Source organism: Homo sapiens, chromosome 14, assembly GCF_000001405.40.
Source record: "Homo sapiens chromosome 14, GRCh38.p14 Primary Assembly".
Taxonomy (NCBI): domain Eukaryota; kingdom Metazoa; phylum Chordata; class Mammalia; order Primates; family Hominidae; genus Homo; species Homo sapiens.
In genome coordinates, this window is record NC_000014.9 from 92,918,113 (window position 1) to 94,023,799 (window position 1,105,687).

At 45.9% G+C, this 1,105,687-nt stretch overlaps 13 protein-coding genes, 7 long non-coding RNA genes, 1 other non-coding gene and 4 pseudogenes across 108 annotated transcripts, besides 65 other annotated features; 12 read left to right on the top strand and 13 right to left on the bottom strand.

Annotated features, from left to right (window-relative positions):
- Positions 1-4,551: 4,551 nt before the first annotated feature.
- Positions 4,552-17,173, top strand: CHGA (chromogranin A). 3 transcript variants are annotated; one of them, XM_011536370.3, is made up of 9 exons: positions 4,552-4,900; positions 5,060-5,293; positions 6,087-6,133; positions 8,493-8,586; positions 9,438-9,506; positions 11,605-11,703; positions 13,138-13,590; positions 14,258-14,739; positions 16,689-17,173. In XM_011536370.3, the coding sequence occupies exons 2-9, from the start codon at positions 5,248-5,250 to the stop codon at positions 16,770-16,772; spliced, it is 1,374 nt and encodes a 457-aa protein (XP_011534672.1). In that variant the 5' UTR covers positions 4,552-4,900; positions 5,060-5,247; the 3' UTR covers positions 16,773-17,173. The 3 variants fall into 3 exon arrangements, with proteins under 3 accessions (XP_011534672.1, NP_001266.1, NP_001288619.1); NM_001275.4 differs by lacking the exon at positions 4,552-4,900 and having other exon boundaries at positions 5,038-5,293; NM_001301690.2 differs by lacking the exons at positions 4,552-4,900; positions 13,138-13,590 and having other exon boundaries at positions 5,038-5,293.
- Positions 18,802-197,813, bottom strand: ITPK1 (inositol-tetrakisphosphate 1-kinase). 6 transcript variants are annotated; one of them, NM_001142593.3, is made up of 11 exons: positions 197,660-197,813; positions 196,957-197,072; positions 158,483-158,507; positions 98,564-98,689; positions 75,768-75,885; positions 44,639-44,737; positions 44,243-44,283; positions 40,089-40,254; positions 33,834-33,901; positions 28,219-28,381; positions 18,802-23,792 (listed from the first exon to the last, which is right to left on the bottom strand). In NM_001142593.3, the coding sequence occupies exons 2-11, from the start codon at positions 197,049-197,051 to the stop codon at positions 23,449-23,451; spliced, it is 1,245 nt and encodes a 414-aa protein (NP_001136065.1). In that variant the 5' UTR covers positions 197,052-197,072; positions 197,660-197,813; the 3' UTR covers positions 18,802-23,448. The 6 variants fall into 6 exon arrangements, with proteins under 6 accessions (NP_001136065.1, NP_001136066.1, NP_055031.2 ...); NM_001142594.3 differs by having other exon boundaries at positions 18,802-20,414; positions 196,957-197,193; NM_014216.6 differs by having other exon boundaries at positions 196,957-197,193.
- Positions 19,208-19,709: an enhancer, noted in NCBI's record as "H3K4me1 hESC enhancer chr14:93403665-93404166 (GRCh37/hg19 assembly coordinates)". NCBI's record gives its function as "activates a minimal SCP1, AML or CMV promoter by ChIP-STARR-seq in naive H9 embryonic stem cells {active_cell/tissue: H9 hESC(naive)}" and the evidence as "EXISTENCE:reporter gene assay evidence [ECO:0000049][PMID:30033119]".
- Positions 30,228-33,827, bottom strand: LOC124903366 (uncharacterized). The gene is made up of 2 exons (XR_007064312.1): positions 32,233-33,827; positions 30,228-32,024 (listed from the first exon to the last, which is right to left on the bottom strand). It is a non-coding gene; the product is annotated as an uncharacterized LOC124903366 (long non-coding RNA).
- Positions 33,758-34,258: an enhancer, noted in NCBI's record as "H3K4me1 hESC enhancer chr14:93418215-93418715 (GRCh37/hg19 assembly coordinates)". NCBI's record gives its function as "activates a minimal SCP1, AML or CMV promoter by ChIP-STARR-seq in primed H9 embryonic stem cells {active_cell/tissue: H9 hESC(primed)}" and the evidence as "EXISTENCE:reporter gene assay evidence [ECO:0000049][PMID:30033119]".
- Positions 43,592-44,156: an enhancer, noted in NCBI's record as "H3K4me1 hESC enhancer chr14:93428049-93428613 (GRCh37/hg19 assembly coordinates)". NCBI's record gives its function as "activates a minimal SCP1, AML or CMV promoter by ChIP-STARR-seq in primed H9 embryonic stem cells {active_cell/tissue: H9 hESC(primed)}" and the evidence as "EXISTENCE:reporter gene assay evidence [ECO:0000049][PMID:30033119]".
- Positions 55,232-55,821: an enhancer, noted in NCBI's record as "H3K4me1 hESC enhancer chr14:93439689-93440278 (GRCh37/hg19 assembly coordinates)". NCBI's record gives its function as "activates a minimal SCP1, AML or CMV promoter by ChIP-STARR-seq in primed H9 embryonic stem cells {active_cell/tissue: H9 hESC(primed)}" and the evidence as "EXISTENCE:reporter gene assay evidence [ECO:0000049][PMID:30033119]".
- Positions 55,822-56,409: an enhancer, noted in NCBI's record as "H3K27ac-H3K4me1 hESC enhancer chr14:93440279-93440866 (GRCh37/hg19 assembly coordinates)". NCBI's record gives its function as "activates a minimal SCP1, AML or CMV promoter by ChIP-STARR-seq in naive H9 embryonic stem cells {active_cell/tissue: H9 hESC(naive)}" and the evidence as "EXISTENCE:reporter gene assay evidence [ECO:0000049][PMID:30033119]".
- Positions 56,410-56,997: an enhancer, noted in NCBI's record as "H3K27ac-H3K4me1 hESC enhancer chr14:93440867-93441454 (GRCh37/hg19 assembly coordinates)". NCBI's record gives its function as "activates a minimal SCP1, AML or CMV promoter by ChIP-STARR-seq in naive H9 embryonic stem cells {active_cell/tissue: H9 hESC(naive)}" and the evidence as "EXISTENCE:reporter gene assay evidence [ECO:0000049][PMID:30033119]".
- Positions 75,401-76,083: an enhancer, noted in NCBI's record as "H3K27ac-H3K4me1 hESC enhancer chr14:93459858-93460540 (GRCh37/hg19 assembly coordinates)". NCBI's record gives its function as "activates a minimal SCP1, AML or CMV promoter by ChIP-STARR-seq in naive H9 embryonic stem cells {active_cell/tissue: H9 hESC(naive)}" and the evidence as "EXISTENCE:reporter gene assay evidence [ECO:0000049][PMID:30033119]".
- Positions 80,659-81,173: an enhancer, noted in NCBI's record as "H3K27ac-H3K4me1 hESC enhancer chr14:93465116-93465630 (GRCh37/hg19 assembly coordinates)". NCBI's record gives its function as "activates a minimal SCP1, AML or CMV promoter by ChIP-STARR-seq in primed H9 embryonic stem cells {active_cell/tissue: H9 hESC(primed)}" and the evidence as "EXISTENCE:reporter gene assay evidence [ECO:0000049][PMID:30033119]".
- Positions 88,470-89,381: an enhancer, noted in NCBI's record as "H3K4me1 hESC enhancer chr14:93472927-93473838 (GRCh37/hg19 assembly coordinates)". NCBI's record gives its function as "activates a minimal SCP1, AML or CMV promoter by ChIP-STARR-seq in primed H9 embryonic stem cells {active_cell/tissue: H9 hESC(primed)}" and the evidence as "EXISTENCE:reporter gene assay evidence [ECO:0000049][PMID:30033119]".
- Positions 90,332-90,626: a silencer, noted in NCBI's record as "tiled region #15213; HepG2 Repressive non-DNase unmatched - State 23:Low, and K562 Repressive non-DNase unmatched - State 7:EnhWF". NCBI's record gives its function as "represses a minimal TATA promoter and a strong SV40 promoter by Sharpr-MPRA in HepG2 and K562 cells {active_cell/tissue: HepG2 | K562}" and the evidence as "EXISTENCE:reporter gene assay evidence [ECO:0000049][PMID:27701403]".
- Positions 90,980-91,481: an enhancer, noted in NCBI's record as "H3K4me1 hESC enhancer chr14:93475437-93475938 (GRCh37/hg19 assembly coordinates)". NCBI's record gives its function as "activates a minimal SCP1, AML or CMV promoter by ChIP-STARR-seq in primed H9 embryonic stem cells {active_cell/tissue: H9 hESC(primed)}" and the evidence as "EXISTENCE:reporter gene assay evidence [ECO:0000049][PMID:30033119]".
- Positions 92,706-93,207: an enhancer, noted in NCBI's record as "H3K4me1 hESC enhancer chr14:93477163-93477664 (GRCh37/hg19 assembly coordinates)". NCBI's record gives its function as "activates a minimal SCP1, AML or CMV promoter by ChIP-STARR-seq in primed H9 embryonic stem cells {active_cell/tissue: H9 hESC(primed)}" and the evidence as "EXISTENCE:reporter gene assay evidence [ECO:0000049][PMID:30033119]".
- Positions 93,208-93,707: an enhancer, noted in NCBI's record as "H3K4me1 hESC enhancer chr14:93477665-93478164 (GRCh37/hg19 assembly coordinates)". NCBI's record gives its function as "activates a minimal SCP1, AML or CMV promoter by ChIP-STARR-seq in primed H9 embryonic stem cells {active_cell/tissue: H9 hESC(primed)}" and the evidence as "EXISTENCE:reporter gene assay evidence [ECO:0000049][PMID:30033119]".
- Positions 96,468-96,969: an enhancer, noted in NCBI's record as "H3K4me1 hESC enhancer chr14:93480925-93481426 (GRCh37/hg19 assembly coordinates)". NCBI's record gives its function as "activates a minimal SCP1, AML or CMV promoter by ChIP-STARR-seq in naive H9 embryonic stem cells {active_cell/tissue: H9 hESC(naive)}" and the evidence as "EXISTENCE:reporter gene assay evidence [ECO:0000049][PMID:30033119]".
- Positions 96,970-97,469: an enhancer, noted in NCBI's record as "H3K4me1 hESC enhancer chr14:93481427-93481926 (GRCh37/hg19 assembly coordinates)". NCBI's record gives its function as "activates a minimal SCP1, AML or CMV promoter by ChIP-STARR-seq in naive H9 embryonic stem cells {active_cell/tissue: H9 hESC(naive)}" and the evidence as "EXISTENCE:reporter gene assay evidence [ECO:0000049][PMID:30033119]".
- Positions 97,929-98,429: an enhancer, noted in NCBI's record as "H3K4me1 hESC enhancer chr14:93482386-93482886 (GRCh37/hg19 assembly coordinates)". NCBI's record gives its function as "activates a minimal SCP1, AML or CMV promoter by ChIP-STARR-seq in primed H9 embryonic stem cells {active_cell/tissue: H9 hESC(primed)}" and the evidence as "EXISTENCE:reporter gene assay evidence [ECO:0000049][PMID:30033119]".
- Positions 100,362-101,145: an enhancer, noted in NCBI's record as "H3K4me1 hESC enhancer chr14:93484819-93485602 (GRCh37/hg19 assembly coordinates)". NCBI's record gives its function as "activates a minimal SCP1, AML or CMV promoter by ChIP-STARR-seq in naive H9 embryonic stem cells {active_cell/tissue: H9 hESC(naive)}" and the evidence as "EXISTENCE:reporter gene assay evidence [ECO:0000049][PMID:30033119]".
- Positions 101,146-101,929: an enhancer, noted in NCBI's record as "H3K27ac-H3K4me1 hESC enhancer chr14:93485603-93486386 (GRCh37/hg19 assembly coordinates)". NCBI's record gives its function as "activates a minimal SCP1, AML or CMV promoter by ChIP-STARR-seq in naive H9 embryonic stem cells {active_cell/tissue: H9 hESC(naive)}" and the evidence as "EXISTENCE:reporter gene assay evidence [ECO:0000049][PMID:30033119]".
- Positions 116,303-116,998: an enhancer, noted in NCBI's record as "H3K27ac-H3K4me1 hESC enhancer chr14:93500760-93501455 (GRCh37/hg19 assembly coordinates)". NCBI's record gives its function as "activates a minimal SCP1, AML or CMV promoter by ChIP-STARR-seq in naive H9 embryonic stem cells {active_cell/tissue: H9 hESC(naive)}" and the evidence as "EXISTENCE:reporter gene assay evidence [ECO:0000049][PMID:30033119]".
- Positions 122,198-123,127: an enhancer, noted in NCBI's record as "NANOG-H3K27ac-H3K4me1 hESC enhancer chr14:93506655-93507584 (GRCh37/hg19 assembly coordinates)". NCBI's record gives its function as "activates a minimal SCP1, AML or CMV promoter by ChIP-STARR-seq in naive H9 embryonic stem cells {active_cell/tissue: H9 hESC(naive)}" and the evidence as "EXISTENCE:reporter gene assay evidence [ECO:0000049][PMID:30033119]".
- Positions 127,352-127,911: an enhancer, noted in NCBI's record as "NANOG-H3K27ac-H3K4me1 hESC enhancer chr14:93511809-93512368 (GRCh37/hg19 assembly coordinates)". NCBI's record gives its function as "activates a minimal SCP1, AML or CMV promoter by ChIP-STARR-seq in naive H9 embryonic stem cells {active_cell/tissue: H9 hESC(naive)}" and the evidence as "EXISTENCE:reporter gene assay evidence [ECO:0000049][PMID:30033119]".
- Positions 130,833-131,460: an enhancer, noted in NCBI's record as "H3K4me1 hESC enhancer chr14:93515290-93515917 (GRCh37/hg19 assembly coordinates)". NCBI's record gives its function as "activates a minimal SCP1, AML or CMV promoter by ChIP-STARR-seq in naive H9 embryonic stem cells {active_cell/tissue: H9 hESC(naive)}" and the evidence as "EXISTENCE:reporter gene assay evidence [ECO:0000049][PMID:30033119]".
- Positions 132,088-132,715: an enhancer, noted in NCBI's record as "H3K27ac-H3K4me1 hESC enhancer chr14:93516545-93517172 (GRCh37/hg19 assembly coordinates)". NCBI's record gives its function as "activates a minimal SCP1, AML or CMV promoter by ChIP-STARR-seq in naive H9 embryonic stem cells {active_cell/tissue: H9 hESC(naive)}" and the evidence as "EXISTENCE:reporter gene assay evidence [ECO:0000049][PMID:30033119]".
- Positions 138,102-138,789: an enhancer, noted in NCBI's record as "H3K27ac-H3K4me1 hESC enhancer chr14:93522559-93523246 (GRCh37/hg19 assembly coordinates)". NCBI's record gives its function as "activates a minimal SCP1, AML or CMV promoter by ChIP-STARR-seq in primed H9 embryonic stem cells {active_cell/tissue: H9 hESC(primed)}" and the evidence as "EXISTENCE:reporter gene assay evidence [ECO:0000049][PMID:30033119]".
- ITPK1-AS1 (ITPK1 antisense RNA 1) lies at positions 149,340-154,040 on the top strand. The gene has a single exon (NR_002808.2). It is a non-coding gene; the product is annotated as an ITPK1 antisense RNA 1 (long non-coding RNA).
- Positions 158,831-159,344: an enhancer, noted in NCBI's record as "H3K4me1 hESC enhancer chr14:93543288-93543801 (GRCh37/hg19 assembly coordinates)". NCBI's record gives its function as "activates a minimal SCP1, AML or CMV promoter by ChIP-STARR-seq in naive H9 embryonic stem cells {active_cell/tissue: H9 hESC(naive)}" and the evidence as "EXISTENCE:reporter gene assay evidence [ECO:0000049][PMID:30033119]".
- Positions 160,153-160,721: an enhancer, noted in NCBI's record as "H3K27ac-H3K4me1 hESC enhancer chr14:93544610-93545178 (GRCh37/hg19 assembly coordinates)". NCBI's record gives its function as "activates a minimal SCP1, AML or CMV promoter by ChIP-STARR-seq in naive H9 embryonic stem cells {active_cell/tissue: H9 hESC(naive)}" and the evidence as "EXISTENCE:reporter gene assay evidence [ECO:0000049][PMID:30033119]".
- Positions 166,531-167,154: an enhancer, noted in NCBI's record as "H3K27ac-H3K4me1 hESC enhancer chr14:93550988-93551611 (GRCh37/hg19 assembly coordinates)". NCBI's record gives its function as "activates a minimal SCP1, AML or CMV promoter by ChIP-STARR-seq in primed H9 embryonic stem cells {active_cell/tissue: H9 hESC(primed)}" and the evidence as "EXISTENCE:reporter gene assay evidence [ECO:0000049][PMID:30033119]".
- Positions 169,650-170,271: an enhancer, noted in NCBI's record as "H3K27ac-H3K4me1 hESC enhancer chr14:93554107-93554728 (GRCh37/hg19 assembly coordinates)". NCBI's record gives its function as "activates a minimal SCP1, AML or CMV promoter by ChIP-STARR-seq in primed H9 embryonic stem cells {active_cell/tissue: H9 hESC(primed)}" and the evidence as "EXISTENCE:reporter gene assay evidence [ECO:0000049][PMID:30033119]".
- Positions 174,060-174,567: an enhancer, noted in NCBI's record as "H3K27ac-H3K4me1 hESC enhancer chr14:93558517-93559024 (GRCh37/hg19 assembly coordinates)". NCBI's record gives its function as "activates a minimal SCP1, AML or CMV promoter by ChIP-STARR-seq in naive H9 embryonic stem cells {active_cell/tissue: H9 hESC(naive)}" and the evidence as "EXISTENCE:reporter gene assay evidence [ECO:0000049][PMID:30033119]".
- Positions 180,207-181,199: an enhancer, noted in NCBI's record as "H3K4me1 hESC enhancer chr14:93564664-93565656 (GRCh37/hg19 assembly coordinates)". NCBI's record gives its function as "activates a minimal SCP1, AML or CMV promoter by ChIP-STARR-seq in naive H9 embryonic stem cells {active_cell/tissue: H9 hESC(naive)}" and the evidence as "EXISTENCE:reporter gene assay evidence [ECO:0000049][PMID:30033119]".
- On the top strand, positions 219,895-220,865 carry CYB5AP3 (cytochrome b5 type A pseudogene 3; annotated as a pseudogene).
- Positions 219,952-220,451: an enhancer, noted in NCBI's record as "H3K4me1 hESC enhancer chr14:93604409-93604908 (GRCh37/hg19 assembly coordinates)". NCBI's record gives its function as "activates a minimal SCP1, AML or CMV promoter by ChIP-STARR-seq in primed H9 embryonic stem cells {active_cell/tissue: H9 hESC(primed)}" and the evidence as "EXISTENCE:reporter gene assay evidence [ECO:0000049][PMID:30033119]".
- Positions 220,866-264,086: 43,221 nt separating the features above from the next.
- On the bottom strand, positions 264,087-266,785 carry MOAP1 (modulator of apoptosis 1). The gene is made up of 3 exons (NM_022151.5): positions 266,698-266,785; positions 266,447-266,601; positions 264,087-266,250 (listed from the first exon to the last, which is right to left on the bottom strand). The coding sequence occupies exon 3, from the start codon at positions 266,128-266,130 to the stop codon at positions 265,075-265,077; it is 1,056 nt and encodes a 351-aa protein (NP_071434.2). The 5' UTR covers positions 266,131-266,250; positions 266,447-266,601; positions 266,698-266,785; the 3' UTR covers positions 264,087-265,074.
- Positions 266,786-266,861: 76 nt separating this feature from the next.
- Positions 266,862-270,351, top strand: LYSET (lysosomal enzyme trafficking factor). 2 transcript variants are annotated; one of them, NM_015676.3, is made up of 2 exons: positions 266,862-266,920; positions 268,148-270,351. In NM_015676.3, the coding sequence occupies exon 2, from the start codon at positions 268,164-268,166 to the stop codon at positions 268,557-268,559; it is 396 nt and encodes a 131-aa protein (NP_056491.1). In that variant the 5' UTR covers positions 266,862-266,920; positions 268,148-268,163; the 3' UTR covers positions 268,560-270,351. The 2 variants fall into 2 exon arrangements, with proteins under 2 accessions (NP_056491.1, NP_001092091.2); NM_001098621.4 differs by lacking the exon at positions 266,862-266,920 and adding an exon at positions 267,205-267,373.
- On the bottom strand, positions 284,782-288,953 carry GON7 (GON7 subunit of KEOPS complex). The gene is made up of 2 exons (NM_032490.5): positions 288,718-288,953; positions 284,782-285,670 (listed from the first exon to the last, which is right to left on the bottom strand). Exons 1-2 carry the CDS (start codon positions 288,923-288,925, stop codon positions 285,576-285,578), a joined length of 303 nt encoding a protein of 100 aa, NP_115879.2. The 5' UTR covers positions 288,926-288,953; the 3' UTR covers positions 284,782-285,575.
- Positions 288,190-289,049: an enhancer, noted in NCBI's record as "H3K27ac hESC enhancer chr14:93672647-93673506 (GRCh37/hg19 assembly coordinates)". NCBI's record gives its function as "activates a minimal SCP1, AML or CMV promoter by ChIP-STARR-seq in naive H9 embryonic stem cells {active_cell/tissue: H9 hESC(naive)}" and the evidence as "EXISTENCE:reporter gene assay evidence [ECO:0000049][PMID:30033119]".
- UBR7 (ubiquitin protein ligase E3 component n-recognin 7) lies at positions 289,144-311,103 on the top strand. 2 transcript variants are annotated; one of them, NM_175748.4, is made up of 11 exons: positions 289,144-289,329; positions 291,712-291,845; positions 292,536-292,596; positions 293,920-294,015; positions 296,817-296,870; positions 297,064-297,169; positions 300,415-300,623; positions 301,100-301,249; positions 302,137-302,299; positions 304,201-304,262; positions 308,831-311,103. In NM_175748.4, exons 1-11 carry the CDS (start codon positions 289,180-289,182, stop codon positions 308,921-308,923), a joined length of 1,278 nt encoding a protein of 425 aa, NP_786924.2. In that variant the 5' UTR covers positions 289,144-289,179; the 3' UTR covers positions 308,924-311,103. The 2 variants fall into 2 exon arrangements, 1 of the variants encoding a protein (NP_786924.2); NR_038150.2 differs by lacking the exon at positions 291,712-291,845.
- RPL18AP1 (ribosomal protein L18a pseudogene 1) lies at positions 305,437-306,063 on the bottom strand (annotated as a pseudogene).
- On the bottom strand, positions 319,438-414,924 carry BTBD7 (BTB domain containing 7). 8 transcript variants are annotated; one of them, NM_001002860.4, is made up of 11 exons: positions 414,708-414,924; positions 377,858-378,045; positions 375,746-376,825; positions 345,673-345,881; positions 343,490-343,565; positions 339,083-339,243; positions 335,535-335,678; positions 333,351-333,540; positions 330,364-330,542; positions 327,713-328,174; positions 319,438-324,976 (listed from the first exon to the last, which is right to left on the bottom strand). In NM_001002860.4, exons 2-11 carry the CDS (start codon positions 377,937-377,939, stop codon positions 324,161-324,163), a joined length of 3,399 nt encoding a protein of 1,132 aa, NP_001002860.2. In that variant the 5' UTR covers positions 377,940-378,045; positions 414,708-414,924; the 3' UTR covers positions 319,438-324,160. The 8 variants fall into 8 exon arrangements, with proteins under 8 accessions (NP_001002860.2, XP_011535241.1, XP_047287522.1 ...); XM_011536939.3 differs by lacking the exon at positions 414,708-414,924 and adding an exon at positions 414,192-414,472; XM_047431566.1 differs by lacking the exon at positions 414,708-414,924 and adding an exon at positions 397,230-410,498.
- On the top strand, positions 325,848-326,311 carry RPL36AP4 (ribosomal protein L36a pseudogene 4; annotated as a pseudogene).
- Positions 415,070-789,764, top strand: UNC79 (unc-79 subunit of NALCN channel complex). 34 transcript variants are annotated; one of them, XM_011537027.3, is made up of 52 exons: positions 415,070-415,411; positions 549,559-549,679; positions 555,977-556,281; positions 559,446-559,616; positions 569,551-569,643; positions 578,299-578,354; positions 579,045-579,174; positions 605,866-605,930; positions 610,446-610,534; positions 611,174-611,214; positions 614,438-614,466; positions 619,877-620,106; positions 622,548-622,719; positions 624,354-624,584; positions 653,782-653,972; positions 654,581-654,704; positions 656,946-657,086; positions 659,730-659,951; positions 662,037-662,264; positions 664,091-664,232; positions 668,484-668,563; positions 668,648-668,796; positions 675,568-675,725; positions 679,247-679,428; positions 682,457-682,658; positions 685,127-685,306; positions 686,784-686,849; positions 694,685-694,971; positions 699,010-699,192; positions 700,080-700,242; positions 702,780-702,929; positions 703,509-704,729; positions 712,689-712,796; positions 716,409-716,525; positions 719,104-719,187; positions 723,033-723,135; positions 725,445-725,585; positions 728,496-728,534; positions 735,630-735,742; positions 735,828-735,913; positions 737,122-737,295; positions 741,081-741,149; positions 744,492-744,602; positions 755,239-755,343; positions 764,505-764,582; positions 768,460-768,549; positions 770,553-770,728; positions 772,005-772,191; positions 773,637-773,834; positions 776,223-776,300; positions 786,513-786,554; positions 788,592-789,764. In XM_011537027.3, exons 3-52 carry the CDS (start codon positions 556,035-556,037, stop codon positions 788,790-788,792), a joined length of 7,923 nt encoding a protein of 2,640 aa, XP_011535329.1. In that variant the 5' UTR covers positions 415,070-415,411; positions 549,559-549,679; positions 555,977-556,034; the 3' UTR covers positions 788,793-789,764. The 34 variants fall into 34 exon arrangements, 33 of the variants coding, with proteins under 33 accessions (XP_011535329.1, NP_065869.3, XP_011535328.1 ...); XM_011537026.3 differs by lacking the exon at positions 415,070-415,411 and adding an exon at positions 512,616-512,754; NM_001395159.1 differs by lacking the exon at positions 415,070-415,411 and adding an exon at positions 512,827-512,939.
- Positions 425,660-426,161: an enhancer, noted in NCBI's record as "NANOG hESC enhancer chr14:93810118-93810619 (GRCh37/hg19 assembly coordinates)". NCBI's record gives its function as "activates a minimal SCP1, AML or CMV promoter by ChIP-STARR-seq in primed H9 embryonic stem cells {active_cell/tissue: H9 hESC(primed)}" and the evidence as "EXISTENCE:reporter gene assay evidence [ECO:0000049][PMID:30033119]".
- Positions 429,070-430,244, top strand: COX8C (cytochrome c oxidase subunit 8C). The gene is made up of 2 exons (NM_182971.3): positions 429,070-429,282; positions 429,916-430,244. The coding sequence occupies exons 1-2, from the start codon at positions 429,157-429,159 to the stop codon at positions 430,006-430,008; spliced, it is 219 nt and encodes a 72-aa protein (NP_892016.1). The 5' UTR covers positions 429,070-429,156; the 3' UTR covers positions 430,009-430,244.
- RNU6-1258P (RNA, U6 small nuclear 1258, pseudogene) lies at positions 519,288-519,398 on the bottom strand (annotated as a pseudogene).
- Positions 571,713-572,212: an enhancer, noted in NCBI's record as "H3K4me1 hESC enhancer chr14:93956171-93956670 (GRCh37/hg19 assembly coordinates)". NCBI's record gives its function as "activates a minimal SCP1, AML or CMV promoter by ChIP-STARR-seq in naive H9 embryonic stem cells {active_cell/tissue: H9 hESC(naive)}" and the evidence as "EXISTENCE:reporter gene assay evidence [ECO:0000049][PMID:30033119]".
- Positions 641,321-641,823: an enhancer, noted in NCBI's record as "NANOG hESC enhancer chr14:94025779-94026281 (GRCh37/hg19 assembly coordinates)". NCBI's record gives its function as "activates a minimal SCP1, AML or CMV promoter by ChIP-STARR-seq in naive H9 embryonic stem cells {active_cell/tissue: H9 hESC(naive)}" and the evidence as "EXISTENCE:reporter gene assay evidence [ECO:0000049][PMID:30033119]".
- Positions 769,372-770,066: an enhancer, noted in NCBI's record as "NANOG-H3K27ac hESC enhancer chr14:94153830-94154524 (GRCh37/hg19 assembly coordinates)". NCBI's record gives its function as "activates a minimal SCP1, AML or CMV promoter by ChIP-STARR-seq in primed H9 embryonic stem cells {active_cell/tissue: H9 hESC(primed)}" and the evidence as "EXISTENCE:reporter gene assay evidence [ECO:0000049][PMID:30033119]".
- Positions 770,067-770,760: an enhancer, noted in NCBI's record as "OCT4-NANOG-H3K27ac-H3K4me1 hESC enhancer chr14:94154525-94155218 (GRCh37/hg19 assembly coordinates)". NCBI's record gives its function as "activates a minimal SCP1, AML or CMV promoter by ChIP-STARR-seq in naive and primed H9 embryonic stem cells {active_cell/tissue: H9 hESC(naive and primed)}" and the evidence as "EXISTENCE:reporter gene assay evidence [ECO:0000049][PMID:30033119]".
- Positions 770,761-771,454: an enhancer, noted in NCBI's record as "H3K27ac-H3K4me1 hESC enhancer chr14:94155219-94155912 (GRCh37/hg19 assembly coordinates)". NCBI's record gives its function as "activates a minimal SCP1, AML or CMV promoter by ChIP-STARR-seq in primed H9 embryonic stem cells {active_cell/tissue: H9 hESC(primed)}" and the evidence as "EXISTENCE:reporter gene assay evidence [ECO:0000049][PMID:30033119]".
- Positions 771,455-772,148: an enhancer, noted in NCBI's record as "H3K27ac-H3K4me1 hESC enhancer chr14:94155913-94156606 (GRCh37/hg19 assembly coordinates)". NCBI's record gives its function as "activates a minimal SCP1, AML or CMV promoter by ChIP-STARR-seq in primed H9 embryonic stem cells {active_cell/tissue: H9 hESC(primed)}" and the evidence as "EXISTENCE:reporter gene assay evidence [ECO:0000049][PMID:30033119]".
- Positions 788,569-789,069: an enhancer, noted in NCBI's record as "H3K4me1 hESC enhancer chr14:94173027-94173527 (GRCh37/hg19 assembly coordinates)". NCBI's record gives its function as "activates a minimal SCP1, AML or CMV promoter by ChIP-STARR-seq in primed H9 embryonic stem cells {active_cell/tissue: H9 hESC(primed)}" and the evidence as "EXISTENCE:reporter gene assay evidence [ECO:0000049][PMID:30033119]".
- On the top strand, positions 794,559-796,395 carry LOC124903367 (uncharacterized). Its single transcript, XR_007064313.1, has 2 exons — positions 794,559-794,847; positions 795,581-796,395. It is a non-coding gene; the product is annotated as an uncharacterized LOC124903367 (long non-coding RNA).
- PRIMA1 (proline rich membrane anchor 1) lies at positions 800,186-870,882 on the bottom strand. Of its 3 annotated transcripts, none has more exons than XM_011536456.3 (5): positions 870,453-870,882; positions 869,514-869,637; positions 861,064-861,199; positions 819,129-819,258; positions 800,186-803,434 (listed from the first exon to the last, which is right to left on the bottom strand). In XM_011536456.3, the coding sequence occupies exons 2-5, from the start codon at positions 869,604-869,606 to the stop codon at positions 803,332-803,334; spliced, it is 462 nt and encodes a 153-aa protein (XP_011534758.1). In that variant the 5' UTR covers positions 869,607-869,637; positions 870,453-870,882; the 3' UTR covers positions 800,186-803,331. The 3 variants fall into 3 exon arrangements, with proteins under 3 accessions (XP_011534758.1, NP_821092.1, XP_047286922.1); NM_178013.4 differs by lacking the exon at positions 870,453-870,882 and adding an exon at positions 870,298-870,373; XM_047430966.1 differs by lacking the exon at positions 800,186-803,434 and adding an exon at positions 812,329-815,543.
- Positions 830,655-831,528: an enhancer, noted in NCBI's record as "H3K4me1 hESC enhancer chr14:94215113-94215986 (GRCh37/hg19 assembly coordinates)". NCBI's record gives its function as "activates a minimal SCP1, AML or CMV promoter by ChIP-STARR-seq in naive H9 embryonic stem cells {active_cell/tissue: H9 hESC(naive)}" and the evidence as "EXISTENCE:reporter gene assay evidence [ECO:0000049][PMID:30033119]".
- Positions 841,725-842,225: an enhancer, noted in NCBI's record as "H3K4me1 hESC enhancer chr14:94226183-94226683 (GRCh37/hg19 assembly coordinates)". NCBI's record gives its function as "activates a minimal SCP1, AML or CMV promoter by ChIP-STARR-seq in naive H9 embryonic stem cells {active_cell/tissue: H9 hESC(naive)}" and the evidence as "EXISTENCE:reporter gene assay evidence [ECO:0000049][PMID:30033119]".
- Positions 861,335-861,836: an enhancer, noted in NCBI's record as "H3K4me1 hESC enhancer chr14:94245793-94246294 (GRCh37/hg19 assembly coordinates)". NCBI's record gives its function as "activates a minimal SCP1, AML or CMV promoter by ChIP-STARR-seq in naive and primed H9 embryonic stem cells {active_cell/tissue: H9 hESC(naive and primed)}" and the evidence as "EXISTENCE:reporter gene assay evidence [ECO:0000049][PMID:30033119]".
- Positions 869,739-870,450: an enhancer, noted in NCBI's record as "H3K27ac-H3K4me1 hESC enhancer chr14:94254197-94254908 (GRCh37/hg19 assembly coordinates)". NCBI's record gives its function as "activates a minimal SCP1, AML or CMV promoter by ChIP-STARR-seq in naive H9 embryonic stem cells {active_cell/tissue: H9 hESC(naive)}" and the evidence as "EXISTENCE:reporter gene assay evidence [ECO:0000049][PMID:30033119]".
- Positions 870,451-871,164: an enhancer, noted in NCBI's record as "H3K27ac-H3K4me1 hESC enhancer chr14:94254909-94255622 (GRCh37/hg19 assembly coordinates)". NCBI's record gives its function as "activates a minimal SCP1, AML or CMV promoter by ChIP-STARR-seq in naive H9 embryonic stem cells {active_cell/tissue: H9 hESC(naive)}" and the evidence as "EXISTENCE:reporter gene assay evidence [ECO:0000049][PMID:30033119]".
- Positions 871,165-871,876: an enhancer, noted in NCBI's record as "H3K27ac-H3K4me1 hESC enhancer chr14:94255623-94256334 (GRCh37/hg19 assembly coordinates)". NCBI's record gives its function as "activates a minimal SCP1, AML or CMV promoter by ChIP-STARR-seq in naive H9 embryonic stem cells {active_cell/tissue: H9 hESC(naive)}" and the evidence as "EXISTENCE:reporter gene assay evidence [ECO:0000049][PMID:30033119]".
- Positions 906,021-906,722: an enhancer, noted in NCBI's record as "H3K27ac-H3K4me1 hESC enhancer chr14:94290479-94291180 (GRCh37/hg19 assembly coordinates)". NCBI's record gives its function as "activates a minimal SCP1, AML or CMV promoter by ChIP-STARR-seq in primed H9 embryonic stem cells {active_cell/tissue: H9 hESC(primed)}" and the evidence as "EXISTENCE:reporter gene assay evidence [ECO:0000049][PMID:30033119]".
- Positions 906,723-907,423: an enhancer, noted in NCBI's record as "H3K27ac-H3K4me1 hESC enhancer chr14:94291181-94291881 (GRCh37/hg19 assembly coordinates)". NCBI's record gives its function as "activates a minimal SCP1, AML or CMV promoter by ChIP-STARR-seq in primed H9 embryonic stem cells {active_cell/tissue: H9 hESC(primed)}" and the evidence as "EXISTENCE:reporter gene assay evidence [ECO:0000049][PMID:30033119]".
- Positions 921,758-922,296: an enhancer, noted in NCBI's record as "NANOG-H3K4me1 hESC enhancer chr14:94306216-94306754 (GRCh37/hg19 assembly coordinates)". NCBI's record gives its function as "activates a minimal SCP1, AML or CMV promoter by ChIP-STARR-seq in naive H9 embryonic stem cells {active_cell/tissue: H9 hESC(naive)}" and the evidence as "EXISTENCE:reporter gene assay evidence [ECO:0000049][PMID:30033119]".
- Positions 961,577-962,078: an enhancer, noted in NCBI's record as "OCT4-NANOG-H3K4me1 hESC enhancer chr14:94346035-94346536 (GRCh37/hg19 assembly coordinates)". NCBI's record gives its function as "activates a minimal SCP1, AML or CMV promoter by ChIP-STARR-seq in primed H9 embryonic stem cells {active_cell/tissue: H9 hESC(primed)}" and the evidence as "EXISTENCE:reporter gene assay evidence [ECO:0000049][PMID:30033119]".
- Positions 962,079-962,578: an enhancer, noted in NCBI's record as "OCT4-NANOG-H3K4me1 hESC enhancer chr14:94346537-94347036 (GRCh37/hg19 assembly coordinates)". NCBI's record gives its function as "activates a minimal SCP1, AML or CMV promoter by ChIP-STARR-seq in primed H9 embryonic stem cells {active_cell/tissue: H9 hESC(primed)}" and the evidence as "EXISTENCE:reporter gene assay evidence [ECO:0000049][PMID:30033119]".
- LOC105370631 (uncharacterized) lies at positions 962,314-967,292 on the top strand. Its single transcript, XR_944162.3, has 3 exons — positions 962,314-962,470; positions 966,244-966,408; positions 966,683-967,292. It is a non-coding gene; the product is annotated as an uncharacterized LOC105370631 (long non-coding RNA).
- Positions 972,626-973,603: an enhancer, noted in NCBI's record as "H3K4me1 hESC enhancer chr14:94357084-94358061 (GRCh37/hg19 assembly coordinates)". NCBI's record gives its function as "activates a minimal SCP1, AML or CMV promoter by ChIP-STARR-seq in primed H9 embryonic stem cells {active_cell/tissue: H9 hESC(primed)}" and the evidence as "EXISTENCE:reporter gene assay evidence [ECO:0000049][PMID:30033119]".
- Positions 974,639-975,413: an enhancer, noted in NCBI's record as "H3K27ac-H3K4me1 hESC enhancer chr14:94359097-94359871 (GRCh37/hg19 assembly coordinates)". NCBI's record gives its function as "activates a minimal SCP1, AML or CMV promoter by ChIP-STARR-seq in naive and primed H9 embryonic stem cells {active_cell/tissue: H9 hESC(naive and primed)}" and the evidence as "EXISTENCE:reporter gene assay evidence [ECO:0000049][PMID:30033119]".
- Positions 975,414-976,187: an enhancer, noted in NCBI's record as "H3K27ac-H3K4me1 hESC enhancer chr14:94359872-94360645 (GRCh37/hg19 assembly coordinates)". NCBI's record gives its function as "activates a minimal SCP1, AML or CMV promoter by ChIP-STARR-seq in primed H9 embryonic stem cells {active_cell/tissue: H9 hESC(primed)}" and the evidence as "EXISTENCE:reporter gene assay evidence [ECO:0000049][PMID:30033119]".
- Positions 978,097-978,596: an enhancer, noted in NCBI's record as "H3K4me1 hESC enhancer chr14:94362555-94363054 (GRCh37/hg19 assembly coordinates)". NCBI's record gives its function as "activates a minimal SCP1, AML or CMV promoter by ChIP-STARR-seq in naive H9 embryonic stem cells {active_cell/tissue: H9 hESC(naive)}" and the evidence as "EXISTENCE:reporter gene assay evidence [ECO:0000049][PMID:30033119]".
- Positions 986,618-1,008,260, bottom strand: FAM181A-AS1 (FAM181A antisense RNA 1). The gene is made up of 11 exons (NR_027004.2): positions 1,008,164-1,008,260; positions 1,005,289-1,005,888; positions 1,004,164-1,004,269; positions 1,003,949-1,004,053; positions 1,000,073-1,000,208; positions 999,127-999,284; positions 993,402-993,507; positions 992,458-992,497; positions 990,807-991,058; positions 989,858-990,000; positions 986,618-987,276 (listed from the first exon to the last, which is right to left on the bottom strand). It is a non-coding gene; the product is annotated as an FAM181A antisense RNA 1 (long non-coding RNA).
- On the top strand, positions 1,000,782-1,011,496 carry FAM181A (family with sequence similarity 181 member A). Of its 5 annotated transcripts, NM_138344.5 has the most exons (3): positions 1,000,782-1,000,882; positions 1,006,936-1,007,258; positions 1,010,087-1,011,496. In NM_138344.5, exons 2-3 carry the CDS (start codon positions 1,007,160-1,007,162, stop codon positions 1,011,050-1,011,052), a joined length of 1,065 nt encoding a protein of 354 aa, NP_612353.3. In that variant the 5' UTR covers positions 1,000,782-1,000,882; positions 1,006,936-1,007,159; the 3' UTR covers positions 1,011,053-1,011,496. The 5 variants fall into 5 exon arrangements, with proteins under 5 accessions (NP_612353.3, NP_001194000.1, NP_001194001.1 ...); NM_001207071.2 differs by lacking the exon at positions 1,006,936-1,007,258; NM_001207072.2 differs by lacking the exons at positions 1,000,782-1,000,882; positions 1,006,936-1,007,258 and adding an exon at positions 1,009,232-1,009,514.
- Positions 1,011,497-1,016,053: 4,557 nt separating this feature from the next.
- ASB2 (ankyrin repeat and SOCS box containing 2) lies at positions 1,016,054-1,058,458 on the bottom strand. 7 transcript variants are annotated; one of them, XM_005267758.4, is made up of 11 exons: positions 1,058,322-1,058,458; positions 1,051,808-1,051,858; positions 1,046,222-1,046,500; positions 1,038,654-1,038,758; positions 1,036,205-1,036,371; positions 1,035,240-1,035,395; positions 1,032,887-1,033,132; positions 1,029,237-1,029,408; positions 1,020,996-1,021,560; positions 1,019,586-1,019,739; positions 1,016,054-1,016,680 (listed from the first exon to the last, which is right to left on the bottom strand). In XM_005267758.4, the coding sequence occupies exons 3-11, from the start codon at positions 1,046,425-1,046,427 to the stop codon at positions 1,016,544-1,016,546; spliced, it is 1,908 nt and encodes a 635-aa protein (XP_005267815.1). In that variant the 5' UTR covers positions 1,046,428-1,046,500; positions 1,051,808-1,051,858; positions 1,058,322-1,058,458; the 3' UTR covers positions 1,016,054-1,016,543. The 7 variants fall into 7 exon arrangements, with proteins under 7 accessions (XP_005267815.1, NP_001189358.1, XP_016876858.1 ...); NM_001202429.2 differs by lacking the exon at positions 1,051,808-1,051,858; XM_017021369.3 differs by lacking the exons at positions 1,038,654-1,038,758; positions 1,051,808-1,051,858.
- Positions 1,023,074-1,023,574: an enhancer, noted in NCBI's record as "H3K4me1 hESC enhancer chr14:94407532-94408032 (GRCh37/hg19 assembly coordinates)". NCBI's record gives its function as "activates a minimal SCP1, AML or CMV promoter by ChIP-STARR-seq in naive H9 embryonic stem cells {active_cell/tissue: H9 hESC(naive)}" and the evidence as "EXISTENCE:reporter gene assay evidence [ECO:0000049][PMID:30033119]".
- Positions 1,023,575-1,024,075: an enhancer, noted in NCBI's record as "H3K4me1 hESC enhancer chr14:94408033-94408533 (GRCh37/hg19 assembly coordinates)". NCBI's record gives its function as "activates a minimal SCP1, AML or CMV promoter by ChIP-STARR-seq in naive H9 embryonic stem cells {active_cell/tissue: H9 hESC(naive)}" and the evidence as "EXISTENCE:reporter gene assay evidence [ECO:0000049][PMID:30033119]".
- Positions 1,030,114-1,030,190, bottom strand: MIR4506 (microRNA 4506). The gene has a single exon (NR_039728.1). It is a non-coding gene; the product is annotated as a microRNA 4506 (primary transcript).
- Positions 1,035,786-1,036,763: an enhancer, noted in NCBI's record as "H3K4me1 hESC enhancer chr14:94420244-94421221 (GRCh37/hg19 assembly coordinates)". NCBI's record gives its function as "activates a minimal SCP1, AML or CMV promoter by ChIP-STARR-seq in primed H9 embryonic stem cells {active_cell/tissue: H9 hESC(primed)}" and the evidence as "EXISTENCE:reporter gene assay evidence [ECO:0000049][PMID:30033119]".
- Positions 1,036,874-1,037,580: an enhancer, noted in NCBI's record as "H3K4me1 hESC enhancer chr14:94421332-94422038 (GRCh37/hg19 assembly coordinates)". NCBI's record gives its function as "activates a minimal SCP1, AML or CMV promoter by ChIP-STARR-seq in naive and primed H9 embryonic stem cells {active_cell/tissue: H9 hESC(naive and primed)}" and the evidence as "EXISTENCE:reporter gene assay evidence [ECO:0000049][PMID:30033119]".
- Positions 1,037,581-1,038,285: an enhancer, noted in NCBI's record as "H3K4me1 hESC enhancer chr14:94422039-94422743 (GRCh37/hg19 assembly coordinates)". NCBI's record gives its function as "activates a minimal SCP1, AML or CMV promoter by ChIP-STARR-seq in naive H9 embryonic stem cells {active_cell/tissue: H9 hESC(naive)}" and the evidence as "EXISTENCE:reporter gene assay evidence [ECO:0000049][PMID:30033119]".
- Positions 1,040,953-1,042,152: an enhancer, noted in NCBI's record as "P300/CBP strongly-dependent group 1 enhancer chr14:94425411-94426610 (GRCh37/hg19 assembly coordinates)". NCBI's record gives its function as "activates an origin of replication core promoter dependent on BRD2, BRD4, P300/CBP, MED14 and CDK7 cofactors, with strong dependence on P300/CBP, by STARR-seq in HCT116 cells {active_cell/tissue: HCT116}" and the evidence as "EXISTENCE:reporter gene assay evidence [ECO:0000049][PMID:35650434]".
- Positions 1,044,370-1,044,870: an enhancer, noted in NCBI's record as "H3K4me1 hESC enhancer chr14:94428828-94429328 (GRCh37/hg19 assembly coordinates)". NCBI's record gives its function as "activates a minimal SCP1, AML or CMV promoter by ChIP-STARR-seq in primed H9 embryonic stem cells {active_cell/tissue: H9 hESC(primed)}" and the evidence as "EXISTENCE:reporter gene assay evidence [ECO:0000049][PMID:30033119]".
- Positions 1,044,871-1,045,371: an enhancer, noted in NCBI's record as "H3K4me1 hESC enhancer chr14:94429329-94429829 (GRCh37/hg19 assembly coordinates)". NCBI's record gives its function as "activates a minimal SCP1, AML or CMV promoter by ChIP-STARR-seq in primed H9 embryonic stem cells {active_cell/tissue: H9 hESC(primed)}" and the evidence as "EXISTENCE:reporter gene assay evidence [ECO:0000049][PMID:30033119]".
- Positions 1,056,939-1,057,510: an enhancer, noted in NCBI's record as "H3K27ac-H3K4me1 hESC enhancer chr14:94441397-94441968 (GRCh37/hg19 assembly coordinates)". NCBI's record gives its function as "activates a minimal SCP1, AML or CMV promoter by ChIP-STARR-seq in naive H9 embryonic stem cells {active_cell/tissue: H9 hESC(naive)}" and the evidence as "EXISTENCE:reporter gene assay evidence [ECO:0000049][PMID:30033119]".
- Positions 1,058,459-1,059,312: 854 nt separating the features above from the next.
- LOC107984663 (uncharacterized) lies at positions 1,059,313-1,071,954 on the bottom strand. 2 transcript variants are annotated; one of them, XR_001750860.2, is made up of 5 exons: positions 1,071,757-1,071,954; positions 1,071,021-1,071,086; positions 1,069,569-1,069,659; positions 1,068,566-1,068,703; positions 1,064,972-1,065,661 (listed from the first exon to the last, which is right to left on the bottom strand). It is a non-coding gene; the product is annotated as an uncharacterized LOC107984663 (long non-coding RNA). The 2 variants fall into 2 exon arrangements; XR_001750861.2 differs by lacking the exon at positions 1,068,566-1,068,703 and having other exon boundaries at positions 1,059,313-1,065,661.
- Positions 1,069,113-1,093,583, top strand: CCDC197 (coiled-coil domain containing 197). Of its 24 annotated transcripts, NR_024183.2 has the most exons (11): positions 1,079,189-1,079,459; positions 1,079,887-1,080,123; positions 1,081,471-1,081,553; positions 1,083,033-1,083,211; positions 1,083,652-1,083,797; positions 1,085,111-1,085,242; positions 1,086,743-1,086,859; positions 1,090,381-1,090,471; positions 1,092,759-1,092,981; positions 1,093,099-1,093,412; positions 1,093,510-1,093,583. NR_024183.2 is itself a non-coding variant. In XM_047431194.1 (9 exons), exons 3-9 carry the CDS (start codon positions 1,080,020-1,080,022, stop codon positions 1,090,698-1,090,700), a joined length of 915 nt encoding a protein of 304 aa, XP_047287150.1. In that variant the 5' UTR covers positions 1,077,972-1,078,252; positions 1,079,093-1,079,181; positions 1,080,003-1,080,019; the 3' UTR covers positions 1,090,701-1,090,751. The 24 variants fall into 24 exon arrangements, 18 of the variants coding, with proteins under 18 accessions (NP_001397974.1, XP_047287150.1, XP_047287144.1 ...); XM_047431194.1 differs by lacking the exons at positions 1,079,189-1,079,459; positions 1,083,652-1,083,797; positions 1,090,381-1,090,471; ... (1 more) ...; positions 1,093,099-1,093,412; positions 1,093,510-1,093,583 and adding exons at positions 1,077,972-1,078,252; positions 1,079,093-1,079,181; positions 1,082,719-1,082,818; positions 1,090,497-1,090,751 and having other exon boundaries at positions 1,080,003-1,080,123; positions 1,083,033-1,083,207; NR_024182.1 differs by lacking the exons at positions 1,079,189-1,079,459; positions 1,083,652-1,083,797; positions 1,090,381-1,090,471; ... (1 more) ...; positions 1,093,099-1,093,412; positions 1,093,510-1,093,583 and adding exons at positions 1,079,158-1,079,181; positions 1,081,225-1,081,348; positions 1,082,719-1,082,818; positions 1,088,899-1,089,440 and having other exon boundaries at positions 1,083,033-1,083,610.
- On the bottom strand, positions 1,073,463-1,079,078 carry LOC124903368 (uncharacterized). Of its 3 annotated transcripts, none has more exons than XR_007064315.1 (3): positions 1,078,990-1,079,078; positions 1,078,136-1,078,249; positions 1,073,463-1,073,553 (listed from the first exon to the last, which is right to left on the bottom strand). It is a non-coding gene; the product is annotated as an uncharacterized LOC124903368 (long non-coding RNA). The 3 variants fall into 3 exon arrangements; XR_007064314.1 differs by having other exon boundaries at positions 1,078,136-1,078,246; positions 1,078,990-1,079,068; XR_007064316.1 differs by lacking the exon at positions 1,073,463-1,073,553 and adding an exon at positions 1,076,194-1,076,675 and having other exon boundaries at positions 1,078,136-1,078,246; positions 1,078,990-1,079,068.
- Positions 1,098,427-1,098,926: an enhancer, noted in NCBI's record as "H3K4me1 hESC enhancer chr14:94482885-94483384 (GRCh37/hg19 assembly coordinates)". NCBI's record gives its function as "activates a minimal SCP1, AML or CMV promoter by ChIP-STARR-seq in primed H9 embryonic stem cells {active_cell/tissue: H9 hESC(primed)}" and the evidence as "EXISTENCE:reporter gene assay evidence [ECO:0000049][PMID:30033119]".

Below are 1,105,687 nucleotides of genomic sequence, written 5' to 3' on the forward strand. Positions count from 1 at the left end.
CACTCTCTCCCAGCCACCTCGGCCTTTTTGCTCCTTCCCAAGCCTGCCAGGCATGCCCCCGCCCCAGGGCCTTTGCACTGGCTGTTGCCCCCCACCCCAGGGCCTTTGCACTGGCTGTTCACTCTGCCTGGAAATTTCTTCCTCCATACACCTATGTGGTTTGCTCCCTGGACCGCTTCAAGTCCTCACTCAAGTTACTGTCTTAATGAGGCTTACCTTGGCCACTTATTTAGTGAGGCCCACGCCCTCCCACCCTGGTATTTTACAGCCATCACCACCTTCTACGCCACTCTAGACTGCACATATTTATTATGGTTTGCTGTTGATGTCTGTCTCAGCCTAGGACATAGGCTCCAACAAGGCAGGGGCCTTGCCTCTTCTCTTTAGCAGCATATTTCAAGAATCCAGAACAGAGACAGGAACACAGCAGGTGCTCAAGACATGTTAGTTGAATGTCTCCCCTTCCCAGACCCCAAACAGCTTTGGTAGAACTGGTGAAAAAGAGGATGGATCCAGAGAGGCCGGAGTGTGGCAGGGCCTGGACTGCTCATCTCCAAGGCAGCTGAGCAACCCTGGGCAATACCTGGGGGAAGCTCATTCCCCCATAGCACGATCACATGGGACATTCAGGGGAAAGCAACCTTTTCCAGGAAGGAAAACCCAATGCTGGGACCCAGGGGAGCTTAGCTCTCAACCCAGCCCTGCTATTGATTTGGATTTGCTGTGTGACTTGGGACAAGACACTATCTGTCTCTGAAACTCAATTCCCCTTTTGTCAGACAAAATTAGCATCTACCTAAAAGCAATAAACTTCCACATTTATCTAAAACCAATAAACATCCACGTTACTGTGTTGGGGACCCACAGCCTGAGGTTAAATCCTTCCTCTGCTACTTGCTAGCTGTGTGCTATTAGGCAACTTAGGCAACCTCTCTGACCCTCTACCTCCTAATCTACAGGTGAGGATGATGATAGTGACTGCATCACAAGTACGTGAGCCTTTCACCTGCATGGACTGCTTCACTCTTCACACACTTGTGAGCAATTCTATCATCCTCCTCCTCATGGGAAGTCATGGGAAAGTGGCTGGCATGGGCCGCTCAGGGAGTTGATGGAAACCCCAGGGTAGGCTGTGTGTCAGGCTGACCCTAGAGCCCCGGGCTCTGCCCACCCCTTCATTCTGTCACTGCACCTTGGCTCATGGAAGGCCCTGTTCAGTTTCCCAACCAAGTGCATTCTGGCCTCGGCCCACCCTCACCATTTGGACCACAACCTTGGTCGGAGGCATTGCAATGACCTGGAGCTGACAAGACACTTCCTAGGTAGGACAGGTGTTTAAAGAGCCACCCTCCACACTAACACCAACCAAACCCCGGAGCCAGGGACAGAGGAGAAACCTGCCAGGGCCCGAGAAGGGATGAGGCTTGAAGGGCACTGAGTTCCATGTGGCCACAGTACCAAGGACCATTGGAGGAACGGGAAAACAGACCACCCACACCTCAGACACAGAGCCGGTGCTGGTCAGCGTCTTAGCTTGGGTTCCCTGAGACAAGGATTTGAGTGCACGTGGCTGACAAGGAATCCCTGGTAGAAGACCAGGAAGGGAAAACGGGGCGGGAGGGTGAATGGGTCGGGAAGGGAAAGGAAGCCAATGAAGTGTGCGCTATCAATAAAGTGTGCGCTGTCAATAAACTTTGCGCTGTCAATAAAGTGTGCGCTATCAATAAAGTGTGAGCTATCAATAAACTTTGCGCTGTCAATAAAGTGTGAGCTATCAATAAAGTGTGCACTGTCAATAAAGTGTGCGCTATCAATAAATTGTGCGCTGTCAAAGTATGCGCTATTAATAAAGTGTGCGCTGTCAATAAAGTGTGCGCTATCAATAAAGTGTGCGCTGTCAATAAATTGTGCGCTATCCATAAAGTGTGCGCTGTCAATAAAGTGTGCGCTATCAAGTGTGCACTGTCGATAAAGTGCGCACTGTCAATAAAGTGTGTGCTGTCAATAAACTGCGAGCTGTCAATATAGTGCGTGCTGTCAATAAAGTGTACGCTGTCAATAAAGTGCACACTGTCAATAAAGTGCACGCTGTCAATAAAGTGTGCTCTGTCAGTGAAGTGTGCGCTGTCAAAGTGTGTGCTGTCAAAGTGCGCGCTGTCGATAAAGTGTGCACTGTCAATAGTGTGTGCTGTCAATAAAGTGTGTGATGTCAATAGTGTGTGCTGTCATAAAGTGTGCGCTGTCAATAAAGTGTGCACTGTCAATAAAATGTGGGCTGTCTAAATGAAGTGTGCGCTGTCAATAAAGTGTGCACTATCAAGCCAGACATCACTGCTGGGAAATGGTACCAAAAAATCCTCCTTCGAATTATCCCACCCAGGGGTATTTACAAGTAAAAGCCTGATATCACCGGCTGAGGGCTGCTCCTGGGGGTAACTCCCTGAACTTGCAGCTTTCTGCAGGCTTCTGGGTTTCTAGGTTGCAGTGAGCCGAGATCGTGCCACTGGAATCCAGCCTGGATGATAGAGCAAGACTCCGTCTCAAAAAAAAAAAAAAAAAAAAAAAAAAAAAAAGAGCCTGTGGGCACAGAAGGGTAGATCCCAGCGGTGGGAGGTTCGTCAGGGCCCTCAAAGCACCAAGAGACATGGGCAGGGCTCTGACTGCACTGTTGGAGTTAGATTCACGCCTGGCTTTTGGGGAGCAGCAAGAGGTCCTGGCCAGCTCTGAGCCTACATCTCCCCATGGGGGAGAGAGAGGGCTACTTTTGGGGCCTCTCTCGAAATCAGCATTCTGGAGAGGAGAACATCTGTGAGAATCCTCCCTGGATCCCAGTAGACCAAGCCCGGGCAGGGGCTCTGGTGCCCCTCCCCTTCTGTTCACTAGTTCCAGTGCCTGTGGTGCTCCCAGAGATGCTGGCTGGACAGCTTCTGTCCTCCAGGGAGGCCAGGACACCTGCTCTGCCCCCTGCTCTCTATCCTCCAGGCTAGAACCAGCCACCTTCTTGCAGTCAACATCCCCACAAGACACTGAGAGTGATTTTTTTTTATTGTGATAAAATATCCCTAACATAACATTTACCATCTTAACCATTTTTAGGGGCATAATTCAGTGGCATTAAGTCCAATTATGTTGCTGTGCAGCCATCATCACTATCCATTTCCAGAACTTTTTCATCTGCCCAAACTCTGTACCCATGAAACACTAACTGTTTCCTCCTCCCCCTCAGCCCCTGGAAACCAGCATCCTATTTCCCATTTCTGTTGTTGTTGTTGTTGTTTGTTTGTTTGTTTGAGACAGAGTTTCACTCTTGTTGCCCAGGCTGGAGTGCAGTGGCATGATCTTGGCTCACTGCACTCTGCCTCCACCTCTTGGGTTCAAGCGATTCCCCTGCCTCAGCCTTCCAAGTAGCTGGGATTACAGGCATGCGCCACCATGCCCAGCTAATTTTGTATTTTTAGTAGAGATGGGGTTTCACCATGTTGGTCAGGCTGGTCTCGAACTCCTGACCTCAGGTGATCTGCCCGCCTCAGCCTCCCAAACTGCTGGGATTACAGGTGTAAACCACTGCGCCCAGCTGACCCACCCTATTTAAGTATAACCCCACCCTGTCTCAGCACAGCCGTCCCCTTCCGTGCTGACAAACTGTGGGTGTTACTTCTTATTCATTGTCTGTCTTCACCATCTAGAATGTAGGGCTTCTGTCTGTTCTGTTTAATGCTGTACCCTCAACTGTGTACTGTTCTAGGATGTTCTAAGCACATAGTAGGTGCTTAGCAAAGCAAATATGTAAATTCATGAATGTGGCCATTTCAGTCTCCTTTGAGCTCCCACCAGGTTCTCATTTAGGGACAGGCGTGAGCACAGGTGTGGGAAAGGAAGTATTAGTAGAAAACAGCAGCCGCAGATGGAGAGGGGTGGGCAGGAAGGAGGGGCTCTGGACGATGCCAGCCAATGACAAACCGTCACCCAGATCCCAGGTTCCCTGTGACAGTGGGGTCAGGTGGCAAAGAGCTTCCAACACGGCCCCCAGAGCTGGAGCCCAAAGAGCTGGAGCATCAGGGGCCCCAGAAATAAGGGAAGCCAACCAGGAAACTGACCTTTTACACAAAATATCCAGGTTTTGAGAATGCTCAGGAAGAGGTGAGAGCTGTTCTCAAATTCAGATGGGCTGCCAGTGGCAAGAAGGTGATGCTAAGGGGTTGCACTAGGGCTAATGGGTAGGTGTTGCAAGGACTCCTATTTTGGCGGATGTAATAAGAACTGGCCCCCACTCCTCCCTCTACCTAACAAGAGGTGTCCAACAGTGGCTTAAGCTTCCTGGTGAAAGTGAGCCCCTGGTTCCCGTGTGTATGCAGAGCCCAGGATTCACTCACCCATGGCTTGAACCTTTAATGGATACATTCATCAGTTACCTGTCAAGTGCGTTTCCTCTGTGCCAGATTGTGTGGCGCTCAGCACTGTGAAAGTAATGATGACTAAACATTATTCAAATAAATACACATTCAACAACAAAGTGTGAAGGCACAAAACTAGCTTGCCAGAGAGAGAGAAGCCTCACTCAGACAGGGGATCAAAGGCCCCTCTAGAGCCTCCTAGATATTGGAGAGAGCCATGAGTGATGGGCATGCCTCCAGCCTGTGAGACCGGGGGAGCATACCCCAGGCAGAGGGCACTTAGGAAAAATAGCACGGGGTGCTAGCGCTGCCAGGGACCTCAGTACACATGGAAGAAGGCAAGGTCCAGAGATCCGAGTGACTTGCCCAGGGACACAAGGCAAATCGGTGGAATCGTCGAGGGGTGGAGGATCAGCCACAGCCCCCCGCCTCCCACGCCACCTCTTGGAAACCAGATACCCGCCTCGCGGCCAAGACCCACCAGCTCCAAGCGGCGGAGGCCAGAGGTAGCGAGGGGTGAGGTTAGAGGTGGGGGCGAGCGGGGACTGGACACCTGGGGAGTGGGGAAAGGGGAAGGGGGCGGCACCGCTGACGTCATTTCCGGGGTCGGGGTATATAAGCGGGGCGCGAGGGCGCTGCTGCTGCCACCGCTCCTGCCACTGCAGTGCTCGAGCCCCGTGCAGGGGAGCTTGCGGGAGGATCGACCGACAGACGGACGCACGCCGAGGCACTGCGCCCCCAGCCCCGCGCCGGTGCCACCGCAGCCCGACCCCGGCCGCCAGTCCAGCCGCCCCTCGCCCGGTGCCTAGGTGCCCGGCCCCACACCGCCAGCTGCTCGGCGCCCGGGTCCGCCATGCGCTCCGCCGCTGTCCTGGCTCTTCTGCTCTGCGCCGGGCAAGGTGAGCGAGCGCGGGGAGCTCGCGGGAGAGGGTTCCGGGCGCCCCTGCCCACCTTGAGGTCCGGGCACCGCGCGGCGCCCCGCACCCCTCCACACTTCCCTTCGGGCGCGGCGAGTTTTCAGCACCGCGGACAGCGCCTCCGCCTCCCGCCTGACCCTGCAGTGTGGCCTCCGCCTGGGACCCACAAGACACTTGGGCCTGACTCCCAACCCCCCGGGGCAACTCCCCCTTGTGCCCACCCCTTGTCTGGGCTTGGCGCCTCGGTTGCATCAGGGCCAGTGCCGGTTGCGCGGTGGCCGGCCAAGGTCACTGCGGGGAGGTGGGAGCATGGCTGCTCGCAACCCTCCACCCCTCTTCCCCTTTCATCTCACGCTCCCCGCCTTTCTGCCCTTGACTTCTACTTCTCCATATCATCCCTCACAATCCCCTTCCTCCATCTCTTCCCCCGCCCCCCCCACCTCTGGGGTCTCTCTCCCCTTCGTCTGTCTCCCACCCGTCCCACTGTGCAGCTCTTGGCCTTGTTTGATGGCGCTCCCCGCTCCAAAGCACACCCGCTCCAGAGCAAGAGTTTCCAAAGGGGGAGGGGGAGGACCTCTCAGTGCAGCCTCTGGGGACCACCCCACTGTGGGCAGCAACCAGGGAAGGGAAACAAAATCAGCCCTAGCCTCTCTTTTTGGTGGGGGCAGTTTTGAGGGGTGGCATTGGGTGAACGGGCCCCAGTGAGCCCGGTCAGAAAGGACTGGCCTCCACTTGGAGCAGAGGAGTGACCCCAGCACTCTCTTCTTCTTCCCAGTCACTGCGCTCCCTGTGAACAGCCCTATGAATAAAGGGGATACCGAGGTAAGAAGGGGTGCTGGGGATGAGGGGTAGGAGGCTCCAGTGGACACTTCACAGCCAGTTCTTGGGCAGCTGCAGGAGTAAGTTCGGCATAAAGCCAAGAGCCAGCACTGCGGCTGCTGAGCCTGGGGACAGCTTGCAAAAGAAGATATCAAAGATTGCTTGCTTTCCCTGCTGTCCTGCTGTGGGGACTTCCCCAGCTTCCTCTGAGCTGCACATGCAGCGGAAGAGGCCTGCATCTTACCTGCTGGGCCGAGGTGCCTGGCTTCAGGCTGTCTTGAACACTCTGAATCCAGTAGGCTCCCCAGGGGCTGGTGGGGGTGGCTTCTCTGTAGTTGTAGTTGTCCACAGACCTGTAAAAATGGCCTTTGCCTGCCTGGCTCTGGCCTCCCCGCTTTGCTCTTTCTCCCTGAAAGGCTCTGCCAGTAACAACCCACACCCAGCAGGCTCTCCAGCCCTGGCTGTCCCAAAGGAACACAAGCAAAACATCTTGATCATGGCTCCTGCACCCACGGTCCCACCAATAGGGGCTAGTTGTGGAGGTCACCCAGGAAAGGGCCTTAGGAGACACTAGTAGGGGTTTCTCTGGCAGCAAGAGACACACCACGCTGGGTGTGTACTTGGAATTCATTCATGGCTGAGCTGGGGCTGTTTTTTCCAGGCTCTAGTGCTCATCCAAATCTCTGACTTGAGGGTCAGAGAAATTTCTACTCCCCACCTTCCCAGAAACTATTCTCTTCCACTAGACACCACAGTTAAAATCCAAACCATCCAAGAGATTCCAACCTCTGTTTGCTCAATTATATTTCCTATGTTTTAGTTGCAGATAGGACAGAATTTAAACCTCTACCACTCATTCTAGCTGTGTGACCTTGGGAAAATTCCTTAATTTCTCTGAGCTCCGCCTTTTTCTCCTTTTCCTTGAGGGGAGGTGTAAAGAGTAGGAATCATGGATGTGAATTGCCTAGCACATAATAGGTCCTCAGTAAATGGGCACTTTTATTCCTAGAGCTGCCTTCTTGATCTCCCCATCCCTCTCCAGACCCTCTACCCAATTCCTGCCTCCCAGAAAATGCCCTCTCGAACAGGTGGTTATCTGATATTCCCAATGCAAGGTCCGGGGTTGCAGGGAGATACAGGGTACAGGCTGCTGTGCTCTCCTTGCTAGATCCCTTATGGGAGACACCCTGGTCACCATATTATACCCAGCAGCCTGTGGTCAGGGGCACCAGAGCAGCTGGCTAAGACCTGAAGATTCTATACGAGGTTGTTGTGACTACATGCATTATACAGCACTTGCCAGTTTGCCATCTTGGATCCTTGGACCGGTTGCCTTGGCATCCCGTAGACACAGCCTCCCACCCCCTCACTCCCTGCCGGTGTTGCCTGATGCCTGTCTGACACCTCCTGCTCTCTACTCAGCTCTAGGCTGTGGAAGCAGGGCTGGAGTTGTGAACCCCTCCCTGGGCGTGCTGACACTCCATGCTTGAAAGAGTGTTTTTCCATCTGTACCTCATTACCCTGGGAGAGCAGTTGGGAAGGTATTCTCACTCCCGTTTTACAAATGAGGACACTGAGGCTCAGAGAGGTTAAGTCACTTCTCCAAGATCACACAGCTAGGATACCACATTACGGTGGGCACCATCATCAAAGATCACTCATTTATCAGATGCCTAATTATCCACAGCACCTTTGCAGGCACAGGATAAGACTTTCAGAGGCGTGGCTGTGGTTGACCTGGGATATGCTCCCAGGTGTAGTCAATGTGTGCTCACATGCCGCCCAGGGATTCACCCATCCCATGATGAACATGGAGTGAGAATATGAAGCTGTGACTCCTTGCATACGACAACACCATGGGTGTTTGGAGACAGTAACCTACATCCTATTTCCAAACAGGGTAGAGCCAGGGAAGGTCTTTGTCTCCTCTGGGCAGTCCAGAAGGACTTCCTGGAGGACCTGACCTTTGGGCATCTTCACGATCAGAGCACTTTTGTAAGACATCATTTTAGTGCCCTGAGGCAGTTTTCTCATGTTTAGAGAAATAGCACTTGGGGATGAGAAGGTACCAGGTACCATTCCCTACACCCCATTCTCACTATGATCCACCTTGGAGGGGAACCTGCTGGCCATGTGGTTGGAGTGGCTGACACATGGTAAGCACTGTGTTAAGGGTTTTCTATTATCATTGCTATCACTGTCTGGCTAAGAAAGCAGAGCTGTGTCCCTGAGCCAGGGATCATGGACTCCCAAAGACAAAAGCAAATACCCTCTGTCCTCACTAGAAATTCACCCTAGAGCCTCCAGGGACTGAGCCCCATGCTCAAACCAGCCCCAACCTGCCCCTGCACTGTGTTCCCAGGTGATGAAATGCATCGTTGAGGTCATCTCCGACACACTTTCCAAGCCCAGCCCCATGCCTGTCAGCCAGGAATGTTTTGAGACACTCCGAGGAGGTATGAGCTGGAGGCTAGGGGTGAGGGCTGCTGCCTGCTGGGCTGGGAGGCTAGGACATGGGTGTGTGGCTTTTGGTGGAATTAATGATTTAACTCAACAGTCACTGACTGAGTGCCCGTCATGTCCAGGCACTGCACCAGGGTCCAAGGTGTACAGACAGTTGAAGGGGTTGTAGCCCAGGTGCTTACAGACTGGCAGAGGGGATGCATATGAACACAGTTAACTAGAACTCTGGGCAAAATAAAACCAGGGCTGAAACAGCAAGCCCCCAGACTGTGAGCTCCCTATGGACAAAGATTTTGTGTGCTGTATCCCAGTGCCTAGAACAGCCTCTGGCCTCTGCAGACACCCTCTAGATGTGTGATGAATAAAGGAATGTTATGGGTGGACAGGAGAAGGACGAAATCTTTCCAGGCAACCAGTCAAGTTTTTACTAACTGCTGGATAGAGCCAGCAGCATTTCGGTTGGGCTTTAAAAGAAACATTGGAAACCGATGAGTGGAAAAATGAAGACAGGGTTGTCCAGGTGTGGTAGACAGTGTGAACACAGGCATGGAGATGGGAACCTGTTGTATTTAAAGAGACCCCACTCATCCTCAGGGGTTGCCACCCTTTGGCTAAGGTCTGGCTGCTGGGGCAGTGGCTGACTTCTCTGATGTAGTAGGAAACTGACACATACCTTGGAAAGGAGGTAATTTCAAAAGTGTTATCTGAAGACCCAATCTTGCTGCCACCACCCTGGTTTTGAGTTTCCAGAGTAAATTCCTTGTGCTCAGCTGAAAATATTGATGGTAATCTCTTTCTCGGCTGTTCTCTGGAAACCACCCATGATGACTCTTCTTCATTGCAGATGAACGGATCCTTTCCATTCTGAGACATCAGAATTTACTGAAGGAGCTCCAAGACCTCGCTCTCCAAGGTATTTTCCAGCCACTGCACTTGACTCTGGGTAAATTCCAGTAACTGAGAGTCAGAAAATCTGGTGGAAGATTCAGCAAGTTCCTCTCTGGGACTGTCATTTCCTTTTAATTATAAAGCGGAAAAGCAGGATCCGCCGTGCCACCTGGCTCAATCTGTTATTGATATTGTTAAAGAAATCAAGGCCCAGAGAGGTTGAGTGACTTGTCCAAGGTCACACAGTGAATAGAGACATGCCAGGTGCAGCTTCCCTAAAACCCACGGCCTCTGCAGTTCAGTCATTTTAGGAAATACCTTTATGAAGTAGTGAGCCACTCGTCACTGATGATATTCAAGCCAAGCCTGGACAGGATACTGGAGTGGAGGGTTAAGCTGCCATCTTCCCACAGTTAGCCTCTATGCCCAGCCCCCCAGCTCCTTCCAGGCTTGATGCAAAGCACGGCCCTAGCCTTGCAAGTCAGGAAACCTGAGTTTGGCCCTGCACCTGCCCCGGCTGACTTCCTGTGGGAAGCGGCCGTTTCCACCAGGGCAGGACCACTGGTGGTGGTGTGTCTCTCCATGAGAACAGGGCATTACAGCATGAATCCAGCATCTGCTTCCCAACGAAGCGAGAGTGTTTTTCAGGGCTGGGCTTGTGTCTGGGGTGGGGTGGGGGTACGAAGGCTGCTCTGGCTTCAGGATGGGCCCCACTCTGAGGCCTTTGGGACAGACCAGGCCATGTGTGAGAACAGAGAGGGCTTTGGGGAGGAGGCACGTAAACACAGCCACGTCAGTAGGATTCCTGTGGCCCTTTCCAAGCTAACACACTGTTCTTCCTCCCACTCATGAGCCAGCCTGGGCAGCAAGCACCCACCTCCTACTGTTGTTGGAGGGGGCAGGGAGTGCTGGGCACAGCTGGGACTATTATTACCTGGATAGTTATGTCATCATCAGTGACCTTGGACTAGTGTTTTGTTTTGTTTTTAACTAAGCATTAAATATTTTATTACAATTGATAACTTTAAAATTAAATATTGAATGACTAACTGATTACATTTAAATAATTAAATAGACTGTCAACAGAGACTATTATAGGAGAATGTGTCCTGAAACATCTCTATTCACATGCACGTGTGTATCCCGTATAAGCAGTATCCAATATATGTATATATGACTATTTTCCATTAACAGATTCCTGGATGTATTTCTGTCCATCCGTCTATCCGTCCACTCCCTCTTGGGCTCCCATAACATCTTCTGTGTGCCTCTGTCTTAGCATTTACCACACAGCAACCCTATTTTCTAGACAAGCACCCAACTCTTGGAGAGCCCAAGTTGCCCATGGAGCTAGGAAATAGCCAGAAGGGGACTGGAACCCACGTTGCCTGAGACCAGGGCTGGGCATGCTCCCTGGCCCACAGCTGCCCAGGAAAGCCCATTGTTGGGGAAGAAATGAGCTGGGCTAACTGAGGGGCCAACATCAGGAATAAGGCACAGGTGTGGGGACAGTCAGAGGAGGCAGCGGCGGCGGGGGGAGAGGGGTCTCTGGGTCATGGCTGCAGGCGCCAACCCTGGGCTCAGATGTAGGCACAGGGCTTGGCCTTCTCCCCGGGCCTGGACTCAGCGTCCAAGGTTAGCAGAGCTTGCCTGAATCAAGAGCTGTCACCATTACTGCCTGCTGCAGGGTTCCTGGAGCTACCAGCCAGGTCCTGAGGGGTTCCCCACCCCCAACTCCTGCCCAGCCAGGTCCTGAGGGGTTCCCCACCCCCAACTCCTGCCCAGCCAGGTCCTGAGGGGTTCCCCACCCCCAACTCCTGCCCCTGGGATCCTTGCTCCATTTGAGCCTTTCTTGCTGTGTGGCCACAGCACGCTTGCTCTGGCCTCCCAGGGAGAAGCTGAGTCTGGCGAGGCAGGGTGGCTGCCTGAGGGCCCAGCTGAGAGAGGTGAGGGACGCCAACCCTTCACCGCTCCCCAAGCTCACGCCCCATCAGTGTCTCATTGGGCAGGCCCTGAACATGATGTGCCCAGCTTACAGATGGGGAAATGGAGGTCTTCACTCTTATAGACAAATATGCCACAGCTGCACCCAATGGGACTTTTCCCTCCTTTTCTCATACCAGGCGCCAAGGAGAGGGCACATCAGCAGAAGAAACACAGCGGTTTTGAAGATGAACTCTCAGAGGTTCTTGAGAACCAGAGCAGCCAGGCCGAGCTGAAAGGTCTGTCCCAGCCGGTCTGGCCGGAGGTGGGGAAGGGAGGGTGGCAGTGGGAACAGTGGCTATGATGGACCCAGGGTTCCAGTGAGTCGGGAGCCCCACCCATAATCCCTTATTTCCCTCTCTCTACAAATGGGGAAACTGCTGCTCAGAGAGACTAGGTCCCTTGCCCAAGGTGAGTGGCATGACCAGGGGTTTCGATCTGGTCCTGCCTCACACCAAAGCCCTCGCTCGGTCCCGTCTGCCCAGAAGAGGGGCTGGCACTCTAGGGCAGGAGATCTCTGGCATGGCAGGTGGACAGCTTCAACTCTGGGTCTACCCAGTGGCCACTGTAGCAGAGCCCCCACCCCCAGTGCCTGTCCTCCTGGGAAGTGGTGGGGCCTCAGAATAGCCAGGATGCAGGAGGACCACAGACAGAGTAGGTGTGAAACGTGAAATGAACCCAGATCATCTTTCTTGAAACCAAAGAGCTTCTAGGAGTCTAAGAGGTCATGCCTTAGGTCAGTGCGACACTCTGAGCCATCCTCCCTTCCCGGGGAGAGCCACAAACTGGCCCCGTGGCGCTTCTGCTCTCCATGTAGAAGATGGGCCGGTAAGGCCGGTGTCCAGGAGCTGGATCCTGGTGTCTCCCATCTGGGGCTGAAAGGGAAAGCCCGCAAGTGAAGCCCAGGTGCCCCCACTTTGGTTGAAGCTTTAATGAGGCAGGCAGCCATGTGTCAGTGCAAAGAGATCCCGAGCTTGTCATTTGGAGGCTTGGGTTCCAGGCTCAGCTCTGCTGCCCGCAAACTGTGAGATGGACAGGTCATCTTACCTTTCTGCAGATCATTTTGGGTTTCTGTGAAATAGGCATAGGAGCACCTTTCACCAGAGTCCTGGTGAAGCTCAGATGGTGGAATGTACTTGGGAGCACTTTGTTCAGTGGTTATCATTCTAATGACGGGAGGAATTTTCACTTGTTCAAAGGCTGTCTTTAAGGCAGCCACAATAAAATACCTTTTAATGAAACCCTAAAATATTGCAGAATTGAGCCCTTTCACAGGATGCTGAAGACAGAGAAGCCCCACATGGAGGGGAGAATGAAGTTGCAGTCATGGTGCCTCTTACACAGAGAGGTTAAGCAACTTGCCCAAGATCACACAGCTGACATTAATTTTCAGTTCAGGCTTTATCTCCTGGATTAATCTTAAGGTCTGGTTTTTTGTTTTTGTTCTTTGAATAATAACCTGTTTTAAAAGTCAGGATTAAAAAGAAAGAAACAAATCCAGCTGTGCTCAGATCAAGCCTGGACATGGACAGAGGGGTAACCCTAATCGTTGTCCTGGGCTGGGCTCGCTGGAAGCCAAGAAACATAATGAGTAACATCTGAAATTAGCCTGTGGGGAGGCCCCACACGTGGCCCAGTCCTCAGGGCCTGACTTGGCTGTGCTGTGTCTGCAGAGGCGGTGGAAGAGCCATCATCCAAGGATGTTATGGAGAAAAGAGAGGATTCCAAGGAGGCAGAGAAAAGTGGTGAAGCCACAGACGGAGCCAGGCCCCAGGCCCTCCCGGAGCCCATGCAGGAGTCCAAGGCTGAGGGGAACAATCAGGCCCCTGGGGAGGAAGAGGAGGAGGAGGAGGAGGCCACCAACACCCACCCTCCAGCCAGCCTCCCCAGCCAGAAATACCCAGGCCCACAGGCCGAGGGGGACAGTGAGGGCCTCTCTCAGGGTCTGGTGGACAGAGAGAAGGGCCTGAGTGCAGAGCCAGGGTGGCAGGCAAAGAGAGAAGAGGAGGAGGAGGAGGAGGAGGAGGCTGAGGCTGGAGAGGAGGCTGTCCCCGAGGAAGAAGGCCCCACTGTAGTGCTGAACCCCCACCCGAGCCTTGGCTACAAGGAGATCCGGAAAGGCGAGAGTACGTATGATGGCGAAGACCTCAACGAACGTGTCTGGGAGAGGGGGATGGGTGGGAGGAGAGCCTTCTCCATAACCTCATTCCACCTTCATAACAACCCTGAAAGGTAGGTATTAGCTCCATTTCCCAGGTGGACAAATGAGGCTCAGAGAGGTTAAGTAATTTGCCCAAGGTCACACAGCTAATTTGTAGCAAAAGCTGAGGTTCTACCCCAGATTTATCTGACTCCAAAACCATGCATTTCCCACTATTCCACATAGCCTCCCCCCACCAACCCCAGAAGCTAGGGGTGGGTGATGGGTGGGCTGGCTTTGGGAACAGAGACCATGGCAGGAGCGCACAGGCTGATCTGGGAACAGTGTCAGCTTCAACTACGGTTTAGGAGAGGCCCTGGCTCCCGCTGCGGGCCTGTCAGGGTCTTTCCTCACTCTCCAGCTGCCGGGCTTCTGGGGTGAGGATGAGGGGAAGAGGCAGGCTCCAGCTAACCCACCCCTCTGAGCCGAGAGGGTCTTGCAAAGCCTGGCATCAAGAAGGTTTTTCCCGCTAAGCGTCATCACTGTGGAGAGGCTGGGCTGTGGCCGCAGCAGAGGCCCCCAGGGAGTGGCAGAGACTGGGAAAATGGTGGTCCCCCACCCATTCTCCTGCTCTTGCCCACCACCTGCTCCAGGTCGGTCGGAGGCTCTGGCTGTGGATGGAGCTGGGAAGCCTGGGGCTGAGGAGGCTCAGGACCCCGAAGGGAAGGGAGAACAGGAGCACTCCCAGCAGAAAGAGGAGGAGGAGGAGATGGCAGTGGTCCCGCAAGGCCTCTTCCGGGGTGGGAAGAGCGGAGAGCTGGAGCAGGAGGAGGAGCGGCTCTCCAAGGAGTGGGAGGACTCCAAACGCTGGAGCAAGATGGACCAGCTGGCCAAGGAGCTGACGGCTGAGAAGCGGCTGGAGGGGCAGGAGGAGGAGGAGGACAACCGGGACAGTTCCATGAAGCTCTCCTTCCGGGCCCGGGCCTACGGCTTCAGGGGCCCTGGGCCGCAGCTGCGACGAGGCTGGAGGCCATCCTCCCGGGAGGACAGCCTTGAGGCGGGCCTGCCCCTCCAGGTCCGAGGCTACCCCGAGGAGAAGAAAGAGGAGGAGGGCAGCGCAAACCGCAGACCAGAGGTTGGTATGGGGCGGGAGCCAGCTCTGTGCCAGGCCACGGAGCAGCAGGGGGCAGCCGCACCCAGACACACTGCCCCTGCCCCACTGAGGGGACAGGGCCCCCCCGCCGAAGTCTGGGGATGGAGAGATGCTCAGACCGGGGGCTCTCAGGGTGGGAGAACACCCCAGCTCACAGGGGGCACCCAGCAAAGCTGGCTGGGAGATGGGAGGAGCTCAGGTCAGCCTGTGGCAGCGGGGGAGGCGCTGAGTGGGGACGTTGTCCAGAAGGCAGTAGGGTGCCCTGGAAAAACCATGCGGTGGGTCTGACCGTGTCCCCTCCTGGCCCCCAGGCAGCCCAGGCACAGCCTCCTCCCAGGCTCAGGCCCTGCCTCTGGCCCATGAGGGTAACGGGGCAGGGCAGGGGCAGGGCCAAGGGATCTCTTGCCTGTGGGGAGTGGGTGGGAGCCACACCGGATGTGAGCTGGAAGACCTGGGCTCTGCCTCCTCTTGGCTGCGTGGACTTGGGAGGGTCACTCCCCTCCCCGAGCCTCATCAGTTCCATTTATGAAGTAGGGGTAAGGAGTCTCCTCTGCCCACGTCATTACCATGATTGGAACACACAAAGGCTTTGAAAACCAGGGCCCCTGGGGAAGACAAATGGGGCGTGGGGACACAGCCCACAGGAGCAGGGGGGAGTTGGGGTCCCTGGCAGCTAGGCGGCTGGGATACCTGGTTCAAGCCTAGTGTCCAGGTAGGAACCCAGGCTCTGTGGGAAGGCTGACACCTGTCCGCAGCCCTGACCCCAAGGCTCTTCTCTGCCCACCTAGAAGAGGGTGTGGCCCCTTCACTGGGCCCCCGACCCCCTCTCTGGGCCTGGCAGTCTGAGAGGAAGAAGGCTCCATGTTGGCAGCTGTAGCGGGAGAGGGCATCTGCCCACGTGCCTGGGAGCCCAGGGCGAGGGGCTGAGGACAAAGCTGGAGAGAATGGGGGCCCAGAGGTGCCACCAGCTTCCTTTCTCCACAAGCAGAGGGAGCTCTGGACCGCAGGGCAGAGAAACTGGACCCCTGAGGCATATGGAGAGGATGGGGTGGGGGCCTCCTCAACACAGCCCAAGGGTCTTCTTAGAAACCCGAGCCTCGCAGAGCACCTGCCCCAGGGCCTCCTCCAAGACTAAGGGGCTGTAGAGTCTATTTCCACGGCCTGCAATGTCGGGGTCCCTGGGCCAGGATGCCCTCGGCAGCCTCAAATCTGGCAGTGACCCCGGGAAAATGACCCCTCCCAGGTCAAAGGAGGCAGCCTTCCCTGCGCTCCTGCTCTAAGTCTTGAGGTTGTGCTCTTGTGGGTGTCCAAGTTCTGAGGCCTGAAAGCTTCTGCAGACGGGCATAGAACAGGGCTCAGAGGAGGGGTCCCTGCTTCCCTAAACTTGGGTAGCCAGAGTTCGGGATCCTCTCACAATCAGGACCAGGGATCAAAGCCCAGCCCTAGGCAGGCTGATGTGGGGCAGCTCCCCCAGCATGTAGCCCTGTCTCAGGCCCCACATTCCCCTCAGGTGGGAAGGCTGCAGAAGACAGACCCGGAAGTCCCAGGCTGGCCTCACCCTGGGTCCTGGCAACCATGGGCTAGGCCGAGGGAAGGGGGCTCTTCAGGGCACTGTAAGCTTTGTTTTCCATGTGCCCTAAAAGAACAGACTCCCACCTGTGCGGAACCATTTGAGAGGAAGTGGGGCCTGGATAAGAGGCCACCAAGAGCAGTGTGGGGACAGGGCCCCCGGCATCAGCCACCTTCTTGTGCATAATGATCCCGAGAGCAGTACAGTAAGCTCATTATCACTGTCTCCATGATGGATGAGGGTACAGAGAGACAAAGCCACCTGTCCGAGGCCACACAGCTAACCCAGCGCCTTTCTGGCTTACTGTGCCTTCCATGCCACTGGCCAGGCTGGCCCGAGTGAACCCCAATGTCTCTCCTAGGACCAGGAGCTGGAGAGCCTGTCGGCCATTGAAGCAGAGCTGGAGAAAGTGGCCCACCAGCTGCAGGCACTACGGCGGGGCTGAGACACCGGCTGGCAGGGCTGGCCCCAGGGCACCCTGTGGCCCTGGCTCTGCTGTCCCCTTGGCAGGTCCTGGCCAGATGGCCCGGATGCTGCTTCCGGTAGGGAGGCAGCCTCCAGCCTGCCCAAGCCCAGGCCACCCTATCGCCCCCTACGCGCCTTGTCTCCTACTCCTGACTCCTACCTGCCCTGGAACATCCTTTGCAGGGCAGCCCCACAACTTTAAACATTGACGATTCCTTCTCTGAACACAGGCAGCTTTCTAGAAGTTTCCCTTCCTCCATCCTATCCACTGGGCACAACTGCAATAACTTCTGACCTTTTGGTGAAAGCTGAGAACTCCTGACTGTAACATATTCTGTATGAACTTTATCTAAAGAAAAATAAATCTGTTCTGGGCTCTTTCCTCTGAATTTTTTCGCCTCTCAACTTAAGAGTGGAGTGAGATGCACTGGATTTGGGCGAAGGGACAAAGGGAGGTTCAGTCCTCCTGGGGACCTCCTTTCTGGGCCACTTCCTGGCTGTGGGATCTTGAGCAAGTGACTTTGTTAGCTCTGAGCCTCAGTTTCCTCATCTGTAAAACGGGAATGCTGACCTGCCTCAAAGAGTGTGTGCAGGGATTAAAGCACACTTGCTGAGGGCCTCCAGGTTCCTTCCTCTCCCCGTCCCCAGCCACACCTGAGCTGGGCCATGCAGAGGCAGCGCCAGGTGGGGACACGGGCTCTGTTTCCTGAGATCAGGTCGCCCCTCCCTGATGGTCCCCGCCATCCAGTCACCTGTGGTGCCGGGTGGAGGCCCTGACAGCCCCAGTCTAGTGCCTGTCGCAGGACACAGGCATCAGACTTGAGCCTCTGAGCTGCAGGGACCCCTTGGCATAACCACTTATTAGGCCCTGCTATGACTTCTGGCCTAGGAAGAAGGCATAGGAATGTGGGGCGTCTGAAGATCTCGTGTATGTAACGCTTCACTAGAGCACGGGCTGCTCTTAGTCCCAGTTTTGTGAATGAGGAAACTGAGGCAGAGAAGGTGAAATGACTCACCCAAGTCACAGGCGGGGATGATGCTCAGAACACTGAAGCGTGGGGACTGTGAGGATTACACAGTCAGGACCCATGTGTACTGGCTGAATATCAGGGCCCATCATTCAGTCACTCGTCAAACATTTGTGCATGGCTGCTCTGGGCCTGGTAGGCCTGAGCATGGCTGAGACAAGCCCTGGCTTTAAGAAGCTCACTGTCCAGCGGGGACAGCTGCACCCTTCAACAGCCAAAGCAACCCATGGGGACAAAAGTACGCTCAGCAGGAGGAGCACACGCCCACGCTGGAGGGCGCTCCTTGCAGGCCAGGAGGAGGTTGGGTTCGAGCCAGGTTCTGCTGGACTGGCTGGTTAGCCTTGGCCAGTCACTTCACCTGTCCAGGTGGCAGTTCTGGGGCTAACGTCCTTGGCCTTTGCAGCTCAAACACGAGCAAGCCAGGGAGGGTGATGATCCCAGGCAGTGGTGGAGAGGGTGCAGGGAGGGGCCTCGGCCTTCGCAGGCTGCCCACGTGGTGTCTTCCAGGTAGGAATGGGAAAGACATGGGCATTGTGGGTGGGTGAGGCTCAGAGGCATCGCTGCCACCCTCCAGGGTCCCAGGCAGAGCCAAGTCCAGAGGCCAGTTGGGATTTGGGAACCAAGTCCCTGAGGCTCTGCCTGGTGAGTCTGAGCAGGCAAGGTTCCATGGTGGGAACTCAGATTTGGACCTAAGACTGGAGTTGAACTCCCCAGCCCAGCCATTAATGAGCAGGAGTCTTTGGGCAGGCGCTCCTGGCCCTCTCAGTGCCTCAGTTTCCTCATCTATAAAATGGAGACAATACTTACTATCTCCTTACCAGATTATGGTGATGATCAGGAGCCCACACAGAAAACCACTGCAATGGTGTTGAGTCGTTTGAGGGGTCTCGGCAAGTCTGGGTTTCTCTGATGAGGATGGGCTGCTCATGGCGGCTAATGCGCACCCCCTGCCCCCTGCAAAGCACAGAAGGACACCCTCCGAACGGCTGGCGCTATTGTTTATTTCTTCATGTTTCCAAAAGTTAGGTTTATACTCCACCCCTACAGTTACAGAAATAAACACAACATTAACTGTACTCCACTAGACCGTTAGAAATCAAAACAAGACTAGTTAGCAAATACAGAGATCATAGCGACACCTTGTCCCTGAAACCACCCATCCCAAAGCCACCCGCAGTGTCCTAACCTCATGGAGTGAACATGCGACCAGGCGAATGAGCCAATGGACAGAAGCCATGGTGTCTGTATCTCATACATGGTCATGTATATTATGCATATGTATGTACACAAATTAAGTACGAACCAGCTTGGGATTCTGGTGAAGTTGCTTGTGAACAGCTTGAAGCAAACAGCATTTGTCACAAAGCCCAGGTGTCGGCAGGAACAGCAACATCCTGGTGAAATCCCTGTGAGTGGCTTTTCAGAGTGAGCTTCTGAGAGGTGATTCCACACAGCCCTGGAGGAAGGGGGTCGGCCAGGCTGCAGGAGGGGACAGTCCCTCCACACCACCAGGTCACAGATGACTCTTGAAGGGAAAATGTAATCATTTCTGAAAAGGGGGGGTCTGGGTGCTCCTGCGGGTGAGAATCAGAAGAAGACCCCAACCAGCAGGAGGCCATGGAGTCATGCTCACCAGCTCTCCCCTGAGCAGTGCGGGAGGCTCACTCACTCCAAACCACACTGACAATGGCTGTGCAGAGAGAAGGTACACAGCACAGACCCTTTCTCACAAGGGGAGGACCCATGGGAGAAGCCTCGCCTGTATCACCTGAGTCAGGCTTATGCCTGGGCGGGGCAGATGACTGTGGCATCGGGGTGTGGCCAGGCTGGCCTGAGGCAGCAGAGGCTGGGCCTTTGTCAAGGACAGCTGCACTTCTCTGCCTCCCGGTCACCAGGCTGGAGGGGTCGTGCTCCTTTAGGGCAGCCAGCACCCAGCTCAAGGTCTCTGAATCCAATGGCCCATGAGCCACAGCTCGGGAAGGAGAAGGAGCTGCCGGGGATCCCACCGGGTGAATGATCAGAGTTTGTTTGTTTGTTTGTTTGTTTTTTGAGGAGTCTTGCTCTGTTGCCAGGCTGGAGTGCAGTGGTGCGATCTTGGCTCACTGCAACCTACGCCTCCCGAGTTCAAGCAATTCTCCTGCCTCAGCCTCCCAAGTAGCTGGGACTACAGGCGCCCACCACCATGTCCAGCTAATTTTTGTATTTTTAGTAGAGATGGGGTTTCACCATGTTGGCCAGGATGGTGTCGATCTCTTGACCTTGTGATCCACCTGCCTCAGCCTCCCTAAGTGCTGGGATGACAGGCGTGAGCCGCCATGCCCGGCCAGAGTTTCTAGGGAATAGAAGAGAGGGCAGATACAGACCCCAGGGACATTAGTGAAGCCATTCAGCAGTTGTGGCCAGTGGCCAATGTGAGTGCCCAAGAGCCAAGAACTGGTCTTCCAGGCTAGAAGGACAAACGACAGGCTGGCTCCCTTGGTCTTGGGGTGGCTGTCTGGCAGGCAACAGCTGCTTTGCTCAGTTGGCTCAAACATGTGACAGCTTCCTACTTCAGTCGGTCTTCCAGCCTTCTATAAAGCACACTTGGCAGTCCCCTGGGTACAGAGAGGAATGTTTTTCCCAGGTTGCTTTCTCCTTTATTGACAGGCATGAGACACAGGCAGGCCCAGGCACAGGAAGCCCCATGGAACCTGCCAGGTTGCAGCTGGGTCCAATCCCGCCGGCCATGCTGGGTGACTGCAGGCCCAGCCCACCCACCACGTGTGGACCCAGACACCTCCATGACACCAAGGGCAAAGCACCAGTTCCAGGGTGGCCTCCCCTTGGCTCTTGGGGTGGGGACACCCAGCAGCTGGCACTCAGTTGGGGGGTTATGTTTGCAGAATCACATCACCATATAATCAAAGCACTGTCAGGCAGAACTTGACCCACGGCCTCAGCCCCAGGGTGCTCAATGCAGACTGTGCAGGTGACCCTCTGAAACTACCCAAGGACTCAGCCAAAGTGTGGTCTGGCCCCTTGCTCCTGGAGCCCTTCAGCACATCCAGGGACCACCATCAAGACAGGCACTGCAGGGCGCAGAGCCAACGTGCTGACCAACTCAGAAGCAGAAGCTTAGGAACCAGAGCCCCAAGCCACCCCGATGCTGGCGGGGCCAACTCCAGGCGCCGTGCCTGCACAGCACCACACAACAACCTTTGCTAAGTGGGTCCCTTCCTTGGACCCAGACACTCTCAGTGACTCTGCTCAGGAGGCAGCGCCACCATGCTCTGGAGAAGAGGAGGCCGCCAGAGCCCGGGTGGTTTTAGTGGGTCTTTCCCTGAGGCAGAAACTCCAAGGCCAGGGACAATGTGACCGAAGGGGAGACAACTCTATGGACACTGTCCAGGGATCAAAGATGGTCAGCGTGCACCCTTAGGGTACGTTTAGCGAGCTGGGCTCCATCTCTGCCGCTCCCAGGTGCGGGTCCCGCGTCGCTGTCCAGGCCCCTCATTGCTGACACTCCCCTGGCTTCACTGGGCAGAGTCCACCGGCCCCCCAGCCCTGGGTGTGGCTGGCCCCTCCCTACCTCCCATGTAGCTCCCAGGCCTTTACGAAGCAAATCTCCATCCTCCATCTCCACTCTTGGAAAATGCAGCTGCCCTGCACACCCACAGCCCCGCCCCCGCCCCACCACGGAGGCCTATGGACGCCACCACGACACCACATGGCAGTTACTCGGTATCTGGGCCCTGGACGCGCAAGACCCCGGAGGCCACAAACGGTACAGGAACACAGCCAGGAGTCACGCTGCACACCCCCACCCGTACCTGAGGCAGACTGGGATTGAAATTTTATTTTTAAAAGGTAAAGCTGTTTTATTAAACGTCTTTTAAGGACTGGGAGTATGACATAACAAACTTGAGCAACATGTGTAAACACGTGTGAAATGCGGTTTGATTTCAGTAGTTTATTTTGGAGACAAAGCAGTGCAAGAGGCCAGCCACGCTTTCCTGTTCCCCAGGGCTCAGGGTCAGAACTAGGAAAGGTGACGTACAGACATTAATCGGGGTTCAAAACTCAAGTCGTGTAAACGTGGTTAGTTGTTGGGTCCTCAGTTTCCAAAAAAGCCGGGCAGTTCTGATGGCCTCTGCCCCTCGCCCAAGCCCTGTGCCTCCCTCCTCAAAGTGGGCATCCTGCAGCCCAGCTGAGCCAGGCCGAAGGACCTCCATGCACTGGCTCGGGGGCCTCTCTCGGGACACTCAGCACTTTCTCTAGCGTCCTCCATCTCACTGGGCAGAGGACAGCCCGGAAGCCTTTTTCACTTTTTCAAAGTAAACTGCTATCTTAAGACACAAAAACATACTTGTGGGGGCTGATGCCTCTCACCCAGCACCCCACATCTTCCAGGACTGCAGAGGCTTCTCCCCAACCCTTTTCTCTGCAGAGGGGGCTGCCTGGATCAGGGGTCAGACGGCAGAGCCAGTGCTTTGCTGCCAAGGTGATGGGGTGAGTCTGAGGTGTGCAGAAGCGATGGGGGGCGGGTGGCTCCCTGGCACCTGCTGGCTCAGTGCTTGGGGCTTGCAATGAGAGGTGGACCAGGCCTGCTGGGTGAGGAGGGACCCAGCAGGTGTGAAAAGGAGTGAACCCACTGGGAAGAGGGCCCCGATCTCCATGGTGTCATGCCGAGGCTCCCGCGCCTATCCTCACCTAGGTGACTTTATGGAAAGGCAGGCTGCATCCCAGGGGTTAGGGCACAAAGCCAGCCCTGTGGTGCTCTCTGATCTCAAATGTCCACTAGAGACAAGGGGGTGGAGGCCCAAAGACCTGGAATGATTTGCCCAAATCACAGCACAAATCCTCAGCACAGGCGCCATCGGCTCGGGCCTCCAGCCAGGCAGCCTCCTTCCCGGGCTCCAGGGAGCAGCAGTGCTGGCTTAGGGGAAGGAGACCGCTGTGCAGGGCTAAATGGGACGTGTGTTGGGGGGCCCAGAGGACGCCCAGCTTCCTTTCCTTCCCTTTAGTGAGGGAGCACAGCCCAGACCCCAGCGCGGAACTCCCCTGAGGGGTCTGTGGCCTCCTCTGGCTGTGGGGAGGGAGGGGTTAGCTGCACACCAGGCAGGGTGGGGGCTAACAAAGCCTTGGTGGAGACCAGTAGGAGGAAAAACAAGGAAGGGGCAGGTCAGGGAGTGGGGAGTCAGGCAGAAGGGAAGCCACTCTCACATGCACCGATCAGCCTCCCACAGCCCGACATGGGCAGGCTTCCCCCAAGGGTCCCGGTCCACAGTGGCCATGGAGACCAACAGACAGGGATGTGCACAGACACTGGCATGGCAGCCATACGCACACCCCTCACCTCCCATCCAGACCTAGTGTTGCAAACACAAGCGTGTGTAAACTCAGTTAGGAGGTCTGCACAGTAGAGAGCAGGCGGACGGCCCCACTCCCCAACGGTGGACCACCTGGTACTCTCTTCCATCCCCCACTACCCCTCATTTAGATCATGACATCAGAGAATCAGGTTAAAAATTAAAAAACAGAAGAATCAGATCACTGGGGATTCTTAGTAGTAGCATCGCCGTTGGGAGCTGCTGGCCCAGCGGGTGTGCTCTGCGCCCTGCGCTGCCCCTCTGGGTCCCGGCTCCGTGGCTACTGGGAGGAGGCCTTGGTGGCCAGGGAGGCCACACAATGCTGCTGGAAGCTGGGCGACACGCCGGCGTTGCAGCCGAGTCTCTGGTGCGGCAGCTTGGCGGTGCCGCCCGCGTCGGCCTCAGCCTTCCAGGGCGCGTCCTGGCCCATCATGCTGCCGCAGCAGCCGGGGCTGGCGCTGCATGTCCGCTCGCCCACCAGGCCGCCCGCCGGCTCGGCCAGAAGCTTGCTGTGCCTCAGCAGGGCCACGTCCCCTGTGGCTGCCATGGCTGTGCTCTGGCCCTGCAGGACAGTGGCGATGTGGTTCAGGAGGTCTGTGAAGAACTCGCTCACGCCCTCGTAGCCTGGGGGTGGGAGAGAGACAGCACAAGGGGCGTGAGCCAGGGGCACGCATCATGCAGGGAGGAGGAGGAGGAGGCAGAACCGATGGGCTCCTGGGATGAGGCAGGGTGTGCTGTCAGCGTCCCATTTACAGAGAAAACGTGAGGCTCAGCAGATAAGGGGGGCTGAGGGGAGTCAAAAAGCTTGGACGCCCAACCAGGTGCGTGCTCCTCGACCTTCAGCTGTTGCCAGGGTGTGAGAAGCTGAAGAACCTGAGCTGAGGATGAAACTTGCTTGTCCCTGTTCCTCTCAGGCACAGCTCCACTGTCTCACCCACCCATCCACTTGCATGGTAAAAGCCAGTACATGTGCAGGGGATGTTGGCGTGGCTGGAGGTAGCAGCACCAAAGCCAGCTCCACACACTTGGAGTAATAAATACTCCTGAGGCCCAGCTGAGTCTGGCCTCAGGCTGAGTCCCGGAGACCGCTTCCACCCTGAGCCTCAGCTTCCCTGTCTGCAAACTGAGAAGAGAAGGCTGCCGCCCAGGTGGAGGCTGCTGTGGCACTACTGAGAGAGGCTGGGATGTGAGTGGTGTCTGCTTCACAAAGCAGCTGCCGCCCCAACTGAGTCTGCTTCCTTCTCACCACAAAATACCTGCAGGGAGGCCCCCTGTGTCCCATTCTCTGAGGATCACAGCCAAGGAACGGAAATGCTGGGCATCACTAGCAACATCCAGGCCTGAGACAAGCTCCAGGGCGCAGCATCACATGCTCCCCTTAACAGAGGGGAACAGAACAGAAACCATGGTACCTGCCTGGGGCAAGTGCTTCCTAACACAGTTGCGAACATCAGCAGAGCCCTCGGGAGCCACCAAGCAGGTTTCGGATCTCAGGGGAGGATTCTGCTGGCTCCCAGCAAACTGCTCCAAAAGAGACTCACACAGGGCAAGCGCCCTGCCTGCCTGAGCCAACTTGGAGGGGCGGGAGTTTTCAAAAACCCTGGGCTGTCCTCTGGGACAACATTTACAACCATCAGCCCCACCAGGGTGGGAATGAAGGTTCAGACGGGGGCACCCTGTGCCACCTCTTACAGTGCCCAGGGGCCTGGAAGATGAGACTGCTGAATCTGCCCATGCCCTTACTTATTCAGCAAACAACTGCTGTGGTTTGAGGAAGCCCAAGTCTGAGAGGGGATGCAGGTGCCCGCGGTGGAAATAAAGATGGCTATTCTGGCCGGCAAGCGGCGCCTCCCGAGCTGGCACTGTGCGAGCGTCCCGCAACATCCTCTCGCCTAATCTTCATAATGCTGTCCCCAGTTTACAGATGAGGAGGCATGACCGTTAACCACCACGGGGAGGGCAGTGATGACGTCCATGGCGTTCACAGCACTCGGGAAGTAGCAGCCACTGGGCTGTGAGCGCCACGGTCCTCAGCCCACCGCACCCCTGCAGCCCGTTTCACAGGTGAGGACCCTGAGGCTCAAGGTGGCTCCTAAGAGGCAGAGTGGGATCTGAAGGACGCCCTTGGTCTTGTGTGTGTCTTGAATACCACATGGTGCCAGGTCCCCCACCATAGGACCCGGGGTGTCCGTCGGCCCTGGGCTAGGCCTGGAGGGCAGGGTAGGTGTCCCGGGCACGGGCATGGCTGTTGGGTGCCTAGGGAGAAATGCAGTGGAGGAGCTCCACCATCAGGTCAGCGCCAGGGAACAGGGAGCCATTCTCCAGCAACCTCCTCCAGCATCCCCAGACAACGCCCAGTGGCCCAGGGCAGGGAGGCCGCTTTCTGTGGTGGTGCAGAGACGGCTGCCTCCACGGAGGCCTGAGGATAAACAGGAGCTCGGGGAGCGGACTGAGGCATGAACCTGCAGGGCAGGGTGCCAGCTCCATACCAGCACTGTGCAAAAGCCATCTCCTCTGTCTGCAGGGTGGGAAACTGGTTCCCACTGCAGTGAACACTGAGACTTAAACGTTAGGTGGCTTGTGCCATCACAGACTGTAAAGGCAGAGGCAAGATTCGAACCCATGGCTGGAGCTGAGAGGTGGAAAGGCTGGGGCTGACAGTCTGGGCCCCATCCAGCTCCACCACGTGACTTTGGACAAGCCACTCAACCCCCAGCCTCACATTCTTATCAGCAACACAGAGATTCCAGCGGCCCTTTGCACAACGCCTCGTGAGGACGAAGTGAGGCGTCGGGGCAGGCCTGGCTCACGGTGTCATCAGCGCTTGCAGCTGTTGCGGTTATTACTCCAGAGCCAGCCCCTCTCTGGAGGGGCCCTCTCCCAGGCCTCTCCCACCCACGTGCTGCTGGACACCCATGGCCCAAGGTGCCTCCTGTGGGGTGCAGGAGAACAGGCCTGCTGCTCTGCTTGGCCCCAAAAGGGTGCTCTATGGTAAGGCGGACACACTGAGCTATCTCCCGGGGAACCAGCTCTGCCCTGCCAGAGCCCTGGGCCTCTCCTCAGTACCAGGCTCCCTCACCAGTCTCCGCCAGGCTCAGCCATAGTCCCACCCCATCTGGGTGGCCCTTCTCTTGGCTTCTCTGGAAGAACCCTCCCTGTCCACACTGGCTCACAGTGCCCCACACTGACTCACAAGGCCATCCCTTATCTGCACCCATAGATCGCGACCATCTACACATTTTGTGTTGGGAGGCACTGGCCTTGCTCAGGTGCAAAGCTTCCCACCCTCTCCTGTCTCCTCCCTCCTTCCAGAACTTCTCTTCTAACAGGCCTCCCTGTGCCCCCCTGGCCCTCCAGCCACTGACGTTGTCCCCTTTTCATTCTGCCACTCAAAACATGCTCCGTGGTTTAGATCCCACACTTCCTTATCCTGAACGTCCCTTGCATTATCCTGAATGTCCCTTGCGCCCTGGTTCCCTCATACCTGCCAGCAAAACCCCATGAAATCCCAGCTCCAGCTAAACCCATGGTTTCCTCCCCACTGCACCCAGAGGCAATGGAGAAAAACACGATCGTCGCACGGGTCTGCCCTTTCAGTTCACAAGCACAGATCTCACGGTGGCTGCTCCCCGACTCCCAGGGAGAGCTCCAACGTCCTCAGTTCACCACACGCAGCTCCCCTGACTCTGTCCTCCAGCCTTCCTGCCCCGCAGCTGCACCTGCTGTAGCCACAGGGCTCCACGGTGCCTCTCCTGGGACCTGCCCCTGTGCTCCAGTGTCACCACCTCACAGAGGAGCCCGCTGACCGCCCGCTCTGTCCTCCGCCTCCTCCAGACAGGGGTGAGCTCTCCCCAGGCAGGGCATGGCAGTGGAGCTCAAGCTGCATCAGCATCTGGACCAGCTGGGACACACAGCAGCCCTGGGCGACAGCAGCCCTGGGTAAACACCAGCTGAATGACAGGAGCCAGCACACTCCTCTGAGCCTTGGCTTCCTTGCTGTGGCCGGTGCTGCTGACTGCGCCTGCGCATGCTCTCAGACGAGCGGAGGTGACACACACAGAAAGTGCCCAGCCAGTGTGTGGGGCCAAGGTCCTGCCTCACCTCCACGATAAACAACCCCGAGTCCCCACCTGCCAGGCACAGTCTCTGAAGGCAGGAGGCATTTCCTGAACGTTTTTGCACCTCAGCAGCTAGCAAGGCTGGCTTCACCTCCACAGCAGATGCTTTACAAGGGTCAGGATGGAGAAAGGAACGGGGGACCCCCATCTGGGGAATGGCAGGCACCAAGGCATCAAGCGCGGCTCTGTCTCTGAGCTGCTGCGGGAGGTAAACAAGCCACTGAGCCTTGGTGTCCCCAGGGCGAGGCACGCAGCCTGGTGACCGCGAGCTGTGATGTCACACCATCGTTCCTCATGCCCTGTGCTGGGGCTCTGCTCCTGCGGTCCCCATAGGGCCCCTCACTGAGAGCTGAGGGGCACATGGCAGAGCCTGGCTCAATGCCAGTGGGTTCCTAGGGCCCAGCTGGCAGCAGGGAACAGACTCCATAGCCCAGGGCTCCTCCCCAGGCCTCTGCCCGGCGCTGCAGTTCAGGGTGGTGGAGGCAACGTGAGCCTGGGAGTCTCTGGCCTGCCACCAATGTGCTGTGGGGCCTGAACAGCTTCCTCCTCTCTAGGGCCTCAGTTTCCCAACATGTAAACTGCAGGGGGCTGTAATCCCTTCAAGGTCCTTCCTGCTCCTTAAATCGAGGAGGGCCTGGGGGAGGGGCTGATCCACCAATGACGCAGGTGGAGAGAGGAGGTGAGGGACATGCGTGCTGTGGCCACTGTGCCTGGCGCTCCCCAGGTGGACGTGCAGCTCTCCCTCCCTCCTCGCACACCCCGTAAGCCCATCGCGCAGGTGAGGCTGAGGCTTCTCGGGGCTGCACCTCCCCGGACCTCGTGGTGAGGGAGAAAGCTGGCTTTCTGGCCTCAGTCACCCCGCCTCACCTGCCTGGTCACCTGAGGACAGTCTCTGGAGGCCGGTCAGTGGAGGTGGCCTGGCCGCCACTCACCTGGGAAGGCATTGATGTCAATGACGGCGTGCTGCCCTGTCTGGTTGTTGATGATGATGTCGATGCCGAAGAGTGACACGCCCAGTGCCTGCCGCAGGGCCCGGGAGAGCTCCCGGATGACCTCGTCGCTCGGCCGCTCGAACACGCCCTCGATCTTGTCCAGCTGCCAACATACACAAGGAAGTCAGGCCATGGGCCGAGGAGCTGCGAAGCCACACCACACAGACAGACCCCCCACACCAGCTGCCACGAGGCCCTGGCATGCTTCAGGCCAGGAAGCCAGACAGACCTACTGTGGTGAGCACGGGGCGGCCACTGGCCAGGTCCTGCCCTCTGAGGGCCGCCAGGCACGAGGTGTGTGAGGCTCATTACCTCCTGTGGGCTCATCACAGCCTGGAAGGCCAGTGCCAGCACTGCACATTACACACAGGGAAACCGGAGCTCAGAGAGGGTTGGGGCTGGTCTAAAGTCACACAGCTCAAAAGCACAGGGCAGAATTTGGACCCATATTTTTTAGCCTCTAAAACCAAAGCCTTTTAACAGGGAGGAAGGAGATGGAGAGTGTGTCAGGGACCCGGGAAGACATGGTGCAGAGCACCGAAGCCGGAACTTGGAGGCAGGAGGATGTGGGCCCCTGGGAGGGGTGGGAGAAGGAGAGCGGCCCCAGGGAGGACACAGGGGAGGCAAAGGTGCTGAGGCCAGCAGCTGCGGGACATGGCTAGGAGCAGCTGGGGCGCAGAGCCGGGCACAAGTGAGGAGTTCTGATCAGACCCCCACTTGCCTGCCATCACAGAGACCCCCAAGGAGGTGAGGGTGAGGGCCCTGTGGCCCAGCAGGCCAGTCTTCCTTCCCAAAAAATGCTGTTTCCAAATGAACTCACACCCTAAACAATGCGGGCTCCCCAGAGAGGCTGCTCTGCTGCTCCTGCCTGCCTCCTGGGGTCCAAGCTCAGCTTTCCTCAAGGTTTCCATGTGCTGGTCAGGCCACCCTGCTCTGTTCTCCCTCCCAGCCCGGCACTCCCCTCTGCCACTCAAGTCCTGTGCCTGTCGCAGCTGGCCTGGGACAGGCACACACTGTCATGGGCTCAGCCTGCCCCCAGCCAAGGCCTCCAAGGAAGTGGGGCACTGCACTGGGAAGGATTCTGGAGTCAGAGAGACGTGGGTTCCAAACCTGACAGTGAACTCCTAGCTCTGTGGACTTCGGAAACAGTACTTGGCCTCTCTGTCTCAGGTTTGCTCTTCTGTAAAAGGAAGCAACAGGCCTCCATCTCAGACTTATGTTGATAAGGTGTGGACAGCATGTGCCCGGCTGGGAGGAGATTCATCTGAATTCTAGGGCAGGAACTGCATCCCGTCTCCTCTAAATCAGCCAAGGGAGGGCTCACACTAGGTGCTCAATAAATAGTGAAGTTTTGGGGGTTGTGGGCTTAGGGGCCAAAGGGGAAGGGAGTGGCTGATCCATGAAAGACAAAAGTGAAGCTGGGTTCAAAAGCTGGAGATGGAATAACCATCTGACCTGGCAGTTCTGCTCCGGGGTACACACCCCAGAGCTGAGAACGTGTACTCAAACGGATGCTGTCCACCCACGCTCACCGTGGTGTTATTCATACCCCAGCGTGCATCCACAGATGAACAGCTACAAAAACTGGTCTATCCATACGACGGAATATTGTACAGCCATAAAAAGGAATGAACTTCTGACATATGCCACAAAGCGGAGGAACCCTGAATACATCATGCTGAGTGCAGGAACCCAGACACAAAAGCTCATATATTGTGTGATTCCATTTCTACGGAATATCTAGGACAGGTAACGCCACAGAGACAGCAACGAGCTCAGCGGCTGCCAATAACATGAGGTGGGGGAAATGGGGAGTGAGTGCCGGTGGGCCCAGGGTTTTCTTCTCAGTGATGAAAATGTTTTGGAACCAGATAGAGGTGGTGATTGGACAACACTGTGAAGGTACTAATTGCCACTGAATTATTCGCTTTAAAATGGTTAATCTTATGTATGTGAATTTACCTCAATTTTATTTTATTTAGAGACAATGTTTCACTCTGTCACCCAGGCTGGAGTGTAGTGGTGCAATCACGGCTCACTGCAGCCTTGAACTCCTGGGCCTCAGCCTCTGGGGTAGCTGGGACTACAGGCGTGTGCCACCATGCCTGGCTAATTTTATTTGTTTTTTGTAGGGACAGGGTCTCACTATCTTTCCCAGGCTGGTCTCAAACTCCTGGCCTCAAGTAATCCTCCCTCCTTGGCCTCCCAAAATGCTGGGATTACAGGTGTGAGCCGCTGTGCCAGGTGCACCTGAATTAAAAAAAAAAAAGTGAAAGCAGATCGACAGGGCTGGGGACAGAGCCCTGGTCACCAAGAAAAATGGCCCTTACCCAAGCACAGGAGGCTGAAGTAACCACTGGGAACTTCCAGGGAGGGAAGCGCTGAGCAGGGACCCACGCCCGGGCGCCGCCCACGCTCCGAGGGACCCATGCCCGGGCACCACCCACGCTCCAAGTCCGGGCGCCGCCCACGCTCCGAGGGACCCACACCCGGATATCACCCACGCTCTGAGGGACCCACGCCTGGATATCACCCACGCTCTGAGGCCTACACCAGCGCATCTCCCACCCCGGCTTTGCAGGACACACAGGGCCCCCCTGCTCACAGCCTCAAGGCCTTGGTGTCGTATCTGGAAGAAATACTTTCTAGGGGGCAGGAGTGGCCTGGCTGTAAGAGACACTCATCCCTTAGCACTTTTCTTTCTTTTTTTTTTTTTCTTTTGAGACAGGGCCTTGCTCTGTTGCCCAGGCTACAGTGCAATGGCGAGATCACAACTCACCGCAGCCTCGACCTTCCGGGCTCAAATGAACCTACCACCTCAGCCTCCTGAGTAGCCGCAACTACAGGCAAGCAACACTACGCCCTGCTAATTTTTGTATTTTGTTTTGGTAGGGATTAAAGATCTCACTACGTTTCCCAGGCTGGTCTCAAACTCCTGGGCTCAAGCGATCTGCCCGCCTTGGCCTCCCAAAGTGTTGGGATTAAAGGTATGAGCCACCGCGCCCAGCCACTTAGCTTTTCTGAGCCTCCTGGGTCACTCTTGCCAGTGGGGGCCAGAGGCTAAGCCTAGTGGGGCAGCTCAGCCACTCATCCTGCAGCCCAAGGCCCTCACTGAGTCAGAGAGACCCTGGTGGATACCTTGGAGCTGCCCACTCTCCACTGTGTACCCTAAGCCATAACAGAACCCTTCTGGGCCTTGTTTTCTTGCCCCAGTAAATGGGGTAATAAAAACATCTCGCTGTGAGATTGTGGTGCCGACGACGGGAGGAGCTGCTGCCTCAGGCTGACAGCACAGGCCCAGCAGCAAGGGAGCTTGGCTGCTGCACTGCCACACGCCCCATGGCACGCCATTTACAAAAGTGCTCTCGGCCTGGTTGCAGAATCTCAGAAATCCTTCCGAAGTTGTCTGGTTATCCAAAACCAAATAGCCATCCTAGGACAAGATGCCTGGGGCCCTCAAAGCAAGTGATCTGATGACGTTCTGGAAAGCAAGGAGGTGACAGAGGAACTGGGAAGGCGTTCATGGGTCCCCAGTGGGCCTCGGCACCCGGCTGCCGAGACCGTGCCCATACTGCACACCTGGCAACTGCGGTGGGTGCTTCTCACCCAGGAACTCCCTGGACTCCGGAATCCTTCTGGGGCAGGAAGAAGAAACCAAGGCTCAGAGAGGCGACGCGACTCGCCTTAGCTTGGGCCGGACCCCAGGCAGTCCCGTCAGAGTCTGTGCTCTTAACTAATACCCTAGACTGAATTTCGAAAAGCAAAAAATGTATGGGGCCCTCCAAGTTCGGTGGGGCTAGGCCCATCCGCAGGGGCATCCCACTGGGAAGGGAGGGGGTGCTTTAAGGCCAGAGGAGGGCTTCCTGCACCAGACTCCCAGGGAGGCCAAGGCAGGACTGGAGGAGCCCCAGGTGGGCAGGGGCAGGTGGATGAGCAGCAAGCGTGTTTCCGCACCTGGGAACAGAGCTGGCTCTGTCAGGCCAGCCTGCGGGCGTCCAGGAGGGGCTGATGTCCCAGTGGAAAAGGTGGTGCTGACCGCATTTCTCTTTTCTATTTTTGGAAATCGTCAGTCCTGGCAGATTCCTGACTAGCAGCCATGTGCTGAGGGAAGGAGGAGGTGACTGCAGACCTCAGAGGTGAAGGGAAGGGCCCTGCAGTGTCTCTAGGCTGACCCCTTCCCGTTTTACAGATGAGGAGATTAAGGCTGAGGTCAACAAGTGATAATCCAAGACAGTGACTTCTGGATGGGTCCTTCTGCCATCACGGCTGCTGGCCTTGCCCCTGAGAGGACACTCAGTCTGCAAATGCCAAATCCCCTCCATTGCATGGGCTGCCGAGGCCCCCAGAGCAAAGCCATGCACGGAAGAAGCCCCAGGATTCTGAAGCTTAGAAGAAAGCCGTCTCTTGCACAGAACATCTCATAATATTCTCAGCCAGGCACTGAGGCTCTGTTGAAATCTGTTCCCAAAGCCTGATATGTTCCCAGGGGACATGTGTCAACATCCTGAGGGATGGCGATGTTCCCTCCAGGTCCTGCCCACGCCTGTGCTCTGTCTAATCCTCAGCACACTGCTGGCTCCTCAGAGGACCCTGACACAAAAGACAGACAGACAGACAGGCCATCTGGGTTCTGGGGCAGCCCCCCGAGGGACACGAGCACTGCCACTGGAGTGGAGGCTGGTTCGTTGGAGAGGCCAGCCCAGGACAGGGAGGAAGAGACCAGCAAAGCCCCCCAGAAGAGCAGCACACATGCATCCTCAGAACAGCAGGCTCCCTGGCAGAGGGCTCTTGAGTTTAGGGAAGTAGCCGCTGGCTCTCTGGACTTCGGGCAAACAGCAGAGGGTAGCCTTTCCTAAATTCTTTGGGGTCAGGTGCTCAGGAATCACTGGTGAGGTCAGAAGTCCTAAATTCCTGGAAGATCCAACTTTGGAGTCAGACAGATCTGGGGTCAAACCCCAGCCTTGCACCGTGTGAACAGCCTTGTGAACGTGCAAAGATCACTGAGCCTCTCTGATGCCATGAGACCTGATTGCGACCCGCACTGCAGGGCACCTGGGCTGACACTGGCCACAGCAACACTCACTGAACGGCCAGAACGCCCGTTACCCATAGTGCTGGGGGCAGGGTAACACTCCTGCCAGCCTCAGGACCACTGCAGGACAAAGGACTGAGATGGTGCTGCCTCCACAGCCTTTTTGAAAATCAGGAACAAGGCAGATTAGAGAGCAGTTCTTCCAATTCCTCATGCTGGGAGAAGGGTCAGCACACCTTCTGTGTGGGCAGCTTGCAGTGAGTGGTCTGTCCCTGCAAGCCCAGTGTGCCCCTCACCTCTCCCTGTGCTGGGCCGGGCTGCAATGGCTGCTAGCATGAAAACTCGAAGCAAGCAGAGGAACAGGGGGCTCTGGAACCTCCTGGGGCCTGTGGCATGGAGGCAAACGTCCTTCCCACCCTACCCTGCTGGAGAGCTTGGCCAAGGACCCCATGGCCACAGCAGCCCACACCTAGGCCCACGGGAGGGCAGTTTCAGGCCAGGCCATCCCAGCAGAGGGACCCACCTCCGTCAGGACCGATGACGACTCCGGCTTTGACACGTTGTGGCTGTTGAAGAAGATGGACTCACGGTCTGAAAAAGCGACAGGAAGGAGCCGGCGTTAGAACCTCAATGCAGGGACCACACTGCCGCCACCTGACACCAGGGGGCAGCATCACCCCAGGCACACAACACGTGGCCCCCGGCTCTGCAGAGCCCTGGGCTCCAGCAAGCTGGGCACCAGCCCTGGGCACGGATGTGTGCCCCATCAGGGCTCCGGTTCACCTTCTCCTCCCACATAAAAGTAACCGATGTAATGAGCTGACCTCTGCTACCATCTCACAGCATCACATCTGGTTTTCCCTGAGGCCCTGTTCCCAAAGTGTGCTGTCACTATACAGGGAAGTAGGGGAAAAGGGCTCGGTGGGACAGCTAAACACCTGAATATCACGGCCAGAGAGGGCCCACATCAAAGCAGCCTCTTGGTGTTATTTAGGCCAGTGCTCCCAGCCCACGGGACTCTCTTTTGGGGAACATGCTAGAGACATAGGGACAGGCTGGCACCGGCACGTGAGCACTTAAAATACAAAGGGTTCTGGTGGTTCTTAGCGACTTAGGGAAAAAAATAGGAAATCAGAGAATGTAGGCTTCCACAGGATCCGTCCAAGAAAGCACACAGCACAATTTCTCTTTGGCAACGGAAGCTGGCACAGAGAGTCTGAAATACCCTCACCCCACACGTCTGGCTCCCGCCTGCCTCCCACAACACCCGGCCCGTACAGGCCCACTGGGGACCCGCAGAGGCAGACCAGTCCAAAGAATACTGAAAGTGCAAGTAGATCCCACAGGAGAAATGTCTTTGGGGAGTAAGCCAAAGTCACTTGGGGAAAATGTCAGGTCGGTTGGTCAGAAACACGCTTGTAGGCACTGGGAAGCATTGGCACGCAAATGCAAGAATTGCAGAACCATGAGCCTCAGGCCGAGTTCTGGAAAAGGCTGTCTGTCACCATCCCACGACTTCCCCCAAGGCTGGCACGGGACCGTCCTGGGCCGCCAGCCCCAGCAGCCCCTCCTTGAGTCCTTGCAGGGTGAGGCATTGTGGCTCCCACCCCCAGGATGCAATGCACACCCCTGGCACCCAGGCGCCTATGTGCGAGGACAGGAGGGCACTGGCTGAGGGCCGCTGCGTGCTGGGGGCCATGCCAATGGGGCACCTGATCTGGCTGCCAACGACCCATCAGCTCCAGGACTTCACAGCGCCGCAACAATTATGCATGAGGGAGTGATTCGGGCGGAAGCCAAGCAGGCAGGCGCTGAGATGTACCCGGCGTCCCTCCCGCTAGCGGGGCACAGAGGCCCCTGGCTGCCCTGGTGTGCCCGACAGTCCTCCTGCTGCTCTGACCAGAGCCAGTCCAGACGGGGGCCATGAAATATGGTCCTGGGGAGGAGCCTGGGGAAAATAAACACCCCGCAGGACATGTGTCATGTGGCCCCCAGGATCTCTACTCCCAAGGCACCGACAGCCAAGAAGAGGGAGTCTGTGGGGATGGCATAAGCCCTGTGGGCTTGCGGCTGGAACAGCTCGAGCAGCTGGGAGGGGAACGCTGCCCACCTTCTCATCCTGTAGCCCAGCCTGGCTCAGCCCCCTGAGCTCAGGGCACCTTCCCACCTATTTCCCTGTAGATCCTGAATAGCAGTTGCCGAATGGCGGAGAAGGCCCAGGGGGAGGAAGGGCCACCAAGCGCAGGTAGACACAGCAAAGATCAGGGAGGTTGGGAAGTCTGCAGGAGCCGCAAGGAGAACACGTGGGTGCTGAGTGGGTGCCAGGAAGGGCCAGAGCTGGGTACTCAGAGGGGCCGGCCAGTGTCTGCTCACCTGGACAGATCATGCAACACAACAGTTTCTCCTGGCAGGAAGAGCTGGAGTCCAGGACATTTCAAAAGGGGCTCTTTTCTCCTCCTGGCTAATTCTGTTTTTCTTTTTATTTTTTTGAGATGGAGTCTCACTCTGTTGCCCAGGCTGGAGTGCTGTGGCCCGATCTCGGCTCACTGCAACCTCCGCCTCCTATGTTCAAGTGATTCTCCTGCCTCAGCCTCCTGAGTAGGTGGGATTACAGGCACCTGCCACCACGCCTGGCTAATTTTTTGTATTTTCAGTAGAGACGGGGTTTTGCCATGTTGGTCAGGCTGGTCTTGAACTCCTGACCTCAGGTGATCTGCCCGCCTCAGCCTCCCAAAGTGCTGGGGATATAGGCATGAGCCACCGCACCTGGCCCTTCTGGCTAATTCTGACCTGGGAGCTCTGGCCAGAAGACCCTTTTGGCAGGGCAGTGAGAGATGGTCTGGGCTCAGTTCCTCTCTATGTGCGGTCTGAACAGGGGTCGGAGGGAGTAGGAGCAGCCTCCTGTGGCTGCCAGTCACCCAAGAGATGATGGAAAGCTGAGGCAAGTGAGAAGGCATCAGGGAAAGAAACCTGGTGGCCAGCTCCAAGAGAGTCGGTTCCTCTAACACACCAGACCAGGGCGTTGCTCCCAGCATGTATCAGCAAGCCCTCACTCACGACAGCACCCTGGATTTTGGGTGCCCCATGCAGTCTGTTCCTGGACTAGCCCAATAGCACCAGTGGAGAACTACCACCAACGTTCTACAGGGAGGGAGGGCAATGAAAGGAAGAATGTGTGTGTTTTCTTCTCAACTTATGGATTTAAAAAATAGGTTTAAAAGAAGAATAAATGATAAGATTAGCCCCCAAACATCCCAGCAACTCAGCCGTACAGCCACGAGCTGGGCCACACTGCTTTTAGCCTTATTTCCTTCATCTCCTCTCTCTCTCTTGGGAGGCGAAGGGGATGGGGAGAATGTGTCCTAATGCTACAGATGGTGACCCAAGTCATCTTCCAGTTGCCATGAGTATCATCTCTGCAGAGGGAAATCCTGAGCTGCCCTTTCCAAGTGGCTCCCCTCACCCAGTGGTATCCCAGGACATATTCTCTTCCCCTCAGAACCCCTTATCTCAGGCCACAGTTGACCCTTTTCTTATTTCTCTCCTTGTGTGCAGTTTCTCCCACCAGAATACAAGCTCATGAGGGCAGGAAGCTGGGTGCCTGCCTAGTCCCTGACTGGATCCCCAGCAGCTCACGCAGGGCTGGGCACATGGTAGGTTTGATAAATGCTGTATCACTGACTATTAAGAGGCTCTGGAGAGGAGCTCAGCAGACTATAGGCTGTAAGCCCGGCCACCTGCACTTGTAAATAAAGTTTCATTTGAACACAGCCGTGCCACTCATTTACATATCTACAGCTGCTTTTGCACTACAACGGCAGCATTAAATAATTGGGATGGAGCTGGAAATGTTTATAATTTGGCCTTTTGCAAAAAAAAGTTTGCTGCCTCCCGCTCTACATGGTGAGAGGTACCACTCATGCATGCCTAAGAGAAACAAGGCTCAAGCTGGAGAGAATAATGGAGGGAACCTGCATAAAGCTGGGAGCCTGCGCTGCGTCCTCAGGGTAAAGACGAGCAAGAAATAAACCCACTCTATAGAAAGGGAGAGCAAAGGAACCCGCTAATCTCTACCCTGGCACAGGGTGGAGGGAGGGAAACAGTCTCTCTGTGAATGCGAACCACAGGCAGAGAACACAAAATGTTCCTGGTGGATGGCACAAGCCACAACCTGACTTCAGCTCCAGCCAAAGCCTCTGCATGGATGCCACTGGCTATAAGGCACACTTGATTTGAGATGTCAACACGTAAAAAACAAAAGTGCAGCTGACAGGCAAAGGAGACTGGCAGTTGTCGAGTGAAGACTCATGTCCCTGTCTCTATCCCAGGTCCAGAAAAATCCCACTCAAGGAACCCCCATCCCTGCGTGGCCACGGGAAGTTGGGGGACATGTCATTGGGCAAAGGAAATTGGAAAGCTGGGGTGAGGGCCGGAAAGAGGCCAGAGTCCCAAACCCCCTTTCCAACTGGTCCAGCTTAAAAGGCTGCTGTTGCATTACACTTCTTATCCAGAAAGAGAACATACACGTAGAAACCAGAGGACCCACGTTAGCTCCCTGGCACAGTGCCCTAGAGATGGGGACACAGAATCAGCTTTGGGGATGGAGAGACACACTAACAGTTACTTAGTTCACGTGAACAGAATAAACATTTCTCCTTTTTAGCTCTGTGTGTTTCTCTACTATTTGGGCTTAGTCTGCTTTTTTTTTTTTTTTTAAGAGGCAAGGTCTTACTGTCACCCAGGCTGGAATGCAGTGGCATGACCACAGCTCACTGCAACCTTAAACTCCTGGGCCCAAGCGATCCTCCTGCCTCAGCCTCCTTAGTAGCTGGGACTGCAGGTGCACACCACCATGCCCAGGTAATTTTTTAATTTTTTTTTTTTTTTGGTAGGGATGGAGTTTCACTATGTTGCCCAGGCTGGTCTCAAATTCCTGGCCTCAAGCAATCTTCCCACCTTGGTCTCTTCAAAGAACTGGGACTACAGGCATGAGCCACCACGTCTGGTCTCCTGGTATGCATTTTATGGCAAACTGGCAACCTAGAAATAGCCACACAAGAAGACACACAGGCAAGGAGTCCTCGTCCTCACAGATACAGGATAGGAGCCCACACTCTGCTGTTAATGGTTCCCAGCGTCGAGACGGAAACTGGCCCAGCATTTTGCAACCAGAAGGAAAAAGGAGAAAACAGAAAAACCCAACCACAGTGGATAAGAAAGGAGATCTGACAGTAAATTTCTTTTAGAGATGGAGTGACCTGGGTAAAAACAGAAAGGAGTTGATATAAAATATAACTCCTCTTAATTTAATATATTTTCCATAGACTTAAAGCATTATTATTTTCTTAAATCAGGGAATAAACAGCATTTTAAAAAATGTCAGCCTCTTCCAGCCCATAACTTGGAGGAATATCTCTTGGTGGTATATAGCCACATATAAAAATATGCTTCCAGCATTTGGCTCCCACCCAGTGGGCAGGGGCTGGGACCATGATGTCCCAAACCCTGAAAATACAGCCTTGAGTCTGGGAGCCACACGCCCAGCTAGGAAGGCCACCTGCCCTCGGAGGAAAATGAACACCTGCACGTTTCCAAAGTATCCACGCTCTGCATGTGTCCATGGAAAGAGAAGAGGCATCTAGGGGAAGAAGGGCTGAGAGGGCAACCGCAGCACTGCAGCCCCTCCATGCCGGGCGGCACACCAGCCAGGAGATGTGGATGGCCACAGGCAGTCCCCGGAGGAGGGATGCCAAGAGGACACATCTGTTTGCTCAGCTGGAGGTAAAACAGCCGGCGTCTGAACGCTTCTGATGATGTGGGTTCCCCTTGCTGAAAGAAATGTGCAGCTGATTTGAACAAGCCACAGCGGGGCAGTGAGTGTTCTCCAAAGGGTCCTCCTGGAAAGCTACTTATCCCAAGACACTGCCACTGTTCCAAAGGTTTCCAGAACGTGCCTTAGAGATGCCTTCAGAAGCCACTAGAACATCCTTTCGAGCAGCTCCACTGCCAGCAAATCTTTAACTCAGTGTCCGTTTTTAAAATGGCTGAGGCTGGAGAGGGCGGTGAGCAGCTGGCGGAAGGAAGGCCCCTCAGCGCAGTGGGGTCCACAGGCTGCTCCCTGGGAGGCTGCTTCTCAGGCCCAGCGACAACAGCATCATGCAGAGAACGCCCTATGTGACACCCACGGGACTCCTAGACCACCGTCCACTGACTCAAAACACGCTCACTGGCACGGTAGGAGTCCTGCACCTAAGAAGACCTGTAACCCGGCAGCTGCTGCTTCTCACAGTCTGATTTACCCTGGCAGCTATGCAGGTAGCAGCAGGCAACTCTGTCTCAGGCTCCCCAGGGGAAAATGAGACCCAAGGTAAAGATGGCTCAGCGGGAGACAGCAGGCAGCACCTGCCCTGGCTTCCCTGGAAGGCCAATCCACGCCATGCTGGCCACACCTGTCCCAGCGTGTTCCTCCATGAATATCATTATTGTGTGGGTCCCCCAGAAGCATGCTGGGGACAGAACACTTCTGGATGCATCCTGGAGTCTACGGTGGTTCAGGTGGGTGGGGCCCCCTACAATGACCCAGGGAATAGGGACATTTTACTAGTTCCCCAAGACCTCTTTATCCACCGTACACAACTGTTTCCACCTTTAGAGCACCTCTCCATCCCACCAAGAACACAGGGTGGTTGGGGCAGTGCCGAAGGACAGACAGCTGCTGCCACATCCCAGCTGGGCCCCTGAGTCTTGCTCAGCCCAAGATGGTGAGAAGAGCAGTTACCTGATGTGCCTGCGGAGAAGTTCTTGAGTGAGGGCCTCTGGACCACGGTGTAGGACTCGCCAACCACGAACACCTTGTACAGGACGGCGTTGTGGTTGATGAAATTCTGGACCACGCAGGGTGGCTGGATGGCGTTCAGGCCCTCCTGGTTGAACACGATAGCCATCTGGGAAGACAAGGGGTCAAAAGCTCTGTCAGAATCCACCACCTTCTCAGCCTCCAACACACAGGTGTGTCACCTGTCCAGAGCACCTCCACCAAGGCCCATCCCTGGTCCTGTGGCATGAGGACTCCCCTAGAGGAGCCTTGAGCCAGGGTGAGTGGAGTGGGACTTGTGAAGAACACCTGGGGATGCATCCCTTCTGCCACGGGGTTGGAGATCCTCCCTTCACCGGGCCTGCCATGTGAGATCGAGCTGGCTGTGCACTGCACAACTTCTGAGAGCGTGACACCACTTGTCGCACTGTGGTCCAGGGAAGGGGGCCGCTGAGGTTGTGTGCTGCTCAACCCTCTGACATCCTAAAGGATCCTCCACAAAGACCCGGGAGGAGGAAGGAAGCAGATGACTCGGGCGCAGGAGTCAGGAGGCCTTGGGTCAAAGCCTGTCTGATGACAACGGCTGCCTCTTGTCAAGCAGTTGTGACAAGCCGGGCCCTGTTCTGAGCACGTACACCAGTTACCTAGTGTCTCCCTCACAATGCACATCTGAGGTGAGCATACAACCTTTCACAGATGAGGACGATGAGGCGCTGAGAGGTTCAGTGACTGCTGGACAGTGAGTGAGCCCGGGATGGAACTGGGTCTGCACAGCACCCAGCCGCGCCCCTACACACGGAGCCATGTGATACTCCGCAAACAACAGGCCTTTGTGCTCCTGGTCCCCGACTCCTCTGGGGAAAAAGGTCCCTGACAGGAGGATCTGGTAGGGGCTGGGGTAGGGAGTGCAGGGGGGCAGCTGCCAAAACCCTCTCAGCCCCGGCCAGCACGGGCTCTGCACAGGGTCTGCTCTAAGGACAGAGGGGTGGGCCCTAGGCCTAGCCGATCCAGCTGCTGGTGCCAGGGTCATGGCTAATCCCTCAGCCCGCAGGGCCCCAGGAAGGAGCCACCAGACGGCTGGGGCTGCTGAGCAGGGATAATGGGCCCCGGAGAGCTGGCTGCCTCCCCAGCTGCCACCCCTTGTGTCAGCTGTCACGGAGCGCCGGCCCTACGTGCCTGGAGCTCAGCTGGGCAGGACAGACGTGGAAATCCAGGCCACATGGGAAAAACAAAAAGTGTGTGTCTGTGCTGGGGGCGTTGGGGGGCAGTGAACATCTCCTCAGCCTTCTGACAAGAATAAAGGACAGGAAAAACACGAGCAGCTCTGGAGTCAGGCAGGGGCTGGAATGCCTGCTGAGCACTTGCTGTGTGAGCCGAGGCTGGGCCCCCACCCTGCTTAAGCGCCACTGTCTTCCTCTGCAAAATCATGGGTGGCTTCAGGGATGCTTTGAGCTTTTGGCTAAGTTATAGCTTAAAAAAAAAAAAAGATTCCACTGTGGAGCAAATGAGTACCCTCACACTGGCTCAAAAACAAAACAAAAACCCAAATAAAAGAGTTCTGAGAACATAAAATGAAGACAGAGTGGTTTAGCAGAAATGGTCCTGGTTTTGGTTGAGTCTCGGGCTGGGAGATTCAGAGGCCGGGAGTGCGCGGGCTGGGATGCAGACGAGGACTCCCGATCAGAAGCACCTGCTGCCCTATCTAAAGCCAGCCATGCACAGTGCTATTTTCTGCCCCTGCTGTACTTGGCTTCCCCGGGTACCCCTGGAATCTGTGAGAAGCTTGTCCCCCAACCTCTGCCGATCTGGTGGACAGTGTCCACCCCAGAGGGCACGTCCCTGCAATGCTAACATGCCCCGTCTGCACAGAGAGTCCGCTGGGGTCTCTGAGTACATGGGACGTGGTGGCACACCTTGCCGGCAGTGGACCCAGACAGCCGGCTGGGGAGTAGAGGGAGGGGCACCTGTACAAACATCCTGGAGCCAGGCGGCTAGAATGAGGAGTGATTTATAGCTTCCCCTGAGCGTGCTGACCCCATACTTGAGGGCTGAGAGTCCCGAGGCCCATCAGGGGCATCCTGAGAGGGGTGCACCTGGATCCAGAACCCCCATCCCCTTCAGCAAGTACCGGGCAAGTACCAGGGCAGCTGGTTCCGGCAGCTCATCCAACAGTCCACCCAGGCAACCCTGGCAGTGACCCCTCATCCTTCACAGAAGCCGCTAACGTCTCCAGTCACAAATGTGATACTCTGGGTGGCTGGGTAATTTGCCAAAGTCGCACAAATGGCAACACACGGCACCAGAATCAGTCCCAGGTCTCTGGGATTCCACAGCCCCGGCCCTCAGGCCTTGAGTGACTCGCAGAAGTGGCTCCCTCCTCCCGGGCTGCCAGGTTCTGAGTTAGGCGGATCTACTCACGTTAATAACTACGCTCGTGCTTCCATCTGGGAACACCCAAGCAACTCACACACAGAGGAACCACTGGGTGGTTAAAGGGGCTGGTGGAAGGCGGGCAGGCAGATACTGGGGCTGAGGGGGGCCTGGGGACCAACGCTGCTGCTCTCGAGCCTTCCTGCTCCCTCCCTGGCCTGGTACATCCTGGAGGGTGCTGCCAGCACCAGGCACAGAGCCCAGGTAGGCTGCGGCAGGAGGGCCAACACCCACAGGAAGACTACGTGAGGGCTCCTGATTTCAGACAACTGACAACGGGACGGCGGGCTGTCTCCACACTCCTTCCCATCACAGCATGTGCTGCGCTACGCTGACACTGTCTGCTGATACTTCCCCGGAAGTGCAGGCCAGGGATAAAGAGCAGTACATAACCCAGGAAAGGCCCATGCTGCTGCATCTTCCCCTTTTAGTCGTGAGCTCTGGGGAGCATTTCTGTTGGTGGGGCTTTCCAAGGACAAGCCTTCCCCAGAGAGCCCACTCCGGTCAGATGCCTGTTGCCCAGCATACCCCAACATGTGCCCACTGGGGAGACCCCAGGCAGTGCTGTGTCCAGGGCAAAGACAAGGCCCCAGGTGTGGCTCCTGAGGGTGGTACGGGCCCTGGCCCCAGCGAAGCCCCTGCATGACCATCCACTCCTCTAGCCCCTGGAGTCCTCACAGGCTCCTTGGCTCTCTCTAGGGACAGGACTCACATCCTATGCATCTGTCTCCTGGTCTCCATGGTCCTCAAGGTGGCCGGGAACATCATAGAGTGAATAAAAGAATGAATGGGCGGGTGGGTGACTCATGATTCAAAGCATTCCACAGGGTTGATTCTAAGCAGCCCTCTTTTCCTCCCTGGCCCGTCTCAATTCAGCAGCATGGCAGACCCCTGTGGCAGTGACAGAGCCTTGTCAGAGCTAACAGCCCTCATGTGGGCCCAGCCCGGTGCCTGCCACAAAACAGGCCCTCGAAGAGATGACACTGATGGCCCAAAGGATAGCCAGCCCTGCAGGGCGGGCCGGACTGAGGCATGACTCGCACAAGCTCCCCTATGGACTGAACGTGTGCCCCAGAATTCCTACGCTGAAGCCCATGCCCCACTGTGGTGGTATCTGGAGGTGGGGCCTTTGGGAGGTCTTGAGGGCAGGGCCCTCAAGATGGGATTAGTGCCCCTATCAGAAGAAATCAGAGAGCTTGCTCTTGCTTTCTGCCCCTCCCCATTCACACACACAAGAGGCCGTGTGAGGACACAGTGAGAAGGTGGCCATTTGCAAGGTAGGAAGAGAGCCCTCACCAGAAACTGACCCTGCTGGCACCTTGACCTGGGACTTTTAGCCTCCGGGGCTGTGAGAAAATAAATGTGGCGAAGCCACCCAGTGCCTGGGGTTTGTTATGGCTGCCACAGCTACGACAGGCTCCACAGAGGACAGGTGGGTCCCCAGCACATCCTCCTGCCTTAGGGACAGGACAGGCATTGAGGTGAGGTTGCAGACAGTGCATGAAGCCACAGCACTCCCGCTCGATTCCTCTGGAGTCCAGGGAAGGGAAGGAGGCTATCTACCAAGGAGCCAGGACTAACAGCAGGGCAGGAGCAGTGGCAGTGAGGAATCCGGCAGGGTAGCAGTGAGACACGATGAGCTGAAAGGATGGGGGTCAGGGACAACAGTCAGATCTTCTTCCACTCACCTCGTGAGAGTTGGTGCCATGAGCCACTCTGGTTTTGCAAACTATGGGTTGGGGAGAGAAAAGCAGAGAGAAATTAGTGAGGCCGTTCACCCACAAGGCAGGTACTTGGCACGTCTAGAAAGGAACTCTAGCTGAGACACAGACTCTGGACACCTGGTATCTGCACTGAGGGTGACGTGTGGGTAGACACCCCCAGGCCAGGCAGGAGAGCACGTTGACCTGTGTCCCCTACCAGGACCCGTTTCTATGGTGTGGGTGGAGGTGGGACCCAGGGCCATGTGCTCATCCATCCTCGGGTGAGCTTAAATCCAGAGGGCACTATAAACCCAGCCCCTCCCCTATGCTGGCCTGCGGTCTACAGCGCCTGCCCTCAGGTGGAGCTGGGATGGTACGCACTGAATGGGAAAGTCAAGCCGTTCTTCTCCAGCAGCCGCATGGTGTCATCCCCGCACAGGCTCGTGAGCTCCATGAAGGGTGGCGAGCAGATCCTGTCGTCTAGGGCAGAAGGGAGGCCTGGTCAGCACAGCTCCTGGGCAGCCGCCCCAGGTGCACGTCCTGTGACAGCCCGCCCCACCCCAGGGGCCTTCAGTGCCCCCACGCTCCTGGATCTGACCGTCCCCAACCTCTGCAGTCCCATGTGCTCGTGTGTGTGAACAATAACCACAGCCCTGCCGTTACATTGTCTAATAACATTTCTGTAATTACAAAACTCGTGTATGATCACTGTGTAAAATCCGAAGAGTACAGAAAAGTAAAAAATGTACATATTGACAAGACATTACAACTACTACCCCACCACTGTGGACTTTTACCCACGCGTACATTTACACGCAGAGAGCTGTACAAATTTTGTAACCTGAATCCTAACTTCATAAGCCATGACCATTTTTTCTGGTTCAATAAAGACTTTCCCACCATGTGATACACTGGCTTAATAATAATCGCAGTGACAATATAGCTCTTAGCATGCGTCTGGCGCTGTACCGAGGGCTTTGCCGGCATCACCTCCACAGTTTGCAAAATAATCCCATGAGGAGGAAACTGGGGTCAGAGAGATTAAAGAACTAGCTGGTGGTGACACAACTGTTTCCACATGGACACTGCCTGACCCCTCACCTGCAGACTACTTAACATAATTGAGGGCATTGTGTGGAGCTCCAGAGGTGGCCTCCCCACCACGCTCACTGCATCTCTGCTGCATGCTCCAGCCCAGGCCGCGCCTGGTCCCCCTGCCAATTCCTCCTCGCCCTTCACAGCTTGGCATTCCTGGGCCCCTCTCCAGGCCCACCCAGTGGATTCTAAGAGTGAGTCCAACTTCCTAAAACCCTCAAAAGCTGACCTGTTCTGTTCATCCTGACTCGTGCCTGGCACCGAGCAGGGGTAAACTGATTTTTTGTGGGATAACAAAATGTATTTGGAATCTCTCTGCTGATGATGAAATTACTGGTTTGTTATTATTGTTTCTTGTCATTGTCCCCCTTCCCTGATAAGACCACAAAGGTGGGACCACCCTGTACTTCAGGGCACAGGGGCCAGGAAAGGCTGAGTGTGAGCGGGGCGGGGGCGGTCTGCCACCCACAGGCTTGGAAACCAAACCAAAAGTAAACAGAGCAAAGCAGACTGTCTCGAGCTGCTAGCTACTTGGCTGGCTAGGAGGTCAGGACATTAAATCAAGGTAGATCCAGCCTCATTTATGTCATAAAAACAAATGCCAAGAATTACACAGGGCATATAAAATTGCTTTTATCTCCCTCCTCATCCTCATTCCCCCGTTCCCCGACTCCTACCCTCACAGTCTAAACTCCAAACAGAAAGATTTGGGGGGTTGCAGTTTCTCTGGGGCACTGGGAGGGTGGTCTGGAGCCAGTGTTTCCTGAGCCCCTGGCAGACAGTGTTGCAGGCCCTCTGCACAGAGGCCTGTTCAATCCCAAGCGGTCCCTGACAGTGTCCAGAAACAGGCCCCAAGGTCATACAGTGGTCAACGGCAGAGCCAGGACAAGGAGCCAGGCTCACCTGGCAGCACAGGAGAGGGGAAGTCAGGAAAGTCAGGGTGGGGAGGGAGGGGAGCTGGTGCTCAGCTGAAAGCCATTTTCCAAACAAGGCCCCAGGCAGGGCGGGAATGCTGTGAGGGCTGGCAGGCCCTCCATGGCTGTCAAGGGAGGAAGCAGTCTGAGCAAAAGCCTCCTCGCTGCAAACACACCGCCCCTGCAACCCAGTCCCAAAGGATATGGTGCTCAGGCCTGAATTTAAACTGGAGGGTTCTGCCATAGGCAGGCTTCGGACGGGCGCTCACCAGCCTGGGCTCCACCCTTGGCCCCTCCTCCCACAGGAAGATTTGGAGGCTGCTGGGGTCAAACAGGCCACCTCCTGGAAGAGCTTCCAGACTCCCTGTGGCCCCCCGGAGTTTTTAGAGCAGGTGAATCAGCTTGGCTTTCAGATTTCAATGCCCTCCTCAACTGTCCCTCCCCACCCTGGCCCATCCAAGCTTTTACATAATGTCACTAGTGGCCAGTAGCCAATGTCTCAAAACACTGCATGTGTTCCATGCCAGAAACTGTTCAACGTAGTTACACAGTAACTCATTTACCCTCATAAGAACCCCACAAGGAAGCACTCCTGTCCCCTGAGAATTTTACAGATGAGGAAACTAGGGCACAGAGGTGGCATTTCCCTGCATAGAGTTCCATGGTGAGCCAGTGGTACAGCCAGGAGGTCATACCCAGACCATCTGACTCCCAGGCCCCTGCTGTTGACTACAGCCTCCCTCGCAGAAAAAGTGCCCATGGAGCTCCCTGGCTCAGGGGGTTCCTGACAGCATGCTACTCTGCTCTGTGGCAAACCTCATAACAATAGCAGTGTCAACACACAGAATCAACCAAGGCAATACACCATATCAATAGAGGACAAAAACCACATGATCATCTCAATGGATGCAGAAAAAGCATTTGAAAAAATCTAAAACCCTTTCATGGCAAGAACACTCCACAAACTAGGAAAATAAGGGAGCTTCTTCAACCTTCTAGAAAAACCCAGACTCCCCAGTGAAAGACTAGACACTTCCCCTAAGACCAGGAACAAGATAAGGAGGTCTGCTCTTGCCACTTCTATTTAACACTGTACTGGAGGTTCTAGCCACGGCCATTAGGCAAGAAAAATGAAACAGCATACAGAGTGGAAGGGAAGAAGTGAAACCATCTCTACTTGCAGATAATAGGATCTTATACATAGAAAATCCCAAGGAATGCACATATTTAAAAAACCTCCAAAACTATTAGAGCTAATAAATGAGTTTAGCAAGGTTGCAGGATACAAGATCAATATATGATAAGCAACTGTACTTTTTTAATTTTTAAAAATTATATTTATGGGTCTGGCATGGTGGCTCACGCCTGTAATCCCAGCACTTTGGGAGGCCAAAGCAGGCGGATCACCTGAGGTTGGGAGTTCAAGACCAGCCTGATCAACATGGAGAAAACCCGTCTCTACTAAAAATACAAAATTAGCCAGGCGTGGTGGTGCACGCCTGTAATCCCAGCTACTCAGGAGGCCGAGGCAGGAGAATCGCTTGAATGCAGGAGGTGGAGGTTGACGTGAGCCAAGATCGCGCCATTGCATTCCAGCCTGGGCAACAAGAGCGAAACTCCATATCAAAAAAAGAGAAAATTATGTATGTGTATTTTAGACAGGGTCTCACTCAGTTGCCTAAGCTAGAGTGCAGTGGCACGATCACAGCTCACTGTAGCCTCAAACTCCCAGGCTCAAGGGATCTTCCCCGCTCAGCCTTCTGAGTAACTGCACCACCATACCCAACTAATTGGTAGAGATGGGGGTCTCACTATGTTGCCCAGACTTGTCTCAAACTCCTTGGCTCAAGTGATTGTCCCGCCTCAGCCTCCCAAAGTGCTGGGATTACAGGTGTGAGCTACCATGCCTGGCCTCAACTGTATTTCTATACCCCAGCAATGAACAATCCAAACATGAAATTAAGAAAACAATTCCATTTATAAAAGCATCAAAAAGAAATAAATTTAAAAAATAAGTGTAAGACTTAAACACTGAAAACTGCAAAATACCATTGAAAGAAATTAAAGAAGACTTCAATAAATGGAAAGACACACAAGGCTCATTAATAGGAGATTTAATATTGTTAAGTGGGCAATACTCCCAAATTGATCTATAGACTCAATATGATAGCCATCAAAACTACAGCTTTTTCTTTGCAGGAAATGACAAGCTGGTCCTAAAATTCCTATGAAAATGCAAGAGACTCAGGACCACTAAAATATCTGGAAAAAGAAAAACAAAGTTGGAGGACTCACACTTCCTCAATACGAAACTTACTACAAAGCTACAGTAATTGAGGCAATGTGGTACCAGCCTAAGGACAGACATACAGATCAATGGAATAGAACAGAGAATCTGGAAATAAACTTGTGCATCTATGCTCAACTGATTTTCTACAAGGGTGCCAAGACAATTCAAGGGGCGGAAAGAATATTCGTTTCAACAAATGGTGCTTGGACAACTGGATATTCACATGCAAAAGAATGAAGATGGAACCCTACTTCACATCGTATACAAAATTAATTCAAAACTGATCATGATCTCATTATAACAGCTAGAACTACAAAACTTTAAAAGAAAACATAGATGTGAACCTTCATGACCGTGCATTAGGCAATGGCTTCTTAGACAGGACACTAAAAGCAAAAGCAACCCAAGGAAAAATAGAATTGGGCATCATCAAAATTTAAAATGTTTTGCTTCAAAGAGCACTATAAAGAAAACATAAAGACAACCCACAGAATGGGGGAAATATTTGCAAATCATGAGAAGCGTCTAGTATCCGAAATATATAAAACACTATCAACAACTGAACAATTAAAAAGATATCTCTATTTAAAAATGGGCAAAGGATTTGAATAGAAAGTTCTCAAAACAAGACATATAAATGGCCAATAAGCACCTTATTAGCCATCGGGGAAATGCAAATCAAAACCACAATGAGACACCACTTTACACCTACCAGGATGACTATAATAAAAGAGACCAAAAATAACAAGTGTTGCTGAGGGTATGGAAAAAATTCCAACCCTCATACATTGCTGGTGGGAATAGAGAAATGGTACAGAAGCTTGGGAAACAGTCTGGCAGTTTTTCAAACAGTTAAACAGAGTGACCATATGATCCAGCAATTCCACTTCTTATACCCAAGAGAATGGAAACATATGTCCGCATAAAATCCTAAAAATGGTTCACAGCAGCATTACTCATCATAGTCCAAATGGGGCAACAATCCAGAAGTCCATCAACTGCAGAAGGAATAAACAAAATGTGACCTACCCATACAATGGAATATTATTCAGCCATGAAAAGGAACAAAGTATTGAGACATGCTACAACATGGAAGAACCATAAAAACACTGGGCTAAGTGGAAGAAGCCAGACACAGAAGACCACATACTGTAAGATTCCATTTATCTGAAATGTCCAGAACACGCACATCCATGGAGACAAAAAAAGAGATTAATGGTTGACAGGAGCTGGGGAAGGAAGGAACTGGGAGGGACTGCAAATGGGTACATTCCTTTGGGGGTGATGAAAATGTTCTAGAATTAGTAGTGATGACCGCACAATTTTGTGAATATAATCAAAACTACAGAACTAGATGTACACTTAAAAAAGGTAAATTTGGCTGGGCATGGTGGCTCACAACTGTAATCCCAGCACTTTGGGAGGCCGAGGTGGGCCGATCACCTGAAGTCAGGAGTTTGAGACCAGCCTGGCCAACATGGTGAAACCCTGTCTCTACTAAAAATACAAGAATTAGCTGGGTGTGGTGGCACATGTCTGTAATCCCAGCGACTCGGGGAGGCTGAGGAAGGAGAATCCTTTGAACCCGGGAGGCGGAGGTTGCAGTGAGCCAAGATCGCGTCACTGCACTCCAGCCTGGTAACAGAGCGAGACTCTGTCTCAAAAAAAAAATAGAAAGGTAAATGTATGATACATAAATTGTATCAATACATTAAGGGGAAAAAAAACCTAGTAGCAGTAGCTGTCATCCAGAGTGCTTGCCCTCTGCAGGACACTGGGCTAAGTAAATGCTTCACAACCACGGTCTCCTCCAGTCCTCCCTACACACGCATTGAGTCTTGTTCCTCATCCCCACTGGGTCTGAGGTGAAGTCAGAGAAGGAACAAGGGGAGCCCATCTTCCTCCAGAGATGTCTGGAGTCCAGACGAAATGCAAGAACAAGACATTTTCAAAGAATGGGCCACATCCAGCATCAGGCCAGACACCCCCACCCTTCTGAAATCCCAGGCTCTGTTAAGACAGCAGCCTAGGTGGGAGCAGGAATTGGGTGGCCAGGAAAGGTCTGCACGGTCATTCTTGTTCATTCGTCCCAGGCTGGAGCTTGCTGACCACACTCTGAGCGGCAGACACACCGGCTGCCTGGACCACTCCTGCTCTGGCGTGGGGTGGGGACTCAACTGAGACTCGCCCAGCCACACTGCTAGGATGAGCTCGTATTCCAAGCTTGGGCACCAGCCTTTGCTGAAGGCAGTCTTGAGCCCACAGAGCACATGCTGGGAAGGACCCCATCTCTCAGTGGACACAGACTGTTTTGCATCCCGAGCTGCCCCCGCTCGGGTTGCTGGGCATGACAGGCTGCTATGTCTGCACCGCTTGAGTCAGTTTCTGGTAGCCAAAAGCATCCCGACACACCCATGAAGTGAGAGTAAATAAGAAACGTAGAGTACTACTGTTCCAATAACCATTCACCAACAGAAAAACATGTTGAGCCTCTACTAGATGCCAGGAGCTAACAATATAGTAATAAATAAAACAGAGGCATCCCTGTCCTCGAGGAGCTTACATTCTAGTGGAAGGGACCCAGACAATAATCCAGAGAGATAAATGAAATGTATAGCTGGCCGGAGCTGGCAGGGAAACATTAACCACAAAATGGGGGTGCCGGCAGAGGTGGGGTATGCGATTTGAACAACATGGTGAGGGGCACCTTCCAAAGACTGGGGGGGTGGGGAGGCGCCAACGAGGCACAGGGAACAGCCGGTGCAAAGGCCCAACCTGCTGCTCTTAGGATGTATGAACTGGACCCAACCTGAGAACGCTCCAGCTGAGTGGGAGGCTGGGAAGGAACCAGGCCCAGCTGTCTTCACTGGCAGGTGGCGCCCAGGTGCACCCCCACCATCTCAGTACCAGCAGACAAGCCCCTTCTGCCTGCCTGAGGGACAGCGACAGCAGGGGTTCCTCCCTCTCGATCACGAGAAGCTCGCAGTGGTGGCGCCAGCAGCTCTTCTCCCAGAATAGAGACAGAATGAAGACTTGGGAAGTCAGAGCGGGGAGCCCGGGAGGCTATTTCTGGTTCCCTGAAAAAGGCGACTGTTGCTTATTTCTCTGCCATCCTTATTTTTGGATGGGAGGTGGAATGAGGCTTTCTTTGGTTGGATGGTGGGTTGTGTTCTTTTGAGAGCGAATATCAGCCCCTGGGAAACGGAAATGCTCCCGTCTTCCCTCTCTGCCTTTCCAAATCAGACACCATGAAGCGGGAGGGCACGTGGAGATGGGCAAGTCCCAGCCACAGGCTTCCACAAGTCCAGAAAGGGGAAGGAACTAGTTCAAGGCCACACGAGTTACCAGCAGAGCCAGAAAAAGGCTGGCCTCCCGCGTCACACCTCATTACCCATCCACTCCACCAGGTGACCTTTCCCTCATCCGACCGGTAGCAGCTACAGAACTTACAAGAAAACAAAAGTTCAGTGACAAACAGGTGGACCCGAGAGGACAACAGGGGTGGAGGGAGGAGGAAATGAGCACCTGAAGGGGCAGTTTTGAAGCCAGCCAGCCCGACGCTGGACCTGGGGCAAACTTCCACTAGCTGAAACCTTGGGCACACGACTTAACTCTGCTGAGCCTTGCTTTCCTCTCTATAAAATGGGAGTGTTGCTTCCCTAGAGAGCTGCTGGGAGGCCTGGCACACGACAGGCACCCAGCGGGGGATGCCCTCAGGGGAGGAGGCAGGTGTCAAACAGTGGTTACTGGTCCACATCCCAGGGCGCCCCTGCACGTGGGAGACCCCAGCTATGTGTGCCTCCGACACCGGCTCTTAGAGCTGCGCTCAGTCCTGCTTCCTGGGCCACTCCCGGTTCCTAGGGGCCCATATTATATGGCAGGAAACTGGGGCAAGAGGGGCCCCATTGTGTTGCTGATAGAGCAGGGCACTGGGGACAGGATCAGCAGGATCTAAGTTCTCGCAGCATCATTTTTTTTTTTTTTTGAGACGGAGTCTCGCTCTGTCGCCCAGGCTGGAGTGCAGTGGCGCGATCTCTGCTCACTGCAAGCTCTGCCTTCCAGGTTCACAACATTCTGCCTCAGCCTCCCAAGTAGCTGGGACTACAGGTACCCACCACCATGTCTGGCTAATTTTTTCATATTTTTTTAGTAGAGATGGGGTTTCACCGTGTTAGCCAGGATGGTCTCGATCTCCTGACCCCGTGATCCGCCCGCCTCGGCCTCCCAAAGTGCTGGGATTACAGGCATGAGCCACCGGGCCAGCCTTACAGCATCTTTTGAAAGTGGGGGTTGGAGTGAAACCCACCCCCGGACTTCTCAGGCCCCAGGGCAGCTATCTCAGCCCCACACGCCCTTTCTTTCCCCTCCCAGCACCAACCCATGGCCTGGAAGACTCCTGCTTATCCTCCAACATGGGTCAGGCACCCTCTTCCTGCTCACCTGGGAGCAGCCCCCTTGCTGTGCCACCCAAGGGCCCCACGCTGCTCATCTTGGCCAACTAATGAAGCATCCACCTCCCCCACCCGACTGGGCACTCTGCAGGATCCACAGAGGACCTGGGCTGTCTGGGTTTTAATCCTGGCTCCATCTTATATCAGCCGTATGACCCTGGCCAAGAAATTTTGCTTTGTTTTGTCTCAGTTACCTCACTATGCCTCAGTTTCCTTGCTGTAAAATGAGGACTAGAACAGCATCTGGTTCAGAGGGCTACTACCCCTCCCCCACTCATCGTCGTGGTCCCACTGCCCTCACTCAGAGGTGGCCAGCATCCAGCAGATGCTGAGGATGGGCCTCATGTTTAAACCCTGGCACTAGCAGGTGTGCATGAAAAACTCGCCGTACTATTGTCGTCATCACCTGGACCGTCATACGCAAGGTCTGCTGGGGAGGGTCCAAGAAGTAGGTCAAATGTCAGTAACACGCCAAGGAACAGGGGCACCCAGCACTGATGCCACAATGCCCAGGGCCAGGGAAGCCAGGGACACTGCAGGGAGGAAGCTGTCATGGCAGGGAAAGCCCAGGAAGCAAAAGGAGGGCCAGCCCAGTTGCCATGACTGGGACCGCCAATGCTCTGATCTGATATCTGTAAACTAGGCCAGTGATGCCGCCCACCTCCCGGGGTGGTTGCAGGGACGCGGTGAGGCCACGCCCATGAGGGGCATTCGGAATGACTGAGAATCGTATTGTCCAGCCCTGTTTCCATGGATGCCCACCCTCCTCGGGGTGCCTGGTACCCACCAGCACAGCACCCCCAGCCTGCTCTGGCCTGCCCTCCTGGGACACTGATGGAACAAGGGCTGTGGCCCAGCACCGCGACCTCTTCCCAGCTCCTGGAATCGATGTTCCTGAAGTCTGTTAATCCAGGAAGCCCCTTGTTGGTCCCCTCACTCCATAATCATCATCTCCACACACAAGATCCTCTGCCCACAAACCACCGTCCTACAGCTCTCACCTGTACTGAGACAGCTCCCAGCAAGGCGTCCATGCCCCGCGAGTGAAGCCCACAGCCTTTCCAGGCCTCCGCAGCCTGACTCTGTACCTTCCTGTGATGGGCTGAGCGCTGTTTCCAAGTTGATATTGAAGCCCCAATCCCCATGCCTGAGAACGGGACTGCACTGGGAGATAGGGTCTTTAAAGAGGTAAAATGAAGTCAGTAGAGTGGGTCCTAATCCAATAGGACTGGTGTCCTTATAAGGAGATTAGGACGCAGACACACACAGGGGAAGACCATGTGCAGACGTGGGGAGATGAGGGCCATCCGCAGGCCAAGGAGGGAGGCCTCAGAAGAAGCTAACTCTGCCAACACTAAGATCTGAGACTTCTGCCTCCAGAACTGGGAGGCAGTGCATTGCTGTTGTTTAAATGCAGCACTGTCATGCAGCCCACGCAAATGAATATACTTCCCAACTCTTTTGTTTGTTTGTTTATTTGTTTTTCTGAGACAGAGTCTCACTCTGTCACCCAGGTTGGAGTGCAGAGGCATCGTGATCTCAGCTCACTGCAACCTCCCCCTCCCGGTTCAAGCAATTCTCCTGCCTCAGCCTCCCAAGTAGCTGGGATTACAGGAACACGCCACCATGCCTGGCTAATTTTTTTGTCTTTAGTAGAGACGGGGTTTTGCCATGTTGGCCAGGCTGGTCTTGAACTCCGGACCTCAAGTGATCTGCCCGCCTCGGCCTCCAAAAGTGTTGGGATTACAGGCATGAGCCACCGCGCCCAACTCTTCTCTGACCGCACAACCCAAGATCGTTCCCAGCCAAACCCTTGTGCCAGGTGGATATACTGTCCCCACTATATCTCTGGGATGGTCCCCGTTCCATGCCTCACTTGGCAACACCTGCTCTTCCAAGCATCACAGAATCCCAGCTGTTCTGCAGAGCCCCCAAGAACACGCTGTCCCATGCTGCTGCCTCGAGTGGCATTCACCCTGCAACTCCTACCCACAGTCACGTCTTTCTAGTACTTTTTCTGGCACTGCTACCGAGTTTTGTTGTTTACCTCTTGTACGCTATTAAATTTTCATATATGGGTTCTGATTCAGTAACTAGGCAGTATGTTCCTTGGGGACAGGAGAAGGCAGGCCTCAGTAAGAACCATCTCTCTGGCACATGTGCACGTGTGAAGATAAGTTGATGGATGGGATAAGTGAGCCGTAAGCACTGGAAACAAAAGGAGGAGGGAAGCCCAGTGTTGGCACAGCCTGCAAAGGAAGGAGGAGGGGCCTGCAATCTCCCGCCTGGCCACCCTGTGGCGCTGTGGGTCTGGAACAGCCTTGAAGATGGCTGTGGCAGGACTGGAAAGAGCCTGGCCGGCCCATCTGTAAGTTCAAGTGCTCTGGACTCATTCAGGCCCTGGACTCATCCAAAGTCACCTTCCCTCTGTGGTTATGCAGTTAAGGGGCGGGAGTCACATGCTCTTGAATTCTAGACAGGGAAGATGTTCTGTGCATCCGGGTGAACCAAGTTCCAGCCTGACAGCAGCTCTGGAAACAACCCAAATGGCTTTTTGGCCAGCGATGACGATGGCAGCCACCCAGTAACACCCACAGTCAACTCACAGGCACGTGGGTGGGAGGGCCGCACAGGCCTGAGCCAGGAGGGGGATGCCAGGAAGGGCCCGGGTGAGAGGCCCCGGGATGCAAGCGACAGAGAGACAGAGGTGGTCCCAATCTGAAGGGACTTAGAGCCAGAAGAGAGGGGCTGGATGCACCCTCACCACCACAGCACAAGGTCCTGTCCACGTGGCCTGGCTGGAGGGCTCCAGGCATTCCATCCTAGAAAGCCATGTGCCTTGCCCGCAGGCAGGGCCCCTCCATGCCCCTCTGGGGTGCCTGACTGCCTAGGCCCCCACCCTGCCCTCCTGCAGATTGGCAGAGCACCAGATCCCTCTGGCTATGCTGAGGAGCTGCCCTTGCCCTGTGCCTCCAGGGTACATCCCTAACACCTCCGAACTGTCCCTCTCGCTTAGGATGAGTGACTCATCTCTCCCTGAAGTTGGGGGCCCCTGGAGGGTGGGGCCCCTGCAGGGGCTGGCACTGAGCAGGGCTGGATTTGTAGGGGATTTGGGCGCTTCCGAAAGGATGGAAACAATTGGATGGCAGTGACATCATCGTGTGTTAAAGGTCTATGAACAGTCCTGGATGAGATAAAACTGGAATGACATGTTGTGTTTTGTTTGTGAAGACATTAAAAGTTCCAGATCCTGAAGCTGGCATGCCCTGGGGATGCAGGACAAACAGCCTGGCTCCTGGAAGCCACCTGAAAATCTATGACAGCCCTGCCTGGCTCCTAGGAGCAGTGGACCCTCAGCCTCGCAGCCCCTTGTAGCTAATGCAGCAACCTCAAGGGCCTTGGGCAGGCCAGGCATGTGCAGCGATGCATACATGTAGGACACAGAGCTACGAGCCCAGGTTCCAATCCAAGGTGCACAGTCTCAGGAGCTCCCCAGGAGCTAGCATCTCTCATGGGCATCGGGCGTAAGGACACAGTGGCCCTCTCAGGTGCCCTCGTGGGACAAGGGAGGAGAGAAGGCACTTCCCGTGCTGCTTAGGCACTGAGGAACTCAGAGCTGAAGGCACTCAAGGCCAATGGCAAAAGGCCCATGGGGCCTGGGTCACTGAAAGGCAGCCTGGAGTGAGTCTTCCCCAGCAGGACTGGGTGCTGCCCAGCCGTCCGGTTCACTGAGGAAAGGAAGGGTCACATGAGGACTGTGGTCACAGGAGGAGCGGGGGTGTGAGAGAAGGCCAGGCCCTTGCCACATGGACTAAGCAGTGACTTCACAGCTTCAGGGCACAGGGGCTAGGGCAGGACTGTGTCTCCTCCCTTGGACCCACCATGAGGAGAGGGTAGGGAAGTGGCATCTCCTGAGTGTTGGCATGCCTCATGCTGTTGCGAGGGGGCAAGGGAGAACTCGGGAGGTGTGACCTGTAAAGCCCAGCCTAAGGCTGAGCCGCTGCTCCATGCTCCCCAACGGCTCCCATGGCCTTCGGAATCAGGTCCAGACTCCTTGCCAGCCTTGAAGTCCTCCATGGCCAAGGGCCTGCCTATGCCTCCCTCCTCCCAAGCTCTGGGCAAAATGAGCCTTGCTCGGTTTCTCAATCAAGCTCCGCCACAGGGTGCAGGCTCAGTGCCCCAGGCAGTGCCCCTGACCCAGTACCCAGTTCCTCCGACATTAAGGCTTCTTGGGTGCCCCTGCCCCAGTACGCAGTTCCTTCCTCCCTGATGGAGGCAGATGAGGCAGGAGGCTCGGTGGGAGCAGGGACTATGCCTGCCTTGCTCATCTCTGTGTGCCTGGGACCTGCCCTAGAGCCTAGAACACAGCAGGCCTGCCATGGTGGGACGCTTAATTCTTGTCAGCTTGACTGGGCCACAGGGTTCCCACATATTTGGTTAACATTGTTCTCCGTGTACCTGAATGAGATTAGCATTTGAATTGGTAAACTGAGTCAAGCAGACTACTTTCCCCAATGTGGGTGGAGCCTGTCCAATCAGTCAAAGGCCTGAATAGAACAAAAGGAAGGGTAAGAAAGAATTCACTCACTTGGCCTCCCTGTTCAAGCTGGGACATCAGTCTCCTGCAGTAGAACCATAAATTATAGCATCAGCTCTCCTGGTCCTCAGGCCTTTGGACTTGGACTATGATATGGTTTGGCTGTGTCCCCACCCAAATCTCATCATCCCCATGTCATGGGAGGGAGCCGGTGGGAGGTAATTGAATCATGGAGGCGGTTACTTCCATGCTGTCTCATGATAGTCAGTTCCCACAAGATCTGATGGCTTTATAAGGGGCTCCCCCCATGCTCCCCTGCTTCATTCTGCACTTCTCCTTGCTGCTGCCATGTGAAGAAGGGCATGTTTGCTTCCCCTTCCACCATGATTGTAAGTTTCCTAAGGCCTCCCTGGCCCTGCAAACTGTGAGTCAATTAAACCTCTTTCCTTTATAAATGACACAGTCTTGGGTATGTCCTTATAGCAGTGTGAGAATGACCTAATACAGACTATAACTTACACCACCAGCTCTCCTAGGTCTCAAGTCTCCAGTTAGCAGATAGCAGATTGTGGGACTTCTCAGTCTCTATTTCTTACATGCTTCTTTCCATTATGAAGTAGACCCTAAATGCTGTTCCCTTGAATGTGAACTGGCCCTAGAGCCTCACAGATAAATAGAATATGGACTCTGGAAGCAAGGCCAGAGAGGCTGTCTTTCTCGGGACACACCCCTGGGTCCCTGAGCTGCCAAGTCAGTAGTCTGGCTACTCTGTCACCATCATGCTAAACTGCCATGCAAGACTGCATGGGAGAACCACCCAGCTGAGCCCAGCCAAGCTGCAGATTCATGAGCACAAGAAACACCATTATCATTTTGGATTTCCATCTAACAGACAACCAAAATGAAGGCTCATAGAGATGACATGTGTTGGGCACTTAACACAGCATATGCAGGGCTTAATGTCAACAATAACCAGACAAGCAATGCAGTGTGCTCTGCGCCATCAACAAGCACTTGCAGGCATCAACTTGTGTCATCTTTATAGCAATGCCATAGCACGGATCACTATCACCACTCCATTTTGCATGTGAGAAGCAGAGGCCCTGAGTTGGTTGCACGTTCAAGATCAAAGCCAGCATGTGGCGGGAAAGAATACCCTTGACTGCTGGGCAAACCACTGCATAATAGCCTTTGTCACTGGTCTCCAGTCTCATCATTCCCACTTAAGAACACTGAGTCTGGAAAGAGTTAAGGAAGGCTCCTTTCCCACTTCAGGGACCAGGAAACAGAGGCACTGGGCCAGCTGTGCTTCCCAAACACTGTAGCCAGTCCCAGAAGCTGCCTGGCTGAATGCTCCATACTGTGTGAACTTGAGACGGTTACTTCACCTTTTGGTGCCTTCATTTCCTGATCTGTAAAATGGCAATAAGAGCAGTCCTGCTCATAGGATTGCTGTAAGGATCAAACAGGTTAACACACAAAGCACTTAAAACAGAAACCAGCATGCAGAAGACACCAAGTGTCAGATCCCAACATCCTGTCCATCATTATCGTCATCATCATCACTGGTATTACTATTTGAAGGTCTGCCATTTAAAACCATCCAAGATCACCTTACAGAGCCTATCACTGCTCTGCAGTCTGACATGGCCCTGGGGGAGGCAGGGGAGAAAGAAGAGTAGAGAATACTGGAGGAGTGACATGTTTGCTTCCTCCTGCCCAAAGATGGAACTCTTGACCCTTAGGCATTAAGGAAGGTGCAGCCTTCTCGTCCATCTACCTACCATGACAGAACTCGAACTCAGATCAGCAGCAAACTTCTAAGCCAGCCGACGTGGTTTGGCTCTCTGTCTGCACCCAAATCTCATGTTGAATTGTAATTCCCAGCATCGGGGGAGGACCTGGTGAAAGGTGACTAGATCATGGGGGTGGATTTCCCCCTCGCTGTTCTCATGACATGAGTGAGTTCTCTCGAGATCTGGTTGCTTAAAAGGGTGTAGCACTTCATCCTTCTTTCTCTCTGTCTTGTCACCATGTGAAGGTGTGCCTGCTTCCCTTTCACCTTCCACCATCATTGTAAGTTTCCTGAGGCCTCACCAGCCATGCCTTCTGTATAGCCTGTGGAACCGGGAGTCAACTAAAACTCTTTTCTTCATAAATTACCCAGTCACAGGTAGTTCTTTATAGCAATGTTAAGAACAAACTAATACAGAAAAATGGTACCAGAGAAGTGGGGCACTGCTATAAGGATATCTGAAAATGTGGAAGCAACTTTGGAACTAGATAACGGGCAGAGTTTGGAACAGTTTGGAGGGCTCAGAAGAAGATAGGAAGGTGAGGGAAAGTTTGGAACTTCCCAGAGACTTGTGGAATGGTTGTGACCAAAATGCTGATAGTGCTATGAACAGTGAAGTCCAGGCTGAGTAGGTCTCAGATGGAGATGAGGAACTTACTGGAAACTGGAGTAAATGACATTCTTCTTATGCTTTAGCAAAGAGACTGGCATATTGTGTCCCTGCTCTAGAGATCTGTGGAACTTTGAACTTGAGAGAGATGGTTTAGGGTATCTGGTGGAAGAAATTTCTAAGTAACAAAGCATTCAAGACGTGGACTGGCTGCTTCTAAAAGCCTATGCTCATCTGCAAAAACAAAGAAATGACCAGAAACTAGAACTTATATTTAAAAGGGAAGCAGAGCATAAAAGTGAAAAATTTGCAGGCTGACCACGTGGTAGAAAAGAAAAACCCATTTTCTGAGGAGGAACTCAAAGCTGCAGAAATTTGCATAAGAAGCCCTGAAGGCTAATAGCCAAGACAATAGGGGAAAATGCCTCCAGGGCATTTCAGAGACCTTCACAGCAGTCCCTCCCATCACAGGCCAGGAGGTCTAGAAGGGAAAAATTGTTTTGTGGGCTGGGCTCAGGGCCCTGCTGCTCCATGCAGCCTCAGGACATGGCATCCTGCATCCCAGCTGCTCCAGCTCCAGCAGTGGCTAAAAGGGGCCAAGGTACAGCTTCAGAGGGTGCAATCCCCAAGCCTTGGTGGCTTCCACATGGTGTTGGGCCTGCAGGTGTGCTGAAGGCAAGATTTTAGCCTCTGCCTAGATTTCAGAGGATGTATGGAAACACCTGGATGTCCAGACAGAAGTCTGCTGCAAGGGTGGAGCCCTCATGGAAAACCTCTGCTAGGGCAGTGCAGAGAGTAAATGTGATGTTAGAGACCCCACAGGAGCACTGCCTAGGGGAGCTGTGAGAAGAGAGCCACCATCCTCCAGATCCCAGAATGACAGATCCACCGAGAGCTTATACTGTGTCCCTGGAAAAGCTGTAGGTACTCAGTGTCAGCCCACGAAAGCAGCTGTGAGGGCTGTACCCTGCAGAGCCACAGGGGTGGAGCTGCCCAAGTCTTGTGAGCCCATCCTTTGCATCAGTGTGGCCTGGATGTGAGACATGGAGTCAAAGGACATTATTTTGGAGCTTTAAGATTTAATGACTGCCCTGCTGGGTTTTGGACTTGCATGGGGACTGCAGTCCCTGTAGTTCTTGTTTGGGCTAATTTCTCCCTCTTGGAATTGGGTCTGTTTAACCAATGACTGTACCCTCATTGTATCTTGGAAGTAACTAACTTGTTTTTGATTTTACAGGCTTATAGGCAGAAGGGACTTGCCTTGTCTCAGATGAGACTTTGGACTGGGACTTTTGAGTTAATGCTGGAATGAGTTAAGACTTTGGGGGGCTGTTGGGAAGGCATGATTGTGTTTTGAAATGTGAGAAGGACATGAGGTTTGGGAGGGGCCAGGGTGGAATGATATGGTTTGGCTCTGTGTCCCCACCCAAATCTCATGTCAAATTGTAATTCCCAATTTGGGGGAGGGACCTGGTGGGAGGTGATTGGATCATGGAAGCAGATTTCCCTCTAGCTGTTCATGTGATAGTAAGTTCTCATGAAATCTAGCATGTCGCACTTCCCCTTTTGCTCTGTTTCTCTCTCCTGCTGCCACGTAAAGACATGCCTACTTCCCCTTTGCCTTCCGCCATGATTGTAAGTTTCCTGAGGCCTCCCTGGCCATATTTTTTGTACAGCCTGCAAAACCGTGAGTCAATTAAACCTCTTCATAATTTCTTCATAAATTACCCACTCTCAGGTAGGTTTTTTTTAATCCCTTTTTTTTTTTTGGAGACAGAGTCTCACTCTGTCACTCAGGCTGGTATGCAGTGTGTGATCTCAGCTCACTGCAGCCTCAGCCTCCTAAGTAGCTGTGATTACAGGCGCACATCACCACGCCTGGCTAATTTTTGTATTTTTAGTAGAGACGGGGTTTTCCCATGTTGGCCAGGCTGGTCTGGAACTCCTGACGTCAAACGATCCACCCGCCTCAGCCTCTCAAAGTGCTGGGTTTACAGGTGTGAGCCACCATGACAGGCCTCAAGTAGTTATTTATAGCAGTGTGATAACAGACTATACACCAGCCCCAGAGGAGCACTGAGGCCTGGATCATCTTTGGGCAGAACACACAGCTTCGATGCAGGATCCTCGTGTTTAAAATACAAGGCTGGATCTGGGGCTGTCAGTTGCCAGAACAAGTCCAGAGAAAACACAAAGAGAACACCACCCAGCCCTGACAATGTTCTTGGCTGAGCCAGAGCCCCTGAGGCAGCCGAGTGAACTCCATGACAGAAACTTCTCTGAAGGCTTGAGAGGAGGGGAGAAAGGTGGAGGGCTCTGGCCCATGACAAGGCCAACAAGTCCACTCCAAGCCAGGTGGAGGGGGCCTGTACCACCCCATGCCCCAAAACAAGAAAGGCTCTCACCAAGAGGGACCATCTCTATTCCTGGTGATAACTTGGCCTTTCTTACCTGCCTGGCCTTTGTCTGTGCTGTATCTGCCACTGGAATGCCCTCCCTTCTCATCTCTGCCTGTTGAAATGGAATCTTTATCACTGAAGCCCTGGGATTTGGCCCAGGCTGGGGACTTATTACTATTGGGGGCCTACAAAGGGTCCCTCTCTCATAGTTTGTTTGTTTATTTGTTTGTTTTGAGATGGAGTCTCACTCTGTTGCCCAGGCTAGAGTGCAGTGGTGCGATCTTGGTTCACTATAACCTCCGCCTCCCAGGTTCAAGCAATTCTCCTGCTTCAGCCTCCCAAGTTCAAGCAATTCTCCTGCCTCAGCCTCCGAAGTAGCTGGGACTACAGGCACGTGCCACCATGCCCAGCTAATTTTTGTATTTTTAGTAGAAACAAGGTTTCACTATATTGGTCAGGCTGGTCTTGAGCTCTTGACCTCAGGTGATCCACCCACCTTGGCCTCCCAAAATGCTGGGATTACAGGCATGAGCCACCGCACCCGGCCTCTCTTGTAGTTTTTCTTGGCCGCCGTGGAGACACCTGGCCCACCCTTGGAGCCCCCCAGCACTGTCCTGCCCTGTGGAGCTGGCACACAGATTGTGGTTATGGCTTGTCCTGTGTTTCCTTCTCCTTAACTCATCCCAGATAATAATGCCTGCCCTGATGCCTGCCAATGTTCCCCCTCAATTTCTGGCCTCCATCCTATTTCTTCCTGACCAGAGTCACCACCCTCATCACACCCTCAGCATCTTTTCCAGAAGCCACAGCAGCCTCCCAATGGCCTCCCTCTCTCCCCGCATAGGCTAAGCAGAAACTGGCCCTGGAGGCCCTCTGGGCCTCGGCATGGGGCTCTCTCCCGCAGCACCAATAGCCCCCATTTCTCCTGAACATCCTGCTCCCTCTCCCTGGAATGGCTCCCACCTTCCTCTAATTGAGCCCAGTATTTCAGAGCCGCTCCAAATACCACCTCCGCGAGAGCCCCACAGACAACCAGGACCACCCCTTCCTGTGGCCCCGAGCCCATGACCCCACCTGCCCCAGGCCTATCTCCCATGGGAGTGGGATTTCTGCTCAGAGCCTCCCCCAGTGCATCTCCTTCTTATGTATCTGATTCTTGAAAACATTCTTCCCTCCTTTGCATACTTATTGAGCAGGTACTATGTTCCAGGCCCTGACCTGTCATGGTCCCCAAAGACACACTCGCCCCTGTCCTCAAGGCTGTCACGGTCAGGTGGGGAAGACAGCGGCCAGCAGACAATGACGAAACAGTGGAATGAATGTGCGATGAGGGCAGCAAAGGGTCTGTGAGTAGGGAGGAAGGCACTGAGGCCCACGCAGGGAAGGGAGTGTGCAGCACAGAGGGCTTCTGGGAGGAAGTGGCCTGAGCCAAACCCCAAAGTTGGAGTTAGTCCTGGGGACCAAGAGTATTCCAGATAGGCAGAACACCATGGACAAAGGCCAAGGGTCAAGAGGGGTGCCCCTGGGGTTCGGCTTGGCTGCAGTGTGGAGTGCAGGGGCAGTATGACAGGAGACGCCACCCAGGAGAGGGAATGGGCAGGGGCGACATGCCCCAAGACACCCAGCACAGGTGACAGGGCCTGGAGAGATGCAATGATAGCAATTAAATTCCATTGAACTTATAAGTATGCAAGGGAAAACCATTGTATTACTCAGTGTGGCAGGCAGAATCTAAGTCAACCCCAAGATCCCTGTGGCCGGGCAACACCCTGCATGATCGCCAGAACTGCATGCATGATGGATGGGTTCTCCTCTGTGACTCGGTTCTGTTGCATTGCTGCCCTCAAAACAGGGAGATGGTCTGGGTAACTCTTAGGGCATCACACACAGAGCTTCTTCTCTGAAGAGGAAGCTGGAGATTCAAAGCACAAGGAGACTGGCCAGCTGTGGCCGCCTTGCAAGTAGAGGGGCACCGTGAGAAGAAACACAGGACCTGTAGGAGCTGCTGGCCAGCAAGGGTGGGGACCTCAGTCCTACAGCCACCAGGAACTGGATTCTGTCAATGAGAGTTAGCTTGGAGGTGGATGTTTCCTCAGGGCCTCCAGAAGATCACCTGCCCCTGCGGACACCTTGATTTCAGCCCGTGACACCCTGGGCCAAGAGCCCAACCACACCATGCGGGCTTCTGACCCACCCACCCATGAGATAATAAATGGGTACTGTCAGAAGCCACTCAATCTGCTGTCATCTGTCATGCAGCAATAGGAAATTAACACATCCAGCTACTATGAGCTTTCAAGGGGGAAACGCAATTGTGATATTTGGAGTCACTGGGGGAAAGCAGGGGGCATTTCGCCAGTGGCCACAGCCCCCTACCCTGCTCCTTGAAGGCATCTAAGAGACCCTATGGCCTTACCACAGGTGCAACCTCCCTGCTAGCAGCTAGATCCTCACTTAGCTACCTGGTGACAGGCAAGCTGTGGAGAGAAAACACTGGAGGACGAGAAGAGAAGACAACAAATGCCACAGGTGCAAAGTTACAGTCCAATACAGCAAGCCACGGGCAGGGGAAGAGCAGGTTTCCTCCCACCTGACTTAGCTAGTGACTCATTTCATCTTATGTGACCAGAGAGCTGTTTGCAACCACAATGTCCAAAGCCCAGGAGAAGAGGAGCCAGACACTGGCTCAGACAGAGACAGGCATTTCTGCGCCCGATGTCTGAGTCTGGCGGCAGTAGCTGGAAACGTGGGTAGACTCTGTGGCAGCTGCTCCCACTGATTTACAGCCCCTTCTGGACCCAGGCAGACGCTCACTGTCCCTGCTCAGCTCCAGCTCCCGCTCCCAAAACATGGCAGCCTTTTTTACTTTCAAGACATTTTTAAAATGTTTGGAGGGCTCTTTCTGGTAGTACCTATTCTAAAAGCAAAACATCTTAGCTTGGACCCAGAGCAAAGATGACGCTTACATTCATGAACCCGTCCACAATTTTTAACAATGGGACAATTTTCTTCATACAAAAAGGGATCTAATTAATCAACAAGCCCAACAACTCAACTAAAAAATAGGCAAACAACAGGCAAAGATTCATTCATAGAAGACAAGCAAATGGAGCCAGTGAATCCATGATGGGATACTCAATTGTGCCAATAACGACAAACACACATCAATCGAGGTGGGTACGGCTTCCCCAGGCAGACTGGCACCATCAGGAGTGAAATTTGCTCAAACTTTTTGAAGGGCAATCCAGTGAGATCTGCCAAAGTGAGGAATGTTTATAATCTTTGGCTGAGAAATCCCACTTCTAGGGATTAATTATGCAGAAATATGCAGGGAGCTGTTTACTGCAGCCCAGTTTGTTTAAAAAAAAAAAATCCAAACAAGACTGGAATGACCTTATGGGCCCAACATAAATTAGGATTCATTCATTCATGTATGGAAATATTATGCTGCCAGCAAAAGGGGCAGACCTGATCCCCCTCATCTTCATGGGCTAACATGGAAAGAAGCGAAGCAAGACACATGTTCAGTGGGGACAAAGAGCTGTATCAGGACACGTGTAAAATGACCCTGTTTCTAAATGTACACATTGCACTAGAGCCTACTGTAATGAAAAAATAATACTAAAAGTGCACATGTATCTCTACATGTATGAATAGGAAGGGTCTAGAAAGATAAGTTCCAAACTATGAACAGTGGCTGCCTCAGGGAAGTGAGGCTGGAGTTAAACAGATTCGAGAAGCACCAGCAATGAGGGCCCCACACACTAATACAGGGAACTCAAGAACAGACCTGTGCAGGGCCGGAAGTGAGGGCGGCCAGAAGGCACCCAGTCAGGGAATTCCTGAGTGTGTTGAGTGCAACAGTCTCTCAAGAGAAGCCTCAAAGAGAGGAGGGGACTCTATAGTTAACTGGATGGAAAAGGCTAAATTCTGCAGAACTTCACTGATTCTATGGCATGTTTTTCATATTTTCCATCTCTGAAATTGAGATGTGTCTCATAATTGATATTTCACAACTTACTTAGGATTTTTTTCTTTTTTATAGAATATGAAGTATCAGTGCATCTTACAATCGGTAATGAAATTCAACACTGCCCCCAGACTAAAGATTCATATTAACACATTACTAAGGCTCTGAGAAGTCCTGCAGCAAAGAAACATGTAATCCTGATTCTCCAACATATCTGACACTTTTCTCTTTTCCTTATTTTGCCTTTCCCTTTGTTCACACGTGAGATTATGCTGACACTCCACAAGGTGCCACCTGGTGCCCTGTGGATGTCTGCAAAGCTGCAAGGGGATCCTGTCACTTCTAGGGCAACTGGGGTGGTTGGGACACAGTTCTTATAATTCTGTATGATGACTGTTCGGTAAATACCACAGTAACAATGGCAACACCCATCCACGGATGCTACAAGAGAAGGGCAAACATATGAGAGACAGTCTGCAAAGAATCCTCTTAGAAGGTTCTTGCCAACTACAAAGGAAAAAATAGAAATTTAGAGTGGAAAAGCCTGGTGGACTTTAACCAAATAACTGCTGCTGAGCAGACAGAAGACATCGTTGTCCTCATGCACCTCCTGATATGACGCACTAGGGAGGGACTGGCACTGCTGGGTGGTGTTCCTGCTGAAAATGTATGACCTTGACCCAGTCACGAAAACACCAGATAAACCTGAATTGAGAGACACTCCACAAAATAAACAGTCAAGGTTCCAAAGTGTCAAGGTCAAAACCTGAGGCTCCATCCCAGATGGCAGGAGACCACAGAGAGCGACAACCAGATTGGATCCTGGACTAAAAAATGGGTATTAGTGGGACAACTGGGGAAATTCGAATTCATTTAGGTCTTTCAATTATTGAATAGTTATCAATGTGAACTTCCTGGTTTAGATAATTATGGTCAGATAGGATGTTAACACTGGAGGAAGCTGTGCAAAGGGTATATGGGAACTCTGTGTACTATCTTTGCAACTCTGTCAAAATTTCTTAAAAATAAAAATTACACTAAACAAACCTGTGCAATGTGAACTTTATTATAATAAATCTACAATACATCATCTAGTAGCCAATAAAGAGATTTTTAAAAGCCCGCTTGTGTTACATGATTGGTCACCCTGAAGACACTCTTGTTTGGGGAAATAAACCCAGGTACACATTTGCAAACACGGGGCTGGGCGTTTGGGCAGAATGGACAGAGGGGAGCAAATGCCTGGCAGGGTCTGGTCTCATGGGGGTCACTGCAAGCCTACCATCAGGGCGCCAGGGGCTGCTGCCTTTAGCACTAAATGCAAGTTGAGAAACACAGGACTCACAGGGTCACAGCACACAGGGTGTGGTCTGAAACTCACAATGCACTGTCTGCCAGGAGAGCTCCCATCTATTGAGGAATCCTTACAACAACCTATGAGGAAGGTGCCACCAACATTACCTCCCTCCCCATTTTACAGATAGGAAAGCTGGGGCTCAATGCAGTTAAATAACCTGCCTAAATGCACACAGCTGGGTGTTTAGGAGAGGATCTGAACCCAGGCAGTCTGACTTTAGATTCACTATGGCGCTGCTTCTGAAAAGACCCCTGCAGAGATGTGGGTCCCATGGAGACAGCACTGGACTGAGAGTCGGAAAGGTGCTGAGTGGTCCTGGGTCAGCCATGCAACCACTCTGGGCCTCTATTCTCATTGTTGAGGATGTGGAGAAGAGCAGTTTTTGTAGGGCTTCCAGAACTCAAGATCTCTTTCAGCTGGAAAAACACTAAGTGAGCTATAAATTCACACTAAAGTGTAAATGGCTGCTGTTGGATACCTTCTGACCAATCTGACCAACAAGGAGGTTTTGAGTACCCATGTACCCTGCTTATATCCCAGGGGAGCCAGGAGACTCAGTGTGAGTAGGGGGAAGAAAGCCTGGGAGTGGAGTCTGGAGGGAGTTAGTCAACACAGCCAGGGGAAAGGAATTTTGGGTGAGAGCCAGAGTCCCAAAGACAAACAGTCTGTTCACCAACTGGCCTAGGATCAGCAGCAGTGCCCTAGAAAAGTGATCGGAGCCAGCTGATGTCATTGGGAGAGTACCTCCTAGAGGAGGGGTGCCTGTGGGTTGAGAGGGGACAGAGGTTTTCAGAAAGCTCTGCAGGAAGGCCTGGGGCAGGCCCACCTGGACCAAGTGGGGTATCTCGTCCAGAAGCCACTGAGCTGGAGGGCGCTGGAGGGGTTGGTGGGCTGTGGGTGGAGGGGCCTTCTTGTTTTGCTGGGGAGCGGGTCCCTGCCATGGTCTTAAAGGCTCAGCAAGGTTAAGCTCTGAGTGAACAGACAGGAACATTCTTCCCTAGATGAAGGTGCATCTCTCCTGCAGGGTGCCAGCCAGTCGCCATGAGAGCTCAGTCCACTCCTTTGAGTCTCTCCTGGGAGCCTCCAGACCAGTGCCCTGGGCAGGAGGGACAGAGGGCAGCAAATGCCTGGCAGGGTCTGTTCTCATGGGGGTCACTGCAAGCCTACCATCAGGATGCCAGGGGCTGCTGCCCTGTCCACAGTGCCCACAGCTGTGGAAATGAGGAGCTTGGCAGAGAATCCAGCATCTGTTTCATCTCTGCCAGTGCCCTTAGGAGGCCTGGACCTGACAACCTCTCCAGGAAAAGCTGATCCAGGCTCCCGGGCCACTGTCCTCCAGGCACATACCCCAGTCCTGGTGGGACAAAGGGGTGAGGCTGCTGGAGGGAGAGTGGGGAAGCTCTCACTACTCTCCAGGGACCCCTGCTGCAGCTAGGCCAGGGAAGAGGAGATGGCACAGAAAGGGCTGCGAGTAGGCCTGTGGGCCTGATGTGGAGCTGGCTTTGGCTGTGGGGGTGCAGGAAAGGGGACGGGGCAGTGTGAATGTGGGGGCGTGCTCCCTGAGGCCCTGTCCTGCCCTGAACATCCCTGGCCTCTGCTGCCTCAACTGAGAGCCCGGCCAGCAGGACTGATGCTTCCGAGATTCCCAGGTCCTGGGGGCTGACAGGGTCTTGTCTTAGAATGTGAATGTCTGGATGGCTGCACAGGTGGCCCCTGGCTCCAGAGGACAGGAGCAGAACCCACAGAAGGGTCAGCCAAGGGCAGGGAGATGGGAGGGATTCTGAGAATCAGCTGTAAAATAGATGTTTGTTGTAAGGGAACAGGGTGAGCTTTGGCATCAACATGGAGCTCAGCTTGAAGATGCACCAGCTCTGAAACCTCAACTAAGTTACCATAACCTCTCTAAGGTTCCACACCCCCCATCTGTAAAGGGGGAACGCTACAGCTGAGGGAAGGAGCAGCTTCAAGGACAGGAGGAGCCACCCTTGCAGGCCAGACCTGGTTCCACATGCTCTGGGGCACCATTTCTTCCTCACCCCATGACTCCCGGACTGGGGGAGGGCACTGGCTTCCACACGGCAGACGCCAGGACGGCAGCTCACGCAGACTCAGACCAGGGCTAGCCTTGGTCCCAGCTGCCGCCTCATGCCGGCAACGCACCTACCCGGCCTGGTCTGCAGCTGGCGCTTAGCCGCCCCAGGGCAGGGGAGCCACAAGCACAATCCTGCTCTGCGGAGCCTCCCCTGCACTGAAAGGGCGGGTCTCAGCCTGGGTGGCAGACAACAGCCGATGTGAAAACAAAAACAGTGGTGCTCCCACACATCCCTGAAGTCCAAGAAAGGGAACCACAAACCAAGCACCTCCCCTGAGAGACCCTACCTCCCTGGCACCCTGTCCTCCCTCATTCCAGACCCTTCGATGGGGCACGCTGTCCCCTCACCTCAGCCCTGTGGTCTGGGCAGGCTGACACTGGGGGAGGCATGGGCAGGTGCACACCAAGGGGTCGCTCTGCCCGATCTGGGGTGGGGCCACCAGCTGAGACGCCCACTCAGCACGTCCGAGGCACTGGCGACCCACTTCCCAGATGAGTGAACAACTCAGGGGAGAGTGACTGGCCCAGCCCCCCGAGGGGCTAAGATTGGAAGCCTTATCAGCGACAAGGTCCTTCTTTCCTGCCATGATGTGTGGCTGCCCTCAAGTATCATTTCCTGGACCCCAGAGGGCACCCCCAGGGATGATGGCCATGCCACCAGCACCAGGTGAGCCTAGGCAGGACTCACCTGCAGGCGCAGAGCCCCATCCCTACCTATCTTTGCCTCGGTCCCTCTCCATCAGCCACAGGGGAACTGGGGGTGTGGAAGGGGTACACACAGGGGTGAGGGACAGGGCTTGGGAACCACTGGCTAAGAGCAGACCCACACTGTGTGGATTCTGATCCCAAATCTGCCCCACTAGCTCTGTGACCTCAAGTAACTTAAGATCAAAGCCCCTCAGTATCCTCACCTCTAAATCGGAGATGAAATCAGAACCTTCCTCATAGGGTCATTAAGTGGATTAAATTAGGTACTGTCTGTAAAGTATTTAACCCAGTGCCTGGCACACTAAGCACCTGCCTAAGCGCTGACAGACGCACAGCTCAGAGAGGCCACACAATTGGCGGAGGGTTGGAGGGGTGGCGGTGGCAATGGGCAGGGTCTGAGGCCTTGACTCCAAGTCCCCACCCCTCTGCAGCTCCCCGAGGGTTGAGAGCCAGTTCCTGCCTCTGGGAGCAGCTCCCCACCAATCACAAACACCCACCCCCAAGGCAAAAGCTTTTTGGGGAATTATTTCTCCAGGCTCTAAGGAATGTTACTTTCTCTTTGCTTTGTATCCAGACTACTCAATTTCAACCCAGGTTTCAAATGGCCTCTAAGATGAGCCCTAATTAAATTCCCGTAAAACCACAGGCAGAAGCATTCAATCTGCGGTATGCACCCCCCATCCCCAGGGAGGCCTGGGATCCCAAACAGGCCATCTGTCACCCCCAGAGCAGACACATGGGAACTTCTAAGAGAAGAAGAACAGGAGAGCCACCCATCACCCCAAAGCAGTCAGGGCTTTCAAGGATCTCTCCAGCCTGTTGCCCAATGGTCTGAGACCTGCTGTCCCTGAAGACAGGGACACAAACCCACGCCATGCAATTACGGCCCAGGTGCCTTCTCATACATGGTGCCTTCTCAGCCAGTTTGGGAGCCAGCTAGAGCCGTGCCCAGAATCGCTCACCCTAGGGTAGCACAGCCATGCCTTGGCTTTGGGGCTTCCATCTCTGGACCCTGGCCCTGGGTGGCAGAGTGGGCTGCTGATGGGAGAAAGAGCCTGCAAATTCAATGTTTGTTACTGCGGCCTCCTCCCTCCCTCCCCGAGGCCTGCACCAGGGAATGCTTAATTTCTAGGAAGAATTAAGTGCTTGGTTTGAATTGAATCCAGGCTCAACGCTGCCTGTGCCTCTGCCTAGGGGGTGCGGGTGTGGGGAGGGACATGGGTATGGGTATAGGCATGGCTGCCTCCCAGAAGCAGTCATCTATGAGGGAAAGGTAGGGCCCTGGCATGCTGGGGTGGGTCATTCTGCAAGCCTCCAGGATGCTGGTTGCTACAAAGAGGGGACTGCTGCTGAGGTCACAGGCCGAGGCCAAACCCCCAGCCAGAGGAGAAATTCCAAGGTTGTTCTGCCATGGGAAAGTTGGGTCCTCAGGCAGGGACCCATGTCTTGGAAGACTGCTAATGCTCCCCTAAAACTCGTTCTAGCCCTTCTTCCATGGTGATAAAACCCGAATTGTAGCTGGGCATGTGGCTGCTCAGAACAAGGACTCAATTTCCTGACTCCCTTGCAGCTTAGGATGTGACTAATTCTGGCCAAAGTCCCTTCTCCCAGCACAAAAACATGTCACTGGATTGCTTTCAGAACCCCTCCTTAAAAGAGAACTAGGCCTTCTTCTCATTTGCTTCCTTTTTCTTGATCTTCCTCTCCATCCTAATGTCTAGATCTTGGATGTGAGGGCTGGAAATACAGCCATCACCCAGGACCAGATGGGCAGACCACAGAAGAATAAGGAGCTAGAAGGAGCCAGGGTCCCAGCCCCTGTGCCCGTGCTGGATGGCCTTCCTCTGGGCTTTTACATCAGAGAGAAAGGAAGTTCTGTCGCATTTAAGCCACCATGATTTTAGGTCTGCTGTTAAAGCAACTTGAATGCTAATTGATACGAAGTGGGTGGGTTTGAAGCTGCCAGAGCCGAGGCAGAGAAATGACCCTGCTTCCCCTCCAGGCTCTGAATGAGACAAGAATGAGCTCTGGGAATGTGGAACTGAGAAGGCAGTGACCTCACACAGGCTGCCCGGAGACAGCGATGCTGGGAGCTCCCAGCAGCAGGCCTCATCTGTCTCCTGGATGCAGAGCTGGGGTGGGAGAGGCCCTCCACGGCTGATGCTCTGCAGGGAGACAGACGGCCCACCTGAGCACAGACCCTTATCCAAGGGCTCTGCCTGCTATTCCTGGGAGAGCCTCCCCTTGTGCCATGTCCCAACTGCCCACCCCCACCGCAAAGCAGGGGCTCTGGTCGTCTCCCTCCCACTGCTCATCAATGAGGATCCTAGCAGTCCCGAAGCACCCACCCGTCCCCCACCAGCTCTGTTTTCCCTGCAGCTGTCCAGAGTCTCTGAAAACAGAGCAGTCTTACTGCCGGGGCAGGGGGGGTGACAACCGGGGCAGGGGGGGTGACAACCGGAGGAAGTCTCACCAAGCTCCTTCTCCCAGCACAAAAGCGTGTCACTGGATTGCTGTGATTATCTGAGGGAACTTCAAGGGTAATTATGGCCATTTACAGTACGCCTGAAAGGGCTGAGTGCCTCCAGGAACAGCAGGCAGTTGAGGAGGGGGGCCCAGGGTGTGCTTCCCAGGAAGGCTCTCTGCCTCTGCAGCTGGTGGGGGCATGCAGCAGGGACCCACCCAGCGATGCTGGTGAATGGACAGCCACTGGGGGTCAGGAAAGGGCTCCAGGAAGTCCCAGCCTCTGACCGCCCTCCTGGAAGAATACAAGCCCAGGCTCGGCGTGCACGATAAGGAAAACCCAGCGTGCAACATTTATGGCCCACCCACCCTACACTTCCTGCTGATCTAGAACCAAGCATGCGTTAGGGTTTGGTCAACAGCTCTCCCTGGACCTGTTGAGGACGGGGCCCTCTCCTGGAACACCCACAGCTCTCCCCTTATGGGTAGCTCCTAAACTTTCTAATCTCCCAGTGAACTAGGACACACCCTGCTTAAAATTCCTGACCTGATTCCTAACTGCCTCCAGGAGAGGCCCAATTCCAAGCCAGGCGAGCGGGCAACAGAGGTACCTCCTGGGCCTTCCTCTCACCATGTGACTTCCTACGGTCCACCTCATCACCGGGTTCCTGCTCCTTGAACACACCGTGCACACACCCACCCTGAGCCCAGGCTCACCCTTGATCCCCAGCCCTGGGCTTCTACTCCTAAAAATCTAAGATGGATGTGAAGACTCAATTAGGATGCTGGGGTCCTGCCATCGTGGTGGGAACAGCTGGAGCAGCTGCTGTTCCCGGGTGACCCAGTGGGCCGGTCCCATGCTAAGTGCTCTGCAGACATCATCCCAGGTATCCTGACCCCTGACCCCGTGGCTGAACCAGGTATCACCCATATCTTCCAGAACACCAGCAGAACTCAAATGACTGATTTGTCCGAGACCACGTGGCTAACAAGAGCCCAGACAGGAACCCACATGCCAGAGCCTGTGCTTTTGGCTCCAAAAGGCCCTTCAGCGGCACCTCCTCGAATCCCACCCAAACCCATCACTCTTCGAATGGACTTGTCCGGGACATGAGATGTGGCTGCTGGTCTGCCACCTTCTTCTGCTAGCTGGGCCTTCTCATGTTCTAATACAGCCTCCTGCTCTTCACACAGGCAGTGTCCAACAAGCACACCTTCTGGAAAGAGGCTGATTCCCTTTCCCAAATTTTACCAAACCTTCACCCATGGCAGACTGAGATGAAGGTGACCCCAGGAGGGAACATACAGCTCTTTCTTCCCATCTGGGATTCTGGATGGATCCAGGAAGACAGTGCAAAGGGAGATGAAGTGCACAGCAGAGGCCAATCACTCCAGGCCTAGCAAATAAAGGCTGCTGGCATGTGCTAAGAAAGCCTGCCTACATGGGGCACCAGCATGACACCCCCATTCTCTGCACCCAGCGGTGTGTCAGGCATTCAGGGAAAGAGGCCTCGGGAGCCCTTCCAGGACAGCCAAATCCAGCAGCCAGCTCTTCTGCAGGGCACATTCCTCAGAGAGGGAACCGAGGACTCACCTACTCTCCAGGCCAGGGTCCTCAGTGGTACCCATTTCAGGTTCTTCTAGATCCAGGGCCCTCTGGCCATGGACATGAAAGTCAAGCTCAGGAATAGGGGCCGGGGAGCCTGAGTCAGACAGACCTGGCTGGATGCTGGCCCAGCCACCTGAATGCTGCGTGACGTGGCATGTCTGCTAACCTCTCAGAGCCTCTGGGATTCATCTGTAAAATGGGAAGGCTTATCATGCCCACTTCTAAGAGTACCAAAAGGGAGAATACAAGGAGAAGGCCTAACCCAAAGGCAGGAACACAACACATAGCCAATAAATGGTGGTCTCAGACTCCCATGCAGATGGTCTGCCTCTGGAGCTGTGAGCCAAATGGTACCCACTGGTCCCACCGGTCACCATCACAGGAAATTATGCCCAAGGCCAAGTCACCATCCAGGTCAGGGTTCAAGGCAGCCAGGTTAGGCCTCAATCATGGTCTGTAGGGCAGGGAGCAGGGGCTGCCTCCTTGACCCCAGGATAAATCCTCACAAAGCCGGAGGGCCCAGGCCAAGCACTTTTCCTTAAAATTAAACAAGAGCTCTCAGCAGGGCACACTTGGACTAAGCAGTGAACTAGGAGGTTACTGTTAACATGAATCTCTCCACAAAGTCTTTCTCACATAAACACCTTGAGAATGTGGCCTTGAGTTCTCTGGCTCTGCCTGCCCAAGGGGTGGGGAGGCGTCAGGGTGAGCCCTCAGGGACAGGAGCCTGCAGCTGGCAGGGGAGGCGCCGCAGTGAAGAGGGAGGCCCCTGCCCTCCAGAACAGAGTGGACCCATGAGGTCCAGCAGCCACATTACATCTCCACGTGTTTGATTAAAGGCCTTCAGTTTCTGTTTGTGTCCTCCGCGCAGTTACGTAACTCCACTTGCTTGCCTGCCACTGAGCTGTCTACACACACTCCTGCTCTCCAGCCACTGTGTTACCGGGACACTTCAATGTCACCCATGGGTTCAACACAGCAAAACAAAACCCTCAGAGCCCCCTTCCGCAAGAGCACCCTGAGGCTTTTGTTTCCTCACTGCTGGTCACAGGAGAATGAAAGGACCTCCCCAGAATGACTGCACCATGGAATTCAAATGCTTCCTGCCCCAAAGTGCTTAAAAAGACAAGACCCCTCTGTCTCCACACCTCAGGCCGTGGCCACTTTGTGACCACAAAGGTGGCTGCCTGCCACGGATGTGGTGCCACACGTGTCCCTACCTTCCATGTAGGCCTCAATCTTCCGGATGAGCTCATAGGACTTGGAGCGGTCAAGCAGGGTTCTGATGGCAGGGAGCGGGTCCAGGACGATGGTCTCAGGGTGGGCATCGATGTACTCCTGAAAGGGAAGCATGCTGCTCTGGTTAGAGCAGGGGTAGGGCCAGGTAGCAACTCACCCCTCGCGCCCTCTGCACGTCCATCCGTTCCTGTCCTATCCTCCAGCCCTAGCTTTGGTGGAGGGTGGTGCATTCCAGCACTGGGACATTTCGAGCAGTCACCTGGAGATCTGAGAGAGAGGCTTGACTAGGCCAAACTCAGAAATAGAGCACCACACAGAAGACAGAGAGGAAACTGCAACCAGGCTCAGGGCAGGCCGCCTGACTCCAGATAAAACCTCACCCGGAAGCAGATCCACTCCAGGCACTGGCTCCTCTGGGAGTGGCGGCCCCATGCCCCGCACTGATAAGGACTCTGAGGCAGGGGCGGGAGAGTGGGATGAGGCCAGGAGTCATCAGAGGGTCTGCGGGAAGGTGTGGTGGAGAGAAACACGCCACAGGGTGGGCACCAGCCACCCAACACTCCTCAAGTACTCCACTTCTGTACCTACTAGCTTTGGGGTAGGCACGAAGGAAATGCAAGAGAAACCGTGACAAAAACCAGTCTCTAAGGAACTTACTATCTTCTTAGGGGAATAACCCTAACTTACATGGGGGGAAGACACTGCTGTCCAGAACAGAACTCAATAAAATAATGGGCAGAACCCCACGCCACCCAGGTGGGCCAGACCAACCCGAGCTGACATAGCGAAGGAGCCCACCCTTGCTCCCAACCTCCATGATTCTAAGGACAAAACTGGAATGCTGGTGTGATGTGGGGGTCTCAGGGAAAAAGCTGGCCTGAAGAAGGCCTCAACCAGCTGCTGCGGGTTGAATTGTGTCCTCTCAAGTCTTAACCCTTCAGCATTTGTGAACGTGGCCTTATTTATAAGGAAACAGGGTCTTTGTGGATGGAACAGAGTTAGGACTCCATATGGGTGGACCACACCATATGGGTGGGCCTGAATCCCCTGGCTGGATTTCTTAGGAGAGAAATCTGAACACAGACGCAGGGAGGAGGCCGTGTGGAGACAGACAACTGCAGTGACACACCTACAAGCCAAGGAGGGTGGAAGGTGCCCACCACCACCACCACTGGGAGCCGGGAGAGGGGCAGGGAAGCTTCGCCCTCAGGGCCTCCGGAGGGAGCCACTGCTGACGCCCTGACTGGAGCTGTTGGCCCCCTGGGCTGGGAGATTCCTGCAGCGTTAAAAGCCTCCCTGTTTGTGATACTTGGTTGTGAGAGCCGGGGGCAGCAGACATGCCAGCGTGATTCCTCCGCCCAGCCAGCCCCCCTGCCCTCTGCTCACCCACTCCACAGCCCGTCAGTGAGGCCTGCACAGGCTGGGGAAACACACCCCAGTGCTGCCTTCCTAGTGAGCCTTATGGACAGAGAGAAAGAGCCATTTGGAATTATTTTTCTTAAGTGAACTTATTTTGGTCCTAGTGACCACTTGTTAAGCCAAAAGCCACTTTTAACACAAAAACCAGAGACTCATATTCCCACTTCTGCTCTGAAATCAGCCTCTCCTTGGATTTCGCGGCAGAGTATCTGGCCCTGGGCTCCTTTCTGTCTGAATGTTTAAAGACTTCCTCTGGCCTCAGTGGTGGCCGGCGTAACCTAGGGGAGGCCTCGCATTCCAGTCCTCACGCCTGTGACTCTCCTCACCCCTTAGCCATCCTCTCCCTGCACATAAGTGCGAGGACCTAGATGCGGGGCAGAACCCTCCAGCCGTCAGCAAGCCATTTGGCCACCAACCCACTGCCTGTAGACAGTGAACCAGGCACTGATGCGGGAGAGCCCAAGTCTGCCGCCCACATGGAGCCTGGGGACTAACCGAGGAGTCTCCTTAAGGAAGGTTTTATCTAGAGCTGCCCTGGGGCCAAGCAGCCACACCCAGTGCCTCTCTCCTGACAGTCTCAGCCTCACCCAAGCACCTACACCTGATCCCTCGTCTCATTTGGGAGCTCTCCATGGGCAACTACCCCTCTTGGCACCATTCCGTCATCAGAGCTTGTTCTTTTAAATGCAGTCCATGCTTCCAAGAGAGCAGGTCATGCATGAGGCCCTCCCCGCCGAGACTCACACATATGTATGAAATCATATTCACAGCCCAACATTAATAGCTGGGTGCAGTGGCACAAGCCCCTAGTCCCAGCTCCTTGGGAGGCTGAGGTGGGAGGATCACTCAGGCCCAGGAGATTGAGGCTGCAGCAATGCACAATGGTGCCACTGCACTCCAGCCTTGGCAATAGAGTAAGACCCTGTCTCCAAAAAAAATAAAGAAAAATAAATGTCAACATTAAAAGGTCATCCACTCAGCTAGAAACCATCACTCTGAGCAAACTATTGCGAGGACAGAAAACCAAACACTGCATGTTCTCACTCATAGGTGGGAATTGAACAATGAGAACACTTGGACACAGGGTGGGGAATATCACACACCGGGGCCTGTCGCGGGGTGGGGGGAGGGGGAGGGATAGCACTGGGAGATATACCTAATGTAAATGACGAGTTAACGGATGCAGCACACCAACATGGCACATGTATACATAGGTAACAAACCTGCACGTTGTGCACATGTACCCTAGAACTTAAATTTAAAAAAAAAAAAAGGTCATCCACTCAAGAGACTTCACATCACTGACAGTGCTCAGGGCATTATGTGGGGTGCAGCAGATACTCAGATGATCAAAAGCCTTCTCCGCTTCACCCCGCCAGATCTATAGTCCTGGCTAGCAAGTTCATGTCCTCGGTTATGAGCTAAAGGCACTTGGCTGTCCTCACTCCCTTCCCCTAAACACACCAGGAAGCAGCCTGGTGTAGTGGGAAGGCTATGTGACCTAGAGTCAAGAAACCCAGGCGCCCGATGTCGTCACCTCTCAGAGTCACCTTTGGGCAAGTCACTTGGCTTCTCAGAGTCTCAGTCTCCTCATCTGTGACATGAAGAATACTCCAGATGCCCTTAGGGTCTCTGTAAAGATGGCCTCTGGTTCCAAGGGTGTAAACAGACTGAGAAAATGGAGAGTGTATTTGTAAAGGTAAACTTGAAGGCTGCACAGGGGAGCCATTCTAGAACGGGATGGACCACCAGCTAGAGGCATTCCAGGTAACGGGAGGGCCACCCACGCATTCGCTGCCTTCCTTCCAAAAGGGGGCCAACAGCCGAGCACGTGGATGGGATGACCCAATTCTCCCTCAGCAACCGAGGCCACTTAGAACACAGATGTGCTCCTTCCTCCCCTCGAAGTCCCAAGAAAAGTCTCCGCTCAGCTCTGAATAAATGAGGGCGATTCTGATTCCATGTTTATGCGTTAGGACAGTGACCTTTAAAGAGAGAACTCAGATTCATTAAGACATGAAGTTAAGCCAAACTCATGAGGGAAAGCGGCTACATGAAACCAAAGGGGAAAACATCTGACAAGCAGGCGTCAACTAGCTTTTGACTGGGGATGAAAGCATCAGCATTAACAGAAGAATTCTTCCTAAACACGATCTCTTCTGGGATGGGAACAGAGAGGGCAAAGAATTTTTCCAGTCACCTCACTATCCACAAGCGGACTTTGTGCCAAGCTTTCCAGCTTACCTATTATACTGAGGGCCTCGTGTATTTTTCACAAGTCTCTTAGAATTACCAATCTGCTGGGTGGGTGAGCTTCCGTACCATTTTATCACCACTCAGAGGAAGAAGGGCAGCGCCGTCTCCATGGCAAATTGTAAGCACATGTTCCCTCGCAGGGCCTGCCAGCTAAAGGACACCAAGAGTGGGATCCTGGAGCTAACAAGGGCAGCCTGGCTCTAGGCAGAAACATTCAGCCCCTGCCAGGATGAGGGCTGGAACACACCTGGGGCAGAGCGTCACGGTGCCCACCTACAGCGCAAGCTCTCTCAGGGTTTTCAGAGGCCCCAAGCCCATGGAATGATGCCAACAGAGACAACTGGCCCTTTGCTAAGCTGCCACTGAGAATCTGAGCAGAATGAGATGAACGTCAGAGATACTCTTTCCTCCTCGATCCTCACAGGCAGGAAATGAGCAGGGAGTGAGACACAGGGATTTGCTCCTTCTAATGGAAAATGCTGTCAGAGTCCTGAGTCCAGATTCTGCCTCTGACATTGATTCTGTGTCTGGAGTTAACCCTCTGAGACTCATCCTGGGTAAGGTCCATTCTGAATAAAGCCTACCGGAGGCAGCTGCTGTGGGCATCATGGAGATCATGGATGCAAAAGGAGTTTGTAGACACAAAAATGAAAGGATTCTCATTACCCTGCAACACCTGGGCTCCTAGGGCTAAACCTGACGCAAGGTTTCTGGGCTCACCCTGCCTTGCCCTGTGCAGCCGACCCCAGAGGAGCCAGCTGTGCCCATGGAAGGGGGCTGTGGTTCTGGCCCATGCCCACCCTCCTGCTGATGCCTGGGGTGCAACACAACCTCCCAACCCCACCGGCAGCCCAGGCTCCAGGCAGCGACCTTCCAAGGGATTCGTTTTTCAGAGATGCAACTCAAAAAGGACTCACAGATTAAATAGGAATCTGGGATGTGTTTCAAAACAATCCGGGTTGGGGGCAGGGACAGAAGTAGGTGAGGGACGGATGAAATGAGAGTGGCTGCAGCTGCTGACGCATGAGGCTGGGAGGTGGCACCTGGGAGCACGTTGCGGCATTCTCTCTTCTCAAATATTTTTAATTTCCCATAACACAAAGTTTGGGGGGAAATGGGAGGCAGGTAATCAGATCTTCCCCTTCTACCCTGCACCCCTAAGTGTGCCAGAAATGGATTCAAACACCAATACTATCTTTCAAGAAGAAATAAGAGCCAGCTACCCAGATGGGAAAGACAACGAGAGATTAATTATAGTAAGGATAATAATAATAAATAAAAATGATCATCATCAGTAATCATTTAAAAATAAAGGCAGTGGCCACTTACCTGGGACTTGCTATATGCACACTGCTTCTTTCAATATAAAAACGCTATTGGGTAAAAGCCCAAACTATAAAACTTTTAGAAGAAAACACGGTCATAAATCTTCGTGACCTTGGATTAAACAACAGTTTCTTAAATGTGACCCCAAAAGCACAAGACAGAAAAAGAAACAGATAAAGTGGACATCATGGAAACTGGAAACCTCTGTGAGTTCCAGCCCCCATCTGCCCTAGGCCTGTGCTCTGAGGAGAGCCTGTGCGTGACCCGCCTGGCAGAGGCCCAGGGGCCCGGACTGACCCCTAAGCCAGCAGGGACGGCTGCGCACAAGGCAAGTCCTGGCAGGTCTCGCAGCACCTTCCCGTATTTGCGGGTCCCCCACAGCACAGAGAGGGTGGCAGGGTTTCTCCCCATTTTTCTCAGGACCCTGAGACTCTGAGAGGTTTTGGTCAGAGACAAAGTCCCGGGCTCCGGCCCTGCCCGTCCTAACAGCTTGCTCCTTCCTTCACTCAGGACCCAGGGGCTGAAATTCTGCCCACTGGGCTGCATGGCCTGAGCGCCGAGCGGGTACCATGGCAGGGCTGGGAAGGTCCTGCTCCACACGCTGCTTAGGAAATCTCTCCTCCAGTGGGTGGGGAGGCTGGAAGGGAGGAAAAGACCCCACACAGAGCCTGGAAACCCCTCCTCCTTGCTGGGCCTCAGCTCCCTTCTCTGTAGAGTGAGGGCTGATGGCATGAAGGGACTGCATGCCAGGGAGCTGGAGGCCGCCAGGCCCAGTTAACTGGGCCTTCCTCATTGTAAGCCCGGGCCTCACCTGTAAATGGAGATTGTACTTGTTCCTACCTCATAGGATTTTTATTAAAAACAGCCTGATTGAGATATCATTCACATACGATGCAATTTACCCCAAAGCAAGGGCTTTTGGAATATTAACAGGGTTGTGCAACGATCAGCTCAATTTTAGAACGTTTTCATCCCATCCGAAGGAAATCCCATTCCCTTTCACTCTCAGCCCCAAGTCCCAGCCTCTGGCAACCACACATCTACTTTCTGTCTGGGTAGATCTGCCTATTCTGGGCATTTCCTTCAAGCGAAGCCATGTGATGTGTGGTCCTTCATGACAGGCTCCTTTTGCTCACATCGTGTTTTAAAATGCATCCATGTTGCAGCGTGCGGCAGTGCTTTGTTCTTCTTTAAGATGAAATAGTACTTCACGGCATGGTGTAGTGTATTTTGTTTATCCATTCATCATTGGAAGGAATTTGGGTTGTTTCCACTTTTTGGCTGTTAGGAGCAATGCCGCTGTGAACATACGTGTATAAATTTTTGTGTCAACATACGTTTTCACTTCTCTTGGGTGTATAAATTGAAATGAAAATACAAAAGACCCCAGGATTTGGCTCCTCAGGCATGGATGTTTTAAATCATAGTCATAATGATCCACCACAGTATACAAGTGTAGCACTTTTCTGGTTCAACAAGGGCAGTGACACAAAATATTGCATTTGATTCTCAGAGCAGCCCCATGGTTTACAGAGCAAAACGTCTCTGTTTTTATTCCCATTTTATAAATAAAGAAACCAAGTTTCTGAGAGGCAATGTGACTGGCTCAAGGTCAAACACAACCAGCTGGGGGGCTTTGCCAGGATTCAAAATCAGCCATTCCAGTGTCAAACGCCAGGCCACTGCAGTGCACCTGGTCACCTACAGAAACAGGCTCTGTGACTGAACTGTTGTGCATCTCCAGAAAGGCTAGGGAGCACCTGAAAGCTAAACGTTAGTGAACTCGACATATCACTGTGGCTCGCGGTGGCTTGCGCCTGTAATCCCAGCACTTTGGGAGGCTGAGGCAGGTGGATCACCTGAGGTCAGGAGTTTGAAACCAGACTGGCCAACATAGCAAAACCCCCCGCAAAAATACAAAAATTGCCGTGCATGGTGGTGCACACCTGTAATCCCAGCTACTCAGGAGGCTGAGGCAGGAGAATCACTTGAACTTGGGAGGCAGAGGTTGCAATGAGCTGAGATTGCACCACTCCACTTCACTCCAGCCTGAGAGATAAAGTGAGACTCCAACTAAAAAAAAAAAAAAAAAAAAAAAGGCTGGGCACGGTGGCTCACGCCTGTAATCCCACCACTTTGGGAGGCTGACGCGGGAGTATCACAAGGTCAGGAGTTCAAAACCAGCCAGTTAGAGACCAGCCTGGCCAACATGGTGAAACCCCGTCTCTATTAAAAACACAAAAATTAGCCGGGCATGGTGGTGGGCGCCTGTAATCCCAGCTACTCAGGAGGCTGAGGCAGGAGAATCGCTTGTACCTGGGAGGCAGAGGTTGCATGAGCTGAGATTGTGCCACTGCACTCCAGCCTGGGTGACAGAGCAAGAATCTGTCTCAGGAAAAACAAACAAACAAACAAACAAACAAAAAACGGCAAGCACAGGCCTGAAAGTCAGCGTGGGCCTGCCTGGAGTTTGCTTCTCGGGACTCCAGCTTTCCACGTGGAATAGATCAAGCATCAGAGGGGGCACAATTCCGTCACCTCCCCCATGGCCACAGCAGCATCAGCTGGGGATGACAACAGCCTCCTGTACTGAACCCAACAGGATTCTAGAATCCTGATCACCACCTGGCTCCAGAAGGAGATAGGTGTCAGCACCAAGGCGAACCCAGCGTGCCACACCCAGAGGAAACTTCCCAGCCGACTCTAGGATCCACTGCATCAGGGCCTGTGTGTTCAGTTAACACTCAGCTACCCCACTAACACCAGTGATTCTACCCTTGACAGAAGAACTGAAATTACTTCCTTATGGCTGTTAAAAGTACTCACAGGGGCTTTCATGGGAAAGGAAGCGACCCTGGGCTCACTCAGCACAATTTCACTCCCCTGGCTCCTCCTGAGAGCACAGCCAGGCCCAGCTGAGGGCCACAAGGCCTGGCCTTTCCACCAGCTCCTCCGTACCCAGCGCCGGGTGAAACCCTGGAAGTCTCTGGTTCCTGAAGCCTTGGCATCTTGACGGGGGTCCTGCCAAGATTCCAGGGTGAGTTATAAACATGCTCACCACGCACGGGTCACAGACCTATACACCTTGCAGGAATGGACATGTTTCCCCCTCAAAACAACCCTATGTAGATCCCGTTAGCAGCCTCATTTGACAATCAAAGAAACTAGGCCTGGCCAGGTGTGGTGGCTCACGTCTGTAATTCCAGCATTCTGTGAGGCCAAGGCAAGTGGACTGCTTGAGTCTGAGAGTTCAAGACCAGCCTGGGCAACATAGCAAGACCCTGTCTCTACAAAAAATTAAAAATTAGCCAGGCATGGTGGTGCGCACCTACTCAGGAGGCTGAGGTGGGAGAATCACTTGAGCCAGGAAGGTCGGGGCTCCAGTGAGCAGTAATCACGACATTGCACTCAGCCGGGGCATTACAGTGAGACCCTGTCTCAAAATAAAATAAGAAGAAAAAAGAAAACAAAGTAGGGCTCAAAGCACCTAGTAGGTGGCCAGGGCTCTCCCTGCGAGCAGTGGCCAAGATGGAGTCTGAACCCAGGGCCTCTGGCTCCAGAGCCCTCCAGTCAAAGACCCAAGGCATGGAAGGCCTGGCGAAATGAAAAGCATCTCAACTCTAACTAGGGCCAGGGTTGCTCTGGGGCATTTCAGGAAAAAGGGAAGCCTTTCTCATGTTCACTACCCCAAGGCGAGGCCACCAGCCTGACAGTCCAGGGAGGCCGGGTGTGTTCCATTTGGGGTCTGCATGAGGTAGAGCATCCAAGAAAAAAAATAGTAGATCCAGTTTGCGATTTCCTTTCCCAGAGGGAAAGGCAAAGATGGTCAGAACTAGCAAAACCCAGATGGACCCTTCATCCAGCCCCCATCTTTTTGGAAAGGGGAAAGGCAGTGGTAGCGAGGCCAAGGTCGCAAGGGAGAGTGGCAGAGCTGAGACTGCAGCTCCCTTTCCACTGTTCCTCCCAACCCATGGTCCTCACTGGTTGTTTGTTCTCTCAAAGCCACAGCTGGACCAGAGGCTCTGCATCTCTTCCCAGCCCTGGAGCAAGACAGATGAAAGCAAATGAAGACACACACCCCTTAGGACAGTAAATACATGACATAACTGAAGGCCACAGTCCACAGGGCCTCTGTGAGGAGGGTCCGCGTGGCGCAGGGGGAAGAGCGTGTCAGGGCCAGCACTGCACTTATGCACAGGAGGGCTCCCAAGGCAGCTGCTGAATGGAGTGGCCCCTGCAGGGGGAGGACTAACAGACATAACAGTGTCAAGAGCAGTTGTACTTTCGAAGGCAGAAAGTGTGGTTCTGCAGAAAGCAAAGCCTCTCCCTGGGAGGTCAGGTCACATGGGGAGGGGGTGGGGCCAGGCCAAGCAATGCTTTCTGGGAAGGACAAGTAATGAACCCTCTTGGCAGACCACTGCAACCGTGAAACCAACCCCTGTTGATTAACTTGTCATCAACCAAGGCCAGCCGAACATCCCCCAGAAGAAGTCTTCCTGGCACCTCCCAGAACACCTGCCTGTTGATTACAGCTTACAGAAAACCACATGCCACAGATAGTCCTGGGAAATCCACACTAGGCCTAGGTGCAACAGAATGTGCCAGGTGGCCAGGCTGGCATAGGGTTGGAGTTGGAGATGCATGCAGGTAAACCTTGGAGGTGGGCTCTCAAGAGCCAAAAGGAGGTTGCAGCAGCATCCACTGTACGCTGGGACAGGACCACCAAGCCTAGCTACCCAGGGTGCCATTCACAAAGCCTACCACTGGGCTGGGCAGCGTGCAACCTATGTAACAGTCCTGACAGTCAGCCAAGGCTTCTGCCTGCCCATCACTGTCAGATAATCTTTTGCAGCCCAGCTACACCTGGCTAACTTAACCCGAGCGCGTGGGTCCTGGGGCACTGTGCAAGTTGAAACAAATGCAGAGTCAAGAAACTTGGGTTACAAGTCCTAGAACTGCCATTCACTTTATGTGTGTTTCTGAAAGTCACTTAAGTTATCTGTATCTCAGTTTCCCATCTGTAAGATGTGTGGGCTAGAATAATTCATTTATAACATCCTTTCTGCCTCTTAAGTTCTAGATTATTTGATTCTGTGATGTGACGAACAAACCAAAAACAGAGCTGTTAGGCCCCTGAACGGAGCCAGATGCCTCCCAGGCCCAGAGACATTCAAACGCAGGAGCCAGGGCCTGCTGTCCTCAGAGCACACCCACGGCATGGTCACTGCACGCATCCCAGTCGCCTGCAAGCCAGCGAGATCCATGCCCACCACAGGTGAGGGAGGGAGGCCAGCAGGAGGCACACCCTGGTGGGCAGTGGACAGCTGTGCATTGGCGACAGGCACCGACCACCAGCCCAAGCAAAGCTGTCCTCTGAGGCTGCGGTTCCCTGCGGTCTCTGTTTTGCCTGGATTCAGTCCTAGTGTGTTGAGGCCATTTCCTCACTCCTTCTTTCCTAACTTTTCTAAAACGGCTCCTTGGGAGAGTTGAGCTCCCCCATCAGCAGACACTTGGGTCTTAAGCAACCCTCATTTGTATTCCAGAGAAATCTCCCACGTCTGAGCACTCAGCCTGAGGCCTCCCAGACAGTACGAGAGCAGAAAGAGTGACAGCCTCTGAGAAGCACGTGTATGTGGGAGCTTGTGAGTGAGTGCGTGTGTGTGTATGAGTGTGAGAGCATATGTGTGTGTGTGTGAGAATGAGTGTGAGAGCATATGAGTGTGTGTGTGTGCGTGCGTGTGTGGTGATGGATGTCACCTATTCAGCTATAGAGCAGCCACATTCTCCCCACCCTCCCAGAGGCTCCTAAGTGGCGGCCATGTGGCTGAGCAAAGGAGAGGCGTGGGGCTGACCAGCAATAAAGGAGCAGAGGAGTGTGGGTGCGGGGGGCACAGGGTTGGGGGCTGGGGAGGAGCCTGCTGAGGTTGGTGATGTCAACCACAAAGGGCCACAGGCATGGGCCAGGGGAGAAAGGGTACTCCAAGCAGAGGGGACAGCAAAAGCAGAGGTCTGGGGTGAGGGAGTCCAGCACATTCACGGGCCTGCTGGGGGCCTGGCAGGGCTGGGGCGGACGGCAGTCTCAACATGAAAAGTGAGGACAAGGTAGAGAGCAGGAGACGGACCAGCTGAGGAGTTTGGACTTGACCCTAAAGCAACAGGGTCCTGAGCTGGGAAGTGACAAGGACAGCTATGGGTTATGGAGTGACCAGTCCAGCAGCCTGCAAGGCCACAGGATGGAGCTGGGGATGGATGCGGTCTTGGTGGTGTGTCAGATGTGGTGCTGGCCTTAGGGGTATGTGTGCTGGACCTCACTGTTCAGGAAGAACTGATGGGCTGCCTTCATCTTTTATACAGTGATCTCTGTGATTTGGTAGAGCTGGCAAAAAGAAAACTCTGATGCAATCTGCCTCTAGGTCTATCAGCTCCTGTGAGCCAATATTTAAACCCATGAGCTCAGGCTGGGGTGGTCAGACATGGAGTGCGGAAGAGAAAAGTGAAGTTTGAGAACACAGCACCAGACAGGGGCAAGATGGCCCAGATTCAGGGTCCGGGCAAGCCAAGTGAGGCAGCATGACACCACCCTTCCCAGGGCCTGGAGCTCCCAGCAGCAAAACCAACAGGCAAGAGGAGGAGACTGCCAGGATCCTGGCACCCTCCAACACTCTGTGACTCCATGCCAAGGTAAACTGATTAGAGACGCTTCCTAAGGTGGTGGAAAGGGACCAGTCCTTGGTTGGTGGCAGTGTAACTGGTACTGCTTCTGCAGAGAGAAACCGGACAACAGCCAAAATGCAGAATGCGCAAACTCAGCATCCCGATTCCTAGGTGTTTATCCTACAGAATTCCTCACCTGTGCACCCAAAAATACATGTACTAGGCTATTCACTACAGCATGTTTCTAAAACATGATCAGAAATGCCCTAGGTATACACCAGTAGAGAGCTGGCTTGGTAAAAAGGACAGGGAGGCCGTTTAACATGCAGCAGTTAGAATGAGGCTGCCTGCAAAAGACTAAGATGAGATCACTTCCAGGGCATACCGTACAGCCCCATTGTACAGGGGCTGTGCAGCGAGGAAGACTGTCTCTGTTCAGTCCCACAGAACCCCCTGGAAAGGCTCCAGGCCACTGGAACTGATGGCTGCCCCCCAAGATGGGAAGCGGCTGGCTGAGCAGCAGAGGGACTCTGTTCACAAACTTGTTCCAAATGCATGTGCCAGCTCGTTCAGGACTGCTGAGAGCCGAGCAGTGGTGCGCAGGGCAAGCCACACTTAGGATCCATCAGACTCACAGTCCATGTGCAAGCTGGTCAAACTCGGTGTCCCAGGCCCAACAAGGGGTAGGGGAAACGCTGGAGCCCTGGGAAGGGCTGGGGAAGCTTCCCTGGAGCAGACGCCAACAACAACCCATCCCCTCCCTGGTGAACAGAATGAATATAGAATAAGGGATTCAAAGCAACCAGGCTCCAGCCTCCAGGGTGAATGAACTGTACATGATTCTCCATTTCAGATTGGGGGAAGGCATTAAAAGGGGCTGTGTGGGGCGGAGCAGGGCAGGGGCCCGAGCACGCAAATGGGGCACCCTGAATGTGATTCTGCATGCAGACCCCACTGTGTCTCCTGTGGCCTGCAGGTCACAGGCACACCCATCCTGAAGGTGGGTGCTACCCACAATGGTCACTTCGGGTCATCCTCCCATGGGGGCTACTGAGGCATTACAGTGTCATGCTCCTCACTTAGCCGCCTGGCATGTGGTGTGAGCCACGGCTGGGAGAAACCACAGGCTCTCTGGGGGGGAAACTGTTGTTCAAGAGCCAGCAGGAAGACCCATGCAAAACAATGGTGTTCAGGCCAAAAAATAACCCTGACTGCTACAGAGGAGAGGGCTGGAAGGAAAGAGAACACTATTATTTGGAGACAGCAAACTCCCCCTTTTTCCAGGCCTGCCACTGAAAACAATACCTCCCCTCTGTCCCCAGATTTCACACCAAACTTTTATGAGCTTTCTCCACCTTCTGTCAGCGGGAGGCAGGCAAGGTGCCCAGCCAGAGCTATTCCCCTGACAAATGCCACATGCTGTGTCACAGCACCATCACACTAGTCAGGTCCTCTAGGCGACCAGGGAAGGATCCCGCAGGATGAAGGGACAGCTGGGATTTCCACGCAGATGGAGCTGGAAGGGGTCGGTCATCTGGCCCACTGTCACAGCTACCAGCTGAACAACAGGAGGGCAAGAAAGGGGCTGCCTGCCCAAGGTCACACGGAGCTGGGTTCCACCCACCTCAGCAGCAGCCCCACGCCCCCTAAGCACCTGTCTGAACCCCTACATGCATTCCCACGCACCTGCTCAGGTGGGCCTATGCAGCTGCCCCTCCCCTGTATACAATAATACACAGAAGAGCAGCTTCCCTACATCAAGGCCAAAGGTGACATGCCTGCTGGAGCCCCACCCACCCCACCCTGGCCCACAGTCGCCCGGCCGAGTCTGACTTTCAGTTCCCAGAATAAGCCAATGCCTCCTGGCAGCCCATGGGCTCCCCTGCCTTGTCCGTGTGATGCATTGCTGGGTTTGCAAATGTGACTCACAGCCAGCAGGGCTTACAAACTAGTGTCTGCAGGGAGAGAACAGTCATCCAGAATCAGGGCACAGTTTGCGGTGGTGCTGCTGACCTAGGCCAACTGGGTCACTGAGGCCAGAGGACCCCTGGGCTCCTCACCTCTGCATCCAGCCACCCGAGTCTTCTAGTTTCTGGTACAGGCTCTAGGTGCACAATAAGAGAGACAGATCCTGCTGCCAGGGGTGACCTGGCTACGACATCTACCCCGTGGATGACACTGGCCTCTGTTCCACATGTCAGCCATCCTCTTCAGTGGCTGCGGGCATGCTCAGAAGTGGGAGTCGTCCTGCCGCCCCAGGAGCTCCTCCCTGACCTCTGACTGCTGCAATGGGCAGGGCCCCTTCCTCCTCAGAGAGCTTGGGGACTAGAAAATGGCACGTTGTCTGTGGCTCAACTTGGGGCCATCAAAGAGGGGAGCTGGCACGATATTTTGTGTCCTCAAAGAGCTACCCAGCGCTCCCAGGAGGCCACCAGGCCCAGGCTCAGCCTGGCTCCTGCCAGCCCACTGCAGACAGCCCTATCCACCGTGCTCCAGCTGCACCCAGCTACTGCGGGTCCTTATGCCTCCATCCTGTTTCACTGAAGGGCCTGGTCAGGTGCTGCTCCCTTGCCTGCTCCCCTCCTGAGTGTCCTGCCCTTTAGGCCTCAACTCAATGTCAGCTCTTCAGAGGATCAGTAACAAGGACCTCCCTGTTCTCCCAGGCCTCGGTGTGTTTCTTCCTAGTACTCGCCATCACTGGGGCTGTGTTACCTTGTCCTCTATTTACCTATGTTTTGTTCCCATCATCCGATGCACTCACACTCAGATACAGCTCCAGCAGGGCAGGGGCTGCGTCCACCAGGTCTTATTCATTGTTGCATCTGTAATGTCTTTTAGGAGAACTCTGGCAGACAGTAAGTTCTCACTAAGACTTGCTGAATGAACATAATAGTTACTGATGAATGATCTCACAGATCAGTGGAGAGACAAACGGGTAGGGGCCAGGGCCAGATCCAGGGCTGGCTGCCAGGAGGCGTGGGAGGCCTGGGGCAGGGACCTATAGGGAGGGGCTCAGAGGATATCCTCATGCCTCACTCTGTCCATCCCAGAGGGCCGAGGTCAGCAGAGGCCCAGCGCGTGGTTTACCCGGCCGGCTGTGCTCTTGGCTGGTGAGGTGGCAATGGGATTTATTACATGAAGACAAAGGCAGACACAGTGGGCTTTATCACGGGCACACAGCCTGCACAGGCAGCACAGAAACACGTTGGGAAGTCATGCCACTCACACAAACCAGGAGGAAACAGAAAACAGGGTGTCCTTTCTGCCGCAGGTACTAATATTACTGAAGAAAAGAAGTGACAAGATGTTAGTCCTCTTGGTGTGTGATTCCAAACACTAAAACCCAGAAACTGCACCCAGTGGGGCCTCAGTGTCCACACAAAAATCAGAAACAACTTGACTGGCCCACCTGAGCTCTCAGAGCTGCTGGACCCATCTCTTACAAAATGCAGTGACGCTCGACCAGGGGTGGCATGGGCTCCCTCCACCAGGGAACATCTGGAGACATTTTTGGTTGTCATGAGGGGCAGGGTGGGGAGTGCTGTTGGCATCTGGTAATGAGCAGCCGGGAAGGCAACTAAGCACCCTGTATTGCCTGGGATAGCCCCTAGCAGTGCAGAATTATCCAGCCCAAGATGTCAATCATGTTGAGGTTAAGAAACCCAGAAATAATGTGCATAAAAGTTATTTCTAAAACTTTGGGGAAAATGTATTATTGATAAACATTGATATTTCTAAAACTCAACATGCCCCCAGACCTTGAGCTGAAAAACCCTGACCGTCCACACACAAGCAGAGGGGCTGCAGCCCACATGCTGGCTCAGAGCGCAGGCTTTGGGGTGCCCTCTCCTGCCCCTGTCCCAACTGGGCTGCACAAAGTCTAGCTCTGTTCCTGGTTGGTAAGAGGGCCACATGTCTTCCTGGGGACCAGGCTTGCTTTCCACAAGGGGAAGCAACTGCAACGGGCTAACGGCACAGAATGGTCCCACCCTCCCCGAAGCAGAAAGGGCGATTCCTGGCCTGGCATTGGTGCACAATGGACAGATTGTGTGGCTGTCTCCACCACAGGAGGAGTCGCCTATGACCCAGGGCAGCAGTCATCGAGAGGCTGACCTCACAGCAACCCCAGAACAGGACATGATCTGTTTCTCTGGGACCAGGGCTGCCAGATGCGTCCAACTCTGCCTCCCGTAGCATCTGCTGGCCAGCAGTCTCATCGTCACACGGCACCAGCTGTGTCAGAGGCAATCCCAGACGATGACCTCCTGCCAAGGTGGCCCTGAAATCACCAACCCTCACACCACCCACAGTGCCATCAGCTGTCACCAAAGCCCCTCCGAGCTATGATCCTGACCTTGCCACTTTCTACCTGACCCTGGGCAAGTGACTTAACTTCCCCGGGCCGCAGTTGTCTCCTCCTGAAAAATGGGGAAATAATTCCATTATCTCAGGGACTGAGATGGGGACCAAAGACATAAGAGATGAGAACGCCCGTGGCAGAATGGGTCACGTGGTACATTCTTAGAAAATAGGGAGCCCTCCCATGGCTCCCTGGTGACAACACAAACCCCTTCCCGGGGCCCATGGTTCTTACTCTGACCCCACTGGTCAGCAGGCACAAAGGCAAAGCCGACACAAGCCCACTTAGATTCTACGGTGTTATTTATCCTCTGATAGGTTTAGATGTTATCTTCCAAGTCGGACTCGAACACCTAGAACAACAAAAACCTTTGTTTCTTCTACTTCCTCTCCATCCCTGTGCTGGCGACTGCTCAATAAACATCAGGGGCCAACAGGGTTTGATTCAATGCAGCTGTGAAATCACATTTGTGGCAAACGTGAACCGCGGCCTTGGGTAGTCCTTTGGAGGCAGACGCAACAGCTCTGAAGGTGTTCTGTGCCATCCTGCACCTTCCCTATGCGGTAGGCAAGGGGACCGAGGCCCAGGTGGGCCAGCAGGTGAAGGGTGGGGCTAGGAACAGCACTTGAGTCCCTCTGACCCCCACCTGGCCCTGCCTTTTAGGCATTTCCACTGCCCTAGCACAGAATGCATCTCCCGTTTGGGGACACTTTCATAATCACTGCCTCACTGACTCCAATTAGGACTGAGAGCTCTCAAGTCAGCTGGGGCCACAGATAAGGCTGACAGAGTAGTCCTACTGTCACTGTAATAATAATATTGACATAAGCCACGGTGACTGATGGTTCACTAGGCGCCGGGCCTGTACTGAGTGGCTCGTACGCATCATCACACCCCAGGCACTCACAGTAAGCGTGGCTGACTGACCCTTACACACACGTGCACCACTCACACCATGCCAGGCATTCACAGTAAGCGTGGCTGACTGACCCTTACACACACGTGCACCACTCACACCATGCCAGGCATTCACAGTAAGCGTGGCTGACTGACCCTTACACACACGTGCACCATTCACACCATGCCAGGCACTAGGGGAATCGCAAATTTTAATTAGTTTAATGCTAACAATAACCCTACAAGGTATTTTAATTGTTTTTAAGAAGAAAAAGGAACTATGCAGTATTGGGTTCCCTTGCCTGTAGGGAGGTCCAGTGAGATGGATGAGTCCGTGTCACCACAGGGCAGACACTGAGAGCCAGCATAAGCCTCACTGCCTTCTCATCCCTCTGCCATGACGGCTGTCATTTCAGGCTGCAAAGCTGTAGTTAACCCTCCGTGACCACGTGGTGCAAGCCCAGCTAAGCCTGTGCTGGGTGAGGGGAGCTGTCTATCCCTGTGGCGAAGCCTGGCCTCGCTTGGCGGACTAGCAGGGAGGGCCCCAAACATCACCCCCTCCCACCAGCTCCCAGCCCTACTCACTTCCTGTCCCCTCAGGAGGATGGTGGGGTCGGGGAGGCACTACTGAAGGCTACACATGGTTTCCTTCCAGGGACAACATGAGAAGAACCAGTGTGGCCAAGTGTGCATTCTCTTCCGGCATCCTTCGGGGCAGGAGCTTCCTTCCCAGATCCACTTTAGATGATTACACACTGAGAGGAGCCAGGAGGTGAGTGCAACTTTGTCCTGTGTAGGCTGGGCAAGGCTCAAGCTGCTCAGAGGCCAGCCTTCATGGCAGCGGAGGGAGGGGATGCTCAGGACCACATGCAGGGGCACCTGGGGCTGAGGATGGGCACAACACTGAGCCTGGGGCCATGAGCTCCTTCTTCAACTTGGACGCACCTGGGCTCCAAAGAGTAAACAGTGTCCTCAGCTGCTCAGAGTTCATCTTGCACTGGCAATCTCCCCTTCCAAGCAGGGCCTCTCTCTTGCCAATTATATCTGATCATATCACCGCCATCCCCGCCCCACCCTCCCTGCAGGATAGAGTCCAAGCTGCACAGCCTGGCATGAAAAAGCCCTCAAGCTCCGGCCTTGCTGCTCCCTCTCCAACCTCGCTGACACCTGGAGACATCGCCGCACATGCCCATCAGGCAGCGCCATCTGCCTCATTAACGCTCCTGGCCTCCTCCCTCCCCGCTCCAAGCAGCCCAGCAGAGCCACGTCCTCCCTCCGCAAGGCCATCAGGGCACCCCATGAAAGGCCGCCCCAGCGCATGACCAGCACTGGGCATGCGCCGCCACCCAAACACTTAGGCACTGCAGGCGGCAATGGGAACACCAGCTGCTGGGAGCAGACACAATCCCTGCCGCAGTGAAGGGACAGACAATAGCCACTGATAAAGAATTACGAACTTCCGAAGGGCATGAAGGAAAAGTGCAAAGTTGGCAGGGCCTGGGACGAGAGATGTGTCATTAATCAGCTCACGAGGGAGGACATTTCTTGGGAAGGGGCACTGAGCTGACGGAACAGCTTGTGCAAAGGCGCTGAGGTGGACACACATCAGAGCCTGGGCAGCTGCTGAGGGGGCCAGGGAAGGAGCGGGTGGGGCAGATCACCGAGGCCCCATGGGTCAAGCTGGCAATCATGGCCTTCAGTGTCACAGCAATAAGAAAGCATGGGATGTTTTAAGCCAAGCTGTGCTGTGATCAGACCTGTGTTTTTCCTAACTCATCACTTTAGGGGCCGTGAGGTCAGTTCTGGGTCTGCCTGCTGGCCTCTCCTCCTGGCCAGGAGCTCGCGGGCAGGGCACCCAGCAGTGCTGCCGCAGAGGACACTCTCCTAGCAGTCTGTGTGCAGACCGGGAATTCAGGGGACATCTGAGGGACAATTACCGTCCTTCCAGCTGATAAAGACAGGGCAAAGGCAGCAGTTGAGACTGAAACTTCCTTCTTAGTCCTAAGCTTATTCAGGGAGAACCCCAGGAAGGTCCCCCGAGGCAGCCCCACATGGCCCATGGATCACAATCACAGCACCCCTTCAGGGGCAATTCCAGGGCTAGAAGGGGCAGCAGAAGAGGACGGTGGGCCCCTCCCTTCCCACCCTGCACCCACACCTGTCAGGTGGCTCTGGGCGCCACAGCGAGGAGAAGGCTCGTGTTGCCCCCCTGGGAAAGCCACTCACCAGGCCAGGAGGCCCCTAGTGTCCCCGAGCCTGAGGCAGGGACCCTCTCGGCATGCCGGCCCCACTTGCCCACGTGGGCAGGCCCTGGGGGCCCCTGCCTGGTTCTGCACACTGAGAACCAAACCTCAGGCAGAGCCTCAGGGGCAACAGGCTGCTGGCTCCACATGAACCTTGGAGCAGAAAAACAACTGAATCATCCCAATTGAGTCTCCAAGCCAAGCCATTTAGAAGCCAATCAAAAACACACAAAAAACAAACAAACAAAAACAAAAAAAATCCAAAACTCTGGGGCAGTGATGAAGGTTCTGTGACAAGCAGCTTTAATGTTCTGCAGTAAGCCTCTGGCCCACAGCCTCCACCTGCCCACCAGGGCAGCCAGAAGCAGGCACGGCCTCCTGGCTCTGGGAATTTCTTCCCTCCCTGGGGACCGGAACTTTCACAGAGGCAGCCCAGTGCAGTGCTCTGGGGCCCTGAGGAACATCTCAGAAATTCATTTTTCTCCACCCACACAGCCCCAAACCACTTCCTCCTCCCTCCCAGGACCTGAGTATGGACTGTGGAGAAGGCCCTTCAAGCTGAGTCCCTGCTGGGGCAAAGCATCTTGCCTCGGTTTCCCTGCTCACAACAAAATGGGAGGACCCCAGCTCTGGGTGCTGCTTCCCCTGCCTCTGCCTATAGCATCCCTATCCCTCCCAGTCCTCAAACCACACTCATGCCTCCTTGTTAATGTCTAGAGAATAAAATTTAAAACAAAAATCTGAAAACAAAGGGCACGACTGAGGTCAAGTGTCCGCCTCCCTGGGTCTATGTGGTCTGGCTCTGAACTTGCATCTTATGGCAGAGGGAAGGGGACGATCAATGCTGACAGCCCAGTGACCGGTGGTAGAAGGAAGCCTCTTCCCCAGCCCCCATCCCAGTGCCTCTCAGTCATTCTCTGTGCCAACCCTGCCTGCCTCCTCTCTCCTGGGGCCTCTGGAAAGTGCAGCCCCGCACCCTTTTCTCCAAAGGATTGTTCTCCTCACAAAGGAGGAAACTTCCCACCTTATCAGATATCCGGCCTCTTACTGAAGCACAGACGGTGATGAAAATTTATCCCAGAAATATCAGTGCTGGGAGGTTATGGTGAGGTCACGGCAACCATCCCCCAAGACCCAGACAAGACACTGCCTGAGAAATGCACCTGTGGCTGCCTGACAGCCTTAAGCCACAAGGCCCCATGCTGCCCTCCACACACGCTCCCTGTTAATATTGTTTTCTGCCCAGAAAAGGAACACAGCGGGCACTCTCATTCACTGTTTGGACATCACTTGCCTGGGCTGTGGGCTGTGTGTGTGTCTGGGAAGTGGGCAAGAGGGATAAGAGCTTGGGAGCAGATGTTCCAGAACTCCGGGCCCAGGCTAGCTGGGAGATGTGGTCTCTAGGAAGAGCAACCGTGTGGGTGTGATGAAGTGGCACTCAGCTACAATGGGCACTTTACACCCACAGGCATTTACTCCTCCCAGCAACCTGCCCACCCAAGGAGGAAGGAACTGAGGCTGTGGGGAGGCACGCGGTTCCTAAGTTTTGGAACAAGGATCTGCCTTGAAGACAGTTTGACTCCCAAGTCCTCCGCCTCATCCATCTCTGGAGAGGCCACACGACAGGTGAGGAGAGCAAGCTAGCGCAGGCTCAAATCCCACCTGGACCACTTTCTAGTTGTCCTGCAGCTGCTTCTTCCTCCACAGGACGGGAATCATTGAACCTTACAGCTCATGGGAGCAAGTGGGTCAACCGCCATGAAGCGCTTTCGAGCAGGGCTTGGTAAGCGGTAACTGCTCTGCAGTGCTTTCTGAGGTAACGGTAATCAGGCATCTGGAAGGCCATCGTCCCCCAGATGGACTCAGCAAGAGATGCACCATCCCTGCCCCAAAGGTCTGCGTGGCAGCCCAGGCATGGCTGTGCTCCTCCAGAGAATAAGCCCCAAGGGCACCACAGGCACATGAACTGGGCACTCAGGGGCCTTCCGAAGGAGACGGGGGTGAGGCAGGAGCAAATGGCTCAGGGGAGAGGAAAGTCGCTGTATGACTTGGGATCAGCTGGGACCACACCCCAGGACAGTTGTGTAGGTTGGAGGCAGAGAGGAACAGAAGAGCAAGCCCTCAGGATGAGCAGCGGCTCACCTGAGAAAGTCAAGACTGACCCCCGGCTCTGCTGGGTCCCTGTGGACAAGCTGCACATGCTTCCACGCCTCCACTTCCTGCTTATCAACAAGGCTGGTGAGTCTGCACTGAGGGCTGTGGGGATCAAATGTAGCACATGGGTGAGTGCTGATCAGCCCAGCCCTGGCACAGGGCAGGGACTCAGGAAGCAGCACATCACCAGGGCACACATCTCCTCTGTCTTGTTCCCCTCGAACCCCAGCACACTCCTCCCAACATGGTCTGAGCTTTTCTTATTCCTAGCACCCATTTTACAAATAAGGAAACTGAGGCTCCACGAGGTCACAGAGGAGCCCGACCATGTTTTTCCCACAGTCTCCAGTCCGATCAAGGAGACAGTGTTCAGCAAGTGGAATGGACTTGGGGCCACTGGCAGGGCAGACGCCCTGGAGGGCACAACGTGGGACATGCCCTGCCCCCAAGCAGGGGATGCCAGGAGCAGGCTGCCTCTGTGTCCGGGGCCACTTCCTGGTGGGAAGCAGGAATGTGCAGCAGGGAGTTGGCCAAGGAACGGGGTGAGAGCCCCAAGGAAGCAAGGGGGGCCAAGGCGGCTGACCCCGAACACACGGGGAGAGAACAGTGTCGGCAGGACGGCAGCACCGGGTGACTAGGAGGCGGGTAAGATTCCCTTTGTCCTGGTGAAGAAAAGCAGGGCACCAAATCTGCGCCTGTCACACGCTAGAAACCCCATCTCAGGCATCCCCATCCCACTAGGCACACCTGAAAACAGCTACCATCTTGACTGCACTTTCACTGACAATACAACTTTGTTTTTCATGACCTCTGAGCCGCTTTCTAGAGGACAGAATCACGTTCTTGTCCACAACAGAGAGAACACAGGACAAGTCAGTAGCCAGCATGAGAACCCCAGGGCAGTGGGCAGGTCACTGTGCGATCAGGACCTGGGAGGCCGCTGGGGAAGTGGTGTGGGGAGAGGGAAGCAGCCAAGGGACTCAGCAAGATACCTCAGGCCATGCTCAAAGGTGAGTACCCAGGTCAAAGTAATGGGCAGAGGCAGGGTTCTCCACCAAGGCAGGACTCAGTTCAAAGGCCCTCGGGGGTCCCCTTTACCAAGTGCAGCAGAAGGGTTCCATCCCTTGTGCCTACCTGAGCCAGGGGAAAGGGTTGCACATGCCTGTGCTGAGGACGTGGAGGCCACACTGGAACTCAGCGATGCCTCATCAGTAAACCGTGTCTACACAGCCAGGGGGTGGAGACGGCCCAACCATGCCCTGGTTCAGTCCCCACGCTACACCCGAGGACACTGACGCCGCACAGAAGTACCTGCCCACGAGCCCATGTCTTGCCAGTGGCAGAGCCATTTCTCCAGACTATACCTCCAGAGAGCTGCTACCGCCCTAAATACACACACGGCCATTCCAGGGCCTCCCCTCCTCCTCCTGAAAATGCCACAGCCAAGGGCTGCATGGTCCTCACTCACCTGGAACCTGTGCACCAGCTCCAGGGACTGGCTATCATTCTGGTCGGCTTCAAGGATGACGTCAGTCAGCTTGTGGATGATGACGTCCAGGGGGCCCTGCTCCTCGATCGGCCGGCTAAGGTTCAGCTGTGAGGCAGGGAACACAGACAAAAGCAACAACTTCAGCACCTGAGTCCACTGCCCCCATCCTCTTGTCCACCCTGGGGCATATCACCAGAGGACCCTCGAGCCTCCCTGTAGCACTCTGGAGATGGGGCAGGAGGAGGGCTGACATGGAAAATACAGACAGGACAAGCAGGACAAACCCTCCAAGACCCCACAACTCTTCTCTCCTGCTAACTCCTCAAGGGCACACCCCACGTTTGTAACTTCTGTTCCCCAAGCCCCATGCTACCCAGGATGCAGAAGACACATAAGAGGAATCAGGGCAATAGTGTCAACAGGCCAGGCAAGTGATGCTGAGAAATGGCTTTACAGAGAAAGGCTTTTCTCAACACACCCCATCTGCCCTAGGAAAACTAGGGTTCCAAGGGGTTATGTAAATGACTAACATCGCACAGCCAGATCAGAACTTAGATCTAAGTGGATACTGCTTCTGCTAATCTATAAAAAGCCTTAGCAAAGCTGTGGTCCTCAGGAATCTAGAAATTGCCGCTTTGAGCGACCAGCCACTTGCACTTCACACTGAAATCTGGGCTCATCGGGAGAAGCGAAGGCGCGTAGGGCTGCCTGCAATCTGTTCCATACTGCTCTCCTGCTATGCCAGGGAAGGTGTTTATTTTTGCAAGTGCCTGAGGTTGGGAAGATCAGGCCCCAAGAGAGCCAGAGCCTCTGGCCAACAGTCAGCGTCACCTGACCCCAAGACAGGAGCACCTGCCAAAAGCCAGGGCAGCCTGACCCCCGCTTCCTGACCCGCCACATGTCTCCCTCCCGGCACGCGGCCACCACCACCTGCAAGGCCAGTGCCTCGGAGGCAGCGGCGCCAGCCCGGCACCTGGCTGACCCCCAATCTGGCCTTAGCAGAGGCCAGAGAAGGCCACAAGCCCCACCCCTGCTCTCATCCCCACCCCCAAGTGGGTTTCCCTCCAGGATTCAAGGCTGACTGTTTTAAAAATGTTACGAAAGACATCATAATGACAACTACAAATGGTCACTGGCAGTGGGCACCACGCTCAAAGCTTGCGTGCATTTCTTTCATTGTATTTAACAACCACTATGAGAAGTGATTTTACGAATGAGAAAAGTGGAGGACGGAGACTTTTAAAACCTGCCTAGGGTCTCACAGCAGGAAGGCGGTGAAGTGGGGACACAAACTCAGATCTAAGGCTGCGCTTCTCACTCCATTCCCCGCTGCCTGCCCCTGCAACCCCGCTCCCCACGCCTGCTCTGTGCCCTAGGCAGCTGTCCTCTCAGGCCACAATCACCTGGCTGCCTTGTCCTCTGGCCAAGTCGGGCCAACTGGAGGCACAGCAGAAGATGGGCAAGAAGGAGAGAGGGAGGGAATGTATTTGCAGCATCCTCACGCCCCCACCCCCTGCCATATTTCTGGCAGCAGTCACAGCCCCCATGGAGCAGGGCAGCCCCTCTCTCAACACTACCGCCTCCCCTATGGCTCCAGGTACATTTTTGGTCCCCTAGTCCCCTCAGGCCTAGGGGTGGTGACAGCTCTCAGGGCTTGTTAGCACCGGGGAACTTTGTCCTGTGCTGGCTCTCGGGCCTGCCCACACCCTGTGATGGTCCCTTACTAAACTCCTCTCCGTTGCACCCCCGGAACGCAGCAGCTCTTGTCTGCTGGTGTCTTTAACTCCTCTTTCTTACTGTTTGCCAGGAAAGATGTTAAGGGATTTCCCCTATATAGAAAAAAAAAATATCCTTTAGACCTCACAATAAGAAACTACTAAGGAATGCTGTTCCCTCCCCATGGTGACAGGCCTGTGTACAAAACAACATAAAATAAAACCAAAACCAGGCTAGCTGAGAAGCTGCCCATCTCTGGGGCTCTTGGGTGAGGAAGGGGAAGGGAAAGACACTTCCCAATATCTCCTGAGACTTGGCGCCGGCTCATCCTCACGGCAAGCCCAGGGGCCGGGGAAGACGCTCCCTGCTGCAAAGACCAGGACACCAACGGCCCAGGAAGGAAAATGACCAAGCAAGGCCATGCAGGTGAAGCGGCCAGGATGGAGGCTGTGCAGCAATGCCCATGTGTCAGTCTCCATGAGCAGCCCGCTGACCTGGGCTCACCATCCCCTGGGGCCTCAGTTTCCCCTTTGATAGAAACAAGAAACTGCAAGAGCTTTGATGGCTCTCTTCACAGATTCCAAATTACACTCCACCCAATACCTCTTCCCAGAAAAAGCAGACTCTGAAGGAAGGTAGAGAGGCCATGGGCAGAGAACACTGGGCTCTCAGACAGAGCCAAACACCAACCCATTTCCACTACAGCCTGTGGCTTCGGTGGGTCAGGCACCACAAACGAGAGGCCAAGACAGCTACGAGCGCAGGGGGAGCCGGGCCACAGGAGCGACGCATCCGGGCCCACAGAACCCCCATGCCCACCAGCACCCACATCTCCAGACAGCCCTCCAGGTTTCCCTGCCTGGGAGAAACTGTGGGGTTCCCTTGGCGCTGGGGAAGGAGGTGAGCAGAGGGGACGCCCTTGGTGTCCTCCCCTGGCATCAGCCTGAGGCCCGTAGACCTGACAACCGCAGCTGTTTGGAAAATAAGCTCTCCGCATCCCCGGCGCTCCACTGAAGGTAAACAGCTGAGCTCTGGAAACGGGCCACCCTCCTTTGTGTATTTTCCAAGCATTTTCATGCCAGTAAAACCCTTCTGTGAGAACAGCAGCTTGGGACACACATCAGGCCTGGGCTGCTCTCGGGTGCGGCCGCCTCTCGCTGTGGCGTCTGTGCTGGGTACCAGCAGGGCTGCTGGCAGCTCTAGTGGCTCTTCCTCAGGTGCCTGACATGCCACAACTGCCCTGAAGGGGTCTGTCCCCTGAACACACTGCAAACAGGCTGCGGTCTCCCTCCACTAGCTAGAAAAGAGATGGGCCCTTGGGTGCGGCCCCCACAGGAGAAAGGGCCCAGCTCCTGAGACTGGGGAGGCCACGGAGAAAAGGACACTGTGCAGGGGGATGCCCGGGGGGAAGGACACCACAGAGGCAGGTCTCCCAGATGCGATGGGGACAGGAACTCATTTCAAGGTTGTCATTCTGCTTTTCTGACCACACTCTGCCCCCAGAAAAAAGAACATTCCCAGGGACTTCTTGTTCTCCTCAGAGGACGGGGTCTGGTTTGTCCCTCCCAGCAGGAGCAAGGGTGTCTCAATGAAAGGCTGCCCGCCGGGGCCTGAGGTCTGTGGGCACTCCGTTTCCAAGTCATGCCATCTCGCAGGGCCCATGCTGGATCCTGCTCTGTGTGGCGCTTGGAGTTCAGAACTCAGAGAAAACAAGGGGCCACTGTTTCCCTCAGGGACGAAGGCAGAGACTTACTAGAGGTGGGGGCAGGGCTGGGAGACGGCACAAAGGCCTGCAAACCCCAGTGGCCCCAGAGTCCTCTTTGACTTCCAAAATGATTAACCCAATCGTACCCAGCCTGGTAACCAAGCTGAGCTAGGCCCTGACACTATCCCTGTCTCTCCCAGGATCTGGAACTGGGGAGGGGTGGGCCAGGCAGACAGGCCTAGAAACCCATCTCCAATCCACTGCTTCTGAACAAGAGCAGGTCACTGAGCTGTGTGGTACCTCAGTTTCCCCAGTCATAAAATGAGGATGCTACTCACCCTTCCCTGCACCTCACAGGATTGTTATGAGTCCCAGAGCAAAAGTTCAATCCTCTTTCACATTTCTCAACTCACCTCAGCCCAAACAGGAAGAATTAGTGGCTCCCTTGTGTTGCCCACAGCCCCAGAACCCTTTGCACGTCGCTCCAGGATTGCACCGTAACCCCAGTTATGATGCTGATTCTTTAATCCACTGTCTCCTGCTCCTGCGCTGGGGGCTGCTCTTCCCCCACGGTATCATATAATCTTTCTGACCCAATTCCTCAATTTCTCAGTAACTGGTTTCCAATTACTCAGATAATGGGGAGGGCTGTGTGGCCACCGCCCTCTAGGAACCTCAGTTTCCTTGTCTTTAAAGCAAGAAGCCTCGCGATCCCAGCACTAGCACCCAGCTCTTGCACACTTGCTCGGTGCCAGGCTCTACTCTAAGCACTTCACATGCACTGAGTTGCTCAATTCTCACAATAGTCTGAGACGGGGACTCATGAGAGGCACAGGGTGGTTAAATAACATGTCACAGTCTCACAACTTCACACTCACTCTTAGCAGTACCTAGCCAGTGACACTCAATAAATGTCAGCTATTGTATTTCCCTATACTTACTATTCTTATTATTACTGACCAGTGGAAACTTCCGAAAAGTTTTGTCCCAACCAAGCTTGAGACAAAATGGCCCCAATAAAGGGTGAGAGGGCTGAAGTCTGACTTATTCCTCTGCCCTCTCCATGGATCTGAGAATCTGGGACAGAACTGCCATTGCCAAAGTTCAAAGGCCTTGCCAAGCAGAAGCAGGTCTCTCCAGAAGGGAAAGTCAGATCTGGGAACCTCATGGACAGACTTCCAGAAGGATGTTGGGGCCGGACATAGTGGCTTGTGCCTGTAATCCCAGCACTTTGGGAGGCCAGGTGGGCCGATCACTTGAGGTCAGGAGTTTAAGACCAGCCTGGCCAACATGGTGAAACCCTGTCTCTACCAAACAATACAAAAATTAGCCAGGTGTGGTGGTGTGCACCTGTAGTCCCAGCTACTTGGGAGGCTGAGGTGGGAGAATTGCTTGAACCCGGGAGGCGGAGGTTGCAGTGAGCCGAGATGATGCCACTGCACTCCAGCTTGGGCGACAGAATGAGACCCTGTCTCAAAAAAAAAAAGAAAAGAAAAAGAAAAAGAAACGAGCTTGGCCTCAGAGGACTCCATGCCAGTGGTGTGTTTTCAGTGGGTTTGATTCCAAAGGAAGACTGGAGAAGAGGAGATGGAGTCTTTTCCCTGGCAAGAACAACTCTCATTCTCAAAGGTGCTCCAGAGAGGTCAAGAGCTAAAGGTCATTTGGGGCTGCCACCAAGACCAGCAGGCTGGGACAAGGATGGTACTGGTCACCCTAGCAGCCTCTGCCCCAGGCTGGGGAGGGAAGCTGTTGAAAATGCTCTCTGACCCAATTCCCTGATTTCTGAGTAACTGGTTTCCAATTACTCGGATAATGGGAAGAAACGGCAAACTCGTGAAGGCATAAGAGTGGGTAACTTTTCTCCCTAGAAGATAAAGGGTCAAGACAACTAAATGGCCTGAGGATGGTGCTACCTTGCAGAGCCAAAGTTCTGGGAATTTACGAGCTGACATTAGACCCAGAAAAGCTACACCCATTCAGCAAGCACAGCTCCTTAAGAATAGGACTGACCCTGAGTTCTCAGGATGGGCCAGTCCTGTTCTGCGTTCCCAACACTGGGTGCTGGAAGGCCAGGTCCAAGAGCAGGCAAAGGATAAGCACACCCACTCCCAGGATGCTGGCCTAAGGAAATGATCAACAAGTGAAGGCCACTTCTGGCCTAGGGAGAGTCACTGACAACATATTGACAAGAGAAAAGACACAGAGAGCATGTGTGAAAACGGGGTGCTGGCTAATGCTGGGCATGCCACCACAAAGGGCTAGTCAAGAGCCACTGAGATGGTGTGGCTGGGCACAGTGGGGCACACTTGTAATCCCAGCTACTCATGGGGCTGAGGTGGGAGGATCATTTGAGCCCAGGAGTTTGAATCCACCCTGGCCAACATGGCAAGACCACATCTTTTTTTTTTTTTTTTTGAGACAGTCTCGGTCTACCGTCGAGGCTGGAGTACAGTGGCATGATCTCCACTCAGTGCAACCTCTGCCTCCCGGGTCCAAGTGATTCTCCTGCCTAGCTTCCCAAGTAGCTGGGATTACAAGCGTGCACCACCACACCCAGCTAATTTTTGTATTTTTAGTAGAGATGGGTTTCACTACTCATCTCTACCAGATGTTGGGCAGGCTGGTCTTGAACTCCTAAACTCAAGTGATTCACCTGCCTCAGCCTCCCAAAGTGCTGGGATTACAGGCGTGAGCCACTGTGCCTGGCCATATCTCTTAAAAAACAACAAAAACAAAAAAACAAAAACAAAGAAAAAAACAGTAACTGAGATGACAATGAAGAGGTCTTGATAGAGATAAGAGTAGGTGCTTGAATTACAACCACATGAACCAACATTTACTGTGGAAAAGGCTGATAAGAAAACCCAGAATATGAAAATAAAAGGACTGTGGGTATAGCAGCCCCTTTTCTGTTTTTGCTTGTTTGTTTGTTTGTTTTGTAGAGATGTGCTGGGTTTCACCATGTTTGGCCAGGCTGGTCTTGAACTCCTGATCTCATGTGATCTGCCCGCCTTGGCCTCCCAAAATGCTGGGATTACAGGTGTGAGCCACCGCACACGGCCTATCAGCCCCTTTTCTGGACACAAGGCAGGACTGCACTTCCTGATTCCCTGGTAAATGGGTGATCATGTGACTCGTTCTGGCCAATGAGCTGTGAGTGAAAACAGAACATGCCGTTTCCTGGGCAGAGCATGTAACTGCAGGAGTAAGGTCTCCAGAGCCCTCTCTCCCCTCTGGTGCAGGACCAGCAACCTTCCAGATGGGGCTGCTCAGTTTTAGATCTCTGAGTGAATAAGATGGACAGAGCCCCCAGCTGGCCCTGTGGACATGTGGCATGAGTGCGGAATAACCCACGGTTTTCAGCTAAGATTCTGAGGCTGTTGGTTAATACAGCACAACCAAATCTGTCCTCATAAAATAGCTGGTCCCCCTACCCCAAGCTTTTCTTTTTCATTTGTTGAAACAAAGGAAGGATGGAAGGGAAGGGAAAGGGAAGGGGAGAAAAGCAGATTAAGGCAAACAGGCCCCGACAGGTAACTGCAAGGTTGAGAACAGGATTTAGCTATGATTTTTTTCACATTGTAGTTTATTAGTATTTGGATGAGAGAGGAATGGGGATTTATCCTGTAAGGGGAAGATAACTTGTCAGAGCCCTTAGGAGCAAAAGGCAGGAGCCTTGATAGAGCCACATCACGACGTGGCTATTCCCCAGCATCCTAGGAAAGCTCACCCCTAGCAGTCCCCTCAACCTGCCAGATGAGTCCCTCGATCCCGTGCATCTTGGCCAAGGGGCTGCTTCATCTGTGTTATTGTTCACAGTGGCACCTGAGAGGCCAGAGTCAGAGCTGATAGGAGCTAACCCCTCCCCTCTGTTGCCAGGCACCAATCTAGTCCTGTCCTGGGGGGAAAGTACGAATCACAGGCTAGCAGAAAAAGAAAAAAAGGGAGCATAAAAGGGCTGGCAGGTCTGGATCCACAAGGTGGGGAGTCAGAAGCCACGTAACAAAGCCTGACCGCCCTGTGTGTGTTGCGGGGAGAGCGGAGAGGATCCCACACATGAACCTCCTGTTGCCAGGCCTGGAGGAAGGAACTCGCGGAATCCTCTTGCCCACAGCACTCCTCCATGGCTGGCCAGTGCTCTTCTTCCCAAGCCACCTCAAGCACAGAGGTGCTCCCTCCCCAGGCAGAAGGATGCCCAGGGGTTAGAGGGCAGGGGCTGAGCCTCCAGCTGTGCAGCCTGGGGAAGGGCACATCCCTCCCCTCCCCAAGCCTGCTTCCTCGCCTGTGGAGTGAGGGTAAAGAAATATCCTTCCTATAGTCGCGATGAGCACACAGCCAGGGCCAGCCATCGATTACCTCCCTCTGTGACTAGAGCTGACCATGCTGTACAGGTGTCAGCAAATAGGACTTTCTTCCTCACATGAGGCTGGATGTTCTCTGGCCTCAGCGGAGGCCTTTCTGGCCTTCTTTGGCTTTCCACCAGCATGATTCTGATAATCACCTCCACCAGAACTACCGGGACCCTTATATTCCAGGTGCTGCAGTGAGCAAATGACAGACCTAATCTCCTTAGCACATAATCTCCATGTCCTTAGGAGGCAGAGGCCACTGTCACCATTTTACACATGAAGCAAGGAAGTCAAGAGGCAAAACAACCGAACTGAGGCTGTATAACCAGCAAATCTCCCCCAACACCCCCAGGTCCCTGTGGCTCCGGGACACAGGCTCCTGAGCCTTCTGCCTTCATCAGGAAGGGGAGTGGGCCGACAACACAGCTGGCTAGACGTCCTTTCCTGATGTGCAGGGATTGAGGCTGGGGGGAGCTATCATGTGGTCCGAGATACAATCTGAGGGGGCCAGAGGCAGGGAAGCACCCACAAGCACAGCGTCAACAACCCAGACTTGCCCCAGTTCCAGGAGAACAGGACAATTCTGAAATCCTAGCTGGCAGGCCTCAAGTTTTCAACCACAACGCCATCTCCTGAGAGCCACCTGGGTCAGGAAGCGAGAACCTGTCCAGGGCTGGAATCAGGGTCTTTCCATCCTGCCGGCCACCGACACAGCACACCACTGTCAGCTTTGCAGAGTTCTCCAAGATGAAGGGCCTGGCACTGGCACCCCAACCCGGAAATCAAGAGCAGGAATGGAGGCTGTGGGGGCAAGCAGACAGTGGTAAGGCCTGCCTAGCGCCGCCCACGTTGCTGTCTTTCTACTTTAGTTGTGGTGGTTTTGCCAGGCAGAAAATCTTGACTTTTCTGTAATTCAAATGTATAAATATTTTCATCTTTTGATCTTTGCTCCCTAGACTGTTTTTTAAATCAGCCCACGGTTTTCTCAACTATTTTTACATTTTAAGTTTTTATCATTAAATCTTAAATCCACCGGGAGTTGTTTCAGTGAAAGACTGAGGTGTGCATCTGTGTATGTTTTCCTCCGGATGAGCACTCCAGTGTCTCAACAACATTTACTTACCCATCTTTTACCCACTGTTTGCAAATGCCAATATTTTCATAATTCTCACATTTTTTGGACTCTTCATTAACTTGTCTTTCACCAATATCACAATGATTTCGTTTGGTTTTCTTTTTCCCACATTGTTTTAATTACAATTGCTTCATGATAAGCTTAATACCAATAAGATCTAGGTCCTCCCTTTTTCACAATTTTCCTGACCAGTCATGCTCATTTATTTTTCCTACACATCCTTAAGAACAGGACTTGGAGCTGGGTGTGGTGGCTCATGCCTGTAATCCCAGCATGGGATTGTTGGAAGGTTGAGGCAGGTGGATCGCCTGAGTCCAGGAGTTTGAGACCAGGCTGGATGACAGAGTGAGACCCCATCTCTAAAAATATAAAAAATTAGCCGGGCTGGTGGTGCACACCACGCCCACGCCTGTCATCCCAGCTACTCAGGAGGTTGAGGCAGGAGGGTGGCTTAAGCACGGATTGCGCCACTGCACTCCAGCCTGGGTGACAGAGTGAGGCCCTGTCTAAAAAAAAAGAAAAAAAGAATAGGACTTGGATGGAGAATTACTTATATTTATGTATCAATTTAAGGAAAACCCATGGTTTGATCATGAATCCTCTTAGCCAGGAACACCACGTATTATATTTGCAGCTTATATCACAAATGACTAATCTCTCTCAAATATATTAAGATCCTACAAACTGATTTTTTTAAAAAGAAAACCTAACACAACAGAAAACATGAACAAAAGATATGTTTGAATGTTAAGTACAGAAAATTAACTACAAAAGGCTTCCAACATATAAAAATTAGAAAATACTCAACCTCATTCATACAACAAATGCAAATTACAACTACATTATGATAACCATGTTTTATGTACCAGATTGGTGAAAGTCAGAGAGACGGATAACAGACTGTATCGGCCAGGGCTGGGGGGATGCAGATTCAACCGTCTCGACGGCAGCAAGTTGGTAATATCCATCACAATATAAATGCATAACCTTTCTCGTCCAGGAGTCTCACTTCCAGGAGCTGATCTCACAGGGTGAACTCACCCACATATGCACTCACACACATTGCTGCACTGTTTGTAATCGCCAAAAATTAGTAACTAAATAAAAGTCCAACAAGAAGGGACTGAATCACTTATGAAGATCCATATGGTGGAAGACCATGCTGCCACAGAAGAGAACGGGGAGTGCTTTCTGTGGTGACGTGGAAAGATCTCCAAGAAGGGGCCGATCACTGAGTATACCATGCTAGAATATGTATGGGGAGGGGAAAAAAGGGTTACACAAAATCAACATGTGCTTGTACAGTAAGTCTTCACTGAACATTGGGGATAGGTTCTTGGAAAGTGCAGTATCAACTGAATTGTACAGCAGGTCCTTAAATAACATCAATTCCTTCAACGTCACTTTTTTATAACAGTGAGAAAAAAATTGGTTTCATTATATATTTCATTTAAAGGCACAGTCCTCAAGAACCTATCGAAGACGTTAAGTGAGATCTTACTGGATATGCACAGAGTATCTTGGGATGTGCACTAGAAACTGGTCAGAGTGGCAGCCACCACAGGGGAGAGGACCAGGGGGCTTGTGGGATCAGGGTGAAAGGGAGACTGCTCATCATGTGCTCCCAGAAATTTAAAACCAGTGAAATGTCTTATTTACTTACTGAAAGTTTGTAAATTACCAACTGAGCAGTCTCTAGGAAGAGCACACGTTTGGAGTCTGAGAGTCAGACAGGCTTAGATTCAAATCCAGCCAATAACTAACATCCATCGAGCACCTCTGTGCACCCAGCCCAACTCTACGCACTTCACATGAACTATCTCACTTAATCATCTCAATGACCCCATGAGGCAGAGCCAATTATTATTCCCATTGTACAGATGGGGACACCAAGGCAACTCGCCTTCATCCACACAGCTAATGATGAAGGAGCTGGGAGGGGGCCAGGGAGGCAGACTCTGGGCTAGACAACTGGAGAACCACACTCCAGATGTTCCAACACAGGGACACGTCTACAACATGTGCACGCACGTGGACAACTGTGTACACGTGCCTCAGGACTCCTCTGCAGATCTCAGAGCCCGTGCACTAGTCACTGAGTAAGCAAGACAGTCATCAACAGAAAACAGAAATGATTTCTGCTGCTGTCCAACTGGTGCCCCCATTCCCACCAAATGGCACACGTGACAACCTCAGTCTCACCCAGGGCCACCTGACCCAGCTGCTTTGGCTGAGCACAAGGGGCTCACTGAAAACCCTTCCCTGCTCTCAGTGCCCAAGGAATCCTGGCTCTCCTCTCTCCAACCTCTGCCCTGAGGCTTCAGTACTTTCCAAGTCACCCAGAGAGCAGTGGGAAAAAAAGGGGCTGGTCCTTGGCTTTCTGCACTGAGAGGACCTCTGTGGGAAACCGGCACTGTGGGTCCATGCACCTGCTGGCTCCCGCCAGAAACCCGGAGGCTGCTCTCCCACAGCCACACGCCCAACATGCCCTGGTTCCCTTGCACACGCACAGGAGCCACAGGACGCGTCCTGGCCAACAGAATGGGAGCAGACGTAGTGGGTGCTTCCAGGCCAAGCTAGTTCAAGTGTATGATGAACAGCGTGCCTTCCCTAGACCCCATTCATGTGGCTGACGAAAAAGACTTGGATGACAGAATAACCTGATGGAGTGAACACAGATTCTTGAGTCACTGCTTGGAGAGGCCGCTGGTCTCCACTGGACTGTGACATGAGCCGGAAACCAACCCCCAGAGGTACAGGGCAGCCTGTTCTAACACCTTCGCTCAGCCTGTTGACGAGCTCTCCAGCCAGGACAATCTCTCCCCAGGCACTGCTCACTGTGTGCCCACGCCAAGGATGGCTTTGGAACTCAAGTCCCAGATACTGGAAGCAATGGAGGGGTGGAGGCAGCTGTGGGCAGACCTGGGCCTTCAGTCAGTGATCTTCAACCCCCTTGAGACACTGTTTCCTCACTGGTACAATACAGCCGATGACAGCTGCCATCAGCATTCCACGAGACAGTGTTGGTGAAGCCTTAGCACCAAGCCTGGCCCAGAGCAGGCCCCCTGCAGGCACCTCCCCAAGCGGATGTCAGCTCTCAGACCCTCCGGAACCTCAGCAATCACAGTTCCCATTGGATCTCCCACCTCTAACGCCAAACAGTAACCGCCTTCAGGTTCAGCTTCGGCATTTCTAAGCCTCAGCGTCCCAGGCACGATGATGGGGCTGTGGCTCCTCCCTCCCATTGAGAACACTTCACTGCCTCCTCGCAGTGGTGCCTACTCAGGGAGAACAGAGACGCTCAAGCTGACTGAGCTTACGTGGCTGATGAGTTGCAGAGAGTTCTCCTTAGCCTGTGCCCCCTCCCTGAGGACAGGGACTATGTCCTATTCCTCCCCGTGGCCCCTGTGTGGCCTGGCATCATGCCCAGTTGTTCTAGAAACCAGCCAACATGGACTGAATTGATTCCCCAAAGCTGGAGGGATTCATGCCATTCACCTATCCATACAGTATATATTGGGCATTGGGCATTTCCATAACCACCCTCCAAGGACATGTTATCCCTGCTTTGCTCCGAAAAAAGGACATGATGAGATGAGGGAACTCGTGGAAGGTCACTGAGAGTAAGCGGCAGGCCCATGTTTTCTTACCACTCCCTTCCCTAGAGCCAACACCTCACACTGCCCGCCCCTCACCTCCACCTGGGGTCTGGACCCTTGGGGACCCTGAGCTTAGTTGTGTCTGTGTTGGACTCTGGAGGGTATGGTGGGAGAGGTGAGAATCTTCAGGTTAAAGAATTCCACGATGTCCCAAGCAGCCCCAGGAATAAGCCACACATGCCCTGGGCCTAGCAGGGTAAGAAAAATAAAGCCGTCTCTGGGCAACAGAGCAGGCAAGGACACCCGAGCCACCCGAGCTTCAGCCCCAGGGTGCACCTTGCAGAGAGGAGACATGGGCCCCAGGAAGCCCAAAAGGCACAGAGGCTCCAGGCAGCTGTGCTTTTAGCCAAGCCGGCAGGCCACAATCTTTGAGGGCTGAAGATGCCACAGCTCTGACAACAAGCACACAAGGCAGGAGATGAGCCACCACCCTTGGTCACTGGCACGGCTTCCTGGGCATGACTCTTGTCCTCCCAAGCAGGCCATGAGCATCTTGCAGGCCCCTTCCTCTACAGCCAAGCATAGTAAGGATCAAACAGTCACAGACACTGACCCTCCCAGGCCCAAGAGAGTGGACAAGGCAAGGGTAACAAAGGAAGCCACTGACAGTCCCCAGCAGATTGTCTTCGGTGCACCACATCTGACTGTCCCAAAGCTGTGGCGAGGGATGGATTTCTATCTGAGCTCTCAGCCAGATGAATTCAAAGGCTGCTACCCCCTTCCAGAAACCCAGCTACCCTGTCTCTCTGCACTTCCCACAGAGGATTTCAGATCCAGGACTGCACCACCTGGATCCCAACTTCCCTCCCAGATGGCAAGCACGAAGTTAGCGCGCAATGCAGGCTGCACTCCCTTCCAACTGCCAACATGGGAACTGAGGGTGTGAGAGCGGCACCCCGCATTTACACTCAGTAGAGCTGACTGGGGAATGTGCAAAAATAAAATGAGGTGACACGTCCCACTTGACAAATGCTGAAAACATCAAGAATGCAGTCACAGCCACCCTTCTTGCTTCTGCCCTTTATCCAAAATGTAAATAAAAGAGAAACCGTTACTGCTTCATGAATCACACACAAAAGCCTGTTCTTTACTCTCCTCTGGTTTTCTCAAAGCCTCAGTTTGTGTGAGTGATGCATGGGAAAGACAACAGGACTTGTTTTCTTTTCTTTCTTTCATTCATTCATTCATTCATTCATGCACTCATTCATTGAGTAATTAAGTGAACAGAGTAAGTTTGTGCCTAGCATTGCTCAAGCTCTGAAGATGCAACGTGAAGATGACCGCCAGGTCCCTGTCCTCAGTGCTCATACTCACAGCCTAGTGTGGGAGACAGACAACAAACAAGCAAAGGAAGCGACTGGAGGCACCACCGAGGGCTGCAACATCAATGAAGTGCAGAGGGCATGATAGGAAAGGGGGGCACTCGTCAGAGAAGGCCTGGTACAGGCTAAACTGTGTCCCCAAAAAACGGTATGTTGAAGTCCTAACCCCTAGTACCTCAGAACGTGACCTGGTTAGGAAATGGGGTCTTTGCAGATGACCTTTGTTAAGATGAGGTCATTCCAGAGCAGGTAGGTCCCTAGTCCACGATGACTGGTGCTCCTATAAAAAGGGGAAATTTAGACACAGACCCGCACAAAGGAGGAACATCGTGAGGAGATGAAGGCAGAGATGAGGGCGGTACTTCTACATTCCCGGGAACGCCAAAGATGGCTGGCAATCCACCCCCAGCAGGGAGAGATGGCTGGAACAGGCCCCGCTGCCTCGGAAGGAGCCCCACTTGGGATCTCAGACTTCTCACCTCCGGAACTGGGAGGGGTGCATTTCTGCTATTTAAGCTGCCCAGTTTGTGGCCCTTTGTGACAGCAGCACTGGCAAATGAATCCAAGGCCTCTCTAAGGAAGGCCTGGGCAAGAAGAAGGCCCAGGAGAGACCTGGGGAAGAATGTTCTGAACTAAGAAGAAGGCAAGTGCAGGGGTCCCGAGCAGAGGAGGCCAGCGTGGGTGCAGGGGACGGGGGACAAAGAGGTGGGGGCACGATTGGAGTCAGTGTCCTCAGAGTGGGGGAAGCTGGCAAAAGGCCATGAGTGAGGGAGTTAGATGCCTCAGTCCCTTTGGAGAGACCGCTGTGGAAGTTAACACAGGTGAGGTGTCAGCACCTTGCCTGGTACAGGCTGTAAGCGCTTCATACATGGCAGTTGCCATTTTTATGGCCTCATGGAACAAGGGACTTAGGTAAGATTTTCAGAAACCATGATGCTTCGAAGACAGCAGCGGGCCAGGGGTCAGGAGCCTGGCACTGACTTGCTGTGGGACCTCGAGCCATCATTTCCCTTGTCTGGAAGCTGGGGGCCTGGGCTTTAATGAGGGCCATAGACCCCCCTAAGGCCTCCTGGTCTGGCTCCAAGAGGTGGTGGTAAGAGAATAAGTGCCCATCCCCAAGTGGGATTCCGACTTCATGTCCCCAGACTCCTCCCTTCCACACCCTGGCTTCCGGCCTGGGATGTTTATTTTTGCTGACAATAAAAAACATATTTCAATGTTTGCTTTATCTCCATGTTCCCCCTAGAATGGCAACTGGCAGCCCCGGCCACAAGTGGCAAAGAATTCTCCAAGTCAAAAAAATTTTCTATGCATCCTTTTTAACAATAAGGAGGGAAACTCTGACTCAAACTCCTACAAAGCCTGCATAGATTATTATTTAAGCCCTGAAGCTGTACTCTTTCTATATTCATTGCTTTCCAATCCGAAGAGAGCATTCCTTGAGGCAGTTTTCCAAACTGGTATTTGATATAATAGTAACAAAGCAGCCGGGTGCAGTGGCTCACGCCTGTCATCCCAGCACTTTAGGAGGCTGGGGCGGGCGGATCACTTGGGGTCAGGAGTTTGCAACCAGCCTGGGCAACACAGTGAAACCCCATCTCTACTAAAAGTGCAAAAATTAGCTGGGCATGGTGGTGCATGCCTGCAATCCCAGCTACTCGGAAGGCTGAGGCAGGAGAATCACTTGAACCCAGGAGGCGGAGGTTGCAGTGAGCCGAGATTACGCCACTGCACTCCAGGCTGGGCGACAGAGCGAGACTCCATCTCAAATAATAATAATAATAATAATAAAGCATTAACAACCTTTTAAACATCACATGAAAAGGGGAAGTTCAGTACTCAAAATCATTTGCAAAGACTCGGTTGCGTCAAGCTAAGCAGCAGCAGAAGCTTTCCTGCAGGACTTCTCAGATACTTTAATATGTTCACTTGCACAGAGATTTGCAGAGAGGAAGAAGCTGACACTGAAACCCTTGCATACTCACTTGGGAGAATTCCAGAGAATGCTGCCAGGTCACAGAAATTTACTGACCCACATCTGACCTGCCCCACCCTCAATGGGAGGAAGTCCCCCAGGGACCACATACACACCATGCTGGGCGGGGCAGCTTGATGCCCTTGAATATCTTCCGATTAGCCTCATCTAGAAGGCACATGTCCACCCAGCTCTGGCTGTGACCCTGGTGAGTTGCTGGGACTCACGAAGGGGCCATCGCACTCTGCAGACTGCAGCGTACTCCACAGCTCTGAGCAGCTGCTCAGGGAATCGGGTGACAAAGGCCAGCACGGATCGGATCGTGCACCCTGCAAAGCCAGCCCTTTTCTCTAGGGGGTGAGCCCTTTAGCAAAGGAGCTGGTGGGCTTCATCTCCCTGGGCAGCAGTTGTGAGCTGCTGAGAAGGCATGGACACAGAGACACCTAGAGAGACTCAGGGTGAAAGCAGATCTGTGCCAATGCCCTGCCAGGGCTTGGGAAAGGTATAAGCATCGGTTTTCCCAGGGTCTACAAATGAAATCAGCACACTCAAATTTGTTGGGTCCCAGTTTTTGCTCAGAGGCCTGTGATTAAGTGTCATTTGTTATTCCTGCAATCCTACAGGTGAGAGTAGGACCGAAGGTCATCTCAGCCAGGCCTAGGGACAGGGTCAAGGGAGGTTTCCTGGGGTGGGTGATGTTAAGATAAACCAACTGTGCATTGGCACAGCAGTGCCTCAGGGACTCTGAGGCAGCAGCCATGTGACCTGTGAGCCTTGTGAAAAGGAGAATAAGAAAAGCTGGATCTGCTGCAATAACTTCCTAACCAGAGAAGGAAGGAGGCTTCCTCAAAGCCCCACAACAGCCAATGCCCCCCAACATTCCCCACCACCTCCTCTGGGCCAGCCCTGCTGAGCACAGACATCAGAACCAGGGTCTAGAGAGGGACCACTGATGAGTAATCAGTCAACAGTGACCACCCAGGAGTGAGGGCCCCAGGACAGGACTGGTAGAGGAACAGTGGGAGCCTTGGGGCTGGGAGGCTCCTGCTGAGAAAACCAAACAGCACTTCATGGAGGAAGCCAGGCCAGACAGGAGGTAAGAGGTACGTGTCTAAGGAAAGGCAGAGAGGAGAAAGAGGCGCTAGAGAGAGACAGACACACACCCACTGGTCCCCAGGGCCTCAGGAACCAGGGAGGGTTTCTCCTGGAAGAGAACGGAGTGTGTGAATGTGCGTGCCTGTGCATGTGGGTGTGTGGTGGGGCACAGGAGGGCTCTCGGGCAGCACAGGGGTAGCTAGGTGGAGAGGTCTAGAGCTAGGGCAGGAATGATGCAGGGGAGGAGACAGAAAGAGAAGCAGGACTGCACAGCAGCTGTGGGACTGGGGACTGAGGATGGGGCAGGGGGCAAGCACAGGACCTCTTCTGGTGAGGGGCAGGGGTGAGGCACCAGCTGGCAGCCTTTTTCCAAACTCAGGAATGGGGGAGAAAGAGTGGGCTCTGATGCTGGGAGCCCCCAGCTCCCTATCCAAAGTGTAGCCCCAAAAGCCGTCTAATACTTCCCCATGGGTCCCTGGTAAGCCCTGCCCCGACACCTTCCTCCCAGGTGCCCTCCCCCACATCCTGCCCCCAGCACACTGAACTGGGAGGTGGCTTCAGCCACACAGCACCTGCAGCAGCCGGGGGTTCCCATGGCAAACCACCCACCCCCAACACTCCCCCACCCCCTGTCGGAGCAGGAAGATGCTCTGGAAAACCTACCCTGACCAGAGGCAAAGTGACTGGGCTCACAAAATGCAAAAAGGCTCCTGAGTCTCTTGATTCTGACCCAGAAAACTCTTCTGGGGGCCCTACAGGCCTCCTCAGAGGGCGACTCCGGCCCCTCTGCCCAGTCTGTGCCTTCACTCCTGTATTTCTGTGCTTTTCCTCTCCAAGAATAGAATGGGGAGGCGGGCTCCACCACAGCTGGCCCCCACTGGGCTGGGAGATCTGTCTGCTCTGCTCCCCACTAGAGGGCAGGCCAGCCTGAGCTGCCTGGGGGCCCCTGGGACCTCCCACATCCTGCATGAAGGTGGGGACTCAGTGAAAGCCTATGGCTAAGTGGGCACATAATGACCCACCAAGCAAGGGAGAAGCAGACACTGAGATGGAAGCGGCAGCTGTGCCCACTGAGGGAGGGTGAAGAAGCCAGTTTAGCAGCGGAGAAGGCTGGCATGGCCCCAGCACACACGGGCAGTGGGCAGTGGGCAGTGCCAGTGCCCAGGGGCTATGCCCTGTGTGGGCCTGCACCACAGGGCCGAGGATTCAGTGGTTCCCTCCAACCTGAGGTCCTGGCCCTCCCATCACCTATGGGGCCTGGCAGGCCTTCCCTTCTCCAGCCCCACCCCAGGTAGCACTGACGGGCCTGGCCTCTGGGCACCTGCACCTACAAAGCAAGTCCTACAGGGTGAACACACCTCCTTCTTTTGGGTCCTGCCTCTTCTCCGCTAGGTTCTAGGGGCTTCAGGACAACAGCCTGCTGTCCTCTGCCCACCACCCCCTCTGAAACACACAGATGAGCTCACCTGAGCTCTCAGCTCACTAGGATGCTGATCTGTGGGACCTTGGTCACATTACGTTGCAGACATTCATTCAACAAATAGAGACCAGGCACTCGCTGTGGACTTCATGCTGCACCAGGGCAGCAGGGATGGCCTCAAGGGCAGACATGGTTGGCAGTTGGGCCAGTGAGGCAAAATAAAATGGAGGCTCTTCCAGAATGACCCAAAAGAGTGCAGTGAGCACACAAAGGCAGGCACAGGTATTCACGCTGGGCAGTCAAAAGCCGACTCAAAGGAGATGGCAGGTAAGCTGAGCCTTGAAGGACAGTGGAATGCCTCCCTCATCTCCCATGGGTGTGTATATCTGCACATGTACACCAGAGAGCCCCAAATCACCAGTGCAGACTGATGTGCTATGGAAATTCTGCACTGAGAAGCCAAGGGGAATGGGAGGTCAACAAATGGCCAAAGAGGCCATGCTGCCTAGGAAACAGGACGGGAGGGAGGGAGGGAGGGGGCTCAGGCCGCAGAAACCTGTCTGGCTGCTGTGACACTGGTGAGTGGGAGGCAGTGGTCTACCAGGCACTGCATGAGGCCCAGAATGGGAACAACCATGGCTGTCCAGGGCCTGGTGCCCGACAGCACCGTGAACAGCTGCCTCACCCTCCTGGGTACCAGGAGGTGGCAGAGGCAGGTTTCAACCCACCCAGGTCGGTCTGGACCAGAGCCTCCTGCTTCAGTTACTGGGCCTGTCACCTCCCACCAGAAACCAGCTGGGCCCAGGGCCTAGCCAGGAGACCAGAGAGGTCCAAGGCCTGGGCTAAGGGTGGCAGGCCCAGGTGGATGTATGTGGTGCCAAGTGGCTGCCTCTTCCCAGCCTGACTCCGGCACGTGATGACTAATTTGAATTGTTCTAATTCCTGAGGAGCATCCTCAGAGTTTGGAAACAGGTGGGAGGAGCACTCGCCAAGCCCAAGGCCACCCTTTCCAAGAAAGGGCTACGAAAGCAATGGTGGCGTCAGTGAGACCTGCCCCTCCCCAGGAGCCCAAGGTCCCAGGAGCCCAAGGTCGGTAACTTCAAGAGCTGCGGGGAGCAGAGGCCACAACCGGAGGGACACTGTCCCCGTCCTACTGGGAAGGGCCGCTCCTATAGCAACCAGCCCTGCCCCAGGAGGTCCACATGGTGCAGTGGACTGCAATGTCTAAAGGGCATCCGGTTGAGGCCACAAGGTCATGCTCTGTGACAGCGTGAGAAGAACTGCAAACATCTCACTGAGGTTTAAGATAAACCAAAGATGCTGAGAGAACAAATGTGACAGGCTCCTCAGTATTCACGGCTGCTTTCCCGCACGTCAGACACAGCCAACAATGACAAACACGTGACCTCCTCCGAGAGGCTGGTGGGAGCACGTGCCCCATTTGACCCCCACGGCTCTTGCTGTTTGCTGGTGGCAGCCTCTCCACACCCCCTAACCCCCAGCCACTCTCCCCGGCGTTCTGTGGCCCACACCCCTCATGACTCACCAGGCTCAGCACCCCAGGGGCCGGGTGAGGGCTCTCCCCCAGGAACACTGCCCCTATTCTCTGGGCTCTGGGATCGTTACCAACAACCCGCACCGCATTCTCTCCCACTCATCTCAATACCGCAGGGGAGGATGCAGCCCCCAGAACTTGGAAATGCCAAGAAAAATCCCCCCAGAGCAGAGCAGAGAAGGGCTGAGAGATGCTGACAGCTGCCAAAAAGGGACCTACCTGCTGTCAAGGGGTGGAAGCCCCAAACCTCAGTGCTTGTGACTGTCAGAGAGCTGGGAAAGCCACGGAACACACAGAGCCTCCCGGCTCGGCGACAATGCCCTGGCTGTTCCCCCGGCCCCCACCCCCTAACAATGCTCCTTTTTTCTTGGGCACTGACCCTCACTTATCAGGGCTCTGTCCTCAGAAGAGCCTGCAGGCCCAGGCAGCTGGACCAGGGAGGCCCTGGAAGGCTGTTCCCCTGCTCCCTGGGTGGCTCCTGCTCTGAGCCAGGCCAGTCCCAATCCCTGGGGCCTACACAGGAAGCCCCGGAACCACAGCAATTCTCCCTGCCAACCCTCTGACCCCGGGACAATGGCATCTCCATGCCCCTTGCATGGTCAACAGGGCAGTGTTGATAGGAAAAGAGGAGACCAGCATTTCTCAGCCTAGGACGTCAGATCCTGCCTGCATTTCACCATGGGTGTGTGTGGGTGTGTGTCTGCCTTTCTTTCAAACAGATGGTCAAGGTCAAACTCACTGAAAATTCAAAATTTGGTAAGAGTTATTAAAGGTATTTCAAGGAATGTGACGGTTGGGTTTCACTGCTGGAATAAACAGCAGCCACTGGCTGAAGGCGCAGGTAAGCTTCAGGATGTAGCCCCAGGCCCCAGCCACCTAGATGCACCTTACATGCTCACCTGAGCAGCCACCTGCAAGGCTGGCTCCCACTTCACAACGGGAGTCCAAGGCCAGGCCCAGGACTCAAGAACTCCTACTGGCGAGCCCGGGGCTGAGATTCAAACTCAGCTTCCTGACAAGGTGTGGTCCGGATGTTAAAGACAAGGAAGACAGAAGAGTGCCACCTGGGGCTCTAGGAACCCTTAACATGACCCAGCTGCCTCCTGCAGTGGAGATGGTGAGACTCAGGCAGAATAAAGATACCAGCTGTGTCTATAAAGTAATACAGCTTTTCAAAAAAACTGTCTTTTTTCTCTGATCAAATTAATGTCCATTGTAAGAGATGTTTATATCTCCAGTTATTTACTCAGGGATCGAAAAATTTTAACTTAATCTCAGAGATAGCCTGTAACATTTGTATTACATAACGTACTCCTCCAAGTTTTTAATATTTATCTTTGCTAAAACTGAAATTATACTACACAAACATCTGGATCCTACTTTTTAATTAACAAACTATAAGGAATATATTCCTGTGACATGACATATTCTTTTTTTTTTTTTGAGATGGAGCCTTGCTCTGTTGCCCAGGCTAGAGTGCAATGGCACAGTCTCAGCTCACTGCAACCTCTGCCTCCCAGGTTCAGCCTCCCAAGTAGCTGGGACTACAGGTGTGAGCAATCACACCCAGCTAACTTTTGTATTTTTTGTAGAGACGTGGTTTTGCCGTGTCAGCCAGGCTGGTCTCAAACTCCTGACCTCACGTGATCTGCCCACCTCAGCCTCCCAAAGTACTGGGATTATAGGTGTGAGCCACCACGTCCAGCCAACATTGCATATTCTTCTAAAGCATTATCATTAAAAGGTAAATCAAGCATAATTTATTTAATCAATTCCCTACCTTTTAATGTTTGGTTGTTTCTAATTGTACAATTATACATAACACAGGAAAAATGATTAAATTATATCCATATACTCTCTTTTGGAAGGGAAAGAAAAGTGGGATATATGTGGGTTTTTGTTTGTTTGTTTGTTTTTTGAGACAGAGTCTCACTTTGTCGCCCAGGCTGGAGTGCAATGGTGCAATCTCGGCTCACTGCAACCTCCACCTCCTGGGTTCAAGCGATTCTCCTGCCTCAGCCTCCCATGTAGCTGGGATTACAGGCATGTGCCACCACACCCGGCTAATTTTTGTATTTTTAGTAGAGATGGGTTTCACCATGTTGGCCAGGCTGGTCTGGAACTCCTGACCTCAAGTGATCCACCCGTTTCGGCCTCCCAAAGTGCTGGGATTACAGGCGTGAGCCACCGCACCCAGCCAGATATGTGTTTAAAACCGGAAAACCATTCTTCTGAAGACAAAGACATAAGTGCCAAGCAACTATCTAAAAAATGCATCCAGTGGAAAATGGCATTTCCTGGACATGCCAGAAAATAAGATACTCTAATACCGTTCCTAAAACCTGTGACCTATTTCTTGCTCAGTTTTTCTCTGAACTGAGCCCCAAAAGATGTCCCAAGTTGGGAGTTAAGTTCCCTTTGCTACCACCGCCGACCTTGCTGCCATGGCTACAGCGTCCGCCTGCATACGCCCAGCTCTCACGGGGGTGCTGCCAAACTCAAGAGCCCACCACTGACTTCCCCTTTCCTACTAAACGATGCCCAGAGTTCTGGGCACAGGCCTTTTGGGCAGGCTCTGGCCCCAGCATGCTTTGGGCTCCCTCTCCTATTTGCTCCATGCTCACCATACCCAGAAACACCCCCCACCTCCTTGTTCTACAGAGGCTGTTCTCTCTCCTTCTCAGCTACTCAACCTTCTCTCAATCCATGTCAACAAGACGCCTCCTCTTTTTTTGCTAGGCATGGTGACTCACACCTGTAATCTCAGCACTTTGGGAGGCCAAGGCAGGAGAATCACTTGAGCCTAGGAGTTCAAGATCAGCCTGGGCAACACAGCAAGACCCCTTGTCTACAAAAAAAAATTAAAAACAGAAACCTCCTCTTCCACCCTGTGCCTGCTGGAGACTTTGTATCTTTACCAGCCCAAGGTGCTTGGTGTCAGATCCCCAGACTCTGGAATCTTGAATCCGCTGCTCGCAGATCTGACTGGTCACTTAAACCCCACTGTGCTTCTGTGACCACTGAATGGGGGACCAGGACGCACCTACACCTCACAGGGTCGCTGTGATAAGTCGCTGAGGCCGTCTCAGCCCCACACCCTGCAGCAGGCCAGCAAGCTGTCAGGCTGGTATTCAGCCTCAAAAACACTTGAGGAGCTAAACTGGGAGTTCTCCCTGCCAAAGTCTCCCTTGCTGTCAGTTTCAGTACAGGAAGTACAGGGTGGTTGGGAGGGGACAAATGACACCTTTGCTTCTCCAAGGCCACTGAGTGTTCTTACTGGCCCTCTGTCCTCCCCACAGGGCCTCCTCCAGAGGGTGTCCCGCTGTGCAGGGCACCCAGAAACCCTCTGGATGGGGTCAGAGCGCACACGGGTGCTCCTGCCAGCCCCTGCTGGGAGGCACCCCACCTCCAACTCAGGCTGACGGGAAGAACGCCCAGTGCCACTTCTATTAATTCAGCCAATGTTTTGTTCTTTTTGGTTAAACTGCCTTAATCTTTAAAACCGCATATCCACACGTCTGGCAGGCTCTTTATGCTCATGATTTCTCTGGGAGGAGAAGCAAGACAGACTTCATAGCCACTTACAGACCAGAAAACTGAGGACTCAGAGGGTCTGTGTCAGGGTGGACAATGGGGAGCCTGGGCTTCAGCTACATGAAGCAGAGCTTTGCTTCCTCCTATGAAAGCAGGGCCTCGGCCCAATGTCCTTCACTGTGGCCTGGGGTATAAGGACAGAGCAGGGGTAGGGAGGGGAGATAGTGGAGGAGAGGCGGTCTTGGTCCACTTTGCCACTCCCCACCTGCAGAGGCCCTCACCACCAACAGAATGAGGTCAAGGCCCCTGGCCAGAGCACACATGGTCCCCTGCCACACCGCTTGGCCCAACACCCCTGCCCAGGCACCCTGCAGACACTGTATACACCAAATACTTGGAGTTCCCCCAAATGCTAAGCTGGCTCGTGCCTTGAGGCTTCCTGCACGCAGTCCCTCCTCTTCCTCAGGACCTGGTGAGCTCCCAGCCTTCTCTGAAGGGCCCATTCAATGCCCCCCTCTCCCCCCCGCAGGAGGCTGCCCAGCACTCCCTGAGCAGGAAGTAGCTCTGTGCCCCCTCTGGGTCACTGCCATTCTCTTTCTCTGGTGACTGCCTCCCTCTGGGTGGGGCCGTATGCAGCTGTAGGAAACAGCCAAGCTTGGGAGGCAGGAGAACTAGAAGCAAGGTCCTGGCTCCATCACCTGGATGGAAGGCCCTGGGAACTACTTCACCTCACCAAGGCCCCGTCTTCTCCCCTGTAAAAAAGGAAGGATCCTGCCTACATCTCGAGGTGTCGTGCACATTCAACAAGATAGGATGTCTATGCACTGAGCTCAGAGCAGAAGTGTAACTCTACCACTCCCCATCAATACAGAGTGTGGGGGGAGATGGTTGGTCTCGTATATACGACAGCCATGAACCTAATCCCCTGTCAGGAGGGGGCTATTTTGATCAGTGATTAGCCAGGCGCTGTCCTCAACCATTTACTCCTCACAAAGGCCCTATCCCACAGGCACTAGCATCATTTACATTTCAAAGAGGCTATAAGGCAAGGGCCAGGCTTCCACTGCCCGGCCAGGATCTGAACCTCCCTCCAGGCCCTCTGTCCTACAAAGTACCTTTCAAATGCCCCCTCCTCCAAGAAGTCTTCTCTGACTCCTCCCTGCGGCCAGAAGTGGCAACCCTGTCTCTGCACAGTATTGCCTGGGCATCCTTCCCTCCTCTCAGTATGAGTTACTCTGAGGCCCAGAGACCAGCAGGTTCTGGGATGTGAGCACCAGAACCTTCCTGGGGCTGACCTGAGCAGCAAGGGACCTCACTAAAAGGCCACTGTGCAGGTCAGAAAACACAGGAAGCTGGGAGAGCCACGCTCAGAAACCGGGCCTCTGCCAGGGAGGCTGTTCACCCAGAGAAGCACAGTGAAAGTAGGCCCTGTGGCAGGCAGGCAGGCAGGCAAGGCCCCTGCCCAGCCCACACCCGGGCACACAGGGCTCAGCATCCCATCTGGCACCTGCCTCTGCCACTGAGCCACCATGACGAATGCTCCCTGTCCTGCTTCCTGAATCCCAGCACCAGGGGGTGGGTCTGGCTGGCAGGCCCCAGTCCTGTGCTCGCACCCAGCACTACAGGTGACAAGAGTTCCTGGCCTTTCCTGTCTGGCCTCCAAGATACATATGGAAGAGAATCCTCAGATGTAAACTCAGAGGGGGTTCAGATGCTAGGAACTCCCAAAACACAGCAAATCTATCCTGCAGCCCCCTGTTAACCATATGTTCCTGGTAGCAAGGACCCTATCTCACCCAGCCTGTGTCCCCCGCGGTGTCTAATCCTAAGGGCCACCTACTAAATGACAACAGCAGTGACCGCCTACCACACAGCTGCCATGTGCAGGTGTCATGCTGGGTCCTCACAGACTTCCTCTCACCCAGTCCTCACAACACCCACTGCAGGAGGTACAAATCAAGTTATTTTATAAGTTGAGGAAATTAACCTTCTAGAGAACAAATGACTCAAGTGCCCTGAATCTCACAGTAACAAATCCAAGATTCTGACACAGGTACAGCAAACTGGAAACACGTTTTCTCTACTCCGCCACCCTGCTGTTCTAGTAAACGTTCATTCAGTGAATGATAGCCATATGTGAACAGAAAGTGGCTAAGAACAAAAACAGTCCCTCTCTCCCCAGCCAAGCAGCTTCGACCCTAATCCCTGAGTGGGCCTTGATGCTGGGGGTTTTGGAACATGCCTGGCACATGTTTGGGTCACCAAAACCCTCCTAACATGCAGCCATTTGCCAAAAGGATTTGTTTGAGGCTGCGATCTCTCTAGTTTTGAGGGTGCTGATCGGATACCCCTAACAGCGACAGGGCTGGGAACTGGGACAAGGCAGAGCTGGACTTAACACGGCTTTGAAGCAAAGATCCAAAACTCAGGCCAGTGCCCCACCTGCATGTCCTGATGGGCCTGACAGGGCACTGGGGCTTGTGGGGTGGCTGCAGCGCTCAGAGGGAGAAACTGGTGGGCAAAGAAAGGGAGAAGGGCCTCGGACAAGGAGAAGGAAATTAAAGTTTCAATCATGGCTGGCTGCGGTGGCTCACACCTGTAATCCCAGCACTTTGGGAGGCCAAGGTGGGCAGATCACTTGAGGTCAGGAGTTCAAGACCAACCTGAGCAACATGGTGAAACCCCATCTCTACTAAAAACTCAAGAATTACCCAGGCATGGTGGCGTGCACCTGCAATCGCAGCTACTCGGGAGGCTGAGGCAAGAGAATAGCTTGAACCCAGGAGGCGGAGGTTGTAGTGAGCCAAGATCGCACCACTGCACCCCAGCCTGGTGACAGAGCGAGACTGTCTCAAAAAAAAAAGTTTCAATCTTAACTCTACAAATTGACTTGAAGTCCAAACTCTTTCTCATCCAGCTACTGCCAGCTCCCCACCGAGGCCCACACTTTGGGGAAAACCCTTAGAAACTTCTTGTCATTGGTTAAAAAAATATTGACCCAGGATTGGCCACGTGGGCCACAGGTGGTTTCACAGCACACACAGAACCAGAAGCTGGGGCTCAGAGAAGCAAAATAACTTGCCCAAGATCACACAGCTAAGGAGATCGGATTGAAATCCACCCCAGTTTATGTGCACAGACAGAAGGGGAGAAAAGAGATGTGGGGCAGGTGGATTTCTGAGGGCAGGAAATACCAGTGGGAAAGCCGAAGACAGCACAGTAGAGACTGCAAAAGCCCAGTGCTCTGTGGAGTCACTGCAGAAAGCACCGAACACATCCAAGGCTCAACCCATCAGGCACTCTTTCCTTTGGGGCTACTTCCAACAGGAAATTCCAAGTGTCCCTGTCAAGCAGGGGAAATGCCATCCTGGGTCCAAGGCAGCAGGGCAGCCTCCCTGCCCCGCCCAGCCCCACCTACATGAAGAACAAAGTGCACCAGGCAGGAATGTGCACTCAGGCCGTAGCCAGCCTCAGCCTGGCTCATTCTTATCTGTGGCTTGATTAAAACAAGCTTGGATTACACCACAATCTTTAAGCCCCAAGGCTGGGGGTGGTGTCACCAGGAATCTGTTCCAAGCGCACGTCATGCCCAGGCCACCGTTCTCCTTCCCCTCATTGGTGGCAGGCTGGCATCCTGCAGGAGGCCCTTCCCAGACCACAGCCCCACCCTTCCTCTCCTGCCGCCCACCTGAAGGCCCCAATACACATCTTCCTACAGTTCTGGCTTCAACTCTGTTCCTGAGACCTTTACTGCCCCAAGTCCACTACCCTGAGTTCTGGGCAAATGAAAAATCTTTTCCCCTTCACCAGATTTCTCAAATCCAACCATTCTGGAACCCGGCTTGTGGATGGCTAGGCTCTAGCCTCCCTCCTCTTCTGTCCCATCACCCTGGGAAGACAGAGCCAGAGGGTACTGAGGAATTCAGGTGGGAGGGGTTGGGGGGGAGGTGAGGAGGGGGTCCTAGGAGCAAATGGAGGGTCACAAACTGAAGCGCCCATGGGGCAAATGTAAACCATGAGGCTGGTGGTGTGGGACAACAGAGAATGGTGGGGCCTAAGGGGCAACCAGCTTAAACACTGGCAACAAATTCAAAGGAAAGAATGTAAAATTCCTGTGTGGGCCAAACAGATTGCATGCAGGCCCAGGTATATCTGAGTCACCCACGTGTAATCTGGTCCAACCCCCTCCGCAGAGATAGGAAAGCTGAAATCCAGACACAAGGAAGGGACCATGAATAAGTTTGTGCTGGCGATTACTGAGAAAGTCTAGCATAAAAATTAAACCGAAGCCTAGGCCGAACACTGGCATCCCTCTGCTTGGCTGTGAAGCTGGTGAGGATGCTGCACTCGGCCTGGCAGCAGATGGAAACTCTGGAACTCGAGGGCCACGGATGAGCCACAGGGCCCCCCAGGTAAAGGACTGACAGCCAGCCATGCAAGCCCCTGGGACTGACCCAGATGCAGAACTGACCAATGTGGCGACAACCATCACCCAACCCTGTGGGGCTGTAGATCTCAGAGGAGGTGGGACAGTGGCCCAGCGGACAGCAACACGGCAGAGAGGGAAGAAGGGTGTGGCCTCTGTCTATGGCCTGGCCAGAAGGGCCACCGCAAGCACCAAGGCTAGCAAAGGAGGAAGAGGAAGAAGCAAGAAAAACCCGACACCGTGACGGACTAGCGTGGGCCGCAAGTCAGGGTTGTGGTTCTTTAGGATATATCTTAACAGGGTAAGGGCCTTAAATGCCCTTTCCCCACCAACCTGACAGGGTTTAGCACCAGGACTCCTGGCCAGGGCAGGCCCCAGGGCTCTAGGATCTGTCAGATCAGGAAGAAAGGGGCATTTAAGGTCTCCCTCCTGTAAGATCTACCTTAAAGAACCAGATCCCTGACTTTGCAGCCCAGTGCCATGCTGCTTTTGAGCCTGAAATGGAAGTCTGTGCCTTAGTTCCAAGTCACCAGGCACTGGTTCCTTGCCCTTGCAGGCACAGGGCATCAAGATCAAACCAAACCTCCAAGCCTCACCTCTCACAAATAAGCAGAGGCCAGTTACCCCTCTGGGCAAGACCTCAGGCCCCTGTCCCTGCCAGTCAGCAGCTCTGCCTCCCGCAGCGCTTGAGGGCTGGTCCATGCAGCCGGCCAGGAAACCACAGAGGCCAGGTCAGAGTGGCCTTTTAATTCAACTCCCCTGGTGACCCTGAAGAGCACTGCCGCAGACTGAGAGGCTGGAAGTAGGCTATGCTGCCCCTGCCCCATAACAAAGACTCTACAGCAAATCACCAGGATGGGGGAAGATTAGCGCAAAGTGGGTGGAGAGTCTCCCTGAAACGTACTGACAGCACTTAAAAACCAATTAGATGGCACGTGCCTGTAGTCCCAGCTACTCAGGAGGAGGAGGTGAGAGGAGGATCACTGGAGCCCAGGAGTTCAAGGCTGAAGTGCGCTATGATTGCATCTGTGAAATAGCCACTGTACTCCAGCCTGGGCAACACAGCGAAACCCTATCTAAGAAAATCCAATTAGAGACCTTGGCTTACATGCAATCAGAGAACTAATTAACAAGGACCAGTAATTAAAATTAAGCTATACTCTCTAATTCAGACTTTTTTTTTTATTCTTTCAGAACTAATTTCAGGATCCAGTTTCTAGCCTGGACACAACCCAATCCACCCTGGGCCAGAACTGCCAGAATACCTTCCCTGAAACTGTCCTCTGCAACTACCTAAAAACCTTCAATCGCTCCCCAGTGCCCCCAAATGAGGACCCACGTTGCCTCCGACTTCCTTTCCACACTCACAGCTCACTGCCTCCCAAGCGGTCACTGCTCTGGCGGGACGGGTCCACCAGTGGTCTGTGAGCCGGGCCTCAAGCCCTCACCAGGCACACACAGAGTCCTTTTTGACCCCATCCCCACCCCACGCTCTTTTCTTCTGCAAACCTCCCAGTGTGGTCTGGGGCAGTCAAGCCGCACCCCTCCCTCCTGACTCTCAGGGCATCTTGACCTCATCGCCCAGGCTGACCACAAGTTCCAAACAGGACTTTCTTGTGGCCATTGCTCAGGTCCCAGGCATGCACAAACCCACTCACAGACACTTGGCTGAGAGAAATCTCAACCATTAGTGCTACTCCCATTTTCTATTCTGAGGAGGTAGAAACTGAGGCTCAGAGAAACAGCGCTAGCCCGGGGCCCCACGGTGGGGACAGCAGGGTCTGCACAGGGTTGGCCTGGCTCAAGCTTCCTTTCCCACATGGCCCCATGTGCTCCAGATAAAGGCAACTATGAACCATGTTCCTGTCATAAAGGAGATAAGACATACACACAGGATATGGTGATTGGGCAGGACGCAATTTAGTGCTCAGACTTTCCTAAGTGCTCTGGGCTTCAAGACCTTCAGAAAAAGGCTAGGTAAGCAGGGATGGCCCAGCAGCCGGGGGCGGGGGGGGGCGGCGGGGGGAACACAAGCAAACAGAAACATCTCCAAATGAGTGGTCAACTGGAAAGCACAGGGCAGAAACAGGAGACTGGTGTTTTTCCATTTCTTTCGGACTGCACACTCCCACAGCCTTCTCCCACAGCAGATGAAAAACTAGTGAATGAATAAAAGCAGCAAACGATGGTTCATTACCATCAAAGCTCAGTCACTAGCTAGCCCACCCAGGCTGCGAACCCCCATCAGAAGCTCTGCTCGGTGGAACTCCCACAAGGCCGCACATGCAGCCCAGCACCTAGGCTATCTGAGGCCCATGCTCCAGCCCAGAGCAGGCGGCTGGTAGGGAAATCACAAGGGCCTCCCTGCTTTGGGTCTCCCTTCCCTCTCCATTCACCTCCAACTAAACTAAGCGCCCCCTCCTGCAGAGTTAAAGAATGGAAGTCAGGAAAGAGGGGACCGAACTGGGAGAGAAGAATCAGACCAATGGACCACTCCGGACTGGAAAGCTGGGGCCCTCAGGCCAAGCCGGGCTGCTGGTGAACCATTACCACCACTGCCTTTGCCAAGTTTCCATCTGTGGACTGCCCTCAACTTAGTTCCCTTGAAGAACCTTCCTCCCCGACGTTTAAGCCACGTAACTCCAGGGGGTTGACCCACACTCACTTTGGGGTGGGCAAGTGATACAGTCCTGGCCAGCTAGAGTATCATGTCATCCAGCCCAAGGACAGGTGTCATGGGTTGAACTTTGTCCCCCAACAAGATAAGCTGAAGTCCTAACCTCTGGTACCTATGAACATGATCTTACTTGAAAACAGGGTCTTTGCAGATATAATCAAATTAAGATGAGGTCATCAGGGTTGGCCCTGATTCAATATGACTAGTGTCCTTATAGGAAAAGGAGAAAGCCAGGTGAAGACACAGACACCCAGGCAGGACGGCCAAGTGGGGATGGAGGCAGAGACTACAGCGATGCTCCCACAAGCCAAGGCGTGCCTGGGACTATGAGAAGCTGGCAGAGGCAAGGAAGGCTCCTCCCTTCGGGGCTTCAGACGGAGCAGTGCCCTGCTGACATCCTGAGTCCAACTCCTAGCCTCCAGAACTGAGAGTGAATTTCTGTTCTCCTAAGCCACGCAGTTTGCAGTGACCTGTTATGGCATTCCTAGCAGGCAAATATGATATGTATGTGACCCAAGCCAGGCCAACCAGAGCCAGCCAGCACCAGCCAGCCCGACATCTGCTTCCTGCAGGGCTGTTAAGCCAAGGGGATGAAGCTGCAGGCAACCAGTTTCACATGACTTGGCACAAGCCCACCCAAAATGACTTTCACAAGGAGCATGAAAAGTGAAGAAATATTTCTGATGACAATACATGTGAGTTCTTAATGGCCTGAAACCTGCCAGACCTATCTCTGGACCTTCTGAGACATTCAGGCCAATAAATTCTATTTATTGACATTTCCTTAAGATTTTTCTTTCATATTGACAGCTGCTACTTACAACCTGAAGAGGCTTTACATTTTCTCATAACATGGTGAACATGGTATGATTTGTTTTCTGACATAACATGTCCAAATGAACAGGGTGCCCAACGGTCATCCTTTTGGGCACCTACATTTCTGACATCGATGGTAGTAACACTCAAAGCACTGGCATCCTTCTCTTTGGCAAGCGCCTTCGGCCTTCAAAGCTTTGTTTCAATGATGGCCAGTCTTTACGTCAAGGGTGCATTTGGTTTTCGTATAACAAAAAACAATTCCAACAAGCTCAGAATCATGAGTGAAGATGTGTCTGGTTTTAAGTGGTGACTAAAAATGGCTTTAATCATAAGGACGGAACGTTAGGAGGGAGTGGAGTCTCCAGGGTGTTTCAACAGGTTGACATCAGCAAGAACCCATACTCCTTTCAAGTTTCTATTCTGCCATGCTCGCCATGGTAGACCTTTGTCCACGTGCCTGTCGCCTCACGCTCACAAGACAGCTGCCAAAGCTCCTGATACTCCCACAAAATATCTGGAAGCGGGGAAGAAGGGGCCAGGGCGAAATAGCCAACCCTTTGAAAGAGAAGAAACACTCTTTCCCAGCTGGGCGCGGTGGCTCACGCCTGTAATCCCAGCACTTTGGGAGGCCAAGGTGGGTGGATTGCTTAAGCTCAGGAGTTCGAGACCAGCCTGGCCAACACCATGAAACCCCATCTCTACTAAAAATACAAAAGTTACCCAGATATGGTGGCACACACCTGTAATCCCAGCTACTCAGGAGACTGAGGCACAAGAACTGCTTGAACCCAGGAGCCAGAGGTTGCAGTGAGCCGAGGTCACACCACTGCACTCCAGCCTGGACGACAGGGCAAGACTCTGTCTCAAAAAAAAGAAACACTCTCTCCAGTCATGTCTTACTGGTTAGAAGTGCACATAACATGGGCACCCCCACTGCAAGGGAGGCTGGGAATGAAGCATCTCATAACAGGCTCAGGCCAATCATCACTGCCACCCAGAGGAAAAGGGACAGTGTAGACAATGAGAAGTGAAGATCTGCTGAGAAGGAAACTTTGCAGATATTAATGATACTAAAGAATAACAGATTCCATTTGCCCTTTAAAAGCCCTACAAAACCCCTTCTGTGGCTTCTAGGTAGACCTGGGGGGAAAGTCAGCAATACACAAGAATCCTGTGTGGAAGGCCTCCTGCATGCAGGGCTCTGTGCTAAGTACCAAGGTGAGTGCCTGCGAGGAGCCCACAGGTAAACACAGTCGGCTCAGAGGAGGTGAGGGGACAGAGGGGAAGCCAGGAATGCTTCTGCCAGCAAGTGACATCTGGCTGGAGTAGGTCGGACCAGCAAGTGCAGAGGCAGGGAGAGAGTGCGCAGGTGTTGCTGGTGTCTGAGTTGGGAATGGCAGGGGGTGAGGCTGCCTGGCTGGCAGGACCAAACTGGGAAGGGCCTCATAAACCATTCTCCAGGGCTTAGACTTTAACCTAAAGACAATGAAAGGCCAGGAAAGGTTAGATCAGTGGAGTGACTCAGATATTCTCGATGAAAGATCATTCTGCCAGGTGGGGGCTGGACTGAGGGTGGGAGAGCCCAGAGCTGGGGATGCCAGCCAGAGGCTTGGCAATAATGGGTAAGGGGGACTGGGAGACTGACCGGGGTCACAGAACAGAAGGACGGGGGTGGGGGGTGGGTAAGGAAATATCCAGAGGGAAAAATCAACAGAACCTGGAAACAGAAAAGATGTGGATGTGGAGGGACAGAGGCACCGGGCTGGCAGCTGGGGTGGGAGATGGGGGGAGACCTTCATGACCATCTAAGAAAACACAGCACAAGCAGATTTGGAAGGGACAGAGGGAGTCAAGTTACAAACACGGTCCCTCCAGGCAGAGGCACTTGGCAAAGGTTCTAGGCCTGCCATGGGGGTGGGCGCCGACAATCCCTGCTGCTGGGAAGTGCAACTCCTGCTCAGCTTCCCTTTCGAGGAATGGCCTTCCCGGGGCAAAACAAAGGCCAGGGGGCAGCAGGCCGTAGGAAATACTCTCACTGCCTTAAATAGAAGCAAACCATCTGGCCAGTTGGAGAAAGTTTACACAAGGAGGACTGGGTTGCACTCGGTGCATTTTAAAGAAAGCCCGGCGGACACACGGGTTCTCCTGCTGGTGCTGCCAGCCTGGAAAATGACAGCTGAGACTCAAGCAGGCAGGATCGGCTGCCTCATCTCCAATTCCCGTGTGTGGGGTGAGAGGAGGTACTTCCACTCCCCTACCTGGCTGCAAGCCCCCGAATATGTCCTGTCTAGGGAGGCCCTGCTGCCACACAGCAAAAAATAAGTGATTCACTCTTGAGTTCCACGTGCTCCAAATGGTTCTCCAAGAGCCCCCAAGTGTCAACTTCTGTCCTATCCAAGGCAAGAGAGAGGAGCAAGGGCTGATGGCGGGCACCCAGGGATCGCAGGTGGCCGAATACTGCAGCTGGCTTTTGAAGGCATCGATGCACACTTTGAGGGCCTGCCTTGGCTCCTGCACCCCACCTCAGTTCGTGTTTCCTCCCTTTATTCTCTCCACCCAGAAAGGTGACAAATCCAAGCCCTGGATGTGAGGGGGGTCCACAAGAGTAATTCTGGAGAGATGGGGTCAGGTGAGGAATGGTTAGAGACCCAGGGAGCCAAGTCACGGGACCTCAGTGACCCCATGGCTGACCTACCGAGACCTCCAGTCGCCAGCATCGGGTAGGCCCACACGTGTGGGGGAGGAAGTGAGTGTCACTGGCCCATCAGCAAGCAGAGCTGGCAGAGGTACCTGTGCAGGCGAGTCCAATGCCCAGCTCTTTAATAAACACGCCTTGCGGTGCTGGAAGAGACTCAAAGTCCATCCAAGACAGATTCTGTCTTCCCACTAAACTGGAAGCTCCTTAAGGACCGGGATGTGGCAGTTTTGCTCTCAGCTATGTGCCCAGTGCTCAGCACAGGGCCCGGCCTGCCTGGGCACTCAGAAGGACACCTGACGGACAAGGAACCAATCAAACGGTGATGGCCACACTCCACCCCCAGGACCTGACAGCCAACAGTCATCACGCACCTGGCAGGCCCACAGCTCTCTGCACATACACATGCCTCAATTTCCCAGGCATGGGGGAGCTGAATATCCCAGGATTCTGCCCCAGACACCATGGTTTTCAAACTCTCTCTGACCTCAAATGTCTTTCCTGAAATGAAATCTAACATGCAGACCCCAGATCAAACACAGATCAAGAGAGAGTGGCTGGGAAAGGTGGCTCACACCTGTAATCCCTGCACTTTGGAAGGCCAAGGCGGGCGGATCGCTTGAACTCAGGAGTTTGAGACCAGCCTGGGCAACATAGTGAAACCCTGTCTCTCCTAAAAATACAAAAACCAGGCAGGCTTGGTGGCGCATGCCTGTAATCCCAGCTATTCAGGTGGCTGAGGCAGGGGAATCGCTTGAGCCTGGGAGGCGGAGATTGCAGTGAGTCCAGATCATGCCACTGCACTCCAGCCTGGGTGATGGATGAAACTCTGTCTCAAAAGAAAAAAAAAAAAAAGAAAGAGCTGCTCAGGTGAAGGGAGTGGTGAGCAACTCATCCCCCTTGAAAAGCAGGTACCCCTTCAAGGAACCCCTAGGGGTGCCTCATAGCCAAGCGTGAAAGCCAATTCAATGAGACCGGAAACCACCCTGTGCCTCCAAATGTCTCAGCATGGGGAATGGAAGACAGCAGATTGGGCGGAAGCCCTTCCATTGTAACGCTAACTCACTCCCTAATCCCTGCCACTGTTATGGCTATGGGGTACTCACCTCTGCAGTTTTTGGCTAAGAAATGCCAAGAATAAGTACCTATTTCAAGAACAACTCTGTTGTGAGAAATTCCAGCACATTCCACTCTGAGGGCACCACCATCTTCACCCTTTTGTAGCTGGAGCTTGCACCAGGGGAGCGCCTTCATCTCTGCCTGGAGGGGCCACGTGGTGGAAGGGGAATAAGACAGCAGAAAGCACAGAGATTTGGGTGGCAGAGTCCCCAGGCCAAATCCCAGCTCTGCCATTTAAAAGATCTGTGACCATGGGCAAGTTATTTAACCTTTCTCAACTTCAATTTCCATATCCAAAAGGTAGGATAATTAATTGTCCCTGCAGCTTGTAGGACTGTCTTTGGGTTTATATGAGGGATTTTTTTCAAGTGCTTTATAAACCACTCCCAAATGTTAGCTCTATTTACACTGATTTTATTGCTGGGCTCCTAGGAGGCCAAAGGCAACAGACTTAGTTTCCACTAAAGGTCTTTTATTACAACAGACGCCAGGCATCTAGGGCGGCCTGTTGTCTGAAGAACAGCCTGATTCTCCCATAATCCCAAGCTCTCCAAGGTCTAAGTCTCGATACCAGGCCCTGGCTGACTCTCTGACCCAGGGAGGCCTGGTCTGGGTTGTTCTTACCCTGGGGGCCTTATCTGTCCTTCTGTGAGGGCCAAAGGAACCCCCAGTGGGGTAGGGGGACGGGAGATCCTTCAGTGGGGCCAGAGACGGCCTGAGAGTGACTCAGTGGGCTGGAAGTTCGCCCCCAAGCCTCACCGGCCTTCTGGCTCACTCTATATTCAATATAATACCTGCCCGCACCACCACCCTCCCTCCAAACCCAGGTCCCCAAGGGGCTGGTGGTACAGGAAACAGCCCTACATCTCCCATCCCAGGGTTCAGTCCCTCACTCAGAACTGGGAAAGGGGCCGGGCACAATCTCCCAGATGCCCCAAAGACTTGGAAAGCGCTCTGGTGGCTTTCTGAGCAGGCACATCTGGCCCAACCACACCTTTCGTCACCACTGTTTAAAACCAGTGGTTCTCCACATGGACACAGGAAGGGGAACATCACACACCAGGACCTATTGTGGGGTGGGGGGAGGGGGGAAGGGGGAGGGATAGCATTAGGAGATATACCTAATGTTAAATGACGAGTTAATGGGTGCAGCACACCAACATGGCACATGTATACATATGTAACAAACCTGCATGTTGTGCACATGTACCCTAAAACTTAAAGTATAATAAAAAATAAAAATAAAATAAAAAATAATAATAAAAAAAAACCAGTGGTTCTCAGACAGAGGGGCTCACAAGCAGGGTCAACATCACCTGGATACCTGTTACAGATGTGGATTCTCAGCCCCCTCAGACCTACTGGTTCAGAGACCCTGGGAATGGGGCCAGCCACCTGTTTGAAGATGTGCTCCCTGGGGGTTCCAGTGCACACTCCAGTTTGAGAACCATTACTTCAATCCAGTGGTTCCCCACCCGCCCCTCTCCCGGCTGCCTGTTGTCCTGGGGGCCTCATGACAGCCAGTGCTCAAGAGCTGCCCCAGAGATCTGGATATAATTGATGCCACCCCATCAGCACTTCTTTTTAGAAGTGCTTTAAAAAGAACAGGCGGTGCAGAGGACTTTCACGGTAGTGAAGCTGCTCTGTATGGTATGGTAATGGTAGATGCAGGTCACTATGCATGTGTCCAAACCCACAGAATGTGCAACACCAAGAGTGAGCCCTATGCACACTGGGGACTTCAGGTGATCCTGATGCACCCAGGGAGGTTCACTGATTGTAGCAAATGTTCCAGGCTAGCGTGGGATGTTGACAGTAAGGGGGGCTGCATGTGTGTCAGGGTAGGGCAGATACGGGAAGTCTCTGCACCTTCCTCTCAATTTTGCTGTGAACCCAAAACTGCTCTAAAATAGAGTCTATTAAAAATCAATCTCCCAGGTGACTGTGATTCCAGTAGTCTCTGGAGCCTGGGCTGATGTTTGGGAGGTAGACGGGACAGCCAGGCTTCAGAAACAGCAGGTAAAACTACCCAGTTGTGGAGTCATCTGGGAAGATTCTAGATGGAGGGAAGTCAGACTGAAGTAGGGAGAGATGGGGTCGGGGAAGGAAGCGAAGAGCAAAGGCTTAGAAGCACTTCCTGGCAGCCCACCCAGCACTTCATGCATCCAACCCTGACTGAACATCTTCTTTCCCCACATCCCCTCCACCCTGTCAGTGGGTCAAGTGCTAGCCTGGGATTCACCCCACTTAGAGGTAGAGTCCCCACTTCTAGCAAGTGAACCGAGCCAGTCACCCACGTGTAGCTGCTTTGACGTCATCTGTAAACAGGGTACTGTGGGGCTGGACTAAGACACAGCCCAGTGCCTGGCACAGGGCAAACAAGTAATAAACGCAGGTTTTAATAAACTGATTGACAGAAACTGGAGCCCATGTCTGCTGCATGGAAAACAGCATCCAGACAACGGGTGGTCTTATCTCCTGCCAGTACCACCTCTCTGGCTTGGAGGTTAGACTTAAAGCACAGGAGGGAACCCTGTTTCTCCATGCCCAGAAACAGACCCTATATTCCCAAAGACAAGCTAAAACCATTGGGAAAAAAACAAAAAACCATTCAATCTGTAAATGCTCACTGTCTATTCTAACTAGACACTGGGCCAGGGGGTACAGAACATGTACTCCCTTGATTACAGAGAGGCTCCAGTCCAGTGAAGAGCAAGAAAGATGCCGCTGGGGCTACTGGCTTCTCACCAGGTGGTTCATCCTCGGAGCCTGCATCACTCCTGGCAAGGAGAGCTTCAGGAGGGGCGGTGGCCATGTCCTGATATGTACGGTGGCTTGAGAACCAATGTTCTAGAGAATCTAAGGGCATATATTACAGAAAACAGCACTCTCTCTGCCTCTCATGGCTTTTTTCCCCTTCTGTTTCTTTCTTTTATAAGCCTTTCACTGAAGTATAACATAAGAAAGGAAGGACATGCCATAAGTGAACAGCTTGAATATTTCACAAACTGGCACCCAAGAGGAAGACTGAGGAGAGGACAGTTGCAAGACACCAGCAGGCTCCTCACATTCCCACCCGGCACCTTGTCCCCAAAGGTGACCGCCAGCCTGCCTCCTGTCCCCAGAGAGTAGCTTGGCCTGGTCAAGATCTTCATGTAAATGGAATCAGACACTGAATACGCCTCTGCACCTGGCATCTTTGGCCACGTTTCATGCCTATGGGACTCATCCATGGTTCATTCTCACTGCTGTATTCGATACAACTCCATGGCCAGATGATAACACAGGTCATGTACGTACCCATTCTACAGCCAATGGGCATGCGTGCTGTCTCCTCTTTGAGGCCATCAGGAATGCTGCTGCTGGGAACATTCATTCTACACGTGTCTTTTGGTGGACACAGCCCTCCTTTCTCTTGGGTACATGCCATGGAGGATTTGCAGGGCCAAAGGGTCAGCATCTCCTCAGCTTTAACCAAGCCATGTTCCCAAATCCCACACCAGCCCTCAGCCCCTTACTCTCCTTCATTTTTCTCCCAGTCCCCCTCCCCCACCTCACTCGCCACCCACACTTCTTTCTGTTTTCAGTCTCTCAACCTAGACACAAGTGCTCCACGAAGGCAGAGGGATTTGGGGTTTGTTTACTGGGACTCTCCCGAGCCTCGGTGCTGCCTGGCCCAGAACAGATACTCAAGGGACATACAAATGCCACCTGAACTTCTGCACTCACCTGCGCATGAGCTCGGGACTCCTCTCAGCTGTCCCCTCCCATGCCTCCCTCCCACAGCGCCTTTCCAAAGTCCAAGGACCCATCCTTATCCGGTCCTAGCCCCAACTGCCAGTCAGGCCTCAGGTAGAAACTGAAGGTGCCCAGCGGTCCCTACCACTCCCCGGGCAGAGAGTACAGGCTCTTGGAAGAAGTCCAGACTCAAGTCTCAGCCTTGTGAAGCCAGCTGACTGGAGTGGCAATGACTCCACAGACCTTCCTGAGCGCTGGCTGGGGTCTGAGCACCCAGCAGACGGGAGGAGCAGCCGGGGCACCCAGTGAGGTCACGGCTAGGGAGGTGAATCAGGCAGCCTGATGAGGCTGGGGCAGGTGAGGTGTTTAGGCCACAGGAGAGCTCCAGTGAAACTGAACATCACCCGGTCTGGGGAAAGGAGGGAGGGCTTCACAGAGGAGGTGTCTCAAGAGTTGCCTCTTCCAAGATGTCCAGAGTTCCCCAGATAGAGAAGGCTGGGGTGACTGTGTGAGTAGAGACTGGTGTGTGCAAAGCAGGAGAGTGGCCTGGGTGCAGCAGGGTTGAGAGGCAAAGCCCACTCCTGGCCAAGCAGAGGGAACTGTCGGGGAAGGAGTCAGAAAGATCACAGGGAGGACGGTGGCAAACACCAAGAACCGCCAGGCCAAGGCCTCTGGGGTCACCCAAGGGCAGTGTGGCATGTGAGGGCTTCTGCAGCTTACCCATGCTGAGAAGGTGCCTGAAAGCTTGGTGAACTGCAGACTGACTCAGCAGGTCTGGGGGCAAGGGAGTCTGCATTTTTCATGGGCGCCCCATCAGTGCAGCTGCCACTGGTTCCCAGACCACACTGGGAGCAGCAAGGGCTTAGGGAAGCAGAATTAGGAGACCTCAGCAGTGCACCCCCAAGGGAAGAGGGACCAAGAGGGGTGCAGTGATGTTGAAGAGGAACCAGGGTCTTAAGCAGCTCAGTCCACCCACGGCTGGGTCTCAGTGCAGCAGCCACAGCTCTACTTCACACCACCAGCCCATTCCAGAACCTTCTATACCACCTCAGAGCAGTGCCCCTCCTCCAGAGCCTGGTGTTGCCATGGCAACAGTCCACAAACAGGGGGAGCCCAGGCTTCAGTGCCATAAACAACTCTGACAGATTCAACAAATAAAGATGTACTATAGCAATTTGTGGGGAATTTATGAGAAATTAAAAATTCAACTTGGACAATAAACAACCCATTTCAGAATTTGCCCCACTTAAAGTTAAATAAACCCCATGCAAGCATTTTTCAAGCATGATGTTTCAAGGCTAAAAACAGGCCCTGCTGGGAATGCTTCCTGAGCCTCCAAAACTGGGTGCTGCTGGGAGAGCACATCACATAACTGCTCACATCACAGGGCACTTTTACAGCTTAGAAAGCGCCTGGCTCACCCTCTGGGTGCTCCCAAATGCCACCCGGGAGACCATAGGCCGAGGATGAGTAATGCTGTCAGGATTATGAGCCTCACAGGCGACTTGCCCAGAGCACAGTGACTCCCCAGGGTCACAAGGCTGGTCAAGGTCAGAGGCAGCGTGCAAACCCATCACCCAGACTCCAAATCCACCACGCATACACAGGCAGCCATGTGTGCATTTGCTATACACAGAAACACTGCACCCAGGCGAGGTCCAACGTGGAGAGCTAGCTGTGTTCTCTCGAAATCTGTCCTGCTGAAACAGCACCCAAAGAGCCTGCTTCAAGCAGATCGACAAATTCTCCCACATGCACACTCACTCACACATTCACTCACTCACACACACTTGCTCACTCCTACTCACTTGCTGCCCAGGGGGCGAGAGGCCTCAGATCCCTGGATTCTGCAGTATGAACAGGGCAACCTCACCAAGCTGACTTCAAGATGAAAGGCTAAGAAAGGAAACAGACGTGCGAGTACACCTGGGAGATTTTCTAGCCCCGTTTTCTGAAGAATCAGGGATTTACAGAAGGTGAGAGTGAAACGGGACCCATGAGATCCTATCAGCTGTCAGACAGAGAAAGAAGCAGAGCCCGGCCGAGGCCATGCAGGGAGGAGAGGCAGAACCAGCAGGGACCCCAGTCTCCTGCGGCCCCAGCCTGCAGCACAGGCAGCCGTGGCTTCATGCTCTCCCATGGGGGCCACACGACTCAGGGCTCACCCACCAGGCACCCTCCTGGTCATTCTCACCATGCTTGGTGGCGCTAGGCACCTTGATGGAGAGAAAAAGGATCATGACCCACGATTCTGGCATCACCACATGCTGTCTCTCAAGGGGCTACCTACTGACAGGTGGGAGAAACCCATCAGCTCGGCGAGAGCCCTCCCCAGCTCCCTGGCCCGATCTTCCCAGGCGGCCCCATGGTTGTCTGTCTCCCTGAGCTACTGACGCAGAAGAGGTCAAAGACTTGGTCATCTTAGAGTCCCTAGAGGGCAGCAGGGGACCTGCCACTGGGGCCTGGGTGAGCACCCAGCAACAGAAGGAATGAAGGGCTGAGCCCCTGTTAGGGCCCTGGGCCTGCAAGCCCATCAGCTCCCTTAAAGGATCAATCATAAATTGATGACAGAAATGAGCCATGGGGTGATGGCCACAGGGGCATCTGGGAGGGCCAGTCTGGAAGGTCGAAGCCAGAGTGGCCATGCGGGACTCTGGGTAGGGACAGAAGAACTGGGTCCGCTCTCACAGAGGCCACGGGACACATTGCTGCTCTGCCTTGAGGTCCACAGGGTCATAAGGCAGGGGTGGAGGGGGTGTAGGTCGCAACACAGGGGTGGAGGGGGTGCGGGTCACGAGGCAGGGGTTGAGGGGGTGCGGGTCACGAGGCGGGGTGGAGGGGGTGCGGGTCACGAGGCAGGGTGGAGGGGGTGCGGGTCACGAGGCGGGGTGGAGGGGGTGTGAGTCACGAGGCGGGGTGGAAGCGGTGCGGGTTACAAGGCGGGGGTGGGTGCTGGTCACGAGGCAGGGTGGAGGGGGTGCGGGTCACGAGGCAGGGGTGGAGGGGGTGCAGGTCGTGAGGCAGGGGTGGAGGGGGTGCGGGTTATGAGGTGGGGTGGAGGGGGTGCAGGTCACGAGGCAGGGGTGGAGGGGGTGCGGATCATGAGGCAAGGGTGAACGGGGTGCGGGTTACGAGGGAGGGTGGAGGGGGTGCGGGTCTTGAGGCGGGGGCGGGTGCTGGTCACAAGGTGGGGTGGAGGGGGTACGGGTCACAAGGCGGGGTGGAGGGGGTGCAGGTCGTGAGGCAGGGGTGGAGGGGGTGCAGGTCACGAGGCGGGGTGGAGGGGGTGCGGGTCACGAGGCAGGGGTGGAGGGGGTGCGGATCATAAGGCAGGGGTGGAGGGGGTGCGGGTCACGAGGCGGGGTGGAGGGGGTGCGGATCATGAAGCAGGGGTGGAGGGGGTGCGGGTCTCGAGGCAGGGGCGGGTGCTGGTCACGAGGGGGGTGGAGGGGGTGCAGGTCGTGAGGCAGGGGTGGAGGGGGTGCAGGTCACAAGGCAAGGGTGGAGGGGGTGTGGGTCACGAGGCAGGGGTGGAGGGGGTGCAGATCATGAGGCAGGGGTGGAGGGGGGTGTGGGTCTCGAGGCAGGGGTGGAGGGTGTGTGGGTCTCGAGGCGGGGATGGGTGCTGGTCATGAGGCAGGGGTGGAGGGAGTATGGGTGACGAAGCAGGGGTGGAGGGGGTGCGGGTCCTAAGCAGGGGGGAGGGGGTGCGGGTCACAAGGCAGGGGTGGAGGGGGGTGTGGGTCACGAGACAGGGGTGGAGGTGGTATGGGTCTCGAGGCGGGGGCGGGTGCTGATCCCGAGGCAGGGACGGAGGGAGTGCAGGTCACGAGGCAGGGGTGGAGGGGGTGCGGGTCTCAAGGTGGGCGCAGGTGCTGGTCACAAGGCAGGGGTGGGGAGGGTGCTGGTCATGAGGCAGGGGTGGAGGGGGTGCAGGTCACAAGGCAGGGGTGGAGGGGGTGCGGGTCACGAGGCAGGGGTGGAGGGGGTGCGGGTCACGAGGCAGGGGTGGAGAGGGTGTGGGTCACGGTCACGAGGCAGGGGTGGAGGGGGTGCGGGTCACGAGGCAGGGGTGGAGGGGGTGCGGGTCACGAGGCAGGGGTGGAGGGGGTGCGGGTCACGAGGCAGGGGTGGAGGGGGTGCTGGTCACGAGGCAGGGGTGGAGGGGGTGGGGGTCCCGAGGCAGGGGTGGAGGGGGTGAGGGTCCCGAAGCAGGAGTGGAGGGGGTGCAAGTCACGAGGCAGGGGTGGAGGGGGTGCAGGTCATGAGGCAGGGGTGGGGGGTGCTGGTCACTCCCTGCTCACCCCCATCCACACTGCCTGGCTCTGAGCCTGGGAGGCTGACTGCCGTAGAACGCAGCATTCAAGATCCAGGGCTTCCAGTTGCACTTGGCCAAGAGGGGTCACTGGCAGGAGACCAGAGGGCAGGAGGAGGGGGGTGGGGTATTTAGTCCCCTCTCTCTCCCTGCTTCAGTGACATGCCTGGGCAGTGGCTGTGGCTTGCTATGACTACCATCACAGAGCTTCTGCGACACTTTCTTCACCTTACCTGCGGCCCAAGAAGCAGAACAGCTCCTCTCTGCTGCCAGGCTCTAGGTGCCTCACCAGCCCCCGCTGCTCCCTTAACCCTGCCCACAGCTCAACAAACAGCCCCTGCTTTCAAGGCTCTCTTTGAACCACTGAGGGTGAGCTCTGCTTCCTGCAAGCTCCCTGGCTAATATGAAGAGGAACACGTTCTGGGTCACCACACATACAGGGTCAGAAGACAGGGAGCAAATTTGAGCCACAGAGACGAGCACAGAACCACCAGGCTACGTGGGCCAGGCATGCACCCTGACCAGGAGAGAGGCCAGGCTGAGGGTACACAGTCTGGAACAGGCGAGTATCAGCATGGGGACAGTGAAACAAGCTCAGGAATGGAGGGGACCCTGCTCTGCTGCAAAAGGCCCATGCTTGCAAGGTATTAGGGGGCTGATTGTGTGGTAGCCTTGGAAAATTCAGGAAGGCCACGGGAGGTTTTTATGAGGAACCAGAGAGGTCTGGTTAGCACTGGGGAAGGGGCAGGGGATGGAAGAGTCAGAGTAGAAAGAGCCTAGGCCATAGGCAACAGCAGATCTGAGTTCAAAGACCCAGAGTGATTGGTGCTTGGAGCTCTGTGACTAGAAATATCACAGAAGCAGGTGACAGATCTGAGCCTCAGTTTCCTCATCTGCAAAATAGGGAGAATAATAAATAGATCCCATCTCACAGAGCTATTATGAGAACTAGGAAGATAAAAGTAAAAAAGTCCAAGGCAGAGGGGGACACAGGCTCCACAATGACAAGGATTTTGGTTCAAGGTCAGGTAGCTGGGGTTCCCTGGAACAGTGACCCACACCCACAACAAAAGTTCCACTCCAAATCTGGACTGGCTCCATACCACTAGGGAATCACTGGAGGGATCACTCCAAAAGACAACTTAACATGCAAGCTGGTGTTTGATACTCTTCAGAAATTAACTTTCCGGACTGCAATTCCCCAAATGACTCCTAACCCTCCACCACTAGCTGCAGATTCCTCAACACAGATCTGGGGCCAGGCTGTGTGATAAGTACTTTGACACTGTATCTCAATTACCCTTCTTAACCTTAGAGGTTGGTGTTACGACAACCCCTTTTTCCAGGCAAGGAGGCTGAAGCACCCTCGGTGCTGGGAAGAAGCAAGACCAGAGGCCACCCGGGGACCACCCACCTCCTCCAGAGCCCACCACTCCTTCCTCCTCTCCCTGGGGTGAGGAACAATTGCAAGGGGAGAAAAGTCCATGGGCACAGCTGCGGCTAGGCTACAGCCCCCAGCCTCATGGGCAGAGAGAGTGGGTCTGGGGCAGGAGTGAGAAAGGAGGGGAGGGAGGGCACATGAGAGAGAAATGAGTTGCTGTATGCGTGCCTGGTGCACAGGTGATAACACAGCATTCAAATCTAGAAGCACAAACTCCCACAAGACCTTCCCTTTCTGTAATTCCCCAAAATGCAGGGGTTTGTTTATTTCACCAAGAAGTACATATTCCTCCTACAGACTACAAAAACAATATATACAACTTACTTATGTAACCCAAAGAAATAATCATCACAGGCTTGCCCAAACAGTATCAAAAGTGGATGTTTATCACAATACTATTTATAAAGGTGACAGACCAGAACCATGGTCAGCATCAACCAAGGGAATCAAAGAACTTCAGTTACAATCAGATAATATTATGCAGTCATTTAAAAAGCAAGCCTAAGTAGACATTTAACAAAGGGGGAAGCTCTAAGAGAATGCTAAGTGTGTTTGTGGGAACAGATTACAACAGAACCACAACTTTGTTTACAACTATGTCAAGGCTGGTGGCTCGCGCCTGTAATCCCAACACTTTTAGAAGCCGAGGCGGGCAGATCACTTGAGGTCAGGAGTTCAAGACCACCCTGGCCAACACGGTGAAACCCCATCACTACTAAAAATACAAAAATTAGCCAGGCATGGTGGCGCGTGCCTGTAATCTCAGTTACTCTGGGGTCTGAGACAGGAAAATCGCTTGAACCTGGGAGGCGGAGGTTGCAGCGAGCCAAGATCGAGCCATTGCACTCCAGCCTGGGCGACAGAGCGAGATTCCATCTCAAAAAAAAAACTGCATCAAAGATGTTGGTGCACACCATGGTCCCAGCTACTAAGAAGGCTGAGGTGGGAGGATTGCTTGAGCCCAGGAGTTCAAAGCTGCAGCAAGCTATGATCGCACCACTACACTCCAGCCTGAGTGACAGAGCAAAACCCCATCTCTAAAAAAAGTTTAATTAAAAAAAAAAGTTTTTTTAATGCATCAGTGTGTGTGCCATTTTTATGCTCAAAGGACATGAATAAAGTCACACTTTATTCACATTTTAGTGTGCTGGTTATCCTTCGGCTAGGGAGTAACACATTTTGTTCCCACAAGCTACACAGGAGGCTCTCCAGACCTTCCTGAAAGGCACTTTCAAACCTGCTTCTGGAGGGTCAGAACATCATGCAGGACAGAGGTCAGGCACTAGCAGGAGGCCCTGGTCCCACGGCAGGTCTGTGCTATTTGAAGTCGTAAAGCAGGTCAATGGTGGCCCAGTGTGAGGGGCTGCAGGGGCTGCCAGGCTCACAGTCAAGGCCAGGGCCTGGCCTACCATACACCAAGGCGTTTCATCTTCTCCCCAAGAAGATATACTGGGTGGGCAGGGGTCCTTGTCCCTGATGGACAAAGGAAGGCACTGAGGGCTCAGACAGCAAAAATAACCGAGGGTCCTGAGCGATCCGGCGGAATATTTGGTCGACAGGAAAACTCATCAAGTCCTGCCCTCACCAGGCCCCAAAGCCCTGGCTTAAGGGAGGGCCAGGCCTGGCATTTGTCAAGATTTAACAAGTTCAGTAAATGTGCGCCCCCACCCCACCCCCATCTCCCATCTCTCTCCCACGCCAGACCCTTCTCCAAGCCCCACTCCTTGGCCATTAGCTCAGTCCCAAAGGCATCCTTGCCCATCCCGGCTGCCGATGATCCTGTCAAAACACTGTAAATAACTTATTTCTACTTGGCAGGGCCTGCGGCAAAAATACTGCCTGGGCAAGGAAGGGAGTGAGCCAAGGTCTGCCTCCAAGCCAGGACCCACACCCTCCTGCCCAGGGACCCCTGGTCCCCCACCCACCTGAGATGGCAGAGACCCACAGTGGAGGCCAAACTCCTGCCCAGTGAGACAGGGGTGTGAGCTTCACAAGACCCCTCGAGTCATCTCAGGAGCCAGAAAACCAGTGAGCTTCCCACTCCCCACAGCCCCACACAGCACACTAAGCCCTGTCCCTGACCTCAGGCTACCCACGCTTCTCCTACGAGGGCCTGAGTTTTAGAAGGCCTTCTCACTTGCCCTCCCCTCGTCTCAATCATCCATCTCATCACCATCTGGTAGATGGGCCTCAGAGAGGTTGTGCCACTACCCAGGACTGCACAGCCTTGGAGGGATGGAGCTGGAACTAGGGAGGAGTCACTGGACTCTCACCAGGCAGGCAGTCTTCGGAGCAGAAGAGGCACTGGCTATGCCATCACACCTCTAGAATCCAATCCCAGCTCCACAGCTCACATGCTAGGCTGTGACAAGCCCACCTGTGTGAGCCTCAGTCCTCTCACCTGGCAAGTGGGGCACTAACCCTGGCACTCAGTAGACGAGGCACACACAGGAGTTCTCACTGCTGCTGCCTGGGCTGCTCATAGAAGCCCAGCCCAGACGCCAAACGCACTTTGGAATTTTTACATGCGCATTCTAGAACTCTGAAGCAATCCTACTAGGTGCTTACTGCCCAGACAACAGGGCTGGTGACCTTTAAAAAAAAAAAATTGGCCGGGCATGGTGGCTCACACCTGTAATCCCAGCACTTTGGGAGGCCAAGGTGGGTGGATCACGAGGTCAGGAGATTGAGACCATCCTGGCTAACATGGTGAAACCCTGTCTCTACCAAAAATACAAAAAATTAGCCGGGCGTGGTGGCGGGCACCTGTAGTCCCAGCTACTTGGGAGGCTGAGGCAGAAGAATGGCGTGAACGTGGGAGGCAGAGCTTGCAGTGAGCCGAGGTCGCGCCACTGCACTCCAGCCTGGGCGACAGAGCGAGACTCCATCTCAAAAAATAAAAATTAAAATTTTCGTAGAGATGGGGTCTCACTATGTCGCCCAGGCTGGTCTTGAACTCCAGGCTTCAAGCAATTCTCCTGCCTTGGCCTCTCAAAGTGTTGGGATTACAGACACAGGCCATCATGCCTGGCTGCTGGTGGCCTTCCTGCAGAGAATCCAGGAGCTCTAAATGTTCCCCCAGGACACCTGATCAAAGCCCCCTCTCAGGCCTCTGTACCCCATTCCCACCGGAACCCTGGGAGCCACCCCAGGCGGCTTCTGTAGAAGTGCTGAGTGAGCCCCATGCACCACCGCCAAGTTTCTGGGACACAGCTGCAGGGCCGGGCACCAGCAAGCCGGGATCTCCTTATAGGGTATACTCTAAGGCCATTGCATAAAGCTCAAAAAGAGAAAGACTCAGATTGACAGTCGAGCTGGAAAACAGGCCTGTGAAAGGAGAACTAGACACCAGGGCAATCAGGTCCCTGAAAGGGCTGTCTCTGCCTACCATTTGTGCAGAACATCAGAGAACTTGAGGCAAAGACGGGAGCCACTGTGCTTCCCAGGGGAGTTCTTGAGCTGAGGGTGGATCAAGGGGAAGGAGAAAGACAGAGCCAAGTTACAACTCTGGATTTACACAGCTTTTGGAAAAGTCACGATGAGTGTGCGGGGAATCCCTGGGACCTCCCCTGCCCATAATGAACTAGCACGGGAGGGGGTCATGGGGCTAGGGTCAGGGGTCAGCACTCCCTGGGGGTGATGCCTTCACCCCATCATGGCTAGACCTGGGGAGATCCAGAAAGAAGGAAAACATAAATCAGCCCATGCCCCCAAATGCACCCCAGCCAGAGCAAAATCTGCTCTAACCCCAGAGGACAAGCTGGGACCTCACTCACTCACAGCAGGAGACTCATCCCTGGTCAGCCCTGCTTTAGCCAAACCAAACAGACATAACTTATGCTACAGACATTTCTGGCTTTTTTACTCATGAAAATAAATCAAACAGAAGAGATCCTTTCATTTTGGCTCATCTACCCATCGCATCATTTAACTACACAACACACCTCATTCAGACTCACGCTTCCCTGGGCCACTGAGGATGACAATGATGGTGGTGGAGGTGGCACCAGTAAATAATCACAAACAGCTCCTTCTGAGGACAAACTAGGTAAACAGGTTCTGTGCTGTTCCTTATCTGCATGACCTCACTCCTGGAACTCTATGAGACTGGGTCCATTATTATTTCCATTTTACAGAAGAATAAACTGAGGCTTAGAGGGGGCAAGTAACCTGTCCAGTTCTAAGTCCAGGGCCCAAGTGTGCTGGACACAGCTGACTAGCTGCAGCCCAACCTGTCCCCCATTCTCCCCTTCTTCTTTAGCAACAAAATCCTGAAGTCACTTCTAGACCATAACCCAATGAAACAGCCTGAGATGTGACTTAGGTCCCCAAAGATTTAGGTCCAGAGACACCCAGGGCAGGACTGTTAGTAACAGCAAACCAGAAATAACCTAGAACTTGAGACTCTGGAGCAGAGAAATGGTTCTAGATGCTGGGACATAGGGATGGTGGGAAGCTGGTGCAGCCACTCTAACAGCAATTTCCAAGGTGTTTAAATGGCACAGGCAAATGCTCAACTGTTCCCCCAAATGCAAGTGGCAAAACTAGGGACACAGAAAAGCCTAACCTGAATGCACATCATATAGAAAAAGGAGCATATTTTATGTAAAAATTGCTTCAATAATTATCTCTGGGTTTTCATTTGTGAGCCTATCTTGACTTCCCAAGATTTCCACAAGTACATATTACTTAATGAGCAAAAGAATAATCTAGAGTTATTTTTAGCAAGCACAGACCCTCGAGGCCTGGCCACATCCTGTGTAGCACAATACCTCAGTCCTTAATTCACTCACCCAGTAGACACAGCGCACATCAGGGCCAGACCACGTGCTCCTCAGAGACCAGCAAGTCCCAGCCTCAGGAGGACACACCAACAGGCAGCTCAGCTTGGTGTGCGTGCGTGTGTGCGCGTGCATGTGTGTGTGTGTATGTGTGTGTGTGTGTGTGTGTAGGGGGCAGAGGCGTCTGCTGGGAAAGCAGGGTAGGTGTCACTGCCAAGGTGACATTTAGCAATTCTTTTTTTTTTTTTTTTTGAGACGGAGTCTTGCTCTGTCACAGGCTAGAGTTCAGTGGCGCGATCTCGGCTCACTGCAAGCTCCGCCTCCCGCGTTCGCGCCATTCTCCTGCCTCAGCCTCCTGAGTAGCTGGGACTACAGGCACCTGCCACCACGCCCAGCTAATTTTTTGTATTTTTAGTAGAGACAGGGTTTCACCGTGTTAGCCAGGATGGTCTCGATCTCCTGACCTCATGATCCACCCGCCTCGGCCTCCCAAAGTGCTGGGATTACAGGTGTGAGCCACTGCACCCACCTGACATTTAGCAGTTCTAAAAGCATGAATAAAAATATGAGAGCAGGGAAGGGGCTGAAGAGGGAGATGCCAGGTCCTTACTCAACTGAAATACTCAGGGACGCTTCCTGGTCTTTGGAACTGACCTGAGGCAATGCATCTCCATTCCTGGCTTTGACTACGATGGTTCTGCGCCCAGCTGGACAAGGAGCACAGTCCAGGGCCCTCAGGTCAAGATGCCTCCTCCTCAGAGTCTCAGCCCTGCACCAGGCCAAACGGGAACCGACTGCTGAGGAATCCAGTGTTTGCATCCGAGTTTCTCCATCTGCACCCAGATTCCCTAGGATCACACTCTGAGTAGCAATGCTATGGATACCTTCACCCCAGAATGCCAGGACAGTCAGCTACTTTAAGAGCAGAATCTTGCTTCTGGCCCTTTCTAAAACCCCCGTTCCATCCCTTCCTATTTCCCCTGTGTACTTCATTCCATCTCTTTTCTTTGCTTTTACGTAAAATGCTTACCTGGCACGCTCCACTGAGGCCACGGAATTCTTGACATTTGACAGCCAAGCAAGGGTGGCAGGTACCAGGGAGATCCAGTCCCAACCCTGCGTGGTGTGGTGAGGAGGGCCTGGGGTTCTGGAAGCCTGCCTGCAAGAAGGCACCCAGGCACCCTGGAGCACAGGGAGCCCCACCTGCCCTGGCAGAGCTCTGTTGTCTTGACATGGGATGTGGGAACTTTTTTTTTTTTTTAAAGGATTTGCTCAAATTGACTCAGTGCATCAAAGGCTGGAGAAAGAATCACCCTAGAACTGAGTGCCACAGGCTTCGGAAGCTGCACAAGACTGCAACACGGTGACAGCTTCTATTTCTAACAGCAAACCTAAAAAGCTCAGGAACCAAAATAAAACGGATAGAAATGAAACCACTCAGAGTATGACGACAGTACTCAAAGCAACTCACGAGCATTTCCCCACGCTGTCTTCCAAAATGTGAAAAATGTGATTTTTTTTTAATGGCCACATTGGAGAACTGCTATGAGCAGACCTCATTTATATAACCCTTCCCAGCACCTCATGTATCATCATTATTAAAAAACACTATGGGGATCATGCTTTCACATAACTTTGTCTTATTTGTTATCTACATAGCCTAAGCAAATAGTAAATGATGGAGAATGAAAATAATTGTCAATGTTTAGGGGGAAAAAAATACCTGCATTTCAAATTTTTTAAAAAAACCATAAAATCTATCTTTTAAAAAAGGAAGGAGTAAGCTGGAATCCACAATTGTTAGAAACCCAAAAGTGATACAGAGGGGAGGCAAAAAAAAAAAAAAAATACTATATTCTCCACACTGAAACAATGTATCTTTCTCAACAGCCCAGTTTCATCTGTAGCTGTATTTTCCCCACTGAAATGCCACCATTAATCATAACAACAGATGAGTAAAAATCAATTAATATTCCTTCAGCATCTCTTAGGTGTCTTCAATCCTGTGCGCTGTCATCCCTTTAAAGAGGAAGGAAAAGATCCACAGCCAGGAAACAGACTCAGAAACTCAAACCCAGGTCTCTGGACCCCACAGGGAAGTGAGGCACAGCCAAGAGCAATCTGTGTCCATTACTGGCCTCAAATGACCACATGGAAACACTGTGTGCAGAGCCAGCCCCCCAAGCCCGTGGCGGTCCTCCTTGGAGATGATGGGGTCTGGGGAGAGGTCAGAGTCAGGCTCACGTGAACTTCAGAAAGCCACTGCCCAGGATATGGGTGGACCGCAAGTCTACCATGGGCTGTCCCAGCTCCAAAGACGTCAGAACCCCACAGCGATTGTTATTCCCAAAGCCCTTTACGCTTGGCTCCACAGCACACGGCAGAGAAAATCGACAGAAGGAAGGATGTTCACAGGTGTCCACCCCTACCTATGCCCCAGTGACCTGGAAATAAAATCCATCAAGAGCACCGGGGTCAGCCAGCTGGGGTACGCTGGAGAGTATGGGTGGCAGAGGGAACCCCGCTGTGGATTGATCATTTGACACTGTGTTCAGCATACCTTTTAAAAAAATGTTGGTACCATGTAAAAATATAACCTAAATAACAAGTACATTTTTAATGCTGAGATGGAGAATTTAGCACCTATAATCCTTCCAGAGATGCACACCACGCAACCACGTGAGTCCCCTCTGGCTCTGAATTCCGAGAGCAGCTACCAACACAGGCCTCCGCTGCCTGCACTCAGCACACCTATCGGAAAGCGCCAGTGCTGGCATGGGCTTTCCCTCCCTGGCGGCTGCTCCTCCTGCACCCCCATGCCCAGGCACTCCGGCCAGAAACAAGGGAGGAGTCTGGGGACTGATCCTCCCCCTCTCACCTCCCACATCTACCCAGGTACCACACCCTGCCATCTGTCTCCTGCTGCCCTCTGTCACTGCAGGAGCCCCTGGAGAGCACATCACCCCTCACTAGGCTGCAGCCACAGCCCCTCTCAGAAAACCCTGCTGTCTGCTTTCCAGTGCAGCCCTGTCTAATCACCCTCCATGTATCCTCCCCATGGCTCTTCCCCCATAGCCTCAGGTTGGAGCACCCAGCTTTCGCCTGCAGAAGCCCCTCCATGCCCCCGACACAGCACCCCATGAACAACTCACCTGGCACCGCTACTCTCTCCAGCCTGGTCTCTCACTAGCCCCCTCAAGCCTGGGGCTGTAGCCTTTCCAAGCCATTGGCAGCCAAAGGACCCCCTTCCCCAGCTGCTGTGTGTGGCCCTGGCCATGCTCCTTGTCTGTAAGGCCATTCTAACACCTCGCCTCCTGCCAGCCCCTACGCCCAGTTTATTCCATGTCAGGAGGTATGGCCTCCATCCCCTGATGGCCCACTCCTCCTTACATGCCCAGCCTTGCGTCCTCACCACTCCCCCACAGCTCAGACAGGCCTGCCCTGCCCCTGGGCTTGGGCATCCCCACGGTTTCCCTGCCAGTGGGCATCCCCACAGTTCCTTCGCCTCCAGAGGCCCAGCACCCAGTTCTGCCTCGGCCCCAGGCACATGGACCTTCCCTTGGGTCTTAGTGTCTCTTTCTCAGACTTGCCTTTTCTTGGTGGTTTGATGGTCACCCACCCAACCTCCTTCCCTGAAAGTCTGGTGCAGGAAGGGGTAAAAACACATATACAAAGGTCACCAGCAAGCCAGCCAGCACCAGCTCTGGAGAAAACACGGACAGAAAGACGTATGCCCACCATTCACTCATTCGCAAGCCGGGAGAACTTACTTACTTCCTTGCCTGCTTGAGAAACAGCCGCCGCACCAGAGACTGGGTTTCATAGTGTCTGAATTCTCAAGGAATGTGGATGGAGGACAGTGAATCTCTAACTGGCTGCTGCACTTCTCACACTTACAGCTTGCTCATTCGCACTTTAAAGTCAAACCTCGAGTCCCCTCATGCCAGCAGTCACCTTCTCCCCGATCTTTTACAGTAACTGGGGAAAGGCAGCCCAGAGAACAGGCCAGGGCAGAGGTCAGGCTGCAAAACATGCTTCCCTAAGGACGTCCAGGCTGGAGGGGGCCCGGCAGCAGGTGGGTCTTTCTTTCAGGGTCTTCCTCCACCAAATTCAGGACTATTCCAGAAAGAGGCAGTGAGTCCCTGGATGGGGAAACCGCTCCTCCTGAGCCTTCCCCACAGATTGGATCGGAGTGGAAGGTGCCCCCAGGTGACAGCACCTAGCAAGGCTGATGCAGGCCTTCTGCCTGGCCCACAGGAGAGCCCCAGCCCCACTCCCCAGATCACAGACGACCAAGGCTCCTGTGTACGGGGGAAGTAATCATAGTGCCGTGCTTGGCACTTGGTCATTTTAGCAACTAGGTGTTTTAGAAGGAAGCACAAGGACCTAGGAACTGGGTTGAGCTCTGTCAGGCCTTGCCTCTCAGTTAGGATCTGTTGGGTAGATGGGCTCATTGCCACTAACCAGACTCGTCTTCCAGGGAGCCTTCCTGATTTACCAGGCTGCGTGAGGGCCCTCCTCTGTGCCTGTCTGGTGTCCCTGCCTACCTTGGCCACTGTCTGCAGACATCACAGAGAGTTGAAGGGGCCTGGCTTGGGCCTGTGTGAGCCCCCAGCACCTGGGGCCTATCCATAGCAAGTGTCGGGGAAACTGCTGCATGTTACTGCGTCCCATCTGCACGGCCTGGCTATGAGGGGCCCTCAGCTCAGCACTCAGTGAGACCAACTCAACACTGAAATGGTGGAGTCAGGGTGGCCCGTGCGTCCAGCATTCCCATTACCATACTACAGAGCACGGGGCTGAGGAAACAGGCACTTGCCACCATCACCATCATGACAAGTAGCCTCTCAAGACAGGAGGTAGAGAGCATCTGGTCCCACGACCCTTACTACACTCTTCCCTTGTCCTGCAGCCCAACTCCCTGCTCTAAACACAAAGTAGGACATCCTCTTCTTCTGAGCTACCTGGGTCCTGGCTCCCCTGCAACTTCCTTTCCTGCCTGAGCAGCCCTGAGCAGACAGTGCTGTGTCTTTCATGATCATCATCACGTGGCCCAACAGACCAGGTCTGCAGACAAGTCCACTGCCAAGCAAGTCTCGGAGCACAGTTCTGGGCCCCAGAGTCAGCCCAGTCCAGCCCAGCCCCATCAGGGCCTCTGGACAGCCTGAGAGCAAGGCCTCGTGCTGTCCCTCTCCGAGGAAGGATTTGCCTCAGGCCTGGTTCTGAGAAGTAAACAGGGTAATGTTCTGAAGCAGTGGACTTCAAACCAAACCCCCACAAAATAAATGTTTAAAACTACATATCTATTTGCACATTTTTAAGTTGATATGAAAAATTTCTCATCATAAGTCTAAATACTTGTAGAGGATGTAATTTCCAACATACTGTAAATATTAACATTTAAAAATAAAACTGTTAATGTTTCTCTTTTAAATGGATCCAATGGTATCTAAATACCACGGCGATTAGAGATTCGCCATCATCCATTTTTAAATTACATAATCAAGCTCTTCTTTAACCATTGGAAATTTAACAGTGTTCCTTTTTTCCTCCACAAACTCTGATCTCCCTCAGAGATGTTTATACTATCACAGTGTATTTTATGCTTGAAAGCCTTATACTGATTATCCTATTATATACTATAGGGCCAAAAAATACAAAAATCAATGTTTTAATTTTTTTTAATTTCCTGTGATTTCCTGTGATCATAAAGCTCTGTCAGAAGTTTTCTCCTGGACTGAATTATTATAACAATTACTATAAGTATACAATTGATCAATAAGACAGAAATATATTGCAAAATTGTATAAGAAATAACCTTTAAAAATAAACTTAATTAGGCCAGGCGCAGTGGTTCACGCCTGTAATCCCAGCACTTTGGGAGGCCGAGGTGGGCAGATCACCTGAGGTCAGCAGTTCAAGACCAGCCTGGTCAACTGGTGAAACCCCATCTCTACTTAAAAAAAAAAAAAAAAAAAAATTAGCTGGGCATGGTGGCAGGCACCTGTAACCTCAGCTACTTGGGAGGCTGAGGCAGGAAAATCGCTTGAACCTGGGAGGCGGAGGTTGCAGTGGGCCAAGATCATGCCTCTGCACTCCAGCCTGGGCGACAAGAGCGAGACTCCATCTCAAAAAAAAAAAAAATTAAATAAGTAAAATTTAATAAATAAATCTTATTAAAAATACATCTATACAATGAATGGGAATTTTTTGAAAAATTATTTCATGAATTCTCAGATGAATATTGCCTGTTGCTAGAATAAGACAGGGTTTATCAATTTCATCTCCATTTTTTAATTTTTACAGATGTGAGAACAGAAACCACTTATTCAAATTTAAAAAATAGAATGGAAAGAGATTTACCACAGCAAATTCTTTGGATTCCTTTATAATTATTTGCCAAGAATTACAGTAATCTAGTCATCTCTTATCAAATATTATTCTTTTTTTTTTTTTTTTTGAGACAGTGTCTTACTTTGTCACCCAGGCTGAAGTGCAGTGGCACGATCTCAGTTCACTGCAGCCTCGACCTCCTGGGTTCAAGTGATCCTCCCACCTCAGCCCCAAGCGGTCATACACCACCACACCCAACTAATTTTTTGTATTTGTGGTTGGGGGGGAACCCTCAGACGAGGTTTTGCCATGTTGCCCAGGCAGATCTCAAACTCATGAGCTCAAGCAATCCACCCACCTCAGCCACCCAAAACAAAGGTCATTCTTAATGTGCTATCAGCTGACGACACCATCAGGTACTCTTTGAATTTTGCTGCAAGCAGGGAACTGGAAATACCTCCCTGGCCCCAGGATGACAATGACTGGCCACTGTACTTGACCACCAGGAGGGTTTTATGCCCTGAGGTCTCACACTCGGTCAGGTCTGCCTGTGGATAGTGTACAGTTCTCCTGCAGACAGCCAGCTTCCAGTGTGCCAGGCCCAGTGCCAATTACTTCACCCAAAGTAACTCAGTCCTCACAATGGTGCCAGGGGACCAGCACCATGATTATCCCCATTTTACAGATGAGCAGAAAGACACAGCGTCGTTAAGCAACTGGCCCAAGGTCACACAGACAGGAACCTGACCCCAGGCGGCCCTGCGCCTCACAGAGTGCACAATCCTCTGCAGAGGTGGGAGGAGGAACGAGGTGAAGAGGCACAGGGGTGGCAGGGAAGAAGGGCTCCCGAGCTCCTCAGCCTCCAGCACAGGCACCTGAGGACACTGAGATCTGCAAAATCCACTTTCTTAAATATGCTCCCACACCCACCTCGGGAAGGTTACACACAAATGCTTCCTTAAAGTAAACCCATGATGCCTGGTACACTGGAGTCCTCAATAAAAGGACTGTTACTGTTGCCATTAAATAACAGGAAGAGAAACAACTCCCATGACCAACCGACCTCCGGTCACCAGCGTTTTGCAGTCTTGAGTCCTGACCCTTGGCCCCAACATCCTTTTTTTTAGATAGCAGCCAAAGTCCAGGTAATAAGAGGAACAGAAGCATTTAGTAAATGGAGAACCTATGAACATGCAGAGGAGACCGTTCAGCAGAAAACCATGGGCCACAGGCTTTTGAGACAGACAGACCTGCACTCAAATCCCAACTCCACCACGGCCAGCTGAAATCCCCAAGAGAAAGCACAGCATTCTGAGCCTCAGTTTCCCCACCTCAAAAGGGTACTTAACACCACATCATCCCTGGGTGGCTGCACAGAACGGGAGACGCCCCTCAGGGACCAGACACAGGAAACACAGGAAGACGGCTGGCAGCAAGGGGACGTGTGTCCTCTTCAGTCACCAGCACCTGAACCCAGAGGACTGCAAACACCCCCAGCTCCCAGGGCCCAGCAGCCTGGAGATCCTGCGCACAGAAGCCCAGCTGATTTTGAAAAGCCAGCCAAGTGGCTTGGCTTCCTGTTTTTGCAGAGTCTTTCTCAATGTCTTAAAATCTAAAAGTTCTCCAAATGCAGGGATGCCAGGAGGAGGTGAACAGAGAGGTATCGTGGTAGGTTTTATTTTTAGATGCTGAAGTGTAAAGTGTCCAGTTTGGCTTCGTTCTGGTCCCCAGCCACCACTTCCTCCCCCAAGCCACCACCTAAATGAACAGCATACATGTCTAGAAAGATTTCGCAATGCTTCTTCTGCCCCGGACATTCTGACACAATGGCTCCAGTCTCCTGTTCCTCCCACAGACCGAGCGGATTAAAGATTTTAGTCTAAATCTTCCCAGAATGCCACATAAATGAAACCCGCCGACCCCTGTCCATCTCTCATCCTCTCCTCGAGCGGTGGGGGTGACACCCACTGTGTGACAGTTTGAGGTCGCGTATGGACAGGATCAGGCATGGGGGAAGGCTGTCTTGCCCTCTCAGGCAGTGTGTTTGCTGGGGAGCGCCTGAACTCACTTCCTCTGAAAATGGCTCCCACAGCAGTTCCCCCATGGACCCTCCCAAGTGGCTGGGCGGAACCACAGGGCAACCCGGGGCCTTCCTGAGCACAGTGAGCCCCAGCTGTCAGTCTCAGGCTTATTGTGGGTAAAGCAGCATCTGTAAAGGATCCGTGGATTTCCCAGTGAACCATCATAGAGGGCTAAAAGGGAAATAGAAGCCACCGCATCCTAGAGGTGCAATGGTTAGAGACCATCTAACCCCGTGATGAGATGAATAACCACACCTCCTCTTTCCACGCCTGTACCCCTGGCAGGCACTACAGATCAACCCCTGTTCCCACCCACTCACAGATTTAGGATCCTCCAGGCTGCCAAAACCAATCAAACAGAAATGGTCCCTGAACACACACCCCTAAGCCATTCCTGAATTCCAGTATCCCCCACTTGATGATGGAGAAATTAAAGCCCACAGAAAAATTCAATGCAGGTTGGGCGCGGTGGCTCACACCTGTAATCCCAGCACTTTTGGAAGGCCGAGGTGGGTGGATCACCTGAGGTCGGGAGTTCAAGATCAGCCTGAGGAACATGGTGAAACCCCATCTCTACTAAAAACACAAAAACCAGCTGGGTGTGGTGGCACACGCCTCTAATCCCAGCTACTCAGGAGGCTGAGGCACGAGAATCACTTGAACCCAGGAGGCAGAGGTTGCAGTGAGCTGAGATAGCTCCACTGCATTCCAGCCTCCACTCCAGAGCGAGACTCCTTCTCAAAAAAAAAAAAAAAAAAAAAAAAAAAAAAAAAAAGGAAGAGAAAAAAGAAAAATCTAGTGCAGAACATGCAATTCTCCAGAGCCAAGAAGAGCCTGGACAAAAACCTAGAGCTGCTGAGAGGCTTCCAGAAACTACCTCCTTACCCCAAAACAAATCTCAGTCTTCCAGTGACAAGTTCAACCCACAAACTACCAGGAGGGAGGTCAGGAGGATCCTTTACCAGCCCCACCCGTCAACCAGCCCCAGTCTGGTCCCAGGAGCAGGGGAAACCTGGGGCCTGCAATGCTGAACCTGCAGGAATGGGGACGCTGCTCTCCTATGACCGCTGAGGGAAGGCCTGGAGCTGAAGTTAACAGGGGTGGGCTGGAAGAGCTCCCCAGTGGGCTTTTTGAAAGCCCCTTAGATATTCTAGCAGGGGCCAGCACCTCCACTGCCCTGATCTAGTCCCCAGCTTGAGTTCCCCTCTCTGCAGCTACAGGCAGATGAGGCCCGTAAGACAAGGAGATGGGATGCCAGCCCAGCTGCACAGACCACAGTCACCCTCCACGGGGACAGCGTGGGGAACAGAGGACATGGCCAGGCCACCATCAGGTTTACCAAGTACCCATTAGGTGCCAGGTACAGCCTTTAGTGCAAATAACACAGCCTGCCCCTCACATAGAGTCTGAGAGTATTTTGATGTTTCCTTCTTCCCCCTCCATCCATCCTTCCCTCTTCTCTCCATCCATCCTTCTATCCTTCCTCCCCTCCATCCATCCTTCCTTCTCCCTCCATCCTTCCTTCTCCCTCCATCTGTCCACCTTTCCCCTCCCTCCAAGATCCTTCCTTCCCCCTCCATCCATTCTTCCTTCTTCTTCCATCCATCCTTCTTTTTCTAGTTAATGAGCACCTGAACCAAGTCCACCCAGGGTGAGGCTACACAGAGCACAAGACAACTGGACATCTAGCTGGGTGCCTACTGCCCCCTCACCCTTCCCACACCCACCCTAACCTGACCACTGCCATGCACACCCCCCTCAGGACTCCCAAACCAACCCTCTCCCCACTGACAAAGCCACAGCAACCCTCCAAACCCGAGAAGCCCCTGTCGGAGTCTGCCCAGGCCAGGGCAGAAACCACATCAAATCCACAGGGGAGCTAAAAACAAGCTGCACGTGAAGAAGAGAGAAAGCCGTGCCCAATGCTGGAGGAGAGAAGGAGAGACAGAGAGGTGGGCACCAAGGGCCCCACTACCCAAAGAACCACGGGGACGCGGTCTGTACTCACCTGCACAACCTCCATCCCTCGCTTCCTGTGGAGAAAAACAAAGAAAACAAGCGTTACTCCAGCAGGCTGGACACGTCCTTTCCGAAGGTTCCCGACAGCCGGCTGAGGGCAGGACCATGAGAGGGTTTCAGGAGGGAGCCGGCAGCTGCGCCTCTCCTGCTACTGTCCCAGAACAGCCATGCCTTCCACTCCCAGCCACTCCTCAAACCACCTTCCCACTGAGAGGGCTGGCTCTGCAGAGGGACTTGCTGGAGTCCTCTGGAGGCCCCACGCCAGCCACCTCCCTCCACTCCTGGGCCGGGCCTCTGTCAGCCGAGCTCCAGCCTGGGTCGTCCCAAGGCCCCTGCCACCAAGTTCACCACCATCCTCACCACCTGCCGTCCCTGCCGAGCTCAACCCCCATAGGTCCCCATGTCCTCCCCATCAGGTCTCGCCCCAGGACCTGCCACAGCCAGTCATGCCCCAACCCATCCACTGCCACACACGGGAGGCCCACACAGTCCTGCCCGCTGCCTTCCCAATGCTCCACTGATGCCTGCCCTGGCCTCGCCAACAGCCTCCAAGCTGCACTCATGTCCTCTACATCTTCCCCGCTCACATGCAGTCCCACGGCCACCACGTAACCTGACTCTTGCCACCCAATTTTAGGAGCCTCATGGCCTGGGTCGGGGTTTGCCCAGAACACACAAAGGCTTTCTGTTGACTCCTACCCTTCTCTTCCTGACCCATTTCTTTTTTTTTGAGACAGAGTCTCACTCTGTTGCCTAGGCTGGAGTGGAATGTTACGATCTCAGCTCACTACAACCTCCGCCTCCCGGGTTCAAGCGATTCTCCTGCCTCAGCCTCCCAAGTAGCTGGGACTACAGGCACCCACCACCACGCCCGGCTAATTTTTGTATTTTTAGTAGAGATGGGGTTTCACCATGTTGGCCAGGCTGGTCTCAAACTCCTGACCTCAGGTGATCCGCCTGCCTCAGCCTCCCAAAGTGCTGGGATTACAGGCGCGAGCCACCACGTCCAGCCTCCCCCATCCCACATTTCTTACTGTGGGCCCAGGAAGTGCCCACCTGTGCAGCTCTGGCACACAGGGCTTTCTCCTCCCTGGCCCTGGTGCCCACCTCCCACCCCAGCCTTGAGGATTCGGCTCAGCATAGCCTCTCCAGGACGCCTCCTAACCTGGAAGAACTTAAGGCTACCACTGTCTCGGCCCTTTGTTCTGGGGTATTGATTGCTACGAGCCAGGGACAAGCACTGGTGTAGGGCCACCAGGACCTGCAGGGACCGAGGCACCCAAGACAGCATACTGTGCACATTGTGCTGGGAAGAAAGGCCTCCAGCAGATGCTCAAAGATGGCTGCAGCCAGGCAAGGTCAGGAATGTGTGGTTTACTCACCCAAGCTCCTTGGAGCAGGGACTATGCCAAACTTTAAAGCTATGTGTGCCCGTGCCCAATTATGATGCCCACCTGGCACACAGACACTCCTCAACGGCTGCTGGCAGATGAAGGTGTAAATGTGTAACAATTTAGCTCAGCTCCTGGGCCCAGCACTCGGAGGGTACAACAAATGCAACCTCCACAGTCTGGGCCCTTGAGAGGCTCAAGGTCTTAGGGAGGAGATGGGCACAAGCCCCACAGGAACCTTTGGGCACCCTTGCTCCCTTGTTTCATGGCACAGCTGAGGCGCCGCCCACCAATTCCTACATCTGTTTGTCAGCTCATTCAGTGAGGGCTTCCTCAACACCTTCTGATAGCAAGGCACTGAGCGGAACCTCACAAAGGAGCCACTCCATGAGACAGGAAGACAGAGGCCAAGGAGAGCTGACCAGGTCCCACTGTGGGAAGCACCCAGCCCACCTTCCCTCAAACCCCCGACACCTCAACAGAAACCTGGGCCCCGAGGAATCCAGTTTGAGAACCACCCTGGTTGAGGCATTCAGGGACCCTCAGTGTCTCTTAGCTTGTCTGCAGTTCCTGTAGGAATGGTGGCCAATATCCATCTGCTTCCACGGTTTCATGAGGGACAGGGGAGATACACAACAGCATAGCCCTGGGCCACCACAGCCCACAGCACAGTGACAGATAGCATCATGAGGAACCTGTGCTACACCCAACCACCCGCTCACAACCTGCACCGTTTCTGAGCACCTGTGGACACCTCAGCCCCTGCCTCATTCCCAATCATCCTGCCCCTCCCCCCGCAGGGACGAGAAAACTGAAGGAAGCGTCACTGACGGGAACCTGACCCAGGACACACAGCAGAGGACCTTGAGGAGCCAGCCCAAACTCCAGCGGCCCTGCTCCAGGACAGAAAACTCAAGTCCCAAATCACCGAGACTGTGAACCGCACAATGGGAAAGGCCGGTGACAGAGGAGCGCAGACTTCCACTGGGCTCTGGGCCAGGGCCTCGGTTTCCCTCTGAGTCAACCCTGCTGGCATCTGGGTTATCCCAGCGTGTGACTCTCCTCTCTTTACTGAGGTCAATTCCAATCAGTCCACATTTTACATCATCCCAGGCAGCTCTCCCTCCCTTAGTCCTAAAAAAACAGTCTCTCACTGAAAACAGATGGAACACATAAAATAAGAAAGCAACAAAAAAGTAATCTAGAGAAAAGATCGGCTGCAATCTTAAGTGGGGTTGATCTCCCAGGAGCCACAGCAGTTCCTCTGTCGCTCAGAGCTCCAAAAAAAGGATAAGTTGCAACAGTGGCAGAAAAGAGGGGGCCACCCACGTATGCTACACACCCCTTGAAGCTCACCACTCACCAATACCTTCTGCAGCCTCATGAGGGTGGGACAGTGGTTACCCCATTACCTGCAGAGCAGGCCGAGGCCTGGGAGACTCAGGAAGTGCAGGAGCTGGCCCGGAACAGGGCTCTCCCCACACCCACGTGTTCACCACCAGGTGCACCACCGTGGGCAAGGGTGGCACCAAGCTGGAAGGCCTGGTCTCCAGCCTCCAGGGCCTCAGTGCAATGGAAGGACCAGGAGGTGGCAGCGGAAAACTGCATCCCCTCTGGTGGTGGAATCCCACATGCACCACCACAGCCTCTCGGGAAAATAAAACAACCTGTCGGGGCTCATTTTTCACTGGGAAACTCGTGCAGAGCAAAGGCACCAACAACCTCGATTCCCCAAGAAGCAAGTTCCTAAAGTCCTGCCATAACCAGAAAGTTCAGAAATTGAATGATGAAGCCAAAGGGGAAGAGGGAGAAGGAAGGGACATGGGAGACAGGAGGAGGGAACACAAATCAGAGCATTGGTTGTCAAGTGACTGTTCCTCCTGAAAACCCTGGCTCCATGATCCCACCTCATCACCCCACAGACAGGCTCAAGTGTGCAATATGTTTCCGGCTCTGCCCTGTTAATTACCAAACTGTATGTGATAGCAAAACACTAGCAGCAAATTAAACTTCCCCCAAGAGGGGACATTAACAAACCACACACAGTCAAAGGAATAGTATGCAGCAGTAAAAAAGAACACAGAAGGCCTCCATGCACCCACGAGGAATTATCTCCAAGACGTTGCTGTGTGAAACAGGTAAGATGCAAAACCCTGTGTGCTGTAGATAATTATCTGTGTTAAGAACAACATCCAGGACAAGCATGTGTGCTTGTGTACACACAGAGTGAACCTGAGGGCGCTACAGGAAAACAATCATGGCAGGGCCCCTGGTCAAGGGCAAGGGCAGCTGGGGTGGCCGAGGGACTTCCTTTTCACTGTGTCCCCTCATACATTGCTTCAATGTTGTGCCATGTGCCTATAACATGTTATCAAAAACTGGAAAATATATTTTTTAATTGTTTCTTAAATAGATGCTTGATAAAAGCACGAAGCAATCGATCAATGGAGGACACAAGACAGCAGAGCTCAGGATGTATCATGAAAAGCTTCCAAGTGCTGTCCCAAAGAGGAGCTGAAATGATGCCTGCAGTGGGGACCACCAGGCTGCAGCACTCGCTATGGGTTCTAAGCCCGTGGAAACATTCCGATACCTGGAAAACAGACTGAGGTGCGTGTGCTGCAGTGTTAACTGTGGCCACGGGGCTGTGGTTTTTCCTTCATACTTCCCTGTGTTTTCCAGATTTTCTACAATGAACATATACGCTACCCTCAAAACTATAGGGAAAGTAACAATAAAAGTTACATTTTTTTTTTTTGAGACAGAGTCTGGCTCTATCGCCCAGGCTGGAGTACAGTGGCATGATCTCAGCTCACTGCAACCTCCGCCTCCTGGGTTCAAGCAATTCTCCTGCTTCGGCCTCCCGAGTAGCTGGGACTACAGGCATTTGCCATGATGCCAGCCAATTTTTGTATTTTTAGTAGAGACAAGGTTTCACCATGTTGGCCAGGCTGGTCTTGAACTCCTGACCTCAAAAGTGCTGGGATTACAGGCTGAGCCACTGCACCCAGCCTACAATTTAATAATTTTTAAGTTTCATTAAAAACCTGCAGCCGGGCATGGTGGCTCACGCCTGTAATCCCAGCACTTTGGGAGGCCGAGGTGGGCCTCCCAAATCACCTGAGGTCAGGAGTTCGAGACCAGCCTGGCCAACATGGTAAAACCTCGTCTCTATAAGAATATAAAAATTAGCTGGGCATAACAGCAGGTGCCTGTAATCCCAGCTACTTGGGAGGCTGAGGCAGGAGAATTGCTTTAACCCAGGAGGCGGGGGTTGCAGTGAGCCAAGATCGTGCCACTGCACTCCAGCCTGGGCAACAGAGCGAGATGCCGTCTCAAAAAAAACACAAAACCTGCACCTGCGAATAATTTTACAGGCTCTAAACTGTCATTGTATTGATAAATATTACACTAATATATAAATACAATATATTAATATGAATATTAATAAAATAGGAATAGCTAAGTATAAACATGCTTTTCCAAAAGCTGGATTATTAACAAAGGGATGATCCGCTTTGCACAGGGAAGCCTGTCCCCAGAAGTCCAAGGAGCACGAACCCTTCAGGAAGTGAAAATACTCACAAAATGATTCGATCCTTTCAGAGGAGGAGGCTGGCAATAAAGGAAGGCTTCAAAGAGGAGGCAGCATTTGCCATCTGGCAGAGCAACTGAAGGGTAACTACAGACCGGTGCTGAGAAGAGTACTTAGAGAGGAGTAAGGTGAGTCCTGCGCCCTCCCCAAAGGGTGTCTGGGGCTCTGGAAGCTTAAAGCCCTCTCAGGGGGCGGGGGCTGAGACGCAGGACAGAGGATAAAGGTGGGGCACGCCTCAGAGGCCCAGGATGTCACCCTGTGGCCCAGCCTTTACCTATGGGCCAGTGGGTCCCAAATGCCAGGGCAGATAACCTGAGAACCACCACTGGAGCGTGTCAAAAATCCTCATTCGAGGCCCACCCTGAGGCCTCTGATCCAGGAGGCCTAGGGCAGGGCCTGGGAAGGATTCAGGGTTCATCGCACTCCGGGTGTTGCTCAGGAGCAGCTGGGTATGGGGACAGCTGCTTGTCCACAAGAGCGACTCCATGTGCTTCTCTGTGACCAGTGGAAGCAGGATCTGATTTGCTAGGGGAGGACATAGCAGGGGTGGGGTGGGGGGCAGCCCTTGCAGGTCTTGGGAAAAGGGTAAAGGAAACCTAAGAACCAGAAATAGTTGTGACGCTCACAGTCTGGAAGGAGCAGACTGAGGCCCTGCGCCAGGCCCAGGAGACGAGAGAACACTGCAAGAAGGCAGCAGCAGTCCACTTTTCAACCGTGGTGGTGCCAGGAAGTGGTTAGAAGCCCAGGACTGAGCTTCGCAGCATTCAGAGGCTTAGATGAACACAATTCGGGGGCGTAGGCAGGAGCGGAAGAGGTGGGTGAGCCCCTGAGAGCAGAACATGGAACCAGACCCCCCTGTACCTTGTGCCTCTGTTTTCTTATCTGTAAAATGGGAGAATCCTAGAACTCATCCCACACGGGCTTTAAGGGAAACAGAGTCCAGGCCTGGCACAGTACCTGGCTCATGCCAGGGATGGGGGTCTTGTGACCTGCACTCTGCCCTGCCACCCTGCCTTCCTACCCTTCCAGAACTGCCTCCTCCAGTCCACATGACTGGGGGCGGCACGCCCACTCCAGGGGTGGGCACATGACCTGTCACCTCACTTAGCAGCAGCATGGGAGCAGGACCCAAGCCAAGCCGGTCCTGGTCCTTTACCGGACGGGTCCTGGGGGACTGTCTGCAGTACAAATGGCACTGCCTGGAAATGCTGGAGGACACCATTGCTTCTATGTGGCGAGAATCCAGATGAGCCAGAGGCCAACCAGGAGAAAGGGCCAAGAGGGCTCCAGGAGGGCAAATTCCCCGGCCAGACCCGGCCGCAGTGGGGCTCGTCCTCTCTAGACCTTCAGCTGCAGATTTCTGCTCAAGCCAGCTAAAGCTTTCTGTCGCTGGCCGCTGAGCAGCAGGGACCCTGTGAGTGACAGTGGTTACCACTTCTGAAGATGATGAAAATTACTCTGGATGACCCAGCACTGAGGGAGAGGGGATGATAAGGGAAAACAATAAAGATGATCAGGGCAGAAGTAGAAAAGAGTGATGAGGAGCAGAGACACGTCCACGGCATCCACGCCACCACCAAGCCACTGCAGCACAGTACCAGGTGTGGCGTCAGGAGGTTAACACAAGACACTCTGGGATGACAGACCCCATCCAGCAGCAGGCCTGCCACACAGCACAGCAGGGCACAAAAGGCTCAGGGACCATGACCAGCAGCAGGCATGGGATGTGCTGCTGAGCCGCTCGGGGTCTCAGCTTTCATATCCGTTAAAAGGATATGACCTTTCCCACCCAAGAGGCCCTCCCCAGGGCAGGGTGGGGACCTGAGCGCTGCAGCAAGTGAAGTACATGAAATGGTGAAGAAGCAAGGGAGGAAGGTTCTACGGAGAACAACTCGGGGAAGTGGGAAGCCAGGCACATCCTCATCCAAGCAACGTGTGGCACAGTTCAGTAACTACTGATTTCAGGCACCCCAAATAACAAGACCCTTTGGCACCTCCAGGTACCAGGCACTGGGGAAAAAGCCCCAAGTTATGGTCCCCTTTCCCTGCCTGCAGAGGGCAGGGCCCACACCGTACCCCACAGAAGCCCAGGATGTCTCCCCAGGACTTGGGGCTCCTAAACAGATGACTAAGCCCCGTCACCCATGTGTGTTGATGGCCACACTGTTCCCTTCCTCAAATGCCATCCCCACATCACCACCTGACCCCCCAGGTCAGCTCCTCTGGAGAAACCTGCCTTGGCTCCCACCCTCCTCAGGCCCCACTGCCCCAAGCTGCCCACACCCAGCACTGGGCAGAGAGAAAGGCTGCTGGACTCCATTGCACTGACCCCACCAGGCTAATGCTCGGTGGTGAACATCAATGGTGGCCATCAAAGCCGGCAATTTCCCTCCTGGACACTCAGTGCCACTGTGTTGTCCCTGCCCCCAGTCAGGCATGGCCACAGGACTTGCCTTGGGCAATGAGATGTGAACAGAGGTGACCATGTCCCCTCCTGGAAAAAGCATTCCACTGCCAGCACCGAGGCCTCCCTGACCTCAGAAACAAGGAAGCACATGAGGCTGCCACCCACCAGCAGAGCCAGCCAGACCCGCCACCTGGAAACAACGCGGGCTGAGTGGCGACGAAGCCAGGCTGGGAACCAGAAAGAAACAACTGATGAAGAGGACCTCCAGCTAGCGCTGGTTCCCAACTATGGGCAACTGTGTGTCCCCCACAAGGAGATTTAGCAACACCTGAAGAGCTTTTTGATTGTCACACCGAGGAAAGTGCTACTAGAATCCAGTGAGGAAAGGGCCCCTGTAATGCAGAGGACAGCCCCCTAAAACAAAGAATTATCCAGCACAAAAGGTCCACAGTGCTGAACTTAAGAAGTGGGATACACACTGAGCCACTGCAGGGCAGACCACAGCCCCCGAGAGTCTCTGGATCCAGAGTGCATGCTGAATGAGTTGTGAGTAAACCTATTTCCGCCAGCCTTTCGACACTACTTGTCACTGCAGCCTAACCTGGCCTATCCTGACTAACAAGCACTCTTTCAGGGACACAGCTTGTGCCCTGTGTCCACAGCCCCAAATTCTTAGCAAAACACCTGCCACATGGGCATTTGGAGGTGCAGCTCAGAAGACACGAGGGGGAGGCAGCAGCAGCCTCTCAAACCCTCCCAGGAGGGACCCCAATCTCCAAATGCCAAGGCTTGACCTAAGTCTGCCTTTGCACAAACTGATCCCCCTGCCAGGCACCCTTCCTCAGCTGGCAAACTCCTGCCCACCCACCAAGAGCAGCTCAAGTGCCTTCCTCATCAAGAGGCAGGAATAATGGCTTCCACTGAAGCCTGCTCCATGCTCAGCATCAGACCATGAGCCCCTCGAGGCCAAAGATGGCTCTTTATTTCAGCATCCCTGTGCCCCCTGCAGACCCTGGGCCTGGCAGGCTCTCTGCAAACACTCCCCGAGTGCTGCCGGGTTCCTGGGCCAGGCTCCAGCCCCGTGTCACCCCTGCCCGCCTGCCCTGCGGCATCTTGGTTTACTTGCTGATTGTTTGGTAATTTGGATTTTCCTCCTATTAACAGTGCCAGAAACTGAAATGGCCCGATATAAAGACAACATACGAACAGAATTTTAAAGCCAGTACAAACATTTGAATTGTCTGGACAGCTCTAGGGAAGAACCAGATAAACTGGAAGCTGCCATGTGTCTTTTTTATTGAGTGGGGGCATCTTTCCTTTGACTGGGGAGTCACCAACCACCTTACCTGAAGACCCTCCCCCCGACCGGGTGCCCCACCCAGGGGAGGCAGGCCGGCCCCAAAGTCCGGGCGCCCCTCAGTGCAGGCACAGCAGCCTGAGTCAGTACACTCCCTCAGACCCAGAACAGCTTCCAGGGGTGCCTGGAAGCAGCTTTTCCCAGTGAACAGGCACAAGAGAGAGACAGAGTGGGTGACCCACCTTTGGCACCTCCCGGAGAGGTCATCAGAGCTGCAGGGGCTGAAAGCAGCACAGGAACTGAGGTGCCTTTGAGACTCCCCTCCTCAGTTCAATTTTCAGGAAGGAGGAAGTGAGGCGAGGGCAGGAGATCACGCAAGGCAGTGTTCTGCCACATCCAAGGGGCCACCACTTCAGATCAGGAATCATCCTGACTTCTTGCTGATCACAAACGTTAAATCTATTCCCTTAATGGCTCTCGACATCCCCGCTTTTTAGTGTGGAAATTCTCGACTTGAAATTGTTTTTGAGTCTTTTACTATCCCCTTGCAGGTGCGGTAATTTTTCTTTCCCCTAATTAGGGATGGGACCTAAATTGTGGGAAGCAGGGGAGTTGGCTGCTGGGAGAGGGAGGTAGTGGGGGGTGCTGGCAGGCTTGGTTCTAGCACCTCCTCCCCTCCCCGCTACCCCCACTCCCCCTCCTCCGTCAGCCAGCCAGCCTCAGGGCTAATGATTCAGTTGGTTCTCTTCACAGCAGCTTCTTAATCCCAAGAATGCAAAGTCATTTAGTATCAGCCTAATGAGCAAGGTAGGCTACTGCAGGAAGGGAGGCAGAAATTCCCGTGACATTTCCCTCCCTTGGACTCACTGGGGGAGGGAGAAGCCTGCTCAGGAAAGCCTGAATTGTTCTAGCACCTATCCTCAAGGTACCCCACACTCCTAAAATAGCAGCATAAGTGTGTGTGTCCCCAGCCTGTGTCCTGGATGCTGACACTCTTTGAAAGGCTGTGTTCCAGAGGAGACCGAAAGACTTCACCCAAATTCTGCTGCCAACACTCCTTACCTGGCCTGAGGGCTGGGGGCAGCTCCTGGTCCCTGGATCCCAAGCCCTTAAAGTTTAGTTGTCTTTGCCCTGCTGCTGCACCTCCAACCACAGGCAGCGAGAGTTTCCTGGTCTGATTTTGGTCAAACATTTGCTGGGCTTCTCTGTCACGCACTGGGCTGGCCTGGGACCAGAGGGGGACCCCAGACCGCAAACCCTGCCCCGAGATGCTAGCTGCCACAGGGCAGACCAGTGGGCTACATGCCATGCCCTCTGGCGGGTGTGCCACAGGCCCTTAAATAGCACAAACACCTGGGGGACAGCAGGAGGCACAGGGAAGTTTCAGTAGAGCTGCTGTGTGAGCCAGGCCCTGGAGGGGAGGGAGAGGGAGGCTGCCAGGGCACGCTAGAGAAGGCCTGCTAAGCACCAGGAGAAGCAAAGGCAAAGACCAGGTCATGGGCACTGGGGTTTCCTGGGGCCCCCCAGCCACAGGCATGAGTCAGCCCTGACCCCATCTCAGAAAACTTAAACCACAAGGCACCTTACTGGAGTATCTCCCTGGCCCCTCAGATATTTTCGGGATGGCAGGTCAAAGGAAAGTCCCAAGGTGTCGGGTCACATGGGCTCTGGCCTTGACCTTGACCCTGACCCAGTCCCTCCCTTCTCAGTCACAGATTCACCCACAAGCCCTAAGAAGAGCAGGGTAGGAGAAAACTGTATTCACTTCCCATTGCTGCTGTAACAAATCACAACAGTAGTGGCTAAAAACAACACAAATGTATTATTCTCTTAGGGTTCTGAGGTCAGAGGCAGGCTTCCTTTTGGAGGCTCCAGGGAGAAATCGATTCCTCCGCTTTCTCTAGTTCTAAAGGCTGTCCACATTCCTTGGCTTGTGGCCACAACACCCCAACCTCTGCTTCCACTGTCACATCTCCTCTGGCCCTCCTGCCTCCTTGTAATTACACCAGGCCCACCCAGGTAATGCAGGAACATTTTCTATTTCAAGATGCCTCACTCCTTCACATCTGTAAGCCAAGAGCAGTGGCACATGCCTATAATCCCAGCTACTTGGGAGGCTAAGGCGAGAGGATCACTTGAGGCCGTGAGTTTGATGCTGCAGTGCGTTATGATCAGACCTGTGAATAGCCACTGCACTCCAGCCTGGGTGACACAGTGAGACCCCCATCTCTGAAAAATAAAAATTTAAAAATCCCATCTGTAGTCATGTCATACCCTTTTACCATGTAAGGCAGCACACTCACAGGCTCTGAGGATTAGAACCTGCTGTCTTTGGTGGGGAGTGGCAGGGGCCTTACTTTGCCCACCACAACCCCAAGGCTCCCACAGCTCTGCCATCCCAGGATTCTCAGACATCGCCTGGAAGCATTCATGTGTCAGGCAGGAATGAATGAGGACCTGTCAGGAGTTTGTAGGGGCCTTCAACAGTCAATGAGGAGTTGATGGGGAGGAGCACAGCACAGCTTTGCACGGTACCCGCAGATTCCCAAGGGGCACTGGGTACAGCCCAGCATGGCCGCAGGGGTCCCTGATGGGAATGGCGGGAAAGAAGCCCAGGGAAGGGATGTGGGGGAACTGGGTGCTGGAGACCAAAGGCTCCAGGCCTGGAAGCCTTGGCTGCAAACCGGGGAGCTGGGTGATAATTACTGACACTTGGGCTCATCCTGAGGTCCATCAGAGGTGCCCAGGCACCTGACCCTAAAACAGGCAGCGCTTCATCGGCTACCCGAGAGACTCTCCAGTTTCAGAGAGGATTCCAGGGGCCTGAGCACGACCCAAATAAATGAGAGGCTAACACCAGTAATCCCCGAGCTCTCTCGTTCCCCACCCAGGCCTGCTCTCCCTGTCCCAGGCAGAAACAGGGACAGACGAGGCAGTGGCGGGGCAGGATTTGTGAGTGCCAGGCACTTCGTCCCCCTCACACTGGATCTCAGCAACCACTGGGTGGGTACAATGGTTGCATCTTTTCTTTTTTGGTTTTGTTTTGTTTTTTTTTTTTTTTTGAGACAGGGTCTCCCTCTGTCACCCAGGCTAGAGTGCAGTGACACGATTTCGGCTCATTGCAGCCTTGACCTCCTGGGTTCAAGCAATTCTCCCGCGTTCAAGCAGGAGCTACTTGGCCACCCAAGTAGCTGGGACTACAGTCGTGCGCCACCATACTCTGTTAATTTTTGTGTTTTTAGGAGAGACGGGGTTTTGCCATGGTGACCAGGCTGGTCTCGAACTCCCAACATCAAGTGATCTGCCTGCCTTGGCCCCCCAAAGTGCTAGGATTACAGGCATGAGCCTCTGCACCAGGCCTCTTTTTTTATTTTTTGTAGAGACAGGGTCTCACTATGTTGCCCAGTAGGTTGCTGGTCTCAAACTCCCAGGCTCAAGCAATCCTCCCGCCTTGGCCTCCCAGAGTGCTGGGATTACAGATGTGAGCCACCGCGCCTGGCCTGTCACCTCTTTTCAAGTGGGGAAATTCAGAGCAGTTCAGTATCCTGACCAAAGACTCACAGCAGGTAAGAAGCAGAACCACAATCTAAACCCATCCAAATACCAGTAATTCCCAGGCTCCCTTACTCCCCACCCAGGCCCGCTCTCCCCAAATCTGTCAGGAAACCCTCCTCATCCCACAGCACTGTGTGACTTCCTGGGGAGAAAGGGGACCTGTGTGATGGTGGGGGGCCCACCGGGTCTGTTGGGGATGAGGCTCTGGGATTTCTGGAACAGGGTTGTTCTGGACAGAGCTGCCTCTCCACCCAACCACCTGCTGCCCTAATCCTCCCTCAGAACCTTGACCCCAGGAGGCCAAAAGGATGGATGCCATTGCCCCAGGGGCCCCAAGACCTGAGGAGCAGCCCCTGAGCAGGCCTGCAGTGAAGGGCCCGGAAGGCACTTCCTAAGGTCCAGCCTCTGGCATGTCAGGATGCTGTGGGGTAGACACGCCCTGGGTCAATCCAGCCCAGAAGCCGGGGGAGCCAGCACCCTGTTCCTCCCCTCTCCACACGGTTGACAGTCCTGTCCAATATCAAACCTTCCAGGCAGAAGGAACCCTTCCTATGAAGTAGATTTCAGCTCAACCATAGGAAGAGGTTGCTGGCTTCCATAGGAAGGCAGTCAAGAGGTGATGAGCACCCCGTGACAAGAAGGATTCAAGCAGATGCCAGATGCCCACAGGCAGGGAAGAGAGGCCAATCTGTGGGGAAGGCAGTAGGGCTAATGTTTTAGGAGCCCTACCCCACCTCTAAAGGGTTCCACCAATGAGACAGAAATCAGCTGGGTCACAGGACTGCAGCTCATGAGAATGGTATGTCAGCTGGGTCTCTGGAGGAGGTGAGAATGAGCCTGGGGCCTCAGAGGACCCCAGTGCCAAGAGTCAGTCTCAGAGCCAGCTCTCGGCAGGCGGGCACAGCCCCCATCTTCTTCCTGCCGGCCTCCAGGCCTGTCAGGCTCTGCAGCTGGGAGCCATGGCTACAGTCCCCAAACAGCTGGAATAATCCCTCAGAGCCCCATGCAGGGGGTCACAGCTGCCACCAAGCCAAAGCCAAGAGCCAGGACCCTGGGCATTAGAGAGAAATGTCAAAAGAAGGATGCAGAATTCCAGAAGAGCGGAAGAACTGAGGCCAGCACAGGCAGGGCTTCCCACTCCCTGAGACACACAGCTCTGCGGTGCAGGCCACCAGGCGGTCTCCCTGCTGTCCCTGCACACACACTCTGCACCTTCTGCATCTGAAACATGGCTCATCACCCCCCAGCCCCTGCCCAGACTCACCCCCTGGGCTTCCCTCACCCCCACCACTTGGGCCTCTGCAGCAGGTGCACACCTCCTCACCCAGCAAGTCTCGCCCCATCTGTTCCTAGCACACCGGGCTTCCTGCCGTGCCCCACAGGTCGGTTCTTTCACACTTCTGACCACCTGCCCATGCTGTCCGCCCCTGGAACGCCCCCATCCCTGCCTACCATGCACAACACGGAAGCCTCTTCCTCGCACCATCCTCTCAGAGGGCGGTCCAAGAGGAAGGACACAGAGGAACCCAGGGTGTTGGAAAGGGTGGTCAGATCGAGACCTGAAGGGCCAGCACATGGTATATTCTCCTGACCTGAATGCCTCCCGTGTGAAGGACAATCCACAGAGTCCACTTCGTGCCAACCCTAAATGTCCAGCCCGTATCCCTGACTGGTGTGCTAGCCACCATCCTGGAGAAACCCTACTTGTCAGGATCAGAGCTCAAGATAGAGAGGAATGAGCCCCATTTGCAGGGGGTGGGCAACGGGGGCTTTTCTTTTCTTTTTTTGGCCAGCGTTTTCTGGAACTAAATTCCTCCTGATGAGGAATAAAACTCCAGGGACAGGAGGAATGTCTGGGGACCTGAGGGATAAGACTATTCCTGTGCCAGTTTGGTTACCTGGGCCAAGAAATGTATTTTTTTTTTCTTTTTGCTTAAACTCATCTGAATTGGATTTTCTGCCACTTGCATTCACAAGAGCCCTGGCTGCTTCAATGTCCAAATCGAAACGCTACACTCCATCATTTCCATCACCAACCTGCGCCTCCAGTCTTGAAAACGGACTCATCCTGTAGCCAAGCCAGAGGCCCCCATCATCCTCCCCTGCTCTTCCTCCTCATCCCTTCCTCCGCAATCACCATGGAAAGGTTTCCCTGGGGCTTGCAGGCAGCCAAGGGCCAGTGGTCCCTCTCCCAGGGAGATGGCTCACCGTGTGCTGGAAGGAAAGGCAGGAAGAGGAAGGCAGATGGCCTCTCAGCTGAAGAGGGAAAAAGAGAATCCCCAATAACACTAGCTGGCTGATTGCATATAATTATGAAGAGAAAAAGTTCTTTAAAATTAGCTTCCCAAATACAGATATAATTTCAAGTGTCCCTTGTGGTGTGATTACAGCGTCAGCCCAACAAATGTTTTCCCGTCAGTACAGAATACTCAGGCCCCTGCAGGCAAAAAATAATGAAGCCAACAACGGCGCCAGGGCCAGACAGCTCCCACAGAAGCACTTCCAGCTGCCCAGGAAAGCACCAGGCCAGGAAGCCCAGCCCAGAACCAGTCTTGCTCCCCTCCACAGCTGGCCTCGGGCTCTTCCCAAGAAGGCACCAGGCACATCATTCTTCATTCTCTCTTTTTAATCTTCAGGGCCTTTGATATTCAGACTCAAATGCCAAGAGCAACCAGCTCATGTCAACAAGGATGGCTTCACTTGCTGTGTGCCTCCTACGCCGAGTGCTGGGCTCTACACCTCGGTTTTCCGGCCTGGAAAATAGCACGGTGGCTGGGCATGTAACTCAGGACACTGCCAGAGGGTGGAATGAATGAGGCTGGCACATAGTGGCATCCAGTCAGTGTCACCAGCTCCTCCCCGCCTCCCATTTAACCTCAGTCTTCAGGTGTGGCACCTGAAGCTCAGACAGGCTCCAGGAGCCATGCAGCTAGTCATAGAAGAGCAAGGAGGCAAACCTAGCTCTGCCAGGTCCAGACTCCATGCTCTTGTCACACTGGGTCCTTGCTGGGCGTGAGGGATGACGGGAGGCGCCACTCCTGGGCAGCACTGGCAGGCCGGGTGCACTCGGACCTCAGCTGCTGCTCGGCCCTCTTCAGGACCCTGGGTTTGAGCCTTGATTTTAAAGCACCACAGGCTCTGGCACGGTGTCCAACCCCATGACTCCCCTGTCCCCCAGGCTCTCCACCTCATTCCCCACTTTTTACACAGAAGAGAGCCCAAGAACCCTTTTATAAGCAAGGCCCAGAACTGAGAGGGACTTATCTGAGGTCACAGAGAAGTCAAGGGGAGATTAACACACTGTCACCAGGCACCCACGCTAAGCCCAGCATGGGGAGGGTGGGCACACTGGCATTCGCAGCCTCCACCAGCACCCATGGAAAGGCTACCACAGCCCCACGCCAAAGATGCAAAATCGAGGCTCAGGGTCCCCTACAAGGACCAGAGTGCCAGGATTTTCCATCCAGGCCTCCTGACCCCCAGACCTGAGGTCCTTACGGCACCACGGAAGCCTGGAGCAGGAAGCCAGGCGCTCTGACTCCCAGGTCACATCAAGCACATGTCAGCACATGGCTACACGGGCCTTGACATGGGTGAGGGAGGACAGCATGCCAGCCCCCAAAGCAGGCCTGACCCACTGCCTGGAAACAGAGCTCGCCAGGTGGCAGTGCAGCCAGGCTGGGACCAGAAGGGAATGATGAAGAACCCTCAGCCAGCACTGGCCCTCAACGGAGCAATTTTACCCCCCACCCAGAGGACATCTGGAAGTACCTGCAGACATTCTTGGAAGACGAGAGTAGTACTGGCATCCAGTAGGTGGAGGCCAGGGATGCCGTTGGGCACAGCTGTGGGGAACCCAGCCAAAGCTGGGCCTAATGTGGTCCTGGCTGATGTCCACTGGGTCAGCCAAGCTTCCACCCCACGACAGCCAGGGCACCCTCTGCCCAGCCCCACTGCATTCGACTCAGCCTCCAGGCACCAGGAGACTCCAGCACGGCAGGGCCCAGGCCAGGGGGCTGGGCTGAAGAGCGCACTCCCCTGCCTCAGCCGAACCCACCAGCCACAGACTCACCCACCCTCCAGCCACGGCGCGTGCCTCCAGGGTGCCCCAGACCATAATAGTCTTTCCCTAGAGGAACCTCTGTCCCAGATCCGACTGCTGCTTCACTTGGTCTTCACAATGACGCCCCCAGCTCTCCATACACTCATTACCACATGACCCCTCATGACCAGGATGGCTACTCAACAAGCAGGATGCCGTTCTGTGACCAAGTCCAGGCCTGCATGGGCTCAACACCCATCTGCTGACAGCACAACGGCAAATACCCAACCTGTGGGGCAGACACGACCCACACCTACATGGACACGGCAGAAAGGACAAAGGACAGGGTCCACAGGGTTCTAGGGCCTCCAAGGGCAGAGATGGGGTGTGCAGGCTGCCCTGTGGAGCCCAGCTCTCTGCCCTGCCCCAGCGGCCAGGCCGTTTCGGCCCTTTGTGTTATAACTGCACTAGTCCTCAAGCCGCCCCTGGCGTGGGGTGATGTAGCCCTCCTCCCAGTCAGAAGTCTGAGTGCTCCGACATCATCTCCTCTTCCCCCGCTCCCCAACCTCCCCTTCCTCATGAAGTCAGGCCTTGACCTCAGTCCTTTCTTCCCCCCTCAGCCCTGCGCTGAGGTCAACAGGTTCCCTAAACCAGTGTTTGCAAACATGAATGTGCCGTGTGTACTGGCACCTCTTGGGGGTCTTGTTAAAACACAGATTCTGAGTCCGTGGATACAGAGGGCGTGGCGATGCTGAGGAACCAGGAGTGCTGAGGCCACCGGCCCCATACAGACAACATCCTGAGTAGTCGAGGAATAGCCGAGGTTGCTAATGAGTCCTCAGACCTGGATGGACTCTGAAGAGTTGATATCCACCACCACTGCACGATCTAGACCACCACTGCCTGGACAATCGCAGCAGCCTCCCCCTCCAATCCCACAAGCCCCTGGCTTCCACCCAGCAGCCAACCTCACACAACTGCTATGGCTCCCCCAGCCTTCAGGGCAAAGCCCAAGCGTGTACAATGATGGCTTATAGGATCCTGTGCAACCCGGCCTCAAAGGGATCCTCACCCCGATTGCCAAGCTCCAGGTGGACTAAACTTCTCTCAGCTCCTGGGGCGCTCCAGCCAGGCCCCCACCGCCTCGGCTCCACCGCTCCCGGGAGAAGGGAGGGTCTGGGGGCATCCCAGCTCTTACACCTGGGTGGTCTAGCAGAGGTTAGTTAACCTCTGTGAGGAGCCTCAGTTTCCTCCTCCGTTCTACCCGAGGATATGCGGGGCCTCCTCCTCCTCTCTCTTCCCTGCCTAGAGCAGTTCCTTGGAGCAGGGGATTGGAGGACAGACACTGGCAGGTGGCTGCCCTGTGGGTGACTTAAGAATAAGACAGAAGGAAGCAAGAAGCAGAGCTGAATCACCGTCGGTATGGGCTTTTCTGAAAACTCACCTATGCCCATGGCTCAGAGGAGGCTGAGAGGGAACGTCCTCCACAGGCCAGCCTAGGATGTCTCCCCCAGACCAGCAAGCAGTGCCAGCTGCACACCACCCATACAGCTAAGTCACCAAGGAGCTGTCAGCTGGACGTGGCCCCTGGGAGCCGGGTGAAGCCATCATTTTATCAGTGCATGCCCTGTGCTGGGTGCTAGACACAGACTCCTCATCTCCCCTCACACCAGCCCTACGATCATCTCCCTGGCGGAAGCTTAGGGACACTCAATGACCTCCCAGGGCCACCAAGCTTCCCAGTGAGGCAGCCAGGCCCCAAGCCGGTGAGCCCACCGGCTCCACGTTCTTCACCACTTGACGAGCATGTGTCCACACCTGGCAGTCACAGCGTGGGGACGGGACCCACTGCAGGCACAGGGAGAGGCAGGGGTGTTCCTCCCACAGCCAGCCCACTGCTTCCTAGAGGCTCTCAGCCCAGGCTTCCAGGGGCTCCCCACAGCCACCCATCTGCACCGGCCCTACATGCCCAGAGTCCGTGTTGAAGGACTCCTGGCTCCACAGCGTCACGCCTTGGCACAGGCTTGCCCGCTTTCTCCACTACCTTCCATCCATACCTGTCCGTGAGCGAGCTCCCTGCGCCCTCAAACATACCTCTCAAGGGTCACCACCTGTGGAAAGCTTTCTTCCATCTTCCCAGATAGAGAAACTTGCTCTGTTCCTCGAGCAGAGTTCATCTAACACTTCACCTCCTGTCTCTGTCTCCGCACCAACTGGGCTCCCGGGGTGCAGGAGGAACTCGGTGCTCCAGCACCCCGCATGGTGTCTGAAACCCAGACCACAGCACCACCTACATACCACCACCACCACCACAGTAATACCATCTACCGCTGATTGGGGCCTACGATGAGTTATTTGTAGTAATTGTAAATAAATCTAGCAGGCAGTGAACTATGGAACTTTATACCATTAATAATTATTTCAACTGACACACCAACCACAGAAGTTAAGAAGTGCTTTTTTTATCCTACAGACAAAGAAACAGGCTCAGAGAAGCTCGCTAACTTGCTAGACAGGAGCAGAAGCAAGTTTGACCCAGTCCCTCCAATTCCAAAGCCAGCTTCTGGGCCCTGTGGCAGGCAGCTGGAGGGATGGGAAGTAATGAAGCCGCTCCAGGACACAGTCACACTTATCAGCACCACCCAAAGCTTTTAAAAGGGTCACCTAGAGTCACGGACTAGGTTTTTTTTTTTTTTTTTTAATAAATTCAACTTTTATCTTAGATTCAGGGGTACATGTGCAGGTTTGTTACAAGTATAATGTGTGACACTGAGGTTTGGAGTATGAATGATCTCATCACCCAGGTACTGAGCATAGTACCCAATGGGTAGTTTTTCAGCCCTTGCCCCCCTCTCCCATTTCCCCCTCTAGTAGTCCCCAGTGTTGACTCTTCCCATCTTTGTGTCCATATATACCCAAGGTTTAGTTCCCATCTATAAGTAAGAACATGAAACATTTGGTTTTCTGTTCCTGCGTTAATTTGCTTAGGATAATGGCCTCCAGCTGCATCCATGTTGCTGCAAAGGATGGGGTTGTGTTCTTTTTCATGGCTGAGTAGTATTTCACGGACTATGTTGTGGGGTAATTTGATGAGAGCCTTTGCCTTCTACCTCCTGTAAAATAATCTCAAACTGCATGCTGGGGCCTGGAAAGCGCTGAGAAACCTGGCCCTGCCTGCTTCCTCACGGCCCTGTCCTCCCAGGCCTTGCCCCGGCCACGTCCTCCAACCACAGCTCACCAACACACCAAGCTCCGGCTCCCTCCTGTGCCCCTGGGGCCTCTGCACTTGCTAAACCCGCTTCCCCTGCCTGAGATGCCGCAGCCCCAGCTTTCTGCGACTGACTCCTTTCTGACCTGTCAGCAGCAGCCACAGCTCTCTCCTTGGGAAAGGTCTTCTCTGACTATGTGAGGACAGTCCCCAGACCCCTTCATATCACTGTCATCACTTCATTTTCCGATCCCAGATAAAATCATCCCTGTAACTCACTGGTTGACATGTCTGTACCCTCCCTATAGCCCTCACAGACTAAAGCTCCAAATGACAAGACCTTGTCCATCTTGGCCATCACTTGGCCACATGCACCACGAGGCCTGGCACGGAGGGAGGCCAATAGATGCCTGTAAACAGCTCTGCAGAGGATGCAGGAGTTGTTCTAATGAAGAAACACACACGAAGAACAACAACAGGAAATCCTGGGTCTGGATGCAATCTGGAAACAACACAGGCACCCAGCAGCACAAGGAGAAGGAGAGAGCGCAGGAGCTAGTCCTGGCTGCAGATTCACCGCTGGTTTCCCCACTGAAAATCCCAAGGGCTCTCCCAGTTGGAATGTTCAAGAATGTAGGGGCTCGAATGTTCTAGAATGTAGGGGCTCCAATGTTCTAACCTCCTCTTCCAGCTGAGAAAAATGAACTTCATCATGGAGGTGGGGGATTGCCACAAAGATAACACCAGGCCCCAATCCAGGAACAAAACTTCCCACCACCACACAGGACACTGACGTCACCGAGTCCCTTGGTCAGTCACCCACAGAGCCTTCCCTCTGTAAGCAAAAGCCAAGTTCCTGAAGAACCAGGACTGACAATACCTGGGTCGGTAGAGCTGGGCACACAGCGGACACTTCGAAAAGCTTTCTGAATGATGACAGTTGTTCCTTATGAACCCGACTTCTCCGCCCCTCCCCATACCCAGCCCAGCACCAGCTGGGCACCTGCCAGGTACTAATTTGGGAAAGGTCTATGGGCTGCCGGCCAACGCGCAGACCCGGATCACACACTCTGTGTGCAGACATGTTCCCAGGGCTTGACCCTCCCTGTATCCAGGCCCTTTGCAATGACTTTGACACCTCCGCCAAGGGGTAAAGTTTATTTTCTTACCCCTTGAATGTTAGCTGGCCTTGGGTCTTGTTTTGGCCAACAAACTGTAGAGACACAAACGGGCCTCCAGAGGCCTTGGAAACATCCACTGTTAGTGTCAGGAACAAGCCCAGCAGCCTGAGGAAAGCCAAGAAGGAGGCCAGGTCATGCCCAGCGCCTTCGGTTAGCCAAAGGTCAAGCCCCAGGGCAGAGACCCCTTACCAGACTGCAAGCTGACCACACACACGCAAGGGATTCCTAGCAAGACCAGAGCTACGCAGCAAAGCCCACAGAACTGTGGGATGAAAAAATGCTTATTGCTTAAAGCCAGTAGTTTTTAGGATGGGTTGTTATGCATCAATAACTGATAAAAACTTTTACCTACACGTAACGGAATCAGAAAGGGAAGGAAGACATTTATATTCACAAAGATGCCCAATGCAGCTGTACCTACAACAGCAAGAAAATGGGAAAAATCGGCCAGGCACAGTGATTCATGCCTGTAATCCCAGCATTTTGGAAGGCCAAGGTGGGCGGATCACTTTGGGTCAGAGGTTAGAGAACAGCCTGGCCAACATGGTGAAACCCTGTCTCTACTACAAGTACAAAAATTAGCCAGGCATGGTGGCAGGTGCCTGTAATCCCAACTACTCAGGAGGCTGAGGCAGGAGAATCACTTGAACCTGGGAGGCAGAGGTTGCAGTGAGCCAAGATTGCCGCCAATGCACTCCAGCCTGGGCGACAAGAGCAAAACTCCATCTCAAAAAAAAGAAAATTAGCCAAGTGTGGGCTGGGCCAGGTGGCTCATGCATATAATCCCACCACTTTGGGAGGCCAAGGCAGGCAGATCACTTGAGGTCAGGAGTTTGAGACCAGCCTGACCAACATGGTGAAACCCTGTCTCTACTAAAAATGCAAAAATTAATGGCCGGGTGCGGTGGTTCATGCCTGTAATCCCAGCACTTTGGGAGGCCAAGACAGGCAGATCACGAGGTCAGGAGATCGAGACCATCCTGGCTAACACAGTGAAACCCCGTCTCTACTAAAACTACAAAAAAAGTAGCCGGGCATGGTGGCGGGCACCTGTAGTCCCAGCTACTCGGAAGGTTGAGGCAGGAGAATGGCGTGAACCCGGGAGGCGGAGCTTGTAGTGAGCCGAGATCACGCTGCCGCACTCCAACCTGGGCGACAGAGCGAGATTCCGTCTCAAAAAAAAAAAACACACAAAAATTAGCCGGGCGTGGTGGTGGGCGCCTGTAACCCCAGCTACTTGGGAGGCTAAGGCACAAGAATTGCTTGTCCAACCTGACAGGTCCACCAGCCCCACCAGCTAAACCAGAAGCAATGGGTCCCAAACTCATTTCCCAGAGCCTTTGAGCTGAGGGCCCTCAAATAGAGACCATGGTGCAGGGCCGCACAGCTCAGCGGCAAAGCAGGGGTCTGAGCGCTGGTCCCAGCTTCTGCCACCTTGTGCAGCACCGAAAGGCCCATGAAGCTACTTCAGGGCTGTCCACACGGCCGCAACCAAGGCAGGGCAGAACGGCTTCCCTTCCCGAGCTTCCCTCCAGCACTCCCATGCAGCCGCCTCTGAAAATTCTGGAACACCAAGCAGAGGCACCCACAGCAGTTAAGCAGGCCCGGGGCAAGGGGCTCTGAGCAGGCCTTGCCCTCACCTGCCCCACTCGTTTCAGAAAGGAACCATAAGGGACCCATACTCTAACCAGGGCCTGTCACCCTGCACTTCTCCCAACCTCCAGCCCAGCCCCTTTGCCCGGGGCCCTCGGAACTGGGGCCCTGATATATGGAACATCCTGGGTTTGTGGCCACCAGCCACTCACCGTTCATTTCCTCTCCCCTTCCGGGTGGAAATAGTCCAGCATGTCCTCCCCGCAGTTCCACCAGGCCTGCTCAGCTGTGGGGGGCCAGGGTCTGGCTTAGTATATCGGAGCGGAGTGTCCTGGACAGGAGTGGCCCTCCCCAGACCAACACTCCCCTCCAGCTCCGACAACCCCCAGCCACTAGTTCACAGCTGCTCCAGGCTCTCAGAATTCCCAGGATCCAGCAAAAAGACACCTTCTCAACCCTCCCCAAGCAGGACAGGGTCAAACAGCAACAGGCTAATTGTGTTTACATAACACGAGATTGTTTAGCTCCAGAACACATCAGTGTCAAAACACCAAGGTTCTGCACAGCGACAGCGACAGTGGGGCAGGAAAGATGTCATCCTTCTCCAGGAACTCAGGCAGCATTTCCCAAGGCCCGGAAAAACCCCAGCCCACAAATAGGACATCAGCCCTCCAGTATGTCCACCCACCCAGCTGGCTGCTGGGCGCAGCCAGGACTCTCAGAATCTGCCTGTGTCGGGCTGGCCGTGGGAATAAGCCAGATTCAGGTTTAACTGAGGCACAAGGTGGGGTCCAGGAAGCCGCTTCGGGGCTGCCCATGCAGCCACAGCCACAGGGAGGCCCCGAGCAGCCTCCCTTCCGGAGCTTCCCACCAGCACTCCCACCCAGCTGCCTCCGAGAATTCTGGAACCCCAAGCAGAGGTGCCCAGCACAGGGTAGGCCAGCCTGGGGCTCAGACTTGTGGGGGTAGGTACTCTCCACTCCCTTCTTGGGAACAACGTCCTAGCCCTGGACTCTGTGTGCGAACCCTCAGGCCCCCGTCCAAGTCTTTGCAAGCTGGGTCCAGAGCTGGAAGCTGAGGGAGAGCAGCCCCCAGCCTCACTCTGGCCAGCCACTGAAGCCCAGAAACAGGGAGCACGTCCACTCCCACCTCAGCTGCCAAACATCCCTCCCCTGCCTCTGGGAAACAGTGCCCCTGCAGCATCCTTTTGGGGATCCACCCTGCCCACACTCAGGCCATGTAGAAGGGAATGAGGCGCTGCATTCCCCAGCCCCAGAGACTGGTTCAGAGACAGGTATGTGGCCCAGGATGACAAATCAGAGGCCAACAGAAGGAATCCCTGTCCCTGTGGACCTGGAGCATGAGGGATGGGGGACCCTGGAGCCAACCCAACCAGCTCTGAATCCCAGCTCTGCCCCTACCAGCTGTGTGACCCCAGGCAAGTTACTTAGCCCTTCTATGAGAAACAGGAATGCTAAAACCACCACCCTCCCAGGGCTGTTAATGCGGATCAAATGAGATCACACACCTAAGGAACGCCACAGTGCCTGGCTGAGAATAAGGATTGAGGGTGAGGACTCACCTTGCACCACATGGGCCTGAGAATGAAGCCAATGTAAAAGAGACCAGGGAAGCAGGGAGGGGGCCGGGGGGAGAGAGGAGGGAGAGAGAGAGAGAGAGAGACAGAGAGAGAGAGAGACAGACAGACAGACAGACCAGGCCCTATTGGACTGTCGCCTGAGTCTACCTACACCTGAAGCCAGAATGCCCCAAGGATCTGACTCAGGAACCAATACATCCCCTTTATTACCGAACCCGCTCAGCACTGAGGCTCCTGTCAGAACCCATCCACCCCTGTGGCTCTAGGAATCAGCCATACAATCGACTTACTGCTCAGATCATTAGCTGACGAGACCCCAATGACTCATCACATCTGTTGGTTAATTGAGAGTGAGAGGACTGGAGCACACAGCAATGGAAACAGATTTGCAGCCATGTGGCCCACTCCATAGGTCTCACTGTCCAGGGGGTCCCAGCCTGAAGCACATGCAGAAGCACTCACAGAACTGCCCACGTCCCAGATGGCTGCGTCAGGGAAGGGGCACCCACTCACTCCCCCATCCTTCCCAGGAGAGCATCCCAAATCCAAAGAATTGGTTCCTGTCACATTCCCAGCAAGGTTAGGAGAGACCACAGGGCCCATCAACAAAAATAACTCATCCTGGCCGGGATGGGGTCCACCAATCATGGCCCAGAACAGAACACACCCTCGCCTCTTCACACTCCTAGAGGTTCCCTGGAGGCCACAGGTGTACTTCTGGGCTGCGAAGCTGTCAGCCCAAAGCTCTACATGTGTGACCCTGCAAGGCCAGCCACTCTGAGCTGCAAACCCTTACACGCAAAGGCCTCTTCTGGCTCAAAGGTTTTCAAAAGTTACTCCTCTAAGATCGTGAATCTCTGTACCTCTGGACTCTGTGGAGGTTTACTCTGATACCACCTGACACAGGTGAGTAAGGGGCCACTTTCCCCCTTCTTCCTTCCAGAGATGGCCTCTGCCCTGCACAGAAGGGAAGTTTGCATGTGCTGACCCCCTCCTATGCATGAGCACAAGGTCACCTCTTACTGACAAGGAAATTAAGGCCCAGAGAGGAGCTGAAACACACCCACAGTCATCCACCTAGTAAGAAGCCGAGGCCGGGCACGGTGGTTCACGCCTGTAATGCCAGCACTTTGGGAAGCCAAGCCAAGTGGATCATTTGAGGTCAGGAGTTCGAGACCAGCCTGGCCAATGTGGCAAAACCCCATCTCTACTAAAAATACAAAAAATTAGCTGGGCGTGGAGGCGTGCGCTTGTGACTCCAGCTACTCGGAAGGCTGAGGCAGGAGAATCGCTTGAATCCAGGAGGTGGAGGTTGCAGTGACCTGAGATCGCGGCACTGTGCAAACTGATGTTTGAACCCCACCCCCAGGGTGATCGGCTATGAAACCCCGGGAAAGTCACTTACCCTCTCTGAGCCTCAGTCTCCACATACGGACTGACAGCTTCAAAGAGCCACATGTTAGCGCTCAGCACCATGTCAGGCATGAAGCTAGAGCTCCAGAGACAGGAGCCACTGCTGTTTCTGGAGCTAACTGTCCTTATACCACTTAACAATGCAGGGCAGGGTGACTCTGCAAGCTTAAGTGCATTTCTGGAGGGACTCCCCTGCCCCTAACCCTCCACACTACAGGCACCTCGTCAGCTCCCCCAAAAGAACGAGGCACATTCCTCACCAGGAGGGCTCCTCCTGATATGTAGACAAAGGTCAGAAGCTGGGGCCTGGACTGGCCTCTCCACAGCTACAGGCTTCCCCAGAGCAGCGAGAGGATGGGGCACCCAAATCTCCGCAAGCACAGGCCACGGCTTGGCTGCGCCCAGGTCAAGGTGATAAAAAGGGTGCTTGGGAGCTGACTGTGCAGGAAGCAAAACCTTTCTCCAACACGATCCCAATGCCGCGGGACACACCTTCCTGCAGGGAGGCGGCAAAGGCCTCTAGTGGCAAGGCCATAATTCCTTTTCTTTTCAAGGATCCCATGACGAATGTTAGGACTTTAAAATCTTAAAGAAAATAGGCTGGGCTGGGCGTGGTGGCTCACACCTGTAATCCCAACTCTTTGGGAGGCTGAGGTGGAAGGATCACCTGAGGTCCGAGAATCACTTAAACCTGGGAGGTGGAGGTTGCAGTGAGCCAAGATCACACCACTGCACTCCAACCTGGATGACAGAGCAAGACTAACAAAAAAGAAAAAGAAAATAGGCTGGCTAGGCACAGTGGCTCAAGCCTATAATCCCAACACTTCGGGAGGCTGAGACGGGCGATCGATCAAGCTCAGGAGTTACAGCCAAACCTGGCCAACACAGTGAAACCCTGTCTCTACAACAACGGCAAAAAAGACAGAAACAAGTCTGGGAGTGGTGGCTCATGCCTGTCATCCCAGCACTTTGGGAGGCCGAGGTGGGCGGATCACGAGGTCAGGAGATCGAGACCATCCTGGCTAACACGGTGAAACCCTGTCTCTACTAAAAATACAAAAAATTAGCCGGGCATGGTGGCAGGCGCCTGTAGTCCCAGCTACTCGGGAGGCTGAGGCAGAAGAATGGCATGAACCTGGGAGGCGGAGCTTGCAGTGAGCCAAGATCGCGCCACTGCACTCCAGCCTGGGCGACAAAGCAAGACTCCATCTCAAAAAAAAAAAAAAAAAAGAAAGAAAGAAAGAAAAAAAGAAAAATAGGGCCGGGCATGGTGGCTTACGCCTGTAATCCCAGCACTTTGGGAGGCTGAGACGGGCAGATCACGAGTTCAAGACCAGCCTGACCAACACAGTGAAACCCCATCTCTACTAAAAATACAAAAATTAGCCGGGCGTGGTGGCGCGTGCTTGTAATCCCAGCTACTCAGGAGGCTGAGGCAGGAGAATCGCTTGAACCCGGGAGGCAGAGGTTGCAGTGAGATTGCACCACTGCACTCCAGCCTGGGCAATAGAGCAAGACTCCGTCTCCATCTCAAAAAAAAAATAAGAAGAAGAAGAAACTCACGAGCCCAGGACCCTGAGAGGTACGTGACCCAGCACACTGTGGGCAAGAGCTCCCAGTGGTGAGACAACTGCCCTGAAGCTCTCCCTAAGACTGACCCTGGGGCTCCAGGAGACTGTGGTGCTCACTGCTGTATCAATCCCCAGAACCCAGGAGTGCCCAGCATACAGCAGGCACTCAGTAAGTATGTGGCATGTAAGTGCATAAAGGAATGAATGGGGTGTTTTTTAAAAAGAAGATGCCACGGCCCACCCCAGATTCATTCCAGGGGAGGGGGAGGCCTGGGAACCTGCACTAGGACAAGTACCCCAGGGTGGAGACCGGATGTTTCCTCACCTCCGCAGCCCAGCCCTTGACTGTTGGATGGAAACAGGGTGTGAGGCAGAAATGAAAGTGAAACTGCCACAGGAGGGTTCTCTCTGCACCCATCTACCATGCCCCGCCCTGCCCAGGAAGCAGCAAGCTGACCACTGGAGGATCCCCCAGAAAAAGATGGGTGGCAGCTCCCAGCAGAGATGTGTCAGAGGCCCCAGGCCCTGCCTTGGGCGGGTAGGAGGGCAGGTGAGGTGGCCTCTTGGGTGGAGGGGGAATCCTATCATTTGGCCCTAGGGCGGGTGCACTGCACCCACCTTACAGTTGGGAGGGCAGAGGCTCAGGACAAGTCTCATGCTCCAACTTCACTGCCATCTCCACCATGCACTATCCTCCTGGGCCCAACAACTGCACACAAAGGATGCTCAGAAAAGAACCCCTTGAGGCAGGGCGCGGTCGCTCACACTTGTAATCCCAGCATTTTGTGAGGCCAAGTTGAGCAGATCACCTGAGGTCAGGAGTTTGAGACTAGCCTGGCCAACATGGTGAAACCCCATCTTCTCCACTAAAAATACAAAAATTTGCTGGGTGTGATGGCGGGTGCCTGTAATCCCAGCTACTGGGGAGGCTGAGGTGGAGGTTGCAGTGAACAAAGATCACACCTTGCACTCCGGCCTGGGTGACAATAGCGAAACTCCATCTCAAAAAAAAAAAGAACAGAACTCCTTGATTTTCCTGACATCGATCGACGGCAGCTGGATGCTGTGTTGAAGACAAAGGCAACCTGGCGGAGTGGAAACAGCATGGTTTCAGGAGTCACCCATCCCTGAGGGTGAATCCAAGCTGTGCTGCTCACAGCACCTGGCCTCTCCCTGAGTCTCAGGGCCCTCATCTAGCAAATGGAGACCCCTCAGCCATCCTGGAGGGTAGTTATCCCATCTGCAATAGTGCCTGACCCCCATGGTAGGTTCTCAGGATCCTCTGAGATCTGGCATGAGCCATGAATGTACAAGGGGGCAGAGAGGAAGCAACACAGCCCTGCCAAAGCACAGCAGGCCGCCTGAACAAACCCAGAGTCCCAGTTTCTGGCTTGGGCTCCAAGAGCGCCCAGAGTGACCCCAGGCTAATAAGAATGGTTGCTGAGGAGTCCATGGGTTTGCAGCGTAAACTGCTGAGGAAAACGCCACAAGTGTCTATCTGGCCAGATCGGTCCCAGGAATGTCTCTTGTGCAAAACTAGCTCCTTTCTATACACTCCGGGCAAACCAGCAGCCAGAGGCAAGAAATCTGAAAAGGCTTCTTTTGAGAAGGAATTTGGCAAAAGGTAGCAACAGCAGGTAGAACTGGGCTGGGCTGACGACCTGGTGCCCCTGCCATGTCTCCCTCCTGCATGAGGGGGCTCCAGTGAGGCCTCAGGTGAACGGTGCCAGACTGGAGATTCCCACAGTGAGCTCAGGGTACAGAGACCCAGGAGCCAGCCTGGGAACCTCTGGCTCCAGCAAACCTCCTGGAGGGGACCTGCCCCTGAGAAGTCTGAAACACACTGCTTCAGCCTTGGCTAACTCGGTGCTTCCCCACGCCTGACAGTTTTGGGGTAAGGTCTTCTGAGGCACTTCATGAAATGACAGTGAGTAGTTTCCCATAAAAATCATCAGGGTACTTCACAAGGAGCTCCCCAGCCCCCTTCCCAGGAGAATCTTCATCTCACAGGGAAGGGAGACTTCAGGATGTGTACTTCTCCCTTCTCCCCAGTGCCCCTGGAGCTTTTTTTTTTTTTTTTTGGAGACGGAGTCTTGCTCTGTCACCAGGCTGGACTGCAGTGACGCAATCTCGGCTCACCACAACCTCCGCCTCCTGAGTTCAAGCGATTCTCCCACCTCAGCCTGCCGAGTAGTAGCTGGGATTACAGGCACCCACCACCACGCCTGGCTAATTTTTGTGGGGTTTTTTTTTTTTTTTTTTGAGACAGAGTTTCACTCATGTCACCCAGGCTGGAGTACAGTGGCGCGATCTCGGCTCACTGCAACATCCACCTCCCGGGTTCAAGCGTTTCTCCTGCCTCAGCCTCCCGAGCAGCTGGGATTACAGGTGCCAGTCACCACACCCAGCTGATTTTTTGTATTTTTAGTAGAGACTGGGTTTCACCATGTTGGCCAAGCTGGTCTTGAACTCCTGACCTCAGGTGATCCGCCCGCCTCAGCCTCCCAAAGTGCTGGGATTATAGGCGTGAGCCACCACGCCCATCCCCTGGTGTCTCTTTTGTTGGGCAAGTTTGGCAAACAAGTAACTTGGAGGAAGATCGATGACTGCCAAAGAGCACACAGGTCAGGCGCGGCTTCCCTCGGCTCCCTTGGGCACCTGAGACCTAACCTGATTCTTGAGAAAGGTCAGCTGACCCACCCACTACCACCCCATCCACCCCACCACCCCACAGCCCAGAGCGGCTCATTTCCAGAACACAAAGGCTGGACTGAACCAGACCCACGGGGAGCATTTTGTCTTCCTATCCCTGGCCCCGAGGGCATAACTGCAGCCTCCCTCGGATGGGAGGAAGGTCACACTGTCAGGAAACAAGGCTCTAGAAGGACACCCCGACACCTCCTTGAACCACCCTGTCTAAGGTGGAAACCGGCCTCAGTTCTGCCCAGAGCTGCCTGCCCTCCAATCCACATGGAACCCAGGGCTTATGGCAGAGGCTTATAAGGCTTATGGTAGAGGCCAGGGTGTGTGGCCTCTACAAAGTGGACACCGTCCACCCTGTGGGTCCTTTAGCTCCTGGAGAGAGCTCTAGGCCCCTCTTGCTGAATGTCGCCTCCTTAGAGAGGCCTTCTCTGACCACAGAGTGCTAAAGTGGCTGCAGCCACTGCGCCATAGTTCTCTCCTGTTTGCAGGTTTCCTGGCTCTAGTCACACCTTGCAGCATTTCCAGTGCATCTGAGAGCTGGTTTGCCTTCACCTCCTGCAGGTGTACATGCCGGCAAGGACCAGCACCCAGCACAGGCCTGGCCAGGGCAGATGCTCAGGACTTGCCCACAAGCCCCTCCGGAACCTGGGACTTACCACCTAACTCTCTCCCCATCTCCCCCACCCCTGGGGTTTCCTTCCTGGCCCAGAGCATTCCAGAGTCACAAGTGGCTTTGGCTGAGCCATAGGGACATGAAAAAGGCTTCCAAAAACCACCAGGCAGTTATTGATCCACTAACATACTTTTTTTTTTTGAGACAGAGTCCAGCTCTGTCACCCAGGCTGGAGTGCAATGGTGCAATCTTGGCTCACTGCAATCTCCACCTCCCGAGCTCAAGCAATTCTCCTGCCTCAGCGTCCCAAGTAGCTGGGATAACAAGCACCTGCCACCATGCCCTGCTAATTTTTGTATTTTTAGTAGAGATAGGTATTCACCATGTTGCCCAGGCTGGTCTTGAACTCCTGACCTCAAGCAATCTGCCCGCCTCAGCCTCCCAAAGTGCTGGGATTACAGGTGTAAGCCATCACACCCAGCCACTAACAGATTCTTTTTTGAGCTCCTATGTGCACTGGTATAGGCACTGGGGTTTCAGCAGTAAATAAAGCTGCCAAAATCTCTACCTTCATAGAACCAACTACTTAAAAACAAGACAGACTTAAAATAAGCAGGACAATGAGCAAGTCAGAGAGGAAGAACAGGCCCAGTGGTGGGGGCCTAAGTATCAGTGAAGATTCTGACGGCGAGAGAGGTTTGGAACGAAGACATCTCCCTGAAGCTGTCTGGGAGGGCCTTTGGCCTGTGGGTCCCGATTCACCCTCTGGGGCAGCTGAGTCTGCAGGTGGCCTCTGCCACAGGTGTGCCCTGGAACATCATGAGCAATTAACAGGGTGGGGCACCCAGCACTCAAGGGCCTGGAGGGGTGGGGGGATGCGGAGCGGGGTCTGGAGTCTGGAGCTCCCTTGTGAGAGTGATTCTTGACGCTCCACGGCTCCACGGGATCTCTGACACGAATCTCAGATCCACCCCACCGAACCCTAAAAATGGCTGTGGGAGCACTCCCAGGGGCCATCCAGAGGATGGGCCTACAGAAACCAGCCCATGAGGCTCTGCTGGGGAGATGCAGGCCACAAGGGCAGCTGCTTTCTGAGCAGGCTCAGAGCAGCAAGACGAAGCCCCAGAAAGACTCAAAGGGCCCCACAGGTATGGCCTGGCCACTCTAATACACACCGTGGGCCGCAGCCGGGAGGAAAGGCCTGTTCACAAGGAGGCTTTGGCCAGTGGTGAGTGGGGAGCACTCGGCTTGGAGCGAGGCAAGTTCCCCTCCCACATTTCCACTGTGTGACCATGGGCCAGTTCTCGGGAGTCCCACACCCTCTCCAGAGCAAGGCCACACACACCCGGGCCGGCTCCCCAAGGGCCACCAGAGTGGGAGAGGCTGGGCTGGGCCCAATTCATGCAGGATGGGGAAGGTGTTTAAGACAGTGACTTTGCGAGGGAAAGAAGGAGGTGCACAGCTCTTGAATGCTTTGCTTCCTAAAATGAATGCTACTTTTTAAAAGGGAAGTGCCATAGTATTCTCTCAAATGTAGCTTTCCAGCTGAATTCAAAATGAGTGGGAACTGAAACCCTATTTACATCCAGCTGTTCAGGAACTGTGCTCATGGGGCACTTGACTTTAAGTATTTACTGAATGTCCCAAACCTGCTAAACCATGTGGGAGAAATAACCGGTAAAGGCAGGATGGCCCAGTGGTTAGAAACATTGATGCCCATCCTGCCATGCAGGTGCACCCAGCTCTTCCAGGTGCCTGCAGTCAGCCCCCAGCAACCTAAACTCCTCAATCTCACTATCTCACTAGGTGAAATATGAATCCAGAGGACCATCTCACCCACAGATTTGTCCCGGCCCTGAGCGCAGGAGGGTGCGCAGCACAGGCTCTCCCATTCACTGTCATTGGGACTGACATATTGAAATTTCTTTGTGAGCAGTTTCAGAACATGTATGAAAAAGCTGGGCGTAGTGGCTCACACCTGTAATCCCAGCACTTTGGGAGGCCGAGGTGGGCAGATCAATTGAGGCCAGGAGTTCGAAACCAACCTGGCCAAGATGGCGAAACCCAGTCTCTACTAAAAATAGAAAAATTAGCCAGGTGTGGTGGTGCATGACTGTAGTTCCAGCTACTCGGGAGGCTAAGACAGGAGAATCACTTGAACCCAGGAGGCGGAGGTTGCGGTGAGCCAAGATCGTGCCACTGCACTCCAGTCTAGGCGACAGAGGGAGACTCTGTCTCACACATACACACAAAAAGTATGAAAAAGTAAAATGCCTGTGCCCTCTGACCCAGCCCTCCTCATCTAGCAATGTACACCCAGGCAAGGGGACGGGGTATTGTCATGCTGCCCATACCAGCAGAAACCAACACCAGCGGAAGAAACATGTTCCATCCTTTTAAGAACTGGACCACACAGCTGTTTAAAAAAAAAGAGGTAATGATACAAAACTTTCTCCAAATGAAGCAGCGATGTGGAGTTTCTCCAAGACACACAGTCCCATGCAATGTGCAAGAGCACAACAGTAATACATATGGAGAGACCTACACGTGCACGCGCCCCTGAGTGTGCATAAACACCTATAGAGACAGACTGCCCCAGGGAACTGGAACTCAGCAATGAGAAGCGAACAGGGCTGACGTTTCATTGTATACTTTGAGTCCTCTGAATTTTTTTTAATATGTGCATGTCTTAAATATTCAAAAAGATACAGAAAACAATAAATGTTAGCTAGTAATAGTAACAAGATTACCAGTGGAGACTTGGCATTTTCAGGAAATCCAGAACAAACTCTTCTCAATCTCCAAACTTAAAAAAATACAAGTAGCATCTTAACATAAATTTCTCAGCTTCCCCATCCATAAAGTAGGTGGGGACAGCACCTCCACCTCCTGGGGGGCTGTAATATTCAGATGGGCCATGTGCTGAAGGAGAACAGAACCCCGCTGTGATGCTGAAAGGCCACCAGGCAAGCCTGGGCCCCCTCCTTAGCTATGCCCACTGAACAGTTTCAAATCCTCAAACCCACATCCCTGCAAGATGATCAGTTCAGCCATCGTGGCCTTCAGGGTGACTTGCAAACTGCCAAAACCAAGAACACTAAATCTACAAAGGCCAAAGGTCCCTGAATAGAGAGGCATCCATGGGCAGAGACCCACTCACTCACTCCACAGGGACGACGACAGCAGCGGCCGCCGCCACTGACAGAATTCCAGGCACTATCCTGGACCCTTTAGCAAATTCCCTCATTTGATGCTCGCAACCCTAAGCTAAATTATTACCCTCACAGATGAGGAAAGTGAGGCACAGAGGGGTAGGGAATGTGTCGAGGGTCATGGGGCACATAGGCAGTCAGTCGTGGAGTCAGGCCTGAAACTGAGGCAGTCCCTTCAATAGATCCATGTGCACACGGACGCTTCCTCCTATGTGAAGTTCTGTTTGCTCCCCAGGAGGCTGGTAGAAAGTGTTCATTTGCAAGGCTGGGTTATGAATACTCCCTGTGCACTGCTGCAAAGAAAACCTAAGTCAGCACCTCTTCCCACCTCTGCACCCCCGAAATGGTGGCAAATCCAGACATTAAAACAAATAAAAAAATACCCACCCACAGACCAGCATCACTTAATCCTGGAAAAGATCCTCCTTCCTCCCTGCAGAGAATCTCCCGAAAGAATTCCAGACCAGAATGCTAAGCCATCCCTGTAGAAAAGGACCTTGGAGATGGCCCTATTTTAAAGGAACAAATGTAGGGCCCAAGGGGAAGGGACAGGCCCGGTGGCATGCTACACTCTCACTGGCACGCCTCCCAAGCCAGTTTACTGTTGACACCAAACTCCCAGACCCATGAGAGCAGATGCAGGCCTGGGCTACCTACCAAGGGTGGTCATAAACGTGAACATTAATGAACTCCTCAGTCCCTTCTAAGGTATTGGGACAAAAGGGTCCCTGGTGGGATACCAAGGTCTGAGACTGCTCCAGAAACACGTTTCTTGCAAGCCAAGTCAGCCCAGCTGGCCTCCAAGTCTCTGGAGGATGAGAAACTCACAGACATTCTTGTGCTTCTGTAGCCTCCTGGAAGCCCCAGCCTAACCTGGGCAAATAAACAAGGGAAGCCACATTCTCAGCGCAAAGGCCTCAGGAGTGGACTCAAGAAAGCCCTCTAGCTGGCTGTGCAGGTCCTATAGACTCCCGGAGCCTCTGTTTCCTCATCCCTCCATCCCAACGAGGGATGTCCTCATCCCTCATCCCTCATCCCTCCATCCCTCATCCCTCCATCCCTCATCCCTCCATCCCTGGGCTGCTGGAAGGATTAAATGAGATGAGGTCCCTGGAAGCACTTCATTAAAAATCAGCAATTATTACAGTAAAGACAGATAAGGTTCACCCAAATTTTATATGGAAAGCTTCACCAAGTCATGTGCCTCTTCCGCCCCCACCTCCTGCAACGTAGGTTCAGCCACAGAAAGAATGGGACAGAGAGGAGGAGAGGAGGAGGCACAGAAAACATGAGCTGAGGAAACTGGGGCCAGCCAGTATTCCCCAGTGAGGCACTGTACAGAACTACAAAATTTAAAATTAAATTAATATCACCCAGTATTTCCAACTAACAGCTTTAATTTCTTCACTCCCCCTCTGAAGCCCCTTCTGAGCATCTAGAAAAAGCCACAAAGGCCAGGAATGCCTGTAATCCCAGCACTCTGGGAGGGCAAGGCAGGCGGATCACCTGAGGTCAGGAGTTCGAGACCAGCCTGGACAACATGGTAAAACTCCATCTCCACTAAAAATACAAAAATTAGCCAGGCGTGGTGGTGCGCACCTGTAATCCCAGCTACTCAGGAGGCTGAGGCAGGAGAATAGCTTGAACCTGGGAGGCGGAGGTTGCAGTGAGCCGAGATTGCGCCACTGCACTCCAGGCTGGGCGACAAAGCGAGACTCCACCTCAAAAAAAAAAAAAAAAAGCCACAAAGAGGGGGTGGTGTGGGAGACCTACAAGGTTGCTCCCAGGCTAGGGAAGGCAGGTGGGAGGGGTACAAGAGAACACAACCAGAGCCGTGTCCCCAGAGAAAGGGGAAGAAACAGGATGGCAACAGGAACAAACAGTACCACTGACAAACAAGTGGATTCAAAGGCCCATCTGCTGGCTAGCAGAGCCCCATCCTATCAGAGTGCACATCTGAAAAGGCTGGCGCCTGTCCCTACCTACGGCAGGTGGGGCACTTCATGGCCCATGAAGTGGCTCTAACCACCCACTGTTGCCATCAACGTGCACTACCCCCCAAACCCTCCCCCCAAGACAAGGATTACACTTGCAGAGGGGCTCAGCTTTGCAAGGAATGTGTCCTGGGGGCTAAATAGCAGCCACCAGACCCCTGGAAAGATAATGAGGGAGACTGCCTTATTGTCGGAGATGCCCAATCAGAAAGGCAATCTCAAGGTAGCCAGGTTGGACCCATTCTAGAAGTTAAAGGAAAAGACCAAGAGTCCGGAACCTGCCCCCTCTCTTGATGGGTTTCCCCATCTGTAAGACAAAGGGGCTAGATGAGATGATGGCCAACATCTCTTCCTGCTCTGAGATCAGATTTTTACAAGGCCGGACATTCAGCTAAACAACCCACCCCGGGCCGGACCATTCGGGTCATTCTTTGCCCAAACATTAAGAGCAGGGCCATTTTTTTTTTTTTTTTTTTTGAGATGGAGTCTCGCTCTGTCACCCAAGCTAGAGTGCAGTGGCACCATCTCGACTTACTGCAACCTCTGCCTCCCGGGTTCAAGTGATTCTCCTGCCTCAGCCTCCTGAGTAGCTGGGACTACAGGCGCCTGCCATCATGCCCGGCTAATTTTTGTATTTTTAGTAGAGATGGGGTTTCACCATGTTAGCCAGGATGGTCTCGATCTCCTGACCTCGTGACCCACCCACCTTGGACTCCCAAAGTGCTGGGATTACAGACAGAAGACACGGCACCCGGCCCAAAGCAGGGCCATTTTCAAATACCTTTAGACTTTTTCATTAGGGAATTCATAGACAATTCATCACCCGTCGTCAGTACAGAAGCCCTGCGCCCCCAGATTCTGAATGTGGAAAACATGATAATGTCCTTTGCACTGTCTCTCAGCCACTAAAGTCTCATTGGCCCTCACACCAAACAAAACAACCTCACGGGGCTCCCTGGTCACTGGCTCAACAGTTGCAGCATTTTGCAGCCAGTATAGAAATGTGGCCACCAGGGGGCACTGCCCTGAAAGTAATAAATAAGAAACGGAAAAACTCTTTGGTGTTTTCTTTTCCTTCTTAGGCTTAAGTGATAAAATATCTAAAGCTTCCCTAGTGAAAACACAAAGTGGGCTTCCTCGGGTTCTAGAATGGCCCTGATGACTTCTGCCTTCTTTGAAGCCAATATTTTGGCCAAAGGAAGGCAACTAGACTTTGAAGACAACAACTCTTTCAGAGAAAGTAATGCTCTACTCCCCAGAACGTTGATAGCATAGCTTGCTCTGAACCTCCCACCCCTTTAAAGGAAGAATGTCTACAAGGTCAAGCCAATCTGCAGGTCCAGCACGAGGACCTAGTTGTGAGTCTCGGCGAAGAATATTTTGCGAGAGCCTCCTAATTACCAAGCAAAACAAGCCAACCCAATGACAAGCCTCAAGCTTGAGTTGCAGACACAAGATGACATAAATACAGACAGCAGTACAAAGGGTGCGAGGTATTCGCTGGGATTTCCCAAGTCTTACATGACTGCAGGGGGAGCTCCGGTGCCTCACATCAGAACTGGACTTCGAGAACATGCCAAAGCAGCTGCTCCAAATTTCTTTAGTGTCTTAGAATGCCCTTCCCACAAGTGAGTGTATCCGCGGTACAACGTTCAAGTACCCTTTTGTAATGTTCCAAGGGTCCTAAGACTCATTTTCAAAGCTCTGGCTTCGAGCTCCTCCTGATTTCTTCATGAATTGCTGGGGCCACTCTGCATGCCCTATTGATCATGAAGAGCCTGTCTTCTAGGGAAACCGGCCTGGGAGAAGGCAGCCAACCCCATCCCCAGACCAAGGGATAAAGAACCAGGCACTATCCTGTACAAGCTGTGCCCCTCTGGCTGCAGGAAGAGCGCCTGCGGGGCTTGCACGGGGCAAAGGAGCAGCAGGCCCTTGGGAAAGGCATGAGGCACACAGAGGTGCTGCCAGGCTCACCTGCGCATGCCAGCTCAGACCAGCCACGGGCCCCCAGGAGCACCAGGGGTTACGGAAACCCAACTGTTCAATTCTCCAAGATGTGTGGGGCCCCCACAGGGACAAAAATGCAAGTAGAGCCCATTTTCAAAAATCAGTCTAACAAGCTGCATCACAAAAGGTTTCCACCTGGAGTTTGCAAAAGGCTTTCAGAGCTAGATTCTCTTAGGCTTGCATTGAGAAAAGGGCTTAACTGCTTCTCAGAGGCAAAGCTACAGTTGTGGAGCAAGGGAAGGCCTACCTGACCCAAGACTCAGTAGTTCTGTAATTTATTAAGAACGTGATCTGTTAAACACCGGAGACTCCGCCAAGGAGCACCAGCATGGTGGGAGCAGGGGCACACAGCCCAGATGGCAGAAGGCCACTCCACACCACGGGCATTTACCCAGCACTTTCTACGCACCAGCCACTCCCTAGCTGCGGGACCCCAAGCTAGGTACCCCGCTCCTCTGCCGATCGGTCCCCGTTCTCAGACAGGTGGCCCAGAATCACCACCCTGGCCAATTTGCAGGGCTGCTGCGAGGCTCTAATGAGACAGCAAATCACCACATACATGCCAAGAATTGCTACTCGCTTCAACTGGGCTTAACCTCATGATATGCAATGACAGCCTCAAGAGCCGAGCACACGCGGGGCACATAGTAGGTGGTCCACAAACGTGGGTGCCCTTTCTTCATGAAAGGGAAGGGGACGAAGGAAGAAAAACACTCCGGTCCAAAAGTACCCTCAAGCCCTTACCCCACAGCGTGGATGCCCCGATTTCCCAGGTCCCTCCGCAACCCTCAGTAGAACTCCCACCGCGCCCTGGGCTGCTGGGGGCCTCCCCAGCCGGGTCACAGTGCACCTGAACGCCCCGGTCCGTGCCACCTCGCCCGCACCGGCCACCGCTTCCCTGGAACGCGGCCGGCGGCCGCCACCGCCACCTGGCTGCTCGGACTCAGTCTCCCCGCGCGCCGCTTCTTCCCGTTTGGCTCCGATCTCCCAAAACAACTAATGAGGCTGCACCGGGCTCGGGCCGGGGGTCACCGGGCTCGGGCCGGGGGTCCCCGGGCGCCGGCGCCGCGTCCCTCCTTACCTGCACAGCTCGGCGAAGGCCTGGAAATTCAGCTTCTTGATTTTCTTCTCGCTCAGCCAGTAGCCAACTCTCTTCCCTTTCAGAAAGGTCTGCATCTTCCTCCTCGGGCGGGGAGCCTGGGTCCGGAGGAAATCGCCCACAGGCCGAGTCTGGCGGCCGGCGCGCGCCGCGAGCGAGTGGGCACCTCCTCCCGGCGGCGGGGACGCGGAACGGGGATCGGAGCTGGGGCGCGCAGTCCTGCCGCGCGGAGCGGAGCGGGGCGGGGCGCGGCGGGCGGCCGGGAGGAGGGAGCGGCGCTCAGCGCGGAAGGCCACTGGCTGGGCCAAGCTGCCACCGCCCACGCCCCCGCCGCCTGCGGGCTCGCCCGCCCGCCCACCGGCTCGCGAGCGCCGCGCCGCCCGGCCTGCCGGCTGAGGCTGGGGCACGGCTGAGCCTGAGTCTGAGTCGGAGCTGGGGCCAGGGCCCGCAGGAGGGGAAGCCGGGCCTCCGCAGACACCGCCCCCGCCCTGCCCGCCCTCCCGCCGCGCGGGCCCGAGCCACACGCCCTCAGGCGGCGGCAGAAGCGCGGCCTCCGAGCCCTTCCTCCCTCCTCCTCCCGCCCGGGTCCTCGCCCTCTGATGTTCCCAGCCGGGCCGTAACCCCTGGGCGCGCTTGGACCCCGGCGGGGCGCACGCGGCCACTCGGCCCGGCCAGAGATCCTCACCCGCCGCCGCCGCCGCCACTTCCTCCTCGGCCTGGTCCTCGCGCGCTGCCCGCCGAGAAGGGCGGCGGCGAGCGCCCGCGCACTCGCCGCCCCTGCCCGCCGCCGCCCCGCGCTGGCCCGGCCGCCCCGCTTGAGCCCGCGGCGGCGAGGAAGCGGCGGGGCGGCCGCCAGGGGGCAGCGCCGCCCGCCGCCTCTTAAAGGCGCCGCGCCGGCCCTCGCGGCTACCCGGCGCCTGTTTGTGTCCCCGGGTGTGGGGTGCGGGGCGCGGGGCTTCCTGGGGGCGGCCGTGGCCCGGCGGTCTTACTTCGGGAAGGGAGCCGCGGTGTGGGCGTGTGTTCCGCCTGGCCTTTGGGGGCGACCGAGCCGCTGAGTTTCGGAAACGTCTCTGTACCCCCAGCAGGGTTCAGCACCCCCAAGGCAATCCATTGCAACTGCGCCCGGAAGGAGACCTTCCAGGAATTCGCCCCTTCCCTCGAGGAAGCGGACCCTGGCCCAGGATGGGGCCCCCCGGGGGGGTGGGTGAACACCCAGGGGCCCTCCTAGGCGTAGGACGTGACCACCAGTTCTCACTCTAGGTCCCCTTCACTGAGGGGGGAAGGGGCGGGGACTGGAGGCGACAGCGACAACAGCGGCCGTCCCCGGAGACCCCTTCCTCAGGGGTGCGGGTCAGCGTCGGCGCCGGGGAGTCACTAAACCCCGCCTACCCTGCCCTGCCCTATGGGGCAGCCAGGGAGCTTTCCTGCCTCAATGGTCTCTGGGTTTGGGAAGGAGAAATGGACTTCTCTCCCCAGGCCCAGGCAGGAAAAATGGATTCCCGTGGAGGGAAGGCTCAGAAAAGTTTGAGAGGAGACACTGAAGCTGGCCTTGGAAATCAAGGAGATTTTGATGGAGCAGGGAAGGGGGATGAGCTTGAATTGAGGCTGGGAGACAAGAAAAAGCCAAGTTGCCAGCGGGTGACCAAGACTTCCCTTGATCACACTTGAGTCAGGCTCCTCCGAGACCTCTTTCTGACCAGGCCCCGACCTTGGGCTCTGTCCTTGGCCTTCTTAGTCCAGTTTTAGCCAGAATCCTGCTGTCAAGAATATCTCCACGCTTGGTATGTGATCACCCTGGCCGGCCTACATTAAGAAACTCCGTCTCAAAAAAAAAAGAAAGACAAGGATCTCTCTATGCTGCCCAGGCTGGAGTGCAATGGTGCAGTCATAGCTCACTGCAGCCTCGAACACCCCTGCTAAACTGATCCTCCCACCTCAGCCTCCCGAGCAGCTGGGACTACACTGTGTTGCCCAGGCAGGTCTCGAACTCCTGGCCTCAAGCTGTCCTCCCACCTGGGCCTCCCAAAGTGCTGGGATTGTAGACCTGAGCCACCCCGCCTGGCTTCCCTGCCATCTTTAACGAGAATCTGATTAGTTTTTTTCTTTAACAAGGTAGAGAAAACGGATGGATGGAGAGTGGAAAAGACGATGGGTGGGAAACAGGACTCCTCCAGGGGGCCAGCTAGGGACGGGCACTGCATGCCTTAGGCAAGGGTACTGCGAGTTTCATAGGCCATGGGAGCCTAGAAGGTAAGTGGTGACAGGTTCCAGGGTCAGCTCTGTGGCTTAGAATGCCTGGCTCCTGGGGGGGACATGGAAAGCTGGATAAAGGGAAGATCATAGCAAGGACCCCTAGGGCCGAGGCACAAGATGGATAAAAGAAGGCTAAGGGAGGCTGCGCATGGTGGCTCATGCCTGTAATCCCAGCACTTTGGGAGGCCGAGGTGGGCACATCATGAGGTCAGGAGATTGAGATCATCCTGGCTAACACGGTGAAACCCTGTCTCTACTAAAAATACAAAAAATTAGCCGGGCGTGGTGGCGGGCGCCTGTAGTCCCAGCTACTTGGGAGGCTAAGGCAGGAGAATGGCGTGAACCTGGGAGGCAGAGCTGGCAGTGAGCTGAGATCGTGCCACTGCACTCTAGCCTGGGCAACAGAGTGAGACTCCGTCTCAAAAAAAAAAAAAAAAAAAGAAGGCGGCTAAGGGAGTAAAAACGAAGGGGATGGGGGCAGCAACTATAAACTTGATACTTGAAGTCAGCAGTAGGGATTACAGGCATCGACTTTAAATGTCCTGCTGTTCTTAGGAACTGAAAGACCAGTTGAGGCTGGGTGGTTCAGGAGGGTTCCTGGAATTCCCTCACTCCTTTGGCAAACACACGAGAGCCCAGTGTGTGGCAGAGGAAAATGGACACAAGCCATTGATTAGAAACACGGGATGAGGCTGGGCGCTGGGAGGCCGAAGCAGGCGGATCACCTGAGATCAGGAGTTCGAGGCCAGCCTGACCAACATGGAGAAACCCCATCTCTACTAAAAATACAAAATTAGGTGGGCATGGTGGCGCATGCCTGTAATCCCAGCTACTTGGGAGGCTGAGGCAGGAGAATCGCTTGAACCAGAGAGGCGGAGGTTGCGGTCAGCCGAGGTCGCGCCATTGCACTCCAGCCTGGGCGGCAAGGGCAAAACTCCATCTCAAAAACAAAAAAAAGAAAGAAAAAAGGAAACGTGGGGTGAGAGCTGAGAGGGAAATGGGAAGGAAGATGGCAATCTGTCCCATTTTGCTGCATGACTGGGGAGACTGTGGCATAGGATCTTGAAGGATGAGTAGGAAGGAGTTCAGTGGGGGAAGGAGGCAACATTCCAGGCAAAGGCGAAAACAGGTGCGAAGTTTCAGAGGGTGAAAAGGGAAGAACACCGTAAATAAGGGCACGGTAAGATGGAGATGGGCAGGAAGATGAGGCCTGAGAAATGGACCAGGGGAACTTGGGAGGGATGCTGAAGACAGTGTGTGTGTGGTCACTTCTGAACAGGAGCTGGATGAAGTTCTTTTTTTTTCTTAATATTATTTTATTTTATCTTATTTTATTATTTTATTTTATTTTATTTTTTGAAATGGAGTCTTGTTGTGTCATCCAGGCTGGAGTCCAGTGCACCTCCCGGGTTCAAGCGATTCTCCTGCCTTGACCTCCCGGTAGCTGGGACTATTGGCACGTGTCACCACGCCCAGCTAATTTTTGTATTTTTTTTTTTTTTTGAGACGGAGTCTTGCTTTGTTGCCCAGACTGGAGTGCAGTGGCGCAATCTCGGCTCACTGCAAGCTCCACCTCCCGGGTTCATGCCATTCTCCTGCCTCAGCCTCCTGAGTAGCTGGGACTACAGGCGCCCGCCACCACGCCCGGCTAATTTTTTGTATTTTTAGTAGAGATGGGGTTTCACCGTGTTAACCAGGCTGGTCTCAAACTCCTGACCTCAAGTGATCTGCCTGCCTCGACCTCCCAAAGTGCTGGGATTACAGGCATGAGCCACCATGCCTGGCCTGGATGAAGTTCTTTTGGTATCTTCATCTGTAAAGTGGGGATAGATGCCCCACCCAGAGCTGTTGAGAAGATTTAAAGGGCCAGCAGAGAACTTGCCTGGAGGACAAAGTATATACAAGGGCATGGCCATCCTCAGGCTCACAGGAAGCCCCTTATTTAGGGCTCACCCCAGGGCCCTGCATCCTTCCCCTGATTACAGCCTCCCCCAAACCATTCTTCCTTCTGGCCTTCTGAGTTGGAGCTAGGTAAGGCTCGTCCTCACTGGGACTTCCAAGGTGAACACAAATGTCCTCTGTCTCTAGCTCTCAACTCGACCACTCACTTGCTATGTGACCTTGTAGGCCACTTAGCCTATCGAGGCCTCAGATCCTCTATCTTACTTCATAAGGTAAACCTTGCTCCATGACAGGAGTTGAAAATACAGCCAGGTGGGGTGGTGCACACCTGTAGTACCAACTACTTGGGAGGCTGAGATGGGACGATCGCTTGAGCCCAGGAGTTCGAGGCTGTAGTGCACGATTATCATACCTATGAATAGCCTCCACACTCCAGCCTGGGCAACATAGCGAGACCTCATGTCTAATAAATAAAAATTTAAAAGGCTGGGAATGGCGGCACACCTGTAGTCCCAGCTACTCAGGAGGCTGCAGCAGGAGGATTTCTTGAGCCCAGGAGTTTCAGGCCATCCTGGGCAATACTATGAGACCACATCTCAAATAAATAAATAAATAAACCTGCAACCCTCGTTTGCCTTCTTTGGGGTTAAAAAAATACAAAAAAGAGGGGGCTATGAGGTCTAAAATGTGTGGTATTATGGGGGCAGTGGCGGAATGGGGAAAGGGTAAGAGTAGTGATGTCTCCCTTTGGAACAGGGAGAACAGTCTTTAGCTTCACAAAGACCTGGCTTGGGGGTCCTGCTTCAGCTCTTCTCAGCTTGGGCAAGTCACTTAAGTGCTATCTCCGAGCTCCAAGTGGGAAAAGTAATGATTAAAGGACTGTGATGGCCGGGCGCAGTGGCTGACACCTATAATCCCAGCACTTTGGGAGGCCAAGGCAGGCGGATCACCTGAGATCAGGAGTTCGAGACCAGCCTGGCCAACATGGTGAAACCCCGTCTCTACTAAAACTACAAAAATTAGCCGGGCGTGGTGGCAGGCACCTGTACTCCCAGCTACTAGGGAGGCTGAGGCAGGAGACTTGCTTGAACCCAGGAGGCGGAGGTTGCAGTGAGTCGAGGTCATGCCATTACACTCCAGCCTGGCGGACAAGAGTGAGACTTCATCTGAAAAAAAAAAAAAAAAAAAAAAAGTTAAAGGATTGAGATGAGGACTAGAACAGAGTATGAGACTTGGTTCTTAGCAGGCCATCAGAAAAGGTGCCTGTTGATGTCTCATCCAAGGATTTTTCACTTGAGTCCCAGGTAAAGCCTGCTACCCAGCCCCACCCCAGGGCTACAGGAACCCCTGCAACTGCCAGAAATTATGTGTATAATGGTCATAGCTTTCAACAAACTCTCAAAGGGTCTGTGAACCACCCCAAAAGTTGAGTCACTGATTACTTCAACTTCCTCTTTTTCCAATAAAGAGACGGGCCCAGAGAGAGAAGGGGATTTATTCAAAGTCACAGAACAAGTAGGTGAGAAAGTAAGAACCAGGATCCTAGAGCCAAAGGTGTACACACACACACACACACAGAGCTCACCGTTCTTCTGGGGATCAGGAGGAGGAAGGAAGGGGCGGGTTCTAGGACTGGGACCCCTGCCTTGGGTGGAACAGGATCATCCCGCTGCTCAGGTGGAAGCAGGGTCCTCCTCACTCTTCTCTGAAATCCTGGGCCGATCATTCTACATGTTTATCTTTGTTTTAAGGTCTTGGTCATCCCACAGGGAGCTCAAGGACTAGGACCACCGTTCAGAGACATCCTGCCTTGACTAAGGGAGTGGGCCTTTTTGCCTACCCCACCCCTGCCCAATCAAAGAGTGTTTGAATATGGGTTGATTCCAGGAATGGACATGACCTTGAGCCAAGTATTTATCTGATTCACTACTTGTCAGTTTCTTTCATTTCCAGGAAACCCATCAACTCTTCCCCACTTGACTGTTCTGAGCCAGAACTATCTAAATCGGATCTGATCAGGCTATAGTTACCCTCTCCCTCTACGCTCCCAGCTTCAACGGCTTCCCACTGTACTTGGAATAAAGCCAAAACTCCTTGACAAGCACAAGGCCTCCTAGCTTCATCTCCCTCTCTATTCCCATCCCTCTCTGCCTGTCATGCTGGCCTCTTTTAGTCCCTGTGCTCCCTAGGGCCTTTAGACATGCGATTCCTTTTTCTGGAATGTTCTTCCCTCTCTTTGCTTGTTAGCCCATTCACCAGTTCTCAGCTCAGGGGTCCCTTCCCTGCTGTTTCAGCCATCTAGCTCTCTGTAACTCCAGGGGTGGTGATAATTACATTTGGCTTTTCACACTGCTTGAGTGCTTGATTAATATTTGTCCCTACCACTAGACTGTAAGCCCCTTGAGGGCAGGGGCTGGGTTATTTTCTGCTCAGCCCTGTATCCCATAGCATACAAGTAGGCTCACACCTGTAATCCCAGCACTTTGAGAGGCTGAGGTGGGAGGATCACTTGAGCTCAGGAACTCAAGACCAGCACTGGCAATACAGGAAGACCCATTTCTATTAAAATTTATTTATTTATTTATTTAAGATGAAGTCTCATTCTGTCACCCAGGCTGGAGTGCAGTGGTGCAAACTTGGCTCACTGCAACCTCTGCCTCCCGGGTTCAAGCAATTCTCCTGCCTCAGCCTTCCAAGTTTCATGGGACTATAGGTGTGCGCTACCACACCTGGGTAATTTTTGTATTTTTAGTAGAGATGAGTTTTCGCCATGTTGGCTAGGCTGGTCTGGAACTCCTGGCCTCAAGTGATCCACCTACCTCTGCCTCCCAAAGTTCTGGGGGATTACAGGCATGAGCCACTGCACCTGGCCAAAAAAAAAAATTTTTTTTTTTTTTTGAGATGGAGTCTTGGTCTTGTCACCCAGGCTGGAGTGCAATGGCATGATCTCGGCTCACTGCGACCTCCGCCTCTCGGGTTCAAGTGATTCTCCTGCCTCAGCCTCCCAAGTAGCTGGGATTACAGGCACCCGCCACCACACCCGGCTAATTTTTTGTATTTTTAGTAGAGACAGGGTTTCACCGTGTTGGCCAGGCTGGTCTCAAACTCCTGACCTCAGGTGATCTGCCCGCCTTGGCCTCCCAAAGTGCTGGGATTACAGGCATGAGCCACTGCGCCCCGCCAATTTTTTTTTTAATTAGCCAGGTGTGGTAGCACATGCCTGTAGCCCCTGCAACTCAGTAGGCTGAGGTGAGAGGATCACTTGAGCCCAGGAGGTTGAGGCTGCGGTGAGCCGTGATCGCAATACTGCACTCCAAGCCTGGGTTACAGAGCAAGGCCCTGTCTTAAAAAAAAATAAAAATAAAAATAAAAATAAACTAGATGATGCTAAGAATCTGGGTTCTCTCTGGATTCTAAATGAAGTCAAGCTGCCTCTAAGAGCCCTCTGCATGCAAGGGTGCTCAGGAAATATCAACTGAATGCAGGCTAGGTAAGTTCCTCTAGGTGGTCTCAGACCTCTCAGGGGAGAGGGACAATGATTGACACAGAAGTTAAATTTGCTAGTGCAAGACACAGTGGCTGGGTGTGGTGGTTCATACCTGTAATCCCAGCACTTTGGGAGGCCAACGTGGGCAGATCAATTGAGGTCAGGAGTTCGAGACCAGCCGGGCCAACATGGTGAAACCTGTCTCTACTAATAATACAAAAACTTGGCTGGGCACGGTGGCTCACTTGTAATCCCAGAACTTTGGAAGGCAGAGGAGGGCAGATCACCTGAGGTCAGGAGGCCTCGGCCTCCCAAAGTGCTGGGATTATAGGCATGAGCCACTGCAGCTGGCCATGACCGTGTATTATCTGTGATTTATTAACTGTGTGACTGTGGCAAGCTAGTAAATGTGTCCAAACCTTAGTCTTATCATTTATTAAATAGCAGTGATCATCAGACCTAGTTCATAAGACTGTTAAAAAGTTTAAATGAAAAACAAATTTTAATAAAATGTTTAAAAAGAAAAGGCTGGGTGCAGTGGTTCACACCTGTAATCCCAACAATTTGAGAGTCTGAGGCGGAAGGATAGCTTGAGGCCAGGAGTTCAAGACCAGGCTAGGCAACAGAGTGAAGCCCTGTCAAGGACGAAAGAGAGGGAGGGCTACCTCAGCCTCCTGAGTAACTGGAATTACAGGCGTGCGCCACCATGCCCAGCTAATTTTGTGTGTTTAGTAGAGACAGGGTTTCACCATGTGGGCCAGGCTGGTCTTGAACTCCTGACCTCAAGAGATCCACCCACTTCAGCCTCTTAAAGTGCTAGGATTATAGGCGTGAGCCACCATGCCCGGCTAATTTTGTGTGTTTAGTAGAGACAGGGTTTCACCATGTGGGACAGGCTGGTCTTGAACTCCTGACCTCAAGAGATCCACCCACTTCAGCCTCTTAAAGTGCTGGGATTACAGGCGTGAGCCACCATGCCCAGCTGACAAGGCCTTATTTTGTTGCCCAGTTTGGTCTCAAACTTGCGGCTTCAAGTGATCCTCCTGTCTCAGACGCCCAAAGTGCTGGGATTACAGATAAAAGCCACCATGGCTGGCCCTGCGTCTTTTTTAATATACATTTTTATTTTATTTTTATTATTTATTTATTTATTTGTTTATTTATTTTGGAGACGGAGTCTCGCTCTGTCACCCATGCTGGTGTGCTGTGGCACAATCTCAGCTCACTGCAAATTCCACCTCCCAGGCTCAAGCGATTCTCCTGCCTCAGACTCTGGAGTAGCTGAGATTACAGGTGCATGCCACCATGCCCAGCTAATTTTCATATTTTAGTAGAGATGGGGTTGTCCAGGCTGGTCTCGAACTCCTGACCTCAGGTGATCCATCTTCCTCAACCTCCCAAAGTGCTGGGATTACAGGCATGAGCCACCGTGCCCAGACTATTTTATTTTATTTATTTTTTATTTTTTTGAAACTGAGTTGCACTCTGCTGCCCAGGCTGGAGTGCAGTGGCGCGATCTTGGCTCACTGCAACCTCCACCTCCCAGATTCAAGTGATTCGCCTTCCTCAGCTCCCCCAAGTAGCTGGGATTACAGGTGCTCACCACCACGCCTGGCTAATTGTTGTATTTTTAGTAGAGACAGGGTTTCTCAATGTTGATCAGGCTGATCTCGAATCCCTGACCTCAGGTGATCTGCCGCCTCAGCCTCCCAAAGTGCTGAGATTACAGGCGTGAGCCACTGTGCCTGGCCACATTTTAATTTTTTTAAATTAATTTTACTTTAATACAGATAGGTCTCATTATGTTGCCCAGGTTGGTCTTGAACCTCTGGGCTCAAGTGATTCTCCCGCCTCAGCCTCCGAAAGTGCTCGGATTATAGGTATGAACCACCACACCCAGCCTACATTTTTATTTTTATTTATTTAGTATTATTATTATTATTATTATTACAGATGGGGTCTGCTATTTTGCCCAGGCTGGTCTAAAACTCCTGGGCTTAAGCAATTCACCTCAGTGTCCCAAGTAGCTGAGACCACAAGTATACACCATCATGCCTGGCCAGGTGGTGTAATGTGGTGTGTATGGTAACTGGTAACTGTGTAGTATAATGCAGCGTGTATATGTGGTGTGTTTTTAACTTGCTATATTAGTTCATTTTCACACTGCTAATAAAGACATAACCAAAACTGGGAATAAAAAGAGGTTTAATTGGACTTACAGTTCCACATGGCTGGGGAGGCCTCAGAATCATGGCAGGAGGGCAAAGTCACTTCTTACATGGTGGCAGCAAGAGAAAAATGAGGAAGAAGCAAAAGTGGAAACCCCTGATAAACCCATCAAATGTTGTGAGACTTATTCACTATCACGAGAATATCACAGGAAAGAATTTCCCCCATGATTCGATTATCTCCCCCTGGGTCCCTCCCACAACACGTGGGAATTCTGGGAGATACAATTCAAGTTGAGATTGGGGTGGGGACACCACCAAACCATATCACTTGGGTTTTTAACCCAAGTGTAGGGGGCTGGGCTCGGTGGCTCATACCCAGCACTTTGGGAGGCTGAGGCAGGCAGATCATCTGAGGGCGGGAGCTTGAGACCAGCCTGACCAACATGGAGAAACCCCATCTCTACTAAAAATTAGCCAGGCATGGTTGTGCACGTCTGTAATCTCAGTTACTCGGGAGGCGGAGGCAGGAGAATTGCTTGAATCCCCGAGGCGGAGGTTGCGGTGAGCCAAGATCGCACCATTGCATTCCAGCCTGGGCAACAAGAGCAAAACTCCGTCTCAAAAACAAAAAAACAAAACAAAAAAAACCCCAAGTATAATGCAATGTGTATGGTAGGCTGCTGCTAAGTAAAGAAAGTAAGGGACCACGTGCACATAGATGCGTTTGTGTGAATGGAGAACGTCTCAATCTGAAAAGATGCACGAGAAACCATTCATCTTTTAAAAATAACATTTTTTTTTTTGGAGATAGAGTTTTGCTCTTGTTGCCCAGGCTGGAGTGCAATGGTGTGATCTCGACTCACCACAACCTCGGCCTCCTGGATTCAAGTGATTCTCCTGCCTCAGCCTCCCAAGTAGCTGGGACTATAGGAATGTGCCACCACAAGTGGCTAATTTTTGTATTTTTAGTAGAGATGAGGCTTCACCATATCAGCTAGGCTGGTCTCAAACACCTGACCTCAAGTGATCCACCTGCCTCAGCCTCCCAAATTGCTAGGATAACAGGTGTGAGCCACTGCACCTGGCCTAGAAATTAGATCTAAAGTCTTGATTAGAGTCAAGTTAAAAGCTTTGGACTGAAATACATTATAGATGGTGTTATGTATGTCAGAAAATACAGAAGGTCTGGTTGTTCTAAGATTTTTACATATGTCCGCACCCATGGAACCAAAGCCCAAATCAATATAGAGAACATTCCTAGCTCCCCAGCTACCTCTGGTGCCCTCTTCTTGATAATATCAAGGCAATGCAATGCCTATAGTAATGCAAGAATTGCCTAATACAAGAAGTTTCCTCTGAATGTGTCCTTTGATTTGTCAACTCCCTTGCGTGGGGGCACACAAAACAAACTTCTTGTATTAGGCAGTTCTTGCATTGCTATAAAGAAATACCAGAAGACCAGGCGCGGCGGCTCATGCCTGTAATTCCAGCACTTTGGGAGGCTGACGCAGGTGGATCACGAGGTCAGGAGTTCAAGACCAGACTGGCCAACATGGTGAAACCCCCCCCCTCAGCTAAAAATACAAAAATTAGCCAGGTGCGGTGGCGGGTGCCTGTAGTCCCAGCTACTTGGGAGGCTGAGGCAGGAGAATCGTTTGAACCCAGGAGGCGGAGGTTGCGGTAAGCAGAGATTGCGCCACTGAACTCCAACCTGGGCGACAGAACAAGAATATGTCAAAAAAAAAAAAAAAAAAGAAAAGAAAAGAAAGAAAAGAGAAATACCAGGGACTGTTTTTGTTTGTTTGTTTTAGATGGAGTTTTGTTCTTGTTGCCCAGGCTGGAGTGCAGTGGCATGATTTCAGCTCACCGCAACCTCCGCCTCCCAGGTTCAAGCGATTCTCCTGCCTCAGCCTCCTGAGTAGCTGGGATTATAGTCATGTGCCACCACACTTGGCTAATTTTGTATTTTTTAGTAGAGACAGGGTTTCTCCATGTTGATCAGGCTGGTCTCGAACTCCCAATCTCAGATGATCCACCCACCTTGGCCTCCCAAAGTGCTGAGATTACAGGTGTGAGTCACTGCGCCCAGCTGGCCCTGGGTAATTTATAAAGAAAAGAGGGCCAGGCGCAGTGGCTCAGGCTTGTAATCGCAGCACTTTGGGGGGCCAAGGCGGGCAAATCACCTGAGGTCAGGAGTTAGAGACCAGCCTGGCCAACTTGGTGAAACCCCATCTCTACTAAAAATACAAAACTTAGCTGGGCTTGGTGGCAGGAGCCTGTAATCTCAGCTACTCGGGAGGCTGAGGCAGGAGAGTTGCTTGAACCCGGGAGTTGGAGGTTGTGGTGAGCCGAGTTGGCACCACTGCACTCCAGCCTGGGTGACAGAGCTAGACTCTGTCTCAAAAAAAAAAAAAAAGAGGTTTAATTGGCTCAGTGTTCTGCAAGCTCCACAGTAAGCATAGTGCTGGAATCACTGGCCTTCTGGGGAGGCCTCAGAGAGCTCATACTCATGGCAAAAGGCAAAGCAGGAACTTGGGCATCACATGGCAAAAGCAGGAGCAAGAGAGGCAGAGAGTAGAGTGGAGGTGCCATGCACTTCTTCTTTTTTTTTTTTTTTTTTTTGAGACAGAGTCTTACCCTATCACACATACTGGAGTGCAGTGGTGCAATCTCGGCTCACTGCAACCTCCACCTCCCAGGTTCAAGCAATTCTCCTGCCTCAGCCTCCTGAGTAGCTGAGACTACAGGCATGTGCCACCATGCCCAGCTAATTTTTGTATTTTTAGTAAAGACGGGGTTTCACCGTGTTGGCCAGGCTGGTCTCGAACCTCAAGTGATCCGCCTGCCTCGGCCTCCCAGAGTGCTGGGATTACAGGCATGAGCTACCGCACTCTGCCGCCGTGTACTTTTAAAGGACCAGATCTCTCATGAAATCAGTGAGAACTCACTTATCTGGTCCTTTAAAAGTGGATAGCCCCAGCCATTCATGAGGGATCCGTCCCCATGATCCAGACACCTTCCACCGGCCCCCACCTCCAACACTGGGGATTACATTTCAACATGAGATTTGGGCGGAGACAAATATCCAAACTACCTCACTTCTATTCTGACTTTTATCACACAGATGAGTTTTGCCTGTTTCTGTAATTCATACACACAGAATCTTACAATAGGAACTCTTTCAGTCAGCATTATCTATGAGATACATTCACATTGTTGTGTGTATCACATTTGGCCCCCATTATTGACTGATTTCTTTGAATGAATCTGCCACGGTTTTATTGTTCGTTCCCTTGCTGATAGACCTCCTAATGGTTTTAACGCCAACTGATACTCTTAACTAAATCCATGATTTCCAGCCAGGTGCGGTGGCTCACGCCTGTAATCCCAGCACTTTGGGAGGCTGAGGCGGGCGGATCACGAGGTCAAGAGATCGAGGCCAGCCTGGCCAACATGCCGAAACCCCCGTCTCTACTAAAAATACAAAAATTAGCTGGGCGTGGTGGCACACGCCTGTAGTCCAGAGGTTGCAGTGAGCCGAGATCGCGCCACTGCAGTCCAGCCTGGAGACAAAGAGAGACTCCATCTCAAAAAAATAATAAATAAATAAATCAATAAATCCATGATTTCCTTGGAGGTGACAAAACTGATCAGACACTAAAGTCAGCTGTTATTCCTGAAAAAGTGAGATAGGAGAGATTTAAACTGACTTTGCAGGTCTGGTGGGAGGGAAGTGATTCTATTCAAGAGGTGCTCATTTAGTGTATACACAGCTACCCTGAATCTGGTTTCTAAAGAACTCTTAAATACCTGGCTTCATGGCTTTCTATAGCCACCCTGCAGAGAGGGGCATGCTCTCCCCATCTGCTGGAATGAGGGTCCTGACGGGTGAAGTGCCCCCTGGAAGTCACAGAGCAATGGCAGGGTGGGGCTTTCCCCCTCATATTGGGCTTTCCCCACCATCCTTCTTACTGTGAGGTCAAGGACAGGAGTCTTCTCAAGACCTCCAGAGGAAAGAAGGAAGGAAATACTCAGAGAGCAAGGCAGTACCCTGGAGTTTTGAAATCTTGCTGGCCGTAGCAACATGCCCTTTGTACAGACTGATAAATGGAGGCAGACAGAGAAAGCCAGCAGCAGCCAGCCCTGCCTGCTGCCTGGGCAAGGCCAAGCCCCAAGATCACAGCCTCCCTGGGCAATGCTGGCTCTCTGCTCACACCATTGTTTCATGCCCAAAACCAAAGTGGTGAAAAAGCAGTGGCCAGGCTCAAGTGTGGGGTTTGTCTCCATGACACTCCCCTTCTATGACAGCTGTTCTCCTACCAAAGCCTGGGAAATGTTCCTCTCAAAGCCATTAGCTCCTTCTATGCCAAACATTTAGTGACATTCCTTTAGTCCTCTGTGGCACTTAGAAAACATAACTATTGAGTAACTATATTAAGAAATGCCATCTACAGCCCATCCTTGGCCAGCCTCACAAGCCCCAGTGACGTCCACCCTCCAGGGTCATGGGGAAGGAGGCCCCTGGTGGGCCTCTAGGGTCCTAAATTGCTTTTCCTGGCACAGTCCCACCCTCTGGGCTCTGCTAGACAGACTACTGCAACGGCACCTCATTTTACAAGAACCCTAGATTAAAACACACACACACACACACACACACACCCCAAAAGTTCACAGCACACGTGTCTCAGCAGTCAATGCTTCACCAGCCCCCTCCTGGGTCTAAAACAGGATTCCATCTACAGTCCTGTGTCTCAAACACTGCTTTCAAACTCCTGTCAATCGTAGAAAGGGAAGCATCACACCCACCACCAAGAATTGCACTTCTCCAACTTCAGTGAACACGCGAATCACCTGGGAATTTTATTTATTTATTTATTTATTTTTGAGATAGGGTCTTGCTCTGTCACCCAGGCTGGAGTGCAGTGGCATGATCATGGCTCACTGCAGCCCCAACCTCCCGGCTTCAAGTGATCCTCCTGCCTCAGCCTCCCAAGCAGCTGGGACCATACCCAGCTATTATTTTTTTTTATTTTTTTGTACAGACAGGGTCCACTATGTTGCCCAGGCTGGCCTTGAACTTGTGGGCTCAAGCAATCCTCCTGCCTCTGCCTCCCAAAGTGCTGAGATTACAGGTGTGAGCCATGATGCCCGGCCAGGGAAACTTGTTAACATGCATATTCTGATTCAGTGGGTCTGGGGCGGGGCCTGAGACTCTGCATGTCTAGCAGGTGATGCTGATGCCTTGGGTTCACTGGTCACTCTGAGCAGAAGATACTAAAAATGAGAACAAAACACAAGTTCCAGGGTTCCCTGGCTGCATTTTAGAATCACTGAGGAGCTTTAAAAACAGATACCCCTGTCTGGATCCCACCTCAGACCAACTGAATCAAAATTATTGGGGGAGGGCTGGGCACAGGGGCTCACGCCTGTAATCCCAAGACTTTGGGAGGCTGAGGTGCAAATCGCCTGAGGTCAGGAGTTTGAGACCAGCCTGACCAATATGGTGAAACCCTGTCTCTACTAAAAATACAAAAATTAGCCGGGCATGGTAGTGTAGTCCCAGCTACGCAGGAGGCTGAAACAGGAGAACTGCTTGAGCCCTAGGGGCAGAGGTTGCAGTGAGCTGAGATTGCACCACTGCATTCCAGCCTGGGTGACAGAGCGAGACTTGGTCTCAAAAAAAGAAAAAAAAAGGAATTATTAGGGGAGAAGGGGCTTGGAGGGAAAGTTGGACCCCCAAAATAAACAAGAGCTGCACCTCACATGTGCCAGTGATAATGATATGCAGTGAAATGAAGCAAACTCTCTGCATCCAAGATTAGCATCAGGAAATGCAAAAGACAAGTCTGCCCCGAGGCGCTTAGGTGCCCATGGAGATTGAGAACTATTACACTACACCAAAATATGGGAGAAATAAAGCATAAAATTGTCATCATCATTTATAATCAGGTTCTCAATATTCTCTCTCTCTCTCTCTGTGTATATATATATATATGTTTTTTCTTTTTTTTGAGACAGAGTCTTGCCCTGTGGCCTGGATTCAAACAATTCTCCTGCCTCAGCTACCCAAGCAGCTGGGATTACAGGCACCTGCCAACACACCTGACTAATTTTTGTATTTTTAGTAGAGATGGGGTTTCACCATGTTGGTCGGGCTGGTCTCAAACTCCTGACCTCAAGTGATCTGCCTGCCTCAGCCTCCCAAAGTGCTGGGATTACAGGTGTGAGCCTTGGCACCCAGACTTCTATATCTATATCTATATCTATATCTATATCTATATCTATATCTATATCTATATCTATCTATATCTATATCTATATATATATTTTTTTTTTCTGGGAGAGTCTTTTTCTGTTGCCCAGGCTGAAGTGCAGTGGTGCAATCACTGCAGCCTCAACCTCCCAGACTTACATGAGCCTCCCACCTCCCACCTCAGCTTCTGGAGTAGCTGAGACCACAGGTGTGCACCACCATGCCTGCCAATTTTTTTTTTTTTTTTTTGAGATGGAGTCTTGCTCTGTCACCCATGCTGGACAGCAATAACACAATCTCGGCTCACTGCAACCTCCGCCTCCCGGGTTCAAGCAATTCTGCTGCCTCAGCCTCCAGAGTACCTGGGATTACAGGCACTTGCCACCATGCCCAGCTAATTTTTTGTTTGTATTTTTAGTAGAGATGTGGTTTCACCATGCTGATCAGGCTAGTCTTGAACTCCTGACCTCAGGTGACTCACCCACCTCAGGCTCCCAAATTGCTGGGATTACAGGCATGAGCCACCGTGCCCAGCTGTTTTTTTTTATTTTTTGTAGAGATGGGGTCTTACCATGTTGCCCAGGCTGATCTCAAACTCCTGGGCTCAAGCAATCCTTCCATCTCGGCCTTCCACAGCACTGAGATTACAGGTGTGAGCCACCACTCCCAGTCTGCTTTTTGTTTTGTTTTGTTTTGAGACAGTGTCTCTCTATTGTCCAGGCTAGAGTGCAGTGGCACAATCGTAGCTCCCTGCAGCTTTCAACTCCTGGGCTCAAGCCATCCTCCCGACTCAGCCTCCTAAGTAGCTGGGACTACAGGTGTGTACCACCACACGGCTAATTTTTTAATATTTTTGTAGAGACAGGATCTCACTATGTTGCCCAGGTTGGTTAGGGCAACTCCTTGAACTCCTGGCCTCTAGTGATCCTCCTGCCTCAGCTTCCCTAGTAGTTGAGATTACAGGTAGCTATTATTTATTTAGTTATTTATTTTGAGACAGAGTCTCTGCTGCCTAGCCTGGAATGCAGTGGTGTGATCTCGACTCACTACCACCTCTGCCTCCCCGGTTCAAGCAATTCTCCTGCCTCAGCCTCCTGAGTAGCTGGGATTACAGGCATGCACCATCTCGCCAGGCTAATGTTTGTATTTTTGTAGAGGTGGAGTTTCACCATGTTGGCCAGGCTGGTCTTGAACTCCTGACCTCAGGTGCTCCGCCTGCCTCGGCCTCCCAAAGTGCTGAGATTACAGGCGTGAGCCACCGTGCCCGGCCAGGTAGCTATTTTTTTTTTTTTAACTGTAAAGAATATTGAACTTTGGGAGCCTGAGGTAGGAGGATCACTTGAGGCCAAGTTCAAGACCAGTCCGAGCAACATAGCAAGACCTGTCTCAAAATAATAATAATAATAATAGCTACCGTGCATGCATTTATAAGCCTTCGACATTGTGCAGGCAGCATCACATACAGTCCTCATAACAGCCCCATCTGTCGGCCAGTTATTTCCTACCACTTCCCAGCTGAGAAAACTGAAGGGCTGAGAGGGTAAGGCACTCTTCCAAGGTCACAGTCAGTGAATGTTGAGGTCAGAGCTGAAAGCAGGGCCAGCTGAAACCACAGCCCATGGGTTCAACAACCTACAGCCAGACCAAACCCTACTCATCACCCTTTTGTTTTTTTGGTGTGTCTTTGTTTGTTTTTTGATATGGGGGCTTGGGTGGGGAAGAGGAGAGAGAAGCAACCACCCATTTTTATACTGCCCTTGAGCTAAGAATGGTTTTAATATCTTTAAGTAGTTAGGGGAAAAAAAATCAAAAGGGCCTGGCGTGGTGGCTCACACCTATAATCCCAGCACTTCGGGAGTTCGAGGCGGGTGGATCACTTGAGCTCAGGGGCCTGTCCAACATGGCAAAACCTCATCTCTACTGAAAATACAAAAATTAGGCCAGGCGCAGTGGCTCACACCTGTAATCCCAGCACTTCGGGAGGCCGAGGCGTGTAGATCATGAGGTTAGGAGTTCAGGACAAGCCTGGCCAAGATGGTGAAACCCTGTCTCTACTAAAACTACAAAAATTAGCCAGGCGCGATGGCAGGCACCTGTAATCCCAGCTACTCAGGAGGCTGAGGCAGGAGAATCGCTTGAACCCGGGGGATGGAGGTTGCAGCGAGCCGAGATCGCGCCACTGCACTCCAGCCTGGGCCACAGAGTGAGACTCTGTCTCAAAAAAATAAAATAAAATAAAATACAAAAATTAGCTGCGTGTGGTGGCGTGCGCCTGTAATCCCAGCTACTCGGGAAGCTAAGGCAGGAGAATCACTTGAACCTGGGAGGCAGAGGTTGCAGTGAGCCAAGATCGTGCCACTGCATTCCAGCCCAGGCGACAGAGCAAGACAATGTCCCGAAAGAAGATAATAGTTCATGACAAGTGAAAGGAAATTCAGATTTCAACATCCATGAATCAAGTTGTGTTGGAACACAGCCACACCCATTCCTTTAAATCTTGCCCGTGGCTCCTTTCCTGCAGCAAAGGCAGAGCTGAATAGTTGCGACAGAGACCATACGGCCTGTAAAGCCTAAAATACTTACATCTGGCCCTTGCCAGAAAAGGTTTTGCTGAACCCTGCTCGAAATGGTTTCACTGTTTATAAATTCTCCACTTTTCTTTTTTTTACACTCAAATGAGTATTCTTCTTACCCCAACGCTCTGCTAAATTTGAACATGTATGTAGTTGCTTTTATAGGGTCGGTTAACATAAACCAATTGGTTGCTTCGCTAAGACTTTTTTTTTTTTTTTTTTTTTGAGAAGGAGTCTGGCTCTGTCCCCCAGGCTGGAGTGCAGTGGCGCAATCTCAGCTCACTGCAAGCTCCGCCTTCCGGGTTCACGCCATTCTCCTGCCTCAGCCTCCTGAGTAGCTCGGACTACAGGCACCCGCCACCACGTCCGGCTAATTTTTTTGTATTTTTAGTAGAGACGGGGTTTCACCAGGTTGGCCAGGATTGTCTCGAACTCCTGACCTCGTGATCCGCCCACCTCGGCCTCCCAAGGTGCTGGGATTACAGGCTTGAGCCACCGCACCCGGCCGACTTTTTTTTTTTTTTTAACTGTAGTTTTGTTTTGTTTTGTTTGATACAAAGTCTCACTCTGTTGTCCAGGCTGCAGTGCAGTGGCACAATCTCAGCTCACTGCAACCTCCGCCTCCTGGGTTCAAGTGATTCTCCTGCCTCAGTCTCCTGAGTAGCTGGGGTTACAATTACAGGCGTGCACCACCACGCCTGGTTAAGCTTGTCTAAGATTTCTTATACTGGTAGATGGATTCAAATCTATAGATGCAAACCTATGAGCATTCGGGTGTGTGAAGCCATAAAGACATTTACAACAGAAGGAGGTCTTAGAGGCTTAGTTTTCTCACACATGTAGGGACTGCTAGTTTTCCTTCCTGGAGTCCGGGCCAGGCCTGAAAAAGGCAAACTAAGAAAATCAAAATGACAAACTGAAGACAGTGAGGTAGCACCTCCCCGAAGTTATTCCATGTGTTTGTAGCATAGATTAAGCATTTATTTAGCAAACATCTGTTAAGGCCAGTTACACACTCTGCAGAGTCAGAGAGGAAAGAGGCAGCGAGGCATGTGGGTTCACACCTGAAGTCTCAGCTACTTGAGATGGCAGTAATGCCATCATAGCTCACTTCAGCCTCATCTGACTAATTTTGTATTTTTTTAGAGACAGGGTCTTGCTTTGCTGCTCAGACTAGTCTGGAACTCCTGACCTCAAGAGATCCCTCTGCCTCAGTCTCCCAAAGTGCTGGGATTAGAGGTATGATCCACCATGCCCAGCCAACAATGAATAATTTTTATAGTATGTCCCAAATGGGCTGTGGGATATACTTTTTTAAATTATTATTATTATTTTTTTAAGCAATGTCACTCAGGCTGGAGTGCAGTGGTGTGGTCATAACTGCCACCCCAGCCATCCAGGCTCAAGTGATTCTCCCACCTCAGCCTCCTGAGTGGCTGAGACCACAGGCAGGCGCCACCATGCTCGGCTAACTTTTTAAATTTTTTGTAGAGACAAGGTCTCGCCATGTTGCCCAGGTTGGTCTCAAACTCTTGGGCTCAAACGTTCCTCCCACCTCAGCCTCCCAAAGTACTGGGATTACAGGTGTGCACCACCACGCCTAGCCTATTTTTTAAAAATAGTCACTTTTTATGGGGGATTACAGTTTAACTGGGCCTTCTGTATTTTATCTGGCAACACTACCCATGAAGAGCACTGTCCAACTTTGAAGCCACCTCAATGTGAATGTGACTTTTATCTGCACCTGTAGTCTGTTTCTCCTCTTCTCCTGGGAGCGGGACTACTCATGTTGATTGGGTGCCAAGGGTACCAACCCGATGCCATATTAGGAAAGCCGGGCATGACCTCCAGGAGCTGGTTTGTTTGTTTTGTTGGGTAAAGATTTTGCCTGCTTACATTAGTGGGTAAAGGTTTGTTTTCTTTTGAGAGAGCCAGAAATATCCAGGCAGGCCTGGCCCCAGCAGGGTTGGTGGAATAGATCACAGCAGCTTCCTCCATGTCGTGCCTAGGAAAGCCCGCAAAGGATTTTTAAGGTCTAGTGGGAAGAGGAGGGAAAGGCATCTTGGTCTTTTGTGTGTGTGTATGTGGAGGGGGCATAGGTTATATGCAAATAGCATCTTCATGTTGGAAAGCCTGGCTTGAAGCTTCTGGACAACTTTCCTGACATGCCTCTACTCACCCCAGCACTCTCTCCACCATGGCCCCCCATTCTGTATCCATACCCCTGGCTTACAGAAAGTTCTTCCTCCCTTTGTGCCTAGCCTTCGATTCCCTCAGGGTGGCATCAGATCTTTTTATCTTCTAACCTAAGACGGAGGCCGCCCTGAGGAGTGTTAACATTGCCCTCCATCCCTGTCTCTGGCTGTTGTTCAGGAGTGCCGGGTCATGTCAGGACACGTGGAAAACCGGCGAACTTTCCTCCCTTGGAAGGTCCTTCTCACCCACCCACCCGCTGGTCCTCTCTCTTCAGGCCGGAACAGTCCCCTGTCCCTCCAGTGGAAGCCCCTCCCCCATGTGGATGTTGTCCTCAGGGCCTTCTCCAGGACATCCTGGGCATGCCTGGCCCCCTGGCTGGCTCAGAGCAGAGCTGAATTCCCTCCTGAGGAGGTATACAGCAGTCCATGCAGCCTTGGGTCCAGTTTGTCTTTTTGGCTGGTTCTTCCTTTTTTTTTTTTTTTTTTGAGACAGAGTCTTGCTCTGTCACCCAGGCTAGAGTGCAGTGGCACAATCTCAGCTCACTGCAACCTCCACCTCCTGGGTTAAAGAGATCCTCCCACCTCAGCCTCCTGAGAAGTTGGGATTACAGGCATGCACCACCATGCCCCGTTAATTTTTGTATTTTTAGTAGAGATGGGGCTTCACCATGTTGGCCAGGCTGGTCTCAAACTCCTGACCTCAGGTGATCCACCCGCCTTGGCCTCCCAAAGTGCTGGAATTACAGGCGTGAGCCACTGTGCCCAGCCTTGGCCGGTTCTTCCTTATTCACTTGGTCGATGAGGAAGCTAGGAAGCTGAGGTTAAGGGGCCGCCCGAAGTCACACAGCCAGCCAGTGGCCGACTTAATACCTTGAACCCAGGTCTTCTGGCTCCTAGACTAGACTTCTCTCGACTGTAACACACTGATCTGCCTAAAGTGCGTCCAGAGGGGTATATAGCCCGGTGGTTCTGCGCATGGACAGCGAGGGCCTGGTATTCAAAACCCAGGCCTTGCGCTCAGTGGGTGTGACATTGATAAAGTTGCCCAGCCTCTCTATTGAGCCTCAGTTTCCTTATTTGTCAAGTGAGGATAATGACAGTGCCTAACCGAAGGGAGTTCCTGGAGGATCAAATGAGAGGACGCTTATGCAGTACTGGTGCAGTGCCTGGCTGGCAGGAACCATTGTCAGAGTAAAATCGAACCAATGTGAGCCCAGGCACGGTGGCTCACACCTGTACTCTCAGCACTTTGGGAGTCTGAGGCGGGCAGATCACTTGAGGTCAGGAGTTTGAGGCCAACCTCGCCAACATGGTAAACACCCTGTCTCTGCTAAAAATACAAAAATTAGCCAGGCATGGTGGTGCACACCTGTAATCCCAGCTACCTGAGAGGCTGAGGAAGGAGAATTGCTTGAACCTGGGAGGTGGAGGTTGCAGTGAGCCGAGATCATGGTGGGACAACAGAGTGAGACTCCATCTCAAAAAAACAAAATAAAACAAAAACACAATGTGAGCAAAGAAAGAGATTCAAAAATCTCTATGTTGTCCAAAATTGGGAGTTGGATTTAAAAGTGACTGAAGGTAGGTCACTTTGAGTAATCTCAGCTACTCAGGAGGCTGAGGCAGGAGAATCACTTGAACCCAGGAGGCAGAGGTTGCAGTGAGCCGAGATCGCACCATTGCACTCCAGCCTGGGCGACAGAGCAAGACTCCATCTCAAAAAAGAAAAAGAACTGATTCCGAACACTCTTTAACGTAGAGTTCTAAGGATGGAAACTAGGGAGGGCTTGGATACCACTCATTTATCCACTCCCCCTTGGCGAGCCCAGTCATTGCCAGGCACTGTTGTTGGCATTGGGGGTACACCAGCGGAAGAAACAAAACCTTGGCCAGGCACAGTGGCTCACGCCTGTAATCCTGAGACTTTGGGAGGCCGAGGCAGGAGGGTCACTGGGGCCCGGGAGTTCAAGACCAACCTGGGAACATAGTAAGACCCTGTTTCTAAAATATATATATACATATGTGCTTCTACGTCGCCCCGCCCCTGAGCCGGCCGCCCAGCCCCTGGTGTGGTGCCTGGCGAGGGGAATGTCCCAGGTGGAGCTGGCGGAGTCACAAGCTCTACTCCACCCGACGAGGCTGTGTGTGCTGGGCCTGGCTCGCAGCCAACCGAGACGGCCGAGCAGCTGGACGAGGCCGTGAAGTACTACACCCTAGAGGAGATTCAGAAGCACAACGACAGCAAGAGCACCTGACTGATTCTGCACCACAAGTGTACTATTTGACCAAATTTCTGGAAGAGCATTCTGGTGGGGAAGAAGTCTTAAGGGAACAAGCTGGAGGTGACGCTACTGAGAATTTTGAGGATGTCGGGCATCTTTGAGATGCCATGGAATTGTCCAAAACATATATCATTCAGGAGCCCCATCCAGACGACAGACCAAAGTTAAACAAGCTTCGGAAACTCTTATCACTGCTGTTGATTCTAGCTCCAGTTGGTGGACCAACTGAGTGATCCCTGCCATGTCAGCAGTGGCCGTCGCCTATCAAGGCACACATGGCAGAAGGCTGAACCTCCTCAGAAGCCAGTGCAGGAAAATCCTGCTTTAGACACAGGCAAAAAGAAGCCAATGCTAATTACTCCAACTGACAGAAAACTTCTCTTGAAAAAAATAATTTTAACATATCTCTTTTTCTTTCTGCCTACATTAGAAATAAAACAAAAAGAACTGTCTTTTCTGCTCTCGGATTTTTCGAGTGTGCCTTTTATTCATCTACTTTATTTTGATGTTTCTTTACTACGTAATTTACTGATTGTAAGCATGATCTTTTACAAATATATCCGGCTTTTAAAATACAAAAATATAGGCTGGGCGCCGTGGCTCATGCCTATAATCCCAGCACTTTGGGAGGCTGAAGGGGTTGGATCACAAGGTCAGGAGTTCGAAACCAACCTGGCCAATATGGTGAAACCCCGTGTCCACTAAAAACACAAAAAGAAATTAGCCTAGCGTGGTGACACATGCCTGTAATCCCAGCTACTTGGGAGGCTGAGGCAGAAGAATCGCTTGAACCCGGGAGTCAGAGGTTGCAGTGAGCCGAGATGGCACCACTGCACTCCAGCCTGGGTGACAAGCAAGACTCCGTCTCACCAAAAAAAAAAAAAAAAGTATATGTATATATATATATATACACACACACACACACACACACACAAATATATAAACACACATACACACATACACACACACATCATTTTTAAACAGAAAGAAACAAAGCCTTGCCCTCCTGCAGCCCACACTCTAGTCGTGGAAACAAGCCATACACAAACAAAAAATGCAGACTGCAATCTCACGTGGTCAGTGATGGGTGAGGAGAAACAGAATAAAACGAGGGCCTAGATATGGTTCTCGCCCAGGGTGGCAGCGCCGCCTAGTGTACATTTTTTAAATTTCTATAGGTTTTTTTCTAGTTGTCCCATTGACTGGGGGCACAGCAGGCACTCAGCTGGCTGGAGTCAGACAAGCCAGACATGCTGCGATGCACAAGATAGTTGGAGAGGTGAGGAGATGAAAACTGATCTCCTCACGTGACTTTAGAATGTCTCAGCAGACATCCATGCATGTGAAAATTCTGTTTGTAAGTATTTGAGCCTAGAACCTCACTTGGTTTTTGTTTTTTTGGTTTTTTGGTTTTTTTTGAGACAGTCTCGCTGTCTCCCAGACTGGAGTGCAGTGGCGCGATCTCGGCTCACTGCAAGCTCCGCCTCCCTGGTTCACGCCATTCTCCTGCCTCAGCCTCCCGGGTAGCTGGGACTACAGGCGCCCGCCACCACGCCTGGCTACTTTTTTGTATTTTTAGTAGAGACGGGGTTTCACCATGCTAGCCAGGATGGTCTCGATTTCCTGACCTCATGATCCACCCACCCTGGCCTCCCAAAGTGCTGGGATTACAGGCGTGAGCCACCGCGCCCTGCCCCTCACTTGGTTTTATAATCAAGCACGAAGTATTTTGTACACAGATTTATCACTCAGTGAATTTCCAGGAATTCAAGAACTTTGTATATGGAGGGAAGGCTGTACTTCGTTTTGTTTGGGACTCCACCGAGAGTTTTTTATTGTTTTAGGAAATCACGTCTCTGCCGATTTCAAGTCAACATCTCACAATCTCTATCAGTCTACGCATATTTGCAGATAGCCACCAGGGCATTCATTTACTGAAGTTATGTATTCAATTATTAAAAGTTAATTTCCGCCAGGCGCAGTGGCTCATGTCTGTAATCCCAGCACTTCGGGAGGCCAAGGCGGGCAGATTGCCTGAGGTCAGGAGTTTGAGAACAGCCTGGCCAACATGGCGAAACCCTGTCTCTACTAAAAATACAAAACTTAGCCGGGTGTAGTGGCGCATGCCTGTAATTCCAGCTATTCAGGAGGCTGAGGCAGAATTGCTTGAACCTGGGAGGCAGAGGTTGCAGTGAGCTGAAATCATGCCACTGCACTCCAGCCTGGACAACAGAGTGAGATTCCATCTCAAAAAAAAAAAAAAAAAGTTAATTTCCTGACTGGGCTCAGTGGCTCATGCCTGTAATCCCAGCACTTTGGGAGGCCGAGGCAGGTGGATCACCTGAGGTCAGGCGTTGGAGACCAGCCTGACCAATATGGTGAAACCCCATCTCTACTAAAAATACAAAAATTAGCTGGGCGTGGTGGCATGTGTCTGTAGTCCCAGCTATTCGGGAGGCTGAGACAGGAGAATTGCTTGAACCGGGGAGGTGGAAGTTGCAGTGAGCTGAGATCATGCCACTGCACTCCAGCCTGCGCAACAGAGCAAGACTCTGTCTCAAATAAATAAATAAATAAAATTTTAAAACTTAATTTCCTTTTCTTTCTTCCATAAATTACACTACATCCTATTGATTTTTTAAAGTGTATGCTTAGGTAGATTTTATTGCCTGTGAATTTATTTCATGCTTTTAAAGGGGAGGGCACATTACTATGTGTTATAAAAAGGGCGTATTTGATCTCACCGGTGGTGGGCTGAGAACCAGGGGAGTGGAAAGGGGTCGAGCAGGTCAGAGGTCAGGGCAGATGTGCCAATGAGCAGAGGCAAATGGAGGAAGGCATGAGCCATGAGCATGTCTGGGAAAGGCTTCTGGAAAAAGGGAACAGTGAGTGTCAGCTCATCTCCTGCAGGGAAAGAGGGAAGCACCATAAGGCCTTGTCAACTGTGGCCAGACCAGGAACTCTCTTCCCATCTCCTTGGTCAGTGCTGAGGATTCAGTGTTGAACTAGCAGGACAGGTGTGTCCCAGGGTCAGGACCAAGCAGGGAGAAACATCATCTGATTTCCTTTTTTTGAAACAGAGTCTCGCTCTGTCGCCCTGGCTGGAGTGCCGTGGCGCAATCACAGCTCACTGCAGCCTCGATCTCCTGGGTTCAAGCAATTCTCCCACCTCAGCCTCCTGAGTAGCTGGAATCACAGGCAGTTGTCACCATGCCTGGCTAATTTTATTTTTTTGGCAAAGATGAAGTCTCGCTGTGCTGCCCAGGTAGATCTCAAACTCCCGGGCTCAACCGATCCTCCCACCTTGGCCTCCCAAAGTGCTGGAATTACAGGTGTGAGCCACCATACCCGGCCCTTGATTTCCTTTTTTGTTTATTTTTTTATTTTTTGAGACAGAGTTTTGCTCTTGCCCAGGCTGGAGTACAATGGCGCCATCTGGGCTCACCGCAACCTCCACCTCCTGGGTTCATGCAATTCTTCTGCCTCAGCCTCTGGAGGAGCTGGGATGATGCCTGGATACCTTTTTGTATTTTTAGTAGAGACCGGGTTTCACCATGTTGGCCAGGCTGGTCTCAAACTCCTGACCTTGGGTGATCCACCCACCTTGGCCTCCCAAAGTGCTGGGATTACAGGTGTGAGCCACTACACCCGGCCCATTTCTTTTTTTTTTTTTTCTTTTTTGTGACAGAGTCTTGCTGTGTTGCTCAGGCTGGAGTGCAGTGGCACAATCTCAGCTCACCACAACCTCTGCCTCCCGGGTTCAAGCGATTCTCCTGCCTCAGCCTCCTGAGTAGCTGGGACTACAGGTGTGCACCACCATACCCAGCTAATTTTTATATTTTTAGTAGACACGGAGTTTCACTATGTTGGCCAGGCTGGTCTTGAACTCCTGACCTGGTGATCCACCTGCCTCGGCCTCCCAAAGTCCTGGGATTACAGGTGTGAGCCACTGAGCCTGGACCAATTTCCTTTTTTTCTTTTTAAAAAACAAAACAAAACAAAAAAACCTCACCACAGCTGCCTGATGGAGAATGCCTGGGAGATTACTGCAGGAGTCCAGCCATATTGTGACTTAGATCAGGGCAGAAGAGACGGTTGGATTTGTGATATATTTTCAAGGTCAGACCCACAGAATTTGCTGACAGAAGTGTGATTAAAAAAAAAAAATGCATGGTGGCACATACCTATAGTCCCAGCTACTTGAAAGACTGAGGCAGGAGGATGGCCTGAGCCCAGGACCTTGAGACTAGCTTGGACAACACAGTAAGACCCCCATCTCTTTAAAAAATAATTAAATTTAATAAGACTCCATCTCTTTAAAAAATAATTAAATTTAGTAAGACCCCCATCTCTTTAAAAAATAATTAAATTTGGTAAGACCCTCATCTCTTTAAAAAAAAATTAAATTTTAAAGTTAAAAAAAATTTTTAAAAAAATACTGCAGTCAAGCACCTACCCCTCCAGGAAAAGATGGTAGAGGGAGACAGCTGGCTAACCCACAGGGGATATTCAGGTTTCCAGTTAGAAGGTTATATTGAGAAAGGTTTCACATTTTGAAAACACAACAGATCTCTAAAAACACAAAAGATGAAAGGTTTTTTGAAAACTTACTAGTATATTTTTAAGTTGGGAGGTAGGTTTGAGGGGCAGGGGAACTGTTGTTATTGTTATGTTTTTTGAATTACATATATGTGACATATTTTCTCTTGTATGTGTTAAATATTACATAATAATACCTTTTGAAAAAGCTTGGCACTGACATCATTTGTGAACCTGGGGCTTTATTTCCTGGACAAAGCCAGAACTAGCCAGAGCATGGGCAGCCTCAGACAGGCAGCGGGAGGTCAAAGGAGCACCGCAGTGGGGAACAGGGCAGTAGCGCTGGACTTGGAGAATTCCCAAATTAATGTTTGCCCTGTGACCTCGGGCAGGTTCCTCCACTTCTCTAGACTCAGTATCCTCATCTAGAAAACAGGGACAATAATAGTGCCTCCTCCTACTAGTGCTGTGAGGACTCAGAAGAGGTAACAGGCCGGGCACGGTGGCTTACACCTGGAATCCCAGCAATTTGGGAGGCAGAGGCAGGAGGATTGGTTGAGCCCAGGAGTTCGAGACCAGCCTGGACAACATGGCAAAACCCTATCTCTTCTAAAAATATTAAAATTAGCTGGGCATGGTGGTACGTGCCTGTAGTCCCAGCTACTCGGGAGGCTGAGGCGGGAGAATCCCTTGAACGCAGGAGTTCAAGGCTGTGGGATTACACCATTGCACTCCAGCCTGAGCGACATAGTGAGACCTTGTCTCTATGTTAAATAAACAAAATTAGCCAGGCATGGTGGTGCACACCTGTGGTATCAACTACTAGAGGGGCTAAAGGGGGAGGATCACTTGAGCCCAGGGATTCAAGACTAGCCTGAGTAACATGGTGAAACTCCGTCTCCACAAAAAATACAAAAATTAATCAGGTGTGGTGGCACACACCTGTGGTCCCAGCCACTTGGGAGGCTGGGGTGGGGGAATCACTTGAGCCTGAGTGGCTGAGGCTGCAATGAACCATGATCATGCCACTGCACTCCAGCCTGGGTGACAGAGTGAGACCCTGTCTCAAAAAAAAAAAAAAAAGAGAGATCATATACACAAAACCTCTCACACAATGCCTGGCACATCGAGTCATGCTAACACAAGGTGATAGACGTTGCTTTAGTCATTGCAGTGGTACTTGAGGATAGAGTTAAAAGAAGGGGGTTGCCAGGCACGGTGGCTCAAACCTGTAATCCCAACACTTTGGGAGGCTGAGGCGGGTGGATCACCTGAGGTCAGGAGTTCGAGACCTTCCTGGCCAACATGGTGAAACTCCGTCTCTACTAAAAAGACAAAAATTAGCCAGGCATGGTGGGGGTGCCTGTAGTCCCAGCTACTCTGGAGGCTGAGGCAGGAGAATCACTTGAACCCAGGAGGCAGAGGTTGCAGTGAGCTGAGATCATGCCATTGCACTCCAGCCTGGGCGACAAGAGCAAGACTCTGTCTCAAACAAAACAAAACAAAAAGAAGGGGGTTGGTTGGTTGCTCTCGAAGAGCAGCTACCTTAGCATCAGGCACCCTAGAAGCGGTTGGACGCCCACCCTGGGGGTGTTGGAGAAGCTTCAGGTTTCGTACCTTCAGCCTTCTTCAAAGGTGTACGGCAGTTCAGCCCCTTCCATTACCTTCTTTCTACAGGCAGGACACAAATTCAATATTCCATCCTCCCCGAGGCCCCATGTTTTCTCCAGGAGGTCGGTTCATGTTGCACCTATAAGCAGGCTAAATGGGAAGCCATATTGTAAGGAGGAGGCTATTTGATGGGCAAGGGGAGCAGAGGGGTTGAGACTATTTCATTTAAAAATTGTTTGAGACAGCGTCCCGCTCTGTGACCCAGACTGGAGTGCAGTGGCGCGATTATGGCTTATGCACCCTCGACCTCCCAGTCTCAAGTGATCCTCCCACCTCAGCCTCCTGAGTAGCTGGGACCACAGGTACATGCTATCAGGCCCAGCTAATTTTTTTATTTTTTGTAGAGATGGGTCTCACTTTGTTGCCCAGGCTGGTCTCAAATTCCTGGGCTCAAGCGATCCTTCCGCCTAGGCCTTCCACAGTGCTGGGATTATAGGCGTGAACCATGGTGCCCGGCCAGATTGATACTATTTTAACTTGCGACTTTGGTCTCTTTCCCTTTCCCCTGGTCACGTCTGAGGACTCGGCCAGCTTATCTGGGGAGTCAGGCAGGAGGAAGAGACCTGTGTGGGCAGAGGATGGGTTCATACAGGGGACTGAGCAAACATGGTCCTCAAATTCTTCTGCAGCCTCAAACTCCTGGGCTCAAGAGATCCTCCCACCTCAGCCTCCCAAGTAGCTGGTACTACAGGCGTGTGCCACCATGCCTGGCAATAAAGTATGTTTTGACGGGCGAGAAAACTAAATCTCAGAAAGACAAAGTGACTTGCTCACAGTTATAAGCCATAAGGGATGGAGCAAGAATGGGAACCTAGATCTCTGAGACCCCAAAGTACAGGTTCTTCCCCTGGTACCATATTTGAGGTGCTCCTCTTCCTTCGCCCAAGGCACTTCCCCACACCCTGAGCCCCCTCATCCCACGGATGCTGGGAATATACTGGCCATGGTGACTCCTCCTCCCCCACTTCTGCGTGTGCCAGGCCTATCTTTGGTTGGAATCTTCGTCCCTTACCAATGCTAATGCCATCCTCAATGGCACCTTTGTGCTTAGACAGCTGGGCTGTGGCTGTAGCTACACTGTGATCTCTTTTTTTTTTTTTTTTTTTTTTGAGACAGAGTCTCGTTCTATCACCCAGGCTGGAGTCCAGTGGCGTGATCTCGGCTCACCGCAACCTCCACCTCCTGGGTTCAAGCAATTCTCCTGCCTCAGCCTCCTGAGTAGCTGGGATTACAGGCATGCACCACCATGCTCAGCTAATTTTTGTATTTTTAGTAGAGATGATGGGGTTTCACCATGTTGGCCAGGCTGGTCTCGAACTCCTGACCTCAAGTGATCCGCCCACCTCGGCCCCCGAAAGTGCTGGGATTACAGGCGTGAACCACTGCGCCCGGCCACCATGAGCTCATGATTAGAAATTAGATGTTGGTACACACCTCAATCACACCTCAGTCATCCTTGTACTCATAACTAACACAATAATAGGTGCTTCCCCTGAGAAGCTCCAGTGTAGTAAAGGACTTGAAAATCAACATAAATTTGAAAATGCTAAATCCTGAGATAGAAGCATGCTTGGGGTAGAGTGGGACACACAGGATGCAGGAAAGACTTCTGAGTAAAGAAGATATTTGGTCCATGAATATCTTGAAACAACATGCATATGATTTTGTGTCTGTGTGTTTCTTGCGCGAGAAAGTCCATGATCTTTATCAGATTCTGCAAACGATCGACAGCTCATTAAGCAGAGTCTGGGCCAGAGATTGAGAAGGCTAAGGGGCCAGGGCATGGAGATGGGGTAGCATGAAAGAGTCTGGACGTACAAGAAGGACAAGGGCCACCACTCGGAGGAGCACGGACGTCACTCTTAGGGCAATAGACAGTTATTGCCTAGGTGGGTCTCGGTTTTACTCATGGCCTGTGTCATGTAACCCTCAGAGTTCTGGTAAGTCTCATCATATCTAAGGGACACAATGAATAGCCGAGAACAAGCTTCCTACAAACATCAGGGGAGGCCTCTCACAGGCAATCTACTGGGTCTCAAAGCATGAAGAGGAATTTGCCCGGCAAATGTTTTAATCAGAAAGACTCTAAGCTGTAAGTTACAGAAATTCCTCAGAATGGCCTTAAATCCTGTGGCATGCCTGTAAATGTTTAATAACCAGCTCTTAAGGAGGGATACCTGATTGGTAGTAATTACCAATTTCTGTGGTGTAAATACTGCCCCCATGGCCTCTTTCTTTCTTTCTTTCCTTCCTTCCTTCCTTCCTTCCTTCCTTCCTTCCTTCCTTCCTTCCTTCCTTCCTTCCTTCCTTCCTTCCTTCCTTCTTTCTTTCTTTCTTTCTTTCTTTCTTTCTTTCTTTCTTTCTTTCTTTCTTTCTTTCTTTCTTTCTTTCTTTTCTTTTTCTATTGAGACAGAGTCTGGCTCTGTCACCCAGGCTGAAGTGCAGTGGTGCGATCTCGGCTCACTGCAACCTCTGCCTTCTGAGTTCAAGTGTTTCTCCTGCCTCAGCCTCCTGAGTAGCTGGGATTACAGGCACCCACCACCATGCCCAGCTAATTTTTGTATTTTTAGTAGAGACGGGGTTTCGCCATGTTGGCCAGGCTGGTCTCTAACTCCTGACCTCAGGTGATCCACCCACCTCCCGAAGTGCTGGGATTACAGGTGTGAGCCACCGTGCCCAGTCCCCCCCATGGCCAATTTCAAGCTACCAATGTGAGGTCACTGAAGAAGTATGCCCAATTGGCTCACATGGGCATGGTGAGTGGCTCTAGCACACCACCACTTCAATCCCATTGACTGTAAGAATCTTGGTCTCAGCCAGGCATGGTGGCTCACACCTGTAATCCCAAAACTTTGGGAGGTCGAGGCGGAAGGATTGCCTGAGCCCAGGAGTTGGAGACCAGCCTGGGCAACATAGTGAAATCACTGTCTCTACAAAATTTTTTAAAAAATTAGCCAGGTGTGGTGGCACGTGCCTGTAGTCCCAGCTACTCAGGAGGCTGAGGTGGGAGGATCACTTGAGCCTGGGAGGTGGAGATTGCAGTGAGGTATGATCATGCCACTATACTCTAGCCCGGGTGACAGAGTGAGACCCTATCTCGAAAAAAAAAAAAAAAACCAAAAAACAAAAACGAAGAATCTTGGTTTCATAGGGACCAAGACTAGAGATGCTGCTGGGATCTCAGGACTGGACTGGAAGCAGGAACTGGTGTGTTTCAGTAGCCCTAGGCCACCCTTCTCTCTCTCTTTATTCGCATTCCTATGGGGTCATTCTGTCTCCTGTTCTGGCAGATTGACTTTCTCTGCTCCCCAGTCCACAGAACAAAGAATTGCTATTGCTAACACTATCCAGGTTTTCATGTCCCTCCTGAGAAAAAAGAAGCCAGACCAAAGCTTGGCCTCTTTTAGTCCCAACTTCAAACTCCCTAAGAAGGAGCCCATTGGTGCCTCCTGGTAAGTGTCCAACCAGCTGTGACTAGAGGGCTGGATGTTATTCCAATTTGGCGACCAAGACCTTGGGTTCTATAACCATAGGGTGTGGGGGCGGGGAAGTGGGAAGTAGTAATCAGAGAAAAAAGAAGCGAGATCTGAGTAACCAACTCATTAGGGATCTGGCCTGCAGAAAATGGGGGAAATTAATAATATAATATTTCACAGTATCTACTCTAGTCTTTTGAACTATCCATCCAGGTAGTCACTAATTCATTCATTTATATTCATTCAAGAATGCATTCAGCCTTAATTTGACATTTTTTTAAAACTTTTTTTTTTGAGACAGGGTCTCACTTTGTCACTCAGGCTGGAGTGCAGTGGCATGAGCATAGCTCAGAGCAGCCTCAATCTCAACCTCCTGGGCTCAAGCGATCCTCCTGCCTCAGCCTCCTGTGTAGCTGGGACCACAGACACACGCTACTATGCTCCGCTAATTTTTTAATCTTTTGTGGAGATAAGGTCTCACTTTGTTGCCCAGGCTGGTCTCAAACTCCTCAACTCAAGCGATCCTCCCACCTCGGCCTCCCAAAGTGCTGGGATTATAGGTGTGAGCCACTGCACCCAGCCTATTTTGACATTTATTAAATATATATTCTATATTAGAAATTTTGGCCCAGGCGTGGTGGCTTACGCCTGTAATTCCAGCACTTTGGAAGACCGAGGCGGGCGGATCACCTGAGGTCAGGAGTTCGAGACCAGACTGACCAACATGGAGAAATCCTGTCTCTACTAAAAATAAAAAATTAGCCGGGCGTGATGGCACATGCCTGTAATCCCAGCTACTCGGGTGACTGAGGCAGGAGAATCGCTTGAACCTGGGAGGAGGAGGTTGCGGTGAGCCGAGATCACGCCATTGCACTCCAGCCAGAGTGAGACTCTGTCTTAAAAAAAAAAAAAAGAAAAAGAAAGAAATTCTAGGGGCTAAAAACGAAAGGAAAGATGAACAAGATTTAGTCGCTGCCCTCAAAGAGTTTGCAATCTGGAAATAAGGCAAAGCATCAATAATACAACATGGAAAAAGTTTTGCAGGAAGTAGGTAGATAGGGCTGATCCCCAGAGGACTCAACGGGGAGCTGTGGAAGGCAGCCTCCAAGATGGCCCCAGGGATCCTTATCTTCTGTGTTGGTCCTTTCTCCCATACCACACCCTGTTTGCAATTCCTGGGCCTCATCTGCTCCCTATTCCTGGTACCACTGCTCCTGACGCTTGAAAAATGCATACCTGGAGATCAAGGTCGGTGTCCACCCCCCACAGCGATTGGGTCCAAGGAGAACACATGTCCCTCTATGGACCAATCAGAGTCTGCGAGGCAGAGCCCAGGACTTAGGCTGAAACTATGGGAAAGGAACATCATTTGCACTTAGGAAAAAGCCGGAGCTGCTGGTGGCAAACTGCTTCCGTGGAGGGAGAGGCTGCCTAATGTGGAGGAAAGCAAAGCCCAGAGGTGGGCAGAGGGGCCTCCTCACGCATCGCTTCAGCACTGTGCTTCGTACACGGAAGTTTCTACTTAACGCCAGCCAGAGTTGGTAACTTGGCTTGGGTTCCCAGAAACCTTGAGGTAAAGGCCTGTTTGATCCTACTCTATAAGTGAGGGCCATCGCAGAGAGCACCGAGGAGAGACCATGGGAGAGAGGAGAGAAGGAACCATAGTGGCTATGAGGCTCCTCCTCTTGAAAGTCCATTGAGGATGAAAAGGGCCAGAATGTATCCACTTTCCCCATCTCCCATCAGTCAAAGGTTTGCTTCATGGCGCATTAACTCCCCGCCACCCTCACCCCGGCAGGTTGCCGGCTAATTCCTTTGCAGGGACTGCTGGCAGCCCTGGAACTGACAGGCAGGAATTAAACAAGTAACTGCAAGGTGGTGAGGGTTTTGAAGAAATAGCACAGGGTGGCCAGAAGCACTGGCTCATGCCTGTAATCCCAGCACTTTGGGAGGCCAAGGGTGGCAGATCATTTAAGGTCAGAAGTTCGAGACCTGCCCTGGCCAACAAGGTAAAACCCTGTCTCTACTAAAAATACAAAAATTAACCGGGCATGGTGGTGCGCCAACAAGGTGAAACCCCATCTCTACTAAAAAATATAAAAACTTAGCCGGGCGTGGTGGTGCATGCCTGTAGTTCCAGCTACTTGGGAGGCTGAGGCAGGAGAATCGCTTGAACCCGGGAGACGGAGGTTGCAGTGAGCTGAGATGGTGCCACTGCACTCCAGCAAGGCAGATCACAGTAAGCCAAAGTGAGACTGAAAAAAAGAAAAGAAAGAAAGAAGGAGGGAAGGAAGGAGAGAGAGAGAGAAAGAAAGAAAAAGAGAGAAAGAAAGCGAGTACAGGGTATTCTGGGCACAGGTCAGGAAAGGCCTTCTAAAGAGGTGGCAAGTCCAGATGCTAACCCAAAGGAAGAGTAGACATCAGCCAGGCCAAGGGGTGCAGACAGGGAAGAGCCATCGGGAAGTGAAAACCACACATGGGAACCCTTGAGGCCAGAAAGAGCACGTGTGTTTGCGGAACTAAAAGAAGGCGGGCATTGCAGCAGCATTCAGAGCAAGGCAGATCACAGTGAGCATTTATAGAGCACCAAGTATATACACACGGACGTAGCCACTTATTGTTTGAGCTGCCCTGCCCCTTCTCCCTTTTTTTCTGGGAACTGTGCCTTCTTCCTTCCTGCCCGGGCACATGGTTACCATAGGAACAGCCCTCTGGCCGTTGAATGGACTAGAGGTGAACACCTCACTGAGGCGGAACAATCAGAGCCTAGGCCTGAGGAGACTGGGGAGGTCGGGGCCCAGACGGTGATTGAGGCTGTCAATGCAGGGCTGGGCAAGTTGCACGTTAACTCAGGATATGTTGGCAGCCAGGTTTTCAGTGGACCAGGAAGCAATGAAAGACACTTCTGCAGAGGTGTTAATGAGGCAGGCAGGGAGATGAGGAAATGTGAGAGAGCCTGGTACCCAGTCATCCTAGACGTGGCTGCATCCCTGCCCTGGAGCTGCTTGAAACAAAGCTCGCTTGTTGCTTAAACTGCATCCAGTGGGTTTCTGTCAGTTTCCTAACAAAACAAGTCCTAACTCATACCTTACCAAGTGCTAGGGCTTTATAGATGCATAAATACGGCAGGGTCTCTGCCCTGAAGAAGGTTATAAACCAATGGGAAGACAGACATGTACACTAAACATTAACTACAGGGTGATAAGTGCTATAATAAAAGTTTGTCCAAAGTAGGGAGGTTGTGCAGAGATAAGATAACAAATGTAAAAGGATTTCGAAAAGAAAAATGTGTTATGTAAGTCCCCTAGAATTATGCTTATGCAATTCAATTGATTTCTACTTTCAATTTAATCGAGAACACAGCTACTTCACTTTCAGAATTACGCTGTTTTATAAGGTAGTGCTGGCCTGTAATCTGGCAATGGGTAAATTATCCAGGGTCTCATGCTTTTATTTCGTCATTTGTGTTTGGCGAGTGGATAGATAAATAACCTTGCAGTTTCCCAGAGAATCAGGAAACATTTGACAGTTTGCCCTTGCAGCCTGTGTTGCAATTTTCGTTTTTGTTTTTGTTTTTCCCTGAAACAGAGTCTCACGCTGTCGCCCAGGCTGGGGTGCAGTGGCACAATCTTGGCTCACTACAACCTCCGCCTCCTGGGTTCAAGCGATTCTCATGTCTCAGCCTCCCAAATAGCTGGGATTACAAGCATGCACCATCATGCCTGGCTAATTTTTGTATTTTTAGTAGAGATGGGGTTTTGCCATGTTGGCCAGGCTGGTCTCGAACTCCTGTCCTCAAGTGATCTGCCTGCCTCAGCCTTTCGAAGTGGTGGGATTACAGGCGTGAGCCACCGCGCCTGGCCCCTGTGTTGCAATTTCCTGCCCTGCCTGCATCAACCTCTCCTTGACTCCATGAAATGAAACGTCTGCTGACGCACTAAAATAAAATCTTGCAAGTGAATCACTGATTGAGTTTGCTGATTGACATACATACCATTGCCATGTTAACCACATGATGGTAACATTATGTCTGGAGAGAAGGTGTGACCGTTTCCACCTATACAATCTTCAAAATCATCCCATTCAAGGGTGCTTCCTAATGTTCGAATAATTTATGAAAGAATAATGATATCTTATTGAGAAATACCTTCCCTGTACCCTCATCACAGGGAGACACCTGTTTATTCCTGTTGGGTTTTTTTTTTCTTTTTTTTTTTTTTAGATTTAGAGAGGGTCTTGTTCTGTTACACAGGCTGGAGTGTAGTGGTATAATCACAGCTCACTGCAACCTCAACCTCCTGGACCCAAGTGATCCTCCCATCTCAGCCTCCCAAGTAGCTGGGACTACAGGCAGGCACCACCACTTCCAGCTCCTTTTTTCTTGTAGAGATGGGGTCTCGCTATGTTGCCCAGACTGGTCTCCAACTCCTGGCTTGGAGTGATCCTCCCACCCCAGCCTCCCAAAGTGCTGTAATTACAGGCATGAGCCACGGTGCTTGACCCTCCTGCCAAGTTTTTGATGGTGGAAATGACAACACAGGGTGTGCTTTGGTGTCAAGATGACCTAGGTTCAAATCCCAGTTGTACTGATGGCCAGCTGTGTGGTCTTGGGCAACTTAACCTACCAGAGCTTCAGTCTCCTCATCTGTTGAAGAAAAAAAAAAAAACACTTGACAAAGGATGAGTGGTAGGTGGAGAAGATGATGGAATCAGGTAGCGCTCCAAGGGTTAGATGGGAGAAGGTGAGGCTGGGCGTGGTGGCTCATGCCTGCAATCCCAGCACTTTGGGAGGCCGAGGCGGGCGGATCACCTGAGGTCAGGAGTTCGAGACCAGCCTGGCCAACATGGCGAAACCCCACCTCTACTAAAAATACAAAACTTAGGGGGTCATGGTGGCGCACGCTGGTGATCCCAGCTACTCGGGAGGCTGAAGCAGGAGAATCGCTTAAACCCGGGAGGCAAAGGTTGCCGTGAGCCAAGATCTTGCCACGCTACTCTAGCCTGGGCAACAGAGCAAGACTCCGTCTCAAAAAAAAAATTGAGAAGATGAGTAAGCATAAAAAAGTTGTTAGTTTCTTCTCCTGTATCCTGGAGTCCCAGATTATATGGGAAAGGCTGGGAGGGCAGTACTTCCTTTCCAGCCGAGGTCATCTCCTAGGGATCAGAATCTGATCGAGTCAATTACATTTCATGAGAATGGCAGGTTTCTGAAGACTTTATCATTTACAACTCAAAAACTCAGGAATAATTTCTCATAAGAATAACTCTACAGTTGGGGGCATGATCCTTAGAACACAAATTCTACTGCCATTGTAGTATTGTTTTGCTTTCGTTGAGCCTTTGCTCTCTGCATCACTGCTAGTATTTTGCAAAATGCTCACACATAAATTACAACAAGTGCTCTCACAGGGATCGGAGCACTTCCTCGCAGCACTTTGTCTCAGCTAACCATTCTGCAGAAGTGATTACAACACTGATGATGCGCTTGTTAGCTGGAGCATGTCCGGGACCACTCAATGAAGCTCCACATGCCTGAGTCCCAGCACACCTGGACGCTGCTGTTCCCAGTGGCTGACTTGGGATAGGATGTATATTTCTGTTTACCTGCTAGAGTGGTACCACCCCGTGGGACCATCATAAACAGTGTACAATTCAGAGTTCCACCAATTTTGAAATGAAGGGATTCTTTTTTTCTTCTTCTTTTTTTTTTTTTTTTTGAGATGGAGTCTCACTCTTGTCACCCAGGCTGGAGTGCAATGGTGCCATTGTGGCTCACTGCGACCTCTGCTTCGCAGGTTCAAGCGATTCTCCTGCCTCAGCCTCCCAAGTAGCTGAGACTACAGGTGTGCACCACCATGCCTGGCTAATATTTGTATTTTTAGTAGAGACAGGGTTTCACCATTTTGGCCAGGCTGGTCTCGAACTCCTGACCTCAAGTGATCTGCCCACCTAGGCCTCCCAAAGTGCTGGGATTACAGGCATGAGTCACTGTGCCTAGCCAAGGAAAGGAAATTTATACCTCAAAAAAGAAGTGGAGTGCCACTGAGTTATGCTTTCTAGAAAAAAAAAAGTGAAGGCCGGGTGCAGTGGCTCACACCTGTAATCCCAGCACTTTGGGAGACCGAGGCAGGCGGATCACAATGTCGAGACCATCCTGGCCAACATGGTGAAACCCCATCTCTACTAAAAATACAAAAATTAGCTGGGCGTGGTGGTGCTCACCTCTAGTCCCAGCTACTTGGGAGGCTGAGGCAGAAGAATCGCTTGAACCCAGAAGGCGGAGGCAGCAGTGAGTTGAGATTGTGCTACTGCAAAATTTGCTGGGATTACAGTCGTGAGCCACCATGCCCGGCCTCATTTTAGCCTTTTTAAAGAAGTTTGCAGCTCATGCTTCAAGGAGGAGCAGTGGAAAGGCAATCATACAGGCCGGGTGTGGTGGCTCACTCCTGTAATCCCAACACTTTGGGAGGCTGAGGCGGGAGGATCACTTGAGCCCATGAGTTCCAGACCAGCCTGAGCAACATACCAGGACCCAATCTTTACTTTAAAAAAAAAAAAAAAAAAAAAAAAAAAGGAATGCTGGGTGTGGTGGCGCACGCCTGTAGTCCCAGCACTTTGGGAGGCCGGTGCGGGTGGATCACCTGAGGTCGGGAGTTCGAGACCAGCCTGACCAACATGGTGAAACCCCGTCTCTCTTAAATACATAAAATTAGCCAGGTGTGGTGGCACATGCCTGTAATCCCAGCTACTTGGGAGGCTGAGGCAGGAGAATCACTTGAATCCAGGAGGTGGAGGTTGCAGTGAGCTGAGATCGTGCCACTGCACTCTAGCCTGGGCAACAGAGTGAGACTCCATCTCAAAAATAATAATAAAATAAACAAAAAATAAATTTAAAAATGTTTTTAAAAAAGGAGCCAGGTGTGGTGGTGCACACCTGTAGTTCCAGCTACCCAGGACACTAAGATGGGAGGAACACTTGAGCCCAGGAGTTCAAGGCTGCAGTAAGCCAAGATTGTGCCCCTGCACTCCAGCCTAGGCAACAGAGCGAGACTCCATCTCAAAAATAAATAAAAACTTTTTTAAAAAAGAAAGGCAATCGTACATCTTATGGGGTTTGCTTCCAGAAGGAGCCCCACTCTGGCCAGGTTTGCCCCAGGCTTCCTAAAGGAGGCCCACTTCCTCACATATAAATGAGGGGCCTACACTTGTCCTTGGAAACTCACCCCCAATTTCTTTCATCAACTAGGGTCTTCCCAAGCTGCTTCTGCAGCTCAGCAGTGGGTACTTCCAAGGCCCGTGCACATGGCCCCTGAGCAATCTCTCTTTTCATCCTAATTCCCCTCCCCAGGTAACTCAGGGTGGTGCTTTTTCAAGTGGGATCAGCAGCCATATTCCTGGGGATTTATAAGCTGTGCCAGAAGTTTTGAATGTTGTGTTTTCATTTTTGGGTTATCTGGGTTACTACCCCAGAACTCTTGTGCCTTGCACGGTTTTGGGTTTTTTTGTTTGTTTGTTTGTTTGTTTTGAGACCTATTCTTCCTTTGTTGCCCAGGCTGGATTGCAGTGGCATGATCTCGGGTCACTGCCACCTTTGCCTCCTGGATTCAAGCAATCCTTCCGCCTCAGCCTCCTAAGTAGCTGGGATTACAGGCACGCTCCCAGCTAATTTTGGTATTTTTAGTAGAGACGGGGTTTCACCATGTTAGCCAGGCTGATCTCAAACTCCTCACTTCAAGTTCGAGCCTCCCAAAGTGCCTCAGCCTCCCAAAGTGCTGGGATTACAGGCATGAGCCACTGCACCCAGCCTGCAGGATTTTATTTTATTTTATTTTATTTTATTTTATTTTATTTTATTTTATTTTATTTTATCCTTCCCATGAGTGCTCAGGATTTTAAAACCTGCTTTTCCATTTGGGTTAAGATCCTGTTCGCGGCACATGAGTCAGTGTGCAGTATCACTAAAGGCAAACATTTCACCAGAGTTCAAATGCAAAAAAATGGCAAGAGAGTTGTGTGGTCCTGTGAGATGAATTTTGCAACTTCCACCTTCTTCCCATCCAAACTACAATCTGCATTAGCAGTCAGTGTGTTAGTAAATAAACAGTAAAGAAATTTCATTTAATATTTTCTGTATTATATTTTGGGAGTATATGATTAAATTGATTGGCTCATTAAAATAACGGATAGGTGGTTGAAAGAGTTTATTGTTCACATCCAGAAAAAAAATCAATAGTGATTATGTCAGTGACTCAAATAAAGATCCATTATCGAAAAAAAAACAAAAAACTGAGAAAAATCAAGTTGAAAATACATCTTTCTTCCATTAAACCACACATCAGTGATTCGCTTCGATTCCATTTCAGTAAAACATCATCCATCCATCAGGTTGATTTAATGTTGTTAACTTTAGTTCATGAGTTTTTGTTTGTATTTTTAAGTTTATTCTAGTTTAAAAAGCTGAGGCAGAATGGGAGCTTTTTTTTTTTTTTTTTTTTTGAGACAGAGTCTCACTTTGTCGCCCAGGCTGGAGTACAGTGATGTGATCTCAGTTCACTGCAACCTCTGCCTCCCAGGTGCCTCAGCCTTGCGAGTAGCTGGGGCTACATGTGCACACTACCACATCTGGCTAACTTTTTGTATTTTTAGTAGAGATGGTGTTTCACCATGTTGGCCAGGTTGGTCTCGAACTCCTGGGCTCAAGTGATCCACCTACTTCAGACTTCCAAAGTGCTGGCATTACAGGTGTGAGTCATTGCACCTGGCCAGAATATGAACTTTTAAAATATGGAAGTTTAAGTTTTATTTTTCTTCCTTCTCTTCACTGCCTTGGTGTAGGATTCAACCTGATCCGGGAAGGGAATCCCCCACACCCTCGCTGCCTCCCATCCCAATCACACACTGGTGTAAATAGTTCCTTTCCTTTCCAGTAGCATGTGAAGAATTAGTCCCTCCAGCCCTAGGGGAAGGGAAACCAGTTTCCAATGGGCAATGACTTAGCAGTCAGTTTTATTGGGCCATCAGGATCTCCCAGGAAAGAAAGGAGAGTCAGGCCTTTGTGTGAAGCGAGGAAGAGGGGAAGAGGGAGGGACTTTGAGAGGCACTGTTGAGAGCCACATCAGCTTCCAGAGACCCTGGGAGCAGCTCCTGTTGGTCTGCACACAGGATGGAGTCAGGTTTTCACCAGGGACTGCCTAGCTGGGGTAACAGCCAGCCACGCCACAAGACTGTCCTGTCCCATCTGGCTCCAAAGTGTGGACTCTTCTTTGAAATACTCCAGGACCCCTGAGAGCCCCGAGGCTATGTCTGGTTAGCCAGTGGTGGGGACAGGAGGAGGCCCCTTGCACTCCCGCAAGCTGGGATGATATGCTCAATCTGGAGGCCCCCAGTCTGGGACAGTGACTGGGGAGGACCCCGTCAGGAAAACCATGAGTAGTGTGTGATGGAGCAGGGTGTGAGGTGCTAAGGGAATCTGGAGGCCGGGACTGTCTGCTGTTGCTAAGAAAGCGAGGACAGGGGTGTGAGCATCAGGGAGGCTGCCCCTTCTCTATTCCTCCTGCCAGTCTCTTTCTCTAGATGGGCTGACCACGCCAGAAAGCCAGCAGGCCAAGTAGTCTGGAATGCGGTTTTCAGAGTCCCAGCCCCAGAGCAAGTGGACAGGTGAACTTGGGGATGACAGACACTAGGTCAGTGACCACCTGGCTACTCCAATTCTGGCTGATTGAAGCTGAAAAGCAATGTACCAAAGGCTACTGGGCATCTCACAGAACTAGTTTAAGAACCCAGATCAGAGGCTGGGCGCAGTGGCTCACGCCTGTAATCCCAGCACTTTGGGAGGCCGAGGCAGATGGATCACCTGAGGTCAGGAGCTCAAGACCAGCCTGGCCAACATGGTGAAACCACATCTCTACTAAAAATACAAAAATTGCTGGGCGTAGTGGCTCATACTTGCATTCCCAGCACTTTGGGAGACCAAGGTGAGCAGATCACTTAAGGTCAGGAGTTGGAGACCAGCCTGGCCAACATGGTGAAACCCCGTCTCTACCAAAAATATAAAAAATTGACTGGGTGCTGGGCACGGTGTTTCACGCCTGTAATCCCAGCACTTTGGGAGGCCAAGGCAGGCGGATCATTTGAGGTTGGGAGTTCAAGACCAGCCTGACCAACATAGAGAAACCACGTCTCTACTAAAAATACAAAATTAGCTGGGCATGGTGGCCCTTGCCTGTAATCCCAGCCACTTCGGAGGCTGAGGCAGAAGAATCGCTTGAACCCGGGAGGCGGAGGTTGCGGTGAGCCGAGATCAAGCCATTGCACTCCAGCCTGGCCAACAAGAGCAAAACTCCATCTCAAAAAAAAAAAAAAATGACCGGGCATGGTGGCTCACGCCTGTAATCCCAGCACTTTGGGAGGCCAAGGAGGGTGGATCATGAGGTCAGAAGTTCAATACCAGCCTGGCCAAGATGGTGAAACCCTGTCTCTACTAAAAGTACAAAAATTAGCCGGGCATGGTGGCAGTCGCCTGTAATCCCAGCTACTCAGGAGGCTGAGGCAGAAGAATTGCTTGAACCCGGGGGGTAGACGTTGCAGTGAGCCGAGATCGTGCCTCTGCAGTCCAGCCTGGGCAACAGATTGAGACTCTGTCTCGAAAATATATGTGTGTATATACATACACACATATATATGTGTGTATATATATGTGTGTGTATATATACACAGATGTGTATATACACAAATATGTGTGTGTATATATATACACAGATGTGTATATACACAAATGTGTGTGTATATATACACACAGATGTGTATATACACAAATATGTGTGTGTATATATACACACAGATGTGTATATATACACACAGATGTGTATATACACAAATATGTGTGTATATATAATATATATAAATATAAATATAATATATAATATATAAATATATAATATATGTGAATATATATAATATATGTAAATATATATTATATATAAATATATAATATATAATATATACATATTATATAAAAATATATATTATATAAAATATATATTATATATATTATATAAAATATATATTATATAATATAGAAATATATATTATATATAAATATATATAATATAGAAATATATATAGTATATAAAAATATATATAATATATAAATATATAAATATAATATATAATATATAAATATATAATATATAAATGTATAATATATAATATATAAATATATAATATATAAATATATATAATATATAATATATAAACATATAATATATAAATATATATAATATATAAATATATATAATATATAAATATATAATATATAAATATATAATATATAAATATATATAATATATATAATATATAAATATATAATATATATAATATATAATATATAAATATATAATATATATAATTAATATATAAATATATAATATATATAATATATAATATATAAATATATAATATATATTATATATATATAAATAAATAATATATATAATATATATAAATATATAATATATAATATATAAATATATAATATATAAATATATAATATATAAATATATTATATATTTATATAATATATAATATATAAATATATTATATATTTATATAATATATAATATATTTATATATTATATAATATATAATTTATAATATATTTATATATTATATAATATATAATATATAATATATAAATATATAATATATAAAAATATATATTATATATTATATATCATATATTAATATAATATATCATATATTAATATATATTATATATCATATATTATATATAATATATAATATATTCTATATATAATATATATAGAATATATTATATATTATATGTAATTATAAATATATTATCATAAATATATATGATATATAATATATATAATATAATATATAATATAATATATATATATAAATATATTTAGCTGGGTGTGGTGGCAGGTGCCTGTAATCCCAGCTGCTCGGGATGCTGAGGCAGAAGAATTGCTTGAACCCAGGAGGTGGAGTTTGCAGTGAGCTGAGATAATGCCACTGCACTCCAGCCTGGGCAACAGAGCCAGACTCCATCTAAAATAAATAAATAAATAAATAGATAAAATTAAATAAAAAATTAGCCTGGACTGGTGGCACGTGCCTGTAGTCCCAGCTGCTTGGGAGGCTGAGGCAGGAGAATCACTTGAACCTGGGAGGTGGAGGTTGCAGTGAGCCGAGATCACACCACTCCACTCCAGCGTGGCAGCCTGTGAGACAGACAGAACAAGACTAGGTATCAAAAAAAAAAAAAAGAAAGAAAAAGGAAAGAAACCAGATCAGAAATTAGATGGCTGGGCACACTGGCTCTTGCCTGTAATCCCAACACTATGGGAGGCCAAGATGGGAGGATTGCTTGAGGCTAGGAGTTCAAGGCCAGCCTGGGCAACATAACAAGAACCCCCACCCCACCCCCCACCGCCTACCGCCCCAGCACCACCTGTTTCTACAAAAATAAGATAAATTGGGTGGGAACCACAGCCCAGATCCAGACCAGTAAGGACACCACTGCCATCTAGCTGTTGCTGCCATGGTGTGGTGGATTCTATTATTATTTTCCAGAAAGGATTCCTTCTCTCTCCCCATTTTGTGTTTCCCTGTGGGCAGAGTATATTGCCCTGCCCCCACTGACTTTGGGTTGGCTGTGTGACTTGCACATACTGATGGGGGATGGGCAAAGTGACCTTGTACCTGTTCTGAGCAGAGAGCTCGGGAGACATCCTGGGTTCCTGCCCCTGCTCTTGCACTCCTGCCGTCTTGGATGAGAAGGGCATACCCCAGGTAGCTGGCTGCTCCTTCAGCCTGGGGTCTGCAATAAGACACGTGGATCACACCTGAACCCAATCTACAGTCTGGAGCCCTGCCCATCAGATTCCAGCAGAAGCCACCAATCAGCCGACCACCCACAACTGATGCCCAGAACTGTGAGAAACGCATGCTTGTTGTTGGAAGCCCCTGAGATTTGGGGGTGTTTGTTATCACAACAAAAGCTGACAGAAAATACAAAAAATACATGTGACCAGCTTTAAGAATCTCTCCAGGCCAGGTGTGGTGTCTCATGCCTGTAATCCCAGCACTTTAGGAGGCCGAGACGGGTGGATCACTTGAACCCAGGAGTTCAAGACCAGCCTGGCCAACATGGTGAAACCCCATCTCTATAAAAATACCAAAATTAGCCAGGCATGGTGGCACGCACCTGTAATCCCAGCTACTCAGAAGACAGGCAGGAGAATCACTTGAACCCAGATGGAGGTTGTAGGGAGCCGAGATCGCGTCACTGCACTCCAGCCTAGGGGATAGTGCGAGACTGTGTCTCCAAAAATAAAAATAAAAAATAAATACAAAAATTAGCCAGGTGTGGTGGCACACGCCTGTAATCCCAGCTACACGGGAGGCCAAGGCAGGAGAATTGCTTAAACCTGGGAGGTGGAGGTTGCAGTAAGCCGAGATCGCGCCACTGCACTCCAGCATAGGTGACAGAGCAAGACTCCATCTTGAAGAAAAGAAAGAAAAAAGAATCTCTCCTACTCCTGCTGCTTTGCATCCCTGGCTCCAGATGCAAAATCCTATGTGGCTGTACCCCATTGGCCAAGCCCAGGTCATGCATCTGTGCAGCACCTGCCAGGGAGACTGAGAAAGTGTGTATTGGGTGTTTTCATTTTCTGTAGAAGGGGGTGGGCTGCATCCCTCCCTGGCCCAGTGAGACTCATGGGGTGGGTGGACGGTGCTGAATGGTGTCCTCCAGGAATTCATGTCTGCCCAGAACCTCAGAATGTGACCTTATTTGGAAGCAGGGCCTTTGCAGATGTAATTAGTTAAGTTAAAATGAGGTCATACTGAATTAGGGTAGGCCCTAATCCAATAACTGATGTCCTTATAAGAAGAGAAAACAGAGACACAGAGAGATACACAGGGAGAAGGCCACGTGATGACAGAGGCAGAGACTGGAGTGATGTCTCCCAGCCAAGGGATGCCGAGGATTGCTGGCACCCACCAGAAGCGGGGAGAAGCATGGGATAGATCCTTCCTACAGCCTTCAGCGAGTGCATGGCCCTGCTGACACCTGGAGTTGAGACTTTTAGCCTCCAGAACTGTGAGCGAGCTGAATTCTATTGCTTCACGCCACCCAGTTCGGGGCGCTTTGTGACAGCAGCCCTGGGAAATGAATACAGTGGGCAGATCCTCAAGTATAGGAAGGAGGTGACAAGGGAAGTCATCCCTTGACCCCCATAGAAAAAGATATGTTGGCCGGGCACAGTGGCTCACCCCTATAATCCCAACACTTTGGGAGGCCGAAGCGGGCAGATCACGAGGTCAGGAGATTGAGACCATCCTGGCTAATATGGTGAAACCCCATCTTTACTAAAAATACAAAAAATTAGCCAGGTGTGGTGGCAGGTGCCTGTAGTCCCAGCTACTTGGGAGGCAGAGGCAGGAGAATCGCTTGAACCCGGGAGGTGGGGGTTGCAGTGAGCCGAGATTGCACCATTGCACTGCAGCCTGGCGACACAGCAAGACTGTCTCAAAAAAAAAAAAAAAAAGTTACATTTTGTTTTCCTATACATATTTCAGTAATATTCTGAAACAGTAATTCAAGGGAAGGACTCTTGGATGTTTCTTCTTTTAAAGCAGTCTGTTTCTTCCTTTAAAGCAGGTGGTGGCATGCCCCTCTAATCCCAGCACTCTGGGAGGCTGAGGCAGGAGGATCACTTGAGCCCAGGAGTTTAAGGCTGCAGGGAGCGATGATCACACCACTGCACTCTAGCCTGGATGACAGGGAGACCCTGTCTCTAAAAAAATTAAAAATTGGGCCACGTGTGGTGGCTCACGCCTGTAATGCCAGCACTCTGGGAGGCCAAGGTGGGCGGATCATGAGGTCAAGAGATGGAGACCATCCTGGCCAACATGGTGAAACCCCGTCTCTACTAAAACTACAACACAAATTAGCTGGGTGTGGTAGCGCACACCTATAGTCCCAACTACTTGGGAGGCTGAGGCAGGAGCATCACTTGGACCCAGGAGGCAGAGGTTGCAGTGAGCCAAGATCGTGCCACTGCACTCCAACCTGGCGATAGAGCCAGACTCTGTCTCAAATAAATAAATTAATTAATTGGCCGGGCACAGTGGCTTATGCCTGTAATCCCAGCACTTTGGGAGGCTGAGGCAGGCGGATCACTTGAGGTCAGGAGTTCGAGACCAGCCTGGCCAACATGGCAAAACCCTGTCTCTACTCAAAATACAAAAAAAAATTAGCTTGGTGTGGTGGTGCATGCTTGTAGTCCCAGCTACTTGGCAGTCTGAGGCATGAGAATTGCTTGAACCTGGGGCAGAGGTTGCAGTGAGCCAAGATTGCACCACTGCACTCCAGCCTGGGTGACAGAGCAAGACTCCATCTCAATAAAAAATTAAAAAAGTAATAAAAATAAAAATAAAAATTTGATGCTGTCTGTACATGAACTTGAGGAAATGTAGGCACAGCATCCCCTGGGCACGATAGCCTCTGTGGAAGGAATTTGGTATTTGGGGTCTCTGCCTTTTCCTAGATCCCACCTGATCCAAAGGTAATTTTACCTGGATATGGAGTTCAAGACCTTCGGGTGAAAAACAGGTGCCTTCTGAAAAAGTTTGAATTTCAGAGTACAGGGGCTGCTCTGGGGACAGAATGCCTAGGGCTGGAGTTTGACATCCGAGCAAGACCTAAGCTAATTCATTAGCCCCAAGTCACATCACAAGTCTTAATGTAATGAAACAGTGCACTCTATTGGACTATCTCAAAACGATTTTGGAACAATGTGGGAAATAGAAATACAGTAGTCCTGTCTTATCTGCAGTTTCACTTGCTGTGGTTTCAGTTACCTGCGGTCAACTGGGGCCTAAAATATTACACGCAATAAGATATTTTGACAGACAGAGGAGAGAGAGAGACCACATTTACATAACTTTTATTACCGTATATTGTTATAATTGTTCTATTTTATGTTATTGTTGTCAATCTCTTGCTGCTTCTAATTTATAAATTAAACTTTATCATAGTAGCTGGGCCTGGTGGCACATGCCTGTAGTCTTAGCTACTCGGGAAGCTAACATGGGAGGATCATTTGAGCTTAGGAGTTTGAGGCTACAGTAAGCCATGATCATACCACTGTACTCCAGCCTGGGCGACAGAGCATGACCCCATCTCTACAAAAAAAAAAAATTTCTTTTTTTTTTTGAGATGGAGTCTTGCTGTGTCGCCCAGGCTGGAGTGCAGGGGCGCGATCTTGCCTCACTGCAAGCTCCACCTCCCGGGTTCATGCCATTCTCCTGCCTCAGCCTCCCGAGTAGCTGGGACTATAGGCGCCCGCCACCATGCCCAGGTATTTATTTATTTATTTATTTATTTATTTATTTATTTGTATTTTTAGTAGAGATGGGTTTCATCGTGTTAGCCAGGATGGTCTTGATCTCCTGACCTCATGATCCACCCGCCTTGGCCTCCCAAAGTGCTGGGATTACAGGTGTGAGCCACTGCGCCCGGCTACAAAATTTTTTTTAAAAATTAACTGAGTTTAGTGATGCATGCCTATAATCCCAGCAACTGGACCGGATGAGACCGGAGGATTGCTTGAGACCGGGAGTTTGGGGGTTACAGAGAGCTATGATTATACCACTGCACTCCAGCCTGGGCAACAGTGTGAGACCCCATCTCTTAAAAAAAAAAAAAAAAATATGGCCGGGCGCGGTGGCTCACTCCTATAATCCCAGCACTTTGGGAGGCCGAGATGCGTGGATCACAAGGTCAGGAGATCCAGACCATCCTGGCTAACATGGTGAAACCCCGTCTCTACTAAAAATACAAAAAATTAGCCAGGTTTGGTGGCAGGCGCCTGTAGTCCCAGCTACTCAGGAGGCTGAGGCAGGAGAATGGCATGAACATGGGAGGCGGAGCTTGCAGTGAGCCGAGATCTCACCACTGCACTCCAGCCTGGGCGACAGAGTGAGACTCCGTCTCAAAAAAAAAAAAAAAAAAAAAAAAAAAAGCCAGGTGTGATGGTTCACATCTATAATCCCAGCACTTTGGGAAGCCGAGGCAGGAGGATCATTTGAGCCCAAGAGTTCGAGACCAGCCTGGGCAATATAGTGAGACCTCATCTCTTAAAAACAAACAAACAAACAAACAAACAGGCCCGGCGCAGTGGCTCATGCTTGTAATCCTGAGGGAAGAGAGAGACCCTCTCATATTGTTTTATACTCAGTACCTGTTTCAAGAAAAAACAACAAGGAAGTAAAACCAAAGACAGGCAGCCCAGCCGCCAGGCCCAAAACCAGGCCATGGCCTGCCTGGCCTAAACCCAGTAGTTAAAAATCAACTCATAACTTAGAAACCGATGTTATTCATAGATTCCAGACATTGTATAGAAGAACATTGTGAAACTCCCTGCCGTGTTCTGTTTCTCTCTGACCACCGGTGCATGCAGCCCCTGTCACGTACCGCCTGCTTGCTCAAATCAATCACGATCCTTTCATGCGAAATCTTTAGTGTTGTGAGCCCTTAAAAGGGACAGAAATTGTGCACTTGGGGAGCTCGGATTTTAAGGCAGTAGCTTGCCGATACTCCCAGCTGAATAAAGCCCTTCCTTCTACAACTCGGTGTCTGAGAGGTTTTGTCTGCGGCTCGTCCTGCTACAATCCCAGCACTTTGGGAGGCCAAGCCAGGCGGATCAAGAGGTCAGGAGTTCGAGATAGCCTGACCAGCATGGTGAAACACTGTCTCTACTAAAAATACAACAATTAACTGGGCATAGTGTCACGCATCTGTAATCCCACCTACTCGGGAGGTTGAGGCAGGAGAATCACTTGACCCTGGGAGGTGAAGGTTGCAATGAGCCGAGATTGCGTCACTGCACTCTAGCCTGGGCGACAGAGCGAGACTCCGTTTCAAAAACAACAGCAATAACAACAACAAAACATAGATATGTATGTATGTATAGGAAAAGGCATGGCTTATATGGGTTCTATACTAGCCACAGTTTCAGGCATCCGCTGGGGATCTTGGAACGTATCCCCTGTGGATAAAAGGGGAATATCGTATGTTTCTTATGTGTCTTTTTAAAATTGAAATTCAACCAGGCAATGGCATGGAGACAAGGCAAGGGACTGCTTTAATTAAGACACTTGGGAGGCATAGCAACCAAGTATCACGCATGGCTCTTGTTTTGAATCCAGATTCCCATAAATCAACTGTAAGAAGATACTTTTTTACCTTGGTGAGTAGATATTCTTGACGTAATTGGGGAAATTTTAATATGAACTGGATGTTAGATGATACTAAGTCATTACTGGCAATTTTGTCAGGTGTGCTATAGGTATTATAAGAAAAGGTCTATATTTTAAGAAGTACATGCTGAAACATGTAGGGGCAAAATGCCATCGTGTTTGGGATATGCTTTACAAATATTAGGAGCTAGGCATGGTGGTTCACACCTGTAATCCCAGCACTTTGGGAGGCCGAGGCGGGCAGATGCCTGAGGTCAGGAGTTCGAGACCAGCCTGGCCAACGTGGTGAAACCCTGTCTCTACTAAAAATACAAAAAAATTAACCGGGCTTGGTGGTGCGCACCTGTAGTGCCAGCTACTCAAGAGTCTGAGGCAGGAGAATCGGTTGAACCCAGGAGGCGGAGGTTGTAGAAAGCTGAGATTGCACCACTGTACTCCAGCCTGGGCGATAGAGTAAGATTCTGTCTCAAAAATATATAATGGTAGACCCAAATTTTAACCATTGCTTTTGGGTAAGAGGTGTGATTTCTCTTTTGAAATTTTATTTATTTTCATTATTTTTTATAAAGACTGGGTCTCACTATGTTGCCCAGGCTGGTCTCAGACTCTTGGGCACCAAGATTGGGAGATTACTTGAGGAGCTGGAAGACCCTCTCCCTCCCTCCTTCCTTCCTTCTTCCTTCCTTGTGTTTTTTTTTTTTTTTTTTTTTTTTGAGACGGGGTATTGCTTAGTCACCCAGGCACTGGGATGTGGTGGTGTGATCATAGCTCACTGTAGCCTTGAACTCTTGGGCTCAAGTGATCCTCCCACTACAGCCTCCCAAGTAGCTAGAACTACAGGCCTGCGCCACCTCCCCTAATTTTTATTTTTGTATAGATGAGCTCTCCCTGTGTTGGACAGGCTGGTCTCGAACTCCTGGCCTCAAGCAATTCTCATCCTCCACCCTGCCTCGGCCTCCCAAAGGGTTGGGATTATAGGCGTGAACCACCATGCCCGGCCCAAAGACCTTGGCCTCCCACCTTGGCCTCTCAAAGTGCTGGGATTACAGGCATGAGCCACCACACCTGACCAAGAGATGTGATTTCTAGCAGCCTATTTGTCCTTGGTATGAGAATATTTCGAAAACAAGCACATAATATTTTAACAAATGGAAGGATAAAGCTAGTCACAAAAATATTTAAAGCCTGTAGAGAAACATTTGGTTAAACACTGTATATTGAATGCACATGTTATCTCTGTTTCCACCTGAAACTCATCCAAAATGACAGTCAAGGATGAAAACAAATATAAACCTACAAGAACAAGAAGTGGGTGCGTTGACTGCCGAGGAGCGATGTCAATATGTTTTGGAATATGGACAACTGTTTTTTGTTTTTGTTTTTTTTTGATACGGAGTCTCACTGTGTTGCCCAGGCTGGGGTGCAATGGCACAATCTTGGCTCACTGCAACCTCCACCTCCTGGGTTCAAGCAATTCTCCTGCCTCAGCCTCTTGAGTAGCTGGGATTACAGGCACCCACCACCACGCCCAGTTAATTTTCTTTTTTTTTTTTAGATGGAGTTTCACTCTTGTTCTCCAGGCTGGAGTGCAATGGTGCACTCTCAGCTCACTGCAACCTCCACCTCCCCAGTTCAAGCGATTCTCCTGCCTCAGCCTCCTGAGTAGCTGAGATTACAGGCATGCGCCACCACACCTGGGTTATTTCATATTTTTAGTAGAGACACGGTTTCTCCTGTGGGTGAGGCTGGTCTTGAACTCCCGACCTCGGGTGATCCGCCTCCCGAGTCGGATTACAGGTGTAATCCCGAGTGCTGGGATTACAGGTGTGAGCCACCGCGCAAGCTTTTTTTTTTTTCTTTTCAGTATTTTTAGTAGATACAGGGTTTCACCATGTTGGTCAGGCTGGTCTTGAACTCCTGACTTCAAGCAATCCACCCACCTTGGCCTCCCAAAGTGCTGGGATTACAGGCGTGAGCTACCGCACCCAGACTGGACAACTGTTGAAGGAACAGTCCCTGCAGAGGGGGCTACCAAGTGAAAACACATCTCTCCCCTGGAACTTCCACAACACTAGGGCAGCAGGAATGGACACAGGATAGGACACAGCCACACACCATGGTCTGAAAGCAGGAGTAACAACAGGTTGAAGAATGGCCCCCAAAGATAACAGGGCCTAATCTCTGGACACTGTGAACGCTACTGTGATTGGAAAAAGTGTCTTTGGGCCGGGCACGCTGGTTCACACCTATAATCCCAACCCTTTGGGAGGCTGAGGTAGGGTGGAGGATGAGAATTGCTTGAGGCCAGGAGTTCGAGACCAGCCTGTCCAACACAGGGAGAGCTCATCTATACAAAAATAAAAATTAGTCAGGGGAGGTGGTGCAGGCCTGTAGTTCTAGCTACTTGGGAGGCTGTAGTGGGAGGATCACTTGAGCCCAAGAGTTCAAGGCTACAGTGAGCTATGATCACACCACCACATCCCAGTGCCTGGGTGACTAAGCAAGACCCCGTCTCAAAAAAAAAAAAAAAAAAACCACAAGGAAGGAAGAAGGAAGGGAGGAGGAAAGGAGGGAGGGAGAAGGTCTTCCAGCTACTCGCCAGGCTGAGGTGGGAGAATTGCTTGAGCCTGGGAGGTCAAGGCTGCAGTGAGCTATGATTGCATCACTGCACTTCAGCCTGGGAGACAGAGCAAGGCCCTGTCTCAAACAAACAAGTAAATTTTTTAAAAATTTAAAAAGAAAAATTTGGCCGGAAGCGCTAGCTCACGCCTGTAATCCCAGCAATTTGGGAAGCCGAGGCGGGCAAATCACGAGGTCAGGAGATCGAGACCATCTGGGCAACACGGTGAAACCCCGTCTCTACTAAAAATACAAAAAATTAGCCGGGCATGCTGGCAGACGCCTGTAGTACCAGCTACTTTCGAGGTTGAGGAAGGAGAATGGTGTGAACCCAGGAGGTGGAGCTTGCAGTGAGCGGAGCTTGCGCCACTGTACTCCAGCCTGGGCGACAGGGCAACACTCCATCTCAAAAAAAAGAAAAAAGAAAGAAAGAAAGAAAGAAAAAGGTCCCAGAAGAAGGTGTAGGGGTGAAAGAAAAAAAAAAAGCTGAGTGCAATGCCTCATGTTGTGCCTGAAATTGGTGGGTTCTTGGTCTCACTGACTTCAAGAATGAAGCCGCGGACCCTCGCACTGAGTGTTACAGCTCTTAAGGTGGCACGTCGGGAGTTTGTTCCTTCTGATGTTCGAATGTGCTCGGAGTTTCTTCCTTCTGGTGGGTTCGTGGTCTTGCTGGCTTTAGGAGTGAAGCTGCAGACCTTTCGGTGAGTGTGACAGCTCTTAAGGCAGCACGTCTAGAGTTACTCATTCCTCCTGGTGGGCTCGTGGGCTCGCTGGCTTCAGGAGTGAAGCTGCGGACTTTCGCGGTGAGTGTTACAGCTCATAAAAGGAGTGTGGACCCAAAAAGTGGGCAGTGGCAAGATTTATTTCAAAGAACAAAGCTTCCACAGTGGGGAAGGAGACCCGAGCGGATTGCCACTGCTAGCTCCGGCAGCCTGCTTTTATTCTCTTATCTGGCCCCACCCACATCCTGCTGATTGGTAGAGCCGAGTGGCCTGTTTTGACAGGGCGCTGATTGGTGTATTTACAATCCCTGAGCTAGACATAAAGGTTCTCCAAGGCCCCACCAGAGCAGCTAGATACAGAGTGTTGATTCGTGCACTCACAAACCCTGAGCTAGACATAGGGTGCTGATTGGTGTGTTTACAAACCTTGAGTTAGATACAGAGTGCCCATTGGAGTATTTACAATCCCTGAGCTAGGCATAAAGATTCTCCACATCCCCACCAGACTCAGGAGCCCAGCTGGCTTCACCCAGCGGAACTGGCACCAGGGCTGCAGGTGGAGCTGCCTGCCAGTCCCTCGCTGCCGTGCGCTCGCACTCCTCAGCCCTTGGGTGGTCGATGGGACTGGGCGCCGTGGAGCAGGGGGTGGCACTCGTCGGGGAGGCTGGGGCTGCACAGGAGTCCATGGAGGGGGTGGGAGGCTCAGGCATGGCGGGCTGCAGGTCCCGAGCCCTGCCCGGCGGGGAGGCAGCTAATGCCCCGTGAGAAATCGAGCACAGTGCCGGTGGGCTGGCACTGCTGGGGGACCCAGTACACCCTCCGCAGCCGCTGGCCTGGGTGCTAAGTCCCTCATTGCCCAGGGCCTGCCAAGCCCACGCCCACCCGGAACTCCAGCTGGCCCACAAGCACCGCAGGCAGCCCAGGTTCCGGCTCGGGCCTCTCCCTCCACACCTCCCTGCAAGCGGAGGGAGTGGGCTTCGGCCTTGGCCAGCCCAGAAAGGGGCTCCCACAGTGCAGCAGTGGGCTGAAGGGCTCCTCAAGTGCCGCCAAAGTGGGAGTCCAGGCAGAGGAGGCGCCGAGAGCGAGCGAGGGCTGTGAGGACTGCCAGCATGCTGTCACATCTCAATGTCTGTAATCCCAGCACTTTGGGAGGCTGAGACAGGTGGATCACTTGAGGTCAGGAGTTCGAGACCAGCCTGGCCAACTTGGTGAAACCCCATCTTTACTAAAAATACAAAAATTAGCCAGAAGTGGTGGCTCTCGCCTATAATCCCAGCTACTCGGGAGGCTGAGGCAGGAGAATCACTTGAGCCCAGGAGGCGGAGGTTGCAGTGAGCTGAGACTGCACCACTGCATTACAGCCTGGGCAACAGAGTGAGACTCCGTCTCAAAAAAAAAAAAAAAGAAAAGAAAAGAAAGAGAAAGAAAGAAGAGAGAGAAAGAGAGAAAGAAAGAAAGAAAAAGGGTCTTTGCAGATTTTTTTTCCCCATAAGATCAACAAGAATTAATCGCAGATTTTTTTTTTTTTTTGACGGAGTCGCTCTGTTGCCCAGGCTGAAGTGCAGTGGCGTGATCTCGGCTCACTACAAGCTCCGCCTCCCGGGTTCACGCCATTCTCCTGCCTCAGCCTCCCGAGTAGCTGGGACTACAGGCGTCCGCCACCGCACCCGGCTAATTTTTTGTATTTTTAGTAGAGACGGGGTTTCACCTTGTTAGCCAGGATGGTCTCGATCTCCTGACCTCATGATCCACCCGCCTCGGCCTCCCAAAGTGCTGGGATTACAGGCGTGAGCCACCGCGCCCGGCCAATTTTTTGTATTTTCAGTAGAGACGGGGTTTCACCGTGCTAGCCAGGATGGTCTCGATCTGCTAACCTTGTGATCCGCCCATCTCGGCCTCCCAAAATCCTGGGATTACAGGCATGAGCCACCGTACCTGGCCAACCACAGATATTTTTAAGTGAAGGATTTTTTTATTTTTATTTTTTGCTTTGTCACCCAGGCTGAAGTGCAAGTGGCATGATCACAGCTCACTGCAGCCTTGACCTCCCAGACTCAAGCTCACAATTTATCTCTTGTGGTTTCTTTTATTTCATTTATTCAAGAATCTGTAAACATTACACAAATAGGAAGTATTCATTGGAGAAAAGCCAAAACTTCATTTTAAAAAAGGTTAAAATTGCTCATAATTCTGCTACCCACAGATAACTGCTGTTAACATTTTGGCATATGCCTCTCCAAGACTTTTTTTGTTAACAAATAATTTATATGTATTTGCCAATATAAAAATGAGATTGTTCCATAAATACTGTTGTACTCTGCTTTTTTCTTTTTTTCTTTTCTTTTTTTCTTTCTTTCTTTCTTTTTTTTTTTTTTTTTTGAGATGGAGTTTCGCTTTTGTCGCCCAGGCTGGAATGCAATGGCACAACCTCGGCTCACTGCAACCTCTGCCTCCCAGATTCAAGCGATTCTCCTGCCTCAGCCTTGAGCTGGGATTACAGGTGCCTGCCACCACGCCCAGCTAATTTTTGTATTTTTAGTAGAGACGGGTTTCACCGTGTTAGCCAGGCTGGTCTCAAACTCCTGACCTCAGGTGATCCACCCACCTCAGTCTTCCAAAGTGCTGGGATTACAGGTGTGAGACACTGCACCTGGCCTTTTTTCACTACATGGTAGGTTGTGAACCTATTTGTATGCAAAAAAAAAAAAAATCCTTCTATTAGGTTGAAACATGAAATTACCCAAATTCAAATAGTTTTGACCTACGAAAACAGCAACTGCAATACTTACAACTCAATGCAAGTTTTTTGTTTTTTAATATAGATAGGATCTTGCTATATTGACCAGGCTGGAGTGCAGTGCCTTGATCGCAGTAACCTTGACCTCCTAGGCTAAAGTGATCCTTCTGTCTCAGCTTCCCAAATAGCAGGGACCACAGGTGCACACCACCACGCCTGGCTAATTTTTTTTTTCATGGAGACAGGGGTCTCACTATGTTGCCCAGGCTAGTCTCCAACTCTTGGGCTCAAGCAATCCTTCCACTCCAGCTTCCCAAACTGCTGGATTACAGGTATAAGCCACCATGCCCAGCCCTCAGTACAAAATTTGTAATGGCTACTGAGTTTATAGTCCTTTGGACATTGCATAATTTACTTAATCTATCAGTTATGATTGGACATTTATATGGTTTCTGATTTTTTCACAATTATAAAAAATATTGCAATGAAAAACATTTTAGCCCATTCTTTGTAGACATCCTTATTTAGTTTCTTGGGATACATTTCTATAGAATATGTTAGATGAAAGGAATGCACACTTTAATAGCTTTTGTTGCTGGGTGTGGTGGCTCACACTTGTAAGCCTGAGGGAGGCTGAGGCAGGAGGATTGCTTTGAGCCCAGGAGTTCCAGACAAGCCTGGGCAACATGGCAAGACTCCATCGCTATAGAAATAAAAATAAAATAAAATGGCCTAGTGTGATGGCATGCACCTGTAGTCCCAGCTACTCAGGCACCTGAGGTGGGAGGATCGCTTGAGCCTGGGAGGTCAATGTTGCAGTGAGCTGTGATCGTGCCACTGTACACCAGCCTGTGCAAAAGAGTGAGACAAAAGTAAAAAAATAAAAGCTTTTGTTAAATATTTAGGGTACAGTTGCTTAGAAACCAGAAGCTGGTTGGTACAAGGTAAGTCTTCTCCCCACTCCGAAAGAGGTGTGAGAGTGTCAGAGGCCAAGCAGGTTATTGCTTCTTCTTTTTTTTTTTTTTTGAGACAGAGTCCCCTCTCTTACCCAGGCTGGAGTGCAGTGGCGCAATCTTGGCTCACTGCAACCTCTGCCTCCTGGGTTCAAGTGATTCTCCTGCCTCAGCCTCCCAAGTAGCTGGGATTACAGGCATGCGCCACCACCCCTGACTAGTTTTTGTATTTTTAGTAGAGACGGGGTTTCACCATATTGGCCAAGCTGGTCTCGAACTCCTGACCTCAGGTGATCCGCCTGCCTTGGCATCCCAAAGTGCTGGGATTACAGGTGTGAGCCACCGCACCCGGCTTATTGCTTATTCTTAAAGTACACTCAGAAGGGAGGGAAGTGAGATCAGGAGGGAATCGGGGAAGCCGAGAAGCAGCTGGACATTTACAGCTTGGAATAGGGAAGATTTAGGAGACACTTATGCTTGTACGCTAAAAAAGTGAACATATGCTGGCTGTTCACTAGTGAACCTCAAATGGCCTCTAGCACCCTTTAGAATGGACACAGGGCAATTCTGTGCTTACTACTCGGATACATGAAGGAATGGATGGAGGATTTTTTTCTCTTTTAATCTAGTTCTAATAGAGGAATTTTGTCATTTGTAGGTAAAATATAAAGTTAGAAGTAACAAAAATATAGGCTTTTTCTCTGCATAGGTAAAACTAACAGCTGTCAGCAGCAGCCTCTAAGACAGCCGCAGTGATTCCCTCCTCCTGGAATCCACACCCATGTTTCTCTCCTCCCCTTGAGCATGGGCTGGATTACCGACTTGCTTCTAATGAATAGAATATGACACAGCAATGGGATGTCACTTTTGAGATAAGATGGTTAAAAGACGGTGGCTTCCGTGTGGGTGTTCTCTCTCACTCTCTCCTGGATCACTTGTTTCCAGGGGAAATCAGCCCTGTGTCATGAGGCAGCCCCGGTGGACAGGCCCACGTGGGTGAGTGTGAAAGATGATCATGTAAGACACAGCCGCAGCCCCGGCTGGCTGCTCTGCTGCAGTCTCTGAGAGTGAGAACCACCCAGGTAAGCTGCTGCCAGATTCCTGATCCACGGAAACTGTGAGATAACAGCTATTAAACCATTGCTGCTTTCAGACACTAAGTTCCGGGTTAGTTGATGATGCAGCAGTGGTGAACAGAGACAAGAGCTATCTCTGAGTATTCACTGTGCAGTGGCTGACAGCACTTTACAGGTACAGGTTTACTAGGTCCTCACAATGACCCCTGGGAATGAGTTTCATTACTATCCCCATTTTCAGTTGAGGAAACTGAGGCCCCAGGCAGGGTTAATCAACTTGCCCAAGGTCACAGAGTTAGAAAATGGTGAAGCTGGAATATTTTTGTTTTTGGAGACGGAGTCTCGCTCTGTCGCCCCGGCTGGAGTGCAGTGGCATGATCTTGGCTCACTGCAACCTCTGCCTCCCAGGTTCAAGCAGTTCTGCCTCAGCCTCCCGAGTAGCTGGGATTATAGGCATGCGCCACCACACCTGGCTAATGTTTTTGTATTTTTAGTAGAGATAGGGTTTCACCATGTTGACCAGGCTGGTCTCGAACTCCTGACATCAAGTGATCCACCTGCCTCAGCCTCCCAAAGTGCTGGGATTACAGGTGTGAACCACTGTGCCCGGCCTGAAGCTGGAATCTGACCTGGGGCAATCTGGCACCAGAGTCTATGCTCCTATGAAGACAGGTTAAAAAATAGCTGCTCATATTTCACTGGCTAGACCTGAATTATCTGCCCACGCCTATAGCAAGCAGTTTGGCAAAGGATACCAAGTCATTTAAACTTATCAGATTTACCACTCTCTCAGGAGGCTGAGGCAGGAGGATCACTTGAGCCCAGGAGTTCGAGGCTGCAGTGACCTATGATTGCACCACTGCATTCCAGCATGGGCTAGAGAGTGAGACCCAATCTCTAAAATAAACAAACAAAAACAACAACAACAAAAGATTTACCACCCACTCTTTCTATTAGGACTAGAGAGAGGCTGAGCTTCCTCTGATATTAACGGTTCTGTAAAGTGGGTGAACAAATCTTAATTACAAAAGAGGAAAAGGGTTAATAGTTGCTGTGCTGGGTGGTAGCGAACAGTGTTGTCTCTTCTGTAGCATAAGTTACGCTGTATTATTATTATTGTTATTGGAGAGAGACAGAGAAGAGACGTAATGGATTGGGTTTAGGTTACAAGGTTAGAAACAGGTTCACCAATGATTATATTCATTTCCTCATGCCTACTCTCGCTGAGGCGGGTGGATCTCTTGAACTCAAGAGTTTGAGACCAGCCTGGGAAACATGGTGAAACCCTGTCCCTACAAACAATGACAAAAAATTAGCTGGGCATGGTGGTGCATGCCTGTGGTCCCAGCTACTCCGGAGGCTAAGGTGGTGGGAGGATTGTTTGGGCCCGGGAGGTCAAGGCTGCAGTGAAACATGATCGTGGCACTGCACTCCACCCTGGGTGACAGAGTGAGACCCCATATAAAAAAACAAAAAAACAAAAAAAAACAAGAAATATTGATCGGCTGGACATAGTGGTGTGTGTGTGTGGTCCCAGCTACTCAGGAGGCTGAAGTCAGAGGATTCCTTGAACCTAGGAGTTTGAGGTTTCAGTGGGCTGTGTTTGCACCATTGCACTCCAGCTTGGGGAACAGAGTAAAACCATGTCTCAAAAAAGAAAAGAAATATTGATTACCTTCCAAGTGTATTGGGCTTATCTAGGGATATGATACTCCTTGAAGAGGAGTATAGAATCTAGTGGGAGAGTTAAAAGGCACACTCATCAAAAGATATGCTGATAATATTTGGAAACACATATTAAATGACAAATATTAAGAACTTAGTGTCAGTTTATAGCTTACTTATTTATTTATGTTTTTGAGACAGAGTCTCACTCTGTCGCCTAGGCTGGAGTGCAGTAGTGTAATCTCGGTTCCCTGCAACCTCCGCCTCCTGGGTTCAAGTGATTCTCCTGCCTCAGCCTCCTAAGTAGCTGGGATTACAGGCATGCACGACCACGCCCAACTAATTTTTTGTATTTTTGGTAGAGATGGGGTTTCACCATGTTGGCCTGGCTGGTCTCAAACTCATGAGCTCAAGCGATCTGCCCACCTCAGCCTCCTAAAGTGCTGGGATTACAGGCGTGAGCCACTGCACCCGGCCCAGTTTATAGTTTAGAGATACTCAAAAGAATCCTCTGAGTACCAGAGTTTTAGAGCTAAAAGAGAGCACAGATTTTGTAGGTAAATAAACTGAAGTCGAAGAGGAATTAAGCATCTCAGCTCAGGTCACAGAGCAAGACAGAAGCAGCCTCAGATTCAGGTTCCCAGTTGGGCCCCACCACTACTTAGCTTCGTGTCCTGGAGCAAAGCCTCTCACCCTCTCTGAACCTCACATGCCTCATCTGTAGAATTCTACTATTGTAGACTCAACCTCTGACTCCCAAACCACCTTTTAGGGTGGTGACTTACAAGCCTACTTTACAGTGAATTAATGACTAATTATCAGTAAATCAGTGTAATAAATGACACTAATTTATTTAACATACTTACCCAGTTTATATGGTAATATAAGAATAGGCCAGGTGCAGCTGCTCACGCCTGTAATCTCAACACTTTGGGAGGCCAAGGCAAGCAGATCACCTGTTGGAAATTTGAGACCAGCCTGACCAACATGGAGAAACTTCGTCTCTACTAAAAATACAAAATTAGCCAGGTGTGGTGGCGCATGCCTGTTATCCCAGACACTCGGGAGGCTGAGGCAGGAGAATCGCTTGAACCCGGGAGGTGGAGGTTGCAGTGAGCCGAGATCGTGCCATTGCACTCCAGCCTGGGCAATAAGAGCAAGACTCCAGTTCAAAAAAAAAAAAAAAAAAGAAAAAGAAAACTAGGCCTGGTGTGGTGGCTCACGCCTGTAATCCCAGCACTTTGGGAGGCCGAGGCAGGCAGATCACCTGAGATCAGGAGTTCAAGACCAGCCTGGCCAACGTGGTGAAACCCTGTCTCTACAAAAATACAAAAATTAGCCAGGAATGATGGCAGGTGCCTGTAATCCCAGCTATTTGGGAGGCTGAGGGGGAAGAATCGCTTGAACCCAGCAGGCGGAGGTTGCAGTGAGCCAAGATCGCGTCACTGCATTCCAGCCTGGGTGACAGAGTGAGACTCAGGCTCAAAAAAAAAAAAAACAAGACAAAACAAAAAACCAACATCTCTAAAAGCAGAGTGAGGCTGGCTGGCAGCAGCAGAAGGAGAGCATGTGGGAACCCACCATAGCTCCATAGTGCTTTGAACCTCAATTTCTTTCTTTCTTTTTTTTTTTTTTGAGGCAGAGTTTCACTCTTGTTGCCCAGGCTGGAGTGCAGTGGTGCGACCTCAGCTCACCGCAACCTCTGCCTCCCGGGTTCAAGTGATTCTCCTGCCTCAGCCTCCCAAGTAGCTGGTATTACAGGCACACGCCACCACGCCCGGCTAATGTTTGTATTTTTAGTAGAGACAAGGTTTCTCCATGTTGGTCAGGCTGGTCTCGAACTCCCGACCTCAGGTGATCCACCTGCCTCTGCCTCCCAAAGTGCTGGGATTACAGGTGGGAGCCACCACGCCCAGCCTGAACTTCAATTTCATTCTCTTTAAAATAAGTAACTTTCAGAAGTTGATCTGGTTTCCAATGTTGAGAGACGCTCTAGCTGGGAGTGAAGTGGAATCACGAAGAATGTTCTCATTTAAATAGACTGAGATCAATCCATTTGGTGAGGCCAGGCCTCTCTGAACAGTGAATTAGAAGATTCTAGAATGTCATGGACTTAGAGAGAAGTCATTGTCCTAGACTGAGCACTCAAAAATATTTTCCTCCATAAAAGCTTGAGAAATGTTTTAGTTTTCCAGGGTTAGATATGACCCTGTTTACATAAGAATCCCTTTCCCTGCTTTGGCTTGGCTGGGGCCTGCCTTTCGTGGTAACCGCCACCTAGTGGTGTTTCAGTGAATGAAATGACTTGTTTTACTGGTTGGCATCTCAGGTCATTTGTTATTACCATGCATATGGTGTATATATCTTCATAGTTTTTTTTGTTTTGTTTTGTTTTGTTTTGTTTTTGAGACAGGGTCTTGCTCTGTTGCCCAGGCTGGAGTGCAGTGGCGCGATCTCGGCTCACTGCAGCCTCGACTTCCCCAGGCTCAAGAGATCCTCCCACCTCAGCCTCCCAAGTAGCTGGGACCACAGGCATGTGCCATCACGTGTGGTTTTGTAGAGACAGGGTTTCACTATGTTGGTCAGGTCAGTCATAAACTCCTGGGCTCAAACGATCAGCCTTCCCTGGCCTCCCAAAGTGCTGGGATTACAGGCGTGAGCCACCTCACCCAGCCCTTCTTTTTTTATTTTTTACTTTTTGCTGAAACATCTAGGAACCCAAGATATGTGTGTGTTTCAATGGACATTTTTTTATAGTAGTTTTAGGCTTACAGATAAGTTACAAAGAGTGCAGAGAGCTCCTGTATTCTCACCTACTTCCCCTATTGTTAACACTTTACATTTCCATGATACATTTGGCACTTCCAGGAAACTCACATTGGCACATTACTGTGACCTCTAACCTCCTAACTGTACTTGGATCCCACTTTTCCACTCATGCCCTTTATCTGTTCCAAGATCCCTTCCAGGACACATTACATTTAGTTCACCACCTCTCTCCTTAGTCTCTAGTCTGTGATCTGTGATGGTTTCTTTTTTTTTTTTATTTTTTGAGGTGGAGCTCACTCTGTCGCCTAGGCCAGAGTGCGGTAGCACAAGCTCAGCTCACTGCAACCTCTACCTCTTGGGTTCAAGCAATTCTCCTGCCTCGGCCTCCCCAGTAGCTGGGATTACAGGCGCCCGCCACCACGCCCAGCTAATTTTTCTATTTTTAGTAGAGACAGGGTTTCACCATGTTGGCCAGGCTGGTCTCGAACTCCTGACCTCAGGTGATCCGTCTGCCTTGGCCTCCCAAAGTGCTGGGATTACAGGCATGAGCCACCATGCCCAGTTGAAACATGGCTATTTAAGGGGAGCATATTTTATTTTACATGATTCCATAAACATAACTTAAACAAAAATTATGTAATGTTTACCAGATACATGTCAGAACACCTTAAGAACAGCTTTCTGGAATCAGGCTATGAGCCCTTGCCCCTGGCATTGAATCTCTCTGATCCTCAAGCTTCTCATCTGTCAAATGGGGAAATAGTAGGTTTCTGAATAAGGCAGCATAGAATACATTAAGATGGAGAACTCTGGAAACGTCTGAGCCTGCCACTCACTAGCTATGAAACCCTGGGCAAGTTACTTAGCTTCTCAGTCTCATCCGTAAAATGGGGAAAATCAAGGACTGAGCTCGTTGTGGGATCAAACGTGTTCACTGGTGCTCGGTATCTGCTGTTCAACGCCAGCTATCATCACTGACCCTGAATAGACCTCCAGGGCAGGGATTGTAGTCTAAATCTAACGACAATCTTAAGCCCTCAGCTCAGTGCCTCACATATGGAGAGGAGCAACCTGTATTAACACCCAAGGGTGCACACACTAACCATGTCTGCTTCCCACTACTGAGGGGGCAAGTGAGTGGCCCGTGTCACAATGCCTTGTACACTCCAAATGACTACTCAAATATAAACAAGATCAGAATTACACCTTCTAATCTCTTCAGAGTCCATATGTCATCTAATATTTCTCTTTCCATCGTAGAAGAACTTACGGGAACTTAATCATGACATTTAGTCATAACACAAACATTATACTATGCCTTTGAATCTAAAACCAGGGTGTACATCCCAAATTTGGGTACTTTTATGAAAGGCTTTATCCTACCTTTCAGCAATTGTCAACCATGCTTCATTTTTTTTTTTTTTTTTTTTTTAGGTAAAAGATAACCCATGCCACCTGCCCAGGTCTTATAGAGTCTCATATTCTCCACTGCTAAGTGTTTAATTTGCAGTAGGACTCTGATTCAGAATAACGTGCAGCTGACTCTTGAGCAACAGGAGCTTGAACTACACAGGTCCACTTATCCACAGATTTTCTTCCGTCTCTGCCACCACTGAGACAGCAAGACCAACCCTCCCTTTCCCCCTCAGCCTGCTCAATGTGAAGATGACAACCAGGATGAAGGCCTTTATGATGATCCACTTCTTTAATGAATTGTAAATATAGTTTATCTTATGATTTGCTTCCTTTTTTTTGAGACACAGTCTCGCTCTGTTGCCCAGGCTGGAGTGCAGTGGTGCCATCTCAGCTCACTGCAACCTCCGCCTCCCAGGTTCAAGCGTTTCTCCTGCCTCAGCCTCCCAAGTAGCTGGGATTACAGGTGCATGCCACCATACCCAGCTAATTTTTGTATTTTTAGTACAGATGGGGTTTCACCATGTTGGCCAGGTTGGTCTCAAACTGCTGAACTCAAGTGATCCACCCGCCTTGACCTCCCAAAGTGCTGGGATTGCAGGTGTGAACCACTGCATATGGCCATATAATTTTCTTAAGAACATTTTTTCTTTAGCTTACTTTAATATAGTATATAATACAAATAACATACAAAATATGTTAACCAACTTTCTGTTATTGGTAAGGCCTCCTGTCAGTAATAGTAAAGTTTTTGAGGAATCAAAAGTTATGTGCAGATTGTGCAGTGGGCTGGCTCCCCTAAGCCCCAAGTTGTTCAAGGGTCAACTGTACTCCCCTCCAATGCACATAAGATGGACACTTATGAAATGGAGCCAATGCCTGCCCTGCCTCCCTTGTGAGGCTATTCGGTATAGATACCCTGATGATTGTTTCTCTTTCTTGGCAGTAGAAAGAACATGGGCCTTGCAGAAAGACAAGAATTCTGGCCTAATCGCTCACTACACTTACTACAGAGGATAGAATTCTGGCCCAAGGATGTTTCACCTTGACCAAATTTCTTTTTTTTTTTTTTTTTTGAGACGGAGTCTCGCTTTGCCCAGGCTGGAGTGCAGTGGCACTATCTTGGCTCACTGTAACCTCCGCCTCCTGGGTTCAAGTGATTCTTTTGCCTCAGCCTCCTGAGTAGCTGGGACTACAGGCACCCGCCACCACGCCCAGCTAATTTTTTGTGTTTTCAGTAGAGACGGGGTTTCACCGTTAGCCAGGATGGTCTCTATCTCCTGACCTCGTGATCCGCCCGCCTCGGCCTCCCAAAGTGCAGGGATTACAGGCATGAGCCACTGCGCCCAGCCCTTGACCAAATTTCTAACCTTTTGTGCCCATTTCCACAAGTGTGAAACTGAGTTTTCCTATACCGCAGGAATTTTTTAAATTAATTATTATTTTTTTTTAGACAGGGTCTTGCTCTGTCACCCGGTTGGAGTGCAGTGGTATGATCATGGCTTGCTGCAGCCTTGACTTCCTGGCCTCAGGCAGTCCTCCAGCTTCAGCCTCCTGAGTAGCAGGGTCTGCAGGCGCACACCACCATGCCTGGCTAGTTTTTAAAAATGTTTTGTACTTACTATGTTGCCCAGGCTGGTCTCGAACTCCTGGGTTCAAGCGATCTTCCTGCCTCAGCCTCTCAAAGTGCTAAGATTATACTGCTCAACCTTTTTTCAAGAGGATTAAATGGGAAAGTACATGGAGAAACTTTTAGTCCAATCTTCCAAGCAGCAGCATGCAATGTTCATTTCTTTCCTTCTCCTTCCAAATTTGACACACTGATACATCTGCACTACTCGCACTAATTTGTGCACTGTCTTGTTTCATCCCATTGTTTTACTGCTTCGGTAGAAGGTCCCTTCACTTAGAAAACAATTTCCTACCCCTGAGCACCAAGAGGAAAGAGTCCAAGGAACTAAGTCTGTGTAGGTTCAGTGGTTTGCAGATTCATGCTTTGGGAACTCTTTATTCAAATGAAATCTCTCTTGGAACCGTGATATAAACAAAACAGACAAAGTCATTTTATTAGCATTCCTTTATTTTAGAAGTTCACACCTATAATTTTATAACAATCGTGAAAATGTTACTCAGAACTAGATGTTTTGATGACACATAGCAGAAATCTGTGGTTCAAGATGGTCATTGCAAACTTAACCAATCTCAGCATTCTATTCTGCCTTTTGTTTTGATTGCACAGAATCAATATAATTCTGATTCATATGGAAAATAACTTAATATCTTAACCTCCGCTCAGGATCTTCATCATAAATGTAGGTCAGTACATACCTAAAAATTGTCAATGATCCAACATGGTCACATGTGACATGCTACACTTGCACCTAGTACCAAACAAGCTGATACTTCAATGAGATCTGGTTGGCATATACACCCAAGCCTTGTCTGTCCCCTCAGAGCACTGCACACAGATAGTGAAAGAACTTGTGTACAATAAGAAATTCACAGGGATGAGGCTGGGCGCAGTGTCTCACGCCTGTAATCCCAGCACTTTCAGAGGCCGAAGCAGGTGGATCACTTGAGGTCAGGAGTTCGAAACTAGCCTGGCCAACATGGTGAAACCCCGTCTCTACTGATAATGCAAAACTTAGCTGGGCGTGGTGGCACATGCCTGTAGTCCCAGCTACTCGGGCAACTGAGGCAGGAGAATAGCTTAAACCTGGAAGGCGGAGGATGCAGTGAGCCAAGATCACGCCACTGCACTCCAGCCTGGGTGACAGAGCGAGACTCTGTCTCAACAACAACAACAAAGATATTCACAAGGATGAATTTAAATAGGTAAATGGCAGTGTAGAACTACATCCTTCCTAGTCAATTACACCTTTAGGAGACTTTAAATAGGCACAGAAACGACAAAGGGCTTATACTGAGAATTGCACAAAAATGAGTTACTTGGCAGCACAAGGTAGGGATTGTATGTGTCACAAGAGTATATAGACTGTTCTACCTTCATGCTCTACTCATTGCCATATCCCTTCGTGGTTCCCTGAGACTCAGGTGAAATTACCTTCCAATATTGCCTGGAGAAGGGCCTCCTCCTCCTCAGCTGCCTCATAATCCTTTATTAGTACCAATAACTGCAAGAAACCAGGGGCTGGGCCATCCTCTGGCAGATTAAGCTCTCTGCGAATTGTTTTGTGGACTGCCCCAGCAATGACTTGGTCTAGGCGGGCCTGATTCACAGCATCTCTCTCAATTGCTCCTCTCTGTACCAGCTTCTGTAACAAAGGCTCCAGCCTTAGTACATAAGCCGACAACTTTTCCTCATCCTTCTGGTAAGTGGTTAGATATTTGACCTGCAACTCCCTAGGATTATCTGTAACCCCAAATACCTCCTCAAGAGCCTGCAGACATTCATCGACAGTAATTAAAGGATTGTTTATCTTGAGGACACGAATAACATCAAGTGCTGGGCCTCGAAGGCTCTCTAGCAATCGCCTTCTCTTCTCTACATCTGGCACCTGCCACGCCTTTATCATCTGAGTAGTATGAAACATCCAGCGTCCAAATTCTTCTTCTCCTGGTTCTGGAGACTCCCTGCCCGAGAACACTCTCAGCTTTTTATACTTCAAGCATTGCAGGGCAGGCTGAAGAGCCTCTAATGCCTGTGCCAACATAGGGGCCCACATTTCCGGGATCATGCCCTGCTCTGGGTCTAAGGAGCCATTTTCATGTCCAAGAGCTCTGCTCAACTCACCCACTGTCATGCCCTCTCCCGCTAAAAATTCATTTAATCTGCTTAAAAATGTATTATCTGGGTCAGGGGGCTTAAAGATCACTCTCCAGATACCCCCTTTTCCCGGTATCTCCTTAGGGACCAGGGCGTGACTAGTCTCCGCAGTAAGCCCTACTAAGGCTACTTTCCTGTTCTCATCCCTCCTGAACATCCTTCCAAGCAGTCTGTACTCCCCCAAGGGAGCTAAACCAGCCTGCAGAGCCTCCTCGATTTCTGCCACACTGCAGCTCTGGGAGATGCCGGCAATCAATAGCGCTTTCCGAGGGTTCATGTCCATCCCCCTGCACCAGTCTTCTAAAAGCCTCAAAGTCATGGTGCCCGAAATAATAGACTTAAGTTCTAAATATGCCAGACCACAGGCGACCACCGAAATTCAAAGTAATCCTCCGCGGTACCCCAGAGAAATCTTGTCAACGTGCCGAGGTCCAGCAGCCTGCAAGACAGAGCAGACAGGTTAGCTAAAGGTGCCAACGTCCAGGGCAAGCGTGCAGGCCCCAAGCCCCGCGCGCCCTGCCCCCAGCGGCGACGCCAGGGCAGCCGCACTGCGGCGCGCGCCCCTCACCCCTCCCAGCCCTGGTGCCTGGCGGATGTCGGGCCTGCAGGGCCGCGTCGGGCCCGCTTCCACTCACCGTGATCTAGTGCTCGTGCCCGCGTCCGTGCGCCGGCGGCCAAGGTGCCTGGCCGGGCCCCGACGAGGCGCGGGAGGGCAGGCTCCCCTAGGCTCTGACGGACACTCGGGGGCCACAGCGACCGATGCCGGTACTCCAGGTGCCTGTGGTACTGTCTGCAACGAGAAGTGATGGGGCGATGACAGTCGCGAGCGGGCACCAGGGGGCAAGGCTGAGGAGCGCTGAGTCGCCAGACCCAGAGAGCCACCCACCTGGAGGGACGTGCCGCCACCCGCGCCGCCGGAGCTCCGGCTCCAGCCCGGATTCCACCTGTTTTGGTCTCGCTCGGGGAAGCTGCGCGGCGGGCGGGGGCGATCTGACGTCATGAGGGGCGGGCCTCGGGGGCGGGGCGCGCGCGCTTCCGGCCCGAGCCGGAAGCTCCGACTGCGGCGGCATCCGGGACGGCGGGCGGGCTGGCCACCACGGGACAGGAAGGTGAGATCCGGGACCTCAGCTTTGCAAGCAGGCTCCGCCGGCGACCGCTGACGGGCGCTGGGCTCGCGGCGCTGCAAGGCGGCGAGGCCCGGGCCTGGCGCCGCCTGCGCAGCCTTGGTCGCGGCGTGCCGGCGCTGCAGCGCGGCAGGGGGCGGGGCCGGCCGCCCGGAGGCCCAAGTGGCGGGGACGCCTCCCTGCCGGGTCAGGTTCTCAGAGCGGGTCTCCGGCGGCGGCGACGGGGGCCGGGCCGCGCGTGACCCGCCGCAGTCACGCCGTTCTTAATCACTAGTAGCTGGTGCTCCAGGCTGGCGGCGCTCACCTTTCTCCTAGCCGGGTGACCCAGGGGATTTATTTTATGTTGGCTTTCTCTGAAATGCCAAAGCCACCCGATTATTCAGAGCTGAGTGACTCTTTAACGCTTGCCGTGGGAACAGGAAGATTTTCGGGACCATTGTAAGTGCTTAGGAGTTACTGTCTTAACTTGGGGGCTTGACTTGTAGCACCCCGCGTTCACGTCTGAAGCAGTACTGTTATGCCAGAAAGTGTTTCACCTGTCAAAGTGAAATGTGCTGTGAGAAACTAGTTTAATTCCAGTTTCTGGAGGGCGGGTATTATGGACCTGTTTAAGTAGGATGCAGTGATTTATTCTGAGGGATTCCCGTTAAAAAGCAGAACTCAGTATATACTGAAATCAATGGTTTTTTGTTTTTTTGTGTGTGTTGTTTTACTTGATTGTAAGTATTACACAAAACAACCTGTAAGTTTTACATTTCTTAATAGGTGTTTAATTTAATTATTTTAAATCTTAAGTGTGTTAGTGGGATATTTTAGAATTCTTTTTTTTTTTTTTTAATTAGACAGAGTCTCGCTCTGTCGCCCAGGCTGGAGTGCAGTGGCGTGATCTCGGCTCTCTGCAAGCTCTGCCTCCTGGGTTCACGCCATTCTCCTGCCTCAGCCTCCCGAGTAGCTGGGACTACAGGTGCCCGCCACCACGCCCGGCTATTTTTTTTGTATTTTTAGTAGAGACGGGATTTCACCATGTTAGCCAGGATGGTCTCTATCACCTGACCTCGTGATCCACCCGCCTCAGCCTCCCAAAGTGCTGGGATTACAGGCGCGAGCCACCGCGCCCGGCCTAGAATTCTTGGAGATAAAGCAAGTACATTTGGAGTAGTTGCCGTGACAGCATTACTAGACCCTAATTGTATTTTCTTTTTTAATTTGAAGGCACAGAGCATGGAGAATGATGAACTTCCGTCAGCGGATGGGATGGATTGGAGTGGGATTGTATCTGTTAGCCAGTGCAGCAGCATTTTACTATGTTTTTGAAATCAGTGAGACTTACAACAGGCTGGCCTTGGAACACATTCAACAGCACCCTGAGGAGCCCCTTGAAGGAACCACATGGACACACTCCTTGAAAGCTCAATTACTCTCCTTGCCTTTTTGGGTGTGGACAGTTATTTTTCTGGTACCTTACTTACAGATGTTTTTGTTCCTATACTCTTGTACAAGAGCTGATCCCAAAACAGTGGGCTACTGTATCATCCCTATATGCTTGGCAGTTATTTGCAATCGCCACCAGGCATTTGTCAAGGCTTCTAATCAGATCAGCAGACTACAACTGATTGACACGTAAAATCAGTCACCGTTTTTTCCCTACGATTACAAAACTGCCAGTCCTATATGGAGTCTGATCACAAGACTGCAGTTTCTTCACAGATCTCAGGAAGTTGTCGTGGGGCAGAGGCTTTTTAAAAACATGTGATTAGGGAGCTATCTTTATCTGAATAATAACGAATTTTTAGGTAAAACCTGAGATAGAGTACTACAAAATCATGTTGATGACTTCAGATTTTGGAAGTTAAATCATGTCTGTTATTTGCATTCTTTAGAAACTTGACTAAGTACCTGAATTCATATTTCTATTCTACTGTGCAACATAGTGATGATTCAGAAATTTTTCCTTTGGGGAAAAAAATGAATATGAACATTTCCATTGTGTTAAGTGTAAAAAGGTCCAGACATGATCATAAAATTTAAATTTTATACAATTACTTGGCTTGCTTTAAAATTCTTCACACTTAAAACACCGATTCATTCTATTGCAGCTAAGCCAGCTGTCTAGACTTGCTGTCAGCTTATGAGGCATTGCTAAAAAATTATTGAGGAAATGGCTGTCTTGATAAGCAGAATTTGTTCTTCCTCTTGGTAATGGCTAAATTATTATTAATGCTTTTAATGGTTTTATTTTTTATATTTTTCTTTTTTGTGGAGAATGGGGTCTCGCTATGTTGCCCAGGCAGGTCTCGAACTCCTGGGCTCAAGCTTTCCTCCTCTCTCTGGCTCCCTAAGTGCTAGGATTACAGGTGTGAGCTACCATGCCCAGCTATTTTTAATTAAAAAAATTTTTTTTTTCCATGACTTGTGACACAGTCTCAGAAGGCCCTGAGAACGTACGCTCCAATGCTACTGATTTAGAAAACTATCTGGGAAGAAACTAAGTGTTAAATGTTGAAAGGCTAGAAATAACTTACAAATAGAAGATGGAAACAATGTGTTCAATGAAAATCTAGCAGGTTATTTATTATTTATTTAAATTATTATTATTATTTTTGAGACGGAGCCTTGCTTTGTCACCCAGGATGGAGTGCAGTGGTGCAGTCTTGGCTCACTGGAACCTTCGGCTCACTGCAACCTCCACCTCTCGGGTTTAAGCGATTCTCTTGCCTCAGCCTCCTGAGTAGCTGGGATTACAGGTGACCACCACCATGCCTGGCTGATTTTTGTTATTTTAGTAGAGACAGGGTTGCAGCATGTTGGCCAGGCTGGTCTCAAACTCCTCACCTAACTAAGGTAATCCACTTGCGTCAGCCTCCCAAAGGCCTGGGATTACAGGCATGAGCCACCATGCCTAGCTGTATTTATTTATGTTATTTATTTTGAGATGGAGTCTTGCTCTGTAGCCCAGACTGGTGTGCAGAAGTGCGATCTCAGCTCACTGCAACCTCCACCTCCCAGGTTCATGCTATTCTCCTGCCTCAGACTCCCGAGTAGCTGGGATTACAGGCACCCACCACCATGCCTGGCTAATTTTTGTATTTTTAGTAGAGACGGGGTTTCACCATGTTGTCCAGGCTGGTCCCGAACTCCTGACCTCAAGTGATACACCTCAGCCTCCCAAAGTACTAGGATAACAGGCATGAGCCACCATGGCCAGCCTATAGCAGGTAATTTAGTCCAGTCCTTATCAGATGCATGAGACCCCTCTAAAAGATGCTATCAAGTCATAATCTTTCTGATTTTCTTTTCTGGCCCAAGGTCAGGTCATCAGGCAGTAGGTTAATTACATGAAGATGTGTTCCTGTACCTTCTCCTTTGCATTTGTACTACCTCACATCTGGTACTAATACAAATAACTAAAACATGGACACAGTAGCATTTCTTTTCTGCATGAGATCAAGATATATTTTTATACAGTTATGTCATTAATACTGGAAAACATTTTATGCTTTTAATAATCAACACTTTTTGATGCTTATTCTGTTGGGCCCTATTCTAAGAGCTTTATGGAAATTAACTAATGTAATCCTCCCAACAACCCTATAAGATGGGTATTATTATCCAGATTTCACAGATAAGGAAACTGAGGCAGAGAAGTCAAGTAACTTGCCAAAGGTCACAGCGAGTAGCAGAGCCAGGGTTATAACCAGGCATTCTAACGCCATCGTTACTAACCACAGAGGCATAGCGCTTCTCACAAATGACAAATGTTTTAGCACTGGGTACTCTTTGCCCAGTCATGCCAAAGAATGGAAATGGCAATAGTATTGACAAGTTTTTCTCTATTTGTCTACTAGAAATCTGAAAGTTTCCTAGCAACCTCATCTTTCCACTACATCTGACTGAACCCGAAAGGAAGGCTGAGTATTCCATAGCAAGCTGTTACTTAAAAGATAAAGCAGGTACCTTTGTGATGTAAAAGTAGCAGATCAGATCCTTCAGATCAATTAGTCTCATTTATCTCACTGCCTCCAAAGGTCTAGTTACTGAAATGATATATCTTTTGATATAACACGTGGAATCCTCAAAGTAAGCAGCAGTTTGAAATACTTGTTTTTGTGAGGGTCAGATGACCAAATCACTTGCATCTTTTAAGTATTCAGTATGCATGTTACAGACATTGTTTATGAGTGATTTACATTTATTCTTCACAACAGTCCTGGGAGGCAGGTATTATACTGCTACTAGTGTCATTTTACAGAAGAAACCTGAAACACGTAGGAATAACTTGTCCATAGTCACATAGCCAGTATGTGAAAGAGCCGATTTGAACCTAGGATGTTGGCTTCAGATCTCCAGCTTTTTATCATTCTATACTGCTTCTCAAAAAGGAGAGTAATTTGAGGGAAATCATTGAGAGTTGCCAGTTTTATTAGTCTTGAGGCAGTGATTTAAGAAAATTATTTCAGTTTTGTTTTGTTTTATAAATGCTTTATGTAGGCTGGGAGTGGTGGCATCTGTAATCCTAGCACTTTGGGAGGCAGAGATGGGAGGATAGCCTGAGCCCAGGAGTTCATGACCAGCCTGGGCAACATGGCGAGACCCCATTTCTATTAAAAAGGGGTGGCTCATGCTACTCCCAGCACTTTGGGAGTCTGAGGTGGGCAGATCACTTGAAGCCAGGAGTTCAAGACCAGCCTGGCCAACGTGGTGAAACCCTGTCTCTACTAAAAATAGAAAAATTAGCCACGGCTGGTGGTGCATGCCTGTAATCCCAGCTACTCAGGAGGCTGAGGGAGGAGAATCGCTTGAACCCAGGAGGGAGAGTGGCAGTGAGCCAAGATCGCATGGGCCACAAGAGCAAGATTCCATTGCAAAAAAAAAAAAAAAAAAAAAAAAAGGTTATGTAATGCAAGGTTTGTGAGGTTGCCACTGGTATTGCAAAGTTTTCTTAATGAAGTTGATTCATCTCTTTTTATACTTCAAATTCTAGTATTTTGGGATTTGGTAAGCAAATGTTCAGTCCATCTCTATCTTTCAAGATTATATTGCCTTTTGCCTTGATAGAAGAAATAGTAAAATAATTAGAGTAGGATTAATGTAGTAAATTCAGTATTTCCAAATGTAATTACTATATTTCAGATTGCAGGTTTAATCTGCTTTTTGATTAGGAGCTATTTATCCAAGTTGTGGATTATTTCTGGTTTGTGGCTATTTAATAGTTCAAAGCATTTTTTAGGTAAGGTAAAGAGGGAAAAGTGAAATATATTTTTTAATCTGTTAGCTCTTGGATTGAGGAAGAGGTTGAAATTGATGGTTAGGAGACCTGTGTGTGATAGCAGATCATCATTTTTTTTTCTTTTCTTTTTTTTTTTTTTTTTTTTGAGACAGAGTCTCGCTCTGTCGGCTCAGGCTGGAGTGCAATGACGTCTCGGCTCCCTGCAACCTCTGCCTCCTGGGTTCAAGTGATTTTCCTGCCTCAGTCTCCCAAGTAGCTGGGATTACAGGCGCACGCCACCACACCTGGCTAATTTTTGTATTTTTAGTAGAGATGGGGTTTCGCCATGTTGGCCAGGCTGGTCTCAAACTCCTGACCTCAGGTGATCCACCCGCCTTGGCCTCCCAAAGTGCTGGGATTACAGGTGTGAGCCACTGTGCTCAGCCCATTTATTTCATGTTCACATCATAATACAAAAAGCAGTGAGTACAGGATTACTTAGTGAGATGAATGGCAAATAGAGTAAGTGCTTCAGGGATTTTAGGGAGTGGACATTCTAGGATTCATAACTAGGAAACACTCGCTTCCAGAGATGAGAAAAATAGAGCTATATCCTACAATGATTTGATAGGTGATTTTATTTGCAACTATATGTGAAATGAAGTAATCCTGTTGAGACTTTTCACCAAAACATGCCAGATATTTTTTCAAAAGTGCCAGTATAGGGAACAGAAAACTGAATTACAGAATCATGTAATTCATGGAGCTTTAGTCCCCATGTAAATTTTCTGGTTTTAAAGATGCTACCAGTTTTTAAGTTGTCTCGTTTTTTAATATTAAATTGTTCTTAATACCAGTTTTAAAGTAAAAGTTGTGATTCCTTGAAGGTTAGAATTTGGTTCTATTTCAAAATTTGTACAGTTAACAGAAAGCTTTTCTTTGGGGAAGTGCAGTCATCAGATAAAGTGCTTCTATGAGTAACTGTACCCACAAAGCCATGGAACCAGCATATTTGTTCATGGTGAGTAGGATTAGTCTTTTTTTTTTTTTTTAAAGATTATCAGCTGGGCGTGGTGGCTCATGCCTATAATCCCAGCACTTTGGGAGGCCGAGGCAGGCGGATCACTTGAGGTCGGGAGTTCGAGACCAGCCTGATGAACATGGTGAAACCCCATCTCTACTAAAAATACAAAATTAGCCGTGCGTGGTGGTGTATGCCTGTAATCCCAGTTACTCGGGAGGCTGACGCAGGAGAATTGCTTGAACCCGGGAGGTGGAGGTTGCGGTGAGCTGAGATCACGCCATTGCACTTCAGCCTGGGCAACAAGAGCGAAGCTCTGTCTCAAAAAAATAATAAAAATAATAAAAAAAGATTATCTAGTGTTGATTCCCATCTTGATGGATTTAACATTCTCAATCTCCAAAACACTGGCAGAAAAACTTACCACAATACCATGTCTCATCTTTGCAGCAAATATGTGCCATCATTTAATAAATTTTCCAACATAAAAAGAAGTGCCATATAATTTTGGACCATGATTGGGAATCATGATGCATTTGTATTTATGCTTTCCTCTAAGGCAGTGAATAGGTCTTAGACTGTGGCTGTATGTACATTAGAATTACCCAAAGAAAACTTCTTACATTTAAACAATGCCAGGGTCCCTTTCCAACCAGTTACATCTCTGGGATGGACCCCAAGCAATCTTCAAATGATTCTCTCAGGGTTGCAAATCACTGGTCCATGGGTTTTTATGTGCCGTTTACCAAAAACTCAACTGTCATGAGAATTGGGCTTGTCTTTGGAACAGCTTCAACAAATACGTTGCAGTTTAATTCACCCTAGCCATCTTAATTGCAAATCTTTAGAGTTGTCTCTTTTGATTTCGAGTCCTCTCCTCTCTTTTGATTTCGAGTCCTCTCCTCCAGTTTGTCCTGAATATACTTCTATCAGGCTTTTGCCTCCCACTCTACCAAAACTGCTGTCCTGTCAGGAAGTTGCTGGTCACTTACACATAACTAAATCCAATGGTCAAGTCTCAGTCCTCAAATTACTATTACTATTAGTTTTTGACACTCCCTGTCCTTGAGATACTTTCTTCAGTTGTCTTCCTGACCAGCACTGTCCAATAGAACTTTAGCAATGCTGGCGATGTTCTGTATCTTTGCTGTCCAGATCAGTAGCCAACAGCTACCTGAAAGGGGCCCTTGAAATGTGGCTAACATGAGCCTGGCATGGCGGCTCACACTGGCATGGCGGCTCACACCTGTATGCCGACAACTTGGGAAGCTAAGGTGGAAAGATACCCTGAGCCCAGGAGTTCGAAGCTGCGGTGAGCTATGATTGCACCACTGCACCCCAGCCTGGGCAACAGGGTGAGATCCTATTTCTAAAAAAAGAAATGTGGCTAATGTGACTGAGAAACTGAGTTTTAAATTCTAATTAAATAGCATATGTGGCACCATGTATTAGATGGTCCCATTCTAGATATTTAACTGGTTTGCCTTCTTCCTCACCAGCTTTTTTTTTTTTTTCCTTTTTTTTTGAGACAAGCTGTTGCTCTGTTGCTCAGACTGGAGTGCAGTGGTGCGATCTCAGCATACTGCAGCCTCCATCTCCCGGGTTCAAGCGATTCTCCCACCTCAGCCTCCCAAGTAGCTGGGACCACAGGCGCGTGCCACCATGCCCGGCTAATTTTTGTATTTTTAGTAGAGGTGGGGTTTCACTATGTTGGCCAGGCTGGTCTCCATCTCCTCACTTCAAGTGATCTGCCTACCTCGGCCTCCCAAAGTGCTGGGATTACAGGCATGAGCCACCACTCCTGGCCCTCAGCAGCTTCTTAAGTCTTTGCTAGTTCCTTGTTGGAGATCTGCTCAACCTCTAAATGTTGGAGTGCCCCAGTTCTTTTTTCTGTGTGTACTCCTTTGGACATCTCATCCATGACTCATGGCTTTCAATATATGAATTGGCCAGGCGTGATGGCATGAGCCATGCCTGTAATTCCAGCACTTTGGGAGGCCGAGGTAGGCAGATCACTTGAGGCGAGGAGTTGGAGACCAGCCTGGCCAACATAGTGAAACCCCACCTCTACTAAAAATACAAAAATTAGCCGGGCATCGTGGCACGTGTCTGTGATCCCAGCTACTTGGGAGGCAGATGTGGGAGGATCACTTGAGCCTGGGAGGTGGAGGTTGCAGTGAACGGAGATTGCACCACTGCACTCCAGCCTGGGCGACAGAGCAAGAGCTTGTGTCAAAATAAATAAATATACAAATTTATGTCACTACCTTGGATCCCTCTCCTGAGCTCCAGACTTGACTATCCAGTTGCCTACTTGATAGGCCTTGACATGGTGCTTGGTAATATGTCTTACCAGGCACATGAAATTGAACCTATTCAAATCTAAGCTGCCGATCTCTCCACCCATCAAAATCTGTTCCTCGAGTTTCCTACGAGTCTGTTATCATCCATGTGGTCAGGGGGATCCTTTTAAAATGTTACTCCTCTCAAAAATCCTCCCATAGCTTCCCTTCTCAGAATGAAAAGCAAAGTCCTTCACATGGCAAGTCCTAAGTAAATGGCCCTGCCCTGCCCTTGACCTCATTTTCATTTTATTTATTTATTTATTTATTTATTTGAAATGGAGTTTCACTCTTGTTGCCCAGGCTGGAGTGCAGTGGCCAGATCTCAGCTCACTGCAACCTCTGCCTCCTGGGTTCAAGTGATTCTCCAGCCTGAGCCTCCTGAGTAGCTGGGATTACAGACACCCGCCACCATGCCCGGCTAATTTTTGTATGTTTAGTAGAGACGGGGTTTCACCATGTTGGCCAGGCTGGTCTCGAACTCCTGACCTCAAGTAATCCACCCGCCTCAGCCTCCCAAAGTGCTGGGATTACAGGCGTGAGCCACCACACCCAGCCTTGACTTCATTTTCTACTACTCCCTCTGCCCTTGACTCCACTCCAGACACTGGTCTTCCTGCTGATTCTTGAACTCACCAGAATACGCTGCACTCAGTGTGTCTTCTGCCTGGATGCTCCACCCTGGCCTGCTGAAATGTCACCTTAGTAAGGCTGCCTCTGATGACCCCTATTTGAAATTAACCATCCACTTTCCGTTTTTCTCCATAGCACTTAGCACCATGTACTATGTTATATATTTTGTCAGAATCTGAAGTCTATGATAGCAGAAATTTTGTCTCTTTGTGCAGTGCTGCGGGCCCTATGCCTAGAACAGTGCCCAGCACATAGCAGTTGCTCAGTAATATTTTTATTGAATAATTCTTATTGCCACTGAACACTTCTTGCTAGACCACAAAGCAATCTAGTTCACTGTCCAGATAGAATAAAGGTTAAAAGTTAACATCTGGCTGGGTGCAGTGGCTCACACCTGTAATCCCAGAACTTTGGGGGGCCGAGGCAGGCAGATCATCTGAGGTCAGGAGTTTGAGACCAGCTTGGCCAACATGGCCAAACCCCGTCTCTACTAAAAATTTAAAAATTAGCTGGGCATGCTGATGCATGCCTGTAATCTCAGGTACTCAGGAGGCTGAGGCAGGAGAATCACTTGAACCTGGAAGGCGGAGGTTGCAGTGAGCTGAGATCACGTCACTGCACTCCAGCCTGGGTGACAGACCAAGACTCTGTCTCAAAAAAAAAAAAAAAAAAAAAAGTTAACATTTACTGTTAAATGCATAGTACAATCTGTCCCATCTTCTAGTTTAATTGTTGAGCTCTTTCATATTTCAGCATGTAGGGGTATATTATCTTCAAGGCCAAGATTTAAAATGAGTATCTCAACTTACTTATTTATTTTAGATCCAGGGACAGACCAGAAATTTTTTACTGACAGTTCTTGTAATATTGGTTGTCTTGGAATTTTCTTTATTTTTTGTTTTTATTTTTAGAGATAGGGTTTCACCACGTTGCCAGGCTGGTCTCAGAGCCCTGGGTTCAAGCGATCTGCCCACCTTGGCCACTCAAAGTGCTGGGATTACAGATGTGAACCACCATGCCTGGCCAATTTTCTTTACTGATGCAGAGAAAAACACATTCACAAATAAGGTTTAAGTGGTGGTTAGAGTCCCTGAGAAATTCTCAAGCTACAATCATGAAGATAATGGTTTTTTAAACCACCTAACATGCAGCAAGTATCACAGCTCTTTTTTTTTTAAGAGATGGGGTCTTGCTATGTTGCCCAGGCTGGTTTCAAGCTCCTGGGGCTCAAGCAATCCTTCTGCCTCAGCCTCCCAAGGTGCCGGGATTACAGGTGTGAGCCACCATGCCTGGCCAAGTGTCACAACTCTTAGAGCTACAGCACACAATTCCAGTACTCTGGTGTTCAATATCTTGGACTCATAAAGCACTCATTTAAACTACTGTTTCTAGAAGTTACTTCTATCCCCAGTAGAATTTTTTGCATTGGAATAAATCTCTATTTAAAACTGCACCCTATGGCCTGTTACTATCCCAATGTCAGCTGCTACTTTTTAAAAGATTTAAATAGAAGCTTACTGTCTAACTTCAGTTTCCTGGGCCATGTCTTTAAATAGAGCAATTCTGATCTCAAAGGTCACCTGAGAAGTGGAGTACTTATAGCAACATTGTGAAATTCATTTTATACTTTGAAAATAACACACTGGCTATAGGGCCATTGTTTTCAAGGTTAGGCACATCAGTTTCAGAAATACCTCTTCTCTTTTTTTATGGCATCTTATTTCTTAGCCTCCCAAGGTGCTGGGATTACAGGTGTGAGCCACTGTGCCTGGCCAAGGTGGCTCCTTTTTTATGGTATCTTATTTCATATTTAGCCCAGCTCTCCTACTCTCTGGAAGTTGCATTATCATTCTTTTTCTTGTTTTCTTTTTTGAAACAAGGTCTTGCTCTGTTGTCCAGGCTTGTCTAGAACTCCTGGGCTCAAGGGATCCTCCCACCTCCCCCTCCCAAAGTGCTAGGATTACCAGGGAGAGCCACCGTGCTGGGCTTTTCCTCCTCCTTCTGACAAAGTGGTTGGATGGGAAATGTGGATTTTTTTTGCTCTGCTTTTAAAGTCTGAACTGGTTATTTTTTGCCCTGAATTACTAACACGACAGTGTTTTAAACTGTTAATATGGCTGCTCTGTTCTTATTAAATCTAAAGCATAACTTTGTAAAATTAAAAATTGAAAGTTTTGGCTAGGTGAGGTGGCTCACACCTGTAATCCTAGCACTTTGGGAGGCAAAGGCAGGCAGATCATGAGGTCAGGAGATGGAGACCATCCTGGCTAACACGGTGAAACTCCATCTCTACTAAAAATACAAAAAAATTAGCCGGGCGTGGTGGCGGGCGCCTGTAGTCCCAGCTACTCTGGAGGCTGAGGCAGGAGAATGGTGTGAACCCGGGAGGCAGAGCTTGCAGTGAGCTAAGATCCCACCACTGTACTCCAGCCTGGGGGACAGAGCAAGACTCCATATCAAAAAAAAAAGAAAGTTTCAAAATAATGTTCTGTATTCAGGTAGAAAATTACATCCTTTTTTTAAATGGAAAAAGAAAAGGGCATAAAATGAAAAAACTCCCTCACTCCCAACTCCTACTCCCCTCCCTCTTCCCAGAGGTAGTTGTGCTATTCTTTCAGAGATATATGTCTATCTAGCTTATATTCCCCAATAGTAGCATTCTATACAGTTATCTTGCTAGTTTTTATTAAGCATATCTCAGAGATTGATCTTAAACAGCATATAGAGCTTTACCTTAGTGTTTTCCATAGCTGCACAATATTGTTGTACTAAGTTTCCTCTATTTTTATCTAATTATGGTCTTCTGATGAACAGTTAGGTTGTTTCCAGCCTTTTGTTACCAATAATGCTGCAACAAATAGTCTTATAAATAGATCTTTGTGCATGTGTGTTACTCTGTAGGACAAATACCTATAAATGAAATTGCTGAGTCAAAGAGCATGTACATTATATATATATATAATTATTATTATTATTTTTTGAGACACGGTCTCGCTCTGTTGCCAGGCTGAAGTGCAGTGGCTCACTCTTGGCTCACTGCAACCTCCGCCTCCCGGGTTCAAGTGATTCTCCTGCCTCAGCCTCCTGAGTAGCTGGCACTACAGGCACGCCAAAACTTTCAATTTTTAAAGTATTTTTAGTAGAGACGGGGTTCACCATGTTGGTTGGCCAGGATGGTCTCGATCTCTTGACCTTGTGATCCACTCACCTCGGCCTCCCAAAGTGCTGGGATTAGAGGCGTGAGCCACTGCCCCTGGACTAATATTTTAACAGAATTGTCGACTTGACTTTCTAAGAGCTTATAGCAATTTACACTCTCACCATCAATATATTATAGACCTCACATCCTTTCCAGCTCAGTACTGCATCAAAACTGTTGATTTTTCCATCTGAAAAGTAAAAAAATGGTATTGCATTGTGGTTTTAATGTTAACTTATTTGAAGTGCACTTTTTTTTTTCACTGAAAAGCCATGTGTATTTCTTCTGTGATCTTGTGGTTCCTTTCCTCTGCCTATGTTTCCGTTATATTTTCCTGACTAGTATATAAGGGATCTACATAAAAGAATTTGTTCTTAGTCATTTGTGCTAAAAATACTTAATACTTTTCCCTGTTTTTATTTTGACCATATTTACAGAATGTTCAGAAATTTTAGTTATTATGAATCATGTTTACTAATACTTTCCACTATGGTTTCTGGATTTTTACATTGTAGTATTATTAATTTCCCCAAACATGTTTATCTGCACCCATCACCAGTATGGATATAGTTTTGAACTGTGTGGTGCTCAACTACCAATCACAATAGTTCATACAAGGAATTGCTTGTAAAGATTTTGTCATGCCGGGCTCGGTGGCTCACACCTGTAATCCCAGCACTTTGGGAGGCCGAGGCAGGCGGATCACGAGGTCAGGTGATCGAGACCATCCTGGCTAACATGGTGAAACCCTGACTCTACTAAAAATACAAAAAAAAAACAAAATTAGCCAGGCACGGTTGCGGCCGCCTGTAGTCCCAGCTACTCGGGAGGCTGAGGAGGGAGAATGGTGTGAACCAGGAAGGCAGAGCTTGCAGTGGGCCAGATGGCGCCACTGCACTCCAGCCTGGGCGACAGGAGACTCCGTTTCAAAAAAAAAAAAGTTTTGTCGTAACACATAGAGGTTGACGACTGAGTTAAAAAGCTTAGGTTTTCAGGTTGTCTTTTTTTTTTTTTTTTTTTTTGAGACGAAGTCTTGCTCTGTCACCCAGGCTGGAGTGCAGTGGCACAATCTCGGCTCAGTGCATCCCACACCTCCTGGGTTCAAGCAGTTCTACTGCCTGTCTCCCTAGTAGCTGGGATTACAGCTGCACACCACCATGCCTAGCTGATTTTTTGTATTTTTAGTAGAGACAGGGTTTCACCATGTTGGCCAGGTTGGTCTCGAACTCCTGACCTCAGGTGATCTGCCAGTCTTGGCCTCCCAAAGTGCTGCAATTACAGGTGTGGGCCACCACGCTCAGCCACAGGTTGTCTTATGTATGTATCTTATTGCAATATAAGAAATGATAGTCTATACTTACATTGATGGAACAATTTGAGAAACAGTTGCATCTTTAGGTTAAATAGAAACTAGATAAAAGTACTACATAATAAACTGAGGGCCACAGACATCTCCAACTGATTTTCTCATTTGGAAGAAAACATAAACTTTATTTCCTTTAGAAGTACAGGCTTTTTCAATTAAAAAATTCAAAAGTTCTCCTGAAGCAAATGTTTAAACTGAAACCTAAAGGATAAGTAGATAGACAAAGGAGGTCATTTGGCCCAGGATTTGAAAGGCAACTAGTGGCAGAAGCATAAATCCTGAGTCTAAGCTGGGCATGGTGGCTCAGGCCTGTAATTCCAGCTCTTGGGGAGGCTGAGCTGAAGAGGATCACTTGAGGCCAGGAATTAGAAAACAGCCTAGGCAACGTAACTGAGACCTCCCCCGTCTCAAAAAAAAAAAAAAAAATAGCCAAGCGTGATTGCATGCACCTGTAGTCCTGGCTACTCTATAGGCCAAGTGGGAAGACTGCTTGAGCCCTGAAAAATCTTGAGCTATTGAACTCAAGATTGCTTGAGCCCTTACCTTCCAAATGAGTTTGAAGTTGCAGCGAGCTATGTTCATGACACTGCACTCCAGCCTGCATGACAGAGACCATCTCAAAAAAAAAAAAAAATCCTCTGATTCTGAATGCCCATTTCTAAATGGAGAGGCGGGGGAATTGATTTCCTCACATACATTTTTTTTCCTACTTTTCCAAAGTAAGTTTTTCTTCCCAAAAAGGTTTAAATGTCTTAAAATTAATTTTGCACCAACCTAATATTATAGCCAAGCAACCACAACCTATTATAAAAAAGTTCTCGTCCTTGGCCACAGAATTCTATTATTAAAATAAACATTTCTGTGACGCAAAAGGACTTACTTTTAGAAAACACATCTATCTTGCATAAATTCCATATGTTTCACATTTTAAAAGATTTATCTAAGTCTAATGTCAAGCTTATTTTTAGGTAGGATTGTGCGGCTGACTTTCCTGTTCAAAAGTAAAGTTGGAGCTGTTTCAAAGAGTAACTTTATTCTGCTTGCCTGTGGCTGTTTGTACCACAGAAGGCAGATTTGTCAGGTGCGGTGGCTCATGCCTGTAATCCTAGCACTTTGGGAGGCCAAGGCAGGAGGATCGCTTACAGCCAAGAGTTTTAAGACCACCCAGGGCTACAAAGCAAGGCCCCCATCTCTACAAAAAATTAAAAAATTAGCCTGGCAGCTGGGCACGGTGGCTCACACCTGTAATCCAAGCACTTTGGGAGGCCAAAGTGGGTGGATCACCTAAGGTCAGGAGTTCAAGACCAGCCTGGCCAACATGGTGAAACCATGTCTCTACTAAAATACAAAAATTAGCCAGGCGTGGTGGCAGGCACCTGTAATCCCAGCTGCTTGGGAGGCTGAGGCATGAGAATCGCTTGAACCTGGGAGGTGGATGTTACAGTGAGCCAAGACCATGCCATTTCACTCCAGCCCGGGCAAAAAGAGTGAAACTCCATTTCAAAAAAAAAAAAAAAAAAAAATGGCCGGGTGCGGTGTCTGTAATCCCAGCACTTTGGAAGGCCAAGGCGGGTGGATTACCTGAGGTCGGGAGTTTGAGATCAGCCTAATCAACATGGAGAAACCCCATCTCTACTAAAAATACAAAATTAGCCTGGCCTGGTGGCGCATGCCGGTAGTCCCAGTTACTTGTGAGGCTGAGGCAGGAGAATCGCTTGAACCTGGGAGGTGGAAGTTGTAATGAGCCAAGATTGCACCATTGCACTCCAGCCTGGGCAACAAGAGCGAAATTCCGTCTAAAAAAAAAAAAAGAAGAAATAAGATAAAAAATAAATTAGCCTGGCGTGATGGCACACACCTAGTGCTTGGCTGCTTGGGAAGCTGTGGTGCGAGGATCACCTGAGCCCAGGAATTCCAGGCTGCAGTGAGCTGATTGCGCCACTGTACTCCAGCCTGAGTGACAGTGAGACCCAAGAGCAGCAGCAGATTAGGCAACTTGGCAAAGCATTTCTTCTATACTGGTCCATCTTTGTCAAACACATGGCTTACTTATGAAGAAGACAGTATTAGAATTGAAATCAGTATTAAAATTAATTAAAAGACCAATCTTATAAATCAGAACCTAAAAACACTGGGACACAAACACAAATATTATCTTGAAATTTCTTCTTTATAACCACATTTTCCAAAGGAGGAAACATAAAATGTTCAGAGAAAAGGTTCAAATATCAGTTTAACAATGTGCTCTCTTTTCAGTATATACAGGTAAGTTTTTTTCTTTTCTTTTTTGAGATGGAGTTTCGCTCTTGTTGCCCAGTCTGGTGTGCAATGGCACCACTGGCTCACTGCAACTTCTGCCTCCCAGTTTCAAGCTATTCTCCTGCCTCAGCCTCCCAAGTAGCTGGGAATACAGGCATGTGCCACCACACCAGGCAAATTTTGTATTTTTAGTAGAGACTGGGTTGCTCCATGTTGGTTGGGCTGGTCTCGAACCCTCGACCTCAGGTGATCCGCCCACCTCGGCCTCCCAAAGTGCTGGGAATACAGCCATCAGCCACCGTGCCCAACCAGTTTTTTCTTTAATGATTGTATAGAGATAACAGTACTATAATAAATAAGTTAAATGTTAGAAACATCAACATAAACTAAACAAAGATAATTTCTGACCATCCATAACTTTTTCTAGTTGGCACTGTTTTGATTGCCCAAGAGTACTTAGTGGAAGGCTGCTTGCTGTTCCAACTAAAACAATATTTCAAGGATATGAAAAAGTGTGTAAATTGAGTTTCACTTAAATTATTTCACAATAAAAGTGATTCATAAAAGTTGATTAGTCCGGGCATGGTGGTTCACGCCTGTAATCCCAGCACTTTGGGAGGCAGAGGTGGGCAGATCCCTTGAGTCCAGGAGTTCTAGACCAGCCTGGGCAACGTGGTGAAACCATCTCTACAAATACAAAAAAATTAGCCAGGTGTGCTGGTGCATGCCTGTGGTCCCAGCTATTTGAGAGGGTGAGGTGGGAAGATCACCTAAGCCTGGGACTCGGAGGTTGCAGTGACAGTGAGCCGCGATCGTGCCACTGCACTCCAGCCTGGGTGACAGAGTGAAACCCTGTCTAAAAATAAAAATTTAAAAAAGAAAGAAAGAAAAAAAGGCTACGCACGGTGGCTCACGCCTGTAATCCCAGCACTTTGGGAGGCTGAGGCGGGCGGGTCACGAGGTCAGGAGTTCGAGACCAGCCTTACCAACATGGTGAAACCCCATCTCTACTAAAAATATAAAAATTAGTCGGGCGTGGTGGTGTGCACCTACAATCCCAGCTACTCAGGAGGCTGAAGCAGGACAATTGCTTGAACCTGGGAGGTGGAGGTTGCAGTGTGCCCAGATCGCACCATTGCACTCCAGCCTGGGCAACAGAGCAAGACTCCATCTGAAAAAAAAGTTGACCCTGGGAAAAAAAAAAAAATTGACCTGGCGTGGTGGCTCATGCCTGTAATCCCAGCACTTTGGGAAGCCAAGGTGGGTGAATCACCTGAGGTCAGGAGTTCGAGACCAGCCTGACCAACATGGTGAAACCCCATCTCCACTAAAAATACAAAATTAGCTGGGCGTGGTGGCACATGCCTGTAATTTCAGCTACTTGGGAGGCTGAGGCAGAAGAATTGCTTGAATCCGGGAGGGAGAGGTTGCAGTGAGCCAAGATTGTGCCACTGCACTCCGGCCTGGGCAACAAGAGTGAAACTCTGTCTCAAAAAAAAAAAAAAAAAGAAAAAAAAAGTTGATCTTCTCTCACCTTTTATCAGCTTAAAAAAAATCTAAAGGCTATTTATGTAACCCAGTTTGTCAATGGTTAGCTCTGTAATCTGAGGGCAAATACTTATCCTTAGATTTATCTCTGAAATAAATCACATAATTTGTAAAGTGACTTCCAACTCTAAAATTCCATGACTATTTGTATTTTACTAGGTACATGCTACTTGATTTCTTTGCATTGAAGCTATCTAAATCAGGAAGGATGCACAGCAAATAAAAATGCCTTAGTCCCACTGACGAGCAGAAAAGAAACACACACACATACATATTTTAGGAATATATATTTTTAAAAGGATTCAATAATCTTTTTAAAGCAAAATCAAAGTATGGCTACAGGAGGAGAGGAAATATCCAAATTGTAATCAATGCAGATTGTTTACTTAAGGCCTTATATTTGTACCTGTATAAATACCATATCACAGCACAAAAACATACCCCATCTGGCTCTCTTAAGGTACATGATAAATCAGACTAATGCACATTCATCAAAGTGGCATCATCTCAGGATATGTGCATATTTGACGTGGGTATGAATTCAGGGTTTCCTTGGGTCTCTTTCAAGGACTCTCCTTTCTCGTCGGTATTTCTATTTCCTTATTTTCCTTCTGTTTATGAAGAACTGTTATTTTTATATTTAATGCCCAATTTTCACTACTTGTTCATGTCAGTTCTCTGAAATGTTACTGCCTATGAACCGTGACATGTACTCTTTATAACAGAACCAGAAGTTAAAAGATGTAGACATCACACAAATCAATGATTATTTTAAAAATAGAAAACAATGATAAAAATTCAGTTGCCAACTTAGAGGATTTTATACATTATGAAGTGTTCTATTTTCCTTCCAGGGTCTGAAATTTATTTCTCAAGAAAACAGATTTTATTTCTAAGCCTTTACTATCTTTGCTAGAAACAGAAAAACCAGTTTTCTCTTTGACAAAATTGTCCCAGGAGAACAACACAAATGCTTTTTCCAAATTAGAGCATAAGTCTTCCTTAAATGTCCTAGTGTGACAATAAGGATACAACAGCCATCTTTTAAATGTCATGAAGGCTATTGTTAAGACGGTGTTTTTGGCCGTTTTGCAGATGGTCCATCGAAGTTAGTTCTGTTATCAATGTTATTTTCATCTTCTGCATCATCTTCATCATCACCTTTTAAAATAAATATTTGTTGTATGACAATACGTTCTATGGCTGAAAGAAATATATATAGCTAAAGTGGTTGATAATGAGACCATTTCACTTTAGGGATTAATAAAACCTGCACATTTTAGATTAAAATGATTTTGAGAATTTCAGTGTTTAAAATCTTTATTTTCTATCACTTTCCTCTTTGGAAATATTAGTTCATTCACCATAAAATCCACTCTTTTTTTCTTTTTTTTTGAGATAGTCTTGCTCTGTCGCCAGGCTGGAGTGCAGTGGCACGATCTCAGCTTACTGCAACCTCCGCCTCCGGGGTTCAAGCGATTCCTCTGTCTCAGCCTCCCAAGTAGCTGGGATTACAGGCACGCGCTACCACGCCCGGCTAATTTTTTGCATTTTAGTAGAGATGGGGTTTCACCATGTTGGCCAAGATGGTCTTGTTCTCCTGACCTCGTGATCCGCCCGCCTCGGCCTCCCAAAGTGCTGGGATTACAGGTATGAACCATTGTGGCTGGCCAAAATCCACTCTTTTAAAAAGTGTACGGCCTAGTGGTTTTTAGTATATTCACTAGCTTGTGCAACCATCACCTAGAACACTTTCATCACTCCAAAGAGAAATGATATGCCCATTAGCAGTCGCTTTCCATTCCCCTCAGCCTTCGGCAACCACTAATCTACTTTTTTTCCCCCTTATTAGAGATAGGGTCTTGCTATGTTGCCCAGCTAGACTCAAACTCCCAGGTTCAAGTGATCCTCCTGTCTCAGCCTCTAGAGTAGCTGGGACTACAGGTGCCCACCACTGCACCTGGCTCACTAATCTACTCTATCTCTATGGATTTGCCTATTCTGTACATTCATATAAACAAAATCATGCAACATGTACCCTTTTGTGTCTGGCTCTCACTTAGCATAATGTTTTCAAGGTTCATTCATGTTGTAGCACATGTTAATACTTCATTACTTTTTATTGCTAATAATAGTCCATTGTATGGATATACCACATTTTGTTAATGCACTCATCGGTTGATGGATATTTGCATTATTTCTATTTTTTAAAATTATCATTTTTAGAGATGAAGAGATGAGGCCTCACTCTGTCCTCCAGGCTGGAGTGCAGTGGAGCAATCAGCCCACTGCAGCTTCAAACTCTTGGGTTCACATGATCCTCCCACCTCCTAAAGGCGCAACACCAAGCCCAGCCAATTGTTGTTTCCACGTTTTAGCTACTATAAATGCTGCTGTTATCAACATTCATGCGTAAGTTTTTGTGTGAACATACGTTTCCAGTTTTCTTGGGAGGACTACCAGTGGAACTGCTGGGTCATATGGTAACTTCATGTCAACTTTTTGAGGAGCTACCAAACTCTTTTTCCCAGTGGTTACACTGTTTTACATTTCCACCAACAATGTACAAGGTCTCCAATTTCTTCACATTCCAGCCAACACTTGTTATTGTTCTTTTTGATTATAGCCAACATCCATATTATCAAGATGTATTTCCCAAGATGGAAGGAAAGTACAGTTTAAGCTCTTCTTACATAATTGTAAATCCTGACTCTAATATCTAGTTCTTGGGTTTTTCAGCTCAGGACGGTTAAAATGTACCTGCCTGGCCAGGTGTGGTGGCTCACGCCTGTAATCCCAGCACTCTGGGAGGCTGAGGCGGGTGGATCACGAGGTCAGGAGTTCGGGACCAGCCTGGCCAACACAGTGAAACCCTGTCTCTACTAAAAATACAAAATTAGCTGGGAGTGGGGGCGGGTGCCTGTAATCCCAGTTACTCCGGAGGCTGAGACAGGAGAATCGCTTGAACCGGGGAGGGAGAGGTTGCAGTGAGCCAAGGTTGTGCCACTGCACTCAAGCCTGAGTGACAGAGCTAGACTCCATCTCAAAAAAAAAAAAAAGTACCTGCCTATTTCTGCATTCGAGGCAATTTTTTAAAAATAATGCAGTTAAACTTCATGTTTCTACTTTCAAACTGCACCTACAAAACTGGAAAGGCAAGGGAGTCTCTGGGAGTTAATACGTGATAAAATGAAGTCTGTCCCAGTCTTTGGAACCTGTTCCTACTCTGCGATAGATTGTACTCTTCCAAGTATGTCTGTAGTTTCACACCTGATAAAACTCCTTTTTATTCAACACCCAGCTCAAAAGTCTTATCCTTTCTGAAGACTTCCTAGGGTGTCTGGGTTTGCAACAGTTACAGAGGACCACAGAACCACTTTCACTTTTTTTTTCTTTTTTTTTGAGACGGAGTCTCGCTCTGTCGCCCACGATAGAGTGCAGTGGCGCGATCTCGGCTCACTGCACCCTCTGCCTCCAGGGTTCAAGCGATTCTTCTGCCTCAGCCTCCCGAGTAGAGTAGCTGGGACTACAGGAGCATGCCACCACGCCCAGCTAATTTTTGTATTTTTAGTAGAGACAGGGTTTCACCATATTGGCCAGGCTTGTCTCGAACTCCTGACCTCGTGATCTGCCTGCCTCGGTCTCCCAAAGTGCAGGGATTACAGGCGTGAGCCACCAGCCCGGACCACTTCCACTTTTAATAAGAGTGTCTGCCTGTCTAGTCCCCTTGTGTTTCACAAGGGCAGGAACTGAGTCGCATTCACCTCATTCTTCCTCCAGGGCTCAGCTCAGGGTTTGGCACATAATAGTAGGCATTCGACACGTTTTTTTGTGAAATAAACGAAATAGCGATGAGTTGTGGAAACGCTTGAGTAGAAGCAGCCCAAATAAATATAGTGATAAATGCCAACAATTTTTATTTTTTAAATTATTTTAAAAATAATAATAGAAACGGGGTCTCGATATGTTGCCCTGGCTGTTCTGGAACTCCTGACCTCAAGTGATCCTCCTGCCTCGCCCTCCCAAAGTGCTGGGATTACAGGCGTGAGCCCCACTTCGCCTAGCCCGCCAAAAATTTTTAGATGCAATTCTTCTTTCCTCGAGGCTCACTTTGTCCAAGTCTGCCACTCTACACGGGCTCCCCAAGCCAATTTCCCCTGGGCGCCCGCCCCGTCCTCCGGTCACTGCAGCACCGTCTCAGAGCTCACCGTCCAAGTCCTCGTCTGGAGCCGCCGCCACCCGGTGCTGCACTTCCCCCTGTACCAGAGGGTCGAATAATTCCGTTACCATGTCCTTCATCTGGGCCACGCCAGACAACAGGCCCTGGAAAGGGTCGCCGTCACCCGGCGCCTCACAGGACACCCGCAGCTTCTGCGGCTTCCCTTCCTGCCCGACGTACTCTCCCAGCAGCTCCATGGTGACCGCTAAGCTTCCAGAACACGACACCGGGAAGCGCCACCCGGAGGCGGAAATCAGCCCGCGTCCGGCGCAGGCGGGAGAAGGGAGAGGAGTGACATCCGTTTGTCGGAAGTCGCTCCTCCCCCTTCCTTCGCTTTTTTTCCTTGTCATTGGTTCCTGGCACTCGGGCCCCACCTCCTCCGGCTACGCCCCTCACGGCCGCTTTTCCCGCCTCCGCCGGGGCCGAGCCGCTGTTCGGCTGACAGTTGAGGATGGCCGGAGCCGAGGGCGCCGCTGGGCGGCAGTCGGAGCTGGAGCCCGTGGTATCGTTGGTCGACGTCCTTGAGGAGGACGAGGAGCTGGAGAATGAGGCGTGCGCTGTCCTGGGCGGCAGCGACTCCGAGAAGTGCTCCTACTCTCAGGTGGGCGCGCGGCCCGGGCCTCCTCTCCCCCGGCTCCCGCCGAACCTCCCCTTCCCGGCCCGGCTGTCCCTATTCCCGCCTTGCCGCAGTCGTCTCCCCAGTGGTGGTCCGGGGCCGCCGTTAGTCTGCCGCTTCCTCACCCCAAGCTCACCCTTCCCTTTTAACCCCAACCTCCTGGGCCCCCTTCAGCCTGTGTCCAGCAGGGGCCCCCCTCTCCCCTGTCTCCAACTCTGTCCGGCCCGCCAGGAAGGGCCCTGGAGCAGCTGCTCTGTCCGTCCTCTCCAGCCTCTTCTTGGTGCACCACTGCTTTTCACGAAACCACCCCGCGACCTCTCAGATCCAGACATCTTTGTCCCTGATTTTCCCATCCTAAGATTATTTATTTATTTATTTATTAGGGACCGAATGGGAGAGTCAGGTTAAAGAGATTTTCAAATCCATAGGGATTTGCGGTGAGCTCCTTGACAGCTAGTTCCTCTGCAATTTAGTTGGACAAGTGCTAGCTAGTACTTTTTCTTTCTTTCTTTTTTTGGCAAAATGAAGCAAGTACCCATGTCTATCTGCAGTCTGCCCCCCTCCCCTGGAAATAGACCGGAAACAGAACAGCAAGTGGCTCTGGCAAGGGAGGGGAGAGAGGAGAAAAGGATCTGTTTGGCATTTGGAAGACGTTGTGAGTGAGCAAGTGTTTGAGGGGGTGTGATGTGGTGTTTAGTGACTCACCCTACACTTCGAGGTACAAAAATGGAAAAGGATGGGTAGGAAGAAGACTGACAAAGGATGAGAATTGGTAGGAAGAAGGGTTACCTAGGAAGAGGGGTGGATTGGAACACTGGGGAGATGAGGGGAGAGACTTGTATTCATTATGTGGTATGAACTGAGATCATAATACCAGTTCTCGTTGTTGACCAAGGTTAGTTTACACTGCAAAGTGCTAGATTGTTGAATAAACCTGGTATCCAGACATAGCCCCAGGTATTTTAAAACCTTTGGTCACCACTAAAACAATTTTTCCCCTGCTTTACTTAAAAAAAAAAAAAAGAAAAAAGTTATGTCTATATGTAAACTATTTTTGAAGTGTAGTTACCTTTATAAAATGGATTCCTTAATATTTTCTTTGTGGTAAAAAAAAAAATACGGAAATTTGCACAAATCATGTACACAGCTTGAAAGGAAAGTGTGCGTGTTCCCACAACCCAGATCAACAAATAGAACATTAGGAGTGCAAAAGGCTTATTGGAATAGAACTTTAAAAAAAAAAGAAAGAAAAAGAAATAGAACCTTACTGGCATCCCGGAAGCCTCCTTATCTATCTTCCTCCTTCCTAGAGGAAGGTAACTATACCTCTTATACATATTCACTTTTTTTTTCTTTTTGAGATGGAATTTCACTCTTGCCACCCAGGCTGGAGTGCAATGTCATGATCTCTGCTCACTGCAACCTCCACCTCCTGGGTTCAAGTGATTCTCCTGTCTTAGCCTCCCAAGTAGCTGGGATAACAGGCGCCCGCCATCACGTCCAGCTAATTTTTGTATTTTTAGTGGATGGGGTGTTCTAGAGATGAGGTTTTCACCACGTTGACCAGGTTGGTCTTGAACTCCTGACCTCAAGTGATCTGCCCACCTCGGCCTCCCAAAGTGCTGGGATTACAGGCGTGAGCCACCGTGCCCAGCCTACATATTCACTTTTTAACATTTTGTCACATTTGTTTTATCTCCTTTTCTACTTAAAATTTGCTGTTTTAAAATTTTGAACTATTTAAAAATAAGTTGCAGACACGATGACACTATACCTCTAAATACTTCAGCAGGCATCTCCTAAAAATCAAAGGGATTCTTTGCATGTGTTGATTCTTTCTTTGGTAGATTTACAAACATTTTCCAGGATGAAAGTGTGATGTTACTTACATAAACCTGTACATATGCTCCTGTGTTTTCACATATTAAAATGATTAAACAGATCCATTTATTCACAGCTGATTGACAAATTCAGACTTCCTATCACTTTAAGAAAGAAGTGCTGGCTTGTGTCGTGGCTAATGCTTGTAATCCCAGCACTTTGGAAGGCCAAGGCAGAGAATTGCTTGAGCCCAGGAGTTTGAGACCAGCCTGGGCAACATAGCAAGACCTTATCTCTGCAAAAAATAAATAAGGAAGAAAGAAAAAAGTGCTTGCATGAAAAAAAGCACTAGTATAAAAATGAAACTTGCAACGCAACTGTGTTTTGGTTGATGCTCTGTTGTGTAAACTTTTTAGTCTTAATGGTTTTTACAGAAAGATCTTGACCACAGATAATCTGATTTTAATTATTTTTCAGTTCCTAGTGTGGGTATTAGGTAAACCATGCTACTACATTAATTCTCTTTTCCATTTTGGGGGCTTTCAGGGCTCAGTAAAGAGACAAGCACTATATGCCTGTAGTACCTGCACCCCAGAGGGAGAAGAACCAGCAGGAATTTGTTTAGCTTGCAGTTATGAATGTCATGGAAGTCACAAACTATTTGAGCTATACACAAAAAGGTAAACATAGTCAAGAGATTGTTACTAAATGCTTTTGAAGTATAGATTCTTTCCCATCTACACTTTTTCCTAATCTTGTTTTTTCATGCAAAGCAGTTGAACACTAATGAAATTAATTAATTAATTTATTTATTTATTTATTTTGAGACGGAGTCTTGCTCTGTCACCCAGGCTGGAGTGCAGTGGTGTGATCTAGGCTCACTGCAAGCTCCGTCTCCCGGGTTCACGCCATTCTCCTGCCTCAGCCTCCCGAATAGCTGGGATTAAAGGCTCCCACCACCACGCCCAGCTAATTTTTTGTATTTTTAGTAGAGACGGTGTTTCACCGAGTTAGCCAGGATGGTCTCGATCTCCTGACCTCGTGATCCGCCCGCCTCAGCCTCCCAAAGTGCTGGGATTACAGGCGTGAGCCACCTCGCCCAGCACTAATGAAATTTAATGTAATTATTTTATATAATTGGAGAGAGTTGTTTCTAGAGCCTTTAAAAACATAATATGGTACAAACTCAAACCATTTATCTTTCCCTGCCATCATTTTACTTGTGTGTTTGTATGTGATATAAATATTTGCTTTTGTACATATTAATTTCCCGAATTGTGAAGTCTTACTATGTGCTTGAATGCTTGAAGAAATTTTAAATTGGATTTTGTAAAAAGAAAAATAAAATTGTTATTTCCTCCTTTTTTCAGAAATTTTCGTTGTGATTGTGGAAACAGCAAGTTTAAAAATTTGGAATGCAAATTACTTCCTGTAAGTAAGCACTGTAACTATAAATGCATTTAGAGCAGCTGAGGTTAATATTTGCCAGAGTGGGTAAAAAAACAAATACCTGTATTTTCCAAAAAAAGAAGTTCTTATGCTTATTCTTTGCAGATGGCCATTTCATTTTTTACTTTGTTAGAAAAACTATATAAACTGTTGAGAGCCTACAAGATAGATGGTAATTAATATGAAAGGTTTGGGGGAGAGATGTACTTGAAAGTAATTCAGGTTTAATTATATTGGTTGTACTTATTCTCTGAGGCTTTTAAATCAGCGGATATGACTTAAAAACAATAAATAGGGTCAAGAGATCGAGACCATCCTGGCCAACATGGTGAAACCCTGTCTCTACTAAAAATACAAAAATTAGCTGGGCATGGTGGCACCCAGTCATCTACTCGGTCAGCTACTTGGGAGGCTGAGGCAGGAGAATTGCTTGAACCCAGGAGGCGGAGGTTGCAGTGAGCCGAGATTGCGCCACTGCACTCCAGCTGGCAACAGAGCAAGACTCCATCTCAAAACAAACAAACAAAAACAATAAATAGGCCGGGCACGGTGGCTCACACCTGTAATCCTAGCACTTTGGGAGGCCGAGGCAGGTGGATCACTTGAGGTCAGGAGTTCAAAACCAGCTTGGCCATCATGGTGAAACCCCCCCGTACTAAAAATACAAAAAATTATCTGGGCATGGTGGTGCGTGCCTGTAATCCCAGCTACTTGGGAGGCTGAGGCAGGAGAATCGCTTGAACCCAGGAGGCGGAGGTTGCAGTTACCCGAGATTGTGCCACCGCACTCCAGCCTGGGCGACAGAGCGAGACTCCATCTCAAAAAAAAAAGAAAAAGAAAAACCAATAAATAAGGCTGGGCGTGGTGGCTCATACCTGTAATCCCAACACTTTGGGAGGCCTAGGTGGGAGAATGGCTTGAACCCAGACCAGCCTGGGCATCATAGTGAGACCCCATCTCTATCAAAAAGAAAAAAGAAGTACCTTGAAATTCCAGGCCAATATCAGTTCACATAGATTGATAATTAATATTTATGATTAACTTTTATCTCCATTTTATTGAATAGGTGTATTTAATTTCTCCTAATTACCACAAAAAAAAACAAAAAAAAATTATTTTTTCCCTGTGTCCTGAAAAAAGTATCCCTTTAGTGGTAGTGAGTTTTTTTTTTCCTACTTTGAAAATTAAAGATCAGCCTCTTGGGGGAAATAATGTGGAAATGTATTGAATGCATAAATTTTATAATGTGTGAAATTATAGTTAAAATTAGACCATATTATTATTGAAATCAATATTATATTTCAGGACAAAGCAAAGGTAAATTCTGGCAATAAGTACAATGACAACTTTTTTGGATTGTACTGCATTTGCAAGAGACCTTATCCTGATCCTGAAGACGAGGTAAGAGAATTGGAAGTTAAACCTGGGGGTGTGTCCCCTCTAGCCTTGATTCCTCAACTGCTTGTCATATCCGAGCCTCTGGCTCTTCAAGAGGCAGTGTGGGATGGTGAAAGGGCTCTAGATTTATCTTTTCTTATGAATCTGGGTTGGATCTATAATTGGTACACATCTCAACCATTCTTTTCATTTTTACATCATAAGAATGAAATATTGGAGAGGACTTTCCCAAAGCCAGAGCTTCTTCCCTTCCTCTCCTTCCCTGACTGCCTCCCCCAGTCCCCAAACACTTTCTAAGAAATGACCTTCAACTTCTTTTGTCTCTTTACGGAAAAAAATGGGGTATACAAACAGCATCCTCTTAAAAACGTCAATGAGAAGTATATGCAAAATTCAAAACGAGTTCTTCCTCACTTCTGCACCTCTTACCTCCCAGGCATAACCACTGTTAACACTTTTGGTGTGTATATTTTTAGTCCTTTTTCTGTGCACATAGAAGTGTTTGAGTGAATGTGTGTTTCAATGTGTAGTTTCCTTTCTATTAACAGAAGTGAAAATTCTGTACACTCACTTCTGCAGCTGGCTTTTCTCACCAGTATATCATAGACATTCTTTCATGTCAACAAAACACACTTACCCCCTTCTAACTGCTGCAGAGTATCCTATAATTTCATATGCCATAAGTTAGTCAACCTGATTGTTCTTCTACAGCAGAATGGCATTGTGTAATTTTTCAATATTATAAAGAAAGCTAGAGTGAACATCCTCATACAGTAATACAACTGAGTATACTCCAAGTATTTATGTAGAATGGATCGGTATAATTGACGGATCAAAGTGTATTTGTGGCATTTAAAATTGTGATTGGCTGGGCACTGTGGCTTATGCCTGTAGTCCTGGCTACGCGGGAGGCTGAGACACAAGAATCACTTGAACCCATGGGGCAGAGGTTGCAGTAAGCTGGGATTGCGGCACTGCACTCCAGCCTGGGTGACAGAGCGAGACCCTGTCTCAAAAAATAATAATCATAATAAATAATAAAATAAAATTGTGATCATATCTGCCAAAAAAGTTGTACCAGCAACAGTATATGATAGTGTTTTTTCCCCAACACTTTTGTCAACCTTGCATATTACCAGTTCTTGAAAATTTTGCCATTCTGATAAATGAAGAATAGTATCTTTTTTTTCATTTTTTTTTTCAGACGGAGTCTCGCTCTGTCACCCAGGCTGGAATGCAGTGGCGCGATCTCGGCTCACTGCAAGTTCCACCTCCCGGGTTCATGCCATTCTCCTGCCTCAGCCTCCTGAGTAGCTGGGACTACAGGTGCCCGCCACCACGCCCAGCTAATTTTTTGTAATTTTAGTAGAGTCAGGGTTTCACCGTGTTAGCCAGGATGGTCTCAATCTCCTGACCTCATGATCCGCCTGCCTCGGGCTCCCAAAGTGCTGGGATTACAGGCGTGAGCCACCGCGCCCAGCCAAAGAATAGTATCTTAAATTTTTTTTTCTTTCCCTGATGATAAGTGAGGTTATGCATCTTTTCATAAGTTCATTGGACATCCATAATAACCTTCTCTCTGAATTGTCCTTTCATATCCTCAGTCCATGTTTTGATTGGTTTGGGTTTTGTCTGGGTATTTACCGATTTGAAAGAGTACTTTTTGTCTTTAGAGATATTAGTCTTCTGCCTTCTTCCTTGCTTTCTAATTGCGTTGGAACTATAATTATTGAACCAAATTATATAGAGGGACAGATTGAAAGTCTCTTTGAGTTAACAAAAATAAAACCTTAAAACTGGATTTTTTTTTTCTTTTTTTTAAGACGGAGTTTCGCTCTGTCACCCAGGCTGGAGTACAGTAGTGCGATCTCAGCTCACTGCAACCTCTGCCTCCCAGGTCCAAGCGATTCTTCTGCCTCAGCCTCCTGAGTAGCTGGGATTACAGGCACTCGCCACCATGCCCGGCTAATTTGTGTATTTTTAGTAGAGACAGGATTTCAGCATGTTGGCCAGGCTAGTCTTAAACTTCTGACCTCAGGCGATCCACCCACCTTGGCCTTCCAAAGTGCTGGGATTATAGGCGTGAGCCACCACGCCCAGCCAAAACTGGATATTTTAAGGCATGTGGTAAAGTGTTACAGCTCCTCCTGTTCCACAATATGTGCTTTTTTATTCCCTTTAAGAAGCCTACGATAGGAAAAGGACAGAACAACATTGGGATGTTAATTAACAGTTATGAGAGCCTGGGAGTAAAAGAAAATCATCCCCAAAATAGTCTATGTCCTTTGGTATATTATTTTCCTAGGGCCAGCATTTAATTATTTAATTTATTCAAATTAGAGGAGTTATCTATCGAGGTTTTTCATAACATTTACTTTTCAGTGTACTTGGCAGGATGGTTCTTCTGCAGCAGAAAGGCATTGTCTAATTTTTCAATATTATAAAGAAGGCTGGAGTGAACATCCTTATACAGTAATACAACTGAATATTGTATTAAAGGATGGTGTGGTAAAAAGTCCCAGTTGTCACTGTCTGCACTGGTCCATTCACATTACTTGCCTGGGCCTGAGTTTTGTATAAAATGGGAATGCCCTCCTTGTCTACACAGTTTTGTGAGAATCAGATATTAAGTAATGGATGTGAAAGAGCCTTGAGATTGTTTGTAAAGTGCTTATCTCAATGTAAGCCTTTGGAACACCAGTTCATGTAGAACAAATATTTAGTATCTTATTTTACTGTGTGCCAGGTTATTTCCATGTTCCCGAATTCAATGTAATCCTTAACAAACTGCTTTTCTCTGTTAGATTCCAGATGAGATGATCCAGTGCGTAGTCTGTGAAGACTGGTTCCATGGAAGGGTAAGGAAAATGTTCCACCTTTTGAAACCATTGTTGTCACAAAAAGATAAAGGTTATATTTTACATTATAATTAGTCTTCTAAAAATAAATTCTAATGATATGATCAGTGTATTATTACAGTATTTATAAAATAATGGGCATTTTGGACAATTTGGCAATCACAAGAAAATTTTTGGTGTTCTATATTCACAGCATCTTGGTGCCATTCCCCCTGAGAGTGGGGATTTTCAGGAGATGGTATGCCAGGCCTGCATGAAACGTTGTTCTTTTTTGTGGGCTTATGCTGCACAATTGGCAGGTAGGTATCTTTGTGAAGTTGGTGTGCCACAAACTTGTGCTTGTGAAATTTGTATGTTCAATTCAGAATTTTTAGCAACTATTTTTAACTGGGCTCTGTGGTTATAAAATAGTATATGTTCTGGCCAGGCATGGTGGCTCACGCCTGTAATCCCAGCACTTTGGGAGGCCAACAAGACAGATGGATCACCTGAGGTCAGGAGTTCGAGACCAGCCTGGCCAACATGGCGAAACCCCATCTCTACTAAAAATATGAAAATTAGCCTGGCGTCACGGCGCTTGCCTGTAATCCCAGCTACTCCAGAGGCTGAGGCAGGAGAATCACTTGAACCCAGGAGGCAGAGGTTGCAGTGAGCCGAGATCACGTCACTGCAGTCCAGCCTGGGCAATAGAACAAGACTCCATCCTCAAAAAAAAAAAAAAAAAAAAAGAATAGTATGTGTTCTTTCTCCACAAGGTGCATAGATTTGTTGGGATACTACCAAAAACAAATTTATACTTAAATGATATGATGCAGAGTATTGATGAGACCAGAGTTAGAGAATGGAGGAGGCAGTTTTTGAATGGGATTTTGAAAGATAAATAGAACTGAAATAAGTTGTTAATTCTAACACATGGTATCAGTTGGGGAGGAGGTGGTGTCTTAGTCTGTCTGGGGTGCTAAAACAAAATACCTTAGGCTGGGTAATTTATAAACAATAGACAGATATTTCTCACAGTTCTGGAGACTGGGAAGTCCAAAATTCAGGTGCCCGCAGAGTCAGTGTTTGGTTGAGGGCCCATTCCTCATAGACAGATCCTTCTACGTGTCCGTACCTGTTAAAAGGGGCAAACAAGCTCGCTTGGGCCTCTTTTATAAGTCAGAGCCCTCGTGAATGGGATTAGTGCCTTTATAAAAGTGGACTACAGGCACACACTACCATGCCCTGCTAATTTTGTATTTTCTGTAGAGACAGTGTTTCACCATGTTGCCCAGGCTGGTCTTGAACTCCTGAGCTCAAGTGATCCACTCATCTTGGCTTCCCAGACTGCTGGGATTACAGGCATGAGCCACCATGCCCAGTCTATCTGGTGCTTTTATTATACACTAAGAAATTAAATCAAAACAACTAATTAATGAATGGTCCTGAGGCATTAACTATCTTATTGGTAATGCTTTATGTATTTCTTTATTTTTAAGGTGGCAGTTACTCATGGTATCTGCTGCTTAGGCTTCATAATTTCTTGCCTTTCTCATCTTTAGAGACCAGTTCACCATACAAACCATGAGCAGCATAGCCATACCTCTGATCTCATCCTACAGTTTAGATTTGCCTTAGAGTTCTTTTGTTTTTCTGCCTTTTTTTTTTTTTTGAGACAGAGTCTCACTGTGTTATCCAGGCTGGAGTACAGTGGTGCTATCTCGGCTCACCTCAACCTTGCCTCCTGGGTTCAAGCGATTCTTGTGACGCGGCTTCCAGAGTAGCTGGGACTACAGGCACATGCCACCACACCTGGCAAATTTTTGTATTTTTAGTAGAGACAAGGCTTTTACCATGTTGGCCAGGCTGGTCTCAAACTCCTGATGTCAAGTGATCCACCCGCCTCGGTCTCCCAAAGTGCTGGGATTACAGGCATGAGCCACCACGCCCGGCCAGTTTGCCTCAGAGTTCTTAAGTGCTGCTCCCTTTCTGTTCACACCCTTTCCAGTGATCTCTCTCACTGTCCACAGATGCTGAACCTATCTATGTGTAGTTCTCATTCATTGGGTTTTTTTGTTTTTTCAAGACGGAATCTTGCTCTGTTGCCCAGGCTGGAGTGCAGTGGCACAATCTCTGCTCACTGTAACCTATGCCTCCTGGGTTCAGGCAATTCTCCTGCCTCAGCCTCCCAAGTAGCTGGGATTACAGGCATGCACCAGCATGCCTAGCTAATTCTTCTATTTTTAGTAGAGAAGGGGTTTCACCATGTTGGCCAGGCTGGTCTCGAACTCCTGACCTCAGGTGATCCACCCACCTTGGCCTCCCAGAGTGCTGTGATTACAGGTGTGAGCTACCATACCCAGCTTAATTGGGTTTTTTAAATTGATCTCCTGCCTCTCCCTTCATTTCCTCTCCCATCAGCAGATGGCTTCATCTCCTATTACATTGAAATGCTGGCATCCAATGTGAGCTCCCCTATCGTTTCTCTTCTCTGTCTCAGAGTATATCTGCCACTACACCCATCATTTTTTTTATTTCTTCCTCCCATAAAGAAAAGCTGTTTTTAAAAAATTACCCTTCTGTCTGTGTTTACAATTCAATCTCTTCCTCCTGCTTCTTGTATTATTCTGTCTCTAACAAGTACAGTACAATATTTTCTCCTTTATGTGTAAAGTGCTTAAGCAGTGATTGATATTTTCAAATAAACTGTTTAATTATTTGAATTCTTTGGGTTAGGCAGACATAACCTAAAGAAGCGTTGGAATTTTCTTTCTCAGTATTTCGGAGACTACGGTGGACTAATCTCTTTTTCCAGATTCTGAAATATTTTAATATCAGAAAAAGTGATTTTAGGTCAGATGTGGTGGCTCATGCCTGTAATCCCAGCACTTTGGGAGGCCGAGGCAGGTGGATCACCTGAGGTCAGGAGTTCCAGACCAGCCTGACCAACATGGAGAAACCCCATCTCTACTAAAAATAAAAAATAGCCAGGCATGCTGGTGCATGCCTGTAATCCCAGCTACTCAGGGGGCTGAGGCAGGAGAATTGCCTGAACCCAGGAGGTGGGGGTTGCAATGAGCCAAGATCACGCCATTGCACTCCAGCCTGGGCAACAAGAGCGAAACTCTATCTCAAAAAAAAAAAAAAAATAGCAAAAGCTATTGTATGCCTGATGTGGTGGCTCACACCTGTAATCCCAGCACTTTGGGAGGCTGAGGCAGGCAGATCACTTGACATCAGGAGTTCAAGACCAGCCTGGCCAACATGGCGAAACCCCGTCTCTACTAAAAATACAAAAAATTAGCCAGTCATGGTGGCACGCACCTGTAGTCCCAGCTACTCGGGTGGCTGAGGCATGAGAATTGCTTGAACCTGGGAGACAGAGGTTGCAGTGAGTCAAGACCATGCCACTGCACTCCAGTGTGGACGACAGAGTGAGACTCTGTCTGTAAAAAAAAAAAATAATAATAATAGAATAAGTGATTTTATTGTCTGTTGGGATTTTATTGTCCGTTAGGTCAGTGGATATGTGTGTATGTGTTTTTCTTTTTCTTTGAACTCACAGTAACCAAAATATCCACTGAGGATGATGGATTGGTGCGGAACATTGATGGAATAGGTGATCAGGAAGTTATCAAACCTGAAAATGGAGAGCATCAAGATAGTACCCTCAAAGAGGATGTTCCAGAACAGGGAAAGGATGATGTCCGGGAGGTTAAAGTAGAGCAGAACAGTGAACCATGTGCCGGCTCTAGTTCTGAATCTGATCTCCAGGTAATGTGTGAAGTACGAGCCATCAAGAAATAAGACTGGGCCAGGCGCGGTGGCTCATGCCCATAATCCCAGCACTTTGGGAGGCTGAGGTGGCGGATCACCTGAGGTCACGGGTTTGAGACCAGCCTTGGCAACATGGGTAAACCTCATCTCTACTAAAATTACAAAAACTAGCCAGGCATGGTGGCACATGCCTGTAATCCCAGCTACTCAGGAGGCTGAGGCAGGAGAATTGCTTGAACCCAGGAGGCGGAGGTTACAGTGATCCGAGATCATGCCACTGCACTCTAGCCTGGGCAACAGAATGAGATTCCGTCTCAAAAAAAAAAAAGAAAACTGAAGTGGAATTAATTCTGTAAACTTATGGCTTTGGATTTCAATTTTATCCTTTGCCTAAAGAAATCTCTTTACAAAATCTAAACTATGAAAACTATGGTAGTTTAAAAAACATGCTTCAAAACTTAATTTTATTTCAGACAGTGTTTAAGAATGAAAGCCTCAACGCAGAATCAAAATCTGGCTGCAAACTTCAGGAGCTTAAAGCTAAGCAGCTTATAAAGAAAGACACTGCCACCTATTGGCCCCTGAACTGGCGTAGCAAGTTGTGTACCTGCCAAGACTGTATGGTAAAGTATCTGATTGTGCTCAGTGTTAGCATGTTTTGTGTACTGGTGCCCCAAAATAAGAACACCTGGGGAAAACATTCAATTTTTGTACCAGAGGAAGAAAGGAAAATAAAAAGAACACCTGAACAATATATTTATGAAATTAATGTTTAGGAGACCCTCCAAATTTTTACATTAAGCAAATTTATGACATAGTACTTACAGTTGGAATGTTTGTGGAAGAAATGGATAATTATGCAGTATTTTAAATTTACTTATTTTAATTTTAGTTTACTTATCTTTGTTATATCAAAGTTGCTTGGAAACACTGGTTGAAAGTTATAGTAAATTGGCCAGGTGCTTTGGCTCACGCCTGTAATCCCAGCACTCTGGGAGGCCAAGTTAGGTCTCGATCACCTGAGGTCAGGAGTTCGAGACCAGCCTGACCAACATGGTGAAATCCTGTCTGTACTAAAAATACAAAATTAGCTGGGTGTGGTGGCACATGCCTGTAATCCCAGCTCCTTGGGAGGCCAAGGCAGGAGAATCGCTTGAACCCAGAAGGCGGAGGTTGCAATGAGTCGAGATCATGCCATTGCACTCCAGCCTGGGCAACGAGTGAAACTCCATCTCAAAAAAAAAAAAAGTTAACAGTAAATCAATGGTTTTTAAATAAAGATCTCATAGACCATATGACATCTGGGAAATTGGGAGATTTCTGAAAGAAATTTAGGCAAAAAGAATAAATCCTTCTAGCAATTCTGTGTTAAAGACGCTCCAGTTTTTCTAGGTCTTAATATAAAAAAATTACATTTTTAGTGATTCTCAGGAAATTGGCTTTCTGAGAATGATAAACAGTTCTAATGGGGAAACTCCTCTTTCTTTTTTTTTTTTTTTTTTCCCTAAAGAAAATGTATGGAGATCTAGATGTCTTATTCCTGACAGATGAATACGACACAGTTCTGGCTTATGAAAACAAAGGGAAGATTGCCCAGGCCACTGACAGGAGCGATCCCCTAATGGATACCCTTAGCAGCATGAATAGAGTCCAGCAAGTGGAACTCATTTGTGGTAAATACTGTGTGTGTGTGAAAATTCATCATTTCCTTCACTATGTAAAAAAATATAAAGGGGGCAGTAAACACCTATATTTTTAATTTAATACAAAGAATTAAAATTTTGAATTTTAGACCATTGCTTGATTTTCATATTGGTGGGTATTCAGCTGCTTTTACCATTGAATCAGAGTTACATGCTAGAATAATTACATGCTTGAGAAACCACAACATATGCTATTCTGATTAAGGGTAGATGGATGAATGCAAATTTTCCATCCATTGAAACAATTTTTGGACATTATGTGTCATGTTCTTGAGCAAGGCATGTCACCATTTTGACAGTTCTTGAGGTTGCTTCAGTGGTTCACAGGAAACCACTAGAGGAGAAAATACCCCCAAACCCTTGATTGAAGGCTTTTACATCCCCCCACCACCACCCAGCTGCAGCAGGCCAAACTTATTTCAGTGGTTTCTATCCCAGCCATTTCCACTTGGATGCCACCACTTTTATGTGACTTTTATAGCATCAGTCATTTCTGTCTTTTATTATTTATTTATTTATTTTGAGACAGGGTCTTGCTCTGTTGCCCAGGCTGGAGTGCAATGGTGCATTCTCAGCTCACTGCAACCTCTGCTGCCCAGGCTCAAGTGATTCTCCTGCCTCAGTCTCTCAAGTAGCTGTGACCACAGACGCATGCCACTGCGCCCCCCCAATTTTTTTTTTTTTTTTGAGATGGAGTCTCACTCTGTCACCCAGGCTGGAGTGCAGTGGCGCGATCTCGGCTCACTGCAACCTCTGCCTCCCAGGTTCAAGTGATTCTCCTGCCTCAGCCTCCCAAGTAGCTGGGATTACAGGCACCTGCCACCATGCTTGGCTAATTTACTTTGTATTTTTAGTAGAGACAAGGTTTTACCATGTTGGCCAAGCTGGTTTCGAACTTCTGACCTCAGGTGATCTACCTGCCTTGGCCTCCCAAAGTACTGGGATTACAGGCATGAGCCACCATGCCCAGTCCCCACTAATTTTTGTATTTTTAGTAGAGTCAGGGTTTCACCATGTCACCCAGGCTGGTCTCGAACTCCCGAGCTGAGGTGATCCACCTGCCTCAGCCTCCCAAAGTGCTGGGATTACAGGTGCAAGCCACTGCACCTGGCCGTGTCTTTTATTTATAATTATTAATTTCTTTTTGCCTTTATTAGAGTAAAAACTTTTCAAGGATAGAGGATGCACCTAAAAGATACTTGTAGCCCTCAAGGTACCTTGTACATAATATAAACTGTTAAGTGAGTCAGTTTGCTTGGGCTGGGCGCCATGGCTCACGCCTGTAATCCCAGCACTTTGGGAGGCCAAGGCAGGTGGATCACCTGAGGTCAGGAGTTCAAGACCAGCCTGGCTGACGTGGTGAAACCCTGTCTCTACTAAAAATATAAAAAAGTAGCCAGGCATGGTGGCGCGTGCCTGTAGTCCCAGCTACTCGGGAGGCGGAGGTTGCAGTGAGCCGAGATCGTGCCACTGCATTCCAGCCTGGGTGACAGAGTGAGACTCCATCTCAAAAAATAAAATAAATTAAATTAAATTAAATATTCAACAAGTCCAAGGTTATTTCAGCTACCAGAATTCCAGAGAAATAGGAAGCCCTTTTAAAAATTCTTAATCTTTATGGGATTAGGATATCTCTGCTTTTTATGCTTTTTAAAAAATTTTGCTTTTTTTTTTTTTAATGAAAAAGGGTCTCATATCAACATGGTAGACGTACAGATAATTTGGGAACGAGTTTCTATGCAGCTTTCACTTAAGAAAATTTTTATTTAGACTACATTATTAACAGACTCAGGTGTCAATGGCAAAGAATATTTTGTTTTTGAAAGCAAATGGTTTATCTAAACTTAAATACTTTTGTGGTTTTGATTTAGAATACAATGATTTGAAGACTGAACTTAAAGACTATCTCAAGAGATTTGCTGATGAAGGCACGGTATGTTGAGTTAAAGAATTCTAATCATAGCCCTGTAAGTTTTGAATGAAGGGTTTATTTCCTTTGACGATTAAAAATGACTGCGACTGGCGGGGTGCGGTGGCTCACACCTGTAATCCCAGTACTTTGGGAGGCCAATGTGGGTGGATCACAAGGTCAGGAGTTCAAGACCAGCCTAGCCAATATGGTGAAACCCCATCTCTACTAAAAATACGAAAATTAGCCAGGCGTGGTGATGGGCGCCTGTAGTCCCAGCTACTAGGGAGGCTGAGGCAGGAGACTCACTTGAACCCAGGAGGCGGAGGTTGTAGTGAGCCGAGAACACGCCACTGCACCCCAGCCTGGGCGACAGAGCAAGACCCTATTTCAAAAAAAAAAAAATGACTGCGACTTAAGTGGGTACTTGAGAGTTGAATTCAGGGACTGTTTTGAGCAAATTGGCAGGCTAAGGGGAATGAATAAGAGGTAGTGAAACATCAGAGTTACATTGGCAGTCCTTACCAACCCCAGCTAAGCCGGGAAGAATGATGGGAGGGCGCAGTCCCACAGCCTCTGAGAGAGTACTTGTAGCTTAGCAGAAGGTCATTGGAAGGAATCCGCAGTACTGATTCTGCTGGTCCTGACCTTGAAGCATGGATCTTTGGGACGGGGAGGGGAAAATGACTGGACAGGAAAAATTAACACCAGACCCAGTTTCTGGAATTCTAAGTTCCATGGTTTAGAATAGAAACTGGGCATGGTGGCCGGGTGCAGTGGCTCACGCCTTAATCCCAGCACTTTAGGAGGCTGAGGTGGGTGGATCACCTGAGGTCAGGAGTTCAAGACCAGCCTGGCCAACATGGTGAAACCTTGTCTCTACAAAAATACACAAATTAGCTGGGTATGAGGGCGGGTGCCTGTAATCCCAGCTACTCCGAGGCTGAGGCAGGAGAAACGCTTGAACCCCACAGGTGGAGGTTGCAGTGAGCCAAGATTGTGCTATTGCACTCCAGCCTGGGTGACAGAGCAAGACTCCATCTCAAAAAAAAAAAAAAAAAAAAGAACTGGGCATGGCGGCTTGTACCTGTAGTTTCAGCTACTTGGGAGGCTGGCTTGAGCCCTGCTTTCTTAGAAGATGTCATCTCTGTCTACCTACTTTAGGTCATTTTTTCCTTTTTTTTCTTTTTTGGGGTGGGGGGCGTTCCTGAGTTTATTTGGGGCACACCCGGGCGAGGGCCCTGCCCCTAGAAGAACGTGTTGGGCCTCTTGGTGGTGAAGCGTGGCTTGGGCTGACGGGCAGGACCCGGTGGGGCAGCGGGAAACTTGATCTTGGAGTCGTGGAACTGCTTGATGGCCGGCCGGCTGGCGGCACTTGCTGGCTGCGATCTCCTTCACCTTCAGGATCTCGATGGAATGGGCCCAGGTGCGGTGCCAGGCGCCCATAGACCTCTCGGTAGCACTGGGTAACAGCGCCCGCGGTGGTCAGGTCCCGGTATTCCCGGTACATGTTGGGGGCGCCGCTCCGGGAGTCATAGCTCAGCCAGATGCCGAAGTTCTTGACCCGCGGTGGGGACTTCTCAAACACCTGCCCACAGTAGACAATCTCCCCTGAAGACTTCTTCATCTTTTTTAACTGAGATACGAAGTACCAGAAGTCCCGGGACTTGGCGACAACGTGATTAGGCGCAAAGATTCGCATGTGGTAGAGGGGCGGTGTGTGGCATTTGGGGGTGGGCAGGCAGTGACCCACCACCTTGTACTCTCATAGTGTGCCCGAGGCCTTCATGGCGTCCTCTCCGCGCTCGCCACCACCCGCAAAAGGTTAGGTCGTTTTTTTCTTTGTCATAGATGTGGGAAGAACATTTAACTGCCTGAATTTCTGGACAGGGTCACAGTGCTGCCTGCTGCCTTTCTGCAAAATGAATTGTAAAGTTAAAAGAGCCTTCTTCTAAGTGGTTTTCTCAGTTTTTAGAGACTTCTTCACTATCACTGAGAACAATTCCTACTTCCTTACAGTTCTTTTTTTTTTTTTTTTTTTTTTTTGAGATGGAGTCTTGCTCTGTCGCCTAGGTTGGAGGGCAGTGGCGTGATCTCGGCTCACTGCAACCTGTGCCTCCCAGGTTCATGTCATTCTCCTGCCTCAGCCTCCCAAGTAGCTGGACTACAGGCACCCGCCACCACGCCCGGCTAATGTTTTGTATTTTTAGTAGAGACGGGGTTTCACCGTGTTAGCCAGGATGGTCTCGATTTCCTGACCTTGTGATCCGCCCACCTTGGCCTCCCAAAGTGCTGGGATTACAGGCATGAGCCACCTCGCCCGGCCTTCCCTACAGTTCTTAAAACTTAATGTAGTTATTCTTGTTTCTGTTGCAGAGACTATCCTCTGGTTAATACAGACTCAAGCTTCTTTGGTGCTAGAACTAAGAATGTTCATGGGTGTAATGGGGCACTCTGCCTCAGTGTGGTAACCTCTGAACTGTCAATGGACATTTGAGGTGTTTCAAATAGTGTGCAGGCATGCCCTCTTGATGCTGGTGCTGTTGCACCTCCACTCTTTTGTGGTCGGTTTTCTTTATTTTATCACAAACATATACTTAAAATTACATAAAAGAAAAAAGTTAGGCATGTTCTTTTTCATGCACATTGGAGACTTTTACTCAAGGTCTTCACAGGTATCTTCAACATCCGGGTCCTTGTTATCACTAGCGCCACTCTTTAGGAGTCTTTAGGAGAGAATTTTTTATCTGACCAGATAATTTAAAAGGTCAGAAAAATGTGGTATTTTTGTTGTTTGTTCCATGACATTACTAACCAGATCTTCACAGAAAAAGAAACAAAACCTCAGGTTGCCATAAAGCTTATCTGCTTTGGTTGTATTTGTCCATAGGGATAATGTTAATAAGTTCTAGCTGTTCTTAGATGGTGGACTGCCTTTTATTTAATGTTTGTATCTAACAAAACAAAAACAAAAACCAAAAAAAAAACCACTTAGACTGGGTGCAGTGTCTCATGCCTGGAATCCCAGCACTTTGGGAGGCTAAGGTGGGAGGATTGCTTGAGCTCAGGAGTTCAAGACTAGCCTGGGCAAGATGATGAGACCCCGCCTCTACAAAAAAAAAAAAAAAAAAAATTAGGCTGGCATGGTGACGTGTGCCTGTGGTCCCAGCTACTTGGGAGGCTGAGATCGGAGGATCGCTTGAGCCCAGGAATTTGAGGCTCCAATGAGCTATCATCACACCTCTGTACTCCAGCCTGGGTGACAGAGCGAGACCCTGTCTCTAAAAAGCAATAATAATTAATAAACTTAGAAACTACACATTTTCTGAAATAAATTAAAAAACTGATTTGTTATTGAACCCAAGTATTTATTCACTAGCGTTTCTACTCTGCACGTTAGCTGTGACCATTTGAGGATATCCAGAAACCAAAAGCTGCACAGTCTCATTTGTGTGTTGTTAGGTCTCCTCCTACAGTATCCTTGCTAGAGATATTTCCTTTTACTTACGGGCTTTCTGTGGCTAATGTTTGTAATCCAGGGTAGGGACAGATCCTTCATTTTGCAACTTGCAAGTATCCTATTTATTAGCATTTTGTTAAGTGTAAATTCCCGTGCCATTTAGCCAAGTACATTAGAATTTTGAGCTGCAGTCATTTCAGGATGTGTTCAGCCTCTGCATCCTGAATCTGTTAGGGGTTTGGATTCCTCACTGGTTGAGCAGCAGTATTACTGTTGGTGCTTATGAAACTGGTGTATCAGCTACTGGTCTGAGAAAATTATTCCAAGTTAGCATTATTCCAAGTTGCTCTTTTGAGTATGGTAGCCACACTTACTAGGGAATGAGAGGGAAGTTTTCACTTTATACCCCTCTTTCTTACTTTCTCTTTATCTCTTTCCCTTTTTGCTCGAATTCATTCACGTGCTCTATTTTTCTTTCTCTTTCCTTCACTTTCCTTGTCTCACTGTCCTTCTTTCTTAACAATAAGCATGTGTTACCTCAGTAAAAAATAAACATGCTGGGTGTCATGGCTCACACCTGTAATCCCAGCATTCTGGGAGGAAGCGGGAGGATCACTTGAGCTCAGAAGTTTGAGACCAGCATGGATAATATAGTGAGACCTCGTATCTACACAAAATTTAAAAATTAGCCAGGCGTAGGCTGGGCACGGTGGCTCACGCCTGTAATCCCAGCACTTTGGGAGGCCGAGGCAGGCGGATCATGAGGTCAGGAGATCGAGACCATCCTGGCTAACACGGTGAAACCCCGTCTCTACTAAAAATACAAAAAAAAATTAGCCGGGCTTGGTGGCGGGCGCCTGTAGTCCCAGCTACTCGGGAGGCTGAGGCAGGAGAATGGTGTTAACCCGGGAGGCAGAGCTTGCAGTGAGCCGAGATCGTGCCACTGCACTCCAGCCTGGGTGACAGAGCGACACTCCATCTCAAAAAAAAAAAAAAAAAAAAATAGAAAATGGAGATGTTATCATTAACATAATTCTTAACAGTATCATTTGACTTGTTTGTGAATGCTATGACCTCGGATTGCGATTCTGTTACTTAGTTCTCTTTCATAATCTTTGCTTTTCAAAAACAGGTTGTTAAGAGAGAGGACATTCAGCAGTTCTTTGAAGAGTTTCAGTCAAAAAAGAGAAGAAGAGTGGATGGGATGCAGTATTACTGCAGCTAGAGTGGAGTATGAAGCTTTCTCATTCAAGCCAATGAAAATGCGCTTCCCATTCTTGGAATAAAAGAGGTGTGGTTCACATTTGGCCCCCTTTCCGTCCTCCTCTGTTTGGAGAGGCCTCGCGCTCCCTTCATTCTCTTTAGCTGCAGTAGCCACCGTGTGGATGCTGACTTCACAGCCAGCGTCCTCTGTGACTCAGCTGATGCAGCTCATTCCACAGACTTCTCCAGTGTACTCCTACTCCAGTGCACCCAGGGTTATTTGCATAGTTTTTAAGTTTGATTTTGTTTTGAGAAAGCAAATTGGTGTCTTGTTTAATGATCTGTTATTTCACTCCCAGATGTGTGTGTTTTGCCACAGAGCTGTTGCCTTCCAGAACCTCCTCCGCAGGCATCACGGAAGGCTCTCTTCCCGTCACCTAGAACCTCTACAGGTCCCCTCGCCCCTATGATCGTGGTGCCTTGGGTCAAAGCTTCCTCAAGCCTGGTCTGCTCCTTCTTTCACGTCCCTGTTTTCTGAGGTTTGGTCATAGCTTAGAAAGGATCTTGGGGCTTGTTTTCTCTAGGCCCAACCTCCAGAGTAGCCAGGACTGATGGTTTTCTGGTCTGGATGTCTGTCACAGGCGGAGAGATTAACAGATGACAGGGTTGAGGAAGCAAGCCTTTGTTATGAATTTTACTAATACAGTTCAAGTGAAATTTTCGTTCATGATTCTATTGGCACTAGAATTAGAATTTCAGTACTGTAGTGCTCACAGGGCTTCCTGGAGAACATTTGCCCGTATACTAGTCCCTTCTCTGCTGCCTAGAAAACAGACCGGGTCTCACCCCTGTGAAATCTTGGTGGTTTACGAAGTCCTCTGGATTTCTTGATATTATCAGGGATATTCATAAGCATATATCAAAAATGGACCTATTTTGATATTCTGTTATGAAAATGTTATTAGAACCCCAATAAATTATTATTTTTCCCCCTTGAATCTGCTAAAGAAAACAGATCCTGACTTAGCTTACTTGAAATAAGCAGGGCAGGGAGCCCTGTTTTGGAAGAGACAGACTGTGGAAGAGATTACAAACAAGGCCCGAGGCTGCACGAATGATGAGTTTTGTGTATATAATGTTAATGTCCACCGCCACTTCCCTAACGACTATGAGATCTTTTTTTTGAAGATCCTCATGGAAGGTTGTACAGAGCCCCACATTTGAGGGGAAGTCCTTTCAGTTGATATGAGATCTCTTTAACACCCCTCAGTCTATGTAGGAAATGCCTTGTGATACATAGAGAACCCTCAGCTTCTCTCTGCCTCTGGAGGACCAAGGTCTTTCCTGACAGTCGGAGACACACCTTGATGTATGTTAATAAAAGCATTTCAGGCTGTGGGGCCACCATGTATATTAATACTCCTTATGTGTCCAGCATCTGTGTATTCATTCGAGTGCCCAATCCCTGGATGAGATGAACTAGGCCTTATAAAAAGTCAAAGCCTCAAAGAAATGGCACAACCATGTTCTTCGGCACTCAGGCTCCTAATTGCAGATCCTCACGAAGGGTGGTATGTGGAGCTGGAAGGTCTTGTGGCCACAGGACATGCTGGTGAGCCCTGAGCTGGCCTTGTGCAGAGGGCTCCGTTCAAAGGCTCGGGGTGTCTTTGAGGTTGTTTATCAAGCTGGGGAACTCTTCCAAGTCTGACAATGTTTCGAACCCTTTTTGCAAGGTTGCACTATTAGTATACCATCATGTCCGGAAAACTTTTAATCTTCTCAAATATCTGATGTAACTACCAGAAAGTCCCTTACTTCCTATGACCAATCAGGACCAAGTCTTGGAGGTGATGTGTTACATTACGTGCAGCACAATAGTACCGATCAGTTAACTCAGCGCTGAAGGGCTTGTTTTATGAAAGGTACTATTCCTTCTTTCACATTAACTGGAAACCTCTTTTTTTACCTGTTGTTCACAACTAGTTTTCTTATTGACTGTATTGGACTGTCTCTTCTTGTAGAGACTGATTTTGGCCAACATATTAATGCATGTTTTATGCAAAACACAAATATGATATTAGTTGCTTTTAAGGAGTTCTGGCATTGTATGTGCATTTTTGTAGAAATTGTTACTGGACTTATAATTACATACTTAACTCTGATCAGGTTTCTGTAAAATTTAAATAAAACCAATACAAAATAGTTGCTTTTCAGATTGTTTTTAGTATATTTAAGTCTACACAGCCTCCCTCTGCAGGTTTTAAGAAAATGCAGGCAGGGCGCGGTGGCTCACGCCTGTAATCCCAGCACTTTGAGAGGCCGAGGCAGGCAGATCACGAGGTCAGGAGATCGAGACCATCCTGGCTAACATGGTGAAACCCCATCTCTAATAAAAATACAAAGAATTAGCTGGGTGTGGTGGCGGGCGACTGTAGTCCCAGCTACTCGGGAGGCTGAGGCAGGAGAATGGCGTGAACCCGGGAGGCAGAGCTTGCAGTGAGCCGAGATCACGCCACTGCCCTCCAGCCTGGGCGACAGAGCGAGACTGTCTCAAAAAAAAAAAAAAAAGAAAAAATGCATAGAGCCGGGCATGGAGGTTCACGCCTGTAGTCCCAGCTACTTGGGAGGCTGATGCAGGAGGATTGCTTGAGCCCAGGAGTTGGAGGCTATAGAGTGCCGTGGTTGCACCTGTGAATAGCCAGCCACTCACTGCACTCCAGCCTGGGCAACAGAGTGAGACCTCATCCTTCAAAAGAAACGTAATGGTGTATTCTAACAGCTCTTCCTGCCCTGAGGTCCTGCCCTCAAAGCAGAGGGACTGGTTCACGACATTGGGTAGCTCATTATTCTGCTGTTCTGTAAAATGCAGCCTGATCCCAGGTCCCCCGAGCAGAGCTCCTTCATCCCCCCGACTTCACCATACCCCCTGGGGTCTAATAATTGGGGTCTAGATGAACAGCAGAACAAAGCAATGGGCTGGGCTGTGACCAGTCACAGTGTTCAGGTACTGCTGCATGCAGAGGGAGAGAGGGCTGGAGCCCACATCCTGAGGAAAATGTGAGGTCCACCCTACACAGTAGCCATTATTTCTAAGTAAATATAAAAGCAACCCAAAAAGCCAGTATAGTGGCCCATCTTTGGCCTCCCCACAACTCCTGCTACCTTGGATGTGGACTTACGGTCATCACCCATGGTAAGTTCAGAGGCCAGATTGCAGAGGGCAGGGTGTGGGCTGCAAGAAGAGGCCACAGTTGGCACTACTGTGAGGGGACAAGGAGAGGGCGCGGCTGCAGAAGGCCAGTCCAGGGAGTTGCTTGTTGAAGTTCAGAGACACTTGGGCCAACGCACATTCTTAAGGTGGAGCCATTGCTGAGAGTGGACCGCAGGTGATGTTGGAGCTGTTAGAAGATGGGATAGGATGGGACAGAAGGACCACCAGACCTGGTGGTGGGGGATGCGGGTGAGGGTGTTGGAATGAGGCCTCAAAATCGAGGGAGTTCCATAGGCAGCCTCCATTTCCCTGGGAGGTGGGAGGGGAGGAGTGAGCTGGAGCATGGCTCAGGTAAGAGGAGGTGGGGGGAAGGAGTGCGCTGGAGGGCGGCTCAGGTGAGAGGAGGGGGCGGAAAGTGGCCCCGAGGAGAACACGTTAAGGCTGACCCGCAGGACTCAGGCACACCGAGCCACGGGAGGCTGGGGACCACAGGTACCACGGGGGCGTGGCTGTCTTCAGTCTCCCAAAGCTGAAGATGGACACACTGTTTATGGGTTGAGTTGGGCGGGGAGGATGGGTCGCAGCTGGGCATGGTGAGACGGCTGCCACCTATGGAAGCTGGGCCATCCTGGCAGGGGAGCAAGGAGGCCAGAGTTCCAGAGGAGGACCAGGGAGAGGCTCTGGACAGGAGGCGATCCGGCCTGAGAGCGGGCAGTGAGGTTAGCATTTCAAAGATGGAGATATTCTGGGGACAGGGGAGAGCTGTGCCATGGACAGGTAGCTGGAGACGGTCTAGGCAGCTACCAGGATGACACCAGGGATTGGAGGGAGAGGATGTTAGGTTGGAGCCAAAGCCTTCAGGATACGAAAGGAGTGACTGGGGGTGGCAGCTGCAAAGGTGGGAGCGGGACACTGGGCCGTGGGGGCTGGAGAGGTGCTGGGGTGTTAGAGACGTCACCCGCCGCCCTTCCTGACACAGAGTCCGTGGAAAGAGCGAGAAGGAGCCCACGTCCTGGGAGAGGGCTAAGTGGGCGAGGAGGAGCTAGGAGGGCAGCCAGGACAGGAGGCAGGAGGGGAGGGGTAGGAGCACAAGGACGCTGGCACTGGGGGGCAGGGAGGACACCCTGAGCAGGCTGGAGAAACAACCGTGGGTGCGATCAGGGGACTTCTGTAGGAAGAAGGCTGGCGAATGACTCGGGAGAGCGGGATTGGCAGGCACAGGGTCACCTGACTGCAACTCTGCAAAGAGCCCAGTCCCATCAGCCCCGGGAATGGTGGGATGCTGGGGGCACTGAGTTCTCTCGGGATCACTTACAGCTGGACTTCCCAGGGACTCCCCAGGGATTTCAGTGGCTCCGTTGGAACATGGAGAGATGGGAAGAACAATTGCTTTTAGTTCAGTCTCAGAGGGCAGGGAGGCATTTATGGTGCATCTGCTAGAACAGGGGGCCCACGGTACCGTCCATGGCCCGTTAGGATCGGCGCCACACAGCAGTAGGTGCGCGGCGAGAGTTATCGCCTGAGCTCCGCCTCCTGCTAGATCCGCGGCAGAATTAGATTCTCACAGGAGAACTCTATTGAGAACTGCGCATGCGAGGGATCTAGGTTGCGTGCTCCTTATGAGAATCCAATGCTAAAAGTAATGCGCTTGAATCATCCCGAAACCACCCCCCCGACCCCTGTCCGTGGAAAAATTGTCTTTCATGAAACCGGTCCCTGGTGCCAAAAGGGTTGGCAACGGCTGTACCAGAAGATTCCAGAGATGGAGGATATTTGTGGAGCTAGCTAAATGAAGGGTAAGGAATTCCAGGAGAGTACAGGCGTCAACAGGTGCCCACAGGACCCCGCAGCAGCCCTCCAAGGTGGGTATTGAGGAGGAGTTTCTTCACCTGAGCCTGAGGATGAGAACTATTGCACACGGTGACTTGAGGATCGCGAGTCAGACATGGAAATTTCGCGACCAGCGCTCAAGAAGCGCACTCGCATCATCTCCAGCTTAAGGATGAGGAGACTCAGTTAGGCGCTTTGCCCCAGCTTCCACAGCCAGGAAGTGGCAGAGGCAGGCCCAGCCCTGGCCCTGCCCTGGCCCTGCCCTGCAGGCGCCCCGAGGATCCCCCAGTCCGTGCCTTCCTCCCTCCTCCCAGGCAGGCTTTCCTGGCTCCGCCTCCTCACCCTCTCTGAAGACCCCCCGACAGGCCAGCAGCGGGCACAGGAACACTCCCCAAAGCTTGGAGACAAGGCATGACAGCCCAGAATCCAAGGCTCTGCTAGATGAGGCTCAAAGCAGCGGCGAGCTCTCCGAGGGACACAGCTTAGTCCCAGGCCGGGGGAAAGGCACCGGGCTGGCACTGGGAGGAAATGGACGTGGTTGTACGGAACTGGTGAGCTCTGGGTTTCAGAGACAGAATAAAAAAGGGTCCATGGCCAAGAGGCTTGGAGACAGAACAGATGGACCTGTTGGGTGGGCCATGGAGCTAAACTCCAGACTGGGGTGACGCCCGTGAGAAACCCCAAGACCGTGAGTGCCATGTATAAAGCCAGCTGTGGAGCAAGGACAGTTAGCTGACCACAGGGAGCGTGGAAACACATGACTGGCTTCCACACTTTCTGTGAGAGGACAGCCTTGAACACGCAGAGCAAAAGCAGGCGAGCACGGGCGGAAGGAGCCGGGAGGCCCTGAGGACGTGGCCTGGAAACTATTCACAGCACACCGCAGGCAATCTATGCAGGACGACCGACGACCGAGAGAGAGACACGGGCCCCAACGCCAGAAACGACCATATATCTCAATTCATTTGCTTTTGTACTTTTAGGTGGGGGATGGTAGATTCTGGAAACTATGGACTGGTGACCTGACAGGTGTCCCCTAGAGGCTTCTAAAACAAACTAGCAGCTACTGTGGAATGATTTCTGAACCCCAGGAGAGAGGAGCTGAAAATAGGAAGTGAGGAGTCCTTAAGAACAAATGGTGCGACCCAAATGCCCATCAACAGTAGACTGGATAGAGAAAATGTGGCACATGTACACCATGGAATACTATGCAGCCATAAAAAGGATGAGTTCATGTTCGTTGCAGGGACATGGATGAAGCTGGAAACCATCATTCTCAGCAAACTTACACAGGAACAGAAAACCAAACACCGCATGTTCTCACTTATAAGTGGGAGGTGAACAATGAGAACACATGGACACAGGAAGGGGAACATCACACACCGGGGCCTGTCAGAGGGTCGGGGGTTAGGGGAAGGACAGCATTAGGAGAAATACCTAATGTAGGTGACGGGTTGATGGGTGCAGCAAACCACCATGGCACGTGTATACCTATGTAACAAACCTATACGTTCTGCACATGTAACCCAGAACTTAAAGTATAAAAAAAAAAAAAAAGAACAAATGATGCAGAGCCGACTTCCTTCTCCTGTTGATAAGTCAACCAGCTTCCCAGGGGACGAGGGAAGCCTATGTATGTGACAAGGTCTCTCATGACTGGCCCACAAGATGACAGTAATGATGACCCCATCCAGCTTCCAGGGACAGCTCGGTCGGGTCTCCTCACTCCTCAAACGCCTTCAGTTTCCCTCCTCTCCACCACTAAGCTACTCAAAAAGGCTGTCTACACAGATCATCTCCACCTTCTCACCTCCCACTCAGACTCGCATCTGCCCCACCTGGCTTCTCTCTCCAGCTGCCGCCAAACTGCTCTTCCAAACACCTTCACCTTGAGGCTGACCCAACCCGCCTTAGGGGCCTGATCTTCCAAAACCTCGGAACAGCAGCCACAGGGTTAACTTTTGGATAGCAGTGAAATTGAGCCTTAATCTCTTACCTTTAATTAACTTGAAAAAGTAATACCTGCATATCATTTAAACACTCAACCAGAACAAAAAGGATGCCATTAATTGGCAGTTGCATGTATTGTCAATGACCCTCTCCAGAGGGAGTCCTGTGCACATTCTTGCAGATTTTTTTTTTTTTTTTTTTTTTTGAGACTGAGTCTGTCTCTATTACCCAGGCTGGAGTGCAGTGGTGCAATCTTGGCTCGGTGCAATCTCGGCTCACTGCAATCTCTGCCTCCTGGGTTCATGCGATTCTCGTGCCTCAGCCTCCAGAGTAGCTGGGATCACAGGCCCCTGCCACCACACCAGGCTAATTTTTGTATTTTTAGTAGAGATGGGTTTTCACCATGTTGGCCAGGCTGGTCTCGAACTCCTGACCTCAAATGATCCACCTGCCTTGGCCTCCCAAAGTGCAGGGATTACAGGCGTGAGCCACCGCGCCTGGCTGCAGAAATGTTTATGTATGTATTTGCATTCATTCCTTTTTTTTTTTTGTCTTCTCTCCAAGTGGGAGCATATGGATGCATTATTTTGTATACTGCTTCTTTCACTTCATTTATTCTAAAGATCACATTCCCTCTTTTCTCAAGTTGTCCCAGCCTGGTCTTCTGTGCAGCACACTGCTGGTTTTCTTTCTGTCTGCTAGGCTGCCCTTGGCCAGCAACTCCCTCCAGCTGGCTTGGAAAGGTTGGAGTCCCCCAAGTTCATCATCCAGGCCCTCTTTCATCTTCCTTTAAACCTTTCCCCTAATCACACCATCTACTCCTAAGGCTGTAAGTGCCACCCATATATGTGGACAACCCCCACACAGCCTCCAGCTAGAATCCTTTCCTCTGACTCCCAGCTGACACCTAGTTGCCACCTAGTAGTTGGCTGCCTGGCAATCATTCCCGCGTCAACATGACCAACACTAACGCCATCTTCCCCCCAGAGCTGGCTCCCCCTCCTTTCCCACACTGAGCAAGCACCTAGTCACGCAGACACGGCACCGTCAGCAGATTCCGAATCTGTTCTCTTTGTTGGCTGCTTGCAGCTCTCCCCTGGACGGCTACGGCAGCCTCCCGTCTGGACCTCTCAATCTACTCCTGCTTCTTTTCAACCACTTCCCATGCAATAGCCAGAGTGATTTGGAACATGCAAATCTGGTGAACCACCCCAGCCCTAGTAGCTTTTGAGTTGCCATTATAGCCAACTTCAGAAGCCTCACCCTGCCCTAGGAGGGTCCCACACCCCCTCTCACTCCCCTGAGCTCTGTCCAGGCTTGGTCTCTCCATGGAGCCCTCCCTCCCCACTCCTCACCCTGTTGCTCGTCTCTTCCTTCACCTGCACCTTCAAGGTCACTCCCACACAAAGCCTTCCCACCCCTGGGACCAGTTAGACATCGAGCCTTACCTGTGTAGTTCTTCAATGTCTTTTCTTCTTGGAAACTCAAACAGTTTTTGAGTGGGACTGTGACTGTTTTGTTCATGACTCTGCTGTCTCAGCATCTAGCAATGTTCGGAAAAACGGACTGGATGAACAACTGATTGCCATCCTTGAACCTGCTTCCACCTGTTGCACATTAGAGTCCCCCCCACCCCGCCCGGACCACCGGACTTCCTGATGCGCAGAACAACACAACGGCTGAGGACTGGGGTTCTGGAGCCAGGCTACCTGGGTTTGAGCCCAAGTTCTGCCAACTTTCTAGCTGTGTGACCTTGGACAAGGTGCTCAGTATCTCCGGGCTTTTCTCTTTTGTAAAATGGCACAAATAATAGTACTTAATTCACAGAGGATCAAAGGAAGGAGTTCCTAACTCAATGAGGGATTAGAAAAGATTACATTGTTTAGTGTTAGTGCTGCTTCCAGCATTTCTCCTCCTGTTTTCATTCCTGGTCCATTTCAAGCTGGTCTTCCCCTTAGCTGTGATAACTGCCCTGTATTTTTTGTTTGTTTTGAGATGGAGTCTCACTCTGTTGCCAGGCTGGAGTGCAATGGCATGATCTCGGCTCACTGCACCCTCCGCCTCCCAGGTGCAAGCGATTCTCCTGCCTCAGCCTCCCGAGTAGCTGGGACTACAGGCACGCACCACCACGCCCACCTGATTTTTCTATTTTTAGTAGAGATGGGGTTTCACCATGTTGGTCTCAATCTCCTGACCTCATGATCCACCTGCCTCAGCCTCCCAAAGTGCTGGGATTACAGGCTCGAACCACCGCACCTGGCCTTGTTTTGTTTTTAGGACAAAAGTCATTTCCAGCTAGAGGTGAGTTTCTGAGACTGGGGTTCCTGTCTGTTTGGTCTGCTGCTCCATATTCCCAGACTCCGGGAGGAGTGGACTCAAGAAATATTCCCTAATGGATTGAGGAGAGGTAAAGCCTAAAGTGGCTTGGGAAGCTAGCCCGAGTTCATTTTTCCAGGAATAATCCACAAGTACAGAAATGAATGTTGATTTATTCAATTTTCTTGTTTAGATTTAAGAAGCTCACCCACAGAAACCTTAGATTTTATTTTATCTTTATACCCTTCTGTTAAACCTAAGATGGTTACAAACTATAAAGCAATAACTTGTTAGTAAGGCATGAAGAGTGAGATGCTAGGACAGAATTTGGCACTGAAATGATAAAAAACATTTTAAAGAGCTCGCTGGTTGCAGTGGCTCATGCCTATAATCCTAACATTTAGGGAGGCTGAGGTGGGAGCATCACTTGAGCCCAGGAGTTTGAGACCATCCTAGGTAACGTAGTGAGACCCCCTCCTCTGTCTCTACAAAAAATTTTAAAAATGAGCCAGGCATAGTGGTGTAACACTGACTGTAGCCCCAGCTACTCGGGAGGCTGAGGTGGGAGGATCATTTGAGCCTGGAAATTGAGGCTGTAGTGAGCTGTGATCACACCACTGCACTCCAGCCTGGGTGACAGAGCAAGACATTGTCTGAAAAATAAAAAACAAAATAAGAGCTCTTTTGTAGCAATTTTAAAAAATGGAAATTAGAAAACTTTCCATTTTGCGTTTTTTTTTTTTTTTTCCAGAATCCTAGACTCTAGACCATGATCTCATTTCCTTTTGAAATTGAAAATATTACTGAGCCTGGGTGTGAAAGCAAAGGCAAAGCTCAGAATCTAGGCCAGGTCTCTGACCCTCGAAGGGCCCTGAAGAGCAGGACACATCCAGGTGCCTGGTTCACGTGGGTGCCATGCTGAGCTTCCTGCAATCCTGAAGACCCCTGTGAGAGGAACTTTCCGCTCAAATTTGTAAAATAAAATTTCTCAGAAATGTCTCAATGAAATAATAGAAAATAATGAACTTGATGATTCAGAATAAAATGTGTGATTTCCGAGAAAACGATGATGATGATGATGATAAAATGCCTCTGAATGATTGAAATCCTAGAAACAGAGAAAATCAACCTAGAAAACCTCCCAATTCTACCCTCCAGGGGTGCAATGACTTCTATAATTGAAGACTGTATGCTCCACTGCTAAAACAGACTGTATCCAACTCAGCAGATTCTATACAAGCCATTTATTTGAAATGCCAACTATATGTAGGATAAAGTCAGTGTTACATGCTTATCAGTAACAGTAGAAAAATAGAAGCAGTGAAAACCTCTGTACAACTGTAATGGTACTCAAAAGAGAAATGTATCGTTTTACAATGCTTCACACAGACGAATTCAAGTTTGGAGGTACCTAAATAAAAATACTATATATTTCTTTAAAAATCACTATGTACAATTGAAGCGTAAACAAGTTTTACAAAGTACTGGTTATGCAGGTTGTAGAAAACACTTGCATAGGACATGAAATCAGTTTAAGAAAAATTTCTGAGCCTTTAGCATTGAAGGCACTTGACTTTATACCAGTAACAGCACAACCACAAGAAACGCAGTGTTGTAGATGATTTTCCACCTCTCTGAAGTACAGATGTGGTGCATACACAGCAAGGAGAGTTCAGGAACCTTTATCTCTCAGCCACCCCATCGAAGAGCAGGACTTGGTACCGCCTGCCCATGTAACCCAGATACAGTTACATGTAGGTACAGATGATGAAGCTTCCAGAGCTTATCTGATCTCTTAGACAGAACTCACATAAACACACAAATACAAGAGGTTATTTTCAAGACACACACTTGCAAGTAATCTTTCTATAGAAATGGCCACAGCATTATAATATTCAAAATATGGAAGATTGACAGTCTGAGGATTTTCTAGAGGAAAAAAAAATCAAAGGACTTGCCAAAAGGATAACTACATAACAGATATGACAATCTACAGGACAAAAAGACAACATGTCACCAAATATTGTTCATACAACAGCGTTAATGGAAAACAGTAAAACACCTTTTAGCAGTGTGCATGTTAAGTCTTTTAGTAAGATTATCTGTAATGAGGTTTGAAAGTAAATCACTTAGTAGACAAAGTAAACCACCACAGAACCAGGAATAGCACCCATCACTGCTGCTTTGTCACTCCAGAAAGCTGAAAGTCAACCGAACAATGAAAAAAAGTCAAAGAAGCATTTCCCTTTGAATTCAGTCCTAAAAATATGAATGCCTTATAATTAATTTCAAAATAAGTATCTTACAAGTGTTTCATGAAACATTGTTTTCCTAAAAGGCAAATTCAACATTATGAAAATATATATTTTGCCGGGTAGTTACTGAGAAATGTCAATCCTTTCAACTCTAGAGAATGATGCATGGAGGTCGGCTTTGAGCCCCACTGCCGCTGGCGCGTGTTTCCAATTTGCCTTCTGCATCGGCACCTTAATGCAGATGTACAAGGACTAAGCTCATTGCTAGAATGGCAACAACAAACCAAAACAAAAATCCAATGAAGGATGGCAGATGCAATAAAAAGTTTCTGAGGAAGCAAAAACAAGAATTAGTTAAGGCTTCATAAAGAATTCTATAAGAAGATTTAAATGTCAAGAATTCACTGAAAAGCCTCAAAGCCTAACGGGTTATTGCGGTGTCAGGCTAGCTGAGGTCTAGTGACATGTTCCCAGAAATAAAGCTAAAGGGGGCATGTGAGAACGGGCGTGGAAAATTGAAACAATTACGTTTCAAATACTTTTTGCCTTTCATGATGCTGTTTTTTCCTTAGGAGCCACGGGTGACTCTGAACTTCAATTATTCATCAAAATCACAAAACTAAAACAATAACATAAGAAAAAAGACCAACAGCATCTTTAAGAAACTTGAACGTCCTCTCGGCTCTAGCGTGTAAACGGTAGGTCTCTAACCTCAACGCACAGCGGGCACTGGAAGCGGTGATTGTCCAAAGGCCTGATTGTCCACGATCTCAAAAGGAGATCTGGTATTTTTGTGATTTGGTTCTCATTAAATTCCTATACCAAGTAAAATGCCAGTTCCCATGGCCTAAATTTTATTTTATATATATATATGCTTTTTTTTTTTTTCTGAGAGCAACCTTACTCAGACTTCACATTTATCTTAGTACAGCATTAAAAAAGATTTAATAGATGGGTTCAAAAGCCAGAGGCATGTAGCTCTTGAACCTACCCTAGTAACCATACTTCACAAGATACATTAAAAGTCCACTAACACCTAACCTAACGCACACAAAACCCACGCCTGTTTACCTTCTGCAAGTCGCATCGGTCCGCAATCCCACAGATTAAAGCAAGTTTTCCCTTTATACGCAAAGTTTTAGCCAGGTAAGCTATTGTATGATTAAAAGCAAACTTTATAAACTAAATAATCTTAGGAATAGTGGCCACTTACTTTTATATTTCAGGGATATGAGAGAATAGTTCATGAATTTTCAGAAAAATGAATGTGTGGGATCAACAGCTCTGGTCTAACATTTGCGGGGGGGGAAGGGTCAGGGATGAGAGTTTTTCTCCCCATCCAAATTAGGTCTGTTGAGTCTTACTTGCAGTACCGGCGCAGTACATGAACATGTCAACATACATATGTGGCAGAAACACACATCAAGGAACATGACGGCATTCACTTTTGTTTCTGAAGACAGACAGAGACTGGGCTTCAAAAGACACCGTCTTCTATTATGAGTCAAACTTCTTACAAATGAGAACAGAGGCCTATGCTTTTCTCTTTAAAAAAGGAGCCTCGAATGCGATGCACAGCCGACCTGCAGATTAGTGTTAACTCTGGGAGCTCGGGAGCGTGCACCACCACCAGTGTCACCGAGCGCACCCGCACAGCAGCTAACCAGTCAGGCAGCAGAACGAGTGGCGGCAGTTTGCCGGGGCGTGCAGACACACGACATGTTTCCCATCTTGGAGACTATCTACTGTTCGGCTTTTCTAAAATGTCAGATTATTCCTGAGTGTATATCCACAGGGTAAAGGAGGAAAAGACCGTAAGAGAAACTATAGTTTTGGGAGAAATCAGCGTTGTTGACACCCAATAGAAAACCTATTTACTTCAAAGTGCATGTAATTCATTTACCCGGTAGCTCATAAACGCTCCCTAGCCCTGCATAGTTTTCGAGTGAGTGTGAGTGATTCATAGTTTTTTATATATATACATACATAGAAAAGAGGATCCCAAATATCCTGCAGAGGAAGGAATGCTTAGAAAGCCTCTTTTCTTCTAAGTGCTACGGCTGTGTGTTTATGTGTTTGTAAAAATACAAAGTAAATGCTCAAATAATGTTGAAGTGATTTAAAAACTCAAATACTCATATATTTACATTGGAGAGTAAGAAAAAAAACAGTCCTTAGCTCACACATTGCCCTTCCAAGGGAGAGGATCCTGAAAGACCCCATGTGCTCAGTGGTTTAGTAAATGCCAAACCAGCGTCCCAGTGGAGTTCAAGTAGGACATGTAGTGTTTAACTGAAAACAATTTTTTTCCTTTTTTCTGTTGGTGAGAAAGCATTATGCATTACACAACACCAAAATTTAGACATATTTTGAAAATCGTTTAAAAGAAAACGTATCTTTACAAACACCAAATAACATCCATGAGACTGAAGCCCTTTTGTTTTTTTCCCATAGAGAGCAAGACAATTAAAGGCAGCAAGCAGTCAGTTCCGCCATCACAGCTGGAGAGTTGACGCTCAGAACCAGAAATTCTGTCAGTGTGACCTTTAAGTTACTTCTCTATTTCCACTGCCTTTTTTTTTTTTTTTGAGACAGGGTCTCACTGTTGCCCAGGTGGGAGCACAGTGGTGCAATCTTGGCTCACTGCAGTCTCAACCTCCCAGGCTCAAGCGATCCTGCCACCTCAGCCCCCCAAGTAGCTGGGACTACAGGCACGCACCACCACGCCTGGCTAGATTTTTTTTTTTTTGTATTTTTTATAGAAATGGAGTTTCGCCATGTTGCCCAGGCTGGTCTTGAACTCCTGAGCTTCAGTGATCTGCCCGCCTCGGCCTTCCGAAGTGCCGATCACAGGTGTGAGTCACTGCGCCCGGTCTCCACTGCTTTCTAATTCCAAGGGATGCGATCTGTTTAGAGCCTCATCTGGTGACTCTAATCCTTATGACCAGAATGTGCAGGGATTCTGACTGCATCCACACTGTGGAAATGTAACAGCTTTAGCCTGGGCACAGAAGGCTTTTCTCTTTCCTGTTCTTTCCTGAACCAGCAAACTTCAGGACCCTGACTGGACTCCCGCTGGAGGAATGAAGCCCAGCTCCTAGGACTTATTAAAAAAAAAATGACATTAGATTTATGGAGGCTGAGCGGGAAGATCTCTGAACTAAAACAATTACTGAAAAGAGAGGAGCATTCTGATGTGCTGTTCTTTGGAATTTCTATAATTAAAAAATAAACACAGAACTATTTCGTAAGAAAATACATCTTAGTGTGCAATCCAATGCACATGGATTGGTAGATGAAAGGTAAAATGCAAAAAAGTATGAAAATACAGTCCTTTAAATGTGGCAATAAAGTTTAACATACTGATATAAAATCAATACAGAGAAAATAAATGTACAAGTGCAAAAAAATTCCATCATTTGTAAAGAGAAATAAAAAGTGCCAGCCTGCTTGTTCTTAAAAATGCCTCCCGACATAATTGTTCAAAGACAAATTAGACAGATGCAACATTAAAAAAAAAAAACAAAACCTTCTTAGCATGCCATGTCTAATAAACACATATATACACAAAAACTAGAACAAAATCATGTGAAACCGAGTTATCAGCTGGCATTGATGAACTGGTCTGTAAGTTGTTGGGTTACATCATAAAATGGGATGTTTCACATCTCAGGCACAGACGACTTGGAGGTTGCTCTCAGAGGGCAGACTTTTTGTAGAGGAAGTCCGGCTTGCTTGGTGACCTCCTTCCTCTGCTTATTGAATCTTCCCTTTCCAAATCTGTATTTCTCTGAGCTCCATGGCCCAGGGACTCACTGTCTGCCAGTCTTCTACCGGATCTCTCTTCGGGAGCTTCAGAGCTACATGCAGAAAGTGAAGGTCTGTTAGGAGTCAGCCCAAAAGTCAAGTCAGTTTCTACTGCAGTTCGTCCCCTGACATGGGCTGGACCGGTACTAGCATTTTCTGGGGCTGCCAAAGGAAAGTCTGACCGCTGGGGAGGTTGCTCAACGACATCCAGGTGTATCGGCTCATTCTTTTGTCTGTGTAGATGCCCGTCAGGGGAAAGTGGATATTCTCTCCTAGCTTCTTCCTGTTTTTTAGGAGACGTCTGACCAGGTAGGTAGGCTGACTTTAAGCCACTTGGTGATGCCTTATTGTGGCTGTACAGATCGGGACCAAAATATCCACCTTGCGAAGGGGAAGGGGTGCGTCTGCTGAGAGCAGGAGTAGAAGGTCTGCAAGCAGCATTTGAGAAGTCATAGAAATCCGGATATTCCTGTGGATTTTCTCTGGTGTCTGTTTTTTGCTCTAGTGTGTGTTTTTTCCGAGAAGTGTGTGTATGTCTCTGTGGAATACACGACAGATGCTGGGGAGGCCCTGGTCCTGCTTCAGAAACTGACTGGCTTAATTCTGTGTCTACAGCAAGCTCTGGAAGCCTCCTGTCCTTGAGTGACAGTGTGGACACACCCACCGCGATGTCTGGCATCAGATCATTCAGCACAGGTTGTGTTCGCTGCAGACAGAGACAAAAATGGTGGGAGGGTTAAAAAAAGGACCCATCCTCTGTAGAAATGATGTTCACTGATTTTGTTTCCCAATTATAAAATTAACACATTCTGTTTTTGTTTTTTTTTTTGAGACAGAGTCTCGCTCTGTCGCCCGGGCTGGAGTGCAGTGGTGCGATCTCAGCTTACTGTAACCTCTGCCTCCCGGGTTCAAGTGATTCTCCTGCCTCAGCCTCCTGACTAGCTGGGATTACAGGTGCCCGCCACCACGCCCAGCTAATTTTTTGTATTTTTAGTGGAGACGGGGTTTCAATGTGTTAGCCAGGATGGTCTCGATCTCCTGACCTCGTGATCCGCTCACCTCGGCCTCCTAAAGTGCTGGGATTACAGGCGTGAGCCACCGCTCCTGGCTGAATTTGTAAGAATTATAAAAATACAGAAAGCTATAAAGGCAAAAAAATCACTCCAACCTTTTGAACAGAGATACCACTGTTAGCATTTTGAGGTCTTTCTTTTTATGCTTTTCTCCTTTGCATATATACTGATGAAATTTAGTACCTATATAATCTGTCACTAAATCTTTGAGATCACCATTTTAAATTATTATGTGACGTTCTACTGCATCAATGAACCATTACTTAATCATTCTGCTACTATTGGACATCTAGGTTGTTTACCATTTTTCATTATTATAGTCAAGACTGCAATGAACAGACAAATAAATTACCTTTAAAGGGAGTTTTATTTAAAATATAAAGTAGTAGAACTTTTGTAATTGTAGAACTGAGGGCCTGGCCCAACAGAATGGGAATCTGGTTTATCAAACATGACCAACCTTCGCCATTCTGGGGTGGGGGAAGCAGGGAGGGGAGGTAGAGAGGTCTAAGAAGGCGAGAAAGGCTTTCTGTGCTAACAGTGCCCCTGCAAACATGGTGAACCTTCCTAAAACCCATCGGACTTTCTGTCACAGTGTGGCACACACCAATCCCACAAAGTGACACAGTAGAGGAAGGGCAAGGATTCTCTGTATGCCCAGGGAAAGCAGCATGACAGGAAGCAGAGTGACTATGGTGGGCAGACTAGGCTGATTTTCCCGAAAAAGGGTAAAACTACAAAGACTGTGCTGAAGGTTGAGTGCGCTGAGCTCAACTGCAGATCTAAGAGGATGCTGGCTATTAAGAGATGCAAGCATGCTGAACCCAGAGAAGATAAGAAGAGAAAGGGACAATTGATCCAGTTGTAAGCATCATCTTTTGTTTCACGGTAAAGATAATAAAATCTTGAGGTTGGCCGGGCGCAGTGGCCCACGCCTGTAATCCCAGCATTTTGGGAGGCTGAGGCGGGTGGATCATGAGGGTAGGAGTTCGAGGCCAGCCTGACCAACATGGTGAAAACTCATCTCTACTAAAAATACAAAAATTAGCCGGGCGTGGTGGTGCGTGCCTGTAATCCCAGCTACTCAGGAGGCTGAGGCAGGAGGATTGCTTGAACCCGGGAGGCGGAGATTGCAGTGAGCCGAGATTGCACCACTGCACTCCAGCCTGGGCAACAGAGTGAGACTCTGTCTCTAAAATAAATAAAGAAATAAATGAATAAATAAATAAAATCTTGAGGTTATGTTAAAAAGAAAAGTTGAGAAAGGATCATAATTGGACTCAAGCTTCCAATAAGCCATATTTTAATGAAGCTTCCCTGAACTGACAGGTGAATCTTTTCTTCTAACTTGCTACTGATAGCATGTGACTGAGTATGAAGACTTACAAATCTTACAAATCTTTTTTTTTTTTTTTTTTTTTGAGACAGTCTCCCTCTGTCATCCAGGCTGCAGGGCAGTGGTTTGATCACAGCTCACTGCAGCCTCAACAACCTCCCAGGCTCAAGTGATTGTCCCACCTTAGCCCCATGAGTAGCTGGGACTACAGGCACGTGCTACCACACTTAGCTAATTCATTTGTTTATTTGGTAGAGTCAGGGTCTCACTATGTTTCCTAGGCTGGGTCTGAATTTCTGGGCTCAAGTGATCCTCCCACTTCAGCCTCCTAAAGTGTTGGGATTACAGGTGTGAGTCATGGCACCTGGCCAAAAAAAAAAAAAAAACTTTTTAAAGTATATTATACAAAATCTCTAATACAGTGCAAAATCAAGCAAAGAATCCTCTATCAATTTACTACCTACTAGCCCTGGCTACTATGATTCTAAGTGAAGTGGGGGCTCTGCTGATGAGCTTCAGAGGCAGAGGCATGCCTGAGGCCCTGAGGCCTCATTTTCTGCTCATCTTCTGAATGGGGAGTTTTTTCCACATTATTCCTGACGGTATACTGTACTTAGCTATAAGTAGCTCTTGCTTCTTGTCCGATTAAAGCATGTGGTAGAACAGTGGATTTTACAGAATAGTAGAAGTTAGGGACAAATTGTAGACCTGTGCTTGAACAGAACATGAAACTGGTATATTCCTTTATGTTGCTCAGTAACCCCATTCCTTCCTAATCCTGCCAAATGAACATAAAGATAAGAAGATACTCAACTCCTCCATATACACCTCTTGGTCTCTCTCCTCCTGTCTTTTCTCATTCAAGTACACTAGCGTTTTTCCCTCTTTTCCATACCCCTCAAGTCTATGCCTTCCACTTGTCAGCAATACTTCTGGGCACTGCTGAGTCCCAGTGGGGCTCTTGGGGCCAAGAAAATTGCTTCTAATTCTCCATAAACCGAATTTGAAGCAAGTTACTGAAGTGTTGACTTACCACTTGCTTCTCAGATGCTGCTGCTGCTGCTGCTGTTGCTGTTGAGGTGGTGGTGGCGGCAGCAGCAGCCACCGTCTGTCTGCCCAGTCCTGCAGTGCTGGTACAATCAGGCGGTGCAGCTTTCACACTCGGCAAGTAGACTGGGGGAGGGCCAGCTTTAGGAGCTGTTCTGGAGTGGAACAGCGAATGATTACAGGGATAAGAAAATGAACGTGAAGGGTGCTGACTGGGAGGTCTTTGCTTCCAGCCTGCTTTGAGTTGGTTATGGATTGGGGTAGCTGGGGGGTGGTAGGGAGGTGGTGGAGGGGGCAAGGGTGGATGGAAGGCCACAAAAGAGTCCAGATCTGTAAACATGGTTTCTGCAGGAGGTGTACTGTTTACGCGACATCTCCCAGGCTGTCTCATTGTCAAGAGTGGACTTTCATCCCCAAAACGTTCATCAGGAAAGAATTTGTGAGGATTCTAAAAAAGATTAAAAAAAAAAAAAAAGGACATTTATTAGCAGATTTCATAAGTGGAAATTTATAGGCTGAGAGAATTAAGTGAGGTACTTAAGAAAACCACAGTCAGCAAGAATAAAAAGCATAATATATTTTTCTAGGCCAGAAGCCCAAGAAAAAAATCACCTTAGTTATAGTACAAAGGCACAGAGTGCAGCCTAGGACACAGCCATGAAAGAAAGCTGCTTGATCGAATGCTCCTCAAGCAGGTCACTCATCTCAGATTATGTGATAATGCAAAAACTGGTAATAAAACCAAACTCTAATATGTCTTTGCTAAGAGATTAACATTAAATGCCAAAGGGAGAAAGGAATACAACTGAGGATGTTCTAGAAACTTTCTGACAAGACATCTATGCCTGCTCTGTCTGAAATAAAAACTACAAAATACTATTCATTACCCATTATACATGACTAAGTCTGACCAATATTTTGGTAAACATTATAAAAGAATATGTCATGCAATTTAAGGTACCAAATTCAGACACAATTTAGAATGGCAAAGGGAAAAGAAATGAGTAGAAAACCAGACTATATATTTTAAGGAGAAAAACTGTAGCAAAAAATGAAAATCAACAATCTAAAACAAGAACCTAAAAATGTTCAGTAGAAAATTAGGACAGCAGGGGGAAAAAGAAGAAAAAGAACCTAAAAGTGGTTTGCTGACTTGCTGAAGAACCCTATGCCATGTTTATTCATTCATTCATTCATTCTTTTTTTGAGACAGGGTCTCATTCTGTCACCCAGGCTGGAGTGCAGTGGTGCAATCATGGCTCACTGCAGCCCTGACCTTCTGGGCTCAAGTGATCTTCCCACCTAATCCTCCCGAGGAACCGGGACTACTGGCGCATACCACTATGCCTGGGTAATTTATTATATTTTTTGTAGAGATAGGGTTTTGCCATATTGCCCAGGCTAGTCTTAAACTCTTGAGCTCAAGTGATTCACCTGCCTAGGCCTCCCAAAGTGCTGGGATTACAGCCATTGTGTCCAGCCTATTCTTTTTTGTTTGTTTGTTTGTTTGTTTGTTTGTTTGTTTTTGAGACGGAGTCTTGCTCTGTCACCCAGGCTGGAGTGCAGTGGTGCAATCTTGGCTCACAGCAAACTCGGCCTCCCAGGTTCAAGCGATTCTCTTGCCTCAGCCTCCCGAGGCTGGGACTACAGGCCCACGCCACCACACCTGGCTGATGTTTGCATTTTTAGTACAGACAGGGTTTCACCATGTTGGCAAGGCTGGTCTCGAACTCCTGACCTCAAGTGATCCGCCCACCTTGGCATCCCAAAGAGTTGGGATTACAGGCGTGAGCCACTGCGCCCGGCCACATCCTATCCTTTTAAAGGGTACGGATTAAAGGGGTTTGGAGTTTGTAGCAAGAAAATGAATCACCTAACCAGATGAAATTAAATTTTATTTAAGGCTCTGATTTAGTGGCTGTGATCAGACTAGTTTACAAATTCTATCTTAATTGCAAAACCAGTGCTATTGCTTTTGTATCTAATAATTACTAGAAATGAGTTTTTTCTTTTTTCCTGGTAGGTTAAAAAAGAAAGCACTTACTGTTTGATTCTCATGCTTGGGTTTGAACCCTCATGAAAGAAATTTCTTATAAGATGGAAAACAGAAACGAAAGTGGGCATGTGAAAGGTGTGTAAGTGAGGAAGTAGACCAAACCTCAAACCTAGTGACCAAACAAGGAAGAGAGAGCAGTGGAAGTTCAGACTTTTCTACTTCCATGCCATCTCTGGGCATGCACACTGTGGAATTTTTTTAGCAGTCCCCACTTGTATGCTTGCTACATACCAGAAATATAGCTGCTGTACAATAGCACTCTGGATCTTCATAACAATTTATATTACAGGTAAAAGAGCTGTTGATGCCCAGGGTGGTTAAGTAACTCATTCCAAGTTAACCAACTAGTAAGCAGCAGAGCCGGGACTTAAACCCAGTTCTCATCCTAGGCCTCTGCTCAGTCCACTCCATGACGCTGCCTCTCACCAGGAGGGACTTGCAGGTTATCAAAGACACCAAAGGCAGTGAAAAAGCACATACGACGAAAAGGAAATAAGCCAAGGACTCGTCAGGATGCCCACAATACTGCCTGTCTGGTGACTGAGGCTCCCTATTTTAAACAGTTTAATGTCATTTCCTACCTGCAACAGCTCTGCAGCAGCATCTGCAAGACCAAACTCTCTTAGCACTCGAATCTGAATTTCATAGCTGACAGTGGCGCCTTCCCCGCAGTTCAGGGCATAGGCCCTCTGCACCTGCTCCGTGTGCCGCAGTTCCTGCAGTCGTCTGACCATGTCTTTCATAATGAGGAGACGAGGAACTGGAAGGAGAACAACAGTGGGCAAGCAAAATTCCTGAGCTACACAAAAGACGACCCCGTGAGCCCAAGGGAAAAAAGCATGTATTTCATACCAGAATCTTATAAGTTTTTAAGATAGTATCTTAATTTCCTGGGAACACATTCATTTATATATCTCTAATTATTTTTCAAGGTTTTAAAATTTCACTATGCCCAAAAGGCTCTTGATCATACTGAACAGCCCGAGTTGTATTATTTAGTTTACAGTTCAAATACAATTTTACTTGCATGTATTCTTGTCTGAATCTCAGGATATTTCAGAAGTCTTTAAATATATTCATTCTATTATTCAAATAATTTTTTGAGTCCTGACTATGCACCAGGGATTGGACTTGGATATTAGGGTGCACAGAATGAAACACGATTCCTCTTCTCAAAAGTTTCTGGCTTAGTGATATGAACTAAACCAGCAGTAAACAAATACAATATAGGGTCATAAATGTTCCTGGAGAGAAATATGCAAAGGACACTGAGGGACTGGAAGGGGCACCCAGCCAGACTGGGGACAGACAAGAAAGGCTTCAAGGTGTACACAGAGCAGATTCTTGAAGAATGAAAGGAAACCAGATAGGCAAAAAAAAAAAAAAAAAAAAAAAAAGCTGTCTCAGCAGAAGGACTGGGTATGTGTAAAACATGCTGAGACAGCCTGGCAGAAGTGGTTGGCATGGCCAGCAGAACTTAGGGTTCAGAGCTGTAAGCAGGAAGAGTGTGAAGAGAGGAGGCAGAAAGATGGCTACTGGCAGATCATGGATAAAGAATTTAAATTGTACCCTGTGCACAACAGGCAGTCACTTTTGCAGGAGGATGACAGGATCAGAGCTGTGAACAAGTGCATTCTGATGTTAACGTAAAATGGGCAGGCATGCTGTGACTGGTAGGCTAAATCAAGCTTGCTGTCTGCCTTTGTAAATAAAGTTTTATTGGAATGTAACTGTACCCATTCATTTACGTACTGTCTACGGCTGTTGTATGGGAGTTAAGTAGATAGAAGCAACAGAGACTGTATGGCCTACAGAGCCTAAAGTATTTACTATCTGCCCCTTTCTAGAAAAAGTATGCCGGCCGACAAGCTGGTGTAAAAGACAGAATTTTGAGTAAGATGAGAGGCGGGAACACGGGTTAGAAACCTGAAGTAGGGCTGTAGCTGTAGGGCTGGAGAGGGGATGGAGTCTATAAATATTTATGAAAGAAACTGACTAGAGCAGTGATTATTATTTTTTAGGGATAAAAGGAACTGGCATTTACTGAGTGCTTACTTTGTGCCAGGCAAACTCCTGTGCATATTACTCATGGTGCTTCATTAAATCCTCCTAATTCTTGAAAGGAGGTATGAGCCCCAATTCATGGATGAGGAAATTAATGTTCAGGAAAGAAAATATTAATACCATGTCCAAAGTCATACAAAGTAACAGAGCCAAGATATGAGCCCCCTAATCCTCTGCAACAAGCTATCCATCCTTTCATGAATGTGGTGTGCAAGGAAGTGAGAAGAACCCAGGATGATACCAGAACAGGACCATACCTCATTAGCTAAACAATAGAGAGACAAGCCTTATTTTTCTGAGCATACTTATTTGAGAATGTCTAGACCTCTGAGATTGAGTTCTAAGATTAAATTATGCTGATTTTGAACTGCATTAACTCAAGCCTAAAAAGCCAGGCTAATTAGCAAAGCTTCAAAATCTGCATAAATCAGCTAAAGAAATATTTCTTTTCATGCTGTTAACTAATGTATATTTCAAGTAAATATGCAGTGGCCAAATTTGATAAGGTAACAACTGAAGAAAGTCATTAGCTCCAGAATAAAATATATGTATTCAATTAAAAGTTCTGTCACTATGTCTTTTATTCATCTTTAATTACAGTAGACATTTATAAGCAGAAATAAATAGTGCTATTTCTATTGCTATAGTGTGCTGGTTTTTATTTTGAATCTTGCAATGGCAATTAGCAAGAGCTACAAGTTTCTGACCACCAGATCATTGTTGCTTTTTTTAGACTACTTTGGTTAAAGCCAACATTTACTGATGCTCAGACGTTTTTGGACATGACAGTTATATCCTGATCGATAGCCAATTCCCCTAAAGTCGTAAGACATAAACCTGTGCTACAGTAAACTTCACAGAGCAGAGCTTGGGAAATTGGATCTCTAGGAAACCCACAGTGATCACATTTTGGAAGGCCACAGACTCAAAGGTATAATAGACTAGGAAGGCCATAGACTTTAAGGTATGATAGTGCATTTGACCCTCCCAAAGGGTCTTGTAACCTGAGAAATACCCTATAGTGATAAAAAAAAATCTGAATTCCTCTAAACCAGTGGTTCTCAAAATGGGTGACTTTGTCCCACAGGGCACAACTGGCAATGTCTAGAAACATAAAAATGTTTCCAAAAGGTTTTCAGAGAGGTGTGCATGCATGCACATATGTGCTCCTAGCATTTATTGAGTACAGGCCAGGAATGCAGCTGACCACCCTACAAAGCACAGGACAGCTCTCCATTAACAGAATAATCCAGCCCCAAATGTCAGTAAGACCAAGGCTGAGAAACTCAAGGGTAAACTGATAAACTGTATACACTTAGTAATACAAAATAAAATATAAAGCAAAAGTTTTGGCTTAAAAGTGTTTATTCTTTAAGGAGAACAAGGCATAAAAAGTATTGAAATGTGGAGAGAATTAGCATATACAGAGAGGCTCAAACATCAGCAATTTCAAAAAAACAATAAATTATTCATTTAAATATAAACACCCAACATACTGCCTTACCTGGAATTTCGTTGGCTACAACTGAAGGAGGGCTTGACTGGTTGCTGCTGATCTGCTGGTGGCTGATCATGTGACAACACTGTGGCACGGCATTATTGACCATGTAGAGCGTGTCTGGCACATTGGACATTCTAACCATTCGCAAGCGCACAAGATCCGTTTGTTCCACCATCATCTCATCTAGCACTGACTGAAATAATCATTCAGTATTAACAAAACCAGTCAACCTTCCTCTGTTAAATCACATTTGAAGGAAGACTATTACTTTCATCAAATAAAAAGGGAATTAATTTATTTCTATTTTATAAATGTTAACATTAGTGGTGAAAGAAAGTTCCCCTACATCTTTAACTTTTAAAGACTCTTTTAGGAGCATCTTTGAAAAGACACAACCATCTTTTGAAAAGTCTGCTTTTAATTAGAAGTATTTGAAATGTGAAGGAAGGATATAAAATTAATCAGAAATAAATTACACACAATATTATAATAAAACAATGTATACATGTGCTAAATAACAAATCCAACAAAGTGCTCAAAATACAAAATATTGAAGATTGATAATCAGGGCCGGGCGTGGTGACTCATGCCTGTAATCCCAGCACTTTGGGAGGCTGAGGTGGGTAGATCACCTGAGGTCATGAGTTCAAGACCAGTCTGGCCAACAAGGTGAAACCCCATCTCTACTAAACATGCACAAATTAGCCAGATGTGGTGGCGGGTGCCTATCATCCCAGCTACTCAGGAGGCTGAGGCACGAGAACTGCTTGAACTCGGGAGGAGAAGGTTGTAGTAAGCTGAGATCTCACTGCGGCACTCCAGCCTGGATGACAAGAGTGAAACTCCGTCTTAAAAAAAAAAAAAAGATTGATAATCAATTCAAGAGACTTAGAAATAAACCAAATTTTCTTTTTTGAAGAAAAAAGAAAAATGTTGCCTGGGCTGGAGTGCAGTGGTGCCATCATGGCTCATTGCAGTCTTGACCTCCCAGGCTCAAGCAACCCTCCTACTTCAAGCCTCCTGCATAGCTGGGACTACAACAGCACACCACCACGCCTGGCTAGTTTTTTTTTTTTTTAATTTATCTTTATTTTTTGTAGAGACAGGGTCTCACTAGGTTGCCCAGGCTGCTCTTGAACTCCTGGACTCAAGTGATCTTCCTGCTTCAGCCTCCCAAAGTGCTGAGATTACAGGTGTAAGCCACCATGCCTGGTTTAAAAATGAGAAACATTTTGAGGCAACTTGATTGTATACTCATTGAGTATACACACTGTTTTGTCTGTTAAATTTACTTCAGAAAGCTTAATAAGGATTTCCTGCTTTCAAAGACTGTCAGTTCCTCAAAAGGCCAAAGTTTTTTTGTTTTTTGTTTTTTTTTTGAAGACTGGTTCTTACTCTGTCGCCCAGGTTGGAGTGCAGTGGCACAATCACGGCTCACTGTGCAGCCTTTGCCTCCCAGGCTCAGGTGATTCTCCTAAATCAGTCTCCTGAGTAGCAGAAATCAGGGTGCACGCCACCACAACTGGCTAAATTTTTCCTTTTAGTTTTTGGTAGAGTTGGGGTTTTACCATGTTGCCCAGGATGGACCCCGGAAAGTTCTTATGGCTGAACATCTAATAAAAATTAGATGTTTCATTTTCACATTACCGTATTTTCTGGGACAGTTCTTTATGTTACAATATACATAATGCGAACTAGTTACTTAACAGGCCTGAAATTTTTTCTTAGTTTGTGCATTTATTCTAAAACTAAACATAATTCCCAACAGTCAGCTATTGCAGAAATATGTTACAAGAGGTCGTGGCATTCCTTTAATTTAGGAAGGAAGTAAAAAAGTGGGCAATCTTCTTTCAGAACATTTCCCTCATGCTCAAGATCACAAAATAGTGACAACCATTTTCAGTAAGTGGTAACAATTTGCAAGGCAGTTAACAATTTGCAAGGCAACTAAAATGAGAAAAATATAAAATGCATTTTAACATAACCTAAGTTTTAAAAACATGCTTAATTAAAATTAAACGTTTTAGAAAACTATTCTGTTGAGTAGTCAAACTAGAACTTACTTTCATTTTCCCTATTGTTGAAAATATAGGCTATTTCCAAATATTTAAGTAATACTACAGTGAACCACTTTGTGCATATGGTTTGTAATAAAGTAGTCTACTATCTTCAAATGGTTTTCATTACCTTTGCTTCTTCCACATAGGGAGAGAAGAGTCGAGGACGAACATAGATGCCAGCATTTTTTTGCCGTAACCAGGCATTTGACTTCCCACCTTCTGTTGTAGGAAGCATATCTGATGGAGGAGTACTAATCAAGCCTCTTTTCATCTAAAAAAAAATTTTTTTTTTAGATAGAAATCTGTGTAGTACTATAATACTACTAAGATAAATAAAAATATTTATAACTATAAATAAAAATATGCAAACTTTATCATTTAAATAAAAATTTAGAAATGTATATGAAATTTAGAAATACCTCAAATTTTTTTTTTTTTGAGACAGAGTCTCACTGTCGCCCCGGCTGGAGTGCAGTGGCGTGATCTTGGCTCACTGCAACCTCCGTCTCCTGGATTCAAGCGATTCTCCTGCCTCAGCCTCCCGAGTAGCTGGGATTACAGGCACTCACCACCACGCCTGGCTAATTTTTTGTACTTTTAGTAGAGACGGGGTTTCACCATGTTGGTCAGGCTGGTCTGGAACTCCTGACCTCGTGATCTGCCCACCTCGGCCTCCCAAAGTGCTGGGATTACAGGCGTGAGCCACCGTGCCCGGTGAAATACCTCAAATTTTTAATAATATTTAAAAGATTTTCAATAAAAAGATACCATAATTTCCCATTTTTCTCTAAATAGAGGAATATTTTTAAAAACGAGACACATTAATTAAAATGTAGTTAAGTTGGACTAAAGATCAGAACTCTTAATGAAAACCAATTTTTTTTCTTTACTCATCTAGGAACAAATTCAGTCCCCACCCAACTCCTCAAGACAAAACGAGAACATTGACATGGGCCTATATCTACAGTACAAGGATACAGGAAGGCTAGCACAGTGCCTAGCAACACAGGCTCTGGGGCAAGGCAGATGTAGCTCAAACTTCAACTCCTGCATTTAACAGCCATGTGACCATGGACATCTCCTTTACCTGGGCTTCACTTTAAGGGCTCCTGTATGGCTCTGGAGGCAAGGCAGTGCACAGCTAACTGAATGAGGTATCCCTGTTGTTTCCTGACTGATGCCAGGAGAATCTGTATCAAGTATCTTTAGTTCCTAAGGTGGTGTGAGGATTAAATGAGGGCAATGCAGATGAAAGCACCTAGTACAGTGCTTAGCACATACTAAGAGAGCATGAAAGTTAAGAGTCATTGTTAGCAAACCTTTGTTGGGGACTTACGATGTGTTAGGCACGGAGTTAAGAGCAGAGGTATATATTTCCTAACCAAAGTTCTAAAATACTTTTCTAAACTACATACAGGGTTCAATTTGATTTGAGTCCCAGGTTTTAAACAAAACCAAAAGTTGTTTCTCCAATATTACTCTCATTAAATATAATCAACAGCTTCATTAGTTAAAATTACTTTTAACTAGTAAAATACAGCATTATCTAGTATTTAGAAAATAGAGAAAAAAGTCAATACTCATTACAACAGTAATGTTGATATATTTCCTTCCAGTCTTCTCTTTTTCCTTCTCTTCTTTTTTGAGACAGGGTCTCACTCTGTTGCCCAGGCTGGAGGGCAATGGCGAGATCTTGGCTCACTGCAACCTCTGCCTCCTGGGTTCAAGCAATTCTCCCATCTCAGTTTCTCAGGTAGCTGGGACTACAGGTGCATGCCACCATGCCTGGCTAATTTTTGTATTTTTTGGTAGAGACAGTGTTTCACCATGTTGGCCAGGCTGGTCTTGAACTCCTCAACTCAAGTGATCTGCCTGTCTTGGCCTCTGAAAGTGCTGGGATTACAGCGCCTGGCAGAGTCTTTACCAAATGAAGTTTTACATAGTTGAATTTAAGAATACATAAAAATACATACTTTGCATAATCTTTTTTTTTCTTCTTTTTTTTTTGATACAGAGTCTTGCTCTGTCACCAAGGCTGGAGTGCAGTGACACATTCTTGACTTGCCTCTGGGTTCAAGCAATTCTTGTGCCTCAGCCTCTCGAGCAGCTGGGATTAACGGCATGCACCACCATGCCTGGCTAATTTTTGTATTTTTAGTAGAGACAGGGTTTTGCCATGTCGGCCAGGCTGGTCTTGAACTCCTGACCTCAGGTGATCCACCTGCCTTGGCCTCCCAAAGTGCTGGGATTATAGGTGTGAGCCACCACGCCCGGCCACTATACAGTCTTTATAACAACTGTTCAGGGGAGCAAAATATTCTGTTGTGTAGTGGTACTATAACTACTACCTTAACAGGTGAAAAAATGGTAACTGTTTCATTTTGCTTTCTCTGGTGTGTGTGTAATTAGTGAGGGTGAATTTTTTTTTCTAATCAGAATCCACAAATATTTCTTTTTTTAAGTTTTGTTTTTATTTATTTTTATTACTGCTCCTTGTGGAGCAGGGCTACCCCATAGGCAGTATGCCCAGAGTAGCCCATAAATACTTCTTGAAAACAATATTGTTTTCTTCTAGTTCTTCCATGTTTCCATTTAGTATTTAATTCTTCAGTCTAACAAGGATTAATTTTGTGTGCCAGTGAAACGATGGTTTAACTTTCAATAAATTTCTTCTTCTGCTAATCAGTTAATCTAGCACCACATTGACTTGTGATAGTTCGTTTATTATTATGTTTTGTTTTTTTTCCAGAAGACTTTTATAATGTTTTATAATGTTCCTGTGCAGTTAGAAAAAACATATTATGATGTTTATAAGCATTATATTAAGTTTATAAGTCAATGTGTGAAGAACTAATATTTATAATATTTATTTTTCCCATCCATGAATTCAAGCAATTCTATTAATTTTTTTTTTTTTGAGATGGAGTCTCGCTCTGTCACCCAGGCTGGAGTGCAATGGCTCGATCTCGGCTCACTGCAACCTCCACCTCCCCAGTTCAAGCAATTCCCCTGCCTCAGCCTCCCGAGTAGCTGGGATTATAGGCATGCACCACCACGCCTGGCTAATTTTTGTATGTTTAGTAGAGATGGGGTTCTACCATGTTGGCCAGGCTGGTCTCAAACTCCTGACCTCAGGTGATCCACCTGCCTTGGCGTCCCAAAGTGCTGGGATTACAGGAGTGAGCCACCGCGCCCAGCCAATTATATTAATTTTTAAAAAATTCACTGTTTAAAAAATTATGAAAGTAACAAGATGAGCTCTATTAATTTTCAGGTCCATCCATTCTTTTTCTATTCAACCAATCCCTCCACTCCACTACTCTCTGATTCACTGCTGTTCTTGAAGACTCTTCAAAGGTAATTTCTACCTTTCCCTTTTTGAATAAGGGTCTACTTGATCTACACTTAAATGACAGAATTAACTCTGCTAGAAATAATGCTCTTGCATGAGTAAGACCTATTTACCCACTCAACTCTCATTCACTGAACATTTTAACTGTATTATGTGGAAGACACAGGAGATACAACATCGTACACAATAGACATCTGTCTCTGTCCTCACAGAATTACAGCTTCACAATACTCTATTAGTAGCAGAAATTATTTACAATGAATAAAAACATACACCTGGCATTTTTCTTTTCATGAAAGGAATACATGGAGAAAAACACTTACTGCATCACTTAAGACTTCACTGTTTATAGGTAAGATGTGTTCAATTCGCACAAAAGGTAAGAGAGAAGAAAGGATCTCTCTGAGCTCTTCCATGTCCAGGTCCCGTCTTTTTACACCTCTTTTGTTCACACTATGGGCAGTGCCACTCAGTAAGTTTGGCTCTATGAGACAGAAAATGAAAAGTTTCCAACCAAATCCAAATGTTCTGAGACAGGTTTCCTTTGTTCTCTAGTACATACACTAACAGTACCACTCTATAGACTTATGTGCCTCTGCTTTAAAAAGGGTTATAAATCAATTATTTTCTTTCATGTTTGTTTAATAGGGATGTTCTTGGATAAAGAAAAAGCATGGTATCAACAGTACAATAAAATTATTTTATCACTGCTCTGCAATAAAGAATAAAGGATTCCTTTCTATAGACTAACTCAAAAGAGAAAAGATGACAATCTACTAAAATCTAGTTTTATCAAGGGCTTTTTAAAAAGCCTTCTCACTTTTGTGACCAGTGTTTAGTAGTATAAGGTCATTGTAGAGCATATGCCATTTCTGGTCACTGTAAGTTATCAGTATGCTCATTAGCCTACATATGTGTAACAGTAATTTAACAACATGTTAATCACTTGGTGTTTGAAGCAGCAAAGCATAATGTGCTTTATTTGGTTTTAAGATTTTTATGAAAATCTCCCAAATTTCCATAATATGGGAACATTACTGCATAAAAGTAGACCCTTTGATCTTTGACATGTAATATATGTCCATCATCCAAGGCAGAGAATGATTTCTTCATTGGGCATTAGTGAACAACAATCTGAAATACATGTATGCTTATGCTATTGAGGTGGGAAGAAAAATTATGTAATTTGGAAATCTTTAATCATGGCTTTAATCTAGGGGTCTGTAATTTTTTTCTTAAAAAAATTAACACAGAATAAGATCTTATTATTCATGAAATGCTGGATTTTTTTCAAATATTCTACAGGAAAACTGGTATCTTCCTTAAATCGTGTGTGTGTGTGTGTGTGTATGAGAGAGAGAGAGAGAGAATTGATTGTTTTTGAGAAGCTAAGTTTTTTTCTGGATTCATTCAGAATAAAATTGTTAACTGTGTAGAAAAGAGTCATTTTTTTCCCCCTTGCCTAGCTATGATTTAGCTTCATACTTATTTAAGGCATTCTGCTTTTCAAAATATTTTTTTTTCTTAAAGTAGTGACATCCTGTTTTCATATAAAATCTTACATGAAACCCCCAAATATGTGACAGGTAAGTGCAGAATCCTCCTGTATAAAACTGACTGAAACAAAGCTATGGCCTGGTTCACTTAGCTTCCTTCTTATCCTTGCAGAAGAACCTTCCACTAACCCAGTGTGGAAACTACCTTTTATTTATTTTTTTATTATTATTTTTTAAGATGGAGTCTTGCTGTGTTGCCCAGGCTAGAGTGCAGTGGCATGATCTTGGCTCACTGCAACCTCCACCTCCTGGGTTCAAGCGATTCTCCTGCCTCAGCCTCCCAAGTAGCTGGGATTATAGGCACCCGCCACCACACGCAGCTAATTTTTCTATTTTTAGTAGAGATGGGGTTTCACCATGTTGGCCAGGCTGGTCTCAAACTCCTGACCTCAGGTGATCCACTCACCTTGGCCTTCCAAAGTGCTGGGATTACAGGCGTGAGCCACCGTGCCTGGCCTAGCAACTATTTTTCTAAGGAAAATTTTAACCCTTAACAGGCAGATGCCTGTTATCTGCCCCAAATAAATGACATTTCATCATTACCAACTTTACATCACTGAACAAGCTTATGGTCTATAACATTTACACAGAGTTATATACAATCGGTTCTTATTATCTGAAGTAGTTATAAAGTCAACACAAACAATGAATCAGCATATACTGAACTGTTGCTCATAGGGAAAACACAGGGTTAGGTTCCTGTGAACCTCTGGGTACAACATTTTTGTCCAATGATTAAGACAGAACCTTGTTTTATGTGTTTCTGTTTAAAGACACTTTATTTAATATATGTGGCTGATTTATTAACACTAACCTCACAACCAACAGCACTGTAACTCACGCCTGAATGAAGCTTACCTAACTCATGTATTATCTCTGTATGGCACACCACAGCCTTCCTGTTCTCAGGAACACTAGACAGCACTTCAGTACTACACCTGGGGGCCATCTTGAACAGTGAGATCACGAAAACATAAAAATGTAAAAAATGTGGCACTTGGTAAGGAGATCTGAAACAAGAAGGCAGAGTGCCTCTGTCTTGTTAGAACTCAGCTGGGAATGTGCTTGTTGGGAGACCAAGCTTTTTGCTACTCCGTGAATGACCATGAAAGTATCACCAGTATTGATTTTGGGGTTACAAATAAATTTCAGTGACTAGGTAAGTTGACAAATATAAAAGCTACGAATGAGAACTAATTGTATGCTGGCATTTAAAAAACTTTCTAAATCAACTGTAATGGTTTTCATATTTTAAAAAATTCATAACTTGCTGGGCATGGTGGATCATCTGAGGTCAGGAGTTCGAGAACAGCCTGGCTAACATGGCGAAACCCTGTGTCTACTAAAAATACAAAAATTAGCCACGCGTGGTGGCACGTGCCTGTAATCCCAGCTACTCGGGAAGCTGAGGCAGGAGAATAGCTTGAACCCGGGAGGCAGAGGTTGCAGCGAGCTGAGATCGCGCCACTGTACTCCAGCCTGGGAAACACAGCAAGACTCCATCTCAAATAAAAAAATAAATCAAAAACAAAAATCATAACTTTGTTGCTCTCTGAAATAAAATTTTAAAAATAAAAATAAACACATTCAAATCTGAGAATTGCTAAAGGTTTTTGCCAGCCACAGAAAAAAAATTGGAGAAATAAAATAGAAGGACTGCTTTTGTTCCCTAGAGCTTGGATAGTAGCATATTAAAGAAACACTATAAAAAGGCTTAAAGGCAGGTTTAGCACAACATTTTTTATATTTAAAAATGTGACAAAACAACTCTATAAAGGTACTAAAATCCACTGACTTGAACACTTCAAACCGGTGAACTTTAAGATACATAAATTATATCTAAATAAAACTATCGAAAGGTGACAGAAAAAGGAAATTGGTATTTAATTTTTCAATTAAAAATTTTAAATTTAGATTCAGTACATAAAGGAATACAACGATGTTTGAGGGAAGGAGGACAGGTGGGTGGGCTAACCCTACACACAAACAAAAGACTGCTGTAGAATCACAAATTTCCAAAGTTGAAAGCCCAGCCTCCAACATATGATGCTTCCTTCTCTTCTGCAGTGACCCCACTGGGAGGTCATTCAGAAGTATTATTTATTTCTCTTTTACCTTCCACAACATTTTTTTTTTTTTTTTGAGACGAAGTTTTGCTCTTGTTGCCCCAGGCTGGAATGCAATGGCCCCATCTCGGCTCACCACAACCTCTGCCTCCCGGGTTCAAGTGATTCTCCTGCCTCAGCTTCCCAGGTGGCAGGGATTACAGGCACATGCCACCATGCCCAGCTTATTTTTTATTTTTAGTAGAGACAGGGTTTCTCCATGTTGGTCAGGCTGGTCTCGAACTTCCAACCTCAGGTGATCCGCCCGCCTCGGCCTCCCAAAGTGCTGGGATTACAGGCGTGAGCCACTGCACCCAGCCTACTTTCTACAACATTTAAAAATAAACAATGAATGCTTTTTTATTTGTACTCTTTTTTTTTTTGAGTCTTGCTCTTTCACCCATGTGGAGTGCAATAGTGCAATCTCAGCTCACTGCAACCTCTGCCTCCCAGGTTCAAGTGATTCTCATGCCTCAGTCTCCCGAGTAGCTGGGAGTACAGGCGCGTGCCACGACTTCCCACTAATTTTTGTATTTTTAGTAGAGGCGGGATTCTGCCATGTTGGCCAGGCTGGTCTCAAACTCCTGACCTCAGGTCAGCCTGTACTCGTATTTTTAAACTGAGGTTAAAATTCACATAACACAAAATTTATTTAAAACATTTTAAAGCGTACCATTCAGTGGCTCTTACTATACTTGTATTGTTGTGCAACCATCAACACTAATTCCAAATTTTCATCAACATTATGCTTTTGTAATACTTTAGTCATTATATGAAATTATATGAAATTTTTCATTCTAGTACTTCCACGAATCAGTCATGTTTTATTAAGCACCTAAGAACATAATAATAAAAAGTATCCTTTTAAAGCTGCAAAATAAGACTTTCTGATATATTTATTTTAATAAACTATACCCTGTCCACTAAAGGATTTTGCTGGTGGTAAAAACTTCCATTTTCACCAGGCAACAGTGTCAATTTTCAAGACTGATGTGCGGCATGCATTTCTATATAAGAACCACCAAATTTTACACAAGGTAACTAGTGCAAGCTAATTTTCGGAGCTTACCTCTATCTGCTATTCTTTTCATCAACTGATGCTCTCCCCATTTAATCAGATATTTAAGGATATCTTGTTCACTTGCCTATAATAAAAAATGGTTTATATTTATTTTAGTGAAATTAGATAAGTGGTTAATTTCATTAAGGACTTTTCGTAGGTGGGAAATAACAGCATGCAACTTACCATGTTTCACTCTTTCCATTGGCTGTTTGAAGTTTTAGTGTTAAATCTGTGGTCCATCAACAGGAAATATACAAGACTGCATTACATATATTTTATCCAGTAACCTCAATCTTGGCTCCAACTAATTTTTAAATTTCATTTCTATCTTCTTTTTCTGTAATCTGCTCCCTTCCTATTTTATTTTTTCATTTTAATTTTTCCTTTTGAGATGAAGTCGTACTCTATTGCCCAGGCTGGAGTGCAGCAGTGCCATCATGGGTCTCTGCAGCCTCAACCTCCTGGGCTCAAGTGATTCTCCCCGCTTCAGCCTCCTGAGCAGCTGGGACTACAGGTATGTGCTACCACACCCAGCTAATTTTTTTTTTTTTTTTTGAGAGGGAGTCTCGCGCTGTTGCCCAGGCTGGAGTGCAGTGGTGTGATCTTGACTCACTGCAAGCTCCTCCTCCCAGGTTCACGCCATTCTCCTGCCTCAGTCTCCCAAGTAGCTGGGACTACAGGCGCCCGCCACCACGCCTGGCTAATTTTTTTGTATTTTTAGTAGAGACAGGGTTTTACCTTGTTAGTCAGGATGGTCTCGATCTCCTGACCTCGTGATCCGCCTGCCTTGGCCTCCCAAAATGGCTAATTTTTTTTTAAATTTTTTGTACAAATGGGGTCCCACCTGTTGCCAAGGCTGGTCTCGTACTTCCGGGCTCAAGCAACCCACTTCCTATTTTAAATTTATTTTATCTTACTATGTGGTTTCTATATAGCTGCCTTAAATTCTCTTTTGGAAGAAAACAGAGATAAGTAAATGAAAGTGTAAGTATAGGGTATAGGCAGAGTAACTACTCTCTCCTGGAGGGACAGGAAAAACAAGTCAGTCAACTTGTTTTGGCAGAAGAAACTACAATCTCTACAAGGTATTCTACTGGTTAGTGAAGCACAATCTGTGAAATGGCAATGTAGCCCTCATTTCTTTGTATTTTATTTAAAATCTTAGAGCAAATCTAGGCTGCTCTCTGTTTTTTTTTTTTTTAATACTTTCTAAGAAGGAATGCAAAGCTCCTAAAGACAATAATCTAAGAGAACTAACAACTTCTAACACAAACATAAAGCGTCCAGTTTTGATCAGGACAATGAGACAAGGTTAATGAACAAAGATTCTCCATAAATCAAGCCCAAGTATGCCATCTGTACTGCAATCAAAGCAACATACAAAGGAAAAGCACAGATGCTGAGTGTATTATTTAACTCTCCACTGCATTTCTGACTAAAATGGTAGCATTTTATTATTTTTCTAGTACAAATACAAAGAAATAGGAAGTGGTTCAATGGGTTTATGTCTTTAATAGCATTAAAACGGTTGTACAGTTTTTAGCATAAAATTCATATAGCCAATGCACAAAAATTAAGCTTGGATATACTTTGCCTGTAAGTATTTTCTGTAATGTATAAAATCTATTATTAATGTAAATTTCCAAATTAAATTGACATTTAAGTCAAGAACACAAGAATTTGCTAAAAACTACTTCTGGTTAAAAATAAGTAGTTGAAAACATTACCGTACTTTGGAAGAATACATGCACTGAGTTTTGATAAAAATGTGAGCAGATCAGAAATTGAATATTATTTTTACTTTGTGCTGCTGAAGCTACTGTCTTACAATCTAAGTATGTGATGCTCCACCAAAAGTAAGAAACCACTATAGAGAAGCTACATTAATAGAAGTCAAGAAAATCATGTTGGGATGTGCTTCTGACCTTGCCTACTGCCCCAATCTCTTTTTGGTGCATTTGGCTGGGACCTGGGCTTGTTCAATGTTGAGTCATGGTAGCAGTGTACATGAAGAGCCAGTGAGCCAGAAGGCTTTTGTTGTACAACTATGAAGAGGGCAGTCCTGGGTGGTTTGATCACAGCCTGTTTCTCTTCCCCTGCCCTACCCTAGATGGAAGAGTAATAGAGCATAGATGGGTTTCTTGGCGCACATATGAATGACAGAGTTTGAGAGGTGTTTAAATGATTACCTGTAGGTAGTCAGACTGGATAGCAGTAAGCAGATGGTCTTTGCTGAGTTCATAAAAAACATCCGAAGTCATGACCTGGGAAAATTCCTCACAGAGGAAATGTAAAGCTTGTCGGTGCACCCATTTAGAGCCATATGGATGAGAACTCCACTTGAGGATGGCAATTAAGGTATCTAATGAGATGCTCTCAGCAATGATATCCTCACAGCCTAAAAGAGAAGGCAAATACTTCTTGAGATTAATCATAAATATTACTTATTGAACATTAGTGTGCTAGGCACGATATTTAAAAGTCACAATAGCAAAAAAGAACTCAAGGAGATAAATAAAATCTCATGAAAATCACCAAGACTTGGTGGGATGGGTAAACAATAGACTATGGCATCTATAGAAAATCTGCTGCCTTACAGAGATGGATCTACAGAAAAAGGCAGAGAATCCTCCCAAGTTCAAGATAATAAACATCTATGTGCAAACCAATAATGTGAGTAAGTCAGTATAGAGGAAGACATTGGACCAAAAGGGAAAGAAGAGTAGGCAAAAAGGCTGCAGTGGTGGAAACTGGCTAGAGGAAGGAAGTGGATGACACCTGACTGATGAGAGAATGCACACCTCAGAATAAGGTAGGTGGGCTGCCAGCTATGCAGACATCCACTCTTTGTATGAAAACATAGCACCTTGCATTGTTGACAGTTTAATCCTTCAGAAAATAGACAAAATACATCTGAGCTTAATTCTGGCAAACTTGAAAAAGTAAGTGAAGAGGACCAGGATCCTGGAGAAAGCAACTATGGCATTTCAAGAACTCAAGGAAGAAAAGAAAACCTAAGGAGACTCAACTCTCCTCCTTAGGAAAGATCATTTCAAAATATAAAGATAAAATATAAGTAAAAATCTGAGTGACAAAGATTATGGGAGTGAGAATGGCTAAAGTTGAACAGAAATTTTTCATTAAGCTTACTATAAAACAAAAAACAATCCTGATAATGTGAAAACAAACAAACAAACAAACAGGTGTTTAAACACCACCACCAGGCCGGACACAGTGGCTCTTGCTTGTAATCCCAGCACTCTGGGAGTCCAAGGCGGGCAGATCACCTAAGGTCAGGAGTTAAGACCAGTCTGGCCAACATGGTGAAACCCAGTCTCTACTAAAAATACAAAAATTAGCTGGGCGTCCTGTAATCCCAGCTACTCGGGAGGCTAAGGCAGGAGAATCACTTGAACTCGAGAGGCGGAGGTTGCAGTGAGCTGAAATTATGTCTGAAATCGTGTCACTACACTCCAGCCTGGGCGACAAAGCAAGACTCCGTCTCAAATAAAATAAAATAAAATAAACACTACCAAACTATGGCTACACAGAAAGGGCGTAAATAAACTCCAGAGACTTCTAAAGTTCAAAGCTGTTTGTGAAACCATGAAAGGTGTAAAGATAAAGGGAGTGAATCCCACTTTCAAGTGATAGAAGATAATGAGTAGCAATATGGAGTCTACAAAAAGTAAACCCTCATTCCCCTTTCTGATACGCTACCAGATGAGGAGAAATATCATAGAGAACCGTATAACTTCATTTCCACAAAGCATTTAGAAAATATTTCATGATGCTGCTAAACTGTAAGCACCACAAGATAGGGACGGCTATCTTCAATGTATTCCTAGCACCTTCTCGCACATGTGCTAAACCTGTGCTAAGTAAAAATGTGTTGAATGTACAAATGAGATCTTTGCAGATAACATGAAGAGACAGGGGATGGGATGACAGGACAGTGGTTAACAGAACCATTCATAAACAGCACTGATTAACTTGATGCGTGGAGTGGGAAGTTGGTTTTTGCCATGTTTATCAAGAATTTGGGGCCGGGTGCGGCGGCGCACGCCTGTAATCCCAGCACTTTGGGAGGCTGAGGCAGGTGGATCACCTGAGGTCAGGAGTTCGAGACCAGCTTGGCCAACATGGTGAAATCCCATCTCTACTAAAAATACAAAAATCAGCTGGGTGTGGCGGCAAGTGCCTGTAATCCCAGCTACTCAGGAGGCTGAGGCAGGAGAATTGCTTGAACCCGGGAAGTGGAGGCTGCAGTGAGCTGAGATCGCACCACTGCACTCCAGCCTGGGCTACAGAGTGAGACTCTGTCTCGAAACAAACAAACAAACAAACAAAAATCTTGGATAATGATGTGGAAAGTATGTTTCAAAATCTTCAGATGACCCCAAACTTGGAAACACAGTTAACACCACACTGCATAGCAGAATCATAATTGCCTAAAAAGACTGATCAAAATGAAGCTGAAATATAACTAGGAGAATTAGTTCTACATTTAAAGAAATCGACTGCACAGCAGATGATGGTTGGCTTAACTGGAACTATATAAAATATCTGGGTTTTTTTTTTTCACTGAATGAATGCAAAATGTGACATGGCTGTTATAGATCTGAAGCAATCTCAGGCTTTTCAGGTACGAGCATTGAGCCGTAATCAAAGGACTCATGTTGCTGCTTTCTGTGGAGTGCTGTGTCATTCTGGGCCCCGTGGGTCAGTTTAGATTAGCACTGACCAAACTGCAAGAGTCTCAGGAGGGCAAGGGAATAGTAGAGAGTTCGCAACTTATCACAGGAAAAAAGCTCCAAGCAAGAGATGATTTGGGTTATGTAAGAGAAACCTGAGGAGAGACATGAGAGCTGTCTTTAAATGCCTCTTCACGAGGCAGAGGAGAAATAACTGATTTATCCGTTGTTCCTAGGAAACAGACAGATGTTAAAAGTGGGGAGATTTTGGTTCAATGATAAGAAATTTCTAACAATTAGAATTTCCATCCTCTTCTCCCATTAAAAAAAGGATCCTTCTAGAAAGTGTCAGAACAGAGGCTGGCTCGTCACATTAGGGATGGAGTATAAGGAACCCTGACACTGGAAAGGAACTAAGGTCAGAAGACATCCAAGCTGATTTCATCACAAAGACAAAACCGTTTCTATAAGATGGTAACAGAGCAAATAAAAGATGTCTTTATTCCAAGCACTAAAAGAATATCCCTATAAGGAACACAATGAGACCACCACATTTATATCCACATATAGATGACACCCAAAGGCGTGAAGATGTGCTAATGAGAAGTGGGAAATATGGGAAAGTTTTCAACAGTCGTCATTTTATGACGAGCCTTTGAGCCTTGAATACCAAGCTGAGGAGGACAGACCTCATTCAGTAGCCAGTGGAGGACCTCTGTTGGCCTGTTGTTTTAAAGTGGGCATTGGAATAGAATTGAGTGGGATGAGTTAATCTGATAGGAAAGGCAATCTCATAGATGTGTTTGGGAGTGAAGCAGGGGAAATGAGAGAAAAGCTGGTTATTTAAAATGATGTGTCACAATCCTACTAAACCAGGATACTGGCAGAGGTGAAGAAAAAGAATGAAAGATAACATGATCACAAATATTTAAACTGCTGAGGTTTACAAAGCAGCAGGATACAGTAGGAAAAAAAATGGGCTTTAAAATCAGATTGGACTTGAAATCCTAGCGCTGCCACTCAGTAGCAAAATCACTTTAGGCAAATCACTTCACTCTTTAAGAGTCTGAAATGTTCTCATCTGCAAAGCTGAGATTATTTCCTACCTCACAGGGTTGTTATGGGATTTAAATGAGACCATACTCTTGACACTCTACATTTGCTCAAACAGTCTGGAGTACCTAAGCCGAGTACCATGAATATCCAGCTCTTTTCACTGCCTGGTGATGTCACTTGCCCCACGGCCTTCACCTCATTATATCCCTGACTTCCCAGCTGATAGCTCCAAGCCTGAGCTGACTCCCAGTCACACCTGACTTTCACATGGATTTTCCACAGACATCTTAAATGCCAAAGTCAATTCATTTCCTCTGGGAAATCTGGGCCTCTTCAGTCACCAAAGGCAGAGATCTCAGTACTATTATTGGGTTCTTCTCCGGATGCCCATATCCAATCTATCACCAGATGCTGTTCATTCTTCTTTTCAATTCAACCCCTCCACAGAATCTCCATTGAATTTTTACCACCTCCTTTTCAGAACCTGATACTTTTCCCCTGCATTATTGAAATGGCTTTTAAAAAATTCCCACCTCCAGTCTTTCCCTTTCTAATCTGCTCTCTGTACTGTTGCCAGAATGATCTTTTAAAATGTAAATTATATATGGCCTCTTTAACGAATTATTCAATAACTTCATGCTACAAATGATTTCAAGAAAAAGTCCAAGCTACATCTCCCTTGATGATCTGGCACCTGCCTACTCCCCAGCCCATCCCTGCGCAGACTCTACACCCGTCATACTGTGTCCCTTCCAATTCCCCAGAAGTCCACCAATCGCTTGCACCTCCAGGCTTTTGTGTATGTTGTTCCATTTTTCTGAAATGCCCCTAACTCTTTTTCTTAACTCCTCTGCATCTTTAAGTCTCAGCTTAGATGCTGCCTCTTTTAAGAGCCTACTTTGATACTGCTCCTCAAAGCCTTAGGTCAGGTGTTCCTCCTATCTAAAAGTTTCTCTGGTACCCTGTGTTTGTCTGTAACAGCACAAAACTCTCATACTACTATATCTTTCTTATATATATTTGTCTGACTCTTCCACCAGACTAAGTTCCTTTTCGGTAAAAGCCCCATCTTATCTGATTCTATAGTGTCTGGCACCTAGTAGATAATTAACTAAAAGCAAATAATAATAGTAGCTAACATTCTTGAAAACTTATTATGTATATGTATCAGGCTCTGTGTTAACTGCTTACTTTAGAATATTTAATTTTAGCACTTCTTCTCAAAGAAGGGTGTATTATTATTACTATTATTATCATCCCCATTTTATAGATGAGAAAACTAAGACTCAGAAAGATTAAATAAGTTACCCAAGGTTATACATCTAGGAAGAAACAAGTCCTACCTAAACATATCCTTCCTTCCCCTCCCAAAAGTTCCCCTTCCCAGCCTTTTATGCCTCTAACTTAGACCTTTTTTTTTTTTTTTTTTTTTGAGACAGATTTTGCTCAGCCGCCCAGGCTGGAGTGCAGCAGCACGATCTCAGCTCACTACAACCACCACCTCCTGGGTTCAAGGGATTCTCCCGTCTCAGCCTCCTGAGTAGCTGGGATTACAGGCACCCACCATCATGCCCGGCTAATTTTTTATATTTTAGTAGAGACGGGGTTTCACCATGTTGGCCAGGCTGGTCTTGAACTCTTGATCTCAGGTGATCCGCCCGCCTCGGCCACCCAAAGTGCTAGGATTACAGGTGTAAGCCACTGCACCCAGCTCTAACTTAGGACTTTTACTAATCAATGCTCATTAGAACTTATTTAGAACTACTTCTCTCACGAGCAGAAAGCACCTTATAAATACACCAAACATGGTGATATTAACTCAAAAATGTAAAAGGAAGACAGATAAAAAACTGGAATGTTGGTAAAAAGAGATTTATCTTATAATGTCAAAATTAATGTTTTAATCTGATGGTAAAGGATTTCAATTAATGATAATACAACTTTGTCAAGGTTATCAATATTGGAATGAAAATGTAAATATAGCAGCAAGGCAGAAGGGATGCTGGCAGGGAAAGGCCAACAAGTGGGTGCTGAGAGGCTTTACACGGTGCCACATCCTTGGTAATGGACAAGTCCTGTAGGTACGAAACCATCAGCACACTCAAAGATGGTCAGACTCTTGGTGACAAAGTGATCCTAACACAAACCCATGACACATGCGTAGATCAGAATGCTTACTCATGGGCAGTACAGGGAGTCAGTTCTAGTGAGCAGAATGTCATGTGTTCTCTCTCGGCACTTTGCAAACTATCGCGAGTCATGCTACAGTTTTTTCTTTCTTTTTAAATTTCCAACGTGTCCTGGACCAATACTTTAGTAAAATTCAGCAAAAACACCGCTTGAATATTGTGGCAATTGTTTAGTTTCTAAATGCTTGTTGTTAATTTCTGTACCTATCTCACTCACTGCAGACATGCTTTGAATAGTACTGCTCTGTCTAGAGTCCCTTTCCTCTTTAGGGAACTGGGCTTGCCTTCTTCCCTCCTACCACGTGAAAAGTATGCTGTGACTAGCTTATTGGTCCCAGGAGGAGAATGGGCAGCCCTGGGAACACAGCCACCCCTGCTGATCCACAGTGGCAATGAGAGAGGCCCCAGCTGCTGCAAACTGAAGCAGAAATGCCCCACCTAACCCAGAAACTTATTAGAAATAAATGTTCATTGTGTTATACCACTGAGGTTCTCAGATTGTTTCTTACACAGCAACGGTTGACTAATAAACCAGTTAGCTTTTTAGATCAACTCAAAAGCTTTTATTTTTATTTTTTTGAGATGGAGTTTCACTCTTGTTGCCAGACTGGAGTGCAGTGGCGTGATCTCAGCTCACTGCAACCTCAGCTATCCGGGTTCAAGCAATTCTACTGCCTCAGCCTCCTGAGTAGCTGGGATTACAGGCGCCTGCCACAACACCCGGCTAACTTTTCTATTTTTAGTAGAGACGGGATTTTGCCATGTTGGCCAGGCTAGTCTTGAACTCCTGACCTCAGGTGATCCACCCGCCTCAGCCTCCCAAAGTGCTGGGATTACAGGCGTGAGCCACTGCGCCTGGCCAAAAGCTTTTATTAACAGCCAAGCGTGGTGGTGGGCATCTGTAATCCCACACTTTAAGAGGCTGAGGCAGGTAGATTACCCGAGGTCAGGAGTTCGAGACAAGCCTAGCCAACATGGCGAAACCCAGTCTCTACTAAAAATACAAGAATTAGCTGGGTGTGGTGGCATGTGTCTGTAGAGTCCCAGCTACTCAGGAGGCTGAGGCAGGATAATCACTTGAATCCAGGAGGCAGAGGTTGCAGTGAGCCGAGGTTGTGCCACTGTACTCCAGCCTGGGCAACAGAGCGAGACTCTTGTCTCAAAAAAAAAAAAAAAAGCTTTTATTAACAATTTCCTGGTAACAGAAAAATTCCACCTGTAGCCAAGGCATTTAATGGATAAAAGGCACCAATACATTCCGCTCAGGCAGACTTTCAGTGATGCTCTTGGGAGGCTGGCAGGTAGTACAAAGTCAACTTCTTACAATTTCTTTTGCTTGTGTGATAACCACACTTTACAGATCCATCTCCTACTTATTTAATCCTTTCCTCTATTCTCTTTTACTAGGATATTTTCTTTCTAATCTTTAATGTAAGCAAAAATACCTTCCCTCAAAAAATTGAGTCACATAACCAGTAGGAATGAATGACCAAGGCTGAAGGTTTAGACTTAAAGAGCTAACAAATCAATCTGAAATTCAGTAACACAAATGACTGTATTGCTGCATGTTAAATAGGATCACTTTCTGTTTTTATTATCAATTTTTGTTTCTCCTCTTCATGTTTGTCCCTCTGGTAACTAAAAATAGCCTCAACGTTGACAGTTCTCCTGAATACACTGTCAGGATCTTTGTTTCCCCCTTACTTGTTATTCCTACAATGCCACCCTATTTGTTTCACCAATACCAGTGGGAAACTTTTCCGCTGGCTCATGTCCATCAGGAAATATATAAACGACTTCCAGATTCATATTGAGGTCGGGGTGGAAAGAGGAAGGAGGAAACAGGCAAGGGGGAAAGGAAAAAGGAACAGGGAGATTACAGCTTGCCATGCAACATAAAACAAGATCGTAAGTTTAGAGGAGGGCCGGCCTTAGACTTGGCATGGTGATTCTTCAGAGGCACCAGAGTTAGAAATAAGAATTGAAGTACAAACAGGCTCGAGAGAAAAGTTGCTTCAATTCTTTCTTACTAACCAGTACATGACTGATTCAGAATCCTGAGAAAAGAAATTAAGAAATAATGGAAGTGAGTGTGGCAGGAAGTGAAAGACCATAGGTTTTAAATTCAGGCAGCTGCATCACTAATTCTTGACCCTCACTCAGCCTGTACCAGATTAAAACACATCCTGTCCAGGTGTGATGGCTCACACCGGTAATCCCAGCACTTTGGGAGGCCAAGACGGGCGGATCGTTTGGGCTCAGGAGTTTTGAGACCAGCCTGGGCAATATGGTGAAACCTTGTCTCTACAAAAAATACAAAAATTAGGTGGGTATAATGGTGCATGCCTGTAGTCCCAAGCACTCAGGAGGCTGACGTGGGAAGACCGCTTGAACCTGGGAGGTAGAGGTTGCAGTGAGCCAAGAGATGCCATTGTACTCCAGCTTGAATGACAGATGAGACCCTGTCTTAAAAAGACAAAACAAACAAAAACTACATCCTGTGGGCGGGCGCAGTGGCTCATGCCTGTAATCCCAGCACTTTGGGAGGCCGAGGTGGGCGGATCACCAGGTCAGGAGTTTGAGACCAGCCTGACCAACATGGTGAAACCCCATCTGTACTAAAAATCTACTCGGGACCTCAGGAGGTTGAGGCAGGAGAATCGCTTGAACCCGGGAGGTAGAGATTGCAGTGAGCCAAGATTGCACCACTGCACTCCAGCCTGGGCAACAGAACGAGACTGTCTCAAAAACACAAAAACAAACCTACATCCTGTGAGTCTTATTTTCTCATGTCAGCTGAAAGAATCTGAAGTTCTGAGGATTACACTGGAAATTGGGGAGAAATGTGTCTACACAGTACCCTATAAATCTTTAATTTCTACTCTGCCTTTCTGCCCTCCTTTGACCTCAATATCTAACCAATGTGTCCTACAGATTTGTCCTTCAGAACACCCTTCAATTAGCCTCTCTTCCATTCCCACTAGAATACCACCTTAGTTCAAATCCTTAGCATCTCATATACCAATTACTGAAAAGCTTCCTACTGTCTCCCTCCACCCAGGATTCCAATGCATACAGAGCACACTATTGAAAGGTTTAAGTTTTCTAAAACAGCACTACCATCACATCACACCTACAAATCTATTTTTAAAAGGCAACCAGGAATTCCGGATCCAAAGCAAAAACTGAGTGTCAGATATAAGGGCGAGAAGACAAGTCAACCTGCGCCTCAGTGTTCTGCACTGTCGGTCCTTAGATGCTGTGACTCTGAGAGCTGCTTGGATGAATGCTCCTCTCTACTATTTCTCAGGAGGACAATTCTGATGAAGAGCCTAAGCCCAGGTGTCTGCAGTGGTGATCAGCTCAATGACACACTCTTGTACTGCTCCCCCTCACTCCTGCTCATGGGATACTTACTGACTAAATGACCTGCATGTCAGCCTTTGATCTGGGCTGTGCTTTCGGCATGCACTGTGGGGAATGGGAGGAGACACCCAGCAAAGATAACAGAAATGGCCCTAGAAAACAAGGTTCTTGAATGAGATTCTAGATCTACCTTACTCACTGACCAAATGGCAAAAGGTCTCCCCCTCCCATTCCTACTGGTAGGAGACATGGTGATAACCCCTGCACATAGTAGCATGACAACACCAGGAGCAGATTAAAATGAGGTACATGTGGAAGGTAAAGTATCAGATCACCAATCATGGTGGCACTTGAATGGAATGGAAACATTAGTGACTATAAGGCCTAGATACTGGCTGGATTAACAACTTTAGAGGCCATGAACAAACAGAATGACAGGCTCAGGTTAGCCAACCCTTAAATCTAGGCATTCTTCAAAGTCTGAAGACTTCCAGGTCAGTGTCTGAAAAGACCCTATTTCTTGCAGCTGCGGGGCAGATTGCCAAAATTCAGGCTCCAGACTTAATTTAAAAGATATCAGAACTACAAAGGAGATATGAAAGAAAGCCTTGACAGGTGTTCTATGATAAAATCTGGGTCCTGGTAGGAACACTTGGACACAGAAACCTGGAATGGGGATATTTGGTTGGCTTAGCTGAGAATATTAAACCCCAAGATTTACCTGAATTTTTTGGGCTAGGAGAAGCAGCTCCCCCAACTCCTTGCTAGAGAGCAGCAGCCTCCTTCATCTGGAGACCCTGCAGGTGCCTGAAAAGATAATGCTTGTTCTCTTTAAGATCAGTTCCTGCCTTCTCTCACTACCTCCAAACCAATAATGAGGATCATGTTCCCAGCACAGTCTGATTGGGAAAATACAGTCCCTGTTCTGGGAGGAAAGAGTGTAGGCACCTAAAGAATGGTAAGACCTGGCTATATGCACTGGCAGGTCCTGAAGGTACACTCGTACAAGTGGATCCTGTGTTGGATGAGGTGCAAGGTCTGTGGCTATACAACAGCAGTTCATTCAGAACCCAGGGGATTCACTGCAGCATCTTCTGGTGCTTCTTTGCTGAGGGATAACAGAGACCTAGTGATTGTAGCAACTACTAATAAAGAAACTAAGAGCTCAAATACCTCTGGGATGAAGGTCTGGCTCACACCTAGTAGGCTGCCTAGGCCTGCTGAAGTATTGGCAAAGAATGATGAAAATCTAGTTTCAATCTCTTCCATGATTGAGTCTTTTGTAGAGGTGTGGCTGGCCACCATCTTGAAGATTCCGTGATGATGGAGCACACAAACTGATCTGAGTGATGCAAGAAGTAGACTAAATTCAGCAACTCTTGCGCCCACTGCACAACCTCTCTGCCTTTCACCACAGCAGCCCAGTTACAGCACCCTGCCTCAGCAGTACCTTTGTATCTTTTGTTGTCTGCTGTGAAAATTGTGACCCTTGGAGTCAGCACCTCTGGAAATCTGCTAGGCACCTGTCCATATGCAAACCATGAGATGCAAGGGAGTGAACACCCTATTGGAAACACTTTTCCAATGGAGGGATGGAAGGTGGTAGGTAAATGTCCCCTCTTTCTTCCCTCTGGAAGACAATCCTGAAGTACATTCCATGTGGCTCATCAGTGAGTTCCAGTAGGATTATGCCTGATTGACCACAGCAGTGATCAGCTCAGAACACATGCTTGTATTGGCTTGTTCTCATTCCATTTCACTCATCAGTTACCCACTCCTATTCTCTGGTAGAACTTCCCAAAATAAACTTTTTGCTTGCAAGTCCTTATACGAGGCTCTACTTTTTGGAGGGAACCCAGGCTAAGAAAGAGCAGATACAAAAATCTACAGTTTTGACACTGGTCTAAAAGAAGTAATGTTATTTTTAATTGCCACTCTAGATTTTGGTCAAACTAATGGGTCATTCAGCCCTGGATTCCAGGTTACCTTTCTAGACTTTCATTTAAAAAAATTATTGAGCTTTGTGCAGGCTCTGTACTACATGTGAGGGATACAATGATAAATAATACAGCTCTTGATTTCAAGAAGCTAACAATGTTCTAGAAGGGTAGAAAAAGAAGTAGGCAATCTCACCTCTATGTAGTAAGTACTACCAAAGGGGTGTACAAAAGGCTATGGTACACAGTGGGGGGCTACCTAAATTCTCAGGTGGAGTGAGAATGGCAAGGGATAGAACCTACATATAACCCACTACTGTGTGAATACCAGAAAACGGAGATTAGGGTTCATCTTAGGGTCTACTTGTTGCACTACATTTATGGCCACCTTAGTAATATACTTTCTGACAGACTGGACAATCCTAATCACTTCAGTTTGCTCTTTGTATCCCTATTCCTTTTATCTTCTTCAGCTTTCTTTTCTCAGAACACACCTAACTTCACCACTTCTCTGAACAGTGGGAAGAATATATAATTTGTATTTTAGGCAAGGATGCATTATAGTTTGGCAAAAAAATTTTTAAAGTTGTAGTTTTCTGTGTTTTGTTTCTTATACCCTTGTAGCTAATATTTGGAATTTGGTTGTCCCTGTTGGGTAAAGAGGCATAACAGAGTGTAGTCTTAAAGTTGCTTAACAGTGGTCACTTAACAGAAATACCATCTGAGAAAAGCATTGTTAGGCAATTTCATCATTGTGCGAACATCAGAGTGTACGTACACAAACCTAGATGGTTTAAGGCCTATTACACACCTAGGGTACACAGTATATAAGGCCATTTTTTTGCTCATAGGCTATGAATCTGTACAGTGTGTCACTGTATTGAATACTGTAGGCAACTATAATGCAATGGTATCTGTTCACTGAAACACATCTAAACATTATAAAGGTACTGTGAAAGTACGTTATTACATAACCTTATAGGACCACTGTTGTACATGTGGTCTGCTGTTTACTGAATCATCATTATGTGGTACATGACCATTTATCCACATAGAAACGTATCTTTCAAGTCTCTGTCCGTTTTAATAGTCTTGGCCATGCATGGTGGCTCACGCCTGTAGTCCCAGCACTTTGGGAGGCTTAGGTGGGGCAGATCTTTTGAGCCCAGGAGTCCAAGACCAGCTTGGGCAACACAGTGAGACCCTGTCTCTAAAAACAAATTTAAAAATTAGCCAGGCATGGTGGCATATGCCTGTAGTCCCAGCTACTTGGGAGGCTGAGGTGGGAGAATTGATTGAGCTTGGGAGGTCAAGGTTGCAGTGAGCTGTGATCATGCCACTGCAGCACTCCAGCCTGGGCAACAGAGCGAGACCTTGTCTCAAAAAGTCTTACAAGATTTTCCCGCAAGAGCTAAATGCCAGTCAGGCATTACTAATACTATATTTCCAATCTAAGTATCTTTTCATGCTCCCTTACAATACATTTTAGGTTATGTTCTGAGACAATCTCTGGATTATCTATCTGGAAGGGTACACAGGAACCTGTAACACTGGTTGCCTCTGTCAAGGGCAACTGAGTGGCTGGGGAACAAAGTGGAAGGGTGGGGGACTCTTTACAGAATACCATGTTGAATTCTGTTCCGTGTGAATGTATTACCTATTAAAAGTTAAATTAAAAAAAAGTACCACCAGGCTATGGAAGCTGCCAGAAGTTCTTTTCCTTAGTACTCTGTAAAAAATTAATCACTGACTACAAAACCAAGTGAATACTGGAAATGAGAAGGCTATCTACCTGGAGAACATTAATCCCTTCTAATGGGAAAGAGGCAATCACTGAGATTGATGCTGCATGTGTGTGAAAAGGTACACAATGTTTATATTCTTTATTCTTACAGCTTCTGACAAGTTGTGTGAGAGACAAAAGCAAACAAAGCTGGAAAAGCAGCTGAAAACTTCTAGGGAATAACTTTAGTAACTTAGTAGAGGAAGCTAAAGCATACACACAATTCATGAACGATTTCTCTTCAAGCCACGACACACACACACACAGATTAATTTTTTTTTTTTTTTTTTTTTTTTTTTGAGATGGAATCTCACTCTGTCACCCAGCCTGGAGTGCAGTGGCATGATCTCAGCTCACTGCAACCTCTGCCTCCCGGGTTCAAGCAATTCTCTGATCTCAGCTTCCTGAGTAGCTCGGATTACAGGCACGCACCACCACACCCAGAAAATTTTTGTATTTTTAGTAGAGACAGGGTTTCACCATGTTGGCCAGGCTGGTCCTGAAATCCCGACCTCAGGTGATCCGCCCACCTTGGCCTCCCAAAGTGCTGGGATTACAGGTGTGAGCCACTGTGCCCGGCTCAGGTTAATAATTCTTAAGGTACTCAATTGACTAGATTGATATTTCTTTAATGTTTACTTCATAAATTAGTGTTATCTAATACGGCATTTAAAATGTTTACATTTAAGCATGGGGGGTAATGAGAATAGCATAATGAAGGGAAAGCATTCATGGGGATGTCAGTTCTCTGCACAAAGACACCACATATAGCCCTCTACTGTAATGCAGGGGGAGCTAACTCTGGGACCTACAGGATGCCTGAAATCTCTGAAATAGAGCACATTCTTATATGCAGGCATCTTGCTGGAAGAGACAGAAAGGATATACCACTAGAGTGGGACTGACCAGAAACCCAATTCCAATTCTCTTTAGCTGTGTGATGTGTGAAATCTTTGCCTGTTTCCTTATCTGAAAAATGTGGATAATACCGTCTACCCTAGGGGGTTACTTTCAGGATTAAATAATATACATACAGCTCTTAGTCCATTGCTTACCTTATGGTAAATGTTAAATGAATGACAGCTATTTCTATAATCAAAGTTCCCTGATAAGCGTACGCACTGTACTGATGTATTCTACTACCAAAGCAAGCACAGGATTTGCGGGATGTGCAAGGGGGAAGGGAGGGAGCGTAGTCTGAAGAGAGCAGGGCAAGTCAAACACCTATAATGAGAACAGAAACAGTGACAACCCAAATGTATAATTTCCTGTCACAGGTTTATCAAAATGTTAAATAAAAACTATCCTCCTACTCAGCAGGTGAAAAATTCAGCGGTTCACACCTCTTTATCTGAAAACAAAAGCTAGTCATTTACACCTGTATTTTGTTTACTATCCTTAGACCATTACCCCACTAGTGATGAATAGTAAATTATTATAATGGAATTAAGAATATCATTGAAGGGAAAAACCAAAGCTTTTGGGGTACAGCCATGTAATTATGTTTTTCAGCCAGGCGTGGTGGCTCACGCCTCTAATCCCAGCACTTTGGGAAGCCGAGGTGGGTGGATCACTTGAGGTCAGGAGTTCGAGACCAGCCTGGCCAACATGGTGAAATCCCACCTCTATTAAAAACACAAAAAATTAGCCAGGCGTGGTGGCAGACGCCTCTAATTCCAGCTACTTGGGAAGCTGAGGTAGGAGAATCGCTTGAGCCCAGGAGGCGGAGGTTGCAGTGAGCTGAGATTGCACCACTGCACTCCAGTCTGGGCAACAAGGCTGAAACTCCATATATAAAAAAAAAGTTTTTCAGAAAACCTTCTGATATCTTCTGGTTGGTTACATATGATCATGTGCTCCCTTCAAAACAGTGCACCTCACAGATGATTTCTCCTCAGAGATCATATTCCCTCTTCCCCCTACCTGTGGAAGAGTAGCTGTGGAATCACAAGGACCAGGATTCAAATCTTGGCCTTAACACTTTCTAGCTGTAACATGGTAATGCAATGGTATTTGTTCATCTAAACACATCTAAACATTAAAAAAGTAGAGTGGAAGTACGTATTTTATAACCTTATAGGACCACCATTGTACATGTGGTCTGCTGTTGACTGAAACATCATTATGTGGTACATGACTATTTATCCATATAGAAGCCTATCTTTCAAGTTTCTGTCCCTTTTAATAGTCTTGGCCACGCATAGTGGCTCAGGCATGTAATCCCAGCACTTAGGTGAATTTTTGGTACCCCATTTGGCTGTAAATGGAGGAAAAACCTACCACAGAGGACAACGTGAGTAAAGTGCTTGACACAGTGCCTGAAAAAGAACAGGTGCCCCACAAATTCTCCTGAACAAATGAATACACAGAGCATAAAACTTTTAAAAAGAATTAGTAATTTTGATATAAAATTTACAGATTTCATCTACTTACAGCAGAATGTATGTACTTTTAAGACCCTCACTATTTCTAGAACATTTCTTACGGTCTTCACATGCTACATCCAAAGAGAGCTTTTAGAAAATACAAATGTAATCAGGCCACAAGATTTATGATAGTGAGGATAAAGCCAATTGTCTCAGTTTAGTATACTGAATTCTTTATCTTATAGCCGTGTTTGCCTCTGTTGCCTCATTTCTTGCCATACCTCTCTTTGCAACCCCAGCATCTCCAGCCAAAAAGGCCTAGCTGTCATTTATCTCTAGGCCAGTTCCTGCTGCCTGATATGCTCGCTTTTACCTCCAATCTTTGCTTAACTCCTACTCCAGGTCTCATTGTCTGGGAAGTTTCTGATATGTCCTCCTGCCCTCCCCTTCCATATTGGGGTCTGGGGCTTCTCGTCCTCCTAGGTACTCCCCCAGCACCCAGTGTTCTATTAGGGCACTCACACTCTAACTGCCTATTGGTACTTAACACTGGACTATCCTTTTCTTCTTTTTTTCGTTGAGACAGAGTCTCGCTCTGTTGCCCAGGCTGGAGTGCAGTGGCGTGATCCCAGCTCACTGCAACCTCCGACTCCCGGGTTCAAGCGATTCTCCTGCCTCAGCCTCCCGAGCAGCTGGGATTACAGGTGCCCATGACCACGTCCAGCTAATTTTTGTATTTTTAGTAGAGACAAGGTTTCACCATGTTGGCCAGACTGATGGACTATCATTTTCATTACTTTAATCTCAGGTTCTGGCACACAGTAAGAGCTCAATAAGTGTTTGTTAAATGAGTATAGGAATCATGGTGCTAATTCTATACCAAGGGGCTTATTTGAGTTGATAGGCTATATCTTTTTTAGCTCCAATAATGTCCCATTGTTACCTTTATTTGCTTGAAAACTAGGACAGCAGCTGTTCTCTCAGGTTTATAGACCTAATGTGATGATCAGATCTATAATACTGTATCCATCTACTTTTATTTAATCTACTGCCTCTAAAAATTTGACATCAAAATGTAGTTTAGAAGTGGTGTTCACACCACAGAAAACTTTAGCTTCTTACTATTTTACTGTTCATACTTATAAACAAAAAACTATCAATCTAGGGTTTAAGATGAGGCACAAAAATAACAACTAATCATGCAGTTTAGCTTAGAAAAACTTCTGACTGCTCATAATTAGATACAAGCTCAGATGTCAAAAGATTTAGAAAAACAAGGTAATGCCCATGTACTTTCCAGAGAAAATTTACTGAATCGGTTTCAAAATTCAGCACTGTTCTTTAATGTAAACAATGTAAACGTCAATTAGAAAGGAACACTGACAACGAAAACCTAATATAAAAACCAAACAAACCACTTCAGAAAAGGCTATTATGGTTGAAGATGAATATCGCTAGAAACAAAGACATTTAAGTGTGCAAATATATTTTCAGTTTTTTGGCACTACTTTCAGATGTATGTATATTTCACCCTTAAATTTCATGACATGTATAACATTTATCAGAAGTTTTATAAACATAAACATGCCAATACCTAAGTATGAGATACATAAAAATGTTTTAGTGCAAAGAATCGTAACAGAGCTCAAAGTCTTTTAATATATCAAGTAATCCCCTTGTGGAGACATATTTAGTAAGGCCAGCCCATGTTAATTTACAATAGAGACCAAATATATGAAAAAATGGTTGAAGCCAGGCAATTTCTGGACAGTTTATATTCACCGAGTGTTTTAGCAGTCCCATCATATATATACTCTGAACTAAGATTCGGTCCTTTGAAGGTATTATTTATAAAAAGGCACCTTTTTTTTTTTTTTTGAAACAGATCTTACTCTGTCATCCAGGCTGAATCACAACTCACTGTAGCCTTGACCTCGGTGGACTCAAGCAATCCTCCCATCTCAGCCTTCTGAGTGGCTGGGACTATAGGCACCCACCACCACGCCCAGCTAATTTTTGTTTTGTTCTGTTTTTGAGACAGGGTCTTACTCTGTCAGCCAGGCTGGAGTGCAGTGGCACAACCTTGGCTCACTGCAATCTGCGCTTCTTGGGCTCTTGATCCTCCCACTTCAGCCTCCCAAAGAGCTGGGACCACAGGTGTGCACCACTATGCCTGGCTCTTTTTTTTTTTTTTTTGTAGAGATGGAGTTTCACCATGTTATCCATGCTGATCTCAAACTCCTGGACTCAAGCGATCTGCCTGCCTTGGCCTCCCAAAATGCTAGGATTACAGGCATGAGCCGCTGTGCCCTAATTTTTGTATTTTTTTTTGTAGAGGCAGAGTTTCACCGTGTTGCCTAGGCAGGTCTCAAACTCCTGGACTCAAGCCATCCACCCGCCTCAGCCTCCCAAACTGCTGGGATTACAGGCATGAGCCGCCTCACCTAGCCCAAAAGGTACTTTTTGTTGACAGTAGTTATCACAGAGGAGTGAGACTTTATAGTTCTTAAACACTTTTAGTATTATCTGTGTTATCTGACCACCCAACCTATTACTTGTATTTTTAGACAGTAACTTAAAAAACATCAGTTATTCAAAAGTAAACTCTATATATACTGACATAAACATTTTCCCAAGGTTTATTAAGTATGAAAAAAAGTTATATAGTGTGATGTTATTTATAACAGAATAAGATAGCACGTTAAATACACACACAGATATGCACATATAAAGATTTGTAAGGAAAACCATCAAACTGGCCACAGTATATCACTAATAAGGATTTGGGAAAAGCATTGGTAGTAGACAAAAATACACTTTCTGATATGTTTCTGTATCATTTCTTTTCTCCCCCAGCAATGAGCATGAATTGTTTTTGAAATGAATTAATTCAGAGGTAAAGTTTTACCAGAGAGTTATTATAGGAGATGGTTTATTTATGAATATTATCAATCGTATTATCTAAAGTCTGCTGAAGTGCAAAGTATACATGAAGCTTGATCACTGAGTGTAGAGTAGGTGCTCAATACATTCTTGTTTTGAAGTTCATCTTTTGATCTGTTGAAATAGCCTTGGAGAGGTAGCAACTTAGGATTTGTTACCTCATTTCTATTACAGGAAGCATGACAGCAGTTACCACATAGGTTACTATAAAGATTAAGTGAGGTATTCCATAAAAAGATCTTAGTGCAGTGTTTTCACAGTAACAGCTAAGTAATATCATTATCAATCTATCTTAATTCTTGGAATAGTTTCTTTTCCACTTCTACAACTAAAAGTAAACAGAATTCTTACATCTTGTGATAGTCTTCCTCTGGATGTTTTAGGAGATAAGAGCAATGCTTTTTTCTTTTTTTTTTTTTTTGAGACAGTTTCGCTCTGTTGCCCAGGCTGGAGTGCAGTGGTGCGATTTCTCAGCTCACTACAACTTCTGCCTCCTGGGTTCAAGCGATTCTCCTGCCTCAGACTCCTGAGTAGCTGGGATTACAGGCATCCGCCACCACACCTGGCTAATTTTTGTATTTTTAGTAGAGATGGGGTTTCACAATGTTGGGCAGGCTGGTCTTGAACTCCTGACTGCGTGATCTGCCTGCCTTGGCCTCCCAAAGGGTTGGAATTACAGGCACGAGCCACCGCACCCGGCCTATGCTTGGTTTTAAGACAGAAACTTCAACTGTATCTCAACTCTGAGTTTGAAAAGCCAGGATATTTGTACAATGCAGAGGTTCTTCCTTCCTTCTGTCATTTTCCCTCTTTAGTCAGTAATGCCTCCTCCCCAGTCCTATCTTCCTTATACCAAATCACCTGTATCTTAGACTCCATTCATTTTGTATTCCTTGGTGATGGGAGGCATCACACCTGGCCTCAATTGATGTTAATTATTCTATTTTACTTTGAAAGTCATATATAAATGGTGGTATGTGCAAGGTGCAATGAAGAACACATATCTCAGTAATTCAAGACAAATGTGATGTCATAAGTTTACAAAGTCTGCTATTTTGCCTTCTCCCTCCATCTTTCGAATTTTATTATCAGAGAAAAGGTTTTGCTTGCTGAGAAAGCTTCTAACTAAACTTTGTATAATTTTTGCTGTTGCTGTTGTTTGTTTTGAGACATGGTCTGGCTCTGTCGCCCAGGTTGGAGTGCAGTGGCATGATCTCAGCTCACTGAAACCTCTGCCTCCTGGGCTCAAGCTATGCTCCCACCTCAGCCTCCTGAGGAGCTGAGACTACAAGTGTGTGCCACCCACTCGGCTAATTTCTTTCTATTCTTTTTAGAGACGTGGTTTTGCCATGTTGCCAGGCTTGTCTTGAACTTCTGAGCTCAAGCTATCCATCCGCCATGGCCTCCCAAAGTGTTGGGATTACAAGTGTGAGCCACCATCCCCAGCCAAATTCTGCATTATTTTAAATAAAAAGAAATTTAGACATTTAATGGATTCTACTACAAATTAACAGTGCATATTTTAGAGATATCACTTCTTGTTATAGCTACAAACTACCTGATACATATTTACATTTTAAAAGCCATATAACAAGCTATAACATTTATTTATATACAATGTTTTGTTTTGGTTTGGTTTTGAGACAGTCTCTCACTCTATCACCCAGGCTGGAGTGCAGTAGCAGGATCTCAGCTCACTGTAATCTCCGCCTCCCTGGTTCAAGCAATTTTCATGCCTCAGCCACCAGAGTAGCTGGGATTACAGGTGTGCGCCACCATGCCCGGCTGATTTTTGTATTTTTAGTAGAGATGGGGTTTCACTATGTTGGTCAGGCTGGTCTCGAACTCCTGGCCTTAAGTAATCTGCCTGCTTCGGCCTCTGAAAGTGCTGGGATTACAGGCATGAGCCATTGCACCAGGCCAATACAATGTCTTTTAAGTATATAAATAAGGGTGAATAAACATTCCACTTTCAATAGACAAAGAAATACTGGCAACTCCTTAAAATTTTCTTTTCCCTTAATAAATCAAACAGGACAAGTAAGAAATAAAAAGATACTTAACTTAGATTAAGAATTTCCAAGTTACTTTAACATTCTGAGTTATATAATTTACCATAAATTTAATTCTCATTACTATACCTTTTTATTATTAAATTTGAGATATATAATTAGTTCTTTGATCTAAATTATAAATTAGTGCAGAATGAAAGACTGCCTCTGGATTAAACTTTTTTTGGCCTTAAAAGATGAACAGCATTAAACTGGCTTTTGAGAATTTTCTAAATTCAATTGATATTCTATTTTAAATCAATGAACTGACAAGTAAACAGTGAGTTGATGAGACAGGTTTTCTGACATTAAACTGTGAATTAAATGGTAGAGAGTTATACCATTTAGACCCCATGTAAACTTACTTTTATAAATAATACTTCATATTTTGTTCCTATTCTGGGGTTAAGTGCTTTCATTTTGTTTGCAACTCCTTAGGGATAAAATTTATTACAACCTCTACTATCCCACTCCCCACTTTTTTTTTTTTTAAAGAAAAGGTTACTCAGCTTTCAAAGGTATTAAAAATAATTCAAAACATGTAACTGACAGTATACTAAGAATAAAGCAGTGTGCTAGGTTCTCAGGTTATTCAAAGATGACCAAGATTTTGATACACAACTTTGGGAGCATACAATACACTAGGTGACAGAGGAAATGAGACGGGTACCTAGGTAATTTCAAAACAAGTCAGAAGATATAAAACCCTAAGAACAATAAAAAGTGTTTTAGAAATTCTCAGGATGTAGAAAATACTTTTAACTTGGAATGGCTAAGCAAAACAAGGAAAGTAAGCATGTGAGTTCGGTCTTAAAGGTTAGGGTAGAATTTGGACATTTAATGATCAAAGGCAAAATACCCCCCAGACAAATGAAAAGTGAGAGCAGAGGGTCAGAGGTGAAGAGTTTGTAGTCTATGAAAAATGACTTAAGTTTTAAAACAAAAGATGCAATATTATATATATAAACTTTTTATGTTTTATATATAAACATATATATAAATATGAAACTGAGATTAACTCTTATGTTGCATGTTTGAAACCTGCATTTACTACTCTGATCTGTTGATAATGGTCTTTAGCTTGGCCCCATTCTTCTCTAGGAAGTACATTCAAATTTGCTGAAGAGGAGACAATTATAGACAGAAGTAAAATAAACTGTCAACTCAACAGAACTGAGACAGAGGGAAGAGTGTCAATATGTAGACAGTGGAGGTTGGGAAGAGGGTGAAATGGATGAGTGAGTGGGGACAGTAAGTCTTTGCTATTTTGCATTTGTTTCAAGCCACACACTCTTGGAAAGTGACCAAGTTGCTAAGGGAAAAAACGAGGTCATTGCTTTCAGTTGCTTCTGTTAGATTTTTAATTCAATAAAATATAATCACATCCATTACGACTAAAAATATGGGCAAATGCATTACAGAGTCCATTTTGGAACTAAAGTTATAAATAAATTTCATATTGTAAAGATTGAAAAATGCATTTGTGATCAAGATGAAAAAACAAAATCTGCAGTTTGAAGTCTACAGTAAATATGCATGTAGATGTTGGTGCTAATTCTGGGGTATTTTGCTCTGAGGTCAACAGTATTTATGACAAGGATGGTTAAAGTTCATGAGTTAACCTATAGTTCTCCTAAACAATGAACTTTTCCTCAAAAAATTACCAATGAATGGTATACTCTTACTGTTCTCACATTTTCAGAGCTGTTTACCCAGTATATATGCTAAGGTCATTATGAAAAGTCAAAGTGATCAAACATGTGCTCCTTCTTTGGAGACTCTTCCAATCTAGTCATCTCTTTTGGAGTTTTAAATACTAGTCTTTTAAATATAGGTACTGCTACCAATCAGGCTTCTTATGGTGCAATAGCAGAAAACAAGTCTAGTTGGCTTAAAGAGAAAAGGAATTTATCTCAAAGGACACTATTAATCTACAGTGTTGCTGGGAAAAGCTGGAGACCCAGCTCAGTAAACATGGACTAAGGAAGGCTGCAGGATGGGGACTCCACAACATGGAAGCCCAGTGAAGACCCTGAGTTGCCTGGGACCCTGGCCACTAAAGCTCCTACATTCTGTCCCTGGATAGTGAATGTCATCAATGGCACCACTGCCATGGCCTTCTCTCCTTTTCCACTAGATGTTGCTGCCCCACTCTGCTTCCAGAAAAAATTCTCTATAGTCCCTGCTTTTCTGTACCACTAACCCTGACTAGAGAAGGCTGCAGAAGAAAGTATATGACCTTTAAGGCTTTTCTACTGGGAGGTGGGCTCTGCCTCCTATGAAGACATACACAGTAAGGCTGGGAAGAAGGTCCTAATGCTGGGCAGCCAGAAAAGTCAAATGACTAACATAGGAATGCTACCTATTCAGGAAACAATGGCTGAAACAGTACAAAGCCCCTGTTCTCTGGCTAAGTGCTCTGAAGCAAAGTTTGAGTGAGCTACTCAGATCCCTGACCCTACAGCTTTAAACCTCCTAGCTGAGCCCACATTACCCTCAACCCAAGTCGGGGGTAATGATTTGTTGTTCAGCCACAAATCGGGCTCACAGCTGAGGCTCCTACAAGTTGATGTTTCAATCACTATAGTTTTCTGTTTTGTTCCTAAGAGTAGGCCACAGCCTCCCACCCTCATCCCTGGAAATTGGGTCCAGTATTTCTCCCTTCTCCTACCATGCCCAAATTCCTGAGCCTAGAGTCAGAAGAGCTGGTATGAGTTACAGCTTCGTGACTTCCAAACCTGGGAAAAGGCTAGTTAATAATCTCTGAGCCTCACCACATTCATCGGCTGACAGGATGACCAATGGAGATAAGTAACAGCCCTCTGTACATTCAAATTATAAGCATGAGCTCATTAGTTAACAGACTTCAAAGATATGATAAAGTCTCCAGTTCTTTAGGATTGTGGCCTTCTCTTGGTCTCTCTGGTTCTTATGGGCACTGATGTCATATCTTTACATTTAAAAAGTTAATTCTGGGCCAGGCATGGTGGCTCATGCCTGTAATACCAGCACTGAGGCGGGTGGATCACCTGAGGTCAGGAGTTTGAGACCAGCCTGGCCAACAGAGCAGATCCCCGTCTCTACTAAAAACACAAAAAATTAGCCGGGCATGGTGGCAGGCACCTGTAATCCCAGCTACTTGTGAGGCTGAGGCAGGAGAATCGCTTGAACCTGGGAGGCAGAGGTTGCAATGAGCCAAGATTGGGCCATTGCACTCTAGCCTGGGCGACAGAGCGAGACTCTGTCTCAAAAAAAAAAAAAGTTAACCTTGTAATCAAAGTAGTATATGCTCATCATTTAAAAAGTCTGGTAGTAACACAATGCTAACCCTAAACCCCCCCGCCCCCCCACCCCGTCCTACATCCCTTCCACTTTCAGTTCTGCTCCCCAGAGGTAACTACTCTCAATTCTTTAGCTCTTTCTTCTAGTATTTACCTCTCTATATTACTATTTTTATTAAATCAATATTTAGTGTTTATAATTAAATAGTGCTTACTGCTGAGCCATGCTGTGTACTAAAATTATTTATTCTTTCATATGTACTGTTAAATTTATCTTGGAAATATTCATTTCTTCTTTTTCCATTTGCTTCATTTTCTAAGAACTTATTGCTAATTCTTCATAAATGCACCACAAGAGCCATAAAATTGCTTTGTCATTTGCTATTTAATGTTCAAACATTGAAAGTAATTGATTTCTTCCGAGACACCTCTTTCCTTGGAGACTTTCACCCTCCCGGTCTGGGCTAGACTGAATGCCCACAAGACCTACTGTGTGGCTGATGCGTGGGATCTCCCTTTGCTTCCTTCCCGTGTTGGAGCCCATTTTCTAGATCCTTCACTTCTTTGTTCTTGGTTTGCTTCGTCATTTGGTGGAATACATTCCCAGCAGCTGCCTGAGTGGGGAAGCAGGGGAAATATCCCTACACAGGCAGTTTTTCGAGGTATGACTGAAAAATGCCTTTATTTAGCCTTACACTTGATTGACTGTTTGGCTAAATATAGGATTTTGTGTTTAAAATAATTTTCCATCAGCTTTTGGAAGACACTACTTCACTGTATTGTGGTATTCAGTTGTTGCTACTGAAAATCTCAATACCATCTGATTCCTATTTCTTTGCATGGAACCTAATTTTTCTCCTCCCTGCAACATTTTAAAATTGTCTCTTTTTCCCCAGTGTTCTGAAAAAGAAACTTTTTATATAGAAATTCCTTTAGTTTTGGAAATATTTCTTATATTACTCCTTAGATACTGTCTTCTCTTCACTTTTCTCTGGTATATATTTCTAAAGCCACTATTTGTTAGATGTTAGACCCTGGATGAATACTCTAGTTTTATTTGTCTCCACTCATCTCTTTATTATATTATTTACTTTCTAGATTTCCTCAACTGTACCTTTCAATGCTTCCATTATATCTTTCATTTCTGCTATCTTATTTCTAAAAGCTCCTGTTTTTACTTTAATAGCATCCTGCTTATGTCTCACTGATTCCATAAAAAGTTCTTTTATATAAGGATATTTTGATTCTACTGAAGTTTTCTTCTGCTCCCTTCATTGTCTGCTTCCTCCAGGACTTTGTTCTTTTTGCTCTGATCTCTGTCTCAATTTGGAAGCTTTCCTCAAATGTCCAGTTATCCTTGGATGGGTTTTCATATTTAAGATTGAGGCAGTAAGCAGCTGTTTGAAAGCTCTGCTGCACAGGCAGGCCTGATGACTGTAGTCTCCTCTGTAAAACAAATGGAAGGCAAGCTGGCTTTTTCATTTTATAACCCCTGAGTGTAATTTCACTGTGGAAACCCAAAACATCAGTATCTGTAAGTGTATATACTTTTGAGCTGTTCACCATTTCCAGGACTCCAGTTTCTTCTTGTATTTGCCTGGCTGGTATTACAGCAGGGGTTAAGGAAGTAGGTGATTTCACCATAGGGTTTCACATAATTATAGATTTCAACCCTGTGCCACATCCCTACCCTCCTCTGTTGCTATTTCCAGATTTGGAATCTCTCTAATTTCTTTAGAAAATTCAGAAAATTTTAGAAAATCTCAGGTCTCCTGTGTTTTGTTGTGGGGGCAGTAGCAGAGAGGCGAATTGAGGGGGCGGGGACAAGGGCATGTCACCTTGTTGCAAGTGATAGTAATGCAAGAACAGACAAATGGACCACTGGGACAAAATGGAGACTGAGTACTGATGCATGAATACAATCCATGCATACATAGCAGCTTTAAGAGTGGCACAAATCAGGAATAGGGAATTAGTAGGGAATACTTGGCTCACTATATGCAGAAGAACAAAACCACATCCTTTTCTAATACCATACATAAAGATGAATTCCAGGGTTGGGGAAAGGGTCTGATCCCTCAGTATTCAGACTTAAAATCAACTCTGTCTTTTTAGTTCTATGCTATGCATATCCCTTCTTTCCAGAGTACTTAGTTCCACCTGGCCTGAGCCACGCCAGAGCTCTAACAGGTGAACTGCCTCACTTCTCCTCAGTAGCCCCCTTTACAGCATCTAATTACAGGCTGCTCCTCTGTTAAGCCAGTAATCAAGTCTCTATCTGCTTTCCATTTTCCAAAAATTTCAACATCTTCCCCATTGTTGTTTTCTCCTTAGGTATCTTTGTCTCTTTGTCCTTGAGAGCTTATATTTGTTTTATTCCTTCACTATGATAATAGGGCTTTGAAGGAAATAAAATTAAACATATTCATTTTGTTATGTTTAAATGAAAATCAAGTGAAGTTAAATCTGGTCCTAAATGCCAGGCCTGTAAGTTGAGGCCGTTATCTACTTGTGATTGCCTACTGCCTGCTCCTCCCTACTGATATAAAACACATTCTCTGTGTAGGCCAAGAATCTCAACTCTCTGGGCTTTTTTTTTTTTTTTTTTTTTGGAGACAGAGTCTCACTCAGTTGCCCAGGCTTGGAGTGCAGTGCTGTGATCTCGACTTACTGCAACCTCTGCCTCCTAGGTTTAAGCAATTATTGTGCCTCAGCCTCCCTAGTAGCTGGGATTACAGGTATGCACCACCACGCCCAACTAATTTTTGTAGTTAGAGACGGGGGTTTCACCATGTTGGCCAGGCTGGTCTCGAACTCCTGACTTCAGGTGATCCGCCTGCCTTGGCCTCCCAAAGTGCTGGGATTAAAGGTGTTTGAGCCACCGCACCTGGCACCAAGAATCCTTTTACCCACTTGCCAAACCACTCTAGCTGTCTGCCAATACTGCCTTTTAATTTTTTTTTTTTTTTGAGACGCAGTCTCACTCCGTCGCCCAGGTTGGAGTGCAGTGGTGCGATCTCAGCTCACTGCAAGCTTCGCCTCCTGGGTTCACGCCATTCTCCTGCCTCAGCCTCCTGAGCAGCTGGGACTACAGGCACCTGCCACCATGCCCAGCTAATTTATTGTATTTTTAGTAGAGACGGGGTTTCACCCTGTTAGCCAGGATGGTCTCGATCTCCTGACCTCGTGATCTGCCTGCCCCGGCCTCCCAAAGTGCTGGGGTTACAGGCGTGACCCACTGCACTTGGCCTTTTTTTTTTTTTTTTTTTTTTTTAAGACAAAGTCTCACTCTATCACCCGGGCTGGAGTGGAGTGGTGCAATCTTGGCTCACTGCCACCTCCCGCTCCTGGGTTCAAGTAATTCTCATGCCTCAGCCTCCTGGGTAGCTGGGATTACAGGTGTGTGCCACCACACCCAGCTAAATTTTTTTGTATTTTTATTTTTTTGAGATGGAGACTCACTCTGTCGCCCAGGCTGGTGTGCAGTGGTGCGATCTCAGCTCACTGCAACCTCCATCTCCCGGGTTCAAACGATTCTCCTGCCTCAGCCTACCTGGGACTAGAAGCGTGTACCATGATGCCTGGCTAATTTTTGTATTTTTTGGTAGAGATGGGGTTTCACCATGTTGGTCAAGCTGGTCTTAAACTCCTGGCCTCAAGTGATCCATCCACCTCGGCCTCCCAAAGTGCTGGGATTACAAGTGTGGGCCACTGTGCTAGGCCTAGTTTTTTTTTTTTTTTTTTTTTTTTTGGTAGAGACGAGGTCTCACTATATTGCCCAAGCTGATCTTGAACTCCTGGGCTCAAGTGATCCTCCTGCCTCAGCCTCTCAAAGTGCTGGGATTACAGGTGTGAGCCACCACACCTGGCCTAGTAAAATTATTTTTTAAACTTAAAGTTATTTTTAGAAAAAAACTATATGGTAGTGAGAGACATATGTTGTGGTGATTATTATAGTTTAGCAGCTAACATTTACTGAATGTTTACTATGTAACAGGTGCTACTCAGATCATTTAACATATATTATTTCCTTTAATCATCATAGCTTATAGGGTTTACTATCTTTATTTTACAAATGAGAAAAGAGGGGCTTAGGCTATGTGACTTGGTTAAGGTCAAACTAAGACACGGTAGAGAACTGAAACCCAGTCTGTCTGGTTTTAGAACCTGAACTCTTGAGCTTTATGGTATAAAATCCTACCTCAAGCGAGCTAATATTCTTCTTCCTATGGAAATGAGATAAAAATTATGTTAAAGTTATAGTCTTTTATAAACCTTAATATGAATATTTCATGGGTATGGGGGAAAGATATGCCCCACATGGGTTACAAAAAACAAAACAAAAATAACTCAAACTCTATTTTGAGTAACAAAGGGAAAAAGAAGAGCATATATATCCACATTTAAGGGAATATTTGTACACAAGATTTTTTTTTGCTTGTTTTAAGTAACCAGATTAGACAATGCAAAAAGTATTATTTTATATCTTTAAATACACTGAATAAAATACAACTTTTAGCTAAACACTAAAAAAAAAAAAAGAGAAATTAACTCAAGATAAACTCTAGATAAATAATCAAGTATTACCAAAGATCTTAGAGCTGGCTGACAATTTTACTTTGCATCTAAAACTTAAAAAAACCTGCAAGGTGCGGTGGCTCATGCCTGTAATCCCAGCACCTTGGGAGGCCGAGGCAGGTGGATCACCTGAGGTTAGGAGTTTGAGACCAGCCTGGCCAACATGGTAAAACCCTGTCTCTACTAAAAATACAGAAATTAGCTGGGCATGGTGGCAGGAGCCTGTAATCCCAGCTACTCAAGAGGCTGAGGCAGGAGAATCACTTGAATCCAGGAGGCGGAGGTTGCAGTGAGCCGAAATTGCGCCATTGCACTCCAGCCTGGGTGACAAGATCAAGACTCCGTTTTTAAAAACAAACAAAAAAACATATATTAAAGAATGCTTTCTCATACAAAGTCTATATAATTTGGTTTCTTATTAAAAGGCATCAAAAATAAAAATATTTTGAGAAAATATAGTTTTTTTTTTGGTAATGTTGCAAACTTCAAATTTTTCTGTAGAAGCATTTTCTGACAAATTTGGTTTTACAGAAAAAAATAGTAGCTTAAACTGCTACTCTATTTTTGATAACATATTTTTCCTACAGTTTGACATCTAAATAGTCTATTATTGATACAATAATTCTTATTCTAAACTAATAAACTGTTTTAATGACATTTTGGTTGTTGTAATAAAATAAAACATCTATTATAAAAGGATTATGGTAAAGTAAGGTTTTAAAAGATTCTTTATGTAAAAGAAATCTCAACATTTTCCCACTCATGTTTATCAACGCCTTCTTCTGTGTAAGTTCCCATTTTATTACTGAGATTTTTAAAAAATACAGCTGAGTTCTCACTATGCTGCCCAGAGTACAGTGCAGTAGCTATTCACAGGTATGATCACAGCTCACTGCAGCCCTGAACTCCTGACCTCAAGCGGTCTTCCTGCCTCAGCCTCCCAAGTAGATAGAACTACAACCACACACCACTGAGACTGGCTTAATGTTGTTATTTAACTGGGGCTATTTTTCAATTTCTCAAAGCCCTATTGATAGGCTGACTTAACCATATAATACATATTATTTTCAAGTTCAGTACTTAGCTTTCCTTATTTAAATTCATGTCTCTTACCCAAACCATTAATATTTTCTTCTAACTGGCAACTTCTAATGTTCTTTTAGCTAATATGCATTAGCTAAATTTCTCAAGTAGTCTCATGTCACATAGCTTATTTTCTTTTAATATATGGTCACAGAAAGCTAAGAATGCACTCTGTCAAAACAGCAAACTGTCTTTGCTCTCCTACAAAAGGTCTCTTTCCAGCTCTGAAATGTTAAGATTCTAACATTTACCAACAGATGTATACTTCTTTTAATGTAACTTTCATGAATTTGTTTGCCTATAACACAAAAAACGTGCCGTCCTAATTTTAAAAAAATTTTAGTTTAAATTAAATGAAGAAGGCACATGAGTCTAGCGCTAACTGTGTTTTACACGCTGTAGGCTGTGGCTTGATGTACAAGTTGAATCTAAAAATAAGATAAGGAATATTTTAAAATTTAAATCAGAAACCCTGCCCAATTCTGATTCAACTAAATTCGTATCTAAATGTGACTATCTTCATTTTTGTAATGAATTTTTATTCTTATCCAAACATTTAAACATCAACAAGGTACTGAACATAAATATGAGACTCAAAATGTGGGAAACTGGGCTCTTTCAAAGCTTGGGTGGAGAGGGTGTAGGTTGGTAATTATATATTCCCATACCTATCGTCTTACATTAGGGAAGAAAGAACCTCAAGTCTCATTTAATGCTCTGAAGTCATTAGTACTGAATACTTGGTTTTACTAGTAAATAAAGAACCACATTAATACTGACCCTCAATCTGTCTCAGATGTCATAACTGAAGGTTCAAAAAAACTGACCCTGTAACATCCCAAACACTGAAATCATAGAATATACTGGTTGTGTTTTCAATTTGGAAGATCAATACATAATTCTATAAATCAGAATTAAAAACCAGAACTTCATACCTTGTGCAAGCATGTTAAATTCCAAGAACAGTGCTATGTGGTAAAGTTCCATGGCTTCTTCTGCCCTGGTCATGTTTGGCTTCCCTGCGACGAGAGCCTGAACTTCACTGAGACTCCCCACAGAGGGGCTACAGTGCAAAACAGAGAGGTCCACCACGTCGGTATACATACAGTGTAATATCACTGTTGCATATTTTTTTGGTATAATGGACTCATCTAATATAATTCTTGTGGGAGTCCTCAAAGTTCGGTCTGTGATTTCTTCACCAGTTCGTATCCTCCTTTGTAATAAATTTCGAAAAAATGGGGACCGTGCAGAAATAACAGCCTTGTGGGCTTTGAGCTCTTCATCTAAACAGTTCTGATTTCCACCAAAAGCTTCAACCAGTTCAGAGTCTGAAGAAAAACTAAGGACGACATCATAATAACACATGTAATCAAAGAGTCCACGCATATCTACATCAAGGGAATTTGGTGTTCCAAATTCTTCACTAAGCTGAACAAGGATATCGACATTTTGAAACCTTGAGTCCTCCATTCCAAACTCTCCTGTATAAAGGTAGTGTAACAAAGCAGAAAACATGGGCATATCAATACCAGCTGTATTGATGTCCATTATTATCTCTGCCCCATACTCTGGTGAGGAAGAAAGCAGTGTTTTAAAAAATGGACACCTTGCTGCCAAAATGGCACGATGAACAGGAAAACAAGTTTCTTGAAATATTAAGTCTACATCAGTACAATACTTGTACTCATAAAGATCAGCCATATCTTTCTGCAATGTCCGGGCTTCTGGTCTAGCCAAACTGGCTTGTAGAGAAAGCTCCTTTAATGCTGATGTTCCCTCATATTCCTCCACTAATGCATTGACATCTCTAACATCCCACCCAGAGAGGAGTTCTCGCATCTGCTTGGCATGATCGGCAGACCTATTAGATTTCCGACGCTTAATAAACTTCTTTTTGAGGGTGGCAAGACCAGAGGTTCTCTTTTTTTTGTCTTGTGGTTTCTCATGGCCATGGTCAAGGCTATACAACTTTGATTCGCAACCATAGCCTTGCTGAGAATAGGATGAGGTCCCTAAGAAAAAAATTAAACAAATGAAAATTTATTTTTTCTTAACATTCATTTTCAACGTTTAACATTTTTCATGTTGAAAAATTCTGTAAGCAGACATTACCGAACCACTCAAAATTGCATTTGTTTTTTATAAAGGAAGACAAAAAGTTCAATTAACTCATTTTAGTTTTCAATTCAATTTAATTTTTAGAGATGGAGTCTCACTGTGTTGCTCAAGCTGGAGTGCAGTGGGAAGATCATAGCTCACTGCAGCCTCAAACTCCTGGGCTCAAGGGATTCTCCCCAACCTCAGCTTCCCAAGTAGCTGGGAGTATAGGCATGTGCCACCATGCCTGGCTAATTAAAAAAATTTTTTTTTCTTTTTTTGGTAGAGATAGGGTCTCACTAATGTTGCTCAGGCTGGTCTTGAACTCCTGTCCTGGCCTCATGCAATCTTCCTGCCTTGGCCTCCTAAAGTGCTGGGATTACAGGTGTGAGCCATTGTGACTGGCCTACATTTTTTATATTAAATAAGAAATAGGGACAAACAGAGCAAATTAGTCTAAATTTTTTTAGAAAAAGTCTTTCGTTCCCTGGCTATCAAAGGACATTTGTCATAGATCTTAATCATGGGTTTTTAGGAATGAAAAATAGGCAGAGTTGTAAATTAAGAACATTACTTGTATATAATTGTGAAATGTTTCTTTTTCTTCTTAATTACACAAGTCTGCATTTGTATGGGCAAAATAAATGAAATGGGACACAGGAAATATGTACTTCGCTGTTTTAACACCAATGGAGACTGCTAGTTTGCCTAAGGTAATTGGCAATTATGGTTAAAACATAGAAAAGCTCAATTGTGCTACAAGTGGTTTAAGATAAAAACCATACAAACCAGACTTAAGATTTACGTTTGTTGGGGGAAAAAACCTAGATGCTGCAGAATTATTATAATAACTACAGCTCACTTCTTTTGTCATCTACAGAGACTACCGAAAACACAATTCTATTATAGTCACAAAAGAAAATGAAGTTAGAAAAACTGAAAGTTACCTATAAAAGTCTGTTGGGCCTGTGAATTTCCCCCTACCCTCGGGGAACATGAATGAGGATAATTAGATGCATTAGCACCCATTTTCTTCAGTCACTCAGGCATTCCGTCTGCGGGTTCTTCAGAGTATAATCCCAGAGGCCTTTATGAACCTTCAACCCTGGATCCAGCAGCCTCTTTTCATCCATTTCTTGATATGAAATAAAAATAATTTAATTCATTTTTTCAAGTGTATCTCAGATCACAGTTTTTTTTAAAAAGCTACTGAAAACTGCTTTCATTCACAAATAACAACACGCTGTCAAATTCACATGTCAAATTTTCATAAAATGTAAATCTTTAAGCTTGAATTATCTGTGTTAGCTGCAATTTGAGCCATAAAATGTACCAATTATATACTTTCTAAGTCAGTAAAAAGTAACATATCAAACCAATTTAAATATATAGTTACAGGAAGAGTATTTGAAAACACAGGGAAAAGTACTTGGACTGAAAATAAATGTTTTAATTTTTGTTTTAAATCCTTAGAGGCAATCACCATTCATTATTATCTAACATTGTAAGCAATTTACAAACATTTAAGAGGTCAACACTGGTACCGCACATACAAATAACACATAATTGATTAGTTGTTTTTCTGCCTTAAAATAAAGTTGCTAAAAATCAATCTTTAATCTGTATAATTAGGCATTTTACTAAAAGAGGGAGGAGGAAAGGTGGACAATTAAAGCTAAATATATATAAGCTACTTGTTCTATGGTAATTTTGAAAGAAGTTATTATACACATTGCAAGAGACACAAAACAAAAAATTTTATCTATCCACCCCATAAAGCCCTGAAAAAAAATCCTGCTTTCTATTATGTGATATGATGATTTAAATGGACAGGCCAGTAGCAATAAAAGGTAATTCTAACAATTACAGATTAAATTCTGAACATGGAAACTTAACTCTCAGAGCTGCTAGCAAGAGATTTATGCAAAAAAGAAAATCTAAGAGAGAACAAGATTAATGGAAATACTTCTAAATCTTTACACCATCTGGATATATAAAATCTATCTGACTAAATGGGGTAACGAGTTTAAGAAGAGAAAACGCCATTTAAAATCTATTATTGGAATTGTTAAGAAACCAGTAGGCAGTTAACCTAGCCTCACAATGAAGTGTTTTAACAAATATAGTGAAAAACACGTACACAAATTATCACAAAAATCTGCTAGAAACAGAACTGTGTCAAGATGCTTGGAATTTATTTTCATCTCTGTTAGTGACACAGCATAACCTTATGAATTCATGTTTAAAAATATCGTTAACATTTGTGTTTTCCTACAATCTTTTATAGACTATATTTATATGAAAATTAATTATTTATTTAGACGGAGTCTCGCTCTGGCGCCCAGGCTGGAGTGCAGTGGCGCAATCTCGGCTCACTTTAACCTCTGTCTCCCGGGTTCAAACAATTCTCCTGCCTCAGCCTCCTGAGTAGCTGGGACTACAGGTGAGCGCCATCATGCCTGGCTAATATTTGTATTTTTAGTAGAGATGGGGTTTCACCATGTTGGCCAGGCTGGTCTTGAACTCCTGGCCAAGACCAGGAGTCTTGCAAAACAGGAAAACAGGAACTAAAATTACCTCTATTAATTCCACTTCAAACTTAAAAACCAGTTAAGTCTAACAAATCTTACTTTTAAAGCTGAGCTCCACAGAATCTTCAAGATCTTATCAGGCTTTTATAGTGGTTCTTTCAAAGAAAATAAGGGCCTGGAGGCCAAGTTTGTGGCCTCATTTATAGGTCAAATCCTAATCTCACTCAGGGTTTACATTTAAAACAAAAAACAGCACAAACAATCCTTTCTCAAAAGAGTTTAAAATATATAAACAAAAATCCAGAATAAAACTATCATGTAAAATAAAAAGCCTTTACCAAAATGAGGGGGGAAAAAGACTTTTAAGATGAGCTTGGAATCTGAGTGTAAGGGGAGATGGTGAAAATCATGCTGAAGTGTTTCTAAAGGTAAGACGGCATGGTGTCACTCCTATGGCTAGGCCTCTTTGCACTTTCAAGTTCGATTATTATTTCTTTTTTTTGTTTGTTTTGCTTTTTTATTTCTATTGACTGAGTAAATTTAGTAACATAGCAGAGTATGCTTATGGCATGAAACAAAGAAGAATAGAGCCTTGCCTCCGGATGAAGAAAAATCAGAAGCGTCTTCAGAAGCGGACAAGAATTTACTACTCTTACTTTAACACGTACATGCATGCACACACATATGGAATTATTTTCATCTGAGAATCTTGTATGGTTTGTAGAGACTCAAGATGCCACACGTTGAGCATCCCTAATCAGAAAATCCCAAATCTGAAATGCTCCAAAATCCAATACTTTTTGAGTGCTGACAGGATGCCACAAGTGGAAAATTCTGGAGCTGTCTTCTTTGCTTTTTGATGGTTCAATGTACATAAACTTTGTTTCATGCACTATATTAAAAATATTGTATAAAATTACCTTCAGGCTATGTGTATAAAGTGTGTATCAAACATAAATGAATTTTGTGTTTAGACTTGGGTACCCCACCAAGCTATCTCATTATGTAGACACAAATATTACAAAATTGGAAAAAATCCCAAACCTGAAACACTTCTGGTTCCAAGCATTTCAGATAAGGAATACTCAACGTGTATTACAATGGTTTAATACTTAAACCATGTCAAAAATCCCTTTTTTTAAAAAAAAGCTCTGGTAAGGGAAGAACACCAAGAAAAAAGAAAACAAAATTTAAAAAGCTCTATTTTACGATGAGCACAATTAGATATCCTAAAGCAATTATACAAGAGTTATATGACATCAATGGCCCCACTGGAGAAACAAGAACAAGTTGCAAACACTAGGGAAGTCAGAGGCTGAGCTAAGGATGTTTGGCCATTTGCTGCTACAATAAGCAGTAGTAGCTGCTGGGATAGCTGGGGTTTCACCTTAGAGAGGTGGCCAGAAATACAAGTGTCTTTGGGAGTTAGGGAAAATCTCTTCCTGGTAGCTCCTGGTTAATGGGAACTCCCTTCAGGATGAACTGATTTGGGGACATTCATATATCCTACTGGAGCTCTATATACTAAAATAAACACAGACCTTGGAAGGGAAGGGAGGTGGGGGAGGCAGATTTCCTGGATGAGATGTAACCCTTGAGTCTACCCTGTGTTCCCCAGTTCCAGAGCCTGATGGGTAACCCTGACTACAGTTCTAGTACTACAGCAATATTTCTTCTCAAAATCCTCACAATTAACTCAGGGATTAATGTCATTACTTCTCAGGTAACCAAAATCCTATGTCAGATGGTGCTCAGTATTATGTTATTTATTTCTGAATCTAAACCATCACTTGTAGATGTTGGAAATGAGAACTAGTCTCAGTTTAATCTCTCCAGCGATGTGTTCTCTCCAGGCAAGCCTGGTCTCTTTTCTACAGACATCCAATCTTTGTATGATGCAACGGAGAGAGGAGCAAGGAGAGGGGAGAGGAGAGGAGAAGGTCTACAGGACTTGGAGAGGCCCAGAATATGCAAAAGGCTGATGAATCCTTTTTCTAGAATCACCATTCTGGGGGACTCCCTCTTAATAGCATATGATCAATCCCAATCAGATGATGCTGACTGTCTTAAACTAAAATAAGCTCCAGTGATCACGGCAGACCTAACTGTGGGGTGGGGGCGGGGAATCATGTTGAATGCAAGAAAGACTAAACAACCCATGAGACATTTTTTAAAAAAGAGAAGTCAACTTTCTCCTCCCTAACCCACCCCCTTACCCCAGCCCCAAAAAGAAAGCCCTAGGCCAGCATTTTCCAAAGAGCTTTCCCAAAGTTTAGAAAATGTAGGATTAAACAAAGCCAAATAGGTTTCTTTACTTCAGGACATTTGAGCACCTTTAAAGTGCTGAGGTTCATTGTAAAGAGGGAGCATTCAGCATGATCTAAAGAAGCCCTGCTGCCCCCACGGGGCATGAAGGAATGAACTTGCATAACACACTCAGGAAAATGCTGATCTTTGCCATAAAAACACTTTTTATTGCTTCATGCAATAGAAAGAACTGTGGGAGTTAAGGTATCTAGGATTCGGTTATCTCTGTGTCACTAATTTACTATGTATGTAGGACACGTCACATGTAATCTCTATGGGCCTCAGTTCCTGTATCTGTAACATAAGAACGTCGAAACAGAGTTCCAAAAATTTAATGAAGTTGTACGGTTTATTAGTTTAGGAAATATGGATGGGGAAGGAAGTTCTTTCTTTGTTCTTTTTTTTTTTTTTTTTTGAGATGGACTCTCGCTCTGTCGCCCAGCCTGGAGTGCAGTGGCGTGATCTCAGCTCACTGCAATCTCTGCCTCCTGGGTTCAAGTGATTTTCCTGCCCCACCCTCCTGAGTAGCTAGGATTACAGGTGTGTGTCACCATGCCTGGCTAATTTTTGTATTTTTAGTAGGGACAGGGTTTCACTATGTTGGTCAGGCTGGTCTTGAACTCCTGATCTTGTGATTCGCCCACCTCAGCCTCCCAAAGTGCTGGGATTACAGGCATGAGCCACTGGGTGCCCGGCCCTTTTTTTGAGATATGGTCTTTCTATGCTGCCCAGCTAGACGTGCATGGCTCACTGCAACCTCCACCTCCCAGGCTCAACCAATCCTCCTACCCCAGCCTCTTGAGTACCTGGGACTACAGGCGTGTGCCATCATGCCCAGCTAATTTGTGTGTGTGTGTGTGTGTGTGTGTGTGTGTGTGTGTGTGTGTGTGTGTGTGTGTGTGTGTGTGTGTGTATATATATATATATTTTTTTTTTGTAGAGATAGGGTTTTGCCATGTTGCCCAAACTGGTCTCAAACTCCTGAGCTCAAGTGATCTATCTATCTTGGCTTCCCAAAGTGCTGGGATTACAGGTGTGACCACGGTGCCCAGCTGGAAGGTATTTCCATACTAAATGTTAATCTACAGAGGGGAAAAAAAGAGGCACCTGAATTTCGCATTTTAAACATATTTCCCTTTCAGTCTGACTTTAGGAACAGGATAGGAATGTGGGGCAAATGTGAATATAAATAACAATTAACGGCCTGGCTCAGTGGCTCATGCCTATATTACGTCTATAATCCCAGTGCTTTGGGAGACTGAGGCAGGAGGACTGCTTGAGGCCAGGAGTTAGAGACCAACCTGGGCAACATTGTGAGACTCTGTCTTTCCAAATTTTTTTTTTTTTTGAGACAGAATTTCATTCTTGTTGCCCAGACTGGAGTGCAGTAGTGCGATCTCAGCTCACTGCAACCTCCACCTCCTGGGTTCAAGCGATTCTCCTGCCTCAGCCTCCTGAGTAGCTGGGATTACAGGCATGCATCACCATGCCAGGCTAATTTTCTATTTTTAGTAAAGACAGGGTTTCACCACGTTGGTCAGGCTGGTCTTGAACTCCTGACCACAGGTGATCCGTCTGCCTTGGCCTCCCAAATGCTGGGATTACAGGCGTGAGCCACCGTGCCCAGCCAAAAAATATTTTTACATATATATATATATACACACACACATATACATAAAATTAGCCAGGTGTAGTGGTACGTGCCTATGGTCCTAGCTACTTGGGAGGCTGAGGCAGGAAGATTGCTTGTGCCAGGAGTTCGAGGCTGCAGTGAGCTATGATCACACCACTGCCCTCTAGCCTGGGCAAAAGAGTGAGACTTTCTCAAAAACAAAAACAAAAAACCTAAAGAAAAACCATAATGAAAGAGAAATGTAAAACTATACTAATACTTCACTCCTGTCAAATCTAAGGTAACAACATTGTTATAACAGACCATAGGCATTTGGACTCCCCATGTAATGAAAATTAACAAAGGGACAGACAGATTTCCCAGACAAAGCTTTTATTCTGGGGCTTGTCCTACTGTGCTAGAGCGCAAGGGAGACAGACAGCAGAGCCTGGTTCCCTGAAAAGAGCCAGTAAAGATTTATTAGGCAAAGCGCAGGAATTGACATCAGGGATAAGGTATGCAGGCTGGGCTGGGCAAAGCATGTGAGGGGTAGAGTATGCAGGTTAGCAAGGCTGGTTGTGATGGTTATCTTGAGTACGAGTTAACTGGTGGTCTGTCTGGCTGGCAAAAACAAGGCTGGAAATCAGTTGTTCAGCATTCCTTCCAGAGGTGAGACACTCAACAACCTTGGTTCGATTTTGGATCTCCTAAGGCCAGTTTCTGGAGTTCTTTAAGCACAAGGCATGGTTAAACAGTATGAGAGCACAGAAGAATGGCTATTTTCTTTGTATGACTAAAGCCTTGGGATTAGTGGGTATAGTGCCAGTGAGGCAGTGGTGTGGGTTTTGTGATTAGTGGGAATGTACGAAAAAATGCTAGTGGGGGTGAGCTGAAGCCAAGCCCCATTTTAATATGATGTATTATTCAAACCAAGAAGCTTGAGAGTGAAAAGGGGTACATATCAGAGGGGACGACAGAACACGTGTAGCCCAGGTCTGACCAGGCAAAGTGGGATGAATGGTCATATCTCTAGCTAAATCTCACATTTCCAGAGTAGCTTAGAAATAAAACAAAGTTTTAAAAGAAATAAAGGGCCGGGAGCGATGGCTCAAGCCTGTAATCCCAGCACTTTGGGAGGCCGAGGCGGGCGGATCACGAGGTCAGGAGTTCGAGACCAGCCTGACCAACATGGTGAAACCCTGTCTCTACTAAAAATACAAAAATTAGCCCGGCGTGGTGGCATGTGACTGTAGTCCCAGCTACTCAGGAGGCTGAGACAGAAGAATCGCTTGAACCCAGGAGGACGAGATTGCAGTAAGCCGAGATCACATCACTGTACTCCGCCCTGGGTGACAGAGTGAGACTGTCTCAAAAACAAAACAAAAAACCACTTAGCCAGGCAAAGTGGTGTGTGCCTGTAGTCCCAGCTATTCAGGAGGCTGAGGCAAGAGGATCGTTTGAGGCCTAGAGATTGAGGTTGCAGTGAGCTATGAGCATGCCAGTGCACTGCAGCCTGGGTGACAGAGCAAGATCCTATCTCAAAAAAAGAGGTAAGTCTCAAATGCCAAAGGTATTGGGTCTTTGTTCGGAACACAATAGAGGAACTACTGGAACAAAGCACAGAGTAGTAAGAGCAAAGCAGCACCATTATACTTCTGTTACAGAAAGACTACTGGAAGATGCTTGATCTATAAAAAGATCTTGATGCAGAAAGACTTATTAGAGGATTCTTCCAACAGTCCAGGAAAGTAAGTGTTAATAAGGTCCTGGCTTTATTTCTAAAATGGGGGCAATATAATAACACCTACTTTACAAGGTTGTTTTAAGAGTTAAAATAATATGGACTGCTGGTCAGGCATGGTGACACATGCCTGTAATCCTGGCACTTCAGGAGTCTGAGGCAGGCAGCTCGCTTGAGCTCAGGAGTTCGAGACCAGCCTGAACAACATAGCAAGACCCCATCTCAGAAAAAAAAAAGTTAAAAAAAAAAATAAAAAAGATAATATGGACTGCCACTCGGAAAGCAGAAACAGGAGCCTATCAAAAGAGAAATGTCTTTTGAGGGACTTGGGCCTGTGCCAGGTCTGACCTGGACTAGACGAACTACATCTTAAAAGATGTTAAAATATTCTTTAAAAAATTCAGTTTCTAGCCATTTAAAGCAGAGAACCAATTCCTGGAAAGTGGTGCGTTAAGAATGAATGTGGCTGCACTGTGAAGACACAAATGGGCCTCTCCTACTCTGCCACCTTTACCCTCAGAGCTCACACTCCAAATGCTTCATCCTGACCTACAACCTCAGAAGAAGATCCTCTTGAAGCAACAGATGGAAAATGGGAATTAGAGGGCTGAAACGGCCTCCCCACCCCCCACCAGAGGAAGGCCTGACTCTAGGACAATGGGAGTCGCTTATTCCTCTTATCTGGTCTTTGGCAGAGGGCCTGAGCAGTGATGCCTACAGCAGCCAGTGCAGGAGCTGCCTTGGCCTGGACATCCCCAAAAGTTTTGATGTCTTCTAGCAGCTAGAATCCCCCAAAACTGAAGTAGCTCTGGAAGGAGCCTGAAAAGTCTTCCCCAAAAGTCAGGAAAAAGAGCCTATAAGCAGAGGGTGAAAAATTATTATGAGGCCCTGCAAGACAGACTGCAGAACTTGCCCAATCAACTCTCATAAGGTGATGGGGCCTGCCATTTGGAGCCTCTGTGTTTACGATATGGAAAACTAGCACTGAGCCCGGCACACAATATTTTATTGAATAAAGGAAATGATTGTTCTAATCAGGGACAACTGTTTTTATTGTTGGCTTGAGAGTGTACAGAAAGATGGTTCACTCTAGATTTAGAGATGGTGATAAAAATGAGTCTAGATTTGAGTTTATTATTTATTTATTTTTATTTTTGAGACGGAGTCTCGTGCTGTCGCCCAGGCTGGAGTGCAGTGGCGCAATCTTGGCTCACTGCAACCTCTGCCATCCAGGTTCGAGCGATTCTCCTGCCTCAGCCTCCCGAGTAGCTGGGATTACAGGCGTGCATCCCTACACCTGGCTAATTTTTGTATTTTTAGTAGAGATGAGGTTTCACCATGTTGGCCAGGCTGGTCTCAAACTCCTGACCTCAGGTGATCTGCCGGCCTCGTCTTCCCAGAGTGTTGGGATTACAGGCGTGAGCCACCGTGCCCGGCCTAGATTTGAGTTTAAAGAGGACTTGCAGAGAGAAATAGAACTGACATCAGAGAATACATTCAAATCAACTGAATTTAAAGGGAAAAAATGCAATTTCTCCTAAATTCCATTCAAAGCCAAAACATTCAGATTTTCTGACACCAACTTAGCAAATGTTTAAAATACAAGGGTATACTTCTTATTGATAAGTTACCATGGGTTCCACTAGTAGAGCTGGAGAGATAAGCAAACATGCTGGGTGAACCCTAGAGTAAGCCTGAGACTATGGCTGCACAGACAGAAGAGAACACAGAACAAAACAGAAACTCAAAGGTTTCCTCATCCAGGGCAGTCTTCATGAAGACAGTTCAAATTCCAAACTGTTAGATCATTAAAGGAATAGGCATGTGACTAGCCCTATGAATTATTCAAATTCTTATAAATAAGAAGACAATAATGGCTTAGCAGTTGAGGTAATTACATAGTAAAATTCTATTTTTCTTCACATTACGGAGACTGAGTCTAAATAAATATGAGGGTGGGGGACCCATTACTTTAAATTTTCAGTGAAAAAGTTACAAGTCATATATAATGGCTTAATACTGGCTAGTCACTCCATTCTGATGAGCTCCTGCCCATCAGAATATTTGCTATTTAAAGAATCTTTGTTGGCATGTTAAGTGAAAAATGTGTTCCTCCTAAGTTTCTTCTGAAGTCTACACTTAGAGTCTTGTATATAGTGGTCCTTGTAAAAGAAGCACTAGTGGTTGTGATGATGAACAAGTTTTGAGAACGTTTAGCTATAAAAGACCCTCTCTGTAAGAGACATCAACAAGGTCTCTTATGAAAAACAAGAAGTAGAAAACCAGACAAAACTCTCACTCTCACAAGCATTATTAGAGGGCTTTCTTATAACTATGGTAATTTTTCCTTAATCCCATTGCTTGTTCTGTGCTACCCACTTGTAGCAGAAACACTGGGAGAGGATATTACAGTTTAAGTATGTCAGAATGAAATAGATATTCTTGGCCCTGTTAAGGCAATGAAAGTCTGCATCTTAAAACTCTATTTTCCATTTGTTTAGAAGCTTGTCTTAGTCTGTTTTCTGTTGCCGTAACAGAATATCATAGACTGGGTAATATATAAAAAAATCTATTTCTTACAGTTCTGGAGGGTGGGAGGTCCAAGACCACCCCAATATCTGGTGAGGGCCTTCTTGCTGTGCCCTAACATGGCTGAGGGCACCACATAGCAAGAGGGCAAGAACATGCGTGTCAGCTCAGGTCTCTCTTCCTCTTATAAAGCCACCAGCCCCATTATGGTGGCCCCACCCTGATGATTTTATCTAATCCTAATTACTTTCCAAAGGCCCTACGTTCAACTGACATACAGATTTGGGGATTAAGTTCCCAACACATGCAATGTGGGGAACAGCAAATCATAGTAGACATCTATAATAAAAAATTAAGTAATACATATGAGGTCCTTATCATAGAAGACATAGTGAAGAATGCTCACCAAACTGGTAAGGGGAATGGTGGAGAGGAAGAAGGAAACGATGACTGAGGTTTCTACCTTGCATAACTGGGTGGTTACAATGCTGTAAACCAAGAAGCATATAGGAGAAGCAATTTATGGGTCCACTGAGGGTGATAAAGGTAATGGGTTTGAAATCTGGGAAAGACATATTAAAGAGGCCAGGCACGGTGGCTCACGCCTATAATCCCAGCACTTTGGGAGGCTAAGGAGGATTGCTTGAGGCCAGGAGTTCCAGACTAGCCTGGGCAACAAAACAACCTCATCTCTCTTTAAAAAAAAAAAAAAAAAGACGTTATCAAGGAAGAAACAATTCAAACAGAACATAAAGAAGTCTAAAAACAAAAGTTTTCTAATACTATTAATAATATCTAATTTCTAAAGGTAAAATTCCTTGTATTACAATACAGCATTCTCCCAAGATAATTCATTTACTTTTAAATGAGGATATTATTTACAAATATCTTATCAATGTTTCTAAAAAGATAAATGGAGAGTCTTAAGAAGTAATGGTGCTTATTTCTTGAGGCGCAAAGTTATTTCTGGCATAACTTCACATTACTGCACAGCACCCAGCAAAATATGGGTGATCTCTAACCTCTCTTGAGATCTGAGTCTGAGTGTTCTCCTAATAATATATGTATCACTGTCATATATATCAGTAAGATACTTGGTTATTAAAGTATTTTATTATCTAAGATTTTTAGAGATCATTTCTTAAAACTCAGATTCTCTTTATCAGTTGTCTCATTCTGTCTTCCCTGAACAGATGATAAAATATATCCTTTGGGTTCACTGTACATGCCCCTCTGCCAAGAAAATAACATTTCAGAGGAAAAGGTTATGTCTTCTATGTAGTAATCATTATTGGAATGTCATGTCAGCAGTAATATCTTCCTGACATCTCCCACACCACAAATACAGTATTTTCTAGATTAACAGAATATGCAAATAAATTATCCCTAACAATTTTCTATTTTTAGTTTTCCTGTACTTTTCTTTTTTATTTTTAAGAGGCAGAGTCTCACTGTGTTGCTCAGGCTGAAGTGCAGTGGCACAATCATAGCTCACAGTGCCTGGGCTCAAGCAATCCTCCAAGCCTCAGCCTCCCAAGTAGCTAGAGCAGGCGTGTGCCACCATGTCCAGCTAATTAAAAACATTTTTTTTCTGTAGAGACAGGGCCTCACTAATGTTGTCCAGGCTGGTCTTGAACTCCTGGTCTCAAATGATCCTCCTGCCCTGGCCTCCCAAAGTGCTCAGATTACAGGCACGAGCCAGCACACCCAGACGTGACTTTACTTTCTAGAGCTATCTTACAACAATTGATTTCCTCATATAGGTACTAGGTACTGGTCAAGATAGGCTGTCATCTGATCCCTGAGTTGTCTACTTGAAAAGCATTTCTTACTCCTACCTCAGGGCTCTTCCCTTTGCCTGTACCACTCTTCTGAAACATCTTCACATGTTTCATACTCTCATTTTTACTGAAGTCTTTGCTCAAATACTACCTCTTGGAGAAGACTTCCCTAGTTAGCCTATATAAAATAACATTCCACCCCATCATTCACTATCCTCTTTCTTCAGTTTATTTTCTTTACAGTAGTACTTTTCAGCACTTGAATTTCATTTATTCAACACTAAATCCTCACCACATAATACAGTACCTGGCACTTAGGAGGCATTAAGTTGAAAACTGCTGAATGAAATTAGTTTTAAAAAATAAACATTTAGTAAGGAAAGGCTTATCTGTAATCATTCTTCAAGATTTTGAGTCCAAAAACTATTTCTTGGGATCCATATTCCTTCACAGTCTAAGCCTCTTAGAAGAGTGTGATTAAAAAATTGCGGCCGGGCACGGTGGCTCAATCCTGTAATCCCAGCACTTTGGGAGGCCGAGGTGGGCGGATCATGAGGTCAGGAGATCGAGACCATCCTGGCTAACACAGTGAAACCCCGTCTCTACTAAATATATTAGCCGGGTGTGGTGGTGGGCGCCTGCAGTCCCAGCTCCTCGGGAGGCTGAGGCAGGAGAATGGCGTGAGCCTGGGAGGCGGAGCTTGCAGTGAGCTGAGATCGCACCACTGCACTCCAGCCTAGGCGACAGAGCCAGACTCGGTCTCCAAAAAAAAAAAAAAAAAGAAAAGAAAAGAAAATTGGATTAGTACTTGGAGACAAAAGATTTCCCAGCAAAAAGCCTCATGGATCACAGCGTACATATACCCTCAAATACGACTTGTGGAAATGTTTCCATAAGCAATAAAGTAAATAATTTTTAAAAACACACTGCTTCCTCAATAATTAAACATAGAATTATATGATCCAGCAATTCCATTTGTGGATATATACCAAAAAAAGTGAAAACAGGGACTCAAACAGATGTGTACACCCACGTTCATAGCAAAATTATTCACAACAGCCAAAAGGTAGAAGCAACTCAGGTGTCCACAGATAGATGAATGGGAAAACAAAATGTGGTGTATACATAGAGTAGATTATTCAGCCTTAAAAAGGAAGGAAATTCTGACACATGCTGAAACACAGATGAACCCTAAGAACATTATGTTAAGTGAAATAAGCCAGTCACAAAAGGACGAATATGGATTCCACTTATATGAAGTACTTAGAGTAATCAAATTCATAGAGACAGAAAGTAGAATGATGGTTGTCAGGGGCTGGGAAGTTAGTGTTCAGTAAGCACAAAGTTTCAGTTGTGGAAAATGAGAAAGTTCTGGAGATGGTGGTGATGGCTGCACAACAATGTGAATGTACTTAATGTTGCAGAACTATATATACACTTAAAACTGGTTAAAATGGTAAATGTTATGTATTTTTAAGTGACAACTTAAAAAATGGAAAAAACCTCACAAAAAAACATTAAAACAGAAAAGCAATGACATACCTTCCCTCTCCACTCCCTTTTTTAAACATTCCCCCCAACTTCATGTTCCTTTTAATGACTGGAGTGGGAGTATCTTACATCAGAATGGGAATACAGTTTACCAAGGGCTTTTTCATGTGTTAAGTCATTTTATTCTCACAATAACTCTTCCATGTAGACAGCACAGGCATATTCTCTATTCTCCAAATGAGGAAATCAAAGTAGAGACTTTAAAGTGACTTATCCAAAGTCAAATAAAGAGTAAAATGGGCCAGGTGCAGTAGCTCACGCCTGTAATTCCAGCACTTTGGGAGGCCAAGGTGTGTGGCCTAGGCGACAAGGGCAAAACTCCTCTGTCTCCAAGAAAAAAAAAAAAAAAAGAGTAAAATGGCAAAGCCAAGACCAAAGACCAGGCCTTCAATCCCTCATCTAGTGTGTGTCTTATCCCCCCAACCTCCACACCCCTGCTAAACAAGAAAGCGTCTCAAAAGTCTTCAGTGCTATACCAACCTTTCTGAAGGAAGCTGCCACGTCTACCTCATGCTTCTGTGTCCACTGTGCTGCTGTTTCTATTACTCAACCCTTAAGTCTCCAGTTTCTACTTTATCACCCAACTGAGGTAAAGGGACAGATCTTAATCTCTCTAGTGCTGTGTATTGTTGAACAGTAAAATGTTTCTTGATTGTGATTAATACTCCATAAATATCAAATCTCCTAGCATTCAAACACAGAGGACAATTAAATGACTAAGCTTCTCTAATCTCATCCCTTCCTATTACTTGTTTTTCCTTCCTTTGCAGGAGATACTTTTGTAATTTTTGTAATAAAAATGAAAAAATATACAATAAAAAAGTGGAGAAAATAGTTAATGGATCTCTACCCATTGCCAAGTTTCAACCAACATTTACCAATTGGCAGGTGTTTTTTTTTCCCCCTTTAGAAATGGGGTCTTGCTCTGTTGCAGAGGCTGGGGTGCCGTGGCACAAACATAGCTCACTGCAACCTCAAACTCCTGGACTCAAGTGATCCTCCTGCCTCAGCTTCCCAAAGTGCTGCAATTACAGGTTTAAGTATCAACTATATCCCAGTCCACTATCTACCCAATCCCAGTAGAATATTCTCAAGCAAATCTCAGATAGCATATTATTTCAACCTGTAAATATTTCCATATTTACCTCTAAAAGGATGTAAAGCAACTACAGACTATCATATCTAAAATAAACAATAATTCCTTAATATGAAACTCCTGGGCAGTGTTAACATTTCTCAAATTGTTTTTTCTTTGTTTGAATTAGGATCCAAATAAGGTCTACACACTGTGACTGGATGACTATGTCTCTTCAATCTCTGCATATGGGTTCCTCCCCCTTTACAATTTTTTTTTGTTGAAGAAATCAGGTTACCTGGTTGTTTCCTATAGTTTGGATTTTGCCAAATGTATTACCATGATGTAGTTTAATAATGTGCTTCTGACTCTTGTATTTACAGTAAATTGATAGAGACCAGCGTGGGTAACGTGGTGAAACCCCATCTCTACTAAAATAATAAAAATTGGCCGGGTGTGGTGGCACGCACCTGTAGTCCCAGGTACTCGGGGGCTGAGGCACAAGAATTGCTTGAACCTGGGAGGTGGAGGTTGCAGTGAGCTGAGATAGTACCATTGCACTCTAGCCTGGGCAACAGTGACTCTGTTTCCAAAAACAAACAAACAAAAAAACCAAAAAACTTTTTTTTTTTTTTTTTTTTGCCAAGACTGCTTCACAGGTGGCAGGTAGTATGTACTTCCAACAGTTAAGTTCAAAAGTCTATTGAATTCCCTTTTTTTGATATTAACAGTTATCAATGATCACCAACTAAAGCAATCCATTAACGGGGTTGAAAAACGATCACATGATAGTCTATCATTCTTTCTTTATTCACTAGCTGGAAAAATTCTATAAAAAAAACTCATCAACTATTCAGTTGTCCTGATGCAGTCTGTATAGAAAGGACAGAATAAATGAGTAATTTTTTACTTTTATTTACTAATTTTCAAAACAATTAGTAATAGCTTCCTAGCATCCTTAAAGACAATCAGTGAGTTTTAAAAAGTTATGAATTAATAGACTTACATCTATGTGACAGGTTTTAATCCTTTGTAGTTATTCTTATTGAAGTTCAAACTGTCCCATCTTTGGACAGTAGAGCCTTATTCAAATTGGTTCCTGAGACCTTATGACATAATCCTAACCTCTGCCTCCGAGAGCAGAGGTTACCTTACCTTTCTGGTATTACAACTTATTCCAGGCATATCTTGTATTTTTCTTGCCTTTGACTTGGCACTGGTCATTTCCTTAAAGAAGCCCTAATTCCCTTTAGTGGGAAATGGTATTCAGAAACCACAATCTCAGTAATAGGGATGCTTAATGCCTTTTCAGTACAAAGATCTAAGACATTATATACACACATATCTACATAAACATGTACATAGATACATAAATGTACATTATCATTAGTTTATACTGTTGCTTCCAATTCAAATTCAGGTTTATAGGGTTTTTACTCAATCTCATTATCTTATATCATTTCTCCTTTCTCACATATGAAAACCCTCTATTCTCAATGCAGCCTACATAATAGTTTATCACAAAATATTCACACAACCTGAGAATAAAAATATTAACACTATCATCACCAATATGATCCATGAAAATATTTTTAATTTTTTTTTTTTTTTACAATTCTTTTTATCTTTAGGATATACCCAACTTGGAATATTCTACAAATTACTGTATATGTAAGTCACTTGGAATGGTTTACTCTGTGTGATTATATAACCAATGGGAAATCCACTTTATAAGATTTATTTTGATTTTTAGTCATTGCATTTTTAACTTTGTTATATAATTAAACATTTAAGTGAGTATAAAGTTAAAATAAAAAAAAAAGATACATCCAAAGAATACAAATTGCTGTCCCTGTCTACTCTATTCTAGTCCCTGCCTGCCCCATATGTAACTTTACTTATACTTTATACAACATTTTACATTCCCTGTTTTTTTGGCTATTATCCGTTGGTTCCCTACTATGAGCAATGCTGAAATTAAGTTAGTAACTTCCTTCTCCTGTCTCTACCCCAGTATTTTAAGTGATATATTTTTATTTACAGTGAATACCTATAACCAGTGAGCTTATTTTACATTTCATATATTCTCCCCACATTCTTGATAATTAAACTTTACCTATAGAGTGGTTACATACTACACTCTCAGTCTTAGTTCTACCAATAAAATATATATTTAATGCTCATCATCAGCTTAAAGTACCAGTTAAAGAGTGTTAAGAATACAGGTCTACAATTCTTTTTCAAATAGAAATCTTTGGAGCCACATACATTCAAAAATTCACTTTTTTCTTTTGCTTTCAAAGAGAAATAATATGGTTATAGTAAACATACCTGACAGCAATAATTTAAGCATATCCTTAGAATGACTTTGTATGGCAGATGCACCTGAATGTGTGTTCTGAGCTAGGGAATTCAGGAGTGGCCAACCCAGAGATTCCCTCCTTGTCTATAAGGACATCTGAGCCCCCAACCTGTCTCTTGGAACACAAGCCCTACAGGAGACTGAGGCTCCAAGTTTTGGGTAGAATAAAGAGTGCCAGGTGGAGGTTGCTAGGTGGAAGTGCTAAGTGGAAATGCTATATAAACTGCATGCCTATGGCAGGCAGTTGTGGTTCTTCTGCCCAGCCCACTGCCACTGGACTGTATATAAGGCAGTTCTCCCGTCCAGCCCACTGCCACTGTACCCTCTCCTTTGTATGTAAGCCCCCAATAAAACCCCACATCTCTTTTGCCGGCTCTGGGTCTCTTCTTCGGCCTCTTGAACCTAATGCCATGCCCACTGGAGTGACAGAAGTTTGGCATGACATATGGTATACCAAACATTTACTGTATACTATATAACTATCCCCAGGGAGATCTGGCACAGCACCCTAATTTGTTTGTAATAATTTGTTTGTAACATCAAACAAATTAATATTCTGCAGTAAAATATACTATTTAGACTAACCTATGTTAGTTTAGGTTCGGTTTTGCTGGCAGACAAATCTAGGTCATGTCAGTGTTTGCCATCAAATTAAGTCCTCCCATAACCCCTAAAATAGTTTTCAGAACTTTTGGGATTTCAAATTATAAGTAAGAGAATGTGGACCTGTAGTTAAAAATAGTCTTTTCCCTTATCCACCCACCACCAAAAATAGTCAAGTCAGAAAACATTTCTATTCATGTTAAATGAAAATCTTTAAATTGACATTTTCTATAAAATTCCATTGCATTACTGCAAATGAAGATTAGTTAGTTGTTAGGGTTTTGTTAGGAGAATCTTATTAAGCCATGTGGTTTTTTTCTAATATAACCTATTATAATTCATAACAGCTGTCAGTCCCCTGCTGATACTTTTTTCCCCATTAAAAATGCATTTTTAAAAGAATATAAAAGTACATCACATTCCACTAATATATGCAACAATCGAATAATTTTTCAAACTAGAAAATGATGGAAATACAGAGAAATGAGTTGAGTATGGTTCTTAGAATTCTGAGTCTAGTGAAGAGGAAAGTATCTGAATTTTTGACTTATCCTAAAATGAAACTACACACACACACACACACACACACACACACACACACAATCACACATATATACACACACATTTATTTTAATTTGAGAAAGGGTCCTGCTCTGTTGTCTAGGCTAGAGTATAGTAGTTCACTCATAGCTCATTGCAGCCTCCAACTCCTGGGCTCAAGCAATCCTCCTGCCCCAGCCTCCCAAGTAGCTAGGACTATAGGTGTGTGCCAGCGTGCCCAGCTAATGAACAACAAAATTTTTTTTTTTTTTGGTACAGACGGGTCTCACTATGTTGCCCAGGCTGGTCTTGAACTCCTAGCCTCAAGTGACCTTCCTGCCTCAGCTTTGCAAAGCACTGGGATTACAAAGCATGAGCCACCTCACCTGGCTGAAACTATATTCTTAGTGTTCTTGTAGTATTTCTAGTTATGAAATACTTCTTAAATAAAATATCTGCTATAAATGCATAGTAAGCAAGGTCTGAAATCTGTTAACTCTTAGCTGTTTAAATGATTTAAAAAACATAATCTCCAAAGAGTAACAAACCCAGAGTAGTCAGTAGGGAAGTCTTGTAGATTATCATTCTTAAACAGGGTAGGAAAACCCAAACCAGTGAAGAAATCATTAAAAGAGATACTGAATTATTAGAAAAAAATATTAAATGTGGATATGACTATCTTATTTATGAAAACTAAATTTACACTAAATCCTAAAATTAAAAACTATTATGCACTCATATGTATATCAAAATTTAAAATTTGGCCAGGTGACAGTTTTATACAAAACTATTTTCATTTCATAATATAGCAAGGTTGCAAAAATATGGCCACACACAAAATTTTACTTTACCTTAAAAAAATTCCTACATAGAACTGTGTTGTATAGATATGTAATAATTTACTTAACCAAATCCATATTGAGGGTCACATCCAATTTTTCAATATTATAAATAGCACTGCAAGTCTTTTACACATATCTTTGCCCACTCTGCCCAGTCTAAATTATGTCATTAGAATAAATTTCAAGAAGATTCTTGGGTTAAAGGATATACATGTTTCTAATTTGAAGACATATTGTCAGAAGAGTTGCAATTTACACTCCTATCAGCTCTGCATGAGAATGTCCAAAATGCTGGACATTATTCATCTTTGCAATCTGATGGAGGAAAAATTATGCCATTGCTATTTTAATCTCTTAAAAATTAATAAACTGATATTCATTAGTCCCCATGTTGCTTTATATTCTTTGCCCATTTTTCTATTTGGCTGTTCTTTTTACAAATTTGCAACATTTTCTATATTAATGTTAAAATAATAAACGGAAAATATTCATACGGGCCTTTTAAAACTATGATAGCTTTTGTCACAAATGTTTAAATTTTTCATATAGACAACTCTGTCTTTTCCTTTGTAACTTCTGGGTTTCCTCCTTCTTACTGCAAACATTTTTACATCAGAAAACTAATTTATATATAAATATTTAAGCAGTTAGGACAATATTTGAGAAAGTGCTTTCAATTTGTGTTGTAATCTCCAAATTAGAGTATGTGGGTAAATATTCTTCTATTAAGGAGGAAGTTAACATTAAATTAAGAGTTTATAACACAGTTATTATTGTTTCAAGTCATTTGGTATACTAACATTTAACATTTTATTAAGTCCTAAGTATTAAGCTAACTCAATTACCTGCTGTTGCTAGGAAGCGAGATGGATAAATTTTCCAAATAACTGGAGGATGCTTTTGTTAGCCATTGAGGTGTACAATGTTAGGCTTGACTTTTTACTGAATTTCTTGAGAACGTTGTGCTTAACTGACACTATATTACTTGTAGATACATCTGTGCAGCCATCAGTGGTTCTGACATGTAGAACATTTTCATCACCCCCTAAAAGAAGTTCCATTAGCAGTCACTCACCTCAATTCCCCAATCCTAGGCAACTACTAATCTAATTTCTACCTCTATTATTTTGGACATTTTATATAAATGGGATCATATAATAATGTGGGCTTTTGTGACTGGCTTCTTTCACTTTAGCATGATGTTTTCAAGGTCCATCCACATTGTAGCATTTATCAGTACTACTTTATTCCTCTTTATTTGCTGTATAATATTTCATTGTATGGATATACCACATTGTATTTGATTTATTCATTCATCCATCCATCCATTGATGGACATTTGGGTTGTTTCCACTTTTTGGTTATTATGAATAATGCTGTTACAAACATTTGTACAAGTTGTGTAGACATGTACTTCCACTTCTCTTAAGTATATGCCTAGGAGCAAAATGTATCTTTTTTTTTTTTTTTTTGAGATGGAGTTTTGCTCTTGTTGCCCAGGATGGAGTACAATGGTGTGATCTCGGCTCACTGCAACCTCTGCCTCCCGGGTTCAAGCAATTCTCCTGCCTCAGCCTCCCGAGTAGCTGGGATTACAGGCATCTGCCACCATGCCCAGCTAATTTTTTTGTATTTTTAGTAGAGATAGGGTTTCACCATGTTGGCCAGGCTGGTCTCGAACTCATGACTTCAGGTGATCTACCCACCTTGGCCTCCCCAAAGTGCTAGGATTACAGGTGCAAGCCACCATGCCCAGTCTTTTTTTTTTTAATTTTTTTTAAAAAATAGAGACAGTCTCACTCTGTCACTCAGGCTGAAGTGTGGTGGCACAATCATAGCTCACTGTAGCTTCAAACTCCTGGGCTCAAGTGATCCTCCCGAATAACTGGGACTACAGTATGCACCACTGTGCCCAGCTAATTTATTTTTATTTTTTCTGTTGAGGTCTTGGTGTGTTATAAAGGTTGGTCTTGAACTCTTGGCCTCAAGTGATCCTCCCACTTTGGCCTCTCAGAGTTTAAGGATTACAGGTGTGAGCCACCATACTGGGCATAACATGTATTTTTAATTATTGTTCCCTTTTTCCACTCCCCACTATAAGGTAAACTATATAAGGTCAGGGTTTTTCTTTTATTCACTGTTGTATCTCCAGTGCCTAGAACTGTGTCTGGCAAATATAGTAGGTGCTTAACAAATTTTGCTGAATCTATGAATGAAATAGTAAAAACGTTTGCTTGCTCTGACACAGTAATTGAGCAGAGATGGAGGGACAGTTCATATTCAAGATGGTAAAGTGATCATAATATTGCTGTGGCAAACTGAGAAAATGCCCATGTAACATAGACAATTGTAATTTGATCCTTAGTACTAGATTAAATCTGGGCAGAGTAAGCAAAGTGGGTCAGGGAAAAAAAACGTGAGATGAGGCAGGACATGTAGGCAGTCACCAAGTCATGCACATTCCTGTGAAAAGGCTAAGAGTCCTGTAGTTAAGAAATCTGTTTAACTTTGTTTAATTCATCCTTTCCAAACTTAATCACAGAAACCTTCATAAGAAAGAGTGCAGTGGTACGATCTCAGCTCATTGCAACCTTTGCCTCTTGGGTTCAAGCGATTACCCTGCCTCAGCCTCCCGAGCGGCTAAGATTACAGCCATGTGCCACCACACCCAACTAATTTTTTATTTTTAGTAGAGATGGGGCTTCACTATGTTGGCCAGGCTGGTCTCGAACTCCTGACCTTAAGTGATCTGCCTGCCTCAGCCTCCCAAAGTGCTGGGATTATAGGCGTGAGCCACTGCGCCCGGCCGGAATATACTTTCAATCATATCATAGTAGTCAACCTTTGCACTGAGCTAATGTTGATACTTTTTTTTTTTTTTAAGAGAAACAGGGTTTGGTATGTCGCCCAGGCTGGAGTGCAGTGGTTAATCCTAAGTGCAATTATTGTGCACTACAGCACTCAGCCTCCCAAGTAGCTGAGACTACAGAGGCACACACTACCACACCCAGCTAATCTTGATACATTAGGAAAGAAAACAACGGTGGAGAAAAAAAGAACATAACATAAAGTGATAATTGATTTTTTACTTATTTAAATTTTGAATTCAGAAACAGCAAAAGGTACTATGCCAAAAAGACAACATAGCAGGCCTAAGACTGCTATCTTTAGAAAGGCCTGCATGCAAAGATGGCCCTTGGCAGGTCTCTGGGAAATTGGATTTTGGGAGTGTTCCCATAATTCCCTGACTATTTAATAAGGGTGATTTACTATGCCTAAACTGTTTGTGCAAACAATATGGTTTATGCTGAATATCTGCTTTCCTTCTGGGAGCTTGGAATTTGGTACAAGCTAGACAGAGGGTGCCTATGTGATTATACCCCAATAAACACCCTGGGCAGTGAGTCTCTTATAAGCTTCCCTGGAAGACAACATTTCACAAGGATTGTAACAAGTCAATGCATCCTACGCGGCTTCACTGGGATAAGACTCTTGAAGCTTGTGCCTGGTTTCCTCTGGACGTTGCCCCATGGGCATTTTCGCTTTGTATTTTTTTTGCTGTAGTAACTCTTAGCTGAGTCATACTATATGTTGAGTTCTGTGCTTCCTCCTCACCAAACCTGGGGGTGATCTTGCGGATTCAAAATACAGGCACAAAACGGGATATGATAAAATGTCTTTCTCTACTGTCCTCCCAAAATGACATTATATTGTTTTGGGATAAATATTCAGCTGGTAATCAAGAATAAAGCTATTTTTAAAAATCTGCAAGGAAATTACCATAAAGATCAGAATAGCAGTAACCTTTAAAAGGAGGAAGAAAGTGGTTATGATTGGGAAGAGGCATGAGGGGGGCTTTTGGAATACTTACAGTGCTCTATTTCATGGCCAGAGTGATGTCAGCTTTAAAATAATGTTTTTTTAAGTTAGATTTATTTAATGTACTTTGTATGTGTATTACTTCACAATAAAATGTTTTGTTGGAGCTACTACAAATTTGAAAGTTTCAGCTGAACCCTTGAAATTAAATCCATTTCCTAAAGAAAAGGATCTAGAAGAATGAATGAAAAGCTAAGTGTTGAGTCATAGGAAATGCTGATGATTTGGGGGCTGGAAAAGAAAGAGAACTGAGTAAAGGAGAGTATAAAAACACAAATCAGACTGGGTAGTGACCAGGATAGCCTGCATGTAAGAAGTGGCACTTGAATGAGGTTTACATCAAACTGAGAAATCATCCCTTTCCTATATGCTACCAGAAAGTTTGGGATACACTTCAATTTCCATACTCACTCTGTAAGAGCAATGAATTAAAATTTCCATGTCCTCAAACAGACTAAGTTCTTGGAGTACTGGGACTGTGTCTTATTTCAGTAACTATATAGTCCAAAGACCTTAAAGAGTGCCTGGCTCATAACGAACCCTTAATAAATGAGGTGCAAGCTAGATGCGGGGGCTCACGCCTGTAAACCCAGCACTTCAGGAGGCCGAGGTGGGCAGATTGCTTCAGCCCAGGAGTTTGAGATCAGCCTGGGCAACAGGCTGTTACAAAAAAACAGAAAAATTCGCCAAGTGTGATAGTGTGTGCCTGCAGTCTCAGCTACTCCGGAGGCTGAGATGAGGGATCACTTGAGTCCAGGCATTTGAGGTTACAGTGAGCAGTGAGCCATGACTGCACCACTGCACTACAGCCTGGACAACAGAATGAGACACTGTCTCTAACAATAACAACAACCAAAACCAAAAAACAACAGACAAAATCTGCTCTGGTCCTTGCAGGATGTTAAACTATGGAGAAATATAGGCAAGGAGATTTCAATACAGAGACCAGCTTAACAATTAATAGATATCACAACAGCCAAGATGTGGAAACAACCTAAATATCCATTGACAGATGAATGAATAAAGAAAATGTAGTAAATACATAAATGGAATACTATTTGGCCTCAGAGAAGAAGGAAATATGGTGACAACATGGATGAACCTTGAAGACATTATGCTAAGTAAAATAAGCCAGTCACAGAAAGACAAATACTACATAATTCCACTTATATGAGGTCTTTATCTAGGCCTGGTCATTACCCAGAATGATAAGTGAGTATCTAAAATAATCAAATTCATAGAATCGAAGAGTGAAAGGGGAGTTGTCAGGGGCTGGGGGGAAATGCAGACTTATTAATCAACGGGCATACAGTTTCAGTTAAGCAAAATGAGTAAGCTCTAGAGATCTACTGTACAACACTGTACCTATAGTCAACAATAATGTATTGTATACTTAAAAATTTGTTGAAAGGGTAGATCTCATATTGTGTTCTTACCAAAAAAAATAAAAATGAATAGGACAACACATATGAGAGACAACATTAAGCACTAGGAAATGAGGCAAGAAAGGAAGACTTGAGAGTTGAATAACAGAGAACAAGAAAGAAAGGGGCAAAGATGATGCCATTGTCCAACTAGGTAGAACTGATAAAGAAAATAAAAATGGAACGGCCAGAGAGATAGAGGAAAACTAGAAAAATGTGGTCTCAATAGAATTCAAAAGAGGAAACTGAACTGCAAGTGAAAACTTGGAGAGAACAGATGTTTTACAATTCTTTTTTAGAAGTATGGCTGCAAAAAGGTTCAGAGAAATGAGGCAGTAGCAGAGAGGCAGGAAGTCTGAAAAGGTAAGTGTGAGAGGGAGGGGAAGATATTAAAACAAATGAGTAAGTGGACAGAATGATGTAGGAAAGCTGCAATTTTCAACTGGGGTGATTGTTCTCCCCTTCCACCCTCCCTAACCCCCACACTTGACAATGTCTGGAGACATTTCAAATTGCCACAACTGGACAGGGGAAAGGGGAAGGATACTATTTGCCTCTAACAGGTAGAAGCCAAGGATGCTGCTAAACATTTCACAAGGCACAGGACAGTCCTCCACAACAAAGAATTACCTGGCCCCAAATGTCAAGAGTGCCAAGGTTGAGAAGCCCTGTAATAGAGTGTAAGGAATACAGAAAAGAAAGATTAATCAAAGAAGTCAGGCTTTGGCAAGAACATTCAGAGAGGAGGAAGACTTTTTTGGTTCTCTGTCTACTGACCTGATTGAGAATTACAGCAGAATTACAGCTAGAAGTAGCTTTCAGATTTTTCATTTGAAAAGTCTACTGAAGTATAATGACATTCCAACTTCTCCAACAAACACATGAACACAATGTGCATGCCTTACATCATTATCCACCATGTGACTACTGGACACAGATAAACCACTTTTTTTTTTGAGGTAACAGTCAAGGTTTAAAATATGGGATACTTTAAAAAACCTCTACACACAGAGAAATTACACCTCTGTAATTTGTTAAAAGGTTAAACAGTATAAATGATCAGAGTCCATCTACTAGTATAATTTTATTTTATACAATTTCCTACATACCCTTTAGAAACTAATTAAAAATGATCTATATTTTAACAGTTCACAGAGGGATAATATGAGAAAGAGGCCTACAAAGCACTAGTTTTTACAGTTGCAAAGTGATACCGTTACGCAGTATAGGGCAAAAAGGAATTAAGAGAGGTTATAAAAAATGAGCTTGTAACCATGATTAACTTGATCATAAAAATTTCACTTTGTATAATAAGTAGGCATGAAAACATTACTGCATTTACTGACACACTACATGAAAGGTACTGAGAAGAATTTAATCAAAACACTCTCTCCCTCAAATAAGAATTTTCATTCATTTAAATATTTTCTGAGCACCTAGTATGTGCTAAGCACATGGGGATATAACAATGAACAAGACAGGCATAATTTTTCCTCCAAAGGTGCTTCTTTTAAGGGGGGCAGTGGCTCACACCTATAATCCCAGCACTTTCAGAGGCCTAGGCGGGTGGATCGCTTGAGGTCAGGAGTTCAAGACCAGCCTGGCCAACATGGTGAAACCCCGTCTCTACTAAAAATACAAAAATTAGCTGGACGTGGTGGTGCGTGCCTGTAATCCCAGCTGCTCGGGAGGCTGAGGCAGGAGAATCGCTTGAACCCGGGAGGTGGAGGTTGCAGTGAGCTGAGATCGCGCCATGGCACTCCAGCCTGGGCTACAGAGCAAGACTCCGTCACAAACAAACAAGCAAACAATACCCCAAAGGTGCTCATAGTGGGGCAAACTGTTGAACAGGCAATTACAATGTAGGGGAAGCATAAATCAGTGGCGATAAAGACTTCTGGAGCAAAACTGCCCAAGTTTGGATCTGACTCTGCCATTTCTAAACTGTATGATCTTGGGCAATTTTTTTTTTTAATCTTCTTTGTGGCTGATAATACAACTGTTTATCTTAAACGATTCTTGAGAAAGTGACATTTGGGATGATATCCAAGACTGACAATAGAAAGTGTGAGCTTTCCTCTTTTCTTGGTGAAAATAATAGAAGGAGCGAGAAGAATGCCAAAATAATGCTCCAAACAGCAGTGGGAACTAACTATGAGAAGGCCCACGGAGAGAACAAAACTGGATTCCTGAAGGAAATAAAAGTATTTCTATATAGAGTGCAGCAGGCAGTGGCAAGATATGAGCCATAGGATCCAAAAAGGAATTTGGACTTAAAAGAGTTGTTTGTTGTTTTTTAAAAAAATATGCTATTGCTTATTTTTATTTTAGAGACAGGGTCTCATTCTGTCAACCAGGCTTGGAGTGCAGTGGGGTGATCGCTACTCACCATAACCTCAAATTTCTGGGCTCAAGCGATCCTTCCACCTCAGCCTCTCGAATAGCTAAGAACTACAGGTACATACCACCATACCTGGCTAATTTTTAAACTTTTTTTTTTGTAGAGGTGTGATCTCGCTATGTTGCCCAGACTGGTCTTCAATTCCAGGACTCAAGTGATCCTTTTGCCTTGGCCTCCTAAAGTGTTGGGATTATAGGGGTGAGCCACTAAAACCCAGCCTGCTTATTTATTTAAAAACATACACTATATGCTTAAACATATACTATTACTATTGCTTGATTTAAATGATTTTTTTAAATTCAAGAATTAGTAAGCCCACAATAAAGAACACATAAAAAATACAGAAGAGAGATCTTGGCTTAAATAATTAAAAGTTGAAATTCAAAGAGCATTTACTTAATTTTCAAAGTGGATAGAGAAATATAAAATGAGTAATTTTACAGATGTGGAACTAAAGCACAGAAAAGTTAACTGGGCTTTAGTAAAGTAAAAAGCTAACAACCAGACATCAAAACAAGAAGGTTTTTCTTCATAGGCAAATACATCCTTTCAGAATCATCCAATACACAGTATCATATATTTTTAAAGGTATACTCTATTCCTCTTGTCTTCATTTTAAAAATAACTACAAGGCTGGGTGATGTGGCTCATGCCTATAATTCCAGTGCTTTGGGAAGCCAAGATGGGATGAATTGCTTGAGGCCAGGAGTTCAAGACCAGCCTGGGCAACAACACAGCAGGACCCCATCTCTACAAAAAAAAATGTTTACAAATTAGCTGAGCATGATGGCGTGTGCCTGCTGCCCTAGCTACTCAGGTGGCTGAGGCAGGACAATCTCTTGAGCCTATGAGTTTGAGGCTGCGGTGAGCTATGATAGGGCCACTGCACTCCAGCCTGGGCACAGAATGAGTATCCTGTCTCTTAAAAAAAACAAACACTGCAAAGCTGGGTGTGGCAATCTCAATTACTCAGAAGGCTTGAGGATCGCTTGAGCCCAGGAGTTTGGAACCAGCCTGGGGAACATAGCAAGAACGCGAATAGAAAAAAAAAATTTTTTTAACCCTACAAATTACTATGTTAATGTTTAATTTATTTGACCAAAGCCAATAAATGATGAAATATATACAGTTAGTAAATTGTAACTCTTCTTCCCCATCCTTCCTCCCTTATCAGACATTATTGTTGAAGCATGTGACAGAACTATGACTCTGCAATTGAGGCTATGAGACTTCTGTCATAGCTATCACTAACATTCACTACAAACTCATCCAGTCCTGTCACAAAGCTTTCTGCTTACAAGAAAATTCTCATGTCTGGTCTTAAGCAAGCAAAAAATATTTTAGGCAAGTCTGAAGACAAGAATAGGTCTCATGAAGCATATTATAGAATTTTTCTCTAAAGAATAATTCACAATTGAATCCCAGATGAAACAGAGCTAAATGTAATATTGCTCCTTCCGTAAAGGACTACAGCCAGGAGACTGACATAGTTTTTATCTAAATGAAAATGTCTAGGTAATAATGAGGGGCAAGCAAAAAACAATGTCTGATCTCACTGGTTTTTCCATTTTTACTTTAAAGACAACACCACACGTCATGTTTATTTAAAAAATGGCTTACAATTAGCAGAACAGAAACTCTTTAAAAAACTGCTTTCAAAGCACTCTTTCATGTTACTATTTCATCTTAACTCACTTACTGAATACCTATTACTTGTTGTGTGACACTATTAGACACTGTGCGACATCCCGTACACTTTGGTTCAAACCATACAGTCATGTAGAGGAGTCAGGCATACAAGCAATTATAATACAGGGCAATAAAGAATAGAAGTGTAAAGTTCTAAAAGAACATATGACTATTGTGCAAAGTTCCAAAAGAATGTATGACTGTTGGTAAAGGTATCATAACTTGATCTTGAAAAATAAAGAGGACTGTATCAATCAAGAGATTTTGGGCCAGGTGCAGTGGTTCACACCTGTAATCCCAACACTTTGGGAGACTGAGGTGGGAGGATCACTTGAGACCAGGAGTTCAAGACGCCTGGGCAATACAGGGAGACCCTGCCTCTACAAATAATTTTTTTAAAGTAGCCAGGTGTGGTGGCTACTTCTCAGAAGCCTGAAGCAGGAGGACTGCTGAACCCAAGAGGTCAAGGTTGGAGTGAGCTGTGATTGTATCACTGCACTCCAGCCTGGGTGACAGAGCGAGACCCTGTCTCAAAAAAAAAAAAAAGAGATTTTTGATGGCAAATAACTCCAAAGAACTGTCTGAAACATTAAGAAAATTATCTGTCATGAGAAGTCCTGTGGTGGGGATGGCTCCAGGCCCAATAAAATATGTGGTTAAATGATGTTACCAAGGATCCAGATACCCTCTACCTCTCTGATCTGCCATCTTCAGGAAGTGCTTCATCCCTTGTGATCCCAAGACAGCTGTCGGTAGCAATAGGGGCCTTGTGTTCCCTTGTTCACATACAAGAGAGGAAAGAATCTTCTCCCCCAGAAACAGAATGTCTACTTCCCTTCAAATCTGATCGGTACAAATAAGAGTTTACAGGGAAATGCCATGATTTGACTGGTTTGAACTAATGGAACTCTACTACTGGAGGTGGTGACAAATCAGCTTCTCCAAGTCTGCTGCATGCATGAACAAAAGCAGATTTCTGTTAGGAAAGAAGAGAAAAGTAGACATTAGATGGGCAGCTAACAGAATAGGCAAAGAATAAGAACTCCAAACAATGGGATAAACACACACAAGACAGAGGCACAGGGAACAAGAAACAGCATGGCTGGAGTGACAGGAGACCTAAGGTTGAACACATTCTATAAACTCTTGTGAGTCTGGACTTTATCGACAAGGGAAGTTAACAAAGGTATTTTAAGTAGAGAAGCAGCATGCTCCAATTTTTTTTTTTTTTTTTTTTTTTTTGAGACAGAGTCTAGCTCTATCACCCAGGCTGAAGTGCAGTGGCGCAATCTTGGCTCACTGCAACCTCCGCCTCTTGGGGACAAGCGATTCTCCCGCCTCAGCCTCCCAAGTAGCTGGGATTATAGGCACCTGCCACCACACCAGATTTTTGTATCTTTAGTAGAGATGGGGTTTCGCCATGTTGGCCAGACTGGTCTTGAACTCCTGACCTCAGGTGATCTGCCGACCTCAGGTGATCCGCCCACCTCAGCCTCCCAAAGTGCTGGGATTACAGGTGTGAGCCATCGTGTCTGGCCTGTTTTTTAAGAACATAATTGTCATAGTAATATAGAGAATAGCCAGAGATGGAGAGGTACAGTGGGAGAACAAGTTGCAGAGACTTAGCTGGCAGGCTGTTTAATACGTAGTCCAGACTAATAAGGGAGTGGCAATAGAGAGGGGAACAATGGAGTAAAAAAATACATACAAGGTAGAAAAGCTTCAAGATTTCCATACCTATTTTAACAGATGAGAAAATTAATCTTCAGATAGGTTAAGTGACTTGCTTTAAGATCATAAAACTATAAACATCAGTCAGAATCTAAATGGAGGTTTGATTCCCAGTCTGGTGTTCTATCACAACTATATCTAAAAACCCCAACGATGCTCTAAAAGGGAACTATTTTGAATCCTGTAACTTAAAGAATGTTCTGTGTATTGGATTAAAGTGTTTCCTAGCTATTCCAAGTGTCCCCATCTATTTCAATCTTAACATAATGCTCACATGTCACACAATGACATGGATTTAATGTCAATTTATAATACTAAGTATATTATGTTTCTAAAGTTACTATATTATTTGAAATAGTAAGGGTATCTGAAAGATTCAATTTGTGATGTCAAATTTACAAACTGTCCAAAATTTTAAAATTAAAAAAACAAAAACAAAAAACCACCACAGCGTGGTGGTTCTTAACTTTTGAACTTGTTCTGCAAATAAGTGCTGAATGTTCAAATTTCATTATAAATCTGGAATCAGCAGACACTTGAAAAGTTTCGTTGAAATTATGCCTCAGCTGGGCATGGTGGCTCACACCTATAATCCCAGCACTTTGGGAGGCCAAGGTTGGAGGACTGCTGGAGTCTTGGAGTTCGAGACCAGCCTGGGCAGCACAGTGAAACCCCATCTCCAGAAAAAGTACAAAAGTTAGCCAGGCATAGTGGCACATGCCCATAGTCCCAGGTGCTCAGGAGGCTGAGGTGGAAAGACTGCTTGAGCCCAGGTAGTTGAGGTTCTGGTGAGTCGTGATTGCACCACTGCAGCTTAGGCGACAGAGCAAAAAGCCTCCTTCTGAAACTTTGGATTCTGATAACTAACTTCCACTAGCATTCACCCAAAAAGAAAACTGGGCCAGACATGGTAGCTCACGCCTATAATCCCAGCAATTTGGGAGGCTGAGGCGGGTGGGTCACCTTATGTAAGGAGTTTGAGACCAGCCTGGCCAATGGGGCGAAACCCTGTCTCTACTAAAAATACAAAAATCAGCCAGGTGTGGTGGCGCGTACCTACAGTCCCAGCTACTTGGGAGGCTGAGGCAGGAGAGAATCACTTGAACCTGGGAGGCAGCAGTTGCAGTGAGCCAGGATCACGCCATTGCGCTCCAGCCTGGGCGACAGAGCAAAACTCTGTCTAAAAAAAAAAAAAAGTCAAAAGAAAAACTGTTACCTCACTTTAATAATGATACTATACCTGTTTTAGAAAAAGTCACTTGCCTAATTCTTCTAGAGTGGTGAACTTTGATTTTGCTTTATTACCATTGTACCAAGACTGGGTTAACAGGGAAAATGGTTTTAAATAAAGCCTAGGCAACACTGCAAGGCCCTGTCTCTCACAACAAAAATTAGCCAGGCATGGTGGCACGTGCCTGTATTCCCAGCTACTCGGGAGGCTGAGGCAGGAGGCTTGCTGGAGCCCAGGAGGCCAAGGCAGCAGTGAGTCATGACTACACCACTGCGCTCAGCCCGCTGTCAAAGTGAGACTCTGTCTCAAGAAAATTAAAAACTGGTAAAATAAAAATAAACATTATTTCCATTAAAAAATTATATAATAATATGTTTTTTACTTTACTGGGTTAAACCTTACTCTTCTGCTTCTTGATTCAATTAGCAACTTCACTGAATGCCCCTGTGCCAGGCACAGTGCTAGATACTAGAAATACAAATGTGAGCCAGTTGTACTATAGTTATTCAGACATACATCTGCATAATTATTTGAGTAATGTCAGTCTTCCCCACTAAATAACTATAGTATTATTTTTATCAATCAAAACAGGTCTGTAAATGTACAAAGATGATGCCTAAAACATCAACTTCATGATAATATATTATTCTGTCAATGACTCCAGGATTCTCTCACTCACCAGGCTAGAAATTCTTTCTTTTCAGCACCCACAAATGATTTTTCTTAAAATACACCTGTTAAAACACTCAACAAACCAGGAATATAAGGAAACTACCTGAACATAATCAAGGTCTTATATAAAAAACTCATGTTAGTATCATATTCAACAGGGAAAGACTCAAAACGTTTCCTCTAAGATCAGGAACAAGCCAAGGATGCCTGCTTTTACCACCTCTAGTCGACACAGTACCGGAAGTCCTAGCTGAGATTAGGCAAGGAAAAAAATAAAAGGCATCCAAATTCGAAAGCAAGAAGTAAATTAACTGTTTGCAAATGACACGATCCTATATGTAGAAAACTCCACAAAAAAGATTCCACACACAAAAAAACTATTAGAACTAATAAATCAGTAAAGTTGTAGGATACAAAATTAACACACAAAAATGAGTTGCATTCTTAAACATTAACAATGAACAATCCAAAAGAGAAATTAAGACAAGAATCCTATCTACAATCACATCAAAAAGAATAAAATACTTAGGAATAAACTTAGACAAGGAGACAAAAGACTTTTACACTGAAAACTAAAAAACACTGCTGAAATAAAGACACAAATAAATGGAAAGATATTCCATGTTCATGGACTGGAAGACAGTATTTAGATGTCAACATTACCCAAAGCAACCTAGAGATTCAATACAATTCCTAACAAAATACTAATAGCCTATTTTTTGCAGAAATAGAAAAACCCATCCTAAAATTCATATGGCATCTCAAGGAATCCCAAACTACCAAAACAATCTTGAAAAGAACAAAGTGGAGTCTCACACTTCTTGATTTCAAAAGTTACTATAAAACTACAGTAATTAAAATAGAGTGGTATTGGCATAAAAACAAACTTATGGACCAATGGAATAGAATACACAGCCCAGAAATAAACCCTCAAACTTGTGGTCGAATAATTTTCAACAAAGGTGCCAAGACCATTTAATGGGAAATGGACAGTTTTCTCAACAAATGGTAATGCAAAAACCACGTATATGGTAATAGATATCCACACATAAAGACCTAAATTAAGAGCCAGAACTATAAAATTCTTTAAAAAAAAAAAAAAAAAAAAAAAAAGGCTGGGCACAGTGGCTCACACCTGTAATCCCAGTACCTTGGGTTGAGGCGGGAGGACCACTTGAGTCCAAAAGTTCGAGACCAGCCTGGGCAACATAGTGAGACCCCATCTCCTCAGAAAATTTTAAAAACTTAGCCAGGCGTGGATGTACGCACCTGTAGTCCCAGCTGTTCGGGAGGCTGAGATGTGAGGGCTGTTTGAGACCAGAGTTCAAGGCTACTGTGAGCCATAATCACACTAGTGTACTCCAGCCTTGGTGACAGACCCAGAACCTATCTATCTTTAAAAAAGAAAGAAAACATAGGGGAAAAGCTTCCTGACACTGGATTTAATAATGATTTCTTGGCTATGACACCAAAAGCATAAGCAACAAAAGAAAATCTAGGTAAGCTGGATTTCATCAAAATTAAAAACTGTGTGTACATCAAAGGACGCTATCAACAGGGTGAAAAGGCAGCCTACAGAATGGGAGAAAACATTTGCAAATCATGTCTGATAAGGGATTGATATTCAGCATACATAAGTAACTTCCACACTCAACAACAAAAAAAAATCCTAATTAGAAAACAGGGAAATAATGTGAATATTTTTCTAAAAAAATACAAAAGATCAATAAGCACATGAAAAGATGCTTAACATCACCAATCATTTTTAAAAAATGCAAACCAAAAACACAATGAAATATCACTTCATACTCATCAGGATGAATATTAGGAAAAAAAAACCCAAACAGCAAATAACAAGTATTGGTGAAGATGTAGAGAAACTGGAACCCTTGTGCACTGCTGGTGGGGTTGTAAAATTTTCTGGATATAAAATTCATAAAATAAATGAAAGCAGAGACTCAGATATTTTAACATCCATGTTCACAGCAGCTTTATTCACAACAGTCAAAATGTGGATGCAACTTAAGTGCCCATTGAGGGGAACTTAACAAAATATAAAAATAACATACAATGGAATATTATTCAGCCTTAAAAAGAAAGCAAATTGTGACACATGCTACAATATGGATGGACCTTGATGACATTATACTAAGTGAAATAAGCCAGATATAGAAGGACAAATACTGTATAATTTCACTTATACGTGGTACTTACAGTAGTCAAAATAAAAGAGACAGTAGAACTGTGGGTGCCAGGGGCTGGGGGTAAGGGAAAATGGACAGTTTCGGTTTAGAAATATGTAGTCATGAGCCTAAGAAAACTCCAAATGAAAGAATTCTACAGATGGATGGTGGTGATGGCATGGCTACACAACAATGTAAATGTACTTATGCCACAGAACTATACACTTAAAAATGGTTAAGATGGTAAATTGTATGTGGATTTTACCACAATTAAGCCCACAGATATCTGCTATCCAAATCCTTCCTACTGACTTTATCCGGGTCTAAGATCTCCTATTTGGGTTACTACAGCAGCTACTGTCTTCCTTGGTTCATTACATTCTCTCCTCACTCTAACTTAACCTGTAGATCATTAACAGGTTTACCTTCCTGGTTTACCACATTAATCCCTGGCCTCCAAACTTTCAAAGGCTCTCTATACCTTGCACAACAGGATAAAAGTAGAAATCTCCTCAATTCAGCACTCAAACTCTTCTACAGACAAATAGCTTTCCAACTGACTAAAGTTTCCTAACGAAAACATTCTCCTCAGGAAATTCAGTTGTCAGCTCATCCTAGTCTCCTTCTATTTCCCTCCCCCTAAGCTAATCTTCACTTTACACTCTTGCTTTTTCCTCACAAAGTAACTGCTACAATCTCTCGGTAAATCTAAACTTTCATAGGCCAGCTCAAATCCGAAGTTTCCCAAGTTCTTTGGACTCTTGGGGTCTCACTCATCTCTCTCTACCCTGTATACCAACAGCATTCTTTGCATTAGTAGAACTCACTAGATTGTCTTCGAGACTCATGTTGGTACACCTGATCTTTCCAATAAGAACTTGAGGGAAAAGTCTATATGTTAATGGCAAAAACTGCAGTTACTTTTGCACCAACCTAATATTATGTTTCTTTCCTTTCTTCCACATCATTCATCTAATGCAAAACAAAAAGCAGACCTTCAACAGTCACCTATGTAATTTTGGATGTGTGAGCTTCCGTGACTAGAATCTGAAATCAGAATAACTTTGGCATTACTGCACTTCCGAAGGTTTACCTGAGACACACTATAAAAATGCTGTGACTCAAGATGATACCTGGAAACTAGGTAGTGTAACCTAGAAATCAACACAGGTGCTTTAAATCCTAAAATCAGAGTCTGATAGAAAAACCTTGTTTAAATGCTGGTGTTGGGACACAAAACAATACAGTAGTCAGGTTTTGTGGGACAGAATATTGACCTATGAGTTTTACTGAATTCATGCAAGAATGAGCCATGCTAAAACTGGGTGAAAATGTAGTCATGAGCCTAAGAAAACTCCAAACGAAATATCACTCCGTTTTTATTAAGTTCAGGTTAGGAAAAAAAAAAAATCTTCATCAGTTACTTGAAGTAGCTGTCAGAATGAGACAGAGGCTCTCATTTTCGCTTTCAACTTTATTACACCAAAACCCTATGGATAGGGGTAGGTAGTGAATGGTGAAGAATGCAATCAATGAAAAGTAAGCAGCTCAGCAGTGTAGTAACAATGAGCTCTCTAAATGGGGTAATGGGGTGTAGAGGCCTACATCTTAGTTTTGGTCTAATCCATCGCCAGCTGTAGGATCCACAACAAGTCACTCGCCTCTCTGGGTCTGGTTTCCCGGCTCTAAAACAATATTCACACCTTTAGATCTCTAAAAGTTTTTCTGACTCCAAAATTCCATGACAAGTCTAATAACAGTTGCTATTAACAACGTATGATTCTTGCAAAGCAATTTCAAGTCTTTCTTCCACATTTCAGGAAGAAAGCAATTCATTTCAGCAATCTAAAGGAAACAGATGCTATTAGGGACAAAAGATTGTTAGTTGACCAGACCGGGCGCGGTGGCTCACGCCTGCAATCCCAGTAGTTCGGAAGGACGAGGCGGGCGGATCACCAGAGGTCAGGAGCTCGAGACCAGTCTGGCCAACATGGTGAAACCACGTCTCTATTAAAAATACAAAAACTAGCCGGGCGTGGCAGCGGGCGCCTGTAATCCCAGCTACTTGGGAGGCTGAGACAGGAGAATCGCTTGAACCTGAGAGGCGGAGGTTGCAGTGAGTCGAGATCGCACCACTGTTCTCCAGCCTGGGTGACAGAGCGAGACTCCGTCTCCCCCCCCCCAAAAAGGTTGTTAGTTGAAAAAGCTAAGTAATTCTGTAAAAATGTCTACTTTCTCATTACAGTAAGATGTTTTCGCAGAGTTAACAGTGCTCTGGTGTAGATAACCAAGACTGCTTCTGTAAATTAGGCCTACTCCAGAGTACTTATTATCTGTGCTGGTATGTGAAGACGTGCAATTGTAGTTCACAGGAGAAACAACACTCCTCAGAGTTTCTTGAAAAACGGTGAGAAAGTTCTCACCCTCGGGGTAAAGCTAGCAAACACTGTGCAAATAAGGTACTGAAATATGCACACTTTTTGCCATTCAAGTAGTCCAACAAGCACAGCCTCCTCTTCTTTATCAAACACTCGGTATTGTCTCCCTCCCAACCTGTCAAAGCTCAATTCCAGGTTTATCCCGCAATAGTAACTTACCCGGACAATCTAACTTCCCCTGGGAGTAGCAGTCCTCAGGCCTGCTCCCTTCCCAGACCCCGCCGGCCACTCTCACGCCCACCCCTGGCGGTCGCAACCCCGCACCCGGGTAAACACGCGCCCCCGTCTCGGGAGCGGTTTCTCAGCGTCCTGGGAGCGACGGGTCCCGCCCCTCGGCGCCCGGAGCCCAAAGCCGGCCGGGCTGCCGTCGCGACTCCCTCGGGCCGCTCTCCCCGCCCCGAGCGCCACACCTCGCGCCCCTGCCCCAGGGACGGCGGCGCGCTCCAGCCCGCCCCTCGGAGCGCACAGAGACCGGCCAGTCCGGCGCCGCCGCGCCTCAGCCCCAGACGGACGACTGGCCCCTCCCCGCCCGGCGCCCCAGCGCCTCCCGCGGCGGCTTGGCCCCAGCCCCGGCGCCCCCACGCCTAAGAACAGCCCCTTCCTCTCCCGGACGCCCCGCGCCACACCGGACACAGCCTCGGCTCCACAGCCTCAGAGACACCAAGGGACACTCACCCCGGAGGCTCCTCCCGCCGCTGCTGCTGCCGCTGGGACCGCTGCCGTCGCCTCCGCCGCCGCCGCCACCAGCACCGCCGTCCGCACCGGCGCCAGCACCCCCGGCCATCCTCCTCCCACCGCCGCCGCCGCCGCCCTCTCCTCTCCTGTCAGTGGCTCAGGCTCCGGGACTGCTCCAGGTTCCCCTCGCCGCCATTTTGACTCCTAGACGGAGCAGGAGGGGCTCGGTTCGGCGTGGCCCTGGGGCGCCTGCGCGGCGCTGCGGAGCCGGCCGGAGCCCCCGCCCTCCCCTGCCGTCGTCCCGCTCAGGGTCACGTGGCCCGACGTCGCCGCGCGAGTCGGGCCGCGTGGGGGGGCGGTGCGTTCGCTGGATCCATGGGAGCGGAGTGCGCGCGCATTATTTTTGCTCGTCGGCTGGGAGCCGGGCGTCGGGTCGCTGGGAGTTTGCCTCTTGTGGCAGCATCCTGCTTAGTCCAGCGAATTGTGACACATTATTAAATGTATCAGAATATAAGAACTGTGTCACTACTACGTCACCAGATGGCCATTTCCACGAATTCATGTTTCCGTTCGGCGGCCGGCGTCCCTCGGGTGGTCGCATGCAATGAGTGCATCTTTCTCGAGAACAACTCTTCCGCGGAAAGTCATTGCTGACAGTCCTGGCATTCCGGTGGCTGCTTCTTGGCAGTGAGCACTTGTCTATCGTAAGCACTTGTCTGCATGGTACTTTTACAGGCACCACCTTGCTACTTGTGTAGTAGGTTAAAAAATAATCTTTAAGACACTGAAAAGTTTTCCTTAACAAGATACCCCTGTAAACAAAGGACAAAATTGATGAAAACACACAGTCGCCACGTGGGAGAGCCAAGTCGCTCTTCCCTAGATGCCCCTTGTTTGGGGGTTTGCAATAATTTCAGCGATGCAATAACAAAAATACTGTATTTATGGGGCACTGTCGTTTTCCAGAGAGATCCATGGTTTCATTTGAACGCCAAAGCCACCCTTTGTGGTAGTCAGGATAGGTGTTTTTATTGCTGTTTTACAACCAAGGAGACAGGCTCAGAAATACTAACAAGTAGGCAAGCCAAGATCAGAACCCAGGCATTCTGAACCCAGTGAGGAGGCACCGTTACACCTCCTTTTCCTCTGATAGACATTAGCAACTCTGGGAATTTATTTGAAAGTATTGTATTTGCATTTTCAATCTCTACCCATTGTTTAACAAGTTTTGTGTCACACAGTTTTTTGTTGTTGTTGTTCTGAAACCACCTCTAAGCTTCAAAGGATAAGAGCAATTTGGAATTTTGTGATGTGTTTTTAACCATCTCTTGACCCTCCATTATTTTATGCTTTTCATATTCAGTTGGAGACAATATCATTGTTGTTTTCCTCTGGACTTCCTTCAGATTTGTATTTTCCTCACCCTCATTCTTCATCACCTTACTTCCTTGAAAAGGATAGCTCTTTCCAATTTGTATTACTTCATTTTCTTTACCCATCTCACCCTTTTCACCCTCTTACCCAATCCTTGAAGGTTTGGAGATTGTAGCAGAGATTGTAGCAGTCCCTTGCCTGAAATTCCCCTCTAGCTGGTAAGGGTCACTTCAGTTGAACATACAGCCTCAGGGCGATAGACAAGAAATGCATGGAAAAGTGAGAAAATATAAAAGAAATAGGTCCATCTAATTGGAGCCAATGATTACCTCTGAGTGTCCACCTCTTGTTCCACACTTTTATACTTCCCCAAAGGCGTAAGTGAACCTTATCTAAATTCAAGCCATTTACTGTTATTTTCCATCATTTTACCTTTGTCTTAATTTGCTAAATACAGTTAACACTTGAACAACACGGGTTTGAACTGTGCGGATCGATCAATGCAACCTGGTACATGGGATTCTAAACACCGTATTGAGAGGGCCGACTTTTCTTATACTCACATTCCACAGGACGGACAGGCAGACTTGAGTATGCTTGGATTGGGGTATATGTGGTGGGTCCTGGAACCAATCCCACGTATATAGTATATGGGGGATGACTGTATTGCATTAACTGAAAGAGCTATGATTAGCAAACTAAAAAGCGGTGTGTAAACACTGCTTCTTTATAATTTATGGAAATGTTAAATAAGATCAGTCCCCACTGTTTACACTTATTACTAACCTTTATTACTTGACTTTGCTTCTATTTCCTAGCCACAATTTAAAAAACAAAATTAAAATGGTATCAACAACAATAGAATTCTAAGTAATTTCAGGATAACACTTTTTCTAACAGCCTTTGATGTGGAAATCTAAAACTTTTTGAAAAGCCAAGTAAGGTCTGCTGGTTGCACCTTGTCCTTTTGTCTATCTGCACAGCTGGAGACTTCTAGTAGACTGTTTGGATCTAGAAACCATTTGTAAGTGATCCATGATTTTTTTCTACCCTTTAATTCATTCACTGTTTCCTTATTATACCATTTAACTGTACTTTTGAGATCCTGAATTAGCTCAGTTTACACACTCATCAGAATTTAGATGTTTATTTTAGTTCAGTCCGATACACATTTAAAGTATCCAGTACCATGTGCCAAGCACGGTACTACATGCTGGGGGTAAAAAATAAATGGATCTTTGTACTTAAGGAGCTTAGAATCTAAATAAGAAGACAGAGTGAAAAACATTTTTTTAAGGCTAGTGTTAAGATGGTACTAAGTAGTGGTTAACAGCATGCATTCTAGAATCAGATAGATCTGGATGGCCATATGACACAAATAGGTCAACCAGAACCTTTTCTGGAAATTTTTGCCACACTCTCAGAGGAGATGTTTCTTCTTACTCTATTTCTCCGGGATTATGACTCGAAAGGACATGTAAATTGGCTTTGTTTGCCAATGAGGAGAAAGCCATGTGCGGTAGGAAAGGAGGAAGACCATAAACAAAGAAACAAAGTGAGAGAAAGGAAAACCATGACATCATTTGAATACCTGGGCCTACCTGGGCCTGAAACCAACCCATCCCTGGTCTTTTCATTTTTAGAAGCCATTAAGTTGCCCTAACACCTCTTTTTATCTTAAGTTAGTTGGAAATGGGTAAAAACAGTGAACTTCTGTGGCTTTCAACCAAAAGTCCTGAATTTATGTTTTGTTCCTTTCTCCACTCCCTCCATCAGTGAATGGCATCCCATCCACCTGGTCATCTATGTTGAAAATAAGAGTAATCAACATTTCATGGTATATTCCATGGTCTGTCACTCCAGTCTTTTCCTTCCTTTGTACCCCCCTTTTTTACCACACATAACCATCCACTGAAACCCATTCCCACACTCATCTTCCTGGAAATACAGGATGGAAGCTGGGTTTTTGAAATTAAGGAGAAAAGACAAATTTTATCTCCCCCTATTTCTCTGCATGTAACAATCCTGTTTTCATGCATTTTTCTGAATTTCCTGAAGTCTAAAAGGTGAAGAGGATTGAAAACCCCAGAACAGTGATAAGTACCTTGTAGATGCTTAATTAAGAAGTGCTTAATAATTATTCAATTTTCAATTTTTTTTTTTCTTGAGACAGAGTCTTGCTCTGTCACCCAGGCTGGAGTGCAATGACGCAATCTCAGCTCAGTGCAACCTCCGCCTCCTGGGTTCAAGTGATTCTCCTGCCTCAGCCTCCCGAGTAGCTGGGATTACAGGTGCGTGCCACCATGCCTGACTAATTTTTTGTATTTTTAGTAGAGACAGGGTTTCACCATGTTGGCCAGGCTGGTCTCAAACTCCTGACCTCGTGATCCGCCCACCTTGGCCTCCCAAAGTGCTAGGATTACAGGCGTGAGCCACTGCACATGGCCTTAATAATTATTAAATTAACAAATAATACAATTAATAAAGGTTTTAGAAAATAATATTGGAAAATATTCATTGCCTTGGGGAAGAAAAGACAAGCAAGTCACAGAAAACATTAATCATGAAGACAAGATTCATAGATTCAACTGTATTTAAAATATGAACTTAAGTGCATCAAAATGTACTGATATGGTTTGGATGTTTGTCCCCTCCAAATCTCATGTTGAAATGTAATCGCCAGTGTTGGAAGTGGGACCTGGTGGGAGGTGTTTGGATCATGAAGGCAGATCCCTCATGAATGGCTTCACACTATCCCCTTGTGATGGTGGTGGGAGGCAGACAGGTTCCTAGGTGGGAAGGGGTGGGTCCCTGGTGAAACCCCACCTTCAAACCAGAGATGGCCTAAAGCCTGGGGGCCAGGCTGCCAGTTCCCAGTGAAGTCCACGACCTGGAGTGAGAACTTCCTTGATGCCTTTCAGCCAATAAAGTAGTGCTTTTTCCAGGCCCGCCCACAGACCAATTAGCATGCATTTCTTCCTGCCCATGGACCAATCAGCATGCACTTCATTCTGAGCCAATAAAAACCCCCAGACCCAGCCTAACTCACAGACTCATAGAGTCTACGCACTTTGGGTCTTGGCTCCTCTGAGAGCTGTTTGGTTGCCCAAAAAAGCTCTTCTTAAGTTTGTTTCCCCTCCAGTTGTCCATGTAACTTATTCTTCCTTGACATGGGACAAGAACTCGGGAACCTTCGAGTGGCAGGAGTGAAAGGAGCTGTAACACTTTCCTGACTGGCTAGCTGACCTGTGGATGGTGACATACTCCCAGACTGTAGGAGTGAAGAGTGGCGAACCTTCTGGGGCCCAGACCTGGGGATTCCCCAACCCAGAGTTGTAACACTATAGCCCTCCTGCCCTCTGCAGGTGCTGGGCTGCCACCTCACATGATAGGAAGCAGTGGCAGGGCTGGGCCAGCCCAGGAGCTGCAGCCTGGAGTGGGGTGGTGGGATTGAAAGAGCTTTAACACAAATGGGCTGAAACATGCCCCCCTGAAACACACCCCTCTGCTTGCCATGCTGTGGGTGACAAGGAGGAGAGAAGAGCTGCAGCCCTTCTGGGAGCCTAGACCTCAGGGCTCCCCAAACTAGGGCTGTGACATGCTGTAACACTCCCTTTGGGGCTCTGTGGTTCCTGGTGTTTCCAAGCTTTTGGGTGCCACTGTGTTTGCCTTGTCCAGATGCTGGTGCCCACAGTAGAAGCCGCTTGTGGTATGTCTGGTCCAGCTGCAGCCTCACATGGAGCTGGTGTCTATGCCAGTGCCTGGAGCTGCCCACCTCACCCCAGCAGCCAGTGTACCTGGCTGTGTGCAGTGGCCAGATCCCATGCTGGCTCACTCACATACCCCTCACTGCTCTGCGCCTGGCTCGCCCTTGGCAAGCATGGGATCCAGGCTGGTAGCACAAGCCGAGCGCAGCCTGCCAGGCTGAGTGGGCAGAATGAGCCTAGCAGGTGTGAGCAAAACTCAAGCAGAGGTGCTGCCGGCCACAGAGGTTTCCAGCTGGCGAAGCAACACCTGAAGGATCCTGTGACATTTTGGGATGAGTGAGTTCTCTGAATTCACTGGTGATCTGGTTGTTTAAAAGTGTGCACCACCTCCCACCGACCAGTCCATCTCTTGCCATGTGACACTGCTTGCTCTCCCTTTGCCTTCCACCATGATTATAAACTTTCTAAGGTCTCACCAGTAAGGCCTGCAGAACTGTGAGCCAATTAAACCTCTTTTTAAAATAGATTACCCAGACTTAGGTATTTCTAGCAACACAAAAACGGACTAACACATACACAGTGGGGGAAAAAGACAAGCCATACAATGGAAAAAGATATTTGTAATACATAAAACCAAAAAAGAGCTTATATCCAGCATATGTAAAGAATGCTTACAATTTAGTAAGAACAAGACAACCAAACAGGAATGACAAAAGACTTGAACGGCTGAGTGCAGTGGCTTATGGCTGTTATCCCAGCAGGTTGGAAGGCCCAGGTGGGTGGATCTCTTGAGCCCAAGGGTTCAAGACCAGCCTGGGCAACATGGCAAAACTCTGTCTCTATGAAAAAAAGACAAAAATTAGCTGGGTGTGGTGGCATGTGCCTGTAGTCCTAGCTATTCAGGTGGCTGAGGTGGGAGGATCATTTGAGCCTGGGAGGTGGAGGTTGCTGTGAGCTGAGATCACACCACTGCACTCCAGCCTGGGTGACAGAGTAAGACCGTCTCAAAAACAAACAAAAAAAACTTCAGACAAATTAAATTTAATAGAGTTTACTTGGTTAAAATGATTTGTAAATTGGGCAGACCCCTTAACCAGAAGAGGTTCAGAGTGACTCTAGAGCTGCTATGCAGTCTGAGAATATTTATGGATAGGAAAAGGAAAGTGATGTACAGAAAATGGAGGTGAGGTACTAAATAGAGCATCCTTGACATAAGTAATGCCATCTTAGAAAAAGACTCCATCATATATTTTAAAAGGCATCATGCCAACAGGGTACAGATGTTCACACAGAGACAACCCCCAACCAGATTAGAGTGTAACCCTTTACTATCAGCCCTCACCAGATGACTCAAAGACTTTAGCAGGACTTGATCAGCTCTAGATGGCCATTTTTTTCTTTATTTTTCTTTTTTTTTGAGACAGAGTCTCACTGTGTTGCCCAGGCTGGAGTGCAGTGGCGTGATCTCGGCTCACTGCAAGCTCCACCTCCCGGGTTCACGCCATTCTCCTGCCTCAGCCTCCCGAGTAGCTGGGACTACAGGTGCCTGCCACCACGCCCGGCTAATTTTTTGTATTTTTAGTAGAGACGGGATTTCACCATGTTGGCCAGGCTGGTTTCAAACTCCTCACCTCGTGATCGACCCGCCTCATCCTCCCAAAGTGCTGGGATTACAGGCGTGAGCCACTGCGCCCGGCCTAGATGGCCATTTTAACAGATACTGTCTTTCTGTTACTCGTGGTCAGCACCTGGCATTTGCCTCTGAAGGCTCTGCCCAAATCACAGACTTTTCCTTGAAAGATGTTGATGACTGTCTGGATTAGCTCAGGACATTCTGTTTGTCCGTGTTGCTCTCCTTGTACTGGTTTGTTAACCCCTTTTACTATTTTCTTTTCTCCTGATGTTAAATTTTACTTTGATGTGGAAATTTTAATCTATGACATTTACACATTAAATATGCTAGTATGTATGGTTGCAATATTGACTGACTTGTGGATTGGCTTGAGTCTGTGCCCCCATGGCTCTGACTAGAGTGAACGGGAAGTAATAAGGAGAATGGCCTGTTTGGTTACTCTATTAGCTCATGGCTTTCGTGATTGAATAAGCATCAAAAAATGTTTGACCTTGTAGAAAGACACAAAAGTGCATGGACCTGGTTATGTCTGACCTTGTGCTGTTCATGACAGCTATAGAAACACCTGGACTGGTTACAACTTGGCAGTTGCCTTATTTGAATATGGTTTTAAGAGTTGGACACCTATGCTGGGTGCGGTGGCTCATGCCTGTAATCCCAGCACTTTGGTAGGCCAAGGTGGGCGGATCGCGAGGTCAGGAGATCGAGACCATCCTGGCTAACGCGGTGAAATGCCATCTCTACTAAAAATATAAAAAATTAGCCAGGCATGGTGGCGGGTGCCTGTAGTCCCAGCTACTCGGGAGGCTGAGGCAGGAGAATGGCATGAACCCAGGAGGCGGAGCTTGCAGTGAGCAGAGATTGCGCCACTGCACTCTAGCCTGGGCGACAGAGCAAAACGCTGTCTCAAAAAAAAAAAAAAAAAAAAAAAGAAGGCCACCTATGACTGGCCTGGCCAAAACTCTGTGATTAGTACGAAAGTAGTTTACAATCTGTTTATACATCCAGTCAGGTTACAGTTCACTATGTAGGAGAAACTTTTTTTTTTTTTTTTTGAGACAGGGTATCACTCTGTTTCCCAGGCTGGTGTGCAGTGACATGATTATAGCTCACTGCAGTCTTGACCTCCCCAGCCTCAGATGATTCTCCCAACTCAGCCTCCTGAGTAGCTAGGCCTACAGATGTGCACCACCATACCTGGATAATTTTTGTATTTTTTGTAGAGATGGGGTTTTGTCATGTTGCCCAGGCTGGTCTCAATCTCCTGGGCTCAAGCAATCTGCCCATCTCAGCCTCCTAAAGTGCTGTGATTACAGGTGTGAGCCACCATGTCTGGCCTACGAGAAACCTTTAGGCCCAAGTTAAAATACGTAAGGACGCAGCTTCAGGCTACACTTAATCTAATAATGGATACACATACTGTCTGATTTAACCTCCATATCCACATTCTAAGAGAAATATGCTTTATTTTCCTGAGGCTATGTGGTTAGTAAATGATAGTGCTGGAATTTGACCTTTGATCTTTTGGACCCCAACTGCCAATCTTTTCATGTCAGTATAACAGAAATCCATTGAAGAATATCTAGATGTAATTCAGGAGAAGAAGAGGAATGTGAAATTTAAAAATGAAAAGGTGGCCGGGTGCAGTGGTTCACGCCTGCAATCTTAGCACTTTGGGAGGCCGAGGTGGGTGGATTGGGAGTTCCTGAGGTCAGGAGTTCGAGACCAGCCTGACCAACATGGAGAAACCCCGTCTCTACTAAAAATACAAAAATGAGCCAGGCGTGGTGGTACATGGCTGTAATCCCAGCTACTCAGGCGGCTGAGACAGGAGAATCGCTTGAACTTGGGAGGCAGAGGTTGTAGTGAGCTGAGATCGCACCACTGTACTCCAGCCTGGGCAACAACTGTGAAACTCCGTCTCAAAAAGAAAAAAAATGATGAAAAGATGCCAGGTGTGGTGGTTTATGCCTGCAATCCTAGCACTTTCGGAGGCTGAGGCAAGAGGATTGCTTGAGCCCAGAAGTTTGAGACCATCAGCCTAAGCAAAATTGTGAGACTCTGTCTCTACAAAAAAAAAAAAAAAAAAAATTAGCTGGGCATGGTGGTGCATGCCTGTGTTCCCACCTACTTGGGAGGCTGAGGTGGGAGGATTGCTTGGATCCAGGAGTTCAAGGCTGCAGTGAATGTAAACCAAAAATAAAATTCTAAGGCCTCCCCCACCATCTAAATGAACCCCTCCTCTCTGCCAAGGGCATGCCACAGTTAACCCAACAGGGCAGCCATTAAATCTTAAAGCTCCAAAATAATCTCTTTTGACTCCATGTCTCACATCCAAGACATACTGATGCAAGAGGTGGGTTCCCAAGGCCTTGGGCAGCTATTCTTGTGTGGCTCTGCAGGATACAGGCCCCGTGACTGCTTTCACAGGCTGGTGTTGAGTGCCTGTGGCTTTTCCAGGTGCATGGTGCAAGCTGTTGGTGGATCTAACATTCTGAGTTCCGGAGGATGGTGGCTTTCTTCTCACAGCTCCACTAGGCAGTGCTGTAGTAGAGACTCTGTGTGGGGGCTGCAACCCCACATTTCCCCCTCTCCATTGCCATAGTAGAGATTCTCCATGAGGGCTCTGCCCCTGCAGCAAACTTCTGCCTGGACATCCAAGAGTTTTCATACATCCTCTAAAATCTAGGTGGAGACTCCCAAAGCTTAACTCTTGTCTTCTGTGCACCCACAGGACCAATACCACATGGAAGCTTCCAAGGCTTGGAGCTTGTTCCCTCTGAAGCAATGACTCAAGCTCTACCTTGATCCTTTTTAGCCATGGCTGGAGCTGGAGTGGCTGGGACACAGGGCACCATGTCTTGAGGCTGCACAGAGAAACAGGGTCCTGGGCCCACCCCATGAAGCCATTTTTCCTTCCTAGGCCTCTGGGCCTGTGATGGGAGGGGCTGCTGTGAGGATCTCTGAAATACCCTGGAGACATTTTCCTCATTGTCTTGGCCATTGACATTTGGCCTCTCTTTACTTATGCAAATTTTTGTAGTTGGTGGCTTGAATTTCTCCCCACAAAATGGGTTTTTCTTTTCTACCACATGGTCAGGCTGCAAATTTTCCAAACTTTTATGCTCTGCTTCTGTTTTAAGCATAAGTTCCAATTTCAGACCATCCATTCATAAATGCATATGACTGTATGCTTTCAGAAAAAGCTAGGTCACATCTTGAATGCTTTGCTGCTCGGAAATTTCTTCTGCCAGATACCCTAAGTAATCTCTTGCAAGTTCAAAGTTTCACAGATCTCTAGGACAGGGGCAAAATGCTGCCAGTCTCTTTGCTAAGGCATAGCAAGAGTGGCCTTTGTTTTAGTTCTCAATAAGTTCCTCATCTCCATCTGAGACTATCTCAGCCTGGACTTCATTGTCCATATATCATACTATCAGCATGGTATCATATATCATACTATCAGTATTTTGGTCAAAACCATTCCACAGGTCTCTAGGAAGTTCCAAACTTTCCCACATCTTCCTGTCTTCTTCTGAGCCCTCCAAACTGTTCCAACCTCTGCCTATTACCCAGTTCCAAAGTGACTTCCACATTTTTAGTTATCTTTATAGCAGTACCCCACTCCTGTTACCAATTTTCTATATTAGTCTGTTTTTACACTGCTATAAAGAACTACCTGAGACTGGATAGTTTATAAAGAAAAGAGGTTTAATTGATTCATAGTTCTGCATGGCTGGGGAGGCCTCAGCAAACTTACAATCATGGTAGAAGGCAAAGGGGAGCAAGGGGCATGTCTTCTTATATCATCTTCTATTACTGTTGTGCTTGCAATCCAAGTGTGTTACTGATGTTGCCAGTTGCAGAACTTGAATATGTTTCCCACTTTTGCAACTCTTCTGCTTTTGTTGCTTACTTATCTGAGTATCTCGATCATTGAGGTTGTGCAATTGTAAAGACAGATGCAAATACAAAGAGAAACACTTTGTTCCTCAAAGGCCTTTGGTTCTTTTTTTTTCCTCCCCTATTTTTCAGAGACTTTTGTTCTGAAGCCTTTGGTTCTTGAATCAGAATTAAACATGTTTTTCTAGAGAGGAATGAATTTGAGATATTTGGGGCTGAGGTAGTGCAATCTTAATTCATTATATAATTTTCTAGAACTTTAACACCAGTTTATTTAGAGCATGAATATTTATAAAAATCACATTATAAAAGGTAAGTGGGCGAGGGTGTCTTTCTCATTCATTGTGTACATACAGCTCAGAAAACCTGATCTCTAGGTTATAGCTCTAATTAAGTTCTTTTATATAACTGCAGAAGGAAGTTCTTGCATTGTGGGTCACTGAGAATACATCGAATCCCAGCCCACTAAACCCTTTATTGAAAATTGTAGAGGTTTGAGTTAACAGTGCTAGTCTTTTGTGACTTGCAGAAATTAAACTGAGGAATGTTGTTTGTATTGGTAATTTGAGCAGCTAAAAGAGCTGTCTCCTGGGGTGGGGGTGGGTGGCAGGGAGCTTAATTGTGTTGTGGCTGAATTTGGAGTCACCACTGTCGAAAGTGTTTTAAGGCTTTTGTTACAGAGAAAGACCTAAAATGCTTAAATCTCACTTGAATTGCACTCTCTTCTAAACTTCTCAAGATTAGGATTAAACCAGTCAAGCTTGCCTATTATTGGGCTCTTTCTCACTTTACTTCAGAATTTTTGTTGCTTTTTAAAAATTAAAAATGGGGTATTACCCAAAGAAAAAAGTCTTGACTAATATCGTCTTTCTTAAAGCTCTTTTGTTGTTAGCAATAGAAATGCAGCACCACCTAGTTTAAGCCCAAAGCAGGATTTATCATAAAGTATATAAAGAGAGGCCCAGAACTCAAGGAGAGGAAAGTGTCCTAACTTCAGAATAGGGAGAATTCAAACCAGGGCTTTGAACACAGGCAGGATATTCCCTCTGGTTCTTATCTCTGGTTCTTTGAGCAGCTTGGCTACATTATTAACTCACTGTGGAAGGGCTTTCTTGCTAGGCAGGGAAAAAAAAACATGGCTCCCAAGTTACAACATCCATCCCAACCAACAGACTGGGTCCCAGCCCTCTCTTTGGTCCAATATTTGAGTCAAGTAGTGTAACAACTGTGGCCAGGAAACAGAGCAATGTTGCACTAAATCATTTCTTACAGGACTCGTGTAAATCACAGGTGCTCAAATTATTATCTGGGGATATCTAAGGCAAAATTAGAGTTTACCTGATGTGACTGGGCAGGATGAGCCAAGGGAAGACTGAGAACAAGGAGATGAGGTTAGGGAGGTGGCCAGCCATGGTTCATGCAGGTCCTTGATTGGTTAGGGTAAGATTCCAGAGCACAGTTGCCCAGTGGAAATGTAACATGGGCTGGGCATGATGGTTAACTCCTGTAATCCTAACATTTTGGGAGGCCGAGGCAGGTGGATTGCTTGAGGCCAGGAGTTCAAGACCAGCCTGGGCAACATGGTGAAACATGCCCCAGAGTTAGGAGGCGGGGCCTTTGGGAAGTAATTAGATCATACCACAGCCCTCATGAATAGGATTAGTACCCTTATAAAAGAGGCCCTAGAGAGCTACCTTGTTGCTTCCATCATACGAGGACACAACCAGAACAAGGAAGTGGGCCCTCACTGGACATCAAATCTACCAGCACATTGATTTTGAATTTCTAGCATCCAGAACTGTAAGAAATACATTTCCGTCATTTATAAGCCATCCAGTCTGTTGTATTGTAACAGCCTGAACAGACTGAGACAGTAACAGAAAGGAACAAAAGTAACTGACCTGCTTCTTCATATTCATAAGCATGAAATGACAACCAAGGATCATAAGATACTTGAATAAAACTGGCAAGTTCAAAATAAATAAATAGAATGTACGCTAAAGAAACACAGTTCATGGAATAGAGATAACTTTTTAAAAGTTCAGATTAATATTCTGAAAGAAATCTAAAGTGATAATATCTATAAAATACTAACAGGTGACTGTAAAAGCAAAAAATAGTATGTTTTAAAACTATAATTCTAAAATAAAAAATCATGGGCTAGAAGAAAAAGTCAAGGAAATCCTGCAAAATGTAGAACAAGGGACAAAACGTTGATGAGTGAGAAAAAGGTTGAAAGACAGAGGTGACCCGCTAAGAAGGGCCAGTGTCCGTCAATAAGAATTTTAGGTTGAGAACAAAGAAAACAGAGAAGCAAATAAATAGGAATAGTGCTCCTATGGCTAAAGAACCATGACTTCAGATAGAAAGGTCTTACCCACTGCTAATCCATATGAATGGAAAAATACCCATATCTAACAGTATCCTGGAGGAACGTCACAATTCCAAAGACAAAAAGGAATGCCTAAAAGATTCCCAAAAGGAAAAAAGAGGGTACTCAAAGGAATGACAACTATATTGGCATTATATTTATCGGCTCACTAGATGCTGGAAAAGAAAGGAACAATGCCTTTTGAAAATCTCTGAAGGACAATGATTTTGAGCCCAGAGTTCTATAACCATTCAAATTAGCATTTAAATGGAGACCAATATATATATATTTTGATTTCCAAGGACTGAGGAACTTTATCACCTACAAACCCTTCCTGAAAGAACAGCTTAAGGATGTACTACAGCAAAACGAAAAGAAATCTAAGAAAGAGGAAGATACCAGGCTGCAGGAACAGAGGAATCCAGAGAAACCCTAGAGTGTTACTCGTGCAATAGGCCCCCAAAAGAAATAATGTGAAGACACAGGATCATTGTAGTGGATAAAGTTTTATTACAGTACTAAATTTAAAAATCACAGTATATTTACTTTTCCCTCAAGAGGGTCTGGGCACAGTGCCTCATGCCTGTAATCCCAGTACTTTGGGAGGCTGAGACAAGAGGATGGCTTGAGCCCAGGAGTTTGAGATCAGCCTGGGTGACACAGTGAGACCTGTCTCTACAAAAAAATAAGAAAATTAGCCGTAGTGACAGATAATTACATCACTGTTTCTACTGGGTCCAAACACTCTATTTGACCCTGCCATGAATATTTTTTATATCATCAGCCGACTATAGAAACTTGTTCTTGGTTTTCAGTGTTAAGAATTAACCTATAGACATTTTATGGAAGATTTAATTTGCATTAGAAACAGTGTGCTATAAACTCTGCCAATGCCAGGGCATGTTAAGAGGTATATAAAGTATAGGTAGAGAGGAAGACAAAGGAAAGGAGTAGGGGTGCCAAGTCCCTCACCTTACCCTGCAGAAAAGAGATACTTAGTGTGAGGTGGGGTTGGGGCTCAGGGGAGGGTGGCAGGAGAGTTTAGGAGAGGATAGGACACGTGGGTGGAAAGTGAGGTGAATGAGGGCTGGGAGGTTGCAGGGAGCCCTGAGTGGAAAAGGCGGGGCAGAGCAGGGGGTACTGAACTGAAGAGAGTGGAGCAGAGCAGGGGTGTGCTGGGTGGAAGGGGTGGTGCAGAGCAAGTGGTGCTAAGCAGAGGGGGTGGGGCAAAGCACGGACTGCTGAGTGGAAAGGGCAGTACAGAGAAAGGAGTGGTGAGCGGAAGAGGCGGGGCAGAGCAGGAGGTGCTGGGCAGAAGGGGTGGGGTAGGGGGCGAGGGCAGAGCGCCCCCTCGTGGCTGGGGCGCCTGCGCAAACCAGCTGCCTCACGAGCACTGGAGCTTGCGTTACTTGGCCTCACCTCACCTGTGCTGTCCACGCCTGGCTTTGTCTCACCTGACGCGATATGCCTCTCCTGCGTGGGCGCTGTCCTGCCCGCCGCCACTACCGCCGCTTGGCCCTGCTCGGCCTGCAGCCCGCTCCCCGCTTCGCCCACTCGGGGCCCCCGCGCCAGCGGCCCCTGTCTGCCGCGGTGAGTTGAGGCCCAGCCATCATGGTGGGCGGGAAGCGCGTGGCCCTGGCGGGGCGCCCCGACGGGTGGGGAGAAGGGAGGACACGGCGTGCAGGCCTCGCGTGGGAGGCTCTTGTGGCTTGGTCGCCGTTGGGGGAGGTTCCTGTGGCTTGGTCGCCTTTGGGGGAGGTTCCTGGGAGAGGGTCGCGGTGAGGATGCCGTCGTCGGGCACAGGGGCGGAAAGCCCGGGACCCTGAGGAACGCGCGGGGATTGGGCCTCCTTCGTTGTTACCCTTTACCGGCACCTGGCTCGGGGGCGGGGCTGTGGTTTCGCGGAGGAATGATTTACCATCCTCGGACGTCCTCGGCACTGCGAAGATCTAGCGTTTTCGATAAAATGGTGGAAATCCTGGGCCACATCGAAGTTCCAGAGTGCGAAGGTTGGAACCGGAGACCCCTTAGATGAAAAATGAATTAAAAAAAAAAATCAGGTGATCCATGAATCGATTTTCAGCATTTTAGATTTCACTAGGCGCCTGTTTCTAGGACAACGGTCTAGGTGCTCAAAATGTTTTTTTTAAGCACTTTTTGTTAGGCAGCAAGTCACTGGCCTAGGAAGCCATACTCAGCAGCGCGTGTCATCTTCTCTTCCAGGAAATGGCTGTTGGACTTGTGGTGTTTTTTACGACCTTCTTAACACCAGCTGCATATGTGCTAGGCAACCTGAAGCAGTTCAGAAGGAATTAGATGGAAGATGATGTTGAACAGCTGTTAACGTCCAAAAAACTTTCAGAAAAAGCTGTGTTTTTGTTAACGAGCAAAATTGCCTAGTTGAGTTGATGCAACCATTGTGGTATTCACTTTCCTCATGTTTATGATGAATATTTTGCACTTTTTTAGTACTGTGCATTATATAGATGTATAGTCAAAAATGTTCTGCTTAAGTGTTAAATAAAACGGAAACACTTATTCGTGCTTGGTAATATGTGTGCAGATTATTTTCTAAACATCGTGAAAGCTGATGAAAATTTACCGAGAACTGCTGTGAAAGGTCTGACTTAGTGACTCAGGGAGTGACATTGTTACTATATGGGAGTGAATGTATCTAGTGACATCACCCTTAAAAGATTAGATGTGTAGCTGTGAGGTAATATAAGTTTAGCTAAATGGTTTTTATGTTCTATTAGTACTGCCATGCCACACTTCACAATTTGCTGTGAGAAGTACAACCATTTCTTTGCCTCTTTAAATGACTACACGTCAGAATGTGAAGAATGAGTACATCTCCTATTTTAATGATTTTATTATCTTCTCTTAGTCTTCTGTGAGGTTTGAAGAATCATACACATCTTTGAACTGTCTTAGCTGTTGATGATGCTGTTATCATGGGCAACATAGTTCAACTCTGAGTCTTGGTTTCCTTATCTCTGTAATGGGGACTTAAAATTGCTGTCTTGAAGTGATGTTGTGGAAATAAAACATTGAACAAAGAAAGATAAAGTACCTCTCAACATAGTACCTGAAACAATAGTCAATAAATAGAAGTTGGGCAACCCGCTGGGGTCCCCTTCCGCACTGTGGAAGCTTTGTTCTTTCGCTCTTCGCAATAAATCTTGCTGCTGCTCACTATTTGGGTCCGTGCCGCCTTTAAGAGCTGTAACACTCATGGCAAGGTCTGCAGCTTCACTCCTGAAGCCAGCGACACCACGAACCCACCAGAAGGAAGAAACTCCGGACACATTTGAACATCTGAAGGAACAAACTCCGGACACACACCATCTTTAACAACTGTAACACTCACCGTGAAGGTCTGCAGCTTCATTCTTGAAGTCAGCGGGACCAAGAACCCACCAATTCCGGACACAATAAGTGATTAACAGCAGATATACCAATTGTGAGAAACACATATTCACCTGGCCAAACCCTTGGAGACATGAAGAACAGCAGAAGCGAGACTTTTAATGGCAGACTTGCAAGACTGGCCGTCTGGTAGGCAGGCACACCTGGGGCAGTTACAGCAGGTAATTTATCCCCTAGCATGTAATAAGTCCCTCCCCGAGTTCCTCACTAGTCAAGTACTATGGGGTTACAATCTTCCTGGATGTTGCCTAAGTTTCATTATCCCCCTATAAGGTTATACCCCAGTCCCCTTCCCCACTTAAGTTTTGATTTCCCAATAACAAAACTTTCTTCCCTTTTATGGGCTGATCTCTCCTCTACATTCTGTTTGCTTATTGACCTTCTAGGTGCGTGAGCTGTGTGGTTTGTTACATCCACAGGCTGGCTGCACGTACTTAGATTTATCATGCCTTGAAAGTGGACTGTTTAAAGTGTTTTCTCACACCAATTATTTTATATCTACCTTCGCTAAATATTTCAGGTTCAATAAAAACAGCTGAGGCTTCTGAATTATTGGCAAAATGTCCTTGTGGTTAAGGTTCTTACTCAGGTGAACCTGATGTTCACAGGCTTTATAAATGATTAACAGAAATAATTTTAAATGACAACTAGTTTTGTCTAATATCTTCATTTTTCAGAAGTAATCTAGATAAACTGTTAAAAATAAAAAAAATTAAGTGCATAAAAATAGGATAAATGCTTCCAGGTAAACTTTTTATGTAATTTTAAAATCGTAAAATTATTTTGGATGCTTGTTGAATATTTGGGTCATTTCTAACTAAGAAAGGGTTATAATATGGGAAAATGTATTTCTAAAATTGTAGAGTGGTTTCGTCTATAAAATGTTCACATCTGATAGTTCAGGATTTCTTGCTTCCTAGGTTTTCACTAAAATTTAAGGTTACTAAGAATAAGAATTCTAGTTAATATATAATTCTTATATAATTCTAAAAGTTGTGTTCTTGAGAAAAAATAATTTTGTATAATTTAGAAGTTATTCAAAAGTTAAAAAAGGTAAAAAGAAAATAGGAAGTAAAAGAGATGTGAGAAAAGTTATGAATGTGAATATATTTTTGGTAAGTAAGATTGTTTAAAAATAATAATTTTATCTAAAGATCTTGTGTGGTAAATTTTTGTCTTAAAGTAAAATAACTGGTTATTTTTAAAAAGAACTGTAATGTAAGACAAGTAAGAAAGTAAAAAATGTTATAAATGGGCTGTGTAAGTGGTTATAAGGTATAAGAAACAGAATTTATAAAAGGAACGTTGTAAGTAATTAAGTTGGTTATAATTAAAAAGGAAACCATTATAATAGTCTTTCTAAAGGTTAGCCCCTTACATTAAAACAGGGGTTACTTAAGGTATTGCTTTGCTTTTAGGGAAATTACAAGAGGTTTTGATTTTTAATTATATAACCAATTTCTTTTAAAAACTTCTTAGATTCGTATCTCAGAGGTTCAACATTTGTTGTGTCTTGTTGCTTTCAGCTTTTCCTCCCCTTGAGAAGGCTTGAGATGACAACTCTCTTCCTCAGTTTTTTCATCACACCTGAAATTTTTTGCCTCTAGTTCCAGCTGTTGTGGCCTAATACTAAAATGTTTTATCTTCAAAGTCTAAAAAAGCAATGTTTACCTCCAGTATAACTTTATCTGTACTCTTGATTTTTCTTGATAAGTCTAAATTTTTCAATGTAATCAGGAATTTCTCATGCTATTACTAAGAGTCATGTATTCTCCTGCTATACTCATAACCTTGAACAGACTCTGTGTCTGATTAAATTCATGTACTCTTTTCAACAGGTTTGACTTTTGGGTTATCTTTAGATAAAGCCCATTTATGGGCTTCCCATAAAGAGAAGCAATTACACTGCAGGAAGTTTTCTTTGCCTTTTTGGTACTTGGCTTAAAAAAATGAAGATTTTACATTTTATTAATAGCAAAATAATTTCTATATTATATTCGTAGGTTTTTGATTCTTTAGGAAAACTAAAATTTAAAAGGGCTAAGGTATTTATATTCATATAACTTTGTGTATTGCTTTTAAAGTCTTTTAATTATCAATCTTTGGTTAAATGAACACATTTTTTGTTTTGGTGAAATGTTTTGAACCTTTTAACATCTTTAATAAATATTCTTGAAATAAAAAATAAATAAATAGAAGTTATTGTTTGAGGATATACAAGTTTGCTAATATTCATTCATTCAACAAATACTGAATTCCTGTGATGTGCCAGGTGTTATGTGAGGTCAGTATACCCCAAATAGACTCCTTCCTTGTTTAGCTTACAGGTCTTAGAGGGCTAATGTTTTGTTACTTTAGTATTTTTACATTTCTATCTCAAAATTTATATTGATGTATTAGTTGATGTTCTCCGTAGAAACAGAAAAAATAGGATGTGTATATATACACATTTATATATGGAGAGAGAGAGAGATTGGTTTATTTTAAGGAATTGGCTCGTGGTTGTGGAAGCTGGCAGGTCAAAAATCTGCAGGATAGGCTGGCAGGCAGGAAGACATAGGAAGGAGTTGGAGTTCCAGTCTGAGGACAGTCTTCTGTCAGAATTCCCTTTTTGCTAAGGCCAGTCTTTAAAGCCTCCGACTGATTGGATGAGGTCCACCTACACTTTGAAGGACTATCTTCTTTATTCAAGGCCTACCGATTTAAATGTTAATCTCTTACAGTCTTCACAGAAACACCTAAATGGTATTTGACCAGATACCTGGGAACTGTGGCCTAGCCAAGTTGACACAAAATTAACCATCACAATTGGATAAAATTATTTTTCGGAGTGAGAGAGCATGAAAAAGGTTGGTGATACCCTGAAATGTAAAGGTGTGAGCACAGTGGCTAATCAAAATATTAGCAGTTTCTTAAGATCTATCTTCGCTGTTCACTGGTTGCAAACCTGCTCCTAGGCCCTTTACGTGAACTCCCATCGGGACACAGGCTCAATCTTCTGATTTCTTGTATTCAGTGAGACCTTACTTTTGCTGCCAATTTTGAACTTACTTTTTCCTTCTCTAACTTTGGCGGCTTTGTATTTCAGCTTCTGATGCCTACCTTCATGTGCTCCAAATTATGGCAAAAGACAGCTTTACCCTCCTAGCTGGGGAAGAATATTGAACTATAGGAATCTTTTCCATAGAACTTTAGCACTTAGTGTTTTGAACCGTTTGACACTCAAGTTATTGAGTACTCTCATGCAATAATACTGTATGTTGGGAAATGGTACCTTATTTTGATGAATGAACTCTGTTGCCCTGTCTCATTAATTTTACACTCATAAAGGTGTCACATTCAAGGTACAGTTTGTTCTTGTTTGGGGTAGTTTTGTTCTATAAAGGCACTGTGAACACTGAATTAATGAATACTGAACTCCTAGGGGAAATTCAGGGTTAAGTTCCTGTGAGCCTCTGGTCATAACATTTTTGTCAGCCTCTCAGTCTATAACTTATTTTATGTCTGTTTCTTTTTAAAAACACCTTATTTAATATACAGATGCTCTTGGACTTAACAATGGGGTTACCTCCTGATAAACCCATTGTAAATTGAAAGTATTGTAAGTACTGTAAGTTGAAAATGCATTTAATCCACCTAACCTGAATATCATAGCCTACCTTAAACGTGCTCAGAACACTTATAAATCAAGTGCTGTTTTAAATGGAACCTATTTATAGTTTATGCACATATGCACAAACATAGACATACAATATGATACTTTGGTAGGTTCAACAGTTGGGGGAATCACATCTCTAATGTCATATGTGATGTCAGCCTTCAATCAGCTGAGCTTCCTTATTCCACTGTTCCCACCACACCTTGACTTGACATCACTGAGATTTCTACTTCTTTCTTCTCCACAGGACCCTGCTATTTTTCCTTTTACTTATCGAACCTTATCTTTTTGTAGTATGTGGAACTACTTTATTTTTTATTTTTATTTTTTGAGACAGTATCTCACTGTGTCGCCCAGGCTGGAGTGCAGTGGCACAGTCACAGCTCACTGAAGCCTTGAATTCCTGGGCTCAAGTGATTTTCCCACCTTGACTTCCCAAAGCTTTGGATTATAGGCATGAGCCACTGTGCCCAGCATATTCAGCATATTCAAACTCTGTTTGAAATCACCTTTGCCATAGTATCACACACTGTGGTTTGGCTGCATCTTATTTTCCTGCTATGAGTTTGATAGTTCTTTCTTAGTCTTAGCCTCTCTTTTTTTCTGTTGTAAAATTTATTCTTTCTTTGTATTCTCATTCCTTGAGTAACTTCAGTTACCATATACTTGTTTACTCCCATATCAATCACCCTGTCCCATATCGTTCTCCTGAAATCCAGATAATTTTGTGTATTTGCTTAACATTTCCTCTTGAATATTGTGTAGACACTTCAGATTTAAAAATCCAAACCTGAAACCTTTCTCTCCTCAAACTTGCTCTTCTTCCTGTGCATTGAGTGATTCGTTCAATATTTGATCACGTTTGGACACTTACTGTACACCACTGTACACTGTGCTAGGAACTGGATATTTACTGAAGAACCAAAAAGAAAAAGTCAGTGCCCTAACTTGCTCTAGAGGAGGAGATAGACAAACATGTAACCTTAAATACAAAGACAAAGTCAGTGCCCTAACTTGCCCTAGAAGAGGAGATAGACAAACATGTAACCTTAAATACATAATCAAAAATAGGGTATGGAAAATAGCCATGGGACCTAACTTAAACTGGGGGAGGAGGGAGTCACAGAAGTTATGTTTGCTAACATGTTATTTAAGTTGACCTGAACGATAAATAGATGAAGAATGGGGGAAAAAAACTAAAATTTTAGGCAGAAAGAACATCATATATGACACCCTGAGGGGGCCAATATCTTTAACATTTTGTAGAATTGAAGAAAGCTATGTTAACTTTAAGGGTTTTGAGTGAGAAGGAAAGTGATATGAGAAGATGATGATGGGCAGGTGAGAGCCAAATCCTTACAGGCTGTGTTTTATGGACATTTAAAGTTTTATTGTAAGTACAAGTTGAATACCTCTAATTTGAAAATCTGAAATCCAAAATGCTCCAAGATCTGAAACTTAGGAGTGCTGACATGATGCTCAAAGGAAATGCTCATTGGAGCATTTCAGATTTTGGATTTTTAGCTTGGGATGCTCAAGTGGTAAGTATAATGCACATATTTCAATATCCAAGAAAATTCAAAATCTGAAACACTTCTGGTCCCCAGCATTTTTTTCTTTTTTTGAGACAGGGTCTTACTCTGTCACCCAGGCTGGAATGTAGTGGTGCTATCGTGGCTTACTGTACCCTTGACATCCTGGTCTCAAGTGATCCTCCCACCTCAGTCCCTTGAGTAGCTGGGACCACAGGCATGCGCCACCATGCCCAACAAATTAAAAAACTTTTTTTTTGTAGGGACGGGGTCTTGCTATGTTGCCCAGACTGGTCTTGATCTCCTGGGCTCAAGTAATCCTCCTGCCTTGATCTCCCAAAGTGCTGGGATTACAGGCATGAGATACTGCACCCAGCCCTAAGCATTTTGAATAAGAGATATTCAGTCTATACAGGAAAAGGGTTTTGAACAGGAAAGGGTTAGGATCTGGTTTTGGTAAGACAACCCAAGTACTTTATGAAAGTAAATATAATGAGAAGTAGATCATGTTTGGCTTGAATCTCAAAAGTAAGCTAGTATGGTCATTTCAGCCACCAGAGATAGACATGGAAGCCATCTTTGTCTTTAGTGTAGCTCTAATTTTACAGCCTTTTTTTTTTTTTTGACAGAGTTTCGCTCTTATCACCCAGGCTGGGAGTGCAATGACGTCATCTTGACTCACTGCAACCTCCTCCTCCTGGGTTCAAGCAATTCTCCTGCCTCAGCCTCCTGAGTAGCTGGGATTACAGGCGCCTGCCACCATGCCCGGCTAGTTTTTTTTTCCCCCTGAGACAGAGTTTTGCTCTTTCGCCCAGGCTGGAGTGCAGTGGCACGTTCTCAGCTCACTCACTGCAACCTCCGCCTTCTGGTTTCAAGCAGACTCTCCTGCCTCAGCCTCCCAAGTAGCTGGGATTATAGGTGCCTGCCACCATACCCAGCTAATTTTTGAGTTTTTAATAGAGACGGGGTTTCACCATATTGGCCAGGCTGGTCTCGAACACTTGACCTCGTGATCGGCCTGCCTTGGCCTCCCAAACTGCTGGGATTACAGGCGTGAGCCACTGCACCCAGCCAGTTTTTTGTATTTTTAGTAGAGATGAGGTTTCACCATGTTGGCCAGGGTGGTCTCGACCTCCTGACCTCCAGTGATCTGCCCGCCTTGGCCTCCCAAAGTACTGGGATTATAGATGTGAGCCACCGTGCCTAATTTTACAGTCTTAATAATTTTACATTTTTAACTTCTCTTACATTGACCACCTCTTTCCATCCAGGTTCAGCTTCATCTCTTAACAACTCTTAACTGTCTTCCTAACTATGCTCTTGTTATAGTCAACTACTCATATTTTCATGCCCCTATCCTATCAATGCACCAGTTTTTCAGATTGCCTGCAGCCTTTACATAGGTAGCTACTGTCTCTAGAATGCTTTTCTCCTTCTTCTCCAATTTGTACTTTGGCTTGGATAATTTTTACTCCTATTGCTCTCTCAGCTCTCAGATTAAATGTGTCCTTTGGATAACCTGCCCATCTCCTGTGTTCCCATGACATCCGTAGCTTACTCTTATTACAAGTGTAGTCTCTTCAGGAATCTATTACTAGTGTACTTTTTTTTTTTTTTTTTTTGAGGCAGAGTCTTGTTGTGTTGCCCAGGCTGGAGTGCAGTGATGCGATTTAGGCTCACTGCAACCTCCGCCTCCCGGGTTCAAGCAATTCTCCTGCCTTAGCCTCCCAAGTAGCTGGGATTACAGGCACCTGCCACCACGCCTGGCTAATTGTTGTATTTTTAGTAGAGACAGAGTTTCGTTGGCCAGGCTGGTCTCAAACTCCTGACCTCAGGTGATCCACCGGCCTTGGCCTCCCAAAGTGCTGGGATTACAGTACAGGCATGAGCCACTGTTCCCAGCCACTTCTATTTCACTCTTGTAGGCTGCAACCCTTTGAGGTCTTAACCCAAATTGATGTGGGTTCACCCAATCACCTGATTCCTCTCCCAACACAGATCCCTTTGTACTCTGGGCTCCAATCTCTGTTTCCTCACCCACGAGAGACTGTCAAAAGCACTTCTCAGGCACTTCTTCCAGAATTGCCGAATGCAGGGCTCTCTTGATCTCTGTATTTCACCAGTGTCTGGCCTGGTAGGTCTTCAGAGTTTTGCAGTTCTTCAGTACCTTCAAGGAGATGTTTGTGTATTTTGTTCTACTTGTCTAGTAGATGAGCAGAAATAACTGGCTTTACTGACCCATTCTGCCATTACCAGAAGTGCAAATCCACTATATGATCTGATTTTTCAGGTTTTGAAATATTTAAAAAATTTTTTTGCCACATCTGGCCTAGTAATCTGTTTTTAAAGCTATGGTTAAAGCAAATGAATAGCTCTCTTTATATAAGGTGAATGGAGAATTTGAAATAATCTAAACTCAGGTTAAAAATTTTTTCCCTAGCTTTTATTTTAGGTTTGGGGGTACATGTGCAGATTTGTTAATATGGGTAAATTGTATGTCGTGAGGTTTGGGTATACAGATTATTTTGTCACCCAGGTAATAAGCATAGTACTCAACAGGAAGTTTTTCAATTCTCACCCTCCTTCCACCCTTCAAACTGAAGTAGGCCCCAGTGTTTCTTGTTCCTTTGTTTCCATGTGTACCCCATGTTTCACTCCCACTTACAAGAGAGAGCATGTGGTATTTGGTTTTCTGCTTCTGCATTAATTCACTTAGGACGTGTGTTAATTCACATAGGACGATGGCCTCCAGCTCTATCCATGTTAGTGCAAAGGACATGATCTCCTTTGTTTTCATGGCTGCATAGTATTCCATGGTGTTTATATGCCACATTTTCTTTATCCAGTCCACCACTAATGGGCATTGTGATGGTCAATACTGAGTGTCAAGTTTATTGGATTGAAGGATGCAAAGTATTGGTCCTGGGTGTGTCTGTGAGGGTGTTGCCAAAGGAGATTAACATTTCAGTCAGTGGGCTGCGAAAGGCAAACCCACCCTCGATCTGGTTGGGCACCATCTAATCAGCTGCCAGTGTGGCCAGAATATAAAGCAGGCAGAAAAACGTGAAAACACTAGACTGGCTTAGCCTCCCAGCCTAAATCTTTCTCCCATACTGGATGCTCCTGCCCTTAAACATCAGACTCCAAGTTCTTTAGCTTTGGGACTCAGACTGGCTTCCTTGCTTCTTAGCTTGCAGATGGCCTATTGTGGGACCTTGTGATTGTGTGAGTTAATACTACTTAATAAACTCCCATATATATATATATATATATATATATATATATATATATATATATGGATATATGGATGTATATATATATATGGATATATGGATATATATATATGGATATGTGGATATATGGATATATATATATGGATATATGGATATATATATATGGATATATGGATATGTATATATATGGATATATGGATATATATATGGATATATGGATATATATATGGATATATGGAGATATATATCTATATATATCCATATATATAGATATATATGGATATATGGAGATATATATCTATATATATCCATATATATAGATATATATCTCTCTCCTGTTAGATCTGTCCCTCTGGAGAACTCTGGTGAATACAGATTTTGGTACCAGGAGTGGTTCTAGAGGAACAGAATATTAAGGATGGAGTTCTTTCACTGGTTTTAGGGTTTCTGGAGTTGGTTGCTTAATATGATTAGACCCCATAATGGTAAGGATGCTACTTCTAATAGTATGGAGAACACTGATAGTCCTTGGCATGAACTGTTTAGAGAGTTATGCAAAATAAATGCATTTGACACCCCTGAGAGGCAAGGAGTTTAGTGACTCTATACATCATACCTTTGACTATATGTGGAGGACCAAGGAACATAATGAAGTTGGTTGGTTGCTCCTAAGTTCACTGGACAAAGTGATGAAAGAAAATGATGAACTCAGGGATTCTAACTGCCAGCTTCAGAAGCAGATCCTGAGCCTCAAATCTTCTAAGATTGCCCTGAATGAGAGTCTTATCTCCTGTAGAGAAAGAGCTGAAATTGTAGAAAAACAGACACAAGCTCTTATCACGTGCATGGCTGACCTGCAATGAAAGGTGGATGCACAGCCTCACCAGGTGTCTACTGTTAAAGTGAGGTCATTGATTGGAAAAGAATGGGACCCTGCAACTTGGAATGGGGACATGTGGGAGGACCGTGATGAAACTGGAGACACTGAGCTTGTAAACTCTGATGAACTTTTTTTTGCCAGAAGAAACAGCTTCCCCATTCCCAGTAGTGGCAACATCCCCTCCCTGATCCATGCTGCCATCAGCCTTTCCACCTTTGTCTGAGGAGATAAACCTTGTGCTGCTGCCTGAGGCAACAGTGATGGCCTCCCCTGTGTCAGTTGCCAGGCAAGATAATGTTGATTCTCCTTAGGAGCCACCCCCAACACCCTTGTCTACTTCTAGAACTATAACTAGACTAAAGTCCCAGCGGGCCCCTAGAGGTGAGGTTGAGAGTGTTACCCATGAAGAGGTGCACTACACTCAAAAGGAACTACTTGAGTTTTCTAATTTATGTAAGCAGAAATCTGGAGAACAGGCATGGGAATGGATATTAAGGGTGTGGGATAATGGTGGAAGGAACATAGAGTTGGATCAGGCTGAATTTATTGATTTGGGCCAATAAATAGGGTTTCTGCATTTAATGTTGTAGCTTGGGTAGTTAAAAAAGGTTCTAATAGTTTATTTGCTTGGTTAGCTGAAATATGGATTAAAAGATGGCCCACTGCAAGTGAGCTGGAAATGCCTGATCTCCCTTGGTCTGATGTAGAGGAAGGGATCCAAAGGCTTAGGGAGATTGGTATGGTGGAGAGGATTAGTCACTTTAGACCTACTCATCCCAGCTGGGAGGGTCCGGAAGGTATACCCTTGACCAATGCTTTGCAAAACAGATTTATGAGGGCAGCACCTGCATCTTTGAAAAGCCCTGTAATTGCTCTTCTCCGTATGTCAGATCTAACAGTGGGAACTGCAGTCACTCAACTACAGAATTTAAATAAAATGGGGATAATTAGATCCCATGGTGGCAGGGGCCAAGTGGCAGCACTCAACAATCAAAGGCAAGGTCAGCATAGCTACCATAATGGACAGCAGAGGCAAAGCAACAATTAGAATAGTCTGACTCGTGTAGAGCTCTGGCATTGGCTAAGTACATTGTTCCTAGAAGTGAAATTGATAGGAAGCCTACTGCATTCCTACTTAATTTATATAAGCAGAAAACTTCCAGGTCAAATGGACAAAAGGCTAATTTGAATTATAAAAAGAGAGAATCATGTCCCCTCAATTAATTTCCAGACGAGCCACTTTACAGACCCAGAACCCCTTGAATGAAGGGGAGGCCGGGTCTCTTTGAGGAAGGACCCCACTACACTACCAACAATTTCTGCTGTTCATCTTTTTCCCATCCTTCCCCACGGAGACATCCAGCCTTTTACCAGGGTAACTGTGCACTGGGGAAAGGGAAATGATCAGACATTTTGGGGATTACTGGATACCGGATCTGAGCTGATGTTGATTCCAGGGGACTCAAAACATCATTGTGGTCCTCCAGTTAAAGTAGGGACTTATGGAGGTAAGGTAATTAATGGAGTGTTAGCTCAGGTCAAACTTACAGTGGGTCCAGTGGGTCCCTGGTCTCATCCTGTGGTCATTTCCCCAGTGCTAGAATGCATAATTGGCATTAACATACTTAGCAGCTTGCAGAACCCCCACATTGGCTCCCTGACTGGTAGGATGAGGGCTATTATGGTGGTAAGGGCTGAATAGAAACCATTAGAGCTGCCTCTACCTAGGAAAATAGTAAATAAAAAACAATATCGCATCCCTGGAGGGATTGTGGAAATTAGTGCCACCATCAAGGATTTGAAATATACAGAGGTGGTGATTCCCTTCACATCCCCAGTCAACTCATTTGGCCTGTGCAGAAGACAGATGGATCTTGGAGAATGACCGTGGATTATCGTAAGTTTAACCAAGTGGTGACTCCAATGGCAGCTCTGTACCAGATGCGGTTTCATTGCTTGAGCAAATTAACACATTTCCTGGTACCTGGTATGCAGCCATTGACTTGGCAAATGCCTTTTTCTCCATTCCTGTCCATGAGGCCCACCAGAAGCAATTTGCCTTCACTACCTCAGGGGTATATCAACTTTCCAGCTTTGTGTCATAATCTTATTCGGAGAGAACTTGATTTCTTTTTGCTTCTACAAGATATCACACTGGTCCATTACATTGATGACATTCTGCTGATTGGATCCAGTGAGCAAGAAGTAGTAAACACACTGGACTTATTGGTGAGACATTTGTGTTCCAGAGAATAAATTTGACTGAAATTCAGGGAACTTCTACCTCAGTAAAATTTTTAGGGGTCCAGTGGTGTGGGGCCTGTCAAGATATTCCTTGTAAGGTGAAGGGTAAGTTGCTGCATTTGGCCTCTTCTACAACCAAGAAAGAGGCACAGGCTGGGTGCGGCAGCTCATGCCTGTAATCCCAGCACTTTGGGAGGCCAAGGCAGGTGGATCACTTGAGGTCAGGAGTTCAAGACCAGCTTGGTCAACATGGTGAAACCCCGTCTCTACTAAAAATACAAAAATTACCCGGGCATGGTGGTACACGCCTGTAATCCCAGCTACTCAGGAGTCTGAGTTAGGAGAATCACGTGAACCTGAGGTGGAGGTTGCAGTGAGCTGAAATCATGCCACTGCACTCTAGCCTGGGTGACAGAGCAAGACTCTGTCTCAAAAAAAAAAAAAAAAAAAAAAAAAGAAAAGAAAAGAAAAGAAAAGAAGGAGGCACAACGCCTAGCAGGCCTGTTTGGATTTTGTAGGCAACACATTCCTCATTTGGGTGTGTTACTCCGGCCCATTTATTGAGACCCTATCTCTATTAAAAAAAATTAGCTGGGCATGGTGGCCTGTGGTCTTAGTTACCTGGGAGGCTGAGGTGGGAGGATTGCTTGAGCCCAGGACATTAAGGCTGCATTGTTCCATGTTTGAACTACAGCACTACAGCCTGGGCGACACAGTGAGACACTATCTCAAAAAAAAAAAAAAAGAAAGAAATGCTACTGGTTTTTATACCCTAAAACTTTGCTGAAGTTGTTTCTCAAATCTAGGAGCCTTTGGTCAGACTATGAGGTTTTCTAGATATAGGATCATATCTACAAAGAGAGATAGCTTGACTTCCTCTCTTCCTTTTTGGATGCCTTTTATTTCTTTCTCCCACCTGATTGCTCTGGCTAGGACTTCCAGTAATGTGTTGAATAGGAGTGGTGGGAGTGGGCATCCTTGTCTTATTCTGGTTCTCAAGGGGAATGCTTCAAGCTTTTACACATTCAGTGTGATGATGGCTGTAGGTTAGTCATAGTTGGCTGTAATTATTTTGAGGTATGTTCCTTCAATACCTAGTTTGTTGAGGATATTTAACATGAAGGGGTGTTGAATTTTATCAAAAGCCTTTTTTGAGTCTATTGGGATGATCTTGTGGTTTTTTAGTTCTGTTCATGTGATGAAAACATTTATTCACTTGTGTATGTTGAACCAACCTTGCATCTCAGGAATAAAACCTACATAATCACGATGGATTTGCTTTTTGGGTGTGCTGCTAGATTTGGTTTGGTAGTATTTGGTGGAGGATTTTTGAATCTCTGTTCATCAGGCATATCTGCCTGGAATTGTCTTTTTTCATCGTGTCTCACCAGGTTTTGGTATCAGAATGATGCTGGCCTCAGAATGAGTTAGTGAGGGGTGCTTCTTTGTCATTTTTTTTGAAATAGTTTCAGTAGGACTAGTACCAGTTCTTCTTTATATGTCTGGTATAATTCAGCTATGAATCCATCTGGTCCAGGGATTCTTATGGTTGGTAGGTTTTTTATTACTGATTAAGGTTTTTTTTTGAAACAGAGTCTCATTCTGTCACCCAGGCTGGAGTGCAATGGCGCTATCTTGGCTCACTGCAACCTCCACCTCCCGGGTTCCAGCGATTTTCCTGCCTCAGCCTCCCAAGTAGCTAGGATTACAGGTGTGTGCCACCATGCCCGGCTAAATTTTGTATTTTTAGTAGAAATGGGGTTTTACCATGTTGGCCAGGCTAGTCTCCAACTCCTGACTTCAGGTGATCTCCTGCCTCGGCCTCCCAAAGTGCTGGGATTACAGATGTTAGCCACTGTGCCAGACCCTGATTCAGTTTTGAAGCTTGTTTTTGGTTTGTTCAGGGTTCCAATTTATTCCTGGCTCAGTATTGGGAGGTTGTCTGTTTCCAGGAATTTATCAACTTTTTTCTAGGTTTTCTAGTTTGTGTTCACAGAAGTGTTTGTAATAGTTTCTGAGAGATTTTGTTTTTCTTTGAGTTGGTGGTGGTGTCCCTTTTGTTATTTCTGCTTGGGTTTATTTAGGTCTTCTGTTTTTTTCTTTATTTTTCTAGTTAGTGGTCTATCAATCATATTCTTTCAAAGAATAAACTTTTGGTTTTTATGGCTTTTTGTGTCTCAGTTTTGTTCAGCCTAGCTCTAATATGATTATTTTCTTTTACTAGCTTTGGGGTTGGTTTCCTTTTGTTTTTCTAGTTCCTCTAAGTGTGATGTTGGGTTGTTAATATGAGCTCTTTCTAACTTTTTGACGTGGGTATTTAGCACTATAAACTTTCTTCTTAACACTGCTTTAGCTGTGTCCCAAATATTATAGTATGTTGTATCTTTGTTTTCATCAGTTTCAAGGAATTTCTTGATTTCTGCCTTAATTTCATTGTTTACCCAAAAGTCATTCAGGAGGAGATTGTTTAATTTTCGTGTAATTATATGATTTTTGAGAGCTCTTGGTATTGATTTCTATTTTTATTGTGCTGTAGCTTGAGAGCGTAATTGTTAAGATTTTGGTTTTTAAAAAATTTATTGGGAATTGCTTAATCTCTGATTGTGTGGTTGGGTTTAAAGTATGTGCCATGTGCCTCTGGGAAGAATGCATATACTGTTGTTGTTGGGTGGAGTGTTCTGGGGATTTCTGTTAGGTCCGTTTGGTCAAGTGTTGAGTTTAGGTCCCAAACATCTTTGTTAGTTTTCTGCTTTGAAGATTTGTTTAATCCTATCAGTGAAGTATTGAAGTCTCCCACTGTTATTGTGTGGTTATCTAAGAGTCTTTATAGGTCTCTAAGAACTTGTTTTATGAATCTGGGTGCTCCAGTGTTGGGTGAACATATATTTAGGATAGTTAGGTCTTCCTGTTGAATTGAACACTTTATATCACTATGTAATGCCTTTCTTTTTTTTTTGAGATGGAGTCTCACTCTGTTGCCCAGGCTGGAGTGCAGTGGTGCAATCTGGGCTCACTGCAAGCTCTGCCTCCCAGGTTCATGCCATTCTCCTGCCTCAGCCTCCCAAGTAGCTGGGACTACAGGCGCCTGCCACCACACCCAGCTAATTTTTTTTGTATTTTTAGTAGAGACAGGGTTTCACCTTGTTAGCCAGGATGGTCTCGATCTTCTGACCTCGTGATCTACCTGCCTTGGCCTCCCAAAGTGCTGGGATTACAGACATGAGCCACTGCGCCCGGCCTATGTAATGCCTTTCTTTGTCCTTTTTGATCATGTTGGTTTAAAGTCTGTTTTATCTGAAATAAGAGACCCCTGCACACCAAAACCTTTTTAGTTGAAGTATAACACAGGTATACAAGTTCTAAGTGTATGGCTGAATGAATTTCACAAAGTTAGTATACCCATGCAACCAGCTCCCAGAGCAAGAAACAGAACATTACCAAGACCCAAAAAGACCTTCTTGTGCCCTCTTCTATTCATTAGCCCCCTAAAGATAACCCCAATCATGACTTCTAACAGCATAGATTAGTTTTGCCTGTTTGAACTTTAATATAAATATAGTGCTATAGAGTGTACTATTACCTCTGACTTGCTTTGCTCAATGTTATATATGTGAGATTTATCCATATTGTAGTTTAGGTTTTATTTTAATTTATTGTAGGTGGAGAGATTAGATCAAGAAGGTGGCACATATGTTCCACCTCCAAACAAATCTGGAGAAAAACATAGCTCAGTAGTCACAGTAGAAGGGTGTTTTAGATGTGGGAAATTCCAGGCTCAGTTTCAACATATACAAGGAATAGAAAAGGGGCCTGGGATAATCGTCAGTGGGATTGTTAAGGGAACTATACTTAGCTATTTAGCATGTCAAACCCTCTCCCATCTCAGTTTGTGGCACTGGCTTAAAAAAATAACTTTATTGAGATATAATTTACATATCATTCAATTCACTAGCATTGGCTTATTGACTAATGTTGTAAATGTGGATACTGGGGCCTAAAGGTCCTGGGATTTTTTTCCAGGTAGTTGCTACTGCCCTTTAGAAAAAAATGGAAAGCTTTTACAACTATAATAGGTGCCACATGTCCTGCCCCTCCTCCTATATTTACCAGAATCAGGTCACAGTAAAAATAAACAGAAGGACAGAAATTCTCAAGTACAGAAGTGCTCAGGGCTGGGTGCAATGGCTCATGACTATAATCTCAACACTTTGAGAGGCTGAGGAGGGAAGATTGCTTGAGACCAGGAGTTTGAGACCAGCTTGGGCAACATAGGGAGACCCTATCTCTACAAAAAAAAACCTTTTAATTAAAAAAATGTTATCAGGCCAGGCATGGTGACTCACGCCTGTAATCCCAGCACTTTGGGAGGCCGAGGTGGGTGGATCACTTGAAGTGAGGACTGTGAGACCAGCCTGGCCAACATGGTGAAACCCTGTCTATACTAAAAATACAAAAATTAGCGGGTTGTGGTGGCAGGTGCCTATAATCCCAGCTACTTGAAGGCTGAGGCAGGAGAATCACTAGAACCTGGGAGGCGGAGGTTGGCGTGAGCCGAGATTGTGCCACTGCACTCCAGCCTGGGTGACACAGTGATACTCCATCTCAAAAAAAAAAAAAAAAAAAATGTGATCAGACTACCAAATTTCACCAAATACTTGAGGAAAATCAATACCATAAAAAAGAAGTACCAAACTCAAGAAATAGAACTAATACTGAGAACTCAGAGTTAACATGGCAAGCAGAGAACGATTTTTAAAGCAAACATATTCTCATAGATTTGACAATGGAACATCCTTGACTATGAAGCAGAGATCTTGAATATTAAAAATATAATTATTAAGATGAAGAACTCAACATCTGCGCTAAATATCAGAGTGATACAGTCAAAGATCAAATTAGCTGCCAGAGTAAGCTGTGAAAGTCTTTAAGAGCATAGAGAAAAGACGAAGGAATTAGAAACAGTGAGAAAAAAGGGCACATGGAATATAGATTCAGGAATTTAATATCTGTCTAATAGGAATTTCAGATAGAGAAAATGGAAGGGAGGAAATAAAGGAGTCAAATAAAAGTTTCCCAGAGCTGGAAATGATAAAAGGCCTCAGATTGAAACAATCCGTCAACTGGAAGTAGAATAAATTATAAAAAGCCTACACCTAAATACATTCTGGTGAAATTTGAGAAGACAAAGGATAATGAGAAAATTCCAAAAGCTTTCAGACAGAAAAAAAGAGGTTGTCTACAAAGCAGTAATCACATCTTTTATTGTAGCACAATCTTTGCAGGCAATGAAACAACACTTTCAAAGATAGAAAAGAAAATGATTTTTTAACCAATTAGAATACTATACCTACCCAAAGTAACATTTAGGTGGGAGGGCAAACTAAAGATGTGCAAGGCCTTAAGGTTTCCCACGTGAGGTATTTCAGGTGGATTGTGGGTTGTAGAAAATGTTCCTTCCCTTCCTTGTCTGAGCAAAGATTTTTTAAAATTTATGATTTAACTAACTAAGGATATAAATGTTATCACAAATGAGTTGGTTACACAGAGCAGATCCGAAACAGTATCTGTTCAGTGCATCTTTCCATGGCTCTCAGGTTCTTAATGGGATGTATCATTGCTGGAGATGATGTCCAGCCAGAGCAGGGTCCTATGGATGTGGGAAAACTCAAGTCTTGCTAAGCTTTTATTATTTTATATATTTAGGGTTGAGGCGACCATTCAGAAATAACTTAATCCATGTGTTTCCATTAGTGTAAGCAAATACTAAGTTCTCTTGATTCTTTTTTTATTCTTTTTTTTTTTTTTTATTTGAGACAGGGTTTTACTCTGTCACCCAGGCTGGAGTACAGTGGCATGATCTTGGCTGACTGCAACCTCTGCCTCCGGGGTTCGAGCGATTCTTGTGCCTCAGCCTCCTGAGTAGCTGGGATCATAGGCGCGCAACACCACGACCAGCAAATTTGTGTATTTTTATTAGAGATGGGGTTTCACCATGTTGGCCAGGCTGGTCTTGAACTCCTGACCTCAGGTGATCCACCTGCCTCAGCCTCCCAAAGTGCTGGGATTATAGGTGTGAGCCACCGTGCCCAGCCTTTCTTAATTCTTTTTATTTTACCCAATAAATATAAGTGCTAGGACTCTTGATTCTTAACCAAAAGACAGTATTACCAAGGACACATCCTCTGAGTAGAAAAAGCAGTTGATTCCCAGTGTTCCTGAGCCTCTTGTTTCACAGACATCTATTTTTTTCCCACAGCCCTCATCTCCTGCTCTTATCTGGGAGGCTTTCATACTGACTTTGATTTGAAGACATTGTAAATCCAGTTCTCCATTTCTTTCCTATTAAATAGTGATTAGAGGCTTCATTCCTGCAAAACAAATCTATTATCACATAGGAAGCAAAAATAAAAATAATAAAATAGTAAAAAAAGAAATCTAAGGACGAGGAAGAAATGGGTACAGGAAATAGTGGTGAAGAATGCCAGTCAAACAAAATAGTTAAGTCCAAGTAATAGTTGATTCATTAAGTCAAACAATTTAATAATCCAGAACTGAACCCTCAGATGGTAGAACATGTGTCGTGGTAAAAGTGGATGGTAGCCAGCAGGGAAGGCTATAAATACTGATACTGATGGAGATACTTTTGGCCAATGAAATTGTGTTCCTTTATCAATGCTGTGTGAGAAAAGAAAAAAAAGGGTATTCCTTCAAAATTTAAGGTTAACTATAAGAAGCAGGGAAATAGGCTGGATATTTTCCAAACCATTAGAGTAAAAACATGGAAAAGAAAATGAATCCAAAATGAAAAGGCAGAAAAGTTAGAGTAGCAACAATAGGTATGGTAAATTGAAAAAATAGGAAAAATAACATAAGAGGGTAGGAATAAATTTTAAAAGATTAGTAATCACAACAAATGTGTTGACTCCCTGTGTTAGTCCCTTGTCTTGGGAAGCCCATCTATCTTGAGCAGTGTTAAGGGCAGGTAGACCAATCTAGGCAATAGGCTTCCTAATTTACTCTCTTCATCTCTGACTTGAGAAAAAGTGACCATTTGCCTTCCCGTAGTCCATGATTTCTTCTATGGATGGAAATAGTTGGAATAGAGAAGAAGTCAATATGGACACAATAGCTGCATGATTGATTACAATGACCTGATCAGAGTCAATGTGAGAGGAAACAGGAACACAGCATCCCAGTGACACAGGATTGAATTTACACATTTATGTAAAATTCAAAACTCACTCCTTAATCTTTGTTCCTATTTGACCCTTTCTCAGAGTGATTCTGCTATATGACTTATCCTGGGACCTTTAGTTAGGCCTGTTCTTCCAGTTTTGTTCATTTTGCAGTCATTGCATGAATTAGATATTGCCTTCTCATTGTTTTTCATTTTTCTTTGATTATTTTGATTAGTTTCATTTATATCTGGATTCTACTGAAGGATAAGTGTTTCTAAAACACTGAGACTTATTTTACTTGCTATCAAAATTTTAACAAGTTAAATTCACCTATTAGAATGTTCAGATTTTTAAAAATCTAAAGATATGTTTACTAGAGACAACACCCCTCTAAAAAAGTTTAAAATAAAGGGATGGATCTTCTGCAAAAGATGATGGGGAGTGGGGAGAAGGCATTTTTACTCTCTTCTTCTTTGACAATAAAATGACAAAAATGAAAATGTAGAGAAAAAATGCCATTTTCTTTTTTTTTGAGACATAGTCTTGTTCTGTCGTCCAGGCTGGAGTGCAGTAGGATGATCTTGACGCACTGCAACCTGTCTCCTGGGTTCAAGCAAGTCTCATGCCTCAGCCTTCTGAGTAACTGGGATTACAGGTGCATGCCACCACACCCAGCTAAATTTTTGTATTTTTAGTCGAGACAGGGTCTTGCTATGTTGCTCATGCTGGTCTCAAACTCCTGGACTCAAGTGATCCACCCGCCTCAGCCTTCCAAAGTGCGGGGATTACAGGCATGAGCCACTGTGCCTGGCTCAAAAATGCCATTTTCAAAGAATTGGAAAAGCTATTAAGACACAAACTACAAAATAGTATACCTTAGCAAATATTGTAAACAAGTGAACCTGAAACAAAGACTGAAAGCTGACTGTCTCCTTATTCCTTGAGCAGAATCCAGATTTCACCAAAAGTTCTTAAAGGCATTCAATGTTTATTTATGGGTGCTTGGATGAGGTCACTGGAGAAGACAAATGCCCTTTAGAAAACTTCTTTATTGCAGGGGTTTGAGTTTACTTGTCATTTCTATGATATATTCTCCTAGTCAACAACTGCAAGAGGTGAAGTAAGGTGGAGGAAGACGAGGCAATGATTGCTAAATCACAACACAACATACATTAACCCAAAGGGTGTTGTTGTGAGCTTTGGTGCAAAAAACTGGTAGTAGTAAAGGAAATACATTAGGTAGGAATGTGTTCCAGACAATAAACTTGTGTGAAATTCTTCGACTTGATTCCCCTTCTACTTATACTGTTCTTCAACATATTCCTGGCCCAATTCAAAGACTAGACTGTGCCTAAAAACATTTTTACAAATTGTAGTATAGAGACTTCCAGTTTCCAGTTCTGCATGTGAGGAACTTGAAAGCTGCCACTCCATTTTAACAACAAGTAAAAAGCTGAACTGACTGAAAAAATCAATAACTCTTCTTAGATTCATAAGAGAAGTAAGGAAGCAGAGCACACTGCTGCTTCCAGGATTAGAGTGTCATGCTTACCAGAGCAGAAAAGTCATGAACAGACACTGCCGTGGGAACAAGTGCCCAGGTAGGAAAACCTGAACTGTAATTGGCATATTAGTAGAGGCTCAGTGTGAATGAGTCTGAGGGTTAAATATTCCTGGGGACCTAGTCATAGGAACCCCTCCTTCCTTTTGTGAGTTTTACCTCTAGGCAGGTCGGCCTGGTTAGCCACGGTAAGTATCAGAGAAAAATCCCCTTGTGTTTCTGGCAGGCAGAGGGAAAAGGAACCATTTTGAAATATGCCAGATTAATCTGTTCTTAACAAGGCCTGCCTTTAGGGGAACTAGTTAACCACAGCCTGACCTACTGGGGTTTCATTGCTGCCTAATTTAGCTGAGGGACAGGAAGTAACCAGCTCCAGTTAGCTTTAGCCTTCCATGTGGGAGAAGGGAAATAACCCAATTCTAGCCTATGTAGCCATCCTGTCCCACTTAAGAGGGGTGAGAAAAAAATGATAAATACTTGTGGAGTTCGCAGTCCAGAAGCATAGGCTCACTAAAAGACTGAGGCTTAATCACAGGACTATAGAATGCTTCCCTTCCCCTCATACCTAATCACTACATTACTAAAGACCTATTTATGGCAGTTCCTTTTACCTGGCACACGATATCCGGCTATCAAGAAAAACATTACAGGACATTCTAAAAGACATAAAGAACGATTTGAAGAAACAGAGCAAGCATCAGAAGCAGACATGGAAGGGATGTTGCAATGATCAGACCAGGAATTTAAAACGACTATGATTAATTGCAAAGGACTCAAATAGATAAACTAGATTGTGTGCAAGAACAGAGGGACAATGTAAGCAGAGAGGTGGAAACCTTAAGAAAGAGCCAAAAAAAAGTGCTAGGAATCAAAAACACTGTAACAGAAATGAAGAATGCCTTTGATGGGCTTATTTAGTAGACTAGACACAGCTGAAGAAAGATCTCTGCGCTTAAAAATATAGTAATAGAGGCCAAGTGTGCTGGCTCACGCCTGTAATCCCATCACGTTGGGAGGCCAAGGTGGGCAGATCACGAGGTCAGGAGATCGAGACCATCCTGGCTGACACGGTGAAACCCCGTCTCTACTAAAAATACAAAAAATTAGCCAGACGTGGTGGTACATGCCTGTAGTCCTGGCTACTCGGGAGGCTGAGGCAGGAGAATCACTTGAACCCGGGAGGTGGAGGTTGCAGTGAGCTGAGATCTCACCATTGCACTCCGGCCTGGGCTACAGAGCGAGACCCTGTCTCAAAAAGAAAAAGAAAAAGAAAAGATGTATTAATAGAAACCCTAAAACTGAAAAGCAGAAGACAAAGATTGAAAACAACAATGACAACAAAGAATATCCAAGGACTGTGGAACAACTACAGAAATGTAACATACAAGTAATGGGAATACTAGAGGGAGAAGATAGAAAAAAAAATAGAAGAATTATTTGAAAAGATAGTAATTAAGAATTTCCCTAAATTAATGTCAAACACCAAACTCCACATCCAGGAAGCTCAGAGACACAAAGCAAGGTATGCTCCACCTCCTGCCAAAAACCAAAACAAAACAAAACAACAACAACAAAACAGGGGTGGGTGCGGGGTGGCTCACCCCTGTACCCTGTAATCCCAGCACTTTGTGAGTCTGAGGTGGGCAGATCACAAGGTCAGGAGATTGAGACCATCCTGGCTAACACGGTGAAACTCCATCTCTACTAAAAATACCAAAATTAGCTGGCATGGTGGCACGTTCCTGAAGTCCCAGCTACTCGGGAGGCTGAGGCAGGAGAATTGCTTGAACCCAGTAGGTGGAGGTTGCAGTGAGCCAAGATCGCACCATGGCACTCCAGCCTGGGTGGCAGAGCGAGACTCCATCTCAAAAAAACAAAAACAAAACCCAAAAACACACACACAAACAAAACAAAACAAAAAAACGCAGAACACAACACTTAGGCACACTGTTTTCAATGAAAACGCAGAAAAAAATTCCTGAAGGAAACCAGTGGGGAAAAAAACTTCTTACCTGTAGAAGAACAAAGATAAGAATTACAGCCGGGCTAGGTGGCTCACGCCTGTAATCCCAGCACTTTGGGAGGCCGAGGCGGGTGGATCACGAGGTCAGGAGATCGAGACCATCCTGGCTAACATGGTGAAACCCTGTTTCTACTAAAAAATACAAAAAATTAGCCGGGCGTGGTGGCGGGCGCCTGTGGTCCCAGCTACTCGGGAGGCTGAGGCAGGAGAATGGCATGAACCCAGGAGGCAGAGCTTGCAGTAAGCCCAGATGCACAACTGCACTCCAGCCTAGGGGAAAGATCGAGACTCCGTCTCAAAAAAAAAAACCAAAAAAAACAACTGACTTCTCAGAAACCGTGCAAACAAGATGATAGTGGAGTGAAATATTTAAAGTATGGAGAGAAATAAACTCCTATAACCTCGAATCCCATAACCCGCAAAGTTATCTTCAAAGGTTAAGAAGAAATAAAGGCATTGACAAATAAAAATGAGGAAATTCATTGCCAGTAGACCTGCCTTGCAAGAGAAGTTAAAAGAAGTTCTTCAGAGAGAAGGAAAATAATATAGGACAGAAACTTGGATCAACATAAAGAAAAAAGGAACACTAAAGAAGGAATAAGTGAAGATAAAATACTTTAATTTTTCTTCTTAATTGGTCATAAATAATTTGTTCAAAATAATAGCAACAATGTATTCAATTATATATGCTTATGTTCATATGTGTATAAGTATATATACAGTAACAACTCTGTATCTAATGTGATTATATTACATACAGTAACAAACACTAAACCAACTCTATTAATAATAATTTTGAATGTGAATGATTTAATACACCAGTTAAAAGACAGAGATTGTCAGAGTGGACCAGAAGACGTGACCCAACTATATATTGTCTGCAAGATACCTACTTCAGATATAAAGACACGTATAGTTTAAAAGTAAATGGAGAAAGATATATCATGCTAACCTCAACCAAGAGAAAGCAGGAGTAGCTATGTTAATTTCAAACAGAGAAGACTTCAGACCAAGGAATACTACTCAGGAGAAATTTGTGCATTACGTAATGATAAAAGAGTCAGTTCTTGAAATACAATCCTCAATGTGTTTAAGCACCTAACAACAAAGGATCAAAATACATGAGACAAAAACCAGTAGAATTTCAAGGTCAAATGGATGAATCAGTTATTATATTTGGAGACTTCAATACCCTTCTTAAAATGGACAGATCCAGCAGGTAAAAAATCAGTAAGGCCATAGTTGAACTCAACAACACCATCAATCAACTGGATGTAATGGTCATCTATAGACTACCTTATCCAACAACAGCAGAGTACATGTTCTTCTCAAGGTCACAAGGGACATTCACTAAGATATAGCACATTCTGGGCCATAAAACACATGTTAACAAGTTCAAAAGGATAGAAATCATACAATGTTTGCTCTCAGATCACAATGAAACGAAACCAGAATACAATAACAGAAAGATAGTTGGAAAATTTCAAAGTACTTGGAGAGGAAACAACACACTTCTAAATAACACATGAGTCAAAGAGGAAATCTCAAGAGAAATTAAAGTATATTTTGAGCTAATGAAAATGAGAACAACTTATTGAAATTTGTGGGATGCACAAAAGTAGAGCTTACAGGAAATTTTATAGCATTGAGTACATATGTTAGAAGAGAAGACTAATCATCTAAGCTTCCACCTTAGAAAACTAGAAGAGCAAATTAAATCCAAGTAACCTGAAGAAAACAAATAATAATGATTAGAGCAGAAGTCAATGAAATTGAAACAGGAAATTAATAAAGTCAACAAAACCAAAAGCTGGTTCCTAGTAAAGTTTAATACAGTAGATAAACCTCTAGCCAGGCTATCTGAGAAAAAAAAAAGAGAGAGGACACAAATTACTAATATCAGAAGTGAAAAAGGGAACATCACTACAGATCTTATGGACATTAAAAGGATAATAAAGGAATAGTGTGCACAACCTAATTCCTTGGAAGACAGTCTGCCAAAACTCAAACAAAAAGAACTAGATAATCTGAATAGGCTGATATGTATCAAAGAAGTTGAATCAATAAATAATTAACCTGCAAAATAGAAAACACCAAGCCCAGATGTCTTCACAGGTGAATTCTACCAAACATTTTAGGAAGAAATCATACCAATTCTTGACAATGTTTTCCAGAAGATAGAAGAAGGATAAATACTTTCTAACACATTCTGCAAGGCCAGCATTACCTAATAAAGCCAGACAAAAACATTATAAGAAAAGAAAAAAACTACAACCCAGTATCTCTCATCAACATAGATGCAAAAAACTGCAACACGATATTAGTAATTCAAACCCAGTGATGTGTATTTAAAAACATCATACACTATGACTAAGTGGGATTTATCCCAGGTATGCCTTAGTTGCATCCACATGGTGCTAATTCTGCAGGCTTGAAAAAATCAAAAGCGGTGGAGGCTTGGCAACCTCCACCCAGATTTCAAAAGATGTCACTGAAAGCCTGGGGCCCCAAGCATAGACTTGTCACAGGTATGGTGCTACCACAGAGAGCCCCACTAGAGCAATGCTGAGCAGAAATGTGGGTCTGGGGCTGCGGCAGAAAGTTCCCACCAGGGTAATGCCTAAGTGGAACTGTGGAAGCAGGACCGCTTCCAGGACCCTGGAACTATGGAGTCACCGGCAACATGCAACATCCACCTGGGAAAGTTTCAGGCACTGGACTTCAATCCATACAAGCAGCTATGTGGGTTGCACCCAGCAAAGCCATAGGGGTAGAGTTACCTGAGGCATTGGGGGCTCAACCTTGCCCCAGTGTGTTCAGTAGGTAGAACATGGAGTCAAAAGCAATTATTCTTCAGCTTTAAGGTTTAATGTTTACCCTGCTGGGTTTCCGACTTGCTTGGGGCCTGATACTCTTTTCTTTGCCTACTTTTCTCTTTTGGAATGCAAATGTCTGTCTTATTCCTGTACCACCATTGTAGCGTTCTTTCTTTCTTTTTTAAAGTCACTTTTTTTGAGACAGGGCCTCACTTTGTCACTTAGGAAGGCGTACAATGGCATGATCATGGCTCACTGCAGTCTTGACCTCCTGGGCTCAAGCGATCCTCCCACCTCAGCCTCCTGAGTAGCTGGGATTACAGTTGAGTGCCACCACAACTGGCTAATTTTTAAAAAATATTATTTTTTATAGAGACAGGGTCTAACTACGTTATGCAAGCTGGTCTCAAACTCCTGGGTTCAAGTGATCCTTCTGCCTTGGCCTTCCAAAGTGATGGGATTACGGGTGTGAGCCACCATACTCGGCCTCCATTGTATCTTGAAAGTAGAAAAGTTGCTTTAATTTCACATGCTCACAGATGAGACTTTGGACTTTGGAGTTTTGAGTTGGTGTTGGAGTTAAAGCTTTGGGGCTATGGAGAAGGAATGAATGTATTTGTATATGAAAAGGACATGAGTTTTGGGGGGTCAGGGGTGGAATGCTATGACTTAGATATTTTTTCCCTCCAAAACTCATGTTGCAATTTAATTCCCATTGTGGGAATATTGAGAAGTGAGTCCTTTAAGAGATGGTTGAGGCTGGGTGCAGTGGCTGACACTTTGGGATGCTAAGGCAGGAGGATCAGTTGAGTCCAGGAGTTAAATACCAGCCTGGGCAACATTGCAAAACCCTGTCTCTACAAAGAATACAAAAATTAGCGGGTCATGGTGGTGGTGCCTGTAGTCCCAGCTACTCAGGAGGCTGAGGTAGGAGGATCACCTGAGCCCAAGAGGTCAAGGCTGCAGTGAGCTGTGATTGCACTGCTGCACTCCAGCCTGAGTGACAGAGTAAGACCCTGTCTCAAAAACAAATTTAAAAAGGTGATTGAGTCATTGGGCTTCTGCCTTCATGTATGGATTAATCCACCCATGGATTAGTAGATTAATGGGTTAATGGATTAATAGGTGTATTAGTCCATTCTCACATTGCTGTAAAGAAATACCTGAGACTGGGTAATTTATAAAGAAAAGAGGTTTAATTGGCTCACAGTTCTGCAGGCTGTACAGGAAGCAAAGTGGCTTCTGCTTCTGGGGAGGCCTCAGGAAACTTCCAGTCATGGTGGAAGGCAAAGGGGGAGCAAGACATCTCATATGGTGGGAGCAGGAGCAAGAGAGAGTGGGGAGGTGCTGCATACTTCTAAATGACCAGATGTCATGAGAGCTCTATCACGGGAACAGCACCAAGGGGATGGCACTAAACCATTCATGACGGATTACCCCCATGATCCAATCATCTCCCACCAGGCACCACCTTCAACATTGGGGATTACAATTTGACATGAGATTTGGGCGGGAATACAGATCAAACCATATCAATGAGTCATCGGGAGTGGGACTGGTGGCCTTATAAAAAGAGGAAGCGAGACCTGAGCTAGCATGTTAGGCCCTTCACCACGTGATTCCCTGTGCCACCTTGGGACTCTGCAGAAAGTCCCCACCAGCAAGAAGGCTCTCACCAGTTGTGACCTTTTGACCTGGGGCTTCTCAGCCTCCATAACTGTAAGAAATAAATTTCTTTTCTTATAAATTAGCCAGTTTGAGGTATTCTGTTAATAAGCAATAGAAAATGGACTAAGACATGAATTATAACAAGGTGTTTAAGTTTCTAAGTTTTAGGCTAGTTTGTTATGCAACAATAGATAACCAGAGGCACTTAATATGTATTGATAGAAAAGAGTGTTGAGGGAACTAGAGAGATTTTGGGGAAGAACAGAACTATCTTATAGAGATTTAAATTTTTTCAAATGCTGTGTGGTGATATAAAATCTTTCTCTAATCTTTCCTTACAGTCTTCAGGAAAATGAGCATTATTTACTAATGCGTTCCAGGGTAGAATAGAACTGGTGGTCTTCTAAAGAAGAAAAAAAAATCACAGGGGCAAACCGTATATTTATATGTATCTATATCCTATACACATATACACATATAGCTATGTGTGTGTGTATGTGTTATATTGCTAAAACTTTAGACAGTTGGAATTTAAGAGTTTATTTGAGCAAAGAACAGTTCATGAATTGAGCAGCACTTGGAACCAGAAGAGGTTCAGAGAGCTCCAACCAGCAGCATGAGCAGTTAGCTATTATAGAAAGCAGAGAAATCATCTGGTTGGCTCCAGCTAGGTTTTTGCCTTGTTTGGGTATAGTGTGATAAATTCGGTTTTTGTGATTGGCTGAATCTCAGCTATTTGTTACAAAAAATATACTCCTAGGTTGGAATTCAGTTTGTTTGTATACAAAGTTAGGTTGCCTCAGGTCAATCAATGGCTTTTTGCTTAATTTAATTATATATAAAAATATATAAAATATATAAAATATATATTATATGTTATATATATTATAGCTTTCTCTCATGCACTCACCTATGTACATATATGCAAGGATGCAAATGACAAGAGTTCTCCTTTTCCCTTTGAGGGATCAGTGAAGGAGTAGACAGACTTCACTGACTGCATTTAGCTGCACCCGAAGCAGTGCAGTTTGCAAGATTCAAGAAAGAAGTGCAATGAGAATAGTTGTTTCTTTTTTTTTTTTTTTTTTTTGAGATGGAGTCTCGCTCTGTCACCCAGGCTGGAGTGCAGTGGCGCTATCTGCAATCTCCACTTCCCAGGTTCACGCCATTCTCCTGCCTCAGCCTCCCGAGTAGCTGGGACTACAGGCGCCCGCCACCATGCCTGGCTAATTTTTGTTTTTGCATTTTTAGTAGAGATGGGGTTTCACCATGTTAGCCAGGATGGTCTTGATCTCCTAACCTCGTGATCCACCCGCCTCGGCCTCCCAAAGTGCTGGGATTACAGGTGTGAGCCACTGTGCCTGGCCGAGAATAGTTGTTTCTTAAAGAAAACGGTGATGTACTGAGGGTTGAGGGCTTCAAAAGAGCAACCACAAGGGGAAGAGGAAAAGTATAGGAGAGAAGGCAAGAGTTGGAAAATAAAATAGTGATTACCGGGATACAATCTGAAGGCTCAACCAGTGAGGTCTTGCAAATGTTGTGTTATATAAAGGGGAGAATGAACTATAAAGGAGCACAACTCTCAATCTCTCAAACTCTACATTTAGGACACATTTTGAAATCCTATAACGGAACTGCTTATAGCTGTAGTGGAATCCAATGTATATTGGGTGGGATAACAGCCAATGTGGTTTTGGAAAGGGGTAATCTACTCATAATCCTACCACCCATCTTGTCCCAATAAAATATTATTGCACGAAGATGTGTATTGACCATCAGAATGCTCCCACTGCAGTATGAAAGACCACCAGAACAATTCCCCTAATTCTTACCCACTCCCAGCAGAGAATTACATACAGCTTTCATAGCAGGAGGATCCCTGCCGTGTGGTCTGTTTTTACTGGTAGACAACAACGAAATACATTTTAGTGTTTAAACAGTTTAAGAAGTTGGAAAATATTTGAGGTAATAATCAGGTATCCAGACTTAACACTTGTTTTAGAAATCACTAAAAATAAGCCTATTGGTAAATGAGTTAGGGATAGAAAATAAGCCACGGGATTAGGACTGTCAACCAATTTTGATTCTTTGATGACTGTTTACTGTCATGCTTAAGCTCTGGAGATATAAAGGAGTATTTCCCAAATGCTTTTGTCCTCCTTACCACAGCTTCCCTGCAGGGACAAGATAATACTTCTCAGCTTCAGCTCACATGGAAAGGTGGGAACACACTTGCCCAGAGACCTGTATTGACTTCTTGAGGATTGGCATTCTCACTGTATCTTTAGGTGATTATAAGAATTTTCAGTTCAGGAAGACAAAAGTTGTAAATTTTAACCTTTGGGGAACTTCCTACTTGGGATTAGAGACTATAAAGTGAATGATACAGCCTTGTTAGTGGTACACGTTTAGTATCCCTTATCTGAAATGCTTAGGACCAGAAGTGTTTCAGATTTTGTTTTTTTTTCAGATTTTGGAATATCACCATATACATAATGAGATATCTTGGAGATAGGATCTAAGTCTAAACACTAAATTCATTTATGTTTCATATGAACCATATACAGATAGCCTGAAGGTAATTCTATACAATATTTCAAATAATTTTATGCATGAAACAAAATTGTAGCTCTATTTTAATTGCAGCCCATCACATGAGGTCAGGTGTGGAATTTTCCACTTGTGGCATCATGTTGGTACTCAAAAAATTTTAAATTTTGGAGCATGTTGGATTTTGGATTTTCAGATTACAGAAGCTCAACCTGTAGTAGCATATGCTACTTATGAAATCAAAGTGGTTGCCAGAATTATGTCTCTTCTTTCAGTGTGATGTATTTAAGAAAAAGCGAAAACTTAGATACATGGTAGCACTATATAACAAACAATAGAAGATGAGACTCAAAAGGCCAGAATGTGGAGTAGCTGGAAAGGCTACACGAGGTCCTATGGAAGCCAACTTTAGACAGAGCTGGCACTATGAGAAAGTAGCAAAGTCTGGATCAGGAGGAGCAAAAGAGTATAAGAGAGTCAAGTTAACAGCTGAGCAAAAGAGTGGGGATTCATGAATTTCCACTGCTGTGATTGATCTCTGCTTTAAATCTGCAACTACTTCCAGCTCACACCTGTACTTGGGCTTCTGTTTGTGAATATCTATGATATTCCTCTTATTACTCCAGGTATAATCTTTATCAACATCTTTTACTTGAACTACAGAGAATATGTCTTTGTTAGTTTCCCAAAGAGCCAAACAAAAACAGCTAGACTTACAAACTGGTGGAGGTTGAGAGAGAGTTTGCACAGGCTATAGATAACCAAAAAAGTCATCATCTGTAATTAAGCAGGATTTGGTAAATATGAACAGGCTAGTAAACTTTTTTGAGGTTGGCAAATTAGGGAGATTTCTGTAGTTGGCCATAAATATTAAAGGTTTCATGACTTTAAGCCCAAGTATCACCTTACATCCTGCAGACATTTATCATACACCTCGTTTGGTATATTTCAGACTTTAATAAACTGCAAGATTTCTTCACTATGATTTCTACCTACCTTAATATACAATTCATATTTAAAATCACCCATTAAACCAATTGTTGTGGCTGCTTGGGATTCTAATTTGCAGAAGTACATTTTGGAAACCTGAATGCAATAAGAATGATATAATGGACTTTGGGGACTGCAGGGGGAGGGTGGGAGGGGGGTGAGGGATAAAAGACTACACATTGGGTACAGTGTACACTGCTTGGGTGACGGGTGCACCAAAATCTCAGAAATCACTACTAAAGAACTTTTCCATGTAACCAAAACCCATCTGTTCCCCAAAAGCTATTGAAATAAAATAAAAATAATAAAAAAATTTGCAAGATATTAGACTTCCCATTGGATTCAGGGCTTCTCAAATATTGATGTCACTTTGCATTTTAAATTTCATGAGCAAGAGTTTGTACAGACCAGAATTTCAGTCCCAGCTCTGCCACCTCATAGTATTGTGAGTCTGGGAAAATTACTTCACTTCTCTCTTCCTCAATTTAACTTCACAGGGTTGATCTGAGGATTAAAGACACAACATAAGTAAGGAAGCTGGCACGTAGTAGATGCATATGTCAGATTTGCTCTCCTTATTGGTGGGATGGGTAGAGTAGGAGGGGGAGGATGACATTTTTCTATCTCCAGGTTCAGGAAAAATTTGAACCAAGATATAATATTCAATTCCAAAGTCAGAGTAAACATTTTTTCATTATAAAATGACACATTAATATATGTTTGTTGTAAAAAATGAAGATCATATATGTAGTAAAAAGTATGAAGACTGCCTTCCCCCATTTCCCATCCCACTTTCCTCCCCAGATTAAGGGTCATGTCAGAGCCTTTGCTCGGGGAGACTTCTCCACTCCCCTCCCACATCCTACAGGGCTACTGCTTATCTTCAGGTCTCAGTTTAAATGTCATTTGCTTGGAGAAATCCCCTTTGACCACTCTAAGGTGGTCTCCTTGCTTCCTTCTTTTATTTTCTATGAGTACACCCTATGCATATTCTTCACCATATTTATGTGAAATTGAACTTTTGCAGTAAGAGCTTTGTTTGTGTGCATCCCCTGTTAGACTATAAGCTCCATGAAGGCCAGATGTTGGCTGTTTTGTTCATCACTGTACACTAGTACCTGGCGTGGTCTGTGGTATATAGAAGGTACTCAATCAATATTTGTTGGATTGAATGAAAGATGCTTGTTTAATGTTTTACTTTATATTCAGTGTATAGATTTTTCTGGTGACTCTTATACTCATGTTTTTGCCAAAATTGTAATATATAGCCACACTGCAGAGATATTCTGGAGGAATCTGAAAATAGCATACAAATGTATGAAATTAATATAGTTTCTGAGTTTTTGAGAGCCAGGGAGTTTTGCTGATTTGTTAGTATTTGTCAGTCATTTAGTAAGTATTTATTGAGTGCTTTAGATAGTCAGTGATAAACAAAACGGATGTGTCCCATATGGAATTTTATTCTTAGTAGAGGAAATACATTAATTTTGTAAAAACAAATACATGGAATGGAATGTTATGGTTTGATTATGTTGCCTCAGTTTTGGCCCAGACCCCAAGATAAAGGTACTAACTAGTTCCAGTTCTAAAGTGAGATGGAAGATCATGAAGCAGATTTGAAAGGGAAGCTGGTTTTGTAATCTTTAGCTGACGAACTACTTCTAGCCTATAAAAGAAATTAGAGAAGCCCAGAGGTATTGTTAGGAATATCATGGGATTATCTGATGACGGATGTTGGGGTTGTGACTCCCCCCAGAAGGAGTGTGGGTGCTTTTCCCTCATTTAAAGGCTAGTGAGAGGAACTTTAATGGAATCACTCATGGAGCTTCATGTATGTGTCCTAGGGTTTGGGGTTCATGCAGCTGAATCATCCAGAGGATGACAGGCTGTGTCTGGAGCTGCCCTGTCAGGGCTTTTGATGAAGAGTGAGCTGGGTTTGGAAAATAGCAACATTCCCACCAATAGTGCTCAAGAAGCGTGCTACTGGTAGGCCAGATGAGGGCTTCTGGAGCAAGAGGAAGAGACAGATGGGATTGTCTTAAGAGTCTGCCTAAAAACATCATCTAGAGAGTTGAGAATACTTCAGTGGGAAGAAGAGGAGGTATACTCCCAGATTCCTAAGAGTAGAATGCTAGGAGAACATTCCAGAAGAGATATATTTGCATGTGTCACGGGAACTGCTGGTGTATGAACTTCAAAGAAAGACAAAAGTGTCCTCTAGAGGAAGTGTCAGCTTTAAACACTTGCCATGGTCAGAGAGCTTTAGAGGTAGATTTACAAAAGAGTATGAGTCAAATAAGACCTTTCTTTCACCTTGACTCTTATCAGCCTGGCCCTCCCTCAAGCTTTCAGTCTTAGGAAAGCCAAGTGTGAACTAGTAAGGGAGGAGGAATAGACAAGCTAAGCTGGAAACTAAAAAGACCAACCATGCTGCCTTTCTGGAGGAAAGGAGAAACTTTAAATGAAGTTAAGATATTTTAAAAATTCCCTGAACTGGACATATTATTAATTTCCGAATTCAGAATTCAGTGTCTGTATCTGTATCTATTTATCTTCTGGTTCCTAATAATACAAGGTATGTAATAGATGTGCCTCTGATGGGGAGATTTATTACTGGCCAAGTGTAACCCACATATCTCAGGAGGCTGCAAATTGCCTGAGATATTTCCACCCACCCTGTTCCATGCCTTGGTTTTAAAAATGAACTTCAGAGCAGCTTTGAGAAGAAAAGAACACTATTTTCTTATTCTGAATGTGTAAGAGTATGTGGTAGACAAAATCATGCTTGCCTTCCCACTCCCCAAAGATGTCCAGGTCTGAATCTTCAGGACCTGTCAAGATGTCAAGATGTTACCTTACATGGCAGAAAGGACTGTGTATATATTCCAGAGGAAGATTATTATTATATTCCTTCCCTTCCTCAGGAATATATGTATAGTCCCTACAAAATAGGGCTTAATAAATTGCATGCCAATCGTTAATAGTTTGCATACTATTTTTGCATAATTTTTTTATTCATTTACTCAGTATTTAATGAGTACCTTCTTGGTGCCCAGCACCTGAAGATATAAAAATGAGTAAGACAGATGCAGATGCAGATGAAGAAATTGAGGCTCTGAGAGGTTAAATGACTTGCCCAAGGTCCATATTTAGTGAGTGGTAGAGTCGGTTCTGGAATCCATGTGTTCTGATTCCAGATTCCATCCATTTTATCTTCCTCCTCATCAGTTAGTAAGAAGAGTTACCACTGCCGCATCAATATTAAATACTGATTGATCTAATGCATGTACCAAAATACTTTACACTCCATGAGGATACAAAAAGTCTGTCACTAACCTAAAATAAAATAGCAGACTAGACAAGGTAGAATGTCTAATCTCCCAGTTTTATTTTAGAATTTAAGATAGAATATGATAAATATTATAAAAGAATGGGAATAAAATGGCTTATTATCTGAAAGGCTAAAGAAAGAATATTTAGCTGGGATAGAAAATCAAGTAGAACCTCTTCCTTTATGGAGGGTGTGTCATTTGAACTGGTCTTGAAAGACGTCTTAGAGGAATTAACTTTCATATACTGGGACCGTTTTGGGTCTTTCTCATGGTCATATAATTTTGTGAGAGAGATTGTGGGTTCATTCTCAGCTTAGCATTCACCATGGCCTACTTTGCACCTGAAGTGTAGTTTTCATTTTCTTTCTTCAGAAGAAGATGGGGAGAAGTGGGAGCTGGGGTTGTTGAAGAAAATGGTTATGGGTGGGTAGGGAAGACAAGTAGAAAAAATGTTGTCTAATAATCTACAGGCATACCCTGAAGGTATTGTGGGTTCCATTCCAGACCCTTGCAATAAAGCAAATATAGCAATAAAATGAGTCACATACATTTTTTGGCTTTCCAGTACATATGAAAGGTAGGTTTACGCTATGCGATAGTCTGTTAACTGCACAATAGCATTATGTCTAAAAAACAATATGCATATCTTAATTTAAAAATACTTTATTGCTAAATAATATGAATGATCATATGAACCTACAGCAAGGTGTACTCTCTGCTGGTGTTGCCTTGATGTTGATGACTGCTGACTAATCAGGGTGGTGGTTGCAGAAGGCTGGGTTGGCTGTGGCAAGTACTTAAAAAAAACTTAGGCTGGGCACGGTGGCTCACACCTGTGTCCCCACCGAAATCTCATCTAGAATTGTAACACGCACAATTCCCATGTGTCATGGGAGGAACTCAGTGGGAGGTGATTGAATTACGGGGCTGGGTCCTTCCTGTGCTGTTCTCATGATAGTGAATGAGTCTCATGAGATCTGATGGTTTCAAAAAACATGAGTTTCCCTGCACAAACTCTGTCTGCCACCATCCATGTAAGATGTGACTTGCTCCTCCTTGCCTTTTACCTTCTGCCATGATTGTGAGGCCTCCCCAGCCATGTGGAACTGTAAGTCCAATAAACCTCTTTCTTTTGTAAATTGCCCAGTCTTGGGTATGCATTTATCAGCAGCATGAAAATGGACTAATACAATCTCTCATCTGTTGATGGACCCTTAGGTTGCTTCCAAATGGATCTTATGAATAGTGCTGCAATAACATGGGAGTGCAGATATCTCTTAGATTTACTTGTTTCCTTTCTTTTGGGTATATACCTAAGGAGTGGGATTGCTGGATCAAATGGTAGCTCTGTTTTTAGTTTTTTGAGGAACCTCCAAACTGTTCTCCATAGTGGTTGTACTAATTTACATTCCCACCAACAGTGTACAAGGGTTCCCTTTTCTCCACATCCTCTCCAGCATTTGTTATTGTCTAACTTTTGGATAGAAGCCATTTTAACTGGGGTGAGATAATAGCTCATTGTAGTTTTGATTTGCATTTCTCTGATGATCAGTGACGTTGAGCACCTTTTCAATACTCCTGTTTACCATTTGTATGTTTTCTTTGGAGAAATGTCTATTCAGATCTTTTGCCCATTTTAAATTGGATTATTAGATGTTTTTCCTATAGAGTTGTTTGAACTCATTATATATTCTGGCTCTGAATCCCTTGTCAAATGAGTAGTTTGCAAATATTTTCTCCCATTCTGTGGGTTGTCTCTTTGCTTTGTTGATTGTGTCCTTTGCTGTGCAGAAGCTTTTTAACTTGATGTGATCTCATTTGTCCATTTTTGCCTTGGTTGCCTGTGCCTGTGGGACATCACTTAATGTCCTAGAGAGTTTCTCTAATGTTTTCTCTTAGTAGTTTCATAGTTTGAGGTCTTAGATTTAAGTCCTGAGTTTATTTTGATTTGATTTTTGTGTATGGTAAGAAGTAGGAGTCTAGTTTCATTCTCTTGCATGTGGATATCCATTTCTCCAAGCACCATTTATTGAAGAGACTGCCTTTTCCCCAATGTATGTTCTTGGCACCTTTGTCAAAAATGAGTTCATTGTAGATGTATGAATTTATCTCTAGGTTCTCTCTTCTATTCCACTGGTCTACATGTCTCTTTTTATGCCAGTACCATGCCACTTTGGTTACTATAGCTCTGTAGTGTATAAGTCAGGTAATGTGATTCCTTCAGTTTTGTTTTTGCTTAGGATAGCTTTGGCTATTCTTTTATGGTTCCATATAAATTTTAGAATTGTTTTTTCTATTTCTGTGAAGACTATCATTGGTATTTTGATAGGGATTGCATTGAATCTGTAGATTGCATTGGGTAGTACAGACATTTTAACAATATTGATTCTTCCAATCCATAAACATGAAATCTCTTTCTATTTTTTGGTGTCTTCTTTAATTTTGTACATCACTGTTTTATAGTTTTCATTGTAGAGATCTTTCATTTCTTTCAAAAATTAATTCCTATTTTATCTTATTCATAGCTATTGTAAATAGGATTACTTTCTTGATTTCTTTTTCAGATTTTTCACTATTGACATATAAAAATGCTGCTGAGGCCAGGCACAGTGACTCACGCCTGTAATCCCAGCACTTTGGGAGGCCGAGGTGGGCGGATCACTTGAGGCCAGGCATTCGAGACCAGCCTGGCCAACATGGTGAAACCTCATCTCTACTAAAAATACAAAAATTAGCCAGGCGTGTTGGTGCACACCTGTAATCCCAGCTACTTGGTAGGCTGAGGCAGGAGAATTGCTTGAACCCAGGAGGTGGAGGTTGCAGTGAGCAGTGTTTGCACCACTGCACTCCAGCCTGGGTGATGGAGCAAGACTGTCCCCAAAAAAAAAAAAAAAAGATACTATTGATTTTTGTATGTTGATTTTGTATGCTGCAGCTTTACTGAATTTGTTTATCAGTCCTGATAACTTTTTGGTGGAGTCTTTAGGTTTTTCCAAATATAAGATCATATCATCTGCAAACAAGGATGATTTGACCTCTTCCTTTCCAACTTGGATGCCCTTTATTTCTTTCTCTTGTCTGATTGCTCTAACTATAACTTTTAGCACTTTGTTGAATAACAGTGATGACAGTGGGCATCCTTCTTGTTTTCAGATCTTAGGGGAAAGGCTTTCAGTTTTTCCCTATTCAGTGTGATACTAGCTGTGGGTCTATCATATATGGCTTTTATTATATTGAGATATGTTCCTTCTATACCCAGTTTTTTTGGGTTTTTATAACTAAGTGGTGTTGAATTTTATCAAATGTCTTTTAAGCATCAATTGAAATGATCATATTGTTTTTGTCCTTCATTCTGTTCATATGATGTATCATATTGATTGATTTGCATATGCTGAACCATGGTTGCATCCCTGGGTTAAATCCCACTTGGTCATGATGAATGATCTTTTTAATGTGCTGTTGAATTTGGTTTGCTAGCATTTTGTTGAGATTTTTGCATCAATATGTATCAGTGATACTGGCCTATTGTTTTCTATTTTTGATGTGTCTTTGTCTGGTTTTGATGTCAGTGTAATATTGGCCTCATAGAATACATTTGGAAGTAATCTCTCCTCTATTTTTCCACATAGTTTGAGTAGGATTGGTATTAGTTCTTCTTTAAATGTTTGTTAGAATTCAGCAGTGAAGCCTTTGGGTCCTGGCATTTTCTTTGATGGGAGACTATTATGGCTTCATTCTCATAACTTATTATTGGTATGTTCAGGTTTTGAATTTCTTCGTGGTTCAATCTTGATAGGTTGTATGTGTCTGGGAATTTATCCATTTCTTCCAGATTTTCCAATTTAATTCCTTTGGTATTAGTTACAGTGCCTCCTTTTTCATCTCCAATTTTATTTATTTGGGTCTTCTCTCTTTTTTTCTTAGTGTGGCTAAAGGTTTGTCACTCTTGTTTATCTTTTTAAAAAACCAAGTTTTTGTTTCATTGATCTTTTGTATTGTTTCATTCATTTCAATTTCATGTATTTCTGCTTTTTTTTTTTTTTTTTTTTTTTTTTTTTTTTGAGACGGAGTTTTGCTCTTCTTGCCCAGGCTGGAGTGCAATGGCATGATCTTGGTTCACTGCAACCTCCGCCTCTCAGGTACAATCGATTCTCCTGTCTCAGCCTCCCAAGTAGCTCAGATTACAGGCATGTGCCACCATGCCCAGCTAATTTTTTTGTATTTAGTAGAGACGGGGTTTCACCATGTTAGTCAGGCTGGTCGCAAACTCCTGACCTCAGGTGATCCACCCGCCTCGGCCTCCCAAAGTGCTGGGATTTTAGGCGTGTGCCACTGAGCCCAGCCTCTGCTCTGATCTTTATTGTTTCTTTCTTCTATTAATTTTTGGTTTGGTTTGTTGTTGCCTTTCTAGTTCTTTAAGGTGTATCATTAGGTGGTTTTTTTGAATTTTTTTTTCTTTTTCAATGTAAACATGTATAGTTATAAACTTCCTTCTTAGTTCTGCTTTTGCTGTATTTCTTAGGTTTTGGTATGCTATGTTGCCATTAGCATTTGTTTCATCAAATTTCTAAATTTTCTTCTTACTTTCTTCATTGACCCACTGGTCATTCAGTAGCATGTTGCTTAATTTCCATGTGTTTGAACAGTGTCCGAAGTTCCTCTCGTTATTCATTTGTAGTTTTATTTCATTGTGGTCAGAGAAGATGCTTGATATTATTTCAGTTTTTTGAATGTTTTAAGACTTATTTTGTGAACTAACACATGGTCCTTCCTTGAGAATGATCCATATGCTGAAGAAAAGAATGTCTATTCTGCAGTCGTTGCATGAAATGTTCTGTAAATCTCTATTAGCTCCATTTGTTCTATAGTGCAGATTAAGTACAATGTTTCTTTGTTGATTTCGTCTGGAAGATCTGTTCAGTACTTAAAATAGGATATTGAAGTCTCCAGCTATTATTGTATTGGAGTCTAACTCTTTAGCTCTGATATTTACTTTATATATCTGGGTGCCCCATTATTGGGTGCATATGTATTTACAATTGTTATATCCTCTTGCTGAATTGCCCCCTTTCTTATTACGTAGTGACCTTCTTTGTCTCTTCTGATAGTTTTTGTCTTGACATCTATTTTGTTTAAGTATAGCTACCTCGGTCTAGGATTATAGGCATGAGCCATGCACTGCACATGGCCAGCTCATTCTTTTCAAAAGTTAATATTCTTTTTTTTTTTTCGAGTTGGAGTCTTGCCCTGTCACCCAGGCCAGAGTGCAATGGTGCAATCTTGGCTCATTACAGCCTGGAACTCTTGGGCTCAAGCGATCCTTCTGGCTAAGCCTCCCTGGTAGGTGGGACTACAGGCACATACCACCACACCCGACTATAAAAGTTAATATTCTATAGCATGAATATACTACAATATATTCAGTCATTATTTTGATGGACATGCATACCCTTCCTTTCTTCTTTCCTTCCTTCCTCTCTTTCTCCCTTTCTTCCTTCAGACAAAGTTGAAAGAAACAGTGGTATATATATGTTTTTGGCACTGGTGCTTTTATTTGTAAAGAATAAATTTCTCAAAAATGTATTTTTGTATCCAAGATTTCTGCTAAATTGTATATGCACTTTTAATGTTAATAGATATTGCCTGATTAGTTTCCAGAAGAGGTTGCAGCAATTCATATTCCAACCAGTGATGCATGAGGGTGTCCATTACTCTGCATCTTCATCAATAATGAATAGCATTGCTTAACATTTTTTTTGTCAGTTTTATGAGTGAACACTTTCAAATAAAGACCACTTTCCTGGAGGAAGCAGTTTTTTCCTTTCCAGTCTTTTCAGGTCTGGATGGGGGCACTTCTTTTGTAAGATATTGAAGGAATATTAAACTTCTTTCTGAGGAGGAACCTTGATCTTCTTCCTTTTTCCTTTGTAGTGGAACAGTTGGAAGTAATATATATTTACATTTTAGGTTCAGAGAATAATTGATCAATCATTTTGTGTTCCAATGTATCCAGGTTGGCTTCTTCCAGTAAGATTCACCAGCTAATAGTCATGTTGTGTAAGGATTAATGGCTAATCTCTTTAGGAATTGATTGGAATGGACCAGTTTAACTTTTTATCCTTGTATCATGAATTTGGCTTCAGATTCTCAGGAGAGAGGGAGCATCTTCAGAATGTTTTGAGTTATGAGATTATTTCCTGGTCATGGAGGATGGGGACACTGATTAACAGTGACATTTAGACAACATAAAATGGGGGTTAGGATGGCTCCTCAAGGCAATATCAGAGTGCAGTAACCAACAAGGTGGGGAAATGATATTGGGGAGGCCAAAGCAAGTTGCTCAAACCTAAGATGACAGAAATAAAATTAAAAGTAAACTTCTACCTCTGACCATGACAGAGCTACAGGGTTATGGTTTTTCATCTCATGATTAAAAAACTAGAAATCTGGAAAGAAAAAACAATGAAAACCCTGCTTTGAGGCATTGTCCAACAGGCAGTCCCAGACTGTAATCCCTGTGAGAAGGAGAAAAAAACTAGGTGAATCCTACAGTTGTCCAGTTCCATTTTCCTGGAGGCAATTTTCATATAACATTGCAGAGCCTGGTGATTTTGCTGAATTGAGGAGACAGAGGTTGGAGTTCTTGGAGGTGGAAGGTGTTAGAACTTGTGGGGAAGATTATAAAAAATGGGAGGGCCTTACACAGAAGCACCAACCTAATACAAATTCTTCCAGAAAACAAGAAAAGTGGGAGCTTTTTTTTTTTTTTTTAAGATGGAGTCTCACTCTGCCGCCCAAGCTGGAGTGCAATGGCATGATCTTGGCTCACTGCAACCTCCGCCTCCTGGGTTCAAGCAATTTTCCTGCCTCAGCCTCCTGAGTAGCTGGGATTACAGGCACATGCCATCACATCTGGCTAATTTTGTGTATTTTTAGTAGAGATGGGGTTTTGCCATGTTGGCCAGGCTGGTCTTGAATTCCTGACCTCAGGTGATCTGCCCGCCTTGGCCTCCCAAAGTGCTAGGGTTACAGGCGTGAGCCCCCGTGCCCGGTGAGCACTTGTTTCATGAGGCTAGAATTCTCTTGAAACCAAAACTAGCCATAGATGTTATGAGAAAAGGAAACTATAGGTTAATCTCTCTCATGAACAAAGATAAAAAATTCTGAACAAAATACTGGCAAACTTCATCCAGTGACCTATGAGAAGATAATGTGTGAGAATTAAGTTGGATTTATTCCTGAAATGAAATATTTGTTTAACACTGGAAACAATCAATCAATGTAATGTACTACATTAAAAGATTAAAGCAGAAAAAATATCATATGATCATCTCAATAGATGTGGCAAACCATTTGATAAAAGTCAACATATATTCATGATAAAAACATTCAACAAATTAATAATATAAGAGAATATCCTCAACCTGATAAAAGGTTTCTACAGAAAAGCAATAGGAAAATCATTCTTAATTGGTGACATTTTGAAAGCTTTATCTTTGGAATTGGAAAAAGGACAAGGATGCCTACTCTAGTTTTCTTCAATGTTGCACTGGAAGTCCTAGCCAGTGCAAGATGGTAAGAAAAGAAATAAGAGAAATACAAATTGGAAATGAGTAAATAAACTGTCACTATTTGCTGGTAACTTGATTGTGTATATATAGAAAAATTTAAAAGAAGGTATAGATATATTATTAGCATTAATAAATTAGCAAGTTTGTAGGATACAAGGTCACTAAACAAAAAACAGATGTAGTTCTGTATGTCAGCCACATACAGTTGTAAAATGAAATATAAAAAGCAACCATTTACAGTGGCATCAAAAATTTTGAGTATTCTTGGAATAAATCTATGAAAAGATATACTATACTTCTATGGAGAACATTCTTGAAGGAAATTAAAGAAGCCCCAAATAAAGGGAGAAATTAGATTCATAGACTGCAAAACTTAATGTTGTAAAGATATCATTCTTTTCAAATTATCTCCTCAATTTATCTGTAGATTTAAAAAAATCCCAAACAAAATTCCATTTTTTCTGTGTTTCCTGCATTTGTTTAGAGTCTTAAGCTGATTCTAAACTTTATTTGAAAATTAAAAGATCAATAATAGCTAAAACACTTCTGAAGAAAAGCAGCAATATGGCAGGATTCCATATATCAAGACTTTTTCCTAAAGCTGCAGTAATTACAACAGTGGTATCAGCACAAAAATATATAACTGATTGACACAAAAAAATAGAGTCCAGAAAGAGAGCCAAGATATGAACACTTGATTAGACAAAGGTGCCATTGCACAGTAGCAGATTAAGGATAGTCTTTTCAATAAAATGTATGGGACAAGTGGATATACATATGATAAAAAGAAACAAAGAAAGAAAAGGAAAAAAAAAGGAAAAGAAACTTGACTTTTATCTCATATCACAGCCAGACATCAATTCCACGTGGGTTGTAGGCATGAAGGTGCATGGCAAACAGTGAAGCTTTATTAGATAAAATAGAAGCATATTATCCTGACTTTGGGTAGGGAAAGATTTTTTAAAGCAGAAATAAAAGGCACTAACTGTATAGAAAATGGTTGACAAATTTGACAATAAAATTAAGATCTTCTCTTCATCAAAAGACAAACTGAAGGGCGTACAAAGGTAGGCTACAGAATGGTAGAAAGTATTTGTAACATATGTAACTGACAAAAGCCTTGTATCTATAATTTCTTTTTTTGAGACAGAGTCTTGCTGTGTTGCCCAGGCTGGTCTTCAACTTCTGGCCTCAAGTAATCCTCCCACCTGGGCCTCCCAAATTGCTGAGATTACAGGTGTGAGTTACAGTGCCCTGCCAAGGCCTGTATCTAGATGACATGAAGTATTCCTTCATATTAATTAAAAAAAGACGATTTATATAAAATGATCAATGACTTAAGCAGGAACTTCACAAAGAGGATATCCAAATGTGCAATAAATGCATGAGAAATGCTCAACTCAGTAATCAGTGAATTGCAAACTAAAAGAAGCTGCTACACAATTAGCTGAATGGCTTATATTAAAGAGATGGCACTCTCACATATGAGCAAAGATGTAGAACAACTGGTAGAAGGGTAAATTGGCACAACAATTTGGAAAACAGTTTATCATGATACAGTAAAGTTGAAGATGAGGCAGTCCTGTGACCATCAGTTTCATTTCTAAGTATGTACTCGACTGAAATATATCCACATATGCAATGGGAGACATGAATCTTAATGTATATAGTAGCATTACATTTGGTAATTTCAAATTGAACTAACTCAAATGTGTGTCACCAAGAAGTGACAAAGAAGTCTTTGATATTTGTACAAAGGACTACTGTACAGTAATGAAATGTAACAAATGACAGCTTCATATAACAACATGATGAATTTCAGAAACAATGTTGAAGGACAGAAGCAAGACCAAAAGAACATATACCGTGTGCTTTTATTTATTTAATGTTAAAAAATAAGCAAAACTAAAGTGTAGTGTTTAGGGATACATACTTATGGGAAGGGTACAGGTGATTAAAAAAGAAATGAACACTTAAAAATTTATTACACATTAATTATATGTTATATATGGACATGTAGTTTGTATCAAATTACAGATTTCCCCTCATATTTCTCAATATTTATGCAATGACTCTTCAGTCCATTCTTTTTTATGGGGAACTTAGTGACAGGGGTCACATATTCAAACAAGCTAAAGAAGTGTTTTTTTTCTGCCCATAGCCAACAGGAGTTCTCAGATACATTTTCTACTTCATTTTCATCACATATCCCTTCAGTTCCTTAATCGGCATCTTCTCTGACACAGGACTGTTAATTCGGTTTGAAATATTGACTGTGGATGAGTGATTACCCAAATCTCTTGGGATGTCTTGATAACTCTGTGTTTATAACACCTAATATGTTCGTGAAGAAATGAAGGACTGCATTTGGACTGTCATTGGTGATAGGTTACAAAGGATTTGGGCTAAAGTAGACCTCAGGATTGATATATGCCTTGGGGATAGTATGGAACATTAGTAAAATTATAAAAATAATTGTGATAATTCCTTTAAAAATTGTTTGTTTGGGTCACCATTCTGAAGACTGGGAATTCCAAGATTGAGAGCACATCTGGTGAGAGCCTCTTGCTGCATCATAACATGGCAGAGGCATCTTGTGGTGAGAGAGTTGGTATGAGAGAGGGCAAGAGCCAGTGAGACAGAGAGGAAAATGGGGGATGAATAATTTATCCTTTTAGCAGGATCCCAGTTGTGTGATAAACTGACCCACTTACACAATAACAGCAATACTCTATTCTCTAATTGCTGCTCAAAGATCCTGCATGTCAACACTGTTTCATTAGCAGTTAAATTCCAACAAAAGTTTGGAGGGGACATTCAAATCATAGCAGTAGGATTCAGTAAATGGTTCTTGAATTAATCTAAGACTTAGTCATTAAAATAAGGCTCATTTCAGAAGCTGGTCCTTATATTTGATGACATCTATTAATATTTTATTGAGACTAAAGGTTACAGTTCTCCATAATTAATGTAGGAAATAGGATTCCCTTCTTTATGAAATTGAGCCAAATGACATAGGCTTATTTTCAAAATTTTTAGCTGTCAAGAGAAATTTAGAAATAAAGACATTAAAGTATTACATAAGTATTCTTGCCATTTTTCTAGGTGAAATTACACCTCAGAAACACAGTCAAGTGAACAATGAATATGCAAACTTTTCTAGGTAGACTGGATAGAATCTTTTATTTCAGCATTTTCCTTAGAATATTCTTTTTATAGGAACAATAAAATTGAAGCAATTTTTAAAAAGCCATACCATTATTAGAAATTCAAGTATTCTTTTCCTTCTGGCTGTGTGATTGGATATTTCCCACCCCCCTAGAAAGTATTTGCTAACTGGCTTTCTTCAATTCTTGATTTCTTTTAAATCTCAATCCTTGGTTCTCTGCTATTCTGTATGTATGCTATTTTATTTGGGGAGTTACTATTGTCCCCTAACCTCAAATATTACTCTTATGATTATAATTTCCAGGTTCTACCTCCCATTCAAACTCCATTCCAATTTTGTCAGGTTTTTTTTTTTAGGACATCTGTATCTTCCACCAAACATTCAAGCTCAGTGTCTTCTACACAGAATTCCTAGTACCCATGAATAACTACTTTCAAACTCCCAGTTTCTGCCAGTATTCTTGCTATGTTCTGAGGTGGAAATAAAAGCTATTTGTCTGCGACAGCTATTATCCCATTCATCATCAGGTTTCATTTGCCTTATTTAGCTAAGCATTTATGCCCACTGATGTTTCACACACATTGTAATAAAAAATAATGATACTTAACATTATTCAGTTTTTCATATGTGCCAGCATCTAAGAGCTGTACATTCTTAACTGATTTTATCCTTGCATCAACACAGGTTTTTAATTTTTGCTTCATGCAATTGTCTTTTATTTTATTTTATTTTATTTTATTTTATTTTATTTTATTTTATTTTATTTTATTTTATCTTATTTATTTTTTTTGAGACATAGTCCTGCTCTGTCACCCAGGCTAGAGTGCAGTGGTGCGATCTCGGCTCACTGCAACCTCCGCCTCCCAGGTTCAAGCGATTCTCCTGCCTCAGCCTCCTGAGTAGCTGGGATTACAGGCACCCGCCACTGCACCCAGCTAATTTTTGTATTTTTAGTAGAGATGGGATTTCACCATCTTGGCCATGCTGGCCTTGAGCTCCTGACCATGATCCACCCTCCTCAGCCTCCCAAAGTGCTGGGATTACAGGCGTGAGCCACTGCACCCGGCCATTTTATGTTTTTATTATTTTTAGAGATAGGGTCTCATTCTGTCACCCAGGCTGGAGTATAGTGGCATGATCATAGCTCACTGCAGTGTTGAACTCTTGAGCTCAAGCAATCCTTTCACCTCAGTATCCTGAGTAGCTTGGACTGCAGGCATGTGCCACCATGCCTGGCTAATTTTTAATTTTTTTTGTAGAGATAAGGTCTCACTGTTTTGCCTAGGTTGGTCTCCAACTCCTGGCCTCAAGCAACCCTTCTGTCTTGGCCTCCCAAAGCATTGGGCTTACAGACATGAGCCACTTCACCTGGCCTGTCTTTTAAATTATATAGAAAAGAAAGAGTTACAAACAAAAAACACATTTTTATTGTCTTTTATATTTATCTATGTAATTACCTTTTCTGTGCTTTTTATTTCTCCTTGTCGATTTCAGTTACTCTCTAGGGTTCTTTTATTTAATTCTGAAGGACACTCTTTAATATTTATTTTAGTATGGTCACTAGTAAGGAATTCTTTAGGTTTTTGTTTATCTGGAAATGTTTTATATTTGCCTTCATTTTTAAAGATAGTTGTATTAGTTTGTTCTCAGACTGCTATAAAAAACTATTGTAGACTAGGTAATTTATGAAGAAAAGAAGTTTAATTGACTCACAGTTCCATAAGCTGTACAGGAAGCATGGCTGGGAGGCCTCAGGAAACTCACAGTCATGACAAAAGGCAAAAGGGGAACAAGCACATCTTACCATGGTGGAGCAGGAGAGAGAGCAAAGAGGGAAATGTTACATGCCAGATCTAATGAGAACTCACTATCATGAGAAAAGCAAGGGGGAAATCCATCTCCATGATCCCATCACCATCCACCAGGTGATGGGGAGGGCCCCCAACATTAAGGATTGCAGTTCAACATGAGATTTGGGTGGGGACATGGAGCCAAACCATATCAATAGTTTTGCTGGCTATAGAATTTATTAGTGTTTTTTTTGTTTGTTTTTTGTTTTTTTCCTCTTAGTACTTTGAATATGTCATCCCACCATTTCTGGTCTCTACAATTTCTGATGAGAAATCAGCTGTTGATCTTATTGAGTATCATATATACATGGTGGTTTGTTTCTTTTTTTTGGGCTTTCAACCTTTTTTTCTTTGTTTTTTGACAGTTTGAATATCTAGGCATGGATATCTTTGAATTTATTCTACTTGGAGTTTGAGGATGTGAAGATTAATGTTTTGTCTCCATTTGGGGAAATTATTGGCAAATATTTCTTCAGATATTCTTTCTGTACCTTTCTCTTGCTCCTCTCCTTCTAGGACTCTTATTATGCATATGTTTGCATGCTTGATGTCTCATATGTCTGAGGCGCTGTTCATTTTTCTTCATTCTTTCTTTTTTTGTGTTACACAGACTAGACACTCTCAATCGACCTGTTTTCAAGTTCATTCATTTTTTTTTTCTGTCTGCTGAAATCTTCTGTTGAGATTGTCTTGTGGATTTTTCCTTTCAGTTTTTGTTATTTTCAACTCCAGAATTTTTCTCTTTGTTTTTTTTTTTAAAAGTCTATCTCTTTAAAATGTCTATTTCTAGAACCAATAAGTTGATATTTTCTATTTAGTGAGACATGATTCTCATACTTTCCTTTAATCCTTTAGATATGATTTAGTTCTTTGAATATATTTAAAATAGATTATTGAAGTCTTTGTATAGTGAGTCCAGTATCTGGGATTTCTTAGAGTCAGTTTCTGTTGATTGCTTGTTTTCCTTACGTATGGCCCATACTTTCTTATTTTTTTACTGTTCTTATAGTCTTTTTATTGTTCTTGTTGAAAGCTAGACATTTTAAGTAGTATAGTAGTTCTGGAAGTCAGATTTTCTTCCCCCACCTCAGGGTTTCTTGTTGCTACTGTTTGTTTTAGTGTGTTTGTTTAGTGACTCTTCTCAATTATTGCTGTAACATCTATATTCTATGTGGCTATTGAAGTCTCTGCTTGGTTAGCTTAGTGGTCAGCTAATTATTGGATGAAGACTTTCTTGATTGCCTAGAACCAATAAATCTCCCAGTCTTTGCAAAGGGCATGTGTGTGTATGTGTGTGTGTGTGTGTGTGTGTGTGTGTGTTGTGGCATGCTTTCAACTCTCAGCCAAGCAACTGACAGCTCTGTCTTGGCCCTCACTTTCTGCTTATGCAATTCCTCAAGCCAGATGTGAGAGCTTAGGGCCTTCTCAGATTTTCTTATCATGTTGTCAGTCACCACTGAGTATGGGCACAGGCATATATATGTGTGTGGTCATCTAGGTTCCTAGGAATATTTCAAAACATTTCAAAAAGCCTAGGACATCTTGTTTTCTATTGTTTCCCTTTAAGCTTTTTGCTTAGTCCATTGTTTGTCCTGTTTTCCACCTCATCAGGCAGTTATGAATTTATTTGTTTATTTTTTATTTTATTTTTAGAAGCCAGTCAAATTTAGCAGCAGGTGGTTATATACCAACTTTAGTGACACTAATGTTAATAAGTTCTGATAACCCACTACCATCCGACAAGCCAGGTATGAATTTAAACAGTTGACTTATTTGTTTTTGACAAATGCCCTGGGTAAAGCCCTTTTGAATTGTCACTTTGGAAAACTCCCTGTCAGGTAACATTCAGACAACTTATCTGAATTTCTGGAAGTGAGATCTTCCAGGGAACTACCAGACAGATTGAATAATGGCAATTCCTTTAGGAATAGGGCTTTAAAGAAACCCCAACTTGATCCTGTCCTCTCCAGTGGTTTCCAGCTTCTAATTTTCACTGCAAATGCAGTCTGTTAATTTCCAAGGCTGTAGTGTTTCTGGAGAGTGGGGGATGGGGCTAGGGAAAATTAAAATGCTACAACCTGGGCCCTATGGTTCCTGCCTGTAATCCTAGCTACTTGGGAGGCTGAGGCAAGAGGATTGCTTGAACCCAGGAGTTTGAGATGAGCCTGGGCAACATAGTGAGATTCTGTTTCAAAAAGGAAAAACAGATCCTTGATCATAGCTGAGAGTGTCCCCTAATTCCATTCTCATCCTTAGAACAATGGTTGGAGTCATTTTTTTTTTTTTTTGGCCAGGTATGGTGGTGTGCACCTGGAATTCCAGCTACTTGGGAGACTGAAGCAGAAGGATCACTTGAGGCCAGGAGTTTGAGACCAGCCTGGACAACATAGTGAGATTCCTGTCTCAAAATTTTAAAAAACCCACAAAATTTTGTTCTTAACAAGATGCAGCCATTTTTGTTGAGTGAATAAATGATGTCTGAATTGCTGCAAGCCCTTAGTCAATTTCAAGTTCTGACATGTTGATTTTGACAAATTTTGCCAGTTTTCTCTTTCCTTTTATGGAGAATTTCAGAGGTCCCTACTCCACCATTTTCAATGATGTCTTCTCCATAATTATTAAGAGCTTGGTTGTGTAGTAGTACTTCACTAGAAAAAAAGTCTGGCTGTTCTGTTTTACAAGATATAGGTATATTGAAGCATAAGAGTTTATGTGTGTGTGCCACAAGGGTCTTGTGATTTGGTAATACCTACAGGATAGGGATAAGCCAGCCAGGTGGGATGTTGCCCTGGGCACAAGACTGAGTGTGACTAGGAGGATAATAAGCCAAGGAAAGTTGAAGTAAGGCATTCAGGATAGAGAAGAGGCAACATTATAGAGAAGAAACAAGTTTGGAGCTTTGATTATAATATTGTGCTAAATTTGGAAGGGCACAATGTAGGCAGAAACAGAAGACTATATAGAGGAATTGAGAGAGCACAATCACATTAACAGGCCCAGGCAATTGGTTCAGGACAGACTATGAGGAGCACACTGGTCCAGAGAACTCTGTTTATCTGATGTCCATTGCATTTTCCTGGGACAGTGTGGGGCAGGCATTGCAGCTTATCAGAGTTGCTTCAGGCTAGCCATTTGTATTTTGATTGTCAAGGCAAACCCCATGATGAAGGATTAAATAATGCCAAGACAGTTTAGGATTTTCCTGAATGTTGTAATCTACAAACACAGAAGGGTTTTAGAGAAGAAGAAAGTCTGTAACAGCTGCAGTATCCAGGAAGGTCTTTATGTAGGAGGAAAAACTGCTCTTTGAATAATATGTAGGGTTTAGCTAGGCAAGAGGTTAAAGGACTGTGGCATGTACCCACAGACAGGAGGGAAGAAATGAGTATGAAATGGAATGGTGTGTGTTGGGGTAAACATGGTGTATTAGTCCATTCTCATGCTGCTATAAAGATACTACCTGAGACTGTGTAATTTATAAACAAAGGAGGTTTAATTGACTCACAGTTCTGCATGGCTGGGGAGGCCTCAGGAAACTTACAATCACAGCAGAAGGGGAAGCAAACACCTTCTTCACAAGGTGGCAGGAGGGAGTGTGAGCATGTGAAGGAGGAACTGTCAAACACTTATAAAATCATCAGATCTTGTGAGAACTCACTCACTATAATGAGTAAGTACAGCATGAGGAAGACTGCCCCCATGACCCAAACACCTCCCTCCCTCTACATGTGGGGATTACAGGCCCCTCCCTCAACCCGTGGGGATTACAATTTGAGATGAGATTTGGGTGGGGACACAGCCAAACCATATCACATGGGAACTCATTTTGGTCACATCAAATTTCTTGTTGAAATATAATTTGGGAATAAGAAAATTTTTAAATAGGAATTCCGCCGAGCACAATTATGTAAGACTACCAGGGAATCAAAAAGACATAACTGAAATGATTGCTGGGCACTATTGAAGATACACAGCATTAATTAATGGTAGGTCAGTTCTTACAGTCATTCTTTTTTTCCACCCATTTTTCTTCTATTCTTCCCATACTATTTTTGAGGAGAAAAGAGGCTTAATTTTATTAGATCCTTAATATGTGCCAGGCACTGTGCCAAGCACTTTATATGTGGATTTCATTTAATCCTCTCATCTGACCTTTGGAGGTTGCCATCAATAATCCAATTTGATAGATACAGAGATTTGGTATTTTATTAATAGCTGGTCCCTTTCCTTGTCATGGAACCAAAATTCACCACAAGTAGTAGAGGGTTTATTGTGAGGGAAGTTCAGATGTTAGTTGGGGCTCTTCCTTTGCATTGCCAATCTCCTATGTGCAGATTTCCTGCATATATACATGTGTGTGTATAGAAAACAGGATATTCATTAAGCAGCTATCCTTAATGGTTATCTGGGAAAAGCTTAATTACTAGGCCACAGGATTAATGGGACCCATGACCGCCTGAGATAGAACCTGGAACGGAAAGGTCTTTCATAGTCCTGGGAGTTTTAGGGACTTTAGAAGCAGAGTCAATGGATCTGCATGTTATCCATCATTGACCCAACTCAGGTATCCCTATTTGCCATTGATATATCTGTGTTCTCCTCTTCCTATGACCAACTGGCTGATTCTTCTACTTTTTTGTTTATATTTGTGAGAGAGAATGTTTTTGGGAGAAATATTTTATGCTCCTTTAGCGGGGGCTGTTTTGGGATGGTTTACCTGAGAAGAAACTAAGGGAGTATCATGCATGGTATTTGAGAGGTTTAATACTTAGAAAAATTTAACATGTCCCAAGTCAATCAATGGCAGAGTCAAGAAATGAATAACAGTTTATCTCAAAGGTTCTATTCTTTTTACTCTTCTTGTGGGCATGACTTTGTTTTAAGGTTGATGTGGGTTATGTAGTTGACCCCCATCCCCGAAGAGCTGACAGTAGTAGTTAAATATGGTATAAATTAGCAGATAAGTGCCACATGAATGGTTCAGGAAAGCATCCTGGGAGTTCAGATGAAGGGGAAAATTCCTCTGAGTGAATTAATTAGAGAAGAATTCATGGATAAAGTAGTAATTGAGCAGAATAAAGACAGCCTTTTAAGGCAGAAATGTAGGGAAGGGATGACGTGAATAAAGGCTTAATGACGAGGAAGGCACAAGGATAAGTTTGATTACAGCACAGGGCACTGGGGTCTACGGTGCATATCGCTTTAGGGTGCTTACTCTAAATCATGCTGGGAGCAGAATGAAGAAAAGCTGAGAGTGGAGTGAGAGCAGTACCCAGGAAACCATCATGGAAGGGATTTCAATGATTCGGATGTGAGATCAAGAAGAAATGAATTAGTGTTATGGCAAAAAATATGGAAAGAAAGAAATGAATTCAGGGATGATTCTGAAAGAGACAAGACAGGACTTGAAGCCTGATTAGATGATACGGATGAAGCAGATGGGAGAATAAGACAACATTGAGAATTCAAGTCTGGATAACAGTGATAGTGAGAATGATACCTTCATTATGAGAAATAAAATCAGGAAGAGGTGTTGATGGGGATAGGAAAATAGTGCATGGTTTATGTATGCTGAGTTTAAGGTATTAGTGGGGCATCCAGATATAGACATCTATTAAACAGTTAAAAATGTGAGCTTGAATCTTGGCAGAGTGGTTGGGACAAAAATTTTTTTAAAAAGTTGATAATCTTCAACATGTAAATTGTTGTCGAAGCACAGGAGTAGATAAAATTTCCAAAGAGAGACAGATCTTAGAAAAAAGATGAAAATTCCAAGGGCAAAGCTTTGATAAACAACTCACAGTTTTTGAGGGGTAGGATACAAAAGATGAAGAACTAGGCAGATACTACTTGCCCAAGGTGGCAGCATGTACATGTTTTGAGCCTTTAACTCACAGTAATGATAGATAAATCATCACTGAGCTCAAAACAAGGTAAATATCAATTTGTACCAGAAACTGAACAGAAATGCAAATTTATGAGTAGGGTTGATGCCACAAGCCTCTGGACTCCAGGCTGAAAGCAGACAACGCATTTCAGGTTTGAGTAGTGCTCTTTGTAAGACAGGAACTAGAGCCACATTTACTGCTTGAAGTCTCCTGCTAGCCCCAGCCCCACTCCACCTCAAGAAAAGAGTCTGAAGAAAATTGTTGTTGGCTCCTTCTTGGGATACCTACAGCTTAGAACATGCTGTCAGCCTAGAGATTCAGATAGCTATAGGTACAGCCTTGAGACTCAGACTGAATCAAATTGCCCAATGTCTTGTGACTGGATTAGTGATATCTCTATTTGACATCCTTATCTGCTAGTATATAAGGTCTAGTTCTGGACTGGTTGTCCAGAGAGTTAGGTAGAAACAAACAGACAAACCACAAACTGTTAGAAAGGGAAGAGTGAGCATAAGGGAATAGAAGAGAGAGAAAATGAAATAAGAACAAAAGCCTCTCACACAGGACGTATCCAATTCAAGATTCCACAATGTAATGTAATGGTAAGAAATACAGCATAGGCCGGGTATGGTGGCTCATGCCTGTAATCCCAGCACTTTGGGAGGCCAACGTGGGCGGATCACCAGAGGTCAGGAGTTTGAGATCAGCCTAGCCAGCATGGTGAAACCCCATCTCCACTAAAAATACAAAAATTAGCTGGGTGTGGTAGTGGATGCCTGTATCCCAGCTACTTGGGAGGCTGAGGCAGGAGAATTGCTTGAACCCAAGATGCGGAGATTGCACTGAGCTGAGATTGCACCACTGCATTCCAGCCTGAGTGACAGAGTGAGACTCTGTCTCAAAAAAAAAAAAAAAAAAGAAAAGAAAAGAAAAAAAAAACCAGCTTAAAAAAATTATGAGACTGTGAATGCACTGTAAATAAAATTATTTTTATGAAACAAACTGTCAAAAACCCTAAAACTAAAGTATATTTGGTATTGAATGAAGGAATAAAATGCATAAGGAGGAAAAAATTATAAACAAAAAAGCAGATATGAACTGAGAAGAGGTAGATATGAAAAAATATAATTAAATATATGAAAATGAAATATATACACCATTGAAATGAAACATTAATTGGGATACACACGGGATTGGACACAAAGACAATCAGTGAATTGAGAGCTAGTTCTGAGGAATTCACTCAGAATGTGTCATGAGAGGTGAGGAGATAAGAAATATGAACAAGCAAGTAAGAGATATAGATAGAATTAGAGGTTCTGAAATATTAATATCAAATAGAAGTTCCAGAAGAAAAGGGAGGAGACAGTAGAGAAGAAATATGTGAGAGTGTGAACCAAAAGTAGACTCGTATACTTGTGGTTCCCACTGGCAGATATTTCTTCTCTGCTGTCTCTGCTGAGCAATTTACAAAGTTTGTTTTGCCAAGGTTAAGGACATACCCATGACACAGCCTCAAGAGGTCCTGATGACGTGTGTCCAAGGTGGTTGAGGCACAGCTTGGTTTTATATATGTTAGGTAGACATGAGACATCAATTAATATGTGTAAGATGTACATTGGTTCTGTCTAGAAAGTCACGACAACTCAAAATGGCAGGTGGGAGTGGGGCTTCCAGGTCATAAATAGGTAGGAGACAAATGGTTGCATTCTCTTGAGTCTTTGGTCAGCCTTTCACTGAGTAGTCAATTTACATGTGAGAGGGGGGTAGAGGAATAGTCACTTATGCCTTAGTCTGGCTCAGCGAATCTGCATTTTTACATAAACAATAGGACAGAGGAAGCAATCAGATATGCATTTTTCTCGTGTAAGCAGAGGGATGACTTTGAGTTCTGTCCTTTGTCCTGCAGCTGTGAAGATAAGCTATGAATTTACATTGCCAAGGTGAAATTCAGCAGGACTGTTTTAGGGTAAAGATCTTTAGGTCCACAAGGAATTTCTCTGTGGGAAAATTGCGAGGGAAGTAGACAGCTTTTTTATCTTTGCAGCCATCTCATTTAGGAATAAAATGGGAGGCAGGTTTGCCTGATGCAGTTCCCTGCTTAACTTTCCCTTTAGCTTAGTGATTTTGGGGTCCTGAGATTTATTTTCTTTTCACAAGAGATATTGACAGTTTTTCAGCATTACAAAAGCCATGAGTCCTCAGATAGAAAGTGCGTTTCCAACAGCAAACAGCATAAAATAAATCTACATGAGGACACATCATAGTGGATTTGCAGAACACTGATGATCAATACAGTGTTCTAATGCTACAGAGAGGGAAAAAGCGGATTAAAAAAATTTTTTTTTATCAACCACAAGAAGAAGCACCAAAAAATTAGATTATTTTATAAAAAGGCAATTGGAGTGACAGGTAACTTTTCACCAATAAAGGATCCCAGAAAACAATGATATCATCTTGAAAGTGTTGAAGTGAAAAAGACTTTGAGCTAGACTCTTTTTTTTTTTTTTTGAGATGGAGTGAGCTAGACTCTTATATCCACTTAAATATCACCTAACAGTGTGGGCAAAAAACATTTGCAGATACATAAAGAAAGAGTAGGACTGTTTTCTAGCTGTATAACTTTTTGGAAACAAATAATCAAGGATATACTTCAGTAAGAAAGAAAAGTAAACCCAGGAGAAGGGATGGTGTGCAAGAAATAATTGTGAGCACAGAAATTGATAAAATGCATTGGTAAATTTAATTAGCTGTTGACCAAGAGAATGGTGAGTTTTATTTTTAAAGGCAAACTGAAACTCTAAGTAACAGTAACAAAATGGGGAGTCGTATTCAGTTGGGAAGAGGATTGAAATATTGAATGGTTTTAGAATTTGTTAAAAAATTCACAAACATTTCATTTAAAAAATGTGACCCTGGGCAACATAGTGAGACCCTGTTTCTACAAAAATAAAAAAAAAAAAATTAGCCAGGCATGATGGCATGTACCTGTAGTCCCAGCTACTTGGGAGGCTGAGGAAGGAAGATTGCTTGAACCCAGGAGTTCAAGGCCACAGTGAGCTATGATCACACCACTGCATTTCAGGCTGAATGACAGAGTGAGACCTTCTAAAAAAAATATATATATATATATATATAAATATATACATATTATATATTATTGTAATATAATATATATGTAATCAGTAAAACATAGAAACACAATCCATATTTTTCAAATGAGCAGGGGGAAAAGGAGAGATTACAGAAAAATTTATATTAAAAGTAAGATGGGAGAAAAGGAGAAAAAAGGGCAGTAAAAACTATATAAAATAAGATATGAAATATAAGCTTAAGTATATCAGAATAAACATAAAAAGATTCAACTCCTCTCTTAATGAAAGAGAGCAGATTGAGTAAAAAATAAAATTTGGCTATTTGCGTCTTAAAGGAGACAAGCTTAAAACCACATAGGCTAGACAAACATAAAGGGATGGAAAATTATTATATACGAAGCCAACTCTAATGAAAACACTAATTTTAAGAAGCTTATATAGATATGTATTGGAAATTAGAATTTAGGGCAAAATCATTTGAAAGAATAAATGAGGCTGCAATATATTAATTTTAAAAATCCACAAGAAGAGTCGGGAGGGGTGGTTCATGCCTGTAATGCCAACACTTTGGGAGGCCGAGGCGGATGGATCACCTGAGGTCGGTAGTTCGAGACCCGCCTGGCCAACGTGGTGAAACCCCTTCTCTACTAAAAGCACAAAAATTAGCTGCGTGTGGTGGCGGGCACCTGTAATCCCAGCTACTCGGGAGGCTGAGGTAGGAAAATCGCTTGAACCTGGGAGGCGGAGTTTGCAGTGAGCCAAGATCACACCATTGCACTCCAGCCTGGGTGACAAGAGCAAAACTCCATCTCAAAAAAAAAAAAATCCACAAGAAGATGTAACAATTATGTTTACCCTAAATAACATAACCTTTAAATATTATATATGATATTGTGAATGTTATATCAATAACTAAAAACTGACAGAATTACAAGGAGAAATGAATAAAAACCACAAAGTGAGAGAAACTAAGTCAAGCATATAAAAAATTAACAAAATATAAAAAATTTCTATCCAAAGTTAACAAAAGTAACCCTCTTTTCCAACAAACAAAGAATATAAATGCTTCAAGTAATCTGAGAACATTACAAACATTGATCACCTTTCCATGTTATAAAAGAAGTCTCAAAATTCAAAGAACTAATGTTATTAAGGTCATATTTGCTGGCTACAGTTTAGAAATCCACAAGAAAAAGATGGTAAGAAAATTCTGTATGTTTGATTTAAAGAGGAATTCACAATGCCAATTACAAAAATATTCAGAATCAAATGACAATAAATGTAATTTGAAATGCATACAGCTAAGGTGACACTGGAAAGTAAATGCACTTGTTAAGAACATTTAAAAATAGTTAAATGTTTAACTCAAGAAACTAGAAATAGAAGAGCAGGAGAGTAATCTCTCCACTACTTTCCCCAATATCAGAAGATACCAGCGGAGTTTCATCTACTAAGGTGACCAACTATCCTGGTTGGTCCAGGACTTGTGATTCCTGGGACATTGATCTTTAATGCTGAGCTGGGACAGTCCTGGGTAGACAGGATGGCTGATCACCATTCACCTAAACTACCAAGGAATAGTTAATCCCTATTTTATATAAACTGAGATTAGACAAAGAAGGAGATCCATTCAGTTCATTTACAGGCTACTATAGCTTTGATACTATAATTGGATGAGAAAATTGTTAAACAATGTCACTTTCCATCATAGGTGCAAAAATTCTAGAAAAAAAATTAACACAGCAAATTCAGCAGTGTTAAGAAAAAATAGTATATTAGGATCAAGTTTATTTCTGGGATGTGAGGATTCTTTAGAAAATCTATTAATGAGCTGGGCATGGTGGCTCACGCCTGTTATTCCAGCACTTTGGGGGTCTTAGGCAGGAGGATCTCTGGAGTCCAGAGGTTTGAGACCAGCCTAGGCAACATAGTGAGACCCCATATCTTTAAAAAAAAGAAAAAGAAAATTAGTCAGGCATGGTAACATGTGCCTGTAGTCCCAGCTACTTGGGAGGGTGAGGTGCGAGGATCACTTGAGCCCAGAAGCTTGAGGCCACAGTGAACTATAATCATGCCTTGGCACTCCAGCCTGGCCAACAAGGTGAGATCCTGTCTCTAAAAAGAAAACAAGGAAACAAGAAAATCTAATAATATAATACATCTTACTAACAGACAGAAAACCTTATGATCATCCTAAAAGATGATTTATTAAAACTCAGTACAAACTTTTGGGTTCTGCTCTAACACACAAAGAGCTTGGAAGTTATCACTCATCTCATAATAAGGGAGAAACTGAAACTCTGCAACTTTTCTTAGATCTATTAGATAATAGGGATCAGAAGGTGAACTGCATATATTAGTTTCCTAGGCGGCTATAACAAAGTACTATAAACTAGGTGGCTTAAAACAACAAAAATTTATTCTGTTCTAGTTCTGGAGGCTAGAAGTCTAAAGAAAATCAAGGCGTCAGCAGATGGAAGCCCTAGATAGTCTAGGGAGGAATTCTTCATTTTTTCCTTGCTTCTGGTGGCTCCCAGCAATCTTGGTATTCCTTGGTTTGTAGCTGCATCACTCCAATTTTTGCCTTCATCTTTCCATGAACTTATTTCCTGTGTGTGTCTCTGCATCTCCTCTCTTTTTATGGGGTGCCAGTTATTAGATTTAAGGCCCACTCTAACCCAGTATGAGCTCATCTTAACTTGATTACATCTGCAAAGACCTTATCTCCAAATAAGGTCACCTTCTGAGGTTCTTGGTAGACATACATTTTGGGGGGATACTATTCAACTCATTACACCACAACTCCCCAAACTAGAGAGATAGGCAAATACAGAGAATCACAGGTTACAGGGAGCAGAAGCCTCTAAATGCAATACCTGATAGAAACACTTAAACAATAATTGACACATTGCTGGAGGCTGAGTGTGGACTAACTTGAGACATAAAAACTCTTGAGGGCCTAGACTTGTGGGGAGGACACCCACTTTCATAAGTTTTATCTCTAGGAGCCCCACCAGGTTCTCATGATAAAGTGCTGAGAAAAATCTCATGCCTCTGGCAGGGGAGAGGAAAATACATCTGTTCTCTCTAACAAAGGTCTGTCCTTAAAGGAAACTACCAGGCCTTATCTGTGTTAGGAGAAGGGCAATCAGATCATTGGAGTGCACTCTAGTTTTTCCGTCTCACAGAAATGCAGGGGAAAAAAAGGTAAGAAACTATTTGGAAGGTCTCAGTCCAGAAAATTTGGCCCATTAAAAAAACTGGAGATTTAATTATAAGATTATAGAATGCTTCTCCTCCCCAGTACCTTACTACCACATCAACAGGGCTCTAGCATAATAACATAAGATCACAAGGAAGAGAGATGAAAGACGCAGACGATTTAAGAAGGCATTTTTAGGGAAACTCAAATTGAACAAGGGAGACAAAACAAGAGCACTAGAGGAAATTGAAGGCTCTGACACCTACAGTTATAGCCAACATTAAGCACAGACTAACTCTCAGCCAAATAAACACAAAACTGCACAATAAAGGCCTGTATACCTACAGTTACTATTACTCAATGCATTATGTCCGGTCTTCAACAAAAAATTACAAGGCATAATTAATGGCAAGAAAAAACACAGTCTGAAAAGACAAAGCAAGCATCAGTACCAGACTCGAATAGGGTAGAAACTTTGGAATGATGAGACTGGACATTTAAAATAACTATGATTAATATGCTAAGGGCTCTAATAGAGAAAGTGGACAGCAAAGAAGAACACACGAGTAATATAAGTAGAGAGATGGAAGCTCTAAAAGAATCTAAAGGAAATGCTAGAAGTAGAAAACACTAAGAAAGATGAAGAATACCTTTGACTGGCTTATCTCTAAAATTGTACTGATGAAAGAGTGAAGCCTAAAGTAAACTATGGACTTTAGTTAATAATACCATAATAAGAACAGGTGCAGTGGCTCATGCCTGTGATTCCAGTACTTTGGGAGGCCACGGTGGGAAGCTCACCTGAGCACAGGAGTTCAAGACTAACCTAGGCAACATAAAAAGACCCTGTCTCTGCAAAAAATAAAAAACCAGCTGGGCATGGTGGTGCACGCCTGTGGTCCCAGCTATTCAGGAGGCTGAGGCGGGAAGATTGCTTGAGCCCAGAAGGCCAAGGCCACACTGAGCTATGTTTGCACCGCTGCATTCTAGCCTAGGCAACAGAGTGAGATCTTGTCTTAAAAAAAACCCACAAAGTGTAAAAATAAAAATACCATATCAATACTGGTTCATCAATTATAACAAATGTACCACATTAAAGCAAGATGTTAGTAATGGGAAAAACTTGGTGTATGTGATGTGGGAGGGGAAGACAGGGTATATGGGAACTCTGTACTATCTGCCTAATAAAACCTTTATTTTAAAATGCAATAAAACTTTATCACTAAAAACTCTTAGCTAAATATGATAGAAGGAAACTTCCTCAACCACATCTATAAAAATGTCCTACAATAAGCATAACAAATTTAGTGATGAATTTTAAACACTTTGTCAATAAAATTAGGAATAAAGAAAGGATTCACTATACTGCTTTTATTCAGCATTGTTCTGGAGATCTTATCCAATGTAGTAAGATTGAATAATAATTATAATAATTGTAAGTGCAAGTCAAAACTCTCATTATTTGTAGATGCTAAGTTTGTTTATGTAGAACATTTTGGAGAATCTACAAAGTATTAGAACTGATAAGAGAGATTAGCAAGGTTGTTAGATATAAGATCAACCTAAAATCAATATTCTTTCTGTATCTCAATAATAATTAATTTGAAATATAATATGAAATAATATTCCATTCAAAATAGCAATAAAATTATAAGGTACTTATAAATAAATTTGACAAAAGGTGTTCAAGACTCTTATGAAGAAAACTACAGCATATTATTGAAAAGCTAGGTATAGCCAGGTGCAGTGGCTCATACCTATAATTCCAGTGCTTTGGGAAGCCAAGGCAGGAGAATCACTTGAGGCCAGGAATTTGAGACCAGCCTGGACAACATAGTGAGACCTCCGTCTCTACAAAAAATAAAAATAAATTAGCCAGGTCTGATGGCATGCTCCTGTAGTCCCAGTTACTTTTGAGGTAGAAGGATTGCATGAGGCTAGGAGTTTGAGGCTGCACTGAAGTATGATAGCACCACTGCACTACAGCCTGGGTGACAGAGCAAGACCCTGTCTGTAAAATAAATAAATAAATGGAAACATATATAAAAAATAAAATATCTAGATACATGGAAAGAGACATCATTCCTATGAATAAAAACAGTCAAGATATAAATTATCTCAAAATTACTTCATACATTCAATGCAATTCCAGTCAAAATTTCAAAAGGTTTTAAAATATAATTTGATAAATTGATTCTAAAATTTACATGAGTAGAAGGGGTGGAGTAAGATGGCTGAATAGAGGCTTCACCAATCAGTCCCCCAATAAAGACACCAATTTAACAACTATTTGTCCACAAAAAGCACCTGCATAGGAACCAAAAATTAGGTGATCACTCACAATATATGGTTTTAACTTCATATCACTGAAAGGGGCATTGAAGAGGCTAGAAAAGAGTTTTGAATCACTGACACCACCCTTCCTCCCTCACCTAGCAGTGGCTATGTGGCAGGGAGAGAGAATCTGGACACTTGGGAGTGGGTGAGTGCAGCAACTGTGAAACATTACATGAAACTTAGTTCTGCCCTGTCATAGCAAAAAGCAATACCAGGCTGAACTCAGCTGACGTCTGCCCACAGAGGGAGTATTTAAACCAGCCCTAGCCAGAGGGGAATCACCTATCCCAGCGGTCTGAACTTTAGTTCTGGCAAGTCTTGCCACCTAGGGATGGAGTGCTCTGGGACCCTCATTAAACTTGAAAGGCACCTTAGGCTACAAGGAACTCCTGGGTGAGTCCTAGTGCTGAACTGGTATCAGAGCCAGTGGACTTGGGGGACATGCCACTTACTGAGACACCAGCTGGGGCAGCTAGGGGAGTGCTTGTGCCACCCCTCCCACAACCCCAGCCTGCACAGCTCATGGCTTCAAAAGAGGTCCCTTCCTTCCACGTGAGGAGAGAGGAGAGAGAAGAGTAAAGAGGACTTTGTCTTGCATATTGGATACCAGCTCAGCCACAGTAGAATAGGACAATGGTCAAAGTAATGAGGCCCCCTTTCTAGGCTCCTGGATTATATTTCTAGCACACCTTGGGCCAGAAGGGAACCTGCTTCCTTGAAGGGAAAGACCCAGTCCTGGCAGTACCCATTGTCTGCTAACTAAAGAGCCTTTGATCCTTGAATAACCAACAGTGATGCCCAGGAAATACACTGTGGGCCGTAGGTGAAACTGAGATTTTCTGACTTCAGGTGAGACTCAGCACATTCTTAGCTGTGGTGGCTATGGGGAGAGACTCCTTCTGCTTGAGGAAAGTGGAGGAAAAAGAAAAGCAGACTTTGGCTTGCTCCATATGTACCAGCTCAGCCACAGGGGAATAGAGCACCAAGCAGGCTCTTGGGGTCCCCAGTTCAAGGTCTTGACTCCTGGATGGCATTTTTGGGTCTACCCTGAGTCAGAGGGGAGCGCATTGCCCCGAAGGGTGAGTCCCAGGCTAGGCAGCATTCACCACAAGCTGACTAAAGAGCTCTTGGGCCTTAAGGGAGTATTGGTGGTAGCTTCGCAGTACTCCCCATCCTGGCCACAGGATGAGGCCCCTCTGCCTCTAGAAAGGTGAGAGAAGAGTGGAAAGGACTGTGTCTTCTGATTTGAGTGCCATCTTAGCTGCAGTACAATAGAACACCAGCTAGATTTCTAAGGTTTTTGACCGTAGTCTCTGGCTCCTGGATGTCACCTCTGGACCCACCCAGGACCTGGGGGAACTTGCTGCCCTGAAGGGAAGGACAGAAGCCTAGCTGGCTTCCCTGCCTGCTGATTGTAGAGCCCCAGGGCCTTGAGGGAACAAAGGTGATAGCCAGGTAGTGGTTATAGTTAGCCTTGGGTTGAGGCCCAGTGCTGTGCTGACCCAGTGCAGTCCTGGTAGTGGTGACCACAGTGGGGGCTTGTGTCACTCCACCTCCAGCCCCAGGCAGCTGAGAACAGAGAAAGAGAGACTCCATTTTTTTGACAGAGAGTAAGGGAAGAAAACAAGAGTCTCAGCTTTGTGATCCACAGAATTCTTCCAGATCTCTTCCAAGACAATCAAGGTGGTACCTGTATGAGTCTGTGAGAACCACAGCATTACTGGGCCTGGGGTGCCCTTTAATGCAGATACAGCTTAGATCACAACACTCAAGTCCTCTTGAATATCTGGAAAGCCTTCCCAAGAAGGATGGATACAAACAAGACCAGACCAGGAAACTGAGAAATATCTAACTCTTCAATGCCCAGACGCAGACAAACATCTGTAAGTACCAAGACCATCCAGAAAAACATGACCTTATCAAATGAGCTAAATAAGGCACCAGGGACCAGTCCTGGAGAAGCAAAGATATGTTGCCTTTCAGACAGATAATTCAAAATAGCTGTTTTGAGGAAACTCAAAGAAATTGAAGATAACACAGACAAGGAATTCAGAATTTTGTCAGATAAATTTAGCAAAAATATTGAAATAAAAAGAAGCAGAAATTCTGGAGTTGAAAAATGCAATTGACATACTGAAGAATGCATCAGAGTCTTTTAATAGCAGAATTGATCAAGGAGGAGAAAGAATTAGTGGGCTTGAAGGCAGCCTATGTGAAAATACATGGAGGAGATAAAAGAAAAAAATAGAAAACAGTGAAGCATGCCTACAGGATATAGAAAATAGCCTTAAAAGGTCAAATCTAACAGTTATTGGCCTTAAAGAGGAGGTGGAGAAAGAGATAGGGGTAGAAAGTTTATTGAAAGGGATAATAACGAGAACTTCCCAAACTAAGGGAGAGATATCTATATCCAAGTTCAAGAAGGCTATAGAACACCAAGCAGATTTAACCCAAAGAAGACTACCTCAAGGCATTTAATATCAAACTACCAAAGGTCAAGGATAAAGAAAAGATCCTAAAAGCAGCAAGAGAAAATAAAGAAATAACATAAAATGGAGACCTCCAATACTGACTGTTGGGAGTTTGATTATAAAATGCCTTGAGGCAGTCTTCTTTGGGTTAAATCTTCTTGGTGTCTTACAACCTTCTTGTACTTGGATGTTGATATCTTTCTCTATGTTTGCAAAGTTCAATGTTACCTTACAGGCCAGGAGAGAGTGGCATGACATATTTAAAGGGCTGAAGGAAAAATACATATATCCTAGAATAGTATATCCAGTGAAAATATCCTTCAAACATGAAGGAGAAATACCTTCCCAGACAAACAAAAGCTGAGGGATTTCATCAACACCAGACCTGTCCTACAAAAAGTGCTAAAGGGAGTACTTCAATCAGAAAAAAATGGATGTTAATGAGCAAAAAGAAATCGTCTTAAGGTATAAAACTCACTGCTGATAGTTAAGTACACAAAAAAACACAGAGTATTATACCAGTGTAACTGTGGTGTGTAGACAACTCTTATTTTTTTTATTATTATTATACTTTAAGTTTTACGGTACATGTGCACAATGTGCAGGTTAGTTACATATGTATACATGTGCCATGCTGGTGTGCTGCACCCGTTAACTCATCATTTAGCATTAGGTATATCTCCTAAAGCTATCCCTCCCCCCACCCCACAACAGTCCCCAGAGTGTGATGTTCCCCTTCCTGTGTCCATGTGTTCTCATCGTTCAATTCCCACCTATGAGTGAGAATATGCGGTGTTTGGTTTTTTGTCCTTGCGGTTGTTTACTGAGAATGATGATTTCCAATTTCATCCATGTCCCTACAAAGGACATGAACTCATCATGTTTTATGGCTGCATAGTATTCCATGGTGTATATGTGCCACATTTTCTTAATCCAGTCTATCATTGTTGGCCATTTGGGTTGGTTCCAAGTCTTTGCTATTGTGAATAGTGCTGCAATAAACATACGTGTGCATGTGTCTTTATAGCAGCATGATTTATAGTCCTTTGGGTATATACCCAGTAATGGGATGGCTGGGTCAAATGGTATTTCTAGTTCTAGATCCCTGAGGAATCGCCACACTGACTTCCACAATGGTTGAACTAGTTTACAGTCCCACCAACAGTGTAAAAGTGTTCCTATTTCTCCACATCCTCTCCAGCACCTGTTGTTTCCTGACTTTTTAATGATTGCCATTCTAACTGGTGGGAGATGGTATCTCATTGTGGTTTTGATTTGCATTTCTCTGATAGCCAGTGATGGTGAGCATTTTTTCATGTGTTTTTTGGCTGCATAAATGTCTTCTTTTGAGAAGTGTCTGTTCATGTCCTTCACCCACTTTTTGATGGGGTTGTTTGTTTTTTTCTTGTAAATTTGTTTGAATTCATTGTAGATTCTGGATATTAGCCCTTTGTCAGATGAGTAGGTTGTGAAAATTTTCTCCCATTTTGTAGGTTGCCTCTTCACTCTGATGGTAGTTTCTTTTGCTGTGCAGAAGCTCTCTAGTTTAATTAGATCCCATTTGTCAATTTTGGCTTTTGTTGCCATTGCTTTTGGTGTTTTAGACACGAAGTCCTTGCCCATGCCTATGTCCTGAATGGTAATGCCTAGGTTTTCTTCTAGGGTTTTTATGGTTTTAGGTCTAACGTTTAAGTCTTTAATCCATCTTGAATTAATTTTTGTATAAGGTGTAAGGAAGGGATCCAGTTTCAGCTTTCTACACATGGCTAGCCAGTTTTCCCAGTGCCATTATTAAATAGGGAATCCTTTCCCCATTTCTTGTTTTTCTCAGGTTTGTCAAAGATCAGATAGTTGTAGATATGTGGCGTTATTTCTGAGGGCTCTGTTCTGTTCCATTGATCTATATTTCTGTTTTGGTACCAGTACCATACTGTTTTGGTTACTGTAGCCTTGTAGTATAGTTTGAAGTCAGGTAGCATGATGCCTCCAGCTTTGTTCTTTTGGCTTAGGATTGACTTGGCAATGCGGGCTCTTTTTTGGTGCCATATGAACTTTAAAGTGGTTTTTTTCCAATTCTGTGAAGAAAGTCATTGGTAGCTTGATGGGGATGGCATTGAATCTATAAATTACCTTGGGCAGTATGGCCATTTTCACAATATTGATTCTTCCTACTCATGAGCATGGAATGTTCTTCCATTTGTTTGTATCCTCTTTTATTTCATTGAGCAGTGGTTTGTAGTTCTCCTTGAAGAGGTCCTTCACATCCCTTGTAAGTTGGATCCCTAGGTATTTTATTCTCTTTGAAGCAATTGTGAATGGGAGTTCACTCATGATTTGGCTCTCTGTCATTGGTGTATAAGAATGCTTGTGATTTTTGTACATTGATTTTGTATCCTGAGACTTTGCTGAAGTTGCTTATCAGCTTAAGGAGATTTTGGGCTGAGACGTTGGGGTTTTCTAGATACACAGTCATGTCATCTGCAAACAGGGACAATTTGACTTCCTCTTTTCCTAACTGAATACCCTCTATTTCCTTCTCCTGCCTGATTGCCCTGGCCAGAACTTCCAACACTATGTTGAATAGGAGTGGTGAGAAAGGGCATCCCTGTCTTGTGCCAGTTTTCAAAGGGAATGCTTCCAGTTTTTGCCCATTCAGTATGATATTGGCTGTGGGTTTGTCATAGTTAGCTCTTATTATTTTGAGATACGTCCCATCAATACCTAATTTATTGAGTTTTTAGCATGAAGGGTTGTTGAATTTTGTCAAAGGCCTTTTCTTCATCTATTGAGATAATCATGTGGTTTTTGTCTTTGGTTCTGTTTATATGCTGGATTACATGTATTGATTTGTGTATATTGAACCAGCCTTGCATCCCAGGGATGAAGCCCACTTGATCATGGTGGATAAGCTTTTTGATGTGCTGCTGGATTCAGTTTGCCAGTATTTTATTGAGGATTTTTTGCATCAATGTTCATCAAGGATATTGGTCTAAAATTCTCTTTTTTGGTTGTGTCTCTGCCCGGCTTTGGTATCAGGATGATGCTGGCCTCATAAAATGAGTTAGGGAGGATTCCCTCTTTTTCTATTGATTGGAATAGTTTCAGAAGGAATGGTAACAGTTCCTCCTTGTACCTCTGGTAGAATTCGGCTGTGAATCCATCTGGTCCTGGACTCTTTTTGGTTGGTAAGCTATTGATTATTGCCACAATTTCAGAGCCTGTTATTGGTCTATTCAGAGATTCAACTTCTTCCTGGTTTAGTCTTGGGAGGGTGTATGTGTCGAGGAATTTATCCATTTCTTCTAGATTTTCTAGTTTATTTGCATAGAGGTGTTTGTAGTATTCTCTGATGGTAGTTTGTATTTCTGTGGGATCAGTGGTGATATCCCCTTTATCATTTTTTATTGCATCTATTTGATTCTTCTATCTTTTCTTCTTTATTAGTCTTGCTAGCAGTCTATCAATTTTGTTGATCCTTTCAAAAAGCCAGCTCCTGGACTCATTAATTTTTTGGAGGGTTTTTTGTGTCTCTATTTCCTTCAGTTCTGCTCTGATTTTAGTTATTTCTTGCCTTCTGCTAGCTTTTGAATGTGTTTGCTCTTGCTTTTCTAGTTCTTTTAATTGTGATGTTAGGGTGTCAATTTTGGATCTTTCCTGCTTTCTCTTGTGGGCATTTAGTGCTATAAATTTCTCTCTACACACTGCTTTGAATGTGTCCCAGAGATTCTGGTATGTTGTGTCTTTGTTCTCGTTGGTTTCAAAGAACATCTTTATTTCTGCCTTCATTTCGTTATGTACCCAGTAGTCATTCAGGAGCAGGTTGTTCAGTTTCCATGTAGTTGAGCAGTTTTGAGTGAGTTTCTTAATCCTGAGTTCTAGTTTGATTGCACTGTGGTCTGAGAGACAGTTTGTTATAATGTCTGATCTTTTACATTTGCTGAGGAGTGCTTTACTTCCAACTATGTGGTCAATTTTGGAATAGGTGTGGTGTGGTGCTGAAAAAAATGTATATTCTGTTGATTTGGGGTGCAGAGTTCTGTAGATGTCTATTAGGTCTGCTTGGTGCAGAGCTGAGTTCAATTCCTAGGTATCCTTGTTAACTTTCTGTCTCATTGATCTGTCTAATGTTGACAGTGGGGTGTTAAAGTCTCCCATTATTATTGTGTGGGAGTCTAAGTCTCTTTGTAGGTCACTCAGGACTTGCTTTATGAATCTGGGTGCTCCCGTATTGGGTGCATATATATTTAGGATAGTTAGCTCTTCTTGTTGAATTGATCCCTTTACCATTATGTAATGGCCTTCTTTGTCTCTTTTGATCTTTGTTGGTTTAAAGTCTGTTTTATCAGAGACTAGGATTACAACCCCTGCCTTTTTTTGTTTTCCATTGGCTTGGTAGATCTTCCTCCATCCTTTTATTTTGAGCCTATGTGTGTCTCTGCACGTGAGATGGATTTCCTGAATACAGCACACTGATGGGTCTTGACCCTTTATCCAATTTGCTAGTCTGTGTCTTTTAATTGGAGCATTTAGTCCATTTACATTTAAAGTTAATATTGTTATGTGTGAATTTGATCCTGTCATTATGATGTTAGCTGGTTATTTTGCTCGTTAGTTGATCCAGTTTCTTCCTAGCCTCGATGGTCTTTACAATTTGGCATGATTTTGCAGTGGCTGGTACCGGTTGTTCCTTTCCATGTTTAGTGCTTCCTTCAGGAGCTCTTTTAGGGCAGGCCTGGTGGTGACAAAATCTCTCAGCATTTGCTTGTCTGTAAAGTATTTTATTTCTCCTTCACTTATGAAGCTTAGTTTGGCTGGATATGAAATTCTGGGTTGAAAATTCTTTTCTTTAAGAATGTTGAATATTGGCCCCAACTCTCTTCTGGCTTGTAGAGTTTCTGCCGAGAGATCCGCTGTTAGTCTGATGGGCTTCCCTTTGTGGGTAACCCGACCTTTCTCTCTGGCTGCCCTTAACATTTTTTCCTTCATTTCAACTTTGGTAAATCTGACAATTATGTGTCTTGGAGTTGCTCTTCTCGAGGAGTGTCTTTGTGGCGTTCTCTGTATTTCCTGAATCTGAATGTTGGCCTGCCTTGCCAGATTGGGGAAGTTCTCCTGGATAATATCCTGCAGAGTGTTTTCCAACTTGGTTCCATTCTCCCCGTCACTTTCAGGTACACCAATCAGATGTAGATGTGGTCTTTTCACATAGTCCCATATTTCTTGGAGGCTTTGTTCATTTCTTTTTATTCTTTTTTCTCTAAACTTCCCTTCTCGCTTCATTTCATTCATTTCATCTTCCATCACTGATACCCTTTCTTCCAGTTGATTGCATCGACTCCTGAGGCTTCTCCATTCTTCACGTAGTTCTCGAGCCTTGGCTTTCAGCTCCATGAGCTCCTTTAAGCACTTGTCTGTATTGGTTATTCTAGTTATACATTCGTCTAAATTTTTTTCAAAGTTTTCGACTTCTTTGACTTTGGTTTGAATTTCCTCCTGTAGCTTGGAGTAGTTTGATCGTCTGAAGCCTTCTCTCAACTCGTCAAAGTCATTCTCTGTCCAGCTTTGTTCCGTTGCTGGTGAGGAGCTGCGTTCCTTTGGAGGAGGAGAGGTGCTCTGCTTTTTAGAGTTTCCAGTTTTTCTGCTCTGTTTTTTCCCCATCTTTGTGGTTTTATCTACTTTTGGTCTTTGATGATGGTGATGTACAGATGGGTTTTTGGTGTGGATGCCCTTTCTGTTTGTTAGTTTTCCTTCTAACAGACAGGACCCTCAGCTGCAGGTCTGTTGGAGTTTGCTAGAGGTCCACTCCAGACCCTGTTTGCCTGGGTACCAGCAGCGGTGGCTGCAGAACAGCAGATTTTCGTGAACCGTGAATGCTGCTGTCTGATCATTCCTCTGGAAGTTTTGTCTCAGAGGAGTACCCGGCCATGTGAGGTGTCAGTCTGCCCCTACTGGGGGGTGCCTCCCAGTTAGGCTGCTCGGGGGTCAGGAGTCAGGGACCCACTTGAGGAGGCAGTCTGCCCGTTCTCAGATCTCCAGCTGCATGCTGGGAGAACCACTGCTCTCTTCAAAGCTGTCAGACAGGGACATTTAAGTCTGCAGAGGTTACTGCTGTCTTTTTGTTTGTCTGTGCCCTGCCCCCAGAGGTGGAGCCTACAGAGGAAGGCAGGCCTCCTTGAGCTGTGGTGGGCTCCACCCAGTTCGAGCTTCCCGCCTGCTTTGTTTACCTAAGCAAGCCTGGGCAATGGTGGGCGCCCCTCCCCCAGCCTCGCTGCCGCCTTGCAGTTTGATCTCAGACTGCTGTGCTAGCAATCAGTGAGACTCCGTGGGCGTAGGATCCTCCAAGCCAGGTGCGCAATATAATCTCCTGGTGCGCCATTTTTTAAGCCCGTTGGAAAAGCACAGTATTAGGGTGGGAGTGACCCGATTTTCCAGGTGCCATCTGTCACCTCTTTCTTTGACTAGGAAAGGGAACTCCCTGACCCCTTGCGTTTCCCGAGTGAGGCAATGCATCGCCCTGTTTCGGCTCATGCACGGTGCGCTGCACCCACTGTCCTGTGCCCACTGTCTGGCACTCCCTAGTGAGATGAACCCGGTACCTCAGATGGAAATGCAGAAATCACCCGTCTTCTGTGTCACGCTGGGAGCTGTAGACCGGAGCTGTTCCTATTTGGCCATCTTGGCTCCACACCTTTTTTTTTTTTTTTTGAGATGGAGTCTCATTCTGTCACCCAGGCTGGAGTGCAGTGGTGCAATCTTTGCTCTCTGCAACCTCCACTTCCCAGGTTCAAGCAGTTGTTCTGACTCAGCCTCCTGAGTAGCTGGGATTACAGCCACCTGCCACTGCACCTGGCTAATTTTTGTATTTTTAGTAGAGTCGGGGTTTCACCATCTTGGCCAGGCTCATCTTGAACTCCTGACCTCGTGATCCACCTGCCTCAGCCTCCCAAAGTGCTGGGATTACAGGCCAGCACCACTGTACCCAGCCCGTAAACCACTCTTAATTAGAAAGACTAAATGATGAACTCATCCAAGATAATAACTACAACTTTTCAAGAAACAGGCAGTATGATAAGATAGAAACAGCAAAAAGTTAAAAAGCAGGGGGATGAAGTTAAGGTGTAGAGTTTTATTGGTTTTCTTTTTGCTTATTTGTTTACTTACGCACACAGTGTTAAGTTGTTATCAGCTTAAAATAATGGGTTATAAGATAGTATTTGTAGGCCTCATGGTAACCCTTAAATAAAAAACATACAAAGGATACACAAAAAATTAAAAGCAAGAAATTAAATCATGCTATCATGGCCAGGTGTGGTGGCTGACCCCTGTAATACTAGCACTTTAGGAGGCCAAGGTAAGACGATTGCTTGAGGCCAGAAGTTCCAGACCAGCTTGGGCAACATAGTGAGACCCTGTCTTTATAAAAGAATAAAAAATAATTAAAAATAACTAAATAAAATAAAATAACCTAATCACTCTCTATTATTCATCCCTTAAAAACTAAAATAAGTAAATCGTACCACCAGAGAAAATTATCTTCCCTAAAAGGAAGACAGGAATGAAGAAAAGAAGCGAAGACCACAAAACAACCAGAAAGCAAATAACAAAATGGTAGGAGTAAGTCCTTACTTATCAATAATAACATTGAATGTAAATTAACTAGACTTTCCAATCAAAAGACATGGAATGGCTGAACAGATAAAAAAAAAAAAAAGACCCAATGATCTGTTGTCTACAAGAAACACACTTTACCTATAAAGACACACATCGACTGAAAACAAAGGGATAGAAAACAATACTCCATGCCAATGGAAACCAAAAAGAGCAGGAGTGGCTATATTTATATCCAACAAAATAGATTTCAAGACAAAAACTATAAGAGACAAAGAAGGCCAGTATATAATGATAAAGGGGTCAATTCAGCAAGAGGATATAGTAAATATATATGTACTCAATAGGGGAGTACCCAGATATATGAAGAAAATATTATTAGAGCTAAAGAGAGAAATAGAACTCAATGCAATAATAGCTTAAGACTTCAACACCCCACTTTCAGCATTGGACAGATCTTCCAGACAGAAAATTAACAAAGAAACACTGGACTTAATCTGCACTATAGAACAAACAGAACTAGTAGATATTTACAGAACATTTTATGCAACAGCTGCAGAATACACATTCTTTTCCTTGGCACATAGATAATTCTCATGGATAGACCATATATTAGGTCACAAAACAAGTCTTAAAACATCAAAAAAATTAAAATAATATCAAGCACTTTCTCTGAACACAATGGAATAAAACTAGAAATCAATAACAAGAGGAACTTTGGAAACTCTACAAACGTGGAAATTAAGCAATATACTTCTAAATGACCAGTGAGTCAATAAAGATGTTAAGAAGGAAATGGAAAATTTTCTTGAAACAAATGACAATGGCAACACAACATACCAAAACCTATGGGATATAGCAAAAGCAGTATGAAGATGGAAGTTCCCAGCTATAAGTGCCTACATTGTGGAATAAGAAAGCTTCAAATAAACAACCTAATAATACATCATAAAGAACCAGAAAATCAAGATCAAACCAAACCCAAAATTTTTAGAAGAAAGAAATAATAAAGATCAAAGCAAAAATAAATGAATTTAATATGAAGAAAACAACATAAAAATCAATGAAACAAAAATTTGGCTTTTTGAAAAGATAAACAAAATTGATAAATCTATAGCCAGACTAAGAAAAAAAGAGGGAAGACTCAAATAAATAAAATAGGAGATGAAAATGGAGACATTACAACTTATACTGCAGAAATTCAAAGGCTCATTTAGTGGCTACTATGAGGAACTATTAATATATGCCAATAAATTGGAAACACTAGAAGAAATGGATAAATTCCTAGACACATGCAACCTACTAAAATTGAACCATGAATAAATCCAAAACCTGAACAGACCAATAACAAGTAGTGAGATTGAAGCCATAATAAAGTCTCCAGGCAAAGAAAAGCCTGGGACCTGATGGCTTCACTGATGAATTCTGCCAGACATTTAAAGAATAGTACCAGTCCTCTTCAAACATATTGGAAAAGTAGAGGAGGGGATAATATTTCCAAATACATCCTATGAGGCCAATATTACCCTGATACTAAACCAGACAAAGAAACATCAAAAAGAAAAAAAGACACTATAGGCCAATATCACTGATGAATATTGATGCAAAAATCCTCAACAAAATACTAGCAAACCAAATTTAACAACACATCTTAAACAAAGATTATCCTTCATGTAGGAGATAGCTTAAAAAAAAAAAAAGAAAACAAGAACATTTATCATGGCCAAATGTGATTTATCCCAGGGATGCAATGTTAGTTCAACATACACACAAATCAATCATGTGAGACATCATATCAACAGAATGAGGGATAAAAACCATATGATCATTTCAATTCATGCTGAAAAAGCATTTGATAAAATTCAACACCTCTTCATGATAAAAACTCTTATAAAACTGGGTATAGAAGTGTGAACCCAAAAGTATCTGAGACAGGTCTTAATCAATTTAGGAAGTTTATTTTGCCAAGGTTAAGAACACACCCATGACACACCCTCAGGAGGTCCTGATGATATGGGCCCAAGGTAGTTATGGTATGGCCTGCTTTTATACCTTTTAGGGAGACATAATACATCAGTAAACACTTGTAAGATTTACATTGGTTTGGTCTGGAAAGGTGGGATAGCTTGAAGCACAGGCTACCAGGTTGTAGGAAGATTTAAAAATTTTCTGATTGGCAATTGATTGAAAGAGTTGTTATTATCTAAAGACCGGGAATCAATAGAAAGGAATATCTTGTTTACAATGATAAGAGGTTGTGGAGACCAAAGCTTATCATGCAGATGAAGCCTCCAGGTAGCTGGCTTCAGAGATAATAGATTATAAGTGTTTCTTATCAGACTTAAGGTCTGTGTTGATGTGAATGCTGGTTGGCCTTTCCTGAATTCCAAAAGGAAGGAGGGCATAATGAGGCATGTCTGACCCCTCCATTCCCATCACGTTCTGAACCAGTTTTTCAGGTTAACTTTGAAATGCCCTTGGCCAAAAGGAGGGGTTCATTCAGATGGTTGGGGGGGCCTTAGAATTGTATTTTTAGTTTACAGAAGGAACATACCTCGATATAAACAATGTTATATTAAAAACATGAATGGATAAGTAAATTCAGTAAAGTTGCTGGATATAAAATCAACATACAAAAATCAGTAGTGTTTCTATATGCCAACAGCAAACAATCTTAAAAAGAAATCAAGGCCAGGCTTGGTGGCTTATGCCTGTAATCCCAGCACTTTGGGAGGCCGAGACAGGTGGATCATGAGGTCAGGAGACTGAGACCATCCTGGCTAACACGGTGAAACCCTGTCTCTACTAAAAAAAATACAAAAAATTAGCCAGGTGTGATGGTGGGCACCTGTAGTCCCAGCTACTCAGGAGGTTGAGGCAGGAGAATGGCGTGCACCTGGGAGGTGGAGCTTGCAGTGAGTTGAGATCGCACCACTGCACTCCAGCCTGGGGGACAGAGCGAGACTCTGTCTCAAAAAAAAAAAAAAAAAAAAAAAAAAAAAGAAAAGAAGTCAAGAAAGTAATGCCATTTACAATAGTTACAATATAAGATAAAATACCTACAAATTAACTTAACCAAAGAAGTGAAAGATCTCTACACTGAAACTATAAAACATTGATGTAAGAAATTGAAGAAGGAAATATATTCCATGTTCATGTACTGGAAGAATTAATATTGTTAAAATGACCATACCACCTAAAGCAATCTATAGATTCAATTCAAGCCCTATCAAAATACCAATGACATTCTTCACAAAAATAGAAAAAAGCAATTATAAAATTTATGTGGAACCACAAAAGACCCAGAATAACCAAAGCTATCTTAAGCAAAAGGAACAAAACTGGAAAAAATCACATTACCTGACTTCAACTTACACTACAGAGCTATAGTAACCAAAATGGCATGGTACTGGCATAAAAACAGACACATAGACCAATGGAACAGAACAGAGAACCTGGAGATAAATCCATACATCTACAGTGAATTCATTTTTGACAAAACTACCAAGAACATATATTCGGGAAAGAACAGTCTCTTCAATAAATGGTGCTTGGAAAACTGGATGTCCATATGTGAAAGAATGAAACTAGACTCCTATTTCTCACCATATACAAAAATCAAATCAAAATGGATTAAAGACTTAAATTTAAGACTTCCAACAATGAAACTACTAAAAGAAAACTTTGGGGAAAATTTCTAGGACACTTAACTGGCAAAGATTTCCTGAGTAATACTCCACAGGCACAGGCAACTGAAGCAAAAATGGACAAATGGGATCACATCAAGTTAAAAGGCTTCTGCACAGCAAAAGAAACAATCAACATAGTGAAGGGCTAACCCACAGAATGGGAGAAAATATTTCAAACTACCTATTTGACAAGGGATTAATAACGAGAATATATAAGGAGTTCAAACAACTCTGTAGGAAAAAAATCTAATAATCCAATTCAAAAGTGGGCAAAAGATTTAAATAGACATTTCTCAAAAAATGTCATACAAATGGCAAACGGGCATATGAAAAGTTGCTCTACATCATTGATCATTAGATAAATGCAAATCAAAACTACAATGAGATATCATCTCACCCCAGTTAAAATGGCTTTTATTCAAAAGTCAGGCAAAAACAAATGCTGGAGAGGATGTGGAGAAAAGGGAACCCTCATACACTCTTGGTGGAAATGTAAATTAGTATAACCACTATGGAGGACAGTTGGAGGTTCCTCAAAAACCTAAAAATAGAGCTTAAGATCCAGCAATCCTCCTTCTAGGTATATACCCAAAGTAATGGAAAGCATTACATTGAAGAGAGATCTGCACTCTCATGTTTATTGCAGCACTGTTCACAATAGCCAGACTTGAAAGCAACCTAAGTGTCTATAAACAGATAAACATGTAAAGAAAATGTGGTACATATACACAAGAGAGTACTATTCAGCCATAAAAAAGAATGAGATCCTGCCATTTGCAATGACATGGATGGAACTAGAAGTCATTATGCTAAGTGAAATAGCCAGGCACAGAAAGAACAACTTCACATGTTCTCATTTATTTGTGGCACCTAAAAATTAAAACAATTGAACTCATAGAGATAGAGAGTAGAAGGATGGTTAACAGAGTCAGGGAAGAATAGTGGGGGTGGAGGGGCAATGGGGGAGGGTTAATGGGTACAAAAAATAGTTAGAAATAATGAATAAGATCTAGTATTTGCTAGCTCAGTAGAGCGACTGTAGTCAAACATAATTTAATTGCACATTTAAAAATAACAAGGAATATAATTGGATTGCGTATAACACAAAAGAGAAATGCTTGAGGTGATGAATACACCATTTACCCTGATGTGCGTATTACACATTGCATGCCTATATCAAAACATCTCATCCATAAATATATACACTTACTATGTATCTTCAAAAATTAAAAATTGAAACTAAAAAAATTCACATGGCAGGTGTATTAGTCCATTTTCATGCTGCTATAAAGGACTGCCTGAGACTGGGTAATTTATAAAGGAAAGAGGTTTAATTGACTCACAGCTCCACATGGCTGGGGAGGCCTCAGGAAACTTAACAATCATGGTGGAAGGGGAAGCAAACACATCCTTCATCACATGGTGACAGGAAGGAGAAGTGCTGAGCAAAAGGGGGAAAAGCCCCTTATAAAACCATCAGATCTTGTGAGAACTCACTCACTATCACAAGAACAGCAGCATGGGAGTAACCGCCCCCATGACTGAATTACCTCCCACTGGATCCATACCATGACACATGGGGATTTTGGGAATTACAATTCAAGATTAGATTTGGGTGGGGATGCAGTAGGCAAAATGGTCAAATATAGCCAAGATAAATTTGAAGAACAAGCACTGGTGGGAGGACTTGCCTTATAAAGACTTATTATAAAGCTATCATTATTAAAACAGTATGGTTAAACAGGCAAGTACAAACATACCTGTGGTCCAGAATACAAATCTGGCAAATAGCCTCATATATACATAAAAAAGTTGATTTATGATCAAGTTGGCATGGAATTAGAACCTTTTGGGGAAGAGTTTAATAAATGGGTAAGATGCTACTTATTCATAGGGGAAGAAGCAGACCCCACTTCACACATAAACATAAACATAAATTTAAGTTGAAACAAACACTTAAATGTGAAAAGTAAAACTTTAAAACTTTTAGAATGAAATATAAGAATCTGTTTACAACCTTGGGCATAGGAAAGCACAAACTATAGAGAAAAAGATTGGTAGGCTGGTTAAACTTGGCTATGTTTACATTTTAAAACTCTTCAGTAAAAGACTCCATAAACAAAGTGAAAAACAAGCTGTAGACTGGGAGAAAATCTGCATTTTCATCTGGTATCATTTTCCTTCAGCCTGAAGAACTTCCATTACTATTTCCTATAGTGCAAGTCTGCTGGTGGCAAATTCTCTCAGTTCTCTTCCATCTGAAAATATTTTTATTTTATTTTCATTATGAAGGACTTTTTTGTGTGTGCCAAATATGCCACTGCATTAACAGTTTTCTTTTTCTTTTTAGTATGGTAAAGATGTTAGTTTATTATCTTCTGATATCCATTGTTTCTGATTGGAAGTCAGTGTTAATTTGCATTGATGTTCCCTGTATGTAATGTGTGTCATTGTATATCATTCTCTGGTTGGTTCCAAGGTTTTCCCTTGTCTTTGTTTTTCAGCATTTTGAATCTGATGTGCTTAAGGCTTGACTTTCATGGTATTTTTCCTGCTTGGGGGTTTGTACTTCTTTTTATATCTGTAAATTTTTTTTGTCACCAAATTTTGGAAAATTTTCAGCCATTATTTCCTTAAATATTTGTTCTTAAATATTTTAAAATAATATATTAATATATTATTAGTATTTTTATCCTCTTCTTCTGTGAGTATAATTATATGTTATAACTTTTGTTATTGTCTCACAGGCCCCAGGCTATGTTCCTTTTCCTCTAATTATTTTTTTCGATCTGTTTTTCAGATTGGATAATTTACAGTGATTTATCTTTAAGCTTACTTCATATTTCATCTATTTTCTACACCCTGCCATTAATATCATCTAGTGAATTTTTTATTTCACATATTGTACTTTTGAGTTCTAAAATTTCCAATGGTTTTTTAAAAATATAGTCTCAATTTCTCTACTGACATCTTTACAATCATTATAAGCATTTTTTTTTCACTGCACTGAGCAGACTTACATGATTTAAAATCTTTGTTAATGATAACATCTGGATCATCTTGGGTTCATTTTCTATTGTCTTTTTTCTTCACCATTGGTCAAGTGGGTCACATTTCCTTGTTTCTTTGTGTGTCATGTAAATTTGGATTGTATCCTGGACATTGTGATTTTAGTGTTGTGGAGACTCTGTATTCTGTTATTTTCCTCTGAAGAGTGTTGACTTTTTTAGCAGGTAACTAACTTAATGGGATATAAACTATAAACTATCAGTTTATTGAATATCAGTTTAGTTCTTGAATCCCTAGTTGGGTTTTTGTTGTTTGCATGCAGGCTTTCACATGTGTGGTTCAGAGATCAGCTAGATATTTGGGCAGAGGTAAATAGGTGATATCTCCTTTACTGTGGCTCTCTCTTTCTCACAGTTCTCCCTTCACTTTCTAGCAGCTATAATTGCTTTTAACTAGGTATTTTGGCATTTTGGGTCAATCAAGCTGTGAGTATGCTATTGGAGTCTTTAATCACTAATTGTATGGGGTGTTCCTCACACATAGTGTTTAATAAACATAATTAAACCAAAATGGAATGTTGAGCATAAAGTGTTAAGTTTTAAAAAGATATGTATAGTGTGGTATTAATTATAGAAAATTAAAAAACATGTAAAATAATATATGTTGCTTATGGAAATAGACATATATGGTGTGTATGTAATTACCCTATCTAAAATTTTATCTCATTCAAAATTTCAAACCCTTCAATACAAACTTTCTCCTTCCCTTTGTGTAATATTTTTCTTTTTAGTACTTGTCAGCACTGAATATATTATGTTTTACTTACTTATTTTTTGTCTTTCCACTAGAATATTAGTTTTAAGAAGCAGATTTTTTTTTTTGTCTTCTCTGTTTGCTACATTATAACAAGTTCCTAGAGCAGTGTTTGACATACATAGGCACTCAATAAGTAGTTGCTGAACAAATAAATAAATAATATAAAATATAAGGACATAACCACAAATTTAGAATAATTTTTTATGGGGGCTTCTAATGTCTCTAAAATGTTTTTTTCTGAAAAGTAAAACAATGCAACATGACAAAATATTAAGATTTGATGAGACTGGGTAGTGGTAACATTAGTGTTCATGATTTTTAAAATATTTCTATGTTTGAATTACTTCATTAAACAATAGAATGGGCAAAAAGTTTGGAGAAGACTTTGAAGAGCATTATGTTATAGAAGTCAAGGGAAGAGGGAATTTCAAAAAGAAATAGGGAGAAATTTCAAATGCTGGCATTAGTCACCAAGAGATAAAGCAATTATAATTTACTATTAGGAAATTATTAGTGACTATTGAAGTAACCTGTTTCAGCCACAATTTGATAGCAGGTAGGGTAGTGAGGAAATGGAGAAATGGAGGCCACTTATTCAGTAAGATGATAGGCACAGCTTTTTGAGGATGAAAAATTTATGCATGTTTGCAAGCAGGATGGGAAAATCCATTGAAAAGATGAGACTTAAAATGCTGGGAAAAAGAAGATAATTAAAATAGCAAATTCTAGAATAAGTAGAAATGTTTATAATTAGAGGCATAGGTTTGGAAAAAAAGGCATTGCATCTGGCAATGAGAAGAGGCACTACCTCTGCAATAGAAGAAAACTAAGCAGGAAGGATTGAGATAGGTGGAGACAGAAGGAAAGGTGAGGGAGTTCATTGAAGTAGTAAGGCCATATGTCGGAATGGTGAAACTGAGTAATGGATATGGCCCAGGTTAGTGAGTTAATGGGCATGTCAGAAGGCTCAAGCTGTGAGTGCCTAGGTTGATGATTAGAGTCTCAATTATATGGGTGCTATCAGGCTTTGGAGGCTCCGAAGCATCAGAACTAACCTGAATGGATTGGGTGCATTTGAGGAGTTTCAGCAGTAATGCTAATAGCAGCCATCACTCATATGTGTCATTGTTCTAGATTCTCATATATATACTTATTTATTCCTGACAACCTTTAATGTGACTATGATATGACCATTTTTCAGGTAAGGCAGTCGAGGCATGGAGAAGTTAAGTAACTTGCACCAGGTTACACAGATCATGAGAGGCAAAGCTGGAATTCAAACCCAGGCTGTCTAACTCCTCAGTCCATGACTTAACACCATTATACTCTCCCTTAACTCAGTAACGGGAGGGTTAATTGATGACAAATGAAAGATTGTTAAGCAGATAAAGGGATAATAGGTTTCCAACACATACTTTGTCCTTTGTTTCTGTATTATCCAAGACACCTCTTTTTCATGTGTGTTAATTTCCAATTACTGTTTTCTTTATCAAAGCCTCAGGCTTCCAAGAATTTTCTGAATAACCCATTGAGCTTTCTTTTAGTCATACAAAGTGTTTGTCATCTTCTCAGGAATGTTCATTATATTCATATTTTCTTTAGAATGATTCCAATTTCTTTTTACTCAGAACGAACTCTTTGGCATCATGCTTCACATAATCATTTATCTTTTACTAATAAATGGAACTTCTCTTTGGGATGTGGTTTTGGGAATGAACAATGACATGGAATGATAGCTGATTAGCCAGAGCAACCTGCCAATCAGCAGGATGTCAGAGTCCAATCACATATGCAACCCAAAGAGCCAATTCACTAACCCTTTATGAACATTTTTGCAAATACCATGAAACTTGAGTGCTGTGTGTGCATCATTATGGGCAGTTTCCCTGTTATTTGTAGATTTTTTTATTTGCTACTCAGAAGCATCTTTCCTTGATGTTTGTTCATAATATTTTTCTTAATTGTCCAAGATTTCACCTGAATAGTTTGATATATTACACAGAATTTAAAATTCTTTCCCTAAATAGGATCTTTTATTCTCTGAGGTGGAAAACATTGATTTATCAGCATTAAAAGTCATTGTCAACACTTACCGTTTTGTTCCTGTAACTTTTACTAAATTAACCTGCTATGACCATGCCCCTCAGCTTTAACAAATTAAACTATTTGAATGAAGAATGGACATAATGGTTGGGGATTGTGCCGTACTTTTAGTTTACAAGGACTTGCGCATCCATTCGATCTGCCCAGTAACTCTTCAGGTGACAGGGCAAGGTTTTAATGTTCCCATTTTACAGATAAAGAACCGGAGGTGTAGGGAGATTAGAAGATGGTCCTTGAGTGAGTAAGTGGTAAAAGTGGGTCTTGAATCTGGTTCTTCCCGACTCCAAGTGTCTCTCCATTCTGTAGTGGATTCTTTGGATATCTTCCTATTAATATGCACGATGCCCTCGTCTATTGCCTTCCTTTCCCGCTGCCTTCGGTTTTCCAGTCGAGGGGCTTCCTAATGTGTCCCTGTCCAGCTGGGATGGCTGCAAGGGAGCACACCTGGGGTCTTCCTGTCTTCAGTCTTTCATCTTCCTTTTCTGTGGCCCTTCCAGCTTCACCATCCGTGGACATCTCCTCCTTCCTTCAGCCCCAACTTCTAAAGTCTTGTCACAGCCCCCTGGCAGTGGGACCTCCCATCCCCAATCATCAGCAGGAGAGCCCATCGCAGAGGGGAGGCGAGGGCAGGGACCGCAGCGCACAGGGAAGCCATGCTGAGGGTTCCTCCTGCATTTTCTTCCTCGCGGTCCTCAGGAACATCCTCGCGCCCTCCGGCCCCGGCGCTCCAGCCCGCCCCGGATCCGCCTCCCTCTCCTTCCTCCCCGAGGTTGAGACGAAGCGTGGGACGCACCTGGGTCCCTCTCTGGTCACCCTGCTGAGGCTCCGGGGGCTGCTCCGGGAGCAGGATTTACAGGCCCGGAGAACGCCAATGGGAGATCCAAATGGTCGGGGACTCCGGCGCTTTAAGAGGCTTTTCTCTGGGAAACACCCGTCCCCTCCGTGCGCCTTATGAATGGAAATACTCCTCCCCCGGTCGAGCCCATTTTCCCATTTCACCAGGAGCCGCAGCCTGCTCTCTCCTTTCGGTCTCCCCGCCCACATCAACGCGGGCAGCTCCAGGAGGGGACGGACAGGAAGCCTTTGGCCGCCTATTAAATCCCACCCATTTCTCCGGGGGCGATTTCCTAACCTTCCGGGACCGAATTCTGCAATTTGATGTGCGTTTTGTCCGAATGGTAGCGACACGGGCCTAAGGGAGGGGGAAAGCGAGGGGGTGGGGGGTGGGGGGTATGCACTCTTTTCCTCGCAACATCGCTGGCGGAGCGAGGGAGCTCACACGACACAGATTTTGGGGCAAAGCCTTTCCAACTGGACAGCACCATGTCCACCAAAGCGGAGCAGTGTAAGTAGCAGCCGGCCCGGCATTCCGGCCCGGCCTCGGCTGGGAGCTATTGCAGCTGCGGCGTTTGCGGCTGCTGGGAGACCTTGGCATTGTGCTGGTGCGGGGGTGGGGGCTGAGGTTGGGGCGGGTGGGGGGTGGCGGAGAGAGAAGGTGGGGGAGGGTGGACGTTAATGGCAGCGCGGCGCTGTCCCCGGTGCTGAAAAATAATACGGTCTTCCTCGGGCTCCAGCGGGGGTTTCTCAAGACTCAGAGACCCTGCGAAATGAAATTAAAATGGGGTCATTCTCGGGAAAAAGAGGCCTCGTATCTTTCAGATAAACATTTCAGTATCTCTTGTTGGAGTGGGGGAAGGGGGGTAGCGGCAAATCAGGGGCGGGGAACTGTCAGTTGCAACCAAAGCCTGCCTGGCCTTCTGAGCATGCCCAGTTCTTGGTGCTGGAGCCATAGGGGAGTTTGAGTCTGCAGTTTCCACTTCGGGTGGAAGAGGCAAGAAGGGAGAGAAGGGGGAGGGAGCAGGGAGCCAGGCAAGAGGAAAATTAACTCACTAATGCCAACACCAATGTCAAAACCAACCACAACCATGCGGTGCTTACAAGAAAGTGAAAGGAGCTCTGGGAAAATGACCTAATTGATCTAATTATTGTTCCAAAGAGCAGGCTTCCTTTGTAGGGCAGCCCATAGCACCGGAGGATTTTGGTTGTCCCAGTAATGACTGACTGTGTGCGTGGTTGGAAGCAACCTGCTAACTCCTTGTGGATGGAGTAAGTTTCTAATATGGTTCCCATAGTCTGTCTTATTGCAGTGCGCACTAGTAGGCCTTCGGTGTGTGCTTGGTAGGTTGATCAATGTGAAGCCTTTTTCCGAGTACACTTGAGGGCTTGAGGGATTCAGGAGCTTAAACTTCAGATTGTAAATAAAAGACGTTTTTATTAAGCAGTAAGTTTGAATTTTTAACAATATACCAGAACTTATTCACCTAGATTGACTCCTTTCTTCCAAAGCAGTACACGTTATATGGATAATGCTGTCACTACTTAAAAGTCTTTGTAATTCTTCTTTGGAATGGCTACTAAAGCCGGTTTTTGAGACACACAAAACAGTAGTCTCATTATTTGAGGGCAATATCTTATATATGATAAAATGCAGTATGTCATTTATTCACCAGATAAATTAAATAAACTGAAGGCTTATAGAATTCTCAGATTGATGGTTCATTAGAAATTGTGCATGCCCACCTACCACCCAGTGCTTTTACTTCTTTATGTTTTTTTGGAATCCGGAAGATCTGAGTTTCAATCTTAGTTTTGCTACTGTTTGACCTTGGGCAAGATAATTGACCTCTCTGAACTTTATTTCCTCATCTGTAAACCTGGGCTAATCATGCTGATGGGGTTGTTGTGGGGAATGAGAGAATACATATAAAAGGTTTAGTAATGAGCCTAGCACATAGAATGTACTCAATAAATGATGGCTATGATAATGACAAGCATTGCCCACTTTTAAATAGTCCATCTCCTCTAAATAGTTAGGAAGCTCTCTTGTGATTTTTTTTGCATGTTTCTGAAAGTTAAATCTACATTCAAAATTAAGTTTTGCTTTTACAGAGGTTTTTGAAAAAAATTGGGTGCATTCTGTTTTGAGGAATGGTAACATAGTTTGAGTCCATGTAGAACCTCCCACTTGAGAATATCACATCCTGATATTATAATAAAGCCAAGTGGTTTTATTATAGTATGGTTTTTAAAGGAAAAAACACCACCTGTCATTTGATTGTGTAGTTACATATTACGTAAGTAATTTCAGGCTAAAGCCAGTGAGTATTACTGTCCTCTTCCTGTGTTTTCTCTTCCTTGTTACATTTTGAAATGGACTGGATGCTTTGTCTTGTCTCTTTCCTGGGCAATGAATAAAATCTATCTATGGACTTGATTCTGTAGAGCAATTAGTGGACTTAAGTAGCTATTTTAGACGTGTTAGTGAAACAGATTTTTTTCATCTGTAGAGGATGAAAAGGACACCATATCTGGAGCTAGAACATGTGGACTTGAGCTTTGTATGTCCTTCTGATTAATTGTGAGACACGGGGCAATTAACTTAATAGTTTTGTGCCTCAGAGTTTCCATCTTTAAAGTAAGGAATTGTAGTAGGAGCTATCTTTGCTTTAGTCTTAAGGGTTTGGAGGGCAAAGGAGGTAAATGGGAGTAGGCTGTGGAAAGGTTAAGGATGCTATGGATGTTTTTAGATATCTGTATTTAGAATGAAGGTAATTAAGGAATCTCTTTTCTTTTTCTGTTAATATGCACTAACATGAGTGGATTGACATTTTCGTGTATGTTATGTACCTGAAAATAAAGCAAAAACACAATAGGCTGCATAGTTGATGTTCATGAAGGACAAATACTTTTTATAAAAAGAACGCAGATTGGCAGCATTTTATCCTTGGACTTGGTAGAAGTTTAGCTACGTGTAAGGAGCAAGAGAAGGAAAGGTCAGGGAATTTTTTTTTTTCTTCTACTGGGTGTGAAGACTACTGGATAAGGAGAGAATGGGAGAGCTCGTTTCTCCTCTGCATTCAGGATGCACATTACCACTTTCCTAAGGACTGAGGAGGGAGAATTAGGCTTAATATAATGTCAAAATATTATTTCTATTACTCTTCTTCTTGGAGCTTCTTGATGTTGATAAAGGTTTCACTGGTTTGACAAGTAGACATAGTTTTGTTGGACCAGCAAGAGAAAGTACTTGCATTTCAACCCAAACCAGCTTACTCGATTTACCTTTGAAATGTAATGTATCACAGAGATATGAAAAATGATTTCTGTTTTATGTAGTGGCATTTTCTTTTGTGAGATAAGTAATAGTGATGAAGGAGAAGCTAGTGGCCGGGCGCAGTGGCTCACGCCTGTAATCCCAGCACTTTGGGAGGCCGAGGCAGGTGGATCACCTGGGGTCGGGAGTTCGAGACCAGCCTGACCAACATGGAGAAACCCCATCTCTACTAAAAATACAAAATTAGCCTGGCATGGTGGTGCATGTCTGTAATCCCAGCTACTCAGGAGGCTGAGGCAGGAGAATCACCTGAACCTGGGAGGCGGAGATTGCTATGAGTAGAGATTGTGCCATTGCACTCCAGCCTGGGAAACCAGAGCAAAACTCCGTCTCAAAAAGAAAAAAAAAAAGAAAAGAAAAAAAAGAAGCAGCAGCAGCTAGTTTTTGGAGCCTTTAAAAAATATTCAATCTGTTTCCTGTGCTATCTGCAGAGCCTCAAAACAGGAGGTGAAAGCTTCCTAGCACTTTCTCAGGTGATTGCAGAAGAGTTAAATTTTTTTTTTCTCCAAATGCTTCTTTTTCTTACAAAGTTCACTGTAGTGAAAATGTTTGCATAGCTGATATAGAATTTGGAATGATAAAAATGAAATTTATTTGGAATTCTAAAGAGGAGTCCCACTCCCTCCACCCCAAACTTTTTCTGTCTTCTAAGAATCAAAATTGACCAATCGGGATCACCTTGGGTATGCTCTTTCAAAAGAAGCTCTGCTTTTGGTAACAGCAGACATTCAGAGTTGGGGTTCTAGAATCAGACTGCTGCCTGGGTTTGAATCCTGGCTTTGCTCCCTGTAAACTCTGTGACCTTAGATAAGTTAATGTCTCTAAGCCCTGACTACATCCTCTATAAAATGGGGATAGTTATAGTTGTTGTGAAGATTAAATGAGGTGATTCATGAACAGTGCTTAGCAGAGAATCCTGGCACATAATGAGGACTTAATAAATGTTAACAATTATTATCATCATCATCATCATCAAATATAAAACCTTATGCTTGCTGCCAAAATGGAGATAATTGTGAAGTTTGGATCTAGCCTCCCAGTAACCAAAAATATTTTTGATTACATCAAAGATAAACAATTTTAAGAGTGTAGCTGATTAGCACTATGACTTGAAGTTGAACTTGCCCCTCTCCCATGTATATGTAAGGGCCATGCATGGAGAAATCAATAGATAGTTTTCTTTATTTTTTGCACATTATATGGTAATATCACTAAAATAGAAAAGTACTTCTCCTTTCAATAGCACTGCAGTTGTAGTCATTTAGAAATCTTTTCACAAGAATATTGCAAACTTCTTATAGAGGAAACTCTATTACAGTTTTATTCATATTATGCAAAAATTAGAATGTGCCTATTATAACCATTTTTGTGGTTGCAAAAAGAAGAATAGCTTTTAGCTCTCGTCTTACATGACTTCTCTGTATCATTTGACACTAGTTGCTGCATTCCTGATTTAAACTCCTTTTCTTCTTTCTTTTCTGGCTGTTCCCACTCAGATTTTTTCTTAGGGCTGTCTTCTTCCTGCCTTTTGAAAATTAGCTTCGCACAGGAATCTGTCATTAGTCCTCTCTCTCACTCTTTTTTAAAATCCCACAGACTCTTGACCACATTCACTTGCATGGTATCATCTACGAGGATGCCTCCCACATACAATTTTCTAGTCCACAAACGTTTTTGGAAGTACAGTCCTCTATCTCTACCCAAGCATCTTATACATACCACCCAAATTCATTGTCCTTTGTTCCAACCTTGTACTTCTTTTTAGATCAGTCATTTTGGTAAATGACACTTCCTTGCTCATTTATCCAAGTCAAAAAATCAGTCTTCCTAAACTTTTTACTCTCTGCCATAACTATTCAACACATTCCCAAGCCTTGTTGATTCTAGCTCGTCAACAATCTCTGCTTTACCTCTTCAATGCAGTTACAATGAACTATTTTTTCAGTTCCTCCAATGCATCATGTTCTTTTTGCCTGAAATGTTTTCTTCCCCCTCATCGTCTTGGCCTGTCTAATGCCTACTTACTGCTCAATACTTAGCTTTGAAACCTTGCCTGATTGCCACTTTCTCCCTATATGCCCTATTTGTGTGGTCACACTATATTTCAATTAGTTTCTTGTTAGTTGCCTTAATTTACTTTGTGTGTAGATTGTATTATGTTCCTCTCTGTGTCTCCAGTGTGCAATCCCTTGTCCAGTGCATAGTGTTTGCACAAAAATCATTTCTTGAAAAAGTAAAAATGACTGAGGGTGGATGAAATGCCTTTTATAAGGAAGGATTACATAACCAAGTGTTTGGATATCATTAATTTGAAGATTTTACATTTTTGTTAATATGAAGTTCTGCATTCTATGCAATGTGAACATTGCACAAAATGCATGCTTTTCAAATGGATTTACAGGTAAATAAAACTACAGTTGTCAAAAGTACTTAAAATATATTTGCTAAATCAAATGTTACAGTATTTATACAACATGTTACACATTTCTTAAACATTCATTGTGGTTTTGATTCTGTCCGATTAGCTAAATTTTCCTTTTACTATATTCAAAATAATAATTATGATTCTTAAAGTGGTAGGCAGTTTTAGCACACAGCCAACTGTTTTTTTTTTAAGATAAAGTGGCAATATATCTAAAGTCAGGGCCTCTTCAGACCAGTTTTACTTGGATGCTGTTCAAGTTTTATGTATTGATTACTCAACCAATAAATAAGCTTTAAGTTGGGATTCTTGTTTTGCAGTAGTATTATGTTGGAAATTCATATGCATTTGTTTCTTACATTTTGAAAATATATGGATAGCTCTGCATAAATAAACATATATATTGGCTTAGAAATGAAATATTTCCTGTATCAAAAAGTGCATTAAGCAAAAAATATATTCTTATCAATACTCTTGCTTTCTGTAATGTGAAAAGCTCAACAATTTCATTTAGAACTTTTAGCTTCTTTCAGTCCATTTATTCTATTTGTGTCTTGTTTTTCTCTCCTTCTGGACTTTTCAAGACCAATGTTACCAACAGCATACAGCTTATCATGTGAGTCTCATTTGATATTTGATGTGGGATTAAAACTGGAGTGGTGTTCAGCATTTCAGGGTATCTTTCATTTTCATTGGTCTCAGGAACTTGGTCTTCCAATAGAATAAAATTAAAAGGATATGTGTGTGTGTATACATATATATTTATGTATATATACATGCACAAATGCATGTGTATATACATATACATTTATGTATATGTTATTTTATTTTAAGAATAAATCAGCTTGCCTCAGAAGTAGAAATAGATAATAACTCACAAACAGTTTAGCATGTCAGGATTATATGTGCTTGAATCTTAAGCTCTCCAGGAAAGACAGTTTAGATATTTATTGCTTGTGCCTACTAGGTACTAGGCACTTTGGTATATATTGGCTTAATTCATTTTCATAACAGCTTTGAGAGATGTGTTATTATACTTTGGTTTTATTTCTTCAATGTTCCTCAAGTACCTTAATTCCTATTTCTTCTTTTTATTTTTTTATACAGAACTTTTCACAGATTTATGTGTCATCCTTGCGCAAGGGTCATGCGAGTCTTTTGCATATCATTCTAATATTTTCAGTGAGCACTTACCCTCTATCTGTGCAGCTGAAAGTCTTAGGGCTTTGTTTAACGCTGTATTAGTTTTCTAGAGCTGCTGTAATGAATTAGCACAGACTAGGTGGTGTAAAACAACTGAAGATTATTCTCTTACAGTTCTGGAAGCCAGAAGTCTGAAATCAAAGCGTTGGCAGGGCTGTGCTCTCTCTGCAGGCTCTAGGGAAAAATCTCCCTTCCTTGTGTCCTAGCTTCTGGGGGTTTCTGGCAATCTTTGGCATTCCTTGGTTGTAGCAGCATCACGCCAATCTCTGCCTCCATCTTTACACAGCCTGTGTCTCTGTATCCAAACCTCTCTCTCCTTCCTCTTATAAACACACGTCATTTGATTTAGAGCCCACCTTAATCCAGTATGACCTTATCTTAACTTGATTATATCTGCAAAGACCCTATTTCCAAATGAGGTCACATTCACAGTACCAGGATTAAGACTTGAACATATCTTTTGGGGGATACAATTCAAACCACTACAAACCTTATTACATTTTGTCTTATTAATGTTATTTCATTGTTATGTCTGATTCTGTAATCCAACATATTAGCTATTCTTCCATTGGTTTTGTGTCAACTACCAAAACAATATGCATTCCTATATGAAGTATCCAAAATAAAAATGTTGACAAAAAGAAAGAAGCACCAAAGCCCTGTGAGTGTCATGCTATTAAATAACTTTTTTCAAGTTGGCTTTGAGCCTCTAATCAATATATTTTAAATGTGAGTTTCACTAGATACAAATCTATCCTGTCATGGTACCACTCAATCTATATATTTCATCAACTTGTCTATTCACTTATTCAACCAATATTTATTGGGTGTCTACTATGTATCAAGCACTGTGCTAGGCTCTAGAGGAGCTTACAGTTGACTCTCCAAGTGCATCCTACTTTGCTGAGATGTATACACTCTCTACAACTTTTCTTTGATGCCCTGTCTAGATCTCTAAAAAAATAGGAAGTTGAAATGAACTTGGGATGACTTATTCACAGGGAGCCAACAATTGCTCCTGTGGTCATTACTACTCTTTATTTTAACTGGAGGCTAAAATTTTTGTGGGGAATTTTCTAAGAATCTCCACTCTCCCATTCAACATTGTTCTTAAAAAATAATGTTTCAAGCAGGTTTCACTGGCTTTCTTTTACGTTCTTTTTTTTTTTTTCACGTAACCCTCATTGCGTTAGATCTTTTTCATTCTTCCAAAATAATTTTATAAACAAGTTGAATAACTCCAGGAAAAAGCCTCATAGTATTTTTGTGAGTATCATATTACTTTTATAGAATAACTTACTTTAGGAAGAATTGACATCTTTCTGATATTGAATCTTACTCTTTCTAAGAACATGGTATGTCTTTCCATTTGTTCAAGTCTGTGCCTTTCTTGGGGTGCTTTTTTCTCATATAGATTTTGGAATTTCTTATAGAGCTCTTGCTTAGTATTTTCTTTCGTCATTTTTTGCCATCATAATTGAGATGTATCATTTCTTCTATTTTAAAATTTTGAATACATGAAGGCTATTGAGTTTTTGTATGCTGATTTTATAACTTTATTTTACTAAATTATTTTCTTTTTGTAGTCATTTTTCCATCTATTCTTTTGGGTTTTCAAGATATACAATTGTATGCTCTGCAAATAGAAAATAGTTTTGTCCTTTCTTTTCTACTCAATTTTTATGCCTCTAATTGCTTTCTTGTTTTCTGATTGCATTGGTCAGTATCTCCAATACAGTGTGAAATATAGCAGAGAGAGTGGGTGTTCTTGGCTTGTATTTTACTTTAGTAGGAAAATCTCTTGTATTTCTAAGTAAGATATTATTTTGGGCTGAGGTAATATACTAGGCAGTATCTGTCAATTCTTATTTTGTTAAGTTTTTTTTTTAAACCGAAATGGGTGTTGAGTCAAGTTTATTTTCTGCATCTATGGAGACCATATTGCTTCCTCTCTTAACTTTATTAATATGCTTGGTTGAATTTCATCATATTTTAAGAATTTTTGCATTGATATTAATAAGTTAGATTGTTTCATAGGTGTTTTTCTGGGGGGTAGAGTGGGAAGTAATTTTATTCAGGACCTGGGAACAATGTGATACTCACTACATAAAGTGAGCCTGGAAATTTTGCTTCCTTTCTAAACTTTGGAATAATATAATAGCATTGGTGTTATCTGATCTTTAAAAGTTTTTTAGAGTTCCCCTGTAAAACAATCTGGCCTGTGCTTTTTTTGTAGTGGAACTCTTTAACTTCTTTCTCTATTTGTTGTATGACACTTGTTCTATTTAGACTTTCTGTTTCTACTGGGGTCAATTTTGGTAAGTTTTATTTCTCTAAAAAATTATGCATTTCATCTAAGTTTTCAAATTTGTTTGCATAGAATTATGCAAATGACTATCTTAGAAATTTTAAAAATTCCTCTGTTTTGATGTTTATTTTCTGCTTGTCATTTCTAATGCATACAGTTGGCCCTCTGTATCTGGTGGTTTTTGCATCCATGGATTCAACCAACAGTAGATCAAAAATATTTGGGAAAAAAACAATAAAAAATAGTACAATAAAAAAATACAGTGGGGTATGACAACTATTCCTATAGGATGATATTTTATTCGGTATTATAAAACAGAGATGATTTAAAGTATACAGGAGGATGTGCATAGGTTATATGCAAATACTATATAATTTTATAAAAAGGACTTGAACATCCAAGGATTTTGGTACCTGCAGAAGGTTAGGGGTGGGGGTGGGTCCAGGAACCAATCCCTGGTGGATACTGAGGGATGACTGTATTTAATGTTGTGTATTTGTGCTGTCTCTCCTGCCCCCTTTAAAAAATTGGGTTAGTGGTTTGTCTATTTTGTCGATTTCTTTTTCAAGAAACCAGTTATTTTTATTTATTTATTACTTCTAGTTTTTGGCATTTCTAAATTAATTTCAGTTTTTATTATTAATTTCTGATTATTTTTTCCTTGATTTCTTTGTTTTATTTTGTATTCCTCTAGCTTTTTGAGTTGGCTGTTAATTTTTTTTTTTTTTTAAATTTTTATTGAGATAGGCATTTCATGCAATATATTTTTCTTTGACACTTCCTTTAGTTGTAGCCTACAGATTCTGGTAATGTCAGGCTTTATTATAACTATTTTCAAGAAATTCTGCAATTGAATTTTGTATATTTGCCTTTGACCTAAGAGTGGTTTAAAAGTGCATAAATTTCCATGTGGAAGGGCATTTTTGTTTCTCTGTTGTGTTGTTGATTTCTAATTTTATTGCCTTATGGTCTGAGGATACTATTTACATTATTTCTATTCTGTAGCACATTGAGGTTTTTGCTGTGTCATAAGATTTAGTCAGTTTTTGTGAATACCACATATGTACTTAAAAAGAAGTTGTAATCTCTATTATTATTGATACAATAATATGAGTTTGATGTATATCTATAAGATCTACCTTGTAATGTTGTTTAGGTCTTTTATACCTTTTATTAATTTTTAGTCCACTTGATCTTGGATTGTGAGAGGTATGTTAAAGTCTCCTATTATTAGTGTGTTTCTGTCTATTTCTTCTTGCATCTTCTGTAGGTTGCTGCTTAATCGAAGTTATTACTGTGTTACTGGGTGCATAAATACTAATAACTAATATCTTCATTGTGAATTGTAGCCTTAAACATTATAAAGGGCACTTCTTTATCTATTTTAATGCTTTCTGGTCTGAATTCCACCTTGTCAGATATTAAGATTATGACCCCGTTTTCTTTTTATTTGTGTTTGCCTGATATATCTTTTGCCATCCTTTTATTTTTAACTCTTTTGAATCTCTTTGTTTTAGATGTGTCTCTTGTATTCTGCATAGTGTTGGATTTTGCTTTGTTAGCCAATCTGAAAATCCTTTTCTTTTAATAGGTGAGTTAAGCCCTTTTACATCTATTGATATGATTAATATGTTTGGCCTCAGTTCTATCATATTATTTTATTTTTATGTATTTTATATCTAAACTCTTTCATTATGCAGTGGGTTTTATTTGCTCATTTTTTTCTTTTGGTTAACTTTATACTAAGACTTCTACATAATACTGCTAGTCCTCTTGTTTTTGGACTAACTAGTTCCCTACATTGAATAATATTGCAATTAGCTTCTAACCTCTTCTCTCTACCCTCCTTCTAACCCAGTATCTGATATACAATAGTGTCATTTTGTTTACAATTAATACCCATTAGACAATCATATCCATATGCCCTCCATGCCTCCTGATTTTTGATAATTGTATTTTAGCTGCTATATTTTCTTTCTTATAATCATGGTTTAGCTTTGTTTCTCAGATAAATTTATATTTAATACTCATCACTCATTCTTATACTGCTGTCTTTCAGTCTTTTTGGTTGTCTTAATCGCCATTTCTAATAGATCCTTTAGGAAGGGCTTACAGAATCAATTATTGCCTGAGTTTTGGCAAGTTTATAATAGTTTGCAACTTTGTACTTGGAGGTCAGCTTGGGTGGACATAAAATCTTTGACTTATATTTCGCCAACTTGAGTATTTTAAATTTGTCACATCATTTTTTTTGGCATTAAGGATTGGTGAAAAGTCCAGTGACAATCTTGTTTTCTTAGTGGCTTAGTCTTTTTTTTTAATCTCCTTTTAAGTAGCCTTAACTATAATATGATTCATTGTTGGGTCATGCTGAAATGATTGCAGTATGTCCTTTCAATAAGTTCAAGATGTTTTTTTAATTTTAGGAAATACAGTTTCTGGAGATACAGTTTTAATACTTGTTTTGTTCCATTGTTTGGCATTTTCTCTTGAGATCCCTATCGTACACATGTTGGGTGTTTTTTGCTTATCTTCTGTAGGATCATTTTCTACTGTACGTTTTAAAAATCTCTTCCTTTATTTCTTTTAGAGTTTTTTTAGAATTACCCACACAATATACCTTTATTAGTCTACATGTGAACTAGCTTATTCTTGGTGATTCTGCATGTATATAGAACTATGTATTTATTTAGGCCTTATTTTGAAATGTTAAATATAAAGTTGATAACATTCAGTTGAATATTATCTTATTTTGCATAAATTCAACTTATTCATTATAAGTACAAGCATTTGACTACTATCACCATGTCTTCTAATGTAGACACGCCCAAATACATACATATTAAGATACGTCATTTTATCCTCTTTTTGTTTACGTGGAAATAGTGACAAATAATAAAATTCACCAATTTGCAAAGCACAGATTGATGAATTTTGCTAAGAATATACAGTCATGTAACCACTACCACAATAAAGATAAAGACCCATATCCTGGCCGGACATGGTGCCTTATGCCTGTAATCTCAGCACTTTGGGAGGCCAAAGTGGGCGGATCACTTTAGGTCAGGAGTTTGAAACCAGCCTGGCCAACATGGCAAAACCCTATATCTACTAAAAGTACAAAAATTAGCAGGGCATAGTGGTGCATGCCTGTAATCCCAGCACTTTAGGAGGCTGAGGTGGGCATATCACTTTAGGTCAGGAGTCTGAGACCAGCCTGGCCAACATGGCAAAACCCTATCTCTACTAAAAATATAAAAATTAGCCAGGCGTGGTAGTGCATGCCTGTAGTCCCAGCTACTCAGGAGGTTGAGGCAGGAGAATCGCTTGAGCCTAGGAAGCCGAGGTTGCAGGAAGCTGAGATTGCGCCACTGCACTCCAGCCTGGGCAACAGAGAGGGAGTCAGTCTCTAAATAAATAAATAAATAAATAAATAAATAAATACCCTTATCCTTATCTTAGAAAGATTCCTTGTGTCCTTTGCTCTTGATCCCTTCCTTCAACTCCCAGTTCCAGGAAGACATTGCTTTTCTTTTTATTATTAGTGTTGCCTTTTATAGAATTTCATGTAAATGGAATCATTCAGTGCATACTCTTTTCTGTCTGACTTCTTTTTTTTTTTTTTCTCAAGACGGACTCTTGCTCTGTCGCCCAGGCTAGAGTGCAATGGCACAATCTCAGCTCGCTGCAACCTCCGCCTCTTAGGTTCAAGCGATTCTCCTGCCTCAGCCTCCCGAGTAGTTGGGATTACAGGTGCACACCACCATGCCCGGCTAATTTTTTGTATTTTTAGTAGAGACAGGGTTTCACCATGTTGGGCAGGCTGGTCTCGAACTCCTGACCTCGTGATCCACCTGCCTTGGCCTCCCAAAGTGCTGGGATTACAGGCATGAGCCACGGCACCTGGCTTCTGTCTAACTTCTTTTATTTATCATAATGTTTTGGAGAGTCACTCATGTTGTTGGGTTAATTAATATTTTGTTTGTTTTTATTGCTCTATATAGTCCATGGCATGTGTATATTACAATTTGTTTATCCATTCACCAGTTGATAGAAATTTGGGTTGTTTTCAGTTTTGGGCCATTATGAATATTTGCATACCTGGTTTCATGTGGACATATGTTTTTATTTCTCTAGGTTGAATACCTAGGAATGGAATTGCTTGGTAGTATGGTTAATGAATGTTTACCGTTATAAGGTATTTCTATACTATTTTGCAAAGTGGCTGTAAGGTTTTATGTTCCCACCAGCAATGTAGGAGAGAGTTTCAGTTGATCTGCATCTTCATCAACACTTGGTATTCACAGTCTATTTAACTTTAGTCTTTCTAGTTGGTGTGCAGTGGTATCTTGTGGTTTTAATTAGCATTTCTCTGAGGATTAGTGATGTTGAACATCTTTTTATGTGCCAATTGACTATTTGTATATCTTCTTTTGGGAAATTTCTGTTCCAATCTTTGGTCTATTTTTATTGGTTTTTTTGATCTTTTGATTGAGTCTTAAGGGTTCTTTATATATTCTGAATACAAGTTCATTGTTTTGAAACATTTTGCTTCCAATCTGTGGCTTACCTTTGTGTTTTCTTAACAATGACTTTCGAGAAGCAAGACTTTTAAATTATACAGCCCATTTTCAATTTTTTTTCTTTTATCATTTGCACTTTTGGTATCCTGTTTATGGAATCTTTGCCTAAACCAATGTCACAAAGATTTTCTTCAGTATTTTCTTCTAGAAGTTTAATGGTTTTATCTCTAACATTTAGGTTTATAAACATTTTTGAGTTAATTTTATGTATAATGTGAGGTAAAGTTTGAGGTTCATTATTTCCATGTACGATATCCAGTTGTTTCTTATCTCTGTTGGATTATCCTGGTACCTTTGTTGATAGTCAATCACTCATATATATGTGGGTCTATCTCTGGACTCTATTTTGTTTCTTCATCTATTCTTATGTCAATGGCATATGATCTTTAGTACTATCAGTCTTCCAACTTTGTTCTTATTTTTCAAAACTGTTTCAACTATTTAAAGTCCTTTGCTTTCTATGTAAATTTTAAAATCAACTTGTAATTTGCTTCCAAGGAAGCTTATTTGGATTTTGGTCTATAGATCCATTTGGAGAGGATTACTTTCTTAACAATCCTTGGAATGACACATATGTAAACTTATTTATGTCTTGTTTAATTCTCTTTTGCAATATTTGGTAGTTGTCACATCTTTCATTAAATTTATTCCTAAGTATTTTTGTGAGTGGATTTGTTTTTCAAGTTTTATTTCCTAATTATTTGCTGTTAGTATAGATAAATACAATAGCTTTGCTGTGTTGGTCTTATATCCTGTACCCCTACCACACTCATGTATTTGGTGAGTAGTTTAAAAAAAGAAAAAAATATATGTATAATTGAAGGTTTTCAGTATGCACTGTTACGCCATTTGTGAATAAAGATAATTTTACATCTGCCTTTCCAATCTGTATGCCTTTTATTTCTTTTTATTGCCTACTGCACTGGCTAGGACCTTCAGAACAATGCTAAATAAAAGTGATGTGAGTGAGTGTTCTTGCCTTGTTCTTGACCTTAGGTGGAAAGCTTTGAGCCTTTCAGAATGTTAGACCAACCTTGCATTCCTTTATTCCTGAATTAAACCCTATTTGGTCGTAATGTATTCTTCTAAAAATATTGTTGGATTCAGTTTTCTAATGTTTAGTTAGGGAGTTTTGTATCTGTGTTTTCATGAGATATACTGGTCTGTAGTTTTGTTTTCTTGTGATATTTTTGTCTGGTTTTGAAATCAGGATAAAATTGGCTTCATAAAATGAGTTGGGAAGTGTTTCCTTTTCTATAGTTTCTGAAAGGGTTTGTGTAGAATTGATAACGATTCCTTGATTTTTTGATAAATTCACCATTGAAGCCATTAGAGCCTGGAGGTTCTTTTTTTGGGGGAAGGTTTCAAATTTTAAATTCAGTTTCTTCAGTTCATAAAGATTTCACAATTTTTGTTTGCTTTAAATTCTTCTTAAGTCAGTTATGGTTATTTGTGTCTTTTAAGGAATTTGTCCATTTTGTCCATTTGACAAATTTGTCTAGTTGCCATTTACTGGTATAAAGTTATTTGTAATAATCCCTTATAATTCTTTTTATATCTATAGAATTTGTTGCTATGTTCCTCTTTTATTTCTGATATTGGCAATTTATGTCTCTTTTTTTCCTGACCTGTCTGGTTAGAGGTTTATACATTTTACTGATGAACCAACTTTTGGTTTCAATGATTTTCTCTATTGTTTCTCTGTTTCCTATTTTATTGATTTTTGTACATAATTATTTATACCATTTCCTTCCTTTGGTTTGTTTGGGTTTTAATTAGCTCTTCTTTTTTCTAGCTTCTGAAAGTGAAAACTATATTATTAATTTGAAATCTTTCTTCTTTTCTAATACAGGCACTTGAAAGCCGTGCATTGCTTCATAAGTCCTGCTTTAGGCGCATTCCACCAGTTTTGTATTTTCATTATTCAGTTTAAAATATTCTCTAATTTATCTTGCAATTTTTTTCTTTGACCCAAAATTTCTTTAGACATGTGTGTGGTTTTTTTTTTTTTTGGTGGGGGATGGAGTTTTGCTCTGTTGCCCAGGCTGGAGTGCAGTGGCACGATCTTAGCTCACTGCAAACTCCACCTCCCAGGTTTAAGCGATTCTCTTGCCTCAGCCTCCTGAATAGCTGGGATTACAGGCACCCGCCACCATGCTTGGCCAATTTGCATTTTTAGTAGAGAAGGGGATTCATCACGTTGGCCAGTCTGGTCTCAGATTCCTGACCTCAAATGATCCTCCTGCCTTGGTCTCCCAAAGTTCTGGGATTACAGGTGTGAGCCACCGTGCCCAGCCTAGAAGTGTGTTGTTTAATTTCCAAATATTTGGGATTTTCCTGGTTATCTTGTTTTTGATTTCTAACTTAATTCTATTTTTGTTAGAGAATATATTCTGTATGCTTTCAATCTTTTGACATTTATTAAGACTTGTTTTATGGCCTCAAATATAGTCTATACTGGTAAACATTCTATGTGCCAATTGAAAACAAAATGTATTTTTAAATTGTTGGGTAATGTGTTGAAATCTTCTACGCATTTGCGGATTTTTGTCTAATTTTTCTAATAGTTGCTGTTAAAGCATATTGCAGTCTTTAGATTATGGAATTCCTTTTCCCTTTAAATCTGTCATTTTTTGCTTCATGTGTTTGGAAGCTCTGTTACTGGGTTCATATACATTTATGATTGTTATGTTTTCCTGTTGAATACCCCTTTTATTTTTATGAAGTGTCTTTTTTATCCTTGTTAATATATTTTGCTTTGAAATGTATTTTATCTGATATTAATATTGCTACTCCAGACTACCTTCACATGCTGTTTATCTGGCTTATGTTTCCCATTCATTTCCTTTCACCCTTTAAAGTTTTCCTACTGTCTTTTTAAATATTCTTTTTTGCATTTTTAAACTACTGGTTGACTGAGCAATTATTATGTACTTCCTTAATTTTTCACAGTTAATAACGTACTACCTTATTTAAAATATAGAAATCTTGCAACTTTATAGGCCCATATCCCTCTTTATTTTATACTTATTTTATGTAATACATCTACATATGTTATAAACCCCACAAGATAATGCTGTAACTTTAATTTTAAAATTACATGGTTAATAAAGAAATTAACAGAAAAAAGAAAGTATAGTCTTTTGCATTTACCAAGATATTTACCATTTCTGGTGCTCTTTGTTTTTTTTTTCTGAGGACTCAAGTTTCTATCTGAAATTTATTTCTCTTTAGCCTGAAAAACTTTCCTTCGCATATTTTGTAGTGTAGCTCTACTTGTGACCAAATGTTTTAGATTTCTTTTGTCTGAAAAAGTCTTTATTTTGCTTTTATTCTTGAATAATATTTTTGCTGAATACAGGATTTTGCTTCGACAGTTTTTTTTTTCCTTTGAGTACTTTAAAAATGTTATTCCCTCTGGCCTTCTTGGTTTCAGAGGTGAATTCAGCCATTACTTGTCATATATCCATAAAATTATGTAAATTATGGTTTTCTCTTACTGGTTTTAAGATCTGCTCTTTATTTTTGGCTTTCAACAGTCTGAGTGTCACGTGGGCTTCTATTGGCATGGGCCTCTGGGTGTTCATTCTGCTTTGTGTTTGTCATTTCAAGTCTGAAAATTTCTGCCTGTTACCAAATCTGAGGACTCTTTGGCCATTATTTCTCAAATATTTTCTCAGCCCCGTTCTTTTTGTCCTCTCCTTTTGGTATTCCCATCACACATATGTACCTCTTACTGTTTGATACTACCTAACCCACCTCTGAGACTCGGTTCTTTTTTTTTTTTTTTTTAAATCGTTTCTCTCCTCTGTTCTTCATGTTTGATACTTTCTATTGGTCTGTTTTCAAGTTCACTTATTCTTTCCTCTGTCATGACCATTTCTAACGGCTGTAAGTTCATTCAGTTAATTTTTATTTCTGAAATTGTTTTTCAGTTCTAGAATTTCCATCTTGTTCTTCTTGCATGATTTTTTTATTTCTGCTGAGACTTCCCATTTCTCTGATGAGAGTTTCATGCATTGAAAACATATTTTGTTTTACTTAATTGAGGATAGTTTTAGCAATTCATTAAAATCCTTGTCTGTTAGTTCCAGCATCTATTTCCTTTCAGGATCAGAATATACTGACTTTTCTTGTGGGAATGTGTTGTATTTTCTTGGTTCTTCTTATGTTGGGTCATTTTGAGTTGTATCCTGGATATAATGAATGTTAAGTTTTGGAGACTTTGGGGTCTACTATTTCCCACCGATGAGGTGTTGTTTCCTTTGCTTTATGGGTAATTTTCCTGGCTGGGATGGAATTGCAAACTCTGTTCTCATGCAGCAGTTCCTTACTTTGTTCAGATCTTTTGTCTTTAGCTGGGCTGATTTGGGTCTATTTTGCACTTGTGTGGTTCAGGGGTCAGTCAAAGATGTCAGAGTTTGGGGATCCAGAGTTTATGGTTTTTTCCCTTGTGGGATTCCCTCACTTGCTTCAGGAAAGTAGTTTTTGGTTTGTTCGTTTTTAGAATCTGCTCCATCACTTTCAGATCTTATCACTTGAGGAACTCCCTCCTTGCTTTGACTCCTGTTTTCAGACTGGGCCCCACAGTACCTGTTGATGACTTGAGAGTTCTGTTCTGAAGACCCAACTGCCTTCCTTTCGTGTCTTCCTGCATGGATGCTGATGCCACATGGCTGTGTGGCTATAAGCAGTCTGTCCCCATCCTTTCATATTTAGTCCACGGTGATACTTTGTCTCCTAATTTTGTTGTAGATTGTCAGTGGGTCTTTGGTTTTGTTATCCTCATTGATCTGTCTATTTTTAACAGAGGGCCCTGGGTTGACTCAAAAACTATGCTGTTGCCACTGTCCTCTTTCCAGAATCCTCCTCTTTTACCATATTTAAGCTGATTATTTTTGAGTGCTTAAACTCTAGTCTCTGGTTTTTAGATTCGTTTCTTAAATAAATGGCTGCTGCCTTTAGAACCAGGCTTGTGGCTGTTCATCTACTCTCTGTTTCTGGGTCAAAATGAAGTCACAGAAGCTCTTTATTCTTTAATACAGAAATGATTATCAAAAGTCATAAATACAGGGCACAGGTGTGATGGTGCATGCCTTTAATCCCAGCTACTTGGGAAGATGAAGCCAGAGGATCCCTTGAGGCCAGGAGTTTGAGGTTGCAGTGACCAGTGACTGCACCACTGCGCTCCAGCCTGGGCAACAGAGCAAGACCTTGTCTCTAAAAAAAAAAAAAGAAAAAGAAAAAAACCAACTTGTAAATATGGGAGCCTTCTCAACAATGACAATATGCATATTGTGTTTTTCTCATGCGACTGGGTTCATGCTTGCTCTTCAGTTTTTTTGAATTAAATAATTTAGTGTTTGGGTAATAACATCATCAGGGGATGAAACTGAAAAGCAAGGGAATGATAAATGAAAATGTTAGAAAGGGACTTGTATCTAGGGCGAGTGAGGGGGATTAAATCAGCGGTGGGTATAGATAAGATACAGGAAATGTTCTATCTTTTAATCTGGTGGTGGGTAAATGGGTGTACGTTATTATTACTTTTGAAAGTGTGTACATAATTGTACGCCCTCTTTCATATCATGAAGATGTGCGAAACAGTCTCTGGGACACAATCTAAATTCAACTTCCTTGAGAGCTCCTCTTCAGGAGGTCACTGAGCAAAGTCAGAAGTGAGTCCTGGGAAAGAAGGAGTTCATCCCAGTTGAGGCTTTGCAGTGCTGTTGTGTAGGCCGGGGGACCTCTGACCAAAAATGTGGTCAGGGAGTGGGTTACTCTATGTTTTCTGCTTAAGCTCAACATGACCTGCCTCTAGCTCTTAGAAGTAGGTCAAAGCAGAAACTTTCTGTGGGGGTAAAATGAGTGTCCTTAGCTGTTTGAGGCCACTGTGGAGGAGAGTAGGAACTTTATTGGCTCAAGAACAAATATCTGGGCCACACTTGCCAAGGCATTCTGCATTGGGTTAAAAGCATGGTCTGGGGTTCTTGGTGATGGCAACTTTCAGGAATTTGTCTCTGGAACCACATTGCTCTGACCTTGACTGATTGCCCTCTATGCCTGATACACAACTGGGTGTTCTTTCTCCCAGGAGAAAGGATGCATCTATGAATGTCTAAATACGCCTTTATTTTTGATTTGTAGTTTGTCTGAATGTAGAATTCTACTTTGGGAACATTGTTTTTCAGGGTTTTGAAGGCATTGCTTCATCGTTATCTTGTTTCCAGTGTTGCTTTGGAGAATTTCAAAGCCATTTTGATTCTTGATCTTTCCTAAGTACTAAAAAAATTTAAAAATCTCTAGAAGTATGTAGAGTCTTTTCTTTGTCCCTAGTTTCTGACATTTCATAACAAAGTGCATTGCTATGTGTCTATTTTTACTCATTGTGGTGGGCTCTTTTAATCCGCCATTATCTAAAAAGTTCTTAACTGATTTTGTTAATGGTTTTAACTCTTTTGGTTTTGCTATTGCCTTTTTCTGAAACTCCTTATATCCTGATATTGGATATCCTGAATTTGTCATTTCTCTTTTATTTTGTCTTTTGCTGTATTTTGGGGAAATTTTCTCAATTGTATCTTCTAAACCTTCTATTGATTATTCCTGGGATTATGTTTTTTATCTACAAAAACTTTTTTCTTCACTGTATCTTGTTTTTCTAACAGCACAACAGCGTTCATTTATAGGTAGAGTATCTTATCTTTCTGATATTAATAACAGGTTTTTTTTTTTTAAGATAAAGTTTTCCTCTTCCTTACAGACTCTTTCTCTCCAAGTTGATTTTCTCTCCTTCTGGTCTTACAGTTAGAGGCTTTCTTTAGATGGTTGGCCTTCCTTCCCTGTCTACTCATAATTAAGGGCTAGAACTAAGAAGCTGACCTGAGCAGGTTAGAGGGCCATTTACTGGGGGCACCCCTGGTGTCACTGTCTTCAGACCTTTCCTCTTTGACTTAGTCAGATTCACAGAAGGAAGGAGAAAAAAAAAGAGGCTTCTAGTCTCCAGCCTGAAGGGTAAGGGTCTAGCTGCCAGGGGTTGGAGGGCAGGGTTTGGTTCCGCTCTGCATTAGCATTTACACTTCATATAGCCAGCAAATCCCCTTGGTTAGGTAGATTATCCTGGCTTTCCATTCTGTTTGGTCTCTGCCATTCCGGAGACCCTCTGATGTGTCTCTCTTCCGGCAATGAACTTCAGATATTCTGAGTTGAGGAGAGGTGCTCTCTCAGGGCATGTGAAGTGGGGGAGAAAATTTAGGGTTCTAATTGCTCTTAAACAGTTTTCAGCCAATCCCCCACATTTTTTTTAGCACCCTCTTCTGCCCCTTACCTCCTGTTCCAAAGCTATCTGTTGCTGCCGTTTCTGTGCCTTTTGAGAAGCCTGAAATGCACACTAGTTGGTTCTTGGCTTTGGAATCAGTTGGTTCTTAGCACTGCTGCTGGCCTGGGATTTGACTTTCTCTGGTCTGCCAAGTCAACTGCTACTTGTCTATTAGCTTTCAAGCTTCCAAAAATGATCTTGCTTTGTGTTTTCTTGCCTTGTCTCCTTTTCTTCTTGTCTTTGAAAAATCCTTTTACTGTAATTTGGTGACATTTTAGTTGTGTATGTTTTAGATGATTGTCTTCACTTTGCAGTCCTGACCCAGAACCTTTCTCTTACTTTTCCACGCCTAGCATCTTCTCATCCTTCATGTCTTACTTAAATATTATCTCTTCTGAAAAGTCTTCCCGGACTATCCTATGTCAAGAAGGCGTTGCCCAACCTCTTCTTTAGTCTGTATTTGAGTCTCTTGTAATATTTTTATAGACCTTTAAAAAGTATTTACTGTCTTTTCGTTCTTTTTTCACACTTTCTTATATGCTGCATGACATCAGGGACTGTGGCTGTCTTGTGCACTGTTACATCCCCAGCAACTGGCACATAGTTAACTACAATGAACATTTACTGAATGTGTGAAAGAACAGATTACACCTGGACTGCATGATTTTTTTTTTTTTTTTTTTTTTGAGACGGAGTTTTGCTCTTGTCACCCAGGCTGGAGGGCTGGAGTGCAATGGCGCGATCTCGGCTCACAGCAACCTCCGCCTCCCAGGTTCAAGCGATTCTCCTTCCTCAACCTCCAGAGTAACTGGGATTACAGGTGCTCACCACCATGCCCAGCTAATTTTTGTATTTTTAGTAGAGACAGGGTTTCGCCATGTTGGACAGACTGGTCTCGACCCCTGACCTCAGATGACCCACCCGCCTCGGCTTCCCAAAGTGCTGGGATTGCAGGAATGAGCCACTGCACCTGGCCGAATTTTTTAAATTGATAACAATTTTCTCAGTTTTCTCATCTGTAAAAAAATAAGAGCAGGGAAATGCAATAGCACCTACCTCATAGAATTGTTGTGAGGCTTAGAGAGTTGAAAGGATAAAGTGCTTAGAACAGTGCCTGGCACATGGGAAACACTATAACAATGCTATTATAGTTATAGTTTTAAGAGTCTTAAAAGCAGTCTTTAGAGAGTTGTACTTTTATATTTAATTGTTGTTCAATTTTGTTCAAGTTAAAGAAAATTTTGCTGTGTGATGGACTGAATTATTCTTCTGAATTCTGTAGTATGTTCTGAATCAAAGTACATCTGAATTTTGACTCCAGGTTGATCATGAATGGCAACTTGAATTTTAGCACTGTCATGGAAGAGAATTGTGCTTCCACAGGAAAGTGGATCCCAAATAATTCCCAGAGGTTTTCCACATAGCCAGACATTTAAGGACGGTGCTGGCTATGATGCATCTTCTTGTTTAGGCAATTCTGGGCTATCTGTGTCTTCTTATGGAGTAGAATTTATTTTCAGTGCAATCATTTTGTTTTGAAATTGAGCCACATTGATTGGATAGGTGGTTGATAATTCAGATATGTCTTGAGTATTGCACTTAGCTGTAGAAACTTAAAGAATGATTCATAGTTATCAGCCTTCGTATATCCCCGAAATTATTTGATTTTCACCAAATAATTCCTCAGTTCTTCAAAAACCTATGATTTTTTAAGTAGAGAGCTCAGTGAAATTTAGTAATGAGAGATTAAATAATTTTCTAGTTTTCATTTGCTAAATCCATATATCTGAATTTATACTTTCTTGAAAAGATCACTAATGCTCTTGTTTCTCTCCCCCACTTGCAGTTTCAAGTACAATAAGCACAGTATTCAGATATCTTATCTCATTAATTAGAAAGTGCAAGCTCATAAGTCGCTCTTTCAGTGGGATAGGAAGTACTTAAAATTTGGCCTCAGATTCTCTGATTTCAAAATCTTGATCTGAGGAAGCTGCTTAGTAAACTTTGAAAAATAAGTCTTTATAACCTAACCCAGTTGCATCAAAATAGAATAGATTTTCATATTCTGTTTCAAATTGTTACATATCCAACATTCAACTTGAAGAAAATTCACTGCCTGTATTAATTTCTTCATCACATCATGAAATGAATCTGACTTTCAAAGTTTCTAGTACAAGTTCTCTTGACCAATAGTGCAATAGAAACTGGAACAGAAACCTCCTTTTTTGAGGAGGAATAGATTGTTTGAGGGGAATAAATTGTTTTTCCCTTTTCTTTATTGCAAGTGTCCCATCTCTGGGACATGTGAAGCATTTCCATGTTTAGACTTTTTAAATCTTTTTTTTTTTTTTTGAGTCAGGGTCTCGCTGTGTCACCCAAGCTGGAGTGCAATGGTGCCATCATGGCTCACAGCATCAATCTTCTGGGCTCAAACCACCCTCCCACCTCAGTCTCCCAAGTAGCTGGGACTACAGGTATCACCATGACACTTGGTTATTAAAAAAATTTTATTTTGTTGAGATGGGGTCTCACTGTGTTGCCCAGGCTAGTCTTGAACTCCTGAGCTCAAGCAATCCACTTGTCTCAGCCTCCCAAAGTGCTGGGATTACAGGCATGAGCCATCACATCTGGCCTAGACTTTTTTCCATTGACAGGTGTTAGGTCTTACTAATTCATGTATGAAAGCTAACTAGATGATTTTATGTATGTATGTATAGATGTGTGTATGTGTATACATAATTAGTGTGCTAAAATGTGCAGTGGGGGTCACAGCTAGTTCAAGTGTTTCTCTTTATAGTTGACATATCAGAAAATGGCTCTATCATTTACCTCCTATGTGATCTTGGGCAAGTTACTTAACCTCTCTCAGCCTCAGTTTTTTCGTTGGTAATGTGGAAATAATAGCAATACAACTATTATTTTTCTGTTTACCAGCATATAGTAAACATTCAGAATTTAGAATTATTATTGTGATTATTGTGACCTTCTAGAGGTGAGGATTTTGTCTTATTTATGTTGATATATCAAAGTACCTCATTAATCAATATCTGATGAATGAATAAGAACACTGATATCTTTCCTTTCACTTTTGCTGCCTAACTTGTTGCTAATGTCTAAAATTCTCTAGACTGGACATTTTGCTTTTCACATGTTAAATGCTAAGAAATGTAATTGAATAATGTATGTGGAATACTTTGAAAAATGTAAATGGCCATACAAATGTAATGGATGATGATGATGATGATGATGTTGATGATGCTAATGATGATGATAGTGTTGGAGTCACTTGCCAAAGAACAGGAATGTTCTTTGCTGACTTCCCCTGTCTGCTGAAAGTGCCAGGTAAAATTTGCTACCTGGAACCAAAACTGGCTGAAGACTATGTATGTAAGTATGCAAATATTTGGAAGAGCTTAACAATGCCATTTGTGACATTTGACATCCTTTGGACTGTTCAGCCTCTCTACCTGTGTATCCTCTTCCACAACCCTTCATTTATGTCTTTTATGAGGTTTTGCTTTCAGTTAAAGAAGATGACCTTCCTCAAAAGAGAAGATCGTTCTTTGATTAAGGATTTGCAAAGAACTCTGCTTGTCTGCTACAGTTGTCAAACAGTGCATTGTTGCCTTGTTCTCTCCACATCTCCATTTCTGAATATATCTTTTTTATTTGCTGCATTTGTCTTTTATTCTTTACAAGATAAGTCTCTGAATATAGAACTAAATTTTAGTACCACATGCAGCAATAGAGTGTGTGTGTGCGTGCATCTGCATGCGTGCGTGTGTCTGTGTGTGTGTAGGGGGCTATTCTTGATTATATTGATGACACAAGATTACTAGTATGTCTTATATCTTCTTTACTCCACAGGTTACACTATTTTAAGGGACAGAGTTTTGAACTGGGAAAGGAGAAGAAGAGAAACTCACCTGTAATAGCTAATTACAGTAGTAATTTATTATCTACTATGTGCTAGTCATTGTGCTAGGTAGTTTATATATGCAATATTTTAAAGTACTTATAGCAACTCTGTGAGATAGATATGATTACCCCCACTTTATAAATTAGGAAATTGAGACTCAGAGAAGTTCATGACTTTATCCACGTTCTCATAGTAAATAGAAGAGCCAGAATTCAAATAAACCCTGGATTTGGACTCTTGGTGCCTCTGTTTTGTTTTGTTTTTCCCATCAGTACAATGGATTGTGTGTGTGTGTGTGTGTGTGTGTGTGTGTGTATGTGTGTGAAAAGCTCTCATTGTTGAGATGAGGCAAGGAGGAGGGTTCAGGTGACTCTTGTAGGAGCTGCAGAGAATTACAGATGTATGATGAGGTGAATGATGAAATACTTGGAAAAGCTGGAACATGTGGCTAGAAATGGAAACTAAGAAACCCCAGGGCCCATATTCTCAGTGTTTGTGTGGTTTTCCTTAGGAGCCTGTTGAGTGCAGGTGATAGTTGCTAATCTGGGAATGAGGGAAGGGAGCATATGGAATTTGGAAAATACCCCTCAAATCTTGTTTGGCTTCTGATATTAAAGGACTTATTTGTTAATGTTGAGTATGATAATAGTATGTGATTATATTCTTCATGTCTTTATTAGTGAGAAATTATATGAAAATATTGATAAGTAAAATAATGTGATGAATAGGATATGCTTTAAATACTTAAGCAAGAAAAAAAAAGAGAAAGAGTGGAAGGGGACAGATGGTGACTATTGAAGGTAGATCATGAGTGTCTGCCAGTGGGGTAGCTTGGACACCTTCTACCCTCAGGGCCTCTTCTCTGTGGCTCTAATCCAACAGAGGAAGGGAATCTGACTCATTCTGAATAGAATAGGGCCAATGTTAGCTGTGCTAAGCTCTGTATTTTTTCTACTGCCCCTCCTAAGATTATTTTTCCCAAAAGGTCCTTCTTAGGGATGTTCCTCTATGAAGGGTGTTTCACTTTCCTGCACCCAGAGGTACATAGCTCTAATCTCAGTCAAGACTGACTCAGAGAATGAAAAATATTTATATGCCTCTGCTCTGAGTGTTCTCTGAGCTGGTCAGGGTGAAAGTGGGGCACATATCATCCTATAACCATGAGGCCATGCCTGGCTTCTCACACAGTTAGTTCCTTAGAGTGGGGCTGTCTGTTTGGCCTTCTGACTCTGGAATGGGTATTCTTTGATCTCACTCCATCCTTGAAGATATGATCCCATCCTTATTCCATTCTTAAGCTTTCAGCCAGACCAGCTCCATACCCCAAAATGGATGGTGGTGGAATTGGGGGATTCTGGAGGAAAGTGATACAAGTAGTTCTTGTGATACAAATTGTTCTTCCTATGAGTAGTAGGAAGAGGAGGTAGTGGAAACTTTAGTGTTATAGCCAAGATTCAAAACTAGCCCATGAAAGGAAAATAAATTCTAAACTGCTCCATTGTACCAAGAGTCATGTGGCAATTTATTCATTCATTTCTTCATTTCTTCATTCAGTCATTCAACAAACATTTAGGACCAGACACTTATTAAATGCTGGATGTGCTAAAATTAAAGAGACTTTTTCTGATCTGAAGGTTCTAGTAGCCTAGTGGAGGAGACAGCCATTGAGTTAATAATTATAGCATGCATTGATAAATGCCATCCATGATAGAAGGAAGTCCCGTGTGCTATGAAAGTGCCGAGGAGATGCATGTAATGCAGTTTGTGGGAAGGTTAGTTACCTACTGGGGAAATGGGTACAGCTAAGCTTTAAAGAACTCTTAGGAGTTAGCCAGGCAAAGAAGTGTGGATTGCATTCCTGTAGTAGAGAATGTGTCTAGAAACATGGAGGAGTAACAGGATCATGAGTTAGAGTTTTTGCAAGTCAGTATGACTGAAGTGTGGGACACAAGGAAAAGAGGCCGAAGGTGAAACCCAACAGGTGAGCAGGGAACTCTTCATGCTGGGCTCGATATGCTAAGTTAATTGTTTGGATTTCAATCAGCAGAAAATGAGGAAGATTTGAATTTGAGAAACATCACACTGGGTGTCATGTGGAAAAAGGATCGAAAGGGAATCAGTCTGGACATCACAGCAATTAATCTAGGGAAAAGATTACACAAGCTTGAATTAAGGTGATGTCAATGTGGCTGGAGAAGAGGGTAGACCCTGGAGTTGATTTCTAGACAGAACCAATAGGGCCAATAAGTAGATCACTAGTCTACATGAAGGATGTAAAAATAGTGAGTAAAGACAGATATGCAGTGGCAGGTAATTGAGGAGGATGTCTGATTCCTTATTGATCCACCAATCAAGAGAAAAAAATAAAAAGGTTTCAGGCATAATTTTTACTTAAACCATTGTGGTGAATATAACAACGCACATTTGTGAAATATGTCCAAATCCTCTTTATGTATGTCTAACATTTTTTGATGACAGCTTAGAATGAAAAGAAGATGAATACCTTAAAAGGGGGCAATGACAGAAAATCATCTATAAAATCTTAGGCTTTATGTCGTGCAAGAAGAAACCAATAAAAAATTAAGATGGAATTAGGACATATACTATCAAATCGACAATATTAATAACTAGCACTGGCAAAGAATGGGGAAAATGTTACTTTAATTTCTCATTTGGCAAAAACAGAACAGAACAAACAAATAAGAACTCCTGAGGCTTATACATATTAAATGATTTGCTTGAAGTCACACATAGCTGTAGGTGGGAACTCACATTCCCTCCCAGGGATCTCTGCAGGGTGTTGTGATAACACCATGACTCAACATGTTTGGGGTCTAAGTAATTAAAACTAAAGTTGGAGTAGCCAATTTGCAGGAAAAAAATGAGTACTGCAAATGATAATGAAGAACCTATAAAATTTTGGGGGGCTCCATAGGAATGAGAGATGGAAGGAAATAAATCAAGAAAAAGACTACTGCATTATTTGCATGTTATACAAGCAAATTTCATCTTGAAATTACTTATTAGTGTAAATGATATTAGAAATTTAAAGCAGTTATTTAGGGAATATTAATAGGACTAAAGATAATTGACATTTAAACTTTCAATTCATTTCAACCACCGTGCTACTGTTGACCATCTGCTATGTACCTAGCATTGTGATAAGTCCTAAGGGAGTACAAATGTAATATAAGATGGTTTTGTCTCCAAGGATCTTAAAGTGTTGTTAGGGAAACTAGATTTGCACACATGAAACTAATTTAGAACCATCTAGAACAGTTTATAATCAGTGAAATATTTATATAATGAAGTGCAAAAATTTTGGAAGCAGATATAACATGCTCTGGGTAGTCAGAAAAGGGAGCTATTGATAATGTCCAGAGTCAATTAGAAGGCTTCACTCAAGGCTGCAGTGCCGTGGCGTGATCTCAGCTCACTGCAACCTCTGCCTCCTGGGTTCAAGCAATTCTCCTGCCTCAGCCTCCGGAGGAGCTGAGATTACAGGTGGGTGCCACCAAAACTGGCTAATTTTTGTATTTTTAGTAGAGACAGGGTTTCACCATGTTGGCCAGGCTGGTCTCAAACTCCTGACCTTGGCCTCCCAAAGTGCTGGGATTACAGGCATGAGCCACTGCATCCGGCCAATGTAACTCTTAAGATGAGCCTTGAAGGGTGAAAGGGGTCTGATTTTTCAAGAAAGTAAAGGGCAGGACTAGTGAAGTAAATGTTTTGTTTTGTATTTTCTAAGAAATAAATAACTAGTCTAATATTCTAAATAGTCTAATATTTTGTCTGCTTACTGCAGTTTTACTTAGTGAAATATTGGAAACAACCTAAATGCTGAACAATAGAATAGGGGAAGTGTCCATATTTCATGCTAAATCTGTATCACTGAATATTATTAAACCAGTAAAAATAATTAAAGAACAATGTAGTCTGGCAGAAAAGCATGGCTTGCAGCCTGTTAAACTATCAGTTTTATACTTATTAGCTTTGTGCCTTTGGGCAAGTCACTTACTGTTTTTGAACTTTGGTTTATTCAACTTTTTTTTTTTTTTGAGACGGAGTCTCACTCTTTCGCCCAAGCTGGACTGCAGTGGCGCTATCCCGGCTCACTGCAAGCTCCGCCTCTTGGGTTCATGCCATTCTCCTGCCTCAGCCTCCCGAGTAGCTGGGATTACAGGCGCCCACCACCACGCCCGGCTAATTTTTTGTATTTTTAGTAGAGACGGGGTTTCACCGTGTTAGCCAGGATGGTCTCAATCTCCTAACCTTGTGATCCGCCCGCCTTGGCCTCCCAAAGTGCTGGGATTATAGGCATGAGCCACCGCGCCCGGCCCTATATATTTATTTTTAACCCTCACAATAACTTTGCAAGGTGGTCACTACCATTACCATTAAAAGTTGAATAAACCAGGCCGGGCGCGGTGGCTCACGCCTGTAATCCCAGCACTTTGGGAGGCCAAGGCGGGCGGATCACAAGGTTAGGAGATTGAGACCATCCTGGCTAACACGGTGAAACCCCGTCTCGCCACTGTACTCCAGCCTGGGAGACAGACCAAGATTCCGTCTCAAAAAAAAAAAAAAAAAAAAAAAAGGCCGAGTGCAGTGGCTTACGCCTGTAATCCCAGCACTTTGGGAGGCTAAGGCGGGCAGATCATGAGGTCAGGAGTTCGAGGCCAGCCTGACCAACATGGTGAAACCCTGTCTCTACTAAAAATACAAAAAAATTAGTCGGGTGTGGTGGCGTGCACCTGTGATCCCAGCTACTCAGGAGGCTGAGGCAGGAGAATCGCTTGAACCTGGGAGGTGGAGGTTGCAGTGAGCCAAGATCGTGCCACTGCACTTCAGCCTGGGCAACAGAGCAAGACTTCTCAAAAAAAAAAAAAAAAAAAAGTATATAGAGCACCTGGTGCATAGTGGATGCTCAAGAGATGTTATTCACACTTAATGATGTATATACTCTGCTGGTATGTAAACAGTTACTGTCTTTCTGAAGGACGATTTCTTAATTCTTACCGAGAGCTTTAAAAATGAGTGTTTTCTGTATGACTCAGCAATCCCATAACTAAAAATTTATTCTAAGGAAATAATTAAAGATGTGTGCACATCTGGTCACACGTGGCACCTCACTCCTGTAATCCTAGCACTTGGGAGGCCGAGGCAGGAAGATCCCTTCAGCCCAGGTGTTCGAGACCAGCCTGAGCAGTATAGTGAGACTCTGTCTCTACAAAAAATAAAATTAGTAAGAGAAAAGAAAAGAATATTCTTTGCAGCATTGAATAGAATACTGGAAAACACCCCAAAATCTCACAAATAGATTATTGGTAAAGTAAATTACGATTCTCTTACATAAAGGAAATTATAAAACCATTAAAATGATGATATAGAAGTGCATAGAAAGTGAGGAAAACAGATTCTAAAACTATACACAGTTTAATCCTATTCTGGTAAATGTATATTTATGCAGAGAAAATTTTCTAGAAGGATAACATGCCAAAATGTTAACTACAGTTGTTTCTGAGTAGTGGGCCCTTTAGGTGATTTTTATCTTCTTCATGTTGCTTACCTGAATTTTTTCCTTTTATGATAATGAGGATTGCTAATTAAATTTTTCAAAAATAGGGATGGATCTCTGTTAAAAATTTTTAGTGACATAGGAAAATGCTTAAGACTTAAAAAGGAAAGATTTAAAACTTACGTTTTATACAATCCCAATTTTGTTAAGTGTTTTTTAGTCTATGACTGAATTTTGCTTTTATGGCTTTTGCTCTCAAAAAGTAGCAAAGCTCCCAAGAAACGGTGAGGATAGAAGGGGCCGTAAAATATCAAACAGAGATTAAATTTGTGTATGCACAGACCTCTTTTGTTTTTTTTTCTTCATTTTCATCACAGTTTTAACAGTTGGCCTTCTGGGCTATTTTTATAGACAAAGTTGAACTGCTGTAAAAAGCCATTCTTTCCCTTCCTGCCTTGTCTACTTTCATCCTTACTAGGAACTCAGCAAATTCAGTACTTAATAGGCACCGAGGGTATACAATGGTGAACAAAAAGCTCACTGTTCACTTAGAAAAGACAGTCAACGGTCACCTAAATAAATACATCATTACAAATTGTGCTCACTACTCTGGACAAAACTGCAGAGTGTTACACAGAAAGAAATGAAGGTGGAGATCAGGGAATCATTTTGGACAAGGAAGTTTGCAAAGACCTCCATAATGAGGAAGGGACACTTAAAGTCAGTTTTGAAGTATGAGTAGGAGTTAGTCTCACAAAGTGTGGAGGGAAAGCACTCTATGAAGAGGGACAAGGACATAGAAAGGTTTTCAAGCAAAAAAAAAAAAAGAAAGAAAAGAAACACAAAAAAACAAAAACCGGTGTTAAGGAAAAAATGGGCTAGGTGTGGTGGCTCTTGCCTGTAATCCCAGCACTTTGGGAGGCCGAGGCGGTCAGATCACTTGAGGCCAGGAGTTCGAGAACAGCCTGGCCAACATGGTGAAACCCCGGCTCTACTAAAAATACAAAATTAGCCAGATGTGGTGACCGGCACCTGTAATCCCAGCTACTGGCAGGGCTCAGGCAGGAGAATCACGTGAGCCTGGGAGGTGGAGGTTGCAGTGAGCGGAGATCGGGCCACTGCATCCCAGGCTGGGTGACAGAGCAAGACTCTGTCTCAAAAAACAAAACAAAACAAAACACACACACAACAGTGTCTGGCTTTTGTGTCACGACGTTAGGTTGGAAGGTAGGCAGGGACTTTGACCACACTAAGGAGGATTTGGGATTTTGTCCTGAAGACAGTGGGCAGCCCCTGAAGGACTTTGAGCAGTGGTTACTGTTTATGACTGTATGAAGCAGTTTATAATTTAAAAAGATCTGTTTGGCTGCTCTGAGGAGAAGGAGTGGAGAGAGGCAAGAAGAAATCTGAAAAATGAGTTAGGAGGCTGTTAGACTTGATCAGGAAATGCTGCTGCTGAGTAATGACAGTGACGATAAGGAACAGAAGACAGTTGGGAGATGTATTTGATAGGATTTAGTGATAAGACTTAGTGATTAATAGGACTTAGTAATGGATTGGATTAGAGGAGTGAGGTACGGCGGGGAATAGGGTCTGTCAAGGATGAGCTTTAGAATGCTTTGCTTGAGTGACTTGGTGGGTTACACAGATGGTGGAGTAGGTTTCTTTCTTGGGGGAAGGGAGACCTAAGAGTCAATGTCAGACATGTTTTCTTTGAGATATTTATAAGATTCCCAAGTGGAGAAATTGAATCGATGAGGCCTGTTATTCACAACAGCTACCCACCTGGGATGGAGACAGACCTTTCAGAGCAGTTGGCCCCTGGATGCTCCTGACAGTCCTGTGGATGGATGGGATTGCCTATGGGGAGAATATTGAGAGAGAGGAACAGAGTCTAGGACTGAGCCCTGATGAATTCCAACACTTAGATATCAACTAATAGGGGGAAGTGGCAAAGCACTTGAAGAAGGATACGTTCCAGGGGGAGGAAGAGCAGGGGAATGTGGGGTCTGGGACGCCAAGGGGAGAGAGTTTCAAGAAGGAGGGAGGGAGGGATTGACTGTACAGAATGCTCTGAAAAGCCTAGGAAAATGGTGATCGGAAAGTGCCTGATGGATTGGCAATCTGGAGGCTCTAGATGATTGTGGGAAATGGATTCAGTGCAGTGGTGGATGTGGGAGCCAAACTGGAGTGAGTGGAAGGAGGAATAGAAAGTGACAGAGAGAGGAGAATGTGTGCAAGACTCTTCATCATCTTGGCTCTGAAGGCAGAGGACTGTCGCTGGAGGGGAATGGAAAGGCAGGAGAGAGGTTTTTTCTTTCCCTTCGACAAGAGAGATTCTACAGTTTGTTTGAATCCTGGTAGGAATGATTTAGCAAAGGAGGAGAGATTAATTTCATAGGAGACACACTGATGGATGGAGAGCCCCAGTGAATGCTGGGATTGGTGTTTGACAGGACAAGGAAAGGAGCTGCTAGTAGGTTTTTGACATCTACTATTTAATATATGTGGAGTGTATACCAGGCACTGTGCAAAGTATCCACTCGCACCATAATCACAATAGCACAGTAATCACAGTAGCCCTGTGAAGTTGATGTAATTATCCCCATTTTACAGATGAGGAAATTGGGCTTAAGTGGAGATAGATCCAAGGCCTTAAGTCAGAACTGTTTGATTTCAGAGTTCATATTCTTAACTCTTACTAATAAGATTTCCTCGGGGCCGGGCGCTGTGGTTCATGCTTGTAATCCCAGCACTTTGGGAGGCGGAGGCGGGCGGATCACGAGGTCAGGAGATTGAGACCATACTGGCTAACACGGTGAAACCCCATCTCTACTAAAATTACAAAAAATTAGCCGGGCGTGGTGGTGGGCACCTGTAGTCCCAGCTACTTGGGAGGCTGAGGCAGGAGAATGGCGTGAACCCAGGAGGCAGAGCTGGTAGTGAGCCGAGATCGTGCCACTGCACTCCAGCCTGGGTGACAGAGCGAGACTCCATCTAAAACAAAACAAAACAAAACAAAAAAAGATTTCCTCTATGATGGTGTATTAGTTTGCTCCAGCTGCCATAAAAGTACCACAGACTGGGTGGCTAAAACAACAGAAATGTATTTTCTCACAGTTCTGGAGGCTTGAAGTCTGAGATTGAGGTGTTGGCAGGTTTGGTTTCTCCTGAGGCCTCTCTCCTTGACTTGCAGATGGCTGCCTTCTCTCTCTGTCCTCACGTGGCCTTTCCTCTGTGTTCCCACATTTCTGGTATCTCTTATGTGTCCTAATCTCCTCTTAAAAGGACAGCAGTCAGATTGGATTAGGGTCCACCACGGAAACGGCCTCATTTTAACTTAATCACCCTTTTAAAGGCCTTATCTCTGGGTACAGTCACATTTTGAGGTTAAGGTTTCAACATATGAATTCTAAGCGCCACAAAATTCAGTCAATAACAGATGGCTTTTTAAAGTATAAGGAAAGGGGTGGCCCCGGGGGGAGTTTTGAAGATAGTATAACTATAATTGAAGAGTGTAGAAGAAGGAGCTTACTAGAGAAATGTAGCCTTAGGGTCAGTTGAGGTTGAAGATCATTCATTTATATCTATTGGGCCCAATTATTCGAGCCTCCGCAGCAGCAGTCAGGTATATGTGTGGAGTAAAGAGGAGCCCTGCTTTGATGAGGCTGCTGGATGCTCACATGGGCTTATTAACCAGCCAAATGACCACCTCTCGTGCACAAAATTGAACTGTAAATGAGTTTTATTCACATCCTTGGCACAAGTACAAATTACTATTTGTCATGGACCTTTTTGGCTGCTCTCAAGTTGTTGAAAACGTGGATGTTAAATCTATTACTGCTAAGATTTTGTTGCATTCACCAATGCACAAATTGGCTTGAACATTTTTTTCAATCTGTTCTAAAAATGGTCTTTCATGATTACTCACCACTCTCTTCCTCTTTCTCTGTCCCACTTTCTTTCTTCCTTTTTTTTCTCCATCTTCACTTATCAACAATTTATTGAGTACCTACTAGGTGTCTGGCACTAAGGATGAAGAGTCCACAATCTATCGTATGTCTATATGCAGGTATATATGTGTATAGTGTACATATATATGCAGATATGTATACTCTCTATATATCCTAAAGACCTGAGTGATAAGTGCTGTTACTAAAGTATTAATTCATTTGTTAATTTAATCCTATGAATATATTGAGTCCCTACTAAGTGCCAGACAGTGTGTTAGGCTTGGGATAGAGCCATGAGTAAGGTATAGTTTCTGCCCTTAAGAAATTTACAAGCTGGTATAGAAAAACAAGCAGGTAAGTACACAGAGACAATGCAATATGACTTTTGTAACATTACAAGATCTCAAAGAAAAAAGTGACTCTTGTCTCTGCTTTGCTGTGCATATTTGGGTACCTGTGGAAAGGAGCTATTGCTGCATTTTAATGAAAAGAGCTATAAAAAGAACATCCTTTCATTTCATAAACATTTTTGAATGCTTGTAATCATTGTGTAGTGATGGTTTTATAGCTCTTGAATTATGAGCAAGCCATTGAGTTGAGGGATTTGTGAGTTTTTTCCTCATTTGAACTTATTGTCCATACCCTGTACTATTATCAACTCCTTTACTTAGGTGATGGAATGATTAATGGTATTCCTGAAATACTCTACAGAAACTTGCTGAATATTAAAACTTGAGAAAAGTCACAGTAATGCTTCATTACTGTGACAGTGGGTGAGCAGACAGCATGTGCTGGCCTAGCATATATCTCGGATATTTGGAACTTGGAACTATGCATTAATGTGGGGATTTTCTTGTAGTATGGTTTTTGAAATATAATGAATAGCAGATCAAAAACACTGAGAAGGAAATGGACTTTTGTAGATTATGCAATCAAACTGTTTTCAAGTATCACCTATTATCTCAGGAAAAAAAGTTATTTACTACCAAATATTTATGGAGTTAATTGAGATGATGTTTATAAACTTATTGCTTTCTTTGGAGCTGATGTGTTACATAGACTCAAGGTATTATTATCTGCAATCTAGACTTATTTCTTTGGGAAAATGCTAACCATATTATGGAAATAGTTCAGGTAGTGGAAGAGAGAAAAGGCAAATCTGATAAATAGTGTATGTAGGATTTAGAATCAGTGATTAACCTGGTAACTTCTGGAAATTGCTTTGATGTCAAGCAATGGACGTTCACATTCATGTGGATGTCACGTTCACGTGGACATAATTTCAGAGTCATATTCTAGAGTGTGTCATAGTGGAAAGATCACTGGATTGGGATCAGGAAATCTAAGTACTAGTCTGGCTCTGCCATTGACCACCTATGTGCCTCATTTTCCCCATCTTTAAAAGGAAGTGGTTATGGGAAGAGGTCTCTAAGGTCCTTCCAGTTCTGATATTTTGTCGTTCTGTGCTTCTACGTCCCACACTTATCAAAAGGATTTTGAGTTAGAATGCATCCAGGAGCTTATTTCCGTGGGTTATTGGGAACAGCAGGCCTTGCTTCTCCAGGACTTGATATGTCTTCTGTTAACTGCTGACAGTGAGCCATACCACCTAAAAGGCTCCCTTAAAGATTGAAAGGACAAATGGACAGTGTTGAGAACTCTGTGGAAGAGGAGACCAGAGAGACGTTGATCATCATGGCTCCTTGGGATTTGCAAAGAGGAATGACTAGAACGGGGTCCTTCACTACAGCCAGGTCAAAGGTCAGGTCAGGAATGTGGACAATGCTGGTGACTCCAGGTAGGTCTAGGAGGGTAAATAAATCTATTGAGTCCCTCCTGAATCTTGAGAAGATCTGGGCAGCCAAGCTCAGAAAGCTATTAGGAAGTCTCCTAATTTATGAGATTCTTTGGAAGAAAAATGTGACATTTATTTTTTACATTTTTATTAGTGCACAATCATTGTATTCTTACTTAACACTCATCATGTTAATCTACTCTTAACATATTCTCACAGCTAAAGCATTTACTAAACACACTTTCATGATCACATGTTGAGTTAATAATCTGACTTCAATTGATGCCATTGTGCAATGGAACTCCCTATATTTTAGGATTTTTTGAGTGTTGTAGAAAGACTTTTCAGTTTTCTCCTTCAGTTTTAGTTAAGCAACATTAAATGTAATTCCTTGGCAAAGACTTATATCTATTATTATTTTGCTAATAATAAGCCAACTTGGGGGTGATTAGAAAACAATTTGGAGTACTGCTTTTCTTAGTGATAAAAACAAGCAATAGATAATTTGTGAATAGGATATTAAACCAGAAAACTAAGAATAATTTTGTGTGCCGAATACAATTAAAAGAAATTAAAAGTTTTTTTGTAATTGTTTCTATCATGGAATTCTATTAAAAATTTACTTATGTTTCTTAAAATACTGATTAAATTCTTGTTTGTAATCATTTTTAAAAATGACTGTATGCCTAATACATATTACAAGATGATTCTTCTCTTTCTTTTTCTTCTTCCTTTTTTTTTTTTTTTTTTTTTTTTTTTTTTGCTTTTATCTAGTTGCTTCCAAGATCCGGTACTTGCAGGAATATCATAACCGGGTTCTCCACAACATTTATCCTGTACCATCAGGAACAGATATTGCAAACACCTTGAAATACTTTTCTCAGACCTTGTTAAGGTAAGCTTTACAATATCCTCTACTTTGAGAGAATTATTAGGTAGTATTGCTGAATTTATTGGGATCTAAATTTTTATTGAATTGCAAGTTTTAAAGGGCCTATGTTTTCTAGTGCTCTGTCAGAAGAGTCTGTGCTCAAGTTCTCTGGGTGTATGTAGCAAATTGGATCCCAGGCCCAGCTGAAAAAGATTGGTTGCCTGGCTACTGCCTGCTTTCCCGCATTGAACATCTTTTCAGGGCATCTTTAAAATGATACAGTTCTATATTTGGCACTAATATAGAGTGGGATTAAAAGGATAGCCTACAATTGCTTAAAATTAATAATTGGAAACACTTTTGGTCTAAAAGCAATTCAGAATTATGTGGCATTTTAGGTTCATCATTAGCATTTTCTATTTCCCTAAGTGTAATATACAGTGATAATAGTTATTTTTAATCTGGGTAACACTTCACATGTTCAACATGCTTTGCCTTGATAATGAAATTCTATGAAGGACAAGGAAAAAAAATAGGGCTCTTTTTCTTTTGTCTACTTTTACTGTAAGGTAGAGATAGGAGGGCCCTATTTGCTCCACGTATCTTGATTAAGAAAACAGAGCAAAGAAAGCTGAACTGTTCAAGTAAAGGCTCAGTTGTTTTCAGAAATAACATTGAAGAATTCAGAAGAACCTCTCACGTTCCATTAAATTCCAAGATGTGGTTTCTCCATTACCACGGTCTTCTCACTTCAAATCTGATTTTGGCAACACATAAATTGGCTTGGTACTGTTTCTTTTAGCTGTACAGAAGCAAAAATTTTGTAAGACAGATATTAGGAGAACACAAATTTGCAAAGACTAGTGGCACTGGAGTTTCTAGCAGTCGAAAGCTTTGCCACGGGAAAAGCTGAATGCTTTGCGGATGGAAGCTTCATGCGATCAAGTCAGCTACGAATCTTTTGCAGTCCTCCTATCTTTCTGTTCTTATTTTTTGAAATATCTTTCCTTCTTTAGAGTCCTTAGTGATCCTGTTCTATATTGAAGGGCTCCTGCTTATCAGATTCATACATTTCATACTTGCACGGTAAGGTTAGGACCTCTTACAGGATATTTTCCTTCTTCTCAAATTGTAGTGGAATAATTAGCCCAATTTTCATAGTGATCATCAGAAAAATTTATGAATCAAGGCATCCAATTCTGTTCTCTTGAATTCTTCTTTTGTCTTTGAGGTCCAAGTTCTCAATGGAAAACAGTTTCCTTTATGACAAATTCTGAAAGTTCTCAAAGCGAGAGACACTTTTCAGTAGGAAGCATGCTGAATTCCATTTGCCAGGAAACTGTAATATCCTAGTTGGCACCTCAGAGCTTGCTGCTTAGGTCTTAGTGATTGTGCCCAAGAGTTAAGGAATTTAAAATATTGAAAAGTCACGTTTGCAAGACGTAAAGATTCCATTTTCTTGAGCAGTGGACCATTAGAATATGATCATAGGTGGTAGTATTTTAGTGGTAAAACTGGTAGTTTGTTCAAGTGGCTTGTTGGAGAAGATCCTATGCAACTGAGCTGAGTTCATTTTCAAACGGAGGCAACATCAACATGTACTGCTAATGGTAATAGTAACAATTGCAACCATTTTTTTTAAAACTAGAAGTACAGAACTGTTGATATGTACATCTATAACAATCGTATTTGTACTTCTTCATTTTATTTATGCTATTAGAAAGTTCAAGACAGCCAGACATGGTGGCTGGCATCTATAATCCCAGCTGCTTGGGAGGCTGAGGTGGCAGATTAAAGGAAGTGCTTAGCACCAAGATTTGTCATCTTTTCAGAATTTAAGTGAATTTAAGTGGAGATAATGTTAGCAACCAGAAGTCTCAAACTTCAAGTTTGAGACCAGCCACAAGTTTGAGATCAGCCTGGACAACATAGTAAGACCCCATCTCTAAAAAAATTCTTTTAACAATTAGCCAGGTGTGGTGGCATGCACCTTTAGTCCAAGCTCCTCAGAAGCTGAGGGAGGAGGACTGCTTGACCCTAGGAGTTTGAAGCTGCAGTGAGCCTTGATTGCACCACTGTACTCCAGCCTGGGTGACAGAGCGACACCCTATCTCTAAGATAAATAAATAAATAAATTCAAAGACAAATAATATGGTCTAAGCATTTGGTGTCCAAGATTAGTGGCAGTAAGATTTTCTACTACAAACAAGATTTTCTACTGCAAAATTATTATATATTGTTTAATATTATTAAAGCATTTAATATGATCTTTATGTTCAGAAGCACTTCTTGCTTTCAGAACTCAGGTTCTTGGGGGAAAAATAACAAGAAGAAAGAATTAGAGATGAATTCTCACGAAGTAACTATTTGTCTTTCTATGTGGATATTCTCAATGAAGTTAAAATGGTTTTTTTTTGGTTAAAATATGCAACTTGAAATTTCAGCAGCTTCACTTGAGTCAGGGTTGCATTTTTGGAGCAATAGTTCGTGGTATTTGTGCATGCATACAACTCTCATGATTTTAGTAGAGTTTCGTACCTATTTCAAAAGGCAGAAATTAGCTTAGACATTTAACTTCGATTTATTTAATTTGTAGGAGGGGAGAGATTGTATGTTACCATAGTTGACTATAAAATCAGTTGAAGAGTCCACATATGTCCACTTAGCTCATAATTAGACTCAAATTTGTGTTCATGGGCATTCCTTAAACTCTAGTAGTGGAAGGTGAGTCCTACATGTTATTTAGCTTGCTAGCCCTTGTGTCTGGAGCAGTGTTTAACCCAGAGAAGGGGATCAGTAAATGTTTGTTGAATTGAATTGAGTTGACTTTAGTCCAAATTTCATCCAGCGTTGGAATCCTTCTAGTTAATGCTATTTACTTAATCTAGTGGTGACCTGGGGTCTGGTAAAGTTACATCTGAGTGCCGAGTTGTACTCATTTTAATTTAGCAGATACCTAAGTTTGGCAGTGAGCAACACACAACTTCAGAGTTTAGTTCTTTGTTTGCTTTTAGCATTAGAAGTAACTACCAAGACCATCCAGTTTAATCTCCCCTCACTGCTACATGGGAGGGAGTCTGTTCTTTTTATATTGGAAACATCCTGTGGCCATATTTTCAACAGCGAAGGTCTTTAAGAATCTTGCTTTTTACCTGGCAGGACATTTAAAGGATCCTAGTCTTCTTCCTATGTCAAACATTCTTTTGGAATTTCTTCCCCCAGATCTCTCTTCTGGTGCTGTTTAGGCTGCTAGCATGTAAAATCTTTTAACGAAATTACATTTGGGGAAAGCTGCTTGCTGCTATTTAGAAAATGCCTAATATGTTATAAAAATGGATTGTAGATGCAGCATAATAATCTTAATTGAATTGTAATTTCCAGTTGCTTAGGAAGAATATATGTATATATCCTCCATGTTATTGGTTAAGTCATGGAGTAACTTTAGAGCATTGCATAATGAAGTAAATTTTGTTAAGTACATAGATTCAACTCAAATGTCAACATTCCTAATCTTAAAGGAAGTTTGTTTGACATATTAATTTTCTGTGCTATACATACCTCAGGGCAACTTCTCATCTTTCCTCACACCAACAGAGGTCTTCCTCTCTTGATGCTGAAAGTCAATGTTTGATAAAGAGAATCTCAGGAGGAAAAGGGAAAGGTGAAAAGCTGGCTGCAGAGTCAAACTCTTCTGAGCAGGGCATTCTTAATATTCATTTTGGTTGGGTTTACAGAACTGTGGGAAAGAATTTCAGGTGGGGAAAATGGTTTTATCAGCTCCCAAGTTAGGCAGTTTGGTTGGGGAAATACTTTTTTTTTTTTCTGAATAAACTTCACAAAACATCATAAAATCACAATGCATTGTACATTTATTCATGAGCCCTTCTTAAGTTTTTCCACAAATGAAAACATTTCCTTACATTGAGACATGAATGGTAATTTAAAACTGGTTTCATGGATGACTCATTTTCAGCCATTTTTTTTCTCAACCTCACCGAATTCTCAAATCTAAAGGCAGTGAGAGAGAAGTTTTACTGTTTTCATGCTGACATTCTTCCCTCCCTGCATGTATGAAGCTGTTGTTGCTATCGTTTGGGAACCCCACATATACAGGAAGGGAAAAATATCAAAGTAGAGTCTCCAAAGTATTTGTTAACTGACATCATACTTTGGAAAAATACTAAGGTATATTTGAAAAAATAATGTGTTTATTTCCCCCACCAAGAAGTTTGATCAGAGCATTGCACTTAATTTAAAGCATAGCATTAATTTATGGTATTCAGCTATTTTTATTTTCTAAGGCAAAATGTTGTTCTCCTTATACCACTTCTATAAGATTCACATTTTGTAATTTTGAAAAGATGCCAATAGTAGGTTAATTTAGGGCCGAAGTTTGGGAAATAATATCTCTGACTTATAGCCATTGTGATTCTAGAGGAATTTTCAGTGGGATTAGAATCCTACAGGATTAAAACAGATTTTTGGTGACTGGGTTTATCAAGAATATAACATTAATAAAGGTGGTATTCTTAGGAATAATTGAGTCATGTGAGAAAAGTATAAAGTCTGATGAAAAATCTGATGGCATTTATAATAGATACAGTCAGGTGGTAACTGGAATATTGATATTATCCCATTGTAAAGTATAAGCTTACAAAGTCAAATACATCACACACAAAAAGGTAAATTAAATCCCTTTAAATTACAAAAAAAAATCTTAAGTTATTTATTGATAAGAAGTATTACATAAGTATTCTGAAATTATTTTTATTATTATCAATTGTTTTCCCCTGGACATTGGGTAACAGAAGACAAAGGAAATCGAGGTAAATTAGGCACATGGAAAATACAAAGCATGTAGTCATTTTTCTTACATTGTAACATATTTTGCACTAAGAGCAAATAATAAAAATAAATGCAAACTTGATAGAGCAAGCATGCTTGACACTAACCAATTCTTGACATCACTGTAAAATTGTAAATGTAATATCATTAACTAAGAACTTAGTAATGTTTGATGCACATAGAGCAACTGTAAAACAAGGTTATTTTTATGTAATGAACCATTTATAAACTGTTATCTACTTGGACTAACATAAGTGTACTATATAAAAGCACTTTGCAAGTGCGCAGATATTATCATTCTAATGTATAGCTATTGTCTTTAATGCTAAATAGTATAACCTAATTTTACAAAACCTAAACATTTTGCTAAGCAGTAACTTCTTCTATTTTTAAATTAACAACTTTTCTGCTTTATCACTTTTACCAAAAAGGTTTTTATTTTAAAATTAAGGCTAAAAGAAAACCAATTTATTTTTAGAATTTATTTTTATTCCCATTAATTTTTTTTAACTTTCTAAATTATCTTTCCTTTAGTCTTTAGTGAGTTTTGTTGAATAATAACGTAAGTAGCAGCAGTAATATATGAAATCTTACTGTATGATGTGCAGCTATATGACAGATACTGCTTGCTTAGTCGTTAGGATTTTGAAGGTAACTATTTAATAAACCACTGTTTGTATTCATAAAATAAAATGTTTCCTCCCCAACATGCAAAATTTAAAAAACACACATAAATAACCATTATCATTAGTTCACAAACATATGCTATGGACCATCAACTATATATTATTTTATAGCTTTTCCAATGTAGTTTAGCTAACATTTTAGAAATATGTATTATTTCTAAATTCATATGCCTGTTTAAACTTCATTATCTCAAATGATACTGACAGAATGTCATGAAACAGTATCATAATATACATATAGACATTATTTTGATGCAATAAACATGTGATTTTTAAGACTTTCTTAATAAACACACATGTTTATTCTTTGCTGAAACATGTTTCTGCAAGTGCCATACCTATATTTTGCAAGTTCCTATTTACCTGATGAAGACAGTCTTGCTGAAAATGTCTTTTCCTTTGAAAGCTCCTTGTAATTAGGAATAAGAGCCCTTACTCATTAGACAAAGCCGTTGTTTTTTTCTCCCAGGAAACCTCTCCTTCACCAAATTGCTAAACTGTAAAACATGGGTTTGGCACTGAAACATGCATTTTTATATTTTTGCTCCTTACTAACCAGATAACACATGAGATGCAATGAGACTTCCACAAAGTAAACCTTGTATTATTGGTACCTCTGAGCACGAAGCTATGTGACCAGTACTAGACTGGTAGACCCTGCTGGCGTGGCAATTGCATCTTATGTGGAATGTATCTGGTGTTTTATTATTTGTTTTAGAGTGTCATTTCAATGTAATGTGCTGTTCTTTGTGTCTTTGTTGTCTCTTTTTTTTCTTTGTCCCCCCAACAGCATTTTGTCCCGCACAGGGAAGAAGGAAAACCAAGATGCCTCCAATTTGACAGTGCCCATGACCATGTGTCTTTTTCCTGTGCCATTCCCACTCACCCCATCTCTAAGACCGCAGGTCAGTTCCATCAACCCTACTGTTACTCGCTCCCTCCTTTACAGCGTCCTGCGAGATGCTCCCTCAGAACGCGGCCCGCAAAGTCGTGATGCTCAGTTGTCAGACTACCCTTCTTTGGACTACCAAGGCCTCTACGTGACTTTGGTGACCCTCCTGGATCTAGTTCCTTTACTACAGCACGGCCAACACGGTGAGCACTTAGCTGAAACCTTTGGAAATGTACGTGGATGCTTATGAATGTATATGATGCTGAGCAAGGGGCTTGGAGATGGTCACTGTTGTAATCAATCACCTGAAAGGGCTTTGTGTGGCTAGAAGCACTACACTGAAACTTCATTATGGTGCTTCCCATACTATTATTTTACACTGTTTTATTGCCAGAGGGATGTTATCCAAGTGGAGTATTGGGGGAGAATGGGGCTGGAGAAAGGAGGAAGATGTATAACAAGAAATTTTCTCTTCTTTCCTGATCAGTTATCATGAGGACTCTTGTTGAAATTATGAGTGGGGAGATAAGATTTTAAAACTGTCACCCAGAAAATTAAGAAGTAGAGCATGAAGAGCAGGCTATAATCCACTGACTGATTCGGTAATTTTTGAGGGAGCAAATTCTCTAGGACCCATTTTTTCCTGTCTCTTTAATAAAGTCAGGAGGTTAGATGAGAAGTAATCTCTAACAACTCTTCCAAATGTAAACAACAATCAATAGTTATTACAAAATGTTGTATCAAAATGTAGATATAGTATATAGTGGCGCTGTATGCTGTATTCAGCATATGGTATTAGTGGTGCTATGTGCTATTTGCAGTATGTATACAATATATGATATTAGTGGTGCTTAGAATAGAAGTCTAAGAGCCTGCTTCTTTTCTTAACTCTTCCCCCTTTCTACTCTGTGTCCTTAGCCAGTTTCATTATCTTGGTTGCTTACCAAATTCTCCTAACCTGTAAAAATGGGAGAATCAAATGAAAAACAATGCAATAAGAAAAGGGATTTCTGCAGGTAATGCACTTTAAAACATTAGTTATTTTAACTTCAAAACTCTGATAATTTGGTCCCTGAAAGTATGATAACCAAAGTTTCACTGTACAGAAAAATTTGAATTTTGGAAAATAAGTGGGTAGTGGGGGTTATTTTGTCTTTTAGTTATGGCTAACTCCCCTAAGAGAATTCTTGATGGTTTATTTAGTACAACGTGTTCATAATATTAAAAGTTTAAAAATCTACGGAGATAAAAATGATGAAATAATGACTATTGGATTTGTTTTTTCTTACATTTACAATTCTGTGTTATGGTGAATGTAAAAGGTATAGAAATTCGTAAAGTTGCTTTTTGTATAATTCTGTAGCCGTCTTAAATCTAGCCACTTCTGCTGTGATCCTCTGCCAGCTCTGAACTTAAATGAGAGGATTCTTAACATAAGACTGCCAGAGCTTACTATGCTGATGAGCTTGTCAGTGCGTCTCCTTCGTGACTACTAGTCCTGAACTCACCTGGGACTTGCCTGGTCCTGGGTTGGTCCACTGTGTTAGGGGAGCTGCCCGTTATCTTCAAAGCCCCTTGATTAAGATAAAGACATTAAATTTGGTAAATTGCAATCTGTGTAATTGCAATTAATGTGTAAATTGTGACGATTTCAGGGGAGATGATTTGTATTTTTGCTCTTGTACCTGCGGCTGTTTTGTGACTTTGTGACATTGTTATTTAGCTATCGTGTTCTTGTTCTGCATGATAGAGCTTAGAAGGTAGGAAAAAACTCAGTAGATCAATCTAATGAATGGTTCAGAGAAACAATACGGCATTGTTTCTTGAAGCATGGTCTGAAAAACATCGGAATCACTGAGGGAGTTTGTAACATGGAATTCTGGTCCCACCCGGGGACTAGTTACTAAGAATCACTGAGAGGTGGGGCCTGAGGATCTGAATTTTTAGCAAGATCCTTGTGGACGCTTCTTTTGCATAGACTTTGAGAGCCGCTGCACTAAGACCGGAGGCTGTGTCTTGCTGCTGGGTCTGGGTGGAGCACAGGAAGAGCACTAGGCAACGGTTTTGTCGCAGTTCAACTGCTAACTCTCAGGTGATCCTGAACAATCACCTCTCTCCGGACCTCAGTTTCCTTATATGAAAAATACTCCAGTTGGGCTCCTTTCAGTGCTAATGTTCTGTAATTAGGCTAAAAGGCTCAGCAAAAGGAGCTGAGGTGTCTTGTATGCACAGCTTCGGTTAATTCTTAGTAAAACACCTGTGGATTTTCCATTTCATTCATTTGAGCTCAAGGTTGACTGACTCTGGCCCTCTAGTGTGCACTGTGGCCACATCCTTTCTGTTGTTAGCTGATGTGCCTGTTAAGATGGCATATTAATTCTAACGACAATCAGAAATAACATTAGGAATCCAAAGAAGGTTCATCTGCTGCAAAACAAAGAAGAGTCTAGTACTTTTCTGTTATAATGAATACAAAAGTGATCCAAGTCTTCATCATCAAACCTTGGCTGATGGCCTATATTTTGGGAAGTCCAGGAATATACAAATGTACATTTAGTGTAATGGGATTTGGCCTACATGCATTCTAAAGCTAAATAGTTATGGTTTTGTTGCATCTCCTTTATTTTTATTCTTGTGCAGGTAATAATAATAGTAACTGTTAATATTAGTAATAACAGCTAATATTTGTGGAGCACACAGTATGTGCTATGCTAAGGACTTTACATTTATCTCATTAAAACCTCCTAACAATCCTTCTAATGAAGTGAGGTAGGTATTGTTATGATCCCTGTTTAAAGATGTTGTTAGAAAGATTATTATTAGGTAGCACTTCCTCCCATGATCATTGATGACTCAATGCACATGGTCATGTAGCACCAGCTTACGGCTTCCCTTGTTTGGTGCTTGCTGAAATTGCTGCTCGGCTGAAGGTTGCAAATTACCTCATTGCCCGACACTCCAGATGGTTTGATTGATGGAGCAGAAATAGCCCGGTTTTATTTCTGATACTGCCCTTGACTTTTCTAAAACTTCCATTGGGCAAATCATCTAACTTCTTGTGCCTCAGTTATCTTGTGTAGAATGTAGTAATACAAATACCAAGTATTATTGAAGATTGAGAAAGTGTGGAGGAAAAATGCATGTAATGGATATTTATATTTCTTAACATATTCATTCATCAGTCATTTATTGACCAATTACTGTATAAATAGTACCCTATCAAACATTATGTTTCATAACACTTAATAGAGATGGAGCACTAGTTGCTTATAACTTAAACCAGTTCATTAAAGCTTAAAATGTAAAGTTAGCCTATTTTGTTAATTGCAAAATATTCAGTGACTGATTACTCAATTTTGTTTTGTAGATCTTGGACAGTCGATATTTTATACAACTACATGTTTGCTACCTTTTCTCAATGATGATATTCTGAGTACTTTGCCCTACACGATGATATCAACGTTGGCTACCTTTCCTCCATTTCTGCACAAGGATATCATTGAATATCTTAGCACATCTTTTCTACCAATGGCTATATGTAAGTCCAATCTTACCTAATACTAGATTATTTTTATGTATGATATGAATGGAAATTGCTTTTGCTGTTATAGGCTCTAGTTTTTCGAGATTATAATGGAATCACTTGATATATACAGGAGCTATGATTTCAATTCAGTCACTTTAGCATGGATATTATGGCGAAAGTCAAAGAAATGAAAGGCGTTAGGGCTTAAAATTGTTTTATTCAGACTGTTTGATCTTATAGAATAGAAAAAAAGAACATATCAAGGCAGTCTAGATTTCCTATGTATAAGTTACAGTATCTTTTACCACTTTAGAAAAAAGATGGGGAAAGTATTGTCTCAGATGCAGAAATTCCTATCTTTTGGCTTTGAAGGCAGTAGGATCTAATAGAAAGAGCATTAGATAGTCAGGATGTGTAAATTCTGGTCCCAGCTCTGCCTCTAATCTGGGCAGCTCACATAGTTGAAACATCATCTACAGAGTGACGAATCCATCAGCTTTCCCTTATAGAGGTATCGTGATGATAAAGTGACTCGAAATTTATGAAAGCACTGAAAAAAGCTAAAGCTTCCAAGTCATGTGCAATGTATGATTATAAACATAAAACTGATTTGAATCCTGTTTCATTTCTGTAGACTTAATCTTACAGGCTTTCCAGACATGCGCACAAAGAGAAAAAAATATTGCATTGTGGTTTTTATGATCAAAATCATTTTCAAGTATTTTTTAAAGAAATGGATTATGGATTAATCTATGTTTCAGTGGGAAATCCGAAAAGATTGTGGATTTAGGAGTCAAACGTTGGGATCCAAATCACAGCTCTTCCACCTACTAGCTATATGACTTTAGGCAAATTACCCAACTTTCTGTTTCTTTCTTATAAAATAATAATAATAATAATAGCTGCCTCATGAAGTTGTGGGATAATTAAGATGGTTAACTTGGAACATTGGTAAAATGCTAGCACAATGCCTGGTATGCAATAAGTGTCAGCTTGCTTCTCGCCTTCTCTCAACTATTGTTTTAGAAAAATACTTTCGTTGGTTACATTCAACTCCTAGTGATCATTATTCACATTTTAATTTTATGTACTTACGATCTTATTAAAGTTGTTGCTCTGTAATAACAATTGGTAACCATATATATCTTTTGAGCTACATTTGCTTATTTTTACAATCAAGTTTAATGTTAGCTATGGAATTGTACTTTTCATGTCTTTCAGCAAAGAGTTTGACTTCTCCCTAAATTATATAGCAATTCAAAAAAATTAGCAGACTGATCATACCATTCAAGTAATACAATATTTGATCATTTTCTTCTTTTGTTCTTACTGACAAGTACTCATTTCTTGATATCGTTTTAGAATTGCATAGTCATATCTTTAAAATAAGTGATGTTAACTGTTAAACTTAGGCATAAGAATTTTTGGTTTTTTGAAGCATAACAGATGAGGCTGTTTCCTTCCTTCCTTCCTTCCTTCCTTCCTTCCTTCCTTCCTTCCTTCCTTCCTTCCTTTCCTTCCTTCCTCCTTCCCTCCCTTTCTCCCTCCCTCCATTCTTCCCTTCCTCCCTTCGTCCCTTCTTTCTTTCTTTAGTTTTTTGAGATGAAGTAACACTCTGTCACCCAGGCAGAAGTGCAGTGGTGCAGTTTTGGCTCACTATAACCTCTGCCTCCTGAGTTCAAGTGATTCTCCTGCCTCAGCCTCCCAAATAGCTGGGACTACAGGCACCAGCCACCACGCCCAGCTAATTTTTGTATTTTTAGTAGAGATGGGGTTTTGCCATGTTGGCCAGGCTGGTCTCAAACTCCTGACCTCAGGTGATCCACCCGCCTCAGCCTCCCAAAGTGCTGGGATTACAGGCGTGAGCCACTGCACCTGGCTTCCTCCTTCCCTTCCTCCCTTCCTCTCTCTCTCTCTCTCTTTTCTTTTCTTTTTTGATATAGGGTCTTATTCTGTTGCCTGGGCTGGAGTGCAGTGGCACAGTCATAGCTCACTGCAGCCTCAAACTCCTCGGCTTAAGCGATCCTTTTGCCTTAGGCTCCCAAGTAGGGTGTGAAGGCCTCTACCACCATGCCCAGCTAATTAAAAAAATTTTTTTGTAGAGATGGGGTCTCACTATGTTTCCCAGGCTGATCTGGAATTCCCAGCCTCAAGTGATCCTCTTGCCTCAGGCTCCAAAGTGCTGGGAGGCGATGGTGGGATTAATGAGGAGGCTGTAGCTTTCTAACAATTAATCTAATTCACTAAATCCCTCCTTCTTAGGAATAAGTTAATAATTATGGGAGAGGTGTTGAAAATATCAGGCCTCTGAAGTTACATTTAAGATTGATCAAGTATTGTGATAGCTGACAATTTGTTTCTTTACACTTAATTATTAATTTCTACTTAATTAGAAACACAGATCCCAAAACATGCCATGTAGTCACGTTAGAATTCTTACTTACATAAATGTACAAACCTTGGCAACTGAGGAGAATAAAACAGTAAGTTGAGTTTACAAAATTTGTGTATATTTTAATGTTTATTAGAGGAGTAACTTGGCATTTATTTGAAGGTATGAACAAGTCACTTCATGTTCCCAAGGTCCCATTTTTTTTAACTATAAAGAAGGGGTTTGAAAAAAATGTTCAGTCTCGCAGATTACTTCTGGCGTACTAATTCTAGTTTAAGTAACATCAATATTATTTTATGTAAGAGGCACGTATTGTCCTCTAACCTAGTTGTTGGTCTACTTCATGTGTTTATTTTGTTGCTCTGGTTTTAGTCTTTTGGCTTTGACTTTCCTTTCTCATAATCATTCCTGTGGTTCAATAATAGCCAATATTTGTCATCTTTAAGTCTTTGAAAATAAATTGTAATACCAACCTTTACAGCCAAATTCGATTACACCATTCAGGTGTTTCCTTTGTACTTGTTATTTCATGAGTATACAAAGACATAGATCCAAAACCAGAAGGATATAGTTTCAGATTAATCATGTTAAAATGGACTGATGTGAGAATGTGTGTCCGTGTGTCGTATTCATGTTTTTTCTATTTTTTTGGTAGTTGTTTTGGTGTCTAGAAATTGTGACCAAAACAAGACAAGAACGCATAACTTCTTGCAGAATATTTTTATTTCAGGACTGAGATGTTAGGATGAAGGATATTGTATGTCCTGAGTACTTGATAAAGTCTTTAAGACAAAAAGGCTTTTTGGTGTGGTGTTCCTAATGTCAGATGGAAAACATGAACTGCTTTTCAGGTATAAAATGATTCTATCCTTAAGGACCTAGAAGATAAAGTTCTGATCTTTGAAGTGGACCTAATGAGGTATTGCAGCTCTTCAGAGTAAGAGGCCAGCATGTATATCAGAGATTTCCTCCTTACCATCCTTGTCAATAAACCAAGTGCTGGACTTTTATTTTAGAATGAGTCCTTTTAAGGTTCTGCAGAGCAAACTTCAACTTACTTATTGTGAAATTTTCCTTTGACATAGCTTTTCTTTTTAACTCCTTCCATAAATAAAATATATTTCTCTTTATTCCAAATGTGCTCAATATGCTTTGTTTATAAAAAATATATTAAAGGAGTTACTAAGAATTGAGAAAGTCATTTGCATGTCACCATGGAAACCTCTCTTTTTCCAATAAAGGATCTGTGATTTGTGGACTGAATTGAAATATGGAGATTTGGGAGATGATGGCTTTGGCAGAGAAGAGAAAGAGCTGATTCCAAGTGAACATTGACTGATGCAGGCTATGTTATTGTAAAGATGATAATAAAGCTGAACAATTATATCAGCTTAAGATATAATTGTTTAAGATTATTCTAACGTATCCTAGTATCCCAGACTATGCGGTCTCATCTAGTTCCCTTTCCACCTTAAATTTTCTCAAAAAGTCACTTACCTTCAGGAAAAATAAAGGTTCATTTAAATCTTAAGGGCATTATCTTAAAGGCAATTGCGTGACTTACCATTTTTTGTTCTATTCCTACTACTACAGAGGGTGCATGTTATGTTTCTATAACCTTCCAAAGACTAATAACACATAGAAAAAACAGTAAAAATGCAAAATATTAATGATATTTAAATAATCTTTAATATATGCAGTCTGTTTTATTAGCTACTGGTTGTTTTTCTAAGATAGGTTTCCCTATATACTTTGAGAGTTTTATTGCCGAGTCATGGGAAATGTTTTGAAATAGAAATCCAGAAGAGCTGAGTTATAATCCTTCAACTATTGGCAAATCTCCTAACCTCATGGAACTTTGGTTTCCTTAGCTGTAAAATGGTGATTAAGGATAACTTCCTGTGTCTACATCCCATGTTTGTTGTGAAGACCATGGAATAATGTATGAGAATAGCCTTAAAATATCATGTGATATTATGCACGTGTATATCAGGCCAAATGCATAGTCAAATCACAGACCTGTTAAATCCCATTGCAACTCATTCCAATACTTAGTTGAAATTCACACACTGTCCTGAAATTTCATCATCTTAAATATTGCTTGAGGTAAGAGGCCATCTGCTGGGGCTTGGCAACTTTTTCTTCTAGAGTTTGTTGTATAATAAAAATAATGATTGTAGCAGTTTTTGGATTCACAGAATCTGACAGACCACTTCCACAGTGTTAATGGGCATTCTGTCCATGACTTTTCATTAATCTATAATTCTGCAAATATTTTAATGCTGTGTAGGCTTCCAGGTCACGTTGTCTTGGTCTTCCCTTTATGTTTAACTGATAATGCCCTTCTGAAGGGATGGACATCTTATGCTTAAACCCTATCTCATGGAACACAATTACCTCTGCTCACACAAGTAGGAGGCCCGCGTAGAGGTGAGACCGCTTTTTAATCCAGGCAGTGCAGTCTGGCAGAATACAGGAAATGGTTCTGTCACATTGAAAAACTTACACCATAATGTGTTTCTTCCTGCCAGGTGTCTCCTTTACCTTCACCCTTTAGACAAGTATAAAGCCACTGGAATTCATTTCAGTATATCCCCATTCAGGCCACTTCTTACCACCAGCTTTCATTGGGGCCAGTCCAGTAGCTTCCGAACTGGTCTCCCTGCTTCCCTTTTTAGCCCTCCTACCTTCTGCTCTCCATCAAAAAGCCAGAGCTATCCTCCAAACATGTAAATCAGATCATGCCACTTCCTTCAGCAAAACCGTCTAGCTTCCCGTTACTCTTACAAATCAAATTCAGTGCCCTTCCTTAGCTCACAGGCCCTCTATGACCTGACCCTTGACTACCTTCCTGTTTCAATTACTACATCTCCTTGTCTTCACTCTGCTCCAGGAGCCTTGGCCTTTCTGCAGTTTCACAAAGGCACCACACTTTTGCTTTTGCTCCATGCTTTATTCTCTGTCTTCAAAGTCCTTCTCCCAAATGGTCTCATGATTATTTGCTTCCTTACATTCTTTAGGTTCAAGCTCAAGTACATCTTTCAAGATGCCCTTCCTTACCCTCTGGCTAAAACAGGACCTTCCATCGCTTTCTCTTTATTCCCTTGCACTGCTTCCATTTTGCCACAAGTACCTGTTTGCCCTTTCTTGTAGAATAGCGCTGTCTACAGAACTTCCTGTAATGATGGAATGTTCCATAAAAACATTAAAAATTTTGTGCTGTCCAGTAGAGTAGCCACTAGCCCCATGTGGCTACTAAGCTCTTAAAATGTGTTCAGTGAGACTGAGGAATGGAATTTTTAATATTATTTAATTTTAATTAAATTTAAATAGCCACGTGTGACTAGTGGTCACCATATCAGGTAACACAGCTCTAGCATCTAGGATCCATAAGGACAAAGACCTGTCTGTCTTTTTTTTTTTTTTAATTATACTTTAAGTTCTAGGGTACATATGCACAATATGCAGGTTTGTTACATATGTATACATGTGCCATGTTGGTGTGCTGCCATGTTGGAGTCCCATTAACTCATCATTTACATTAGGTATATCACCTAATGCTATCCCTCCCCCCTCCCCCAACCCCACGACACATGAGAGGCCCCTGTGTGTGATGTTCCGCATCCTGGGTCCAGGTGTTCTCAGTGTTCAATTCCCACCTATGAGTGAGAACATGCGGTGTTTGGTTTTCTGTCCTTGCGATAGTTTGCTCAGAATGATGGTTTCCAGCTTCATCTATGTCCCTACAAAGGGCATGAACTCATCCTTTTTTATGGCTGCATAGTATTCCATGGTGTATATGTGCCACATTTTGTTAATCCAGTCTATCATTGATGGACATTTGGGTTGGTTCCAAGTCTTTGCTATTGTGAATAGTGCCACAACAAACATACCTGTGCATGTGTCTTTATAGCAGCATGATTTATAATCCTTTGGGTATATACCCAGTAATGGGATCAGGGATTTCTAGTTCTAGATCCTTGAGGAACCACCACACTGTCTTCCACAATGGTTGAACTAGTTTACAGTCCCACCAACAGTGTAAAAGTGTTCCTATTTCTCCACATCCTCTCCAGCACCTGTTGTTTCCTGACTTTTTAATGATGACTTGTCTGTTTTTAGCACTGTATCCCCAGGACCTAGAACAATGTTTAGTATACAGGAAGTACTGACCAAAAAAGTTGTTGAATTTAATAAGTGACTAGAGCATTAGCTATGAAATCAAGTGACTTGGCCTGCAGTCCCAATGATTAGGTTGGTGCTGTCATGCAAATAACTTGATGATCTCTCTTTCATAAAATGGCTTTTCCTATATAACTCCTCTTTTGGATGATAGTCATATAAGAGCTGTACATAATAATATATTCAGAACTACAAAATGCAGGAACATATTAAGGCATTGTTACTATTTCTGGAGGGAGGAGATCATGGTAATGATTGTTCTGGTGATGCTGGGAGGATAGGGAATAGGACTGAGAACTTTTAATTGTATTTCCTGAGCACAATATTAAATGCAAAATTTTCTTATTTTGATTAATTATCTTCTCCCTTCTATTGTTTATAGTCTTGGCTTTTTACACCCTCATGGGGACAAGCTGCACATCTGTTTACATCATGCCTTTTTAACAAGATTCAATAAATGATGTGTGCCTGTGCATGTTTATTAAATTAGAATTGCAATGATTTTATTCAGTCTGTTAGAAGGCTAGGAAATTGTAAGGCACCGTCTGTTTATGTAAGTATTGCAGCCAGTTTTCTAGGGCTTGAGCCAGGGGAATGCTTTTGGCCTCCTGGCTGGTCATTCTTGAGGGAGAGTATGGATTTGTTGGAATAGGAGGGACATCCAGAGGTGGCTGAGCCATTTGGGCCATTCTGCAAATAGGCTTCGCCTAAATCATCTGAGACATGTGGGCATCTTTCCTACTTTTAAAGGCCTCCATTTACAGTGACTCTCAGCCTTCCTTAATAGCAGTTTTCATTGTTGAGAAATACATATTATTAAATGCATATTATTAAAAAGTTTGAGATGAATTTAAACAAAGGTGAAACACTTGTCCCAAAACAAGAATATATATATGTATATATATGTGTATATATATGTGTATATATATATATGTATATATATACGTGTGTGTGTGTGTGTGTGCGTGTGTGTATTTCTTGAATACATCTGAGACAAGAATTTCTCTTTTCTTTTTTTTAACAAAGGGCACAGGGTGTGCAATTATTCTTCCTGCACCTGGACACCTTACTGGGCATTTTCTTTCTTATTTCTCGTCCCTCTAATAGTACTTCTCAAAGAGTGGTCCAAAGCCAGCTTGCATCAGAATCACCTGATGTGCTTATTAATTAAACAGGTACTTTCCTGGAAACATGTAGTTTCCAAGCTGACTCTCCAGAAGCATCTTCTTTGGCCCCAAAGAAGCTGAATTTGAACAAGCTGCTTGGCTACAGTTTGAGAGCAGCCAGCGTGCACTTTGTTCCTTAGCATTTGGCTGAAAGTTCTTCTTTCTTGATTAATCACATTTGATTAATCAACTTGACATCTAAGAGCAGTGAATTGTTCTCCAATCTTTGTCTAATTATTAATACTTATTTATTAATAAGTTGTGGAGCCAAACTAGTTTATCTCCCTGAGTATCACCGGCGTAGGCAGCTGGGTTAGCAGCTGCCTAGCTGCAAGTGATTAATAAAAGCCAACTTAAGTAAATGGAACTTAGTGATAGATATGTTTTGTTTGTTTATTTCTGTAAAATTGTTTTAAAGGCCACTGTCTACTTTGGTGCCCAAATTCCTTTATGTAAAAAGAAAAGAATTGTGTTAATTTTTTTTATCTCCTCTGATTTATTGTATGACAAATTTTTATTAGTGTTTTGATGATTCTATTATACATGTGTTCTATTAGAAGTTATCTATCCTTTTTGGATGTAGGTGAGATATAATCCACACCTATTGTACTTTAATATAAAATAAAATAAAGCAGATTTTGAGGTTATTTGCTTTTTGTTGTTGCCTGTGGCAGTGGTCTTCTCTATTATGTTTAGAAATCTAAGGGTTGACTTTTTGAGGGTTTTATGCTGTCTGCACCATTCTGTTCATGCTTGACACTCTGCCACACAAGCCCAAGTGTAAGGCGAGGTTTCTTCTACTTCTGCAATTTTCCCTGAGAAAAAGAGGAATTTATTTTATATTTGAGTCCTAATAAAGTTTCTCCTGTGGTGGGTCCTCTCTCAATTACTGTGTTTGAAATAAGAAAGTCCTCTTGGGGCCAGGCACAGTGGCTCACGCTTGTAATCCCAGCACTCTGGGAGGCCGAAGTGGGTGGATCACGAGGTCAGGAGTTCAAGACTAGCCTGGCCAAGATGGTGAAACCCATCTCTTCTAAAAATACAAAAATTAGCCGGGTGTGGGGGCAGGCGCCTGTAATCCCAGCTACTCGGGAGGCCGAGGCAGGAGAATCGCTTGAACCCAGGGGTTGGAGGTTGCAGTGAGCTGAGATTGTGCCACTGCACTCCAGCCTGGGCAACAAGAGTGAGACTCTGTCTAAGGAAAAAAAAAAAAAAAAAAAAAGAAAGAAAGTCCTCTTGGGAGACCATGTATTTCCCCAAATGACTTCCATCAGTGCTACTTTTGAATACTTAAAGGGGTGACTGGATACACTCTCTTAAACATGAGAAACAAAGAAATTTAATATGGTATTTGATGTCATCTTAAACAAGCCACTTAAAGATGTCTTAAAAGCAGTTTGTGAGTGGAGACCATGATTATACAGCGGTAAGATGGATTTTAAAGAAGCCAATTTGCTTTGTGATTTTATGCTTGTTGGTGTAGGATAAAATGCCCAGCAACTGTGTTATTCACAGATTCACAAATTGCTTTATTTCAAACAACTCAGATGAATATGAAGATGGTAAGCTCTGGAAAACTAAAAAAATGGTTCTCATGGTAATGAAGACATTGATGATGAAGTTACACGTGAAGGTTTGAATAAAACTGTTTAATGATATGTGAAAATTGAAAATCTTTAAATTAATATATCATTATTTTTTATAATATGTGATTTAGAATTTGTATTGTAACTAAATTAATGTTATACATTATAATTAAACTATTATTTCATCTGCATCTCTAAAAATTAATACATTCAATTTGAGTTTAAAAACCTTTCCTTTTTATTTTCTCATTGGGATACCCTTCAATATGTCTTTATCTTTGGGCACACAGAGGATTCTGTTTTTTCTTTCTTTTCCATCTAAATACAAACATCATGGGGGTAGAGATCCCATCTAAGTACAACTCAGATAAAGCCATTACATCACTTTCTGACACTGTTCTGTCTCCTTATAGATTCTCACTCAATTTTCCTATGGAGATGACAACTGTAGCATTTGTATGCCAGGACACATTTTGTGGTTTCATTTGTGCAAAACTTCCATTAGCTTTATTGGAGCTATTTTTTTTTTTAAAGTTCCTTCTTATCTCTCATGCTCTGTGCAAAGTAACAGGTATATGTAGAGATTAAATTGTGTCTAATCAAAGAACTTTTGGTTGCAGTGGGCTCCTCAAGGAGAGAAGGTGTACCTGCCCATGTTAACCTCTCTGCATCATCCATGCTAATGATTGCAATGCAGTACACATCCAATCCAGGTAAGTGGAAATTGGAATGGTTTGACTAATTCTAGTACCAATAATTAAACAAGACATCAAACAAGCAGGCTAGATGTTCTCATGTGAGAACGTCATCATCATAGAGATGTGTAGAAAACAGACTTTTGAGTTGGAATCAATTTATCTTGCCTATTGCTATTAGCAGTGATCCTGCAGGCTAGTGATATTTTTAGAATATTTGAGGACACAATTTTAGACATTGACTGGAAATGGATTGAATATAAGTATACAGAAATAGTAAAATTAGAAACATAAAAATCACCTGCAATTCTAAGAACAAAAGATAACCACTGTTAATATTTTGGTAAATTGGCTACCCCAATACACCCAAGTATCCTTAAACATAAACCTTTCACTATATTTCTGATTATTTCCTTAGAATAAACCAACAAAAGAGGGATTAATGAGTTAAAGGACTTGAGAAATTTTCAATATTTCCAATAGTATGTGAAAGTACTTGTCTCATTGTGATTTGTCATTATTATTATAAAATTTGTGTAGAGTTAGACAGATGAATATTAATATCTCTTTGTTTAGATTTGTAGTTCTTCCATTACTAGTGATGTTGGACAGATTTTCACATTTACTCTGTTTGATTTCCATTTGTCAGTATAATTGCAGATAACTTTGGAAAACTGACCAAAACATGTGCTAACATGTAAACTCATTTTTATTTTCATTTAGTGTTTATTTGGAAAGTAAACAAATCCAGTGACACTGTGGTTTTTTTTTGCTATCTACTTAATTACTTAATAAATAGTAATTGAACTTCTGACTCAGAATGAGGAAAAATTTTTTATTTCAAAATCTGAATGCTTCTTAGTTTGGAGTGTCATCTTCTGTCTTAGTCCGTTGGGTTGTAACAGAAATATAAACGGAGTGGCTGATAAGCAGTAAACATTTATTTTTCTCATTTCTGGAGGCTGGGAAGTCCATGATCAAGGTGCCAGCAGAGTTGATGTCTGGTGAGGGCCTGCTTTCTAGTTCATGGATGGCCATCTTGGTGTTGTGTCCTTAAATGGTGGGAAGGAAAGGGAATTCTCAGGGTCCTCCTTTATAAAGGCAGTAATCTCATACATAAGGGCTCTGCCCTAATGACCTAATTACTTCCTAAAGGCCCCAACTCTGAATACCATCACTTTGAGGGTTAGGGTTTAACATACTAATTTAAAAATTTTTTTAAGATACAGAGTCTTACTCTGTCACTCAGGCTAAAGTGCAGTGGTGCAATTATGGCTCACTGCAGCCTTGACCTACCTGGCTCAAGCGATTCTCCTTCCTCAGCCTCTTGAGTAGCTGGGACTACAGGCATGTGTTACCACATCTGGCTAATTTTTAAATTTTTTTAGAGACAGTCTCATTATGTTTCCCAGACTGGCCTCAAACTCCAGACCTCAGTGATCCTCCTGCCTTGGACTCCCAAAGTACTGGGATTACATGCATAAGCCACCATGTCTGGCAACATACAAATTTTGAGAGGACACAAGCATTTAGTCTATAGTATTCCACCCTATTTTCTGAAATTCATGTTATTCTCATATGCAAAACATTCATTCCATCCCAATAGCCCCAAAAATCGTAACTCATTTCAGCATGAACTCAAAAGTCCAAAGTCTCATGTGAATACCATCTAAATCAGATATGGGTGAGGCAATTTCCTCTCCAGCTGTGAGCCTATGAAATCAAACAAGTTATATGCCTCCAATATACAATGGTTGGACAGGCATAGCATAGACATTCCCATCCAAAAGGGAGAAATGGGAAAGAAAAAAGGTGTAACAGGTTCCAAGTAAGTCTAAAACCCAACTACATTATACCTTAAGGTTTGAAAATTACCTTTTTTGACTTGATGCTCCACCTTCCAGGCCCACTGGGGTGGAGGTCCCACCTTCCAAACCCATTGGGGTAAGAGTTCTGTCTTTTGGACCCACTGAGGTGGTGGCCCTGCATAGCAGCTTTGCCATGTAGGGGTTGGGCCCCCAAGACCCTGCCCCTGTGGCTTTGCGTGGCTCTATCTCCATGGCTTGCTGGGCATTGCCCTGGTGGGGGCTCTCTACAGTGATCCTGGCCCCCACAGTGGTTCCCTTCCTGGGCCCCACTCTGCAGGCTGGGGTCCGGTGCCCATGACTCTCTCAGGGTGGAGTTCCAGCTCTCCTGGGCATCCTTTGAAATCTAGGTGGAGGTGAATACACCCCCATGCCTTTGCTGGGTACAGTGCATGCTGCTCTGCCCAAAGGGCAGCTGAACAATGAGGCACTGGGGTATAGGACTGAATTTTACAATGTAAGAAGGTGCCTTGTGAGGGGGTGGCATGCCCTGAAGTCTCAAAAGTGCTGGTGGCCTCTCCTCTGAAACCATTTCTCCCCCAGGGTCCTTGCACTCTGGGTCTGTGATGGGAGGGGCAGTGCAGAGGATTTCCGAAGTGCCTCTGGGGTCATTCTTCCATTGTTTTGGACAATACCTCCTGGCTTCTGTTGAGATGGCTGACTAATCTTATTAAATGGTCACTTGGCTACACTCTCCCCATTCTCTTCCTAACAGGCTTCTTCATCCTGTCAATACAGATAGGCTGAGGGTTTTCCAAATCTTTAAGTCTTCTTCCTCCTTGATTAACAATTCTGTCTTTGGATCATTCTCTCTCCCCACATTTTATTACAGTATAAGCAGTCAGAAGAAATCCAGCTGGGCCTCTCTTTCAACACTTTGCTAAGAAATTTTCTTAGCCAAGTATCCAATTTTATCACTCACAAGTTCTACCATCCACAAAACACTAGGACATGAACACAATTCAGCCAAGTTCTTTGTCACTTTATAGCAAGGATGGCCTTTCCTCCACTTTCCAGGAATGTGTTCCTCATTTCTGTCTGAGATCGCATCAGAATTGCTTTTGCTGTCCGTATTTATACTAACATTCTCTTCAGGATCATTTAGGTATTCTCAAAGAAGATTGAAGCTTTTTCTACTGCTTTCCTCTTCTCTTTTTCAGCACTTGCCAGAATTGCTTTTAAAGGTCTATTCATGGCAATATAGGCTTTTTTCTAGCCTGCAGATCAAAACTCTTCCAGCCCCTACCTGTTACCCAGTTCCAAAGCCACTTCCACATTTTTAGCTGTTTGTTACAGCATCACCCCACTTCTCAGTACCAATTTTCTGTTTTAGTCCATTTGGGTTGCTATAACAAAAATTCTATAAACTGGATGACTTATAAGCAATGCACATTTGTTTCTTATAGTTCCAGGGGCTGGGAAGTCCAAAATCAAGGTGCTGGTAGATTGGATGATCTGTGAGAACTCATTTCCTGGTTCATGAATGGCTGTCGTTCTGCTGTGTCCTCAAGTGACAAAAGGGCAAGGGATTTCTCTGGGGCCTCTTTTATAAGGGCACTAATCACCTCCTAAAGGCTCCACATCCTAATACCATCACATTAGGGGGTTTGGATTTAACAGAAGAATTTTGAGGTGACACAAACATTCAGTCTGTAGCATTCTTTAAGTATGAAATCTCTTATGATTATTATATAGATATAATTAAAATATATATATGGGGAAATTATATCTTATATATCTGTCTGGCTTAAAATAATCAAAATACTATATTTATTATATATTATGTCCTTAATAAAACCATTTATTTGGAATCTAGTTAATTAGAGTCTCATCATGCCAGTCTGGTCCAAATTTCTAAGCTAGTTGGGTAGTAAAGCAGGGTGCTTTGAGATTAGTCGTATGTGGATTCACATCTGAGCTTACCTGCAAATTGCCAGTTAGTGAACTTGAGCAAGTTTTTTACCCCCTGAAACCAAGTGTCCTCATCTATAAAATGGAAATAATTCTTCTTGCAGTACTTTAAAATGCTGCTGTGAAGATTTAATGGGTTACATATATGTAAAGTGCTTACTTTAGTGACTGACAAATTGTAAATTCTCAATAAATACTGAATCCCTACAATTTGCCATTTTCTTCTTGGAGTTGAATGTTGAGTTGAATGTTTCACTGGAAAACTACTGTGGTCAGGTAGAGTTGCATCTGTTATTTTAAAATCTGTATCTTCATTTGTTCATGAGGAAATGTTTATAACCAGCTACTGTATACTAGGAATCATAGTTGGGACCCAAAACTAGTCTTGTGATATAGGAAGCACTTAAGCGAGGCAATATCCACCAGGGGCTCTCTGGGACCAAGTGGTAGGTCATGGTTCTGTTGTTTGAATTTTTATTGGAAGAAGCACAACTGGCAACTTGATCCTTGTAGCTGATTGTGTATCAAGGATAGAACACAATCCTTACTTAAGTAACCAGCATTCATTGAGCACCTTCTATATACAGGGCTTTGTGCTAGGCATTGTGAAAACCACACAAAAACATAAGATATGGTACTTGCTATGAAGCTTATGTCTAATTGGGAAGATCAGGCATATTTACATAAATCATTAGTTAACAATGTAATGTAGTACATAGGAGTACTAAATAAATATATTAGACAGTGTTAATTTATCAGAAGGAGGGAGCTGTATGGATTGAAATGATCAGAAAAGATTTTGCGTCACTTGGGCCAAGGATGAGTTTTAAATTATGGAGAGAGTTTTGTTTTGTTTTATTTTTCGAGATGGAATCTCACTTTGTTGCCCAGGCTGGAGTGCAGTGGCACGGCTCACTGCAACCTCTGCCTCCTGGGTTCAAGCAATTCTCCTGCCTCAGCCTCCCCAGTATGTGGGACTACAGGCACATGCCACCATGCCCGGCTAATTTTTGTATTTTTAGTAGAGATGGGATTTCATCATGTTTGCCAGACTGGCCTCGAACTCCTGACCTCAAGTGATCCGCCTGTCTTGGCCTCCCAAAGTGCTGGGATTACAGGCATGAGCCACCATGCCTGGCTGGACAGAGTTTTTATTGATAAGGTAAATGGGGCATTCTGGGAGGGGAAGCTGTTTTAACAAAGGAACTGTCCAGGTATGTTCATGGGTCAGTGATGGCTCTGAACAACGTTCATATAGCAGACCTGTGGAGATCAGCAGACACTATGTACAAGAAAGTGTCTTGGAACATCTGCACTTGAGAATTCAGTGATGGCTTAAGACCAAATTTCCAATTCTAGAGCAACCATTCAATCAGTAGTCACTGAGTATCCACCATGTACTGGGCACTGGGGGCTCCATGGTTAGTGACATGGGACTGACCCCATCCTCATCTCAGGAAGCTTATCGTATGGTCGGGTTGAGAGGCGAGAAGACAATCAAATAATCATAAAATCAAGTGTAAAATTTTGCTTGTGACAAGTGCTTCAAGTATGTTATACTATAAGATGTTATAAAAGGAAATTTTGCTTTTATTGAGGAAGTCAGGAGGGCTTCTTTGAGGAAGTAACCTTTGGTTTGAGAACTGCAGGATGAATAATGTGAACAAGGCCTACAAGGGGGGGCGGTTCAGGAAGAGGAATCTCATGTGTCACGGGGGAGTCTGGCAAACAGCTGAGACTGAAGGATCAGTGTAGCTGGAACTCAGAGTGAGGGCTCCCTGGTGTGACACTAGACTTAAGAGTTCCATGGGCTGGAACATGCAGGGTGTTGTGAGCTATGTTAGGGAGGCCTGCGTTTATTCCAAATCTGATGGGAAGCTGCTGAACGGCTTTGAGTGGGCTGTGGTGTCTGTCACCCCTGCTGCAGTTGAGAACGGATTGAGAAGAAGCCAGGTTGGATATAGATTGACCTGGAAGGAGGTCATTGCATTTGCGTAAGCACTTCAAAGGCAGGGACAATTGAAACTGAAGAATAAGCAGATCTTTCTGAAAGCTATTTAGGAAGTAAAATTGATAGGACTTGGTAACATATTGGCTAGAGTGGGTTTCTGGATGCACTAACTGGATGCATGGTGGTCATATTAGTTTGTTGTTGCACTGCTATAAAGAAATACCTGAGACTGGGTAATTTATAAAGAAAAGAAGTGTCATTGAGTCATGGTTCTGTAGGCTGTACAGGAAGCATAGTGGCTCCTGTCTCTAAGGGAGGCCTCAGAAAACTCATAATCATGGTAGAAGGCAAAGGGGAAGCACGTCTTACATGGCTGGAGCAGGAGGAAGAGAGAGAAGGGGAAGTGCCACATATATATATATATATATATATATATATTTTTTTTTTTTTTTTTTTGAGATAGAGTTTTGCTCTTGTTGCCCAGGCTGGAGTGCAGTGGCACAATCTCAGCTCACTGCAACTTCCGCCTCCCAGGTTCAAGCAATTCTCCTGCCTCAGCCTCCCAAGTAGCTGGGATTACAGGCACCCACCACCACACCCAGCTAATTTTTTGTATTTGTAGTAGAGATGGGGTTTCACCATGTTGGCCAGGCTGGTCTTGAACTCCTGACCTCAGGAGTTTTGATCCACCCGCCTCGGCCTCCCACAGTGCTGGGATTACAGGCATGGTGCCACACACTTTTAAACAACCAGATCTTGTGAGAACTCTATCATGAGAACAGCACCAAAGGGATGGTGCTAAACCATTCATGAAGGACCCACCCCCATGATCCAATCACCTTCTGCCAGGCCCCACCTCCAACACTGGGGATTACAACTGAACATGAGATTTGGTGGGGACACAGATGCAAACTGTAACAGTGGTTCTACTCACTGATACTGGAGGCATTGGAAGAAGAAGATCAGGCCTCTGAGGGAAGATCTTGAGATCTGTTTCAGACGTGTTGTGTTCACAGTATCTTTGAGACACCTAATAGGAGCTGGTAATTAGGTAGTTGTATTATGGGTCTGGAGCTCAGAACAGAGCTTTGGACTAGAGATAATGAACTTTGAGCCCACACACAAGTGTCCAGTGACCTTCACTGAATTGCATATAGATGGCTGCTGAAGTTGTGTGTGAGTGTGAGATTGCTTAGGGGAGAGCAGAGAATGAAAGAAATGTGGAGTGGTTCTGTGATTAGGCCTTCAGAAACTTCAACAGATAATGGCCCAGTGGAAGAGGATGAGCTCTCCAAAGAGACAGAGAGGTTGCATCTGTTAAGATGTCTTTGGCTGACAGAGGCTTTAAAGTATAAACACATTGGTTGTTTACTTAATAGGAAGTCCTGAAGATAGCTCCACAATATCAGGGGGCTGAGATCTTGGAATTCCCCTCATGTTTGCAAGAAAGCTGCCACTGTGGAGGTTATTATAACCTCGTATAACTACAAAACAGGTAATAGGATCAAGCAGAGTCATTAAGAGAAAAGTCTCCTGGTGTACCTCTTTCGTTTTATCAGAGGGAGAAAGTATGTCTCAGAAGCTCCCCAGCAGATTTTCTCTTCATTCTTACTGTCCAGAACTGAGTCACGTGGCCATCTCTAGCTGCAAGGGGCTTTGGGAAAGCATCTTGCTTTTGTAGTCTGTGTATTGGTGTATTAGTCCGTTTTTACACTGCTATAAAGAACTGCCAGAGACTGAGTAATTTATAAAGAAAAGAGGTTTAATTGACTCCCAGTTCCGCATGGCTGGGGAGGCCTCAGGAAACTTATAATCATGGTAGAAGGTGAAGGGGAAGCAAAGACCTTCTTCACATGGTGGCAGCAAGTGCAGGGAAAACTGCCTTTATGAAACCATCAGATCTCGGGAGAACTCACTCACTATCACGGGAACAGCATGGGGCAAACTGCCCCCACGATCCAATCACTTCCCATTAGGTTTCTTCCTAAAACCTGGGGATTACAATTCAAGATGAGATTTGGGTGGGGACACAGCTTAACCATATCAATTGGCAAATGGACAAGAAAAAAAGGGTGTTGACAGCAGTTGAGTAGCAATAGTGTTGTCCACCACAGGTGACGGGAGGGTCATTCATATGAAGCCAAGGAGTGTTTCAAAAAGGAGACAGTAGTCAGCACTACTGAATGTGGCTGAAAAGTCAAGTAAGATGAGGACTGGAAAATGTCCATTGGATTGAAGGACACGGAGGTCATTGGTGAATAAAGTGTGAACTGCTTCAATGTCAGCATAGGCCTGGAATATAGATTAGGGAAGGTATCAAAAGGCATCTAACTAGGTTGAAAGAATCTTTGTTCCCCAAGTGAAGATAGGCAAATCAAGGAAGCTTGCTGTCATGTAGCTTTTAAAAATTCCTCTATAAGATGGAACTGATGATGAAATTATAAAACCCCACTCTAATCCATCAAGTCTGTCACTTCCTATCCATTCAACCTTGGGCAAGTTGGAAACTGAGGCTTAGTTTCCTAACTGCACCATAGCAATTGTGAGATAATACATATAAAGCTCTTTCTACGGTATCTAGCAAATAATGAATGCTCAATAAATGTGAGCTTTTATTATGATTCTGTTGGGCTAGTTTTTTTTCTTATGTAGATCTTATGTTGATACAAGTTTATTTTATGAATGTATGATTACTACCGACATTAAAAATATTTCCATTGTTAACATGAAGCATGAAATACTTCTCAAGGACCTTGGGACAAAGCTTGATAAAGTCAAGGGCTTATGTGATATTTTTTAAGTATGAATATATGGAGAGAAGTTATTTCTAATTTAATGATTAGAGACTGAAAAGTCATATTGAAGTAATTTCTTATATATGTATATCAAAGGATGTTTTGTCTGGTATTTACATTTCATGTATGAATTACATTTTCTACATTACAGTGTATCATTGTCAATTACTGGAATGCCTCATGAAATATAAACAAGAAGTCTGGAAAGTAAGTTTTGGGTCAAATTTAACCCATAGTCACAAACTTAATTTGTATAATACAGTAAAAACTGTTTACGTATTAAAACTGTTGTTTAGGTCAAATTTATTGACGTCCTATTATTTTGATGTGGCAGAACCTATAATTCTTTCTTTAATGGTTAATTATTTATCATTTAGAGCAGAAATGGTACTTTAAGAACATCGTGTCTTGACGGATAAAGTAATTGAATGTATCTTATTCTTGGAATTAAGCTAATATTATATGTTATGACAAACAATTTTATTTAATTTGAAAGATTGCTTGAGAATGTGTCCTCTTTCAAATAGGAGATGTGAATGTTTAAGAAATGTGATTAGGGAAATGTTTTTTCAAATATGGTATTTGGCAAACTGTCTTGTGCTATTCTAAAATCTTTCTTTAGCATCAATCTGATTAGAGATCAATTTGTTAGAAGATAAAGTACTTTGTACTCTACCTGTGAGGGCTCATTTACAGAAGGATCAGTAAATAAATAAATCATGAAAATATAATGTTTTGACGTGATCTAATCTATGAAACATGTCTGCATGAGATTCCAGGGAAATTACTCACCTCAATCCCTCCATTAGAATTTTCACTGCTTTGGTAATGTTGAAGTCTCTACCTTTCTTTTTATTTCATGATGCTAAGTCAAAATATGCTTGCTGTTTCCTTTAGGATCTTTTGTATGTGATTGCGTATGGGCCTTCACAAGTGAAGCCTCCAGCTGTGCAAATGCTTTTCCACTACTGGCCCAATTTAAAACCTCCTGGGGCAATAAGCGAGTACAGGGGGTTGCAGTACACAGGTAAGAGGAGAGGAGCCCTGTGATGCCCCATCTGTATTTCTCCTGTGCCACACTGGCCTCACCTACTTATACATACATTTTTATCTTGCTGGATTATATTTTCTATGCCTTTGGACATGGTCATAAATCCTTTCTGAAACTAAGTGGTTTAAAGATGAATTAATTCAAATCAATTTCAAAAGCATTTATGGCCTCAGGGCAAATTGCCTTAAGTCTCAGTCCCATTTGCTGTACCACTGGCTGAGGGTCTTAACTCTGGCTACCATTAATCACTCCACAGGGATGAGCAGTGAGAGTGATGCTGCAAATTTGCTCATCATTTAGCAGAAACCCCAACTAGCAGATTCTGCTCTGATAAGAAGACTTGCAGCACTTTCAATATCACCAGCTCATGCACTAAATAAAAATTAAATGACCCAGACTGGGCACAGTGGCTCATGCCTGTAATACTAGCACTTTGGGAGGCCAAGGCGGGCAGATCACAAGGTCAGGAGATGTAGACCATCCTGGCTAACATGGTGAAACCCCGTCTCTACTAAAAATACAAAACTTAGCTGGGCGTGGTGGTGCACGACTGTAGTCCCAGCTACTTGGGAGGCTGAGGCACAAGAATTGCTTGAATCTGGGAGGCGTAAATTGCAATGGGCCAAGATCGCACCACTGCTCTCCAGCCTGGCTACAGAGCGAGATTCTGTCTAAAAAAAAAATTAAGTGACCCCGATAGGCTGGGTGCAGTGGCTCATGTCTGTAGTAATCTCAGCACTTTGGGAGGCTGAGATGGGCGGTTCGCCTGAGGTCCAGAGTTTGAGACCAGCCTGGCCAACATGTAAAAATTAGCCAGTTTTGTTGCTTGTGCCTGTAATCCAGCTACTCAGGAGGCTGAGGCAGAATAATCACTTGAACCCAGGAGGAGGAGGTTGCAATGAGCCAAGATTGTGCCACTGCACTCCAGCCTGGGTGACTGAGCCAGACTCTGTCTCAATAATAATAATAATAATAATAAATAAAAAATAAAAAATAGGTCAGGCGTGGTGGCTCACACCTGTAATCCCAGCAGTTCGGGAGGCCTAGGCGGGTGGATCACAAGGTCAGGAGATTGAGACCATCCTGGCCAACATGGTGAAACCCCGTCTCTACTAAAAATACAAAAAAATTTTAGCCGGACGTGGTGGCACGTGCCTCTAGTCCCGGCTGCTTGGGAGGCTGAGGCAGGAGAATCACTTGAACCTAGGAGGCAGAGGCTGTGGTGAGCCGAGATCAAGCCACTGCATTCCAGCCCGGGTGACAGAGTGAGACTCTGTCTCAAAAAACAAACAAAAAAATGACCCCGATAGCCTGGTTGCTCAGCCATTCAACAGGGAATGAATTTTGATGTAATTAATAATGAGAAAAGAACATTAACTTTAAATATAATGACAGATATCTACCAAAAAATCCTGCGAAACAAACAAACAAATCAACAACCTCCAGGTCCTAGGAGGTTGTTTATGTATATATATTATTAAATCAAAGAAGAAACCTATGGCTAATGGAGTTTTTGATGCCCTTGTTCACCTTTTTGCCCTGCTTAATTGTAGGTATAATTTTCTGAAAATGAGAGAGAGAGATATTTTTGCAAGGTTGACTTTTCTCCAAGTTATTGTAGGATTGCACACTGATGTTCTGAGAATCTACTTATTTGTTCACATTATTGTTATTTACAAAGGTGATTTGAGGTGGTTTTCAAGGGGATTTAACTGAATTCAGGTGTCTGATTTACGTTCCCGATGAAAGACTTAAAATCAAGTGTTAGAGATGGTAATACTTGTTGTTTGGGCTTTTGGTGGCCCTTGGTGGGCTTATTCTAAGCCCAAAATACATGGTAACAATAATAAAAACAATGAAAGTAGATAGTAAGTAAATTTTTTAAAATGGGAATTGGTATCATAGGTGCTGTATATCACAGATAGCAGAGAATGTTTAAGTGTTGGTAAGTGAATGATTTGAATGTAAAAGCAGCACAACATACGGAAGCATTAATAGAATAAAAGGTGAAACAACTGAAATATTTGACACTCCTTCCCATTCGATCCCTGAAATAAGCACTTACGTGAAGTATAAATGGATAATCAGTATTAAATAACATTTATTTATTTGATAAATATTTGATGAGTAACTACTCTGTGCCAGACACTGTACTTTCTGTTAATAATACAGGAACCAACACAAAACCAGGTCTCAGGGAACTTACTACAATCTAGACATGGAAATCCATTCATTTTATTGAACAAATAATTATGGAGTGTCTACTATTAGGCAGGCATTATTCTAGGCGCTTTTGGTGAAGCAGTAAAGAAAACATGAAAATCATTACTATCTTGGAGCTTACATTCTAATTGTTGGGGAAAGACCCCAAAACTGCCTTACAGGGTAATAAGTGCTAAAGTAGAACAAATACAGAGAGCTGTGGGGACACACAGAAAGGGTCTCTAACCTCAACGGGATGTGGGCAAGTTTGGGAAGGGGTATTTGTTAAGGCAGATTCTCAAGTAAGTGACATTTAAGCTGATACCTGAAGGATATATACACACTAGATGTCAGAAACGGGTGAGGCATGAGTGAATAAAGTGTGAGTTGCAAGGCAGAACGTACTGCAGGCAGAAGATAGCATGATAGTATTTAGGAATTGGAAAAAGTCCAATGTAGCCAGACATTGGAGTGAGAGGAGGAGAGTAGCCAGAGGTGAGCAGAGAGGCTGATAGGCCTGGGAAGGAGTTTGGATTTTATCCTAACAGCAAAGGGACGCCAGGCACAGGCTTTAGATGGAGAAGCCACTTGATGAGATTTGCCTGTTCAGAGCATCTCAAAAACCCAGCAAACTGACAGCCACTTCCACCCATCCCCGTGGCCATTGCCCCGAGAAAGGTTCAGTCAAACCTGTCTTCACTGAAATAGCTCAGCCTATGCCCACTACAACCAGAGCAACTTTCATCTTAGCGTACCAAGATGTCTCTGTCTGAGGGCATTCATTCTTCAGTCCATCCTTGCAATGATATGGTCATGCTTCCATTCTTTCAGCAGTCTGTTATGGGATGCCTGCTGCCCTCCAGGCACTGTCCTAAGTACTGGGGAAGTAGCTCTCTTGAAACTCCCATTCTAGTAGACCATGGCATTCTGTGTAGGAAACAAAAGATCACAGAAAAAAAAAATCATTCCGGTCTATAGATTACTACTTATCCAGCACCGGCTGCTGGTCAGACATTGTTTAGCTGCTTATGATATTATCTAATTTTTTTTAGCCCTCTCCTAATTGAAGACAATCTATGGACCAGGCACCATATTAGGTTTTACAGATGTTTTCTCAATTAAACCTTACAAAAATATTGGGAAGTCAGTTGTCCTATTTCTGTTCTACAAATGAGGAGTGGGACATAGAGTTTAAGTAACATGCCTAAATTCACACAAATAATAAGGGCACAGATTGAATTTGAGCCCCACATTTTTCTACTTTAACTGTGTTACATCACTTTTTTCAGTTCAGTTCTTTAATTAAACATTAGGTAAAGCATTAGAAATTGTCTGCAATGCCTACTGCAAGACATACCAAAGAGTATCATCAGTATTGAAATGGCACTATAACCCCAAATATTCTTAATGAAAATTGTATGGATTTTATTAACTTAGAAGCTCAAAGATGAAATGCTTTCTTAGGAACCAGCAACTTTTGTTTGTTTTCCCAGTGATTTACAGCATTTCCTCTTTAAAAAGTAAAAATTTGGCCAGGTGTGGTGGCTCATGCCTATAATCCCAGCACTTTGGGAAGTGGAGGCAGGTGGATCACCTGAGGTCAGGAGTTGGAGACCAGCCTGGCCAACGTGGTGAAACCCTAGCTCTACTAAAAATACAAAAATTAACCAGGCATGGTGGTGCACGCCTGTGATCCCAGCTACTGGGGGGTTGAGGCAGGAGAATCCCTTGAACCTGGTAGGCAGAAGTTGCAGTGAGCCAAGATTGCGCCATTGCACTGAAGCCTGGACGACAGACCAAGACTCCATCTCAAAAACATAAAAATAAATTAAAAAAAAAAGCAAAATTTTTTTTTAAAAAGGAAAATTTACTTATAGAAAAATTACAGTAACATGTGGCCAGCGCAGTGGCTCACGCCTGTAATCCCAGCACTTTGGGAGGCCAAGGTGTGCAAATCATGAGGTCAGGAGATCGAGACCATCTTGGCCAACATGGTGAAACCCCATCTCTACTAAAATACAAAAAATTAGCTGGGTGTGATGGTGCGTGCCTATAATCCCAGCTACTTGGGAGGCTGAGGCAGGGGAATTGCTTGAACCCAGGAGGCGGAGGTTGCAGTGAGCTGAGATCGCACCACTGCACTACATCCTGGCAACAGAGCAAGACTCCGTCTCAAAAAAAAAAAGAAAAATTATAGCAATATGTAAGGAGGAAAAACACCACCACCATCCAGAAATGACTATTGTTAACATTTTGGTTTATTTACAGGTTTTGGTGAACTTTAAAACCTATAATTAAGATCATATTGTATGTAATTACACAAGGCTCCTCCCAACTATTTATGATAAAAGATGTCAAACACAGGAAAGTTTAAAGAATCACTATTAACACACAGGGTTAATGATTGTTAGTAATTCACCATAATTTTAACTTCACATATATGTGTAGGAATTATATATTATTTTCTAAACATAGTTAACATAGGAATATTTACAGCTCATACAAAGAAGATCAAATAATAAGAATTTGGTGATCTACAATGTTTTTTCCTTTTTGGTTTATTAGTGTATATCAACAACAACTGCTCCAATTATTTTGGCCTTAAAGTTGGAAAGAATTGGCCGGGCATGGTGGCTTATGCCTGTAATCCCAGCACTTTGGGAGGCCGAGGTGGGTGGATCACCAGGTCAGGAGATCGAGACCATCCTGGCTAACATGGTGAAACCCCGTCTCTACTAAAAATACAAAAAAAATTCCGGGTGTGGTGGTGGGCACCTGTAGTCCCAGCTACTCTGGAGGCTGAGGCAGGAGAATGGTGTGAACCCAGGAGGCGGAGTTTGCAGTGAGCTGAGATCATGCCACTGCACTCCAGCCTGGGTGACTGAGCAAGACAATGTCTCAAAAAAAAATGCAAAAAATTGATGTCTCATATTTTTATGGGACTCCCATGTGTATGTATATAATTAAAATGACTTTTTCTCCTGTTTAAAAAAAATGCAAAAAATTGTAACTTAAGTTTCTTGACAATGAAAATAGCCATTATGTTGTTCTATGCTTTTCTGCTTCTGTGGGAGAGAAAGAAATTATTTAGCAATTTTCCTGTTACAGTGTCCCAACTAGAAAATAATTTAGCCTTTGTTAGTAAGGAACAGCAGCAGTTATTGTTCAGTTTCCATTTGAACTATAGGACAAAAGATGTTACACAAGATGTACATCTCCAAGAAACAGACTCCACATTTCCAAGACAGGGACTGTACCTTTCTAAGACACAGACTGTTGCAAAAGCAGATAGAGAATAACTCAAGACAGTACTACAAGGTGAAATTTTGGTCTAGGCTACCAAATATCACATCAGTACATTGGATTTTTGAGATGTATACAAGTTAAGTGCAAGAAGGTCTACCAGTTCTTTTATGTCACATTGAGTTCTTAGTTATCTGTTTTATTAACTCAATCTTATCTCTACATAATTAAAAATGTTTTAAAACTTTTTTACCTGTGCCTTGTGTACATGCAGATAATCACAAATTTATAAGTGTTCATGGACCACCTCCTACCATATGTTCCCTCTTACACCCCAAAGGTAACTACTGACATGACTTCCAATACCCAAGATTAGTTTTGTCTGTTTTAGAATTTTATAAAAATGGAATAATCCATTATTTATTTGTATGTGTGTGTTGTGTGTATGTGATTTGTTCATGGTGTTGAGGATAACTGTACTTTGTTTTTTTATTGCTGTGCCTATTCTACCAAATGAATGTACCATAGTTTACCTATCCATTCTATTATTAGTGGACTTTTGGATTAATCCCACTTTCTGGCTTTTATATATAATGTTCCTGTGAACATCCTTGTATATGTCTTTTGGTGCATACTTGCATACATTTCTGTTAGGTGCCTAAGGTGGAATTCCTGGATTGGAGGATGTACATATATCCAACTTTAATGGATAATGGCAAACAGCTTTCCAAAGTAGCTGTATTAATTTGTCCTCTCATTAATAGTGTATGAGAGTTCTTTTTGTCTTATTTTCCACATTTTGGTTATTATTTGTTTTGATGGTTTTAAAAATTTTAGCCATTTTCAAGGGTGTGTAGAAGTATCTTATGATTATAATTTGCATTTCCCTGATTACTAGTGAAGCTGAACATTTCTTCCTATGTTTATTTGCCATTTGAACATCCTCTTATATGATCTTGGTCAGTTATATATGTTGCAAATATCTTGTTTTTTTATTTTCTGAATAATGTCTTATCATTAAATAAAGTTATTTTAATATTATCAACTTAGCATTCTTTGTCTTCATATTTAATCCTTTTCATGTCCTATCTAAGAAAATCCTTCCCTACCCCAAAATTATAATGCTTTTTTGTCATCTTCTATAATCTTTGTTTTTCATCTTTTAGATGTATCTGGAATTAATTTTTCTATATGGTATGAGGTAACGGCCAATCTCTTCTCTTATGGATAGCCAGTTGGCTCAACATTATTTATTGAAAATATTATTCTTTCCTTACTATTCTGTGGTACCATTTTTGTCATAAATCAAGTGTCTATTTAAAAATGATTCTGTCTCTGGATTCTTAGTTCAACTGGTTTATTTCTCCTTTTACCAATACCATACTCTTTTAATTACTGTAGCTTAATAATAAAATTTTAAATCCACCTGTGCAAGTCCTTTACCTTGTTATTATTGCTCTCTTCATCTTCCTTGTCTTCACCTACCTTCTCCTCTTTCTGTTCTTTCTCCTCCTCCTCCATTTCTTCCTCCTCCTTCAATAATATCTTGCCTATTCCTAGCTGTTTGCTAAGTTAAAAAATTTGTCAAGTTAAACATATACAAACACTCATACTGCTAGGATTTTGATTGGGATTGTCTTGAGTCTGTGTTGAGATAATCTTGATCAATTTGGGAAACTGACTTCTTTATAATATTGAATCTTCCAATCCATGAACATGGTATATCTCTTCATTTATTTAGGCTTTTTTAAGTTGCCCTCAATCCTTTTTCTAGTTTTCTACTAGATGTAGATGTGTAGATGTCTTGCATATCTCTCATGTAGTTTATTCCTAGATATTTATTTTTAGAATATTATTGTCAATTATATATGTTCTAAAAATTACATTGTCTAACTCTTTGTTGCTAGTATGTAGATGCAATTAATTTTTAGTATATTGGTCTTGTATCCAGCAACTTTGCTAAGTCACTTTTCACTTCTAATAATTTATTATGGTAGTCTTGCTTAAAAATTACTTTAATATGCACAATTATATTATTGTTGAATAATACACATTTAATATCTCTTTCTCAATCCATAAGCCTTTTATGTCTTCTTGCCTTATTGCAGTGACTTAAATCTCACTGCTATGCTGATTCCTAAATCCTGTGCTATGCTGATTTCTAAATGCTTCATGGTTTCTTCTTTGACCCATGGGTCATTTAGAAGGAGATTTATAGCTTTATCCTTCTGTGGTCAGATAACATACTTTGTATTATTTCATTCCATTGCCATTTTTAACACTTTCTTTAGGGTTGAACATATGGTCATTTTTGTAAATGTTCCTGTGTAAAGAACTTAAAAAGAACTCAAGAATGTAAAAAGAACTTCTATTTGGCAGTTGTTTGTGCAGTGTTCTACATGTGTCAATGAAATTAAATTTGTAATTGTTTAATTCAAATCCTGTATATTCTCATGATATTTTTGCCCATTTCTTCTATCTGTTACCAAGAGCAGGGTGTTAAAAATCTCTTACTATGACTGTGGATTTGTCTATTCCTCTTTGTAGTTCTGTCAATGTTTGTTTTATATATTTTCAGGCTGCATTATTAGGTGTATACAAGTTTAGAATGCAGTATCTTCCCAGCTAATTGAAACTTTTACCATTACAAAGTGCATGTCTTTATCTCTTCTAATACTTTTTGTGTTAAAATCTACTTTGTCTTATACTAATGTAGCTATACCAGCTTTCATGAGTGTTTGCATGGTATAACTTTTCCCATCTTTTAATTTTCAATTTTTTTGTATTCTTATATTTTATGTGTGTCTTGTAATCAGCATATAGTTCTTTAAACTCAATACTTACGATTTTTACCTTTTAATTGGAGCATTTAGCCCATATATATGTAATGTAGTTACTGGTATATTTGACTTTAAATCCACAATTTTCTATTGTGATCTATTTTTCCTGCTTCTTTTTTCTTTTTTCTCTCTCTCTTTTTTTTTTGCCTCTTTTGCACTAAGTATATTTAAATATTTCATCACCCCATCTTTGGCTTTGTAAGTTATTTAGTCCTCTACTATTCTTTCAATCATTACCCTAGAGATTATATCATGCATTCTTGACTTATCAGTGTCCAGTATAAAGTAGTACTTTTATATTGCTGCGTAAAGTGGCAGAAAATTTTAACTCCATTTACTCCCTCCTGACTTCCATGCTATACTTTATTTTATATATATACATATTATATATTCTACAAAACATAATTACTGTTGTTCAGTGCATCAGTTAGATTATATTTTCCTTTTTCTTGCTATTTTCCCCTTTTTGTATCTCTAAGCTCCTATCTGGGATTGAAGTTTTTTAAAATAATATCCTTTTATATTTCCTTTAGTGCCATTCTACTGAAGATACGTTTTCTCAGTTAGTGTTTGTCTGAAAATGTTTGTTTTGCCTTTGTTTCTTAAGGCTATTTTCTCATTGTATACAATTTTTTTTTTTTTTTGAGATGTAGTTTCGCTCTTGTCACCCAGGCTGGAGTGCAATGGCACGATCTCAGCTACCTGCAACTTCTGCCTCCTGGGTGCAAGCAATTCTCCTGCCTCGGCCTCCTGAGTAGCTGGGATTACAGGCACCTGCCACCATGCCTGGCTAATTTTTGTATTTTTAGTAGAGACGGGATTTCACCATCTTGGCCAGGCTAGCCTTGATTGGCAGTCATTTTATTTTTCATACTTTGAAGGTATTTCATGATTTTCTCATTTTCATTGTTTCTATAAAAAATTGACTATCAAAGTCAATTGCCAATTATTACTCTTTTGAAGATAAACATTTTTTTCTTTGTCTTAAAAGTTTTCTCTTTATTTTTTATTTTTGGCAGCTTTACTATGATATATCTAGTTATGATATTATGTATGTTTGTCTTTTTGGAGGGGTTCATAGGACTTGATCTGTGGCTTGATGTATTTTGTCACTGGAAAATTGTCAGGCTTATCTCTCTTTTGTTAGTGATAGTACTTTATTAAGGTATATTTTACATAAGTTAGATGCACAAGTATCAAATGTACAGCTGGGTCAATTATGACAAATGTATAATGCTCATGTAGTCGTCATCCAAAAAAGACAATGGAATGTTTCCATCAACCCAGAAAATAATGGTATGCCTTTTCCAAACACCATCCCCTTCTCTCATTCTGAAGTGATCACTATTCTGGTTTCTACATAATTCATATATTCATCTAATTCAGGTATTCAGGTAAATGGAGATCAAACATGATACATTTTTTCATTTCTGAATCCATTCAGTCAACATATTACTGAGATTAGTCCATGTTAGTGGATATTAGTAGTTCTTTTTTTTATTGCTAAGTATTCCATTGCATGGATATGTCATTTGTTTATCAACCTTCCTATTGATGTATATTTGGGTTGTTTTCAGTTTTTAGCCAATATACATAAAGCTGCTATGAATATCTTATACAAGTTTTTTTGTGGACTTACGCATTTATTTCTCTTGGGTATATACCTAGGACTGGAATTGCTGGGTCATAGAGTTTATAAGAAGTATCTAAACAGTTTTCTAAAGTGTTTATGCCATTTTACATTTCATCCAACAATTTATGAGAGTTTCAGTTGCTCTCCACTCTGCTATCACTTGCAATTGTCTGTGTTTTTAATTTTAGCCATTCTGGTGAGTGTGTATCTTGTGGCTTTAATTTAAATTTCTTTGATGACTGCTGTTGAGCACATTTTTATATAATTATTGGTTATTCCTATATCTTATGAAGTACCTGAGAAAGTCTTTTACCAATTATTGATTGGGTTCTTTATCTTCTTTGTTGTTGATATGTAGTTGTTCTTTATTTAGTTTGATACAAGTCATTTGTCAGATTTATATAATACAAATATTTTATTCCAGTCTTGGGGTTACTCTTTTATTTTCTTAACAGTGTCTATTTTGATGAGCATGAGTTTTTAATCTGGTAAACTGAAATTTATCATTTTTGCTCTTATGGTCAATGCCTTTCATGTCCTGTCTAAGAAGTCTTTGCCTTCTCCAAGACTGTGAAGATTTTCTCCTTCCAGAAGGTCTATATTTCCATTTAAGTCTATGATCTGTCTTAAGTTTAATTTTTGTGTATGATGGCTATGGCTTATTGTCTTCCTTATGATTTATATTTCCTTATTTCCAGTGCCCTTTGTTGAAAAGATTATTTTCTCCCCTTTGAATTATATTGGCCCCTTGGTCATATTTTTGTGGGTTTATTTATGGACTGTGTTTGTTTTCATTTATTTGTATCTCTGTCTGTACACCAATACAATTGTCTTAAATACTTTTATGTTATAGCCTTGAAATCAGATAGTTCAAATCTCTATATTTGTTCTTTTTCTTTGACTACTTTGGCTATTTTAGAGACTTTGCATTTCCATTTAAATTTTAGCATCAGCTTTCAATTTTCAATTTCTGTCGAAAAAAAAAAAAACCCACTAAACCCGAAAAAAGGCCAGGCATGGTGGCTCACACCTGTAATTCTAGCACTTTGGGAGGCCGAGGTGGGAGGGTCACATGAAGCCAGGAGGTCAAGAACAGTCTGGGCAACATGGTGAGACCCTATCCCTGTTTATTAAAAACAGCAGCAGCAGTAGCAGCAACAACAACAACAACAAAAAGAATTTCTGCCAAAATAATCCTGCTGGGATTTTAATCTGGATTGTGTTAATCTGTGATTCCATTTGGAAAGAAATGGCATCTTAACAATATTGGATTTTTGAATCCATGAATGTGGTATATCTTTCTATTAGTTAGGTCTTTTAAAATTTCTCTCAGTGGTGCTCTGTATTTTTCACTGTAGAAGTCTTACATTTCTTTTGTTAAATGAATTCCTAGGTGTTTGAATTTTTTTATGCCATTGTAAATGGCATTATTTTAAAATTTAATTTCCAATTGTTTATTGCTTGTGTAAGGAAATCCAATTGAGTTTAACATATTGATCTTTTATCTCATGAGTTTGCTAAATTCAATTATTAGTTCTAGTAGTTTGTTTATTAGTTGGATTTTCTATATAGGCAATGGTGTCATCTGTGCTACTTCCTTTCAAATCTTTATATCACTTATTGCTGTTTTCTTTCTTTGTTTTATTGTCCAGTACTTTCACAACAGAGTCTGTTGAATAGAATTGATAAGAATGGATATTGCGTTAGTCTGTTTTCACACCACTAAAAAGAAATACCTGAAACTTGTTAATTTATAAAGAAAAGAGGCTTAATTGGCTCATGGTTCTGTGGGATATGCAGGTTTCTGCTTCTGGGGAGACCTCAGGAAACTTACAATAATGGCAGAAGGTGCAGGGGAAGAAGGCACATCTTCACATGGCTGGTGGGGGAAGTGTGTACACATCCTTTTAAACAACCAATTCTCTGAGCACTCACTCACTATCATGAGAGCAGCAAGGGGGAAATCCACCCCCATGATCCAATCACCCCTCACCAGGCCCCTCCTCCAACCATGGGAATTACAATTCAACATGAGATTTGGGTGAGGACACAAATCCAAATCATATAATTCCACCCTTGGCCCCTCCAAAATATCATGTCCTTTTCACATTTCAAAACACAATCATGCCTTCCCAACAGTCTTCCAAAGTCTTAACTCATTGCAGCATTAACTCAGAAGTCAACAGCCTGAAGTCTTATCTGAGATAAGGCATGTCTCTTCCACCTATGATCCTGTAAAATAAAAAACAAGTTAGTTACTTACAGATTATAATGGGGATACAGGCACTGGGTAAGTACTCCCTTTTCAAAAGGGAGAAATTGGCCAAAACAAAGGGGCTACATGGCCCATGAAGTCCGAAACCCAGCAGCGCAGTCATTAAATTTTAAAGCTCCAAAATAATCTGCTTTGACTCCATGTATCACATCCAGGCCACACTAATGCAAGGGGTTGGCTCCCAAGGCCTTGGGCAGCTCTGCCCCTGTGGTTCTGCAAGGTACATCCTCTGCAGCTGCTTTCATGGGCTGGTGTTGAGTACCCGCAGCTTTTCCAGGTGCATGGTGCAAGCCATCGTTGGATCTACCATTCTGGGGTCTGGGGGACAGTGGACCTCTTCTCACAGCTCCACTAGACAGTGCCCCCATAGGGACTCTGTGTACGGGCTTCAACTCTGTATTGCCCTAGTAGAGGTTCTCCGTGAACGCTCTATCCCTGCAGCAGACTTCTGCCTGGACATCCAGGCATTTCCATACATCCTCTGAAATCTAGGCACCGGCTCCCAAGCCTCAACTCTTGCCCTCTGCATATCCTCTGGCTTAACACCACATGGAAGCCACAGAGGATTATGGCTTGCACTCTCTGGAGCAGTGGTCTGAGATGTATTTGGAGCCCTTTTAGCCACAGCTGGAGCTGGAGTGGCTATAATACAGAGAACAGTGTCCTGAGGTTGTGCAGGGCAGTGGGGCCCTGCCCATGAAACCATTCTTCCCTCCTAGGCCTTGGGGCCTGCCGTGTGAGGTGGTGTCACAAAGTTCTCTGAAATGCCTTCAAGAAATTTTCCCCATTGTCTTGGATATTAACATTTGGTTCCTCTTTACTTATGCAAATTTCTGCAGCTGGCTTGAATTCCTCCCCAGAAAATGGGTTTTTATTTTTACCACATGGTCAGGCTGCAAATTTTCCAAATTTTTATGTTCTGCTTCCCTTTTAAATATTAAGTTTCAGTTTTGGATAATCTCTTTGCTTATGAATGTAAGTATGCACTGTTAGAAGCAGCTTGGCCACATTGTGAATGCTTTGCTGCTTAGAAATTTCTTCTGACAGATACCTTAAATCATCTCTCTCAAATTCAAAGTTCTACAGATCCCTAGAGCAGCGGCACAATTCTGCCATTCTCTTTGTTGAAGGATAGCAAGAGTGACCTTTACTCCAGTTCTCAATAAGTTCCTCATCTCCATCGGAGACTGCCTCAGCCTGGAATTCATTGTCCATATCACTATCAGCATCTTGGTCACAACAATTTAACAAGTCTCTAGGAAGTTCCAAACTTTCTGTCATTTTCCTGTCTTCTTCTGAGCCTTCCCAACTGTTCCAACCTTTGCCCGTTACCCAGTTCCAAAGTGGCTTCCACATTTTCAGGTATCTTTATAGCAATGCCCCACTTCTCTAGTATGAATTTCCTGTATTAGTTTGTTCACACACTGCTATAAAGAAATACCTGCAACTGGGTAGTTTATAAAGAAAAGAGGTTTAATTGGCTCATGGTTCTGTGGGTTATATTGGCTTCTGCTTCTGCGGAGGCCTCAGGAAACTTACAATCATGGCAGAAGGTAAGGGGGAAGCGGGCACATCTTCAAGCGGTGGCAGGAGGGAGAGGTGGTGGGGAGGTGCCACGCACTTTTAGACAACCAACTCTCTGTGCACTCACTCACTATTATGAGAACAGCAAAGGGGAAATCCACTCCCACGATCTAGTCACCTTCCACTGGGCTGCTCCTCCAACACTGAGGATTACAATTTGACATGAGATTTGAGTGAGGAAACAAATCCAAGCCATATTAGATATGGTTGCTTTGTTCCTAACTTGAGGGAATATTTCACCATTAAGCATGCTATTAGCTGTAGGGTTTTGCAAATCTCCTTTATATCAGTTTCAGAAAGTTAAATTTTATTTCCAGTTGACTTAGATATTTTATTCTGAATAGTTTTTATTTTTTATATTTATTTATTTATTTATTTTGAGACAGAGTCTCGCTTTGTCACCAGGCTGGAGTGTTGTGGTGCGATCTCGGCTCACTGCAGCCTCTGCCTCCTGGGTTCAAGCAATTCTTCTGCCTCAGCCTCCCGAGTAGCTGGTATTACAGGCATGTGCCACCACGCCCAACTAATTTTTGTATTTTAATAGAGACGGGGTTTCACCATGTTGGCCAGGATGGTCTCGATCCCTTGACCTCGTGATCCACCTGCCTTCACCTCCCAAAGTGCTGGGATTACAGGCATGAGCCACCGTGCATGACCAGTTCTTAAATTTCACCAAATGCTTACATAAACTAAAACAAATAAACAAAAAACAGAAAAATGATAAAAGTTGTGTTCTGTATGTATCATTGTTTTCTGCTTTTATCTTTACTATCTTGTTTCTTTTACTTTCTTGAATTTAATTTTTTCTTCTTTTTCCTAGCTTCTTGGGATTAAAAAATTAGATTGTTTATTTCCAACATTAATTTTTTTCTAATTATCCATTTAAAATTACCAACTTCCCTCTAAGTTCTATATTTGCTGCATCCCACAAATTTTGATATTTTGGGTCTTTACTAGCATTCATTTAAAAATATTTAAACACTTTAATTGCTCTATCTTTATTGCCTGTGTTATTTAGGAGAGTAGTTTAACTTGCAAATATCTGGGCTCTAGTTACCTTTTTGTTTTGATATCTATGGTAATTCCATTGTAATTAGTGAACATTGCTTCTCTCATTTAACTCTTTAAACGTATCAATTCATTGTATCCAATAGGAAATTACATATTATTCTTGTAATTGTACCTCTGAATGTAGTATGATATTTTTCTCTGCCTCTTTGAAAGATTTTCTGTTTATTTTTGGTATTTAGTACTTTCATTATGTTCTGCTTGAGTGTGGTGGTTTTTGTACTTATTTTGCTTGGGGTTTGCTGAGCTTCTCGAATCTGTGGTTTTATGTTCTTCATCAGTTTTGGAAAAATTTGGGATATTATTCTATCCAGGTATTTATTCTGCCATTTCTGTTTTCTCCTCTCATTCTGGGACTTTAAAAAAATATTTGGTACTTTTTCCAGAGGTATCAAATACTCCATTTTTAAAAAATGTTTACCTGTGCATTAGTTTGGATTTGTATTAATTTTTCAAGTTCACTGATCCTTTCTTCTGCTGCGTCCAATATTTTTTAAAAGTCCAGTCAATGAGTTAGTAATTTTATATATGCTATCTTTTCTAATTATGTTTTTAGGTCTAGAATTTTCTTTTAGCTATTTTTTACAGTTTTCATCTCTCTCTGGGAATTTTCATCTGAATGATCTATTTCTGTATATTCTTTAACATATTTGAACTACTTATTTTAAAATTCTTATTTTTAATTTGAAATGAGTCTAGGTCATTTGCTTCTTTTCACTCTTCCTCTTGATTATGGATCACATTTTCTAGTCCTTTCACATGTCTTGTAAATTTTTTATTGTATGATGGACATTGTAAAGAATATGTTGTAGAGACTCTGAACTATTTTATTTATTCTAAAAAGCATTGTATTTTGTGTTTTGTATTTGCTGGTGTGAAGTTACTGGTGGATCACCTTCTTGCATCAAGGCTTAGCTTTATTTATTTTTATTTTAAATTTTCAGATTTTATAGGCTTCTTGATCTCTAGTCTTTTAAAACAAATTTTACTTGTACATATTTTTGTTTTTTTGTTTTTCCCTCCCTCCCTCCCTCCCTTCCTTCCTTCTTTCCTTCCTTCCTTCCTTCTTTCCTTCCTTCCTTCCTAACATGGTCTCACTCTTGCCTAGGCTGGAGTGCAATGGCATCACAATCATAGCTCACTGCAATCTTGAACTCCTGAGATCAAGTGATCTTCCCACCTCAGCCTCCTAAGTAGCTGGAACTACAGGCATGACCAACACACCTGGCTAATTTTTTATTATTTGTAGAGATGGGCCTCCCTATGTTGTCCAAGCTGGTCTCAAAATCCTGGGTTCAAGTGATCCTCCTGCCTCAGCCTCCCAAAGTGCTGGGATTACAGACATGAGACCCTGTGTCTGGCCTAATTGTACCTTTTTATGGGATATAAAGTATCCCATACATTTTTGTTATGGCCTGATATTTTGTTACCTGCACAGACTGTGTAATGATCAAGTCATGGTATTTGGGGTGTCCATCACCTCAAGGATTTATTATTTCTATGCATTGGGGACATTTCAAGTCGTCTCTTCTAGGTGTTTTGAAATATTGAAATATACAATACATTGTTGTTAAATATAGTCAACCTACTCTACTATCAAATATTGGAACTTATTCCTTCTATCTGTTTGTACCTGTTAACCAGCCTCTCCTTCTCTGCCCTTCTCTTCCCAAGGACTTAAATTTATAACTTGTTAAGCCAAGTATATTTCAGTTTTGCCTTTAGTCCTAGTGTATAACTATGACTCCTATAGCATTATCTTCAATATTTGTGTTATGTAGTAAAAGCAGTGTTTAGAGGGATATTTACAGCACTGAAGACATACAGTAGAAAGAAGGAACATGTAAAATCAATGCTATAGTCTTCTACTTTAGGAAACTAGAGAAAGAAGAGCAATTTAAGCCTGAAGTAAGCATAAGAAAATAAATAACAAAAATTAGAGAACAAGTCAGTAAGATTTAAAACAGGAAAACATAGAGAAAAATCAACAAAATTAAAAACTGTTTTTTAAAAAATCAATAAGCTTCTAGCCAGTCTAACCAGGGAAAAAGGAAAAGACATTAGACACACATTTCTAATATCAGAAAGGAAATAGATATTATTATTTCCTGATCTCATGGACATTAAAAGGATAGTGAAGGATTACTATGAACAACCCTATGTCTACAAATTTATAAACTTAGGTCTAGAGCACGGTCTTTATTCCTAAGGTGTGACCTATCTGTTACAAACTATTGTCTCCTGAATTTCTGATGTGTTCACTAAAGCTCTTTGCTTTGGCTACATTGGAAATACAACATATATCTAGCCCTTTGTGACCTCCAAAATCTCTGTTCTGCTTTCAACCATTGAGCAGAGTTCTCTGCTAGTCCTTGCAGAAGTTTGCTCTGAGCACATGCGGGCCAAAGACCTGAGGGATGCCCTTCCACTGATCTGTGATACCTCTTCTTGGTAGCTCTCCTCTGTTCTCTACCTTTACTCACAAATTCCATCCGCCTTAGCATTTCTTTATTTTGATTTCTCTACCCACTGAAAATCTGTTTCTTCTACCCACCAAAAACGCTGATTTCTTACTGAGTTCCATTTTTCTATGCTGCATTTTGGAAATATCACCAGGCAGAAAGCCAAGGTGAATGTAGAACTTAACTTGTATGCTTTACTTTTTAAAAAAGAGAGCAGCCCTGTGCTGTATCTATGCCCAATGTCTGAAACCAGTTTGTCCAGTGGAAAGATAAGTTCAATACCAGCTTTTTATTATGGTTGTAACTGGAAGTTTCCTTATCTCTTCAAAAGTGGCTTCTGACACATTCTCATCCCTCTTTCTGGAATTCTAATGGCATTTATGTTAGACCTTTCTCTCGTACATCCTTTTATGCATATTTTTTGTATTCCCCGTCCCCCACCATTTCATCTTTCTGTGCTTCACACTGAATCTGTTTCTGACATGTCTTCCTGTTCTCAAATTCTTGATCCTCCTAATTATGTTTTAAATTTTGATTATTATATATCTTTTCTTTCTAAAGTTTTGTAGCCTTTGACCAACATTCCCCAAATTCTACCCCCCATTATATTTTTCACTTCTAGAATTTCCATTTGGTCCATATGTATATGTGTGTGTGTGTGTGTGTGTGTGTGTATTTCCAGTTCTTTGATGATATTCTCTTATCTTCTACTTTATAGAACATATTAAGCATAATTATTTTAAAATCTGTTTCTGATGACTCAGTGTTCTGGATCCCTGGAGATTCTGATTCTCTTGTCTGTTGTTTCTTTTGTTTTGTTTTCTTGTCTTCTTGTTTGTGTGGTTGTTTTTTATTGTGTTCAAGACAATAGATATAAAAACTATAAACCTAATTTGAGACTTAGTATGATGGATTCCTTCAGAGAGAACTTAATTTTGCTTCTGGTGAAAGGGTATAATTCTTAGGTCAGATTTTCATTGTTTGTGCTCTGTGGCTACTGTAACCACTAATTTCATATATTTATCTTTCCCTCTATATTCTTACCTTCTCAGGTTTGCTTACCCTTTGTGTGTATATGTGAAGTTACCAATGAACTTTTTGCTCATTTTTAAATTGGGGTGTTTATTTTATTATCTTATTATATTGTATGTTCAAAATATAAGACTTTTGTCAACATAATGTGAATATGCTCTCTCATTCAGGGGCTTCCCTGTTGAAGTATTTCAAAGAGAAGGAGATTTTAATTTTGATAAATTAATTGAAATTTATCTTTTTTTTTTCTTTTGTGGTCCTTTTTTTGGTCTCTCCTAAGGTTGTAAAGAAATTCTATGCTTCTAGAAGTTACATAGTTTAAGATTTTACATCTAAGTATATGATCTATTTGGAATCAATTTTAGTATATAGCAAGAGGTAAGGGTTGGATTTGTTTTTCCTTTAAGGATATCCAGTTGTTTCAGTTCAATTTGTTGAAAAGAGTATCTTTTCCGTATTGAATTACCTTGACCCTTTTGTTGAATAATAATTAACCATATATGTATGTGTCTATTTCTAAACTCTCTATTTTGTTTCATTGTCTATCCTTATACCAATATCACATAATCTTGATTACTGTAGCTTTACGGTGTATTTTAGAATCATGTAGTATAAATCCTCTAGATTTGCTCTTTTAAAAATTTTATGGGCTATTTTAATACATAAAATTATGTAGTGTAAGTACTCCAGATTTGTTCTTTTAAAGAATTTTTTGGGCTATTTTAGTACCTTTGCATTTTCATATAAATTTTACTATCAGTTTGTAATTTCTACAAAACAATCTGCTTGGATATTTTTTTTGGGGGGGGGGGTGGGGGATGGAGTCTTACTCTGTTGCCCAGGCTGGAGTGCAGTGGCATGATCTCAGCTCACTGCAACCTCTGCCTCTCCGGTTCAAGTGATTCTCCTGCCTCAGCCTCCTGAGAGGCTGGGATTACAGGCATGTGTGACTATGCCTGGTTAATTTTTGTATTTTTAGTAGAGATGAGGTTTCACCATATTAGCCAGGCTGGTCTCAAACTCCTGACCTCAGGGTGATCTGCCTGCCTCAGCCTCCCAAAGTGCTGGGATTACAGGTGTGAGCCATTGCATCTGACCTCTGCTTGGATTTTTGAATGAGATTACATTGACTATATAGTTTAATTTGGGGAGAATTGACATCTTAACAATATTGAGTCTTTTCATCCATGAACATGGTATATTTATCCATTTATTTAGGTCTTCTTTAATTTCTTTCAGCAATATTTGCTGGTTTTTAGTGTACAGATATTATATTTTGTTAAAGGTGCTCCTAAATATTTTATGATTTTATATGCTATTATAAATAGTGTTTAAAAATTTTAATCTTCTACTTGTTTATTGGTACTCTACAAATACCCTGCAACCTTGCTAAATTCACTTCTTAGTTTTTGTGGCTTTTTTGTAAGTTTCTTGAGATTTTCTGTATACCTGATTATGCTCTCTGCAAATAATTTTTTTTCTTTTCTTTCTAATTTGTATGCCTTTCTTTTTTCCTTCCTTCCTTCCTTCCTCCCCTCTCTCCACCCCTCTCTCCCTTTCTCCATCCCTCCCTTCCTTCTTTCCTTCCTTCCTTTCTCTTTCTTTTTCTCCTCTTTTCCTTTTCTCTCTCTCTTACCCTTCTTTCCTTTCTCCCTTTTTTTCTTTCTATCCTTCTCTTTTTTTTTTTTTTTTTGCACTGCTTAATATCTCCACTTGAATAGAAGTACTGAGAGTGGACGTCCTTGTTCTTTCTCCCAATCTTTGGGGAGAGTATTTGGGCTTTCACCATTAAATTATTATGTTAACTGTAGGTTTTTCATAGATTTTTTTTTTTTTACCAGATTGAGGAAATTACTGTCTGTTCTTAGTTTGCTGAGAGCTTTAATCATGAATGTCAGTTTTGGTCAAATGCATTTTCTCTTTCTATTGAGATGATTATATGATTTCTTCCCTTCATTCTGTTAATATGGTAAATTACATTGATTTTCTTGGCAACGTTATGCCTTTTATGCCTATTTTTTGTATTCCCCATCCCCCACCATTTCATCTTTCTGTGCTTCATACTGAATCTTTTTCTGACATGTCTTCCTGTTCTCAAATTCTTTAGCCTCCTAATTATGTTTTTAATTTTGGTTATTATATATCTTTTCTTTCTAAAGTTTTGCAGCCTTTGACCAACATTCCCCAAATTCTGCCCCCCTGTTATATTTTTCACTTCTAGAATTTCCATTTGGTCCATATGTATATGTGAGTGTGTGTGTGTGTGTGTCTGTGTGTGTGTGTGTGTGTGTGAAATGCAATCTTGCATTCTTGGGATGAACTCATCTTGTCATGCTGTATTATATTGCTAGATTTAATTTTCTAAGTTAAGTGTTCAGGTTCCTACATTTATGAGAGATATTGTTTTGTTTTATTTAATTATGATGTCTTCATCTGGTTCCATTTACAGAGTAATACTGACCTCATAAAATGAGTTGGAAAATGTTTTTTTCTCTTCTAATTTCTGAAAGAGTTTATGTAAGATTTGTATTATTTATTCTTTCAATGATTAATAGAATTTACTGGTGAAGCCATATGGACTTGGGGTTTCTTTGAGGGAAATGTTTTATGTTGTGAATGTAATTTTAATAGTTATGGGTTTTTTTTACTTTTATTGAGTTATAGTGAGTTATTTGTGTCTTTTAAGGAATGTGAGCATCTCATCCAAGTTTTCAAATTTATTAGCATGTCTGTAGGATCTGTAGTGATGTTCTACCTTTCATTCCTGATATTGGTAATTCATGAATTTTCAATTTTTTTTTTGTCCATCAGGATGCTGGGGCCTATCAAGTTTTTGGGACTTTTCAAAGAACCAGTTTTTGATTTTATTGATTTTATCTATGGATTTTCTGATTTCAATTTCATTGATTTCTGTTTCTTTATTGTTTTCTTCCACCTACTGAGTTCTGTTCTTTTTCTGTCTTCTTAAGGGAGATGCATAAACTTTTTATTTCAGATCTTTAATATTTTCTCATATAATAATTTTTAGCTATAAATTTCCATTTAATCATTGCTTTAGTTGCTTCCCAGAAATTCATTATATATGTTATGCTTTTATTGTATTTCAGTGCAGGATATTTTCTAAAGTTTCTTCTTTCATTCATGAATTGTTTAGAAGTGTGCTTTTTAATGTGTAAATATTTGGTAATTTTTCAGATACTTTTGTGTTATTGGTTTCTAGTTTAATTCTATTGTGGCTAGAGAATATGCTGTATGATGTAGCTCCATCTAAATTTTTGAGACTTATTTTATGGACTGGAATACCTATCTTGTTAAATGTTGCACGTGTACTTTAAAACAATGTGTATTCCACAGTGGTTGAGTGGAGATTTCTAACATTATAAAATAGGTTAAGTTGTTTGAGAGTGTTTTCAAGTCTTATATATTTGCTGATTTTCTGTCTGCTTGTTTTATCAGTTACTGAGAGAGGATTATGGAAATTTACAACTTCAGTTATGCTTCTTTCAATTCTCTCACCTTACTAAGGGTACAAATATTTATGGTTTTTATGTTTTCTAGGTTAATTGACCCTTTCATCATTGTAAAATTGCCTTGGTTTTTCTGGTAATATTCTTTGTTCTGAAATCTATTTCTCTGATATTAATATAGACACTCAAGCTTTCTTATAATTTCAATTATGGTATAACAATTATGCCATAATTGCATAGTATAACTTTTTCTGTTTACTTCTAGCTTATCTGAGCCTTTATAATTTAGCTATGTTTTTCACAGGCAGCATACAATTGGGTCATGGGTTTTAAAAAACTCAAATCCTATTTCACAATCTTTGCCTTTTAGACCATTTACATTAGTAAAATTATTGTTTAGACCATTGGCATTTAATGTAATTTCTGGTATGAATTGAAGCCTATCATGATACACTTGTATGACTGAAGCCTATCATGTTACACTTGTTTTATATTTGTCCCATCTGTTCCTTTTTTTTCTTTTTGATATCTTGCCTTTTTTGAATTAATTATTTTTAGTGTTATATTTTATTTCTGTATTGTACTGTTAGCTACACCATCTTTAAAAAATTGCTCTTGGGTTTATAATATGCACTTTTAACTTCACAGTCTACCTCAAATTATATCAGTTTACATATAATGTAAGGCCTTTTTGTATTTTAATTTTACCCCTCCTATCCTTTTTGTTATTGTTACCAAACATCTTACTTCTATATATATTATTAGCCTCTATTCATTATAATTATTTTTTGTTTTAAATAATCAACCATCTTTTAACAACATATTAATATGAGTAAAAAAGCCTTCTGTAGTTATTCAGCATACTTACCATGTCCAACACTCTTTATGCCTTTGTGTAAATTTGAGCTACTATCTGGTATCATTTTCCTTTAGCCCGAAAAACTTCCTTTAACATTTCTTGTAGTGGAGCTCAGCTGGAAATGAATTCTCTTATTTTGTGTTTGTCTTCAAATAGTCTTTATTTCATACTCATTTTTGAAGGATAATTTCACTGGGTATAGAATTCTAGGTTGACAGTTTTTTTCTTTCAGCCTATTAAAGATGTCGTTCCATTGTCTTCTGGCTTGCATTGTTTCTGACGAGAAATCAGCGATCATTCTTATCTTTGTTCCCCTGTAAGTAATGTGTCTTTTTTTCCCTCCTGGCTATTTTTAAGATTTTCTTCTTATTGGTTTTCATCAATTTGTTTATAATGAATTTTGGTGTTATTTTCTTTGCTTTTATCTTGCCTAGGATTCATTGAGCTTCTTGGATTTGGGGGTTGTTTTCATCAGACTTGAAAATTTTTAGCCATTGTCTCTTCAAATATTTCCCCCTTTTATTTCTTTTGTGCTTTAAATCACATGTACTTGGAGCAATCATAAAAATTTGGCTTTATACTAAGTAAAATATATGTAAGGTAAAACTGCCTGAAATTTTCCCACAGTTCACTGTATCTCTATTTTTCTTCCATTATTTCAGTTTGGGTAGTTTTGTTATGTCTCCTAATTCACTGATCTTTTCTTCTGCATTGTCTATTCTTCTATTAAGCCCATTCAGTGAGTTTTTCAAGTTGTATTTCTGATTTTTAAAGTCACATTTAATTTTTAAATTATATCTCCCATCTCTATCCTCATTATGCCTATCTTCATGCTTTCCTTTGCCAATGTTTATGATAACTATTTTAAAGTTCTTCTTTGCCAACTACTTCATCTCCACAGTTTCTGGGTTTGTTTCTGCTGATCTGTTTTCCCCCTGGTTATGAGTGACATTTTACCCCCTTTTCAAATATCAAATAATTTTGACTGGATGCTGGATTTCATGATTGTTACATTATTGAGTGTCTGAATTTTGCTGTCTTCCATTACAGTATGTTGAAGTTTGTTTTGGCAATCAAGCTACTTGTGGATTAGTCTGACCATTTCAAGGCTTATTCTTAGGTTTTGTTAGAATGAGCCTAGAGTAACTTTTTCTCTAATGTTAGTTTAACCCTATTACTAAGAAATGACCCTCCTAAAGTTTCTATGATTGCTCCAAGTATTTAGTGATTTCCCCCTACTCTGACTGGTTGGACCTTGAATATCTTCCAGCCCTGTACAAGCTCTAGGAATTGCTTAGCTCACAGAACTCTCACAGTTTTTCTCTATCCAGCCTCATAGAGTTTTACCTTACATACATTTTACTTAGTATAAAGCCAAAGACTCAAAAGGACTCCTATTTAGATTTCTGGATCTCTTTCTTTGCCTAGTTCCCTCTTCCTTCATACTCTATTCAGCAAATTTCAGCCATCTGGCCTCTCTAAACTCCAGTTTTTGTCCCCTCAACTAAAAACAAGACCATACTATTCTGCTTATCTTTCCCTTTCTAGGGCCAAGGTCTGGAAGTTACTGTCAGGAAGAAAGCCAGGGTGATTGTGGGGCTCACTGCATTATTTCTCTTCTCTCAAGGATCACTGCCCTGTACTACTTGGAGACCAGTTTCTGAAAATAGTGTTTCAAATATATATTTTTTAGTTCTCTAGTTGTTTATGGTGGGAAGGCAAGTCTAATACCAATTTTTCTATCATAGTTGAAAGAGTAATTGTTGTCTGCTGTGTTTTTATGCTATCTTTTTTGTTATTATTTTTGAATGGTGATCTAGTATGACTATATTTGCCACAAGATAAGGTATGCTGATTGTCCTTATATCAAAATCAATTGTAGTGCTTTTCCCAATTAGAAATACCTGTGTTCTATCCTCAAACATTTTGATTCAGAAGATCTAACATTGGTTCCAGACATCATATTTTTAAAATCTTGACAGTTGATTTTTGATACATAGCAAAACTTAAGATCACTGTTTTAGTAAGTTTAAATCCAATGTGGCTTTTATGAACTTAAATTGATTATCTACAACCTGTTCTTAACACAGCAACACTCAGTAAAAATGGAATGCAAAATTAAAGCAGTAGGACCTCCTGGATATCTCCATTATCCACAAAAAAGCATTTATTTCTGGCAGAATAGAAGTCTTTAGAGCCCTAATTACTGTGGCTGGTGCACACTTCAATTTGTTTACCTGTGCCATAGCAGTTGTTATATGTTTTGAATATTAATTCTTCCCATAAGTGTCATGAACTTCTGTAAAGCAATCTGCAGACATTCTTATAATACACTGATTTGGAGATGGTTAGCAGATTTTATCTTGTGTGCCAATTTTGTTTTGATTAGTGGTGACTTCTTGGAGCACAGTGATAAGAAGGATCCTAAGGCCAGTTCTGGACTCAGCAGGAAGGAATGCTGTAATGGATTAGTGATGTCTGTCATGAGTTTGGGATCAGAAGAATGCAGCACATGTTCCATGTTTTTGCAATTCATGTACTGGTTAAAGGCAGCTTTTTCCTCTATGTTACTCTAATTGTACAAGAAAACTTGTTACAACTCTTTATATTCAGCTTGACTTTACCATATATGGGAAACTAATCTCATAGTTATGAAGCGCCTATACCGAAATTATTTCTTCATCAATCTGTTCATGTACTCATTCATTTCCATTTCTTCTTTGTTGTGCTCTAAAAATATGATCAAAATGATACTATCTTATTATAGTAGTGGTCTCTGGTCTGTATTTCTTGTCTTCTTTTCAAATAAATAGACCTGTTGTATATTTTTAAATGTCAGTCGTTCTGGTAACTATATTTCCGTGAATCCCCAACTAGACACATAATCTTATACATGGTCTAACAATGGGATAGAAAGTTTGAAGGTGGGAAGCTCCTAGGTAGAAAATTTTCTAAAGTGTTTGGAACATAAATTAGCTCGGATCATTAATAATATATATTTTTGAATTATAATTGAATATGTAACTAAGTAAGAATATCTTCTCATCTGCAAATTCCCACGTATTAAGAATAGGCCAACATAGTCCTGTGAGTTTAAAATATGACACTTTAGAAAAATGTCCTACTTTCAAGCATATAAACCCCTTACATGTTTTTAATGATGGAATATTGTTAGCCAAGTGCTTTGGGCTACAGAATCATCCAGATGATAACTACTGGTTGTGATTCTCAGTCTGACTTATTACAGGTCACTTGGTTCTTTTCCTCATTCTGTGTGTATACTGAGCTTAGGAGTTGGGTATTAGCAGACTAGCAGAGATTTAATTGGGTATTAGCAGACTAGCAAAGGTTTAGTAGGTGGGTCACGTGTAAGAGAGAGATGCATTTCATTTGGGCAAGAAATTAATCTTTCCAGTCTCCATGTTTGTTGGGGATGGGATAGGAAATGGAATGGTAGAGGACGTCTTACTATTCATTTCAGTTGTTATCAATTTAAAACGCTTACTGGTGCCAAGAATCTAGGATGTTTAGCATAATATACAATCATGAAAAGAGCAGAATGTCAAGCACCAAGAAATATAGGTTCTAGTTCTAGCTTATCATATACTAACTCTGTGACCATATCAAGCTACTTAACCTTGCTAACTTTAATTTATTCTTATATGAAATGAGATTAATAATCTGCTGTACCTACCCTACAGAGTTGTTGGAGGATCAAGTGAAACCATGGTTGTAAAAACCTTTGAAAACTTATTAATGGCATACCATTGTGGTACTGTACATGCCATCTTATATTGGCTTATCTCTTATCCTAGGAAAATGGATGGAGTTGTATATCTTTGCTTGTCTTTTAAATTTTTTATAGATTAAAAAGATGATTCTGTTAGAAAGCTTTCTGATGATGGTTCTGTTTAGAAAAAAGAAAATAGTAAAATATCTGTTTTTACTAGGGCATGAATAATTTCAATGAGAAGTATTCATCAGCTGTGCTTTACTTTACAGCTTGGAATCCCATCCACTGCCAGCACATTGAATGCCACAATGCAATTAACAAACCAGCTGTGAAGGTACTGTTTTATTAGACCTGGTGCCATACTGTATTGTCAGTGGTCAAATTGCTGAATGAAGTGGAGTAGATTGCATCCTTCTCTGTAAAGCAGAGGCATGTCCTCTGTAGTAATTCGAAGTACCTCCATATTCAATCTGATTGTACTTTGGCAGACTGGTCAAGAGAGAGCAATGAATAGCGTTGTCTGCAGTTTTGGCTATGCGTTCGTAGCCAAGTGCTATGTAGCACTGAGCTAATTATCTATCAGAAGGATCCTAGTAAAATGCTTACATGGTCCTTAACTGGTTTCTATTTCAGCTAATGAACTCAGGGAAATGTATTTTCTCTCTGTTTTCATGTGTATGCTACAAATCATGAGTGCTTATGCAAATTCAGGAGTGGTAGGACAAAAAGATAAAATTGTTAATTTTTAGCTCATATTACAAATATGACTTAACTGAAATGACTGAAAGGTGTCTGGACAGCATATACATGGAAAGTTACATTAAAAGTAAGGAAACAGTGGTTTACAGAGTCAAGTCATTTTCCTAAGGTTGCCAGTTAGCAACAAAACTGGAGACAGAACCAGGTATCTGGACTCCTAACCTTATTGTCCTTCTACCACACCAAATTGGTTCTGTCCTAGTATAACCCTGAATCTTGAAAGTTGAATGTGAAGAAAAATAATCACACCTTTTAAGAAAATTATTTATGATATATTTATTGGATATAAAATATTTGGCTGGATGAACCTGTGTCTGGATTTGCAAGGTATAATTTTTATATTATGAGGAGTAGGAGTTACCTGAAGTTATCAGAGTTCACAGTTACTTTGGAGAACCAGGTGTCCTGCGGGTTTGCTTCTTTTGTTTTATAGATAGCCTGTAGAAAACCAAATACTAATAGAAAACTAACACCATCTCTTTATAGAAACAAAGTAGGAAAGGTGAAATGAGATCCAATAAATATAAAAGAAACCAAAAATGTGTTTCATGAACCAAAAACTGGCAGAGGAGTGCCGGTAATAACACTGTCATCTAGATACATTATACTAACAAAGGATGGCCTTGTATTATTATTTTTAATCTCTGCTTTTGTTGAAGGCAAATTGAATGGATTGATATTAAGAGCAGGTAACTGGCTGGGTGTGGTGGCTCGAGCCTGTAATCCCAGCACTTTCAGAGGCCGAGGCGGGTGGATTGCCTGAGGTCGGGAGTTTGAGCCCAGTCTGGCCAACATGGTGAAACCCCGTCTCTACTAAAAGTACAATAAAAAATAAGCTGGGCGTGGTGGTGTGTGCCTGTAATCCCAGCTACTCGGGAGGCTGAGGGAGGGGAATTACTTGAACCAGGGAGGTGGAGGTTGCAGTGAGAGGAGATTGCACCACTGCACTCCAGCCTGGGCAACAGAGCAAGACTCCATCTCGAAAAAAAAAAGAGCAGGTAATGATGACCCACACAATGGAAGTGTAGGCCCTTCCCATTCTACTGTGTGCACCCCACTGTTGACCTTCAATAGACATTTGGGGTTCAGAGGTGCTCTTCTTTGGAGTGAGGATATTTTGAGCTGCTCACATGTGAATTCATAGTTTATTCATATAGTTCAGCTCGATTTTTCACAATGATGAGACTTTCATGGTTCCTTCTTATTATCCTTCTTTTCTTCCTCCTGCCTAAGTTATAGCTCCTTCTTTTGGGTCACCCAGACATCAACATGAAGGGGATCCTTTCTGTCTGGTTTCTGCAGTTATTTTTCCTTGATTTTATGTCAGACTGCATTCTCAGGAGTCCTCTGATATCCTGGTTAGTAATGCTTTCTGGCCTCCTACTCACAGAAAGCATCATGAATTAGATTTTCTACTTCTTTTCTAGGCAAACAGCCCAGTCCATTCCACTGAGTTGGCCTCACTTTTCTTCCTGAAGTGAGTCAGCCATGATAGGTCAAACCATCCACTTTCTGTCATTTTATAAAAATAGAGGCAAAATTCACATAATGAACAATGAATTATTTTAAAGGGAATAATTCAGTGTCATTTAGTATATTTACAATGTTTGCCAACACCACCTCTTTCTAGTCCCAAGACATTTTCATATCCCCCAAATCTTACTTTCTGAACTCCAGTTTCCTTAAAGACCCTTCTTTTCTATTTTAATTCTACACTTTGCAGAAAGGTAGCATTCTCATTAAGTCTTCCTGTGCTGGGGCCATTTTTGCACTACAATAGGTCTGGCTCAGTATTGCTCTTGCTTTACAGTGTGAGTCCGCCCAATCCACATCATCACCGTATGACATGCAAATCAAGGGTATCAAACATCCAAATGCTTACAAAATAATGTTAAGCATAAAGTTATGCAATTTTATAGTATGATGTTTAAAAGTTTTAAAAAGTTTAAAGGTTACATAGTGAAAAACAATCAGTAATACTTATCATGGTGAAAAACAATCAGTAATACTTATCAGAGTGTTACTATGGATTGCATCAAGATGGAAGGTTAATGTGTTAATTGAATTTTCTTTTTTCCCTTTCTCGGTTTTCCAAAGCCTCTACATTGGGCATATGTCATATTTATAAACAAAAAAATCCACTTATTCATGTGACACACAGATATGAACACATTAGTGTGGATGTAAACCAACCTGTTCAGACTAGAACAAAACTCACTAGACCAACTACAGATCTGATAGGTCATGCTAAGTAAGTTATTTAAAAAGTCAGAGGTTGACTAGCTAATCTCTAATGATTATTTATAGTTTTAGCATCCTAGGAGCTTCTCCTTTTGAGTAGTGTGAAAAAGTATCTTTACGTGAGAGAGGTATCAATGACTCACTAAAAAAGAGGGTAGAATAACATATAATATGTAAGAGGAGCTCCACATGGGGGGCATGGGAAAGATTTGGGGAAAATTGATTAATCCTCACCAAAAGCCTAATATCTCTGTGATAGTGAGCTGTACTGCTAAGCAAGAATGGTATACCAAATAGAAAAATATTATCCATTTTTGTTTTAATAGGCTGCAAAAAAGTACTTTTTAGGCAAAAGCCAAGAGTTGTAATAGGATTAAATGTGAAAATATGTTGGAACTTAAAGTTTACGATATCATACTCTGCTTTTGATTTTACCTGGTTCTACTTGAAGTCCACTTTATGAAATACTTTGAAGCCCAGATAATTATCTAAGGCAGGTTCTGGCAAACTATGGCCCAGAGCCAAATCTGGCCTGCTGCCAGTTTTTGGAAATAAGGTTTTATTAGAACACAGCTATGTTAATTTTCTTACATATTTATTGTCTATGGCTGCTTTCATGCTCCAACAGCAGAATTGAGTAGTTGTGACAGAGACTGTGGCCCACAAAGCCTAAAATATTTACAAAAAAAGTTTGCCAATCTCTGATTTAACACACCGCAAAGCAGTTACTCATTACGTCTAAGGAAGCATGAAACTTACATGAGGAAAATTTTCACTCTGAGCCTTTGTCATCGGGGAATATATAGTTTACAAATGTTGACGGTAAATTGAGCAATTCTAACTAGCTTCCTCAATCATTGAAGTGTCTGTTTTCACTTTGAATTACAGGCTGTTTGGGTTATAAGTTTAGGTGATTTCCCCCCTTCAAATTTGTGAGAACAACTAAAAAGAGTGTAGTTCCAGAAAAATTTGTGTATTAGGCATCTTAACTGCTTACTCAGCTAGCACATGAATTGATTATTTTTTCGAGGGTAGAAACAGAATTCAAAATGGCTTTTGTAAATTATAGAAATTTAAATTTATGCAAAGTACAAAATGCAGTTAGTTATCTAGATTTTTTGTTCATTTGATTTAAAAGATCCAGATATTGAAATATTCTGATGATCAACTGTGAAATTAACACTTTGCATCTCTGTGCTTAGGCTCGTGAAACCCAGCTGTATCAACCAGTTCCAGCAAGGGCAAACAAATTATAGGTCATGTGTAGGAAAAAAAAAAAAAACACATGAAAAAGAAAGGTTGGATGATTGATACAGAACTAAGATTCCAGAGTAAGAGAAGTGAACCACTCAATGTTAGATTTAATGCCAACTTTTTTGAATAAGGTATGCCTTAAGAAGCAAAGTTCTCTACCACTAGCACTTTGGTATCAGTTATGATTCTGAAATCTTAATAATATATTTTCCTTTTCCTAATGAGAAACTACTGTTGTTTACCACTTTAAAGAAGGAATTAGTGTGAGTAATATATCGCCAATTTGAGCAGCAATTGAACAAGATGATATTTTGGATCTTTGTGGAATGAGAGTGAATTTCTTGACACTATTTATTACTTGAATTGCAAGTTAACAGGAGAAATGAAAAACCACGGCAGCCACATTTAAATCCTCAGGGTGGACTCATCAGCTAGTCCAGGGAGAAACATTTATCGGTAAAAAGGGTTTTACTAAAAATGTTTATTCCACCTCGCTTGTGGAAAATCTGTCATTATTGAAGCATTTGTGCTTAGAATATAGGGAATGTGATACCCAGGAACAGGAGAGTTCATTCTGTCTTTTCATATGTTTCAGATGTGTATAGACCCTTCCCTGTCAGTAGCGTTGGGTGATAAACCACCCCCGTTGTATCTCTGTGAAGAATGCAGCGAGAGGATTGCAGGGTAGGTATAAGAGTTCTTAAAGAAAAGGAAATAGGACAACAATAAGAAGATAAGAAAAATCATTTGGACTTAAATTAGTTACATTGCTAAAGTTTCTCTCTAGCCTCTCTGATTTTTAAAGGTTAATTATTCTGATACTTAACATATAGCAAACTTTCACTGGGAACATTACAGCTTTGAAAAGTTGCAATATTTCTCTTTATGTGACATGAGAAGAAGGCAATTCCATTTAATAAATCAGCTCCAATTTTGGAGTAACCCTGTTAAAAAGGCCACAGAGAAAAACAGATGTAAAAGAAAACTGTGGTTTCCAAACATGACATACAAATTATATGGGTTCTTTTTGCTTGTTTGTTTCACAGAATCACACTCAGCTTTGTACAGATCATGCAGTATTTTGGTTGGCTTAATTAGCATCTGGAAAGTATCATTTAAAGATAACTGAATATGATGAAGTGCCTATAATTTATAATTTAGCTGGAATGCATTAGACATTTTAAGAGTTTATTATGATAGTGCTCTTAATTATACTTCCTTTCTATTAAAAGCCTTTCAGCACTAGTGTGCAGCTTATAAACATTCATGTGGAAGGAGAACATTTCAATGAAGCTCAAAAATGAATTTTGTTTTTTTCAATAGGGACCACAGTGAGTGGCTGATTGATGTTCTTCTGCCACAAGGTATGGTTTACTTAGGAAAGGATGAATAATGAGTAATCATGACTAATGACATAGTTGCTTTATCTCCTTTTGTACTATTTTATTTTACAAAGACAGTCACCAAAGTATTGTATTGTATGAATATTCATTGATATGAAGCATAATATCAATGCCTTGCTTATAATGTACCCACACATTTAATAATGCGGGAAGTAGTATCATCCCTACCAAAATTAAGGGTAGATATTGGAATTAGGATTCCATACGACTAAAGCCCTGCCAAATTATGTCTTCAGGGATTTTCTGTATCTGTAACAGGTGTTGTCAGTGATAAGTTGCTGCACCAGGTCTTACTAAGGAGAAGAAAAAGAATAAGGAACACTAGCTGGGAGAGAAATGAATAATTGGCCTTTCCCCTGCTACTATTACTAGTACCATGTTGTGGGGGGGAAATCATTGAATGTCTCTGAGGCTCAGTTTCCTCATCAGTAAAATGGGGATAAAGTATATCTAACCCATCTCAATGGAAAGACAAGATTGCAATGCTTCTTGTAGTTTGTCAGAGTTGTCAAAGCTATGCCCTATAAGTTGGTAGGTCCCAGACAGAGCATTTCTCCACATATGGGAGAGGCAGCTATTCCAGCCATGTCATTGGAGGCTAAAATGACAAGGAAAAGTACTGACAAACACAGAGGAAAAATGAAAGGTGGAAAGAGCTGCAGGCATACTAAGTTTGAGTAGAGATCGGGGCACAGGAAGAACTCGATGGTATATGACTTCAGATGTAGAAAATAAATGGATTCCCATCCTAGCTAACATGGTGAAACCCCGTATAAAAAATTAGCCAGGCATGGTGGCACCTGCCTGTAATCCCAGCTACTCAGGAGGCTGAGGCAGGAGAATCACTTGTAAAATGGAGCAATAATATCAGCCTCTATATCCTTCAAAGGCACATTTTGAAAATTTACATAAAAATATCTGTAGGTCAGGTGCAATGGCTCATGCCTGTAATTCCAGTACTTTGGGAAGTGGAGGCGGGCTGATGGCTTGAGCCTAGGAGTTTGAGACCAACCTGGGCAACGTGGTGAAACTCTGTCTCTACTAAAAATACAAACAAACAAACAAAAAATTTAGGAGGGCAGGAGAGAAAAAACAATTTAGCCAGGCATGGTGGCACGTGCCTGTAGTCCCAGCTACTTGAGAGTCTGATGTGGGAGGATCATTTAAGCCCAGGAGGTTGAGGCTGCAGTGAGCCGTGATCATGCCACTGCACTCCAGCCTAGGCGACAGAGAAAGACCTTGTCTTAAAAAAAACAAAAACAGGCCGGGCGCGGTGGCTCACGCCTGTAATCCCAGCACTTTGGGAGGCCGAGGTGGGCGGATCACAAGGTCAGGAAATCAAGACCATCCTGGCTAACATGGTGAAACCCCGTCACTACTAAAAATACAAAAAATTAGCCGGGCGTGGCGGCGGGCACCTGTAGTCCCAGCTACTCGGGAGGCTGAGGCAGGAGAATGGCGTGAACCTTTGAGGCGGAGCTGGCAGTGAGCCGAGATCGCCCCACTGCACTCCAGCCTGGGCAACAGAGCGAGACTCCGTCTCAGAAAAAAAACAAAACAAACAAACCCCAAAACAACAACAACAAAAAACCTGTAAAAAGATTTGGGCTCATATGGGTAAATTTAACTTTTTTTCCTTTAAATTATGCTACTTAATTAGTGATCATCCAGTGCTCTGAGGTAAAAGCCATAGTCAAGTTATAAAATATAAGTTATAAAATCCTTTTTAAATATGTTGCTGAGTTCTGGTTGTCATCTCCAGTGATATTCATCTTTAGAGGAATATTGGCAATAACTTTTCATTACTTATACAGACATGTGACACTAACCTCAGATGATTTAAGATAAACTCTAGGATATCAAACTGTCAAGTAACCATTAATTATACAAAACCAGTTTTTAAACATGAGTTGTAAATTTTGTTGCTTTTTCATCCACTAGTTTAAGATTACCAGACAGGGTTTGGGAGACATTTACCTTTGATCTTTTAAATAAATTGTAACATAGACTATAAATAAGGTGTTAGTTCATTTTTTGAGTACATACTATTTCAGAGTACATATTAGCCAATTCTTGGAAAATTTATTTTCAAATGCTCTCCAGCATCAGTTTTCATGGAAATAATTGATGTGCCCACTGAAAAGAATTCTTATGCATTCATTATGTAGACAGTAATTTGACAGTCTTGCTCCAACTGGTCTACCCGTGGGTTTGAAAATTGCTTTCTCTTAAATAACCCTACAGCTGGTTTTACACACACACGTTAAGAGTGATATAAATTGATAATTTAAATCTAGGTAGTCCAAGTTAGTAATTTTGTCTACAGTTTTGATATTGCAAATAATCCGATGGTGATGCTGTAAATATATCACATTAACCCAGTGTCATAGTATAATGGGAAGAACAGTAAATGGGGAATTTGGAGACTTGAACTCAAGGTCTGCCCCTACCATTGATAGCTTGTGTGACCTTGAAGAATTTACCTAACCACAGTGGTTCTCAGTTTTGTCCTCTGTAAAATGGGGAAATAAGATTAAATTTGTTTGGCTTTAACAAGATTTGATTTCTAAGTCATGTCTGAAAAGATTAAATTATTTGTAAAAGTAGCAGTGTGCAGGTGTTTTTAACCTCACTAAACATACACTACTAGATGAAAAGAGATCTATTTCATGATTTCTGAGGAAACTAGAAGCCAATAAAAGTAGACGATAATTTATGAGCCAAGTGAAAATCTGTTTGGGCCAAGTCCAGAGGTCATATTACTAAGATTTAAAAGATTCCCCCTTCATGGCTGCCCTTATTTTAAATGGGCTCTAGACCTGGCATGGTGGCTTACACCTGTAATCCTAGCCTTTTGGAGGGAGGTCAAGGCAGGAGGGTTGCTTGTGGCCAGGAGTTGAAGAACAGCCTGAGAAACATAGTAAGACCCCATGTCTACAAAAAAAAAAAAAAAAAATTAGCTGGGCATGGAAGCCCACACCACTGCCTAGCTGCTTAGAAGGCGAGTCAGGAGGATCACTTGAGCCAAGGCGTTCAAGAGGCTGTGGTGGGCTATGATGGTGCCATTGCACTCCAGCCTGATTGACAGAGTGAGCCACTGTCTCAAAAAATAAATTAATTAATTAAATAAAAATTAGAGGGGCTCTCTTTCTTTGTTGATATTTTGTGTGCCTTCCCCTTACAGCTGAAATATCTGCTATATGTCAGAAAAAGGTAAGAGCAAACCATTTGTGTCGTTGGGGCATGATTTATTGTGTTTGTATGTAAATTCATTTATTGACATCTGCCTCATTTCTGCACCGTGGTTTCCAGTATATGCATGCCATTGTATTTGTGGAGGGGTAAAGGAAATAATTTAGCATGCAAGATTGCTACATCCAAATGGTCTCTATTTCCATTTCTGCTTTTGCTCACCCATCTTATGCACAATGCTTTTGTTCAGTAATTTGCAATAAAAGCCTATGTGTAATTCTGGGATAGGAGTCCAATTAGAAAAAGGTTTGAATTATACTGCAATTTATGGTACTTAACTTTAGTTAAGGATATATCTTGTATGCTAGAAATCTCAATTGTTTTGAAGTGGAGTGCAAATAGTCCAATTTGTATGTGTGAAAAACATACCCAGACTGACTGTATATGGAAAGTATTTATGTGTAAGTTGAACAATACATGTAGCTAAAGATTCTTCCTTTAATATTTCCTTTAGTTTTTTTTTAATAATAGTTTCTCTAAACCACCTCCATCTTCTCTTCTTGTTTTAATAATTGAAAAGAGTAAGAGGAGGCAGTATGATGTCATAAAAAAGAATTTTTGACTAGTTGGTTGAGATTCTTGGACTCTGGCCAGTTCTGTTCCCTCCTACCTATGTGGACCTTGCACACATCATTTAAACTTTTTGGGATGTTGATTGTGAGTAGGTATATTGGAGGGCTGTCTCAGTTATCTATGGATGCATAACAAACCATCTGAAAACATAGTGTCTCATATGGCAACCAATTATTTAATCACAATTCTGTGGATTGGCAATTTGTCCTATGCTCAGCTCAGCTAAGCAGTTCTTTTGATAAATTACTCTAGGCTCACTCATGTATTTGCAGTCAGTTGGTGGGTAAGCTGGAATTGGCTGGCCCCAGATGGTCTCACTCCCATATCTGGGGCTAAGCTGGGATGGCTGGAATGGTGAGATGGGTGGGGTGTCTGGGCCTCTCTTTCCACATGATGTCTCATCGTCCAGGGGCTAGGCTGGACTTGTTCACAGGTGGCAGTCTTCTGAGAGAGTGAGAGAGCCTCACTCACTCAAGGCCTCTCAGAAGTCACACAGCATCATTTCTGTAGCATTCAACAGGTCAAAGCAAGTTCCAAGGCCGGCCCAGATTCAAAGAGTGGAGAAATAGGATCTTTGTGGTTATTGAAGGATTGGCAAGAATTTTATGGTCACATTTAATCTACCACAATCTGTCCTTTGGACATAATTATTTACCTTCTTTCCATATGCAAAATATGCTCACCATTTTATATGACCTCCACAAGTCTTATTCATTTATGGCTTCAGGCTTAAAGTCTAGTATCTTGTGATCTGCATGTGATATGTCACTGATTAAACTTCTTGGTAACTGATTCTCTTGATTCAGAGTCCTGTGAACTAAGAAGGAAAGTTATCTTCCCTCTCTGCACCCAAGACACAATGTTGAGACAGGGACAGGATCATAGCAATAAGCTTCTGTTCAAAAAGAGGAAGGGAAAGCAGATAGCAGTCATTGGTCTATAGCAGCTCCAGCCATAAACACATCAACAGTTCCTCTGTCTCCAGGAATAGCATACATGCCTTGATTATGATCTGGTTTTGTTTCCTAGAAATAGTTCCCTAATCTGTTCTTGTCCTCCTGAGCTCTTGGCTCCACTCTCTGAGACATCTTTTCTTTTCAATAAGAAATGGTCCATGTTGCAGCTGAGTAACTTTCTCAATCTGCTTCGTGCATGTAGGAGTTAGGGTCCCATATATCTCTTTTCATTTAGAACTGCGTCTCTTTAGTTTTAGCTGGTGGTGCTTTTGCTAGTATGACTTTCTTAAAAACTTTGTGGATTTTTAGTGAATCTCATTGGGGTCCTGAGCCCCCAAAGCCACATCTATAATGATTTTTGAGGCAGTCCTTCCTATATTTTGGGCGTTTCAGTGTGCCCTTAAAATTATTAGAAGCCCTGTTATAGCTGAGAGCCTCAATTAGACATCGCCTTATAACTTTCTGAAGCCTTAACAAAGGATCTTAGAGTCATAGACCATATTCTTCCTTTGATCTTTATCCTGAGGCCATTCTTACTTTGAGAATCGTTTCTAAGCTTGTGGGACCAGGATTTCAAACAGTTCTATTTTCTAAATCAGCATGTTTTGGCTCTGGGGACATACGTAACATATTTGACACCCAGGGTAGATCATTTTTTAACACTTCCCTCTTTATATGACAAACTTATTTTTAGTAACAAGCTTCAAATTAGCACATTTTTATTGCTTATCCTTTAATAAACATTGTGTTTTACACAGACATTAATTTGGAGAATTTCCATTAAGTTCATAACAGTTCAGAATTGTATGAGCTTGCCCTGGGTAGTTTGTATTCTACCTCTTTGTACTGCATATTCCCTGAATGGTATATTTGAAATAAGCAATGATAGCATCGTGATTGGAAAGATGAAGAGACAGACCTTGATTATTTCAATTCTGTGATTTTGTGAGACCACTTGGAGTTATTTCTATGTGTTTAAAATTCAAAGCAGTGAAGCAAAGTGGTTGGAGTGAACATTTGAAAACATGTCCAGCTGAATCTCCATCTAAGGGAAGCCTCTCTAGTTTAGTTTGGAAATGAATGAGCTGAATCCACATGGGTTGAGGCCTTTCAAATATATTATCAAAACTTAGTAGGAATCCTAGCAATTATTTAGAACTTCGATCAACTGAAGATTATTTTTGGGGAAATGTATTTTATTGCTGACATTGTTTAGAATTGATGGCATGTGGTAATAAAGCAGGTTGACTTTTAGTCGGTATTCCAGATATTATCATATGCAGTGTATCCAGATACTCCATAAGAAATTGCTCAAAATTTACATCGTAAAACAGCAACATTTAGTTATGTTCATAGACTCTGTGGATCAGAGATTCGGACAGGGCATGATGGAGATAGCTTGTCTCTGTTTGATGATGTTTGGGGCTTCATCTGGGAAGACTTGAATGCTGAGGGTTTTAATTATCTAGAGGTTTCTAGATCATACGTTTGGGCTCTGGGATGGGGTGACTTGAAGACTAGGCTAAGCCAGCGCCATTGACTCAAGACTGAAACATGGTCTCTCCCTGTGGCTTGGCTGTCTCATGGCATCCTGGCAGAGATCTGGGAGGAGTATCTAATGAGGAAGTTTCTGAAGAGAGAACATCTCAAGGCAGCAAGTGGAAGCTGCGTGTCCTTTTATAAGCATCATTTCTGTCATGCTATATTGGTTGAAGCAGTTGCAAGCCCATCCAGATTCAAGGGGAGGGAAACTATCCTTGACTTCTTGATGGGAGGAGTGTGGAGAACCCGCCTCTGGTCACAGATTATTTACATTCTTTCCACTTGCAAAATCCTGACTGGAGGTCCAAGATCTTCTCATCAAAATCAAGTTCAGGTGTAGATGAGGCTTTTTGGGCTTGGCTCCTTAAGTATTCTTCCTTTTGCTTTGAATACTTGTGAATGAAAGAAATGTTATCTGCATCCTGCACAGCTAACATGCAATAGTGATACAGGGGTAGGATTACTGCAGTAGAGACTCATGTAAAAAGTGAGGAAATGAGAGGAAGGTAGTCATGTCCGAATCTCTGATCCACAGAGCCTATGAACATAATTAAATGTTGCTGTTTTATGCCGCTAAATTTTGAGTAATTTCTTATGGAGTATCTGGAGTCCTTAGAAATTCTGAAAGTCACAGGGCACATGTCACTTGTTCCTTAGTTAGGTGCGAGTCCTGCTTCCTGGGAGCTGGTCTCTTTGGCTCTAGGCCCCACCCTCTGGGAGATGCCCATCTTTTCCTTCTCATAAAAAGTAGCCTGTCATTTACAGCTAAGTAGTTTTATCAGCCTATTTTTTGCTTATAGAAGTTTGGAAATCCCAAAACATCTTCTTTTTTGGGCTGTCTCTGTCCCTTTCAATCTACAATGGTATAATTCCATTAAAAACATGGGCTCTTATGTCTCAATTTATAAACCTGCTTCATTAAACGTGAGTCAAATGCACAAACCTCTTTGGGATAAGTCCTTCTACACCTTATGCTCTCTATGAGGCTCCTGGGAATGATGACTTACGATTCTTAGAACCCTTATTGTTGAATGAAGTGGATGCTGAGGTATGCCCTTAAGATCCTTAGAAGGCACCCCCCACCCACCCCCGGCTTTTTTTTTTTTTTTTTTTTGTCTATCTAAAAGAGTCAATGGTGTACCATATTAAATTCTGAGTTCTTAACAAAGGGTTTTATATTCGAGCCCTTGCTATCATTTTTTTCCTACTGAGACCACATTTTCCTGATAGGGCCCTGGATTTGATGTTTGCCTTGAAACTTTTTCTTACCTTGAGAATCCTATGCTGGCTGGAAGGACTGTCCTGAGCTCAATATTTTCCCTTTAAATTCTAGGTGAAGACAGATTAATTCATTATTTTATCTCCCTCCTCTCACAAGCTCTGAGTTCATAAAGCCTTAGAGTCTAACGCCCCCTTGGGGGTGTTCACATCTTCACAAGCACTATTGAAAGAGACATTGACTATGTGGTGGTCGCATCTCTCATAGGCTTGGGGCACGTCTCCAATAGCTTCATGTGGGTGCTGCCTCACTCCTCTGCCTCCCGCCAGGGCAGCTTGAACAGTACCACCCCTGAACTTGGAAATGTCTTACGCTCCACCACTTTTCTCGTTCCCATCACTTCATTTGCGGTTCCCTTCCTGCGGTTGATGTCAATGCTGACTCTACGAAGGGTTCTGGCTGTGTATGTCCCTGTGGTCTTCACAGAGTGCCGGTGGGCATGGGAAGGCCTGGCTTGAGGCCATCACTTTGGCACAGCACAGTCTCTGTCTTTGAATGCAGCATCTACCTGTCCTTGAATGCGACAAGGACAGAGGAGCTGTAGCGGAAATCTACTCTTTCAGGTGGATAAAATAATTTTGAAAGAGTTTATTCCGGGAGTTAACATCATTTCTTTTCTTCCCTGATGTGCTGTGATGTTGCACTCTCTGATCCATGGTTCTGTTTTTTTCTTTATATTTCTGCTGAAAAACTCTTGGAATGTTAACTTGAAATAATCCAGAAAGTGTCCTCCTCCTCGCTCCCCCCATGGCTGAGGTAACTTTACACAGGGCTTCCCAACACAATGCCACTGATATTTAGAGCATTTCTACTACTCACAGGAATAGAAAACACTCCTCGCCTTTATTTTTTAACTATGACTGAAATCTAGGTAGTGGGAGAATAACCTGCGCTTTGGAAACTAGTGGCCCTTGAATGTGTTGTCACTTCGAGTGGCCCCTTAAGTTTTCATTTATTCTGATTCTTAGCCAAGTTTACCTCGGTGGTCAATTTTAATTGATTTCACTTTCTTGGCTTCTAGAACTGCAGTTCCCACGTTAGAAGAGCAGTTGTCACCTGCTTCTCAGCAGGGTGCTGTGGTCGTCACGGAAACAGGCCTGTTCGGTACTGCAAGAGGTGCCACTCAAATCATCACAGTAATGAAGTGGGGGCCGCTGCGGAGACTCACCTCTATCAGACCTCTCCTCCGCCCATCAACACGCGGGAATGCGGCGCTGAGGAGCTGGTCTGCGCCGTGGAAGCCGTGATCAGGTAACACGCAGTTTCTTAGTAGCTGCCTCTGACAACTCCACCTTGCTTTGAGCTAAGCTCCGCACACTGAGATGTGCATATTTAATGCAACCTCAAATGCCCTTAGCCCAGATGCTCACCTTCCCACAGTGTTGTAATGATGCTATTTTAATTCATGAATTCAATGAATATTTTTACGGATGCCAGTTATGTGCCACGCACTATGCTGGGCACATGGGAGGCAGGAGGGAATAAAATATAGTCTCTGCCCTTAAGTTACCCATGTAGGGACTAGAAAAACATAAGCACGTCATTGTGGTACGGTTTGGTGAGCTCAGTAATAGCATTGAGGAAAGGGCGTTAGGGGAACTAGGTGAAGGGGCCAATCAGAGTGAAGCGTGTGAATAGGCCTGGCTTGACTGACAGCAGCATTAACCAGTCAGGAGGCGGGGAAGGCAACAAGGGCGAATTACCTGCATAGGAAACAGGTGCGGGACAACTCCAAGTAATTCCATGCTGGGATAAACCACGACCCTGTGTAGTCAGACAGGGACAGCAGGGACAGGTCCTGCAGGCTACTGGGTTTTTCTTCTTCTATCACATGACCAAAAAAAAAAAAAAAAAAGCAATTGAAATAACTTCTACCCTTCCTCTCTTTTTGTCTGATACTCATAGAGGCAAGATTTTTTGTTTGCTTGTTTTTGTTTTATTTTGTTTTGTTTTGAGACAGAGTCTTGCTCTGTCGCCCAGGCTGGAGTGCAGTGGTACAATCTCGGCTCACTGCAACCTACGCCTCCTGGGTTCAAGCGATTCTCCTGCCTCAGCCTCCTGAGTAGCTGGGATTACAGGTGCGCACCCCCACGCCCGGCTAATTTTTGTATTTTTAGTAGAGACGGGGTTTCACCATGCTGGCCAGGCTGGTCTTGAACTCCTGACCTCAGATGATCCACCCGCCTGGGCCTCCCAAAGTGCTGGGATTACAGGCGTGAGCCACCGTGCCTGGCTCCAGGCAAGATTTTTTTTTTTAATTAAATAAATAATATGGCCGGGCGCAGTGGCTCGCGCCTGTAATCCCAGCACTTTGAGAGACCGAGGCGGGTGGATCACGGGGTCAGGATTTCGAGACCAGCCTGACCAACATGGTGAAACCCCGTCTCTATTAAAAATACAAAAATTAGCTGGGCGTGTTGGCGCCTGCCTGTAATCCCAGCTACTCAGGAGGCTGAGGCAGGATAATCGCTTGAACCTGGGAGGCGGAGGTTGCAGTGAGCTGAGATTGCGCCACTGCACTCCAGCCTGGGAGACAGAGCAAGACTCCGTCTCAAAAAAATAAATTAAAAAAATAATAATAATATTAGAATCTAAGTGTTAAAGGATAGAGGCCAAGTCTTTTCTGTTTCTCTTATCCCAGTGGCTGACACGTAGTAGAAATACAATTAATGTTTGTCAAATCGAATATTATGGAAAGTTTGAAAAGAAATAAAAACACTCAGCCATACTGATGATGATGTTATCACCATCATCATCAGTGTTGCTTATGTTCTAATTTTATTTAAATGTATGTTTCATTTCTATAACTGTAATCAGTGTATCCACAATTCTTTTTGAAATAACATTACACTATTAGCTCTTCTCCACGTCGTTGCATGGTTTCCATATTTATCATTTGTAGTGGATATAATATTAATCTAGCTATAACTTACTTTTCTCTATCGTTACATATTTAGACTGCTTCCAGTTTTTTACTTTTATAAGTAACGCTTTGAGAAATATTTTTGTACATAGTGCTGTACCTATATTTTTTATTTTCTTAGGGTAGATGACCAGATATCAAATACCTTGGTTCAAAGGGTATGAATATTTACATGGCTCTTAATACATTACCAAGTTGCTTTTCAAAGCATGTGTATAGATTTACAATGCCAACACCATGTATAAAACTTACCAATACTGAGTGTTGCTTTTTAAAATTGGAACTTGTTTAGCAAACGGAAAAAAGAATTTTCACTGTTTCACTTTCGTGTCTTTGAATATCAGATGGTGAATATTTTTCCATTTGGGCACAAGCTCCTCAACCTTTCCTTGTATCATGCATTTGCTGTCTGCACAGTTTCATGATAGATATAGAGGAAGCATTGACTTATAGTGGGATGGTTGGTGAACCAGAAGTCAGAAAGGATCAGTTCTGCTTGATGCTAATTGATTGGAGGAACTAGCCTCTTTGTGCCTCAGTTTGTTCATCTTTGAAATGGGAATGGAGTATAAAATAGTAAGAAAATAGAATGAGGCATCCTGGAGTAACTCAGGATGCACAGTACTCAGTAACTCAGTAACACAGTACTCAATTTAAAGAAGAGCAATCCAGGATGCTTGAGTACTCGTGAGGTACTTCCTCTGAATGGGTCATGATCTAGAATGTGTTTTTTCACAGTCTAACTTGAAATCACACTGCTCTTTGGCAGCTTGTTGAAAGAAGCCGAGTTCCATGCTGAGCAGCGAGAACATGAGCTGAACCGGCGGCGGCAGCTGGGCCTCTCCTCTTCCCACCATTCCCTGGATAATGCTGACTTTGATAACAAGGACGATGATAAACACGATCAGAGGCTGCTCAGTCAATTCGGAATATGGTTCTTAGTAAGAAAAAGAAGTTAACTATTCTCCACTTTCTTATTTCTCATTTCAAAATTGTACTGAAGAGGAATTTCTCCTGTTCTTTTAAAAGGAGTAAATAGTGAAAAATTAACCTTAGCAATGGGGCTGAAGCTATGGCAATAGCTGTCAATCCTGAGCTGCATGTTAGATTTAGCTAGGAAAGCTTTTAAAAACTAACAATGCCCAGATCGCATTCCAGAATCTTGGGAATTTTTTAAAAAGCTCTTGGCCATTGATTTTGATGAAGAGCCAGGTGTTAAACCTACAGTATCAGGATCTAGACTGGTACAAGTCGGGAAGTTGCTAGTATATATTGTCAAGTACTGGATTCAATAACATATACAGATAATTCACATCCCATCACCTATGTAGATGAAATTTTTCTTGAAAGTTCAGTCTCTGTGGAGCTTTTTGTGTGTTTATGATATGTCTATGTACACCAGAGACGTTATAGCCAAAGTAATGCAAGGAATATGATTGCTATTGACTGATTTAATTTCAACATCTATTCAGTAGAGATCAAACATACAGATCTAACGTCCCAAGCAAGCTGAATTTACCAATGCGGCAGAGAAGCAGGCTTTTGTTTTGCTCATTGGAGACATTAATTCAGTCTCCATAGTGATATATCTCTATTGTGCTTGCATATAGTTCCGTGAAAGAGTCTTTACCAAATTGGCATTTAATTGTTGATTTCACATATCTTGCTTCCTAGAAGTTAGTATTTAATGACACAATGGCTACTGCTGTGAACTCTTTGAAGGCAAGGACAATGTTTTATTTATTTTTTTTATTCCTGGACCCTGCCATAGTACTCAATAGAAGATTAGTTCATAGTAAATGAATGAATGATGTTTTAAAAAGTCTATTTATGGGCCGGGAGCGGTGGCTCACGCCTGTAATCCCAGCACTTTGGGAGGCCAAGACGGGCAGATCACGAGGTCGGGAGATCGAGACCATCCTGGCTAACACAGTGAAACCCTGTCTCGACTAAAAATACAAAATATTAGCTGGGTGTGGTGGCAAGCGCCTGTAGTCCCAGCTACTCGGGAGGCTGAGGCAGGAGAATGGCGTGAACCCGGGAGGCGGAGCTTGCAGTGAGCCGAGATCGCGCCACTGCACTCCAGCCTGGGCAACAGAGGGAGACTCCATCTCAAAAAAAAAAAAAAAAAAAAAAAAGTCTATTTATGATAGTGAATTGGGGGGACTCCAAGGTATCTGAATTATTACTAATACACAATTCTTAGCAAAATATGATCATTTTAGAACTGAAATGTATATACATTATTTTCATTGAGGATATTGATGAAATATCATTTTGTTGACCTAACTTTTTAGAAGCATTTATCTGGTGCAGATTATATAATAGATTCCTTGTAGGAGAAAATGCTTAATTGGAAGGTGAAATCTTGAGGGAAAATTGTTGTTGCAATCCATCTATCCCTGTAGAAAGGAACACAGTTTCTGGATAAGCGATCCCCATTTTTAAAACTGCCTATTTCAAACAGATTATCTGGGATATCTTTTTATTTTTATTTTTTGCCTCTTAATGCACCTATAATAATTTTGTAAAGATGGATGGAAGCCGAACAAGGTTCTAATCTACCTACTTCTAGGTGAGCCTCTGCACACCCAGTGAGAACACGCCTACAGAAAGCTTGGCCCGGCTGGTGGCCATGGTGTTTCAGTGGTTTCACTCCACTGCGTATATGATGGATGATGAAGTGGGAAGTCTGGTGGAAAAGCTGAAGCCTCAGTTTGTCACCAAATGGCTGAAGACCGTATGTGATGTTCGCTTCGATGTCATGGTCATGTGCCTTCTTCCTAAACCCATGGAATTTGCCAGGGTAAGTGGAGGCCTACAGCTCACACCTTGTTAGAGAGGAGGACTTGGGGAGAAGTGCTGCCTTAGCCATGTGGGTATTATCAGTGTCTGCAGAGGAGGAACATCTCTCCTTATTTTAATTAATATAGCTAAATGAATTTAGTAACTGTATCTTGGATGATGTGCTGCTTTGATGTTGATTTGGGATGAGGAAGAATGGCAAGATGCATTTGTGAGGTATCTTTAAGAATTTAAGGGACCATTCTTTCTCGACATTGCTGATTTTTTTTTTTTTTGAAATGGGATCTTGCTATGTCGCCCAGGCTGGCCGCCTTGAACTCCTGGGCTCAAGTGATCCTCCTGCCTCAGCCTCTGGAGTAGCCGGGAAGCTAAATATTTTTATTAAGAAACAACAACAAAAAAGCCTTTCTATGAGGTTACTAGAGCTCAGTCCCCTTTTGGCTTAGAATCTTTGGAAAGATTACCATTCAAATAGGGGAAATGTCTTTTTTTCTTTTTTTAATCATGTATATATATATATACAGGTTAATGGTAGAAGTCCCTGCCCTGCCATTTGAAATGCCAAAAAGGTTCAGGGTCAGACAAAATGCACCTATTCCTCTCACTTAAGAACAGATTTCTCTGTGCTGATCCTCTTGCTTCTGCCTCAGTGGATCACATCTGAGAAGAACCCATGTTTCTTTTTTCCTTTTTTTTTTTTTTGAGACAGGGTCTCACTTTGTCACCCAGGATGGACCGCAGTGGTGTAGTCATACTCACAGCAGCTTTGAACTCCTGGGCTCAAGAGATCCTCCCACCTCAGAGACTACAGGCATGCATCACCACATCCATCTAATTAAAAAAATTTTTTTGGTAGAGATGGGGTCTCTCTATGTTGCTCAGGCTGGTCTCAGACTCTTGGCCTCCAGCGATCTTTCTGCCTCAGCCTCCCAAAGTGCTGGGATTATACAGGCATGAGCTGCTGTGAGCAGCCCATATTTTTTGAATATGATGTAATTTGCATCTAACCCAGAAAGGTGGATGTCCAGAATCAGGTTTTGGCAGTAATATGTGAAATTTTTTTTCCAAGTGTTTTCTAAGTGTTATTTTTATTTGTGATTTTTTATTTCCTTTCAAAGAGATCTTGAGGCAGTTTTCAGTAGAAACCTGTGCTAAAGTAGGACATTTAAGGATAAAACAGCACAGACCATCTATAGGGGTAACTTTTATTGGATTTTCAGGACTCAGAGTGATCTGTGCATTTATGGAGATGTACTTCTTTCTTCTTTGGTGCCACCTACTGACTCACTTAGAAAATTGAATTTTTGCCTAAAGGAAATTTCCCATTTTCTGACATTCTTTGCCTGTGTTGATATATTTTCTATTATTATGTCTATTGGAATAGTGAAGGATTGATGTGACATGCTTCTGGAAAATGAGAAGAAATGATTATGTTGGGAGAAAAACTTTTCTTATTCCAACTTAGGTGCAGATGTTTTGGGGCCTGCAAATTAACTGATAACAGTTTAACTGGAGAGAAGACAAAGTTTATTTATGAGTACATGTGGGAGATCTCAAGGATAAATTACTTCCTGAATAGCCAGAAATAAAAGATTTATATATCAAACTTAACAAAAGGTTTACTTAAGGGCTTCAGTGAGAAGGTATGGAAGGTTCCATTGGGTTTTTTAATGCCATGGGAGCTGGGCAGGAACTGGGCTATCTCCACAGCAGCTGAATCCACAGGAAACTCCCTTTCGGGGGGGTTAACAGAAGGGTTTTCTCTGGAGACTCTGCTAGAGTCACATAACGGAAGTTCGGCTAAGATTTCTTTTTGCATCTTCTTTAGCTTAAATGTTTTCACTTTAAAATACTCTTTATACCAACTGTAGGGTTTTGGTGGATAACATTTCCCTCATCTGAAACTTCCCTTGAAGTTTCAACATACATGAAAGAAGCTAGGTTGATTTCTATAGAGGGAAGATTTAGGCTAGAAATTGTGAGGTAAGAGATCTGCAGAGGAGAACAAGAGCATAGAATGAGGAACCAGAAAAGCACAGATTAATGGTTGGGATAGATTATAAATCTAGGTTTTGAGTACGGAGGGCAGACAGTTGAGAAGATGTCTAGATGTTGGTCTTGAAGCATGTTTAGACGGTGGAGTGAGAACATCGGTGTCACAGTTATGGTTATTTTCCAGAGCAGAGCAGAGAAGAGGTGAGTGTTTGGTGAACTTCCTGAGTGGACCAAACTGTTGTAGCAATAAGTCCTTTGAATTTTATATCATATTGTCCCACTTCAGCTTTTAGGGCTTTGTAACAAGATAACCCAGAGTCTTAATAATGATCTAGGAAGTTAGGTTTTAGTTCTCAGTGGTGCCATGTCAGGTGGGTAGGAGAAAAGTTAGAAGTGTTAATTACTGGCAAAATGGGCAAGACAGAAGGATCTAGTTTACAAAGAGGTGAAAACTATCTCAAAGGTGATGAACAGGACTAGAATCTGATCACTCACAAGGGTGGGTTATAGTTTTTCATCAAAACATAAAATTTCTCTTTACAATCACCTGCATTTTGACCAAAAATAATCAAAGTAAGATTACTTTTGGTTACAAAATTAGTCTCTTTAAATTTGGTCTGATCATTTGCACAAGCACAGCAAGAATGGTAATTGACCACTTAGGGCTTTTTAAAGTTTGCATTGCCAGAACTCTTAAAAGGAATCTCAGATTGGACTTTTAGAGGTTTCTTGATGCTAGAAGTCAGGCCAAGAACTTGTCACCAGATTTCATCTGTAATACTTATAGATTTGGGTGAATTCCTTTCTCCTTGAGGTCTCCCAAATATTCTAAGTTTCCTAGGAAGTGACCTTTTTTACTCATCTGTAAGGCTGAGAATTCTGTAATGCAGGTATCGAATCTGTTTTTCCAAGAGGGCTTTGAAAACCCTGGCTCCATAAAGTCAATCTTAGTTCCTTAAAACTGTTTAGTCATATCAGATTCCATGCAATTCACAAATATGACATTCTGCAAAGACTTAGTAATATAACTGTAACTGCCTGATGGGTTCTTCCTGCCTGCTGCACAAACAACATCGATTCACGGAATTGAGTATAGAAAGAGTTTAATTGACATGAGGCCAGCCGTGCCACACGAGAGACTGAGTTATTGCTCAAATCAGTCTCATCAAAGGCTTGTAGGTTAGGGGTTTCTCAAAGTCAATTTGGAGGAAGGAGTAGGGGTGGCTAGGCAGTGGATGTTTGCTGCTGCTGATGGTTGGGTTGGAGATGAAATCATAGGGAGTTGAAGCTGTCCTCTTATGCTGAGTTGATTATGGGTGCGGACACAGGAGGACATGGCTCCAGGTGGAGCCATGGGTGTCAGACATGCAAAAAAACATGAAAAGCTATCTCAAAAGGCCAATCTTAGGTTCTATCATAGTGATGTTATCCGCAGGAATAATTGGAGAAGCTGCATATCTTGTGACCTCTGGAATAACAGCTGGCAACCATTTATGTCTACACCTTAGCTGAATTCAGGCTCCTTTCCTCCTCATAGCCTTGTGGTCTCTTTAGAAAGGCATTTGAATTTTGGAGAAGGGCTACTATCATTTAAACTATAAGCTAAATATCTCCCAAAGCTAGTTTGGCAGTTTAAATGCTAAAGGCAAGAGGGGGGTTGGCTAGATCCGATCTCCTCCACTGTCATTATTTTCTCACTGTCATAATTTTTGCAAAGGTGGTTTCATAACCAAGTTTCCCAATTATGTCCTGTTAAAAGCAGAACAGATTGTTATTCAACTTATGCAAATAGCTATAATGCTATGAAAATAGGAATATTCAATAAGAGCTTCTGAATTCTGGAGGAATCAAGTAGAGAGAAAAAAGATATATTTCATGTTTGTTTACAAAGGTATAAATCTACCAAATTATTGTGAGTTATAGATAGCTTAGGAGAAAAGAGAAAGGGGTTCCTTGTATCTGAAAAACAGAACATTGATTGAAAAACTAGCAATGTTCTAAACAAAAAACGATACAAATTATAATCATTTATCATTCAGTCCTATGTAATTCAGTCTTGTTCTGCTTGATTGAGTTAGCAGTTAATGAACCCATTAGCTGCTCCACTAGAGTTCTGGCAATCCTTACTCATTCCAGTGGTATGATCTCAATTATTTAAGCAATGCCACCAGAAGCCTGTACCCCAGGGTACCTGTCATAGTCCTTTCCATGGATCTCAGAGACAATCTGTTTATGTTGAAAATAAGCATTTTTGCTAGTAGCTGATTGCAAGAGTTTTCAGAGAAACATCAGATAACAATTACTATCTGAATGACAAAAGGCTTAAAATAGTCATAGTTAAAGATCTGCTGAAAGTTCACTGTGACACAGTTGACAAGGCAGTTTTGTTGTTTCTGTAGCATGAAACATTAAAATAATAACAAAATGATAACTGATAATATTTTGTCATTGTTGTCTACCATCAGACAAAGAAGCATAAAGATGTATCATGCCAGCAAGGGCATTGACAAATTTCTAGGAACTTTATATAATTCCCGAAATATTTGTATTCATAACATTTACCTATACAAATGTAACCTAAGGACAGTTAAACATCTCTTTTTATTTGACAACGCTTTCCATAGACTTCAACTTATCAAATAAACCTAATTAGTTTAATGTATCTTTTTATAGGTAAGAACAAATCCTTTGAGATTTTCAAGCGTCCCTCTGGGAAATTTCAGGTCAGTTCAAGACCAGGATTTTATTTAGGATTTGGCTTTGGAAAGGCAAAATATCAAAAGTTATCAGAAATGTCAAAAGATTTGAGTACTTGATTAACCAACATTACAGGTCACTGTGAAACAATTCTTAGTTATTTATTTAACCTATATGACACTAAGAGATTTCAAAAGTAAATATAGGGAGCAACACAATTGTAAGAAACAAAAAGAGAAACAAAACTTAGCTCTTTTAATATTTAGAAGACTTGGTTCTCTTAAATAGTCTAGGACATGATAAAGACAAAAAGCACAGGAAGGCCAGGAGTAGTGGCTCATGCCTGTAATCCCAGCACTTTGGGAGACCGAGGTTGGAGAATCACTTGAGCCCAAGAGTTTGAGATCAGCCTGGGCAACCTAGGGAGACCTTGTCTCTACAAAAAATAAAAAAAAAATTATCCTGGCATGTTGGCTCGCACCTGTAGTCCCAGATACTTGGGAGGCTGAGGTGAGAGGATCACTGGGAGGTTGAGACTGCAGTGAGCCATGATCACGCACTTGCACTCCAGCCTGGGTGACAGAGTGAGACCCTGTCTCAAAAAAACAAACAACAAAAAATCAAAAACAAAAACAAAAACAAAAAAAACACAGGAAATTATTCTGATAAGACACAGAGTCTTTGTTTCTGTCTTAGTTTCTTCAGTTTGTTTGGGCTGCAAAAAAATACCATAGACTGGGTAGCTTATAAACAACAAATTTCTCACAGTTGTGGAGGCTGGAAAGTCCCAGATCAAGGCAGATTTAGTGTCTGGTGAGGGCCTACGTTCTGGTTCATAGATAGTGCTTTCTGGCAGTGTCCTTATGTGGTGGAAGGGGCAAGGTAGCTCTCTGAGGTCCCTTTTACAAGGGCGTTCATTCATAAAGGCTCTGTTCTCATGATCTAGTCACCTCCCAATAGGCCCCACCTTCTAACATCATCACATTGGTGATTAGGTTTCACCCTAAGAACTTTGCGGGGACACAAATATTCAGACTGTGGTAGTTTCCTAGGCAGATTTTTCAAAAGGTAAAGAAAAACCTTTTACAACCTCTTATTAAGAACAGAAATAAGATAATCTAAAAAATGTTGTTTTTTTAAGAGAGAGAAAATGAAACTCTGGTTTTGCATCAGTACACTGTTAATATTAAAGCTCATTTAAAAACCTCACAGTAAATCTACTCAATCTTAGCCAACATGACCACACAAGATAAAATTCTCTTTCTCTGTCTTCCCCATACTTCCCTTTCAGGTTTTGGTCCTTTCCTCTTCCTCATTCAGGAATAATGAGTAAACAGCTCCTTTAGGAAAGAATTGCTCTTTTTCCTGTAACAAAACCACATTCTACATTACTTGAATACTTTGCACACAGAGGTTTTTCCTTCATCCTGATTATGTCTAGTAGTTCAATTTACATATGATTGATTATAATTTTCAACTCTTATTATCCTTTATTTTCCAGAGAAAACTATTAGACAACTGTGAATTGCCTATTGTATATCAGCATTTTTTGGCATTTTAGCAAATTTTGTGAATATACAATCTCACAATTTCTAGATGCAAATTCTTCTTAGTATGATTCCCCAATGTGGCAAAAAGAACATCCTTTTTAACAAACCCAAATGTCTTTAGCATTTGTAAAAAATAAGAAGCTAAAAGCAGATAAACTTATGATCAGCAATTAATGTGTTAATATTTTATCCTACTTAGAAGTGATCTAGATTTTCAGTGAATACCTGCCATTTAATTTAACTTAGTATACCGTTAAGGTTTCAAGTTACCAAAAAGATTCTGAAAACTACATCTAAGCAGAAACATTATAAAACACAATTACTGTTGCTATAAACTTTGTCAGAATAATGATTCTGTTTAATTAAAATCAAATCTGTATATTCTATAATTTTAAACATTGGTAAATATATTAGTTTATTTGAGTAGTAAGCCCAGGTAGAAGCAAAACGTGTGCTCAGCATGGTACTCAATGCTGATAACTCTGAAAACACAGCTGTTTTTATTAAACCAACAATATTATACTTGTCTCATTTACAGATTTACTGAAATCACGTACACCTGAAAGCATTTGGGTTAGTTCCTATATTTCTGAGAGTTTTAGGAATATTTAATTTATATATGTTAAAATAAAAACCTTAGACAAATTATATTTAACAGAGATTAATTGAGCAAAGAACAACTCACAAGTCAGGCAGCCTCTGAACCAGAATAGATTCAGAAAGGCTCCAGCATAGCCATGTGGTGGAAAAAAAAGACAGGAAAAGAAATGTACAGGAAATGGAAATGAGGTACAGAAACAGCCAGATTGGTTACATCCTGATGTTTGCCTTATTAACAGTTGGCTGCCTTTGATTGGCCAAAAGTCAGTGATTGGCACAAGAGTAGGTTACAATCTGTTTATACATGCAGCTAGGTTACAGTTCACTATGTATATGTAGAAACTGTTGGGCCAAACTTAGAATATGTAAGAAGACAGCTTTAGGCTAGACTTAATTTAACATGTAAGTGTATATGTTTTGCAACTGTCAATCTGAATTAATCAAAAGGATCAGAAACCAGTTTTAAAGCATGTATTTAAGCAAAAAGCTGGAAATGGCCATTCAGCAAACATGGACTTCAGAGAAACGGGGTCAGTGCTCTGCAGTTAAAAGTGAAGGCCTTGCTTATATAGGCAGAAAACAAAGAAATTTAGCAGGATTATAACATTTTCTACACAAGGTTGGTTTATAAATTGCAACAATTTAGTTAGTTACAGTTTGTTTTCATTTCCATACAGCTAGTTTTCGTTGCCTTTCCAATTTAAAAGAGTATGTTTAACATTTCATCCTAGACAATATGATAGTCATGAAGTCTCTGTGAGAGAGGAAAGAGGGAAGTTCTAGCCTGGCCAACATGGTGAAACCTCGTCTCTACTAAAAATACAAAAATTAGCTGGGCATGGTGGCATGTGCCTGTAATCTCAGCTACTTGGGAGGCTGAGGCAGGAGAATTGCTTGAACTCGGGAGGCGGAGGTTGCAGTGAGCCAAGATCGCGGCTCTGCACTCCAGCCTGGGAGACAGAGCAAGACTCCGTATCAAAAAAAAAAAAAAAAAAAAAAAAAAAGAGGAAGGAGTCTTCCCTGGCTCAATTTAGTCATTTACTACATTTTACAAAATAATGTAAGTAAGAAAAAAGGCTAATCTGTAATTAGAAAAACAAGGTTACAGTTGCCTAGGTTGCAGCTGCCTGTTTACATGACTCAGGTCCCATAATCACATTCCCTTAAATATAAAGTTCCAACAGCTTCAATTTTGAGTTACTTGTTTCACAAAACCCATTTAGAATAGAGGTCTCTCAAGGAATTTTATAAAGCAATTTGGCAATATTTTCTGGAGATAAGAAGATACCACATACACATAATGTATATACATATGTTACAGACCACAGGCTCCTTGGCTCTCCATGTAATGGAAATTAATATGGGGCCAAGAGGACTTCCTAGATAAGGCTTTATTTTCAGGACTTGTTCTCAAGTGCAAGGCAGACAGTGGAGGCACAAGAATCCCCGAGCTGGTTCCCCAAAAAGAGCTGGTAGGATTTATTTTTTATTTTATTATTTATTTATTTATTTATTTTATTTTTTTAAATCGAGACGGAGTCTCGCTCTGTAGCCCAGGCTGGAGTGCAGTGGCGCAATCTCGGCTCACTGCAAGCTCCGCCTCCCGGGTTCATGCCATTCTCCTGCCTCAACCTCCCGAGTAGCTGGGACTACAGGCGCCCGTCACTAAGCCCGGCTAATCTTCTGTATTTTTAGTAGAGACGGGGTTTCACCGTGTTAGCCAGGATGGTCTCAATCTCCTGACCTCATGATCTGCCCGCCTCGGCCTCCCAAAGTGCTGGGATTACAGGCGTAAGCCACCGTGCCCGGCCAGGATTTATTTTTTTAAGGCAAAGCATGGGAATTGACATCGGCGGTAGAGTATACAGGCTGGGTTGGGCAGTGCATGTTAGAGGTAGGGTATGCAGGTCAGCAAAGCTGGTTGTGATGGTTGTCTTGAGTTATGGGTCACCTGCTGGTCTGGCCAGTGGCAACAAGGCTGTAAATCAGTTGTTCAGCATTCCTTCCCGAGATGGGAGACTCAGGAACCTTAGTTTAATTTTGGATCTCCTAAGGCCAGTGTCTGGAATTGTTTAAGTAAGAGGCATGGTTAAACATATAAAAGCACAGAAGAACAATACAGAATGGCTGTTTTCTTTGTATGACTATTAATGGATACGCATTGGTGAGGTAGTGGTGTGGGTTTTGAGATCAGTGGGAATGTATGAAAGAATGCTCTAGTGGGTGTGAGCTGAAGCCAAGCCCCACCCTTACTGTCTCATTCCCCTCTGAGATATTTCACTCTCTTTATTCTTAAGGAAAAAGGGCTGAAGATCTCATCTTCTGAAGCTATACTGAACAGCTATGCTGAACAGGGTTGTTGTCCCTGTCTAACCTCAGAGGAACATAGAAATCTCTCACTGACTGTTCTAGAGACCTGTAGGGACTAGAATCCTTCTGGGATGGTATGGGTTGGAATCCTTGGGCCATCATTAGCTTGACTTAGAACTGTTGAAGCCTGGAAGGCATAAACTTTAACCATCTGTACGCCTGTTGAATATAACAAATAATTATTTTAAAAATCAAATAGCACCCAGTGATAATTAATAAAATGCCTAAGTCCAGTTTAATAATGCTATGAGAAGAAATCAGCTGCCATTTGGAATTTAAGTGAATAGGCTGGAGAATGAGTCTCCTGGTGTGTGAAATATAAGGCAAACATACTTTTAATAAGAGACATTTCTATGGAAACAAAAGAAAAACAACTGTTAATGGTGGGCATAATCTACCCAGTTATTAGGCTCAAAGCATCTTTAGTTATGGAGGAGGGTGGTGGCAATTTTTCATGTTTTTTTGCTTGTATTATAAAGAATAAGCCTTAGTTTGCAGGGCCTTAGGAAAAAGGTAGTAGCAATTTCATTAAGTCAGAAAAGTGGAAGAAAATTTTTAAAATGTTAGTTTGGAGACTTGCAGCTCAGAAAATAATATTAAAAAGCTCAAAAACAACAGATAAGACTAGAACCTACAACAGGTATATTATACTCTTTTTCTCTCCAGTCTCTCATTTTTATCAAAGACAAATTATTGTAGGATTGATGTGTTTGCAAATTAAACTTTAGTTTCATTATACTTGTTTTGATTATTTGCGTGAAGTGCAGCAAGAATAATTATTTGCCATATAAACTTTTTTTTTTAATTGGCTTTGCTGGAACTTTGTTTTGTAAGGATTCTCAGATTAGACTTTTTAAAGCTGTGAGCCTAGCTATGGATTCATCTGTGCCTGCAAACACTTGTATGAATTGGGTGAATTCCTCCCCTCTTGAAGTCCAAAGATAACTTGGGGCTCCTGGACCTGTTAGAAAGTGACAGTCTTTACTTACCATAGGTCAGGAACCCTGTACAAGGACTGCATAGACAGGATATGAGGGCAGTTTTTCCAATGGGGTTTTATCGGCTTTAGAAGTCAACCTCAATTTTTAGAAAAGCAGTATGAAAGCATGTCATTCTCATAAAGCCTTGATAAAATAACCAGTTTCCCCAGTTGTGTCCTGTTACAAAAGAAAACAGATTCTTATTGCATGTATGCAAACAACTATATTGCCATAAGTTAAGAATACTCACATATAGTTTCCAAATTCTGCAGAAATCAGGTAGAGAGAAAGAAACATGCTCAAAATTTTGCTTATAGGTTGTAGTTTACTCAATTGTTAAAAGTTGTAAATGGTTTAAAAGGGAAAAAAGTTTTCTTGACTCTGAAAAACAAAACAAAAAGGGTCAGCAGCATTTCTGGAAGAAAAGGTCATAAACAGATTATTTCAATCTCCTATTTGTTTAGTCCATGAAATTAACTCCTGTTCTGCTTGATATTTATGGACACATTAGATCTCCAAGAGGGTCTTACAAGTTTTTCCCTCTATTCTAATGGCTCAGTCTCCAGGTTGTCAGAGACCTGCATCCAAGAGTATCCATGAGAGTCCTTTAGCTGATTATAAATCTTCTTTTGGAATAGATTAAAACAAGACAATTGTCTGTGGATGACAAGAGTCTTAGGACAGCCACAGTTAAAGATGCAATCAACAGGGAAATCTGGTCATTTCTGTGGCACACAATTTAATGTAACAATCTTAATTGTTATTGATAGCAGATACTTAGGCATATCAGAATCATAGGAATCTCATATAACTATGGAATACATATTAATCACACATTTATGTGACTATAATCTAAAAAAAGCTAAACACCATTTTAAATGTGATAGTGTTTCCTGTATGGTTTTGATACACCAAATAAGCTGCATATGTCTCTTTTGGACCTCAGAGGACCTACTACACAAAATGGTTAATTAGGTCAAAAAAGGCTTAATTCAGGATTTTATTTTGGAAAGCTTGTCAAATATCAAAATTTAAAACACTTGACATCACAAAATAGGACCACAGTTTATTTATTTAACCAACATGATTAACTCAAAGATTTCTAAACAGCAAAAATCCTTTAGTCTTTCACAGAGAGAGGACTCAGCTTTCTAAATAACCAGACCCAGTAAAGACAGCATGGCTGGGCATGGTGGGTTATGCCTGTAATCCCAGCACTTTGGGAGGCCGAGTGGGCAGATCACGAGGTCAGGAATTTGAGACCAGCCTGGCCAACACAGTGTAACCCCATCTCCACTAAAAATACAAAAATTAGCTGTGTGTGGTGGCACATGCCTGCAGTCCCAGCTACTCGGGAGGCTGAGGCAGGAGAGTCACTTGAACCCAGGAGGCGGAGGTTGCAGTGAGTTGAGACCATGCCATTGTACTCCAGCCTGGGTGACTGGCTGAAGCAAGACTCTGTCTCAAAAAAAAAAAAAAAAAAATTCTGTCTCTCTCTTTTTCCTGTAGGCGAATGAAAATCTTGCTCAAAAGGGAAAATGAAATTTTACCTTTGCATTAGTATATTAATACTAAAGCTAATTTCAATAACATTTGATGAAGCTATCTAATTTTAACCAGTTTGACCATAAGGTAAGATTTTTATAACCCTTTGCAAATTTTTTGTTTAAGAGCAGATAAATGCTCCAGGAAAACCCTATTATTCTGACACATGAGCCCAGATTCTGGCCCTGTGTTAGCAAGCTTTTATTTTAATATTTAATTTATGGAAAAACTAAATAATACCCTTTTAGCCAACTAGCTCATACACAGAATTTCTGTTTCAAGATTAATCTTTCACAAACCATCTCTAACTGGCTTAAACTTTCAGTTATATTCTATCTTTCTTTTAACCCAAAACAATCCTTAAACAACCTCTAAATTAGGCAAAATAGTTTGTCTTTTAAAAACTACATTCCCATGCCTTTTTCTTAAAAACACCTAATTTTAATTTTTAGTGTATGCAACTTTAATTCTGTACCAAGTGCAGAGCCTGGGAACTACAGGTAATATGTGACTCTTTTCCAGTATAGCTAGGGAGTGTGTCTAATTCTATATATCCCCAGGCCTTACCTAGAATCTAATGGCCCCAAAGCAGGCAAGTCAAACAGTTATCAAAAGTCATAGAAGCAGTTTATAATCTTAAAGCATCTAGCAAGGGCAGTTCCTGACCTGCCTAATTTAGACTGAATGCCTAAATTTTAAAGACATTTAATTTTATTTCATTAATAGTCTTTAAAACTGTCTTTATTTACCAAAGATTACTAAAGCCATGTGAACTAAAGTGTTTATTTTTCTGATAAAATATTTTATTTAAGCATTTATTTTTCTTTAAGCCAATTCATTGGATGTCTTTTACATATCTTGGTAGTAAGACATCACATACATACATGACACATATAAATACACAGACAGAGAAGCAGATCTGGTAGAGTTATAAGATTCTTCATTTGCCAGTTTTTAAGATTTTCTTCCTTTTTTTTAAATTAATTTTTGAGATGGAGTCTCTCTCTGTCACCCAGGCTGGAGAGCAGTGGTGTGATCTTGGCTCACTGCAACCTCTGCTTCCTGGGTTCAGGTGATTATCCTGCCTCAGCCTCCCAAGTAGCTGGGACTACAGGTGCACGCCACCATGCCCGGCTAATTTTTGTATTTTTAGTAGAAATGGGGTTTCACCATGTTGACCAGACTGGTCTCAAATTCCTGGCTTAAAGTGACCCACCTGCCTCAGGCCCCCAAAGTGCTGGGATTACAGGTGTGAACCACCACACCTGGCCAAGATTTCTTTCTCATTTTATTTTAGATAAAGCATCAATCTTTTGATTATCTGTTCTCTGCCCTAAATAATTATCAGTGAGGTAACTCTGATTTTGCATTTTAAAAGGGACAATTCTTAGGTGAAATAAGATAGATAATTTATATTTTACTTAAACCAAGGGAGAAATGGTGTGAGTAAAAGTTTAGGTGAGACAGCCAGGGAAAACAGATACCCTTACATGTGGAGATTTCTTTAAAGATGTAAGTTTTTAAATTGGGTTCAGGGTGGAGCCTTTTAAAGAACAAGGCCAGGAAAGCATGCAGTTTTTAGGGCCTAGTAGGTGGGCACAGCTGGAAGGCAGAACAGATCTCCCAAAATCAAGGATCCCATTTCCACACCAAATACTGGGTCCCCGCAAAGAGGCAAGTGCTATGAGACAAGACAGTGCAATGCTTTCACAGCATGTTTTATTGTAAGGACATTTCCCCAAGGCTGCTGGACAACCCAACATCAACTAGTCTGCTCTGTAATCAGCCCATCCCCCATTTCATACCTTCTAGTTGCCCAAGAGCATGGCTTTTTATGTATGTAAACACAAAAAAAAAGGAGTATCACCCTGTGGTAATAGCCACTCACTGTAAGCAACTGCTATTGGACATTTAAAAAAATATGCCTCTTATTTAGCTATTGCACATTAAGATTCAACATTTCTAAGTAATGCAAAATAATTTCTGATGCCCCCAAAAGTCAAAAAGATCAGGTAACATAATGCAAAACAGAACAGAGCCTCAGATTTTGGGAAGTATCAGTCTGCGTGTAATTCTTTGGGTTCTACTTGGAAAACAGAGGTTTCTCCCAAAACAGGAGTCTGTGGTGCCTCTTCTGTTTCTCTCAAGGAGTTCCAGGCTGTCAGAAATTACCTTAAGTCCTCTCATGCAGGGCAGTGAGGGCGTGTGTGCCAGAGGACAGAGTAAATGGAGAAACAATTCAATTGACTGAGAAAAAAAAAAAACCCAAAAACCTTTTTTTCAAAAAAACAAGATCCAAGAAGAGAAAAAAGCCTAATGGCCTTTTAAATGTATGTATAGCTTGGCTATCCCCTTTTAATTAATATCATTTACCATAGAGCTCTTTAAAAAAAACTCTTTTAAATCTTTAATTTCCAGACCATTGCCTGGCTGTTAGGGACAAACAGCCAATGCCTCTGGCATTTAAGCCTTTTATTCTCCCAAAGGGATTTTCCCAAGTGCAACTGTTACCAGTAAAAGGGGTCTTGATACAGACCCCAAGAGAGGGTTCTTGGATCTCATGCAGGAGGGAATTCAAGGTGAGTGGCAGAGTGCAGTGAGAAGAGAGAGTTTATTGAAAGCTACTCCATTACAGAGAAGGACATCCTTAAGTTTTTCTTGTATAGGGGTCATCTCTATATAAAAGCTAAGCTAAGCCATGTCTATGTAAGTGTGAGCAGAGAGTGTGACAAAATTTATATTCTATTGATTTAAAGAAAACTATCCTTGATGTTTTAGTGTGTGAATACATCAAACCATAACTATAACAATCTTGAAGCCATATTTTGTTATGGGTATTGGGACATCTGGACTTTCTGCTGTTGTGGGAGTGTCTTTGCCGGTATCTTAGGCTGTTTCCTCAACTGTAAATATCTCATGACTGTGGGTAGTGACCAACAAGGAATATGCCCAGTTAATCTGAAGATGGAGCTGAACTTAAAATGGGGTTACTCTGGCTCTCCTAGGCTCCTGCTTCCCTAACAAATCCAATAAGCCTTAATGAAGGTTATGATTTAACCATAGCTGCACAAAGTATCAACAAAGAGATTGCAAGCAGTTTTTACAAGATGTAGAATCGCCTCCTAGATAGCTCAGAGAAAGGAAAATTCTAGACAGAAAATCACAAGCTGCCTGACATAACCTAAACATTTCCGCCCTCTGAATGGTAGAGATGGAGAGAGAGTACCCCCATATGGTCACAAAGACAATGGAGGGAAAAAGAATAAATAAATGGCAAAGGTCAGATAAATATCAAACCAGAAGGGACTCATTCCCTAAGATGGGAATTGAACCCATGCCACCATCATGAATGGGCAAAGCCTTAGCCACAGAGCTACAGTATTGTTCTTCCCAGAAGTAATCTAGAGCAGACAGTTTCAAGTTTGCAAAGGATTTTAACTGCTTAAGAGAATCCTTAAGGCTAGCCATGACATTATCATGTGTCCTTTCAGACTGGCTGCCTTACATGAACCTGAAAATTTCCACCCTGTGGATGGCAGAGACTGAGAGAGAATACCCCCACATGGTCAAAAAGTCAAGCTTTCAAGGACATAAAACAAGACAAGAGGGAAACTACATTTGGTTTTTGTTTCAGGGACCCATAGCGAAGTTTGTAGCTGACCAATCTGCAGGGCTGGCTCAAACAGCAGACTTATAGGGGTCCTACACCCACATTCTATTCTGTGGCAACCCCTCCATGACAGAACAACGCAGAACAACAAATTCATATCACAGTACAGCAGATTCGCTACAACCTAAGACTAGTTTCCCACATCTTTTTTCTCATTAATCAAAACCTTGCAGGCTGGGCGCGGTGGCTCACGCCTGTAATCCCAGCACTTTGGGAGGCTGAGGCGGGCAGATCATGAGGTCAGGAGATCGAGACCATCCTGGCTAACACGGTGAAACCCCGTCTCTACTAAAAATACAAAAAATTAGCCCGGTGCGGTGGCGGGTGCCTGTAGTCCCAGCTACTCAGGAGGCTGAGGCAGGAGAATGGCGTGAACCCCGGAGGCGGAGCTTGCATTGAGCCGAGATCGCGCCACTGCACTCCAGCCTGGGGGACAGAGCAAGACTCCATTTAAAAAAAAAAAAAAATCTTGTAGAGGAGAGAAACAGGGATTTTTTTTTTTTTTTTTTTTTTTTTTTTTTTTTTTTTTTTTTTTACCATTTACTTAACTGGTTTGCACAGAGAGCGAGAGGCCGGGGCCCTGGCTGGTAAGAAATTCTTACCCTTTTGCCTGCATGCCAGGGTTTTGGTTTCCCTGTCTCTGCAGCTTCCATAAGAGCAGAGCAGCTTTTGATGACCCTGTTCGCTGTGCCATAACTGTGGAGGCCAAGCTGCGTTATAATAGAAAATCTTCCTTTTCTGTTTCATGGAACCTTAGACAGAAGCTTCTCATTTTTCCAAGATGCCACCCAGTGGGCCGCATGGGGGAATAAGATGTCAAATTAAACACAAAAAAAGGAAAAATGGATCAGGATGTGAGTGATACAGACTCTGGACCCATGTGCTGCCAATTCTCTCCTCTCAAAGACAGCACTGATAAAAGAAAAACTTCAGCTGAATTAAATTTAAAAGAGCTTAATGAGCAATGAACAATTTGTGAATTGGGCAGCCCCCAGAATCACAGCTGATTCACAGAGACTCCAGCACAACAGCTATGTGTGCTGTGCTGGAGTATAAAGATTTATAAACAAAAACAGGGAAGTGACCTACAGAAATTGGCAGTGAGGTGCAGAAACAGCTGGATTGGTTACAGGTTGGCGCTTGCCTTATCTGAACACAGTTTGAACACTTAGCAGTCTATATGAGTGGTTGAGGTATGGCCGCTTCAACGGCCAAGACTCAGTTATTGGCACATACTACTAAGTTAGGTTTTTAATCTTTTCTGACTACTAAGCTAGTGGAGGAAATTTTCATGCACGTCTGTGTGAAAAGACCACCAAACAGGCTTTGTGTGAGCACTAAAGCTTTTTAATCACCTGGGTGCAGGTGGGCTGAGTCCAAAAAGAGAGTCAGCAAAGGGAGATAGGGGTGGGGCCATTTTATAGGATTTGGGTAGGTAGTGGAAAATTACAGTCAAAGGGGTTGTTCTCTGGCTGGCAGGGGTGGGGGTCACAAGGTGCTCAATGGGGGAGCTTTTGAGCCAGGATGAGCCAGGAGAAGGAATTTCACAAGGTAATGTCATCAGTTAAGGCAGGGACTGGCCATTTTCACTTCTTTTGTGGTGGAATGTCATCAGTTAAGGCAGGAACCGACCATTTTCACTTCTTTTGTGATTCTTCACTTTCTTCGGGCCATCTGGACATATCTGTGCAGGTCACAGGGGATACGATGGCTTAGCTTGGGCTCAGAGGCCTGACATTCCTGTTTTCTTATATTAATAAGAAAAATAACATAAAATAGTGTTGAAGTGTTGGGACAGGGAAAATTTTTTGGGGGGTGGCATGGAGAGATAATGGGCGATGTTTCTCAGGGGTGCTTCAAGCGGGATTAGGGGCGGCTTGGGAACCTAGAGTAGGAGAGGTCAAGTTGAAGGAGGATTTTGTGGTAAGGGGTGATATTGTGGGATTGTTAGAAGGAGCATTTGTCGTATAGAATGATTGGTGATGGCCTGGATACGGTTTTGGATTAATTGAGAAACTAAACGGAAGGTACAAGGTTTGAATAAAAGAAAGAAAAAAATAGGTATTAAAGGACTAAGAATTGGGAGGACCCAGGACATCCAATTAGAGAGTGCCCAAGGGGGTTCAGCGTAATTACTTGCTTGGTTGGTGAGTTTTGGGGCTCTATCCTTGAGTTTTTTTATGTTGTCATGTACCAGGCCAGATCGATTTAGGTAAAAACAACAATCTTCATTTAAAAATATACAGAGTCCTCCTTTTTCAGCAGTGAGTAAGTCAAGGCCTCGGCAGTTTTGGAGGACAACTGCAGCTTAAAGAGTCAACTTGGGCCTGAAGGACTGATAAAGTTTGTGATATCTCTGTGATGCTAGCAGAGAAGTCATTAGAGAGGCTACGGAAGGTCGTGATAGAGGTTGAAATGCCTGCCATTCTAGTATCGAGAGCAATAGTGGAGGCAGAAAGTCGTAAACTGACAAGCAAGGATATTAGTGGAATAACTCTTTTTTGTCATCTCAGTGTCATGAGGGGAACAGGGAGCTCTTCGGTCCCATTCGCAAATTGAATTTTGGGAGTAAGGAAAACTAGTGTGCATGTGCCTGTCCAATTAGCAGGTAGCCACATGTAGGTAGAGGATCCACAGAGGAAGAAGAGAGCTTGTGCCAGGCAAAACTGGAAATGCAAAGTAAAAAGATGAGAAGGAATGCTGAAAGGGGTGTCTTGTACCCAGACTCCTAGGGATCCAGCTAGGGCGGCAGCCGTCAGAGGTTGTAATGGGGACTGATGGGGTAACTGCATAGAGGGAGAGGCTCGATTTTCATGGTGTATGAGAAAACGTTGAGTGCCCACGAGCAACCTTTCACTGTTATTTATGGGGCTGGGTATAAGTAAACAAGAAGAGGGCCTGGGAGGAGAGTCTGAAGAGCAAGGGGAAGGTAGCCAAGGATGGAGGGAAATACAGGGTGTCTTCCTAAGCAATAATTACTGCTAATGTTTTTAAGTTTGCCAGTATTGATAGAAGGCTTATCTGTAATATGGAGCTGTAAGGCTCCAATTGTTTCAGTGATGTATGTAGTTGGGCTTTGGAGATGAAGAGTGAAGGAACATCAAGAAGGGGAATTCCAGTGGGTCTTTGCTGAGAGATACATAAAGGAGCAGCCACAGGAAAAGTAGTTTTTGTTGTGAGGGGTCCAAATATGGGGGGAGTAGAGTTGATATAAGGAGAAAGGTTTTTAAAGTAAGTGTGGAGGAGGGCAGCAGCTTGCTGATGTGAAATGTCTGGGGAGGTCTTGCTGGACCTGTCTAGAAAGTAAAGAAGTTCTTCAGGAGGGTAAAGGTGAGGGCTATTAAAGGAAGTTTGGAGGTGTAGGGAGACAGGAGATGTTTCCCAGCCTGTATATAAGACGGGGGCAGCTGTGTAGGCGCAGGAGGAAAGGGAAATGCAAAGCAAGCAATTGCTCGCTAAGGAGGGATTAGAAATGGCTAGGAGAGAGTGAGTAAGATTGATAGTGTGGTGGAGATAGCTGGGGAGAGGTAGAGGGTGGCATAAGAATGGGAATGAGAATAAGATTGAGTATAAAAATAAAGAATAGAACTTCATCAGGGTGAAAGTATTGGAGGGTGCCCTGCCAGCAAAGATCATCTATCCACTCTAAGAGGGAGTTAAGAGTGGCGGTTTGGGGATAGCACCAGGAGATATCAGCTGCGATGGCTTGGAGAAACAGTGTAAACTGGCAGTATAAACAAGAGTAGGGCATTTATGAGTAGTTGAGAACGGTGAATAGGAGTGTGACTAGACAGAAGACAGCAGGGATGACCAGTTTTTGGGGCGCAGTCCAAGTAGTGGGGGTGACTGCATAAAGCCCTGTTGCAAAAAGTAGGGTAAGGACGAATAGACCTAATAGAATGAAGGGATGTATTAGGCTCATAAGGGTTATTACTGTTCTTCAGAAATGCAAGTGAGTTTAAGGGAAGTAGTGGGGAGTACTTGCGACTTCCAGGAGGAAGAAGAGAGATTAGGCTGGCTGTCCAATGGACACAGCTTTATTCTGGAACGGTGAACCCAGTGGGGAGGATCCTGCAGGTGGATGGCAGTTGGGGTACTATAGATGACTAAGTAGGGTCTGGTCCATCAAGGTTGTAGAATTTGAGGGGTCAGATTCTTAACAAGAACTGATTGTCCAGGTAGGGTGTCTTCATATGGCTGAGAATCTGGAGTAGGCAAGAGAAGATTAGCAGCCTGGCAAATTTCCTGTCTATCCTGCCGGAGGACTGGAAGATAGTTGCCTAGAGGACTGCTGTCTGGGACGAGGTTGGGGCTGAGCAAGAAAGTGCGTCCACATAAAAGTTCAAATGGGCTGTACCCTGTAGCATCTCAAGGACAGGCTCTAATTCTGAGAAGGGCAAGAGGTAAAAGTACTGTCCAGTCCTTTTTAAGTTGGAGGCTGAGCTTGGTGAGGTGTGTTTTTAAAAGACCATTAGTCTGTTCTACCTTTCCTGAAGATTGAGGACGGTAAGAGATATGAAGGTTCCACTGAATACCAAGAGCCTGAGAAACTGCTTGGGTGATTTGACTAGTAAAGGCCGGTCCATTATCGGACTCTATAGAGGTGGGAAGGCCAAACCGAGGAATTATGTCTGACAGAAGGGAAGAAGTGACTGCGGTGGCCTTCTCAGACCCTGTGGGAAAGGCCTCTACCCATCCAGTGAAAGTGTCTACCCAGACCAAGAGGTATTTTAGTTTCCTGACTCGGGGCATGTGAGTAAAGTCAATTTGCCAGTCCTGGGCAGGGGCAAATCCCCGAGCTTGATGTGAAGGGAAGGGAGGGGGTCTGAACAATCCCTGAGGGGTAGTAGAATAGCAGATGGAACACTGGGAAGTGATTTCCTTGAGGATAGATTTCCACTATGGAAAGGAAATGAGAGGTTCTAAGAGACGGGCTAGCGGCTTGTAACCTACATGGAAGAGGTTATGAAATGATGACAGAATACAATGGGTCTGTGAGGCTGGAAGGAGATATTTTCCTTGGTCTAAGAACCATTTGCCTTGTGTGGGAAGAGATTGATAGGTGGAAGTTTCAAAGGGGGAGTAGGTGGGAGTGACCAATGAGAAGGAGAAAAACTGCCATGAGGGACAGAAGTTGGAAAGCTAGCTGCTTCTTTAGCTACCTTATCAGCAGAAGTGTTGCCCAGAGCAATGGGATCTGATGCCTTTTGATGGCCCTTGCAGTGAATGACTCCAGCTTCCTTTGGAAGTAAAGTGGTCTTGAGAAGAGTTTTTATTAAGGAGACACTAATGATGGAGGACCCTTGTACAGTGAGGAAACCTTTCTCAGCCTATATAACAGCATGGTGGTACAGGATATGGAAGGCATATTTAGAGTCAGTATAAATATTGATGCGTAGTCCCTTTGCAATAGTGAGGGCCTGAGTTAAGGCAGTGAGTTCGGCTTGCTGAGAGGTAGTGCAGCGGGGGCAGAGCAGTAGCCTCAATGATAGATGTGGAAGATACTACTACAGCATAGCCTGCTTTTGCTGGTGAGTGGCGATTAGGCCTGGTGGAACTGCCATCAATAAACCAAATGTGATCAGGGTGAGGAACAGGAAAGAAGGAAATATGGGGAAATGGGGTGAATGTCAGGTAGATCAGAGAGATATAGTCATGGGGGTCAGGTGTAGTATCCAGAATAATGTGGGAGCCCGGATTGAAGTCTGGGCCAGGAACAATGGTAATTGTGGGAGACTCAACAAAGAGTGAGTATAGCTGAAGGAGCCAGGGAGCAGAAAGTATATGCATCAGGTGTGAGGAAGAAAATGAAGAAAATAGATTTTGGAAGTTATGAGAGCTGTAGAGAGTGAGTTGAGCATAGTTCATGATTTTGAGGGCCTCTGAAAGTATTAGGGCAGTGGCAGCCACTGCACGGAGGCATGATGGCCAGCCTAAAACAGTAAGGTCAAGTTGTTTGGACAAAAAGGCTACAGGGTGCATTCCCAGTCCTTGTGTAAGAATTCTGACTGCACAGCCCTGCACTTCGGCTGTGTGCAATGAAAAGGGTTGGGATGAGTCAGGGAGAGCTAGGGTGGGAGCAGTCTCTAAAGCTGTCTTCAAGCAACGGAAAGAGGAGTGGGGAAAGGATTTAGGATCTATGGGGTCAGCTAGGTTTCCATTTGTGAGTTTATATAATGGTTTTGTTAGGATGGCAAAACCAGGTATCCAAAGGCAAAAGTATCCAACCATGCCTAGGAAGGAAAGGAGTTGTTGTTTTGTAGAAGGTGTTGGCATTTGAGAGATCAGTTGGACATGATCGGCAGGGAGAGCACGTGTGTTACCTATTGAGGTAGGTAACGGATGGAGAAGAAATTTGAGCTTTGGATGGGGATACCCGATATCCTTTGGAGAATAAACGTTGAAGGAGCAGGAGGACAGGGGATTGATCTCCCAAGGGAGGTCCCCCAATCTGAGTCACGGCACCGAATTTCACACGCGTCCATGTGAAGAGACCACCAAACAGGCTTTGTGTGAGCAATAAAGCTTTTTAATCACCTGGGTGCAGGCGGGCTGAGTCTGGAAAGAGAGTCAGCGAAGGGAGATAGGGGTGGGGCCGTTTTATAGGATTTGGGTAGGTAGTGGAAAATTACAGTCAAAGGAGGTTGTTCTCTGGCTGGCAGGGGTGGGGGTCACAAGGTGCTCAGTGGGGGAGCTTTTGAGCCAGGATGAGCCAGGAGAAGGAATTTCACAAGGTAATGTCATCAGTTAAGGCAGGAGCCGGCCATTTTCACTTCTTTTTTAATTTCCAATTACTTCAGGCCATCTGGATGTACACGTGCAGGTCACAGGGGTTACGATGGCTTAGCTTAGGCTCAGAGGCTTGACAGAAATGTGCTCCCCCAAATTATAAGAGGCGTGCCTACGGGTCCAAACCCAAAGAATGGGCTAAGAGACCAGAAGTACAGCGAAAGTGAAACTTGACTGTCAGTCTTGCAAGATCAGGTGTCCATTGAGCAGGCACATCTGGTACAGTTACAGCAATCAATTTATCCCCTAGTGCGCAAGTCCCTCCCCCGGTTCCTGTAGGCTGAGCACTGTGGGGTTACAATCTTCCTGGACGTAGTCACCTAAGTTTCTTTTCTTGTTTTTTATTGGTCGTTGGGTTGGGGCTTTTGGTACTTTCTTCAGGGTCTTCTTGCTGCATTTTGTTGCAGCCCTTAATGCATTGTAATTGTAGTCAGCTCTGGGACTCTTCAAGTATTTGACCTATGACCCAGGGGGTTAAGCGAGCTGTTAGGAATAGACAAGGTGAGCTATTTTTGCAAGCTAGTAAACTTCCATTCTAAGCTAAATCCTCTGGTTTGGGTGAGGGTAACTAAAGGGTCCCAATAAGCAGGCACTGGCTATTAAAGCAGGGCCCTAGGGTATCCTGTTCTTCTATAGCTTACAGGTCGAAGTGTATTCAAGGTATTTTGTCTTGAAAATGGACCACCATATATGTTGTTTTCTACAGCTAGGTTACATCCACAGGGACTCAAATATAGAAGTATGGAGTTCTTCTCAGGCCGTATTTAGTTTGCTTTAACAGCAAACTAACAGTCAGTAGCTTCACACTGAAACAGACAGACGACAGGGAAGTCCACAGGCTTCCCTTCCCCACAAGGTGTGGCAAAGGGAGGGAGAATACTTAGAAGACTTAAAGAAGATTACAGAGTTCAAAGCCAGGGCACTAAACAGAGTTTTCTAAACTGATCAGCTGTTTCAATCCATCCTGCATGGGTGACTATTCAGGCTGAGCCAAGCCACCATTTCAACATGTCCTGTGTGGGTATCTATTCGGTTGGAGCTGATGAAGTTAGTGAAAACCAAAAGAAAGGAAGGAGGGAGGAAGAAGAAGGAAAAATAAAAACACAACAAATAGGGGACAGGAGAGGAGGGAAAGCATAGCTTAGAGGGGTGGCAAGGAGTCTTGGGGAGGCTGGAGGAAAACTCCCAGTTGCAGCAATACTAAACCGAAGTTTCAGACAGCTGCCCATCAGCTGCAGAGGGGTCCGGCCATCATGCTGGCTCACAAGCCTCCCGCTTGGGAGAGAAAAATGTTCCCCATGTCCTGTGGACCTGCATTGGTTGCCGGAGAATCTCTTATAAACCAGACTCTTTGGCTCCCCATGTAATGGAAATTGACATGGGGCCAAGTGGATTTCCTAGACAAGGGTTTTATTTCAGGGCTTGTGCTCAAGAGCAAGGGAGACAGTGGAAGTGCAAGAATCCTCCCACTGGTTTTCTAAAAAGCATTGGTAGGGATTGTTTTATTAGGCAAAGAGCGGGAATTGACATCAGGGGTAAGGTGTGCAGGCTGGGCTGGGCAGAGCATGTTAAAGGTAAGGTACACAGGTCAGCATAGCCGGTTGTGATGGTTACCTTGAGTAACAGGCCACCTGGTGGTCTGGCCCGCGGCAACAATGCTGTAAATCAATAGTTCAGCATTCCTTCTTGAGTAGGGACACTCCACAACCTTGGTTCGATTTTGGATACCCTTAGGCCAGTTTCTGGAATTTTTTTTTTTTTTTTTGAGACGGAATCTTGCTCTGTTGCCAGGCAGGAGTGCAGTGGCATGATCTCGGCTCACTGCAACCTCTGCCTCCCGGGTTCAAGCGATTCTCCTGCCTCAGCCTCCTGAGTAGCTGCGACTACAGGCACACACCACCATGTCCAGTAGAGATGGTATTTCACCATGTTGGCAAGGATGGTCTTGATCTCCTGACCTCGTGATCTGCCCACCTTGGCCTCCCAAAGTGCTGGGATTACAGGCTTGAGCCACCACGCTCGGCCTGGAATTCTTTAAGTAAAAGACATGGTTAAACATGAAAGCCCAAAAGAATAATATAGTGTTAAATCAAGTTTAACCTAAAACTGCCTCCTTACATCCTTTGGCCTAAAACATACTTTAAGTTTGGCCTAAAAGTTTCTCTGTACATCGTGATCTGTAACAAGTGGAGGTTATGAATGGACCATAGCCTACACTGTGCCAATCACCGAGTTTTGGCCAGTCAAATGTAGCCAACTGTTGGAACCATGTTCACAAAAGGCAAATGCCAACCTATACCCAATCCAGCTATTTCTGTACTCACTTTTCTTTCTTTCTGTTGTATTTTTTTGAGACGGAATTTCATTCTTGTTGCCCAGGCTGGAGTGTAGTGGCGCAATCTCGGCTCAGTGCAACCTCCGCCTCCCAGGTTCAAGCGATTCTCCTGCCTTGGCTTCCCAAGTAGCTGGGATTACAGGTGCCCACCACCATGCCTGGCCAATTTTTTGTATTTTTAGTAGTGATGGGGTTTCCCCATGTTGGGCAGGCTGGTCTCGAACACCTGACCTCAGGTGATCCACCCATCTTGGCCTCCCAAAGTGCTGGGATTACCGGTGTGAGCCACCATGCCCGGCCTCACTTTTCTTTTCTGTCCGTCACTTTCCTTTTTCTGTCCATAAATCTTCTTCCACCACGTGGCTATGCTGGAGTCTCTGAGCCTACTCTGGCTCAGAAAGCTGCCCAATTTGTGAATTGTTTATTGCTCAATTAAACTCCTTTGCATTTAATTCGGCTGAAGTTTTTCTTTTATCAGTAGAATGACTACTTTCTTTTGTGAACCCCGAATATCTGAGATGGTCTCAGTTAGTTTAGAAAGTTTATTTTGCCAAGGTTGAGGATGTGCACCTGTGACACAGCCTCAGGAAAGACATGTGCCCAAGGTGCTCGGGCACAGCTTGGTTTTATACATTTTAGGGAGACATGAGACATCAATCAATATATGTAAGAAATACATTGGTTCTGTCCAGAAAGGCGGGGACAACTCGAAACAGGGAGGGAGCTTCCAGATCACAGGTAGGTGAGAGACAAATGGTTGCATTCTTTTTGAGTTTCTGATTAGCCTTTCCAAAGGAGGCAGTCAGATATGCACCTATCTCAGTGTGGCAGAGGGAAGACTTTGAATAGAATGGGAGGCAGATTTGCCCTGAGCAGTTCCCAGCTTGACATTTCCCTTTAGCTTAGTAATTTTGGTGCCCAAGGTTTTCCTTTCACACTTTGTATGACTATTAATGGGTCTTAATATAACTATTAATGGGTATGGTGTCAGTGAGGTAGCATAGTGTTGTTTTGTGATCAGTGGGAATGCGTGAAAGAATGCTCTACTGGGGGAGAGCTGAGCCAAGCTCCATCCTTACTCTGTCTCACATAGACATACACAAACATACAGACACAAATAGAGACCTTATAACTTTCAAAAAGTGATATAAAACTTACTAGTTTAGGCCAGGTGTGGGGGCTCACACCTGTAATCCCAGCAGTTTGGGAGGCCGAGGAGCATGGATCACCTGAGGTCAGGAGTTCAAGACCAGCCTGGCCAATGTGGTGAAACCCCATCTGTACTAAAAATACAAAAATTAGCTGGGTGTGGTGGCGGGTGGCTGTAATCCCAGCTTGGGAGGCTGAGGCAGGAGAATCACTTGAATCTGGGAGGTGGAGGCTGCAGTGAGCCCAGATCACACCATTGCACTCCAGCCTGGGTAACAGGAGCGAAACTCCGTCTCAAAAAAATAAAATAAATAAAAAACAAAAAACAAAAACAAACAAACAAAAAAACTTACTAGTTTATATAAGAGCTCTTTTTCATCTTTGCCTCACTTTTATTTAAATTGTGTTTCTGGCAGATGGAACAAGTTTTTACCTATTCATTATAAGGGCTAATGCTTTTTATTGATATTTGTGGGGGAAACCTTTAAGATCTTTTTAGTTGCCCTGATATATAATCTCATAGAGGCTGTGGCTCAGCCTCAGGTTGTTGCTTTAGTCAATGGCAAAGCTACTTTTTAAAGTGGGCCGAGCTAAGGAAAAAGGCATTGGAGTTTTCTTAGGAGACTGGGGTTTTAATTAGTATTTATCAGGAGGGGAAGTAAATTTCTTGAATTTTGTGATAAGAAGCAGTACTACAAGTAAAAGTGAGGAGCCTCAATTCTGGGGTCTAAAGCAGAATTACTTCCTTGGATGTTTGCATTTTAAAGAGATGGCTCTTGGCTGGGTGTGGTGGCTCACGCCTGTAATCCCAGCACTTTGGGAGGCCAAGGCGGGCAGACTGCCTCAGGTCAGGAGATGGAGACCATCCTGGCCAACATGGTGAAACCCCGTCTCTACTAAAAATACAAAAATTAGCCAGGTGTGGTGGCACACGACTGTAGTCCCATGCAACTCGGGAGGCTGAGGCAGGATAACTGCTTGAACTGGGGAGGCAGAGGTTGCAGTGAACTGAAATCGCGCCATTGCACTCCAGCCTGGGTGACAGAGCCAGACTCCATCTCCAAAAAAAATAAAAAATAAAAAATAAGAGATTGCTGTCAGGTTCTTGAGAATTTAGTTCTGGATGGTAGAAGATTTACATCTGAAAAGGGGAGAGGAATTATGCAGACTTTTAAAGTAACTGGTCTTAGAGGATTTCCAGGGACATATTTGCCTATTGTCAGGTTTTGGTCTGTGACAAACAGGAAATTCTCCCAGCAGTGTTGAGCTTTAACATGTAGGTGCTTAAGGGAGGATGGGGGAATGGACAATTATTTGTCTGGAGAGTCTGCAGTGTTTACATGTCCAGGCTGAGGCCCAGGAAAATTACTATTTAAGTTCTCCTTCTTAAGGGCAGGACAGTCCATTTTCCAGTGTCCTGGCATTTTATAGTATCTGCAAGCATCTTTTGGAGGGGAGGTTTTGGGATTGGTAAGAAGGATGGATGGAGCTTTAGGTTATTCCTAAAGCCACATTTCTGTTTTTGTAAAGACTCAGTAAAGCCAGAACATTTATTTATTTTTAAAAAATATTTATTTATTTGTTTGTTAGATATGGGGTCTCACTCTGTGGCCCAGGCTGGAGTATAGTAGCACAACCATAGCTCACTGCAGCCTCAAACTTCTGGGCTCAGTCGATCCTCCCACTTCAGCCTCCCAAGTAAATGGAACTACAGGTGCATACCACCATGCCTGGCTAATTTAAAAAAATTTTGTTTAGATACAGGGTCTCACTGTGCTGCTCAGGCTGGTCTTGAACTCCTGGCCTCAGGCGATCTTTTTGCCTCAGCCTAGAACAGTTATTTTTTTAATACCTCAAAGAATTGGGTGGTGACATCAACAATAGCATTCACGGATTGGCCTGCCCATCCAACTGCCCTATTTTGAAATTGTCCCCTTAGGTCGGAGAGAAAATTTCTAACTGACATGGAAACCAAAAGATTCCTGTGTTCCAGGGCTTCTGAATTTAGAGCTGTGTGCCTTTGGAATGTTTTTATAAATCTTTTAACAGAGCCTTTAGGATAAATTCCTGCCCTCTGAGCATATCATTCCACTTCAGCCCATTGACCTGTAAAGGGAAGTCTTCCATAATATCTCCTATCAGACTGGACTATCAGCCTTCCCCTGGGCCATGTGCAGGAGGAAGGTGGTGAAGGGGAGTTTATGGTGGGTGTAGATTTAAATTTTTGTTCTAAATCTGATTTCTGTTATTTAATTTTATTAAGGGAGCGTTTTAGGCTAGCTGTGATACTTTTTGTGTCCTTCTTTCCATTTCATCCTCCCCTATGGGTAATTAGGACATTTGCTTAGGGTAAGTGCTCTCTAAAAATCCTTTTAAATATGAAAGCTCTTCCAACCCAAAGGATCTGTCTTCTGGCCACTGACAATTTAGGGTTTCCAAAAGCGTACTTGTTCCAACGTACTATTCAAAACCAATAAGCCTTATTATGTGGCTTGACCATAAACTACATAGCCAAAAAACTTCAGTAATGATATATTTCAGGATCTCAGTGTTATTAGTGCTGGCTCTTTTCTGTCTGTACCTGTAACTAACAACAACACAACAGAAATTATAGAAATATAGTCATTTCTTGAAAATATTTAGTCAATTGTCTTGTCTAGGATTTTGGTCAATATGGCACCAAATAGATATTGGAGCTTTAAAATAGAATTGATTGATTTTTTGGAATAATCTGGAATTCTAGATGTAATAAACATTTAAAATTGAATTCATTTAAATTAAGGTAGTTTCTCACACATCTTGTGTTATTTAGTAAAGACTCAGGACCAGTTTAACCTTTGTTACGTTGATACTTAGAATATACGATCTCTAACATCAGGATTATAAACAACCTAAGTTTGTAAATTCGTGATTTTAACTTTTTCCTGCTCTTAAAAATTGATATACTATCTTAATTAGTTTAAAAAGCCAGTCCTTTTTATTCACAGATTCAACTACCTTTAGAACATTCTTAGGAAAAAAATTGTGGCAGGGTACGCAGCATAGGGTAAAAAGAGCACTGTGTACTACCGTATTTCCTGTAATGAAAAATCTGCAATACAAAGCATGCAGTAGTAGAAAACCGTGTTCCTCTGAAGCACAGGTATAACGTGCATGTTGTAATGGATTTATCAGACTTGAGGAATAAGAATGCTCTAATAGTATGCTCATCCTGTTGGGAATAAATCTTTGGAATTTTAATTCACATGTGATTTGGAAAATCAACAGTAGCATCATTAAAAATTCCATCTGTAATCAATATTTGAGCCTATTCGTAACTATGTTTTCCTTTCTGTAACTGATGGATCCTGGTGGTTTGCCGTCTTACGAATCAATCTCACACTGAAGATTCTTGGCCTAGGACTCAGACATGATGGATTGTGGCCTTTCTCTGTACCCATTGCCTTAGGAAGTCCTTGAGTATAATTGTAACCAGTGTGTTTCATTCTTTTCCCCTGTGGCTATGGAAACCTCTTCAGGTTGGTGGCTACTGGGATAAGTCCTGTAGCACAGTGACTCAGCTGAAGGAAGGTCTCAACCGAATCCTCTGCCTGATCCCCTATAATGTGATCAATCAATCTGTCTGGGAGTGTATTATGCCGGAATGGCTGGAAGCCATCAGAACAGAAGTCCCAGATAATCAGTTAAAAGAATTCAGGGAAGTATTAAGGTGGGTAAGTAGTTTAATGAAGTCACTGTAATTATAATCATATCTAACGTTTGGTGAGCATGTACTGTATGCCGGTCACCCTACTAAGCGTTTTATATAATCTCATTTATTTTTTAACCACCCTGTGGAGAAACTTGAAGCCCCAACATGAAATAGCTGCAATACCTCAACCTAAGATGATTTGGCATTGTCCAGAAAAGATTTTGTTCTTGTGGAATAGTAAATAGATAAAAACAGATGTTTACTTATTTTGAAATTTTCAAATATAATTATAATTGGTGGGATGTGGTGGAAAAGTGCAAAGGGAAACTGTTTTAGATGCTAGGGAGCAATGCTAATGCCTTAGAAATGCAATTCCTTCTGTTAAACCTAATATGAGGAAGAACAGTAATGTTATTAACAACCATATGAATTATTTATAAGATCTCTATTTCAATGACATAAACTTCTCTTACAGTAAAGTGAAATATGCTGATAACAGTTCAGAATACAAACTAATCTAAAAGGCTTGGCTCTCCAAATAGGGAATAGTTAGAAAGACGGTGGTGGTATTAGTAGAACCCAATCTATGCCCATTGGTCATTTACTTTTGTTGCTCTGCTTTCCAGCAAAATGTTTGACATTGAACTCTGTCCTCTGCCTTTCTCAATGGAGGAGATGTTTGGTTTTATTAGTTGTCGGTTTACAGGATACCCCTCCTCTGTGCAGGAGCAAGCTTTACTGTGGCTTCATGTAAGTGAATAATACTTTCGATCATTTTAGGAAATAGTTCTTAGCTTATAAGCTTTAGATCCCTGGATCGAGAGAGTGGGAGTTATAGCAAAGACTTCGTAAGTCCCCATGTTTGCCAAGAAAGTGTATCTCCTATGCATAGATAAATGAGTAAATTTCAAATATATGTTGCTCTAGTTGTGGTTAATAACATATAAATATATAAATTGTGCAATAATATTACTGAATTCTTAGTAGCTTTAGGTCCTTTTGTATTTTTCCATCAATAGCTATTAAAAGTACAATAGCTGTCTTGTGGGATTCTGATAAATCTTTGATATTAAACAGGTCCTTTACTTGGAAAGATGGGGAAGGATTTAGTGAGTAGTTCATGCTGTTCCCTCAGCCTGGAATGACTTCCTTTCCTGTCTCTATTTGTGAACTCCAACCTATCTTTTAAAGTCCATCTCAAAAATTATCCCCTATGTGAACTTTCCTGCTACTTCAAACCCTCATCTTCCCAGGTTCTCTGTGTGAATTTGGTTCTATTTCTGTCTCACAGTTTTTGTCTGTCTCGCCACCTGATTTCAAGCTCTTGAGTACAGGGGCCAGGTCTTACTCATTTCTGTATTTATAACCCTCTTCATCCTCTCCTCCTAGAATATGGCACACGCTTGTATTTAAAAGTGGATGTTCAATTAAAGTTTATTAAATTAACTTGAATACCTGATATGAGTTTGGGCAGTTTTAGAAAATGAGGACAGAATCAATGTTTAGATTAACTACAGATACAGGTACATTTCTGTGTCATGCAAGGATAGGATCCCATAAGCTCTTCAAGTTGTAAAGACACCTTTTCGAAACTAAAGAGCAATATTCTTCGCATTTGACAAAGAGTAAAGGGACCATTTTTTAAAAAGTCAAAATTTGGACCAGCTCGGTAGCTCACACCTGTAATCCCAGAACTTTGGGAGGCAAAGGTGGGCAGATCACTTGCTCAGGAGTTCAAGACCAGCCTGGCCAACATGGCCAAAGCCCGTCTCTACAAAAAATACAAAAATTAGCTGGTCGTGGTGACGCACGCCTGTAGTCCCAGCTACTTGGGAGGCCGAGCCGGGAGAATCTCTTGAGCCCAGGAGATCGAGGCTGCAGTGAGCTATGATCAAGCCACTGCACTCTAGCCTGGGCAATAGAGTGAGACCCTGTCTCAAAAAACAAACAAACAAACAAACAGTCAACTTTGGGATTTAGAATTTAAACCATTTATTCCCAAATGGATTTCAGTAAGGTAATTCTCCTTTTAAGAAAGCCAGTCTTCCTACAGATGGCTGGATGTTGCCTCAGTTACCCCGTTGCACAGCCCTTACACTGTGCTCTTTGGGGATAAGCCCATACAGCTTTGTCCCCCCCTATAGCTACAGTGGCAACATTTACACGTTTTATGAACTGGGCTTTCATCCAGCCTTGGTTTATAAGACAGAGTGCTGCAGCTGAAGAAGGTTTTCCAGCCTTGGTCTATTTGGAGGATAGAGTGGACACTAAAGTGGTTAGAGTTGACTCATTTATAATTAATTCTGGAAGCACGTACAAGAGCTCCCATGTGCCAGGCACTGAAATAGGCACTGGAATAAAAAATGGGACCGGAAATAGTCCTTTCTGCGTACTTCCTTTCTTTAAGCAGCTCACAGTGGGAGGGATAGGATTAGATAATTAAACAGAAGAAAAAGTAATAATTGCTCTAATAAAGATATGTATAAAGGTTAAGAAAGCAGAAAACAGGGATGGATTAATTCTGTCTGAAGGAAGAAGGCATTTTTTTCCAGAAAATTAATGACAGAGAAAGTGACTTGATTTGGGCCCAGATTGACATGAAGTTGTACCAGACAGCAGGATCGGATGGGTCATTGAGATCAGAGTGGGGATGGACTGGAGAAGCAGTGCTAGTCCAGGAGAAAGGTGGGGATCTAAGGCACTAGTGGTGGGTATGGAGAGTGGGGGACAGCATCAAAAGAAACTGAGAAGTGTTAATAGAAAGAACATGGTGACCTATTGGATGCTGGGGGTGAGGAAAGGAGAAAGTTCAGTGATAACTTTGATTTTCTTAGTATGAAAATTGGAGGATGACTGTGTTGATAGAATACGTGTAAGGCTAATTATCCTTATGTTCAATAATTTGCTTTGGAAAAAGAAGGTTAAATATAGCTTTTTTGAGTTTTAAAATTTACATGTGTTTTTTGGGGGATATATGCCTTTTTTCCCTAGGTATTATCGGAGTTAGATATCATGGTTCCACTTCAACTACTAATAAGTATGTTTTCTGATGGAGTTAATTCAGTCAAAGAGCTGGCAAATCAAAGAAAATCAAGAGTCAGTGAACTGGCAGGGAACCTTGCATCTCGAAGGGTAATTATTGCCACATTTGTTCTTGTCTTGCTTTTAAAAATCTTGAAAACCCTTGTCAGTTATCCTACGCCTGAAAGTACTGTCATAAGAAACCAAAAATGTGTTTTCAGCCCATCTCGCTGTGTTCATCTTTTAAGTGCATTAAATAGTCACATTTGTTTGGTATAGTTTATAATCAGTAAGTTATTGAGTTTTCATTTTATTTTTAATTTCTTTGAATTTTAGCTTTCTCCCTTGATGAAAAAGAGTAGCTTTTTGGTAACATTCCATTTTTATGAGTCTCCTGGTGAATAAGAATTTTTTACCATCTCCTAGGCAGATCAGTGCTTCACTTTGGGGGTGAGGAGTCTGGGAGGAGTTTGGATGATTGTTTTTTTTTCCTTGTCTTTTGGGAAGATATGATCAACTACTGGTGACTGTGAGGGATGCTGTCACTGTGAACCAACTGAGCCCATTTTATTGACCCCTTTGCATCATTGTAGATGAGAAAAGTCAAGATAGTCTGGTCTAAAGTGTATACAAACTGCTGGACAGCTTTGGTTATTTTTCTATGGAGGCCTGATAGAGTCTCTGCTGATGTGCTGCTGTTCTCAGGCCGTGAGCAGCTGTGGAAAGGTTGACTCTTATTGGATGGTTGGCAGAAAATGTCCTCCACTCTTTCCTTGTCAAGCCTCTCTACAAAATTTCCCCCACTGTATGCCACAGGCCTCCAGCCATCCCACCTGACATCTAGGGATTAAAACATGGAACATGATTATGGGTTTGCATTCAGTGTTTTAAAGAATATCCTTACTTATTTTGTCATCTTCCTGATAGGAGCCAGCTGCTAACCATCTGTACTTTCTTTCTTTCTTCTGTAACCTTTAAGATGACATTCCTTTGTGTAGCACTTTATTCTGTGCAATGTGTTCACAGCAAACAATATCACAGAATTGTGTGAGGCAGCCAGGGAAGAACTCATTATCTTCATTTTACAACTACCTAACCTGATGTTCAGTGAAGTGAAGTGATTTCCTACAGAAACACCGTGAATACCTGGGTATTCTGATTCTTAATGGGGTAATCTTCCTTTTTACCTTAAAAATGGTGTTTGAAGAGCTTTGTGGTTACCACAAAGATTTTTAAGACAGAAAAATACCTAGGTGATAGGTTCAATCATACCCCAAACCTCAGCATCATGCAATATAACTTTGTAACAAACCTGCACATGTGTTCCCCCGATTCTAAAATAAAAATTGAAAAAGAAAAAAAAGAGAGAGAAATATGATTTGAGAGTGAAGTACAGATGTGTTAGTCAGGGTCCTGATTCAGAATTTATCCCAGATAGTTTAAATGACAGACTTTAATGGAGATTCTTCCTATAGTATTATGGGAAAGCTTAAAGGAGCTAAAGGAGCAATATGGGTGGACAAGACACCTAGAGTCCAGGTACAGTCCAGTAGAAAGTCCTTACACTCCCAGGGCTGAAGGAACAAGGGAAAGAGTTCCTGGGGCACCAAACGGGAGCTGAAACTGTAAGAAAGGGCTGGTTGGAGAAGTTACGGAGTGCTGGAGATGCTCCCAGAGATGTAGCACCCAAGTGGGCAGGGAGAGGGGAGAAATACTCCTGCCTCTCTCTCCTCCAGGTCTCAGGAATTCTGCTGGTACCTCCCATTGACTGAACCCAGTCAGGCTTGGTGGCTTATGCCTCTAATCCCAGCACTTCAGGAGGCTGAAGTGGGAGGATTGCTTGAGTCCAGGAGTTAGAGACCAGCCTGGGCCACATAATGAGACCTTGTCTCTACAAAAAAATTTTCAAAAACTTAGCTGGGCCTGGTGGAGACCTTGTCTCTACAAAAAAATTTTCAAAAACTTAGCTGGGCCTGGTGGTGCATGCCTTTTGTCCCAGCTACTTGGGAGGCTGAGGTGGGAGGATTGCTTGAGAGTGAGAGGTCAAGCCTGCAGAGAGCCGTGATCATGCCACTGCACTCCAGCTTGGGCAACAGAGCAAGACTGTCCCAAAACAAAACAACAACAAAATAATCCAAAAAAAACCATTGACTTAACCCAACTGGAAGCTAGGCAGCAAAGGAGCCAGAGGAGACTCAGTCCACGACTTCTTGGGCATAGAGTAGGGCCAAGGAGGTAGTAAGAGTCTGAGTGGGGGTTGGGTGGACAAATGGAGAATAACCAGTACAAAAGGTTTGTCATATATTGTTGTCTCATAATAGTTTAATAATTGTAATCCCCAGAGACCATCTTTTAACCAATCAGGTCAACCTGAGATTCTGTGCTTCTGATTCTAAACATTATCTTGCAATATTTTACTTTTGTAAGTTCTCATTTTTCGGGGTACAATTTTCAGTAGACTCAAACAATCCGGTCTAATTGGACATGTTTGATGGGTTGAAAAATGTAATGGCAGATGCCTTCATTCTTCAGGGTGTTGATGTCACTTCCTGACAACTAGGAAGTTTGAGTGGTTTTATTTCTTGTTTTTATATATTGAGAGAATCCTTAGTATTTGGAGGTACTAATGCCATTGGTTAAGGAAAGAAATAAGTGTGACAGCTGGAAATACCTTCCATAGAGTCCCCGAATATTTTACACAGCAATTTGAGCTTCTGTGAGTTCATTTCTATGTGTTGCCATTCTTTCTTGTAGGTGAGTGTTGCCTCTGATCCTGGCCGACGAGTTCAGCACAATATGCTTAGTCCATTTCATAGTCCTTTCCAGAGTCCGTTTCGGAGTCCTTTGCGTAGTCCGTTTCGTAGCCCTTTCAAGAATTTTGGACACCCAGGAGGAAGGACTATTGACTTTGATTGTGAAGATGATGAAATGAATCTAAATTGTTTCATCCTCATGTTTGATCTTCTCCTGAAGCAGGTAGCTGAAGCATGAGCTTCCTTTAGTTCAGAGGTGAAGAATGAGAGAAAGCGTTGTACAGCAATTCTTTCCATGTGTTGGGCATCTCCACACTTATCAAAATGATTCAGCATCACCCAAGACCTTTTGCAAACTCCTTTGGAGATTTTCTAAAAAGTCTGAAAACTACTTATGTGAATATCTGCAGTGATGTTGACATATGAGAATGGATTGAATTTTAGAAACACCCTAGTGTCATTAGAATTGATTCTGTTAAATAAATTGCATTAACAAAAAGGATGATACTATTGTTGGGAAGGGCAAGGTACAACTCTATAGTGATGAAGCTAATTTTAATATATTTTATACATTGATTTTTAAAATTAATTTAAAAAGAGAAGTTAAAAAGGTTTTGATGAGAACATTTCTTTTTAACCTTTTATTTTGAAATAATTTCAGATTTGCAGAAAAGTTACAAGAATACTATAAAGAATTCCCAAATACTCCTCCCCACAATTCTCCAGATGTTAACATTTACCACATCTGCTTCTCTTTCTCTGCATGTGTATGCGTTAATTTTTAATAGATCATTTGAGACTAAATTGCAGACATGATGTCCTTTTATCCCTAAACACTTCAGAGTGTATTTTCTAAAAAAAAGGACATTCTCTTACATAAACACAGTACAGTTATCAAAATCAGGAAATTAATAGTGTTATAGTACTACTACATAACTTGCAGAAATTATTAATTTTGAAAATTGATATAATAATAGTAATGTCATCTTTATAGCAAGAGAAAAAAGCCTGGCTTTGATTAAGGAACAATCTAGAAGCACTCATTGCAATTACAGATACTGTTTCCTTTGTCTTCTTTAATCTAGGACAGTTCCTCAGTCTTTATCTTTCATGTCCTTGACTTTTTTTTAAAATTATTTTTAATTTTTGTGGGTACCTCGTAGGTGTCTATACTTATGGGGCCTTGACATTTTTGAAGAGTATAGTCCAGTTATTTTGTGGACTGTCCCTCAATTTGAGTTTGCCTGATGCTTCCTTATGAATTAATTTGGGTCATGCATTTTTTTGGCAGGAAGACCACAGATGTGATGTTATGTCCTTTGTAATGCATCATGTCAGCAGGCGTAAGATATAATAATGTCCCATTACTGTGATGATAACTTTGGTCACCTTAACCAAGAGACCAAAATCTGCCACATTTTTCTGTGATAAAGTCACTATTTTCCCTTTTGTAACTAATAAGTAATTTGTAACTACCTTATGGATTTCCTGTTTATGATCAGGCTTTCATCCACTAGTGTTAGCATCAATGGATGACTCATCAATTATTACTATCATGACAGTCGAGTGATAATTTTCCAATTCCATCATTTCTTCTAAATGTATTCACTGGTATTCTACTGATGGAATACTTTCTCCTTCTTTCCCATTTATGTGTTTATTTATTTATCTACTCATCCCGCAGTGCCCATGGATTTTTATGTTATTTGGTGGGTTATAATCTGTTACTATGATTCTGTATTTTGATGCTCGTATTGTTCCGCATTTGGCCAGTGGGAATCTTTTCAAGCTGGCTCCTGTGTTCTTTTGGCACATCCACATCATTCTATGAACTCTTCCTTGATTTCTGGTGTGACAAGATGTTCCAGGCTCATCTTATATTTTCCTAGCCCCAGCCCTGGAATTCAGCCATTTCTCCAAGGAGCCCTGGTTCCTTTTAGCAGCTCATGGTATTTAGAAACCAAGATCTGGACTCTAGGTGAGGAGCAGCATTTTTTAAATGTGTAAAATCTCACAAACCGATTAGCCAAAAGCAACAACTCTCTTTTAAATCTCCTACATGATTTTTAAAATAATTCCAATTGCTTCATCTTGTGTTTATATTCCTTCTAGAAAAACCCACGGACAGCAATGTATATTCATGGTCTTGAAGCCTATATTGTCTTTAAATAATTCAATATTTCTGTCAGTTAGTGAAAATCATCCCCAAGTAGTGTGCCAATGGAATATTGGACAAATGGACCAAACTCCTTCTTCTTCTTTTTTTTTTGTGTGTGTGTGCGTGTGTCCTTTTTTTGATGTCTTTCAGATGGAGTTACAAGATGATGGAATCACGATGGGTTTAGAGCACAGCTTATCAAAGGACATTATTTCTATTATAAACAATGTCTTCCAAGCCCCCTGGGGGGGATCCCACACCTGCCAGAAGGACGAAAAAGCAATCGAGTGCAACTTATGTCAGTCTAGTATCCTCTGCTATCAGCTTGCTTGTGAACTCCTGGAGAGACTAGCTCCTAAAGAAGAAAGCCGGCTGGTGGTAAGCAGTTGAAGAAACGAGATGACCCATGTATAATAGCATTAAAGACTGCAGTAGCTGATGTAATGGAGTCTTCCTCCAGCAGCATCTTATACTCCATGCTGGGTTATACGTGAGACTGTGTTAAAAGAAACTTTTCCCATTGCTTCTGCCAACTCAGGCTCTTGGAAAGGGATACAAACTGAAGCCACGCTATACGGAATTCTATTAAGTGGCTTGAGTGAGGGTTGTAGCACCTCCATTCATATGGTTCCATGCATTAGTAGTATTCTTAAAAGAACTTTTATCACAAAGTTATATTACAAAGTTTAAGTGACAATGGATACTGTAAAATGTATTTTTTTTTTGAGACGGTGCCTTACTCTGTCTCCTATGCTGGAGTGCAGTAGCTTGATCATGGCTCACTGAAACCTCTGCCTCCCAGGCTCAGGTGATTCTCCCACTTCAGCCTCCCAAGAAGCTGGGACTACAGGTGCCCACCACCATGCCTGGCTAATTTTTAAATTATTTTTTGTGGAGACGGGGTTTTGCCATGTTGCCCAGGCTGGTCTTGAACTCCTGAGCTCAAGTGGTCTACCCTCCTCAACCTCCCAAAGTGCTGGGATTACAGGCATGAGCCACCATGCCTGGCCAAATGTATGCATTTTTAAATTGTTTCTCCATCTAGCTGTTGACAGACACTTGGGTTGCCATACCTTGCTGTCTGTAACTCACATGTTATAGCAGTTTTTCACTCCTAAAAATTTGACTACCCTGGACAACCAGTATTTGTGTCTTTAAATTTTTTTAAAAAAATTATTTATTATTATTATTGTTATTTTTAGAGATAGGGTCTTGCTCTGTCACCCAGGAGGGCAGTGGTGTGATCATGAATAGCTGCAGCCTTGAACTCCTGGACTTAAGAATCCTCCTACCTCAGCCTCCTCGGTAACTGGACACAGGCATGCCACCATGCCTGGATAATTTTAAACATTCTTTTAGAGATGAGGTCTCACTATGTTGCCCAGGCTGGTCTCAAATCCTGCCCTCAAGTGATCCTCCTTGCCTCACCCTCCCAAAGCACTGGGATTACAGGCATGAACCACCACACCTGGCCAGTATTTGCATCTTTTTTTTTTTTTTTTTTTTTTTTTTTGAGACAGAGTCTCACTCTGTCGCCCAGGCTGGAGTACTGTGGTATGATCTCGGCTCACTGCAACCTCTGCCTCCCAGGTTCAAGCGATTCTCCTGCCTCAGCCTCCCTAGCAGCTGGGATTACAGGCATGTGCCACCACGCCCAGCTAATTTTTGTATTTTTAGTAGAGACGGGGTTTCACCATGTTGGTCAGGCTGGTCTCGAATTCCCGACCTCGTGATCCGCCCACCTCGGCCTCCCAAAGTGCTGGGATTATAGGCATGAGCCACCATGCCCGGCCATTTGCATCTTAATATAGCTTTGTGAACCCGTTATTATTCCTTCCTAATCAAGTCCTGTTATTGAATAAAATGTACATGGGTGAGAATGACTTGATGAGTGGGACACTGATCTTGGAGACTAATGCAGAGGTGAGAAAGCAGGCCTAGGAAGATTTAATGATGTTTTTGATCTTCTTCTATATATATTTGAAGTGAAAGAAAATGTTTCAGCAATAGCGGATAGAGATTTCTTTTCACTGTTCCAGCAATAAGCTCCAGGGTCTTCTGGGGTGTGGTGCCTTGGCCTCTGGCCTCAGCAGCATGGGACCCGAGACACAGCAGGTGTGCAGTCCAGCTTTGCTGAGCTGAGCAAACCGTTCCTGACACCCCTCCAGGGCTGCTTACCTGGCTGCCTGTCCTGTTTATTTCAGGAGCCCACAGACAGCCTGGAGGATAGCCTCCTTTCTTCCAGACCAGAGTTTATCATAGGCCCTGAAGGGGAGGAGGAGGAGAATCCTGCAAGCAAGCATGGGGAGAACCCAGGCAACTGCACCGAGCCCGTGGAACATGCTGGTAGGTGTGCACTGACTGCCGGGGAATGCGCCACGTGCACATGGCCTGATGCTCAAATCACCGGGTTCTTGGTTTAATATCGACTTGGGCAAATTCAGACGTGGTTTCCTTAGTATAGACTCGTGCAGAGGAACATCTCCCAGCGGATTATAAAATGAACAGATCCGTTACAGTTCCCATAGAACCCAGTTCCCTGAGCATCTTTCTGGCAGCGGGCACCGGTTTTCAATAAAAACTCATCGCCTCCCTACTTACAATGCGAGGTATTCTCTGTGGACCAAGGCTGGGTGCTGACAATCTTGACAGCCACTCAGGGCATTTGGCTAAAGCAGAGTGTTTCTGAATAGAAGCAGTGGGGCTCTGGCGGTTGGGCTGTGCAGGCTGAGCTCGAAGGCTACTTTGCTGGCTCTTAGCTGGGACTGGGGAGCAGCCACTTTTTCATTTGTCTCAAAGCTCTTGGGTGGACGCAATGGGGGCAGTGAGATGGCAGATAGGCTCAGGAATCGTACTCTAGCTCCTCTCACATGAGGACGTTTAGGGATTTCAGGATGTGACCCCACGTGCCTCTGGGAAAGCCTGATTTCTAGCTCTGGGTGGTGGCACTCTGGGGATCTATATGAGACCTGGGGCAAATTTGGGCAGCTTTTCAATCTTCCTGCATCCATGATCCGGAAGAGTTAGAATAGCTTGCTCCTGGTCAGGCGCGGTGGCTCATACCTGTAATCCCAGTACTTTGGGAGGCCAAGGTGGGCGGATCACCTGAGGTCGGGAGTTCAAGACCAGCCTGGCCAACTTGGAGAAACCCTGTCTCTACTAAAAATACAAAATTAGCCAAGTGTGGTGGCTCATGCCTGTAATCCCAGCTACTAGGGAGATTGAGGCAGGAGAATCGCTTGAACTGGGCAGGCAGAGGTGGTGAGCCGAGATCGCACCATTGCACTCCAGCCTGGGCAACAAGAGTGAAACTCTGCTCAAAAAAAAAAAAAATAATAAATAAATAAAGAATAGCTTGCTCCTGGGAGCCCACTCCAGTATCAGGAGGCATGGGCTTGGCATCATTTCTTCAGTGAGCAGCAGATATTATTAGGGGACTGTTTTCTGGGGTTCATTGCAACTGTGGAGGTGTCTTATTCAAACGAAGGTAACCCTACTAAATCTTCGGTCAGAACTAACTGCTTCTCCATGGATCATATGAACAGTGAATTGTGTATGAATATCTCAGCTCACACTATTTCATGTCATAAACTTTAGAATTTGAAGGAATACCTGAGGTGAGCTGGTTCACTGGTTTTCGGTGTGCACTTCTTGAAGCTGTAAGGGCTCAGTGTGATTTCTTTTGGAACATCCTCAATTGGGGCAACCCCTGGGGGGAAGAGGAGGGCAAAATATAAAGACCCAGGCTCCCCACCTTGCTTCTGCCAGATTGCTCCAACTTACTCTCTTTCATATGTTGGAGGTCTTTTTTTTTTTTTTTTTTTAAGATAAGGGTCCTGCTCTGTCATCCAGGCTGGAGTGCAGGAGCCCGATCACGGCTCACTCCAGCCTTGACCACCTGGGCTCAAGCAGTCCTCCCACCTCAGCCTCCAGAGTAGCTGGGACCACAGACATGCTCCACCATGCCCGGCTAGTTTTTTAAACTTTTTGTAGAGATGGGTTTTCGCCATGTTGCTCAGGCTGTTCTCGAACTCCTAGACTCAAGTGATCCACCCGTCTCGGCCTCCCAAAGAGCTAGGATTACAGCATGAGCCACCACACCCGGCCATATGTTGGAATTCTAAGATTTTCTGCAAACAGAATATTCTGCAGAAAAGAAGTTTACAATCTGCTGATCCAGTTTAGCCTTTGTACTTGGCAGATGAGGAAAATAAATCCCAGATGGGTTAAACAACTTGCCCCTGGTCATGTCACTCCTACTATTCATTCACAATTTATACTTCATATTTCACATGATTCCAGAGCTGTAACGGAACATCGGAATCCCTGAGAAGCAGAAACACAAACAAAAGCTCCACTCCCCAGCTTCAAGTCTGGGTATCCCTGGGATGGGGACCTGGGAATGGGAAACAACTAATTAGTGGCAGGGTTGGGACTAGAACCCAGGTCTTCTACTTTAATTTAGGATTAATTAACTTGTTGTAGGTGCTGCAGCAGCCAGGGCCCAGGCCTACAGTTGTGTTTCTGTCAGGCATTCATGCCTATGGGAAGCTGGGACTTCACTCATGATCCAATAGCCTGTACTCTTTCTATGCAAATATATTTTTTAAACCTAAGCTAGCACACAGATCAATTAACTGCTGCTTTTATCTCTGCGTAATATTTTATTGGAGCAATGGTTAAAATTAAGCAATTTCTTTTTTCTTTTCTTTTTTTGAGACAGGGTCTTACTGTGTTGCCCAGGCTGGAGTGCAGTGGTGTGATCTCGGCTCACTGCAACCTCCACCTCCCAGGTTCAAGCAATTCTCATTTCTTAGCTTCCTGACTAGCTGGGACTACAGGCACCCACCACCACTCTGGCTAAGTTTTTTTTTTTTTTTAAGAGATGGGGTTTTGCCATGTTAGCTAGGCCGGTCTCGAACTCCTGACCTCAAGTGATCCACCTGCCTCAGCCTCCCAAAGTGCTAGGATTACAGGCGTGAGCCACTGCGCCTGGCCAGCAATTTATTTTTAAATGTTTTTCTTTTCCTTGCTGTATTGTTATACAGTCCACTTATTAAAACACATGCTTTGTTCTCCCCTGCATGCTCCTCCAGGCTCCTGTGGCAGCTTTAGCCTCTTTTCCTGCTCAGACTCTCCGCTGTCTTGCAGGATGCAGTTATAAATTGTCTCTGCAGGAGAGTCCCTCTTCTCTTTCTTCCAAGACCAGGGTTCCCTGCTGTTCAGAGCCTCTCTCCTGCTTCTGCTCTGCAGGCCTTAAGACCAGGGTTCCCTCAGAGCCTCTCTCCTGCTTCTGCTCTGCGGGCCTTCAGGCAGTGATCTGGAGCTCTTCTGTCCTAGAATTCAGGGGTGCTCTGTCGACACGTGTTCAGAGACTTCCCCTCCCTTCTAGTGTGTTTCCCTTTTTCCCATCTTGAGGCCTGGCCCTATTTCTTATCATGGTCAGATATGTCCACCACCAAAAATATATTTAAAACTTTCACATCAAACAAAACAGTCAAGTACTTATGACAAGCATTTAAAATACATTCAGGCGGAAGATTCCCAATGGACTTTTCAGTATCTAGATCAAGAGAATTTGACTGCCGTTGCCTCTGATCCTAGGGATTGCCAAAACGTGTAATGGTGATTTTAACACATTCTGCACTAGTTTCTGCATCTGGTTAACTTGTGAATTCTTTTCTCTAGCATGCCTCATGTATAATACATTGATGCCCCCAGTATGGGGGCAAAAGTTTTAGAGATCCTCCCGAGAGGGTGAAAATAATGAGTAGTTGTTCTCATCTGAATATGTTCAACTGTTTCAAAATCTACCTCTTTTTGTGAGAATCCATGGGATAAACCTCTTCAGTTGCTAGTACAAATTGAACACCTCTCTCTCTCTCTTTTTTTTTTTTTTTTGAGACTGAGTCTTGCTCTATTGCCCAGGCTGGAGTACAGTGGCTCAATATCAGCTCACTGCAACCTCCACCCTCCCAGGTTCAAGTGATTCTCTTGCCGCAGCCCCCAAGTAGCTGTGATTACAGATGCCCACCATCATGCCTGGCTAATTTTTGTATTTTCAGTAGAGATGGGGTTTCACCATGTTGGCCATGCTGGTCTTGAACTCTGACCTCAAGTGATCTACCCGCCTTGGCCTCCCAAAGTGCTGGGATTACAGGCATGAGCCACCGCGCCCATCCAAACACCTCTCTTTAATACCTGCATATCTCCCTTCCAATTAGGAAGGCATAGCTAGCCAGGTTCCAGGTCCCTTCAGGGAGCAGCAGAACTAACAGAACTAGCAGCACTGTGCAATCAATCATGTATTCAGTTGTCTTTGGGTAGGGTTAGCTCCAGGGAGCCAAAGACATCTGAATACATGATGGACTGCGCAGTGGAAAATGGAAACTGAGAATCCTCAATTCAGAAGATTTCCTGCACTTGTATCATAGCAGGGATATATGCTAATGTGGAGAGCAGATAAAAAGTTTTCTCAAACAATTTTGCATATATGTCAATTTTTTACTCTTCTTGGTTTTTATGATCTTGATAAATTGATGAATGATGGGGGAGAGGAAGAGTTAGCCTAATTTTTGTGTAATTATTTCTTCACAGCAGTAAAGAATGATACCGAAAGAAAATTTTGCTACCAACAGCTTCCGGTAACATTGAGACTAATATATACCATTTTCCAGGTATATTTTCTGATGTCTTTGAATACTTGGCTTGGTAGCATTACTGTTTTGGATAACTTAGTAACCATGTGGTTTTTTGTATAGGAAATGGCTAAGTTTGAAGAGCCAGACATTCTTTTTAATATGCTCAATTGCCTGAAGATTCTCTGTCTGCATGGAGAATGTTTATACATTGCCAGAAAAGATCACCCTCAATTTTTAGCCTACATTCAGGACCACATGTTGATTGCAAGGTACGTCTTCCTAATGGTTTGTTTTGATTGTTTATACATTAGGCTTTAGTTGTGAAAATTAAAGTTAGATTAAGATTTACTGGCTTGTTTGGGTTATTTTTTGAGCCAGGACAGCTCGATTGCCTATGATAACTACTTTTATTTTTCTTTTTTAGTCTAATTTAAAAGTACGTTAATACAAGGAATGGTAATTTCCATTTGCCTGATACTGAATAAATAGAAAAGTTAAAGTAAAAATTATTGTATGCCTTTCACTTGTTAGATGGCTTAAGAATATAGAAAATATAGAAAAATGCCAAAAAATACGTTAATATTTACCTAGTATAATTAAGTAAGGACTTACCTACCTTCTTACTTAAAATAGAACTGCTAATAGATGTCTAAATCTCTCCATATACTATCTGATAAGTTATTTTTTAGAGACTGGTGAGACATTTTGAAAATTATAATAAAACGTTACCCTAGATTTACAGCGTTTTTCCTCCTGAAAACCTTAAAATAACTTTTGCAATCTTCCTGGAAATAAATCAGAAACATCCTTATTTTATATGTATGAGAATGAGTCAGTAAAAAAGGAAAAGATTGGTTCAGGTTAACTTGATGACAAACCACATTGAGGCTCTATCTTTCTTTACTCATTTTGTTTATTTATTATTCATTCAACAAATATGAGGGCTTACTGTATACATTCTTGTTCTGGGTACTTAGGGAATTTGCAATCTAGTTTGGAAGGGGGTGAATCCTATATAGAGAAAAGGTGACCATATAATTTAGTATTCAAATTTGTGTACGTTTGAGAGTGAAGAGAGGTGGTCTTCATAATAACCCCAAGAGGATGAATATAAACTCGACAGTCTTGGTTAAACTAAGATTCATGGTCATGTATATGTAAGTCACTGTCAATCCAAGGGAATGTGATAAATGACTGCTTTATACAGCTCAGAGGTGGGAGAGAGCATTTCTGGATGAATGATGAATGATGAAAGGCTCTGGAGACAATACCACTTGAATGGGCATTGAGATAACGATAGAATTTTCATTGGTAGAGATTTGAGATGGGTGGGACATGTTGTAAAACCTGGGAATGTCAGGAGGAAACAGATAGCAGAGTTGGAAAGAAGGGACCAGAAATAAGCAGGGCATACTTGGGGGATACTGAAGCTTTATTTATTTATTTATTTATTTATTTTGCCGGATGGTGTGGATGTAAGGGAGTAATGGAAAATGAGGCTGGAGAAGTAGGTTGGGACCCAAGTATGAAGGGCCTTGAAGATAGGGATTTTATTTAATGATGTTTGGAGATCCATGGAAGACCTTAAAATAGAGTCAGAGGTGTGCTTTACTAGAATGAGTATGGAGAAAAGAGAGATTTTTGGAAAGCACCCAAATTTAAGAGAGTGCTAAGAGCACATTACAAAGCTTACTGAATATAAACACACAATGCAGAACTTTTTTCTGAAAGGTTTGTTAGAAGAGGAAAGGAAACATCAGATACTTAGAGAGAAAAGGGAGTAGACATTAAGGATTTTTAGGATAAAGAAAATCTGAACGGCCAGGTGCGATGGCTCATACCTGTAATCCCAGCACTTTGGGAGGCCGAGGCCGGCGGATCACGAGGTCAGGAGATCGAGACCATCCTGGCTAACACAGTGAAACCCTGTCTTTACTAAAAATACAGAAAAATTAGCTGGGCGTGGTGGTGGGCACCTTTAGTCCCAGCTACTCGGGAGGCTGAAGCAGGAGAATGACGTGAACCCGGGAGGTGGAGCTTGCAGTGAGCCGAGATCGTGCCACTACACTCCAGCCTGGGAGACAGAGGGAGACTCCGTCTCAAAAAAAAAAAAAAAAAAAAAAAAAAGAGAGAGAAAATCCGAACATATTTATGGTCAGTGGGAAAGGGCCAGAGAAAGAAAACAGTTAGTGGGTGCAAGTTCTGGAAGGCAGGAGAGTGTGCGATCAAGAACAAAAGGTAGGGTGGAAAACAGGAAGAATACCCTTTCCTTTGAAAGAAGATAAATTTTGAGGCAAAGAGAAAGTGTTAAGGGGAGTTTATAACGGCTGACTTAAGCCTTAAGAATATTAGGTGTTGATGTCTTCTCCTGAGAGATGATGACAGACATTGTGTTGGGAACTTCAGGAACATGGAAAAGAGTATGGGACAGCCTGCACGAGGAAAGCAGCAGGAAGTAAACAAGAAATAACCAAAGAATCACCAGCTTTAGGGTTCGGCTGAGGTTAGCTAGCACCAGTTTGCAGTGGACCAACTTAGTAGGGGTTTGGGTTTCTTTTTCTCCGGCGCTCAGGGGCTTAGGAGTGGACGAGAGCAAATGGGCAAAGGGTTTACTGGGGACCGGGGACTGGTGATATGGTTATGATGGAAGCTCAGAGGGATGAGGATTCCAGAGTGATGAAACGGTTGTCTCTGGGATCCATTCTACGATTGAAAGCAGATGAAGCCAGAAAAATTGATATTTGGGAGAAGAGTATGGAAAAGAGGGCAGAGGAGTCTCAGTCAGTATGGGCTGGGGGATGGGGGGGAAGTTGGGTGTTCTCAGCCTTATAGAGGGGAGGTCAGCATCTCATCCAGCAGAGTAAAGACAGAGGCCACTGGGGATGAGGAGGTGTGAATGAGACCAGGGCTTGATCCACTGATGGCATCTGCAGAGGCCCGCCTGAGGAGCAAGACTGAACTAGGTGCCTAATGGACCAAAGAATTGGGAGAGGACCCTGTGCATCAATGTCATGGGTTTCAAAAGAAAGAGGCTGCTAAGAGGAGGCCTGGAGGAAGTCTTGGGAAGCAAGGGTCATTTGGCCTGGTGAAGATGGGAGTCCAGACTCATTGAGACTCTAGACTCTCAAGAGAAAATCTTAAGGCCAGGCACAGTGGCTCATCCCTGTAATTCCAGCATGTCGGAAAATAGAGGTGGGAGGATCACTTAAGGCCAGGAGTTTTAGACCAGCTTGGGCAACATAGCAAGACCCCATCTCTGCTAAAACAAAATATTAGCCAAGTATGGTGGTGCAAGCCTTTAGTCCCAGCTACTGAGAGGCTGAGGTGGGAGGATTGCTTGATTTGAGGAGACTTTCTTCCATCTCTCCTGGGTTCTCATGGCTGCTGGCAATTGTTGGAATGTCTTGGCTATAGCTGCCTCACTCCAATCTTTGCCACATGGTCTTCTTCCCTGTGTGTCCCTGAGTGCCCCTTCCTCTTATTAGGGCACTAGTCATTCATTATATTTAGGACCCGCTCTATCCAGTAGGAACTCATCTTAACTGATGAAATCTAAATAAGGCCCCATCTTGAGGTTCTGATTGCACATGAATTTTCGGGGAGCACTCTTCAGCCCACTAGAGAAGCATACCATGAGAAAGGTGGAGGATCTATAGAAGTTTCTTCCCAAGAAAACAGGGATTCTACAGCTGCAGTGGGAGGAAGAAGCTGGGGAAAGGGAAAGGGCAGACATGGCTGACCTGGAGTGGGGAAGAGTAGGAATGACCCGGAGGGAACAGTGTGAAGTTCGAGACCATCAGCAGATCTGGACGAAAGGAGTGAGGGAAAAGGGTCGAGAGTTAGGCAGACGCTCCATGAATTCAACATGGGAATACGAGATGGGCATTATTTTTTATTGTGAAAGCAACCCCCCAGAATGTACACTTGCCAAATGGACTGTTAGTGCCATGGGACTACCCACTCGGCCTTTAGGGTCCATAGCCCAGGCTTTCTCCTTAAAGGGCCAGGTTTTCTCCGCAAAGTGCCACCATGACACAAAAACCATGATGGACAATGAAAGGACTTGTGGAAGAGATGCTCTGCCCCTTTCCAAACAAGTCTGCCCTCGAGAGCTGGGAAAGGCGAATGGGACTGGCCGAATCTTGGGCTTTGTCATGGAAATGGTTTTCTAGCTGGGCTGCCTGGTTTGCATTCTTCAACTACACCGGAAGTTCCATGAAGGCACAAATTATATCTTCTTTTTCCTTTGCACTCTTCCTAGGGCCTATTGTGCTCTGGAAGCATCATCGTCCTTGTAATCATGATGGTGGTAGCAGCTTCAGGTTTCTGCATACCTACTAAGTGCCATGCTCTCTGCACATCTTGTTTAAAGCCCACACTGGGAGGACACAAAGGTTTAGAGAATTTGCACATTGTTACACAGCTTATGAATGGCAGGGTTGGGATGAGGTCCCTGTTTGTCTGACTTCCACTTATTTAGATTAAGCATATGGCATTTAAAAAATCACTCCTTTTCATTCTATAGCTCTAGTATGCCTTCTGAAAAACAGCCAACTGGAGTGGCTCGTACCTCCATATGCTCTCTGTAAAATGGAGATGGCACGTGTCACTCTTCCCTTCTCTTACCGGTGCAGCATGAGCTATGTAAAGTCACAAATACAGGTGATCCTTGAACAATGGGGAGGTACAAATGTGCTGACCCCTGTGCAGTTGAAAATCCTTGTCTAACTTTTCTCTTCCCCAAAACTTAACCTCTAATAGCTTACTGTTGACCAGAAGCCTTATGATAACATAAAGAGCTGATTGACACATATTTTGTATGTTTTATGCATTATTTATTGTATTCTTACAATAAAGTAAGCCAGAGAAAAGAAAATGTTATTGAGAAAATCATAAGGAAAATGCATTTGCAGTACCGTACTGTGTTTATCAATACCGTAAGTTTATGCCATCTGTTTACAAGATGAATTGTCTGTTTGAAATGGTGAGCAGCTGCAGCTGCAGACCTCAAGCTATGGTACATGTCAAGCAATTCAACTTTTCCTAGCAACGTCGTGACTTTTGTCTGCTTTCTGGGAGCACTTCCAGCGTCACTAGTGGCACTTCGTATGGGACCCATGGTGCTATTCATGGTTTACGGTATTGCACTAAACACAATGAAAAAGACGCGAGAACTGCGAGGGATCACTTTTTACTGTGATTTGCAATTTACTGGAGAGAGGAACTGCTCACACAGACAGACAACACTTGAGCTCACCTGAATAGCAACAGGAGATGGCTACAAAATTATTGCTGTAGTACAGTGTGTACCACAGTTGGTTTTATGCAGTTATGATTTCATACTGCGTCTTTACATTTGCTTAACATTCCTCTCCACTGTGAGTGGCGCCACGTATGGTCTGTAAATGTTTGTGTGTGTAAGCTTTCATAAATTTTAACTTTTTATAATAGATTCGTGTATAATTTATGGTAGTAAATGTTAAAATAGACTAGTAACTACATATATTTTATACATTCATTACATAACTTTTCCTTTTTTTTTTTTTTTTTTTTGAGACTGAGTCTCGCTCTGTCGCCCAGGCTGGAGTGCAGTGGCTCAATCTCGGTTCACTGCAAGCTCTGCCTCCCGGGTTCACGCCATTCTCCTGCCTCAGCCCCCTGAGTAGGTGGGACTACAGGCGCCCACCACCACGCCCGGCTAATTTTTTGTATTTTTAGTAGAGACGGAGTTTCACTGTGTTAGCCAGGATGGTCTCGATCTCCTGACCTTGTGATCCACCTGCCTCAGCCTCCCAAAGTGCTGGGATTACAGGCGTGAGCCACTGCGCCTGGCCGACATAACTTTTCCTTAAATTTTTTCACTAGTTTTAGGCTACATGGTTCATCTGTGAACTTTTTAAAATTGTTGCAAATCTCCTAAAAAATTCAATATATTTATTGAAAACAATCCATGTATAAGTGGACCTGTACAGTTCAAACCTGTGTTGTTCAAGGGTCAACTGTAGTTTTGATTCTGATATTGACTCTGGAGTCAAATAGAAAACAAAACAAAACAAAACAACAACAAAAACAACCAAAAGGCATACTTTAAATAATTGAAAAAAATGGAAACAATAATGTATTATTACTAAAATATATTATATTCAGAATTATTCCTGTAGAACTTGATAGGAACTTAGCTGAAACTTGCTGAGGTGCAGGATGTTATCAGGGATCTCTTTCTCTGTCTTCTCCTCCTCCCCTTTCTCACTCCCTCCCCATCTCATAGCCCAACTGTGGCTTGGCTTCTTAAATGGAACTAAGTGTTGGCTTCTCCGTTAAGCACAGGCTGTCCCTGTGAGATGGGAAGGAGGGTCATTGGCAGTTGCAGGCTGACATCACCCTTCATTCCTGAGATTTCAGAAGGAGAGAGAGCCTCTTTCTCCCAGAGTGCATAACAGTCCCTGAAATAAGAGTTCTGTTATTCCCATGCTTGGGTCATACGCCTTCTCCTAGCTAATCACTTTATTCAGGTTGTTGACGTTCTTTGATCAGCCTGTTTGTGTTCCCCCTTATGATAGAGAAGGTTGGGGAGCTTGATTGATGACCTGTCTGTTCTTGGAGAGGCTGTTATTAAGAGAAAAAGAGTTGTTCTTTGACATCATAAGAGGCTGGGCAGGCCAAACCAACCAAACTTGCCAGATGCTCACTGTAAGAAAATTTTTAAAAATCACGTATTACTCCATCATCCTAACGTACCTAATTTTGACTTTGTATATTACTGAAGCCATTTATTTATATTGCTGAATTTACATTATGCAGATTTTTAAGTTATAAAATGTAATGTTAAGTAAAAGTGCTTTTCTGCAGTGTCACGTTAAGAGGACAGAGCATAGGAAACGTCTGTCAGAGGATTATCCTCTCGTGGATGAGTGTCATTTCACCAAAAGCACCCCTACCCACCGTCTTGTAACTACTCTTGCCATAAATTAAGAGGACAGGATCTTTTTCTGGAAAAGTTGTGATAACTGTCACCACTTTGCTTCTCCTTGATTCCCTAGCCTGTGGAGGGTCGTCAAATCCGAGTTCTCTCAGCTGTCTTCCCTGGCAGTCCCTCTTCTCCTCCATGCCCTGTCACTTCCTCATGGTGCTGACATCTTCTGGACAATCATAAATGGCAATTTCAACAGCAAAGACTGGAAGATGAGGTTTGAAGCAGGTACCTCTGTGTTAGCTTAAAACTCATTCTGGGTCACACAGTACACGGGTGTCTGGTCACGGCATCTTTTTTGGCACCTCCTTTCTTGTCCCTTCTTTTTAAAAGGCATTCTCCTGCTGGCTGGTGTCCTTTGGGGGTTCTGCTTTGAGCTTCCTCTCTAAAATAACAGCATTTTGCAGAGTGGTCCTTAGGGAGGGTGGTCCTGTCCAGGTTTGCATAGGACAGACCCAGCTTATGCCTGTTACCCAAGTGTAGCGATTAACTGCACCCATGTTTACTCCCAAACAGACACTGGCTTGGATTCAGTCAACCTATGAGTTTACTTGCATCGGTTACTGGGAATGTTTGTTAAAATGCACATTATCTGGCCACATCCTAGAGCTACCGAATCAGAATCTCAGTGGGAGGTGGGGGTGATGCCAGAAATTGAGGTTTTTTGTGTTTTTTTTTGAGACAGAGTCTTGCTGTGTTGTCCAGGCTGAAGTGCAGTGGCATGATCTCGGCTCACTGCAACCTCTGCCTCCTGAGTTCAAGTATTTCTTGTGCCTCAGCCTCCCAAGTAGCTGGGGCTACAGGTGCATGCTACTACACCAGGCTAATTTTTGTATTTTTAGTAGAGACAAGGTTTCAGTATGTTGATCAGGCTGGTCTTGAACTCCTGACCTCAGGTGATCTGCCCACCTTGGCCTCCCAAAGTGTTGGGATTACAGGCATGAGCCACTGTGCTGGGGCAGAAACTGAGATTTTTAATAAGAGGTTCAAGAATCTCTGCTGTATACCCTTGCCACTGAGGGATCAGGGACCAAGTCTGGTGCAGCTTGGGTATAATTTCCTAGTAAATAGAACAGCAGGTTCTCAGAGTAATGTGGTAAGGAAGGAACCTGGGAGGGTTCTCTTAGCCTCATGTCTGCTGGCCCACTCTCACTCCAATCTGCTAGTAGTTCCATTCTCGGGGTAGCAGGCGGGGTCGGCATGCCACAGTGTGGCTTCTCAGAACAGTTCTGTAGGTTTGTGTCTCAAAAGTTTGGCACAGAAATGGAAGTTTCATCAGTGAGGTAACTATTATACCTTTAGTTCAGTTCCTTAATATATGGCCACTTCAAAACGTTCTTGCTTTTTAATGCCCACAGGAATCTCAGGGGCTAGTTAGTATATATATATGACAGCACATCATGTTGTGGAGGGTTAGGATTAATCTTCTGAATCTCGGCTCTGGTTATGTTACTTCTCTTTCTTTCCTTTTTTTTTTTTCTGTTTGTTTGTTTGTTTTGAGATGGAGTCTTGCTCTATTGCACAAGCTGGAGTGCAGTGGAGTGATCTCGGCTCACTGCAACCTCTGCCTCCCGGGTTTAAGCGATTCTGTTGCCTCAGCCTCCTGAGCAGCTGGGACTACGGGCACCTGCCACCACACCCGGCTAATTTTTGTATTTTTACTAGAGATGGGGTTTCGCCATGTTGGCCAGGCTGGTCTTGAACTCCTGACCCCAGATGATCCACCCACCTCGACCTCCTAAAATGCTGAGATTACAGGCATGAGCCACCGTACCCGGCCAAGGTCATGTTACTTTTCTATTCAAGAAATTTTAATGGGGTTTTTTTGAATGCCTAGAGAATAAAGTTCAGACTCCTTAAACTGCCATTCAGATGGTCTGACTGCAACTGCAGGCAGCCTCATTTCCTGCGCTTCTTTCTACACACACCCTTGCTGTGTTCCCATTGCTTCCTGCCTCCCTTCATCCACGCGGGGGCCATTCTGGGCTCTCCACCTTTCATCCTCTTTCCTTTAAGGCCCTACACAAATGCCACCTCCACATGATCCACCTTCAAATGCCGCCATTGAGGTCCACCTTCTAGGTCCCCCCTGTGGAGAGTGGTTTATGTATCCCCGGATCTCCCATAGCATTTTATTTATACCACACTAGAGGCATTTACAGCTTTTTCAAAGTCATATTTCAGCTATAGTTGTACGTGTCTTATCTATTTTAGTCAATTTAACTTTGAGGTCAAGAGTTATGAATGATTCCTCTTTCCATTTACTTCTATCTCCTCCCAAGTGCCTAAGATAGTTTCTTAGTGGTATACATATGTGTGCTTAATATATATATATTTTAAAATAAGCGAATCAGTGAATTTATTGAATAAATTAGATATGTGCTAGGTGCTATGGGAGCAATAGAAAGAAGTGTAAGAGCAGATTGCTGTCCTCAGGAGGCTTCCGGTTTAATTGATGAGATCAAATATAAGCATGTAAGAGGTTGACAAATTATAAAAGGCATAAATATAATCAAGACCACAAAATAAAATATGTCATATAATGAGCACATATTGTGTTCATAGCTCATATTCTGAGCACACAAATGCAATATGTAAATTAATGATATGCAAATGAGTAGTACTTTTACAGGAGTTCATGGGATGGAAAGGCCACTCTAGGAGATCAGAGAAGACTTTACAAAACAGAATTTCAGCAGAGATTCTCTAAGGATGGTAGAATGTCAATAGGAAGAATACTGTAGGCTGGGTGCAGTGGCTCATGCCTGTAATCCCAGCACTTTGGGAGGCCAAAGCAGGCAGATCTCTTGAGGTCAGGAGTTCGAGACCAGCCTGGCCAACATGGTGAAACCCTGTCTCTACTAAAAATACTAAAGTTAGCTGGGCATGGTGGTGCCTGCCTGTAATCCCAGCTACTTGGGAGGCTGAGGCATGAGAATCACTTGAACCCGGGAGATGGAGGTTGCAGTGAGCTGAAATCGTGCCACTGCACTCCAGCCTGGGCAACAGAGTGAGACTCCATCTCAAAAAAACAAAACAAAACCAACAAACAAAAGAATATTCTAGGCTGTTGCAATAGCTTAAGCAAAATACTGAAACGTCTTAATTTGCATTGCACTATATTGCTTTGCTAGCTGTTGTAACTTTTTATAAAGCCATGCTTTAAGTGTGGATGGAATTGTTTAACATTGATTTGCAGAATAATTAGAAATCTATCAAGTAAGCGTATATTTATAGCATGGAAGAAATACCTGGCTTCGATAGCCCCAGGAAATGTCTATTTGGTCTGCCATTTCACACCACGACCTACTAAGAGTAGAGCAGGGGACCAGAACCCAGAGCCAGTACTGGTGGGCACCTCCTACCTCTCTGTTATCTGCAGAGCTTCTATGGAATGGCCACAGAAAGAAGCATAGAGGCATTTGGAATATTTTGAAATATAGCTGAAAGTTAAACAAAGAGAAAGACCATGAAAAAATTGTAAAAGACAACCCAGAGTTAGATCAAGGCTGCGTGGGAAAAAAAAGTTCTGCTCTGAGTAGAAAGAGTCTCTGCTGCACAGATGAAATGGAACACTCGAGATGGTGGTATTAGACTTTCCTGTTGGGATTTAAAGTAAACCATGCGGGAGACCCAGAGTTAACTTTTTGTCTGTGAGTTCAGTTCTCAGACTGGCTAAATAAATGTGTATGCGTGTGCCTGTAGGTGTGTGTGTATTTACGTATTTTGCCTTCTCTTTTACATTGCAGTGGAAAAAGTTGCTGTAATTTGTAGATTTCTGGATATTCACTCAGTAACCAAAAACCACCTGCTGAAGTACTCCCTGGCACATGCCTTCTGCTGCTTCCTGACAGCAGTGGAGGATGTCAACCCCGCAGTGGCTACCAGAGCTGGTCTCCTGCTTGACACCATAAAGAGGCCAGCATTGCAGGTGACATGTGATTTGTGTTATCTGCTCCGAAGGTGGTTTGTGTCAGCACTACTAAATCATTGCGTTGTTTGTCACGTCCTAGTCTGTTTGACCTGCTATAACAGAATACCATAAACTGGGTAGTTTATAAACAACAGAAATTTATTTCGCAGATTGTCTGCCGAGGGCCTGCTGTCTAGTTCATAGATGGGGCCTTTGCTGTGTCTGGGGCCTCTTTCATAAGGGCACTAGTTCCATTCATTAGGGCCCTGCCCTTATGACCTAATCATCTCTCAAAGCCCCACCTCCTAATACTATCATATTGGTGATTTAGTTTCAACAGGAATTTGGGGGTGAGGCCCTTGCACACATTTTCAGACCATAACATCACATATAATATTGACGATGATGATGGAGATTTTTTAACTGGAAGAAATATACCAGAACCACATCTTGCTAAAAGATCCCTTGTTGTTATTTGTTGATGCCACTTTTTTTTTAAGACACAGTCTTACTCTGTTGCCCAGGCTGATCATAACTCTCTGCAGCCTGAAACTCCTGGGCTCAAGTGATCCTCCTTCCTCAGCCTCCTGAATAGCTAGGACAACAGGTATACATCACCACACCCACCTAATTTTTAACTTTTTTTTTTGTAGAGACAGGATCTTGCTATATTGCCCAGGCTCGTCTTGAACTCCTGGCCTCCAGCAATCCTCCCGCTTTGGCCTCCCAGAGTGCTGGGATTATAAGCATGAGCTGTACTGCCTGGCCCATTTGTTGATACTTTCTTTTCAGTCTTTGTTCATATGCTGATATTACTTTGGACAGATGTAATTATTGCATAACGTGTGTGTGTGTGTGTGTGTGTGTGTGTGTGTGTGTGTGTGTGTGGCAGATTTTAAAACTAGGTTGGTTTATCTTACACCACTTAGCTAGCTCCTGGGCTGGAGGCCTCTGTTGTTAGAGCCTTGATGCTAACAGAAATCAGATAAATTATAGTTTTTTGCTTTGTTTTGTTTTGAGATAGAGTCTCATTTTCTTGCCCAGGCTGGAGTGCAGTGGTGTGATCTCGGCTCACTGCAACCTCCGCCTCCCGGGTTCAAGTGATTCTCATGCCTTAGTCTCCCGAATAGCTGGGACTACAGGCTTACGCCGCCACGCCTGGCTAATTTTTGTATTTTTAGTAAAGACAGGGTTTTGCTATGTTGGCCAGGCTGGTCTCGAACCCCTGGCTTCAAGTGATTCGCCTGCCTCGGCCTCCCAAAGTGCTGGGATTAGAGGCCTGAGCCACCACTGCGCCTGGCCTGAATTATAGTTTTAATCAAAGTAAAACATGAGAAGGTAAATATGCTACCATAACAAAACTTCACAAATTAAAGCCAAAGAGACAAGAAATATGAGACCTGGAGAGAGTGGTATATTTATCTTGTTTGGAACCTTTATTTTTTAGTGGAGACACCAAGTCTCAGAGAGATAATGTGACTTATCAAAGGACACAAAGTGATTTAATGAGAAAATCAAGATTAGAGCCTCCAAAGTTCTGATCTACTGTTTCTCCATGTTGCATCTGATTTATTATTTTGTTGTTATTATTCAACTAATGATAGCAAGAGCTGACATTCCTCAGATAGCTACTGTGTTTCCAGGGCAGTGTGTTAAAAGTGTCCTGTTATGCATTATCTTATTTAATCCTCACAGTTACCTTTTGTGTGTTCTCATTTTATGGATAGAGATGCTGAGAGTTAGAAAGGTTAAGCCACCTTTTCAGAGTCACATAGCTAGTTATCTGCAGAGGAAATTCAGCACTGATTTATAATACAGTCCACATACTTAAGTGTGTGTGTGTGTGTGTGTGTGTGTGTGTGTATGTGTGCATACACTGTCTCCCAATCCAGTGTAAACTTCTTCCTGCATTTTAAGACCAAGAAGCAAGGGCAAGCTTGCACGACCTGAAAGACTGAAGGGTTATGCTGCCTGTGGCACATTCTTTTTTTTGTAAAATCTCCAGTTGACTTCTGAATAGTTCTTCTCTGTTGATCTTACCAGGTACTTCTATGTCCTACCCCTGCTTAGGGCCTGGAACATAGGAGGCACTCATTAGATGACAGCTGAATTAATGAATGGGATGTTTGGATGAATTGCAATTTTTAAATCTCATTCTGTTAAAAAGAGGGGGAATGGTAAACTCAGACACTAGAGGAACAGGTTCTCAATCCATTCCAACTTTGATTAACATTCTATGTTCCACTCACATTCCAAGAAAACCAGGTGACTTTGCTTTTTTCGGAATCATGAAATTTTGGATTGAAAGTAGATTTCTAGACCATCTTTCTGTGTATTCTAAAATGTAACTTTGAAAGTACGCTTCTCTTAATGACTACAGGCATTAAAACCAGATGCAGCTGGGCGTGGTGGCTCGCGCCTGTAATCCCAGCACTTTGGGAGGCCAAGGAGGGCAGATCACGAGGTCAGGAGATCGAGACCATCCGGCTAACACAGTGAAACCTCGTCTCTACTAAAAATACAAAAAATTAGCCGGGCGTGGTGGCGGGCGCCTGTAGTCCCAGCTACTTGGGAGGCTGAGGCAGGAGAATTGCTTGAACCCGGGAGGCGGAGGTTGCAGTGAGCTGAGATCCCATCACTGCACTCCAGCCTGGGCGACAGAGTGAGACTTCATCTCAAAAAACAAACAAAGAAACAAACAAACAACAACAACAACAAAAAACCCAGATGCATTGACTTGAGGGTATTTGGATTAAGTGGTTATTATTTAACACATTAGAAAACCAATAGCATGCATTTAGTTCAGATTTCTGAATCAAAATTCAAGAGATATTCTACAAGGAAGATAAATTCCTCTTCTACATTTTTCTTTCCTACCAAAACTTCGAATCAAAAAAGATTCCAGTGGGATCATTCTACATTATAAGTTTGAATTGAGTAGGCTGCCTTGTTTCATTGACTTTGCCTAGTATATCGGCTTTGAAGTAACTTAGATGTTTATATCTGACTTTCTTCTTTTCTTTTTTTTTTTCCTCCTCTTTCCCAGGGTCTATGTCTTTGTCTTGACTTCCAGTTTGATACTGTGGTTAAAGACAGACCCACAATTTTGAGCAAGCTTTTACTCTTGCACTTTCTTAAGCAGGATATTCCTGCTCTGAGCTGGGAGTTCTTTGTCAATAGATTTGAGACGCTTTCTTTGGAAGCCCAGCTACATTTGGATTGTAACAAGGAATTTCCTTTTCCTACAAGTAAGTAAAATGAAGAACTTGCTGTAAACCGTTGCAGTTCCCATTGTGCTTGCCTAGACAAACAGAAGACATTGGCATGTCGTTTAATTCCTCTACAGAGGATGCCTTGACCTCATGCACTCAATTCATTAAATGATTATTGAATAGCTGCTGTAGTAATCCATAGATTTAAGCATATCCTGGCATTCCAAAATCAGAATTCTTTTCATTTCCTTGACCTATGATAACCATTTATGACTGTGTGTTCCCTAAATATGATTCAGTCATTATGTTTATAACATTTGTGAGCAATTTTAGGAAGCATATTTGCACCTTGCAAACTCACTCTTGCATACTTTCTAAATTTCAATAGTTTTGGGGACATAGGTGGGTTTTGGTTACATGGATAAGTTCTTTAGTGGTAATTTCTGAGATTTTGGTGCACCCGTCACCTGAGCATTGTACATTGTACCCAATGTGTAGTCTTTTATCCCTCACCCCCCTTCCACCCTTCCCCCCAAAGTCCCCAAATTCCGTTCTGTCATTCTTATGTCTTTGCATCCTCATAGCTTAGCTCCCACTTACAAGTGAGAACATACGATATTTGGTTTTCCACTTCTGCATTACTTCACTTAAAATAATGTTCTCCAACTCCATCCAGATTGCTGTGAATGCCATTATTTCATTCTTTTAAATGGCCAAGTAGTATTCCATGGTACATATGTATACCACATTTCCTTTATCCACTTGTTGATTAATGGTCATTTAGGCTGGTTCCATATTTTTGCAATTGTGAATTGTGCTGCTATAAACATGCATGTGCAAATGTCTTTTCCTATAATGACTTCCTTCCTTCTGGGTAGAGACCCAGTAGTGGGATTGCTGGATCAAATGGTAGTTCCACTTTTAGTTCTTTAAGGAATCTCCATACTGTTTTCCAAAGTGATTGTACCAATTTACACTCCTACCAACAGTGTAAAAGTGTTCCCTTTTTACCACATCCCCACCAATATCTGTTATTTTTGGATTTTTAAATTACGGCATTCTTGCAGGAGTAAGGTGGTATCTCATTGTGGTTTTAATTTGCATTTCCCTGATAATTAGTGATGTTGAGCATTTTTTCATATGTTTGTTGGCCGTTTGTATATCTTCTTTTGAGAATTTTCTATTCATGTCCTTTGCCTACTTTTTGATGGGATTATTATTATTATTTTGCTGATTTGTTTGAGTTCCTTATAGATTCTGGATATTGGTCCTCTGTCAGATGCATAGTTTGCAAATATTTTTCCCCATTCAGTGGGTTGTCTGTTTACTCTGCGGATTATTTTGTTTGCTGTGCAGAAACTTTTTAGTTTAATTAGGCTCCATCTGTTTATTTTTGTTTTTGTTGCATTTGCTTTTGAGTACTTGGTCATGAACTCTTTGCCTAAGTCAATGTCTAGAAGAGTTTTTCTGATGTTGTCTTCTAGAATTTTTACGGTTTCAGATCTTAGATTTAGCCTTTGATCCATCTTGAGTTGATTTTTGTATAAGGTGAGATACGAGTATCCAGTTTCATTCTTCTAGATGTGGCTTGCCAATTATCCCAGCACCATTTATTGAATACAGTGTCCTCTCCCCACTTTATGTTTTTATTTGCTTTGTTGAAGATCAGTTGGCTGTAAGTATTTAGCTTTGTTTTTGGGTTCTCTATTCCGTTCCATTGGTCTACAAGCCTATTTTAATACAAGTACCATGCTGTTTTGGTAACTATAGCCTTGTAGTATAGTTTAAACTCCAGGAATGCGATGCCTCCAGATGCATTCTTTTTGCTTAGTCTTGCTTTGGCTATGTGGGCTCTTTTTTTGGTTCCGTAGGAATTTTAGAGTTGGTTTTCTAGCTCTGTGAAGAATGATGATGGTACTTTGATGGGAATTGCATTGAATCTGCTGCCCAGGCTGATGTGTAGTGGTGTCATCATAGCTCACTGCAACCTCCAACTCTTGGGCTCAAGCAGTCCTCCCAGCTAATCTTCCTGAGTAGCTAGGACTATGGGGGTGAGCCACCATACCTGGCTAATTTTTCCTTTTTTGTAGAGATGGGGGTCTTGCTATATTGCCCAGGCTGGTCTCAAACTCCTGGCCTCAAGGGATCCTCCCACCATGGCCTCCCAAAGTGCTAGGATTACAGGCATGAGCCACCACACCTGGCCTCTTGCTTAGTTATTAATCAGTTACCTACAGCTCTGAATAGGTGGAGAAAAGACTTTTGTCACTCAACTATCCAATGATAACAAAATTAGATAATTTAATCTTGTGGTCTAAGCAGAAAAAAAATCATGATAGGCAATAGTTATTTTTGTATGTAGGACTCATCATAGAGGGAGATGTATATCCATGAAAAATGTATTTTAATATTGAAACTCTACACAGATGGATTGTTTTAGACTAGGTGGATTACAAAGCCCTGTGTAAAGGAGAGTGATAGTCTCTTTAATTCCTTTTGCAAAGCCATCACTGCTGTGAGGACCAATGTTGCTAACCTCAGCGATGCAGCCTTATGGAAGATCAAGAGAGCTCGCTTTGCAAGAAACCGCCAGAAGAGTGTACGTTCCCTGAGGGACAGCGTGAAAGGGCCTGTGGAATCCAAGAGGGCGCTCTCCCTCCCTGAGACCCTGACCTCCAAAATTCGTTGAGTATCTTCTTTCATCCTTCCGTTAAATCTGTTTAATGTCTTTCTGAGGCTGACTTGTCTTGTTGAATGTTCACAGAGAGTATAGCATGTTTAGCAAACTGAGTTTGTTCAATAAGTTTGGCTTTCAGATTCCCTAGAGAATCACTTCAGGGGTATAAATGCCTAGGGTTGCTTTTCCTAGTTTGCTGGGGTAGCAAAGCCCTGATCCAACAGTAGATGTTTTTGAAATGTAAAAGGCAGCAAATGCATTGATGCTTGGCATGCAACTTAGAAGAAACATTTGCTCCTAAGTCCTAGGACACCAAAGTTTGCACCACCAGCCTTGTATCCTAAGAGCTTTCTGAATAAGACTTAGACAATAAGACCTATCATGGCTAAGGAGGGACAGTTGAAATTTGGAATGTATTTTTTTTTTCATGTCTGATAGAAGCAGCCACACAAGCCCCCTAAGACAAACCAATAATAATGATTGCTTTTGAAATAGAGAAATCGGGCTGAGAAATTGAATTTCTGCTCATCTTCACCAGATAATTTATAAATAAAAATAAGCTTCATTGCCAATATTTTAAAAAAGACCATATATACTTGCTCTATAAAAGGTCTTTCTTTATATTATAGTTTTAAAGAGAATAAAATTTTCCTTAAATTACCAAATGACTAGATAAACTCTAATGATTAGTAATGACTCATGAAGGACAAATAATTAAAAATTCATTACTAAATCACCATACTAATGAATATGTTTAAATATATTACTAACTTGTAAAATTTATTAAATGATTTAATCTTCAAATAATCACTGTGAAGTAAATAAAATAATGACCCAAAACCTATTTCTTATCCTGTCAGAAGTTGAAAGGTCTGTTTTTCATTGGCATTTATTAGAATACAGCCTTATATAACATAACCATTTATAATCATAAATATGATTTGATTTTATTCATTACATTTTCTCTATTTTATGACAAGCTATGGAAATGTGTTCTTTTAAACTTTGAGAGAGTTAAGTATGAATGAAAGTTCTTTAAGTAATCAATAACACAGTTTTTCAGGGAGCAAAGATAATCACAGGTGATCATTTAAGAATAGCCAGTGGTAGTGCTAGGCCCCAGGTGAAACTGTTTAAATCCTAGAAACCAATACCTAGATTAAATAAATAACAAATTTTATATGAGTTTCCCAGCTCTATTTATATCCTAACTGATAAGTTTAGAATATAAAGTATATTTATTGTTATTTCTTGTTCATTAATTCACATGACAATTTTGAAGATGAAGTAACATTGAAGGATGTTCTTATGATTCAGATAAAAACTGCAAAACGTTTGTTACATAAACAACTTTTATGTGATGTTAATTCAAATAGAAAAATGAAACCTGCCCCTACTATCCCATAAAGTTAGCACTGAGTATATTTTCTAGGCTCCAGTTGTCTGTAATGCTTATTTAAATAGAGTTGTTGTTGATTTTTAAGCTATGAGGTTGACCAGGCATGAGCAGTCTGCTCCAGCTCTCGGTGGGACACCCGAACAGACGCCAGGTGGGTACTTCTGACATTGAAGGGCCATGTACAAGTGTCTATCACAGGTGGACAAGGTAGAGAATGCGGTGTCTCTAACTGGACCAGGGTGATATACCTAGGATTTGCAAGCTCAGAAGGGTCTTACCCCAGATGTTCAAGTGTTTGAACCCCTGATATGGCAATTCTTTCCATTTTGATATTAACAGATGACTTTTGATTCTATTAACTTTTGGTCCAGTAAGAAGCATCATATCACCTGAGTCTGTACCTTTCCCCAGAGAGCCAGTATGACTAGAGCTATCCATAGTATTTATATTTGTATGTGTCTTTACACATAGAAATATTTTGTTCATACATATCTGCTATAGGAAAACCATACATTTCATTTACATTTTAAAAGGTTATACATTTGAACCACTGTCATCCGCTCATCCCCTTAGCCATTCCTGATTCTTTGCAACTGTACATGCATTTCTGTTTCTCAGAGAAAGGAGAATTTCCTCTGTTTGGAGGACCATAGCATGATACAGTTTAATGATCATTTGATGTTCTGTGATATATTACAATTTATCATGAAGTAGCCTAAGAGGGCATTGGCAAGGAGATTCCACATGAATGGTGCCGTGACTCACTGGGAAGATTGTGAAGGTTCCGAATACCTGCTTATTAGTCAAAAACAAATTTGGTAACTCCCACCTATGTATCATGCTATAGAACATTTGAGTTTTCATCTAAGACTACTAGTTTTAAGGTAAATGTTTCAGAATGGTACAGACATTCTCAGAAGGAAAATTTCAAGTAAGGAGACTTTAAAGATCATTGTGTTTTATAAAAAGGACGTTTGAAAGAGAGGGAGTCCGAAGTGGGAGGGGAGAGAGAAAATCCCAGAGATCAACCAGGCAGACAGCAGATGGTGGCCAAAGTCTTTTCTCTTTTAAAATTGATGAGAAAAAAGGAATAGCAAACATTTGGTAGAGCCCCTCTACCTTGCCTTACACATCGCTCATGTACGCTACTGTGCTGTGATTTTTTTTAAAAGAATAAAAATAAGAACTTCTGATTCAAAGCTTCATTAGAAATATGAAATCCATGCAGTTCCCCTTCAGTGAGGCATTTTTGAGATTGTTCTTAGTCAGTTTCATAAATTATCTTTATTTTACTCTAGCTTGTCTCTTTGTCTTAAAGCTTAGCTGAGAAGCTAGTCTTTCATGATAATTATCCATTTTAACAATCCAACCCAAGAAGTCCCCTCACATTTCTGTGGGAAAACATGTACATGTGTTTCTTGCAGTTAAAAAAAGCCTTCAGGCATCTAATTATTCCACCAAAAGTGGCCAGATGGAAAAGAGGCAGATAACAGCATTGTTTAAATTAAATATGAAGCTAAAGCTTCAGGAAAGGTAATTTACATGACACCATCATAAGCAAAACTTGCTTAGATATGGAAATAGCTGGCTCAGTTTATAAGGCAATTTCAAACTACTGTAGGGTTCCATTTTTGCATTATTATTTACTGGACCCTGACTGTTTCTAACTTGGAAGCAAGGACATGCCAGATTTATCGTAAGATTGTGGAGAATGGTTTAAGACAGTAATTAAATGGAAACTGAAGAACTTGCTACTTAACGAACATACTTTTTTTGGTCCAAGTAATGAGCTCCTCTTTGCGGACCTCTTATTGATTAGACTTGAAATAAAGCAGATTCCCCTTTATACAACAAGATTTAAATTTAATTGCTGTTTAGGTTGAACTTTTTGGCAGTGGATTTACAATTTATGACTCTCTGATCTTAACCTTTACATAATACCCACAGAAAATGGAATAGAAAATTCTGTTTTCTATAGAAAGTATACTCTGCAAGGTTTGCAGAGAGTCACATTTCTCTATGACTTTTCAAATCAAAGGCTTTGTGCATCTAAATAAAATTCATAGAATCTTATAGCTGAAACATTAGTGATGTGTTAACAATCTCATTTTATAGAGGAAGAAACTGATTCTCACAAAAGAACAAGCTTGTTGGTGACTGTTCTGGGTCTCAAGCCCAGAGGTCCTGAGCTCTGTAACAAGGCAAGTAACTGCCCGTAGGAATTCAGCACCTTCATTTCATCCTAATTGATGGGATACACAATCTTTTTAACTGCTACTACAATTTGTATGATTAGACGTAAGGAGTACTTTCACTGGTGCTGTAAGAACCAGGAAATTTTGTCTTCATATATTTAGAATACTGATGAAGATTAATTGAATAGAATGCAGCAGTTATTATGTTATATAAGCACAATACTGAACTAATGGTATCAATCCCATGTGAACATAGGGTGCTTAATTATATCATGTTCCTCATCGCCTGGAACGCATAATTAAACAATAATAGGTATGTAATAATGATAATCCTTCCTGTATATATAGTATCTCTTTACTTACAGGAAAACTAATGTAGTGAGGGATTAAGTGATTCTGCTTTGGTGATTGCTTAAGGTCACATATGACTAACTAGTTAGGATCAGAACTGATGCTGGCATCCAAGGGATTTGGCTTTCTTTCTTTCTACCACAACTACCTCTTGATGAACTGGTCTTAGGGTATTTCTGCCCTGTGGGACGTGAGGACACCAGTCTGGTTATGGAGTTGGCCTGGGCTTTCAGGCCTGCTACAGAGTGGCTTAAGGCCATGAGTGTCCAGACCAAAAGACTTTGCCAGTTAGGACCCCAGATTGGTCCAGAGCTATCCCCATCTCTCGTGGGACTCGCGTACTCCAAGTTCTGCCTCAGCCTGCAGAGAAACCTGGAGATCTCTTGGCCTGCATTTGTATCCATAAGAGAAGGTGCCCAGTACTAGTTAGGATCAATAAAGCACTCTTGCATTGACCTTTCCTGTCTCCTTAGTGTCCCAGCCTAGAATTCCAAATAGCTTTTCTTTGGGCTCTTTCTTTCTACAGATGGTTTATGATTCACTTCTTCACTAACTTGCAAAATGCCTATTGACCATTAAGATCCAGTAAGTCAGAGTACAGTTGTTTTTATAGGAATACTCTTGTTTGAAGATATGTTTTTTGGAAGTGACAATTTTTGTTCAACAAATATTACAAATACTTTTTTTGAGATGGGGTCTTGCTATGTGGCTCAGGCTGGTCTTGAGCTTCTGGGCTCAAGGGATCCTCTCACCTCAGCCTCCCGAGTAGCTTGGATCAGAGGTGTGTGCCACAAATGCTTGTTCAACAAATATTTATTTTTCACCTGCTGGACTAGGAAATACGAAGAATACAAAGATGCTTTGGAAATTTTTATACTCTTAACTTGCTTACGGCCAAGTAAGGGATATTAAGTATGAACATCAGTAAACTCTCATCTTGAGTGAAAGTGACAGTACGTAGGATGAGTCATGTCAAATGCAAAGGGAGGGGAGCTTTCTACCAGCTGGAGACATCAGGGAAGGTCTCATGGACAGGTGGCTTTTCAGCCAGGCTTGATTGGTGGATGAGACATAAACACATGATAATAGGATGTGGAATAGGAAGGAGAAAAGGCAGGGATGGGGATCATAGGAGGATATGAAGTTAGCCACTGCCCCAGCTTTCCAGCCCTGCTGTGGATATGTGCACACACAAGGGAAAACTGAGGTAAGGAAGCAGGGAGATGAGCGAGGCAGTGTAGTGAGAGCTGCCTGTGGAATGGAACCTCATTTATAGTGCTTACTCATTGGCTGCCCTGGACCAAGTGCAGAGTAAGCTCATGGAGGGATCCTTTCTTCCTCTACCTAATTGTCACTTGTTGGTTTGGCAGAGGGGTCAGTGAGTCAGTTCACATAGAGAAACGTTCCAATATTCCTGCTGCTTTGGGACTTTATCAATTTTTCTCTTATACAGAATGTAAGCTCTGACATATTTATTTGAGTTTAGTGCACTTTGACAGACATTTATGTATAATAAGTATCTACTATATGTCAGACATTGGCCCCTATTCTGTGAGGGATATAAAGATGGATAAAATATGTCATTTGCCTTCAAGAAGCCTATGTTCTTATTGGAGTATTAAGGCAAATGAATACACAAAATGTTCTGCCTTGCATAATTGTCATTGGCCACATGGGAGTTAGGAAAATGCTGAAGGAAATTTTCCTCCATTCTTTTTTTCTCTCCTGTCCTCCCTCCTTTCTTGTCCTTAGAAATTTAAAGAATTTAGGGATCACATCCAATTGCTGAGAGGAATATTGGGTATATCTAATAAGAATGGCTTTTGGGGACCAGTTTATAGCACAAAATTGTTGGGGGAGGGTAGAGAACCACCTTGCAAGGTGAAGAGAGCACCATGAGCAAAGGTGCAAAGAGGGAAAAACGGCTCCATTCTGAGATCCACGAGTAGCCCAGCTTGTAAGAACGTTGACCATTTCGGGTGAAATAATAGGAGATAAGTCTGGAAAAGCAGATCCTGATCCTGCCTGGTTTCAAATCATCTGAATAAATAATGCTGTATTACACTTTGGAGTTTCAATCAGTTACACAGCTCTGTGGGCAGATTGTCATGGAATCAGTCCACATTAAAGGTATGGTAGGAATAGCTCTGCCTCCATAATTATAATTATAAATATATTTTCTCTTTATAGAAAATATAACGTCAGACCCTTTAACATGTTAAATCTCTATGGTTAGGACAGATATAGGAATTTCACAGACTAGAATTCAATACTATTAAGTGTTTTGTTTTCTTAGAGAAAATGCTTGTAGGCATTTAGTTTTGAAATGGAAATTTCATACCTTTTCTAGGTTAAAACATTAATATTGTCTTTATCGATGGAGAACATTTCAGCTTATCCACAACTCATTTTTCTTAGGGATTTGATTAAGGTAACTTGTCTTTATGAAGAGTGCACCAGTCACAAGCTTACTCTATTTCAAAGAGAGGCAATAAACGAAGTGCAGATTTGCAAAGCCCACTCTGGAGGGGTAAATTATTAGAATAAAAGGAGATTAACATTTTTTTATGCAAAAGTTTCCATAAACATCCTTTTTTCAGTACATTTGTTAAAGATTACTCATTACTTGCTATTCAGGGAAAGCAGCAAACTTAAGATCAGTGAAAATGATCAGTGAGATGGGCATGTATGAAATGACAGTCATCAGGAAAATATGATGTGATGGGAAAACTCAGGGTTGCACATTGTTTAGAAACATGCCCACTTGTAATGAGAAGAAGGGTTTTTAAATATTTAAGCTGAAGTCTGATGGTCTATTTTCTAGACTTGAATTGGGATGGAAGGAAATGGGCAGGGTCCTAGCTGGGCCTTGCTGGGAGCTCCCTTTCTTCTGTATTGAGGTCCCTTGATTCTCAGCACTATAAAACAAAGGAGCAACTTCCTCTCATACACTCTTCAGTTCCAATTTTTAACTTTGGGACTTTGGAGTTGAGCCAGTGTGAACATGAGGTGGCTGAGCAGGACTGAGTGATACATGTTCTCTTCAACCTTGCACCCCAGAGCTAAAAGGAGTTGAAGATTGAAGCTATATTGTAACAGCCATTACTTGCTGCCACAATAACTTTGAACCCTGCAGGGAACCCTGTCATATTCTTGGCCCAAACATGTCCAAAGCAATAATGGCCTTCTAGTTGTAAAGTAATACTCTAGTGGAAAAACAAATCTAGAGTAAATATTTTTCTTTTCTTTTCTTTCTTTCTTTTTTTTTTTTTGAGACAAGGTCTTGCTTTGTTGCCCAGGCTGGAGTAGAGTGGCATGATCACAGCTCACTGCAGCTTCAACTTCCCAAGCTCATGTGATCCTCCTGCCTCAGCCTCCCGAGTAGCTGGGACTACAGGTGTGCACCACCATGTCCAGCTAATTTTTGTATTTTTGGTAGAGACCAGGTCTTGTCATGTTGCCTAGGCTGGTCTCAAACTCCTGGGCTCAAGTGATTCTCCCACCTCGGCCTCCCAAAGTGCTGGGATTACAGATGTGAGCCACTTTGCCCAGCCTGAGTAAACTATTTTTCAATGCTGAAAAAATAGCCCTGTAAACTTTTTCTATTTTGCCTTACAAGGATTTACATAGGTATTGTATTTGGTCAAATCATATATTATGAACCACATGCTGTGATGCTTCACCTTTCTAGCCTCTCATTGAAATAGGGTGTTCCACATACATTGATTTTTTTCCTGATGCATGCCTAATAAGTAATTATAATATTAACAATTTATTGATCACCCTGCATGTGAAACACTGTAATAAACAAATTCTTAGGTTTTATTTGAATAATTTTTGATAAAAAGTTTCTCTAAAGTGCGTCATACATACTCATTCCTTCATGAACAGATTGTATGAGGCAGAAAAGTGTGAGTGTCCTGGAATCATACTAAAGTGTGTCAGATGGTTTTCTCTGTATTAGAGGCTCTTACGCTAAGCTGTCTCTGTTGCCTCTTCACTTACTGTCAACTATCCCTTCTCAGCAGTTCACTTTTGAACAGACCAACATTCATCTGATTGTCTGGGAAACTCGACAACTAAGCTTGTTACCTTATGTGCAGGTCTGAACTGGTAAATTCCGAATTTGACCTTCATGCTCCTATCCCAGAGAAAAAGTATGTGGGCTTGAGATAGCAAATTTTTGCAATTCCCAGAAACATTTCTTATGCCTCGCGTCTCTTGGCTGTGTCCTGGAAGGCTGAGATTTTGCCAAATTAACTGAGGAGTTAATAGGTATAAATGACTGCCGAACTCTTTGTTGCATCCTTTATACCGTAATAATAATGGGTGTAACCAAGGCTTGGTTTATAATGGTTTGTAACCAAAGCTTGTCATCATTTAGTAGAATGTTTCCTTGCAGAATGAGAGATGAGAATGCCAGTGTGCTGATCTAACCCACCAGACAAAACATTTGTTTTCAATTTAGAAATTCTAATGTTTCTTATTAAAAAAAAAAAGGACAAGAGTATTTTGAATAATCCCCAAACCATAAATATAGAAGAGCAAATATCAGTCTTCCTTCTCCCAAAGTCCTGAACCAAACCTGATAAGAAGGGGCAGAAGAACAAAGAGAGACAAGGTAACTTCTGACTTTGAAAAATAACAGAGAAAGTCAATGTCAGGGAGCTGCTCAGATGCTGTTATTTACTAGGTTAAGAGGAGGCCAAGGGCGAAGGTATTTTTTCTTTCCATGTGAACTTTCCGCTCACCTTCATGTGGTGTTTTTCTGTTTTTAAAAGTTCATGCTTCGCTCTCTTTCTGTTTGTGTCCTCTCCCTTCCTTGTATGTTTCTCATGACATACAGCAGGGCTTATAATTTGCTATTTATAATTTTGGCTATTTCATTTAAAGAGTGCCTATTGCTAATATCTCAGGGTTTGGAAAAGATTTGTTTTTTGCACTAGCTGATTAATGAACATAACTAAATTGAGATAATAATTTAAACAAAATAACCCAGTGGTTTTGCCCTCAGTGGATTTTAGACTATAACGTTTTGTAGTTATTCTTACATGCTTATTTTACAAAGCTGGAAGGGAAACTTCCTTTATCACTGAGGATAAAACTTTGCCAACATATTAAAAAATTTGCTAAATGCAAAATTTATGTAGGCATTTGTCTTGCTGTTTCAGGATAATATTGCTTCATAGCACCCTATTTTTATTCCCATTCCCTAATTCTCCCAGATTACTTGGTTGTTGATGAATACAATAACTTTCACCCCTGGACTAGGGCTCTGCCTACTAGGCCATATTGTGCCTTTAAGTTTCTTAAAGTCTGTCTGGAGCAGAAAATTTTGTAGACGCAGAAACAAGGGTGCCTTATCAATATCTAAGAGAGATTTTAGTGTCACTTCACTTGTGAGTGAGCCACCCACTGACAGCCTTTCTTCTACTGACAGGACAACAATCTCCTGAGAATGACAACACCATCAAGGACCTGCTCCCAGAAGACGCTGGGATCGACCACCAGACAGTTCACCAGCTGATTACAGTGCTCATGAAGTTCATGGCCAAGGATGAAAGCAGCGCTGAGTCAGACATCAGCAGTGCAAAGGCCTTCAACACGGTCAAGCGACACCTGTACGTCTTACTCGGCTATGACCAGCAGGAAGGTTGCTTCATGATTGCACCTCAAAAAATGCGCCTGTCAACTTGCTTTAATGCATTCATTGCAGGAATTGCCCAAGTAAGTGTAATAACAGCTTTCAGAAGTCACACCTTTATACTTTTAGTAGAAGCAAGGCATTACATACCATGTAGCCAACGTTGGTTCAGCATAAAGGTTTGTACAAATTGCTTGGTATTATGCAGGAGTATGTGGAGGGGAATGTGAACATTAGTAAGAATTGGGAGCCTGGCTGAGGAATAGTGAGACAGAAAATGACAGAGAGAGAGACTGCATGCGTGTGTGTGTGTGTGTGTGTGTGAGAGAGAGAGAGAGAAAGATGCTAACCTTGTAGCATATGAAGAGTGTCTGTACCTTGATATGATAGTTACATAATCATTTTACTATATTTGGTTTCTTTTTTTTTTTTTGAGATGGAGTCTCGCTCTGTTGCCCAGGCTGGAGTGCAGTGGCGTGATCTCAGCTCGCTGCAAGTCCGCTTCCCGGGTTCACGCCATTCTCCTGCCTCAGCCTCCCAAGTAGCTGGGACTACAGGCGCCCGCCACCATGCCCAGCTAATTTTTTATATTTTTAGTAGAGATGGGGTTTCATCGTGTTAGCCAGGATGGTCTTGATCTCCTGACCTCGTGATCCGCCCATCTTGGCCTCCCAAAGTGCTGGGATTACAGGCGTGAGCCACTGCGCCCGGCCAGTATATTTGGTTTCTAGATCACTGTGCCTATTTTTTTTCAATTACTAACCAAAAATACTTAAATTTGGTTTGTTAATTCTATGTTAGAAATTATAATTTTAGTTTATATTAATTTCAATTGTATCTTAATGAAGAAATCTTTCCAGTTAGAAGGAGGTTCTAATATTCACATGTTCCAATACTTTGTTTGGTGTAAAACAGCTAAATTTGGAGCTACGTAAAGCCTTGTTTTCTCTGTGTGTTTCAGCTACTTTCCATTTGGTATTACACACTCAAATTTACATTTATCTATTAAAATTGCCATTTTATCAAACATTTTCATGCACAGTAAAAAAAAAAAAAAAAGAATTGGTAGCCTGGTATCATCAAGGGAGCATGGGAGATTTTTTTCCTTTTGTAAAATATACATACAATTTGCCATTTTAACAGTTGTAAGTGTACAGTTCAGTGGCATTGAGTAATTTTATGTTATTGTGTAACCATCACAAGCATCCATCCTCAGAACTTTTTTATCATCCTAAACTGAAACTCTGTACCCATTAAACAATAAAAGAGTATAGGCTTTTTTGTTTGTGTGGTTTTATTTTTATTTATTTATTTATTTATTTATTTATTTATTTAGAGACGGAGTCTCGCTGTGTGGCCAGGCTGGAGTGCAGTGGCGCAGTCTCGGCTCACTGCAAGCTCCGCCTCCTGGGTTCAGGCCATTCTCCTGCTTCAGCCTCCAGAATAGCTGGGATCACAGGCACCCGCCACCACGCTTAGCTAATTTTTTTGTATTTTTAGTAGAGACGAGGTTTCACCATGTTGGTCAGGCTGGTCTTGAGCTCCTGGCCTCAAGTGATCCACCCACCTTGGCCTCCCAAAGTGCTAGAATTACAGGCATGAGCCACGGCGCCCGGCCACTGTTTGTGTGTGTTTAAAAAAAAAAAAAAAAAATCCTCTTCCTTTTTTGGCTTCAGGTGGAGAGAGTTGAATTAATCATACAACTTAACTTTATGCCACACCATCATCACTGGCTTTTCCATGTGCATCTGCTACTTCTAACTGCTGTATTGCATGCCATGGTGGACAGACACCATACTTTACTCATCCATTCCCCTAGTTATGGACTCATATTGCTCCCAATGCCTCACTACCCCAAACAGTTCAGTAATAAGCATCTTTGTATACACACCGTATCAGCCAATGTGAGAATTCCTTAGGGAGATGGATCCAGAAGAACTGCTGGGTGGTAGGGTAAATGTATGCCTAATTTGGTCAGTGCTACAAATCTCACTCTCCAGAACAGCTGCACCAATCTGCAAAGATAGAGGACTTGGGGCTACAGAGATGTGGATATGAATTTCAGCTCCACCTCTGTTATTAGTTGCTAGGGCTTAGGCACTCTCTGCTTGCTTGCTTATTGGTACACAGATTTCCTTTTTTGATAGATTAGAGAAAACATATTGCAAAGCACCTTGATCAATGCCTGTCTCATGGTAGGAACTCAATAGATGATTGCTGTTATTGTCAATTAGCTCAAATAGATTGTAACATAATGAACAAAGATGAGCAACGTGAGAGCAATGTGCGTGTAGTCGTCCTGTGCTGATGCTGATAACTGGATGGATCACCGCTTTTTCTCAGCTGTCACTGTTTCAGATACCAAAGCCTCCCTCCCTCTTCTCCCCACCCTCTAAGTCCACATTATGCATGTCTACTTTAGAAATATAAGCTAAAATCAAGGCTGGGCATGGTGGCTCATGCTTGTAATCCCAGCACTTTGGTAGGCCGAGGTGGGAGGATCACGAGGTCAGGAGTTCGAAACCTGCCTGGCCAATATGGTGAAACCCTGTCTCTACTAAAAATACAAAAATTAGCTGGGTGTGGTGCCATGTGCCTGTAGTCCCAGCTACATGGGAGACTGAGGCAGGTGAATCGCTGGAACCTGGGAGGTAGAGTTGCAGTGAGCCAAGATTGCACCACTAAACTCCAGCCTGGGTGACAGAGTGAGACTCCATCTCAAAAAAAAAAAAAAAAAAAAAAAAAGAAAAGAAGAAAAGAAGAAAAGAAAAAAAGAAATATAAGCTAAAAATTAAAAATTAAATTTTTATATGGGGTTTGTATAACTCCAGAAAACCCGTGTCAAAAATAACTCCCTAACATTTTGGCATATATTGCTCCCTCCAAATTTATACACATACATAATTTCATACTCACATATGTATGTCTGTGCATTTTTACAATAATAGGTTCATATTATACATACTGATATATATGCCACCTTTTTAAAATTTTTTTATTTCAATGGGTTTTTGGCGAACAGGTGGTGTTTGCTTACATGGTTAAGTTCTTTAGTGGTGATTTCTGAGATTTTGGTGCAACCTTTTTAAACCTAAAATTTATTATGAAGTTTATATCATGTAAATAAATTTGTATCATATTCTGTATAGTGGCTACATAGTTTTCTGTAGTTATACAAACAGTATTTTGTTTATCTAATCCCATATTATTGAATATGGAGGTTGTTTTCAGTTTGGGGTGACTATAAACAAAGCCATGCTGAATTTCTTTATACATACATTTTGGAACACTTGTCTGATTATGTCTTTGGGATATATTTAATGGCTGTATTAGACGGTATATGCTTTTTCTTTCTTTCTTTTTTCCTTTTTTTTTTTTTTTTTTTGAGACAGGGTCTCACTCTGGTAGCCCAGGCTGGAGTGCAGTGGTGTGATCATGGCTCACTGCAGCCTCGACCTCCCAGGCTCAGAGGATCCTCCCAGCTCAGCCTCCCGAGTAGCTAGGACTATAGGTGTGTGCCACCACACCGAATTAACTTATTGTATTTTTGGTAGAGACAGGGTTTCGCCGTGTTGCCTGAGCATACTCTTGGGCTCAAGCAATCTATCTGCCTCAGCCTCCTAAAGTGCTGGGATTGCAGGCATGAGCCACTGCACCTGGCATGTGCTTTTTCTTATTCCTGAATATATATTACTAAATTGTTCTCCTGAAAGATTGTATCAAGTTTGGTTGGTATAATACTTGGTTCAGATTGAACCAAGTATTGCCGGTCGTCTAGGAATTCCCATTTCTGCAGGTGGTTACCAATACTAGGTTTCTTCATTGTCTAGTTTAACTCTGGTTAATAGTTGAATGGACAAAATTTTATTTTCAATAGGTACTGAAACAAATAATTAATTAGATTAAAACTATTTTCATTTACAAGTTTCAAAAATTTTTTGTGAGGTTGGACTTTTCCTCCTTCTTGCGTACTAGCCATTACTTTTAATATTCTGTGGGATGCCTGTTAAATATTTTGCCTGTTAAAAATTTTAACCACTGGGATGGCTCAAATTTTTCCTTTTGACCTCTGAGTGTTCTTTGTAGTTTTCCATCAGTTATTAATATTTTTTCTATTTCAGGTTATGGACTATAACATTAACTTGGGAAAACACCTTCTCCCCTTAGTGGTTCAGGTGCTCAAATACTGCTCTTGTCCTCAACTCCGGCATTATTTCCAACAGCCGCCTCGTTGCTCCCTCTGGTCCCTAAAGCCTCACATCCGGCAGATGTGGTTGAAGGCCTTGCTTGTCATCCTTTACAAGGTGAGCTGGGTGGTCACTGCTGTTTTGGATGCAATGGTTCTCTTAGAGAGCATATAGCATTAGGAGAACACCTGAGTCTTTAGTTGAAAATTTTGTAGAAGTTTGACCTTCAGAAGGAAGATCAGGATATGCAATTACTGTTAAGAACCAAAGAGCTATTGAAATGAAAATAGAAATGGGAGGCCCTGTTAATATATGCTCTAAAAATGTTTAAAACAAAGAATGATAAATGGTAGGCTACTGATCAAGAACCTCTGTTTATACTCAGTCTTGTATTTTGTCTAAGTATTATTATTTCAGAAAACAAAAGATATCTGAAATTGTATTCATCCACTAAAGGTTTATGCCAGATAATTTTCTTGAAAAGAAATGTAACTATGAACTGGCATGCATTGCTGTCAGTGGTTTGGTGAAGGAGGAAATGAATATGGTCCCTTGTAAAAATAAGGCCATGGGGGAGGGCGTGGTGGCTCACTGCTGTAATCCCAGCACTTATGGGAGGCCGAGGTGGGTAGGTTGCCTGACTCCGGGAGTTCGAGCCCAGCCTGAGCAACATGGTGAAATCCCATCTCTACAAAAAATTAGCCAAGCATGGTTGCACGTGCCTGGTCCCACCTACTTGGGAGGCTGAGGTGGGAGGATCACCTGAGCCCGGTAGGCTGCTATGATCACGCCACAGCACTCCAACCTGGGTGACAGAGTGAGACCCTGTCTCTAACTAAACAAATAAATAAGGCCATGAGCAGAATTTGTTTCTACTTCTCTCTCTCTCTCATATATATATTTATCCCCAAGAGATACTGCAAAAAGTATCCAGCAAGATCAGGTGGAAAAGCTTACCCTCTAAAATAACCATTTATCTTTTTCTCTCTCGTTTCATTGGGCAGTATCCATACCGAGACTGTGATATCAGCAAGATCCTGCTGCATCTGATTCACATAACAGTCAATACACTCAATGCGCAGTATCATAGCTGCAAGCCCCATGCCACGGCAGGACCTTTGTACAGTGACAACAGTAACATAAGCAGATACAGCGAAAAAGAAAAAGGTACATATCTAAATTCTATCCCAAACCTAGCTTCAATACATAATAGATTTCTGGACAATGTTTTCTTAGGAGATAGAAGAGTGTTCCCAGATATCATTCTGGAGTAAAAAAAAAAATCACTTTCTTAATTTTCCAACTTTCCATGAATGTTGCTGCTTTAACTTTGAAATTGAGCATTCAAGAGGAATAAATGATGTGCTTCCAAAGCCTGTATCATAAGAAATAATATTTTGTAAGATATTTTCTGCTGTTTGAATCAGGAGCCTTTGTAAGCCTTTTCTTACGTGTTAGAAGCATCTCGTTTTTGGGCTATAAAATAAGTCTTGGTTGGCACACAGTGGAGCCATTCTTTGTAGGTCTCTAGTTTGCCCTGGTCTTTGCGCTCATAGAGTTTCAATGGAGTCTAAGTTTGCTGAAGTGCTTTTTCCTAGACTTTTAATTTAATACAAAGTGATTCAAGGCAAGGGAAATGAAACATTTTTGCTGCATAGGTGTAAGCTATCTCCATTATCAACACTTTTTCTATTGCTACCTTTTTCTAAAAGGGGCAGTAGAATGCAACTTTAGCTAGGGTAAAATTGCAGCCTGTTTTCAGGTGAGACACGAAGAACCAGGGTGTATATTTTTAGTTTTTAGTGTAAGTCACGGCTGACTAGATTTTAAATTGACATCATTTAATCTAGTCTTTGGAAAAAACCAAGTGTCCACTGACCCTTTATGAGGTTAGTAGAGTCTGTTTTAGTAGGACTGCTCTGGAGATACCTCAAAAGTATAAATTGTACCAGTGTTCCTGTTTGTTATTGCTGAAAGTTCCAAAAATCTAGTTTGGCTACAGACGGAACTCGAGAACTAGGTTCTTTAAGTTCTGGTACCATTCAGATCCCTCCTAAAGAATATCTTGTCTACCAGTTTAGGGTTTAGTCTCTGGCAAATTGGGGAGATCTGTTAAGCTATGGATGTTTTCAGCGTGGGCTTAGTGTTTGGGCCAAACCCTGATGAACCTTTCTGGATGGGAGGCGCCATCTTGTGGTCTTTCAGTCTTGAGTGTTCAATGCATTTTGAAAATTGTTTCAAAGTTATGTAATGCAAGTCACGTAACTATTGGTTGGAAAAACTGCATTTTTCAAAGGATATTTTTCCAAAAAGGAAATAGAGAAGTAAAACAGATTATTGTGTTGCGTTTCCCCAGAAACATGGGAATTTGATAGGCATTCCCATCTTTGTGGAAGTTCACTGGGTTTAAAAACAAATTCATTTTGATTAACATTTATTTTTATTTAATTAAAAAGTTTAGTATGGTTATTTCATCTAAAATTTACTACTTCAAGTTTCATTTACTTGTAGAATTTTGTGCATTAGAACAGGGTCAGTCCTTAAAACTTGATGTATATACTGCCCTTATGCTAAAAAAAACCTTGAATAATCATAATCGCACCTGAGCCTCATTTGTCATATAGGTAGATGTAAATACAGGCCAAACATTATGAGTTCAGTGATATTCAACTTGAATAGTAGGTAAACTCATTATGATGCTATTAAATGCATTTTAGTAGCCTTTTCTGTTGCCACTTTGTACGTGGCTTTGGCCTTTCAAAAGGACGAAAGAAGAAAATTGGTTAAGTAAACTTTATGGGTTGCAACATATGAACTCTTTCCTCATTAACATATTTTGGGGTTTATCTTGGATTTAAAAATGGCCACATGGGTGTAGAAGGGAGGACGTAGAAACAAGTTCAACAGGCACTCAAAGTGACCGGTTTGTTTATGTAGGATTAGGGATCATAAGTGTCAAAGATTCTTTCTGGGATTCATGAGATCCGTAATAGTTACACGTGGTAAGCGCCTCAGAGAAGAGTCTTACTTTAATAGGAGGAAATGTTATTTTCTGTTTTCTTTTTCCTTTGTTTACTCTTTCAGTCCATAATCATTCGTGGAGCTTTTGAGATGACAAGTGGCTTTTCTAAGCTTTTTCTGTGTGTTGCGTGTCTCATTATCAAATGTAGAGTACAGTATTTTGCATTCACACCGTATAAGGTGCATGTACTGTTAGGCTGTGTCTATGCCAGTTACCAAATCCCATAAAGGCAGATTTTTTTTTCTTTTTTGGAAAGCCCAAGATCCACTCATTTTGTTTAATTTCCTTTCGCCAAATCAGCCTGAAAATCCACGCAAAGCAGACAAGTCCAAGCAGTGTCACAGGCTCCTGGAAAAAGTAGCTGACATCTATGTGTCATCTGGTGTTAAGCACACTGGAAAAGTTTCCCAAAAAGGCGCTATTGGACTCTCAAGAAGCCTCTCCTTAAAAATGCTGCCAATTGTCATGTGAAAAGTGATGGGCAATCTTGTAACAGCTTGCTCTGTCCAATAGATGGAGAATTTGATGCCTGGATGAAATACCAACCCATGGCTAGACTTGGGCTGGTGCAGAAACTAACCCAGACCTTGTTCCATAATGCTTTCATTGAAATGCTTGTGTAGACACAGCCTAAGAGAGAATAACCTCTTAAGTGTAATTTTGACTTTCTCTCCCCAATTAGAAGAAGATAGTGTTTTTGATGAATCTGATATTCATGATACACCTACTGGACCCTGCAATAAAGAGTCTCAAACTTTTTTTGCAAGATTGAAAAGAATAGGCGGCAGCAAAATGGTGAAATATCAGCCGGTTGAGATGAATGTTCAGAGAAGTATGAATTTTTTCTCTTAGTAATTTTATGCAGAAATGTTGTACTCTACCGTTTGTTTGGGGTGAAATCTTAATTTTATTATGTTACTACACATTTTAATACCGTTGATTTATATATATGTATGCACAAACAGTATATATATATACACATTTATATATATACGTGAATCGACAGATACATCATTAATGTCATGATCGTCTTTGAGAGCCATTGCTTGATTTGATTTGTTGCAAAATGTTTGCTTCTCTTCCACACGATTTGAATACAGTTTCCTAGATCTGCCTCAGCCAAAAAATGATCCCCTCTCCTATGCACAAATGAACAGAGCTGAGGAATTATCCCGAAGCCCGATTTTGGAAATCAGATCTTAAACTGCCATTTTGGTTTCTTTCATTCGTAAATTTTCCAGTTTTTGAAATTAGAACGAACCTTACAAAAACTTGGCCAGAAAGTTCGTTTTCCCTCCTGGTGGAGCTGGGATTGTGATGATGATTTATGCCAATTGTATGCCCAAGGATGAGGGGAAAAAATGGTGAAATCTCCAAGTAAAATAGTACTAGCTTTTTCTGTTTTGATCAGGTGAAATAGAACTGGCTGAATATAGAGAGACGGGTGCATTACAAGACAGCCTTCTCCACTGTGTGAGAGAAGAAAGCATTCCGAAAAAAAAGCTACGCTCTTTCAAACAAAAATCTCTTGATATAGGGAATGCAGACTCGCTTTTGTTTACATTAGACGAACATCGTAGGAAGTCGTGCATAGATCGGTGTGACATAGAGAAGCCTCCGACCCAAGCTGCGTATATCGCACAAAGACCAAACGACCCTGGACGTTCTAGACAGAACTCTGCTACGAGGCCTGACAATAGTGAAATCCCCGAGAACCCAGCTATGGAAGGGTTTCCAGATGCTCGAAGGCCTGTCATACCAGAGGTTAGGTTAAACTGTATGGAGACTTTCGAGGTGAAAGTTGACTCGCCGGTAAAGCCTGCTCCTAAAGAGGATTTAGATCTGATAGATCTATCCTCAGATTCAACCTCGGGGCCTGAAAAACACTCTATACTCTCAACCTCCGACAGCGACTCTCTTGTATTTGAGCCTCTTCCCCCTCTCAGAATAGTCGAGAGTGACGAAGAAGAGGAGACGATGAACCAAGGCGATGACGGCCCCTCCGGTAAAAATGCTGCCTCTTCTCCCTCCGTCCCCAGCCATCCCTCCGTCCTCAGCCTGAGCACAGCTCCGCTTGTACAAGTAAGTGTGGAGGATTGTTCCAAAGACTTTTCTTCTAAGGACTCAGGAAATAATCAGTCAGCAGGGAACACTGACTCTGCCCTCATCACTCTGGAAGACCCTATGGACGCCGAAGGATCCTCAAAGCCAGAGGAGCTGCCAGAGTTCTCCTGCGGTAGCCCACTGACGCTGAAGCAAAAACGAGACCTCCTTCAGAAGTCGTTTGCTCTCCCCGAGATGTCGCTGGATGATCACCCTGACCCGGGCACTGAGGGGGAGAAGCCTGGGGAGCTGATGCCAAGTTCAGGGGCAAAAACCGTCCTCCTCAAAGTTCCCGAAGATGCAGAGAACCCCACAGAAAGTGAGAAGCCTGATACCAGTGCAGAATCTGATACAGAACAGAATCCTGAAAGGAAGGTGGAAGAGGATGGAGCTGAGGAATCCGAATTTAAGATTCAGATTGTTCCCAGGCAGAGGAAGCAGAGGAAGATTGCTGTCAGTGCTATCCAGAGAGAGTACCTCGACATCTCCTTCAACATTCTGGACAAACTGGGAGAACAGAAAGATCCAGGTAAGCTCGCCTCTCTTCTTTCTCTCAGCCTTAACTTTAAGTTTGTGCATCTTGTTTGATAGGGTACCGGCACTGAATATGCATCAGACTCAAACTCTTATAATGTCAGGGTGTGACATTATAATGGCTTCTCAATCACTCTGAATCCTTCCTGTTTAATGGACAATGTTGGATGCAGATGTGGTTCTACTGGCTCCACAAATGTTTCTGTTTTTGTTGTTTTAAACTCTGCAGTCAATTCTTGACCACCCTTGGCAATGAGATGCATTGGTTAATTCGTATCAGGATAATCCAGGTATCATCTCAGCCTTCCTCAAACAGCAAAAGTCATTAACTTGAACTCTTTGCTTTCTTTTTTTCTCTGCCCTGTACTAGTGAGCTATGATATAGTCCAAAGAAGGAACCAATGTGGAGGCTAAAATAAAGCAGAGTGCCCTAGAATGATTAAGAATTGACTGTATAATCACTTACAGGGCATACAGCTGATTGTAGATACTAACCAAATATCAGAAACCAAAAAATACCAGTTACAGCCTAGACCCTAACCCACGGTCATCACTTGGTGATGAAGTTATCACAGCCCATGGGTTTCCTGCCTCAGGGCCATTTCTTGTGTTTGCTTGGAGGCATTGTTTCTAAGAAAGATAACTTGAAAGAAATGGCAAGCCCATGATCCACCTCATCCTATAACAGTCTTCTGTAATGTTACCGCAACACTGATCAAAACCCATCTTCATTTCTTAGTTCAGATCTTTTAAAAAAAGTTAATGGGGCTGGGCGTAGTGGTTCATGCCTGTAATCCCAGCATTTTGGGAGGCTGAGGCGGGCAGATCATGAGATCAAGAGATCAAGACCATCCTGGCCAACATAGTGAAACCCCGTCTCTACTAAGAATACAAAAATTAGTTGGGCGTGGTGGCGCACGCCTATCATCCCAGCTACTCAGGAGGCTGAGGCAGGAGAATTGCTTGAACCTGGGAGGCGGAGGTTACAGTGAGGTGAGATGGTGCCACTGCACTCCAGCCTGGTGACAGAGTGAGACTCCGTCTAAAAAAATAAAATAAAATAAAAAAGTTAATGGGACTTTAGAAGAAATGGAATTGGCTAGGGATGATTATTTTAGTAGATATATAGACTGTGGAATGTTAAAAACTGGTGAAGGTCTTAAAGACCTCTAGCCTAGCCCCTCATATTATACAGGAAGATACCGAGGCTTAGAGGAGGGGATGCACCAGGTCACATGGCCAGACAGAAGCAGTGCCTGATTCCAGTCACGTTTTCCCGCTGTTCCACACAAAAGCCACTTCTAAGGGAATGCACTCGGCTTTTTTATTTGCCCCAGGCATTTCCAGAGGTTTCTAGCTGCCCTTTAGCTCCTAGGACAGAGCTGTCTACCTCAAAAACGCGCTGTAAAAATCTGTTGAATGAACATTGGCGTGTTTGGAAAGGGTCATGCTCCAGCCAGGCAGGGAAAAAACGGTCCTTGTTCATAACAAGAAAGTTTAAGAAGTTAAGAAGGCTTTCAGGGAAACTGGGACACCTTTTTATTGTTTGGGGCCAGGAACATGGTTGCATATGGAAGGAGGAGGGCATTGACCTAGAAATGATAGAGGTCTATAGGGCTGGTGCATACGAAGCTGAGGTCTACAGGGTGAGTCTCTGTGATGTGTAGGTTGCATGTAGGTTCTAGCATGCAGGTTTGTGTGTGCAACTGTGTTGGCTTCTTTATTCACCCTTATGTTTGATTGTTCCCCAGACTACCAGGGAGGAAATTATTTGTTAACAGAACAGGGGAAAAATACATGATAGTTATAACATGTCTTTAAAATGGCATAATATTATTTTACTGTCATCATAATTGTATGTCTCCATAAGGCTTTGCCTCCCACTGACTCTGATCTGATCTCTTCTGCCCCTCCTTGCTGGGCATGGGAAGGAGTCCCGTGTGCTCAGAGCATGACCCAGGCGTCCCCAGACTTTCCTGTGTCCATCATCAGGAGTGAGGGAGGCCCATACACTTGCCCCTCCAAACCCTCCCAGACGCACAGCCTTGCCCCTGCTAACTGCCAGGAGTCCAGGACTAACCTCACTGTGCACTTCACTCTGTTTACGTCAGTCCCTAGAGTACTGGGTCGTCCTCCGTATCCCTCACTCAGAGCTCCACAAGGCCTTGCATACCTTCTGTTCTGAAGCTTTCTCCTTCGTTACCCTGACTCCTGAAACCCTTCCCCTGTGTCCTAGGAAATTCATGGTCCTTCATGAGCAAAATCCCTCACACACATTCTCCTCTATTTCCCTTGCCTTCTGAGTCTAATGGAAGCCCAGCTCTCCCTGAGGACATTGCTTTCCCTACAGCCCATGTCACTGGACTTGGCCAGGGGCAGCATCTTCCTTGCTCCACACTTCCCCTTTCAGACCCTTCCCTTCTTGTCTCTAGAAACTCCCTCTCTGAGCTGCATACCCTCAGATCACGGCACCCACTACTTGCATTGCTGCATCATCACGAACCCTGGCTCTTCCTCACTTGTTGACAAATTTGATTCGTGGCCCTTCTTATTCTTTCCTAAATTATTCCTGTCTTAATTCCTGTGGATTTTAATATTAGTGTAGATGACACTCCTGACACTTGGTTTCCTTGAATGCATCTTCTCCAGCGATTGTTTTTTTATCCTCCACCTTAGCTCAGCTGCTCACACCCATGGTCACATTGCAGACCTTATTATTTGCCAATAACTGCAACCTCTTCATGATCTCAGTTTCATCTCTCATCCTCTGATTACCATTTCTTCTCTCCCTGGACAATTGTGTATTGATCCAAGTATTTTTTTGCTGTCCCTCCCCTACTTCGTGTCTTTTCTCCTTACTCAACTTAAACTCAAGGCTATCAATGTAATCCCTCCCTGCCTGCACCCTCTTGGGCCTTTCCCTTTTTAGATTTGCTTGGCTAAACACAACCTGTGTTAAATCCAGCTTTCCCTCTACCAGTACCTGCACCTATCAGATGAATGTGACTGGGTGAAAACACATAATGCATTTTTCAAGAAATTAAAAGAAAATTAAGAAATGTGCTTGAATTCCTTAACATGACCAGTGAAAACATAGATCCAGGATTGGTCAGCAACAGCACATGGGCCAAATCTGTCCCACTGCCTCATTTTGCAAATGAAATTGTATGAAGTGCAACTACATGCACAAAATAAAATTTAAAAAAAGAAAAACAAAAACACATAATGTTGGCTGGTATCATTTTAAATTAATGGCCATGAACCTCAACTGGGTCCTTCAACCTGACAATCGTAACATATTTTCCTGGTCCATTCACATTTCCAGTCTCCTAAATGACTATTTCATAGCTACTTTTCTCCCCAAACTTTCAATAAGTCTTGCAATTGACATAATTAGAAGGACTTTCCACAGCCTCCTATCACCTTATCTGCCCACCTTCCAGCTTCTGCACCTACACACCTGGACTTCCTGGCTGGGGCTGTATGTAGGTTAACTGTCTGTAGTCCTGTCTACACCCAGCCTTTCCACATGTGGACACGATTCTATCTCTCTCGCTTACTCAAGAATATAGGCCCCTAAAATTCTCCCTTCTGTATCCTCTCTTAGTATTTTTTTTTCCTAAAGGACCCTTGATTTGAGCCTGCAAACATAATCTTATTTCTCTTTCTTAAACAAACAAAAGCACTTGATCCATGTTCTCCCAACTATTAGCCCATTTTACTCCTTTCCTTGTAGCAAAACATTTTGGAAGAGATAGAATAGAGTTGTCTCTCCCAAATTCTATTAAAGTTGTCTCTTCCAAACTCTATACTAAAACATACTAATGAATTAAAATTAAAAGAAAACAAAAACACATAATGTTGATTGGTATCATTTTAAATTTTGGTATCATTTAATTTTTGGTATCATTTTTAATGTTTTAGTATAGAGTTTGGAAGAGACAAACATTAGTATAGAGTTTGGAAGAGACAAACGTTAGTATAGAGTTTGGAAGAGACAACTCTATACTATCTCCAATTTTCTTCCAGTCTGTTATTTCTAAAAGCTGTTCATAAGCTGGGCATGGTGGCACACACCTGTAGTCCCAGCTGCTTGGAGTGCTGAAGCAGGAGGATCTCTTGAGACTGGAAGTTGGAGGCTGTAGTGTGCTATGATTGCACTTGTGAATAGCCACAGCACTCCAGCCTGGACAACATGGTGATACCCTGTCTCTTAAAAAAATCATTCCTATGAAGCTTTCATTCCTACTATTTCACCCAAAGAGCAGTTGTCAAGGTCACCAGTGTCCTTCACTGCTAAATCTGTCAGCAGTCAGTCATGAGGTCTGATGCTGACATATCTGCAGTCTTTGACACTGTTGGTCACCCCATCATTCTCTTTGGTTCCTCTCTATTTCCTTAATGACAGAGTGACTTGTGGTCTCTGTCCTTGATCCTAGTCTCTTCTCTATGAACTCTCCCTCTCTCAATGGTCTCATCTGGTTTTAGCCTTTAGATATTGTCTGTATGCTAAGACAACCATCAGTGACCTATTGCGGAAATAATGCTGTGTAACAAACACCTCAGCAGCTTACAACAAGTATTTATTTAGTTCGAGAGTCTACAACTCACCTGGGGATTGGCCAAGGCTGGGTGGCTAGGCTCTGCTTCTCATGCCTGCTGACCTCGACCTGGACCTTGAAGCCTGGAAATATTCTGCCATGGTGATGGCAGAGTCACAAAAGAACAAGCCGTGTTGCACAGGCACTTTCCAAGCCTCTGGCCATGTTATTCTTGCAAACATTCTGTCAGCCAAAGCAAATCACATGGCTGAACCAAAGTCAAGAGGGGAAATATACTCTCCCTCTTTAGTGGTAGAACTTTAAAGTCACATGGTGAAAGGCATGGATTCAGGGAGATATGAAGAATTGGGGCCACATCTCTCAAATATTGCATGGGACTATTTTTACTCATATGAAAATATTATCTGTTGTTTATCTGAAATTAACATTTAACTGAGCATCTTCTATTTAATCTGGCAAACTTAATCTACCTTCAAAACACATCCAGAATGTGGCACCTTCTTCTTACCTCCACTGTTTCCACTCTGGCCTGAGCCACTGACATCTCTGACCTAGATGAACTGCTAGAGCCTCCTGACTTTAGAAAAAATGGAATTGGCTAGGGATGATTATTTTAGTAGTATTTTATTTAGTAGTAGTATTTTACACTCCTATTACCTTCATGTCCTCTCAACACAACAGCCGGAGTGATCTTTTAAAATAGGAGATTACACCATTCCCCTGCTTAAAGACTTCCAGTGACTCGCTATTTCTTTCATAGCAAAACACAAGTTCTTTAAATTCCTGCAAAGCCCTATGTGGTCCTAGTCCTCATTGGCTCTCAACTGCATTCACACTATTCTCACCACAATGCTACCTAGCCACAGTGACCCCTTGTCAGGTCTTGAACACCCGCCTTTGTATTCTTTACCTTTGGGCCTTTCCACTGATTGCTCCCTCAACCTGGAACTGCCAAATATCTGTCTGGCTCATTCTCTCCCTTTTAATTCTTTGATCCAACACCAGGTTCTCTGCGATGCCCTACTCTCCAGCCCCTACCTGGTATCTTGATGTCTGTCTTTCTCTTCTCTGTTTCTCTCCTACAGAGAATTGATCTTCCAACATACAATAATTTATTCACTTTTATGCGTATGAATTATTGTCTGTCTCTCCCCTCCCAAATGAAAGCTCCTGAAGGCAAAGATTTTGTCTGATTTGTTCACTGACTCTATCACAAGTGACCAATAGAGAGCTGGCAAATGTCTGATGAAGGAATGAAAGGATAGCCTGACATTTTCTTCCCATCACTATAAAAATTGAATACAAATATTTTAAGCCAAGTGGATAGCTCTATTCAGATATTTATCTTAAATTTATGCAAGTAAAATCTTTCATAAAATGATGGAGGGCTGAGGAAAGATTGCCTCGCTAACAGAATCTTAGTACACTAATGCTTATTACCGACCTTCTTACAGCAAGACGTTTCTTTAAAATTAAAGATACAGCAAGGATTTTAATGGGGATACCAAGGCCAGGCACGGTGGCTTATGCCTGTAATCCGAGCACTTTGGGAGGCCAAGGTGGGTGTATCACCTGAGGTCAGGAGTTCGAGACCAGTCTGGCCAACATGGTGAAACCCCATCTCTACTAAAAATACAAAAATTAGCTGGGCATGGTGGTGTGTGCCTGTAATCCCAGCTACTCAGAAGACTGAGGCAGGAGAATCACTTGAACCTAGGAGGCAGAGGTTGCACTGAGCTGAGTTCATGCCACTGCACTCCAGACTGGGCAATAGAGCAAGACTCCATCTCACACACACTCATATACACACACACAAATAGGCATACCCAAACTCTAAAAGGCTTAATAATCTTTCAGAGAATCCTTGAAAATTAGCTTTAAGCTTTTTCACTAACATTATTGGTGAGATTATTAGGCGTTAGTTGTAGCCTGCATAGAGTGCAGGCCAGTAAGGGTAAGAGAGATAATTATGCATGTTTTTGATTAGTAGTTTGGGGAGGATACCTAAGAGAAAAATCATAGCTGACCTTTACTATCTTAATGGCTAAAGTAATTTAACATTAGTCATTATGCTTTATTAAGAGGGTTTGGGAAACTTTACAAGAGTTATGCTTTTTTGTTATCAAGAGGTTATTAATCTGGCAACCATACCTACTTGAAAGGCCTCTGAGAATCAAAAATAGATGCTTCGAAATCAGTGCTCAGGAACCTTTCTCCTAGACCCTCACCTAGGATCTGTTCTATAGTTTAGCAAGTTTAATGATCATCTAATAATAGAATGGCATTTGTTTCCTTAAAGTGTATGTTTGTATGAATGTATGAGGTTTGCTCTCTGGCAAGAAAAAACAATTTGCACCATGACAAGGATGAGACAGAAACACTATTAAGCTTAAGAACTTGAAGCCATTTAGGGTTGACATCCCTGAATTCCAGTACAGTGTAGTCATGGGAGCCCATGGTGGTAACTCCAAGCCAGCAAGATGCTCAGTATATTCACTGCATGGTGCTGCCTAAGATGGCAACAAGGTTTGGAAAGAAGCCAGTAAACTTTTCAGCAGGTTTTGAAAAATAATTTGTAGTTACCTAGAATAATGTGGGACAGAGTGTTTCCCATTACTGATAGGTTAATAAGACAATATTATATGCAGAAAATATTTCACTTTAAATTCAACATTTGTCAAATAGGAGAGCCAATGGCAGTCTGTTTCTTGCTCAACAAATAAAATACAAAATCTGAATTAATCATGCATATTTATTTCGGGTTGAGTACAGTCCATGCTCCTAAATCACTTAAGGGTTAGCGAAGGCTATGGGCAAGGAAACAGACAATTAGATTATAGTGTGGTAAGTCTGGAGAAGGTTAAAGACAAGGTGCTCTGTAATTACATCAAAAGGGCACCTGACCCAGCATTTTTGTTTGTATATTTTTGTGGAGAGAGGTTGTAGAAGCCTCCCTAAAGGAGGAATTTTCTATATAAATTGAGACGCAAATGATAAGTAGGAAATTGTCAGACAAAGGTGGAGTACCTAGACAGGAGATAGGGATGAACTATTAAGCATATTTAGGTCTTAGATGAAAAGAAATTTAGTACAGAAAGGTTAAGGAATTTGTTTGGGGATATGCATTGTGAACAGCTGAGCTTTAGCTCTGTAATTTTGCTATCATTAATCTCCAAAAGGCAGATCCATAGGTGCAGAATGTCACATAGAGTCAGCTCTCCCTGGAGCATTGTAACTAGTGTATATGTAATTCCATGAAAGTAATTATTAGGCCAGGAAAGTGTATAAAGAGTTGAATGGTTGTAGTAGACAAGAGGTAAAAGATATAGAAAAGGTTCTTGAACTTGCTTTTAATCAGTGTCCTGAGTTTTAAATAATATTTCTGTTTGTAGATCCTTCTACTAAAGGACTTTCAACTTTGGAAATGCCACGAGAATCTTCATCTGCCCCTACGTTAGATGCAGGTGTGCCGGAAACAAGTAGCCATTCCTCAATATCAAGTAAGATTTCCTCTGCTGATTATTTCATCTATGCATTTATTTTGGAACACTGTCTGCTGCCTTGTTTTCAATTTTCCCAATCTTGGTATTGTATATATATTTTAATGTTGCATCAGCTTCCTTGGTGATAGTATGTTGTATATTCTCAGAGACCCTGAGGAGTAGGATGGCCCACTTTCGTCCGTATCTCTAGTGTTTGATAAATCACTATGGTTACTGACTGGCCAAGTATCCTAATTTGTTAAGGAATGATCACTGAATTCCATTATTCAATAAAATAAAAATTGTATAACCTGAACATAAAACACGGAACAGGTTTTGGGGCACATGAAAAGCATTGTCTATGGCAGAATTTTACATGGAACACTTTTATTTAATTTGAGTCGCCTCCATCATTGACAAAATTTGATCTAGGTTATCGTAAAATAAATGTATGATATATCATATTCCCAAAGTCATGACTGAATTTAGCTCTTTTGGATTGGAGAGTGGAAATGGCACGACATTTTACAGGACCTGTAGGAGGCGAGTATTTTGAAACTGGCTTCTGTTACTGGGTCCTAGATTTTGTCCATGGGAGCTTGAGTTCCACTGAAGTTCCATAAGCATGTCCACATGTCTCAGTGGGGTTAATTACGAGACTTTAGCATGAGACAGTCTTACCAAGAATCAGAGATATGAACATAGATGCAATTTCTATAAACCTTTGTCATATGTGCTGATAAATGTTGTGTTCCATGTGGACATTGCCTGAAAAGCTATTTAATAATTTTCATTTGACCATCTTTTGATGATCCTGAAAAAACAGATAAAGATCTTAAATACTGGACTGGTAGTTTGGAACATCATCATCTTCATTGTTCATTCATTCATGCATTCATTCATTCAGCAACTATTTACTAAGTGTCTGCTGGATGCCAGACACTGTGCTTGGCACTGGAGGTCAAAAGTGAATAAATAAAACACCGCTTGTTCTCCAGGAGTTTGCAGTCATAATAGTAATTATAGCTACTATCTATTTAACATCTATCATGTGCCAGGCACTGTGCCAAGTGGCTCACACACATTGTTATCTGATCCAATTGTTACATCAACACATGCGTGATAGATGTTGTTGGCCCCATATTATAGATTAGGTAATTGAGATCCAGAGAAGCTAAATGACTTGCCTAAAGTCAAATATCTACTAAGTGATAGATTCAGGAATTGATGCTAGGCCCTTTAGACTTACAAAGCCATGTTCATTTTTAGTATACCACACTTCCTTTAAATAATTCAAATTCAGTTGTAATAAGGATTATGGAAATTCTAAGAAATAGTTTCCAAATGACAGTTATTTGCCCTTTTGGTAGCAAAGAAGAATGGCTAGTTCTGAATCTAATTATTCTTCTTTTATTACAAAAATCTGTTAGATCACATGATAAAATGCCAATTTTATGACCACATACTAAAATCATAAAAGTGTATCTTCTCCTAATTTGTACGAGTTATCTTTAATAAAAGATAGTGGGCTGGGTGTGGTGGCTCACGCCTGTAATCCCAGCACTTGGGAAGCTGAGGCAGGAGGATCACTTGAGCCCAGGAATTCGAGACCAGCCTGGGTAACATAGTGAGGCCCCAGTCTCTATAAAAAAATTAAAAATTAGCCAGGCGTGGTGGCGCGCACCATAGTCCCAGCTACTGGGGAGGGCAAAGTGGGAGGATCGCTCAAGCATGGGAGATGGCGGCTGCAGTGAGCTGTGATTGTGCCACTCCACTCCAGCCTGTGCACCCTGTCTCAAAAAAAAAAAAATGAAGAAATAAAAAGATAGTGAATTAGAGTATAATTTGAAATAGGATTATTAGCTCAGTAGGACTCAAATGATAGTTAAATATACCATAAAATGAATTTACAAATTACAAATGTTTCATGATCCCAAAGTCATGATTGATCTAGACTTTGGATTTAGCTTAGCACTTAATTAGATTTCCACCTTTCTCCTCCTTGCCATTAAAAGCATGCATTCTATAGCTCTTGGTGGTGTGTTCTTGGAGGTATCATGCCTGGTACCTTATACACTGAGCTAAACATTAAGGGTTTTATTCTCAGGGAATTCTGCTGTCTTTGAAAACACCTGAGAATTGAAGAAATTATTCAATCATCAGAGGTTTAAAATTTTCATTTGATTGAGTCTTCTAGATGCTGCTAAGTTTTAAATTTGTTGCATCTTCAAAAAGAATTCTGCTTTTGAATTTTACTTAAAGATGTGCTTTTCAAGTGAGTCATAACATTGTAAGTTTTACCAATTAGTGGCAAAAACCAGAGATGTTTAGTATTAGGTTGAGTAGTCATTTCCATGAGTTAGGTTAATATTGACTTTAAGACACAAGAATTCCCATCACATCCTTCCCTTTTGATCAGTTTATCAGCTGGTTATTTCGTAGCTAAACGTGTTGTGACCACCATTAATCAAACAGCATGCTAGTTACATTAAAAATAATGTTATAATTGATTTCACATCACACCAAGTTGCCACCTTGGTGCCATGATTGTGAAATGTGTGTATAACATTGAAGAGTTTCCAGGGGCCATGCGGTCATCCCGGTCTCTACCATCCCTTTCTAGGGCGTGTAGTTGATAGCTTCAGTTTCTGAAGTTTTTCTTATAACACAGAGAATAACCACAAGTTGTCAAATATACAAGGTATTTGGGGTCATGCAGAAAAGTTGCATCCATGATGCTCTGCCTCTCTCACTGGGCTGGTTGGTAGGGATTGGTGGGACTGCTGGGAATAGGACCAGAGGAGACTGCTTTCCAACTCAGCAATCTACTGGCAAAAGTGTTTTTCATTGTTTTCTGGTTTGGAAATGCTAATAACTTGACATTTCACTGATGGGATATGTTTCAATGCTTAACTTACAGGATAAAAATGTTACCACTTTTTAAAAACAAAGATGTGTACTAGAATATACTCGTGGAATGTTGTTTGATTCACATTTTTCAAACAGTAGGCAGAGGCTCGCACAGAGATTGAAAACAGCATTGACTTTGGAGTTGATATGTTTTGGTTTTAGGACCACCTCAGTTGCTGACTGGTTCCAAGTCATATAATTTCATTTGCTTCAATTTCTCTCTCTAAAAATTGGGGTTGATATGTGTCATCCTACCCTAAAATATACACGCACACACACACATCATGTACACACGCACACATACACAAGGACCTCATGGGGCTATGAGGAAGATGGAAATAATGTATGCACAAGCTCTGTTAAAGAAAGTTAAGCCATACATTTAAATTTGTTATTTGTCTTAAATCATTTTTGAAACATGGCAGAGTATATAATTTTAAAAGTAGATGAAGATAATCATATTTCATTCAGTTATAACTGGGATAAATATTTACAGGCGACAAATCAGTGCTAATGGGCACTGTTACCATCCTCACTGTGTGAAGAAAGGCATCCGGAACAGCAGAGTACCTTAATTTTTCATTTGAACAGAAGCATACAATTTACCAAAAATTATGAATAGCAAATGAAGGGTCAATTAAAATTCTATATGGATGTGTGGAGCCTTTGTGTGCTGTGGAAATTTATTATTATAATCATCTCCTAATTTCCTCCATCTAGCTCAGTATAGGCAGATGAAAAGGGGATCCCTGGGAGTTCTGACAATGAGCCAGTTAATGAAGCGGCAGCTGGAGCATCAGTCTAGCGCCCCCCATAACATCAGCAACTGGGACACTGGTGGGTCAAGCTTTTTCTTCTCATTCTACCTCTCGGATTAGTGAATGCTACTTTCTCTGTGTCCACTCTGCTCCCTTGTTAAAGAATAGATTTTCTCTCATGTTCTTTGGTTCAGGTAATTTTTCAAAACCACCTAAGGTAATTAGTAAGTCTATTTAAACTTCCCAAGTGTTCTAGAGTGACACGCTCTTCCGTTGAGGCTGGCCCAACTCTTGTTCTCTCTAAGACCCAGATTCCAGATATTAGGTTATTGATCTGGGGAGGAGGGAATGGAACTATGGTTTCATGATGCAAATAAAAAAGAAAACACACAGCAGATTATCAGTATTCTCTGTTGTATAAACTACAAAGTACGCCCCAAATGAGGGAATATTTATAGTAATACTAATAGTGATAAAAATTGTCAGCTTAGTGACATCATGATCTGCCAGTAGGTTTGGGAATATGAGTTCTGTGTTTTAGCCAGCAGGGTCACCAGGTTGCAGCCGCACACCCCCATGCTCATAAGATGGAACTGCATCTAACCTCAATTTTAAAGTAAGAATTGACTGCCATGACATGTCTATTCTAAACATGATCACTCTGCATTTTCTAAACTTTGTTACCACGTTTTGTACGTGTACTACCTTATCAAGCCAGTAGTACAGCCACAATCCTCTTTTAAGTGCCTGCCTTTTCTGTTTTTTTTCTTCCATAATTAAATGGGTCATTTGAGTTACAAGATTCTATATGTGAAAACACCTTGCAACATGCATGCACCACTAAAATGTAAGGGCTTATTATGGTGATATGCTCTGGGGCCTACCCTTGAATCGGACTCTTTTAGTATCGTGATTAATACTTTCTGGCTGCAGTGATGTGAGATTATTTTAATATTCTTCCTGATGACTATGAATTATAATATCCACAAAAGCAAAATATTGAGATACTTTTATTTTCTTCAAAGCCATAGTATTTATGTACATAATTTTACTTGCCCTCATTATTCTTAGAGAGAGAGAGAGAGTGCTAGTCTAGATAACTAAATCCCACACAGCATACCCAATCTCACATTTAACAGATAGTTTCAACTCTCCTGGACTTTATAAGGGTTCTTTACATTGTAAAGGTTTAGTGTTTTCTCTTCATTTTAGTGATATGTGGTAGTGAGCAGTGAATAGCCAAGAGCCAACAGGCAAGGGAGAGAAGGAGAAAGACTGGACAGCCAACCTCAGGAGTTCACTGGGTTTGAATGAAGTCTTTCTGCCTACACCAAAGAGGACTGTGCTTTCTTCTTTATGGAGATGAAGCGATGTAAGGAACTGAGAATGGCAGCTTTTGTTTGATTAGGTCTCTGATAATTAAATGCTGATGTGAGGGCTCTGAAGATGATTTTTACCTTGCTTCTGTTTTCTGCAGCAGGTAGCTCAGCCTAAGCTAACCAACCAGTTTAGATTCCGACTACAATGACAACCTACTTCAATGGGCACAGTAGTTATAAAAAGGCAAACTGATCTCAATTTTCAGTCCAAATTTTAATCTAAGAAAATCTACATGATGCCAAATAACCCATTTAACGGAATTTTTCACTTTTCAACCAAATTTCAATCTTGTTCATGTCACTCTGGTTTGCCATTTAATATTTCCCATTTATATGCTGTCTGAATTTCTTTCCCGAGTTTTCCTGGGCCTGTTTTCCATCCTCCAAATTGGTTCTCGTGGTTCTCGAGTCACCAAGTCCTACAAGCATCATCTCAATATTCTTGTTTTGATTAGCGCCAGAAAAAGTCCTCCTCACATCCGAGCCTAGGGGAGAGTCTGTGACTGTGTAGTACAATGTTAGGTGGCATGTCACTTTAAACTACACATGTAGCTTCAGTAATTTGCTGGTCTCCACCAGAACAGATGTGGCCATGTAGGCACCTGAGAAAGGCAGCCTAAAACATGGATCTGATCAGTTCACGTCAGCACACACCAGCTCCACCCTGAGAGCTGCCTCTTCTCCACCCATGCATATGAGACCTGCCTCTTCTCCACCCATGCATGGCGCCATGACTTACTGCTTTGCCTCATCTTTCATGTGAACAAACATTTTTGAAGCACCATGCCTCCATTTTTGCCCCCTCCCCCTTATTCCTGTTCCCCATCCCTCAGTCCAACACCTGTCATTTCCTTCTACCAGTTCCACATGTTTCCAGTGTGACCTTTCTGGCCATTGCCCCAAATGATCACTTATGTACTTACTGATTTGCATAAAACATTTCTGTCATGGCTGTGATATTAGCCTTTCGTTTCCTATCTGGAGATATGAGATTTGAACTTTTTTGTGGGGGCAGGGTGGGGTGCTTGTCTGGACTTTTTGGGATAGTTTTAGATGCTGTCCTGCTTTTAGTTGCATTTCATAGAACTGAATGGCAGGTTTGTAGTAAAGCCCCAAATAACCCTACCCTAAAATCTAGGATGTGTTCTGTAAATGTTAATAATACATAGTAACAGTGACCAAAAAATTGGCCCCCAGAGATGATTGGTTAAATTCTTTGTGTTCTAAATGGTGCTAAGATGACCACATCAAAGACTGAAACCCTCTATTTATCCACAGAACAGATACAGCCTGGGAAACGCCAGTGTAACGTGCCAACGTGCCTAAACCCTGACCTGGAGGGACAGCCATTGAGGATGAGAGGTTAGTTGAGTCACAGAGTCTCTGGCTGTAAAAGCTGAAGGAGACTGGACATGTCCATCATTTGGTCACCCAGCAGGTGCAGGCTTTTTCTTAGCACCTCCATGGAGTGGGGATGACCTTTGCCCAAACACCCCCAGTGGCTGAGAGTGCGTGACATCTCATCTTTGAACATGGCCAACAGTTCTTCCTTATAGTGACTTTCTAACCCTTGCACACAAAACAAGTCTAGTCTTCTCTCATATATATATATGTTCAAGCCATTCTCCTGCCCCAGCCTCCCGAGGAGTAGCTGGGATTACAGGCATGCACCACCACACCCAGATAATTTTTGTACTTTTAGTAGAGATGAGGTTTCACCATGTTGGCCAGGCTAGTCACAAACTCCTGACCTCAGGTGATCCACCTGCCTCGACCTCCCAAAGTGCTGGGATTATAGGCATGAGCCACCATGCCTGGCCTCTTCTATAATTTTTGGACATTGCTTATTCCCTCAGTCCTTTCTGGACCAGACATTCCTAGGTCCTTCAGCATTCCTCCTCAGACATATCAGTTTTCCATATCATGCCATATCTACTCTTCTGAGCATGGTCCAGCTAATCTGTATTTTTTTCTAGAATATTGAGGTCATAGGCTAATAGTTTCTTTCCAGCTCTCTGAAGTATACATTGAAAAGATTCACTTGAATTGATGCTGCTCACAGAAGCAAGCTGAAGGCCAATCTGTGCTAAGGTCAGAATATTCATTTTCAAAATTAATCCCATGAATTTAAAGTAGTTAATTGTTACCTTTGTTCTTTTTTAATTGAGAAGGCAGATTAACCTATCATTGGTAGAAAAGCAGAATACCCAGAAAGAATTATAATCCCATCTCACAACTAGTCTTTTAAATCAAGTAGACCTATTTTTCTAGACCATGTCACTCTTCTAATTTTCCTAAGGAATGAGGTGCTATTGATCTCCAGCTTTTGCTCACATTTCTTTGGCAATGAATAGCAGTTTTAGTCCCTGTACTGGATGAGGTAAGATTCTTCTCATCTATGGGGCTAGGAAAAGCTTTGATGAGTAGAAGTAAGGGTGGTTGAACAAATCTTTGGTGCTTGTTCATGATCTGGTGACTCAGTAGCAGCAAAAGTGGAATGAAGTGATGAGAACACTAAGATGGAAAGTCAGTCTCTTTCATGGTAAACTCAAGAGCCCATCAGTACAGCTGGGGGATTGATCCATGCATGCCTTTGAGACAAACACCTTCATAATTTTTCCTGTCTCCAAGACTCGCAAAGGGACTTTTGTCAAAATCTTCAGCTTCAAAGTTGGGCTCTGGAGGTGGGCCCCTCTTCATTCAAATTTCTGAGAGCCCTCTGTTTCTGCTGCTAGCTCAGTGTAGCGTGCACTTCAGCTATTCAGAAGGGGAGCCAGTAGTGGAGGCATCAGAAATGTCGGCAGCAACTTGGGGGTGATAGGGACTGCCTTTAACATTGCAGACTTATTGTGACTGAAGTATAACAACGGTGGCTGAGGTCTGTGGCTTCCTTTTTGCATTTCCCACCTCCTCCTAGTACATTACTTTTTGTTCCTACTTCAGTAGCAATATTTAGCGATCCATTGATTCAGCCAGTGTTGCCCTATGGGGATCAGTGTCCAATAACTGAACCTGTCTGCTTTTATAGATGACGGCCATAAATATTGCATCATACATTCCGTGCTGTCATATGGAAAAACAACTTCACAATGCTATTGTCAAAAACACCTCTTTCTTGGCATTTGTATTAGGCAATAATTAGTTTGAAACTGCCAGAATGACTTCGAGTGCCTCCCTTTTCTTGACTTTAATTGTGATTACTATATAATAGTAATTGGCAATAATCTTCTGAAAGGCTTGACTCAGAGGTTTTTTAATTAAAAAATCAATTTCTTATGTTTCTAGTAAGTCTATGTATGTATCATCATATATTGTATGGGCTGAATTTTTCCACTTTTAGCACAAGCATTCTGACATCTGGTCAATGTGGTCTGTCAATGTTCAAGAAATGTGGAGTATTGAATTTAAATTTTCTGTGTGTTGGTTTCTTGAAGCAACTTCATGCGGTTTACCGTGCTATTTAGTAATCAATTGTGTCTTCATTTATCTTGGACTATTTCTTGCCTTTTCTGTTATTAATCAGTGTACATTTATGCTTGTAATTCTGTTGCTTCCACTCAAAGTAACATCTTTATGAAACAATTGAAGATCTTTGTGAATTATACACTTACGTATACTTAGGGAAGGATGTTATCTTGGATATAGCTGATAAACATAGTAGTAAAATTTGGATTCCCATTTGGGAGCTTAGGAAGTGACATAAAGATATTTTCAGATACTTTCCTTTGCAGTTTGGATTTGCAAATGTTCTTCTTATACTCGTGTAACCTTTGATCAGGCAAAGGAGTCTGCAGAATGGAAGCATCTTGACTTTTCAAAGGCTCAACACTATTTTTTCTTCCGAAAATTCAGATTGAAACACATTGCCCACTTGGCTAGCTTTATGAATATTTTGATTCCTTTAGAAACTCATTGTCTGAATCATTCTCCTATTTGAGGAAATCTTTCCCCTATTTGAGGAAAGGTCATACCGGGTTTTTGTTTGCTTGTTTGTTTTCTCCCAGCACCAAGATACTAATTCCTTGATGAGAAAGATTATTTAATGACTCTTGGATTTTTCTGCCTTCTTTCCTGTTTGAGGAACTTAGCGTTTTAGTTATTACTTTGTAGAACATGGCATTATTCTGGATGATCCCTTTGAGATTCTTCTTGGGGTGCTTCATTTTCATGAGACTCTGTCTTGCACTAGTGGCTTTCTTAATGGAGAACAGCTTCCTGACTTTCCAGACTGATTTACTCATCCCTGGACCATGTTGCTAAGATTCTTGCCTCAGATTTCTTTGAAGACATCAAACCCCAAAGTTTTAAACACCGTGGTATCGATTGGCTGACGTGGAATGAGTCACTGGATGGTTCCTTCAAAAAAACTTGATATCACATTCATAAATACTTCAGTTTGAAAAATGCAAGGCCAGGCACAGTGGCTCACAGCTGTAATCCTAGCATTTTGGGAGGCTGAGGTGGGAGGATCCCTTGAGCCTAGGATCTTGAGACAAGCCCAGGTAACAAGGTGAGACCTTGTCTTTACAAAAACTTAAAAATTAGCCAGGCATTGTGGCGTGTGCCTGTAGCCCCAGCCACTTGTGTGGCTGAGGTGGGAGGATTGCTTCAGCCTGGGAGGTTGAGGCTGCAGTGAGCTGTGCTCACGCCACTGCATTCCAACCAGGGTGACAGAGCAAGACCTTGTCACAAACAAACAAACAAACACACTGATATTTCTTAGCTCAAAGATCTCCACTGCTTAAGTGCATGGAGTTCTGGGATCTTACCACCTTCCCATATTAGCAAAACTGTAATGTTGATATGCGTTTGTGATTTTAGAAATGCAGTATCATATGGGAAGTTTCCATTTATGCCTACAAATAAGAATTGTAGCTCTTTTAAGGGTACCCTTGAATAGATTTTCCCCTTTGTCTTTCATCTTTGTCTTTGGACCCTGCTGGCACACCTGAGCTCTTTCTGATTTCTTTCAAAGTCAAGAAGCAAAGAGAGAGAAGTCTAGCTCTTCACTTCAACCAAGCAGAAACAAATCACAATCTTTCTTGACTTCATTTCATGATTGAGGGCTTTCTGCAGTACAGTTGGGATGTCCAAGTTGTATTCCTGGGAATGTGATCTTTGGAGGGTTTCTAAGAGGAGAACCAGGCCTTTCTTGGCCCCTTGAAGCTCATCTATATTCACTGGTTGTCCCTTTGCTGCTTACCCAGGTGCCACCAAATCCAGCCTGCTATCAGCACCAAGCATAGTCAGTATGTTTGTGCCTGCACCTGAAGAGTTCACTGACGAGCAGCCGACGGTGATGACGGACAAGTAAGCTCGCACAGTTATTTTCTTCACCATGTTTACAGAATTTAAGTTTGGTTACCACAGTGGTGAGAAAGTTTCAGAAAAAGCATGCTTTGCTTTTAAGTCATAATTTGTTCCTCCAGTATATTGCCTGGCACACAGATGCTTGTTCAGTGAGTATGATAAAGAATAACCAAAGCGGGTGGATTGCTTGAGCCCAGGAGTTTGAGACTAGCCTGGGCAACATGGCAAAACCCTGTTTCTACTAAAATTACTAAAATTAGCCAGGTATGATGGTGTGTGCCTGTAGTCCCAGCTGCTAGGGAGGCTGAGGTGGGAGGATCACTTGAGCCTGGGAGGTTGAGGCTGTGGTGAGCTGTGATAGCGCCACTACACTCCTGCCTGGGTGATAGAGTGACTGTCTCAAAAGCAAAACAAAACAAAACAAAGCACTTGTAAGATTTCAAGTTTAGAGAAATCCCCTTGGACCAGGAAGCCTTCTTGGTAAAAGTGACCTGATTGATAAATTAGGTAGATGATATGGTTTGGCTATGTTCCCACCCAAATCTCACCTTGAATTGTAATAATCCCCACATGTCAAAGGTGGGGCCAGGTGGAGATAATTGAATCATGGGGGCAGTTTCCCCCATACTGTTCTCATGGCAGTGAATAAGTCTCATGAGATCTGATGATTTTATGAATGGGAGTTCCCCTGCACAAGCTCTCTTGCCTCCTGCCATGTAAGATGTGACTTTGCTCCCCCTTGCCTTCCACCATGATTGTGAGGCCACTCCAGCCATGTGGAACTGAGAGTCAATTAAACGTCTTTCCTTTATGAATTACCTAGTCTTGGGTATGTCTTTATTAGCAGCATGAGAACAGACTAATACAGTATGCTTCTGATAAAAGGTGAGGAAGGGGCCAGGCGCGGTGGCTCATGCCTGTAATCCCAGCACTTTGGGAGGCTGAGATGGGTGGATCACGAGGTCAGGAGATCGAGACCATCCTGGCTAACATGGTGAAACCCTGTCTCTACTAAAAATACAAAAAAATTAGCTGGGCCTGGTGGCGGGCACGTGTAGTCCCAGCTACTCGGGAGGCTGAGGCAGGAGAATGTCGTGAACCTGGGAGGCGGAGCTTGCAGTGAGCCGAGATTGTGCCACTGCACTCCAGCCTGGGTGACAGAGCAAGACTCCATCTCAAAAAAAAAAAAAAAAAAAAGTGAGGAAGGTAAGGTGGAAGGGGCTGATGTGAGTATCCCTGTAGCTGACCATCCATTACTCATTGTAATGACCTGACAGCCATGACTGAAGAAGCGGTGGTGCCTGTCTCATGCAGCTGCCTTGGAAGGTCCACACAGGTCATTGAGTTGCCCATGGAGGGCTCTCTCCAGCTCTTCCTTTGGGATTACCCCGCTCCCCAAGTCTTAATCTTTCCTATTTGCCTTTCTGTGCACTCCATTTCTTTTCTTTTTTACTTAGAAATGTGAATCCTGTATTTTAAAATGTCAATTTGTAAGAAATTTTTATGCTCTTTCTTTGGCCTATATTTAGGAAGTTTTCAGAAGGAAGGGTCACAACAACAGTTGTAGTTCTTGATTCCCTGCTATTCCCATTAGACTTTCGCTTCCTTTTATAAAACTGCTCACTTTATCAGCTGGCTTTGGTCGTGTTGAATGAAATGGACCCTACATTAGGACACTACAAAGAGCGGTAGGTTGGAAGTTACCTAAAAGCGGGTGCCATTGTTTGTGCTTTTACATATGACACTCGGCAGGCCTGGTGAGTTCATAAAACTCATCTGAGTGAGTGGTGGAGAAGAGACTCCATTGTCTCCTCAGGCTTTCCAGATGGTTCTGTAGACTTGACTACCCTGTCTCTTACCCACAAATAGAACATTTTCTGAAAGCCTCCATCCGTGCCTAAGCATTTTGCATTTTTAACTTCAACAAATTAAAAACAAATCTAGTTACTGACTTTCCTCAGCAATAATGTCAAATGCATCAAATCCTTCATCCACAGGCTTCAAACTGATGGCCCAGTTGGTACTCATTCTAAGTGAGAGCAGTCACTCACATGCAGGCCAGATGCTGGGGAACTGAAAGAACATTTTCAGTCATCAGAGGCACCTTCGTGGTCTCTACCATGTGTGCTGTTTCTGTATCTGTGGTGATGGCAGCACTGGAATCCTCTACTGATTACCAGAGTGGGGCTCCTGATCTCCTTTTGGAGACTTTTCCAAGACCTACTAAAAACAGCCGTGTGTGTAGTATATTATATCTTGAGACCATGGTTCTTTCTTTCATGGAAAGCATGTCTCTCTTTTCTTTGCAGATGCCATGACTGTGGGGCCATTCTTGAAGAATACGATGAAGAGACACTTGGGCTAGCCATCGTGGTCCTCTCCACATTCATTCACTTAAGCCCAGACCTGGCAGCCCCGCTGCTGCTGGATATCATGCAGTCTGTGGGAAGGTGAATGTCAGCTTCTGTTTTGTTTGGTAGGAAGGTCCTTTATTCAGTCTCTATCTTGAACTAAAAACTACCAGTTCAAAAGTGAAACATTCAGCCACCTTGTAGATACTGGTATTTGTGACATCAACTCAGACTAGTTTTAAAAACCAAATAGACTCGTCTTTCGACTGAATTCTCCAGCTGCGTAGGGTCATGAGTCACAATGTCAGAGCAAAGCTAGGGGCAACTGCACTAAGGAAACCCCACTGTTTGTTACCCCTGTCACTAAATGAGCTAATGGTTGTAACCACGCACACAACTGTCAGCAGTTGATAGTAAACACTTCGTAAGTATTACCTGTTATTATTATTTCTCTTTACCTGTTTTGAGATGGATTTTCTAGGCATTTGTAATCTCAAGGACACCTCATTTAACTATGAAACTTGGGGCATTGTTGTGTGAGGAGACACATAGTAATTATAGCAGGTTCACATTTCTGACTCAGATAAAAGAAGGATGCACACATTTGGGGAACAGGGCTTTCAACCTGACTGAGAGATTACGCTTAGCTGCTTTGAGGGTGTTCATGCTAAGAAAATTCTATTTAGTAGATAGGACATTAGAAGATAAAGATATATTTCATGGATATGAAGAAAGCTCAAATTCAATAACAAACTGTAGTCTTAGCGTGCACAACTTATAGGAGAGGGTTGAATTAAATGCCACATAAATGTATTAACATTTCCAATCTGTGTGAACAGTGCCAGGTGCTTTAGGCTGCAGGCGTTAGACAGAGCTCTTGGCCTCAGGTACTTTGGGCTTAGTTGCTGTGACAGTTACTGTGGACTCATTGACTAGCCAAATAAGATAGGGTGTGATTAAATGCTGTAATGAGTGGAATGAGAGAGAGCTAAGTGCTAGAGAAGATTAGTATAGGAAAGATGTCTTAAAGTTTATAAGGAGGAGGTAGCACAAGAACTGGATTCTGCAAACTCTTGGCATTTGAGGAAAGGAAAGAGAATGACTCTTAATGTTGCTAAAATTTAATCCTTTTTTAAAAATGAAAAAATGTTGACTTCAAGTTGAAGACAAATAGGAAAGCATTATAAACTCCTCAACCCCAAAAGTGTATGGCTTTCTTATCCTCCCTCCCTCCAGTTTTTTTGGTAGTGTCCTTAGGAGTCATATAGACAGATTGTATAAAGGTAAGTGTGACCATTGCATCTCAAGACTTCAAAATAGCCCATGTGCCAAGTAAGGGATGGATATGGGGATATGGAGAGATAAGAGAAGATGAATTACTTCATTTAAGCCCTTGAGTTTGACCTAGTCATAGTAATTGCAGAATAAATGTTGTCAGCTATCAGCAATACTTGGGGAGTTGAGAGTTTTTATTAATACCAGGTCACAATTTCTACTATCAATACTTCTTAGTTTCAGAATGTATAGAATTATTGTTCTGGTCTGTTATCATCTCTTTGAAACAGATGATCTAAGTTGTCATAGCTATATAGAGGGGTTTGTTTCAGTTTTGTTTCTTTTGTTTGTTTTAACATAAGTGAGAACAATATGTGTTCAAACATTGCCAACTGTTAGGATTGAAACACATGAGCTTTGAAGAAAAGCAAGGGAAAACCAGTAGCAGATACATTTTTACATATTTACATACACATATATTTAAATCTCTACCTCCTTTGGGTAGACTAGCAAGAGACAGGGAGTACATTTAGTGCAAGCTGCCACAATTCTTAGCAACCTAAGCCTAATCACCAAAGCTACCAAGAAAACAGATTCAACTGTCAGCTAATTCAGGGCTTCCTGGCATGCCTCACTTCATCACGAAGAACAGATGAGATCATGTGGTTTTACAAACACATTGTTTATTTGCGCTAATTATGACCACGGGGACCATTCCCAGCAATTCCAAGAGTTTGTAAGCTCAGCATAACGCTTTCGTGGATCACTCAAGCTTTTCCATATGATCTCATACTTTGCTGTCTGCTTGGATCCCTCTTACATGATCCCTTTCTGTAGGTACAGCCTTTAAAATCTCATTTGCTGCACCATTAATTACTGTTACTGTTTAGTTTACTTGTCAATGTTTATCTATTTTTTGTAGTGACATTAGCATGAGAAGGTCTGTAAACAACACAACTGGGAATGGTGTCTGGTGTTAGTGGTTGCTGGACCCCCTATTCTTCTCTAAGTGGGGTCTTGGCTCAGCTCACTCTTACACCTGTAGTCCTAATCAAGTAAATAAATTTGCAACATTCTCCTTATCTGTTTCTTCAGTATCTTACTGATCCAGACATGTTATTCTAAACCCATCAGTATAGTCCATTCTCTTTCTATATGATAACATATAGAATATTTCCACACATACAGAACCGTATAATTATACTTTTCTGGAAATTACATGCTCCATATCGTTTACTTAACCAATACATTTCTCTTCTCAATGTAACATTTCCTTTTTCCTCATTTCAACCCAACAGCTGACAAATATTCCTGTTATCTATTTTACTATCTTATGGAGGCTTTTACCACTTGTGGTTTGTTTATAGTTAGGTTTCAGAGGTTATATACAAAGAAATGAATTTCGAGTTGAGTTAATATGGAGAGGAGCTGGGTCAAATGTTGTTGTGATAACTGTCTGGCCTGGCTGCAGGCACCATTTTGTAGAAAACCAACTTTAACTGCAAGTGTTTCCATGAAAATGTCTAACTTGATATAGCAGGTCTCAAGGACTAGGTCAAGTTTAACTCTAGAGACTGACCACTGAGTGGGCCCTCTGTACTGTCAAGGGAATTGTCAACATTATACATGTCTCCCCATCTAAACTGGAAACACAACAGGTCCTCCCACAATATTAATGCATTTCATCATGGAAACCTAAGATATTTGTGTGACTCTCTTTACTTTATTTCCTAGATTGGCATCCAGTACTACCTTTTCTAATCAAGCAGAAAGGTAAGGTCCTAACGGGAGCCCAGATCTCACTTTCTTTTCTCCTCTGTGCATGTTCATCCTGTTTCTAAAACACCAGTGTGGGGCTGGGTGCAGTGGCTCGCGTCTGTAATCTCAGCACTTTGGGAGGCCAGGGTGGGAGGATCACTCGAGCCCGGGAGTTCAAGACCATCCTGGGCAACATAGCAAGACCCTGTCTCAATAAAAAATAAAAAATAAAAAAAATACCAGCTTGTGCACCACGGAGGGAATATTGTTAGGCTCCAATTGCAGCTCTAGAGAGCACTAGTTATTCATTTTCTGTTCATGCCTTTATTCATTCATTCATTCACTCATTTTAGCCAACAAATACTTTTAAGCCCACCCTGTGCTAGACACTCAGGCCTTCACTGGGGGCAAAACTGACATGATTCCTGCCGTCATGGGGCTTATAGTCTATCCATGAAGCCAATGTGAATAAAATATTTGCACAAATTTATAATTGTAAACTGTGCTAAGTGCTATGAAGAAAAAGTACAGAGAGACTTATATAACAGTAATTCATTCAACAAGTATTTATGGAGTGACTACTAGTTATTGAGGTTATAGTAACTATAACAAAACATCAAATCCTGGCTCTCACGGAACTTACATTCTACTTGAGGAGGGAGAAAATAAGCAAATTAACCAACAGGAAAACTGACTATGTAATTTGATATCATTTAGTGCTAAATGCAAGAAAATGAATCTAGCAAGTCTGGGAGATAGAGAGTGCCCGGAGCTGGTGTTTTAGATATAATGGTCAAGGACAGCATTTTTGAGGAGGTAATATTTGAACAAAACATGAATAAAGTGAGAGAGTGATCCATGCAGTAATTTATAGAAATAACATTCCAGGCAGAGGGAGCAGCAAATACAAAGTCTCTAAGTCAGGAAAATGCCTCATATATTTGGAAAACAGACTAATGTGGCTGGAGCAGGTTGAGTATGAAAAAGAGTGGGAGGAGATGAGAGGGAAGAGGCAGTGTGAGCCAGGCCAAGTAGAGCCCTGCAGGTCATTTTAAGGATGCAGCAGGGAGTCATTGGAGTGAGGAGCAATGTGCTTTAACCTGCTGCATTAGTCCACTTTCACACTGCTGATAATGACATGCCTAAGACTGGGTAATTTATAAAAGAAAGTGGTTTAATTGACTCACAGTTCCACATGGCTGGGGAGGCCTCACAATCATGGTGGAAGATGAAGGAAGAGCAAAGGGACGTCTTACATGGCAGCCAGCAAAGAGAGAGCTTGTGCAGGGGAACTCCCATTTATAAAACCATCAGATCTCGTGAGACTTATTCACTACCACAAGGACAGTATGGGGAAAACCACCCCTATGATTCAGTTATCTCCCACTGGGCCCCTCCCACAACGTGTGGGAATTATGGGAGCTACAATTCAAAATGAGATTTGGGTGGAGACACAGGCAAACCATATTACCTGCTTTGAAGGATCACTGCCTAGTTACTGATCAAGGGGCATGAAGTTTTAGTCAAGCCAGATGAATGAGCTCTGAAGATCTGCTGTATGGCATTGCATCTACAGTCAACAGTAATGTATTGTACATGAACACTTGTTAAGAGAATAGTTCTCATGTTAAGTGTTCTTACACAATAAAATAAATCTTTTTAAGGAAAAAAAATTTTGAGGACCCCTCTGGCTTCTCTGTTGAAAATAGGTTATGGGGAAGGGGTAAAAATGGAAGGAGGGAACCAGTTTGGAGACCATGTTAGCGGTGCAGGTGAGAGGTTAGTGGTTTGGTCTAAAGTGGTGAGAGGCAGCCACATTAAGGATATATTTAGGAAATATTTTGAAGTAGAGCCAACAGAATTTGCTGATAGATTGGATGTTGGGTGTGAGAGAAAGAGAGGAGGCAAGAATGACTCCTAGGTTTTGGTTTAAACAACTGGGTGGGCGGGTGTGGCATTTGCTGAGATGAGCAAGCCTGGATGAGAGCTGATGGTGTGAGTGGGTGTAACGGGTGGTCCCAGTCTGGTCTTGGTAGTGGTAGAGGAGGGGAGAATGAGGGGAGGGCTTCCCTTAAGAAGTGATGTTTAAACTAAGATCTGAAAAAATGAGTTTAACCTGATTATGCACATAGTTATGGAAAGAGCATGGTAAAAACAGTGTGTAGGAGGAACTATGAAAAAGCCAATATAACCACAGCACAGAGATGCAAGCACTTGCTGAGTTTGACTTACCAGATTGTGTATGACTTATAAACCACATTAAATATTTTGGACTTTCTTCTAGCAGCAGTGGGAAGACAGTGAAGGATTTGTAAGCAGCAAGGTGTGTGTGTGCGTGCGTGTGTATAGCATGTAGAAAGGCTACTTTGACTGCAGTGGGGAGAAAGAACCAGAAGAGGGCAGGGACGGATGCTGTGTGTGACTTTGGCCACATTGATCTCTCTGCCTTAGCTTCCTCATCTGTAAAAGAGAGATACTAATATATGCCTTCTTGTGCCTCAGGGGTATTTTCTGTGGACTCAAATGATAGAGTGTATATGATAGCATAACTGTAGCAGGTCCTACAAACATAAGATGATATTATTGTTGACATCGCATTTCTATAATTTATTTTAGGGATGTTTGCTTTTCTTTCTTATGTTCTATTCGATGAATGGCTTTTTAAAAAACTTATTTTCTTAACATTTTTTATGGAAGATTTTAAACATACTGCAAAGTTGAAAGAATTATACAGTGAACTCTCATATACCTATCACCTAGATTTTAAAACAAATATTTTATTTTCTTTATCATGCATCCAACCATCTATCTATCCATCAATTCATTTTTTTGGATGTATTTCAGAGTAAATTTCAGATATTAGAATATATTTTCCCCTACATACTTCAGCAAAGTTAGCATTAACTCAAGTTCAATTTTTGTATACAGTTGTTTCTTTTTTCCTCCAGCTTTATTGAGGTATAATTGAGAAATAAAAATTATATCTATTTAAGATATAAATGTGATCTTTTGATAGATGTGTACATTGTGAAATGATTACCACAATCAAGCTAATTAACATATCACCTCACATAGTTATCTTTTTATTTTTTGGTGAAAACATTTGAAATCTACTCTCTCAGCAAATTTCAAGTATACGATACATTGTTGTTAACTATACTCACCATATTGTACATTGACGATGGTTGTTTCTTTTGTAAAATTTACATACAAGGAAGTGCACAAATCTTAAGTGTTTATTCCTTGAGTTTTGTCAAATGCATATGACTGTGTAACCCAAACCCCTGTAAAGATAGAGAACATTACCATTATTCCCAGAAAGTTCTCTCGTGCACGTTTCCAGCTAATCTCTACCCCCATAGAGGCAAACACTGTTGTGATATTTTTCCACATGGGTTGATTTTGCCCATTCTAGACTTCATGTCAATGGAATCCTACTGTATGCACTCTTTTGTGTCCAACTTCTGTTACTCAGCATGATGTTTTTGAGATTTATCCATGTTGCTGCTTTTTTATCAGGAGTTTGTTTCTTTTTCAAGGCTGAATTGTATCCCATAATTTGCTTTTTTATTTTCTTATTGAAGGACTTCTAGGTTTTTTCAGTTGGGGGGTATAAAAAAATAGATCTATTGTGAACATTCTTATAAAAGCCCTTTTTAAAACAAGTGTTTTTATTTCTCTTGGGTAAAATACCTAGGGATGATATTGTTGGGTTACAGGATAGGTATATGTTTAATTTTATCAGAAACTACTGGAACTTCTCTTAAAGTGGTTATGCCACTTTATATTACCAATCATCAATGTATTCTGGTTGTTTCATATTCTTGCCCAACTTTGGCATTGTTGGTCTTTTTAATTTTGGTCATTCTGGTGGATGTGTAATGGGTATTTCATTATAGTTTTAACTTGCATTTCTCTATGACATTTTTTCAAGTGCTCATTGACCCATTGCGTATATTCTTTTGAGAAGTGTCTGGTCAAATCTTTTGAATATTTTAATTGGGTTGTTGTCTTTTTATTGCTGAGTTGTAAGACTTTATATATACTGAATACTAGTCCTTTGTTAAGTATGTTTTGAGAATATTTTCACCCAGTCTGGGGCATGCCTATTTCTTTTCTTAGTGGTATCTTTTGCTGAGAAATGTTTAATTTAGGTGAATTCTAATGCATTAAAACAAAACATTACAATTATTGCTTCTTTTTATTTGTCTAAGAAACCTTTGTTTACTTCCAAGTCATGCAGATATTCTCTAATGTTTTCTTATAAAGGCTTTATGGTTTTCATATGTATATTTGGCATTTATAAAACCCATCTCAAATTAATTTTTATGTATGGTGTGAGGCAGCAGTAGGAGTTCATTTTTATCTATGTGGATATTCAGTTTTTCAGCACAGTTAAAAAAGATATTTTCTTTTCTTATTGGATCACTGTGGTGCCTGTTAAGCTTAGAAACCATGGAAGGGTGGATCTATTTCTGGGCTCTCTATTCTGTTCCATTGATCTATATATTAATTCTTAAGTTTGCACCACACTGTCTTGATTATAGTACCTTCATAGTAAGTAGTAAGTGTTAAAGTCAGGTAGCATTAGTCCTCCAAATTTAGTTATCTTTTTCAAGATTGGTTTGGATCTCTACATTCTTTACATTTTCATATAAATTTTGGAATAAGCTTGTCATTCTTATCAAAAAAGTCTGCTGGGCTTGTATTGAAAGAACAAATCAATTTGGGGGTAACTGACAGCATGAAAATATTGAATCTTCCAATTCATGAACATGGTATATATCTCATTTTCATGAGATCTTTAATTTCTCTCAGCAATGTTTTTTAGTTTTCAGTGTAGAGGTCTTGCCATTTTTGTTAAATTTATTCTCAAGAATTTTATGTTTTTTATACTAATGTAAATGGAATTTTTAAAAATTTCAACTTTTTGTTGCTGATATCTAAATAACAATTGATTTTTGCATATTAGCATGTATTCTAGCTAAATTCACTTATTAGTTCTAGTAGTTGCTTTGTAGATCTCTTTAGGATTTGATTTTGTATGGAAAAATCATCTGTAAATAGCAAGAGTTTTACTACTTCCTTTCTGATCTTTATGCCTTTTGTTTCTTTTGTTTTTTTTGAAACAGAGTTTCGCTCTTGTTGCCCAGGCTGGAATGCAGTGGTGCAATCTCGGCTCACAGCAACCTCTGCCTCCTGGGTTTAAAGGATTCTCCTGCCTCAGGCTCCCAAGTAGCTGGGATTATAGCATGCACCACCATACCTGGCTAATTTTGTATTTTTTTTTTTTTTTTTTTTTTTTTTTTACTAGAGGCCATGGTTTCTCTATGTTGGTCAGGCTGGTCTGGAACTCCTGACCTCAGGTGATCCACCCACCTCGGCCTCCCAAAGTGCTGGGATTACAGGCGTGAGCCACCGCACCCCGCCTTTTGTTTCTTTTTATTGCCTTATTGCAATGGCTCAGACTGCCAGTGTAATCATAGAGATGGGAGAGTCGGCACCCTTTTCTTGTTTCCTCTCTTACAGGGAAAGTATTCAATATTTACTATTAATCGCAGTAGCTATAGGTTTTTTTATAGATGCCCTTTAGCAAATTGAGGTATTTCCAGTTTGAGGGTTTTTGTTGTTGTTGCTGTTGCTGTTGTTGAGGCAGGGTCTTGCTCTATCACCCAGGCTGGAGTGCAGTGGCACCATCTTGTCAGTCTCAACCTCCCTGGCTCAAGTGATCCTCCCACCTCAGCCTCCTGAGTAGCTGGGACTACAGGTGTGTGCCACCATGCCCAGCTAGTTTTTTGTATTTTTTGTAGAAATGAGGGGGGTTTGCCCTGTTTCCCAGGCTGGTCTCCAACTCTTAGGCTCATGCAGTCTTCCTGCCTTGGCCTCCCAAAATGCTGGGATTACAGGCGATAGTCACTGTGCCTGGCCCAGTCTGAGTTTTTGTCATGATGTGTGTTGACTTTTGTGAGATGTATTTTCTGCATCTATTGAGATATAAGCTTTTTGTCCGTTATTTCTTAATATATTGAATTATACTGGCTGATTTTTGAGTATTAAACTATTGTTATTCTCTTGGAATAAACTCTACTTGGTCATGACCCTACTTGGTCTTTTAATCTATAGCTGGATTCAGTGGCCATGACGACTATGGGTCTGTCTGTCCTCTTCCCATTTCTTTTCTGTTTCCTTCTTTTTTAAAATTTATTTTGATAATGGCTTTATTAATTTTAGTTTTAGGGCTATGCTGCCTGCATCAAACAAATTGGGAAGGGTTCTCTCCTTCTCTATTTTCTGAAGTTATTGTAAGTTCGGCGTTATTTTTTCCTGAAGAATATTTTTGACCTAAAACTTTGAACCAGCATTTCAGGGTAGATGTGGCACAATGAGGTAATAATTGGCATAATTAGGTAAGCAGTACTTCTTACTCTTTATCTATTTACGTTCTTTGATTTTCTCTTTTTTCCTTCTGGTAACTTACCCCCTAACTACATCAAGAAGCATCCTTTCTGGTACCTTAGTCTAAGGGGCAGGGCCTCATAAATTTGGCCCTACTTTTGATGTGCAGAGGTGCACATGAAGGGTGAAGGTCAAATTGCACCTGTCAAAGTCCAGCCTTTTTACAAGTGTCAGCTCAGATGCCCAAAGAAAACTTCCCACATCTCCTAATGAGAATGAACATCTCTCTCACTGCATATATATATATATATATGAATTTTTTTTTCCTCAGAGCAACTCTGTCTTAGCCAGTGACACTTTCCTGGGAGGATTTTCCTGGTAATCCTCATCCAGGGCTCCAGTCTTGACTGTCATTCTGTGAGCATGTGACCTTTGTATGTGACCTCTTCTCTCAGGATCTCATAACCTTCCTGAGTCCATTGTGGGACCTGGAATACGTCTGAGACTACACTGGCATTTCATGGTTCTCTCTTTCTAAAAACTTCTTGTTAACAGGGATTAGGTTTGAGTAGAATATTTCATTTCACTGATGAACATGACAGTGAGCTATCCCATCAGAGGCATGGTGTGCAAATGTCTGAACTCTAAGTAAATATCTGAACACCTGCTCACTGGCCCATGACTTCGTGTCTTTTCTCCCCTGTTCAACTCCAGCATGATGGTTCCCGGCAATGCGGCGGGGGTGGCCAAGCAGTTCCTGCGCTGCATCTTCCATCAGTTGGCCCCCAACGGCATCTTCCCGCAGCTGTTCCAAAGCACGATCAAAGGTAATTCATCCACTGAGGATCCAGGCACCACAAATTTGCCTCATCCCAGACACCCAAACACTAAATCCGATCGTTGACTTTCCAGATGGGACTTTTTTACGGACCTTAGCCTCGTCTCTGATGGACTTCAATGAGCTGAGCTCCATCGCAGCTCTCAGTCAGCTCCTAGAGGTGGGTTTCCTTTAATGACACCCTAAGCCCCAGCCGAAACTCTAAGCCCCAGCACAACTGTGGGCTGTGTTTCTTTGAGTCACACCATAGGATACTGCTGAGGAAGGATTGCAATGTTATTTAATTTAAAAATGAAATCTAAAATTTTAAAATTAAAAAATATATATTAAATTTAAAGCTAAGGGCTGAGTGCAGTGGCTCATGCCTATAATCCCAGCACTTTGGGAGACTGAGGCAGGAGGATTGCTCGAGGCCAGGAGTTCAAGACTAGCCTGTGCAACATAGCAAGACCCCCATCTCTACAAAATAAAAATAAAAGAAATTAGCTGGCATGGTGACACATGCCTGTAGTCCCAGCTACTCAGGAGACTGAGGGGGAAGGATCACTTGAACTCAGGAGTTGGGGGCTGCAGTGAGCTGTGATGGCTACATTACACTCCAAGTTGTAATGGCTACATTACACTCCAATGGCTACATTACACTCGCAACGGAGCGAGACCCCCAACTCAAAAGAAAAATAATAGAAAATGCTAAAATTTAAATAATTTAAATTTTAAAAATTAACATAATTTAAATTTTAAAAATTAACATAATTTAAATTTTAAAAAGTTAATTAAGAAATAGAATTGCATAGAATAGTGTCAGTTGGACATTGCGGCTTTGCGTGGATTTACTCTTCATTGAAAACTTCTCCATACCCTCAGCTAAGTCGTGACCTTGCTTCCACAGAACAACTTGGTTTTCCAAGGGCAGAGTGGTGGGTGGAGCTATGGGCGTTGGATCAAGAGACTTGGGTTCAAGTCTCAGCACTGCTGCAGGTCAGCTCTTGGGGTTTGCTTGCGGGAGATGCTCACTGCTAGAAAAAAAGCTGCAGCTCCTGTAACTCTATGCTCAGTCTTTGTGCTGGGGATTATTTACAGTGAGCATCATTCATTGTTTTCTTAGCACCTAACCACACCAATTGTAGACCCTTGGAAGCTGTTTCCTATTTCTTGCTCACTTTTCACCTCTCATCAATTTTCCCCCTTAAGTTTGTCTGAACGATTTTCTCGTTATCCTTCCAGTCTATCACAGGGATTGGCCTATGTAGTAGGCACTGAACACGTTTATAGCCTGAAGATGTGACTTTTAAACTGACATTTACCAAATAGCGCTATGCATTCCCGTGCTGTTTCAGCAGTTGATGGCCTATGCTTTTGTGTTTTTAGGGTCTAAATAACAAAAAGAATTTACCAGCAGGGGGTGCTATGATTCGCTGTTTGGAAAACATTGCAACCTTCATGGAAGCTTTGCCTATGGATTCTCCTAGTAGCCTCTGGACCACAATTAGCAACCAGTTTCAGACATTTTTTGCCAAGCTGCCTTGTGTTTTACCTCTGAAGGTAAGCTGAGCCGAAGGTTTCATTTTCAATTAATTTCTTACCATTTTCAGACCGTTTATTTACAAGCAGCAGAGTCTTGGGTGATTTAATGTATCGCAAAGGTTAATGAGGAAACTCCGTCAGCCATGGAGTGAGGATGCTTATTTGGGTTGTTCTGTCTTCTCTTAGAGAATGACAGGAATGTGGAGTGAGCATTTTGCTCACTGACTATGAATATGCATGTTTCCAGTTGATTTGAAAAAAAAAAAAAAAAACAAAAAAACAGCCAGGAAGACATGAGTAGACTGTGTTTATCCGGCAGTTTTTCTCCCGTAGATATTAAATAAGTAAGTAAATAGTTTTGTCCAAAAGCAGCTCAGACATATAATGTAAAGTTTCCATTTTAGAGAATTATCTAAAGGGAAGTAATTGCTGTGTTTGTGAATGATGATGTTTCTGCTTGACTGTTACCCCCTACACCATACCATCTCCCAAGAATACACACACAATTACCTACCTGGAAATCTGGTGGCCCAAGGATCATTGACAACATGAGCTCAGTAAATGCAAATAAGAAGCCAATACTGTTAAAGCTGGAAGAAACCTATAAAGATCATCCCTTCCAATGCCTCTGTTTTCTAAATGAATTCTGCAAATTCAGAGAGATGGTATAGCTTCTGGAAACAACACAGTGGTGGCAATGTGAGGATTAGAACTGAGGTTTTCTGACTCACAGTCCAGTGCTCATTTCACTAGCAGACTCTTCTTGCCCTTCTGCAGCAGGGGTGAGTTGAAGGCATTCATGTCTCTAGAGTAGGGGGCAGAGTGGTGGCTGGCAGTGGTGTTGCTGGCTTTGAACCTGACCTGTTCCATGAGGTTTTTTGTGCTTTCTCTATGCAGATTACAGAAGCATTTAACTGGCAACAAAATGAATCAGGCAGGGCATAGCGGCTCATGCCTGTAATCCCAACACTTTGAGAGGCAGAGGTAGGGGGATCGCTTGAACCCAGGAGTTTGAGAGCAGTCTGGGGAGCATGGCGAGACCTCGTCTCTACGAAAGATTAAAAAAAAAAAACATAGGCTAGGCAATATAGTGAGACTCTGTCTCTTAAAAAAAATTAGCTGGGCAAGGTGGCATGCACCTGTAGTCCCAGCTACTTGGGAGGCTGAGGTGTGCTCATTGTTTGAGCCCAGGAGGTTGAGACTGCAGTGAGCCATGATCGCACCACTGCACTCTAGCCTGGATGACAGAGAGAGACTCTGTCTCAAAAATAAATAAACAAATAGAAAGTATTTTAAAAATTAGCCAGGCGTAATGGCATGTACCTTTTGTCCCAGCTACTTGGGAGGCTGAGGTGGGAAGATTGCTTGAGCCTGGGAAGTCGAGGTTGTAATGAGCCATATTTGTGCCACTGCACTCCAGCCTGGGCAACAGAGTGAGATCTTGTTTCAAAAATATAAGATAAAATAAAAATAAAGTGCATTTCCCATAGACAGAAAAACAAAAGGATCAGGTTACCTATTAGTAGCTCCACTTCTGAAATGAGTATTATGTAACATAAGATACTTGATAAAGATCAACAACCTATGCTAATACATTTTTCCAAATGGGCAGATACTACTAATAGGTCTGTAAGGGATAATGCAGGGACCCTTAGCTCAGCGTGTGCTGCTTTGAGCTTTGAGTTACTGTAAGAAGCAGGAGTATAGAGGAGGGATCTTTACCACCTCTTATATTCTATGATCCTCGTTTGCCCACAGATGTGGAGTAGCTGAATAAATCCAAGCAAGAAGGGTTAGTACTTTGAAACTGTGTATGTGTATAGCTACTGTACATCAACACACAGGAAACTGAGTGCACAAATTTTAAGCACATGGAACCTCCTAGGACCCGAGAACCAATCAGGGCTTCACTGCTAAAGAGCCGCACAGGCTAAGAGAAGGGATGGGATGAGGTATGGCAAATTTTTTTTTTTTTTTTTTGAGACAGAGTCTCGCTCTGTCACCCAGGCTGGAGTGCAGTGGCACAATCTCGGCTCACTGCAAGCTCCGCCTCCTGGGTTCACGCCATTCTCCTGCCTCAGCTTCCTGAGTAGCTGGGACTACAGGCGCCCACCACCATGCCCAGCTAATTTTTTGTATTTTTAGTAGAGACGGGGTTTCACCATGTTAGCCAGGATGGTCTTAATCTCCTGACCTTGTGGTCCTCCTGCCTCGGCCTCCCAAAGTGCTGGGATTACAGGCGTGAGCCAAAGCGCCCGGCTGAGGTATGGCAAATTTAAATGCCTGTGTGCCGATGTGACTGTCAGAAGATTTAACTTGGGCACAGAAGAGTGGCAAGTGTTGCCAGCTGTAAACAAGTGGCGTGCCTAATTTGTGACAATCAACCTGCCCATAGGGACCCTGCCTACAGGGTTAATAAAGGAGAAAAGATAATAAGGAGAATTGAGACCCTTAGGAACTAGAATGTGCCAGTCCTTCTATGAGGTCAGTGGCTACTCACGCCTGCCAATTGTTGTTCTGTGGGAGCGCAGGCTTCTGGTTGTCTGTCTTCCTTTTTTTTCCCAAGAGAACATTTTCTGGTTTTTAAATCACTATGGGGGCCTGATGAGCAGCCAGTTTTCAGCCTCTGGTTTAAAGTAGTGTAAATGTCACATCAACTCCGATGAGTGTCGAGCAGATTAAATAGAACCAGTGGTTCCCTTAGAAGGCACTTGTGAAATACTTTCAAAATCTGTGTAAGAATTTCTCCCGCTAGGGCAGATCTGGGCACTGCCCCTGATCATCTTCTGCCTTTGTTTTTAATCTCTGGGGAAAATAATAAGCCACTGAAACCTTCTATAGTTTGTTTTCATCAGTTTATAGAAGCAGATCTCAAACGTCAGTGTGCATCACTGTCCCTGAAGGACTTGCTAAAACACAACTTACTGGGCCTGATTTGGGAGTTTCTGATTCAGCAGGGGTAGGGCTTGAGGATTTGCATTCTGGCACATTTCTAGCTGCTGGTTCTGGGATTCCACTTGGAAAACTCCTGCTTATTTTTTACTATCTTGAGGAAGTTAATGTAGGTGCACAGCTGCAGAAATTTAACTATAGCCTGCTATTGTGATCTATTTACCATATCATTGTTTATTCTTGCTGTAACGTTTACCCCCAGTCCTAGTAAACTCAATTTAAAAAGTACATTTTGATGTGGAATCTTGTCAATATAGAACTTGAATGGATAGGTAAGGCATGATTTTGTCTTGTAGAAATTTTACTGCATTTTCTCAGGTTTTTGTCGTGTTGCTTCATAGCAGAGAAAGGGCAGATGAAACTGGTTCTTATGTGGATTCATGGTTTTTTTAAAAATAGATCTAAGTAGTTTTTTTCCCTAAAAAGTCCTTTCACAAATTGGTGCATCTCTTTAGAATTAGATACATTTAATATCTACCCAACAAATTTCTGTTCATTGTCTGTCCATCTATTCATCCATCCATCCATCCATCCATCCATCCACCCATCCATCCACCATGTCTCTATTCAACTGTCTATCTCATTAATTTTTAGGGCTATATCTTTGAAAAATACTTTAGGAGCTGTGTTTAATTATTTAATTGTTTACCATTGTATAATTGTTTAATTAAAATTGTTTTAACCTGAGAATGACTTTTTTCAACAAGGATATTATGGCATGGGAATCTGTTGAGATGCAGTCATATTTCAGATTTTCCTTTTGCTAAACTAAATGCTTTCAGAACATATTTGAAGCAAAAGTTATATTAAGGTGGAAACTAATTTTTACTTTTTTTCATATTTATTCACAGTGTTCTTTAGATTCCAGTTTAAGAATTATGATTTGCCTCTTGAAGATCCCTTCTACCAATGCTACAAGGGTATGTATGTTTCAGAAAAACATAACCAATTGGTTAGTCAGTTTTTTTTAACCTAATGAGATAGGCTTGTAGCAATACTGAAGACATAGTTATGGCATACTGAATGCTTCCCTTTCAGCCTCCTTCTTTTTCTTCATGCTAGGTCAGTGCCTTGTATAAAGAACTCTATCTAATACATCACAATGTCATGGTTTATAACTGGTCCTGCTAACCCTGGGCCATGCCCCCCAATCCATCCCCCATACTACTAACTAGGCGATCCTTCTAAACAGGATCTTATCGTGTTGGTTCTTTGCTTTAAAATCTCTGATAACTTCTCATTTCTGTCAGGATGATGTCCAGATTCCTTAATGTGGTATCTAAGATGTTACTTCATAACTCTCCAGCCCACCTTTCCAATTTAATCTTTGGCTCCATGTCTTATTCATCCCTTCCTCCTATGCACTTTCAGAATCAGCGTTATCATCATCATCATCGAAACAACAACCACTGTTTGTTATCATATGGCAGACATTATGCTTAATGCTTCAGATATATAATCTTATTTAATTTCATACTTCCTTGCCTTTGCTTAGGCCATTTCCTTTGCCTGAAATGTTTTATGCCCTTGCTGGTGTGGTGAACTCCTTCTCATTCTTCAAGGTCCCATTTAATGAAAAAACATATTCATATTATCTGTAGTAACTTTTTCCTGTATCAGCTTCCATGGTATTTGATAGAGCTCTCTATAGTAGCACTTACATTGCCCTGAAGTGGTTCCAATGAGACCACAAGCTTCAAGAAGTTCTGCACCGTGTCTCATTCACTTTTGTATTCCAAGCTGTATTTCTGCACTGCATTCGCTGCAGTGGTACAATAGTTTGCATTGCTATAGCTTGTAATTACTATTTAATATACCAACAATGTACGTATTCTGCAACTGTTTAACTTGACTGTGCTTTCATAGACTCATGGTTTATGCTAGAAAGTTACAAAGAGATCATTGGTTCAATCCACTCATTTACAGACGAGGAAACAGGCTCAGAGAGATGGATTGTCTTGGCCAAGATCACATAGCTGGTTAGTAGAAGATTTGTGACTTGAACATAAGTCTTTTGGGTCCATATCGCCCCATCACTATGCTGCTCTTCTAAATATAAGAGCAAGTTTCCATATAGGCTTGAATTCAGGCTTCTCTTTTTGACCAATAAGGATACATTATGTGCAACATGAGACATTCCTATTCCTTTCATCTATTGACAATGTTTCAAGACAATAGCATATATATATATATATATATATATATATATATATATATATATATGTGTGTGTGTGTGTGTTCATTTTATTTTATTTTATTTTATTTTGAGACAGAGTCTCGCTCTGTCACCCAGGCTGGAGTGCAGTGATGCCAACTTGGCTCACTGCAGCCTCCGGCTCCCGGGTTCAAACAATTCTCCCTGCCTCAGCCTCCCAAGTAGCTGGGACTACAGGCATGCACCATACACCTGGCTAATTTTTGTATTTTTAGTAGAGATGAGGTTTCACCATGTTGGCCAGGCTGGTCTCGAACTCCTGACCTCAAGTGATCCACCAGCCTCAGCCTCCCAAAGTGCTGGGATTACAGGCATGTCCCACTGCGCCCAACCTCAAGGCAATAGCATTTATATGGAGCAAAGAATAATGAATCATTAGTACTAAGTCTGTGAGTTTCTTTAAGATTTTCTATATGGAAAGCACCACATGGATTTCTGTGGGGGAATACAAATAAGTAAAAAACAGAATTCCTATCTTTAGGGGCAACTAACACAAAGTGCATTCATTTTCATATCGATTAGAAAAAAGAACCTCAAATACGCTCATGTCCTTTAATTTAGTCATTTTTTTTCTGGGAATCTATTCAAGGAAGAAAATGCAAATGCTAATTTCATGTAAAATATATTTATTGGGTTGTTATTTATAGTAAAATGTGACTTTGTGGCCATTAAAATGGATGATTATGAAGAATTAAATGGCACTGAGAATTTCTGATGTTGTATTAAGTTAATATAAAACAAAATATAGGATTGTACATGTGTAATATTTCCACTACATATCAAAATATAATCACAAGGTGGTGGGACTATGGATGACTTTTACTTCTTCCTCATGTGTCCTTTCCTACATATCTTGAGTTTGACATTGAACATGTATGACTTTTGAAAACCAGACAGTGAGCACTATAGAGATTGAGAAGTATTGGAACTCATGGCATGCAAGTGTTTTGGAGTCCAGTTAAAATCCTATCTTCTCTGCAGAGCAATTCTACCTCTGGAAAATTGCCCTGGAACTTGGCTTTGAATTCTACCTGATACCTTTATGGTCTTAGGCAAATTGCTTGTCTACTTAACTGCCTAAGCTGCAGAGCAGGAATGGATACTAAAGCTTCAGAAGGTTAATAATGAAGATCATAGCTAACACTGATGGAGAGCTTACTGGTGCCAAGTGCTTTACATATATTATCTCTTTTAATTCTCATAACTTGCACCCTAATGAGGTGGAAGCCATTATTATCCCCCTTTTACAGAGGAGAAAACCAAGTTCCAGAGAGATTAAATCACTTATTCAAGGTCACAGTGAGCTAGAGTGTGAAAACCCTTGTGTCAGAATTTAGTGCTTGTGTCATTACCTATATTATAACACACTGTCTCCCAGGATAGTTATGAGAAATTTGAGTAAGATAAACTATATGAAATCATCCATCTAACTCTGTCTGACACTCAGTAGGTACTCAACAAATGTTTCTAAATGACTTAAGAAAGCATATGGAACTAAAACTGATCCTTCATGGGTAGGATTCAGGGGGAGAAACCAAAACAGACTATGCCTTCCTGATTAACATTGGCAGGAGGCTGGGTTGTGATGAATTTTATCTAAGCTATAGTACTTTAGTACTTACACGTAAGGGTGGTTTGCACTACTTAACCCAGAAGACAGGCTTCCAGATCTGAATATGATGAACTCATAAATACTTAAATGTTCTGAAAATAAAGTGGAAGATCCCACTGCAAACCCCACACTCTTGATTGCTTAGGGTGGACACGAAGACAGGGTTGTAGTAAGGAAGGTTTGTAAATGATACCATATGGAAAAATGAATGTCTTTTTGAGCAGTGAAATGATTTGGTCCTGCTCTTTGAGCCCTTGACTGAAGGTGCAGTTCTGTTTTTATTAGACCAATGGGGTTGCTACAGGAGCCACTGGGCAACAGAGTTTTCAATTAAAAAAAAGTGATTCCATTAGTTAAAGTATCATAAGATTTTAATACTTTTTTTGAAATGAAGTAATCAGCAATTGACTTTATTTGGCCCCAATCTCATTGCAGAGTTTGTTGGAACCATTTTCAAAACTGCTCAGCTTTGTAATTCAGAATGCCGTCTTCACTCTGGCCTACCTGGTGGAGCTGTGTGGCTTATGTTACCGAGCTTTCACTAAGGTAAGCAAGCTTCCATATGTGTGTTCCTGTGAAACTGAAAACTGGCAGAAATATATTCTTTTGAATCAGTGTCAAGTCCCTTTTAGCTCAGTTGCTTCCATATAGTTAAAAATGAGTAATTCTACTGAGGTCTAATAAATACCATGGTAAGGAAACACTTTAAACACACACACACACACACACACACACAAACACACATACAATGTCTAAAATATGCACATATGCAGATTCAGAGAACTGAGGGTCATGTGGTTAGAACAGAAGTGGTATTTTTAATGAAAAGAGCTAATGGTTGACATGACCTCTTAAGGTCCTTTTCAAGTTCATCATCCCATGATTAGTGGGGCAAGGCATCTCTACATATCATTTTTATACCCAAAGTAGAAAAATATCAGCTGTCATTTGTAAAAGCCTTTGAAGAGCTCCTTAATTCTCATCATTTGTCTGTCTCTCCAGGTCTGGGTTCTTGGCCTCTGAGATTGGAATCTTATCTCATCTTTTGTCATCTTGCCTTAATAATGGTTTCTCTATTGCATTATCTGTAGAACCCCTGGCCCACTACTGAGAAAGTGGAAAAGTACTGCTGGCCCAGTGGCAGTAGCAGCCTTGTTGGAGCTGGTAGATGCTGTCCTAATGGAAAATCAGAAGGCAGGGCAAAATGGGAGCATTTCTGTCCTTAAGAACAATGTGCAAATGTTACCCTTTCAATTTCCTAATTTTCCAAGCTTGTTTTCAATGGGTCTCTGTTTCTGTTGTTCTCTCTTGAACATTCAGAATGTTTCTTATTCATGTTGTCCATTTCTATAAGCCCTTTATTTTCCTCATAAAAATCTAATTTTATACTGAGGCTTTCATTCTATTTAAAGCATTCTTGTCCCCTTTCTTACCAACTTGGGTCCATTCTGTCATGTTAAATGTTCCATGGTAATCTTTGTTTTTCTGATTAGAAACTATTTATTACCCTGCCTGGAGCAATATGTTTTCTAACTACCATGATGGTCAGCATTTTTTTCTTCTTTTAGAAACTTCTTGAAAGATAACTTCTTCTTCTTTTTCACTTAAAAATGTAGATCTATAAGACACAGCACCAAAAAGATTTTCTATTTCTAGAAACCATTTGATTTCTTCATTGTGTTTATGTTTAATTTGTTTAAATTATACCTTTTTTGGGGGAAGAATCATAATAAGTTTATACTTTCTATGTTGTACACTGTAGATATTGATTACAGGGGACCTTCTAGCATTTGGATTCAAGATATTATTGGTTTTCAATTCAAAATATTCATTACACAGGATATCTCCTCATAATCCCTCATAACTTTAGTGGCCTTTTACTTCCCATTATCATCTACCCTTTCTCATTCTAATACAAGATGATGATTACTTGTAGAAAGCTTTAGTTGATGGTGTTCCTACCTTCCTCACAGATAATGAGAAACTATAAGAAATCGTTTAAAAATAGCAGTAGCTAATTGAGCTGTCTCCCTTATATAATCAAAAGAAAAGGCATAGAAAGGTAAGAACTTTGGAGACTTCACTTTCTAGCAAACTGGTAGTCTAGATACCCTGAAAACCACCCCACTTAAAATACTAGGAACACTGGATGAAATGTAATAAAGGTGATTTTTAATGTAGAGCTAATTTTATAGAATGAAAGGGGCAAAAATGAAGCGGGATTGACAATCAGAGTGGTAAGCATATAAGTAGCCCTGTGGTGGGGCTGTTGCTTGTCTTGGTAACTTAGTGGCTAGAGTTTTAAAGCCCATACAAAGAAAAGAGATGAAGTCTTGGGATTATCCAGGCAGGGAGTTTGATCTGAGTTATCCCTAGCAAAAGGTCAGAACCCTTGAAAGCCTATTCACTTGGTAAAAGGGTGGTTTGGAAAGAATACATTCTTATATAGAGGTGACAAAGAATGGTATCTGTCTCAGTTTGGGAACTGGGAGAAAGATTTATAGTCTCCCTTGAAAATTAGTAAACATGGGCCTATCTTGGATCAGGTTTAGAGTTTGAATTTATAATATCTGCATGCTCTTGGAACTCCCAAGTTGAAGAGTCAAATAACATTAGTGCTTAGTAAGTAATAACCTTGGAATATCTGGCAGAAGCAAGATCAAAACAAGCCTCAACCCTCTCTGGAGGAATATATCTCCAACCTAGGCCCAGCAGGATTCCTATAGTTAAAATCCTAATGAACATGAGCTCATAATCTAAAATTACAAAGCAAATGAAGATACAACCCACCTTGTGATAGATTAGGAAAGTCAACAAGTAGCAAGATCATTTCCCACAAGAACTTTCAATATTAAAACTGTGATAAAGACTATAAATGATATACATATCATTAAAAATGACAATATATAAGTGACTATACTTTAAATGATATGCATATGAAGAATGTATATATAAATATTATAAAATATAATAAAAATATAAATCTAAATGACTATACTTTAAATGATAAGCATATGAAAAATAAATAAAATAATATAATAGATTTAGTCATTTCAAAAAAAAAAGAAAATAAACCAGACAGATTTAAACAAAGTAGAAATTCTAGAAATGAAAAACAATCACTGATATAAAAAACTTAATGGATAGATTAAATAGTAAATTAGACATAGCCAAAGAGAGAATTGGTGAAATGGAAAATAGATGAGAAGAAATTACCTAGAATTCAGAAGAGAGAGATAAAGAGATGAATATAAAGAGAAATTCTAACAGATATCTAATAAATATTTCAGATAAGGAAAATAGGCTTTTTATCAATTCTAGAGTTGATGGAAATATTTAATTTTCTGATTCAGGAAGCACAATGAGCCCTGAAAGTATTATAAATAAACTAAAGTTTTACCTGCTCATGTCATAATGTACATGAGTAGGTATAACTTGTCAAAACAGTCAAGACAAAGAAAATATTTTCAGAAAAACCAAGGGAAAAGACACTCTGAAGACAGACAATACACTTCTCAACAGCACAATAGAAGCCAGAAGATAATTGAAAAAAAAAGTCTTTAAAATGATAAGAAAAAAGAACTATCTACTTGGAATTCTCTACCAGCTAAGCTATCCTTCAAGAATGAAGGATAAATAGATATTATATCAGGAAAATAAGAAGGCTTCTAATAGATTCTTACTGAAACAACTACTAAAAGATGTAAGAAGGAAAGTGAACCAAGAAGGAAGGAGTGAAATGTGTGAAGGAATGATGCTCAGAAATTGGTACAGTGTGAAAATCTAAGTGACCATTGATAATACAAAGCAGTAATAATAATAATGTTAGTCAGATAGGCATAAAAACAAAATGACAATAGAATACTAGAAAATAGTACTCTGTAAGGGGTGTGTGTTTGTGTGTGTGTGTGTGTGTGTGGTTGGAGACTGGAGTTAAAGCATTCTATATATTATCTACAAGAAGGACAGAGATAATGAATAACTTTGAACTCTTAAGAATACAGGTAGACATTGTAAATGTAAACTCCAAAGGCCAGAAATAGAATTTATAAGTTCCAAACATAGAATAAAACAAGAATAAAAATTCAATCAAGACAAAAAGAGAAGCATAGAACAAGCTGTAATAAGCACACGTAGGATGACAGAATCACAATAAATATAAGTTTACTAGACTCACTAGGGATTGTCAGATTGACTTTTAAAAATTAATCTACATCTAAAACATGTCTAAAGACAGCAAGAAAATTTAAAAGAAAAAGGTTGAAAAAGATATACCAGACTAATACTAATAAAAAGAAAGCTGAAGTTAGTCAACTGACTTTAAGTTGAAAAGCATTATTACAAAGAAAGTCACAATATATTGATAAGAGGAGCAACTCACCAGGATAATGTGACAATTCAAAAATTACACAGAGCTAATAATATAGCCTCCAAATATATAAAACAAAATATAATAGGCTTACAAAGATAAATTGATAAATTCACAGTTATACAGGGAGATTTTCTCTTTCAGTTATGGATAGATCAAGCAGATAAAACATATAGTAGATTCAAACAATAACAGTGAGCAAAGTGGATGCAACGGTCATATAAAGAATCCTGAATCAACCAATTTTAGAACAGATTTAAAAATGTGGAAGATTTTAAAACATGGAACAGATAGTAGGCAATTAATTAATTAAAGAAAGGAAGCAGTAAAGATAATAGCAGAAATTAATGAAATAAAAAACAGATATACCAGCCTGGGCAACATAACAAGACCCTGTCTCTACAGAAAAATAAAACAATTAGCCAGTGTGATAGCATGCACCTGTAGTCCTAGCTGCTCTGGAGGCTGAGGTGGGAGGATTGCTTAAACCCAGGAGTTTGAGGCTGCCACAAGCTATGATTGCACCAACTGCACTCTAGGCTAGGTGACAGAGCAAGACCCTTTCTTCTTCTTTGAAAAAAAGAAAGAAGGAAGGAAGGAGAGAGAGAAGAAGGAAAGGAAGAAAGGAAGGAATGAAGGAGAGGGAGAGAAGGAGGGAAGGAAGGAAGGACAAAGGAAGGAACAAAGGAGGGAGAGAAGGAGGGAAGGAAGGAAAGAAGGAAGGAAAACATAGATACAATGGAAGATCAATACAACAGAAAGGTGGCTCTTTGACTAGACTAATAAAATAGACAAACCGTTGGCAAGACTGATCAAGAAAACCAGATAAAACACACTGATAAAGAATATCAGCATAACTACAGACAGAGATTTTGAAATCAACAACCTTATGCCAGTAAATTTGAAATCTTTGACAGTAGGTACAATTTTCTAGAAATATATAATACAAAACATCCAGAAAGAAAGAAAAAGAAGTAACTGACTAGACTTAGGTGCCTGGAAAATGGAATCAATAGTTAAAAACCTACCCTCAAAAACTATTCCAGCTTTAGAGGACAACTTCTACTAAACATTTAAGAACTGATCGATCTCTTCTTTATACAAACTAATAGAATAGAAAAAAAGGAACACTTCCCAACACATTTCATGAGGCCAGTAGAATTTTGATATCAACCAGAGAAGGACAATAGGGGAAAGGAAAATTATAGGTCAATATCCTTCATAGATGCAAAACTTCTGAATGAATAATAGCAAATCAATCATTAAAAATAGGGCCTCTTGACAGAGTTGGAAATGTCTCAAAATATAAAAATGTTTAAATATTAGAACATCTATTAATATCACCATGTTATCAGATTGAAGAAGTAAAACTTCTATCATTATTCAGCAGGTGCAAGAAAATAATTTTTTGTAATTCAGTCATTTATCATAAGCTCTTATCAAACTAGGAATAGAAGGGAACTTTCTTAACTTCATATAGTGGGTCTACCAGAAACATCTAGCCAGCATTATATTTAATGGTGAAATGCTAAGAGTCATCCCTTTAAAATCATAAATAAGATGAGAAAGTCTATCATCACTGTTTCTATTTATCATGGTGCTGGAGGTCCCATTCAGTTCTGCAAGACAGGAAGAAGAAATCAAAGGTATAAGGATTAGAAAGGAAAAATACAACTCTCATTTTTCATAGGTGATACGATTACAAATGAACCAAAGGGAATCTATAGACAGCTTTTTAGAACCTACAAGAGAGCTCAGCAAGGATGCTGGATACAAATGAATACCCAGAAATCACCAAATTTTAATATTCAACTACAGATGATTATAAAACATACTTTTAAAATGTCATCTATTGTGGTGACAAAAGATAAATCTATTAAGAATGTGCAATGGCTGGGTGTGGTGGCTCATGCCTATAATCCCTTCACTTTGGAAGGCCAAGGTGGGAAGATCGCTTGAGCCCAGGAGCCTGAGACCAGCCTGGGCAACAAGGCGAGACTCCATCTCTATACAAAAAAAAAATTAGGCGGGGCAAAGTGGCTCATGCATGTGATCCTAGCACTTTGGGAGGTGAAGGTGGGTGGATTGTCTGAGCTCAGAAGTTTGAGACCAGCCTGGGCAACATAGTGAAACACTGTCTCTACCAAAATACAAAAATTTCGCTGGGCATAATGGCACGCACCTGTAGTCCCATTGCTTGGGAGGCTGAGGTGGGAGAATTGCTTAGCCCCAGGAGGTAGAGGTTGCAGTGAACCGTGACTGTACCACTGCACTACAGCCTGGGTGACAGAGTGAGACTCTGTGTCCTTCACAAAAAAAAAAAAAAAAATTATCCTCTAGTCCTAGCTATTTGCGGGGCTGAGGTGGGAAAATCACCTGAGTCTGGGGGTTTGTGGCTACAGTGAGCTTTCAGCCTGGGCAACAGAGTGAGAACATTGTCTAAAAAAAAAAAAAAAAAAAAAAAAGAATATGCAAGAACTTTATGGAGATAACTGGAACATTTTACTGGAGAGCATTACACAATGTTAAATAAATGGAAAGAGATTTTATGTTCATGGATGAAGACCCAGAGTAGTAAAAACAGGTAATTCTCACAGAACAACCTATAGGTTTAGTATAATGACAATTAAAATCCTGGATTTTCTCTTCTGGTGGTGGTAAACAAGATAATTTGAACCTGTTTTCCCAGTTAACTTAAAAAGTAAAAAGAAAAAAAGTGAACAAAACATTTTCTGAAAACTTCTTCAAAATGCTAACTATATAGAGAAGGGTTATGAGGCTCAGATCAGGAAGAGCCCAGATATTCAGAGGTGTTAGCCCAGCACTGATGGCCATTTTTACCCAGGGAGTGTTTGTCAATCTAGATGTGACTGAGAGGCTGCAGTTTTGGAAGCCCCATGAGGCTAGAGGAACAAAAGTCCGGATCCAGAACCTACCAAGAATGGAGACCCTGATGCCATGCCTCCTGACCCACACATTTTTGGCTTTACATTTTGGTGTAAAGACACCCCCATAGTAACTTTCCTTCATGTGGACACAGCTCAGTGTCAAGCCCTGTGGTAGCCCAATGTAAAATATTACAAGCCTTGTATGTGTATTAAGGTAACCCTGAGCCTGGGTAACATGGCAAAACCTCGTCTCTATAAAAAAATTTTAAAAAAATTAGCTGGGCATGGTAGCGCATGCCTGTAGTTCCAGCTACTCTGAAGGCTGAGGTGGAAGGATCACTTGAGCCCAGGCGGTCAAGGCTGCAGTGAGCTGTGATTGTGCCCCCGACACTAAACAAACAGAAAGCTCTTTGAAGGAAGGTAGCATTTCAGGCTGCAAACCATTTCTGCAAATATCTTCCTAACAAAGCATTCAGCACACAATCAAAGATAACCAGACATATGAGGGGGCAAGACACAATGAGTGAAAATGAATAGGAAGAAAAGACAGTGGAGACAACCCCACAGGGACTCTACTTATTTGATTATGAAAGGATTAAGATACACAGGGCTTCTGAGACACTTGCAATGTGCTGTTGTTTGTCTGGGAGGTGATTACATGAGTGTTCGGTCCATCTTCTGAGACTGGAAAAACTCAAACTCAAGCCATGTTTTTCCTCTGCTCTCACAGTTATCAAGACCAAAGACTTCTGTGATCAAATGTGTGGAGATTTCTTCCCACCAAAAAGCAAGCAATGGATTCTGCAGAATAGACTCATTTCTATTCTGACACTAATTACCTGGAGATAGCATCAGATCCCATGGGTTGAGGGCTCAGCCCCTAAGACTGTCCTCCATCTCCCACCTTCATTTGCCAATTGCAGGCTCTGGTTGTTTTACCCGTGCTTTTGTCTAATTGGTTATAAATTAGGGATCCTTCCTCTTTGGGCTCAATTAATTTGGTAGAGCAGCTCACAGAACTCAGGAAAGCACTTGCTTACATTTACCAGTTATAAAGGATATTAGAAAGGATATAGATGAAGAGATGTATAACGCAAGGCACATGGGAAGGGGCACAGAGCTTCCATGCCTTCTCTGGGCATGCCACCTTCCAGGAACCCTCCATGTGTTTAGCTATCCAGAAGCTCTCCAAACCCTTTTCTTTTGGGTTTTTATGGAGGTTTCATTATGTAGACATGGTCAATTAATCCATTGACCATTGGTGATCAATCCAGCCATCAACCCTTCTAAGCACTTCTCTAAAGGTTGAGGGGTGGGGCTGATAGCCCCAACTCTCTAATTGTGCCTTGGTCTTTCAGATGATCAGTCCTCTTCCTAATGCTACCTAGGCTGCCAGCCATCAGTCAACTTATTAGCATACAAAAAGAATCAGTTTGGGAGAGTCTAAGGATTTTAGGAGTTGTATATCAGATACAGGATCAAAGACCAAATATATATTTTACAGTATCATACATATGAATCCATTTAACTGTATGCTTATATTTTATGTACTTTTCTGCACATGTGTTATATTCAACAATAGAAAAGTCTTACAAAATTGAAACCAATTCAACATTCCATCAACAGGGGGACTGATTGATTAATTTTGGTGTATTCATACAATAATATATTGTTAAGCTGTTGAGTTGAAAGAACCAGAGCTATATGTATCAATAAGGATAATTTCAAAGATATATTGCAGTGAGTAATTACAAGTTGTGGAAAGATATGCACAAGATAACATTACAGAAAGTTTAAAAATGCCAAACAATATTATATATTATAATGGAGACAAACATATGTAGTTAAACTGTAAAAACATACATGAAATAATAAATACCAGATTCAGAATAGTGGCCACTTCAAAGAAGAGAGAAAGGAAGAAAGAAAAGAGAGCACTGTATAGGTAGCTTCAGCTGTTTCTGTGATATTTATTATTTAAAAAGGATGAATCAACTTTCAACCAGGGATTAATATCCAGAATATACAAGGAACTCAAACTCAACAGTAAAAAAACAAAAAACAGGGCCAGGCGCGGTGGCTCACACCTGTAATCCCAGCACTTTCGGAGGCCGAGGCAGGTGGATCACCTGAGATTGGGAGTACAAGACCAGCCTGACCAACATGGAGAAACCCCATCTCTACTAAAAATACAAAATTAACTGGGCATGATGGCACATGTCTGTAATCCCAGCTACTTGAGAGGCTGAGGCAGGAGAATTGCTTGAACCCGGGAGGCAGAGGTTGCAGTGAGCTGAGATAGTACAATTGCACTCCAGCCTGGGCAACAAGAGTGAAACCCTGTCTAAAAACAAACAAGCAAACAACAACAACAACAAAAATGTAAATAATCCCACTAAATAAATAATCCCTCTAAGTAAATAATCCCACTAAACAGTGGGCAAAGGACCTAAATAGACATTTCTCAAAAGAAGACATACAAATGGCCAACAGGCATATGAAAAAAAATGCTCAATATCTCTAATCATCAGGGAAATGCAAATCAAAACCACAATGAGATATCATCTTACCCCAGTTAGAAAGGCTATTATCAAAAGGACAAAAAATAACAGATCCTGGCGAGGATATGGAGAAAAGGGAACTCTTGCGCCCTGTTGGTAGGAATTTAAATTATGAAGCCACTATAGGAAACAGTATAGATATTTCTCAAAAGACTAAAAAGTACCTGTCCTATGATTCAACAATGTGACTACTTGGTATTTATCCAAATGAAAAGAAATCAGTATATCAAAAGGATACCTGCACTCCCATGTTTATTGCAGCAGTATTCACAATAGCAAGAGTATGGAGTCAACCTAAGTGTCCATCAATGGACAAATGGATAAAGAAATGTGGCATGTATACATAATGAACTACTATTCAACCATAAAAAATAGCAACAGGGATGGAATTGGAGTTTGTTATGTTAAGTGAAATAATCCAGGCACAGAAAGACAAATATCATATGTTCTCACTTATATGGGGATGCTAAAAAAAGATTGATTTCATGGAGGTAGAGTGTGGAAGGATAGCTACCAGAGGCTGGGAAGGGTGTGTGTGGGGAGGATGAAGAGAGTGGTTCATGGGTACAAGCATACAGTTAGATAGAAGAAATGAGTTCTAATGTTCAATAGCAGAGTAAGGTGACCATAACTAATGACAGTATATTGTGCATTTCAAAATACTATAAGTGAGGACTTGAAATGTTCCCAATGCATAGAAATGATAAATACTCAAGATGATGAATAACCTAAATACTCTAACTTGATCACTACACATTCTGTGCATGCAACAGAATATCACATGTACCCCATAAATATGTACAAATATTATGTATGAATTTAAGAAAGAATGAAAGAAGCTAGGATTCCAAAAAAGGATGAATCAAATAAAGCAAAATGATGTGATCTGACAAAGAGGGTGGTAGGTGCATACTGTATTCCATTCTCTCCATTTTTCTGGATGCTTGAAATAGTCCATTTCAGAAATAAGTTCCTTGGAGAGGTCACAGAATAAAGAGTTGTATATGTTTCTCTCTAAATCATTTTGTGTTGAAAAAATACTTTTCGACTGATTTAATTGCTGCAGTTCTTGGAACCTGTTTCCTGTGAATAAGAACCAAATACTGGGGCATCAGTGTTTAAGAGATAGCTTATCTTTTTCTTATCCATTAAATTATTTGTCCTCAGTGCTCCTGTAAACTCATTACACACACAAAAATGCCTTTTTTTTGTTCTAATTTTATTTCTTGAGGACACTTCACTATGCATTTTTGAATACTGTTTTTTATTTCTGACCCGTGAATTTTTTGGAAGCTCTTTTGACATGGATATACTCTAATTGAATTTCTAAAATCACTTACCTCCTTCTGTTTTGTTTTCTTTAGGAACGAGATAAATTCTACTTGTCTCGTAGTGTTGTTCTAGAACTTCTGCAGGCCCTAAAGCTCAAATCTCCTTTACCAGATACAAACCTTCTTCTGCTTGTTCAGGTAAGCTCATGCTTGATTTGTAAAACTTTTCATGAGATCCATGTATGTTTGGGAAAATTAAGGGAGGTGTAGAGTGTATGCATAGAACTAAATATCTTTGCTTAGAGATGATAAATAATATATCTTATATGGACCATGATCTAACTAATAGTATGCACCTGACGCTTCCACTGGCTAAAAAAGTCCAAGAAGGAGTATTGATTTTGTTCCTACTGTGGAATTAGTTCTGTGGGGGTTAAAAAGAAGAATAAAACAATAATTTTTGTCCCCAAGAAATGCGTGATCCAGTAGGTTAGAGGGTCAGGTCAGTCACCAGAGCTGAGACAGGTCTACTGAGGCCAGAAGTGGGGGAACAGGCTGAGGTCTGACTGCAGAGTCAAATGAGTATGGGTGATCCCTGAATCTCTGTGAGCAGAAGTAAAGGAGAGGGTGGGTCAGGCCAGAGACAGTCAAATGGCAGGATGCACTGAGTGGTACCCACAGTTGGGTGTAGGTACGCTTCAGCCCTCAGGGGACCACTGAAGCTGAGGACCACTATAAGGCAGGCTTTCGAGAACTGGCAACAATTATGCTTTTGGTTTTAGGGCTTCTGAGGGACTAAAGCCTTCTACCCTGCTGTCCTTAACTCAGCATCTTAGGCAGGCATGCAGGTTTCGATGACCTGAGACAGGCTATGATAGTGCCATGAGAGAAAGAGGTAAAAAAACTCCTAGGGAGAAGTTGAGAGCAGGATGGATCCCACCCCTTATGATGTGAAATCAGAGACTTCATGAAGGAAGTAGCATTTGAGTTGGGTCACAAACGACTGGAGGGTACAGACAAATGTCTTTGCCTGGGATTAGGGTTCAGCATAGAGAGGTTGACTGGCTTCAAGCATAGGGGAGGCTTAGGCAGGATGGTGGAGTACATTTAGGGATAATGGCATGAGGATAGGGTTGAGAAAAAGTAGAATGGCTGTGCCAGAGGAATCAGCAGGGGTTCAGGTAACCTGGCACCCTGCCTCTCACCCAAGGGTTGAGGCTAGATTTAGAGACTTGGCCATGAGCTACAGCTGGGATCAGGGTGTCATTCAATGGCCTTTGGGTAAAGTGCCCAGCCATTGCATCACAGCTGTGTCAGCACTCGCTGATGAGCATTAAGACCAGTCCCAGAGTCTGGGCCTACAAGCTGAGGGTTAAATGATTGAAGGAATATGGGAGCTTGGTATCAAGGAACTAGACAGATTTCCCTGAATTCTAAGTACTCATTTTGGAGACATGAGAGAGAAGGGAACACTAATGGAGGACCTATTATGTGTTAAGCATTTGATCCTTACAGCTTCGTGAAGCATTGGTTCTGTATTGCATGGGGGGGTTCAGTGGCTTGCCCAAGACCACGGTGCTGGCCTAAGTGACAGGTAGTATCAAGCACCTGATTTCAGTGTGTTAGGGCTCAGAGCCCAGCTCCCTTTGGTATAACACACAGCCTTGACAGGCCCTTTCCATCCCTTACGTGGATTACTGTAACAGCTCTTAGCTTTGTGCACCTCTTTAATCTCTTTCCGCACCAACCCAATCTTCTGGCCTGTGGCTGCCTAGAGGAATTTTGCTGAAACTCCGCTTTTCTGATAGAGATCACTCTTGCATCAGAAACCTAGAGTGACCTTGTAAGGTCTGAACTATCCAGGTCTTCCATCATCTGGCCACATCTGACTCTTCAGCAGTATTTCCCACCACAAATATTTACTGACCACCTATCTTGGGCTGGGTTCTGGGAATATAGAGATGTGACAGGCATATCCTGATAATGTGCCAATTACTCTCCTGAAAGTCTAGACAGTGTATAAAACACTGTGGAAGAGGAAGTGGCTAACTGAACCTAGGAGACGGAGGAAGGCTTATGAAGCATTATGAGGCCTGACATGGGCCAGGTGCTCTGCAGGGTGCTGGGGAAACAGAAGAATCAGCCATGACCCCTTCCTTCCAGGAGTTTACAATTTAGCAATTGAAGTTGACATGTAAGTTAAAAAAAAAAATTCCCACATAGTGCAACGGGTACAGTAGTAGAGATGTGTACTGAGTAAGGAAGTGTTGTTTGTAGAAGAGTTCACATGCACCTTGAAGGATGCACAGAAGTTCAGGAGTTGACCCAGTAGAGAAGATGAGGAACAACTCTTGTCATTTACTGTTGAATATCCACTGCCTGGTCTCCGTACTCCCTCTCTAGAGACTACAAATCATTAGGATCAGAACTGAGTTTTTCTCAAAGGCTTGAGATTTAATTAAAAAGTTGGTGTACTTTCAATGAATGGTCTTGAGTTGTCTTTGAAGGGCTTTCTAGGACACATTGAACTCTCAGTGAGTCAGTGATTGCTGGAAAATGACAGCAATGGATGCAGGGCATGCTGTCATCAGAATGAAGTGGCTCTTATTATACCAAGTTACTGGACATCCCAGGAGGAAGACAAGCAAAGTCACAGCCAGAAAATATCTGTGCTCCTAAAGAGAAACCAACTTTGCATTTCTCTCTGTGGATTGCACTGGCCAGGCCCTTCTGCTCACATAGCAGCAGCAACACTGCCTTTGAGAACAAGCAGTGTTCACACAGACTTTTTTACTTATTTATTTTTAATTAATTTTTGAGACAAGATGTTGCTCTGTCACCCAGGTTGGAACGCAGTGGCATGGTCTTAGCTCACTGCAACCTCTGCCTCCCTGGCTCAAGTGATCCTCCTACCTCAGCCTCTGATGTAGCTGGGACTACAGGTGTGGGCCACCATGCCTGGCCAATTTTTTAAATATTTTTAGTAGAGATGGGGATTGGCCATGTTGCGCAGGCTGGTCTTGAACTCCTGGACTCAAGCTATCCACTCATCTTCGCCTCTCAAGGTGCTGGGATTACAGGTGTGAACCACTGCTCTTGGCCCAAAAAGATCTTTTTGAAGATTCATGGGATCTACACTGACTTGGAGGAGAGGGCAGGTGAACAGGGCTTAGGGAAATATCCCGGGAGGGATTTAAGGTTAGCAGCCTGACTGTGTCTGGAGGTCACTTGCTTCTGAGAGTGTTGCAGTTGGAGATGTGCCACCTGAAAACCACCTAGACTTCAGGGCACTGAAGGTGCTTTCCTGCGGACAGTGAACAGCATTCCCTTAATTGCCCTTTGTCTTGAGCAGAGCAGATCTGTGTGGCTGATCTTCTTGGGGTCTAGCACTCCATACTGTAACTGCTGGAGACTGGTTTTCAATGCAATACATTAGTCAACTGTAATAAGCACTTGTCACAAGATGCCAAAAGAACACTGACAGTTTAAATTACCCAGTGCTTAAGGAAACCACAAAAACAGTGATTATTGCATCACAGTTAGGTGAATAAATAACAAAAACAAATGAAGAAGAAAGACAGCAAAAAGATACTTCTGAATGTGTTTTATGGGTTTTCATCTACCATTTCATCTTTTTAAAACAAATGTGTGACTTGTCATTGAAATCATTAAGTTACAAAACATCAAGTTGTAAAATTATTCAGATTGAAGGGGTATTTTGGAGACATTTTCAGATCATGCCCAGGAAAAACAACTTTATGGAAATGTTTCAGTCTTCTCCAACAAAAAATGTTGAGCGTGGTTTGTTCCTGGGTTTCAGCACCAAGGGAAAAAAAAATTAAGCCATTTCAAAGTAACAAATCTTTGTTCTATAAACTCTTAAGCAATTTTTATTTCTAATCAGAGAAATAAAAGTGAGGCATACCTTAAAACAGAGTAGTTCCCTTTTCTGCCCTGTGGTCCTGCCTAAGTCATGGAGAGAAGTCTTCCATGGGGCCACACATGGTATATTAGTCTGTTCTCATGCTGCTAATAAAGATATACCTGAGACTGGATAATTTATAAAAGAAAGAGGTTTAATTGACTCACAGTTCCACATGGTTGGGGAGGCCTCACAATCACGGCGAAGGTGATTGAGGAGCAAATTCATGTCTTACATGGCAGCAGGCAAAAGAGCTTGTGCAGGGGAACTCCCATTTATAAAACCATCAGATCTTGTGAGATTTATTCACTACCATGAGAACAGTATGGGGGAAACCACCCTCACCATTCAATTATCTCCACCTGGCCCCTTGACACATGGGGATTATTACAATTCAAGGTGAGATTTGTGTGGGGACATAGCCAAACCATGTCAGATGGGATGAGGAGAAACGTTGTTTCTCTTGTGAGTAGTTCCTCTTTTTTTTTGAAATGGAGGCTTGCTCTGTCACCCAGGCTGGAGTGCAATGGTGCAATCTCAGCTCACTGCAACCTCCACCTCCTGGATTCAAGTGATTCTCCTGTCTCAGCCTCCTGAGTAGCTGGGACTACAGGCACGCACCACCACACCCAGCTAATTTTTGTATTTTTAGTAGAGATGGGGTTTCACCATGTTGATCAGGCTGGTCTCAAACTCCTGACCTCGTGATATGCCTGCCTCGGCCTCCCAAAGTGCTGGGATTACAGGCGTGAGCCACTGCGCCTGGCCTAGTGCCTCTTTCTAGGGTTTCTCAGTTGCTTTTTTTCTTGCCCTTGACTGCCTGGGTCCTCCAGGTGTTCTCTGTAGAATAGTGGAAATGACAGCCTACTCTCTGGAAGCTTCTTTTAGGCCAAAGATCTAGGCTGGAGTCAGAGGAAACCTTTCCCCTTTACCTTTGGGCATTGTCACCTCCTGGCACTTGGACAACCAGGCTTACATCAGGGACAGATGATCTGCCAGGAGCAGACAGTGACTTTCTTTATGTATATCAGTGACCATCATCTGAAGGCCACCCAGTGAGGATGGGTTTAGTTAACTGAAAATGCAATTTGGAAATGTAAAAAAGATCAGTAACCAGAAGGAAAAACTCCCTAGGTGATCCATCACGAATGACACTGGTCCCCATGCTGAAAACAGAGTCTGTTGCTCCAATGTTGCATTTCCCGTTCATTCTTTCACCCCATAGGGAACTGCTGATATTTCCTCTACTACTTTTCTAATTAATAACAGTAGATAGATGAGCTCACTAAGATGGAACCATTTCTATTCTTCTCATAGATAGACCATACCTTTGTGTTGCCAAATACTCTGGCAGTAAGAGAGGCCCCTAAAAGAACAAATAGAATGCTTGTCCAAGAAATGTGGGATCACCCAAGTTTTAAACATGTCAAGACAGTAACTGGTACCAATCTGTTTTTTAATTCCTAGAAGTTCTCCCTGGAGGCCTGGCATCATGGGGAATTCCCCAGCTGCCTCTATTGTGGTTGTCTAGCCATGACCACTGTTGTTTACGTATAAAGTTTTTTTACATATGAAGTTTACATATGTAAAGTTTATGTGTGAATTTACATGTGAAGCTGGGTGGCCTTAAATGTTCAGGTGGATTTTTTCTTTTTAATGAAAAAGAGGCGTGGAGATAGGAAAGAATTTGCTGAATAGAAAAATGTCATTTCAGAGTCCAAATTGTTGATCCCCAGGGCATAGTTCTCCTTTTGCATTTTGGACAGATGCACTAGCACATTATTTTAATTCAGATCTATTGACGTTTTTGCTTTTTGTTTCCAATATTTTCTTTTTTGCTGGTTTGCTGTGGATATTTTATGTGTAATAGGTTATTATAATTGTTCTCAAGATAGATTAGAGTTTTCATAATAAGTGATAACTCCCACCATAAAGACTGTTTAAGTTCAAATCAGAAAGAATTTCCTTAGCTCCTATTATGTGTCAAGAGTAGATATTCGACCGGGTGTGGTGCCTCACGCCTGTAATCCCAACACTTTGGGAGGCTGAGGCAGGCGGATCACGAAGTCAAGAGATCGAGACCATCCTGGCTAACATGGTGAAACCCCGTCTCTACTAAAAATACAAAAATTAGCTGGATGTGGTGGCATCTGCCTGTATTTCCAGCTACTCGGGAGGCTGAGGCAGGAGAATCGCTTGAGCCCGGGACACAGAGGTTGCAGTGAGCCGAGATCGCGCGACTGCACTCCAGCCTGGCAACAGAGCGAGATTCCATCTCAAAAAAAAAAAGTAGATATTCTGCTAATTTGCATGTACCACTCCCAGTCTGTGGGGTATACCTGCATATTGAAGTTATGAGAGATCATATTGTTGAAGAAAGGTTTTCTTTTAAAGATGTGTTCGTTGTGGGCTGGAGGACAGAGAACTGGTGGAGGAACAGCTGTTGTTTTTAATTCACAGAGTTATCATTGAATGGGGTTATTAATATTAGTTGAGTTCGTAACAATGTGATCACTCTGAGATTAGAGGTGAAGACATTATTTTGGGTATCATTTTGATAATGAAGTTAGTAATGACATATAATAGATATCATGTTTCTTTTGTATTCATGGGGGAATGCATATTTCAGTGCCCGATTTCCCTCAAGGTACAGAACTCTTCCTTCGACAGCGATCATCATTTCCTTCCCTGATTCTTGTTATATATGATTATATTTTGAGCAGCTCTATAACATCATAATAGATTTTTTTTCAGTTTATGGTTGGCAGCCATAGAAAACAAAGACAGAAAGGTTTATTAAGGTTTTAGTTGTGCATCTGATGTAAAAATATGCTGGATGACAATGCATGGATAAAAAAAAGATGATTTCTGAGGCTTATGCACTTTTATTTCCTTTAATATGCCGGATTCTCTGTGTACCTCCTTTACTTTTAGGGTGATTTTTGATTAATTCTGACTAGTAAGAGTTCTCATAAATCAGACAGTTGGATCCAACCTCAGATCTTGACGCTGTGTGATTGCTAACCATGCTGAAATGTGCTTACATTATGCTCTGCATTGCACTTTGCTGAGTATTATAGGTGAGAAAGTGATCTGCTGAAGGGAGATACAGACATTTAAAATTTTACTTCTTCACAAACCTTATCTTGACCTCAAGGGCCCATCCAGGCCATGCAAACATACTTAAGTGGGGTCTAGGACTTTAAACCATCCTTATAGAGACAGCTCTAAGTGAGCCCCTTACCTCGCATAGTAGATATGGCTCTGTCTCCCCTGTGGCCTCTCTTAGCTATGCAATATCATTTCTGATGTAAATAACTTAATTAAAATTAATGCTGTTGTCCTCACAGAGGTTTTAGAACTCAATTATAAGTTGTTTGTCTTAGACTGAAGACTTAGATAGCTATTTATTTATTTATTTATTTATTTGAAGCAGAGTCTCACTCTGCTGCCCAGGCTGGAGTGCAGTGGTGCCATCTCGGCTCACTGCAACCTCTGCCCCCCAGGTTCAAGCGATTCTTCTCCTGCCTCAGCCTCCTGAGTAGCTGGGTTACAGGCATGTGCCACCACACCTGGCTAATTTCCACCTCAGCCTCCCAAAGTGCTGAGATTACAAGCGTGAGCCACCACACCTGGCCTAGATAGCTTTTTAAAATGAATTTTATGGGAAAACATGCAATCTCTACCAGGAGACTGGGTTGGGAGTGTTCCTTCTGTTCACTGTGTACGTCTATCAAATATTTCAGGTTTCATTTTTTTACTTATAGGTTTTGGCTGGAGTTAAAGGCTTTACATTTTCTAAAACCTGATTTATTTACTTTTCCTTACATTAGAAATAAGCTTAAGTTAGGTGAGCAGACATAGCAAACCTGGATAAGATCATAGAAAACGCTAGGTGTTCCCAGGATGTTACCAGTTGTCCCCTTCTATGCCAGATTCAGAGTTAATGGCTAAATAGATTCTTCAGTTTTCTGTAACTGTATTTGAGGCAAATGGAAATGACAGAATGTTAATGTGGAGATCTGTGTCCACTCCTGTCACACAGCTCTTGGGGACAGCTCTGCTTGTGCCCTCTTGCCCCCATTCAGTTACATATACTTACGTGCTTTCCATGGAGGACGCCCCTCCCACACTTGAACACCAGCTCTTGGCCCTGAGCCGGAAGTCTAAGGGTTCCTTGGCCTCAGGAGGCCTTTGGCTTAGAGGTGTACCCAGTTAGCCAAAACCTGCTACCTGTTAATAATGCTTACATTTAAACCCCTGACTAGCCCGATAATATGCTGGTTTCTGTTCCTTTGTTCCATGCCTCCTTATCAGGCCTCCTAGAGATTTACTCTGCGACCCTAGTTGTTATTACTTCTCTCTAGTGTGACAGGGACCGAGCCTGCTGACCCATTCAGCTTCCCTGTGCCTTCCAGTATGAGAACAAAATGAATGAGAAGGCGGAGCGACTGGTGCTGAAACTTCTGAACTCTGCACAGCAGCAGTTTCAGGTCCCAAAGTTGTTAAGGCTACTGGCCAGAGGGCAGGAAATATAAATTGAACAGGACCTAATTGCTCATAGCCAACTCTACTTCATGGTTAACTTTTTTTCCTAAGACTATTAATAAATAATTGAGTGCTGCATTAAGTGAGAAACACCTGTCAAAATCTGTAATGAAGCAAATTAAATTGAAATCTGGCAAATCCATTCTTGTAATGATCTCAAGTCATAACTGGCTAATGGATTTGCTTTGTAAACTCTCACTGAGCCCCTCTGAGGTGTCCGGCACCAAGCTAGTGCTGGGGATGAGGTGCATCAAGCCTGTGCTCTTGAAGAGCTCACAGCAGGTTGAGAAATGGACCCATAAGTCACTGCAGTCTGACGTGGTGACTGTTACAATGGAAGTGTGTGAAAAGTCCTCTGGGCCCCCAGAGAAGGAGTGGGGGTCTTTATCAGCACAAAGGATACATGTGGATGAATAGGGGCAGGAAGATGAGATGCTGAAGTTCCCCTGTGGGGAAGAAACAGGTAGAATACTCACTCTGAGGTTGATTGTTTTTCTGGTTTCTTTCTAAATATATGATACGATAATAGAAATCATGAAACTGTATGAAATGTGCTTACAGTAACTGTCAAGAAGTACTAAACAATAAATAGAATGACTTCACAATAAATCTGACAATGCTGACATCTTTTATTTTTTCTTTGATTGAATGCACCATTTCAGTGCCACTTAACAGTCTGGGTAAAGTAAGACTCTGTGTGTTAATTTTAGTACTGTGATTCTGAGTTTCTGATAGGAATGAACCATCATGATTAGCAAATCTGATCTATCCAAGGCAGATCGTCATGAAAATAAACACTAATTAATTTAAGCCAAGTTAATAAAATGATAAATTACTTATTAATGTCCAGATACCCTTAAAAATAATTATCCTTTCACTTTTTTATTAGTTTATTTGTGCAGATGCTGGAACCAAACTAGCTGAGTCAACAATCCTGAGCAAGCAGATGATAGCCTCTGTACCTGGAGTAAGTCCTGACCAAATTCATTGTCTACATACTTACATTTCATAGAATAGTAGTTAAGAATGTAGGCTTTAGACTTACATCAGGGTTTGAGGCCTGCCATTTACTAGCTATGTGACTTTTGGAACGTATTTTAACCTATAATTCTTTGATTCATAACATCTGTCAAATGGGATATAACAGGGTTTAACATATAGTTTGAGGATTGAACGAGATAATGCATGCAAAGCATATTAGCAAGGAGCCAGACATAGTAAATGCTGTGAAAATGTTATCTATTAAAAATATTAACAAACATTGCCTATTTTTTGATATTTTAGTTATTTTCTATATTTTTCTATTGTAACTAATATGCAAAGAACATCTTTGTGCTTAAATCTTTGTCCATACTTCAGACCATTTCTTTATAATAGATTTCTGGGAATAGAATGACTAAACTATGTTTTTTTTTTTAAGGGTTCTTGATAATGTAATACAAGGTTCTATGAGACAAAAATCCCAATTCTCAACGACTTATGAAAGTTTATTGTTTGCTCATATGAAGTTTAAATGGGTATCCTGATTAGTAGGGAAAGGGGGATTTCCACGTGCATACTCGGGGATCAGGTTTCTTCCATTATGTGCAGTCCGCTGCAATCAGCTTGATTGTGGTTGGGGAAAGGGAAGAGAATATGGCCCATGGGGTTTTCACAGGCCAAGTCTAAAAGTGTGTGGTTTTTTTCCTACTCACATTCCATTGGCTAGAACTCAGTCACATGACCACACCCAACTGCAAGGGATGATGGGAAATGTGGTCTAGTTGTGGGCCAAGGAAGAAGACAGACCTGGGGAGTGGCTAGCCAGTCTCTGCTGCATGCTCGCTGTTTCCTTTATCGTTTAATTCTTTAAAACTCAATATTTGCTACCTATGCCATAGCTAAAAAAATAATGTCCCTAATAATAAAAGGGTTATTGAAATCAGTAATTAAAAGACGAACATTCCAACAACAACAGAAAAGCAACATATAGGTCCCTTTCTGATGACCAATAAGCCATTAAAAATAAACCTTTTACTCTGATAGCAATCAATGAATTGTAAGTTAATATGAAGTATAAAAATATTTTAAAATATAAAAATTAAAATCGGCTAGCCAATCAGCAGACTTTTCTGTCTCAAAAAAAAAAAAACACACACTTCATCAGGGCATGAAGGACATATAGGAAGCTGCATATCTTTAATGTATGTGACTTGATGAGTTTGGAAATGATTATACATTCATGAAACTACTACTGTGATCTATGCCATGAACATATCCATCATCTCCAACAGTTTCTTCCTGCCCTATTTGTTTTTTTGTTTGTTTGTCATTAGCAATGAGAGCACTTTACATAAGATCTACCTTCTTAAGAAATTTCTAAGTATGTAATGCAATATTTCTAACTCTAGGGACTCCGCTGCTCCGTAAATCTCTAGGACTTACTCACTTTGCATAATTGAAGCCTTGGACCTTTTGACTAATACCTCCCCATTTTTCCCTCCCCAGCAGATCCACCTCAATGATTAGACTTATTGATGGTAAAATGAAACAAGCATTCTTGTAAGCCACTAGTGGTAGTAAAACCAACCTTGCTGGAGGGCAGTTTGACAATCTTCCTTTAGGAATATGTCTGAGAAAATAAATATGCACATGTTTTATATTAAGTATGTTTATTAAAGCATCATTTAAAATAGCAGAAATATGGAAACAAAGTAAATGTCTAACATCATCAGGGTATTGTTTAAATAAAATAAGTTGCATCCATAAGGTAAGACTATTATGTACCTACCAAATCAAAGTTTCAAATAATATTTAATTAATTGGAAAATGCTTATGATGTATTTAATTAAAAAGCAAGTTAGAAAAATGTTATCTCAATCTTATAAACATTATATGTATGTGTGTATGTTATATACATTAGAAAAATTAAAAAAACTTGGAAGGAAATATTAACAGTAGTTTTCCCAGAGGTGGAGGACAGGAAATTAGGATTATGGTGATTTCAATTTTAATTTTAATGATCTGTATTTTCCAAATTTCCTATATTAAACATGTGTTGCTTTTATAATCTAAGAAATGTAACTTTAAAATCAAATATTAGTTTTGAGGAAGAATTAGCTATGGTTTGCTTCAATTTGTGAGTTTGAGTTTTGAATATTTTCAACTTTTTAATCGTTAGTTTTCCTATGAAATAAATGTAGCTCTTCTGAAACAAATGGAGCTTGACTTCTTCTGTTTTGTTTCTTAAGTAACACACCTAAGGTTATTCTTAAGCTTTGCAAAGTAGAAAAAAAGGAGGAGGGATTGGAAATTATATGTTTTGTTTCCTAAGTATATATGGCTCACTAAGATTCTCTTGACCATACAGTGAATTTTAAGGCTTTTATCAGATGTAGCTGGTTGTCTCTAAAACAAAAGTGACTTGGTGGTAGTAAATTCCTTGCTCTCATTTTTTGAGATTCAAACTTAAAAGACAAATATTGAATAATGCTCCTAGGAATTATTTTCAGTGACATTTGCCTAGTTGAAATGCTATAAAATATTGCCTATGAAAGAAACAAATCCCTTTCAAGAAATTCAAGAACATAGTCTCCAGTCCTATTTGCATGACATGTGAAAGGTCAGAGAAAATGGAATAAATCGCGGGGAAATCCTTTCTTGCACGAAAGGATTAATATTCCAAAAGCAGGAACACAATAACCTTTTATAATTCCTTCACTTGATTTAAATTAAAAGAAGAAAACTTTGGAACGTACGAAATGCTTGGAAAACACTCTGACAGACTGCCAATGACCTTACTTTGCTGTTTGTTATCCTGTCAGAAGAACTGACAAGCGTAACATTCTAGAAGAGAGAGAAGGTGATATAGTTCAGTACCGCGCAGATTTACATGAATATGGGAAAATGAGAGCCACTGGGTGAGCTAGTTAAGTCTATAATGTTCCAGATTTTCCTGAAGAAAGCCGAGGAAGGCCTTTAGCGTAGTATTCATCTGGCTTCAAAGCCTGCCTCGTTTGATCCACATGATACCCAGCCTGATGTGTGGTTTCTCTCATACGGCTTTGATATAGCAGCCTGCTTGTTCATTTTCCTTTGCTTTGCTTATAATCCTAAATTCACTGCATTCTCAGGGAGAGCAGGCCAATGTCATTTAACGACCTAAAACACAAACTTGCTTTCTTTTCCTTCAAAACTTTTCAAACACACTTCAAGCATGTGGGGAAGATGACCATTTCGTTTCTTTCTTTTATTTATCCCCTAGCAAGAACTTGACAGTAATACATGTATCTATTTAGTAGTGTACCTACTGTGTATAAGAAGTTAATTTGCAAGCGACTTGACTAGCATGAGAATTTTTGACTCTTTCAGCAAACACGATGCTTGTTTATGTACTTTTTTGACAGAAAATAGATTCAAGATTCTGGTGGTAGAATTTGGTGGCACGTATTTTATGTGTAGCTAAGACTTCCCTAGAATGAGAATGTGTTGCTATGTTTTGGGATGAATGATGTCCTAAAGACTCTGATGCTAATGGCATGACATAGGCTGAATCTTTGCATACAAAGCAGTTTAAAAACAAGCACACACACACACAAAATCAGTTCAATTACCCAGTGGATAAAAGCATTTAGCCCCATCTCCCATAGGCCTCTCCTGTTTCTTTGTTCTCTGCCACAAACCTTCTATCAATTTTTGTCCAAATGCTGGGCAGACAGTCACAGACCAAGCTGAGAGTAATGGAGTGAGTCAGAAATCCAGAAAGTAAAACGACTCCTTAGTAAACAACGTGAAACCAGAGTGAGGCAATCATTGGAGTCAGGGCAAAAATGAAGGTGTGACCCAGCTGTGTCCTTGTGTTTCAGTGTGGGACTGCAGCGATGGAGTGTGTGAGGCAGTACATCAACGAAGTGCTGGATTTCATGGCAGACATGCACACGCTGACCAAACTGAAGGTGAGATGACCGCCACCTGCTCATCCCTCAGGTTCACAAAACAGAGATGCTTTGAGAGAATTAAGCAGACCATAGGGAACTTATCGCTACCTGGGGAGGCAGCCGTGGCACTGTTGAATGAGCCCCTGTCTTGGGGGATCAAAGAGCCAGGGTCCAGCTTTGCAAAGAGGAAAAGAGGAAGGGAAAGGACATTCACATGGCATCAGCCACATGCATAGCTTTACTTTTGCCATATATTCACTTCTCACAATACCTCTGTTAAGATACTATCCCCATTTTACAAATGGAGAAACTGAGGCTTGGGGTGGTGTAGTACTTGCTCAAGTCACACTACTAAGTGGTAAAGTCAAGGTTGAACCCAAGATTCTTGTGACTCTCAATTCATTCTCTTTTTACCACATAGCATCGTTTAATTACCTTGAGCATCAGTTTCCTCATTTGAAGAACGAATCTAATCATCTGTACCTTGCCTGACTGTTACGAGGGTTTGATCAAAAATAATGTACGTGAAGAGACTTTCATAAACTGTAGCACATTATGCAAACATACACCATGTATTATTTTTTGCTCCATTGAAGCTGTTTTCTTAAAATCCTTGATGAAAGGGGATAGAACAAAATTTAATTTGCATATGGACAAAATCCCAGTGAAATTGTTGAGATTATTGAGTTTTTGCAGGGTGGAATGAATTGCTGATGCAGGTCCACTTTCCTGCTGTGATTCAACTAGGGAGCTAAAAGATGAATAGTTTGAGAGATCTGAGGAAGGCCCTAGACAGAGGGCAGAAGAGAATCCAAACATGGTCCAAGGAGCAGCCAAATTGCAATCTGGTGCTAGATGATTCCTTTTTGATAATTAGGAGCTAGTGATCCCAGAAGTTCATCAGCCAAAAATATCATCCCTTAATCACTGAACTGTTCTCTGGCTCTGCTCAGACGATCAAAGTGGTTTTTGGTACAGTGATAGATTTGCAAATCCCAGGCAGAAAGTAGAATCAAAATGTAAACTGAGAATATCTCACGATATGTAAACCCATTCATTTCTTAATGAGCTCCCCTGTCGTTCGCTCCTGTGCCGGTTACTGCTTGCTGAATCTGAATACCCATACTTAAATGACTTTGATGTACAAAGAAGAGGAAACAATTATTACCTAAACATGTTTAGGTTGTTTTGCAGATGCTTTCGAAAAATAATAAGTAGGAACCAGGATCATCAAAAGGTTGGAAATACAGACATAATCTCACCCTCTGATTTTACATATTGGGAAACAAATCAGAAGGATCAAGTGGCAAGTGGCTTATCTAAGGCCATGGGACTAGCTAGGACAGACCTGGGTCTAGAACCTAGGTCTCAATGCCTAGTTCAGTGCCCTTCCCACTGAGCTCACACTGAGCAAAGAAATCTTTCTAAATTAATTCAACAAATAGGTATGAGCACCTGTAATGTCGTGGCACTGTTCTAGGCATTGGGGATGCTGTGATGAGCAAAAGCGGACACAGTAGCTGCTCTCATTTAATTTATAGTCTGGTAGTGGAGGCCACATTTAGTGAACATTTCACACAAACTACAGTAAAAATGTGTCTCTCACAATTGCTATGAAAAAGAGGCAGAAGGCAGCACGGACCTGGCCGGGGAGGTCAGGGAAGGCTTCCCAGAGGAAGTTACATTTGAGCTAAAACCTGAACAATTAGGTGAAGAGAGGCAGGAATGGCATTCCAGACAAAGGGAATAGCAGCAGGGGGGAACACAGAGAGCCAACACAGCTGGAGCTGCAGGCAGAAGGGGTAAGTTCTCAGTGGCTGGATCTTTCTGGCTTTGTAGGCTAGGGAACTTTCCCTCCTTTTATCCTAAGAACAATGGGAAGGCTCTGAAGAAGTTTAAGCAGGTTGTTTGCTCAGAGTGGCGATAAGCGGGGTGGAAATGACAACCTCTTCTTTTCAAAGAATGGCCTGGAATGAATCCAGGTGTCTGCCAGAGTTACAAAATACCATTCGGTTTTGTAGAGCCACATGAAGACATGTTCCCAGCCTCTGCATGAAGATACCTTTGGGGGACATCTCAAAGTGGGGCTGGCCCAGATTGCAGCCATGGACATCTCACGGGGCAACCACAGAGATAACAAAGCTGTGATCCGCTATCTGCCTTGGCTTTATCATCCCCCCTCTGCAATGCAGCAAGGGTAAGACCCTTACTATTCCGGGAATGAGGGTAAAGAAGGCAGGAGACACCCCTGAGTTTCCTCGGGCTCAGCTAGAGTTAAGGAGTACACCGAAGATTTATGACAGTGGAATATACTTGGTTAGGAAGATGGAAATCAGATCCCATCTCCTTACGTACTTGCTGACCCAGAATGCTCTTTGACATGCTGCCAAAAAATAAACCTGTCCTCCCACAAAAACCTCAATTGTCCTTTCATGAAGAATGAAAATTTTGAGCTTAGAATTACCACTTTAATGCTTGATTTCAACTAGTTAAGTAAATTAATAGGTATGTATCAATATATTTGCCTTCAAGCAGCTTAGATTGTAGCTGGAACAAAAGCTATAACAGGGATGAAATCGGTGCAAGATTGTACAAGCCCCTGGCTCTGCCTTTTAGGGAGGCTAAAGAAGAGAGAGGCATGTATGGGTTTGTTGACTTGGGAACTCAGAGTAGGTTTGAGCCCACCCTTTTGTGTGGTCAGCCTTCCTGTCCAGAGGAAAAGTGTAGAGTGGGAATGAGAAGGGTAGGAGGAAAAGATCACTGGGGAGCAGGAAAATGGGCAGCTGTGTTATATCTCCTCATCTCTTTCCTCCCCTCTACTGGGGATGCCAGAGAAGAAATTTCTTTTTTTTTTTTTTTTTTTTGAGACGGAGTCTTGCTCTGTTGCCCAGGCTGGAGTGCAGTGGCACCATCTCAGCTAACTGCAACCTTCGCCTCCTGGGTTTAAGTGATCCTCCTGCCTCAGCCCCCCAGTAGCTGTAATTACAGGCATGCACCACCACGCCCAGCTAATTTTTCTATTTTTAGTAGAGACGGGGTTTTGCCATGTTGGCCAGGCTGATCTCGAACTCGTGACCTCAGGTGATCCACCCGCCTCAGCCTCCCAAAGCACTGGGATTACAGGCGTGAGCCACCGCGCCCGGCCCACCAGAGAAGAAATTTCTAAAGGCAGGAGTGGAAAGGGTTTAGAAAGAGAAGCTAGTCAGAGAGGCAGTCAGCCTTGTGGAAGAATGCTGTGTAATCCTGTGTCACCAAAGGCTGTTCTTTTCTCAAGAAGCTGAGATCCAGGATTAGAGTGGAAAACAAGAAAAACAGATATATCATTTTGTTGACACTCAATTGCCTTGGCGTTTTGTTTTATGTGATTGCCTGCAAGACCACACTTTCAATCCCTTCCTTCAATAAGCATTTGTTATGCACCCAATGAAACACAAAACATAAAATCATCTTTAACACTCCTTCTTCTCTAATAGACCTAAAGAATTCATTGAGTGTGTCTCCCATATCCGACTGTTGTCCTGGCTGCTGCTGGGTTCCCTCACTCACAATGCAGTGTGCCCAAATGCCTCCTCTCCCTGCCTGCCCATTCCTCTGGATGCAGGCTCCCACGTTGCAGACCATCTTATTGTTATCCTGATTGGATTTCCAGAGCAATCAAAGGTAAGTGATTTCTGCAAGATTAAGACCGTATGCATCGCAATTGCTAATGGAAACCTTATCAGCCAATTATGTTTCTTCTGAGAAGAAAATACATCTTATCATTTGCCCTCCTGTGGATGTTAGAAACACAACTTTGTGCTAATGTCTTATTTAAAGTTGTTTAGATTCCCAGACTGTCTTTCCCCCCGCCCCCAAATTGTTTTTCGGCTTACTTTTATAAAGATAAATCATGGAGTCAAGCAAGAGTTGGCTTCCCAGGCATTTCTGTCTCAAAATAATGAAGAGAAATAAAAGGCTAGAAATATAATCAAAATTCTGTGATCAGTTTTTAAAACCAGAGACAAAACAAAGGAAAATTCATTCTCTATCTAATTCTTCATGTACCATCTTTTCAACTGAAATCTCTAGAGATACAGGAAAATACAAAATGAAAACAAGAAGGCCAGTTGGGAACTCACTAAAGCACACATTGGCATGACCTACACAGGGGAACTTTGTAAATTGCAGAGACAGGTGATGTGCTAAAGGAAGAAAGTAGACCCAAGGCAGGCACCAGTCATGAGCCTGTGCAGGCAAACCGGACACATTGGTACTAATCAGCTCCGAGGAGCCAGGGGACCTTCACAGAGCTTCGGCAAGTTCTGGGAGGTCACATTGGTCTTGGGGACAGCTCGGGTTTGGGACAGGGCAAGCTGACGATGTGATAAAATGGCGCACCCATCCCAATGATCCAAATGATGTTCACAAAAGGAATTAGGCAGTCGATTCCTAATATTTCTACTCAGATCCGGGTTTGATTCCTAACTATGGTACTTGCGATTTTGTGAGCTTGACAAGTGTGTCTAACCTCTCTATTATTCAGATTTTCATCTGTGAAATAGACGAGGGGATGGTTGGAGAGTGATGGAGGTGATATAGGAAAAGCCTCTGGCGCCATCTCTGGCGTGTTGTAGGTGCTCTCTCTGCACGTGCTTTCCGCTAGGAGGAGGATCTCCGCTGCTGCTGCTATGATTATGAACTTCTGGGCGTGTATTCACGTATATCACCTGCTTTACTCCCATGCTTTGAAGAGACTACTATTATCCCCATTTTACAGATGAGGAAACATCCTAACATGGCAGAATGATTATTCTCCCTAATCTAGTTTAGGGATGGGAATGTCAGTTTCATTAAAGGGCAAGGGGGTGGGTAGATTTCTTCAGCAAATTAAGGTGCCTTCTCTTAAAAAATGTGCTTTGTTCTCTGAGCACACTCCCACTGGTGGAGAAGAGAGCACAGCAGATAGTTTCAAGGTGATGAATCATGACTTTGTAACTCTGAGATAACGTTATGCCTTTGTGCTTCCCCTGTGCTCCCTGGCAAGACCAAAGCCATGCGGGAGGACTCCGTGGAGGGCCACAGCCTGCTGGGATGCAATGCACTGATGCCGTCTTCTTCCTTTTCAGACCTCCGTGCTGCACATGTGCTCCCTCTTCCACGCGTTCATCTTTGCTCAGCTGTGGACAGTTTATTGCGAGCAAAGTGCCGTCGCTACAAATCTCCAAAATCAGAATGAATTCAGCTTCACGGCGATACTGACAGCACTAGAATTTTGGAGTAGGGTGACACCCAGCATCCTTCAGCTAATGGCCCATAACAAAGTGGTGAGTTCACAGACGAGTTTCCCTTCTGAGATGGAATCTCAAAGTGTCCACACCACTCCTAATCCTCACACTCCCTGTTTTCACAGATCTCAGTTGTAAGGTTATATAAATGGATCGGGGATATGTTACCTTATAAGCTGGATGTTCTGCTTGCATAAGCATTTTGATTAAAAATAAGCATTTTGATTAAAAACAAAATAATAGTTCAAGAGATCTATTGTACGCCGTGGTGACTACAGTTAATAACAATATATTCTATACTTGAAAATTGCTACGAGGAGATTTCAAATGTTCTCACCATAAAAAATAAGTACGTAAGGCAATGTACATGTTAAATAGCTTGATTTAGCCATTCCACAATGTATATCTATCTCAAAACTTTTATATTGATATATGAATATTAAAAAAGCAAACAAGTACAGTTATTAATATTAAAAACAATTTTTATTTTTTCTGCCTAACATCAAATGTATGTTGTATGAAATATCTACCTTGAAGGGTTGTTTGATGCTATAATGTCAGAGGGTTAGGAGTGAGATTCATATTAATTGAGGATTGCAAAGCAATTTAGAAAAACCTTAGCCAATTGGGTAATCTATTTGTGGTGGTTTAAGAGTAGACTGACTACAGGTGTTCATTCCACTCAGGCCTCAAAGCCTGAAAAGAGCCTCACGTTTTCAAGCTGGCTTATAGGGACCTATGCTCCCCAATCTTCAAATCCAGTACTGTTGAATGTAGACGGCTACCAAGAAAGGGGCTGTTCCAGAGCTCATTGGAAAATGTCTGGGGTATGGCTAGCCTAAGCCCACTTCATTGAACCAGTGTGGAGTATTCATCCTGGAGTCAAGGTTGGAGGATATATGGAAGGAATTTACAAGGGAGTCCTTTGGTTCTGACTGTGTATTGGAGGAGGACTCTCAGCTGGGAAAGCTGCAACCAGCGTCTTGTTATGGGGACACCATCAATAGAGTTCTTGTTTGTGAGGAGCAGGGGACCTGGAGGGACACCATAATGATGATTCCAGTGTACCCTGAAACCCAACACTACACTGCCCACAAAAGGCATTCAGGAAATTTTTTTTAATTGATAGAATAATAGTCTAAGAAGTATTTTCTTTTGGTTCTTAATTAGAAAGGGGATGGTATATTTCCTTTAGTGAAGCACTTTGTTCTTTAGAGATGCAAATGATACAGGCAATTCTATGTGTAGAGAGATGTCTTAGTTCAATTTAAAGGAAGTTTATGTGAAAATCTTAGCGTTTGAATAGTTCTGTTAATGGAAAATAATTACATTTATTGGATCACAGATTCTAGGACTAATGAAGAATTTGGAGATCAAACATTCTATTCTGTTATTTCACAGACAACAAAACTGAGGCCTTACACTTAAGCTAGAGATTAAAAATGTTCCTTCTATCATTAGTTTTTTGATACCAAGAAATACCTCTCCTCCAAATCACTCTCCATATTTAAATGTTACAAATGAATTTGTTGCACATGAATTTTATGCAAATGATATTACAAAAGAATTTGAATTAAATTCATTCTGAAAATTTTGTTAAACCATATAAGCCAGTCTGGTAAAATCTCCCTGGAATATTTAAAATCCAGCCATAGGAATTTCTGATGAGGGACATCACCTCTACTGTCTTTGAACTGTCGTAAGCATGGCTACATTGTCCCACGGAGAATAAAGCCTCGGAAGCAGATCTGCAGTGAATTAAACAGTTATTGCCGATGAAGACACTGTGTAGAAAGGATCAAGATTGAGAAAGGATCAAGATATTACTGGGGAACATTGATGTGAAAATTACCCTAGTCTAATGTAAATCCCCTTACCTTGCAAAAGATATCCAGAAAACCAAGGAAAATAGTCTGTAATTGTCTGACTTTGTATCTGGTGCTTTCTCTAAGACAAATTAATTTAGTTTCAAATAATATTATTTTAAATCATTATATGGTGTATAAAAGTAATTCAAGCATTTGTCATCTCCCCTCCCTGGGTACCCTCCTCTCAAACAGACTAGCGTGATACAGAACTCTTACACCCAAAGAGTTCCGTAGTTAGAAATGAAGGCAACAGAGGCCATTTATCCCCTGGTGTGAGTCAGTGCAGTGCAGATTAGTGAGATCAATGCCTGAATTCCATTGGCAGCCCTGAGTTGAATGAGGGAGGCATGACAATTACCAAGCCTCTGGAGCTTTTTTAAAATTCTTTTTCTGGTTTGACGTTTCAGAGGTGAATGAACACCACTGCCAGTGGTCTCCTACGGTCATTACACAGAAAGACCTCATGGGCACAGGACATCGGTCTTCTGCGGCTGCAAACTAGTTTGCAAGGTTTCTATATCACTGGAAATGGAATTAACTTTCATGTTTGTTGTTTCAGATGGTAGAAATGGTGTGTCTCCATGTGATTAGTTTAATGGAGGCATTGCAGGAATGCAATTCGACCATTTTTGTCAAGGTAGGAAAACCTTATGATTTTTAAAGACCATTTCTTACTGCTAAAAACAAATGTGGATTTATGTTGAAGGTACTTTCTGAAGATAATTAGTTTTAACATTCAGAGTTGGGGCTGGAGAATTCAGGCTCCTATAACAACCCTTTACCAAATGGTTATTGCATTAATTTTGCTCTTGGTCTACCACTGTGACCAACTTTACCTGGGTTAAATCTATCAGACCAGGCCAAGCATGGTGGCTCATGCCCATAGTCCCAGCATTTTAGGAGGCTGAAGCAGGAGGATTGCTTGAGCCCAGAAGTTTGAGACCAGCCTGGGCAATATAGTGAGACCTTGTGTCTACCAAAAAACAAACAAAAAAAAAGGTAACACAAGTACTGAAAATATTACTGGGGAATATTGATGTGAAAATTACGCTATTCTAATATAAATCACCTTACCTTGCAAAACATATCCAGAAAACCAAGGAAAATAGTCTGTAATTGTCTGACATGGTATCTGGTGCTTTCTCTAAGACAAATTAATTTAGTTTCAAATAATATTATTTTAAATCATTATACAGTGTATAAAAGAAATTCAAGCATTTGTCATCTCCCCTCCCTGGATACCCTCCTCTCATCAGAAACAGACTAGTGTGATACAAAAACGAAACAGTAGAGAACTTGGTTTCCCACTCCGTTTATCTTTCTGCCTCCCCTCTTTTTCCTTTCCTTCCTATCGTTCCACCTCTTTGTCTCTCTGATCCTTCTTCCTCTCCTTGTATCTCTTCTTGTATTTCTTTATCTTTCACCTCTATATTCTATTATCTTGGCCACTGTCACCAACCACCATCACCACCCACTAGTGGGCATCAACTTGGAACCTTATAACTTGCTGTTTCATTCCTTGGTTAACTCCACTCTTCAACAAAGAACATTTGTCACATTCACTCACACTATGCTGAGGAAAAGCAGCCCATTTTCAGGGAAAACTTGACTGTTACCAGAACAGAACAAGATCATTGGTTCAAATGGGTTAGATATATGATATGTAGCTTGATAATAGCAAAAGTCAACACTGTTGGAGTGCAGTGGTGCAATAATATACATATGGCAAATGGTACATATTTAAAACGTGCAGTTTGGTAAGTCTTGACTTACATTATGCCATGCACCATGATCAAGACAATGAACATATCCATCACCTCCAAAAGTTTTTTCAGGCCAGGCATGGTGGCTTATGCCTGTAATCCCAACACATTGGGAGGCTGAGGTGGGCAGATCACTTGAGGCCAGGAGTTCAAGACTAGCCTGGCCAACATGGTGAAACACCATCTCTACTAAAAATACCAACATCAGCCAGGCATGGTGGCACACACTTGTAATCCCAGCTACACGGGAGGCTGAGGCAGGATAATCGCTTAACCCGGAAGGTGGAGGTTGCAGTGAGCCTAGATTTTGCCACTGCAGTCCAGCCTGGGCAACAGGATGAGACTTTGTCTCAAAAAAAAAAAAAAAAAAAAGCAAACAAAAAAACAACCAAAACTTTTTTCATACCCCTTTATAATCCTTCAGTTGGGTTACTCATCTCCCTGTCCCCAGATGACTACTGACCTGCTTTCTGTCACTATAGATCAGCTTGCACTTTCTAGAATTTTCTTTAAGTGGATTCATACAGTATATACTTCTTTTGCCTTCTTTCACTTGTAATAATTATATTGCGATTAATCCATGTTATTGCATGTAGCAGTGGACAATTACTTTTTATTTCAGAGTAGTAGTCCATTGTATGAATATACCACATTTTCCTTATTCATTTATCAGTTATTTGACATCTAGGGGGTTTCCAGTTTGGGGCTTTTACAGATAAATCTGCTATGAAGAGTCATGAAGATGTCTTTGTGTACATATATGTTTTCATGTATGTTGGGCAAATACCTAGGAGTAGAATGTCTGGGCCATGTGACAGATGTATATTTACCTTTAAAAAAATTGTTTTCCAAACCATTTTCCAAAGCTGTTGTGCTCTGTTACATCCAGTATATGAACAGTGTATGAGCATTCCCAGTTCCCCCACATCTTTGTCAACACTTGGCATAGTCAATCTTTAATATTAATTATTCTAAGAGTTGTGTACTGGTATCTTGTTGTGGTTTTAAATAGCATTTTCCTGTTTGCTAATGACATTAAGCATCTTTTCATGTACTTATTTGCTGTCCATATGTCTGCTTGGTGAAGTATCTGTTAAAATTATTTGCCCATTTTTTATTGGGTTGGGTTTTTTCCTGATTACTGAAGTTTGAGATACAAGTCCTTTATCAGGTATGTGATTTGCAAAGATTTTTCTCTGTGGTTTGTCTTTGGAATTTTTAATTTTGATGAAGTACCATTTACCAATTTTTTTCTTTTATGAATCATGCTTTTGATGTTGTATTTTAAAAAATCTTTGCCTAGCCCAAAAATAATAAAGAGTTTTATTTGTGTTTTATTCTAAGTGTTATCTATGTTTTCACTTGGGTGTTAGTTTACATCTGTGATCTATTTTGAGTTAACTTTTGTATATGGTGTGAGGTGTGGATTGAGGTACCTTTTTTGTATATGGATAGTCAGTTATTCCAGCATCATTGTTAAAAATACTATACTTTCTCCGTCAAATTGCCTTTGCACTTTTGTCAAAAATCAAATAACTATACAATTCTATTTCTGACTTCTTGATTCTGTCCCATTGATCTCTATTTCTTTATTTTTATTTTTATTTTTTTTCCTGAGACAGAGTCTCACTCTGTCACCCAGGCTGGAGTGTAATGGTGCAATCTCGGCTTACTGCAACCTCCATCTCCCAGGTCCAAGTGATTCTCCTGCCTCAGCCTCCTGAATAGCTGGGATTACAGACACCTGCCACCATGCCCAGCTAATTTTTGTATTTTTAATAGAGACAGGGTTTCACTATGTTGGCCAGGCTGGTCTCGAACTCCTGACCTCAGGTGATCTGCCCACCTTGGCCTCCCAAAGTGCTGAGATTATAGGTGTGAGCCACTATGCCCGGCCAGATCTCTGTCTATTTTTATAACACACTGTCTGCGTTACTATAGCTTTATAATATTCATTGAAATCAGGTAGTGTCAGCCTTCTAAATTCATTCATCTTTTTCAAAGTTGTTTGGCTATTCTAGGTCATTTGCCATTCGAGATAAATTTTAAAATTGGTTTGTCAATTTCTACAAAAAGATTGTTAGGGGGTGGACACAGTGGCTCATGCCTGTAATCCTAGTGCTTTGGAGGGCCAAGGAGGGAGGATTGCTTGGGTCAAGGAGTTCAAGACCAGCCTGGACAGCCTGGCAGCATATTGAGACCCAGTCTCTACCCTGCAAAAAAAAGATTTTTTTAATTAGCTGGGTATGGTAGCACATGCCTGTAGTTCTAGCTACTTGGGAGGCTGAGGTAGAGCACAATGATTTGAGACTTTTCTTTTCTAATATAAGTGATTAGTGCTATAAATTTTCCTCTAAGCACTGGTTTAGCTGCATCCAACAATTTGGCATGTTGTGTTCTCATTTTTATTCAGTTCAAAATACTTTCTAACTTCTCTTTTGCTTTCTTTCTGGCATTGATTATTTAGAACTATATTGTTTTACTTCCAAATATTTAAAGATTTCCAGAGATTTTTCTGTTATGGATTTGTAGTTCTAATGTATCAGAGAATATACTTTATATAATTTGATTCATTTTAAATTATTGAGACTTGCTTTATGGCCCAGAATATTGTGTATCTTCATAAATGCTCTGTGTGCACTAGAAAAGAATGTGTCTTCTGCTGTTGTTGCTTGGAGTTTCCTAAGTAAGTTAGTTCAAAGTTTTTGATTGTATTGCTCAAGTCTTCTATGTCCTTCTTGTTATGTCTGTCAACTTATTCTATCAATTATTGAGAAAGGGGTATTGAAATATCTCTGAATGTGGATTTATTTTTGCTTAATGTATTATGAAGCTCTGTTATTAGGCTTATGTCTTTAGGATTGCTATATTTTCCTAATGAATTGAAATTATAAAATGTCCCTCTTCATCTTTGGTAATATTTTTAGTTTAGTTTAGGTTTTTTTTTTTTTTTTTTTTTTTTTTTGAGATCAGGTCTTGCTCTGTCACCCAGACTGGAGTGCCGTGGTGCGATCTTGGCTCGCCACAACCTCTGCCTCCCGGGTTCAAGCAATTCTCGTGCTTTAGTCTCCTGAGTAGCTGGGACCACAGGTGCCCACCGCCATGCCCAGCTAATTTTTGTATTTTTAGTAGAGACGGGGTTTCACCGTGTTGGCCAGGCTGGTCTTGAACTCCTGACCTCAAGGGATCTGCCCACCTTGGCCTCCCAAAGTGCTGGGATGACAGACATAAGCCACCGTGCTCAGGCTGAAAAAACTTGGAGGTGATGGATATGTTCGTTATCTTGATTGTGGTGCATGGCATAATGTAAGTCAAGACTTATCAAACTGGGTGTTTTAAATATGTACCATTTACTATATATGTATTATTGCACCACTGCACTTGAACAGTGTTGACTTTTGCTATATCAAATTACTAAATGTTACCCATCTTTGGTAATATTTACTAATAAAACAGTCCAGCTTTCTTTTGACTAATGATAGGATGGTACATATTTTTTCATCTTTTTACTTTTAACCTATCTATGTTTTTGTATTTAAACTGCATTTCTTATAAGCAGCATAAAGTTGGATGTTGCTTTTAAAAAAATGCAATCTGACAGTCTCTTCCTTTTGATTGAGGTTTTTAGATCATTTTCATTTAATGTGTTTTGTGATATTGTTGGGTTTAAATCTATTATCTTACTGCTTGTTTTCTATATTTCACATCTGTTCTTTGTCTCCTGTCCTCTCTTTTTGTGCCTTCTTTTGGATTAAGGTTTTTATGATTAAATTTTGGATATAATTTCCTTTTCTTTGTCTAATTAAGATAAACTGAGATGGCAACTAAGATAATTAACTTAAGAACTTCCTTCTTTTCAAACATCAGCATTTAGTGCTCTAAATTTCCTTTCAATACTGTTTTAGCTGCTTTCCCCCAGATTTTGAGAGATTCTCATTTCCATTCAGATCAAAATGTTAATTTCCAGTTTGGTTTCTTCTTTGCCCCTTAAGTTGTTTAGAAGTGTGTTTTTTAATTATCTTTTAGCTGTATGTCTTTGTTGTTGTGTTAGTGGTTGATTCAGAGTTTATAGTATATATTTTTAATCACAGTCTGCCTTCAAGGAATATTATACCACCTCATATATTGTATAAGAACTGTACAATAATATACCTCCATTTCCCACCTCCTGACTTTTTGCTATTATTGTCATACATTTTCTATATATTTTATAAAGCAAATCATACATTATTATTTTTGCTTTAAACAGTTGACTATCTCTTAAAGAGATTTTAAACAAGTTTTATGTTCAGTTATATTTGCTATAATTGCCATATTTATATTTGCCATTTTAATGCTCTTCATTTCATTCTATAGATCTAAACATTCATCTTTCATCTTTCCTTCTGCCCAAAGGATTTTCTGTAAAGTCTCCTGTGCAGGTCAGCTGGTGATTAATTGTTTTAGGTTTTGTATGTTTTAGAAGCTTTATTTTGCTTTCAATTTTGAAAGACAGTTTCACTGGGTATTGAATTCTAGATGGATGGTTTCGGAGGTTTTTTTTTTTTTTCAATACTTTAAAGATATTGCTCCTCCATTGTCTTTTTGCTTATATTGTTTCCAACAAGAAATCTGTCATTCTTATCTTTTTTGTCTGTATGTGATATGTCTTTTTTCCTCTGTTGTCTTTGCCACTATGGTTAAGCAATTTGATGATGCTATGCCTTGGTAGAGTTTTCTTCATATTTCTGGTGCTTGGGTTTGGTGAGCTTCTTGAATCTCTGGATTTATAGTTTTCATTAGATTTGGAAAAATATCAGCCATTGTTTCTTCAAATATTTTATTCAGTGCCTCTACTCAACATGCCCAATCTTTCTTCTACCTTCTTGACCATATTGAATATAGGTATCATAACTGTTTTAATGTCCTTGTCTGTTAGTTCTGTTATCTGTGTCATTTTTGTTTTATTTTCTGTTAATGGATTTTTCTCCTCATTCGTGTGTTTCTTTTGTTGTTGTTGTTTCTTAGCATGCCTGGTAATTTTTTATTGTATTCTTGACATTGTTAATTTGACTTTCTTGGGTGATGGATATTTTTATATTCATATAAAATATTCTTAAGCTGTATTCTGTGACATAGTTACATAACTTACAAATATCTTTATCCTTCTGAGGCTAACATTTAAGCTTTGTTAGGTATTGATCAGAGCAGCAATTTTTGTAGGGCACGTAGTTCTTCACTGCTGCTGCTGTATACCACTATCCTTATCAGTACTCTCATGATGTTCTATGAGTTATAAGATTTTTCCACTCTGACTAATAGGAACACAAAATATTCTTGGCCCTATATAATCACCAGGGGATTTTTTTCCTTCTAAGATTTTCGGGTCGTTTTTTCTCCAGTGTTGGGTAGTTTTTATAACTTGCATGTACTGGTCAGCACTCAGCTGAAGACTCAGGGGGATCCCTTTTCAGATCTTTGGAGTTGTCTCTCTCTCTGTAGATCTCTCCTGTCCAGTACTCTACCTTGAAAACTGTAGTCACTTTGACCTCCCAGGGCTCCTGGCTACCTCTCCTCACTCAGGAAGACTGCCAGGCTCCACCTGCATTCCTGCTGCCAGTGCTACTGCCTGAAAACTCTCTCTAGGCAGTGAGCTGGAATACCTGCAGGACTCACCTGGTTTGTTTCCTTTCCCTCAGTGATCTCTGTCCTGCATTTCTTGATGCTCAATACCTGAAAAACATTGTTTTTTATAGTTTGTCTGGATTTTTAGTTGTCCCAGGCAGGAGGGTAAATCTGGTCTTTGTTACTCCATCTTGGCTGAAAGAGAAAGTTTCATCACCAATTTTAATTTTGAGGGCTGGAATAAGCAGGATTGAAATGAGTACAGTCCAACCAGGCAGGAAGTCTTCCATTTGTTCTGTAGCATGAACCAAGATAAGAGGAAGGGTATCACTTTTATTCTTGTGAAAACCTATTTTTTAAATGTCCTTCAGTTTTCAGGATATTGTTTCTGAAGAGGGGGGAGAAAAAAAAGCCCAACCAACTTTACTCCATCATAACATTGCAGAGCCCAAAATAAATCACATCTAATTCTTACTGACAGATTTGTAGGAACCACTAGCAAAAGAGAATGAAAATGAAAGTTATTCAATAAGTCAAATTAACATTTCTGAAATAGGGTGATGGCTGGGTTATATAATGTCATCAATAATGATGAGCTTTAACTGGATACATTTAGTCACGTGATTTGCAAATCACAAACCTGAAGGTCCCTTGCAGGTATATTTTAGAATCACATGGTCATAGATTACATCAATGGGGAAATAATAAAAACACTTTTAGACCAACATCACTATTCCCCTTGCTTGCTTCACATGGACGCTTAGCCACAGTGGCAGCACTGGGAAAGGTATCCACCCAGGGACAGGGTACTCAGTACTCCCTGACCCTACTCTTCTCAAGTCCCTCACAATTCTTAACAGGAGGTTAGTTTGGGTATTTCCCAAATATCAAGAGGCGTATGGGCCCACTTCTGTATTAAATAGTCAAAGGTCAACAAAGTCTGTAGCATCAGCACCCTCCAGGGCTTGCTTTTTGCTGTGCAGAAATTATAGGGGGAGACAGTTAGACTAGATAAATTTTTTTTTTCCATTCAGAATGTCTAGAGGAGCCAGTCCTAGTAAGGGTCAGAGGGCACAGCCTTATCTGGTACCAATCTTTGTAATCCCACCGTTTTGTTATGAGGGTTGGGGGACAGGGGGAGGCATGGAGAGGGTGGCATCTTCTGATATTTTCAGCTTTAGTCTCATTACATTTTCTGATACACACCATACTCCATTTATAAACACAGTATTCATGTTAGAGACCAAGTGTTAGCTAGCTGCAACAGAAACACTACGTTTAGGAATGTTTAGGAGTAAATGTCAATAGAAGTCAAATTAGCGAATTATATACATCAACAGAATGTTAAAAGTCAAACAACAGCCAGATTTAGCCTTGGGAACAAAAACAGGGAGAGAAATGCAGCTTATCACTTCACCAAGTTCATTTTAAAGAAAATGTGATGAATTCAATGAAACCAGCAGCTTATGGCTATGACTAACTTTGAACTCTGAGGTCATTCACATACTGTCCCCCATCCCAAAAAGCTCTCCTTCGTCTTTGGTTTTGTTCATTACATCAGTGTCCCCCAGTTTGCCCAGGTTAGAAACCTCTACCTCTTCTTTGACCTTTTCCTCACTTGAAAGAGCAGACTCATCCTCAGATCCTCAAGATTTGTCTCTGCAGGTGGAATCCTTCCCCATCCCCAGAAACTGTCCCTGGTCTTCTCTGGACCATTGAGGCAACCTCCACAGTGGCTCTTGCCTCCATTCCCTGCCTCCTTCTTCACCCTAATCTGCAGGCTGCTGCCACGGTGATCTGTCTGGAGCACTGTTTTGCTCATGGTGAATAGAGCATCCCCTCTTCGGAAGTTGTATTGAATTTGGAATAAAATTCAGATCCCCTAATTTGGCATTTAGGGCCATCTGGTGGGCTAAGGGTGTGAAGGCCTGGCCTGTGCTTTTCTAAACTTGTTTTTCATGGCCGTTTTCTAAGAGCCTCACATGTCAGCATCACGTGACTGTCTCCCCTCCCCGACTCTCTGCACACTCCCACCAATGAGCTTCGCCATGCCTTCTCTCTGCTTCCTGGAATGCCCTTGTTCTGGCTTCCCAGGACTACCAAGGTATTACAGTCTGGGTGGTTCAACCAACAGAAATGTATTCCCTGGAAGTTCTGGAGACCAGAAGGCTGAGATCAAGGTGTCGGCAGGGTTGGTTTCTTTTAAGGGATTGGAGAGAGAATTTGTTCCAGACCTGTCTCCTAGCTTCTGGTGGTTTGCTGGGTCTTTGGGGTTCCTTGGCTTGTAGGTCCCTGTCTTCATCTTCACATAGCATGCTTTCTGTGTGTTTGTGTGTAGGTGTCTAAACTCCCCTTTTTATAAGGACACCCGTTATATTGGATTAGGGGCTCACCCTACTCAAGTATGACCCCATCTTAACTAATTTACATATTCAACAATCCCATTTCCAAATAAGGTCACATTGTGATGCAGTGCAGATTAGGACCTCAATATAGATTTTAATGGGGCACAATTCAATGCATGACAACACTACTCCTTTATTTGAGTGGAGGGTTGGAAGGAATATGGAGCGAAATGATATGATGCATATTGGTGTATTAAAGATCTGAGAAGTACTGAAATATAGAAACTAACATTTCCAAACCTATTGGATCGGAGTCCCCCTCCACCATTTAAAAGCTCTCCAAATTAGAGTGCCATGGGACACAGTTTGAGGAATGCCATATTCTGTCTCCGACTTCTGGATGCACAAGGCCATGAATATTTACTTAGATTTTAAAGGACTGAAACACGGAGGAGGGCCCAAAGCAGAGAGAAGGAGCAGCTTCTGGAGGTCCTCAGGCCAGGGCACCTATGACCTCCTCCCAGGAAGGACCACATCAGAGGGGTTGAGGTCCTGTCAGAGAGGCAGCAGAGGGCCAGGGTTCTCCAGCAGGGACTTGCTGCTTGGCTGTGTGTGCTCCCACACTTCGCAGACACCCGGCTCAGTCTCGCTGTATTACACCTTCCAGATCGCAGCCAGGCATCTTGGAGTGGTCTTTCTCGCTCACTTAAGTGTTCCATCCACTGACCAGAGATATTTTCTTAATGACTACAGGCAAATAGAGTCGCCATTCCACTCAGACACTCAGTTCTAAAGATCCTGTGGAGGAAATTCTATTTCAAGAAAGTGAGGATTTAATTAAATAAATACACATTTAATTTCCTGTGCTTGGTAGCTTTCGAGAGACAATCAGTCATTTACTCTAAAGTGTGTATCTCAGGCACTCATGGGGCGCTTATTAACCTCCAAATGCCACTGGCTCAGCGGGGTTTGGCCTCAGAAAGACATTTTGCTGATAACGGGTAGCCCTGCAGCAGGGCCCACATCCGTGCGCGACGTGAAAGGGATTCAATGTGGCCTGTTTTCCCTTGCAATGAGCGAAGCTTTGTGGGAGAATAGAGGACACTAATAATGAAGCTTTTGTCTTTCTCTATACAGCTGATACCTATGTGGTTGCCAATGATTCAGTCAAATATCAAGGTAAGTCACTCCCTGGGCTGATTGGAAGCTCGGTTTCCTGCAGAGAACGTATAACGTTCCTAGGGATTGTTGATGCTCCATTTACTATGGAGAAGGATGAATTCAACCTGCTCCTGGCCTTAGAGGGCTGATAATGCAGGAGACCTGTGGGCCAGGTAAGGGCTCTGCAGGCAGGGGGTGGCAGCAGGAACCATTGTCCTACTGCTTGAGGTTGGTGAGGATGCAGTGGAGGGCGGTATCCCAGGGTCTGAGCAAGCCTCAATCCACTGATGAGAGTACAGGCCGAGGCCGGGTGCAATGGCTTCTGTCTGTAATCCCAGCACTTTGAGAGGCCATTGTGGGAGGTTTGCTTGAGGCCAGAAGTTGGAGATCAGCCTGGGCAACATAGCGAGACCCCATCTCTGCAAAAGAATAAAAATTTAACTGGCTGTGGTGGCATGCACCTGTGGTTCTAGCTACTTAGGAGGCTGAGGTGGGAGGATCACTTGGAAGCCCAGGAGTTCGAGGCTACAGTGAGCTATGATCCTGCCACTGCGCTCCAGCTTAGGCAACAGAGTGAGACCCTGTCTCTATTTTAAAAAAAGAAATCAAAGAAATATAAATTGGAAATGAAAAAATAAACTGTCACTATTTGCAGTAACAAGATTGTGTATATATAGACAGAGCAAGACCCAGTCTCTCAAAAAAAAAAAAAAAAAAAAAAAAAGAGGAGTAGCATACCGACCCCTTGGAGGATACCTAGGCACATTCAGTGATGTGTCCTGGTTGCTAAAATGGATTTTCTATCATGAGAAGAATTCTGTTATGACAGGACAACCTCAAATAAATGATAGGATTGAGCTACAAGGAACCTACTGCCTCATTTTATATATGAAGAAATTTAGGACCAAAAGGAAGAGTGACTTGGTCAGGGCCCCACAGCCTAAAAGAGGAGATCCCGCCTGAATATGTTTCCCAGCCCCAGGCTTTGCCTTGACTGGCGCTTTGTCATTGTAGGGGCAAACATACTCTATGACCAGCAAACAGAGTTACTGGGCGTGACTTAAGATGGCAAAGCCAGCTGCCTGCTCCATCCAAACCGGGTCCTGTCTGTAGCACTAAGAGTGTCAGGGGGATGGGAGGAAAAGCTGGAAAGTTTTTTGCTGGGTTTCTTCTCCGAGTTGGGGAGGGATGCTAGTGGAAGGAAAGCGGTATGAACTCAGGGTACCCAGACACCAAAAGAGAAAAATGCGGCTGTCAACAATGACCACAGCCTTTGAGTCCTGATTACGGCCTTGGTGCTATTTGTGGCGGCCGTCGGGGGCATGGGCACTGCTGAAAACTGCCTCTCGGTACTAGTTTTTTCTGTGAAAAGAGAGTTTCTTGCACTCTCAGCTTGAAGCATTTTAAATTGCCTCTCTTACCCTTTCCCGGCTTTATGGCAATCTGTGGCGATTGCCCAGATGGCCAGGAGCAGGCCGACAGAACTCCCTAAGAAGCTTGGAGAAAGAAGAGAAGCTATCATCCTAGCTTCTTCATGTGCCAAGTTCTGTTCTGAGCACTTTTTTAACCCATTTGTCCTACACAAACCCCCTGAGTAAGTGTCACTATCCCCCCTTTACCCATGAGAAAACCCAAACACGGACCAATAAACCTTGTTCCCAAAGTCGCCTATAGAAGAGCCAGGCTTTGAACACAGGGATCCTGACAGCAGAACCCGGGCACTTCACCACCACACCAGGTCCCTGTCGTAAACAGTTCACTGGGGCCAAGTTTATGTGTTAGCCCAGCACTGGTGTGGCAGCTTTATGTTTTCATTGCAGTGAGTCTGTCAAGGTGAGCATGTCATTATTATGATGGGTTTGGGCCAGGACGACTCTAGAAAACACGGTGCGATCCCCCGCCCTGGGCACTGCCAGAGTAGAGAGTTTGCCTTCTTCAGGCCAGACAACCCTTGAGCCAAGCCTAAATTCTGCCTGCAAGAAGCCGCCCGGGTCGACACTCCCTGGGTTGCCCGTGAAAAGAAATAAACTAAAACCTCTTGCCCTTTTTCGACAGCACTTATCTGCGGGACTCCAGCTTCGCCTCCAGGCTATTCAGAACCACGTGAACCACCACAGCCTAAGGACGCTGCCGGGCTCGGGCCAGAGCAGTGCTGGCCTGGCAGCCCTCCGAAAGTGGTTGCAGTGCACTCAGTTCAAAATGGCCCAGGTGGAGATCCAGTCCTCGGAAGCAGCCTCTCAATTTTATCCTCTATGAGTGGACTCCTCGGCGCTCAGTGTCAACACTCTGGTTTAGCAATAATGGGTTTAAAAACAAACAATTTGATCCAAGCAGGTTGGGGAACATATTGGTACTGTACATTCTCTTTCTAGTTTAGTAAAAGATGTGCAAAGGCCAGAGAGGGCCGAAAATGAAGCTTTCTTGCTACACATATTTCTGATGACTCCTTGGGCTATCTGATTAAGTGTTTCCTTACATTATTTTTTAAAAACCAAATCATTTTTCTTTAACTAACTTCTATTTTTTTTAAGAAAAAAAAATAGACTGGTGGGTACTCACAGAAAAGTTGTATAAGTCCCCCTGTTGCTATTTTTGATGATAGAGAATAAATAGGGTTTTTGAAACCTTTGTAGTGTTTTTTCTTAAAATCCACTCTTGGCAATGCAATAAAAAAAACCGTCACCATAAGCCAGTGACACCTGACTGAAGCTTTTTGTCTTTATCCTGGGAAAAGTGGCAGCTTGCAAGGAACATTACAAAGTGCACTTAGAAATTAGGTGGTTAAACTGTGCCAATTGTTTTCGTTGTTTTATAATATCATTTTCCAAAACTGTCCAGTAAGTTTTATTATTTTTAAAACTAGTTTTTCAACTCATTAGTTCTAGGCTGTACTCTCTTGTAAGCTTTATGATAACCACTTTAGTTTTGTGAATAATAAATTTTATTCTTTTGTTAATACTTGTATACAATTTAATTGAAAACTGTAGCTTGCACACTGGACCAGATGAGTCCCTCACTGGCACAGTGCCCTGCACCTGGAGTGATGTTTCATAAAACGGAATTTTAATAGTGTAAGAGCACCAAGATTTCTCTGCACCTATACCTAGCGTTGGACTGTGCATTCCAAATGAAATTCCTCCTCTTTATCCCTGTAATGCACTGACTAACAGAAGACTTACTACACATTTAAACTGTATATTGACATGCTATTAAATGCGTTTTTTATTATCTTTGTGAGCCTGGGGTTTTTTAAAACCAGTTTATAGAGCTAGAGTTTAGTTCCTGACAACCATTCCTTCTAAAGTTCTACAGCTTCTAACTTCACTTAAAACTGAAATTATGAATAAGAAAAGGCTTTCTTTCTGGCCATTTGATGAGAGGAATACACAATTTGTTTGAAGTCCACCTCTAGGAAGGACCCTGAGGGCAAAAGACCTTTTTTTTTTAATGTTTGTTATTAAGGGGCTTCCTTTTTCTTCTGGGAGCTCTGAGATCTTAATGCTTCTCAGAGGAAAACAAGCCCTCAGATGTTTAATTGTTCATATGAGTTCTAGAAAGAGTGATCTTCAAATCTTCATCCTTATACAAATTGCAGAGGACCATTCAGGCTCAGTATGGAGAGTACAGAAGTGATCATTCTTCATATCTGGCTAACAAACTCTTCTGAAAGGCCTCTCCCTGGACAGAACCCTTCTCCGTCTCAGTCATGCTTGGCTGAGCTTCCGTGAACATTTTGTCTCATAGTCAAGTTGTGCATTTGTTTATCTCACTTGTAAACGGTGACAGCTTTGAGCATACGTGCTATCTCTGTCTCCTCATGGTTTGGCACACAGTACATGTTTAATTAATGTCTATCGAATGGAATGGATTCAGTTAAGCAACAGGCCTTGCTTGAGCTCCCCATGGGCACCATGAGCTTTGCATGTGACATTCTCTTTTTTTGCATCGGTTCCTGGAGGAGGAGGAGGCTCTGGCTGCTTCCCCTGTGAGGGTTTCTACTGACATCCTCATCTGGGCTCAGCTGCAGGCCTGGCTCTTGGCTAGTCCTGAGCCCACCCTGCCCCAGGCAGCCAGGATCTTAGTGGCCCCATCCTACCAGTAGACAAGGTCCAAAGTTACCCACACCTTCTTCTCCCACTCCCTCTTCTTTGCCCAGTTCTTTGAATGGACTTCTGCCTGAACTTTTCTTTGTGTTTGCATCTTCCCCAAGCTGCAGACGAACCCTTAACCTGGCACTCTTGACTGGGGCCCCCATTTAATGCTTCCAACTGTCTGGACCTGTTTCCTTGACCTAGAGTCTTGGTCACTCCCAGGCAAATCTCTCTCCTTGCTCTTGAGAACCAGGACCCTTTTCCCTGTCAACTGACCCAAATGCTGTCCCTGCTGGCACCCTGCCACTTCACTGGCTGATGGAAACTAGTGAGCTTCCCCCAGCCTATGCTGCACCCGCCATTGCCAGTGTCCTCATCTTCTTCCGCAACCTCATGTCCACCCTCCAACAAGTCGGGCTCAGGCACTTCGATGAAAAAAAGAGAGGGGACCAAAAGCTTCCAACCAGTTGGGCTCAGGCACTTAGAAGAAAAAAGGAAGAGAGGGGACTTATGGAAATTTAGCAAGATTGGCACTAATAATAAGTCGGAAGAGAACCCATTCACCTAAGGCAGAGGAGTCAGCACCCTCCGCTCACAGGTGCAATGGAGCCCACAGCCTGTTTTTGCAAAGTTTTAGTGGAAACAGTCACACTCGCCATTTACATATTGTGTAGGGCTGAGTTTGTGCTACAATAGTAGGCAGAGTTGCGACAGAGACTGTATGACTCAGAATGCCTAAAATATTTACCATCTGGCCCTTTACAGAAAAAGAGTGCTGACCTCTGACCTATGTAAAGGCCCCTGAAAGGCACTGAGCTGGAGCCAGCCCTTCTGTGGATATATTTCCCTTACCACCTTAGGGGCACTGGGATTTCCATATTAGTGTTTCCTCATCTGTAAAATGGGGACAATGACACACATTCTACCTCAGAGGGCTGTTGAGATGATGAAAGAATGCAAGAAAAGGGCTTAGGGCAACACCTAGCACGTGGTAAGCACTTGTTAAAAGTTACTGATTATTCCTTTTATTCTTATGTTTAAGCCTGGAGAAGTAAAGCTACTTGCCCAAGGTCATGCAGCTAGTAAGAGGCAGAGCCAGGACTTGACCCAGGCTATCAGACCCCCAAGGACTGTGCTCCCAGCCGCTGCCCATATGAACTTCTGCCACAGCACACATCATCCCCAGGTGATGGCCACAAATGCAGAACAGAGGGCAGGGAGATCTCAGCAAAATTTACCTGATCCAAATTTGACCAGCACTAATTATTGGCGTGGAGAACGGCCACAGTACAGACTGTTTTCCTTTCCACATAGCACCCTATTGGTTTCAGTGTGTGAACAGAATACACTGAGATTCCCAAGGGTGGAATCGGCCCAAATCTCCAAATGTGTAGATTCTATTCTTAATGATTTTTCACAAAGGGCATGCCTCTTATGAGTTGGGTGACCTTGGACAAGTTACTAAACCTCCCTGGACCTCTGTTTTTCCTTCTCTGTAATATGGTGCTGTCTACCCATCTTCCTGGGGTGATGGAAAGCTCAAATGGGTGGAGAACTGTGATGGTACTTGGGAAACTGCGCTGGAATCTGTGCATCCCTGGGAAGACTTGCTGCCTCCTGAAGAGCACACAGAGGGACAGCTCACAGCTACAGGCTCATTTGGTTTTGTTTCTTCAGCCAGTGCCTCAGGATTAAGACCTACAATACCCAGGAGAGCCCAAACATGGCAGTAGCCAAGAGCATCCAGTCTCCACTGTGTACCATCTCTTAGCAAGCATGTCATTCAGCCTGACACCGGGATGTTTCCAGCAAATCTCTTCCCGAAGACTCTCATCAGAGGCCAAGTGGTTGCAGCAGATTCGTCTCTGTTTCCAAGCTACAACAGGCCAAATAAGACTGGATTGGATCAGAGAAGATGGGTCCTCCCATCTCTTTCATGAGCTGGGCCCCTGGCATTAATTGGACAATGCAGATCGTTTATTATACTTCTTTAATAGAACTGATGGGCAAATATGTATATTTGGAAAATTGGTGTTTTGACAGTAATGGTAGGTTCTTAAGAAGAATGAAGGGAGTGGTTGGAACCCAATGGAATAGTACTGAACCGTGTTTTTGTGGAGTTTGAATGCTTTGGGAGACGGCTGATGTGTTATTAGTAAAAGGCTGGCCAGTTCTTCACTGACAGGAACGAGTAGTGAGCCTCAGTTGAAGGGGATACAAGAGAAACAATAATAGCCACCATTTATTGAGCATCTACTAGATACAAGCACTCTACATACATGATTTTTATTCCTTAGCCCCTTCCCCTGGGTGAGATAAGCCTTGTTATTATCCCCACTTTGCAGGTGAGGCAACTGAGGCCCAGCGGTTAAGTGCCTTATCCAAGATCATGCAGCTAGCGGGAGTAGCATTAGGACTGAAGGCCGTCTGCCTCCAAAGCAGGGCCTCACTCAATACATGTTCATTTCTATTCCCTGTTTTTGGGGTCTAGGCTCCTTTGGCTAAAATGTGCCAGAAGCATGGGGTAGAGAGATCTGAGGGTCTTTTTCTTTGAGGTGGCTCAATGTTATCGGCATCTCTGTTTATCACTTCATCTCACATAGGCATTTTTCCCCTTGCTTTGGGAATTCATGTACATGCAAAAAAAATTTGGATTACAAATTAAATCACATTTAGTTTCCCACTTAATATAGTAGTTTTAGGAGAAAGAATAATTATGAGTAGAAGATTGTGATGATAGGGCTGGGCACGGTGGCTCATGCCTGTAATCCCAGCATTTTGGGAGGCCGAGGCAGGCGGATCACCTGAGGTCAGGAGTTCGAGATCAGCCTGGCCAACATGGTGAAACCCCGCCTCTGCTAAAAATACAAAAATTAGCCAGGCTTGGTGGTGCGTGCCTATAGTCCCAGCTACTCAGGAGGCTGAGGCACAAGAATCGCTTGAACCCAGGAGGCGGAGGTTGCAGTGAGCCGGCCGAGATCGTGACACTGCACTGCAGCCTGGGTGACAGAGCAAGACTCCATCTCAAAAAATAAAAAAATAAATAAATAAAGATTGTGATGATAAACTCTGCTAGATTAGGGGCCTATTGAGGGTTTACCCAGCCCTAAGGAAACTTGCCCCTAATTACTTATAATCATAGTGACCAGTAGGAGAGCTTGTCATATATAGCAGTTTTGATATAGTAACTTCACAACAGTTAATCTTCACAACAATGCTGTGAGGCAGACACTTCTATTATTAACCCCATATTAGAAACGGGAAAAGGCAGGCATGGAGAGATTAAATAATTGCAGGAATCATTCAGTAAGAGATAGAGCAAAATTTGAATCTGAATATTTCTGCCTCCAAAGCCCAGGTTCGAGCTATTACATATTACCAATAGCTAAATGATAGGAAGCCCCTTGTTACTCATCTGACCTCCAAGGTAACCTAGAGTCATTTAGATCACAAGTTACCAGCTGGCAACCTGCCGGCTGGCCCTGGCCCAGAGCATATTTTCTTTGCTGCGCTTGAATTTCTAATTTCTTCCTTTGGTCTGGATACTTCTGGTGTAATATGCAGTCTCCAGCTTTGCTCAGTTCCCGCCACTGACCTCAGTCTCCAAAGCAAGAAGAACAACCCACCAGCCCATGGGCAGAAATCCTGCCACCTCGGGGCTGGTTTACAAGGCCTGGTGTGCTCATTCATTCACCTGCCTGGCCCTGCAGGGCAGTGGTTTTGCTCTCCACTTTAGACTGGCTCTCCCATTTTATGGGCCAAGAGGGGTGGGATGTTCCCAGCGCCACTCAGCCATGCTGTCTGCCCCATGTGGCCCTTCCTTTCCCTGGCATCACTCCTCTGCCCCCACCTGCCCCTCCATATGCCAACCATCAGCCCTGACCCTGTTTCAGGCCAGGGCTGTTCTCTCCAACCCACGACCGTCCTGGATTCCTCTCACTCAGAGAAGCTGAGGTCAGGTGGGTGGGGCAAGGTGAGCCCCTGGCACCAGCTCTTCCCTGCAGGGTGTGCAGGACCTTTGTGGAAGCCACAGATTTGGCTGTTTTAAGAACAAAGAGCTGGCTTTTTAATTATGCAGCCCAGACAGGCTCCCCGCAGGTGGGTGGAGAGGGAGCTCCCCAGGGCTGCCTAGCAGACGCCCTGATTTCCACTCCTTGAAGTGGCCACTTGGAGAAGGAACCAGCAAGCAATCAAGCATGAAGGACAGAAAAACTCTCCAGGTGAGGACAATCACTCTGCCCAGTGGGGATGCAGGGTGTGGGGGGCTCTGCGGACAGCAGGGTGTGCCCAGGGCCTCCAGCTTGCAGTGCAGAAGCTGGGCTCCCATGCTGGGCTCGGGTGGGGGAGGCAGGTGGAGAGGAACCCAGACAGGGCTTTGCAGCCAGGTTGGTTCTCAGAGTTGGAGTCTGGACTTCCTTGCTAACTTGCTCTCTGACCACAGGTGAGTCATTTAATCTCACTAAGCTTCAGTTTCATCAACTGCAAAATGGAGATGACAATTCCTCTTTCCTGTAAGGAGTGAAGGGAATGATGGCTGTCACGTACCGGGCACAGAGTGGGAATCCCAAACAAGAATGGGAGCTAACCTTGATGAGGCACGCCCTACTCGATGCATGCCTGGCTCTGTGTTAAATTCCTTGCAGTCACACAGCCATTTATTCTTCAAATTGTAATGCCGTGTGGCAGCTGGTGTTTTGCTGAAATGAAATCACAGCTTGCAATGGGCATTTGGCTCCCATTCTTCTGAGCGTGGTGCTCCCACGCTGCTGGCTTCGTGTGGTGACTCACGGCCCACTCACGTCTCTATGTTTGAATGAGCAACCGGGAAATCCTCCTCCATATGGTGCGTTCTGCCAGCATTTGGACTTCACACGGTGTGAGCGCATGATTGGGTTTGGAATGGGGATAATATTTTGAAAATAATAAATGGATATATTCTTTATTCTTCTCCAGGAAACCACGTGCCCCTGTCTAGTTCCATGGATTTCATGGGGCAGGAGGAAGTTGGGATGTAGGGGAAGTTCTGGCAGACAGGACGAGGAGGCAGACAGATCACCTCTTCAGGACCGCAGGGGATTGTCAGCAAGAGAAAAAGGGAGACAAATTCAGGGGGGCGCTGGGAGGCCAGGTGGGCGTGTCTTCACCTTCCCTCTTACGGGTGAGGATGTTGTAGAGATGCCCAGTTGAAAAGGCCCCTGGGAGCCCTGGAAGATGGTGGCGCATAAACCTCGAAGAGAGGCATCCACAGCCCTCCCTGAACCAGGTGAGTGTGCAGAGTTCAAAAGTCTCCATGGGCGTTCAGGAACACGTACAGAGGCTGCAGTCAGGAGGAGGAGGCTGCTTCGAGCCTGGACATTTGCAACTGGAGTGATGGGGGCAGGGGTCACCCTTCGCCTAGAAAAGCCCAGGCACAGCCCCACAGTCACCTGTCCAGGAAGCAGCCCAGGCCAGCCCCTCTGCAGCAGAGACCTGTGAGAACCCAGAAGATGCCGTGTGGCCTGAGCCCAGCTCCCCTGCACCAGGCTACAGATATCTGCTCAGGGGTGCCTGCGGGTGCTTCTTACAGGGAGCAGCCCAGGAAGATGCCTCAATGACTAAGGGTCTATCTACAAGACCCAGAGTCACCCAAAAGACTCTGGTCAAACCAGAAGAGGCTGCAATGCCATCAATCCACAAATTCAGGGTTTTTATTCCTCTCCCCCCTCACACCCAGTGAGGCAGGGACTCTGGACAGTTATATGAAATAAAATGCTATTTTTTCCTTTATGCCTGTGTGTACTGTGTAAAATGTATAACCCACTGTTAATTAACAAATATTTCCCATGCCCAGCACGTTTGGATGTTTGGAGGGCTGGATGTTTGATGACGAATAAGGCCCCTGCTCCCGCCATCTTACATTGAAATGGGAGGAGAAAGGCAGGTACACAGATGGGCAATTGTTCTTAGGGGCTGAGAAGTGCTGTACTGAAAATAAACTCAGGTGATAGAATAGAGAATGATGAGATGTGCTCAAAGAGAGCCACAGGTGGTAATCGGAAAAAGAGCCACTGGAGATTATCTCCCGCAACTTCACAGATGAGAAATCCGAGGCTCAGAGGGAAAGAGCATTGCAGAAGTCACATATGAAGAGATTTTGTTAGACCCAGGGGTCCCTGACTGCAGCTGCTGTGTGCTTCCCACGGCAGGGGAGATACTCGGCTATAAATCCAGCTGAAATGGACCATTTAAAATCCAAGGAACTGTCTGGGTTGGAAGAGCTTGGAACTAACTTGTAGCCACACAGAGCTAGGTCTGAATTGCACTCTGTGCCTTAACTGCTTTTTTTTTTTTTTTTTAACCCCTTGGTAAGCCACTTAACCTCAGTTTACTCATCTGTACAATGGGGGTAATCTTCCTGCCTCCTAGGCTTGCAGGGACTATTAAAGAGATAAAGTACATGAAGCCCTGGGAAGCTGGCCCTGAGTGTCCCTTTATGTCCACACTGTCGTCATTGTCACTGTGCACATTGTGGGGCCATTGCCACCACCACCCTACCCCTGGAGGGCAGGGGCCTTGTCTTGCTTCCCTCTGTATCCCCAGGACACAGCACGTGTCCCCAGTCAACACTAGGATATGAGTGAGCAGCCGCTGTCTAGGGACTGCCAGGCTCAGGCAGTGGAGGATAACCAACTGGAAACATCCGCCAGAGAGGGCAGAGAGTGGGAGCTCTGCGTGCAGGGCTGTCTGTGCCGCCCAGGAGAGGGGGCATTCCTCTGGCTCTGTGCATGCATGGCTTTATGATCCACGTGTGTTCAGCGAGGAGGCTGCCTCTGAAGGGGACCTGGATAGCAGATGAGTGGTGGCCAGGCAGAAACTGGAGGGAGAGGTGAGCTGGGCAAGGACAGCGAAGCCCAGCCAAGGGGTGGGCGTGGGAACTCGAGGCTGGCAGTGAGTGTGGTTTGCTGGATGATGGGGCGTGGGGTGGGGTGAGCAGTGAGGAGTGGGGCTGGGGAAGCCTCGGGGCCCAGGGCAGCTAGACTAAAGATGGGTCCACAGCAGCCAGCAGGGTGGGCTTGAGTGCTCAGCTGGGCAGGCAGGGGTTGCGTGGAGTGAGGAGAAGCCTGAGGCAGGTAGAGAGAGGGAGTGGAAGTAGGGGATGGTATGGGGAGGAGCTGGGTAAGTGGAGGTGGGTTGGAGAGCAGATGGGAGGGCCCAAGTAGGACTCACCAGGTTGAAGGAGCTGGGGACCTCTGAGGTTTCCAGCTGGGGCCTCTGGTTTGGGAAGCTGAACTCTGTGTTCAGTGTGGTACCTGGCTGGTAGCAGAGCCACTTAAGGATCTGGGGACTGACTGACTGGATGAACATATGATGGAGAGCAGAAGGAGCCCCAGAGGAGAGCCCGGAGAGGAGAGGAGGACAGGCTGGGAATGCGGCTCCACCTGCCCCCACAAGCAGGCCCTCACAGAGCTGGATCTCCCAGACAAAGGCAGCCATAGGTGTCTGGAGCACAGGCTGTGGACACCACTTGTGCCAGGCATGGAGACAGGGCATCCTCCATGTGTCACAGGACTGGTCAGCTACTTCCTAAGTGGGAGGATGGTAGAGGAACAGGAAGCCAGTCACTCAATGGGGGCTGTCATGAGCCTGGTGATGTGGGTGAGTCTGCCCAAAGGTGAGGCCACAGAGCGGCCACGTTACTGAGCCAGCTGCCACCCGAAGCCAGCGCAGCAGCTCACTCAGGCTCACAGGACCATCTTCTGTGATGTCACACCATAGTATCATGTGTGAGGAAGGCAGGAGGAAGAGCCTTCCTGCCATCACTTGCTCTCATGCATCCAAGACAGTAATTCTGCCACCCTGCCAGGTGCTGGGCAGGGATGTTCTGTGGGTCCTGCTGCATCTCCCACCTCACGGGCAGCAGCAGGACCCCAGAGCAGGACATGGAGCTGTAAGGTGGCCAGAGCATAGTTTGTCATGTTGGCCATAGGAGCTGTCGTCACCAGTGGCCAAAGTCCCCAAAGGTGTGAGGTGGAGACACTGGGCTGGCCCCTAGGAGGGCTCTGACGCTGCACCTGTGTGCTGATGGCTCCCGGCACCTGTATGCTCAGCCGATCACCACCTCCCTCTGCCAGGCTGGCCCTGAGTCCCCATTCCCAGGCCCCTGCACAAGCAGGCAGAGCACTGCACATAGGCCTGCCACTCCCTGCTGGCCTCCGAGCTTGCTGCTGAGGACGCCTGGGCTGAGGGTGCACAGGAGTGGGTGTGAGGCCTGAGATGTCCCACTGAACCCTCACCAGCTTTCAGGCAGGCCCCAGGAGGGGGCCAGTGGACAGAGGAGCCCTCACTATCACACAGGCTCTTTCATTAAAGACAACAGTGACAGTCATTGTAACAATGGCCATCTTCTACTGCGTGTCTACTGCGTCTTCTACTGCGTATGCAGGCCAACAGCAGCTCACAGAATCCCAGGTGCGAGGGGCGCTTGTAACAGGAGTGCCTTTAATAACTTCCATGTTCCCTCCATGTCCCTGATGCCTGGGACACAAGCCCTTCCCTGAGTTCCTGCACTGAGCTCCTGTCCCCTGGGCTGTGAGCCCAGTTAGGGGGATATACCTGCCCACTGGCTCTGGGCACACAGGGCTCTTAGCTGGCCCTCACTGAGCTAACTCTGAAGCCCCAGGGAAGCCAGGCAGGGGTGGAGAGAGTCTGAGTTGTGGCCCCTCGCTTGTGCCCAGTGGCCGGGCCTTGAAGGCACCAGGCTGGGTTCAACCCCCAGCCCCATCCCTGTTTCCTGGTATGTGCTTGACCTTGGCCATTGTGCTCCATTTCTGACCTGTCTCCTCACTCCAAACAGGAGGATGAAGATGCTGCAGGTGCAACTTTTTCTCTCTTCCTACATCCCTCCTGGCCCATCACACCGGAAGCTCTTCCCCACGGCTGCTTCCTGTGAGGCTTGCCTGAGGGTGAGGCTGGAGCGGGGAAAACAAAGCAGCGGGGTGGTGGCGGGAGCTTGAGCCTGGGGGGCCCTGTGCCCTTTGGGCCCCTCTGCGTGGGGGTGCAGGGCAAGCCTCCATTCTCCATGCAACTGGCCAGGTAAGGAGGCTTTGCAGAGCAGCCTGTGGGTGCTGAGGTCTACACATGGGGTGGACATCCAGGAGGCTGACCCTGGCCACCGTCACCCTGTTGGTGTGGCCGGCTGATTCCTGCTCCCTGTGATTCCTGTGAGCACTTGTCAACTTAGGGCGACCTTCTTGTCCCATTTTCCCCAGATATCCCCGGTTTTAGCCCTGAAAGTCCCAGGTTCAGGAGAATCTCTCAGTCCCAGGCAAACTGGGAAGGTTGGTCGCCCTATTCTCAATTAAGTCAAGGGTCAAGGCGGTGGGTGGCAGGCTGAGGGACAGAATTGGCCTTTGAAAGCCCCATAAATACCGACCCTGGGGCGTTGGGATAAAACATACAGAGATATCCCATGGAAGGTCCCCAGCCCAGCCCTGGGGTATAGCAGGACCCTAGTGAAGGATCCCCCCATCCCTCAGGCCGGCCTTCTCCTTTCCCCCACCCCACAAATGACAACTGACAGACATCTCTATATTTTTATTGAAAATAAAAAAGTCATGGTGCTTTCTTCCTCATAAGTGGCATATGGACACCCCCAGTGCTGCCGGTCTCGCTTCCGGTACAAAAGTCTCAGCAGGAAACCAACCTTAATGGCTTGTTGGTGGATAAGACGGCATCAACTTGTACATTTGCCCATTGAGAGAACTCCCAGGAGCAACTGTCCTCTCTCCAGTACACGCGGCACGTTGCTAAGAAGGCAGATTTCAGGATATTCACATTCATGCATTACGTATCTCACACTACCTGGGCAGTTTAACTCATACTTTGTACAGATGCAGAGAGTACAGTAGTTGTATTTATATATATATATATATGTAGAGATCTCTTTAAATATATATAGCTATATATAATATATATGTTTATATGTTTACACCTATTAGTCTTTCTTCCAAAACTTCCTTTAGAAGCTTCTTAGGAACACCTGAAACCTCTGGGAGATCCTATGATCTGAGTTCCAAAGTTGGGGTCAACTGTGAGACGGCTGGAAAAGATCTATTTGAGAAAATGAGAAGGGAAGTGCATTTCATTCTTGACCTCAGGGCTCGGACTAGCCTGAGGATCGGTGTGTGTCTAGAGACTGCCGGCTCATTTTAAATAAAAGTTCTAAGCTCAAATACTAGGCCGGCAGGGTTTTAAGTACCCTTATGTCTCTGTAAGCTCAAAATCTAGTGGGTCTCCCTTGCTGTGCCGTATACTTGTTTTTTGAATGGGCGGTCTTGGGCTTGAGGTGGGGGGTGGATATTAAGTGAATCTTTTAAAAAAACTAGGCTCTTCCCTTGATTTTTGCTAACTGGGGTGAGAAGGGATTTTACAAGCCCAGCTGAGAGGGAATTTATGTGCAGACTAGAGCCCTGGATGCGTCAGCGGCTCAGGGAAGAGGATACAGGCCCCAAAACGTGGTGATGGCTCAGCTGATTCCTCACCAGGGAGCCTCGCCTGGGGCTGGAAGATTAGGCTAACTGCAAAATCCAGGCCTCCTAGGTTTAAGCCAAGGTAGGGAATGATGGGACCAGGCGAGTGTGCGCAAAGCTGGGCTGTGCCCAGCCCCTTCAGGCTGCCCACCACTCCATGGTCCCTTAGCCAGGAACCTCCCCTCTTAGAGAAGGTGCCCTCTGATCACTCCTGAGCTTCTGGACAGCCCAAGGCATGGGCACTTTCTCATGGTTGCAGCACAGGGTGGTGTGTGCTTAGGGCTAGGGTCCTGCCCAGGGGTCTGCTTAGGGCACAGCTTGGGGGTTCAACAGGCACCAGAAGGCTGAAGGCAGTAGGGGAGAGTGCCCTGGGGTGGGGTCTGCTGGGTTTCCCCCTTTAACCTGCTGCTGGCCCACACCCTCTGGCCTATTTGTCAGCTGGCTCCGCACCTCAAGAGCACTGTGAAGTACTGGCCAGGTCAGGAGCAGGGGGTGGCACTATGCTGATGCCCAGGTGTCCAGGGGAAGCAAAATTCAAATCTAAACCCCAAACAAGTCCTCAAATAGAAGGAAATGAGGAAAGAAGAAAACCCCTTTATGGGAGGGTATGCCCTGGGCCTGTCCTCAGCCCACACCTGATGACCTGGGCAGGACAATGACACACAGACAGCTCCGTGGGCACTAGGACTCTGGGACAATGGGCTTTTTAAGGTTCGGCCCAAATGGGGACCGGTTTTCAGGTGTGTCTGTCTTCTCTGGACTTCAAAGTCTCACCTGTAGCTTAAACACCTATCAGAGGAGCACACTGGAGGTTTAGGAGGCAAACCAGGTCTTAGAGGGCTCGACAGTGGAACCATTCAATGCATTGGGCTCCTTCTGAGCACATATGTAGGGGTGGTGGGGAGAGCCAGGGGGCCAGGAGTGTCCCACTCATTTTCCAGGAGATGCAAAATCACCCTGTCTCCGTGGGTTTCCTGATGTGGCCCACAGGGAAGGCTGCCACTTGGGAGACAGGCCAACAGGGCAGGGGTCACCAGCCTGGAGGACCCCTCTCCTCCTGTCCCATTTCATCCCTTGATCCTCCAACCACGCTGGAGGGCTCAGCGCTTCTATAGCATGAGACTGTGGAAACAGACATTGAAAGGAAGACCCTGGAAGAACAACACCTCCTTCTTGGCGACTGGGGCTCGGGGTAGGGTAAAATGGGGAGATGATGGAGGACTCTGGGAGAGGGCCTGAGTACAACAGTCAGGCCTCAGGGGACTGTGGGGGACATCCAGCGCCTGGCCAGCATCAGCCTGGTACAGCAGGCCCACAGTGGATTTGGCACAAGTAGTGGCCTCTGCTGACTAAGGCAGGGCCTGGCTCACACAGATGCATCAGTTCCTATGGGGTCAAGTGTGGGGATGAGTCTGAGGACAGGTGCAGTGGCCTCTGCCCTTGCCCAGTGGCCCTGGGCTGCGGGTTCAGTGAGTCGTTTTGCCCCCGGAAGGCCAGACACTGCCCCCGAGTGTAAACGCACTCCTGTGTCTGCTCAGGAGGGGATTCTGCAGGCTGGACTCACAGCCCTCCATGGCAGGCAGTCAGGAGCCTAGGGTGTAGGGTGTCAGTGGGGATAGGAGGGAGAAGGCAGGCCCTGAAGATTGACAACAACTGCAGATGGGGCGATGAACAGATGTGTGGGAAGCACCTTTGAAAGGGGACGTCTGTCTGCTGGCTGTGCCGATGGCTTCTGTTGAGAATGTGAACAGTGGAGCAGGCAGGCTTCCTGGGAGGAGGAGAGGTTTTCCGGCAGGGAGTGGGCTCCGGACCATCTTTCTTTTGGCTAAAGGGGGAAGCCTCCCTGCCACAGTAGAAAGACAGATCCCTCTGGCTTCGCCAGTGCGCATGCTTTAGACAGCAGCTGGGGGCAGTCGACAGACCAGACACCAGACAGGGAGGAGGATGTGGAGGGCCTGGGGTGGGGACACTGCCCAGGTGCTGCGCCGGGCTCAGCCTGGTGTCCGAGCTGCCTGGGCCCGCAGGCTGACCAGGGGCAAGCCTGGGAAGACAATGGTTTCTCCTTCGGGAGGCTCAGGGCCTGTGAGGCAATGAAGTCCTGGACAAGCTCAGGGTTAGCTCATGTCCACCTGCTTTCCCATGTCCACCAGTGCCACCAAGGTGTCCCTCTGGCCAGCGGGTCCAGGGCCTGCAGACTCACACCACTGCGTTGTTCACGTCTACTCCTTTGTTGCTCTGCGAAGCACTCATGGGATACTCAGCAACGCTGGTGCCATTTTCGTCTTTTCTCAGTGGTTTCCTGGAAGTGGGGGGAGGGGACAGGAAAGGCAAAGGAGGGGGAGGCAGGGACACCATTAGTTATCACTGATGGTGGGGTGTAACCTCCAGCTAGCATCCCTGCTCCGTGAGAGTGTCAGAAGGAAGCCAATGGCTCTGTCCTCGGTTAGCATCCTTGGGCTGCTAGTCCTTGTGGGGTTAATCAGAAGCTGGACGTGGTCTTAACTCGGGTGTCATGAAAACCGGGGCACAGTTGAGAGGGAAAGAGGGGAGCTATTAATGATGAAGCAGGGACAACAGGTATGAGTCCAGGCTGTTTTGGACAAACAAGAAAGTATGTTCAGTCTAGCACGATCAGGCCTTGACTGATCTCTTCGATCAGGGCAGAGACAGTTAACAGAAGAGAAGTGCTAGGGGTTGAGTTCTGCAGTCTTCCTCAGTGTGGGCAAAGGCAAATTCAAAATGTGATGAAGCAGATGGTGCTAGTGGTGATGCTGGTGGTAATGGGGTGGTGGTGGTAGTGGTGATGCTGGTGGTAATGGGGTGATGGTGGTAGTGGTGATGCTGGTGGTAATGGGGTGGTGGTGGTAGTGGTGATGCTGGTGGTAATGGGGTGATGGTGGTAGTGGTGATGCTGGTGGTAATGGGGTGGTGGTGGTAGTGGTGATGCTGGTGGTAATGGGGTGGTGGTGGTAGTGGTGATGCTGGTGGTAATGGGGTGGTGGTGGTAGTGGTGATGCTGGTGGTAATGGGGTGGTGGTGGTAGTGGTGATGCTGGTGGTAATGGGGTGGTGGTGGTAGTGGTGATGCTGGTGGTAATGGGGTGATGGTGGTAGTGGTGATGCTGGTGGTAATGGGGTGATGGTGGTAGTGGTGATGCTGGTGGTAATGGGGTGATGGAGGTAGCAATGGTGATGGTGGCAGCAGTGATGATGCTAATGATGGTGGTGATGATAGTGATGGTTAGGGTAATGGTGGTGGTGATGGTTCGGTTGACAATGGTGGTGATGGTGATACTCGTGATGGAGGTGATGGTGGTGTTGAAGGTTAAAATGCTGGTGGTGATAGTGATGGTGGTTATATGGTGGTGGAGGTGGTATTGGTGGTGGTGATGGCAGTGGTGGTGGCGATGGTGATAGCGGTAATGATGATGGGGTGATGATGGTAATGATGATGATAGTGGTGGTTAGCGTAATGGTTGTGATGGTTGGGTTAACAGTGGTGGTGATGGAGGTGATGATGGCGGTGATGATGGTGACAGTGGTAATGAAGATGGGGTGGCGATGATAGTGATGGTAATGGCAGCGGTGGTAGCAATGATGGTGGTGAATATCTACACTAAGTTAGTACACATCAGTGGTTCCTGAACACTTTAAACTGAGCCATTTGAAGCTCATTCCAGAGGGCCCCTAACCCCAAAAGTGGTTTTTCCTACGCATATAAGGGATCAGGAAGGCTGGGAGGGAGGCTCTGAGAAGGCTGTTGCTCACTTGCTGGGGTTCTGAAATTACAGTGTACTTTTGGGCCTGGCTCAAGTCTCACTTCCTCCCTCCCTCAAGTTGTTCAGGAGGGCTCTGGCCCCCAGCCTGAGTGTCTGTATCCTCCTGGTCTAAGCCACATGCTCTCTGTAGCCCAATTCCATGCCACAATTCCGCTATCTCATCCCCACGGGGCTGTAGCCCAGCCCCCTCCAGGGTTCCCAGGGGTGCCAGGGTTGAGCCCGGATCTGCCCTTGCTGGTAGCTGTCCAGGCTGGACACTTATGGTCATTATCATAGGCCCAGGAGTTGATTGCTTCTGCCTTTTCAAATGTTCCCAGAGCCTCCCCAGAGCCACAGTCAGAAGGGCTGGTGCCTGGTGACCAGCTCGATGTCTCTGGGATAAAGCCCTGAGTGAGTGAGTTCAGAGGAGGCAGGGTCTGTGAGGGGATCATTAGCAGTTCATGGGAAGAACAATCAGGCCCACTCAGAGACTACACACTGAGCTCAGTCTGGTAGCAAACTGTTCCCTTTTCTCCTGCAGCAGAAGTAGCTCAAAACTTCTGCTAAGCAAGCCAAGTGCACTCATTCCAGGTGGTCAAGCCCAGCCACCGTGGCTTCTTCCAGGAATGCAAGAGGCAAACCCACAATTCCTCCCACAGTGCATCATGCTTTGTGCAAAGCACTCTCCGTCACAGAGATTTCCTTGTCCCTTCTCTCAGTGGTCACCTTAAGAAGCTAGGCCTGGAGTAAGAGATTCATTTCATGGGGAAACTGAGGCTTAGAGAGGGCTTAATTTGCCCAAGGACGCTCATCTGGTTTGTGGTGGGGCCTGGACCACCACCCACTAACACTGTGTCTTGGCCAGACATCTATCTTCCCATTATTATTATTGTTACTACTATTTTGGAGATGGGGTCTTGCTCTGTTGCCTAGGCAGTGGCAACATCACAGCTCACTGCAACCTTGCACTCCTGAGCTCAAGTGATCCTCCAGCTTTAGCCTCCTGAGTAGCTGGGATTACAGGTGTATGCCACCAAGCCTGGCTAAGTTTTAAATTTTTTGTAGAGACAGGGTCTCGCTATGTTGCCCAGGCTGTTCTTGAACTCCTGGCCTCAAGTGATCCTCCCGTCTCGGCCTCCCAAAGTGCCAGCATCTTCCCATTTAATCAGCATTCCCAGCAGGTATTCCCATATGAGCTCTGGGACCTCATCAACTTGGGAAAGCCTTCCTCCACCCCCCTCTTAGAGATTCTGCAGAGTCCTCCAAGAAAACTGTCTCCTTTTGCTTTAACTCAGCATATCCCACACGTGAATCTGAGAACACCATTTATGTAGACGCTAACAGATACTCTCTGGAAACTCTGGGTTTACAGGCCTCAGCTGTGCTACCTTGTTTATGTCGGGATCCATGGGAAATGATGGACTCTGCAGCCAAGCTCTGCCCTGGGCCTTTTGCTCCCTCTGTCCCCTTCATCCCCGTTCCTGTCCTACCCACCCCTTTTCCAGAAAGCCTTAAGCAGCTCTGATGTTGCTGGGTGTGCCTGACTTCTGACTCCATGAAATCTGCATGGCCTGGACAATTTGTGGGGGTGACATTTTCTTACAGTGAGATCCTGTGCTCCCCAGTGAGGCCGCTGAGGGACTCAAGTGGGATAAATATATCACGAATACATGAAGGGAAGAAAGGACATCAGCATCAGGATTCCAGAAAATATTAACAGGCAGAAAAGAGTCTGGACCCAAGCCCACACTGCATTCTCCTTAATACATATTACATATTGGGCTTAGGGCTAAAATAAAAACAATTGCAACAGGTCCAGATCATGGGAGATATGGCTTAAGGGCCTTCTAGGGTGGATAATGAAGAAATGAAGGCGGCATGGAGCTCCCTTAGAAATAACTAAGCCTGGATGGCTCAAGGTTTCCACCCTTTTGCGGCTAAGGTGAGGCGGTCAGTAGGATTTCTATTGGCAGGAGGCAAGGAGACAGTTCTAAAGGCTTCCTGCCATCTCTGAGACCCCTTCGTACTCGCGGGCCCTGGGGAAGAGGTGGCTCGGAAGAGCTAAGCAGGAAGTGAGCCTGGCAGGAGGACCCTGGAAGGCAGGGTGAGGAGGGGGCCCAGGGCCTTCGCAGCTGCTCAGCCAGTTTCCCAGACAGGAAAGCAGGCAGAGGGGCTTGGCAGAGGCTCGGCACCTGTGGCAGGTAAGGGGCTCGGCACCTGTGGCAGGTAAGGGCCCCAGACAGGAGCATTCGGGAGCCCGCGCGTGGTGATGGGGGAGGGTGGCAGCCGAGGGCTCTCCTGAGAAATGGTCATGATCTGCTCCCCTCCTGCCACCGGAGCTGAGTCCCCAACCACTCTCCTGCCTGGACTGCTGCTCCCAAAGCCTTTCTGGGATTCACTGCAGCCCATGGAAGCTGGGTGTTCCCTAAAGCGAAGACGGCTCCACCTCTGCACCCCCCCAACTCCACCCCTCCATCAAGCACGGCACTTCAGGGTGACGCTGCGGAAGTGCTAAGCGGCAGATGTCAAGGCTCAGTAAACCCCCGCCCCACCATTTTCTGGCCGTGTGACTTCAGGCAAGCTACATAGCCTCTCTATGCCTCAGTTTCTTGTCTTTGAAATGAGCACAATAGTGGTGTCCATTTCATAGGCTTGTTGGGAGGATTAAACACGTTAGTCCATGTCAAGCACTTAGACAAGCGTCTGGCATACCGTAAGTGCTCCATAAATGTTTGTTAGCTCTCAGTACTGCTGGGGAAAAGGTGTCACCAGGTAGCTGGCCCCACCGGCTGGCAGCAGCCAAGGTTCTCCAGTCTGCACAGACTTCCTACCTAACGCGTGCCCCGTGGGGCTCCGGAAATGCTAGAGAGAGTTGTTAGGACCCAGCCTGGCTCTGCAGCTCTGTGAGTCAGCTGAGGCTGGTCTCATTAAACCAAGAAGAGGCATTTCCACCCTGGTCCAGGCAGAGATGGCCACAGAGGGCTCCCTAGATGGCATGGTTCCTAGAAACCAAGAGAGAGGTTAGTGAGACTTTCCTTGGCGGCACCCAGGATTCCTGCTTGTAGGAGGGTGGGCTCTGCCACCTTCAGACTTCTTGTCCCCTGCCCTGGGCTTGGAGGGCAGCAGGCTCCCACATTCCCTGCTCGGAGTGCCGCGCGGACAGCTCCAGCCGCACATGCCAGCAGCCACGAGGGGCCCCTGCAGAAACTGTGCCTCCACCGGCATCTTTGGCCTGGGCAAGGAGGGCCAGGACCCAGGTACCCCTCTTAGGCCCTGCTGATCATGATGTGACAGCCTCCCGCTCAGCCTGCTGCTCTGTGGGGATGGAGGAGATGGAGGCAAAGAACAACTCTGGGAGCCTAAGAAGGGAGGCTGTCTTCCTGCCTCATGCGCCCCTGGGAGAAGTGAAAGTTAAAGGTCCTGGACTCACCTCTTATGAAGGTATTCATCCCCCGACTGCCCACCCCGACACCCTCCCACACCCATACACACACATGAACCTGCGTAACACACACAGGCACGTACACATAGACACATGTACACATGCACAAATCCACATACACACACACTATACACATACACATGTACGCAAACACACACATATATAATATACACATAGACACATGTACACATGCACAAATCCACACACACATACAATATACACATACACATAGACACATGTACATATGCACAAACCCATACAAACATGTACTTACACACACACATATATGTACACACAGGCACATACGCATAAATGTACAAATCCACACACACAAACAATATACACATACACACATGTACTTCAACACACACACAATATACACATACACACATGTCCCTACACACATATGCACACATACACATATGTGCACATGCATGCACACATACATATGAATACACATATGCATATGCATACCTACAGACATATATCCCCACACTCATATACACACACACTCAGCGTTCCATGATGAGACTCCTCTGTAGACCTCAGACTTCCCCAAACCTGGGTCAAGAAGCTACAAAAAGCCTTTCTGAGCCTCGAGGGCGTCACCGTGAGAAGCAGCAGCCCCACGTCCAGCCTCCATCGCCCAGGGGGGTGGGAGACAGGCATGCGGCAGACAAGCGTCCTCACAGCCAGTGGGACCCACTGTCTGGACCATCCCCTGGGATCACCTGTTTGGCCGCCTCCGCTGAGCTGCGGCGGAACTGGCGACTGTGCATTTCTCATGCTTGCATCCTCCCCTGGGAGCTGTGGGCCGAGGGGAGCAGAGAGGGGTCTGCCGGGGGAGGGGCTTCTCACAGGCGTGACTCTCTCTCCCCTTGAGCACTGCTCTGCAGCCTGGGATTTGATCTAGGGCAGAGCCCTTCCCAGCCCGGAGGCTGAAGAAAGGATTGCGGGCTCATGCACAGAGCCCTGGACAGGGACCTCCAAGCTAGCTCAGGCCTCGGTGACTGTCCTTCAAGCCTCTGAGATGCCAGAATGGTGCTGGGGGATGGAGATCCCTGCTGGGGATTCTGTGGGCAGAAGCGGCCCAGACGGTGTCCATCTCACTGGGGGTCTGGGCACCCGCCTCCCTGAAACTCCAGGGACAATGCCTCCCTGCCACCCGCCTCTGTGCTGGGGATGAAGGGGCTGGGGAACACCTCTGGGTAGAAGGGCCTTCGGCTGAGGTCTGGTGGAGGTCCTATACAGAACAGGTGGGCACAGGCAGACACATGTGGGCATGCCCTTGGACACCAGCCCCAGGTCACGGAACCCCCCTTCACCTTGTCTTCCTGTCACAAAACCTCCCTTCACCTTGTCTTGCTGTCACAAAAGGCCTTCATTGGTAATGGGAATACACAAAGCCATCTGTTCTTCCTAGAGGCTGGGTTTCCAGGAGAGACCTGCCCTGAGCTCCTGGGCGGTCACGCCCCACCAGGGCTCCCCTGCATCCTACGCTGCTCAGCTGTCCTGAGCCAGCCCAGCCCAGCCTGGTCACCATGGGCACTACAGAAATGCCCGGCACTGCTTCGGGGGCTCCTGAAGCAAACAAGGAGGCTGAGGGGGTGTCTCCCCAAGAGAAGCGGCCCATCCCCCTCCCCCGGACTCCCCAACCTCAGGCACAGGGCGCCTCTCTTCACGGGCAAGATTCATTCACAGGTGGCTCCACCTCCATGGTCCTGTGGGTTCGGCTCATTTGAGTGCACACAACGGACTCATATGGCCCAAGGACACTGGCCTCGACCTGGCACCAGGTTGGTAGTCATCTGACCAGCAGTACACAAATGAACAGACTGCAGCAAATTAAGAGAGGAACTAAGACGGCAAAGAACCAGGCGTCGAGGGAGAGAATAGCGGGAGGCCTGGTAGGCTGACAGGTCAGCGAGGTCCAGGGGATGAGAAGGACCCTGCCATGCAAGGAGCAGGACAGAGCTGGGATGGAGGCCTGTGCAGCTGGAGAGTCCTGAGCGAGGGCGGAGAGGAGGAGAAAAACACCAGCAGGAGCAGTGGGGCAGAAGCCAGCCCCTGTAGGGTGCAGCTGGCCGGGGCAAGGTGTCTGGGTCTTATCCTGACTGCAGTGGGCGTCACCTGAAGACTTCTTAAATGGGGGTTCCCATTTACCCTCACCCTGCCCCATGACCTTGACCCAGCATGTCTGGAGAGATGGGTCCAGAGAGGCATGCATTTCTTGATGACAAAAGAAAAAGGCCCCAAGAAGCAGGGATCCGTCTGGGTCTCCCATCAGCTGGCCCAGAGCACACACACCCTCAATCTGCTGAGCATTCTGTCCATGACTGTCCACGGTGCACGGAGGCCTGGGCTCCATGCGCCCCACACCAAGGATGCCGGCAGATGAAGCAGGCTCGTCCCTGCTGCCTGCATCACACGGCAGGATGGGATCTTATCACCCATCATGGAAGATGGGTCTTTATAGGGGGACAAATAAGTCCAAAGAAGCATTCCAGCCCAGGGCAGGTAAGGACCTCGTGCCCCTGCCCCTTGCTGGCCTGACCTCTTCCTGGATGGAGGATGTGGGTGTGATGGTGAGGACACTGCATCTTCTGGGACTCCAAAGAGCCAAGCCCCAGACAGCCTAGAAGGTGGCAGTGAGGCCCAGGGGAAGGCGCACTGGCCAAGGAGTCAGAAGATCGAGTCTTGATTCTGGACTAAGCACAGGTGCCAGCTCCTTGAATTCAGCCCAGGTTCCAAAGGATGCAGGATAGTCTCTGAGCAGCCAAGGCCATGCATCAATGCTCAGCACTTGCCCTCAGGAGGCCCTTCCTTGGAGTACACTAACTTTGACCTGACTCACAGTACAACCAGGTGTGGTGATTCTGGGTTGGATTTGGGGCAGTGGGGAGGAGGGAGTGTTGCTACAGGTACGCATGTGAACAGCAGGGAGAGGTGACAGATGGGAACCACATTGAGACCCTACCTGGCCAAGAGGCTTTGGCCCATGAGATAACCCCCAGTCTCAGGGCCCCAGGAATGCACCAAGATGCATTCAAGGTGAATTTCTTGCTCCTGGAAGTTTGTGGTGAGTTGAGGGTGGATGGAGCAGTTCCACTCCTGTCCTGATTCCTGGTCCTCACTGCTGGCCTCTGGGCCTGGCCAACCTTTTCTTCCCCATGCCCCTCCTTTGGCCCTGACTCTGCAGATCAGCTGAAGGCCAGAGCAGGCAACGAGGGAGAGAGGGCTGGGTTGGCCCCTGGCACAGTAGGTGTGTCCTGCGGGGAGGAAGAAGAGGAGGTAGATGGCGGAGCTGCTTCACTGCATTCACATCCTGGGAGTGTGTTATGCGCAGGTGGGAGAGAGGCTGTGCTATTCCGAAGCTTGGAGAGGGGACCGCTGAGTCAGGGTACATGCGTATGGGGAAGGGAGAGAATGGCAGGAGGCCTACTGAAGAAATGGGGTTGAGAGGGAGGGGGCAGGAATGGCAGGGGGCTGGGAAAACTGAAACTGGTGAAGGGGTGAGGCCCAACACTTAAAATTTGGTGCATGTTATTTACACCAAAAGCAGACGATTTCACTCACCCAGATAGAGAAAAAAAATGAGTTTACTGCAATTCTAAATAGAGTCTGTCAGTTTAAAAGGTGGACTCTGGCAAGTCTGTGGGAACAAGCCTCCATTCACACCACAGAAACCACCACTGACCAGTTTCTATGTGCCAGGCATCGTGCCAGGCACCGTCGGGAGAGAGATGAGTAAGATGAGATGACCAATCCCCATCTACCGTGTGTGCACACAACCACGCATTCGCAAGGGTGTGGGCACACGAACACCGACATACACCTACCTACAGCAGAAAGCAGAATTGTAAATTCAGGGACAGCTATAACTCTAGCAGTTGGACAGGGAAGAGAGAGCTCTATACTCGTCCAGGATGACATCTCAGAGGAGGTGGCATTTGAGTTGGGTCTCCAGGGAGGAGCAGCAAGGACTCAACTGGAAGAAATGAGGGGAAGGACACTGACCAGAGAGACCTCTGGGAGTGCTCGATGAGCCAGGAGGAGGGCAGGAAACCTCTGGAACCTGAACCATTTCTCTCCCCACCAAGGCCTCAGTTCCCACATCAGTAAAACAAGGGATTGGCCCTTGACCATGAAGGTTCATTCTGGCTCAGACTCCATAGGAAACTCATTTCCACCCCTCCCTGGCATTCCAGGTGCCCCCAGGTAACCAGATCTTCTCTATATGCCACACATTCAGTAAGAACTAACCTTTCTCTGGGCTATCCCAAAGCTCCAGAAAGAGTGTAAATCCTAAAAAGAAAACTAATTTCACTGATTAACTTTCTATTGAGTCTATGATCCAGGAAAGATCTTGGGAAAAATATCCATGAAATAATCAAGCTAAGGAGATGAAAGACTGGAGTTGGAGAGGGAGGGAGAGAGCTGAGGGTAGCAGGTTCCCAGGGAGGAGCCATATTGGGATCATCCAGCTTGGAAGGGTGCTGGAGAGGATGATTGTAGGGTGACAACTGTGCAACAGGCTCAGAGACCCACAGTCCACCTGGAGAGGAGCATGGAGCCCCCAGGACAAAAATGGAACTGATAAATTTGACTGTGTTGAGAGGAGGCATTGTTAACCCCAGGAAAGGAAACAGCATAGTACGCTATGTGGCTCAGCTATGCACAATATGTTCTTTGTTACACTAAGGTAAGCACTGAATAGGCACAGAATCCCATACTGAGCCCCATTCTAGGTGGAGAATGAGAAGAGGGGAAGTATGTTGTATGTCTGTACTGCAAGGGTGCTGGCCTTGGTATCTTCCACAGTGGAAAGTAAATAGATGGTGCTTAAAATGGAAAGAAAATTTAAATAGCAGTATACACATCACTTAGCATATGGAGAGAAACATCAGAAGAAACAGCTAACTGTTGAAAGTGGTTGCCTCTCAAGAATGTGACTTGGGGGAAAAGACAGGGGGCTGCTGTCTTTCTTAAGAGCCTTGGGAGCACATTTGACATTTTAAGCCATAGTATGTATATGTATTCCTTTGATAAAAATTAAAACTAAATTAAAAGGAGGGAATAAATGTGCAATGCTCTAGCCATACTTTCTAATCATTAAGCTGTCTCAAAAGGCATGCACAACATGCCTGACTCTTTGGAGAGGACACAACCTTCACTCCTTTCTCCTTCTCTTCCCCATTAACCTGTATTTTTTTTCTCTTCATAGTCTTTAAGATCACCTCATTTATTAATTTGCTGGTGTGTGTGCTTAATCTGCCTCCTCCAGCAGGAGGAGAACAGGGACTGTCTTGTTTCTTCTGCATCCCTTGTGCTTAGTCCCCAGCACACATTAGGTGCTCAATAAATGGATCAACACTGAACAGTCCTGTGCCAGTCAATGGGTTTTCTAAGGCACCATCAAAAAGGCTTGAGCATTCAAAAGTGCTCGTTCTACTGAAAGTGGCTCAACCACAAACAGCTGATGAGGACCAGAGCCCAGCAATAAGTGGTGCTTAGGCACAATCACGCACACTCAAGCCCACATCCAGGAAGCAGCACGCTTGCTTAAGGTCAGCAATTAACGTCTGCAGGGTCAGCCAAACCGTCCTGAGACCACGTATTGGTCTTTCTGCCAATTATACCAGTAAGTGAGAGGGAAATGGCTGTCCAGTGGCTTCATGGCAATTGGGAACAGACCCACGCCACAGATGGCCAATGGAGGCAAGGTGTTCATCCTGTGCCAGCATGGGCGTGTCTCCGTGCAGGGGGTGGGCATCATCTCCCCTCAACACAGGAGCTCTTCTCTGAGTGAAGGGTGTGGCTGTCAGAGAAGCTGCAAATGCCACCCCAGGAAAACAGCCACATCCCTGCAAGTGCACAGGCCTGTGGGGCTCCCCAAGCTGGGATCTGAGGTCTACCTGGGCAGCGGGTGCCTTGCCCCTTGGAGCTTTATCTTGATGACTCTCTGTGGTCATCACTGGTTTTAGGTTTGTCTCCTGCCCTGGACGGACACTCGTGTTGTCTCTGCTCTTCTGCCTCTCCTCTGACTGTGATCCACCGTTCTTTGGGGGCAGTCTGGTCTGATTGATGTCCACTTCTTCCCCCGAAAAGGTATGTGCAGCATGGGCAGGGACTGTGCCGGTGGTGCCCACTCCTGTAGCCCAGTGCCTGGCACCTGGTCCTGGCACCTGGCCCAGCCCTGGCGGGCACAGTGATCAGCATTTATACGTCCAAGAGGCTGAATGCCTGAGTGGTGATGGTCCCCCTGCGATCCAGGATGGGGACACAAAAGGCTGCTCGGAGATTGTCATTTCAGAGAGGGAAAACGGAGGCCACAGAGGGAAGCGATACCTGCTGAGCCCAGCTGAGCCCAGCTGAGCCCGGCGGGGCTGGGGCTGGGAAGGGAACAGGCCTGGGGACTTGACTCCCAGTTCTGGGCTCTTTTAACAAATCAGGCTGTCCTGCTGTCAGAAACATGTGCCCGTCAGGCCTAGGGGTGGGAGGACACCCAGGTGCCAGGCACGGGGGTACCCAGCACCCAAGGGCTCTGGGGCCTGCTCTCCATGTGGCTGTAGATAAAAAGGCTTGTTTACAACAAGCCCGGGGCAATGAAGCCACCAAAATGCATGTTGCATGGGCTCCCTATGGCTGGGAACCCCCTCTGGAGTTTGGGGTCATTGACAGCAGACTTGGGGGCCACTGCTCGTGCTCATGCAAATTCAAGTAACACCCTCCCCGCCCAGTCCCCTGGCCTGGCTAATGTACCTCTTTAAGAAACCTCCCACCCCACCTGGCTACCAGGTCTGGGCAAGGTGCCCCTCCTCTGAACACCGTCTACCCAGTGCACAGGTGGGACTTGGTGAAGGCTTGCTGAGTCACAGGAGAAGTGTTATTTCACCTAATCTGCGTCTAGCAAGTGCTAGTGAGACTCTTCCTCCTGCCAAGGTCCAGCCCCCTTTCAGCCAGGCCTTGGACACAGATGTGAGGGCCCTGCGGGGTGCGCCTTCCACAGCTGCAACTCAGCCCTCGGTGCCGCCCGTCCCTGCCGAGGCCCGTGTCCCGGCAGCTGACACCCCCAGGTGCCAAGGCATCTCCAGAGTCACCTCCTCCCTGACCTACCCGATTCTAGAAACATCCTCTTGGCAACCTGGCTCTGAAAGGCTGTGTTGGGGCCATTTACAAAGATCTCTTGGAAATTCCTAGGACTCGAGGCTATGAGAGTTAAAAGAAAAAAAAAAGAGTAGGGTTTATCACTAAATTTTCCTTTTAATGGTTTTGCAGTGACATGAGATACTTTTGTTTCCTGAGAGAAAAGGCATGTTTTAGATGAATTATTGACCAAAAACAATTGGCCGTGAGCAAGAAATCCTCCACTTCGCTGGAGAGAAATGTGGACAGGCAGCTGGCCTGAGTGAGGATGCTATCTCTTACAGCCCCAGCTGAGGTCAGCGCCTGGGGGGGCAGTGGGGAGCACTCTGCTCTGTAGGCGGGGTTGCAGCTTCTGCTGCCTCCTTCTCTCTCCACCAAGGGGTTAGGCCGCCCTCCCCAGCCTCCTTCTAGGTGGGTTTTGGCAGTATTGGGCTCTATTTCTGCCTTCACCCTCAATGAACACAGTCCCCTCTTGTCATTAAATATCTGTCTGCTGCACCAGGGATACTCTCTCTGGACTATGAAGACCTCGAGGTCAAAGGGCTGGGTCCTATTCCTCGGTGTCCCCAGGTCTTGGTCTGCAGATGGATGCACAGCCTGGTGCAGGGCAGCAAAGGGGCTGCGCAGCATAGCGTCGGCTTACACCCCAACTGCCTGCTTCACGGGCTTTCTGCCCTGTGCCCCCGGGAGGCCGACCTTACTGACGGTGTGTCCTGATTCCCCTGCTTCTTGGGTTTGGCCAGTGTGAGGCACCCACGGGAAACCTAAGCATGGAGAGCTGCTGGGAGCAATTCTTCCCCCTTCCTGCCTGTTTTGGGGCTGCTTCTCTGACAGTTCCAACCGCAACTCCTGCTAGGCGGCCCTTCTCCTAAGTGCGAGTCTCTCACGAGGTTCCCACGGCACTAGTTTCCCGCTTGCCTGTCTTCCTAGAGGTGCTAACCGCCCCCACTCTGCAAGTCCCTGAGTGCCTCACCTGCCCCACTTGCTCTCTGGGCCTGCCCAAAGCGCTGGAATAATCCTCGCCACCCGCTGGAAGAAGCCCCATCCATGCCCCAGAGGAGCACCACCCACACCCCTGGAAGAAGCCCCGCCCACACCACATAAGGATCCCCGCCCATGCCTCTAGAAGAAGCCCCGCCCACGCCCTGGTGGAGCCCCGCCCCTGCCCCTGGAAGAAGCCCACTATCTGAAGTCTGGTCCACTGAGCCATCTGGGATGAGTTCTGTTTTTTCCAGGGTGCTAACAGACCCAGGAGCCAAGAGCTCAGAGAAAGTGGAAGAGGACAGACAGGAGGCCCCTCTATAGCTGCTCTGAGATGACGCCCCTCACACCCTTCCTGGGAGCCCCCAGCCCACCTGAGACAAAGCCCAGCAGGCTACCGCTGAGCAGCACTGCCCTAGTGAGCTATTAATGTGAGTTTGTTCTCTTTCCCTCCTCCGGTAGAAGCAGGTAGCACATTTCTTCAGGGGAGGTTTGGGGCAGGGAGGGAGGCAGAAGTGGCTCAGGTGTCTTTTGTAAGAACACGAGTTTATATTAAACAGATTATTCATGTTGAGCCTCTCCCAGGGGAAGTGGGGCGTGTCTGCAAGGAGACTGGCAGCCATGGCCTGGTGGCGCACACTCTTCCCCCAAAAAGCAGCTACCGAAGCTAATCTTCAGTACTTCCTAGTGTCTAGTCACGGGCAAAGTCACCACTCAGCCTGGTGACAAAGGCCTCCCCAGTCAGGCTCACGGCTTCCCAGCCTCATCTCCTGCGTCGCAGGGGCTTCCTGGTGTCCGGCTGCTCCCCTCACAGGTGCCTTGACCTAGAATGCCTCCTCTGCTCCGCTGCTTAAAACCCTCCTCCCATTCCAGCAGGCCCTCAGCTCAAATGCTTTATGGTCCAGATCAGAATGCACCGTGACTCCTCCGGGCAGCCACAGCGGGCTGCCAGCAAACCTCGCACAGCCTCATGGAGCAGCCTGTAGGCACAGCCTCTGTCTTACCTCTTTGTATGCCCACCAAGCCTGGCACAAAGAAGGTGCCTACAAAACACGTGGGAATTGGATTAGCTATGTCCCCTGGGAGACTCCAACCATCCACTTTGGTTTTCTTTCTTCCTTTTTTTTTTTTTTTTTGAGATGGAGTCTCGCTCTGTCGCCCAGTCTGGAGTGCAGTGGTGTGCTCTCAGCGCACTGCAACCTCCGCCTCCCAGGTTCAAGAGATTCTCCTGCCTCAGCCTCCTGAGGCTGGGATTATAGGCGTGTGCCACCATGACCTGCTAATTTTGTATTTTTAGTAGAGACGGGGTTTCACCATGTGGGTCAGGCTGGTCTCAAACTCCTGACCTCAGGTGATCCACCCGCCTCCACCTCCCAAAATGCCGGGATTACAGGCGTGAGCCACCACACCTGGCCCCACCTTGGTTTTCAAGACTAAGCCGCTACCCAGAGTTACAGGGTCTTAGAGCATTGGGCCTTTCTGTCTGTATGTCCTTCTGGCCTCAAAGAAGCACAGACGGACCTCACCAAACCCCGAGTGTCCCCTCTCCCACATCCCTGAGGAAGGGCAGGCAGGAATACCGAGGTCTGTTCTTAGCCCAACACTGGAGTCGAACTCGTCAATAACCCTGAAACACGGTGTGTAGTCAGGGCTGGGCTTTGGAGTATTTTTGTTCTGGGTTCAATTTCTGACTCCATTGCTCACCAGTTGTGCCACCCTGGGCAGCTCTCCAACTCCTTAGAACCTCAACCTCCTCTGCAAAATGGAGCTGACTGGGAAAATGTAGGTGGAGATGAACTAAGAGAACGTTGGTGAGGAGAACCCAGTGCCCGGCTGAGGTATTGCTGATTACAGTTATGCCTGTGTTATTTATCAGTGTTTTTGGAGACTGCCCTGCAGCATGTGCATTTTGGGCAGAGGGGGCTCTGAGTTTGGGTTCTCGGCTGGGTGGCAGATGCCCAGGACATGGCCTGTCCTGCATGGAGCCGCCATGCCCGGGCCCTGCCGCCAGGTGTCCTCCCTCCTGTGCCCCGTTACCAGGACGCTCCTGGTCTATTGGCTTTCTGTGGCCCCCCATCCTGTGTGCCTGACTTGTTTTAAGACTTTTACCTTGATATTTTACTTTCTGCTTTTGAATTACTAAAGTGAAATCACATAGAACAACCAACTTAAAGAGTAAACTTAAATATTTTAGATGTTAGGAATGTTCTTAATGTGGCCCTCTAATTTTGGGAGTCAGGAAATGTTTTAAAAACTTCCTTAGAAATATTATATTGTTAACAACTCCTATGACTCTTTGGTGTTTTGCAACATTTTTGTATTTTTCACGTTGCACTGGGCCTGACATATAATTGGTGCTAATCAATTGCTTGTGGAATCAAACTCTCTAAAGTGACAGAGACATTATTTCTGAGATCAACTTTAAAATATTTCGGCAATGAAAAAGATCAAAGGAAAAATAAAATAGATATAGCAAATACAGCAAAATCTTGATGAACTGTTGAATCGGGGTGAGGGTAGATGGAAGGTCACTGTATATTCTTTCTGCTTCTTATATGCTTAACAACTTTTATAATTTAAAATAATGATACGGGATGTGTGTAGGAGCCCCAAGCCCAGCTGGGGTTCCCTTCGGCTTGAAGCTGGGTGCAGTGAGTGAGCACTCACCTTTTTATGGCTTTGTAGCAAATGATGACAAGCACAGTCAGAAACACCAGGGAGGCACAGCATACGGCAATGATGATCACCAGCCCCGACCACCAGCTTTCCTCAGTGGGGCAAGAGGTAGAGTTGGGAGCTGAAAAAGACAGGAGCAGCCTGAGTGTCACCTGGATGAGCTGGTCATGGCCAGTGACAGAGGTGGGACCATCATGGGTGACACCAACAGAGGCGTGGGGAGGTCACTGGTGGGACCATCATGGGTGACACCAACAGAGGCGTGGGGAGGTCACTGGTGGGACCATTATGGGTGACACCAACAGAGGCATGGGGAGGTCACTGGTGGGACCATCATGGGTGACACTAACAGAGGCGTGGGGAGGTCACTGGTGGGACCATTATGGGTGACACCAACAGAGGCACAGGGAGGCCACTGGCATCCATCACCTGGCTGAAGGCTCCCTGACCTTTCCGGCCATCCCTGCCCCCACCCTGCGGCAGGTGACATCATGGCTGGCCCCCAGCCAGGCTGGCCTCTGAGCGCCTCCATCCCTGCCCCGGCGTGCTCAGAGCAGGGGCTGAGCGCCACGCCCCAGGCCATCCATCCTCCCTCGGCATGAGCTAACTGACAGCAGGGTCAGGTCTAATTCCCCATAAAAAATAACAGAGCATCTCATTCTCTCAGCTGAGGCACTAAATCTGGTTCCTCTGCAGGCGGGGGTGGGGAGCGGGGCTCACAGGGGATGCTGAGGGAGGAAGGAAAGAAAGGGAGGACTGCCAATGTCCGTTTCTTGAGCTAATTTCTTGCAAGACGCAGACTTTCTCCCTTCTTGGATTCAGCCCGTGGGGTGGGTATTTGCCGCTGTCTCAGTTTGCACGGGGGTGGTCAAAATTTGGAAAAGTGTCACTGACAAGGCACCGGACACTGGTGCTCCAGGGCCCTCTCTTAGTCACTCAATCCGTGGAGTCCTTGGGGTGAACCTGTCCTCCCTCCCTTGGCACAGGCTGTCTTGGGGTGGACCTGAAGGACTTGTGTCAGTGAGGCCGGTTCGCTTTCCTCTGAGAAAAGCAAAGACATCACACAGCCTCATCCCAGGGCTTCTGGGAAGACTCAGACACAACTGGAAAGGAGTGCCCAGAATTGCAAAAGGAATGGGAGGGAGAAAGGAAGGAAGTGAGAGGGAAAAGAGAAACAAAGAGGAAAGGGGATGATGAGGGAGGAAGGAAGGGATGGACGGATGGATGGATGGACAGAGAGACAGTATTAACTTTGGACAGGTCTCCAAGACGTGAATATATGCAAAAGAATCAGAAATACACCCCAGACTTGGTGTCCACTCTATGATAGATACTTTGAGGGGTGCAACAGTAAGTGGGGAACCAGGGGATGACTTCCCAAAGGGTAATATGGATGGCTTCATTATTATGATTTTTATCAAAGTGTAATCTACATCTAGTGAAATGCACCCCCCATCTTAAAAGTACCATCCTCTGAGCTTTGACAAATGCATGCACCAGTGGAAGCCGCACCTTCAGCATGACACAGAATATTTCCAACAGCCCAGAAAGTGTCCCCGTGCCTCTTTCTAATCAGTCCCACCCTGGGGCAACCACTATTCTGATTTCTAAAATCACTGATTAGATTTGCTTGGTTTTGACATTCACATACATGGAATCATGCAGTGTGTATTTTTTTTGTTCCTTTATTTAGCATAGCGTTTCTGAGATTCATCCATGTTACTGTGTATTTCAGCAGCTCCTTCCTTTGTTGCTGAATAGTATTTCTTTATATGAACATATCACAATTTGTTGTTGTTTTTTCTTTCTTTTTTTTTTTTGAGACGGAGTTTCGCTCTTGTTGCCCAGGCTGGAGTGCAGTGGCACGATCTCAGCTCACCACAACCTCTGCCTCCTCGGTTCAAGTGATTCTCCTGCCTCAGCCTCCCAAGTAGCTGGGATTACAGATATGCGCCACCATGCCCAGCTAATTTTGTATTTTTAGTAGAGACGGGGTTTCTCCATGTTGGTCAGGCTGGTCTCGAACTCCTGACCTCAGGTGATCTGCCCACCTCGGTCTCCCAAAGTGCTGGGATTACAGGCATGAGCCACTGTGCCTGGCCACAATTTGTTTATCCGTTCACCTGATGACCAACACCTAGGTTGTTTCCAGTTCTGACTATCTTGAATAGAACTGCTATAAGCATTTGTGTACAAGTCTTTGTACAGACACATTTTCCTATTTCTCTTGGATAAATATCTAGGAGTGGAACGGCTGGGTTGTGTGGTGTGTGTATGATAAACTTTAGAAGGACATGCCAAGCTGTTTTTCCTGAATGCTTGTACCTTTGTACATTCTGTGCAGCATGAAGAAAGGTGGAAAGAAGGAAGAAGATGGCAAGAAGGGAGCAGTTACTGATTTGTTGCAGCTGGATTAGGAGATCCAGGGAGCCACTATGTGCTTCCTAGTGAACCAGCACCGAAACCCCACTAACAAATGCAAGGTGCCTAGGAGTGAGCCTCAGGTGTCACAGAGACCAAGTCGAATCAGAAATTCTTCCTGATGGTGGTTCACGCCTGTAATCCCAGCAGTTTGGGAGGCCGAGGAAGGTGGATCACCTGAGGTCAGGAGTTTGAGACCAGCCTGACCAACATAGTGAAACCCCGTCTCTACTAAAAATACAAAAATTATCTGGGCATGGTGGCAGGCACCTGTAATCCCAGCTACTCAGGAGGCTGAGGCAGAAGAATCGCTTGAACCGGGAGGTGGAGGTTGCAGTGAGCTAAGATTGTGCCATTGCACTCCAGCCTGGGTGACAGAGCAAGACTCCAGCTAAAAAAAAAATCAATAAATAAAATAAAATAAAAAGAAAGAAATGCTTCCTGAGAGATGGCTGATAGGAGGATGCCACTGGGCCTCTCAGTCAGGGCAGCACCAGGCCTTTAGAAACCTCAACACTGAAAAGATACAGAATATAGCATTGAAAATAGGAATGAACTCTAAAATAAGAAAAAGGAGACCCAAAGGGATTCTCATTTTCCCCATGATGAACTTGTTCAAGGCTTTCTTGGTGAAATATCAAACAAAAAATCCTTCCCTCCAATTCCTCACCTTGGGGTATCCCTGACTTGGCTGTGTCTTCCTGGGGTGATGCCCCCACCTTCCCTACACTCTGGGAAGTCAGAAGTCACTGCTGGAGAGTCAGAAATATAGCCAGATCATCCAAGGCTGTTCTGTCTACACTGCACCCCTAAGCCTCAAAGGTCTACCTCCTCATTTTCACCACAAAGGGAAGCAATTTTGGTTTCCATGGCTCTACTTCTTCAGGCTGTGACACCTCTGGGAGAGACCCCAGGGCCATGCCTGCCACCAATGGTCCAGGACCACAGACAGTCACACCGACACTCCTGTGGCTGGGGACAGAGCTACCAGTGTGTGGTCTCAGCCAGGGGCTGCCACACCCCCTCCAGTAAGCACTTGGAAATATCGGAGTGGGTGCTGTCTTTGGTTGTTGCAATGTGTGATCCCAGCAGCTACGGATGTTAATGACAATGAACTGGATACTCTCACACAAGGCAGAATTGTCCCTTGAAAAATACTAACAGGGCCCCTGTTGAGAAATTTCATCAACTTGATTGATTATAAGCCTCATAGGGAATTTGGCACTAAATTTCACAGTGCCTCTCTTCTTTACATTCTCTGTTAGTTAAGTGGGAATTTTCTTTTGCTATTCCTTTTCAAACATAATTGATACTGAAAGCAGTGAGCCCATGGTTCACAGTATCCTGCACAGGGTCCCCTCTAATATTCTGCAAGCACACTTATCACCGCATGTGTATGAGAAAACTACCAGAGGCAAAAACACTAACGGCTATGAAATGAGGGAGGCATTTTGTGAAACCTAGTGAAGGCATACATCTTGGATTTTGCTCAGAAAGCCAGCTGTTGTGTTCAAAGAATGCATGCTTATTTATCCTTGCTTGAGTCAATTAGAGAATGTTGGAGCTGGAGGAAGTCTAGGAGGTGTTATTTCAGAAAAGAGAATACAATATGGAGTCCCAGGATCAAGAAGCAACTTTCCCAAGGGCCGGGGTTGGGACCCTGATCTTTGGGCTACAGCTGGGTCTATCCCTGCCTGAACTTCCCTCCCATGGGGTGTGGCCAGCACCTCTTTCTGGAGGTGCTAAGACAGCTTACATGTGTACAGACTGATGGTTCATATTTGAGAAGATAGCATCATGAAGGTGCTCATTCAGTCATTTGTTCATCCAGCAAACTGAGCACCCTCGGTGCCTGGCAGTGTGCTGGGATCTGGGAGTACAAAGATAAATCAGACGTAAACTATGCCTTTACCAGGGCTGGTGCTAGCCGCCCCATGAATTATTAATTACAAAGCTAAGACCTGATCATCTTGCTCAGGAGTCTCCGGGGGAAGAGGCACGCATGAATTGCTAATACAGAAGGTGAAGGTTATTTCAGGGATGCGGGTGATGCTTTGTGAGAGACAGGTGGTCAGACAGGGAGGCTGAGACAATCAGAGAGTGCCAAGTTCCAGGACTGAGGCTACCTGGGCTCTCTGCCTCCTCTGTCACCCCCTCTACCTCCCAGCCAAGATTCTGCAAACACAACAGAAAGGCAGGAGTTGACATCTCAGGGGTCGCAACACCTTGTCTTCCCCGAGGCTCAGTGAGGCTTTGTCCGCTGTATTCATTTAACACTCCTGACGCCTGTAAAGACGATGAAGCTGGCAACCAGAGAGAGCAACTGCAAGCTGCCCAGGCTCAGTTTTGCTTCATCAGAGGAGCAGCTGTCTTCTCATTATGAGATGCATCGTTAAAAGCTTTGGACTTCTGCTTCCAGCCAAGATGGAGTAACAGGGGCCAGATCTGCCCTCCTGTCTGAAACATCCAAAAACCATACCAAAGATTTGAAACAGTGGTTTTTAAAAGAGGCAACCAAAGACACTGATTTCCCAAGAGACGATGAAACAAATGAGGTGAGTCCTACCATAGGCCCAGCTCACTGCCTTGAGAGAGTTTCCAAAACAGTAGTGCAGGAAGAGAGAATCCGCAGGGCCTGGCCAGCTCCATAAGTTGGAGAGATTCAGCTGAGAGTCCAGAGAGTGAACAACACAGATGAGGTCTCTCCCCAGGGGAACTCTGAGAAGAGTAGAAGCAGCCAGTGGTGAGCAAATACACCAATAAATATATAATGGCACATCGTGGCAAGTGCTGGGAAATAAATAGAAAAGAGAGGTCCCATGGATGTTTGCAGAAGAAGCAGGTGGGGTGGGTAGCTTTGGATGTGCCCACCTGTATGGGGTCCAGGGAGGCTAAGGAGACCAAGGAGACCAGAAAATTCCCTTGGGCAGGGTAGGGGAGGTGGACGTGTGGACCCACCCAAGGTCCAATGCATGAAAGGAATGTGTGAGGTCAGACAAGCCCTCCAGGTACTCTTGGTGGCAAATGCCTCCCCTATCGTCCTCATAGGGTTTTTGTGACTATCAGAGGAGATGATGGAGGCAGCCTTTTGGTGGGTACCAGGAGTAGGAAAGACTTCAAGACACTGCTAGGCACAATGGCGCATAGCTCAGTTATATTCCCCTTTCAGAAGTGGAGAAACAGGCCACACAGCCAGGGGCCTTGCGACGGTACTCACAGCTAACTCAGTACATACTAATGTATGACCCGGGCAAACAGCTTTCCCCGTCAGAGCCAGCTGTTGGAGAGAAGCTGCACACAGGAGGTGCTGGACTGACAGGAGGGAACAGAGCCAGGGATGAATGAATCAAACAGATAGCGAGTAGGTTGGAAACAATCTCGGTTTTGCAAGATATCTTTAAATAGGAATGCCGTCTGAGTCTAGAAGAGGGGAGTGAGAGCCATGTTCTTGGTTTTAAAATTGCTTCTCCACTGTGAGATGGAGGCTTTATCCACTGCTGGGTCTCTTGACCCTGTGAGTGGCAGCCCACTCGCCCCCATGGCTCCCTGGTTCCGGAGCACAGCCTGAGTACCAGACATTGCTGGTGACACCATGGGCATGCTGGGGGCCTCTGGGCCTCAGAGGCATCATTAGATGGCTCTCCTAACTTTCCAAGTCTTTGGGGACTCAAGCCCTGGGCTGCATGAGCAGCTTCCTGACTGTTCCCCAGGAGCTGAAAGGACCTGGCGCTTCACTGGCCTTGATTGTAGTCAGGTGGGAGCTGTCACTGCAGTTGCTGTCTCTGCTTCCGGCTTCCTGAGCAGCCCAGCTCCGGGCCCATCAGGCGGGTCACAACCGCTGACAATGCAGTCTAGTGCCACTTGTCTAGGACCCCCCTGTGCCGTAGAGATCAACCTCCATCTCCCTCAAGGAGCCGATGTCGGTGAATGTGCTTCCCAAGACTCCGAGGTTAAGTTCAGCCTTTGCTGTGGGAAACCGAAGGCAGAAGCACCTGGGCTGGGAGTTGTTTCTCTGTCTTAAAACCAGTGTGGGCCTGGTGACTCGGCCATGGGGAGCAGAGGTGAAAGGAGTCACAGCCCTGCTTCAGGGACAGTCTCATGGCACCGCTGGTCCTCAGCGTGTGCAGGGGTCCCCTTTGGCACCACTCCCTCCCGCCCACCAAAGTGTCTTGAGGAAACTGTCCAGAATGTCACGGAAAAGTGCAAATGCACGGGACTCGGTGCGCGCTGAAAGGGGGCGGGACGCTGAAAAGCACTTAGGAACGTGTGTCCTCTTCGGCCCTGCCTCAGCCAGCTTGCTGAAGCGCCCGCTGGTTTTGTCTGTCTCACAAGGACAGTGTGGGGGCCGGAGCTTTGCTAAAGATTTGTGTGATGCAGAGTCTGTTTTGTAGACCCTTTGGACAGAGGCAGAAACTGAGGATCAAAAAGGGGAGGACCCTGCCCGAGGCCACACAGGGACCAGACCCAGGTCCTCTGGTCTCTCAGCCTCATTTATGAACTGCCCCCCAAAGCACCACAAAGGACGCGGTTTCTCAGAAGTCTCTTCTGGGCTGACCACCCTTTCCCTGCCTCAGGGCCCCCAGCCCCAAGGCCACTGAGGAAGGAGTGGTGTGGGGGTGGGGCCGGCCACTCTTCTGCGGTGCCTGCTCCCACACCGGGTCCCATTGTCTCAGGGACACAAGGGCCGCCTCTCAGGCCACTGCTCTCCATTCCTGGGCACAGGGTGCCCTTGCGGAGGCCGGTGCCAGGGCGTCCACCTCCTATGGCGGCTGGGGGAGGTCTGGAGAGCCAGCCTGGGTGCGGGGCTGCTCACTCACTCCTCACCCCGAAGGCAACCAGAGCATGTGGGCCGCACTTGAAAACCACAAATACAAAATCAGACCTCGATGCCTTGGCCAGCCTCTGCAACAAGCCCCTATTTCTACAGAGAAATGAGAAATCTCCTTTGGGATGTGACTGGATGAACACGGTGCCCTTGTGCGCCTGCAATTCAGGGCCCCCCCACGCCTTCTCTGCCAGTGGGAATTTGGCTCAGGCTTCTGGGTTTAGCATGGAGACCCCCTGTTTCATAAGTCTCCCCAATTCCTCCCTCCAATCACGGATTCCTACAGCAGGAAGCTCTTGGCTGCCCATAACCACAGGTGAGAGGCACCCGTGCCTGGCCCATGCTTGACAGAAAGCCAGGGAGGTGCATTTAGCCTCCCTGGGGCACAGAGCTCCTGGGGGTGCCTCAGTGGCCTGCCTTTTCCAAAACTAAGGGACACACCCTTCTCTACTGTGCAGGAGGGAAGCAGCTTGTGGGCACTGTAGCCTAAACGGGTCTCTTGCCCTGCAGCCTGTAGCCCGGGGCGGGGGTGGGAGGGGAGTGTCCCCGGGAAGTGATGCTGGCTTGGCCTGTTTTGGGGCAGTCTGTCTCTTGCCCACCTCCCCCATACTGCCTCCTGCATGCCAACCATGCCCCTTCCTGCCCCAGGAAGCTGGGCTTCGGTGGCCGGCAGCACTGAGCACGTCCCCCCTCTCACCCACCATAGACAGGAACAGTGGGCCTGTGGATATGCATAACGCCTTGGTCAGCCTGTGGTGGGTGGTTTGGCAGGAAGTCAGACCTCAATATGCCACCAGGACGGTCTCAGGGCTCCAGAGCAGCCCAAGCCACAAGGGTGGGCCAGGCTGGACTCTTCGCTGAGCTTCATGGGGAGAGTTGTCAGAGCCCCGGGTCCCACCCTCACTGCTGTACGAGTGGCCCTGAAAACATCCTCTCTGCCCTCAACCTCTTCTCAGCAACTGCTTTGTGTGTGCAGCGCCTTTCAGGCCCCCAGCCCCAGCCTGGTGGGCCCCCTGTGCTGGAGGCATCCAGCAGGGAGTGGGGCCTCCTTGCCCCACGCTCCTCAATACCGCTGGGGCAGTGCCTTCCTCCTGGCTCAGGCCCCCACCTGGGCATTCCCTCTGCCCTCTGAGTGGCCACATCCTGTGGCTGCTCCCTTCAACCCCCTCTCCACCTTCTTCCTGACTCCAGCCCTGTGCTGGGTCTGCTGGGTTATCACGGTTGTCCCATCCCCCTGCCAGCCCCTCCTTCCTGGGATATCACATCAGCTGCCCAGTTCAGCACAGTGGTTATCCACACGGGCTTTGAATCAGAAGTACCAGGAGTTAAAATCCAGATCCTGACTTTGGGCAAGTCATTGACTCTGTTAGATTTAATCTCAGTTTCTTCCACTGTAAGTCGGGGGAAGGCAACAGAACCGCCTCCTCAGAGCTGGTGCAAAGACAACGTGAGAGACACGATCAGAGAGCCAGCAGCAGACACCCCTCCGCCGCTGCCCCCATCCTTCCCCTTCTCCCTGCAGAACTCTGATTCCCCTCCTATATCCCCCACCCTCCAGAGGGCCTAGGCTTTGGGAGAGGCGGGCTCAGCCTAGGAGGTCGGTTTTCAGGGGTCGCAGCCGGGCCTGGTTGTTCCAGTACTTATGCCCCTAATTGGTTTAGAGGTCATAGAGTTCCCGCAAGGACAGGAGAGGAAAAGTCTGCTGGGGGCTCCTGGGAATGGTTTCCCAGCTCTTAAGGGAGATGCAGAGGAGGTGGCTTCTCCTCCTGCACACTGCTGTGTCCTTTACTCCAAAGCTGAGCAGCTTATGGGGGCTGAGGGTGCTGGGGTGCAGGGTTGGGGGGCTCTCAGTGTGACGCACGGTGGTCAGGGTCAGTCTCCAGAGGAGACACTGGAGCAAAGACTGGAATTCGGCAGGGAGTTCATCATACAGGTATCTGGGGGAAGGAATGGCTGGAGTGCAGGCCCGGAGGTGAGTGTGGGCCTGGCAGTTCTGGGGAGCAGGAAGGAGGCCAGTGTGGCCTAGAGGGAGTCGCGAGGGGAGACTAGAAGGAGATGGGACCACATGGGGCCATGGGGATGCCATAAGGAGGCCATGGGGAGGACTTAAGAGAGGGTGGTGAATTCTGACCTACAGGTCAGCACAGTCCCTCTGTGTTTAAACTGGGTGTGTGGCGTGGGGGAAGGGCGGGAGGCTGCGGGGATACTGCTGATAACCTAGCAGCGAGATGGCGGGGCTCAGACTCAGGGTTCTCCGCAGAGGCGGTGAGGAAAGGTCAGAGTCTGGAAATGCTCTCGAGGTGGATTTCATGGAAATGTGGATGTGGGCAGCAGACACAGAGAGGAGCTAAGGATGACTCTGAGGGTTTGGGGCTGTGCTTGTGGGAGGAGGAAGCTGTCACCAACTGATGGGGAAGATTACTGGGTCCGTGCAGCTTTGGGACGGGTGTGGAGGTCAGGTGTGAAGTCTGAAATTGTCACACACCACGGGAGACAGTGAGAAAGCAGCTGGGGCCGGACTCTGCGTTGAGAATCGAGAACTGGAGGCAGGCATTTGGCAGTGGCCAGCACCTAGCCCTGAGACTGGAGGGGGTTGTCAAGTGGGAGAGGGTAGGCAGAGGGGAGAAGAGGGCCAAGGCCTGGCCCTGGGGCACCTCAACATGAGGAGGTGCAGAGGAGGGTGACAGGGGAGGCTTGTGAGGAAGGCGGCCCAAGCCATCCGGTCCTGCAGCCACGTCAGGAAGGGACGTCCAGGAGGAGGGGAGGTCAAGTGTGTCCACCGCAGCTGATGGTCAAGTACAGCGAGGCTGGGAGCCAGCCATGGGATGGTGCCACGTGGCAGTTGCTGCTGGCCGCTGAAAAGTGGTTTGGCGGGAGTGGAGGGAGGAAGCCGGATTCGGGGAGTCAAAGAGAGAATGAGAGGAAATGGAAATGGTGGGGATGCACAACTCGCGGTTCAAGTTTTGCTGCAAAAGGGAGCGGCATCGTGGAGCCATATCTGGGGGGAGAAGTCATGGGAAGGATTTCAAGGCAGGAGGTGGAGTGTGTGAGTGTGTGAGAGTGTGAGTGTGGGGGAGTGTGTGAGTGCATGGGAGTATTGTGTATGAGTGTGTGAGAGTGTGTGGGGGAGTGTGTGAGTGCATGGGAGTATTGTGTATGAGTGTGTGAGAGTGAGTGTGTGACAGAGTACATGGGAGTGCATATGAGTGTGTGAGTGTATGAGTGTGTATATGAGTGTGCGAGTGGGAAGTGTGTGGAGTGCAAGTGTGTGGGAGAGTGTGTGTATGAGTATGTGAGAGTGTAAGGGGACTGAGTGTGTGGGAGTGTGATTGTGTGTGAGAGTGTATGAGTGTGTGTATGAGTGTGTGTGAGTGGGGACTGAGTGGGAGAGTGTGTGTATGAGTGTGTAAGAGTGGGGGACTGTGTGGAGTGTGATTATGTGAGTGTGTGTGTATGAGTGTGTGTGTATAAGTGTGTGAGTATGAGTTGGGACTGAGTGGGAGAGTGTATATGAGTGTGTGAGAGTGGGGGACTGTGTGTGGGAGTGTGTGAGTGTGTGTATGTGAGTGTGAATGTGTATGTGTGTGAGTGCGTATGAGTGTGTGAATGTGTATGTGTGTGAATGAGTGTGCATGAGTGTGAGAGACTGTGTGAGTGCTGATGGCTGTGGCCCAGGCGAGGGGGAAGAGCTGAGCCCAAGGGGGCCTGTGCCCGGTGTGTGTGATAAAGTGAGAGCAGGGAGAGAGGGGTGAGGGGCCCACAGGGAGCAAGGACAATGCTTGGCCAGATGACGAAACTGAGATTGAACCCAGACAGTCTGGCCCCAGGGCCAACCTGTGACGGCTGCATAGACACAAAGCAGGCAAGTCCCCGCATGTGACAAACGGCCAGGAGAGACGCTTTGGGGGACTGGAGGGAGCAACGCAGTGTGTGGAAAGGGGCGATAGGGCCACCCTGGGCATCAGGAAGGCCTCTCTGAGGAGGCGACGTTCAAGCTGAGCCCGACAGGGTGCAGGAGCAGTCCTGTGAGAAGGTGCCAGCAAAGGAAGGAACGGGGGACACAGGCAGCGGCACCGGGAGCCTCTCTGCCCCCCTGGCTGGTGGCCGAGGCCCTTCCTGAGCCCTGGGTGAGGGGCTCTGTGCCCTTCCATCTATGGCTCCTTATCTGTAGCCTGTGCTCTGCGGGCCACTTGCTCCCCTGGCTTATCTATTTCTGCCTGGTGCTCTGTGCGCGGAGCCCAGTGTGGTGGCAGATTGGCTGCTTATCATCAAGGGCACTGTTCTCAGGCTCGGCTCCTGAGGGGACATTAAAAAAAACCCCAATACATTATTAATAATTGTCTCCATCATTCCTGTGCCTAATTAGGAAAGGAAAATTATGAATCGGGCTTATGTCTCTTGGTGGGGGCAGCCTCAGCTTTTCCCGGTGCAAGGGAGGGTCTGGGTGGAGGCTGGGGCAGGAGCCGGGAACAGCAGGACACTGCCTGATAGAATTAATTACGCTTCTGGTAGCGACTGGAGAACACGTCCCCCTTGTTTTTGCCCAAATAGCCCTCTTTGTTAGACTCCTTAAGGCAAGGCCTTGTTACTCAACAGCATCTACTCTCTTTTAGTAGCTGCATTCCACCCTTTTTCTGTCCTGGCCCTTGGTCCCCTCCCCAGATCTGCCAGGCCTTCTGTTCCCACCAGGGCTGCAGACGCACGGCTGCGCAGAAGGTCCGCATACTTGCCAGCTTTAGGGCAGCCCAGTGCCTTTGAGAAGCAACGAGAGGGGGCCACATGCAGAACTGTGCCCACCCACCCTCGCTGCCTTGATGACTCCTCCTCATTCAGCTGCGAATCCACTCACTGATTCGCTCAATACACATCTGTTAAGAGCCTGCTGTGTGCCATGCACCATGCTAGCACTGGGGACAGGATGGACCCTGTCCTCATGACGCTTATAATCTACTGGAAATTGGACATTCATTAAATCATCACCAAGTAAATGCAGACTGATTCCCAGCTCACCGAGACACTTAACTACATGTGACTTTGGTAACAACAACAGGAAGCTGACAAACAAAAATGAGAATGACTTGACATGGAGAGCCAGTGTGAGCTGACTGAACGTAATGAGCTCATCTTTGCTTGTGAGAGCTCGTGACCTTGGGAAGGGAGAATGCTCCCAATGGTATATATTAAACGCCCAGCAGAGCCCCAGCACCTAGTTGATGCTCAATAGATTGCTTTCTCTCATGGGGGCACTTAATTAACAGGTGATGAGGCTGGGTGCAGTGGCTCACACCTGTAATCCCAGCACTTTGGGAGGCCAAGGCAGGAGGATAGCTTGAGCCCAGGAGTCTGTGACCAGCCTGGGCAACATAGCAAGACAGAAAGTTAAAAAATTAGCTGGGATAAGTAAGCTGGGTGCAGTGGCTCATGCCTGTAATCCCAGCATTTTGGGAGGCCTAGGCGGGCAGATCACCCAAGGTCAGGAGTTCGAGACCAGCCTAGCTAATATGGTGAAACCCTATCTCTACTAAAAATACAAAAAAGTAGCCAGGTATGGTGGCACATGCCTGTAGTCCCTGCTACTTGGGAGGCTGAGGCAGGAGAAACAGAATCGCTTGAGCCCGGGAGGCAGAGGTTGCAGTGTGCCGAGATCGTGCCACTGCACCGTAGCCTGGGAGATACAGTGAGACTCCGTCTAAAAAAAAAAATTTGCTGGGATAGTGAGACAAAAAATAGTGCGACAAAAAATTTTAAAATTATCTGGGCATGGTGCTGCACACCTGTAGTCCCAGCTACTTGGGACTTGCACTGGGAGGCTGAGGCAAGAGGATGGCTTGAGCCCAGGAGTTTGAGGCTGCAGTGAGCTATGATGATGCCACTGCATTCTAGCCTGGGTGACAGAGCAAGACCCTGTCTCAAAACAAACATGACGGGGCCCTCATGAATGCTTCATCAGGTAGAACGTGCTCTGTCTAATTTGTTGTAATCACTTTGCAGAGGGGTTCAGGGTCAACTTAGACCAGTGGTTGACACTGATCTGAAGGCCAAATCTGGCCCACCACCTGTTTTATAAATAAAGTTTTACTGAAACACAGACACACCTATTTGTTTACACCTTGTCCATGGAAGTCTGTATGGCCTGCAGAGCCTAAGATACACTATCTCGCCTTTTACAGAAAGTTTTTTTACCCCTAATTTAGAGGAGTCTTAACCTGAGATTCTTAGACAAGCTTAGAAGAGTGGTCTGAAAGTGTCCTGAAATTATACCACAAATTTGTATTTTGCAAGTAAACAACCCACTCCTTCCGTATTATTTTTAGAAAGGCCCTTTACCCCAAATGTCACACCAAGGCCTAGGTGGAAGTCTCTGGGCATGGGGCACAGGGCTCCATCTTGCCTCGGAGTTTTCATGGTGACAATGTGGTCAGAAAGCAAAGCACAGCAGAAAGACAGGCACAAATTTGGATCCTGACTTGGCCACACCATACCCACTAAGAAACCCCCAGACAAAGCACTTACATTTTACAAGCCTCAGTTTCCCATCGTCAAAGGGTGACAACATTCCCTGGAAGGCTCGGGGGAGCTGCTTCCCACCTGCTGGCCGGGACGCAGGGACTCTGCTCTGGAGGCAGAAAAGCGTCACCTGAAGCTACACGTCTGACTTTTCGGGCACCTGCAGCCCTTCTTCAGGGTCTGCACTAGGGCTGCCAGGGTGGCTATGCACAAGGTGGGGAGCCCAGGAAGTGAAGTCCCATGCCCTGCAGAGCATCCTCCACCAGTAACTGACAGGTGCTAAGTGTGACAGCCTGGCTGGGGACAACTATAGGCTGAAATTGCCTTTGCAGGACTTGGCCTGAGATGGTGCTTTCACTCGGCTTCCCCCCTGCTCCACCCTACCACTTCCGTTGCCTCCTCAGTCTCTCCTGGGGAGCACTTCATTTAAAAATTCTTGCGTTAGGGTCTGAGGACAGGTTCCACATCAGGAACCCCAGACATGAGGTTACCAAGATGCTGAAAGCTCCTGGCCTCCTTCTAAAGCATCAAACAAGAGATGAAATTATATCCCAATGAGATGCATGTGAACTTTCCACATTCTAGATGACTCCTTCCCAGGACCACCCTTTGCTAGTCTCTGGACAGAGCCTAAGTCCTGTTTAAAAGGGTCCTGTAGGGTTAAGCTAAGAATGATTTGAGTCCAAGTTGGGACCAAAAAGGGATGATGACACGGCTGAGAAGAATCACTGCTGCTCAGTTGGTCTTTGTTAAAAAAGGAATAAACCTGAAATGTCTGTGGCTCTGGGACAAAACCATACGTAGTATTGAAGAAAACAATATCCGTATTGACAGTCCAGAGCTGTGTTGTCTAATACAGTAGCCACCAGCCACATGTGGCTACTTAAATTTAAACTCCTTAAAATTAGATACATCAAGAATTCAGTTCCTCTGTTGCACTGGCCATATTTTAAGTGCTCAATAGCTACACGTGGTTAATGGCTACTATTTCGCACAGCACAGACCTAGATCATTTCCACCATCGCAGAAAGTGTATTGGGCCGTCCAGAGTGTTGGGAGGTGGGATGCTCGCTTCTCTTTCCAGAAAGGCAGCCAGGAGCCGTTTTCTTACCCTACTGAAAGCAAATGGAGACAGCCACCCGGATCCTGCCAGTGCTACCTACTTTCAAAGCACATTTTCCTTAGATTCTTTTATTTGATTCTCAGATCCCTCCCCCTCAAACAGGCAAGGCAGGTATCATTAGAACTATTTATAGATAAGGAAACTGAGGGTTCCGAAGGTCAAAGAAGCAAAGTCACAGAGCTGCGAGTAAAGTCACAGTCAGGGCTTGGGAGACCGCAGGAGGGAGACCCCCCCGCCCCCGGCAAGCCAACGCTCTGCTGAGCTGGAAACATGCCAGGTCATATTCCAACCCCACGCGGGGCCCCTCACTCCCTCTCTCTTTCAGCAGCCACGTGGCTTGTTGAGTGGAACACCTGAATCTAAAAAGTACTAAGTACTCACTATATCTTCCTGAAAATAACAAGCAGAGGGCTGCCCCGGCTCCAGCCTCCTCAATGGGCAGTTGGGCCACTGTGGTGAAACAGGGCCAGGCCCCAGGCCCACGAGAACTCCACCAGTGCAATATCCAAAGACAATTTCTGTGACGCTGGCTTGTCCAAGGATAGGGCACACCGAGACTTGGGCAGGTTTGGCAGCCAGCTCCTGCCTGGAAATTGAGTTCTCTGTCTGGACAAGCAGCCCAGTCTGAAGATCCGGGGCACGCAACCTGGGTTATGGCACTGTCATCGAAGCCCTTTGGACATCTGCAAGTCACTTCACCTCTCTGGACATCAAATGCCCATCTGCCCAATGGGAGTGGTGACCTTGGGCTAGGGCAGGGATCCTCAACATCGACATCGTGGACAATTTGGACTGGATAGTTCTTTATGGTTGGGGCTGTCCTGTGCACCATAGAATGCCTCGCAGCATCCCTGGCCTCTACCCACTACATGCCAGTAGCACCCCTCCCCCAGCTGCGATGACCAGATGTCCCCTGGGAAACTAAGAGAGCCACAGGGCTGGAAGATGGCCAGGGCTCTTTCCTGGCTTCTGCACTTGGTGGAGACTGATGCGTCCAACACAGGCACAGCCAACAGTGCCTGACTTGGCCTCCCAAGTGCACTGCACCAATCCCAGCCAATTGAAGGAGTTAAACTGGATGGCCTTCCAGCTGGGACATTCTGAGATTCCAAGCCAACTGCCTTCAGGATGACCCCTGGCTACTCAGAGGCTGTGCAGTGGAACTGTCTGTAACAGGGTCCAAGAAGAAGCCAAGGCATTATTTCCAAGGCATCCATAATTCTCTCTGCCAAGTCCAGAGACAATGGGCCTTTGCCACCCACGGTCCAGTTCATTCTAAATCTGAGAACAAGGAACCCATTCACTCTTGGGAGGGGCAGATGGTACAGGGATAGGGGGTAGGCCAACATCTCTTCCAGGAAATGGTGGCCTCTGGCCTTCTCTGATTGCTGGCAGGGATGACACAGAAACTTGGGAGCAGGGAGCAGGCGCTGCTTCTATGGCCTTATTTTTCTCTGGTGGAAGCAGGGGGCAAAAACCAATGGATGTTGCTCACTGACCCAGCTAGCAGAACCTCGCCATCTTTCCCAGGCAGAAGGCCCGACAACAGAGCTTTCCCAAAGGCCACTGGAGACCCACCCTTGCCTAAGTGGAGAGATGATGCTGCCCCCTTTGTGGAGAGGACTCCTTTGATAATGGAAGGAAGGTGTAGGTGAGCAGGGCAACTTTGACCTATTCCAGGCAGAACAGCTCCCAGTTAAAGTGCACGCTGCCAAACCCCCGGAAACACGAAATCCCACAATGTGAACCAGGAACTGCCTTTCCCTTCATAACAGATGCTATGATGGCGATTTACACAGAGTCACGGGCACCGTTGCTTATGTTCATGCAAAAGGCCACCCCTCTGGGCTGGGCCTGCTGTGCTGTCTCTGAGCCTTCGCTAGGGTTTGTTTGTTACTTGCCATCTGCTGGCAAATGAGCAAATGCTTAAGGTTTCAGAAAATTTTATGGAGGAAAATATTTATATTAAAGGATGTTCACTTGCTTAATAAAAACGTGATGATAAGAGTTGCTAAGCACTTGTCATGCACCTTGCCCAGGTGACATCTGATTTAAGTTTCCTGATCCATCAGGAGCTGTGGGTGTCACTGTCCCCCTTGACTGAAGTGAGAACAAGCTCAACGAAGAGCTTGTGGAGCTCTTCACAATCCCAATTGTGGAGTTGGGATTCTGGGACAATCTGACCCCAAAGTCCATCTTCTTTCTATCATGTCCCACTGCAAACCAGGCAGAGACCACTGCTACTAGATTTTTAGCAGCAGTGCCTTGGTCCAGCATAAAAGATTTTAACATTGCCTAGGGGGGCCATGGTGGGGGGGGCCTTGACCTCTGTCCTCTGGTCCCCGCCTTCTCCAGCCCTCTATCCATCCCTCCCTAGGGCAGACAGCAAGACTAAACTCAACCGAAGAGACTGTGATAGGTGAGCAAGACCAGAGAGGGCAAAGCTGGCCACACCCACACCTTGGATCATAGGAGGGAGGGAAAAGGGAATTAAACTTCTCGGCAAGGGAGAAATGTATATCATTTTCAGGACAAGTTCTTCCCCTTTAATTCCTTACAGTCATGAGCTCCCAGAGCACATTATTTCAAAATCCAGTGGACATTGAGCCCCTCAAGAACCCAGTCACTGCCACCCACTCTTTATTTTTCATGACAGCCGGCCATGCAGCTCACCATAATCGACTGTTCCATCACCTTACTTTGACAGGGACATGAATGGGGTCTCAGAGGTGAGGGCTGCGTCATACAGACAGGGTGACGCTTCAGAAACCAGCCACGTCCACCTGCTTTAGAAAACCAAAGTTACCAGAAGCAAGCGCCACAGCAGCTGAGGCCTTTGGGAAGGCACGGCTGGCTTGGCTCCTCACCAGGAAGTGAGGTGAGGTCTCGAAAGCTCTCTGGGAACTGACATTCCCAATTCTGGACTCTCCTGAACCATAAAATATAACCAATAACCTGGAAGGTTCTAGAAACATCCAGAAGCTGGTCAGTGGGGGAAAAAAACCCGAGGCCTAAGAGTTAGCTCAGGTGCTCCCTCCCCAGAGGCAACCATTGGAGGAGGTAACCGATTCCCATGTATCTTTCAAGATGATGTGTGTGTGTGTGTATATATGTATCCTGAGTGCGAGCACCCTGCACACGCCGGGATGCTATGACTGTGAGATGCAGTGCACATTCCACTTGTTACCTGTGGCAATGCTTTCACATCGGTGTGATGGGGGCCACCTTCTTTTTTTTACGAGCTGAATGGATGTACCACAATTTACCTCACCAGTTCAGGAGAGGCTGTTTTTCAGATGTAGGACTCCAACCCTTTATTGGTAATTTCCTAACCCAAAAAGCAGTTTGATGCCAAAACTAACTGAGTAGGAAAACCAGAGCCGAGTAGGAATGGGGTTCTTTGTGGTCTTGGTTCATCTCACTTAGTGTGAATGGCTACATATTTCACTAGAGAAATATCGTTGGGCACTGGACTGCCTGGTGGTGTTACTTCATCTATGGTCTATACATGGTACTACTTTGCTAAAATTTGAAATATTCCGATTTCCAGAACACACCCAGACAAGGCATGTACAGCCCTTTTCCAGTACTTCTGGTAGCTGGAGACGTGGAAAACCAGACATGATGGGCTCCTGTGGCCTTGGACCTTGGCCCAAATCCACTGTGGAGACAATTCAGCATCCCTCCCACCCCCCAGAGCCAACCCACAAGGGTAATGAGAACCCAGCATTGTACCCACGAGTGCCTGGCGAGGTGAGGAAGGGCTCGCCATGCACCCCAGAGAGCAGAGATTACTCCAGCGGTTCCGTGGCCCTACTCTTCCCCACCCGAAGCTCTTCTCCCACACGCAGCTGCCTCTTCTCTCCTTCTCTCCCTCCCTAGCCTCGTGCTGTCTGCAATCCAGGTTGAGAGCCCTGTGAGATGCCAATTTTTAAAAGACAATAGAGAAATCTGGATTTTTTTTTAAGTCTGGGTCTTGCTATGTTGTCCAGGCTGGTCAACTCCTGGCCTCAAGTGATCTTCCAGGCTTGGCCACCCAAAGCATTGAGATTCCAGGTGTGAGCCACCTTGCCTGGCCTAAGATAAGAAATATCTTTGATTTTAAATACCATTTCTTTTCTTTTTTTAAACACTGGGCGTGGCTCATTAGTGCAGTATCTAATGGCTGCCACTGCTGGACTTCTGAGGGGCAGTGGCCCAGGCTGTGGCCTCAGACATGGATTGATTTTAATCTATCATCTCTCTGGGAATAAAGGAGGGAAATGAAGCTGTCATCCTAAAAAATGGAAAGTAAAAAATAAATGCAGCCTTCTTAGGTCCTGGGGCTGTCCTCTGCCTCTCCCTGGCTTGCCCGGGCGTCTTACCCGAGGGTGGGCAGGAGGAAAGGTCCTATAGCTCCTGGCCCCGGACCCCGACCCCGCCCCGGCCCTATCGATGCTCTTCCCCACAAATTGATCAGTCCCATGCCTTCAAGTCCCAGCCAGATGCCAACTACTCTCATGTGTACAGCATCGGCCCCAGCACGTCCCCCAGCCCCCTGACTTCCATATCCAGCTGCGACTCAGTGTCTCCACTGGGGTGGTCCACAGGCCGGCTCTGGGTTCCCTGTCCAAAACCAACCTTCATCTTTCCCCTGCCCCTCTCCTCCCCCAATCCTCCATTCACCCAGCTGCTCAGTTCAGGAACCCGGGTCTTTCGGACAAGCCTTCCCTTAGCCCTCCCTCTGTTCAATCCAGCAGCAAGTCCCCTTCAAACGTGTCCTCCACAGCAGCCTCTGGGCCAGTCTCTCTGCCTGCCCTCCACGGTACCCAGGGGGTTCTTTGTAAAGTGAAGTGAGATCCTATTACATTCCCGCTCAGTGTCCTTCAAAGGCTTCTTACCAGAGATAGAAGAAAACCCAACCTTTTTATCATGGCCTTTGCGAAATATTTCTCCCATTTGGGTCACTCAAGTCTAAACCCTTGTAGGGAAGAATCTAGAAAGTTTCCAAGCAGTGACAGAACTGTCAGAGCCAGCACGCAGTGGGAACACTTCCAAGTGGGGATGGAGAAATTGTGAGACGTGGGTTTAAAAAAAGGAAGGAAGGAAGGAAGGAAGGAAGGAAAGAAGGAAGGAAGGAAGGGAGTCCTCTTACTTAATGGCTGCCCCTCTGACACGGCCGCACTTGAGAACCATCAGCCACCACCACCAGCTCGAGCTCACACTCCCGCCGATCCGTTCCCTTCGGAGGGATGGGAGGGATGAGCGGCTCTATGGACACGTCAGAGCCGGCTAATCCCACAGGGTTTAAGTGGCCCACAGAAAGCATCTCAGATTAGTTGAATAAAAAGATAAACTGCTTTGCTGCTTATAAGGACCAGAATGTTCTCAGAGATGGGAAGAAAATCCTTCATGTATTTCTGACTGTGAAGGAGTCCAGGGTTCCGGCCTGGGGTGGGGGCTGGAGGGAGGGGGCTTCGCCCAGCAATTGGTCTGTGGTTGAAGGCCACGTGGTGACAGCTGGCCTCTTCCTTGTGTGGAGTCGTTCAAGCTCTCTGAGTCTGTGCAGTGGGCTGAGTGGTGGGCTTTGTCTTGGTGGGAACATAAGTTTAGTGGAAATGGGGAAAAAAAGGAATGAAGGGAGAGGAAACGGAGGGAAATATTTTAAAATCTCAAAAGCAGGAAGATAAACCTGGTAGCTCTTAATGCCATTCGATTCTGCTATGTTTAGGCCAAGAACTTGAAGAGAACCCTGTGTGTGAAGGAGGGAGCCTCTCCTCACTTCTAAGAGGAACACATGACGGACACTGTTGGTGTCCACCCACAGGTTCCCTTCGCGGGGAGCCGATGATGCTTTGATGGGGGGCCTAGGAGGCTGCTCTTGGCCTCAAGGCAGAACTTCCTTTGTGAGGCTTCTCACTCCAGAGATACGGGGGGGTTCCCATGGAACATTCCAGCTGAAACCACGCCCTGGCTCATTCCTTCACTTTCCTGTCCTGCCTCCCTCGCTTCCTTACAGCTTCCTCCTGGGTACACCCCTGTCTCAGCTCAGCTTACTCGGCTCTGCCACTAGGGAACCAACCAAAGACAGGATGGCCAATGAAGTCTTGACACACATCAAGTCTTTAAAGACGCGGCCTAAATATGAGCAGCTGACCACATAAGATGACAAAAAAGTTCCAGTGAAATATTGACATTTGGCTGGGTGTGGTGGCTCAGGCCTGTAATCCTAGCACTTTGGGAGGCCGAGGCAAGCAGATCACTTGAGGTCAGGAGTTCAAGACCAGCCTGGACAACATGGCAAAACCCCATCTCTACTAAAAATACAAAAATTATTTTTAATTTTTGTATTTAAATGGTGGTGTGCACCTGTAATCCCAGCTACTTGGGAGGCTGAGGCACGAAAATTGCTTGAACCTGGGAGGTGGAGGTTGCAGTGAGCCAAGATTGCACCACTGCACTCCAGCGTGGGCAACAGAGCAAGACTCTCAAAAAAAAAAAAAAAAAAGAAAAAGAAAAAGAAAAAGAAATAATCGACATTCAAAAGCAAAGAGTAGAACAAAAGCCCTGATGAAGGACACAGACACTCTTGTCTTCCAGCCACTTAGAATGTCAGTAGCCACCAATGTGGAGTCCCTGGATCAACTCAATGTGCCACCTATTTCCTAAGTGTACCATGAGCAAAGCATTGTGCAATGGACTCTGTGGGGTGGGTTCAGGGATGATGAGGGCCCACTGTCTACCCTCCAGAGGCCTGCATGTTGGTGGGGTCATCAAAGACCACCAAAGACAATCGGCAATGCTACCTGCCCGCTCTCTGTGGGCTTGGCCTGGGTTTTGAATATTTTGCATCTCTCTGTTGTTGGCAGGTAGTAGGTGTTCAGTAAATGGTTCACAAGTGAATCTGGAATAGCCCAAAACTATCATACAGCAGTGAAACAGAACCATCAAAACAGACAGCTGTCGCTTTCCATGATAGCAACGGGGGTCACTGAATTTTCCAAAAATGGAAAGAATCAACTCTCCGCAGGGCACGAGGTTAGGACTTGAAGTCTGGCTGCTTGGAAAGGAGGCTTGAGGGCTAAGCAGTTGCTCAGCGGGTCTCTATTGGCTTATGGGGAGGGACAGTTCTCTGTTGTGTGAAACTGTCCCTGCAGTTGCATGACATTTCTCATCCCTGGCTCCTGCCCAGTAAATGCCGGTAGTGCTTACTCCCTAGTCACTGTGGCAACCAAAACCTAGACACCCCCATTTCCAAATGCATCCTAGGGGGTGTTTCTACCCCTGACTGAAAACCACTGGTGGGATAAAATCTGCTCAAGGTGAGAAAGGGAAGGAGAGCGAAGGGCGGGGCGGGGGGCAGTCCATGCATATATGTGTGTGCGCGTGCATGTGTGCGTGTGCATGTGTGTGTGCGTGTGTGTGCATGTGTATTGTGTGTGCATGCACGTGGGAGGAGTCACGTCAACTTGCAAAAAAGAGAGCATGACGGAGAGGGCTAGAGAGGGAGGGGAGGGAAAGGAGAAAGAACACCTATGATGAGAAGCCTCCCTGAGTGTTCCAGGACGCTTTGCATTTCCAGCACAGACGGAGCTTAGAATCTCCTCAGCCCAGCCATTCTCCTGGTGGAGTGAGAAGGCAAGTGGCAGCTCTGTCCCCGGGAGCCCCACAGACCAGCGAGAGCAAGCAGTGGGGAGGGGGAGGTGTCCCTGGCAGAGGAGCTTCTAGGAAGGACGTGGTGTTCACCACCCTGCCCTGCTTGGCAGAGGCCCCGGCCTGGACATCACAGTCTGGAAGCTTCCCAGACAGGCTGGCCTGAGACACTTGAACCTTTACTGGGCTCCTCCTCCAGGGGCCGAAGGGCAGCACAGATGCCACAGCCAGGTCACAGCCGGTGCTGACAAGCTGCAGGAAGGCCCTTGCCACAGGGCAACAGCTGCCGTCCCCGAGGGCTGCCTGACCATATTTAGACAGGAGCAGACGGAGAGGCAGCATAAATCAAGCCCCACAGCCTGGGCTGCCAGGGGGAACAAAACAAGGCAACGTCTTGGCACAATCTTTGAAATCAGTGGTTGCCACAGTGAGGAACCGAACACAGACACACACATGAGCGGGGAACTCGGCCTCCTTCCCATCTCCGTGAGATTCATTGTCCTACCTCGACTAACTCAGCTGCTCAGAAACCTTTAGATCTTCCAGAATCACAGCCAGACTCCTCTGCCCATCCACCCTGAGACAGTTCCCACTCCTGTTACCTCCCCTAAGTGGGACTGTACTGAGGTTCCCCAAAACCTCCTATACCACCCGTCTTCGTGAATGCCATTTCTTCTACCTGGAGCATCTCCTCCACCCACCCTTCCACCCCTCCCTATTCTGCTCTTCAGAGTCCTAACTTTCTCGGAGGCAGAGTTTAGTGCCACCTCCTCCAGGCAGCCATCCCTGATGGCTCACGGCCCATCTACAGCACTTGGTGCCCATTGAATTCCCTGCTGGCTGACAGCTTCTTATCCCCTCTTGCCTGGCTGGTGAGCTCCACCAGAGCAGGGAGCAGCTCTCACTCATCCTTGGCTGCTCCACCCAGCACCTGGTGCACAGGAGGTGCTCAGTACACACTAGCTGGGTCAATCAATGGCCTTGCTGGCAGATGGCCCCAGGGCCACCAAACTCTTAGCAAACACTTGTTGGCCTCACTTTCTCATCTTCCTTCACACTACATCTGGCACCTATCACCTCTCTCCCCCTCCATTGCTGCCCCAGTCCAGCCCACCACTTCTACCACCTTGACAACATCTATAGCTTCTTGACTGGTCTGTTGCCAGCCCTCTTACTACCCCCACCCCAATCTATTCTCCACTCAGATGCCAGTGATTGTCTTAAGAAGCAAATCTGTAAGTGTCATCCCTATGGTCAGAATCTCTTCAACAGTTTTCCATAGCACTTGAAAAAAAAACCCACCTCTGGCTGGGCGCAGTGGCTCAAGCCTATAATCCCAGAACTTTGGGAGGCCAAGGCGGGTGGATCACTTGAGGCTAGGAGCTCGACATCAGTCTGGCCAACATGGCGAAACCCTGTCTCTACTAAAAATACAAAAAAAAAATTAGCTGGGCATGATGGCGCACACCTGTAATCTCAACTATTCTGGAGGCTGAGGCATGAGAATCGATTGAACCCAGGAGGCAGAGGTTGCAGCGAGCGGAGATTGTGCCACTGCACTCCACCTTGGGCAACAGAGCGAGACTCTGTCTCAAAAACAAAAACAAAAAACCCACCTCTGTCCTATGTAAGCTATGGTTTATAAAGCCCTGCATGATTTTGGGACTAACCTCCCCAGTCTCATTTACACCACTGTCCCTCGTGGTCACTGTGCCCAGCTGTGTGACCTTCTCTGGGTTTCTCAAACCCTGATGGTTGTACCACAGGACCCTTGTATGTGCTGTTCCCTCTGCCTGGAATGCTATTCCTCGTCTTCAAGGGGCTAATTCCTTCTCCTCCTTCCAATATCAGCCAGCTCAAAGAGAGACCTTCCTGGGCATGCCTTCTCTATGGAAGGTAGGGCCCTCTCTGTAGTCTCTATTCCCGCCCCAGAATCATCCCTATATCTCCAGCTCCCCACCCTCTCCCACAGCATCTGGCCCATAGTCGGTGCCCAACAGATGTTCACTGAGTGAATAAATGACTGAACGGACCTCATGACCACCTGCAGTGACCTCCCGCTGGACACCCAGATTCCATTTCTTGGTTCTTAACTATGAAAATTAGAAGAGTTTTGGGCTGTGCACTTTTTTAGCAAAAACCAAGAGTGGCTCTTGCCTCCCAGCATATTCCACCTCTTTCTGATTTTCTGTTTCATTTGTCAGCACTGATTTCCTTAGGACACCCCTCACATGGTATTGCTTACAGACTCTGACTGTTGTTCTGTATCCACAGAAACAACCTCCCTCGATGGTCAGAGGGGCCTTGCCCTGGGCCAGGGCCTGGGCGGTAATGTGGAAGCCCAGGAGGCAGCTTGGGGACACGCCAGTCCTGGGACCCTGTGGGATGCAGGTGGGGCCGGCCCCACCTTCCCAGCCCAATCCAGCACTTCCTGACAGTGACGAAGCTCTCTCGACTTTGCACCAAGAAGCCCTGATGTGATAGTGCTCGTCTCCCACCCGGCAGATGCATAAACCATTCCCCTCCCCTTTTAATTGCACCAGTAGCCAGTCATTTACTGGCGGCCTCATCAAATCCCTGCTGGGATTGGAGCTGTTGCTCGGTGGGTTGGCTGGGAGATGAAATCAGATGGCCTCGTCCTGGCTCCAGCACAGCCCCCCACCCCCCAATCCCAGGCCCACTCCAGGGAAAAGGGTCCAGCTATCTTCTCTGTGCCCTGTCCTGTTCCCCTGGGACACCACCCATCAGAACCAGGCTGACTCAGAAGTACAGTAGGCTCCCATCCGGAACCCAACCATTCTCACATCCCCCCTGGTGCCACCTGGTCCCGGTGGCTGTCACCTGTCCCCCAAGTCACTGTGGCAGGCTTGTAATTGGTCTCCCTGCTCCTGCCCTGACCCCCACAGTCTCATCTCAGCACAGCAGCCAGACTGTCCAATAGGGAGTGAGTCAGATCGTTCCTGTCCTCAGCCCTACCTTACACGGGCTCCCCACTTCACACCAAGTCAAGAAACACCCTCTGTGGGCCTGTAGGCCCCACTCCATCTGCTTCTTCCATCCTTGTCTCCTGTCCCTGCACCCAACTTCACTCCAGGCACATAGGCCTCTTGCTGCTCCTCCACCCCAGGCCTCAGCCCTGGCTGTTCTCTCTGCTGGGACAGTCTCCCCAGGTGCCAGCCTGCATTGGTCCTCACCTCTGCCAGCCTCCACTCAAATGCCACCTTCTCTTCAGATTGCCACCTGACCCGACCCCAGCTTGTTCTGCTGCATGCTTCCTTTTTCCCATAGCACTTGCTGCCTCCAGCACACTGGATAGCTCACAGGGCGAGCATATCCATGGCTTTCTGGTCCCTCTGCCCCCTGCCAGCATATGAACTCAGGATCTATTTTGTTCCATAGTGTGTTGCAGGCTCCTAGTATACAGAAATGCTCAAGAAATGTTTGATCGAATAAAAGTCTGCCCCCCCAGCATTGCCCCTGCCTCCCGAGCCTCAGCTTCCGGCATCCCGGGGACTCTGCCTCTAAACCCCCGATCAGTGCACACACCTGTGACAGCACTGGGGGTCCCTGGTCATCTCTGGCCACACCCATGCTGCTCCCTGACCTTTGCTCATGCCATTGCCTACCCTGGGAGGCCAGCTCACCCTTCTGAGGCTGAGCTCATCTCTCCCCACCTTCCAGGCCTGCAGTGAGCTCTGCCTCCTCCCTGAAGCCTCCCTGGACTATTGAAGCTCACACCACCGATTGTCTTCCATGGCCCCCAGCCGAAGCAGCCATTTGTTTCAGAGCTGGCTGCTCCCTCCTCCTTCCTTCCACTCCACTCTGCAGCTTGCAGGTGCCAGGCCTAGAGGAGGGTTGAGGGAGGAGCGGGTAAGGGGCAGTGGGGGTGGATGTGGGGTGGATGCGTGCCCCGTCTGCTAATCGGTGAGCACTTCCGGTCCTCAGCTCCTTCCCTTGGCTCACAAGGTCCCAGCACAGTTTTTGGCTCTTCTCCTTCCCTCTGGTCCTCTGCTGGCTCAGTCCCCACCGTCTCTTCTCCCGCCCCACGCTCTCCCCAGTGATCTCTGATGGCTTTGGAGCCATAGCACTGGTGCCTCCACCCCACATCCTTGGGGCTAGCCCGGGCCTCTGTCCTCAACTCCAGAGGCACCAGCCAATGCCTCCTCTGCTGTCTCATGGCACCTCCAACACCTTGTGTCAAAGCCTGGGACTCGGGATCTCCGTGTGTCACATTCTTCCTCCGAGAGAAGCATCTGATCAGACACTGGCACCCAGCAGTCCTCCTCCCTCATACCATGTCTGGTCGGTCACTGAGTCCTGAAGGTTCTCAAACTCCCACCCTTCTAACCCCCCAGCACTGCCTGGCCCAAGCTGCCGTTCCCTGCTTGGAGACTAAGTCCAGAATCTGCAGGCTGCCGGGCTTGGCCCGCCCTCACCCCTCTGGCTCATCTCTCAGAGGACAGACCAAGCTCTCTGGCCTCCAACCTGCAGGTCCCTCTGTGGAAGCACAGCCCTTCTTCCCCTCCCCCACCCCCGCCTTCAGCTGAAGAATCGTCTCCCATCCCAGCCCAGCCAGCACCTCCTCCAGGACACCTGCCCTGGTCGGACACCTCTCCTCTCAGCCAGCCCCTCCCTGGGGATTGTTTAGCCTGCAATTCCTGCATGTTCTGCCCCCCCGCCCCCAAAGCTGTCCACAGGCATCTCAAACTCCACATGAGAAAAAACAGAACCCTAATCTTCCCCCGTGAACTCTCCCTGCGGGTTCACCATGTCTTCTCCACTGCGTCATCCTCAGTCTGTGACCACAATGTAGTGCTTGGCACACTCGGTGCTCTATAAATATTTGTTGAATGAATAAATGTTTGTGAGTGATTTACTGCTCCTTAAATATGTTATTTAGGTCTCCCCATGATAGGAGAACACTTGCTGAAATGCTGATGCACTTTTTTGAGTGGGAGAGAGAGGTGTGGACTCCTAGCTAGAGCCGCAGAGGGGAGAGAGGCATCCAGTGTGAGCAGGTGTCAGGTCACCCATGGCAGTCACAGCGGAAAAAGGTACTGCCCGTAGCAGATGCTGCTGGTGCCTTCCAGCCACATATATCTGCCCAGGAAAGTGACTCTGACGTTTCCTGGACCAGCTCTTAATTGTGCCTGGTGGGAGGCAGTGCATATATGCCCTGGCTCCTGCAGGATGGGGTAACTCTCAGGCATGTATGCACCATTTCCCAGAGCTCCTGGGGGAATTGAGCTGGGGTTATTGGCTTGACATAGCACCCTTTACTGGCTACTGTCCCTTCCCCGTTGAGTCCCCCCCACTCCCCTTTTGGTGTTTTCTGGGATCACCTCTCAATTAACCACTAGTACTTAAATCCTTGTCTCAGCATCTGTTCCTGGAGAAACCAAAACCGAGACATGGCCCCACATGCTCCCAGGCAAATGGCAGGCTCTTACAAAATGTAAGCCCCCTCCCTACTTCCTTTCTCTTCCAGAGTTGATCTTTCATCATTGTCATCCAGCCATGCATGCATTCATTTATGCAAACACTCAGCATGCACTTTCCATGTGTCCAGCCCTGTGCTGCCGCTGAGGACACAGAGGCATAAACAGTTCCTGTCCTCAGGGATCGGATCAGACACTTAATAGGTTAGACTGGTTGCTTTGTCCTGGACACAAGTGGGGCATCCTAGATGAATTTCATAATAAGATGAGCTAACTAACCTTGGCAGAGTGGCCACCCTGTACTGGACACTATTGTAAGCACTGAACATATTATTCCTTTTGACCCTCTCATCAGCCCGAGGAGGAAAAGGAGGTCTACACGAGGGCAAAGCTCCTTTCTGAGGCCACACAGCTACAGCATGGCACCTGGGTTCCAAATCACTGGAATTTGGGGAAAGAAAGTGCAGGTGTTAGCTGCTGAATCAGGACCGTGGGAATAAGCTTGCAAGTGATAAGTATCCTTGCTTCAAATTATGTCCCTTAGACATTCTTCCTCTCCCTCTTAATGATCAGTCACTTTGGGGAAACCAAGTCAACACTGAAGACCTCCAATCCTAGCACCCCCAGTTCTCAGGACCCTCATGCTCCATCCCTGCAGCCCCCTAAAGGCCAGCTGAAAGTTCTCTTCCCCAGAAATTATGCTTTCTAAGTCATTTATGTTACTTGATGATTTTCTAATTTGCCTTCATCGATAATATATAAAATGAGGGTAGTGACCTAAAACTGAACCCAACATGAAGCTGCTAAGAAAAGAAGAAGCCAAAAGTCCTTTGCACTCAGGGCCACACATTTTTCTCCACCTTTCCAGGTAGCATCCAAGAGGGAGCCAGGCCACTTACACAAGGCACAGTGGCTGTAGATTTTTTTAAAGACCAGTTTTTCAGAAGATGCTCATCTACTCTTGACACTACGGTAGCAAACCAATGCCTCCTCATGGTTCAACGAAATGAACATGTCCTCAAAGCACCCTTGCCTGAGACATGGCTCAGGGCATCTATTGTGCTTGGGTAACAGCAGAGGCAAAGAAAACAAGACCCAGATTCCAAAGACCTGGGTCTGGGTCCCACAGCCTTCCCTTGGTGGTGGCCTTGAGCAAGTCATTTGGCCCTTCCGAGTGTGAGTCACCTCAGGGTCAGGTGTGCTGGGAGAGATGGATGATTGGATGACAAGAAGCCAGCCTCTAGCCTCCAAGAGCCAGCATCAGGTGATACCCAAGGAATTCCTGGTTCCCCTCAAGGCCAGCATCTCTCCCACTCAAATGAGTTTGCCACTGCCCACTGCAGACACATGTGTGATTTCAACCACGGGACAGAGCTGGATGCAGCAATGGCAGGAGCCTCACTCTAGTCATCACTGCATCCTGGGGCCTCACATGCAGCATGACACAGAGAATTCAACAAACCTTTGGTAAACAAATTGCAGACGCTCCTCAGCCCTGAAGGTGAATGAGTCCACTTATATCCCCACACCCAGCAAAGACCCCTTGCAGACATCCACTTTAATATTTTCCCATGAACAGCAAAACCAAAACAATCAAAACCAATGACTGGGTTTCATGCCCTCAGTGTGCATGGCCAAGTCAAGTTCTGCAACTCAAGAAGAAGAAATGAAGAAGGAAAATAAGATACAAACTGATTAACTGATAAGGACCATATCTTCTTTATTTTCATCTCTACCCAGTGCATGAGACACAGCGAAAGGACTGAATGAAGGAATGAACAAATGAACAAATGACAGGGCATCAAGTCTTGGAGCCCACTGATGGGCAGAGTGGCCTACAAGACTTGAACCAACCTCACGTCGCCATGACCAACGTCTGCAATAATTGACAAGATCCTCTGGGCAGAGAAAGTTGTGCCCAAGAGAGAGGAAGGCCTTGAAGGGGGTGGGCAGACCAAGAAGGTGATACTGATCAGAAATAGCAAACGTCACAACAGCTACATTTATTAAGAACGATGTATGCCAAGCCCTGGGCTAACTAACTATCTCTATCTCAGTGAATATTCAAAACAACCCTACTGAGTAAGTGGTGGGCTGACTCCCATTTTACAGATCAGGAAGTTGAGGTTAGTCAAGTTAGGAGGCTTTCCCAAGGTCACAAGATTCTAACTAGGTGAGTCTCACTGTGGACCCTGCTGCTGGAGAGAGGAGGAGCAGGGAAAGGGATGGGAAGTTAGAGAATGCCCGGCACTATCAGGTCCCAGAGCCCAGAACCAGGGAGTGGGGCCTTGGTCAGGAGCAAAGGGTTGGCTGACCCTTCAGCAAACTCATGCCAAGGTGAATGTCAACTCACTGTTCCTGCATCACAGCCGATGCTGGGAATCGCAGAACAATGCCATCCTGAGACCAGAGTTCCAGGGGTGCCGGAGCTAGCCCTTGAGCCCAAAGGTGGAGACTTTTAGCCAGGATCACACTCCCCATCCTGCAGAATCTCCTGCCATTATGGGGCCACACCCTCCGAGCACCTGCCTCATGCTAGGTGGCAGGCTGACCCTACACACCCCCCCTCTCCATTCTGCCTGGAGACAGCGAGGAATGAGCCATCATCCCCACTAGCAGATCAGAAAACTGAGGCTTGGACTGCCTTGCTCACCTGCCTCTGAACACTCAGGTTCATATGAAATGTCCAGAACAGGCAAATCCATGGAGGCAGGCGGAAGATCAGTGGCTGCAGGGGATGGTAGGTATGGGTTTCTTTTAGGGGTGAGGAATATGATCTGGAATGAGACGGTGGTGATGGTTGCAAACATTGTGAATATACTGAAGACCTTTTACATTCTATGTTTTTAAATGGTCCAAATGGTGAATTCTACATTGTATGAATTTTACCTCAACAACAAAAAAATCTCTTTTTAAAAAAAAAGCACCCAGGAAGCATATGCCGGGCCTGGATGCGGCCTCTTGAAGACACACGTGTCCCTTTTTCCACCTCAATGTTCAGTCCAGACTCCACATAAGACACAGAACCCCTGGAGGGCAGGATTGAGTTTGGCCTAAACCCTGCAAACATATTAGTGGCCGTGTTGGCAGCAGGGGGCCACGGAGAAGGTGCACTGTCCTCCCCACCTCTTCGCCTGCAACTCCCCCAGTCTTTTGGGTCTAAGTTCCATCACACCTCACCTGTTTCTATTTTGATACAGGTCTCTTTGTGCCACTGGTTTTAGCCAAAGGTCTCAACCTTGATTCATGCGAGCATCACCTGGGGCAGCTTTAAACTCCCGTCTAGGGTGGGCCTGGGTATCAGGTATTTTTAAAGCCCCCAGGTGTTGTCAACAAGCAACCAGGGCTCAAGTGTCCAACTAGAGGCAGGAGTCCGAGGGCAGGGCTATGTTGAATTCACCTTTGTAGTTCCAGAACTTGCCATGGCACAACCTTGGTAAATGTTCAATAAATCAATAAGTAAAGGTTTGTTGAGTAAATTAAAATATGTATAAACTTGCAAGCTTTGATTATTTGCTGGACACAAATAAATAAACAGAAGACTGAAACAATTCCTTTTACTGCATTGGGAGAGGAAAATTCAGTACTTAAAAAAGATATGATCACTTTTTTTCTTTTTTTTTTTTTTGAGATGGAGTCTCACTCTGTCGCCCAGGCTGGAGTGCAGTGGTGCGATCTTGGCTCACCGCGACCTCCACCTCCAGGGTTCAAGCGATTCTCCTGCCTCAGACTCCCGAGTAGCTGAGATTACAGGTGTGCACCACCACAACCGGCTAAAGATCACTTTTTTAAAAGGCCAGTGATTACAGGTGTGCACCAACACAACTGGCTAAAGATCACTTTTTTAAAAGTCCAGCCATTCTAGAGGCTCTTACGGATCTCAAACTCATCTGGAGATAGGAGTCATGTTCATACCTGCATTGTGCTTTGTACAGAGGGGAATGCAAGGCAGAGTCAGCCCATTTTATGAATGAGGAAGCTGAGGCCAGTTTGGATAAGAACTTTACTCAAGCAAGGGTTATACAGTGACGAGAGATCTCATTTACTGTGAGTGGACAATGTTCCAGGGCTGGGCCAGGACCTCGCATGTGTGATTTGCACAACCCACTTTGGAGGACGGGAAAACTGAAGCTCAGAGAGGCTGAGTGACCAGCACACATCTGGAAAGAGCAAGAGCCTGGCCTGGCCTCCAGGCCCTCCTGCTTGCAGACCAGGCAAGTGGATCACAGGGTAGCAAAAGACGAGCATTCAACACCCCGAGGCCGGAATCAATGGCAACAGTGAGCTGGGCATGAACACAGCCCTTGAAGCAGGAGACATTCAAAGTGACATGGCCCGTGTTTGATGCCCACAGTCCCTCGTCACAGGCTCACACTGCGTCCAGCCAAGGGCTAGGGCAGCGGCATTCATGAGGTTTCATAAGGAGCCTGTCGCCTGCAGGGAAGGCGGGTCACGGGGACTGGCTTCACTTGCTGTGCCTGTCGCTCAGCTTTGCGACCCACCAGGCCTGGACCTCCTCTTTTGTTAGTCGGAAACTCATCACAACTTGGAGGAAACTCTGGTTTGCACCAGCAGCAGGGAATTCATTTGATGATGATGAAGCCTAGTTAAACCTTGGATTCTTGCGAATGTCCCAGAGCCTGGGTCCTTCTGATGGCAGCAGCTAAAACACACTGATGGTGGAGGTGGGGAAACTGAGCCACCGCCTTCCTTGCACCACCTGAGTCTGCTTCATCATCCCATTCATGAGATCACAGATATCAGGAGGACCAAGGAGAGGGGGCGCCAAGTGACATCTGGTGGTTTCTTCCACGCAGTCATTCCTCAAAACCTAGCAGCATTCTTGCTTCCGCTCTCCCCCTACAGCCACAGCCATCACTGAGTGAGTCCCTGCTGCAGAATGATCTTAACTTAGACCAGGGCGTGACACCTCCTCTTGCCTCCACCCCGGGTCCAGCCCACCACCACCATCTCTCCCTGCACCGTCACTCACCTGGCCCATGGCAACAGCCTCCTCACTGGGCTCCCAGCCTCCACTCTTCCCCTTCCTTCCACTCTCCAGAGTCAGTCTTTGTAAAGTGCACGTGAGGGCATGCCACACCCCCTACTCAAAACCCGCTGGCTTCTGGCTGCACTTCAGATAAAATCCAAACTCCTTCTCTAGCCTCCACGGCCCTGTGCGGTCCGGGCACTGCCTCCCTGTGGGCTCACCTCCTGCAGTCTTCCCTCGTAGCAGGCAGCAGCCACGCTGGCTCTTCACACAGCCAGAGTGCTTCTCCACACGAGGACCTTGCACATGCTGTTTCCTCTGATGAGAAAGCTCTTCCCCCAGATCTTCCTCCACCAGCTATTCCCTTTCGGTCAGCTCTCAGCTTAAATGGCATCTCAGGTCCACATAACCTAGGCAGCCCCCCAGTTACTCCTATCAAATCGTATGATTTTCTCTATCTCTGTAGCATGTTATCTTCCATTTTTCCTGTGATAGTTTTGGTTTGCTTATTTCCTATACCACCATCCCATGCCCCCTCCCGCGCACACACAGAGCAATCAATCTACAAGCTCTGTGACTGCAGGGCCCTTCTGTTCTGTCCACCACTAGATTCCCAGCACCTAGTACCTAGTGCCTGGCATATAGTAGATATTCAAAAATATCTGTAAGGTAAGTGAATTAGTAGCTACGGAGGACTCATGACATGCCAGGCACGTGCTAAATATCTGGGGCTATCACTGAGGACCCAGCAGACACTGGACAACTGTGTACGACTAACAAAGGATCAAGCATTGGTCAAGTCATTAATTACATATTTAAAAGGTGGAATAACTGCTACAAAAGAAAATGAAAAATTCAAAGTGAGTGCATGTATGTGTGTGTGTGCATGTATGTGTGTACATGTGCGTGCGTGTGCATGTACGCGTGTGCATGTATGTGTGTGCATGTGCACGTATGTGTGTGTGTGCGCATGTATGTGTGTGTGCATGTGGATGCAGGGCGGTATGGTTTCCAAATGTAAGCAACTCCTCTGACACTGCTCCATCAGGGGTGGTGTCTAATTCCCCACTGTTTCAATATGAGGCAGCCCTGGTCCCTTGATTCTAAAAAACAGAATGCAGTGGAAGTTGATGCTGGGTGACTTCTTCAACTGCAACATCAAAAGGGATACAGCTCCCATCAGCCTCTCAACCTTCAAATTCAGCCACCATGTTGTAAGGAAGCCCAGTTCACAAGGCGGCATCACATGGAGTGTTAGAGTGAACAGCTCCATCTGAGGACCCAATCTACAGCCAATATTGACCACAAGACATGGGAGAGGAAGCCTTCAAGGTGGCCCCAGCCCTGGCTGACAGACTATCGGTGCATGAAAGACCCCAAGCAGGGACCTCCAGGTGGAGCCAGTCAACTCCTGTAGCAGCAAGAGAAAGAAAATATGTTGGTGTTGTAGCTTTTGGAGTAGTTCGTTCTGCAGCCGTAAATGACCAGAACAGGGACTGGTGTGACATTTGTGGAAGTCAGGGAAGGTCTTCCTGAAGAAAGAAAGGAAATCTGAGCTGAGATCAGCATGAGTCAGGTTCTACTTCGAAGGGGAGGCTGGTGGACAGAAGGACTATACGTGCAAAGGCTCCAAGACAGGAAGGAGTGAGGCCCAGGGAAGGAAAGGAAAGGGGGGTCCCTGAAGCTGCCTCTCAGCACTGGAGGGAAGAGTTAGGCAGGGGCCACACTAGGAAGTAATCAGATAGCCTTGAATAACCTCCCTTCCTCTCCAGCTGGGCAGCCTAGAATAAGTAACTCACCCTCTCTGAACCTCTGAGCTCCGCATAAAAATTGGCAATAATACCACCTATTACAAAGAAGGGTTTGAGGATTAAATGAGATGAGGAGAGCAGAGCTTCTCTCCAACAGTACTGGAAACTAAGTATTGGCTTCTTTCTAGTGTCCTGGGTGGGTAAAAAGGAAGCATCTTAGAACTTCCACAGTCCCATTTGTCTCTTTCTCTGTTGAAACTTGGCCTTTGGCACATAGGAGAAGAACCAGGTGACCCTATTCCTGGCTCCACCACTGTTGTGTGACCTTTGAGGAGTCACTTAACCTCCTTCTGATCTTTCCAAGAACAAAATAAATGCCCCAATAAAATCTCTATCAGTGCTTTGAACTCCTTCAAGACAGGCACTATGGAAATGCAGGCTCACGCCTCTGTTCTGCCACAGCTATTTTTGGCCCCGTCAGCCTTGGAAGCAGGTCTCACAGAGGGCGTGTGTGTGCTTTGCTTGAGGGCTGGTACACATCTCCTTCCATGGCCTCCGCCATCTGAGTCACAGGCGGGGACAGGCAGGCCATGGCTGACATTTACAAAGCAAGCCAGGTCCTGGGCTCTGGTGGCTGCTGAAGGCTTTTTGTTCAGGCCACAAGCAGGCCTCTAGCTCTGCCAGGGTTCATGCCCACCCATGCCTTCCAGAAATACCTTCACCAGGGACACTCCGTTGACACTGAGGATCACATGCCTGGCAAGGGCTGCCCAGGAAGAGACACAGATGGGACTCTCTGAAAACCTTTTCTTTCCTGTTGAAGATGCAGGGGAGTCTACACCTCCTTCGAGAGCCCATCTCATCCTCAGAGTGTCTAATCTGATGCTCCTATCTCAGCAGAGATATGCTGGAACCCTGCAGAAGCAACTCCCAATCTGAAGGTTAGTGACGTACTCTCATTTCTACTGCTTGCATTAGAATTATTTATGAGCTGCCATTTATTGCGTGTTAACTGGGTTCCAGGCTCTGTGCTGTGTTAGTTGTAGGGCATCGAATCCTTCCAACCACCCATGTGCAGCAGGTAGGGTTGTTAACTCCATTCTACACATTTGGAAATTGGGGCTCCAAGCAGTTAAGGATTCCTTGCCCAAATCACTTAGCTAATGAACAAGGGTTGGACCTCAGGTCTAGAGGGCAGGAAGCCAGGCTCTGAGCCACTGCGCTACATAATACCACCTTTTGAGCACAAAGTTTCTGCCCAGGATGGCCTGGATAATTTCTAATCTTCATGACAATTCCTCTGCAGGTAGGAATCCTATGAGAAAACTGAGGCTCTGAGAGGTTGTGACATGGCCAGAGTCTGAGCTAGGAGTGAAAGGGCTGGGGCTGGCCCCAAAGCCCCTTGCTGAGATTGTCATTCTGTAGGGCACAGGTTCTCAAAGTGTGCTCCTACGACCAACAGCGTCAGCATCACCTGAGAAGGGAATTGAAAAGGAGGTCCTCGGGCCCCACCCCAGACCTACCGAGTCAGGAATTCTGGGGATGAGCTCCAGTGATCTGTGACTAAACAAGCTCTCCAGGCGCTTCCGATACAAGCTCAAGTTGGAGAACCCCTGGTCAAGTGCCCAGACTCAAAGTGAGGGTTGTGGGCAGAGCCTGAAAAACCCAAGGGCAGAAAGTGGAGATGCTGCTTGAGAACCTTCCGCTTCACCAGATCCCTTTCCTGCTCTTTCTCCAGTGGCAGGCAGGGCGCAGGGTAGGGCTGCTGGGAGCAGGGCACAGATCTGGGCCTGCCACAGAGGAATAGGAGGCCAAGCTGCCCTCTCCAGCAATGAAGTGGGGGAGGGAAGTCAGGACTCTCAAAAGATTCATGGTGGCTGGGCACGGTGGCTCACACCTGTAATCCCAGCACTTTGGGAGGCTGAGGTGGGCAGATCACCTGAGGTCAGGAGTTTGAGACCAGCCTGACCAACATGGTGAAATCCTCTCTAATAAAAATACAAAACTTAGCCACGTGTGGCGGCTCATGCCTGTAATCCCAGCTACTCGGGAAGCTGAGGCAGAAGAATCACTTGAACTCAGGAGGCAGAGATTGCAGTGAGCCGAGATCACAGCACCGCACTTCAGCCTGGGCGACAAAGAGAGACTCCGTCTCAAAAAAAAAGAAAAAAAATTCATAGTAAATTAGAACAAAACAAACACCCCCAAAATAAAGATAACAAAAAACAATTTGAAAAACCACTCTTGCCTTTGCCAGAAGAAGGGTGGCCCAGCAGTGGGGTGACCCGCTGTTCCAGTTTGTCCAGGACTGAGGGGTTTCCTGGGGCACAGGACCTTCGGGGCTAAAACCTAGAGAGGCCCGGGCCAGCCAGGACAAGCGGGTCACCCTGAGGGGCAGGGCAGCAGCAGGTGCTGTCTGGATGAAGAGCAATGCCTGCCTGGCCATGTGAAGGACGCCCTGCAAACGTTCCTGGTCATTACTTCTAGGGGGCACTTCACAGGCCTGCACGAATAGGTGTTTCTCTCTCCCCTCTTTCTCCCTTTATGCCAGACACACACACCAAAGCTCAACACACCTGTGGATCAATGTCACTTCAGCAGGGAGCCTCCTGCCTGATCCTTGGGCTGCTAATTCTGGCTGTCTGCTTTGGCCACTCCCTCTCCTTCGTGGCCTGTGCAGCCTCCCTCTGCTCCCACCTGTCCCATTCTACCTGGGAATTCTCCCACGTCTTCCCAAATCCGTCCTCCCTGCCCCTTTTGTAATTACGTATCCCCTTCCCAATAGCACCTCTTTATCCCCCAAGTCTGGCTTGCACTCACAGGCTGCTCTTCATCAGAACGCTTTCCACAGGACGATTACAGCAATGGATACCTGTCTAGTTTTCAAAAGTACTTCTCACTTTCAGGAACCCTCAACTCAACCCCATGGGGTGGGTGTGGCCCATGACCTATTTTATAGAGGAAGAAATTGAGGCTTAGGTTAACCGGCTCTCTTAAAATCACGAAGAGGAAAGAGCAGGGCTAGCACGCCAACATAGGCTAAAGAAAGGCTCATGGAATCGGCCTCTTATGCCAAGTCCTTGGCCTTTCATGACCTGGGCCCTGCTGATGTGGATAAGTCCCTGTGTGACTCTGTATCCCTCAGGATGCCCAACGCAGGGTTGGACCTAGAACAGGTGCCTGGCAAATGCTCGCCAGGTGAATGAGAGGCCCTTGTGAGTGGCAAGAATGCAAAGGACATCAGATGAGCAAATGGGACAAGGACTGGCACATGCCTTGAGCCAGTGAATCCAGAGAGATGGCAGGAAGGGACACTCCAGTGAACACCTTCTGCAAATGACAGTCCACTGGACTGTGAACTCCATGAGGGCAGGAGCTGTCTGCTGCTCACTGCTGGTTCCCGGGCCCTGGCACCATGCCCCACATTTGGAGCTCAGTGTGCACCTGTTGAGTGAGAGCTGAGGCTCCACAGCATTGAAGCCCTGTGCCCTCTGGGAGACATGAATTCCTTCAGGGTTATATAGCAGGCACTTGTTTTTTTTGTTTGTTTTGTTGTTTTTTGCTGTTGTTGTTGTTTTTGAGGCAGAGTTACGCTCTTATTGCCCAGGCTGGAGTGCAATGGTGCAATCTTGGCTCACTGCAACCTCCGCCTCCGTATTTTATGATTGGCAGAAGTTGTGGATGTGGCCGTAGCTCTGACATTTATTGGGCACTACTTGTGTGCAGGGTTCTGGGCTGAGCTCAAGGAGGACCAAGAGAATGAATAAATCACATTCTCCACCACTGGTCTAATCCACCTTCCATGCCGGAGGCACTCCATGGCTATGATAGACATTCCCTGCCCTCCTGGCCTGGTAGCCATGTTCTTATTTTTGGGTTTTAGCCCTTCTATTCGGATTTTCCTTTGGGAAACCACCTCTCCCTGAGCCTCTATCCACACATCCCAACTCCAGGGGTGGTCACATGGCCCGGGCCTGACCAACCAGCATACTCTATCCCATAAGCCACCATGATTGGTCCACAGGTGGGCACATGACCCAAGCTAGTCCAGCAAAAGTCAGCCTCAGGACTTCCCTCGGACTACTGGGAAACAGAAGGTCTCTTCCTAGGGATATTACTGCCTGTAAGAATGATGGAATGCTGGAGCCTGGAGCTACAGGAACTGAGCCAGCCTGAGAGAAAAGGCAACCCAGGAGAAATCAGGAGAGAGCGACAGAGCCAGAGACAGAAATCCAATACCGTCATCATTTGAGACCATGGATTCAGCAGATCTGCTGCCTGGATATCCTGATACGTGAGCCCACAAGCTAACATCTTTCTCCCTAGTTTTTGTATTGCTTAAACCACTTCAAGATGTGTTTTTGCTACTTGAAACAGAAAAAGTCCTGCCATACAGAGCTCTCCTCTCTTACTCTCCTCTCCCAAGAAGCACCTTCAGTCCCAAAACTCAACATGAGTTCTCTCTGTACTCAACCAAGCACTCTCCTCTAGCCTCCTCCCATCTCCGTAGCCCCCAGCCTGGTTTCAGGCCCTCTTGGATGGTCTGGGGTCTGAATGATCTCAAGAGACCCCCACCTGACTCCAGTCTGCCAGCTCAACCCCAATCCACTCCAATCCAACCCACACTGTCAAAACAGTTGATCTTTCTGAAACAGACAATATAGGCTCATGTCACTTCCCCACTTAACACCTTCGTAGGCTCATCACTGCCCAGAGCAGTTTCCTAAAGCACTGGGTCCATGTCCCTGCAGTTATGAGAGCTGATTTTAGATGGTATATGGACCCAGCACTCAAACACATTGAAACCTGTAATAAGAAACTTAAGCTCCTTTTGATTCACTTACAAACTTTCCAATTACTTTATAGAGAAGGTCTCAGCACTGTGCCACTATGGCTTTCACATCTCTCTACCGCTTACTTCTCTCCCTTTTTAACAAATAGAGAGAAAGTCTCAAGCTCAGAATCTTCCAGAGAAAGCTGGAATTTTAAAAGCTTGGTTTGCTTCCACTGCATTTATTATTATGGTCACCTTCCATTTATGCAAGTGGAACTAGTTTCTCATTTAGAGTAGTTTTGTAAAGTTAAGGAGATTAATTTGTATACACACAAAATGAGTTTATTTAAAGAAAAAAATAAGGCAAATAAGAGATGGTACTTGGATATGCGTGAATGTAGATCATTGTTTGGTAAACAATGACCCATAGGATGAAATGCGATCTGCTCAGCCAGGCACACGAGGCCCTTCTAGGTCCTCCTCCTTGGCCACCCTTTCAAGCCACTGAAGGGCTTGTGACTCTCAAGAGGAGTCTCACAGAGCCATACCTCCAAGCCTTTGTCCATGCGCTTCCTTCTGCCTGGATGCCCTTTTCCCCCAACCTGATTAGCAACCTGGAACAATCCCATTCATTCTTTTTTTTTGAGACGGAGTCTCACTCTGTGGCCCAGGCTGGAGTGCAGTGGCGCAATCTTGGTTCACTGCAACCTCCGCCTCCCGGGTTCAAGCAATTCTCCTGCCTCAGCCTCCGGAGCAGCTGGGATTACAGGCGCCTGCCACCAACGCCTGGCTAATTTTTATATTTTTAGTAGAGACGGGGTTTCACCATGTTGGCCAGGCTGGTCTCGAACTCCTGACCTCATGATCCACCCACCTCAGCCTCCCAAAGTGCTGGGATTACAGGCATGAGCCACTGTGCCCGACCAATCCCATTTATTCTTAAAGACCCCTGTTACTATTTACTGGGGCTACTGTTTTGCTTAACTATTCAGGTATTTCCAGTGTACCTGGCAAACCATTTCTGTGTTCTCTCAGGCCACTCTTTGTGGGTTGCTGACAGGATGGCCTTCCCTGGGAGGGCTGAGATTCCAGAGGGCCAGGACGGTCCTTCTCCTCTGTCTGACACAGATGCTCAGTGAGCACAAGAAGACCTGAAGGGATGCTAGCTGGGGGATGTGGATCATTAAATACAAACCGCTGGGAGACTACGTGCCGTGGGGCCCAAAATGTGGGAGAGTGAGGAATTCTAAAGGAAGGGAGAGGAGTGATCTCCAAGAGTAGGTGCAGGCCCAGGGATTCTTTCAGGAGAGAGGAGGCCAGTGAGCATCCCGGGATAGAAGGATTTGGCAGAGGCCTGGAGCAGAGGGCCTGGCAGGCCTAGGTTCTCAACTGTAACTTGCATTTGAATCACCTCAGAACCTGTAATTGTGACGATTCCCAAGTCTCACCCCAAAAACTCTGGCTCAGTGGGTTTGAAGTGGGCCCAAGAAGACGCATTTTAAAACAAATGCTTTGGGTTATGCTGAAGCAGGTCATTTGAGGGCCAGGCTTTGAGAAGGAATGGGCCACAGGGTGTCAGGGAAGGATGGAGATATATAGAGGCCTCACAGTCAAAATGCAGAAATTCACACAAATTGCAAAGATCCTCCAGAACATTGCATCACTGACTGGGGACCAAGAGGCTGGAAACGCAGCCTACCAGAGAACAAGCTTTGTGCCAAGGTTATTGAAAATACATCCCAAATAATTCCATGGAGATGTGTTTAATGAGGTAGATACCGACATGATCACGGGCATCCTATAGGTGGGAACTTGAATGAACCACGTGAAATACAGAACCTCCTTTGGAGAGACCTTATCAAGTAGCAATTGTAAACAGGGAACTTTACCATGTAGAGGTCAGGGCTGAGGCCATTTCTGGCTAAAGAAACGCTCCTTTGTTTGAACGACGGCGCAATCAAATTGTTCAGAGATGAAATCGTCCAAGGCAAACAAGTCACAGAGAGGTTTTAGCAGAATTTGGTGCACATAGCTGAATGGCATCTTGAAACTCTGCTCCCAGAGCACTGACTTTGGTTCTACCCTAACTGCCTCCTTAAATGTAAATTATAATAGAGAAATAGAACTGTGTGTTGGGGGAGGGGGGCTATTTAAGACCAGTCCCCAGCAGCTGCCCCCTTTAAAGATCTGGCCTTCGGAACTATCCAGGCCAAGTCACTCATCAAATGGAGATTGACTTTTATCTGATTAACTGATGGAGAAACATCCTTCTCCATCTTGCAGGAGCACGCTGTGGGAAAGGCGTTTTGCAGACTGCAGGGGAAAGTTGGGCCTTGGCTTCCCTCCTGCTTGGCCAGTGGAAAATTACCAAGGAGGCAGGGCTGCCCTCGGCCACACTCAGTGGATCTTCGTGGGCCTAGGAAAACACAAAGAGAAACCCGAAAATGGAGTGAGCCATTACTTACCTGGGGCGGAGAGGAGTCTGGGAGGTGGCGGGGGTGGGGGCGGCGGGGGCAGCGGGGGAGGGGGCCGGCACTGGCAGACGTGTCGGCAGCTGTCAGTCACTTTGGAGCAGGACTTCTGGGGCTCACCATGCGTCACCTGTACACATGGGCACACGTACCCAAGAGAGAGAGAAGACCATAAGGCAACTAGAAGCTGAAACAAGCCCAGGCCACCCCGTCCCCTGCCAGGCTGGGACTTGGGATTCCTTTCCAAGACCAAGGCAGGAAGAATCAACAGAAGTCGGATTGGTTCAAAGGGGACAATGTTGTTGGCGGTTGGCCTGGCTGGTTGGAGACCAAGGTTTTCTTCCTAGCTTTGCCAGGGACCCTGGGCAAGTGACCTGGATATGAATGAGAAGTAGACAAGAACTTGAAGGTTAACTGGTAGAATTTCCCCATTGTACAAACGAGTAAACTGAGGCCCAGGCAGAAGTAGCTGCCCAAGGGTCTCACATTTGGAGAGTGAGACCCTTTGCTTCCTTTGTAATCTAAGCCCAACCGCTTCTCCTGTCTTCCTTGCTACAGCCCAAGGCCAAGCCCTGGCCTTCTCTCCAGCCCTCGCTCCTGATGGCCTTGTCATGTCTACTCTGGGGCAAGGCCCCCCTCTCTTGGGTAGAAACCTCACCCAGAGAGGCCTCTACTCCTGTGTCCCACGTGACCAAAGGGAGCAGAGCAACCTGCTTGATGCTCTCCACTCAGCATCCAGGTGGTCTTGTGGGAAGGGCACCCCTCCAAACCACCTCCATCCCCCCAGAAAGACCCAGATGCCACCCCACCCCTCGTGGGATCATGTGGCCTACAAGGTCTGCAAGGGGCGATCCCTGACAACCTCTCCGGCCCCACCTCGTCCCATGCTCTCTCCCCATCTCTCTGCCCTCATTCTCTCCTTTCAGTTCCAGGCCCCCGGCCTCTGCAATTGCTGCTCCAGTGGTGGAAATGTTCTCCCATCCCTACCCTGCTACGCCCCTGACTCAGCTTGGCGATGACCTCACAGATGTGTCTCTGACCTCTTTATCCAGCCAGATCCTTTTGTATGGGCTCTCCTGGCACCAGGTTCCCCTCTAGGGGCAGAAAGCTACATTTGGATGTTACCTGGTTCATACCTATCTTCACCATGGCACTGTGAGCTCGCTGAGGGCAGAGCAGGCCTTGTTCCTTCTCTCTCACTATCATAAATCACCACTTAAGGGAATGCCCACCATTTGATAAATTTTTGGTGAATGAATGAATGAATATGAAAAACTGGGCCACAATCCACGCCTCTTGAACCTTGGCCTGGTGTTTTTCCAGCACCAATCTCAGCTTCCTCATGTGTCAACGAGAAGGGTAGCCCGAGTGAGCTGGGCTCCACCAGCAGTTCCCAGCCCTGGCTGTACCTTGGAATCTCCCTGGTGGTTTTAAAAAATACCCATGCCTGAGCCACACCGATTAAATCAAAATTTTGCAGGTGGAGCTGGGCCTGGGGATTTTGCTTATGCTTTCCAGGTTAAACTTCTTATGCAGAGCCAGCATGGGAACTGGGTAGATGGATTAGACTGACTGCCAGTGTCCCTCACTATACAGAGTGCCATAAATCCAAGAGTCTGGTGTTTCATGCCTGTCCCGGGGAACAAGCTGGTTTAAAAGCACAAAGAGTTGCCAGTCACCCTCCACCTCCTCGACAGCCACGGTTGATTTCTCTGTCATCTCTGAGCCACTGGAAACCAGAACTCCACTTTCCCTGCAACTAGCCATGTGTTGCCTGCCTTTGAATGCTGATCCAGCCCCTCTGTCACGTGGCAGGGAGAGCCCCCCGGGGCTGGGAGGCTCCCATCGCACCTGGAAGATGTGGAGAAGTAATGTGGGTAATGTCCGCTGGGGTGGCAGCGGGAAGTGAGCTGATTTACAGCCCCGGCTTAATATCTACCAGGCTAAGAGGCTCCTGCTCATCACCTTTTAATGTTTTTAAAAGGCCATTGACTGCGTTTCAAACCCTGGAAGGCAATCTTCTCTCCCACTGGGAAGAGCATGCCGTCTGATGGTGGCCTCTGCTCAATTATTTTACAGAAATGATTAACTCCTTACATGTCAGTGGGAAATCCACCGGCTTCTAGACCGGTGCCATTGTTAGACATCCCATCGTTGGGCCTGTGCCCCTCTAGATTCTGACCTTCTGAGACCCTGGGGTTTGCTAGAAAGCTTCATTCTCCTAATAGCTGGCCTCTGAGACCACTTCTCCAATGCACTCTACCAAGTGTGTGAACTTCAAGCAATACCATTGCCAGTGTAATTATTTTCTCAATCTCCAAGGTGCAATCTATGAGAGAGAGTTCAAGAGAAGCACGTTTGTTTAACCTGGCCCGACACAATGACCTATTTTTGTGAGAGGATATGAAGGCACAGATGTATAAGGGTGTTTAATGTGATGAAGCTCTAGGCAGAAAAATCAGGGCCAAATTTCAAGGCTGCAGGAGGAAGAAGTGAAGGAGCACACTGCATTTAAAAAACTGATAGTTCTCGCCTGTAATCCCAGCACTTTGGGAGGCCAAGGCGGGCGGATCACCTGAGGTCAGGAGTTCGAGACCAGCCTGGCCAACGTGATGAAACCCTGTCTCTACAAAAAAAAAATACAAAAATTAGCCAGGGTGGTGCACGCCTGTAGTCCCATCTACTCAGGATGCTGAGGCAGAGAATGACTTGAACCTGGAGGTCAAGGCTGCAGAGAGCCAAGATCATGCCACTGCACTCCAGCCTAGGCGACAGAGCAAAACTCCAGTCTCAAAAAAGAATAAGGCCGGGCGCAGTGGCTCACGCCTGTAATCCCAGCACTTTGGGAGGCCAAGGCAGGCGGATCACGAGGTCAGGAGATCGAGACCATCCTGGCTAACAGAGTGAAACCCTGTCTTTACTAAAAATACAGAAAAATTAGCCGGGCGTGGCGGTGGGCACCTGTAGTCCCAGCTACTCGGGAGGCTGAGGCAGGAGAATGGCGTGAACACGGGAGGCGGAGCTTGCAGTGAGCTGAGATCATGCTACCGCACTCCAGCCTGGGCGACAGAGCAAGACTCCGTCTCAAAAATAAATAAATAAATAAATAAATACATACATACATACATAAATACATAAATAAAATTGATAGCTTTGGCCAGGTGCGGAGGCTGACGCCGGTAATCCCAACACTTTGGGAGACTGAGGCGGGCGGATCATTTGAGCCCAGGGGTTCAACATCAGCCTGGGCAATAGAGTGAGACCTCATCTCTACAAATTTTTTTTTTTAATTAGCTGGGCATGGTGGCACATGCCTATAGACCCAGCTACTCCAGAGGCTGAGGTGGGAGGATTGCTTGAGCCCAGGAGGTTGAGGCTGCAGTGAGCTATTACAGTGCACCACACTCCAGCCTGGGCAACAGAGCGAGACCCTGCTTCAAAACAAAACAAAACAAAAAAATCAATGGTTCTCAGTCTCTTACATAAGGGCCTCTCTGAAATGTGAGCAGGCACAATTGCTTAGCCAACTGTTCTCACAAAAGGATCATGTCTGGTCCGTCCTTATGCCTGACGGCTGAGCCCCCACTGCAGTGTCCTGATAGTTTGGTCCAGTCCAAGCCTGTGGCGTCTGAGCCTGCCTCGACTCTGGGTTACTCAGACCCCATATCCACTTGCTAGCCTCTCTCCATCCTTCAAACCTATCTCTTGAACAGCCTTCTTGGGTGTTCATGCAAGAACAGGACTGAGATTTCTCTCTCTCCTTTTTTTGAGACAGGGTTTCGCTATGTTGACCAGACTGGTCTCAAATTTCTGGCTCAAGCAGTCCTCCTTCTTGGGCAAAACCATCCTAAACCCTCCCTCACCCCAAATTAGACTCACCTGCTCAATGCTGCTGCTTTATTCTGCAAACACTTCTGTCTGGGACATTTCCATGCTATTTTGCAATGTGTGTCTGTCTACACTAAGTTGTGAGTGTCTTAGGGCGGGCAGGTAGATGAGTACTTTATTAATCCTGAACAATCATGACTTTCTGAGCCCTACTATGTGTCCATCATGGGTTCAGGCTCCCACTTCGCCCTGGGCATAACCGGGAGAGATAGGTGATATTATCCACTCTTAACAGGTGGCTTGAAGGCTCAGCGAAGCTAAATGATGTACCACAGTTGCCCAAGGCCCAGCATTCAGTTGGCACAATGCCCACCAGTGGGGAAACACAGGATCTGTCCCATTCCCCAGTGCTGGTTCCACTTGGGGGTTCTGTTGATTGGCAGTGTTGTATTTAGACCAATAGAGAGGAAGCCTCGGGTGTCTGGAGCTTGTCCCAACACCTGGCGTTTGGTTTCTATCTTGGGGAATTTCAAAAGGAGAAGGAAGTTTCCCCTGAAGTAACATGCTCTTAGCTGGACTTCGTTAAGAAAGAGCAGAGGCCCAGAAAAGTCAGTGACTTGCCTAAAGCCCACAGAACGCAGGCTGGTTTCAGTACTTCCTGGGACCACTTCTTATTCCCATTTCACAATCGTCTGCCTTCCAGGCCCTATTCTGCAGCCAGAATCCTGTAAATGCTGTAGTCCTGAGAGTGGGCTGAGGCACAGGTATGTCCTGGAGTCCCCTGGATTTGGTACCTGTAGCAGAGGTCTGAGGGACACAGTGTTCCCAGCATCAGTTCCCTCTTCTCCAACCACCATCCTACTCCTGGCCAATCAGTGTCCTACCACCATCCTACTCCTGGCCAATCAGTGTCCTACCACCGTCCTACTCCTGGCCAATCAGTGCAGTTTTGGGTCCAGCAGACGTTGCCTCCTAAATCATTCTTGAATCCATCTATTCCTCTGTTTCCTTTGCCGCCACCTGAACCAGGCCACCATCAGGTCTCCAGTGGGCAGTACCTGCCTCTCATCTAGGATTGCCAGATAAAATATAAGACACCCTATTACATCTGAATTTCAGATAAACAACAAATAATTTTAAAGTATATCCCCAATATTATATGGGAAAGATGCTAGAAAAACAATTTGTAGTTCATTTGAAATTCAAAGTTAACTGAATGTCCTGTATTTTATTTGCTAAAGCTGGCCACCCTCCTCTTACCTACCTCTTTGCCCCTGCCTTACCTCCTCCCTGCATCCATCCTTCATGCAGGAATTGGACTGAGATGTCTCTCTTTTTTTTTGAGACATGGTTTTGCTGTGTTGTCCAGGCTGGTGTCGAATTCCTGGGCTCAAGCAATCCTCCTGCCTTGGCTTCCCGAAGTGTTGGGATTACAGGTGTGAGCCACTGCAACCAGCCTGGACTGAGATTTCTAAAATACCAACCTGAGATTGTGTCATCTGTTACTTAAAATCCTTTACTTAAAATGACATCCATAGCCCTCAGGATCAAGTCCAAACTGCAGGACACTATGTTAGTGGCTTACAACAGTGGCCTTACCTGGTGCTTCTTTCCCCTGGGTCTTCCAAAGTCCCTCTCTCCTCTGGCCTTGGGCTGTTCTGTCTGCCTGGACACCTCACCCTCATTTGCATCCTAACTTCTCATCCTTCATGTCTCAGCTGAAGCACCACACCATTGAGGCTTCTATGACTCTTGCCCCGGGTCCAAGCTGTTTGCTCTTGCTGAGCTCTCTTGATGATAATTACTTGTTTAATTAGCTCTACATTGCCAAACTATCAGTGCCACGAGGGAAGAGGCCACTAAGCCCCTTGCACTTAACAAAGGGCCTGGCATACAGTAGGCGCCCAATAAATGCTGCCGAATGAATCATCAAAGCTGCAGAGACTGACCATGGAAGGGGTTCAACATCACTTGGGTCTGGGGTGGCTCCTCATCAGCACACAGAGACCCATAAGGCCAGATAAGAGGCTGTCTCTCTAACTAGTACTTTAGGAGGGCAGCCACAAAGATGATGGCTTCTGGCATCTTTCATGGAGACAGGCCAGCACCACGGTAACTTGATGAGACATACTCCTGTCACACCTAATAAATTTGCCAGCCTGTCATCCTCTTCTCTTTCAAAAAAAAAAAAAAAAAAAGAATCATCTGGAAGTGAACTTAGAAGAACCCTAAATCACAAAAGCTCAAAATCTCAATTCCAGACACATTAAAGAACAGGGTGAAAGGCTAAGGAATGCTCCCACCAACTTTCTGGCAATTTAAATATCGTCTAACTTTAATGATTAAGTTTCTTATCAACTAGCAGCAGTCAGAGGCTTAAGGCTGATTGCAAGGTAAGAACCTGGTGCTTTGGGGGACCCCAGGTCTTTTGCCTCATCGACGATCCCATTAATCATAGGACTTTGTTATGTTGGCCTTGTCCTTCCAAATGTTCTTCTGGCAAAATGCTCATGGAAGGGCAGATAGCTCTGAGTTTGCTCTCCAGATTAGAGAAACTCCTATGACATGACAGATTTTATTTTCCCCACTTAAAGAGAAACACATGGCTTCGTGCATTTCCATTTTTCCTCTTCTCTCCTACGTTCCCTTGGATTTAGCTCTTTTGCTTAAAGCCAGATCCATTCATTCCAAAACCCCTTTCCCTTGATTTCCCTGTCCCTATCATTTGTAAATTAATTTTTCCAGAGCCTCAAGCCAAGATTTTACCCATTCTACTTGTCTGGAGGGTTCCTTTTTAAATTGATTTTTATGAAAATTGATTTGTATTGAGTGAGAGCATCTGAAATACACCCGCACACACACACACCCCTGCACACACACAGACACCCCTGCATACACACACACACACACCCCTGCTTGTGTAAGTACTGCCTGGCTGAAGGACACTTAAAAAACTGAACTGCTTTCACAAAATTATTTCTTCTGGGAGGAGTGCATGGTGCTTGGGGGTCTTCTGTTTAGATCCTACTAGCTTACACAGCAGAATTCTAGTCCTGGAGACTGACAACCTCACTACGTTGCTTCCCACCCCAGGTGAAGGTGTCTTATGGAAGAGAGAAAAGTGTAAACAAATGAATCTAAAAACGAAGTGAACTCAATATCTGAGGTTCAGCTAAAAGTTGAACAAGCGAAGCTGGTCCCAAGCCACTAAAGTGTTTAGAAGTGACAAAATCATGTTTCCTGAGGAGGCACAGCTGAGTTTAATAACTGCTGTTTCACACATTAGACAAAGCTGTCAATTCCAAAAGGAAAACAATTGTGAGACGGAGGCAAGCCAGAGAAGAGAGCAGAAGATGGGGCCTGGGAGTAGGGGGTGCTGAGCAGCGTCTGAACCTGGCTATCGATGGGCAGTCACCCAGGCCATCATCCAGGCAGGACTGACTGAGCAAGCTCTCGGCAGGGCCCCATCATTTGGGGCAGCTCATGGACCTCGGTAGACTGGCAAGTGGTCTTGCCCGCATCCCTTTTTTTCCTGGTCTGTCACCCCTACTAGTACAGAGCAACCATGTGAATTGTCCCCAAACCCCAAAATGCCATCAGGAGCACATGAGGCTACAAATACCCCAGAGTGGATCCTCAATGCCCAAAACAATGAAAATGTCCTCCAGAGCCTGCAGAAAAAATGTCAAACAGACCACGCAGTGATAAACAGAGTACCTGGTCAGCCAGGCAGAAGAACGGCATTGCTATTACTCCTATCAACAATGGCAGCAACCACTACTGGTTAATTTCATCATGGACCTGGCACTGCACTAAGTAATCCTTACATGCATTTATCTCATCAAGTACTTACAATAGTACAGTCAGGAAGAAGAAACTAACTCTCAGAGAGGGTAAGTGGGTTGCCTAAAGCCTCCCAGCTGGTGAGGGACAGAGCTGAAGCTCAAATTCCAGAGCTGACATCGAAGTCCACCTTGTCACCTCTCCACTGTACCAGTGACGATGCGCATTCTGGGGGGGACTAGGGACCACCCCATTGAAACCCCTCTCTGACCCTAAGAGGTAACTCCAGTTAGTGGCTGCCTGGCCTCTGCCCTGGGATTTAAGGGACCCAGGGTGAGAGATTCAACCCTGGGCAGTCCTGACAGATGGGCCACCATGCATTATCTGTCTACATCCTCAACTCTGATACCTATAAGAAACACGGCTGCCTTCCGTGTTGAAAACCAGTTTAAGAAAGCTAATTTGAAGTTCATCAGTGGTTCTGGTGAGAAAGAAATAATATATATCCTTGGGATCATTTTTCTTTGTAAGTTTGTTTCTTTGCTGAATTTCTGCCCTAGAATGTTATCATTGGAAGGTATTCTCTGAGCCCCTTTCCATTCCAAGGCCAGCCCGGTCCTGCAGGATTTAGGCCACAATCGAAGCCTCTCTTTGGAGTTTCTTATCTTTTCAGGGGTAGGGTATAGGGGACCGTAGCAGCTTTTCTTTTCCCAAGCTCTTCCGAGAACCAATCAGTGGGGTGGCTGCAAGAGGCCAGGGTCTCAGGAGGGAAGGGACAGCTCGCCCCTTACCCAGGAGGCCCTCCCAGCCAGTGCGCAGCCGGCGCGTCTCACCTGCACGAAGCCCCAGAGCGGGTGGAGCGCGCAGTGCAGCAGCAGCGAGGACCAGCAGCAGCCACGGCGCAGCACCAAGTCCCGGAGGAGCATCTCGGCCAGCGGCGCCCGCTCCTGGGGCGAACTGTCAGGAGAGCAAGGCTAGGGTCAGGCGGACACCGCGCAGGCACTTCCGCCGCCGCGCACCAATATACCTCCCAGCCCGGGTCGGACGGGCACGCCCCGCACCCAGGGGCACCCTAGTAAACCAAGCCTGCACTTACACTCCAGCTTACACCTTCACTGACTCTTCGTCAGTCCCAGAATTCACACTCTTCTTACGCACATCCCCAGAGCCCCGCGTGTACACTTTAGCTCCGCGCACAGCTCCAGAATACTGCGTGCATACCTTGGCCCCATGGACACCTCCAGAAACAGCCAAGCACACTTACTGCGCCCCATTAACCCCCATACAACTCACTCTCACTGTGAGCACACTTCAAACCCGGCGGGCACTACTCACCTGCGCGCACAACCACAGAAACAGCCGTGCACACACACTGATCCCCGTGCACACCCACCGACTCCTGCCTGCACCCTCGCTGACCCTGCATGCACGGCCCCAAGAAATCTCACGCTGCCTGCACCCACACTGCCCAGCCGGCCTCATTGCGCACACTGCAACATAGGCACCTCCGTGCGCTGCCCCTTTGCACGCCTCCGCCCAGCCCCGATCTCCCGCTCCCGGGCGTGGGTTCCCCCACGCCTCCATCTCCGCCCGCACCCTTCCAACGCCTCACGCTACCTTGCCTGGCGGCGGCCCCAGCCGACCCTGGGCTCGGGGAAAAGAGGTCCGCGTTCCCCCCGCGGCAGCTCTGTTTCCCAGCAGCCGGACAGCCCCCATTTAAAGCCAGCCGCCTCCCCAGTCCCCCGCCCTCTAGGCGGGGCCTCCGTCCTCACCTTGGCGGCTGCGCGGGCGCCCGGGGGCTTCACATGCCGGGGAGGAGCGCCCGGCGCTGGAGCAAAAGTTTGCGCGCCGGTTGGGCCTCCCGGGCCGCTGAGCAGAGGACCAGGAGCGGCGTCCTCGCACGGGGCGCAGGGCGCGGTGGCTCCGGACTGCGCCTAGCCGCGCGCGGGGCGGGAGGGGCGGCACCCCGCTCCCAGGGCCAGGGCTGGCCGCCGAGGCGGAGGCAGAGGGCGGGGAAAGTCTCCTCCACGCCGCCTGGAGCCGGCCGCGCGAGCCCTCCCCGGGCCCGCGTTGGCTCCCCGCCTTTCCTGGTGGCGCCGCGCGGCTGCCCGGGGCACTGGGGTGCCCGAGCTCTCTACTACCCTCACGCTGGCCCGCGAGAGGCAGCGGCGGGAGGCGCCGGCAGGGAGCTCCCGCTGGGGCAGCAAAGCCGTGGGTGGAGGCGAAATAAATAATCCACGAAAAAGGAAAACAGACGTGAGCCGAGCCAGAGCCTCTCCCGCCTCCCGCCCGGGGTTGCGCTCCCCCCGCCGCCGCCGCCAGCGCCGCTGCAGTGATTCCTCGTCTCCATCTAGCGAGGCTATTGTGTATTGGGCGCTTAATTATTTATTCACCCTGGAGGCCGAGGATTCCCACTTCCATGGGGTTTTGGCCCTTGCCTGCGCTTCCCCCAAGCCTCTCCCGAGGCTGCGGAAAGGTGGCGAGGACTGACTTGAGACCCTTTTTTGCGCTCCATCCTTGAGGACTCTCCCCGCCGCACTCCCCGCAGGCTCTCCCGGGCGCCGGGGCTGAAAGGTGCAGGCCGCCCCTCTCCCGGCCATGGGCCTTGTCCTCTCCTTTGTAGTCCCAGCAGCAGAAACTCTCTTGCAACACTAGGCTGCGGCTGGGAAGGAGTTGTGACGGCCCTGGGGAGAACATTTCTACCACTGCTCTTCCTCAACCATCTGCAAACTCCTCTGTTTGAGGCAAGATTATCAACAAGTCGGTTCTTCGGGAGGTAGCCTGGTTGCATCTCTTTCAGACAAGCTGTGCCTAGCAGCATCACAGGCATGGCGCGGCCTCTCTGCTCTTGTGGTGGAAGCACTTTGCAAGCGCTTTGACTGATGGGGGCGCCTTCCAGAAGGCCCTCAAGGCCTGGACAATCCTATTTTTAGGTTGGATGAGAGAACCAGGGGCTTAAGACACAGAGCTGAGGGTCAGATACTACAGTGCATGCATGGAAGAAACATTTACTGAGCACCTTTTCCCGGTATTTGGACACCCTTAAGCCACTCATGTAAACACACACTATAAACGCTGGTTTGCAGAGTATAAACTACCTTGCAAGCCAGCTTTCAGAACAACGTCTTAGCGGCCTCCTTCATGCCAGAGCGCCGCCCCGAGGCTGCAGATTGCACCTCAACCAGCAAGATGCAGGGACAAATGTGAATGAGACCTTGTTCCTTCCCCCCTAAGAATTCAGGGGCCTGTCAGGGAGATGGATAAAACCAACCATTCCACTGTGCACTGGCATGTCACACACAGCTGCCCCGAGAAAGGGGAAGACAGGAATGGAGGGCGGGTTGAGTAAAGGCTCCCAGGAGAGGGTGACTTCCTGGGAGTAGGGGAACATCTCAAGCATTGGTAACTCTTTGTGCAAAGAAATGGAGACATTTATTCAATCCTTCATTCCTTCATTCCATATGTAGCCTCCATGGGCACCTGCTGGGGGCCAGACAGAACTCTGGATGCTGGGTAGAAAAGGGAACAAGAGGATATCTCACTGGGGGTGGGATAGGATGGAGGGAGGATGGCAAGAAGATGAAGGGGTAGGGACTTCCTAGGTGACTCATCTACAGTTTGGAGAAATGGAGCAGCTATTGGTCAGCTGAGGTCAAAATAACACTGGATATTTTAATGCCTGTCCGGCTAAAACAAGTCGTGGTATTTTGCTCAGCACAATCTTTACATTTGACAACAGCTCCTGATGTTTACACATGGAGCTCATTGCCACTTACAAATGTTATTTACACCGCATTTTAATTCAGGTCTCACAACTCTTTGATGTAAGTGTAATTGCCCTGTGTGAACAGTTCAGAGACCTTTGTGCCTGAGCCAGAATCACACAGCGGCTCACTGGGGGTTCAGAAATACTAACCCCCAACTAGAGGCTCACGACGTTGGGAGAACTTAGGTAAGTTTTGTGCATTGGAAAACCTGCATTGTCTAATCTGGTCTTCAATATTGCTGTAGTGGACCTAATCTATGCACCTCTCGAGGGTCACCTGGTGTAGATTGCCCGATTCTGTCACTGTTCAGTGTGCCACTTGTAGCCTGCACGGACCTAGGGGGACTGAACAAAGCGGGGCGAACGTGGGAATAAAAGACAAGAGATAAAAGAGTGTATTTGGAAGAAGGGGTCAGGGGGCGCCTTGCCTCTACTGGACAAGGGCCCTGAGTTTTACACAGCTCTCCATATTTATTAGGCAAAAGAGATAGTGAGAAAGGGGAGGGGGTGTGATTGTCCAGTAATTGTCAATTGGTTCACAGCAGGCTTGTGAGGCTGCATCCTTTGAACAATAGGTGCTAGATTTCCCAATAGATAACTTCGAGGAGCCCGGCACCAAGGAGTGATGTCCCTCAGCAAACCTTTTGGTGGCAGGGCCTTGTGAGTTTGCCCTCATCCTGCATTCATGATAAACAGTTTGCTGTTTGATCATATAGCCTCCAGCAGAATGATGAGTTGGTTACGTCCCATGGGCCTTCAGCTCCCTGCAACCTGGCCCCACATCCTGCTGACGCCCCTGTGACCTCCCTTAGGGTGAAGACCAGGCTCTGTCACAGGCCTCTTATGCCATGAGCGGCCTAGAGAGAACATGGCTCTTCTCACCCTTTTCAATCAGTTGGTAACCCACACCACGGCCACATGAGGTCTGCCTACAGGGGCCAGATACATCTACTCAGAAATACAGGGGAGTTAAAGCTTGGGACACATTTTGACCAGTGAAGGACAAGAGGTGGAAGGGACCCAGCATATGGAGTGCAGTGGTTCCATTTGGCCTGTCGGCAGATGTCCAGCAGGTGCAACTGAGCAACTGGCTGTTTTTACTTCTGAGGATATGACCAGCTCAATAATGTACAACCTGGTGGCACACATCTATAGTCCTAGCTACTTGGGAGACTGAGGCAGGAGGATCCCTTGAGCCCAGGAGTTCAAGAACAGCCTGGGCAACATCACAAGACCCTATCTCACAAAAATGCACAACTTTCTATTAGCTTCCCTCCTGCCCTGCTTCACTTTTTGCCTTGTGTCTGTTGCCCTAGGATTTTATCCCTCAATAAAGTATTAGCAAGCAGCATTATTGCTTAATACTCTGTCTCCTAAGGAACAGGGACAGTTGTTCCTGTTCTGGAGGACAGCAACTGTGGTAGCAACTGAATGGAGGGACAGTTGCTACCACAAATTGTCCTAAAAAGTAGACCTTTAGGATGGAATGTTGGATTTGTCTTCTATCTACAATAGGGTCTCCACTGCTGGGCCATAGCTGGCATACAGTGATATTACAATTTCTAAAACTTCACCTGTGGCTAATTGGAATGAGATGCAGGTAGAAAATAAGGCTTTATGAGATCAAATGGCCATTGCATTTGGGGTTAAGTGGCTTTTTCTGATGGTATTGGAGGTATTGCAAGGAGAAAATGATAGACTCAGGGAAGCTATCTACCAGCGTAAGGCATGCTTTGTAATGAAAACTTTAAGGACGCTCCTGACATCTACAAGACATATTGCACTGAAAATTAAGCTTGGGGGCTCATTATAAGGGTGGCAGAGCTGAAAAGGAGACTAAATGTGCAGCCACATAGATGTCTTATGTCCAAGTCAGAGCTCTAATAAAGAAAGGATTGGAGCTGGTGACCTGGAATGGAAACTTTCGGGTAAACAAACCTGAAAATCTGGACCCCAATCTCCTTGAATCCTCTGAAAGGTAGAAGCAAGAAGAACAGAACAGCTCTTCTTGGCCTGGGGATGACAATGACCTCATTGAAGCAGGAAACTTGCAAGATAGTACTTGCTTTAATGACAACAGCCTACAGTAAATACGCGAGATGCCAGAACATTTTTTTGGCACAATAAGAAGAAAAGGACCAGAAGGCTCAGAGGTGTGAATATTAGACTCATAAGACCTGAGAATCCACCACTGGCCTATGTTCCCTGGGATGGCCCAGAGAATCTTCCCTTCATTGAAACAGAAAAAAGAAGTCCTAATGAGCCCATCAGCACCTTTGAGAAATTCAGTGGTGGCTGTCTTCTGAAGCCTGGGTTCAATGATGGGAGATGGTGGGGAAATGGACTCTCTTGGATCAGTGGCAATCAATGGAATGGCAAAGGCCAGGTGGCATAATGTCATGCCGGACAAAGTGGGCATAATTACCATAATGGGCAGCAAGGCCAGAGTGGCAACCAGGGTGCCTGGAGCCATAGGAATCTATGTTTTTTGTGTTTTTTTTTTTCTTTAGAGATGGAGTCTCGCTCTTTCGCCCAGGCGGGACTGCAGTGGTGCTATCTTGGCTCACTGCAAGCTCCGCTTCCCGGGTTCACGCCATTCTCCTGCCTCAGCCTCTCGAGTAGCTGGGATTACAGGTGCCCACCACCGCGCCCGGCTAATTTTTTGTATTTTTAGTACAGACGGGGTTTCACCGTGTTAACCAAGATGGTCTCAATCTCCTGACCTCGTGATCCGCCTACCTCGGCCTCCCAAAGTGCTGGGATTACCACCGCACCCAGCCAGGAATCTATGTTAATGACTGACAGATCATGATGTAATTGGGGGGGCGGGGAGAGAAATGGGGAGCTAACAGGGGTGTTGCTTGACTTGTATAAATATATAAACTTTTAAAATAAAGAGTGTAAGAGCAGAAAGATGACACCTACTGCAATGGAAATTATCTAAGGTTGTTCATAGTCCAGAGCCTATGATTAAAGGGGAGGCTGGATTTCTGAGGCATTAGGTCGGCCATGGACAGTGGCAACCCAGCATGTGATAGAAGTGGTATGTATAGGACGAGGCTCGAGCAGGTCTAGAAGGAACAGGAAAATTGCCTAAACAGCTGGTCCAGATTCTCATGTCACCCACCTCTGTTGAAGCTCTTCCTCAATATATATGTTTAGCCCCAAATGGGAGTTCCATATGATAGTCTGATGGAGGAGGAAAGCACCAGGGCCTCTTTTACACCCAGGTCAACGTGGTGTATTGGTGCTAGTTGGGAATAGATGACTGCTGTGTTACCTCCCATTCAAGGGTAGGAGAGGTGGCCCAAAGTGCAGACATACACTCTCCTGTGCGGGGTAAACGACTGGGCTAATCATTTAGGGACATGGAAAGAACAAAAATGAAAAGCCAGGGGCATGGAGGTCAAGTAAACAGTAAATGATGAATTCATGGGAGTGAGCACAAAGAGTATGGGGCTTTCTGCCTCGTGCTTGTCTCTCCAGAGAGCATCTGTTGCCAAGGAGGCTCCTACAGTCAGCCGGACGGGATGACCCAGCCCCTCTTTGGCCATCCTAGGGCTTCCCTGAGTGATGAGATGGTCTACTGAAGGCTCAGCTGTGACATCAGCTTAGAGACAAGAGCTGGTGGGGTTGGGGCACTGCTCTCCTGGATATAGTGTGAGTCAATAGATGTGTTTCTGATAGTTAGAATATACAAATCTAGGAACCAAGGAGTGGAAGTAGGATTGGCTCCTCTGTCCGACTGCCAGCAAGAAACCTGCAGAATCTGTGCTTCTTGTTCCTGCAAACTTAGACTTAGAAGAGTCAGAGGCCCTGGCTTATAGAGAGTAAAACTTCCACTAGTGAACACAGTAAGGGTTCTACTAAACTGGAAGCTGTGACTGTGACCTGGGTGCCTTGTGCTCCTCTTGCCAGCGGAGCAGCAGAGAAAGGAGGATTTGCTATACTGATGCACGATAGTACTTCATTACCATGAGGAGCAAGGGCTGGTGTTACATAGTGGATGCAGGGAAGAGTATGTCTTGTGCTCTGGATTGAAGTGTTTCCCCCAAAATGCATCATTGAAGTCCTACCCCCAACGTTAGGGGTTATTTAGAGATATTAGATATGTTTAGAGAGGGAGTCTTTAGGGGGTATTAAGGTTAAATGAGGTCATAAGCATGGTGCCCTATCCACTAGGATTGTTGTCCCTCTAAGAAGAGGAAGAGAGACCAGAGCTCTCTCCCTCTCTCTGGGTACCCAGAGGAAAAGCCATGTGAGGACAAAGCGGCTGTCCACAAGCCAGCAGGAGAATCCTTACCAGAAACTGGCCCTGCTGAACCTTGATCTAGAACGCTCAGCCTCCAGAACTGTGAGAAAATTGATTTCTGTTGGTTAAGCCACCCAGCTTGGGGTGTTTTGTTACAGCAGCCTGAGCTGACAAATACATCTGGTCGTCTGGGATTTGTGGGAGATTCTCTGCTCAGAGATAGCCGTGAACAAGCAATTACAACATCCGAAGACCCTCCAGGTGAGAACCTCAGACCCACTGAAGAGCTGGCCCTAGAAATCTAGAATGGGGCTGGGCATGGTGGCTCACACCTGTAATCCCAGCACTTTGGGAGGCCAAGGTGGGTGGATCACCTGAGGACAGGAGTTCGAGACCAGCCTGACCAACATGGAGAAACACTGTCTCTACTAAAAATACAAAATTAGCCGGGCGTGGTGGCACATGCCTGTAATCCCAGCTACTTGGGAGGATGAGGCAGTAGAATTGCTTGAACCCAGGAAGCGGAGGTTGCAGTGAGCCAAGATCATGCCATTGCCCTCCACCCTGGGCAACAAGAGCAAAACTCCGTCTCAAAAAAAAAAAAAAAAAAAGAAAAGAAAAGAAAAGAAAAAAAAAAGAAAGAAAGGAAGGTCAGAGTGGATAGAAGATGATGAGTGTCAATTATGGCCCTAGGACCAGCCACAGCAGTGGGACTCTAGCTTCCTTTGCTAATCTTTTTATGCCGTTTTAGGAAGTTGCAATTGATCACTTCAAAAATTGGACTTGCACCTTCACTCTCAAACTGATGGCATTTTGTTCTCAAGTTAGATCCAAATATCACAGGAGAATGGGGTGGGGGACTGTGAAAAGCACAAGGAGTGGACTGTACTGGGCCCCATCCATACATTTCCTGGGTTTACTTGGCCTTACCTGCTTCCCCTTCTGCTCAATGGAGAGGGCAGCCAGTGCCACCACTGTCCCATCTCCTAACGCCACTGTCTTTTGCAGCCTCCCCCAGGTAAGAGCTGAGCTTCAGCCCGGCCTCCATCATGTACACCATGAAAGGGGCCATGGCAGCAGCGGGGGCCAGGCCCAGATGACTGGAGTCATGGAGAACCTGCAGAATCTGTGCTTATCCCTGCAACCTCAGATTTAGAACAGTCAGAGGTCCTGGCTTGTAGACAGTACAACTCCCACTAATGAACACAGTAAGGATTCCACTCTACTGGAAGCTATGACTCTGACCCGAGCATCACAGAATCCTGACCTAGGACCTACCACCAACTGTATACTCAGAGGATTGAGTATACTCCCCACACCATGGGGAGGGGGTCTGGCTTGCCCAGTAGTTGTCAGTGGGGAGCAAGGACCATGACCTGAAAGTGGAGGAGGGTGTTAACTTCCTGTGGGATGAACTTTGATCAATGACAGGATCTGAAAAGATCTGGTGGATTATTTATCTCCCTTTCTCCATCCATATGGCTTACTGACATATGTCTTGTGTGACCGAACAACTGGCTGTGTTCCCTGGCAAAACTGTGGCCACTTCAGCACCGCACATGATGTGCTTTCCTTCCTTCCCTGCCTTCTTTCCTAATTTCCCCTGCTCTTTCTAACCTGGGATTGCACCCCTAAAATGTGCTGCTACATGAGCTTTGCTTCAGGCCCCCTTTTCTAGGGAACCCAGGCTTAGACAGGTTCTTAGAGGTTTCCTGGGCTCCAGAGGCTATGACCACATGCATCAGATGAAGTGGAACACCATGGCAACCAGGATATTTTATGCCCGAAACATCTGTATAACTGTGGATAATTGAAAGGGGAAGCTCCTTAAGAATCCAGATGGTTTTCCTTGGCCTCCACTTTTCCGTGAATACAGGTGGGTTCTAGGTGGGGAGAGTTTCATGCTGGTCGGGAGCATGGACTCTTGAGTCATAGTGCTTGGTTCTCACTAACTACACAATCTTCGGGGAATTTCCTAAACTTTGAGGCCTGACTCTTTTCCCCTTTCTATTAGGGATTAGAATAGTATTTATTAGATATAATTAGATCACAGAGTTCCTGGAAGGATTAGCTGAGATATTTCATATAAACACTTAGCCTGGCACAATATAACTGCTCACAGAAAAAAAAAAAGTCTATCTCTAAATATTTTGAAGGATAGAGGGGCAAAGATGCCTCTCTTTTACATGAGTACTAATTGGCTTCAAGGATCTTGATGAGCAAAACACAAAGAAAGTGACTAGTAAAGGAACACTTATTATTAAACCTTAAAGTTATGAAGGCTGATTTTTTTAAATGCTGCAAATAAACAGAGTTATTTTAAAAGACATTGGTATTATCCAATTTGTTCATTTCCTGAACTTGAATTAAAGTTACTTGTCAGTGCGCGTTTTGTAGGTCAGCTGTGAATCTGTCCAGACAGGATATCTTCCTTATTGACCAGGTGTGGGGGAGGGGGAACCCCAAGTCTCTTCTAGGATTCATCCAAGACGTCACTTGTCCTTCTGAGGTTTGTCCCTCACCTCCGTCAGTATTCTAAGAGCTGAGCAGGATTCATTACCTGGGGTTGTGTGGACAGATCTGCCTTGCCCCAAACTGTGAGTTAGTTCTTTCCCCAAGAATACTTTGGTCCAAATCTCTGAAGCTAGATATTTGGACAGGGAGGTGGGGGGCAGGGGAGTCAGAAAGAAGCCCAGATTTTTAACTTCCCTTTAAAACCATCCGTGTCTCCTCTGTCTTGCCATCCTTCCCGAAACCCTAAAAAAAGGACCAACATTTTGAAAAAACTTATCAAGTCTGGGCTTGCTTCGTGGCCACAGCCTGGTCGTTGCCATTTTCCTACGTCAAAAGAGAATCCAGATAGATCCGATCCAAGAGAGCATTTGGTGGAACTGCTTGGCTAGCCTCTCCTTTGGTCAGAACAGTCAAGTCCAAATGCCAGCCCAGCCGGGAGAGCCAGCTCCGTCTCCTCGATTCCGCCGAGCACCAACACACGCTGGGTCACGCAGAAGCTGTGGGAGGAAGGAGATGGGTCCAGCTCCCCAAGACCTCACCTTCTAATGGAGGAAGGAGAAACAGACCTAACCCAGAAAATGCCAATAGGGCCATTTCTCTTTCTTGGTGAAACCTCCCAGAAGTCCCAGCCTGGGCAACATGGCGAGACCCCGTCTCTACAAAAAATAAAAATAAAAAAATTAGCCAGGTGCAGTGATGTGTGCTTGGGAGGCAAAGGCAGGAGGATAGCTTGAGCCTGGGAGTTCAAGGCTGCAGTGAGCTACAGTCATGCCTGTACTCCAGCCTGGGTGACAGAATGAGACCCTGTTTCAAAAAAATTAAATTTAATTAAAAAAAAATCTTCCTGGACGACTCCCTAACACAGCACAGGAGCACCCAACCCTGGCACTCCAACCATTGCCCCGTCTACCTTGACCTGCAGTTCCCCGCTGGCACCCTACTGTTTCCCACCTCCCTGCCCTTGCTCCCCTCCCTAGATCCCCTTCCCCTCTTGTCATCTTGGCTAATTGCCACACAGCCATCCCAGACTCCCTTCTCTGGATCCTCCCCACCCCTCCATCATGGCACCTTATCACACTAGACTCTGTTATGACACCATAACATATTGTTGGCAGGGAGGTGGCAGGCTGTGGTGTTAGTAGAAAGAACTCTGATTTAGATGTCACTTGAATCTGGGTCCAATCTGGGACGTTCCCTTAACCTCTCTGAGACTCAGTGTCCTTGACTGTAAAATGAGGAGGCTGATATGTGCCTTGCTGGGCTGTAGTGGGAAGTATTAGAAGTATGTCAAACTTTGAGCCCAGCAGGTTGGGGGAAATCACGTCCACTTTATCTAATTGCACTTCTGTCTCCTTTCCTAACTGTGAGAGCACTGGGGTAGGGGCTTTTTAAATTTCTCTTTGAGTTCAGACATCTGGCAGCACCCAACGTGTAATAGGAGCTCCGTAAAGAATTGTGAGCAACTGCTGAAGTGTTATTAAATGAATAAGGCCAGTGCTACCGGACCTCTAGGGAAGGGTCCCCCTCACCTCTCCAACCCCACCTGCTCCATATCTGCTATTACTCCTCCTCTAGACTCCTTGCTATTTCTGAAACCCTCAAGCCTGAGTCTGCCTTGGGACCTCAGCCTGGGTGTTCCCTCCTCCTTGAATGCTTTTCCCCACAGATCAGCAGGGCCCTCTCCCTCCCTCTTTCAAGACTTGGCTCACAGGTCACTTTTTCAACAAGATCCACCCTGACCATTCTATTTAAAATCTCAGCCCCCACCACTGGCCCCATTCTCCTTACTTTATTTTATTTTTCTCTCTAGTACTTATTGCTTCCCAATTACATACTTAATTTTACTCATTTCCTTTGGTTATTATGAGTCTGCCCTCACTAGAATGTAAGCTCCATGAGGGCAGGGGCTTCAGGCCCCTTTGTTCATTGCCTGCAGAGGACGCTTTGCATTCCATGGCATATGCCCTCCCCCCACCTCGGTTTTGGTGGCAGCCATGATGGGCAGTTCCTCTGGAGTCCCCCACCCTAACCTCCTGCCGTGCCTTCTCTGCTCTTCTGCCTGAGAGCTGAGGAAACCCGCTTAGCAGGCGAAAGCAGAAATGTAGGAGGCGACACCTCCAGAGTAGTCTGAACAATAGGGCAGTATTGAGGGGCAGTTCTACGCCTCACTCTACACAGTGATTTGGGGGTCCCCCAAAGGGGACTGAGGTCCCATCACCCACAGCAGTAACTGGCTCCTTAACGCAAACTGACCTGGCCTCCCCTGCCCTGGCTTCTTCTCCCTTCTTCCTGCTTCTGGGCTCACCTCCCAAACAAATCACCTACACCAAAGTCCTTGTCTCATGCTCTGCTATTGGGAGAACCCAAACAAAAAGGCCAACCACCATACTCCAGGAGCCTAGGGCAGCGCCTGACCTACGGTGACCGCCTGGTACATATTTGTTGAAGGAATGAATGGAAATAGGGTAATTTACAAAGTTCTACATTTTGTGTCTTGCCTTGTGATTACATGTTTGAGTGGCTTTTTCATCACAGGGAGACCTTGCTGAACTCTGTGTCTTTTTGTTTACAATAGGATTTTCACGGAATGGCCTCTGCCTGGAAACCTGTCTGGCTCTGAGCTTTGTAGATATTTCAGGGAATGAGGGTTTTGCCATTTACTTTAGTCAGAAATGTCAGAAGCTTCCAGGAGCTTGAAGATCTGCTGCTCACACCAGCACTGAGCAGCCCAGCACACAGATTTTCTTTGTAACTTTTCCAGGAGCACGCCTTTCTCAGCGCCTGATGTAGAAGGATTCACTTAGCCGGACAGTCCCTGATTTATGGTTGCAATAACTTTGCTTATTTAGGCACTCAACAAACATGGAGAGAATGCAGATTCTGTGCCAGGCTGTGGGTACTGGGGATCAGAATTGCCTGAAACAGGGGCCCTGCCCATTCTTCACTAGCTCCAGTCCAGTGGGGAAGACAGAGAAGGAAAGAGCTGCTTATAATATGTATGGTGTGGGACAGAAGTGAGCACAGGCAGCAAGCACACCGGAAGAGCCCGATGCTTTCAGTGTCCTGGTGCGATTGTACTTCCTGCTTGAAGTTGACCAAACTTCAAGCAGGAGTAGGGAGGCTGATGTTGACCAAAGTTCAGCAGGAGTAGGGAGGCTGATGATTTAACACATTTTGCAGTTGTCACCTCCTGCCTTTGCATGTGCAGTTTCCTCTGTCTGGAAGACTTTGCCATCTGCCTTCTTGGCAAAGTCCTAGTCATCCTTCAAATCCAGCTCACATCACTCTGCCCAGGAAGCACCCCCTCCCCTAGCCCAACCCCACACCAAGCCAACCCCATCTCCTCTGCTCTGTGAGCAGTCTGTGTCTAGGCACTCGTACAGCTGCCTTTTTCAGCCTCCTGTGTGATTATGAAATCAGTGAGGAATTGGGAGGCTGATGATCTAAGAGAAAAATATGTTGACTCTGGCGTCAAACAGAGCTGGGTCTGAGTTACTCCTAGTACTGTTATTTCCTGGCTGTGTTCTTGGACACACCTGGAGGACAGAGCAGGAACATACAAGAGATGAGGCTGCAGGAGGGGAAGACTCCACCATAGTGGGCCTTGTGAGCCATCCTCAGAAGACATTTGGAATGATTCTGGGGGCAGAGGAGAGGCACCGAGCAGGTTGAAGCAAGAGAGTGGCATTGAGTATTTGTGTAAAGACCATGCTCGCAGTGTTGGGGAGGAGGGGTAGGGTGAAGCGGGTGTGATAGATAGAAGGCAGATGCGCTGAGTGCTGGCTGAGAGACTGGACTTGGAGTCACATGGTCTAGGTTTGAATGACAGCTTCTGTCTAGGCATATGATCTTGGGCAATCCACTTAAATCCCCTGGACCTCAGTTTCTCCATTTGTAAGATGGGAATAATAATGTTACTTGCTTTGCCTAGGAAGATCACAAGAGAACATAAATAGGAATGGGTTTTGTAAACTTTAAAATACCATGTAAATACCAGACATGATCCATAATGCCTAGAGGCTTAAACATGGTAGAAGTTTATTTCTCTCTCCGGTAAAAGGAAGTCTGGGGCTGGTGGGGTGCTTCATAGAACAGGGGTCAGGCTTTTTCTAGCTTGTCGATCTGCCATCCTCACCACATAGGGGTCTTTATACCTCATGGTCCAACATAGCTGCTCAAACTCCAGCCATCATATCCTCATGCCAGCTGGCAGAAAAAAGGAACAGAGAAAGGAAGGTCGATTCCTTCCTTTAAGAGCACTTTCTGCAAGTCTGAAATGACACTTTTGCTCACATCCTATTGGCCTGTGCACAGTTACACGACGACACCAAGCTACAAGGGAGGCTGTGAAACACATTTCCTATTCAGGGCAACCATGTGTCCAGCTTAAAATCAGAGGTCCCATTCCTAATGAATTACAGAGATGGATGCTGGGGACAACCAGACACCTAGCAATTTCTGTTGCATCTTTTAATGATTTGCACTGTGGAGCTTCAGTCATACTCCAAACAGAGACACTTGCCTCCTTACGGGGAGTTTTAAAAGGCCCATCCTGTTGACAAAATCATGATGAGCAAAGACAGAGAGCAGCCTAGTGGAGCTTAGGTCAAAGAGGCAGGGGGCTGAGGGCCCCACAGCAGCAGCTGGCCATGGTGGATCACTGGGAGAGAAGCAAAGGCTTTATACCAGCCTTCTGATGAGGACACTGAGCTCTGAGAGACAGGGGAAGAAACCCCTAATCAAGAAGCAGCCATCCCATGCAGACGGTGTGGGACCAGAAGACTCAGGACACACAAGGATGTCTCCCTGGAAGACCAGAGCCTTTCTCTCAGCCTCTCTGCAGATCCTTTGTGGATGGAACAGAAGGCTGGGACCAGACACCCCTAGACCTCCCCTGAACCCATGGTCCGTACCTGAGCATAGAGAATGTTTTTAAAGAGCCCCAGAGTAAATAATTCCATCTATGTATGTTTATTTCCAGGTTCTTAGAATGCATAGGTCCTACCAGGAGATAGAATTAAGATGCTGATACCTAGAGTAAGTAAATCAGCTGATCATAATGACTAATATTTATTGGCTGTTTACTAAGCGCCACGCTCTGTTCTAAAGATATAACACTATTAACTCCTTAAATCTTCATGGCAACCTTAGAAGGAAACTGTGATGATTGCCACCATTTTATAGATGAGGAAACAGGCCAAGGGAGGTGAGGCGGCGTGGCAGGCCCCGTGTTTGCCCCCTTGCTGCATCCACCCTTTGCCATGTGACTTGGCACTGCCCCTTCCTGTGCCTCGATTCTGGGCCCCTGGGCCCTGTGTTGGACCAATGGCATGTTGGTAGGTGTGATGCACACAGAGCTGGAGAGTGCTTGGGAGCTGGGTTTGCTTGTTTTTGCTTCTCTGTTCACGGCCATGTGAAGAATGTGCCCCAGCCAGCCTGCCAGAGGTGAAAGACACATAGAACGGGGTCGAGTTGCTCAGGTCATCCCAGCTGAGGCCACCCTAGCTCGGCCATGCACCAGCAGAACCTCAGACCTGTGGGCGAACCCAGCCAAGATCAGCAAAGCTGCTGAACCCACCCGCAACACCCTGCAGGTGCATGAGCAAGCACACCTGGACCAACAGAGCCTGCCTAGACCAAAGGGATCCCACCGACTTGTGAGCTAAGTAAATACGTCTCTTCATACACCACTGCAGTTTTGCAGCATGGTTGAAGCAGTAGATCACAGATGCAAGAGATGACATAACCTTCCAGCTAATCGTTGGTGTTCCATGATCTCAACCCAGGCAGTCTGACTGCAGAACCCACACTGTTAGACACTATTCTATGTTAGGAGTTGGCGACCTATGACCTGCAGGCCAAATCTAGCTTACCACCAGTTTTTATAGCCCATATCTAAGAAGGGTTATGACAGATGAATATTCTTTTGTTTGATGATGGAGAACATTATCTTTAAACCACAATTAGGCAAAATGCTATCCCATAAAAAAGAATTCCATTTTTCTCATTAGTAGACCTATATAATAAAATATTGTACTTAGTTATTATGTTTTAAATTTCATCAATAATAATTTATGGAAATTTGTTCTGTCTTGTTATGTAAGTGTCTGCATAATATCCTTGATTCTGCCTCTTGGCCTGCACAGCCTAAAATACTTACTATCTGGTCCTCTGCAGAACAAGTATGCTGACTCCTGCTCTTTTTGATGGGATATTTCATCTTTGAATTTTGTTCTCAAGCCAAGAAATGGAAGGAATCAGACTGTTAAGAGCTGGAAAGGCCCTCGGAGGTCTTCTAAACCAAACTCAGAAGCAGAATTTGACCCCAGACCATTGGTCCCTTGGCCTCCAGCTCTTCTGTTGCTCTCTAGAGAGTCTGATAACAGCTGGATCTGTCTAAAGGCCTCCACATCTTCAACTGGAGGGTTCTTGGATCCAAAGGTCTCCTCCCCTAGTCTCCCTTCCAAGAGCTCTCACTCATGTGAGCGTGGATGATTCACCATGTCTTACTCCAGCTCTGCCCCAAGCCATCTCACATGAATCTGTGCCGTGTGCCTCTGTGATAATTAAAAAATCTGAGCGTTTAAGACGATTTGTATTGGAGACGATGGAGAAATTCTCTCCTGAAGAGTTTCACAATCTGGCCTCATTAGAAAGGAGAAATGGAATGGGAGAATTAAAGAGAAAACTCATCTCTTCCCTGAGTGTGTTAATGAGCTGAGCCACAGGAGGCCATGTGTAAGTCGGGCTGCAGGCCGCTGTAAATTAAATTTATTACGTGCCAAGGGATTCTAATAAACATTACTTAAAAATAGCAATAGACAGTCATTTGTATTATGTCATGTGACCTGGTTATGGCGACACTTTTGTGCCTCTGCTATTAATCAGAGTTAGTTTGAGAGGCCGTCGGTAAATTCTTCTAGAGCTACTGGCACCTTCCACTTAATTAAGATTGCTCTGGGCCGGGCGCGGTGGCTCATGCCTGTAATCCCAGCACTTTGGGAGGCCGAGGCGGGCGGATCACGAGGTCAGGAGATCGAGACCATCCCGGCTAAAACGGTGAAACCCCGTCTCTACTAAAAATACAAAAAAAATTAGCCGGGCGTAGTGGCGGGCGCCTGTAGTCCCAGCTACTTGGGAGGCTGAGGCAGGAGAATGGCGTGAACCCGGGAGGCGGAGCTTGCAGTGAGCCGAGATCCCGCCACTGCACTCCAGCCTGGGCGACAGAGCGAGACTCCGTCTCAAAAAAAAAAAAAAAGATTGCTCTGGAAAAAAGCAGGGTGAGTCAAAAATAGTCATAGTGTATATCATTGCACCCTAGAGCCCCTCCTTGCTCATTAAGTGATGTTTATTAGACTTTCCAAGGGGGAAAAACCTAAAAGAAAAGTGTCACTTTGTTTAATAAAATCTCAGACCCTGGAAGGTGAGCATTGGAGGGCAATTTCTTAACGGGGAAGTTATCTCTGAGCGCCTTCTGGGAGAAAGTGGCGTTAATCACTGCTGGCCCCACTCCAGCCTCACGGGGGCGCTGCTTGCTCCATACGCCTGTGGCCCCAGGATGGACTAAGGTGCTTTCTCTTAGACCCTGTTAACATAGAATGGAATCTCGTTTACAGTGCTCAGAATTAGCTTTGGCAACTACCACATCTGAGCGTGTCATTCCCTCATTTAAACTCTCCTGGTTTGTTGCAGTCTGTGATCTAACCCCTGCCCGCTCTTACAGCTGTGTTCCCACTCCCCAACTGTCCACATGCACCCCTGACCCACCATAGAAGGAGATGCATTCTTCTTGGTGAGACCTTGGGATTTGGAATCAGACCTAAGTTTGAATCTTCGTCCTGTCATTTGTTAGCTGGGCAACCACAGGCAAATAATTGAACCTCTCACCTCCATTTTTTTATCTGCAGAATGGGGTTAGTTATCTCTGCCCCAAAATGTTGCTATGAGGATTATATGAAATGATCCATGTGAGGTCTGGGCACTTGGAAAAATTCTTCAGAAATGTTATTTATTTTTATTTTTTAGAGACAGGGTCTCACTATGTTGCCTAGGCTGCTCTGGAACTCTTGGGCCCAAGGGATCCTCCTGTCTTGGCCTCCCAAAGTACTGGGATCACAGGCATGGACCACTGCACCTGGCCTAGAAATGTTAAAAAAAGCAAAAAATCACAAACAAACAAACAAAGAAACACCAAATCCAGAAAGTTAGCTGGACATGGTGGTGTGCACTTGTAATCTCAACTACTCGGGAGGCCGAGATGGGAAGATCAGGGCTGCAGTGAGCCTGGATTGTGCCACTGCACTCCAGCCTGGGAAACAGTGAAACCCTGTCTCCACAAAAAAAAAAAAAAGAAAAAAAAAAGGAAAAAGAAAACAACAACAAAAAGCTGTAGCAGTAGTGCCTTAGCAACATTGTTTCATTTTATTTCTTTCAAGCACTTCCCTTGGACAAAACAACCTTACCCCTTATTTCCTCTCATTAATGAGTTTTCCTCCTTTGCATCTTTCAGCCCAAGCATCAATTTTCTGAGAAGACTTCCTGGACCCCTGTCTCATTTAGAGTCCCCTCTTCTGGGCTCCCGTCCTGTTCCATCCTGGGACACCATGCTCTTGCCCTCATCAATGCTCCCTAATTGCCGATGCCTTTGTCTGGGACTGCCAGGCAGAGGCTCAAGGTTTTTGAGGGCTGAGATCATGTCTGGTTTACCTTTGCTTCCCAGTGTCTGTTGCATATGAAGCGCTCAAAGTGTCTATTGAATAAAAGAAACAGCAGAGCATGGCATGAATCTAGAAAATGAGGCCTACGAGCAAGGTGGCTGAAGCTCACCGTCTTAGTTTGGGTCCCCCTGAAAGTAGAGCCTGAGGCAAGACACTGGGTGAAGGGAGTTTATTCTGAAGGTGAGAGAACAGGGAGAGAGACAGGCAAGGAGAAAAAAAGCAAGAACGAGTGCTTTCTTGAGCTGGCTATTGCTGTGGGCAGCTGGGCTTCAGTTACTCTGGGTGCCCCCAAGGAACTCTGGGAGGGGAGCCTAAGGCATGGATTCGCTGACTGCCATGCCGTTGCTAGGGGTTGTTGACCCCTCTGCACTCTGGGCTGCCCTACATTTGGGCCAAGCCTGCAGCAGGCAGGGAAGCCAAGATGTGGCTGGTCCTGGAGGTGGGACTCTGCCCGCAGGCTTGGGAGCTGTCTGCTATAGCTGCAGCTGACCTCAGAGGTGGCTGAGGGGATGTCAGGCAGACCCTAAAAGACCCAATGACATTTACTCATTTCCAGTTTGGGTTCCATTCCAGGTGCCTTTTGTGTCAACCTCAGTCTTACTTCATGTGGTAGGCACTTTTGTGGGGTCCCCCCAGTTTAGGAGAGTATGGTTGGACATCTGGATGCCTCTAAATCTGAAACTTAGAGACGGATGTGGCCTCTTCTCTTTGGCCGCCAATTCCACTTCCACCTTGGGAATGTTGCCTGTGGGAACCAGCCTCCAAGATGGCCCCAGTGATTTTTGCCTCCTGGTATTCATGCACTTGTGTAGTCTCCTCCTACACTGAGTCAGGGCTTGCCTGTGTCGCCAACAGAATGTGGTGGAGGTAACAGTGTCTGACTTCTAAGGCTAAGTCATAGGAGATATTGCATCTTGGCCTCTTGGAGATCTTACTCTGGGGGAAGCCAGCTGCCATGCCATGATAGCACACAGGCAGCTCCATGGAGAAGTCCCTGTGGAGGAAACCCAAGGCCCCCTGGGCCAACAGCCAATGCTGACTTGCCAGCCATGTGAGTGGTCTGCCTTAGATGACAGCCCCAGTAGATGTCTGCCTGCACCTTCATGAGAGACTCCAAGCAAGAACTGCTCCACTGAGCCCTTGCCTGATTCCTGACCCACAGAATCCATGAGCATAACAAATGGCTGTTTCATGCTACTATATTTTGATTTGCAGCCATAGTAACTAGAACACCCTATGCTTCTTGGAGGACCTCAGCTTCTCTCTAAAGGAATATGGCTTTTCTTATGTAGCTTTAACAAGTAACCATGACTCAACATGGACCTTCCCAACTGCAGCAAGAGACATACCTGTGATGTTTCCATGTGATCCCACCTTTTATAAAGGCTCAGAGGACAGTGTGAAGAGGTGAACTGGGGAAGCAGCTCAAGATGCTGGCAGTCACCAAGCCAATTAAAGTAAATGATTGATCAGTTATTCGGTGGAGTTCATCACCGCGAGTGGTCACATAGAGAATTCATGTCCTAACCTATGCAGGCTTGGCCATGAGGCTGACTGGGAACTCAGTCATGAACTTGAGGAAGGGGAGGAAACCCAAGCTGCACTGGCCTGCTGGGCTGGCCCCCAAAGGGCAGTTCCCAAAATCCACACCAGGCAGCCAGGTATTATTAGAATGAACCTGGAGCTGGTGTGGGCAGTGTTGGTGCCCAGGAGAATCTAACTTGGTAGGTAGACCTGGTGACCAGCAGCCTCAGCTCTGGAAGGCAGGCTGGATGCGGTCCTAGGTTCCGTCCATGAGGGACACAGTATTTAGTTGTCTGACTGGGGGCTCACAGTCTCTACCAGTGGACCGGTTTTCTAGGACTAAATCTTAATTCCCCAAACTAGTATAGGGATCTTGCCATACAAAATGACATATACCTATGAAAAGTGATCCAAATAGGGCCTGACACATGGTGAGCTCTTAATAAGGGTTAGCAATGATGGTGACGAGGAGGAGGAGGAGGAAGAGAAGGAAAAGGAAGAAGTGGGGGAGACCTGGCCAGTGCAATGAGGTTGGGGAAGAAGGGCCATGCAGCTCCCGGGTGCCATGCTCCAGGGCACACCATTCCTGGCCTGGGCCATAAGCGCAGTCATAGTTTCCACCTGCCAGTGGGTCTGCCTTGGCCAGGACTGGCTGAGCATCTGGGGTACAGCCCCCTTTCCTGGGAAGGTGACTGTTGGAGTGGGGAGAACTGGAAGCTGGGACTCCCACTCTCATGCATTATGAGAATGGATGGGACAAGGAAAAAAGAAGCCCAGAATTTACATCCAAGGAAGGGCTGACTCAGGATGAAACAGGCTGTGAACGTGGAGGAAGGACAGAGAGAGTAAGGCCTGGATCAAAATGAGGTTTTCCTAGGGGAGGAGAGCAAGAGGAGAGAGAGGGCTTAGATGACCAATGAAGTTCAAATGACAAGTCTGGTCTTAAATCCCTGCTCTTTTCAGAGGAAGAGAGTCAGTGTCTTTTATTTATTTATTTTTTTGTTAACAGAGTCTTAGTCTGTCACCCAGCCTGGAATGCAGTGGCATGAGCGCTGCTCTGCCCCTCAGGCTCAAGCCATCCTCCTGCCTCAGCCCCCTAAGTAGAACACCACCATGCCTGGCACATTTTTGTACTTTTTGTAGAGACGAAGTTTTGCCATGTTGCCCAGGTTGGTCTCGAACTCCTGAGCTCAAGTGATCCTTCCACCTAGGCCTCCCAAAACGTTGTGATTACAGGTGTGAGCCACTGCTCCCAGCTGGGGTGCTATGACTCAGCATGGTGGGAGCCTGATCCCTGGCAAATCGATTGTAGCTGGACTTATCTTGATCAACATACCCAAGCAGCTGAAAGTCAGCATTTTATCATGGAGAATTCCAAGAAAAGTTTCAGCGGGTTCTCTAACACTTCTCCAACTCTGAAGAGAACAGATCTTGAGCTCTCCTTTCCCAAAGTGTTTTATTTTGCTTTCCCAGGGGCAGTGGTGTCAAGGCTAGGGTTCCAAGTGGCTGCACGACCTGAGGCCTTTGTGGGTTCTTCCACTGGGAGCTGCTCCCGATCTGCACACCTGCCTCAGCTGACGGTGGGGTGGCACTCTGGAAGTGAAGGCATGTCAGCAACAAGGTGGGTGGGAAGCATCTCATGGGTCCAGCCAAGGCAGAAGAGGCAATGCATGGTTTTGTATTGCGGGATCTGGCCAGCAGCCCACAATGCAACGGGGCTCTCTCTTTGTTCCCAGGCGGATTGGCAGGTCGAGAAATAATAGACACACACAAGATAGTGAAAGCTGGGTCCAGGGGGGTCACCGCCTTCTGGTCCTGCAATGCCGCCAATGCACTGTATATGCCAGCATTTATTATTAAGTTTAGTGAGGGCAGGGATAGGTTAGTGAGGGATTTAGGGTCATTTGATTATGAGGTGAGATGGTCACATGGGGATGAAGTAATTCTTTAACATAACATCTGTATGCAGAAGTACAGTATACAGGGATAAGAATTTACAATGTAGTGTGTGCATCAGTAATTTCTAACAGAGCCTTAAAACAGAAACACAGTCTTTCCATAACCTATGATTAGCAAGGTATTAATCAGCAGTAACAGTTGCAGTATTAATCAGCAGTAACAGTTGCAGTAAAAGCTGGTTACAAACAATCCATAGAAACAGGAAGTGAAGCTAGACAACCGGTTAGATCAGAAACTCTCAGAAAGGAGTATGCCTTAACCCTAAAGAGGCCTAGAAGAGCCGTGGCAAAATGAGGGCATTTATAGCCCTATCTTATCCATATGAACAGGCAGCCCTCATGCGTCTGTTTATAGGCTCTTCACAAGGGTCGCATTCCATTCCCAGAGCTATGAACATCTGCTTTTCTGGGATAGGAATCTTGGTGATGTGAAACCTCCCTGACTGCACGTCCATTCATAGGCTCTCTGCAGGGGGAAGCACATCACATGCTGTTGGCTCATTCTGGCAGTCCAACCTGGCATTGTCTGTACACAATCCTGCATACAATTTTGTATTTACAATAATCAGGAGCATTTCATCTTCTATTCTGTAGCAATAGTTTCAGGGGGTCTCCCTACAGTTTTGGAGACAGTGAGACTAGTATCCTGGCTCTATAAATGCATAGCTCATATGATAGTCATTCACTCCTTAATTAGACAAATGTTTCTTGGCCTGCTGAGGGCCTGGCTTTGTGGTGGGCAATGGGAATAATACAAACAACAGCAGTTATTAAGCCCTTATGTACCACACATTTTATTGAGCCCTTGTGCCGTGCATTTTACATTTACTAACTCATTTAAACATATGGAACCAAGCAAGACATGGGTTGCTCACAGTGTAGATGGAAGGTCAGGGCAGAAAACAGGCAAGGACAATGCAGTGTATACAGCTTCAGGGTGGGATCTGTGGTATGAATATACTCCCTAAAATTCACATGCTAGAAACTAAATCCCAAATGCAACAATGCAGGGAGGTGGGGCCTCATGGGAGGTGTTTAGATCGTGAGGGCTCTGTCCTCATGAATGGATTAATGCCACTATAAAAAGGGCTTGTGGGAGTGAGTTCTTTTTCTCTTCTGCTCTTCTTCCATATGAAGACACAGTGTTCCTCCCCTCTGGAGGATGTGGCATTCAAGGTGCCATCTTGGAAGCAGAGAATATACACTCTTTAGACACCAGATGCTGATGCCTTGATCTTGGACTTCCCAGCCTTCAGAACTGTGAGAAAAAAAAAGTTTCTGTTCTTGTTAATTACCCAGTCCCAGATATTCTGTGACAGCAACACAAAAAAGAACTAAGACCTGGGGTTAAAGGCAAGGGAGCTGTGGGGCTCAGGAGGTCCCCTGAGTCAGCTCAAGGGGTGCAGCAGGCCAGGAAGATGATATCTTACCTCAACCAAATGGTAACCAGGAGTGAACCAGTCAGAGAAGGAGGCAGAGGATGGACACAGGTCTGGGGACAAGGGACAGCAGGTCCATTTGGAAGCTGCAGGTTACTGACCCTCTCAGGGGCTCAGGTCCTTTATGTGTGAACTGGCACTGATATTTACCACACAGCATTGTTTTGAGTACTGAAAGGAGATAATGTATGTCAGTGGCTGATGTGCGGTCTGGCTTCTGGCTCCCTCTGGCCCTCAACAAGTGACATCTGTCATTACAACTGTGGTGTTGACCCACCTCACTTCCTCCCAGATCTCCTTGATCACCCCACCCCCTTACCCATCCAGCACCTGTTAAGGTCACTCTGTCACATATAGTCATGTCCTATTTAAAAGAGCCATGAGATCCTTGGTGTGACAGATGGGGTCAGGACACCCATCCATGGAGGCAGAGAGCAGAGCTGAGTGCCATGAACAGTCAGCCAAAAAGGGTACTGAGCAAAGAGTCAGCAAGACTGGGCATTTTCCTACCATTCATGTGACTGTGGGTAAGTCCATCAGCTCCCTAAGCCTCCCTTTCCTCCCTTGTCAAATGAGAATGACAATACCTGTCTTTCAGGGTTGATGAGGATTAAATGGGACAGCATGCTTAATGCCTGGAATATCATAATCCTTCAATACACTAGTTTTTGCCTTTATCAGAATGATCCTCATCATCCTCACCATGACCAATATCTGCCTCAGAAGTTCACTGGAAAGAACGGTCAACTAGGATTTGAATACCTGAGTTACAGGGGAGTGAGAGGGTTGAGAACAATTTCAGATATGACAGCACTGGATGAGGAGAGAAGTCTAATGGCCACACAGGGTGTGCATGGTCTCACGGCAGGAATGGTGACTAATAATGAGACATTGATGCTGTGAAAATCAAATGTCAGTCGCTTATTAGGAGCAAAGCACAACTGCATTCACACAACGCCTAATACAAGCAATGCTTAATGCAGCGTAAGCTTTAATTATAACTAGTTTTACAGGACTGGTTGTAACTAGTTTTACAGGGCTAGAGCCACAGGGGACTCCAGGTTTGCGGTGAAACTCTACCAGGTTACAGACTGTAATAAATCGCGCTGTCTGTGTGATTTAGAGAAGGGTAGCTTCAGCCGTATGCAGTAAATGAGCATTGGGGACCTACTATGAGCCAGAGACACAGAGCTGAATATAACATGCCCCTGCTTTGTAGGATACATAGTCTAGCAGGGAAGAGTAGGAGTAAGATAGCACAATAATGTAGGGTTGAGAGGGAAGCCCAAGGTGTGGAGGGTCGCAGAAAAGGGGCAACCAACTCTAGATGTAGTTATCAGAAAGAGCTTCCTGTGGGAGACATGTTTCATGAGCCTAATTTCAAAAGCCAGTAGCAGCTACCTTTCAGTAAGCACCTACTATGAACAGGCTCCTCATGTGCATTATCTTGTTTGATGTCTATAACAATCCTGCAAGGTAGTTGCCATTGTCCCTGTAATATATGAGGGGAAATGATCCAAAGATGTTAATTTGCCTAAGGTCACACAAGTAAAGGGCAGAGAACCTGGGATTTGAACCTCTGTGTGCTCCATAGTTAAGTAAAAAAGAGTCAAAAAGAGCAGACCCAGAAATGACCCACATGTTGGAGTGTTGCAGTAGGCAGACAAGAACATAAAGAAGTTATTACATATATTTTCAGGGACTTAAACCAAAAGACGGTCGTATGGAGTAAACAGATGAGGAATCTCAGCAGAGAAATGGAAACAAAAAATCACGTTGTGATGGATGATACGTATATTTTGGTTTTCATCCATGATTCCTGGCTGTAAGCTCTTGTAAGCCTTGTTATTTCCTAAGTGACTACAGCAGTAAAAATATTTTTTGTTAAGATATTTGGTCTTTGTCCTTGGTTCCTGAAGTACCTCCTGAATGATAAAGGTGAAAGATAATCTTTTGCTATTTTCTATTTTTTTTCAAAAACGTCTGTTCTTATGTTAATGACATGATTTTTGGAAAACCCCTAGAAACCACAAGACGGGGGAACTGGTTGCAAGAGAAATGGCCATGTGCCTAGAGAAGTGTAATTTTTAGTTCCATCCCCCAACCTCTGGGGAGCAGAGAGGGGGCTGAAAATTAAGTTGATCACCAGTGGTCAATGATTCAATCAATCATGCCTATGTAATGAAGTCTCCATAAAACCCAAAAGGACAGGGATCGGAGAGGTTGCAAATAGCCAAATGCATGGGGGCTTACACATTCATGTGCCAGGAGGGTGGTGCACCCCAACTCCATGATGACGGAAGCTTCTGCACTCAGGGTCCATCCAGACCTCACCCTGTGTATTTTCTCTTCGTGCTGTTTATTTGTATATTTAAAAATATCCTTTGTAAATAAGGTAGTAAACGTAAGTATGTATTTCCCTGAGTTCTGTGAGCTGTAGCAAATTAATTTAACCCAAAGAAGAGGTTATGAGAATCCAGATTTATACCTGGTCAGTCAGAAGCACTGGCAAAAATAACCTGGGGCTTGTGATTGTCACTGGAAGTGTGAAGGGGTGGAGCAGCCTTGGGGACTTGAGCACTCAACCTACGGGATCTGATGCTATCTCCAGGTAGATAGTGTTGGAATTAAACTAGAAAACACTGGGCTGGTGTTTCCTTCAGAATTCATTGCTTGTTTGGTAGGTGGGGAAACATCCTCCAACATTTGGTCACAGAAGTATTCTGTGTTGTGTGAGAGCAGAGGAAAAACAGTTTGTGTGTTTTTTACTTTCTCATATGAATATTTTAGAACTGAAAAATACAAGAAATGAAATACATTCACTGGATGGGCTTAAGATCAGTTTGAAGGAGTCAATGAACTTGCAAACAGATCTTCAGAAATTACCCTATGTGAACAAGGGAGAAAATAATTTTAAAAAGAGCAATATCTGAGTGACCTCTGATCCAGTATCAAGTAGTATAATATACCTGTTGTCTTAGTTCATTTTTGCTACTATTACAGAATACATAGACTGGGTAGTTTATCATTTATTTCTCATGGCTCTGGAGTCTGGGAAGTAAAAGAATGAGGGGCTGGGATCTGGTGAGGGGCTTTTTGCTGTGCTATTCCATGGCAGAAGGTGGAAGGGTAAGAGAGTGTAACTGCCAAATGGGTTCATCTTGCCTGCTGCCCAGATAGAGCTGATTTAGCAAGACAGAAGAATTGCAATAGAGAAAGAGTTTAATTCACTTAGAGCTGGCTAAATGGGAGACTGGGGTTTTATTATTACTCAAATTAGCCTTTCTGAAAATTTGGAGGCTAGGGTTTTTCGAAAGTAGTTTGGTGGGCAAGGGGCTAGGGAATGGGTGCTGCTGACTGGTTGAAGATGCAATCATAGGGGTGTGAAAAATGGTCCTCATGAGGTAAGTCCACTTCCAGGTGGGGGCCATAGGACCAGTGGAGTCAAGAACCGTGGGTCTGGGAGGGGCCATCCAGTTGTCAGAAATGCAAAAGCCTGACATCTCAAAAGGCCAATCTTAGGTTCTACAATAGTGATGTTATTTACAGGAGTAATTGGGGAAGTTGCAAATCTTGTGACCTCCAGAATAGTGTCTGGATTATTATTATACATAACTACGAATTCGGGCCCCTCTCATCCTCCTAACCTGGTGGCCTTTCATTATTTTCCCAAAGGCAGTTTAATTGTTAGGAAAAGGCTGTTATTAAAACGACTAAACTATTCTAAAACTATTAAAACTATAAAATAAATTTCTCCTAAAGTTACCTTGACTCACACCCAGGACCTAAGGGCATTTTGGAGGCTAAAGATAAGACATTAAGTCAGATCTCTTTCACTGTCATAATTTTCTCATTGTTATAATTTTTGCAAAGGCAGCTTCAAGAGTATGTACGCATGTGAGAGAGCAAGGGAGAAAGAGAGAGCAAGAGGAATGCTTTCATAAAACAAATCTATTCTCAGAATAATGAACCCACTCCCTCAATAAAGACATTAATTTATTCATGAGGGAAGAGCTTCTTAAAGGTCTTACCTCTCAATACAATTGTGTTGGGGATTAAGTTTCCAAGACATGAACTTTGGGGGATATATTCAAACCATAACAGCTACACGTAGAGTCTCAGAAAGAAAGGAGAAATAAAACAGGACAGAAATATATTTGAAGAAATAATGGTTTAAAATTTCCCAAATTTGATGAAAAGCATTTCTCAATGGATCCAACAAGCTCAGTAAACCCTAGAAAACTGTACCTAAAAACATCATAGTCAAACTAAGGAGAAGTGTGAAGAATGAGATATACAGTAGTACAAAATTAATTCTAAGTGGACTGTAATGAGTTAACGGTGTATATTAGAATCCCTAGAATAACCAATAAAAATAATAAAAGAAGCATAGCTTGAAAATGAAATAGAGGAAATTAAATAGAATACTAAAAAGCCAATTAATGTAAAGGAAAGCAGGACAAGAGAAATAGAAAAACCAACAAACGAAAATCTGAGACAAATAGAAAAAAAAAATAGCAAGAGTGTAGGCTGAAACCCAACCATAACAATAATTATACTAAATGTAAATGGATGAAACACATCAATTAAAAAGCAGAGATTGTCAGACTGGATAAAATAGCAAGAGCCAACTATATCCTGTCTATAAAAGGTGCCATTTAACTATAAAGACACCTATTCATTTACTTTTAACTAAGATATAAAGTATGCAAATACTAAACAAAGGAAAGCTGAAATGTGACTGTATTAACATTGAACAAAATAGACTTCAGAACAAAGCCTATCGGGGCAAAAGAGGGACATTTCATATGATAAAGAGAAAGTCACAACAATAATAAATGTGTTGGCATATGATAACAGACTTCAAAGTGCATGAAGCAAAAATGGACAGAACTAGAAGAGAAGCAGACACATTCACAATCAGAGTTGGAGATTTTAATGCTTGTTTCTTAGTAACTGATAGTACAAAAAGACTTTGATCTGTGGCACTGGGGAACTTGGGCCTCTTGGAATGAACGTGAAATGAATAAACTATTATCATGACCCGTGTTTGTGGCAAACACTGTGCCAAATTTTCCTATCGGTAAGCATTCTTACCATGATCCTGTGTTATTTCATTTGGTCTTGCCTCATAGTTAATAGTGTCCCTATTCCACTTGAGGAAACTGAGCCTAAGAGAAACAAGGCAATTTGCCCCTGTTGCACAGCCGGGGGTGGGGGTGATAGAGACTAGACAGGAACCAAAATCTTTGTTTTGTGTTCTTTCCACCTCCCCTGATGCCCTGGGGCGTATAGCATTCACTTCTCTTCAAAGCTCTTACAATAGCCTCCAGTGGTCGTAGGGCAGGGATTTATTAATAAAATTTTTAGGCAGAAGCCCAGAAACATTAAGAAACTAATAACCAAAGTGGTCAGACTAGAAACCTTGCTGATGCCCTGGTTCATCTTCCTTTTCAAAGGAAGTTCTTTTTACCTTTCTCTTTTTTATTCCTCAATGACTTGGCCCAGAAACCATTATGTGCCAGGCACTAAGAAGCCCAGCTTGGGGTCCTCCTGGTGGAAGAGAAGTTCTCGTTCATTCCCTGCCATCTACCTGTCCTGCTCCTTGCTGCTCCCCGGTGCACATATATTTTTAATTTCAATTTTCTCTATTCAAAATCTGGGCATTTTTATTAAGCAGGATCTATATACAAAACAAAGAAAGAACTACTACTCCCATCACCAGAGACCAAAGAAATTAAAACAAAGTGGAGAATATAAAGTCCCAAGAGAAATTCCTTCTCAGCCCACACTTAGCCAGACACTATACTGCCACTCAAATTCTCATACACGTGCAACACACACATGCCTTGCACAAAATGCTCAACATATGCTCATAGACACAATCTCTTGCATGCTTGTTACGCACAGGCCTCCACATGTGGCAAACACCCAGGGGCGTGCCTGCACACACACATACACACACACACACATGTTCATACCCTCGAATGAGGGAAATATAGCCAGGATTTCTTCCAGCTTCAGAAAGACTGTGGGCTTGCTTGACTTCTACTCAACGAATTTTTGATGATGCCTTCACCAGCAGGAAAATAATGAATTATTTATCAAATTATTCAATAATTAATAAAAGTCATCACAAAAGGCTGGGCTGAGATATAGCTCTGCATAATTCCTCACTGCCACCCACATATGCTTATGTGTGTGTGTACATATATAAGAAATAGAGAGGCAGAGGTGACAGCTTAAACGAAGCCTCCTATTTAAATTAGCTTTAAAATACGCTGCTCCTGGCCCTGACTCAGTTTCTTGGCTTTTTGTTTCTTCACGCTATTGCCACTGTCAGGAAAACTAAGAGCCACAAAATTCCTCTCTGCAAGCTCCTTCCCCGCTTTGTTTCTGATGAGTTTTGTGCCCGTGATACCACTGAGATTTATCCCAGAGACTCTTTAAATGTGCACCAAAGAAAAATCTATAATAAGAGAAAAGACAGTTAGCTAATACACTATAAAAAAGGTTCACTCCAATGAGTCAAAGAAATGGAAAAGTTGTAAGCACAACAAGGAGATACTACCCTTTGCTTTAAAATTAGGATGGATGTTTAAAAAATACTAACATGGCAGTATTCTGGTGATGGTGCTTCCAGACGAAAACCCTCTCTCGTGGGTAGCTGGGGCAGCATAGGTTGGAACTACTGTTTTTGGGACACGATTTGACAATATGCTTGCAATATTTGTCACTAGTCTTTCAAATATTCATATCTCTGAATCTACACCTGCTTCCAGGACTCGATTCTGAAAAAAATAGCAAATACTTTTACTCAATATAAAGCTCAATATAAAAAGGCTTGACTTGCAAATATGTTCAGCATTGTTTACAGGAGGGACAGCTTGACTACACTGAGGCCTGGGATCCACAGCCTGACCACATGGGTGCCTCTGCTGCCCTCAAACCCTCCCACACTTCACTTTGTTCTCTACGCTGACAATTTCACCCTTTTCCTTCCGTCTCAGAACTTCCACATGTTTTCCCTGCTTCCCTCTCTCTGCTGGTAACTCTGCAGGAGTCAAATACCAAGTGGATGAAAATTCCCCCGTTGTCTCAGCCTCAAAGCAACCAGACAACCCACTCTGTGCCTAAACTCTTTGCCTTCCCTCCTATTACAGCAAGGAAAGGGTCCCTGTTGTGTACTGAGTGCCCCATCCCTTGTCTCAGCTATCAAGGACTTTGCAATTATCTCCACTCTCCTAACTCTTTGCTCCCTCCCTTTCTCCTGGATCATTCCCAGGAGGACACAAAAATGTTCTAGCGTCTCCAAACTTTAAAATGTCCTCCCCTGATCTCGTTTCCTCCTCTAGGGAGCACTCCATTTCTTTGCTACTCTTTAGGGCCAAAAATTCTGAATGCTCAACCGAGCTTTCTTTAAGTCTAGATTCACTGTCTATGGTACTTTAATTCAGTACCTCCTCCGACCGCCACCAACTCACTCCAGCCAAGCGTTGCACCCAGCATTTTGCTGAGCTGCAGGTGACCACAGCTGGTTGTTTCCCCCTTCTTGAAGTACCTTCTCCTCTTGGCCCTTCCTACTCCTCTGGCCTCCTCTCCCAGTCTCCTGATGCTGCTCTTCCTCTGCACAGCCTCTGCATGGCATCTCGGTCCCAGGATTCTCCTTGATCTTCATGCCTGGGCCCTACCTCATCTAACTCCTTCCCTTCTGAGGTGACCCCCACCCAGGCTCATGACCTTAGGCACCATCCCTATGCCAGTGACACCCAGATGGACAGCTCCTCTCAACCCCAGCTCCAGGCTTGGTTATTCCCCCAACTGCCCGGTGTTTCTAGAATGGATGTTGAGCGTCTCAAAGTTCCCATGGCAGAAGGAGCCTTTTTGATTACCATCCTCTCCCTGGATCTAATTGTGTCTGTGACAACGGCAACGTCCACCCGGTTGCTTATGCAAATTACTGTAGATTCCTCTCGCCCTTTTCCCTATTCCCTTATACTCTGTCTTCCCCAACAGGAGGAGCCATGGACCTCCCCTCCAGCATGCAGTGTGTGCCTGGGATGACTGCTGTCCCCTCTCCGCCAGCATCACTCTGGTCCTCATCCTTCGCCTGGACCACGGCCGCAACCTCCCGCCTGGGCCTCCTGCCCTCTACAATCGAATCCTCCTTATATGGTAGCCAGTGTGATCTTTAAACAGTGGAATTCAAATCCAGTAACTCTCTCCAACACCTCCCCAGCACTTGGACCAGAATCCAGACCCCTTGACCAGCACAGGAAGCTCCTATGATGCCCCCCGCCTGACCCTGCAAACTCAGCACACAAACTCTCTCGCTGTTACAGGAACCTGCCAAGTGGGTCCCCACTTTAGGACCTTCACACTGGCCTTTCCCTTGCTCTGGAATGGTCAGACAGCTGCCTCCTTCTGCTCATCACCTCCCAGTTTAACTTTCGCCTCCCCAAGAGGCCTTTCCTGATCTGACCACCCCACTCGAAGTAAACACCAAGTCACTGTTGATGACTTCACCCTATTTTTGTTACTTTTTAATACTTCACAGTACTGAATTTCAGATGTATTCCTCTCTAATATTTTTCTTTATTTTCTTTTATTTTATTTTAGAGACAGGGTCTCAGTCTGTCTCCCAGGCTACAGTGCAGTGGTGCAATTATGGCCACTGTAGCCTCTAGCTCCCAGGCTTAGGTGATCCTCCCACCTCAATCTCCTGAGTAGCTAGAACTAGGGGCATGCACCACTGCGCATTTTTTGTAGAGATGGGGTTTTGCCTTGGTATTGAACTTCTGGGCTCAAGTCAGCTTCCTGTCTTGGCCTCCCAAAGTGCTGGGATTACAGGCATGAGCCACTGCGCTGGGCCTGATATTTTTCTTATTTTTCTCTCTTTCTCTCAATCTCTCCATCATCCACCTACCATTTTAATTTTGAGCATAAACTTTATGAGAGCTTTGTCTGCTTTGTTTGCTGCTGTATACAGAACAATGCGGGCCTGTTCTTTTACGAGTGTCATTTAGTTCCTCTTTTGAAATTATTATTCTACATATATAACGATATATTTACGTATTTTACATATAATGTTTCTATATTATTAACAGCTTAAAAAGGCAATTAAAAGTCAACACTGGAGAAAAATTTCTCTGAGCATACGTTTTCTTTCCAGGATAATATCTGACACAAAAGTAGACCAAATTAAATCCAGAGCAACGTCAAATCATGGCCAAGAGCATAAGCCCTATGGTTACAATCAGGTCCCTCTTACTAGCTGTGTGACCTTGGATAAGTTACTTAGCTTCTCTGGGCCTCAGTCTCTTCATCTGTGACTTAAACCAAACAATAGCCCTTGCTTTATAATTTTTTTTTTTTTTTTTTTTTGAGACGGAGTCTCGCTCTGTCGCCCAGGCTGGAGTGCAGTGGTGTGATCTCGGCTCACTGCAAGCTCCGCCTCCTGGGTTCAGGCTATTCTCTTGCCTCAGCCTCCCAAGTAGCTGGGACTACAGGCGCCTGCAACCACGCCCGGTTAATTTTTTGTATTTTTAGTAGAGATGGGGTTTCACTGTGTTAGCCAGGACGGTCTCGATCTCCTGACCTCGTGATCCGCCCACCTCGGCCTCCCAAAGTGCTGGGATTATAGGCGTGAGCCACCGCGCCCAGCCTAGCCCTTGCTTTAAAGGATTGTTCTAATGACTGAAAGACATAATTCAGAACCCCTTTCACACAGTACCCGTCATATAATAGGCTCCATAAATGTTAGCTTTCTCTCTTAATGGTGAATTGAGGTAACTTTTCGAGGCATGTAGATAGTGAGTTGCTTTAACCAGAGCAGTTTTTCAGAAACTAAATCCATAAGTTAGCTTATGTTATAGAAAATATAACAGCTGCACATTATAGAAAATACCTCAAAGAGACTCAGATGAATTGGACATTGATTCATGTCTTCATTCATTCCACAAATCTCTGGCAGGTGCTCAAGGCATGCCAAGCCCTTGATATGACTAAGGGGAGCACAGATCCAGTGCTGCGCTCAGGGAACTTGCAGCCTGGCCTTGGAAGGACAGAGACTCCTGGCTCAAGCCTCTGCCCTCCTGGAGCTCCATCAGCCCTCCCCGCCCCTGCACCTTGGCTCAGGCTGTGCTTGCTACGTTGAAAGCCCCCTGCCCATCTCATGAGAGAAATCCTGTCCCCAAAGCTCAGCTGCTAGAGCTCTTCCCTGGTCCCCATCTCCCTGCCCCACCTCCCCGCTCCACCTCCTGCAGCTGGAACTGCTCTTTGTTTCTTGGGAGTGCTCATTGCCCTGCATCTGCTTCTCTGTCACGGCTGCGCAAACACTGTATTAGAGCTATTTATGTAGGTATCTGAGCTCCCCAGACACTTCTTGAGGCTGGGAATCCGCCTCATTCATGTCTATTGCCTCAACACTGCAGCACCACAGCTGGTGAAAACTTTGCACATAGTAGGTGCTCAACAAATATTAGAATTAGCTGTGGGGAGCAGAGAGGACACAGATCTGCCTAGGGGCAGGGGAACATCACCCCATCGAACTGAGGTGAAGAGATGGTGGCTTTGATCACCTGATGAGCTATGCCTGTTCTGCCCATAATTCCAACTCTGTTACAGAGCATCATTTGTATACCAGCCCCTGTGCTAGGCACTTTATATACATCGTTTTGTTTTATCTCCCAACACCTGGCAAGTATTCTTTTTTTCATTTTATGGTGAGGAAACTGATATGGTTTTGTTGTGTCCCCACCCAAATCTCATCTTGGATTTAGCTCCCATAATCCCCACAGGTCATGGGAGGGACTCAGTGGGAGGTAATTGAATTATGGGGGAAGGTCTTTCCCATGCTATTCTCATGATAGTTAATAAGTCTCATGAGATTTGATGGTTTTATAAAGGGGAGTTCCCCTACACAAGTTCTCTTGCCTGCCGCCATATAAGATGTGACTTTGCTCCTCATTTGCCTTTTGCCATGATTGTGAGGCCTCCCCAGCCATATGGAACTGTGAGTCAATTAAACCTCTTTCCTTTATAAATTACCCAGTCTCGGGTATGTCTTTATTAGCAGCATGAGAACACTCTAATACAGAAACTATGGCTCTGACCAGTAGAATAACTTGTCCCAAGTCACCAGTGAGTAACTGGAAGAACCAGGACCTGAAATCAACTGTCTTACTCCATCATGTCAGGCACTGTGTGTGCAAATGACTTTTTGTTTTTAATGAGGTGCAATTCACACAACATAACATTAACCATTTTAAAGTAACAATTTGGTGATATTTAATATATTTACAATGTGTGTAACCACCACCTCTATCTAGTTCCAAAATATTTTCATTACTCCAGAATAAAACCTTGTATGCATGCTCTCCTAGCCCCAGCTGTTAGTAACCCAGATTGCTTTCTACCTTTATGAATTTACCTATTCTGGACATTTCATATAAATGGAATCATACAATAATGACATTTTATGTGTGGACTCCTTCAGTTCACTTTCTAGTTTCACACACATTGTAGCATGTATGAGCACTTCATTCCTTTTTATGGGTGACTAATATGCCCTTGTGTGGCTACATCACATATTGTTTATCCATGAATCTGTCAATGAATACTCGTGTTGCTTCCACCTTCTGGCTACTATGAATAAGGCTGCTATGAATGTGTGCATCCTTGTATTTGTGTAAGCCTCTATTTTCAATTGTTTTGTGCATACACCTAAGAATTGAATTGCTGGGTCATGTGGAATTCTGTAATATGATTAACTTTTTGAGGAACCTACACCATTTCACATTCCCACCAGCAATGCACCAGGGTTTCAATTTCTCCACATCCTCACAAACTTGTCAAATGATGTTTCATTATTATTTTTTATAAAAAATTTTAAATATTTATGACCAGGCGTGGTGGCTTATACCTGTAATCCCAGCACTTTGAGGGGCCGAGGTGGGCGGATCATGAGGTCAGGAGTTTGAGACCAGCCTGGCCAACGTGTTGAAACCCCGTCTCTACTAAAAATACAAAAATTAGCCGGGCTTGGTGGCGGGTGCCTGTAATCTCAGTTACTCAGGAGGCTGAGGCAGGAGAGTCGCTTGAACCTGGGAGGCAGAGGTTGCAGTGAGCCAAGATCGCACCACTGCACTCCAGACTGGGCGATAGAGCAAAACTCCATCTCAAAAAAAATTTTTTAAAAATATTTATTAGATAGTGTTTTGCCGTGTTGCCCAGGCTGGTCTTGAGCTCAGGCAATCTGTCCTCCTAAGATTCCCAAAGTGTTGGGATTATAGGCACGAGCCACCACGCCTGGCCCACATGAAGTTTTATTCATGATCTCATTTAGTCTCTCAACAACCAGGTGCAGTGGATGTCATTAACCCACCTTACAGAGCAAGAGAAGTGAACTTGGAAAAGGGAGGGACTTGCCCCAGGTCACACAGCTGAGAAAGGGCAGATTCCAACCCAGACCCTCCAGGATCCCAGAGCTCTCTCGCACTACCCCCAGCCCATCTCTCGAGAAAGCCCTGTTGGAAAGCCAGCTCTGTCCTAGTGTGGTCAGACTCCCACCATTTGGGATGTCAAGTGCACCCACATAGCCCTTGCCTTTCACCATCAATGTTCCTGGCGGGGCTGAGCTGCTGGGGCTGGGGCAGTAGACAGGGGGAGATCAGCACGCAGGCTTAGGCCAGGGTGATCCATCCTCCGCCCCAGGGGCTTCTGTGGGGTGGTTTGGGAAGGAAACCCATTAAGGTGGAGGGGCAGTGACATCCACGCAGAGCAGGCAAGGCTCTCGGGTGGGCTTTGAACTGGTGGTGAACTGTCCCACTCAGGTTGGGAGACCTCTTTATGCACAGCAGGCCACTGGGATACTTGTCTCCTGGAGGGAGGGAGCCTCGCAGGTCTGGGGTTTTTAAGAGCCTGGGGCCTGGGGAACCTTAATAAGAGTAACTGTGTAGGGAGCACCCACTGTGCTGGGCATACCCACCGTGCTCAGGACCCTGGCACTGTGCTGGATGCTTCCTGCCCATTGTCTGATTCCATCCCCCAGAGAATGAACGAGGTGAGATCGTGCTCCCCATCTCCCATGTGGGAAAATGGGCTCAGGGAGGGGGTAGGTTTCTCAGGGTCCCACAGTAAGTGCCATGATGGAGATTTGAACCCACACAGGTTTCCGACCTCCCCTGGACAGCACCGCTTCCCCCGGACCCGGCTCCCTCATCACCTCCCCTTGTTGCTGCAGCTCTGAGTTTTCCTCAGAACCCTGAGCTGTGTGCCCAGGAAGCCAGCAGCCACAGGCACGCCCTGAAGGCAGGGGGCCCTCAGTCTCCAGCCCTGGCCCACAGTTCCATGGCTCTCTTCCTGCCTTCCTCGCTCCCAGAAAGGCCTCTGCTCTCCATGGCCGCCCCAGCCCAGGGACCCTCCCTGCTGGGACACAACGACTGCTCTGAGGAGCTGCCATCTGGCCTAAACCTTGCGCCCTGACTTTTCTTTGAGGGGTCTGCCTCCAGGGAGATGTGGGGGCAGTAGCGACCCCAGGGACCGTCTCCCTCCTGGCTGTGAAGGGCTGTGACCCCACAGCTCGGGGTGTGGGTGGTTAAGGGGTCCTCAGGCTTTGGGGCTGAGCTGACGCTGCTCCCAGGGAGCCCCAGCAGGGGAGAGGGAGCTGGGGCTTGGCCTCAGACCTGCATGGATTCCAATCCAGCCTCTGCCACGTGCCAGCCGGGTGATCGCAGGGCACGTGCTTTTGCCACGTTTGTCGTCTCACGGGGCTGCTGGGAGGATGAAGTGGGGGTGACGCCGGCCCCTCTGTGCTCCCACTTCCATCTGCTTGTCAGGCCCTTCTGCCACCCCGCGGGGGTCAGGGCTAATTACTCAGTCTTGCTGGTGGGGAAACTGAGGCGTGGAGAGGAGATGGAACCCGCCCGCGGTCTGGGAGACGCAACCTGCTGCTGGACTCCATGGCTGGCTTCTTGACCCGCTGCCCTGGTACACAGCAGGTGCTCAGAAGGGGGTGGGGTGGGGGGCGGAAAGGAGCCTCCAGGGTGTCCACCCCAGCGGACTGCGCCTCCCAACCAGGCTAGGTGCCTGCAGAGGCGCCCGGACGCTTGGAGGCGGTGGGCAGCACAGGGACCACTCCTCCAGGCTCCGCTGTTCGCCACCTGCAGGCTGCTGCTGCAATACCCTGTGGAGCCAGGCAGCTCCTGACTCAGCTGGCGCCGCCCGGGCTGCGTGGGAACTCCCCAGGGGGCCTCCCGACCCCAGGAGGGGGGCGCCCGCGGGGGGCGAGGATGTCACGCAGCCGCTCCCGGGGGGGTGGTGGAATGGGGACGTGGGTGAGGCCTCTTCCTGGGAGCCCGCAGTGCTGCCATCACGTAGGGGCGAGGGCGCTTGCAGCGTCAGATGGGGGGTGCACCCTCTGGAGTCTGAAAAGCAGTTCTTCTAGCTTCACAGACAGGAACCAACTGATCCTCTGGTCATCTTCAGGGAGCAGTTTCTATTGCGTCTTGCATACCTCCTAGAACAGGAGTATCACCACCTGTTCTGCTTGGGGCCAGCCCTGGAATTTAGAAGTTCTTTCTTGGATAAAGTCAGAGACTTCCTCTCTATGACTTCTCTCTCTCAGGTTTACTTCTGCCCTTGGGAGACACTGGCCTTTTATTTTATTTATTATTATTATTATTTCACTGTAGGAAGGTGGAGTTCTACTATGGAGACAGACCTGCCTTCAAATTCTGGCTTTCTTCCTTAACAGCACTCTGATGGACCCCATCCATGGGGTCTCATGTCTCTCAGCCTCCACCTTGTCACTTATAAAATGGGGATGAGAAGGACTCCTCCTTGTGCTGGTCATAAGGAGTGAGTGAGAAGACGAAAAACCCCTAGTGCAGAGTTTGGCACATAGTAGGTGCTCAAGAAATAGTGACTATTGTTCACATTGATTCTAATTTCTTTCCCACATAACAATCCCTTAAAGTATTTACAGTTCTCCAGTGCCCCCTAAATCTACTCCCCAGGTTAGATGCATTTCCCTCAACATGCTTGGTTTCTGGAACTTCCATTTTCCTGTTTTTCTCCTCTGGAAAGACTCATTTTGTTCATGTCATTCATTCATTCATTCATTTGTCCCACAAACATACGTGAATACCTGACATGCCTAGTGCCACCAAGAAGAAAATGACACCGAGCCAGGCACTGTGGAGCGTGCCTGTAATCCCAGCTACTCTGGAGGCTGAGTGGGGTGGGGAATCACTTGAGCCCAAGAGTTTGAGACCAGCCTGGGCAATAGAGCAAGACCTCATCCTCTGCATCCCCCAAAAAGAAGAAAATGACACAGACCCTGCTCACTGTCTAGAAAGGAAAATTGACATCAAAAATTGAAAGACAATATCTAAAGTATAAAACAACAGAGTCCAGAAGCATAGCTAGAAGCGGGATGATGGATCTAGAGAAACATGGCCAGGTGCTTGATCTCAAGGCGCCTATAAGGAAGTGACCTGGTCTGCAATGTTCCCCACGGTGACCACAGAGCAGGGGCTCAAAATGTGGCATGAATGTCTAATGGAGCACTGACCAGGCAGCAATAAAGAAAAGATCTAGACCGGGCACGGTGGCTCATGCCTGTAATCCCAGCACTTTGAGAAGCTGAGGCGGACGGATCATGAGGTCAGGAGATCGAGACCATCCTGGCTAACACGGTGAAACCCCGTCTCTATTAAAAATACAAAAAAATTTGCCGGGCGTGGTGGTGGGCGCCTGTAGTCCCAGCTACTTGGGAGGCTGAGGCAGGAGAATGGCATGAACCCAGGAGGTGGAGCTTGCAGTGAGCCAAGATCGCGCCACCGCACTCCAGCCTGGGCTACAGAACGAGACTCTGTCTCAAAAGAAAAAAAAAAGAAAGAAAAGAAAAGATCTAGAGAACTTAAAGAAAAAGGTGTTAATTTCTGAGATGTCTACAGCCCTGAAATGGATGTGGTTCTGTGTATAACCTGGAGCTACACACAGAATCCATCAATTTGTTCTGCAGCTTTCCAGTGTGAACCCAGGAGGTCACATTGCAAGACTCCTCAGCCATCTCAGCCCCAGCTTGCTTAGGAAACAGAGGCCAAGTTGGGGCCAGGCACTGAAGCTCACTTAAGTCAGCTGAAGTAAGAAGGGGCCAGTCACTCTGAGGACACAATGCTGTCTCACGGCACCACGACAGCTTGACAACATGATGGATGGATAGGAGATCGAAGAGGGCAGAGTCAGGGCAACCACACTTGACTGGGGAAGAGGTGGGGACTCCACACTCTTTGGAAGTGTGGAGAAAAAAAATGACATAAAACCAGGTGCTGTAGCACATGCCTGTAATCCCAGGTACTTAGGAGGCTGAGGCAGGCAGACCAGTTGAGCCCAAGAGTTTGAGACTAGGAACTGAAGTCCTTTATCTGCATGTCCCTTGAAGACCAGCTTATTAGGCTCCATATACATGGTGGGAAGCTGGCAGCCACAGCACCATGCTCACGTTTCACGGGGCTAGCCACCAACGCGAGGCAAAATAACTCCTTTTCAGTATCAACTACAAATTCCTAAGGAAGAAGCTGATTGGCTCAGCTTCATTCAAGTGCCCCCCCCCAGGCCCAGTCAACCATGGCCAGAGGCAATAAGTTACTTGGAATGAAAATATAATTTTAGCAGATACATTCATCATCAAGCTCTTACTATGTGCTAGACACAGGCATTTTGTCAGTTGCATCCTCCAACAAGCAGGTAAAATTCTCCTCCCCATTTTACAGATGAGGAAACTGAGGCTTGGGCAGGTTAAGTTACTAATCCAGAGATGTAAAGCTAGAATTTGAGGCTGAGCAGCCTGACTTCAGAGCTCACACTCTTAGCTGTCAATGTAGACTGCCTCCATGGCTGCAGTCCATTGCAACCACACAGAAGGGAGCAAGGAGGAAGTTTCCAGAAAAAAAGGGGGCCAGGAAGACAGGTGCATTAGTCGGGGTTCTCTAGATGGACAGAACTAATAGGATAGAGAGATATATATATAAAGGGGAGTTTATTAAGCATTAACTCACATGATTGCAAGGTCCCACAATAGGCCGTCTGCAAGCTGAGGAGCAAGGAGAGCCAGTCTGAGTCCCAAAACTGAAGGACTTGGAGTCCGATGTTCGAGGGCAGGAAGCATCCAGCATGGGAGAAAGATGTAGCCTGGGAGGCTAGGCCAGTCTAATCTTTTCACGTTTTTCTGCCTGCTTTATATTCTAGCCGAGCTGGCAGCTGATTAGATTGTGCCCACCCAGACTAAGGGTGGGTCTGCCTTTCCCAGCCCACTGACTCAAATGTTAATCTCCTTTGGCAACACCCTCACAGACACACCCAGGATCAATGCTTTGCATCCTTCAATCCAATCAAGTTGACACTCAGTATTAACCATCACAACAGGCCCGTAGTTAACCACTAACGCCACTCAGGGGATTAATTACGTTATTTTAATTTACACTCATATGGCACTCGATGTGGCCATGCACTGGTCTAACAACCCAAAAGATAAGTGCTATTACCATCCTGTTTTATAGATGAGGAAACTGAGGCATGGAGATATTAGGCCACTCAATGCAGCCGGGGCAGAGCTGGAATGAGATTCCAGGTCTCTTGAACTGAGCACTGGAATCCCTTTCCCTGCCACCAGGTTGTCTGTTAGGAGTGTGTGTGTGTGTGTGTGTGTGTGTGTGTGTGCGCGTGCATGTGCATCATATGTGTGCATATGTGTAAGCATCACAGTCACAACTATGGTGCTCAGCCCCACGTGAGTTTTCTTGGCAATTCCCTGCCCACTCGCCTGAGCCTACCCCTCTTACTCCTTCTGAGTTTGTTTTACTTTGTCATTAGCATGGCCTTGGGCTTTGAAAGCAAATTTCATTACAAAAATGACAGCTGGCAGCCCTCACAAATTCCTTTTCGCTTTGAAATGGATGATCCAGGGCTGTGACTAAGAAGGACCCTGTTTGCCTTGGTGTATGCACATGAGCAAGGCAGGTCCTGGTTCAGAGGGCATCCACACCCCCATCCCTAGCTTGGGTGCTGAAACCTCTGGCTAGGGCTCAGTTCTAAGTCTTGACATTGCTCCTAACTTCTGGGCCAACACTGAGTTGTGTTCACTCCGGAGCTAAACTGGAAGGTGCCATTTTGGATTTTATTATATCCTGATTCTGAGTCACAGCCCCAAAAGGCCTGATCAAGGAGTTGATCAGTCAGGAACTGTGATTTGCCCTCCTGCTGACAGTTGCAAACTTTATCACTTTGGTCAAGTCAGCTCACCTTCCTGAACCGCTGTTTGCTGATCTGGGAAAAGGGAAGAAGAAGAATAACTCCTTCTGGGGATCCTCAAAGGGCTCAAAGGAGAAAAGGCTGTGAAGGCGTGTGCTGCTGCAAAGAATAGCCGGCTATTAACATTACTGCCACCTCAGTCAAGTTTTCCAGGGGGACGGGGGTCATCAGCAGGGATAGTCCATGTGGCAGGCAGGTCAGGGTTGAGCCTGTACCAATGCCTCCCACAGGGAAGATTTGTCATGCCAGTACCTGAGCCTTGTCGTTCCTGTGTGCAGCTTTGGGAGTGAGGGACACTGCCTTCATTGTCAGTGCAGTAATCAGTAATAACAGAAAGGTTCCTGGTGGTCCCACAGCCCCGCCCAGCAGGTGGGTTTATTCCCCACCAATGTCCCCTTGAATTTCTCCCCTTGGCCTGTCAGTGGGCTTCCCTGGCCACAGTCTTTTGTTGGTCATTTAACAAAGATGGATTTCAGGGACCACGAAATATTGATTAAGTCACATCTCTAAATTACTCTGCTGTCTTCTACAAAACACTGGTGATGGTTTTTACGGGCAAGCTCCTGCAAACAGAGCTTTCCACTTCAGAGAACGGGCTTCATTCCCCTTCTAAACTCAGGGGTCAGCCTCTCATGTTGCTCAACAAATGTTGGATGCATGACGGATGGATGATGAAGGATGATGGATGGATGGATGGATGGATAGATGGATGGATGGATGGATAGATGGATGGATGGTGGATGGATGGATAGATGGATGGATGGATGAATGGATGGATGGATGGATGGTGGATGGATGGATAGATGGATGGATGGATGGATGGATGGATGGAAAGAAGGAGGTGTGGAGTGAGGGAGGAAAGGAGGGACAAAAGGAAGGAGAGAAAGATGATGGATGGATAGATGGAGGAAGGGAGGGATAAAAGGATGGATAGATGGAGATTCAATTCATGAAAGAGTACAGGTTCTGTTTTTCTTTGTTCTGGTCTTCAGGAAGAAACGTCACTTTTTTAAGTGTGCAGATATTAACTTAACAGATGTTTGTTGAGCATCTGCTATATGCTGGGTAAATGGGAGCATAGCAATAAATGAGACACCATTCCTGCCTTCGAGGAGCTTACTACAATCTTGTGGAAAAGAGGTTCAAGAGACAGAGAATTACAGTACAGTCTACCAAATTTAATTATAGAGGAGGACACATGATACATGGTCCCAGGGTTGCTCACTGGAGACACTGATCCAGCTGGAGGGGCATCAGAGAAATCTTCCTGGGGGAAGGGGAATCTACTGAAATTCATGAAGGGGTTTACAGATTGAAGCTTCACAAATTGTCTTGACTCAGCACTTAACATCTATATCCATTCTTGACTATACAGTTTTAAATCATGTTCTTGCTCTTTATTGTTTGTTTCTCTGTGTTTTATGAAGATGTTGATTCCCTTGGGACTTCTGTAGCGAATAAACTTGACCATTTTCTTTAACTACAATATTCCCCACCCCCCTGCATGCTGGCCTGAGAGTTGAGAAACCTGCTTTAAGTTCCAACTCTGCCATTGACCTGCTGTGTGGCCTTGGGCAAGGGGCTCTGCCTGCATGGGCTGGAGTTTCCTCATCTGTAAAATGACTCAGTGAGCCCTAAAGTCATTTCCACTTGCAGTCAAGCCTTACAGTGTGAAGCTGGTTAGTAAATGCAAGATCTGCCCCAGGGTTGCCAGTCAGTCTCACTCTGACTGGCAAAACAGCCTTTTTCCAAGTCACACTGGGCCTTTCTAATCCTGTAATCAACACAATACTTTATACGGCCTCAGGCTTGTGGCTCAACAGGGATGAACCAGGCCAGGGTGACAGGGACCCTTTCTTCCAATTGCTTTCAGGCAGCATTGAGATGTAAAAATCCTGTAGTGTAGAGTAGGGACAAGTCCATATGCACAGGTTCCACTGCTAATTTTGCTTTGACCCTGCAGAAACTCCTATACATTCCTTACACACGTCCCAGACATCACCTCCACTGGGAAGCCTTCCAGGATCACCTCTTGTCCACCCATGTAGCCACCCCCAGCATCACTCCCTTCTCTGCCTCCACCCATTGCAGGCTGACCTCCAGTCTGGCACTGTCACCCTCATCCACTCTCAGCCCCGTGGGTGCCAGGGCTGTTTCTTCTTCAACTCTATGTGCCCAGAGTCTGGCACGAGCACCAGGGTCTAACAGGGGCTTAGTAAAGTGGTGGAATGGTTGAAAGAACAAATGACCAAATGACCGAATGAATTAAATGATGACCCCTTTGCCCTCTAACTGGAAATCTATGCCGGACGCCCCTCTCTGAGCCTCACTTTCTTTGTGTGTATAGGATTTGACTGAATGGTCCAAGATCTTCTTTAGTTTTAATATTCTGTAGTTTTGGCCAGGCACGGTGGATCACACCTATAATCCCAGGACTTTGAGAGGCTAAGGTGGACGGATCACCTGAGGTCAGGAGTTCAAGACCATCCTGGCCAGCATGGTGAAACCCCGTCTCTACTAAAAATACAAAAATTAGCCAGGCATGGTGGCATGTGCCTGTGATCCCAGCTACTCGGGAGGCTGACGCAGGAGAATCACTTGAACCTGGGAGGCAGAGGTTGCAGTGAGCCGAGATTGCGCCACTGCACTCCAGCCTGGTTGACAGAGTGACACTCCATCTCAAAAAAAAAAAAAAAAAATCTACAGTTTGATTTAAATTTGTCAGGCTGGGATATCCCTAACCCCTGGCTATGCCCATCACCCCTCCTGTCACCCCCGCCATCCCCTCGCACAGACACCAGCTGCCCGGTATTTGGTGTCCCTGGCCTCTTGGGTTTAGTGAGGTAATTGTCACCGTGACTGTATTCCTTATTTCCCAGATGTCAGAGTGTGTATCTGTGTGTGTTTGAAGGGTGGGCAGGTTCCTGGAGAAGCCATCAGCTCTTCATGGGGAGGGACTTCCTTTTCCTTGTGTCTTCCTTGGCTCTGTGCCCTGCTCCAGATGGCCCTCACACCCTAGGCCTTGGGTTGGGCTCTGGAACAAGTGAAGACTGATAGGGGTTGGGAAGGGGAGTAGTTCCAAATGGCTCCAAGAAAACCAGGAGAGGCTTCCTGGAGGAGGCAGCATTTGAGATTGATCTTGAGGGAGGGAGGGAGGCCTGGAATGCACGGGTGGGGAGTATGCAGGTACTTCTTTAGGTACTGGGGAGCCACAGCAGACTTTTTGAACTGAGAAATGACTTGACCACAGCTGCAGTTTGGAAAGACCCATCTGGCATCAAGGTGAGGGTGGGCAGGAGCCAGCCTGGAAGAGGAGGAAACAGCAGCTGGGGAGCTGTTGCAGGGGGGTTAAGTGAAAAGCCTCAAGTGATAAGTTCGATTTTTTTCTCATTGTTTTTTTTAAGCAAATCTTGCCTGGCTGCCACAGGACCTGCTGGCTTAATAACTCCTGAGTTGAGGTTTGACAGGTGGATGCTAGGCTCATACACCTTCCTTGTTCTGCCAAGACCCAGCCTATTTCAGCAGAAAGGGAGTCAGTGCCAGGAGCTCTGGGGATATTGGACACCCGCCAAGGCCAGGAACTGCCAGGCTGCAGCGTGTGCCTTGTGGATCTGGATTTCATTTTGACACAAACCCCAGATCGTGCTGCTAAGGCTTGGACCCCACACCCATCTCTCTGTTTGTTGTCTCTGAGGAAACAGGAAGACTTTATGGTTCTGATGACATGTTGGCCTTGAGGAGGGGGGCATCTTCAGGAATCCCATGCCCAGATGGGATCTGTAATTGGACAGCTCTTGCCCAGGGAACATCCAAACCAACCACCAGTTCATCCTCAGCTGAAAGAAGAAGCCCTCCTCCACTCTCTTTCAGCCAACAGCTCCCTTGGAACTTTGGGGGAACTTAGGAAAGGACAGGAGAAGAATCCTGGGGCAAAGAATAATATAATGTCTTGCCCACGGTCAGTAACTTTCAGGAGACATCACTCCCAGAAAGCTCCTCAAAGCCTGCTGAGGACATCCCTATCCAGCAGCCTGAATTTCCAGGCCTTGCCAGCCCCTTCTTCCTTCTTTCAAAATAACTTATCCCACCAGGTTGCCCATGGCTCTGTTTTAACCCAGATGCAGACTTGCTTGCTTCTGCTGCCATGGGGGCCTGTGCAGGGCCCACCCGGTGTTGCCACATTGGGTCTTCTCACAGCTATCTCAGGAAGCAGACAAGGAGGTTGAGGCTCGAAGCAGTGCAGTGACTCTCCTGGGGCTTCTGGTGCCCTTAGAGAGGAGAGCTGGGGCTTGTGACTCAGGGGCGGGGTTCTTCCAGTCCTGTCCCTGCTATTTCCCTCCTTTCTGCTCCAGGAACTAGCGTGGAACTGCTGATCCCTTTTTGTGGAGGAATTGAAATGCCAATTGTGTAACAAAGCTAAGGAATTATTTCCAGGGATCACTGTTCTGCCCCGGAGGCTGCCATAATTCCCCATTGTGCTGGTGATTGTGAAGTCCTCAGCCTTGTCTTTTGGAGCTTTCAGGTAAGGTGTCCCATTCCCACACACATGCCTGGCTTCCTGTCCCACCAGCCATGCCCTGTCTGTCTGTCACAGGCCTGTACAAATGCCACTTCCTCCGGGACACTTTCAGAACCATTCCTGACAAAGCGATTTCCTTCTTGAATACCATTCCTATGCCACTGAGGTGAAGAACGCACTAAGCACACGCCACAGCCTTCTGCACGTTCCCTACAAGGCAGACGGGATGCGGATAAGAGAGGGGGCGCAGAGAGTGAAAATGGTGAGCCAGAGTAGAGCCATCTTTGTCCCAAACATCTCAGCACTCTGTGCCATGCAGCCAGCCCCCTGCCCTGCCTGGACTTCTGTTTCTTATCCTACCCCTCTGGCTTTAGGCTTATGACCTGAGTCTCCCACCTGGCCTCTTCCTTACCTGGGTGCCTTGTAATATACACCAGCTACTATGCTTTCCTCATACGATGCCATTTCATCTTCACAATAACCATAGGGTGGTAGATATCCCTAGTCCCATTTAACAGATGGGGAAACTGAGGCTCTGACAGGCCATTTGACTTGTCTATGGTGACTTGCCCAAAATCGCATAGCTAGAAGGACAGAACAAGAATTCATTCATTCATTCATATTTACTGAGTGCCTGATATGTGTTGAACAAAACACATTTGGTCCCTGCTGTCCTGAAACTGATCCAGAGCCTGGACTTGGACCCCGCAAGGGAGCGCAGGCTTCCAACCTGAGGCTGGGAGACAAAAGGACCACGTGCCTCCTTGAGCGTGACTCTGGCTTCTTCCAGTGAAATATGGAGATTCATGTTTCCTTTCTGTGTCGTGGACACCCAATCTGTCTTGTTTTCTGGCATTCAGGGCCACCAGTGGCTCGGGCTGCAATCCGTTGGAGTCATCCTTCCTTCTGTTTAATCTTTAAAATGAGAGCCGAAGCGCTGTTGATCACTTTCATGAGCTGCAGGAGATGATGGCAGCCTGATGGGGCTGTAATTTCCCAAGCTCCTCTCTTCTCTCCACTCCTGCAAATTGATGGGACAGGGCTATTTGCCTTCAGGGTCTGTAGGCTGTCATCCCGGTCATGCAGCCCCAGTCGGCTCCCGGTTGATTTCCTCTCAACCTCTCCAGTCAGAGCCTGCAGGGGCAGGAGCAGGTCCATAGAGGAAGCCAGTCTGGTGCCAGCCATGCCAAAAACCTCTGTGTGTGCCGGCATTACTGTGGCCCGGGGTGGGGGATCCCAGAGGAACACACTGGGCTCTCTGAGGGCTAATGCCTGGAGGAGGGGGAGACAGTGTTGGGAAGACTTGGGAGGGGATGTCACTGTGGTCCAGAAACTACTCTGCAGCTTTGCTGGAGGTGGGGAGAGAAATGAAGGATCACATCAGCAGTGAGTTTATGATGAGTCACACACTGTGCTAGCCCTTTCCAGGTGGCATCTCATTTCACCTCCATAACGACTGTATGAAGAAGACATTCCTGACTTCGTTTTACAGACAAGGAAACTGAGACAGAGGTCAAGCACCTTGCCCAACATCACATAGTCATTAAGCAGCAGGGCTGAGATTTAGACCCTGAGCTGAGATTCAGCCCATGATCCTTCCACTGTACTGGTAAGGTGGTCCAGAAGCTTGGGGCTAATTCACACATATCAAAGTCCCAAGAGACTGATGTACAAACCGGAAAGTGGGGTTATTGGTTTATGGAACTGATCTACTTTCTCCAGGACCTAGAATATTCCTGGCCATCATGTTTAAGTCATCCATTGGTTTTCACTAGGCACAAAAACAGAGGGAGCAAAGTTACTCATTCTTGGGAATTATTTCACTGAGGCTGCAAAAAAGCCTGGTGAATTCTCCCAATCCCCATGCATGAGGTTGTGTGCCTGAGGGCCCTGTAGTGGGTGGGTGGGTGGCTTTTGCCAGCTGCTGGAGGAACACTGATAAATCTCACTACCTTGGTTTCCTTTTTTTCTTCTTCTGTAGATTCCTTCTAGAACTCCATTCTGGTTATCAGTTGCTATATAGCAAAATAACCCAAAACTTAGTGACGCAAAATACCCATCATTGTTGCATGCACAAATTCTGTGGATCAGGAATTAGGGCACAGAGGAGATGGTTTGTCTCCATGATGTCTGGGGCCTCATGTAGGAAGACCCAAAGGGTGGGGCTGACTCAAATGGCTGTGATCTAGAATCATCTGGAAGCTTCTTCACTCATGCATCTTGTGCCTGGGCTGGGACACCTATTGGGATCTCTCTCTCTTTCTACAGGTCTCAGGGCCTCCATGTGGTATCACCACATGGCCTCACCAGCACTGTGACTTCGGGCTTCAGGGTATTTTGGCAAATAATGATGGCTCAGGGGTCCCAGAGCAAACAGTGAAAGATGCATGGCCTTCTCTGAGCCAGCCTCCAAAATTACATGATGTCACTTCTGCCCTACTGGATGGGATTAAAGCCATGGCAAGTCCACCCAGATTCCAGGTGAGAGAACATGCACCCTGTATTAGTCTGTTCTCATGCTGCTATGAAGAAATACCTGAGACTGGGTAATTTATAAAGAAAAGAGGTTTAATTGACTCACAGTCCTGCATGGCAGGGGAGGCTTCAGGGAACTTACAATCGTGGCAGAAGGGGAAGCAATCATGTCCTTCTTCACATGGTGGCAGGAGAGAGAAGTGCAGAGTGAAAGAGTGAAGCAGGGAAAAGTCCCTTATAAAACCATCAGATCTCCTAAGAGCTCACTCACTATCATTAGAACAGCATGGGGGAACTGCCCCCATGATCTAATCACCTCACATAAGGTCCCCCCCACAACATGTGGGGATTACAATTTGGATTACAATTCAAGATGAGATTTTGGGTGCAGACACAGCCAAACCATATCAGGCCCATCTCTTGAAGGGAAGAATGTCAAGGAATTTGCAGCCATGTTTCAAAACCTCTGCAATTACCTGCATCATTTGCACACTTTCTTCAGAAGAAACACAGCTGGACTTGTTCCTATGTGAATTTCCTTTTCAAGACCCAGCCTACCTTTCAAGATGATAGTTAATAAAAAAAAAAGTATCAATTATCAGACAGTTACTTTGGCCTAGTGACTGCACTAACTACTTCACGTGAGGAATGTGCTATGTCTTAGTCCATTCAAGCTCCTATAAGAAAATAACTTAAACTGGGTGGCTTGTAAACAACAAAAGTTTGTTTCTCACAGGCTGAAGGCTGAAGAAGTCCAAGATCAATGTGCCAGTAGATTTGATGTCGGGTGAGGGTCCCACTTTTGGGTTCGTAGACAGTGCCTTCTTACGGTGTCCTCACATGGCAGCAGGAGCAAGGCAGTTCTCCAGGGTCCCTTTCATAAGGGCACAAATATCATTCACAGGGGCTCCACCTCTATGACTTAATCACCTGCCAAAGGTCCCACCTCCTAATACCGTCACCTTATGGGGTGAAGATTTACATAGGAATGTCTAGGGGACACAAACATTCAGGCCATTGCATGCGCTCCTGTTCCCCATTTTACAGGTGAGAAGCCAAGGCTTCCAGCAGGTCAATAGGTTGCCCCAATCACTCAGCAAGGAAATGTCAGAGGGAAGAGCAATACCCAGAGCTCCTCATCTCCAGAGCCTACACCCTTAATGCCCTGTGCCCTGGCCCACCACGCTGCCTGTGAGTCTGCTGTGTCTGGTTTTATTGGCAGGACCTGGCTGTTTCCCGCAAGTCCTCCAACATCACTCAAGCTCCTGAATCTGTTAGAAGTTGTTTCCTCTCATTCTTACTCCCAGAAGGAAATCTTATCTCCATATTCTAGGGATACTCTCCTCTAGTGATGGCTACAACTGGTATACATTTGGCAGCTTACTAGATGGTTTCACTATAAAAAATGTATTATGGGGCTGGGCGCAGTGGCTCATGCCTGTAATCCCAGCACCTTGGGAGACCAAGGCGGGTGGATCACTTGAGGTCAGGAGTTCAATACCAGCCTGGCCAACATGAAGAAACCCTGTCTCTATGAAAAATATAAAAATTAGCCGAGCATGGTGGCGTGTGCTTATAATCCCAGCTACGTGGGAGACAGAGGCAGGAGAATCGCTTGAACCTGGGAGACAGAGGTTGGAGTGGGCCAAGATCGCACTGCTGTACTCCAGCCTGGGTGACAGAGTGAGATTCGGTCTCAAAAATTAAAAAAAAAAGCATTATGAAGCTGCAATAATTAAAATTGAGAGCAACTCAAATTTATTTTCATCTGAGAACTGAATAAACAAACTGTGATAGAGTCATATAATGAAATATTACTCAATGATGAAAAAGTATGAAATAGTGGTACTCACAACAGCGTGGGTGAACCTCAGATGCATTATGCCGAGAAAAACAAGCCTGACTCAAAAGCCTATATACCATAAACATACTGTAGGATTTCATTTATATAACATTCTGGAAGGTAAAACTATAGAGACAGAAAAAACTTCAGGACCTAGGGGTAGGAGTCAGCTATCAAAGAACTTGATAGACACAGTGGAATATTATTCAGCTGTAAAAGGAAGGGAATTCTGTCACATGTGACAACATGCGTGAGCCTCGAGGACATTATGCTAAGGGAAATTAGTCACAAAAGATAAATCTCATTTACATGAGGTATCTAAAGTAGTCAAATTCATAGAAACAGAAAGTAAAATGATAGTTTCCAGGGAGCTGGGGTGAGGGGGAAAAAGGGAGTGGTTTAATGACATAGAGTTTCAGGTCTGCAAGATAGAAGGTTCTGGAGATCTGTTGCACAACACTGTGAATATTCTCAACACTACGGAACTGTATGTTTGAAAATCAAAAAGGTGGCATATTTAATGGTGTGTGTTTTTTAAAAATCACAGTTTAAAATAAAAAAAATTAATTGAAAACAAAGACATGACAGAGTGTTTTTGTGGTGACAGAACTATTCTATATCTTGGTTATGGTGGTTTTCCAACTGTATGTGTTTGTCAAATTCGACCTGGCCACTAAGGCAGGAGAGTTTTGCTGTGTGTAAATTATACCTTGATAAAAGTGAATTTTAAAAAAGCAAAACCAGAAATGATCTGGTACAGGAATAGTCCACTCAAGCAATAATGTGTATTTCTCGAGTACTTGCTATGTGCCGGACACCATTCTAGGCACTAGTAGAACCAAGGCAACTTTCATGGAGTTTACATTTTTGTGAGAATGTAATAAAATGCAATGATCATACAGACTAATGGAATAAAAGAGATACTGGAGAAATAGACACACACACACATATATCCATATCTATCTATCTATCTATCTATCTATCTATCTATCTATCTATGCATCTATCTATCCATATCAGTTTAATAGAGGATAGAGGTGGCATCACAAATTATAGATGAAAGCAGGGCATGGTAGCTCACGCCTGTAATCTCAGCACTTTGGGAGGCCGAGGCAGGTGGATCACCTGAGGTCAGGGGTTCGAAACCAGCCTGGCCAACATGGCAAAACCCCATCTCTACTAAAATATGAAATTAGCTGGGCATGGTGGTGCATGCCTATAATCCCAGCTACTTGGGAAGCTGAGACAGGGGAATCGCTTGAACCTGGAAGGTGGAGGTTGCAGTGAGCCGAGAATGTGCCATTGCACTCTGGCCAGGTCAACAGGAGCGAAACTCTGTCTCAATAAATAAATAAATAAACACAAATTATAGATGAAAAATGGATTATTCCATTATTTCTAACTTTATGCTATATACCCAAACAAATTCCACATAAAGATTACGATGTAAAAAAAAACCTTTGTGTTGAAAATGTAAAAAACATAAAGAATAAAGAACATATAAATATTTACGTAATCTTGGCCTGGGGAAGAGCTTTCTAAGTATAAAATCAAAGGCAAATGCATAGAAGAAAAGAGTAATCGATTTGACCACATATAAATTGAGCCACCTGACATCAGAAACACTGTAAATAAAACTAAATGTCAAACCACTATGAGAAAATATTATTTGCAGCATGTATTGTAGAACAAGGATTAATATCCTTCATGCATAGTGTTATGAATTGAGAAGAAAAAGGCAAATAGTGTAATAAAAATGGTCAAAGGACATACAATCTGACACTTTAATTATTTTAGTTTTGTATTTCAACAATTTACAAAACAAGTAATAAATATAGTGGCCAAAAACATAGGAAACGTATCCAACATCACTAAAAATCAAAGAAATGCAAAGCAAATCAAAGTATAATTTTTTCCTGTCAAACTGAAAACAAAATTTAAAATCATAACCTTCAGTGTTATTGAGATTTAGGAACTGGCATTTCCATGGCCTGCTGGTGTCAGTGTAAGTTGATCGAGCCTTTCTGGAAGACAATGGAAGAATGCATATCAAAAGCCTTCAGGACAGTTGTTTATTTGTTGCCTCTCATCTTCATACCTCCTGCCCACACCATTTCTGTTCGGTAATGCAGGGGCTAGAAGTCTGCAAACTTCATTTTCCAGATACCTTGCTGGCTTCCAGTTTGCTAATGGGAGGCAATGGTGGAGATTGAATGGTGAGAGGAGGGGAGAAGGGACTCTGTTTTGATTTCTGACTGAGGTCTGCATCCCTCCAGCAGCAGCCATGCCACCTGCACCCCAAGCACCAGGCATGTGGTGCTGCCTCAGAGGTCAGTGCCCTCCTCTCAGATGTCTGAGCGTGGCCGCAGGCGCCCCCTGAGAGTTCCAAGCACAGATCTTGCAGTGTCCTGCCCTGAAGGTCTGAGCATGAGCCTTAGGGAGCCTCCTCCTTCACATGCCTAAGTTCTGGACGCTCCATGTCTTTTTTTCTTTTTTCCCCCAAACCTGGGAATGGCAGCTCCTTCTTGCAATTATTAATCTCTGGGTTACCTCTTCATCTTTTGCTTTCTATCTTGTCTCTTCTCTCTCTCTGTCTCTCACCCAGGCTGGAGTGTAGTGATGTGATCTTGGCTCACTGCAGCCTCGGCTTCCCAGGCTCAGGTGATCCTCTCGCCTCCTGAGTAGCTGGGACTACAGGCAAGCGCCACCACACCTGACTAATTTTGTTTTAAATTATTATTATTTTTAGTAGAGACTGGGTTTCACTATGTTGCCCAGGCTGGTCTCAAACTCCTGTACTCAAGCAATTCGCCTGCTTTGGCCTCCCAGAGTTCTGGGATTACAGGTGTGAGCCACGACACCCAGCCTACTTTGCATCTTCTCAACACCTGCACAGTCAATTCCGTATATTAAATCCTCTCTCTTTGAAAAGACCTCTGATTTTCCTTTTCCTGGCCAAATTCTGGCTGATGATACAGTCTGTATCTAGAAATTCTACTTCTAGGAACTTATTTTAAGAAAACAATCATGGATGTGTTAAAAAAAAATGTGACCTAATTTATTAATAGCAAAAATGTCAACCAAAATACCCTAAAAGCCTGACAATGTGAGTAAGTTTTGGGTTTGTGTCCCCCAAATGGATATGTTGAAGTTCTAACCTCTAAAGCTTCAGAATGTGAACTTATTTGGAATTAGAGTCACTGCAGACATAATTACTTAAGATGAGGTTGTACTAGAGTAGCATAGAACCTTAATCCAATATGACTAGTGTCCTTATAAGAATTGAAGAAGGCCAGGCACAGTGGCTCATGTCTGAAATCCCAGCACTTTGGGAGGCCAAGGCAGGAGGATTGCTTGAGACCAGGAGCTTCAGACCAGCGTGGGCAACATAGCAAAACCCCATCTCGACAAAAATACAAAAATTAGCCAGGCATCGTGGCGTGTGCCTGTAATCCCAGCTACTCAGGAGGCTGAGATGGGAGGATCACCTGAGGCTACAGTGAGCCATGATGGCGCCACTGCACTCCAGCCTGAGTGACAGAGTAAGACCCTGTCTCCCCTCCCTCTCACCCCCCCCCAAAAAAAAAAATTGGAGAAAGAAACACAGAGACACACAGAGAAGACAGTCACGAGATGATAGAGGCAGAGACTGAAATTATGCCGCCATGAGCCAAGGATGGCTGGCAACCCCAGAAGCTAGGGGAGTGACATGCTTGGAACAGATTCTCCTTTTGAGCCCCCAGAAGGAACCAATCCTTGATTTTGAACTGCTGGCCTCCAGAACTGCAAGAAAACGCATTTTTTTCTTTTGTAAGCCACCCAGTTTGCAGTGCTTTGTTATGGTAGCCCTAGAAAACTGATACAATGAGATGGGTTAAATAAATTATCCTATAGTCACATGATGGAAAACATAGCAATGATGAAAATACGAAACAATATTGTGGAAAAATGTATGATAATATCAAACGACGTTCATGACGTGTTATGGTAAAAAATAAGACTACACAATTTGAGCCCATTTTTGTAAATCAAAAAAAAAAACAAAACAAAACCACCTATATGGTGAACAACAACAACAACAAACTTGAAAGTTTACACCTCAAATCACAACAATAGTTACATGGGCAGGCGGGAAGTATTGTGCATGATTTCTATTTTCTTTCTTTTGATTATCTTTGTTTCTAAATTTTGTACACCGAGCACAGTTCATTTTTGAACATGGTTTTTTAAAAAGTGCTTTTAGTCTTAGCATTTTCTCTGATTCTTGCAAGGACCTTATGAGGGACTCAGCAGTTCTTGTTACACTTAATGTCCTATGGAGAAACTGAACCCCGCAGAGAGGGGTCAGGGAAAGGTACTTCCTTCCCATGCCATGATCAGAAGTTGAAAGAGAACTTGTTCAAATAAGAGTGGCAGCATTCCTTTCTCTCCTTGAGACCAAGCTCCATCCAGGACGTCTGGAGAGCAAACTGAGTAGATGTGAGTATCCATGATAAATTACCAAAGATGTCATGGGAGAAACCATATAAATCTCTTGGTTATTTTTAGCACCCTCTGTTTCCACTGACTAACTCCACAGGACCTTAGGCAGCTTCCCAGGGACACTATTTTGTTACTTATTTATAATTTATTTTACATTTATGTTGTATTTTTATAAGATTTTCAAACATACAAAAGTAGAGAGAAGAGTAAGCTGCCCTGAGCCCAGCACCCAGCTTCAACAACCATCAAAATTTTGCCATGCCAGCTTTATCCCTACCTTACCCTCAGTTTCCCCTAGAGTATTTCAAAGCAAATTGCAAACTTGATGTCATTGCACTCATAAATACTTCCATGTGCGTCTCAAAAAAGAGGGGAGTGTGTGGATATTTTCTTATTTAACCTCCATGTTATTATCACATCTAACAAAATTAATTATAATTCCCTAATATGGCCTGGTACTGAGTCCATAGTCAAATTTCTACTGGGGCCTTATTTGGGCTCACCTCATTGTCATAAACATCCAGCATTAAACCACGAAGGGGGTGGCGCTTCCCAAATCTCTGAGAGGTTTGTCTTGCTGACATTGCTCTTTCCTGGGGCATGGGGTTGAGTGATGGGTCTGTGATTGGAGAAAGGGCAGGTAGAAGATAGATGCTGCACAATTTGTAGAAAGAGAACTTCAAGAGAATGCTCTGACTCTGCTGTGTGACTTGAGCATGCTACTTATACTCTCTGTGCTGCTATTTCTGCTTCTATGAAGTGTGGAAAATAACCAAAGCCAGTGATTTACCTGTTTATCCACAGGCCCTTTTCCTGCCTTTCCCCATCATGTCTAGAGGGCAGCTTGAGGACCAGAGCTGTGCCCTGAGGACAGCCCTGGGAAGGGATGTGGAAGATCGGGGTTCTCGCTGATGTTGTTGGTCCGCTGAGCTTACCGACCCTGGGACCACCTGCCTTGGACTTCCTGTTTTGAGGTGCAAATGTGTTCTCCAATGGAAAAGAGTCAAAATCTGTAAAATGTTAGGTTTATTCTGAGCCAAATATGAGTGCCTGGGGCCCAAGACACAGAGTTAAGAGGTCCTGACAACATTTGCCCAAGGTTATTGGGTTACAGCTTGATTTTATACATTTTAGGGGGACAGAAATTACAGGCAGACATCAATCAATGCATGTAAGGTGTACATTGGTTCAGTTCAGAAAAGCAGGACAACTTGAAGCAGGGTGGGCAAGACGGTGGGCTTCCAGGCAGATTCCAGGTGGATTCAAAGGTTTCCCGATTGGCAGCTGGTTGAAGAAGTTGTTATTTAAAGACCTGGAATAAATAGAAAGGAGTGTCTGGGTTGATATAAGGGGTTGTGGAGAAAAGGTTTTAATTATGTAGATGAAGCCTCCAGGTAGCAGGCTTCAGAGAGAAATAGATGGTAAATGTCTCTTATCAGACTTTAAAATGTGTCAAACTCTTAGTTAAATCTCTCCCAGATCAGGAAAAGACCTGGAAAGGGAAGGAGATTCTCTAAAGAATGTAGATTTTCTGCTAAGAGACAGCTTTGTAAAGCTATTTTAAAATGCGTCAAATAAATGCTTTTTGGGGTAAAATACTTTGATTTTTTTCAGGGGCTGCTATTTGTCATGTGATGCTATACTAGAGCCAGGTTGGAATTTAGTATCTTTTTGGTACAAGGAGTCTGTTTTGTCAACCTTAAGATCTGTTAATGTTAATGCTGATCAGTTGTGCCTGAATTCCAAAAGGAGGAGGGTATAATGAGGTATGTCTGACTCCCACTTTCCATCATGGCCTAAACTAGTTTTTCAGGCTTATTTTGGAATGCCCTTGTCCAAGAGGAGGGATTCATTCAGTCATTTGGTGGGCTTAGAATTTTATTTTGGTTGGCAGTTCGCAGTTTAGCTAATCCAATGGAGGGCTTGGGTTATTACTTGCAGCCAAATGCGTTTGATGCATTCATTGAGGTAAGAGACTTTCAATCTCTATTAAGGTGGCCTCAAGCGGCTTAACCAGTAAGAGGGTCTCCCCTTCTCCCTTTCCCTAGACTTCATATTCATGTTTATATCAGCAGTCTGTGTGAGACTGAAGAAAGGGTGCTTTTGCTTACAAACAGAGCAGCAATGCAGCTTGAGAGCCGTTGACAGGAGACAAGCAGATGCCACCCCTAGGAGTGAAGAGCACCCAGGGCAGTGTGGGTAGGCAGAAAAGTGACTTCTCACACAGGTGTGGCCAGACTGTCACTCAAAGAATCTCTGGCACTTTGGGAGGCCGAGGCGGGCAGATCACTTGAGGTCAGGAGTTCAAGACAAGCCTTACCAAAATGGTGAAACCCTGTCTCTACTAAAAATTAACTGGGTGTGGTGGCGGGTGCCTGTAATCTCAGCTACTCTGGAGGCTGAGGCAGGAGAATTGCTTGAACCTGGGAGGCGAAGGCTGCAGTAAGCTGCGATTGTGCCACTGCACTCCAGCCTGGGCAAAAAACCGAGACTTTGTCTCAAAAACAAAACAAAACAAAACAAAACAAAACAAAACAAAACAAAACAAAACAAAAAAACCTCTGACATCTCCTCTTGTGAAGCCTGGGGTTGACACAGGGCCTATGATGGTTAATTTTATGTGTCAACTTGGCTGGGCCATGGTGCCCAGATAGTTGGCCAAACATTATTCTGGATAATTCTGGGAGGGTGTTTTTGGGTGAGATTTACATTTAAATGGGTGGACTTTGAATAAAGCAGACTGCCCTCCCTAATGTGCATGCTTTGGGGAGTGTGGAGGGGCATTCAATCAGCTGAAGGCCTGAGTAGCACAAAAGACTGATGTCCCCTAAGCAAGAGGGAATCCAGTAGCTGACAGCCTTTGGACTTGAACTACAGACTTGGCTTTTCTTGGATCTCTAGCCTGCCAGCCCACCCTGCAGATTTTGGACTAGACAGCCTCTGTAATCACATGAGCTAATTCCTTAAAATAGACCAATTTATACACACATCCTATCAATTCTCTTTTCCTTCTTCTTCTTTTTGAGACAGGGTCTTGCGCTGTTGTCCAAGCTGGAATGCAGTGGTGTGATAATGGCTCACAGCAGCCTCAAACTCCCGGGCTCAAGCAATTCTCCTGCCTAAGCCTTCTAAGTAGCTGGGACCACAGATGTGTGCCACCATGCCCAACTAATTTTTAAGGATTTTTTGTAGAGACAAAAGTCTGGCCATGTTGCCCAGGCTGGTCTCGAACTCCTGGCCCCAAGCTATTCTCCTGCCTCGGCTTCCCGAAGTGTTAGGATTATAGGCGTAAGCCACCATGCCTGGCCTGCTTCTGTTTTTCTGAAGAACCCTGACTAATACAGTGCCTATACTTGTAAAATTAAGTTGTTGTGATTCCATGGGTAAATCAAGGCAAAGACAGGCCCTGGCCCCTGAAATTATCAGAGTCAACTATGTTACAAACCTAACTTGGGTCCACCTTCCCGGTACAGCAAACCCAAATACTGACATGTGGATTCACAGAGAGAGAAAGTGAGGCACTGCAGGATGCCAAGCAAGGAGAATCGGGCAGCTAAATCTCGGGACCTGAACTCTCCTATGGCTTACCTGGAGGGGGTTTTAAAGGTGGGGAAGCAGCAGCTACCTGCAGTCATAAATCAGTACCGGGAGGCCATATATTGGTTTCACCTGAAAAGGTGGGACATCCTAAAGCAGGGACCCACAGGTCATAGGTGGACTCAAAGATTTTCTGATTTGCGATTGGTTCAGGGGGAGAAATTTTGTCTAAAAACTTGGGGTCAGCATAAAGAAATGTTGAGCCCTGGCCTGTGGATGTGACTTCCTCCAGCTCCCTAAGGAAGAAATTTAGAACAAAGAACAGCAGTCAGGGTTCATTCAGTCTTCAGCTCCCCCTTATCTGAGGTCTATGTGCCATCAGACAGCGGTTTCCATTTGATGGGGGTCTGGGTTTCTGAAAAACAACTCAGGGACATAAGTTAAGATGTTATCTTGGCCGGATGCGGTGGCTCACACCTGTAATCTCAGCACTTTGGGAGGTCATGGCGGGCAGATCACTTGAGCTCAGGAGTTTGAGATCAGCCTGGCAACATGGCAAAACCCCATCTCTTATAAAAATACAAAAATCAACTGGGCATGATGCCGCATGCCTGCAATCCCAGCTACTTGGGGAGCTGAGGTTAGAGAATTGCTTGAACCTGGGAGGCGGAGGTTGCAGTGAGCTGAGATCACACCACTGCACTCCAGCCTGGGTGACAGAGAGAGACTCTGTCTCAAAAAAGAAAAAAGAAAAGAAAAAAAAAGTTATCTTTAGTTTCCATAAGAAACTCTATTTGGTTTCCATAGGAAACCACCAAATATTTTGTGGGTCTAACTTTCTTGGCAATTATTTTAAACTATTATTACCTTTTTGCTTATCAGGCTGCTCATTCACTTCTCAAAGCTAGTGAGGTGCCTGGAATTTTCCTTGACGGAACTCAAGATTTTCCTTTATTTCAATGCTTAGGGTGGGGCAGGACTCTCGGGGGGGTCCCTGCTCTGTTTCAGCCAGGAGAGTACTTGGGGCTTGTCCTGGCTCTTCCCACTGGGCCACCTTGGTGTTTCCCAGAAGAAGGTGCTGGACAGCCAGCAGCCATCACCCAGGCATTGTGGGTATCTGGGGCCCGCAGGAGCCATGTGCCTGAGGATTCTCCTTGCCCAGGAACAGGGGACATGCAGGGTGAGGCTCCTCACCAAACCCCGACCAACTCTACTTTATGACTTGCTCCAACAGTGTTCTCTGACCATTTTACAGAAGGAAAGACTGAGGCTCAGAGAGCTTCTGCGTTATTCAAGGACACACAGCTGCTACGTGGCAGAGCTGGTGCAGAGTCGAGGTGTGCTGGCATCTAAAGATGATGTTTCCACTGTAAGTGCTGCCCCTAGGTATCTGGCTTTGTCAGTCTGGAGCAATTGCTTTAATTGGAGAGTTTAAGACAACAACAATAACAACAACAGCAACCTATAATTCATTGAGAAAAACTGAACTGCTGTAAGAATTAAATGTCTCCTTGTTTATACATGCTTTGAGAAAGAGCCCCCTTGTGTGTGAATATGATGTAGCAAATTACAAAGTCATAACTGATGCAAAGTAATAACTAAAGTATGATTCTGTGGCTCACCATGAATTTCTTAACCAGAGTTCATTAGCATATTTATTTATACATTCATTCCATGAGTATTTACGGAGTACCAACTGTATACTAGACACCATGCTAGACGCTGGGATTACAAAGATCAAAGCACAATTCTTGCTTTCAAATAGGCCTTATGGTGGGAAGACAGATCTGTGAGCAGATAATCCTAGCAGGGTCTGATATACATGAAGAGTAGTGTGGTCCTATAGGACAGCCTCATTTTATGGCTGTTGTGGAGTTTATCATTAATAGCAATATTTTTTTCCTCTCAAAAGTGTCCTCGTTTGGTTGTTAATTATATGGTCACTTTAACAATGAAAGAAGCATGCACCAAGTCCAGTGGCAAAAAAAAGGCAACGATTCTTTTCATGTCCTCCTGTGAGCTTTCACACAACACTGGGCTGGGCTGCCCTGTGCAAATGCCAGAGAAGCCACCGTCTGACAAATGAGACTTCATCATTGCATTTTTTTTGTTTCTTCTTTCTTTCTTGGTTTTTCTTTTTCTTTTTTCTTTGTGAGACAGAGTCTCACTCTTGTCACCCAGGCTGGAGTGCAGTGGCATGATCTCAGCTCACTGCAACCTCCGCCTCCCAGGTTCAAGCGATTCTCCTGCCTCAACCTCCTTAGTAGCTGGGATTACAGGCATGTGCCACCATGCCTGGCTAATTTTTGTATTTTTAGTAGGGACAGGGTTTTGTCCTGTTGGCCAGGCTGGTCTCGAACTCCTGACCTCAGGTGATCTGTCCTCCTCAACCTCCCAAAGTGCTGAGATTACAGGCCACCACGCCCAGCCAGTTTTTATTTTTCTAACTAAAATTTAGGCATTGCCCATAGTTCATAGAGTCGAATGCTACATTTCATTGAAACTAAGATGATATTGATTGTAAGATGCATTATTATTTTATATACAAGCAGGAAAGAAAAAAATGCTGCCAGTTGTAAGTTGCCACTGATGGTTAAAAAAATTAGTTTCCAAGATGCTAACATGTGAAAAATAGGTGTCTTAGAACCTATTGTGAAGTGAAGTGGTTCTATTGCGAAGTGAAGAATAGGTCTTAGAACCTATTGTGAAGTGAAGCTTGTTATGGAAATGGCAGTCCCCGACACCTCTCATCACCACTTCCAGGTCCCCAGAGAAAAGCACTTTGAACTATTCTGGCTGATTTTCCATCCATTGGTTGGTATCTGTTGTCCATATCATTAATTTCATGTGTATGTTGCTAATTCTTGATTTTTCCATTTCAGATGTTATCTGTTGACTTCTCCACGAGGAACATGAGGCTCTCTCTCTCTCTCTCTCATGCCTGTTCTCAGGTACATCTGCCACCCCACCCGACCTCGGCATGCTTCTCGTTCTTCTCAGTCTCTCAACAGAATTCCGTGATTATTGTGGTTATATCGTCATTCAGGCTCTACATTATTATGACTATGTTTGGCTATTTACAGCTGAATATAGAATAGTGTAGAAATAAATAGACTATAGAATAAAATAGAATGCTATAACTGTTTTCTTTTACTGCATAACACATTATTTTCCCTAAAATTAATAGCTCTTGATTTTGTTTTAATTTCAGAGTGCTTCTCTGTACTTAATCGGTAATGTGTCCCTAAGCTTCTTTTAATATGTTTGAATACATCGGATATTACATCAGTTTAACCTTCCTCTTGAAGCTTCTGGAGCCTTCTGTGTTGCTCCAGCCTGCACCAGTTGCTGTCCAGGTCTACTGGGCAGCCATTTTCCTGGGTCTCCTTTCACCAGCATCGCGGGCAGCTCCTTCACCCCCTCTGCTGTGTTGGGATGCTGGCTCCCTGGATCTCACCTCTTCCTCTTTCTTGCTTACTCTGTTGCTTTAGTGGAGCATAGTTTCCTGAGAAGGGATGCATAGGCGGTATGATAGTTATATACTACCGCCTGACAAATTACCCCGAAAGGTAGTGGCTTAAAACTACAAATCTGTGTAATCTCAGAAAGTTTCTGCACTTTAGGTTGTGGATCAGAGTCTCTCATGCGGTTGCAGTAAAGCTGCCAGCCAGAGCTGCAGTCAGCAGAAGGCTTGACATGGGGCTGAGGATATGTTTCCAAGATGGTCACTCATATGGCTGTTGACGGGAGATCTTCATTATTTGCTGGCTGTTGGTAGAAATTCTCTCAGTTTCTCATCACAGCAACCTTTCCTCGAGGCTGCTTGAGTGGTCTCACAACATGGCAGCTGGCTTCTCCCAGAGTTAGTTTTTGCTGCATCACAAGCTGAATTCGTTTCCTAGGCCCGCCATAACAGAGTACGACAAACTGGGTGGCTTAAAACAACAAGAATTAATTTTCTCACAGTTCTTGAGGCCAGAAGTCCAAAATCAAGGTGTCAGCAGGGTTGGTTCCTCCTGGAGCCTTTGAGGAAGAATCTGTTCCATGCCTCTGTCCTAGCTTGTGGCAGCTACTGGCAATCCCTGGCACTCCTTTGTTTGGAGAGGCACCACTCCTCCATCTTCACAAGGAGCTCTTCACTATGTTTCTTCTGTATCTATGTTTAAATTTCTCTTCTTATATGGACACCAATTGTTGAATTAGGCCCTACTCTAGTCCAGTATGATCTTAACCTGATTACCGCTGCAGAGACCCTGCTTCTAAATAAGGTCACATGCAAAGGTACCAGGTATTAGGGCTTGAATATATCTTTTGGGGAACACAATTCTGGCCAGTACATCTACCACAAGGGGTTTTTGTAAAAATTAAATTAAATACTATATGTTGGCAATTATTATTACTATCATCTTCTTACCACTGTGAGAATATTAATTTTTGTTTTTGTTTTTGTTTCTTTGTATAGTCGTTCTTCTATATAGTTCTTGTATAGTCTTTCACCCTCCCTGTATAGTCCTTGTTTTCTCCCACTTACTTTATCTGTTTGTTTTGGCCTCTGTTAAATGTCTGGTGACCACTGTCTGGCCACTCACACCTAAGAGTGGGGACTGACAAGCTGGTTGGTGCTTAGTGTTCAGGAATAGATCTTGTCCAAGGCAGGCTTTGCTTTGATTGGCCAAGTATTTCATCCAGGAACCCTGATATCTGTACCTACAGATATTTTCTTTCCAGCTTCTCAGATTCCCTATCCCTTACCTGGAAAAGGTTAATGCTAGTGGCCAGGATGCTCGGAGCCAGGCAGGCATAAAATCCAGGGATCTCTACCTTCACTATGCAAATTTTACCGAATTTGTCCTCGTGTTCTCCCTGGTGTCCCCAGTCCTACAACCTTCTATTTCATCCTCTTTGGAGAATAAACCTCCAGCCTTCTGTAAAGGTGGGGAAGATGGATCCCTCCTCCTCTTTTATAAATGCTGTCTTTATCCCACTTTCTAAAGTATCTGTGGTTGCCAGTGTTTCAGTCTTTGGGAAGGTCATTAGAATAAATTGGGTTGTTTCTTGGCTTTCTCTACTGCTGACGAAGGATTCCACTTTCTCGGATCTGCTAAATCAGTTAGCCCTCCTCCATCAACTTTTCAGATTCCAAACATTTGCTGCTTGTGCTTCCTTCTACGTTCTCTTTGTTTTTTGGGGGGTACAGCCTGGACAAAGGCTTAGAGGTTGAATGGCATAAAAACAGTGGCTTGTAATATGTGCTTAACATTGTTTAAGTACATCACATCTGTTTGCTCACTGAATCCCTACTCACTCCTATGGGAAAATGGGGACACAAAAGAACAAAAGAGGCAAACTAACTTGCATCAAGTGGCACAGTTAGGAAGAGGTCGCACCAGGATTGGAAGCCAGACAGCTTGGCTTGAAAGTCCACATTCTTAGCACCCTACCCCACTGCCACATGAAGTGTAGTCTACACAGGGGAGGAAGTCACTTCCTGGGGCCAAAATGTCTTCAAGAATGGACACTGTTTTAACGTGTAGAATATCCTTGTAGATAATATTTTCAAGACAAACATAAGTACAGGGAACATCCTCATGAACTTTCAGGTTACTCTTAGGAGTCTCACGAACAAAAGAACTCTTGTGTCCTGTGTGTCCCTCCAGGCTGAGATGTCAGTTCCTCGCATGAATGCTTTGGACTCAGCTGTGGGTGGGGACAGCCCTGCCCACCACTTCTCTGCAAGATGTGCAAGATTTACTCTTGGAGGCAAAGTGCCATCTTACCCACATGGCTCTCTTGGTTCCTTAGTGGTGGGGACTGTTTCCTCTATCTCCCTAGCCCCTAGCACAGTGCTTGACACACAGTAGGTGCTCCACAGATATTTGTTGAATGCATAGATTAATGGCGCTCCCTCCCCATCTCTTCTCTCCACTGGTGATCCCATAACCAGGCTGACTGCCCCCACTACAAGACCTCTTCTCATATGGTTTAGATTTGTGAACCTGCCCAAATCTCACGTTGAATGGTCATCCCGAGTGTTGGAGGAGGTGCCTGGTGGGAAGTGATTGGATCATGGGGACATTTTCTAACGGCTTAGCACCATCTCCCTAGTGCTGTGTTGTGATAGAGTTATCCTGAGATCTGCTTGTCTAAAAGTGTGTAGCACCTACCTCTGCGCCCCTTTTCCTTCTTCTCCGGCCATGTGAAGATATGTCTGCTTCCCCTTTCCCTTCCACCATGATTGTAAGTTTCCTGAGGCCTCCCCAGAAGCAGAAGTCTATACAGCCTGCAGCACCATGAGCCAATTAAGCCTCTCTTCTTTATAAATTATCCAGCTTCAGGTATTTCTTTTTAATAGTGTGAGAATGGACTAGTACACCACCTGATGCACACACATACTCAGCTGTTACCCAGGACAGCCAAGCCAAGTTGACTGGATCCTTAACCCGTTCCTTGGCTTCCAACCCTCTTGGCCTGGCCCCATTTCTGGCCCCCAGCTTGCTTCTTGGACATGAGGATGAAATGCAGCTTCTGCCTCTGAACGGCAGGCTCAGGTTTTAGCTCTCCCTGAGGCTAGTGGGGGATAGACTAGGTCTCATATTAAGGTACAGGCTGAGCCACTGTAACAAAGGGTCCCCAGATACAGTGGCTTATGTAAGATGAAGGTTTCTTCCTTTCTCATATAAGTCTGTAAATGCAGGCAGGCCTGGCAAACTATTGGTTTATCTTGAATGACTTGCTATAGTCAATGGCATGTGAGTGGAAGTGACAATGTTCCAGGAAAACCAGGCTGAAAGAGGCCTTGCAGGTTGCTGTTGCCCCTCCTGTTCTCCTGCTCTGCATCATAAGAAGCATCATCCCCAGTCAGCCTGCTGGTTCAAGGAAGGTGAGAGAAGTGGAGCAGACACAGACCAGAGCTGTAGCTCCAGCCACCCAGCTGAGCCCAGCCAGAACAGCAGACTCCCAGCCAGCCTGCAGACACAGTGGAATGAATGCTTCCTGTTTTCTGCCATGGAGATTTTGTTGTTATGACAGTGACAATCCAGGATGGGCAGGTGGTTCTGCTCCATGAAGTTGTCCATGGACCCAGGTTAGCATCCACCCCACCAGCCTAACACATAGCTCCCATCTGTCTAAGGCAGTGGTTCCAGCCACTGGGAAGGGAAAAACCAAACAAGTATGGAGCATGTGGACTGACTTAAGGAAATTGACAACACTTCTGCACATATCTCATAGGACTGAAGTTCATTACACAGCCACACCTAGCTGCAAGGAAGGTTGGGAAATACAGGCTTGTTCTGGGCTGAATTATGTCCCCCTCCAGATTCATATGTTGAAGTCCTGACCCCCAGCACCTCAGAATGTATTTGGAGACAGGATCCTTAAAGAGGTGATAAAGGTAAAATGAGACCATTAGGTTGGGCCCTAATCCAATGACTGCTGTCCTTATAAGAAGAGGAGATTAAGACACAGACATGCACAGAGGGAAGACCGTATGAAGACACAGGGAGAAGGCGGCCACCCGCAAGCCAAGGAGAGAGGCCTCAGAAGAAACCAGCCCTGCCAACACCTTGATCTTGGACTTCCAGCCTCCAGAACTGTGATAAAATAAATCTTTGTTGTTTAAACCACCCAGTCTGGGGTACTTTGTTATGGCAGCATGAGCAAACTAATATAGCCTATCCCTTGGCAGCCACGTTCCCAACTAAAACTAAAGAAAGAGAAGGGAAGAAGGGATAATGGGGGTGGCATCTGTCTCCCACAGATTCTCACTCGTGAACCTGAACTAGCACATCGCTTCCACCTTCCCAGTCTGGTAGGTCCCCAGCCCTTGTGATGTGGGAGCTCCAACGTGTACCTATTGGCTGCTTACCTAAATCAGAATTGTAATTCTCTACTTTTCATTGTATATATTTACAAACCTTCTAAGAGGTCCATAGGCTTCTCCAGGTTATGGTCAGGAATCTGTGGTGTGTTGTATCCTTCCTGGGCCATTGGCAGGCCAAGTGCTTCAGCATTGCTCACACTATCTTTAATTCAGTGCCAGAACTCCACTTACAGACGCCTTCATAATTCCACCTCCATTGTCTTGCAGCAGGATTGGGCAGAAAGCGAAGTTGAACTCTGATGCAGCTGCCACAGAGAGCCCAGCTGATCCCACTAGGGCTCTGGAGCTGGGATTGCCAGATGGGCGCTCCACATTGAGGCAGGGGCTTGGACCTTTGGCCCTCCACAGTGACAGGCCATAGAGGCGGATGTAGCATAAGTCAGTTTCCTTCCACTGAGGGCAGCTCCTGGGGAGGGGCCCCTTGGTGACCTGCTAGCAGTCAAAAGTCCCGGCAGCTGCAAGAATGAGTTCCTGTGCCCTGTGGTGGACTCCAGACACCATCGTAGCCACGCCAATTCCAGGTCTGACCGCCCTAGCTGACCTGTAATTTTCTTTGTGTTCTTCTCTGCACGCCTGTGCCGAGCTTTGGCCAATAGCTCCAAGAGACTTGCATGTAGATACTTTGGAATTTTGAGGTGAGGTGGGGTGGGCTAGGATGAGTCTCTCTTTTGAAAAGCAGATCCCTCTAAGTTTCTTCCGAAAGGATTCCTGCTGTTTGGAGCAGGGTGTGGATGCTGATGAGGGAGTGTAACATCTCCGAGAAGATTGGCCGTGCTCGGGGGTGCTGAGTGATGAGTACAAACCTCATTCCATGCTCCCCCTCAGGGAGACTGGACATCTATGCACTGGGCTCAGGGAAGGAATGGGGCAACAGGCTGTCTGCCAGCCAGAGCAGTCTAGGCAGAGGCTTTTGCTCTCTTCTTGGGCATCCCAGACACTCTGGGCTCTGCCATTTACTTCCACTTGAAGGCATTCTTAACCATCGCTGTGCCATGGGCCCCTGAACATTATGCGCTAAAGCCTATGGATCCCTTCTCAGAGTAATAAGTGCATAAAATAAAATACAGAACTGGCCGGGTGTGGTGGCTCATCCCTATAATCCCAGCACTTTGGGAGATTGAGGCAGGCGGATCACCCCAGATCAGGAGTTTGAGGCCAGCCTGGCCAACATGGTGAAACCCCATCTCTACTAAGAATACAAAAATTAGCCATGTGGTGGTAGGCACCTGCAGTCCCAGCCACTCAGGAGGCTGAGGCAGGAGAACCGCTGGAACCTGGGAGGCGGAGGTTGCAGTGAGCCGAGATCATGCCATTGCACTCCAGCCTAGGTGACACAGTGAGACTCTGTCTCAAAAAATAAAATAAAATACAGAACTTACAAAAGGTAAGTGCATAAAGTAAAATAAAATACAGAAACTTACAAAAAAACCAATTTTATTGGAATAGGTATGTAAAAGTGTTGTATTTAAACATATTTATAATATAGAAACACATGTGCTTCTTTTTCAGGTCAACAAGATAAGGCAGCAGGAATCCATATCTAACAGTAGCTAATATGATTGTAATATCAAAGTAGGGATGAACATAAATGGTATTCTGTGATATCTGTGACAATTATAAGGGGATCTAAAAATATTTATGATGTTTCTTGGGTTCAGAGTACTACTGATACTACTGTGCTTTGTTGCCTATGAGATAGCTTTCCCTATCCAAGTTCATAGACACCTCTGAATTCTATCTGCAGACCCCTTAGGGGTCTAGGTTCAGAACCCCTGTTTAGTGAATTCTGAGCCAGAAGAAGCTGAGTCAGCCTTGGAGCCAGGAGCTGGACTTTGCAGCCAGCAGCATCTCCTTGCACCTCTCGGCAGCTGCAGGGCTGGTGACTGGCAGGAGCAGTCACTTGGCATGCCTTACCATACGGCCTGGGATTGATAATTACTTGTGTATCCACCCATCCATCCCTCCATCTGTCCATCCATCCATGCATGCATTCACTCAACAAATGTTTATAGAGCATGACTCTGTGGGTTCCAGGCTGATGGAAGAGAAACACACAGAGAAATTACAGTCGAATATTGTGCTTAGAGAAACATGAACTGAGTGAGGCAGAAGCAAGGGTGGGGCTGGAGGGCACCCCAGGCAGAGGGGACAGAGTGTGCATGACCTGCAGGTGAGAAAGGGCCTGGTATGGCAGAGAAACAGCATGAGAATACAGTGTGGAAGTGGCGATTCTGGGGTAGATCATGAAGGGTGGTGCCAGTTAGGTTCGGGGGCACAGATTTCACCAGCCACTGAGGTTTTTAAACAAGGCAATGACACACTCAGCTTTACAGAGGCAGGGGTACAGATTGGAGAGGGGAAACACTGGAGAGCGGAACACTAGTTAGGAACTTTGGAACGGGCCAGGCAGGAGATGATGAGATCAGAACTTAGGTCTTGGCCAGTGATGGAATTCATGACCTCTAGGTCATGGGGGGAACCAGGGAGACTCCCCAGCTCTCTGAATTGGAAACTGGAGGCTGCTCACATCAGTAATCCAGACTCGGGACATGGGGACAGAGTAGGGAAGGGAAGGAGATAATGCATTTGGCTTTATGCAAACCCCTGTAGTATGCTGTGTGGCCATGTTGGGTTGGGAGCAGCCTCCCTGGGACTGGAGATTCAGGAATCATCCCTGAGTTTGAGTCTCATTTCCCTGAGGAGGGGAAGGAGGGGCAGCAAGTTGCCATGGGCCCCTTCCTTGATGTGCCTCTCAGTCCTGACCAATGTGTGGACAGGGCTGCAGATGGTTATGCCAAGCGTCCGCTGGGTAGGATGCTGAGTGTGAGTGGCTCATGGGGTGACATGCAGAGCAGAGCACAGCTCAGCTGTGAGTTATGGTCAGAGTTGGCCAAGCAGAATGTCATGCCGGTGCCGAAGGAATGTCCCGTGTTTACCGGGAACATGGGAGATAATGGCCTCATGAGTACGTAAGAGAGCACAGACAGCGCAGTGACGAATCCTGCTTAGCTGCGTCCCCAAGGATGACCAGCTGGACCGTGCGGCAGATGGGGGCCATGGAAGGCATTTGAGCAGCGAGAAGGCCAGTCATACTTGTGCTTTGGAAAGATCTCCATGGATAGTTACACATAGAAGGTGAATTGAGCTGGTCTGGTCCCGAGGAGAAGGGAACAGATGTTTGACCACTATGAACCTTATGGTACATCTTGCCTGGAGCCAAAACTGAGACAGGTTGAGCCGCAAGGAACAAAGATACAAATAGATCTGCTGTGGAGGGGACTTGACTGTTTCCCAAGAAGTCCCTTGGGACTGCTCTTTGCTGGAACAGGTGCAAATCCAAGGAATTAAAAGGAGGTGGTGGCTTGTGGGTTGAGTCAGCATTAATGCCAGTGAAATACAGCCTTTGACGTCACTCAGTTGATCTTGCATCTTGAAAGCTCCTATAAAACCAGAAAATTAATGGCAAATCATCTAAAAACAGCTCAGTAGCTCTCAGAGCTTTGTGTCAGCCTTGTCCTCCGGAAGCCAAGCTGTAGCTGTGGTAGTGACCACTGATGCATGGGCTCAGCTTTCCAGAAGCAGGGAGCGGTGCAGGAACATTGCTCCTTCAGTGGCCTCTGCTCCGCTGCGTGGTTGATGTATTTCTCAGGTCTTCCTCATAGGGGCGACTGAATGTGTTTGTGCCGCAGATTAAGTGTCTTCCTCCAGGGAGTTTGTCCTCTGGCACTGGCAGACGCATCGCCTGCTGAGAGAGGAAGTGTGTTTGGGCCAACTTCAGGAGGAGCTTTGGAATCTGCTGGGCTCCTCATTTCATAACAAGCCCGAGCTTCTCTGGGTTTCAGTTGGGGGGGCACTGCCAATAGGGAAAAACAGACAGACAGAGAGAGACCCAAGAAGGAAAGAGACAGAGACACAGAGAAGCAAGGGTGGGGGCTAGAGGGCACCCCAGGCAGAGGGGACAGCTTGTGCATGACCTGAAGGTGAGAAAGGGCCTGGTATGGCAGAGAAACAGTGTGAGAATACAGTGTGGAAGTGATGAGTCTAGGGGGGATCATGAAGGGTGGTGCAAGTCAAGTTCAGGGACACTGATTTCATCAGCCACTGAGGTTTTCAAACAAGGCAATGACTCGCTCAGCTTTACAGAGGCAGGGGTACCTCTCTTTGGGTCTCTGTCTCTAATTTATTATTCCTCTGTCTCTGTAGTTCTATCCCTCTCTGTCTGCGTCTGTCTTTATGCTGGTCTTTACTTTGCCTCTCTCTTCGCACTGAGTTCTCTCTCTCGCTCTCTCTTTTTCTCTCGCTCCCTGTGCATGTGTGTGTGTGTGTGTGTGTTATGTGTATGTCTGTCTGTGTGTGTATGTGTGTGTCTGTGTGCTTCCCTGCTCTTTCTGGGTCTGTCTTTCTATGTCCTTCTGTCTGCCTGCCTCTCTCTTATTTCTAAGCCCTGGTATCTGTTTCCCTCTGAATCTTGCTGTCAGCACATGTCGAAGTGCTGAGTTTTTGCTGCTGCTGGTGGTGGTGGGCACATTAATTGGGAAACCCTAGAGCCCCCTCTTGGAGGTTCACAACACGTACCGTTGCCTGTCAGAAGCACTGAAGCCCTGTGGAAAACAACCTTTTTTGTTCTTGTTTAACTCTGTGCTTTCCATCTTGTTTGGCCACAGAATTATTTTCCCCCCAAACCACCTTACTCGCATCCTGTGGAATCATCCTTAGCAGCATTGGCCGATGGGGATTCTGCCCTGTGTGTGGGCTCTGCTCCCCGTTTCTGTCTGTCTAGCCTTTCTTTTTCTTCCTGCTTCTCTGTATCTCTGTCTCTTTCCTTCTTGGGTCTCTCTGTGTCTCTCTGTTTTTCTTCTCCATCTCTCTTTCTTTCTGTCTCTCTGCGTGGTCTCTCTGATTCTTGCTTCCCTATCCCTCTTTCTCTTTCTCTCTCTCATTTCCCCTGAAGCCAGGGTACTGTAGGGGTTCTCCGGCATTCCAGGGGTCCCGGCGCTGGGAGGCGAGGTGTTGAGCTGTGTGGCTTGGAGCGAGGCGGGAGTGGAGGGAACTTTTCCGTCAGGAGAGTAAGTGAACCAGAGGACGGTGCCGCAGCCACCGAGTGGTCTTCCAAGGCCCGGGTGAGAGGTGCGGCTGGAGGGATGTGGCCAGCCCTGCTGCAGGACGGGAGAAGTGCCTGAACCCCGCTGACCACCACAGCTACCACCAGGGATCAGCCCCCGGGCCACATCAGCTGAGGACTGCTATGAACATAAATTAAAAGGAGAGAGGCGTGAAAAGGGGCTTTGAAAGTACTCTGTCATTTGGTCTTCCTGTCTGTATTTTTCCTTCTTCTCTCTCATTTGTTTGCTCTATCAACTCCTCTCCTTATCTTCTGCCTGAGGCCCTACTTTCCTTCTCTTGATCTTCTGAGCAAGAGGCTAACTTCTGAGTGTGTTTTCACAGTAAGGTCTGGCGTTTGTTCGATGCTTTAGATGGCACACCAATAACCTTTATACACACTGATGTGGCCACACAGTGAGTGAGCAGTCCTGCTCCCATTTCACAGATGAGAAAACGAAGACCCAGAGGGAGGTTAAGGGACTTGTCAATATCGCATAGGAATAACAAAGCCCAGGCCTGCCAATGCCAGTCCTCCTTTGGGCTGCCCCATGGTGCCCGTGAACTCCTCTAGGGCATGGCCTTTATTACTGATGTGCCACTTTACAGTCCTTCCTCCCTGTTCAGGTCAGTGCTGATATGACTTCTGGCCAGGACTCCTCCTCAGCTGACACCAGAGCACCTCGGGTTTCTTGGGCTCACTTGGTTCCGGCTTCCCGAATTCCCATGCTGCATCAGAGCAGCAACTGGCAGAGACAGGGAGCTTGTACCTGGGCCCTGGCAAGTCCTTTGCTGATCTGTCTTCTTTTTCTCCAACCTTCGCTCGGTTATGCCAGGAGGAGCTGGAGTGAAGGAACTGGCCCTGATAAAAATCTTTTTGGATCCTGGAACACTGACCGTCAGCGACTTTGGCGGCAGATGAATTTCCAGTCCTGTCTTACATAAGGAAACGAGAAGTTCATATTTCCCAACATACCAGAAAACCATTCCTCAGCCGTCACCTGCCATCAGTAGGGGCAAAATGAGGACCAGTGGGTGGAGCAGGACAGGACTGGAGGAAGGGCTCACAGTAGGCTGGGCCAGTGGATTCCAACAGTTAATGGCTGTGAGGCTCTGGCAAGAACTGGCGCCGAGCCAGGCACAGGGAACATATGATCTCACTTAATCCTCACAGCTGCCCTGGAAGGGAGGTCTGCTGTTCCCACTCTAGAAGAGGAACCTGAAGTTTGGATCCCATATCCAGAAAGCCCCAAAACCGAGAGTGTCTGACGCCAACCCTTATCACGAAGCAACCCTGCCTTGGGAGGTGATGGCTCTCTGTTACGGGGGCTCAGTGAGCTCTTGCTGGGTGCTGTATGAATGGTAACCGTGACTCTGGTCTCAGGGTCTTGAAGACTCTGACCACTCTCAGACCACCCGCATGGCCAGTGCCCAGGCCCTGCTGTACCATTGGCTGTGGGGAGACAAGAAATAACCTGGCATTTCAGCAAGGGTCAGAAGGTGCCACCCGAGAAAGGAAATTGAATGACTAGGACATAGCATTGAAAGGTTGTTTGTCAGGGAAGATCGAGGAAAGCCTCAATGCCCATCAAGAAATGTCTAGATGAAAAAACAATAGCTCAGCAGCTCAAAACCCTAGGGATCTCTCTGAGACTGACAGGGAGAATAGTCCAAGAAACATCATTTTGTGACAAAAAGCAAGCTGCAGAATAAGATGTGCAATGGGATATCATATATGTGAAGAGATACACACAAAACACAAAGCCTCCTATTTCCACATGTAGTTATACATGCATGGCAATGCATAGCAAGAGGTCTGGAAGGAGACACCCCAGACTGACAAAGCGGTGTCCTCCAGGGGAAGGCCAGGAACAAAATGGGAGCCTTGGCATAGGGTGATGGTGGAGGGTATGGTAAAGGAGTTCCTTTGATTGATTTATACTGTTTGAATTGCTTACAGCAAAAATACATTATGTCCTCCTTAGGTAATTAAAAATAAATACATAAGTAAACGAAAAGAAAGTGCAAATCTGCTTTGTGGATCATAAATACATGGAGTGGTGACTTGATCTGATTAATTGATGAACTCAGCCAATAAATATTACAGAGAGAATGTCCTCTGGAACAGGCCTTATGCTAGGGGTGGAACTGCAGAAATGAAAGATGGAGACTCCGATCCCAAGGAGCTTAGAATCCAGTGAGGAAGGTAAACGGCAAACCCAGAGTGAATATCCTAGGAACTGTGACAGCCCAGGGAATCACATAATCTAGCTGGCCTGGAAGATTCCTGGAGTCTATGTCTAAAAGGTGACATTTGAGTGGGGATCTGAAGGATGATGTATGTCCCCAAATTCATGTGTTAGGAACTCAATTCCCAGTGTAACAGTATGGGGAGCTGTGACCTTTGGGAGATGATTGAGTCATGAGGCTCCAGCCTCATAAATGTGATTAGGTGCCCTTATAAAAGGGCTTGACAGAGGGAGTTTGCCCCCCTTTCACTCCTTCCATTCCCTCCACCATGTGAGAACACAGTGTCCCTCCCTTCCAGAGGATGCAGACACAAGGCACCATCTGGAAGCGCAGAGCAGCCCTCGCCAGACACCAAACCTGCTGGCGCCTTGATCTTGGACTTTCCAGCCTCCAGAACTGGAAGAAAATGAACTTCTGTTCTTTATAAAGGACCCAGTCTCAGGGGTCTTGTTATAGCAGAACTGATGGATGAGACAGATGAGTAGCAGCCTGACTTGGAGATGGGGAACACGTCCTGGCAGATGGAGCAGCAAGAGTTGCTATTGCCTGGCAGCAAGTCCAGAGCTGCCTCCAGTGGGCATGGCCAGGCCTCCCATCCAGCTCTCCTTCCTCCTGGAGCTGACATCTGGGTGACAACGTCCACCTTGAGATCCGTGAAGACACTCAGATTCTAGTCTGACTCTGTTCCCTCCGCCACGTAATCTCTCTGATCCTGTTTCCCATCTGGAAGAGTCAGGAGGGGGTTAATTCCTGCCCTGCCAAGTTTCTAGGATTATCATGAAGATCAAGTGGGATAATGCCTAGAAAAGAGTTTCATAAACCAAGAAGCACCAAACAAATATTATTTAGATTGCAGTCTTGCTTCTAGAAGCCGAGCCAGTTGCCTAAACAGAAAAATTAAATTTACGAAGAGGATCTGAACTTTCCCTCTCATATCCCCAGGCCTCCATTAACCATGGAGAGGCAAAACCTTCTTGGTCTATCTCCTTCTAGAGAGGTGATGGGTGCAGGAGAGAAAGAGGGGAGGGTGTGAAATAAGGAGGAGATGGCTTCATCACAGCCATGGATCGTGAGGACAGTTGTTCTTTCCAGCTAGTCTGTGTGTGGGGTCAGGCCAGGCTCAGACCCAGCTATGAAGTCACCAAATAGGATTTTCTTTGCTCTCAGATTTGGCTGTTTTCCTTTTTTTTAACATCTTGCCAAGGAAACCAGCTCTTGGAAGATTCTGCACTACTTCCACCCTGCAGAGAAGGGTCTGGGTCTTTTTCTCAGGTGCCCCCAGTGCTTACGTGGCTGTCATCCCCTCTGGTCCTCCGTACCCTGGGATGCAAGCAGGAATGCCACTCAGAGCTCCAGGGGCCTTTACCAAGGATCAGACTATCAGGTGAAGGGAGGAGAGTTGACCAGCATGGAGCAGATAGGGGTGGTATTTAGTAGGAATGGTGGTATGGCATTCTAAGACTGCTGAGCTTGTCCAACTTAGCTCATTATGGATTTCCATTCACAGAGTCTAAGGAGTGGTCCCTAAAACCTATAAACAATGCTATCATCCTAGAGAGCAACCGACAGTGGTCTGAGTGGGACTGTCAAGCTTGAGTGTGCCTGCCCTTCGTGTACAATGTTAGCCTAAGAAACTCAGGTTTGTAATTTGTCAAGAAAAAATTGGAAGGCAGTTGAGGAAAAATCTATCATAAGCTAAAGCCTTGGCAGTTGTATCCAGCTGAAGGTACCAGGGAGCAGGTGTGGATGGTAGGAAACTGAGACAAAGATCCAAATACCTGGGGCCCTAGCTCATGGTCTGAGGGTGTGGGGCAGGGATACAGACCTGTAACAAAACAGGATGGATGTTGTAATAGCAGATGTGTTCAAGGGTCTCCAAGACAACCCTCAGGTTTGATGATTTGCTAGAGGGACTCACACAACTGAGAAAAGTTGCTGTATTCATGGTTATGCTTTATAACAGTGGAACGACATAGATTAAAACCAGAAAAGGGAGAGGGTGCATAGGGTGGAGGCCAGGAGAGAGCAGGGACAAGCTTCCAGTTGCTGTCCTCCAGGGGAGTTTTACAGACAATGCTTAATTCATCTAGGAGCAATGTGACACCACACATGGAGAGCTACCAACAACGGAAGCTCCTGAGCCTCTGTGTCCTGAGCTTTTACTGAGGGTTGGTCGTGTAGGCATGGCTGACCACCTGCATGGCTGACATTACTTAGTCCCCAGCCCCTTCAGAGGTCAAACAGACACGTGTGGCTAGAGGCCTGCACCAGCAATCTCATTGTTAGCATGGACTATCTGGCATAGGCCCTGTATTAGTAAGGGTTCTCTAGAGGGACAGAACTAATGGAATATATATATATATACTCCCATATATATATGGGAGTTTATTAAGCATTAACTCACATGATTACAAGGTCCACAATAGGCCATCTACAGGCTGAGGAGGAAGAAGAGCCAGTCTGAGTCCCAAAACTGGAGGACTTGGAGTCTGATGTTCAAGGGCAGGAAGCATCAAGCACAGGAGAAAGATGTAGGCTGGGAGGCTAGGCTGGTCTAGTCTTTTCACGTTTTTCTGCCCGCTTTATATTCTAGCCAAGCTGGCAGCTGATTAGATTGTGCCCACTCAGATTAAGTGTGGCTCTGCCTTTCCCAGCCCACCAACTCAAATATTAATCTCCTTTGGCAACACCCTCACAGACACACCCAGGATCAATACTTTGCATCCTTCGATCCAATCAAATTGACACTCAGTATTAACCATCACAGGCCCAAAGACACTATTATCAGGCAAGATATTCTAAAGGCTTAGAGGTTATCTCCTAGGAGCTGGCCCGGGGACAGATATCTCTTTGGAATGCATAGGGTGTGGATAATCCAGGTCTGCTGAGCCAACACTTTACTGCACAGCAAAACTCCAGAGAACTCATGAGGAGCCTGATTTATTTGTGATTGTGGGTAAAACTAGGTGGGAAGAGTGGGCAGGAGAGTAACCGGCCTACCTAGTATGATGTCTATAGTGTAATGTCTGGAAGGAGAAGGTTATTTACCCAGAACCTGGACAACATGAAACTGAGGGAAGACTGGGAGCAGAAAAAGCAACTGGGAAGGCCAAAGCTCATCCATTCATGGAGAGAAGGTTCAGTTGGTCAAATGTTGCACAAAGAGGTTGTGTAAGATGAGGGGCAACCAGACGGGGGCTAAGCAGCACAGTACAGGTGGCCATCAGTGGCCCTTGGCATGGAGAGCTGGTTGCCAGGGTGGGGCTCCAGCCCAGAGACAAAGCAAGCTGGAGGAGATCATCAGTCAAATAAGAGTGGCTGAAGGAACCAGAAGCATTTCACAAAAGGACAAGAAGGAAAGTCTCCTCTTATGTGTTTAAATGTCTCCTCTTTTCTTCTTGTCTCTAAGGCCATAACTCAGAAATTAAAATAAGACTTTGTCGTTTCCCGAGATGTGAGATGACACTGGGGAAAGCAGGGTACCCTCAAAAGAGACCTAGGGCCCCATTATTTTTTAAAAAGGCAAGGGGCCTGTGTTGGACCACCTCTGCTGGTTCTAGCTGGTCATGGCAAAGAGGGAGCTGATGGAATGAGACAGGACTGGTACAAAGGAATACAACCAGGAGGGAGGTTTTGGCCCACGTAGAAAATTACTTACTAACAACTAGAACTTCTAAAGATAGGCAGGCTGCCTTGCCTGGTAGTGAGCTTCCTGTCATTGGAATATGCAAGGTGGCTGGGTGGCCACCTGCCAGTGATGCTGTGGAAGGAATTCTTGCTCTAGGAGGGAGAATGAACTAAAAGGAGCCATTCTTCCTATACTCTCCCCAGGTGACCTCATCTAGTCCTGCATTAAAAACCTCTTCTATGTTCAAAACTCACCAATTAAAAACTCCAAACCAGATCACTCCCCTTGGCTCCGGGACCTTGTCAATCTCCTCTACTGACTGTCCTGTACCTAGGAAATGCCTGGCACATAGGTGTTCAGTCAATGTTTTTGAACAATTGGGTGAACCTCAGCCCTCTCACTTTTCTCCTCCCTTGGTTTTGCACAATTACCACTTTGGGCAAGCAACCTTCCTTCTGTGAAAAATGGCCCTATGAGTCTTACACCAGCTGTGCCAACTTCACCGTTCCCCACTACTTACTTCTACCCCACCCCTAGAAGTACTAAGGACCTACGGTGGATAATCTGTGTTGCTTACCCTTGTTCAGTGCCCTGCCATGTTGCATGCCTGTCACCCTCTCCCCGACCCTGTGAGTTTCTGGAGATAGAGGGTTGGGTATGTATTACTGCATACCTGACACTTTGCCCAGGCACTGGCATAGAGCAGGTGCTCAGAACCTGAGTATTGCAGCAGGGTTTCTTAGCTCCTATCTTAGGTGGAGCTTCCCCTCCCCATGCCTTCCACGAGTAGAGTATGTATTAATGAACTAGCTCTTCCAATGCTAGGAAATCTATTTCACTTTAATGAAATCCAATTAGTGCCTCCACTGTGGAGCCCTGGGCTCTTTCAGACTAGAAGATGCTGAACGAGAGGATGCCTTTTCCTGTAACCCAGATGTGTCTTTCCCGCCTCCATCTCCCTTCCAGGAACAACACTGCCATTTTTCAGCTTCTTTTATCTCCAAATGTACATCTGTTTCCAACATTTCCCTGTCTCAGGATTCTTTGAGTGTTACTCTGCAGAATAACTTGAGGACGGTATTCTTTCACTTTTCATCCACTTACTCATTCTCCTGTCCACCCACATATCCACTCACTCACCCTTCTTCTGAACACTCATTCATTTACCCACCTGCTCTCCCAGAGACACATTCCCAGCCGGGTGCGGTGGCTCATGCCTGTAATCCCAGCACTTTGGTAGGCCGAGGAGGGAGGATCACGAAGTCAGGAGATCAAGACCATCCTGGCCAACATGGTGAAACCCAATCTCTACTAAAAATACAAAAATTAGCTGGGTGTGGTGGCCTGCACCTGTAATCCCAGCTACTCAGGAGGCTGAGGCAGGAGAATCCCTTGAACCTGGGAGGCAGAGATTGCAGTGAGCCAAGATCGCACCACTGCACTCCAGCCTGGCAACAGAGAGACACTCTGTCTCAAAAAAAGAAAAAAGACACATTCCCCCAATCATCTCTTCACCCGTCAAACCACCCACCATCTATCCATCTCTTTATCTACTCATCCATCCATCAATCCATCTGTCCATTTATCCACTTATCCATGCATCCATCCATGCATCTCTCCTCCCATCCTTCCACCCATCCACTCCTGAACCCTTCCATCCATCTGTCCATCATCCATCCAGCCATGCATCCATCCATTCATTCAGGCAAACACACCCAATAAACATTTCTTTGAGAGCCTACCTTATGTGAAGTCCTCTGCCTGGGACTAAGGAAACTAATGAACAAGATTCAATTACTCCCCTGGAGAAGCTTCCAGTCTAATAAGGGAAAACTGACACACAGTGTGTGGTTAAGAGTATGAGCTCTTGCATTAGAAAAACCTGGGGTAAAATACCAGCTCTACTACTTAGCAGCTCAAGAACATGGACAGATTGCTTAACTTCTTTGTGTCTCAGTTTCCTTGTGGCAAGTAATACTCAACTCATGAGTAATTGTTGTGATAATTAAATGGAATAATTCATGTAAAGTGTTTAACCCTAATCCTGGCATATATTAGGTGCTGCACAAGTGATCAATAACATTGTTACTTATAATATTATTCATTGCTTATGATATTATAGTATTATTAATTCCCTCATATGCTAATTATGGGATTTGATTGCTTATGAATTTCATAATTAATTTACACACTCAATGATATTTGTTGAGTATCTACTGCATATCCTATCCTGTGCCAAGCTCTGTGCTCTTTTGGAGATTAGAATCTTATTGTGCAGATGAGACACATACACTAGAAATAGCTCAATAGTAATGATAACCACAAGAATAACTATAATAATAATGATAGCTAATGTTTATTGAGAGCTTATTATATGCCAGGTATTGTTACAAATATTTTACATAGATGAACCGATTTCACGTTCATAACAATTTTGAGACAGCACCTATTATTTGCCCAATTTTACAGATGAGAAAATCAGGAAAAGGACAGGTTGGGTGTCTTACCCAATGTCACAGAGCTGGTATGTGGATGAGTTGGGATTTGAATGACATTATCTAAGTTCAACAAAACAGGGCTCAGTCAGAATGTCATAGTAATGTGCAGAGGGAGGTTCCTGCAGGCAAACTGCACGGAGAAGGTGAACACACGGAGAAATAACTTCCTCATGGAGAGGGGCATTTGATATACTCCTTCCCACATGTGGGCTGTGGACAGGCTGCAACAGATTCATTGTTCTCAAGCCCCAGCCAGACCCACCGAATCAAAGCAATGAGGGAAGAACCCAGGAATGTGAATTCTAAGCATAAGCTACCATTTGCTAAAGCTTGAAAAACACTGCTCTAATGTTGAAAGTAGAGTCTCATCCCCAACTTCACCACCCACCTACTCCCTCTATGAAGTCAAGCATATCATTTAGCTTATCTGGGACTCAGTTTCCCTTATAGAAATTAGGGATAGTAATATTTGCCTCTTGGCACTGTTATAAAAAATGAACTAATATGTGTACCAAGCTTAGCCCATGGCTGGATAGTGGCAGGAGAGAGAATACAATGCTTGGGTCTTGGGTGCAGGAGGTAACCCGCCTTCCATCAGGTGGAAGGAAGTGTCCTCTGCAGTGGTAGAAGGGGAGTCAAGGGCAAGAACAGGTGCTTTCAGAGTCTGAGGATCCACGGTGGGCTTTGTGTTGAATTCACTGCACTTACCTTGGTTTCCAGCCCTTCAACGTAACTGCTGAAACTTAAGCACTCACACTTGTTCATCTGGGAGACTTACACAATGGCTTGGTTCTTGAGAATGTTCTTCCAGAATGACTACTTGTGGTAAGTGGCAACGTGCGCTTAGGATCTGATAGGAGCTCTTTGCTCACACCACCCTGGAACCTACATGTCATCTGTGGCTGGTTCCCAGAAGCACCAGCTTGCCATGCACATTCCTAGTGAGAATGGAAAAATCCTAAGCCCTGCAACCAACTGAATGGACACCCTCTTGACCAAAAGTGATGCAGCACTAGCAAGTCCCAAAATTGGGGCTTAGCTCAGAAGGGTTCTTGGCTTCACCCAGGAGGGAACTCGGGGGAGCCAGTGGTGTTAGACAGCAACTTTTATCGAAGAGGCAGTGCACAGAGGTATTGCTCCTTGCACAGCCGGGCTACCCCCTGGGTAGCGTACCCAGAATCACAGCTAAGAGACAGTTCTCCAGTCATATTTATATGTGCTTTTAATTATATACAAATTAGGGGGCAGATTATGCAAACATTTCTAGAAATAGGATGATAACTTCTGGGTCATCAGGTTGTTGCCATGGAAAGGGGCAGTAACTTCTGGATGTTACCATGGCAATGGTAAACTGACATGGCACATGAGTGGGCTTGGCTTATGAAAAGCTGCTTCTGACCCATCCCTGTTTTAGCTAGTCCTCAATTTTGTCCAGTGTCCTAGCCCCGCCTCCATAGTCGAGTCCTGCCTCCTGAGTTGAGTCCCACCTTCTACCTCAAAAGGATCTCAGAGAAACCCTAAAAACTGAGCTCCTAGTCCTGACATGCCTCATTCTCCCCCATCCCTTTTGTGGCTTAGACACAACAACTGACCAGCATGAATGTTAACACAGAGACCAAAAGACTGACAGAATGGACTCGTTGTGGCAATAAGATAACAAATTATAAACCAGACCTAAGCCCATGCCAGGTGAGGGTTAAGTCATGAACCCCTACGGTCACAGAATAAACTATATTCCAATAGTCACACGTTTCCCCCTTTTTTTCTTCAGCAGCTAAACAAGCACTGGCTTGAAATAAGCAATATGGAAGGAACGGCAGCTCACCCACCAGCAGACACTGACTGAGCACCCAGTTCCACCAGGCTGAACTGCAGCTTTGATTAGACAAGAGACTGATTTGTCCTGATAAGAGACAAATGGACCAACCATGGACTCGTTTTGGTCAGTTTACAGAGGCTGTGCACCAACTGCCTTCATGTCTCTGCTTTATCTTTTAACACACAGGGCCTAATTTCAATGCATGTAAATGTTGCCTTCACCCCAAAGTGAACATAAGATGCATGTAACATGCATGCTTGTTTGGTACACATGCATCAGAAGCCCCTTTGTGAATATTCATAGCTCCTCCTATAGCCTATTGAATATCTATATTTGGACACCTTCAGCATAAATCCCTGTCTCATCCTTTTCTCCCTTGAAATGCCTGCCTTTGGGGCTACTGGATGCTGCACTTCCCAGTCTTCGAGATGACCAGCCCACAGGATATAACCCTTTATAAGAAATAAAGTCCCTGGCAGGTGTGGTGGCTAATACCTGTAATCCCAGCAGTTTAGGAGGCTGAGGTGGGAGGATCACTTGAGCCCAGGAGTTTGAGATCAGCCTGGGCAACAAAGTGAGACCCTGTCTCTACAAAAAATCAAAAAATGAGCCAGGCATGGTGGTGCATGCCTGTGGTCCTAGCTACAAGGAAGGCTGAGGCAGGAGGATCACTTGAGCCCAAGAGGTCAAGGCTGCAGTGAGCTATGTTTGTGCCATGGCACTCCAGCCTGTGTGACAGAGTAAGACCCCTCTTAAAAAGAAAGAAAGATGAAAGACAGAAAGGAGGGAGAGAGAAAGAAAGAAAGAAAGAAAGAAAGAAAGAAAGAAAGAAAGAAAGAAAGAAAGAAGAAAGAAAGAGGGGAAGGAAGGAAGGAAAGAAGGAAGGAAAGAAGGAAGGAAGGAAGGGAAGATTCCTTTCTAAATTGATAACTTTGTGATTTTTCAGTTGACACTAGAAAAGCCTTTTCACTCCCTTGTGGCTTTGTAAATAGCAGGCAGTGGTGTTTTAGGATGCAGCACCTGCTTCTGCTGGGTGAGTGATGAGGTCTTTCTAGCAAAAGGGCTCTCTCTGTCTCTCTCATGATCAAGGGTCACTGTAACAGCTGATAGATGAAAATTTATCCATTTGTCGCCGTGAATGTCTCTGTGAGTGAAGAGCTCGCTGATCTGCCAGCAACTCCTGGTAGTCTGTCATTGTATTTTGACTGAGACTGGGCGAGGGCGGCTTTTGGCAGGTGTCTGGCCAAGCGAGGGCACTCCGTGGTGGCATTTGAAGCTTGAGTCAGTCTGAATTTGAAGCTTGAGTCAGTCTGAATTTCGTCAGGGAAGAAGAGCTGCTGTAAGCGATAGTGGCATACAGGGTATAATGGAGGAGATGAGGCTTACTGAATGAGGGAGGAGTTGGGGGCAGAAACAGCCATTGACCCCTGAGCCTGAAGCCTGAGCCTCAAACCCCAGCTCAGTGCAGTAACCAACTGTGGAGTACCCAGAGCTCAGGCACTTCTGGTAGGTGATTAAGTCATGAGGGCTCTGTCCTCATGAATGAGATTAGATGCCCTTATAAAAGGACTTGAAGGAAGGAGTTTGCCCCTCTTGTCCTTCTGCCTTCTGCCGTGTGAGGACACAGCACCCCTCCCCTCTGGAGGATGCAGCTTCAAGGTGCTAACCTGGAAGCAGAGAGCAGCCCTTACCAGACAACAGAATCTGCCTGTGCCTTGATCTTGGACTTCCCAGCCTCCAGAACTGTGAGAAATAAACTTCTGTTCTTCATAAATGGCCCAGTCTCAGGTGTTTCATTACAGCAGCACAAAATGGGCTAAGACATCATCTCACAGTTCTGGAGGCCAGAAGCCTGAGAACCAGGTGTGGGCAGGTTTGCTTCCTTCTGAGGCTGTTAGGGAGCATCTGTGCCAGGCCCCTCTCTCAGCTTCTGGCCATCTTTTGCGTTCCTTGGCTTGTGGAAGCATCACCTGATCTCTGCCTTCACTGTCACATGGCTGTGTGTGTGTGTGTGTGTGTGTGTGTGTGTGTCCAAAAGTCCTCTTTTTAAAAGGACATCAGTTATACTGAATTAAAGGCCCACTCTATTCCAATAAGACCTCATTTTTAAAATTTTGTTTTTTTAATTGATATGTACTATTTTACATAGTTATAGGGGTTGTCATTATATTTTATTTTATTGTAATTAGACCTCATCTTAACTAATTACATCTACAAGAAATCTATTCCCAAACAAGGTTACATTCTGGTACTAGGGGGTAGGACTTATGAATTTTGGAGGGGACACAATTTAACCCATAAAAGAAGGGGATTTGGGGAAACATTGCTCTTAGCTTTAAATGGGTGTAGTGGTGACAAGATGACAACGGACAACCCCAGAGCTGGCAGGGATGTCTCCCCATTGAAGCCTTCATTCGCTCCTGCACTCATTCATGGGATGTGTACTGAGCACTTACTACGTGTCAGGCTCTCTGTTTCATAGTTGAGATGCAAAGGTGAGTTCGGCCTTTTCCCTTCAAGTGTCCTGGGGGTGAGCTGGCAAGTCAACCAATAAATTATAATTGGTGGCAGAGCATTTGTGGGCACACAGAGGGACAGCTTGCTTGGAGACCAGCGATGGTGTCCCTGAGGAGGGGCCTGGCAAAAGGAGCTGGAGCAGAGGGCACAGAGAAGGGAGGAAGGGCACTCCAGGTAGAGCCACTGCCCTGTCCTGGGATGGTACATCCTGCAGGCCAACTCCTGTGGAGGGCACAGGAGGTGGGGGGAGCACAGGGCTTCAGAGTAGAGGGCACACCTGGGTATGATCCCTGACCCCCAGTCCCCTGCCGAAGACGAGGTGGGAAGACGGGACTTTTACACACACACCCACCACCCTGGGCTGCTCCCTGCATCTCCACATTTTAAAGATGGGAAAGCTGAGGCTTAGGATGGAAGTGACTTGAGAGAGGTGGCCTGCAAGTGCAGATGGCCAAGACGAGTGGCCAGCAAGTGCAGATGGCCAAGACGAGTCATTCAGGCCCCTCTGGCTTGGCAGGGGTGGGGGTCAGTTATGCCGAAGCCCTATCTCCTTTCATAGTGTGGATATGTTCAGAGCTAGCCACCCTCTACTCTGGATCTACAAGCTCTGCCTAGGTGGTTCTCTTCTGCCACCATGGGAGTCTCACCTTGGTCCCCAGCACCTGGCTCAGCATCTGGCCTAGCAAACTGTGGATGCTCAGAATTGGTGAAAACCAACAACAAGAACGCAGTTGCCTTAACCACAGCCTCGCATCTTGCTGCTGTCATCAGGGAGTTCACAGGACCTTGCTTGTGTTCGGCAGGCCTTCTCAAATATTTTTGAATCCCTAGCTCTCATACTTGTACAACTTAGAACAAATTTATAACTCCCATCTTATCGTCTGGACAACAGGTAAGGCAGGGAGGAGGGGGTTCTCTCAATGCTGCAGACAAGGACATGAGTCTAGAAAGGAAAGTCCCTTGTCTGAGAACAGGCCTGCAGGACTCTCGGGGAGGCAGCCAGGGTCCTCTGCCCTGAAGCCACGGTCAGTGCTAGGGCCCAGGCAGGTGAGGTCAGGATCCCGTTGAGTGGGGTAGGGGTAGGGAGAAAGCTGTGTCACTGGTTGAGTGGCCAGTGCATTGGGTTTTTCCATAAACAATTTACTTGTAACAAAACCTCAGCCAGGGGTAGGAGGGGAAATGCACAGGGCAAGAAGGATGGGACAGGAGCTCAACAGAAAAATGCAGGAAGCCCAGACTCTGGAGGAAGCAGTGTGGATGCCCTGGGGCATGCAGAACTGTTGGGGCATAAGAGGTTTGGGCATAGGAGGTTTGCAGAGCTGTGAAGGACACAGGAGAGGTGTACAGAGCTGAGGGGGGCACAGGAGGGGAGTTCAGAGCTGTGGGGGGTACAGGAGAGGAGTACAGAGCTGAGGGGAACACAGGAGTGCAGAGCTGGGGGGGCCCAGGAGGGGTGCATAGCCCTGAGGGGGGCATAGGAGGGGTATACAGAGCTCAGGGGGGCACAGGAGGAGTGTGTAGAGCTGAGGGGGGCACAGGAGGAGTGTACAGAGCTGAGGGGTACAGGAGGGTACAGATCTATGGGGGGTACAGGGAGGTGCAGAGCTGAGAGGGTTTCAAGAGAGGTGCAGAGCCAAGGGGGCACAGGGGTGGATGAACAGGGCAGTGTTAAAATGCACAGCAGACAAGCCTCCTGCAATTGGACTGTGGTGAGGAGGAGGCTAGGGAGGCAGTGGGGATGACCCTGAGGTCTGTGTAGGGTGTAGGGTTTTATTGACTGCCTGGGGGCCTGCTGGCGGCGAGATCTGGAGGGTGAGTAGAGGGTTTCATTCTGGACATGTCACATTTGAGAGCCTGACATTTCACTTGGAATTCTTCTCTGCTAACACTCCTTTACTATCTGCCACCCTCCTTCTGTAACCCACAGACAAAGTGCAGACTCCTGGGGGTACCCGAAAAGATTTCCACACAGAGCCGGGCTACATGCACTCTAGGACAGCTCGGGGTTGAAATGTACTCAGCAAGGGCCAGGGAGCCTCCTTAAGGAAAGGAAACAAAATTATGAATAGAGAGTTGGATATGATTAAACCTCAAAGGGAAGGACTCCACATGAGTGAGGGGCTGAAGTTTGAGCAGTGCCAGCCAGCTCTGCCCCCTCCTGAGGCTGGCGGGGCCACCACCACTGTTATTGAGCCTTTTGCTCACCCTCCAGGCCTTTGCTTGGCCATTCCCTTGGCCTAGAATGCCCTCTTCATCTCTTCTTCCCTGGCTCTCGTTTCCTCAGCCTTTAAGATTCCAGCCTGGACTTTGTCTCCCAGGGTACCTTCTTCTACTCTCAAGATGGTGAAAGCTCCTGATATGGTTTGACTGTGTCCCCACCCAAATTTCATCTTGAATTGTAACTCCTACAATTCCTACTTGTCCTGGGAGGAACCTGCTTGGAGGTGATTGGATTATGGGGGCAGGTCCTTCCTGTGCTGTTCTCATGATACTGAAGGAGTCTCATGAGATCTGATGGTTTTAAAAATGGGAGTTCCCTGCACAAGCTCTCTCTCTTTGCCTGCCGCCATCCATGTAAGATGTGACTTGCTCCTCCTTACCTTCTGCCATGATTGTGAGGCCTCCCCAGCCATGTGGAACTGTAAGTCCAATTAAACCTCTTTCTTTTGTAAATTGCCCAGTCTTGGGTATGTCTTTATCAGCAGTGTGAAAACTGCTGATACTGTGACTAACAGAGCTCCCCTCTGGCTCCCACAGCCCCCAGGGCTCTCTTCCCTCCCAGCTCCTCTCACTGTTTTCCTGTGTGTCCCCTCTTCTTAAAAAGGGGAGGAGGGGGCTACATTTCAGTAGCTCCCAAGCCCAGGGGTGGGGCCCCAACACTAGCAGATGATGCTTAATTCAGGTGGGTTGAGTGAGTGAGTTGGTCCCACCCCTTACTCCCAGGGGGTTTGTAGCAGCCAGCAGGGCTGCCCTCCCTGGTCAGTGAGGTGCAGGGCCTGGGGTGACCTGAGCCTCAGAGACCAGCCACAGCTGCCAGTCCCTGCCCCATGAGAGTGACAGTCCACTGAGACTTTTCTTCCCAAGGTCAGGCTTGGGGACTTGGCAAAGTTGAATTGTTGCTATGGTGGGGGTAGAGGGTAGGAGCCTTTAGTGATCTGAGGGAGTAGCTGGGACTCTACTCAGAGCTAACCCAACAACATAGATAGGGAGACCTGGTTCAAGCCATCTTCTGCCATGTGACCTTGGGGAGGTCACTTAGCTGTCTCATCTGTACTTGCAGGGTAATGTGAACCACTGTCCTGTTGAGACAGTTCATGGAGATGACAATAACAAAGGCTCTTGGTGACTCACAAAGGTTTCTACAAATTCAAAAGCTAATTCAAGAGTTCACGCTTCAAGGCCAAGCATGACAGCTTATGCCTGTAATCCCAGCACTTTGGGAGGTTGAAGTGGGAGAACTGCTTGAGGCCAGGAGTTCAAGACCAGCCTGGGCAACATAGCGAGACCCTATCTCTATAAAAGTAATTTTTGTTTTTCAAAAAGTTCATTTTCTAAAGGGTTTGGCAAAATGAAACTTTCGAGAGGCAAAAAAAATGAGCAAAGGATTCTGCTAATATTTTAAAACTCATTTTAAAAATATGTTCCATGTAAAGAGAGAGAATTGGAGAGCTGCTTAATTTTTCAAAAGGGCTCCTACATAAGCAATCTCACCCATCACCTCCCAGAGCCCTGGAGGGCTTAGTTATCCCTGTTTTATAGATGAGGAAACTGAGGCTCAGAACTGCAGTGTGACTTCCTCCAGCTTTAGACCCAGAGGTGGAGTCCAAGCCTGTTGGCTTGGATTCAGGTCACATGGCATCCTTGTGGGTAGTGATGGAGAAAGGGGGAGTAACAATGGGGTACCACTCTGTTCTATCATGTTCTAACCTACAAATGAGGCAGGAGAATAGGGTCTAGAGGCAGGGAACCCAAGGTCATTTCACACTGACTTCCTAGAACTAAATTGAAAGGAAAACCCTAACTTTCCACTCCTAAGTAACAAAAGGACCAGAGGCTACTCCCTTTACAAGCCCCCACCTTTTCTGTGAGGCAGATGGAAAATTGAAAATACCTCTGATTGGTTGCTTTTTGCAACCAATCAGACCTTTGCCTAGGAGTGTAACTTTGTAACTTCACTTCAGCCTCTAATTAGTTGCAGACAGACAGATTGCGAACCAAGTCTTCATTTGCATAGAAGTGCAACTTTGTAACTTCACTTTAGCCTCTGATTGGTGGCTTTCTGCAACCAATCAGATGTTTGCATGGGAGTATGACCTGTGTAACTTCACCGATTGCGGGTCACCATTTCATTTACGTGAGGTGAACACCAAGTGGCCAGTGGGAGACCTCTAGGGGGTATTTTGACCCAAGAAGATTCTGTATCTGGGGCTCCTGAGCCTCTGCTTAGCCCGCTCCCTCATGGTGGAGTGTACTTTCACTTTCAATAAATCTCTGCTATTGTTGCTTCATTCTTTCCTTGCTTTTCTGTGCCTTTTGTCCGATTCTTTGTTCAAAATGCCAAGAACCTGGACAACTTGCAGTCAAGACCCTCTACCGGTAACACAAATGCCTACCAGGCTGTTTTGCTCAGTGCTGGGACAAGTGCCAGGGCCTGGGCCTGCCTGGTGGACGAAACGTATCCTTGCCCTCAACAGGCTCAGTCACAGGCAGAGAGAGTGTGAGGAGACAGAAAGGAGAGAAGAAACTAAGTCCCCAAGGGGAAAGGCAGGAACCTGGGTGTCCTCAGGCTCACAGAGCCAGGGCCTGGCCCCTAAAGGGCATTGGTACTTTCTGGGAAAGGAGCAGGAACATCTATAGGTGACAATGGCTGGCACAGCAGGTGCACACATTTGGGCCCAGTCTATCTCAGGACACTCAGGTGGAAGGCAGAAGGGCAGGCCCGAATTCTTCCTTTCCTCATTAGGAACTGTCTTCACTGAAATCTTCCCCATCCCTCAAAGCCCACCAATGCCTCCTCCTGTAATGGCACCAGATTAATCTGGTTCAACTTTGTGTAATGAAACAGTGAGTTGTTTTTAAACTGCCATGGATCCCCAGGTTGAAGGTCACATAACCTGAGAATGTCCAGATGAACCAAGGGTGGAAGCTAAGTGCTCAGGCCAAGGAATAGGACTGAATTAAGCAGCGGACACCACAAGGCGGGATCCAGAATCCAGTGAGATCAAGCCCTCGTGTCACCCCATGGCAGGATCCAGTCATATCATTTCTCCCAGCATCACCTTATCGCAAGATCCAATCAGATCATTCCTCACTACTCTCTCACTATAAAATCTCCCCCAACCACCAGCTTGGGGAGACAGATTTAAGCTTGACTCTCGTCTCCTTGCTTGGTAGCTTTATGTATTGATCTGTTTTCATGCTGCTGATAAAGACATACACAAGGCTGGATAATTTACAAAGAAAAAGAGGTTTAATGGACTCACAGTTCCACATGGCTGTGGAGGCCTCACAATCATGGTGGAAGGCGAAAGGCACGTCTTACGTCGCGGCAGACAAGAGAGAATGACAACCAAGTGAAAGGGGGTTCCCCTTATAAAACCGTCAGATCTCATGAGACTTATTCACTACCACCAGAACAGTATGGGGGGAACTGCCCCCATGATTCAATGATTTCCCACTGGGTCCCTCCCACAACACATGGGAACTATGGGAGCTATAATTGAAGATAAGATTTGGATGGGGACACAGCCATATCCTATCACCTTGCAATCAACTTTTTTCTTTCCAAAAATCCAGTGCTTCAGTGTTGGGCTTTCCCTTGCACGAGGCAAACCAGACCATTTGTTGCTTGTTGACACTCCCCCAAGCAGCATTCCCAGGTTCCCTGCTGGCAAGACCCACCCTTCTTCCAGTTCCTAGGGCAGGCCATTTGTGCCTTTTAAGGCTTGAACTCCAGCCTGCATGGCATTGCCTCCCTACAGGTCTCTAAGCCAATTCTGGAGGGAGGTTATCTGTGTGATTCCGCTCCTCCAGCTGCACCTCCAATTCTTTATTGGAGTGGACCTTTCTTGAGCTTCTATGTGGCACTTGACCAGCTGCTCTCCAAAGATCATCTTTAATGCCCGGAGCTCTGTCCGTTTTGCAGATGTGGTGATATTGTGCACCGTTCAGATCCCAGGCTTTGAAATCAGAGTCCTGGGATAAGCCTCATCTCCAGGTGGATGGGCAAGGGCAGGTGGCCTTGCACTGGTCACAGAGCCCGAGTCTCCTCATCTTTGGTGGGGCAACATAAGTGCCCACTTCCTAGGCACTGTGAGGGCTGAGATGAGGTGCCTGGCATACAGACCACAGGCCATCAGCAGTAACTATGACTGTTGTCGGGAACTGGGGCTCCGAGTAGGTGGTGATAAAGGCATATTCAGCGGATGGATTCATGACTCTGCAGATGTGTCTTAGCCTTGAGCAAACTTCTTGCAGCTGGAAGGAGGTGGGTGTCAGGGGAAACATTTTCCTCCCTGAGAAAACTTGATGATACTAATTGGAATTCAGATGGTGCTAAGCTGCTAGGCTTGGGGGAGGCAGGCACGAAGTCATCCGCCTTCTTGTTTAAAGTGAGTTGTAATTCTCCAGGGGTTGAGAAACCAGGCGCTTCACTCCAGCAGGGAAATAGGCACGTGGGTTGGTGGAGCCGGGCCAGCTGAACACCCCTGCCTAATTGGTGTCCCTCTGCTAATCAATACCTGTGAGGGAGGTGGACGGGACCCTGGGGGTCCAGGAGTTGCTGCTGGGAGCCTGGCACAGTGCTGGGTCCCTGGGGAAAAACAGGAACCTCTACTCTTGGGGCTGTGAGGAGGACACATGAACCAGCCCCCTCCAGCTCCAGTTATGATCAGAGATGAACAGAATTCTGCCCAGAGGTGCCCTTCTCTCCCCAGCAGTAAAGAATGAGGATCCTAGTAGCTAGCGCAATTTTGAAAATGCGTTTGGGCATGAGGCGTGATGGGAAAAGGTTAACCACTTTCCAGCACAATATGGATGTGGGGGTTGTGAGTGAGGGGAGGCGTGATCCTTCCTAAGAATGGGAAACAGTCTTTCCTCTAAAGGATTAAACTAAACTCAAGATCTGTCTTGGAACAGGAGGGCTTCCCTGGTGGGACCAGCCTTGCCTGGGGGACCTCATTCGTACTCATGCCTGGCCTGGGCCCTCCACCCACCCTCAGGAGCCTGCATGATGCTGCAGGGGCCAATAGGCCAGGACCCTTCTGCTCATGGGATGCTGAAAGCAAGCCCCTGAGCCACCTGGGTTAGCAGAGGAGAATCGAGCAGCACCTGGTCAGGGTGGGCGCTTGACTCTGGGTGAGTCCGCCCTGCTAGGGACCCCCCCAGGCCAGGAAAAATGTGGGGGATCTACACTGAAGGAGGCTTCTGAGATCCCAAAGCCCAGAGCTCCCTCTCATGGCCCCTGAAACTTCCGGGTATCTCTGGGAGACTTAGAAACATCTATTCCCAGGGTCTGGCCCATACTTGAGGTCCAAAGTCTCAGGGAAAGCCCAGGACAGCCCCCAGGGCTTCTGTGGCCCCTGCCTAAGACATATCCCATCTAGTTGCTTGTCCCTATTTCTGTGGTGAGGAAGGTCCTCTATGGGCAGGCCACTTGGTTCAGTTTGTGGCAACAGGTTTTGAGCACGTGATATATGCCAGACCCTTGGAGTGGACAAGGCTTGAGGTGACAAGAACCTCAGGTGCTGTGGGTAGAGCCCAGAGGAGGGAGGGGCCCTAACGCTGCCTGGGGTGGCACCTGTAAGTACCCTCACGATAAGGGCAGGCTTCTTCTTGTCCTTCAAAGTCAGGGTCCAGATTCCCAAGCCTCAGGAATCACTGGTGCCCAGTGCAGACAGCGGAGCTTGCTGAGAGGTCCCGTTCTGTGAAACGATCCAGTTACCTGTCTGCCCACTACTTGGCTGCATCTGGGAGCTTGCTCAATGCAAACAAATAAAGCTCTGATTGGGGGAAATTCCAGCAGGATAGAAAGTCTCCGGCTGCTCTGCCCTTTCCTCACACTGTGACCTTGAGTCAATCCCTGGGCCTCAGTTTCCCCAAGACTGTTTTGAGAAAGTGAAACTAGCTGTGCCCAACTCAAGCCTTTCAAAAAAGTGCTTCTGGGCCAGGGCATTTTTGTCTCTTCCAGGACCCTCAGGGGCTCATTTGCATTCTTGGAATAAAAATGTTGACTGTACTTCATGCCCAGCCGCACATTTAAATGCTTATGCAAGGTTTATTTTGGAGAAGCAACTCTCTGGAATGCTGGCAGGGCGTGAGCCTCCGCCTCCCCTGGGAGAGGCAATCAGCCCCCAACCGAGGCAGGAGCTGAGGAGGGGCAGAGCCTCTTGGCCCCAGGGGAGGCACAGTCCAATGAGAGCCTCACCCCAGGGGCTGTCGCGAGGCTGTTGGGAAATGTCTCATTTTTATATGTAAATAAATCATTTCCAGAGATTGCTCTGATCGCAGCAGGCTGCTGCTAAAATGTTTTAAGTGGGTCCTTTGCCACTGTAAACTTTGTTAAGGATTATTATTGAGTTTGGTTTTTTGTTTTTTTTTCCTGTTGATTTCACTGAATCACCAACTCCTGGGACTCTAGCATGTCCTGCCATTGTACCCTGTTTGCACACCTCTGTGGACGGAGAGCTCACCTCCTCCAGGCTGCCCATTCTGTGGTTGGATGCACCAGGGACTGCCAGAAACAGCTTCTTTCTGAGTGAGCTGGAATTGGAACTCTTTTCCTGTAGCTTTCCTTGCTGGATCATGAACCACGCCTTGCTCTGGCCCCACAGAACACACTTGTTCTCTCTTCTCTCTGTCACACTCTGTGTATCGGACCAGGACTTCCATCTCCTTTGCCAAAGCTTGCAACATCCTCCGTCACCTGGCCCTGGCCCTTCTGCATCCTCAGCTGCTCACACCCTTACTTACCATGCTCCAACCCATTGGCTGTTGTGTCCCTCAGGTATACCTAGCAGGGTTTCCCCTGGGGCCTCTGGCAGGATGCTCCTTCTCCAGGTTTCCTTCTCGAGGATCCCAGCTCAAATGTCGCTTCCTTAGAGAGGCCCTCCCTGGGATCCTAGGTAAAGGGCCCCCCAACCTCATCCCTCTTGATCATGGTGTCTTATGTTCCTTCAGAGCCTGTGACACTACTTGCTTCTAATACAGCACAATATAATATTTACTGACTTACATGTTGCTGCCTGGATAATTAGAATGTAAGTGCCTTGAAGATGGGTCTTTTTCTTTGGATTAGTCCGTTCTCTCATTGCTGTGAAGAAATACCTGAGACTGCATAATTTATAAAGAAAAGAGGTTTAATTGACTCATGGTTCTGCAGGCTGTACAGGAAGCATGACGTTGGCATCTGCTTGGCTTCTGAGGAGGCCTCAGGAAACATGGCTGGGAGCTAGAGGAAGAGAGAGGGGAGGTGCCACACACTTTAAAACAACCAGATCTCTCGAGAACTCTATCATGAAAACAGAACCAAAGGGGGAAATCCACCTCCGTGATCCAGTCACCTCCCACCAGGCCCCCCCTCCAACATTAGGAATTACAATTTGACATGAGATTTGGGTGGGGACACAGACCCAAACGGTGTCAGCCTTGCTTCCTGCTGTAATCCCAGGACCAATAAATTCACATTCTAGGAATGTGGTGCCTACCTTCTCAGAGCCTCCTTGCCATGATTCTCTGCAAAATACAGGTTCTTGTCCCTCATTCATGGCTTTCTCTCTGGACACTTCCCCTTAGTCCACATCAGGCATGTGCAGACTCACTTAGCAGCAGAAGCTGTTTCTTAAAAAAATTCTTACCCAGAGGACCAATATATAAAATAGCTGAAGGTGATGTGGCTGAATGGGGGGAAGGAAAGAAAGGTCTCCTGAGCCCTCAGCCCCCTGGCTCTCAGTGTAGTCCCTGAGGCACCTGCAGAGATGTCTGTTTCCTGTCTGCCTGTGCTCATGGCCCCTTTGTCTAGTGACAGTGCCTGATTTTCCTCTGGGGACTCCCCCTCACCCATTTGTAGATAGGGACTTCATCCACCAGGCCCAACCAGTCTGCCAGTGCCACATCCTGGCCATAATGATTGATTCAGGAAGGGCCTGGGACCCAGGATGGTCCAAAGAGTCTGGCCTTGGAAACTGTCCTGGATGCGCTGAAGCAGAAGTTTGCTGGACTGATTGGGCTTAAACCAGTGTCTTTGTTTTTTGTACCTTATAACAGAATACTTGAAACTGGGTAATTTATTTTTAAAAAGGAATGTATTAGTCCATTTTCATACTGCTGATAAAGACATACCTGAGAGTGGGTAATTTATAAAGGAAAGAGGTTTAATGGACTCATAGTTCTGCATGGCTGGGGAGGCCTCATAACCATGGCGGAAGATGAAGAAGAGCAAACATGGCAGCCGGCAAAGAGAGAGTTTGTGCAGGGAAACTCCCATTTATAAAACCATCAGATCTTGTGAGACTTATTCACTATCCTGACAATAACATGGGAAAGGCCCACCCCATGATTCAATTACCTTCCGCCAGGTCCCTCCTACGACACACGGGAATTGTGGGAGCTACAATTCAAGATGAGATTTGGGTGGGGACACAGCCAAACCATATCAAGGAATTTATTTCTAACAATTATGGAAGCTGAGAAGTCCCAGGTGGAGGGGCCACATCTGGTGAGGGCTTTCTTGCTGGTGGGGGCATCTTTGCAGAGTCCCAAGATGGTGCAGGGCATCACATGACGAGGGGGCTGTGCATGCTAGCTCAGGCCTCTCCTCATTTCTTTACAGAGCCGCCAGTTCCACTCCCTCAATAATCCAATAATCCATTAATTCATCAATAGGTTAATCCATTCATCAGGGCAGAGACCTCAGGGCCCAATCACCTCTGAAAGGTCCCAGTTCTCAGTATTGTCACATTGGAGATCAAACTTCAACGTGAGTTTTGGAGGGGACAAACTTCCAAGCCATCGCAGCCAGGATCTGCACCCTCCTGAGAGCAAAACCCAAACCAAGCACGGCAGACTCAAGAGATGGAGAGAAGGCAGGCAGTCCTGGTAACATCGTCAGGACCCCTGGATCTGGCCATATCCCAAATCCTGAACTTTACAATGACCTGAGACAAGAGTTGTGCCTACTTTGCTTAAGCCTGTTTGAGCTGGGCTTTCTCTCACTTCTAACTGAAAGAATCCTTACTGTGACACTAAGGTACATAGAACATGGTTTGAAAGCCACTGCCGTATATCCTCCAAAAGTTGGGCAGAATGCATTTGATGTTTTTGTTTCTGCTAGTTTGTTTTCATAGGTAATAATAATGATAATAGTAATTAAAACTTTCATTTCTTTAGTAAAAGATTTGATGAAAAGCTTTCATCAAATTTTCAACATAATACCATGAAAAATAACTCTACTTCTGTCCTGTAGTTGACTATACTGAAGGAAAGTGGGGTTGAGGGATTTGCCCAAAGTCACCGTATTAATAAATATGGCAAGACTTTTCTGGAATTTATGGCAAATATGATAGAAACAGATGAATATCTTAATTGCACAAAGAACTTACATAAATTGCTAGACAAAACAAAATTTAAAAAACAAATACAGAGCAATGTCTCTGTAGATTAATGAGTAAGGAATATGAACAGAAAATTCAGAAAAGAAGTCATTCAAAAAGTAAATAATAAATGGAAAAAATTACTCACCAATAATTTGAGAAATTCAAATTGAAAAAAAGATACTATTTGTCTCATTTTAAAAATGTGCAAAGATTAAAACAAACACCAAATGCTGGCCTGGATGCAGAACAATTGATACCCTTTCACAATATTGATAGTAATGTAAATTAATGCAATTCTTTTTTTTTTTTTTTTTTTTTTTTTTTTTTTTTTTTGTAGAGACGTGGCCTTGCTATGTTGCCCAGGCTGGTCTTGAACTCCTGGTTTCAAGTGATCCTTTTGCCTTGGCCTCCCAAAGTGCTGGGTTTACAGGCATCAGCCATCACACCCTGATGCTCAAAAACATCATACGAAGCTTTTGAAAAGCTATTTGGCAAAAACATATTTAAAACAGGGGTTGGCAAATGTTTTCTGAAAAGGGCCAGATAAGTAAATATGTTCAGCTTATTGAACCATATTGCCTGTGTGCAATATGTACTCAACCTGCTATTGTGGCAAGAAACAGCCATAGGCAATGTGTAAGTGAATGAGTGTAGCTATGTTCCAAGAAAGCTTTACTTATAAAGATTTATTTATTGCCCCAAAAGCCATGATTTGCCAACTCCTGGTTTTAACCATTAAATTATTATGAAAATGATGATTATATATAAAAAAAGTACCTACATGAAAGCACACTTAGAATATAAAGTTAAGTGAATAGTAGGTACCCAATTGTATAAAATCACAACCATGAAAATCCCTAGGCACAGACACATATGAAAGAAAGAAAACATGTCTCTCTCTCTCTTTTTTTTTTTTTTTTTTTTTTTTTTGAGACAGAGTTTTGCTCCTGTTGCCCAGGCTGGAGTACAATGGTGCGATCTTGGCTCACCACAACTTCCGCCTCCTGGGTTCAAGTGATTCTCCTACAAATGTATCGCAAAGAACTCCCGCACCGTTCCCTGAAGGAGACAAAGTTTCTCCAGAGGCCAGCTCATTCCAGAGGTACGGATGGCTGGTTCTTCTCTCCACTTAATTTTAAAAAATATATGTTCTTTCTTATGAAAAAAAGAATCCGTTTCTAGAGAATTCTACGAATGGTGAGTCACACTCTGGAGTGCCACTTCCATGAATGCCGAGTGATCAGTGGAGGTGGCTCACACGCCAGGGCTCACTGGAGCCACCCTCACTCCTGACACATTCCCTCATTTCCTGCTTCTTCCATTCATGTCTGTCTTTGTCTCACTTAATTTTTGCCCCAAATCTTATCATCTTACAGAACTGAAGCTCTTTGAAATTCAGCTTCTATGAAGACTCTGCAAGCCCCAAAGTGTTTAACCAAGACCTTTACCTGGGAAAGAGAATCCGGACTCAGCCCTCTGCAGGCTGTTGAAGCTCAAGCCACCACCATGCCAACTTCCACAATGATTCCACCAACACAAGTCAAGCACTGCCACCACCATGAGAAACACAATCCAGCAACTGTAACAAAACCCACAACAGCCAACACATCCCCCACAGCTGCAAATACAACCCTAACCCTACAACCACAGCAGTGATCACAACTCCAGTGATTATCACAACAAACCCAATAACCACACCAACTCCAACAACCACAGCTACAGCTCCCAAAATAACCACAGACCACAGCAACCTGACGCAATTTTAACAACAGCCACAATCATAACCACAACAGCTCCAATAACCACTGCAACAACCACAGTAGCAGGCATTTGTTGATCACCTCTTATAAGCCAGGTCCTCCACCAAGTGCTTGTCATATATTATCTCACATAGCCTTCCAGCTGCCCCAGGAAGTAGACAGATATACATGCATGCTTTATTTATTTTTATTTTTATTTTTAAAAGATAGACTTCTATTTTTCAGAAAAGTTTTAGATTTACAGAAAATTGAGGAGACAGTAGATAGAGTTCCTATAGGCCCCCTCCCTCCCACTCTCAGTTTTCCCTATTATTAACATCTTGCATTAGTGGGGTACATTTGCTAAGATTGATGAAACCATCTCGATGCATTATTATTAACTAAAATCCATAGTTTATGCGAGGGTACAGATTCCGGGGGCTTTGATGAATGCTTAATGGCATGTATCTGCATCAGAGTGGCATACAGAATAGTTCCATTGCCCTGAAATTCCTGCTTTCCACCTATTCATCCTTCCTCCCTTCTGTCACCCCCAAACTCCTGACAACCACTAGCCTTGACAATATTTTTATAGTTTTGTCATATAGTTGGAATCACACAGTATGTAGCCTTTTCACACTGGCTTATTCACAATGTAATATGCATTTAAGATCCCTCCATGTCTTTTCTTGGCTTGACAGCTCATTTTTTTTATTGCTGAATAATATTCCCTTGTACAGATGTACCACAGTTTATTCATTCACCTTTTGAAGTCTATCTTGATTGCCTCTAGTTTTGGGAAATTATGAATAAAGCTGCTATAAACATTTATGTGCAGGGTTTTGCATGGACATTTTTTTACCTTATTTGGGTAATTACCTAGGAATACAATTGCTGGATCATGTGTTTCAGCTAAACATAAACAAAGACGATGTTTAGTTTTGCAAGAGAGACAACAAATGAAACTGTCTTCCAACGTGACTGTACCATTTTGCATTTCCACCAGAAATGAATGAGAGTTCCTGTTGCTCTGTTTTCTTGACAGTGTTTGGTTATGTCAATGTTCCAGATTTTGGCCATTCTAATAGTAGTGTCATTTCCTTGTTGTTTTAATTTTCAGTTTCCTGATGACATATGCTTATTTGCAATCTGTGTATCTTCTTTGGTGAGGTGTCTGTTCAGATCTTTTGCCCATCTTTTAACTGAGTTGTTTTCTTATTGTTGACTTTTAAGAGGTCTTTGTATATTTTGCATATAAGTCCTTTATCCGATATGTGTTTTACAAATGTTTTCTCCCAATCTGTAGCTTGTCTTTTCTCTTAATACTGTTTTTTGCAAATCAGAAAATTTTAAGGAAGTTCAACTTACCAATTTTTTCATTTGATGGGTTATACTTTTGGTATTGTATCTAAAAACTCATCATCAAACCCAGTGTCACCTACGTTATTGTCTAGAAGTTTTATTGTTTTGTGTTTTACATTACGTGCACACTCCATTTTGAGTTACTCTTTCTTTTTTTTTTTCGAGATGGAGTCTTGCTTTGTTGCCCAGGCTGGAGTGCAGTGGTACGATCTCGGCTCACTGCAACCCCTGCCTCCTGGGTTCAAGCGGTTCTCCTTCCTCAGCTTCTTGAATAGCTGGGACCACAGGTGGATGCTAGCACACCCAGCTAATTTTTTTTTTTTTTAATTTTTAGTAGAGACGGGGTTTCACCATGTTGGCCAGGCTGGTCTTAAACTCCTGATGATCTGCCCGCCTTGGCCTCCCAAAGTGCTGGGGTTACAGGCATGAGCCACTGCACCCGGCCCATTTTGAGTAATTTTTTATGAGAGGTGTAAAATCAGAGTTAATTTTTATGAAAGGTGTGAAGTCATGTCTAGATTAAATTTTGTTTGCATGTGGATGTCCAGTTGTTTCAGCACCATTTGTTGAAAAGATAATTCTTTCTTCATTGAATTGCCTTTGCTCCTTTGTCAAAGATCAGTTGACTATATTTACATGGGTCTACTACTGGGCTCTGTATTCATTCCACTGATCTGTTTGTCTATTCTTTCAACCAACACTACACTGCCTTGATAATTGTAGCTTTATAGTAAGTCTTAAAATCAGGTAGTGTGAGTCCTCTGACTTTGTTCTTCTTCAATATTGTGTTGACTATTCTGGGTCTTTCCCTATAAACTTTAGATCCAGTTTGTTGATATCCAGAAAATAACTTGCTGAGATTTCTACTGGGATTGCATTGAATCTATAGATCAAGTTGGGTAAATGTACCTTTCAACTAATGAAAACACTAAGGCTCAGAGACGCAAATTGACTTGCCTAAGGTCAGCGTAATTAACACCCATATTTCCTTGATTCTAACAGAAACATTTTATGGTCTCTAAAATGGAGGTACATCGTACAGTTGATGCTGACAGGTGACAGTCATAACAAAGTTGTCATTGCCATACATGCATATTAAAATTTGCACAATGTGGGCAGTGGCTTTGGAAAGAAAATCCCAGAGACAAAAGTGGGGCAGCCCTTTAAGAAATGGTGCACCACCAATGCCCTTGATGGCCCAGAACCAGTTCCATGTGGGCAAATGTGGACACTGATGCCATGGAAGCTAAACAGTTCAGAAGAGAAGGACTCTTGAGCATGGAGTTCTGGGAGCAACTGAGCTGATTTATTAGTTGATATCTCCCTCTTTGTGTATGCACAAAAGTGATAGAGGATTTTTTAAAACCCTCAAAATCCTAAATTGAAACAAGTTTAAAAAACAGCTCTTTTGCCAAATATAAAATAAAAATATAAAGTGATAGGAAGCCCTGTGTCATGGTTTACAGGTCTAGTTTGTGTCATCACTTAAGGCTGTGGTTTATTCTCTCTCCCTTACTCCCTGCTTCCCTCCCTCCCTCTGTCCCTCCCTCTCTCCCTTCCTTTCTTCCTTCCTTCCTTTCTTTCCAGGGTCTTGCTGTGTCACCCAAGCTGGAGTGCAGTGGCATCGTGAACATGGCTCATGGCAGCCTCAACCTCCTGGACTCAAGTGATCTTCTGATCCTCCTGCCTCAGCCTCCTGTGTAGCTGGGACCACAGTCTCATGCCACTATGTCTGGCTAATTTTTTTTTTTTTTTGTAGAGGTGGGGGTCTTACTTCGTTGCCCAGGCTGGTCTCAAACCCCTGGGCTCAAGCGATCCTCCTGCATAGGCTTCCCCAAGTGCTGGGATTACCGGTGTGAACCACTGCACCTGGCCTGTTTATTCTTTCTTAGTGAGACTTAAAATAACAGTGCATCTTAAAATTGATGTACAGTAAACAGCTGCATCAGTCAGCCTCCTGGGAGAAATCCCATGGCATACATGAAAGAGGTCATGAGTTTAAAAGGGGAATATTTACAGAGGTGTGAGTCGGTTGAGGGAAGCCAACAAGGGATGGCACAGTGTCACAGCGCTGGTGACGTCCTGAAGGGCAAGGAGGAAGAGGGGTTACAAAACCTGGAGAGAGGCTGCAGGAAAGGGCAGGCTGTCAGGAGCTGCAGTCTTTGCTAGGAAAAGGTCCAGGGGAATAAATAAATAGCCAACCTCAGTCTCAAGGTACCCTCTGATCTTGTGCCTACATCTACTATTGTGGGAACTCACTGGGAACCAGGGGTCCAGGAGTCCTTGAATGGCGTCCGCAGAGACCAGAGAACAGCGTGGAGGGTCGGGGTGGGTCTAGGGGGAAAATGGAAACTGCCTGTGAGCACGGAGCCAGGATCCTGGTGTGCTGCCTCTGTGCACCTAACCGTAGTACTGTGCACTTAGGTCCTCGGGGAAGGGCAGTTGACCAGGTAGACAGGGCATCCTGAGCTCCATGCCTATTTGAGAAAGCCACTAGTTCTCCACAATCAGTGGACTCATGTGCCCCAATCCCATTCACGTGGCCAGGTCCAGCCTTTGGCAGCTGTTCCCGCCTCTCCCCCTCTCTCCTAAGCACGTGATTTATAATGTGGAACCCTGTGTGGGGAGAAATGAAGTGTCTGCTACAGCCAAAACTTGGCTCCAGGAAGGCAGATATCAACTCACACACCCGATGATGGACAGCGGGACCTCGTGGTGCAGCGTGTTTACAGCTTACAAGGGTGAGTTGTGCGTATTTCGAACTTGGCCCGGACGCCTACTTGCCCAATCAGCTTGTTGGGCGGTGTCTCTTCTGATTTAGAGCTCTGGATCTGCCAATTTGATTTCTGAAGCTAACTCTTAGGTTTGCCAAGTCTGCAGCAGGTCTGGGCTCACAGGATCTATGCACCGCAGAGCTAGGTCACCATTCTAGCCCCCCAGCCAGAAACTACAGATGAGGAGCTGAGACTGAGAAAGGGAAGGTGCTGGCCCCAGGTCACAGCACATGAGGGAGAACGAAACCCCTGGGGGCTGTGGTCTGTTGCCTGTGTTCAGGGCTCAGCTTGGCCTTAGGTCCTTAGGCAAAGGACCTAAATCTTGTCCTCAGTTTCCTGGTCTGCAAAGTGTGGGTGATAATAATACCTACCTCACAGGGTGGTTGTGAGAATCAAATCAGCTATGAGCCAGAGGGGCGGTGAGCAACTTTGAGCAGTACCTGGAGCTGTCTCATGTCCATGACCACAGTGAGCTAGCCCAGAGTATGCCCTCAGTGTTTGTTGAGTGACTTCATTAGTGTGAAGGGCTTCATGGACTGTCACGTGTGGAGGACATGCTGCTGGTTATGTTCATTAGTGCTCCGTAACAGGGCTGGTCCCTTGAAAGCCAGGAATCCCACCAACCCTGTCCATGGGCTGGAGGGCCTCCTTGATGAAGAATGTCCTGTCAGCTTTCCTTAGTGACAAATCCAGACTTCCTACTCACGTGATTTAAGGGAGATAATGATGGTTTGAGCAAGAACCACCCAGCTGTCAGGTGCTGTGGTGTGCAGCCGACCCACCCTGGACACTTATTGCTTGTCTGGTAGTCGAGGCACTTATGAAGCCCTGGGTCTCGAGAATCAGCCCCTGTAGGAATGAGGCCCCTGGGGCTTTGGGGAGGATGGGATTTGGATGAGCCCAGCAGCATCTCTGCTCTGCAGCACAGAAGCACAAGGAAAATTCTCAGCTCCTGGGGCTGATCTGGGAGGAGCCCAGAAAGGCCACATGGCCCTCTCGGTGCTGCTGCAATTTCCAGAGACAAATGATTCTGGCAATAAGAACTCAGAAGTTGGACAAGGCCTCAGAATGGCTCGTCCTGGCCGCTTTATGGAGAAAGAGACAGAGGCCCAGTGAGTAGAGGGGCTGGCCATGTAACACCACAGGCCAGCCTAGAACTCAGGTCCTCCTGTTCTCCCCAATCACATTCTGGGGAGAGGGTCCAGGTTCCAGGAAGTAGGCACTCCAGATGCTGTCATGGAGCAGGGAGGATGTTCTCAGCACAGGGGCTGCTCTGCAAGACTCCATCTAGTTTAAAGGGATGGCTGTGCCTCAAACAATGCAGTACGTAGCCTGTGCAACTGTACACAGCAGCCCTAGTTGGAATCCACATAAAAGAGATGATGCCGACAGTGTCAAGGGCATGTCCAGAAGTGACCCATATGCAGTAGAGATGTCCCCAGGTCCTTGTTAGCTGGCTTTTTCCTTAAGGAATGGGGATACTACCCAGTTAGTCAACTTCAGAAAGTCCATAGTGGAAGGGCCTTTGGAGGCCTCCTCCTCTGGACTCTTTACGACATAAATAAGGAAACTGGGGCTGAAAGAAGAGCAGGGACTTATCCACAATCACACGTTGAGTTGGTCTCACTTTCTCTTCACCAGCTCTGCTGAGGACCCCGCTATGACTCTGGATGTTTCCATGAGCTGGCTGTGGTCTCACTCACACTGGGGCCACCTGTCACCCCACACTCCTGGCCGCCTGTCCACCTCTGCACCCCTCCTCTTCCATCCATTCTGCATGCCCTTGCTGAGGAAACTTTCCCCAATACCAACATCCTAACATTTCTCCGGCTCCTCTTGCCAGTTCATTCTCCTTCCTGCTGCTCCGGATTCCTCTTCTAAGGGCCGTCTGGAAGCTCCAGTCACCCCCGCACAAGCCGTCAGAGCCTCTCACGCCCTGACGCCTTTGCTGTCCTGCAGGCTTCCCCCTCCCCCGTTCCTCCTGGTACCCCAGCCTTTCCAGCCAGCCTGGTTGCCATATGACCCGTGGCCCATCTGCTCCTGATGTGAACCTGTGTCCCACGGATCCTGAATCCTGAATACCATAGTCACCTGGCATTGCCTTCCACTTCTACTCCCTCTTCCTCTGCCCCGGCCCCTGGGCTTCACCCAGGGGATAGTAATGGTCACTGTCTGGCCTCTGTGTCCCCAGTCTCTGCCCTTGTGGAGTTGAAAAGCCTTCAAAGACCCTTGTGGGTTTCTATGAGAAATCCAAACCTCTGCGTGGCTTAAGAGGCTTGTTCAGGTCTAGGGCCAGGCCATGCTGAACTCTCTCACCCCGTCGCTCGTCACTGCTCCCCTCTCTCCAGCTATATCCAAATGTGTGTCATTCTCATCAAGCTTTTGCAGGCTCTGTCCCTTCCACACTCTGCTCACATTTCCCAGAGCCCCCTCTCCTCTCCTTCACCTGCTCTTTACCCCGAAACACTCAGTTCAAATGCCCCCTTCTCCAAAAGGCATTCCCAAAAACACCCTGGGCGATTTTAATACCTGAAGCGCCAAGAATCTCAACCTTTTCCACCGTCCCAAGGCAGTCACAGGAGGACACATGTCCATGGGCTGGGCCGGGTTTTTGGCATGGTTGCTCTAACTCCTCACCTAGAACATTCTAGGAAGCCTGTCATGTCAGTAAGGCTGATGTATGTATAGGAATAACCTGACTTCCACTTTGATTTGTAGAGTGAATCATGGACGTCAGTCTTGGAGCAGTGCCCGGGCACACCTGCTTTGCTGGGAAACTCACGGTGGATTGCAGCCCCCTGGGGGGTGCCACACCCCACTGTTCCGCCACCACTTTCCAGGCAGGGTTGTAACTGATTGCATGTCAGCCTCCTGCTGGGCTGTTAGCCCCGGTGTGTGAGGCATCCTGGTGACGTTCCTTCTGCTCTTTTGGTGGAGGCAGTTGTGGTGGGGTGGGGATAGCACTGCGCTAGGGCCAAGGGTCCCCATGGCTTCTCCCCTTGGGATGGCAGAGGGAGGGAGAGGCCCGCTCAGGGACCCGCTCACTCTAGACCTTCTGTTTCTGACTCTGGAGGGATGGGCCCAGAGCTGTGCTTGTTAACAAGCTCACAGCGGGCTGGGCATGGTGGCTTACTCCTGTAATCTCAGCACCTTGGGAGTCCGAGGCAGGGGGATTGCTTGAATCTAGGAGTTCAAGACAATCCTGGGCAACATAGAGAGATCCCATCTCTACAAAAAATGTAAAAACTAGCTGGGTGTGGTGGCGTTTGCCTGTGGTCCTAGCTACTCGGGAGGCTGAGGTGGGAGGATCACTTGAACCCCAGAGGTCAAGGCTGCAGTGAGCCATGATTGCATTGCATCACTGTACTTCAGCCTGGGCAACAGAGTAAGACACTGTCTCAAAAAAAAAAAAAAAATCCAGGGGAGTTGGGATCTGGCATTCTGGCATTTGGGAACTTTTGGGTCGCCATTCCCACAAGGCTTCACGTCCATCATTGCATAACTCTGCGGCAGAGCAAGTGGCTATGGATACACCTGTTCACAGGTAAGGGAGGCTCAGAGATGGGGGTCTTGCTAGAGGCAGCACAGTTAGGCTATGTGGCATCTGAAAAGACACACCCGAGCCTCTCTCCCCAGTACCCCTGCGTTTCTGCTCCTGCACCCCTGAAATTTGAAGACCTGAATGTTCACTATTGCACGGACTAAATTTACAGCGGGGAGCAGACGGGGGAGGTGGGGAGCGGACTCTGAGTTCTCTCCATTATGTTGCAGGCCCTGGAAGTTGAGCCGGGCTGTTTGGATTATGAAGCCAGAGTCGGCAAGGCCTGGGCCACCTGGTGGCTACTCTGGGAACTGCAGGCAGGTACCCAGGAAGCAACAACAGGCCTGTTGTGGACCCCTATTCTGCACGGGAGGCAAAGGCCACTCTGCTTGTTATGATGACTGAACAACTGCACAGAGGCACCAATGCCCATTTGAGGAGCTGGCTCCTTTTGATTCAGGTTTAGAAATCTAAAGTCTCCGAGTCCGGCCTGGCTGGGCTCCAGGCAAGTTGGGGCTCTTCTGGACCTGTTTCCCGTCTGCTGGTGAAGAGGCTGGATTTAATCTCTGGGGAGCCTGCTTGGCTCTGAAAGTCTTCTATGGCATGAGTAGGGACAACTGATGACAATTCAACACAGCAAATTCTTGTTCAAGTCCGAGTTTCGGGATTTGGGGAGGGGTCCTGCACACCTTGAGCTTGGAAATGTGCTACCCCACCTCCTGGGGAAAGAAAAAAGACGGGCTGAAATGAGCCCAGTTCTCCTCTTGGACTCTCGTGCTCGCCAGGCGTTTTTCAAAGATGTTCAAATGAAAGCATAATTGAAAAATGAGGCTGTAACTCCGGGAGAAGGGGTGGCAGGCCCAGGGCTGCTGACTTAATCACGCCGCCTAATGTCATTACCTCTGTGTTAATAACCGGTGCGGCGGCCGCAGGGAAGGAGCCCTTCACTGTGGCTCAGACACTTTCCAGCTGACGGGGCTTTTCTTCTTCTGCTGTTTTTCACTGCAAACAAATGCCTTTCTCCATTCCAGAGAATTCCCTGGAGTGAGGTAAACATATGAGTGCAAATGGGCTTTTTCTTCTTCTTTCTGAAATTCTTGAGCAGGAAAAAGATGTGCAGGGCTGTATCCTGGGACAAGGGATGGCCGGTGCTCAGCAAAGTCCCAGAGACCAGCCCTTCCCCTCCCATCAGCAAGGCCCAGAGACCAGCCCTTTCCCCTCCCATGAGCAAGGCCCAGAGACCAGCCCTTTCCCCTCTCATCAGCAAGGCCCAGAGACCAGCCCCTTTCCCCTCCCATGAGCAAGGCCCAGAGACCAGCCCTTCCCCTCCCATCAGCAAGGCCCAGAGACCAGCCCCTTTCCCCTCCCAGGCTGGGAGACAGGAGACCCAGAGCTCACCTCGGGGATGCGCGCCTTTCTCTCTCTCCTCTTTCTCTCCTCACTCTCAAGGAAACGCTCTCGTGTCCCCTTCCTTCCCCTCAATCATCCCCTCCTCTCCCTTCCCCTCCTTTTTACCAAAAACTCACTGGACAGTGGCACCATCCAGACCAGAAAAGCAAAGGCTGGGGGACTGCTCTGGGCTCCACCCTCCCCCAAATGCTGGGCTCTTCTGGGCTCCAGCCCAGCCTTTGCCTCCTTTTCATTTTGGGAAATTTGACAAATGCAGAAAAATCCTAAAAGGAAAATGACAACACCCCATATCTCCACTGCTCTGAATTAACCACTGTTAATATGAGACATTAATATATACTTATATGTGGCATTTTCACTTCTAGACATTTTTTAAGGAAAAACCACTCTCTTCTTTATTATTAAACAGGATACATGCACATTTTAAGGAAGTCAAACGATCAGAAAAGTAAAGGGAACCAACCACCGCCACTGATTCCCACCACCCAGAATTTGCCGCTGCTATTTTGGTGTCTTTGCTGGTAGTCATTTTGCTATGTGCAAATTAAAGAAATGAGACAAATAGCATATACATCTATTCTCTTTTAAAAATTAGAGTTCTACAACACAATTAGAATCCCCTTTGTCCACACACTTTATTCTCGTGAGCCCGAGAAAACCACTGCTCTCAGGCTGTGGCTGCCCTTGGAGCCCATTGTAAGCACATTTACACACAAGTATGAATCCAGAGAAAACACGAGGTGTCATTTTGTGCTTTGTTTCTATCATGCCCTATCATTTTCAACTTGCTTTGTCCTCTTAATCTGTTCTGAGCTCTATTTTCACTGCTCCCTACATACTGCATTCTCCCACTCTCCTCCCCTCCCCCTCCCCTCCTCATGGGGCTGCCTCCTCTCTTGTCCTTCCCTCATGGCCCTGGGTGGAGAACATGCCTGCTGCCACCCAGGCCCACCTCTGAGCTGCTCCGCCTCCCAGCTGCTCCGCCTCCCAGCTGCTCCGCCTCTGGCCTGCGTTCTCCTTTAGTGCTCATCTGCTTCCGCTATCATATTATGAGCCAATTATCTGTTCTTCTCTTGGGGTTACAATCACCGCCTCTCTGTTCTTGGTACCTAGCCCAGTGGTGCTCATTAAATGTTTATTAATGAATGTGAATTAAGCCACTTTAATTGAGCTGCTGCCAAACCTGGATTTGCCTGCATACCTCCAGGGACAAGGGGCTCACTACCTAGATTCAGGTAGCAGCAGTGGGCTATCCAGCTGTGGCAGGCGGGGATCTCTAGCAAGGGTGTGCTTCCAGCTTGGCACACGTACTGCGGGGTGGAGAGGGCAGGTACACTGGAGTGAGACTTGTGTAGGGGGTTGAATTGTGTCCCCTAGAAAGATAAGCTGAAGCCCTAATGCCAGTACCGTGAATGTGACTTTACTTGAAAATAAATGCAATGAAGTTAAGGTGAGGTCATAAAGGATTAGGGTGGGCCTTACGTTCTTTACAAGAGAAAGGAAAGAAATTTGGATACAAAGACACAGACTATGTCTGGATGCAGGCAGAGAGTGGAGTCACTGCAGCTCTAAGCCAAGGAAGGCAGAGAATTGCTGGCAACCATCAGAGGCTAGAAGAGAGGCAAGGAAAAATTTTCCTCTAGAGCCTCCGGAGAGAGCTTGGCCCTGCTCACACCTTGATTTTGGTCTTCTGGCTTTCAAAACTGGGAGAGAATAAATTTGTCATACGTGGTTATGGCGGGCCTAGGAAACGAATTCAGCTTGTGATGCCACAAAAACTAACTGATGCAGCCACTGATGGGTTACATGTGACCTGAACAGGGCCAATGAGACTGTGCGGGACTGCCAGCTGCTCCCCAAAAGCCACTTCTCTTCTTCCTGAGCAGATGGCCAAGCTCAGCGTGGCCATGTGACTGGGGCCAACTTAATGGTTCGTGTAGGAGGCGGAGGGGCCGCAGCTGGGAAGAAGTGGGCAAGTCACTGTCTGCTTTTCTTTTCCCTTCCACAGGCTGGTTGCATGTGCCATGGCCTGGGGCAGGAGCAGCAAACCGAGGCCTGCAGGACAAGTGTGGCCTGTGGTCCTGTTTTTGCCCAACCCACAAGTTAAGAACGGTTATTCCGTTTTGTTTGTTTTTTGAAATATAGCTTCACTCTTTTGCCCAGGCTGGAGCGAAGTGACGAGATCTTGGCTCACTGCAACCTCCACCCGCCGGGTTCAAGCGATTCTCCTGCCTCAGCCTCCCAAGTAGCTGGGATTACAGGTGCTCACCACCACGTCCAGCTAATTTTTGTATTTTTAGTAGAGACAGAGTTTCACCATGTTGGCCAGGCTGGTCTCGAACTCCTAACCTCGGGTGATCCACCCACCTCAGCCTTCCAAAGTGCTGGGATGACAGCGTGAGCCACCACACCTGGCCAAGAATGGTTTTTACATTTTTAAAGTATTGTGAAAGAAGAAAGAAAGAAAGAAAGAGAGAAAGAAAGGAAGGAAGGAAGGGGAAAGAAAAAAGAGAAAGAAGAAAGAAAGAAAAAGAAGAAAAAGAAAGAAAGAAAAAAGAAAGAAAGAAAGAAAGAAAGAAAGAAAGAAAGAAAGAAAGAAAGACTGTGACAGAGACCCTCAAAGCCGAAAATGTTGACTCTCTGGCTCTTTCCAGGAAAAGTCTGCAGACTCCTGCCCTAGGGGACAGTGAACCACAAGACGGAATGAGTCAGGTCCTTGAGCAACCACATGGAGAAATGACCAGAAAGGCCCACCACTGATATTACATGACAGCAAAATGCAGTGTTATAGTCTGAGCTGTTACAGCAGAATTTGAGGTCTATTTGTCATAGCAACTTAGCCTTGCCTAACTAGTACAGAGACAAAGTGAGATTTTCACTTAGACTTCTGGAAAAGAGATTATTTTTGCCACCTACATCTATACCCTGAAACTAGGCAGGCACAAAACTGGTTGCCCATCCCGCTACAAGTGAATCCTGGGACGTAAGCCTGCAGAGGGAAGGCGTGTGGAAGAATTAGAGAGCAAACTGATTCCAATGACATTGTTTGAACCCTGGAGCCAGCTGTACCTGCAGCTGACCCTACCTTCTCAGCTTACAAGAGCCACTGACTTCTCTCTTTTACGTAAGACAGTTTGAAATTGTTTCTGTTACATTCAAACAAAAATATTCCTAACCTAGTTTGGTATTATGAGAGCAATAACTTTAAATCTGCTATCACTCATTCAGAAAAAGAATACATCATTCACAGACTTTGGTGTTTTAAGTGCTAGCTCTCATTGATACAATGAATGAGATAAGATGAGACACATCTCCTAACAAATAGAAATTCACAGGGTGTGCTGAAGGCTATGGCTTGGCACAGCTGCTCTGGAACCACAACACTGACTTCAGGAGCAAGAGATGAGAGTCGGAGATACCACTTAAGAGTCTGTCTTTATGCAGCTGATCAAAGTGACAAGCTCATTCACAGCCTAATGTGGCCTGATGGCTAAAATAAATGAAGGGGGAAAAGCAAGCGTGGAGCTGTGGTCAGACTGCGTGTGCCCCCGTTTGTGTACAAACAAGTGTCCTTAAGACGGGAGGCATCAGGGAATGTCTATACCACTGCTTGGAGCTACCCAGACCATCTTTGGAAGGAGACACCAGGAACTGGAAACAGTGGCTGCTTCCAGGAGGGTCCCTGGAGGCTGGGGCTGGGGAGGGAGTGGGACTCTTTTTACTATCCATTCTTTTGCATCTTGACAGAATGGAGCTGGGGCAAATGCATGTTGTGACTCTCCCCAGCCATGGGGGCAGATGGAGGCCCCAGAGGCAACAGGAGGCCCAGGGTTTGGGATCTGAGACTTGTGTTTAACCCATGACCATGAATGACCACCCAGAAATGAACCAGTGCGGGCCGCCTCTCAGGCATCTCAGCTCATATGAGGACAAGTCCCACTGCTGGGGTCAGAGAGGCCAGGGCTTCTCACTAAGTCAGACGCGACCCAGAAAGACCAAAATGTCCTTGATCGAGAAGCTGAAAATAGTTGCTGTGACTCATCACACATGATGGACATGTCCTGTGGCCCCAGCAGGGCCTCTGGGTTGTGTCCCCAGCTCCTGTGTGGCCCCTGTTCAGGAGGCTAGGGAGCGACAGGGGGCAGAGCCAGAGGACGGGCTGTCCTGCGCCTTCACCTCAGGGCTGCCCTGGACGTCCATCCTCCAGGCGGGAGCTCCTGCTCAGACGCTGTTGTAGAAGAGGTGCCGCCGTCCTCTGCAGGGGAGGCAGCTGCCCATGGCCTCTCAGTTTCCTGCATCTTCTGGAGACAGAGGCTGAGCTGCTCTGTGCCCCGTTCAGTCCACTTGTGAGGCAGGCTCCGGTGCTGAGGCTCAGCCTTTTGAGAACAGGAGGCCTGGCTCTTTGGAAGTGGCGGGGGTGAGGAGTGCAGACTGACAGGTGAATGCTGGGTTCCTTACAGACCATAACAGGGCCACAAGAAAAGGCCAAACAATGTCCAGGCCAGGCTGTGTGCAGAAGCAGGGTTCATAAGGAGGGAGGGTGGGGCCTTCATGCCTGCCTCAGCTCCCCTTCCACATGACGGTCCCTGGGGGCTGTGTCCCCCACAGGCATTTCCTTCAATCTCCAATGGGTCCTCTTCCACCCGGAACTGCTGCTTGCCCCATCTCAGAGCCCACCAGCTCAATCCCCCCTCACTGGGCCGGGCCTCGCTTCTCTGCCCAGGATATGGAAGAGACTAACAAAGTCTCTTCCAAGGATGACCCATACCTTTGCCTACCCTTGAACTCAAAATCCTCTGCAGGCTTGAGCATGAAAAGCCATCACCATCCTCACTCCCTGGGACTAGCCCCCCATCCCTGCCTGCTCCTCTGGCAGGGGCACCTCGGGAGAACCAATTTCCCCAGGCCCACCCCATCAGGATGTCAGGTGGGACTGGGCCAGCTGACATCAGGAGTGACTACCTGACACTCCACTGCCCATCTTCCACTCCCACCACATTAAGTACCAGGGCACACAGTAGGTGCTCAGTTTGAGCTGCTGTTAAAAAACTACTGGCTGACATCAACTGAGCGCTTACTGAGGCTGGAAGCACTGTGTGGCCTTCTGCGTGGGCCACAGTGCGCGGACCTCTGAGCTTTGAGCCAAGCCCAAGCCCTGCAAAGTACCCAGGAGGAAGGGCTCTACCTCACTGGCTGGGTGACCCTGGACCAGGCCTCCATCTCTGCACCACAGTCTCCCATCTGGAAAACAATGCATCAGGAGGATTTTCCTAAGATGCACAGTCATGAAAAGGCATTCTTTAGCCACCACTGCGGTACTGACCTGTCCCACACCTGAGTCTGCACCTGAGCGTTTGCTAGGGAAAGGCTCTCCATCCTGAGTCCATGAGAATTTGGGTGCTGGCTGTCTCTGATTGTCAAGCTCCTCTCCCGAAATGGCAACTCCCTCTGTCTGCCTGAAACGTGTACAAACACACTGCGGTACCAAGATGAAGCTGGGTGAGCTTAACTTGCTGTTCGCTTAACTTGCTTCTCAAGGGGGCCCGAGGGTGGTGATGACATCAGGGCAGGGCTTGTGATCTTAGGGCCACTGTAGGAAGAGGCATTCCCAGCTTCTAGGGAGGGAGAGGGAGGAGGGGACTATTACAGAATGGTGAAAAGCCAGAGGGAAGCCCTCGGGGCTGTGGGAGCACCGAGGGGTTCATCAATCCTGGACTGGGGGGTTGGTCTAGAGTGTTTGCTGGAGTGAGCGATACTTAGACTGGGTCTTGAGGGATGAGTAGGAGTTTGCCAGAAATGAAGTAGGGGTATAGCTGTAGGTGGAGGGCATGACACTTACAAAGGTGGAAAAATGAAGGACAGTGTGGGGACTCCCGGGACATAGAGTGGACTCTCTGGCCATGTATGTCTGTCCCTGCTCTCTGGACAACTTCAGAGAACTGGCATATGGGCTGGGAGTGGGGGTGGTGGACGGAGGTGAGGCTGGAGGGGCCAGGAGCACCGTCTTTCTTCTCTTCCCGGGGTTGGTCCACCTGCCCCCAGCTGCAGACAAGCCCCATACTAGGCCTGAGGCCCAAAGGTCACCTTGCTCAGGAATCTGTCTGCCATAATGAAGGAGCCGCTACTCCCTCCCCTGACTCCATCTCCTTCTGCTGCCTCAGTTCCATGCTCTGCCCCATCTCGCCAGATTCCTGCGGCAACCCTGCACTGGTTCCCAGCTTCAACCAAACCCCACCCTCCACATGGCCCTGGACGACCTTCTTCGTGCATCCTTCACTTGTGAAGAGCCCCTCAAGGAGGCGGCATCACCTTCAGGATGTGATGGACGCACTCACAGGCAGGAGGGGAGGCAGGTGGGACCAGACCCTAATGCTCCAGGAGACAGGGACAGTTCAAATCAAGGGCACCTAGGACCTCTGTGATGCCAGATCCCAGGCTGTGGCTGCACCTGACCCCACAGCAGCGTCAGCCAAGCTTGATCCCACCCTGCTCCTGAGGCTGCTTCTCCACTTGATTGCTGGACACAGGGGGCTCTCCTGGTTTCACTCCTTGTTCTCTTTCACTTCCTCCTCCACATGCATGTTGTCTGCAGCAGGAATGAGTCCTGGCCCTTTCTTGTCCCTCCTCTCTGGGGCAATCTTCTAACAGTGGAGGGAGTCAGCCTAACCGACTCCATTTTGCCTCTGCCCTCATAGTAAAACCTTTTAGGTAAAACTTAAGCAACCCATGGCTCACGGGCCTTATGCGGCCTGGGAGGCTTTGAACGCAGACCAACACAAATTCATAAACTTTCTTAAAACATTATTAGATTTTTTTTGCGACCTTTTAAAGATCTTCAGCTATCACTTGTTTTTTTTGTTGTTGTTGTTTTTGTTTTTTTGAGACAGAGTCTTGCTCTGGCACCAGGCTGGAGTGCAGTGGCGTGATCTCGGCTCACTGCAACCCCCACCTCCTGGGTTCAAGCAATTCTCCAGCCTCAGCCTCCTGAGTTGGGATTACAGGCATGTGCCATCACACCCAGCTAATTTTTTGTATTTTTAGTAGAGACGGGTTTCACCATGTTGGCCAGGATGGTCTTGATCTCCTGACCTCGTGATCCACCCGCCTTGGCCTCCCAAAGTGCTGGGATTACAGGCATGAGCCACCGTGCCCGGCTTCAGCTATCATTTGTGTTCGTGTATTTTATACGTGGCCAAAGACAATTCTTCTTTCAGTGTGGCTCAGGGAAGCCAAAAGATTGGACACCCCTGCTTTAGGTTAAAAACTTCTGCTGGCAGGGCATGGTGGCTCACGCCTGTAATCCCAGCACTTCGTGAGGCCGAGGCAGCAGATCACGAGGTCAGGAGATTGAGACCATCCTGGCTAACACGGTGAAACCCCGTCTCTTCTAAAAAAATACAAAAAATTAGCCAGGCTTGGTGGAAGGTGCCTGTTGTAGTCCCAGCTACTCGGGAAGCTGAGGCAGGAGAATGGCGTGAACAACCCAGGAAGTGGAGCTTGCAGTGAGTGGAGATCACGCCACTGCACTCCAGCCTGGGTGACAGAGTGAGACTCCGTCTCAAAAAAAAAAAAAAAAAGAAAAGCTTCTGCTTAGCTTTGCATGTAGGCTAGCTAATTACTTGCAGTTCAACTTTAAGAAAATAATGATAACAGCCCCTTTCCAAAACTAACTCCCGAGGAGATAAGGACGTGTACACACGAGGAATAGTATTTCGTTAAAGATTTATAGGAACACTGTGGCCTGACCTACTTCATCTGAACTGAAGTCAACTGACCAAGAACAAAGATGTTTCACAACCTCCTCAGACCCTTGCTCACACCCACATGGCTGTGGTCGTCGGTCACTTCTTGACCTCAACTCCCTCCTCTTCCCTTCTTGACATTAAAGGGAGCCTGAAGTTCCTACTAACTTAAGAAGGTTCTTTAGAACACTAGTCCACCATCTTCTCTGTTTGCTGGCTCTCTGAGTGAAGTCGCTTTCCTTACCCCAACACCTTGTCTCTCAACTTACTGGACTTACTGGCTGTTGGGCGATGACTGGTATGAGCTTGAACTCAGCTAGACTCTCATCCTGGCTTCAGATGCCTACACACTGCGGACTCCCACACCTGACCTCTCTCCGAGGATCCAAACTCAAATTTCTTTTTCTTTTCTATTTATTTATTTAATTATTTATTTATTTATTTTTTGAGATGGAGTCTTGCTCTGTCACCCAGGCTGGAGTGCAGTGGTGCAATCTTGGCTCACTGCAACCTCTGCCTCCCAGGTTCAAGCAATCCTCCCACCTCAGCCTCCCAAGTAGCTGGGATTATAGGCACGCGCCATCACGCCCCGCTAATTTTTGTATATTTTGTAGAGACAGAGTTTTGCCCAGGCTGGTCTCGAACTCCTGAGCTCAAGCTATCCTCCCACCTCAGCCTCCCAAAGTGCTGGGATGACAGGTGTGAGCCGCGGCGCCTGGCCCACACTCAGATTTCTAACTGCCTTCGTGACCCTGCACGTGCACTGCTAATTGGCACCTCTGATTTCTGGTGACCAGAACGGAACTTTGGATTCCTTCCCCGAAGCTGGCCTCTCCCACAGCCCCTGTTTCCTCAGAAAACAGCCCTTCTGTTTACCTAGTGGCTCGGGTCAAAACTGAGGGGTTACCTTTGATTTCTCCCTCTCTTGAAAGCCCCACACTCACCCTTGTCCAGGGAGCTCTACCTGTAAGGGCCTCACCCTCATGCCAGGCTCCAGCTTGACATTCAGGTCTCAGCTGAAGTGTCCCCAGGGCCTCCCCGACCTGTCCATGGCCCTGTTGAATCCTCTGCCTGGGGCCCATCGCTGCCGGAAGCTCTGTTTGCTTAGTTAGTGTCTGTGCCTCCCCCACAGTGGAATGATCTGGGGCCTTCCTGGGGTCCTGCCACATCCCCACCTCCAGGAGATGACCCGGCACTGAGCAGGTACTCCAGGTGGGTTTGCTGTGGAGCAGGTGGAGGGTCCAGGAGTGCTCAGGACTGGGAAGGGGACACTGCTTTGGAGGAGCAGGGAAAAGAGCTCAGGCAGAGAGAATGAGGGTGGGCGGTAGAGGGGACCAGTGGGGGAGGCCACATGCCAGACCCCCGGGGCTGATGCTGCTGCAGCCCTCAGAGCACCCTCTTGGAATGCTGTCTTCGACTCTAGCCTTTGCTTTCACCGTGGCCACAAGCCTCCTGTGCCACCACACACTCACATTCTGATTGAAGCCCCTCTCTTCACCATCTCGGAAAGCAGCACTGCCGATGACCTCTCTGCACGTGTGGACTGGCTAAAGTCCTTTGCCACGCCTCCTAATGCTGCAACTTAATCATCTGTGTCTCGGTCTCACTCGCTCTTGGGGTGCATCCTCCCTGGGGTCCTGAGAGCCCAGCTTCCCCACCCATGTCAACATGAAACCATTGACCAGCTCCTCCCGGGGGCTCCAGACTCTGCAGTTGGAAGAGGCAAAAGTGCCCTCTGCTGGCCACTGGCTGGCTCCCTGCACCCCAGAGCAACAATCAGGAGTTGAGAGATGAGAAGCCAAGCTCAGCCCTTGTCCCTAACCCTTCTTGTCCTCCCCAACCCCACCCATCACCCGCCCTGTGTTCCCCCAAGTGCACATCTCCCCTCCTGGAACCCTCCTCTTCAAATCTTCCCTCTTGTTCTTCCACTGGTTCATCCACACCCAATCTACACCCCATCCACACCCCCATCATCTGTAAGACTCAAGTTAGTGTCACTTCCTCCAGGAAGCCTCCCCAGACTTCATCCAGGGGAACTGGCCTCGCCTGCCTTCTACTCTTGCCGTCCTTATGAGGACACTCCTCACAGTTTCTGCCACTGCACGGTCCTCATCTGTCCATCTGCCTCTCCCTGCAGGCGACTGCACTCCCTGGGGATGGGGACAATGGCCCTGATGTCCTCAACACCCAACCTAGAGCTGTGCAGGGCAGAGGCTCGCACGGAAAATGTTTGCTGAATGAAGTCAACTGACTTCGGAGGTTCTGAGCAGGACTTCTCTGAGGTGGGTGCCCTGGAGCAAAATACAATATACATATTGGGGAACAAAAACAATATACATAAATATGTGCTCATTAAGAAACATTTCAAACAACAGAAAAGTTTACAAACTAAAAAATGCAACCCTTTTCAATTGTTTCCCAGCCTACAACCTTTCATAAATCACTGCTATTCTCAGTGTGGGGTGTGTTTGTCCCAAACGTTCCCAAGCATTCCCTTTGACTTTATTTTACCTTTCTTCTTTTTTGTTTTTAACATAAATGGGGTGATACAGTACCTATAATTGTATCCCTTTTTTTCATGAAAAGATCCATCTTGAGGTCCTTCTAAGTCAGCAACTGTAGGTTTATGTCATTCTTTTTAGTGGCTGCAAAGCATACCGTACCCAAGTTCTGCCACAGTGTCTAAATCCGAGGCTTGTCAATTATATCTCAGTAAAGCTGGGGATAAATGCTAGGTGTTTGGTTTTTTGATTTGGTGGCTTTTTATTTTACTGTTTTTTGCAGTTGCAAACAACATTTCTGCAAACATCTTCATGCCCGACTCTTTGTGTCCATGTGCACATATTTCTCTAGAATTGACTCTTAGAAGTGGAAATGTTGAGTCTGAAAGCATATCTATTTCACATTCTAATGATACTAGCAAACTCCCTCCAAAAAATGGGTACCAATTGACACTCGCATCAACAATGCATACATGTCTGTTTTTTTCCACATTCTTGACAGCGTTGGGTGTTATTAGATGTAAAATTTTTTTGACACATCTAATCATCGCAACCTTCAAATCCGGCTTAACTCTGATTAAAGCGGGTATTTCCAGAAGCCCTCAGAGAACAGAGCTTCGGAAAGGGTGCATGGTAGAGAGATGAGCCTCTAGCCTCCCAGAGCAGCAGCTGGTAGCTCCACTTCCTTTTCCTTGTCCAGGGAAGGAAAGTCTCTCCCAAAACTCTTGGTCCTGGAGTCATAGCCCAAGCCCCTCAGCAGTTCCCTCAGGAGCAGAGGGTCTCCTGGGTCAACCAGAATCCCCACCGAGGTGGATTTGCTTCTGGCAACATCTCCAGTCTGAATGTGATCCCAGGCGATACTTAAGGAAGCAGCTCCCTCCTGTTCTCTGAAAAATGCCGTCTGCAAGGGAGAATATGCATTTGGGAGAACTGGAGAATTACAAAGGCGGTTATGCACAGTGAGCCCAGGAGAATATGAAACAAAGTGTATGTCCTGCAAGAACCACAGGTTTTGGAGATGTTAAGAGTGGCCTGCTGGGCCCACAGAAGGGGCTGCTGGAGCATCAGAGGGGCTCACCTCTTATTCCACTCCCTCCCCCCACGACCCTAGACAAGAAGGAATCTATTTGGAGAATGACACTTGGAAAGAGCTTGCCATTTGTGTTGCCTAAAAAGATATAGAGAAAGGAGCAACGGGGCATTTCCAACATTCAAACAGTGTCCCATTCATCCCAGATTCCGAGGTCCTCCTGGTCAGCACATGGGAGGTGCGGGGGCAGATGGCCCACAGACACCAGGATTGTGTTTGCAGACTTTAATCTCCTAAGAGCCCAGGGATGGCCTCCAGGGCTTGCTGGCTTGCCTGCCTTCCTGTTTTTATCCTAATAGGCCTTATACAAAGACTTTAAAATGACTCATGGAAAAACCCAAGCTAGGGAAGAGGGCTGGAGTCAGCCACCAAGTGGAGGATGGTGGGAGGCCCACAGGGACGCTCATCAGTGACCCAGGAACCTGAGTGGTCTCAAAAATGCATCTGCAGGAAGGTCAGGACAGGGAAAGTGGGTGCTGGGGGACACAGAATGAACGCTTATTGGAGAACGTCCTGGGAAAGAGAAAAACACCGGTGCTAAAATACATCCCCGAGATGGGCATGGTATTTAATTTCCAACCTGCTTCCATTTGTATGTACTCAGACATTCTTTCCTCCTATGAGGAAGGCAGAGTGGGTTTTATTAGCCCTATTTACTGATGCCCAGAGAAGGGGTGTCCTCCCAGGTAGCACCCCTGACCCAGAGGCAAGGCTCCTCCTCCCAGTTTCTTAGGAACTTGTGGGCCTTATTTGCCTGGCCAACTATTCTGCATCCTTTACGGCTCAAATCTGCCACCAGAGCTGTCCCCAAGGCCTCTACTATCAGCCCTTCTGCTTGTGTCCAACTAACACTCCGAGCCATGTCCTGTCATTGTGTGCTGTAACTCTGTCATCTTCGGGCTACACAGTAGGTAAACTCCTCTCCCACCTCCTCCACCTCCCCTGGCCTGGCCTCTCCCACCCGGCGTGGCTGAGCAGAAGTGTGTGGAATAGCTGGATGGGAGTGTCAGTAGATGCTAAGGGACAACTAGACATGTCACTGCAACCCTGAAGCCAAAGTAAGCCAGGGTGCCTCAAATGTGCACCACCTGCCTGGCAAAACCACTGTGGGGTTCTGAGGATCCCAGTTCTACTCAGGAAAAGGAGAAAGACAATCCTGGGATCCAGGTGGAGGGTGGAGGTAGAGAAGGAAAAGGAGCCGGAGTCTGGAATGCCTCAGAGGTGCTGGCACAGGGAGGGAAGGGGCAGGGCGGGGGCTACTGGCCTAGGCGCCTTCAAGAACGGACGGAAAGGCTTCTTTCACCGGAAGCACAGAGGCCCCGAGCAATTCCAAGGGCTCCCTCTCGTGGCCATTTGAGGCCAAAGCTGAGTGTTCAGGTGAATCCTGCATTTTCCTCTGTTAGCCAAGGGTGCAGAAAATGGGTTCAGAAGAGAGAGGAGGAGCACTGGTCTTGGAGTCAGGATTCATGTCCTGACCATGCCACTAATTCACCAGGTTGCTTTGGGCAAACCACTCCACCTCTCAGCCTCAGTTTCCTCACCTGGTTAATGAAGTGGTCTACCTGGCACCATGGCTCATGCCTGTAGTCCCAAAGCTTTTGAGGCCAAGGCAGAAGGATCATTTAAGGCCAGGAGGTTGAGACTAGCCTGGGCAACATATCAAGATCCTGTCTCTACAAAAAAAAATGTTTATGTAATCCCAGCACTTTGGGAGGCCGAGGTGGGTGGATCACGAGGTCAGGAGTTTGAGACCAGCCTGGCCAATATGGTGAAACCGCATCTCTACTAAACAATACAAAAAAAAAAAATTAGCCAGGTGTGGTTGCACATGCCTGTAGTCCCAGCTATTTAGGAGGCTGAAGCATGAGAATCACTTGAACCTGGGAGGCAGAGGTTGCAGTGAGCCAAGATCATGCCACTGCACTCCAGCCTGGGCAACAGAGTGAGACTCCATCTCAAAAACAAAAAAAATGTTTAGAATTAGCCAGCATGGTGGGGCGCATCTGTAATCCCCACTACTCAGGAGAATGAGGTGGGAGAATTGCCTGAGCCCAGGATTTCGAGGTTGCAGTGAGCCATGATCATGCCACAGCACTCCAACCTGGGTAACAGACTAAGACACTGTCTAAAAACAACAAACTAAGAGGGTTGGATGAGATGAATGGCTCTCACAAATGAGAGTCCTGAGATAAACACTCTGCACATGTTTCTGTAGCCTGTCCCAATGACATGGCAGGACTTTGGCTTTGAGATGATAGTGACATTGATGGGTTGTTTCTGTGCTTAGCTCCGTAGCACAGGCCAGCTCTGGGCTGAGCCCTCCACATGTGATGGCAGGCAGGTGCCACACACAGAGGAAGAGGCTGAGGGTCAGAGAGGTTACATGACTTACCCTTGGCCACTCAGTTGGTGAGTGGCAGAACTGGGACCTGAAGCCAGGTTTATGGCTCCAGAGCTCCCCAGTCTCCTCGCCCATGGTGTTTCTCATGGTTTCTAAGGTCCTTTTCATCTCCAACTATCTGTGATTCAAGGTGTCTGACGAAGAAAAGAGATTCACAGGAGAGAGTAGGGTCTTGGCAGGTAGATAAGATAGGAACCAAAGAGACAGTTGACAGGACAGTCAGGCCTAGAGCAACCTCATAGACGAAAAGCACGGTCTTTACAGGAGAAGAAATTATGACCACCACTCAATTAGCCATCAAAACTATGTTTTCTGGGCCACCAAGGAGCACAAGAAAGGGCCCCATTGTCCGAAAACATGTTGAACTAAAATATCATCAGACTTTTAAAATAAACTTTGCAACTGCCCACACCAAACTTGCTGTCTCTGAGCAGCCTGGAAGTTCTCGAATATCCATCCATTTATCCATCTGTCCAACCATCCATCCATCCACACATCCATTTATCCACCCACCCATCTCCCCATGCCTCCATCCATCCACCCATCCATTCAATTGCCCACCTATCTACTTATCCATCCAACCTGTCCATTCAGTCATCCACTTCCCCATCCATCCATCCACCCACCCATTTCCCCATCTTTCCATCCATCCATCCATCCATCCATTTACCCATCCATCCAACCCTGAAGCCAAAGTAAGCGAGGGTGCCCCCTCGCTTACTTTGTGCACCCTCATCTACCCATCCATTCATCCATATGTCTGTCCATCAAACATTGCTGAGCCCTGAGCTACTGGTGCCTTATTCTCAAGAGCTCCTAATTGGATATTATTGGATATTATATGTCTCAGACATGTAGGGCAAAAAATGCAGAAATGTGTTGCATTAATTATCTATTGCAACAGATTGCTTAGCAGCTTGAAACAACAAGCTTGGATTACCTCACACAGTATCTGTGGGTCAGGAGTCTGGGAGTGGCTGAGCTAGGCTCAAGGTCTTTCATGAGGTTGAAGTTAAGATATTGACTGGGAATGGAGGATGTGCTTCCAGAATACTTGCTTATATGGCTACTGACAGGAGACCTCAATTCTCCACTGGCTTTTGGCCCAAGTCCTCTCAGCTCCTCATCACATGGGCCTCTCCTCAGGGCTCCTTGAGCATCCCCACAACATGGCAGCTGGCTTCCCCTAGAGCTGATCCAAGAGATTAAGGAGGAAGCTGCTGAGCCTCTTATGACCTCATCTCTGAAGTCACAGATGGTCACTTCATATCATTCTATTCACTAGAAGAGTGACTAAATCCAGACCACACTAAGGGGAGGAGTATTAGGCTCCACTTCTTAAAGGGATGAGTATCACAGAGCTTTCGACATACTTTAAAATCATCGCATGTGTGGAAGGTGCTGAGATAGAGTGTGAAGGATACTGAGAGGCAAGAGGGAGAACGTGGTCAATTCTACCTAGAATAATAGAGGGAGTCAGAGAAGTAAAGTTCTAACGAGGTGATAACGAATGAGCTGAGTTCTGTCCTAGACCTGGAATGTGACCTTAAACAACCCACCATCCCTTCCTGGGTCTCTGTGTTGTGGAAATAAATTGGGACCACCCAAAGGAGATCAAACAGAGGCCATTTATTGTGTGCTTGGTATGGCAAGGGAATGGGCCACTGTCACTTGCATTTGACAGAGACTCCCAGGCAGGCAGGGTGAGGGGAAGCATCATAGTGAAAAGGGGGAGGCCTCAGGTGTGCCCTGACTGGAGGTTGTTGCATGGGGAAGCGGGAGGTGGCTAGCTGGAAGCCCGACATCTTATGTGATTGCATTAGGAGCATATTTGGCTTTCTTTCATGGGTGTTGAGTTGGAAGCAGTAGTCAACAATAGGGAAGCTGACCAGGATTGACAGAGCCCTGACCATTCTGGGCCCATTGCCACAGAGGTTTGGTTTGGCTTCATGTGCTGCTTGCTGCAGAAATTGTGGGCCAAGGTTCTCTTTTCCTACACAGGCAGGCCATTGTCTGTTTGTACTTTGGGCTTTCGGGGTCCTCCCCTGAAAATCAAAGGTTGGTTGGCTGAGCTCTGAGGTCCTGCCCAGCCCTGACATTCTGAGGATCTGGCTTCTTCACCTGGAAATGAGGTGTACAGAGATGGAGATGTACTGGATGGAAAAAGGACTGGCTAGTCTGAGGGGTGGCCATGCCAGAGGTGAGGCCTTGTGGACAAACTGGAGATGAAAGACAGGGAGATGCCTCGAATGGACCCTCTTTCCTGCGGGTACTCCCAGGAGTTTCCAATTCTCAGCATCCCAGCATCTTTGACTCTGGACATGGAAGGTTACAGGTCACCTCAGGCAACTTCCCCAGTGCACACACTGATGCTTAAATCTGCATTACTATCTTCTCCCCAACTGTCAGTCTTATTCTTGCTCGATTACCTCTGGAGACAGCAAGCTCACTCTCAGTGGAGACAGGGGTGTGGCCCATCTGGTCTGGCACATGAGGTGGCTTCCAAGATGGCTGGTACATGTGCTGTGCTCAGCCCCTGAGCACTCATCCCACCACATCCTCCCCAGGCTGACCCTGCCCTTCCCTCTTACCCCGTGCAACAGCGGCTGAGGATTTGCCTCAGGAAGGACCCTGGCAAAAAGAGAGGGGAAGGTTAGAAGGGAACCCAGCCTTTTCCAATGCCACCTCCATAGGGAAGCCTTTTTATCAGATTAGCAATGGTCTGGAGGAAACGGGACACAGGACTGGTAAATTTTGACATGGAAATGGAGATGAGGAAAAACCTGTAAGTGCTCTTCAACTGTTATGTCTTTGCTATGACAGCACAGACCTCCTAGTGTCCCCATCTCATCTGATGGTCACCATCATCCTGAAGGGCATGGCAGGGTCCCTCCTCCCAGGTCCCCCCTCTTAGGGTGTGACTCCACCACCTGCCTGCTTGCCCAAGCCTGCAAGTCTCCCTGAACTTTTCTTCTCCTTTGTGCCCCCATTTCTGACCCTATAAAGTCTATTTCCTAATGGGCACAGAAACCCATCCTTCCTGTCCCTCCCCGGCCACTGTAGTGCAATAGTCATGCCCAGAGGCTGAGGCTCAACAACCTGGGCGCAAATCATGGCACTGACATGAATAAGTTGTGAGGCCTCTGGTGCCCGATCCCCCCTTGTTAAGCCCATCTCTCATCCTCATAGCGTCCCTTCCCCACCATCCAGCAGGATGAAGCCCACCCCACCCTCCCTTCCTCTGTCCCAGCCTCTGCCCCATCAGCCTATCCTCCAGGTTCTATCACACCCAGTAGCCCACACAGAGGTCGGTGAGCAGAGGACTCTTTAGCCCAGCTCTTAATGAAGGAGATGGAGGGGTGGGGGCTTGGGAAATAAATATACCAAACAACTCAATGACACAGGCCTTTTCTGCATGGAATTAAATTCACATGCAGATGGAGGCAGTAGCCCTGTAGGTGGACTGCTGGGGTTTGTGTCTGGCTCTGCCATTTACTAGCTGTGACCTTCAACAAGTCACTTCCCCAGTCTGTACCTTAGCTTCCTCATCTTAAGATGGGCTGCTAATAGTATCTACTCATGGGTTGTAAGACAGATAGCCCTTCCCAATGCAGGTGGACACCATCCATTCTGTTCAGGGCCTGCATAGAACAGAAAGATGGAGGGAGAGTGAGTTTGCTTTCTGCCTGTGACTGCTTGAGCTGGGACATCGATCTTCTGCCCTCAATGTTCCTGGCACTCAGGCCTTCAGATCTGAACTGGAATCTCCACAGTGGGCTTTACTGGGTCTCCAGCTTGCAGACAGTGAATTGTGGGACTTCTCCAGCTTCACAATCACGTGAGCCAATTCCTTCTAATAAATCTCCTCGTATGTGTGTGAGCTGTTGGTTCTGTTTCTCTGGAGAACTCTGATTAATACACCACATGCTTAGAATAGTGGCTGGCACATAGTAGGTACTCAATGAGTATTAGCAAATATTACTATCTTACCTGGTTCCATAAATACTCTCCCACTGAAAAGGTGTTCCTTTGTGTCTCACCTTGGAAGTGACAAGGCCACCAAACCCAATCCTTGCATGTTTCTCCAGGAGGCCTCTCTGGTCTTGTCTGGTGTCCATGAGCCCAGTTGCACCAGGGACTCCAAGGCCAGGCCTGTGGGGTGCTGAGACAACTGGCCTCTTAGTGCTGAGTGGGCGCCAGGGTCCCTCTGATGGCTGCCACCTGCAGCCACCTCTAGGCCCCTGCTGGCCAGGAGGTATGGGAAGCTCTGGGTGCACACCAGTTTCGGGGATGAGGCTGGGATCAGGGAAAAAAGTATGTCTGCTTGTCTGGTAGGGTCTGCCTCCCAACTCCACATGACTCAGTTTAATTCAGTTAATTCCCAAAGCACTTCTGAGCCCCTACTCTGAGCCAGTTGGACTGTCAGGGCCCCAGAAATAAACCAGACCCAGTCCCTGTTTTTAAGATATTCCGCAGAGCCTCGATCTTTCTGCAGATGGACTTCAGGGGTTTAAGAGGGGGACTGCCGCCCCAGCCCACCCAAGTCACAACCACAGCTGATCCCTCCAACTCATCTCACATTTTGGTCTTCAGTGAGACAGTTGCTTAAAAGAAAAATTTGCTTTTTTCTTTTTCTTTTTTTTTTTGAACAGCCTTGGAAATAGGGCTCATATTAAACGTGGCCTTGATGTATGCGTTTAATTTTGACAGTGAATGAGGGAGTGAGAGGAAAGAGGGCAGCCCAGGTAGAGGAAACAGCTTGAGCAAAGGTGTGGCTGTATGTTTCTCAGAGGGGAAGGAGGGACATTTACTGAAGATTTGCCCAGAGCCGAGTGTGAGTGAGCACCCAGATATTCAGCTCTCATGAGAGTCCTGCAAAGAGTATGCTATTATCCTCATTGACTGATGAGGCTCAGAGAGGCAAAGTAAAGGTCAGGGCATAGGCTTGGGAATCACACCCAGCTGGGAGATTTCCAGCACACATGCGCTTTCTACTGCCAGAGGCTACTTGAGGGGAGGCAGAGTTCCAAGCAGGTTTCATGCTGGGTGTGGCCAAGACAGACTCCAGTTGCTGGGCTTGAGTTAGCATGGCTCCCAGATGTTAGAGCAGGCTCACTTGGCAGAGTTGGGCTAGCAGGGAGGGCTTGGGGCTGTCATCATTCACGGCCACATGGACACGGCTCAACCATTTATAATTAGAGTTATAACTTAAAACAATCAACAAAAAAGACTTGGTAAGTACCTTCACCTCCCAGCATACACCCATCACATCTATTATTGCCACAAAGAATTCGTGACCAAAGGAAGCTGGTTCAGAAGCCCAGCCCTGTGTTAAGGTCCCGTGGGGTCTGAGCAATGTGAAAATACCCTGGGAACAGATAGATCTCTTCTGTGTCCTCCCAAGGCCTCTGGAGTTCCTAGGATAGTCATCTTATAAAGTGGTTGGTGGGAAATAAGCCATGAAAACAATAGAAACGTGATAGGTAGGTAAGTAGATAGACAAGGGGATTGGATGGATGGATGGATGAATAGATGATAGATAGATAGATAGATAGATAGATAGATAGATAGATAGATAGATAGAACACAGATAGGAAGGGAGGGGGCCAGACTGGGAGTTGGCAAGGATAATGCCCCACAGTCCTGCCTAGCTGGACAGGACCAGGGCCAGCTAGGAGCAGGGAATGGACCGAGATGAGGCAGAGCTGCCACTGTCAGAACCAAAGGCCCAGAGGCTGCTCTGTGCAGGGGCTTCATCATCCCCCAAATACAGGGTTTGAATGTACAGCTAACTTCCCCAGGCAGAGATCTTGCTTTGATCAAAGCTGTAAGCCCAGAAAGTGCTGGCACATAGTAGGTGCTCAAGGCACACTTTTGAGTGAATGTGTGGAAAGGCTTGCCCACATCCTAACTGGACTTCGTAGGCAAACCGTCCTCCCAGCTGCCCCAGGCCTGGAAGAAGCAGTATGTGTGCCCCAACTTGAAGGGCAGGTGGTATCAGTAGCACTGGCTGTGGGGCCTGAGGATCCAGTGCAAGGCCTGACTTTGCTATTAACTGAGAGTTCAGTTCACCTTATACAACAGCCCTCTGAGGTGGACACCACTATCCCCATTTTACAGACAAGGAAACTGGGACCTCAAGAGATCAAGCCATTTGCCCAAGGTCACAGAATGTGGCAGTCGTAAAACATGGCCCCTCCAGAAACATTTTTAAAAGAAACAAAGAAAAAGAATTTAAAAAAAAACAAAAGAAAAAAACATGGCTCCAAAGTTCTTTGACCTTCCTCCCATTGAGAGATGCGGTCTACATCCTTACTCTTGAGTCTGGGCTCTGTGACTGCTTGGCTAAGAGAATACTACAGAAGTGATGTGGTGCTGGTTTTGGTTTCTAGGCCACAGTCATAAGAAACTAGCAGGCTCCACTTCCTGTCTCTTGAGATGTTTACATTTGGAACCCAGCCGCCATGCTGTGAGGAAGCCAGGAAGCCACAAGGAGAGGTCACTGGAGCTGTGCCTGCAACAGTCCAGCTCAGGCCACAGCCAGCAGCCAGCATCAAGGCCCAGACATGAGTGAGGAGGACTTTGAGATGGCTCCAGTCCCGGCTGTCAAATCACCCCCGGTCTTTGAGTCTTTCCAGCCCCAGACATTGCAGATGGAGATATGTGGCTCTCACTGCCCTTTCTGAATTCCTGACCCATGAGTACCGCTGAGTTCAGGGAGGTTGCTACAGCAATAGTGACAGGGGCACACATCTGACAGCAGTGGGGCCATGGCTGGAAAACAGGTCCTGCTGACACCAGAACCCATCTCTTCTCCACTGCCTCAGTTTACCTGGAGCATCTGCATTTCAGATGCACTGCCTGAGGTGATGGGGCCCTTGAGGGGTGATTGGGCCAAGCCTAGGAGGTTCATAAATAACACTCCCAGCTGCTCCGTGGGCTGGCGCATCTGTGTAGGGCTGGCCCCTAGGAAGAGACAGATGTGAAGTGTCACGGAGCTCCCTGAGCTCAGATGGGCGTGGATTCTGATCTCAGGTCTGCCAATTCCTAGCTGCATGAACTTGGGCAGGTCACTCTGTGCCTCAGCTTCCTCCTCTGTACAGCGGGGTTACGAAGAAGGACCCGATAGCCCTGTCGGTGTGTGAGATTGAGGCCCTGTGTGCCTCTGTGAACTGAATGTTATCAAAGCTCTTATTGGGGCTTAAAAGTCTCAGAGCATCAGCTTAGGATGGGCCAGCATTCAATGGGAGGGTCACAGGCCCCAGGGCAGGGCTGTACGGGAGGGGGAGATCCAGGCGAGGTCCGAGGTCCGAGGTCCTGAGTAGAATGCTCTCCTGCACTGTACCAGGGAGCTCTGTGCGGGAGTCAGAAGCCTGCGTCCTAGCATGGAGCTAGGGTGTTTCTGGGGACTGTGACCATTCACGATAGGACTCAACCTCCTTGGGGAGAGACCTGGCAAGGGACCTGCCAAGACCCTGGCTCCATGGCAAGAGAAACTGAGACAGGGGCCAAGAGGCGTGGGCTGAGCCAGTGCCCAGGAGTGTAGGAAGCTCTCATTCATTGACAGTGTATTTCCTGTGCACGTCTGGGTGTGAGGCTCTGTTCTAGGCATAGGGATACAGCAAGAAACAAGAACCCAAGTCCCTGCCCCTGTGGGACCTGTGCTGTGGTGGGCAGACAGGCAATGAATGCAATCAATACCCAGAGATCTCATGTACCCAGCGCCAGGGAGAGGAAGAAAGCAGAGAAAGAGGTGAGGTTGGAGAGTGGGAAGCCCGCACTAGCGAGTGAGTTGAAAAAAGACAGAAAAGCTGGGGAGGGTGAGCCGTGCAAGTATCCAAGGCAGGAGCTGGCAACATTTTTCCCTAAAGGACCAGACTATAAATACTTGAGGCTTTGTGTGCACTCTGGGGTCAGTCACAACCCTCAACTCCACTGTTGTAGGGCAAAAGCAGCATAGACAATATGTCTATGGCTGTGTTCCAATAAAACTGGCCTGGCTGTGTTCCAATAAAACTTTATTTACACAAACACGTGGCAAGCCTATCAATGCAACCACTCAGCTAAGGGAAGAGAATTCCAGGAAGAGGGAACAGCAAGTGCAAAGGCCCTTGGGTGGGAGTGAGCCTAGTGCCTGAGGAACAGCAAGAAAATGGATGTGGCTGGTGAAGGATGACCAGTGGATAAGGTTAGAAAAATAACTGGCAATGGAACAGGGAATGGGGAGAGAAGAGGCTCTTGCTTGACTTGGCCCTGTTCAGGGCTCATCCAGGGACCCTCACCCTGGGGATGTGGCTACAGACCCAACTCTAAGGTCCACTGAATACACCTGAACTCACATCCACTGCCATGCTTCTTGCTCTGGGGAGGATTGGCTGAGATCTGTTGAAACATCAGCAAGAATTCTCACCCTGGGAGTGGTCTACAGCCCTCCAGCCCACGTCTTCCCAGTCTTCTCCTTTATCTATATGCTTGTTACCAGTGGAGGGTCTTGACTATAAGTTGTCCAGGTTCTTGGCATTTTGAACAAAGAATTGGACAAAATGCACAAACAAAACAACAAAAGAATGAAGCAATGATTTACTGAAATCAAAGTACATAGTGGGAGCATACTTGAGCAAGTGGCTCAAGAGCACTGGTTGCAAATCTTCTAGGGTTTATGTACCCTCTAGAGGTTTCCCATTGGGTATACAGAGTTACACCCTATGTAAATAAAGACTTGGCCCATGACCAGTCTGATTGGTGACAGGAGGTGACCGATCAGAGGTACTTTACATTTTACATGTGCAACACAGTGGGAAAACGGGTAGGGTTTGCAAAGGGAGTAGCCTCTAATCCTTGTTACTTGGGTGTGGAAAGATGGTGTTTTCCTTTTGATTCAGTTCTAGGAGGTCCGTGTGAATTGCCTTTGGGTCCCTGCCTCCAGACCCTATTCTCCTGCCTCACGCTCTTCCTCCCAGTCTCCCCTCCTCCCCAGACCAGCAGAGCTAAAACAACCCCTATTCATCCTTTAGCCTGCTGAAAGTGACCCCAGCCCGGGAGCTGGGCACTGTTTCCACCAAGCTTATCAGATGAGGAGTGTGAGGCCCACACAGATGAAATCACTGCCCAGATGAGCGAGGCAGGAACGAAATGCAATTGTCTGACTCCTAAGGTGTGTGAGTGACCTCTGTGGGTGACAAACACGCTTCAAGGGCTTTGCCATGTGCCAGGCACTGGAATGCCATCCAAGGGGCCAACGTTGGTCTAGGAGAGCTCACCTTGGTGCTAGGGTGGAGGTATGGGGGGCCGCAGCGCTCACAGCAGTAACTCTTCATAGTCCCAGCACGCCCCACCAGGACCAAGTCAGGGAGCACGGGAATGGAATGCTGAGGCAGGTGAAAATGGCCCTTTTGCTGATGATGCAAATGCCCCTTTCCTGAGAGATGATGGCATATTCAGAGAAATTTGAAAAAGTCTGTTATGGGCTAGATTTGGGCTACAGACAGAGTTGTGATCAGAGGCCAGGAACTAAATGATAGATGCCGATGAAGAGTCTTCTATTACTCAAGTAGGACAGGTGCTCCAGGTGGCTGGGGTGGGGGCTGGGAATATGTAAGGCAAGAGGGCACAATGCCCACCGCCAACCCCACCTTCCCCTAAGGGCACTGTAGACACTGGCTGAGCCCAAACCCCAGCTCCTCTGCCACTAGGGGAGAGTTCTATCTCCCTGGTCCTAGTTTCTGAATCTGTCAAATGGGAAGAACAATACCCATCTCGGGTTTTATTGACTCATTTTGACTCATTGGTTTGTTTGTTTGATGAGGATTAAATGAGATGACAAATATCTAACTCTTGGGGCATTGCAGTATTCAGTGCAAGTTAGACCCCTGCCCCATCACTTTTCCCTTGGAAGCTCCCATCCCAGGAGGCAAGGGATCCTCTCTGACGACGAAGGTGTGCTGTTTGTGCAACATACCTGAGGGACAGTGTGGCTGGAGGGGTGGGAGCCAGGCACTGAGGATGCACTTGCTGTTTACAGATTGTTTTATGACTGGCTGTTGGAGCTCCTAAAATGGCTCAGGAGCCAACCAACCATTTTACTCTATGTTCTGATTTGTTTATTCATTCATTCATTCAGTCAGTCAGTCATTAAGCATGTATTATGTGCCTACTGCATGCAAAGATACATGGGGGATTCAACCTTTCTACTTAACCTTATCTCACCTCACTCCCTGCAGCGAACTCTCTTCGCCGCTGCACTGAGCTTCTCACTGTCTCCGCTCTCCAAAATGCCTAACACTCTCCGTCTCAGTGCCTTGACTCAAGGTATGGCTGTAGCCATCACTGCTGCCTCTCACCCCTGAAACAAAGCAGCATGTTAGAAGGATTTGGGTTCAGAGTCAGGAGGTAAGGATTCAAATCTTGGCTCTGTCTCTCACTAGCTGTTAAGGTCTTTAGTCTACCTGAGCCCCAGTTTCCTCATCTGCCAGATGGGAATGACATTAGGATCTATCACAGAAGGTTGTTGTGAGAATAAATACTATGAGATGTGTAAGATATCTATTATGGCTAAGTCAGTGCCTGGCCTGGAGTTGAAACTTAGTAACAAATGTCTGTTGAATGGACCTGATGAATTCTGGCCTGGGAGGTGGGAAACTTGAATCTTGGTCACAGGAATATGTGCTTGAATAAGTCACTGCTTTTCTCAAGGGGCTCCAATCCCTTGATTAAAATGGCAGGCTTGGATCACCAGAATGCCAAGTATTGACATCCCTGGCTTCCCATCCTGTGATTCTGACCTGGATCCAGGGACACTTGGCACACAGCCGGCTTCATCTCCATCCTCCCTCAGGGAAGACATCACTAGTAGATCAGAGTGTTCTGTCTACTGAGCCCTTGGAATCTCTCCACAGGGCACCTGCCAGTCATCGCCAATCAAACCCGAGATGACAGTTGAGATCAAACAGACTTTTCATTCCTGGTTGGTGCCTGGGAGAGTGACGAGGCCTATCAGTACTGGAGGACACAGTCAAGGTGATGGGTGTGTGGGGGTGGGGGAGCGTGCAGAGCAGGGGCGTGAATGTGGGGCGGTGGTCCATCTGGGATGCCCCGCAGGGCAGAGACACCACTACCATGTCACTTTTGTCCCACCAGCCCTTCTTTACAGCTTCACCTGAGCAGCCATTATATCCAGCCCAGGGGAGAGGCAAAGGCAAGGGAAGGGCACCGACTATGAACCAGGAGATTGATGTGTTTGTTGAGTTTTCATGGCTGATGTCTTAATCCTCATTATCAACCCTGCCAGGGAACTGCCCTTAGCTACACTTCAAGGGTGAGGAATAGGAGGCTCAGAGCTTACTGATCATGATGATTAATCATAAAATCACAGTAATTGGCTTGGGTTGCACTTCAGCTTCACCCCTTTTGGCTGTGGGGTCTTCGTCAAGTCACTTAGTCAACCTGTGCCTCAGTGTCCTCATTTGTAAAGTAGGCGTAATAGCAATATCCACCTCATTATGAAGGAGTTAATACAGAAGAAGTTTTTGAAACATTATTAGCATTTAATAAGAGGTGAGTAAACTATTTTCAAGGCTGTTGGCATGGATTTCGTATTCATTTTGCTACCCCCAGCACTTCAGAGAATGTCCTGTACATAGTAGGTGTCCACTAAATGCTTTAGAACCACTTGGTGAGCATTATTGACTCCCCAGGGAAGTCCCACGTGGGTCTTCTTGTTGCCGAGAAAGTCCCACATAGGTCTTTCTCGTTGCCAAAGAGGACATCTCAAAGAAAATAACAAAAATATACTGAGCCAAAGAAAAATGCAAACACAACATATCAAAATTTGTGAGATGCGGCCAAAGCAGTGCTGAGAGGAAATTTTATAGCACTAAGAGGCCTACATTAGAAAACAAGAAAGATCTCAATCAATGATCAAAGCCATGCCCTCAGAAAAAGAAAAGTGAAATAAGCCCAAAGCAAGAAGAAGAAAGGAAGTAATAAAGATAAAAGCAGAAGTCAATGATATTGAAAACAGAAAAAGAAATAAAAATAAAAAATAAAAAATAAAAAAAGAGCTGGTTCTTTAAACAGATCAATCAAATTAACAAGCTTCTAGCAAGGCTGACCAAAAGAGAGAAGACATAGATTATGATATTAGAAGTGAAATGCAGTCAGGTGTGGTGGCTCATACCTGTAATCCCAGCACTTTTGGAGGCTGAGATGGGAGGATAGCTTGAGCTCAGGGGTTTGAGACCAGCCTGGGAAAAACAGTAAGACCTCCTCTCTACAAAAAATTTTTAAAAATTAGCTGGATGTGTTGGCGTGAACCTGTAGTCTCAGCTACTTGGGACGCTGAGGTGGGAGGATTGCTTGAGTCCAGGAGGTCAAGACACCGCAGTGTGCCACAATTGTGCCACTGCACTGCAGTGACAGAGCAAGACCTTGTCTCAAAAAAAGAAGAAAGAAAGAAAGAGAGAGAGGAAGGAAGGAAGGAAGGAAAGAAGGAAAGAAGGAAGAAAGGGAGGGAGGGAGGAAAAGACAGAAAAGCAGGCTAAAATAGTAAATGTTATGATGTTATATCTTAGCATAGTACAAATTGTAAATAGGCTAAAGAAAAAAACACATGATCATATAAATTGATGCAAAAAATTCATCTGACAAAATTTAACATCCATTCACGACAAGAACTCCCAGAAAATTAGGAATAGAAGAAAGTATCCTCAACTTGATAAAGAGGATCTACAAAATTCCCACAGCTACATCATATCCCATGGTGAAAGACCAAAAGCTTTTCCCCTAAAATCAGGAACAAGACACAGAGGTCTGTTTGCACCACTCTTCTTCAACATAGAACTCTTTGCCTGAACCCCATCCCTCCTGAGACTCCACATGGTGAAGATGGGCTGAGCTCTCCTCTTTTCCTGGGGCTTGAGTCCTCAGACTCACCAGCTCTAACCCCACTCATTCATATCCCTTTCAAGAATGCACAGGGGAGTGTAAGTGGGCTTACCTGATTTTATGATGTTGAATCTGCTCAGATTTATACTAGGAAAAACCAAATCATTTGCCAAATATAAGTAGCACCGACTTGTGGCACGCTATCATATAGCACTGTATCACGATAGCACCATATCAATACCCATGTGTGCAGCACAGAGGTCAAGCATTGATGATGTAATTCAACCAGGAAACTGAGGCCCAGAGAGGGTGAGTGACTACCTCAAGATCACACAGCCAGGTAGGGGCAGAGTTCAAAGATCTTATCTCTGAAGCCCGTCTCCCTTTCATGGTACAATAATATGGTTGAAAGCACTTCCAACGTGGGACTTGATCACATTGATAGTGGTCTCTGTCACTGGAGGTGGACTGCAGCCAGGGGTGCTGGGGCTGGCTGAGCCGGCCTGTGACTACTCTGGGGCATTACAAGGTCTCTGCCTCCTCTGAGGGCACAGCCACACCAGGCAACTTCACCAGCACAGGAAGCCCTCGGCCTGCCAGCCAGAGGGGTTGGCTTTGACCTGGTGCCTCCTGTTCCCAGGAAGCAAGAAGCACGTCCACTCTGATTATAGCTGACAGCCTGCCGTGGGCTGGTCTTTGATAGAAATGCTGCCATTATGTAAGAGGTTACATAAATCATCTTGTGATGTCTGCGTCGCATGTCCACAGAGGCGCTGCCAGGCCACTCTGTCCTCCGCGTGGCCTTTGTTATGTTCCCCGAGCTGGTGTGGTCGGTCGGGCCTAACTCTCCAGGGCAGGGGTGGCTGGGAAGAGTCTGTAGCCCTGGGCTAGCAAGGCCCCTGGGAGGGAGATGGGGCCCTCATATTGGTTCACAGTTGTCGGTGGGAGCAGCATCTTAGGATCACTCCCACCCTAGCTTTGTCATTTACTGCCCATGGGACCTTCAGCAAGTCTCCTAGCCCAATTTGTGCCTCAACTTCCTCATCCATTAAAGAGAGTAACCGTGGCAACTGGGAAGAACAAATGACAATATATGACACATATTTCCATCAAGTAGGACTTTACACTCATATGATGAGGTGTGAGAAACAGCACAGGGTGGCTGGCAGAGCAGAGCTCCCTCCCAGGTGCTTCTCCTACCTGGCTCTGCCTGGCTTTGCCTTGGATGAATCTCTTCCCCTCTCTGGGCCTCTCTGTCTTCATCTCTAAAATGAGAAGTCAGCCCATCTTTTGGGACTGAATTTTCTGTAGAGGTGTGAAAATGTAAAATCTCCTTTAACATTTATTTTTGGCAATTTAAAACATTACCAAACATGTACCAACAAACAGATACATTTAAACGCATTTTAACTCACAAGGTGACACGCTAGGCTGCTGACTGGTGAACTTGGGCAGTCAGGTTAACTCCTGTGGGGACCAGGTAATAGTTTCTCCAGGGACTCCTTTCATTTGATGACCATCCTAAGATCATAAGAGAAGCTTTTTTAGGCTGGGCGTGGTAGCTGAAAGCTGTAATCCCAGCACTTTGGGAGGCTGAGGCAGGCGGATCACCTGAGGTCAGGATTTTGAGACCAGCCTGGCCAACATGGTGAAACCCTGTCTCTACTAAAAATACAAAAATTAGCCAGGGGTGGTGGCACACGTCTGTAATCCCAGCTACTCAGGAGGCTGAGGCAGGAGAATCACTTGAACCTGGGAAGCAGAGGTTGCAGTGAGCCGAGATCGCACCATTGCACTAGAGCCTGGGTGACAGAGCGAGACTCTATCTCAAAAAATAAATTAATTAAAAGATAAACTTTTTTAGAAAGTTGACATCTCAACTGCTTCTCTCTCTAAACCAAGATTTTGTAAATGTTCTGCAACCAAAACAAAGTATGGCTGATGGCTGATGTGAGACCATAATCCATATCTCCTGATTTCAAAGTTTTATATCATCAGAACAGACTCCTTGTTCTAATGCATTGTTTGCAAATAAGTAGAAGGTATGCATTTGAGCATGGAAAATAAATTTGTACTCATAGCCCATAGTTGTCATGGTTTTACATGTTGAATCTCCACATTTTTTTTTTTTGAGATGAAGTCTCACTCTTGTCCCCCAGGCTGGAGTGCAATGGCACAATCTCAGCTCACTGCAACATCTGCCTCCTGGGTTCAAATGATTCTCCTGCCTCAGCCTCCCGAGTAGCTGGGATTACAGGCACCCGCCACCACACCTAGCTAATTTTTGTGTTTTTAGTAGAGACGGGGTTTCACCATGTTGGCCAGGCTGGTCTCGAACTCCTGACCTCAGGTGATCCATCCGTGTCGGCCTCCCAAAGTGCTGGGATTACAGGCGTGAGCCACTGCGCCCGGCTGAATCTCCACATATTTTTAAATGGGCATCTCTGCTTCAAAGCAATTTGAAAACCCACTGCCCCAGATGAGCTCCTTGGGTCCCTAAGGCTTGGCCTGTGCATGCCCTGCCAGATGCCTCTTCTCACTTGCAGCTCCAGTCTACACATGTGCTGGCTGAATCCTATAAGTAGATGGTGTCTGTTGACATCCAGAGGTTCTGGAGGGGTGGCTCCCAGGAGACTGCTAGGTAGTTGTTCTGCTTCACTGATGAGTGGGCAGGAGACAAACGTTTACTTATCAAGATAAAGCAGGGAATGCCACCTCCACACCCTCTGGTCCCTGCACACAGTAGGTGTTGAATGGAGTTGATGCAAAGCTGGGAGTCCCTGCTGCAGGGTCAGCACAGTGGACTGTCGGGAAACCAAGGCAGCAACAACCGGTTGGGAAGGGTCCATCAGCGGCCCAGCTTATCCAAGTTCAGGGCAGTTGAAGCCAGCACAGCTCATGTGCCTTTAACAGAGCTTTACAGAACTCGGGCTCTGGTGCTGGGCGATGCAGTCGGAAAGAAGCGCTTCCAGCTTTCATGTGCCATAGTCCTGTAGGATTACAGACAATTCGTTGTCATGTAAGCCATAGCAACCACAAGCATCCTTCACTCAGGCCTGCTGTGTGCTGAGTCCATTCAAGTCACAGGAGATACAGAGACAGAAAGCTGTGAAAGAACTCCCTTCCCTTCTGGAGCTCACCTGGATGGGGCAAACAATAAACAGACAAAATTTAAAAAAATAAGACAGGAAGCAGCTGTTTACGGTTCACAGGAAAAATCCTGCTCATTGGAATGGGCAAAGTATTTAATTCTTAAAACATTTAGTAAGAAGCTACTCTGTGCCAGGCTCTAGTAGGAGTCAGATTACAAAGGGCCTTCTGCATTTAGCTAAGGAGGTTAGACTTCATCTTTGACTCTAGGAACACAGGGATGGGAGAGGGCGTTATTAACAATGCTAGGAGTTGGCGGAAGGCATCCTGGAGGAGGGGGTGTTTGAGCTGGGCCTTTAAGAATGGCTGAGAGGACAGGGTTGGCTGAGTTGGGCCCAAGAATCAGGTTTGAGGCTTCTGTGGGTGTGTCACCAACTGTAAATGGGAAAAATAATCCCCTCTCTGCCCAGACCCAGGACAATAATGAGAGAACACTGGGAGAGTCTTATGACTGGTGTGATTACTGCTGTCTTTCCACCTGCCTATATGGCCAATCAGAAAACACAGAGGAGCCTTCCCTTGTGTGGGTCAGAGGCATCCAGAGGCCTGGCCTCAAGCCACAGTTGCCTCCTCTCCCTGCTCCTGACTTCCCAAAGCTGCAGCTCCCATATTCCTGAGTTGGGAAGGTCCAACATTGTGCTAGAAGAGTGGAACCCAGGACGCATGGAGAAAATCTGGTCTTCCTGGCCGGCAGCGCTTAGGCAGCATCTGGTGCTCACGGGAGCTCCAGGAGGCAATGTGGCCAGGCAGATCCAACTCAGCCTTTGGACACAGACGGGCCTGGCTTCAAGTTCAAGCTCTGCTGGTTAACAGCTGTGAAGCCTTGGGAAAGTAACTCAACCTCACTTCATTTGTCAGGGCAACCACAACACTACCCTCACGGAGCTGCCCCGAGGGTCAGGTGAGGTCTTCATGTGGTTGTGGAATACGGCTCTTGGCACATGCTGGGTGTCCACAAAGAATCCATTTTCTTCCACTTTTCTCTCCCTTTCCTTTCTCTCTTCCCTCTTTTCTTCCTTCTCTGTTTCCTCAAAAAGTGTTTGGTGGAAGAACAGCCCACATTAAGAGCTTTGGAAAGACTTTCGTAAGACACCAACTCACCTCCCACGGAGTCCACGGGCCTGGTGGGGAGGCTTACTACTGGCTAAGAAAGGAGAGACAGCTTCATGAGCGGGCAGTGCAGAATGGGCCAGCAGGGCTGCAGGTGCCGTGGGATCTCAAGGAAGCTGGGAGCTGAGCTGAGTGGCTCTAAAATGTCTTGATGCCCTTAGAAGAGAGAAGATCTTCTGGAGAGAGGAATGATGCAGCCCCCACAAATCACAGAAGGCCTGGGGAGAAAAGGGCGAGCACAGCAAAGCAGGTGGTTACGTAGTCAGATGCCAGCTGCTGGAGAGGTTCAAACTGTTGGCTGTGCACACCAGCCTCACACAGTAGGCAGCAGGGAGCTGGCCCTGGTGGCCACAGGCCCTCAGGGCGCTCTCTTCAGCCACGCGTGCCAGATGTTTTGGAGCAGAAAGGATGTTTCCTGCTTGTACCAGTCAGGGTGGGCTGGGACGTGCTGCAGAAACACATAGCCCTCAAATCTCTGGCACTTAAAATGATGATGGTTTGGCTCTCACCCATGCAAAGGTTGCCGCAGGCAGGAGCAACCCTCCAGGGCACGTAGTGGCCAACAATCTAGGATGCGTCAGTCCAGCGGCACTTCCATCTCGGTCCACACTTCCCCGACCCCGCAGCAGGGTAGGGGCATGGAGAATACAGTGCTGGCTTTCAAGGCCTAAATTGAGTCACAGCTTGTCAGCACCGGGCCATCTCCTCCAAACCCTTCATTTTGCCTGTAAGGACCCTCAGGCCAGGGGTAGGGGAGATGGCTTGGAGTCAGGCCACAGCAGCTGTCTATTGGCCAGTGGGAAGGAGCAGGGCCATCACTTCTGGATGGAGGCCCTGGCTCTGCCCTGCCAATGCCCCCAGTCTGGGTAGGGAGACTCCAGGGAGGAGTCCTGCAACCTAAGATGCCAAATCTTAGGTTGTAGTACAGAGGTGTGGGTTGGCGCACAGGCCACCAGCCATCTGGCTGGTGAGGGAGACAGGAGGAGAAGGCAGTAGAAGGGGAAGAGAAAAGGAAGGGGAAGGAGAGGAGGAGGGAAGAGGAGGCTGAGTCTGGGCAGAAAAATGATGAGGCGTGAAAGGGGCCCGTGAGCTGGGCTGGCACGGAGGCACGACCATTAGCATTTCCCAGGCGGCCGCCCTCGCCTTCAGCCTCACCTTCCCTCTGGCCAGTTGGTGGGCAGGGCCAACAGCGGCTCTGGGCTCCCTTGCTTGCTCAGAGTGGCCCTGCTTGCAGCCCCGCCGGCGTTGGCACGGTGACAGTAGCCAAGTGTGCAAACTTGTCCCATTGTCCGCAGGCCAGGGGGAGCCATGGAAACTGGCTAATATGACACAGGAAAATGTTTGCTGATGGCAATTCTATGGGCTTTGTCCACCTCTTTCTCCATCATGACGACTCGATTTAAGTCCCTAACTGTTTGACTACAAATGCAAGGGGACCGTGCAACGCCAACCTTTTGTCCGGCTGCGCTGAATGGGCAATTCAGGCTTTGTGCAGCTCAATTGAGGAAGCAAACATAAAGACAAGATTCCTGAGAGCTCCAGCTCCCTTCCCATGGATATCCCAGCACCTCGTTAGAGAGTCCTTCCTCGGCCACCTTTTCCGACAGGCATCAGCGCACCTCCTGACCTTGAAGGCCCTCCATCCCCGATCCCTGGGGGATCCTGGCAGGGAGGGTGGTGGGGGTGGCAGGGGGAGACAGAGAGAGAGACAGAGAGACAGGAGAAGAGAGAGTGAGAGCGAGAGAGCCACTCAACACTCAAGGACAGCGGGAAAAGCAGCCCGCCCCGGCTTACCCCGTCCGATTGTCTGTCCGCACTGGAGCATGGCAGCTGTAGGCCTGGAGTCTTTGGGGGAGGTTTGCAAGCCTGTCTCCACTAGGCCCAGCCCCTTCTCAATCCTGGACATTTTAAACACACACACACACACACACACACACACACCCCACCCCCTTGAGAAACCAGGGAACTGAGGTCAAGGGGAGGAGGGGGGTGGAGGCTGAGGAGAGTGGGGCTGAAGGGTAGAAATTTACCGGGAAATGATTGCATTTGGGAGCTGTCTTTTTTGTGATGGTCCCCATGGTGACAATTTGTGACGGCAAAGAATGTGGGAACGGGGCGCCGCCGCCTGATTGGGATGCTTTGTATCTGGAGAGGCGCTCCTGATTGGCCTGAGGGGCCCCCCAGCTCCGGGGAGTTGTCCTCCATTCAGCCCACTCAAGGGTTGCACAACTGCTTCCAGCCGGACGGAGCTCGGCCGGCTGCGCCGGGGCCTGTCCCAGGTCTGCAGTGGGGAACCTGCCGGGCCACGTTGGTGGGGCCTGGGCCGCACCTTCGGTCAGTGTGGAGGCCCGGTGGCTCTGGCCCGACTGGGTGGCGGGTGTGGGGGCAGGCTGGGGCCTGGGGGAGGGGCGAGGTGCCGTGGGTGGCGGCCGAGGAGGCATGAAATTGCTGCAGATGCTTCTTCGGGGGAATCCCTGCTGCCCGCAGCCTGAGATCAGCCCGCAAGGCAGGTCTCGATTAAGTGCCAGACAGGGGTCCTGCCTGGTCCTGCGTGAGAGCTGGGGGTGGAGCGTGGGGACTGAGGAGGGGGGCTGGTGCTCCTCGTGCTGGGGGCAGGAGTGGTGGGAGGGGGAGGCTACCACCAGGGAGGAAGGGGGCTTGGCCTTGCTTTAAAGAGGAACAGTTGCCTCAGCTCAGAGAATAAACACCTCGCTGGCAAGTTGCACACGTTGGCAGCGTGGTGTGTGGGAGATGGGGCAGGCTGGGAGTGTGTGCCAGCCCCAGCAATGCCACCTGTAGCTGGGTCACCTTGGGCGACTTGCTTGACCTTTCTGAGCCTTGGCTGCAAGAAGGGGCACCAGACCCAAGCAGGCTGGGCGAGGCTCTGCTGGTGCCTGCCGCATCCCAGGTGTGCAGGAAGTGCTCAGCCACTTGCACCCACATCCCTCTACCCAGGACTCTGTTTAGGGCTGAGAGGTGCTGGGGTGGGGAGACTGTTTGTAGACAGGTGCTGTGGTCTTTTGGGAGGGCTGGGTGTGGTTGCTTGGAGAGACTCCGATGGCCTGTTTTGTCCCCCAGGTCAGCTCGGTGCCCTTCCTTGGAGCTGCCGGCCACCAGCAGAGCCTACCCTCTTCATGGAAAGCCTCGTGCAGTGGCCCCCTGGTGATGGCATCCGACAGTGATGTGAAGATGCTGCTGAACTTCGTGAACCTGGCGTCCAGCGACATCAAGGCAGCCCTGGATAAGTCCGCACCCTGCCGCCGCTCCGTGGACCATCGCAAGTACCTGCAGAAGCAGCTCAAGCGCTTCTCCCAGAAGTATTCCCGGCTCCCGCGGGGCCTTCCTGGCAGAGCTGCTGAGCCCTACCTGAAAAGGGGGTCTGAGGACCGGCCCAGGAGGCTGCTCCTGGATTTGGGCCCTGATTCCAGCCCCGGCGGGGGTGGGGGCTGCAAGGAGAAGGTGCTGAGGAACCCCTACAGGGAGGAATGTCTTGCTAAGGAGCAGCTCCCACAGAGGCAGCATCCAGAAGCTGCCCAGCCTGGCCAGGTGCCCATGAGGAAAAGACAGCTGCCCGCTTCCTTCTGGGAAGAGCCAAGGCCCACCCACAGCTACCATGTGGGGCTGGAGGGGGGACTGGGCCCCAGGGAGGGACCTCCCTATGAGGGTAAGAAAAATTGCAAGGGCTTGGAGCCCCTGGGACCTGAGACTACCCTGGTGTCCATGTCTCCAAGGGCCCTGGCTGAAAAGGAGCCGCTCAAGATGCCTGGGGTCTCCTTGGTGGGCCGCGTCAATGCCTGGAGTTGCTGCCCCTTCCAGTACCATGGACAGCCCATCTATCCGGGCCCCCTGGGGGCACTGCCTCAGAGTCCTGTCCCCAGCCTGGGCCTTTGGAGGAAGAGCCCAGCCTTTCCCGGGGAGCTGGCGCACCTCTGCAAGGATGTGGACGGCCTGGGGCAGAAGGTGTGCAGGCCCGTGGTGCTGAAACCCATCCCCACCAAGCCAGCCGTGCCCCCACCCATCTTCAATGTCTTTGGCTACCTCTAGCCACGCGGAGAGGGCCTCAGCCCCCACCTCTGGCCTGCAGGAGTGTCGAGGTCCCCGAGGCGCTCTCCTGTGAGGAGGTGGCTGGGCCACAGTGTGGCCTCTTCCGTTTGTGTGCGCATGGGAGTGGAGGGCAGGATTGGGGCAGGGCTCCTCAGGCAGTGACCCTTCAGCCTTGCAGCCTTGGAAGCTGGGAGGCTGGACCTGGTTGGCCCCTCCCCAGGCAGGCCAGGGCCCAGCAGCTTGTCCCGCTGTCCCTGTGCAGACCATAGGTACTGGGATGTTGCCCTTCCTTGCCTTGCAGTCACCCCAGAAGCCAGAGAGACGCATCTGTTTACCTGCCACCCACTCTGCGAGCCAATCTCAGTTGTTGTTCTTGTTCTTCTTGTTCTTTGTAAATATTGAGAAAGTTAAAAGAATAAAGACATTTCTTTTGGAGTTTCCATATCTTGGGTGTCATGAAGTTGAATGAGCCCCACCCAGGCTGAGGGCTGCTGGCAGAGGTGGCTGGTTTCAGGGAGGCCAGGAGCGGCTGAAACCTCTGAGATATCCGGGAATGGGCGCTGGGGGCCAAGATCTTGGTTCAAAGGAAGGAGGGTGAGGAGGGGAGCGGAGGAGCCACTAGGGAAGGACATGCTGGCGTGGACCCCCAAGGGGGTCCAACGTGCTCTGGAGAATAGGTGCTGGAACCAGGGGAGGTGGGGCTGCAGTATCAGCGCCGCCCTGTGCTGTGCGGCCAGACGCTTCCTCTGGGGGTCTCCTTGCCCCACCTGCAGGACAGTGAGATGAGAATGGGTCTCTCTGCAGTGTCTTCTGCTCTGTGTACAGCCGCAGGGCAGCCTCTGTGCCAAGGTGGTTGTGCCCAACTCTGGTCAGAGGGAAAATCAGGCCAAACAGGAGTTTGGTCCCTGTGGACAAAACAGGGGGCTTGACCAAATTGTTTCTCTTGTAAGCATGGTCTTGGAGTCTATGTCCATGGGGAAAATAAATCAATTTAAAAAATAATAGCGAATTCCCCTAAACCTCGTTCTCTCTGGCACATACAAAAGGATCCTCTCTAGCTAATTCAGACTCCAGGTTACCTGCTGATGGGTCTCTCCCCGGGCCTGGCACACACCAGGTGCCCCATCAATGGAATAATGAGGCCTCTGCCTGTGACAGTGCAGAGGGGAGCATTGGTGGCAGGAAGTGGCTCTGGATTTTGCCGTTAGTGTCCTACTAGCAAAGCTACCTGAGGGGCCTCCACCTGCACACAGGCCCAGATTTTCTCTGCTGCTGTGGACGTGGCTCCACGGCTGAGAGAGGGTGGGCCTGCTGGCCTGCCGAGCTGCTTATTTTATCAGAACACAGTTTCCACAACTAAGAAGGGTGCAGCAGGCCAGTCCCGGCTGGGGACTACGGTGCTCTCATCAACAGCGTGATGCTGGACAAGTTAATCCTCACTCTGTGCCTCAGTCTCCTCATCTCTACAATGGGGGACTAGGAAACAGGTGCAACGACCTCTTCTTCACCCCAGGCAAGTGTTGGCTGGTTGCAGGATCCCTTCTTTGGAGTCCAGACATGGCCTCTGATTCTTCCTCATTAACACAGGATGCAGGATCCATGGTCACCAAGGGCCCCTCCTACTTGCCTTGTTTTACTCCAGGATTCCCCTGGCCTGGGGAGTCCCCTGGAGGGGCAGCCCCAGCCCCAGGAAGCCAGCCAGTGGTTTCTGTCCAATGGCCTCTGAAGACTTCAGAGCCACAGAAACAGGCATGGCCTGGGCAGAGCTGTTCAGAGTCATTATCTGGCCATGGGATGAGGACAGTCCTCAACCTAGACCCTCAGCCTCAGACTGCTCTGGTCTTAAAGAGCAGCAAGGGGCTGGGGGGTGGGGTACCCTCCTCTGCCCTCTGTGTGGCATCATGCAGGCCCTCTGGATCCATGTCGATGAGCCTCAGCTCCCTGCAAACTGCATAGCAGCGGTTTAAATGCCTGCATCCTAGCCTGCCATCTATCAGCTGTGCAATCTTGGGAAAGTTACTTAACCTCTCCGTGCTGAAATTTCCTCATTTGAAGAATGTGATTGATAACAGACCTGCTGTATAGGCTGTTGTGAGGCCAATGTGAGTGCTCGGCCCACTGTGCTACCCAGATGCTCAAAAGCTTCACCAACCACAAGTCGCCTCTTGTAGTTATCTGGCGGTGTCTGTAGGTCCTGTCACGCTGACATTTTAATACCGTTTATGGGCTGTGCTGCCCAGGGAATAATGTGCCTGGACCACCCAACCAACCGCACCTGCTAGAGAGGACCTGAGCTCCAGAGGCACGTCTTAGTCTTAGACTAAGATATCTTAGTCTTTGGGGAGAAAGCTCTGGTCTCTCTGATAAGACTGGCCTGTCCCTGCTCACAGCCCCAGGGGGTACCTGATGATCCATCCATTCAAAAGTTGGGAAGCAGAAACCTCTACTAAGACATGGCCTGACAGAAGCCCCTGGCAACATGATGCCCCCACGTGGAAGCGAGGTAGGCAGAACACATGCATTTAGGAAAGCTTTGGTATTAAAAATCAGTTTTAAATCCCGCTGCAGTAACAACAGCAGATACTCCCCTAACCACAAAGTGAACGGCGCCGGTTCAAAGTAAAACCCAGAGCCAGTCCAGGCACACCTCCCCCTACCCCTTCACCATCCCCGACACCCACCGCTGGGTCAAACAGGCTCCTGTTCACAAAGGGGAATCTGTGCCAGACTTTCAGGGCTGTGTCTACTATGCTGTGAGACGTCCCTGAGGCTGCAAACCTCTTGGGGCTGGGTAGGTGCGGCTGCAGGAGGGGCCCACTTCTACAGAGGGAGGTGGCTGTAAAGTGCTCTACGCAGGAGTGATGGTCAAAATACATAATGAATGGCACAATGTGAGCACTGACCAACTGGAACCAACCCATTGGAGCAGTCCCAGGCCAGGAATGAACCCCTTAGCTGCTGGGTTGTGGGAAGATGGGGGCAGGGACCTGAGGAGGCCAAGGCTGGGCATGGCGCTTGGGGGGAGGGGTCCTGAGCAGTGTTTGACTAAGTGGCATGGACGCATGTACATTAATATTCTAAGAACCCAAATGTAGCACTAGTGTGTCCCAGGCCAGGAGGTGCCACATCCTGCAAATGGTGACTATAGAGAAAACAGTGGCTGAACCCCTCCCCTACACCTCCCACTCACCCCTTCGGCCTCACCTCCCCCAGAGTGGCACCTCCCTCAGACCAGCACACTGCCCTGCCCAGTGCCCGGGTCTCTGGGCTGGGAGATTTGTGGCTGCTGCCATAGGACTGTTTGGGACATAATGCGGCCCAGGAGATGCTGTAGGTTAAGAGTCTGCCCAAGACGCATCTCAGTACACACACACGAAACAACTCACACACTGGCCCTGCGTGCCTCATTCCATCACCACCTGCCACCCCTCGGGTCAGTTTGACCAGCAGTCACCCGAGATGCAAATGCCCTCCCTTTGGCTTCTGGGTGAGCAAAGGCGTTCTTCCATCAGAGTCATGTGGGGTTTCAGAGTCAGCTCCCCTGGGAGCTGAACCCTCCTTGGCAATTTACCCTCTGGGCTCTCAGTGTTGGGCATCCCCCAGTGGGGGAGAGTGCAGGTTTCCTTTGGGGCTTTCTTAGGATCCCCGCAGGTTCTGCCTGGTATACAGCAAGGCCGCATGGGACTGTGGCCCAGCACTGTTGAGCTGGAACCCCAGGGACTTGCTGTGTGTGCCCAGGCAAGTCCCTTCCCCTCTCTGGGCCAGTTTCTCATTTGTACCACGAAGGGGTGGGCAAGACCTGGTTGAGCCCCCTTTGACCTGTGGCCATAAAGTGCTGCTTGGAAGACTTTTTCTCTGGGAGTTACTGATTCCATAGAAGCCCAGTGTGTCTTTAGCCGGGCACAGTGTCATGCCCCTATAGTCCCAGCTACTTGGGAGGCTGAGGTGGGAGGATCACCTGAGCCCAGGAGGCGGAGGTTGCAATGAGCCAAGATCATGCCAGTGTATGTCAGCCTGGGTAGCAAAGTGAGACTCTGCCTCGAAAAAAAAAAAAGAAACCCAGCGTGTCAGAGCCGGCAAGGCCACCAGGGGCCATCATGTCTCACTATACAGATGAGGAAACTGAGGCCCCAGAGATGTAAGCCAATGGCAGAGCTGAGCCTGGAACCAGTGCTCCCCTCCACCAATCTAGCTGCTTACTTTCCAAAGGCCAGAAACTACCTTTGACCTTGTTTAAGACACTACTAGATCCTGGGGCTGGCCTAGTACAGACTCTCGGCCAGGTGGCCTGCTCCGGTGTTGCTGCAGAGTAGCCTGGACTCAGCGGCTTCATTCACACTTGTAAAGGGAGTGGTGATGAGTTACCGCAGCTTCCATGGAAATAGGGCATTCTACCTCTCAGCCCTCGGGGCCTGGAGAGACCCCCCAGAGTGCCACGTGGTGGCGAGCCTTAACTCTGCCCTGCACCACCTGAAAACAGGATGACAATTCCTGCTCTACTCAATCCACAGGGCCACATGAAGACAGAGGGAGGCACGCAGGGGCCAGAGCTCTGTGCACTCTCAGGCTTGGTGCCTTTGCAAGGGCTGACCATGGCCATCACTCTAGCACCATTGCTCACAGTGGCCAGTATTTAATTTTTTTTTCCTAGTTTCTCAACAACCAGCAAAACAGGGGTGAGCAGCGTGTGAAAACAGAGTGCCAGGAAACATGTATAAGACAACCCCAGGTGTCGGGAGACATGTGGGCCCTGAGACTGTGATGGAGTGCCTGTTTCCATGGTGATTGAACCAGGAGAGGAAAACCCATTGGGCCATCATCCGGTCTTGCCTGGGGAGTGAAGGACACAGCCTCTTGGGTCTTTCAGGAGCCCAAAGGTGACACGTTCAGGGGTCCTTGTGCCCCGTCCCCACATCTGCCTCGCTCCCGCTACTGCCAGGAGCAAGGCTGAGGACCTCAGGCTTCAGGGAGTCTGATGAGAGGGACTTCACTGGGCAGGTGTCACATGTGTAACATTTATTATATTAATACTTAACAAAGCCCTCCAAGACCCAGGCTCCCCCTACCCCCTACCTTGGGCCACGTCTTCATCTTAGTCTTTGGAGAGAAAGCTCTGAAGTCAAGTGGTGAGTTTTCCAGAACAAGTGGAGGGGCACAGGGAAGGCTCTGAGCACCACCTTCCCCAGAACACCTCAAGCTCTGCCCTGGCCCCAGGAATAGAGGTTTCTGCCATTCCTGAAGGTAGAGAAGGTCTGGGATCTGCTCATCAGTTTGTAAACAAATGATTCTTCTCCTTGACACATTCTGTTCTCTGCTCTGGCCAAAGCTCTGGGCCCTGAGACCCAGTGAGATCCTGGTAGCTGTCCAGGCTGAGAGGGAGGCAGCCTGCAGCCTCGTCTGTCACCAGGTCCCCTTGGAGTTGGGAACACCGACGTCCTGAGACTTAGTAAGAAGAGTCTGAGGGGCTACTCCTCTCTCCCCGTGGCCCCAGTTACTGGGTGTTCTCGTATTTCAGGTATCTAATCAGCCTGCCTGGGAGCGGCAAGGTGTCTAGGAGTTTTATACGGTATTTCCCAATGGCCTTTCGAACCCGCAGTCGGCAAAGGTGAGCCAGAGGTCTTGGAGGTTCTGAAAAAAGGAGGGAAAGACAGAGGCTGATTTGTCATTTGCAATAAGCAAAGGGATTGCATCTGTGACCCCAGCCTATGGGAGGTGCCCAGCTGATGTGGCTGGGTAAGAGAGGGAGTGCCTGCTGCTGGTCACCCCAGTCCCTGCCAACTAAAGAGATCCAGCAAGCCACCTTCCCATTGTTCACCCCTCATTGATCTGCACAGCCCACGCAGTGCACAGCGTGGTTAGCACACCCATTTCACAGGTGCGGAAACCGAGGCTTAGCAAGGTTCTGAGCCTTGCCCAGGATCCCTCCTGGGACTAGTGGTGGTGTCTCCCTCCTCTTGAGCCTCTTCCTCTTCACACACAGCCTGGGCCCCCAAACACAGCCTTAGCAATGGGGTCAGAGGGTTTGACCACTTAAGTGCCCCTACATGTGGAATTCAACTTGGAGCTCCCAGTGGTGCTGAGAGGCCAGGATAAGGGGGCAGAGACTGACAGCTCGCCTCGAGCTCCAGAATCCCACCTGGCTGCCTCCCCCAGGAGCCACGTAGTGGAGTTTTCTGAGCTGGGGAGTGGGTAGAGGTAAGAGCAGGGATGAACGCATCCAGTAACGGAGTAATTAAAGGGCTTGTAGAATCACAGAATGTCATTCATTCATTCATTCATTCATTCACCAGGCGAATGCTGAGCCCCTCTGTTGCACCTAGCTCTGTGCTTGGGCCAGATATGCAGAGGTGCCTGCCCAGAGGCTCTAGTGGAGGCTTCCACAAGAGACGGTGCCCTCTGAGTGAGGTCCTGGGGGAGGGGCAGGAATTTCCAGGTACGGAAGGGGGACAGGGGCATTCTAAGCAGGGAAAACAGCAAGTGGCAAGGCAAGGAAGTCATGCAAGCCTGGGGCTGGAGGGGCAGGTGGGATGTGGAGCAAGGGCGGAGGGCCAGGCGGCTGCAGCGTTGCCTAGCGAAGCATTCACACACCCATCACTGTGTTTCTGACACTTCCACTGCCCTCTGAGTTCACTGCCTTCTGAGCTCAGATTTTTCTACCACATAGTACGCCAAAGAGCAGGGAAGCATCATTCCTGTTGCCCGGGCAGCTTGCCTGGTTAGTTCCTATTACTATCTCCTAAATGCTGTGGTCTGGATAAAAAATAATGTGGTTACCTTGTACACAGAAGGTCTTGAATATATATTCATTTAATGGCTGAATTGGAATAATTAATTACAGGCATTGAGGCCAGTTAGGACACTTTTTTAATAGTCCAGAAAATAGATGGGGAAACCCTTAGGTAACAAGCTTAGAACATAACCTCCCCTCTGGGAAACTCAGCACAGGCTGCTGGTGAGCAGAGGACACGGAACCATGAGGGCTGGGCTGGCCAATCCATGGGCTCTGGGTAGTTCCTTCCCAGAATAAGGATGTCAATGTTGTAGCATTAAACAAACAAGCTCGTGGGGACTGTCTTGCAGGTGGAAAGTGGGCTTTAAAGTAACCCAAATAGATATTGGTTAAGAACGATTGGTTTTACTGGCTAACAAATGCGTACTCCACACTAAGGTCTCTGCAGGGATTTCCCTGGGGCATGGTTTAGTTGTGGGGGACCACCCTTCTCTAAGGAAGGCAGGAGAAGGTGACAGAATGGGTAGGACTGATACCTAGGCATAGACTGCTCCACCCTCTAGTGGCCAAGGATCGTGGTGACAGCAACTAATTATTCATTAGTTCCCTGAAGGTTTATCATGCGTCTAGAGTTAAGCCCTGAGTGAATGGGCAAGCTGACGCCTCCCTCCTCCATCACTGCCCCAGAAACTTTATCAAAGGCTTCAATTCAAGTGGCTTCCAGGCACCTGTGCCAATGAAAAATCCTACAGCACATTTGGGTTCACAGGGGTGTGGGGATCAAGGAGGAATGTGGTGAGTCAGAGTTGGGGCACAGGGGTGGGCCCCCCGAGGCTGCACAGTCCCACCTGGGGACAGGAGCAGTAGTGGTGGAATGACAATGACCTGCTGCAGGTCAGCCTCCTTGTAAACACTTGGCCAGGGCAGGACTGTGCCCTCAGAGCCAGAGAAAGCCCTAGGGTAGCTAGAATGCCACTGCACAGATACCCATTTCTGTCACCTGTGGCATCCTGTTTGCCCAGGTGAGCTCCAAAAATGCCTAAGAGGGATTCTGGCTTCCTCAGCCTGACTTAGCCAGGCAGCCCCATCTACTCTGCACACATCAGAGGGACAGTGGCCGAACTCCACTTCACTGTGCCTGGCACAGTTCAGGCGGGTCCAGCTGAAAGGAGCTGGACAACGAGCCTGCCCAGGCCCCTCTGTTCAGGTGGGGAGAGGCCTCACCCAGCAAGGCCCTGGCAAGGCTGGCTCCAGGGTTCAGGGGCCTGTCTCCCACACCAGGGTGTTCTGTGCACCAACAGCCTTGGTGTCACCTGGGAGCCTGTTGAAATGCAGACTCCCCGGCCCCGCCCCAGACCTGCGGAATCAGAAGCTGCATTTTTAACAGGACACTCAGGTGCTTCATGTGCACTTTAGTTTGAGACATCCTAGACCACCATCCTCCCCTCTCCCCTCCTACAATGCCTCTTGGTGGCCCCAAATCATTCACAACCTACCCTGAAGGTCCCGGTACCCCTCAGGGAGCTGTAGCTGTTTAAAACATCATGGAAAGATGTAGCGGAGAGACTCTGGGGTTGGTCAAACCTGGGTTTTAATCCCAGCTCTGCCACTAACTAACTGTGACTTTGGCCCAGGTGGCACAGCTCTCTGAGAGGCAGATTCCTCATGTTTCATCCAAGGAGTTACAGAGCCTGGCAAGCAGCAGGTGCTCACAGGGTTAGGAACAGTCGCACTCCCTGAGGCCTGGGACTCTGAGTCAGGCAGGGAGATCTGCCAGCCTTGGCAGCAGCAGCAAGTCCCTACCTGCCTTCTCCTTGATGACGGCCCAGTCCTCAAAGCTGTCGATGTGTTCCTTCAGCCGCGAGCAGAGCTGCACGTTGCCCACGTAGTCCAGGAGGACATCGATGATGGGCCCCGCCCAGCGGCTCACCTCTGGGGCAGATACGAACTCACAGAACTGAAAGAGAACATGCCGGGACCAAGAAGTGAGTTCATCCCACCTGCAAGAGCCTGCGGCCAGGGACGGCAGCGGATGTGTCCAAGCACAGACACTGTGCACACCCAGGCTAGGATCCCCTGAACCATGTCCCCTCAACACAGGCTTCTGCTGCCCAAAGTGGAAGACGGGCAACTTGAGCAAGTCACATCACCTCTGAGCCTCAATTTCCCTATCTATAAAATAGGTATATGAAACCAACTCCAAGGGGATTTAACATGAGAATTAGGTAATATGAACATAAACTTTGCACACAGTAGGCAGCCCATGAATGATCGCCATTAACCATTAAAACAATGAGCTCCAGGAGAGGAGTGTGTCTAACTTCCTTTTAAGTTCTGACTTTTTTTTTTTTTTTTTTTTTTTTTGAGACAGAGTCTCGCTCTGTGCCCAGGCTGGAGTGCAGTGGCGCGATCTCGGCTCACTGCAAGCTCTGCCTCCTGGGTGCACGTCATTCTCCTGCCTTAGCCTCCCGAGCACCTGGGACTACAGGCGCCGGCCACCACACTTGGCTAATTTTTTTGTATTTTTAGTTAAGACGGGGTTTCACCGTGTTAGCCAGGATGGTCTCGATCTCCTGACCTCGTGATCCGCCGGCCTCGGCCTCCCAAAGTGTTGGGATTACAGGCGTGAGCCACCGCGCCCGGCCAAGTTCTGACTTTTAAAGTAACAACATGGACGTGTCCTGCCTCTGGGTCGCTGGCTTTCTGCTTCTGACCTGACCCTACACCAGCCTGCTCTTGACATGCCTTTCCGGATCGTGCTTGTTTCACATCGCATTCCAGGTGTAGGTTTGCTGGAGGTGACGAGCCTCTTAGTTTGGCAGAGTTCTCCGCTCCATCATTGGTTCCTTAAATTCCCCAACGCAGTGGACCACAAGAAGGATTTCACCGTTCCAATGCACCACTAAGTTCTGCGGCCTCTTAAGTGTGCTAACCACCGGTTCCGCTGCCTCCAAAGTGAGCTAACCCCTAGTTCCCTCCAAAGCTCCCTCCAAAGCGCCCTAAGCGCTAACCCACGCTACCCAGGACGCAGGTTAACCACCGTGCTCTGCTGCCTCCAAAGCTGGCCCCACTTCCCCCGAAGGGTGTTAATCACTAGTCCACGCTGCTCCCAAGGAGCGCGAACCACCCGGCCCCGCCCGCCTCCCATGCGCGCGCGCGTCCCTGGGCCACACCCAAAAGGCGTGCTCCCCACCGCCAGCGTGCGCTGCCCACCTGCACCACGCTGGGCTCCTTGTCGGCCGCGGGCGCGTCGTTGAACCTGCTGGAGGGCTGCGGGGCCGGCGGGTGCGGGCCGTTGCCGTAGAGGCATGAGAAGCAGGGCTCGCCGTCGCAGCCCAGGTCCATGAGGAACTTGAGCAGCGACAGGCACTTCATGGCGAACATGATGGTGGCGGGGAAGGCGGTGGGGTGCGTGGCGATATAGGCGTCGATGTTCGCGCCGTGGTCCAGCAGCAGCTGCATTGTGCGCAGGCAGCCGTGGCGGATGGCCACGAGCAAGGGGCTGATGACGTCGCGGTTGGGGTCGGCGCCGTGTTGCAGCAGCAGCTCGGTGGCGTACACGTTGTTGTTGACCACCGCGAAGTACAGCGCGGAGCTGCGCCGGTCTTCGTAGAGGCGCGCGCGCTCGGGGGCCAGCGGCGTGTTCACGTCGAAGCGCGCGCTCAGCAGCGCCTCCAGCACCTCGTCGTGGTTGCGCTCGGCCGCCAGGTGCAGCGGACTGACGCCGCTACGGCGTATGCGCGTGCGGCTGGTCACCGGCAGCAGCATCTGCACGATCCTGCCGGGTCGAGGGGCGGGCGCGGGTGAGGGGAGGGTCGGGGTGTGGACGGGTAGGGCCGGCCCCGCCAGCAGGAGAGCTCGGGCGCCAGGCTCGGCTGGTCGCCCTGACCGCGGGCTGCGACGCGGATCCCACCGGCAGGGGGCGCCGCGGGTCAACCATTCTCACCCCACTGGGCAGGGTGGGTCGGCTGCCGTCTCCGCTTTACAGATAAGGAAACTGAAGCTCAGAGAGCTTCAGCCACCCTCCCAAAGTCACATAGCCAGTAAGGGGCAGAGCTGGGCTTCAGACCCAGAACCCTTGGCCTCCGAAGTCTGAGTTCTTAAAAACCTCAGCCAGACTGCACTAGGGTTTCAAGAAGCTCCCACTAATTTATTTCAGGCTAAGCGCTGTTGCCCATTGCCAGCTCAGTTATTTGGAGGAATTGCCTGGAAGGCCCCCAAACCCAATGAATGTCCAACCTCCTCCCTGCAGGAGGCAGTAGAGCCTAGTGGCGAAGTTTGGAGCCAGACCCTGCTCTCTCTGGGGGAGGACGGACAGGGACAGCCAGATCCCAGAGCCCACCGTGTGCCAGGAGGCTCCTAAAGGCTTTACAAGTGCGATTGGGTTTAATCTTTACAATAACCCCTAAAGCAAGGCTCATCATTCCCATTTTGCAGATGAGAAGAGTCAAGACTCTGAGAGATTAAGGGGCTTGCCCAGTCATACAGTCAGAATAGGGGAACCAGGGTGTGTGCCCTCCTCTGACTCCAGGGCTGAGCTGTCCCTATCTTGCTGTCCTGGGACCCCAGTGGAGCCACGAGATCCTGAGGACAAAAGGGGACAAATGTGTTTGGCCCCAACTAATTTGGCCCCAACTACTACTGCCCCAGGCCCCAACCAGCCCATTGTGACCATGAGGTCACTTACACTCCTCTCCTGTCAGTCTCAACGCCTCCTCCCCGAAGGCTGACGCTAGCTTCTCCCAGTCTCTCTGCCTCACCTTCTGGGTGTGGAGAACTTGGTCAGCCACTGCGGAAGCCTGAGCTCCCTGCAACCACCAGTTCCTCTCTTCCCTAAAACACGAGCACTGATCTCAGCACTTTACCTCTATTCATCTGTGAAATCCTCCCAGTAGCCCTCTGAAGTGAGTACTGTAATATCCTCATTTCAGAGATGAGGAGACATAAGCCCAGAGAAGGTATGTGACTCCTCCAAGGATACACAGCCAGTAAGTGATGGAGCCAGGATTTGAACCCAGGCAGTCTGACCCCAAAGCTACACTCTTAACAATGCCCCTACCTCTTGTGTAGCAGTCAGGGTGACAGTTAATATATCCCGGGGTTTTGCAGTCTTCATAATGTGTTAACTTGCCTGCCCATTTTACCTTCACTTCAGCCCTGGGTGGGAGTGGCCGGAGCAGGCCTGTGGCCTTCTTTTTAACAGATGTGGCTCAGAGAGCCGAAGTGACTAATCAGGGGTCATAAGACAATTCTGGGGGCTCAACCCCAGGACTCTTTACCCCTTCTCTTGGCTCTCTTCTCCTACAGCCCTGCCACCTGCAAGAACAAGCTCCTGCACCAATATGATTCCAGACCCTAATCCATCCAATCCCTGCTGACAGGTGACCTCACAGCCTCCTGTGGGACTCCAAGGAGGTGGCCATTACAGGGGGTGGGGCGGTGGGGGAAGGGGAGAGAAGCAGGTGCCACCAGGCCCATTCCCACGCCTCTGGCCTCCTGGCACACAGGCTTCCTGGAAATCTGATGCCAGCGACCTCCTGCTGGGATCTCAGTGGAAAGTATTATGATTGTTAGTGATGCTGTGTTTGGCTAAAATCTGACTCTAAAACCTCAAAAGGAAATTCACACACCCGGGGGGCTAATTGCCTCCTAATTTCTATTTGTGTAGGCACAGGAGGCCTGACTTTGCTCTGCAGAGGTGCTGGTCAAAGGCAGGCCTGGGCCTCACCCTGGATGGCGGCCACGGCCAACAAATGCTCTGCTAACAGCTGTAACGTGCCCAAGAACGGGAAAGAACAGTGAGAGGGGCTGCCCCGGGGCCGCTGGACAGATGGGGCTGGTATCTCTGGCAGGTCACAGCTGGTCTCCGGCAGTTCTCCACGAACCAAGGGAAAGTGGCAGAAATGTGGGAACTTGAGCATTGTCTCAGTTATGTGGTGAATCATCTTACTGCGGCAGGACTCTGCCAATCAGAAAGTGAATGTGTAACGCCGGACAGGCTCTGGAGATCAGTGCGTCCAGCTTTCCCATTTTACACAGAGTAAACCTGAAGCCCAGGCTTGGGGTGGGGAACAGAGTGAGGTTGGACAGAAGGTGGGTGGTGCACAAGAGCAAAATACAGGTCTCTGGATGTCCAGGGCCAAGCCTTCTACGATGCCCCTCTCCTCCCAACTATGGGAGCGGCCACGTTGGTAGCCCCACTGCACATCATCACTCCTCTTCCCAGCCCATTTTGTGGGGCAGAGGACAGGAGGACAAGGGGGTGACCCCACCAAACAGTCTGACTCTTCCCACTTCTCCCACAGGCACGTTTTGGATTCTCAGAGTATAATTGCTCAAGCGGCACCTCATGAAGAGGAACAAAGGTGACTATTGTCTGATAGAGCCGTAGGTGTCTGGAAGAATGGCCCCCTACCCCTTCCTTGTCCCCTCCCCAATGCAGAGGCCACAACTACCAGCTTAGCCTTTCCTGTCTGGGCCCTGAGACCGGAGCAGATCCAGCTCAGGGTCATTCCAGGAAGACCCAGTGCAGCAGTGTGGCAGGTGCTGAGCTGTCTCTGACCTTGGACCTCATTCCGAATCACTGGGCTCTTGTCTTGTTCCTAGGACCCACCAGTATCTGAAGCCTGACATCCTTGCCCCAGGTCTGGGCTCCCACTCCAGGATTCTAGTTTCCTCAGAGCAGCAGCCTTGCCATACCACCTGGCCCTGGCTCTGATGTCCTTCCTGAATCTAGCCCAACAGCAGGGGAATGGGCAGAGAGCTTTGAGCCAACGCAAGCTGTCCTTAGCTAGAGAGGGGCCCAGCATGGGCAGTGGGGAAACTGGGAGGCTCAGAGTCAGGGGTACATGGGTTACACACCAGCTCTACCCTTCAGCACTGGGCCAGCGCAAGCATGTCACTTAACCTCTCTGAACCGCACCTAAAGCAGAGGGGTAATTAATTGTAATAATAGTGATGATGATGATGATGATGATGATGGTGATAGCTATAGCTACCCTTTATTGAGCTCCAGTGGGTTGCTGTGAGCACTTTACCCCTTACCTTCTTAAGTCATAATTGTGCTAATATTGCTGAGCGCTTACTGTGTGCCAGGTACCATTTAAAGTGGTCCTCACATTTGTTTACTTCATTTAATCCTAGCATGACCCTCAGAGCTAAGAACTTAATCTCATTTACTCATTTACTCATAACAATCCGGCAAGGTAGGACTGCTTACAACCCCAGGTCCAGGTTACAAAGCACAATGTAATGATCTTTCACCAAGGCTGCTTCTGAGTATAAATGAGATCTTTCCCATGAATCTGATTGGCCCGTAGTCGGCAGTGAATGAACAATGCTCTTGGTATCTTGACCACCACCACAACTGCAGCCTACTGCCCCTGCTACCCTAAACACAGAGGCATTCTGGATCACCAGGTCACTGTGCTTTGACCCTTGTCAGTGTTCAATGTAAATTTGGATGGAGGGCCGGGCGCGGTGGCTCACGCCTGTAATCGGAGCACTTTGGGAGGCTGAGGCGGGTGGATCAGTTGAGCTCAGGAGTTCGAGACCAGCCCGGGCAACATGATGAAACCCGGTCTCTACTAAAATACAAAAATTAGCCAGGCACAGTGGTGGACACCTGTAATCCCAGCTACTTGGGAGGCTGAGGAAGGAGAATCACTTGAACCCAGGAGGCAGAGGTTGCAGCGAGCCAAGATTGTGCCACTGCACTCCAGCTTGGGTGACAGAGAGTCGGTCTCAAAAACAAACAAACAACAACAAAAACATTGGCTGGAGGATTGACATGGGAACCAGTTGCCCACAGACGGCTCCATTGCCAACACTTCTGAGCTTCACTGTGCCACCCTGACTTGTTTTCTATGAAGTCTTGAGCTCTGAGCCTCAGTTTCTCTTTTAACTAATGGGGATATTAACTTGCTTGTCAGTGTGCTTTATAAGCTGCTTTTTAATTTAATGTGTTAAGTGTTCTCTATTTTGCCTTATTCTAGGAAGAATTTCAAGTGGCTTGCAAAGATTGATAAAATACAGCAAAAGTGTTATATGTTGGAACTAAAAGAGAAGGAATATTTAAAAACGAGGGAGGCAGAAGTAAGGCCCAGAATGCAAGTCTGTGTTTTCTGTTGGCCACAGAAGAGGCTCTAAGATCCTGATTCTCTACCCAGGCTGCACAGTAAAATCTCCCGGGCAGCTCTTAGACACCTTGAAGCCTCAGCCACGGCCCAGACCAGCGGCAGCGCCATCTCGTCAGGTGGGGCCCAGGCATCAGGGTTTCTGGTGCAGCCAAGGTTGGACACTACTGTTTTGGGTGCTATTCTTGGGGCATCTGCTCTGCGCTAACTCACACAGTTTCTTAATACGTCTATCTTTGGTGTTGATCTTTGATTTCATACGGTGGCTTTGCTAAACTGGAAATGAACAACAGGAAAATGCGTGTCTTGGAGGTGACTGCGACATCGGGACTTTAGGGCTCCTTTCTCAGCACACCCGCATGTCACCCCTTGCGGTTAAGTGTGCTGACGAGAAGACACCATCTGGCAAACAGCCTTCGGCTCCTGGTGCTGCCTTCCATGCCTGGGACGGATGGCCAGGGTGTGTTGGCAGGTGGCAGAGTGTGGAATGCCTATGGAATGTCACATCAAATCCCCGAGCAGAGGGCCTTTAATGCTGTATGCCCAGGGAGGGAGTGATGAGCTCGGGGCTTGCTGGCCATGGGCTCTGCCTGGTGGCAGAAGCTGCTGGGAACCAGGCTTTAACCCTTTGTTGCTTAGCCCTAAAAAGTGGCCCAGGCCCCTCTGAGCCTTGGGGGACAGAGGGAAATGGGGCCCGGGGGTGGAGGTTGAATAACCAGGGAATTCGCCCTGGGAATCCACGTGAATCCAAGGTAGATGAGTTTACAGGAACATCAGCCATGGACACAGTGTTCCAGGCAGGACGCGCCTTACTCTCTGATCATCCGCAAGGCCACCTAGTGCCCCTTCAGCTTCTCCTCCAGCTGGGGCCAGACTGCCAACACCTCTGGGTTCACTTGAAGGCAGCCCAGATGAAGGTCCCAGCCCTGCCGCTATCTCAAAAATCACTTCCATATCTGACCTTGGCTTCCTTCTCTGTAAAACCAGGGCCTGAATTAGATCAATGGTCCCTGCAGCTATAGACAGGCTGTATCTGATTTGCTCAGGGAGCTTTTCAAAGAGACAGTGGGGCTCCTTCTCTCCTGGAGATTCTGATTCACCGGATCTGATATGGCATTTTAAAAATAGCCCAGAGGGACATGGATGTGCAGGCTAGAATTGGGGGGCAGTGGGCCAGGAGATTTCCAAAGTGCACCCACTTCCCGTGTGTTCACTCTGGATCTCTCTGGGGTCAGGCTCAAGGTAAACTGTGTTTGCCCAACTCTGACTGATGCCCGATGATTTGTGGAACTCAAGAGAAAGGAGCCGTCTTGTCCATGCCCACTGCCTGGCTTGAGCTGCTGTCTGAACCGCTCAATCATGGAATGCACTCTCCCTAAGTAAGAGTGGGTGAGCATAGGACGCCTGAGCACACACTGGGTGCAGGCGCTCTGCTAGGTGCTTTTTTCCATTCTATATCCGTACGTATCCATTTTACTGGTCCTCCGACAACCCCATGAGGCGGGTGTAACCATTTCCCATTTTATAAATGAGGAAAATGAGGCTCAGCAAGGTTAAGCAACTTTCCCAATGGCCTCAGCAGGGATTCACACCCAGATCTGTCAGCCTTGTGGACAGCTGTGCTGTCCAGAAAAGGCTGGGTCTCCTCTGTGTATGTACTGGGGGGTGTGGGGAGTGGGGAGGGCATCTTTGGGTGGTCTTGGTGCAGGCAACCTGCACAGAAGGGGCTGGAGCTTTAAGGGGCGGCTCTGAAGCCTTGAGTCTTCATTTCAGTCTTTGGAATGTCACTTTGACCCCATTTCCCTCTGCCTTAGTGAAGACAACAAACATGCCCCAATACACGCAGTCTGTGCTTCTCACTCTCCTGCCTGTCTGGAAGATTCGGGTGTGTTTCCCCAAGTGTCATCAGGGTACATGAGATGGGATTTTAAATGAAATGTTTTTAAAATTGATTGTAAATGGATAACATACTAGTGTGATAAATGTTTCCTCTTCAAAATAAATTCATTGTAAGTAAAAACATTATTTAAAGGAAAAATTACTAAACGATGAGAGTATAGATATTTAAAATCAGGAAGAAAATCTGTGAATGGACAGTTTGGGAAGCACTGTCCAGCAAAAAGGGTCAGATGCTGGGGTTTAAGTCCTAGCCCTGGGGACGGGGCTTTCAAGGGGCAAATCTCTTAACTACCAGAGTCTTCGTTTCCTGTCCTGTAAAATGAAAATCCGGGTTGACCCGCATACCCGCAGCACAGTGTGAGGCTCACATGGGAGGCAGATGAGTCACACTCTGGAAATGACCAAGCCCTGTCCATCCTTCAAGGGCAGCTGGAGCTTCACCTCTGCGGCCCAGGCTTCCCCATGTAGCAGTGCTGCTGGGAATGCTTAAAAACTGGCTCAAGCAAGGGCAGAGAAGGGGGAAAGGACTCTGGTTTGTAGCATTTGCCTATTTCCCCATGTAAATATTCCCCCATGGCCAATTTTAAGCTATCAATGTGAGGTCAGTAAACACAGAGTTGGGAAGAGGTGTGCAGTCGGTTCCTGAGAACAGGCACGAGCTGGCTCTAGCACACCTCTGCCTCTAGCCCCGGCTCGTCTGTCTCCACAGGAGCCATGCAGCTCTTCGGCATGCTCTTTCATGATGTCATGAATTCACATGTCTGTGCTTCTTCCCTTCCTCCAGATTGCTCCTTGGGAACTTAAGCCTCTCTCTTCTCACTCAGAGTATCTAGCACTTAGTAATTGCTCAATAACTGCTAGTTCTTATCATTGGTGCTATTTGTGTTATTGTAGGTTTTCCTTGCATGCTTGCTAATTGCCTGGGAGGTTATCCTTGCATTCCTGTACTCCCGGAAATATTCATTAGCTCAGACTCATATCTGCCCCCCAGGATAGAATTCCTGTAGCTGTGACCTTTGGAGCAGGTGAGTACCTGCCGCCTATGAGCTGTGTGACCTTGGGCAAGTCACTCAACCTCTCTGTGTCTTAGCTTCCTCATCTAAACAACAGAGATAATAATATCCACCTCAGTGAGCTGTTAAGCAGATTAAATAAGTTTCTGATGTGAAGTACTGGTAAGCGCTGCATAAGGGTTTGCTGTTATTATTTCAGTTGCTGTTGTTACAGGCATTCACTCCATGTTGCTAACTGCTAAGGGGTTTCCCTCCTTTCCATGGGAAAGGTGATGTCCATTCTGACCTCTCCTGGGCCTCCCTAATCCTGTGGGTGGGACATTCAGGGCAGGCCCACCCCTCCAATCCCCTACTCCCAGTGTGGGCCTCGGGAGAGCTGCCTGGGTGCTGGCGGAGCCTGGGCTGACCTGTAGTTGCCCTTCTTGGAGGCGATGTGCAGCGGGAGCAAGCCGTCCTTGTTGGTCTTGTTGGCGTCGGCACCCTGTGACAGCAGAAACTCCACCACCTCCTCATGCTCATTCTTGCAGGCCTCGTAGAGGGCAGACGCGTTGTCGCTGGCCTGCGTGTTGATGTCAGCACCTGGGGAAGGAGAAGAGATCAGCAAGTGGCCAAGTGACCGGGAAGTTGCTGTCCTCAATGTAACGCCACCGCGTGGTGGGCCTGCTGTGCTAACCACGGTAATGCACGGGACCTTTAACAACGACCCTTAGGAAGGAGGAGTCTACCTGGGGCTACCCCCAGCTTCTTTCAACAACATCAAGACCTAGGGGCCTGGCCAGGCGTGGCTCATGCCTGTAATCCCAGCACTTTGGGAGGCTGAGGCAGGCGGATCACCTGAGGTCAGGAGTTCGAGACCAGCCCGGCCAACATGGTGAAACCCTGTCTTTACTAAAAATACAAAAATTAGCTGGGCATGGTGGTGGGCGCCAGTAATCCCAGCTACTCGGGAGGCTGAGGCAGGAGAATCGCTTGAACCCAGGAGGTGGAGGTTGCAGTGAGCCGAGACTGCACCATTGCACTCCAGCCTGGGCAACAAGAGTGAAACTCCGCCTGGAAAAAAAAAAAAAAAAAAAAAAAGACCCAGGGGCCTGCCAGCCCGAACAGAGGCCTCTGAGAGGCTACAAGCAGCCACGATGATGCTGGTTTTTCCTGAGCACCTACTACGTGCTGAACATCGTGCTTTCCACAGGCTATATCTGAATCCACAGTGGGTGGTCACCTTGTGAGGTCAGTACTGCTCTTATCTCCAGATTACAGATGGGGACAGTGAAGCACAGAACACCTAGACCACTTGCCTCAGACCACCCATTTCATAAAGATGGAGCCAAACTTGAACCCAGATGGTCTGATGGCAGAGGCCATGGTGGATATTCTGATGGTAGAGGCCATGCTCTTAACCCTCACTCCATGTAAGAGGGCCTGGGCTCTGCCCTGAGAGAGGCCTCACAGGTCTAGGAGGGCACAGAGCCCCTAATAAAGGAAAACCCCAATAACATTATTAATTGCAATTTGCTATTAATATTGCTATTATTATTGCTAATGTTACCATGCTATTAATATTGATCCTTACTGCTATCAATAACTTCTAGCTCTTATCACTAGTGCTCCTTGTGCTAGGTATTCCCTGCATGCTTGCTAATTGCTAATTCTCTGCCTTTCACTTCAAGGAATAAGAGAATTACTTTCTGTCTCCTCCCAAGAAAATACTAGGCCAGGTGCAATGGCTCACACTTGTAATCCCAGCACTTTGGGAGGCCAAGGCGGGCAGATCACTTGAGCTCAGGAATTCAAGACTAGCCTGGGTAACCTAATGAGACTCTGTTCTCTACACCTACTGAGTAGCCCCTGGCCGGGCATGGTGGCACATGCCTGTAGTTCCAGCTACTTGGAAGGCTGAGGTGCAAGGATTACTTGAGCCCAGGAGGTTGATATAGGCGGCAGTGAGCCGGGATCACACCACTGCACTCCAGCCTGGACAACAAAGTGAGACCCTGTTCCCAAAACAAAAACAAAACAAAACCCAGAAAACATTAATCCATGCTGCTAGAAGGAGGAATCAGGCCTGGTGACAATCTGCCTTCAGCTCAGTCTTCTACACCTGCTTCATCTCCTCGGGCAGGGGGTGAGGGGGAGAACTGATGTGCACACAGCTTTCTCTGCAGAAAGAGAATTCAGCAGTCCTTCCTTGTTCTGGAAGGACATGGAACTAAGATGCTTGAAGATGTCAGTGGGGCTAAAATCAAAAGCATCTGCTAACCACAGGTCATCTCTCTAAGCATGTTGCTGATCTCAGGCTTTCTGGTAATTTATTATTTTTGATGATGGTGTGACCAGTTTCTGATCCAGCGGAAACAGCACAGGCTTTGGCGACAGATGAGAATCAGCTGAGGCATCTGTTTCATGGCTCACAAGCTCTGCAGTCTCAGAAAGCCTTTAGGAGCCTCGGTTTTCTCATCTGTTGACCAGGGATAATAGTACCTACCCCTCGGGGTTACTGCAGGGAGTAAACAAAATAGTGTAAGCACATCTCTCAGCGCAGTGCCTGCCACAGGGAAGCTGCTCAGCAAATGCCAGTTGCTCAGGATGGAAGGAGCTGGGCAGAGGCCTTCGTCCTGCCTCCGGCCTGAGGGAGAGCCAGTGAGCCGCCCTAACCCTCTGTTGGGCTCTCAGAGGCAGGTGCCCTGGAGAGCCTGGACCCTACCAGCAAAGCCGCCTGCTTGCACAAGAAAAATATTTGGGTTGGAAAATGGACTCAGCCCACAAAGTGAACACACCCTGACTCAGAGTGTCGGTGGGAGACCTGGACAGATGTTTGGAGTTATTGAGGTCACCCTTGCCTGCTGAGCATGCTGTCCGTCACCAGGACCCCCGGCCTGGGCTCCCAGGACCCTGCCTGTGCCCCTTTGTTCTTACGCTGGGCAGTCCAGATTTGTTCCTGGCTGCACGGAAGGGCCTGCACCTATGTTCCCCACTGCTCAGGCGCGTGCTGAGTGCATGGATGCTTACCTGGGCAGAGTCCCGTGCTGCCGACTCTCACAGGGTAGGGTGGCTGGCAGAGCACAAAGCATGTGCAGTTTGGAGTCAGATGGCAGTGGGTCAGCATCCAGGCTTGGACTGTGACCAATTAGTTAACCTCTCTGAACCTCAGTCTCTTCATCTATAAAATGGGACGAGCATACTACCTACCACATGGGGCTACGGGGAAAGCTCCATTGCCCCGATCTGTGTTCACACTTAGCAAGTCCTCAACAGATTCCTACAGTTCAGCCTCAGCGTCTGGATTACCTCTGGCTTCTCTGTTGCTAGAGAGAGGGTTACTTCCCGTGGAGAGAGAAAAGAAATCAAAGGCATTCTTGGGGAAGATCAGGATATAATGTTCTGAAACCAAAAGCAAGTCTGCCATGTCTCGTGGTCTTTTGCTACTGGGCCATCATAATGCAGGCCGTATTGTGTTATTTTCTCCCATTAAGATATTTCACAGGCAAAGAGGGCAAAGAGCTGGGTTCAAGTCCCAGCTCTGCCACTAATTTGCTGTGTGACCTTGGACAAATCACTTTCCCATCCTGGTCCTTGAGTTCATCACCCATAAAAGGGGGAGGTGATCTAAATGTTGCTTGAGGTTCCTTCTGGCCCTGAAGTGTGATGTGGTGGAAAGAGAAGCGGTTGGGGTGTCAGGAGACCAAGAGTCTAGCTAGTTCTACAATTAATTTGCTATAGGACTATAGATAAGTCACTTCCTCACTCTGTGCCTCAGACTCCTCGTTTGTAAAATGAAAATGTTGGACTAGATTATAAATGGCAAATAGGTGGTCCGTGGGCCAGACCCCCCCATATTTGTTCTAATGGCAGATGTCACTAGTGGATCCCGACGCTCTTCCCACTGAGCCTGGACACAGCCTCAGCATCTTTCTCAACACAGCACTCTAGGAGGAAACTCTCACTCCATCAGTGTGCGCACAAGATGACCCCTAACTCGCCTTCCCTTAGAGCTGACCTCTGACATCCTTCCCGTGTGCCCTTTGGGGACTCCATGACCTAGGGACCCTTAGCCACTCACCGTACTTGGCTAAGAACCTCAAGGCCTCCAACTGTCCACTCTGGGCGGCCACGAACAAGGGGGTGATGCCGTAGGCGTTCTTGGATTCCACCTTGGCTCCTCCGCTCACCAGGATCTGCATGACCTCCAGGTCATTGCGAGACACAGACTCGTGCAGAGCGGTCCAGCCGCGGTTGCAGCGGTGGTTGGTGTCTGCATTGTGCTGCACCAGAATCTTCACGGCCTCCGCGTTCTTGCGCTCGCAGGCTGTGCTCAGGGGGAAGCAGGGATGGTCAGCAGGGCCTGGCAGGAACTGGCCAGCAGAGACTGCATTCATTCGCCTGTCCATTCACTCATCCACTCATTCAGCTTTCCACTGCATGTGTATTAAGTTCCAATCCCTGCATTGAACCTGGGATAGGCGACTAAAAGTAATACTGATACTAACATTAGCAAGAATACTTGCTGATTCATATGCCTAGTACTGGTTCTGTGCCAGGCTCTCTGTTCTAAGCACATTTTACAGGATTAACTAATTTAATCCTCCCAAATCCCCTTAAAGGATGTAGTGATGTTATCCCCTTTCACAGATAAGGAAGGTGAGGCACAGAGAGGGTAAGTGGCTTGCCCAAAGTCACACAGATACTAAGTGGCAGAACTGGAATTCAAACCCTGGTAGTCAGGCTGAAGGTCTCTGTCCCCTGGGATGTCCCAGGATGTCCCTATCATTTCCCCTTCCAGTGGTACCTGCTTCAGTCCTCCACATTACCAAGGCTGGAAGAATCTTTCTAGATGAGGAGTCAGCGGTGTCATAATCCTGCTGAACTTCCCCCTGCTCCAGCAAAGGCTACTAATTTAGTTCAGGGTAAAATGCACGTTGTGAGTACAGCTCCTCAAGTCTTTCTTGACCTGCTCTAACCTCCTTTATAAGCCTCATCTCTCTCTAGACCCCAAACGTGCCCTTGGCTCTGGCCCCAGAGTTCTCACCAGGAGCTGCAGGTGGTATTGGAGTCACCTGGGCACTTTTCCAAATTAACCAGCCCTGGAAGCTTCTCTGTGTCCGTGTCAGTGGGAGGAGGAGTGAGGAATGGGTCAGGGAGACTGGCAGCAGGGGGAGGAGGGCTGCCTGTGTACTGTTTCAAATAGAACCATAGGCCAAGCCTTCTACCTCTCTAAGCCTTGACTTTCTCATCTGTAAAATGGAGAGAATAAAACCTTCTTGAGCAGATGCTATGGGAGTGAGACTGTGTGTAAGGCATGAGCATAGTGCTTGGCACATAGTAGGTGTGCTTGCAAGACCAGGGCCAAGCTCTGGCTGTGGGCTGCCCAGCTTCCTGGGCACTCCCTTTGGACAGCTGAGGTTCCAGGTGATAGCCATGGCGCCCTGGCAGGCACGGATTCCAGGGAAGACACTTCCATGGTGGGTCTGCAGCGGATCCAGTGACCTACTACTCAGTTCCTGCTGCCCAAGCTGTTCCAAGCACTGGATAGACACATGGGAAATCAGGGATATCTGTAATTTTTCCAAGTACAAAGGCCTGATCATTTGTAAGACCCCAGCTGATTGCTTCAGCATGTAGGCATGGACAGGATGCTTTAGAATGTAGTAGTTGAGGGCAGTGTGACATCCACCTCCCTGAGTTTAAACCACTGGGGTACCCCTTGCAAGCTGTGTGATCCTGGGCGACCCATTTAATGTCTTGGTGCCTTAGGTCCTCATATGTGAAAGGGGATACCAGCAGTGCCTACTTCATGTGCAGATGGACATGAGGGGTCCATAAGAGAACGGTGCCTGGCACATACTAAACACTCAATCAATGCTAGCTATTGTGATTATTTAGACTTTGACTCTGGGTACTGCTAGGGCAGCCAACAAATGTCCATGGATGATGTACTGAGTAAGCCAGGAGGCCTTGTTTTTCTTAAACAAATGTCCCAGAGGTACATGCTCTCGCATACCTTCATGCCTTTGCCTGTGCGGTTCCCGCTGCTTGGCCAGCAGGTGATTCCTCCTCTGTGGTTCAGCTCAGGCACCCCTCCTCTGGGTGCCCCTCCCCCATGCTCCCACAATGCCTCCTGCCAAGCCCTTTCCTGCTCTCTGTGTGTGGGTGCCTACAGGGCTGGGAGGGTGCACAGGTTGGACTATAGCTTTTCAGCTCCAAGCCCTCAGTGTCCCTCAGCATCCTGGCCCATGGGATGCAGTTGGAAAATGTTGGTAAAATACATGCAGGAATGAATGATTCAGTTACATAAATTGTGCATTTGAGCAGGGCCACGTTGGGGGTTATGCACTTAACGGGAGCAACATTCCCTGTTGCTCACCCAGCTTCTGGATTCTTCCGCAGGAAAGCTCACTCCGGGGTGGGGACCTCACCTTTGTAGAGCGGTGTCTCTCGGGATTTGTTGGAGATGTCCGGCTCTGCCCCTGCTTGGAGCAGTGACAGGAGACAGTCCAGGTGGCCCCTGCACGTTGCCAAGTAAACGGCTGTTTCCTCCTGCAGGGTGCGCTGGTCGATGGTCCCTGGGTACGCTAGGGAGGGCCCACCGGGAAATTCATGTAGGAGAAAGATACTCAGCCCCGCAACACAGAGGCTTTCCCGATTGCCTCCCAATTTCAAGAACAATGTATGACATCCTCTGAAATTTACCAACTACAGACTGCATTCATCTGGCCCTTTCACAGGGCCATTTTAGCTTCCTGGTCGTACACGTCCAAGCTCAGATGCCACGTCCTCTGAGAAGCCTTCCCTAATGGAGCCCCTCCCTCTTCGAATACTCCTGTCCTTTCCTCGAACTCACACCAGCCATTGCTGGAAACCCACTGTTACATGCCATGGTTTCTTGGAGTGTCGGGGGCCGTGTGGGGTCTGTGCTGCTTCAGGGCAGAGGTGACACCTGCCTGCAGGAGTTGCCCTTCTGAACCTGGCTCAGTAGGAAGACAGGGCTCAGAGAGGAGGCACGGCTGTCCCGCGGTCCCACAGCAGGTGGGGGATAGCCTTGGCCGGGCACAGGCACAGCTGCAGTATTTTTCACACCAAATCAGCCCCTGGGACATTCTGGAACAAGTTGGCAGTGGTTCTTCTAAAAGTCAGCCCTCCCTCATTCCTTTTCTAGGAATTAGGCTCTCCTGTCCTTGGAGGCCTGGAGAGGTGGCAGCAGGGGGTGGGGACAACTCATTTCCCCTCTCGTAACTCCATGACTAACTGACAAATGAAAGTGACAGCCTTGCCTGCCCTTCTCCCAAGATGATTGTGGGCAAAGAACATGAAGCCCCAGGAGCGGCAGCCCTTCCCCTAGTCCCTTTCCCACCTCTTGCCACCGTCAGAGCCCAGCCCTCACCTCGCTGCAGGACTTTCAGGCAGCCCACCTGGCCATAGTATGCGGCCTCGTGCAGCGGCAGCCAGCCCTCCTTGTTGGGCTCTGCGAGATTCTTCCCTTCCTTGATCATGGTCTTCAAGGCCTCTTCATCGCCATCCTTGATGGCCTTTATCAAGGGGTCCGCAGGCCTGTGAGAGGAAGGAGTGGGTCAGTCCTCAAGGTCAGGCCAAGGCCAGGCCAGGGGGCCTCTCTCTCAGGAGTGCTGGCAGTGGAGTCACTCGGTCCTCGTCCCTGCTGGTTCCAGGATGAGCACTCAGCCCCCTGCAGCCCAGTGGCTGCAAGAGGACTGGGGGATCCCTCCATCTCTGTGGCTTTCCATGGCTGCCGGGAATGTTATACCAAAACCAATTCTACCAAGAGGATTCAGGCACACAATGCCAGCCTCCTAGAGGGTGGCTAACCACCCACATGTGAGGCACTTGTGATAATTAAATGCTTTCCCTGAGTATAGCACTCTAGCATTTACCAGGCACGCCCATCTCGGGGGCCCCCTCTTAACCCTGAGCATATCTCTGGGGTCTTCCAACTCCTCTCCTTGCCCTGTCGCTTATTCCTACTCCCAGTACATCCAGCTGCAGAAAAAAAATATATACTGGAAGGATTAATAAATTTGAAGCCTTCACAGTTTAAAACTTCTGAATGTCAAAAAGATTTGAGGGCTAAAGTGAAGCCGTTCCTTGCTTGGCTTGTTAAAGTCCCTTTGTTCATTCATTGCTTCCTTCCTTCCTTCATTCATTCACTGAGCTCCCTACCTCATCCTTGGAGAGTCCGTGAGAACCACGATGTCTATGCCTCTCAGATCCACTTTTGGGGAGGCTTCTGCATCAATAGTCCCATTTCCCAGATGGAGAAGGTGAGGCTGGAGGCAGGCCTCATTCCCAGGACACCCACGCCATGTTGGGCTAGGATGGGCTCTGGGCGGTCTCTGCCACCAGCCCCTGCACTCTCCCAGCCACTTCCTCCAGCGTGAGCAGCACTTCCTCCTGACTCTCAGACTCTGTGGTTATTAATGGTGTCAGAGCACAGATGCCGGTGAAGCAACAGACCCAGCAAGGACGATGGGAAACTGATCAGATAAGTCCTGAGGTCCCCATCAGCACCGTCACTGCCACCTTGACGAGTTCCACTTAGGAACAGCCAGAGCAGCCCCTGTCAGCATCAGGAAAAGCCCAGTGGGGGTATGTGCCCCCCTTTTCCTGGAGTGTCTCCAAAGGGACCCCAGCTGAAGTGGAAGGGAGGAGGGCTGGCTTTTCTCGTGGCCTTGGCGAGCAGGGCGTGGTGCAGTGTCGTGAGAACACTTTCAGGACCTGCCGCCCAGCTTGGGTCTCTCCAGCTGTGATGCAAGGACCCTGGAGCCCTCAGCCCACATATTCACAGCTTCTCCATGACCTCAGGCAAAGTCCCCGCCCTATGAGTGGGGGAGGGTTCTGGGGGTGTCAGGCCATCAGAGTAGTAAGCTGGACGGGACCCTAGAGGTCACGTTGCCCTCTCCAGCCGTGTCCTGCAGAGAAGGGAGACTCAGAGGGGACAGCGACTCTCAGGCAGTCATGCAGGAGGTGGCAGTAGCTGAGACCAGCTCTGGGTCTCCCTTTTCCAGATTGTCAACCACTCCACACACCCACCACACCAAGGAAGTGGAGGGCGACAGGATTTGAAAAAGGCTGGGAAGGAGAAAGAAAATATTGGCCAATTGCCTCCTCCCTTCTCTACAACGTAACTGAGTGAGGAAATGCAGTTCCAGTGATAGGGTCCCTCTTTTGCTTTTGGCTGCTTCCGGGGTCACTATTCCAGGGGTACAGAGAGGGGAGGGAGGCAGAATTATTTTCTAAGGAGCGCATTAGCCCTGCCCCCTGGTGCCAGGCAAACAGAGCCCCTGCAGCTTAGATTATTTCTGGATTTTAGCACCTGGCACTTCACAAATAAGGGCAAATAAACAAAACAAAGGCTGTGGGTGTGGGCATTTTGGATGTACCCACAGCGATGGCATGGGGGAAAGTGAGACTGGGACAAACAGAAGGGTGCAGCCAACTCATCAAGTTCAACTCCAAGCTCTCCTGGGCCTCTGGGGTTCTAAGGCCATCTCCCCAATTTCCCTCGTGCTGGGTCCCCAGTTTCAGAGCCCCATGGGGCTCCTCCAGCACTCAGGTCCCATGCTGGGGGCATCTGAGGGGGGGATCACCAGCATGCCTGGCTGGAAGTTCCTTGAGGACTGAAGTCTGTGGCCACCAAGCCCATCTCAGCAGGAGCAGTGGGGCCCCAGGGGGGCACCCCTAGAAGGAGCGTGCCTGGCAGGTGCCTCCATAGTGCCCTCTGCCCTCCTGGGGGCTGTGGGCCTGCTTCCCACCCTCCCTGCCATCCCAGTTAGCGGAGTGAACTTGGATGGTCCTGGGGCCAGACAGGAGTCACTTACGCCAGCTGGGAGGTCTTGAACAAGCTGCTGCTGTATTTCTGCATGACCCCTTGGAACAAGCCCATTGGGGCCCGGGCCGGCGAACTCTCAGGAGGTGCAGTGGACCTGGAGGGTGCAGAGCAGGAGTGAAAGAGGGAAAAGTACTCTGCATAGGAGAAGCGGGTCATGGCTTCAGGCAGGAATGAGGATGGAGGGAGAGCCAGGGAGAGACTGACTGACAGACACAGGGCTCTGAACCAAAGCAGATGGCCGGGTCCTCTGTGTGCTGGACACAGCTGCTGTGTCTCCGGATTATTTTTGGCCCTTGGAGGAAGCCCTGGGAGATTTAAATGACCATATAAGACAACAATGAGGTTAACCTCACCCCACCCCCCGGTCCCCCTCCCCAGCCAACCACGAAAGAGGCAGATAGGAAGCAAGGTGACATTCTTCACCCAGGAGGATGTGAGCCGTGGTCGGCAGGTCCCAGGATGAAAGGGGCTCAGGCTCACTGCTGGCCAGGCAGATCCCTGCGGGGCTGGATGAGAGATTCATGGCAAAGCAGAGGATAGGGGAGCAAAGCTGAGAAGCCAAGCTGTACCTGTGCCCCCCACGCCCACCTGCCAGCTCATTAGGGGATCTTGTCCCAGGGGTAGGAGCAGACACTATAGTAACCTCTATAGTGTTATTATAGGATGCATGAGGAAGGGCGTCGGAACCAGGGCTGCAGTCAGACAGACACAGGTTCACATCTGGGCTCTGGCACTCCTTGGCTGTGTGACGTGAGACAGGTTGACCTTTTCTGTGCCTTAGTCCCCGCTCCTGCAAGGTGGCATGAAAACAGCCTGTGCTCGAGGGCCGGTGAGGCCTGAGTAAGTGAATGGTGTGAGGAGCTTAGTGGAGTGTGAGGCACAGAGGGTGTTCCACATGTACTCACTCTTCATTTTATCATCATTTTGCCTCTCTAGGCCTCAGTTTTCCCGACCCACCAGGCTCCTGTGAGGGTGGAAGAGCCGGAAGGAGGTGGGATGGCCGCTCCACAAATCTGAGTTGGCCTGGGGTTGTCGTGAGAACAGGGTATATGGCCCCTACTGACACCACCCCCAGTAGGTCAGGCCTGGCACTCTCGACACCCCAGTGGCCCGGGCCTTTCACCACACTCTTCTGGGGGGGATTGGGGAGGACTCTGCTACCAGTGACTCACACCCTGTGGGGCATGGGGTAATTATGACCCTGAGAAGCACCCACACTCTTTCTGGCTAGGCCAGAGCCTACAGATTCTGTGGGTACACCCCAGCAAGGCCAGAGCCTGGTAGAGAGGAGCAAGGGTGGCAGGAGGAGGGGAACCTGCTCACCCCTCTGCTTCATGCTCTCAGGGCTGCCTGCAGGCCTGGCTGCCTTCCTCATCCTCGCCGCTGTCACGCCCTCCCACCTGCCTTCTCCCATCCCCTGCTTCTGGCCTTCTACTGACCCGCACTGGGGTGGGCAGGACACCGCCTGCATGTGTCCTCATTTATCCACATCCATCAACCGTAGATGGGGGTGCCTTTTACAGATGAGGACAGGGAGGCTGTGAGAGGGGACTTAACTGTGCAGGGTCACCTTCAGCATGACAGCGAGTGGAGCAGAGGTTCAGACTACCACTGTCCGCCCAGCTCCTGATGCCACCCTGTCCTCTGAAGGCCTGGCCTCTTCCTGCCTTTTCGTCCTCTCTCCAGCTCTCCGACCTCCACACTGACTGTCCCTGTGACTTTGGACAAGCCCCATCCCCGCTCTGTGCCTCAGTTTCCTTATTTGCAAAATGGAGAAGTGGGACCAGGACCAGACTGGGGATGTCCACACTGTTTCTGTAGCTGTGGAGAGATTCAGTGTCCAACAGATCCCAGAGCCAAGGCCCCTCCTCAGCCCTGACAGCTGCTGGGTTCAGTGTCCTTTGCATTAGTGCCTGGTCCTGAGAAGGAGAGACAGCCGGCAGGTGGAGGCAGCCTGGGGCCAGGCTCACCTCAGCTGTCTCCAGCCCTGTCGTCTTGATGAGGCCCTGGGCTTCCACCTCCCAGGATCCTTGGGTCACGGCCACCCTCATACTTAGTGCATGTGTGGCCTCCAGTTACCTGCCATTGTTAGAATGTTTTTAGCAGGATAATAAAGCACTGGGAAAAAGCCCACTGCACCATCTAAACGAGGACCTGTCTCTGCATAGTAATGGCAGCAGCAATGGTGGCCGGGATGTTGAGGTTGATGGAGGTGGAGGGAGCTGGTGATGATGACAGTTTCTAACAACTGTGCAGGGCAAATGTTCACAAAGTCATGCCGAGCCTCTCCTCATTTCCATTCTCCTGCCACCATTGATGGAAGCAGCGGGTGTGCTGTTCCCATTTTGCAGATGAGGAAACAGACAGACTGAGTTCCATTCAACAAAGAGTTCCCAGCTCTGGCTCAGTCCCAGGCCCACTCTGGGTGGTGATGCAGCTCATTAAAATTTATCTTTTTGTGGATCCTGAGGATATTTGGAAGTCAGCAGAGAGGGAGACAAGGCCACACACAGCCACAGAGTCACAGAGGACGGGCTGAGATCGGGGCAGAAGGGCTCATTCTGGGAGCACTGAGATCCGAGTGCATCCACTGGCTTTGGGGCTGGCAACTGGGCAAGGCGACCGCTCAGAGTTACTGAGTCGTGAGTCTCAGGGCTGGCTGGGGAGCCAGGGCCCCTGGCTGGGTTTCGTGCTCTCGCCAATCAAGGCTGGAGGCCCCATTTCCCCTCGGGCCCCAAGCAGGGGAATTCCCAACAGAGCAAACCTCCTGGGCTGAGTCATCACAGGCGAGAGGAGCCTGGCCTCGGCAGGATGTGGGTGTAGGTCATGCCCTGGAAGAGCCCCAGGTAGGGCCTCTGTCCTTTGTGTGTCACTGGGCAGGTTCTGGGGTGGAGAATGTGTCACCGTCACCTGACCCTGGAGTCCAGCTTGTCATGAATTCAGGCACGGTCAGCCTCAGTGAGAGCAGAGAATGGGCTGGCAGGACAGTGCTCCTAGCCTCTCGGTGAGTCAATGGATGGCTGCTCTGTCTGAGTTAGTAAGAAGCCCAGGTCAGCCCCAGGGAGGCAGTGATTGGGCTGGGCCTGGCTGAATGCAGGGGGCAGGTAGGCACCTTAATAGAGGAGGGAGCTAACAAAATCGATTCCGCCCCACGCCCGCCAACATGTCACCAGTCCACCCCACACCCGCCACTGTGCCATGAGTCTACCCCACGCCCACCCCATGCCACGAGTCCACCCCACGCCCACCACTGTGCCGTGAGACACATGTGACTCATTGAGCACTTGTTATAACAGGCACATTGCACCAAGCATCTCATTTAATTCCCCAGTCCACTTGGTGAAGGAGATGTAATTGGCTTCCTTTGCAAATGAGAGAACTGAGGCTCAAAGAGGCTTGCTTCCTCTAGTCTGCTTGATGAACTCCTATTCATCCTGCAAAGCCTACTTCCTTGACTAAGTGAATTGACCTTTTCCAGGGTCCCTCTGTAACTGAGGAAGCTGTGCTCTCCCTGCTGTGTCATCAGGTAGTTCTGGGCCTTCACCCTCATTAGACTGTGATCTTAGGGAGAGCAGGACCCAGCCCTGATTCACAACCTGGCATATCATAAGTGCAGAGTAAGTGTGGGTGGCTTGATTTGAATTGTTTGAAGCTGTGCACACAACAGCCTCAGCCAGTTCCTGCTTCATGTTTTCCTCCTTTGTCTTCTCAGAAATGTATCTTAAATGAAATGCAGAGGTTTAAAGATTAGGAAGACCCAGCCTCCTGGACTCACTCTGGCTGGTCCATTCATGGAAACCTTGGGCTCTGCACTTCATGGGTTCATGGACCCCACTTCTCCATGGAACAGGAAGCTAGGTCTGTCCCTTTGGGGTCCCTTAGGGGACCAAAGCTTGGCAAATGATCCTCATTTGATCCTCATCAAATTCTGTGCCTTACGTTGAGGTGAGACAGAAGCAAATTGGGAAATGGTTTTTAACAGAATTCTGTTTTCTTTGGGATACTGATCTTTCATTTCTAAGATCCAGAAGACTCAGTGGACTCCATTTTGGTCACAATATAATAATGATCAATTGCATTGCTAGAGCTTTTTATTGGTTTCAAAGGTATTTATTTGTTTAAAAACATTTATTAGGTAGCTACAATGATCCAGGCTCTAAGCTGGGCACTGGAGATAAATAAATAAATAAATAAATAAATAAATAAATAAACAGTATCAGCTCAGCTCTCTGTCCCCTAGGAGGTCACAGTCTAGTTGGGAACACTCTCAGGAGGGTGTCCCAGGAAGACCCAAGAAGCTTGTCTGTGAAGCAGAGGCCATCATGAGATTGGTGCTGGAGCACTCAGACAGGGCCGGGGAGGTCAATACGAGCTGCAAGATGTGGGAAGGCTCCAACGCCCACCTCATCTTATTTGCTTTTCACAGGAATACTGCAAGGGGAGCACAGCATGTTTTTGTTGTTGCTGTTATAAAGATGAGGCCACTGGGGCTCAGATAGGGTTAGCCACCCACCTAAGGTTGCACAGCCAGTAAGTGTAGAGGAAGAATTTGAATCTCTAGACCTACTTCTCTTTCCACTCTGCTGCCTTTCCATCTATTCCTTTATTCACCCATTCACTCATTCACAGATAGCCATGTGGTGCCTGCCACAGGTCAGACACAGCGCTTCACTGGAGGCGTAGGTTAATGGCAGAAGCAGAGAAATAAATAAGAATTGTAAGTCAAGGTGAAGGCCACAGAGGAAACAGCCATGAGAGCAAGTAAGAGGTGAAAAACCAGCTGGCCCGGGAGAGTGGTCAGGGCAGGACTGGCTGAGGAGGTGATGCTTAATCTCAGACCTGAAGATGAGAAGGAGCTGCTATGTGGATTGCCTGGGGACAAGGGTGACATCCTATTGCTAAACTTGCTGTGAATTTATTTGGACAGATAAAAGTGAACAAGGACTGTCTCGGGTCCTGCATCCACTGTAATGCGTGTCTGGGTGTGAGGGCACAAGTGCGTGTGTGCCGTGTGAATTTGGGGACCCTGGGCCTCTGTGAGTGGGAGACGGACGTAATGAGGTCAAAACTTCACCTCAAGGTGGGGTAGGGGAAGGAAACAGAGGCCTTCACAGCATCAGCAGAGCCTGGTGAAGTGTCTGAACTTCAGAGCGGGACAGACTTTGGTTCCATGCCTGGCCCTGCTGTGGGCATGTTTTGTCGTCTGTAAAATGGGCACAGAAGCAATCCACTTTGGGTGGCTTTTGTAAACATTAAGTGAATTAATGTGTGGCAGGCACATGGGAGGTGCTCAATGTGCATTTGGGGGGAGAAGAATTTCATTAAACATTCTTTTTTTTTTTTTTTTTTTTTTTTTGAGATGGAGTCTCGCTCTGTCGCCCAGGCTGGAGTGCAGTGGCGGGATCTCGGCTCACTGCAAGCTCCGCCTCCCGGGTTCACACCATTCTCCTGCCTCAGCTTCCCAAGTAGCTGGGACTACAGGCGCCCGCCACTACGCCCGGCTAATTTTTTGTATTTTTAGTAGAGACGGGGTTTCACCGTTTTAGCCGGGATGGTCTCGATCTCCCGACCTCGTGATCCGCCTAAACATTCTATCTAAGGGGTTTTTCTTCCCAGCAGGGCCCAAGCCCAGCCTCCTTCCAGAGGCGAAGGCGCAGAACCGAACCTAGGAGGTTTCAGGTCACTCCTAGAGTAACAAGATGCAGGTTGACCCTCCTCTGCTATATTGCTTGTGGGGCTGGACCTCAGATGAGGGCTGCTCGACCTGGGAGAAATGGTCTCAATTCTCTAGGAGAGCTTTTTCCGCAGGAAGCTGAATAAATGTTCATGGCCCACTGTGGGCCTCCATTTCCTTACCCTCCAGATGAAGGCAGAGTCAGGGTCTGGATGCCGAGGGCCCACTTCTTTCTAATGTGTCCAAGCATCCCTGGGACTCCTGAGGGGGCTCCTATGCTGGGGAGAAGGCTGCAGACACCTGAGGGGACGTGCTGGCTTCATGCAGCAGGCCCTGTCTTCAGAGGAAGGATGCCCTATCTCTATCTGACCCCCTCCTGAGGAAGAGGAACTTGTGGCCTGTCTTCCGCTGAACCGGCCAGAACAGGAACCAGGGCCACCTTGAGCATGAGCCAAGATGAACCCAGTCCTTGGCTTCAGGTTTCTGTTTCTCAGATTGGGTTTCAGAATGGAACGTCCTCGGGGGCAGCTTAGTAACCTGGAGTCTTCGTACTCTTTCCGGCTGCCCAAAGTAGCTGCCTGCCTTCCCCTTTAAAAGGGGCTCCTCAGCTCTGGGCCTCTGCCCAGCCAGCCTGACAGAGATGGTCCAGCCTCGGCAAGGGCAAAGTCACTTAGGGGACAGGGCTGAGATGCACCATCACCCACCTTCATCCCCTGTCAACTGTGACTGCACATCGGAAAAAGTCTGTTTGTTGTTGTTGTTATTTGAGAAGGAAGCTGAGGTTTTCAGAGGTTAAGTGACTTGCCTGAGGTCACGCAGGGAGCCAGCTGGCTGCTGTACACAATGAGATTTGTGGCCTATGCCTCAAAGTAACACCAACACAATTGTCACAGCAATTCCCATGCCCTGCCATTCATGCCCAAACACACTTGACCTTGGCTGGGGACGGGGGTGAGGAGCAAAAGCAATTTTATGGCTTATAGAGGTCTTTTCCAAATGCATTTTGAGATCAATCACCGCTCTGCTTAATCACCTCTCTAGCTCCCACCTCCTACAAAGGAGGTGTCGTCTAGATCTGCACCGTCTGATAAGGTAGTCATTGGCCACATGTGCTAGGGAGCGCTTGAAACGTGGCCAGTCTGAATCAAGATGGGCTGTGAGTGTAAAATACACACTGGATTTCAAAGACTTGATGGGCAAAAAGAAATGGTAACAATCTGATTCATAATTTTATATTGATGGAAATATAAGTCTCTTGGTGGAAATGGTGATACTTCAGATGTGAACTATCAATGAAAATTAATTTCACCTGTTTCTCTTTACTTTTTTGGCTGTTGGAACCTTTAAAATTGCATCCGTGCATTGCAGTTGTGGGTGGTGTCATATCTGGATGGCGCTGCTTTAGAAAGTCCTGTGACTGAGAGGATGAGGTGGGGCTGAGAGTGGGGAGCCAGAAGAAGGAGACAGGATGGCTCTGCTGGGCAGACATCCCTTGCTCACCAGATATGTTTTTCAAGGGAGGCTGTGTTGTAAGATAGGGAGCCAGGCAGCTCTGATCTCGGCAGCATTATCTACTGGCTATGTGACCTCGGGCCTCTTTTTCAGCCCTGAGCTTCAGTCTCCTCTTTTAAATGGGTCTATAACCCAGAGCCCACTGAGAGGGTCCTTAAGCGGATGAAAGGAGGCAGAGTGTGTATAGCACCCACTTCAGTACCTGGCACAGCCAGAGCTTGGTAAGTTCAGATAACAAATGTAAATGGGAAAGGTGTGAAAAGCAACCTAGAGACCAGGATACCGTGGTTTTGGATTAACAGCATTAGGGATCTACAGTCTGTGGATGTCCTGGATGGCCCCACTTCCCTCATCAGCCTCGCCTTGCTCACCTGGTCCATGGGTAGAAATGGGCAGGTTGGCGGTTGGTACATGCAGACGCGGTGGCCTCAGCAGTGGTTGGGCCCCTTGTCTTGTCCGCTAGGCTCTGCTCGATGGCCATCTGCACCAGTTCATCCTCGCTCAGGCTGCTGTACAGGCTGTACTCCTCCTGCCCAATGGTACACTGGCTGCCCCGAGTGCTGATCTGCGTGGCCATCCTCCTCCACCTCTCACCCTGGCCTCCAGAACAGACACCCAGTGGGGAGGAGGGAACAGCAAATCAGAAAACCCTGTGAGGAAACCAAAACCATCCTGGTCACGAACAGTTTTGCAGGATAGCTATATTTACCCTCAGGGAAGGGTATGCATTTCACTGACAGTAACACATTCATTTCTAAATTTATTCATTGGTCACATGACCCACCTAACCACCTATCCATCTATATATCCATCCATCCATCCACTCATCTATTCATTTACCCACCAGCCCATCTCACCATCCATCCATTTATGCATCCTCCCATACATCCATCTACCCACCGAGCTATATATTATCTACCTTCCCATCCATCCACCCCTCTATACATATATTCAACTATCCAACTACCCACTCAACCACCCTCCATCTATCCTCCTATCCATCCATCTGTCTACTCATCTGACCATTTATCTGTCTATTCTCTCAGCACTACTCATCATTCATCCATCCATTCATCTTTCTATCCGTCCAACCATCCATCCAACTGTCCTCCCATCCCTCCATTATCCTATCTGTCCACCCAGCCATCCATTTATTCATGCATCATCACATCCACCCACCATACATCCATCTATCCAATCATCCACTCATCCATTGTTTATTTTTCCATTCCAGATAACCTATCTATCCATGTATTTATGCTCACTTGTTGAGCACCCACTCTGTGTCAGGCACTCTTCTAAGCACTGAGGATACAACGATGATTCCAACAGACAAAAATCCTTGCCCTCATGGAGCTTACACAGGATTGCATACCAGTTACCAAGAGCATAGATCCTGGCATTTCTCCATTTCTTTGCACTGTGATGGGCCTGAGAATACCAGAGATGAATCAGACACAGACCCATTACTTCAAATCACATGATCTAGTTAAAATCAGTCATTAAAATAACGTCCCATGTTAATTCCAGTGACTCTTTTCTTAAAAATGCCTCAAAGAGTAATAGACTCCAGTTGGGTGCCAATGCTTTAAGAATATGAAGTGGAATCAACTAAGCTTGATTTTCATTCTGGCTGGCTGACTCACACTGTGTGGGTCAATGGTTCTTGGTCCTGGCTGAACATTGAATCACATGGCCCTCTAAAAAATACCCCGAATACCAGTGCATTACTTTGATTTGTTCAGCAAATATTCACTCCCTTTCCCTAAAGGCAGATCTTTCCCCACCCTTCCCTGTTGATATGGGTCTCAATATGCATGACTTGCCCTGGCCTGTGAGGGCTGATGGACATGCGTCAAGGATACACATGACAAGTATGTACACTGGGGTTTGCTCTTGCTCCTCTGCCATCACCAAGAGAAGAGCTTCCCACTGGAGCTTGCTGCCCCTCAGCCTAGGCCCCAGAGAGAACACACCCGGGCACCTGAGCCCAACCTCCTCAGAGGAGCCTTCTCCTTCTTCAAGGCCCAGGGCAAGTGCCCCTCTTCTGGGAAGCCGACCCAGATCCTTCTGGGAAGAGGAACTTCTCCTGAGCTGTGGTCAGTAGTTCATGGGTGGACTTGACCCTGGATCCTCTTTCCAAGGCCAGCACCTTATGTGAGGAGGTCAAAGTTCACTGCATGGCTGGCCAAACAGCTCCATTTTCATAGGGTGTGGCAGATCCTGCGGATAGTCCCCTCAATGGCCATTTCCCCCATCTTCCCTGATAGCAGAACCTGGCTTTGTCTAGGCAACAGGGTGCCCTGTCCCATGGATGAGTCATGACTGCTTCAAGCCAGGTGGGACAATCTCACCGCCTCAGCTGGTGACAAGTCCAGGGGTGGGACTGTAGCCTAGTTTTATCCAAAGAGTTATAACAGAAAATCTGCTGGGGTGCTCCTATGGAAGACTTTCCTTTCTAATAAAAGAGAGAGTAGTGAACAAAATGATTCCTTTCCCCAACCTCTGCTTAGTGCTTGGAGGACTTGATGCTTGGAGTGGCAGCAGCCATCTTGTGACCATGAGGGGGACAGTGAATGACAGGTTGATACAATGAGTTTGGCATAATGAATAATAGTTTTTCTGGGTCCTTCATTATGTTGCAGAACTGCTGAACCAATGCTGGGTCCGCCCACCCTAGCCTACTTGTTAGGTACTGAAGATTCTTGTGGTTTAGCCAATGTTAGTTGGGTTTTCTCTTATAGGCAGTCAAATCATCTTAACGAATGTCTCTCAGGCCTGGCTGAGAGTCTTGAAAACATGTCAAGGACCTGGTTCAGCCCTGAATCAATGAACTCAAAGCCTCAGGGCTGGGACCCAGGGAATGCAATGCTAGAGGCTTCTCTGGTGATGTTAGTGTGTGGCCAGAGTTGAGAACCCCTGCTCAATGAGATTAATATGTCAGGTGGCCAGTCTGTGGTCCACACTAGAGGAGGGGAAGGGTCATGACCTCACAATCATTTTATGCCCGATGCTTGGAGTGCTGTTATTTACAGCAGTAGCAGCAGTTTTATTTATTGTGAAAGGAGCCCAGGACAGGGAACCAAGGGACTTGGGTTTCTGTCCCAAGTCAGCCATGAGCGCCTCTCTTCCTCTCTTGTGTCCTCAGTTTTTCCATCTGTTAAATGGCAGGGTAGACTAGAGCCTGTCCTCTGGCCCTTGTACTGGCAGGAGGTACCTGTGCAGCTGGGTGGAGCCCCCATCTCCAGCTGGCCCAGGCCTGGCTTCCCACTCCTTTGTTGCTTCTCTGAGGCTGGGGTCCCTGCCAGGTCTGAGTTGGCCCAGGTCTGCCTTCAGTGGCGGGGGGAAGGGGCTCTGCCCAGTGAGGTATGACACCCTTCTCTTCTCTAAAGCTGGTCTGGCTTTACATACCCCACCGCCTGGTGCAAGGTAGGGGCTCAGTGCACATGGTGCTGAACTAGCAGGAAGTGCTGGTGCCCAGGACCTGGCCTGGCATCCTGGTGCCACCATCTAAAGGTGTCTGCTCAAAGCCAGGGCACAAGGGGGAAGAGCACTGCACTAAGAGTCATAGGCTGAGCTATAATTGCCCTGCTAAGGCCAAAGTGCTTTGTGACCTCAGCTAAGTCCCTGTCCTACTCTGGGCCTCAGTTTCCTCATTGCAAAAGGACGATTTGGGGCTGGAAGTTTTCCGCAGATTTTTCAGTTCTAAAGAGTCTGCAACTCAGCGAGACGTTTGGTTTGGCTCTGTGCTATTAAACCTCAAATTCTCTGTCCCTGGGGATCCCCTATGGCCGTGTCGACAAAAAGAGGTTAGTATTGGCCATGGGGGAACAGAAAACCCGGGGGGAGTGGAGGGATCTTGAGTCTGGAGGTCAGGACCCCTAAGTCTACTTTCAATTCTGCAACTTACTAGCTATATGACCTGGGGCAGGTCACTTCCCCTTTTCTGGGCCTCAGTTCCTTTATTAATAAAAATGGGAAGGAGATAAGCTACTTCGCTATGCTGTAGAAGCATATGTGAGCTAAGATGTGTAGGCAGCTTGTAAGGGGTAACATGATTATTTCGTGGGGACCCCTCATCATCTCCAGGCAGCTGCTGGCCCTGCAGCCTGGTATGGGCCAGAGACTCATAGACAGCACATGGCTGCAGTGGCCCTTCCCTGACCATGTGCCTTCCTGGAGGCGAAGGCAGCCAGGTAATGGTCACCCAGAATCACCAATCCCGAAGCTAATTCCAGACTTACCAGGCCCTTCCCAAGCCTCTCCCATGGGTTGACACCACTCAGAGACTTTACATTGGCCAATTATCCATGTCATTACCTCACACAGCCCTGGAAGGTAGGAAGATTTTCACTGAATTAACTTAATTCCTCTACAGCCCCTCTCCTTCCAAAAGGACCCTGATGCGCATACGTTATTGGTCCCATTCTACAGATGAGGCAGGTAAGGTTTAGAGCGGGAGGGGAAGGGTTTATAGGAGGAGAGACATATAGAAAGCTGGGATTTGAAGCCTGATCTTCCAACCTCAAATCCAATGCTCTTTCTGGCAATTCCAGGAACACTGACCCAAGCAACTGACACACACATGGGTTTGGAGCAGATCTGTCCTCATCCAGCTGCAGCCAGCTATCCTCCCAGCTGCCCAGCACCCCCTGGCCTATATCTGTGCCCTGGGCACCATACCAGCCTCTTTGCCTGCTGCATGGAGGGTACACGCAGAGGGAGGAGAAGGGTTTAACCTTGACAGGACCTTGAGAAAGTCTACTCCTTGGACTACCTGCTAGAGGCCTGTCTCCCTAGAAAGTCTGGAAACTTCTGAGGAGCAGGACTATGTCATACTCGTAACCCCAGGACCTAACCCAAGGCTGGGTACACAAAAGGTATTTAATAAATGCTAGATGGACAGGTGAATGATAGGACCACAACAGTGCTCAAACCCTTGGAAGCACAGCTGTTATGGAGTTTACTTGAGAGAGAGGGACTCTGCCTTTGAAGAGGCAAATTTCCTACCCCACTGTGGACCCACATATCTCTTGCTTTTCCCACTGAGGTCCTCAGCCTTCAAGGGTTCTTGGGTAAGTTACCCACCTTTATGGGTAAAATGGATAAAATGCACAAAATGGAGATATTAGCCAGTGTTATTATGGGGTTGGTGGTAGAGTCAAAAGGGTTCATGTGTGTACAGGCTCAGCTGTGGGTCTGGCTGTTAGTAAGTGTGCAATGCACGGGCCGCTTCAGGACAGGAAACTCCCTGTCCCTGAACGGATGCAGTCGTAGGCTGGTGACAGCTGTCAGGGATGCTATGGCGGCGTCTCCTGGGGGACAGGTGGTGCTGCTCAGCCCTGGCACGAGGGGGAAGTTATGAAGCAGCGTGTGGAGCCAGCCTGACTGAGTTCACATCCCAGCTTTGCTGGTTGTTAGCCGGGAGAGCCTCTGGAATAGTAGTTTCTCCATCTGTAAAATGGACAAGGTCAGAGCACCTATCTCTTGGGAGAGGGCATTGATTCGGGTGATGCCTTGCCCCTCTTTGGACCTCAGTTTCCCCTTGTCATGAAGATGCTGCCCAGCTTGATTTCTGAGACCTCTGTCTGGGGGTTGGGCGGCCTTCTGGGCCTAAGTCTTGGAGGGAGGCCAGCAGCCTCAAGGGACACTCTGGGAGGCTGATTGGAATCAAAAATAGCCCTTTCCCAAGGAAAGCAGGAGTCTAATAGGCCTTGCCCAGCCATCAGGGAGGCTTCCTGGTAGAGGGAGGGGCCAGTCCAAGGCCAGTGTGGAGCAAGGGAGGCCTGGCCCCGCAGGGCCTTCAGGAGTGCCTCTCCTGCCCTCTTTGCAGAACCCCAAACATTGGTTCTTGAGAAGCCCCATCTTTCCCCAGGTGACATCTGTAAAGTGGCTGTGACAGGGTTACTTAGGTTAATCCACGTAAATTACTCAGGCAAATCCACTCAGAGCAGTACCTGGTTCATTCACAGCCGGCTCTCTTCTAAGTTGGGCCTTAGTCTCCACATCTGTGAAATGGGAAAAGAGACATGGACCCTGGCAGGGTTATAGTGAGGACCAAAATTGCATTTAAAAAGTGGTCTTTTCCTCCTAGTACCTTCCCCTCTCTACCAACCCAGGTTTGCAGACAGCCAGGGTCTGCCCGGGAACTGGCGGTGGATGGGGTGGGTCTATGTGGTTGTTTGAGGGGCTGGGGTGGGAGGTGGTCACTCTCCAGATGTCTTAGCAGAAAACTGGGGGCTAGAGGAGACACAGCTGGGAAGGCGGGGCCAAGAAGGAGGCTGGCAGCCATCCTCCACCACACCAAGCTCCACCAGAGGCTTGGGTCATGCCAGGGACTTGGGTCGGACATGTGAGGCTGCACAAGCCACTTAGCATCCTTGGCTGTGTTTGTGGATGGAGCTGCTCGTCAGCCTACCCTGCCCTGAAGGTGCCCTTCCAGAAACAGCTCCAGCATCTCCTCTACCAGGAAGCCTCCCTGATGGCTGAGAGTCCTCTGCTGCCTCCAAGGGCCCCCTTCACATTCTACTGCTTGGACTGCCTGCTATGGTCCTGTCTCTCTAGAAAGTCTAGAAACTTCTGAGGAGCAGGACTATGTCGCACTCATGTTGTAACCCCAGGAACTAACCCAAAGTCAGGTACACAATAGGTATTGAATAAATGCTGGACAGACGGGTGAATGAACGATAGGATCATGACAGTGCTTCAAGCCCTTGGAAGCACAGCTGTTATGGAGAAGTTTACTGCACAGTGGTAGACGGTGGCACGGCCCGAGTGCCCCACTGCCTATACTCAACCCTAGCTCTGCCACCTCCTGGCCACGTGATGTGAAGCAGGTTACTCGGTGCCTCACTTTGCTCATCTATAAAATGAAGATATTAATGGCATCCTGCCTGTGGAGGTGTTGTCAGGTGAAATTAGGTGACAGGTATAAATGTGGAGCACCTGGCACACAGCCGGTGGCCCCTAAAAATCTGCTCGTGTTATTCCACAGGTCCCAAGATGCTGCGATTCTCTGCCGTGATCCCAGAAAGTGGGTGAAACAGCCTAAACCTGTTCCTGCTGGGAGGATGCTACCTGAAACTCGTGCCCAGCTGGCGGTTCTCTAGGAGGCTCCATCCAAGGGATTTGAATTCCCACAAGCTCTCCTCCATTTAACAAGATTGAGAGTGAAAGTGAAAATGAGCCCCAAGCCCAGCCTTCGCGTGACAGCTGTGGTCAAAACTGCCGCTGTGACTGTCAGCTCCCCGGGCTGTGCGCAGAGCCTGCCGGGTGGTCCCAAGGGTCAATCATGGGGCTGGAGCTTGGGGAGGAAGGGGATCTCCACGCCCTCCCCCGAAGCCAGCTTGGGTGCAGGATGGATTCTGCACACTCCTTTCAAATTCCCCACTCTCCAGGAACCCTCCTGTCCCCCTGCCCTCTCTGCTCACATCATCTGCTGCCCTAGACTTTGGAGGCTTGAATTTCTGCACGAGGTGACTGCCAACAAATGACAAGAGCAGCCATTTAGTGAGCACGTAATTCATTTAATGGTGCTGAACACAGAGCAAGTGCTGCATGAGTATTTTGGTTAGGGTTCACTTGTACCTTTTAGGTTTAGCTCTTATGCAAAGCCTGTGGTTCAGATCCATGTGTCACCCTCAGGTCACTACGTCCCACTGCAGCAGGTATGGGGAGAATCATAACCATAACACCTTCCCTTGCAGTGAATTTCTCTCTCATATTTGTCTTTAGTTTGAACCACATAATAAATCTATAAGCGTATTATAGTTCCTATTCTATAGATGAGGAGACTGAGGCACACTAAGGGAAAAAGTGACAAGGAAGAGACTAGAGGCTACATCTGATTTTACACCAAGTATTCATCCCACACAATGAATAGCAACCACCGGATGTTTTTCAAGATTTGAGTGAAGGCCAGAATCAAACTGAAGACTATGTGTGTGTGTGTATGTGTGTTCATATTCAAAAACACTACATACACGCTACATGTATTATATATATTATATAATATACACACATAATAACATATAACATATAAGTATATAATAGGTAATTATATATTTTTATATTAATAATATAATATATATTATATATATAATATACACACATATACATACTTTCTATAAATCTACTCCAAAAGCTTCAAGGTCTCCCAAATATCACATGACCCGTAGCTAAGGCAATCCTGAAACCTGGCTGCTTGGGCTAGCCTGGGGACACACGAGGAGTCAGGAACTGGGCTGTTCCTTGGCACCCAGGGCGCTCGACCTCCTTCCTTGCAATGCTCTCTCCTTCTGCCAAAACTTATCTTTCTGATCTGCCTTTCCCCCCAGGATCCAGGGTGGTCCTAGGAAACCCAAGGAAACGCTTCCAGCTGGAGTGCTCGGAGGTGTAGGACATTGTTCTCTTCCCTTCCCGGGTCCTGTTGTTTTAGAACCTAATCAATAAAAATTAAGCTGGTGCCTGTGGGTCCTTGTCCTGTCTCCATCCAGGCCACTTTCATAGGTTGCCTCATTTTACTTTTTCAGTACTAGGGAGAAGAGTGGTCTTCCCATGGCGCGGATGAGGAGACTAAGGCCTGGAATGTATGTGGTACAGAGGTTGAGACCACGTCAGCCTGCGCCGTCTTCATCAGGCCCTCTGACACAACATTAAGGGCATGGCAAGGAGTCAGTTGCTCCGTGACCCTAAACCTCATCCCTCTGGAGGCTTCATCTCTGCTCTGGCTAAGAAATGCTCTGACCTTGGTAAGGAAGGGGGGATGGAATCCCAGCCACCTTGCCCTTGACCCCTATGAGTGGCCAAGTCGTAGCCAGGGTGGGCCTTTGGCCATGGGGGCAGTGCTCTCAAGCCTCTGGCTGCCCTGGGGCCTGGTGTCTAGGGCCTCACAGCTGCTAGGAGTTTGAGCCTTTGCTCAGACCCACACCATCAGCTAAGGAAAGCACCCACAAAGGCCAAGCTTCCAGTTTACCCCCAGCCACCACCACCACCGGCTGCGTCATCTCAGACCTTTTGATGCTGATTTCAAGCTCCCGGCTTTCGGGTGCCAGGGCCTTGGGGCTTCCAAGGCTGGGCTGGGGCTGCTGGAGGTGACTCAAGAGGTGTGCTCAGGGCTGCAGGCCCCAGCTGACTCCACAAGACAGGGCTCTTCTCTTTGTATGGAGTAGGGGTGTGACTGCCCCTACATAACCCTGTAGGAGGTGACAACCAGGGATTTGAACCTGTCCAAAGCTGGCTCTGCTCCCACGCCAGCAGACACTCTGTGCCCATTGTATAGAGGAGGAGACTGAGGCTGCATCTGAAATGGAGCGCCTCTTGCTGATCCAAATCTTGGTGAATCTCTCCCGAAGAGTCTAAGACCCTAACGAAAAGTCTTGGTAATTTATTTACTTATTGATGTACATTGAGGATGCCACTCCAAAAAGAGAGCAAGAATGATGGTGAGAGGAAGAGAGGGAAGAAGGAAAAACACAGGAAAAACCTCCCTGTAGAAGGTTTTTTGAATGTGGAAAGTGCCCTGTTGCAATGATGAGCATCCATTCTGCACAGGACATGCCCACTACCTGCGGCAGTGCCCACACCACCAGCTAAGAAAAGCACCCACAAAAGTCAAGCTTCCAGTTTACTTCTTTGGGCCCCTGAGCTATTGAGTCTCCAGGCCCATGGGTGACCTTCGTCTCCACCTCCTGAGTGAAGGGCCCTTCTGCTGCCTCCTGGCCCTGCCAGAGGCTGGCCCCTCCCCGCATCTGTGTGGCTCAGACACTCACAGCTCAGGACACAGGATTCCAGGCCCCTGACCCATATTCTGCCCAGGCACTACCAATGCCAGGATCTGCCATCTGTGCCAGTGACCAAAGGTGGGGGTGACAGGGGTGGACGGGGCTGGTCAGTCCACCTCTGAGCCTCCCCAGCACCCCTGCCCTAGCACAGCCCGCCTAGCCCTGTTCTGTCCTTTGGGCAGACAAAGACGGCGGACCCTCACCTTGGTTCCTTAGTGGCAGAAGACACAGGGGGTTCTGGAGGCTTTAACTCCAGGCAGCAGAGCGGGAAGGCTCAGGCAGGGCAGGGGGAATCCTCCATAGCCCCTCCTCACCTGCAGGGCTGGCTGGAAATCTTTTAAGTTAGATCTCACCCAAATCGGCGAGGTTCTTTTTCCTTTTTTATCCTCTCTCCTCTGAGTTCCCCTGACCCCGCCTCCATTTAAATCTTTCTCTTCTCTTTTCTCTGCTTTCCTCTCTCCTTTTTTACTCCTCTATGTCCCATTCTTTTTAAAAAACAGATAGTTTAGGAATTTCAATTTACCTTTATTTCAGCACCACCTCCCCAAAAACATTCCTCCCAACCACAAAGCTCTTAATAACTTCATTTATATTCCTGGGCGTTAATTATTCCAAACAATGGTGCTAAGGAAAGAGAACCACAGACACAAGCCACTCCTGTGACAGCTGGCTCCTGTGGGCAGCCTGATCCTCTGCAGCGCAGAAATGGAAGGACACTGGGCAGGCCCAGAGATATTTTTGTGCCTCCTTTGGGAAGGCTCTTTGGATCTAGCCTGTCCACAATATACGGGCACCTTATGATGCCTTGAGTGTGCCAGAGACATTTCCCCTGGGTGCACGATGGTCCTGTTTACCACTGCCACAGTACCTTGAGAGGCCACAGGACGCTGTGGCTTTGAATGTGGACCTTGCAGACCAAAAGGTCAGATTCCTGACTCCAACACTTGCAGCCGTCCAGCCTTAAGCAAGACTTTTAAGCTCTCATAACCTGTTTCCAGACCTGAAAATGGGAGTAACGATCACCTGTAACTCATGGTAGCCTTGACCGAAGTCAGTGAGAGAAATCTGCACACAAGCTTGGGCCAGTGCTCAACAAAGGCTTGCTGGTATGGCCTGTGTTGTTGTTCACTGTGAGGTCACCGTGCGTGGGTTAGACAGTGTCCCCCACCCCCGCCACCACAAGGCACTCATGACCCGGCCTGTTTGTGCAAGAACAGATGATGCAAACCAGCATGGCACCCAGCGGAGCTGCTGCCAGCTTCTTGGGGACGCTGTGCAGCACATGGGCCTGCCACCAGCTGTCAGGACCCGTCCAACTGTTTTGGAAGTGCCTCGAGCATCTGCCACTGTCTGCCTCATGGTGCTTCTGCCCAGGCAGAGGTCAGGGCTGTGGCGGGGGTGCTGGCCCCAGCTGGCTCTGCCTGCGTCCCTCTGAGCCCCCTCAAGCCCTCGCCTCACGAAACAAGCTTATCTTCAGAAGAGCATTCCTGTCCTGTGCAGGGGCTCAGCTTCTGCCCTGCTTCAGGCCTTCCTCATTTACCTGCCCTCCCTAGGAGTCACCAGCCTCCTTGCCTCCTCATTCCAGTGCATACCCCTGGCTTCCCGAAGAGCCACCGAAGCCAAATCTCACATCCTCCAAGGGGAATGGGCCACTGAAATGAAAATGATTCTCCACCTAGAGGCACCAGAAACCAAGTCATGTTTCTGGGCCTCCACCTCTGGGGCCTGAGATGTGAACACACGGGTGGGAGTGTAGGTGCCTGGCTGTGTCCCTTCATATCCCAGATGCTCAATGCATGTGGCTATGTGCATGCCGTCCTCTGCTCAAAAACTCTCAGAAAGTGTTCCAACTTCTTGCTTGGCCTGGAAGGATGTGCCTCTCCCTCTGGCCTCCCCTTCTAGCCTCACCCCCATTTTTCACATGCAGAACCCTTTGCCAGAGCCACATTTCACTTTCCATCATCACCCCAGGTCCCTTGACTTCCCTGCCTTTGCCCAAGCTGCTCCTCCACCTGGAGGTCTCTGTTTCCACCCTGAGGCATCCCACCCATCCTTTCAAAGGCCATGGCCTCCTTAAATGTGTCATGCATATGCGTGTGCACACACATGCATGGTATTCTTGCATCCCTGCATTCCACAGCTTTGTTGGATCTCACATAAATAACATTCCTCCATTTCCTCTCCTAATCCCCAAACAGTTGAAAGCAGAGCACATGGCACCTTGGCTGCTATGGTCTCCCACAATACCGTGCATGCCTAGGCACTCTGCAACAGCTACATTAAATTAACTCCCACTCATGAAAACCTCTATCTGTGCGCCTGGCCTGAAAGCATTTCTGAAAGTCACTTGTCTGACACAGATACCGCCCAAGACCTACAGACCCAACAATAGCATCATTGATAAGTCCTTTTGCATTTCCATTTTTAGAAGTGCACAGCAGAGTGATATTCTGAGCCAGAGTCCTCCAGAAGAATGGGTAAGTACATGCAAATTGCTGAGTCTCTGTTCATTGCATCCAAAACGAAAGTCACCAGCGTGCTGTATAACTCAAGAAAATACGAGAGAGAGGGAAAAGCAACATCACAGTTTGACTACAAGCGGTTTCCAGTAAGTACTGCAGCCGAAAATCCCCACCAGCCAAAGAATCTTTTGCAAGATCTGTATAAGAAAGTTGAAAGCATGCATTACCTGTTAGGCTCTGAAACAAGGGTACAATTCAGGGGTAATACAAAGGATTTTCTTGAAAGTGTCTTAATTCAGAACATGCTCCCCGAGTTTTCCTTCTGCCCTGGCCCCAAGCTTCTGGCTGCTCTGCCAGGCAGTTCTGAAACGCTGTCCTTTGAAGCAGGGAGTTTATTTTGGGGCCACCGCATGACCAACGTTGACAAGCCAAACTATAAGATGTTATACATCTCAGATTTCCTGTTTGGAGGTTGCACTGAGGAAGCTGCAATCCTGCCTTCCGTTCCTCCGGGTGCATCGAATACAGACTCTCACTTCAGAGAGGATCCCGGAGCTTTGGCCCTCACGTGATGTCATCATTTGTGATCCTTGACATGGAGGCCATATATGGGTATGTTTCTGGAACTACCCAGGGGAGAGCCAGACAGGAGAGAGATGCAGTGGGTCAGAGACAGAGGCAGGGAACGAGGACGAGGAGACGCATAGTTGGGAGACAAAGAGTGAGGAGCAAGGGAGGAGGAAGAAAGGGGAAGAGGAGAAGTAAAGGCAACAAAGGAGGGAAGGCAAGACAGCAGGAAGGAAGAGGATGGAGTGAAAGAGAAGGGAAGAAGGGGAGAGAGGAGATGAAGGAGTTGACGTAAAAGGGCTTTGGAGAAATCAAGGTTTGGTGCTGAGCTTGTGGCAGCATTTGGGGATAGCAGGTGTCTGGCTGCTGGATACTGTGGGGTGGGGCTGGGGATACAAAGGGCCAGGGTACAAATGAGCCAACAAACAAACACAGAGGCATGCGGGCAAGCCCTGGGCAGAGATATACAACAGAAGAGAGCCCTTCCTCCTGGTCTAGGGAAGAACGTCCCATTTCTGGAATAGGTCAAATGTCAAAGACAACACATACACAGCCACATGCACTGAGCATCCGGGATGTGACAGGACATGGCCAGGCACCTACTCTCCCACCCGTGTGTTCACATCTCATGCCTCAGAGTTAGGGGTCCAGAAACATGACTTGGTCTGTTCCTCTAAGGGGAGAATCATTTTTGTTTCAGTGGCCCATTCCCCTTGGAGGATGTGGATTTATGATGGCCACAGCATGATTTCTCACTGATTCAAACTCAGGAAACCTCAGGATGCCTTTACACGCACTTCGAATATTCCACAAGGAAATACATCTCAGTATACAAGGTGCCACGGGGTTGAGTCAAGGTTCTGGAGGTCTGACTGGTGCTAAAGATGGGAAGGACACCAGTGGTCCCCAGGCAGTCCCCCAGCTTCCCTGGTACCTGCCAAATTGCTCATCACCCCAGCTGGGTCAGTCTTCCCAGGCCACTGTGGCTGGGTGGCCCTCAAAGTTAGCTCAAGTTCAGCCCCTTCCAGACCCATGTGCTATGGAGGGAGTGTAGGAGAAGGGCAGAGAAGGGGCTGTCAGATTCTTTTTACTTTTTGGAGACTCTGCTACCCAGTAGGATGTTCCCCGAGAGACGTCTCTGTGGGACGGCTCCCCGAGGCCGGGCTGCTTTCCTGGGCTCCTTGCTGGAGGCAAAACACAGGTTCCTCTACTTCCTGCCCACCACCTGCCCCTTCCCAATCTGACCTGGAAGGTGGGCTGTGGCCAGGCCAGGCCCCTCCTAGGTTGCCCTCTGCCTCATGGGCATGCACACATGCACACACACACACACACATACACACCCCAAACTCCATCCAAGATGTGTCTATTCCTTCCCTCCCCTTGAATATGGGGTGGCCTAGTGATGGACTTAACAATAGAATGCAGTGGAAATGATGTCCTGAGACTTCCAAGGCTAGGTCATGAGATGCTTTGTAGCTGCCATGTTGTGAGGAAGTCCAAGCAAGCAACACCCAGGGCCCCCAGAGCATCTAGCACCAGGCAGAGGGGTGAAGACACCCTCTCGGAGGTGGATCCTTCACCTGCAGCTGCCACAGCTAATGCCACGTGGAGCAGAGACAAACCACCCACAACTTCCTGACCCATAAACCACAAGCTATGATAAAAGGATTGTTTCGTGCCACTGGGGATTGAGGTAGTTTGATATGTAGTAATAATCAACCCAGACACTCACCAAATATTCACTGCGGTCTCAGCTGCATGCTCCTCAGCTCTCGTGTGCTACCCGTGAACTTTTTTCTGACTTTCCACTTGTCTTTGTTTCCATTTAAAAGAAGAAAAACAGATTCAAACTAAATTTTTTTTTACCTCACTCTTTACAAAAGAATGTAGTCCCAAGTCATTTCCCAGTTCTTGGGTTTATCAGACCAGAAGCTCCTTTTGGCTGAGATTCTGTCTTACAGGGGAATTGTGGTCCCTCTAACTGGAGGGACTCTTGGCTATCCTGGTGTTCAGAGCCCTCATTTACTAGTTCAGGCCCCAAGAGGTTCTGTGCCTTCTCTGAGATCACCTGGCAATTTGGGGGCAGAATAATTCACACATTGAAAGCCATGCCAGTGGGAACCATGCCCCATGGGATCAGACGCTGATGTCCTAAAGCACAGACACTCTCCTGACAAAGGCAGGGACAGCGTTCAAGCATCTGACTCGAGCCTGTGGAGGGCAGGCAGTGTGACCCAGAGGAAAGAGAACTGTGCTGGGATCTGGCCCTAGCTGCTCATTAGAATCATATTACACTTACCTATGCCTGCCCCACCCCAGAGATTCTGATTTAAATAATCTGTGTCGAGGCCCAAACAGGACTGATTTTTAAAAACTTTTTATTAAAGTTCAGTATACCCACAAAAAAGTGCAACTTTCACATATGTACAGCCCAGTACATTTTCACAGACTGGACACACCCAACATCTGAATATTACAAGCACCTCAAGAGCTCCCACCACCCACCACCTCCTGCCAGGGGTGACCACTCTCCTGACTGCTAGCAGGACAGGTTCCTTTGAACTTCATGTGAATGAAATCATTGCGTCTCGTTTCATTTAACAACACATTGCGAGACCTGCCCATATTGTTTCATGGAGTTGTAGATTGTTATTTTAATTGCTGTGTAGTATTCCATGCTATGAATATATCACAATTTATTCATTCTACTGTTGATGGACATCTGGGTGGTTCCCAGTTTTGGGCGATGATGAAGAGTGTAGCTATGAACATTCTAGTACATGTCTTTTGGTAAATATTCATACTCCTTTCTCTTGGGTATACACCTAGGATGGGGATCACTGGGTCAGAGTTTAGGTCTTCTTTCAACTTGAGTGAAACTGTCACATGGCTTTCCAAAGTTGTGTCAGTTTGCACTCCCATCAACCAGGCATAAGAGTTCCAGTCACTCTATATCCTTACCAACAATTGGTAGATTCCATCTTTTTTCTTTTTTTTTTTGAGATGGAGTCCTGCTCTGTTGCCCAGGCTGAAGCGCAGTGGTGAGATCTCGACTCACTGCAACCTCCACCTTCTGGATTCAAGCGATTCTCTTGCCTCGGCCTCCCAAGTAGCTAGGATTACAGGTGCCCACCACCACGCCCAGCTATTTTTTTTGTATTTTTAGTAGAGATGGGGTTTCACCATGTTGGCCAGGCTGGTATCGAACTCCTGACCTCAGGTGATCTGCCCGCTTCAGCCTCCCAAAGTGCTGGGATTACAGACGCGAGCCACCGCACCCAGCCTCCATCTTTTTTCATATTATCTATTTTGATGGGCATCCGTGGCATCTTGTTGCAGTTTTAATCTGCACACCCCTGATGACAAATTACGGTGAGCATTTGAGCAGCCCTGGCCTCAGTGATCTCTGGAGCCTTTCCGGGGTCCCTAACTTTGCACAAGGCCCACCAGCTACCCTGGGAACAGCCCTCCAGGGAGGGTTTTTGTGGGGAAACAAAGGGAATAGAAGGGGAATAAAAATGCAGAGGCAGAAACTATGCAACTGATCAACCTGCAAGGGAGTGGGAAGAAGAATGTGGCCACCACAGGAAAGCCCCAGGACTCACACCTGGAACCAAGGTGGGTTTCACTCTCCCAAGCCTAACTAGAACCTGCCCTCCCTTACTCTACCCCCTCACCTGGCATTATCCTCCCTGCTGACCTATTCTATATTTATCTCCCATATGTGCATTGCCTGTTTCTTCCATCTAGAATACTTTGTCCTTCTGTTCACTGCTGTGTGTCGGTGTCTATAGCAGTGCCTGGCACATAAGAGATGCCCATTCCATAACTGTTGGACATGTGTGCCCACACTCAAGCCCACAGTCCCTGAGGCAGAATTGGGAAGGGCCTTGGTTCTGCCTGCCAACCCGAGCCTGGCCGGTGGCTACAAAGACACACACACACTTTAGGTCTCTCCCTTCCAGACATCCCTCTCTGTTTATGTCAGCCTGAATGCCCAGGAATAAAGGGGTGCATGTATGTATTGGAGAGGCCATTTGCAGGGCCCTATACCTAGTCGGGTCTAGGGGGAACCAAGACCAGCACATGTTTCTGTGACAGTGACACCTCTTCCAGAAGGAGGGAAGGAGAGTGGAGGAGGAAGAGCCAGCCAAGAGCCCCCGGGAGCTGAGCTGTGAGTCAACGCCAAGTCCTGGGCGGACTCCAGCCCAGCAATGGAACATCATCCGCTAAAATAAGCACCCCTGCGATCCTGGCGTCCTGGCTCCCAGCCCTGGCTGCCTCTTGCTGTCAGTTTATTTTGGTTTCAAGTAACCAAGCTGAAGATGGACAGACAAGAGTCTGATCCTCACCCTGGGCGGTGTTCTGAAGGGGGATGGGCAGAGGGCAGACTGCAGGGCATGGGGGAGGCCAGACAAAGGCCCCAAGTCCTGGGAGGGAGGAAGGAGCATCCATGGAAGGGGAGGAGAGGATCCAGGGAAAGAGTGAGACGTCCTCTCTTCCTTCTTCAAAATGGGCCTTTGCTCTGGAGCAATCAGGAACCAGCTCCCAGCTTACCTGCCAGCTCAGAGGGCCAAGCCAGGTCCCAGGGAGAGAAGACAGTGTTCCCCATTTATCGAGAGCAGAGCAAGGGCAGAAGCCACATGCCTCGGATGGGAGAGAAGGGGCAGGGCAGCCTTCCAGCCTATGGCACTCTACCTGTAGGGGGACACCCACTAAGGTGAGGATCCATTATCCAGCAATGTCCCCTAGGGACCGGTGAAGGGCTGCCCGCAGTTGGCTCAGGGTGGCAATGGAGGCCTCCCCTCCTGTGTCTCCTGCTGTGCCCAGGCCCCACTAGGCCTAACCCTGGCCCTGTTCTCTCCAACACCCACATGCATGTAGTGGGGGCACCAGTGGGATCTCATAAGCGTGTCACCCAAGTTAGCAGTTCTGAGGAGCAAAGTCCATTGCGGGACACTGGGCTGTTTGCAGCTGGCTGGGGGTTTCCTTCAGGCAAGAGTAGCTAAGAGAGAAGAGTGGGACAAAAAGAATGGGCAGAGCTATGACCTCAGCCTTCCTTGCAAGCCCCTGCTGTAAACCCCAACCCCTCATACAAATCTCCAGCCATCCTTGACTGGTAAGCTGCCTGATTTAGCCACTATCCCTTGACTGGTAAGCTGTCTGATTTAGCCACTATCCCTTGACTGGTAAGCTGCCTGATTTAGCCACTATCCCTTGACTGGTAAGCTGTCTGATTTAGCCACTGTGCCTGCCCATTCCAGCCCTTAGTAAGGACCTCTCCACAGCAGAAGCCCTGGCCTGTGAAGCCCAGGACTGTCTCTCATGAATACCTTGCCCCTGGTGGGAGTGCCTACTTGGTCCTGGGCTTCCCGCTTGGGAGTGCGCTTGGTAAGCCCGGTGCAGATGGTGTCTTCCTTGTTGAAGATGCCACCCATGTGCAATCCAAGTTAGCACCGCCCCATCTAGTTTCTAGTCCAGGCACTGGAGTCAGATGATCCCAGTCCATTCCTTGAATGCTGTGGGCCCCCAGCTATAGCCCTGCAACTCTCTGGATTCAGCTTCCTCTTCTGAAACTGGGGGAGTGATGACTCTCTCCCACGGTTGTTAGGGGGATTAAATGAGATCCCAGGACTCCGTAGGAGATACCCACTAATCATACCTCTTCCTCCCCACCTGCTGTCTTCAGGCCTTAAGCTGCACTTTCCTGGAGGCCACTGGCTCTATTGTCTAGCCAAGTCACTTGGCCCCTCCAGGGCTCAATCTCATCCTGTCTGAATCACCCTTGGGAACTCAGGGACAAAATTAAACCCTGAGTGGCCCACAGGCCCAAGTTAGCTGCTGGGAACAGGTTTTCCATGAGCTGGAGCTCTCTGGTGCCCTTTGGCTGGGGGGAAAGGCCTCTCCCACACCAGTCTAGAGTGCAGCAGCCCAGCCTCCTTCGCCAGGGATGCGCTGTGGCTGGGTCGGACCCTACATGTCCTGCTGGATGCAACAGCTCCGGGCCATGTGGGCAGAGCTGAGGTCAGACCAGTCTCCTCCAGCACTAACTGTGATTGGCAGTTGGGAAGGAGGGTGCCTCGTGGACACAGTCCCTGGCTCAGCCATTCTACAGCCTGAGCTCGCAGGGAGCAAAACGATTCACCTGCTCCAGACAGGCAGCTGTTACCCATTTGGCACCTGTAGTGGTGGGGGGTGCCTCCAGCTGGAGGGTAACTGCTCTGAGCTTCACTTTTCACCCTAGGCCTTGCTCCCCAGGTGTACTAGTCTATTCTCATGCTTCTATGAAGGAATACCCAAGACTGGGTAATTTATAAAGGAAAGAGGTTTAATTGACTCACAGTTCCGCATGGCTGGGGAGACCTCAGGAAACTTACAATCATGATGGAAAGTAAAGGGGAAGCAAAGACCCTCTTCACATGATGGCAGGAGAGAGAATGAGTGCCCAGCGAAGAAAGAAGCCCTTTATAAAACAATCAGATCTCGTGAGAACTAGCTCACTATCATGAGAACAGGACAGAGGAAACCGCTCCATGATTGAATTATCTCCACCCCGTCCCTCCCATGACATGTGGGGATTATGGGAACTACAATTCAAGATGAGAGTTGGGTGGGGACACAGCCAAACCATATCACCAGGGAATCCCAAGTGACTAGTGATGAGCATCGCAGAGGTGTCAGCCAGACCCTTGGTGAGGAAGGCCGGCATTCTGGGTGGGAGTCAGGGCTGAGATGCAGGGTTGGCTCAAGGGTCCTGATGACCTGAGGCTGGGCCATCTCTCCTTTTCCGTGCAGGTAGAAAGGGATGGGGCAGGCAACGCCCATTTACCAGCCCTCTCCTGGGATCTGGGCACTCGCACGGCCATCCTGCGAGGGAGGCTTTATCATCCTGATGTTACGGATGAGGAGCTGAGACCCTCATGGGACTTGCCCGAACTCGGTGATGGTGGGATCTCCATCCACACAGCCTCCGTCCACACAGCCTCGGTCCTGCAGAGGACTGAAAGATCAGAACAGCCAGGAATGTCAGACCTGGGAGCTCCTTGCAGTTCATGTTCCAACATCCTTTTCCTGAGGAAAGGGGAAGCGAATCTGGAGAATAAGAGGGGCTTGTCAGGCCTTTGTAGGAGCCATGACTTCCAGAAACCCACGGAGTGCTTTTCCATAGCTTCCTCCCATGATAATCTCATCATGCCATAGACCTTAAACCCAGGTTGTGGGGCACATTGGCAGGAACCTCACCACACTGGAGAAGGATGAGCCCAGACAGCAGGCTGGACTTTCTCATGGGCACATTCAAGATGCCTGCTACCCCCCGGAGACTCCCAGAAGTGCCTAGGGGTGAGGAGGTTGTGGTTTGCAATGGATCACAAGCCCCAGCAAGGATCCAGGGGCTTCAAGCCCAGGCATCTCGGGTGTCAGTGTCATTGTGCCTCATTGTTCCCAACCACAGGAGGTCAGGCTGGGGGCCACTCCCAGCACAGACTTGCTGGTAATGTGACTGCCCCAGATCCCTCTTCAGAACCCAGTGGCTAAGAGCCTAGAGTCTGAAGTCATCTGCCAGCTCAACCACTTGCTAGCTGTGTGACCGTAGAAAGTCTATTTAACTCTCTGCCTTGGCTTCCTGATATACATTGCAGGGAGGAGGAGAATAATATTATCCATAGCTCACAGGAAGTTTGCAAAGATTAAATTATATGACGTAGTACCCCAAGCATTCTGTGTATATATATGTGTGTGTATATATATGTATACACTCATATATATACAATTGCGTATATATTAATACAATATATACATAAGATATGTTATCATATATAATTTATATATAGTATTCATATATTTATATATCCGTATATGTATGTTCATATTCATATATGTATATATCCCTTAGAATAAAGACTTATAAATGTTAGAGGTTGTTATTAGCTTAAACTTCCTGACAGAGACAGAGGGGATGGTGGTTGGCTGGAGACAGTGGTTCTTCATTGGGGACAATTCCTGAAGACATTTTGGGTTGCCACAACTTGGGGGAAAGGGGAGGATGCTCTTGGCATCTAGTGGGCAGAGGCCAGGGGTGCTGCCAAACATCCTACAATGCACCAGGCAGGACCCATGCCTGCCCGCCCCCCGCCCCATGGAATTAGGGCCCAAATGTCCACAGTGCCATGGGGAGGAAGCCTGGCTGAAGAGCAGGGGCAGTGGAAAGTGGCTCTTAGGGAGTAGAACGGGGCATGGGCCAAGCTGACAAAGGAGTAGGTTTGGATTTCGGGAATAGCTGCCACCAGGAGAACTGAGTGGATTTCCACCGCCTTGTGACTGTTATATAATGGGATGATTCACTGAATGGGGCTCGTAAACCCGCTCTGAAGGCCACCAGCAGGGGGACACGTGGCTGTGGTTTGAGCAGCACAGAAAGAACAGCCATAGTGACCATGTGCAGGTTGGGGTCCTCCTTTAAGCAGGAAAGGGGAGCCCTAGGCAGGTCTCAGCCCTGCTTGTAGCTGGTGCATTCAGACACACACACACACACACACACACACACACACACAGATGGTGCTTAGCTGACAGCACACCACACACGCATAGTTTACATTCTTTAAGTGAAGAGGTGGATTTAACCCACCAGTTAGTATGACAGTGGACAAATGAACTAGTCTTTTTTTGAGACAGACTCTTGCTCTGTTGCCCAAGCTGGAGTGCAGTGGTGCGATCTTGGCTCAATGCAACCTCTGCCTCCCAGGTTCAAGCGATTCTCCTGCCTCAGCCTCCTGAGTATCTGGGATTACAGGCATCTGCCACCACACCCAGCTAATTTTTGTATTTTTAGTAGAGACGGGATTTCACCATCTTGGCCAGGCTGGTCTCAAACACCTGACCTCAGGTAATCTGCCTGCCTTAGCCTCCCCCAGAGTCCTGAGATTACAGGCATGAGCCACCGCACCCAGCCGAACTAGTCTTCTAAAAATAGTGAGTACCTACCTGTTGAAGTCTCCTGTTTTCTACAAATACAACACTCCATCTCTTTCTTGGAGCACATGTGTGCAGGTGTGTGTGTGGTTGCCCCAGTGTACACGTATGAGCACATGTGAGATGTGTAAACTAACAACTCTACAGGCATGTGAGGCACCTCACATGTTGGAAAGGACTTGAGCCTAACCACCAGTGTGCTGCTCTTCACCCTTCTGGAAAGTTCTGACCCTATGCAAACCTTTCCCCTCTCCAGAGCCCTGAGAAATTGAGGAAGGGAGTGGACTGTGGAGCTCTTAGGAATACAGGCCCTTCCACACTCTGAGTGCCTCTGAAACCAGATGAGCAACTGAAAGTTGCTGCATCCACCAATCTTTTTTCTCTGAGAATAAAAATTCTAATCATAAGTCAGTTGGAATTTAAATCAAGCATACCTAAATATTTTCAAAAACAGAAATAAAAGATGGGATAATTATTTTGGAAGAGTTTGTGAATCCTGGGATGCAACCTCCTGTTCCACATCATTTCAAAATAATTGGTTGTTGGATAAAATTCAGCCTCTGGGCATGGTGGCTCACGCCTAATCCCAGCACTTTGGGAGGCCGAGGCAGGAGGAGTTTGAGACCAGCCTGAGCAACCTGGTGAAACTCCATCTCTACAAAAAGCATACAAAAATTAGCCAGGCATGGTGGCATGCACCTGTAGTCCCAGCTACTCAGGAGGCTGAAGTGGGAGGATCACTTGAACCCAGGAGGCAGAGGTTGCAGTGAGCTGAAATTGTGCCACTGCACCCCAGCCTGGGTGACAAAGTGAGACCCTGTCTCAAAAAAAAAAAAAAAAAAAAGAATTCATTTAACAAACATGTTTGCTGCCAACCTTTGTGCAGACAGGTACTCTCATACACACTCGTGCACATGCATGGTCTTGTACGCACCTGGTAAGGTGACCTTCCAGGAAGCTCAGGGCCCCCTGATATGAGCTGACACTGGGTGAGGAAGGTGAGGGCATGAAAAGAAAGGGCGTTTGATATTGATATTTCTCGTGGTCCAAAGTGGCCATCTCCCCTTCACAGCTAAAAGATGGAAGCACAGAGACTTGAAAATATGTTTCTAGGTTCAGTCCGTTAATGCAGTGTCCAGATTTCTTTCTGTCTTTCCTTGCCCTTTCTCCCTTACTTCCCACTTTTCCTGGTGCCACTGAAGCCAGCCACATCCCCTCCAAACTGCACTGTCATAGCTCCTGGCCTGGCCCCTGAAGAGCGTGTGACCTGGGCAGTCACATCGACAGCCAGGGCTGTGCCCTGAGGGTGGATACACTGCAGCCCACAGGGCACTGCCAGCCCCGGGCTCTTGGGACGAGTGCTGACTGGATGCTAGTGCAGGGCCTGCCCGTGGCCCTCCTGGTGTTCCAGCTGGCCTCTCTGTCTTTGCCCTGCCCTCAGGGCCTCTGGGTTTATATTTCACAGCACTGCCTGGCCCAGTGGGATCAAATGTCTGCCGTGCCACACGTCCCAGGAAAGGACTGCAGAGGCCTTCAGATGATCTCCACGCTGCAGTACCCAGAGGTCTGGTTTCTGACCCAGGTGCCTGTCCAACCCAAGGGCTGCCGTGCATTGCCTTTTGGGAAAGCCTGGCCTGGAGAGAATCAAAGCAGGTGACTGCATTTTGCCAGATCTTCTTGGTAGGGCCTCTGCGGCCTGTGTGGTCAGCCCCAGACGACTTGCGCAGCCTCCTCTTCCTCGTGGCTCTGCCTCTGCCCCACCGTCTGTCCATCTGTGTCTGGCCTGTTGAACCCTTTTGGGCTTGGAATGCCCTCTCCCTTGGGCCGTCTGGGCCCTGGGAGTGGCTGGCGTGGGGTTGGTGTGGGCACTGGGCCAGCAGCCTGGCTCCCTTCCTCTTCCCTCCACTCTCTGGAGGCGGGCAGCCCCAGGTCCTCACCTGTGACGCAGGAGTCAGGACTGCAGCAGCTTCCTAACGGGCGGGAGTGAGGCTTCAAAGAGGTAACACTCCAGCAAGTCCGTGACAGGGGCTGCAGGAGACGAGTGCCCAGAAAGTGGAACTATTATTATTTTTATCCTCAAGGCACAAATTAAATGCCATGAGCCCTGCTAAGTGCCAGAAGCAGTGTCAGCTCCTGGAATATAGACTTCCTACCCACAGGAGGTACAGCCTCAGGGAGGACAGCGCGGGAGGGAGGTGGGAAGGAGGGAGTGGGGGAGGGGAGGGGCCAGGGAGAAACAGTAGGGAGGTGGGGCATCTGGAAGGAGGAGTGAGAGGAGGGGTGAGGCCAGAGAGGAGAAGAGGGGTGGGGCCGGAGAGGAGAGGAGGGGATGAAAGGAGGGGATGGGAGGAAGGGGGTGGAAGGAGGGGTGAAGGTCAGGGAGGAAAAGTGAGTGGTAGGGGAGTCTAGAAGGAGGAGTTGGAGGAGGGGTGGGGCCAGAGAGGAGGGAATGGGAGGAGGGTATGGGAGAGGGGATGAGAGAGGGGATAAGAGAGGGGATGAGAGAGGGGATGGAAGGAGGGGATGGGAGGAAAGGATGGAGGAGGGGATGGGAGGAGGAAATGGGAGGAAGGATGGAAGGAGGGGAAGGGAGGAGCAGATGGGAGGAGGGAGAGGAGGGCATGGGAGAGAGGACAAGAGAGGGGATGAGAGAGGGGATGGGAAGAGTAGATGGGAGGAGCAGATGGGAGGAGAGGATGGGAGGAGGAGATGGGAGGAGGGGATGGGAGACAAGATGGGAGGAGGGGATTGGATAGGGGATGGGAGGAGGGGATGGGAGACGGGGTGGGAGAGGAGATGGGAGAGGGGATGGGAGGAGGGGATGGGAGAGGGGGTGGGAGGAGGGGATAGGAGAGGATGGGAGAGGGAATCGGAGGAGGGGTTGAGAGAGGGGATGGGAGGAGGGGATGGGTGGAGGGGATAGGACGAGGGGATAGGAGGAGGGGTTGGGAGAGGGGCGGAAGGAGGGGATGGGAGAGGGGATAGGAGAGGGGTTGGGAGAGGGGTGGAAGGAGGGGTTGGGAGAGGGAATGGGAGAAGGGGATGGGAGGAGAGCATGGGAGAAGGGATGGGAGGAAGGGATGGGAGAGGGCATGGGAGGAGGGGATGGGAGGAGGGGATGGAAGGAGGAGATGGGACGAGGGGATGGGAGACGGGATGGGAGCAGGGATTGGAGGAGGGAATGGGAGGAGGGGATGGGAGAGAGGATGGGAGACAGCAACAGCAGAGCCTTAAACCAAGCACTTCTGAGTGCGGGACGCTGTGTGCCTGCAGATCCATGAGATCCTGATACAAAGAGATTGTGTAAACTGCAATGTTTGGGGTCCATGCGAGAGATGGTGAGAGAGGGCAGGGGAGTCTCAATGAACACATGGGTAAATAGCACCCACCTTATGTAAAGTCAGGCCTCATCCTCCAGCCAGAGTTACTGAGATGCTTGACAGCTGCCGCAGACCCTAGGGAGTTAGATTGGCTATCCTCAAAATGGCCAGCCATCCCTTTAACGCTGTCCCAGACACCTGGCTCCCAGGTCAGAGGCATTGCAGCCCAGGACCCAGGATAAGAAGCACAGACTGTATGAAAATTTCGGGCTGCTCTGTGATGCAGTGACATCCAGCACTGGGTTGGATGTCAGAACACACCACTTGCCTCAGTTGTCCAGTCCCATGCCTCTCCCTAGAGCAGATGCTGCTCAGAGCGTGGTGCTCCTATACATGCAGGAGCCATCAGTGGCCCTGGCATGCTCAGTGGGGCACATGGATGGCCTTTCTCCTCCACACCCTTCCTAGGAAGCCATCAGGATTTCATCCAGATGCAATGATTCTCCTGGCTTTGGGATACTTAGAATTGAAAGAGGTCAAATAATAGCCTTCAAACTCACATTGACCTTGTTCCTCATGCCCACCTGGGTCCCCAGGGCCCCCAAGATCAAAACCCAAGATCAAGACTCATTCTTAGTGAGTCTTGTAGGTCTTAGAGGGTCTTTGCTGAACCAGCCCCGATGTGCTGTAGGTTAGAAGCCTGGGAGGGCTCCACTGGGTTCTTTTCTTTGGGTCCCATTAGGCTGAAGTCAAGGTCGGGCCTCTTATCTGGAGGCCCTGGGGAAGAATCTACATTCAAACTTACTCAGGTGGTTGGCAGTGTTCAGTTCCTTGCAGCCGCAGGCCTGAGATCCCTGTTTCCTTTCTGACTGCTGGTCGGGCCTGTTCTTAGCTCCTAGTGGCTTCTCTGGTCTTTGCCCTATGACCCCTGCCATCTCAGCAATGAGAACCTCTGTTCTCTATTCCCATTGAATCCCTCTCACCCATTCAATCTCTTACTTCCTCTTCTACCAGCCACAGAGAAAATGCTCTGCTTTAAAGGGCTTGTGTAATCAGTTAGACCCGTGGGTAATCTTCCTAGTTCAAGGTCAATTGATTGGTAAACAACATCTGCAAAATCCCCATTGTCATGAAAGGTGACATGATCATAGATGTGACTGCTCACCACATTCACAGCCCCAGGGACTAAGGGGAATCCTGGGGGCTTCTTAGATCTGTTTCTTTCCTAGACCATCTCGAGTCTGTTTCCTTCTCGGCTTTCAGAGTACCACTCTCCTGGTCTTCCTCCTTCTTCACTTCACCTCCTACTTGACCTCGTTAGCCGTGTTCTCCTACCACCATTAAGAACATCAGGAATCCATAAAAAATGATAAGAAAGAGGGCTGGTCCAGGCCACCCAGGGATCTGGCAGAAGCCACCCCAGCCTGGAGTGGACTGAGCCACTCTCAGTTCCTGCTCCAGGCCAGCCTATTTTCCAGGAGCTGGGGACATCTCCTTCCAAGCCCAGTAGATGGAATGACTGCCCAAGGTCAGGTAGTCCCATGGGAGATTTTGGGAAGCTCCGATTCACCCTCTAGTGGACTGTGAGGGGGCAGCTCTGACAGATTGGGGTGCACATTGGGGTGGGTGAGCCAGAATTGGCCCTTTCTCCAGCTTGGCTGGAGAGCATTCAGGAGAGGCCTGGCCTTTGGGGCAGAAAAAGGCCACAGATGCTAGATCTGGGAGTGGTCCTGCACCAGGCATGATAATAGTGACAATAGTGATGTCTTTTGAGCACTTTCTTTGGGCTAGATGCTGAATGCTTTACGTATACCAGCTAATTTCATCTCCACAGCAACCCCAGGAGGTAGGTAATATTGCTAATCTCATTTCATGGAGGAAGAAACTGAGGCTAGGTGAGGGTGAGGGACTTGCCCAAGGCCAGGCAGCTCATGACTGATGAGAGCTGCCAAGGGGTGCCTGACCTGCCATTAGTGTTCTTTTCATGCTGAAGCACGACTCTATCAACCTTCATGCCAACATTAAGAAAGTGGTTTTAATAGGAAGAGACTTTCTGTGTGGGAAGTTGTTAAACTAGGACTGAGGCAGGGGACACCGGAAGAAACTTATTTGGATTCAATACAAGAAAGGGCAGATGTTCTAGTGGTCACAGTGACCCAGAGGTGGATGAGGAGGCTACCGTGGGAGGGGATGAGCTGCCCATCACTGAATATATGAAGTGAAGAGGCCATTCTCATTTACTGAGATCCTAGTATGACAGACACTGTGCTGAGTGCCTTACCTATGTCATCATTAGGCCCTCACAGCTCCATCACATAGGCAATGTTGTTGTCCCCCACTTACAGACGAGGACACAGAGGCTCAAAGAGATTGAGTGATTCATGATGGCTACACAGGTGGTTGGTGCGAGAATCGTGACTCAAACCCAAAGCCGTGCATCTCCGAAGCTCTGTCTGTATGCATACATCTATCGAGCGCCTGCTGTGGGTCCAGTACTATTCTTCTAGACACGGAGACTCCAGCAGGGACAATTCGGTCCCAGTCCTTGACCTCATGCAGATCACATTCCAGTGGGGAGGGAGAAAATCCACAGGAAGGAGTGCTAAAATAGAGCCACACAGGGGTGAGGTCATCAAGGGTAAGCTGCGGTTGCGGTACCTGAGATGGTCAGGGAAGGCCACTCTGAGGAGGAGCTGGGATCTGGAAGACCAGAGGGAAAGAGTGCTATGAAGAGCTTGGAGACTTGTGCTCCAGGCCGAGGGAACCACAGGTGCAAAGGCCCTGCGGCCAGGAAGGAGAACAGAAAAGCCACTGTGAGAGGAATAGGCAAGGAGGAGCCAGGGCATCTGGAGCCTCATCAGCCAGAATGTGAACTTCATCTGTCATGTTTTAAAGTGGTGGTGTGCTGTAGCCAGCTCAGACCAGCTCATAAGAGCCAGTGTTAAGTCTTCAGGCATTTTGCAAACAGGTTGTTAAATTGTGAGTAGCTTGAAATCAGCCATGGCGGGCGGATTGACACCACAGAAACTGATGAATGCCATACATCTTGGCTTTTCTCCCATTCACTGTTGACCTGAACATCACTGGTTTTGGCAGGGAAATGCGGAGATCTGGTTTTCGCTTTAAGACGAGCTCTCTCTGGCTGCCAGGTGGAGAGTGGCCCGCAGGGGACAGGAGCAGAAGGAACAGCAGGGAAGGCCAGTGCTTGCTCCAGGTGGGACCAACATGGGCCAGCGAAGAGAAGTGAAGAGATTCCAGAGACTTTGGAGGCAGAGCTCACAGCCTTGCCGGGCCAACCCCCACCAAGAGATTCATAGCAGGAGGTGACAAGGTGGCATGGAGGGGCATGACTTGAACCCAGGCCTGCAGGGTCCCTAAATTCATTCTGTGCCCCACACCTCAGTGATTCTTCCTAGGAAGGTGATGGTTCTGGGACAGAAGAAAACAGTTGATGATGCCCTGGCTGCCCCTCAGCCCTGGTTCCCTCTGGTCAGAGCAGCCCCTTCCCACACTGCCTCTTGGGAGGGCATCTCCTCTGAGCTATTCCAGGGAGGTGAGGGGTGGCAGGATGTCAGTGTCATAGACACCGGAAGGCCCAGAACTCCACTGTGGCCCCTCGGACCATGACCAGAGCCTCCATCCTCCACCACGGGAAGGCCCTGTCTTGGGAGAACTGAGCTGGAGACAGCCTTACAGTGTCCTAGGACCTGCTTGGGTGATTCCCCAGCTCTGGGACCTGGAGCTTTTCCTGGTGCAGAGCAAGGATGAGGGTAGGGGCACAGGGAAGTGGGTGCTGGGCCAGGCTGAGGGCCTCAGAGGAGGTGGGGCCCCAGCACAGCTTCCTGGGCCCAGGATGCCCTGGGTTTTCCTCTTGTGCTAGAAATGGAAGGAGGGGATAGAGGTAGACTGCTGAGATTCTGTCTCAACGGGGGAGGAGCTACGTCGTGCCAGGTCTTAGTAAAATTCTGGCCGAATCAATAGGCCAAGTTTGTCTCCCTTGCACCCTCTCACCTCTTCCCACCAGAGCCACCTTTGCCAGCCAACCCCAGCAACCTCTGCTGAAGCTCCTGTGCTCTTGCATTAGGGGATCAGCCCATTGTGATCCTCTGGAGGGGGAGAGAAGAGGTGGGCAGGAAACAAAACTAACGCCCATCGAATACCTACGACGGGTCAGCTCTGGGCTGCTTGCTTTCCTAAAGGGTCAGAACAGATACTCTCTTAAAGAGTTGTACCAGTTTAAAAGTTTCCGCTTTTCCCTGCCCCTAAGACATAAAATGTTCGTTCATATCTTTCTAGACTTTCTCCTATGCACACATGGGTTAACTCTACAAAAACGAGAAGATGCTAAGTGTTGTACGTGGACTATCTCGTTTAATCCCTGGGTGCTATTACCCACACTTTGCCTTTCAGGAAACTGAAACTCAGAGAGGTCAGTACTTTTCCTGAGGCCACACAGCTGGTAGCCCTGCCTCAACCCGCAGCCCCACTCTGCATCCTGAGCGTCAATGGCTGAGGAAGGGCCGGCCTTGGCCCTGTTTAGGGGCATTTGGGGCTGTAGAGCAGATGGGGTGAATTCTGCAGAAGGCCTGATCAGGCCCTTCCTTCTGCTGTGCCTGGTGACCCAAGCCTGGGGGCAGATTCCAGCCCCAGGAGTCCTTGTTAAGGTTTTTGAAAAGGGGTCCTATTGCCATTTAATTGCAGCTCTGTCCTTGTAGCAGGTTCCCAGCTCCCAAGATTCCCAGCTGCCTGTAACAGACAGACTTGCCTTGGATTTCTCTTGTCCAAGGCCCAGGGGGTAGAGGCTAGTCTGGGAGGTGAGAGACCTGCGCCCCTCACCGCTGTGGAACCTTGGCAGCTCCTGTCTCTCTGCCTTGATCATTTCTTTTCTTCTTAAGTTCCTTTCACCCTCCATGTAAGTGCTTGAGTCTTCCCCTAATTAGGGAAGGGTGGGGTCTGCTGGTTGAGTGAGGCTGGGGAAGGGGGAGGAAGAAGAGGAAGAGCCAGGGCGGTGAAGAGGGGTCTGAGGCAGGCCTGTGGGTTTTAAGGAGCAGGATGGAGAATAACTACATCTGGAATCCCTGGACCTGGGTCCACATCCCAGCGTGGGTCGTATGCAGTTATGCAGGATCTGTACTCGCAAGAGTCCACATTTGGCTTTATCTTCTGCTATTGCATCTTGAAGTTCTTAATAATTTTTGTGCAAGGAGCCCAGCATTTTCATTTTGTACTGAGCCCCACAAACTGTGTAGCCAGCCCTGTTACCTTGTATTAACTGTGTACCCTTGGGCAAGTTACTTCGCCTCATAGACTCAGTTTTCTCATCTGCAAAATGGAGCAGTGCTACCACCACCCTAGAGGACCGTTCTGAGAATGAAACGAGAGACTCCCAGTAAAGAGTCAGGCAGTGGCAAATCCGTGATAGGACTCAATCCCTGGTGCTTGTGACAGTCACTCTTTAGGGGCCTGGGTGGGAGAAACGGCTCCCAAGGAGCTGCAGCCTCTCCCAGCCTTGTCTGTGTGTTCTCTCAGTGCCTATGGGACACTTCAGGCCAAAAATGAAATTGTCACTGGAAAACAAATAGTGCCACCATCCCCACTCCAAACCTACCTGCCCACCCCCACCTATGGGGTCAAGTGGTTTACAGCCTTGAACTTCTAGGAAGAAAAGTCCTGGAATTTTTGAGCGTGGGAAGGGACGAGGGTCTGGCGAGCCTTCTCCAGCATCTGCTTCCGGCCAGAGGAGGGTCAGTGGTCTGACTGTCCCCAGTGAAGGTCCCATAACCAGAGGTGCTAATGGAGTCTTCCCCAAGAACAGCCTCCCGCTGTGGGACCCCCTATCCATCACTTTCAAGGTCCTAACCACTCAACCTCCCAGATGGTTCTGGATCTTGACTTTCTGGATTAATATCAAAACTATTTTGGGCAAGTTACTTAGCCTCTCTGGGCCTCAGCTTTGCCCTCTGTGAAATAACAGCTTTGACGTCGGTGTGTCATGAAGATGAATGAACCCCTGCATGGAAGTGCTTAGACCTGAGCCACACAGACATGAGTCACTCCCGCTGCCACGCTGCCAGCCTCACCGCCACTCTGAGCCAGACAGCATGCTCAGAAATGCTCTGACCATTTCTGAGTGGGCAGAGATGATGATGAAGCTGCCTCCTCCCTAAGCAGGCTGCTTTCTGAACCAGCTTCGGCTCTCACCCTGTGACTCCTTCCAGAACTTGTTGGAAGCCAGCACTTACTGAAAGTTCCCAGGCATCACGGTGGCCAGGAACTGAAGACTTGGGGGTGATGGGGTTGTACCAGTTATAGGGCTGCGAGGGAAACAAGGCCCCTACAGAATGGTACCCTGGACCTATCCGGAGCTGGGGATGCAGCCCAGTTGTCCCTGAGCCTCCTCAGCCTGTTGTCCCTGAGCCTCCATGGAGGAGCACCTGTGGGTTCTGTTGCTCAGCTGTCCCGATTCCTTGGGAACAGCGCCAGGGTTTGCACTGGGAAACTTCCGGGCCCCAATGCGGGCTCTTAGGATATGACTGTCAGTCAAGCCAAGGGGTGGGCACATGGCCCAGGCTCAGCCAATTGGGCACCCTCTCTTGATTCTTGAGAATGGAGAGGATGATGAAAAGGGGTTGGGAAGGATTCATTCTGGGGGCGCCTCCCTGAGTTCCTGCCGCATGGATCTCCAGGGCTGCCCTGAGCCCCTGTCCTCTCTGGATTTTCAGCTTTTCTTCTGATTCTGCACCTCCCTACAGCCTCCCATGCATCTCTCCTTGCCCAGAGTAGCCCGGACAGTCTCTGCTGCTGGCTGATACCCTTTGACTCCTGCCAACAGCTTCACCAGCCACGGTCCAAACCACTCCCACCCTGATCGCCCCCTTCTGCTTTGAAGGCGCTGCCTACGGTTTGCGCAGGATGTGCAAGCTGTTCCGTGCCTCCGAACCTTTGTCCCTGCCATTCCTTCTGCCAGAATGCCCTTCCCACCTTCTCCTTTCATTCTTATCCTCGTGAAACACCTCGGACACTGCTGACTCTGGGGGACTCCCCCACCCCTCCTTGAACTGGGCTGACTCCTTCTCTGGGCAACCCCAGCCCCTGAGCTCCTCTCCCTCTGCATCCACGTCCCCCACACCTGCATCCACCTCCCTCCTGAGTCTGAACCCAAGGCCAGAGCAAGGACCCTTCACCTTCATTCTCAGTCGGTGCTCAGCACATAAGCGAGGGGCTCTAGGACCATGGAGAGGCAGCCCTGGGCACCTGTCAGGGACTCCTGGGCTGGCTGGGGCTGATCTCACTGCCTGCTGGTAAGGGGTTGTGAGGGGGATGAGTCCAAACCCCTGCCCCTGCCCCTGAGCCCAGCCCCGACCCTGGCCCCAGCCCGAGCCTTTGATCCAGATCTTGCTCCAGCCGTGCCCCAACTCCAGCCACAGACCTGAACCCCCAGCCCTTGCTCTGCCCCTGCAGAGACCCCCGCCCTCCCTCATTCCTGGCCCCCACTCTGGCTCAGGCCCTGCCCTGGCTCCTGCCTCCTTCACCCTCTCTGGGGACCTTCCCCACCCACAACGTTCCTCCCAGTGGAGCCCACACTGAGCTGTGGCTTCCCAGGAGCCATCTGAGGTTGCCCAGCTCTGAGCCAATGGAAGCCTTTGAGGGGGAAGGCCAGGCCAGCCGGCAGGGTGGTGCGTGTGGTGGGGGTGGGGTGTCAGGGTGGGCAAGAGGCCCAGCCCTCCCCACCCCACCTTCCCCGGTGGCACAGGTCCAGTGGCTCCAACAGGAGGTTCACCGCCAAGCTGTAGGCAGGGGCAGTTCCCAGACATGGGTCCTTCAGCTTGCTCCCACCCCCTGCACGGAACCAGGCCTGGTCCTGAGCCATGGGTGGGGCTGAGCCTTGGGGGGGCTGATGGAGAAATGCCTGAGCTGCAGCCACCAAAATCAGGTGGGATGGGGTCAAGGGAGAGTCCCGGGACAGGTCAATTGGAACTGGGCAGCACATAAAGCAGACCAGCCTTGACAGAAAGGACAAAAATAGCCCAAGTCTCACATGGGGTTGCCAGTGCCCTTTCTCCCCATCTTCTTGGGAACGGGACTGGGAGTTGGGGGTGGGAGGTTTTAGGACCATGGAGAATCTGGCCCTCCACCCACAGGTGGATCCTGCAATGGACACATCATAAGGACAGAAGCCAGCATTGTGATGTCACAGCCTGGCTGTGGCTTTGTGCTCCTGGAGCTGTAGGTGAGTCAGCTAGGCCCCTTCCTCCTCCAGTGCCTGTCTACCTATGTTTGATGCTTGGGGCTAGAAAGACTGACCTTGTAGCCCCTCACCTTCTCTCCCCAATGCACTGGGCTGGTTCAGCAGCTGACCAATGAGGGTCATGCTTGCATACTGGCCTTGGGTGAGTGGCTCAGGAACAGTTTGCAAGACCGTGTTGAAGCTACTTGTAACTAGACCATTTTCCCAGCTTGACCATGAGCTTCTTCAAGGCATCTCTTCTCAGTCTCCACTGTAGCTCTGTAAGACCTGTATGAGCTCAGAGCATGTAATGTTGGTTAAGTGAATAAATGCATGGATGGGGGGTGGGTGGGCAGAGATGATGATGAAGCTGCCTCCTCCTTAAGCAGGCTGTTTTCTGAACCAACTCTGGCTCTGACCCTATGACTTCTTCCATCATTTATTTGAAGCCAGCACTTGTTGAAAGTTCCCAGGCATCTTGGTGGCCAGGAACTGAAGACTTGGGGGTGATGGGGCTGTACCAGTTATAGGGCCGCAAGTGAAACAAGGCCCCTGCAGAATGGCACCCTCAACCTCTCCAGAGCTGGGGATGCAGCCCGAAGACCTTGGACTTGGGATTTAATGAGCCCTGGGTCCTCATCCAGTCCTGCCAGATGACCTTAAGCTGCTCACAGCCCCTTTCTGAACCTCTGTCTCCTTTTCTGTGAGGTGGGGATGCTAACCCTGGCTTCCAAGGATCTGAAGAGGAAGCTGCGGCTGTGACTGTCCCTTTTCGGTCTGTCTTCATCCTGCCTGACTCACGGGTCTCCTGTCCTCCTGCATAGCTTGCGGTGGTGAGGTGATGGCAGCCATGGACACAGGCCAGAGAGCTGACCCAAGCAATCCTGGTGACAAGGAAGGGGACCTTCAAGGGCTGTGGCAGGAACTCTACCAGCTCCAGGCTAAGTATGTGTTGTCCCACCCCTGCCCCAGCCCCAGCCCCAGTGCTTCCCCAGTGGGCTAAGTGGCTGGACTTAGCAAACATGTCCCCGAGGAGGCCAGGACAGGGGGTGGATGAGGAGGGCAGTGTGGCTTGGAAGCAAATGGGCGGGGTGGGGCTGAGCAACAGCTGTGACGGGAGAGAGAAGAGGTGTGGCTATTGCCCTTTGGCCTGAGATCTTGGGCCAGTCCCGGGCCCTCTGCAGGCTGAGCCTCTACATCAGGAAGGAGGACTGTGGGTGACCATCCGTCTGCACCTGTCCACTCGGCCCCTCTAAGGCCAGTCTACGAGGTTGCCGCCTTGACTCTTAGTGGTGACCCTGGGTCCTCACCCCATGGGGATGGGAGGTTGGGGAGATAAGACATTTCAGGCTACCCACAAAAGCCTGAATTCGATGCAAAAGGATGTGTCTATGCAAAGTTTTATGAAGAAAAGAGCTGACCCAACAGATTCAGAGGCCTTCCTGATCCCAATACGGTTTAGCACTGTCACGGCTCACAGGGCCCCACGTGGTATCTGTGGGAAGGATGATGTTGTCCTGCACTTTTCAGAATCATACGGATGAGAGAGGGAGGGCCCAGAGAAGCAGAGGGGCTTGCCCTGGGCCACTCAGAAACCCCCAGCACAGCCCCTGTTGGACAGTCAGAGTGGCTTGGGAGCTTGGCCAGCTGGCCAGGCCAAGCCCCACTCTGGTCTCTGCCCTTGACTGCTGACCTTGGCTGGGTCCAGAGCAGGTGACCTGTTGGTGACTTGCTTAGGGATTCCCCAAAGAGTCAAGTATGGTCAGGCAATAGCACGTGGCCGCCTCCCCTCTGGGGGCTGGTGGGGCCCCCACCTCTGATGGAGTGCCCCCAAGGCACTGGGAGCCCCACGCATGACCCTGGCCAGCAGCTCACATCATCCCTGCTGTAGATGGGCAACCCGGGCACAGAGAGGTGAAGCAGCTGGCCCCACGTCACCAGCTAATAGGGGCCGGCCTGTCTCCTGAGATGGCAGCCACCTGCACAGCCTCCAGGGGAGGCACTGAAGACTCTGGCCAGAAAGGCTCAGCCTTCATTCTCCCCCAGATACCTTCTTTGCTGCCTGGGAGATGCTGCTATGGGCGTTTATTTGATCTGCTTGTGGCTCAGTTTGCTCAGCAGTGAAATGAAGGTGCAGAGACTCCTAAGTCTATGGCCAACTGATAAAGTGGTACGTGGCCGGCCCAGTGCACGTCCAAGCAGGAGATCACAGAGGGTGGTCCAGGTTCATTCACAGGGGGTCCTGCGTGACCTGGGAGCCTCCAGGCCATGTTCCTGCATCTGGCTCTACAGGCAGAAGAAGCTCAAGAGAGAAGTCGAGAAGCACAAGCTTTTTGAAGACTATCTGATTAAGGTCCTTGAGAAAATCCCCGAGGGTATGTACACAGCTTCCTCGGAAAGCCCTTTCTCTCCACAGCCACCTACTGGCTGCAGGACTGCGACACCGTGTGTGGCCTCATGGAGCCACGAGCTGCTCATCTACAGAATGGGAATCCACAAAGGCCAACCCCACAGTAGTGGGGAAGGGCTCAGGCAGCCGAGTCTGACTGCTTGGTCCCAACTCCAGCTCCACTGTCGCTAACAGTGTGGCCTCTGGCAAGTTCTCAAGGCCTTGATTTTCTTATCTGTACAATGGGAACAGCAATAATTATGTGGACTAGATGAAGTCATCCTTTATAAGCACAGCACAGGGCCCCACATTTAGCTAGTACCTGGTAAACGTTGGCCATTATTATTATTATTTTGTTTGTCTTTGGTTTTGTGTTTTTGTGTTGCTATTATTAACTAAGAGTATAAGGACATCTGAGATGAGGTTTTCTGTGTTGTTTTATGAGTACTGGAAACTCATTGGAAAAGGGAAGGGGAGTCACACATATTTATTGTTATCATTATTATTTCAACACCATCAATAATAATTATTACCATTTATTAAATATGTACCCTGTGCTAAGCTCTTTAGCAAATCTTTTTTACCCCTCCTATGAGCTTTGCACTACTGTGTCACTCAGGCTCAGAGAGGGTAACGAACTTGCCCAGGGTCACCCAGTCAGGAAGTGGTGGCACTGGGCTCAGACTCTGGTCCGTCTGACTTCATAGCCACTGTACTAAGTGCTAGAATGAGAGGAGCTATGGAAACTCCAAAAACTCTGCCTTGGAGATCAGGGAAGGCTTCCTGGAGGAGGCGACCTCTCATGGGGCTCAAATGGGTGCAGCAAAGGAGAATGACCCTCAGGCAGAGGGAGGGACACAAATGTAGGCAGGAGCCATAGGGCTGCGAGGTGGGTTTAGGGGTGGTGAGCTCCGGGCTGCTGGGCGATGTGGCTGGGAGGCTGGGGATATATACTGAGTACTGAGCCAAGGAGGAGTCAGGGCTGCAGGTCAAGCATGGGGCTTGCGGCAGACCCAGCACCCAGTGCTGCTTGTGGTTTGGGACCTTCCTAATTCAGCAATTCTGCCCTGTTCAACCCATCCAAAATGCATAACCACCAGGACTTGGCACTTGCTCGCTCAGGACAGGAACAATTCCTATCCCCCTCTCAGGCTGCTCCAAGCAGCAACATCTCCTTGAGGGCAGTCTCCCGCCTCGCTCGGTGGTCTTGATCCAGAATCCCTGTCTCAGTCTCTGGCTGAACTTTCCAAGGTTGAGGATTCCCTTGAAGTGGAGGGGGCGGGAGGGCGGGGGGGCGGGTGTGGATGGCAAGCCCGGGACCATCCTACTGTCTGGGGTCATCCTACTGTCATGGACTGTCTGGCACCTCTCAATTTTGTGGCCCCAGCTGGAATTCCTGGCCACCCTGTTGGCATGGCCCACTGCAGGGGCACCCACCCATCCCGCCATGGCGCTGTCTCCGTAGGCTGCACGGGATGGGAGGAGCCGGAGGAGGTGCTGGTGGAGGCCACGGTGAAGCACTACGGGAAGCTCTTCACAGCCAGCCAGGACACGCAGAAGCGCCTCGAGGCCTTCTGCCAGATGATCCAGGCTGTCCACCGGAGCCTGGAGTCTCTGGAGGAGGACCACAGGGCTCTCATGTTGGTAACAGCTGCTTGAAGTCTGCTCCATTCCCCGTGGCCCAGGGAGCTGGGGGCGTGGGGCCCCCTTTCCTGCATAGCCCTGGGGAAGGCCTAGAGGGAGCAGCGGCGTAATGCTGGGGGGCCCTCGGTGGGGCTGTCGCTCCTGAGCCGCCTTCCATATCCCCTTCCTCTCCCCTCTGCTGCCTGAGGCTCAGCTCGTGCCTAACGTTGTTCTGCGTGGTAGAAAAGCCATGTGTCCTGGATGCAGAGGGACTGGAGCTCGGCTCCCAGCTCAGCCACTGACTAGCTGTGTGACTAGTTTGTAGCCTCTCTGAGCCTCAGTTTCTGCATCTGTCAAGTGGGGGCAACACACCCTAGTTGCTAGCGTCCTTGCGAGGCACCAAACACAAACTGCCTCAAAGTAAGTGCCAGAGACATCATTTCCCTTCCCTTCCTTTGTAGTTATCGCATAATAAATAGGACTTCCGCTGGGAGGGATGGGCACTCCAGGTGGAAGAGCCTGCCCTGACAAAGGCGTGGCATCATGAAGATTCATGCTGCCACTGGGACCGGGGACTTCGGGATCCCAGAGGAAGGATGACCAGCCGGTTGGTTCACTGCAAAGGGTTGCTGCGTAGTTTTGGAGAGAGCATCTGCCCCCTAGTGGCAGCGCTGCAAGCCTGCACCACGTTGTACCATTTCTTTGGAGAATGGAATTCATGGATGGGCTGGGCACTGCGTGAAGCACTTTACATGCTTTATCTCACTTAAATATCACGCCAGCACCTCTAGGTAGGTGCTACTATTCCAAGGGCTGGGACTAGGGAAAGGCAAGTCCAGCCATGCTATTCTTCCCATTTTCGAGGGGAGGAAAGTAAGCCTCAGAGAAGCGGGGCCACGGGGGTATGTCCTGCGTCTGTCTTTCTCTCTCTCTTTCTTTCTTTCCCTCTCTCTCTCGCCCCCTCTCTCTCTTTCTTTCTTTCCTTCTTTCTTTCATTTTTTTGGGAGACAGGGTTTCACTCTGTCGCCCAGGCTGGAGTACAGTGGAGTGATCTCGGCTTACTGCAGCCTCCGCCTCCCAGGCTCCAGCGATTTTCCTGCCTCTGCCTTCCGAGTAGCTGGGATTACAGGCGTGTGCCACCACACCTGGCCTGTTCTGTATCTTTCAAATTCCTATCCCACAGGGCCTGGCCAGGGGCATGTATTAGTTCCTTCTCATGCTGCTAATAAAGAAACACCTGAGACTGGGTAATTTATAAAGAAAAAGGGGGCCAGGTATGGTGGCTCACTCCTGTAATCTCAGCACTTTGGGAGGCCAAAGCGGGCAGATCATTCGAGGTCAGGAGTTCAAGACCAGCCTGGCCAACATGGTGAAACCCCATCTCTACTAAAAATACAAAAATTAGCCAGGCATGGTGGTGTGCGCCTATAATCTCAGCTAATTAGGAGGTTGAAGCAGGAGAATCACTTGAACCCAGGAGGCGGAGGTCGCAGTAAGCCAAGATTGTTCCGCTGCACTCCAGCCTGGGCAAAAAGAGTGAGACTGTCTCAAAAAAAAAAAAAAAACAAAATTATAAAGAAAAAGAGGTTTAATGGACTCGCAGTTCTACATGGCTCGGGTGACCTGACAATCATGGTGGAAGGTGAAGGAGGAGCAAAGGCACATCTTACCTGGTGGCAGGCAAGAGAACTTGTGTAGGGGAACTCCCCTTTATAAAATTATCAGGAACTGGGGCTCAGGTAAACTCCATCAGCCTGGACACGCCCTTTTCTGCATCTCTGGTGCCTTGAATGGCCCCAGCCACCCACAAGTATTCCTTCCTCCTATCCTGTCATTGCACAGACCACCCTGGGGACTCAGACCAGGGCATATGCCCTGGAGGGTTTGTTGTACCAAGATGGCCCATTCCCTCTGCCCCAGAGCCTCAAGATCCGGCTGTGTCAGCTGCAGAAGAAGTGCTACCGCAAGCAGGAGCAGTGGTGGCAGCTGAAGCACAGCATCACTTACCAGAAGGACATTGACTTTGACACACACACCAGCAGCAGCTATAATGTGAGTCCAGTCTTTCAGCCTGGGGGTGGGGTTAGGGGTGGGGAAGGGGAAGCTGATGTCTCCATCATCAATCCCAAAACACACAGACACATACGCACGCAGACACACACACACAGAGCCAGACACATAGACACACAGGCACACACACAGCCAGACACACACACCCACAGACATAGTCACAGCCAGACACATAGACACACAGACACAACCAGACATATAGACAGACCCAGCCAGACACATACACACAAATGCACAGACACACACAGACACACACACAGACATGCAAACACACGCACAGACACACAGACACATACACACACAAAGACACATGCAGAGACATACATAGAGACAGACACACACACAGACAGACCCACACCACTTTCTTCTCCTTGGTGACAGTTTGCTTTCAAAGGGCCTCTCTTTGAGGGGTCCGATGTTACTTCACAGATGGGAAAACTGAGGCCACAGATATTTCAGGACAGAGCTCTGCCAAGAACCAGAGCCGGGATCCACCGGCCCAGTCCCAGGGCTTGGTGTTGTGCCGAGCTCTTAGTCCTTGTATAATGTTTGTGGTTAATAATAAGATAACGGTGTTTAAGTGAGTGGTTGTTATGTACTGTCTTCAGTAAGGCTGGTGTCTCTCTGATCAGAGAGTCTGACCTGGAGTAGGTGTTCTTAAATATTGGTGAATTTTACCCACACTCATTTTACAAATGAGAAAAATGAGGCTCAGAAAGAACAAGTCATGGCCAAAGTCCATGGCCATGAATTCCAGGGATTCCAGAATTCAGCTCTTGCACTGCCCCTTACTGGCCTTGGGAGTGTGGTCTGGTCACCCCTGGACCCCGGTTCCTCGCCATAAACGGAGGCAACAGTCTATGTTCTTCTGGCCTCCGGGACTGCGGGAGGACAGTTAGGACCATGGCTTGGGCACAGGGCTGCGCTGGGCACACCTTCCCTGCACAGGATGAGGTCATGGAGTGAGTGTGAGACCTGCTCAGGTCCAGACTGACTGGGCCTCGAGGGATCTGAGTTTGGAAGACGAGGCTTGGGGGCTATTGGCTGCTGACCTCCAGCCAAGGCAAGGGGCTTAGGGAGGGAGCTGGGTGGGTCACAGTCTACAGAGCCCCTTTGAGGTCTCTCTCTCTAAGCTGCTGCAGCAGACCAGGATCCTGGAGGTCTGAAGTCCAGGGCCCCACTCCATGCCCCTTCCCAGTCCTCTGCTTCTAACGAGGTGTGGACCCCGATGCCTCCAGCCAGGAAGCCCTTCTGAAAGGAGTTAGTCCAACCTGCCTCTTTGCAGAGGAGGCTGCTCAGGCTCTGACGTAGGGAGGAACTCAACCGAGCCCCGCAGGAGAGGAATATAGACCATGATGAGAAGGACACTCCCAGTGTCCCAGCTCTGTCCACGACACTTCGCTGGCTGGAGTGAGCCAGGGCAGGGGCAGGGGATGCTGGGAGAGAGCCTGAGCCACCACCTCCTCCTTCTCTTTCCTGCAGGATCAGCTGCTCGGCTACATGCAAATGACCATCACCAACATGGCCCGGCAGTGCTGCCCCTCTGCCCACGGCGTGCCCAAGAGCATGGATCTCTTCTCCAAGCTCGATCTGATTAAGGTAAGGATAGACAGATGGCTGCGGGGCTCCTGACTGCCCCAGGCAAGACTCCAACTTGAGCTAGTCCTGCTCCTTAGCCCAGGCTGCATTTGTGTTTAGCCCCCCATCAGCTCTTCTTTCCATAGCTACATTGGTGCCTGGTGCAGTAAGGTCCTAAGGTCTCTATTAGTCTACAAACTTGAGCACCCACTAGGTGAAGGGTCAGTGTAGAAGGTGCATAGAGGAACTTCCCACCTGGTCTTCATATGTAGCTCCACACTGACACATCACACACAGGCACACGCACACACACAGTACACACCCATCAACATCCATGTGTGCTTTCTGCACACCCACACATGAGACATACACAGACACACCTGCAAATAAGCACACAAACATCAACTTGCACGCACGAAGATACAAACAGGTATGATCACACTTACACATATGAGAACGCTGGCAGCGGGCATTTCAGTGACTGAGGGAGCCTCTTGCACAGGGTCCTCACCTTAAACTTCACACTGTCAGTCCACTGGGCTTCTTTCCTCACCGCCCCCATCAGTCAGGATGCTGTTACTGCAGTAACAGAAAACGTGATCAGATTGGCTTTGATTGACAACACAGCATGTCTTTTTAAAATAATAACTTTATTGAGATATAATTCACATACCATAACATTTAGCCCTTACAATTATGCATGTCCGTGTTTTCAGTATAGTCAAAATTGCACAGCCATTACCCCTCTCTAATTCCAGAACATTTCATCACCCCCAAAAAGATACATTTAGCGTCTGGCTGCTTTCATTTAGCGTCTGGCTGCTTTCATTTAGCATAATGTTTTCAAGGTTCATCCATGTCCCAGCACGAATCAGTGCTTTATTTTTATAGCTGAATAGTCCATGGTATGGGCGTATTTATATGGATAGAACTTTTGTTTATCCATTCATCAGTTGACGGACATCTGGATTGTTACATTCCTTAGGTATTATGAATATTACTGCTAAGAACATTTGTGTACACATTTTTATGCAGAGATATGTTTTCACTTCTCTTTGGTACGTACCTAGGAGTGCAATTGCTGGGTCATCTCTTAACTCTATGTTTAACATTCGAAGAACTGCCAAACTCTTTTCCAAAGTGGCTGCACCATTTACCATCCCCATGATCAATGTACGAGGGTTCCAATTTCTCCACATCCTTGCCAACATTTGCTATTGTCAACTTTTTCTAATTTAGCCCTCCTAATGGGTGTGAAGTGGCATCTCATTGTGGTTTTGATTTGCACTTCTCTGATGACTAATGATGTTGAGTATCTTTTCATGTGCTTATTGGCCATGTGTATCTCTCCTTTGGAGAAATGTCTATTCAAATTATTTGCCCATTAAAAAATTTGATTATTTGTATTTTTTTTTTTTTTGAGACAGAGTCTCACTCTCTTGCCCAGGCTGGAGTGCAATGGCACTTCTCGCTCGGCTCACTGCAACCTCTGCCTCCCGGGTTCAAGCAATTGTCTTGCCTCAGCCTCCCAAGTAGCTGGGACTACAAGGCATGCACCACCATACACGGCTAAGTTTTGTATTTCTATTAGAGACGGGGTTTCACCATGTTGGCCAGGCTGGTCTCGAACTCCTGACCTCAAGTGATCCACCCGCCTCGGCCTCCCAAAGTGCTGAGATTATAGGTATGAGCCACTGTTCCCGGCCTATTTGTCTTTTTTTAGTTGAGTTGTAAGAATTCTTTTTGCATTCTGGATACAGGTCCCTTATCAAATATATGATTGCAAATATTTTCTATCTTGCATGTTATCTTTTTACTATCTTGATGAAGCACAGAAGTTTTGAATTTTTATGGAATCCAATTTGTTTGTTTGTATTTTTGCTTGTTTGTTTGAGACAGGGTCTCAGTCTATCACCCAGGCTGGAGTGCAGTGGCGCCATCTTGGCTCACTGCAACCTCCGCCTCCTGGGTTCAAGCGATTCTCCTGACTCAGCCTCCCCAGTAGCTGGGACTACAGGCATGCGCCACCACACCTGGCTAATTTTTGTATTTTTTGGTAGAGACAGGGTTTCACCAAGTTGGCCAGGCTGGTCTTCAACTCTGACCTCAAGTGATCCACCTGCCTCGGCCTCCCAAATTGCTAAGATTACAGATGTGAGCCACTGCATCCGGCCGAGAATCCAACAGTTTTACTTTGGGTATGTGTATGTATTTGTCCTTTAGGAGTCATATCTAAAAAGCCATTACCTAATCCAGGGTCATGAAGATTTACACCTGTTTCTTGTGAGAAGTTTATAGTTTTTGCTCTACTGTTTAGGTCTGTGGTTCATTTTCAGTTGATTTTTTAATATAGTGTAAGGTAGGGGTCCAATTTCATTATTTCGCATGAGGATATTCAGTTGTCCTGATACCATTTGTTTAAAAAGTTCTATTTTTCCCCTTTGAGTTTTCTCAGGACCCTTGTCAAAAATCAATTGACCGTAATATGAAAAGTTTATTTCTGGATTCTTGATTCTATTCCATTCATCGCTACGCCTGTTTTTATGCCAGTACCATACTGTCTTTATTACTGTGGCTTTGTAATAAATATTAAAATTGAGAAGTGTGAGTCTTCCAACTTTGTTCTTTTCTGAGGTCATTTGGCTCCTCTACCAGGGCACATCTTGTGTCATGAGTGGAAGTTTGGTGCCTGGGTGGGTTTCAGGCATGGTGTGATCCTAGGCTCAGAGGCATCATCAAAGACCCATCCTTTCCATACTCTCCTGTCTTCTACCTTTAGCACTGACTTCATCCTAAGTCAGAACTTGCTTACCTCATTTGAGGCAGGTTCCGTGCAGATATCCAAACACGGGATACTTAGCTCCCCAGGAACCCTGAGGGGCAGGTCTCTTCCCTAGTGTCCAGTGCAACAGTCAGCAGTGAGCAAGCCTGTGGCTCAGTTCAGAAGGACTTCTCCAGGAGCCTCACAGGCAGTACCGAGGCTGCTGCATGGCACAACTCAGTGGGCACCATTCAGTTGAAGTCTGTGTAATTGGCATCCCTAGTTATATACAACTTGGAACTTATTCATATTGCAAAGAAATGAGATTTCTGAGTAAGGACATGTTTGTCTAAATAGTCACAGTGTATTAATTTCATCTTCTTCCCAAGAAAAGGGAAGAAATTATGTGGTGATGTCACAGGGTCCCAAGCAACAATCAGATTGGGCCTCTGGATTGACATCTGTCAGTCACTCAGCCAACATGAATTGAGCCACCTGAATATGCTCAGCATTCTGCTAGGCAACAGGAGATGGAGGCCCATCTGGTCCTTAAGAAACGAATGCCCTTCAGAGAGGGAGGCTGGGGACAGTCAGGGTGGGCTTCTTGGAAGAGGCAGTGAGAAGAGGCAGGCAACCACTTTCAGGAAGTCACACCAGGATCTGGACTCCTAGTCATCCAGCTCTGTCACTCCTGGCTGTGCCACATCAGACAAGTCACCTAACCTCTCTGAGCCTCTGTTTGCTCATTTACCCAGTGGCATTGATACCACATCCTTTGCAGGGCGCTTGTGAGAGTTAAAGGAGAAGTAGGTCAGCCTTTGATGATGCTTTGGTACCTAGAAAGCAGCGTCCAGAGGCCAAAACACTGTCAGGTGAGAGATTTATTTTCCCTCCCAGGAGTTCATGTTGGACAAAATGGAGACTGTAAGACTGATCGCACTGCTCACGGAACCCAAAGTGTGCTGGTCATGGGACAGCTTCGGGGACCAGTGGCTCAGAAGACACCCCAAACCCTTCAGGAAATGTCCAAGGAGGCGGGTTTCCACCCCCAGGACCCCCTTTCCCAGCCCCCATGCTTCAGAGTGCTCCGGCCTGTACTGACCAGCCTGCGCCTTGCAGGCCCCATGGCATCACGACCTCTCCTTACCTGCCTGCCTCCTTTTCTCACCACCAACATCTCTAAGCCAGTGGGAGAGAGTCTGGGGGCATTGAGGGGGTGGTCAGGGTCCTGGGCTCAGCTAGGGTTGGGGGTGCTGCTCCCCATCCTGGGGGATTGGCAGGGATCCAGGTAAGGCCTGCCTGGGATCCGGGAGAGAGAGGCAGGTTCCCGAGTTGGGGGCAGCAGCCAGGCTGGAAGATCCTGGGCTGAAGACTCCCTCCTGGGAGCCGGGGCTACATCTCTCACTTTCATGGTGGGTTCCTGAGACTGAGGAGCTTTGGACGGATGCTTGGCTGTTGGGAATGTCCCAGTCACAGGACACTGTAAAGAGCCACCAGGGCCATGGGATCGATGGGAGTTCACCTTGCCCACAGCAGTCTGCAGAGCTAATGGGGGTGCTGAATGTGTAGGGGGCATCTCATCACTTTCTTCCAGAAGTTGAGTACCAGGTTGGTACCTTCTGCCCATCCTGCAGGTGTCTGAGCTGCCTGAAATGGTTGGTACTCTCAGGGAGACCTTGGCAAGGCAAGGTCCCTCTCTGGGCTGGTTTTTCTACCTGTAAAATTGGGAGAGAGTGTCGGACACAGTGGCTCACACCTATAATCCCAAGCACCTTGGGAGGCAGAGGCAGGAGGATCACTTGAGCCCAGGAGTTCAAGACCAGCTTGGGCAACATAGGGAGAGCCTGTCTCTATAAAAAATGAAACAATTAGCCAGACATGGTGGCACACACCTGTGATTCCAGCTACTTAGGAGGCTGAGGTGGGAGGATCACTTGAGCCTGGGAGGTCAAGGCTGCAGTGAGCCGTGATTGTGCCACTGCACTCCAGTGTGGGTGACAGAGCGAGACCCTGTCTTTAAAAAAAACAGGGGTGGTGGTGAGAGGATATTTAAGCCTCCCACTCCAGTCTGACATTCTAGGTCAAGTTTGGAAAAGCCAGGTCTGCACAGAAGGCACTTGCTTGCTTTCGTTGTGCCACTGGGGTAAAATCATTCTAGCAACCACCACAGCCCCAAAAATAATTCAGCTCTAGAGGTCAGCTGCTGTTAATTTATCTAGGTAAAGGCAGAAAGTTAAGAGCAGCTGCTGAGCTGTGAACAGTGGTGAGTCAGCACATGAACTTTCAAAGGGGAGTTTTAGAAAAGAAAAGATGCTGACTGTCAGCCAAGAACCTCGAAAGCCCGCTTGACTCCAGGTGCTGCTGGGAGAGGGTGGGGGATAAGTCAGGCTTGGCCAGGGAGTTAAATAGGAAAGATACACGGAAGAAGGAAGGCTGATTGTGGCCAGGTTTTAAGAGTAGTAGAGTTATATTTTGGGGTGTTTGTTTGTTTGTTTGTTGTCGTTGTTTTTGAGACTGAGCCTTGCTCTGTGACCCAGGCTAGAGTGTAGTGGCACAATCTCTGCTCACTGCAACCTCCACCTCCCGGGTTTAAGCGATTCTCCTGCCTCAGCCTCCCAAGTAACTGGGACTACAGGCGCGTGCCACCATGCCTGGCTAATTTTTATATTTTTAATAGAGATGGGGTTTCACCATGTTGGCCAGGCTGGTCTTGAACTCCTGACCTCAGGTGATCCGCCCGCCTTGGCCTCCCAAAGTGCTGGGATTACAGGCATGAGCCACTGTGCCCAGTGAGTAGTGTAGTTTTTAAAAGGAGAGCCAGGAGGGAGCCGCTGTTCCGAGTTTCTTGTCTCATAGACCTTCACAGGAAAGAGGGCACCTCAGGTAGGGTTTGAGTGGGATCTCAGAAGGAAGAGGCTGCACTAAAGAAAAGGGACAGAAACGCCGGAGTAGGGACTTGCATTTTGGCTGGAGCATGCGGAACCCCCTGAGCAGTCTGAGAAGGTGGCTGGGGGACCACGTGGGGCCCCAAACACCAGGCTGAGGTTTAGACTCCATCAAGGGCGGTGCAAGGGGAGCCTCACACACTCATGCCTCTCTGTTCTCTGTCTTTCCCACTCTTTCCAAAGCAAGCTAAAGTATCCCATTAATCTTCCCCAGTGCAGAGGATTAAGCTGGTGGCTCTCAGGTTTGAACACGCATCAGGAGGCCCTGTATCAATGCAGAGTGTGGACCCACCTCCAGAGCTTCCAGGCCCTAGAATCTGCATTTCTAACAAGTCCCCAGATGTGGCAGATGCTGCTGGTCCTGGGGTTACATTTTGAAAACCACTGCTTTAGAGTAATGGCAAATCCTACATGCTGAAGCCAGGCACTGCTCCACTGTAACCACCAACTACCCCTGCCTGGACTTCGGAATTCCCTCTGCACGATGGGGCTGGACCGGGCATTCCAGGAGGGCTGCCCTAATCCTGTCTGACCTCCCGGGAGGTGCTGGAGAGAGCACCACCTTCTACGCCCAGGGTGAAGTTCTGTGGCTTGTTGACTGTGCCTTCGAGGGCTCTATGTCATTCTGTCCCCTATCACCTGCCTGCTGTGCACCTGTCGTGCTTGATCTAGCTCAGACATTTTGTCACACTCCTTGGGGAGGAGCGGGATTGGAACAGTTGCTTGGCGTGGCAATGGCCTGGCCACCAGTCGACATTTGCAGCCAGCATCTGGGTACCTTGGGAGCTCCCAGCCTCCCCTGGGCAGGGCTGGGGCCGTGAATTGGACACGGCATTGCGCTTAACAGCGCGGCTACCTCAGGCTGCTGGTAAGTACCAGAATGCTGTTTCTCCTTTCTTGGCTTTTTGTCTTACAGAAAGCTCGCTCCCCCATGACCCTGCACCTTCAAAGCACTTTTCTCATAGGTTCTATATTAGCTGGAGAAAAACCTTCAAGGGCATTTGGAGAAAAAATAAAAAGCACTAGTTCAGGTACCTTACGAAATGTCATTTCATTTGACCTTCCAACTGGACCGTGGGATCCCAAGACACCAACAGTCCCGGGCTTGGACATTTTGAGACCAAGAGCTCATTACCTGCCAGTGAATCCCAGCTTTAAGCAACTTCAAGCATGAGAAAATTCTTCCCACAGACTATCCTGGAAGAATTGGATTATTGCCAAATGGCTGGTGCTGGGGAAGTTGGCTCTTGGGAGGGGGGAATTGGATTGTGTTCTTTTTCAAATTGTGCCCTATCATTCTTTTGAGCAGTGGTTTTCAAACTTTAGTGTTCACTGAAACCACATGTGAGACTTGCTAAAAATGGAGAGAACTGTGGCTTCCTCTTAGAGACTCTGTTTCTAGGGCGAGGCCCCAGAAATCTGGATTTTTAGCATTCTCCCCGGGTGATTCCAACACAGACAGCTCTGAAATCATAGTCAGAGAAACACTGGGCATCTGAATGTCTCTTTCTTTTCCTTCCTTTTCCTCTTCCTCTTCCCTCCCTTCCCTTCCCTTCCCCTCCTCCCCTTTCCTCCCCTCCCCTCCCCTCCCCTTTACTCCCCTCCCCTTTCCTCCTCTCCCCTCCCCTCCCCTTTCCTCCTCTCCCCTCCCCTCCCCTTCTCTTACCTTCCTCTCCCCTCCCCTCCCCTTCCTTTACCTTCCTCTCCCGTCCCCTTCCCCTCCCTTCCCCTTCCTCTCCCCTCCCCTCCCCTTCCTCTCCCCTTCCTCTCCCCTCCCCTCCCTTTCCCTTCCCTTCCTCTCTTTCTTTCTCTCTTTTTCTTTCTTTCGACAGAGCCTCACTCTGTAGCCCAGGCTGTAGTGCAGTGGCGTAATCTCAGCTCACTGCAACCTCCTCTTCCTGGGTTCCAGCAAGTCTCTTGCCTCAGCCTCCTGAGTAGCTGGGATTATAAGCACCTGCTACCATGCCTGGCTAATTGTTGTGTTTTTAGTAGAGACAGGGTTTCACCATGTTGGTCAGGCTGGTCTTGAACTCCTGACCTCAAGTGATCTGCCCGCCTCGGCCTCCCAAAGTGCTACTATTATAGGTGTGAGCCACCGTGCCCAGTCCTGAATGTCAAAAAGAAGAAAACTTGGTCCATATTCACCTGGTCTTCAATAGGGAAGGACTTTGAAAGCATGGAAACGACAGGAGTAACACCCAAAAACAATCTGACAATATAAAAGTTACAAATACGCCTGGTGCAGTGGCTCACACCTGTAATCCCAGCACTTTGGGAGGCCGAGACAGGTGGATCACCTGAGTTCAGGAGATCGAGACCAGCCTGGCCAACATGGCGAAACCCTGTCTCTACTAAAAATACAAAAACTTAGTCAGGCATGGTGGCAGGCGCCTGTAATCCCAGCTACTCAGAAGGCTGAGGCAGGAGAATCACTTGAACCCAGGAGGTGGAGGTTGCAGTGAGCTGAGATTGCACCACTGCACTCCAGCCTGGGTGACAGAGTGAGACTCTGTCTCAAAAAAAAAAAAAAAAAGTTACAAATACATCTACTTCAGAGTGCATCAAAATATCAAAAGACAATAAGCTGGGGGGAAATGGTGAGGAATCTGGGAAAGGATCAATGTTTTTGATATTTATATCAATGTTTTTGATACTTATGAAGTAAAGAAAGAAAAAAAAAATTGACACCAGTTGCTCATATTCAGCAAACCACGAAATAAAATGGCCTATAAACATAAAAATATTTCAACCATACAATTATTGCCTATCAAAATAAAGCAACAGACAAATGCTTTTAAGATGGGCTCACTGTAGAATTGTTTGTATAAACTCCCTGGAAAGCAATTTGCTAAGAGGTCTTGAGAGGCTTAAAAAATGTTTATGTCCTTCAGCTCAGTATGGTCAGCCCTCTGTATACACGGATTCCACACCTTTGGATTCAACCAACCGCAGATCAAAAATATTCAGAAAAAAATCCCATCTCTACTAAAAATATACAAAACTTTATCTAAGCATGGTGGCGTGCGCCTGTAATCCCAGCTACTTGGGAGGCTGAGGCAGGAGAATCGCTCATGAGGGAGGAAGAGGTTGCAGTGAGCCGAGATAGTGGGCAACAAGAGTGAAACTCCATCTCAAAGAAAAAAAAAAAGCCGGGCGTGATGGCTCACGCCTGTAATCCCAGCACTTTGGGAGGCCTAGGAGGGTGAATCACCTGAGGTCAGGAGTTCGAGACCAGCCAGTCCAACATGGCAAAGCCCCGTCTCTACTAAAAGTACAAAAATTAGCTGGGCATGGCGGTGCGCACCTGTTATCTTAGCTACTCGGGAGGCTGAGGCAGGAGAATTGTTTGAACCCAGGAGGCGGAGGTTGCGATGAGCCAAGATGGCGCCACTGCACTCCAGCCTGGACAACAGAGCAAGACTTTGTCTCAAAAAAAAAAAAAAAAAAGAAAAATTCAGGAAAAAAAGAAAAACATTAAAAATTAAAATTACAACAATTAAAAATAACACAAAATTTTAAAAATACAGTACAACAACTATACAGCATCATAGTATTAGGTATTAAAAGTAATCTAGAGATGATTTAAAGTATATGAGGGGATGTGCATAAAATTCTACACCATTTTATATCAGGGACTTGAGTATCTGAGGATTTTGATATGTGTTGGGGGAGTCCTGAAACCAATCCCCCACAGACACTGAGGGACAACTGAAATTCCAGCTCAGGAACTTCTGTCAATAGCACCGAGCTATTATTTGGTTGAAAGTGATAGAAAGCACAACTCAGTTTAGGAGACAAATGAAACGCATTGGCCTCTGAAACTGAAAAGAGCAGGGATTCTTGCTGGAGGCACAGTTAATCAGGAGTACAATGTCAGCAGAATCCAGTCTCTTTGATTCTGAGATTGATCGCCCAGGTCTTGGCTTTATTCTCAGGCTCAGTGTAAACAAGACGCTTCCAGCAACCTCAGGATTGCCAGCACCCTCTGAAGCAGAAGTCAGAGAAGAGAGAATGCCTCTTCCTAGCTACTCCTTGGCCAGTCTCAGGATTCACTCTGATTAGATCACCTTGGGTCATGCACCTCTTTTTAGACAACCGTTAATTAGCCGGGACTAGGCACTGTGTCATTCCTGAACTAATCTCTGTAATGAGGGGGATTCCATCCTCTGGATGGCCAGGCCTGGGCCCAATTTTTGAGATTTAGTGAGATGGAATACCTTTCGTGGCTAGAGGCCATTCCCCGGGAGCCAGTGATGGATGCCACATGAACTACATGGACTCAAACTAGGTGAGGGGCGGTTCCCCCAAAGGGAAATCAGGGCACTGACTCACTGAATTCAGAGGGAGGTTGGACTTGGTACTGGGCAAACAGAAGCAAGAAATGCCCATGACAGATGCCAACAAAGTTTCTGCACAAAGATGTTCATCACATTGTTATAGTAGCCCCAACTGGAACACCCTAAGAATCCTAGAAGAAGAGATTAATGAATTATGCCAAAACATGTTAAGATTCTGCAGCCATTAGCATATTTTCAAAAATATTTAATGTTAGAAAAATGTACAAGGTATAAAGCTAAGTGAAAACAGAAACCAAGAAGGAGTTTTAAAAAGGTAGAATAGAAACTCAATTTAGTAAAAATTGTACATATATAAGAGTAGAAGGAAATCTACTAAAACAATGTTCTAAGCAGGAGGATCAAGACCCTTGGGGAGAGCAGCATATATTAGACCCACCTAGTGTAGTAGACAAAGTGATCAGCCCCAGTAGTGTACATCCACACTCTTGCCAGGCCTCCTGGTGGACAGAACAGTCATCCCCATCTCTTGACTTGGGTTGGCTGTGTGCTTTGGCCCATAAAATATCAGTGGATTATGACACGGAGGCTTAAAACATAATTGTGTAGTGCACTTACCACCCGTGAGCTCACCCATGAAGAGAACCTGCCTCAGGGAGCCCCCCTCTTTCCAGGAGGATGAGAGTCATGTGGTGCAGAGATGGACCCAACCTGCAGCTGGGATGCACCTAAATCAGTCAATCCTCAGCCAACCCACAGACTCATGAGTGAGAGACAAATGCTTCTTCTACCTGCAAGCCAGGGCAAGTTTGAGGTAGCTTGTTACACAGCATGATAGCAATAGCTGCCTGAGACACCTGCACACTTGTTCAAATTCTGTGTTTTCTCCAACCTAAGCATCACCCCTTGTGGGAAACCAGGCCATCCAAGGGCATGGATCCTGTGTCTCAGGAATGCTGGGATGCATAAAAGTGGAGAAGAGCTCTGCCGTGTTAACAGTGGTTATCTCCAGATTGTAGGATTTTTTTATTTTCTTCTTTATACTTTTGTGTATTTTCCAAAGTTTCTGTGATTAACACGTTTTTTTATAACCAGAAAGACTGTATTAAAAAATTAGAAACCAACTCTTCTTGGCACCTCACCAATCCTCACCCTTGGTGTCCCCAAGAACAAGAGGAATTGTCAAATCCTTCACCCACATAACTGTCTTCAAGTCTCTGGAGAAAGGTACTTGGCGCTCCACATATTGGGTTTTCTCAAAGTTCATTAACTCTAGTTCTTGTATGAGCACCTGCCCTGACACCGCCACCACTGCCTACTGCTCTCTGAAGGGGTCCCCTTTGGTCTCTAACTTTAAATCTTGGCGTCCCAACCTGAGTCCTATTCTCCAGGTAAGGAGGCTGGCCAGACAGGGATTGCAGGAAATATCTTGGAGAGGCTTCCCTGCCATGGCCTCAGCTGAAAAGGTGCTGGGCATTCCAGCTCCACTCCCACCCCCTTCACTGGGGGCCAGATGCCCGGCCCAGCCCTGCTCTTGGCTCAGGAGCAGCCAGGCCACTTGGGAGGCCTGTGCTCCCAGGCTGTAAGTGCCAGTCTGGCCAAAGCCACTCCATGGGAATGTCTCAAACATCTCCAAACCTGGGGGTTCCTCCATTTCCCTTGACTGGAGTCTCCAGAAGGTGCTGGCACTGTTGCCGTGCCCTTTGCTGCCAAAACTTGCTCAGCCCTCACTGGCGGCTGCTGGACTTTCTGTAGGACTCAGTCATGCATGGGATGCTGCATTCACAGATCCAAGAGAGGGAGCCTCATCCCCACCTGCTCTCCAGCACCATGAACAGTGCACATGCTGAGGGCAGGAGCCCTGTGTCCTTTATCTCCAACTCCCTGTGCCTACCGGGGGGCTGGCACAAAGCAGGTGGTGCTCGGTGTTGAAGGAACAGGTGCGTGTGTGCATGAACAAGGGAGTTAGGTTCCTCACGGGGTACCAGAATGCTGCTTACTGGCTACCGTGCATCCCTGAGTTGTCCCCGCAACCTGTGAGCCAGAAAGTTTTTCCTAATCCCCTTTTATAGGAGGAAACTGCAGCTCAGTGTGAAAATGTGCCTTGTCTGAGGCTACACAGACAGTCAGTGGTTGAGCCTGGACATGAATTCAAGTGCATTGGGCTCCAAATTGAACCACTGTCACTGTCACAGGACAGTTCAGTAGTAAAGGAACTGTAAGAACAAGAGCTCACGTGTGGGATGCTTGCTGGATGCTAAGCTCATTACAGCTTAGGCAGCTTTCCCTGCAGGAGTGTTTATCCCATTGTACAGATGAGGCTCAGACAGTTTAAAAGCTTTCCCAAGGTCACATAGCCATCATGTCTGCCTCCTTTCAGAGTTAGAGCTCTCAGCCACTATAGGCTGAAGGGAGCATGATAGTGAATCGTGATCTAGAGGCAGATTGGATGGCTCAAGCGCAAATGGAAGACAGCCCACAGACAGAATCAAGGGATGAGTGTGTTATTGTGTATCCCTGCCCAGGTGTGGTCTGAGGACCACATCGTGGGCATCCCCTGAGAGCTTGTGAGAAAGGCCGAATCTGCATTCAAGTGAGGTCCCCAGGCGATCCGTGTGCGCAGTAAGGGTTGCAAGCGCTGGTCTGATTTGCTCTGAGGTGGGTCTGAGTCTAGCATTGCCTTCCAGTGAGAAAGTGACTCTTGTGGACAGCTGGCATCATCCAAGGCTTCTGCTGCAGGGGCTGTGACCCAAGAGACATGAAGACCCTGGCCAGCCAACCTTCGACCCCCAGCTTGCACTGGTGTGGACACACACTCAAGCTGCAGGACACAGGGCGGGATAAGCCCCAGTCCTGAGCGTGCTTTTGGGGAGTTTCCTTCTGCCCTGATGGCCATTTTTCCCATCCCTCTCTTCCCTGGCCACTTCCTGTCTCACCTCCTCCATGAAGCCTTGCGAGTTGTCCCGGCCCTAGGCAGAGACAGCAGAGCTCTCCCTGGGCTTCCAGCCTCTCCCACAGGCTCCTGAGAGCACCTGCCTTGTTACAGTCATCACTTAGTTGTTTCCACTCTTCTCTTCCCCACTGGAAGGAGAAGTTCTCAAGAGGAAAAGCTTTGTCTTAACCACATACCCAGAGCCCAGTGTGAAGCCCAGTCCAGAACAAGCCCTCGGTAAATCTGTGTTGTACATCCTCATGTCCTCAGAACACGTGATGAATGAATGAAATTCTCAAGAATAGGAGTAAATCTCTAAGTGAACATTTTAAGAAAGGTGTAGAAGTCAAAAGTGAGGGATATTTAAGGGGGGGCAGAAGAATATCAGCTACAACTTGGTCTTCGGGATCGACTGTGTCCTGTGCACAGGGCACCACACCACCTCGCGGGATGAGCTGCCTCTCTAGCACCCATTGGAGGAGCCCTGCGCAGCCGGCCAAGTGCCCATGAGTTTTCTAGGGGAATTACTGGGGGAAGAGTTCCCTCGCCCAGCCTCCACAGCATCATAAATCACAGGAATTCTGTCACCTGTCACCCTAGGCTGCTGCCAAGGAATCTGGAGGGAGAAGACTCATGAGCCAAGGCGAGGATGGCATCTGTCTCCCGGGAGCCAGCAGGACTTATCCTGGGCTGAGTGCAGCCAAACAGGCCCATGGGGCCCTTTCAAGTCCCTCAGACTCCCTGGCCCTACTGACCTTTAACATGGAATTGGGATGGGAAGGGCTAGAAAAACAGGATGGGCACCCTAGGGCGGTGTGTTTGTGTGTGTGTGCGTGCATTTAAATTACTGTCTGTTCCTAGATTATTCACGGTGGCTGGATAGATTATCACCAATTCTAGAGAATGGATTTGGGAAGATTTGACTAAAAATAAGATCTCATGATAGCTACAAAATTGGCTGATGAGGGGGTGAGGTCGAGAGCTCTCTAACTTTCTTTTCTTTCACATAGAGCAGTGTAGCACATCACTGAAAGGATTTCAAGGCTGGGCGCGGTGGCTCACGCCTGTAATCCCAGCACTTTGGGAGGCTGAGGCAGGTGGGTCACGAGGTCAGGAGATCGAGACCATCCTGGCTAACACAGTGAAACCCCGTCTCTACTAAAAAAAAAGTACAAAAAATTAGCCGGGTGTGGTGGCGGGCGCCTGTAGTCCCAGCTACTGGGGAGGCCGAGGCAGGAGAATGGCGTGAACCCGGGAGGCAGAGCTTGCAGTGAGCTGAGCTCGCGCCACTGCACTCCAGCCTGGGCGACAGAGCGAGACTCCGTCTCAAAAATACAAAAAAATTTTAAAAAAAATTTCAAAAAGTTGATATAAGACCTCTAACAATTTAAATGTTTCTGTCACATCCTGCACTGGATATGGTGTGAGGGGTCCTCCATCATTATTTGTTTCTGCATGATTGATTTCAATTTTTCTATTTCCTATGAGCACCCATAAGAAATTATGTTAGGCAAGATGCTGCTATCTAGAAGATGAACAAACTTTAATTTTCTTCCAGCAAATACCATAAAGGTGAGAATTGCGAGAGTCGAAAAGCCAGTTTGACAGGAACAAGTGGTCAGCCTGGGAAAGGCAGGTGCTTTCAAGGGCAACCAACACTGATGCCTGGGCTCAGAGGGAGACAGTAATTAGCTCAAGGTCACACAGCAAACAGGCAGCAGAACCCAAGTCTGGCTGACCTTAAGGCTGGGATGCTTTTCCTGATCAAAGCTTCTCAGACTTTCCCCCAACATCCCTAACGGCAAAGGAGAGTGAACTCGGACCTGCAGGGCACTGGCGCGGAGGCCAGAGGGGAAGCACAGGATTTCTTTGCAGTTTCATCAGAAAATTTTATATAAGTGAATTTGCATTCTATTTCATAATGCGTTGCTCTGGTACAAAAATTATGTTTTGTCCTTGTAACAATCTCACAGTAAAATAAGTTATCCAGGAAGCTGCACCTCAAGTCCCACCTGGCAGAGCTCGGAGACCCGGGACCTCTAGGGAGTAGCTGCCCTCACCCCACACAAGCCTCCACTATCTGTAAACACAGGCTCCTGTTTCAAGAAGTTTTTACCAACCACTCCAAGCCCAAGTTTTTCTGAGCTTTGCTCTCCAGGGGCCTGGAGCATTTCTCGAAATCACAAAGCCTCGAACTTTTCCATTTTTTATGTTCTGGGAGATGTTATTTGGGGAATTCCCTCAGGCACTGCGCTCTGCTCCGTCTAATGGAAGCTGAGCTGCGCTGGTGTCGGGTTGCCCCATCCAGCCAGCCAGGTGGGCCCCCACTCTCCTGCAGCTCCACATCCAGCCCACCACCAAGCCCTGTCCATGTCCCCTCCTGCTCTTGGACCTTTTTCCACTTTTCCCCATCTCTGTGCCCCACCTGGACTTGACCACGCCCATCTCTGGCCTGGACCACTACAGCGGCCTCCTTCCTGGTTTTCTGCTTCCACTCTTGCCCTCTCAAACCCATTCTCCTCACAGCAGCCCCAGCAATTCCTCAAATAAACAAATTCAGTCATGCCCACCCTCCCTCTTGCCCCTTCCATGGCTCCCTATTGCCCACATGTCAACCCATTTTCCAACGCCTACAAAGCCTGCATGGCCTTGGCCACCTCTCCAGCCTGATATGAAGCACTCGCTTTTCCCCTTTATTCCTGTGCTCCAGCCAGACTGGCCCCTCCCAGTTGCTAGAATTCACCAGGCTCCTTTTCAGGAGGTTCACTGATGCTGTCCTAGCTAACTGTATTGTTGTCCCTTTAGCCCTTGCCTACTCCCACTCATTTATTCAGGGCATTTTTCCTGAGTGCCTGCTACGTGCCTGGCACTGTGCTAGGTACTCAGTGTACTGTGGTGACCTAGTTCTTGCCCTCTTGGAGCTTATTATCTAACAGGTGGAGAGTTACACGGGAATAATCACGAACTGTGAGAAATGCTAGGATGGGAAATAGCAAAGTGCAAAGGAAGAGACTATCAGGGTGGGGACAGGGAAGAGGACAAATGAAGCCTCTTCCAACTCATCCTTAGACCTCAGCTCAAAACTCACCTCCTCTGAGACGCCTCCCCTCCCCGCTAGACAGGCCAGGCCCTTGCTCATCTGCTCTACAGTTCCCTATTCTCTTCTTCCCCAGCACTTGCCATAATTTGCAATTAGACATTGATTTGTGCAACTAGAGCAGTGGGGAGGAATGTGCTGTAGAATACCTACTCTGCCTCCAGTGGGAGCTTGGGGAGGTGTCCCCATCCCCAAGGCTGTGTTCATCCACACAATCATCTAGAGATGTATCATTAACCCGTGCCATAGAGGAACTGACTGAGGCTGGGAACAAGAGAGGCGGTGTGAGTCATCTACTGCTGCCTAACAAATTATTCCAAAGCTTAGCAAAACAATGACCATTTATTATCTTATTCCTATGGGCCAGGGATCTGGTCATGGCTGAGAAGGGTCCTTTGGCTCTGGGTCTTTCCAGAGGCTTTGATCAAACTGTTAGCCAGGGCTGCAGTCTCACCTGAAGGATCGACCAGGGAGAATCAGCTCCCAATTTCACTCACACAGCCATTGGCAGATGAGGTTCCTCCCTGGCTGTTTGACTGAAGGCCTCAGTTCTTTGCCAGCTGTTGGTGGGGGGATCTCCCTCAGCTCCTGGCCCTGTGGATCTTTCCATAGAGCAGTTCCTAACATAGCAATTGAGGGAGTGAGGGTGAGCCAGCAAGCTGGAAGCCACAGGCTTTGGGAATCCTAATCTCAGAAATGACAGCCCATCACTTTGCTGTGCTGTATTGGTTACAAGCAAGCCACCAGGTCCAGCCCACACGCAAAGGAAAAGATTACCCAAGGGCTTGAACACAGGAGATAGAGGGGGCGGGTAGTCACTGGGAACCATTTAGAGGCTACCGATCACAGAGGTCACATAATCTTCCCAAGGTCTCGTCGCTAGAATGTGCTCCAGCTGCCTTTGGGAGCTGGGCTCTCTGTGCCCACCACAGGGAGCAAGGACAGGGCAGAAACAGGCAGCTTTCTCCAAGCCTGGGGACCTCCTGCTGCTGGTCTTGGCCTTTCTGAAAACCACAGCAAATGCACCTTCTCCCATAGAAACTAGAGATGGTTTCCTGCCCAGCCCAGGAGGCTGAACGGGTTACAAGCATTTGCCATGTGAGCTGAAAAACGCTAGCTTTCAAAACCCAGGCCCTGCGGAACCCACAAAGGGGTGAGTGGCTGGAAAACGGGCCCATCTATTACCCTCCTGGGGCTGTGTGTAAACTGAAGAGGGCGTTATGCCATGGTCCTAACCCAGCCTTACAAAATGACTTCTCCTCCCGATTTTCTTGCCTTACACTTGAAAAGCCATTCATGCCTCCTCTGGTGCCCTCTCTGGGGGTTCAAGAAATCCCACAGTTCTTTTGTTTCTCCTCTCAAAAACGAACTCACTATATATCCTGTATCCCTGGGCTGGTGGAAAATTAACTCTCAGTTATTTGGGGGAACTCCCTCCCCATCTTCACCCCCAACCCCATTGGGGTGGCATAGTCCGGGGCAACTTAGTGCAGAACAATTGGAGGTTATTTCCCCAGGAGAATGTAAGCTGAGTGACAGCAGCGACTTTCGTCAGTTTCATGCAATGATGTGCAGTGGGTGCCTGGCACATAGTTGATGTCCAGTAACTCTTTGCGGAATGTTGAATGAATGCGTTTTGCCTTGTTGCTACACCCCTCACCCAAAACATGCTCCTAAGGGAAGGACAAAGGAGTCTCCGCCAGGCTAGGGGCCCGAGTTCCCTTACGCAATACAGGCTTGTCCTCTCAGGATCCAACATGTGACTTGTGAGTGAGGAGTCACTGTACTGCACTACGAGTCTCTTCTGTCCTAGGACACCTGCTTCTACCCTTCCTGGATTCCAGAAACTTCTCCCTACTCAGCCAGATCCACCTCCCCATTCCCTAATCCCCCCAATCCCACTGTTCTTCCTAGAAAGATCCTCTTTTCTCAAAAACAAAAGCCTCTTTCTCACCTTTGCCCTTGGGGGTGGGAGCCAGGACAGCCATTGGCTCCAGGGCCAGCCCCCAGCTCTGCTCCCTGGGACTGGGGCAAGGGAGGAGTGAGGGGAGGGCTAATTCTAGCTCTTCTTTTTGATCTTTCCCAGCAGTGAAACAACACCTGAATTTGTATCTCAACAAGTTTTCCAGCTCAAGGTTGCAGGAGGAGAGTGCTGACACCCAGCAGAGGAAACTCAAAGTCTGAGCCTGCACTCTGCATGGAGGTGAAGTGCTTTACTTCCTGGGGGCCTGGTCTTCCTACCAAGCACCCTTCCCGCAGCTGGTGGGGTGGGGAAGGCGTTGTCAAGTGAATAAAATAGCACAGTGTAACCAGCATCAGGAAAATGGCCGCTCTTGCCAGCATGGGTGTGGCTGCCTGAAATGCTTCCATCATAGCTTCATTCCATTGATCTAGGGAAACGGCAGAAAACCCCCTTCTCAGGCACCCAGACACCATCCTTGGTGGGGCTCCTCCCTGTAACATGCAAATCTATACCAGCTAACAGAAGCCGTGAGTCTCAGGCCTCGTGGTGACCTTGTCCCCTTTAGGGTTAGTCACACCAGGAGGAAGGAGACTCAGGCCCCGACTAGCCACCAAGCAAAGCCCACATTTGTTAGGCACTTACTGAATGCCAAGTACAATGTTAGTGCTTTTCACGATCATCTCATGTAATCTTTGAGATAGGAATGAACACTCCCACTTTACAGGTGAGGAAACCGAGGCCCAGAGAGGTATGACTTGCTCAAGGAGTAATGCCATGGGAAGGGTGACATGAACATACTTGACTCCGCTGCCCACACTCATAATTACCATGGCCTCCTGCTCCCTCCAAATCCCAA

Coding starts and splice junctions, on each gene's coding strand:
- CHGA (XM_011536370.3), top strand. CDS start 5,248: ATGCGCTCCGCCGCTGTCCTGGCTCTTCTGCTCTGCGCCGGGCAAG. Junction 6,134..8,492: donor TGAATAAAGGGGATACCGAG/GTAAGAAGGGGT, acceptor CTGTGTTCCCAG/GTGATGAAATGCATCGTTGA. Junction 9,507..11,604: donor CCAAGACCTCGCTCTCCAAG/GTATTTTCCAGC, acceptor TTCTCATACCAG/GCGCCAAGGAGAGGGCACAT.
- ITPK1 (NM_001142593.3), bottom strand. CDS start 197,051: ATGCAGACCTTTCTGAAAGGGAAGAGAGTTGGCTACTGGCTGAGCGAG. Junction 40,255..44,242: donor ATGGCACCAACTCTCACGAG/GTGAGTGGAAGA, acceptor TTGTCTTCCCAG/ATGGCTATCGTGTTCAACCA. Junction 28,382..33,833: donor CGTCATCGGTCCTGACGGAG/GTGGGTCCCTCT, acceptor GTATGTTGGCAG/CTGGACAAGATCGAGGGCGT.
- MOAP1 (NM_022151.5), bottom strand. CDS start 266,130: ATGACTTTGAGGCTTTTAGAAGACTGGTGCAGGGGGATGGACATGAAC.
- LYSET (NM_001098621.4), top strand. CDS start 267,294: ATGCCAAAGCCACCCGATTATTCAGAGCTGAGTGACTCTTTAACGCTT. Junction 267,374..268,147: donor GGAAGATTTTCGGGACCATT/GTAAGTGCTTAG, acceptor TTTAATTTGAAG/GCACAGAGCATGGAGAATGA.
- GON7 (NM_032490.5), bottom strand. CDS start 288,925: ATGGAGCTGCTGGGAGAGTACGTCGGGCAGGAAGGGAAGCCGCAGAAG. Junction 285,671..288,717: donor TCCAGACGAGGACTTGGACG/GTGAGCTCTGAG, acceptor TTATTTTAAAAG/GTGATGATGAAGATGATGCA.
- UBR7 (NM_175748.4), top strand. CDS start 289,180: ATGGCCGGAGCCGAGGGCGCCGCTGGGCGGCAGTCGGAGCTGGAGCCC. Junction 289,330..291,711: donor AGAAGTGCTCCTACTCTCAG/GTGGGCGCGCGG, acceptor GGGGGCTTTCAG/GGCTCAGTAAAGAGACAAGC. Junction 300,624..301,099: donor GTTCTGAATCTGATCTCCAG/GTAATGTGTGAA, acceptor ATTTTATTTCAG/ACAGTGTTTAAGAATGAAAG.
- BTBD7 (NM_001002860.4), bottom strand. CDS start 377,939: ATGGGTGCTAATGCATCTAATTATCCTCATTCATGTTCCCCGAGGGTA. Junction 343,566..345,672: donor TCCAGTCTGACTACCTACAG/GTAATCATTTAA, acceptor TTTTTATTATAG/GCAAGTGAACAAGATATCCT. Junction 324,977..327,712: donor CAGCATCTGAGAAGCAAGTG/GTAAGTCAACAC, acceptor CTCTGTCTGCAG/CGAACACAACCTGTGCTGAA.
- COX8C (NM_182971.3), top strand. CDS start 429,157: ATGCCTCTCCTGCGTGGGCGCTGTCCTGCCCGCCGCCACTACCGCCGC. Junction 429,283..429,915: donor AGCGGCCCCTGTCTGCCGCG/GTGAGTTGAGGC, acceptor CTTCTCTTCCAG/GAAATGGCTGTTGGACTTGT.
- UNC79 (XM_011537018.3), top strand. CDS start 548,631: ATGGACAGTGTTGAGAACTCTGTGGAAGAGGAGACCAGAGAGACGTTG. Junction 704,730..712,688: donor GGGAGAACAGAAAGATCCAG/GTAAGCTCGCCT, acceptor TTCTGTTTGTAG/ATCCTTCTACTAAAGGACTT. Junction 728,535..735,629: donor TTTTCTAATCAAGCAGAAAG/GTAAGGTCCTAA, acceptor GTTCAACTCCAG/CATGATGGTTCCCGGCAATG.
- PRIMA1 (XM_011536456.3), bottom strand. CDS start 869,606: ATGCTCCTCCGGGACTTGGTGCTGCGCCGTGGCTGCTGCTGGTCCTCG. Junction 819,259..861,063: donor CAGACTCCTCTCCGCCCCAG/GTAAGTAATGGC, acceptor TGTCTTTTTCAG/CTCCCAACTCTACCTCTTGC. Junction 803,435..819,128: donor TGCTACAAAGCCATAAAAAG/GTGAGTGCTCAC, acceptor CCCCACTTCCAG/GAAACCACTGAGAAAAGACG.
- FAM181A (NM_138344.5), top strand. CDS start 1,007,160: ATGCCCTTAGAAGAGAGAAGATCTTCTGGAGAGAGGAATGATGCAGCC. Junction 1,007,259..1,010,086: donor GGGCGAGCACAGCAAAGCAG/GTGGTTACGTAG, acceptor TTTGTCCCCCAG/GTCAGCTCGGTGCCCTTCCT.
- ASB2 (NM_001202429.2), bottom strand. CDS start 1,046,427: ATGGCCACGCAGATCAGCACTCGGGGCAGCCAGTGTACCATTGGGCAG. Junction 1,036,372..1,038,653: donor TTCAAGACCTCCCAGCTGGC/GTAAGTGACTCC, acceptor TTCCTCTCACAG/GCCTGCGGACCCCTTGATAA. Junction 1,029,409..1,032,886: donor GAGGTTCTTAGCCAAGTACG/GTGAGTGGCTAA, acceptor CTCCTTCCCCAG/GTGCTGACATCAACACGCAG.
- CCDC197 (XM_047431194.1), top strand. CDS start 1,080,020: ATGGCAGCCATGGACACAGGCCAGAGAGCTGACCCAAGCAATCCTGGT. Junction 1,081,554..1,082,718: donor CCTTGAGAAAATCCCCGAGG/GTATGTACACAG, acceptor TCCCCCTCTCAG/GCTGCTCCAAGCAGCAACAT. Junction 1,083,208..1,085,110: donor GAGGACCACAGGGCTCTCAT/GTTGGTAACAGC, acceptor CCTCTGCCCCAG/AGCCTCAAGATCCGGCTGTG.